At 38.5% G+C, this 1,153,433-nt stretch overlaps 3 protein-coding genes, 1 long non-coding RNA gene and 2 pseudogenes across 12 annotated transcripts; 4 read left to right on the forward strand and 2 right to left on the reverse strand.

Moving 5' to 3' along the window:
* The first annotated feature begins 1,334 nt into the window (after positions 1-1,334).
* Positions 1,335-123,592, forward strand: ST18 (ST18 C2H2C-type zinc finger transcription factor). 3 transcript variants are annotated; one of them, XM_050801790.1, is made up of 24 exons: positions 1,335-1,380; positions 9,611-9,764; positions 10,517-10,624; positions 13,561-13,720; positions 17,189-17,243; positions 19,325-19,355; positions 53,547-53,737; positions 61,268-62,059; positions 67,149-67,283; positions 68,899-68,989; positions 70,038-70,142; positions 72,584-72,777; positions 75,041-75,252; positions 84,132-84,377; positions 91,280-91,395; positions 96,872-96,934; positions 97,698-97,766; positions 101,159-101,221; positions 101,323-101,403; positions 102,290-102,511; positions 108,270-108,358; positions 116,037-116,140; positions 118,040-118,183; positions 121,113-123,592. In XM_050801790.1, the coding sequence occupies exons 5-24, from the start codon at positions 17,189-17,191 to the stop codon at positions 121,251-121,253; spliced, it is 3,144 nt and encodes a 1,047-aa protein (XP_050657747.1). In that variant the 5' UTR covers positions 1,335-1,380; positions 9,611-9,764; positions 10,517-10,624; positions 13,561-13,720; the 3' UTR covers positions 121,254-123,592. The 3 variants fall into 3 exon arrangements, with proteins under 3 accessions (XP_050657747.1, XP_050657744.1, XP_050657745.1); XM_050801787.1 differs by having other exon boundaries at positions 13,561-13,716; XM_050801788.1 differs by lacking the exons at positions 1,335-1,380; positions 13,561-13,720.
* Positions 123,593-200,013: 76,421 nt separating this feature from the next.
* LOC126961435 (uncharacterized) lies at positions 200,014-206,381 on the reverse strand. The gene is made up of 2 exons (XR_007728302.1): positions 206,290-206,381; positions 200,014-200,571 (listed from the first exon to the last, which is right to left on the reverse strand). It is a non-coding gene; the product is annotated as an uncharacterized LOC126961435 (long non-coding RNA).
* Positions 206,382-329,657: 123,276 nt separating this feature from the next.
* Positions 329,658-411,016, forward strand: PCMTD1 (protein-L-isoaspartate (D-aspartate) O-methyltransferase domain containing 1). Of its 4 annotated transcripts, XM_050801796.1 has the most exons (6): positions 341,412-343,318; positions 368,097-368,498; positions 383,481-383,583; positions 395,442-395,613; positions 397,864-397,987; positions 407,904-411,016. In XM_050801796.1, exons 2-6 carry the CDS (start codon positions 368,192-368,194, stop codon positions 408,269-408,271), a joined length of 1,074 nt encoding a protein of 357 aa, XP_050657753.1. In that variant the 5' UTR covers positions 341,412-343,318; positions 368,097-368,191; the 3' UTR covers positions 408,272-411,016. The 4 variants fall into 4 exon arrangements, with proteins under 4 accessions (XP_050657754.1, XP_050657753.1, XP_050657755.1 ...); XM_050801797.1 differs by lacking the exons at positions 341,412-343,318; positions 368,097-368,498 and adding an exon at positions 329,658-329,885; XM_050801798.1 differs by lacking the exons at positions 341,412-343,318; positions 368,097-368,498; positions 383,481-383,583 and adding an exon at positions 383,757-389,809.
* A 97-nt stretch (positions 411,017-411,113) lies between these two features.
* Positions 411,114-919,377, forward strand: PXDNL (peroxidasin like). 4 transcript variants are annotated; one of them, XM_050801784.1, is made up of 24 exons: positions 551,273-551,624; positions 579,852-579,923; positions 581,954-582,128; positions 640,366-640,437; positions 680,317-680,388; positions 738,898-738,969; positions 748,680-748,751; positions 757,311-757,480; positions 759,984-760,101; positions 774,622-774,791; positions 780,962-781,228; positions 785,638-785,754; positions 787,589-787,747; positions 807,777-807,889; positions 810,532-810,688; positions 821,910-822,018; positions 823,748-823,905; positions 825,470-826,967; positions 859,497-859,631; positions 862,183-862,391; positions 887,996-888,110; positions 892,448-892,577; positions 918,060-918,173; positions 918,933-919,377. In XM_050801784.1, exons 3-24 carry the CDS (start codon positions 582,073-582,075, stop codon positions 919,062-919,064), a joined length of 4,215 nt encoding a protein of 1,404 aa, XP_050657741.1. In that variant the 5' UTR covers positions 551,273-551,624; positions 579,852-579,923; positions 581,954-582,072; the 3' UTR covers positions 919,065-919,377. The 4 variants fall into 4 exon arrangements, with proteins under 4 accessions (XP_050657740.1, XP_050657741.1, XP_050657743.1 ...); XM_050801783.1 differs by lacking the exons at positions 551,273-551,624; positions 581,954-582,128 and adding an exon at positions 411,114-418,053; XM_050801786.1 differs by lacking the exons at positions 551,273-551,624; positions 579,852-579,923; positions 581,954-582,128; positions 640,366-640,437; positions 680,317-680,388 and adding an exon at positions 713,906-713,961.
* LOC126961416 (tigger transposable element-derived protein 1-like) lies at positions 530,534-532,569 on the forward strand (annotated as a pseudogene).
* LOC126961577 (ribosome biogenesis protein BRX1 homolog) lies at positions 798,061-799,147 on the reverse strand (annotated as a pseudogene).
* Positions 919,378-1,153,433: the final 234,056 nt, after the last annotated feature.

The raw sequence follows: 1,153,433 nt of genomic DNA on the forward strand, positions 1-1,153,433 counted from the left end.
TTAGAGTGAGGAACTTACCAGTGAGAGGGTATCCTTTACTCAGAGGCATTCTGGAAGCTAGGAAAGTGGAACTCAGTGTATGCTTACTGTTTGGACATCCCTCTCAGTTACCTCTGGAATTAAAAGGAGGGAAGTGATGCTTAAACTTCTGGTTGCCACGATAAAAAATATATAAGGGCCCACTGTGTCTGCATTATGGGATGGAAAGCAGAGCCACTATATGAAAGAGCTATTATCTGGGTAATAAATTGTATATATATACACACTTACACATACATATATATAATTTCCCACAGTGATCTAGACATATTAGGTCAAAACATAGCTTTCAAGTCCAACTTTTTTTTTTTGTGGAACTTGCAATTTTCTAATTCACTTTTCATGTACAAGCAATGCTAAGATATTTTGGGGATCTTTTTCTCTTAGGTTGTTTTTTACCTTGAATCTAATTTTCTGCAGTATGAATTTTTCCAGAAGTCTTTTTACTAGTGGTAGAAGTTGCAAACTTTTGAGGCTATCCTTCCATCCTATAGGGTGATTGTTCTGGTGTCAAGGCATCAGTGAGACAAAGCTTTCTGTGGAGATGGTGAAGTTCGCCTCTTTCCAAGGGTTCGGCACTATTTTATATCTACTAGTGGTGAACCCAGGGATCTGGGAGGAAGAACAGTAGCTGACCAAGTACAACCTTCTTTGTAAAAATATTTTTAGCGTGGAGACACATGAGAATTAAAGGATTTTTAAAAAAATCCTTTTGAAATCTTTACACAACATGCCCCCACCCCGTATGTAAATGGGACTGTCACTCCTGTGTTTGTCCACAGCTAGAGTTCCAGATGAACCAGTGTAGTGTGCAATGACAGGAACAGCTGACTCATTAGTAGAGAGCAGTGAAAGGTAATTAACCCTGGGAAAAGTACAGCTGCCGTGCGGGCTGTTCCTTTCTGTAGGATCTGATTAGAAATTAGTGTTAAACCACTGATTCTTTTTTTTTTTTTTTTTCCCAGAAAAGATTGTCATTGATAATTCACTTTCACTCTCAGGTGTGTCCCTAGAAAAGGTTCTCAAATGTACTTATGAACAAAAGGCCTCAAATCTAAAAAGCATTTTCTGATAACAGTAGACACCTGTTTTTCTCATTAAGGCAGAGTTCTTTCAAATGAATATTGTTTAACTATTGAAGATCGGTAATACCTTAACCCATATTCTAATAGTCAGCATGGAAATTACTTGAAAGGATTGTTTTATACAGTTAATAAGCTGTAGATAAATGCCATTTAATTATGTTTTCTTTTTGTTTTTCTTTCCATTTTTCCTCCTCCGATGCTTTTCCTCAGGAGTGATGGAAACTCTCCAGTTCAGATCCAGTAGCTTTTAGGGAAGGTAAGTAAAATCTATTTAAAAATAAACTTTTCCCCCAAAGAAAAAGAATCTCCAACTTTTCAACATCCATCAAAAACCTGAGAAGTTAAGGAACTTCATTTTAGAGGACCAGAAAAGATGCTTGCTTTGGTTATTGTTGGTATCCTCATGGTAATTTGGGTTATATTCATATAGATTTTTGAGGAGTGTTTATACCTGCTCATCCTGATTCATGACTTCATATGTCTGATATTAGGGGCATTAATATGTAAGACATTCAGAATTAACATGTATGATTTAAAAATGTGGTAGACAGGATAAGGTACCCTCCCCCCAAAATATCCATGAAATCCCGGAAATCCGTGAATATGTTATCTTGAATGACAAAAGGGATGTGATTTAATGAAGACCTTTGAGATTATCCTGTTTATCTAAAAAAGGCCAACTAATCACATGGTCCTTCAGAAAAAGGCCAAGGAATGAGCTGGGGAGATGAGATGTGAGTGGGACTCAACATTACCCAGCATTGCTGGCATTGAAAATGGAGGAAGCAGGCCATTCACCGAAAAAGGAGTGGGCTATGGAAGCTGGGAATGGCTCTTCTCAAGAAAACAGGGAACTCAGTCCTACGACAGCAAGGAACTGGATTCCACCAACAGCCCAATGAGTGAGGAAATGCATTCTCCCTTGGAACCTCCAGAATGGAGTGTAGCTGAACTTGGTTTTAGTCTGGTGAGACCATACCAGACTTTGGACCTCTAAAACTATAACACCTTTCTGCCTTTTTAAGCCATCAAATTTGTAAAAATTTGTTACAGCAGCAATAGAAAACTAATACATAAAATAAGCCCCCAATAGATGGGACATGTTTTGCAGCTGGCAATCTAAATCCTATAAGTAAATTCCTGTATTTGAGTAAAGAGAAAATGTTCTTGAGAGGCTAAGATTGGTAGTCTGTAAGAATTGGAATATTGATTTTGTCAATTAGAATGATGGTTATTGCCAACTCAGAGAGTTCTGTTTTCTACTTTGTGACACCCTCCTTCCCCAGAAATTCTTTATATGAAATATTTGTAAATGCAGTACCTGTGTCACCCAAGGTACAAATGAGTACACGCTTTATTGGACTTTTTAGTGAGTCCACGTTTACCTGAGCATGGCTGAGTGGAATGGAACATTGAGGGACAGAAGGCCAGGTCTCTGCTGCAGAGACCTGACAGTCAAAGAATGCCGAGCCTAGTGTTTGAAAGCAGATGGTGGCCATGTGAATCCTGGTTCTACCTCTTTCTACCTGTGTGAACCCCGGGTAAGGTGGTGAGCTCAATTTCCTTCCCTTTTCTCATATGTAACATCAATAATACTTCACCATAGACATGCTAAGATGACTAAGTAAGAAAGCACATACAAATTCTCACAAGAATGCCTATCACGCTGTGAGTTTGGTAAAGGTGAGGTGTATTTATTTAGAAAATACTGTGTTGCCTCATCATTTTGATTAAAAAAATAAATTGGTTTTGTCTTTACTTATGGTGAGTGCCATTTTCTCTCCCATACAAAAGTCATCAGTATGAATATATGAACATACATTGCTTAAAATAAATGTAGGTGCACAATAGTCAGGCCAGTCTGGAAACTATAAGTGAGAAAAGTGAAGTCTAAGAACTAGGGACTGTGTTATAGTTTAAATGAGTTGAAGATCTTCCTATATAGTTTTCTTTCCAAATCTGGAAAAATATGACTATTATTTCTATTTTACATTTAACTTTTATTCCTGCAAAAGGATCCATTTAAATCATAAGCCATAACTTTTCACGTAAATGAGATAAAAGTAGATATTTGAAAAAATCTGACCATAAAATCTATTACACTTCACACTTGCTCTCCTTTGCATGTTGGGAGCTGATGTTTTCAACATAAAAGAAGAAAAAATTGTAAATTCTTCTTAACTGGCATGGCAATCAAACAGATAAAATCTATACTATTCCAGATGCTAAAATGTCTGGGTTGTTTTGTATTGAAATCCAATTAACAATTATCTCAAGCATCTGAAAAGTGTTATTTTTCACTTATTTCAATTCAATTCAATAATAGTGTATTGAGCACCTATTTTGGCCACAAAATTATGTTACATCAAAAGGTCAACAATAGAGCCCTTTGCTTCCATGAACCCACCAGCCCAGGGAAGGGAAACTGGACCTAGACAAGCTAATATCAGGCAGAACATCGTCATCAAGATGAGAGTGCCATCAAAACACTATTGGAATACAGAATTCTGGGTGATGCTGTCAACCACAATATGAATGACAAATCACATTTCAGCAGACAGATCTTGCAGTTCTGACGCTAAAGGAAAAAGTTCCTTTGAAACGTAGAAATGAAATCATCAAATTCAAAACATTTCATTTTAGGTATCTAATTTGACCATCAATTCTCTGACCCTCTTGTAACTATATAAAAATATGGCTTTAATTCATTGTTTAACAAAGCCAAGAACAATTTCAACCATTGGTGTCCTTTCAATTGGTCTTTGGGGACATTGCTTTATCCTAGTCATAGTTCTCTGAATCTCTCTAGGGATGAATTTTTCAGGAATCATCATCTTCTGGAAGCTTTTCCAGTCTGGTCTAAGTCTGTGTTCCCATTGTTCCTTCTGCCTCCCTCTGTAATAATACCTTGCACATAATATCAGAATATTCAACTTCCTGGTTTGAACTCTTGAGAACAAGAATTGTGCTTTACGTATCCTTTTATGCCCACTGTCTAGCATGGCAATCTGTAGATTTCTTCTCAATATGTGTGTACTGAACAAATAATGAGTAAATTCTTAGGAGAATAATACTCGTATTTTTTAAAAATCTGTATTAAATTAAACACTGTAGTGAGAATAAAATCCAAGGATCATTCTGCAAAAATCCAGTGCCCCATTGACCTCCACAATTGAGTTGTGTCATTTGCTTTGCAAATTTCAGTATATTCTCCCATTCCATATTTCATAGTCAGATAACAAAGATAAATAACTATATTTTATCTTAATTCAAAGGTACAAAATATGAGGAAGATTTTTTGAAAAACAAACAGTTACTGTTGGGAAAAATAGCAGAATTTTTGAAAAAATTCTAAAGAACCTCTTAAAGATAGATAAGGAAAATGGAAAATGTCTAAAGCTATCAAGTACATTGTGTAATAATCTATATAATGAAATAGCTTAAATAGAGAAAATTCCCTTTACATAATAAAAAGCTTTATTTGTGAATCAACAAGTGCTCTTTGAACTTTATTAAAAATGTTTTGACATTATCAGGTTGTTTAGTATAGATTTACTGAAAATAGCACATTTAGTTGCCACACAAGCCTTGAAGTTAAGTGGTTAGTTTAATAAAACAGAGTTTCCATAGTTACCACAGGAAAACAGAGAATAACTTTTATTTCTTTGGAAGCCAGGAAGGGGCTTTAGAGAAAAGATTAAGCAAACAGACCCAGGCAGGTTCATTATGTGGAGCTTCGTACCTGATTGGTTTTTTAAAAGAGGAAACTTAATATTACAGAAAATTAAAATTTTCCCACTAAAATCTACGGAAGCACATTAAGAAGTGTGAACATTTCCTTTCTCTAGGTGTTTCCAAGTAGATTCTGGGTTACAGGGAAAGCTAGTTTAATCCAGCATCTCTGTGAGATGCGTTTTTTGCTCATAGTATTTTGTTAATAAACCTTGTAAACAAGTGGTTAAAAATGCCACCCCAAAGACAGCAATGCATTGCTCTGCTTGACGAATCAAGCAATCTTAGATCTAACTTTACTATTCATGGTCAACGTTTTGTTGAAAGGCCTGATGGAAGGGAAATTGAAATCCATGCTAGTGAAGATGTCGCCTTGTGCCAGCTTCATTGTTTTCTCAGTTTAGCATGGAGATGTGCTCTCTCTGAGTGTTAATGGAGGTCACTGTTGCTCTGTCCTTTGCTGCATCTAACCCAAGGAGTTCTTCACAGTTGACTGTTGAGAAACAAAATGATGTGGTTTCTAGTATCTCACCTTCAGCTCGCCAGCCTTTAAAGCAGCAGTGATTAACAGGACTTTTACAAAGTTTCTATGTAGTTACAAGGACAGTTTCAATCTTCTGTCATTTTTTTGCATTAGCTATGATTATGCTTTTACCACAAAAATGCATTTGTTTTAAAGGTAACAATACAGACTGGGAGAATAGCTTATGTTTCATCTATATTTATCAGCACTCACTGTACATTTGTGTCTTCATTACCAGGAAATATTAAGGGACATTGTGCCATCTATTCCTGTTTACAGTTTATTATGCAGAGATAGGAAACACTTAGCATGTAAAATGAATGTAGAAATTATTCCTGGATAGAAACACGGACATTTCCCACTCGTTGGCTCTTTCTCCTCCATCACCGGATCAGAGTGTAATTGTCAGTAATCAGGCCTGCTTGCTGCTGATAAAACCACTCTGAATGCTAGCAGCCTTCTTTGTGTGATGACTCAATTATTCCAGAAGTGCCTCATCAAATCTGCCCCATCAGCTGGGCTAATAAATAAGGAGAAGAAACTGGCCCCCCAAAGCAAATTATAAATCCATTTGCATTAACCATTTCGCTGGTCCATGATCTAGGCAGAAATAAGCATGGCAGATTGTGTTAAGCTTATTTGAATATGTTTATAATGTTTACAGCATGCAACTTTTTTTTCCCACAAGGTGTTAGAATTATCAGTCATGAATGGCATCTAAATGCAGTTATGTTAATTACAGCAAGGCTTTAAGTATCTTTGAGGGCTATTTTGTTACTTAAATCAGGTGAAAGTTAAATCATCTTGCAGAGAGAAATATAGGTCTTGCATAAGTTATAGGAATTGCTTCAGAGCTTAAGGAGAAGAGATCTATGTTTTATTTTTACAGGGACTGGAAGGACAAATACAAACACTGTTATGCGTACTAGTGTAAGTGCAATTACTTCATATCTATCACAGTGAGAACCGGAAGTTATTGTGATGCTCTGACTTTAACAATCTGCAAAAGCAAAAATTGCGTTTTTCTGAGAGCCTATGAGAGTTGCTATAGCATTCCCTGTACTGAAAATTCTTTGAAAGGTTCTTAAGGCAGAGATTTCAAAAAGCTGGGCAAACTGGTAAAAATCATTTAAATTAATCCACAGAAATTGTGTGCATTGACAAATTTTATTCTTTTAAAATGACAAGCTATACTGAATAACAAGAAGTTTTGTGTGTATATTTACAGCAATCACTCGGGGAGGCAAAAAATGTTAAAAGGTGATCAAGAAAAGTAGTCTGTTTGCTAATATCAAATAATTCATCTTGTTGAATATGCAACGATTTAAAATCTGAGACATCCTCCCTAAAAGTAAGCGAGATACCATTGACCCACTTTGCCATGGGAGCTGTTTATCCCGCAGAGTGATTCCAGTTTTGCTGAAGCTCTTGTTTCTACTCCTGCTGTGATCAGGGGCCTAATTCTGGGCTGGTGGTAAAAATGAAGTTTATGGCCAACAAAGAGTGTTTGTCTTTGCCTAAACATCTTAAATGAAGTTTAGTGCTTATCTTCATTTGCTCCAGCCAACGAAGCATATGCCCTAATATCAACCTGGAAAGCTAGGCAGAAGAAAGTCATTTTTGATGGCATAAATATAAAGTGGAAAAGGCTTACATAATTTTTGTTCATCAACTTCTAAATATATAATCTCTTGCTATGTTGAAAATACCAATTCTGCAGCTGATTGATTAGGAACTCCAAAATAAAGGGTTTAAGTTTTCATTAGAAATTTAATGGAGCAATATGGGTTATACAAACTTGACTATAACTTAAAGTATCATACTGACTAATATAAAACTAAAGCTAGAAACTTGGGACTGTAAAGAACTTGTCTTAACATTCAAAAAACTGAGCCAGGCAAGGTTAATCCCTCTTTTTCATCATTCCAACTAACAAATAATTGGTGAAGATATTAACGTTAGAAGAGTGATTAAGAGCTCAATCTATTGTAAATTGTGAAGATATGGCCTCAAGGGATAGCAATACTAAGGTAAATGTGCTAAAATTTTTATGTTTACTTATTAAAAAAAAACAAATCTCAGAGTGGTCTTTGGAGTCTGTATCAACATTCTGAACTTCTGAGAGGATGCTGTGGTTTATATCAGAACCACAGAATGTTCTGGTTCCCGTGGTATGCAAGTTCCAAAATGAAATTGGTGATGCTGATGACCTTGTATTAGTTACTATAGTACAAGGCTATGCATGCTACATACATTTCATATTAAACTCATTTGCTGTTTCAACAAAGTTTTCCCTTTGACTTTAGTTCTGAGGACTTAAAAAAAAATTACATCCTTTGGAACCATAAGTAAATTTTTTTTTTTTTGAGACAGAGTCTCACTCTGTTGCTCAGGATGGAGTATAGCGGTGCGATCTTGGCTCATTGCAACCTCTGTCTCCTGGGCTCAAGTGATTCTTGTGTCTCAGCCTCTCAAGTAGCTGGGATTACAGGTGTGCACCACCACACTTGGCTAATTTTTGTATTTTTCATAGAGACGGCGTTTCACCATGTTGGCCAGGCTGGTCTCGAACTCCTGGCCTCATGTGATCCACCTGCCTCAGCCTCCCAAAGTGCTGGGATTACAGGTGTGAGCCACCACACCTGGCCAAGGACCCATAAATAAATCTATGATTGTCTACTTTGGGGATACAATTAACATGTATATCATTATCAGTTTAGGTCATTCATTCTACCTGAAAAAATATAATCTGATATACTCTATTTTTGAAGAAAGTAACACATCAGACTCATTACCTTGTAGCACAGGTTTAAAGAATTGTCTTTCTCAGAAGTAGTACTCACCCATTAAGCAGCCATAAAGGACTGAGAGTCCCTAATTATTGGCAGATAGTAAAGTGGACAAATGTAGTCCTTCGTGATGACTTCATTTAACAAGCGAAGCCATGTCATCATCAGAGAGCACACTTAAGAATTGGGTAGCCCATTAGGTTACTAACACCTTGCTTGTCCTATTGTTTCCTTTTTTAAGATTCCTTTTTCATTAAAAAATGAGTTTCAATGCAGAAGTATTCATCTAAGCAGGCGGGGGCTGAAACTAACAGTTACAAGTTCTGAGAGCTTGATCAAGATTCTAAGTCTTAGGTTAACTGCCTTCAAAAATATGTATACTGCATGAATATTTTGGTAAGGCCTTAACTCTCATAACGTACTTAAGATCAAACTCAAAAAAGTATGGCAGTTAAGACAAATGGTTTTTTAAAGGTATCTCCTTGATCTAACAGTGCACATGCAGGGGCTAGAGGGATCCGATGTCAGTGGCAGATTCCTTTTGGTATCTGCCAAGGGTGTGCTTCCAAACAGCAGGTGGGTGGAGTTATTAATGATAGACACATGGATGGAGAGCCTCTGCAGGGCTCCTCATTCCCATTTGTATTTTGGTGTGCTTAGACTTCATGAGCTCTATTGTGTCAAATCATATTTCTAAACTTATATTTTGTCAGTGCCCTCTGTGCACTTCTCCAAGCCGATCTCAGCTGTGCTGCCTTCACTCTCTTCCCCAGGGAGGGGAGCCACGGCAGATGGGGTTAGGGCAGAGGGCTGATGCATCTGACAGCAAACGGCCGGGCTGTTGAGTGGAAGCTGTGAGCGTCAGGAAGCTACTTTTCCCCTGAGAACCAACTAACCACTGAAGAAAGTTGAAAATGAGCCCTTTGAGAAATGCTATTAAAAGTAGTAAAAAATTGCAATTGTGCAGATGATGTGCTGCTGTGTGCTTATTCGAATGCTAATGAGTTTGACATTAGGGAACTCAGAGGCTTTACAGCTACTCCCTTATGTGATTCAGTTCTTTATTGGCAATCTTTGAGAAAATAAATGGAAAATGTATTGCTAATAAATACATAACACGATAGGGTATTAGACAAAAAGCCATTACTTTCAGGATTTAGAAAGAGCTTTGTTTGTCAGTGTGACTGTTTTCCAGGATCTTTTGTTTTAGGTTAGTGTATGGCAAACAAAGGGGAATAGGCAGGTGGAAAGCTTCAGAACTCTTTCTGAACTGAGGGTGCAATAGAATAGGCCAAAAACATTTGGAGAGAAAGCCATTTTTTTTTTAGTTGCAATCAAACACGAACTAAGAATTCCCAAGCTCCTGTGCTACTTTTCAATTCTCACATCATGTGCAGTAATCTGCTCTATCACTTGAGAATTTTGTCTCCATTTTTCCACAGGAACTATAGTTGCTGACTTGAGTTGAAGAAGCATCTACTTAATGTCTGGTCAAATCCTACAAGAAATACAGAAATCTATGATTAAAAAGCTGAGCACTTTGATATACTGCAAAGGGTAGAGAAGGCAGGACGGCAGAAATCTTCTGCAAGGAAGGTTGGTGACTTGTGTTTTAAAACATCAGAACTGCCAGACATAAACATTTTAATTGTGCATGGATATACATGGTATTTGTATAAATTGGTTCCTGTAGTACGTTGAGTGCACCACACTGAATTTCAAAGTTTTCTCTCAAGGGCCAAATGGCCTGATGAAAACTGATTCTGTGCTCATCCCCAGGACCAAATAGAGGTGAGGCAGCTCTGTGTATGATGACTGAACACAGAGTAAACCAAGGGCAAATCGTTTCATTGGACAAAAAGTTAAAGCATTAGCAAAAGGATTAGTATCATGTTATGATGGTCTCTTTAAAAAGAACCCTAAGTAACAAACGAATACATTTTGGATCTGCCTTTTGTGACCGCTTGAGTATAGTACATTCCAAATCTTTTCTAAACTTTTTATTTTGGTGGTTAAAAATAAAAATAATAGTAATGATCATTGAGAGTCCCTCTTATCGAACTTCCCAACTAAATTGAAGAAGTAATACAGAGATAAGTAGATGGATAGATAGATAGATAGTTTGGTAATAAAGACAAAAATAAATTTGGCTTACCTTAAAAAATAAAAAACAATTTTTCCCATTGATACATAGTATAAGAATTGTCATTCTATTTGTCCTCTAGTACAACCAAACTATAGATAAGTGTCAACACTTTGTTGATTGTTCACTTAAGTGTTTATTGCTGCTCTTCTATTTATTCGTCCAGCCTGATATATTTTTCTTGTTTGATTTCTTATCTCAATAGAATGAATTTCAGGATTTATCACTAAATCAGACAAAGTCATTTATTTAGTACCCCTGACACAGCAGGGCAAACTGAGTTGGCATACAAGTTACCTGGAGAAAAAGAGAGGTAAGGCGACATTTTTATTTATTAAAAAGTAGAACACGTTGAAAGAAAGTGAATTCAATCAAAGAATTTATATGAAAGCTCTCCTCTACAACAGATCTTTCTCTGTGGATTTGCTTACAAATTTATTGTTAGTGCTGAATTTAGAATTGTGATTTTTTTCAGAAGCACAGCTATTTAATATTTTAAAATATTAAATAGGCAAAGTCCTCTGAGCCTACAGCCCTTTTCATATTGATTGGTATGTGTTATTTGTTCACACATGTTTGCCTTTAAAGAAAGTTTCTATGTTAAAATGTTTTTCGAAATCCAGTTTACATTCATTTGTGTTAGAAATTAGTTTGTTTATGGATTAAGAGTAAATAAGCGAGATTTTTAAAAGCACAATGTTTTAAAAAGTACTGTGGATGACTTCTGGAGTGAATTTATGCAAACACTAAAAAGTAAGGAATTGGATTATTCTTCAGAGAAATCTATTTCAAATGATCTATCCCTATATGAAGGAGCTTGATTTCTAACATTGACATATTTTGCAACAGATGCATCTCAAAATATCAGCAAGAAAAAAATTTTAAAGGCCCTTTTAGTGTGTTACTTGCCCCGAGTTATCTTTAAACTGGGCATATTAAAAATATATATCAAAAAACAAACCGTCTTCTAAAACATAAAGCTGGAGATTGTCCCCTAATGTCACAAAGCTGTGACTCTGAGGCCGTGGTACGGCGACTAATAGAAATCCTTGGCACAAGTTGGTTACCTAAGGGAATAATAGGACTATTTGCTGGAGTCGTTTGGCAAAAAGACACCAACACATGGCTTTGGTTTATATTCAGCATTGCCAGTTGCACAAAGTTGCAGGATGAAGTCTACACCAGCAGTGACAACTCAGAAATCAGGGAGAATGAAAACCAACCATTCACCTTACGATGCTACCCAAGCTTGTTTCAGGTCTCAGATTTCTTTACGGCAGTGCATTTCTTTTTTTTTTTTTTTTTTGAGACAGAGTCTTACTCTGTCGCCCAGGCTGAAGTGCAGTGGTGCCATCTCAGCTCACTGCTAGCTCCACCTCCCGGGTTCACGCCATTCTCCTGCCTCAGCCTCCCAAGTAGCTGGGACTACAGGTGCCCGCCACCACGCCTGGCTAAATTTTTAGTTTCACCGTGTTAGCCAGGATGGTCTCGATCTCCTGGCCTCGTGATCCACCCGCCTCGGCCTCCCAAAGTGCTGGGATTACAGGCGTGAGCCACCGCACCCGGCCTAAGGCAGTGCATTTAAGGCAGTGCATCCTAAGCTCTAGGAAATTTCCTTTGAAAATCATCTCCTCTGAGGGGAATGTGCCTACACATGGCCCTCAGGAAGATCTGCTTCCCAGAAAACTGTACTTAAAATGACAGCGGACTGAATCTAGGTTTTCCTTTGAGTTTGGTATTTACAGGGGTAGGAGCGATTAGGGGAGACAAGGAGAAAGATCATAAATCCAAAGTGCACACATCCTTCGATTCTTCAGCTCTCTATATAGAACCAAAGACAGTACAATAAGAGGTATATGAGAACAGAGCATTGAAATCAAGAATAGTGTGCAAATAAAAGATGAAAAGTTCTGAAAATTATAAATATGTCATCACAGGTGGCATAAAAAAGATATGGGTTTGTTAGAATTTAATTTTTTTTAAAGTTTACTTTCTGAATTTGTTCCTATTCTTCCTGAGTTACTAATAAATGTATGAAAACAAAACTAGAAAAATAAGAGGAAGGGAAGAACAGAGAAAAAACATACTTAAACATTCTTAGTATTCCTCTCCACAAGTCAACTAGCATCCTTTTAGTACTGCAGCTCATTTTTCCCATGATTTCTGCTGTGTGACAGGTAAACATCTTTGCTCCCATTGTGAGCTGCCCCAAAGCTATGTTTAAAACAAAATGATGCCAGAATCATCAAAAGAAAGGGCACTCAGTGGAAGATTCTTTGTTCTTCAATTTGGCCAAGTTTCAGTCCAAGATGCTGGCGTCATCTAGTTGTTCGGTTTTCTGGGCCTAGCCATTTCCAACTTCCTGAGTTTTTCTTCACCATTTTTTTTAAACACTTGTTTTTTGAAAAGGAAGCGTCCACTGTAGATAAAGCGTTCCTCATGGAAAGGACCCCAGCTGCTCTTCTCAGCAGTCACAGATCTTCCTCCCACCATTGCTGTGAGTCCCCAGGATTGAAACGACATCTCACAAGAGCAATGTGAAACAGCGATGGAGCCGCACTGCCAGGTCAAAAATCTCAGGAGATGAGCAGAGCAAAATCTGGTTCAAAAGGGAGCTTACTGCAAGTTGAATGTGTGTGATGGACTTCTTAAATTAAGAGTGGCAGCCGGGTGTGGTGGCTCACCCCTGTAATCCCAGCACTTTGGGAGGCCAAGGCAGGTGGATCATCTGAGGTCAGGAGTTCAAGGCCAACCTGACCACCATAGTGAAACCCAGTCTCTACTAAAAAAAAAAAAAAAAAAAAAAAAAAAAATTAGTCAGGCATGGTGACACAAGCCTGCAATCCCAGCTACTTGGGAGGCTGAGGCAGGAGAATCACTTGAACCCGGGAGGCAGAGGTGAGGTTACAGTGCGCCGAGATCATGCCATTGTACTCCAGCCTGGGCAAAAAGAGCAAAATCTCATCTCAAAAAAAAAAAAAAGCAAAGAGTAGCTACCTGCATGATATATCTATCTAACTAGACAGTGTTTTTTAGTAAGTAATTAAATTTTTACTTGGACAGCTGGGTTTTGTTTTGTGTTTTCGTTTTATTTGTCATTAGGTTAAAATAGAATTTTAAGTGAAAAATAAAATCTAAGGGAAATAAAACCTCCACACATGTCAGTAATTGGCTTGTGTGAATGAAAGCAAAATGGAGTTTATGAGTTCTATGTCCTGCTCCTTGAATCTCTTCCCTCCCACAAAACAGCAATTCCAGGACTTCCTCTTCAGTCCAAAAGAAGGTACCAGATCTGTGCACTGGGGCGATGTGGAAGAGACCTGCTTATTGCCCCTGATGTAAACTCCAGTAAGAAAAGACGTCAAGTACAAGTACTAGGAAATCACTTTATACATCTGTTTATAGGTTTGTAAGTACATAAAGATATTAAATGAGAGCTTTCCAAACTCAACTCAAGAGTTCAATTCCATTTTCTGGTCATTTTTCTTCCTCATTGTATGCCTGCTTATTTCCATTGTTAGCTCTTGCATGTTTTCCTCCAAGTTTTGCTTTTTGGCCTCTTTATTTTATACATGTCTTTTCCTATTGCCATTTCACCTTGCATTCACCTCTCTCCCCAGAAAACTGGAACATTAAGCCCTTTTCAAAATGTTTTTTCGTGGCATTATTAAGAATTAGTGACTGAGCAAGAACCACTTTTTTCTCCTTTTTATGTAACTATTGTACATAATAAGTTGATAGTTATCATTTAAACTGAACTTTTTTCTTAAAGTAGTTTCAAGTTAGGGAAAATAAGAGTGGCAGAGTTTACCCTTACTGTTCTTACTCCTATCGAGAAGTAGATTCTCAAAGCCAGGAAGAACCCATTATAGGAATTTCAGAATATACCTTCTGTCGGTTTTCATCTATAATGAGGTATATGAGAATGAAGTATATAAATGCCCTGAGAAATTTGGAAAGGGACAGCTTTTTTAAAAAATAAAACATCTGTTTTGAGAAAAGAAATGACTCGTTAGGTTTTACAGAATTAATTACAAGCTTGTCAGTAGTATCGGGGCTTAAGCAGTAAAGACGATCAAGTCTTCTTTTCCAGGGAGAAGAAAACAAAGTTCCCAATAAGAAGTGTAATTTTCAAGACTGCAGTACAAATTAGGTTGATTTCTTGAATCACATCATAATCATGTGCCTCATCTCTAATTCTGGAAGACTTTGAAAGAATGATAATCTACCTCCACCCCATCCCAGGGGCCTGAACACACACACTGAAGTAGAAATCTTTTTCCACTTCTAATGATCCATTACTTGGACAAGGAACTCATTGAACATGAGGCCTGATTTTACAAGACTTAAACCTTTCCATTGGCAATTTATTGAGGTCCATGAGAATAATCCAAATGAAGAATACTTAAAATATCTACTCCCATAGACGAGGTTCTAGAAACCAAAACCTATTTTTGAATTGAGATTTATGAGAAGAAAGCACTATCTCCTGAGCAATAAACTCTCCACACTGAAAAACACATACGCCTTGGGTTTCTTATGTTCTTATTTCCCAATGACCCCCAGACTTGAGTAGACACAATGTAGTAACTTTTGTTTTTTACGTGTGAAGAAGAGAAAGCAAGTGAAACAATTGAGTTGTATATTATGGCCTTGATCCATTTCACTCCTGCAACTTGACCCACAAGTTAAATTTGAAAACTTAGTTCTATGAATGAGTTCTCAGTTTTTAAATATGTTTGTATAGGATATCTATATCCTAGACCAACAAGAGGACAATAGCTCAAACAGAACACAATTATGAGACCAGCATTCCAAGCACAGTCAAAGGGAGGTCCATGAATATTTATGTATCCTTTCCAATGACTTTAGTGGGGAGCGGCTGCCTGGAGTGGTGACAAGGCAACCAGGCCCTTGGGTAGCTGAATTGCAAAATAGAATTCAGCTTAAAGCTGGTCTAAAGAAGATTGCACTTAAGTGTGCTTCTGAAATTTTGATTTGTGTCCACTGGCACTCTTTGCGGGTTATGTTTAGTTTTGCTAAAGAAACTCACGGAGTTCATCCTTGCCTTCTGGGTAATTCTTCAGAGGGTTAGGGTGAGTTAATAGCATCCATGTGGCAAGATAACAATAGATTGGTGTTGCTTTGTGGAGGCTCACACATAGAAGTGGCTTCCTCAGAAATATGTGTTGGTTTTCATTATTTTAACCCTCACATGCTACTGATCTCTTGTCATCTAGTTATTCATTTAGCACATGGAGGGGCCTTCGCTAGAGTTGAGCCACTTTGTATGCAACAGAGATACTCACGGGCAGAGGGGGATTTCACAACGCAGTGCTTACTATCCTGAGTAAACCAAGCCATTTTCATCTTAGGCAGTGTCACATCTGTCATAAACTCATATGGCTTGAAAAGAAGGAAAATCGACAGGAAAAAAATCACCTGTGTTTCATTGTTGTTTTCTCTTATTTTGTAGTTTTAAAGTATTCATAACAATGGACCATTTTATTTAGACTATAGCAACTGCCGTTCAGCAAAGGCAGTGAACACTTTTTGTTTGCTAGTTTAAAAAGCAGTTCAGCGATTGGTGTGGTGTTTATTATGAAATGATGACAAAAGAGTTCTGGTGGTTTTAATAGTTTTAGCTTACGAGAGCTGTCGTTAATTTTGTCTGTAGTGTTGCAGGTGAAAAAATGCACAATGGATAAATAGTCTATATTGGTTTAACTGAACATAATATATAGTGTGTTCTGGAGTTGTTTGTCTCAATAGACTATAGTAATCAAAAGTAATGAACCTATTATGTGCAGGACCTTGGAGAGCGTCGAATGGCAGTAAAAGTGTGGCACATAAAAGGTTTATTAAAGGAAATTAAAGTCCATCATTGCCACACCTGCTCCCCTATTATAAGTCTATGGCAGGTCAGTGCCTTCAATCACAACTCAGCCTCTGAGAGCAGAAATGCAGCTCCCATTACCATTGCAGTCACACCGCATCGGAGCTAGTGTCAGGATTTAAGGATGGGAGCCACTGAGCGCACCTTCTGCCTGCCTCTGATTTTCAACAAGCAAAGCAACTTATTTACGTTTAAGAATTTCTTCTGATAATGTACAGAAGTGAATTAAACTAAGAGATGATTAGTGGATTCTAGTGAAATGGATGAGTGTATCAAGGTCAGAGTCTGAAAACAACAGGCTTTTAAAGTCTTTGCATCCCTTTGATAATTGATTTGATGACATTTAAAATATTTAGTAATGATGTTTTGGGGAATTTGACACTGACATATATATCACTCAAATTTCACCTTCCTTATACCTTTGAATGATTATAACTGGCATTTATTCTGAAATTATAAGAGTAAACGTATGTCATTGTTGATAATCAAAATTTCTAATGGTATTTTCTGGGGGCATTTCAGGGGTTTGTCTTCATGGTACTTTTTTCACAAGGAATCATTTTTTTCCCAAGCTTAGAAAGAGATATGTATTCAGAAGAAAGGACTTAGATTTTAGTAAATTGGTCTGAAATCTTTTGGTTTGACATGTGAGGTTTCGTCTCCTTCACAGCCACTGTTAATGAGACGAGCCTTTTTCCATCTTTGTAATGCCAGAAGTGTTTGAGTCACTTCAAACACTTGTGGACAAGGACATCTGCCCTCTTGTCGCTGTTCTCTCTGGTTTCCAGCAACTGTGGATGTATTTCCAAAGCTGGTGGTGTGTGTGGGGAGTCACGGTTATGTACTATAGAGCCGGGCTGTGAGTCAAGAGCATGGAAGGCTACTGTTTTTCATAATGACCTTCAGAACTTCTAATTACATGTTTTCATATTTTGGTCAATGTCAAAGGAATGACCTTAGGACTTTGTGTTCATGTTATAGATGGATGCAGAGGCTGAAGATAAAACGCTGCGTACTCGCTCTAAAGGAACTGAGGGTGAGTTAGCAAGCAGGTTCTATGACACTATGCCTACCACACCATGAAATATGAGAGTTCCAGTGCTCAGTCCCTCCTGTGCAGTCAGAATGACTACAACTTCCTTGGGGCTTCTTTTTTCAAATCAAGCTAGGACACTGGCTCTTGGCATGGAGAGGCAAAATATTATGAACTAGGAGTTAAAGAATTCAGAAAAGTCCAAATGATATACGATGCTAACTTTTACAAAATGCAATCATGAGTGGATTTGAACATCACGCAAAACAGCATAAGGTTCAGCAAGTGAAGGATGTTTCATGGAAAACTTCAAATTAATGGCCAAAGGAAAAGACAGAATGATTAGTTTATTGCCAAAGCAGGTTTTGATTTTTATGTTATCTGGTTTAGTGGTTCCCAACCTAAACTCAGTTCAAGTAAAATGATGGTGTTTGTTTTTTGACTGTCTCTGCTGGGAATTTCCAGCAGCTCTGATGTTTGGAAGGTTTAACTTGCTGGTTATCCCTCTCTTTTTGTAACCAACAGATGGTAATGTAATATTGAAATATAAACAGGCCCTTGATGATCTAAACATCTGGAAAACAGGATTGACTGGCAATAATACCCCTTAAGGAAAATAAATTTTATTATAATTGGCTATATTTTTGTGACCCTTAATTCTAAGTGGAAAACTCTAGGTTCACCACAGCCTCTGAAAATACTCGGATAGCTGTTCCCTTACCCCCCCCCCACCCCACCCTCCTTGGAATCCACCTCACAGAGGAAGAGCTGCGGCAAAGCCGTAACCCTGCAGCTCTTTAGAAGGGTGTTGAGATGTACAGTTGACAGTGGCTGATCAAATGGAATGCTTTCATTATCTGTATATTTGTATATGTAGTCAAGGTAGTTAATTCCTCTTTGAGCAAAGTCCAGAATCCCAAAATTTTTAATAAATTCAAGGATAATTGTTTTCAGTTAAAATATAACCATGCTTATCATTAACCATGGTAACCAAAATGCAGAATAATGCTGTGCTCATGAGACTTTTTTCTACCTAAACAGAAATTTTATACTGTATTATTTTCCAGTCTTACTTTATATTACTTTTAAAGTAACCACATTATATATCCTAATATTTGGAATGTAGTATTTCTAAACAATAGCTTTTTTATGGAGCAAACTTCTCAATAGGATACCAGCTTAAGAAAAGCTATTTGACCCATTATTTGGAATAAGTTTATGCCTGCCATAAATATCAGCATGCTAGGGTGTGTATTTGGATTATTTGAATTTCTTCTTTTGACTTCTAAAAGCACAGTATTCTGTCATACTTTTAAAATGCGGGTTTTTTAAAATTTGCAATTCCTTTTGGACTTTAAATTCCTCTGGCACAGGCATGAACACCCTTAATAGAGCCAAAATGTTCTTCTAGAAATGAAACAACTGTTTCTCGTGAGGCATGAGTAATCTTTGAAACCACCTGTTGTCTCTCTCAATATGCTGCTTATCCTTGTGTAGGCAGGTATTTATAAACATGAACTTCTTTAGTTCCCATCATTTCAGTCAGAAAAATCAAAGCTGTTTTTCCTGTAAGTTCTTCATTTTTAAAAGGTTGGTGGTATTAACATGGCTGAAGCTCATCCTCCCCTTTCTATATGGAGGAAGTTTACGAGTAAAAGCATGGAACATATTTATTTAGTAAAGTTTTACCAGTTTTATTTGAATATGTGTTAATATTACTAAAAATATAATCTTGAGATTCCTTTTGAATAATTTTCTACTAAAAATAAAATGTATTTAAAAAATAATCTGAGTCATTTGTGCTCCTGTGAATTTTCAATGAATCTTTAAGGACAGGTACCTGGAAAATCCAATCTATGATTACCAGGCCCCAGGGTCACCCAAGGTACTCAACCCACAGTCTGCCTATTCTGGGCCACATCCATCTGTCCTATCATCTCCAAAGAACCAGAGCAAGAAAAGATAAACCCACCCAGTGAGAAACTTGTTGGTCGTTACCTCTAGGTGGGTGAAAAGTTTCCATTATGCAGTTTTGAAAATTATCAACTGATTGGGTCTTCTTTTTCTTCTTTTTTTGTCAACAGTGCCAATGGATTCGCTAATCCAGGAGCTCAGGTAAGATTTGCCCTGTATTACTTTTTTTCACATTAATGGGCTTTGATTATTTGAATAATTTGTACTTCTGAAGCCTCAGAATACTTGTTTTAACAGAAGGAATTGGCGAAAGGGCTTTTTTCATCCAGACGCTCTGTATGCACCAGGAAGGCAGAGGAGAATAACTGTACTGATACTTGATCCTGAACAACTCAATCTATTGTATTAATGACATAACAAAACAACGTTTTGCTGTGATGTGAGTGGTAGCCCACTTTTCTTCATCAAGCGTGTGCTCCCTTTGTGCACACCTCGCATGCGGTTGGATTTCACACTGATGGTCAGGGAAGAGCTGAGCTGTTATCCATGAACCTGACTGGTGGATAACCCAGATCCTAAGTTATCCACTTCTTGCATTAAATAATTAGATGATTCCAGGCCGAGGTGAGCAGATTTCCTGAGCTCAGGAGTTCGAGACCAGCCTGGGCAACATGGTGAAACCCCGATACTACTAAAGTACAAAAAACTAGCCGGGCATGGCGGCGTGAACCTATAGTCCCAGCGACTCAGGAGGCTGAGGCAGGAGAATTGCTTGAACCTGGGAAGTGGAGGTTGCAGTGAGCTGAGATCATACCACTGCACTCCAGCCTGGGTGACAGAGTGAGACTCCATCTCAAAATAATAATAATAATAATAATTATTATTATTAGATGATTCCATCAGGCAACTAATTTTTTAACCTAAACATGGGAACATAGTGTGACCAATAGTTTTTTTTGAGTGGGTTCATGCATTTTCATCACAGATATTGTTGCTACTACACCTAGACAATATTGTGAAAATTCCACCCTAACATGTTTTCCAGGATAAATTCTAATTAGATTTTCTTTCAGTGTCTTTGTCAAGGTGTAGTCAAAAGAAAGTATATTTTTTTAGGAAGAAACACATGCAGATGACACATTTTCTGTCAGGAACAAGATAATTGCTCTGTATATTTATCTACATGTGCTATTGACAACCTAGGAAGTCCCAAATCCACTATGTAGTCCACCTTTCCAGAAACAGCAGTGGTCTGTATTTGTTCCTCAGGGAAATGTTTGAAAAATGGAGGATGTGTAACAGTGTCTAATACACTTAAACTTTGTAAGGTATGCAATTTACACAGTTCTTTCTCCAGGCAACTGAGCTTGTGATTCCCCTAAAACACAGGCTGTCACTGTTGCTTCCATGTAGCTTATGATCTCTGTCATAGCCTTGGTTCATTTATGTAGCAAAACACTTATCTGTTAGAATTCATGCAGATGCTCTTCTCTGTGGAGTTTTTCAGTAGGGAATCCATGGCCCTACCTGTGTAATCAATTTTGTCTTACGAATTTTATTTTATTTTTATCTATTTATTTTTTTGAGACATGGTCTCAAACGGTCTCACTCAGTCTCTCAGGCTGGAGTGCAGTGGTGCGATCATGGTTCACTGCAACCTCAAACTCCTGGGCTCAGGCAATCCTCCTGCCTCAGCCTCTTGAGTAGCTGGGAGTACAGGTATGTGCCACCACACCTGGCTAATTTTTATATTTTTAGTAGAGACAGTGTCTTGCTATGTTGCCTAGGCTGGTCTCAAACTCCTGGGCTCAAGCGTTCCTCCCACCTCAGCTTCCCAAAGCTCTGAGATTAACAGGAGTGAGCCACTGCACCCAGCTTAAGAATTTTGATTTTGAAAGTATTTTGATAAGAACAGGACATATAGTATACCCCTACATTTGGACAGGATTAAACTGTTGAATAACCTTGGTCATTTAAATTATTGCCTTTAGAATTTGCTCTTATTTAAAATTCTTTTCTTTCTGGAGGCTTTATTTATATCCCCTGTAGAATGTTCAAGAGAAGTTTAAAATGACCCAGTGCTCCAAGTGGGGGACGTGTTTGCAGTCCCTGGAGTGGTTTCTTGGTTCTTGTTGTAGAATCAGTGTGCCCGTGGACACGAGGCCACTCACTTACATGGTGAGGGACACCAGAGCCTTTTAAAGGAATCAAGCCATTTGGAGAAAAAAAGCCCTTAATTTTAGTGATGTTTCTTGAAGGCAACTTTTATACAAGATAATCTTTAAGGAATTAATGTGTGTATATTGGCCTAAAAAGAAAAATATAATTCATAGAGAAAAAGTTAGGTATTAGCAGAGAGAAGCAAATTTGTGGGAAGAAATGTTTACTGTGCTCTATGTGGAGAAATAGAAATTACTATTTAAGCATGTCAGTAGCATTAATAATAATTATATATATATGTATATATATAGAGAGAGATAGAGTTTTGCTCTTGTTGCCCAAGCTGGAGTGCAATGGCACGATCTCAGTTCACTACAACCTCTACCTCCCGGGTTCAAGTGATTCTCCTGCCTCAGTCCCTAGAGTAGCTGGGATTACAGGCGTGCGCCACCATGCTGGGCTAATTTTGTATTTTTAGTAGAGACGGGGTTTCTCCATGTTGGTCAGACTGGTCTCAAACTCCTGATCTCAGGTGATCTGCCCATCTTGGCCTCCCAAAGTGCTGGGATTACAGGCATGAGCCACCACATCCAGCCAATAAACTAATATTTATTGGGGTCCTATGTGCCAGACACTCTTGGGCTTTCTTAATCTCTATTATCTCACTTAATCTTCCCGATAACCTTATAAGGCAGAAACTCTGATATTTCAATTTTCAGATGAATAAAGTGAAAATAAATAATTTATGGAAATAACCCAAGGCTACACAGCTGGTAGGCAATCCAGACTTCGGACTCAAAGGCCAGCTTCTCACCCACCAGACTAGTCTTTCTCTCACACACAATTAATACTGTTTAGAGTAGAAACCAAAAAGCGATGTAAGCAACAAATTTCTCACAGTCTATATTTTTAACCCTCATGGTTTATCTTTCAAACAGCCTAGTTTTCTTAAATTTGGACAAATAATGTAGTTTAAGATAATAATGTTTCTATTTTCCTAATTCTCTAAAGATTATTTTTTGTCAGATATTTCATTTTAACTTATTTGTTATTAGAGTAACTCAGAAAGCTGATGATAATTGTTGGGAAAATTTATAAAAAACATTAATTCACCTATTTTTCTTTAACGAGATCCAGCTTATAAAAATCACTAAGTGATTATTTGAAATTTTATAATCATTTCTGTTCAACAGAATGACCGTGCTTAGACAGACAAGGTCCCAAGTTGTTTCTTTTTGGTTTTGGTGGAGCCTCACCGTGTTGCCCAGGCTGGACTGCAGTGGAGCAATCTCGGTTCACTGCAACTTCCGCCTCCTAGGTTCAAGCTATTCTCCTGCCTCAGCCCCTGGAGTAGCTGGGACTACAGGCATGTGCCAGCACGCCTGGCTAATTTTTTGTATTTTTAGTAGAGACAGGGTTTCACTGTGTGAGCCAGGAGAGTCTCAATTTCCTGACCTTGGGATCCACCTGCCTCGGCCTCCCAAAGTGCTGGGATTACAGGCTTGAGCCACCGCGCCCGGCCCCAAGTTGTTTCTTAAGTAGTTTAAGTTGACCCAGACATAGATTTTAATTATTATTCTATGTAAATCTTGGGGGAAAAGTACTGATTCATATGGAAGCTTATATTTTTAGCATCTTTTAAATTTTTGTCCATTTCCTGCAATTCCTCTTCCAATTTTTTCCACAGGTTTGTTGTGATCCAGCACAACTGTGTGCCTGAATTCTGAATATCTTAGGAAATGTGGCATGTTTTCCCCAGCGTAAAAGTTATGGCTATTTTGTAGAGAACACTGGCAACTTTATTTGGTTCTTCTTTTTAGAATGCATTGGACATGTTATTGCTTCTAGGGCGACTACTTACAAAAGTACTAATACAAATGAAGCTAATTTAAATATACTGTATATTGTTCATGGCACTAATAAAATTGATACTGACATTCTCATCTTCTTCTTATACTCTATGTCAGCTACTATCATCACCATTAAAAAAGCAATTTATAACCACAGGCCCACCTTTAATCATATTCCCTATTAGCATTTCCAGTCTTTCCTCTAACACGATTCAGGTTACAGGTGGTGTCGAGAAGGCTCTCCTGTGTCTTTCTAAATCATGACCATTGAATTATCTCTGCGCTTTTCTTTTATTACCATTATCCTTAGTCTGAACCTCATGCTATTGCATCTACTAATATTGGTAATTGTCTCTTGCATTGGCAAAGTGTTTTTACACCAGTCCAGCCCCCTTCCTCTAATTAGGAAAATATATTCTAGCCCCTGAAATGACTTTCGTATGTGACTACTTAGAGAGACAAATGAATTCAGGCCTCTTAAGCATATTAGAGTCAAATTTCTCTGTCCATTCACGGTCTTTTTGCTGTGTACCAATTTGTCAGCTTAAGTTTGGTAATGAAAGTTTTAATTGAAGTTTCTCTCTTTGTTTTATTTTACATAATTTCTTACTTTATATAAAATCCTATCATTTGGCATTTTCCTCTAAGTTTTAAAATGTTAAATATTTTATGAGCTCTCTAATCAATAAATTATAGGTTTATTTTATTTATTTATTTTGAGACAGGATCTCACTCTGTCACCCAGGCTGGAGTACAGTAGCGTGACCTTGGCTCATTGGAGCCTTAACCTCCTGGGCTCGGGCAATCCTTCGACCTCAGTCTTTGGAGTAGCTGGAACTACAGGCATGCACCACCACACCCGGCTAATTTTGTTTATTTCTGTACAGATGAGGTTCTCACTATGTTGCTCAGCCTGGTCTCCATCAAACTCTCGAGCTCAAGTAATCTTCTTGCCTTGGCCTCCCAAAGTGCTGGGACTATAGGTGTGAGCCACCATGCCTGGCCTAGTTATAGATTTAACAATAACATTTCATGAGTATGTGAAAATTGTTATGCATTACAGATCTAGATGGCTTTCTAGTTTTTCTTTTATCTTATTTCATTCACTATAGTCTTTATATCAGTAATAAATACTTTAATATTTTGGAAGTTTTTTTTAGAATTCAGTTTCCTTTAGTGGTCATAATTTTATTGGAACTTATTACATAAAGATTTCTGGAGGTGACAACTAAAGAAAAAAGTGAACTGATCCTGATTTCTAATAGTTATGTGTTCCATAAGTCCATCAGCCAGGCAAAAGGAAATTAATCATTTTAATCATGAGGTTAGAGAAAGTAAGGGAGAAACTCTCTTCTTTCCTTTTTGTGGTATTATTTCCAAATGTGGGGCTCAATGAATGTTTTAGAGATTTAATAGCGTAACTACTATATCATGTTGGCAATGTATCTTTTTCAATACTAGGACAGACCTGAACATTAGAATCCAAGAAACTAACGCCTTCAAGAAAACCCTTTTTACCTATAAGCCACTTTGAGAGGGACTCGAGACTGATCACCCAAGAAGCTGATGATGAGGATTAATTTAGAAGGGAGAAGTGTCCCTCCAGGGTGTGGGGGAGTGGTCTGTAGGGTTCAGTCACCCCGGCATCGGTCTTGTCCATGCCTCTGTGTGATGGAGGGGCTCCGTGTGGAACATGAGGGTGGAGGTCTCACACCAACAGAAGCATTGCAGAGATTATTTTTTGTTTACTGTACTGTTCTTACTAGGGCAGAAAAGTGTCTTAAAATATATTGGGGAAGCTTTCAATAAGAATAAAAACAAAAAAGAGTTTGTAGTTTAACAAGAAAAGCTGATGAACTCTAATGCTCTTGTATGTTTATGTATTTGCATAGCCTATTCTAGCATTTAGCGCTGAAGGTGTATTGAGTGGGCCTCAACAGGTACGCACTGAATGATTTGTTGGAACAATGTGCACAGCATCTGGTTGGAGCCATAGGGCAAGCCCGTAAGGTCGTCAGGACAAATGACATTACCTGCATTTACTCATATGTGCTGAGTTCATGGAAGTTAAGTGCTTTATACCTGGCCTGTGACAGGGAAGCGACTGAACCAGAGACAGGACTCAGGTCCCGTCTCCAGTCCAGAGCCCGCACCCCCTGCAGCCACGGGATATTGTCTGCTGCCACTGCAGGCTGCTGCATGCCACTTTACCATCCATACTTGGGGGGACTATTAATTTAAATTTTATCAATAAATTAATATATCAAGCTGAAAAGTATCCTAACCTTCCGACAAACCCTGCCACATCTTCATAATTCCCTGCACTGCTAATTATAAAGAGACTGCTGGCCGGGCATGGTGGCTCATCCCTGTAATCCCAGCACTTTGGAAGACTAAGGCAGGTGGAACACTTGAGGTTAGGAGTTTGAGACCAGCTTGGCCAACATAGCGAAACCCTGTCTCTACTAAAAATATGAAAATTAGCCAGGGGTGGTGGCACACACCTGTGATCCCATCTACTAGGGAAGCTGAAGCAGGAGAATTGCTGGAACCCAGGAGGTGGAGGTTGCAGTGAGCCTAGATTGTGCAATCTAGGAAATACAATAAAATAAAATACAAATAAAATCAAAATTAAAAAAAAAATTTAAAAAAGCAGACCACTACCATTTCCTTCTAAATTGTTTCCTAGAAGATAATTATGTGATTTTAAGTAGATGTTAAAATATCTAGGAATGACTCAAATATACATCCATTTTATTTGTTTTTTCTTTTGAAATGCCATCTCCCAAGCGATGACCTATCAAGGGCCTTGTACTTCCAAGGCTGATTTTGCAGTATGGGAGGTGTGAGTCACTTAACCTACACCTGAGGCCTGTAATAGTCATTTACAAATGGACTAAAAGTGGAATCCTCTTCCTTCATAGTACCCTAACCACAAAGGACTAAATAGTTAAGGTTTTTCCAGTTTTTATCACATGTATGTAATAAAATGTATATATTACATAAATTACATAGTACATAATATATATAACCGTGATTATACCAACCAACACACTGTAATAAAGCATAGTGTGTGTGTGTATATATATGTATATATATATAAAATGGTGATTACACAGGACAGAGCACTCCCCAACTTGTCTAAGGTGTACTTTAAATCTTAATATCTGTATTTTAGAAAAATACTATGGAGCTAATGAATAAATGTCCATAGAGCTAAGAGACTCAGAAACAAAATAAGAGCAGGAAAACGTGCTTCATTTTCTTTGCTTGTTTTTCTCTACATTCAAGTATTATCACAAGGATATTGGTGGCCTCTGTCAACCAATAGATTACAGGATTTGAGAGTCTAAGGCACTAACATCTCTAAAAATCAGACATCTTCTAAAACTGTGGCAAAATATCACCACTGCAGGCTATATGTGAGGATTGACTTGTATTGCTGCTTTTGCATTGTCAGAGCTTACCTACAGAGATAATTCTTTCATCCATTTAGCTTTTCTTTTCTTGTAACATAAATACTTTTACACAGCAGAATTTGCCACTCTTGACTGAGGCATGAATATTTCCTTTGATATTTGTTCTTGTGCTCTAGCACAGTATTAGATGTTGCAGTGGATATGCAATTCACAGCATTGGTAACAAACCCAGGGTGTTATGTAACAGCATTGTTGAGGGTGAGAGGAGATCACGTCCAGCTTGGGACTCAGAGGTGCCCCCAGAACCTGCCGGCTCAGAACCATGGCATCCCCTGGAGGCTCACTGGAAATGCAGACTCCAGGGCTCTCTCTGGCCTTTTAACAAGATTTATAAGAAATTAATGGGTGTTTGGAAGTGTGAGAGGCACACATCACAGAGACCATAGGTTGAACTTTACTAATTACTTAGAAAAACTCTTCTCACCATTGCTAATTTTTAGTGGTATGAAGGTTGGCTGAAAAGTCAAAAGTCTGGCCGGGCGCGGTGGCTCAAGCCTGTAATCCCAGCACTTTGGGAGGCCGAGGCGGGTGGATCACGAGGTCAGGAGATCGAGACCATCCTGGCTAACATGGTGAAACCCCGTCTCTACTAAAAATACAAAAAACTAGCTGGGCGTGGTGGCGGGCGCCTGTAGTCCCAGCTACTCGGAGGCTGAGGCGGGAGAATGGCGTGAACCTGGGAGGCGGAGCTTGCAGTGAGCCGAGATCGGGCCACTGCACTCCAGCCTGGGTGACACAATGAGACTCCGTCTCAAAAAAAAAAAAAAAAAAAAAAAGAAAAGTCAAAAGTCTGGGTTTCTTTGGTATTTTCTTGATCTATGAATTCTTGGGGAATGTTAATCATTGTTTGCATTTCTATTTGAAGGAAAAACAGCAGAATACAGAACAAATGTCCAAATCTTGACAGTAGTGTGGCAAAATGCACAACTCTTGGTCTATCTTCGTTTTTATCTCTTAGAAGTGTTTGAAATCAACCAGATCTTCCTTAAACATTCATCATGTATCAGAAATCAGAGTTTAAGGATGGAAACTTTTAAGATCCTATTTTATATGCTTCCACAGATGACTCTATAACCACCTAGATTGTGTTCTCAGAGTATTTCATTACATGTCTCTGACAGAATCTGAAGTCTCCGTCAAATTCCATATGTCTGTCACACAGCTCCCTTGCAGCTTTGGTAATTTAGAAACTAAATTCCTAAAGCTCCTTTGGACTTGCTCAGGCACTGCACAGGTCATTGGCTCTCTTTGGTCCAAATCTTCTCACCCTCATGCACTCTTCAGCACCTCCAATGCAAGCAAAATTATTTGACAGCATATCTCGTTTCTCCCCGGTCCTACTTGAAGAAATGCATGAACTTTAATCATCAGGCAGAATACTTCCTATCTTGCTATCTTTTAAGTAAACTATACCTATTTGAGGTCTCATTTTAATTATATTATATGCTTGTAAACATAATGTTTCTGACACCTTGTAAATTTTTTTGCTGCTTAAAATGTGAACTGAAATAAAATGTGTCCCATAATGTTGACAAATGAACTCCCTACAATCCAAATATCATGTGCTCTGGTTTCCAATATTTCGTCTCAATGGGCAAATTCTCAAAACTCTACTGCAAACCCTTGCCTAGAATTTGACTGGTTTGTCAAATTCTGTGGTATGAAGGTTGGCAGAAAAGCCGAGAGTTTTTGTGGTGGAAGGAACACTGGGTTAACAGCAGCCCTGGTTTCCAGGGCTGTTTCCCTGACTAGCTGTGTGGCCTTGGAAAAGTGTTCAAAGACCAAGCCTTGCTGCCTTCTTGACTAATGAAACTTTTTGCATAGAGCACTTTGAGCCCTGGTGTCACAGTTTCCCCTGCCCCCTCCATCTCAAAACATACCTTTAAAAAAGTTTTAATTTATCATACCTAATTCTGACTTTTTAATATACTGCCTACTTTTTGAAGACAAGGAATCTATTTTATTTACCAGTGCAGGCCTCATACATGATGTTACTTGAGAAATATTTTATTTTACATTATCTATCCCTGTATGTTTAACCTGTTGATGTATTCAGCTGTATCTTGTGAGTTCATTTTTATCTTTGATATTCTCCTTTGCTACCTTTTCATTTGGGTTTTTTGCTTGCATCATTTTTCTTCTCATTTAGTTTCTTCTCCCTGTAGGAGAAAATCATTTTTATCCCCCTTCCCACCAACAAATTTTGTTTTTTCAATATCATCACCATCCTGTTTTCTGAGAAAATCCTACATCTAACGCTACTTCTAATTTTTCATGTTAGAAAACATTCTTTCCATCTCAACTCTGTTCTAGGCCATGCCTGACATAATTCTTTCCTTTGTCTTTTGACGTATGGAATTTGTACTCGTTCTTTCAGGCTCAAGACTGACACCACCTTCTCCATGAGGTATCCCCATGACCTCCCAGACTAAGACTTTTTCCCATTGTGTTCCCTAAGCAGTTCTTTACTTGTCTGTTTCAAAACACTTATTACTTTGAATTGTAGCTATTTTGTCATTCACTCATCCATCTGTCCACCCATTCAGAAGAAGAAAGCAGATTATCTGCCTTCGGCTTTACAATTTCGTTGGGGAGACAATAAAAAAGGAAAAAACTATATTTTTTTAAAAAACAAAACTTTATCATATATAATTCTGCCTTTTTAATATACTGACTACTTTTTAAAGACAAAAAATCTGTTTTATTTACCAGTGTAGGCCTCGTACAGGATGTTACTAGAGAAATATTTTATTTTACATTATCTACCCTTGTTTGTTTTGAGAATAAATAATGTAGCTTGTAATTCATGATAAACGCATTTCTATTTAACATGTTGATTCTCTATAACTGTCTTTAAAGTGCTTACAACTTCTTTCCTTCCAAGATCGTAAGTTCTTTCCCTAATTCTATCCCTTTACTTATATTTTTAAGAAAATTTTATTTTATTGTGATAAGAACACCTGAACCCTACCCACGTAACAATCTAGTTCTGGCCCCTTTAAAACCAAGGCTGTTTAGCCAGCAGTTTCCATTGGCCCCTCAATTACAAATCAGCCTATTCTGTTTAATCGTTTCTAGTTCATTTTTCTACAATCAATAAGGGTCTTCCTTTATAAGTGTATTTTATCAAAGTATCAGACATACAAAGGAGATGTTCTTAATTCTGCCAATGTCTCACTTGGTTTCATTTGGTCATTTTCAACTGGGAAGAGAAAATAAAACTGGAAACAATGCGCCCACTGCCCATTCCTGAGCTGCTTGTAGGAAGGGGTCAGCCCAGGGAGTCTGAGGACGGGCGTGTTGTCAGACTGCCGAGCCAGAAAGCAAAGTGACTGCCAGAACCCGGGAACTCTTAGACGAGATTGAAAGCTGAACAGCCGGGCATGGACAATGTAGATTGGGACGAAGAGTTGCATCTGAACAGTGGGTTTTTTGTTTTGTTTTGTTTTGTTTTGTTGAAAGGATTCTCACTGTGGTTCTCTGCCTGAGGCACAGGAACTACTCTGGGAGGCTAGCCTGGGGGTGGTTCTCAAAACTGGGGTGGGGAATGTTCTTCTAGGGTCCCCTGCAAAATCAGGGCAGGGGAGTGAACCCTGCATAGGGAAATATTGTAACATGCCCCTGGGGGCGTTCTCTTTGCCTTTGCTCCAGTGTCGAGGCTCAGGGTAAATTCTATTCTTCCAGATTGCCCCTGTGAGAATAGAGCGAAGTAGACTCCTAGACTCCTCAAAGTGCTCAAGGTAATTCTCCCAAGACCCTAAGGGCCATCCTCCTGGTCTTTGGAAGCCGACCCAGAGCCTACAGTCTGTCCTGGAGGATCAGCAAGCTCTGCGTTCTTCAAGGAAGGGCTGGAAGGCTCACACAAGCCTGGCCATTGACAAAGAAACTTGGCTTCCCAACACTGCAACCTCCCTGGTTTCCTCTACCTCTCAGACTGCATCTTCTCAGGTCTGCTTGCTGGTTCCTCAACACCCCAGTCTCTGACACTGGATTCCCCAAGGTGCATCCTTGATCCTCTTTGGTGGTGATCTTTGGTGATCTCCGTGGGGCTTTCAATACATTTGCATGTCCATAATTTTACATCCCCAGCACTTCTCTCTTTCTTGAATTTCAGACTCATATAACCGACTGTGTAGACAGCATCTGCAAATGGATCTCTGATAAGTATTCAAAATTAAAATCATTATCTTCTGCCATAAATCGATATACCCATCATCTTCCCATATCAGTAAATGGGGACACTCAAAAGTCTTGGAGGCATCCTCGACTCTCCTCTTCAGATTCTGTATCCAGTCTGTCCAAATATCCTGATGGCTCTAACTTCAAAATGAATCTGACCATTTCTCATCACCTGTGCTGCTGTCACAGGCCCCTAAGCCATCACAGCTCACTCCAATCACTGTCAGCACCTTCTCACGGCTTTCCTGCCTCTGTTCTTCCTCATGTAAGATTCACTCCATGAGACAGTCAGAAGCCCTTCAATGAGTTTCCCCTTTCTTAAAGAAAAAGACCACATCTTTACTCTGGCCTGGTCTCCCTGCCTGTTCATTGCCCCCTGCCCAACTAGAATCCATGCTGGGTCCCCCAGACCTGCCAAGTCTCAGGCTTTGGCATGCTATTCCCACTGTCTGGAATGTTGCTCCCTGCACAACTGTGCGTCTCACATGCTCACTTGCACCAGGTTTTTGCTCAATGCCTCCTTGTCAGCAAGAACTTCCTTGACCTTAGCCTTTACAATTACAAGCCCCTATTCCAGCTTTCTTTATTATTCTCCTTCTGCTTTATTTTTTATGAAAAAAATTTGTCACCTTTTGACACATAATCCAACTACTTATTTACTTTGTTCCTAATCTGTATTTTTTTCACAAGAATATAAGTTTTGTGGAGCAGGAATCTCCTATCTCATTGATAATACCCACAACATCTAGAATAGTGCCTGCCACATTATAGGAGGTAATGAAAAAAAAAAAAAAAACTGAATAAATGTGTTCTGAGTACTGTAGAAGGCATTGGAATGAGACACAGGAACTCACAGTTTTTGAAAGCTAACACCTACAAGTCATGAAAACACATTGTGGTAATTCCTATACAACAGATTTATGTAAGGGAGCACAGTGGAATGAGCAGCTCCTTCTGACTGGGGGTTTGACCTGAGTTTGAAGGAAAAGAAATTGCCCAGGAACTTCTGCTGTCACAGAGCAGGCACTCCATACAAATGAGCTAAACGGGAGTGTGTGGCAAACTCTTCCAGAAGTCTGGTTCTTGGCTTGCTATGGGTTTAGCTGGTCTTGGGTCAAAGGAGCAAGGATATATAGGAATAGAGATTGCTCCTTGAGTACATGTGAAACACGGTTCTCTCCATTACTTTGAATTTACTTCTACTGGCCTTTGTTTAACAAGATATCCTCATCTTTTAAAAGCAACAGAAAATCATATATCAGAAGAAAGCTTGTAGTTCACGATCCAAAAGTCTTCAATTTTTATAATTTTATGCCTTCATGAATCAAGCTTTGATGTTCTGTTTATTTCTATATTTATAACAGATGCAGGGCAATCTCTTGGCAACACAGTAGACCAAGGCTGCAGACAGGTTTTTAACCCCACGCGATGCCTGTGTACCATGGGAACAGCCCTATAAGTAACGATTTACATTTGCAGGATAGCTCCCAGAAGTCCAGCCAGCCAACATGAGGTTCAAAGGGTAAACTGAGCATCCTGAGCCCTTCCATGCCCTGAAGCACTGCCTGTGTCTCAGAAACTGTGCAGACACCTTTAAATGCCTTGTCTTGCTTGCTTGATCTTTAGTACCAGGAGGTGAGTGCTACTGTCCACGTTGTCTAGATGAACAGACTGGCTCAGAACCGTGTCACGGGTGGCTTTGACATTCTCCAGAAAGAGCAGTTGTATAATAACCTGAATAAGAATATGAAATGTTAAAGAAAAAAAGGTTATGTGATGAAATCTTAAACTAGGAAGTAAGCACTGGCAAAATAGCCACTTCCACCTCCACCGGTGAATGGAAACATCAGGGCACCCCATGAGTACCAATGAGGCCATGGCAGAAGCAGTGTCGGGGCTAAGCCTATTGACCTCTAGGTGCCCACAGCTCCTCAGTGGGGCTGGAAGGAGGTGGGCCTGGGGAAGTGTCATTTGTCAGTAGCTCTGGTATTGCATGCGGAGGAAGGCACAGGTACGTGTAGAAGGGGTTAGGGCTACAGGAAGTGATATGTGGAGCTTGCAGGCTTCATTTTCAGCTGAGTGCTCCTCTATCAGGTTATTTCTGTTTCAAGTTATTTGTAATTCAATAGGATACTTGGCTGCGGAAACATTCCACAGATTTGTGTGTATACATATATATATATACATACACACACACACAGAGATACTACACATACATTTATACACACATAATTATAATAATATATCAAAGCAGGTGATCCTTGCTAACTCCGTATGCACATGACTACTGTAACACATGGTCCTTCTTTTAAATATTACTCCAGGATGTTAGTGAGTTCTGTTAAATGATTCATGCAATGTTCCAGTGAAGTGGAGAAGGATAAATGGAAGTATTCCAAATATCAAACAAATCTTATTCATATTTAGCAAAGACCTGTGTATATCTATAGGTTTTTAGTTTTTTTTGTGTGTGCAGAAAACTAAAAAAGGAGCCTAGATTTATGAGCCACACCTCCATATTCGGCTAAATGTCAACAAGTGAAATTGACATGTATGATAGTAGTTATAAAACAGCCATGGCCGGGCGCAGTGGCTCACGCTTGTAATCCCAGCACTTTGGGAGGCCGAGGCTAGGGGGTCACAAGGTCAGGAGTTTGAGACTAGCCTGGCCAGTGTGGTGAAACCCCATCTCTACTAAAAATACAAAAATTAGCCAGGCCTGGTGGCAGGTGCCTGTAGTCCCAGCTACTCAGGAGGCTGAGGCAGGAGAATCATGAAGGTTGCAGTGAGCCGAATCGCACCACTGCACATTGCACTTCAGCCTAGGTGACAGAGCAAGACTCTGTCTCCCAGAAAAAGGAAAAAAGAAAAAAAGAAAGGAAAAAAAACCAGCCATATGGTCTTTAGAAAGCCTTTTGTCTTAGTAACTTAAAAAGCCAGAAAACTACTATATTGCTCATATTACTGAAGAAGTTCTGTCTTTGTGTATGTGTGTGTGTGTGTGCTTGTTTTGTTTTGCTTTTTTCCCTCTGTGGGTCTCTATCTTCTATTATCATGTCTGCCCTGTAGGCTGTCTCTCTGTGGGTTGTGCTGTGTCTGTGTTTCTGCTAGCCTTTGACTATGTAACTGTGACATGTGCACACTTAGTTCCCTTCCTTCTTTCTGGCCTCCCTGCCTTCATTCCTTCTGTTTTCTTCCATCTTACCCAGCCTTTCTCACTATTCCTTCTTTTTATTTTATCTTTCCTTCTTCAGATTTCTACTCTAAGTGTTCATGCTAGAGAACAGAAGGACATCTGTACTTTATTCATTACCGTACTAATTAGACCTTTATATTTCCTGGTCTTCACTTAAAGCCCTCCTAAATTAACTCAATTTTACATATGTGGCCCTGGTTTGAGTGCTTCTGGGGGTGACTGACCCAGAGTAACAAAGAAGCTCCAACCCCATCATCAGCTAATGATGTTTACTTTGTGAATAAATGAGATCGTTTTCATTAGTAAGGCTGTGCCTGCATCACAAACATAAATAGGAACTTAGTATTTGATGGATTTGGACATGATGTGTTACAGAGACAATTTTCTTAGGCTGTCCACAATAACCTCCCTAACGCATCCCGAGTTGTCTGGATAATTCACATGAACTTAAGTTTAGGTACATGAATAAAATATTAATTGCCTTTGTTACTTTTGTTTAAGAGTAACTTTGCAGCAGGCATTTTTCTAAGTATTTTACAATCACTGTCACTTACTATGTTCCAATGTCCCCATTCAACACCGAAAGCCGAAATAGAATTTTGAAATGGATTTTGCCAGGACGTGGCTCCTGGTTCTGCATTCTATTCAACAACCTCCATTAAAATGTAAAATTCTTATCTTGTTTATAAAATAACTGCAATTTACTTTGAACTCCAACTTTTACGACAAAGTTAACTGTTTCTCCTTTTCTTGGAAGTAGGCATGCAAGGGTTCCATTTCTCCTCAAACTGCAAAAATTGTTTCCACCGTGCCTAGAAGATGCATAGCAAATAACCCTTACCTCCAGGAGGCCCTGGGACCTGTGCTATGCGTGAATGGCAGTTGGCTCCCTTCTCCTTGAGGGTTAATTCCAAGACCCTGGTGGCTGCCTGAAACCTCAGATAGTACCAAACCCTATATACACTATGTTTTTTCCTATACATACATACCTATGATAAAGTTTATGTTATAACATAGGCACATAAAGACATTAACAACATAACTAATAATAAAATAGAACAGTTATAAAAATAGGCTGCAATAAAAGTTATACAAATGAGGTCTCTCTCTCAAAATACATATTATACTATACTCACCTATTTTCAGATCTCGGTTGACTACAGTCAACTGAAACCATGGAAAATGAAAGCATGGACAAGGGGGGACTGCCGTATGAAATCAAGGAGAAAAGACACGGGACATCAGTCCTCATAGGACATCAGTCCTCACAGGACGAATGCAGGCATTTGCCAAATAAAAACAGAGGAAGTGGATTACGTGGTGGGGTGAATGAAGCTTCTGCATCATTCATGGGCGGTTTTGAAAAGAATATGAAGATACTTGTATTTAAGGTTTCTTTTTCTTTTAAGTATGACGTTTAGGGTTTACCAAACTTTCTCCCAGGGAAAAACTGAGCCGGCATGGTTGATTCCTCCACTGACCCAGGAGCAGCCTTGTAGCCCTAGCCTAGGCAGGTGGGAGGAAAGAAGGGGAGAGACAAGGGCACCTCCCAGTCTTACCCTCTGCCCTAGACCTCTACTTCTGTGCTTAAGCAGCACCCAAGTCTTTTTTGCTTTTAATTAACCATTTTTTGCAAGCATATTCTGCTAATAAAATTTCTGCTTGGTAACATGATTGCTATTTCAAATTAGATGAAATACTAAATGGGGGAACATTTTATTTTCTTCTAAAACTAGGTGTTTGTGAATTTACAAAATGTGGAATCGATGTGGTCTGATCACATGCTAAGATGATATATACAAATAAAGTACAGGATTTTTATCCCCCATTATTGTGGCATTTCACAGCTCTTATTGTTTTACTTTATTTTTTGGTTAGAAATGCAAACTTCAAGAAAAAAAAAAAGAAAAAACAAGATAATTTAGATTATTCACCAAGTTAGTTAAGATAAAATTGAGGCACTTTGAACTCAATTCTATAAATTCATTTAATGGGAATATGATTACCTTAGATGATTAAGGTGCTTTTGTTACTCAACCACATTTAATATTTTTTAGCAGATACAGTCTATAATAAAACTCAGTACTTATCCAAGATCAATTAAAATGCTGCAATAATATTCTTTAAATGTTTTTTTAAGATTATTTTAAATATTCCTTCCTCAGATGTAGTGATGATTTTGGTAAGGCAAATATTCATAAACTAAGTAAATTTTATTTTTGTCTTTATGATCAAAATAAGATAATTCATTTAATTTTTCCTAATACTTTTTGTTTTATAATGCTGTTTGACAAAATAAGTATAAAATCACATATATTTTATTGTATTATATACTCAAAAGAAAGTATTTTGAAGTATTACTCAAATTAAAATAACAGTGTGGGCTTTAATGAAGCCAAATTCACTAGCAAACAAAAATAGTAATAAATCTCTCTTTGTACCTGAATTCTTTCAGTATGTTGATTCTAAAAGCCACATAATGTTCATCTCTTAGTGTCTTCAATTTTCTAATTTTATCTTATTATATTCAACTTCTACTCTTTCCGGTACATCCCTATGATCCATTATGTCACCTTTTTGAAGAAGCCAGATCCTGTTTCTATATTGTATAGCTAATCCATGGCTATGCAGTAGCTGAACTGCTCAGTCAATTTCTAGGCACTTAAGAGGAGTTTGGGAGTGCCCAAATGATTTAACTAAGACATATTGTCTTTGAGTGTAAATTGGAAGACATTTATTTGTATTTTATATTAAATGGTATTTCAAATGTTGGTGTATAATTTTGTGTTTTAGCCAATGACTGAACAGTTGTTTCTTTAAAAACTTTGGTCCATGTGAGGATTAAATTATCTTTAAAACTGTATGATTGTTCATGTTTTTGAAGAGCAGATTTTGGAACTGATCAGTTCATGATGTTGCGGTCATTCAGTCAATCTTTGTGTGGACCAGTTAGGGTTACTTGGCTCACCGGCTTCAGCTGACTTACTTCCTGTCTCTTCTTTGGCTGTCTAGCAAAAACACATCCTCAGTGGTGGGGAGCTGGGCAGAGAAGCCCACATGGATAAGGGAAGTTAGTCCCATCATCTGCACAGTAATGGGTGGCTGTTGATGGCTCTCCCGGAGGAAGGCAGTTCTCCAGATGCAAGATGTGTGCTTTCACCAACATACATCTTCATATGCTCGCATCTGACTGGGGCTTAACTTCAGTGGTCATTCACTGAGCATGCTCCTAACACACAGACCTTATGTTATGCACAAGAGATATAAAAACGAGCAAGAAACGGTTTCTGTTCTCTTGTAGATGTTTCCAGGTTACTGGGGAAGATGATTATAATGTAGAGAGATAAGGTTTATAATCAGGGTGAATGCCAAATGCCTTGCTGGCACAGAAGCAATGTGTTGTGATGGTGTCACCGGAATTACATCACAAAGAAAGGTCTATTCATCCAGCGTGAAGTGGTAGCCGTGGAATCCCACCTACCTACTATTACCTCACGATTCAGAGGAAATTTCCTGTTACTCCTCTTACTGTTATTAAATTGTATCTTGTAATGGCTTGGTTATTTTATGAAAAAATTCTGTGGTAGACGATATTCAATTAATTTATCATTTATAAGACTTAATCCCAACTAAATGAGAAAAAAAGCATCTGTTAGCTTTGGCCTTATGGTAAAAAATTCTCCCCTTTTATAAACCTGATATTATCAGATAACCTTGTCAATGGAATCAGTGTTCCATGACAGCAAACCAACCATCAATAAATAGCAACAACTTATTAGTTGCTGAATTTATGACATGAGTAATAGGAGAAGGCTTCAATTATAGGTTCACTATTGGACACACTGTAGCTCTGTAAACAAGAGTGTGGTCACAAAGTTTCTAAGACATAGGTGAGCGAGTCGGCTCATGAAGTTCAGGGATTATCCTTACAGAAGGAGCAATAGCTTCACAGTCCTCACTGGGTAAAAGTGAATTTGTCATTTACAGTGGCCCGTTAACTCTCTTAGGAATCACAAGGCCTATTTCAGATGAATGCACAAGACTGTAACTTTTCCCCAGGGTCCTGTCTCCTGATTTCCTAAAAATGCAGCCCAGTTAGCCATGTACAGATTGTTTGTGTATCTTGCAGCACAGCCTGCCAGGGAGTAGTACCTGTCAGATGTGAGGGAAGCAGGACTGGGCAGAGAGAGGTTGAATTGCAGTGCAGGTTCTATGGAAGCCTTAGCCAACTCTGCCAAGAGCTTTGGTGATAGGTTCCTCTTCAGAGTCAGTCCTGCCTTGAGGCAAGTGTGAATATGGGCTGTCCCAGGGAGATATGACTTTGGGTTAAATGGCTCTCTGGTTGAGGGCAATTTTCAGAAGTGAATTCAGCTAAGGCCCATCAGCTCCCCATACTTTCAGCCAGTGGGGAAGATGTGCACCTTAGTCCTGAAGGGAAGAGGAAGTGCATACCATGGTATCCACTAACATCTACACCTTTTCAACTTGAATCCTTTTATACTTGCTTTGTATATTAACTTCATTATGTACCTATACTTCTACCCATTCCCTTCATCCTTGCCAAGTTCCTCTGCTTATCTAGACAGTTTACTTGGTTGCACGACTCAGATCCTTTGAGCCCTTGGTCGCCATGACCTTCAGATTCTCTGCCTGCTAACCTGTTGATTTGCTGGCAAGTTTGGGCCAGAAACAGTAAAGAGATACCTCCAGTGGATCACTTGGGTACTATATATATCCTGTCCCAATATGTAATAAGCCCCCAGCCCTACAACTTCCAGTGACCAGGGTCAGTGACTCCCGCCAGGATGGTGACTATTTTCCTTGCCTGTTGTCTCTCAGCACAAGAACCCAGGTGACTGAGAAGGAGTCTGAGCTCAAAGTTGAATAGGACTCTTGCCATGTACCCTGGTGGCAGCATTCTCCCCTTGGGAACCAAGATCCTCAGACCCACAGGACCTAGATTTGGGGTAATAAATGTACAAATCCTTTAAGTAGTAAAGGAATTATGGTAAACCAATCTCCTTCTAACTGTACCTTTTTTGTTTTTGGATCCTTATATTCAAACTGTTGAAGACATCGCATTCTCTAATGATTTTTTATTAGGCATGATGCCTCTCAGGAAGACACTCATCCTGGTAGGTGTCACCTCCAAGCTAGCCTCTCAGCTGTGCCTCCACGAGGTCATTTTGCTGCTCCATCAGGCTAGCAATTTCTGAGCTATGTGATATGTGATAGTATCAGTGAATCTTATGATTGTATTTCCACGGTTATTTTCCTAAGTGGGTTCCTAGGTCCAGGGAGATGCATGAGGATTTCCTGTTGGTAGAGCAGACACTCTGCATGACCTCAGGTAGATATTGTCCCAGCTGAGGCCCTGAAGGCAGAGAAGGCAAACACATGCCCAGAATTCGTGTCAGTTCCAGTCAAGTTCAGTTACTGCCCCTTCTAGAGTGGAAGGGTCCGGTGATTGCTTGGTTTCTTCCAGGAATGGCTCCGTGTTGGGAGGATTCATTGTCAACATTGATTTATTTTGGAGGCAGATTGGACATTGGGCTGTGGGCATAGCTACATCAGTCTTAGTGAGAGCCTGTGCTGTTGGGCCTGTTCAATGCCCCAGTCCCTGCCCAGTCCCATCAATGACCTCACTGTGCCGGCCCTGGGAAGCTTGAAAACAGACTAGACAACACCTGGTCAGGTTGTTCTGTCTGTGGGTGGATTAATGCCTCCTCTGGTAAATGCCCTTCAGTGACTGTTATCATGCAAAATTAAGACCTTCCCATTTCACCCCAGTCTCCTGAGTTCACCCACATGCCTCCTCCTCAGACCTCCTTTTCCCTGATATTCCAGTTAAATCATTCATCCCCTTGTCCCTGCCTGACTAGCGAAGCTCTTCACTTTGCCCATGGGCCCACATATTTTCTTACCTCAGCCACTTTTCTCTCCACACAAAGTGGAGAACCAGCTGCACCGAAGCCCTGACCTATAACTCTGCCCATTGGGAAGACGACTTCTCTCTGCTCCTCTCAGACTCACCCTCAAGTTGCGACCTGCTGACCGTCTTCAGACTGTGCTCAGATGCTCAGGTGACCCATGTACGAACTAGCTCTTCCTTTTCTTCGTAGCTGGCATTCAGAAACCTGCACATGCTCTGCATGTGGCAGTCAAATGTGAGGAACTCCTGCCACTGTGGTGGATGTCGTGGGTCTGGGCTGCCTGCTCATGTGGCTTGCTTGTTCCCGCTAGACTTCCTTCAGCTGAATCTTGACTTTCCATCTCATGATGGATTGTTTCTGGGCCTGCTTGACATTATGACTTGGTGGGTCTAATAGAATCCAGTTCATGATGGTCGGCTCTGACACATGGTCAGGGATTTTATCTCTACTAGGGCTGTTTTTCTAGCAGTGTATAATTCTCTCCTACACATGACATGGCATTGCTCCAGTCCCCTGTGGGTCTGCATTGTGATTTGTCTGTTAGACCCTGCCATGAATTCCATCGGCATCTTTTCTGAGCACAGATACCTCTAAACAAACCATTGGCTTTACCAGGTTATATGGTCCAAGCAACAGGGCTTCCCACACTGCAGCCTGGACTCACCGTGCAGCCAAAACTGGCCTTGTCTCTCAATGTGTGATTCAGAGCAGTAGTCCCAAGTGTGGAATATGCTATCACCAGATCCTAAAACAGCCAATACGACATTATGCTTCCTTCCCAGTGGTGGGAAGTGTGAGATGCAATATAATTTGTCCTTCGTTATAAGTGGGCACATGCCAGAATGTCCCAGACCACTGAGCCCCTAAGGGCTTCACTGATACGGTGTGCCCCGAATCTTCGTTTGACTTATCTTCCACCTCTCAAACACAGATGTCTTGTCAAAGCCTCCAAAATACTTGCCACTTCTTGCTTCTCTGTTCTCCTTAGCATGGTATCATCAACAAAATTTACTAATGGAATGGTCTGTGGGTTATCCAGATTCTCTGGGTCCCTTCAGACTACATCCTGACAAAGGACAGCAGTTAGCACGGCCTTCAGCAAGATCACAGCTCTGCATGATCTCATCGTCAGAATACTAACGACTCTTGGTTCTGCTTCCTGATAGAGATGGAAAAGAACACATTTACCATGTCAGGAACTGCAAAACATGCATTTGAGTCTATGTTAATCCACTAAAGCAAAGATCTCATATTTTGGCATAGCAGCTATGTTGGAATCAGTACTTGTTTGACTTGACAGCAGTCCACTGTCAGCCTCCAGGATCAGTCTTGTAGGGTCCACACTGGTTAATTAAATGGAAAAAAAATGATAGGGAGCATCAACCATGCATTCTATAAGTTTTAAGGGTGGTACAACTTGAATCTCCCTTATCTGAAATGCTTGGGACATAGAAGTGTATCGGATTTTGGATTTTTCAGAATTTGGAATTTTTGCATATACATAATGAGATATCTTGGGAACGGGACCCAAGTCTACACATGAAATTCATTTCTGTTTTATATACGTGTTTTGCACATGGACTGAAGTTAATTTCGTACAATATTTTTTAAAATTTTGTGCATGAAACAACGTTTTGACTGCACCTGTCACATGAGGTCAGGTGTGGAATTTTCCACGTGTGGCATCATGTCAATGCCCCCAAAATTCAAATTTTGGAGCATTTTAAAAAAAAATTTATTTATTATTATTATACTTTAAGTTGTAGGGTACATGTGCATAACGTGCAGGTTTGTTACATATGTATACTTGTGCCATGTTGGTGTGCTGCACCCATCAACTCGTCATTTACATCAGGTATAACTCCCAATGCAATCCCTCCCCCCTCCCCCCTCCCCATGATAGGCCCCGGTGTGTGATGTTCCCCTTCCTAAGTCCAAGTGATCTCATTGTTCAGTTCCCACCTATGAGTGAGAACATGCGGTGTTTGGTTTTCTGTTCTTGTGATAGTTTGCTAAGAATGATGGTTTCCAGCTGCATCCATGTCCCTACAAAGGACACAAACTCATCCTTTTTGATGGCTGCATAGTATTCCATGGTGTATATGTGCCACATTTTCTTAATCCAATCTGCCACTGATGGACATTTGGGTTGATTCCAAGTCTTTGCTATTGTGAATAGTGCTGCAATAAACATACGTGTGCATGTGTCTTTATAGCAGCATAATTTATAATCCTTTGGGTATATACCCAGTAATGGGATGGCTGGGTCATATGATACATCTAGTTCTAGATCCTTGAGGAATCGTTATACTGTTTTCCATAATGGTTGAACTAGTTTACAATCCCACCAACAGTGTAAAAGTGTTCCTATTTCTCCACATCCTCTCCAGCACCTGTTGTTTCCTGACTTTTTCATGATCGCCATTCTAACTGGTGTGAGATGGTATCTCATTGTGGTTCTGATTTGCATTTCTCTGATGGCCAGTGATGATGAGCATTTTTTCATGTGTCTGTTGGCTGTATGAATGTCTTCTTTTGAGAAATGTCTGTTCATATCCTTTGCCCACTTTTTGATGGGGTTGTTTGTTTTTTTCTTGTAAATTTGTTGGAGTTCTTTGTAGGTTCTGGATATTAGCCCTTTGTCAGATGAGTAGATTGCAAAAATTTTCTCCCATTCTGTAGGTTGCCTGTTCACTCTGATGGTAGTTTCTTTTGCTGTGCAGAAGCTCTTTAGTTTAATGAGATCCTATTTGTCAATTTTGGCTTTTGCTGCCGTTGCTTTTGGTGTTTTAGACATGAAGTCTTTGCCCATGCCTATGTCCTGAATGGTACTACCTAGGTTTTCCTCTAGGATTTTTATGGTATTAGTTCTAACATTTAAGTCTCTAATCCATCTTGAATTAATTTTCCTATAAGGAGTAAGGAAAGGATCCAGTTTCAGCTTTCTACTTATGGCTAGCCAATTTTCCCAGCACCATTTATTAAATAGGGAATCCTTTCCCCATTTCTTGTTTCTCTCAGGTTTGTCAAAGATCAGATGGCTGTAGATGTGTGGTATTATTTCTGAGGACTCTGTTCTGTTCCATTGGTCTATATCTCTGTTTTGGTACCAGTACCATGCTGTTTTGGTTACTGTAGCCTTGTAGTATAGTTTGAAGTCAGGTAGCGTGATGCCTCCAGCTTTGTTCTTTTGACTTAGGATTGTCTTGGAGATGCGGGCTCTTTTTTGGTTCCATATGAACTTTAAAGCAGTTTTTTCCAATTCTGTGAAGAAACTCATTGGTAGCTTGATGGGGATGGCATTGAATCTATAAATTTCCTCGGGCAGTATGGCCATTTTCACGATATTGATTCTTCCTATCCATGAGCATGGTATGTTCTTCCATTTGTTTGTGTCCTCTTTTATTTCACTGAGCAGTGGTTTGTAGTTCTCCTTGAAGAGGTCCTTTACATCCCTTGTAAGTTGGATTCCTAGGTATTTTATTCTGTTTGAAGCAATTGTGAATGGAAGTTCATTCCTGATTTGGCTCTCTGTTTGTCTGTTACTGGTGTATAAGAATGCTTGTGATTTTTGCACATTAATTTTGTATCCTGAGACTTTGCTGAAGTTGCTTATCAGCTTAAGGAGATTTTGGGCTGAGACAATGGGGTTTTCTAAATATACAATCATGTCATCTGCAAACAGGGACAATTTGACTTCTTCTTTTCCTAACTGAATACCCTTGATTTCTTTCTCTTGCCTAATTGCCCTAGCCAGAACTTCCAACACTATGTTGAATAGGAGTGGTGAGAGAGGGCATCCCTGTCTTGTGCCAGTTTTCAAAGGGAATTTTTCCAGTTTTTGCCCATTCAGTATGATATTGGCTGTGGGTTTGTCATAAATAGCTCTTATTATTTTGAGGTACGTTCCAACGATTTCCTATTCGGCCATCTTGCTCCACCCCCAAATTTTGGAGCATTTTGGATCTTCAGGTTTGAGATACCCAGCCTGTACTAGTGTTTGCCATTCCATCTAGAATATAATGTTTAAATCTACTATCTGGTAACAGAATGGGAGAAGTTTTAGAGGATTTCATTTGTGGATCTCACTTTATTAGCTCCTACCACACTAGCCAAGAAGCCAATATGTATCTGCACCAATTGTACATGCAGAGACCAGTGGTACACCCATGAGAAAAATTTGTGAAGCCAGGACACCCCCGGGACAGGGTTTAATTTGTGATCTGCCCCCATATTCTCCCACTCTATCAAAGGGCCATAATGAAGCTTCGGTCCCTAGGTATCAACTCAGACAATGAGTGCAATAGTCCTTGAATGCTGTGTAGTCTTTTTTCCCCAGGGCAATTGTTCTCCAAGTAAATGACCATAGGTCCTTAAGAAAAAAGACTAGGGAGACCTTCACCATAGGGAACTTCCTTGAAAGGACGGGCTGTTCTCTTTCAATCATTGGTTCTGAGTTTAAGGACTGCCTCAGGCCCAGAGACAAAAAGCCAAGGATCATGGATTTTTATTGGGATGGGTTTCCTGGCCTATGCAAGGTATCTGTCCTAGAATGTCCACTTCTCTGAATCTTTTGATCCCTTCTTTATCCTTTGCGATGGCAATTCTGGAATCACTGATTAGTGTGAGCTATTGTTTTTCTAGGCTTTCAAAAGTCAATGCAGTATAGGAGATGGCTTGCACATCAACTTTCCCTTATCCAAGTTGATATTCCATACCTTTGATCCAGCACCTTCAGGATCCAGCCTGTCTGTAAACCTCTAGCTCCTGCCATGCATATGAGCTAGGTCTTGCAGCTCCTTTTGGCCCATGTACCCTTCCCACTCTTAGAAAGCCAGATGCTGTGGTGTGTTGATGTTGGTTATTGTTAAGGGGCAAGGAGGGGTGATGGAAGCATGTATTCATCATCTCCAAAGTGATGCAGGGAGAAGGGGACTAATTGTTTGGCTCAGAGGGTCCAGGGCACTCTCAGGATTTAGTATTTTTTAGTGCATCAGCCAAACGGTCCAGATCCTGTCACCATATGCAGTGAGCGTTGCAAGTTTAACGTGCTCCAGTTTGAACTCCCTATCTCCAACCCTTGTGAATCCTGCTTCTGCAAGTCTTATCCATCTCAGAAATGGTAACTGCATGATTCCAGTTCTTAAGAGAAAATCCTTGTAGGCATCCTTGACCCTTTACTGTCTTTTACATCCATCATCTAATCTCTCATAATTCCATTTGCTTTCTCTTGCAAATGTATTCAGAATCTCACCAGTTCTCACCACCACTGCTAGTACAGCCACAATCCAAATCACTCACATCTCTCCTCTGGTTTATTGCCATAACCCCTGACCATGCTCCTTGTTTCTAACCTTCTATCTACAACCTGTTCTTAACATGGAAGCCAGAATAGTCCTCCTAAAATACAAATCAGCCCCTGTCACTCTGTCAAAACACTACAACATATTCAAATCTCACTAAGAGTCAAAGTTCCTAAAATGGTCTGTAGTTCTCAGCATAATCTGAATCCATTATTTCCCTGACCTCATCTCCTATTATTCCTCCTCCCTCATTGCGCCTGAGCCTTCGTGTTCACCTTCAAATGTGCCTTGCACAGCGCTGTCTCAGGGCCTTTGTACCTGCTGTTTCTGCTGCCTGCAATCTTGTGCCCCACTGTTTCTGCATTTTCTCCCTTACCTAACCTCCTTCGGATCTTTACTAACATTCAATCTTCTTAATGGGGCTTTTCCTGACCACATGATCTCAAACTCTGATCCTTTGCTAACTTATATTTCCTATTTCCCTTCTCTGATGTATCTTTTTCCAAAGCAAACATCTTCGAACATACTAGTATTTTACTCAGTTTAACAATTTTCTATCTCCTTTCTCCATAATAAAACTCTAGGAAGAGAGACACTTTTTCAATTTTATTCAATGCTATATCCTTAAAACTTAGGACATTGCTAAATAAATGTTTATTTAGCACTTATTACATATTTATTGAATAGGTGAATATTTCCAAAGGTATACAAGCTGGAAATATAGTACTGGCCATATACATTGATATTGCTGAATAATTGTTGAGTTTTGTTTTAACTAGAAGTACGCAAAAGGAATTAAAAATCAATTGCATTAATTAATAATCATTATTTTAAGTATAGATTGCATTTGTTTTAGAAATGTGGTATAGAAATGCAAATTAACTCAGACATGGTTCTTTAAGTAATTTATGTATTGGGTAATTAGGTCAAATGCACATGCGGCTACCACTGAGAACATATGCAAGACAAACTCTCAACCAAAAAACAAAAAGGATCACCTCTCTTTAATCATGCCTCATCTTATATTTAGTAAATGAAAAATGCCTGTCCTTTCCTAGGTCAAGGAAAATTTTCTCCATCAGTATCTCAAAAAAGTGATCTATTATCCTTTAAGAAAAAGTTGAGGACTGTAATTCTAAACCAAATAAAGCTCATTAAATCATTGAACAGTATGATATGGAGAGTTTTAAGGCTAGTATTAAGTAATTATAGGTATAATTTAGGTCCAGACTGCCTGAGTTCAAATCTGGGCTCTTTCATTAATGGCTATTTTATATTTTACAAATCAACCTCTCTGAGCTCTAGAGATATAATAGCACCAACCCCAGGATATTATTACAAGAATCCAGTGGGCTGATACATGTAAATTATTTAGAGCACTCCCTGGCACATTGCAAGTACTCACTAAATCTTACCTGTTATCATTGGTTCCACTGTGTTAGAACCTACAATTAAAGTCAGGACCTTTAACTTTAGTCTATAAACACTTTTGGTAATCAAAGAAATTTGCAGCTTACGTTGGCTGAACGTAATCAGGCTGCAAATGGACCTACTAAGACTCTTTTTTTTTTTTAAAGTAACACTTGATTGAAGTATAACATATCCAAAAAATTTGCAACTTATGTATGTATAGCCTAATGAGTTTTCACTAGATGAACATACCCATGAAACCACCATCAGAACAAGGAACAGGACTTTATCAGCAACCCAGCCATTTCCTTCATACCTCCCCCAGCCGTGACCCTTACAAAAGTCATCACCCCTGACTCCGCCTTCATCGATTAATTGTGCTGGTTTTGGACATTATGTATGCACTTTCATTGCCTAGATTCTTTGATTCAACCATATGTGCATGAGATTCATCAGTGTTATTTGTAGCAACAGTTGCCTTTTCCTCATGGCTAGCATATTCAGGGGCATGAATATTCCACCATCTTTTTATTCATTCTGCAGTCAAAGGACTATGCGATGTTTCCAGTTTGGGAGAGACTACTGCTGTGAATATTATTGAACATGCCTTTTTGTGCATATATAGACATGGCTCTTTCAGGTATGCACTTAGGAATGGAATTTCTGGGCCATGGGTAGACATCTGTTCACCTTTAGTAGATATTGCCGAGCAGTTTCCAAAGCAGCCATACTGATTTACCTGTGCCAGTAGTGTATGAGCGTTCCAGTTGCCTGAGATCCTCACCGACATTTGGGGTTTTGTTGGTCTTTTCATTTTAGCCATCCCAGTTGTCATGAACAGTACCGAAGTGTAGGTGTTTGCATTTCCCTGGAGATGAAAGAATCTGAGCACGTTTGCATTTGTGTATCAGCCAAAAGTTCTTTTGTGAAGTGACTGCCCATGTACTTTGCCTAGGTTTAAAATTGGCAGTCTGTCTTTTCTTATTTATTTGGAAGAATTCTTTATATATTCCGTATATAAGTTATTTTTTTATGTAGGTACTGCAAATACCTTCTCCCACTCTTGCATCTTTTCTCTTAATGGTCTTTGGAAAACCATATAGCGTGTCATACGTATAGAAGAGTGTGCATATGAAGAAGCGGGGTTCATGACTCTTCACAACCTGACAGTGCTTGTGTAAATGGATGGAGAAGTGGAATGTTAATAGGAGGCTCCCCTTACTGGTTGGCAACTTCTGATAAATAGAAGTTTTTCATTTTAATGTGTTCTGATTTGTCAGTGTTTTCCTTTAAATTAGTGTTGTTTGTAACCTGCCTGAGAAAATTTTGCCTACCCCAATGTCGTTAAGATATTATCTCACATTTTGAAGATATTATCTCACATTTTCTTCTAGAAATTTTATTATTTTACAGTACAAATTCACAATCCTTCTGGAGTTTATTGTATATACTGTGAGGTACAAGTAGAGGCATCTCTTTTTCAGATAGATATCCAATTAATCAAGCACTGTTCACTGAAGAAACAACCCTTTGCCCAATGATGCCTTTGTCATCAATTAACCATATATTTGTGGGTCTACTTCTGGACCCGATGAATGGAATATCTATGCTGTTCCATTGGTCTGTTTTTTTTTTTTTTAAGTTTGCACCAATAATACCTCATCTCAGCTACCACAGTTTTATGATAAGTTTTGACATCCAACATTGTAAGTCTTCCAACTTTGTTGTTCTTTTCCAACATTGTCTTTTCTCTTCTTGGTTCTTTTCATTTCCACAGAAATTGTAGAGTTAATTTGTAAACTTCTAAGAAATATCCTCTGGAGGTATTGGTAGGAATTGCATTGAATCTAATCGACAAAGAAGGGGAAAGTTGAAATTACTATACTGAGTCTTTTCATCCATGAACACTTTGCATCTCTCTATTTATGTAGGCCTTCACTGGTTTTCTCACTATGTTCTTTATTGTGTATAGGTTTGTACATCTGTTAGATTTATTCGTAGGTATTTCATAGTTCTATGCTATTGCAAATGTTTTTAAATTTTTATTTTCTAATTGTTTGTGACTGGTTTATAGAAGTACAATGAATTTTTGAATAGTGAACTCACTAAATGTACTTGTTTTTAAATTGTATCTGTAGATTCCTTTGGATTTTCCTCAGACACAATCATGCCTCTGCAAATAATAATAGTTTAATTTTTTCTTTTTAAATCATCATACCTTTGTTTTTTTCCATCAATCTTCTTAGTCTTAATTCAGATCCATACTTCTTGGCCCCTTTCAATGAATCTGTGGTGTTCTGTCTAATTAGAAGAAATCAGTAGGAATACCTGTTAAGAATTTTCCATGAAAATGTTAAAGCATGTAAGTGTTTTCCTCGGACTCAGAGGTTCACAATCTTTGTTTATTTTTGTATTTTATTCTTTTTGGGATGTGTGCACAGAATGCATCTATTGCTGAACCTACATTTAAAAAATATGTTGCATACCTTCTGAAAACTTCATTGAGAATGTATTACTATAGTAGATAAGTTGAAAACTCTAGATGTGGGGGTTTCACATTTTCCTAATGTATCTTTTCTGAAACCTGAAAAGTCAACTTATTTGACTTCTCAACATACTTCCAGTGCAGAATTGATCACTAGTGTTATCTAATTATGGTTTGCTTCAATTATTTTTCAAAAAAATTTTCAGCCAACTGTTGTCATCAAAGGGAATACCATTTCAAATGAGAATTCAAGTTTCTAAGTAAAGGCATTTCTCAAATATGTAATCAAAAAGTTTCAAGTAAAAAATACAGATCTTTTAAATATATTTTAATATAGTCAAAACCTGAAAAGTATAGAGTTGAAAGATACTTGGTGCATTGATAAAGTTCCCTGGGGAACGCTGGATGTTTAAAGCAACAATTTGATTGAATAGAACAATAAATGCAGGGCTGAGTGTATTTTTTCTCTTTCTTTCTCATCTACTAGAAAAATATAGATAATAGAGCTCATTTATTTCCTTAACATTTCAGAGCTCCGCAGATGGGAAAACACAACCCAGTGGAAATGATTTCTGGCAACCTTGAGAAGATATGTTAGCATTTTGTGGCATTTCTCTCAGTGACATGTAAAGCATGGCTTTCCCTCATTGCAGTGTCACAGTGAAGTGTCACAATAAAGCCAAAATAGTGTGCCCTCGGGGAAAACTAGGAAAAGGGACCATTTTCCATACACACACAAAGAGTAATATTTATTATAAAGCCTTTCATTTTAGTTCCAAATGCTGCCGGGGCTGTGGGTATTTTCCAGTGGAGAAATGCACAGAATGTGAGACTTAAAGCAAATGTTATGTGTAAATCTAATGCAATTTATGTAAATATAAATAATATGTTAAAAAGTAGAATGCATTTATGGACATACATGCATGCATAAATCTCTGTAGCGTGCCAGGGAGAAAGCTTGTGATGCTGCAAAGTGACAGCATTAGCCAGTGTTGATGGAGTCCAGAGAGCCCTGAGCTGGGAGCCAGGACAGTTCCATCTTTACCTATTTTTGTCACTACTAGCACAGATATTATCTCTTTTATCCACAAACCCTGTGATATGGAAGTTATTAATTCCATTTGGTAGATGAAGAATTTGATATTCCAAAAATTTAACTATCTGTTGCAGATTACACAGCTAGTATTACTTACGTGATTTCACATACTCTTATTATCAAATACAATAGTTTATTATAAGCTAAACTTGTAGTTCTGATAAAAACCTTACATATCCTCTTCATCTTACACTCACACAGTTATTATTTGGACCCAAATGTTGAACTTGATTTTTATAGTCATCAACTGCCATCTCATTAGGTTCATTCTCCTGCCGCAGGCCATAGACATTTTGGGAGTGTCTTAGTTATTATTTTGCAAGGTGTTTCTCATTGCTGCAACTCAGTGTCTTCTTCAGGCTGGATGACTGTTGTATATATTCTCACTCAAATCAGTGGGCAAGGTCCTGTGTCAGGCACCTTTCTTCTAGTTAGAGAGGTTGCTGTTTCATCCGGGTTCTACTTTAACCAATTATCAAATGCATACAGAAATTACCCACGTCTATGTCCTGATGTAGTAAAATGGAGGAGAGGGTGTGAGCTTTGGGGCCCTATAGACTTGGATTCAAATATCAGCCCCACTATTAGCAGTTAATGTGATTCTGGGAATGTTACTAGCTTTTATAAGTACATTTGGATGATGATATTAACAAGATACAGTTTGTAAGGATCTTAAAGGTAGTATGAGTTCAGGCCCATTCATCACTCCAGTCATCAAAGAAATAAATGACAATCTTTTTGATGACCAATCTTTTAGTAACCACCCCTGCCACCCGAGGTCTCACTGATGAATGCTTCCTGATGCCAACAAATAATCTCCTCTTTCTCCTTCTCCTCCTTCCTCAGTTCTATTATGGAAGATGCAGCATGAGATCTCACTTTTAAGTGTGCCGTACACTATTGTTGATTCTAGGTATAGTGTTGAACAGCAGATCTCTAGAGCTAATTCATCTTGCTTGACTGAAACTTTATGCCTGTTTGATTATAACTCTCATTTCCCCCTCCCCCATTCCCTGGCAACCACCATCCCACTCTGATTTTATAATTTTGACTATTGTAGATACTTATAGTGCAGTCACACAGCATTTGTCTTTCATCTGTCTGGCTTATTTCACTGAGAATAACATCCTCAAGCTTCATCTACATTGTTACATATTACAATATTTCCTTCTCTTTAAAGAATGAAGAGTATTTCATTGTATGTATGCACCACATATCCATTTGTCAATTATTCATGGACATTTAGGTGGTCTCCACATCTTGGCTGTTGGGGATAGCTGCAATGAACATAGAAATGTAATGGATGTAGAAAACTGGGTGAATGTTCCTCAAAAATACAACCACCATATGATCCAGCAGCTCCACTTCTGGGTATTTATGTAAAAGAATTAAAATCAGGATCTTGAAACATCTGCACTTTAACACCCTTTGTTAGCTGTTTTCCCAATACCAATGTTATGCTTAAATTACTATGACTTTTAGAATCCATTTCCTTTCCCTGCTTTAATATCTGAATGACGTAGGAGCCTCTCCCATTTGCTACAAATCTTGGCTCATGATGATGGCTTAATGATCTTAGTTTTATATTTTGCAAGGATTTTTTTTGGTGGAAATTCATTTGACTCAGGATACTTGAACTACTTTAGGGAACCTCTTGAACCTCCTGAAGAGAGTTTCTCTAGGAACTCTATGCCTCTTTGATCTGTTTATTCTGCCTCCCTGTTCAGCCCCTCAAAGCCAGTCTCCTTTGACAAAGAAGGCAAGCATAAGGGTATTTCTGCTTCTTTGTGCTGGCTCTCACTACATCATAATCTATGGTGTAGACTTCTGTTTTCCTTGACAAATGAGCAGACGCAGTCCATGTTGGTCCTCACTTCCTGCCCCATCTTCTTATCATGGCGGTGTTTGCTCCCATGGTCATCTGGTTATATTCTATTTTGCTCCATATTCTGTACATGGTCACTTTACATTTAGGTTCATCAGAGAAGTTGTGTGAAAGCATATTGCTTGATTTAGAAACTTCACTCTTCTTTTACCCATCAGGGTGATTTTTAATTCTCTACTTTTTAATCTTCTTAAAGACATTTCCAGCTCTCTAATTATCTCTTCTTCCAGGATCTTTTTTCTTCTTTCTTAGAAGAAATGACACTTTTTCCCCCATTGGAAGTTTTTGAATCTACTCTTCTAAAGCCAAGAGTTCTTGTGTGACTATAACTGAATCATTGTCATGAATAGGCCACCATCTTTTGCGTTGATGTTTGTAAAATAATGGTTTAAGGCCTTTCTTTATTTAGTAATATTCCTGAGGATTTATTTGTCTTCTAGAGATGGAGTAAGTCATATCTTTTTACTCTGAGTCTAGGATTCTCTTCTCTGGATCTTTTCATCTAAAGCTCCACATTTTTCTTCAAAGTACATTTAATAAATATCTCTCATAGACTCACAGTTGGCTAAACCCTCTGGTTTTCATGGATCTTGCCAAGAGAATGTTTGTCTTAACTTCACACATAGAGTGATCTGCATTAATTCTGAGCGAGCTATATGTAGGAAATCTATTTTGAAAGGGCCACCCTCAGGAGCATTTCCAAATAAAACCATATGAGAACAGGAGTGAGGATAAACTGTTGTCCATTTTTGTGAAATCCAATCTTATTTCTCCTCCTTTTATTTGTTCTGTGTGCCAAGTGAGTGAGAATCAGAAGGCAGAGTGCCATGTAGCATCTTTCCACTTTTTTTGTGTTTGATGACTGGAGATGGGAGACAGGATGTTCATAGCTAGCCCCCTTGCTCTATGCTTCTTTCTTTTAAGTGAAAGTACAAGATATGTGACATTTCAAGTTTGAGCCACAACTGTGGCAGAGATAAGCAGTTTCAGTAGCAAACAACTGTTTGAAAAACCTTGTGATTTATCCATACTGGACACATTTTTTTTTTTTTGTATCTGGTGGTATATTTTTCACATTAGCTGTTTCTTAGGATTAGCAAACCAGTGCAAATCTTGTTTCATCCCTCCCTGGGTATTTAGTGTAGTGCCAAGCAAAGCACAGATTAACATATGCTTACTCAGGATTAAGGATGATTTAAAAAAAAAAAAACAACAACTATTCTGATAGGCAGTAAAATAGAATCCACACAGTTCAGTGGAGTCCACAGATGGGGTGTTTTTGTTAGTGCCAATGACCAACCCTAAACCTCTAGTCCCAAGTTTCCAAAGGCTTTAGGTTAGACTTCATGAAAGTTAAATGCCAAACAGCAGTAAATGCTAGTTTACCATATTCTTAATTTTCCTCAATCACTACAGTGTTGCCTATGATTGTTCCATGGCAAAGAAGAGAAGAGCTGAAGATCCGGCTTTGGGGGTTCCAGTCAACAAAAGGAAGTCCCTGCTAATGAAGCCCCGACACTACAGCCCAAACGCAGACTGCCAAGAAGACCGCAGAGACAGGACAGAGGACGATGGCCCCTTGGAAACGCATGATCACTCTACTGCAGGTAGCAAGGAGGAGAGCCTAAACTTTACCTGCTCCCTGGCTCCAAGGACTCTGTGCTAATTCATGTAGAGCATGTGGTTTGTATGGTTGGTATGGTTGTAAAAGTATATTCAGATTTGGAAGCAAAATCAAACATTTATTTTACCTGATATTTATTTATTGAGGACCCACTTTTTAATCAGTAACTGTGGAGGGTCCATTGATAAGCAACAGAGAGTCTTGCCCTATCCATTTTCAAAAGCAGATAATTGAACTATGCCTCTTTTTGAAGAAAATGCAAGATACTAAGTCTTAGAGTTGAAGAGTACTTTTTCTTCCTAATAGGAAGGATTCCTGAAAGAATCCTTTAGATTGAAGGGCATATTTAAACTTTAAGACACCTTTGCAATGATCAAGTTAAATATAATGTTCATTAGTGATTATGATATATATGTATATATTACAGTTAAAACGTTTTTTAAATTTTTTTTATCAACATGTATGGTTTTTACTCCAAAATATAATTGGTAATAACAACATGAACCAATGCAAGTGGTCTGTGGCCTTAATATTTTTAGTATTTTTGAATAAATGCTTATAGCAATCACATATAGAAGCAACCTCAAGTTGGCAGACTAGAGTCTTCTTCAGAAGGAGACTGAAGGAAAATGATGTATATCACTGTGCTCATTATTTCAAAAATAAGTTACTTAAGTTTCCCTTTAGCAGCACATTTCAGTTCATTGATTCACTTCTTCACTTACTCATCAAACAAACTTTTGTGTGCTAAGTGAAATATAGTTACTGTTTCAAAATTTGAGGATTTCTTTTTTCCCCATTGAATGTTATTCGCATTAGTTCCTGGTAGTCACATGCCTCTAGGAGTTGGAATTCCATCACTGATCACTTTGTGCATGAGGTGAAGCTGAGCGACATGCAAAAACTCTCAAAAGTTATAGAAAAAATTAAGATCTAAAACTTGACTTAGTAGAAAAATGAAACTAGGTGTATATTCTACTAAACATAATTTTTTTTCTGAATGTGAATTTTAAAGGAATCAAAATATACTAAATAATTTGTTACTTAAAAAGAAGTACTAAATACGCAAACAAAAGGCAATGAGATTCTTATATAATACATTTTTATGGTATGTAGAATTATAGTTAGCAATAAGAATTAATATAAAAGATTTAAGGGCATACTTATGAGTGAGCACAAATCTCAGTTCAGAATCATCCTAGATTCAGTAATACTGACTTGAAAGTAGAGTTTGCAGTTCTGTGGTTAAAACAAAGCTGTATTCTGATTTGAAGGTATTTAAGTAAATTCTTTGGCTTTTCTGTATTTAGCATGTGATTTAAAGCCTCATAGCTCATCTGTAAATTATAATCACCCTTGACTTTTTTGTTTCCTTGAACTGATCAATTTTATTCGTTTTGTTGTTGTTGTTGTTGTTGTTGTTTTGTTTTTGTTTTTTGAGATGGAGTCTCACTCTGTCACCCAGGCTGGAGTGCAATGGTGGGAACTCAGCTCACTGCAACCTCTGCCTCCCGGCTTCAAGCGATTCTCCTGCCTCATCCTCTTAAGTAGCTGGGATTACAGTCACACCCAGCTAATTTTTGTATTTTTGGTAGAGACAGGGTTTCACTATGTTGGCTAAGCTGGTCTCAACCTCCTGACCTGAAGTGATCACCTGCCTCAGCCTCCCAAAGTGCTGGGATTACAGGTGTGAGTCACCGTGCCTGGCTCAGTTTTATTTGTTGATTCATGAAAATTTGCAGGTTGAATCTAGTATTAGGGAAAGTCTTTGAATCATTTGTGGTTGGACTTGTAGTATAATACACCAACTGACATTAATTAGCCAAGCGTTTAAGAAGATGTGTGTGCTTTTGCATCAGCACATTCTTGTAACTGTTGTGAAAACAGACTATATCTGGATCGCTGACTTGTCACCTTCTATTGTAGTTTGTTGACCACTGTACATGTTTCATATTAACCAATTGAATATATTGTCCAGATGTCCTCCAGTTAAACACACAGTTACAGGCACTAATGGACATTTATTTGCAGGTTCACAAGAAAAGGTTAACTATTTTCATATTTCATATTAGAACCACTAATAATAATAATGAATACGCTAAAATTACAGCAGTGGTGACCATTGTTTTTGAGTTCTTAATATATTCCAGACACGTAAATGATATCGATTAGTCCACATAATGCCACGAGTATGTGTGATTATGGGCACAGTTTTACAGAAGAAATCATTGGGGACCAAAGAGATTTGATGCTGAAAGTAATGCATCTTATAGGTGTTAGAAGGAAGATAATTAGGAAACAATTGGAAGGACAAGCAAAAATAATTATTTCCCAGCTAACTATGCTCTGTAATTCAGCTGTCCTCACGCACTGACTACCTTCAGAATGCAGACTGGGCAAAGTTCCTACAATGTCAAATTATGCAGTCACAGTTTCCAGTAATGGCAGGCCCTGTGCCTGGTCAAAAGAACAAAGATTCTAAGTTGCCTTCGGCCCTCTGAACAAGTTACTCCCCACCCCACGACGAGGAAGGAGAGCTGAGTTAGTGCCCAAGCCAGCATAGGGCTTTTCATCTGGCTTCTCATTTACTCTGGTTGCCCCAGGCTATTTACCTGGCCAGGTGTGTTCCCAATTATATCATCTGCAGTTGGGAGGCTCAGATAATGAGAGAAGGGATAGTGCTCAGAAAGAGACTGAGGTCAGAAGCTTGAATGCTGCAAAGTTTTATTCCATTTTATAGCACAAACTTCATCCATATCCTCAACCTGCTGTCTTTCAAAAAGATGCAGATCACTGTTAAGGGGATAGAAGAGAATATGGACAAACCATGCAGTTACCTCTTCCTTCTTGAGGAGACGAGCTTGCAAAGTACTGCCAGAAGGGAGGAAGAGCAATAAGCACAGGCTTTCCTGACACCGGCAGGGAGAATGAGAGTCACCAGAAGGAAGATTAACCAAGCCCCGGTGTGGGGTCCCCAGCAGCATAACCACAAGCTCATGGGGAAATCTGCCACAGTCATAGAAGTTCTAGGGGCTGGGAGGACACTTTTAACACATATTATCTTTCAACTAATAGCAAATAAGGGATAAACCACTCTGCTTTCAGAACTTTGAAAGATGAATTCATTTTTTCCAAGGCTTTTATTCCCAGCAAAATGTACATATTCAAGAGGCCTGGAAAGCCCATTTACCTATAAAAGTAACCTAGCTAGTTACAGAAACAGAACTGAAATCCAATTATATTTCCAGTGTTACTAAAGGAGACAAACTCAAAATATGCTGTGACTTTCAGAGGATGTTTTAAAGTTGTATCGTTGCAGAACAGCCAACATCTATGCCAGGATTCATTAGTATGTATCTGTAGGATTACCAGAAAACTCCGAGTAGAGGTCTTGGTTTAAAGTAAATAAACAACTGTGACCTTGTATGTATCAGGCAGAAGCATTTACTTTTTACTCTAGAAAAGCATCCCAGCATCTCCCCGCACTGTGAATGCACTCAGGATGGAGAAAGGCCTGGACCAGTGAACAGTCTGCTCTCTGGCTGTAACCCTCTGGTTATGCCCTCCCAAGAGCTGACCCTAGAAATTTTCTAACCTATTAGAGTTTTGTTGTTAAGAAAGTTGAGGTTGGTTCACTTTTAGTTTTGTTTGGTCGTGTTGTTTATTTTACTTATAATTTGAGCATCATCGTTCTTCTCCTTGAAAGTTACCTGACAACTGGCTGGGTGTGATGGCTCACTCCTATAACCCCAGCACTTTGGGAGGCCTAGGCTGGCTGATCACGAGGACAGGAGTTCAAGACCTGCCTGACCAACATGCTGAAACCCCCGTCTCTACTAAAAATACAAAAAAAAAAAAAAAAAAAAATAGCCAGGTGTGGTGGCGCTTTCCTGTAATCCCAGCTACTCAGGATGCTGAGGCAGGAGAATCACTTGAACCTGGGAGGTAGACGTTGCAGTGAGCAGAGATTGAGCCACTGCACTCCAGCCTGGGCGACAGAGGGAGACTCTGTCTCAAAAAAAAAAAAAAGAAAAAGAAAAAGAAAAAAAGTTAACTGGCAATTGCATTCTAGTATCTTCTGCATATGAATTCACTCTTGAAAATATCCAAACTTGGGAAAATAATGAGCTACTAGTGTTCTTAGTCATTTCTCCTAAGGGTCACTGTGTTTCCAAAACACCAACCAGGACATATGGCCTTCCATGGTTGCGGGACCTGGAGTAGCATGTTTCAGAGGGCAGAGCTGGAGTGGGGACCACGTAGCCCTGGTCCTGTGTCTCAGTCTTGCACTGGCTGGCCATGTGGTCTCTAGCAAGCCTGGCCCTCTGTAAAATTGTAGTTTCCTTCTGTGAACTGGAGTAGAAAATGCCTTTCTTGTGCTTATTGTGACAATTACATGAAATAAACAGCTGAACACCATGCCAGGAACATAACAGTTTGTTGTCCTAGGAGGGATCCTTGAAGTACCCATCCAGTCATCAGATCATTGGATCTTCCTTGTTTTGAAGATGAGGACCCAGTCTCAGGCAACCAAGGGCCTGTCCAAGGTCACATAGCAGGTAGTGCCAGGCCAGCCACACCACCTCATCCCCCTAGAAGTTTCTCCCTCCACATTGCACATCATGCACTCACTCAATTTCCAAAGGCAGTTAGTGAACATGGCATAGTGTGCTGGGAGTGGGGATGAACTGAGTTGAGCCTTCTCAACAGTGGAACTCTGCCCATCCTTGGGGGTCAATGTTACTAATTATCCTAGGTAAAAAAGCCCATCTTATTTATGATAAGGGTTGCATAGAACCCCTGCCATGACTACCTTCTAAAATAGTATCTGGGGCAGGGGCAAGAGAGCCACCCTTGACTGGATGCCTATTGGGTATTCCCGTGTGGCCCCCACAGGGTGCACAGGGTGATAACTGTTCTCCTCAATGTGCCAGTGGTGGTGCCAAGCTCAGACAGGTGACGCAGCCCCACTGAGCTCGCAAGAGAGGGTGGCAGGATCAGAACTCAAGCCTAAGTCCACCTGATGCTAACAACAGCGTTTTTTAGGTTGGTTCGGTGGCAGAGGCACAAAATAAATCACCAGGCCCCCAAAGGAAATAAACACACACAGCCTGAGAAAACGAAGGCAACTCATTGCAAAGCTGGGAGAAACAAGCGCCCCATCACAGATCTCTCAGCTTCCAAAGCAAACCCAACTTTTTTTCTTATGACTCCAGTGAAAGCCTGGGAGGGGGGTGGAATGTGGAAAGTTGGTTTGCAGATTTGCAGAACATCCCTAGAAACCCGCGTGTGCTGTGCAGGCACCTCTGTCGGTGGCGCTCCTCTTTTTCTGAGGAATAATTAATAAATATTTTCTTTTAGCATATAACAAACAGTTGAACCAAACAATTATGTAAACTGGAAATGACCCAAAATGCGAGCAGTTGGCAGCAGCACAGTGAAATGCATTGTCGTGCACATGTGCATTTTTGTCACTCCCGCCTCTCTGGTGATCTGCACTTAATAGGAATATTTTAAACTATGTAGCTAAGCAACAGAGGTAATTGTTGCTTTCTAGAGCTTTTGTTAGCACTCTAACACAGCCCAAATATGCATAATTAGGTATAATGTCTATAAATCATTATCATACACATGTGGGTAGTTAAGTGGAGTGAGAGAATAGTTCAATGAATTGAGCATATTCACTGAAAATGCTTTTTATTTGTTTTCTGTAGTTCATAATACTTTAAAATTATCATAACCCTTTACACTTTCTCTTAATAGCCAACTGTGATATTGAGAAAAACTTCATTTGCATTTTAGACTATGTTTAATATATTATTTAAACCTGGAGTTCCTCTGATATGAATTCAGGAGAGGCTAGGCCATCCTATCAAATATTATGTGCCTGTTTATCCAGCCTCTTTTCTAGGAACTAAAATGTTAAATTTTTCAGTTTATGTTGAATAGATCCCAACAAAAGACTGCACCCTATAATCAGCATTATTTACAGGGGCTAGTGTTGTGACTGAATTCTTCCCTTCATCCAAAAATGCTTTTAGTTACTATGGCAATATTTACTTGATCCTGGCAGTCCAGTGTTGATTTAGGGAGATAATTACCAGAAAGGAAGATGATGGAGATGTATTTTTGAGTGTCCTTGTCAGAGACAATGTTTATAAAAAATTAAATGAGACCAAAAAGACACATTGTCTTCCACACAGGCACTCTCTCCCTCAGCGCTCACACCGATGGCTGTGCTTTTCTTCCCTCCAAAGATGTTTATTAGCACAGAATGCACTGCTCTTGGTGTCTTTAACAGTCTTTAATGGGGACTTATTACTGGTTGCTTCCCATCCCCCCACCCTGCCTTTGAGACACAGAAACAGGCCTCCTATTTTTTGGATGTCTGGGCAGTGTTGCAGGCACTTCGCAGACTGGTGTGCACTGGGCACACCCCAAGTGCCTGGGCCTGGGCTGGAGTCACCTGTGAATCCACTTTCACTTGCTGTGTCTTGCACTGGGACAGGCTTGGGTAGGCTGATTATCGTCTATACACTCCATCACCGCAACCTGGCCACTCCCAGAGCAAGGGGGGGATGACACAGACAACAATGGCTGCCTGGGACAATAGCCACTCCATAGAATGTGCTGGATGGACAGGCACGAGGGGGCTCCTCACGGGGTGCCTCTCACGGAGTGCCTCTCACGGGTGCCTTCACATTCAGGACCCAAAGCAGCCTTGTACTGAGAACAGCTAGTTACCATTCAGCACTCTCCAACGCCCCACCTTGTTTCATTTTCTTGTTACACAAGTGCATGCACGTAATGGACCAGAAAATGTGTTACTACTATTTAAGATATGATTTGATCATGCTAATTTTCCTGTTTGTGTTTCCTTCAATTTGGAATTTTAGGATGACAATTACAAAGGTAAACAGGAAGTCTTGAAAACCTCAGAAAGATGTATTGTATCTTAGCTATCAGTCCATAAAATCTGAAAGTATGTCTGAGAAAGACTAGAGAGTAGAGAACATAAACCAAATGGCTTTGAAAATACATTGCCATGCTAACAGAGAAACTGATTAATATTTCCTTTACAATGTATACTATTATATATGTTTGATTTTCTTCTGGTTGCCTAAGAGTTGGGAATATAAGAAGTACAGTAACAATAATTTCACATTCAGCAAATACTATTATTGTTAAGTGTCTACTTCTTGTCTTGGTCAATACCTCAGAGGTACTTACCTCTTAACATGTTGGAAATTATAATAGCTCATTTCTTTTAACACAGTTCTTAGAATATTAAGGTCTAAGTTTTCTCTTAAGAGGATATATGTTTTTCTCACCAATGTTTATAAAATTAATAGAGATTATATACTACACATACTATGTATGTATATGTGTACATATATGTATGTGTATGTACATATGTATGTGAATACATGTGTGTGTATCCATATAACTTGTTGCAATTTTCTAAAATATTTTTTGTTCTTGCTCTTCAAATATTGGTTTTCTTTTTCCGTAGAGGAAGTCATGATAAAACCTATGGATGAAAGTCTCCTTTCAGCTGCACAAGAAAACTCCAGTAGGAAGGAAGACAGATACTCTTGTTATCAAGAGCTCGTGGTCAAGTCTTTAATGCACTTGGGGAAATTTGAAAAAAATGTGTCTGTTCAGACCACAAGTGAAAACTTAAATGACAGTGGCATCCAATCTTTAAAAGCAGAGAGCGATGAAGCAGACGAGTGTTTTCTGATTCATTCTGATGATGGAAGAGACAAGATCGATGATTCTCAGCCACCCTTCTGCTCCTCTGATGACAATGAAAGTAACTCTGAAAGTGCAGAAAATGGCTGGGACAGTGGCTCCAACTTCTCAGAAGAAACCAAACCACCTAGAGTCCCAAAGTATGTTTTAACAGATCATAAAAAAGACCTATTGGAAGTTCCTGAAATAAAAACTGAGGGTGACAAATTTATCCCTTGTGAGAACAGGTGTGATTCTGAAACAGAAAGGAAAGACCCACAGAATGCTCATGCAGAACCCCTGGATGGCAACACCCAGCCCTCATTCCCTGATGTTGAGGAGGAAGATAGCGAGAGCCTGGCAGTAATGACGGAAGAGTCTAGTGACCTGGAAAAGGCCAAGGGGAACTTAAGTTTGCTGGAGCAGGCAATTGCTCTGCAGGCTGAGCGAGGTTGTGTTTTCCATAACACCTACAAAGAACTGGACAGGTTCCTGCTGGAGCACCTAGCAGGAGAAAGGAGGCAAACCAAAGTTATCGACATGGGTGGAAGACAAATCTTTCACAATAAACGTAAGACCCATTTTTGCATTTATTTTAGGAATAAAAGTGCTTTAGGGTTTGAAAAAAAAAGTCAGACTTGATTTTTTTTCAGATAGCTTTTTGACAGTTTAATGCAACTTAAAAATCAATGTATAATTATAAAATAAACAATTTCTTTCTTTTCCCCCACTCTCTAGATTATTCTCCAGTCAAGCTGTGTTAGTTTTGGGTATTTTCACACATGAAAAAAAGTTCATTGAATCTATTTATTTTAATTTAACTGCTTTTTAAAAATGCATCATACCTTTAGAAATAACTTTATTTGACATTATTGGAAGTACATCAGTATTTATTGGATCTTAAATCAATTCCAGAAACTTAATTTTCCTTTGCCACCCTCATCCTTGGATAAAACTGCAAGCCAGGCAGGATGCTCTGGTCCTTTTTGGGATAAACCTGGATGTTAATGCGTTTATGAGCCTACACTTTCACTGGCTCTCTAACTCGGGGCTCGTACATCTCTGGGCCAAACTTCAATGAGAGAGTAGGTGTCCTTTGAGGAGGTTTTGGAGTTGTTCTTCAGGCCTTGGGAAAAGTGTGTTCCTGCTTCGCTGGAGCATTCGCCCTGCTCTTTCTCCCCAGAGTCTTACACCAGATGAGCCTGATGCTGGTTCTAGCAGTTTTATGGAGCTTCCCAAGAGCAATCCTTAGTGTCTAGAATGCTTGTTTAAGATGAGTATTTTCAGATTCCATCATCATCAGTGCTCCAGAATTTGCACTTTTTTTTCCCATCAGCTTCCAGGTGATTCTTGGTCTCTCTGAAACCTGAGAGCCACAGAATTAGGGAGAGGAGTACCTTAGGAAAAATCAGGGCAGTGGACCCAAACAGCTTACAAGAATAACATGTTAGTGTGGTTGAGAAGTTCTGATTGCTGAGAGTTATCCAGAAACAAATTGTATATTTTGTCATTTTAAATCCATTTTAGCACTCACCTGCAATCTTGACAAATAATGTCTTACAGCTCCGAGCTGAGGAAACAAAAAAGGATAAAATGGTGTCATGTAGTGAGGAGCAAGATAATGCCATGCAAACATCCTGCAAGGGTTGGAGTGGGGACAGAATATTAATGACTAGCCTGTGGTTCAGGACAGGACACTGTATCTAGCTCTGCACTCCCACTAATGTGCAACTTATTGTATTTAACTTTTTAAGGAAACTACAAAATCAGAAAAAAAAGGGGATTTACTCAAAATTCCCCAAATCCACAATTTCTGACATACTATATTTTATTGATCCTAAGAGATATCATTTCTATTTAGTTATTTATTTTTGAGTTTTGCTCTGTCACCCAGGCCGGAGTGCAGTGGTGCCATCTCAGTGCACTGCAACCTCCGCCTCCCAGGTTCAAGTGATTCTCCTGCCTCAGCCCCCCGAGTAGCTGGGATTACAGGTGCTTGCCACCACACCCAGCTAATTTTTGTATTTTTAGTGGAGACGGGGTTTCCCCATGTTGGCCAGGCTAGTCTCGAACGTGATTCACCTTCCTCGGCCTCCCAAAGTGCTGGGATTACAGGCATGATCATTTCTCCATTTTATCATCTCTGAACTCAGAAGAATATACCATAGTTTAATTACCAATCATTTTTTTCTTTCTAAGTAGCACACAAAATGATGATTTGTTTTGTTTTGTTAAACAATTGATGATACCTTACAGGCAATTAAACCTAGTATTTATAGAAACTTAATTATTTGAGCCACATCTTAAAGTATTTGATGATCCTTTGGATAATTTTATAGAGCTTTTAAAACTTCTTTTTTTGTTTTCAAAAATTAAGGGCATATAATTTGTGCTTGTAAACATTTGGGCCAGTTGGAGACTTACCGAATTCCTACTAGGGCTGGATGAGTCAGCGGTATATCCTAGTGCCTGAGGCATGGGGGCAGCCTCTGCAAGATCAAGACCAGGCAGGCTAGTCAGCAAAACAGGTGAAGAAGGTGAAGCCCACATTGAAGAGCCACAGGCTTAGTCTAGAGGAGGCCTGCAGAGTCCAAACTGAGTATTCCTTTCCTGTTCCTTGTTCCCAATGTGGGATCCAATGGCACAAGAAGGATGTTTTTTGTCTCTGACATGCGCTCCATGCTGTTAACTCAATGCTCATCCCAACTGATAGCCATATTCTCCAAAATACCAGCCTAACTTCCCAGACACCTTGCCCATGCAACTTCACTGTTAAGGAGAAAACTCAGGAGTTTTAAAATCTCATTTAACCCCAGTTTTCAGATGAGTCAGCAATTCTAAAATTAGTTTGGTTAGACTCTTGCCACTAAGCATTTAGTGAGATTTAGGTTGCAATGTAAGTACAGTTGCCATGTCATTGACTGTCCTGCTTGTGAAAAGGGGAACACTATGAACCATTACATGAGTACATCAGATGTGAATGAGGACAGTCCCAGGAAAACCAAGGTGTAACATCACCAGAGTATAAGGTCACCCTCATTATGCAACACTGTACAAAGAAAACAGAGGAAGAGCCAAGCCTGAGAGTCACCCAAAGCTCAAGCTCTGGCTTCTTATCATGCAAACAGGTTCTGCCCTCCAGAGCATTTCCCTGCATCTGTGTTTCACCCAGCAGAGGAGGGACTTGCAGACAAAGGGGCACGGTGGACTGTCAGTGGGCTGCACCTGGGCAGGAGCCAGCCTGCCTTATCTCTAGCACCCTCTCCGGCTTCCTGCAGACAAACAGTGTGGTGAGGAGGGGAAATGTGCGACGCCAATCCTTTCAATGTGGTTTAGAAACGTGGCCTTACCTGGGCAAGGTCCAAGAGAGGAAGGGCATCGAAATACACATTATTGCTCTTCTCCTTTTTTTCTAACTTACTCTCCTATGGTGTCAGGCCCCTCAGTTCCCCTAATCAGACTTTAAGAATTTGGACCTAGTGGTCTACAGATTTCACATCAACTTGAAATTTGGCACTATTTTTGGATTAAATAAAACATATATCCGCAAATCACAGAGCATCGCAAAACTCTTAATTTGTCTATTACGAAATGCAGAGAGAATAGTGTTGACACCGGCACATTTAGGTCCTATCTTTCCTTAAATGCCCCCTGCTGGCCGCAGCCCCATCATCTGGCCATTCCTTGCTCATTTGAGACTTCCTGCCTTGTCTCTTGACCTCCCTGACCCTCAGCACAGAACCACTGGAAGGATCCTTGGCTCTTCCCCCTTCTGCTGAATCCATGCCCCCATATAATTGCATTACATTCAACCTGCTGTGCCCCATCTGCCCAGGACTGTTGATCATCCAGCAACTGGGGTGCCATGGTATGGCAGAGGCACGTCTGCTCTCGCAATACAGCGCCCAGGAAATGTCTGTCGCATCCCGTGACAGTGGCCAGACTTTGTGCTCCGTTGCACAGGAGCACAGGAGGCTCCGCACCCTCGCACGCAGGCCCCGTGTTCCATTGTCAGCATCTTCTCGGGCAGGACCACACTGCCTGTTTTCACTCCCTTTTTTTTTTTTTTTTTTTGAGACAGAGTCTTGCTCTGTCGCCCAGGCTGGAGTGCAGTGGCCGATCTCAGCTCACTGCAAGCTCCGCCTTCCGGGTTCACGCCATTCTCCTGCCTCAGCCTCCGAGTAACTGGGACTACAGGCGCGCACCACCAGGCCCGGCTAATTTTTTTTTATTATTATTATTTTTTATTTTTTGTAGACACAGGGTTTCACCGTGTTAGGCAGGATGGTCTCGATTTCCTGACCTCGTGATCCGCCCGTCTCGGCCTCCCAAAGTTCTGGGATTACAGGCTTGAGCCACCGCGCCAGGCCCCTGTTTTCACTCTTAGCATCTAGGTGCTCATTATTCCTGAGGCCTCATGTTGCAGACCCCGGTAGCCTCCTTTCCTCCTGCATTGCCCCTCTCTGAGGGCTCCTGTGCATCTTCTCATGCTCTTTCTTCTCCCTGACCCAAGTGCCGTGGGACAGGTGCTCCCCATGGTTGGTGTTATTCCCAGCACAAGTTAGGGGGGCAATTTGGCTCTAGGAGTGAATCTCTGTTTCAACTTTATCTGCCATCTCAGGCATGAATGTGAACATTTCTGAATAAGGCCTCATCTGTGTTAGTTCTAAGCTCACCAGTATTCATGTTTGGTCCTCATTTATTGCATATATTTATGTAACCCTTTAAGTTGTGGCAAAGTGTGTGCCAGAAAATCAAACCCAAGCTTGTCTGGAGCCTCACCCTCCCCAGGCTCCCAGAAAATGCATGAGCAGGTGGTGTCCCTCGCCATGCCTGGCTGCTCCCATGGGCCCCACCCACACTGGTGTTCCTGAGGGTGCTCTCTGGACTGCTGCTCCGTGGTCTGCACTCTTTGCACTTTTATTTTCTGTAAGCCTCCTGCAAGAACATTTCCCTTCCAAGTCTTCCTGCTGTCTCAGTTTTCGGATTCTGCATTTAGAGTGAGATCAGCAGCTTCTTCCCTGTACTCACTGCACGCTGATCCCAAGTGGCAACCCGTGGGGGTGCTGGAATCTCGAGACTGTGAATCACTAGCACTGGACATACAGGACACAAGCCAGTATCCTTGCCCTGTCCTAACTCTGCCAGCTGCTCTGCAGGGAGCAGGCTCTGCTGTCCACCCTCAAGCCCAAGGACCTGCAGGGCCAAGGCCAGACAGGTCTTTCTCAGATATGGTGGTTTCTTTGTTTTTGTCATTTTGAATCCATCTTTTTCTAGACTTTCAATAAGAAATGGTTTTGGTTTAAATAAATTCTTTCTGACTTTTTTTCTTTTCGGGAGCCTGTTCATCCCCTGGCACAGGGTTGATTTTTCATAATGAGGCTCTAACTGCAATATGTGACATGACAACTTAAAACCATCTCTGTATTTTAACACTCCCTTGCCCTGTGTCAGCCTTTACTTATGAAACCAAGAAAATTGAAAACATGTTTTCTGTTTCCACAGGTCTTAGTTGAGGGTCTTATTCAAGGCAACGTGAGAAGAATGTTTATAACAGTAAAACTGAATGAAGTGAGAATGTTACCCTGCAAGGCCATTCTATTGAATGGGAAGAAAAACAAGAATAACCAAATGCATTTCTCAATTTAATTTCTCCATAGATTCACCAAGGCCTGAAAAAAGGGAGACCAAGTGCCCGATCCCTGGGTGTGATGGCACGGGACACGTGACGGGGCTCTACCCCCACCACCGCAGCCTTTCGGGGTGTCCCCACAAAGTGCGGGTTCCCCTGGAAAGTGAGTACTGCTTGTCCCTCAAAGCAGAAGCCTCCTTCTTATACACACCTGATCATTAAGATCTTTCTCTCCCAATTTGGAATTAGGAATGGAAACAGAGTTTTTTAAACTGTGTCAAGCCAATTCCATCTAGCTGTGGGTTTTAAAACACAGTGTATTTATAGAAAATTCAAGGTGCAAGAAAGCCAACAGATCAAGAGACAATTGCCATAGGAAAACAGCTAGCTCCTCACAGTGCCCAAAGGAAGGGCCAGGCCACAGCATTGAGGGCCACCCAGGAAAGCACAGGGAGTTCAGGGGTAGAGGGAGTGCAGACAGTGGGCCAGAGTCTTTATGGTGGTTTCTGATGGGGCAGGGTAAGCAACCTTAGGACTGGCCAGTTTGAATGATTTCAGCAGGCTTGGGGACATAAGGGCTGTCCCTAGTTGTCTAGTATCTGCCTCTGGAGCGATCAGGTCAGAAGAACAGTGCCCCAGACGGTGAGTGCCCAGTAAAGGAGGTAGTTGGGCTGTGGGTTCCAGATAGGCTGGATTGCATTTTTAAAGTGTGCTGTGGGAAAGTTGTTCATTCTCTCTGGGAATTGGGTAGCCTGGGAGGAGCAATCCCTCCATAGTCAGCAAGGCCCCAGATGTTAAATCATCAGAATATAAAAATAAGGCATGGTTATTAAGCTGTGTGACTACACAGTTCTGTTTCACCTAGAAGCATGGATTCCTTAAGCTCAGGACCAGTCTGCCTTGAGGCATCACAAGGCGGTAACCATTGTCCTCCTGGCTTCCTCTCGCAGTGGGAACACGCTCCTTGGTGTTGTCTCAGGGCATCCTGCAGCAATGGAGGGCCCTGAGTAGGAGCAAGCCTTGGCCCCCTCTCTACCCTCAGCCCTGCTGTGAGCTCTCTGTCCACTGGCAGTGGAGTAGAGGGCTGCCACCTTCTACACTGTACAATATCGACCTGTTCACTTTGTGAACCTACTTATTGAGACATCTTTTGGGCCAAAAAAAATTGCAAAAATGGAAGTGCTCAACATCAATCTTCTCAAAAGTGAGATTTTGCAAGTCACTAAGTCTCATCAGCTCAGTGCTGTCTTGCCAGATTAGCAGTTCCTCAGACTGGTTCTCTGGCTGTTCGCTCAACCATACTTTTCTCCCAGTAACCAAACGGCAGTGGGGTGTGGGGAGTAGGGGGTGGATGGACAAAGAATCAAAATAATATTACTTAGAAAATAAAGAAGACTATACACAGAACTTCAAACTGCGGGGAAAAGATAGAAAGAACTATATGACAAATGGTGTTCTCCATCCATCCCCCAGGGAAAATCACATTCATGGGAAGGGAAGGTTACAAGCTTTTCAGTATACATTAAATATCAGGAGAATCATCTCATTGAAGTCTAGTGTAAACATAATGTGGAGTTTAGAGAAATTAAAACTTCATCAAGCTTGCTGGATTTGATTTCTGAAGTTCTTCCATGCTCACTTGTTTGTGTCTGAATAGAAAAAGCATGGTGGATGATGGAACTAAAGTCATTTAAATGCAAAGTTGAGAGATACATGTGTTAGTGTGCTTTGTATTTATGGTAAAGTATTCTTTCCTTTATGTGTTGTTTTGTGCTTAGTTCTTGCCATGCATGAAAATGTGCTCAAGTGTCCCACACCGGGATGCACAGGAAGGGGTCATGTGAACAGCAACCGCAACACCCACAGGAGGTAATTCTCATTAGACGACAATCACTTTGCATTTAAAAAAATGTGGTAGCAATGTTCCACCAATAAAATAATGGGTTAGCAATGTGTGATGAAAATTGCTGCATCACTATGCAATATGTGACACTTGAAATAGAGAAGAAATATTCTCAGCATGTGCATTGTCAAAAAGAAAGGACCTCATCATTTGCTTTCTTAGAAATGTGTCTATTAGCAGCCAGTTACGATAATGAAAAAATATTACATTTGAAGTTGCTGGGGTTACCTATTGATATAATCATACAAATAGAATGTGTTGTCGTTTGCTCCAGAACCTCACCGTTGCTGTTTTAACATAGCAAAGAGTTGCTTCTAGGTTATCCTGTATCCTGTCCAATAGACATTAAAAAGGTACCAACAGGGCTTCAGTGGTTGTAACTATAAACCAGGTGTAGGGTAGACATCATTTCATTGAAATTGCAACTAGCATAAGACACACATATGTGCATTTACATGCAAATGTATTGTGTATCTATAAATATTTGGGGTGAAAATGCTGATGGTTTGATATTCACGTTTTATATTACAAGTCGATTATGTGGCAGTGAGGTACTATGTGACCTATAAGCACTATGCCAGCAAACTTCACATTCTGCACTTTGAATTTCAACTAAGATGAAGAACTGAGTTCCTAAAATGTTTCTAAAGATGCCAAGATAAGTCAAGGAGTTATCATGCTAACTTCTACAGTTGGACACATTGCAATTGGAATGAGCACCTTCACTTAGAATATTAAGAAGTTTCCAAAAGCTTTCGCTATTTATCCCTTACATAATGCTTTTATGTTTAAAAACGAGTTTGCTACCTTTCACCTCTGAGATGGGGCTGGGAGCAAGTATTGACACTGTAGTTTGCAAAACCCTTTGGGATCTTTCAGTGTGTGCGTGGTGCTAAGTGAACTATTAATATGACTTAACATTTAGTGTGTGCCAAGTGTGCTGTGAGGCACATGCCAAAACAAATCATATTATCATTTTAACTCAAATCCTCCTGTGTTTCCTTTTTTAAACAGTCTTTCTGGTTGTCCAATTGCTGCAGCTGAAAAACTGGCAATGTCCCAGGATAAAAATCAGCTTGATTCTCCCCAAACTGGGCAGTGTCCTGACCAGGCCCACAGGTATGAACCCCCAACGATGTTCTCGGTGCTCTCTTCATCCAGGCTCCTGCACAGCGGGGCCTCTGGCCCTTCGTGTGTCAGTTCCCTGTGGCTCGGCCTCCCCTCTCAGCCCCAGTAGACCTGGGTGTGCAGCCCACCCCACTAGACCAGAGGCTGGTTTAGTTAATGACGTCGTTGCTGAAATGAACTACTAAACTCTTCAGAAGTTTAACTTGAAAGTCATCTCTTTGCCAAGGTAACATAATAGGGGTGAATCTAAAAGAATGAATATACTATAGCTTACATTAATCAGAATTGTGGGTTACTAAGTATACCCACAAGTCAAATGAGCACCCCTTCATCACTGACTTCACCTTTCCGCCAGGAGAAAATGCCATCAAAAGTCACTGCTACCTTTCATCACATATATATAGCAAAATATGTGATGTTATATATTATCCTTCAGTTCCACAAGCACATATAATGTATTTAAAACAAAAATTCATTCCATGATTGACAGCTATTAATAAAATATCTCCTATTGGTCCTGGTAACTCCCAGGCTCTTGGTGATGTCTAGAAATTTGGAAGATCTTATATCTAAATATTAAAGTATGTATGTATGGTGATATTTAATGTGAAGTTATATGTTTATTGCCATAAAATCATTGTTGTAGGGAAAATGATTTCAGGATTAAGCTAGATGATCAGATAACTATTGTTACTGAGTCACTGAAATACAAAACCAGTTATTAGACATTTCCACGTTTTCAAGATACGGCTTCCCTTAATATTTTGCTTCTATAGATTTGATTAAAAGAGTCAAAATTGGCATTTAAATCACATGTGTGAAGAACATATGTCAAGTGAAAATCATGAATTACTGAATAAGTAGCAATTAAAAATCTTAAAGTAGGATTCTTGGTTGGTATGACTGTATACTCTAGTTTCTCCCCAGGTAAGTTAGTTAGCAAATATAGAAAGAACATTGAATTTCATTTTGCTCATTTCTTAAAATATTAATATTGTTTTAGATTAGAATATATATACAGCTTTAAGGCTCTAAACCAGGTTATATAGGCAATAATAAGATCAACTCGTTGTTCAGATGTTTTTATATAGCAGCTAAAAAGTTTTTGTAAAATCTAATCCAAAAAAACTCATTGAAAACTTTGACATTCTGATGAGTTTGATGATTTTTGGTGGAAAAAAGAGAAAAATATATATTTTAATATTGCTAAATTTTGAAAGTATATTTGTTTATGTTCTTTTACCATTAGACCACAGCAGAAAATCAGTTGTGTTTTACTTGGCTGGAATCAGTGCTACATAAATATGATGCCCTTGTTTAATCCAAATACAACAATTCTAAAAGAATATATAATTCACATTTAGCTTAGATTGTGATAATTATGTTGAAAATGTGATAGATATTATAATACAGTAAATGTGATTCATATTGAAATGATGGTAATTCAGTTGATAAAATATTGAAATGCCATTTAAAGTATTACATATATCAGCAAAAACATTCTGACTGAAGGCAGGGAAAAAAGGTGAAAAGCCCAGGAAGAAACTCCCAATTCAGGAATCAAATCTCTGGTATCTGCACTGCCCCTCTTAGGCATCAGATTTCTGCCAGCTCTGCAGGACTGAGCAGGGCTTAGCATCACTTCTGAACGGAATATAATGACACTTCCTCACTGGTCACAGTTGTGACTATTCATTGCCAATCTAATGAACAAATCTAACAAGCAGAACGTGCACACCTTGTCAGTGCCTTAACCAGTATTTACTGATGGTAACATGGCTTTTTTTTTTTTTTTTTTTTTTTTTGAGATGGAGTCTTGCTCTGTCTCCCAGGGTGGAGTGCAGTGACATGATCTCAGCTCACTGCAACCTCTGCCTCCTGGGTTCAAGTGATTCTCCTGCCTCAGCCTCCTGAGTAGCTGGGATTATAGGTGTGTGCCACCACACCTGCCTAAGTTTTGCATTTTTAGTACAGACGGGGGTTTCACCATGTTGGCCAGGCTGGTCTCGAACTCCTGAGATCGACCCGCCTTGGCCTCCCAAAGGGCTGGGATTATAGGCGTGAGCCACCACACCCACCTGACATGGCTTTCCTTTAAGAACTCAAAATGCTAACAAGCATCAAATATTTGCTCATGATGTCTTCATAAGATGAATGGAGGATTGCATATTCTTAATTTGCTGATGGGAGGACTGGGACACAGAGTACGCAGCATCATGGTAGCGACGTACAGCCCAGAGCATCTTTCCATCTGGCCCTATGGGTCCGGAGCACGCTGCTCTGTCCTGCCATGGCCCCATCTCTCTTATTGTTCAGTGTCTCTGTGGATACCTTCAGGAGCGACGCACGTATCTATTGTAAATTCTGACACTAATGTGCTCACCAGTAGTTTCACTATATTTCTTTTGAACTGCTTCATCCCCCCTCTCCAGGACAAGCTTGGTGAAGCAAATTGAATTCAATTTCCCATCACAAGCCATCACCTCTCCCAGAGCCACACTGTCAAAAGAACAAGAGAAGTTTGGAAAAGTACCATTTGATTATGCCAGTTTTGATGCCCAAGTTTTTGGTAAACGCCCTCTCATACAAACAGTGCAAGGAAGAAAAACACCACCATTTCCTGAATGTAAGCTTTGAGCTCTAATACCCATTTCTCCAAAATGCTTCTTGTGTATGGGTGTATGTGTGTATCAGGGGCCAGGGGGCTGTACTTAAATATATGATATACTACATACAGCTGGCAGGAGAGGAAATATATTCGAGTGAAATACAATAAGGAAAACAATAATAAGTTGATCAATGTTACTGATTTTACACTGAAGTTACACATAATATAGTGAATAGTTAATGAGTTAATTATTCTGCAAATATGATGCTATTGTTAAATCTAACTACAATAATTCTAAAGAAATATTTAACTCACAGTTAGCTGGAGTTTGGATTACTATATTGAAAAATGTGATGACTGTTGTAATGCAGTAATATTTATTTTTATCGAAATTATGGAAATTAATAGGTAAAATGTTGAAATGCTATTTAAAATATTACTCAACTCAGCAAAAGCGTTCAAACTGAAGGTGGAAGGGAAGGTGAGAAGTCTAAGAAACAATCTGAAAGTCAGGATTTTACTATAATAGAAGAATGGTGTGGCTGTGGAAACTACTCACAAACTGAAGCATTAATATGGAAACACTTAAAATGCATTAATATTTTTTAATGCTAACACATCCATATAGAACACCATAACTCAAGTATGGTATAATATATAAAATCTGGTGTTTTTTCTTCTTACACATTTCTTCAACTTGTTGGGAGTCCTTAAACATTCTAATGAAAAGGTGTGAAAGGAAATATTGGGAACCAATCGAGGCCATGATTTCTTCATTATGGTCACTTAACTTCCACAAAGGAAGGAGCTAAATAATGCACACGTTGCGTTCTCCTAGACCATGAATTTTTTACAACATTCTGCATAGCCATAGAATCCCTTTGAACTTATACCAGGCTACGGAAACTGAGTGCTCTTAAGAGCACAGAATGTTTACCGCATTGTGTGATGTTGATGAATTCTTTCGGAGAACTAGAATTTCATCTAAACCCAGTAGTAAACAGACTTGAAAGGAATTTGCCTATCAGGGAGAGGTACATTACACTCTAAAAGATATTTTACTTAATCTTATCAAATATACGTTCCAACTAACATAAATAACCACTAACAACCTGTTAGATTTAGGGGAAAAGTTATACACACATAGTTTTATATCTATCTATCCATGCAATTTTATGTGTGCCTATACAGATATACAATTTTATTATATATACACGCAGTATACACACATACATATATGTTTAATTCTGGCAAAGCTAGTTACTAAGAGCATTCAATGCACTCATATAGTATGGATATTGATTTTTTAAAGTGCAAAACATTCAGTGACATTTTCATATTCTTGTAATTATAGAAATATAACATTTGCCAGTGTTTTAAGTTTTGTTTTATGAAAAGTAAGAATCAAATATTTAAAATAAAAAAATTAATATAAAATAAAAAGCTAAATGTTTTTATATTAACTCACATTAAATCTTGAGTATTTCTCCTGTAACCTTGAGTGATGTTTACAAATACTCAAGAATGAAGAGAAATATGTTTAATTCTATCTCTCAGTAATGCTTTGGTACCCACAACAGAAACATAAAATGGAAACTCAGCCTTGATAACTAAATTGCCTTTCTGTTCACCTTGAGAACATTTCCTCCCTGCCCTTTATTTATCTCTCTCTTCCTAAATATGCAAAATGCCAGCTGATTAAAGACTCCACCATCTATTTAGTTCCATCTAGTTGGATGAAGAACAACTTCTACTGGTTTAAGGACAAAACAAGCCTGCATATCAAATAATAAAAATACAATTCCATGTCTAAGTAGAAATTGTTATTGTGGAAACAAATATTGAAAGGACACATTTTTTTTTCCACCAGTGGAATCAGTGGTACTCACATATATGCAGTTTTCCAGTGGGCTTGCCTTAAACTCTCTGTAGTCCCTGGTGGGTTTTGCTAGTGCGTTTTTCTATCTACAATTTTTGTCACAAATGTTGCCAGTGCACCTGCCCCATAACATTAGTTATGGAGTTTTTGTCATAAGAAGTGTAAATACAAAAATATTAAGAGAATAGGCTTTCTCTCCATGCAATTACATCATTTGTTCTGTGAATCTCTGGGAAAACAGGTCTGGATAACCTTCATTTAATGTTCCCATGGATAATGGATCGTGTTTTAATTTATTCTTCACATATTTTAATGCAAGAAGTTACGTCTTTAAAAAAAACAAATCTACTTAATGACTAAAACCACGTACATGCAATTGCTAATCAAATCTCTCTTCAACAGCAAAGCATTTTTCAAATCCAGTGAAATTTCCTAATCGACTGCCTAGTGCAGGCGCCCACACCCAGAGCCCTGGCCGTGCCAGCTCTTATAGCTACGGTCAATGTAGTGAAGACACCCACATAGCAGCAGCTGCTGCCATCCTGAACCTTTCCACCCGCTGCAGGGAAGCCACAGACATCCTCTCCAACAAGCCACAGAGTCTGCATGCCAAGGTAGGCCAGTCCAAGAGCCTGGAGGGTGGGCCAGCGACTGAACCGTGAGAATAAACTGCCTTTCATGTTCCTAACCACATTCACTACCACTCGCTCCCCCACCTCTGAAGCGATCCCCTCCCTGTCTCAGGAAGAGGCTCAGAGGAACTCAGGCAGGGATGAGTTTGGTGGGGTCAAAGAAGGATGAAAGTGTGCTCATCTTGCTCGTGGCTCCTCTTGAAGTTGGGGTACCAAAGTTTGGGGAGAAGTGAGTTACAGAGATGGGCTGGGGAGAATTTACACATTTCAAAGCTATTTTTGAGATGGGGAATTTGGCACACGAGAAAAGAGGGTTGCTATTAAAATAAATCTCAACAATGGAAGCTTTCCAGTGTCTGCAAATCAAAGATGGTAAGAAATGTGTGACCAAAGGGTGACTTGTAAAACATTTGCAAAATTGACCCATGAAATTTTATCATTGCACATGTTACTATTGTGTAACATAAGATAGTCTGAGTCGCCACAGTATTCTCCAGGGACATGTGGTAGAACCTGGATACATTAAATCAACAGGAGATGATTCAGGGAGAGTTGAGAACTCAGGGCATTCAAATACAAAATCACATTCTGTGAAGTTTTAAAAACACCACATTTCTGAAGCCCATGAAATTAATCACATTTCTCCAATACCCTCTCCTTTCCTTCCCAATTGATACTGAGAGGTAACTTGATGAAAAAAAAAAAAACAAAGATCCTTCATGCCCTTTGACAGCGAAGGGCTTCTGATGCCACAGTCACAGCGATCCACAGAGCTTGTAAGAGCGGCTCAGCCATTTGCCCCTGCTGTCAGCTGGAGCAGAAACTCCTATTTACAGAAAGGGCTTCAGTTCAAAGAAATGATTTCCCTACCTAGATGGCTGAAGCCATGGAAATAAGTTACCCAGACTCACTTGAGAAGAAATGTTACCCTGCTTTATGTGGAAGATTTTCTGAGTTAAATGCCAACCCTGAAACTTGAGCACTTGAAGACCACGGCTTCTCTTTTCCCCTTTAAGTGTGCGGGTCCCCGGCATGGTCAGCTGCTGCCTGTGCTGTGCCAGGCCTTCAGGAGAGCAGGTAACACGGTGCCACCGAGCATTTGACAGAAGAATCAGAATTAGCTTCTGGACAAAACTGAGCCAAGTAAACCCCAGGAAGAGTTGGTGGCCAAAAACCACTCAAAAACAATTTTTAAACAAATGAGGTTCTTAAACAAAGAGAAGCACATCCTCTAAAAATAAAAAAGATATACATATGTATACTAGGCCATCCAAATTCAAAAGATTCCAACCACAAATTATTTACCTAGGTGATTTAGGGAATTTTTAAAGCAACTTTATTTTGAAATTCATTTTTAAAAATCTGAATAAAGTTCTCATTTTAAAAGGTATATATATTCTAGTAGCTATCTACTTGGAGAAATACTAAAATAGCTTCCTTCTTAGTGCCTTATCATTTGGTTGTTCAGGCTGTCCTATGAGAATATAGGAACCAATATTATAATTATTAATGTTACTGAAATTACTTGGGTAAGGGGTTCTAGAATGAATACTGTCCATCTATGCCTATAGATGTGTTCCTGTTCCTCAGAATTCTGCCTCTCACCTTTAGATTCTCCGTCTTCTATGACAATGACACCAAGCAACGTATCAAAGATGACTAAAATTACAGTGCTTTTCCCCTTATCAATATATGTTCTCTTTTAAAAACATATTTTTGGTTAGAAAAGCAATTGGTAGATGGACACATTTCAAAAAACCAAATAGTCGATTTTCAGTGTGTGTTCTCGGGCTCCTGGCGGGAGAGCTTGGTGCCAGGCTGCTCCACGGAGCTCATCCTGCATGCCCAGGTGACAGGAGCTCACCGCATGCCTCAGCCTTTCAGTGCCAACCAAGTCTTAACTGCAGAAACCAAACAATAGATGTGGTGACGAGGGTGGAGGAGACAGAGAGCACACAGATTGACTTCCCAAAGGAGTTTGTTATGCTGGGAGTTCTAAAAACCATTTTCCCATGAAAATTGTCTTCTTTGCATAGTAGTTGCTAAAATGGGATAAATATGGTGACCTAGATGGTCACTTTGTGCAGAATCCTTCTGCCAGTGCATGCATACACACACACACACACGCACACGTGCACACATGCACGTGCACACATTTGCATACAACTGTAACAATTTCTCGAATCTATCCTGGTTGGACTTTATTTTCTTAATGTTGAAGAGAATCTCATATATTCCTGAATTAACAAAAGATAATTATTTTAGCAAAAGTGAGAGAAAGCCAAGGTAATTCACCCTGAAACTGAGCCTCTGATGAAACCATGCCTGATGTGGGCCTTTTCTGTTGTCAGTTCTGCCTTTTACTTAATGTAGGAATAAGCAGAGACAGACTTTGCCTCCACATTGAATGCTAGCCTGATTCTCTCTCCCCTATTATTTGATTCTTCCATGATGGTAGGCTACTAGTATGCTTATTTCTCATAGCTCAAATCCATAGATCTCTTGAGCTTCATGTGTAGAAACAAGGGTCTTGAAATATACAGCTTCAGCGGAGCACTTTGGATATATTAGCAAGCTATCCTGGTAGATGGACTCATAGCTGAACCAACCAAAGGTCTCTAAGTGCTGGACAGCCCTGGCCACAGGTTAGGGTCAGTCATAGACTTTGCTCTTGAGGAGCTTACCAATAAAGCAGGAGAAAAGAAGTGACCCTCTGGGAGCTGTCCCTGCCTTCAGGGTAGAGAGCTAAGCTTGAAAAGGCGAGCTTCCTTTCGTCCAGGAAAGGCATGGTGGCTTTGCAGGGAATTTGACTAGAACTTGGTTGAGGGTTGATTTCTTAGTTCCCCTCTATTTGCATCCAGTTCTTTCTTTTACACAATGAGCATCTCTTATTTGCATAAAGCATCCCATAGGAGCATGAATTACAGATCTTACCGTCACCCATGGGCACAACCATTTTGACATCAAGCCAAAGAACACTAACTTTGAAATTGCCTTCATGCCCACATGTTGGGGCTAATACAGATTAACTGGCTGTACGCAATCTTACAACGGACTCCAAGCTTAATGGGCGATCTGAATTGGTGCTTTGTAAAATCGCTACTCTTATAGAAGATCATAGGTTGTTTTCAGAGGGGCAAAAAAACTTTGATTTCCTACACACTTTAAAAATATAATGAAGGATGATATGGACATTCCAAAATGTTCTCCTCCTTGCAAAGTCTCTTGGCTCCCAAAACTGGAACATGTCACTGATCCACCCCTTCCCAACACAGAGGGCTTATGCTGCTGTTCACATGGTCATCCATTCACTCAACCAGCATCCCTCAAGTGTAGGCTCCCATCACGCTCCAGTCTGAAGGCACCAGTGCTGTGACATTGCCAATCACTGCCCAAACCAGAGCCCATTATGTCCCGAAGGCAGAAGATTTTCAAAGGAATTATTTATTTGTTAAAATACAATCCAGCATAGATATAACATATTTGTACCACCAATATGTATCTCTTTGAGGAATTAAATCAGGAGAAAACAATTAACACTATCAATGCTTAGTGGATGACATAATGGTTAAAGGTAAATTTGTCTGAAGTATTAGCTTTATTTACTTAATTTTTTAAAATTTTCTTTTATTATTATTTTTTTGAGACAGAGTCTCACTCTGTCGCCCAGGCTGGAGTGCATTGGTATAATCTTCACTCACTGCAACCTCTGCTTCCCGGGTTCAAGCAATTCTCCTGCCTCAGCCTCCCAAGTAGCTGGGACTACCAGCTTGCGCCACTACACCTGGCTGATTTTTATGTTTTTAGTACAGACAGGGTTTCACCATGTTGGCCAGGCTGGTCTTGAACTCCTGACCTCAGGTGATCTGCCTGTCTCGGCCTCCCAAAGTGCTGGGATTACAGGCGTGGGCCACAATATCAACTTTATTTTTATTCTAAAACTTTTTTTCTTTCTTTTTTTTTGTTTTGAGAGAAGATCTGCTCTGTCACCTAAGCTGGAGTGCAGTGGTGTGATCACAGCTCATTGCAACTTTCAACTTCTGGGCTCAAGTGAGATTCTCCTGCCTCAGCCTCCCAAAATTCTAGGATTACAGGCATGAACCACTGTACCCAGCCTGATTCTAGAACTTGGTTGTAAGATGCATATAGTGTCCTTCATTTTAATTTGGAATTAATATGATTTGGAAGACACAAAGGGGCCACAGCTCCAAAGAGCTCCCCTTTGGTCTTGCCACAGGGCCACAGATGGGAGAGAGTCCTGGGTCTACTGGGCCTCCTGAGCATCTTCCTCTGGTACAGGCCTCAGGCAGATGCACCCCCGTTTTCTTCCTTCCTCCCACCCTTATCACCAGAGGTAGGAACAGGCCTTACAGTCTATCTTTATCCTCATCACTGCTGCTTGCCAGGCATTCTGTTGTTTGTTTTGGTGTTTTCCCCACCTGTTTAGACAAAATGGCATATGCAGAGTGTGCCTTAAAAGAAAACAAAAAATTGACACTTGCTTGAAATGTTTAAAGTTCAAAGTCTGTTTTGTGCTTGAATAAGGCCTAGAAATAACATGATGTGGCATCGCCATTCTTGCCGCCTGGTATCAGGAAGTCTGGCGACCCTCTGGGCGGTGAGAACCCTGATGCCGCCTTTTCTGGTAACTTTAAGAGCGGGGCAGATTTGCCACACATTCTGAGTGAAATGTTATGAGGGTCTTGGGTCAGGGATCACAAGGCACTGGTTGATACAGGTGCAAGGAAACCAGATATTTAATAATTGGCTTTTTAGCCCTGTGTATAGTAGCCTAAGGACATGTCTCTTTTGGTATTCAGAAACCTCGTTCAAATCCCTGAATCTAAAGTAAAAGTTGAAAAAACAAACTCGGTCAAATTATTATGATTATCAGCTGTCATTTATGCAAGACGTATTATGTGCCAGGTACTATAAGTAAGCATGTGGCTCACATTAATCCCTTTTAATCCCCTAGAATTTCTGTAAAGCAGATATTATTATCCCATTTTGCAGATGAAAAAACAGTAGTACAGAGATACTAAAGTACTTTCTCTGAGTGGCACAACCATAATTATTGGAACAGAAATTTTAACTAATGCCTGTCTAACTTCTCTTCTTAAGATCTTAGAGCAGCTAAGCTCCTGGCCAACCAGCGTGGACTGTGATTCCAAGTCCCAAAGATCTTGGGGAAGCTGTTTTAAATTTCATTTAAATTTTATACCTTATATTAGTTATTTCTTCTCCGATCATTTCTCCTCTGTTTATATTGAGTGTATTTTGCAAATTTATAATCTAAACAGCTTTAATAATTACCATTTAGTAAGAATAAGATATTTTCATTTCATCTGTTTACTGTTAATACCCTGCTTACTTTGGAAACATATTTAACATAGCTTTCAGTATGGAAAAGATACCCCCAAAACAAAAAACCTTGAAGCAAGAATAAAAAACATCAGCTGCTAGATGAAAGCCAGGGGCTAATTATGGCAGAAACCTAATCAGAAGGACACTTAGTTTTGCACTTCCTCTCAGCCAAGTCAACAGGGAAAAGATGGCAGGTGACCCATCCTGTATTCAGCAGACAGCTTGCCAAGTCAGGAAAATAGTGCTTTCTTGTTTTATCAATGTTTGGAAAATTAATAATTTTCACAAGATAACATTTAAGTTAAAATTCCAATTTTATCTTTACTTTGTCGCAAACTTTGAATGTGTGATCACTTAAAATTGCTAAAACAATATAATGTTATCATTTGCCTGAAAAATAGTAGAAGAAAATAGCCACAAGCCTACCTTCTATATGCAAAGACCTACAATCGTTTTTGTATTTTCCTTTTGGTTCTTTTTCAGAAAACACATTTCTCTCTTTTTTCCCTAGTTGCAAATATAGTAGGAATGCCACATTGTTCTCTGCTGTCAGTGATACAAGTATTTTCCATGTAGAAACAGTGTTCATAATTATCACTTTCCTGACCACATAATATGCCATTAAATAGGGGTAGCATATTTTCATGAAGTATTTCTCTGTTAGTGGCCATCTAGGTCACTTCTTATTTTGTAGTAAAGGTAAGGATTACAATGAGTAATTAGTTCAACCTTCAGTTTAATTATAATTTACATTAAATTATAAAATTACCTTCACTAAAAATCTATATGCATAAAAAATAAGTTTCTTGAAGGCAGAAACAACCTATTTTCCAATTTTATTTTCCCTAGAATATAGTGTCTTAAAAATGTGAAGTGCTTTCTCAATAACTTAATGAATAAATAAAACATAGGTAGTATCATCAGTAGCTCAAAAGTGGCTGGAATCGATGGCCTGGGATATCCCCTCTCAGTCGGAAAGAGCATGAATAGCAGTAATCCTATACCTACCCCCAAGAGAACTTTAAATTTAAATACTTAAAATAAGGATCCAGAATAACACTTGAAGAAATCAGAATATTAGAAGTTTGAGGGGGTGGGGGATGCATATCTGCCACAGCTCCCCCAGCCCCTCCCTCCCTTTTGTGCTGCCATTTGGAGTTTCAAGCACAGAGAGAAGTGATGCCCATTGATACTGCTCTGAATAAAAGCCCATGCTGTAAACGTGTGATCGCCCATCTATGGGCAGAAAGGGACCCTTCTCTGGTACTGCGTGTAATTGTTGAAGGCATCTGTGCGCTCACTTAAAGCCCATCTGTACCCTGCTCCCCAGCGAGCCGCCCGCTCTCTCCCAGTGAAGTCAGGTGCTCAGAGCAGCAGGCTGGGCGCAGGATGTAGGAAAGCGCCTCTTTTAAACATTAGGAGCGATTGACTCGAAATGTGTAATCGTAACAACTCCTAGAATCTATCATTGTCTTAATGGACTATTTAGAATTTTTGTCTGTAAAAACTAAAATATATATTAATCTTGTCTTGGAAGAGTTGATATTTTTCAGAGAAATCGAATCTGCACTATTTATGGGTTTTGCACTATAAAACTCTGCAGCCCAGTCACATGGCTTCTTTTTCCTAAGCCATCTGTCACAGAGGTCTGGAATTTTATGTGAATGTTGGTTGTGCAGTCTTAACCCAAGTTTTTTTTTTTTTTTTTATGAAAAATGTCAGCAACTACAATATTTAGCATTTTACTTTACGTTGGCCATTAAACTTGATTACTATAGCTCTGTTTCATTGCTATTTACATGTCAGCTACGAAGCCAAAAATTGTTTTGATGCGCTCCTGGCAGAATACATTGTGAGATCGTGGAGAGAGAGCACACGTGGCACTGATATGGTTAATATCTTGGATTTTTGTAACTAAGGTTTATTAATGCTGGTATAAAAATGTATTTGATATTATACAGATGGCATAAGATGTTGTGGTTACTAAGTTATTATCCCGGATAAGCTGTACTGCCAAATTCGGGGCTTAAAACTATCACGAGAGATTAAACTATTTACTAAAAAGGGACAGAAAGATACGGCCAAAGCATCTTAGTACAGCATATTAGAAGTGTATTTACCTCCCACAAATGTAGTAAAGCATAACTATCTCGTAGGCTGAGAGATTGAAAATACGAACTTTGCAGGTAAAACAAGCAAATAAAAGAAGGGCTTTTATTTTCTAAGTCAGGCACAAGCAGCAAGACCAGCTGACGCAGACCAGTGGCGCCTGTTTGGGGGCTGGGAGTGAGGGTTGTTTAAAGGGAAGAGTTAAAACAAATCCCCTGGGAAGTATCTGGTTACCACAAGAGTTAAGGATCTTGCTAAATATTCAAAGAAGAGTGGCCAGCCAAAAGAAAAAAAAGAGAGTAGCCAAATTATCAGGAAGTTAATTTTAAATTGATGGAAGATGGAGAAAATACCAGAAAGGTGTTATTTGACCCATTTAGAAAAATGACAGGCACCTTCCTCCTACCTTCGGAGAATGACTGCATAGTAATGTTCACAATTCATGACACCACATGAGCCGTCCCAGTGTGCGAATCTTGCAGAACATACGAGGCACGTGAGCAGTTTGCTGGAGCTTGAACCAAATACAGGATGGGGTACTGTTCCTCCTGACACAGAAAAACAAAACCAAGAAATAACACATGGCAAAAGGTAGAAGGTATCTCAAGAAGAAATATTGTGCAGTGAATTTAGTTTTAAGTCTCACACTAAATGTGGAGAAAATAAGCCCTTTTGTAGTATTCTGAAGTTTTCACTATAGGGCTTCAACCTCAGTCAGGCTGTCAGCTGCTACCCAAAGCACGCCCTCTATCACCACCGGGTGAAGTGTGGTTTGCACTGTCTGCCTCCGTGTCCCTGCCCCCTACAGTTGAGCAAAGCGTTTACGGCTCAAATAGCCTAGGGTAAAATGTTGCTTTTATATTAGTTTAATATTCCAATAAAAATTATCTTCCAGCGGGTTATTTTTGCATATTTCTCATGTGAGATTAATATTATGATTTGAAGGGTTGGAAAGTTATACATGCCTTTTGATAAACACAAATGTGAATGCTTTAAATGATGAATTGGGAGTGATAATTCTGTAAACTAGAAAAGAAGATGTAAAGCTAAACTTGTAAATGTGTGTGTATATGTGTGTGTGTGTGTATATATATATATATTTTTTTTTTTTCATAAAACCATTTTAGCCAATACATTTAGTATTTGGAGCATCTTATTTACATTAAGCTTACTTTGTTTAAACCCAGAAACACAAAGCTCACTAATGGGGCTGTTCTTAAAGTCTGCCTAAGAATTGAACATTACCCAATGCAAATCAGAAAGCTAGATTTAAAAGCAGATATACTTACATAAAAGCTTACATTTAAAATGATCCCTTAAAAGCCCCACATGGCTAGGCTGTAACTGCAAACTGCTTAAATGGTTTTCTGTTTCCTATTGTATACCAGGGAGCCGAAATAGAAGTGGATGAAAATGGCACATTGGACTTAAGCATGAAAAAAAATCGAATCCTGGACAAGGCTGCACCCCTAACTTCCTCTAACACTTCTATTCCAACTCCTTCCTCTTCCCCATTCAAAACAAGCAGCATTCTGGTCAATGCGGCATTCTATCAGGCTCTTTGTGACCAAGAGGGCTGGGACACTCCTATCAACTATAGCAAAACTCACGGGAAGACAGAGGAGGAGAAAGAGGTACTGTTTCCATATGTCAATCAGTAAGTTGAAGACAGCATGATTGCAGGGTATCACTAGCTCTTCCCTCCTAAATTATGTTTGCACATTCCTGTTTAGATGATATGTAATTTTGTACCTTGCTTTAGATTTTGATAAAGTGATGATTTTTAATGCCAGAGGAAATTCATTAACAAATCCAACTTTCATTATCACTTGCCTAAAATAATGTCACTATAGTGAATTTTATTCCTATTAAGGCTGAAATTTTGTGCCCTGCCCAAGAGATTATATTATCTATCCCTTCATATAACAGCTGTAAGGGGCAATGTATTGCTCAACATTGAAATGCCAGCTTACTAATTCTCTCTGAACCAGAGGGTTGAAGATGAAATCAAATCAGGGTCAAGTAAGAATCTTTGAGTCATGTCAGATTTCTTTCCATGGTTTTGTGAAGGAACTGTGTTAGCATACCTATGTATAGATTCATTGTTTTGGATCAAAATGTTGGATGTCTAAATCAAATTAATCTTAAAGTCAAGGAGATCTATTTGTGTATTTGATTATCTTGGAGGTGGTTTTGGCCCCGAAAGCCAGATGGTGCGACGGTGCAGGAATCCATCTAACCTTTGCCTTATGGCTTGAGCCACCTGACTAGACCTGATTAGCCATGGACTACTCAGTGTCATTCAAAAGAACTGATAGTCAGAACTCTCAATTGTTTAGACTCTATGTAATTGCAGATGTGACCTTAATTATTACAGTAAGTAATCCTATTTAGCTGTTTGTCAGGGAAGTTGTTGATGGGCTTGCCAGTTGATATGTGTAAAGAACTGAAATAGCCATTCTCTGCAGAAGTGTGCAACACCCTTTACAGCTTTTTGAAGTTTAGAGACCTTGGGTGGTGAGATCTAATTTGATTTTTGCACATGCTTAACATCTCAGAGTATAAGTCAACATACACAGTTTTGATCACAGGATTGGGCTGTTTTTCCTTCCCTTGCCCTTCCCTTCCCTTCCCTTCCCTTCCCTTCCCTTCCCTTCCCTTCCCTTCCCTTCCCTTCCCTTCCCTTCCCTTCCCTTCCCTTCCCTTCCCTTCCTTTCCCTTCCCTTCCCTTCCCTTCCTTCCCCTCCTCTCCCCTCCCCTGCCCTCCACTCCCCTCCCCTCCCCTCCTCTTCCCCTTCCCCTTCCCCTTCCTTCCCTTCCCCCTCTCCTCTCCCCGCTCTCCTTCCTCCCTCCCTCCCTCCCTTCTTTCCTTCCATTCTGTCTTTCTTCCTTCTTTCATTCAGCACAGTTTTGCCAACATCTCCAAGTCCAGTCAGTGACATGGGACCTGGATATACAGCAATGAATAGGACATGCTTCTACCATGCCTGTGTGCCACAGTCATGTGTGTGCTCAGAAGACTGACCTGTAACCAAATATACTGATAAACAGAGTAACATGCACAGGCACACAATGTGGAGAGGGAGGAATGGCTAACTGCATCAGGTGGCTGGGTGTGGACCCCTGGAAGACGCCCTCAGCATCTGAGGCAGCCTGTGTGTCTCCACCACTCAAGCCATCACATGAAAGGATGAGGGGATTCACACACTGCAGCTTTTGATTCGATTCTCTCATACTGGCCTTAGTCATTTTATTCTGCTTGGCTTTTCAAGATTCACCCAAAGCATCTAAGAATGGCCTTAATTAATCTATCATAGTACTATTTTAGAAGAATCATTTATTAAAATAATACATGTTTGACTATAACAAACATGAAACTGACACATGCAAAGTATAAGAAGCTCATTTGCCTTAAATGACAACCACAAACTGGCAAGAGTGCATCTTTCCCCCGACCACTGTGCCCACTGCCACCTCAGACTTGTGCCAAAGAACAGAGGTTACACCTAATTCTGACTATGTGTATCATCTAAAAGTCTGTCAGTGTTCACATCCCTCGAGTATCCTGCACATCTTGACTGAAATGGAAGTAAGCAGTAAGCTAGGAAGTGGGAAGGTTAAGAGGCACAATTGTGATGAGATCAAAATTGTTGACGCAGAGTTAGCTTTGGGTAAGGGAATGTCCTTCAACTCACACGACTGCTTAATCTCCAGCCAGGCCACTGCTGCTCAGATCATGGCACATTGCGTCTACAGCCCTAAAGGGAAACCTGACCCTTGGCCCAGGATGTGTGGATGTGGGTCCAGTAGAAGTCCTTATGTTACAGGAAGGACAGTGTCTCATGAATTAAGTATAACTGCTTCATGCAGGTTCAAAATCCCACATGTCTCATTTCTGGGAGTATCTCAGTGCCATGTGCAGAGTGGCATTTGGGCTTTCTGCACTCATCCTTGTGATTATGGCGAATGCATTCACCAGAAAGTGTCAGGCATAAGCATCCAATCCTGGGTAGTAACAAAACACATTTGCCTCAAGTAGGTTCTCATCTTCATCTAGGGTGTCTTGCATTGTTTGACAATGATTATACTTTTGTGCCCTCAGCAACGATGTCAACATTGCACTCTTCATGTTCTCAGAGACCCGTTCCTATCACCTCCTTAGCCACAGTTCTTATCACCTAGAATGCCAGAAAATGAGATTTCGTAAGAAATATTTTACGTTACTTTTTAATCCTGCTTTTGCTTAATTTCAAAAAATCATCTGGATTTATCTTTGTAGCTTTATAGATTCAACTTGAGTATGTTTTTATGTCATGCATATATATCTGGGACAGTATTTCATTTCCCAGCAAATTCACACACACAAAATGGGATTCTTTAGAGTGGATTTATGCTCTTTACAGAATGGCTTACTTACTCCAGGTCTGACAACACAGGCTTGGACTGCTACAGTTTTCAACCTAAGTATTGTGACATCTGGAATTTAGAAGCTATGTGGGAATTCAGTGTCACTAAGAGTATCAGAGAGGACTTTGGAGATGCTAAGTGAGCTCTTGGACTCAAAGTGCTTGCCCTAGGTTTGAGCTGACAGAATATTTGTCTAAGCTAAATGCTTATTGTCCCAGCTATCTGAACAGGGTGATTCATTGCTTGGGGACGCTAAGGCTGGTGGAGACACACACATAAAAGTACTTCTGAATCACTCTAACTCCTGATATGGTTTCTCACCCTTGTTCTCTGTTCCCTCATCTGTGCCAAGGTAACCTACTAACAGTACTTTTCACATCCTGTTCTGAATCTTGAAAATGAAAAATGTAATGTTTGGTAGGTATTATTCTGAAAAATTAGATTGTATTAAATGTGCTCATTGAGAAGCTATCAGAGGGATACCACGTACGATAAAATAAAGATAGGGAATCTTTATATACAATATCTCATTATCCCAATAATCCTGAAAAGCAGGATGATTATCAAATTTTTTAGAGGAGAAATTTGAACCCTAGGGAGCTAAAGTTGTTGCTCCTGGTCATATGAAATTAAGTCATAGGCCTAGAATTCCCTACAACAAAGAAAAAAAAAGAGAAAAAGGTAAATGAGGAAAAGGAAAAGAAAAAAAAAATCACCAAAAACTGGAGACTGTTTAGGGAATGTTGAGAAAAATTTAATAGTACAGACAAAAGAGAAGAATGAAGAAATGGCAGGTGGCAAGGTGTGTTGGCAGCAACAGTTGTCTAACGTGTTTCTGCGGGTGCAGGACTGGAACTCCTGTGACCCAGGCAAGTACACACGATGTGACTACAAAAACCAGTTCCAGGACTGGTCCTATTTTGTCACTTTCCAGTGAGCTTCCCTGGAATAGCTACGTGTGTTCTAGACAATCTATTGTTCACATTTGGAGACTGGAATGTGGTATGTCCCTGCTCCCACCCACATCTTTCCCTTTGCCACTTTCCTCTCCCCCACCACATAAGACACATACACAACCAGAAATTGAGTGATTATTTCTAATTCATTGTTATCTAGTTCATATGCACAACAGTTGCTTAATTTTGGTGGTAATTTTCAGAAAATATTGTCTGTCTCTCTCAGTGAAATAGCCTGTCCAGATGCCCCCTAAAAAAAATTCCTGAATTTGGAAAAAACTCAAAATATCTCGAAAGGAAAGTGTTGAGAAATAACTAGGGCTGTCACTTTCATTCAACTGTCAGTTCTCCAAAGATTTCAGGGCTTAAAATGTTAAGAGTGCCAGATGCTATTATCTGTTATTCATGTTACCATTATGTCCTGGTCTTTACTGAAATCAATATAAACTTCCATCTGTACGTTAAAGGAATTTCATTGCATGCATGTACTCTCTAAACACACACATATATACCACATCCTCTTTTACACAATCACAAAATAAAATTATTATTTTCAAAATTATACTTTAAATTTTGGAAAAAGATTTTTACAAATGCTATTGATTTACACTGGCTGCCGTTTAGGAATTCATTCAATATAAAATGCCTCCATAACAAAACTAATTCTTTTAGTGACAGCCACCTAGATTTTAATACATATACTCTCTGCAGGTTTCTAAGGGTAGAATGTTGAGCAAAGAAAAGGGGAAAAGACAATTATTTCATAAAACAATTGTATGCATATGAGTCTATGTGTTAAAGTTACAAAATATTTAAAAGGTCATATGCAATAAAATTATCCTGTTGAAACATTACCACATATTACTATACCAAAATAAATAACATATATCCTGCAAGTTTTATGTTTATATTATTTAGTAAAATAATAACTTAAACTTTCATAATTGATTATTTCTTTCAAAATTCCCCCATTCTCTTGCCTTCCATAATTATAGATTCAGGCCTAAAACAACAGCTAGAAACTTGTAATCATCTGTAAATATACAGGTCATCTTGGGGAGACTTTGTTCATAACTTTGCCATAAGTAATAAAATGGCTCTTTTTACTTTATGCCATTTTCATTAAAAAAAAAAAAAAAATCAGCATCTAAACAGAAAAACGAAGGCTGTTCCACGTTGAGACAATATTGGATTTAGCATTTGTATCTACTTTCAAAAAGCCAAGACATTTTTAAATTATAGTGGAAAATACTACTCAGGCCAAATCCAGATAGGACTAAATAAAGTGGATGGTGGAATTATCAGGTTTAAGGCCTTAAAATTTGGAATTTTTTTCATTTTAGCCATTTACAGCATAACACTTTAAAAGGATAAGCGCTAATCATCTATTTTGCTGTAGATCCCATGGAGGCAGCATTAAACTAGCACCTCTCTTTGCATCCTAGTGTGGAATTATGATCAAGCACACATTTCTCTTTATCTTTAAATTGTGTATTTTTATCGGCTTCTATTTTCAAACATTTACCAGTAAAACAAATGAAACACTTAACACCATCAATAATATTGATGAATTGTCCTAAATCAGGTTTCATTAATGTAATCTGAAGACAATGGCACTTGAGACTGTGTACCGATGTATTTACTACAGTGTGTTCTTATGTAAAATAATTGATCGAATTGTTATCCAAGTAATTAATGAAAAAAATTACATTTGCCTTGATGACTAAGATCAGTATTTAGAATTTTTCTTTGGTTGGGAAAATCCAGGAATTTTGTTTATTTTCTCATTGCTTTTGAATGTAGACTCAGAATTACTAAAATTATATTTTGCTATAGTATTTTTATATTCATTTAATTTAAAAATATTTATTTTGAACAATTCAAAATAGTTTACTTACCTTAAATATATCAGTACTTTTGAGATTTAGAAGACAGTTTTTTTATATTAGTTCATCTGGTTTTAATATTAAATCCAGAAATTATTATATTTACTGAATACAAGATTAATGATGAAAGTAAGCTAATTATGTGATCGAGAAAAACCATCATTTGTTATCTGTGAAATAATACATCACTTGGTAAATAAACTCTTTGAAAGGATTAGTGAGTCTTCTTTATGAAATCAAGGTCGGTATTAAACTTAAGAGAAGAGCATGAAAATTAGGAACATCCAATAAGACATTCCATCCAGGAAGGAAAGTGACAGGATACCAACTTAGCAAAATAAGTAATTTCAGAAAAATGGGAAGTAATACAAAAGTAAAAGGAATTATCCAGAAAGATCAAATTAAATGCCTAAATACTGTAGCCTCAGTTATTACATATTTAAACGAATAATTTAGATCTTAATTATTTGTACATTAAAAAGGGCATTCAGTTAACCAAAACTTCCCCCTTTTCTGTTTAAAAGTTTGTGTGATTCATTTTTGCAATATTTCTTTGGCTTTACTGCTGTTATGACTGCTGGATATATAAACAATTCCTGTGCTCTCTAGGGAGCATTTCTAATACAAGAAACCTTGAAACATACTAAAATACTAATTACATGGCTCAAGAAATACCTACCTCTGGAATCACATTTGCCAAAATGAGAACTTTTGAAAGGTGTTCCATATCAATTCCACTTTTTCATTCTTCACTTAGGATAAAGATCTGTTGCAACCAGGACATATTATTATTATCTCATTTATTTCTTTTCTTTTTTTTTTTTTTTTTTTTTTGAGATGGAGTCCTGCTCTGTCGCCAGGCTGGAGTGCAATGGCACCATCTCGGCTCACTGTAACCCCTGCCTCCCGGGTTCAAGTGATTCTCCTGCCTCAGCCTCCTGAGTAGCTGGGACTACAGGCACGCACCACCATGTCCAGCAAATTTTTGTATTTTTAGTAGAGATGGAGTTTCACCATGTTAGCCAGGATGGTCTCGATCTCTTGACCTTGTGATCCCCCTGCCTCGGCCTCCCAAAGACCGAGGATTACAGGCATCAGCCATGTTGCCTGGCCTATCTTATTTATTTCTTATACAAATCCTCTAAGGTATTTCGGCCAAGTCCAAGTCCAAGTCCAAATCCAAAGCCAAAAACTCAATCCTGGCCCCAGTGATTTTAAATCTAGTTGTCTTTCCAGGGTTCCCTAATGACTTCTGTGTTTGTTTTTGTTTGTTTGTTTCTTTTCCAGAAAGACCCAGTGAGCTCTCTAGAAAATTTAGAGGAAAAAAAGTTTCCTGGAGAGGCCTCTATACCAAGCCCTAAACCCAAGCTTCATGCGAGAGATCTCAAAAAGGAACTAATCACGTAAGTAGTGCCCAGTGCCATGCCCTCGAAGATTCTGGAACGAAGATTCAAGTTCATGACTTAGAGTTACAATATCCTGGCTTATACAGTTGACGTTAGGGTGATTTCTACCAGTCAGCAATTAAACATTAGACATGCACCTCACCTGAGCTAAGAGGGTGTACGTGGTCATATGCTAACAGAATTAAAAACCTGTTGATTAAAAAACAAAATAAGGTAACACAATTAGAATGCTTCTTAACCTGATAACCATTGACCCGCAGATCTAAGGGTTGACTTTGGGGACTCTACCAACCTTTTGACACTTGATGTAAATTGTTATTTGAGCAAGGGAGTTACTGGTTTTCATCGCATTTTCAAAGGGGTTCTGAGGCCCAGAAGAGTTTAAAGGGCAGGGTACCCGAAGGCAGTAAGTACGAGTTATGTACTAGTGGGTGAATGAGTGAATGAAATGCAGGAAACTGTTTCCCATGTGTGATTAAATATTAATCAAATCTACTCATATATAAATCTATTTAAAGCTGTCAGTTAATGAGAGTTTGCAGCAAGGAGTAACGCGCCCACTTAGGACAGGCCTGTACCCTCTCTTCTATATCCCTCATCAAAAATATGTTTAAACTTTTCAAAGAAAAAAAACTGTAAAAACCTCTCCTGACCCAGCTTCCACCTGGACTCTCTATGTCCCCCTCCTTTTCCAGCTGAACATATCCAGAAAGCTGTTGCTACTGTGTGATGCAGTTTCCCTCCTGAATCTTTCCCAGACAGATCTCCAGGGACCTTCCTTCCCTCAGCATCCCCTTCCCCTATCAGGATCTTGGTCCTGGAGCCTCCTGTTCCTACTTGACAGGCAGCAGGATGCCACGGAACTGATCTCCCTCCTCCACAATCCATTGTCTACACTTGGCCTCTAGGATGCCTCACCTCTGGACTCTTCCCTCATCTCACTGCTAGCCCTTCTAGACTCATGTGTAGCCATCTAAAGAGTAGGGTGCCTCTAAGCTCCATCCTGGAACCCTTCCTTCCTGCCATCTGCACTAACTCTTGCTGAGGACTCCTTGGCTGCCACCGTGCTGTGACCGCCACATGTCCACCCACCACCCCACAGGAGCAGTGAGTGCTCCCCTCCCCCAGCCTCCCGCTTTGTGCTTCTTGCTTCCCCTAAGCACTCCAGGAATTAGGCAGGGCCTTAGGCCTGCTGTTCCCTCTGCCCAGAATGCTGTCCCCAAGGCCTCTGCAGGGCCCACATCCTCTCCTCCCTCAGCACAGCTCTTCTCTCAAACATCACTTATTTGAGAGGCCTTCAGGCTACTGTGCTTCCCCACCCCCAGCCCTGATGCTCCCATTCCCAGATCTTTTCTTGACTTCCCTCCACTCTATTTTCTGCCTCCCTCACCAAGAACAAAGCCTCAGAGGGCACGAAGTGGGTGCTGGGGGTCTTCTCTCCTCTGTCTTTGCTCTCTACCTTGTCCGCATCATTGGTTCCTAATATTTATTGTGCAACCTCTTATTTCCCCTTATTTCCTCTTCTCTACCTTGTTCACACCATTGGTGCATCATATGCACTGTGCAACCTCTTATTTACCCACCTACATGGACAGTGACTTGGGAGCAGGCAATACATTTCAAATGCAGGTGCCAACAACAGGGCCTTGTACATAGTAGGTGTTCAGTAAAAATTATTCCAAGTCTGTCATCGGATTGCCCTGTTGACATGTGAATGACTTTAAAATAAGCTTAGACTCTGCATTCTCGAAGGATTTTGTAGGCAAACATTACTGGCTGAAATAGCATGCTCCCTTATAAACCTGATGTCTGCCTAGGGCTTGGTAGTTGATGGTAACGGATGGTTCCAAACATGCTGGAACTTAAATCGGATTGAACACGGTTTCAGGTTCAGTGACTTGAGACCTTAGAAGCCACTTCTAACTTTTTAGAAACTTCTTAGAAGCCACGTAGGCCAGCCAGACACCTTTTCCCACGTGGACCTGCTGTTAGAAACTTTTCATCTTTGTGTGTATTTTTTTCCATGTGTTATTTTTAATATCTTCAAAAATGGCAAATTTTTATCCTTCAAAGGTAGATTGTTGGAAATTGATAAAAGTCATCCCAAACTAAATGTAGTGTAAAAGATTGAAAATTAACCTGCAATAACATTTTGGGTTAGAAAAATGAAGCATGGTTATTTTGCAAAGGGCACTTCTCCATGGTGTGAAGGTAAATATAAAAGAGGAAGGATTTCAAAAAGATTTTGAATGATTTTTTGAATATAATCATTCCAAAAATTCTTAAGAAATTACTCTCTCAGAGGCCTTATAGTTCATCCATTTCATTTTATTTTATTTTATTTATTTTGAGCCAGAATCTTGCTCTGTTGCCCAGGCTGGAGTTCAGTGGTATGTTCTCGGCTCACTGCAAGCTCCACCTCCCAGGTTCAATCTCCTGCCTCAGCCTCCCGGGTAGCTGGGATTACAGGGGCCCACCACCACACCCAGCTAATTTTTGTATTTTTAGTAGAGACAGGGTTTCGCCATGTTGGCCAGGCTGGTCTCGAACTCCTGACCTCAGGTGATCCACTCACCGTGGCCTCCCAAAATGCTGAATTCCAGGCATGAGCCACTGTGCCCAGCCTAATTCATGCATTTTAGACAGGGTGAGTGCTTTAATGGCTATCACTTATTTGCATGTATCTGCATTGGTATATTTGTTTTGTAAAAGTCATACCACATTCCATGTCACCCTGTCCTTATTATATTATGCTTTGTGTTTCTAACAGTACCTTGATTACTCACCAAAAACTTTGTTTAGATTAGGACTTTTTGGATGTCACTAATTATCTTAGAATTTCCTTACGGTTTCAGTGCCACTTATTGAGAAAACTAGCTAGTTTCTTTCTTCCAATTTTTATATTTTCATCTGAAAACTTTCCCAAAATACATCACCCAACTAATATTGGCACATGTCATTATGTAAGATATTTCACTCTAGATTTGGAATTTAGTCTAGCTATCAAAATTCTAAACTGCAACGTTTCCCTGTATAACGTTGTCTCCAGTTCTTTCATCATTTCTTGAACTTTTAATACCGCCAAACTTAAAAATAAATTATCAACTAATTAAATGCATATTTTATTATTATATTTTATAGGTAATTTATAGCTGATGTTTAAAAACCGCTGGCACTTCTTGGCTTCTCCTGGCAATATTAATGGGAGTAACTTAAAAATATAAAATAGGCCAGGCGTGGAGGCTCACGCCTGTAATTCCAGCACTTTGGGATGCCGAAGCGGGTGGATCTCCTGAGGTCAGGAGTTCGAGACCAACCTGGCCAGCATGGTGAAACCCCATTTCTACTAAAAACACAAAAATAAGTCGGACGTGGCGGTACATGCCTGTAATCCCAGCTACTCAGGAGGCTGAGGCAGGAGAATCTCTTGAGCCCAGGAGGCAAAGGTTGCAGCGAGCCAAGATTGAGCCCCTGTACTCCAGCTTGGGTGACAAAGCGAGACTCCATCTCAAAAAAAAAAAAAAAATTATACATGTATACAAAATGCAATGCTGTTTTTAACACTAGGTGGCGATATATTTCTAAAGTGGGAATTCCCAGGCAATTGAAACACCTCTCTGAATATTCCAGTTGTATAATGTTCAGAAAAGATTTTTTTACATTTAGTGAGTGAATGGCACTTGCAAGATAACTCAGTCAAAATGTTAATAACTGGTTTTTGTCTTTACTTTTTAACATATATTTATAGCTTTTACAGTATTTTTCTGATATCTCATCCAGGAAAAGGGACGGGGAAAGGAGACAGAATGACTTAGCTTGGATCAGACCCTGAAAATCAACCATTCCTTTGAAAGACGGGAATGCTGTAACTCTTATAGTTTCTTTAGATACCTGAAAATGATTGGAAAGTGGATCACAGGAATAAAAATACTTAGAAAGTGAGAACTCAGAAAATATAGGAATAGTGTTAGTCTATCCCAAAATGTCCCTTCAAAAAGCTAAAACCTGTATTCTGTATATCTGGATAAGGCCTTGCTTTAGGCAGGATGTCAAAAAAAAAGAGCAGATGCATGACTGGCATAGTTGATGTTCCCTTCTGATTATTGACACCACCGCAAATAACACTGAGTAGGCTGGGGTTCACCTGCTTATGAGTGACACCTACAAATGAGTGACTTTCGAACACCATCAGAGGAAACTAAATGACTGAGAAACCAAGGAATCTATTAATTGTGGAAGAAAACTGCTTCCTAACTACCTTCTTTCATGATTATTATTATTTTAGAGACGGGGTCTCACTCTGTCACCCAGGCCGGAGCACAGTGGCACAGTTATAGCTCACTGAAACCTCGAACTCCTGGGCTCAAGCAATCCCCCTGCTTCTCAGTTTCCTGAGTAGCTGATTACATTATTTTTACAACACACATAAGGTGGACAGGACATGACCAGGTTCTGAGATAAAATGAAATGCAGGGGCACAGATCTTAATGGAGTGAGATTCTTGGCAGATGGCCTGAGAGCCTATTCTTAGGCTAATGGTGAATTAGCAATTGTCTTTGCTGGCTTCAAGCTTTGGTTGAAATTGCTTGAATGCTTTACAGACTGAACTTCTTGCCTGTTTCATACTGTCATCAACTTTCCCACCTAAAATATCAGTTTACATTTTAGTCAAAGGTTTTCAGTGTTTTCTAAAATGTTTATAAAGTTACTAGGCTGCCTTGCTCTTAAAAACTCACAAAAATTTCTTTCTGGAATATGTCATACAATAGGTGCTGGTATCATAGTAAAGCATGGGTTTCTAATATTTATTTTTTTAACATATGTATTTTTCTTTTTCTTTTTCTTTTTTTTTTTTTAGACAGAGTTTCACTCTTGTTGCCTAGGCTGGAGTGCAGTGGTGCGATCTCGGCTCACCACAGTGTCCACCTCCTGAGTTCAAGCGATTCTCCTGCCTCAGCCTCCTAGTAGCTGGGATTACAGGCATGCGCCACTGCACCTGACTAATTTTGTATTTTCAGAAGAGACAGGGTTTCTTCATGTTGGTCAGGCTGGTCTCGAACTCCCGACCTCAGGTGATCCACCTGCCTCCGCCTCCCAAAGTGCTGAGTTTATAGGCGTGAGCCACCACGCCCAGCAACATATATATTTTTCAAATGAATTGAAACATCTTTGATTGCTAACTCACAACATCACTAGGACATCACTTTCCCACATCAGTGGAATCAAATAATCGAATGTGATGTTGAAACAGATACCTAAGGAAGTAACTCATCATGCTATGATTTTTAGTTTTCTTTTAGGTAGTCTGCTGGTTCTTATATAATATAAATCCTTGATACACTAGCTTCTGCATGTCCTATACTGTGTTAACTTATCTGGCACAGAGAAGCTACCTCCTCCATAATCTACTGGGCAGAGGAAATTAACCTGTGAAATTCGCTTGTCTCTAATGATGTATCTTCTATTGACTCAGCTGTCCAACACCAGGATGTGATGGAAGTGGCCACGTGACAGGAAACTATGCGTCTCATCGCAGGTACCCAATGACCTCATGTGCAGTCAGATTTTCATGGTCTTGTTCTATTTTAAATACTTATTCTCACCCTTTCTAGCTGTGTATTATCTGAAGCAGGAAATGGAGAGTGAGTTGGTTGGGTTTTTGGTTTATTTGGTTTGTCAGAAATAAAATTATGTGATATAAAAATCATGATTCTTGGTCAAAACGGTTTTCTGATCCTGTAGTCCGGGTTATAAGTGAAAAGTTGAGTTCATGTCAGGCTTCGGTTCTGTGTGGCTTGAGGACTCATGTGGAATGAGGAATAAATACAACAGAGTGACTCAAATAGACCATTTGCCCCAGGGAAAGTAATACCCTCAATCCTGGGCAAATAACAAATTGAGGCATTCGAGAGATTAAACAGTGCAAAGGGGCTGCTTTAATCTTTCCACCTACTATCTCCATTGATGGGATTTGTCTTCCCTTTGGAAAAGCACCATCACCTGGTTATGCAGCAGGAACGGACTCTAATGCTCGTTGCATCCTGAGCATTAGAGCTGGGGAGTCTCATTGGGCTAAAGTCATTCATTTGATAAACAGAAACTCTGAGTCTACGAGAAACAGTTGAAGTGCCACCGGCCCAGACTGGTGAGAAAAGAAAAGCCAGATTCAAAGCCAGTTATTTTTTTTCCCAATCCCCAGTCACCAATAATTTAATGTATGTTCACGACTCAGGACGCCATTTGACTCAGATTTGTATATGTCAGTGTTGTGTTGTGTTTTTTTCCTCATCCCTCTCTAGTGTTTCTGGATGTCCTTTAGCAGATAAGACTCTAAAATCCCTCATGGCTGCCAACTCTCAGGAGCTTAAGTAAGTGCGGGAAGCGTGGCCGGCTTGCCCTTCGTCCACACGGTAGGACCCTCTCGTTCAATGCCCATTCATTGCCCAAGTGATCAGCAACAAGCAGTACGTCTTGCCTGCTGAGATCACAGCAAAGGCACTTTCTCACTAAAGCGCTGGGATGACTGAAACAAAATCACTGTAATTTAATTTAGTTAATTTGCTTGCTTTGGGAGCTTTGTATTGTATAATATTTTTTAAAAGAGTGATGTAATAAACACAATACTTTTTTCTGTAAATTTCAGAATCTATGTATTAAATCAGACCTGTGAAGGTGTCATAAAGCATACCTGCCATTTAATGTTAAGGAAATTGCATAATTCTTAACCTGCTGAATATTTTGATTCATACAACTGCCTTTCACTTTGGGTGCCAAAAACAGTTTGGGCTCATTCCTGCCTCATCTACAAGATCTCAAAGTCACATATATATTAACTTTTACTTAGTGATTTCATTTTTCCTGCTCATCTTCTTTTAATACATTTGTTTATTTTCATATCTTATTATATTACATATAGAACAATAAACATTTATAATCAACATTTTACCTCCTTAGAAATATGATAGGGCATAAATTTTAAAAGATAAAGAAATAGGATTAAACAAAACTAATTAATTTTTTTTACAAATAATAAAGTGTTAGAAAAAGTGAGTGTTGTTATATCTACTGGTAAAACAATATACGTAGGTAGCAGCATCAGCGTTTGGTGTCTAAAACACATGTAACATTTCATGTGTTATATTATATTAGAATACATCATATTATATTATATTATAATATATAAAATAGTATTATATTTTCTTAGTGTTTTGTTAGTCTTTCACTTTTTCAAGTTGTTTAAAATATTTTTATCTAAAAATTTTTAAAACTAAGTTTATGAAAGAAGGTGTGATAATGGACAGACTTGAAAATTTGGAATCTTAGTACCAAAAATAGTAAAAGAAACTATGAAATATACTTTTCTCATTTTCTTTCTTTTTTCTTTCTTTCTTTTTTTTTTTTTTTTTTGGAGATGGAGTTTTGGTCTTGTTTTTTTTTTGGAGATGGAGTTTTGGTCTTGTTTTTTTTTTTGGAGATGGAGTTTTGGTCTTGTTTTTTTTTTTGGAGATGGAGTTTTGGTCTTGTTGCCCAGGTACCCAGGCAGGAGTGCAATGGCACAGTCTTCGGCTCACTGCAACCTCTGCCTCCCAGGTTCAAGAGATTGTCTGTCTCAGCCTCCTGAGTAGCTGGGATGACAGGCATGCAACCACCACACCCGAGTACTTTTTGTATCTTTAGTAGAGACAGGGTTTCACCATGTTGGCCAGGCTGGCCTCGAATTCTTGACCCCAGGTGATCTGCCTGCCTCAGCCTCCCAAACTGCTGAGATTACCGTGCCTGACCACTTTTCTCATTTTCGGTGTAAAGTACAATTTACTTTGTCAGTGTGGATTTTAGAAGTCATTTTATTGACTTGCAGTTTTCTAGACTAAAATATAAGTAGTAAGTAGAAACTAAGAATTAACAGACTGAAGAGTGAGATGTACCAAAACATCTTACCGAATCAGCTCTACATTTCTACATTGCCACATCTTAATTATAGCTATTGGGTCTCTTAAATATTTTCTCTAGAACTAACTTCTAGAAAAATGTGGGTAATACACTGAAAATATGTAAATTTAGACATCCTATAGCAATACTCATTACTTAATATTTTATGCAGCTCTCCAATAAGTAATGTCTTTGGTTTTTTTCCATAGATATGTTTTTTCCATACAAGAAAATCTCTTCCATGCAAGAAAAATCCAAGAGACATTTTATTGACTTCTTGTTTAGATATTCATGGAGAATGCCCAAAAGCTGTTATTCAACACAGATATTTCCATATCAATGTGCTATAAAACCACTTTTTTACTAAAACATGTTAATAGAGAAAGACCAGCATGTAAAACTTTCTTATTATGGAGGATACATATTATGTCTTTAAATGGTTAATAAAAGACTCAATGTAGGTTGCTCTGGTTAGCCGCAAGAGATGCGTGCCCATTTTATATTACATTTGAAAAAAAAAAAAGGCATTTATTCCCTGTTTTCTGACTCAGACTTGAATATAAATGCATTCTGTGAAAGTTCAGGGGAATTGAATTGAAGAAAAGGGATAGTAAACACATTGTTCTTTGGATTATCGTTTTTCTCAAATGGAACTTTTGATCTGAACCACAGTGTGCGTTCAGAAAAGCAAACATTTTGTGATGGCCTCTAGTTTTTGTTTGCATTTGGGATTTTCTAAAAAAGACAGCAAAAAGGTGAAAGTCTACGTAAACTTTTATATTTAAGAATATTTTGAAACCTATTCCTAACCAGCATTCCTAGTAGAAATTGGATTCCCTGTCGTTTTTCACTTTTCTCATTCCAGATTTAATGGTTGATTGTTGATGTAGTTATTGATGGATTTTCCCCAAAGACTGTTTAACTTGGGCCATGAGGCAGGACAGACCAGGTGCAAATTATTGAGGTTCTTTGGTAATCCCATAAATGTTCCAAGTCTCTGCAGTTCACAAGTATCACTGTTGTTCATCTGAAATCAATGGATTATCATAGTGGCACAGCATATCAGAGAAAATAAATTATTCATAAAAATCATTTGGAGGCCAGGCATAGTGGTTCATGCCTGTAATCCCAGCACTTTGGGAGGTCGAGATGGGCAGATCGCCTGAGGTCAGGAGTTTGAAATCAGCCTAGCCAACATGGTGAAACCCTGTCTCTACTAAAAATACAAAAATTAGCTGGGTGTGGTGGCGTGTGCCTGTAATCCCAGCTACTTGGGAGGCTGAGGCAGGAGAATCACTTGAACCTGGGAGTTGGAGGTTGCGGTGAGTGAAGATCACAGCATTGCACTGTAGCCTGGCCACAGAGCAAGACTCCATCTCAATAATAATAATAATAATTTGGAAAAGTTTTCTTTTTACATAAAAGGTAAGAGCTTTGCATGACGTAGACAGAAGTCCAGCAATAAGTTGTGGACTGATTTTCAAGTCCCTTCTACATGAGGTTTAAAAAAAAAAAGTACAATAAATAACAATTAATCCATTGTCGCTCAGTAGTCATATATCCTAAAAAATATTTAAATTGATTATTAACCAAAACATAATTACATTTAAGCAAAAACAGTCTCACACAAAAAGCAGCTCATTGTTTTTAGTTATGTTTGGCTGTGTGACCCTGCCTACCTCCATGTGAACTGCAGAGACTTGGAACATTAATGTGATTACCAAAGAACCTAAATAATTGGGGTGTGACCCCCGCTCCCTCCACTACAACTTCTCGGCCCGCTCCCTCCACTACAACTTCTCGGCCCATGCTCTCTTCCTGTGCCTTCCAGGTGTCCAACCCCAGGCTGCGATGGCTCGGGGCACGTGACTGGAAATTATGCTTCCCACAGAAGGTAGGATTAATCCTATTTCTGAGATGTGGAAATGAACTTGTCGGCAGCAGTCAGAGAGATCACATAATTTTGTTTTGTTCTTTGTTGGGTCCCTATTTCAGCTTGTCCGGATGCCCTCGTGCAAGGAAAGGTGGTGTCAAAATGACCCCTACCAAGGAAGAAAAAGAAGACCCTGAACTGAAGTAAGTGCAACAGTTGAGACACGGGGGTCAGCTGTCTCTTGTTGGCAAAATGGGAGGGACCTTGGTTGGGATGCAATTGAACATAGATTGAGTTTCAGGGAAGGTGTACCCTATTAAATATAAGTATGAGTCAAACTATTTGGTGGTTTGAGAAAAGTTTCCAATTTATAGCTACATTTCCACAGCTCTTTGATAATGCAAAAGATTTTTTTAAACAATAACAGTTTCACACGTTTCTCAATTGTTTTAAAGGAAAGTAGTATTGTGGAAGTGCTATACAGTAATAAATATGGCAGCATTTTCCCCTGAAACTTTAATTTTGCTTAAGGAGAAATTATATCTAAATTGAATTCCTTCCTCTAAGGAAGGTCATGGATGATATATGCAGATATACACGTAGAAATTTAAGTTGTTTTCTCAACAACAGTTCTAAATGCAATATTTAAACATTTAGAAACCCAAATTCCAATTCTATGAGTAATGTGCTATGTAGCATCTGTCAAGGCAGTTAACGTGTTATACCTTTGGTCCTTGGAAGCAACATAACATAGTCCTTATGTGATTGGCTCTAGACCTAAAAAGTGTGGGCATGAACTTGGCTCCACTTCTTATAAAATGGGTGGCAAGTTACCTGAGCTCTCTAAGCCTCGTTATTCCTCATCTGCAAAATGGGATAATAATACTCTCTACCCAGTAGATTGTAGTGAATATTAAGTGAGATAATACATGAAAATCGCGTAGCTCAGAGCCTGCTTATGCAATGCTGTTTTGCTAGTTATGTTGGCATCTTTTATTAAAACTCTATAATTGCATGGCTTGTTCTCTGGAGAGCATAGGACTATCACTGCCTTCTTCCCGGCTGGTAATGTCTCTGCTTTCTCTCTAGATGTCCTGTGATAGGGTGTGATGGCCAAGGTCACATATCAGGTAAATACACGTCACACCGCACAGCTTCTGGTTGTCCTCTGGCTGCGAAGAGACAGAAGGAGAATCCTCTCAATGGAGCCTCCCTCTCCTGGAAACTGAACAAGCAAGAGCTACCACATTGTCCCTTGCCAGGCTGCAATGGGCTGGGCCATGTAAATAATGTTTTTGTCACCCACCGAAGGTAACATGAGTTTTCTGTCTTTTTGTTGTAGTGTTGTGATCGGTTGTCACCTAGGCTGCCTTGGGGAGAGGGTTGTGAACAACCCCCTAAAGGTTGTTCACTGTAACAGTTGAGATATCATAACATGAAGTTTTGTTATATAGCTATTGGATGAGCATGAAGAATGAAAAATGTTATTTTCTCTATTTCTTAAAATTACTACACATTTTTCAAGTGCTCTAGAAAATGTAGAGTTGGTTTTATTTGTATTCTAAAATATTGCTTAGGCTGCTATTTCTTAATGGTTCAGTCATTTAATGGTTTACTTCAGTTCCAAGTGGTGATCTCTCTTCTATTATGTTATGTAATTGCAAACTTTCACTTTACATATTTATAGAATTCCCTCTGTCTTATGGACTGGCTCAATTTGGGGCCAAAATTGTAGTTACTTTGCTACTGGGAGGGTGTGACTCATCCGCAGCAGCCAGAAAGAAAATGACACAGTGACTGCAAAGTGAGCAGCAGGATACAGGAGATCTGGAAACCCTTTTATAGTTCCCAGTGACTGCATTCCTTTACCACCGAGGGTCACGCATTCAACCAAGCCCTTTGTTGGGCAGTAGGGATCTTTGTCCAGCTTTTTGGTTCACATTCCACCTAAAGGAAAAGATTAGAAGCTTCCCTACATACTTCTGCCATCAGTGGGGTCTTGTCTCATCTTTTGGGTCACTGTACATGATGCTGGTTTAAAATCCAATGAAGCTTTAGGAAACCATTGATGTTTTGTATATGAGCAGTGTAAACATTGAGCAAAATTGGGGCTTTTTGAGATTTTGCTCAGTTCTAAAGATTTATATGGATGATATCAGAAAATAAAGCCTTCCAGGAATTGCTCGTTTGAAGGTATTTAAATATTCAGTAAAACCTGTTTATGGAGAAAACTTGACTTTTTCAAGTGGTTTATTTTTTGATGGTTTTCAAATGTAGACCTATGTCCACAATAGCACACTTTATTTTATTCTGAGTTTGAATTACTATTTTATATTCAGGAACTTCACTCACAAATCAAGTGTGCCTAATGGCACATTTACTATACAGTAGCTTGACTTCCTTGTAATGACCTCAGTAATATCCATATTGATCCTGCTAATGAAATATTAATGCTGTACTGTGGTGAGCACATCCCTCAGTTAGCAATAATGAAATTATCTTTAAAAATAGTGAAGAAGTTTTAAATGATGATGCCAAGGCTTGGTGAGGATGTGGAGCAACAGATACTCCCACACTCTGTAGGTGGCAGAGCAACTGGTAGTGCCACTTTAAGAAGCAAATTGTCTTTAAAGAGTCAAGTTGAAAACTGAACTATGCACTTGCCCCAGCACACGGCCAGACTTATGCCCAGAGGATCTCTGCCTATGAGAACCCGGAGGTCTGTCTGACCACACGTGAGCAGCGTTGCTCTACCAACTCCACGCTGGGAACAACCTTGGTGCCCACTAACAGTGGAGTGGGGAAATAAGTAGTGCTTATTGGTGGTGGTACATGCTTGTGGTTCCAGCTACTCAGGAGGCTGAGGCAGGATGATTGCTTGAGCCTGGGAGTTTGAGGCTGCAGTGAGCTATGATTGCTCCCCTGCACTCAAGCCTGGTGATAGAACAAGACCCCATTTCTAAAAAAGAATATCCTTTAAATTGCAAATACACATCATAGGTAGCTGTTTACATATTCTGTATTTCGTAATGAGAGAAAGAAAATTCTGATTTCAAAAATATAGGCTGCAATATTAACGCCAAGGTACTATTTTCTTTCTTTCTTTCTTTTTTCATTTTCTTTTTTTTTTTTTTTTTTTTGAAACAGAATCTCACTCTGTCACCCATGCTGGAGTGCAGTGGCTCAATCTCGCTCACTGCAACCTCTGCCTCCCCAGTTCAATGATTCTTCTGCCTCAGCCTTCTGAGTGGCTGGGACTACAGGTGCACGCCACCACACCAGGCTAATATTTTATTTTTAGTAGAGGCGGGGTTTTGCCATGTAGGCCAGGGTGGTCTCGAACTCCTGACCTCAGGTGATCTGCCCACCTTGGCCTCCCAAAGTGTTGGGATTACAGGCATGAGCCACCGCACTCAGCCTCCAAGGTTTTATTTTCTAGGACATGGAAAGCAGTGAAGAATGTAGACAAAGGTAATTCAGATTTCAGCATTCTTGACTCAAAAGTTCTCTTGCAATTTAAAATATTTAAGAAATTGGATTTAATTTGGGGTATTCTCTTTAAGGTGGAATACTCTTTCTTTTCTATGTGTAGAATTTAATGGAATTGAATTTCTCTTGTGATTTCAAATATTTAAGAAACTGTATTTAATGTGGGGTATTCTCTTTAAGGTGGAAAACTGTCTCTTTTCTGTGCGTATATTTTATTTTATTTATTTATTTATTTGGAGATGGAGTCTCACTCTCACCCAGGCTGGAGTGCAGGGGTGCTATCTCAGCTCACTGCAACTTCCACCTCCCAGGTTCAAGCAATTCTCCTGCCTCAGCCTCCCAAGTAGCTGGGACCACCATACCCAGTTAATTTTTTGTATTTTTAGTAGAGACTGAGTTTCACCATGTTGGTCAGGCTGGTCTCAAACTCCTGAACTCAAATGATCCGCCCACCTCGGCCTCCCAAAGTGCTGGGATTACAGGCATGAGCCACTGTGCCAGGCCTATCTGTAGAATTTAATGGAATAATATCGCAAAACGCCTGGCTTGTGCCTGGCACACAGTAGGGGTTCAACACAGATGATCGCCTTTCCTGTTTGTGAAGATAATATTAAGCCTATGTGTATATATGCAGGATGACTTATATGACTTGGAATATAACTCACAACTGACTTTTATATGTTACAAATTTGGTTCTGAAATCTCTGAGGTTCTTCATATTCTTTCCCATCACTTGTTATCTAAAAATAGCTGACACGTATTTGGGGTTCTCGCCCATAGACAGCGCTGTTATAAGTAGCTTGCATGGTTTATTCCTTTAAACCTTTACAAAACCCTGTGAACTACAGGTATTATAACTATCCTCAGTTGATAGAAGACGAAACAAGCACAGGAAAGTTATGGAATTGCTTTGAATACAGGTTGGCATGCTAGAGCCAGTGTCATCCTGCTTCCCCTAAGGTTTGATGATGGGTCCTCACCATGGGCCAGGCACCAAGCTGAGGTGTCACAGGCACCAGTGCATAGACATTTTCTCAACCAAAATGGGAATAATTACAAAACACACTTTGTAGGATGGTTAAGAACAATTTGACCCCCACACTATATCCATATTATATTTATATAATAACTACCTTCAAACCTTGCTTTAAATCTCTATATGACAAAATATTTCCTTTGAAAAAAATAGCAATCTGAGAAGATAACTGATATGTTAAAACACACACACACACACACACACTCACACACACACACACAATTATGGATATTTGTAGCTTTAAAATCAGAAGTCCTGTGACTGATAGAACTCATTTAGTGCTATGCCATATCTTTGTGATTTTATTGAAGCTTAGTAATATATTGTAAGCAATTATGTTCACAACATACATTGTATCACCTGCTATTTTGCCTTAGGAAGGCAGAGGAAGATATAATTTAAAATTGCAGCTGGGCACCGTGGCTCACGCCTGTAATCCCAGCACTTTGGGAGGCCAAGGCGGGCAGATCACTTGAGGTCAGGAGTTCGAGTCCAACCTGGCCAATATGGTGAGACCCTGTCTCTACTAAAAATATAAAAATTAGCCAGATGTGGTGCGCACTTACGATTCCAGCTAGTCAGGAGGCTGAGGCAGGAGAATTGCTTGAGCCCAGGAGGTGGAGGTTGCAGTGAGCCAAATTGTACCAGTGCACTTCAGTGTGGGTGACTTAGTGAGACTCTACCTCAAAAAAAAATAAAAAATAAAAAATCCCTCACTATGTCATAATAGAATGGTAATTTTGGTCAAAACCATAGAAAGCACATTTTTTTTTTCTGCCTTTCCAATATGGAGCCAAATACCTCAGCCTCTTAACATCTGCCTTCAAAAGGAAAAAGAACTTTTAAAATGCTTTTCCTGCCCTTTTTTTTTTTTAATTTAAGATTCATTTTATATTCTGGAAGATATGAAAACTCTACATTGGAAGATACAAAATCAAGTGGCATTTTGGAAGCAAAGCCTCTCTTTCATAACTATGTTCTTTGCTTCTAAGTCATGTAATTATTGATGGAGGCTTCATTAACTTTTCCACAACACTGTGTCACCCTGAAAGTTTTCCGGCGTGTTGTCTGAACAGAGTAGATCCTTTAAGGGTGAGGATCAGAGAAGTTCTAATGAGATATTAATATCCATTATGTTACAAATGGACTTACTAAAGGTCACCTTTGAATATCCAGTTTGCCAAATAAATATTCATGATTATTTTCTCAGAATACAATATGTGACATAAAACAAGACAGACGTGCAAACTCCCTATAAAACAGATAATGAAACTTTTATAGGCCACAATTGACAGTGAGACGCTTCTGAAAATAGAAGACACAGTTTCCAAGTTGAGTTTGTGCTTTTCTTTATTTTCTTTTTCTGTGTAGAAAAATGTATAGCTTGTCAAATTAGGCAAACTACATACCCTTTTCTATATATGTAATAGCATATGTCTATTATTTTTTATATTTCATAGACTCAGTGTAGAATAATTAGTATTCTTGAAAAAATACAGTAATTAAGCACACATTTATTAAGGGCTTTGCTTCAGAAATATTTTCTTTCACTCTGCCAAATGTCCCAAGCTTCAGGGTGAAATGATTGCTTTATAGATGAGTTGTAACTAACTTTCTGCAGAAAAAAAGACTTTAAATGACTGATCATGATCATCACTATTTTGATCTAAAAATTGTTTCTACGGAAACGCAGCAAGATTGCAAAGGAATTAATGGCTGGATAGAACAACAAAATTATCTGATCATAAATGATGAAAAACAAGTTTTCTTCAATGTTGTCATTTATCATGCTGGTGCAATTTAAATAAAACAGATGACATTAAGGGAAAGAAACCCTGCTGAAGAGTGCCACTACTAAATGGAAAGGGTTATAAACACCACTGCAATGTAATAGACTGCCTCTGCAGTGATTGCATCTGAATACACTTGTGGCAGCTCCTCTTATTCTCCTTCCAGGGTACAGATTTTTTTTTAAATGAAAAATGTTGTAAAAATTAAAGAAAAAAATTAAAAAACGTTCCCATAACCAAACTGAATTTGCCATGGGGGTGTGGGATAGGGCTTTATTTTGGCTTGTATTGAGTAATTCTATAAAGATCAAGGAACACTTTATATAAAGGCAGGAAGAACTAGATTCTGCTTTATTACTCATGGAATTTTGACTAATTGGGAACAATTCTTATTCATAATATATATGTACAATTTCACATTTACAGAAAATAAAGTAACCACGTCTAAACAAAAGAACTTACTTAAATGCAGATGAATAGCAATTTAACAAAATAAATTAAATAATAATTGTGTATCAGCAGTAACTATTTGTATCTTGATTTAAGGAAAGAAAGCAAAACATTTTACATTATTTGAGGGCATTTTGCCTTTGCTTTAGTGGGTGTGTATTCATTACTCTCTACAAAGAGACTATGGGTTATAATGTAATTAATCGGCAGCAAAAACACAAATAGTAGGTTGTGAATAAAACATCTTAATGTTTATAAGAAATAATATACATCTCATACATTAGTACAATTTCTATTTTCACAGCTTATCTGGATGTCCTCTCAATGCACAAGCTATCAAAAAGGGCAAGGTTTCTGAAGAACTCATGACCATCAAGCTCAAAGCAACCGGGGGTAAGAGCGCAGGGCTGGCTGTCACCACCTCCTCCAGGGTGTAGACCCTGGCTCCCTAAAGGGTTTCGTGTGTCAAAGTATTCACTAGGTGGGAAGTGTAATTTTAATGTACAAGAAGAAAGGTTTCCTCAGATTTGAACTAAAATTATAACTTTGTTTAAAAACAATTTTTTGGTGTCTTCCTTATTTTTAAATAAGGAGTGATCTCCAACAGAGAAAGTCAGGCAGTGGGGTATGATGGGTTATTTTTAAGTAAGGAGTGATCTCCAACAGAGAAAGTCAAGCAGTGGGGTATGATGGGTTAAGATACACTGGTGGTTGGCAGGGCATGCTGGTTCATGCCCATAATCCCAGCACTTTGGGAGGCCAAGTATAGAGGATTGCTTGAGGTCAGGTGTTTGTGACCAGCCTGGGCAACACAGCCAGACCGCATCTCTTAAAAAAAAAAAAAAATAGCCCAGTGTGGTGGTGCACACCTGTAGTCACAGTTACTCTGGAAGCTGTGATGGGAGGATTGTAGAGACCAGGAGCCCAGGATCGAGGCTGATGTAGTAAGATATGATAGTGCCACTGTACTCCAGCCTGGGCGACAGCAAGAGAACCTATCTCTAAACAAAACAACAGCAACAAAGATACACTAGTGGAAGTTGTGTCCTTCAGTCTCTCTCACATGTGTGTGTTCTCTCATGTGTGTTTGTGTGTACATGTGTGTGTATGTGCACATTTTTCTGGTATAAATCCACTATAAAAATTCAGGAAGCAATTTCTAGCATCTGTATTTGAATCCTTCAATTGTGTTCTTCTGTGCTCAACATGATATTTTTATAGAGATTCTGGAAGGTTTGGATTTAGCATCCAGATCTTTACCTAAGTCTACATTTCCCTAGATATTTCCTTAGTGTCAATCTGCTTTCCGAGTTCAGAGATACAGTTTCTGAGTTCTCTGTTTGGATCCTCCAATTTTCCTTTGATTCTTGAATGCATTTCTTGAGATTTCTAATCAGCATTATCTGGGGCCTGTGTTGTTTTCCATCAAAGATCATTCCAAAGCGTTTGAGAAACAATGGCAGAGCAATTATTTTGCTCTGGAGACTTTATTTGATGGCATCTTTGGCACATGACTCGAATTGAGCTGGGGACTTTCACTGTTGTTACTTTCCCTGAAGCTCTATTTTTTTAACTTGTGTGTGTGATTTTTAAAAAGAAGATATGTGGTATCCAAGGGGGGGAAAGCACTCGAGCTTCCTACTGTTTCCCTCCGAGGCCTTCATCTGCTTTATTTAAAGCGATCCTTGGCGGGGGTGCTCTCTCTCCGTGGGTCCTCACCGCTAAGCGCCCAAGGAGAGGAGTGTACACGCAGAGGAGGAATAAAGCCCCGGCTGCCTCCTCCCGTCTTTCCAACATTCACATGCTCAGTAAAAGAGCTTTTCCCTAGATGTTCTGACTCCTCCTTGGAAATACTCCCCATTCCCTAAATACCTCTAAGTACATATGCAGTGACATTGGGACAATTTAGTGTGTCTTTATTTATCGTCCCATTTCAAATAGTATTTAAAGGATAAGGACTGCAAAGCTACGTGAACTTTTTTTTAAATGCTGGTTAAAAATTTAACTCGCCCAGGTGCAGTGGCTCACGCCTGTAATCCCAGCACTTTGGGAGGCCGAGGTGGGCCGATCACAAGGTCAGGAGATCAAGACCATACTAGCCAACATGGGGAAACCCTATCTCTACTAAAAATACAAAAAAATATTATCCGGGTGTGGCGGCACGCACCTGTAGTCCCAGCTACTCGGGAGACTGAGGCAGGAAATTGCTTGAACGCTGGAGGCAGAGGTTGCAGTGAATCAAGAAAGCACCACTGCACTCCAGCCTGGGCAACAGAGTGAGACTCTGTCTCAAAACAAAACAAAACAAAAAATTAATTCAAAAATGAGATAAAGGAAAGTTGAAGATAAGAATGCAAGACGGAGCAAGCCTGAGGACACTAAGACGTGTGTGAAGAGTCATTTCTCGCTGGGTAAATAAGGATCGCAAATTTGACCTTGCCTTTTAGAAACCAACAACAGAAGAAAGCTATAATCGCCATGTGGATCACGTGGCAGTAAGTAAATTCAGAGCAAAACTCCTTCTGGAACCCAGTGCATGAAGAAAATATTTCCTATGAGTTCTCATTAGGAGAACACCAATACCATCCATCCAACAGAATACAAATTACAAGGCCACTCCTAACAAAGATATAAACAAAACAGTCCTCTGGTGTCATTACATCAAATTGTGATGGAGCTTTGCAGGGGGCCAGCAGCAGGTGGTCTGTCGGAACCCACAACAGACTTGCACAGAGACCCAGGAGCAGCAGGGCTGAGCACATACACTTCAAAGGGTCCCTATACGTCTAGCATCTTCAGCTGAGCTTTCAAAGAATATAGAGCAGCAGCGAGCTGGATTGAACCCATTGACAAGTGTCAGGGTGCAGTCATTCTATGTGGACAGGTAACTAACTGGAAAAGTACACGTTTTACAATCCGAGAAAGTAGAGGCTGATGCTCTGTAAAGCTTAAGAACTTACCATGACTTTGCAGGAGAAAAAGCCCACCTGAATTCAGGTCAGTGGTTCGTTGAAGGTCAAGAAGGACCTAAAGTGATTTGGGGGTCTTCTCTAACAATACTGTGTCTCATGATCCCTTACCTTAAAGTGAGGCCACAATGACTGTTCTCTGGATGATCTTTAAAGTAGATGTAAATGAACACACCTTCAGACATTAAAAATATCAAATCAAATTGCAATGAAATATAAAGTGCATATGGCTTTAACTTTAGCACACTATATTAATTTAAACTAGGTACAAATCATTCATGCAATTAGTTGAATTAGATAATATTTTAGGGGAATATTATGCACAAGCCAGTTTAAACATGGAGGGTCTATATCAAAAAATGTGTACATTAATTTTAGAATAATTGATCCTTAGTTCTCCATCCTTGCCATAATTAAATTGCCACGTTAATTTTTAAAGACCTTTATTAGTCCTTGATAATAAAATTAGGCCATCTGTATAAGAAAGAATGCCAGTCCTTCTGTGCTTTGTAGAAACAAGCAGAAGTTGTGATAATTGGTCTATATATATGGTCTTGCACTTAGGACCTCCTTCTAGCTCTTCTCATGTGACAAAATAGTGTGTCCTAAACATTGTTATATATCATTTCTTTCTGGATATTAACTCTCTTCACTCCTTTAGTAACTAAATAGCCAAATTTACATTAGTTCATTTTCCCATAAATAAAAAAAAAGTACAATTTTGTGGTGTAAACACAATTTAAAAATCAAAGTTCAGCCGGGCGCGGTGGCTCACACCTGTAATCCCAGAACTTCGGGAGGCTGAGGAGGGTGGATCACAAGGTTAGGAGTTCAAAACCAGCCTGGACAAGACGGTAAAACCCCGTCTCTACTAAAAATACAAAAACAACAACAACAACAAAACAAACAAACAAACAAACAAATTAGCCAGGCGCTGTGGCAGGCGCCTGTAATCCCAGCTACTCAGGAGGATGAGGTGGGAGAATCGCTTGAAGTCAGAGGGCAGAGGTTGCAGTGAGCCGAGATCGAACCACTGCATTCCAGCTTGGGCAACAGAGTGAGACTCCATCTCAAAAAATAAAAAATAAAAAATAAATAAAAGTTCACTCAAGAAATATAATAGAATTTGTTTGAAATATGATAGAATTGCTTCATTTGTATAATATGAAAAAACGTAACTATAGGACTTAAAGCCTCTTATAAGTTGAGAATACCTGCTCTATACAGGTATATACATAACTTGCATAATTATACAGAATATAAAGAAAATATAATATATGACATAATCCCCAAATATGCAAATTAGGCACAGATTAGTACCAACTAAACATTAGAATTATTAAATGAAAAGAAAGCATAATCTCTTGCTTTTACATAGATGAATTATATAAAGAATCAAAGTCGCTGAAGAGTAAGTAAAATATTTAGCGGAGGCTAGGCGCAGTGGCTCACGCCTGTAATCCCAGCACTTTGGGAGGCAAGGTGAGTGAATCACAAGGTCAAGAGATGGAGAACATCCTGGCCAACGTGATGAAACTCTGTCTTTACTAAAAATAAAAATATCAACTGGGCATGGTGGCGCACGCCTGTAGTTCCAGCTACTCAGGAGGCTGAGGCAGGAGAATTGCTTGAACCTGGGAGGCAGAGGTTGCAGTGAGCCAAGATCATGCTACTGCACTCCAGCCTGGTGACAGAGTGAGACTCTGTCTCAATAATAATAATAATAATAATAATAATAATAATTTAGTGGATAGTTTATATGGTTTCCTTGATCATCAGCCATACCTAGCTAGTCCAACACCCTACTAGAAGTATATCTGTAAACATCAGGGCACACATTTTACTGATACTTCCAAAACAGATGAAACATCTATGAATAAAGATAGCATTTTCATGGTTAAAAGAACATATTCTGGAACCAGAGAGCTTATGTTTGAATCCCTGCTGTACCACTTACTTTGTACCTTGGTTTCCCATGCATACTTTGAGGTAATAAATGTTTCTATCTCATGGTTTTTAAATGAGGATCATATGAGTTAATATTCAGAAGTGCAGAGTGAAATCCAAAGGTTTTTAAAGACTATGTGCATAGAGAGAAGTTTGACGGATAAGTGACTCAGTGGAAACAGATAAAGTGATATGTTAACAGGAAACATTACAAAGAAATTGGTTGCATTTATCCTGTGGCTAAAATAGCTCCCCAGATCCCAGAAATTATAATAAAAACATTAATTCCTTCATTGATTAATTCTATGAGCATGTATGGGGAGCCTGTTACGTATTAGATCCCATGACACTGTTTCTTTTTTGAGATCTCATCTTATGATCTTCCCTCACAAGCTCCAGGCATCTTCCAAATGGCCCCATTTTGATTATGAGTCTGGGGTGTCTTCAGGAACGTTGGCTCTCAGGGAAACATAATCCTAATATAGTCCCAGAACCAAGAACCCAGGCTGTCACTTAAACGGTCTTCTCACAAGCACCCATAACTTAGCCAAAATTGAACTTTTATTTATCCTACTGCAAGTTTCAGCCCCCCAGTCTGCCTCATCACAGAGACAGCTCTACAATTGCCCACCTACTCTGGCAGAAGCAAGCAGTCGGGGTCGATTCCTCTCTTCTCTCGCCCCCTACCTCCAGCCCTCACAAGTCCTGCAAATTCTGCCTACAGATTAGGTCCTGAGTCTGTCTCCTTCTCTTGGCCTCACTTCCCTACACCCAGCCAGGACTCCAGCAATCATCTCCCCATGGGTCTTCAGGCTTCTGCTCTGTCTCTTCTCCAATCTATCCTCTACTCAAAACTCCAAATTACATTTGTGAAAAGTCAACTAGATCATCCCGGATCCCCTACCTAAAAGTCTTCCCTGGCTCCTGTTGCACTTGGAATAAACCTAAGCTCCCAGGATGTCCCCATGGCCTGCTCCCACCATTCACTGTCTTGCTGTCCATGGGGCACCCACTCCCTTCCCAACTGGACTCTGGACTTCCTCCCTCCTCTTGGATGCTCAACTCCTGGCTGGTTTTTCACAGGCCTGCCTCCTTCTGATCTTGAAAGCCTTGAAAGGAGTGCATCTTCTCCAGTGAAGGGACCCCCGCAGCCTCTGTGCTTCCTTCAGAGCACTTCATGTTTTACAAGCATCTCCTTGGTTTTTGTCTGCCTCACCAGATATTATGTAAGAAAATAGCATTCTCTGAGGTGGAATTCTACTGTAAAAAGGCAGAAAAGAAAAACAATATGTCAAAGAAATTTATAGCAATAGAAGTTTTCAATTGCTCAAATCAGAAAAGTTTCAAGTGCTGATAGCACTCCAAATACCTGTTTCATTGAGAATCCAGATATTTCAGTCCTTTCTTCCCCAGCTCTTACCCATCAATTGTCTGAGAGGAGATTCCTGCACCAGTGCACCAACCAGTAAAATACGGTGCTCCAAGATGCAGTGCAATTCTCCAGACACAGCCGGACAGTGCAGAATGAATCCTGAGTCCCAGATACTGTAGTTCCATGAGTATGGTCCTGGGTAACTGTTGGTTGTTTTCTTAGTAGCCATGTCATACTGTTGACTCATATTCAGACCGGTCTAGCTACTAAGATACCTAAGTCTTATATGTTGGTTTGTTTTCCTTTTTTCATTAAATCTTAGAGCCCAGAATTATATCAATCTTATGACACACTCTCTTCTTTGGTCCATGCATGGCTCACTTTATCAAGTAGTTACTTTTAATAAAGCAGTAAGTACCCACAGAATAGCCATCTGTTTTATCATGCTGTATGTGACGTAACTTTCGGCTTACTTTTTTTCTCTTCCCACTAAATTACTAAGAGTCACCCGTGTTGTTTTTGGTGGGCATGTGGCTTCCTTTCAAGTTGTGCTTTTGGCGAGCAATACTGCTGTGTACACCTTATGCATGCTTCCTGTGTACAACGATTTGTTTTGGGTGTGTACCTAAGGAAGAAATTGGAGGGTCATAGAGAATGTGAGCATCCACCTTCAGGAGGTAATGGATTATTTCCCAAAGTAGTCACCCTAGCAAAGTATAAGAGCTCAGATCTCTTTCAAACCAAGTGTCAGGCCAAGTACCCTTTATCCTGCTCTCATGAAATTGCTCCTATGAAGTCTCACTGTGGAAGTTCACGTGTCCTTCTTCATTGTCACTCTGGTTCAGACTCATTCTTCTAGGAGATAAAATTACCTCCAATCCTGCTTCTCGCATCCTTAATATTAACTACCTTCCCCAGTCCTTGAAACCTTTCAAATGTAGTCATACTCCTTCTACAAAGTAATCATGGGAAATAGCCACCATTCATTGAGAGCCTGTGGTATGTTTAGCGCTCTACATTTTATTGCATTCATTCTCACAGTGTAGATATCATGCCTATTTTACAGAAGAAGAAACTGAAGCACAAAGAAGATAAGTAAGTTGCCCATGTTCAAGAACAGGATTCAAACTCCCAAGCTGATGTCCTTCCCCCTAAATTACATTTTCCTCATCCATGTCCATGTGGAAGACTCTGCCAATGTGTCTCTGGACTCTAATTCACCTGCCAGCAGCCCCGCAGCTCTGCCTCCAGTCATGGTTCCTAAGGTCTAATTCAACTAAACAGATATTTAATTACTCAGCATAAAACTGTCCTTGCAGCATTTTGAATAAGGGAATGCAAGGGCTTTGAGGTTTAATCCCAGCTCTGCCTCTTAATTTGAACTTGGGCAGGTTATTTAACTTCTATCAGTGATTCCTGAGGCCTCACTTAACCTCTCTGGGCTCGGTGTCTTCATATGTGAGGAGGGTATAATGGAGCGAGTCCCGCTGTAGGGTGCGGTGAGATGTAATTGAAGATACATATACAAACACGCCTGGCAGCACCCCGGGACATAACCGAGCTACATGTAACGGTGGCACTTTTCTACTCTCTCTTTTCTTTCTTACCAAGAAATTAAATCTGCAATTTCTCTTATCCACTTTTTCAGAATCCTGGATATGCATTGTTTTGGTAAAAACACTTCAAATGGAAGTCTCATTTTCAAGTAGCAAATTACAAATTAAACATATGATTCAATTGTTAACAGTTTTCAGTTCGAACTAAGTAGTCTTACTCTTTACAGGAATAGAGAGTGATGAAGAAATTAGGCATTTGGATGAAGAAATAAAGGAACTGAATGAATCCAACCTTAAAATTGAAGCAGATATGATGAAACTTCAGACTCAGGTAAAAAAAAAAAAGTAATTCATGATCCTTAATCTTTGGTGGAAACAAAACATTGAACTTTTTAAAGCTTGTGTGAAAATATATGATATCTTAGAGTCAATATGCTGAGTGTTTCTAGATTCCATAATTATTGTAAAATTCTGAATAGCTGGATTACCCCAGGTTACCATTGATTCAGTAGCTGTGGGCAAGCTGTCTCCTGTTTTTGTCCTGGTAGCATCAAAGGTTTCATAAGCAAACAAGGCAGATTATCCTATAATCAAACAGTCTGGTGGAGTACGTAGTGCATTAGAAAAAAAATGTGATGAAAAGGTAAGAATCCTTGGTTTCATTCAAAATTCAAGTAAAATATAGCAACTTTTTCATTTAATGTTTTTGGAACACCTCTGAATGTGTAAGTATTTATTAGAAACAGATCTTACTGAACATTTTCTTGAGCAAATTCTTTACCTAAAAACCCAAGTAATTTCTCAATTCTGCATTCTTCTTTATAATGTCTGCCTCATCCCATGGAAATTAACAGTTCAGTTCAAGATTTTTAAAACACAAATCATAACTCTCTTGCAACAAGCTAGCAGCAAAAGAATGAGACAGAGAATAGGACTGAGTATCTTTCTCCCTTTCCCTGCAGGGGATTTTTATACCACCATAGTTACTGGATCTCTTGGAAGTCCTCACACAACAGCTTAAGACAACGGGTTTTAATCCATCTGAAATTTTGGTTTCCTTACCCAGAGTGACCATTGTTGCCATCATCAATTAATGGCCATCTGGTCCACAGATTGACACTTTTGTCTAGAAATCATGGGAATTCCTCTAGAAAACCATTAGCAAAGAACACAAAGGCGTCTGCCCTCTTGAGACTTATCGTCTAGAAGGAGGAAGCGACACTAAACAAAAAAGTCATAAATGATCAATTATGTTGTATGCTAGAATGGCAGGGGGCTGGGTGAGTACCTGTATTTCAATACTTAATGGGACCACCAGCCCCCAGGGAGAAGAAAGGCATCCACAAAGACTTGAGGAATGAGGGAGTTGGCCAAACAGGTATGGAGAAAGAGTGTTTCAGACAGAAGAAACCCTGCAAGCACAAAAGCACTCATCATGAGAAGGTCTGGGGATTTGAGAAATAGCAAAGAGAAATGTGGTCGCAGGTGAGTGAGCTGGGTGGGGCAGGTCACAGGAGAACAGTCTCAGATGCAACAGGGCAGCTCACATGGGGCATCTTAGTCCATTTCAAAGACCTTGGTTTTTATTCTGAATGTATGCAGAACTGTAACACAGTTTTGACCCAACGAGTTACATCATCCTCTCTGATTGACATGCTGACTTGCATTTTAAGAGGCTCATCTTGGTGGCTGTGTTGAGGAAAGGCTGAGAATAGATTAAATGGGGTAATGGCAGACACAGGGCCACCCACGAGAAGGCAGCACAGTCACACTGGTGGCTTGGCCCAGGGGGCAGCAGTGTGGAGGGGACAGTGGTCTCATCCTGGATATTTTGAAGGAGGCGCCAGTGGAGGAGAGGTATGAAAGAAAGAGTCATGGGGGATCTGCACTTAAGCTGAGTTGCTGCTGACTGGAAAAGGGAGACAGCAGATGGAGCAGGTTTGGGGAAAATAGCAAAGTTTGCTTTAAGCATGTTAAGTTTGAGATATCCATCATACAGCCACGTGGAGAAGTTTCACAATTCCTGAGGAAGTCTGGGCTGAAGATGAAAATTTGGAGATGTGATTCTAGCACTTCAAACAATCCAATGGGGCTGCAGCTTCATGCTGAGAAGTTGCATGCATGCATCTCTTAGTGTTCAGATTCACTTGGTGTGTTTTCTTTCAGGGAGAAAACTTTTGCGATCCTTCCAAACTCCACTACTCACATTCCCAAGTTATTTCTGTTGTAGATCACGTCTATGGAGAGCAACTTAAAGACGATAGAGGAGGAGAACAAACTCATAGAACAGAACAATGAAAGTCTGCTAAAAGAGCTGGCGGGTCTGAGCCAAGCTCTCATTTCAAGCCTTGCTGACATCCAGCTTCCACAGATGGTAAGTTCAAGGCCAGATCCTCGCTGTTCCATTACAAGCATTTGCAGTGTCATCATGCATTTACCGACGGGGTTGCCATGACTGAGCTTTGAGGAGACCTGTGAGCAGTCACAGAGTGACCACACTTCATCACAGTCTGGTTTGGAGTAATCTCCCTCTCTGGGAACGTGGTAGATACATTTATTTAAATTATATTAAGGCCAAGAATTTTTTTAGAGGCCAAAGTCATTTAAAAACAAAGGATTTTTTTGAAGCTTGGTTCATAATGTCATGTGAAAGTTGAATGGGCAAAACTCCCTCAGTGAAAATGTTATTTCCAAGTAGAAGATTCCATGTCTTATAAAATCTGAGACCATTATTTGCATCATCCACCCAATTCAAGAACTGTAATCAAAGATGTTCAATTCCCAATGGACTAGGTGCTTTCTTCATATGGAAGTATGAAGAACCTACTTCAGTTCTCCTCATATAAAATAAAAAGCAAAAAAAAAAAAAAAAAATGAGCAAGGAATCCTCATTTTCAAAATCGAAGCATGTCTTTCAGGTATGCAACTATAGACCTCCAACACTTAATAATGGGCACACATTCTAAGAAATGTGTCCCTTAGGCAATTTTGGCACTGTGTGAACATCATACAGTGAACTTCTGCAAACCCAGATGACAGACCCTACTTTACTTACTGCACACCCAGGCTATATGGTACAGCCTACTGCTCTGAGGTTACCCACTGGAGCAGCATGTTAGTGTACTGAATATTTTAGGCAATTACTAGTATTTCTGTATCTAAACATGGAAAAACATATCTAAACCATAAAAATATGCTGTTGTTATCTTATGGGACTACCATCATATATTCAGTCTATCATTGACTGAGATGTTGTTATACATTGCATGACTGTATTTGGAATTCATAGAAAATTAGCCTCTTTTACATATTCTTAAATACAGACAAATATTTGGAGGAGAGTCTATATTGCTGAATGCTTTTAATCTCCTCAGAACCTAAATTTTTAGAATAATTTTTCCAAGGATGCCAATTTTATATATGAAATTATTTATGGAAGCAGCAATGTGATAAAGAAATATAATTGATTTTGGTTGAAACATTAAGCCCCTCAGTTTTACCCAAGTTCTTAGCATGGAGTTCTTATCTTAAACAATTCCAAATATGTTTCTTGACTCCCACCTGCCAAAAATCAATAATGTAATAATGAACACAAAGCAAACTAAATGATGCCACTATGGTAAGGATTAAGATAATTATTCAAAATCATTGTAATGTTATTAACATTGCATAAATCATACTTTGAATATGCATTCCTTAGTATTTTCTTCTTCACCGCTGCCATAAAAAATAGGTACTACACAAGTTAACTTGTGCCTTGTGTACTCACCACACAGAGCACTCCAGTGGTGATTTTTAGGGCTGATCACACAAAATGTTACAAAAGCACCAAAGAGCGAGCATTAGTATTCCCATTCCATAGTTGAAATCAGGGCTCAGAGAGCTTACTTAATTTGATCAAGTTTCCAAAGCTAACACAAGGTAAGTGGGCCCGGCCCTGCAGAGTGGCCTTTATCCACTGCGCTACCTGGGTCCCCATCCCATTCCCTGACTCTCCAAGAAACACAAGGCACAGCAAAGGCAGGAAAGTGAAGGGGACAGAGAATCACGATTGGACAATACTAATAATTTAGATCAGCGCTTTGCCGAGCAGAGCACAACCAAATAGCTTCAAATTTAGAAAGCTTATTTCCTTAAATAGCAACAATAGCACTATACTTTGTCATTTAAATGTCCTTTCTTCCAAGCACCTTGCAAAGTAAGTCTCATGCCATGTGTTTTTAAAAAGGAGGGAAAATGGTGGCAACAGAAATGACTGAGTAACATTCCCCTTGTGATATTCATTCCGTTTCACATTTGTGTGAAATTTACACATATCCAGCCTGTGCTCTCCTTGAAGCATCACACTGGGTAAAGGAGAGACCAACACATACAAAAAGAACAGAGAGGCCAAGTGCAGTGGCTCACGCCTGTAATCTCAGCACTTTGGGAGGCCGAGGCGGGTGGATCACCTAAGGTCAAGTATTTGAGACCAGCCTGGCTAACATGGTGAAATCCCATCTCTACTAAAAATACAAAAATTAGCCGGGTGTGGTGGTGCACACCTGTAATCCCAGTTACTTGGGAGGCTGAGGCAGGAGAATCGCTTGAACCTGGGAGGCGGAGGTTGCAGTGAGCTGAGATCACACCACTGCACTCCAGCCTGGGCGACAGTGCGAGACTCTGTCTCAAAAAAAAAAAAGAAAAAAAGAATAGGGGATGAATAAATTTAAACTTTGTGAAATTGATATTCTGCCTGCAAAGACTGAGAAATGTAAAAAGTGTTATTACGATGATGCCACAGGAGAGAAACAGGTTCAAAGGGTCTGAGGATGGAGGAGGAAAATTTTCCATCACAACTGTTACTGAGTAACTTGCTCAAATCTTAAATACCTTAAGTTTCTGCCCAGTGCTGTTAAAGGCACCACTTAGTACAAGCAACCCTTCCCAGCCTCACAAATATTCACCTTCCACAAACAGGAGCCTCTGTTGTGCAAGGCATGTGCAGTCAAGGCTGAGACTGCCTCCCAAGAGAAGTAGAAAAGTTCTGTGGAGTCTGAGTCCACAGCCAGACATATACTTTATGCGCTCCAAATCAACCCCAAATACTGTACAAGTCAGTCACATTCGTCTCCCGAATTAAGAGTGAACAGATGAATCCCACACACACTCCATCTCTCTCCATCTCCTGCAACTCCAGCAGCCATATGCACCCTTGCCTTCCCTCCTGACTCCCGGATCACTGATCTTCGATGTCACTGGGTCCTTCTTTTCCCTCAGCCTGAACCACTGTGATTGGGTCAATGTGTTTTGTCTCCATTTAGGGACCTATCAGTGAGCAGAATTTTGAAGCATATGTAAATACACTCACAGACATGTACAGCAATCTGGAACGGGACTATTCCCCGGAATGCAAAGCTCTACTGGAAAGTATCAAACAGGCAGTGAAGGGTATCCATGTGTAGGATCACAGCACTGCCGGGCAACAGAAATTACCAACAGCAGCAAACTCCAGATGGATCTGTTAGTGGTTCGTGTACTGCTAAGGCGTGGAGGTTGCCGTACTGCATTTACAATTGCAACATTGCACTAATTTTATTTTCCCCAGCTGATATAAAAAGGAAAGAAAAGCTATGATAAACTTCTTGGATTAAAAGCAATGCAGTCAATTATTAGATCTTATTTATTTTCATATGATTTTCTTTTATTTCCTCATTGTACTCTTTTTTTGTAAAGTATATGTAAAATAAATGTGACATTTTTATAATTTATTTATTACTAATCGAAGAGTTTTTTATCTTTTAACTGCATTTTGAAGTCTGCCATATTTTTACAAGTGTGTTATTAATTTATTTTCCAATAGGATTTAAATAGAAATGCTATTCTCAAGTCATCTTTCTTGCTGGGTTTTAATGAGGAAACAGGAAAGGGTGAAGGAAATCCTTGTCTAAGGACTGCACTATAGTTGAGTTTGATTTTTATTGCACACTTCTTCCCCCACCTTTCACTGGTTTTTGTATTTATAAATGAGTTTGTGGTAAGGTGAGCTGCACAGAAGGAATAAGAAGACAAATGGCGCCCACTAGTGGGTAATCCGCACTCACAAAAGCACAGGATGCTGGAAAACAGCCTGCTCAGAATTTGTTAGCAATAATTAAACATAGCAATCAGCAAAGTATTCGACTTGGCTGGACGGTTTTCGTTAATATGAATTATTTATTTGAAATGTTTTAAAGAAACATAAGCTTTTTTAGTGATGCAGATTTGTCTGTTTGTTTTTCAAGTCATATCAGATCGTTGGCAACTCGTTTCCCAAGATGAAAAATAAGACTTGGTGTGACCAGCCAGGCTTTCCTGCCATATGTTGGTACAATATACAAGTGACAATATTGGTGTATATTTGTACTTAGCAAATACAAACACATCCAAATGAAAAATTTTGTAGATACCGTATCCCCTGAAATAGCATTTATCTTACTGGGTTGACTGGAAAGGAATGGAAAATATAGTAACACATGAAGAAATGTTACTCCAATCTGAGTGATTACTTCAAACACTGGCAACTTGGGTCTCACCCTCCATAGGAAACAAGACAACATTCAATTTGATAGAAATCTTGCCATAGACTTTCAAGTACTACAAAATATACACACACACTCACACACACAGGCATTCTCACACACACACGCACACACACTCATCCACACTTTGAATTGAGTCCACAATCTTGAATTTCTGAATGGGTCAGAGTTTCATAGTTGCTATAGTAAAGGCAATGTCTATTTCAGGGATTGTAAAGTAGTTAAGCATTGTTTCAAAAGTTTTTTTATATTTATTTTTTTTAAGGAAAAGGTATAGACAACCAGCTAAACTGCCTTTTTGGTGTGCACACACATTTCATGTGCAGACGTGCCTCTGTGTAAATGTACACATGAACTTAGTGTGGGCTTAATTTTCTGTGCTATAAACGAAAGTGTTTATTTTTTATTAACCTCATGGATATTTAGATGGAACGTGATGGCATTCACAGGCTTGATATATTCCACTGTTATTACTGTTACCTGCACAAATGAAAAACAATACTCAACAATAATTCCACTCCCATGAAATTGTGGTCATTGTTATGCATTAAGTGAGGCTTATGTTTGGTTTGGAGTTCATTTGAACTCTTGAATCTTAGTTTAGTGAAGATGAACTGTCTGTTCTTAGGTAGAAACGGTGTTTATTTAAAAATCAATTTTAAAAATGAGCTACCATATGTGCTGTCTATTATAAATGGGACACCAAACAAAATTTTCTATTACAGTTATGTACTCGCAAACATTTTGCTATACAGTACTTCATGGATGCATACAAATGAGTTCACTTATTACAAAGACAAACGTTTAATTTGCTAAATATTTTAACAAGTTTGTTATATATTTTATTTAATTTAAAAGAAATCTCTTACCAACCTACATATTTATTACTATGATTTACTATGACTTCAGGTTAATTTATTTGTGTTGGCATAGTTTGAGCAGGATGTTTTGTGAAGTATGTTTGTATTTATTTGCCTACTTTGTACTTGATGTGTTTTGTAATGTGCACTGAATTTATTTTCTTTTCAACTATGTTAATGATCAATACTGTAAATTGGTCTTTTGTAAACAACAAAAAGGCAATGATGTATGCATTTTTTTATTTGAGGTAGTTTGTTTGTATACTGTTTCTCCAAACATTTAATATTTCTTACATCAAAGCAACAAAATTGTGTTCAGTGCTGTACATTTGGTGTATGGTAGGAAATAAAAACTGATAACGAGTTTTGATGTGATCTTTCTCAGGCTGTTATCTAGAGACTAGTATCCCCTTCCCATGGAATCCACTGTCCAGAACGAGCCCTGGTGAGGTCCCCAGAGTGCACTTGAGCCTGCCAGTCATTCGGAGACATTTCTGTTCTGACAGCTGGTCTGCTTGCCTTAAAGTGGACAGGACTTTTGGCCAGTTGACAAGCTGTCCCTGCCTTTGATGTGGCATTCACCTCCAGAACAGGGAATGCTTTGACATAAGGAAGACCTTTGCTAGGAGTGGCAGCAAATTCATTCAGATCTAATAGGTGGCAAGATACAGGGCCCACCCTCCTGATTCCAAAATTACTTTGGATACAGAGTATATCTCTAGATTCATATAAGCTAAAATTAAAGAAACTTGAATTAAAGAAAAATGATAATAAATTCTTGATAGCATGCCTTCTGCTTATGTGTTCTTTCTATCTAATGTCAAATAGTCATCCTAATTTAATTTTTCAGTTTCTGCCCAGATTCATACATCTCTAGAATAAGTTTCCACCTACATTTGATCTGGTTAAAAAAAAAAATCTATTTAACACATGTAATGAAGCCAAATTGACTGAAGGGAAGTCTGGGTCCAAAGAGGAAAGTCAGAGTTGTACTTGGGAGACTTTCATTTACCAGGAGCCAAAACATAACCATTAATGCACAATATAGCTTTCATTTAGTCACCACATTCACATGTTGAAGACGTGCATAAAATGGATCACAAAATGCAAATCTGCTCAGTCAGGCTCTTAGCTTACCCTTAGCCAAGCATGTGCATCTTGCTCTGATTGGAACGTTTGTTTTTTTTTTTTTTCTGAGATAGAGTTTCGCTCTTGTTGCCCGGACTGGATGCGATGGCACAATCTCGGCTCATTGCAACCTCCACCTCCCGGGTTCAAGCAATTCTCCTGCCTCAGGCTCCCAAGTAGCTGGGATTACAGGCATGCACCACCATGCCCAGCTAATTTTTTGTATTTAGTAGAGATGGGGTTTCACCATCTTGGTCAGGCTGGTCTTGAACTCCAGACCTCAGGTGATCCACCTTCCTCAGCCTCCCAAAGTGCTGGGATTACAGGCGTGAGCCACCACGCCCGGCCTCTGATTAGGATTTTATATCAATGAGTAGTGTCTACAACTCTGTCAACAATGCGTCATAAGAAGAGCACCAGTCTTACTGGAAATGGTGACTAAGAGTCATCCATTCATCAAAAAGATGTTTACTTGGAACGCGTTTATGCCGGGCCCACTTCCTTACTCCCGTGGGAGTTCAACCTCATGGGAGACAATGAAATAAGTGAAATATTTTGGTTTGGGTATACACAGGCTCCTGTGGAAACCATGTGAGGGTTACCTAACAAACCTGGAATTCCAGGAAGAATACTGCTTCCGATTCAGCAGGGCAAGTTTGAGAACACGTGCCGCAGGCAGTGACAACAGCATGGGCAAAAGTATGGCAATCATCAAGGCAGCAGCTTCACATATTTAAAGCACTGAAAAATTGGTGAGAAGTGAGAAGATGAGAGGCCAAAGCCCAGGTGAGTGGGAAGAGGAGGAGGTCATATTGTAGACTGGCATGCTAAAGAGTTCTAACTTCCACAGACGTCAACATGTGAAAGAAAAATTTAAAATCAGAGAATGACAAGATCCGATTTTCACTGCAGATAATTTGTTCCAGCAATTCAGACGATTAACATTTCATACATCAGGGCAAGAAAATTGTGTTCAATGCTGTGTATGTGGGGTATGGTACAAATAAAAACTGGTAAGGAGTGTTGCTGTGATCATTTTCAGGCCAGTGTATAGAGACTATCATTACCATCCCATGAAAAGTCCTGGGGCCTTCAGACATAAGACTAAAACCCTTCTACTGGAACCAAGGACCTGAATAAAAAGAAGGGGGTGAATCATTTTTTGATTTACCCCATTAGAAAAAGTTTCAAAAATTAACTTGTTATGGTACATAAGTATTTTATTAATATTTGTAAAAACTAATGTTTTCTACATCTCTTTTCACACATTACATTCATTTTATTGTGGTCTGGGAAAAGTGCCCTGCTATTTCCTCTCATTATTCAGCAGATAATTATAAAGTAAGCAGATTTAATTGGCTGATAACTATCCCCGCTGTCAGACACAATCAATGATGTTTTGTATACTTCATCTCACAAAATGTATCAAGCAAATATCACCATGCACAATTCCTCACCAAACTGATGAGGAAACTGGTGTTTAGCAAAGTTAGTAACTTGCTCAAGACCGTAAAACTAGGAAATGATGAAGCCAGGATTCCACCTCAGATGTGTTTGATTAAAGCAAGGCAAATCCTTTGTCACTATTTTTACAAAAATAATTCTATTGTGGATAGTCCTTCTCTAATGAGGACAATAGCAGGACTCACTGACTTGCACATTTAGAAGTAAATGAGCCCCGTGTAGACCTCTCGACCTAGATGCTCTAACCAACAGGATCTGTCTCATCACCTGTCTGATGTAGTTTCATCTGGAGGACAGAAAATAAGAACGAGGTAAGATTGAGATGCACGCCAGCATCCAGACATATTCCAATATTCCTCAATCTTAACACTACGGTAACGAGTACATCTCTGAATTCCCTCTTGTAAGCTTCATAGTCACACTGCAACAGAATTTTTATGATCAACATTACACTAAGAGACAACCAAGGGTTAGAGAGAGTAAACTCTACTCATTGTTTGATGCCCCAGAGATAAGTACCAGGGTCAGAATTCAACTCAACTCTGATCCAGAGGCAAGTTCCTGTCCCTTCTGCAGGCCGCCACGACTGCATTTAGCCATACTTGCTGTGCTGGCCAGCACCTTACTGGCCTCTGTGCACAGTCATTCAGCAAGAAACAGTTAAGATATATGCCAGGGCCCATTCCAGGAAAAGTTGTTCAAAGAAGCATCATTTTCACATTTACACCACACTTTATGATGTATTTTTCTTGCGTATCATAAAAAATGTGACATCCTAATAATGTATTTGATGAATTGGGATTGAAAAATCTTAATATGGGTTATAATAAATAGCCAAAAATAAGAAAAATGTAAATTGCTCATTTTTTTATTGTTCTTAGAGCAAAACAGTATAAATATTTTGTTCTGTCATTAGCCGCTTTGTGTATGCTTGACAGTTTTGAATTGGCCCCCGAGAAATAAAAAGACAGTTTGTCCTGAACTTTACCAGCTACTAAATTTTTAAAACATAAATAGAAGGTGAAGTTCCCTGCTCTTCAGAAACAGCTGCTGTTTTAGTAGAGTTTTCCACTTAGATGTATATTCTCATATATAAATGTAATCATCTGCCTTCTGTAACTGATAGCCTTGTTCAGTTTTAAGTGAAATCCAGGGTTAGATTTATGGGTTTGATATTCGAAAGTGCGAGTGGCACTTTGGGGATATGTCGTGCTGCTCTGGTTTGGATATTTGACTCCCGAAACCTCATGTGGAAATGTAATCCCCAGTGTTGGAGGTGGGGCCTAGTGGGAGGTGTTTGGGTCATGAAGATGAATTGCCCATGAATAGATTAATATCCCTATGGGGGTGGGGAGGGAGTGAGTTATCATTCCATTCACTGAGAGAGCTGGTTGTTAAGGAGAGCTGGGTACCTCACTCTGCCCTGCTTCCTCTGCCACCATGTGACCTCTGCACAGTCCAGGGCCCCTTCAACTTTCCCCATGAAGGGGAGCTTCCTAAGACCCTCACCAGAGTGGATGCTGGCATGGGGCTCCATGTACAGTCTGGAGGGCCGTGAGCCAAATAACCTCTTGTCTTTATAAATTTTCCAGCCTCCAGTATTCCTTTATAACAACACAAAATGTATTAAGACACACTTTAATAATGCTCTTAAAGGGTCAAACTTTTAACTATCAGAAATCTTTGTAAATATTGATCCCTGAGACTAGTATACTTGAATTTCAAAAATATGAGAGAGAATGCTCAAATTCTGTGTCTCATCAAAGACCCAAGGACAAAAACATCCACACCCACGCCGCTGGCTTCTTGCCTGGGCCACGGGTCAATGTCTGCATGGACAAGCCTCTACTATGGGATTGGCTCCATTAGCATGAATTTACTATTCCAGGAAATTCTTGCCCGGGATAAAAAATGGAAAATATCTTCATTATCTGTTCCAAGAACTTCCTAACAATCCATTTACCCAAACCAGATAAAACCAGAACTACTCAATGTACTCTCAGAATAAATACCCTTTCTCAGGACATTCATTCATGTCAAGTGATTGTTTACTCTTTGAGACTCACATTGAAACTTTGGCTTTGCTGTGTGTCTTTCTCCTAAATTGTTATGTTGTGAACTTGCCCAACCCTAATCATGCCCTCACATTCAAGGGCCCTCCTTAAGTCAGTCCCCTCAAATCACATAAATACCCCATGCTTGCTAGCCCCCTTTCCTCACATGCTGTTAAGATTCTGTCAAGGCAAACTCAGTTTTGTTTTATCAATAGATTATTTCAGTTGTATTTTGTGGCAGCCAGCATTTGACAGACCCAAGTAATGTCTACATACACCCGCCAATGTATCTTCCATCCATAGCCCCACTTTTTTGGTAATTATGCATATAAATCCTTCAATTTTGAATAATTGAAAAGCTGTAAGTGTAACTGTAAATGTTTTCAACAACTTTCTTGGATATTTCTATGAACAACAAAAAAAAGGGAATGTTTTTATCTCTCCCATGTACCCTTTTCATCGCCAGAGATTCATCTAGATCAGCAGGAAAACTGTACGTAGTCTACAAAACCAGGAAAGGAAGAATGGAGGAAAGGAGAAGAAACGAAAATAAGAAAATTTATCCATCCTGATAACATGAGGTTTTTAAAAGTGTCAAATGTCAATACAAATTCCTCAAGGGCAGCAGCAGAAGTTAACATGTGGTCTTGGAAATGTTCAAAGTCCCCACAGGCACTGCAAGGCACCCTGAAGCTTTTTATAAAGGTGTGTCTGTGTGTTTTAACATCAATCAGGCATTTAATATTCACCAGAAATTTCCCAAGTGCTTTATACATGTTATTTAGTTCTCACAACAATTCTGTAAATTATGAGTTATGATAATCAGGAGATTTTTTTAAAGGATTCATAAAGCGGCTCAGTAGCGTGGGCACAGCTGTATGCATCCTCTTCTCAGCACTGAGTGGAGCCTTCTCCCCATCACGTGGAGGGAGTTCTGCTCTCCCTCCCTCCAACGTCTCCTTTTAGCCTCTTGCCCCACTGGTTTCTCCATCGCAGCCTGGCTGCACTTCTTAAAACAGTAGTTGTAGAGCACTGAATTATGGCTCAAGACCACAAATTGAAATAAAAATGTGTTGAATATATTGAGTTAAATAAAGTCTAGTTTTAAAATGAATTTCCCCTTTTCTTTTTATTCATTTTCAGTATGAATGCTAGGGAATGCTAGAAAATATATAATAACATGTGTGGCTCTCCCCACATTTCTATTAAACAGTGCTACTTTACCGTTTTTTCTGTAAGAAACAAGGTGTTCAAAAAGAAAAGCCAAGGAAATAACCTAGTTTTTATCTTTCCTACAGCTCAGAAATCACAATGCTTTTTTTCCGTTTTTGTGAGGGAGAAACACACCAAAACAGAAAATATCTAAAAAGGATAACAATTTTTACATGATCAGACAAAGAGAGTGGCTAAATCACACTCTAAAATCCACAAATGTATCAAATGTGCCTGACCTGATGCAACCTGAAAACCTACTCGTTTTAGCTTTTTTTTTTTTTTTTTTTTTTTTTTTTACAATTACCCATCTACATAACCAAATTCTGATTCACAAGATGACCATAATGGTTGGAATAGGATGGGCATGGTGGCGGTTGCCTGTAATCCCAGCACTTTGGGAGGCCGAGGCAGGTGAATCACTTGAGCCCAGGAATTCAAGACCAGCCTGGGCAACGTGGTGAAACCCCATCTCTACTAAAAATACAAAAATTAATCGGATATGGTGACACATGCCTGTGGTCCCAGCTACTCAGGAGAATTTAATTACAGTTTTCACAGAAATTCCATTTATCATTAGGTCCTTGAGAATTACAGATGAGCTATACAATGGCTTGGGTTGGTTTACGCAGGCTACCTAACATTCAGTGAATGGGGTGCAGTTCATCTCAGCAAGTGTATTTTCATATTCTTTGTGCCGTATTGCTTAAGTTGATTATGTTTTCATTGTCTTGTTTTGTTGTATTATATTTCTGATGCACACAAATGAATCAAGCACACAAAACATTTATTGAAGTGACATGGAGAGGTGGGAATTCCAACATAAAAATTTAAACTTAAAGAAGCATATTCCCATAAGGCAGATACTAACACTCTCACCAATGATAGATGGGGAAACTGAGGCACGGTTTTATTTCATGTCAGCTCCTATAACAAACTACCATTGGCTGGGTGGCTTGTAAATGACAGAAATTTATTTCTCATGGTTCTGAGTCTGGGGAGACCAAGATCAATGCGGGGTAGGGCCTGCTTCCTGGCTCATAGATGGCTGTCTTCTTGCTGCATCCGCACAAAGCAGAAGAAATCAAGGTAACTTTCGGGGGTGTGTTTTATAAAGGCACTAATCCTATTCATGAAGGCTCAACCCTCATGACCTAATCACTTCCCACAGGCCCCACCTCCTAATATCATCGCCTCGGGGATTAGGTTTTCAACACATACATTTTAGTGGCACACAGAGATTCCTTAAGACAGGATTACAAAGCTCCTAAGTGGCAGAGCTTGGATTTTAACTCTACCCTAGTGAGTTTGGAGCCCACACTTGCTCACACTATAAAATGCCGCCACAAAGTGAGTGAGGGAGACCTGTGCAGTTATTACCCAAAGCCTGTGAGATTTCTTGCTAAATTAATGACTATTTTTGATCCATTATTTACACTTAGTTAGTACTAATTTGAAACACCTGCTAAGTGTGAAAAAAGGAAGGGCATTAATATTGGAATAAAACTGGCTAAACTTGAATGCCCATCCAGAAACTGCTTCGTTCACAGACAGCAGCTGGCACTGCAATATGTTTCTGATCTTAATGCTGCGTTGGAGGAAATAGGGGACACTGAAGATACATATGTATATATATGTATATATATCAAGAGAGGGAACACATGCTTGGTGAAGAACTAGTAAGTGAGTTTACTTCTTCACATATTAGTATGCGCTCTAATAAAGGAGAAGGTGTAAGTGCAATTCAAGATTTTTTGTTATTTATTTACTTGTAGAGACAGGGTCTCCCTCTGTTGACCAGGTTGGTCTTGAACTCCTGACCTCAAGAGGTCTTCCCTCTTTGGCCTCCCAAAGTGCTGGAATAACAGATGTGAGGCACCGTGCCTGGCCCCAACATTTTTTTGAATAAGGAATGAGATAAAAATATTTTCTCATTACCCTGATAATGTTACTTAAAACCGTCTCTGAGATTTCATTGAGCTTTGTCAGTTTTCGATCTCAAACACATTCAGCATCTTACCTAAACTGAACCTGAACTTTAAAGCCAAAATGTCACAACTTTTAATGTTGAGAGCAAGATGGTAGGGTGCCTTGAATAAAACAAATTATGAATCAAACAGTCCAATCACCTGAAGCTCAATGTTTCACAGTACTTGATTACTCAATTATTTCTTTGCTCACTGAAGAAAGAAATCAATGACTCATTATTAGATTATTTATATATAAACGACACTAAGACCAAATAGTTTCCAAAATGCTTCCAGAGACAGATACAACCAAGGAAAGAATTAGGACTCCACTTAGAGCTATTGTTCAAGTTCACACTTAATCTCCTAGTGTTTGAATGTGAGGTGTTTCTCACCTTAAGACGTTTGAATAATCGAAATTAGTAAGGAGCAAGAAATTGCAGCATTATTTCTGGGTCCAGTTTCAATTCAGATCCAGAACTTCCTGTCAGAACCACTGACCAATTGCTCTCATCTTAATGACTTATAATGATGTTAGGATTTCCCAATTTAATAGAAATAAAGAGTAGTGCACTTTAATTGTGTTAGATTTGGTTTATCTGGACAACATTAAAGTCCCAGAAAGAGTAACTTTAAAAAGATAGGAAATTCTCTCTCTCTCTCTCTCTCTCTCTCTGTCTCTCTAAAGAAGTCAGCTGGTAAGCAATAAAATGAGGCTTTAGTTTCATCTACCTTTCTAATCAATTAACCTGTCATCCACAAAGTTATCACATCATCTAAGATGGCTGCTAGAGCTCCAGCCATTTCACCTGCATCTTACACTATGGAAGGAGGAAAGACCAAAGAGCAAAATTGGAACCCCCAGAGCTCAGCCATATCCCGTTAATCAGTCACCCTAGACACCACCTATTCCGCTTGTACTTACATTTCATTGGCTGGAGTTAGTCACATGGCCTTGCCTAACTCGAGGGAAGTCTTTGCTTCTGGGTAATAATGTGCATAGCTAAGAACTGGTGTTGGGAGTTCTGTTCCTCAGTAGGTAGAGAGAATGGATGTAGGGGCCGACATCTCACTTTCTCCACCAGGAGATGTGAGCCAAGTCCATGGGGAGCTTGAACCTGTGGCTTATTTATCCTGGGTAGAATTGGATGAACATTTTTCAAATTATGGTATCCCTTTTACTGCAATTTTTAAATTCATAATTTTTATAAGTATTATTTTTGTTGTATTATTTTAAAATTGTGAACAGTCTTTTTTCTTCCTAAAAATGGACATTTGAAATTGTTGGACCCTCATTAAATGGATTACATATGCCCAAAGTTTGATATGCACTTATCCATATGATTCAACTAGAAGGGGCTAAAAGGCCCAGTTTTCCTGGACACCCATCCCAGTGGGTTCCGCTCCCACTGAGCCTGACATCCCCACCGACAGGATGGCCATGTGTTTGGCATTTCAGATACACCAAACATTTCACAATTTGCGTGTGACTGTGGAACTGAAACACGAGCTACAGGAGGGCCAGATCTCTACCCTGGTCCTCACTGTTCTCAGGAATGGGGAGAGGCCCCGGCACAGAGTTAGAGTAACTGAGTGAATGAGTCAGTGAAGGAAAGACTTAGCGAGTGACATCGAAAAGGCCACCAGATACTCCCTATTCCTGTTTTCCCAAATGTAAAATAATATATGACCCAGTTCTGCTCAAGGTTCTTGAATGATAACAAGTGTGAGAACACGGGGTCAACTTTTAAAGAGTAGAGTTGTGTAGTATTTATCTCATTTATACACTCTGTATCAACTGCGATCACTATTAATCTTCAGTGCGGCACTGCTTTTCAGTTTTAGAAATACTTGCGGTGTCCTGAAAAATCACGCAATGCCTCATGTGACATAACCACGAGCTCTGGATTTTTTTTTCCATTTTCACCGTATCGTCTTTCAGGGGGAAAAAAAAAAAAAAAAAAAGCAGCGAACTTGTCTAGACCCCAATTCAATTCTCCTGTGAAATACAGAAATACATAAAGTTCTAGAAAATGTGGAGAACTCAGTTCAGCAGGGTATGCCGAAAAGGGTAGGGTTTGAGCCCCAGCCCTCCGCTGGCCAACGGTGCGCGCAGAAAGGTATTTAACCTCTCGGTGGGTGGGGTCCGGAGAGGCCTCGAAGCGTCCCCAGCCCCAAGGCTCCCTGGCGCACATAGCGCAGGGGCCACGCGCCAAAGCCACCCCGCTGCCGCCACCCGGCCTGCAGCGCCCCCCTGAAACTGGCTGCAGCCTCCCCACAGCCTGGGAACCTCCTGGAACCGCACTCAGCCCCAGCCTCTTCCACCTGCCCCTTTATCTGGGTCAGACTCGCCCCAGGCTGGAGTCTGTGCCCACCTCTCCTCCCCTCAGCGCCCTGGCAGGCACTCCCCCGACCCCGTCCGGTCGGATCTGGGCGGATACTTCCCAGCAGCCCTGAGCTAAGACGTAGCCTCAGCTTCTGCCATAAAGTGGAGATAATCCAGGATAGTTTCAAACATAAGTTCAGGCTTGAAATGTGACACATGCTTCGCCTGGCACACTGAGGGGTACGTCGGAGTCCCCCCCCACCCCCCGTCCTCCCTCCTATTTGCAGTAACCACGGTTAAACTCTTCCCTCCCCCACCACCTCCCCACCCCCGATAGTGTGAAAATTTACATGTGTGGACAGGAAAGGAAGCCAGAGAGGAGCTCAAGTATATCATCAGGGATAAGAAGAGCGAAGTGGAGAGGAGGCCCTGAGGTCTGGGCCGGTCCTGAAGTCTGAGCAAGAAGCTGCAGTCCCAGCGGAGGCTGCTCCGGGAAGGGGACGGGAGGGTCCTCTCAGCCCTGCCAGGGGGGTTGGGGTCTCGGCGCCCTGGATTCCTTTAAAAGTGGTGTGACCCCTGCCTGGGATGCACACCACTGATGCACGCACCCGTCAGGCTGCCGTGGTGTCGCCAGGGTGGCAGGGCCCGGGGGTTTGCACCCGCTCCCCGAACACCGCCCTCCTCTACCCCAGCTCCCTCTCCCTGACTCACAAGGCTTGGAAGCGGGAGCTGCAGGGTCCCCAGTGTTCCCCTGTCGGGTGAGCCCCTAGCCTGGCCCTTTGTCCGTCCATATTCCCAATCCCTCACCACTCTTCCCAGACCAGTTTTCCTTAGGAACACCTCCCACTCTCACATTGGCAAGAATCCTGGTCTCAGAAACTTCTGGAGGATCTGGGTTGAGATTCCACAAGGGTTAGGGGAGCAGCCCCGGGGCAGCAATGGGGTGTGGCCAAACACTAGGCGGATCCGCCTCCCGGTAACCACTTGAGTCACTTGTCTTGATTGAGGCTGCCTGTCAGCGCCTGGCCGATGTCAGAAGGGCCAGGCGGGGACAGGCAGCCTCACAAAAACCTACTGAGCAAGCTAATGGTTGTTGTTGTTCCCACCCGAAACTTCTGAAAAACTATAATTCATATTAGCAAAAACCGTACGTACTTCAGTGAAATATTTGTGTCTTAGAGCCAAAAACATCTGCATCTATATGAATACAGTTTTCACTTCTCATCTAAAGGTTTTTGGCGCTAAGTAGGCAGAGCCTGAAAAATATTACAGCCTGACTCATGTTAGCTAATGTTACATTGCTTTAGAAAAACAAATTGGCCAAGACGCAGTTTTTCAAAACTGCTATGCAATAATCTAGTGCTAATTTTTCCACTGCAATTACATTTGGATCTGGCACCAAACAATGAGTAAATCAACTTTTCAATAGCCTTTTTTAGCCTGTTCCTATGACTGAATTATACACATTTCCCATGATGCTCTTAATTTCAAAACTCATTTCCTACCAGAGTGGATAACATTTTTCTGAATGTCCTTCCATGATTTTGAGGCTGTTTCTGTAACTGATTCCTCAAACACCTGATTTGCTTAGGACACACAGTGCAAGGAAAGCTTATGTCACATATAAATAAATTTTAACTCTTTAGTGAAAGGATTGGTTTACACGATTGTGGATTGTAATTCATTAAAATGGGAAGGGGGGATTTACATGTATTTCATAGACAGTAACAACAATGACCTTGTTTCATCACCTTTCAGCACCTCACTGTAATTTTTCTTCCATCTCTTTTGTTATAACAATTCTCTTTCAACCAACCCTATGCAGTATTCTATTTGAAAATTAGTCTGACATATTCTCTGATTTAATTTGTCAAAAGCCCTGCTTAATAGATGTATAGTCTATTGATTTTCACTCTTCCATTTTGTAGTCCTTAATATAAATTTCTCTTTATAATGTCCTTTAATTGTCTCTAGAATGTTTGGGTTTCTTCTAAAAATTCCCATACTAAGTTTACTTTTATTACCTTTAGGGAATGCAAAGATGTGATAAGGCAAAAGCATAACATATAGCCATAGTGTGGCATGTCGTGTTTCTCCCAAGGATTACCAAGCAGACATCACTGCGCTGTGTGCAATTTCTTCAGGGGTCATCTGCAGAGCAGCTGCCCAAAGTCAGAAGGAAAGATCATCTTCCCTCAGTCATTTCCCACCCAGAACCACAGAGAGAATTCATCTTGTACAGCCGGCCCATGAAGCTGTCAAGTGGATGTAACCTCCTCCCTTCAGGACACGTGATGCTGCCTTATCAGAGAAGAAGATGGAAATGATGAGTTCCAGGAAGCTACTTCCTTGGCATACACCTAATGTTAACCCATTGTATGACAGCTGGGGCTGTCGTAACAAATACCACACACTGGGGGACTTGAATAACAGAAATTTTTTTTTTTCACAGTCTGGAGGCTGGAAGTCCAAGATCAAGGTGTCAACGGGTTGGGTTTACTCTGAGGTCTCTCTCCTTGGCTCGTAGATTTGTGGACAGTTGTCTTTTCCCCTATCTTCACATGGTCTTCCTTCTTGTGTGTCTACATCCTAATCTTTTCTTCTTATAAGGACACCAGTCCTATGGGATTAGGGCCCACTTTCATTACCTCAGTTTACTTCAATTACCTCTTTAAAGACCCTATCTCTAAACACAGTCCCATTCTGAGATACTGTGGGTGAAGGCTCCAACATATGGTTGCAGAGGGACACAATTTAGCCCATAACCCCCACTTTGGGTGTGTTGCAGCCATTTACTCTCCTGGCTATGGCAGGTCCATCAGGAATTCAAACCATAGATTTGGGGTTGGCTATGGCTTGAATGTGTCCCTCCCAAAATTCAGGGGTTGCCAATATGAGAATATTAAGAGGTGAGGCCTTTAAAGGGTGATTAGATGGTGAGAACTCCTACCAAGTTAACCGGAGTAAGGTCCTTTTAAGAAAAGCTTCACATAGCATTTAACTAGCTGGCTAGCTAGCTTTTTGCTTTTGTGCTGTGTGAGGAGTCAGGTAGCAGCTGTCACTGACAACTGAACCTGTCAGCACCTTGACCTTAGACTTCCCAGCCTCTGGAACTGTGAGAAAATATGTTTCTGTTCTTTATAAATATCCCCATCTCAGATATTCTGTTATAGCAACACAAATGAACTAAGACAGGGTCCAATGCTGGAGACAGAAGCCTGAGCCCTATTTAATTTACTCTGCATTTTTGCCACCATCTCACAGCTCTAAGGAGTTGCACTGCTGGACACAGAGACCTGAAACCCCCAAGGGTGCCCAAGACAGTGACGCCTAGCAGGGCAGAGGCTGCACATTCCTGCTGGAGACCTGGGGGCTCTTAATCCAAAGCTACTGTGGACGCACATCCAGAATTACTCATGACTCTGTGTCCAAATTGACTCTCCCAACTATAGCTAGAGAACACCCAGAAAAGAGCCCAGGCTTCAGAGAGACAAGGAATGTCTGGATTTTAGTTCAGCAACAAAGTCGAGCCTGAAACATGAACATCAATGTAGAGATAAACTCCTTTTCTTCTTTTCTTTTTTAAATTTCTATAACGATTCAGTTGGAACAAAGAATATCAGAGACTCTAAGTCACAGACTCTATATGGATGGGAAGATGTCCTTACTGTGGAAAGGACTAAATTGTAGATCTAGTTCTTTTATGTGTGATCTCGGATGAGTTTCTTACCTTTCTTTAACTGTTTCTCCCACCGTAGGAAACATAGGTTTAATTTAATTCAATATTTGTTGCATTTTCACCTAAGAATAAAAGACCCAGTCTCCTAGATAAGTCCTTTAAACAACTCAAAGATGTCATGAGAACAAGAGCTAGACTGGATACCTTTTTGATATTGAGCTTTGATTAAAAGGTAGGACCAGGAACCTCTCTTCTGCTGAATCAACACAGTCTCAGTACCTCCACAGACACATGCCAAGTGCTGACAATGAGGAAAAGGTGGGATCCCAGGAAACAGATGCTGAGGTGAAATTTGCATGGAGGAAACTTAATGGGGAAATGCTCTTGGGATCAAGTCTTAAGGAGTGAGAAGAAAGCAGGATAGGGCAGAAGGAAGAGTTGAACCCAGATGTAGTCACCACCAAGATCTTGGCTGAGCTAGGGGAAGCTCTGGAACTGAGACAGCCTTGCAGAGCTGTTTCACTTTGAGGCAAGGGGACTTGCCCTTTATAAACCCAGCCATCCCAGATGGATGAGTCCTTAGACTAGCAGCCCAGGAAAGAGGATACGACCCGGCCAAGACAGCTTGATTCTAGAAAGGGACTCAGCTGCCAGAGGCCAGTCACCCATACTCCCAGCAGCTGGGAACTCAGTGCTTCACTCTGGTAGCTAGAGAGCTGGGTGGTGCACACAGCATGCACCTCAACTGCACTCCCTTCACCAGGAAGCCTTCTTTCGCATCACTATATCACAAAGCAGAATGCAGCAAGCACTGTACAGAGGGAAAAATACCCTCAAAATAATGCTCTGAGAGCACACAAGAATAACTCTGATGAGACCAAAGAAAGCCCCATGGAAGCAATAGCATTTGAGTTGGGATTTGAAGCATAAATGGAATTTTGGAAAAAGGGATAAAAGATGGGCATTCTAAGTGAAGGAAACAGCATGAAAAGAGGAAAGATGTAATGTGCAGGATGGAGTTTTTAGGTAAATATTGAGCGGTGCAAACTGACTAGAGTAAAGGCAATAAAGGAAAAGGAACCAGGGGTCACAAAAGAATGGTGAGAGAAGACAGGAGGAAGCCTGGGGCCTACCATAAGGAATTGTGAAATATCAGTGACATTCGGCAATGAGGTACAGCGAACTAATAAGATGGACATTTAACCCGTAAAGTCTGTTGTAATTATGGCACTATCTGTCACAAGATAAAACAATAGCTCTGGGCAGCATTATTTGTAAGTATTAGGAACATCCTCGAGTTCTAGCTTCGGAATCATTTGGCTTTGAAGGAAACTGTGATTCAGCTCAAGTCTCTACCACATATCCTATGGGCATTCCAGCACCTTCTCCAATACATATTACGGTTCTCAAAGAGAGTACGTTCTTCTGGTCACCACTCACTCTAAATTCCTGCCTCATAAAATTTCTGGTCACCGCTCAAAGCAGTTACAGCTGCTGGCCTTGTTCCACCAGACCTCTTCCATCATGAGCACAGGCAGTGTCCTGCAGAGAGGTTGACGACCAGCCTAAGATCACAGGGCTACCAAGAGGCTAGCCCAGAATTGAGACCAGGTCTCCCTAACCCCAAGTCCAGCTTTTCAATCTTTCAACATTACTGGATGCAAAGGGGGATAAAACTCTTAGTGCCATGTACAGATTTTACTGTTTTAATGTTTAATGTAACTTTTAAAGGAGACATAACGTCTAATATATATTAACTAAAAAGATGTGTGTGGCCATCTAGTTATTATAATAGAATTATGAATTCCTTTCTATGATTCACATTGTATGCCTTTAATAAAAGATACAGAATTTCATATATCCTTACGAGAGTCAGTTTAGCAACAATTGGATAAATAATATAACATTGTAAAAGCCTACAATTTTATTACTAGTTCATAAACTATTCATTTTGTTTAAAAAATCAGGGTAATAAATTGATACAATTTCAACAGTATAATTTACAGTAATAGACTCATTCTCTTTTCCCTCAATGGAAAAGCTGAAAGAAGTGCAAATCTGTGACTGTGTTTAATATATATTGCAAGCAGCTCCTCTTTACTGTATTTCAGGAAAGATTCAGGATAAAAAAAATCTCCACATGTTTCTCTTGTCTGACTTCTAGTGGAAATAACAATAATCTTTTTCATTGTTATTTAATATCTGTTTGCATTTTTTTCTTGCAAATTCTTCTTTGACATGCAGGTGCATTAGCAAGTAAATATAGAAAAAAATTACACAAAGAAACACTACAAACAGGTTTTTAAAAATATTAATCATTAAATATATGCATTCTTTAACAGCAGCCATTTCCTTATGTAGCAAATTCTTTATCCTGCCTTCCTCCAATACTTCCTGAAGAATTTTCCTAACACCTATATATTTTTGTAAAATTTTTATTATTAAACAGAGGAGTTGAAAAACCTGGTCAGTAAAAACCTTGTTGAAAAACTAGTCTGAAGAAAAAAAATTTGTAGTTTTATCCAGAAAAAAACGTATTACCAGGTGCTTTTGTATGTCCTGCTGCTCTCAGAAAACATGAAAATTGGATGTGAGTCTTGTTTTGATTATACATGCCAATCTCATTTATTAGAGTGCAATGACAGGTTGGTGTGTTAAAGTAGGAAAGTTCTGGTGCAGTTAGACATTTTTACACCTACCCCTCTCCTCTCCCCCATTTTTTAAATTGCATTTCCCAAAACAATAAAAACAGCAAGGATTAAAAGAACCCCCCAAAAAACAAAAAACAAACAACAAACAAAAAACCACAAGCATGAAGAATACTACCCAGTGAGAGAGATCCCTGTACAACTGCACAGGTTGTGCACTGGCTCAATGGTACCTGCAAGACATGAATGAGGGTAAAATCTAGTCCTCACCAAACTTACGTCCTGGTCCAGGCTGTGGCACAAGAGGAAGTGGCTTTACCTTCTGCTAATCCATCTACTTAAAAGGAGCTCCTTACTTGGGAGGCTGAGGCAGGAGGAACCCTGGAGCTCAGGAGCTGGAGTCCAACCTGGGCAAGAGAGAAGGACCTGTCTCTACTAAAGCAAGGGGAACCATTGTGTGTAATTTACTCAAAGGAAGTCTTTGTCCTCTCAGTGGCCTTAAAACAAGAGTATACAAAAGAGAAAGGCAGTGAGGAGTGTGATGTTTACAGTGGGTGAGAGAGACCTACCAAAAAAAGGACCAAGAAGTAACAGTCAGAAATGTGGAAGGCCTAGGCCAGGCACAATGGCTCACGCCTGTAATCCCAGCACTTTGGGAGGCCGAGGCAGGCAGATCACAAGGTCAGGAGTTCAAGACCAGCTTGGCCAACATGGTGAAACCCCGTCTCTACTAAAAACACAAAAATTAGCCAGGCATGGTGGCACGCACCTGTAATCCCAGCTACTTGGGAGGCTAAGGCAGGAGAATGGCTTGAACCTGGGAGGTGGAGGTTGCAGTGAGCTGAGATCATGCCACTGCACTCCAGCCCAGGCAACAGTGAGACTCCATCTCAAAAAAAAGAAGAAAGAAAAGAAATGGAGAAGCCCTGGGAAAAAGTATCATGGAATTCAGGGAAGCAGAAGCTCTGAAGTCGGAAGAAAGTTCATATCAAATGTAGCAAAGAGGTCCAATAAGATCATAATGGAAATGTGTTCTTTGGATAAAGCCTCTGGAGATCATGAGGACCTTCCTCGTGCATTAACGTTGGCAGTGGAGGCAGCAGGGGCTGTGGCAGAAGAGGAAGAAGGAAAGGAGACAAAGGCTGGCAGTGCCAGGCAGTTGAACTTCTGATTATCTTCAGCTGATTACGGTAGAGAAAATGTTTGTTTGAGTTGGTTTCTGTAAGAATACAATTTTTTAGAACATTGTAAGCAGTGCAAGTTAAATTTCCTTAATTTCTGAGAATTTTAGGGATATTCAATGATAGAAATGCTTATTTATCTCCAAGCCAATCAGCGTAGTGTCCCTTTAAGATATTTTTATAATTTAAGTTATTAATACCATCTGGAGGTAGGAAAACATTACACACTCACACAATGAGAGATAAATGTCTTTCTAAATTACAGACAGAGAAACATAAACAATATGACATAGCGAGAAAGCTTATAGCTTCAGTTCAGAATTTCAGCCATGGGTCAAAGTAACACAGAATTACAAAACTCACCAGGCCATATCGATAAGCTGTTCTCTTCCCAGAGAGTGTGAATCCTTAATTGATTTGAGCTCAAAATAGACAATCAGAAAAGAAGAACAGGCTGGGTGAAGTGGCTCACACCTGTAATCCCAGCATTTTGGGAGGCTGTGGCATTCAGATCACTTGAGCCTAGGAGTTCAAGACCAACCTGGTCAATACAGAAAAAGCCTATCTCAGCTGGGCGTGGTGGCTCACACCTGTAATCCCAGCACTTTGGGAGGCCGAGGCGGGCGGTTCACCTGAGGTCAGGAGTTTGAGATCAGACTGGCCAACATGGCGAAACCCTGTCTCTACTAAAAGTGCAAAAATTAGCCAGGTGTGGTGGTGCCCATCTGTAGTCCTAGCTACTCAGGAGGGTGAGGCAGGAGGTACGTTTGAGTTTGCGAGGTTGCAGTGAGCTATGATGGTGCAACTGCACTCCAACCTAGGTGACACAGCAAGACCCTGTCTCAAATTAAAATAAAAGAAAAACAAAGCAGATTCTCCATTGTTTTTCACACAGCAGACATAAGATTTCTATAAATCATCAATTCATTTACAGAGAATCCCAAATGGTTAGACAATAAAGTCAAAAGAAGCTGGCACCAGAAATCGAGTGAATACTCAAAAAGAAGCATAACCAAAACCTTACAAGGGGAGGGTTTGGACAAGAGGCAGAGCACAGGGCCAAATGTCGGACATACCCTTGGTCCACAGCTGGCGGGTCAGAGCAGAGCCCTGTGAAGAAGGCCTCCTTACTGGGAGGTGTGAACAGGGCTTCACAGATGAGGTCCAATCCTGTGGAGTCACAGCACCACAGTGACACACCAAATGCACAGGACAATTCCGGAGATGATTTTATTCAGGTTGTTGCAATAGGAAGAATATTCATTTATAAGGAACATCTCTGAGAAAAGGAAGCAGCTAAACAAGAGATTCATTGAGTCTTCAAACGGGAGTCATGAGGAAAGATGGAGAGGGAATTTATCTCAGAATATTTGGGTTTATGGTTAGCTCTTTCTTTGGGAAATGATGGGATGCAAAATGATGGGAAGATTTTTGAAAACGAAGGGTTGTAGGGTGGTGTCTTCGCCATTACTGTTTTTCAGGAGCACAGGGCTCAGGTCAAGTTCAACGTTGTCAAGCGTTTGGCTGGGTTTGGAGGATAGAGTCTAGGAGAGGCACGAGGGAAGGATTACCAAGGAGGACCAGGAAATTTGGGGTGCAATGTACACCCTCTTATCTTGATGTAGATGATGGTTTTGCCCATTACAGAAATGTGAAAGAATGTACATTTTAAATATGTACAGTTTATTGTACATCAGTGATGCCTCAAGAAAAATGTTTAAAAAAAAAAAACCTGCTTGATAGATTTGCCTCACTGGCATAATATTTCTTCAGAGGAAATGTGCTAATTTTGTAAGTTACTATATCATGTTCAAACTTTTGGAAGTCTGACTACTATTCAAAAGACATTTCATGTGTTCAAAAATAATAAGCCTTTGTACCAAACTGTATCCTATATTTCAAAACTAATAATCATTTGGGAGATATAATTATCTTAGATGTCATAAATTGCAACCATTGTTAGAAACTTAAAATTCAATTATTTGACTTAGATTTATTTCCTCAAGTCAGCAATTATCATTATAAAAGAACAACTTTTAGGTCTTGTTCAATTCTACTCTGCTTTAATATGTTAGAAAACCACCTTTGCAGCTGGGCACAGTGGCTCACGCTTGTAATCCCAGGACTTTGGGAGGCCGAGGCGGGTGGATCACCTGAGGCCAGCAGTTCGAGACCAGCCTGGCCAACATGGTGAAACCCCATCTCTACCAAAAATACAAAAATTAGTTGGGTGTGGTGGCAGGCGCCTATAATCCTATTAGTCGGGAGGCTGAGGTGCGAGAATCACTTGAACCTGGGAGGCAGAGGCTGCAGTGAGCCAAGATTGTGCCACTGCAGCCTGGGCAACAAGAGCGAAACTCCATCTCAAATTAAAAACAAGAAAGAAAGAAAACCACCTTTACACGACTCAAGTGGAAACATATTGTGGTATTTAATTTTGCTGTATTGAATTATGTAAGAAACGGCTACAATAGTCTGTTACTTTGCGTTAAGTTCTTAATCATTGAAATATATCCTGATTGTCTATGATCGTACCATTCTGAATGTGCCTGATCTTGTCTGAAATATATCCAGATTATTTCAGCAGTATTTTAAAAATGAAATCTAAGTTCATTTATATCTATCAAATTGGGTCTAGATATTGCCCACACATTGTGATTCTGTTCACATTGTTTTTGCTCTTCCATATACAAATTACTTATAATAAAAATACTTTCTTCCTGTTTTGGGTTGAATTGTGTGCCCCGAAATTCACATGTTGAAGTCCTAACCCCTAGTACCTCAGAATGTGACTACAGCATTTAGAAGTAGGATCTTTAAAGTGGTAATTAAATTAAAATGCAGCCATGAGCGTGGGTCCTAATCCAGTATGACTGGTGTCCTTATAAGAAAATGAGGCCGGTGCGGTGGCTCACACCTGTAATCTCAGTACTTTGGAAGGCCAAGGCGGACAGATAGCCCGAGCTCAGGAGTTCGAGACCACCCTGGGCAACACGGTGAAACCTCGTCCTACTAAAATACAAAAAAATAAAATAAAATTAGCTGACCATGGTGGCACACTCCTGTAGTCCCAGCTATTGGGGAGGCTGAGGCAGGAGAATCGTTTGAGCCCCAGAGGCGGAGGTTGCAGTGAGCTGAGATCACACAACTTCTCTCCAGCTTGGGCTACAGAGTGAGACTCCGTCTCAAAAAAAAAAAAAAAAAAAAAAAAAGAAAATGAGATAAGGACACTGACCTATAGAGGAAGAATGCCCTGTGAACATAAAGACAGTCACCTACAAGCCAAGGAAACCCTTCCCTCAGGACCCGCAGAAGGAACCAACTCTGCCCATGCTTTGATCTCAAACTTCTCACCCACAAAACTGTGAGACAATAAGTATTTCCTATTTAAGCTCTGCAGTTTTTGGTACTTTGATATGGCAGCCCTAGCAAACTAAAACAATCCCCAACCAACTTTTATTTATTTTTCTTTCTTTCTCATGTGTGTGTGTGTGTGTGTGTTGTTTTGTTTTGTTTTGTTTTGTTTTTGAGAGGGAGTCTCGCTCTGTAGCCCAGGCTAGAGCGCAGTGGCACCGAAACCTCCGCCTCCTGAGTTCAAGCAATTCTACCTCAGCCTCCCAAGTAGCTGGGATTACAGGCGCCCACCACCATGCCCGGGTAATTTTTGTATTTTTAGTAGAGACGGGGTTTCACCATATTGGCCAGGCTGGTCTTGAACTCCTGACCTCGTGATCTGCCTGCCTCGGCCTCCCAAAGTGCTGGGATTACAGGCATGAGCCACCGCACCTAGCCTCTCATATACTTTTAAAATTTATCACTTACTCTGTTAATACCATATTAGATTCTTAAAAATTCTAACCTTTCAGCCAGTCTTAAAGACTGTCATGTGAAGTCCGCCCTGACTGAGATATAAGCAGCAGACTGACAAACTAATTATCTTGTTACTTCTTCTATCTTGTTTAAAACAAACAAAGAGGAAAAAAAAAGTGGAAGAGAGGAACTGCTCAGGCTAGGTAGCTGCAGTTTCTCCCTGGGCAGCTGAGGGGCGCTCAAACAAACATCCCCACTGATGCCAGTGCAGAGCTCGTTTCAGCCACAAAAGCAGTCAGCGTGTGCTGTCCACCCTCCCTGCACCAGCGCTGGTGTGCAGGTCTGAAACTCAGAGACAAAAATGAAGTGTTTCTTATCCAAAGAAAAGGAGCATTTGACCGGTTCTGGGTAAATCTGTGAAAATTGCCTGATCTAAAACATAGTTTTCGGTAGAAAAAAAAAAATATGTAGTTGATAAACTTGTTAAAAACTAGTGAGAAACGTAAGTCTCAGCTTTCAAAAGTCCATCCTAGCATTAAAAGTTGTTGTTAGCTAAAAATGTGAAATAGTAACACTCCTGTCATTTTACAACACATGGTATTCTCTCTCATGTGCTCCATATGATAAATTTCAGTAAATACTCAAACACTCATTACAGAGTTGGAGTTTTATAATTTTCCAAATTCCATTTTTATGGAGGCTGGTTGCTGGTGGGAGAGGGATTCGTGCTGTAAGTGGATAAATTGGCAATACTGCTGTGAGAATGTGGAAGTAAATTTTCAAATGATTAAAATAATAATACTAAATGTGGGTGATCACATTTCCTTACTGTTAAAAGTATACAATTCTTCATGTTGAATGGATTTTTTAATTAAGTAAATTACTAATTGACGCCATATGTAAGAGTTTTTTAAAGAGATTAGAGGCCGGGCGCAGTGGCTCAGGCCTGTAATCTGAGCACTCTGGGAGGCCGAAATGGGCAGATGACTAGGTCAGGAGTTCGCAACAAGCCTGGCCAACGTGGTGAAACCCCATCTCTACAAAAACACAAACGTTAGCTGGGTGTGATGGCGGTTGCCTGTAGTCCCAGCTACTCGGGAGGGTGAGGCAGGAGAATCACTTGAACCTGGGAGGCAGAGGTTGCGGTGAGCCAAGATCACACCACTGCACTTCCACCTGGGCAACAGAGTGAGACTCGGTCTCAAAAAAAAAAAAAAAAAAAAAAAGATTACAACCTCACTGGTAATTCAAGGAGTAATTTAACTTCTTGTCTTTGGTGAAGTGTCAGATTCCTGCAACTTTGGAGTCTAGTGTTACACATTTTCCAAAGTTCTACTACACTAGTCCCCCTTCTCTTCGGGAAGTATATTCTAAGACCTCCAGTGGATGCCTGAAACCACAAATAATACAGAGCCCTATACACATACATTTTTACCTCTGATAAAGTTTAATTTATAAATTAGACACAGGAAGAGGTTAACAACAATAACTAATAATAAAGTAGAACCATTATCACAATATGCTGTAATAAAATTTATGAGAATGTGGTCTCTCCTTTCTCTCTCAAAATGTCGTCTGCTTGTGATCTGTTGATCTGATGGCTTGGGACAGCTACTAAGTGGTTACTGGGTGGGGAGCATGAACAGTTGGAGATGCTGGACAAAGGGATGATCGATATCTCGGGAAGGACACAGCATGACAGCAAGAGATCTCATTATAATACACAGAATGGTCTGCAATTTAAAACTTAGAAACTGTTTTTTTCTGGCATATTCTATTTAATATTTTGCAACCACTGTTAACTATGAGTAACTGAAACTCCGGAAAAAGCAAAACCACAGATAAAAGGGTACTACTGTATATACTTTGTAATGATTTCTATTAAGCAGTTGCTCTGAACACTTTCGTCCCCTTACATATAGTTGTACGTCCTCTATCCCTATCTCTGTCTCCTCTCTCTATATATAACTGTCTCTTCTTGTCCTCTCTTTATTACTCCACCCCCATCCTTCATTTTGTAGTTAAATAATTCCATTTAACTTAATTGCTTTGTAACTTCTTATCAAGTTGCATCAGTTAGGTTGCATCGGGCAGCGCATAACACCCTGGCTACAACTTGATTAAACAAGGACACGTGCCATCTCACACAATGGGGTGTCTAGAGATGTGGGAAGCTTCAGGGTTGGTTGGCTCATTGACTCAGTGAGTTCAGTCAAACTCCAGGGTCCTCCCATTTCTGTGCTCTACTCTCCTGAGCAGCACCTGAACTTCCCACAGCTCAGGCTGATGTTGGCAGAGGATGAAGACGGTCCACTTCTTCCTATGGCACTCCCTTAGGAACAAGGATTCATTTCCTGGAATATCTGATACAGACATCTCACCCCTCTTCAGTCTTTCCTTGAATCAATTGCTCATTAGGGAATGGGAGACAAACTGGGCTCTTGCTGTCTTTTTCCTCTCCACTCTTGCTATGGGCTTTTAGTACAGAGTAGACTGACACTATCCTCCTGGTCCTCGCCATGCCCAAGCTTCTTGCTTTCCAGTGTCTCTGTATTTGACTAACGTCAAAGATCCAGTCAGTCGGGACCCATCACATTGGACTGATGTTCTCCCAGATTCACAGATTCCTTACCTTCAAGATTGCCCTAGTATCTTCAGCCCTTCAGTCGCTATCACTAAGCTGCCTGTGAGCTAATTGCCTGGCCTATCGCCATAGAACGAAGTGCCCAGGGACATTCAGCAGAACCTGAGATCTCTCCCAAACCCAGAACTTTGCAGGTGATAGCAGCCACAGATCTGAGGAGATGCATGATTCAGTGATAAATGGAGGGGAAAGGAAATGTTAGGGCACAGTGTTTCCAGAACCTTCTTCCCAACAATTAATTGCCATTCTTATGTGAGCTCATTTGATTTGGGATTCTCTCACTTCAACCAAAAGAATCCTGTCTATTCAACCACCCACTAGCTGGGCCTCCCCAAGGCTTAGGTCTTTGCTGGAATTAACATCCTGGTCAGAGGAATCACACAGAACTGACATGCCCAGTTTCCCACAGAAAAAAAATAAAGCAAAAGCCTGAAGGAGCTTCAAGGACAGCTAGGAAGATCAAATGCTAAGTACAAAGGAAAGGGAGTGGGGTTATAAAAGTGAAACAGAGATAAGAACCAGGAGGGTATGAGATTGAAAGAGGGAGGCACAGACAGAACAAGCTGGGTGGGTCCGCAGATGGGTATAGGAGAGTGACATACTGGCTAACCGGGACAGACTTTGGGTGATATTCATCTTCTTAAAATAGGATAAAATTATATTTACTGTCAAGGTTGATGTGAGGTAACTTGCATAAAGTGCTAAGCACATTCTCTGGGCAAATAGTGGAATCTTTTTCGTCTTCAGTTTTTGTCAAGGGGAAGAAAATAATGCATAGATGAATAGTGGAGAAATATCATATTCTATTTCTTTAATTAATAAATGTTCCCTGTTCCTCCTGTCCTTGTACACCGAGGAAACAGATGTTCTGTATTATCAGGGATCTGAATTCTCCCAGGTAACCACTTCCTCCATCAGTCTCTCCTCACCTTTGTTAATGTCTTGGCTCTGAGTCAGAATCTTAGAGGTAACGTAGATTCTCTTATCTCTAAAATAATTGATTGTGTAATTAGAAAGTGCTTGGCACATTGGCTGTTAACATTTTATTATTACTATTGTTATTAGGAACAAAATCGGAGAAGTAAATTTCTGATCTACAATATCTAAAACAAAAATACATTAATAAAGTTTTACTTAGGTCAGGAGAAACACATGGGCCAAGCAGAGATTTTCTGATCTATCATTTGTTTATTGTAATCCAAATATTTTTGTGTATCTTCCTTCTGAAGCATTTTTCCCACAGGTAGTATATTCATCCAGCTTTGCTACCACAACCTCATTTCTTTGGCAGGTTAGGTGACTTTGCAACAATATATTAAATTAGTAATAAATTAATTTTGATGTATAGAGGTGATAAAAATATGTTAATGTGAGTAATATGTAATTTAAATTCCCAATTCAGAATTAGTCTGTGAAATTCTTTAGTAAGCCATGTTTATATTATTTCAAATTCTGAGTTTCCTTCAAGAATCAAGGTCACATAGTCTGGAGGAAATGGTTCTAGACTTTCTTTCAAATTTAAATACTTTCTGAGAACAAAATACTTCAGAAAATTTTCCCCCAAAATACTACACACACACACACACACACACACACACACACACAGAGAGAGAGAGAGAGAGAGAGAGAGAGAGAGAGAGAAAGTCATGATTACATAGATATTGGTATAGAGATCAATAGATGGTTGGATGGGTGGGTGGGTGGACGGATGGGTGGATGGATGGATAGATGGATAGATGGATAGATGAATAGAAACATCAAGGTAGAAAGAACACTAAATTAAACTCAGTTGACACATATTCTAGCTTTTGACCTGCCTCTAACCTTGGTTAAGCTATTTATGTCCTCTGGCTCAACGTTCCACAATAATACAATAAGAAGTTGGATTAGATGAACTTTTAGGTATTTTTTCTTCTAAGGACATATTATTAAAATCCTCCTAGTGAAACAATTTCAACTCCTGCAGTCATTTTGTTGCCTCTCTATTGCTCCTTGTATCTCCCTCTGAGTCTCCTTTTTAACACCAGCACTGATAATAGAAGCTAATACTCTTAGAACAAAACTCATCTGGTCAAGGCTGCAGTTTACAAAGGACGTTAGATCAAAGGAAAATTAAGAAGGTTAGAGTTTGCTTTAAAAAACATATTGGAACAAACAAAAGAAATTCTATGCCCATCAAGAGAATTGTTCAGGAACCAGTAATCTCATTTAATCGAGTATTTCCACATTAATATAATTTTCTGTTTGGGGCTGAGCCACATGCAAGCTTATTTATGCATGAACAGATCAAATCAACATCTCTCTTCTAGACTTTACAGCCACTTCCCTAAGATGACCTAAGGGAAGTGATTCTAGTGATGACAGATTATATTAGAATATCAAATTCACAGTAGAAAAAAATTATAATATGTGTTGAAATTCCTATAAGGTGGGTACTTTCTAACTTTAGAATGGAGAACCATTAACACATGGTAAATTTCTTCTAATGTATACCATGAGTAAAATAATTTGTTTTGTGACATTATTTGTGGAGAGAAAAAGTAATATTTATATTTTAATTCAACTGTGACAAGCTTGGTTTTGAAATACATGCTATAGCTGGATACCTTTGGTCAAAATTAATGATGTCCCAAATATTTCAGCTAAACTAAATATTGATTCTTTAAAAACAAACAAGGTGTTCATTATGTAGGAATAAGGGACTGAGGCTAGCCCAAGTTTTCTATTATCCATTTATCCTCTACTTTAAAAAGTATTAAACATTTAGATATTATTTACATTAGTGTCAGCCTTCTGCTGGAGTTATTCAAGCCATCTGCTAGGGAGAGTTCTTCTTCTTTTTTTTCCAGAGGTTCAAACCAGTTCTGAGACCTACCGTCTTTTGAAGGGCAGATAGAAAGTCTAATGTGTAACCACAGGACAGTTTAAGGTCCCCAGCACCCCGTATTACTTTTCCTGTGGCAGAGCTGATGAGCCTTTGCACATGGAATCATTCTATATTTGAGGAAAGTTCAATAGGCCAGTCCCTCTTTTGATTTAATAAGAACGTTAAAAGTGCCACAAGAATTAAAAACAGTCATAGCTTGCCACCTTCACAGGACTGTTTCCATGAGGAAGGGACAGCAATCATGCCTATAAAGGATCTCTAGAAATGCTGGGTCATATACATTATACTGATATATGTGCAGGTGTGTGTGTGTGTGTGTGTGTGTGTGTGTGTGTTTGAGACAAGGTCTTGCTCTATTACCCAGGCTGAAGTACGGTTTCACAGTCATAGCCCACTGCAGCCTCAAACTCCTCTATTCAACCTATCTTCCCACCTCAGCTTCCTGGGTAGCTGGGACAACAAGCACATGCCAACACACTTGGCTATCTTTTCTTTTCTTTCTTTTCTCCTTCCTTTCCCCTGCCTCCCTCCCTCCCTCCTTCCCTCCCTCCCTCCCTCCCTCCCTTCCTTCCTTCCGTCCTTCCTTCCTTCTCTTTCTCTCCCTCTTTCCTTCTTCCTTTTTTTCTGTAGAGATGGGGTCTCACTATGTTGCCCAAGCTGGTTGCCAAATCCTTGGCTCATGATCCTTCTGCCTTGGCCTCCCAAAGCACTGGGATTGCAGGCATGAGCCGCCATGCCCACTACTGGTGTTCTCAGTGGTAGAGATGATGGAGAAGAATCAGGACATGTAAGATAAGCTGTTTTTACTCTGGACCAGAGTTTTTCTGCATTTCCCACCTGCAAATCTGTGAGCAACCACAATTGTCTCTTTGTTGCTGTTGCTTTATCAGTAGGATGGGCAGTTGGAAGTCTCCAGAAGGAAGTTAGATTTTTCTGTCTAGGGTGGAGGCTGGTATAAGACTTGTGGGAGGCCGTACCCTGTCATGCTCCCTCTGTACACTCCGGACTGCCTGTATGGGTATAGCAGGTACTCATTTAACTCCTTTATTTATACCCTTGGGAGTGCTGGTGAAGGCACACTGTTGTGCACCCTCATTAGCCAGCTCCTTGGCAATCCTATCTCAGAAGGGGCAGACATTTTGCGTGTCTTCCCCATCATCCCTCCCTACCAACTTCCCTGGAGACTATCTCAACATGTTCACCTGAGATGCATCATGTGTTAATGCAAAGTAAAGACGCCTGTACAATAACATTTTTTAAAAAATCAAAAAAATAGCAAGGTATCAGTGATGACTGTCTTTTACGGATCTCCATGATTGAGGTCTATGAAGGAGACAGGAAGGCAATGGTTACAGCCGGAAAAGGACAAAGCCTTAGACTCCAGTGCACTGTTCTCTTTCAACTTCAGAGGGTTGTCACGGCATTTTAATTACTCTCCTGTAATAATTTCCGTCTGGGTTCCTGTCCCAAGGTTCCTTATCCTCTCATTTTCATTCTCTTTCCCCAGGCATCTCCGGACAATTCATATGAGTGTTTACCAAAGCTTGAGTTACTCTCAAATTTCCTTGTGAAGCCGGCCCAAGGCTGATAACAGCTATGACTGAAGGTCCCTTCTCCTGCCTTTATTCTTCCTTGTTGGGCCGAATCCTTAGCTTCTCAGTTCCTACCTGGTGTGGAATCCAAAACAGCTTTTCTTAACTTGGTGCGCTCAGTGCTTAGAGTGGCTGTTTAATTCTTCCTGTTTTCTGCTCATCTGTATACAACTGTTTAAAAATCAAAAGGTTAAACTTTAAAATGTTAAAGTATTAGATTTTACATTTTTAATTAAAATGAGCTATCTTTATTCATCAAATTAGTAATGATAGGGAGTTTTGGAAAATAAGCTTTCTACTAGACTGCTTTCAGAAACATTGATTGCTTCATTTCTGGAGGAAGATTTGGCAATATGTATCAAAAGCCTTAAACATGTTAGTACCGTTGACCTAGCAATTTTATTTCTAAATATGAGACCTAATAAAACAAATATATGTACAAAGATACTCATAGAAGCCTTGTTTATAAGGAGTATATAGAAATACCTTGTTAAGCAAGTGAATAGTTTAGTCATTTATGGCACATTTTTACAGTAGAATGCTATGTGATCGTTGAAAGGTGATGAAGAGTTAGTCTTCCTCAGTATCCGGGGATTAGTTCCAGGACACCCTCTTCCCCACCTCTCACTGTGGGTATCAAAAACCAACAAAGCTCAAGTCCCTGATATATAATGGCATAGTATTTGCATATAATCTACACACATCCACCTGTATACTTTTGATTTTATTTATTTATTTATTTATTTATTTTTGAGACAGCGTCTCCCTCTGTCACCCAGGCTGGAGTGCAGTGGCGTGATCACTTCTAAGGCTCAAGCAATTCTCCCACTTCAGCCTCCCCAGTAGCTGGGACTATAGGTGTGCACCACCACAGCCAGCTAATTTTTGTATTATTAGTAGAGACGGAGTTTCACTGTATTGACCAGGCTGGTCTCGGACTCCTGAGCTCAAGCAATGTACCTGCCTTGGCCTCCCAAAGTTCTGGGATTACAGGCATGAGACACTGCACCCGACCCTCCTATATACTTTAAATCATCTTTAGGTTATTTATATCACCTAATAAAATATAAATGTTATCTAAATAGTATTTGTACTATAATGTGTAGGGAATCATGACAAGAAAAATATTTGTACTTGTTCAGTACAGATGCAATTATTTTTTGAATATTTTCAATTCTCAGTTGAATCTACAGATGTGGAACTCATGAATACAGAAGACCAACTGCATATGTGCTAATACAGAAAAAAGTCTTACATACTTTTAAGACAAAAATGTGAGCTCCAGAACAATGTAAAATTATAACAAAATATTATCAGTGGCTATCTTGGGGTAATAAAATTATAGTTGAAATATTTTTAAATCTCCTTTTCATATGAACTTTTAAATTTTATCATCATAAACTTCTATCTTTCAAGATTAATTTTTAAAATTTTCACATTGATTCAATTTTTTAAGATATTAGCTTAATGTACCTACTTCTTAATAACATTGAGACAAATTATTGGAAAGGCAGATAAACTTTTTTGGAAATAAAAAGAGAAGCCAATGAAGGCATGAATAATTGAAATCCAATGGTAGTTTAAAAATTTATCGTTCATCTTTTCTTTTTAACCAAATATGCAAATAAGACATACAGTTACTGAGTTTCATTTCTGCAATTCCTGTGTTCCCTGAACATTTTGGGGAAATATGAAATAATGAAAATTGTGGGATAATACAGAGTGACTACAGTGGGAAGAATTATATATAACCCACAAATAATCAACCAATTATGCATATATGGAGCTATTAATTTGCTCAAGTTTGATTATAAGCCTTTGATAATCAATGTCCATATTGATCAAAAGAGATTGATGGGACCCAGGAATTCTGTGGGGGCTAAGTCACTAGAATAAGTTGTTAAGGAGTGAAGTGTAGACACCCATAGTATTTCTTTTCATAGTATTTTCCACATTGCATTTTTCTCATATTTACTGTATCAACCTCCTGTTAGGTTATAAACTGTTAAGAGAAAGGATGCATCTCTTCTCATGAATGTAATTTCTTTTCCCTCCATATGCCTGGTATGGCTGCACTGGCAATACATTGCACGTCTTTAATGAATGAATAACAAACTCTTTGTTATTGATGGTCTTCTACCCACAAAGCATATCTTGAACCTTCAGTTTCCACCGCTCTGCAGCCAGCTTAGGCCAGATTCCCTGCCCGTCACACCAGGGGAGACCTTAGACAGGTTCCCTTCATCCTCTCACTCCCTCCTCCTCAGCCTCAGTGTCCTCATCCAACAGGAGCAATTTTACTTGTCACGGCAAACTGCTGTGAGATCAAACAAGTAGCCAAATGAGCTCCTTGAAGGCAGCAACAGGGTCTTAACTCCCCTTGAAACCTTATGAACTGACTGCAGATCTCACCCCACTGGCCTCCGTAAATGTTAGGTCCTTTTCTCCCCTCCCCTTAAGGGGCTATGAGGTTTAACCAGAATGCTAGAGAGGCTTATTTGTAACAGAGAAGAGAAAACAAGTTGTTTCACCAGTGCTTAATTCAATTCCACACATTTCTAAGTCTCAGAATGTCTCAAATAGGAGAATTGGTCTGAAAATCTTCCCTCAGTAATTCTCCAAACTACCATTTGGCGCCTGAATAATTATTAACACCAATCTAATAATGGGAGGACAATCTATTTGTAGATATTTTCCTGAAAGTGGTTGTGATGGCGGCTTTAGTCCACTTTGTGTCATTTTTTTTAAGAGTTTCATCCTTTTATGTCATCAAGCTGTTAAATTTTATAGTTGAAAACTTTCAATTCCAAAAAGGCAAATACTTTGGTACATTCTCCTCCTACCTTTTTTCATTATTCCAAGTGAATCCAAACTTTTCTTCAATAATGAAAAATCATATATTTATCCATAGATTTTGCATCTGCTTCTGTTCCCTTATATATTAAGGTTTTCCCTCAATCCTTTTGCACTGTGCTTTTCAGGTAAGCAGCACAAAATTTTAAGTCAATTTTTTTTCTGATTTGAACATTCGTTTGAATAGTTACTGAGTTTTCAGTAAATGTTCAATTCATTGAACATTCATGCATCCATTTTTCAATTTTCCAAAATTTTGTTTATGTTTTGTGAGATTAATAACATACATGAAATTATACATTAGCAATAAATTATAAAGGATGAAATAAGTAATTTTAAAATTGGAGATTGCATCAGATTACGGTTCATCCTCTTGATTAGACAAAATATTCCTGACATTGTTCTTCCAGCTTTATGCCATGACTCTTTCCTGATGATCTCGACTGTGAGGAGAGTAAGTAGGTTCATAAAGCAGCTATCCCGACTGTTGGTGGTTGTCATGCGTGCATTCCTGCATCTTCTCCCCACCTTGCATAGTTATGGCATCAGCCTTGATCACCCTGTAATTATAGCTATCAAACACGTGTTAGGTTTCATACAGAATCCAAGGGCATTATACGACCTTTTGCTGACGAGTCCCAAATGTAAACCTTCAGTTCTGATGTAACCCTAAATTTCAGCATCAAATTCAATTACACATCTGATATCTATACTTCACTAATGGACACTTCAAACTCAACAAACCCCAAACACAGATCTTATGTATAAACCCCTAAAGGTGATACCTTCCCAGGCTTTCCACTGAAACTCCTAGCAGCGCCTTCCACTCAAGTGCTAACACTAAGTTCAAGGAATATCATAAACTCCTCCCCATTACTCATTTCACTTCTCTTCTTGGCTTCTAATTTTGACCACTATGTTCCATTCTATTCTCAGTAGTAAAAATTATCTTTATAGAGCATAAATCAGATAATTTCAACCCAAACTACTGCTTAAAATCTTTCAAATTCTTCCCATTGCAGTTTGAAAAAAATACGTAAGTTGTATGATATTGTTTGTTTGTTTGTTTGTTTTTCCCATGGGCTGACTAAATACTATTTCTGTATCCTACCAGACACAGGAGCCAGGCATATAGAGGTCGAAGCATAACCTTTGCTTCTGACAACATTGGGGAATGCAGCCTGTGAGTGTGGGCCAGTGAGCTGCTGGCACAGAGGCCTGGGCTAGACAGTGGTACTGCCGGAAAATTGTGGGTCCCAGCACAGGAGAGGGAGTGTTCATCCTATGGTGGAGCACAAACCTGACACGTGCCCTCTGCAGGCAGGTGGATCCCCAACAAAGAGAACACAGAAGGGTTGCTCTGCCACTCTCCATGTCTCACCATCTGGTGAACTGGTTTCTCTCAGACAGAAAGAAGCCAAGACCCTTCTCCTTATAGAAAGCCCTCTCTGGGGGACATAGAACTCCTTCAACATTCACCATGGCTACAAGCCCCTCCACCATGGGGGTCCTTGCAGCTACTCCACCCTGCAGGACTGTTTCACCACACCTCAGTCACAATGGCCTCCTCCTAGTCCTCAGCTCTGTTGAGTGCTTTTCTGCCTCCGCTCTTTGCATTTGTTCTTTTCTCTGCCTGCAAAGGGCACGTCCCAAGGCTGGATGCTTTTCATCCCTGAGGTCTTGGATCAAGTGGCCTCACCTCAGAAATGGCAAACAGAACACAAAATAAGATGGTAGAATCGTGTCTAAATGTACCTGTAACCATTATTACTGGAAGGAGTTATTTAAATCCAGCAACATGGTGCTTATGTAAGACAAAAGTAAAGCAAAGAAACTCAGAAGGTTGAAAATAAAGAATTAGAAAAAGGTTATGACTGGCAAACCAAAAGATAGGGCAGAGATACTAATACCAAACAAAAGAGACTTCGAGGATAAAGCATTAAGACAGATGAAGTGAGATGATAGGTAATAATTATAAGGAACAATTAAGCTAATAGATATAAGGAAATTATGAACTTGTATGCACCTTAAAAAGTGGCTCTATGATTCATGTTGATATAGCAAAACCTGATGGAATTTTAAGGGAAATTGCCCAAACGATCATCATGGTAGAAGACTTTACCACCGGGCTGTGCCACATTAGCTTTGAGGCCAGGCAATGAGGCAAGCCTGAAGATGCCTCGCTGAGAGGGAGGACCAGAAGCTTCATAAGAAAATGGGGGCAGAAGAATACACAGAACTGTTGCCTTCGTAAATGGACGGAGAAAGAGCTCCTAATAAAATGATGGATCTGCCTAAGGAGCTTCCTTCAGCTGCCTATAATAAAACTGGGAGCAATAAAATAAGAGAGATAAAAGTTTTATTTTCAAGAAGAATTTAGGGTAAATATAAATAAACCACGACTTTAGGATTCCAACATAAAACTGTTTCTCATCTCATCTCTTATAGCAAAAGATTCTCAGAGTGAATTAGTAATTTCCTCAGAATAAAGATCAAATCCAGGGCCCTCCCAGTAAAAGAGTTATTACAGGAACAAAAATATGTGAAACACTTGTTAACACTTCAGAAAGACTTAAGACATTGTGGAACAATTCCGATAGACAGTGGGGCTTTTAAGAATCTTAATTTATCCCCTATCACTCTGATTTTGAGGTCCAAGTGGAAAGAGATCTGTTTTGAAGAGATTTATGGGTATAGCTTTTAATGAATACAGTAAATTTATAATTCGATACATAGAAAATGTATTAACTTTATAAAGAATTATACTATATTGAACTCAAAAGACCAGAGAAAGTTTAAAATGATAAAATAATTTTAAATCGTGCAGGAAAGGGTTAACTCAGTAGACCCACGTTGCTCAAACCCTGCACATTCTGAGGGAAAGTCTGTGTTCAGGACTAGCCTTTGGCTGGTTCCTGGGATATGAGCTCTATGACCTGGAATATGCTACCTGATGAGTGTTTTGGTATGCCTGAGGCCTTGGGACATACAGTACCAGTCTGACAATTACTTTATGCTGACAATATGACTTACAGTGAATGCCTATTTTGCTGAGGGGAAGAAGGATTCTGAGTGACTTCCCAACAAAATCACTGGACACCAAGGTTCAGGGGAGCTTTTCTGGTTGTCATACATCGTTGCTGAGAGAATTAAGTACATTCCACAGGAATGGGACACCTGGAAGCTTGCACCAGGTTACTCCCGGAAGTCACACCATTTGCATCTTTCCTTTGTTGATTTTAATCTATATCTTTTCACTGTAATAAACCATAACTGTGTGAATAAAGCTTCCAAGACCAGTGAGTCTTTCTAGTAAATCATCGGGCCTAAGGTGGTCTTGGGAACCCCAATATACAGGCTATGAAAACCACTCAACTCCAAATAAAAGCCATTTCTCATAGGAAAAAAAAATACTTCTGAGGGTGGAACCAATGGCCATGAAGAAACACTCCTTGAGGGCAGAACTGGGACCTAGTCAAGGAATGACAAATTTATGCCTGTCAGGATTTCAAAATTTCTATGAATTCACAGGCTACTGTGGGCCTTCTGTTTTCACCCTTTGTAAATAGGAAAGCCTTTTTGGTTTTCCTGGCACAGCCTTACCTATGTGTGTTAGGTGTATGGAAGACAACTTGAATTTTGATTTCATTGGAGGGCCCACTTCTGAAGAGCATCACCTGCACATGGACCTAAACTAGGTAAAGAGACCCTGAACCTCAAGCCTGAACCCTATGTCATAACACAATGACAACTTTGGAAGGCATTCTAGAGAATGAATATATAATGTATATGGTAGAACTGTGAATCATTAGGGGTCAGGGTTATGGTAATTCATTAAATTAGTACCTCCATTTACCCATACTTCTCATTATTTATGCCTATCCTTGAATCTAGGCTGAGCCTGTGACTTAATTTTTAAAATAAGTCAGGAAAGATGTTGCCAGTTCTGACTAATCTTGAGAAGCTCTGTAAACTTTTACTTTTGCTCTCTTGGGAGCCCTGAGCTTTCAAGTAAGAGGTCTGGCTAGCCTGCTGGAAAGATCATGTGAAGAAACCATGTAGTAACACCATGTAAACAGGATACCGGGTGAGGGAGAGAGGAGTAGAGATAGAGAGAGACCCCTGAGGCTACAACAGTGCAGAACCAAAGAACACAGCCAACAAAGAAATCCAAAAATCCTAGGCATAGGCATATCGTCCCCATAAAGCAGCCCCAACCAGCCCTCAGTTACTGAAGTCAACTTAGCTGAGAAGCCAGAAATTAGTGAAGTGAATATCTTGTACATTCCAGTCTCAGAAGACATCACTTAGAGTAGGATGAACCATCCTGCTGAGCCTTCTCTGAATGTGTAACCTACAATGATTGTGGTGTTAAGCTACAAAGTTTTAAGGAGTTTGTTTTGCAGCAACAAATATACTCTAGCCAACTTTCTTCCAATAGTCCACTAACTTTTTGTTTTACCAACCAGTTCTTTCTTCTTGTTCAGAGTTAATTATTAATTATTCATTCACTTAATGGGTAGAAAGAGTATAGGATATTGAGTCTGAGGACCTGAGTCAGAGTCCAGTTCTACCACATTGGCTCTGTGACTGAATCCCTTACCTTTAATTTTTGTCTTCTCGCATAGAAATGGGAATAATATTGCCTCACTGCCTCATGATGATGATTAAGTGAAATAACAATAGTGAGATGTCTTTGAAACAACTAAGTTTATTCTTCCATCCTTTTTCCCATTACTGAGACTCTAATTTCTAGACTTGGGAACTTCCTTCTCCTTGTGTGTCCACTGCAGGACCGTGGGTGTGGTGACTGCACGGGGCATACTCAGTAGGTGTCTCGGTTACTATAAGATATTAGTTATGCCTGCCATAGAAGGAGAGGCCACAGCCATCCTAAGGACACAGTCTATAATTATTTATACAAATATATATATATATATATATATATATATATATATTTTAAAGTGACTATTTTGATAGCCACTGAGATTATAGATCCTTTGAGCAGCTGCTTTTCCACTTGTCATTAGCATGAACTTTAAAATTAAACAAACATTGTTTCCTTGTGTATGAGAAAAAAATAAAATTAGACAAACAGACTTGAAATCTTGACTTTGTTGGTTATGCTGTGTATGATTTTGGATGTGACTTAACTTCTTTAAACTACCTCCTTTTTCCATAAAATGAAATCGTATACACATCACAGTTAGTATTACATTTTTGATGGTTGGATATAATATTTTGATATTTAGCAAGTTATTTTTCCATTATTCTTCAGCTTCGGCCACAATGCCATAAAAACAAAATAGGTCTAATAAAAATAATTACACTTAATTGCTGGCACTAAAGTTTATATTTAAAGCTCCATCATAGAGACTTTGTTTTTGAAAAATTTTACATAATTCTACAAAGAATGTACATATTTTCTATTCCATAAATAGAAAGACTTTCCATGGTGGTTGTTTTTAATTAATGTTAGAATAAATTTTTATTGCGTGAATTAACCAATAGATGGCAGAACTTCAGAGAAAACTGACGTTCTGCTGCCCCATTGCAAAATACCATCTGCATAATCCAAAAGATAATTAACAAAGATACAAAAGCTCCAATTCAGAGTCTTTCATGCAAGCTCTGCTTATTTATACTTTAAGTGTTGTGTTGTCATCTTTCAGTCTAATGATAATTTGCAATTGTGCATAATTTCAATACAAAAATATTCTATTAAACATGAAAATATAATAATGTGATATAGTGCTAAGGGAGAAAATGCTTTGTAAAACACTGAGAAAGATACATAATTCATTTTAAAATAGATGGCTCTTAGCGTATGAAAATATATTTTCTAGGGAAAAGTAAGGTTTTTAGGGTATTATCTGGAAGGAGATGTAGAGGAAAAGCAAGCTCATTTTTGCAGCTTAATAAAATGATAGAGAGACTAGAAGAGAGAAAGTGGGAATTACCAGAACCAAGAGAAAAGGCGAGGTGAAAAAGACTCCATAAGAGAGAGCTATCTGAGCTACCTGCCTCCCTCCTTTTCTTATACCCATGTTTGAACTCTCCTGCAAGGTTGGACTCCTGAAGCATCTCACCCTTTTGAATATTCTTTAATAGCTCCTCTTGGGTCTTGTGACCTCAGGTACTTTAACGGGCTATAAACCTAGGGCTTCATTCTAATGTCTATTTGCATACTTTTGCAAATGTTCTACTTTTTTTTGCAGAATCTGCCCTCAAGTTCAAATCTACAAACAGCAGCTTGAGTAGGTTTTTGTAAATTAAAATAATTTTCAGGCACATTGGGACATTCACAGCCTATGTTCTGCTGGCACTCTTGGCAGGAGCCCAACAGTAATTGTACACTACATTAATATTAAATACGCCCTTTGAAAATTTTTCTGAAGGTGGTGATGCAATTTCAGTAACTTTTTCTCCCCCTAGGCATTTATAAATACCAAATTGGTTTAGTAAAGAGGCACTATTAGGGGACTTCATCATACATTCGCCTCTTAAAATAATCCCTCAATGTACTATGTGGAAATCCCCCAAACTGTGGTGTTGAAACAGATGGCACAATTGTGCTATTGAACATCAATGCCATCCATGGACTGCTAATTTCAATTATAAAATGTAAGGCATGGAGGGGTGTATTATGTCACTGGTGATGGTCACAGTGTGTTTTCATAAGGTCACACATATCTTCATGTTAATTTACAAAGTAGGAGAGAGGGATCTTACGACACTTGTACCCAGACCACATCAGAAATATACAAGCTTAGTTTTTGGACATTCTTGGTTTACCTCACGACAGATGCAAAGTCTTTTCAGATAGGTCTCAAGAAGTAGGATGATGAAACTGCAAATTTCCACCATCTTTCTTTTATTTGAGAGGCTCCTCTGAAGCAAGATGGCAGAATGAAATAATAAAATAATGGCAGAATGAAGCCATAAGATAACATCTTGTTTTCTGAAACTGAACAAAATAAATATTAACAAAGCTTTAAAATTGTTAAAACCATACACCAACGAAGTAGAATAACCTCGTGTGGAAATCTTGAAATCAGGGAGAGAAAAATAAGTGATTATCTAGATGGGGTCCCAAATAAGATTATAATTGACATATCAGAAATTATGGAGGCCAAGAAAATACAGTATATACAGAATGGGATACTATTCAGCCTTTAAAAATGAAGAAAATCTTGTCATTTGCAAGAACATGGATGAACCTGGAGAACACTGTGTTACGTAAAATAAGCCAGGCACAGAAAGATAAATACCATATGATCTCATTTATATGTGAAATTTAAAAAAGTAATTCATGGAAGTACAGAGGAGAATGATGGTTAACTGGGGTCTGGGAAAAGAGAGTGTGTTTGGGGAGATGTTGGTCAAAGGATACAAAACTTTAGTTAGGATGAATCAGTGAAAGAGATCTATTGTACAACATAATGACTATAGTTAATAGCAATGTATTTCATTCTCAAAAAAATGCTAAGAGAGTGGATTTTAAATTTTCTCACCATAAAGAGTGAGGTAACACATGTGTCAGTTAGCTCAATTTACCCATTCCACAATGTATATATACTTTAAAACAACATTTTGTACACCATAAATATACACGATTTGTATTTGTCAGTTAAAAAGTAAGTTAAAGAAAAGTAGTGAAGAAGGCTGGAAGAAATGGAAAAAAAACTATCAATGAAGAATATTATATTCAGCAAAGTTATTCTATAGAAATGAAGGCAAAATATAGACACCCCTATGCAAACAAACACTAAGAGAATTTGTTGCTAGTGGACTTACCTTGCAAGAAACACTAAAGAACTTTATTTAATATGAAAGCAAGTGACAATAATCATAATCTCTATGGAAAAATTAAGATCTAAAATCTAATTATTAAAGGTATTTTGGTATTTACAAAGGACAGCAGAAGTGCATATTTCTCTCCCTTCCTTCTCTTAACTGGTTTAAAAATTAATGATAAAAAACAAAAATATGTATAATTTTATTGTTGGACCTATAACATATAAAAATGCAATATATTTGCCAATAACATTACAAAGGAGGTGAGTTGGAAAAGCTATACTGGACTATGGAAAGGACTTCAGATGGCAACTCAAAGCCACAGAACAAATGAAGAGAACCTGCACTAATTTTTAAAAACAGGGTTAATATAACAAAGACTATAAATATTTATTTACTTGCTTTCCTTTTCTCTCTCAGCTTCTTTAAAACACTTATAAGATGGTATAAGGTAATCATTTATAACAATGTATTGTTGACGAGGGGCGTAGTGGCTCATGCTTGTAATCCCAGCACCTTGGGAGGCTGAGGCAGGCGGATCACAAAGTCAGGGGTTCAAGACCAGCCTGGACAACATGGTGAACCCCATCTCTACTAAAAATACAAAAATTAGCCGGGGTGGTGGCATATGCCTGTAATCCTAGCTACTTGGGAGGCCGAGGTGAGAGAATCACTTGAACTCGAGAAGAGGAGGTTGCAGTGAACCAAGATTGTACCATTACACTCCAGCCTGGGTGACAGAGAGAGACTCTGTCTCAAAAAAAAAAGCATTGTTGAATTTGTAACATTTATAGATGTAATATGTATAACAATGATGTCACAAAAAGTAAAAAAGAATAGAGCATCATAAAAGTAACATTTGTGTATTTCATTGGAGTTAAATTAATACAAATGTGAAGCTGATTTTCATAAGTTAAGGTGCATATTGTAAGCCCTAGAGCAACTGCTAAGAAAACAACTTAAAAAATAGCAAAACCTTATTGAAGAAATAAAAATGGTACTTTAGAAAATATCCACTAAAGGCAAAGAAAGCAAAAAAGGAGTAATAAGGGAACAGAAAAGACATGAGATATTAATAAAAACAAAAAAGCAAAATGGCATGTAATCATTTAATGTTATTATTGATACAGTTGGATACAAATCCAATATATGGAATTCCAGTTCCATAAATTGGAAGTTATAGTTAGATGTAAATCCAACTATAGCAATAATAACGTTAAATGTTATCAAATTAAATAACCCAATCAAAAAGCAAATTGTCAGACAAGATTTAAGAAAAACGAGATCCAAATACATGCTGTCAACAGAAGACATACTTTATATTCAAAAATAAAGGAAAACTAAATCAGAAATGAAAGAGAAGACTTTATTTCCAATCTTAGTAAAAGCAAAAGGATTATAAAGAAATAGTACAAGCAATTGTGTCAATAAATTAGAAAATTTAGTTGAAATGGACAAATTCATAGAGAACACAAATTACTGAAACAGACTTAAGAAGAAATAGAAAATCTGAATAGGGAGAGTAAAGGAAGAGGGCAGATAGGAGATGGGGCTAACATGCAGCTCCCACTTGGACAGACAGAACATGTGGAGACTCACACCGTGAACTTTTGCTCCAAGAACCACTGCAGGAGCATACCAAGAAAACCAAAAGAATTCATAGATCCTTTCAAAAGAGTGTCATGTCACTGTAAATTCCACGAGACAGGTGAAAAACTGTGAGTTCCCAAAGTGTGAGGGGGGAAACCTACCTCGGAAGACACATCCCCACTGGAGAACCCGAAAATCCAGATCACGGGAGAAAGCATTTAACTTTACCAGGAGCTGAAACGGATTTAGGGAGCCATGCAAAACATAAAAATAGAAGCAGCAGCAGGAAGAGAGTTGTAGGCACTTCCAGTATCCAGCCTGGGAGTCAGGAAGACAACCCTGACTACATCACAGGGACCTTGAGGAAGGCAGCCAATGGAATGAGGGAGGGGTCACAGGGTGAACAGGGTAAAAGAAGTTTCCAGCTGAATTTTGTAGTAATTTTGACTGAGCACAAATTTTCTTGAGCAGAATCAAGGGATTGAATGGGAATTGTTGCAGATATGAGCACAGGAGTCACTGCTAGCATTGTGGGCAGATAAGGAGGGATGAGGCCTGAAAGCTGCACCTGCTTTCTCAGCAACAAAGTTTATGGCCTAGGGCAAGATCTGAGTCGCACACACTGGCTGCCTGGATCTAAACTCATCACTGTTAGCAGAGCACTGCAGGAGGAAGGCCAGCCTCACCAACTGCATGGGAGCTAAGTGAGGCCAATCACTACTGGCTTTCCCCCATTTCCCTGGCAAACTAGATGGCACAGCAGAGGCAGCCATAATCCCCTCTGGAACATAACCTCATTGGCCTGAGAACCATCCTTCATCCCCCATAGTGGTTGTGGCAAGCCCTGCCCAAGGAAAATCTGAGCTCCGACCTGCCTAACCCTGTCCCCACCTGATGGCTTTTCTCTACCCATCCTTGTAGCTGAACATAAAAGACATAAACTCTGGGGAACTTTATGGTCCTGCCCACTGCCTGCCCTGGCCTTACTCATCCTGGTCAACTTAGGGCAAGCTTATATCTCCCTTCTACTACTGCAGCTGGTGCTCTCTTGAAAGTGCCACTTCCTGGTTGGAGGCCACCAACTCAGGCCATTACAGCAACTCATGATAAAATAACTCTACTCCCAAGAAATAGGGTTAACAATAGCTAATTCCAATGCCTGCAACATCTTAGCTAACCAGAGGTCCTGAGTCTATCCATGTATCAACTTCACTACTAGCATACTCAGCATCCGAGAAAGCCAGCACACTAAACATATCTACAACCAATGACTGTCACACAGTCTACTTCACTCTCCTGCCACCTCCATCAAAGCAGGTGCTGGTATCCATGGCTGGAAGATCTGAAGACAGTTAACATCACAGGACTCTTTGCAGACATTCCCCAGCACAAGCACAGGGTCTGGTAGCCCCATTGGGTGGCTAGACCCAGAAGAGCAGTAACAATCACTGCAGCTCTCAGGAAGCCCCATCCTTAGGAAAAGGATGAGAGCACCACATCAAGGGATCACACCATGGGACAAAGGAATCTGAACAGCAGCCTTTGAGTTCCAGAGCTTTCCACTGAAATCGTCTACCAAAATGAGAAGGAACCAGAAAAATAATTCTGGTAATACAACAAAACAAGGATCTATAACACCCCCAAAACATCACACAAGCTCCCCAGCAATGAATCCAAACCAAGAAGAAATCTCTGAATTGCCAGAAACAATACAAGATATGAATGAAAAATTCTCCAGATAAATAGATAGCATGAAGAAAAAAAATCATAACTTCTGGAAATGAAAGCCACACTTACAGAAATACAAAATGCACTGGAAAGTCTCAGGAATAGAATCAAACAAGTATCAGGAATAGAATCAAACAAGTATCAAAAATAGAATCAAACAAGAATCAGAGCTCAAAGACAAGGCTTTTGAATTAACCCAATCCAACAAAGACAAAGAAAAAACAATTTTTAGAAAATGAGCAAAGCCTCTAAGAAATTTGGGGTTATGTTAAATGGCCAAAACTAAGAATAATTGGTTTTCATGAGGAAGAAGAGAAATCTAAAAGTCTGGAAAACTTACTTGAGGATATAATTTGGGAAAACTTCCCTGTCCTCATTAGAGATCTATACATCCAAACACAAGAAGCTCAAAGAATATCTGGGAAATTCATTGCAAAAAGATCATCACCTAGGCACATAGTTACTAGGTTAACTAAAGTCAAGACAAAGGAAAGAATCTTAAGAGCTGTGAGACAAAAACATCTGGTAACCTATGAAGGAAATTAGGGTCTAGGGTTCTATCTTTAGCCTCCTCAAACAAAATAATTGTCAGCTGAGAATTTTGTATCCAGCAACACTAAGCTTCACAAATGAAGGAAAGATAAAGTCTTTTTCAGACAAACAAATGCTGACAGAATTGGCCACTACCAAGCCAACACTGTAAGAAATGCTAAAAGGAGTTCTAAATCTTGAAACAAAACCTCAAAATATACCAAAATAGAACCACCTTAAGGCAAAATTCTCACAGAGTCTATAAAACAATAACAGGATTATAAAAAAAAAAAAAAGGTATTCAGGCAACAACTAGCATGATGAATAGAATAATAGCTCACATCTCAATACTAACACTGAATATAAATGGTCTAAATGCTCCATATAAAAGATACAGAATGGCAGAATGAATTAAAAAGTCCATCAACGAAGTATCTGCTGTCTTCAAGAGGCTCACCTAACACGTAAGGACTTACATAAACTTAAGGTAAAGGGATGGAAAAAGATGTTCCATGTAAATATAAACTAAAAGCAAGCAGGAGTAGCTATATCAGACAAAGCAAATGTTAATGAAACAACAGTTTAAAAAGACAAAGAGAACATTATATAATGATAAAAGGCTTACTCCAACAGGAAAATGTCACAATTCTAAATATATAGGGACTTAACACTGGAGCTCCCAAATTTATTAAATAATTACTACCAGACCTAAGAAGTGAGATAGACAGTAACACAGTAATAGTGGGAGATTTCAATACTCCCCTGACAGCACTAGACAGGTCATCAAGACAGAAGGTCAACAAAGAAGCAATGGACTTAAACTATACCCTAGAACAAATGGACTTATCAGATATTTACAGAACATTCTCTCCAACAACATGCATTCTATTCATCAGCACATGGAACATTCTCTAAGATAGACTATATGATAAGCCACAAAACAAGTCTCAATACATTTAAGAAAATCAAAATTGTATCAAGTACTCTCTCAGACCACAGTGGAATAAAACTGGAAATTAAATCGAAAAGGAACCCTTGAAACTATACAAATACATGTAAATTAAATAATCTGCTCTTGGATGATATTTGGGTCAACAATGAAATCAAGATAGAAATTTAAAAATTCTTTCAACTGAATGCTAATAGTAATACAACTTATCAAAACTTCTGGGATATAGGAAAGCAGTGCTAAGAGGAAAGTTCATAGTATTAAATGCCTACATCAAAAAGTCTGAAAGAGCACCAATAGACAATTGAAGGTCACATCTCAAGGAATTAGGGAAATAGGAACAAACCAAACCCAAACCCAGCTGAAGAAAAGAAATAACAAAGATCAGAGCATAACTAAATGAAATTAAAACAAACAAATGAAAATAATACAAAAGATAAATGAAACAAAAAGCTGGGTCTTTGAAAAGATAAACAAAATTGACATACAATTAGGAAGATTGACCAAGAAAAGAAGAGAGAAGATCCAAATAAGCTGAAGTAGAAATGAAATAGGAGATATTACAATTGATACTACAGAAATACAAACGATCATTCAAGGCTACTATGAACACCTTTACACACACAAACGAGCAAATCTAGAGGAGATGAAAAAATTCCTGAAAATATGCAACTTTTTAAAATTAAATCAGGAAGAAATATACACTCCAAACAGACAAGTAACAAGTAGCAAGATAGAAATAGTGATCAAAAAATTGCCAACAAAAAAAAAAAATCCAGAACCAGATGGACTCACAGTTGAATTCTATTGGATATTCAAAGAATTAGTACCAATCTTACTGAAAGTATTCCAAAAGATAGAGAAAAAGGAAATCCTCCCTAAAGCATCCTATGAAGCCAGTATCACTATAATACCAAAAGCAGGAAAAAACCTAACAACAACAAAAAAAGCTACAGACCAATGTCCTTGGTGAACATAGATGCAAAAATCCTCAATAAAATACTAGCTAACTCTATCCAAGAAACAGTTAACTGTTTCACACCAGGGAGGCAGGGATGGTTTAACATACACAAGTCAATAAATGTGATACATCACATAGACAGAATTAAAAAGAAAAATCATATGATTATCCCAACAAAAGTAGATAAAGCATTTGACAAAATCCAGTATCCCTTTATGATTAAACCCTCAGGAAAATCTGCATAGAACAAACATAACTCAAGGTAATAAAAGTCATCCATGTCACATCCACAGCCAACAATATATTGAATGGAGAAAAGTTGAAAGGATTCCCCCTGAGAACTGGAATAAGATAAGGATGCCCACTATCACCACTTCTCTTCAACATAGTACTGGAAGTCCTAGCCAGAGCAATTAGACAAGAGAAAGAAATAACGGGCATCCAAATCAACAAAGAGAAAGTTAAACTGTCGCTGTGGCCAATGACCTAGAAAACCCTAATGATTCATCCAAAAAACTCCTAGATCTGCCAAATGAATTCAGCAAGGTTTCAGGATACAAAATCAATGTACATAAATCAGTAGCACTGCTATACACCAAAAACAACCAAGCCAAGAAACAAATCCAGAACTCAATCCCATTTACAACAGCCAGAAAAAAAAAGTACTTAGGAATATACCTAACTAAGGAGGTGAAAGATCTCTACAAGGAAAACTCAAAACACTGCTGAAAGAAATCATAGAAGATAAATGAAACAGAAAGTTGACACAAACAAATGGAAACCCAACCCGTGCTCATGGATGGGTAGAATCAATATTGTGAAAATGATCATACTGCCAAAAGCAATATAAAGAATCAGTGCAATTCCCATCAAATTACCATCATCAATCTTCACAAACTAGAAAAAAAAAATCCTTAAATCCATATGGAACCAAAAAAGAGCCTCTGTAGCCAAAGCAAGACTAAGCAAAAAGAACAAATCTGGAGGCATCACATTACTTGACTTCAAACTATGTTGTAAAGCTAGGGTTACCAAAACAGCATGGTACTGGTATAAAAATAGGCACATAGACCAATGGAACAGAATAGAGAACCAAAATAAAGTCAGATACTTACAGCCAACTGATCCTCGATGAAGCAAACAAAAACATAAAGTGAAGAAAAGGCACCCTATTCAATATAGGGATGCTGTGATAATTGGCAAGCCACATGTATAAGATTGAAACTGGATCCTCACCTTTCACCATATACAAATATCAACTAAGATGGATCAAAGACTTAAATCTAAGATCTGAAACCATAAAAATTTTAGAAGATAACATTAGAAAAACTCTGCTAGACATAGGCTTAGACAAAGAGTTCATGACCAAGAACCCAAAAGCAAATGCAACAAAAACAGAAATAAGTAGATGTGATCTAATTAAACTAAAAAGCTTCTGCATAGCAAAAGAAATCATCAGCAGAGTAAACAAACAACACACAGTGCGGGAGCAAATATTCACAAATTATGCATCTGACAAAGGACTAATATCCAGAACCTACAAGAAACTCAAACAAGTCATCAAGAAAAAATAATAATAATAATAATCTCATCAAAAAGTGGGCAAAGAATATGAATAGACAGGTCTCAAAAGAAGATATACAAATGGCCAACAGGCATGAAAAAATGCTCGACATCACTAATGATCAAGGAAATACAAATCAAAACCACAATGTGATACCACCTTACTCCAGCAAGAATTGCCATAATTTAAAAATCAAAAGAGAACAGATATTGGTGTGGACGTGGTAAAAAGGGAATATTTTTACACTGCTGGTGGGAATGCAAACTAGTACAACCACTATGGAAAACATTACAGAGAGTCCCTAAGGTACTAAAAGTACATCTACCATTTGATTCTGTAATTGCATTACAGGGTATCTAACAGAAAAAGAAGTCATTATATGAAAAAGACACTCGCATACACATGTTTATAGCAGCACAATTTGCAATTGCAAAAATATGGAACCAGCCTAAATGCCCATCAACCAACGAGTGGATAAAGAAAATATTACATATGTGTGTGTGTGTATATATATACACACAAATATATGCTATTCATATATATATTTAATTCATTCTGCCATTCTGTATCTTTTATGTGGAGCATTAGGCCATTTATATTCAGTGTTAGTATTAAGATGTGAGGTACAATAGCATTCCCAGCAACCTGGATGGAGTTGGAGACCATTATTCTAAGTGAAGTAACTCAGGAATGGAAAACCAAACATTGTATGTTCTCCCTTGTAAGTGGGGGCTAAAGCTATGAGGACACAGAGGCATAAGAATTATATAATAAACTTTGGGGACTCGAGGGGAAGGGTGGGAGGGGGTTGAGGGATGAAAGACTACACATTGGGTACAGTGTACACTGCTCTTGTGATGGGTGCACCAAAATCTCAGAAAGCACCACTAAAGAACTGATCTATGTGACCAAAAACCACCTGTTCCCCAAAAACTATTGAAATAAAAAATTAATAAATAATAAAACATTTTGTAAAATTAACAAATTAGATGGACATGGTGGTGCATGTCTGTAGTCCCAGCTAGTTGGGAGACTGAGGAGGGAAGATAGCTTGAGCCCAGGAGGTCAAGTGAGCCATGATTGCTTTACTACACTTCAGCCTGGGCAACAGAGCAAGACCCTGTTTCAAAAAAACAAACAACAAAAAAATAAAAGTCCAAATGAAATTTAAAAAATAAAAATCTGAATAGGCCTATCAGAAATAAAGAGATTAAAATAGTAATCAAAAAATTACCCTCTATGAAATGCCTAGGCCAAGATGGTTTCACTAGTAAATTCTAAAAATATTTAGAGATGAATTAATACCAGTTCTTCATAAACAATTCCCTTTCATAAAAAGAAGAGAAAACACTTCTCAACTAATTCTATGAGACTATTTATTACCCTGACACCAAAGCCAGCCAAAGATTTTTTAAACTACAAACCAATATATGTTATGAATACATATGCAAAAATTCTCAACAAAATACTAGCAAGCTAAAACTTGAAACATTAAAAAATAAAAATTATACACTATGAACAAATTTGAATTTATACCAGTAATGTGAGGTTTAACATGTAAAAATTAATTAATGTAATGTACTATATAAATTGAATAATAAACAAAAACCACAATGATCTCAATTAATGCAGGAAAAGCATTTGACAAAATCCAGTGCCCTTGCATGAAAACAATTCTTAACAAACTAAAAATAGAAGGAAATTTCTTTAATCTGACAAAGGAAATTTGTAAAAATTCCATAACTAACATCACACCCAATATGAAAAACTGGTTACTTTCTCCTAAGATCATAAATAAAAGAAGGGTATCTGTTCCTACCATTTATATTCAGCATTATTAGAGGTTCTAGCCAGGGAAATTTGGCAAGGAAAAGAAATAAAAGGCACCAGATTGGAAGGGAAGACTTAATAGCATTTCTATTCACAGATAATATGACCTTGTATATTTTAAAAATCCAAGCTAATCTACTTTAAAATTATTAGAATGTATTCAGCAAAGTTGTAGGATATAAGACCAATATACAAAAATCAATGGTATTTCTAAATACTGATAACAATCTTTAAATATAGTTATGAAAACAACTTTTTATATACCTTTAAAAAGAATAAAATGCTTAGCTTTAAATTTAGCAAAAGGAGTGTAAAACTTATGCTGTAAAAATTACAACTCCTTAGTAAAAGAAATTAAAGAATATATAAATAAATGTAAAACCATCACATGTTCATACCACCCGAACCAATCAATATATCCAGTGCAATCCACATTAGAATACCAACTGACTTTGTTTTTTATAAATTGACAAGATGTTCCTAAAATTCGTATGGAAACTCAAGTGACTCAGAAGTGCCAAAACAATCTTGAAATAAAAAATTCAAGGACTTAGTATTCTTGACTGCACATCTTATTATAAGGCAACAAGTAAGACAAATTAATCTAGCATAAGCATAGACATATGATCAATGGAATCAAATAGAAATAAACCCATGCATTTATGATCAATTGAGTTTCTACAAGAATGCCAAGACCATTCAATTAAAAAAGAATAATGCATTCAACAAATGGACAACCAGATACCCACGTGCAAAAAAAAAAAAAGAAAAAAGGAATTTGAACACTTAACTTTATACTATATACAAAAATTAATTCAAAATGGATTAAAGACCTAAACTGAAACCTAAAACTACAAAACTCTTAGAAGGAAACACAGGAATAAATATTCATGAGATTAAATTTGGCAATGGATTCTTAGATATGACACCAAAAGCATGAGCAAAAAAAGAAAAATAAAAAAAGTGGACTTAAAATGTAAATGTTTTGTGAATCAAAGGACACCATCAAGAAAGTAAAAAAGACAACCCACAAACTGAAACAAAATTACAAAGCATGTATCTGATAAGGAACTCATATCTAAAATATGTAAAGAATACTTACAACGCAATAATAAAAAGACAAATGACACACTAAGATACGGCTAAAGGTAAATTAGTACAATCACTATGGAGAACAGTTGCGAGGCTCCTCAGAATACTAAAAATAGTATGTATGTACCCAAAAGAAAGGAAATTAGTATATCAAAGAGATATCGGCACTCCCATATTTGTTGCAGCTCTGTTCGCAACAGCTAGGATTTGGAAGCAACCTAAGTGTCCATCAACAGATGAACAGATGAAGAAAATATGGTACATATACAAATGGAGTACTATTCAGCCATAAAAAATAATGAGATCCAATCATTTGCAACAACATGGATGGAACTGGAGATCATTATGTTAAGTGAAATAAGCCGGGCACAGAAAGACAAACATCACATATTCTCACTTATGTGTGGGATCTCACAATCAAAACAATTGAACTCATGAACATGGAAAGTAGAAGGATGGTTATCAGAGGCTGGAAAGGGTAGTGGGAGTGTTGAGAGGAGGTGGGGATGGTGAATGGGTATAAAAAACATACAATGAGTAAGACCTACTGTTTGATAGCATGACAGGGTGACTATAGTCAGTAAAAACTTAATTGTATATTTAAAAATAACTGAAAGAGTGTAATTGGATTATTTATAGTACAAAGAATAAATGAAATGCTTGAGGAAATGGAGACCTCATTCTCCATAGTGTGTTTATTATGCACTGCATGGCTGTATCAAAACATCTCATGTATCCCATAAATATAGACACCTACTATGTACCCACAAAAAATTTTTAAAAACATTTTTAAAGAATATCATCATGAAAAAATAGAAAAGACATGAGCAAAGGATATAAATAGACATTTCTCCAAAGAAGATATACAAATACCTAAAAAGTGCCTGAATGAGGTAAACACAGGTCAAAAACCGCAGTGAGATTTCATTTACCACCCAAAAGGATGTCTATAATTTTTCAAAATTGAAAATAACAAGCATTGGTGGGCATTTGGAGAAACTGGAACCTTCATACATTGCCGGTGAGACTACAAAATGGTTCAACCACTGTGAAAAAGTAGTTTGACATTTCCTCAAAAAGTTAAACACAGGATTACCAGGTTATCCAGGAATTCCACTCCTAGGTATATATCCAAATAATTGAAAACAGATAATAAAATAAATACTTGTAAAGCAATGTTAATACCAGCACCATTCACAACAGCCAAAATGTAAAATCAACCCAATGTTCCCCGACTGATGAATGGATGAACAAATTACGGTATATACACACAATGAAATATTATTCAACCATAAAGAGGAATGAAGTACTGATACACGCTGCAATACGGATGAACCTTGAGAGCATCAGGCTAAGTGAAAGTAGTCTGGCACTAAAGACCACATATTGTGTGATTCCACTTCTGTGAAATAGCCCTAGTAGGCAGAAGTAGATTGGCGGTCTCAGACTTTGAGCCATGGCCCACAGACTAGGTGAATCTCCCTAGCTATGCTCAGTGTGCAATAATACACAGCCTTCATCTAAATCCAAAGTGAAGATGTGCAGGTCTCAGAGAAGGGATGGACTAATAAATCATCCACACGATGTAAAAGTAATGAGAGGGTGTCAAAAACAGTTGCCTACTTTAAACATGAATGGGGGATGGGGAAGGGAAACAGTAAAAAAAATATAAGACAGCATAGTAGGAAACCAGGTTGGTTATTCAAATAATAGCCATGCTTGACGGTACTGAACAAAATCATGTCAAAAGAACATGGGCTTTGGAGATCTAATTCTTATTCCTGGGCATATTCTTCACTATTCTAGAATCTTGAGCAAGTCACTTACTGTCTCTGTCCCTAGTTATAAATGTGCAAAATGAGGTTAATCCCATGTACCTTGTAGAAATTGTCAAGGGGATTAAATGAGGTAATTTATTGAGAGAACCTGCATGACACTCAATCAATGATCACTGTTTTTCCAGATTCCAGGGCAGAAATCACAGAAACATGTAGGTGAAATGTGAATTTTGGGTTGATTTGTTGTGAGGACAGAGGGAACACAGAAAATAGACAAGCAGGGACATAGGCATGAATGAGACCCACAGATGACTCCTGACATTGCACGCAATGAAAATAACCGTGGCCATTTCTAAGATCTTACCCAACACTACCAGGCATGTTATATCTGATAATTCATTTAATTCCCCTAGCCATATGAAGTAGACAATGATTACTCTCATGTTATAAATGAGGAAACCAAGGCTTAAAGTAGTTAAACAACTTTCCCAAAGTCATGCAACTAGAAGTAATAACATTAGCCAACTCTAACAGTGCTCTCACTCTGTTGCCCAGGCTGGAGTGCAGTGGTGGGAACATGGTTCACTGCTGTCTTGACTTACTGGGCTCAAGTGATCCTCCTGCCTCAACCTCCCTTGTACCTGGGACTATAGGCATGTGCCACCATTCCTGGCTAATTTTTTTTTTATTTCCTGTAGAGGTGAGAGTTTCACCATGTTGCCCCAGCTGGTCTCCAACTCCTGGGCTCAAGTGATCATCCTGCCTCGGCCAACCAAAGTGCTGGGATTACAGGCATGAGCCACCATGCCTGACCTAAAGCACTCTGCATAAGCTCTTATACATCTGCACTATCCTCTCCTCTCTAGGATAGAGTATGTGAAGATTTAGGTCAATTCCTATCGTGTCATATTTCCTCAAATCTAAGGTGCATGATTTTTCACATTTTACCACCTCTGCAGTTAGTATGTGCTTCACAAATAATATGGTTTTTTTGTTTGGTTGATTTTTTTGAGACAGAGTCTCGCTCTTTGGCCAGGTTGGAGTGCAGTGGCGTGATCTTGGCTTACTGCAACCTCCACCTCCTGGGTTCAAGTGATTCTCCTGCCTCAGCCTCCCTAGTAGCTGGGACTACAGGTGTGCACTACCATGCCCAGCTACTTTTTTTATTTTTAGTAGAGACAAGGTTTCACCATGTTGGCTAGGATGGTCTCGATCTCTTGACCTCATGATCCACCTGCCTCGGCCTCCCAAAGTGCTGGGATTACAGGCGTGAGTTACCACGCCCAGCCAATAATATGTATTTTTAATGAAATAATACTTTCTTTTTTCCTAAACCATTACTATTAAATCGGTGGTACTTTTGTAAACTTTCTGAATTTGGGCCGTATATCATACCAATATATTATTTATAGCTTTTGCAATATAATAATTCCTTGATAATTACTTGTGAAATAACAAATTTTCAATATTTTTGCGTAGGTAGGTCAGGGCTTTAAATGTAGAGCTCTTTTACCCAAATGCTTCTCACACTCCTTATGTAGTAAGCAGCTACTTTGTTTCCAACATCCTTTTATTTTCAACACTTAAAAAAGCAATCTGCCTTCACAGGTGACTGGTGATGGGTAGCTCCTGACAGGGGCTTTTCTGCTTTTCCCACCCCAGTGTCAAAGGAACCCTTCTTTTAAATCTCTGACAATCCCACACAAGCTTCCTGAAACACTGTGCAATTCCCACTCATCAAAAATCCATTTTGATCCCCTATTATGTGCTTTTCAATGCAAGAATCTATTCAAGTATCTTTTTTAAATGATGGCACGAACAGACTAAAAGCCAGGGTACATTATGCCAAAGCTAGTCCTGAGACCTGTGATCCCACAGCCCATGCCACCCCTAGGACCCGCCCTACACAGAAGGGTGGAGCCAACAGTTGTCAGAAGACCCACAAAAGAGGGAAATAAATAAATGCTGGGAACACATCTTTTTTTTTTTTATTTTATTTTTATCATGAGATATTTCAGACACAGCAAAAAGTACTGAGGCTACATAACAAACACTCATGTACCGTGAATGCAGTTTAAGAAATCAGACAATATAGACACATTTTTGTCCACTCATGTTTTAATATTCATTTAACTTGTTCAGTGGCCTTATTCTAATTACACAACAAGAAGTCTCAAATAACATGCGAGCAAGAATTAGAATCAAAAGTTCAGGTCACATCCTTTGGCTGAAATGCAGATTGGCTTAAATTTTTTTGCTATAATTGCTATCAGCTACAACAGGTTTTTATTTTTACTTATTCAAAAGCAAGTAGACAAAACATCACACAAAAAAGACTGCTTTAATATCAGTGTATACAAAACCTTTTAAAAGCCTCTGATACTTGCAGATGAATGCACATTAAAGAAAGCTTTTAGAGCATCATTGTTAATTACCTTTAAACTTTTTTAGGCTTTTTGTCATTGATTAGAGATATTCAGACAATTAATGACTGTAACATCTGGTTGTTTTTGTGAATGCATACAACACAAATGTGGACAGCAGTCACTGCTTCTTTCTGGAAGTTTTTAGGCTTTTTGAATTTCCTATTCAGTTCCTATTGCTATCTAATCTGGGAAGCTAGAATAATCATTCAAGCATATACTTAAAAGTCTTGTAAAATTATCTTTGTTAGAAGCAATTGCGCAAGTTTGACCAAGGCAAATTTACATTCCAATTTATGAATACTGGCTGGTTTTATATTGCAAAATATTTCACTAAGACCCTAAAATCCTGACTTCATTGAATAGTGTTTTGCTTCAATAAGTCAGATGCTGTCCTCCCAACTGTGAAATGATATCACTCCCTAATTTAATGGAATGTATATGTCATGTTTATTTTTAGAAGAATTTGTATTAATCATAGTGTATTTTTTAACTTTAGAATTGACTCAAAATTATAATCTATCTGTTATTATTCTCACAAAACATACCACTTGGTAGGAGATAAGGATTTGAAGATACAACTCACACATGTTCTCCTTGCTTTCTTGGAAAAAGGCAGATTGTGGGGCTAAATCAGGGTAAATGCTTCATTCCCTATTGTTCATTCAGACCAAAAGTGAAAAATGAAATAAATGTGTTACTGATTAGTTTTCTAGTGGTGCCATAACAATGTACCACAAACTGGGTGCCTTAAACAACAGAAATATATTTTTCTCACAATTCTGGAGGCTGGAAGTTCAAGATCAAGATGTCATCAAGGTTGGTTTCTTTGAGGCCTCTCTCCTTGCCTCGCAGACGGCTGCCTCTGCCCAGATGTTGCAGTGGTGTCTCTCCATGTGTGTGCTTGTCTGGCATCTCTGTCTGTGTCCTAATCTCCTCTTTTTATAAAAACACCACCAGTCATATTGGATGAGGGTCCACCCTAAAGACCTCAATGTACCCTAACTACCTCTTTGGAGATCCTGTCTCCAAATACAGCCACGTTCTTAGATATTGGGATTAGGATGTCAGCAGGTGGACGCGGGACACATGATTCAGTCCATACAGTTACATGGATGAAAACACTCCAGGAGCCCCATTTTGAGCTCCAGGTGCTCACCACACTGCAAAGCCTGCCCTCTCACCAGCAGGAGCGAGGCTGGGCTCACACATGGTGCCACTTTCCGAAAGAAGCCCTTTGCTTTAATTCAATGAGATGATTTTTATACTCAGTTTCAATTCTAATGAAATGTTAACTACTACAGCTGAGTCAAAGAATCTCCTAAGTATCTTCAGAAAGAAAAATAAATTTTTGGACATTCAGCTAAAGAGAAAACGTTCGCCTTAATTTCCTAAGACTAACAAGGTTAGGCTCCCACAGTCCTTCCACATTTCTCATGGCTCTGGCATCAGCTAACTACAGAAAAGCTGCTCTGCCCTCAGCAAATAGGTCCAGTGATGCCGACAGGAGAAAGATTACATTTCTCAGCTGCAAGTGTCACCAGCAAGGCACTGGGGCCTCTGACATCCGGGCTGTCTGTACTTCCCTCTACAGGAACAAACAGAGTCCTGCTCCAGGGAGGTGAGGAGGTGCCAGGTGCCTGCCTTTTGCCTTGACGATGTTTTCTCCAGGTGTGCTCAAACTTAAGCTAAATACTTTCAGTACAGGGTACCCTCATATGCACATGAGAAACACATTTTGCCATTTTTATATTCTGGGCACCTACATTTCTAATCTCTATGACTGAGGACTTATTACCATAAAACCGTCATGGTTTAAGGATGCTTGAGTAATCCTTGGTCTTACTTGGTCCTGGAGTTCAGTGGTCAATTCTAGGTTCAGTGGAGAAGCCCCAGGACAGGACATTGCTGTTGGGAGCAATGCCATATGGCCAGGTGAGCTATCAGGGCTATGGGAGCCACAGGAGCCAAAAAACCAAGGAGCCAAGCAGCCAGAGAAACCACAGAGCTACGGGAGCTGCCTGGCCTCTGACTGAAAGGAGAAAGTATTCAGGCTGAGCACCTCCTGGTGAGGCTCATGCTAGATTTCTCTAGCTCATCTGCTCATTTCATATTCACAAGCCTGGGAGGGATATATTAATTCCTCTCCTTCTTTTCTCTTCCTCTCCCTCCTTCCTTCCCTTGCCCTTCCCCTCCCTCTCTCCCTCCCTTCCTTCCTTTTTCCCTTCCTCCCTTCCTTCCCTCTCTTCCTTCCTTCCCTCCCTCCTTCCTTCCTTCTTTCCCTTCCTTCCTTCCTTTCCTTCCTTTCTTCCTTCTCCCCTTCCTTCCTTCCTTCCTTCCTGAACCTGAGGTTCAGGGCAGTTGTTTCCTTTTGGCAAACAGGTTCCAAGTACAAAAACCAATGCCCTTTTGGTAGCACATGCCTTCAGTTATGTGTAGGGGGAAAATGCACGGCCCTGATTGGCCATCAATGTGTGGCAACCTGATAATGTGGCATCTTTTGTGAAATGTCTTCTCAGTAACTTCTTAGAGAAAGCTAATCCAAAGGAAAGAAACCATGTGGGCTTTTTGCATGTTTGAGGATATGATTTCAATCAAGTATGTTATATGAGTTATTTTTATAAGAGCTAACGAGGCTCAGAAGACTGGTTTATGTGAAGGAGGTCTGTGAGTGCTTGAGTATTTGTGAGTGACAGAATAGAGGTGGTTCCGACCCGGTCAGCTGAGGACAGTGGGTTTCTTTGGCAATGAGCACGGCTGCTGATCATGTGGCCTCGGTGCCAGCCCTGCCCCTTCCTCCCATGGTCTATGTGGGGTTAGGTAAGTTGTTAACCCAAAGTGCCTCACCTTTCTTGTCAGTAAAATGCATATAAAACTAGTAGATGCATATATAAACAAACTTTGGTACATCCAGGAAGTGGAATGCTATTTAGAGGTATAAAGACATTAGTTCTCAAGCCATGAAAAGACATGAAAATCTTAAATGCGTATTACTAAGTGAAGGAAGCCAACCTGAAAAGGCTACACAATGTATGATTCCAACTCTATGACATTCTGGAAAAAGGAAGAGTATGGAGACAGTAAAAGAATCACTGGTTGCCCACAGTTAGGGGAGAGGGAGCGATAAAAAAATGAGTATAAACTGAGAACCTATCTTATTAAGGCTGTCATTAAGACTATTGAGTTGCTCTATGTGAACCACTGGAGCTGGCTGGAGCACAGGCAGCGTGGGGAGCTCTCACTGCAGTGTTATGATGACGTCTGCTATGCTAGCTGTCTGAAGAAGATGAGCTGCCACATCCATGAACCCTGCAGAACTCTCCAGTGAGCCAGGGAACAAAGGAAGGCCTTCCTCCTAACCCGATGTGGCTGAGCTAGTCAGAGCCTAGATACTGTTTAAGGCAGTGGCTCACAAACTTGAGCGCTATGAGCTGAATGTGTAGGCCCCTAACATTCCTATGTTGAAATCCTAACCCCCCAGTGTGATGGTATTTGGAGGCGGGACCTTTGAGAGGTGATTAGATCATGAGGGTGGAGCCCTCATGAATGAAATTAGTGCCCTTATGAGAGGGTTAAAAAGAGACAAGAAAGAGATGACCCCTCTTTTTCTCTCTCTACCAGGTGAAGACATAGTGAGAAGGTGGCTGTCTGCAAAGCAGGAAAACAACCCTTACCAGGTATCCAATTGGCCCCCACTTGGATTTTGGATGGCCCAGCCTTTGGGACTGTGAGGAATAGATTTCTGTTTTTTCAGCCACCTAGTCTATGGTGTTTTTGATGAAGAAGCCTGGACTAACATTGACTGAGCATCAGCAGTTTAAACACAGATGCTGGCTCCACACCCAGAGTTACCAATTCAGCAGGTATAAGGTGGTACACAATAATTTACATTCTAACAAGTTTTCAGGGGATGATGATGGTATTGGCCTGGGAGCCACAGTCCTAGAGTCACTGGTTTCCTGAAAAGCCCAGTTCTTGGTTAAAGCTGTGTATAATGTCAAATTACCCAGGTAACCTTCCCTACATAGTGAGGAGGCAAGAGGATAGATGCTACCAGCTGACCCAGAACTCCTTGACTGCATATCTTTTTCTATGAGGTAGAATCTAAGAACATCTGGAAATATATAGGTCTAAAACAATGGAAATAAATAAAGCACTCTATTTCAGCAAATTGCAAAGGGAGGGATCAAACGTTTTTTTTTTAAAGTTAAACTTTTAAAAATTCATCCGAATATTTTAGAAGAGATCAAGGGAACGACAGAGAAAATAGAATACTAAGGGATATTACACTACTTTAGAAAATCACATGGCAGAAAGAAGCATGTATGTTGTTATTAAAGGATCACAAGATATTCATTGTCTGAGAAATGTGAAGTGAGGAGAGGAAGGGTGTGGAGGAGTAACCCTGGCGGGGCTGATCCTCTACAGAAGCCGCAGGGCTCTGGCTTCCACCGCATCAGCTGTGTTTCTTCATCTGCCAACAGTGACTCTCCAGGGGAGAACTCCTGCAGGGGAGACAGACAGCACAGTCCCTGCAACTCAACATCCAGAGGTAATGGTGGCAGCCACTGCAGTACAGACGAAGCTCAGGAGAAAGCACAGGAGCTGTGGCATTGATCAGAGCCCCGTCCTCAGCTCAGTCCTAAAAGGTCGGGGCCACCAGAAAAAGGGGGCATTAGAAATAGAGGTTTGATTATGCTGGATGGGAAAGAAATGCACCTCAACATATCAAGGGTCTACAGCAAGGCCATTACTGGGTACATACCCAGTGGAAAATAAATCATTCTACCAAAAAGACACACGCATCCATACTTTCATTGCAGCACTATTCACAATAGCAAAGACACGGAATCAAGCTAGGTGCCCATCAATGGTGGACTGAATAAAGAAAATGTGGTACATATACACCATGGAATACTATGCAGCCATAAAAAAGAATGAGATATTTCTTTTTTATGAGATTCCTTTGAAGGAGCATGGATGCAGCTGGAGATCACTATCCTAAGCAAATTAACACAGGAACAGAAAACCAAATATCCCATGTTCTCATAAGTGGGGGCTAACCATTGGGTACACATGGAAATAAAGATGGAAACAATAGACACTGGGGACTACCGGACGGGGAGGGAAGGAGGGGGGCACAAGTTGAAAAACTGCCTATTGGGTACTATGTTAACTATTCGGGTGGCCGGAACAATAGAAGCCCAAATCTCAGCATCATACAATACACCCGTGAAACAAACCTGCACATGTACACCCTCACTGAATCTAAAATTTAAAAAAAATCATTTAATTAAATGCAAAAATAAAAGTTAAAAAAATCTAGGGTCTACAGCTGCTAGTAGTGCAAATGTCTAAATTTTGCAAGAAAATTTTCAAAGTATTGAGGAGAAACAGCCTGTGGAGAGGAGCATTTTCCCCAACTATGATGAGCTCGATGAATGAGTCCTGCCATTAAATCCAAGTCTATACAATGGCCTCATGGCTGACATCAATTTTCTTTCTTCTGTCAGATGTCACCTTGTCTTTCCCTGGTTGGTCTCAGGTTGGTGCCAACCATGTGGTTCTAGATGATGTTAACTGCTGAGTTCTTTGCTTGGGTTAACTGTGATACCATTTTTTTTTGTGATGGAGTCTCACTCTGTCACCCAGGCTGAAGTGCAGTGGAGCGATCTCGGCTCACTGCAAGCTCCGCCTCCTAGGTTCACACCATTCTCCTGCCTCCGCCTCCCGTGTAGCTGGAACTACAGGCACCCACCACCACGCCCAGCTAATATTTTGTATTTTTAGTAGAGACGGGATTTCACCGTGTTAGCCAGGATGGTCTCGATCTCCTGACCCCATGATCCACCTGCCTCGGCCTCCCAAAGTGCTGGGATTACAGGCGTGAGCCACCATACCCGGCTATGCATGAGTGTATTATATATATACATGTATACATACATGAGCACATGTATGCATATAAATGTACACACCAAGGGCTGAAGAGTAGAATAGGAAATGACTGTCAGCCTTGGGACAGCAATGTTCTAGAGCAAAATGGGAATAATTAAGCTGGTTCAACAGAGCAATGCTGCAGGCAAACCTGAACGTCAGGGCACTCACCTCAAGTAAACTGGAGCACAGCTGATGAAGAAAACTGCTCATTTCCTGCATTTGGGGATGAACCGCAGCCTGTTTAAGGAAACTAATTGGCAGGGTGTGGTGGTGCATTCCTGTGGTCCCAACTACATGGGAGGTTAAGGTGGGAAGATTGCTTGAGCCCACGAGTTCGAGGCTGCAGAAAGCCATGATTGTGCCACTGTACTCTGGTCTGGGTTACAGAGCAAGACCCTGTTTCAAAAAAAGCAAAAATTGCGGCCAGGCATGGTGGTTCAAGCCTGTAATCCCAGCACGTTGGGAGGCCAAGGCAGGCAGATTGCCTGAGGTCAAAAGTTTGAGACCAGTCTGGCTAACATGGTGAAATCCTGTTTCTGCTAAAAATACAACAGTTAGCCAGGCACGGTGGTGGGCATCTGTAATCCCAGCTACTTGGGAAGCTGAAGCAGGAGAATCGCTTGAACCCGGGAGGTAGAGTTTGCAGTGAGCTGAGATTGCACCACTGCACTCCCACCTGGGTGACAGAGTGAGACTCCATCTCAAAAAAATATATATAAAAAATAAAAATAAAATAAACAGGTCCTCAGGAATGTTCACATGCCTTGGCTATTTCTGTGAGAGGCTCCTGCTAGAGAAGCACACCTCTGGCCATTGCCTCTGTTGGACACTTGCTATTCCCAAAGGAGGCGTGGCTTCCCAATTGTCCCCAGAGGAGACGTGGCTCTTCAGATTGATCAGTTCCAAGAGGGAACCGCATCTGTATGCATAGCTGTCCTTTCTTCTGTGGCTAGCTGCTTGTCCTCATGACCTGGAATCTATGCTTGATCTTCAGTCACCCTTCCCCTGCAGGGAGGCCTGTGGCTTGGGAGGTCAAGTCAACACAGGTGGCAGGAAGGGGGCACGGGGTTGCTGCAGAGCCCAGTCGTGTCCAGACCCCTGCACTCCCCACCTTAGACTCCTCAGGAATAGGGTGAATGTGACTTGGACCACCTGTCTGATTTCTGCATCTATTTTTCTGCTGCTCCCAGGCTTGGAGAAGGAACCAAAGTATGCAGGATTATAGCCACTAAAACCTCAGCCATGGTAACAAGGGTTTACTGGATAAGGCTAGGTTGGTTGAGACTTACAAACAGTGATGGCTGCAGCTCTCTGGTTCCCGCCTGAAACTCTGCCTCTCCAGCTCTCCCACCACTCAAATGCCTGGACATATGCTCCGGGATGGCATGACATCTGTCCCTTCACAGGATTTTTAAATCTCTGAGAATCAGCTGACAATTTTACTAGGTGTGGAGGTGAGGGGAAAGAAACCTACTTCACTGTATACATAATTCTAAACTACAGTTCCAACTTCCTTCTTAATAGCCTCTTTAACTGCTACAAACAACGACGACAAAGCCAGGCAACATTAATTCCACTTTCTTTATGAATCTTTCCTTCCTTTTCCCAGTCACAAGTGCTTGTGTCCCTTTTATGAATTCTCAGAGCTCTTAATGCTTCTCTAGTGACATTTCCATGTTCTGACACAGTGTAGCCATGGTTTATCTGCTACTGGACTCTAATCTGCCTGAGGGCAGGGGCGTCATCCTATGCATTCCTTGTCTTTAGGATGATGCCCTGCAAAGAGTACTTGAAGCAAGTGTGTTTCAGACCTTTTACCTCCTGTCAAAGGCATTTAAAGAGCTTAGCATTACAGCTCTGTACTGTCATCCTGTGGGGATTCATTCTTTACCACCCAGAAATTGTGAATTGCATTTCAGATGAAAGCTTTTGATTAAAACAGGCCTTGCTGGCAGAGGCACCTCATGTCACTGGCTGCAAAGTGGTGCCAGGATGTGAGAATGAGCCAAGTCCCATCCGGCTTTGAGATTTCAATAAACATCAATACTCATATGTTTAAAACTGAAGCAAAATCCCTCAAAAGATCTTAAACTGCGTTGAAGTGGGGATGAAAGATACTGCTGATCTTAGAGTTGGCATGGCAAAGAGAACTTCGGAACTCTTTGATCAATGCTGAAATAGGCTGTGAGTCTCACAATGGAAAATAACGACATAGGTTATGTAGTCAAGATCTTACCTTTATGGATGAGGAAACTGAGACCGGGGGAGGATCAATGATGGGATCACAGCTGATCACCTGTTGAGACCGATCAGAACACTCACTCCTCTGGCTACAACTGGAGTTGGGCTGTGAGGAGCTAGGGACGTCACTGCGGGGAACTCAGAGTTCATTCAAGTCTGGCTGCTGAAAGCCATTAACAGGTTCTGAGCACAAGATACCATGGTCGGCATTTAAGAAGAAGAGTCTGGAGGTGATGCTCCATGCTAGGGGGAGGTAGGAAAGGCAGAGGACAGGGAAGGTTCTGCAGAGACCTGGGCCAGCAGGAGCCATGTGAGGACATGATGACAATGCAGCCATACCAGGGGATATTTTGGGTGGACCAGCAATTGCAGCATGCCATTGTATAGGAATAATTTCTTGATAAATTGCTTTCCAAATAAATTGTTGATTATTAACCCTTCACGTGCTTTGTTACACTTATTTTCCAATGTCTCCTGCCAGATGTTCCTTCTGAAAAAGACATAAGGAAATGGTGAAGTCAAAATTTTTGTCCATAAAAAGGAAGATGTATCCCCTTTCATCTGCCTCAGAGAAGGAAACAAAAAGCTATGATGCACAAAATGGAATGCATCCTCACTTTTGAATACCAGCGGCCATTAAAAGCCTGAAGTATCATGTGTGCAGTGATGTGGCACATGCATGTTATTCTGTGACTAATACAAGTCAGGGAACCACCATCATGACATCCGCCTGTTGATTTAAAAAACAAATCGAGCAATATCGGCATATTCATACCCCTGCTTTCATAAATACACAGCCACATACTTCAATGCTCCGGAGAGGAAAAGGGAGCATGCCCTCATTAGTCTACATCTATCCCCACTGTCCACGTTTTTGCCAGCAAGAGTGTATTTATGTAATTTTTTAAAAATTTTAAGTTCTGGGATACATGTGCAGAATGTGCAGGTCTGTTACATAGGTATACCTGTGCCACGGTGGTTTGCTGCACCTATCAACACGTCATCCAGGTTTTAAGCCCCACATGCATTAGGTATTTGTCCTAATGCTCTCCTTCCCCTTGCCCTCCCACCCCCTGACAGGCCCCGGTGTGTGATGTTCCCCTCTCTGTGTCAATGTATTTATGTAATTTTTAAATTGAAAAATACATTTAAAAACAGTTGCTGATGCTTGTATTGCCAACAGAAAAGAAATCTCTACCTGATTTTCTTAGCATGTGGAGAGAAGCAAAAACTAGAATGACAAAGTTTTGAGAGGATGTGGCTAGAAAAAGATGGAGCTGAACTGGTCCAGGAGCCTGTAATTGGGTAGGTCCTGGGGAGTCCCAGGAGGATGAAGCATGCACCTGTCCCAGGAGGCTTCAGCTGTCAGCGTGATGAGGTGGCATGCCACAGCCGGCCAGCTTTGGGAAGGCCACAGACATCCCTGAACCTGTGCACTGGAGACAGCAATTCTAAGTTGTGGGCTATAAGACTTTATTGTATCACCTACCATATAGTTTAAGAAATGGTGTCTGTGTTTCTGTTTCTCTTCTTGATTTTCTATTTTCCTTTTTACTCAGTTGACCTTAGAAGATCAAATAAGATCACCTTTCCGTAGTAAGCAGATTTCTTCAACTCAGAGAGCAGTTAAGATGACATTAAAATCTTTTATCCATTCTCTTTTCTCTTCTTTTTTCTTTTTCTTTTTTTTTTTTTTTAACTTATTAAGATGATTTGAGGTTTTACTGATCTAATTTATTTAATTTTTTTTTGGAAAATTACTTTGGCTCCCCAAAAAAGTGATCCATAAATTAAGTAATTGATTATTTTTAAGATTAATTGAGGATTGCCTAAGGAACTGTAATTTTATTACAAATGTGTTTTCCTTAAACCACAAAAAAATCACCAACTTTTTTGAAGCTGGGGGAATATTATTTATGTAGATTCAAACAAATGCTGAATGTGCTCCCTTTTAAAATGAGAAAATAACCTTCAGCTCCTCTAAAATGTGGAGTTTGGCATTTTACTAAATTTCATAGGGAGAAAATGTAATGAGTCAATAAACCCAATTTGGAGGCTGGTTATTGTCACATAAATTAATTTGCCTGCTAAATGATCAGATTCACATCCACCTTTTTCCCCACCATCTGCCTCACAACAAAGTTGGCATTGTACTCCTTTGAGGACAGACTGTAAAAATGTCATTATTTAAAGGCTTATTATCCACCAAGTCATGTTAAATTCCAATTTCCTTGTGCTTGCAGGCTGACCAGGTAAAGAGCATAGTTTGGAATTTTCAAAAGAATTACATGCACCAGCGGTGTACCTTGAGGCATCTCTGCATTGGGCCCTTGTCCAAAGGCGAGGTGACTCCCGTGACCTTGGACTCCTGCTGGCAGGCCACTCCCACTCAGTGCCACGCAGCCACGTTGCCATGGCTCAGCTCTGACTTGCCTCTCCAAACACTTGTGATCTGTGAAATCTCTCCTGACTGTCACACTGAGTGATCCCATCCCGTTTCTCTGCACAATCAGGCACCTGGCAGGCTTTGCCAAACAGAATGCTGGTTAGAGAGGGGTGAGTGGCTGCCAAATCCCTGCTCCGGCCAAGTCCTAAATATGACCCTAATGGAATCCAAAGGCCAAGATCGTCCTGACCGTGTTCTTACTACAAGCCCTGTTTAACGGGGGAAGGGGAAATGTGTTCAGTAGAAAAAAAAAAAACACGATAGCTATAAGAGAACAGCTTAATAATTAAAGATTTTTAAAAGTCAGAAATTAAATTCAGAGTCACAATTAACAACCTTTAAAAAAAAAAAAAGCTATTGACAGGTAGTTTTTTATGTGTTTTGTTTTTACTTTTTCATTTGTTGTCCCCCAGTAGTCAAGATGGCATTATACACACCGACTCATTCTGCATTGGGCAATTCCTGCCATTTTAGCCTCACTATATTAACATGGTGTAAGCTTGTCAGATAACTCAGTTTGTTGGAAATACATTAAGTGTAAATAATGACAATTACTCAAGAAATTATTGATAATTACATAATTTTTTTACAAAGGTACCAGGAATATAGTCTGGCCTCAGATTTTTATAAATGTGTATTAATCCAACTAAGTTCTGAGGACTTACTCTATATTAAACAAGCAAAGACAAACACATTCTAAAGGAGAAGTCTGTGCTCATTGAGGCTCCTTGTCTAGACTCTAGAAGGAAAATCAGACAAGTAAAAAATAATCGACTACAGTGTATGAAATAAGCAAGTGTCATATTAGGTTCATTAGAAGGGCAGATTGAGGTCATGGAAGGCCTCCCAGTGACAGGGACAGGGGTCGGCATAGCCTAGCATGGATGTGACTGCGAAACATGCAAGAAATAGGAAGGAATTCTAGTCTCAAAGGTTTCAAATGTCATGAAAACAATTTTAGAATTTGTTTAGTTGGAAACCATTGAAGAATTTTAAGCAGGAGAATCACCCCATTGGGTATGAGTTTTAGAAAGTTCCTTTATTCCACCAGCATTGTAGCAAATGTGTTGAGGCGAGGGTGATATTTGAGGTATGACAACCAGACTGCAGGCTTGTATGGCTTAATCCAGGCAGGAGATTATGCAGGTGGGAACTGGGCAGTGACAGCGGGAATGAAAAGAAGGGGTGTGTTGAAGATGGTGGGTAGGAGCCATCCATAGCAACCGGTGAAAACAACATGAATGGAGAGGGAAGGCAGATGTCACAGATGACTCTCAGATGACTGTAGAGGATAATTCATCACAACAATAGAGTGAATTTCCATTTCCAATTCAAGTTGTGAAAATTAAAAGCAATGAGAGATATTAATGACCAATTTACTTGAAGGACAGACAGTTAACTTTGCAGATGAGAAGTAATGAGATCATGCTAAACCAACAGCATGGAGGTGAAGCAGAAGGAAAATGACAGAAATGAATCACCAAGTATTGTCTATTGCTCAACCATCTAGAGAAGGATTTGGGGAAAGTAGAACACAAAAGTGCCGAGAGAGGGTGGGAGATGTGGAGCAAGTGCGTTTGTGTTTTAATTTCTCAATTTGGGTTGGGAAGCAATAAAAAGGCAAATAAGACTTTGGAACATGCTAAATATGTCTCTCATGGATGGCGGTGGGAGGGATCTTAAGGTTATTAGGAAAAGAAGATGTTGACAGAAGCACAGAAATTCAGGGCTACCCACCTGCTTGTGAACCACCCAAGCACAGAGAGAGAAGCATTCAGTCTTAGAGGAAGGAAACTCCGAAAGCAGGTGAGGGTGCCAGCCCCCATCCGGAGTCCCAAGTTGTTTTTTCAGAGCTTGCCATGTGCAGGCCCTGAGTCAGTAAAGGGATCTTACCTCTGTAAAATATGTTACTCTGTGAGTTTCCTCTCCAAGATACTAAAACATTTGGCTGCTCTGAATGTTGGGAAGCTAAAGAGGAAATGAGAACATTTTAAACAACAGAAGAATACCAAGGCAAGTTCTGAGTGTTGAGAGTTCTAGGCTGACACAAAATTTGTCAGGTTAATTTAAGTTGTAAAAGCTAAATATTGTGGGCTGATTTCTGTCCTTTCAAAATGCGTGTGTTAAGGGCCTAACCTCCAGTACCTTATAATGAGACTGTATTTCGAGATAGGGCATTTAAAGAGGTGATTAAGTTAAAATGAGGTTATTAGGGTGGACCCTAATCCAGTATGGCAGGTGTCCTTTTAAGAAGAGATTAGGATACAGAGAGACACAGAGGGAAGCCCATTTGAAGACACAGGAAGATGACACCCTCTACAAGCCAATGAGAGAGTTCTCAGGATAACTAACCCTGTTGACACCTTGATCTCAGACTTCCAGCCCCTAGAACAGTGAGAAAACAAATTTCTGTTGCTTAGGTCACCCAGTCTGTGCACTTTGTCATGGCAGCCCTAGCAAACTAATTAACTAAACAAGTCATTCTCCAAGTATTTACCTTGAGATTTACTCATCTGAACTTGGTACGGTTATTCACTCCAAATCAGATAATTTCCACAAAGTCCTTTCAATTACAGTTCTGTGTGTTGCTTAATGATACCAACACCTTCTGAGAAACGTATTGTTAGGCAATTCCGACATTGTGCGAACATCACAGAGTACACTTACACAAACCTAGATGGTAGAGCCCACCCCACACCCAGGCTATATGGTACAGCCCATTGCTCCCAGGCTGCAAACCTGCACAGCATGGGACTGTACTGGATACTGCAGGCAACTGGAACACAATGGTATTTGTGTATCTAAACATATCTAAACCTAAAAAAAGTACAGTAAAAATAGACAGAATAGGACCATCATTACATACGCAGCCCCTCATTGACTGAAATGTTGCTATGTGGCTCATGACTATAATACTGCATAGACTCAGCTTGAGGGATTCATTTCAAAAAAATTTAAACATCCAGGCCGGGCATGGTGGCTCTCGCCTGTAATCTCAGCACTTTGGGAGGCCGAGGCGGGTGGATCATGAGGTCAGGACATCGAGGCCATCCTGGCTAACATGGTGAAACCCTGTCTCTACTAAAAAATACAAAAAATTAGCCAGGCGTGGTGGTAGGCGCCTGTAATCTCAGCTACTTGGGAGGCTGAGGCAGGAGAATGGCGTGAACCCGGGAGGCAGAGCTTGCAGTGAGCTGAGATCCCATCACTGCACTCCAGCCTGGGCGACAGAGTGAGACTCTGCTCAAAAAATTAAATAAAATAAAATTTAAACATCCAATCATGCCTTCACTATAGTAGGCTTCAAGAGGGTCCCTCGCAAATTTAATACCAAAGAAGGCCTGAAGCTCGTTCTACATTGTGTCTTTATGAAAATAATTTCAACCTTCCAAATATAGCTTGACTATCTGGGGTACTATTAGAAATGAAAAAGTACTCTAGTAAGCAGAAGAATTACATTTACAAATTTTCATGTTTGTATTTTTTAAAATAACATCTACTGTAAAGGTACTCTGTGAATTATTTACATGATTTCAGCCTACTTCCCTGAACAACTGATTCCATTACTAACTCTAGCACCACATACCAATATTTTTTTTTTTTTTTTTTTTTTTTGAGCTGGAGTCTGGCTCTGTTGCCCAGGCTGGGGTGCAGTGGCCGGATCTCAGCTCACTGCAAGCTCCGCCTCCCAGGTTTACGCCATTCTCCTGCCTCAGCCTCCCAAGTAACTGGGACTACAGGTGCCTGCCACCTCGCCCGGCTAGTTTTTTGTATTTTTTAGTAGAGACAGGGTTTCACCGTGTTAGCCAGGATGGTCTCGATCTCCTGACCTCGTGATCCGCCCATCTCGGCCTCCCAAAGTGCTGGGATTACAGGCTTGAGCAACCGCGCCCGGCCCAATATTTAAAACTCTATCCTGAACTTCATAAAAACATTTTTGGTCATTTATATGTCATGAAAGTTAGTGACAAGGGCAAAAATTCATCTGAATTAATACCTATCTGGTCTTTATTTTATTTATATGTACTCTAAATTTTCAAGTTTAAAAAAGATTTTAAAAATCAGCAAATATTTCCAAAAATTAGCACTAAGTTCTACATTGGCTTCCTTTAAAAGTTTATTCTATTTTAAATGTGTCAAAATAAAGGAATTTTTTTTCCTCTAGAAAAGAGCTCTCAATGTCAAAACAACTTTTAGGAATGTTGACTCACTTTAAATTTTGGAACAAGTTTAATTATGACTACTTGAGGATAACATAGAAAATACATTTTATTATTAAGATTTTTTCTAGATCAAATCTTTTATGGCTCTGTAAGTTGCATGTCTGATTGTGATTTCTAAATTCCTATAAGATGCATTGTTCTGCCCTTTTTCAGCTTTATTTTTATTTCAATTCATTTTGACTTTTTCTCCTGCTTTTTCTATAGAGTCAAAAACTGCATATCTAACATGTCCTTGAATATTACACTATTATTCAACAATAATAAAACAAAGGTTTACTACAAAGATGTTGGTATAGAATCAGCTCAAGTCTATGAATGTCTACATTTCCTTTTTCTTCCTGAAAATTGTGGCAGATCTGAATACTAGTCAAGGGAAAAATGTGCTATTGGAATAGGATTTGCATTCTTTCAATGAAGATGGAAAAAGTAAAAGCTAGTCAAATTTCAGGGATGTATTTAATGCTGACACGCACTCATATACACACACCACACACAGTCACACACACACTACACACATATCACACACATGCCCTCACATACACCCCCCCACCCACACACACAGAGGTCTTCAGTTTATCAGAAGCATGTTGGAAAGTTTGAAACAAACAAGTATTCATCTTAGAAAAAGACGCCAGAAGATCTACAGTATTTCATTATTCAGATCTGTATAAACAAATCTCAACTGGTATTTACATTGGATCCTGTTAACTCACTTTGATAATAGGATTAAATGGCTGAATATTATTTACTCACCCAGAAGCAAGTACAATTCGCCATTCACACTGTTCTAACTTGAAAAATACGCATGTTTTCAGTACCCCATGGCTCTAAGTATTTCTTAAAGTCTGTGCAAGTACCTAGTCTACTATTCAAAATAAGAAGCATATTTTAACATATTGATTACATTGAAAAATCCGACGAAGAACAACTTTGGTTTTTAAGACTCCAGATATCATTCTGAAAAACCCAAAAAGTAATCACTGATGCAGCATTTCTATCCCTATCTTCTTATCACCTCTTGTAATAAACATAAATATTTCTAATTAAGAAAACATTTTCTAAGCTCGTCCTCACAAAATTAATATGGACTCCTATATAGCAACTCCAGTGGATTTTTAAGGAAATAAACCGGCTGAGAAAGGCACTGTCCATGCTTTTGGCCTTGTCCAAGCAGACTTTTCAGATCAAATACTCGTAGTTCAAAGGCTGTTGTATTTTACCTTACGATGAGTGTATATGCAAAATTTTAAATCCATTTTATAAATATGACAGTAGGCCCAAGAAGATAATGTGTCTCTTTCTCTCTCTCTCTCTCTCTTTTTTTTGGGGGGGGGGGGGACAACGTCTTGCTCTGTTGCCCAGGCTGGAGTACAGTGGTGCAATCCTAGCTCACTGCAAAATTCTGGGCTCAAGTGATGCTCCCGCCTCAGCCTCCCGAGTAGCTGGGACTACAGGCACGTGCCCCCATGCTCTGCTATTTTTAATCATTTTTTCTTTTGTAGAGATGGGGTATCACTATGTTGCACTTGAACCCCTGGCTTCAAGTGATCCTCCCGCATTGACCTATCAAAGTGCTGGGATTACAGGTGTGAGCCACTGTGCCTAGCTATTTCTATCTGTATATCCTCTCTATCCTCACCCTTACAGTATCTGGTATGTAATGGATATTTAATAAATATTTGCTGGATGGACAAAAAGTCCCTAACACTAATATAATAACTCAATGACAAGAAAAGCTTCAGACAGAAGATGAACATTTTGTACACATCTCATATTACGCCGAATTCTGCTTTGCAATGATGGGCAAAGCTCAATATATAGTGAACATAGTCATTGACATTACCAGAGAGTACTCCTCACCACAGCTGGCAGTATACATTGCTCAGAAGGAGCAAAGAGACCCAAGCACAAGGATAAATGCAAACACATCAGCACAAAAGCCTGGGGATGGTGGAAGTGACTGCTTGAAGCATTACTTCATGGAGAAGGCACCAGCAGTGCCCGGCTTGTATAGCTGAAGACATGTTCCTGATCACACCAGAGAATGCTGTGTGAAGGCATAGCCCCCAGAACTGGACGTAGAAGAACTCTGGAAATGCACAAGACAATTGGGTGCCAACAGGAGCCTGCAGATGGGCAGTGGATATTTTTGAGTCAGAAAATCACACCTGGGCCTCCTGACAGCTGGGTCCCCTAAAGCAACTGGATCCTCTAAAAATTGAGCTCACTTTCTTTCTTTCTGTGCATTGCATTGCTCATAGAACACTCTACTCCCTTCTCTAAAGATTGGCTGTAGGGTTGTTCTTATTACTCCAGTTCCCTTTCTCTTTGTTGTTTCAGAGTAAAGAATCACACTCCTGTTATATGTTGGCTTTTATTCCACCAAAAGATAACAAGAAATTTGGAGAGTGGAGAGCATGGGACAAGTTTCAAAGGCTCAAGAAACCACCTGAAACTAACCGGCATGAGTCCCTCTGCGAGCCTGATGTTGTTCTAAGCACTAACTGTGCATTACCACAGCAGAGAAGGACAATCATGATCCCCCCTATTTTTAAAGTGAAGACACCAAATTTTACATAGTAAAATTTTACGTAGTAAAATTAGTCCCTTACCTGTGTTGTAACGTAGAAGAAAGCAGACCTTACTTTTCACAGCATTTTCTTTGACTTGCTTCTAAAACGTCTAGGGGTTTCTCTCCCATGAAACTATCTCTCCCTTGATTCCTGGAATTCATCAGGTCTACTCTCACCACCCCTATTCGACATTCTCTGAATGTCTGATGCCCTCTCTGTCTGGAATACAGGAAAGAGATGGTACTTACTGGCCACTGTACTGGTTGCTTCATATACATTATCTTATTTAGTTCTCACAGAAAACTTAGGAAGTATTTTCCCCAATGCTCTGAAGAAGAAAATGAGACTCGAAGAGATGAAACGATTTCCCAAGTCGTGGAGCTGGCATGGAGCCGTAGGGATTTGATCCCATGCACTCACATCCCTCTGTGCTGCCTGCCTTTCAGGCAAGTAGTACATGATAAATGACGCTGCTCACAGCAAAAGATTAGTGGAGGTGAAGAAGGCAAACAGCTTGTGAATTCAGAAAATGAAGTCAGTTGCACAGGGGCCAAAGTGTAGAAGTCTGGACTGAACAGGAAGAGAAATAGGGCCCAGGTGTTTACACAGATGTCAGAGTTCCAATTTCCGCTGGGCACAGAGGAGGAGACTTGCCAGATACAGGGGCTAAGCTAGGTGCATTTTACCTGAGTTGTGCCTGAAGTAAGTCGGCAGGAGTGCGTGCCTCGCTTTGCTCACATACCTGTCTTGTAGGTGATTTCAATGTGCCTCTTGCAGATGCAGCCTTCATCCTTTTTCCCTGCCTCCAGGGGCTCCTGAGCCTGGGCAAGACATCTGAGGGAGGAAGGAGAAGATAAACTTTTATCCTCTGGCCCTCCCCCAGCCCAGCCAGTGAGTCCCTCCACCTAGGCTCCAGCTCTGCTAGTGCAGTGGCTGCAAACGACTTTCCTTTGCATTCTGGGCACAGCCCTGGTGGTTTCTTACACTCGGTCCACTCATTGTATGTAGCCTTTTATTAAATATTCCTAAAATGATCCTCATTAAAGAGTGTCTTCCTATCCCCACGGGTCCCCTGACTGGTACTCACATATAGTTACAAAACCAGTTCCAGGAATACCTTTATCATAGATTCCTAAGTTAGGAAAGTATAGAAAAAAATGGAAAGTGTAGAAATAGTATAGGGAAAGTATCAAAAAGAAATTATACTTTTCCTGAAAAGTATAATTTATTATACTTATTATCTAAAATTTATTTAAATACATTTATTAAAATTTTTATATTATGTATTTATTTAAAATTAATGTTTGAACCATTGCAGTGATAGATTTCCATGCCATTAAAGTCACATAGTCTGTCCCTGTCCTGCCCCTTCACTCCTCCTGGGCATCCTCCTCAGAGCCTGCCACATTCAATTCGTTTAGCTCTTTCCTCAGCACTGACCTTCCTGTTTCCAGTTTTAGGTAGAAACTGTCTCAAATATGTTTGTTGATTTGTTTAGAGAGATTCTCCTGACACCGATGCGAAAGACAGGGATTTAGGTCCTGGTTGCCCCTGCTTTTCTCCAACACTAAAACACAACTCTGTTGAAAAGAGGGTGTGTTCCCTGACACCAAGCATGCATCAGAATAGAATAAAAGGCAGGTTCCAGAGAACAGGCCATGAGACACAGAAAAGAGGGAAGTGGGGCCCAGGGGGATAGCCATGCAGCAGAGCTTGGGAGCACCCAATGCCGACTGGAGCCTGAGCATGGGGGCTTCTAGGGAAGAAGGAAAACGGCACCTGATAAACTGCGGGAGGTGTGGGCTCTGCAGAGGACCAGGTCCAAAGGCATTCAGAGAGCACTGGTGGGAAATTTAAGAATTTATTCTATTGGGAGGAAAATAGAAGCAGATCACAGTTTCCTGATTAATACTGAGTGTAAACACTATAGGCAATCTGTTTTTTTTTAAACTCCAGAGCCAATCAGTGTACTATAAACACATTTTCTTTTCTGTACGGTTTTATGAATTAACTCATTTATATTAGCTTGATTTTCAAGGTCCTTATCATTATTTCTTCTTAAATTTCCCAGAAACTGGTGTCCTTCAGATTTTTTATTATTCTTAAAACATTTTTTTTTCATATAGAGATGGGGATCTCACTTTGTTGCCCAAACAAACTCCTGGACTCAAGGGATCCTCTCACCTCAGCCTCCCAAAGTGCTGGGATTACAGACGTGAGCTACAGTGTCTCGCCATGTCCTTCAAATTAAAAAAAAAAAAAAACGAAAAACAGAAAAACTGCATTTTAAGAAATATTTTCTTCTCTTCCGTTTTTTCTATTATTTTAATGAAATTCTTAAAGAGACATTAAAACTCACAGACTTTTTAAAAAAGTATTATCTTTCCTGTTTTTCTCTTTATACCTTTTTAATTGCTTCTGGAAGACTTTCTCCACCCTATCTTCCGAATTTTTGTTTCAGTTCTTAAATTTTTCAGAGTTCTTTGTTGTTCCCTTTTTCTGCCCTTAGCCTTCTGATATGTTTTCTTGAATAAAATGTCATCTCTTATTTTTCCAAGGGTCTTAAATATAATTTTTATCGTTTTATTCTAACATATTTATCATTTTTCCCCATTGAGTTCCTTTATTTTTTTCCTATTTTGGTTCGTTCATTCTTTCTCCTTTTCTTCTTTGGTCTCCTTACCTCCTTTTTCTTTTTCTTTTTTTCTTTCTTAGTTTCTTTCTTCATTGGCTTTCCTCAAATGGCTACTGATTATTGGCTATTATTTCATAATTAAGGAGACACTAGGCCAGGCACAATGGCTCATGTCTGTAATCCCAGCACTTTGGGAGGCTGAGGCAGATGAATCATTGAAGCCAGGAGTTAAAGACCAGCCTGGGCAACATGGGGAGACCCCATCACTACAAAAAAAATCACTACAAAAATTAGCCAGGCATAGTGATGCGTGCCTGTAGTCCCAACTACTCAGGAGGCTCAAGTGGGAGGATTGCTTGAGCCCAGAAGAGTTTGAGGCTATACCAAGATTGTGCCGCTGCACTCCAGCCTGTGTGACAGAATGAGACACTATCTAAAAAAAAAAAAAAAAAAAAAAAAAAGCTTTTCTCATGGTTAAATTATTACTTTTCTTTTTCATTTCATAGAACATTTTGCATTGAGCTGTTTTTCAAGATAGTGGAGGAAAAACATCCAGAGAGGAAGCTGTGCTTAGTCAAAGTGTAATACTCAATATTTTGACTGGACACCTAAGAAGGACTCTGTTGAACTGTCAGAAAGGAGAGCCAAAAGCTGGCAGTCTTAGTAAATAAAACATTTGTATTTATATCTGTATTCATTCATTCTTGAATTGCTATAAAGAAATACCTGAGACTGAGTAATTTATAAGAAAGGAAGTTTAACTGGTTCACAGTTCTTCAGGCCATACAGGAAGCATAGAGGTTTCTGCTCCTTGGAAAGCCTCAGTAAACTTCCAATCATGGTAGAAGGCAAAGGGGGAAACATCTTACATGGCAAGAGCAGTAGTAAGCAAGGGAATGGGGAAGGGGAGATGCCACACACTTTAAACAACCAGATCTCAGGAGAACATACTCACTATTTCGAGAACAGTACCAAGTGGATGGTGCTAAACCATTCATGAGAAACCCACCCCCATGATCCAGTCACCTCCTACCAGGTCCCACCTTCAACACTGGGGATTGCAATTTGACATGAGATTTCGGTGGAGACACAGATCCAAACCGTATCATTCCACCCCGACCTCTCCCAAATCTCATGTCCTTCTCACGTTGCCAAATACAACCATGCCTTCCCAGTAATCCCCAAAGTCTGAATTCATTCCAGCATTAACTCAAAAGTACAAAGTCCAAATCTCATCTCAGACAAGGCTAGCTAGTCCCTTCCACCTATGAGCCTGTACAATCAAAAGCAAGTTAGTTACTTCCAAGATACAATGGAGGTACAAACATTGGGTAAATGCTCCCATTCCAAATGGGAAAAAATGCTCAAAACAAAGGGGCCACAGGTCCCATGCAAGTCTGAAACATGACCAAACAGCCATTAAATTTTAAAACTCCAAAATCTCCTTTGACTTCATGTATCACATCCAGAGTTGAGCTCCCAAGGCCTTGGGCAGCTCTGCCCCCACAGCTGCTTTCACAGGCTGGTGTTGAGTGCCTGCAGCTTCTCCAAGCACATGGTGCAAGCTGTCAGTGGATCCACCATTGTGGGGTCTGAAGGACAGTGGCCCTCTTCTCACAGCTCCACTAGGCAGTGCCACAGTGGGGATTCTGTATGGGGGCTCCAACCCCACATTTCCCTTCTGCACTGCTCTAGCAGAGGTTCTTCATGAGAGGTCCACCCCTGCAGCAAACTTCTGTCTGGACATCCGGGCTTTTCCATACATTCTCTGAAATCTAGGTGGAGGCTCCCAAACCTCAAGTTTTGTCTTTTATGCACCCACAGGCCCAACACCATGTGGAAGCTGCCAAGGCTTGGGGTTTGCAATGGCCCAAGCTGTACCTTGGCCTCTTTTAGCCAGTACTGGAGCTGGAGTGGTTAGAACACAGGGAACCAAGTACCAAAGCTGCACAGAGAAGTTGGGCCCTGGGCCTGGCCCACGAAACCATTTTTTCCTCCTAGGTCTCTGGGCCTGTGATGAGAGGGCCTACTGCTAAGATATCTGACATGCCCTAGAGACATTTTCTCCATTGTCTTGGCTATTAAGATTTGGTTCCTCATTACTTATGCAAATTTCAGCAGCTGGCTTGAATTTCTCCCCAGAAAATGAGTTTTTCTTTTCTACCATATGGTCAGGCTGCAAATTTCCCAAACTTTTATACTTTGTTTCCCTTTTAAACATAAGCTCCAATTTCAAACCATCTCTTTGTGAACACATGTAACTGTACACTTTCAGGAAAATCCAGGTCACTTCTTGAATGCTTTGCTGGTTAGAAATTTCTTCCACCACATACCCTAAATCATCTCTCTCAAGTTCAAAGTTCCACAGATCTCTAGGGCAGGGCAAAATGCCATGCCTTTTTGCTAAAGCATAGCAAAAGTGACCTTTGCTCCAGTTTCCAATAAGGTTCTCATCTCCATCTGAGACCACCTCAGTATGGACTTCATTGTCCATGTCACTATGAGCATTTTGGTTAAAACCATTCAATACATTTCTAGGAAGTTCCAAACTTTCTCACATCCTCCTGTCTTCTTCTGAGGCCTCCAAACTGTTCCAACCTCTGTCAGTTACCCAGTTCCAAAGTTGCTTGCACATTCTAAGGTATCTTATAGCAATGCCCTACTACCTTGGTACCAATTCTCTGTATTAGTCCATTTTCACTTATAAAGAATACCTGAGACTGGGTAATTTAAAAAGAACAGAGGCTTAGTTGACTCAGAGTTCCACAAAGCTGAGAAGGCCTCAGGAAACTTACAATCATGGTGGAGGGCAAAGGGGAAGCAAGACATATCTTATATGGCAGCAGGAGAGAGAGAGAGCAGGGGAAACTGCCATTTTTAAATCATTAGATATTGTGGGAAATCCCTCACTGTCATAAAGAACAGCATGGGGGAAACTGTCCCCATGATCCAGTCACTTCCCACCAGGTCCTTCCTGGACACATGGGGATTACAACTGGAGATGAGAATTGGATGGAGACACAGAGCCAAACCACATCAGTGCTTGAAACCCAGTCAGTACTTTATTCCATCATTTAAGAAAAGTGTGTTGGTTGTCTCCCGTGTGACTGTCCTGTCCTGGGTTCTGGGGAGACACATCTGCCTAAGGACAGAGGCCATTCTCTCATGGGGCTTACACAGGGATGGGGGCAGGGGAGGGGGAGGGCAACCCTGTCAGATGGGGCCAGTGACAGGAATGGAGGACGGAGGTCAAGGAAGGCCTCTCTCATGAGGTGCACCTGGTCAGAGTTCAAAAGAAACAAGAACCAGCCAGGCATAGACCAGGAGAGAAGCAGACAAACGGCAAGCACCAAGGCCTTGAGGTGGGAATGTGCTTGGGATGCTCAGGAACAACGCAGAGGCCACAGTGGCAGAAGTAGAGGCCTTGAACGGGAGGCTGGTGGAGAAGCTGTCCCGCAGCAGGCCTGCTAGGGGAGCTGGTAATCACAGTCAGCACTTTGGATTTTACTTCAAGTGAGCACAGGAAGCCTCTGGAAGGTTTTGGTGGACAGAAGAGTGTCATCTTTTTGGAGTCACTCAGGCTTCAGATGAATATTAGCCTAAAGGAAAGAAGGGCAACATGGTTATTATAATTATTATTATGCCATCACTGTGATTGTACTATCATTAATATTATAGTTATTATGAGTAAAATGAAAAATTACATTTGGTGTAGAAATGAGAAGCTGGAATGGAAAGGTCTGAGCCAGTGCTTCTCTACCTAAGTGGACATCAGAATCCCCTGAAGGCCCTGCTCAAACACCTGCTCAAACATCTATTCAACCACTTGCTCAAGCACCTGCTCAGATGCCTACTCAAATACTCAAACGTGGATTCCTGGGCTCTGCCACAGGGGTCTGCCTTGGCCTGTCTGTAGTGGAACCAGCAATGCAGATACCTAACAAGCTCCAAGAGAATAGCACTGCTGCTTGTCCCTGTTCACACAGACCAGCCTCATCTAAATGACATTGAGTCACACATTGTACTTTCTTAATATCAATCATAGAATATCCTAGTGGAGAAAAAAAGGCGAGAATGTCTGTTTGGCTGAAGGTGATAATGAGATGATTGAAATGTGAGTAGTATTAAGTAACTGTTTGATTGGAGGAAAATAATAACTCCTGATGGATAAACATTGACTTACATTTTGCTAGTGTTTTGCACTTCAGAAAGAATTCATGATCTCATTGAATTCTTACAACTTAGGACAGATTGGGTTTATTTGGCAGACAAGGAAAGGGTGTAGAATAGAAAACCAATCTCCTAAAGACACAAAGATAATGAATGAGGAGCATGGCCTTGGACCCCAATGCTCCAGTTGGCATTAAGTGTGTTTTTCCACTATACATCGCTGCCCCTCAAGAAGGTCAATGAGGATTGGTGTTACTTTTTTTTTTTTTTTTTTGAGACGGAGTTTCACCCTGTTGCCCAGGCTGGAGTGCAGTGGCATATCAGCTCACTGCAACCTCTGCCTCCTGGGCTCAAGCAATTCTCCTGCCTTAGCCTCCTGAATAGCTGGGATTACAGGCATGCACTACCACATCCAGCTAATTTTTTATATTTTTTGTAGAGACAGGGTTTTGACATGTTGGCCAAGCTGGTCTTGAATTCCTGACCTCAAGTGATCTGCCCACCTCGGCCTCCCAAAGTGCTGGGATTACAGGTGTAAGCCCCTTCACCCGACCTGCCTCATGTTACATTTTGACATAGAAAAAGGCCAACTGAAATTGTTCAACAGATACCATGATATTCTCCCTCAAAACTCTCTCAAAATATCTAAGTATATACTCTTTACTATGCAAACTCATTAAACACAAAACAAAGCAATGGCCATCTGGAGATTGTTGCAAACCAAAGCAAAACAAGGAGCCATCACACCTGCTGGACATTGTCAGCGTTCAGATATGTGGATTTCACACTTTTGGATAGAGCTGACTACTTCTTTGAAACACTCACTATGAACACAAAAATATCCTCATGGTAATTTTTTTGTAGGAACAGTTTGTGTTGTAGGAAATGTTTATTAAAAGAATAAATGTAAGTTAAATACCTTACGTTATAGAGTGCTTCGTGATTCGAAAAACACTCTTTTTTTAAAAAAATTTGCTGTCACAGCAAGCCTAGTAAAAAAAGAGTATCTAGTAGTTTTATGATCATCATTTTACAGATGAGAAAGCCGAGCTCTGGAGGGCTGGCAGCCCGCTCCCAGTCACAGGAGCCATCTGTTGTCAGACATTGATTATTGTATAGTGGATTGATTGGGTGTAACTACTTGACATTGCATGATAATGCTGGAATTAAAATATCTTTTCCTGTAAAATAAATTTTCCTGTATGTATTAGTTAGGATTCCCTGATTAAAAGTAACAGGAACTCAACCTTTGTAAGTGAAAAGGGATTTATTGTAAGGACCTCAGGTAGTTCCCAGAATCGAAGGGAAGCTGCAGAACTGGCCTTTGGGCAGACTGGAACGAAGGGCAGCTCTAGAGACCTCGTAAGCAGGAATGAATAGACACCTTGACATCTGGGTGTGGTGTCCGAGATGGGCAGAGAGCGTCTGGTTGGCCTAGATAGGTCACCACTGATGGCAAGGGACAGGAAAAAAAATGCCTTGGTTTACAGTGTTGGCAAGACTGAGGCAGTGCAGGGGGTTAAATCCCTAATGCAAAATGAGGGTGCTATGACCAGAAGAAGGAACAAACACGGGGCTGGCAAAATGACATCTGTCCACTCTTCCTGCTCCACAGCCCTGGCTTACTCTTAGTGATGCTGAATGCAAAGTAGCTGAAGCTAATCTGTGCAATTTCCCCATGCACCTTACTCCTAACAAGAGGGAAAATATGTGAATAAATGCAGAGTTGGGTAAAATCCCAAAGAACTTGAAATTTCCTAGCCAACAGAAATAACTGTTTTATAATTGTTGCTGTTTTCTTCTAGAGAATATAGCTATCAAAGCTGAATAGAACATTAGGAGCTCTGTAATTAATGGTCTGAATTAGGTTTGATTTTGTATTTAGCCAAATTTCGAATGATTGAGGACCTGTGAGTTATAAATTCTGAGTTTAAAGGATAGAAGCCAGTTATTTCAGCCTGAAAATAATTTTCTACAAGTAAATCAAGGAAATAGAATTTGGGTTTCTGGTTTGCCTACCTAATCAGAAGTCAAATTGAAAACACTTTATTATAAAATGACAAGATACGATTTTCTCTCCGTGTTAACTATACCTCAAGTCCAGATAGAATTTATATACTTGATACTAATGGAGTATATCATACACATTTCAGTTGCATTCTTTGCCAATGCCTATAGTTAATTTCTGCTTATATATGCTATTGTTCATTCAATAAATATTTGAGAGTTTACCTCATGCTAGACTCCATGTTAGGTACTGGATGCAAAGATAGAAGGTTGAATAGAACCATAAAGAGATCATAATCTGGACAGCATGTATGGAGAACAAACAATACATCTACTGATTGCCTTGTACATAATAGCACCCCAAGATAGACACGATTATTCTCTTTGCATAGAAAAGGTTATATCTAAAGTCTTCAGAACTGAAGGTGGCAGTGCTGGAATTTATATCCTGTGCTCCAAAGCTTGTGCTATTTTTAAAAAAAAGACTTGGCTTTCTCAAAGGAGTTAGATTTGTACCAATGGCATACACTTTGATCAGTGCTCTAAGATTGGACACACAGCAGTGGGGCCACAGTAGAGTGCATGATTCTTTCTTCCTGGAGAGATGGTGACAATTGACTTAGGCCTTGAAGATTATGTCACGTTGTGCCAAGCAAAGAGGGGAAGAAAAGACATTGCATCTAGAAAAAAACAATTTGCCAAAAAGAGCATAGAGACATAAAACACACAATTTTCATGGAAGGACTAATAGCCACATGGTAGGCTATATGCTGTAATGAGAACCTGAGGATGATGCTGAAAAGACAGGCCAGAGCAGGTTCATGAAGGTCACAAAAGTCATCCAAATTAGTTTTGTATTCCCTGCATGCTAGCTTGGTTTTTAAGCAGAACATGGTCAGATTAGTGCTATATAAGATACAAAATATCACTGGCTATGTGGAAAATGGGTAGAAAGGGAAGATGTCAGAGTGAAGAGGAGCAGAGTGAGAATAGTACAAAGGCTTATTGAGAAGGAAAGTCAAGAACAGATTGGAGATGCTGATGAGGTGGCGTACACTTGGTCAAAAGGGGCCTGAGGAAGGTGAGTGGGTGCTAAAGCCATCCATTCTTGGTCTGTCAGGAATATTGCCTAAATAAGGAGCAAGTGCATATTCCAATGTTGCTTGCTCAATTTATTCTTGTACTCTCAAAATACTAACTGTGGCTGAATGTGGTCATTTGGCAGGAATTATCAACTGATACTTTCATTTTCTCAATGTAAAAGATACAGATTATAAGCCTAGGGGACAAAGAAAGAGAGAGAGGGAAGGGAGGGAGAGAGAGACAGAGAGAGAGAGAGAGAGTATATTAGAATTAGTTTTCTTTTAATTTGGAATATACATGAATACATTCTCAATATCGACAGTGAAAAATAATCAAGTACTAAATTCTATGTATTAGTAACATAATTATAATCAAAACAGTGGTTATCAACAATAATGCACCTAATTTTACAACCCTGGTTTTTTTAGTTCTAGTTTTACAACTTTGGCTTTTTAAATTCTAATTTTCTAAAAACTATGAGATATAATCTCACAGATATAATTATATCTCATAGTTTTTAGAAAATATATACATTACAGAATGATATGTAGTCACCTAAGTACATATGTTTTTTCTTTTAGAATCGTATCTAATTCAGAGAAAATACAATACAACCTAATATCTTACCCAAACTCTTAGGGTAGACTAAGAAAGAGAATACTAAGGGAAGACGGAATTGTTTTCAACTGAGATCTTCCAGGAATTATTGAGGGTAGAAAAAGAAGATTAAGAACAAGAGAAAGTAGATGCCAAGAAGAAAAGAGAAGGGTGGCAAATATAAAAAACATGATTTTAAAAAATATTTATTTAAGCATCTTCACTTTCAGAACTATTTTCACAAAATATTTTTTTCACTTTGTAAAATACATTTTATAAAATTTTTCATAGTCTAGACATCCTAAATCCTAAGTAGCATTTCACAATGAATAGGTCAATAGCGGAGGGAAAATAGACAACCTAAAATCACAAAGATGTGGTGAAAATATTATAGAAATATTTAAATAGCATCAACAGTGCTTAAATTAGATGGATATATTGCATCCATTTGACATCAAATAGAATCTTTCCCTCCCCACTGGCTGTCAACAAAATCACAACTTTAAGTCTGTTAATCTCTACGAAAATATCTGAGGCTATTTTTTTCTCATGGAAGTAGGCTGACATCTGTGAAATACAGGTGGTAGGTTCTTGTTGCATTTTTTTACTGTGTTTTTTGAACATTTTAAATATTTAATAATTACATATTTAAATGATTGATAGTAAAAAGGAATATTTGTCGGTGCAGAATGATAAAAAATTTTAAAGAAAGAAGTTGAAGAGGATCTTCACATTGGTTTGTTCAAGCTTGGCATGACAGGCTCAGAGACATTCTGTGATCACACAGCCTGGCAAAAACCACATTTCTCTAAATGCTCCTTTAATTCTAGAAAGGAGGACAAGCTTTATTACGTTTCGACACAACCTCTGAGATACTTTTCTATGTGTTTGCTTGAGTGTGTATCACTGCATATGCTGACCGATAAGCTTCAACTTTTATTAAAATAAAAGGATGACTAAGCAAAATACAAAGTTCTCTTTTACTTCTACAGTATAATATAATGTGCCTAATATTTTCCTTCGCTTTTTTACTGTTTAAACTAATGTGATTAAGTGCAGTGAAGATGTCAGAGAGACCCAAGTAAAATTTTTACAGATTTTTTTTAATGTTCAAAACTTTGGTTGAATTTTTGATAAAAGATAAATAACAACTAATTTTTATATTAGTTTATTAAATAAACTAATTAATGGTTTAATTATGAGGTATTATAGTGGAGTGTGCCACTGCACTCTGGCCTGGATAACAAAGTGAGACACTGCCTCAAAAAAAAAAAAAGTCAAGGTTGTTATTTTTCAGGTCATATTCTGCCATTTTCAGTAAGATATAATGCAAGACGCCTTGACAAAATCTGACCAACAGAAAGGAGTATTTGAAGCCACTTTATGAAAGATTAGTACATAACTTTAAGTCTTCCTTAATATATAAAAGTACCATATTGTAAAATAAATTCTCCACCTACCATCTCAGGTGGTCCTGTTTAAACACAAGGCGAAAATGGTATTCTTCTGTTCAAATATTGGAGTGGCTTCCTGGTTCCTCAGAATAAATGCCAAAGTTCTGGAAAAGATCAACATGCTACTGACATCCTGGTGCTAGTCTGGCTTTCACAGTTAAGCCTGGGTGTTCCATACTGTTGAACACAAACTATTTCACAGAACACAAAAATCAGACAAGGTCATTCTGCGGTCATGATTGATTAAGACAATTTCCCTTTGTAAGAAATTCAGAGGTCGGGCGTGGTGGCTCACGCCTGTAATCCCAACACTTTGGGAGGTCGAGGCAGGTGGATCACGAGGTCAGGAGATCAAGACCATCCTGGCTAACACAATGAAACCCCATCTCTACTAAAAATACAAAAAAATTAACCAGGTGTGGTGGCGATTGCCTGTAGTCCCAGCTACTCGGGAGGCTGAGGCAGGAGAGTAGCGTGAACCTGGGAAGCAGAGCTTTCAGTGAGCCGAGAGTGTGCCACTGCACTCTAGCCTGAGTGAAAGAGCGAGACTCCGTCTCAAAAAGAAAAAGAAAAAGAAATTCAGAAAGTAAGTGACAAGCTCCTGCACTCCATGAAAACTGACTCACCAAAGTTGGTAGGGAACGTTGAGACACCCACTCACTGGGGTCCCTGTCCCTAGTGCAGTGCCATATAATCAGAAAAAGACCTCTTAGCTCCTGGTTTCTCCCAAGGGAGGAAGGGGTTGGTTCCCATATCCAGCACCCCAACTTTCCCAAGGGGGCTCCCCAGAAGATCGACCACTGTCCTGCTATATTGAAAGCTCAGACAGGTCTACCACAGCTTACCATCCTGGAGGGGAGTGGAAACAGCAGCTTGGGCTGGCAACGACCATAGCTCCCCATCCCGCTCCCCACAGAGTGGTTGAAAAAAAATCATAGCTGCTTGCCTCTTCCTGGGAAGGTAAAGATTCTGTAGAGGCCCCCAGAATCTCTGCCCAGTCTGATTGATGGGGGTCATCTCCTGAATGAGGCCAGTCCATGAAGACCAGCAGAGGTGGCTGCTTTGTCTAATGAGCAGACACCAACACAAAGAGTACAAGAAAAACAAAACACAAAGAAAGACAGCAAAAGAGGAAAAGAAATGCTCATGATCTCTAATTATTAGGGAAATGCAAATCAAAACCACAACAAAGTATCATCTCATTGACACCTGCTGGGATGACTATTATCAAAAAACAAAAGACAACTGTTAGCAAGAATGTGGAAACTTTGCACACTGTTGGCAGGAATGCAAAATGCTGCAGCCACTATGGAAAACAGTATGGAGGTTCTTCAAAAACTTAAAATGAGAACTACCATATGATCCAACCATCCCACTCCTAGGTATTCAAAAGAATTGAAATCAGGATCTTGCAGAGATGTCTGCCCTCCCGTATTCATTTGCAGCATTATTCACAACAGCCAAGAAGTGGAAACAATCTAACTGTTGTTTAATCATCAATGGATGAATGGATAAAGAAAATGTGGCATGTCAGGCACAGTGGTGCATGCCTATAGTTCCAGCTATTCAGGAGGCTGAGGCAGGAGGACTGCTTGAGCCCAGGAGTCCCAGACCTGGGCAAAATAGCGAGACCCCACCTCTAAAAACAAAAAGAAAAAAAAAAGTATATACATAAACACACGTCTGTGTAATGAAATACTATTCAGCCTTTAAAAAGAAGAAAATTCTGCAATATGACACTATGAAAGACCTTGAGAGTGTTATGTTAAGGGAAGTAAGCCAGATATTTAAAGACAAGTACTGTATGATTCCACTTATATGAGGTATCTTAAATAGTCAAATTCATTAAATTAAAGACTGAAATGGTGGTGACAAGGGCTTGGTAATAGGGAAATGTGGACATGGGGAAATCAACAGACATAAAGTTTCAGTTAAACAAGATGAATATACTGTAGAGATCTGCTGTATCACATCGTACCTAGAGTCAACAATAATATATTGTATACTTAAAATTTGTTTAAAAGAATAGATTTCATGCTAAGCATTCTTACCACAATAAAATGAAAAATTTTTGAAAAAAACATTTTTCAAACCACAAAATGACCAAACATCCCCCTCTCCTGGCTAGTATAAGTAACTGCTGCTTCTTTATAAATCACCGTGTCAGCCTTGCTTCTCATCTTGTAAGAAAAGATTAAGCCATCCAACTGTAAAATTGCCCCTGCCTCCTGACAGTATTGATCCTTACCAAAGCCCCATTCCCTGAAACCCTCTTTCAAAATCACCTACTCCAAACCCAAATCCTATAATACTTTCTTTTCATCACCCTCTTCCTGAGACATCCACGGTTTTCCACGGTGTTTGTTTTTTCTCGCCGCAACAAGCACGATCCACTTTCCTCTACCACAGATGTGTTCCTGAGGGTCTTTGGTAGTTCTCCAATAAGATGTAGCTGTTTGCCTTTTGCTATGCATACAAAAACTTTAAAAATAGACATAAAAAGAGGCTTTTGTGCTGAGCTTTTAACTTTTTTTTCCCTAGCAACCAATACATAGCACTGGGTGGTTACCAGGCACCTTCTATCTTAATTAACATGTCTACAAAAATGTAGAGATTTGTCTTTTTGTTCCATATGTCTGCTTTGAAGGTATTTGGCTATCTGTGGTTGCTTTTTGCTAGTATTCACATATCTATCAAAACACTAGGGTGAGGCTCATTATTATTGGTATAAATGTATTTTTCAAATTTTTCTTACTGATAGTTTCAGTTTTTGTGTGATTTATTGTTAGGTCTGATTTTTTTCTTCCTGTCCTATATGTGACTGATAATGAGCTTGGTTTTTGTTGTTGTTGTTGTTTGGAGACAGAGTCACTCTGTCACCCAGACTGGAGTGCAGTGGTGAGAATTCAGCTCACTGCAACCTCTGCCTCCTGGGTTCAAGCATTTCTCCTGCCTCAGCCTCTGGAGCAGCTGGGATTACAGGCACGCACCACCATACCCAGGTAACTTTCTGTATTTTTAATTTTAAATTAAATTTTAAAATTAAATTTTGATTAAAATTTAATAGAGACAGGGTTTCGCTATGTTGGCCAGGCTGGACTTCCTGGCCTCAACTGATCCACTTGCCTCAGCCTTCCAAAGCGCTGGGATTACAGGTGTGAGCCACACACCCAGCCACGAGCTTGTTTTAGGTGTAAGAGTGAGAACTCTACCATTTCTTATTTTTAGTTTGTGTTTTTATTGTTGCCATTATCTTCAATTCGTGATTTCTTCACATGAATCTGTTTAGTCTCCTGTTCATTTTGTAGTGTTGGTTTAGTTAGTATCAGATAATGTAATCTGCAAATACATTTAACTAAGCTCAACCAAACCATAAACTATTACAATATGTTGAAAGCAAACAGAGAGAAGGTGATGCCCTTGATCCCAGATGTAGTGGATGTCGCACTGTTCTTTGGGGAGGCCTGGCAACTGTTCTTGAAAAGTGGCCACACAGGCCTCATGATGACACAGAGTCAGTCCTAACCGAACATTCTTGAAGTTCATTTGCCTTTCTAATACATGAATACATGCGAAAAAGTTCTAGTATTTTCCTCATGCACCCAAATCAAGCAGCATGTTGTCTTTTTATTGTATCTTTAGTGAAGGGCTAATTTTTTCCCCTCTTCTTGGACAGATACTTTTCTAAGAATACAATAAAAATAAATTACTAGGAAAGTGATTGTTTTAAACATACAAAATACAAATAAATTTTTGTTATTATAAGATGCATAAAATGTAAAACTACTCTGTTATGTTGTCGCTGCACATGTTCTGAATGCTCGCTCTGATTTCCATTCTGATCTCACTGCAGGCCAAGAGTCTGCCGGGCAGCACCAGCCCTGCACCTCCCTCTTGGGAGCTTGGCCCGTTTAGAACCCTGAAGGAGACGACCGGCTCCATGAAGGTAGGAATGGTGGCAATACTGTTTCCCCCTGTGTATCCAGTACCTGCCATGAAGTCTGGAATGGAGAGTGTCCTCAACAAATATTTGTCCAGCGAGTGAATGAATATTAGCAGGAACAATATAAAAGGAGTGCCATTCATTCATTTACATTTATTGAGCATTATTATGTAGTAGACATTGGTTGAACTATTGGAGATAAAGCCTTGAACAAAATAGACTAAATACCTGGTCTCATGTTGTGTGGGAATATTCATTAACACTAAATGTTTATCCTAAATGTTAAGAATCAGGAATACGTATCAGGTAAATGTCTTTAAAAAGTTCATACCCTTTGGTCTCATTAATTCAGGAGAAAAATTCTAAACATATAGAAATATGTGTGTTATAGAAATATATATACAGAAACATATACTATGTATACAGAAAACAATTTATGCTTAATAGTAAAAAGTTTAAAATCTGCCACCTAAAAATCTGGCAGGCTAGAAAGGAATGTTTAAAGACAGTTTAAAAAGTCCACTTGGTAGAGTATTATGCAACTGTTAAATTAGATTTCAATCATACTGAAGTATTTGTGGATGAAATGGTGTGTCTTGGGTTTGCTTCAAACCACTGCAGGAGGGAAGAAGGAAGAGGGTAAGTAAGTGAAGATTTAGATGAATCAGTGGCCTGTAGCCCAAACAGTGAACCTGTGCCTTTGCATTCTGACAGCAAATAATAGTAAAGCAGATACTTACATGGTGCCCAACACATGCCCAGCACCATGCTAAGTGTTGTAGTTATTTAGTTTTAATCTCACAAAAGCATGTTGAAGTTGGTACTACTGTTAGCACCAGTTTTCAGGGTAGGGAAACGAGGCACAGAGAGCTGAAATAACCAGCCCCAAATCACACACTTGCTGAGTGACAGAGAGAGGCTTCACACTGGGCCCTGGAGTACATCCTATAAACTTCCACACACTACAGGTGTAACTACAAAACCCATGCCAGTGGATTTCCAGAAGACACTTGGCTTCACCCCAAAGGTGAATGACAGCCTAATTCCTGTCAAAAGAGTACACAAGAGGAGGCTCTGAAATGACATCTTCATCTGCTTTTACCTTCCCATCAAATGTTTATTTCAAACCTCGCAAGGTCAACTGTTGTTCACGTCTCAAAATACTTGTACCTCCCTAATCCCTGTTGAGCAATCTCTGCTGGAAAGAAGTGTCTACGAAGTCCTTGCCTTAGGAAAGGAATGTAGCCCAGTGTTGATGACAATGAAAGTCTTCTTTTCTCTTTGACATTTAGCTTCATGGATTGTGACACATCCTTTTTCCATGTGCCACATCCACAGAAACGAAGGCGTCACTGTTAACAGAAGCATGCCATGGTCAAGGGCTTCAGGTGGCTTGGCTTGGCCTAAGCATAGTTTATGATGCTTCACAGGTACTAATCCACTATGCACACTCACCTCCAAGCTTGTACATATGCTATTCCCTCTGCTAAGACCCTCTTCTCTGTCTTCACCTGGCTAACTGCTAACGCATCATTCAGGCCTCAGTTGAGATGCACTTCTTTTGATTCCTGAGTATCAGTCAAAGACTCCTTTAAATTACTCTGGGCTTTCCCTAACACACATGGATTGTAGTCACCTATTTACCTATATCAGCCCCAGGGTGTGTGCTCCAAGAGAGGAGGAACCATGTCAGAAATGTTCACCATTGTAATCTGAGCAATGGCACGGTTACTAGCCTGTAATATCCAACAAAAGACTGGATTAAAAAATGCTATAAGGGTATCTCATTATGAATAGGATCCAGCATATCATTAGTATTCAAATGCTGCTAATAGCACATAACACTTAAGTAGCAACAAAGCCCAACAAGTTGTTCCTGATGCTACGTAGTTTATTCCATTTATAGACTGGGTATAAAAGAAGTTTGGGAAAACTAAGGAATTTATGAATGAATGTTTGTTAAATGGGAAAGGTTAAAAGATAGCAGGAAAACCAAATTAGGTTGTCTAGCAATACAAGATTATTATGTATTTATACAAACCCATTTTAGGGAAGTATTACATATGTTACCACAGAGTTACTCTAAGCACAGAGTTCATAGGAGAAAGTGATGGCAAAAGCTCAGATTTTGAGCACCCTTCTATTCATACCACACCAAAGAGTTTCCATTTTTTAATAGCCAGTGGTAAAAGGCATTCTGCAGGCACTCAGTGATCAAAAGACAAGGGAGTAACTTAGGGAGACTTATGTTTTTGTGTGAGGAAATGTCTGTACAGTGTGCAGGCAAACAAAGGCAGGGAGAACACTTTGGAAGCTCTTACAACAGTCTAGGAGAATTGATAAGGGCTGAATTAGGGCTGTTTCCTAAACGCGAATGATTACCTCGCATTTTTACTGTTTTTTGTATGTAGAGTAAACATTGGTCTTTTTTTTTTTTCTTTTCAGTGACTCGTTTTAAAAGGAAAACTTATATTCTTACTACCACTGTAAGTAGCATGACAGTATTACTTGTCATAAACAGAAAGTAGAAATAAAAAATAAACTCAGGAAAACAAAACCAGGCTCTTGAATCCTACCTCAGCCAGAGGCCAAATTAGAAAGGTTGCTAGGCTGCTAATCTCTCACACCACCAAGGTCCCTTCCCTTGCTGGATGCTGCGATCAGCCCAGTTAAAGAAAATGTTAAGTAATTTCAGGCAAACAGTATAAAAAGTGAAAGATATGAAAGAGAAAAGTATACATATATATGGCAGAAATCATGGAAGTCACAGAAATGGCAGAAAAAAGTTATTTTAAATAAATATATGGTTAATAAATAATGGTTAAGAATCTATAAGATTATGGGCTCCAAATTCTTTGACTCAAACTTGATTTAGATCATAGTTGAAACTAAGAATCATAAGTTTTTCACTAAGAAAACCTTGACAAATGCACTTTAACAATACAAAGTAACGGTTTATCCATTATTTTGTGTTTAGAAAGAAAGACGAGAGTTGGGCCAGCAGCCAGAGCCTGTAATCCAGGACTGATCACTTGAGGCTGCCAGGAATTTGAGGCTGCAGTGAGTTATGATCCTTCCAAGAAAAATATGAAGAAAATTACATCTCTAGTCACTCTATGTTTCTGTAGCTCTTTCCTTCTATTTCTTAATAACAACAAAAAACACTTTTCTATGCAAATGGAAGGTTTATCTTAGTAATTCCAAGGATTCATAACCTTAAGATTTTGAAACTATATTTTAAGCATATTAGTTGTAGAAAATTATTTGTTTCCTTAAAGTTATAAGCAATTTTTCTCAAAGGAGATTTATTTTAGTCAACTGTCATGTCATAGTGAACTACTAAGACCTCGTAGATTTTATTACAATTAAGTATGCTATTATTTATCAGCAGGTCTTTTTTTTTTTTGTAACTGAGTTAGAAACATCTAAAAGTATTCCCTTGTCCTTGCACAAGGTACTATTTAAGTAAAATATGTAAGTACTTTGACAACTTAGCTTTAATATATCATGAAAACAATCCTAGTTTTTCACAAACTAAAAGATAACACAATGTAAAGGAGAATACAAAATCATCTAAATCTAAATTCATTCAATCCTGTATTAGTCAGTTTCCACTGCTGTAACATAAACTTATTTCTCACACTCATGGAGGCTGGAAGTCCAAGATTAAGGCACCAGGAGATGCCGGGTCTGGTGAGGGCCTGTTTCCTGGTTCTTAGGCGGCTGTCTTTTTGCTGTGTCTTTACATGGTGGAGTGGGGAGGCAGCTTTTGGGGTCTCTTTCACAAGGGTACCAACCCCATTCATGAGGGCTGCACCCTCATGACCCAATCACCTCCAAGGACCCCAACTCCCAATACCCTCACGCCAGGGATTAGGTTTCAACATATGAATTTTCAGAGGACACAAATACTCAGACCATAGTAAACCCACTTTTCCTTCCTAATAAGTGGGTAAAAGTGCACTGCAGGAGGGCCTGGATTTCAGTCAGTTCAAAGGAGAAGTGCGTGCGCCACTGCCCAAGCGTCCAGCAGAGGGCAGGGCAGCTGCATCTGAGCGCCACTGGAGGGCAGGGCTGGAACAGGATGTGGCTGAGCCCCGGGCCGGGAAGAGCAAGTGCTGCTCCCCTGCAGAGGGGAAATCTCCTTCCTTACCACTAAGCAGATAGGCAGTGCCTGTGGCTGTGCAATCGCAGGGTTTATGCTTTTTAGAAGAGAGGACAGAATGTTGCTACAACGGTGGAATTGAACCGATTATGGTGAATAGAACTCAAGTCATTCTGGGGAATTGCTGGACTAATAAGCGAGTAGCTAAAGGAGAGCTAAGTCCCTATCAGTTTACTTATAAGAAAACTAAAATGAAGCTCAGCGCTTTCCTTACATGCAGGAAAGACGGGCCCAGACCATGGCCTTTGCCCCTTAGGTCGTCCTAGGGTGTCCCCTCCATACCCTCCAGCGACGAGGGACTCACAGTTCCTTTCCCAAGCTGCCCATGCGCATCCCCAGGGTCTTGTGCTCCTCTTCCTGGGGCTATGCCCCAGAGGCTGGCCTTGGCCCCCGTCTGTATCCTTAGGCCAGAGGAGGACTGGCCCAGCAGGGGCTTTTGAGAGTCACAGGCTGCAGTGGTGCGGGAGGGAGCCGGCGGCTAGCGGAAAGCGAGGCCACCCGGTCCACCACTGCATCCTAGAGGAGCACTCAGAGATACCCAGAGCTGGAACGTGATGCCTGGACTCCCTCACTATTAGGAAAGGTATGAGGCTAGAACAGGCATTTTAAAACAGCTTTTAGCTTGACTTATAGCTTCTAATTTGTACTATTGCCCCTGACCTCACAAAAGTCATGGAAATCGTGACAGAATCCGTCTCATAGGTTGGGTGTAATAATGGAAGTCTGAAAGGAGTTCAGAGAAGGGAAATACAAATAGTGAAAATGTGCCAGCAGGTCAGACCTACCCGGGAAGCAGGGCATCTGGGTCGAACAGCCCTAAAAGCAGAGCGCAATTCAGAAACAGATGGAGCAGTTCAGCCTGTGCCACATGCACTAGCTGGCTAAGGCTGCCGGAAAAAAGTACCAAGCACTGGGAGTGCTAAGCCAACGGACATTTATTTCTTCATAATTCTGGAGGCTCTAGAAGGCCAAAATCAAGGTGAGGGCAGGGGAGATTTCTCCCGAAGTCTCTCTCCAGGGCCAGTAGAGAGCATCTCCCTGTGTCCTCACACAGCCTTCCCTGTGTGTGTATGTGTCCTCATCTCTTCCTCTTATAAGGACACCAGTCATACTGAATTAGTTACCACCCATAGGACCTCATCTGAACTTTATCCATTTTTGTTTTGTTTTGTTTTGTTTTGAGATGGAGTCTCGCTCTGTCGCCCAGGCTGGAGTGCAGCGGCGCAATCTCGGCTCACTACGACCTCCACCTCCCAGTTTCAAGCTATTCTCCTGCCTCAGCCTCTGAATAGCTGGGATTACAGGTGCCCGCCACCATGCTGGGCTACTTTTTGTATTTTCAGTAGAGATGGGATTTCGCCATGTTGGCCAGGCTGGTCTTGAACCCCTGACCTCAGGTGATCCGCCCGCCACGGCCTCCCAAAGTGCTGGGATTACAGGCGTGAGACACCAATCCCAGCCTGAACTTCATCTCTTTAGAGACCCCCATCTCCAAAAACATTCACATTTTGAGGTACTGGGAGTTAGAACTTCAACATAGGAGTTGAGCGGTGCAAGGCCTGGGGAGACACAGCTCAGTCCATGATCCCGGCCTCAGGGAAATTTTACCCTCGGCATACGCAGCGGTTTCCGTTTCCATTCTGTACCCGTGGTGAAACTCCAGGTGTGGACTTTGTTCCTTAGGAGGAAAGAGCACCGCGTGCAAAGGACACTTACCCTGCCAGCGGACTTATATTCTGGAACCATTCCGTCGGTCTCTTCGAATTTCGATGCAATTCCTAGATCTGAAAGTTTCTGAACAAAATCATAAAATCAAATTCCTGAAACTGCGAAACTGAAGACGGGCCCCTGGTTTCACTGCCATACAGGTTTCGTCTGTGGAGAGGGGGCCGTCACACAGGTTCTACCGGATTTGCCCGCCCTTGGGGGACCCTCTTTCCCACCGCATGCGCCCTGCTCCAGCGCCCCTGCGGGTGTTGGGGGCGCGCAGGAGGCCCGCACTACGCACCGCGCTGGCTGCAGTGACGCCCCCTACTGACCGCCGTGGGCTGCACATGGCGCTCCTTCCACTGCCCTCCGGCGCGGAAAAGCAGTTACCATGGAGAGGAGAGAAGGAGAAAGAAGACAGGGAGGAAGAGAGAGACCTCTGCCCTGGGGGACCAAGGGGACACATGGGGCGCATTAACTGAGGGGCGGTGGCATCTCCGACGCTGAGACTCCAGCTGCCTCGGTAGAGAAGAGTGGAAAGGACCCAGCCTTGGCGTCATCAGACCTGGGCTCAAAAACGACTCTGCTTCCTACGAGCTGTACAATTTCAGGCGCCGCGGTGAACATTCACGACGCACGTTTCTCATCTGTAGCTTCACTGCCCCGTGCAGTGGCTACCGACCGCAGGTGGTCATTGAGGCTTGAAATGTGGCTCTCCAAACAGAGGATCTATAACTGTAAAATTCACAAAAGATTTCAAGAAATTAGCACAAAAAGGAAGAATGTGAAATATCTCATTAACTATTTTTATGTTGACCACATTAGAAATAACATTTTGGATATATTGGGAAAACACTGAAATTAATTCTACCAGTTGCTTTTACTAGTTAATGTGGTTACCTGAAAATGTAATAATACTACATGTCCGGCTCGCATTTTCTTTCTACTTAACAGCACTGATCTAGAGCGCGGGAGGGATGGCCATCTGTCCTGCGGCAGCCGGAACAGTCTTGAATGATGCCCAGTGCCCTTACGAAATCATCCAGTTTCACACTTTTACTGGGTTTTAAAAAAATTTTACAGCAGTACTAATAGGTGCATTAAAAGAAGTTGGAATGGGTTTGTGGACCTGCACTCCATACTTCCTGCTCAGTCGGCTACTAGTGTGTTAGACACCTGTGATCACAGAGGCTGACTGAGGTATGCTTGGTTCTGCCAGCACCTGCCTCTCCCTGACCCTGGCTAGTAGCAGTAGTACTCACACCTCCCTTTTACAGACACCTGCAGGCACTTGCAGATTAAAGAAAATTGTGCTCAGAAACTGCTGTGTTTACAAATAAGTGTGCATTCTGACAGCTGCAGCTTTTCTGTACATTGAAACAACACTGCAGCTGGTGTGGACACAACTGTCAATTATGTCTGCACCACAGCCAAATCCAAATCTTTTCTATGCCACAATTTTCTTGACTTAGTAAGATTCCTGTTTTTACCATGCCTCCGACTAAAATGTTTTGTATTATCATCCCCAAACACATTATCTTCTACTTGTCAAAATTTACCCTAGGCTAAGTGCTTCAACATCTGTAGAGAATTTTCTCAACTAAAAGTTATTATGGCCCATAGACTGAAGTCAGGGGAAAGTACCAATAATTTCAGGTTTATTAGCCCTAAATGCAACTTTGAAAAATACTGCTGGCAATTTTATTTTTAAAAACAAAATAAAAGCTGCATTAAAAAATAATATCAACCGGGCCTGATGGCTCACACCTGTAATCCTAGCACTTTGGGAGGCCGAGGCTGTCAGATCACTTGAGGTCAGGAGTTCAAGACCAGTCTGGCCAACATGATGAAACCCTGTCTCTACTAAAAATGCAAAAATTAGCCGGGCGTGGCAGCGCATACTTGTAATTCCAGCTACTTGGAAGGCTGAGATAGGAGAATCGCTTGAACCCGGGAGGCAGAAGTTGAAGGGAGCTGAGATCACACCACTGCACTCCCACCTGGGCCACAGAGTGCGATTCCATCTCAAAAAAAAAAAAAAAAGTTTCAGAAAAATACCAGTGCCATAGTGTTTCTTAAATGTCTAAAACATTAATTTAAACATTCAAATATATACCAAAAATAATGATTCTGCTTATATTATTTTAATGATATCATCAATATAAGGTAGTTTTAAGTATTTTAACATATGTACATATACACTATTTTTGGAATTAATATTTGAAAATAGTTGTTAATGTAATTATGAGTCTGTCCCTATAATAATACCAATATGTTGATTAATAAATTGATATTTCAAAAATTATAAAATTTTCAGAATTTAGGGGCCCCTTTTCATTCTCAAAAGTGTCCCAGGTTAGGTGGTCTACCACATAGTCACCAAAGCCCGGGGACAATCATCTCCCTGGACGAACCTCAGGGAGACCATTAACCCTCCAGGGCTGGATGGCGACTCAATGGTGACATAATTAGGGACATTTTACATGCACAGCCTTCCAGCTGCATCAGTCCCCTTGTGGCTTCCCAGCCTCCTATGGCTTTTCCCCTCATTTCCACATGCTTCACCTTCAAATGCCTCTACAATTAGTCTCAAAGTTATTACGCCTTATTACTATGTTAAAGTAGTCAATAACTACGAACTAAATGGTTAGCATACAAATCTCTCACTCAATTTGTCTTTTCTGAACAGCAAATCTTCTTTTAGGAACTTCATAATATCATATGGAACCAAGGGAAGTCTCTTTTTCTTTGAAATCATTAAATGATTTATAATGACAATTTATAATGAAATGACAAAATATATAATTTTTACCACTTAGCAACTGTACCTGTCAAGAGAATACTAATTAAATCAGGGCCCTAGTGGTGTAATTTTTAATCATTATCTAACTCACCAATATATGTTTAAGTGTTAAACAAAATACAAAGTTTAATTTGTTAGGTTATAATTATTTTAATTACACTAATTTACTATATTAATTATTAAAACATCATCATATACCTAAGATGGCTTAAAAGTGAATGTGTAAATGAAAAAGATGACAATGTTCTCAGAGAGGTTGAAACCAAATTTCTTGTATCATTTTGGGTGAAATTTATGTTTTCTAACAAGTGGTCCTTCCACATTATTTATTTAGACTTTATTGTTTAAAATAGAAAATCAAACTAGTGAATCAGTAAAAATGGATGCTGCTTTAAACTCTAAAGAACACGGGGATCATGAATTCAGAGAAAAGATGCCAGCTTTCTCTAGCTCCTTTAGGATTATTTTTTCAGCCTGTGCTATGAAGCCACTGTGCACTTCAACAGCAGCTTCTCCCAGAATAGAGCAGCACCCAGGCCGGCAGAGCGAGCCTGGCCTCAGCCACGTGGACACAGAGCTTCCCAACAGTTTGGGACTGGATCAGCAGCAGCCTGAAAAAGCTCCCCATTTCTAGAGCTTTCTACAACTGTATTCTTTCAGAAACTGCAACTATAGAAAGCTTGCTGCAGATAAAGCTCACTGCTGAGATAAAAACAGATTTTAATCAATCTGTGATCTGGATGATGGATTGTTTGAACTTTGAAAAAACTCTTATCCTGCCTTGATGCTCACATAAAGTAACATAGTTTTTTGCTAGTTTATTTAAGTACCATAAACTCTGCCAGTGGAGTTGTTAGAGTGTGCTGAATCAATGAAGTGGTGTGAATTGGTATGAATATATGATGTGTTATTATTCATTGCTGCATTATTTTTATGAGATGCACAGGAAGATTGTATCTTAGGCTTGAATCCTGGATCTGCTGCTCACAAACTGCATTATCTAAAGCAATGTATTTAATCTTTCTGGAATTCTGTATCAGGATTATGCTTGGTTATATAAAGGAAAATCCAAAATGGCAGTGACAAATAACATAGACATGTATTTCTGTTACATCGGAGCGCCACAGTTACCTGCCCTCCCGAGACTTTACATCTTACTGCTCTTTCATCCTTAAATCCTGAGTTCAGTGACTTCCATCTTTAAAATTACTTCATGGTCCAATATGGCACATGGAGCTTGAGCTACCGCTTTCATAGTCCAGAAGGCAGGAAGAATAAAAAGGAGACAGTCAGAAGCCCAACTGTCTTCAGCCCAAGTTCCTTCAGTAGACTCCCAGAAATCTCAAACAATGCATTTGCTTACATCTCCGTGAACAGAATGTGGTCACATGGCCTCATCTAACTAAATAAGAGAGGGTAGAGATTTAGGCTTTAACTAGGTACATTGTCAGTTACAAATGTAATCAGAATTATGCTGCTAAAGAAGAAGAAAATGGATGTTGGGCAGCAATTATCTTTAACACTACTTTTATATGTAAAATTGTATAAATAATGCCTTGCTGAATTGTTTTGAGAATGCAAATAACATATGCACAGCACCCAGTTTAGTACCTGATCAAATGACTATAATTATTACATTATGTTTTGGAAAGGGACAGTGTCATTTAGTATCCACCACTTCATGTGGATAATTTTGATATACTGGAAGTCATTGCTACCATTGAAAATATACAACATTATTGATTTTGTATTCTTCCCCTACATATTTAATCCAAAGTTAATCATGAGAAAACTATCAGACAAATCCAGAAACTGGAGCATTCAATGAAAACAGTGGTCTGGACCTTCCCTTTGTTGTCTTTAAAAACAAAGGGAAGATGGGAGAAAGAGAAGGAGGGATGGAGGGAAAGAAAGGAAGGAAAAAAAAGGAAAAGAAAAGCTGGTCTAGATTAAAAGAGATAGGGCAAGAAACTATAAGCAGTGAAACCTGATTGAGTCCTGAATTTTAAAAAACAAAAAGAACTTTGAAGGATTTTCATGAACCATTGGATAATTTTAAATATGGACTGGATATTAAATATTATTAAATAAATATAAAATTTGGGGTAGATGGGAATAATAATGTAAAAAGAATAGGAGAGATGTATTTAGGCATAAATATCATGATGTCTGATATTTATTTTGAAATGATTCCAAAAAAGTATCTATTGTATAAATATATATATACATACACGTATTTTATATACACATACATAAAACACAACAACATCAGCCACCAGGCAGTCAGTCCCTCCTTAGAAGCCAAGGTCCCAGCCCCACAGTGTCTACATCAGCATCAGCCAAAGAGCATCCTAGTCCCAGAGATCTGTGTCTCTGGGATCCGTGGGTCTCCAAGCTTCTAAATTTATATATTCTAACTTCTTGTTCCACCAGCCCTCGGTGAGGGTTGCTACCTTGGTGATGTCTGGCTTTTTGAGTTGTCTGTATTTCAATACCTGGTTAACAATTCTTTGTATTAAATTATCTGCTAAAATAACTTGTGTGGTTCTGTCTCTTAATTTGACTCTAAAGAAAATATAGAAATTTGTGCTATGAGTGGTCCCAATAAGTATACCCCAAAAAGGTATGGTTTGGATTGTGACTGGGACCTGATCATCATGCTAACCTCCCTGCTGGGAGAAGGAGCTAGTTCTCCCAGGCCCGTAGGAGCATCCTGATTAGGCATAACTAGTTACCTGTGCTTGAGAGTAATTAATGACCACAGGATCAAGTGGCTGCTGCCATTGGCATTTTGCAGGAATGAATTCTACAAAGACAATGATTTGGAATAGCTTCCTCTAAATGCCCTGGATTGCTCACAGAAAGAAAATGACTGGGCAGGATACGACTGCACACCTGGAGTTCCAACTGCTCCAGAGACTACGGCGGGTGGATCACTTGAGCCCAGGAGTTTGAAACTACCCTGGGCAATATAGCAAGACCCCTTCTCAAAAATAAAAATATAGAAAAGAAAAGAAGCACAGCTCAGGTGTTTAAACCCTCAAAATCACAGAACAAAAAGCTTCTACAGCAGCCCTAAAAGAGTTTCTTATTTATTGTAGCTACATTGTTCTAGTGTTAAAAATTGTACACAAAACTTAATTCCAAAGGCTGCAGAAATTACAGCATAAGTTGAAATCATGACCTCGCCAAATCTCTTGAGTCAAGGTTACAGCACTGATTGAGAAGGAATGGGATCCTAGGCTTTTTAAAGGACATCTAGGTGAGTCCAGAGAAAGCTGAGAATCTTTAACTCCCAAGCCTCTCTGATTTTTCCATTCCAGTGGCAGCAGTCTGCCCTTCCAGGCCTGAGGAGACTAGCCTTCCCTCACTTGAAGACATGCAGTAAGCTCACCTTGGATAGTCTCCATGTGAGGCAATATCTATTTTCCTTAAGATCCAACATGGCCACCTCTTGTAGACCCAAAGCTAGTGCCATATATCAGCAACTCCAGGAGAACAATTGCAAAGTAAAATTCTGGAGGAAGCAGTTTATGCACCAAAACCATTGCAAGATGTTGCTAATTTCTGTTAACAGAAAGCTGAGGAATCTATTCAGGAATGGGTTCTCATGATATCAAGAAGAAAGTATTATAATACCCTATGGTGCTACATGTGTAAGTGGATGTCTTTGCAGGACCCTGCTGTGCTAATCCAAGTATATACTATAAGTCCTTTCCTGTAGCTCTCCCTAAGGGACCTGAGGCTATTTAATGAAGTTACTGTTATTTGGAAAAAAGGAAGTACCTAGATGTTTTAGGAATTATTGGGCACTGATTCGGAACTGACACTATTTCCTGGGGACCCAAATGCCATGGTGGTATAGCAGTCAAAGCAAAGGTTATGATGGTGAGATGATCAATGAAGTTAGGGCTCGAGTGGACCAGTAGGTCCACGAACCAAACTTATGCTTATTTTCCTGCTTTTGCTAAATCTTTTATTGGAATAAACACACTCAACCACCGGCAGAATACCCACATTGACCTTCTGACCCTTGGAGCAAGGTCCATTATGATAGGAAAGGCCTAGTGGAAGCCTTTGAAGCATTCTCTATCAGGATAAGAAAACCAATGACAATACCTAATAACCCTCTCACAAAATTTCACTTCCCATTACTGAGACTTTGAGTTCTGCTGGTCTAGAGGTTTTGGTTCACATGTCAGAAATTCTTTCACCAGGAGTCTTTTGATAGTCTCGTTGACCTGGAAGTAGAGAACATCATTTGGCCTTTTGGAATCCTCATGCTACTGAAACAATAGGCAAGGATGGGGGCTACTTCCCTGGTTATTCGATCCTGATTATGAAGAAGAAATTGGGTTTCTCCTACACCATAGGGGCAAAATGGATTAATGTCTGGAAAACAACGGGCTTCTATGAGTGCTTCTTAGTATATCCATGCACAGTTTAAAAATTTCCAGGAAAATTGTAGCAACAAAAACAACTACTACAAAAATACAGAACCACAGATAATTCAAAAACTTTGGCAAGGAAGGTTTGGGTCATTCTGTCAGGTAAAATATCACAACCAGTTCATTTCCTGTAAGAGGGCAAAAGAAACATACAGTAAGTAGTAGAAAAAGAAAGTCAGAGGACTAGAGTAGCATTAACTAATTTTCTCTTCTCCTTCCCTTTATTTTTTATTCAAGATCTGTGGTGATAGTTAGCATGATAGTTTCCTGCTTAGGTAGCAGAATATTCACATAGGTTTGTGACTGAATTTTAATAGGATTAACAGAGTCAGAAATACAGACTATAACTATTGGGACTTTGTGTGTCCTTGTTTGGAGGAGAGATTGAGACAGTCTTTGTACTAAGGATAATTGCAGCTAATTAGGAAGATGTAGGGAGTTGTTTTGGATATTGTATGAAAATCCAAAAGTGTGTGGAAAGGAGTGTGCATTGACTGTGTTAATTACCAATGTACTATCAGCCTTGAACCCATCCTTCTAACTCTGCTAGGATCCAGCAGACCTCATTGATATTCTGGCCACTGGCTCCATGTCAGCTTTCACCAACTGAAGCATGCAAGAGAGTGACCGACGGGAGGTTGAAGGAAAAAGAATGGAGACACCACTTTCTGTTTCTTGCCTATCCTGCCTCTCCCTCCTCTTCCTGGCAGCCAATAAGGTTCCCTCACACTGACTGTGGTAGTTTGTTACAACAGCATTAGTGAATTTACAGGCCCAGTCTGATTACGTGCCCTCAGACGGAGGCCTAACGGTGCAGGGGCCCTTCTGCAAGTATCTAAGTTCTGTTGATTCCAACCACTTCCCTTTGTTCTCCTAGCCCAAAAGGTAGTAGCTGCTTTCTGAAGTTGTTGCCACCATGAAAAATTAGTGTCCACCTCACCAGTTGTTCCATATTAGTTAACAGTTGTTACATAGATTCTCTCTCCTAAAGTAATGATGTGGTTTCTATTTCCTAACTGTCCCCTGACTGATACAGGGGTCAAAATAACTTTGGACTCTGGGGATCTGAACACAAAACCTGGGTGCATCACTTACTAGCTATGTAACGTTGGGTCAATTCATCAATCTAAGCCTTAGTTTTCTCATCTGTAAAAATGAAATAATAGTATTGCCTAAAGTTGTAAGGATTGAGTAATAAAATTCAAGTAGAACAAGGTTATTAATGAAAGTCATAACTCAAATATAAAGAACTGAAACAATGTTTTTGTATTACAGAAGTTAACAGGTTGGGAGTGGTGTCTCACACCTATAATCCCAGCACTTTGGGAGGCCAAGGTGGGCAGATCACCTGAGGTCAGGAGTTTGAGACCAGCCTGACCAACATGGCAAAACTCCACCTCTACTAAAAATACAAAAATTGTCTGTGCATGGTGGTGCATTCCTATAATCCCAGCTGCTTGGGAGGCTGAGGCAGGAGAATCGTCTGAACCTGGGAGGCATAGATTTCAATGAGCAAGGATTTTGCCACTGCACTCCAGCCTGGGTGACAGAACAAGACTGTCTCCAAATAAAAAAAAAGTTAACTTAGCTCTGAAACACCCATTACTGTTGATGGTGGAAATAATTTAATCTTGCCTGCCAATGTGATTGCTTCTGTTTAACCCCATCACTCTCAAGTTAACTCCAGTTACAGTCCGTTTTCAGGGTTTCTCTCCTTCTGTCTTTTTTCCTGGCTTCATTGGCTTTGGGATTCATAGGAAGCCTACCACCAGGTCAAGATATTGCATCCTGTCCTCATGGTTTCCTCTAAGGCCTTTCATCCACTGTGTCTCCAGTGGTCCCTACTTCAGGGTGCAGACCAGACCAGTCTGTCCTGATGACTCTCAGTGGATTGAGCCACCTTCTTTTTCCAGCCACCCCCCACATGCTTGCACCACCCAACACCCTAAGTCAGACCCTTCCTCAGTCTTTGTTCTGTTCACAAGGCCTCTGAATCCCACACCCAGAGCTTGGGGAGGTAAAAAAAAGCTTGAGCCCATTGCCTCCCTGCCCCCAACACCTCAGGGGCATTATCCTCCCATCCTGCTAGAAAGACACAAAAAATGTCCTCAAAAGGCCTCAAGACACTGGCTTTGTAGAAAGAGAATGAGGTGAAAAGAAATGCAAAGGATTTACCTTTCACTACAAATTATTTTGTATGTTTTCTGAATTTTCTACTATTCATGTATTTCCCGCGTTTTTTGTTTGTTTGTTTTTTGTTTTTGAGAGATGGAGTCTCACTCTGTCACCCAGGCTGGAGTGCAGTCACACGATCTCTGCTCACTGCAACTTCCGCCTCCCAGGTTCAAGTCATTCTCCCACCTCAGCCTCCCAAGTGGCTGGATTACAGGCATCTGCCATCACGCCTGGCTAATTTTTGTATTTTTGTAGAGACAGGGTTTCACCATGTTGGCCAGACTAGTCTTGAACTGCTGACCTCAGGTGATCCACCTGCCTCAGCCTCCCAAAGTGTTGGAATTACAGGCATGAGCCACCGTGCCCGGCCCCATGTTTTATTTTTTAAATGGCACAGAGATTATCTGGGCAGTGGGATTGTGAATAATTTTTTGCCTTCTTGCAATTTTTTTCTACTAAAAATGCGTCCGTGCTTGACTAATGGAGAAAGGAGTACATTGAAAATTTGCAACAGTGTTTGCAGATTCTAAAAGGTCTTGTGACATGTCCTGCGATCCCCTTCCACAAGGACTCATCCCAGCCACTTGCCCACTTGAGGCCAAGAGACCTTAGCACCATGAAGGAAAGGCACATAGTTTAGGAGGAGCAGGGCAATTCTCTGCTCCAGTAATTGTGGATTTTAGTCACACAAAGAATATTGCAGGTTTGTGCTAGATGAGGTTTCCTTCCAGTTCATTATACATTATTCTATGAAGCATTATTCATTATTCCACATTTGTATGAAAGAGGATGTCTTCAGCAGGCAAGAAGCAGAGTGTGGCTAGGGAGTTTACCAAAAAGAATTCATCCAAAACCATGCTCACTGATTATTATCCTCACTGGAGCAGGGACAGAAAGAGAACTGGTTATGTATTAGCAAAAATCAAATTATGATTTAAAGGCATTAATTTAGTTAACCAAATGTATGCATGTGATTAAAATGCAATATTGCTGTGATTATAATGCAATCAGCAAATTATTAAACTGCAATCAAAATGTAAACAAGTCCTGTGTGTCTGCCAGAAGTCTCCTCGTCTCATTATTTTAACTCAATCTGTAAACTAGTTTATAGTAAATAGACTCTCATATTTCTCAGTTGTCACATTTCATTTTTTCTCTTAATTTGAAAACTGAAAAAAAAATCAGAGAGACATTGTTAAGGAATGTAATGTATCTTTCCAAATGTGATTTTCAGAGGTATACAAATCAGGGTTTATCCATATTACTATACTAAGTTTGATGTGCTAAAAGAAAAATAATTAATGTAAACACCTTGTTTATATATTTAAAACACAAAGATTAAGCAACATGTTAATGATGACAAGCTTAACACTATTTTCATGATTTGTACATTAGTTTACAAATTAATTTTTTAAAAATAGTAGTATATGCTGAAGAAGGCACTGGCTAAAAAAACAAGATAGTTGTATATAAATGTGTTTTGTTCCCTCAATACTAGCATTGAATATGATTGCACTTTTAAAAATATTTCAATACAGATAATTTTTAGATGTCAAAATTATAAAATCTCCAAAATGTAATTGGAGAAACGGTGTATTTTATTTAAATCCCATGTTAACCAAATCCCTAGTTCTCTATGTTCTGCCCACATTAAAAAAAATAAAATACCTTGCTAGGCCGGGCACAGCAGCTCATGCCTGCAATCCCAGCACTTTGGGAGGCTGAGGCAGGCGGACAGCGAGGTCTCTGGCTAACACAGGGAAACCCTGTCTCTACTAAAAATACAAAAAATTATCTGGGCATAGTGGTGGATACCTGTAGTCTCAGCTACTCGGGAGGCTGAGGCAGGAGAATGGCATGAACCCAGGAGGTTTTGCCATTGAGTGAGCTGAGATGGCACCACTGCACCCCAGTCTGGGCGACAGAGTGAGACTCCATCTAAAAAAAAAAAAAAAAAAAAAATTAGCGGGATGTGGTGGCTCACGCCTGTAATCCAAAGTATTTGGGAGGGTGCGACAGGAGAATCACCTGAACCCAGGTGGCGGAAGTTGCAGTGAGCCAAGATTGTGCCACTATCTGCAGCCTGGGCAACAGAGTGACTCCATCTCAAAAAACAAAACAAAACAAAACAAAACAAAACCTCGCTGGTTTTCTGATCCTAAATTATACCAGAAGGAAATAAACACTCTCTAAAATATTTCACTCATCCTATCCCAGTACATGCCCTAAAAGAAAACCTAAAATATTTTTCACCAACGGTATCCTAATTTCTATTTTACCTTCGCATTATATTGCCTATTGTTTAATATGAGCCATCTTTTCCAGACTTCTTTGAGTCTCGTCATCTAAGCTACAATAAAGCTATGTTCTTCACTGGAAACATCTTGCTAGAAAATCTGACTCTAGCTGTGATGTTGCAATATAGATGGGATGGGCTGCCTTCAAAAGGTTGAGACACAAAGGGCTATTTCATTTAAGAAAAATAGAGTGTCTTGGAATCATTTCCTTAGACTAGGGTGGGTCCCAGTGGTAACTATGGTAGTGGAGACTTTGCTTCCAGACAGGCTCGGTGAAAGCAGGCATTGTCTATGCCCATGACTGGAAAAGCTTAGAGGTACCTGAAAATTGTCATGGTTATTAAATAAATCACAGTGTCTCTTCTCTTTACCTTTGCCTTTAAAATAACAATCCACCATGTTAAAAAGTGATAAAGTACAACTTTTCTGATTCCATTCTTTAAGAACTCAAAGTTATATATAAAATCAGTGGAAAAATAACATTAAGTATTCTATTTTTTATTGTCTTTTGTTCATGCAAAAGTTTTCGTGAATCTATTTTTCCATGTCTTCCTTTTAATTTATAATAATATATTCTGTGGTTTACTTATTAATTCTATAATTGTTATATATTTGAGTTGTTTCTAGTTGTTGATATATTGTGCAACTATTTTATACAAATAATGTTGCTCTACCTTAAGAATAAGTAAACAAAATGAATTGTTGGTGCAATTTATAAAAGCAAACATTAAAAAAAAAATCAAACAGATAACTCATTGAATTTTAAGAACATAGTACTTAAAACAATAATAAAATGTGTGCCAGGCAATGTTCTAAGTGACTTACATATATTCACTTTTAATCCTTAGAACAGTCTCACAGAAGACTATTCTATGGGACTAAATAGGATAAAAACGGAAACTATTTTGGCTGGGCACGGTGGTTCACGCCTGTGATCCCAGCACCTTGAGAGGCCGAGGCAGGCTGATCATGAGGTCAGGAGATCGAGACCATCCTCGTTAACATGGAAACCCTGTCTCTACCAAAAATCCAAAAATTAGCTGGGCCTGGTGGCAGGCGCCTGTAGTCCCAGCTACTCGGGAGACAGGAGACTGGCGTGAACCTGGGAGGAGGAGCTTGCAGTGAACCGAGATCGTGCCACCGCACTCCAGTCTGGGTGACAGAGCGAGACTCAGTCTCAAAAAAAAAAAAAGGAAACTATTTTATTTTTTATCCCATTTTACAGATAAAACTGAAGCACAGAAAAATAAAGCAACTTGTCCAAGGTCACACAGATATTATGCAAAAGAGCTGATATTCTAATTCAGGCTGTCTGGTATCACAGTACAACCTCTCAACCATTATACTAGGTTGCCTCTGTAATGAGTATACAAATTGTGAAAGTTTATCATAGAAAGTGGGTCATTCTTGTTTATCATACAACTTGAATGGAGAGGCCAAGGGTAAAAGCACTCAGGGCAAAAAATATTGCTCCATAAATGTAACTTTCTGCAAGCCTGGCAGCTGAAACTGCCTGCTGTAATCTGAAATAAGTCTCATCTAATGATTGCCGAAACACCTGTTACAACTCTAAGACTAGTTTTGCCCGCTGCCATCACTCACCAATCAGAACTTGCCAGCTCCTCAGAACCTGCCAATGAAATTTCTCAAAGAGCAATATACAATATTTCTCCTTTTTGTAAAACCTCTAACCTCTTTTTCCTTGAGACTCACTAATGACCTTGCAGTCTGCGTGTATGCCCTGAACTGTGATGCTTTCCTCCCAAATAAAGCATTTTCATTTTAGGGATTGGTCTCTTTATTTTATTTGACTTTGACAAAATAAAGTGTCAAACAAACAATAAAGATTGGATTAAGATAGTAGACTGATAACAGAATCCAATTTCTTTCCAAACACAAATCCCTTAAAAATGACACAACACACAAGAAGAAGGAACAGAGGAAAGAAGGGAGAGAGGCAGAGAGGGGAGAAGGACAGAGGGAGGCCAAAGGAAAAGAAGGAAGGATGGAAACAAGAAATCCACAACAGTGGAAACAGGGAATAGGTATGGATGGAAGAGAACTTTTGAGCAATTCCTGGAGGACAGATTGAGGTGTGTAAAGGAAACCATAGTGCAAGCCACGCGGCAGAAGAAAAGATGAAAAGGCCAGCACTACAGGGAACCTTAAGCCCCTAGGCGAGGCCAAGAGATCTGGGGCCTTGATAACGAGCACCTCCTGTGGAGCAGGTGGACCGGTTGCCCCCAGATCCACCCCCATAACACACACGCAGACTACAGTAGCAGTCAGTAGTGGGTCTCAACAAGTGCTTTCCAGCTGAAACATGGCATCAGAAGAAAGAGAACTACTGTCTCAGGAAGGTTTCTAATGGGGAGTAGATACCTGAGAGAGGGAACGTGTGTCTCAAGAACCTCTGGTCCTTCATGACAAGCATAAAAGAGAGAATAGAGAAAAGAACTTTCGCCCAGAGTGGAAGTCCACAGCCAAAGTGAAGGCGGCTTTTCTTTGCTGCCTTTGGGACCCTCAGTCCGCCTGACTACATCGTGCCCACTGGCCCTAAAGTGATGCCTGCCGTCCACACAGCCTGCTCCTCTTATGGGTGGCACACGCCTCCACAGATCCTGCATGCATGCAGCTGTTGCTCAAGCGAGAGACTTGCTGGAGAGAGAAAGGGACCTGTGACGAATTGCCGAGAAATCCACATCAGCAATCTGTAAGGGAGGGTGGAGAATCACCAGAACAAGCAATTGATTCTGAAAAGCCTAAAATAATTCAGGAAACAGAAAATATTTTAGAACAAAATTAATTTGTTCTTAAAAAAGAAAAAAAGCTTTCTTTTTTTAACTTTTTTTTTCTTCAAGTTTCATTTTAAGTTCCAGGGTACATGTGCAGGATGTGCAGGACTTACAGGTTTGTTATACATGTAAATGTATGCCATGGTGGCTTGCTGCACAGATCAACCCATCACCTAGCTATTCAGCCCAGCATCCATTAGCTATTCTTCCTGATACTCTCCCTCCCCCGGACCCCCAACACAGCCCAGTGTGTGTTGTTCCTCCCCATGTGTCCATGTGTTCTCATCTTTCGGCTCCCACTTGTAAGTGAGAACATGTGGTGTTTGGTTTTCTGTTCCTGAATTTATTTGCTAAGAATAACAGCTTCCAGCTCCATCTATGTCCCTGCAAAGGACATGATCTTGTTCCTTTTTATGGCTTCATAGTATTCCATGGTGTATATATACTGCATTTTCTTTATCCAGCCTATCATTGATGGACATTTGGGTTGATTCCATGTCTTTGCTATTGTGAATAGTGCTGTAGTGAACATATGTGTGCATGTATCTTTATATTAGAATGATTTATATTCCTTTGGGTACATAACCATAATGGGATTGCTGGGTCAATTGGTATTTCTGCTTCTAGATCTTTGAGGAATTGCCACATGGTCTTCCACAATGGTTGAACTAATTTACACTCCCACCAACAGTGTAAAAGCATTACCTTTTCTTTGCAACCTCACCAACATCTGTTGATCCTTGACATTTTAATAGTAGCCATTATGATTGGCATGAGATTGTTTCTAACTGTAGTTTTGATTTGCACTTCTGTAATAATCAATGATGGTGAGCTTTTTTTCTGGTTTGTTGGCTGCATGAATGTCTTCTTTTGTGAAGTGTCTGTTCATGCCCTTTGCCCATTTTTTAATGGGGTTGTTTGTTTTTGTCTTTAAATTTGTTTAAGTTCCTTGTACACTCTGGATATTAGACCCTTGCCAGATGGATAGATTGCAAAAATGTCCTCCCATTCTGCAGGTTGTCTGTTCACTCTGATGATAGTTTCTTTTGCTATGCAGAAGCCCTTTAGTTCAATTAGACTCCATTTGTCAATTTTTGCTTTTGTCACAATTGCTTTTGGTGTTTTTGTCATGAAATCTTTGCCCATGCTTGTGTGCTGAATGGTACTGCCGAGATTTTCTTCTAGGGTTTTTATAGTTTTAGGTTTTACATTTAAGTCTTTAATCCACCTTGAGTTAAGTCTTTAATCCACCGTGAGTTAATTTTTATATGTGTATTGAAGGGGTCCAGTTTCAATTTCCTGCACATGAATAGCCAGTTCTCCCAGCACCATTTATTAAATAGGAATCGTTTCCCCATTGCTTGTTTTTGTCAGGTTTGTCAAAGATCAGATGGTTGTAGATGTGCAGTCTTATTTCTGAGTTCTTTACTCTGTTCCATTGGTCTATGTGTCTTTTTTTGTACCAGTTCCACGCTATTTTGGTTACTGTAGCCTTATAATATAGTTTGAGGTTGGGTGGTGAGATGCCTCTCACTTTGCTTAAAGAACAACTTTCTATAGAAAAAGGAACCAAAACAATAATTTAAAATGTGATTGTCATTTAGGGTAATGGAATTATTCCATATCCTAATTGTGGTGATGGTTCCATGAGTCTATGCTTTTGTCAAAATGCATAGAACTATACCCTAAAAAGGGTAAATTTTATTCTGTATAAGTTTCAATTCTGTGTAATGTTTTAATAAACATGACTCTTTAAATGTTTTTAAATGCAATTGCAAAAAATTTTTAAAAATTAGAACAGCCATGTTTTAAAAATAGACATGATTAAAGTAAATTAATAATCTAAAATACAGAGTCAAAAGACAAAGTCAAAACTTCTCCAAGAACATAAAAGAGAAAGACAAAGAGATGGATAATATCGGAAAATATTTTATGAGGCAGGAAGGATAAATCCACAAACTCTAACATGCTTTTAGAAGGAGTTCTAGAAGGATAAAACAAATGAAATAATAGAGGGAAAGAAATCAAATAAGAATAATATTTTCCCCACCAAAAGAAACACAGAAGTCCTTTTTTTTCTTTTTTTCTTCTTTTTTCCTTTGGTCTTGCTCTGTCCCCCAGGCTGCAGTGCAATGGTGGGATTACAGCTTGCCGCATCCTCAGCTTCCCAGGTTCAAGTGATCTGCTTACCTCTACCCCTTAAGTAGCTGAGGCTACAGGTGTGCACACCACACCCAGCTAATTTTTTTTGAATTTTAGTAGAGATGAGATCTTGCTATATTGCCCAGGCTAGTCTTGAACTCCTGGACTCAAGCAATCCTCCCATCTCAGCCTCCCAAAATGCTGGGGTTACAGGTGTGAGCCACCACACCAGGCTGAAATACATGTCTTTAAATTCAAATTGCTAATTGTATTGGTCCATTTTGTGCTGCTATAAAGGAATGCCTGAGGCTGGTAATTAATAAGTTCATGGCTCTGCAGGTTGGTCAAGAAGCATGGCTTCAGCATCTGCTTCTGGGGAGGGTTTCAGGAAGCTTCCACCTGTGGCAGAAGGAGAAGGTGATCGGGCATGTCACATGGCAAGACAGAGGGGAAGGTGCCATGTTCTTTTAAACAACTAGCTTTCACGTTCTAATAGAGAGAGAACTTACTCCTTGCTGCAGGGACAGCACTAAGTCATTCATGGGGGAATCTCCCCCCATGACTCAACCATCTTCCATTCAGCACAACCTCCAATACTGGGGATCAAATTTCAACATGAAATTTGGAGGGGAAAAATGTCCAAACTAAAATCACTAATCAGATATCACTTGGGATAAGTAGTCCCAGACCAACACCTGTGCACATCCTGATGAAATAAAAGAACCCAAAGGACAAATAAAACTGCTAATAGCATTCAGATAGAAGCTGGGGGAATGAGAACCAAATTGGCAGCAGAATCCTTACTGCCCATTAAGTTGCTATTAAGCGATGAACATTATCTTCCAAGTCTTGAGGGGAAATGACAGGTTTCTCCACTGTGAAGATGCTCTTTTTCCCCTTTCTGTGCCCCATTTGTTAGAAGCCAGCCTGCAGTCAAGGGGAGGAGGGTCAAGCTCCACCCCTGGAGGGAGGAGTGTCAAAGAGTGTATGGATCTATATTAAAAGTATCAGCCTGCAGTCAAGGGGAGGAGGGTCAAGCTCCACCCCTGGAGGGAGGAGTGTCAAAGAGTGTATGGATCTATATTAAAAGTATCATAGTGAAGAGAAAATATTTTGGAAGCTGTGCAAACATCCTGTTTCTCTTTAAAGTTTCATGCTCAGCCTTTTGCTCCTCCTCAAGTATCTCCACCATGTCCCTCCTTCCAGGTGCCTGCCTGGGTGCTCTCCCCCAGAAGGGGAGCATGTGCTCGCCCCACTTCTTCCTGCCTGCACTCAGAGGCCTCCTTTACAGCCCTGTCTAAACAGCACCTGCCACCCTCAATCCTTTGACCATCTTTCCTTTCTCTTGGTAGCATTAACTGAGCTCACATCACACAATTACCTACTGCTGAAAGCTCACCATCACACCTCGCTTCACTAGAAGCATAAGCTCCAGGAGACAGGGATTTGCCTCTGTCCTTCTCTCCTCTATAGAGGGCCTACAATAGAGCCTGATAAATGTTTGCTAAATGAAAAATTGAAAATTAGGACGATTTGGAGTCAATGATCCTGAGATTGTAATTTATACTCATGCTAACTAGTGTTTCTTGTCATTTTAAAGCCTTAGCCTATTATTCAGCCAACGCTGGAGTTCCTACTGTATGTGGTCAGTGGGTGGAGGGTGAAGATCTTTTATCATGAAAAGATTGCCGGGCGCGGTGGCTCACGCCTGTAATCCCAGCACTTTGGGAGGCCGAGGCGGGCGGATCACAAGGTCAGGAGATCGAGACCACGGTGAAACCCCGTCTCTACTAAAAATACAAAAAATTAGCCGGGCGCGGTTGTGGGCACCTGTAGTCCCAGCTACTCGGGAGGCTGAGGCAGGAGAATGGCGTGAACCCGGGAGGCGGAGCTTGCAGTGAGCCGAGATCGCGCCACTGCACTCCAGCCTGGGCGACAGAGCGAGACTCCGTCTCAAAAAAAAAAAAAAAAAAGAAAAGATCATGATAAATAAAGCCTTTCCTGGACTCTTGCTTATTCTTGTGTACAAATGCACAGGTCTTCACAGTATTGTAAGTTATGAAAGTGATCATTGGCAAACAGTCTAAATGCTATTGGAACAAAAGAGAAACAACTAGTAAGTCTACCTGCATGAATGAATCAAGAATGATCTCTTGGGTAGAGTTGCCAGTTTAGAATGAATTAGCCACTTAGAGAAGAGAGCAGAGGGTATTCTAAACAGAAAAGGAAACCAGTGAACAGTTGTAATCAGTCATGCAGTCTTGAGGACATGGTGAACAATTGGTGCGATGGGAGCTAGCACCGGCTTGCTGCACAACCTTTATAGTCACATGTGGCCTGGCTCTCAGAAGCACCCATAGTTGGCTTAATTTTCTGCTGTCACTGTTTGAAATTCTTAATAATTTTATCTCCGAACTTGTGCTTTGTCAGTGAGGTGCAATGGGACAATGGAGCCTGTGCATGAGCACAGGGGATCAGGGCTGCTCTTTGCAACTTCATTCATGCATGCAGCCCACTGAAACCCCATGACCACAGAATTCCAGGAGACCCGTGCCATGCTGGAGTTCAAAAAGATTCAAAGTGAGGACTAGGTGAGTGCCTAGTCTATCAGCCGGGCACAGTGGCTCACACCTGTAATCCCACACTTCGGGAAACCTAGGAAGGCAGATCACTTGAGGTCAGGAGTTTGAGACTAGCATGGCCAACATGGTGAAACCCCATCTCTACTAAATATACAAAAATTAGCCGGGCATGGTGGCACATCCCTGTACTCCCAGCTACCCAGGAGGCTGAGGCAGGAGAATCTCTCGAACCCAGGAGGCACAGGTTGCAGCGAGCCACGATCACGCCACTGCACTCCAGCATGGGTGACAGCAAGACTCTGTCTCAAAAAGATAAAATAAAATAAAATAAAATAAAATAAAATAAAATAAAAATAAAGTCTATGGCAGAGAGCCAGGAGAGGACATGCTTTCCCTGCAAGCCACAACTTGCCAGTAGAAGGCAGAAAGTGTGTGAAGAAACACGAACCACCAAGGAGTCCTCTCAAACTCTTTCCTGCTTACACTCTTCCCTGTATTCACTGAAGATAATGACGGGAAGAAAAGGGAAAAGGGGCAACACAGAGTACCTTTACCTTTCTGTTCTCCCTTACTTGTTGCTAAGCCAAAGGCAGAGAGCATTGGTAGAACGTGCACATATCAAGAAGCAAAATAGAAAGTTATTTTGTGCAATGTGTCCTCCAAAAGACCACCAGAATTGCTGAATAGTAGAAAGGAGAACTTTTTTGTGATAGCAGTTTACAAATCATGAAAAGACAGTTTGTAGCGAGGATCGAAGGTACTCTCTTTGAAGAGGGAAAGAGCAGCTTGGGTTTTATGCCCTGCAAGGTCTGTGTTACATAATAGAGTACCACGGATTCAGCGTGTTGAGGGGGAAAGCCAGACATACTCATTAGGGGAGGCAAGCACATGTGCAACGGGTAAACATGTATGTAACGTACATCGAATGTTTACTTTGGAGTGGGGTTTTAGCATCAAAACTAGGTGGGACCAGGTCCGGTGGCTCACACCTGTAATCCAAGCACTTTAGGAGGCCAAGGTGGGTGGATCATTTGAGGTCAGGAGTTTGAGGCCCCCATGACCAGTGAGGTGAAACCCCATCTCTACTAAAAATACAAAAAAAAAAAAAAAATAGCTGGGCATGGTGGCAGGCACCTGTGATCCCAGCTACTCAGGAGGCTGAGGCAGGAGAATCACTTGAACCTAGGAGGCAGAGGTTGCAGAGAGCCAAGATCCTGCCACTGCCCTCCAGCCTGGGTGACAGAGCAAGACTCCATCTCAAAAAACAAACAAACAAACAAATGAGGTGGAATTTGGTTCTTTACATCAAAAGGTGAACTACAAGACAGAGGAACAGTTTGTGTGCAGCTTCCATAAGCTGCTGAAACTAGCTTAAGGTCTGCAGTTGCTTGTCAGAAAAGAGTATTTGTAAGGTCAGTCCTCTGTCCAGAGTTGCAGTGATCTGAATTATAAATCAGAGTTAGGAAGAATGTGATAATTTGTTTAATAGCTCCTATTCTTAGCAAATTTAGCAAGACCGTGGTTTTTCTTGCAGCTGTAGAAATTTAGGGAGTTGCCATGCCTGCTGCCCTGAACCCTCAACCCATAGGTAACTTTTCTTTCCTTAACTTTAGAGTCCATCTTAGTTGATAATGAGGTGTCTATTTTGGTCTCTCATCATAAGTATTTTCACTATTCTGTCAAAAATGAAATGTATAGACATAGACAAGTATAACTTGTGTAATTTAGGTGATAAGAGTTAAATGCTTTACACCTACATTTAAAACAGGCATTGCATAGTATAAAGATGAAGCATACACTTCATGCTAATATTTAAAATTTTAATTCTTCTTTACTTAATATTAAACACCAAAATGAAAACAAAAACAAAAACCAGTTCAGAAATAGATGTTAGATGAAAAGAAAAAAACTTTTTATTCTAGCACCTGTAATAACACTTTTTCGTGCTTTTTGAACATGGGACCTGTGTTTTCATTTTGCACCGGGCCTTGTCAAGAGATAAACAAAGGAGGACACTAGTTCAAGTGGTAAGGACAGCGTTTAACCAGGAATAACTGTTGCAATAGGGAAAAGAGTCCAGAATGAACTGAACTCAACTCGGATTTGTGCAGAGGTGACTTTGTGTTATAAAAGGAGAATGAGGGAGTAGGAAGAGGGCCAGTGGGGGCTCAGTAGAGTCAGAGAAGTGAAAAAATACAAAAATCAGTCAGGGGCTGGTCCAAGTGCCTAGGCCATCTGGGTTTGCTAACTTCTAACCTCCCACAGAGCCTAAAAGACGAGCAGGTTGTGGCTAGAACACACAGTGAATTGTTTTGGAAGCCTTGAGCTTTTCCAGGCAAAAACTTACGGGGTTTGGCGTCATCATTCTAGGGGCATGGCTTGAGCTATTAGAAACTATGTGACTGTTTATTCAATCTCTTAGTGCAGAAGGTGAGCAAACTCATCTTTGCTGAGAGTCTGAAGTTTTCAAGTTTTCATAGGCAAAGGTTGAAGCCTAGTCAAGAAAAGGGTTCAGAGGACCCTGACTAGAGTTTGGTCAAGAAGCAAGTCATTGTCAGCCTAGAAAATTATGTCGGCTTTGTGGGGGTGCCTACTGTTCATGACAGAAATGACTGAGGTGTGATAGAAATGAGAAGGGCTTACATTCCAAAATGGAATTTCAATTCTAAATAAACATAATTCTGTAGTATGAACTTTTTCCAAAGGAACCACAACATCTATTTAGTAAATTCCTTCTAAAAATTATCCATAAATTTAATAGAAACCTTTCCTCATAGTATCTCAAAAAAATTTAGAAACCATTCCAAACCTTTATGTTAGGTAGGAAGAAACTAGGAACCTGAGAGGTTGACCAGTGGAAATTAAAGGGAAAAATCTGTGTCTGTTGATTTGACATTCAATCAATACAATAAGATGTGTATTCACTTATCTCTCTTCTTCCTTCCCCTTACACCTAAAATACTTCATTGTCTCTCCCTTCATAAGACAGAAAGGGCAGACATAAATCTTAGAATAAACAAAACATTTACTCATGTATGAGTTTTTACAGATTTTAAGGCATTTTTCATATCAGTGTTTCATCTCACCCTCACACTATTTCAGAGAGTGTGAAGGGCAGACTGTACTATTTATCTATAGGAGTTGGAGATTCTTAGGCCCAGAAAAGTGACCTGACTAGTGTCACTCACCAAATGCTGGATTGTCAGGGACAAGATGGTCTTCTGAGAACCAACCCCCATCCCCACTGCCAAGTCCTCCTGAGCCCTCCTGTAAGCCTCATGTGAAAGTTCACTCTTGGAAACCTGCTATTTAACTCAGGCTGCTATTTTAAAAAATACCAGAGACTTGGTAGGTTAAACAACAAACATTTATTTCTCACAGTTCTGGAGGCAGGAAAGTTCAAGACATAGGTGCTGGCCTATTTAGTTGCTGTCTCAGGCTCTCCTTCTGGTTTGCAGATGGCCACCTTCTCACTGTGTCCTCAGTTCATGGAGAGAGAGATCATTTCCCATGTGTCTCTTTATATAAAGGCACTAATCCCATTCGTAAGGGCTCCACCATTATGACCTAATTACCTCCCCAAATCCTCACCTCCAAATACTGTGACATTTGGTATTGAGCCAGCTTCAACATATGAATTTTGGAGAGACACAAATATTCCACCTATAGCAAAACCCTAGCAGCACATGAATGTTAGTTAAAAAGTAAGAAGTGTACCATCCCTGAAGCTGTGTTCACATGCAGTGATACAGAAAGGACAAATAACATTTGCTTTGGATGCCACCAAATTATAATGCCTTTCAACTATGCATGTGATATGAAAGATATCAACAATCTTTGGCGGAATATGTGTGTGTGTGTGTGTATATATATATGTATATATACTTTTTTTTTAATGTCTTAAACTTGATTCCTGACAAGCTAAAAATGACACTTATTCCTTTCAGTTTCTATATATTGATTCTTTAAAATATCAATTTAAATATCCTCCATAATATTGAAAATGTTATTTTAATATTTACTTATATATTTAAGACAACACATCTTATGTAATGTCTGGCTCCAAATTAAGAGGATTTCCTCTAAATTCAGTGGTGGAGAAAATTAGCTTCATAAAAGTGATTTAGGATGAGATAAAAATGTTTTGGTTCTGTATTTCAAGAAAGCAAAGTAATGAGTCTCTAGTATCATTAAACTCTAAATTAAAAATTCCTCTGCTGAAACATTACCATTATTATTATTTTTAAATAGTGAAAATATATTTAAAGCCAATAATATGTTATGTAAGTTCGGAAAAAACAACTCATTAAAGGAGTGTGAATATGACTAAAATATTTAATGAGCCTATTCATTACTTAAGCTGCGCCAGTTCATGATGAGTGGGTATGTTTGCTGAAACAGAGAAGCAACAGGGAATCTAACTTGTTGAATTTTAGAAATCCCTTGTATTACTGTATGGCTTCTATGGGACATCTTTCGTTCATCCATACATTTATTCATTTCACAAATAATCTGTTAAGAGTCACATCAATAAGATATGGCCTTTGCCACCCATCTGGCGGCAAAGGAAGGCACATTCAAATCCTGACCCGAGTGAAGTCGGTCCAGGCATAGTGCATACTACCTTAAGTAATTTTGAAAGAAGTCAAGTGCTTTCTTAACTTAGGTTCTCCCAGGACCAGACTCTGAAAAAGGGAGCATGTAAGTCAATGATTTGGAAGTTGATTCCAGGAAATACTACCTGTAGAGGGTGGAGAAGTGAAACAGGAAGGGAAAGAAGCCACTAAGGTGTGTGATACCAAGTGGGTTCCCCTTGGGGCTCCTGGAGGTGACTCTCGTGAGGATACCAGATGCTGGCTCAGGAGTCAGGCCTACTGGCCCATGGTGACTGCTGGGGACATTGGGAGGGAAGGCACCAGTCATGCACTCCATGGACTTAAGACATGTTTCTCAAACTCTCTACCTGAGCATAGAGACCCTAGGAGTACTGCTTGCATTTCCCTCAGTCTTCCTAGAAAAAAACAAACAAACAAAACAAGGCTAGTTTTTCTGCTTCTACCCTCTTCAGCTTTTAGTCTTGTCTCTTCCACCTCTGGTTTGGAAAAAGATAACAGGATGAAAACAATCTTAAATGATCCATCTTGCCTCTAATCTTCTTTAACCCAGTAATTGCTATGGCAGAGGTACTGGCATGGTGTTGTGGGAGTGCAGCGAGGGAGTGGCAGCCTCTGCTTGGCGAGGTGGGGAAGGCATCTGAAGAGGTAAGGCTTGAAGGAGTGAGGGGTCTGCAAGGTGCAGAGGCGGGTGCGACTGGCCCTGGGTAAGGAAAGGATTTGAGGCCCCAGGGTGCACTCAGAAGGGTAAACTGCCCTTTGTGCCTGGAGCACAGGGTACCAGGGATACTAGAAAAGACGCCTAGAGTTAGATAGGGCCAGATTGCCTGCTGGAGGATTAGGGAGGGTGGCTGCCAAAAAACATGCTTTCCTCTGAACTTGCTAATCATGCTGAACGCAAAGTCCCATAAAACCATATAATAGCAAGCTGGAGAGAAAGGAAGTTGTGGATGGATAATATGGCTTAATCTTCTTTTTCCATAACAGAAAATAAAAAATAATGAGTAATAAAAATTAATTTTAAATGACAACAAGGATGGATGTGGTGGCTCACGCCTGTAATCCCAGAACTTTGGGAGGCCAAGGAGGGTGGATCACCTAAGGTCAGGGGTTTGAGACCAGCCCAGCCAACATGGTGAAACCCTATCTCTACCAAAAATTCAAAAATTAGCTGGGTGTGGTGGCAGGCACCTCTAATTCCAGCTACTCAGGAGGCTGAGGCAGGAGAATCGCTTGAACCTAGGAGGTGGAGGTTGCAGTGAGCCGAGATTGCGCCATTGCACTCCAGCCTGGGCAACAGAGCAAGACTCCATCTCAAAAAGAAAAAAAAAAAAGACAACAAAATATGATATTTAAAAGTAAGACCATTGGACTTTGCTAAATAAGCTACAAGTGATTGTAACTAGGAGCAGGATTTGGGATAGGGAGGCGGATACAGGAAATTGATGAAGGACAATTTGACTTTTAAACTATGTGAATGGCTCACAACTGTAATCTCAGGGCTTTGGGACGCTGAGGTAGGAGGATCACTTGAGGCCCAGGAGTTGGATATCAGCCTAGACAACATACTAAGATCTCATTTCTACTTTAAAAAAAAAAAAAAATTAGCCAAGCAAGGTGGCTCACACCTATAGTATCAGCTACATGGGAGATTGAGCCAGGAGGACAACTTGAGCCCAGGAATTCGAGGCTGTAGTGAGAACTATAATCATGCCGCTCCCCTACAGCCTGGATGACAGAGCAAGATCCCATCTCAAACAAAATAAACAAACAAAAACTACAAGTATGTCAAAGTCATATAAAATAAAGAGATAAATCTCTAAATTTGGAACATTTTATTTGGCAAGCAAGAATTGCAATTCGGGGCATACACACAGACGAGGTGCTCTTCCGTGTGTCTGAAGAACAAAGAGAAGGTTGGGCATCTTGCAAAAAGGAGCAATGTTACATATTGTTTTGAAAGAAAATTAATCGGCACTAGCAAAATTTTGGCGAGCTGGCAAGCTCTGATTTGTGCATGACTGGTGGAGTTGCAGCAAGTTATTTCAGTAGCTATTAGGTAAACCTGGTTTCAGGCTACAGCCGCCAGCTTCAATAGCCATCTTGCAGTGGATTACATTTTTGAAGCAATGTTTTGTGCCCCAAGTGCTTTTCTACCCGTGGCTCTTGACTCTGTTTTAGTTGGGTGTGATAAGAATGACCCAATCTATATGACTAACTTTCAAATATACAAGTATGTGTGGTACTTCAAATAAAAGTAGAGATAATTGTGTTACAACCTCACAGTTGAATACCTAAATTAATATAGTTCATCAAAAAATGTTATTTGCATGATACCTACAAAGTGTGTCCTATTATCATCCATGCTTCCCTCTAAGACAGCCATTGCATATTCTGACTGATTGGGAAAGCTCTGAAAAGTCTTCTTGCTTCCTTTACATTTATTAGAGTTATGGTCAACAAAGGATCATAGCTGTTTTGTGTGTTAAAAGTTTGCTCTGGCTGGGTTCAGTGGCTCATGCCTGTAATCCCAGCACTTCAGGAGGCCAAGCCGGGCAGATCACAAGGTCAGGAGTTCGAGACCAGCCTGACCAACATGGTGAAACCCCATCTCTACTAAAAATACAAAAATTAGCCAGGCATGGTGGCACACCTGTAGTCCCAGCTACTCAGGAGGCTGAGACAGGAGAATCGCTTGAATGTGGGAGGTAGAGTTTGCAGTGAGCTGAGATTGTGCCACTGCACTCCAGCCTGGGCAATAGAGTGAGACTCCATGTTAAGGAAAAAAAAAAAAGTTTGCTCCAGCTGGGCACGGTGGCTCATACCTGTAATCCCAGAACTTTGGGAGGCCTAGGTGGGTGGATCACCTGAGGTCAGGAGTTCGAGACCAGCCTGGCCAACATGGTGAAACCACGTCTCTACTAAAAATACAAAAAATTAGCTGAGTGTGGTGACAGGCACCTGTAATCTCAGCTACTCAGGAGGCTGAGGCAGGAGAATTGCTTGAACCGGGGAGGGCAGAAGTTGCAGGGAGCCAAGATTGTCCAGCCTGGGTGACAGAGTGATACTCTGTCTTAAAACAGTAAAAGGTTTGCTCTATTATCTGCTTAAATAATTTCTATAAACACAGTCACTTTGAAGATCACTAAAGGCTGCATTAGGAGAACAAAATTAACAGTTTGCCATTCCCTCCTTAGAACTCAGCAACCCCTTGGAAGTATTGAACTTTTTAATATAATTGTAATTTGCAAGTTTGAATGCTAAAACCTTACGGGAGAGAAGCCACTATAAGTGTACGCTTGGTTTTGGGTTTTCACAATGGAAAGGACTAAACATTAAAATGTTTTCTGAGAAAAAATATCAATAGCCAACCACTATTGTGTAAAATTAGTTTTCTAATTTTTTTTTTTTTTTTTTTTTTTCTCATAGGTAAATGTTATTAACGCTTTACCTAGCACCGCTTCCACCCCCCAACACAAACCTTGACTGTCGGGTGAGAAACAACAACTGAGAGAGGCATTATTATTTCTAACAGAAAGACAGAGCCTTCTTTATTATTATATGAATTTTTTTATTTCCATAGGTTTTTGGGGAACTGGTGGTATTTGGTTACATGAGAGTAAGTTCTTTAGTGGTGATTTGTGAGATTTTGGTGCACCCATCACCTGAGCAGTATACGCTGAGACAGAGCATTCTTACGCAGCTCAGCTCCATGGTTTTGTCAAGCACACGTCTATGTGCTCGTGTGGGTGAGGCTTTCCTATAATGTGCACATGTGTGTGTGGCTTTCCTATAATGATTGGAAAAGGATTAGTGCTTTAAAGTCCTTTTGTAATGTCAAATACAAATAAAATAAATAATTTTCTCAAAAAGTTTCCGTGACAGTGTATCTGTCACTTACTGGACATTAGTCATTTGAAATGCAAAGATATCTGTTCATCTGGACTGTCATGAATAATAGATAATCTGTCAATAATTTGTTACGTAATATTTATTATCTCAGATTTAGGATAACAATGCCAACCAGTTACCAAGGAGGATAGTTGCCTGAAGCTGGTTTTCTGTGATGTTGGTGGATTTTCACCTTGTTATCATCTCTCACCCAATCCACTGGATAACTTTCGGTGCATATTTTCACAATGGCTGACCAGAGTTAATTAAAGCCACATTCTATGGCCATGAGATACCACAAAGCTAAGTGACCTATATAGAAACTAATGGAGTTTTACACTTCAACATTGACTGCATTTGCTCTGTTAGCAAAATACATGAATTGTCTCACTCCATTCTACTAGGTAAAAAGAAATAAGAATCATGTTACAAACTCTGGTAGATTAAGAACTTTAAGAACCCCGAGTAATACATTCTTCTGCTACTCTTCATTACTGCCACAAAGAGAAAAGGAAAGAACAAACAAAAAAGAAGAGATGAAGTGACATTTTCTTTACAATAATATTAATTAACAATTTAGGCAAGGAATAGACTTACCAACAATATCACATAAATATTTGTATTGTAAGAGTTAAGTCTGTAACTCCTTTTAGGACTACCATAACCGCCCAATGGGTTCACCTTGCCTGCTGCCTAGACAGAGCCAATTAATTTATCAAGACAAGAGACTTGCAATGGAGAAAAAGTAATTCATCCAGAGCCGGCTGTGTGGGAGACCAGAGTTTTATTATTACACAAATCAGTCTCTTGGAACATTCAGGGATCAGAGTTTTTAAAGAAAATTTGGCGGGTAGGGGCTTGGAAAATGGGGAGTGCTGATTGGCCAGGTTGGAGGTGGAATCACAGTGAGTTTTTCTTGCTGCTTTCTGTTCCTGGGTGGGGTGGCAGAACTGGTTGAGCCAGATTACTGGTCTAGATGGTGTCAGCTGATCCACTGAGTGCAGCTGTGAGATATTGTAAAATATCTCAAGCACTGATCTTAAGTTTTACAATAGTGATGTTATCCCCAGGACCAATTTGGGAAGGTTCAGACCCTTGGAACTAGATGCTGAATGATCCCTAAACTGTAATTTCTAATCTTGTAGCTAATTTGTTAGTCCTGCAAAGGCAGACTGGTCCCCAGGCAAGAAGGGAGTCTTTTGGGGAAAGGGCTATTATCAATTTTGCTTTAGAGTTAAACCATGAACTGAATTCCTTCCTAAAGTTAGTTCGGCCTACCCTCAAGAATGAACAAGGATAGCTTAAGGGTTAGAAGCAAGATGGAGTGTGTTAGGTCTGATTTATTTCGCCGTCATACTCTCCTCAGTTATAATTTTGCAAAGGCGGTTTCACTACTCCTTGGGCAGTACTTTGAAATCCACTACAAAAATATTTTGGACTGGAAAGTTTGTAAGTACGAGTTACTCTTCACTTAATGTTTTTTAGTGTCAGTCATCTTATTAAAAAAAATAGACAACTTTTTTGACACAAAAGTGATTTAGAAGTATCACAACATGGTCTTATAATGCAAGGTTTACAAGATTAACAAATGACCTTCTTTCCTTTAGGACAGGGGTCCCCAACCCCTGGGCCGTGGACTGGTACCAGTCTGTGGCCTGTTAGGAACTGGGCCACACAGCAGGGGGTGAGCGGTGGGCAAGCAACCAAAGCTTCATCGGTATTTACAACCACTACCCATCACTGGCATTACTGCCTGAGCTCTGCCTCCTGTGAGATCAGCAGCGGCATTGGATTCTCATAGGAATGAGAATGCGCAGTGGCTCACACCTGTAATCCCAGCACTTTGAAAGGCCAAGGCGGGTAGATCACCTGAGGTCAGGAGTTCAAGACCAGCCTGGTCAACATGCAGAAACCCCGTCTCTACTAAAAATACAAAAAAAAGTTAGCTGGCCATGGCGGTGGCAGGCACCTGTAATTCCAGCTACTCAGGAGGCTGAGGCAGGAGAATCACTTGAACCTGGGTGGTGGAGGTTGCAGTGAGCCGAGATAGAGCCATTGCGCTGTAGCCTGGGGAACAAGGGTGAAACTGTGGCTCAAAAAAAATAAGAAAAATAAAAAATAAATTAAAAAAAATTTCTCGTAGGAGCACAAACCCTGTTGTGAACTGTGCATTCAAGGGATCTAGGTTGCATGTTCCTTATGAGAATCTGATGCCTCATGATCTGTCACTGTCTCCCATCAGCCCCAGACTGGACCTTCTTGTTGCAGGAAAACAAGCTCAGGGCTCCCACTGATTCTACATTATGATGAGTTGTATAATTATTTCATTATATATTACAATGTAATAATAACAGAAATAAATTGCACAATTGCATTTGAGTCATCCCAACACCATCCCTCCCACACTGGTTCGTGGCAAAATTGTATTCCATAAAACCAATCCCCTGTGCTAAAAACACTGGGGACCACTGCTTTAGGCATTATCCCTAAAATTTGCAGCCTGTGTCACCACGTGGCGGAGATATACTGCTTCAAGTAATCTAATACTGTAGTTTCTTGAGGTCCAATTTTAACTAGGAATTTTCCAGAAATATGTATCCATATTTACACCATGGTGTGTATGCTCATTGAAATGGCTAGACGCAACAGGCATGAAGAGTACATAAGGCACTCTTAAGAGCACATGCCTGGAAGGAGGTTTGTGTCTGTCTGTTCCCTGCTGTGCCCGGATCCTGTGGATGATCTGACACTAATTAGCTGCTCAACAAGTATTTGTGGAGCGGATGGAGAATGAATAGAAGGAGCCTTCCTGAAGTGGGTATAATTTGGTATTCTCAGTAATCACAACTTTATCATTCTCAACAATAAATTACTATATTCTATTTAGAGACTTTTTGTCTTGGAGTAAAATCTCTCAACAGACTTGTTTTATTCAATGAACATTCAGTCTGACCTGCATTCCAGAGTCCCTCTGGGGAAATTTAACTGGACATGTTTGCAATATTTACTCCTTCAAGGGTATCAATGTGGATTAAAGTAAAAATGTTAATTTGTATTTCCAGCAGTCTGTAATATATCAGGGAGAGGAGCGGATAGGAAAGGATAGGAATGGCTCTGTGGCAAGAATAATATAGTTATACTCAATAGATGTGGAAATGAGCAGTTTCTAGTTTTCTTAGCCAGCACATGCTAAGTACTGACTGCAGGCTTCTTTGTTATCCTGTTGGGTAGGTCTCACCTTTCTTATCTTTAAAATGAGGACAATATTACCTGCCTCCTAAGGTCATTAGATCAATGAGCTGCTACACGTAAACTATTGAGCACAGTACTTAGCAACTCTCACCCAGTTTTAATCAATATTCCAGACTTGAACTATATAGATGATACACTCTGGGAGTGTCTTAGTCAATTTCAGCTGCTGTAACAGAATATCTTAGACTGCAGTAATGAATAAACAACAGAAACTGCTCATTGTTCTGGAGCCTGGGAAGTCTGAGATCAAGGCACCAGCAGATTTGATGTCTGCTTCATAGATGGTGACTTCTTGCTGTGTCCTTACATGACAGAAGTGGGCAAACAAACTCCCTCTGGCATCTTTTATGTGGGCACTAATCCCATCCCTAAGGGCTCTGCCCTCATGACTTAATCACTTCCTCAAAGGCCCCACCTCTTACAACTATCACATTGGAGATTAAGTTTCAACATACAATTTCAGGCGGGGAAGACAAATACTCAAACCATAGAAGAGATGCTGAATAACTTTGCTCACATGACAATTGTAGTTAAGTGATGGAACTGGACTTTGACCCCAGATCCACCAGTTTCAAAACCCATACCTTTTAATTTGTTCTGCAATACTAGCTCTTTTTGTATTAAGAAAACCCTTTATGACTTGTTTTCCCCATCAAAATATTACTCTTCCTTCTTCTGTTTACAGTTTCACCTGTTGTGTTCCTTTGGTAAATTTTCTCTGAGTGGTTCTTAACTTTTCTGAGTTTGCATATTCTTTGAACATCTGATAGAAGTTCTGCACCATCTCTACCCCGCAAAAAATACCTAGACAAGAAAGTTACATACTCCAAAAATCTTGCATAGAATGTAATCAACAAAAGTCTATCCTAAATCCTCTTTTTCTAAATACCTTGTCTTTAAAAATCACTTTTCAATGTTGGTACCGCAATAAGAAATATGTCAAACCCAAAACTACTTAATGTCTGCTTTAAATTTTAACTTTTTTTTTTTTTTTTGGGAGACAAAATCTCACTCTGTTGCCCAGGCTGGAATGCAGTGGCACGAGCTTGGCTCACTGCAACCTCCACTTCCTGATTCAAGCAATTCTCCTGCCTCTACCTCCGGTTCAAGTGATTCTCCTGCCTCAGCCTCCCACGTAGGTGGGATTACAGACATATGCCACAATGCCCAGCTAATTTTTTTTTTGTATTTTTAGTAGAAATGAGGTTTCACCACGTTAGCCAGGCTGGCCTCAAACTCCTGACCGCAAGTGATCCACCCGTCTCAGCCTCCCAAAGTGCTGGGATTACAGGCGTCAGCCACCATGCCGAACCTAAATTTTAATTTTTTTAAGAACTCCAGTTTATAGAAAAATTGAAATATATAGCAAAGCAAAATGAGTTAGCAATTTACTTTTTTTCCTAGGGATTAAAGGTAACTACTATACAAAATTTAGTATGCCTTCTGAAATATAAGTTGACTCATGTTACACATATAATTTTATACACTTTTTCAGGTAACATTATGTAAAAATGTTTCTCCATTTTATGCATGAAAATAGCGGCATTAAACTCCCTCAAATGTGAACATTTTCCAGTTTAAGTTATTTTTCTTTTTCCTTTGACATAAATTTTTGAATATTTGATGTTACTCTTTGAATTAGTCACAGTATGAGATGATGGCACCTAGATGTATGCTTTTTTAAAAGACTTGTTGGTACATTCTGACAAACTGTTTTCCTAAATAAAAACATTGCTTTTTATTTTATGTAGGCAATTCATGCATGTGTAAATATATGCACAATTTTCGTATTTACAAATTTCAATTTTTATGATTTTGTTAAATAACACTAGCCTAACAGCTTAAATTTCAGTTTTCATATATGTGTAACAAAGAATTTGACCTTGTCCTATGAGGTACTCTCTAAAACCTTAGAATTTCTGGAACAATAGGAGCGCCTTTTTTTTCACGTTCATCCTCCTGCAGACCAGAGCTAATGGTTTATGTTAGCAAGTTGACTCGTGGTAGGTACATTGGGCCATGTAATATCAGCTCAACCTTTGGTGGGGAGACTGAGTTCAACCACGGGGTAATCAATCAATCAATCAATCATGCCTACAAAATGAAGCCCCAATAAAAACTCTGGACATTGAAGCTAGGGACACTTTTCTGTTTGGCAATACTGAGCATACTGTCATATGTCAATGCCAAGAGGGTAGCATGTCCTGGCGTCAATAGAAGCTTTGCATTTGGAACCTTTCCATAAATATCCAATGTATGATAATATACCAGAATTAATCAGTCCTTACAGATGGACATATGTACATATATGGTTCTTGGAATAGTTTTGAAACACAGTAAAACTATTTATTTGTATTGTGATTTTCAGTTTTCAGTACTTTTACATTCCTTGTGTTATTCGCCACTGAAGACACTCTTGAGGCTGACCTACCTCTGGTGGCAATCACTGTCCATTGCTTTTTCTAGAGCTCATTCCTCCTTCTTTGTCTGAATACTCAAAAAGTAGGTCAAATCAATTAGTGCCAGACGTAACGCTGTGGGATTGTCAACCTTCAACCCTCTCTGAGAATAAGAATAAGCTGAGGAGCTTAAAAATAATATTGCAGAGGCTTGGGTCCCACCCACAGAGATTCCAATTCAATTTGCTTGAGGTACAGCCTCAGCATCAGTATTTTTAGAGTTCCTTAGGTGATTCTAAAGAACAGTCAGGAGCAAGAGTCAGGGTTCTCATGCATGATAAATTCGAGAATTAAAAAGTCTGAGGCTTTAAGTGAAGTAAAATAAGTTAGCAGCTAGTTTTTAAAAAATAACCACACCTTATATATTTAAAATAATTATGTAGTATATAATGTAAATGTTTCCATGATTAGATTAACTAAATAAGGTTTACCTATGTAACCCCTGGCACTTGTATGGAGCAAAGCTGATGTAAAAAGTAAGGCTGGGAGGCGGGGTGTGGTGGTTCACGCCTGTAATCTCAGCACTTTAGGAGGCCAAGGTGGGAGGATAACTTGAGGCCAGGAGTTCAAGACCGGCCTGGCCAACATGGTGAAATCTTGTCTCTACTAAAAATACAAAAATTAACTGGGTACAGTGGCATGCACCTGTAGTCTCAGCTACTTGGGAGGCTGAGGCAGGAGAATCACTTGAACCCAGGAAGTGGAGGTTGTAGTGAGCTGAGATCACAGCATGCACCACTCCAGCCTGGGTGACAGAGTAAGGCTCCGTCTCAAAAAAAAAGAAAAGAAAAGAAAAGAAAAGAAAAGAAAAGAAAAGAAAAGAAGCCTGGGAGAAACACTTCCAAATTGGTGGGATAAGGACCTCTGAAAATCTGTTCCTCCAAAAAGCAACGTGAACACTGTCAACATGGTCAAAATCAACATCTTCACAACTCTGAAAATTAGCCAAAGGCTCACAACAATCTGCGAAATATTTATTCAAGAGCATGGCAAAATTTCAGCAAAAACAGTGAGCTTCGTGGTGTTGGAAGCAGCCTCTTCCATCCCCATGGCAGCCTTGAAAGGCAGCAGCCTGGCAGCTGTTTCTGTCTTGAAAGTCAGCAGCCACCGGAGAGAGCAGGACAATGACGGAGCTCCCGGCAAGCCTGATCCCAAGATACAGTTGGGGAAAGCAAGAGCCTGGCCACAAATATTAAAAGGAAAATTCAGGGAATGAGATATCAATAAGAGACTTTGAATATGTCCAAAATATCATAGGAAAAATAAAGACCCACCCATGTACAAGGCTGTGTACATAACCAGTAATGACTTGAAAAGTCCCAAATCTCTCACCCAGAGGTGCTTAAGGCCTTATGCAAACAGGAAGTCAAGGTGAAGGCAGAGTTGCAAACTGCCAGAGCATTGCAGATGTGCCCCACTGTGTACTCAGAGGCCCTTGTAAGACTGGGAGACAGTGGCTCAAGGCCTTCAGGGAAGTTTCTGTCTAATCATTAACTGACCCCTAAGCTAACCAGGCAGATACTTCAGAGGCCACACAGAACAAAGAATAGAGGCTTTATGGAATTCATTCAGAAAAGACTTTAAACAAACAAAAGCAACATAAACAACAACAGACCCTGGGGATTGAGGGGAATCTGGTTTTAAGAGTTGCCACACTATAATAGTGTTTTCATTAATAGATTTCCTTTTGAAAGCCATTTTAGGTTTAATAAAAAATTAAGCAGCTAGTACAGAGTTCACACAGCTCCCCTGTTCCTTTTTTTTTTTTTTTTTTTTTTTTTTTTTTTGAGAATGATTTTCGCTCTGTTGCTCAGGCTGGAATACAGTGTTGCAATCTCGACTCACTGCAACCTCCGCCTCCCAGGTTCAAACAATTCTCCTGCCTCAGCCTCCTAAGTAGCTGGGACTACACCTGCCTGTCACCACATCCGGCTAATTTTTGTATTTTTACTAGAGACAGGTTTCACTATGTTGGCCAGGCTAATCTCAACTCCTGAGCTCAAGTGATCCTCCCGCCTCAGCCTCCCAAAGTGTTGGGATTACAGGTGTGAGCCACCATACCAGGCCAGCTCCCCTGTTCTTAACAATGAATTAGTGTGATATATGTGTTATAATTGATGTGCCTATGTTGATATATTATTATTAACTGAAGTCCATATTTTACATTAGGGTTCATTCTTTTTTTATTTTTATTTTGTTTTTATTTTTGGTACAGGTCCTCCAGCCATTGCTCAGGCTGATATGCAGTGACATAATTATATCTCACTGCAGCCTCAACCTCCTGGGTTCAAGCAATCTTCCTGCCTCAGCCTCCTGAATAGGTGGGACCACAGGTGTGTGCACCACCACATCCAGTTAATTTTTTCTTTTGCTTTCTAGAAATGAGGTCTCACTATGTTACCCAGGCTTGTGTTGAACTCCTGGACTCAAGCAATCCTCCCACCTCAGCCTCCCAGAAATTACAGGCATGAACCACCATGCCTGGCCCTTTATTATTTTTTATTTTTTATTTTTTGGACTCCTGGCAAGCTGCAAAAGTTCACTCTTTATGTTTTATATTCTGTGGGTCTAAAGACATGAATCCACCATTATAGTACCATACAGAATAGTTTCACTGCCCTAAAACTCCACCGTACTCCACCTATTTATTTCTCTTCCCCTCACCTTGAAGCACTGACAACCACTGATCTTTTTACTGCTTTTTTCTTGCCTCTCCTCCAGCAATTTACTTGTCCACCCTCAAGAGGTCACAGCTCAGGTGGTGTCTGACCACTCTTTACTCCAAGGTCAAAATAAGGGTTCTCTCAATACTGTGAAAATGACCACACTGCCCAAAGCAACCTACAGATTCAGTGCAATTCCCATAAAAAAATGACATTATTTTTCACAGAATTAGAAAAAACAAATAATCCTAAATTTCATATGGAACCAAAAATGAGGCCAAATCGCCAAAGCAATCAAAAGTAAAAAAGAACAAATCCTGAGGCATCACATTACCAGACTTCAAGTTATACTACAAGGGTATAGTGACCAAAACAGCATGGTACTGGTATTCAAATAGGCACATAGACCAATAGAATAGAACAGAGAACCCAGAAATAAAGCCAATACTTACAACCAACTGATCTTTGACAAAGCATGCAGAAACATAAATTAAGTATTTAATAAACGGTGCTGGGATAACTGGCAAGTCACATGTAGAAGAATAAAACTGGATCCTCATCTCTCACTTATACAAAAATCAACTCAAATTGGATCAAAGACTGAAATCCAAGTCCCAAAACCATACAAATTCTAGAATATAACCTTGGAAAAACTCATGTAGACATCAGCATAGGCAAAGAATTCACGACTAACACCCCAAAAGCAAATGCAACAAAAACAAAAATAAAGAAATAGGATATGATTAAATTTAAAAACTTCTGCACAACAAAATAAGTAATCATCAGAGTAAAGAGACAAACCATAGGATGGGAGAAAATATTTGCAAACTATGCATCCGACAAAGAACTAGTATCCAGAAGCTACAAAGAACTCAAATAAGTCAGCCAGAAAAAGGCAAATAATCCCATCAAAAAGCGGGCAAATAACATGAACAAACATTTCTCAAAAGATACACAATCAGTGCTTCTATGGTGGCAATGTAAAGAAGAAGAAGATATACAAATGGCCAACAAACATATGAAAAAAATGCTCAACATCACTAATCATCAGGGAAATGTAAAGTAAAACCACAATTAGATGCCAGCTTACCTCTGGGACAATGGCCATTAGTAAAAAGTCCAAAAACAATAGATGTTGGTGTGGATGTGGTATAAAGGGATTATTTATACACTGCTTGTGAGAATGTAATTAGTTCAACCTTTATGGAAAACAGTATGGAAATTCCTTAAAGAATAAATGTGGTTCGACCATTTGATCCAGCAATGCCACCTTTGGGTCTCTACACAAAGGAAAAGAAGTCATTATATGACAGGCACATATATGTTTCTTGCAGCCCAATTCACAATTGCAAAGATGTGGAACCAATCTAAGCGCTCATGAACCAATGAGTGAATAAAGAAAATATGGTATATATGCACCATGGAATACTATTCAGCCATCAAAAGGAGTGAAATAATGTCTTTTGCAGCAACTTGGATGGAGCTGGAGGTCACTATTCTAAGTGAAGTAACTCAGGAATGGAAAACCAAACACCGTATGTTCTCACTTACAAGTAGGAGCTGAGCTGTGAATACCCAAAGGCATACAGAGTGATATAATAAACTTTGTAGACTCAGAAGTAGGAGGGGGAAGGAAGGGTGCAAGATAAACTACATATTGGGTACATTGTACTCTATTCCAGTGACAGTGTACTAAAGCCTCAGAATTTACCACTATATAATTCATCCGTGTAACCAAAAGCCACTTGTACTCCAAAAGCTGTTGAAATAAATGATAATAATAAAATAAAAGAAGAGTTCTCTGCCCAGGTCACTAAGATGACCTGGGTATACCAGGGGAGAAATCACCTACCCTCAGGCCTGAAGGAGGTGCTGCTGGGCTGCCAGCACTTCAGGAAGGAACCAGACCCAAGCCACACTCACTGGCAGGGGTAAGTGACAGGGGGCAGGGTGGAGGCCAGGAGTGACACAGTCCCATCTGTCCTGGCACGGTGTCATCCCCATAAGCAATGGGCAGTCAGTGCGCACATGTTGGCCCCCACCTCACAATGCACATACATGGGAATGGAAATGGGGTGGGGAGGCCAGAGGGTGGCCCTCCAGCTAGTGTCATGCCTCCTGATCACAAGTTGGCTTGTTCCCGTTGAAGCCAGGAGTTGTGGGCACAGGACACGGTGTTCCAGGTGTCCATGTAGCAGTCTATTCACATGAGGATGCACTTCTGCTTGAGATTGTCCCAGGAGCCCCCAACCCACCTTCCCAATGTGCTTCCGGAAGCACCTGTCTGCAGGTGCTATGCAATCTGCACTTTCACTTGCTCCACGATGAGCCCTGGGTCAAGCCTCCTGCTGCTTGAACCCCTGAAATCCAAGCAGAAGCCATCCTCCATAGCTCTGCAAAGTCAACCAGACTGAGGCTGCCTGCGCCCACCTGATCTTTGTACTGTTTCCATACTTTTGCCTTTCCCAGAATGTTATATGGTTGGGGCCGTACAGTATACAGCCTTCTCACACTGGCTTCTTTCACTCAGCAATATGTGTTTAAGGTTTCTCCATGTCTTTTCTTAATGGCTCATCTTCTTTTTATTATTGAGTAATATGCCATTATATGGATGTACCATACTTTGTTTATCCATTTACCTATCAAAGGATATATTGTTTGATTCCAGTGTTTTGCAATTATGAATATAAACATTTGTGTACAAGTTGTGTGAGTAGACATAAAGCTGTAAACAGTAGACACTGGGGACTCCAATGGGGAGGAGGAAGAAGGGAACAAGGATTGAAAAACTGTTGGGTACTGTGTTCATGATTTGGGTGACAGGTTCAGTAGAAGCCCAAACCTCAGCATTACACAATATAACCATATAAAAATCCACACACATACCTCCTGAACCAAATTTTTTTTTTAAATGCCATAGGAGGGAGCAAATTATGAACATAAGTTTTAAACTCATTTGGGGAAATACTTAGAAACATAATTGTTGAATTACGTGGTTAGATTTGCTTTGTAAGAAACTACCAAACTGTCTGCCAAGGTGGCTGTACCATTTTGCATTCCCACTAGTGAAGAACGAGGGAGTTTCTGTTGCTCCACATTCTTGTCAGCACTTGGTATGGTCAGATCTTTGGATTTTAGCAATTTTAGTATGTGTGTCATAATATGTCACTATTGTTTTAATTTGCAATTCTCTAATGGCATATGATGTTGAGTATTGTTTTCTATGCTTACTTGACATCTGTATATATTCTTTGATGAGGTTTTCTGTTCAGATTTTTTTTTTTTTTTTTTTTTTTTTTTGCCCATCTTTAAATTGAGTTGTTTGCTTCTTTATGGTCAAGTTTAAGGGTTCTTTGAGCTGGGCACGCTGGCTCACTCCTGTAATCCCAACACTTTGGGAGGCTGAGACAGGTGGACCACTTGAGCCCAGAAATTCAAGACCATCCTGGGTAACATAGTGAGACTCCATCTCTACAAAAACTACAAAAAAAATTTGCTGTAGTCCCAGTTACTTGGGAGGATCACTTGAGCCCAGGAGGCAGAGGTTACACCGAACCAAGATTGCACCACTGCACTCCAGGCTGGGCAACACAGTGAGACCCTGTCTCAAAAAAAGTGGGGGGTTATTTGTATATTTTGGTTACAAGTTCTTTATCAGATATGTGTTCCATAAACATTGTCACCCACTCTGAAGTTTGTCTTTTCATTCTCTTAACAGTATTTTTTACAAACGTGACATTTTAAATTTTAACAAAAAAATTTTTCAATTTTTTTCCTTCATGGATAGTGCTTTTGGTGTTGCATCTAATAAGTCATCTCCCACCTATATTTTCTCTATTATCTTCTAGAGGTTATAAAACTGTAAAGTTTCTATGGTTTACATTTAGATCTATGATCCATTTTGAGTTAATTTTTTGGGAAAGGCCTGAAGTTTGTATCTAGATTTATTCATGTATTTTACATGAGATGTCTAGTTGTTCCAGTTGTCTTTTTCTGGTTTTGGTATTAAGAAAATGCTATCTCATAGAATGAGTTCAGAAGAGGTCCTTCTATTTCTATTTTCTGGAAGAGAATGTAAAGAATTGCTATTATTTCTCACTTAATTCTTTGGTAGAACTTACCAGTGAAACCATCTGGGCCTGATGCTATCATTTTGGAAACTTATTGGTTGTTTATTCAATTCCTGTAATAAATAAGACCTAATAATATTACCTATTTTTCCCTGAATTAGTTTTGTTAGATTATGCCTTTCAAAAAAATTTGTCCATTTCATCTGGGTTGTCAAATTTGTGGGCATAGACTTGTTTATAACATTCTATAATATTCTTTTATTCTTTTTTTTTTTGAGATGGAGCCTCACTCTGTCACCCACGACCTCAGCTTGCTGCAGCCTCTGCCTCCCAAGTTCAAGCAATTCTCCTGCCTCAGCCTCCTGAGTAGCTGGGACTAAAAGTGCGCACTGCCACACTCAGCTAATTTTTTCTTTTTTTGTATTTTTAGTATAGGCGGGGTTTCACCATGTTGGCCAGGATGATCTTGATCTCTTGACCTTGTGATCCGCCTGCCTTTGCCTCCCCAAGTGCTGGGATTACAGGCATGAGCCACCGCACCTGACCCTCTTTTTTTATTCTTTTCATGTCCATGTTATCAGCAGTGATGGCTCCTCTTTCATTTCTTATATTAGTATTTTGTACTTTTTCTTTTTGTCTTGGTTAGCCTGGCTACAGTTTTATCAATTTCATTGATCTTCTCATGGAAATAGTTTTTGGTTTGGTTGATTTTCTCTATTGATTTTCTGCTTTCAATTTCACTGATTTATAGTCTAATTTTATTTCTTTTCAGCTGCCCGCTTCAGGTTTCTATCCTTCTTCTTTCTCTAGTTTCCTATGATGAGAGCTTAGATTACCAAATTTTGATCTTTCTTCATTTTTACTATATATATTGAATGCTGTAAATTTCCCTGTAAACATTGTGTTTACTACATCCCTCAAATTTTAATAAGTTGAATTATGATTTTATTTAGTTCAAAATACATTTTAATTTCTCTTGTGACTCTTCCTTTGACCCATGTGTTATTTAGAATTGCATGATTTGGTCTCCAAATACTTAGAATTTTTCAGTTATATTTCTATTGTTGACTTGTGGTTTAATTCTATTATGATGTAAGAATATATGTTGTGTGATTTGTATTTGCTGAAATTTCTTAAGGTGTTTTATGACCCAGAATATGGTCTATCATCACCATAGTCTATGGTAAGTGTTCCATGTGAGATTAAAAGGAATGTGCATTCTGCTGTTGTTGAATGATGTGCTCTTTAAATGTCAGTTTGATCCAGTTTATTGATAGAAGTCTTCAGTTGGACTATATCCTTGCTGAATTTCTGCCTGCTTAATCTGTCAGTTACAATAGAGAGGTGTGGAAGTCTTCAAATATAATCATAGATTTCTCTATTTTTTTTCTTGCAGTTCTATTAGTTTTGGTCCCATGTGTCTTGACACTTTGTTGTTAGGCACATACACATTAAAGATGTTATGTCTTCTTGGATAATTGATTCCTCTATCATTATGTAATTATGCTCTTTATTCTGGATAACTATCTACCCCAGCTTTCTTTTGTTTAGTGTTTGCGTGACTAAACATCCATCCATCCTTTTACATTTAGTCTATCTGTGTCATCATAAAGTGAATTTCATGTAAGCAGCATTAATTGGGACTTTGTTTTACCCACTCCATCTGTCTCTATTTCTTAGCTGGCATATTTAGATCATTCACATTTAAAGTGATTGATATAGTTGAGTTAATATCTACTCTGTTTGTTACTGTTTTATATTTCTGGAATTTGTTCTTTTTTCTGCACTATATTTTACATGTTCACTTTTCAACAAAAATTTTATGAGACATGCAAAGAAACAGGAAAGTACGGCCTGTGCATAGGAAAAAATGCAGTTAACAGAAACTTTTTCCAAGGAAGCTCAGATATTGTACTTTATTGCTGATATAGTACTGATATAGCGCTTTACTGCTAAAAGACTTTAAATCTGCTGTTATAAATATGTCAAAGAGCTAAAGAATACAATTCCTCAAGAAATAATGCATGACAATGTTGCCTTACCAGATGAGGAATACCAACAAACAGACAGAAATTGTAGAAATGAACCAAATAGAAATTCTGGATTTGAGAAGTATAATAATTGAAAGAAAAAAATTCACTGAAAAGACTCAACAGCAGACCTGAATGGCTGAAGACTCATAAAAGTTGAAGATAATCAAAGGAGGTTATTCAAACTGAGGAAGACAAAGAATAAGAATGAAGAAAACAAACAGAGCCTCAGAAACCTGTGTAACACCATCAAATATGCCAACATACATATAATGGAGTTCCTTAGAAAGGGGAGGAAGAAGAAAGAGAGGCAAAAAGAATATTTAGAGAAATAAAGCTGAAATTTATTTTATTATTAAATTGTATTATTTTATTATTAAATTTTAGAGAAATCCATGTAAAACATTATCTAGACAACTAAGAAACTCTACAAACTCCAAATAGGATAAATTTAAATAAATTTACATCATAGTCAAACTGCATCAGAGCCAAACTGCTAAAAGACAAAGACAAAAATAGAACCTTAAAATGATACATCATACACAAGTGATTCTCAATGAGATTAACAATTGATTTCTCATCCAAAACTATAGAAGCCAGAAGACAGTAGGACGACATATGTAAAAGTGCTGAAATAGAACAACTGCCAACCAAAATTTCTGTATGCAGCAAGACTATTCTTCAAAATGTAAAAGAAATTAAGCTATTCCCAGAAAAACAAAAGAAAATTTATCACTAGCAGCTCTGCTGTACGAGAAATACTAAAGGAAGTCCTTCAGGCTGAAATGAAGGACATTAGACAGTAACTCAAATCCACATGAAGAAATAAAGAGGACTGATACAGATAGCCACATAGGCATACATAAAGGACAGTACACATATAACAGTTTTCTTCTCCAATCTGATTTAAAAGAAAATTGCATATAGCAATAATTTTTAAAATGTATTGATGAGCTTGTCATGTATAAGGTAATTTGAATGACAATCACAGCACAAAGGTGGTGGGGGAGGAAAGAGTGTTATTTTTGTGTGAAGTTTTTGTATACTACCAAAATTAAGATTTTTAAAATTAGGATGCTAGTTGTAATATTTAGGGCACCACTGAGAAAATAACTCCAAAAAATATAGTAAAAGGAACAAGAAATAAAATCTAAAGTAGTGAGTCAAATAGATAGTAAGCAGTCAATCAATAAGTAAAAAGTATAGTAAAATGGTACAATAGGAAACACTTATCTAACAAAAAAAGAGAAACCAGTGGGATGTAACAGGTGAGGAAATCACATAGCCAAATGCTAGAAGTAAATCTTACCTCATTGTTAATCATGTTAAATGTAAATTGATTAAACATTACAATAAAAAGTGGGAGATTGGCAAAATAGGTTTTAAAAAAGAAAAAATGCTCCAACTACATGCTGTCTACAAGAGATACATTTGAGTGTCAAAGACACAAATTAGTTGAAAGCAAATATGGAAAAAGATCTTGTAAGATAATAGTCACCAAACTAAAGTGGAGTGGCTACATTAATATGAGACAAAATGATCTGTAGACAAAAATTGTTTCTAGAAATAAAGGATATTTTTATAATTAAAGAATCAATCAGGAAGACATAATTATGGACAAGAAAGTAATTTAATAAGGAATAGGTAAATTAATACAGACAGAAAGGTTGTTAGAGGCTGGCAGGAGAAAATGGGCTTGAAGTTTCTTTTGAGGTATTATCAAATGTCTAAAATTAGAATATACTGTTAATATGCTATGAATAGATTATACCTATGAATATACCTAAAACTACTGAATTGTACATCTTAAAAGAGTAAATTTTGTAACATATGAGTTATATCACAATAAAGTTGTTATTAAAAAAAAAAAAGCAAAGACTGAGAGGATGTTGCTATAGTCCTATTATTAACTTTTAGGTGAATAAGGGAGTCTGGGATGGCATATGTCTAATGTTAGCTTCATTGTCCTCAATATTCTGGTCTTAAAACACTTTTGAAGATAAAACTAACTCCATTCACCTTTGGTAAATAATAGCTAATGGCCTAAATGGTTGCCACATGTTTCAGCTGTTGACTAGGAGTGAGAGAGCAAGACATGGAATACTTTTACCTTCTGTAGAGAAACACATACTGAACCAGTGATTGAAAGACCAACTGTTTGCCTGGTATTACCTTACAATCTCCCTAAGTCACCTCTGACTGAGCAGTTGATTGTCTTCCCAGTCTTTCACTGGGGAAACAAGAAGCTGAGGGTCCACTAGGATTCTGAGACACCTCCAGAGCTCACCATTCTTGGTGGGTGTTGCTCATGATTGAGATTGTGTCAACAGCGTATTTTCAACTATGTGACAAATAACCAGATGCCAAGTACTGCCCTATAAAAGCCATCACCTAAAGGAAGTAACATGCTTGGAACTTATTTATCTTAATGAAAATCTGCTGTTATATTTCTAGATTTCTTGAATAAGTGGCAGTATAGAAATCCTGGACATGAATACACACATCTACATAATATGTCATATGCAAGGGAGGCTTCCTTATTTCCCTCTCTAACTGTCTCCACTGGTTTTAATACCAAAGTTGTTTAGCTATCATGTCATAAACCTGGCAGAGAAGTGAATTTATATTTGGAAAAAGGTCATGTGATAATGCTGTGTTATGGAAATGTCTTCTATGTTACAAGAGTTGACTATGTACTAAATCCTATTTTACAGTTGTAATGATTTAAGGAGCACTATTTTGGTGTCTCTCAGTTGTCTATGAAAATCAAGAATCCAAGTGGCTTCAAGGTTTCTATTAAATTTTTTATGAGCACTAGTCATCCACTAAGATTTCAAATAATAGAGAAACCATTTGATGCATTGGAAATAATAAATCTGTACTCACTAATAATTTTATAATAGAACTTTTTTACATTGTTGTATGTTTATAATCAAAGCAATGGTAAATCAAAGTTTGTATACAAACTACTGTGTTTTAGGAAGTAGAATCCCTTATGAGGCAGATTTGTCATCACTTAATCTGCAATTTAGCAAAAAGTTACTGCAAAAAGCAACATTCCTGATCTAAAGTGTGTTTTTCTCTGGCTTTCATCATGCTCTGCCCAAATGCAACCCCTCATGAGCTCATGCAATCACCCTGTCTCATGAGCTCATGCAATCACCCTATCCAAACCCTTTCTCTTTCCTAACTTTCTACTGTGCTTTTGTTTCTTCACAGCATTATCCCTATCTAAAACAACATTAGCATTTTATTTGGTTTCGTGACCCTTTCCATCTCCACTACCAAACTTTATATGCAGACATTTTCTTGTTCACTAACACTGAGGAGAGTGGCACCTGCACACAGTGAGCACACAGAACACTGTTTGCTGACCGAATAAATAAAAGTTCACTTTAGGCTGTGAACATAAAAAGTAGTCACCTTTCCTAGCTCCCTAGCTATAAGGAAATGTGAAAGTAAATGAATCGCAAGTTCTTCACCAGGGAGGAATTTAGTTTGACCTTCTGGCCTCAGGCAAACTTTTGTCCTCCCTCAGGGCTTGCTTGTGGACACCCCTGACTCTAGTCTAGAGGGTCCTGCTTATCAGGTTCAGGTATTCTGAAACCCAGACACGTGACATGGACTGCAGAAAGTCTCAGATTCTAAGAAAAGACTTAATGCAAGTTGATTTGTTTAAGCTCAGAGAGGAGCAGAAACGGAGGTGCAATTGGCAGCAGTTAATATTTGGTAAAGAGAGTGATAGATTCTATCTAAATGCCTGTGTTATTTTAAACCTCTCTCAAAATTGCACACTATTTTAATTTCTAGTGGTGAGTGACGCTTGCTCGGTACAATCCCATCTGCTTCCCTCTGCCTTCCAGAGCAGCTGCGTGTTGCTACAGGAAATTACAAGCTGAGCTGAATGGTTTCACTTTAAATTCATGACCACAAAACTGAAATAGGCCCTTATTGCTGCCCAGGAATCCTACTGTGTTTCTTTAGTAATACAATGTTCCCATTTCCCCAGGCAACTGCTTCAAACTTTTTTTCTTTTCTTATCTTCTACCCATAGTTGTCGCATTGAGGCTAGAAGCCATGAAATTAGGTACCTTTCTACCTTTCATCACCAATCTAAACACCTAGCCCTGACTTCCCCAACCCTTTCTCATTCAGTTACAGGAGAAGAAATGTTTTTCCTTGTTACAGGATGTATTATATCCCCCCACCCACCCCCAGCATCCCCAACCACCAAATTCACATGTTGAAATTCTAAACTCCTAGTAACTCAGCATGGGGCTGTATTTGGAGACAGGGTCTTTAAAGATGTGAAGTTAAAATGAGGTCATGAGGGTAGGCTCTACTCCAATATGACTGGTGTCCTTAAAAGAGGAAATTTGGGCACAGACACACACAAAGCGGAGGCGATGTGAAGACCTGGGGGAAGACACCACCTACAAGGCGAGGGATGAAGCCTGCACAGATGCTTCCCTCGTGGCCAGAAAGAACCAACCCCACCAACGCCTTGATCTTGGACCTTCAGCCTCCAGAACGGTGACACAGTTCATTTTTGTTATCCCTGTTACTCAGTGTCGGTACCTGGTTACGACAGCCCCAGCAAACTAACACACTCCTAATACCCGGGGACAATCTCATTATCTGTAGTTTGGCGCATCTCTCTACCTGTCTCCCCCAGACAGCGCCTTCTTCTGTCTACTGTCTCTTGAATCACCAGTCTCTTCCTGTCTCCAGGATTACTCCTCGCCAGTGCAGAAACCATCCCTTGATCCTTTGTCCAGCCACCACCGAAATGCTTTCTGTATACACACACACTGACTTGGCCTCCTCAGCTCACCTTTCCTCTGAGGAAATCCAGTCTAGCTCCAGCCTTGATCACACCACCCAGCCTTGCCAAGCTCATTGGTTTCCCTGTCACTCTATGCAGTGGGACCTTCTCTGCCCTTATCTTGGGCAACCTTTCAGTAGCATCCAACACAGCTGCCCAGCCCCCCTCCAGCAACACTCTCTCCCTTAGCTCCTGGGCTCTAACCTCTCTGTTTTTTTCCTCCTACCTGGTTGATCCTCCTTAATCTTTTTGCCAGCTTTCTTCAGAATTAGACCCTTGGTGCTCTAAACATTCCTCATAGGAGGTTTCATTTTATCTTATGTCTTACATATCAACTATGTCAGATGCCTCTTAAATTTATCACTTTAGCCCAGAACACTCCTCTGAAGTCCAGACTTATATGTTTGACTGCTTGCTTGACTTTTCCAAATATCTCTGTAAATATTTAAATTGGAATGATCTATTTTTTCCCTGTAAGCATACCCCTCTTCCCCAATCTTTCCCACCATGCTCCTAATATCTCAGGTCAAAGTCTAGTGATCTATCTTGATCCCTATCTTTTGTTACCCATTATATGCAACCAATCAGTAAATTCTGTCGATTTTCCCCTTAAAACATATCTGGAATCATCTACCACTCTCTCTCCCACTACCATTCACTGGTGTAGGTCATTGGTTCTTCTCATCATAGGGTTTGTAATCATGTCAACAGCTTACTAACTGGTCTCTCCCTTACTCAAATCAGTTTTCACACAGAAACCAGAGTAAAATTCTTAGTACCTAAATTGGAGCATGTGTTACTTCTCTCCTTCAAATTCTCAAGCAGTTTCTCATTGCACATAAATTAAAACCCCAGCTCAGTCGGGTGCAGTGGCTGATGCCTATGATACCAACACTTTGGGAGGCCGAGGGGGGTGGATCACCTGAGGTCAGGAGTTCGAGACCAGCCTGGCCAACATTGGGAAACCCCGTCTCTACTAAAAAATACAAAAATTAGCCAGGCATGGTGGCACACACCTATAATCCCAGCTACTCAGGAGGCTGAGGCAGAAGAATCCCTTGAACCTGGGAGGCAGAGGCTGCAATGAGCTGAGATCACACCACTGCACTCCAGCCTGGGTGACAGAGCAAGACTCCATCTCAAAGAAAGAAGAAAAAAGAAAGAAAAAGAAAGAAAGAAAGAAAGAAAGAAAGAAAGAAAGAAAGAAAGAAAGAAAGAAAGAAAGAAAGAAAGAAAGGAAGGAAGGAAGGAAGGAAGGAAGGAAGGAAGGAAGGAAGGAAGGAAGGAAGGAAGGAAGGAAGGGAAGGAAGAAAAACCCAGCTCACAGAATGCAACACCAGTGCCCACCTGGATGGCCTCTTTCCTGCCCCTCTGTCTGTCTCAGGCCCCAGATGGGTTCCTTGATCCCCTTCAGCACTCCATGGCCACTCTGCACACTGCCAGCTTCTTTGCTTCTTGCAAGGCTGGGTTTATATGTTGCCTTCTCAGAGAGGACTTCCCTGGCCATCCTCCACAGCAGGTTTCCCTCTGTTTCTCTTTCCCAGTGCCCTGATTTGATTTTTTCTTCATTTCATGTGTCACCATTTTTAGTTATTTTGTTTATGTCATTGTATTTTTCACCATCTCCTCCACCACACTGTAAGTTACACAAAGGTAGGGACCATGTTTATCCAGTTTATCATTTTAACTCCAGCACTTGTCACAGAGTCTAGTGAGTAACAGATCAATAAACATTAAGTCACAAAGGGCACATATTACAGAAAATGCATGAACAACTGTACTCTCAGCTCTCAGTTATTCCTAACTACAAAAGCAAACAAACAAAAACTAGGATTTTAGCCCCTAACCCCGGAAGCTTCAAATCTATAAAATGGTGACCCCAGTCACATCTTCAACACAGGCAGCACACCATTTACTATTTCCTGAGTACTAGTGGGAGGTGTCACAGTGTACTAGGGTATAACAAAGTAGCAGAAAAGGCAAAAAGTCACCATATACTATTTTTTCAAGAATAATCAGCACCCTGGCCTGCATAAGATTAATGTTCCCTATAGCAATCTCACACTTTGTATGAAAGAAGAGGCCACTTGGCCCCAAAGGTATTATGTAAATACCTAATATCATGAAAACATGATTCATTTATTTCAAAGAGGTAGAGAAATCCTAGGTAAATCAGTTGATTTGCTGTGTATATGACATCCTGTCTAATGAGATAAAAGTCAAAGGTCAGCTTTACAATGAAAGCAAATCTTAGATTTCAAGAAACACCTTTTAGTCCAGATGGTTTATTTTATTTTATTTTATTTTATTTTATTTTATTTTATTTTATTTTATTTTTGAAATTGAATCTCAGTCTATTGTCCAGGCTGGAGTGCAGCAGTGCAATCTCAGCTCACTGCAACCTCTGCCTCCCAGGTTCCAGTGATTCTCCTGCCTCAGCCTCCCAAGTAGCTAGAAGTATAGGCACACACCACCACGCCTGGCTCATTTTTTGTATCTTTAGTAGAGACGGGGTTTCACCATGTTGCAAGGTTGGTTTTGAACTCCTGACCTCAAGTGATCCCCCTGCCTTGGCCTCCCAAAGTGCTAGGATTACAGGCATGGCCACCATGCCTGGCCTTTTAAAATTGTTTTATTTTATTTTATTTTTTGAAGATGAGCCAGACTCAAGGCTTCAGCTTTGATGCTTATCTGAGAGGTGCACAGTTCGGAATGGTGAGGTAAGGAAAAAGACAAACTGAGGCAAAGGAACATGAGACAATACACTGTGTGGTACAACACGCCACAGCTGTCTGCAAATTACATACAGCCTTTTAACCAGCCTATCCTCACGCAGGGCTCTGGAGTAGTCCACAGCAGAATGAAAGGAGGGAGAGGTGTATCTGCCCAGCTCCTTTTGAGGTAGGAAGTGGGACTTGACTTTGGAGGCAGGGCTCAGACACCAGACCAGATTGAGAACTAGCCAAAAAAGGGAAGAGGTGAAAGCACCTCTTCTTAAGACACACCCACCAGTGTGCCATGTCAGTTTACCATTGCCACAGCAACACTCAGAAGTTACTGCCCCCTTTCCCTGGCAAAGGCCTGATGACCCAGAAATTACCACCTTTTTCTGGAAATTTCTGCATAATTCTTCCCTTGGTTTGCATATAATTAAAAGTGGGTGTAAATATGCCTGCAGAACTGCCTCTGAGCTGCTACTCTGGGCACATTACCTACAGGGGGGCCCTGCTCTGCAAGGAACAGTCCCTTTGCTACTGCTGTACACTGCCGCTTCAATAAAAGTTACCGTCTAACACCACTGGTTTGTCTTTGAATTTCTTCCTGGGTGAAGCTAAGAACCCTCCCAGGCTAAGCCCCAATCTGGGGGCTCACCTGTCCTGCATCACTTCTGTGTTCCATTTCTCATTGTTCAAAGGTCACTCCATAGAGGACTAACTCCTACACTTGTGGATTTTGTCATCTGGCCTCACAGTGGCCAGGTGAGAAGCTTACACCCACATCACTTAATGTTCCATCATCTGTTCTGAAAATGGAGAGGTGACTCGGCATGAGCAAGCCACCAGTTGAGCAACAAAGGAGATGGGAGTCGGGGAAGGCAGCAAGCCCATCTGCAATCTTAAATTTTCTCTCTAATTTCCTTAACAGGAGACAAACCCAGCTAAATTTTAGCACTTCCAGAATAAGTTACCTCCTTCTTTTAGGAAGTTCTAACTTATCTTGAGCCACAGTCTGACTCCCAATGACTGTGTTGTTATTACTACCACTTACAGTGCTTTTATGGAGGGCCAGGCAATGGACTGAGCACACTACAAATGTTATCTCATTTTTTTTTTACAATAACCCTATGAGGTTAGTATGAGTTTCCTTAGAACAAAGAAGAAGAAATGAAGCTTAAAGAAATTGACTACCATGTCCAAGCTCCCATAACTATTGAGGAGTAAGCTGGCATGTGAGTCTGAGCTGCTGGACTCCAGGTTCGGGCTTAACCACCTTGGTGGACTGACCCCTTCACAACCCATTTATCAGGATTCTTCCTCCAGGTGACACAAAAGCTTAATCTCCCACCAAAGTACAGTTCTTCAAGTACTAGAGGCCGCTGTCACACCCTAAGCCATGACTCCACTGTCCATTCTTTATTTATATTTGTCTTGGTCAAGCCACATCAGTCCTATAAAGGTTCTTGGAGGTCATCTCTTTATACAGCCATTTCCTAACTTGGAGTGCAAATGAGGAGACTATAAAAATACCTCCTCCATTTTCCATTTTAATTTGATCTTTCTCCAAGTTACATCTCACACACACACACACACACACACACACACACACACACACACAGACTCTTAAATCTTTTCTCACAGCATCTGGTACTAGAATCTGATACGAAGGAATTTACAGCTGCACTCCACAGCTTGTTTTTCACAACATTTAGGAGTGTTTTTGTTTTCCGGCAGAATTATCAAGTGTTACTCCATTAAATGTATTTACAGTGTTTCTATTTTGTTTCCAGAAAATTATAATTTCTCAAGAACTTTGTGAAAACTAATTGCCAAAGCCTGGAAAAAGAAAACTAAGGCCAAGTGTGGTGGCTCATGCCTGTAATACTAGCACTTTGGGAGGCCGAGGCGGGTGGATTACCTGAGGTCAGGAGTTCAAGACCAGCCTGACCAACATGGAGAAACCCCATCTCTACTAAAAATACAAGAAAAAAAATTAGCCAGGCATGGTGGCGCACACCTGTAATCCTAGCTACTCAGGAGGCTGAGGAAAGAGGATCACTTGAACCCAGGAGGCCGAGGTTGCAGAGAGGTGAGATCACGCCATTGCACTCTGGCCTGGGGGACAAAGCGAAACTCCGTCTCAAAAAGAAAAAAAAGAAAGAAAGAAAAAGAAAATTAATGCCAGAATAATATTTGCTGCTCTGTAATCTTTATTTCAAAAGTTCTAAATTCTATATGGTCATAATCCTTATCAATCAAATCTCTAATAATTATAGAATATTAAATCACTTGAAGTAGAGATTACATTTTAGAACAGAGAAGTACAGAGAATAGTTGGGATACAGATTTGTACAAACTTTGCTTTGGATCATAGTTTTGCAACTTTTACTAGCTGAACGATCTTGGGAAAATTGCTTCAATTATTTAAGCCTTGTTTCTGGTAAATTAAGGGTAATGCTTTCTATCTTAGAGGATATAAGGAAGATTGACATAGGATAACAATAGTTTCAGAGTCATCTTTTTTTTTTTTTTTTGGACAGAGTCTCAGTCTCACTCTGTTGCCCATGCTGGAATGCAGTGGGGCGATCTCGACTCACTGCAACCTCCACCTCCCGGGTTCAAGTAATTCTTCTGCCTCAACCTCCTGAGGAACTGGGATTACAGGTGCGTGCCACCACAGCTGGCGACTCATATTTAATAGTAAATAAATGGTCTGAGTATTTTTGGCGATGGCTATTCTTACCATAAATTCATAATGTGGAAGTAAACAAGCTTTGTAGTCTTCAAGATAACTGATTAATATCTTTGCTTTATCACATTCAACCCTCAAACACTTTCCACCACATTTAGTGGCTCTATGCAGTTTTTTTTTTCAGGCAAATTAATGTCAGTATCTCAATATAGCAGCGTATTCAAAGATGGGAATAGAAATACAAAGAGAATATCTTGCAATATATTAATATGTTAAAAAATACCCCACAATATATTAATTTTTAAAAATTCTGAAATGAATACATTTGGGAAACAATGAATATGCTAGTCCCTCTTGACAATCCACATGTTCACTGGCATAATAAAGACTCAGAAAATCCTTAAAGAATCTGTTTAAATTTGTTTTAACCTATGTTTTCTGAAATTATTTGGTCACAAAAAGTTTTATTTATTTTTTATTTTTTTTTTTTACAGAACATCTAGTACTAACTTGCTGAACTCTAGTGTTACAGAGAACATGGTTTGGGAACACTTTATTAGAACATGTAAGATGATACTACTAAGGTACAAATCAGACAGCTGCAAGCATGACCACAAGGGAAGAATTCTGGAAGAGTTGAGAATCATTATTTGGTGTGTGTTCCCTGCTGCTAAAGAACTCTGAGTTATAGAGTAATTATAAGGCAGTAGCACAGTTGCACTTATCAAGGAAGCCATTTTCATTCAGATCATTGGTGTGAAGTGAAACAGCACATTTGTGCATAAGGCAAAAAAAAGTGTACATTTCTATTGGCTCAAGCACTGTGGAAACAATCTGCTAATTTTGGTAGTGCCTATTAGTATTGCTTTATTTTTACTAATATTGATTTAATTTGTGATTCTGTATTTCAAATACTGCATTCGCTTTTAAAAAGTAAGCAGTCACACAGGGCAACTTTGTGAGTCTTCTAAAGACAGGTTCAGGGGGCCGGGCTCACGTCTGTAATCCCAACACTTTGGGAAGCCAAGGCGTGTGGATCATCTGAGGTCAGCAGTTTGAGACTAGGTTGGTCAGCATGGCAAAACCCCGTCTCTACTAAAAGTACAAAAATTAGCCAGGCATGATGGCGCAAGCCTGTAATTCCAGCTACTCGGGAGGCTAAGGTGGGAGAATCACTTGAACCCAAGTGGGGAGGTTGCAGTGAGCCAAGATTGCACCACTGCACCCTTGCCTGGGTGACAGAGTGAGACTCTGTTTAAAAAAAAAAAAAAAAAATTGGTTCTGCTTTGTGACTGAGCAGTGAGGATGTGAGGGCAGGGCCCACACTTGCAGCCGCAGACACTCAGCTTGAGCTCTGCTACTTGGCTTTGTTACTTGCAGGCTGTTGCAGCCTTCAGAGATCAGTGTCTTCTGTAAGCCTGGAGCAAGATGACTCATGCAGCAGCATTTTCTATAGCGCTAAACTCTATGTACACATAGGTATTGCTATCAACGTTTATGTGGTTAGAAAATGAGGAAGAACGGTTTACAAATGCGTATGAGCAAAAAATGTCATGGCCACAAACTTGGTGGGGATACTTTTCCTCACTGCTGATGTTTGTAAGTGGGGATTGCTGCTCCAGTCCCCAAAAGAGGACTCTAACTGAGAAACAAGTTCAGCCTTGGGCACTGCTCTCCACGTATGAATTGATTTCTGTGAGCAGGCAGAAGCCGGCATTTGACTCTCATCTGTTCTCCGGTATCTACTGGTTATGATGCTCACCTGGACCTTGAGGCCAGGCTCTTCGTTGCCTGCTCTCATGGCTTCCTGCTCATCTCCTCCCCAAGGTGGTTTCATTGGGCAGGCTGGGACTCGTCCAGAGGGTGGCAGGAGAAAGGCAGGGAAGCCTGCAGGCTGCAGTGAATAATTTTCGTTCAGAGGAGACATTATTAGAAACCTTATCTACTTGCCCCAAATCTAAGCCACATTCTCTAATCTGGCTCTGCCTCGACAAAGATATCTTTGACATCCTTGCCTCCTCCTCCTCCCCAGCTGTGAGGAATGTGAATGGCCTTTCAGAGAGAAACCTGACAATCAAGAGCATCATTTATCATAAAAACCAAGTGACAAGGCTATCAAGAAAATAGCAGTCCATACCAAGGGATGGCAAGGATGTGGAAAATATGGAAGCCTCACATATGCTTGTGGGAATGCAAATGGTGCAGCTGCTTTGGACAAGAGTTTGACAATTTCTTAAAATGTTAAACATGAACTTACCATACAACCAAACAATTTCACTGCTAGGAATCCACCCAAGAAAAGTAAAAGCGTATGTCCATACAAAGATATATATGTGAGGGCCAGGTGCAGTGGCTCATGCCCATAATCCCAGCACTCTGGGAGGTTGACACGGGTGGATCACTTGAGGTCAGGCGTTCAAGACCAGTCTGGCCAATATGACAAAACCTCGTCTCTACTGAAAATACAAAACTTAGCCAGAGTGGTAGTGGCACAAGCCTGTAGTCCCAGCTACTACTCGGGAGGCTGAGGCAGGAGATTCGCTTGAACCCAGGAGACGGAGGTAGCAGTGAGCAGAGATCATGCCACTGCACTCCAGCCTGGACAACAGAGTGGGACTCTGTCTCAAAAAAAAAAAAAAAAAACAAAATAAAGATACATATGTGAAAGTTAATAGCATCTTAATTCATGATAGACCCAAACTGGAAACAATTTAAATGTCTATCAAGTGGTGAGGGCATTACAAAATGTCGTCGGCTGGGTGCAGTGGCTCACTCCCGTAATCCCAACACTTTGGGAGGACAAGGCAGGAAGGTTGCTTGAGTCCAGGAGTTTGAGATCAGCCTAGGCAATGTGGTGAGATCCCAACTCTACAAAGAAAAAAAAAATTAGCCGGGTGTGGTGGCAAGCACCTGTAGTCATAGCTACTCTAGAGGCTGAGGTGTAGGAGGATTGCTTGTGCTTGGGAGGTCAAGTCTGCAGTGAGCCATGATTGTGCCACTGCACTCCAGAAAAAAAAAAAAAAAAAAGTTGTACACCCATACACTAGAATTCTATCAAGCAACAGAAAGCAATGGACTACTGATATACGTAAAAATATGGCTGAACTTCAAAAATATTAGGCTACTTGGAAGAAATAAATAAAAAAGCCCACATATTATATGTCACCATTACCATAAAATATTCAGAAAAGGCAAATTATTAGAGCTGAAAAGCAGATCAATGATTGCCAAAGGGTGAGAGTAGGGGTGGGAATTATTTTTCTGGGGAGATGGCAGTGTTCTAAAATTGGATTGTGGTGATAATTGCACAATTCTGTAATATTTACGAAAAATCATTGAATTGTACTTTTGCAGTGAGTGATGATTTTGCATGTCAGTTAAAATCTCAATAAAGGTGTTGAAAATTGACAAAGGCACACGATAGTTTCAAGATTGGTGTGCTTGTAATTATTGAAATGCAGGAATTTTATTTGAAAGAAATGTTTTCCACAATATTACAGTTCTTTGAGGGTGATTATTGCCCTCTGCCTTTTGTTTCATGCTAGAGGGTGTGTACAACTGAAAATTCTGCTGCAGTCAAGACTTTCAGGGGGGCCACTACCCTATCTGAGAAGGCCCAGGAGCACTTGTCACCTTAGGACCTCTTTCAACAGCAATGCTTCTGGAAGAGTATTAAATGTGGGTAAATATTTTTTTAAGATTATCTTAATTTTAAAATTTATTTTAAATTTTATTTTATTTTTAATTTTAACTAAAAATTTTAATTTTTTTGAGACAAGGTCTCACTCTGTCACCCAGACTAGAGCACAGTGGTACAATCACAGCTCATGACAGCCTTGACTGGGTTCAAGCCATCCTCCCACCTCAGTCTCTCTAGTAGCTGGGACTACTGGCACTTGTCACAATACCTGGCTACTAACAATTTTTATGTAGAGACAGGGTCTCAATATGTTGTCCATGCTGGTCTCAAACTCCTGGACTCAAGCAATCCCCCTGTCTCTGCCTCCCAAAGTGCTGAGATTACAGGCATGAGCCACTGCATCTGGCCAGGATTCTCTTAATTTTGATAAGATCCTTACAACTACTTAATATAGTCTCCATTACAGTGGGTTGATTCTTGCTTTTCTGAGAGGCTGTATGTAAATTGTCGCCTAATCCCCGTTGCCCTAACATCCTTGCTAATATTGGCTACATGAAATCTAACTGGAAATATTTCCTTAAAATAACAACTTTATATTCTCCAATGCCTTTAAGAGTGGTGCATTACATTTTCCATGGTAGGTTTTTGTTTATAAAACCAAGTAAATGTTTATAAAGCTATATAGATGGTATGGTTCAGTGAACCATTAATTTATTAAATAATAAATACTCTTAAAGTTTAAGCGACATGCCCAACAAACTTATTTTCTCTGTGAGGCTTACTGGTAGGTTTAGGGACATTAATAACGTCAGAATTATTTTAACATTCTGTAGGCTGCAATAGTTAACTACTAATTAAATTAAATTCCACAGTGCTATAAGATAGATGATAGATAGATAGATAGATAGATAGATAGATAGATAGATAGATAGATAGATAGAATTAGATAGCCAGTACAAAATCTGGAAAGCAGTTATTTAGAATTCAATTGTTATTTGTTTCATGCTCTGTGACTGCAAGTTCAGACAGAAAACAATATTGTAGTTCCTACAATGAGTATGAAAATGGCCATCAGAATCAAGAGGTAGAACATTGACTTTTTTCATAAGCCGCTGATAATTAAAACATTATAGAACCAAACACCATGAAAAGAGATATTCTATAATTTTTAAAACTATGTAGAAATGGGAGAGCAACATGGTCAAGTGGAATCCTATAGCTCTGTACGGGGAGGAACTAGTAAAGTCTTAAAACTCTACCCCAGATGATCAGAAAAGTGAAAAATTATCCAACAAGAGCTTCCACTATCAACCAATAATTGAGTTCCATAAAAACTCTTGTGAATTGAGGCAGAGCAATGTGACTTTTACTCGCTTTTTTTTCCCGTGATATTTTAAAAGATTAAAGACTATTCCCTATGTTGCTCAAGAAAACGACTTTACATACACAATGACATTACCAGATCCACTCAGGATTTTTTTTATGGGATCTATTTATTTTTCCTCATGGCAAAATAACTTAGAAATCTTCATAGCTGTTTTTTTCTTTCTTTTAAATTTTGGTTGTGGTAAAATACATTTAACATAAAATTTTCCATTTTAATCATTTCTAAATGTACAATGCCATACTGTTATCTATGTTCATATTGGTATGCAACCAATCTCCAGAGCTCTGTTATCATTTCCAAACTGAAACTCTGGACTCATTTAAACAGCTCCCCATTTTCCCTTCCCCTTCCCCTGGCAATCGCCATTCCAGTGGACACCTTGTGTCTCTATGAATTTGACGACTCTGGGTACCTTATGTAAGTGGAATCATACAATATTTGTCTTTTTGCTTCTGACTCATTTCACTTAGCACACTGTCCTCAAGGTTCATCCATGTTATAGTACATGCCAGACTTTCATTTCTTTTCAAGAAATGAATAATTTTCCATTGTTATGTATATACTTTATTTTGTTTATCTGTGCCTCTGTCAATGGACATTGAATTGTTCCCACCTTTTGGCTACTGTGAATAATGCTATTATGAACACGGGTGTACAAAGGTCTCTTTGAGATACTGATTTCACTTCCTTTGGATGTACATGCCCAGAAGTGGGACTGCTGGGTTACATGAGAATTCTATTTTTAATTTTTGGAGAAACTTTCATACCATTTTCCATAGTGGCTGTACCATTTTACCTTCTTGCCAACAGTGCACAAGTGTAACTGAAATAGGTTCATTGCTCAATGCACACAGCAAATCAATAAGCTGGGACACCAGGTTGTAGCAGGGAAAGGGGTTTAATCGTAGGGTTGTTGAATGAGATGGGAAGAAACCTCAAATCTGTCTCCCTGAAGAGTAAGGGTTTTTAAGAGTGTTCGGAATGGGCTGCAATGTGGAGATCACTGATTGGTTGGAAGAGTAGAGGGTGAAGTCATGAGATAGGGAGACGGAGAAGCTGTATTCTCATGCTGATCCCATTACTCTGTAGGAGTCTTCAAACTGGCTGCTGGAATTTGGGGTCTGAAAAACATTATAAGTGATCCTTAAACAAAAGCCTTATGATTCTAATGTCAGAGATCACATCTATAGGAACAGTGGGGATGTGTACATGGTCAGCATCTAGTGCTACATGACTTTTGACAACGAGGAAGTGGGCCCAAGTGCAGACTGATTAGTACTTAATTGGAACTACCTCTGTCCAGAACCCAGCATGCAATTCTTGTCAACACTGTGGGATGGTTTCACAAGGGTTCCAATTTCTCCACATCCTTGCCGACGGTTGTTATTTTCCGTTTTGTTTTGTTTTTTTTTTTTTTTTTATAGTAGCTACCCTAATGAAAGTGAGGTGATTTAATCGTGGTTTTAATTTGATTCATGATACTGAACATTCTTTCATGTTATTGTTGGATTTTGAAGCTAATTTCAAGCTGCAAAAACATCACAAATCAATTAGGGCCAATTATTTTGTCACTAGATCCCCATTAATCATACTATTTGTCCAGTAGATTTCCTTTTCTTTGAAAGCATTTTCCAAAAATTACGGCTCAGAACATCTACGTATCTGTAACACAAAGACATTTCAAAGTCCTATGCTTTTAACAAGAAACAATGTATTTTAACAAATATATTGAGAATCTCAATGTATATATATCCTTTGAAAACAAGAATCTATTACAAATAAGCTTGGCCTAACAGCAAGAGAATTGGGAATGTTCCATTTTCACACTGGGTTGGTGACAGCATTAGTTTGCTAGGGTTGTTATAACAAAGTAGTAAAGATTGGGTGGCCTAAACAAGAAAAATGTATTTTCCAGTAATTCTGGAGGCTGGAAATCCAAGACGAAGTGTCATTGGGTTAGTTTCTCTGAGACCTGTCTCCTTGGCCCTCTTCTCTCTGTGTCTTCAAATGATTTCTTCTTCTGTGAGTATAAGCATCAAATTTCCTCTTCTTATAAGGGTCATTTTGGATCAGGGCTCACACTAATTATCTCAGTTAACCTTAATTACCTCTTTAAAACCCTATCTCCAAACATAGTCCCATTCTGAGGCACAAGAGGTTAGGACTTCAACATATGTATTTCAGAGGATACAAGTGGTTCCAAAACAACAGATGGGGCAGATGAGGATGAGGTGATGGCAGTACTGCTGGTAGGAACCAGCCGAGGCCAGATTCCAGTTCTAGCAGGGTAGAAGACTGCATGACAAGGCGTGTTATGGAAAGTCACGATACACTTACACAGACTCAATCTCACTCCTTGAGGATGTGTTGAATCATGAGAACAGTAACCTTGAAACTGCCTTTGAAAAATTATGACAGTATGATAAATCGGACATAGTTGACTCCATCTTGCTTCTGCCCTCCCAGCTGTCCATGTCATTCCTGGCCGTAGACCAAGCTAACTTTGGGAGGAATCTAGTTTATAGTTTAACCTGAAATAAAGCATGATAATGGTCCCGCCCCAAAACAAACCCCTCCTTGCTCAGGGACTGAAAACTGCCTTTGTATGATTAATGAAGGACTGCAAGATTAGAGTTGTGGGAAGGATGTGAACTCTGCTGAAATGTAGGCATAGTAATCCCTTACTGCCCAGGAGTCATGTGGCCAGGGGTCACAAGATCTGTGACTTCTCCAACTGCTCCTATAGATAACATCACTATTGTAGAACCTACGATTGATTTTTTGAGATGTTCTTCAGACTGGCCCCACCTGGATTCATAACTCTGCTGGTCCTGTGGCCCCACCCAGAGGAAAACTCAGCACATGAGGACTGTTTTCCACACCCCTATGATTTCACTCCCTACCAATCAGCAACACCCATTCCCTAGCTCCTTGCCCACCAAATTGTACACAAAAATCCTGACGTCCAAGCCTTTGGGAAGACTGATTTGAGTGATAACTCCAGTTCTCCCACGTGGCTGGCCTCACATCAAACTCTTTCTTTACTGCAACGCTGTGGTCTCCGTGGACTGATCTTATCTGTGCAGTAGGTGGAAAGAGCCCACCAGTTGATTACAACCTAAGTTTTATTTTTGTACCAAAAATAGGGGTTAAAAATGAGTTAACTAGGTTCAATGAAAAATCACAGCAGGCCAGGCGTGGTGGCTGACACCTGTAATCCCAGTACTTTGCGGGGCCAGGCGGGTGGATCACATGAGGTCAGTAGTTTGAGACCAGCCTGGCCAACATGGCAAAACCCCATCTCTACTAAAAATACAAAAATTAGCCAGGCATGGTGGCACATGCCTATAATCCCAGCTATTTAGGAGGCTGAGGCAGGAGAATTGCTTGAACCTGGGGGCGCAGAGGTTGCAATGAGCGGAAATGGCACTATACTCTAGCCTGGGTGATAGAGTGAAACTGTCTCAAAAAAAGAAAAAAAAAAATCATAGCAGTGAATTTGGCATTCCTCTCTGCAGATTTGCTGCTGCTGCTGTTCTCGCTCCACAATTCTTGTCTCCCTCATCAAACTCTCGACCAGAACAAGATTAGCAGCAGGCTCAGTCCTGCACTCTGGAAGTCTTCCTGCCCTTGGAAGCTGCCTCTAAAAACACAGAGGGCCCAGTCTGTAGGGACTTTCAGCTGGATCATATGTGATACAGATGAGTTCTTCCGATCCTAGAGCTCCAACCTGCAGAACAGCCACATCTTCTTTCACATACATTCTGGTCTGTGATTGGGAAAAAGGAGCCAGCAGCCTCTGTGTGCAGAATGGGGCTCCTTGTAGGTAGCGGTAACAGCTCTAGTAACATTTCTTCTCTGGCTGCTCCAACACCATAGGGAGTTTAGAAGGAGAAAGCAACACAAGAAAGAAGGTGGTAAGGAAATGAGAGAAGATGGGCACCAACCAGCTCCCAGGATATCTCCAGGCCACACAAAGAGCTTCCTTATCAAGCCCTGGACATCACCATCTCTGGGATGCAGCTGCCTCCCCCAGTGGCCACACAGGAGTGCTGTCTGTGGACAGGCCATCCAGGGATGGAACAGTGTGCTGGGGAGGGTAGAGGGATGTGCTAGGAAATACCAGCTTCACTAGGAGGCTTTTATCTGGGTTGGAAATTAGAAAGTGGTCCACAAAATCAAGAGAAAGTGTAATTTCTTGACAAACACATTTTGAGGTATTTTTGTGAGTGACTTTGTCATCTTCTGGGACATGGAAATGTTTAATTCTGAGAATCTGTGTTGACCTAAAAAAAAAAGAGAAACGGAAGCAAAATTAATAGAAATAGTTTATTTGGGCCAAGTTTGAGAACTGCAACCCGAGAGCATTATTCAATTTGCCCCGAATATACACTCTGAGTAGCAGCAGTTCCAAGTAGATTTTAAAGGCAGAAAAGGGGAACAGGGAGTGGACTCATACGAAGTGTTTGTCAGAAATTCACGTTGGTTTACAGAAATAACATTAAATAGTGATTGGCTATACCTTGTTAAGCTACTGGGAATGGGTTATGGTGTCCAGTGAGGCATTATTGGGTTAATTGATAGCTACTTATGGCAATAGAGAGCAGGGTTTTTTATTTTTATTTTTTTAATTTTCATTTTTTGTAGAGACAGGGTTCTCACTTTGTTGCCCAGGCTAGTCTTGAACTCCTGGTCTCAAGTGATCCTCCTGTCCTGGCCTCCCAAAGTGTTGGGATTACAGGCACGAGCCACTGTGTCCAACCACAAGCGGTTTGAAGATGTGAATACGTAGCTCAAGGGGGAAGTAGGACATGATTTCCATCTCATTATGTCTCTCTGGGCCTGATTGTTTAAAAGGACTCATAGTCCTCAGACAAAAGTTCTTATCTTTTCTCACTTGGTATCATGGGGAGAAAGAGCAGAAGTTTTAAATCTCTGGGCCTGAGTGTTTAAAAGGACACATAGTCCTCAGATTTATATCTCTGGGCCTGATTGTTTAAAAGGATTCACAGTCCTCAGATAAAAGTTCTTATCTCTTCTCACCTGGTATTACAGGGAGAAAGGGAATGAGAAGGGGTTTTAAAAGCATGTCTGTTTAAAGGCATATCCTTTTAAAACCCCTTCTCATTCCCTCTCTCCCTGTGATACCAGGTGAGATTTAAAAGGACATGCTTGGCCAGGTGTGGTGGCTCACACCTGTAATCCTAGAACTTTGGGAGCCCAAGGTGGGTGGATCACCTGAGGTCAGGAGTTCGAGACCAGCCTGACCAACATGGCGAAACCTGTCTCTACTAAAAATACAAAAATTAGCTGGGCGTGTTGGTGCACATCTGTAGTCCCAGCTACTTAGGAGGCAGAGGCAGGAGAATCACTTGAACCTGAGAGGCAGAGGTTGCAGTGAGCCAAGATTGCACCACTGCACTCCAGCCTGGGCAACAAAGCGAGACTCTGTCAAAAAAAAAAAAAAAAAAAAAAAAAGACATTCTAATTAGAACTATGATCTTGTAGTATGCATCACAATTGAGGGAGGGAGCTCTGAAACCCAACCTGCTTTCAATGGCATTTCCCCCACTTTAATCTCCAGGACTAGACACTGTTACAGCCTTTGTGCTGTCAATTTCCTTTTCTACTCAAGAGTTCCCTCAGATAACCGGCCCTGTGTCTTTTCTTGTGAGGCCTTCACCCTCTCCAAGTTAGAAAGGGGTCTTTAAAAGTTAGTAATAGACTTTACATGTTAAGAGAAGGAAGATTTTTGTTTACAGGGGAGCCTTGACCAAAACCTCCTTTGAAGTAAGATTGAGATACAATGTTTTACCACATGATGCTGATGTTACATCAAGTCAGCATTTTATTTATCCACTAACTTAACAGCCATTGGTTGAGCTCCTAGAATTGCATGCACAACTCTAGATCCTGAATCTACACCATTAAACGAGAGTCCAGCTGCCTTCTTTTGTGCAGTCTATTTTCTTGTGTGGTGACAACAGTCAACTGACAAGTAAGCAAATTAAAAAAATAATAATAATATTATTGACCTAAAAGGAAGAACCTGAGGCAAAACTAATATAAGAGAATTTACCTGGGCCAAGCTTGAGGGTTGTGTAATTACCAGATGAATTCTTCCTGCTTGCTGCACAGACAAAACCAATTCACTGAGACCATGCTATTGCAGGAAAGAAAGAGTAATTGACATGAGACTGCCACATGGGAGACAGAGCTATTACTCAAATCAGACACTCCAAGGACTTAGAGGCTAGGGTTTTTATGGACAATTTGGTGGGCAGGGACCTAGGGAATGGGTGGTGCTGATTGGTTGGGGAGGAAATCATAGGGATGTGGAAAATGGTCCTCTGGGTGGGGCCACAGGACCCGTTGGGTCATGAGTCACAGTCCGGGTACAGTAAGTTTGAAAAATGTTGCAAAAAATCAATCTTAGCTTCCACAATCATGATGTTATTTATAGGAGCAACTGGGGAAGTCATGAATCCTGTGCCTTCTGCCACATGACTCTGGAGCAGTAAGAGATTACTATAGAAACTACACCAACATCTTAGCAGAGTTCAGGCCCCTCTCACACACCTGTTCTCATGGACTTTCATTAGTTTTACAAATGCGATTTAGTTTTGTGAAGAGCTGTTATCATCTTTGTTTTAAGGTTAAGCTAGAAACAAAATCCCTCCCAAAGTTAGCTTGGCCTCTACCTAGGAATAAACCGGGACAGCTAGGTGGTCAGACGCAAGATGGAGTCAGCCCTGTTGGATTTCTCTCACTGTCGTAATCGTAATCTTTGCAAAGGTGGTTTCAGTTGCAATTCTATAGGTTGGGGTGGAAGCAGAGAAGAAAGCACCCAGGCAAGGTGTCCTAGGAGGTGAGGCACTGGTTGTTGGGGCTCAGAAGATAATACCCCAACAATATGGCATCTTGACATGCTGAACCGAAGAAGCTTCAAGGTCTTTCCCCCCGATCCACCTTCTACTGTTTCTCCCAAAGCACAGAAGGAAGTTGAGATTTCTTTATCTGCCTAACAGCCAAACCCATTAAGGAGAACAGTTGTTTTTTCTTCCCCTCCCTATAAGACCGAGAATGTAACCATGCCTGAACAGACCCATTCACAAGACGATGTATAAATTAATCTCTATTCTCTGATCTATTCATTCTTCCTGGTAATCCCCTCAACAGAATTCCTCTTCTCTCCCTCCCATACCCTGTTTTGCCAGGATAGCAGACAAGCTTCTGAACCCCATTAGGGAGTGGGTGAGTACTCTGTGGTTCTCCTTGTGTGCGTGTTAATAAACCTGTACGCCTTTTCTCCAATGAATCTGCCTTTTGCGAGTTCATTTTTTAGTGAAACTTCAGAGGGTGAAGGGGAAGTTTTTTCCCGTGGCTCCCACATGGCCAAGCATCATGTCCATCAGGCATGTACAGTGCATCTGAGCGACTCACAGCAATGGCTCAGGGTGCTACACTCTGAGGAGAGCCTTCGATGATTCTACCCTGCAACGCGTTGACTTCCCTCTGCCTTTGGGAACTTAGAGGTCAGCTTATCACCATTTCTAGGTCCTAACCTGAGTTTTGCAATCGTAGAAGGACTTTTGTTGCTGGTTGACCTTCATAATTCCTTCTCTTACTCATCTTCATTTCTAGACAACATTCTCTTCATTATATGGATGGCCTTGCCTTTCCTCTCTCCTCTTCTTCCAGTTTTCTTCACTGGGTGTTATTTATTCCCAATAGACCATGCTGGAGTTTGTCTGAGAGTCATAGAAAGGGAAAAAGTGTCCCTTAAGAACTTTCCTAAGGAAAAATATGTCTTCTGATTTATTGAGCTTAGAATATGTTAAAAGTAGAAGAAAGGATCCTAACTGACATGCACTTACATTATCAGGGTCGGTTTAGTTTAAAAAATATTAATTTAATTTCTCATTTTTACTAGCACTACATATACAATGAGTTCATAACTGTGAATGAGATGAGACTGAAAATATATACATAGCCAGGCATGGTGGTGCACTCCTGTATTCTTACCTACTTGAGAGGCTGAGGTGGGAGGATCCCTTGAACCCAGGGGTTCAAGGCTGCAGTAAGACATGATTGCAGCATTGCACTCTAGCCTGGATGACAGAGCGAGACTCTGTCTCTAAAAGAAAAAATATATGTATACACACACATATATACACACATTGAATATATATATAAAAGAAGAATGAGTTTGAGGAAACATAATGAGTTTGGTTTTTTCTAAGAGATAGCTGGATATATGAATCTGGAGCTTAGAGAAGACATCAAGGGTGGAAATATAGATGTCAACATCCTCTATAATTTCAGGTAATTATCTTAAGGTCCATCTTCCTCTACAAATTAGAAAGGACATATACTCAGCAGCTAGTAATTATGAGATTTCCACAGATTTCATTCTACTTCTGGCAGGCTGCTGCATGCAAGCATCTAGGAACAGCACCAGGTATAAAATGCTTTATTGATCTGAGTGAGTCCAACTCACGACCACTCTTCCTCCACAGTATTTATCCTGATGGTTTTACTGACATCAGTGACTTGTTTTTTTCTAGTATTGGCACCTCCTCCTGTTTCTGTTGTCTGTTTTGATTTGGTTTTGTCCTCAACGCCTTTGGCTGGAGTCATCTGCAGGCTATCTCTTACTCCAGGAGGTGGTCAGACAGGTGGGGTTGTGGCATTGCATCTCACAATGTAGATTCTGCATGGAAATGCACAGGTGATGCCCTCTGGGCCTAACTAAAGCAGAACTTGGTCATTTGTCTCCACCATCATATCCTGAACCTACAACTTGAGACAAGCAGCACAAAATCACAAAGGTCCCGTAACCGCCCAATGGGTTCCTCTTGCCTGCTGCCCAGATGCAGTCAGTTTATCAAGATGGGAATTGCAATAGAGAGAGTTTAATGCACAGAGATTTGGCTAGATGAATGACTAGGCTTTTACTCAGATCAGTCCGTTTTTTGAGTTATAAAGAACTAGGGTTTTTAAAGGATAATTTGGCAGGCAGGAGACTGAGAAATGGGGAATGCTGATTGATCGGGTCGAGAATGAAATCATAGGGATTCAAAACCATCTTCTTACACTGAGTCAGTTTGGGGGTGGGGGGCTACATGACCAATTAAACCACTTTACTGGTCTGGGTGGTGCCAGTTGAGCTATCAGAATGCAGGGTTGGAAAAAATACTTCGAACACCAATCTGAGATTTTACAATAGTGATGTTATCTGTACGAGCAACTGGGGAGGTTGGGAATCTTGGGATCTTTGGCTCAAGGAGGGTTTTTTTTTTTTTAATTTCCTGGAAAGGGCTATTATTATCTTTGTTTCAAAGTTAAACTATAAGGTTGGGTGCAGTGGCTCAGCATTTAGAGAGGCAGAGGAAGATGGATCACTTGAGGTCAGGAGTTTGAGACCAGCCTGGCCAACACAGGGAAACCCCATCTCTACAAAAAATACAAAAATTAGCCGAGTGTGATGGTATATACCTGTAATCCCAGCTACTTTGGAGGCTGAGGTGGGAGAATCGCTTCAACCTGGGAGCCGGAGGCTGCAAAGAGGTGATATCATGCCACTCTACTCCTGCCTGGGTGATAGAGTGAGACTCTCTCAGAAAAAAAAAAAAAAAAAAAAAAAAGTTACACTATAAACTAAATTCCTCCCAAAGTTAGTTTGACCTGTGTCCAGGAATGAACATGGATAGGTTGGAGGTTGGAGGCAAGCAGATTTGTTACTGTGATAATTTTCTGATGTCAATTTTTTCTCACTGTTGTAATTTTGCAAAGACTATTTCAGTCCTGATGCCGGCTGATACTAGGAAATGTCTTGCCTTTAAGTTCTTTCAAAGAGATGTGACATTATAAATCAGGTGATTGAAATGGAAAAGTGGAAAACAGAGGAATAAAATTTTAAACTACTCATATAATATACAAAAGTATTGTGATCTTATGGAAATATCTGAAAGTTTTACATTTGATGTATCCTATAATCAGTATACATTAAATAAATAAACAAGCAAGCAAATAAACTTGAACATACAACCCAGATAAAAGCTGCAAAGTTTCACATTCCCACTCAAGTAGAAAATGAAAATGAAAGGTTAGGCTGTTATTTTAGTTGTTTCGGCAGCTCTCAGTGGCCAGAGTAGCCATATGGCATCAGGAGTCATGCAGAATATGGTTTTCCTCACCATTAAAGCATCTACCAGAAGAAGAGATCAAAGATCAAGGGTTGCTCACAGACAGGTGCTAACAGCTGCAGGGACCTGTGAATGTGCTCAGACCTCTCATATATGCAGCATTTTGACTAGCTTCCTGGGCAGAAGTCCTTCTCACCATCTAAAGAAATCCTTTAAGAATAAATAGTGACAGCTTTCCAACATCCATTTAACTCTACATAGCAAGAGAAGCTGATTTGCAGAGTTGTCAGGAATCTTAAAGAGGAAAAACTACCAACACAGGAGGCTGGAGTTCTATGTTTACCAATGGTGTGCAAACCCCATATTCTGAATGTGCTACCTATCAGCAAAACAGGAATAACAAACCGTAGTAATCCACTAACAGTGACCAGCTCTAAGATGACTCAATACATTCAAAGTGCCCTGACATCTACAAACTTGAATCTAAACACATCTTATCCTAAATTTACCATCATTTGTTTACCATAATATGAAATTTCTAGTGTTGTAAGACAGTACTGGTGGGCACTGAAAAGCAATTTAAGCAAGGGGAAATTATACTTCAAATGTGGGCATCATAATGTTGAATATTAAATGCTTATTAATTAAAACTGTCTGAAAATTATTAGCAATAAAATTTTAATAACTTGTACAATAATATTGAGTAAAATTAATTTGATAATAAAGTTAAAACTCTAAGTGACCTTACATGGAAGAATGTAAAAAAGGTAGTTACGAAATATATTTACAGCACCACATAATATTTTAAATTAGAAAAATATGATTATGGAGAAAGAAATACAAAGGTAAACTGAGTAATGACCCTGGATTGAACATGTTCTAAATGTATAATTTGAGCTACTTCAAGTCCTTGTATCCTCTGCAGATTAGATTCTCATGGTAAAGTGGATGTCTTGGAATAGCCTTTTCAGTATTAAGAAGAAAAACATGAGTCCTAGTCCTATAATCTATCTAAATAGAAATCAGAATGAAATGAGGGCTTAGAGATGAAAAAAATAAGGTTCAAAGAATCTGAGTGACTTTCTGGAGGTCACAAAGGAAACTATGCTGAGCAGGGACTTGAAAACAAATCTTCAGACAGATGTCAGGTTAACCTTTGGTGGTGCCAGATTTCCTATGATGAACTAAATCATTCCATCTCCTCTCCATTTGGAGGTTGAAACCTCCTCTGCTTTACAGAGGTAGGTTTCAACCTTCTCTTTAAGATGATAATTGGCTTTTTTTAATGCCCCAGGACAAGATGGGAGCCGCCTATAAGACAGCAAAACAAGTCCTCACCAGGAACCAAATCAACCAGATTTCTCAGACTACAGAACTGTAAGAAAAGGAATTTCTGTTGCTTAAGCCATGTGGTCTATGGTATTTTGTTATGGCTGTCCTAGCTAAGACAGCCACTTACAGAATGGGAGAAAATATTTGCAAATTATGTATCTGATAAAGGATTAACATTGAAAATTATATATATTTTAATACCCTGACAACTCAACAACAAAAAACAAACAATCCCATTTAAAAATGGACAAAGGATTTGAAAAGGTATTTTTCCAAAGAAGATATTCAAAGAACCAATGACCATATGAGAAGATGCTTACCATCACTAATCATTAGGGAAATACAAATCAAAACCACATTGAGATACTACTTTACACTCACTAAAAAAATCCGTTATCAAAAGAGTAAATAAAAATAACTAGTGTTGGTGATACAGGAGCTAAAAAGGAAACATTTAGGTAGATAGTAAGGGTAAGAGAATCCCTGGTAATTCCCTGTTAGCAAAAAGCAGCCCCCAAATCACTTCATTTCTAACAAAGAGCAGCCTGTAAAATCAAGCTGCAGACATAAATAAGCAAGCTGGAAGCTTGCATAGGTAAATGCTGGCAGCTGCACCAATAGAAAAAGGCTACCTGGGTGCCAGACATGTTCAATGTGGAGGTTCCCGCTTCCCTTTTCTTTGTGGCCACATGTGCACTAAAAAGACAGGAAATATGGTGTCTGCCAGGTAGATACCCCAACTGCATAATAAAAGATTAGGGTGGGGCTGGGCCCCGGTGGCTCACGCCTGTAATACCAGCACTTTGGGAGGCCAAGGCGGGTGGGTCACTTGAGGTCAGGAGTTCGAGACCAGCCTGGTCAATATGGTGAAACCCTGTCCCTACTAAAAATACAAAATTAGCTGGATATGGTGGCACATGCCTGTAATCCCAGCTACTCGGGAGGCTGAGGCAGGAGAATCACTTGAACCTGGAAGGTGGAGGTTGCAATGAGCAGAGATCACACCAATTGCACTCCAGCCCAGGCAACAAGAGCGAAACTCCATCTCAAAAAAAAAAAAAAAAAAAAAAAAAAAAAAAAAATTAAATTAAATAAATAAATAAAAATAAATTAATTAATTAAAATAAATTTTAAAAAGTTTAGGGTGGGATGGCCAGCTTCTTTGTGCACTATGCAAATGACACACCGGTCCAACCAACCCCTCGGGCCCTATGTAAATCAGACATGACCTCCTCAAGATTGTCTATAAAAACCCCTGCATTTCACCATGAAACTGGAAGACCCACTTGGGAACCTCTCTCTGTCTGCAGGAGAGAGAGCTATTCTCTTTTCTCTTTCACCTATTAAACGTCTGCTCTTAACCTCCCTTCGTGTGTCTGCGTCCTTGATTTCTCTGGCGTGAGACGACGAACCTCGGGTATTTACCCCAGACCGTTACACCACTTCATTGGCAAGGATGTGGATAAATAGGAACCCTTGTTTGTTGCTGGTAAGAATGTAAAATGGTACAGCTCAGAAAAAAATAGTATGACAGTTCCCCCAAAAATTAAACAGAGAATTGTTACAGGAAATGGTCCCCATCCAGACCCCAAGAGAGAGTTTTTGGTCTCGCACAAGAAAGAATTTATGGCGAGTCTGCAGTGCAACGTGAAAACAAGTTTATTAAGAAAGTAAAGGAATAAAAGAATGGCTACTCCATAGACAGAGCAGTCCTGAGGGCTGTTGGTTGCCCATTTTTATGGTTTATTTCTTGATGATATGCTAAACGAGTGGTGGATTATTCATGCTTTCCCTTTTTAGACCATATCGGGTAACTTCCTGACATTGCCGTGGCACCTGTGAAGTGCCATGGTGCCAATGGGAGTCTAGTAGTGAGGATGACCAGAGGTCACTCTTGCAGTCATCTTGGTTTTGGTGGGTCTTGGCTGGCTCCTTTACTGCAACCTGTTTTATCAGCAAGGTCTTTATGACCTGTACTTTGTGCTGACCTCCTATTTCATCCTGTGACTTAGAATGCCTTAACTGTCTGGGAATGCAGCCCAGTAGGTTTCAGCCTCATTTTACCCAGCTCCTATTTAAGATGGAGTTGCTCTGGTTCACATGCCTCTGACAGAATTATAAAGGATCCATAAATTATACTTCTGAGTAAACACCCAAAAGAACTGAAAGCAGCAGGGTCTCAAACAAATCTTTATATACCCATGTTCATAATAGTATTATTCACAATAGCCAAAAGGTGGGAACAACCCAGATGTCCACCAATGGATGAATGGATAAACAAAATGTGTTATATACATACAATAAAAAACTGTTCGCCCTGAAAAAGGAATGAAAGTCTGACACATGCTACAACATAGATGAACCGTGAAGACATCACACTAATAAGCCAGACACAAAAGGAAAAATACGTGTGATTCCACTTTTATGAAGTAACTAGAGTACTCAAATTTACAGGGACAGGAAACAATGTCAGTTAGCAAGGGCTGGGGAAAAGGAGGAATGAGGAGTCAATTGTTTAATGGATAAAGAGTTGCAGCCCTGATGAAGAATGATAATGAACTCTTACATAATACCAATTTATTAATAATGAAGGATAAAGATGAGTTCTAAAAATGTTTAACACCCACAATTATTTGAATAGAAGACTGCTTAATTTCTCAAAAACATTCATTTCTTTAACCTCTAAAACACCTCAGTCATTTCAAACTGGCTTTCTGCCATATTATTACAGATGAGGTAACAAATGCCTCTTAGGATGGTTATGTCTAGATAGTTTTTCTGTTACAAAGGTCTCTCTTCTGCCTAAATCAAGTCTCTTACAATGAAATTAAATTTCATTTCTCCTTTTTTGGTGTCTGGTGGATTTGTTGTATTTGATTTATTAAATTTTTTTTCCAAAATTAAGAAAAATATGGTAATTAAGCAATCCTTAGGAAAGCAATCACTTTATGCTACATTTCTACATAGCTTCATCTCTTCTTCTTTTTTTTTTTTTTTAGCTTCATCTTCTTCATAGAGCAAGTCTCCAGACTGAATTCCTGAGATTGAAGTTTTTCCATCAGGAGTTTTGGTTGGATTGGCATCACAGTGGTTTGGGTAAATCCCTGTGATGTTACTGAAACAACGAGGACCATCTGCTGTGTGCCAGCACTCACAAACTGGTGGGGAGCTGGGTTTATTGGTTAAATTTAATTAAGTATAGGTTTAGATTTCTGTGACCAATCTGTTTATATTCAAGTATAAGTAGCCTTCTTGATGTGCTATTTATTTAATGAATAAAGAATTCAGAATTGTAGAGTTATGAAATTTTTAAAAAATATTTTAAGCAGTTTTTTCTTTCAGAATACTCAATCACAAAATATGTCTAATAGATGCCATTAATCTCATTGTAACTAAAATAAACTTCTACAATGCAGTTTCCTTCTATTCAAATATTTGCATATCTGGAAGCTAAAATAAATATTCAGTGGGAAGCCAGAGGACAACTGTTTTCTGTTCTTTTGTAGTTCCTTACTTTGCCATATTTGTATTATGCTAAAATTTACAAAAGAAAAGTATCTCTTACAGGTAATTATACATTTTGATTCATGAATGACAATATCATAAAACATTATATATATATATTCAAGATATATGCAGGTTTATTATATGGATATACTGTACAATGGTGAGCTTTGGGTTTCTGGTATGCCTGTTGCTCAAATACTGAATATTGTACCCATTAGGTGATATTTTAGCCCTCATCTCCCTATTCTCCCAGCTTTTGAAGTCCCCAATGTTTGTTATTTTCCTCTGTATATTTGTGGGTACCCAACAAATATATATATTTTAGCAAGGAGATAATTCTAGTTAGTACATGGGCTATCAGTATCTATTTTTCTTAGTCTAAGTCATTTTTTCTTTTTGCTGTCATTTATAATTTAAAAAATGGCTTAAGAGCACGGAACTAACTGGCCAAATTTTGTGAAAAATAAGCTTATGGCTTTGATAGGTAGAATGGCATCCTTGCCTCCTGGCTGCATGGTGTTTGAGAGTTTGCCTGGAGCCTGAGATCTGAATGAAACTTTCCACATCACGAAGAGACAGACACAGAGGCAGAGACACCAGGAGGGGACAGGGTTGGCTGAGAGTTGTCACCTCACAGCCTTGTCATTTTGGATGTCAGCTGTTCTGCCTGGTGTTATATCTTTAAAACAGGCCACAGATATTTTTATAACACTTGGGAAAGTTATGTTGGCTAAAGGAGAAAAAAAAAATTACAGAATTAACTGAGGTCTACTACAATTTAGTTATCCCTTCAGCCAGGCTCTAGACAAACCACTGGGGTTCACAGAGTGCATAGTCAAGTCAGGGTAACCCCTACCTATAGCTCTTCAGGGGACTCCAAATCTGTGATCCTGTGGTGCAAGACTCATCCTAGGCTCACCCACCCTGAGTGGCCCTCATCTCACATCCTAATGTTCCCCCAACCCGCTAGCTCTGTGCCCTTCCTCAAACATGCTAAGCACACTTCCTCCCCACCCCTAGGACTATTGCACAGCTGTTTCTGTGGCTAAAAGATTTATCCTCAGATATTCTCCTCACATCATCCAGGTCTCTGCTCAACCACCAGCTCTTCACTCAGACCTCCTGGCAACAATTCTGTCCTCATTTGGAAACTTCTCATTCTAACACAGGTCATCTCTTGGTCTGCTTCATTTATCTCCATAATACTCACCTTTACTGGATAATCATCAATCTACTTGTTCACAAATGTATTGTTTGTCCCCTCACTAGAATATAAACTCCATGAGGGCAGGGACTTTGTTTTGTTGATGTTGTGTTCCCATGAATTTATCATAGTGCCTGGAACATAGAGGATAATTGATAAATATTTGTTTGGGGGGAATGACTACATGAATGAAGGTATCATTTCTGTGGGGAGACAGACATGCCACAGAGTGTCGCATGGAAGCACAGAATTCAAGTCTTTCTGGGGAGGAGGTAAGAAGAAAGGCTTCTCAGACAAGTGACGTTTGTGAGGGATCTTAAAGATGAAGAGATTGGTGGTAGGCAGAAAAGGAGAAAAAGGCACCCCATTGCAGGAGGAAACCCTAAGTGCATAAAGGCATGAAGTTAAAACACTGTTAGGGTCAAAGAAAGGTAGGAGGTTTGGTGAGCATGGGAACATAAAGTGGGGCTGCACTGTAAATACTTCCTATGCTATGTGTCAGCAAGTGGAGAAATTATGACTGTCACAGTGTCAGGCACCATATCCCTCATAGGAGCTCAGGGTCTTGGCACACTCAAGCTGGTTTATTTGAGGAGCATTAACAAGTTATCTACAAAGGTAGGTCTGAGTTTAAAGATACCAAGAAGGAACAGAAAGCCTTTGCCAGCCCTGGGCCTGAAGGAGCCAAAGAAGGAAGATCAGAACCCAGAGAGGGCAACCAGAAGAAACACAGAGCACCCTCAGGACCTGGTGCAGAGCAGGGGCCAGGGGAGGTCCCTGCCACACCTTGCCTTCCCCCAGGCCCGTGCCATCGCTTGCTGCCTCCCATTGGCTGAACCTACCTGGAGGCCTAAGATAAGAGGTTTTTGTTGATGCAGTTCCCACCCTTCCTGGACCATAGAGCAGGATAGCCAGAAAATTCTGAGGGACAACGAGAAAATATCCAGCACTGGGGAACTCTCCTTAGTGAGAAGAAAGCTTTAGCACCCTGAGATAGATGTTGAGACCCAAAAGTCATGTCCAGGCAGCCGAAAGCATTTCTAAAACCCTCACATGCAACAATGAGAGAAGCTTTGTTTTGCCCCAAAGAAGGAGATGAGGGAAGAATGTGAAGAGAAAGAAGAGAAAAGGGAGGGAGCGAACCACTGTGTGTAGCCTGTACACAGTGTAGCTCCTCCTCAAGAAAGAACCACAGGCATTCAATGACTCTGTATACTCCCAAGTAGATACATTGTGTGACCATACCATTGATTCATTTTCTTCTGGAAACTGATCAAGAAACTAGGTTTCCTTGGAATTAGGTTTCCAAGGAACCAAAACAACTTGGTGGTACCCAAGGACAGCCTTTGCACAGAAGTGTGGAGGCAGAACAGATGCTGAAATCCCTATAACTCTTTCAGGGCTGTTGGTCTTTCACAGACTCTAAAGTTGCCAGGGTTTGTGCAATTTTACATAGATCTTACAGTTCCAAAGAATTATGGGTTATGTTTTATTCATTTATTTATTTTTTTGATATGGAGTTTCGCCCTCGTTGTCTAGGCTGCAGTGCAATGGTGTACATAATCTTGGCTCACTACAACTTCCACCACCAGGGTTCAAGTGATTCTTCTGCTTCAGCCTCCTGAGTAGCTGGGATTACAGGCATCCGTCACCACACCCAGAGAGTTTTTTGTATTTTTAGTAGAGATGGGGTTTCACCATGTTGGCCAGGCTGGTCCCGAACTCCCAACCTCAGGTGATCCACCCACCTTGGCCTCCCAAAGTGCTGGGATTACAGGCATGAGCCACCACGCCTGGCTGGGTTACTATTACTAAGAAGTTTGGAATTTGTTCTCTAAGTAATGGTCAAGATATAAAGGTCTTAACGTAGAGGGTTGTCACGGTGGTCATGTACAAGTTGGACTGGAGTTGGGAGAGACTGAGAACGGAGAGGTCACTTAAGAGACTGTGGAAATAGCTCAGGCCAGAAAGACGGTGCCCTCATCTATGATGAGGACAGGGAGTTTACTCTTGAATCTTCTTGATACACTGTTCCAAACGTAAGTCATAAATATCATCCTTCATAAAATCACTCAGAGCCTATATAATTTCACTTAGCCTTAGTCTTAATGCTGTTTCATTTAACATCTGCCATTTGTTCCATTGCTGCTAGTCACTTCCTGTGTGCATTTTCTGAGTTTCTTTCTCTGTTTCAGTTTGTTTTAAATAGGGTAACAACTTCTCTTTTCTCTCCCATGCAGTGTGACACTGTAACTCCTCTACTCCTTACCATCTGTTGCTTTTGTAAATTAATCATTTTAACCAGGGAATAATGGTTTCACCTTCCAAGATATAAATCCTTCAAGGTTCTGTTATGTCATGTTGGAAGACAGAAGACTTTTTTTTTTTTTTAACTAAATGGCATTCTTATTCTTTAAGAGATACTTGAAGAAAACAAATGATGATTTTTCAGTGGTATGCTCCTTTTTATTTTCAACTAAGACTAGCAGGATGCTGGGCTATAACATAAGGGTAAACTTGAGCATTTTGAAAAGATCCGAACTTTCATAATACCAAAAACATAACCAAAATTCACTGTAGATAACCCCCACTGTCCCACATGCTTATCTGAAAAGGCGTGACTCAAAAGGAATGTCAAGATTTAAAACTCCATTGTCTTTGGTGTAGACAACTTCCTAGAATTCAACAGTTCTATTTCCTGCAATTTTCATCTTGGGGAAAACCGTGAATTCTATGAGATGTGATATTTATTTATGGTTCTGTTTTTTAAAAATTGTTGGACATGAGCCATTTTCTGACACTTATATAAGGACAAAGGTACAAATTAAGCCTTGGATAATATTCATCTGCAAATATTCTCATGTTTATCAACTGAAAAAAAAAACAAACCCACACACTTTCATGTACTTAAATATATGCTATGGCTAAAAGAATACTTATTTTAATAGCATGATCCATCTTGAATTTTTGCTTATTTTTGATAAACCTAGTTAAAGCATTGTTAGACTTTCTTCCATGGTACACTGCAGGCACACTAAACAAAATCCCAGTGTACAAAATTACACTCATTGCTTAGATGCTATGCTCACACCTAGACAAATGGTAAGTTTTTAAAAATACATGCACCAGAGTTGCTTCAATCTCTCAGTTGCTTCTCAGTAGTTTATAAAACAGTAAAAGAATTAAAGACTCTAATGTGGTTTAATGTCAAGGATTAAATTAGAAATGCTAAATAAAGAAACCTGCTCTTATTCAAAGAACATGCATTTGCATGTAAGACTCCAGCATAACTGTTACTAAGTCTTTCATTTTCATCTCATCTAAAATGACAAAGAATGAAAAATCTCAGGCAATTTGTCCAATTGAATTATAATATGGGAGCGATACGGTGGCTGACGCCTGTAATTCCATTTTGGCAGGCCAAGGTGGGATGATTACCTGAGGTCAAAAGTTCGAGACCAGCCTAAGCAACATAGTAAGACCCATCTCTACGAAAAAAATTTTTAAATTAGCCACGTGTAGTGGCATGTGCCTGTAGTCCCAGCTGTGCAAGAGGCTGAGGCAAGAGGATTGCCTGAACCCGGAAGGTTGAGACTGTAGTGAGTTATGAACATGCCACTATACTCCAGCCTGGGTGACAGAGTCAGACTCTGTCACTAATAAGTAATTAAAATTACAATATATATTCAAAAGTTAGAAGTTTGATTGAAATTTACTAAGGGTGACTTGTGTTTCTCAAAGTGCAATCCTCAGACTGAGATAGAACAGGAGTGGGACACGACTTCTCCTTCATTTATTTTTTTATTTTTTTCTTCTCTTCACAGAACCCACACCACTACTTCATGGATGCTATATCCACTGACCCTGAGGCTTCTGTCACACAAAGAAAATAGCCATTCTTCCGTGCTGTCATAAAGTTCAACCATTTCTTTTACTTAGAAAATTCCAGAAACTAGCCTTAGGAGAGCTAAACATCAAACCAAAGTTGCAAATGTCCTCTCTTGGGAAGAAAAACTGAACAATTGATTCCAGCTTTGCTGCCCCCACCAGACCACCAGATGGTTCATTACTCAAGAGAACCATCACAACCAGACATGCTGACCTGCATCCCCCACCGTTCACATTCTTTGCCCAGCCCAGCCTGCATACACTAATCTTGAAATCAATTCTCATGTTTTATCGAATTAAAAAAAAAAAAATCCCTACGGGCGTTTTCTTGGGAGCTAGTCAGAGGATCTTTACACCTCACCGTTGCTGTCTCCCTTGCACTTGAGCATAAGCCCCGTAATAAAAGTCTTATCTGGAAAATCTACTTGGCCATGATTTAATTTCCATTATATGGGTAGCCAAAGAGCCTGTGGTCTGTAATGAAGTCACCTCTATCAGAATTATCTGAGATGTGTATCAAAAATACCATTTCCTAAATGTAGCAAGAAAGCCTTGGCCACTCTTAGATCCCACAGTTTGTGCTCCTGGCTCACTGCCACGTAGCAATGCTTCCTTCACCTCTGCAAAGCTGGCTTTGATAAACTGTCATAAGGAACATCTGGCACTGCTACTCCAGGCTCCAGATAAATTCCAACATGGGAACAGAACAAAAGCATGAGGTGATGATACAGTTTGGATTTGTGTCCACACCCAAATCTCATGTTGAATTGTCATCCGCAATACTGGGGGAGGCATCTGGTTGGAGATGAATGGATCATGGGGTTGATTTACCCCCCTGCTGTTCTCATGATAGTGAGTGAGTTCTCACTAGCTCTGGTTGTTTAAAAGTATGTAGCAGTCTCCCATTTGCTCTCTCTCTCTCTCTCTCCTGCTCGCCATGTGAAGATGTGCTTGCTTCACCTTCATTTTCTGCCATGATTGTAAGCTTCTTGAAGCATCCCCAGCCATGCTTCCTGTACAGCCAATGCAACTGTGAACCAATTAACCCTCTTTTCTTTATAAATTACCCAGTCTCAGGTAGTTCTTTATAGCAATGTGAGAATGGACTAATACAGATGTTCTTTTTGTTTTTACACCTTGTTTTAGCACTTCTGTATGCTTAAGATTTTGTTATATTTTTGTCACAAAGTAAAGTTCCCCCCTTAGTGCCCCTAAATAAGAAAGGTAGAGTTGCAATTTAATGCTACTAACAATTATAAAAGAGAGTAGCAGTTTCCCTTACCCAGGGCAAAGCAGTCACTACAAAATTTGACCATGGGTTCACTTCACAAACTGATAAATGGCACTACGTGCCAGGCAGTGACCTGAGTGTTTTACAATCAAAGTTGACTTATGGAATCTTCTAGAGGAGGCTATGAGGTAGGTACTGTTGTTGGCCTCATGATAAATAAGGAAAGAGCATTTTTGTGGTCACCTCTCTGTGAGGTGTGGGGCTCAAGTTCTTGGAACATTGAAACATATCAGCCAATAACAAAACACTGCCAACAAAAAGTTTGCTCCAGTAGAAGATTGAAGCAACTGGTGCATAAATTACCTTGTTATTTTTAAGTGTTACTCTGGGTGAAAAATAAAAAGGCTATTAAAAAACACTTCTGACAGGGGTCCCTTGGAGCTCTGAAGTAAATTTAAAACATAATGATTGGAAAGGAGCCTCCTTTCACACTTGGAAAAGAAGTCCCCAAAATTCTAGGTGCTCTCTGAGACCTTGCAACTACAAATTTCTGAGGGTGGAGCCCAGGACACTAGGGTGGACGCTGTCACTCCCCACACCGCTGGGTCTTAGAGACTCAGAGCTAGCTCTTGGTCCTCTCTGCAAAGAATATGTAGGAAATAGTTTAATTTTCAATACAAGAAGAAGTGTTTTTCAATGTGGTCATCTGCAGAAACCACAGTCCACCTTTATAGTGGTAAAATATAATCATGGTCTTGAGAATTTCCCTAAAAGATTCTGCATGGGTGAAATTTAGACTTCAAATCAGCAAATGGAGGACAGCACACAGCTTCTGTGAAAGTTCCTCTAAGGAGGATGCAGCTTCAAGTGGGTAACCTGTGATACCTTTTCATTCTGGATTGATAGAAGAGCTTATCTGAAAATAAAACCTAAATTTGTGTGGGACTTTCTTTTAGCTCCTTGCAATATCCAGATGGATGGATGAATAGATGGATGGATGGATCGAGACAGGGTCTCATTCTGTTGCCCAGGCTGGAGTACAGTGGCACAGTCAAGGCTCACTGCTACCTTGACCTCTCAGGCTATGGGGATTTATTGTGAAGCGAGAAGTATATAATCAAGAAAGGGGAGTAGGGAGTGCAGTTGTACTCGAGAGAGAGTAGCACCCAACAGGGTTTGAGGCTTCTACCTTTATGTGAATAAACGAAGGAATATTCACACAGATTTCTGGAAAAAGGTGAAGTTTCCTCGGAACTGCAGTACCACCCATTTTTACCCCAAATATAGATGTTCCCGAAACTGTCATGGCACTGGTGGTTAATGGATTTAATGTTTTAATGAGCATATAATGAGGTCCTAGGTAAAACCTAGGTCAAATCCAGCACCATATTGGGTCCAGTTGGTCTTAGCCAGCTTGATCCACTCCGTGGTTTTCAGGTTTTATCATCCCCTAGCATATGCAGCCATTTCAACAGTTTCCTTTGGCTAGTCATGTGAAACTGCTGCCTAGAATTTTCTCCTGTGACCACCTGTATTATTTCTGTCTCAACCTGAGGAGCTCTTCTGGTGGTCTTCATGTGGCTAAAGCTTGAGATATAACTAACTGGGTATAATGGCTCATGCCTATAATCCCAGCACTTTGGGAGTCTGAGGCAGAAGGATCACTTGAGCCCGGAAGTTTGAGACCAGCCTGGGCAACATAGTGAGACACTGTCTCTACAAACACAATTAAAAATTTTTTTTTTACAAAAAGAACGAACTGCTAGTGCACAGAATAAATCATGGACTTTGGAATGAGAATTGGGATTAAATCCAAAATTAGGTGACCTTGAGCAACACCTATAAGTTTCTATTCTGTTTCCCCAACTATAAATGGAAATATGATTATTTATTCATTCATTCTGTAGGGGCTAGTGAAAACTTTCCTTTCACCCTCTGACGGTTCACTGAAAATCAACTGACAAAGGCAGATTGATAGGAGAAATGGCATACCCATTGATTAGTGTACGGGGGGGCAGGAGAAATCACAGCGTGATTGCTGCATCACCCATAAAGTGTAGATGGTTATATACCTTTCTTCTTAGGGGAAAGGATGATGGAGAAGTGTAGATTATTTTAGGGGGTAATAAATTATTTTTAGGGGATTTCAGTGGGCTTGAAAAACATGCAGTGACCTGGAACAAACTCTGGTCCCACAGTGCAGACAATGGTTTCTTGATTCCTGTGATATAAGTTTGAAACAGGCCAAACTGTCTCATAGAAATGATATTTATGGGTTTTTGAATAACACAGAAATTGACCCTCTATCTTAAAACTTGTATTTGTCTTAACTGAAATCCTTCCTCTGGATACTGACCCTCAGGCATGGGACTGAAACTCATCAGATCACCGCATCCAGAAAATGACATGCCAAACCTTGTATCCATCAAAATTGCTTCCTTACTCCTCCCTAATTTCTGTTTTCCCTGCCTTCCCCTCTATATAAGTGATAGATTCAGGAGGCAGATAAGGGAGGGTACCCAGAGAATCTCTGATCCATCCCACAGTGTTCATATCAGATGCTTTTGTGCAGATGGGGAACCTGCCTAGGGCCTTGTCTGGACATGCCCACAACAGACTGGGTGCCTGCCTGTGTACTGGGAGTATGGGGTGGAGTCACCAGGGATTAGCTCCTTATGCAGTAGGGAGGAGCCTGGACTCTTCAGCTTGTGTGTGTGGTGCCCTGGTATTCAATCTGTGAGGTGGGAGCCTGTTGTCAGGACCCCCTTTTTTTTCACTGAGAGCTTTCTTTTAATAAATTCTGCTCTCCTCACCTTTCAATGTTTCCATATGTCTAATTTTTCCCTGGTCGTGTAACAAGGACCTGGATTTCAGGTGAACTAAGGAGCAAAAACTCCTGCATCCTAAACATCCCAATTTTGGTCAGTTGGAGAGACAGATTTGAGACTGACCTCCTGTTCTCCTCCACTGAGCACCCAATTAAAGCCTTCTTCCCTGGCAATACTCGTTGAGTCAGTGATTGGCATTCTGTACATGGAGCAACAAGTCCTAGACAGAATCCCTGGTGTTTCAGTAAAAAGTTCAGTTAATGAAAACTTAGGGAAGAAATCAGAGGTAATTGTTTTCTTCTTTGGTTGGTCTGGATTTCGGGCAGACAAGGGACCTTCAGAGAACAACTTTATCCTGTGCTTTGGGACAGACAAAGGATTGAGAGACTAAAGAAAGTGGAGAGTCAGAGAGACTTTGAGGCTCCTTCAGTTCAGCATATCAAACTACCGCATCTTGGAGTATCAGTTTCTAAGCCCCAACTTTTTGTTCAACAAATACTTATTTAAGACCTACTTTATTAGGGTAAAAAGCTAAGCTACTGAGGACTAAACTCTGATTATTTTTTATCTTGCCCAAATTCCTATCTAAGGAGTCTGGAGAGTCATGCCCTACCATCATAGATTCTCATCAGACAGGTTTTATTTAACCCTATATATTGTAACTTATTTTCCAAACCTGATTCTGGCATAACTGTAAATTAAAGAAAGAGGAAAGAAACACGAAAAGTGACTCAACAGTTAAAGACATGTTTATTTTGGAGAATAAACCTGAGAGGGGCTTCCAGATGATTTTTTTTTTTTTTTTTTTTTTTTTTGGTCAGGAATGCTCTCTCTTATAGACTAAGAGTATTTATTGGTTTTAGGGTGAGAGAGCTTATCACAAGCTTGGAATGTTTCCGTGTCGGGGAGAAGTTTATGGCGGGGTTGGAATGTCTCTGCTCAGAGGGGAGGTTATCTTGGGGCTGACATCTTTCCAGCAGGAGGGGAGTTATCTCGGGGCTGACATCTCTCCAGTTGGTGGGGAGGTAATCTCGGGGCTGGCATGTCTCTGGTTGGGGACAGGCTTATCTTACTGTTGCAATGTTTCTGGTCAGAAGTGTCATTTGTGGTTTATGATCATGCTGACCTTAGCCATTAGGCTGATGCCCTTTGGATTTAGGCAGTTTTTGATCAAGGTGAACTTTAAAATGGCAGCGCTTGTCCAAGATGGGGATGCTCCTGCTCTGTCAATAACATTATGAGACAAGGGAGAAAATAAAAATATTTTACCTGTAAAACATGTTTTTTTTTTGGTCACATTTTGACATAGCTCTGCAAGCCATCCTTTGTGGGGGAAAATTCACATCTATAAAGAATCACTATTAACACAGCTAGACCTTTTCCTTCCAGGCCCCTCCAATTCTAAATAGATTAACTGGGAGTCTAGCACCCTTTAAAGGGTCTGAATAGGAAACATTTGTCATCTATTGTTTCTAAGGGCAGCCACTATGAGACTTCAAAAGAACTTTGGTTTCCACAATCTTTCATCTTTGTAAGGTGGGCGAGAGAAAGGACAAGAGAGAGACCCAAGTTCAGGCAAACCTTTATTCGACCTACCGGCTGCTCCATTACAGACAGAGGAGGCAGCCCTGAGCTTACAAAATGAGGGGTTTATATGGGGGAGAGAGACCCTGGGGTTGTTTGCTGGTTAATTCTACCACATACCACCTTGTGATGTTTATGATACAGGGGGACGTAGGTAAAGTTTGTTTATGCTTCCCACGACCTCCCCCTGTGTGGTCTGAATGGTTTGTAATTGGGGTTTGCTCATCACAGCAAGGTCTGATAAGTGAAGTCTGCTGGCTTCACCATGGTGGCGCCTAGATAAGGGTTTAGAAATGTAAAAAGGCTTGGGGGAAGGGGAGGGGTACCCTGGAGAGGTTTAGGGAGGGTAGTTGTCAGTACCAAGAAGCTTTTTTGGGGCGATTTGTCCCTAACAATCTTAACCTGAACGTTTGCTTTCTATTGATCCCAGATTCTTAGACGAAAACTCAATCTACTGTCAACCAGAAAATGTTTAAATTTACCTATAGCTTGAAAGCTCCACCCCCTTCAAGTTGTCCCGCCTTTCTGGAACAAACCAATGTATCCTTAAATGTATTTGATTGATAGCTAATGCTTCCCTAAAATCTATAAAACCAACCTGCACCCCAAACACCTTGGGCACATGTTCTCAGGACCTCCTGAGGACTGTGTCATGGGCCATGGTCACTCATATTTGGCTCAGAGTAAATCTCTTTAAATATTTTACAGAGTTTGACTCTTCATTGACACTACCATTACAAAGCGCCTCAACAAAGACTCAAACAAAAAACCTACTTCTTTTCACATTAACAGTTGCAAGCAGTAAGCTGTCTTCTTGGTGGGGCAGCTCTACTTTAGGAAGTCATTCATATTCAGGAATTTCATTCCTTCCCTTAGGGTATTGGTGACATCTGCCTGGCTAAAGCTGGATCATTGGGAGAAAGGGAAGGAGACCCTGAAGAATGCAGACACTATTGTAAGGCATAAGTCTCCAAGGACACAAATCACCACTGCTCACATTTCATTCATGAACATTTAGTCATTTGACCAAACCACTGCGCAGCTTGCTAGGAAACATAGCCTGGTTCTCTACCAGGAAGAAGAGAGATTTTGTCTCTTCTAACAATCTTCACTAAGCCACTCCCTGCTGGTCACTGTTGGCTTTCAGGATACAGCACTGAGAGAGAAAAAGGAACAAAGTGTCTGCTAGCATGGAACTCATATGCTAGTGGGGTGGAGACTCACAAACACACATGTGGCATCACTGAACATAGCTATGAGAGCTACAATGAAAACAAAAAGGGGACCTGACTGGGGCTGGGAAAAGAATGAAAATTTCTCTGAGGAGCTGATGCTTCAGATGAGATAAAGAGAGAATAAAGGATAGTAAAATATAAACTGCATAGTATGTAATAGGCTGTATGTCTACCAGAATTCTAAGTATTAAAATTCAGGACAGCATATATACACACCCTTCTTAGATTATATAAAACCAAAATCAAGTATTTTATCCACCTTTTGTGGAAGAAAGACATTCTTAGAAATCAAATGGAAACTATTAATAGAAATTGAAATCTGGAGCCATTAGAGGTATAGAGACTGAGAACTGCTTTAAGTAAGGACTTGAGATTGATGCTATAATTTCCTCCTAAGGGAGCATAGCATATTGCATTCTGCTTCAAGATATGTGAAACAATTGTATCCAAGACTAGGTCAAAGGATGTTTAGTAACAAAGTCCACCTTGTCCACTGACATAGATTCCTTGCTTGGCCAAACTTTAGTCACGCTTCTGAATCATCTGCTAGGCCCATCTGTGTGCTTTCTTATAAAATCCAGTTTTAGCAAAGTGTATTGCTTAGGTAGTTTAACAAGAAGCTCCCATTCTCAATATTGGATCATCCTCATTATGTGATCAGGTTCCTCATCCCCACTGTAGCAGGACGAGCCGCAGACAAAACCTCTCAGACACCGAGTTATAGAAGGAAGGGCTTTATTCAGTTGGGAGCATCGGCAAGCTACCACCTTAAAATCCGAGCTCCCCAAGTGCACAATTTCTGTCCCTTTTAAGGGCTCACAACACTAAAGATTTCATATGAAAGGGTTGTGATTGATTAAGCAATCTAGGGGATATGTGATAGGGGTTTCATGTACTGGTAGTCAGAGAGAAACAGAACAGGGCAGGGAGTTTCACAGTGTTCTTCTATACAATGTCAGGAACATCGGTTTCTAAGTCATGAGTTGATTTTTAACTACTGGGTTTAGGCCAGGCAGACCCACCCTGGTTCTGAGCCTGGCGCCGGGCTGCCTGTCTTTGGTTTTACTTCATTGTTTTTTCTTAAAACAGGTACTGAGTATAAAACAGTATAAAATAATATGAGAGGGTCTCTCTCTTTCCTCATTTCCCCCCTTTTGAGACTCTCACTTTTTATTAGTGGGAATTTTCACTCTTATTTTTGTTACTTATGTCTTTTTGTTTAATAGATTGATAGTGATTTATGTAGTACACTAGGGTAGCTATGAAGCTTTTTTTATTATTTGAAGAAGTACAGGTAGCAAACAAGGGAGCAGTAAGCAGGTTTTTATTACAATTATAATTTTTATTATAAGAGTTTTAAATCCTCCTGGTGCTGGGAACTAATTGTTAAACATGACTTCAGGGTTGAATTTGTGATACACTTGTACAGGCACATGTGACTATGTCTTCAACTACTTGTCTTTGATTATCTATGTGTAGACAGTAATTAGTAAGGTTAAATTTCTTATAGACCTCTTTTTTAGTTGTTAGTAAGTAGTCAAGAGCCAATTTATTTTGATAGATAGCATTTCTTATCTGAGTTTCTTGCCAGGCCAGAATAGTCAAGGCTTGACTGGTTTTATTAGTGATGATTTTTAAAACAGCTTGTAACTGTATGATTTAGTTGAGCATGTAAATAGGGGTCAGTATTCCCATGAGCCATCTTGTGTCTAAGTGGCAGGCCTATAGTATTGTATAATTTTTTAGGAGGTCATTTATTATTTTTTTAATTACCTTTGGCTATGCTTCATTTTCCATGGGAAGTATAGACAGGGAAGCCCAGGAGTTTGCCTGTTTTTATGGGCAGTAGGAAGAAAATGGTTTAATACTGCCAATAACACAACCACCTGTCTACTGGTCAGGCAGCTTACCATAGGCTCTATGTCTACATATCCAGTATAACCCGGTGGGGGCAGTCTAGTCCTGGTGGAATTTTGGGTGAGACTGTTTTTGCAGTACTATTATACAGCTTTTGCCTAAGACAACTAAGCTGCCCTACAGGATGAGTGAATCCTTTTCCTTCTCTAGCTATGCAATACTGTCTAATAATTGAGACTTTTAGAACCTAAAAATGTCGGGGTGGTTCTTTTAGGCCAGGAATTCATCAGAAACTGGGTCTGTAGGAACTAATTCTTGGGCTTCCCATGGCCATTGATCTTCTGTTACGGTTCCTCCACAAACATAACATGAAGTGACTTTTAGAGACTGGGCTACATGTTTGGCTAATCTCAAAAACAAACTTTTAGTTTTTCCTGGAATCTCAGGTACTGGCACATTTAGTTCATCATAGAAAGTCTGAAATACTGGTTCTGGAGAGTGTCTTTGGACCTCGCCTTTTATTAGGATGTTTACGCTAGGATCTAGTCCTTTTTTATTAATGCCTAATGTTACGTATTTTTTTTTTATTTTAGTTTGGATCTGAGGGGTTTGTGATTACCAATTTTAAAGGGTTGTAGCTCCCACTCATGCAGGAGGGGCTGACTTTTTCTTTTTGGAGCCAAACAAGATCTTTTTTATTTTTATTTATTTATTTTTTAAGTAGTGTAAGTGACACAAGACCAGATTGACACATCTTACATAAATATGATGTTTGACAGATACACTTATTTTTTGCTGTGTAACCTTTTTTTTAATCTAGAGAACCGCATCCCATCTAATGCTGCTTATTATTTATAGTGGCACAGGCGTTAAATTTTAAGGTTACATTTTCGGGGACTCCTCTTTTCTTTGTTCTAGCTATTACTTTACTTGTGTCACTTAGAAAAGGACCAGTTCTTAATTTTATTTCAAAAACTGTGATCATGAGAGGTTCAGAGGGGTCATAGCACACATCGGGCTGATCATTTCCTGGATTACATATCTCGTACTGGGTGTCATTATACAAACAAGTTTTTTTTTTTAGAGTCCTGGTACACCTATAATAACCATAAAATAATAGGACTGTAGCAATTTTTTTCCTACCTAAGTGATTTGATGTATATACTGGGAATAACCTTCAGTCAGAGGAAGGTCAGTTGAAGTCCTTACTGTACAAGTCCAAATTTTAAGAAAAATGAGTTCCACAGTGAGTTTCCTCATGCTTCGGCTGTGCATGGACCAGCCAGCTTCCGGATGTGACTGGAGCAGGGCTTGTTGTCTTTTTTAGAGTCACTTTACAGGGGCTGGCGAAGCTGCTCCCATCCATGTACAGTTCCCAGTCTATTGATGTTTAAGGATGGTCTCGGAGGTTTTGCCCACTAGAATAGACTGAGTCCAATACTTTTACACAGTTACGTTTAACTGGGCTCTCTGATACCAGGACCAAGGTGGCAGGGTTCAGGGTGTTGCAAACTTCAAAGGTTATGTGAGGATTTTTACAGAGCAAGCTTCGGTATCTAGTTAGTCTAGCATTTATTAGCTAATGGTGTCCTTTGGTATTCATTAAAATCACCACAGCACGGGGGGACTTTATGTTTAGATTTTTGCCTAAGAGTTAGCTTATCTGCTTCTTGTGCTAACAGGGCCGTGGTTGCCAGGGCCCTTGGACATGGGGGCCAGCCTTTGGAAATCTTGTCTAGTTGTTTCGACAGATAGACCCACTGGCTTTGGCCAAGGCCCTACAGTCTGGGTTAAAACTCCAACTGTCATTTTGTTGTTTTTTTTTTTTGACACATAGAGTATAAAGAGTTTTGTCAGGTCAGGTAGCCTCAGGGCTGGGGCCCACATGAGTTTTTCTCTTTAACTCATGAGAAGCTCGTTGTTGTTGGTTGTCATAGATGTAGTTTATTTAATCTACATTTTTATTGACTGTCATTTACCAAAATATTGCCTTAAATCCTGTAACTATTTGATTTTAAACTTTAAATTGATCTGGTATTTCTTGCAGGGCTCCAATTGCATCTAAATAGATGTGAGAGTTGAAAGACCTATAAGGGGCTTCTCTCGCTTTATGATGTCTTATTATTATTATTTTGGTTGATGAAATGCCAGGGTGAAAGGGATAGCCAAATGGACTAAAGTACAAGTGCCACTCTAGTTATTTGGCAGAGTTCTCAGTAAAGGTCCACCACAATATCACAACACATCCACTTGGGGATGAACAAGGACTGACTGATTGATAAGCTCTTGAAAATTTTTAAGCTCACTACATCCCTTCAGGTCTCCAAGGAATGCTAAGTCTCCTCTCCCTGCTGTGAGAGACACGAAGTGAACTTAGCGTTGAGAGACGGAAGCTGGATGGCTCTTGGGGGCTTACCCCAAGACTTTGGGATATAGTAGAGAGAGCTTGGCATGACTTATTACTCCAGGCTATAGAATCCTGGAAAAGAGCTACCATGCAGCCCACGCCTGGTCGACTGGAGGACTACTTTAGTGGAGGGGGGACAATCAGGGCCTTTGGCCTGCCATGTGCACAAGCATAACAATTGTTTTTGTTTAACATGTAGATGGAATATTTGATCCATTTCAACCAGGCATTTCCATCTTGGTATCCTGTCTTAATTGCCAAAGTTTGTTTTAAGTCTTTAACTTCTACGATTCTCTAGTAAAATGAACGTTTTCTTTAGCACCTATTTTTATTAGTTTTTAGACCAAAAAAAGCTAAACACCATTTTATATTTAATAATGTTTTTTGTATTATTTTTATACCAGATAAGTTAAATTTTACCTTTATATTAGTGTGTTATTAAGGTTAATCTTAATTTTAATAAAACCTTACAGACATATTTATTTAATTTTTTGTTTGACCATCAGGTACGATTTTATATATTTTTTTTAACCTTTTATAATTTTTGTTAAAGAGCAGGCTGATGCTTTAAGAAAAACCCATTGCATTTTTACTTTAATGTCAAGTTCACAGAAAAACTGGATGATACCTTTTTAACTTTAGCTAATATGTTTACACAGAGATTTTTTTTTATAATTAACATTTTAAAACTTGCTTAAACTTTTAAAACAATAATTTTTTTAACTTTTTAATGTAGGTAAAAATCCACATTCTTATGTCTCCTTATAATCTTTTTACTAAAAGTATATTTTACCTTTTTTTATACACCTTGCACATAAACTGTTTTTTTCAGTCGTATTCAGGAGGCCTTATTACTTTTAAATTATATAACTTTTTTTGCATAAAAAATTTTTATAACTTTTTTTTTAAAATTTTCACAGACAATTTTTTTGACATGTCTCAACTTTTTGACTTATTACAAACTTTTTTTTTTTTTAAAAACTAGTTAATTTATTTTAGGACAAGAATTTACTATATAATTTTTTTAATATAAATTCTGCCTCCCCCCTTTTTTTCTTTTCTTGAAATTTTTTAGCATAGTTTCCAATGGGGTGGGCTTACTTTGCACTTGACCCATGTCTTTTTAAGACAAAATACCACACACACCACACAATCACCACAAAACAAAGAACAGGTAAAGAAGACAGACACACACACACACACACACACACACACACACACTTGTAGCATTTATTCTAAACCAAAATCAGAATACCATGAAATTTAAAATCCGAGTACCAAGAAATTTAAGCCAAGTCAAAACCAAAACCAAAGTATCCAGCAATTCAAGTCAAGTCCAAACCACAACAAAATTGCCGATATAGGCACACCGTGGGTGACAAATGGAGTGGGGCAAATTTCAAAGACTAGTCTTACCAGGTCAAGTCAAGTCAAAACCAGAACAAAAGTGCTGATACAGGCACACTGCGGGTGATCAGGCCTCGCTTCCACTCAAATGGAGTGGGGCAAGTTCCAAAAACTAGTCTTAACAAGTTTCAGATGTCCGGACTCAAAGTGCCAGTTCCTTCCAGGTGTTCAGCCACTGTGTTAATCCTCCGCCGGGGCCTGCTACGAGCTGCTCTGGTGAGGCGTTCCACCAGGACAATTGCCAACCTGGGAGTGCCCTTTGGATAGCGTCACTCAGGTTGGCCAGAGTTCCCCTCAGGGATGCTCCACAGGGCAGGCCTAAGCCACCTAAGGGGCTGCCTCGGCCATTCCATTCATCAGTTACCTCGCTTCCCCATCAGGGAACCAAGAAATGTAGCAGGACAAGCTGCAGACAAAACCTCTCAGACACTGAGTTGTAGAAGGAAGGGCTTTATTCAGCTGGAGCATCGGCAAGCTACCACCTTAAAATCCGAGCTCCCCGAGTGCACAATTTCTGTCCCTTTTAAGGGCTCACAACACTGAAGATTTCATATGAAAGGGTTGTGATTGATTAAGCAATCTAGGGGATATGCGACAGGGGTTTCATGTACTGGTAGTCAGAGAGAAACAGAACAGGGCAGGGAGTTTCACAATGTTCTTCTATACAATGTCAGGAACATCGGTTTCTAAGTCGTGAGTTGATTTTTAACTACTGGGTTTAGGCCAGGCAGACCCAGGCCTGGTTCTGGGGGCCTGATCACCCTGCCTGCCTTCAGCAAGAATCCTGTAGGTCAGCTTAGCCAGAATTCCCCTTTCCCTTATGCTATCTCTTATGCTATCTCTTACTAATTTTCTATTCATTGACCCCAACCCTACTCCTTGGCTATCAACTCCTACTTGCCCATGCTGTATTTGGAGTTAAGCCCAATCTCTCTCTCCATTGCAAGACCTTGTTACAATGGTCCCTATACCTATTGAGATCATCTTGAATGCTGTCTGCCTTAACTGTACTTTAACAAGCGTCACTGAATAACTTTTTCTTTTTCTCTTTTTCTCTTTTTTTTTTTTTTTTGGAGAGAGACAGGGTCTCTGTCACCCAGGCTGGAGAGCAGTGGTGCAATCACAGCCCATTGCAGCCTCAAACTCCTGGGTTCAAGTGATCCTCCCACCTCAGCCTCCTGAGTAGCTAGGACCACAAGTGTGTGCCACCATGCCCAGCTAATTTTTTAAAAAAATTTTTTGTCGAGACAGGGTTTCACTGTGTGGTCCAGGCTGGTCTCTAACTCCTGGGTTCAAGTGATCCTCCAGCCTCAGACTCCCACAGTGTTGGGATTACAGGCATGAGTCACCATGCCCAGATAGAATTTTTTTCTTTAACAAGATTCAGCTACAAGTAAGCATCAAGCATTTGGTGCAGATACATAGTAGGCAAAAACCACAGAAGGTTGACAGAACTCAAGCAACAAGAAAAGAGGGAAAATATACAATAGATAAAGCTAGCTGGCTAAAGTTTTTATCTGTTTTAAATGAAGAAAGAGTGAAAGCTAATCTAAGAATACCATTTAAGCATATTAATATACGTTAGGCATAATTGTTGCATAAAATTATGCTACTTAAACTGCAAACGGTGTGATTCTCATTCCATAGTAAGCTTTATCATTAAATCCTTTTTATTGTCTATATTCATAAAATCCCAGGTTGAAGGACACCTATAATTTAATTATAATTATATTATAAATAGTAGAAACAACATTGACCTTGAGCACTTGCATAGATTGGAAGGTGGGGTGGGAAGAAGAGGTGAAGAGAAAGTGTGGAAGTGAATGTCATCCTCTTGTAGAGTAGGGACTCAAGAGACTGCCTGTGCTCAATGGAATAGGAAATACAGGCTTATGTAGATTTTTTTAAAGACAGAAGATATAGTCAAAGAAATAAAAAATAGGAGAGCAGCAATGAGTGTACTAAGTGAAGAATCTCTACAACCATCATTGCAGGAGGATGACAATGTCTGGAAATAAATATTAAACAGCACTTAACATAATTTTGATTAAAGAAATGAGCAACACAACAAAATTAAAAAGGAATGATTAAAAGTGGATTTCCCTGGGATGGTTGGGCCAAGGTTGAGGAAGGATGGGTGAAGGAACGGTTGATTTTGTTACAAGTCCAGCAGCAATATATGATTTATATTAACCACGACATGCATGTTACTTTGTTCTAATTTAAAAATATAAATTTAAAAATCTTAATTGTAAATTTCCAGATATCATTACAAATAAATATGTGAATCAGGTGGAACCTCAGGTGAACTGTAAGCACTGTTGTGATGCTTAGAGTGCTTACAACAGACAAACAATGATGACAGTAGTTATCTCTATGCTGCCTGTGCCCATGAGGTCTGCAGCAGCATCCCCTAAGGGATATGTCACAAACTACAACTCCTGGGCCCAACTCAGAACTAGGACCATGATTCTAAGAAAGAGAGAATGGTGAGAATTCACATTTTAAACACAAAAAGGCTCAAATCTTCAAATTGGAGAGTTAGGAGACTAAAGAGCATTTGAATAATATATTCTATAAAAGCCTGAGCTCTCAAGGCCACCTCTGTTTGAAATACAATGATACCTCTTAAACCAACAAATGTTTTAAAATATAGGAGATAGAGTTAATACCTGAATCCATATGCAATGGAATGAATGTTTGCATCCCCCTAAACTTCGTATGTCACAATCCTACTTCCCAGTGTGATGATATTAAGAGGTGAGGCCTTTGGGATGTGATTAGGCCATGAGGTGGACCTCTCATGAATGAGGTTAGTGCCCTTATAAAAGAGACCCCAGAGAGCTCCTTTGCCCCTTCTACCATAAGAGGACAAAATGAGAATACAGCTGTCTATGAACTAGGAAGTGGGCCCTCACCAGTTGCCAAATCTACCAATGCCTTGGTTTCAGACTTTGCAGTCTCTAGAACTGTGAGAAATAAATTTCTGTTGATTTTAAGTCATGCAGTGTGTGGTGTTCTATCACAGCAGCCTGAATGAACTAAGACACTGTAGCTATTAGATGTCTGACTGGATCCATAGCTACCAGAGCCCGTGGGTTGGCAGTGAAATGGGAAGCATGGACACTTGGGATGACATGGACAGTGACAGGGAGAAGAGACACATCCCTAATCTGCAAGACCCAGAGAAGCTGCAGCAGTTAAGGTCAAGAGAGCAGAACAGAGCATAGCCCCAGGACTGCAGCAGGGAGACACAGGAGGCACCCATTTCTATACATTTCCAAGGGAAGGAATGCATTTGGAAATGAGGTAGCACCCCCACTTATTAAAATGGTGGGATCTGAGACTAAGAACTATTTCTCTTACTGCAGTTATTTTTGTTCATACCTTTTGGTTACCCTTACTCGGGCTGCTATTGCCTGAGAAAGAAAATGATGTTCCAAACAGAAAACAAAAGATTGTGAGTGTTTGTTTCTCTTTAGACTAAGACCCAGAAACCATTTTTAATGGATGTATTTTTAGCAAGCACTTACTACACATAGTTTGTGGTTCACTTAACATCTCTTGACTATGGGTCTGACATTATGGTATGAAAGGTGAGTAAGAGAAAGTGTTTGCCCTCAAAGAGTCAATTCAGTTGAGAAGGCAAACAAATATGCAATTATGAAGGTGGTAAAGAAGTTGTATGTTTCTCCCAGGAAGAGTCAGCAAAGGTAGAATACCTTGCATTGAAAGTTCAAAGACAGTAACAAATGCATGAGCAGACTCCACAGCAATAAGCTATTTGATATAACTAGAGGTATAGTGGCAATAAATTACAGTAGGGAAGGAGGGAGTGACTTCAGTGGCTCTTATCTTGGCTCCTCACTAGAGTCAGCCGAGGAACCTTTAAAGAAATAATAAGCGATCAGCAAAAATGGCAGAGTATAGAGCTTCAAGCACCCTGTCCTCCACAGAAACAACACACAAATCATGCAGAAACTCTCAGAATTAGCTTTGTCAGAACATAAAAACAGCACAAAAAATGAAGTAGAAACTTTCAGAATTAGCTTTGCTAGAAATGTGGGAAACAGAATCAAAGTGAACACTGAATAAAGGAAAAGCCAACTTACATATTGCTGAATTCTCTTCACTATTACTTTGTTAAGAATGTCTGCATATTTATTCAAGAAAGATGTTGGTCTGTGGTTTTCTTTTTTCCTGATGTCTTTGGTTTTATTATTAGGGTAACATTTACCTCATAGAATGATTTACAATGTATTTCTTCCTCTTCTAATTTCTGGAAGAAATTATGTATAATTGGTGTTACATCTGTTCAGTCTGTATATCTTCTATTGGTTTTGAAGATCTCTGACTGACACAATGAACAAATTAAACTCAAAGTGAACAGAAGAAATAATAAAAATTATAGCAACAATAAATGAAATTAAAAAACAAAATAATCAACAAAACCAAAAGTTGGTACTTTTAAAAGATCAATATAATTGACAAAGTTTTTGCATCCTCTTGCTTTTTTTAAAAAACAAAAATCAATCTAGTTTAGCTGACATTTTTAAAAAGCAAGAAGACACAAAAACCTAAAATCAGAAATAAAATTGGTGACATTCCAATGAACTTACAGAAATAAAAAAGCTATAAGATGATACTATAAACAACTGTACACCAATAAATTAGATAACCTAGGTGAAATGGATAATTTTCTAGAAACATGCAAATTACTCAAGAAGAAATTGACTCAAGAAGAAATAAAAAATTTTATTAGACCCATAACAAGTGATTGAATTAGTAATGAGAAATCCCCCAAGAAAAGCCCAAGAGTAAATAGCTTCACTGTTGAATTCTACCAAATGTTTAAAGAATTAACACCAATCCTTCTCAAAATTTTCCAAAAAATAGAAGATAAGGAGACAATTCCTAACTTATTTTCTGAAGCTTATATTACACTGATATCAAAGCCAGGTAGGGAGACAACACTACATGAATACAAAACTACCAACAAATACTCCTTGTAAATATAAATGTAAAAATCCTCAACAAAAAAATTAGTGAACAAAATTCAGCAGCATATTATAATGAGAATATCTCCAGTTTTATAAAAAACATCTACAAAAACACCTTATAAATAACATATATTCATTTATGAAAGGCTGTTAATTCCTCTTAAGATCAGAAACAAGGAAGGATATGCACTCTAACCATGTGTAATCAAAATAGTGCTAGAAGTTTTAGGTAGCACAATGAAAAGGAAATAAAGACATACAGATTGGAAAGAAAGAAAGAAACTGTCTCTATTTGCAGATGACATGATAACTGACATAGAAAACCCTAAGAAATATGCTCACACAGACACAAAAAACTTCTAGAAATACTGAGTTTAGCAAGGTGGCCAGATACAAGATCAACATACAAACATCAATTGCATTTCTATATTCTAGCAATAAACATGTGGAAATTGAATTAAAAATTCAGTACCACTTACAATTACTTAAGAAAGGTGAAATACTTAGGTGTAAATCTAATAACATATGCACAGGACTTACATGGTGAAACCTATAAAACACAGACAAAAGAATCAATGATAGTATAAACTGAGAGATATTCTCTGGCCGTGAATGGGAAAATACAACATAGTATACCAATTCTCTCCAAATTGAGGTACAAATTTAACACAATTTCTATTTGTCAGGCCTCTGAGCCCAGGCTAAGCCATCATATCCCCTGTGACCTGCACATATACATCCAGATGGCCTGAAGCAACTGAAGATCCACAAAAGAAGTGAAAATAGCCTTAACTGATGACATTCCACCATTGTGATTTGTTTCTGCCCTACCCTAACTGATCAATGTACTTTGTAATCACTCCCACCCTTAAGAAGGTTCTTTGTAATTCTTCCCACCCTTGAAAATGCACTTTGTGAGATCCACCCTTTGCCCGCAAAACATTGCTCCTAAGTCCACCGCCTAATCCCAAAGCTATAAGAACTAATGATAATCCCACCACCCTTTGCTGACTCTCTTTTTGGACTCAGCCCGCCTGCACCCAGGTGAAATAAACAGCCCTGTTGCTCACACAAAGCCTGTTTGGTGGTCTCTTCACACAGATGCGTGTGACACTATTAAAATCCCAGACGAGGCCGGGCGCGGTGGCTCAAACCTGTAATCCCAGCACTTTGGGAGGCCGAGACGGGTGGATCACGAGGTCAGGAGATCGGGACCATCCTGGCTAACACAGTGAAACCCCGTCTCTACTAAAAATACAAAAAAATTAGCTGGGCGTGGAGGTGGGCGCCTGTAGTCCCAGCTACTCGGGAGGCTGAGGCAGGAGAATGGCGTAAACCTGGGCGGCGGAGCTTGCAGTGAGCCGAGATCCTGCCACTGCACTCTAGCCTGGGCGACAGAGCGAGAGTCCGTCTCAAAATAAAATAAAATAAAATAAAATCCCAGATGATTATTTTTGTAGATATAGATCAGATTTTTCTAAAATTTATATATGGAAAGGCAAAATAATTAGAACAGCTAAAACAATTCTGAAACAACAAAGTAGACAGAATCTCTATTCATTTTCAAAACTTTTAGCTAGAGTAACAAAGATTGGGTGGCACTGGTGTAGGGATAAATTCATAATCAGTGGAACACAATAAAGAACCCCAAAATAACTCTACATATGGACTGCCACTGATTATTGACAAAATAATAGCAAAACAACTAAAATAGCAACAGCTATGTAATAGAGGAAGAATAGTCTTTTCAATAAATGGCCCTGGGCAATTAGATGTTATAGGAAAAAAATGAAATCCAACCTAAACTTCAAATCCTATATAAAACATTAATTTAAAATGAATCATACAGATTTAAATCTAAAACTTTAAAACTTTTAGAAGATAATAGAAAACTCCTGGGAATTTTTGGAAAACTCCTAAGAATTTGGTGAATTCTTAGACGTGACCCCAAAATATCAATTCATAAAAGACAAAAATGATAAACTGAACTGCATCAAAATCAAAAACTTTTACTCTATGAAAATCCGTGTTAAAAGATAAAAAGACAAGTGCAGACATGGAAAAAGTATTTGCAAACCATATATTTGACAAAGGATCTAAAACATATAAAGAACGTTTGCTGGGCATAGCGGCTCACGCCTGCACTTTGGGAGGCTGAGTGAGGAGGACTGCTTGAGCCCAGGAGTTCAAGACCAGCCTGAGCAACATAGTGGGACCTCATCATTACAAAACAACAACAGAAAGTTAGTTGGGCATGGTAGTGCATGCCTGTGGTCCCAGCTACTTGGGGAGGTTGAGGTGGGGAATTGCTGGAACCCAGAAGGTCAAGATGGCAGTGAGCTGTGATTGCACCACTGCACTCCAGACTGGACTAAAGAGTGAGATCCTGTCTCAAAACAAATACACAAACAAAAACTTTCAAAAAATATAAATTTGGAAGGTATTAAATATATCAAAAAATTTCAATTAGAAAATCAGAGAAAGACCCAAAGTAACATTTCACTGAAGGGGATATACCAATGGCAAATAAGTACATGAAAAGATATTCAACATCCTTACTTATTAGAATAATTAACGTAAAAAGTAGTGAACTTAAGACTGGTAAGGCTGTGGAGAAGTTAGATCTCTTAGACATTGCTGGTGAGAATGTCAAATGGTACGGCTATTCTGGAAAATATTTTTTTACAGATCCTTAAAAAACCTAAACATATGTTTACCATATGACCCGGCAATTGTACTTCTGTGTATTCATCCCAGTGAAAGGAACACTGTCTGCAGAAAAACCTGTAAACAAATGTTCACAGCAGCTTTATTTGTTATAGCCCAACATAGAAAAAAACAGTCTAAGTGTACCTCAATAGGCAAATGGTTCAATTAACTCTGATATATCCATACCAGGTGTATTAGTTCATTTTCACAATGCTGTAAAGATACTACCTGAGACTGGGTAATTTCTAAACAAAAGAGTTTTAATTGACTTACAGCTTTGCAGGGAAGGGAAGGGAAGGGAAAGGGGAAGGGGAAGGGGAAGGGGAAGGGAAAGGGGAACAAGAAAGGGAAGGGAATCCCCTACTATTAGGTCCCTCCTTGGACACATGGGGATCACAATTTGAGATGAGATTTGGATTGGGACACAGAGTCAGACCATATCATCAGGGAATACTGTTTAACAATAAAAGAGATATTATTGGTATATGCAACAGCTTCAATGAATCTAAATGGCAGTATTCCAAGTGAAAAGAAAAAGGCAGTCTCAAGAGGTCATATACTCTGATTCTATTTTTAAATCATTCTTAACAAAAAAGAAATATAGAGATGGAAAACAGATTAGTAGTTCCCAAGGGTTAGGGATAGTGGTGGTGAGGAATGGATATGGTTAGAAAGGGGTACCAGAAGGGACAGCTTTTTGGTACCAGAAGAGTTCTGTCTTGATTATGGTGGCAATCACGGAAATCTACGTATGCTAAAATTACATAAAATTATGTACATATTGCAGCAATATCAAGTTGCTGGTTTTGATATTTTTCTGTAATTATGTAAGATATAGCTACTGGGAGAAATTGAATGATGGGTACATGGAAACTCTGTGCTACCTTTACAACTGCCTGTGAGTATATAATTATTTAAAAATAAAAAGTGAAAGCAGAAAAAAACCTGAAATTTATTCAAATAGGCCAGGCGCGGTGGCTCACGCCTGTAATCCCAACACTTTGGGAGGCTGAGGCGGGCGGATCACGAGGTCAGGAGATTGAGACCATCCTGGCTAACATGGTGAAACCCTGTCTCTACTAAAAATACAAAAAAATTAGCTGGGCGTGGTGGTGGGCGCCTGTAGTCCCAGCTACTTTGGAGGCTGAGGCAGGAGAATGGTGTGAACCTGGGAGGAGATTGCAGTGAGCCGAGATTGCGCCACTGCACTCCAGCCTGGGCAACAGAGCAAGACTCCATCTCAAAAAAAAAAAAAAAAAAAAAAAAGGAAAAAAAAAGAAATTTATTCAAATAAAAGAATGAGTACAAAATTTAAAGATAATAGAAATACATTGAAGAAAAAATTTTTTTTCATAACAAGGAAAACAAAAGCAGTTCTAAAAGAAAAAAGCACAAAAATTTGTGAGAAAGCAAAATGAAAACATGGCATAATTTTAAGAAAATGGTAGGCTATAGGAAAGGAATATGAATTTGAATATTTCTTCTTAAATGGTACGTTGTTTCTGAAGAAAACAATATTTACATAGCTCTAGTAATGAGGGAACTGGGCTGGGCACAGTGGTGGCTCACACCTGTAATTCCAACATTTTGGGAGGCCAGGGCAGAAGGATTGCTTGAAGTCAGGAGTTAGAAGCCAGCCTGGGCAACATAGTGAGACCCTGTCTCTACAATAATAATAATAATAAATCAGCTAGGTGTGGGGGCTTGTACCTGTAGTTTCAGTTACTCAGGGAGGCAGAGGTAGAGGATGACTTGAGCCCAGGAATTTGCGGGTGTGGTGAGCTATGATCGTGCCACTGCACTCCAGTCTGGGTGACAGAGCAAGATCTCATCTCTACAAAAAATTAAAAAAAACAAAACAAACAAAAAAAAACCTACATAGTAAGATGGCAGAGAGCTATGGTTGCAGAACAGAACATAATCATGATCAACTTTGATACACAAAAGCAAAAACACAGCTTATAAAAGTTGGGAGATGGAAAGACAGAATAGAGGTGGAAGGAGAATCGAAGGAATACACTTCCATTTTTCTTTCTTTCCTTTTTTTTTTTTTTCTTTTTTGAGATGGAGTCTTGCTCTGTCCAGGCTGGAGTGCAGTGGCACAACCTTGGCTCAGTGCAAACTCCACCTTCTGGGTTCAAGTGGTTCTCCTGCCTCAGCCTCCCAAGTAGCTGAGACCACAGGAAAACGCCACCATGCTTGGCTAATTTTTGTAATTTTAGTAGAGGCGGGGTTTCACCATATTGGTTAGGTTGGTCTTGAACAGCTGACCTCATGATCAGCCCACCGCGGCCTCCCATAGTGCTGGGATTACAGGCATGAGCCATCATGCCCGGCCCGTTTTTCAGTTGCAGAGTAGGGACAGCCTATCTTTGTAAATGGAACATGATATGATTTTGAGTTACAATGGTAAATGCCAAAGTTACAAAGGTAAAAAAGAAAAAAAAATGCTGATAAAACTGAATGGGGGCATTAAATCTAAATTCTCATAATAGCCTAAAGTTGATAAAAATTAATGAACCAAGTTGTTAAATTAAGCAATAATGGCATAATCACCTTATTTAGAGAAGAAGTAATAGAGATATAGAAGTATAGGACTAAAAGCAGAAATAATTAAAACTTGTTGATTCTGGGGAGTGGATACAAGGGTGGGTGGATTCAAACAAGGGGCTATTGTATTTCACTTTAAGTCCCATTCTATACGCTTGAAATACCGTAATGAAAAAAAAAGATGAATGTTTCCAATTCCTTTGTACAGCTCTGTGTCAATTTTTGACTGCTGACTATTTAAGCTTTGGAAGTAGGGTAAGCAGACTCCAGTTACCCATCTCTCATAATAAGGAATGTCTGCAGGTTGTTGATCCTCTCTGACAGGGGTGAGCCATTGCTTCCTCTGTTTCCCCCAAGTGAATACTCAATGATCTCTGATGTAGGCTTAAGTATTTCAAAAATTAAATTAAGTGTATCTAAGCACTGGAGGATCAGGACCTATGATTTTATTTAGCTTTTGTTTTCTCGTTGTATGTAAAGGGCACAAAACTATACCATGTCAGACAAAAGGATGGTCTTTTATTCTCTGGTTGTAAAACATCTCCAAAATTCTCCAATATTACTCTTGCAACCTAGACCTTCTTTTCATGACAGGCACCACGCACCCCACCATTTCATATCCCAGTTTTATTTATTTGGGAACATTTACTCTTGTGGATAACAGAATACCAGTCACAAGATCCTTCTTCTGTATTACAAATTCTGCCACTTTGTTTCAGAACTGTATATCAGGATTCCTCCTCTGCCCAGGTTTCTGCTGCCCCCAAAAGAAAGACATGTAGCTGGGCGTGGTGGTGCACATCTGTGGTCCCAGCTACTCAGGAGGCTGAGGCAGGAGGATTGCTTGAGCCCAGGTATTTAAGGTTGCAGTGGGCTGTGAAAGCTCCACTTCAGTCCAGCCTGAGCAACAGAGCAAGACCCTGTCTCAAAACAGCAAACAAAAAAGAAAAGAAAAGAAAAAGAAAGACTTGTAATCTTTCTTTGGATAGAGGAAAAAGATGGTGGGCTCTTCCACTTCAGGCTGACTACTCCATAAATATAATACTGTCTGTAGCAAGATTTCTTCAGATTTTCCTTGTCATTATGAATATTAATCTCCTTCTAAGTCCAGTTAGTCTGGTTTTATGTGATTAACATGACTCTGTCCATATTACTTATAATTAATCCTGGCTTAAAAGAGGCACTCACCTCTTTCAGTCTAGTTTTCATTACAAAAAGCATTTGCTGGGTAGTATGAGATAAATGATACCACCATTCTAAAACAACTTATTTGGCTATCCATACTTTTCTTAATAGTGAGGCAGAAAATACTGAAATCCTTTGATACACCAATAAGATTTTGTTATGCTATTTTACTTTACCATATACAGATGGAAAGATTTTATACATGTATTTTCAGGCACTCTCAAGTGCATTTGAGAGTTAAGGCCTTTGTCTTATATATGTCCTCAACTTCTTCCTAGCACCAAATACTACCCCAACACTCAACAACTATTTGGTATAAGAGTTAGCTAGACTATATTTTCTTTTGTTGCATCATAGCAGATGGCCAGTGACATCTAGTTGGGTAATAGTTTTCACGTCTAGTTGGGAAAGACTTTTCACTGAGGAGTTTTGATCATAGGTATGTTACAATTTCAAGCATCCTGAATTTCATACCAGAGTAAAAAGCTTCATATTTTTTACATACTAATATGTTAGGCAAGTCTTTCATAAGCCAAGAAATGGTTAATTCCCACAAAAGATGCTAATAGACCATTAATGCAAGTATATATATTAGCTTATGGTTTTTATTCCTAGCTATTGTTTTTAATTTAAAAAAAAAAAATTTTTTTTTTGGAGACAGGGTCTCACTCTGCTGCCCGGGCTGAAATGCAGTGATGTGAACGTAGCTCACTGTAGCCTTGAACCTTTGGGCTCAAGCAATCATCCTGCCTCCACCTCCTGAGTAGCTGAGACTATATGTTTGTGCCACCACATCCAGCTAATTTTACATTTTTAGCAGAGATGGGATCTTGCTATGTTGTGTAGGCTAGTCTCAAACTCCTGGCTTCAAGTGATCCTCCTGCCTCAGCCTCCCAATGTGCTGGGATTATAGGTGTGAGCCACCATGCCTGGCCTTGGCTACTGTTTAAGTGCAGGATTATCAAAGAAAAAAATGTACCAGACAAGTTAAACAGGCAAGGTAGACTTTATTCAAGACAACTGTAGTAAGGAAGAGACTGAACTCAACTCCAGATACCTGGGGATTTATAGCCAGTGGGCAAGGTGAGGTGTTAGTGGATGAAAAATTACTAAGGGGAACTTGATTTATTGTTATGGTGTGAATGTCTGTGTCCTCCCTCCCCACCCAAATTCATCTGTTGAAGCCCTAATTCCCACTGTGGCTATATTTGGAGTAAGGAAATACTTAAAATTAAAATTAAAATGAGATCATAAGAATAGGGCCCTGATTCACTAGGATTAGTGTCCTTATGAGAAGAGACATACTCTCTGTCCCTGCTGGCGCACAGAAAAGAGGTCATGTGAGAACACAGTGAGGAGGTAACCATCTGAACTCAAAAAGAGAGCTCTCACCAGAAACCATCCATGCTAGCAAACTGTCCTTGGCCTCCAGAACTGTGTAAAAATGTCTATTGTTTAAGCCACTCAGTGTATGATATTCTGCCATAAGGCAGCCTGAGCAGACTAATACAAGTACCAAGGATGCGGGGATTCTTGCTAAACCAGGCCCAGCAGGTCAAACGTGAGGCCTAGCCAAGAAGAGGGCTGAGTGTTACAAAAGTTTGGTCAAGCAGGGTGCAGTGGCTCATGCCTATAATCCCATTGCTTTGTAGGCTGAGGCAGAAGGATCACTTAAAGCCAGGAGTTTGAGACCAGCCTGGGCAACAAAGTGAGACGGCCATCTGTATATTTAAAAAAAAAAAAAAATTAGCCAGGATCAGTGTAGTATGCCTGTAGTCACAGATACTCAGGAGACTGAGGTGGGAGGACCTCTTGAATCCAGGAGTTCGAGGCTGCAGTGAGCTGATTGTACCACCACACTACAGCCTGGGTGGACAAAGTGAGCCCTTGTCCCCTCCCCCCGCCTCAAAAAAGGAAAAAACCACACAACACACACACACAAATAAATAAAGTGTGGTCAGTCTTTTCCCTTGTTCAAGGAAAGAACAGACATTTTTCTTTCCTCTAAACAATAAGTTCATTTCTAAGTTGGCTGCCTTTTGTTAATCAAGGAAAAGCTAAACTATTCTCTTGAGACTTGCAGTAAAGACTTTTTGTTGGATGGTAAGAGCATTTAATGAAGGGTATTCCTATGAAAATAAAAGAAAAACAAAAGTTAATTGTTGGAGCAGACTATGAAGCCAGCTGGTGATTCCAGACTTTAGGCTTGAAGCACCTGTAGAAGATGGAATAAGGATGGCAGTGGCAATCCAACTGCCACTGCAAACCACAGTTTGAACATTTTGGTGATGACACAGACCTCAGGGAGGTTTTGGTGAGATTGTCACGATCATGGCTATTTCCTGCAGCAGAGTGTGACAGAAGCTGGAGTTCCAGTGAACTTCCTGAGCGGCCTCCAGAGAAGTAGCTCTGGGCATGAAGGATGCCCTAACATGATCTTTTGTGATGATGAGCGCTTGGAAATTTATCTTGCAGGATTTCTGCAGATCTAGGAGAAAAGACTAGCTACAAGACAACCTAGAGTCCCAATAAGGATCTGGAAAGGCAGGTTTTAGTTAAGTCAGGAAGGTAGAGGAAAAATCAGAAACTTCAGAGAGTGGTAGCCAGATATTAAAGGAAACTAGAAGAATTGAAAATTTGATAAAGACTATTTGTGAAAGAGCAGAGTCCAGTACCATTTACAAGTAGGCAACAAAACTATGTAGGTTACAAAGAGGTGAAAAATAGCTCAAAGTCAACGTACAAGACTAGAATCTGGTAACCCACAAGGGGGTGTTATAGTTTTCTACTGAAACAAAGAACTTGTCTCTACAGTCATAAACAGTTAATTTTCCCAATAGATGTATAATAGACTATTAATGCATGTACACGAATTAACTTACAGTTTTTGGCCAGGCGCAGTGGCTCACACCTGTAATCCCAGCACTTCGGGAGGCCAAGGCGGGTGGATCACCTGAGGTCAGGAGTTTGAGACCAGCCTGGCCAACATGGCAAAACGTCTCTACTAAAAATACAAAAATTAGCTGGGCATGGTGGTGGGGTTCTGAAATTCCAGCTACTCAGAAGGCTGCGGTAGGAGAATCGCTTGAACCCAGGACGCAGAGGTTGCAGTGAGCCAACATTGTGCCACTGCATTCCAGCTTGAGACTCTGTCCCAAAAATAAATATATAAATACACAAAAAACCTTACAGTCTTTTATTCCTGAGTACTATTTAAGTTAGGGGATTATAAAATGCACATATTTATGAAGTATGCATTTCTGTTTTACAACTTTTATTTTTTATTATTCCTGTTTTTTTTAAAGGATCTTGATTCATGTTTTGCATTTTGTTTTCTTCTTTGCTACTGCTCCTCGTTTGGTGACAAAACTTTAAAGACTCTATCTGGACCATAAGAACTGTTTTAAGTTAGGATCCTCAAAGACTTATCATTACCAAGATTGTGACTAAGGTAGTGGCAAAGGAATTTATCTGCCCATATAAGAATACATTTTTCAGCTTCATAATTCCAACAATAAATAATCTCATTGGTATGTGGCTACTTGCTTGAATTTGTAGCACTGGGACTTTTCATACTCATATTCTGTTCTTCTTGGAAAATGGGAAAAGTACCTGTCCCTTTGCAGGTAGTCTGAGCTATATGAATGTGTACAGAAGTGATGTGTGCCATTTTCAGGCAGGATCACTTATTTGTTGGCATAAGACACTGCAAGAGCTCTCTTTCCGTCATAACAACAATAGAAAGCACATGTCAATATGATGGTGTCAGAAGTGCTAAGCCAACTCATGGAGGACAGCTGCCCTGGAATACCATCTGATATATAAACTTTCGCCACGATAGGCCACTGCAATTTTGTGCCACTTGTTAGAGCAGCATAATCTAGCCCATCCAGACTGATACAGTTAAATGAGTTCTGTATTAGCAGTGTCCAGGTTTGGAGGATAAATTATACATATCTCTCTATATAACTTATATAGATATACATATATATTATATATATAATAGCTCTCTATATAAGATATATAGCTATGTTATAATTTTAATATATAAATTATATATAGGGATATATATAATTTTTTAATGACAAAAATTATAACTACATAATATATAGATATATATTACAGATATATAAATTATATCTGCATATATTATAGATATATACATGATAATTTTTATAAATATATGTGGATATATATATATATATATATATAAAATTTATCATCCAAACCTGGACGCTTCTGAGAATGACTGGTACACCATTAGTAATTACATCAGGACAACAGTCATAAACTGGGACTGACTTGGGCAAACCAGACTGTGTTGTCATCTGAAGTACGTGGCAAGCAAAAGTCGAGGTGTTGAGAACACCTGACCACCAGAAAGCTTTCTAAGAATATTTTCTGATGACGTGTTGGAATGTCATTAAACAACCACAACAGATCGTATAAGTTTTAGATCATAAGGTAATGTTGCCTAGTCATAGAGGATAGCTCAGTTTAGAAAATCTGGTGAGTCAAGTATATTCTAATTATTTAAATTTTTTTCTATAATAAATTTTGACCTTAAGCTCATATTTTTTGAAACAAATGAGAAATTTTTCTTTGAGTTACACTCTCAGGTCTCCTGTCTACAGGATGATTAAAATATTCTGGAATCTCACATATGGTCAAATCATTGAGGAGGCTCTGTGGGTCATAAGCTGTTGGTTGTGAGAGGCTTGTTGTCCTAGCTGGGATGGACCCTTCAGTTCTGGAGGTTCTGCATATTCAATTCTATATGTGGGGCACGAGGAAATGAGGCAAAGGTGGAAACCCCACGTGGAAAACTCCTGCCTCCCTAGGTGTAGCATGCATCCATTTTCCCCCGAGGTTTAGCAGGTGGCTATGATACTGTTTTGTAAACAGATTTTGTCTTGTTTTACAGCTCAATGGATCCATATTCCTCTTTTCCATTTACAGTGTGGGGAGGAATATGGGGTCATTGCTGTACAAGAAAAGTCTGCTTTCTGCCCTGCCAAAAACTTCATTACGTCACCAAGGCAAGGAATCATACAATTGGCTATCTGCTAAAATACATTAGGGGAAAAGAAAACGGTGTAAAAAAAAAATACAGTTGCCCCTCAGTATCCATAGGGGTTCGTTCCAGGACTTCCCACCCTTGGATACCAAAATCTGGATGCTCAAATCCCTGAAATAAAATAGGGTAGTATTTGCATATAACCTATGCACATCCTCCCATATATGACAAATAACGTCTAGGTTTCTAATAATATCTAATACAATGTAAATGTTATACAAAGTCTTCCTTTCCTGTTTACCTTGACTGGAGCCTTTTTTTTTCTTTTTCTTTTTTTTTGGCAGGGGGGATGGAGCGTCACTCTGTTGCCCAGGCTGGAGTGCAGTGGCGCAATCTTGGCTCACTGCAAGCTCCGCCTCCCAGGTTCACACCATTCTCCTTTCTCAGTCTCCTGAGTAGCTGGGACTACAGGTTCCTGCCACCACGCCCAGCTAATTTTTTGTATTTTTAGTAGAGATGGGGTTTCACCGTGTTAGCCGGCATGGTCTCAATCACCTGACCTCGTGATCTGCCCGCCTTAGCCTCCCAAAGTGCTGGGATTACAGGTGTGAGACACCAAGCCTGGCTGTCTGGTGCTTTTTTTCTTTGATATTCCTGAACTTATAACAGTAGCTAGGGCCAGGCACGGTGGCTGACACTAGTAATCCTAGCACTTTGGGAGGCTGAGGCAGGAGGATCACTTGAGGAAAGGAGTTTGAGCCCAGCCTGGACAATATTATGAGACTTCTATCTCTACTAAGAATTTAAAAATTAGCTCCATGATGTGGCACATGCATGTAGTTCCAGCTACTTAGGAGGCAGAGTCACCAGGACCGCTTAAACGCAGGAGTTCAAGACAGCAGTGACCTATGATCACATCGCTGCATTCCAGCCTGGGCAGCAGAGTGAGACTCTGTCTCCAAAAAGTAAAACAAAAAAACAGTAGCTAGGAATAAAAACCGTAAGCTGATTCATGCACTGGCATTAATGGTATATTAACATATGTTTTGTTAAAATTAACCATTTCTTGGTTTATTAAAGTCTTGCCTGAGATATAAGTATATAAAAAATAAGACTGAAACTTTTGTCTCTGGTAGGAAATTCAGCATGTGTTGTTTAGGAAGTAATGACCAAAAAAAAGTCTACACGTTTAGTATACATACAACTATCCATTTTTTGGGGGAATATTTTCCATCTATGGTTGGTTGATTCTAGGGTGTGGAACCCATGGACGTGGGAGCCCCACTGTATAAACTATGTCAGAGATGTATCTCATTTTTCAGCCTTTTAATTAGAAACCGAGGGAAGCTAAGAACACAGAAAGTCCTCCTGCCTAAAACAATCTAGCCTTAGCTTACTCCTGAGGCTTCAAATTCCCTATAATAGAACATCATTATTTAATTCCTTTGTAAAAATTGTAGATTTTTAAAGAATTGTTTAAATAAAAATATTCCCAGAAGGAAATAAAGCTGATTTCATGTATTAAGTATCTTGTCATTAACTTTTTTTAAAATCATGTCTTTCTAACATGGTTCTAGCTGAGTCCTGGGTACAGCAGGACACATTGCAGATAAGGAGAAGAAAGATGGGGTCAAAGGACAGCACTGATGGAGAAGGCATGGATGATACCATAGAGGGGGCACCCACACAGCTGCAGGCAGCTTGAGGGCACTGCTTACTGAGGTTACAGAAAAGAAAGGAGGGAGGATAGCTGCAATACATGCTGCTCATATTACACACTGATTTACAGCTAGTCCTGGCAGCAGGGGCAGTGGAAACAGTGTGATCCAACCACCTGTGTTTTTTAGATTACATTTATCACTTAGCCATGACCTTCAAGTTGGGTAACACTGAACACTTTTCCAGGGACTTTGGTGTGGATCACTTTCTGTAAATATCTCCTTGAAAGAACACAGAATTTAAATAACATTTTGACATATTTTTGCTAAAACAAAACAAAACAAAATAAAAACAAACAAACAAAAAAACCCAAAAACAACAAAAAAACCCATGTTCATTATCTAGGCTAGCTTTTGTTCTAGGATTTTTCATTTAATAGTCTGTTCTGCCCTAAGAATGAATTTGTTGTCACAGCTCCTACTTTTACTATTATTTTTAGCAAACTACTTTATTTAGTGGAATTAAAAAAAAAAAAGATCAGTTGGTTCTAGTCAACTCTTCATAATTGCTGTGTTCATCAACCTAGAGCAAAGAAGAATCCATACATATGAATTATCATTTCAGTGCCTGGACTTACTACTGTGGTTCAGTATCTGACCAAGGAAGATAGGCTTACTGACCAAAGCCTTTTTCATCTTCATTTCAGAATTCAAATGTCATACTTAGAAAAACACATACATACATATAATATGTACACACACACTCATAAATAAACACAGCAGACTCTGAAATGGTTTTACCTAACTACAGTAATAGTTATATACAGCATAATTTTTAGTTCTAATATAAGGTACTTGAGTCAGCTACATTTACATAAAAGTGAACATTTAAGTTTTGGCTCCTTGTTGCCTGTTGCATCCAACCTAATGACCATCAAAGTCTGGCTGCAGTCTACCTTTCTAGGCTTATCTCCTATTATCTTTTTTTGCATTCTATGTTCTAGCTAAAGCAGATTAATCTCTGCTCTTTGAAAACAAATGATCTATGTAAGCGTTATTCTTTTATATTCCATGTCCCTAAAATAATTGTTCTCTTGTCTCCATAATTCAAAAATTCTATTCAAATTTCAAAGCTTGATTCAAATTTGATTTCTGCCATGGAACACTACTATGGAGCAACAGCATTTTATTTGTACTCTTACTATTATGTCAAGGGTCACTTTCCACCTTCTATTATTTGAATGTAAGTTTATTAAGACAGAAGCTACATCATGTATTATTTCAATATCCTCAGTATCTATCACAGTGTCAGAAAATGTTTATTGAACTTTAACAGATTCTCTAAAAAATATTAAATTTTACATATACATTAAAAATACGTTTATCCACAGTTTTGGTGCACTTAGTTTACAAGCAGAAGTTTTTCTTTTTCTCCACTCCATGATTTTTTTTTTTTTTAAGCAGAATTTTTAATAAAGGAAAGTTATCTACATAGATCGAGCACCATATAAGAGTAATTTTAATTTGTGAGTTAAAATTCACTTTTTGCTTACTGTAGACAATAAATTATAAATGCTTATATTTCTAAAAGAAATTCATTTTGTTGATAATTTATATTTCCTTTGATTGGAAGGTTATCCTAGCATTGGAATCTATGTATTTGAGGGATTGTATGTGCAATTTAAGATACATTTAATCCTATTATTTGTCAAGTGAATATTCCAGAAATTACTGACCTTTTTAATACTGAAAATGAAATCTGCCTGTGCAGACTACATCCAATTAGTAACTAACTCCTGGGCTCAAGTCATCCTCCCACCTCAGCTTCTGGAATAGCTGGGACTACAGGAATGCATCACCACACTCACGTATTTTTAAATTTTTTGTAGAGATGAGGTCTCACTATGTTGCTCAGGCTGATCTTGAAATCTTGTGACTTCTGAGCTCAAATGATTCTCCCTTCCTAAAGGACTGGGACTACAGTCGTGAGCCACTGTGCCTGGCCAAAGACAATTCTCTTTAAGAGAGAAAATACTTCTGTTTTCGCTTTTCTTTTTCTTTTTTTTTTGCAGGGGGAGGGGGATGGTGAGGTGGGGGAGGTGATGAATTTAACTGTACTGAAAATGGTACAAGGAAATCAAACTGCAGAAGAAAACAGTACCATATTTAGTCAGATTTTAGTTTTGGGTTTTCCCCAGACATTGCAGGCCAAATTAGTTATGATGAGGAAATCCTTTCGGTCCTCACGGACCAGACTTGGCTCTATAAAACATAATCAAGTCCCATTATACAACTTAGGTGTTAGGAAGCAACTACAGGTTTCAAGGTAGATCTGGGCAACACGCAGACACCTCCATTTCTGAGGCTGAAGGAAACATGCACCAGTGCTAACTGCCACACATATGAAAAATGTGAACTCCTAGCATGGTGAGAATAGCTGTATGCTGAATACCATTTAGTTTAGTAAGTAGTTATTTGTTGAATATCTTATGAATTCAAGTAACAGAGCACTTCTGATACAACAGTGCTTCGGCCTACATAGTATTCTGAAAGGAGTCCCAAATAGCTCAATTTTACTTTGGGTATTTTCTGCTTAATAAAAAAAGTGAAGCAATCTGGTACGAAGAATTAAGTTATTACAGTGTTATTGCTGTTGTAAGGACCAAACTTACTGCAACAACGTATCAAGAACTCTAGGAATAAATTGTGTGTGGGCTATCTAAATTTATCAAAGTCTAAATAAATCTCTAAATGATTCTAGATGATAACTTAAAATTTAAATTACTCATTCAACAAATGCAGAGTATCAATGTTGTAGCAGCCACTGTATCAGGCCCTGGAGAGAAATAGTGAGCATACTGGGTATGTGCTCAACTTTCATGACTACAATTTAGTAGGAACACACACAAGAAGCCGGGCGCGGTGGCTCATGCCTGTAATCCGAACACTTTGGGAGGCCGAGGCGGGTGGATCACTTGAGATCAGGAGTTGGAGGCCAGCCTGGCCAACATGGCAAAACCCTATCTCTACTAAAACTACAAAACTTAGCAGGGCGTGGCGGTGCGCTCTTGTGATCCTAGCTACTTGGGAGGCTGAGGCAGGAGAACTGCTTGAACCCGGGAGGCAGAGGTTGCAGTGAGCAGAGATCACACCACTGCACTGCAGCCTGGGCAACAGAGCAAAAGACTCTGTCTCTTTAAAAAAAAAAAAAAAGTAAATTATGTGTGTAAGGTATGGAGGCATAATCAGAAAAGATGTGAAGGTGGAGATGGGGTGTGCCTACCACAGGAAAATTACAGAGTTGATAGAGTGCTTTACTTGCTGTTCAACTACTCACCCACAAGAGTAGCACTTGGTCTTGTTTATTAAGAAGGTACTCACTAGTAGTCTTATTTAAAAAATGACCCGTGTTTAACTTCACAGCCGCAGACAAGAAAAAAGGTCTAGAACCCTGAAAAATTCCCATAGCAGAAAGAAGAGAGTAAAGGAAAATATGTTTTGAAAAAATGTAGAGAAAACAGGGGAAAAGGCTGTAAGAGTTGTTTAATCATTTTAGCTATTTTCCTTATTACCATTTGTACTTTTTTTGTTTATGGTAAGATGTTTTCATGTGCCAAAATTTCTGCTTGGACTAGCAGAAAACTCATCCTGTAAGATTGTTATATGATCCCATAACGGTTAGGAGTGCCCTGGGTCCAGGCAGAAATCCAAAGATGGAGCTAATACGTGTGACCCGCAGCTCTACTTCAGAATGCAGATGGACAGATATTTTGAACAGTTCGGAGCTCAATGTCCACTGAATATGCACTCATACTTAAATAAAGTGAAGCTTTTGAGTTAAATGGCAGACTGCCTCAGCAACAATTTTGCTCTTGTTTTCAAGTTCTTATTTCTTGATTTGAAGCTTTTGACCTTCCTAGCATGTTCTTTCTGAACGCTTTTGCAGATGGTTGGTTATGGTGGGAAGCAGTAGTTCTAGCGTAAAGACGTTCTAATTCTAACTTACCTTAGGTAACCTATAAGGACAGCTTACATTCACTCTCCTATTTGAAAATCAAAACCCAACAGAATTCACATGATGGAAGCAAATCATGCCACAACCTACTATTAGAGACTGGAGAGAAACGCACAAAGATTAATGAACAAGAAAGAAAAACACTTCAAAAATTAGAGTATTTGGAAAAGACATGCCTTTATGTACACTAAAACTAATTGAAAAAAATTAAATGCAGTTTGCTAGGAGTCTTACAAGTACCAACAGCATGTTCACTGCTTAGGATCCTTAGTGGCAGTGTTTACCGGGCTCGCCTGCCCCTATGTCTCCTTTCCTCTTCTCGACTTTTTTTTTCTTGAGATGGAGTTTCGCTCTTGTTGCCCAGGCTGGAGTGCAATGGTGCCACCTCAGCACTGCAACCTCCCACTCCCAGGTTCAAGAGGTTCTCCTGCCTCAGCCTCTCGAGCTGCTGGGACTACAGGTGCGTGCCACCAAACCCGGCTAATTTTTGTATTTTCAGTAGAGACAGGGTTTCACCATGTAGGCCTAGGCCAGGCTGGTCTTGAACTCTTGACCTCAGGTGATCCGCCACCCCCCTCCCAGCCTCCCAAAGTGCTGGGATTACAGGCGTGAGACACTCCGTCCGGCCCTCTTCTCGACTTTCTATCCCTCCTCCTCAACACCCTTTCCTTCTGGAAATGGGTTTTGGGGTGGTTAACCAAGCCCAGGGAAACTTGCGTGGCCCAGCATCTTCCGTCCGCTGCAGGAGAAGCACACGCCCCAGCCCCGGGTCAGCAAGACGCGAGAAGGCGGCCACTCCGGGCGTCCCCGAGCTGAGGCCCGCGGTCGCCTGACAGGTAGGGCGGGGCACAGGCGGCGGGAGTGCATACGGTGGGCGCTGGGGGGAACTTCTGGACGCCAAGGGGCCACTAAAAACAGCACAGTCTTGAGCCTTCGCTCTTCGCCTAAGCCAGTGAGCGCCCTCCGCAAAGTCTCTGTGGCAGTAACCATTGGGGGGTTCGCCTCCAAACCCAGGAATACACCTCAAAAACGCTCCCACACCTTAAGACACTGTCCTTCAACACAAAGGACACCCTGTGTCTACTCCCCGACACTACGTAGCTCTGAGACCACCGAAAGCCAGAAACCCCGCGCTGATACGCGAACGTGGAAATGGGGGTGGAGAGGAGAGGTGGAGGCCACGCTCTCGCGGGATCTCCCCTACAGGAGAGATTCGTCTTCTGGCCCGCCAAGGCCTCGCGTTGTTTGGGCTTGGGGGGGTGGAGCGAGCCCTGAGGGGGCGGGGCCAGATGGGGGCGTCTCCCGGCCTTGTTGACTTTGGCTTCCGCGGGGAGCTGCCCCCGTGCCCGTGACTCTCTGCGCATGCTCTGTCTCCGGCGGCTCCGGAGGCCGGGACGCTCTGGCTGCTCCAGTCGCGGGTCTGGGCCCCGCCTCTCCACTCGGCGGTGGTGTCCGTGTTGTTATTGTGGTGGTGGCGGCGTCTGGCTGCTGCGGACCCCGCCGAGTCCTAGCGTCTGGGCTGCGCGCCGTTGCCCGCGCCACAGGTAACGCTGCCGCCAGCGGGGGCTCGGGGTAGTGGGGTGTGCGCGTCCCGCGTGCTGTGGCCGGGCGGGCGACTGGGATACGCTCGGAGGCTAGCGAGCCACGGGGACGGCAGCCGAGAGTCGGGGGCAGTGGGACCTAAGGACAGGCAGGTCGGGGGCCGGGAAACGGAGGGGCTGCGGGGCAGGTTGAGGGAGGGACGGACCCGGGGCAGAGGACTCGGGAGGTCGGAGAGTCGAAAGGGGCCCAGCGAAGCCTGGAGGTCTGGAGCCGGGGTCCCTGGGGCCGGGGAGGTCGGGGGCCCGAGGGAGGCCGGGGCGCCGCGTCGTCAGGCCCGTCCTTCGGCTCTGACCTGGGCTTGGGGACCAGAGTCCCCAGGCTGGCGTCGTGAGATGCACGCGGGCCCCTTAGGGCCGTTTTGGATCCGCCCAGTGACTTCTGTTGTTTTGGTTTTGGAGGAAGAGAATCCAATCTACGTAGGCTCGGGGAAGCCTCGGGTGCTGGGAGGGGACTGAGAGGTTATAGCAGGCGCCCAGGGCTCTTTTTGTGTTTGTGAGCGTCTACTACCGTTCAGGAGAAGTGCTGTGCCCGCCTTTTGCTTGGGGGATTTCAGACACCGGCATGGAGAGGACCCACGGGGAGAACCCGAGGGAGTAATTTTGCAAATCCAAGATTTTTTGGAACTTCTCTAATTTTGTTTTCGTGTGTGCTCTTTTTAGAATCGAGAAACTAGAGCTATATTTTTAACATTACAAATCAGAAGAATGTGCTAGGGAGGAAAAAGTATGCGTTTAGCAGTGTTTTTCCTCCATTTATCATTTTTTAATTACAAAAGTACTGCGTGCTCTTTGAGAAAAAATGAAGCAGCCAAACAATGAAGAAACCTGCCCTCTCTCGAGCCCTTTCCCCCATATTTCCCCTTCTTACTACCTAGGTTAGCCACTCGCCAAGTGTGGTGGGTAGTTATTCAGAATTTTTTTTTTCTGTGCATTTAATGAGTGTGCTTTAGAAACAAGATTGGGATCATATATAGTACAGTACAACGTTTTATTAGCCAACAATGCATCATGGATATTCCTCCATTTTATTACTCGCCTCATTCTTTTTGAAAACATTATTACTATGTATTAGAGAATCCAATCTACGTAGGCTCGGGGAAGGCTTTTCTTTATTGTTAAACATGGTTGCCAAGTTTTCAGTAATCAGTAGCTTTGAAAAGGTCTACAAGCCAGTATTTTGAAACAGTGTGGCAAAACTTTCAGAATGTCGGAGGCCCGACGAGATTACTTTCGTATTAAGCAGATTGAGTAATAATGTTTACATACTGCTTAATGGTAGTTTACATGAGGCTGGATGACTCCATAAAACATAAGGTTGCTGAATTAGTTTACTTTTTTTTTTGAGTTCATATTTTCGAAGTAAATTTTAATTCCACATGGTCAGTTGAACACTTGTAATTACTTTAACATGAAGTAGCTAATATGTGAAGGAAAGGTAAGGTAGGAAAGGTAGAAAGCTAGTGGCCCTAGCCTGAGACAAAAAAAAAGCAACGGGGATTAAATATTTTGGTAAGTAAGCCATAGGGAGTAAACTGGAAGTGGAAGGGTGATACTGCACTGCCTACTAGTAAGACAGAAATATAGGTAATCCCCATTGTATGCTGTATTTCTGTGTGCAGAAGAGCTGGAGGCTTTGTTAATTTAATCACTAGCCTATATTTATTAAAAATGTACTGTGTGTTCATCTTGGTGCTAGCTTCCAGGGAAAGAACAACTGAGGAAGATAATCACGAACAACGTCAGGTTCTAAACATGCATAGCCTGAAATTTTAAGGCAAATTGTGTATTTTATTATTTAGAAACTGCTTGAAAGGAATAAAATATATCCGTGACATTTTAGTTATTTTTGGTGATAATATGCTCATATATTTCTCATAACAACAACATAACTGGCATTCTATAGAGTAACAACATAATATGCTCATATATTTCTCATAACAACAACATAACTTCTCATTCTATAGAGTAATAAACAGAAGCTTTGAGAGAGAAAACTGCTCAAGATCCCACTGCCCCTTTTTTTGTGTGTGTAATAGTGCGTGTTTATATTCAGGAGTACTTAATCCAAGAACCTGTGTTTTCTGCTCTTGTTTTACCTCCTGTGAATGAAAACTGCCTTATAAAATTGTTGCCCTTACGGTTTTTTTCAGCTTTCTTTGAAATGTTCCTTACAAAATAACTACATGAATATAATCACATGCATTTAAAATAGTCTAGAGAATATAGTGTGAAACGATAATGGTATTTTTTTAGATGAGGTTTCTGGTGGCATATTACTAAAATTTTAAACTCCTTGATCTTATGCTGTTAACCAAGAAGATGGGGATTTGTGTTACTTTAGACACTGCTGGGTGCCATGGTAAATTGGGATATTATTGTAAATTGTAGCTCTCAGCTGCATATTCCTTACAAACTCAGAAGGATAATCTCACATCAGTAAACATTTTTATGAATGTAGTTGAACTTGTAAACTAATGTGCTAGAAAGAATACCAAGAGGGCCCTAAAAAAGTCTAAAAAGATTAAAAGTTACTTATATCATTCTTGGTATTTAAAAATATTTGGTAGTCCCTTAAAATGCATAATGACAGGCATAATATTGTGGTTTATTAATCTTTTTTCATTTTCCATTAGATGTGGCAACTACATAGTTGGAAGAAATGTGGTGGCCGGGCGTGGTGGCTCACGCTTGTAATCCTAGCACTTTGGGAGGCCGAGGCAGGTGGATCATCTGAGGTCAGGAGTTCGAGTCCAACCTGGCCAACATGGTGAAACCCGTCTCTACTAAAAATACAAAAATTAGCCGAGTGTGGTGGTGGGCACCTGTAATCCCAGCTACTCCGGAGGCTGAGGCAGGAGAGTTGCTTGAACCTGGGAGTCGGAGTTGCAGTGAGCCAAGATCGCTCCACTTCACTCCAGCTTGGGCAAAAGAGTGAGATTCTGTCTCAAAAATAAATAAATAAATAAATAAATGGGACAAATACTAAAATTAATAAAGCATGGTCAGTTGTAATGTGTATTTGAGAGGAAACCAAAATATAGGAAAAGCTTTGACATTTTACTGGCAATTGTTAAGGATGGTAATTGGATTCATACCTAAGTGGCGTATCTGCCATTGATTATCTCTTGGTAACTTAACATTGGATGTTGGATGTGAGTGGGTTTTATAGTTAGGTAACACAGAAATATTTCAGCCCCCTAAAGACGCTTTTAGAATATGGTAAGGTTTTTCAGCTGTTGAAGTGGGGAAGGGTTGGGAATCGAACACTATGTGTATGTATATTCGCAAAAATTAATGAGAGATATTGCTGATGGGAAGAAATAGCGTATTTTCCAATTTAACCTGAAAATCCTTTTTGAAACATATATGCACGGGTAGCCAGAAATAAATCAACTTTATGTCTTGATACAAGACATGCATCATGTATGATTTCTAGAGCTTAAAATATTCTTGGGGTTTAAACACTAATTTGCATAAAACACTCTTCTGTGTTTTCTACCGAGCACTCTTCCGTAACTTGCAGACTCTTAAAAACCTTTTATGATAATCGTATTACCAATTGGTGAAGTCAGTTCAGTTTATAATCTAAAGTTATAATGAGCATTGAAAGAGCTGCAGAATGTGAAATGCTGTGAAGGTCTGTCTTGGTGACTTTCACAAACTGGCACCTCCAACTCACCCTTCTTGGGGCCTTTGTTCATTTTTCTCTCTCACTTCCTGAATTTCAGATAGGTGTTGCCTTTAGGTGTTACCTTAGGTTTAGTTCTTTTCCTTTTTGGAATTCGTTCTCTCCTTTGGCAATCCCACACAGATCCATGGTTTCAACTGCTCATTCCCCACACCCTCTTTGCTGAGGTTTCCAATTCTGTATCATCGGCCTTATTTTAATTCCTAAGCTTCAGATTTACCAACGTTGTTCTCCCTGATCAACTTAGTAGCTGTAATTTTGTAATCTTGAATCAGTAGATTCAGAATTAAACTTCTTTTGCAAGCCTGATTCTTCTTCCTTGTTTATATTAATGACCTTAGCATTTTCTTAGTCATCTAGACTCAAAATCAAAAGGTCATCCTTGTTTCTTCTCTCTCTCCTTTTCTTAGAATTTTTTTTTTTGGTCATCTTACGGCATTGTGGTTCCTGATTTCGCTTATCTTTTTTCAATTCTTCCAGTAGTCATATACACAACAAGAGACATTAATCTCTTGGTTTGCCATTCATTGTGAATACTGCTTATTAATTGTCCTAAATGTAGTCCTGATCAGGTTCCCTGCCTGATGACAAGCAAACAAAACAAATTCACTTGGGTGTTTTTATGTCAGTCAATGTGGTGAATCCTTTGTTCTCATGTGGTCATTATAATTTATATTATCCCCATTCTACAGGTGAAGAAATTGGAACTTCATGATCTTGAAGGAGTTGTTAGTAGGTAGAAGAGCTGGAATTTGAATCCCAACATGTCTTCTTGCAAGTCTGTGTTCTTGACCACTGCGCCTCTGCCGAGTGGCTCCTGATCCACTCTGGAAGAAAGCCCGAGTTCCTCAGTGTTCCCTTTTGACTTCAGTGCCCCTTTCAAAACTTATTTCTTGTTTTAGTTAAACTTTAAGTTACATTCTTTATGTTCCAGCAGCTGTTCCAAAAAGAATGTAAACTTCAGTTTTACTTTACTTTTTTTGTTTCTCATGCATTTCCATTTCTTGGAATTAAACTTTCTCCCATCTCTGCCTTTAGGAGTCCTCCATGTAAAAGTCTAGTTTATACAGCGTACACCATATTTCCCTAGAGCCCCCACCTCCCAGTCTGTGTAGTGTAGTAGTAAAATCTCCTGCACATTCATACAGCTGTTTAAACTATGATGATACTTTTTACTCTAAATTTGTTTTGAGTACTCTAACAGTTGTAATTGGATTATATAAGATACTTGAAGCACAAACTATGTCTTACTGTTCCTTGTGTCTTGTGCTCAGGAAGTATGGGTAAATAAGTATGAAAATGATCCCTGGTAAACTACCCCTTTCAATGGTATTTAAGCAGTATATTTGATTTTAGTTTCTCTCTGTGTCTCTCTCTCTCGTTCTCTCTCACACACACACGCACTAGCTTGTTAGAATTTTTAATTGTGTGTGTCCATAACAGAACTAAATTTCTTGTGGGCTATCATGAATTCTTTGTTTTCAGATTATAAGGTAATTATGTTGTTTATTTAAGACAGATCAGTGTTGTTTTTCTGTGTGCACATATCCTTTCTTGGTACTGTATATAAATTAAAAAAAAATAATGATTTACCATGTGAATTATTTTCCATGCTGTTGAGTCAGACAAGTTTTCTAATGAGTGCAATATTCTCATAAACTCTCTGATCTTATAGTTTCTTTAAGCTTACATAGATGTGAAAGATGGAGTACAACTCTGTCTATATTTTAGTATTGTTTTGTTTCTTTTGGTGATATCAGGAAGCTCCAGTTGTACAATCAGCTGAAATGCCCTCACACAGGTTATACATAATTCTTACATTGCTGAAGAGTTCATATGAAATTTCAGACTTTCTTAAAATAATCTATCGATATTAATGGTTGTCATGCAGAAGTTACAGTTTTTTCTTCTATCTGCCATTGCGCCCTGTATTGTTTATAGTTCAGCTAACTAATAAGTGATGATTCTTGCTTTAGAAAGTAAAAGTATAATTCTGTTAGGAATTGTGGACGTAGGATATCTTGGTGATGGGAAGAGACGTTTTCTTTTTGGAATGTTAAAATGCATGCTCATAAAGGAATGAGACTGATTCTCAGACTAATCCGTTTGTAGTCTACCTGCCTTTAGCTTTATAAAATATTAATCATAAATATTTCTTTGAAGATACAAGTTGTAAGCGAGTTTAAATAATTCACTGACTTTAAAAATGGTCATGTTTCAAATTTTAAGTGATACAAAAAATATATAAACTGAAAATGTGTCTTCAACAGCCTCCCATTTTCCCCCTGGAAAGTAGTCATTTATCTCTAGAATGATATAATAGAAACTATTATTTTATTTGTATGTACAAAGAAATATGAATAAATTTCTTTTTCTTTCCACTTACATAAAGATCAGAGACGCTGCTGTTTTTTCACTTGGATTTTCACATGACAGTGAGGAGATAAAGAACTACTTCATTCTTAAAAAAAATTTCAGCCTCAGAGTATATTATATGTAGTTACAGCTGTAGATTGTATATCAATTTTAATTGATTTAACTATATTCCCTACTAATGAGCATTTAGTTTCCGACTATTACAACCATTGTGACAACACTTTGAAGGAAGAAAAGTAAAAAGTAGGTGATCTTTCCTTGTAGGGGAAAATAAAGTTTGAAAGCTGAAATGGGCTTTTTGGTTCCTTTTCTGACCTGATGATTAGTGTGTAAGTGAATGGAGAGAACTATGGGGTTATGTGAAGACATCTGCTAGAATCCATAATTAACAGTTGAGTTGGAAGAGTTGGGATGGTAGTGGTGATGGGTAGCAGCTGCCATGACAAATGATCCACTCTGGGCAAGGGTCAGCCCTGCATGTATTAGCCGTTCAGTGTTTAGAAAGGATACCTGGTATCTGGAGTTTGGTGTCTGCATCTATAGCCTATGCTGGTATATTTAACATAGGAAACCTATTCAGGGGTTGAATTTAGATCCCTTTGTGTCATCTAGAAGGAAATGTTGTGGCTTGCAATATTTTATGTGGTCATTAATCTTTTTATTGAAAAGTGATTGTATATACAGAAATGATTTAAATTACTAAATTAAATGAAGTTAAACAAGCAGGCCCCCATCATCCGTGTCTGCTCCTCATGGTTTGCTGGGGTAATGGTTTTTTGACAGTTTGGTATGAATCCTTTCGGACTTACATATAAACAGAAACAGTATATTCATGCATATTAAAAATGTCAGTCAGAATTCTATTGAATAACAAGTAAATGGAATGAATGTAAAAGTCAGAATCTTTAACAAGAGAAGAAGGTGTTGGTGGGATACCAGGTAAATATATAGTGAAAATTCCTTTAGATCCAAGGGGGCTGTAAATACACACTGTTATTGTGTAAACAGTACTACCTATTTAGCCTGTGTAGCTAGTTTTAGCAGGTATTTCTGCAGATCATTTAAGGTTTCTCAAGCTATATATATATATATGTATTTTTTTAAATAGTGGCATATAATTTATTGAATAATGATATATTCTCTTTATTTTCCAGACATTCTATGCTAAATTTGGGATTTGAGTTTTTTTTTTTTTTTTTTTTTTTTGGCTTTTTTTGAGACAGGGTCTTGCTGTGTCACCCAACCTGGAGTGCAGTAGTGCGATCTCGGCTCACTGCAACCTCCACCTCCTGACCTCGAGCAATCCTCCCACTTCAACCTCCCCAGTAGCTGGGATTACAGGCATGTGCCACTATGCTTGGCTAATGTGTTTTTTTTCCTTTCATTTTTTGTAGAGATAGGCGTCTCAGTGTGTTGCCCAGGCTTGTCTCAAAACTCGTGGGCTCAAGCCATCCTCCTGCCTTGTCCTCCCAAAGTGGATTAGAGGAGTGAGCCACCTTGCCTGACCTCATGTCATTTATTTTTAGGGTGGTATGTATATGCTGCCTACGTTCATATGGTTTAGATTTATTTTTAACAGTGGTTCATTTGCACTGACCCATTTCTGAGCTCCTGTGATTCTCTCTTTGGTCAATTATACTTTCCTAGATATTGTGAACATAATAAGTAAAAACTCATTTATTTGATTTTGCTTTTTTCCCTGTATAACAGCAGTAGAAATTTATTGTGGAAAGACTAGAAAATACGGATAAAGAAAAGGAGAAACAGGTTAACAGGGATGTTATCATTTAGGGCTTGTATGGTTTTTAATTCTGAGGGAACTCTGTGTTAAATGAAAACACCACGAGAAATGTCCAGCTTTATGTCTTGCTGCCATATAAGGCAGATGCATTTGGTGATAGAAGAATGGAAAATGTGAGTGCTTGCATTTTCTCTGACCTGGTTGCATCTGTGCTAGGAAGTGGTGCTTTAAGTAACCAAGGTTGTGGTAAGGCCTTGGCTTAACATTGTTAGGGGATGTCTACATTTGTACAGCCAAGCACATGGGTGTTTAGGTGTTGGTTATGGGAGCCACAGGTGTGCTGGTGGGTGGATCAGTCAGTGCGTCTCTGTCACTGCTATTGCTTAAGTAGTATAGAGGTTTTGTTCTGATTACATATCATTATATCTTTGTAGTCCATATTTAAAATATTGGGCCTTGAATAGAAGGAACTATTTAGAAATGTCATAGCTCAAAAAGCAAATGCAAAACAGTCTTTGTTTTAGAAGGATGGTTTATCTCTGTTACTCCTGTAAGTCTTGGTATTCTAAGTTTTCATGTTTTCATTATAGGCTCTTGGTGGCTAGAGCAGATTTAAAATTTTCTGGTCAGTCTTCATACTCAACTGTATAAGAACAAATTTTGGAACATGCAAAGGCAGCCACTCTAATTTTAGTTTCAAGTAAAAGCCTACTAGTGTTCTATACTGATTTAACATGCATTGTAAATCCCATTGTGAAAGAATTATTTTAAATGCATCTAAACCATTTTAATGGGCTTGACTTTTCCCTGTAAATAGAGTAATTTGAACCTTTATTTTTTTATGAACCAGAGAAATTAGAAATGGAAAGATTTAGGCATTTCTACAATGATCTATATAAATATCTGTGAATTATAACCATTCATGCAGTTGATTTGGCTTTAAAGGAAAGGGAGGTAATCCCCTTGGACTTAAAGTAGTTTAATTACCTCATTATTTATGACAAAAAGGCTTTATATAAGCTTTTTTTGTTGTTGTTGTTGTTAAGGACTTGTTCAGTTATCACTGTCGAGTAATCACTGGTTTTATTGTATCTAGGCAGCACTTAATAAAATTAATTCACTTCACACTAATATATGTATGTGTATACATGTATGTGTATGTGTATACACTAATATATATATGCGTGTATATTCACATAGAATATAATATAAATGGCATTCCCTGTACTGCTTCAGGAAAACTGACACTTTCTGTGGGAATGGTGCTTCCTGGCATTTTGTAGTCAGCATGAGACCCTGTTAAATTTGATACTTTTCACATTTTCATGTAACTTTGCGTCTTGTCAAAGAGGTAGGAAAGTACTATTATTCCTATTTTATAGATGCATGAGCTAAAATTCAAAGTGACTTCGATTTCCTCAATCTGCTTTATTTTCTATAAAATGGTGGTATCAGACTCAGCAATCAACATTGTTGAAAGAAATAGGGTTTAATGTGAGATAGATCTAGAACTAAACCCCAGTTTTGCCTCCACCTAGCTGTAAAAGGTTAAGGAAGTTATTTAATCCCTTTTCTTCGTTTCGCATCCCTAAAAGTAATGCTGTTACAAAAAATTTTATGAAGACTGAAATGTGTTAATATACTTAAAACACCTCAAAGCTTTATGCTGTAAGTGCTTAATTAATGGTAGTTGCACTAATAATCAGTAATAAAAGTTATATATTATTTTGTGAGTCATATGCTACTTTTCAGAGATTATGAGATCAATTAACACTTGACAGAAAGTGACGAACCTAACCTAGAAGCAATATCCACTTTCAGTAGAGGCCAAACTTGGACTTATAACCTCATGGTCTCTTACCAATATTGTAGGTAGTGAGTGAGGAGTTAACAATAACAACAAAAGGCCTAGGAAAAGCAAGGAGAATGTGTCCTATATAGTCAGGGACAGACTGTGGAGTCACATTAGACCCAACGTAGTTGTGTGTAAAATAAAGCAGATTTGAATCATCTAGTCACACAAAAAAGAAACGAGAAATTACTGCAGTGAGAGAGCAAAGCAATTCCAGATGGTGGAATGCTTTTACTGTGTGTATTGGTCTCTGAGGTGCTCCTGGCATACCATTATCATAATATTCCTCATAATGACCCTGAGCCACTAAGAAGTGGTTGAGTTATGCTGGGTAATTCGCTAAGACTATAGAACTGATACACTATATAAAGACTTTCATTAGTTTGTTTTTAATCTTTGGATCTTAAAGGAGTATTTTTCAGTTACCAGTAACGTTAATTTGTTTTACTCGGTGCTAGATAAAAATTATTAAATTTTTAAGAATCAAATGAAATATGTACATTATTTCATTTGATTCTTAAAACTAAGGTAGGTCATAGAAAGGTTAATGGCCAATGGTAAAATAAAGGCTGTGAGTTCAGACTTTCATGAATATGTTTGATTCTGGATCTCTTTCTCATTGTTACCCCAAAGCTTATTTATAAAGGTCAGGGCCTGCTGATTTCTTTTCATACCTTGTAGTGCCTTCTACTATGGGAGCATTAAAAAAATCAGGTCCTGCTCCTAAATGTGTTAATATTTTGTTATCTAGTGTATCTTCACATTCATTTTTTTGTGATACACAAAAGTCATTTACCTGCAGGGGAATCTGTTTTTAAAAGGATGCTCCAGGCCGGGCGCGGTGGCTCAAGCCTGTAATCCCAGCACTTTGGGAGGCGGAGACGGGCGGATCACGAGGTCAGGAGATCGAGACCATCCTGGCTAACCTGGTGAAACCCCGTCTCTACTAAAAAATACAAAAAAACTAGCCAGGCGAGGTGGCGGGCACCTGTAGTCTCAGCTACTCGGGAGGCTGAGGCAGGAGAATGGCGTAAACCCGGGAGGCGGAGCTTGCAGTGAGCCAAGATCCGGCCACTGCACTCCAGCCTGGGCAACAGAGCGAGACTATATCTCAAAAAAAAAAAAAAAAAAGGATGCTCCCTCTTGAGGCCCAACCTGGAATCCTCCTGCATTGAAGTGACAGTTTTGAATCTACTACTATATCCTGTTGGATGCCAACAGCTAAGAAAAGGTATGGACCATCATATACAGGGTCTTACTCTATTGAACTGAACTTCTGTAAGCACTCAGAATGAATCTGTATGGTAGCTTTCTACTATCCTAAAAGTAAGGTCAGGAATTAGGAATGAACTGTAAACAGTTTTAAACTTGAAGTTTATGTTTAGGCACAGTTTCTTCTAATAGAGTAAGATACTAGAAATTATGAAAACTTGGCCGGGCGTGATGGCTTATGCCTGTAGTCCCAGCACTTTGGGAGGCCAAGGCGGGCGGATCACAAGGTCAAGAGATCGAGACCATCCTGGCCAACATGGTGAAACCCTGTCTCTACTAAAGATACAAGAAAATTAGCTGAGTGTGATGGCGCTGAGTGTGGTAGCTGTAATTCAGCTACTTGAGAGACTGAGGCAGGAGAATCGCTTGAACCCAGGAGACAGAGGTTGCAGTGAGCCGAGATCGTGCCACTGCACTCCAGCCTGGTGACAGAACAAGACTCCATCTCAAAAAAAAAAAAAAAAAATTATGAAAACTTTTTTGTGTGAAACTGTTCTCAGATGTTGGGACTGAGCATACTCTTTTTTTTTTAAACAAGAGGAAAATGATTGTGTGGCTTGATAATTACCATACCAGACAATTTCATTTTTTGCAGTGTTTCCAGTTGCTACTTAAAATTGAGTTTCAGGGTCTTCAGGATGTTCTTGCACTGTTAGTTTATACATAGTTATTGCTTCAGTTAGAGGATTTGAGACTATCTTAAGAACATAACCTTGTATTATTTGCCTGTAAGAGAAAATAAATTCCACGTCTGTCAAGGAATAATAAGCATATTTCTTGCTGCTGATCCTTTTGCCATATTGTTTCTTCACCTGTATGCTGGATGAGAAATGGGAGAAGAAGGGATGGATTTGGGCTGCTGGTATACATATTTAAGATGGATTGTGTCTGATTCCCTATGGAACAGCATTACCCTGAAGAGTAGGAGTCAAAGTTTGGGTAGTGTGGTTGGTGCATAGTAGCCCCCCAAAGAGGTCCATGTTCTAATCCCTGGAACCTGCGAATATGTGACCTTATATGGCAAAGGGGAATTAAGGTTGCAGATGAATTAAAGTTGCTAATCAGTTTAAGATAGGAAGATTATCCTGGATTATCCCGATGAGCCCAGTGTAATCATAAGGGTCCTTAAAAATGGAAGGGGGAGGCAGAGTGAAAGAACCAGAGAGACAGCGGAAAAGGAATCAGCCACATGATTCCTGCTTTGAAGACGGAGGAAAGAGAGGGCCATGAGGCGTGAGAGAGAGAGAAAAAAAGCAGATGGACACTAGACACTGATGCAAGGGAACAGATTTCTCCCAAAGAACCTTCAGAAAGGAACAGTCTCCCCAACACCTTGATCTTAGCCCGGTGAGACTTGTATCATGAGACCCGTGTGTCAGACTTCTGACTTCCAGAACTATCACATAATAAACTTGTGTGGTTTTAAGCCATTAAAGTTGATGCTAATTTGCTGTGACAGTGATAGAAAACTAATACAGGTAAATACACTGTGGCCATTTGAATCCTTATGGAAATGACTTCTAAACAGCCTGTCCCCAACAAAATATTAAGATGACATTTATAAAACTGATACAACTAGTGCAGCTGTGTTTAAATGGGGGCAGCATTGAGTCCTGCCAAGTGAGATTTCTTCCCATTTTCGTAGAATCTTGGGGGCACCTCTGGATTTTTGGAGCCTCTTTATTGATAAAAGTTATATACTGGGCAGATGAATCAAAATGGCATATAGGATGCCATTGAAACTGGCACAACTACAGGTGTGATCATCTTGAAGTTCATTGCAGTAATCTAGCAAAAATGGATAGGGATATTCACAAAAGGGCTTTTCACTAAGGGGAATGGGAGTAATTGAAGAGTACCTGGTCTGAAAGGTGAGGGGCTATAGTTTTAGATATATTCTAAATTTGAAATGATAGAACTTCCCTCCCCAGTGAAATTAATCTAGAAACTTATTGAATGCACTGGAAAATTTCTGCTAAAGAGGATGATGATTTTGAGTAAGTCCAACAGGAGAAAGGAAAAATACCTGTCCTGAAGTCTCTTCGGCAATATGTTGGAGGAAGGGACAAAATTAACAGCTATTTAAATTGCAGAAAAGCAGACAGAAGTTGAGGTCTTTGTGAATTTGCTGCAAAGATTCTTACCAGTTTGGAGGAAAGAGCCTTGTGCTTTAAAAAATTATACATAGTCTTTATTCTTAGTAGGAAAGAATATCCCTGTGCATTCACTGTAAGTACACAAAAATGCATTTCCACTCTATGCTCTCGAGTTGTTAAAGGAGAATTTATAGTAATGTCATTGGATAACACAAATTACAAAAAATTGCTATCATTGAAAGTGTTTTTGTTTTTCCAGAACACGTATAACCTTCTGACCCAGCACAAACAACGTATGCCCCTGTAGAGTCATAAGGCTGTCTTTCTGACAGTTACCACTCTTCTGTGGTGGTGAGTGTATTGCATTTTAATACAGTGACAAAGTATGTGATTTATTTAGTGTCATTTACTGTTGCTTTATTGTAAAATTGTTTTTCTGCAAATAGCTCCTTTGTGAATTTGTATTTTTAGCCTGCCTACCCCTGCCTACGTGAAATTTAAGGAGTTTTTCAGTGGTTTTATTTTGTCGTTTCCCATGTGTGTTAATAATCATGTAAGTTTATAGGAGAGAAGCAAGGGCACCAGAAAAAACATGTGCTTCAGTTAACAAGCTCTTTTCAAGCCAACTCCTGTAGATGAAGCCACTAAGGCATCCTCCTGTCTAAAAGTTTGTATGATGTATTGTCCTAGGTAGGAACTTGAAGGTGGTAGAATTGATAACTGCCACTCTCAGTACTCTTAGTCACTGCTGGCATCTAACTTCCCCTCTCTGATCAGCATGACAGCTCTCTTAACGCAGAAAATGTGGTAAGAAGTGTTCAAAATTTTGCCAAGAAGCAAAGATACCCTCCCCGCACCCAAATACTTAGAAGTTAAAATGAAAAGGATGAGAGGCTGTTTGTGTGATATAGTAATTTAAGTTAAATTGAGGAGGTTGTGGATGCTTTGTCTGGCCAAGTATCAGTATCTGTTGTATTTTAGTTAATTTTATTGCTCAACATCTGTCTTTATTTCAGTGGCTTGTGTGTAGTCTTTCTGGTTTTCGGATTATATAAATCTGGGTCCAGTCAGGAAATCATGCAGTAATTTGAGCAGAGAATGTTTAGTGTAAAGGATTATTTACTGTAACAGAGCTAGTAGGAAGTACAGAAAGTGCTACAGAATATAGAAATAGATGTAAGAAACAGCCACTACTTCTAGAACTACAATTGAGCACCCAAAGAAGAGGACTATCCCAGGCTGAGATCAGGTTCTTGTTGGAGAGGGTATATCCATAGGTTATTGGATGGCAGAGAAGTTGATGGAATTTGCCAGAAATCTATCCTCTAGGATACCATAGAAAGATGTTCATAGAGGCATTTTGCTAGAGGCTGTGTTCTACAAACTGTCCAAAAGAGAGTGCTGGGGAAAGCTGTCTATTGTCATGCACTGCAGCATCCTGGTGCTGGGGAAGCCTGCCAAGCAATGCACCAGGCTGGGAAGCAAAGTCCTTTCCCCTTGCAGTGTTTTCTCCAATGCTGTCTGCTGAACATTACCTATCAGTTGGGATTGAGGCAGTGGGTGTTAAAAAGAATATTTATTTGTGCCTAATCCCTGGTGGGATCAGGGCAGCATATTACTACACTAGGGTTTTCTTGAAGAACATACTTGTTATTTTATTTCCTTTTGCCATTCAGAAACTTTTCTTCTAGATAAAATGATGGTACACTCCTTTTGACTTAGAGGCCAATTCCTGCTTTTGTGTTTGGTTGTTCCCAGTTCAGCTGATTGTGGCTATTTCCTGCTTGCCTCCTGTATTCTCTCATACTGAAATATAAAAATGAAACTGTAGTCCTGAGCCAAATATTTAGGCACTGCTTGTTTTTACTGCACTGACTTAGATCAGTGGCTCTGTCTGTATTTTTAAGAGGTACACCTGGTTTATTTTAACAATATCAGGCTTTAACACTGTCTCAATCCCAACTGATAGGTAATGTTCAGCAGATAGCAACAGACCCAAAGAAGGCATTTTATCTCAGAAAATGTCATATTTTATAGCTTTTATTTTAGGATCTATTGAAAAGAAACTCAAGATACTGGAGCCACAAATCTGTCAGTATGCCTTTGAACGAGTAGTTTTGTCTGATGAATGACAGAGCAAACTAGATAATTTTATGATTTTCTTTATTTCTCTTGACCTGCTTTTCACAAATATCAAAGTGCCTATTTTGTTTGGGTTTATTTGCACAAGAATATTTATGAACTGTGTCTTTGTTTTTGTGAACACAACTGGTTTTAAAGTTCTGGAATGAGGTTTTTAAATTTCAGCAATATAATATGACTGATTTTTACTTGGCCTCTTTTTATTGCTTTTGTCACAGTAATTCAACTGCAGGGAATTCAGAGGCCTAAAAAAAGCCCTTGTTACCTTATGCTAGCTAGGTCTGTACATCAAGGGAATGATTTAGAAAATACACATACCTAGGTTGTTTTCAATTTGACTTTCTAAACACATTTTAAAAATATCTTGGGCATTTGCCAACCTTTGTGTACCTCCTTATACTTAATATTTATAAAACTTTAAAATATTTGCTCTTTTGTGAGATTTACTGTGGCTTAATATTGCATTAATAATTCAGAGGAAAATCTGTTGAATTTCTTTCCTCTCTCTGTGTTTTTGTGTGTGTCCCTCTCTTAGTATCTGTCTATGTATATATACATATATATATATATTTTACTCTTAATAACAGTCTCCCCACTTGCTAGCTTTAGGACACTGAAGTATCAACTCTTTCACCTTTAATGGGAACTATGGCATCTGTACTACAGTCTTTGCTACTTAATTCAGGCCATGGAAAATTACAAGTTTAAATACTTTATAATCTGATGATAATACTTTTGGTTTCATAGGTTTTATTCCATCTAGCTATTATATTCCCTGTTCATTTTCTCTTATTTTGAACTCTGAAGCATTTACCTTACCTTTTTTGTCTGTTTTTTCCCTCCTACCCCCAAGACAGAGTCTCGCTCTGTCGCCCAGACTGGAGTCTAGTGGCGCGATCTCAGCTCACTGCAAGCTCTGCCTCTTGGGTTCACACCATTTTCCCACTTCAACTTCCCGAGTAGCTAGGACTACAGGCACAGGCCACCACGCGCGGTTAATTTTTTTTTTTTTTTTTGTATTTTTAGTAAAGCCGGGGTTTCACCGTGTTAGCCAGTATGGTCTCTGTCTTCTGACCTCGTGATCCGCCTGCCTTGGCCTCCCAAAGTGCTGGGATTACAGGCGTGAGCCACCACGTTCGGCCGTTTTTTCTTTTTTTTTTTTAAAGTATGATATTCACAATTAAACTGTAAGCTTTTAAAGACTTGTGTTTTCTCTCCAATGAAATATAATACCCCAAACAGGCTATGTTAATGTCCAGTGGAGGGTGTAATTTGTCAAGTACATAGATATATGTCTTCTTTTCATGATCTTAAATAACTGAGAAACTTGCACTCAGTTATTCATTAGTAGCAGTCTTGAATACTATCTTTGTTATAAGGCATTCAGCTAAGTGTCAGAAGTAAACAAGTGACTAACATGTAGACCCTTACTTTGAAGAGGCCACAGTCCAGTGGTTGGGAAACAGGATAGTCACTTTGTGGAGAGAGGATACAGAGATACACATAGGCTCAGAGTGTTTGAGAGCTTTTGAAAAAAGGTACAGTTATGGATTGAATGTTCATTTCCCCACAAAAGTCATATGTTGAAACACTGACCGCCCCCTACCCCATGCCCAGTGTAGCTGTACTTGAATAAGGGGTTTCCAAGGAAGTAATGAAGATCATAACGGTGAGGCCCTGATCCAATCGCATCATTTTAAAAAGTGACACCAGAGCGCTCCCTCATGCTTTTTTGTGTGTACAAAGAAGAGGTCATGTGAGAACACAGCAAGATGGTGACCATCTGCAAGCCAAGAAGAGAGGCCTAGAGGCCTTACCAGAAAGTGATTCTGCTGGCACTTTTATCTTGGATTTCTAACTTGAGAAAATAAATTTGGGTTGTTTAAGCCACCCAGTCTATGGTACTTTGTTATGACAGCCTGAAAAGACTAAGGCTCATAAGTGTTTTGGGGTTGGACTTAGAGATTTCTAAGAGGAGGGGACTCATTAGTGGCATCTTAGTGAACAAGGAGGACTTTCTAGGTAGAGACTAGAATGCATATGCAAGAACATGGAGGCTTGAAGTGTATTGTGGTTAAGGGAACTTCAGCAAAGGCTGTGGGAGGAGAGATGGCTGGAGGTGCCCCTGAAATAGTATTCAGGGCTCAGATTAGATAATGCACTTTTGAAATGGAAAAAAATGGAGCCCAGATATGAGCAAAGTTCTGCAGCTTTGGAATTACACCAAGGATTTAAGCCCAGCTCTACATTTTTTTTCTTTGTAAAATCAGTATAATAAAACCTACCTTGAAGGTTTTTTTGAGGGATAATTAAAAGACAATTCTAAAACAGTTGGTTGAATGCCAGGCAACTACTAAGTGTAGTAATTATTAAGGTGGATGAAATCAGATCTGTTGGGGTCCAAATGAAAGTTGAACTTACTACACTCTGCCTGTCTGTAGATGTAAATATAAATGCTATCATATTTGTAATATTCTTGTCAAATGGGATGGGATTAGGGTGACAGTCTGGCAAATTGAGGCTTTTTGCCTTAGGACCTGTTTTTCTGTGGAGGATGAAGCAGGACCCTTTGTTGAATTAGGGAGCCTGGTCTTGAGAGGTTGTTGGTTGTAGTAGTGGTAATGAATTTGCTGTGGGAGGGGAGTGGGATCCAGAGATGAATAAACACAGAGATATTGCTGGGCATTGTTGAAAATCCAGTTAAGCTTGAAGATTATGAATTTTTAGTGGCACCAATACAAGCACTGGATTTCTTTCTTAAGTAACACTTCACAATATAAAACAGTCCATGGAGAAGAGAGATTATTGGCGTGTTCCATGATCAGAAGTTTGCAAGATGAGTGAGGCAGAAAGTTAGAATGAAGGATTGGGAGTAATGAAGACTCAGTGAAGCAATATTCATGGGATTGATTTGGGAAGAAGATGAGAGTAGGTGTTAGCCCGTTGTGGCCCATGGGCCAAACTTGGACTGCTGTCTTTTTTTGTGTGGTCTGCAGCTAAGAATGGTGTTTACTTTCAAATGGTTGGAAGAATATTTTATGACATGAAAATGATATGACTTTCCAATTTTAGTGTCCAGAAATAAAATTGTGTTGGAACAAAGCCATGTTCTTTCACTTATAAGTTGTCTATAGCTACTTTTGCCCTACAACAGCAGTGTTCAGTAGTTGGGAGAGAAACTATTGCCTGCAAATCCTAAAATGTTTACTATCTGGCCTTTTCAGAAAAAGTTTGCTGATCCTTGGGATAGAGGACTAGTGACATTGACTGTAGTGGCAGACAGCAAGCCAAATAGACATAAAATCAGGTCAGAGAAAAAAGTAAGGATTCAGGTTGGGCAATTGGGTGATACAAGTCCTCAGTTAAAGGTGTCATAGTTGTTCCTTTGGAGATTGAAAAGGTTGTTCATGTACATTGAGGATGCCCCTGATTATGGTATGAGTTGAGGAGTAGAGAAGACTACAGTAGAGATGCTAGACTTCCCAATAAAGGTGGAAGAGTTGATATTTCCTAAGGATAGGACGTGGGGGATTATTATTAGTATATAAGATAACGTAGTAAGAAATACAAATACGAAACATGTTTTCCTACACCTTTTTCAGTAAGTTTTTTTAAAAAAATCACTGTGAATCTTACAGGCCTAAAGTTGTCTTTCTAATTTTGCATTTTAATTGCCACTGAGGTTGGGCATAATTTCGTATTTGCTTGTGGTTTAGTAATTCTTCTGGTAAATACTTGTTGTCTCCTCTGCCCGCCTCCCCCTTTTTTTTTTTCATTAAAAGGAGACAGGATCTTGCTCTGTTGACCAGGCTGGAGTGCAGTGGTGCTATTGTAGCTCACTGTAACCTCAAACTCCCCCAAGGGATCCTCTTGCCTCAGCCCCCTGAGTAGCTGGGACTTCAGGTACATGCCACCACTTACACCTGGCTATTTTTTTTTAAAAAACTTTTTTTTTTTTTTCGTAGAGATGATGGTCTTGCTATGTTGCCTTGGTTGGTCTCTAACTCCTGGCCTCAAATAATCCTGCAGCCTTGGCTTTCCAAGGTGCTGGGATTATAGGCATGAGCCACTGCACCTGGCCTTCTGCCCTTTTATTACAAAAATTAAAAATGTGTCTTTGTAAATAATTCTTATAAATTTGGATATCAACCCTTTGCCACATGTTGCAATTTTTCCCCCAGTTTGTTTGTATTTTGATGTTTTACTCTGTGCTTTGCCAGATAGAATATATCGTTTTTATCATTTTTACGTTTTGCCTGTGGCTTTTTAATTTAGAATGTCTTCTCTACCTGAAATGAGATACATAGTTGTCTCTCTTTTTTTCTGGTTATTTTATTTTGCTTTGATTGCTCAGAGGCAGGTGTGTGACTGAGCTTTAATTGAATAGAACCTGTTGACTTGTAAATTGTAAGTACTCAGTTTTCACATAGTTTCACTTTCCTATTAATCTGTGTTTTCCTCAACCTGATTTATATATGAATTCCCATAGCCCACCTCAGATTCTTAAATTATAGTTTAGTGGGATAATCATGAACATGAATACACTGACTTTAGTTTTAAATTACCATTTTCTTTAAAGCTTTGTTTTGTTATAGTTTGTTCCCATGATTTGGTTTTGGCTCTTACAAGTTTCCTGTTACATTTCCAACTTTATTTGATTTTAGTCATGCCACTTTTCTCCAACCTAAACTGAGAATAACAATATGACATTCCTTCCTAAGGTGATTTTTCTTTGCTTTTTTTCCCCCCTCATGTGACAGGTCTAGGAGTGAACTTTAGGAAATATATACTGTGAAGGAATTATCTTTGCTGATTGCTCAGTTCTTGCTTTTTTTTCTTTTTTCTTTTGAGACACAGGGTCTTGCTCTGTCTCCTAGGCTGGAGTACAGTGGCATGACCACGGCTCACTGCAGCCTTGACCTCCCAGGCTCAAGCAATCTTCCTACCTCAGAGTTCCGAGTCCCTGGGATCACAGGTGCACACTACTACACCTGGCTAATGTTTTAAATGTTTTATAGAAATAGAGTCTCACTATTTTGCCAGGGCTGGTCTCGAACTCCTGGGCTCAAGCAGTCCTCCCACCTTGGCCTCCCAAAGTGCTGGGATTACAGGCATGAGCCTTACTCATAGTTTTAAAAGTCAAGTTGTCTTTCATCTATTTCCTGTTTGCACAAAATAGCATTCTTTTCCATTAATCTGCTATTCCCCTTGGCTTTATTTATTTGTTTTTGAGACAGGGTTTTGCTCTGTCACCCAGGCTGAAGTATAGTGGTGTGATCATAGCTTGCTGCAGGCTTTACCTCTTGGGCTCAAGGGATCACCCAACCTCCACTTCCTAATTAGCTGGGACTATAGTCATGAGCCACAATGCCTGACTAATTTTTAAATTTTTTTTGTAGAGATGAGGGTCTCTCACTATGTTGCCCAGGCTGTTCTCGAACTCCTGGACTGAAACAATTCTCCTGCCCCAGCCTCCCAAAGTGCTGGGATTACAGGCATGAAGATCTTGCTTGCATTTTAACTCATAATTCATGTATTTATATAAATTCATGTTGAAATAGTTTCAAACTTACAGAAAAATTGTGAGAAATAGCACAAGAAACTTCTTCCTGTATACCAGGGGTGTCCAATCTTTTGGCGTCCCTGGGCCATATTGGAAAAAGATTGTCATGGACCACACATAAAATACACAAACACTAATAACTGATGAACTAGAAGAAAAAAAAAATCCCATAGTGTTTTAAGAAAGTTTATGATTTTGTGTTTGGCTGCATTCAAAGCCATCCTGGACTGCATATGACCCATGGGCTGTGGGTTGGACAAGCTTGCTATACACCCTTTGCTTAGATTCACAATGGCTTACTTTTATGTATCTTTATTTTGATAGAATTTCAAGCTTGTAGAAGAACTGGCACAAGAGTACAAGGAACTCCAGTACACCCTTCGCTTAGATTCATTAGTTGCTTGCATTTTGATACATTTGCTTTATTACACACACACATACACACACACACATTTGTTTTCTGCACTATTTGGAGGAGTTTGGAGTACTCTTTTTTTTTTTTTTTACTTTAGTACATATTTTCCAAGAACAAGGATGTTTTCTTAGAGAACTACAGTATAGTTATTAAAATCAGTAAGTTTAATAATTATACAATACCATTTATATATAACCTGTATTCATATTCTGCCACTTGTTTTCAATAATGTATCCTGTAGGTATCTTTCTCCCTTAGTTTAGGATCTAGTCCAGGAATATCATGGATATGATAAGTATCCATCTCAGGACATACATCAGTAGGTGCATGGGTTTGGCCTGTAAAAAGTAAAATAAAGGTTCCTGTTCGAAGACTTTCTTCCCTGTCTAATTAGGAATAAATAGTAACTTCTCTTAAAAGCAAAATTTATTCAAAGACCTGTACTAATGTTCTGAAGTATCTGCTATCCATAAGAAAAAAATCGATGTACTTTATGTTCGTAGCTCCCACAAATTAGCCTAAATATTTGCCCTGGCATGCTTTTACTGGATCCAAGCAAACATTAAGTCATAGCCTGTTCCTCTTCCTTATTTAAAAGTGTTTTTACCTTTTTCAGCATTCTGCAGGTTACTTCCTCCTTCCTTTGTTCTCCTCTACCTTTGCCTGTTTTAAAAAGTTCTAAGTTACTGTCCAGTCAGGTCAAATACAAAATGTAAGGTCCTGTTCCAGCCAATGAAAACCAGACAGAGCAGTAAAGTGACCACATCAGGTTATAAATGACCTTGTCTCCTTTGTTTGGTGTACTCTCATGGCAAAACTGCTGGCAAGTGTACCCTTTCTACAAAAAGTAAAAAAATGACCTTGCTAAAACAATTAAGTTTATATTCAAATGCTGTTTCTTTACGGCACCAAGAAGCAAACATTTCAAAGAGGCCCAATGTTAGCGAAGTTAGTTTTGATTACTTCAGATGGCGTTCATTGGATTTCTCCATTGTGAAGTGACTCTTTTGTCCCTTTATTAATTGGTAATTTGTGGAGAGATACTTTGAGATTATGCAGATAATCCTGTTCCTCACCAAATTTTCACACACTGGTTTTAGCATCCATTGGTATTTTTCTAACACCATTATTTCTTCTATATTTATTTGTTGCCATTCTACTGTGAGAGCTTTTCCTTCTCCCCCAACTTATTTGTTCATTCATCATTTAGGTATGGACTCTCTGATTCTCATTTTATTTTATGACTATTATCATCAATCTCTATTACGTAGATTCCCAAAACGTACTCAGTTTGGCCAACAGAAGACTCTTCAAGCCAGATTCTGTATCTTTGACATCTCCTCATTTTTTTGAGGACTTCCATATTTTGTCTTAAGAAGGTGTTTCAGACTCATGTTTTCCCTGCCTGAATTTAGCAGTCAGTCATTTTCCCAAGGAACCCTAGTTTCTTTTCTTTGCCTAGGAGAACAGTATTTAGAAACCAAGATCTGGGTGCTAGGTTTTCTTATGGTTACTGGTGTGTTTCTAACATCTGCCTGTGTATTCTAGACCTTCATAAGCAAGGAAAAATATGTATATGTGTGTATTTCTGCAGTTTTCTATTTTGTGTGTGTGTGTTTGTGTGTATTTTAAAATTCACGCTGTGAGTTCTCACTGACTCCTCCATTTCCATCCGACATCATAGGATATAGTCTAGGCTATACCCCGTCTTTCCATGCTTTGTTTTCCCTCAGAAACACCGTGAAGCTGCTGAGATCTTGTTGAAAATTGGCACCTAAAATCAAAAATATTTTATGTGTATTTACTAACTGTACAAAAATCTCCTGGTTTTATCAACTCGACTAATGTTTCTTGAAATGGGAATATGTTTGTTTATGGAAGGATTAAGTAGTTTCTCTATTAAGTAATAGAAGCAACAGCTATTGAGCATGTGGTAGGCATCAAGGACTGTTGTAGACAGTTTATATGTATTACATCAGTAATGATATAATAGTGATGACACGCATGCGTGTGCGTGCGCGCGCGCGCACACACACACATACATTTTTGAGATGGTCTTGCTCTGTTACCCATGTTGGAGTGCAGTAGTGCAATCATAGCTCATTGCAGCCTTGAACTCCTGGGCACAAGTGATCCTTCTGTCTCGACTTTCCAAGTAGCTGGAACTGCAGGTATGTGCCACCATGCCTGGCTGATTTTTAAAGTTTTTTTGTAAAGATGAGGTCTCTCCACGTTGTCCAGGTTGGTCTCAAACTCTTAGGCTCCAGTTGTCCTCCCTGCTTGGCCTCCCAAAGTACTGAGATTACAGACATGAGCCATTGGTCCAAATACCCACACTATATGATGCTTTCCTTAAGTGTAATTTTTATTTATATTGAAAAGAGCACTTTCTATTAGACTGTGACTCAGAATGAACATACAACTTGATATGAAATTATGATTTGATATACTAATTTTCATTCTACAAATGATCCTTCTAAGCAGTAGCAAATGAGTTAAGTAAAATTAAGTTATATTCCTACTGATATAAATCCTATTGAATTGTGACCAGTAGAATTTTACATTTGTTGAGTGTTATGACTTCCCACCATAACCTGTATGAATTTAGTCTAGATAATAGTTACGAAATTGAATTATATAATTTATATTTGGAGGTTGAAAATAATTCATGAAATTTTTCTGTGAAGAGAGTGAATCCCTTAACAAGAATAAAAATAATAAGAAAACCTGACTTTTGTTTTCTGTAGTGGTTCACTTTTTGGTATTTCTTTCCCTTAAAATGTTCTGTAAGCTATCATAAGTTTCGGTCATATTAGTTACTGTAAGTAACTTGAATATTGAAATAAAGAAGAAATTCTTTTTAAAAGAAACATTATGTTTACTTAGTTTTAAGAAATACAAGCAAAGGATTACATTAGATCTTTTTGGCCTTGTATTCCTATTGTTGTAATATTTGAAGTAGGTTTTCTCTTTTCTGAGTATATATAACTTGCAACTAACTTGTGTCATCTTGGACAAGGCAACTGCTGAGGCTCAATTTCTTGATGAAATGGAGTGATCTCTTCTTCAGTTCTTACCTCATAAGAGAGCTCTTTAAGTTGAGTTTAGCTTCTGGAGTATGATCCTTGAATCCTCATGCTTATTATAGTTCCTGAGGCATAAACAAGTGATCAGTTTTTGTTTATTGAATGGGGAAATCATCACATGAAATCTTTTTATATAAAACACTTAAAAATTTAAATATCCAAATGCTAGGTAATGTTGTTGAGTAATTTTTTATTGAAAGCATTTTAAAGAGCATTTGAGAGCACTTGTTGAATTTAAAATGTGAAGTGTATTTTAAAATACACTGTTAATAAAGGTAATTTTACTCACTGGCTACTGTTTACGGTTTGAAGACCAATTAATATGAAATAATTCTTTATGATTTTAAATGTCTTTAGTTTTATGAATTTATTATAACCAAGTTGAAAGTAATTTTTAGGCCGGGTGCGGTGGCTCAAGCCTGTAATCCCAGCACTTTGGGAGGCCGAGATGGGCGGATCACGAAGTCAGGAGATCGAGACCATCCTGGCTAACACGGTGAAACCCCGTCTCTACTACAAAATACAAAAAAAACTAGCCGGGCGAGGTGGCGGGCGCCTGTAGTCCCAGCTACTCGGGAGGCTGAGGCAGGAGAATGGCCTGAACCCGGGAGGCGGAGCTTGCAGTGAGCTGAGATCCGGCCACTGCACTCCAGCCTGGGCGACAGAGCGAGACTCCGTCTCAAAAAAAAAAAAAAAAAAGTAATTTTTAAACAGCTTATTGAAAATATACTAACCATTTAAGAAACTGATTTTCTGGAGCAAAGACTGTCTCTGGGACCTGAAATCATTCTTTGAAATTCTTTCCCTAGTGTGCCCGTGTCTTTCTTAACTTACTGGTTCGACGGTGAAGAAGTTGTTAAATGCAGCCCTGGGGTGGGGGCGGGGGAAGTTCTGAACTGTAGTGTAAAAAACTTTCACAAGCATTTTGGTTACTCAATTTGGATGGTGTTCTTTAAGTGAGTTTTATTGACTTGTGGAATCATTGATGACAAATTAATAATTTAAAAGTTCAAGTCTTACATTGCTCTAAAGAAATAACTGAGCATTTGGGAGGCCGAGGTGGGCGGATCATGAGGTCAGGAGATCGAGATCATCTTGGCCAACATGGTGAAATCCCGTCTCTACTAAAATACAAAAAATTAGCTGGGCATGGTGGTGCATGCCTGTAATCCCAGCTACTTGGGAGGCTGAGGCTGGTGAATCGCTTGAACCCAGGAGGCGGAGGTTGCAGTGAGCTGAGATTATGCCACTACACTCAGCCTGGTGACAGAGCAAGACTCTGTCTCAAAAATAATAATAATAATAAAAAATAAAAATAAGAAATACCTAAGCCTGGGTAATTTTTAAAGAAAAAAGGTTTGTTTGGCTCATGGTTCTACAGGCTTTACAGAAAGTGGGATACTGACATCTGTTTGGCTTCTGGCGAGGCCTCAGGAAGCTTTTACTCATGCTGGAAGGTGAAGGGGGAGCAAGCAGGTTACATGGCCAAAGCAGGAGCAACAGAGAGTAGGGGGAGGTGCCGTACACTTTTAAACTACTGGATCTCCAGAGAACTCACTGTCATGAGGACAGCACCAAGACAGGAGAGATCCACTTCCAAGATCCAATCACTGCCTGCAATTGGGGATTACAATTCAACATGGGGTTTGGGCTGTGACAATATTAAAACTGTATCAGTGACCCTCCCAGCACTTTAGAGCCTATACCATTGCTATGATTTGATGATGACAGTACATTTTCAAGAATTGCTTAAACTTTCTCTGGTTCATTCAGAAAAGTAGGGATAGAATTACTTGCTCCAGTAAATGAAATTAAACTGTAGGATCATTTTTTAAGTGTGCATTGTTCTCAGGGGTCTCAGACTTTTTTTGTTGTGGTTTCTTCTTACAATATTTTTAGTAGTGCGTAAGATTTATGAATAAGATTGAAATATCCCTTTATTGTGTGGGAAATCCAGAACAAGTAATTTACTCTTTCTCAGTCTGTTTTTATTTGTACGGTGCAGGTAATACTACCCATCCTGCCTTTATTCCTGTGATACTTAAGAAATTGTATGAATTGATGTTAAAAGTGCTTTGAAAACTTATAGATAATACTTTAGCTGCTTTGTTTTATATAGCTTTTGCCAGTGTTCATCTGTAGATAAAATTAGCATTTTGGACTTTAGAAGATGCCACTTTATAAGTCCAAAAACTTTGTAGTTAACCTATGTATGTCTTTGTAAATAAGTAAATATGCTTAGATTTTTTGAAAGTTCTTAAAGGGGTCATTGAGATAATTTGATTTAATGACTTGATTTTGCAGGTGAAAAAACCAAAGCCAGAAAAGATAATGACTTAAAATCATATAGTATGACAAGGCCAGTTTTGCATTCCACAGTACATTAATATATGGAAAGAGTATATTTGGTATGAGCTCATGTTTGGTTTATTTTATGGTATATTCATGGAAGGGAACAGATACAGATCATCTGAAGTGATGAGTAGTTCCCAGTTGTGCATTTTTGCTTTGGAATATTCTTAAATTCAAATATTGTTCTTTATAAATTCCTAGCTTTTCAAATAAAATCAGCCCCACTATGAAATCCTGAACTCGGAAGAGCTGAAAATGTGTACTTTTTTAAAAATCATGTTTCCCTATTGATCTCAGTACATTCCTAAGAACTGTTGCCAGTTAATGAATATTTTGTTTAGACTTTTCCTGAATTAGAGGAGGTGAACAACTTGTTTTAAAGGTTTTTCTAGGCTGCAGCTCCCATAAGGATGTATATATATTTTAAAAAGTGTTAAGGATGGTTAGTGTAGCACTTCTGTTTCTTGAAAAATCCAGATAATGCTAACCAGTAATCCTTAAATCTGAGGCCATTATTCCCTGAGGATTAATTTTGTTAGCTCAAAGATATGTGGAACTTTGCATGTAGAGGATGTTGGTAATAGGCAGTTGTGTTTAGGGCAATACTTGTAGTAATATAGGTTTGAAAAGGTCTTATGTTCAGATGTTTGAGTAAAAGGGAGAAGAGGAAAGCCTTTGGGGACCCATAAAGTCCTATAATTTTCAAAATGATAAAATTTCAGCTAGATGAGCCTCATGTCTTGTCCTTTAAAGTTTTATATATTATTTTATCACTTCAAATATTATACGCTAAAACTGTCGTAGAACTGCCATCTACTGTTTCTCTATCTTGGAGTTCACACTGTTTCCAAGCCAAGGGGAATATGAAAATTAAAAGGATGTGGGGGAAGTTGGAAGCTACATCTGTGAATATAGGCATCTTAAAATTCGCCATGTATCAAAATGTGTAATGTGGATGCTTCCAAGAGAGCTTCTTTAAAAAAAAATTATTTGTATTATTGAATTGGAGGGGTAGGGGAAGAAGATAGTCAAGAGAATATAGAAGCAAAAATGTACTTGATGTACTTCGACTTTCCTGTAGCCATTGGGAACACTGAAATTTGGAAGGACTTTCCAGAGTAGAAAACTATAACTTTCACAGTGTTTTACACTTAGTGAACAGTTGTTTCTTAGATGTTTGCTAAGACCATGCAACTGTGATAAATAAATATAAGATGTTATTTTTCCCTTCCGTGAGTTTACAGTCTGGACAGAAAAGATATGTGGAACCAAAGAAAACTTTACAAGACAATTTTTGCTAAATTATATAACAAATGCTCTATTAGAGGTAAAAGTATTAGCCAGGGCGAAAGTTAGCTAGTGAGATGGACCTTAAACCAAAGAGGGTCGGTAAGAGGGTCGGTATCTTAGCCCAGGTAAGCTCATTCTTCCTTCTGAGACTCCCTGTGAGCGCAGAAGGGCAGCTACTCTTAATTTAGGCCCTTCAGCACAGTTGATGGCCCAGAGCATGGCAGAAGATAACTGTGTTGTCTTTTCTTCACTTTAACTTCTCTCTCGCAGTCAACTTATGTGTGAATGTAAGTATTTTTCCACAGACTTCTGTATATCCTGTCCTTGGCTGTTTTTCTTTTAGATACCTCTAACTTCAGGATTTCCATTTCCATTCTTCAGTTCCTCTTTAAGGAGGTCAGTAGGCGATACCTTTGCTAGATTTGAGAAGCAGTATTTTTTAATTTTCCCTTTCCAGTCTTCCGTGCTTAAAAATGAAAGTTTAGAACGTGCCCTTTCTGTCACAGAAATGAAAATAAGTTGATATTATTGGACAGCTATATGTTAGGAATTTTATATTCAGTGTACTATTTAATCATCACAAATTTATGATGTGGTAATTATTTTCATTTTACAGATAAGGAAACTGGAGATTAAGTAATTTGCCTGAGGCTCCATGATCAATAAATGACATCAGATGCTTCCCTGCCCTGCCACCCACAGCTGCTTCATTCTTCCTTTGAAGCTGAGAATACTAAAAGGAAAAAGAAAATATAGGAGGTTGAAAGAGAGCTGAATTGAACATCTTTTCAGCTAAAAGTTAATGAAAAGTTTAGTTTTGAATTATGCGTCAGGAGCCTCTGAGCAAATAGTTCTGTGTCAGAGGGTTTCATAGCTTCACAGGCTGGATTTGAGTAGTGTTTCAGTTATTCAAGGGTGGTGAGCTTCTCATATGATCTCGTGCCTCTTCATAGTAGTATGGTAAAGAACTAGAGCACAGTGCTAGGTGTGTAGTAGGCATATAGGAAATTGCTGCTCTATGTGTTATCACTACTTAAACAAAATTTAAGATTTGTATTCATCATTGATTATAAAGTGGATGTTCTTGGCAGCTTTTGGCAAGTGAATAGTGAACCTTAGTTTAACCATTTATTTTCTTTCATAATTCTTTATTTATATTTCATCCTATCTCTTTATCAGTCCCATCACTGAGAAAAATGTTTTCCCTGTGTAGTTGCCTCTGCACTTAAAGCAGGCTTGGTCCATGAATCCCATGACAAGAGCTTTGAGGGCATGAGGAGCCTTCTTTGTTCATGGCCACAATTTGTGTGTTTTCTTTTGGATCACCGGTGAGTGAGCTTCCCTCTAGAGCTGGGTGAGCTTAGTCCTCAGTTTTGCAGAGAAAGGAGCAGCAAAGAGCAGTTGACTGCTTCCCTCTGGATGCTAGGAGGAAAGGAAAGTGAATCAGCATTCATTTTGTTCTGCTCCCACCTTGCAACATCTGTCTGCCATTGATCTGCTTCCTACCTCCTTTAACTTGTCAGTGCGTAATGCTCCATAAGGTATCCTTAAACTGCGTAAGAGACACCATAATATTGTATGGGGCCTTTGGCAGTTCTTTCCTAAAATCAAATAGATTTAAGTCACAATTCTAAATTTTGGGATAATAGCAAGAAACGTTTGGAACACTTTGCAAATAGTTTCAGGTGTGCACATGTGAATGTACCCTTTATTTTCTCTGCAGCCCCTACCCAACACACAGCAGAGAGAAAAATACCAAGGAGTGAAATTGTGTTTTATGAGGAAACATGATGACTTCCTTCTCAAACAGACATAACTGTGTATCTGCTTAAGTTTTTCAGCCTTTTATTATGTTCTTACACTTGATCTTTTTCTATAATTTACCTTTTTCTTCTTTCTCTCAAATTCCTTATTTTGCTTTTATTGTTTAGTGCAGGACTTGAACTCTCCTAAAATTGTTTCTTCTTTGTGGAAAAGAAAATGGCAGGAGTGAGGCAGTAAAAATTGTGACCAAAGTAACAGAAATGCAAGGCATGGACAGCAGCCATTACTAGATAACTAAAACTTGATTATATTCAAGTGCAGATTTGACCAATGCTAAAATAGCATGGAAATTAGAGGTCTGAGGGACCTTAGGAGCTGCAGAATATAGCTTTTTTATTTCACAGGTGAGGAAATGACATTTTGGGGATTTGGCCAGATCAGTACAGCAAAGTTATCTATGAAACCATGGCTAGACCTTGGTCTCTTGACTTGCATTTGACTTTTCCATGATTGAGATGAGATTATCTTAGAAGTAACAAATGGCAGACACTGATGACCTAATGCTACGCTGGCTTTTTATTAGTGTTTATTTTACTTTCATAAAAAATATTGTACATTTCAAGTTAGGATTATTATTGAATTACCACAATATTCACTACAGACTTTGATTTACGAGCTTCTCAAGTGTACATCAATTATAATCAATTCTAATATTGATTATATTGATTATTCATAGTCTAACATTGGGGGATTGGTTGCATCCTGCTATATCCATGTGGTAGAATATCATACTTCTGGATTTGGAAAGAGTGTCTCATGGTATTAGGAAGTGCTTAAGGTTTATTAAATGAAAGTCCTGAACAATATATACAGTATAATACCAGTCATGTGTTTAAAAAAATGAAGTATATGATTGCTTAAAAGTTAATAATGACAGTGGTTCTTTGAATGCTAGCATTACGAAAATTTTAATTTTACTTTATTTTCATGTTTTCTGCAAAGGCACATTGTAATCAAATCAGTGAGTATTATACAAATGTAATTTATAATTCAGTTTCTACATTCAGCAATAATGTATGTGGTAAGAAGAGCTGTATCTGTGAAACTCTTTGGTGTGGTTTAAGTTATTATTTATGTAATAATCTTCTCTTTCTGTATCTTTATTTTTCTGCCCTAGACTGTCTTATTAATGTATTTTTATTCCTTAGGAAACTCTCCGTATAGCTTTATTATACTTCATCGGTGCTCTCTCTATAACCCCTTTAATTTTACCTTTACTCACCAATTTTGTTCAAATAATACATGTAATATAATTTGTAAAGATACTGCAAGCCTTGATGCCAAAGCCTAGCAATCCCTGGCTTCACCTGTTTTCACCCTCAGGCTCACATTCCAGAAGGAACTTAACACATATAGCCATTTTGTAGGGTATTTAACGTACACATTGCTAACCAAGATGCTGCTTTTCCTTTTTATTCATTACTTTTGGACAGCATTTATATTCTGTCGTCATAGATGAGGTTTTAGCTCCCATGCCACTCCTTTCCTCTCTCACTCAGTGTGATTAAATGAGTATTAAAACTAAATAAGCAATTATGTTTATAGTATTTTGACTATATAAACAGTGTGTCATTCTCCCACACCCCCCACACCAAGTAATGTAATTCTCTTTATAATTTTGGTTTTTCCTTAAAATCCTATTTAATTTTTAATTAGCAAGTAATAATTGTATATTTATGGGTTGCAATTTGATGTTTCAATATGTTTACAATGTGGAATGATTAAATCAGGCCAATTAAAAAATTTGCTTTACCAAGCTGTCATTTTGTATGGTGAAAACATTTACAATTTACTGTTTCAGCAATTTTGAGATAACACAGTACATTTTTATTATAGTCACCATTCTGTAAAGTTTAGTAAAGCATATTTCTCTTGTCTAGCAGAAACTTTGTGCCCTTTGATCAGCATTTCCCCTTTCCCCCATCTACCCTCCTGCCCCAGCCTCTGGTAATCATCATTTCACGCTCTACTTTTATAAGTTCAAGCATTTTAGGTTCCACGTATGAGTGAGATCATGTGGTGTTTGACTTTCCATGCCTGTCTTATGTCTTAGTATGTCTTATGACTTCGTATAATGTCTTCCAGGTTCATACATGTTATTGCAAATGACAGAATTACCCTCCTTTTAAAGGCTGAATAGTAATCCATTTATATATATAAGTGGATTTTACATATATATAATAAGGTAAATCTATATTTACCTTTTTCTTTTTCTCAAATTCCTATATATATAAACATATACATACACACACATACACACACACCATTTTCTTTACCCATTTCTCTGATGATGGACACCTAGCCTGCTTACATATCTTGGCTATTGTGAATAATGCTGCAGTGAACATGGGAATGCAGATATATCTTTGACATACTGATTTCAGTCTTTTCGGATATAGACTCAGAAGTGGGATTACTGACTGGATCATAGGATAATTCTGATTTTAGTGTTCTGAGGAGCCTTACTGTTTTTTGTAACAGCAGTATTAATTTACATTTCCACCAGCAGTTCACAAGAGTTCTCTTTTCTCTACAACCTTACCAATACTTGTTATCTTTTGTCTTTTTGATAATAGCCATTCTGACAGGTATAAAGTAATATCTCATTGTGGTTTTAATTTGCATTTCTGCGATGACCAGTTTTTCATGTGTGTTGGCTGTTTATATGTCTTCTTTTGATAATTGTTTATTAGGTCTTTTGTTTGTTTTTTGATTGGCATATTTGTTTTCTTGCTATTCAGTTGAGTTCATTTTATATTTTGGATCTTAATCCCTTGTCAGATGTATGGTTTGCAATCCTTTATGAGATGTATGGATGGATGGTTTGTGGGGTTTTTTTTTTTTTTTTTAGTTACTATATGTGTTATCACTTCACTTTACTGCTTGTAAACAATTAATAAAGCTTTACTGTACAGAAGCTTTCTAGTTTGATATAGTGCCATTTGTTTATTTTTGCTTTTGTTGCCTGTGCTTTTGGGATCATATCCAAGAAATCTTTGCCCAGACCAATGTAATGGAGCATTTCCCCTATGTTTTCTTCTAATAGTTATATAGTTTCAGGTCTTATATGTAAATCTTTAATCTGTTTTGAGTTGATTTTTGTATGTGGTGTGAGATAAGGATTCAATTTCATTCTTCTTCTTGTGGATACCTGATTTTTCCAGCAGCACTTATTGAAGAGACTGTGCTTTCTTCATTGTGTGTTCTTGGTATCTTTGTTGAAAATCAGTTGACCAGAAATGTGTGGAGTTTATTTCTGGTCTCTCCATCTACTTTGGTTGGTCATTGTGTCTGTTTTTATGTCAGTACCATGCTGCTTTGATTACTATAGCTTTGTAATAGATTTTGAAGCCAGATAATGTGAGGCCTCTAGTTTTCTTCTTTTTGCCTATATGATTCTATACAAATTTTAGAATTGTTTCCTATTTTTGTGAAAAATGTCATTGGAATTTTAATATGGATTACGTTGAATCTGTAAACCACTGTTGGCAGTACGGACATCTTAACTATTATTTATGTGAGTCCATGAACATGGTATACCTTTCCATTTATTTGTGTTGTTTACAATTTTCTTTCAATATTTAATAGTGTTTAGTATACAAATCTTTTACCTCCTGGATTAAAGTTTACTTTTAGGTATTTTTTTTTTTTTTTTGATGTTGTGAATGGAATTGATTTTGTTGTTAGTGTAAAGAAATGCTACTGACTTTTGTATGTTGATTTTGTAGCCTGCAACTTTACTGATTTGTTTAGCAGTTCTAATAGTTTTTTGGTGGGTCTTTACAATTTTCTGCATGTAAGATTATATTATCAATTAACAGAGGTATTTTCAATTCTTGCTTTCCTATTTAGATGCCTTTTATTTTTTTTCTTGTGTAATTGTTCCAGCTCGAACTTTGTTCTGTGTTGAATAGAAGTAGTAAGAATAGAAATCCTTATTCCTGATCATGGAAAACCTTTCAACTTTTCATCACTGAGTATGTTTGTTGTGGAATTTTCATATACAGCCTTTATTATGTTGAGATATCTTCCCTCTGTGTCTAATTTATTGAGAGTTTTTATTATGAAAGGATACTGAGTTTTGTTAACTACTTTTTCTGCATCTATTGAAATGATCATAGGGTTTTTGTCCTCATTTTGTTAATAGGGTACATCCATCACATTATTGATTTGTGTATATTCAACAATCCTTGTATTCTAGGGATCAGTCTCACTTGGTGGTGAGTGATCCTTTTAATGTTCTGTTGAATTTCGTTTGCTAGTATTTTATTGAAGATTTTTGCAGATATGTTCATCAGGGATATTAGCCTGTTATTTTCTTTTCTTGTAGTGTCTTTGTCTAGCTTCGGTATCAGAGCAATACTGGAGTCGTAAGTGGAGTTTGTAGGTATTCTCTTCACTTTGATTTTTTGGAAGGATTTGAAAAGGAATTGGTATTAGTTCTTTAAATGTTTGGTGTAATTCCACCTTGAGGCATCTGGTGCTGAGTTTTTCTTTAATGGAGATTTCCTAATTACTGATTCAGTCTTCTAGCTTGTTATTGGTCTGTTCAGATTTTCTATTCCTTCTTGATTCAACTTTGGTAGGGTGTACATTTCCAGGAATTTATTCTAGGTTATCCAATTTGTTGGTGGATAATTGTTCATAATCTCTTTGACCCTTTGTACTTCTGTGGTATCTTCTGAGTTGTGGTATCTCCTCTTTCATTTCTGACTTTATTGTTAGAGCCTTCTTTTTTTGTTAGTTTGCTAAAGGTTTATTGATTTTGTTTATCTTTTTAAAGAACCAACTCTTAGTTTTACTGATCTTTTCTGTTTTCTTTCTGCTCTCTATTTTATCTATTTCTGTTCTGGATCTTATTTCATTCTTTCTGCTAATTGGGGTTTAACTGGTTCTTTTTTCTCTAGTTTCTTGAATTTTTTTGAAATCTTTACTCTCTTTTGATATAGGCATTTATTGCTGTGAACTTCCCTTTTACAACTGCTTTTGATGCATCTCATAAGTTATGGTATGTTGCGTTTCCATTTTCATTTGTCTCAAGATATCTTTATTTTCTTTTTAAATTTATTTGACCAGTTGGTTTTTCAGGAGCATATTGTTTATTTCTGTGTGTGTGTGAATGTCCCGAAAGTCCTTCTGTTACTGGTTTCTGGTTTCATTCCATTACGAGTAGAAAAGATATTTGGTATAATTTCGATCTTAGATTCATAGAAACTTATTTTGTAGACAAACATATAATATATCCTGGGGAATACTCATTCCAGTTGCTGTTGGATAGAATGTTCTATATATGTCTGTTAGGTCCATTTGGTCTAAAGCGTTGTTCAAGTCCACTGTTTCTGTCTGTATGATATATCCATTGTTGAACATGGAGTTTGAAGTCCTCTGCTATTATTGTGTTGCAGTTGATCTCATCCTTCAGATCTATTAATATTTGCTTTATATATTTAGGTGCTCCTATTTAAAATTGTTCTATTCTCTTGAACAAGACATAAAATAATGTCCTTCTTTGCGTCTTTGTCTCTTTTTACAGTTTTTGACCTAAAGTCTATTCTGTCTGATGGAAGTATAGTCATTCCTGCTCTCTTTTGGTTATCATTTTTCATCCCTTTATTCTCAGTCTGTGTGTGTCCTAAGGCTAAAGTGAGTCTTTTGTAGGCAGCATATTATTGGATCTTGCTTTTCTAATCCGTTCTTCAGTCATTGTTTTTAAAAATCCATGCAGTCATTTGAGTGGAATTTTTTTTTTTTTTTTTTTTTTTTTGGAGAAGGAATCTCACTCTTTCGCCCAGACTGGAGTGCAGTGGTGCAAACTCGGCTCACTGCAACCTCTGCCTCCCAAGTTCAAGCAATTCTCCTGGCTCAGCCTTCCGAGTAGCTGAGACTACAGCTGTGTGCCACCACACCCAGCTAATTTTTTTTTATGTGTGTGTGTTTAGTAGAGACAGAGTTTGACCATGTTGGCCAGGCTGGTCTTGACCTCAAGTGATCTGCCCACCTTAACCTCCCAAAGTGCTGGGATTACAGGCGTGAGCCACCGCATCTGGCTACTTTTTGTATTTTTAGTAGAGACAGGATTTTGCCATACTGGCCAGACTGGTCTCGAACTTCTGCCTCAAGTGATCCGCCTGCCCACCTTAACCTCCCAAAGTGCTGGCATTATAGGTGTGACCCACCGTGCCTGGCCTGGCTTATAGTAATTTTTAACGAGCTGCAAATACACTCAGTACAGTATCTGTCAGTAAATGGCGGTAGTTCTTATTTATTTCATTCTTCTTCTTGCCTTTTTCTCACCAAAAATGTGAGCTGTGTAGTAAAGACCATATTTGATTGTTTTGCTATGATAATTTTGAATTGAATGGAATTCAGAAGGACCTAAACAGGATCAGATCCTTCTTCTTAAGCCCTAGAGCCCACTCAAAGGGAATCATTTTTCTAGTAAATTGTGGCATATACAGTACAGCAATTTGCCAAATATCTGTGTCTCAGAATTGTTCTTACGAAATCCTTAGGCAGATGCCTCACTGGATGCTGACAAAGACTATCTCCTAGTGTAATATAACCATTTTTTCTTTTACCTTAGGAAAAGATTCACTCTGAGTGCCAGATGAAAAAGTTGACTTGTGCTTAAAGGCCATGTTATTTAAAAAAAAAAAAAAAAAAAAAAAAAAAAAAAAGTCTTGAAATGCTATAGTTGGACTCAGCAAGTCGAGATGCCACAGCCAAGACTTGTTGAAGGAATAGGGAATTGACATCTCCCATTGCACTACATTCTACAAAATATATTCATTGAGGAGATGGGTGCTGTAAGCCCTTATACTTAACGTATTTCTGAGGATTGAAGGTGCTAGAGCCAGCCAACTTGTTATGAGTGAGTTTGAATGAATTAAATGTGAATTCACAGTATTTCCTCTACTCCAAAAGTTCTTGAGGCAATTGTAGGAAAGGACAAAGCGGACACAAAGACAATATGATAGGCTGTACTGGGGGAGCTGCCCCAGTGGTGCCAGGGGCCTGAGGACCCTAGGGATACTTGAGACCCTAATTGGTATACTTCTTTAGGGTCGAGAGTTGGAGTACAGCCTTGCCAGAGTTAACTGTCATAACTCTTGTTACTGGCCATGGGTATTTCATTTCACATGTTCTCCTCTACTGATTTATTAATTCAGAAATTGATACATTAACTTACTAGCAATAGTTGAATAAAACTTAAATTGTATATTCAGTATTATGTTTTGAAATGTTTTAAGTTTTCTCAAATTGCACTTAGATGCATTCAGATGCTGAGTTTAATCTCTTAAGTTCAGAGTGTGTGTGTGTGTGTGTGTGTGTGTGTATGTGTATAAAACATATGTTCTAGTGCTTGGACTATTGAAGTTGTTAATAAAATTTGTGGTTTCTATCACAACAAGGTTTGCTAAACAAAACTATCAGAGAGCACACAAGTGTGTTAATAAACATGAGTCTGGGGTTTGTGTATTTTGCATTTTATGTTCAGTGTTTCGAGTAATACGTTGTTCTGTGTGTTAACATTTTAAATTTATGTAGTGCATTTTCAAATTGTTTTTAAGTTCAGGAATTTAAAATCAATTTTTAAAATTAATCTATACTATACTATACTATACTATACTATACTATACTATACTATACTGTAAAGAAGCCAGTGTGGCTCAGTGATTAAGACCATGGAGGAGGTCGGGCGTTGTGGCTCATGCCTGTTATCCCAGCACTTTGTGAGGCCAGTGCAGATGGATCTTTTGAGCTCAGGGGTTTGAGACTATTTTGGGCAACATGGTGAAACCCCATCTCTACAAAAAAATACAAAAATTAGTTGAGCGTGGTGGCATGCACCTGTGATCCCAGATACTTGGGAGGCTGAGGTGGGAGGATTACTTGAGCCCGGGAGGGGATGAGCCAAGATCATGCCATTGCACTCCAGCCTGGTTGACAGAGTGAGATCCTATCTTGAAAAAAAAAAAAAAAAAAGGCATGGTTTCTGACTTTAAAGACCTGAGATCAAGTCTTGACAGTGTCACTTTGCAGAGTAGTGCTGTCCAATATGGTAGCCACTAGCTACAAGTAGCTATTAAGCACTTAAAATATAGGTAGGTTGACTAATGGAATTTTAAATTGTATTTAATTTTTATTAATTTAGATCTAGGTAGCCATGTGTAACTAGTGGCCACCATAATGGGCTTCACGGTACTAGGTGACTTACTTGACTTCTTTGTGTTCCAGTTTTTCCATCTGTACAGTTGAGATCATATAAGTTACCTTTTGTGGTTACTATATGGATTAAATAAAGTAATATAGTTAAGAAGGAGTTTAGCACTATGCCTGGAGCAGAATATTTCCATGAGAAATGGTAGTTAATTATAATGACATACATTTAATAAACGAGTTATTTTGCTTTTGAGCATTAATTTAAACCTGTTTATTTTTGTTCTTCCCTTCCAGGATTAATTTATTTTTGGAAATCAAGTGCAATATTGGAAGCCATTTCTACTAATTTTATTTCATTTTTAAATTTATGATTTGATTTGAATACTATCATGGGAGGAGCTGTGAGTGCTGGGGAAGATAATGATGACTTAATTGATAATTTAAAAGAAGCTCAGTATATTCGTACTGAAAGAGTGGAGCAAGCCTTCAGAGCGATTGATCGTGGAGATTACTATTTGGAAGGCTACAGAGACAATGCTTACAAAGACTTAGCCTGGAAGCATGGAAACATCCACTTGTCAGCACCTTGCATTTATTCTGAAGTTATGGAAGCATTGAAACTTCAACCAGGATTGTCTTTTCTTAACCTGGGAAGTGGAACCGGATATTTAAGTACAATGGTGGGCTTAATTTTAGGTAATTTTATTTTTGTAAAATTCTATTTTAAAAAATAAGCCTATTTTGTATTATGGTTTATGATTTATAGGAGTTGTAACTTTGTATACAGTATGTTTGAATGTGTATACTCAATGTAGGTATCTTCCTTACTTAGATGTGAAAACACAAAGTAGTAGTAATCTTTTTTCATTCCCAGTCCTTACCCTGATAGTTCCCACGTGTAATCCTCAACTTACAGTAGCTCTGGGAACTGACTGTTCTCTGTTAGTCATTGTCTGTACTTCAAGTCAAGCGCTGGTAGGCAGGAAACTCAGGAGTAATATTTAATCTATTTCAGGTAGAGTGTTCTGTCTTCTGGCATATAAAGTTTGATGGTTATCTAAGAGCATTGTGCCAGGTTTTTGTTAGAGAGACAGGAGAATGTGGGATATATAAGATGTAGCACTATCAGAGTAAAGCAAGGGATTGGAGAAAAATAGAGAAGAAAGAAGTATATGTTCATTAAGCTTTCAGCAAACTTTTCGAGTGTTTGCTCTGCCAAGCGTTGTTCCTGGCATGTACATATGGCAGTGATCAAAAGGGACTAAGATTTCTGCCCTCAAAGAGCTTACTGGGTGTTAAATGCTAGGTATTGTTTAAAGCAGTGTGTGTGTATTAGCTCATTCCGTGTTCCTAATACTCCTTTGAAGTACAGACTATTATTAATCCTTTTATATGGGCAAGTAAACAAAGGCACAGGGAGGTTAAATAACTTGCCTGAAAGTCACATATTTAGGAAGTGACAACTGGATAGTATGGAATATAGGTGGAAGACACATGGGTGGAGGAAGATCTGCTGTAAGACATTATGTTGGATGGAGGATGACCAACTATGAAGTTTACCAAGCCATTTAGTTCAGCTGCTGTATTCACTGGCTGCTACTGTGTGGCATATGTTAAAATAGAGCATTATTTGAGGGGGTGGGTGGGGTGTGAGAAGACATAAGAAAATCAACAGCCTTCATGTAGTCTGATAGGTACTATAGTTGAGGTATATCCCTAAATTAATAAGGATGAGAATGTGGTGTAAAATTCACTCTAAAGTGATGGGGAATCATTGAAGAATTTTAAATAGAGAATGACATATCCTCTAGTAGGGTGACTATGTTCCAGTATGCTGGGACAGTCCTACTTTATCTCTGTTTTCCTATTGTCAGTATTAATAGTGTCCTTTTATTCCTCTAAGTGTCTGAGTTTGGACAATAAATGATGTGGTCACATTATGACTTTTAACGTATAGTCAGGTCTGAAATTTCCTCTGTACACACTAGCTAGTTCCTTACTCTGTTAGTCATGGGACCTCCCATCTGTTTCATTTAAAAGAGTGGGGGTGGAAGCCTTTCATTCTGCAACTGAATTAGTTCCTAATGTATAAGAACTGCTCAAAGGTGATAGGAAATTATTAATTTTCATCGATAAAGAGAAATTTAGAAGCTTGCATTTAAATTTGGCCCTCCTCCCTGTCCTGAGACAGGAATTTCTTAACAGGTTGGAACTTCCAGATGTCTGTCACTTCTATCACCAGTTTTCTTTGAAAAAGGAATCTATAGGGTTTGAGACAGTCTGCAAAATCTAAAGGTGAGAGTAGGGAGAGCTGCTTCTTTAAAAAAAAATGGGAATTGCTATCCTTGAACATTTCTTAACCAGCTCTGGCAACTCTGGGCTGGAGTCCAAGCCTTATACCATGTTTGGCCAGCCTGAAAGTGCCTGTTTATTCTGTCTTCCACTTCTCTAGTATATGCCAACTGGCTCATGCTGAGGGAGGTCAATCTAGCCAAACTTGGGATGGGGGAGGTATGCATCATAATTTGCAATCTTGCCAGCAATGAGGTTGCCTTCTTAGACTCATTGCCTAGTCCCAGGCTCCAAGAGATTAGATGTCTGTGGCCAGATGGCACTGTAGGCAGATGTCAAACTTGTTGTATCATGAATGTCTTTTAATCCATGACATGGGCAGTGTGGGGAAAGGGACCACTGGTGTAAATGATCTGCAATGCGCTAGATGGTTTCCTCCTGTTACAAGGCTCTAGGGAATCATGGATCTTACATATATGGCAGTGGCTCCTGGATACTATTCCAGGATTTATCTTCATGTGATCCTGCTAAGTTAAGACCAAGATATAGTTGTTCTCGTTTTGATTAAGAATATTCCTTTGGTGAGAAAGATTAAAGAAGGAGAAGCAGAAACAACAGTCTGTAAAACTATGATTACAGCTAATAAGTCTTAAATTCACCAGGCTTCTAAGGAAGCTTTATCTTTTTTACCCTGCTTTCTATTTTTAGTTTGTGTATTGTGTGTGTTTTATGTCATGGAGGGGAAGGTATACATCCGTAAAAATCACTTAGAACTAGATCCAGAGGAGCATGCTCATGTGCTCCCTGTGATTATCTGAGTGTAGTGAATCAAATTTGGCTCCACTGCTTCACAGCCACCTTATTAACAGAAGTTCTTTATTTAAAACAAAAAAACTATAACACTATGGCTCAGCCATTTTTCTTTTCCACTAACAAGATGGGGATAACGGGTGCTCCCCATAGACAGTGGGTCCTATGGGTAGTACATATTTAGTAGTAAACTCTGGAGGAGTCCCGGCCGAAGTAGGGAGAGTGGGGCATCTGTGATTTGGTAACACAGTTAAGGAAGATACCCCTTGCGGAATTTCCACTTCATTCCAGAAACACAAATCCAGAAACACAAATTCAGTGAGACTAAGTTAGGTTTTTCTTTTATCATTAATTTATTCATTTATTTTTCGGCAGTGTCGCAGTCTCTTGCACAGGCTGGAGTGTGGCGACACGGTCTTGGCTCACTGCAGTCTCGACCTCCTGGGCTCAAGTGATTCTCCTGCCTCAGCCTCCTGAGTAGCTGGGAGTACCAATACGCATGGTTAATTTTTGTACTGGGTTTTCCTTAGAAAATTTCTTATGATTAAAGCACACTTTAGGGAATTATTCATAAATTTACTTTTATTGAAGACAACGGAGAATAGATCACTCCAACTCCTGAGATGTGTCATTGAGACATGTTTTTGAATTTCAAATTGAAGGTAATTCTTCATGTCCTGCTTGCTTCTCCTTAAATATTTTCCCTGAACTAAGGGTTTTCATAAAGATCTAGTACTTAATTGATTCTCCTCTCAGTACTGTCTTTTCATTCTCAGGGAATTCCATTGAAAAATAGGATGCAAAAAAAGCAGCCTCCCACGTCCTATATTTTACCTCTGCTTTCCATAACTGAATTGAGTATCAGAACCGCGAAGGCAAGTTATTATGATAAACTCTTTGTGATTCAGGTAGGGATTCTCAATCCTGATCCTTTTTACTTAGGGATTCATTTTCATATTCTTGTATAATCCATACTATAAAAATTCTAGGTATCTTATAAAACATATACAGATTCATCCCACCTAATGACTTTCTCTTAGTCTCTTGCCTAGTTCCCTAATTATTAGGATTGATTTTGGGGAGACTGCCAGTGTCATCCAGCACTATAGATGCCACTACCTTGCTGCTACAACATTCTTTCCTAAAGGTGACAGTTGGTAAGCAGGAAACTTACTGCAGTTGCCATGTTATTCAAAAGCATTAGTTAAGCTATCTGCTGCCATCATGTTTGACCTCTACACTCTTTCACTCTTTGTCATGGGATGTTAGGTGGTCCTTATTCAGCTAACCTATATCGCCTTTGACCTCAGCGCTTGTGCTTTCTCTCTTTTGCCTGCATGCTTATGCATATTCTCTCGCTCCCTCTGCCTCTAATGAGGTATAATTCACATACCATCAAGTTTACTCGTTTAAGAGTACAATTCAATGATTTTTAGTTAAGTTTGCTGAGTTGTGCAGACATTACCACAATACAGTTTGAGGATACTTCCAATGTGCTGAAAAGATTATTCCCCATGCCTAGTTGCATCCACTCCCAGTACTCAGCCAGTCCCTGACAACCAGTTACCTACTTTCTGTCTCTATAGATTTGTCCTTTCTGGACATTTCATATAAATGAAATCATACAATGTATGGTGTTCTGAATCCAGCTTCTTTCACTTAGCATTACATTTTCAGGGTTCATCCATGCTGTAGCATGTCTGAGTACTTTATTCCTTTTTGTGGCTGAATGCTGTTTCATCATGTAGATACACACTACATTTTGTTTATCCATTCACCAGTTAATAGACATTTGAGTTACTAGTTTTTGGCCATTATGCATAATGCCATTATGAACATTTAGGTACAAATCTTTGTGTGGATATACGTTTTCATTTCTCTTAGGTAGATTCTTAAAAGAGTAGAATTGCTAACCTGTATGGTAAATTTATGTTTTTAAGAGACCAACAAAGCGTTTTCCAGAGTGGCTGCACCATTTTACATTCCCACCAACGTTATATGAGGTTCTAGTTTCTTGACATCCTCACTAATACTTGTTACTTCGTTTTTTAAAGAACGATGTTAGTTGATATAAAGTAGCATTTCATTGTGGTTTTAATTTGCTCTTCCCTAATCACTAATGATATGGAATAGCTGTTCATATGCTTATGGGCCATTTGTATATTTTTTTGGTGACATGACTAGTCAAATCTTTTCCTATTTGTTAATTGGGTTGTTGATTATTGAATTGTAAGTATTCTTTATATATATTTTGGATATAAGTCTTTATCACAAATAGAATTTTCAAATGTTTTTTCATGCTCTTTTAAGTGCCTCTTAAAGAATGTTCTTTATTAACTTACTTTAAGCTGAAAAATTAGGGAGATCCAGGATGGTCAGTTCCCCCATTCCTCACCTCTCATTCTTCTTGGTAAGATAAAACACATTTTGGGCTGGGCGTGGTGGCTCACATCTGTAATCCCAGCCCTTTGGGAGGCCGAGGTGGGTGGATCACAAGGTCAGGAGATCGAGACCATCCTGGCTAACACGGTGAAACCCTGCCTCTACTAATAAAAAAAAAAAAAAATTAACCGGGCGTGGTGGCAGGCACCTGTAGTCGCAGCTACTTGGGAGGCTGAGGCAGGAGAACGGCGTGAACTCGAGAGGCGGAGCTTGCAGTGGGCCGAGATCGCGCCACTGCGCTCCAGCCTGGGCTACAGGGTAAGACTCTGTCTCAAAAACAACAAAAAACACATTCTGCAGGTATCAGGGTTTCTCTATAAGATATACTCTGTTTTATGCATCAAAACAAACCTCAGCTTTTCCTCTATACTGTTAACGCTTTTTCTTTTTTTTTTTAAAGGAAATCTTTTTGTTTTTTGAGACAGAGTCTCACCCTGTTGCCCAGGCTGGAGTGCAGTGATGTGATCTCAGTTCACTGCAGCATCTGCCTCCCTGGTTCAGTTGATTCTTATGTCTCAGCCTCCTGAGTAGTTAGTACTACAGGTGTGCATCACCACGCTTGGCTAATTTTTTTTTTTTTTGTATTAAAGACGGGGTTTTGCCATGTTGGTCAGGCTGGTTTCGAACCCCTGACCTCAAGTGTTCTGCCCACTTTGGCCTCCCAAAGTGCTGGGATTACACGTGTGAGCCACCATGCCTCGCTCTGTTTTTGTTTTTTTTCTTTTTAGGAATTATAATGTTCTTTGTTTTTTTTTGAGATAGAGTGTCACTTTTGTTGCCCAGGGTGGAGTGCAATGGCATGATCTTGGCTCACCGCAACCTCTGCCTCCCATGTTCAAGCGATTCTCCTGACTTAGCCTCCGTAGTAGCTGGGATTACAGGTGTGTGCCACCACGCCTGGCTGATTCTGTATTTTTGGTAGAGACAGGGTTTCTCCATGTTGGTCAGGCTGGTCTCGAACTCCCGACTTCAGGTGATCCACCCTCCTCGTCCTCCCAAAGTGCTTGGATGACAGGTGTGAGCCACTGCACCCGGCCCTTTTTTTTTTTTTTTGAGGCAGAGTTTTGCTCTGTTGCCCAGGCTGGAGTGCAGTGGTGCCATCTCTGCTCACTGCAACCTCCGCTTCCCAGGTTCAAGCAATTCTCCTACCTCAGCCTCCCAAGTAGCTGGGATTACGGGCATGCACCACCATGCCCGGCTAATTTTTGTATTTTTAGTAGAGACGGGGTTCACTATGTTGGGCAGGATAGTCTCAATCTCCTGACCTTGTAATCTGCCCGCCTCGGGCTCCCGAAGTGCTGGGATTACAGGCGTGAGCTACTGCGCCTGGCCCATCTGTTCTCAATAGGTGATTTATTTGGGGCTTTGTCAGCAAATCTGTTTTGAAAACAACCTTTTATTTTAGGCTAATCACATTTTATGAAATTCATGAAACTCTTTAACTATTTGAACTATTACTTTTTAGTCCTAGTTAGGCTTCTGGGCGTCTTTTTTCTGCCCTTGTGCTCCATATGGAGTTGCCACCACTGTTCTATTTCTTAGATTTTTTTTTTTTCCCCTCTCACTTACACTGGTTGTGCAGTAGAAGTCATTACTGACAACCACCTCTTTCACTGCTGCTAACTCTGAAAATCAATACCCAGGTGATTTTGTGTTTATGAATAATATTACTGCTGATTATACAGTAATAGTAAATAATAATAATAAATATTAGGAAGCAATACAGGTTTTACAAAGTTTTCATACTAATTTCTTCTGGTTATATTTTTTCATACTATTCTTAGAAGTTAGGAGGAAATTTCTCCAGTGATGTGAAGTGGCTTAGGTGGTTCTCTGAGCATTTTGAGTTTTATCTTTGTGATTAACTGTTTCCCAACCAAGGTTGTCTATGTAGCAAATACAGCCAATCCTTACTATTTGCAAATTTTGTCTCTTGAGAATTCACCTACTTACTAATACTTAATTTGAACTCCCCAAATCAAAACCCACACTGCTTTTATGATACTTGCGAGCTTGCAGAGCGTAACAAAAAATTTGAGTCTCCTGCTTTGCATCTTCCTAGCTGAGGTGGGATAAAGTGAAGCTCTCTCTGCCTACTTATCTCCGTGGTCATACAGAGATGACCAAAGGCATGTCACAAGCTGCAGTCTGCGCTGGGGCCTGTTGATGACTTGAATCCCATTTCTGGCAACAGTTCGTGGGGTGGCTCAGGCAAGTCACTAACACTTCTTAAGTTTATTTTCTCTTTTGTAAAATAAATAATATAGCCTCTACCAGGATGAGTTCTCAGGATTTAATATTATAATCTGTTTGATATATTTATGTATGTACATATTTTCCTAAGGAGCAACAGTTCATTTTTTTGCCAATTCAATGTTTGCTGTATTTTTTAGAACATAACTATTACACAGTAAATAATGAGAATTGACTGCGTGTTACTTCGAGAAAAGTACTAAACCGTTCTGAATTTGTTTCCTTAAGTGTAGAATTTGTGAATCTCTATCTCCCTGTGTAGGAGCTGGCACCTACAGAGTTATCTTTGTTACTCTGTGACACAGTCTTCCCTAGGCTGAGTTGGATGTTGGACTGAATGTGTCAGGTTACAGCCAGAGGTTGGCTGGAGTTGGCAGGGCTGCTTGGTCTGCTGGAGTTCTTGGTCTCATCTGGAACCTGCCTTCACATTCTCTCTGGATTTGGTTCCTGTGGGGTCAGTCCATCTACCCTCCCACACCCTTGCCAAAAATTGTTTCCTTGGATTTCACATGTCTATGTGTTATGTTTATAAATACTTTGTCCTTTTTTGGGAGCAACTTTGACTTTATCCTATAGTGAAGGGTGAATCTTTCTTCTTTCTTTAACATCCACGTGCAAAGGATTCATAGATTTCTGCCTCTAAGGTCTGGCAACTAAGCTCTGGACACTCTTGATCTTCCAGGCTGCACTCCCAAGCTGGATTCTTAAACATGGTGCCTGCATCCTGTTTCTTCTCCAGTGTACAGAAGATTCCAGAATTGAAGCCTTTCCCCAACTGCTTTTTTCCTGCCCTCTTGCACATGTGACAAAAAGTTACCAAATTCTCTTCTTTCTCCTCTGTTTCCTTTCTTAATGAAGAGCCCTTTTTTCTTCTAAATTATATAATGCAGAAGCTTGAGTACCAGTCTCTCCTCTTTAATTTTATTTTGTGAAGTAGGTAACATAATCACAGGGCTGAAAATTTAAAAGTATCAAAAGAAATACTTCGAAGTATTTTCCTTGTTTTCCTCTCGTATATTTTACCTAGTTGCCTCCCCACTTTGAAGATAACTTTATATAGAGCTCTGAGGACACTGCGATTTTCACAGGCTTTATAAGGATAGTTGGCTTGGAGTCAGAGCAAATTTATTTAGGAGTAAAAGGAAAATATTTGTTGAATTTTGACAGATTTCTTCAAGCAGCTAAAACTAATAAGAAATTAATTTTGAATGGAATGTACTTAATAACATTTACTTCTGTGGCATGCATCATTCCCTACCATCAGATAATATAGATTTAACATATTTTTTTGGTCAGGCACTATTTTAAAATCAAGACATGAAAAATATTTTTATACTTTGTGGATATCATTTGTTTCAGTCTTCGTTGTGAACCTTTTAAATTTGAGACTGTAGCTACATTTATGTACTTTATCATTCTTTAAGCAAGTATTATGTTAGACCCTGTGCCAGCTGCTGAGGATATGAAAGTGTTCAAGACACATCTCCTACCCTTGAAATTGTGCGTGATGCTTCTGAACTAGCAATAAAAGTGTGGTGTTAATCTTACTGGCTGTTCTTCATTTAGTCTAGCAAATATTTATTGAGTATTTATGTGAATCTATTACCATGCTGGTCCCAGGTATCTTCATGTACTTCACAAACAGACGTGCAGTGGAATGAAAGAGCTGATGAAAATGTCTTCCAGGGAAAATGATTGCATTAAGAAAAATTTGAGACTGGGCACAGTGGCTCATGCCTGTAATCCCAGCACTTTAGGAGGCCGAGGCGGGCAGATCACCTGTCAGGAGTTCGAGACCAGCCTGACCAACATAGAGAAACCCTGCGTCTACTGAAAATACAAAATTAGCCGGGTGTGGTGGCTCATGCCTGTAAGCTGCTTGGGAGGCTGAGGCAGGAGAATCGCTTGAAACCGGGATGCGAAGGTGAGGTCATGCCATTGCACTCCAGCCTGGGCAACAAGAGCAAAACTCCATCTCAAAAAAAAAAAAAAAAAAAAAAAGAATTTGAGTCAAAATCTGAAGGTGTTTAAATTAGCTTTTTAAACTATTCTGTATTATACCTTAACAAATTTTTTTCTCAGCTTGTTGAATTTTCTTTGTTAGAAATTTAATCTCTGTTTTAATATTACATTGCGCATGTTGGGGTATAGTCATAGGTTGTTCTTGACCTATTAGTCTTGAATATTAGCACATTGTGTAGAAATATGTAAATGAACTTATTGTGACATCTGTTCTTGATATTTCGACATTTTAGAGATATGGTTTACTTAGGGCCTTGGTTCCATTCTCTGTAACTGTGAAACCAACACTTTGAGATCTTTTGTAAACATATTTCTAAGATTCATGTGTGATAAAAGAGAGTAGCATTTGCATAGCCATAGACTGAGAGGAGGCGAGGGACTGGAACGTGTTTCTGGTAAATTGCAGGACTTGTTACATGATGCCTTTCCCAAAGCTGGAGAGCAAAGAACAAGGTCTAATCTTACTAGCTTCAGAATGGTTAAGCTAACATGGCAAGACTCAGGACAAATTTGACAGTGTTTGATGTTTTTCCCAATGTGATATAGTTGGATGGGAGAAATAAATATATCTTAATAAGTGTTTGGAATATATTAGAACAGCTTCTCTTAATTGTCTAGTTAATAATTACTTAGCCTTTCGCCAATTGCTTTCCTCCTTTTTCCTTTATTCACCTTTGGTCTGTTTTATTTTTGTGCATTATACCACAGGATATTCGTGGAAAGAGTGAAACCTATTCCTGTCAACTTTTTACCCGTTACTCTCCTTGAATACTTACAAAGTTGCTTATAAATCTTCATAAAGATACCTTATTTTAAATAACTAAAATTAGTAATGTCATTGTAATTTCTTGAAAGATCCTTTTATATTTATATTTTAATTCTCATTGACTTTATATTAGTTCATAGAAACCTAATAACTGATCCACCTACTCCCCCTTGTGGTGAATATTTAGTTTTAGCCAAAATACTTTTGCTGGTAGCTATTAACTCTTGATGTTACTTTACTATAATGTGAACAGAGATTTGGATAGTCCAAAACAGATTTTAAAAAATAATTCAGATGGAGCTTTATAATAAGGTGGCTAGTACTGCTCAGCCCCAGTTGCATGTTAGGATTATCTGCAGACCCTGGGTCACACCCTGAGAGATTCCTTTTTATTTGTTTGTGGTAGGTCCCAGGCATTTACAGTTTAAATCAAATTAAGTTTAATCTACTTTTAAAAATTAAAAATTCCCAGGTTATTCTAATATGCAGTCAGGGTTGAGAACCCTTTATATAGGTTATAATTATGCTTCTACAACTAACTATTCCTGTATATGGGGAGAGAGCACATCATAATTTTTAACAACAGTTTATCTGTCTATTACGTTACAGTGTGCCCAGTACTTTTACGTAAATTTAATGCTTTTTCCCAGGGACTCCTTTTATACAGTGGGAACCGGTCTTATAGTGACTGGTCTTAAGATTATATAACAGTTAGGAGGAACTGGGATTGGAAACCAAGACATCTGACCTTTCATCTATCTTTCTCACCATACCAGTATTTTGATCTCAGAGTCCTCAGCTGAAATGATGGATCTTGAATTATTTCACCTTTAGAACTTTATGTATTATGAAGTACTTTTTGCCTGTGGCTATGTTCTGTAAACTAGCGTTACACAAAATACTAAAGGCACAGTGAACTTCCTTCAGATGCAGTGTGGAACTCTTAGGTTTCCTTGGTCTGCCTCAGTCTTCTACTCGTCGGCACCACACTGTCAAACTGTTGGACATTACACGGGGTGAACATAGATATAAATTAAAAAAATTGGTATTGCATAGACACTTGATGCCTAAATCGAGTAATTATTGACTTTTATGTACAAGCTTGGGTTCTTGACTAATTGGTAAATGATAAATGAACTAGATTAGATCCAATTATTAGAAAATTAGATCCAATGAATGTGATTTGAAAACTTGAAAGCAGCTTAGATTTTAGTATATTTGTTACTGTTCTCGATGGGGATTTGTCAACCTTAAAAATTATTTTTTATGTAAAGATTCCTAGGTATTTCTAATTACTGTATTTGTTTTAATAAACTTTGGCTTCACTGTATGTTTCTATGTTCTCTTTAATATTTAGCTATTAAAGGTCAACATTTTCTTTTTTTCAAAAATATATGTTACAAAAATTAAGCCCTTGTTTCATAGAAAAATCTTCACATTGGCGAATACAAAATAACATTGGAATTCTAAGTCAAATTTATGCTTCACTTGGCCTGTTAACATCATCATCTTTTGGATACCATTTCACTTTTTTCCATTGACAACTTGTACCTTTCTATTAGCTGTATATTACTTGTTTATTTATTTGAACATTTATGCTCTTTTTAAAACTCAGTAACCCATTGTTTTTTGATTGAAAAAAGTTATACATGCAAATGGTTAAAACAAACTTTATACAAAAGCATATAATGATAAAAATGTTTCCTTACCACCCTAGATCTCTTAGTCCCCTTTCTCAGAAGCAGCTATGTATGCTTTTTCAATTTTCTGTTTTATTCTCCTGTTGTTCTATTTAATATAGATACCAAATGTGAGTTGTAATAATCAGCATTGCATTACATTTTTATACACTTAATGCATTCAAGGTGTATATCACATTCTAAATAAATGAGATATTGGTGACATTGCTATTTAAATTCTGCCTTTTATTAATGCATTTTTCTTTTTAATTTACTTTGAACATGTTAGTTACCATTCACATTGTTAAGTAGTTATCATTAGAGATGTCCCTCCATGTCATCGAAAATTAAACAGTTTCATCTATAAAAAATCATAATTGGTGTTTACATTCGATATTAATGCATAGCATATTTTACATGTGTATTTTTGTTGTTTGTCAAATCCTTTACATATTAATGAATTGTCTTTATCATTATTAAATATCTTGTGTCAAAGTACTATGAAAAACAAGTTATGTGAAAAAAAAGAAAGTTTCTTTAAGCTTATTTGCAAAAGTTGACACTTTGCTTTTAGATAATAAGCAGAAAGCAGGAAAAATAAAACGAAAAAGAGACCTGTGGCATCTTTAACTGAGAGCCTAGAACTTTGAAATTCAGACTCTTTCTGTTAATAGTGCAGTTTGAACTATGGATTAGAAGCTTTGATTATAGATTCTTAACACCTTTGTTATATTTACATATTCTGTCTTACAGGAAACATAGAGTGCTAGTAGTATTGACCTTTTTAATTGATCTCATATCTATGCAGCCCTGGATTTTCTTTTTTATAAAAATGTAACTAGATTTTTTTTTCCCTCTCTCTCTCTCTGTCTCTCTATCTCTTTTTTTTCTTTCTAAAGACACGGTCTCACTCTGTTGCCCAGCCCAGAATTGCAGTGACAGGAACATACAGTCTTATAGGAAACATAGAGTGCCAGCAATATTAACCTTTTTAATTGGACTATCTATGCAACCCTGGTTTTTCTGTTTTTATAAAAATGTAACTAGATTTTTTTTTCTCTCTTTTTTCTTTCTTCTTTTTTAAAACAAACAAAACCACGGTTTCTCACTGTTGCCCAGCCCAGAGTGCAGTGGCAGGAACACAACAAACTCACTGTAGCTTTTACCTCCTGGTCTCAAGCAATCCTCCTGCCTCAGCCTCTCAAGTAGCATGCACCACTAAGCCCGGCTACTTTTTTGTTTATTGTAGAGACGAAGCCTTGCCGTGTTGCCCAGGCTGGTCTCAGAGTCCTAGGCTCAAGCAATTCTCCCACCTTGGCCTCCCAAAGTGCTGGGATTACAGGTGTGAGTCACAGTGCCTGACCCTAGGTTCTTAATGGATAATGAAAATGTAAACGTCTCATGTTTTATAGTCAATGGATCACCCTAAAAGGAAGAAAGGGAAATTAGGTTTATGTCATAGGATAGTATTTTTCTTACTGTGTACATAAGTAAGTGTAGCTTTGATTTTTTTTTTTTCTTTTTCTGAGACAGAGGCTTGCTCTGTCACCCACGCTGGAGTGCAGTGGCAAGATCTTGGCTCAATGCAACCTCCGTCTTCTGAGTTGAAGCAATTCTTATGCTTCAGCCTCCCAAGAAACTGGGATTAAAGGTGTGCACCACCACACCTGGCAAATTTTTCTATTTTTAGTAGAGACAGGGTTTTGCCACGTTGGCCAGGATGGTCTCAAACTCCTGGGCTCAAGCCATCTGCCCGCGTTGGCCTCCTAAAGTGCTGGGATTACAGGCATGAGCCACCACATCCTGCCTGTATTTGAATTATTTTAAATGAGGAAAACTATTTGGCTTTTTAAAACATTTTATATGTTGACACCTATGGAAATTCAAATTCTCAGAATATTCACATTTAATGTATTGAAAAGTGACTTCACTGTGTGCTTTTCTAAGTTAAATTTTTTGTCTGCTTTATTATTTTGAATATAAAAGATTTTAGTTTTACTCAGTTTATCTCTAGTAATAGTAATTGCAAGGAGTCATAAATGATTTTGGACAGATGTTCCAGTTTTCAGATGAAGGCTAAGAGTTCATAAGGAAGGAAACAAGCAAAAAGTTTAACATTGTTTTAATCAGGGCAATTCGTAAAATGTAAAAACATTGCAAAGGAAGTTAATTCTGTTGTGGTTTGATGAATCAAGCACCTTTTTATTTAATTTTCCTATCTGAACACATTTTTCAAGTAAAATTAGTGTTTTTAAAAAACTATAAAAGTATACTAGGGGAAGGCATTATTCTTATCTGATTTTGGTTTGAAGATTATATCTGAACATTTTGGTTAAATTTGTATAGTCTAGATATTTCTTAGACAGCAAAGCATATTTTACATGTACTGTTTGAACATTCAAACGTGACAATTTATGATTGTGATTTTTTTGGTTAAAAGTACCTAATGGTCAGTAGAAACAATCCAAATATGCGCTGTTGTTTTAGACATTTAGTGGAGGGTACATCCAGTTAAATATTTCCTAAAGATACTGAAAATAATACACCTTCCAGGTCTAATGTTAAAGGAAAAAATGTTGAGTGGAAAACCTGGTTGGCTCAATTTCAGAAGCTGAAAAGGGATTAACTGTAATTTGTGTGTTATATTCTCATGTGGGTCATGGGGCAGGTTAGTATGTATGTACGGTAGCCTTAGGAGATACTGAGTCCTCGTATTTTCAGTGTGAGCTGGTACCAGGGTGGGGGAAAAGAGCCAGCCCAAGTACCTCTCTGGGGGCTGAGAACGTTCTCCTCTATTCATTCCCCTTTTCCTGGGAGGTCAGTCCATCCATGGGCATATGTAAAGAGAAATCCTAAGTGAGAAGTGTAAAATACGCTGGAGCATGAGGGTCAAGTCCAGCATGCTGCCCGATGGCCACATTCTGCTAGGCACTGGGAGCTCCAAAAAGCGTGGAATGGGGTGGGAATTTAGCCTCTGCTGGCTGGGGATAGGAATGCCCCGAGACATTCATGCAGTATCTGTGTCAGCGCATGTTTTTAAGTATGTTGAATTACAAATTTTTTAGCAAATGATAAAATAATAGCAAGTAACTTAAACTTCATTTAGAAATATTATTGTTTTGGAAGTTTTGTCCTGCCAGATAAGCTCCTCTCTTGGGACAGCTCTGTAGGTTTCAACCTTATGCCTGGTAGTGTTTTTTGATAGAAAACTCAGGCAAACTGTTTTTTTTCCTTTTTTATATTAAAGCAATGTACATGGATTTCCATTCAACTTTTAAATCTGTAGCTAGGAGGTATTTGCATATTTCAAGCCATCTTTAAGTACTCCTGTGATGTATAAATGAGCAGAACTTAAAAGAGCTCTGTAAGGGCATATTATTAATATCTTTTATAAAAATGCTGCTACGATTGCAGGTCCTTTTGGAATAAATCATGGGATTGAGCTTCATTCAGATGTGGTGGAATATGCCAAGGAAAAACTGGAGAGCTTCATCAAAAATAGTGATAGCTTTGATAAGTAAGTATTCATATCTATAGTTTTGGTTTGAAATCACTTAATAAATAGATATATGCAACGTGACTATTCTTGAACACTATTCTTGATCCTGACTGACTCAATTGAATGCAGCAAAAATCAGTGCACCATAAAATGAGAAAAAGTTAATATTATTCTGTGCTATAACTTTACCTATATGTAATTCTATAGTAAATTATAAATATAGTAATTTTTTGCTACTAGCACTTTATTAGTAATGTTGAATTCATTAAACATTATTCAGGTATCTTTTCTGGAGATACAATGTAATGCTGTGATTGCAGTATTTGTCTGGAACTGGTTTTTTTACCTTTTGGATAGTAATTTAGTAGTTTTGTCGTCTTCAGTTGTAACATAAGAGGTGGTACCTGTCAGTATACAAAGAACTTTAACATATTCAGCTACTTTGTAATACATCCAGAAGAAATGATAATAGAAATACATTGATATATCTTGTGATAGGATTGTTTATGAGAAATTGGTTTATAAAACCATTGTTTTAAACTCACAATATAACTCCCCTTAGAAGAAATATTGCACAGGCTTTGGTCCTTGGGCTGGCAGGAAAAGTCCATTTGGTGTATAATCCTAAAATTCTGCATTACTATGGAGCAAGGGCACTTACACTGAAATCCATGAGCTCTTTGAAATTGTGTAAAATTTGGAGAGCTTTTACATCTTTCATTTCTCTGTGTATCTTATTTTCAAAGAGAAAAAGTGTTAAAAAGGATAGAAAACACAAGCTTAGAACAGTCACTTTAAAGAACGAAGTTTTAGGCAAAAACTGAAAATTTCAGCTTGGCTTGTTGGGAGTGGGCCCTCATTTATCTTCAGCCCTTGGCTATGACCAAAACTTGAGGGAGGGGGCTAGATCAGAACTGAGGACTTTTCTCTAGAAAGATCTAGATTGAAGGACAGCACCGGAGAGAAGAAGCCAAAAAACCTTGTGAATATCTTCAAAGAATGTTTATTTTCCCCCTCCTCCCTTTGCCTTTTCTCCCCTTCCTCTTGTACTTTTGTTTCATTCCCCTTTGCAATCCCAGTTTGTATTTATCCTCTGGCAAGTGGCATTTGATTGGTTGAAGAACAGAACCTGATGTAATGGAGCAAAATCCTCAATACTTACAATGAAGGCAAGATCTTGTGTCTACCTAGGTGTGATTGTAACTGTGTTAAAGATTGCAGGCAGCAGGCAGGCATGGGGCAGTTGGGAAATGCTCAGGTTTTATTTTTACTGTAATTCAATGGATTTAAGCAAGCCATTTGAAATTTTCTGCATTAATTTACTGAACACCATCCTATATCTTATTTATGCTTGTCTTAACAACATGTAATGCACATTTTGATTTGTTTTTCAAGGCTTACTGTGTTGGTTCATATCCTATTTCCAAGAAAAGCACGTTTGGCAGAAATAAAAGTTTTTAGTCCAAATTATTTGACAAGAAATTTGGATTCAATTTTAGCATCCTTTTTTGTCTTTATCGTTTCTCTCTGTCTTAAGGATTATAGTAGCATGGGAAGTGCTTAAGATGTAGTCGTGATGTATTTTCATACAGTCATTAGAACTATAGAATTTTATTTATTTTATTTAATTGCTATTAAGTATTTGTTTTGATCTCGAAACAGTGTACACAAAAGGGCTCTTTGAGTACATTTCAACTTAGAAAATATAAAAGTATTAGTAAAAGCAAATGTTTAAGGTCTATTTTAAGCTCTGCTGTATATTAGTTATTAATAGATTTTACCTATTAATACATGAAGACACAGATAATTCCATTTTGGGTCATTAATTGAGCAGAACAGACTCAAGGAAGACTCTTGAATCAGTGAAGCAACTCTGTACAAGTATCTGTGGAGCTCAAGCTTATTGCTGGCAAGAGGGTATAGTCCTGGGAAACAGTAAAATATGTTGTGATTTGAAGCGTTTCTATGTTGATGTAATTTAAATAATAATCCACAACACAGATAAGTTTGAAGACTACTTATTTAAGTATCTCAATTTTTAAAAATTCTTAAAATTGGTGTTTTTTTTTTTTTTTTTTTTTTTTTTTTTGTAATTGTAAAATACTCAAATTTCCCTGGCTTATATTTCTTTAGTTTTATTTTGTCATTACTGTGTTACACAGGTTTGTTATTCATAAAATGATGAATCATAAAATACAGTGATGACTGGTATAAATGTTTCTCTGTAATTTTTTATGGCCTTGTTTTAGTTATATGTAGTTGTTTCTAAAGTGTTTGTTATAGCTTATTTTTGAAACAGATTCTTAATTCATGAACTAGTCATGAAGAATACAGTTCTGACAATTTTATTATCCTAATCTTCAGTGTACCAAAACATTCCTGTTACGTGTTTCAGATTATAAAGTAGCTTATATACAAGGAGTAGTAGGTATTAGGAAAATGTTTCATTTTGCATAATGTAATGAGTGGCTGGATTCAGTTTTTTTTTTGTTGTTGTTGTTCCTTTTATACAGTTTGGTTTCAGTGACAAATTATAAAAATGATTTTTTCTTACATGTGTTTTGATTATTTTCAGTTTGTCTTGATGTTTGTGGATAATATTTAAATTTATTTTCAAGTTTAAAATATTTTACAAACTTGCTGTGCCAAGTGGTTTGAAAATCTCATTTCTAAGCAGTTTTATTTAATTATGGTTCATCAAAATACAGATTTTAGTTAACAAAATATAAGATAACTGAGGAAAATTAATTGCTGTTTATATATTCCTTAGTACCAGATTATCCTTGATTATGTGTAATGGAGAGAGAATAAATAGCTGAAACCTAATATTCTTCCAGGTTTTTTTATCCTGTCGGTTTGGATCTTTTTTTAATCAGTCCCCTTTTCAAAAGTATTATCATGTCACTTATGGTTTGAATTGCATTTTTAAAGTTTTGTTTTATACATATATTTAAGATCGTAGTAAACTCCCAAATGCAGTAGAGGGGGAAAAAAATCCATACACTAATCAGCATTAGAATATATAATGTTAGGTGACCTTTTTAAGAATACAAATATAGGCTGGGTGTGGTGGCTCACACCTGTAATCTTAACAGTTTGGGAGGCCAAGGCAGGCGGATTGCTTGAGCCTGGGAGTTTGAGACCAGCCTGGGCAAAGATGGCAAAACCCTGTCTCTACAAAAAAAAAAAAAAAAATTACAAAAATTAGCTGAGTACGGTTGCACATACCTGTATTCCCAGCTACTTGGGAGGCTGAGGTGGGAGGATCGCTTGGACACGGGATGCGGAGGTTGCAGTAAGCCAAGATTGCACAATTGCGCTCCAGCCTAGGCAACAGAGTGAGACCTTTTCCCAAAATAAAATACAAATATGTTTTTATGTTGTATAAAGCTTGATTCCTGTGTCTTGAAAGTAGTATTCTTTCTTTAGAAATAAGTAAGTACTTTTAAACTTTCTATGTCTTAGTCTTATATCAGCAAATGAAATAATGTGGAGAGGCTACTCTGGATTTACTGCACTGGAGGTGGGAGGGAAGGGGGAAGTTTTATGTCTGATGTATTCCTTTGATACATACGGTATTTTTAAATTCACTGAAATTGTCTTATAAAAATGATGTGATTTCAAGGGTCCTGTGAAACATTGGCAAGCTTTTCCCACAACTCCCGATTAGTAAATCTTTTAAGCTTGCTAATCTAAATGGTGTCTGTTGCCACCACCTGACTCTGCCTTTGCAGTATAAAACTGGACACAAATGCCATGAAAATGAACGGGCTTGAGGGTATTCCAGTAACACTTTATTTACAAAAACACTTTGTTTATGAGCTGTAGTCTGGACTTGGCCTGCTCTCCGTAGTTTGCTGACTCCTATTGTACTTTTATACACGCTCTCCTAAACATCCTATGTTTAGCTACACAAGGAAAGGCCTTTAGGTATCTGGCTTTTGAGAGGGAAGGAGGATATTGGGAAAGTAAAATTATGAGTCAGTATTTGCTCATGTACGGTTAAAAAAAAATCTCCAGCTTTACTTAGAAGAGTATGTTAAAGGAACCTGAATTATAGACTTTTTACCATGTAAATACTTTGAAAATGAATTGATTATTAGTGTAGCATTTATTTATAACCACACATATGTAATGCATATACATGTATGTATTTGATTTAGCTCCCTAGAATGCATGCTTTAGAGAGGGCCATTTTCTTGTAAAGCATTAATTAGGCCAATAGATCCTATATTCTTTCCTTTTTGGGTGACTTATAGCTGTGAGAGTATGACAGTGTCAGTAGCCAGATGAGTATAATGTAGTTTGAATTATTGGAGATTTTCATTCCATATGAATGAAAGACCATTGTCTCCGTATAGTTTGCCATGTAAATGAGTCATGATATGAATAATGAAAATAATGAGATGATACAAAATGATAGCACCTAATATGCATTGTCTATTCATTAGTGTTAACCATTCTAAATGTTTTATCCACAGTTCTAGAGACAATATTAATTGGTGTTCACATTTCCCAGATGAGAAAACTGAGGGTTAGAAAAAGAGGCTATAACCTGAGCCTGGGAGTCTTTTTACTTAGTTCTATTTGGCTCTTATGATGTCAATGTTGATTTATTCTAATATTTCTTTCCAGCAAGGTACTGCTATCAGTGAATTACAGCCTAGCAACTTGGATAGGAAAGTTTCCTAGATAGGAAAGTTGAAGGAGTACTTTTATTTTCATCATTTACTTTTTTCACGTTAGAATTAAGGAATGCTGTTAATGTATAGTGTATTTAATTCACTATAGCATTTATATTAAAGAGCATATCTTGTTCATTAATGAGACTTGCCTATGGCATGAATTTTTATTGGAGTCAGAGATGGGTGGGGGAGGCAATTCATTACTCAAATTTAGCTGAGGTATAAGTTTTATATGTAGAGTTAGAGTAGACTTTTGTATTTTAGAAGATTTAGTTGATATTGTCATGTCTACTATCCTAATTTTATTTTAAATTATATGTTCATTTTTCACATATGATTTGCATTTGAAAATTAGATGCTTGTATATTCTATCATCTTTTATTTACTTCATCTTTATGAGAATTACATTTATTTAAAGGAGTTTTCCTATATATAATTCGTTATATATTCAGTATTCAAAATATTTCTCAAATATGTGAACATTTTGGTATTCTAATGTTTAGAAGTAGTTTTATAATAATTGTTAGAGATTGTAAATATACTTTAAAGTTATGACAGATACGTAAATACAGTTTACAATTATGACAGACATTGAGATGTTGAGAGAGAGAAATCCTTGAAAATAGTCATCAGGACTATCGGTTATATATTTTAACCTCTGTTAGAAATGGCATGGGGAAAAATTTCATGGCTTCAAACACATTTTTAGGAGAAGAAATTGTTGAAATACAATTTCAGCAATAAAAGGCTCTCCTTTGTATGACTTATGTGTCACATTTCCTGTAAAATGTTTGGAGATTGTTTTTGTTACTATGAATTTCTCTGATGCTTTCTTTAATGAACAATAACTGTATGTACTTGCAACACATTGCTTGGAATTATTCTGAATTATTCTGAGATGAGTTTGATTCATATGAAAGGGAAAACACTTGAAAATGTAAAGTTCAGTTTTTCAAAAAATTGTAATTAAATAGCTTAATTATTGATTGTTGGAGTCCTTGAATGGTATAAGTGTATTTGGAGATCAAGAGTTTAACATTTCCCTTGGTTTTCTTCACAATGGAAAAATTTGAAGTTTTGTTTTGTCTTAATAAAGCAGTCATGGCTCTTAAAACTCAAAATGTGTATTTTGACAAAGTATTTCAAGAAAAAGAAGTTGTTGTGATTCATTTGGCAGGTTGTTTTGGATGAGGTGTGAGAACAAGGTAGGATTCTTTTCCACGTCCTTGAAATTTCTTTATTCCACCGGAATAATTGTCTAAAATTTCAATAACAGCATCCTGTGGCACATGATAAACTAGGTGTGCAAATTGTCAGCCCCACTTCAACAGTGTATTGAAGGGGAATGTTGTTTTTTCTACTCTCAGTCAGCTCCTAGACCTAGACTATCCGTCTAAGAGGGAAGCTACAGGGCAAGGCTAGGTCACCCTGATCTCCTAGCAGCTTATCAAAAGAATTATATGGGCAAGTTGGCAAGGTCCCTGCTGTGAACGAAATCATCTGTCCATCTCAAGATGAAGATATTCCAACCTGCACCTATAAAGAAAACCACTGCTAAGGTAAGTCATTAGAATCCCGGTGTCATTTTGGGCAAGTGTTCATGTTCTAAACCGAGATATTTATGTGCTCTATATTTCTTCATAAATGATTTTCAGGGTACATTTTATTAAGAGTATGTCAATTACTTTTCCTTATCTGCATAAGAGAGTCTGAGAATATTCATTGAATTTTCAGGTTTAAATCAATAAATTATTATAAGCTTAGAATGAATGATTTTGTGGTTATTATACACATTTCAGGACTGTTGATTTTTTTTTCTGTATACATATAACATATTTTTGGTAGCATAATTTAGGAGTGTGGGACATCTCTATCTTGGAAATTTTGTTTTGAACATTTTTTTCAAAGAATAAAAATGATTGCTACTTTTTATTTTACTTACAAACATAAAATTTTAATGACCTCCTAACAATTAGGGAAGGAACACACCAACCACTCTTTTGCAAGTAATTATAAACACGTATTAAGTATCATTTTAGTAGAATTTTTGCCATTTTTTTCTTCTCAGATTTCGTTTATTGTGGTGTTGATGTAAAAAGGTAGATTTCAGATTTTCTTTCACCATTTTTAACATAATTTCTGTGTGTAATTTTATACATAGTATTATTTTGTAATAAACTTGAGAACTTCCTTTGAGTTTATTGTTCAGTCTTAGAGATTCTACAGAAATTGTATTTGTAGTTTAAAATATGTCCTTTACCTCTATAGGTTTATGGAAACTTAGGTAAGATACAGAAGTTAGAAGATAGAGCCTAAGGAGGAAAAATGTTTATTTTCTTCTCTACTTTGGAAGAATCAATAGGAGTTGTAATTTACTCTGTTCGATAGCATGGTAGCCACCATCTGTATCTTGAATCAATCATCTAGTTATTCACATATATAAATATCAGTAAACATTTACCTGAATTCTTTTTTTTCTTTGAGACAGGGTCTTGCTCTGTCACATGGGCTGGAGTGCAGTGGCATGGTCATAACTCACCGTAGTTTCCAGCTTGTGGGCTCAAGCAATCCTCTCACCTTGGCCTTCGGAGTAGCTGGGACTATAGGCGTGTGCTACCATGCCCAACTGATTTTTTAAAAGAAATTTGTGGAGACAGGGTCTTGCCACATTGCCCAGACTGGTCTGGAACTCCTGGGCTCAAGTGATCCTCCTGCCTTGGCCTCTGAAAATGCTGGGATTATAGGAGTGAAGAGCCACACCTGGCCTACCTGAAAAACTGTAATCATAGACTTTTGGAAAAAATATTAACTGAAATTTTGGCCACTCTGTAACCTGACTGGTATGAATTTGTTTACATGAAATGCTGTATAAAAATAAATTATGGGCCGGGTGCAGTGGCTCATGCCTGTAATTCCAGCAGTTTGGAAGGCCCAGGCAGGTAGATTGCTGGAGTTCAGGAGTTCAGAACCAGCCTTGGCAACATGATGAAGCCTGATCTTTACTAAAATACAAAAAATTAGCTGGTTGTGGTGGTCCACGTCTGTAGTCCCAGCTACTCAGGAGGCTGAGACACAAGAATTGCTTGAACCTGAGAGGTGGAGGTTGCAGTGAGCTAAGATCGCATCACTGCACTCCAGCCTGGGCAAGACCTCCTCTCAAAGTAAAAATAAATAGATACATAAATAAGTCATGATGTTAGTATCAGAATACTAAATGTCTAAGATTCTCAAAGTGTGCCCAGTCAGAAAAACCTAAGTTCATCTATAAGTACTTTATTGGAAAGTTAATCCCTAATTGCTTTACAGATTGAAAAAAAGTAAGAATATGCAGTTTGAGAGGTTTTTCTCTAACTAATTGTGAAGTTTTATGTATTATGGCTAGAAAAGGTTAAGCCATACTTACAATATGTTTAGCATATGAGTTCTCTAATATGTTCTAGATTTGTTAGTGCCGACATTTAAAAATATCCTTTTTGTCCAATTTTATTTATATCTTTCGATTTTTATTTTTAAACTTAGTAATAGTACATCCCTTTTTGAATATTGTCTTAAATTCAAGGAAACTTTCAAATTTGAGTATTCTGTTAAAGAAAATCAATTTAAACATGTTAAATGAAAGTATAAAGACCCCATATATGTGTTTGCTAGAAGTAGAGTTGCAATTACTAGAAATTTATTAATTTAGAGTTTTGATTTTTCTCTGCAGTTATCCTTTGTATTAATAATTTCCCTTAGATAGAAGTAGATATACTTGTTCTGCTTTACATTAGAGGGAAAAACATTCATGCTGTTTACTAGAATAATAAGGTCGGTTGATTGGAGATCTTCAGAAAGACCCCCCTGGTCCAAGAAAAACCTGCCTTTTAGTTATAGGAGAGTTGATTATTCGTTAGAGGCAAGAGTTTATTTTGTTGTTCCTTTTTTGGCATGTTGGGAAAAAAACTGTATTCTGTAACATGAAGTTACAGTTATTATAATAACCAATTTAACAAAACATAAACCATTATGTTACTACAGAGAAGTACCATAGGTGGCTGATCGCAGTGGCTTACGCCTGTAATCCCAGCATTTTGGGAGGCTGGAGTGGGGGGATCACTTGAGGCCAGGAGTACGAGACCAGCCTGGGCAACATAGCGAGACTCTCTGTCTATATTTTAAAAATTAAAACAATTAAAAGAAGTACCATAAGCATATGCTTTTTCTGTAACTTTATTTCTAGAAAAGCTTCTCTTCTACTCCTGCGATTTTTGTGATTAGCATATTTAATTTGTCAAATTTGGGTTCATATTCAACGTTGGTAGGTAGAAAAGTTAAAAATGTATGTTTCTTTTTTTTGTTTAGTTCATTTATTTAATACATGTGTTTTGAGGACTAATAGGTGATGGAGATACAATTAAATTCAGAAGAAATATTCAAAGAGATAGCAGGAAAATACATTTTAAAAATGTTTCAAAGGGAAGATTGTGTTAAAGTATTAGAAGCAACTCTTTGTTAAGTAAAAGGGTAGTTATTTAGTATTTTCATTTTAGGTGACTATTAAAAAGTATATATATTTTAATATGCAAATATAAAAAGAATTAGATATTTTACATTGTTTTAAAAAGTCTCTGATCTTGGACTAGCCACATTTTAAGGTTTTACTCGCCACAGTGGTTGGTGGCTTTCATCTTGATAGGGCAGCTCTAGATTGTCCTGTCTCACCTTTCAGATCCCAGCTTGCCATTTCTCAGGGAGCCCTTCTCTGATCCCCATGCCTGTCAGTTTCCCTTTAGAGCATTTATCACAGTTGTAATTTATATTTCAATTAATAGGATTGTTTGATGTTTGTCTCTTCCATTAGAGATAAACATGAGTGTCTCCCATTGTATTCTCAGTCACTGCACAAAGCTAGTGCTCAGCAAATAGTATTTGACTGAAGGAAGTGTGCAATTAGTGGTATCAGGTAACTTGTCCAAAGCACACATTTAATTTTAGAATCAAACACTAAATTATTTCTAACTTATTTTGCTGTGATGAATGTGTATAAAATACCACTAATATGAAAAGTGGTTTTAATTGTAAGCTGTCATTACCTGTAGTGGTGTTTTCCTTGGCAATAGTTCTGTAAGCTACCACATATTTTTAACTAGTAGGAAGCTTTTAAAACTATAAGCATATTTTTTAGTTGATTTAATGTATCTGATAAAGAGGTTTAATAATTCAAACATTTTTAATTATTTAAATTCCTTAGTCTCATTCTGAAAATTATGAGGTTGAAATAAATTATGATAAAATTAAAGCATTTAAAATGAATTTCTATAAAGTTTTTAGGTAGACCTTACTGAAATAGTCCAACTTATTTTTAAAGAATGCTTACTGTGATAAGATGATTAAACCACGTGATCTACAGTATCTAATTACTTAAAAGCCGAAAATTATATTTTGACTATATTTTTAAAAATCCAAGATTATGGCATAGTTTTGAGTATAAAAGAGAAATTAAATACTATTCTCTAACATAGGTAAATTCACATTTTCTGTGTGCTGTGCAAGTAGAAAGGATGAGATGCTATTAAAGAATGGAGTAAGATTTCATTGCAAAGCTGATATTTGAGCTATATCTTGAAGGGATATCAGGCATTAAGAGTAGAAGGAGAGGGGAAGGATATTTTAAGTTAAGGGAACAGCACATACACAGATGCAGGATTTCAAAACACTGTGTGATGGTTCCTGTAAGGAATTAGAAGCAAGTAATTCAGTCTGCCTGCAGAGTAGTATGTTCAGGCTGGGGCATAGACAGGAAAGGAGTCTAGTAGAACGACTTGACAGTAGACTCATAAAGATTCCCCACGGAGCACTCCTAGGAGCTTGAACTTATCCTGCGCAGTAGAGAGCAAAGGGATGGAAGAGAGACCTGAAAAATGTGATCAGTGAGGTGACAGTTACAGTAAAAGAAATAATGGAGCATGGACTGCCTTAGCGTTGGGGCATGGAGACAATAGTACAGGGATACCCTTGACCCTTCCCATCCCACCTTCTGTCCCCTTCCACCAAAAAGACAAGAAATGAAGAACAGGGCATAGATTTGGGTAAATTTTCTTCTTTAGGAAATAGATGTGTCTGTGTTTTAGTGACTCTGAATGGAAACTTAATTGTGTAATAAGTCTATTAATTACTAAAGGACAGAATATATTTTACAGAGTAAAAATGATTGTGATTCAGATCAGTGTTATTTTTCACTGCATGCCAAACCTTTTAGTGTAAATTATTTCATCCTTAAATAATAGTGTGCTTTTGCTCTATGATCATATTAACCTTATTCAGCGTAAAAGTGAAAGGATACGAATTAATTTTAATAAGATTACCTGTCTTATTAGTGCGTTGGGGTTTTAATTACATTTATATTAGAGCCTGTTTTCAGTTTTGTTTTTATCAAAATTTAAGAAATAAAGTAGAAGTCCAAGTAGGATAGTTTGTAAAAGTGTAACTCTGTGTACCATGAACCAACACTGTCACCAGGACCAAGCAGCCCAGATAAAATACCTTTGAAACCATATCTCATGTTGCTTAGGGAGATCATCGGGACCAAAGCAGCAACATGAAAAAACTAGTATTCATTCTCGTCTTTGTCCCAATCAGTAATGTTCCTCAGTCAAAATTTATTAGAAACTCTTCCTAACCTTACTGGTTGCAGGGGTGTGTGGTGGGGACACGCGTATCTTTTTTTTGACAAAGCTCTCCCACTTTTACCTTCAGCAAAAATGTCAAACTGAGATGAATTCTATACAAACCTTTCTCATTTCTGCTGGCCCCTCACCTTTTTTGGAAAGGACAATGCAAAGTGAAGCCTTTTCTCATTTATTGATCCTTATGATTCTCATTGTTATCATATGTTACTTTGGGAGTGTCACAATATTGAGGTTGTGATGAGCTTTTCGTTATATTTATTTCTTAACACTTAAGTGAGGTTTCAGTGTGGCCAAAAATGTTAATGTTTTGAAAACACGTCTGTCCTATGTTATTGATAATAAAACAATATATTTGATGAGTGCTAAACTTAATAAATATTATATTTAAATAAAGTTTATAATCATTTTATCCTTATAATTAATTTTGGTAACTTCCATTATTTCAAAGGACTGGATTATGGTAAATTTTTTAGATCTAATATTTTGCTTAAATGAATTAAAATATGTTTGTTTTTCAATGCAGATTTGAGTTCTGTGAACCTGCATTTGTTGTCGGTAATTGCCTCCAGATAGCATCTGACAGTCATCAGTATGATCGAATTTATTGTGGAGCTGGAGTCCAGAAAGACCATGAAAACTACATGAAAATATTACTAAAAGTTGGAGGCATATTAGTCATGCCTATAGAGGATCAGGTAACTTCCACTCCTTTTCTTTAGTGGCTTAGGAAGCAAGCACATTTGTTTAAGGTTGAGGAATTTTATTCAGTGAAAGGTACATTGTAACTTTTAAAGAAAAAATACTTTTCACCAGATCTGTCTTATTTGTTTAGACAAAACTTGAAACATCTTAATTATTTAAACAAAGGAGATAGAGAAAATATCTCTCTACTATGAGGAGAGGTAACTTGGGCTTTCAACTCAGCTCAGTTACTCCCTGTGCTGGTGTTCAGCAAGCTGCTTTCTTCTTTAGTTTGCTTTCCCAAAAGTTGAATGTGATGATCTCTACTAGCTGCTCAGTTTCCCATATTCTTCAGTTCTTTGAACGTGTCGAAAGGAAATCCTAGCCAGGCATGGTGGCTCACGCCTGTAATCTCGGCCCTTTGGGAGGCTAAGGCAGGCAGATCGCTTGAGCCCTAGAGTTCAAGACAAGTCGGGGCAACATGGCAAAACCCCGTCTCTACAAACAGATACAAAAATTATCCAGGCATGGTGATGCACCTGTAGTCTCAGCTACTCAGAAGGCTGAGGTGGGAGGATCACTTGAGCCCAGGAGGTTGAGGCTGCAGTGTGCCATGATTATGCCTCTGCATCCAGCCTGGGGGACAAAGTGAGACCCTGTCTCAGAAAAGAAATCCTCTTTGTGGTTTGATTTTGAACTATTTAACTTCATTAAGAAAACAAGTGGCCGGGCGCGGTGGCTCAAGCCTGTAATCCCAGCACTTTGGGAGGCCGAGACGGGCGGATCACAAGGTCAGGAGATCGAGACCATCCTGGTTAACACGGTGAAACCCCGTCTCTACTAAAAAATACAAAAAAAAACTAGCCGGGCGAGGTGGCAGGCGCCTGTAGTCCCAGCTACTCGGGAGGCTGAGGCAGGAGAATGGCGTAAACCCGGGAGGCGGAGCTTGCAGTGAGCTGAGATCTGGCCACTGCACTCCAGCCTGGGCGACAGAGCTAGACTCCGTCTCAAAAAGAAAACAAGTGAACTAAAAAAATCTTCATTATTACCAAGTAGACTCATTAGAAAATATTCTGCAGCTATTTATGAACATTATTAATTTTACTTTTTTAGCCTTGGTTTGGAATTATTAGGTATAATGTATGAAATACTAATTTACTCAGAAAACGGGTATACCTTTCAAAAGCAAATTACTTAAAAAAGTTATAAAAACACATTTAAAAAATATCTTTTATGTTTACATTAACTGAAATCTGAAATGTTTAAAATACCTGCAGTTTGTGTAGTTGAGGTAGAGTATCTAAGATGACTGGGTCCTAGCATGATAGTTGTGGAGTTTATTTTTATTTATCTTGGGATCCCTTAGCATCACCATGTGTCATTTGCAGCTCAGTGGATCTCACTATCACCATGAACTGTGCTCTGTAGCAAATCATTTGTCAGATATTAAAAAGGGCAAGAGTATATCAATATTCATTTTTAAAAGTTCATGGAAAAATGTTATTAGAATGCTTCCAGGGCTTAGACTCCCAGTTAAACAATTTTTTTTTGTTTTGTTTTCCTTTAACAATACATTTTCAAATATGTAAAATGTGACTTTCTCATCAATATTTTGTTAAACATTTACTGTATACTATTTTACAAACATCAAATGTAGTAACGAGCTGCTTTTTGTGATAGAAGTTGAATATACTAATTAAACCTGAACAAGATGTGTATTGAGCTAATATTTTTTTCCTGTGACCAGTGATGGGCGTTTGCTGAAATGGTAAAACTTCTAGTCTCTTTATAATTACATTGATTTGTGAGATATCAAGTTGGGGGTCGAATTAGAATCTGTATTCCATTAATATCATGGAAGAGCATGAAGTCAACATGTAGTCAAAATATGGTCTTATTAATATAATGCCTTAACCAAATTACTGAACCTGTCTCAGACATGTATTTTGAAAGGCAATGGCATGTATGGATTGTAGTGCTTCTTCTAGACACTGTCAGACCACAAATCTAACATTGCAGACTCACTTGGCCATATTTTGAGTATCCCATTTGCATTAAAATATCTGTATTAACAGCAAATAGTTTCATTCCTTTTATATTTTATAGTAAATATTTAAATGGAATTAATTTGGTCACATTTAAATATAAGTGATTGTATAGCTCTGACTGGCAGTTGTTCCCTTAAAACAGTTTTGACTGTAAGGTGACCACATTGCTGGGATTAAGCTGTTCACTTTCTTTCTTTCTTTTTTTTCTCTAAATAGTTAACACAGATTATGCGAACTGGACAGAACACTTGGGAAAGTAAAAATATCCTTGCTGTTTCATTTGCTCCACTTGTGCAACCAAGTAAGAATGATAATGGCAAACCAGATTCTGTGGGACTCCGTAAGTAGCTCTTCATATTTTCTGATTGGATTGTGACTTACGGTGTTTGGCTTTTATGCTTGGGATTTAAAACTATGTAATTATGAAGAATTAAATACTTATACAGTAAGATATTTAGTGGATTTATTCAGCCTTTTTTTTTTGGAGACAGAGTCTCGTTGTGTTGCCCAGGCTCGAGTGCAGTGGTGCCATGTCGGCTCACTACAACCTCCACCTCCTGGGTTCAAGTGATTCTTGTGCCTCAGACACCCAAGTAGCTGGGATTACAGGTGTGCGCCACCACGCCTGGCTGATTTTTGTATTTTTAGAAGAGATGCTGTTTCACCATGTTGGCCAGGCTGGTCTCAAACATCTGACCTCAAGTGGTCTACCTGCCTCAGCCTCCCAAAGTGCTAGAATTATAGACATGAGCCACTTCGCTGGGCCTCAGTTTTTTTTGTTTTTTGTTTTTTTTTGTTTTGTTTTGGTAAAGTAAAGCCCTCACCTTATACCAGACACTGTTAGCTACCTTCATGGAAACATAAGAAGAAGGGGCAGGTCAAACCAAAACCAAATTTATTAATTATAGTTTGTGATGTGGCAAGTTACTGGTTGTGGGAAGGGTATCTGCTATAGGTATGGTGGTAAGGAAGACCTTTCTGCCAAAGCAACATCTAAATTATGACCAGAATGATATAAAAAAACTTGCCACATCAAGATTTAGTGGCAGCATTTTTTCATACAGAGACACAATAAATATAAAAGGCTTTATCTAGTCTGAAGAGAACTTGGTCGTTCTCAGACCAGGCATAGGGTCCAGAGTGGCAGAAGCTCATTGGCTGGCTGTGGAGGATGGATTATCATAGGAAAAAAAGGCAGGCAGGCCAGTCAGGAGGCTTTTCTTACACGCACGGGAGAGTGGATGTTGGTGTGGATAGTGTTGTCTGAAGGCAGAAGAATAGCTGACTGGGGAGAGTGTGGGTGGAGGGAAAAGAGGAATTTGTTTTCCCTTGAGGCTAGCTGAGTGCTGGTGTTATTTACTATTGCTAGGAAGACTGGAAGTGGCATAATTTGGAAATAGGAATAGAAAGATCTGACATTTTCCTTTAATCGTGTTTGAGTTGTCTGTTAGCATACAGACAAATGTCAGGTGGCACAAACCTGCTTCATGAGCAAGGTATAAATGGAGACCCCTCAACATGAACATGGCATTTTAGGCTAGGGATAGATAGAAATGGATGAGATCACTTAGCGGAGAGTAGAAATAAAGAAGAGATATTGGAGTTGGACCTGAGGTTCACCAATTTAGAGATAAAATGGAGGAAAATGGATTAGCGAAGGAAGGGTCAAAGGTGGTGGGGGCAAACTAGGGTCAGGTCCCAGGGTGTTGAAAACCAAGAAAGAAAAGTTTCAAGGAGGGAGTGATCAACGTAATGGAGCAAATGAGAGCTTGAAATGGAGAGGAGAGAGTGGTATTAATTGGTTTGGCTTAGATCATAGTATTTTTAACCATGAGGTAAAATTCTTTACCAAAAAGGAACCTCTTGACTTAGTTTGCCTTTTAAATGAATTTATTTCATAGGAACTTGGGTTTATAGAAAGATACAATTTTATTTTCAGTGTTCATTCTACTCTCTTTTGAGCCGCATGACTTTGGGACATTTGGAGTGTTTTTGAAAATTATATGAAGTAATGTTTGTTTTGTTTTGTTTTTACGATGGAGTCTCACTGTGTCACCCAGGCCGTAATGCAGTGGCACGATCTCAGCTCACTGCAGTCTCTGCCTCCTGGGCTCAAGCAATTCTTCTGCTTTGGCCTCCTGAGTAGCTGGGATTACAGGTTCCCACCACCATACCTGGCTAGTTTTTGTATATTTAGTAGAGACAGGGTTTCACAACCCTTACATTAGACCCAACCACCCACCCAGTTTCAGGCAGTGGCGCCAGCCTGCCACCATGAGAGTCTACCTGTAAATATATGGTGAATAGAGCCTAGTCAATGTGTGTGAGTCCCAGACGAAAGTAGGCACATCCCAGAGGAAAAGAGAAAGGAATGACAGCCAAACATGGCCAGCTGCTTTTTATATACCTGAAATATACAAGCCTAGCCATTCCTTCACCCTTAGGAAGAATGTGTGCAATGATGCAGAGAGGCTGTCATGGCTCTATGGTGAGTGTTGCTTGCTCAGAGTGTTAGCGGCGTAAATGTTTCTTCAGCTTGAGCTTGGGAGAGTGCTTTGCAAGCATTTTTCTCTAATGGGAGCCACTGTCAAAAGTGATACGTTGACCACTCTTTACAGATTTGTGAGAGTCATAGATTCTGATTCTGTGCTGTTATTGTGATCTCATTTAGAAGGAAGTTAAGCAGTCAGTTCTAAAACAGTTTCAACCTTTCATAATTCAGAAAATGTTAGCAACCAGTTTTTCCAAATATACTAGTTAGTAATCTATACTTTCGCTACTTACAAAAAGGATTTTAATCCATATGTAACAGTCCATATAAAACAAAATTAAAGCTAAAATAAGAATGATAAAAAAACAAAGGATTATCATAAAGGAGACTGGAAACATGAGGTTACTGTGTTGAAATGTTTATTTAAACTTCCCATCTAGTCAAAAACAGGTATCACTGAGACACAGAAAAATATAGGACATCCATTTCTTTCTAGCACCAGAATCAGTGATTATCACTTGGCTGTGTATGCATTATATGATTGTTTCCATGAAGTCTACTTTTTAGTAGACTACAGATGCTTCTTGACTTATGGTGGGACTATGGCCAGATAAACCCATTGTAAATCATGAACGTTGTTGAGTGGAAAATGGATTTAAGGCTGGTAACACAGCACATGGTCCCCAGCTTAGGATGGTTTGACCTTACTTTGGTTGCAAGAGTGATACTCATTTAGTAGAAACCCGAACCCCATCGTGAGACATAAGGAGCTCCTCAGCGTAAGGTGGGGTTACATCCTGATAAACACATTGTAAAGTGGAAAAATCCTACATTGAACCATTAGAAGTCAGGGACTATCTGTATACTCTATATATTTATGCTATATTAGTACTATTTGCAATAGTAGGCTATACTGTAGTTACCGGTCCCTACTTAAAACTCCTTGCAACAATAATAACAAAACTATTTTCTTCCTAGTTTTCAAACACTAGAATTATAGTTTATGATAATTTTGTTTTAATTATCCTAACTGGATGGGAAGTAATAAAAGGAAGTAATGAAAAAATTTTCTGACACAGCTTGGCTTTGACAGTGGCCCAACCATAAGTGTCATACCTAAGAATGCCTATAGAATCCCTTGTTGATTTCTGTGCAGCAGCTATTTAACTATTTTACTTTGACACTGTTAAAATCTCAGAATTCTATCAGTAGTCATTCTATTTTTTATCTGATTGTTTTCTTGTTTATTTTAGAAGCATTTTGGTTGTAAATATGTTTTTATAATAACATAATTCATTAATGACATAGATAATATGCTATGAATGTACAATTTCCATTTTCCCTCATTTTAAGAATTTCAACACAAATCTAAGTAGCTGGTAAGACTGCTATTGGTTGGATTGAATGACATTTGTAACAGTGAATGTAAAATAGGAATAAATTCAATAGAATAGGGTAAAATGGAAAGGAGCCTAAATTTTAAAAAAAATCCATTATACCTCTGAAACATTTACAGACTAAATGATATGTCTAAATATTTCATCAAAATAATCTGGGGTGGTGATGGGAAGAGTGATAATTGTTGAAGCTGAGTGCCCAGATATATGGGAGTTATTAAACCATTGACTCTTTTCTGTGTATACAGTCATCACTCCTTATCCTTGGGGGATATGTTCCATTACCCTCCAGGGGATGCCTGGGCCTGCAAATAGTACAAAATCCTGTATGTATTATGTTTTTTTCTATCTGATAACTGAGGCAGCTGCTAAGTTACTAACAGATGGGTGGTATATATGGTGCGGAAATGGTAGACAGAGATGATTCACATCCCAGGCAGGACAGCATGAAATTGTACTACACTACTCAGAACAGCTCACAATTTAAAATGTATGAATTGCTTCTTTCTCAAATTTTCCATTTAATATTTTCAGACCTTGGGTGACCGTAGAAAGCAGAAACTGTGGAAGGTGAAACTGCATAAAGGGAGACTACTGTACTTGAAATTCTACAATAAAGAGAAAAGTCATCAGTAACCAACAGTAACTTATAAAAAGTCAGGAATTATGTGAATTTCTAAAAAAAAAAGCTTCATATAGTAATAGTCAGAGCATGAAAAAAGTTTTAAAAATTGGTATTTGCCAAAATTTAATAGGATGTATGGAGAATAAGTTTTTGTGGGTGTATAGAAGTAAGTCAAAATAGCTTGCTGTTGAGAGGACATTATTCCTTAATTGTAGGGAATTAAAATATGAAAGAATGCGACTATAAAAAAAAACAAAAATAATATAGAAATTATTTGCCAAATGTATCTCGTAGTAATCAAATTTCTCATATTAAACAACTTACTAAAGTGGAGTCATAATTTTTCATCTTGATTCGCCACTAATTTTATTACATTTAAAAATCCTGTTTCTTTCTGTGGTTTTTTTTATTGGGGTTGGGGAGAAGACATTCTAAAAAGAAAGATGCATTGTTTAAAGTTCAGGGACAGAAGAGACTTCATAAATTGTTATGAAAAATTGTTTCATAATTGGTGTATATATGCCACATTTTCTTTATCAAGTCTATCACAGATGGGTATTTGTGTTGGTTCCAAGTCTTTGCTATTGTGAACAGTGCTGCAGTAAACATACGTGTGCATGTATGTTTACATGCACAGTGGAATGATTTATAATCCTTTAAGTATATACCCAGTAATGGGATTCCTAGGTCAAATGATATTTCTGGTTCTAGATCCCTGAGGAATTGCCACACTGTCTTCCACAATGATTGAACTAATTTGCACTCCCACCAACAGTGTAAAAGCATTCCTATTTCTCCACATCCTCGCCGGCTTCTGTTGTTTCCTGACTTTTTAATGATCGCCATTCTAACTGACTGGAGGTGGTATCTCATTGTAGTTTTGATTTGCATTTCTCTAATGACCAGTGATCATGAGCTTTTTTTCATATGTTTGTTGGCCGCATAAATGTATTCTTTTGAGAAGTGTCTGTTCATATCCTTTGCTCATTTTTTGATGGGGTTTGTTTGTTTCTTGTAAATTTGTTCAAATTCTTTGTAGATTCTGGATATTAGACCTTTGTCAGATGGATAGATTGCAAAAATTTTCTCCCATTCTATAGGTTGCCTGTTTACTGTAATGATAGTTTCTTTTGCTGTGCGGAAGCTCTTTAGCTTAATTTGATCCCGTTTGTCAGTTTTTTCATTTGTTGCCATTGCTTTTGGTGTTTTAGTCATGAAGTCTTTGTCCATCCTTATGTCCTGAACGGTATTGCCTAGGTGTTCTTCTAGGGTTTTTATGGTTTTAGGTTTTATGTTTAAGTCTTTAATCCATCTTGAGTTGATTTTTGTGTAAAGTGTAAGGAAGGTGTGCAGTTTCAGTTTTCTGCATATGGCTAGCCAGTTTTTCCAACACCATTTATTAAGTAGGGAATCTGTTCCCCATTGCTTGTTTTTGTTAGGTTTGTCAAAGATCAGATGGTTGTAGATGTGTAGTGTTATTTCTGAGGCCTCTGTTTTGTTCCATTGGTCTGTATATGTGTTTTGGTACCAGTACCATTGGTTACTGTAGTCTTGTAGTATGGTTTGAAGTCATGTAGTGTGATGCCTCCAGCTTTGTTCTTTTTGTTTAAGATTGTTTTGGCTATGCAGGCTCTTTTTGGGTTCTATATGAAGTTTAAAGTAGTTTTTTCCAATTCTGTGAAGAAAGTCAATGGTAGCTTGATGGGGATAGCATTGAATCTATAAATTATTTTGGAGAGTATGGCCATTTTCATGATACTGATTCTCCTATCCATGAGCATGGAATGTTTTTCCATTTGTGTCCTCTGTTATTTCCTTGAGCAGTGGTTTGTAGTTCTTCTTGAAGAGGTCCTTCACATCCCTTGTAAGTTGGATTCCTAGATATTTCATTCTCTTAGTAGCTGTTGTGAATGGGAGTTCACTCATGATTTGGCTCTCAGTTTGTCTGTTACTTTAGGAGTTCTTGATGTATAGGAATGCTTGTGATTTTTGCACATTGAATTGTATCCTGGGACTTTGCTAAAGTTGCTTATCAGCTTCAGGAGATTTTGGGCTGAGATGATGGGGTTTTCTAAGTATACAATCATGTCATCTGCAAACAGAGACAATTTGACTTACTTTCTTCCCATTTGAGTACCCTTTATTTCTTTCTCTTATCTGATTGCTCTGGCCAGAACTTCCAATATTATGTTGAATAGGAGTGGTGAGAGAGGACATCGTTGTCTTGTGCTGGTTTTCAAAGAGAATGCTTCCAGTTTTTGCCTATTCAGTATGATATTGGCTGTGGGTTTGTCATAAATATCTCTTATTATTTTGAGATATGTTCCATCAATGTCAAATTTGTTGAGTTTTTTTTAGCATGAAGGAGTGTGGAATTTTGTCAAAGGCCTTTTCTGCATCTATTGAGATAGTCATACGGTTTTTGTTGTTGGTTCTGTTTATGTGATGGATTACGTTTATTGATTTGCATATGTTAAACCATCTTTGCATCCCAGGGATAAAGCAGACTTGATCATGGTGGATAAGCTTTTTAATGTGCTGCTGGATTTGGTTTGCCAGTATTTTATTGAGGATTTTCCCATCGATGTTCATCAGGGATATTGACCTGAAATTTTCTTTTTTTGTTGTGTCTCTACCAGGTTTTGGTATCAGGATGATGCTGGCCTCGTAAAATGAGTTAGGGAGGATTCCCTCTTTTTCCATTTAAATTTAAAATAAGTTTTCCTAGCAGTCAGGATTAGTATTGTCTCATCTATTAAATCCTAATCTCATAACTGGAGGCATTGGAAACAAGGTACTCTTAAGGAATAGACAATATGGAGGATGTTTGAATAATTAGGACTGAGACTTATCTAAAAGGTTTTGTGTCAGTCAAAAGAACTTTTTTATTTTATTTTTTAAATTTTTTGAGACAGGGTCTCACTCTGTTACCCAGGCTGTAGTGCAGTGGCATGACCATGGCTCACTGCAGCCTTGACCTACCCAGGCTCAGATGATCCTCCCATCTCAACCTACTGAGTAGCTGGGACTACAGGCATGTACCACCATGCCCGGCTAATTTTTCTTTTTTTTTGTAGAGACAGGATTTCACCATGTTGTCCAGACTGGTCTCAAGATTATGGGCTCAAGTGATCCGTCTGCCTCAGCCTCTCAAAGTGCTGGGATTACAGGCTTGAGCCATTGTGCCTGGCCCAAAAGAACTTTTAGATGAAGCTCACATGACTGCTACTTTAGGAGTTCTGAGTGTTAGCAGCTACTAAAGTCAAGTCTGAATCTTTTTCCATGCTGGGTCCAGTTGGTCTTGATAAATTTCAGGTATTCCTCTGATGATTTAGGATTGAAAGATACATCGCTGGAATAGCATGCAGTATTGGCAAAGGAAGAACATAATTACAGTGTTGACAGTAATTATGTTGGGTCCAGTTGGTCTTGATAAATTTCAGGTATTCCTCTGATGATTTAGGATTGAAAGATACATCGCTGGAATAGCATGCAGTATTGGCAAAGGAAGAACATAATTACAGTGTTGACAGTAACAGAAAAATTCAAGAGCCAAGATCAGCTGAAAAGACTGATACAGTTTCTATTTCCTAGCTCCTTTATAATTTCTAAAACTTTAGGGTAGATTTATTCTTCACTCTGTTCCTTTACAGAGCTCTCTCAGGCTTAGTTCTGGGTGCTTTCCTCTACTCTTGGTCTTTGCATGTCACGATGGGCTGCTGACATGGGATTAGCATCTCCAGCCCCGACCTTGCCCCTGAGCTCCAGAGTCGTGATCTTATGGTGGCTTATGGTGGGAAAGGCAGCATACCCTCTGCAGTCAAAACCTGCATTCAGTACGTAATCTCCTAACATTGAGTTATTACTTGTAAAACATTGAAAATGGTGACGAGTATGACATTGTAGTTGTTAATTATCTCTGAAATCTCCACTTTGGATAAATGATAGACAATTCACATCTAACACAAACTAAGTACATTTTAAAATTTTCTTCTCAACCTGTTCTCTCCTCTGTCTTTGTCATGTCAGTAACTGATACCAGCATCTGCCCAGTTGCTCAGGCCAAAACCTTAGATGTTTTCCTTGATTATTTTTTTCCCTCCCTCATCCCCTACAGCCAATCCGTTTCCATCCTATCTTCAGAATGTATTATACCTGGAATTTGTCCATCTCTCCCATCTATACTGCCACTCTCCATTAGAGTGTGTTCATATTTCAAGTGGATTACCAAAGTATTCCGGCTATTCTCATGCTCCGAACTTCATCTGCACTAGCCTTCCTTCAGCTCCTTTAACATGCTAAGCTCGTTTACCTTTTAGGGCTCTGCTGTTCCCTCTGCCTCCAAGATGTTTACATGGCTGTTACATCATCTAGATCTTAGCTAGGACATGATCTTCTCAGGGAGACCTTTATGACCACCCAATAGAAAGCAACCAGGGCTAGGTGTGGTGGCTCGTGCCTGTAATCCCAGCACTTTGGGAGGCCAAGGCGGGTGGATCACAAGGTCAGGAGATTGAGACCATCCTGACTAACACAGTGAAACCCCATCGCTACTAAAAATACAAAAAATTAGCCAGGCGTGGTGGCACACGCCTGTAGGCCCAGCTACTCAGGATGCTGAGGCAGGAGAATCACTTGGACCCGGGAGGCGGAGATTACAGTAGCTGAGATCACGCCACTGCACTACAGCCTGGTGACAGAACAAAGCTCTTGTCTCAAAACAAAAAAGAAAGAAACCGGAACCCCACTTTTTCTGTCATATCATTGATGTTTTGTTTTTTTTCTTGTATTCCTTATTTTTCTTCTTTATAATTGATTTTTGTTTACCAACTCCTCCCTGATTATGTAAGTTGCATAAGTGCAGGGAGTGCAGACTTGGTGATCTAAATCATCCAGTGTGTCTGCATGGGTTCTTTAACAGTGCCTGGCAGATATAGGTTAATACTTACTTATTGATGAATGTTAAACAACTTAGTGAACAATTTTGGAAAATGGGCAGAGCAGATGGTTTTTGTTCATTTTTACATATAGAGGGCCGGGCATGATGGCTTACACCTGTAACCTCAATATTTGGGGAGGCTGAGATGAGAGGCTCACATGAGCTCAGGAGTTAAAGAGACCTGCCTAGGCAACATAGTAAGATTCCCTCTCTACAAATAATTAAAAAATTATCCAGGTGTGCTGGCGTGCACTTCTGTCCCAGCTACTTGGGAGGCTGAGGCAGGAGGATCACCTGAGCCTGGGTGGTTGAGGCTCCAGGTAAACCATGATTGTGCCACTACACAATCAGCCTGGGCTACAGTGAGACCTTGTTTCAAAACAAAGAAACAAAAACTATATAGGGGATGGGATCTCACTTCTGTTGTTATGAATAGATAGTACTTTTCGTATGATTTATACATCAAAAAGTATAAAAGATATGCAGGATAGTCTCTCTCCTGCTCTTGTCTCCTAATTATTTCATGGTCATGTACCCTGTTTCTAAATTCTTACACTTCCAGAGAACTTTTATGCATATAAATGCCAACACACAAACACACACACGCCCCTGTACATTTTAACTTCTGTGCTATCCATTGGTCCTTGGCATATGATGACTACTCCGAAACCTTTGTTAGATGAAAGGTAGAGTTTTTATATTTTGTGTATTTTCTAAAATGTGCTAAGAAACACGTTTTGTTTTATGAAAAAAAGTGAACAATAGATTAATGTTTTCTTTCTTGTGTTTTGTGTTTGTTTTTAGCTCCCTGTGCTGTCAGGAATCTACAGGACTTGGCTCGTATTTACATTCGACGCACACTTAGAAATTTCATAAATGATGAGATGCAGGCCAAGGGGATTCCTCAAAGGGCTCCACCCAAAAGGAAAAGAAAGAGAGTTAAACAGAGAATTAACACTTACGTATTTGTGGGTAATCAGCTTATTCCTCAGCCTCTAGACAGTGAGGAGGATGAAAAAATGGAAGAAGATAACAAAGAAGAGGAAGAAAAAGATCACAGTGAAGCGATGAAGCCAGAGGAGCCACCTCAAAATTTACTGAGAGAAAAAATCATGAAGCTGCCCCTCCCTGAATCTTTAAAAGCTTACTTGACATATTTTAGAGACAAATAACTTAGATCAAGAAGAAAGAATGCCTACTGATAATTCCTTTAGTCTTGAAAATGTAGCATTTGTTAGGAGTTAAAAGAATTACTTCTTTCATCAGAGCAAATTATAGTGGAAAAAAATTATCACTTGTTTCTGTCAGTAACACAAATGATGTATTCAGTGAATAAAAGAATCCCTTTTATAAAATCTATTTTTCTTTAAATCTTGGTAAAATGTTGTTTTAGCTTAGAGTGGTTTCAAAGTGGAATGCAACAGTAGTCAAGACTTGTGTACTATAAATCCTTTTCTGATTCCTTACAGATTTGTAGTGGTGAGGGTTAGATTTAATTTTATATAAGGTTTAAATAATTGTTAAGCTTATATAACCTGATCTGAATTGCAGTTGTTTGCATTTCCTCTATGAAAACTTCATTTATCTAATAAGGAAATCAAATGCTTTGTAGACCTATTTACCTTATTTGTGTTGCAATCACTGTTGCTGGGTTGCTGTATATATATTCCGGGCAATACATGAGTGCAATAACAATACAAGATATTGAATAATTTAGCTTTAAAAAAATCCCACAAATTTTATGAAATTTTACAGCCCTGCTACTTCTGCTTTTGAATCTCTTACCAAAAGACATGGGTAAAATATCTGCTTCTCTCATAGAGATTTTAAGAGCACAGGAAGTGAATTATTAAAATAGAAAGTATATACTTAATACAACTCTTTATATGGACCCTTTACATTTTCAGTATTTAAAGAAAGGTTATCTCAACTCTCTAGAATTTTAAAAGTATATTTAGAATTGTTTTTTCTGTAGTTCACCATATAAAGTATTTGGTTTTTTAAAAAAAGCAAAACCATTGTTTTGTGTGACTCTTGATAGGACACAGAATGAGTGAATGAGCATGAGTGAGGCCACTTTCTTGGATGGCTGTAAGTAGCAGGGCCAGGGTGGACCTGGTCAGCGGATGCACTTTAGCAGATGGAACTTCTAGTTTATCTGAATATTTATCTTTGACAAGGTAGGGCTGAGCCTACATTTGCTTTGGATCTTTCTAGTATAAGAAATATTCACAGAAATTGTATGTAGATACCCTTTGTTTTGAAAATCCTGTTGAGAATCATAATGTAATCTTTGGGACCTATGCCCTGTTCATTTCATTTCTTCCCATATTTTTTGTGTTTCTTTTGGTAAAACTATAATGGTTTTCGTTTTTTACTTAATGTCACACAATTAAACTGTCCATATTTGAACTTTATTGTAGCTTATGAATGATAAAAAACAGGTAGTAACTACCATTGTTTGTTTGTTTTCCTAATAAGGCCTGAAAACAGCCATTCCGGGTTAAGAAAGTGTACAATGTAACATATTTGCTACAGTTACATGGCTTATATATTTCTTAAAGGGAAAAATTTGAGAGTATCATGGACTACCACCAGCATTATTATTATAGTAGTTGCTCAGATTTGGTTAAGGAAGCCCAATCAATGTATAGTGAAAGGATTATTACTTCTCTGCTAAGATTCAGATATTGTTTCAAAAATCTCAGCACCAGTAATCCCACAGCATCTAAAAACAAGTGTTTGTGATCATGTAAGCACGAAATTGTTCCAAGTAAGTGAGGATATTTTAGTTACGTGAAAGACAGTTTCATGGAAGGTGTTTGTTTTATACCAGTGGCTGGGATGGTAGAATTGGGGTTATTTCTACAGTTATTCTTAGATGATTACTAAACTGTTAAGAAATGCCCCATATCATTTGTATCTAGGAAAGAAAAAAAATCAGTTTCATACTGTTTTCATCTGTCAGAAATGTTCATTTTATTTTGAATTAAATGCGGCTTTTGAAGTTACCTTGAATTCCTGGTGACCACATGTTTTTATCTGGAAAATCTGGAGAAAGTTATCTGTCCCATCTCCCCTGCTTTTTTTAAAAAAATTTTTTGGTTGGAGCTGCTGTTTAGATGATGCTTTTACTATGTAGGAGAGAGTTTTTGTTAAGGATATATTTGAAGATTGACTTTTCCATATTGTCTTTTATTCTTTGACCTTGGCAAAGTGTATAGTAGATTTTCATGATCTTTGCATATTTCTTGTCATTGAAGTGTATCTTTTATGTTTTTAAATGCATTCATTTTACACTTGTGACTTTATCATTGACTTTAAGAGGTAGAAATAAAAAATGAAAATTAGAGCTAAAGCCTTTTTATCTATTAATGCAGATAGAATAAGAATATTTTGGGTTTGTGTTTTTTTAAAATGAATTTATGTTTACTTGAGTATGGAAAATTATGCTTTATAGGTGGAAAATTAGTAAATAAAGATTAAGTAAAAGTAAGTGAAAATGATGGGGAATACAGTGATGGAATTTTATAGCCAGATAAAACAACAAGTATCATCTAATTTGGGTGTTTATTTTGCAGATGAGAAAACAGACCTAGAACTGTGGCATGTTTTGCCTGAAACATAGTGAGTTAGAGACAGGGCCTATGATAGCTTCCAGCATCAGATTAATCCCAAGAAGCCATCAGCAACCTCAGAGCTACCCAAGAAGATAATTTAAATATATACTGCTTATTGGTCAATATATTTGGTTCTTAATAAAGAAAAATGTTAAAATAGCATACATAGTGGTAAAATACAATACAAAAAGTGTGTGTTGATTTCTAGCTGTTTGAGATGATAAAAGTGAAGCAAAGCCTGTTAAATCATTGGAAGACTTGGAAAATTATTTTAAATAAACAATTACGTATAATTAAGCATTATTCTCCCATGGCCTGACTTTTATGTTTGTCTTCTTCTTTTTAAATATAGGCAATCTCAGTATACCTATGGATATGCTCAATTATGGCATACAGTTGTCTTTATTTGGACATCTCACTGTCTTTTGACTATTGCCATCTCTGAAGAGTATGGAAGTTTTTTAAAATTTATTTTTATGAAATATTCAGTAGATAGGGAAATTTATAAAATATGAAGTATAAGAAATAATTTAGTGTACATGTAGGTACATATGTGTGTACCCATTAGGTTCAACTGATAGCTTTACAGTCTCTTGTGTGCCCCTTCCCAACCACATCTTAATCCCTCCCTGCTCAGGAGGCGGGATTTTGTGTTTATCATAATCTGCCTTTTGTTCTCAATTTATCACATGCCTGCATCTCTAAACAATGTATTTGGCTTCATACATGCTAGGATCCTACTGTATGCATTCGGCAGCTCTCTTTTTCACATTACCTTTCTGCGATTGCCCCATGTCGTATGTTGTTCTGTTACATTCACACTTCACAGTTTATTCTACTGTTGGTGGACATTTTTTGTCCCCTCAATAGTTCAGTTGTGAACATTCTTTTATGTCTTGTGACATGTGTGAGTCTGCTTAGAGTTCACATCTAGGAGTAGAATTACTGGGTCATAGGAAATCATTTCTATTCACTTTTACCTAGGTGGTGCAAATTTGTTTCCCAAATAGTTTAACAGTATGTTTCTTCTAGCAATGTTTAAATATCCCAGTTATTCCACATCTTCACCTACACATGACAGACTTTTGCCTGTTTGGCAGTGTGAAATATCTTCTTAGGGAACTTTGTAACTCATGAAGGTTATTTATTAAGGGGGTTTTATCTACAAGTGTTTCTTGGTTTTCTGCAAAGTGCTGTTCAAGTCTTTTGTAAAATTTTTTATTGAGTAATTTCTTTTAAAAAATTGTTTTGTGGGATTTCCTTTTGCAGTCTAGATATTATTCCACTGTCAATTATATGTGTTGCAAGTATCTTTTCTCAGTTTATGGTTTCTTACTCTGTTTATGATGTTTTTTGATGAATTGACATTTTCAATTTTAATTGCCAGATTCATATTCCTTCACCCTTAGTCTCAAGGTCATGGAAATATTAACCTATATTTTCTTACAGAAGGTCTGTGATTTTGCATTTCACATTTAAATCTGCACAATAGCTGGAATTGATCTTTGTGTATGGTGAGAAATAATAGTCCGGTTTCTTTTTTTACTTTATTGATCAACTGTTTGAGAACCATCTTTTGAAAATTTTTTTTTTTCTTCTCTGATGTGCAGTGTTAACTTTGTCGTAAGTTTTCATGTATTTTTGATGTGTGTCTAGGCTTTCTTTTCTGTTTTATTAGTCAGATCATATAACCCAGTGCCAACACTACACAATTTTATTTACTGGAGGTTTACAATAATTCTTGATCTAGTACGATAAATCCCTTCACTTTATATGCTAGGAGTTTCTTGAACTTGTAGACTGTAGACTTTAAATTTCACAATTGGCTTCTCAGATTACATACACGCACACACACTCCTCTTTGGGAGTTCCTTGGGAATCACTTTGAATTTATAGATCAGTTTATGCAAGAATCAACATGTTTATGATATGGAGTCCCCCAGTCCATGAATATGGCACCTCTTTTTTCTTAGACCTTATTAAGTATGGTTTGGCTGTAAGGTCTAATATCTTTTGTCACATTTGGTTGCAGATATTTTATATTTTTCAGTGATGTAGTTTATTAAAATTGTATGTTATTCCTTTAATTGTTTTTATACATTAATTAAATCCAATACTATCTCTTTTGATTATTTTAGTTTTTTTATAGGAAATCATATATTTGAATAAATTTTATACAGTTTTATTTTTTTCCCTCCTGGTTTTTTTATTTTGCCAGATTTGCCAGTTGTGGCCTCCAGTATAACTGAATAGTGATGAGCAAGAGCAGCCTTATTTGTTTATTTAGTTTTAATTTTTTTATTTTTCCATAGGTTATTGAGGTAAAGGTGGTATTTGGTTACATGAGTGAGTTCTTTAGTGGTGCTTTGTGAGATTTTGGTGCACCCATTACCAGAGCAGTATACACTGCACCCTATTTGTAGTCTTTTATTCCTCACCCTCCCTCCCGTCCTGACCTCCATGTTCCCAAAGTCCATTTTATCATTCTTATGCCTTTGCATCCTCATAGCTTAGTTCCCACATATCAGTGAGAACATAGATGTTCTCGTGGTATTTGATTTTCCATTTCTGAGTTACTTCCCTTAGAATAATAATCTCCAGTCTCATCCAGGTTGCTGCAAATGCCATTAAAATTCCTTTTTATAGCTCAGTAGTATTCCATCGTATATATATACACCACAGTTTATCCACCCATTGATTGATGGGCATTTAGGTTGGTCCATGATTTTGCAATTGTGAATTGTGCTGCTATAAACATGCGTGTGCAAGTATCTTTTTTGTATAACGACTTCTTTTCCTCTGGTAATACCCAGTAGTGGGATTGCTGGATCAAATGGTAGTTCTACTTTTAGTTCTTTAAGGAATCTCCACACTCTTTTCCATAGTGGCTGTACTAGTTTACATTCCCACCAGCAGTGTAGAAGTGTTCCCTGATAACCGCATCCACAGCAGTATCTACTGTTTCTTTATTATGGCCATTCTTGCAGGAGTAAGGTGGTATCGCATTGTGGTTATGATTTGCATTTCCCTAATCATTAGTGATGTTGAGCTTTTTTTTCACGTTTTCATGTTTGTTGGCCATTTGTGCATCTTCTTTTGAGAATTATCTATTCATGTCCTTAGCCTACTTTTTGATGGGATTATTTTTTTCTTACTGATTTGTTTGAGTTCGTTGGAGATTCTGGATATTAGTCATTTGTTAGACACACAGATTGTGAAGATTTTCTCCCACTCTGTGGGTTGTCTATTTACTCTGCTGACTGTTCCTTTTGCCGTGCAAAAGCTCTTTAAGTCCCAGCTATTTATCTTTGTTTTTATTGCATTTGCTTTGGGTTCTTAGTCATGAAATCCTTGCCTATGCCAATGTCTAGAAGGGTTTTTCCAGTGTTATCTTCTAGAATTTTTATAGTTTCAGGTCTTAGATTTAAGTCCTTAATCCATCTTGAGTTGATTTTTGTATAAGATGAGAAAAGAGGACCCAGTTTCATTCTCCTACGTGTGGCTAGCTGATTATCCCAGCACTATTTGCTGAAAAGGGTGTCCTTTCCCCACTTTGTTTTTGTTTGCTTTGTCAAAGATCAGTTGTCTGTAAGTATTCTGGTTTATTTTTCTGAGTTCTCTATTCCATTCCATTGGTTTATGTGCCTGATTTTATGCCAGTACCATGCTGTTTTGGTGACTGCAGCCTTATAGTATAGTTTGAAATCAAGTAGTGTGACGCCTCCATATTTGTTCTTTTTGCTTAGTCTTGCTTTGGCTATGTGGACTCTTTTTTGGTTCCATATGGATTTTAGAATTGTTTTTTCTAATACTGTGAAGAATGATGGTGGAGCCTTATTTCTTATTTTACTGCCTTTGTATCTTTATTTTTAAGTAAATAGCTTGGTGTGTTTATTTCTGTCTGCTTTAAAAATTTTACTTGACATTGTTAATATTCTTGTCTTGGCACAGTTAATTTTCTGTAGTTTGATATAATGTGCCTGGGTATGAATATCTTTTCATTTATTCTGCCTATTCTTGTAGCTGTGTGGGTTCGTCTCTTTCATCAGTTCTAGAAATTCTTGGCCATGTTTTTTCTTACAAATATCATCTCAACTTTATATTTCTCAGCATTGAAATCTAGATTTCCTTAGATAGTATCTTCCTATCACAAATCTTCTCTTTAGTTGCTTTAAATCTGCTGTTAAACCCTTACATTGAGTTCTAATATTTGTTATATTTAAATTTGTAGTTCTATATTTTCAAGTCTGCCTAGTTGTTTTATAGTCTTCTACTCTTTATTATGTTCAATTCTGTAAACATACTGCCTAATTCTATTCTATGTTGGATTCCAGTATCTGAACGCTTAAAGTGGGCTCATGCTCATAAGGTTTGATGGCTAGCTTTCATAACACTGTTTGTTTCTTTTGTATTTTGTGGGTTTTGACTGAGCTTGTATTGTAAACTGTGGGAATTATTATAGGCCCCAGGTTGTTTTTGCCAGGAGCACTGCCAACTTATGACCTTTATAAATGCTCCACTTAAAGTTTTTTATACCATTCAAGTAGAGTTGCCCGAAAATCCATGTAAAGGCTACCTTGGAGGTACCACGCCTCCAGGAAGATTTGTTTGCTGCCTCCCCATAGCAAACTTTGAAATAGGTCATTTTCCTTGTGTCTTCTGGTTTGTGTAGTGAGTGGGTGGAAGTGGAGGCAGGGGGCAGAATTATTTCTAGTTCATCCTTAAGATGTGGCTGTGGCTTTATGCAGGAGATTTTTGAAATAAGACTCTCTCCTAAGAAAGGACTTTTCTTTTTCCTGTATCCCTGTTACTCCAGTTCCTGCAGTTCCTTTTCACATGGTTGGGCAGACAGTCTCAAGCTGCACCGACCTTCATTGTTTACCCACTTGACTGGCTACTCATGTCCACTTCATTTTTTGGATTCTTGTATACATCTTACTGATTTCCTCAGTAATAGCACATTGATGCCTTTATACAATTTTAAAAGTATTTTAATAAATCTAGCACATTTAGTCGTTTTCAGCTGGAAAGTTGTCCTAAGTCATTGTCCAGAAGGACTTGTGATCATGAGCAGGGTCATGCCTTGCAGTTCTTAGTCCTGTACTGACAGTTGGTAATCAGTAGATTTTTTTTTTTTTCATTCAATATAAGTTTAGATTTCTAAAGTGGAAAGTTTTTTGTATTTTTTTTTTCCAGTAAAAAAGAAATGCATTATGGGCTGGGTTCAGTGGCTCACGCTTGTAATCTCAGCACTTTGGGAGGCCAAGGCGGGCAGATCACAAGGTCAGGAGATTGAGACCATCCTGGTCAACATGGTGAAACCCCGTCTCTACTAAAATACAAAAAATTAACCAGGTGTGGTGGCGGGCGCCTGTAATCCCAGCTACTCAGGAGACTGAGGCAGGAGAATCACTTGAATCTGGGAGGCAGAGGTTGCGGTGAGCTGAGATCGCGCCATTGCACTCTAGCCTGGCAACAGAGTGAGACTCCATCTCAAAAAACAAGAAAACTTTATGAATGCAAGATTTTTTTAAAATAATTTGAACTGACAACAAAGCACAAAAACTTGCAGGATTTCTTTCCTTCGACCTAATTCGTATACACCCTTAGCTCAATGACTTTTAGAACTGCATGTCTTGCCTTTATTTCCCTACCAAACTTACATATTTCTGAGCCCCTACCCTTTTTAAGTCTGCTTTATGAATGCAAGATATTTTTATATTTTATATTGTTTATTTTTTTTGTTTGTTTTTTATATTTTGAATTGCAAACAAGGCACAAACCTGCAGGTCTTGTCTATGTCCTCCAAATCACAGGCACTGCCAAGAACATAGTGATTGTTGGGGGGGATTTAAATGAATAAATTTCCTTTATTGGCTTTATTGGTATACTTGGACAATAAAAGTCACGTGAACAATGTCAAACGTAAAGTTTAAATCATTTTTGTTCATGGAGATTAGTTTTTTTTAGCTCTTTTTACATCTTAATCTCCCCAGAATCACATATTTAGATGTGAACATTTTGCCAAAAGAGGGCAGTATTCGCCTACAGTAGAATGTAAAGGGACTGAAAAATTTCTGCAGAGAGAAGGATGAACTTATTTTGCTCCTGACATTGGTCTACTAGTCTGATCATCTGGGATTGACCATGCAAGTTTTAATTTGTTTTCTATTACTTTTATGTATTTAAAACATTTTTGTTTGAAAATGTTAGTCTTTAAAGATAAAGCCAAAAATCTGTTTTAAAATACCTTCTTACAGAATGACCAAAAAGTAGATGTTTCCATATTTATTAAGTTTTCACACACATCCGCAACGAGGGGCTGCTCACTTCAGGGAAACATGACCAGTTCAAACTGCTGGTGAAAAGTCTGCAGCCAGCAGGGCCACTGCTGCCAGCGTGTCGTGAGGGAGCTCACACCTGTTTGACTTTACATATACATACTTAGGTTTGTCCATCAGTTGTCTCCTCTTCAAGGAGGTATGTGAGTTCGTGGTTTTAAGCATATAAATTTAAATGTTAAATATTAAAAGAAGAAATCAGAAGTAGCCCGTTTGAGTCTTACATGAGTGAAATGTGTTGAGTTTCAGAAGCAGAATATATTGAAGGAAATGAAACCATTTTTTTTTTTTTTAAAAGAGCATAGTTTGGAATAAGGAAAGAATATGTGTGCTTAGATGAACGGATTAGAACTCTGCCTGCCCTTTAGGGTTTGGTAATGTTACCAGATAAAAAAGAAGAAAAGCTGTTCTGCATTGTTTGAATACATTATTAATCAACTTGGGCTTCAAAAGGACAGCTAGGGGCCAAGAGACTGGGGTTTTCATCAAATGTGCAGTGGAAGCAACTTTGGGAAAGTTTGTTTTCATTATGCTGCCTAAAACACATGGTGTTTTAGAAAGAGGCTTTTGCATTGACAAGCTTCTCAGTCCTCGCCTCTGGGAGTCTAGTGCCTCCTAGAGCCCCTTGTGCCCTCAGCCCTGTAATGTGATATCCCTCCTCCTGGATTGGTCAGAGGGGTGTCCTTTCCCTGGGAGCCGCTTTCCACCACTGCTCCCAAACTTGGCTCAGCCCAACAGCCACCATCACCACCACAGCGGTTGCTGCTGCAGCTGCAGCTGCTGCTGTCCCTCCGGCTGCTGCTTCGCGTGGCCAGCAGTGAATGGAGCGATGGAGCCCAGACTGTTCTGCTGGACCACTCTCTTTCTCCTGGCCGGATGGTGCCTGCCAGGGTTGCCTTGCCCCAGCCGGTGCCTTTGCTTTAAGAGCACTGTCCGCTGCATGCACTTGATGCTGGACCACATTCCTCAGATACCACAGCAGACCACAGTTCTGTAAGTTCACACAAATTCCCCGGAAACCCTCCGCAATGCTTCATTGCTTCTCTGCTAGGACCTGTGTCCTTTTAATTTACGATTCCTAATGCTCTCCCTGCTTGTATACTTAGAAGAGGCTTCTCACTTTTCAGTTTCATGGTTCTGCTCTGTTAGACTAGAAAAATGTGAGCAATGCTGAGTTGACATAAATATATTTGTTTTGGATTCAGTTCTCTTCCAGCATCTTCCAGAACTTACCATTGAGAATTTTCATCTTCAATCTTCCTTCAGTAATTTTCCTGCATATGTTCTCAATTTGTTTCTTTTCATCCTCTGCTCCCAAATCTTTGGGCCTCTTAATTGGTCAGTACATGTCAGCCCCATTTGGAAGGAACTAATTTAACTTTAGAGTGTGGTTTCAATTGATTATATGCTGACAAATTGTTAGGCTTTGTACTGTGTGTACCTCCTGGGAGGGTGAAGTCCTGAGCCCTCAGCACTTGAAGCACTGTCTGTCCCCAGAACAGACCCTCAAATGGTCCAGTTGAGTTCTTGAATGCTTAAAAGCCTTGTGGAGCAACCGCTTAGACTAATCGGCATCTAGGAGGCATTACAGGATAGCAGGGCAAACCAGAATTTGGGAGTCAAACAGGTCTGAGTTCAAATACTGTCTTCTCATCTTTAATATTAAGGTAATAAACTCAAACATTTTAATTTATTTAGATTAAATTAAGTCATAAGAAGGGTAAATCACCACAAAAGAAGAAAAGGATCTGTTTCTAGGGTTTATTTAAAAAAAAAAAAAGACAACAAATTCAAAAATTTAAGGAAAAAAAAACAGAAGAAAAGGAAAAATGCTGAAAGATGCAGCCTAAAGAGGTTTCCTGCTCTATAATAAATGTTTTGTGGGTTGTCTCATGTTCATGGAAGACAAAACTGCTTGTGGTATTTCAAGTCCATTCTTGGGCAGAGGGAAATAGCTTAAAATTTCTGGAATTCTGAGATATAAATGTTTAAGAGGATCATTGCCACACATTTGTCAGTCATAATCACAAAATGAGGACTTGGTAATAAAAAGTCCAATTTGATGGTATTTACATAGAAAATGACATTATCCATAGATTTTCATTTCTGTAAAGCATTTCATTAATTTTATATGCATGCACATATCAAAATAAGTCTTACTGTAATAACTAAAAAGATTCTTGAACTTGGGAGCACTGCTTATTACTATGTGGACAACACAGTTCTGCAGGTGCCTTCAGACTGAGAACCAGCCATTTGTCCTTTTGTAATGACAGTTTTTTGGTAGATAGCAGCAAAGCCTAAGAGAAGGGGCTGCTTGGCTAATCAAGTGTCTTGGAGCTACAACAAATGTTGTTTCCTAAGTGTTTCAAAGAAGAGATTAGCACCCATTAGACACACACTTCTAAATGTAATGAGCAGAATTGAAATGATGTTGTCAGTATTGTCATGCAGAGTCTTCCACTGTGTTTATAAATAAAGCTTAATGGTGGATTCTCAGGCCCTTGGCCAGATCCCTGTCTGGGAGTCTCATGCCACCCCTTACAAAATGTGTTGCCTTGGACAAAATCTCAACTTCTTGGTGTCTCAGTTTCCTAATCTTAAATGGAGATGCTAATAGTGTTTGATATGGTTTGGATCTGTGTCCCCACCCAAATCTCATGTTGAATTGTAACTCCCAATGTTGGAGGTGGGGCCTGGTGGGAGGTGATTGGATCGTGGGGGCGGATTCTCATGGTTTAACACCACCTCCCTTGGTGGTGTCGTGGTGAGAGTGAAGTAATCACAAGATCTGGTTGCTTAAAAGTATGTAACTCTTCTTGCCTCTGTCTTCCTCTTGCTCCGGCCATGTGAAGTTCTTGCTCCCCCTTTGCCGTCTGCCATGATTGTAAGTTTCCTGAGGCCTCCCCAGAAGCCCAGCAAAAGTTGCTATACTTCCTGTACAGCTTTTCAAACCATGAGCCAATTAAACCTCTTTTCTTCATAAATTACCCAGTTTCAGGTATTTCTTTATCACAGGGTGTGAGAACAGACTAATGCAGTGTTCACCTTGTTGGTTATTTTGAAGATTTAATGAATTGATGCATTTTAAGTACCTAGGAAATTGTCTAGCTTTAGTAAACACTATGGAAGTTTTCGCTATTAGTATCATGTTTGCAATTCAGGACAGGAATTACTAACTTAAATATCTCTGGGAACCTGCCAGTAAATAATTTGAGGGAAGTGGGGTAGATGAAAGACAGACTACTGTGTGATGAATAGCAACTAGCCTGAAGCTTGGAGTATCTGGGGATGGTAATGAAGGCAGAGGCAGCTCTTGCTAATGGGGCAACCAGTTACTTAGCTAATTGATGGCCTTTGGGGATTTGGGCCATAGTTTCAAGAAAATATAGAAGCCAAAAGTGACATTCCCTAGCTTTTCAATATTAGCAGCTAATTACATTTTTAGAAATGGAAAGGCAAAAATACACAAGCCCAACCATGCGTATTTGTGGGTTGCTTTTTGCCCAGGACCTTCAGTGTGTGACTTCTACTAGAGAAATGGTATAAAAGCTGAGAAGTATATGTAAAACCTGTAAAAATTGGTCCTCTACTCCTCTGGGGCTAAAAATCCTTGATGTAGGGTTGCATTTTATGTCAGCAATATCATGAAAGGTGACAATAACAATTATGAAAAAGAAAAAAACAATTAAGTTTTGAAAACTAAGGCAAATGGAAGCTGGGTGAATTTCTTACCAGCAGTAGAACCAGTAGTTTTTGTTAAACCACCCTTATGTATGTTTATTGTCACTGTAACATGGAAATGATGTAAATAATGTATTTAGCTCTGCAAATGGCCAACATGCTTAGTAAATGCTAATTAGTAGTATTGTTAAAATTAGTAGTATTGTTAAAATGGATTTTTTCCATTTTTACATGTTTCAAAATTTTAACCTGAATGCAGAAAATATTTTCCTAAATCATAGATAAGAAAACTGTATTATTTTAAAGACTGGTTACAGTTGATCAGGGTTTTAAGTTTAGAAAAATGCAAAACTGCCCCTCCAAATTTTAATTTCATTCCTACTATAAAGATATCATTGTGTTTCTAAACTAATAGCATTTACCAAAAACCCTGTTGCCATTGAGAAAATTTCACTCTTCATGCTGTGGATTTTAGTAAAACAAATCTTTCAGAATTAGAATTTGCAAACAAAAAAATATCCAGTAACGAACACAGCATCTTTAGGGAGCCTGTTCAGTAATCAGAAGCAGTGTATGGTGAGTGTGATTTGACTCTATCCTATGCCAGGATCATTAGGTTGCACTTTCCTAATTTGCTTAGTTACTGGTTAAGAAATGGACTCAGTAACTGCAAATTGAACATGCTCTAAAAACCACCTTGATTATATTAGAATACGTTTTAAGCTTAGGGCTGTTTTAATGATTGAGGATTTTCCTGAAAGTCATAAATACAAAAGTATTTACAATGTGAAATTCTAAGCATTTAATTTAAAGGCATTTTATTTATGTGGAAAGCTTTCTTTGCTGTCCAAGTAATACAAAACTCGAGGAATAAGATGGCGGTGGGGAATTGGAAAATGTCTTAAGCTCAGTCATGAAAAAGTGTGTCCAGCTGATAAAAATTTCACCTTGTTCAAGAAGAAAATAGAATTCCTTCAGCTCTTTCCCATTTCCATTCATTATATATATATATACACTTTAATATATATAAATGAAAAATGATGTGTTATGGAATAATAGGGAGCAGCCGCAATCTGAGGCAGCAAACACATATATATATAATTTTATAATTTAAATTATATATAAAGTTTTATAAGTTATATGTAAAATTTTATAATTTAAATTATATATATATAAAATACAACTTAATAGGAGTTACTTTTACCTTTGTTACAAAATTTTTTGTAGCTCGTTTGTAACTGACATAACTTGCTGGCTTTGAATGATCACTTGGCAGTAATGAACAGGCCTGAACTCCTTGGACCTTCACCCACCTGGCATTGTTGAGGGGAAGCACAATGGGACCCAGATGAACTGTGTCAACATTCAAACTTCCCCCACTGGTTGACTTGTTGGGGAGAGAAATGAAACTGAAAGTGGCTGTCACTGACCTCCTGACTCAGGCCAGTGTGATCCTGTGGAGAGGGGCTGGAAGAGGCTGTTCTGGAAGGAAGGGCAGGTGAGTGTGGATGGGGCCCAAGCAGGAGAATGGACGCAGGGACAATGTGGAGGGGACAGCTTGAGGAGGTAGAGGAGTAAAGGCCAGCACCACTGGCCGAGGTGTAATGTACCCTAGAGACTTGGGAGTCATCCTTCAAGAAATCTGCATGTTGTGCATAGGTACCCTAGAACTTAAAGTATTAAAAAAAAAAAAAAAAAGAAAAGAAAAAAGAAAAGAAAAACAAATGGACAGACAAATTGCTTTAGAAGGTCAATGGAGCCAGGATATCCTACAACAGCCTGTACTTAGATGGCATATGCTGATTAAATTATTAGAACAGTGTTCCCTACACTAAGCACTGCCTTTCAACCCTACTGTAGATTCTATAAATGAAGTGAAGAGATGTGTTATGGAATAATAGCTTTGTGGAGAGTAGCCACAACCTGAGGCAGCAAAGCTGTGGTCCCTGTGCTAGTTGAAGAGCTACTACACATGGGAACAGTTGAATGACAGTACAAGTCTGGTGTTAGAAAGACCAATTCTGCTTCTGTATTCATGGAGTGAAAAGGGTTGGTGAATGTCCTCGTTTGTCAACTAGATGGGCAACAAAGACAGAGAAATGAGTGAAAAAGAGGAGAAAAAAATTGAATCATTGAGAGTGTGAAACCAAAATAAATCCTGGGGCCCCCAAAATCACTAAGCTAAAGGGAAAAGTCAAGCTGGGAACTGCTTAGGACCAACCTGCCTCCCATTCTACTCAAAGTCACCCCTCTTCTCACTGAGATAAATCTGTATCCGATTGCCTCCTTTGGAGAGGCTAATCAGAAACTCAAAAGAATGCAATCATTTGTTTCTTATCTACCTATGACCTGGAAGCCACCTCCCCACTTCAAGTTGTTCTCCTTTGCTTCAAATTGTCCCACCTTTCCAGACCAAATCAATATTCATCTTACATAAACTGATTGATGTCTCGTGTCTCCCTAAAATGTATAAAACCGAACTGTGCTCTATCATGTCATCAGGACCTCCTGAGGCTGTGCCATGGGAGTGTGTCCTCAACCTTGGCAAAATAAACTTTCTAAATTAACTGAGACCTGTCTTGGATATTTGGGGTTCATACATTGTTAAATTTTGTTGTGTTTTACCTGGGCATTCTGGTAGAAAGGGTAGGGGCTCAGAAATATGTAAGCTCAGGAGGGAAACGGAGGCAAGACATGCAGTCTTGAGTCCTTATCTCTACTGCGTAAGACAGACTCCCAGAGCAGCTGTTTATAGACCTCCCTCCAGGAATGCAATTCTTTTCCTAGGGTCTTAACATTTAATATTCCTTGCTTGGAGAAGAATTTAATGATATCTCTCCTACTTGCACGTCCATTTATGGGCTCTCTGGAAACAGAAAAATATGGCTCTATTCTGCCCGACCCCGCAGGCAGTCAGACAGTTGGTTGTCTTCCCTTGTTCCCTAAAATCACTGTTGTTCTGTTTGTTTCCAAGATGCACTGATTTCATATTGTTCAAACACCCATGTTTTACAATCAGATTTCATATTGTTCAAACACACATGTTCTACAATCAATTTGTACAATAGTGGTCCTGAGGGGACGAACATCCTCAGCTTATGAAGATAACAGGATTAAGAGATTAAGACAGGCGGAAGAAATTATAAGAATATTATTTTTGGGAACTGATAAATGTCCATGAAATCTTCACAATTTATGTTCAGAGATTGCAGTAAAGACAGGCATAAGAAATTATAAAAGTATTAATTTTGGGAACTGATATGTGTCCATATTAAAATGACATCTTCACAATTTATGTTCCTCTGCCACAGCTCTAGCTGGTCCCTCTGTTCAGGGTCCCTGACTTCCCACAGCAGTTTTTCCTGCCAGGAATGCATCCATGGCCATTTTCCCCACATTGAGTCTACTCCTGCTTGTTCTGCAGAAGCAGCTCAGAGCTCGCCTCAGGGAAGCCTTCCTTTTCCCTATTACTCCCAGGCTGCATGAAACACTTTTCCTCTCTTATCTGAATCAGGGAACATACCATGTGGAATTAGCATTATTAACTTGTCTTTCTGAGAGACTGAGTTCCTTCAGGGCAGAGAACAGAGAAGATAGACAATATAAAATATATTAACATAAAATATTTTACATACCAACATATTTTATGTTGGGATATTAACATAACATATGTTGCATGCAGGAATGAGCCAATTGGCCCAGTGAAACTTGAGGGGTGCTGAAAATATTGCCCATTTGAAAGTTTGACATGGGGCAGGCCCTCCATTCTAAGAGTGCTGTGGACCACTCTGTGTTTAACAGGGAGTTGCCTGGACTGAAACGATTTTAGTTGTAAGCCTCACCTACTATCTCACCTGTGTTGACTACTCTTACAGAAAAGGCTTGTGGCATGTGCCTGTTCAAAGAGGAAAATAGATTCCAAAGGCAAAAGTTTCTAGGGAAAATGAGGTAAGGGAGAAAAGAGAATTAGAAGCTAAATATTCTGACAAGCAGATATGAGAAATATTTGAGTGCTGATGTGATGGTTAATCCTGTAATGCTGTGAGGGGTGGGCGTGGGTAGGGAGAAACGTACAAAGATCTCCATCTCTCTAGTTGGCACCCTTGTTTTAAATCAGATGTAGGTGCACAGTAAAACGGTTTGTTCTTCATACCTAGATCAGAATGCCTCCCTACCTGGAGCCGTTCCCTTCCTGGCTCACCTTGCCCTGTTAGAGAGAGGCTGATTTTGCCATGGTCTATGTTTTGGCCAACTCTAAAGACAAGTATAGTTGAAAAGCTGTTGCAGTGTTTAGAACTTATTTTTAAAATGTTCCAAGTCAGCTAAAAGCAGCCACCAAGTAGGGACTATAACTCTGTTTGCATGGGAATCCTAGACAGCTCTCATGGCACCAGCCCAAGACAACAATCAATTATTATATTTTTAAACTTCCCAATGTTGGTTATAGTAATAATTATTTTATTTACTTATGTCTCACATTTTCTCAGGAATAATATCTTTTTTTTAAGTTTTAATTTAATTTTAAGTTCCAGGATACATGTGCAGGACTTGCAGGTTTGTTACATAAGTAAACGTGTGCTATGGTGATTTGCTGCACCTATCAACCCATCACCTAGGTATTAAACTCCACATACATTAGCTGTTTATCTTGATGCTCTCCCTCTCTGCCCTGCCCCCACAGGGTCCAGTGTATGTTGTTCTCCTCCTTGTGTCCATGTGTTCTCATTGTTCAGCTCCCACTTGTAAGTGAGAGCAAGTGGTGTATGGTTTTCTGTTCCTGTATTAGTTTGCTAAGGATAATGACTTTCAGCTCCATCCATGTCCCTGCAAAGGAAATTGTCTTGTTCCTTTTTATGGCTGCATAGTATTCCATGGTGTATGTGTACCACATTTTCTTTATCCAGTCTATCATTGATGGGGATTTGGGTTGATTCCATGTCTTAGCTATTGTGAAGATATATGTGCATGTATCTTTATAATAGAATGATTTATTTTCCTTTGGGCATATGCCCAGTAATGGGATTGCTGGGTCAAATGGTATTTCTGATTCTAGGTGATTTATATTCCTTTGGGTATATACCCAGTAATGGGATTGCTGGGTCAAATGGTATTTCTGGTTCTAGGTCTTTGAGGAATTGCCACACTGTCTTCCACAATGGTTGAACTAATTTACATTCCCACCAACAGTGTAAAAAGGTTCCTATCCACAGCCTTGCCAGCGTCTGTTGTTTCTTGGCTTCTTTAAACCCTACCACTCTGACTTGCATCAGATGGTATCTTATTGTGGTTTTCATTTGCATTTCTCTAATGATCAGTGATGTTGTATCTTTTTTCATATGTTTGTTGGCTGCATAAATGTCTTCTTTTGAGAAGTGTTTGTTCATGTCCTTTGCCCACATTTTAATGGGGTTGTTTTGTTTTGTTTTTCCTTGTAAATTTGTTTAAGTTCCTTGCAGATTTTGGGTATTAGGCCTTGTCAGATGAATAGATTGCAAAAATTTTTTCCCATTCTGTATGTTGTCTGTTCACTCTGATGATAGTTTCTCTTGCTTTGCAAAAGCTCTATAGTTTAATTAGATTCCATTAGTCAACTCTTGCTTTAGTTGCAATTGCTTTTGATGTTTTAATCATGAAATCTTTGCCTGTGCCTATGTCCTGAATGGTACTGCCTAGGTTTCCTTCTAGGGTTTTTATGGTTCTGGGTTTTACATTTAAGTCTTTAATCCATCTTGAGTTAATTTTTGCATAAGGTATAACTTTTGTATAATGAGTCCAGTTTCAATTTTCTGCATATGGCTAGCCGGTTTACCCAGCACCTTTTATTAAATAGAGAATCCTTCCCCCATTGCTTGTTTTTGTCAGGTTTGTTGAAGATCAGCTGATTATAGGTGTGGGTCTTATTTCTGAGATCTCTATTCTATTCCATTGGTCTATGTGTCTGTTTTTGTATCAGTATCATGCTGTTTTGGTTACTGTAGCCTTGTTGTATTGTTTGACGTCAGGTAGCATGATGCCTCCAGGTTTGTTCATTTTGCTTAGGATTGTCTTGGTTATACAGGCTCTTTTTTGGTTCCACATGAATTTTAAAGTAGTTTTTTTTTTCTAACTCTGTGAAGAATGTCAGTGGTAGTTTAATGGGAATAGCATTGAATCTACAAATTACTTTGGGCAGTACAGCCATTTTCATGATATTAATTCTTCCTATCCATGAGCATGGAATGTTTTTCCATTTGTTTGTGTCCTCTCTTATTTCCTAGAGCAGTGGCTTATAGTTCTTTTTGAAGAGGTTCTTCACATCCCTTCTAAGTTTTATTGCTAGGTATTTTATTCTCTTTGTAGCAATTGTGAATGGGAGTTCATTCATGATTTGACTCTCTGCTTGTCTGTTGTTGGTTTATAGGAATGCTTTTGATTTTTGCACATTGACTTTGTATCCTGAGATTTTGTTAAAGTGGCTTATCAGCTTAATAAGCTTTCAGGCTTAAATGATGGGGTTTTCTAGATATAGGATCATGTCATCTGCAAACAGAGACATTTTGACTTCCTCTTTTCCAATTTGAATACCCTTTATTTCTTTTTCTTGACTGATTTCCCTGGCCGTAACATCCAATACCATGGTGAATAGGAGTGGTGAGAGAGGACATCCTTGTCTTGTGCCAGTTTTCAAGGGGAATGCTTCCAGCTTTTGCCCATTAAGTATGATATTGGCAGTGGGTTTGTTATAAATGGATCTTTTTATTTTGAGGTATATTCTATCAATACCAAGTTTATTGAGAGTTTTTAACATGAATCAGCATTAAATTTTATTGAAGGCCTTTTCTGTGTCTATTGAGATAGTCATGTGGTTTTTATCTTTAGTTCTGCTTATGTGGTGAATTACATTTACTAATTTGCATATGTTGACTAGCCTTGCATCCTGGGGATGACACCAACTTGATCACGGTGGATAAGCTTTTTAATGTGCTGCTGGATTTGGTTTGCCAGTATTTTATTGAGGATTTTTGCATTGATATTCATCAAGGATATTGGCCTGAAGTTTTCTCTTTTTTTTGTATCTGTGCCAGGTTTTGGTATCAGGATGATTCTGGCTTCATAAAATGAGTTAGGTAGAAGTCTCTCCTTTTCAATTGTTTGGAATAGTTTCAGAAGAAATGGTACCAGCTCCTCTTTGTACCTCTGGTAGAATTCAGCTGTAAATTCGTCTGGTCCTGGGCTTTTACTGATTGGTAAGCTAAGTATTTCTGCCTCAATTTCAGAACTTATTATTGGTCTATTCAGGGATTCGACTTCTTCCTGGTTTAGACTTGAGAGGGTGTATGTGTCCAGGAATTTAACCATTTTTTCTAGATTTTCTAGTTTATTTGCATACAGGTGTTTATAGTATTCTCTGACGGTTGTTTGTATTTCTCTGGGGTCAGTGGTGATATCCCCTTTATCATTTTTTATTGTGTCTATTTGATTTTTCTCTTTTCTTCTTTATTAGTTTAGCTAGTGGTCTATTTTATTAATTTTTTTTCAAAAAACCAGCTCATATATGCATTGATTTTTTGAAGGTTTTGTTGTTGTTGTTGTTGTGTGTGTGGTCTCTATCTCCTTCAATTCCACTCTATGATCTTGGTTTTTTTTTGTTTTCTGTTAGCTTTGGATTTTGTTTTCTCTTAGTTCTCTGGTTCTTTTAATTGTGATGTTAAGGTGTCAGTTTGAGATCTTTCTAGCTGTGGGGGTTCATTCAGGCTGGTGGGAAAATATTAAAGATAGTTATAGTAATAGCCACAAACCTTCTTGGAAGGCTGAGAGGTTTGCATAGCTTTAGTATGGATTATAGCTGAAGGCAACCTGATCCTCACCTTAAGTAAAAAGCTTAAAGTGAGTACAAAAGGATGTGGGGAGTTTACCTAATAAACTTATTTACTCATGTGGTCTTAAGAACAACCTTTGATCATTTGCGGGTGCATGATGTCTCTCTCTGGGGTCGGGGGTGACCAGGTTAATTACCCACAGGTGTGTTTACTCATGACCTTCGTCAATTAATCTTTACTAAATAAATGTGAGTCTTGCTGGCAAGTCGAGGCCATGGTTGCAAATAGTGGCCCAGACACTCAGCTGAACTGACAAAGCAGAATATCTGTGTGTCAGTGTACTTTATCCATCGCTGGGTCATGGTCTGTGGGACAGACCCTTGCATCTAGCTTTTTGGGCATTTAGTGCTATAAATTTGCCTCTTAACACTGCTTTAGCTGTGTCCCAGAGATTGTGGTGCATTGTCTCTGTGTTCCCATTGGCTTCAAAGAACTTCTTGATTTCTTCCTTAATTTCATTATTTATTCAGGAGTCATTGAGGAGCAGGTTGTTCAATTTCCATGTAGTTGTGTGGTTTTGAGTGAGTTTCTTTATCTTGAGTTCTAATTTGATTGTACTGTATTGTGAGATACTGTTTGTTATGATTTCAGTTATTTTGCGTTTGCCGTGGAGCGTTTTACTTCCAATTATGTAATTGATTTTAGAGTAAGTGCCATGTGGCACCAAGAAGAATGTATATTCTGTTGTTTTCTGGATGGAGAGTTCTATAGATATCTATCATGTCCGCTTGATCCAGAGCTGAGTTCAAGTCCTGAATATCCTGGTTAATTTTCTGTCTTGATGATCTGTCTAATATTGACAGTGTGTTGTTAAAGTCTACCCCTATTATTTTGTGGGAGTCTAAGCCCCTTTGTAGGTGTCTAAGGGTTTGTTTTATGAATCAGGGTTGTCCTGTATTTTGTGCATATACATTTAGGATAGTTAACTCTTCTTGTTGAATTGATCCCTCTACCATTATGTAATGCCCTTCCTTGTCTTTTTTGATCTTGGTTAGTGTAAAGTCTGTTTTGTCAGAAAATAGGATGCTTTTTTCGACTTTCCATTTTCTTAGTAAATTTTCCTCCATCCCTTTATTTGAAGCCTATCTGTGTCTGCACAAGATGAGTCTCTTGAATACAGCACACTGATGGGTCTTGACTCAATTCAGCTTGCATTCTGTGTCTTTTAATTGGGACATTTAGTCCATTTACATTTAAGATTAATATTGTTATGTATGAATTTGATCCTGTCATCATGATGTTGGCTGGTTATTTTGCAGACTTGTTGATGTAGTTGCTTCACAGTGTCATTGGTCTTTGTACTTCAGTATGTTTTTGCAGTGGCTGGTAACAGTTTTTCTTTTCCATATTTAGTGCTTCCTTCAGGAGCTCTTGCAAGGCAGGCCTGGTGGTGATGAATTCCCTCGGAATTTGCTTGTCTGAAAAGGATTTTATTTCTCCTTTGCTTATGAAGCTTAATTTGGCAGAATGAAATTCTGGGTTGGAAATTCTTTTAAGAATGTTTGATATTGTCCACTAATCTCTTCTGGTTTGCATTGGGTAAGAACATGTTCCTTTAGCTCAGCAAAGTTCATTATTACCCACTTTCTGAAGCCTACTTCTGTTAATTCATCCATCTCAGCCTCTGCTCAGTTCTGTGCCCTTGCTGGAGAGGTGTTGTGATCATTTGGAGAAGTGGTACTCTGTCTTTTTGAGCTACCAGCATTTTTTTTGTTGATTCTTTCTCATCTTTGTGAGTGATATTATCTAGTTTTGATCTTTGAGGCTGCTGACCTTTGTGGGGTTTTTGTGGGGACTTTTTTGTTGATGCTGTTGTTGTTGTTGTTGCTTTCTGTTTGTTTGCTTGTTTGTTTTTCTTTTAACAGTCAGGCCCCTCTTTCAAAGGTTGCTGTGGTTTGCTGGGGTTCCACTCCAGACCTGGGTCCTTCATGCAAGTGTCATCAGTGGAGGGTACAGAATAGCAAAGATGACTGCCACTCCTTCCCCTGAGCTGTCTGTCCCAGAGGGGCACCGACCTGATGCCAGTGGGAACAGTCCTGTATAAGTCTCTGGCAACCCCTGTTGTGGGGGTTCTCACGCAATCAGGAGACATGGGATCTGGGACCTGCTTAACAAAGCACTCTGGCTGCCCCTTGGTGGATAGGGTGTGCTGTGCTGGGGGACATCCCATTTGTCTAGACTGCCTGGTTCTCAGAGCCCACAGGGGTAAAGACTAAGTCTGCTGATTCATGGAAACCGCGGCTGCCTCTCCCCCAAGGAGCTCAGTCCCAAGGAGATCAGAGTGCTGTCCCTAAACCCCTGGCTGGAATTGCAGAAACTCCTGCATGGAGGCCCCGCCCAGTGAGGAAGGCTGGTTCAGGGTCTGGCCTAAAGAGGCAGTCTGGCCACAATCTACCACAGCCATTATCCTGTGCTGTGGGAAATTCCTCCTGGGTCCAAACCATCCAGTCTTCCCAGCACCAGCAGGGGAAAAAATGGCAAACTGGAGCTGCAGTGATGGCTGCCACCCCTCCCCTGGGAGTTCAGTCGTCTTAGGCAGCAGGCAGCTGCAGTGATGATGAACACCTCTCCTTCCAGGAATTTGGTAGTTTTAGGCAGTCTCCAGCTGAGTGGTTGCTGAGAATCTGCACAGCTCTATGCTTGGGACCCAAGGCTCTGGTGGTGTGGGCTCATGAGGATCCCCCAGTCGTATAGATCAGTGGAAAAAGCATGGTTTCCCAGGCAGGGTAGCATGATCACTCATCACCTCCCTTGGCTGGGGGTAGGAGCTCCCCTTGCCCTGTGTGGCTCCCAAGTGGGCTGTCACACTACCCGTCTTTTTCTTGCTCTCCGTGGGTCATGCCGACCACCTAGTCAGTCCTAGTGAGAGAACCTCGATACCTCAGTTGCTGGTGGAGGATTCACTCGCCATTTTCATTCTTCTCAGTGGGCGCCTCTGACTGCATCTATTTTTACTTGGCCATCTTGGCCCCTGAGGAAAGATTTCAAGTAGCTGATTGCTCTTAGTTAAGGGAGAAGGTAAAACTCAATGTTTTCCACCTACTTTTTCTAAATCATTTATTTTCTTTTTTTTTGTACAATTTCTGATTATATTTTTCTTTTAATATTTGTTTATTTGAACTTTTTGAATGCAAAAGAAGGGAAAAAGATTCTGTAAACAGAAAATAATGTATTTTTTCTAAGTGGGACATCATCAGATTTACAATCTATTGCAGAATCTTACCTGGGCATCTAGGTTCTTGTACTGAGAATAGAGCCTATACAAAAAATCTAACTTTCAAGAACAGCCTCTATAATGATTAAGCATTGAAGGATTTTATATCCACTATTGAATTTTTACTTGCCACTATCTAGTAAAGCAGGACAAGTACTAACCTGAACTGTCTAGAGAGAGTGGGAAGCTAACTCTACTAAGGGGAAGCTGTATGAACACCTGACTTTTAGGGTTGCATGCACCAGCAGGGATAAGTTATGCAAAACTACTTATGTACCCTTCCATACTTTTCTCCGTCCAATGAATTTGACCAAGATGATGGAACTAAGGCAGCAGAAAGTCACCTGGATGACATGGTCACAGCTGCGTTGGGTTGACCCAGTTCCTGGGTGCTCTCTCACTGTTAGAGAATGGCTTTTCATTTCATGACTTTCAGGCTCTGAGCAGTTGTTTGTTAAGGGTGCCTTCCTGAATGATTGCAGGTCACCTCTGTGTAGTTTGAAAGGCACTGTCACCCACAGTCCTGGCCAATTTGGACTCTACAGTTGTGAATATGATCTGAGTCTCACAGAATAAATCCTATGGAAGTCATGTGACCACATGATCTATTGGTCTTTCTCTGTGTAAGAAGACGACTCTTGGCAAGCTTAGGCTTTGCCTACAATGTATTTCTGGCTCACAGATCTAGTTGAGGGGCAAGAGAGTTCAGTAGTTAGGACCCTGGATCCCAGAGCCTGACTGCCTGCACTTGAATTTCCCCTTCATAGTTTATGAGCTGTGTGTCTTTGGGCAAGTGACTTCAATCCTTTGGTGTCAGTCTCCTCACCTATAATTTTGTGTTTGTTTACCATGTACCAGGAACTATTCAAATGTTAGCTTCACCTATAAGTACTAGTATTATTGTATCCATTAAAATGCAGAGGTGAAAATGGTAAATTCTAAAAGATTCTGGATCTCTTTTTAAAAAATAAGGCAGGGTACAAAGAAATATATTTACAAAGATTACGAAAATGATCAACTAGTGTCTCTTGAAGCCAAAAAGTTACTTTTGTAGAGAAAGCACTGGAAACACTCACTCTTTGTCTGACTTTACTAAGATTGCACGTTCCTGAAATGATGATTTAACGTTCAGAAACATTCTTTTTTCCCCCGCAAACTAAAGTTTTTACTGGGTGTGAGAGATACGTGAGATACTGGAGAGTATGTTTAGTAGGCGGGAATCTAATAAATTCGTAGACGGGGTTTTCAGTGCAGAGGCATACTTATTTTCATATAATTGTCGTTGTGCTCATATCTTGCTCTGGTCCCAAACCACCACTGTATTTTAGCAAGCATCTTTGTGTAATAGAGAGGGGGCAATTCTTCCAAGTCGTTACTGAACACAGGAAAAGTTCATAGTTCTCCAAGCCATGATCGTCAAAGTTCTGCCCAAAGTTTCATACCAATTAAAACCATAGCTTGTAAATCGTAGTATTTTTCCCCATCTCTAGTTTGTATTTATCAGAATTCTGAGATTTGTGCTGTTGGAAAATTATCCCCCTCATCTTTTCCTTGAAAGATATGTGTGGGGAAGGAGACTTAAGGGTTTTATTTGTTTTTGTGCACACACAGCTGTAGGAGCCTGGAGCTTTAGAGTTTTTAAAAATAAAAGGGAATCCCTGGGGAGGTAGAGGGTGGTGGTCTAGAAAAAATCAGAAAACTTTGGAGATCTAGAAAGTTCCTAGAAGCAAGGGAGAAGGAGTAGATTGGGAAAAGCTTTCACTTTTGAGTTAAAATCTCTTGGGTATAGAAGAGGAGTGAAGCCAGCATTAGCTTTGGAGAGGGAGCCCTGGACAGGGACTGCCCTGGCAAAAAAATAGAGGAGACCTGCAAGGAAGGCAGGCCTCCTGGTGGGGCTGTTTACATGGCTGAACAGGCAGGCCTCAGGATTTGGAATTTGAGAATCCCGTACACAAATGTTTTAACAGGTTGGGTCCCGCTGCTCTGTGCTTCAGTGGCATGCTGTGTACTTGTTTTCTGACAACTTTAATCAACGTTTGTATTATTTAACGTTTTCCCCATGACATCATAAGCTCCACAAAAGGGATCATTCTGTCTTCATGAGCACTCCATCCCCAGCTCATAACACATGGTGCCGGGAATACAGGATGTGTGCAATAAGCATTTGTTTTTTTTTTTTTTTTGAGACGGAGTCTCGCGCTGTGTCACCCAGGCTGGAGTGCAGTGGCGCGATCTCGGCTCACTGCAAGCTCCGCCTCCCAGGTTCACGCCATTCTCCTGCCTCAGCCTCCGAGTAGCTGGGACTACAGGCGCCCGCCACCACGCCCGGCTAGTTTTTTGTGTTTTTAGTAGAGACGGGGTTTCACCATGTTAGCCAGGATGGTCTCGATCTCCTGACCTCGTGATCCACCCGCCTCGGCCTCCCAAAGTGCTGGGATTACAGGCTTGAGCCACCGCGCCCGGCCTGCAATAAGCATTTGTTATGTGAAGGCTCTGGCCGCATTAATGATGCACCGGTAGTTTTTTTTTTTTTTTTTTTTTTTTTGCAAGTGTTTCTTTCCTGTGTGCCTGGCGCTTGACTAAAGGCAGGAGGACACAGGCACACAGATCAGTTCTCACGACTCCCCCTGGGAAGCAGGTAGCATCTTTAGGGTTCCATCACTTTACAGATTCATCTTTGCACCTGTTCCTTGCTGGGGCCCAGACAGGCAAGGCCCTGCCCCGCGGAGCTCTCCTTGTAGCAGCAGGGCCTGATGAGATGCTTTTCCCTGGTGCTGGGGATGTGAGACCTGGGGTCGGGGCGGGAGGATTCCCTGGTCTGGATGCATTGAGAGGGTGTTGGCCCTAGGATCTCAACCGCAAGAGGGAGCAGTCTTTCCGAGTTCCGTACTGAGCGCGGCCACACAGGCACACAAGGTGGGGACAGGCCGGGCTCGAGAAGGGTGGACCTGTAGAAGCAGACGAGGAGGGGATGTGGGGGCCTACCCACACCGGTCCAGGGGGTGGCTGTGCTCTAAGTGCAGAGGGAGCCTTGCGTACCCGCGAGACAGGAGATGTCGTGACCCGAGACCTCGCGGACTGGGGCAAGGAGCGCAGGTGGAGACAGGGCGGCATGGAGACGCCTAGGGCCTGCGGCCTAGCGGGTGGGGCAGCGGAGCGGGGCAGGAACTTTCCCCATGCAGCGCGGGGCTCTCCCTCGCCTAGGAGCCAGCACAAGGGAGCTGCGCCCGCCGACCCTCCGGGAGCTCCACCTAGCCTGCTCATCTGGCTTCCCCGCAGCAGCGGGTTCTAGAAATGGCGGTCATCCAGTTCTTCCTGACATGGGGCGGGTGCTTGGGAACAGTTTGAGTTTAACAGATCATTTAAATGCTGTTTTTAAACTCGGCAACTGAACACTTACAAGAGGGATTCTTTTTTTTTTTTTTTAAATGAACACATTTTCCAAATGAATTTTTTTTGTAGTTACTGTTTATGTACCAAGAAAGATACAAAGTTAGGGCTTTTTGTTTGTTTGGCTTTTTTTTGGGGGGGGGGGCTTGTTTTGTATTTTTTTAAAAAGGGTTTGTTAATTTTTCTAATTTTACCAAAGTTTGCATCCTATACCTCAATAGAACGGAGATATTTTAAATCACATACCTGCAGGCAAACTGGAGCAATGTTATTTTTTAAGTTTTTTCGCCTCCTTATTCTGTATGTATTCTGTACAGAATTCTGTATTAGGGAAGAAATAAGACAATTTGGTGTAGGCTTTTTCTAAAGCCCAATATTTTTTTTTTGTCTAGATTTTAGATTCCCAGAATAAATGTTTTGCACATATTAAAAAACAACAACAAAAAAAGAGTGGCAGCCCTCCTCAACACAGCAGCAGGAGTAAGGGCTGCCGGCACCTGGGTCTGGGCCCACCCACACCTCGCCCCGGCTGCCCTCCGCCGTCTTCCGCTGTGTCCAGGCCCTTCCCTCGCCCATCAGTGCGGACAGTGTCGCAGAGAGCTGCCCCTCCGGCATGGGCCCACGGGTAGGCAAGGGAAGAAAGGGATCCTGGAATCTCTGTGCCTCATAGAAAAAATAATGCTGCCCTAGTTGCTCCTGGATGCCAGAAGAGAAAATAAGAAAAGGTTTGCAACTCAGGACCTCGTGTTAGAAAAGAGAAGGCTTTATCTTAAAAAGGCGACAGAACCTTCCATGAAAATATTAGCAAACGGGATAGGAATTTAAAGGCAAAATTTAAAGTAATTTAATGTTTCTTTGAATATTCATTTTGGGGTCTGTGGCCAGCTGTACCTCACTTCGTGGTGGAGAAAATCCCACACTTGCCATTTGAATGCCTGTGTGGTTGACAAAGAATCGTCCTCCTCTTCCTTTTGAATGGTATTTCATTTCATCTCTCTTTCAAAATGGGAGTTTGTGCAAAAAAAAAAAAAATAAATAAATAAAAATTCTATTAATGAAAATTAACATGAAAAAAAATTTAACTTGTGACTTGTTCCCATGCCTATATCTAAACAATTTTGTTCTTGTACCATAGAGTCATACTGTGCTTTTTTTTTCCCTTTTAAAACGTCACATTTAATTATCCTTGAATGATCTCATAGATTTCAATGCATTAGAGACATTTTTAAAAAACAAGCGTTGGATTGCTCATTGTAAGTCTTGTTACATCTTAGATTGACGGCTTAAACTTCCAAGACTTGAAAAATAGTGAAAAAAACTTACTAGAAAAATATTTTGCATATATATTTAGGGCAATAATAGCAAATACAATGATTCATTTTTTAAAAATAAATGAGTCTAAAGATAAGTAACACAAGTTCCCTTTAATTTCCTAATATTTGTTCTTCCTTCTAAATTCTAAACTTCTTTGTGTGCTCTTTCCCCTGAAGGATACTCCTTGGGTGGATTTTATCTTCTAAAGGTAAGCCTTGTGTCATTCAAGTCTGGTGTATGTTTGAAAAAACCAGGCCAAGTGCAGGCCCAGTGCAAAATAGAAGATAATGGCTACAGTTTCTTTTGTGTTATTTATCGTGATGTGATTGTCATTTGCACAGGCATGATGTCATGGAAGGCCGCCAGTCGGAATGCCTGTTTTCTTCTGGCACTAAGAAGGTGTATGATCTTGGGCAAATCATTTAAGCCCCCAGCCTCTGGGTTTTCCTTTTTTTTTCTCCATCTATATAATGAAGACTATATCCAATGGCTGCCCTGGCACTACTGAGTGCCCCTCATTGGTCATCCCTGAAGACTCGTGTCATGCCCGTCTCACATTTGTTCACCATCTGTGCTTGTTAATGCATATCCTTCCTGGAAAAGAGAAAAATTGAAATTTACCTCTTTGGCAAGGCATTCTGAGGACAAATCTTTTCTAGAAATATTCTTGTATACATCAATCAAGGATAAATCTCCAATTTGGAGTGAACTAAAACATCACCATATGAGTAACACAAAAACACAGCAAAAAAAGGAAAAAAAAATGGGCACAATGAAGAGAGAAAGCTGTGGGCCACTCTTTGCAACATTGTCTGGTGACTATTGAGAACCTGCAATTTGTCTTGCAGAATAGGGAAAGTAGGAAAGTGTTCAGTGAGGCTGCCCTAAAAAGGATGGGCAGATAGCACTATGTCCAAATAAATGGGGTATTTTTAAAAAAAGAAAAAGAAAAAGGAAAGGCACTAGTGGTGTGCATTCCCAGGGAGAAATCAGGAATATTAATTCTGGATCCACAGGACAGAGAGTATTGTAGTTCATTTGACTTGGCCCTTGTGGAGTAATTGGTGCCCTGGAAGGCAGTTAGTGCAGAACTGAAGCATAGGGCACTGAGTCCTAAAGCCTTGGGAGCCAGAGCTTGGAACACCCCTACTTGAGATCAAGCAATGTGAGAATGGGGTCGCTTTTTCCAGAAAAGCTGAACTGAGGCCAAGAACACATCCCAGCACTGGGACTATGAGCTGTGGGACTGTGAGCCCTCAACTTCACAGGTGGTCCTGACCAGTAATGAGAAAGGGAACCACTGGTTCGACTAACTCCCTATGGGGCAGGAGTTTTGACATGTAGGGGGAAGAGGGAGCCCTGAGAGAGATACCAGACTCCCTGCTACAAAGATGTCTTTTTTTTTTTTTTTTTTTTTGAGATGGAGTCTCGCTCTGTTGCCCAGGCTGGAGTGCAGTGGCCGGATCTCAGCTCACTGCAAGCTCCGCCTCCCAGGTTCACGCCATTCTCCCGCCTCAGCCTCCCGAGTAGCTGGGACTACAGGCGCCCGCCACTTCGCCTGGCTAGTTTTTTGTATTTTTTAGTGGAGACGGGGTTTCACCGTGTTAGCCAGGATGGTCTCGATCTCCTGACCTCGTGATCCACCCGTCTCGGCCTCCCAAAGTGCTGGGATTACAGGCTTGAGCCACCGCGCCCGGCCCAAAGATGTCTTAAGTCTAAGATTGTGAAGCAGCTCTTACTAGTTACACTCCATAGGACTTAAAGTGCAAATACGTCTTTATCTAATACATTTCTACTCCTGGTTTTTCATTTCATGTCCAAGCTGGAATGATTACTGTCTCTTCCACTCCAAAGGCTGTTCCTTGAACAATTGAGTGGTGGCTTTTGCACCCCCACCACTTTCCCAGCAGGGGACTTTCCTTTGGAGAATTCATCCTTTCCCCGTTCTCAGTCACTCATTCTGGATGACAATAATTTCATTCCTAGCTCCAGAGGAGGAATACCTCCTAGTCCTCTAAATCATTAATGGTTCTCAAAATTATTAGCTAATTTACATACAGTCATTACAAAGATATTGCAGGTTTAGTCTCAGACAACTACCATTAGGCAAATATCGCAAAAAAGTGAGTCACACAATATTTTTTTGGTTTTATGTGACATATAAAAGTTATGTTTACACTATATTGTAGTCTGTTAAGTGTGCAATAGCATTATGTCTAAAAAATGTACACAGCTTAATTTGAAAACACTTTATTGCTAAAACATGCTGATGATCATTGGCGCTTTCTCCAAGTTGTAAGCTTTTTTTTCTGGTGGAGGGTCTTCCCTCACTGTTGATGGCTGCCGACTGATCAGGATAGTGGTTGCTGAAGGCTGGGGAGGCTGTGGAATTTTCTTAAAATAAGACAAGGACGTTTGCTGCATTAATGGGCTCTTCTTTTCACACAAGATTTCTCTTTTGCGTGTGAGGCTGTCTGATAGCATTTTACCTACAGTAGAACTATTACAATTGGAGTAAATTCTCTCAATCCTTGCTACTGCCTTATCAACTAAGTTGATGTACTATCCTAAATGCTTTGTTGTCATTTTAACAATGTTCACAGTATCATCACCAGGAGTTGACTCCGTCTTAAGAAACTACTTTCTTTGCTCATCCATAAGAAGCAAGACCTCATTTGTTCAAGTTTGATTATGAGATTGCAGCAATTCAGTCACATCCCAGGCTCCACTTCAAATTCTAATTTTCTTGAGATTCTCTACCACATCTGCAGTTACTTCCTCCACGGAAGTCTTGAACCCCTCTAAGTCATCCCCGAGGGTTAAAATGTACTTTCATCAAACTATTGTTAATGTTGATATTTTGACTTTTTCCCATGAATCACAAATGTTGTTAATGGCATTTAGAATGGTGAATCTTTTCCAGAAGGTTTTCAGTGTACCTTGTCCAGATCTATCAGAAGATTCGCTATCTATGGCAGCTGTAGCCATAAGAAATGTATTTCATAAATAGTAAGACTTTTTATAAAGTCTTTTATAAAGACTTTTATAAAAAAGGATGAGTTTGTGTCCTTTGTAGGGACATGGATGCAGCTGGAAACCATCATTCTCAGCAAACTATTGCAAGAACAGAAAACCAAACACCACATGTTCTCACTCATAGGTGGGAACTGAACAATGAGATCACTTGGACTCGGGAAGCGGAACATCACACGCCAGGTCCTATCACGGGGAGGGGGGAGGGGGGAGGGATTGCATTGGGAGTTATACCTGATGTAAATGACGAGTTGATGGGTGCTGACGAGTTGATGGGTGCAGCATGCCAACATGGCACAGGTATACATATGTAACAAACCTGCACGTTATGCACATGTACCCTAGAACTTAAAGTATAATAATAATAATAATAAAGAAACAGAAAATAATTTTTATTTTAAGGAATTGGCTTATGCAGTTGTGGGAGCTGACAAATTTGAAATCTGTAGGATGGGCCAGCAATCTGGACATTCAAGTAAAAATAGAAGTGATATTTCTGTTCAAATTCTACTGGACAGGCCAGCTAACCATAATCTTAGGTAGAGTTTCTATGTTGCAATTTTGAAGTAGAATTGTTTATATTTTGGTAAGCCTATATCTTTGCTTTTAATTTCCTTACCTGATTGCATGAGGCCCACTCATATTATGGAGGGTATGCATAATATGCTTTCCTCAAAGTCTACTGATTGAAAGATTAATCACATCCAAAAATATATACTCACAGCAACATCCAGAATGCTGTTTGACTAGACAACTAACCTAACCTAGCATAGCAGAACAAGTTGACATGTAAAATTAACCATAACATTGATTCCTTGTAAATTTGAGAGACTCCACATGTCCTTAAACCATGCATAAATCTCTAAATAAAGAAAATGACGAACTCATCCCTCTGCCTAACATGATACGACTATCCTGAATACAACCAAACATACTAACCCTTTCCACAGAAGAAAATGCAACATCCTTAACTGATGCTCACTCTTCCTGGTATCCTGTAACACAAATATTATGATGTAAGTTAATGATGCTTAAATATTATGGTGTGAAGTAAATGTATCTTATGTCATGTAATAAGGAGATTCAATAGCTGGAATGCTTGTGTCTTCCCAAAATTCATATGTTGAAATCTAATCCCCAATGTGATTGTATTTCAGAGAGGTTCTTTTGGAGGTGCTAGCTTATGCAGGTAGAGCCCTCATGAATCATATTAGTGCCCTTATAAAAGTCCCAGCGAACTCTCTTTACTCATTATGACAAGTAAGGACACTATGAATCAGAAACTGGGCCCTTATTAGACAGTGAATCTACTGGTACCTCAATCTTGAACTTCTCAGTCTCCAGAACTGTGAGAAATAAATTTCTGTTATTGTTAAAAAAAAAAAAAAAAGAAAATCAAAATTACTTCTTGATCCAAGCTTGCAGAATGAATAATGTGTTAGTAGGCATGAAAAACACCGTTAATCTCCTTATACATCTCCATCAGAGCTCTTGGGTGACCAGGTGCATTCTAAATGAGTGGTCATATTTTGAAAGGAATCGTTTTTGTTGTTGTTGTTGTTTTTTCCTGGGAAGTAGGTTTCAGTGGTAGACTTAAAATATTCAGTAAACCCTGCTGTATACAGATGTGCTGTCATCCAGGCTTTGTTGTTCCATTTCTAGGGCATAGGCTAAGTAGATTTAGCATTGTTCTTAAGGGCTCTAGGATCTTAAGAAGGATAAATAAAATTTGGCTTCAACTTAAAGTCATCAACTACATTAGCCCCTGATAGGAGAGTTCATCCTGTCCTTTGTAGTTTTGAAGCCAGGCATTGACTTATTTCTTGCTACAAAAGTCTTACGTGGCATTGTTTTCCAATAGCAGGCTGTTTCCTTTACACTGAAAATCTGTTGTTTAGTGTGGCCAGCTTCATCAGTGATTATAGCCAGGTCTTCTGGATAACTTGCTGCAGCTTCTAGATCAAAACTTGCTGCTTCACCTTGTACTTTTATGTTATGGAGATGGCATCTTTCCTTAAACTTCGTGAACAACCTCTGCTAGCTTCAATGTGTCACAATTGCTGGCTCTTCTTCTTCCCAGGGCACAGAAATGCTCTCAGCAATGTATTGAAGGGGTGGGGGTGAAGATGGGGGTAGGGGAATGAGGAAAGGGTGTTGTCAGTGATTCAAGAATATTTTTCCACACTTTGGGAGGCCAAGGCAGGTGGATCACTTGAGGTCAGGAGTTCAAGACAAGCCTGGCCATCATGGTGAATTCCTGTCTCTACTAAAAATTACCTGGGAGTGGTGGCAGGTGCCTGTAGTCCCAGCTACTAGGGCGGCTGAGGCAGGAGAGTCGCTGGAGCTCAGGAGGCCGAGGTTGCAGTGAGCCGAGATGGTGCCACTGCACTCCAGCCTGGGCAACAAGAGTGAAACTCCATCTCAAAAAAAAAATTTTTTTTCCTTAAAAAGTAAAAAGAACGTTTTTCCTACCTCTTCAGTGCCTCTTTCAGTATATCAAGTTAAAACCAGGGAATGTGAGTGCTCACCTGATTTTTGGTTCTTACAAAGGTGTTTTCTTCCTGTAGATAGTTGTTTAATTGGTGTCCTCGAAGCGGGAATGGTCAGTGGAGTCTTCTGTTCTGCCATCTCGCTCCACCCCTTCTAGCTTCAAACTTTTCTTCTCTAGCCTCCTCATTTCTCTCTCTCTCAGTCTTCACAGAATTGAAGAGAGTGAGGGCTTTGCTCTGGTCTAAGGTACAGAGCCCTATCTTGGCTTTTGACATGCCTTCCTCACTAGTTTAATCATTTCTAGCTTTTGTTTTAAAGTGACAGACTGGCGATTCTTCTTTTCCCTTGGACACTTAGAGGCCACGGGAGGGTTATTAGTTGGTCTAATTTCAATAGACCTCCCAATAATTTCTCAGGGAATTGGGAGGCCCAAGGAGAGGGAGAGAGATGGGGGGAACAGCTGGTTGGAGCAGTCAGAACACACACAACATTTAAGTTCACCATCTTGCATGGCTGTGGTTCATGGTCCCCCAAACAATTACAATAATAACACCAAAGATCACTGAACGCAGACCACTATAACAGATACAATAATAATGAAAACGTTTGAGATATTGGGAGAATTACCCAAATATGATACAGAAACATGAAGTGAGCACATGCTGTTGGGAAAGTGTCACCAATAGACTTACTCCACGCAGGGTTGCCACAGACCTTCAGGTTTTAAGAAACACAGTATCTCCGAAGCACAGTAAAGCAAAGCACAATAAGACAAAGTCTACCTGTACGCGTATTGCTAATGTGCATTGTATGAATCATCGTAATAATAAAATGGCATTTGTTCCTTTGAAATATGCCTTCAATGTGTATGTCCTCAGGCATTATCTAATGAACCATGTTAATCATTTCATTCAAGTATTTTTTGGCAGGTACAAACAACCAGCATTGTATTTTTGGTAATAAAATCAAAACAGTGGATTCTGGAGTTAGAGTGAGGACAAGTTTTAGAAGACCGTAAAGGACCATCATCAAGTGCACCCTAGAAACAGCTTGTTCCATCTAAAATGTTTAATTCCACAAAAGGTCTTGATGGTAAGCCCAGGAGTTTCACTGGAGACCGTTTGCCTGAGAGAGATATATAACCACTGATGCTTAAAATGTGTCTTTGTTGTTTGTTTATAATTTTATGATCATGGAAGCATTGCTTTCTAGGGCATTTACATTATTTCAATAAGCAAAACCTAAATATGAATATATTTTAATTTTAATAGAAATATAATTTTCCCTGCTAAGAAGAGGGGAGTTAAATGAATGATTTTGTGTTTTCAGTTGCTTTGGGTACTAAAGTATTGTATTATTTTTTTCTACACATATTATTCTATGCTATGAAATGTATAGCAACATTGTAAAGGGAAGCAATGCAGAATGATTTTTTTTTTCTAACTGCAGGAAAAATTTCTGTGCCTCCTAATAAGTGCCTCTCTGATGAGCAAGCACACTCTTTGTTGTGTGTTCAGGCATTCCTTTATCTTTTATTACTAGAAACTTGTTGCACTTGTTTCCATGTGATGTTGATCCAATTAGGGGCAATGCTAAGATTGACTATAATGAGAGGAGTACATCAACTCGATTATCCAACTATTGTATTTTCTATTTAATGTTTGTGAACTGTCTAAAGGCCCTATGGTTACTCTGCTACTCACAATGATTTCACATTGCCTTTATGGCAAATATGAAAGAAACATATAAAGTTCATGAATGAGATTCTGGTATGAGTGTGTTATGCTGATTGATCTGCTTAAGAATTCATAAAAACAATAGAAAAGCATAATTCGTCAAGGCGAAATAATTTGTTTTGACTGGTAAAATATGCAGTTTGATTCCTTGGTAGTTTTACAGGGATCTTGCACATTAACAAATATAAAAGTCATGTCTCATTGAAATGTCTTTTCAAGAGTTGACGGAGAAAGTAAAATGATTTATCAAATATGTCCACCTCTTGCTAGAAAAAAAAGGAGTCTTGTATAGTTCTTGGTCTCACAAGACTTTACAGTTTGCTAAACTAAGAGTATGTTGAGCAGAGATTTCTGAGTAGTGTTGTTATGCCATATTTATTCTATCAACATATACCTGCTAGTTCACATGTTTTTCAAATTGTTTCTTTTGGGGGGAAAGAAAATATTTAATCACAGTCGATATATCTTTCAGAAGATATGAACAAGCACGACTTTGGAATTTCAAGAACTGAACCTCCAAATCTATCTAAAAACATAATTTTGGCCCTATTGACTTATAATGTTTAATTCCATTTTACCAATTTCTTTCCAGTGAGACTACTTCTAAGCCTCGCTAAACATATCAACAGTTTTGTGGGAGTGCTGTGGTAGGAACTTGGCTATCTGGCTAATACGCCCATTTCATTCAAAATTCCTGTTACATATGGCTTTCTCGCTGTTGCTTAGAGATCACCTTTCCCCCAAATTCAGATGTGTGTGTTTCAGCAATGGCTTTCCAGTAGTTTATCCATTGTTTGTTCCATATCAAAGGTAGTAGAGCATTATTTTTATATGGTTTAGTTAAAATAATGCATGAGTAGAAAAAACTGAAATTCAAAGTATCCTGTGTTATCTTTTTGGCTTCCATCTCCTATACTGCTGGGGTGAACTCTGCAAAGTTTTAAAGGGATGTGAACATTCCAGAAGACCAATCAAAAGCATCTAGCTGGGTTAAGTTATCCATTTTCCATTCTGTATGTCTTCCCTAAGGACAACTATTTGGAACCACTTTATTCTCTGTTAGTAAAGGCATTACATGTTACTGGACTCAGCAGCAGCAGGAGGTTTTCTGCAGTGTCCAGTAGTTGCGGGCGCTTCGGGCTGTGCATACAGCCTGGTGGACGTACTAAGCACTTCACTTGATGATGTTTGGGTTGTGCACAGCTACATGATGCCAGCTGGTTTCGAGGCACCAATTGCTTACAACTTATGAATTTATCCTGTAGCAAAAGAAACTGGAATAATATGGTCTCCAAGTAAAACGACGCTGATTTTAAACCCATCTTGACACTTTTTACCCAAGAGGAAGCTATTCTCATAATTATGCAATAATACATTTTAACTCAAATTTCATATAATTATATGCATGTCTGGATATTGCCTATTGCCTAAACCATTAGCCACTGTGGATGCAAGAATGCTGTACCCTTTTTGTAAGTCAATTTGCCTTATTAATATTAAAATCGCAGATTGTCGTGCTTCTTCAATTGAGTACAGAGGGAATGCTCAGTAGGGAAACAGTCTGACATGTTCAGGACATTCATAAACCATTAAAGTGAATTTTCTGCCTATAAGAGAAATTTTATGGGATAAGGTTATATTAACCCCAGAAGATTGTTGTTAGATAACTTGGCTTCATGATAAGTAGCATGACTTGGAGGCGTTGGTTGGAAGCCATGCCTCATAGACTGAAATTCTTCCTTGCATTTAGCATGCCATAAAGGAGTGAGAATATGCTAGACAGATTATTCAGTGTAAGTCAATACATATGAGAAGAGATTAAGGAGCATCTGTAAGTATTCTTGTGTGGAACAATTTTTTCAACAAATATTTTATCAGTGACTACTATGTGCCCTGCACTGTAGTAATAATTAGGCAGAAGATGATGAATAAGTTATTTAAGGAGCTGATAGTCTATGGAGAATGAGAGTAAACCTTCCAAAGGCTGTGATTAGTCCTGCCATAGAAGGGAACTGATAGGAGAAGCATTTATCCTGATATTTAAAGATTCGACACTTGTCTTTCTTGGTGGCTTTGAAACATGGTGGCTGATTCTTTGACCCTCTTGTCCTTGAGCTTGGAACTGAGCCCTTCTCCTTGAACCTGGAGTTGCTGTGACTGCTTTAATCAGCACAATGAGGGGGAAGCCCAAGGCATCTCTGAAGGCCAGGCAGCACTGCTCTATTTGCTGGAACACTCATTCCTGGAGCACTGGGCCCCTTGTAAGGGTCCAGCCCTCAGAGGCTGTGGGTGGGCACTCCTGGCAATGGTACTGTGAGGTCAATCTTTCCTTCTTATCATCTGAGCCCCTAGACACCAATGGGCAGGGGCCAGCCCACCCTACTGTGTTTTGCCCAAATTCCTGAACTACACTGTGGTTAACTGTGTAGCAGCAGGTCATTGGAACACATGTGGTGAGGAGGTGATAGCTAAGGATGAACTGGAAGTCACCATGAGGATGGTGGGGCGGTGTTCTGGGCAGGAACAGCCTTGGCCAAGGCTGGCAGTGAGAGTGCACATGTACCTGTGTTCCAACAGGGGTTTTGCTTTTCTTGCTCTGGATTGGATTATGTCATCAGAGGATAATATCTGGAAATGGATATTGAATAGTGAGGATCAATGAGTTCGTGAGCTCATGTGAGCAGCAGACAATCAGGCACCTCTTGCCAGGCTGGACCACTTTGTTTCTCCCCTGTGCTAACATATCTTCCTTGGCCTTTTCCTATGTCTGGCAGCAGAGGAGCCCAGGAAACATGTTTTATGTGAATGCAATTATGCCACAGTTTCCACTAAAAGGAAGATTATGAGTAGAAGAAAGTAAAAGTCAGAAAAATTGTAAAGTGAATCAATATCAAGAGACCAAACCCTATGTAACTGGATGAAGAGCCACAGGGAAACTGATGTGTTCCCAGAAAACTGATGTATCTCCGTGCATTGTGAAGTCCCAGCTGATGGTGACTTGGCAGCCCAAAGCCATTTGAATCAGCAGCTCTTTTATGATGGCTGCAAGATTACTCATTCTTTAACACTTTCAGACAACATGGCAGAAAATAGCAAATCAAAGCCACATGCATGCATGTGCGCCAAGCATCTACACAAGGCATACAAAGTCAGAGAAATAAGAGGCTGCCTGCTTCCTCTCCCCCTTTTCATTGTAGAAAACATTCGTCACCAAGGAAACACCCTTCTGATTTATAGAGGTCTCATTTCCATAATGCATGTCTATATAATGTAAATATTTTATTTAGCCTATGTGCTGTAGACCTCTAAGTGTTTGTGATACCCAGAATTCATGTGTTGAAATCCTAACCCCCAATGTGTTGGTATTTGGTGGTGGGGCCTCTGGGAAAGGATTAGGTCATGAAGATGGAGGTCTCATTAGGTCATAAAGGTGGAACCCTCATGAATGGAGTTAGTGTTCCTATGAAAGAGGCCCAAGAGGCCAGGCGCGGTGGCTCACACCTGTAATCCCAGCACCCTGAGAGGCCGAGGCAGGTGGATCACCTGAGGTCAGGAGTTCGAGACCAGCCTGGCCAACATGACAAGACCCTGTCTCTACTAAAAATACAAAAATTAGCCAGGCGTGGTGGTGCACACCTGTAATTCCATCTACTAGGGAAGCTGAGGCAGGAGAATCACTTGACCCTGGGAGGTAGAGTTTGCGGTGAGCTGAGATCACGCCACTGCACTCCAGCCTGGGTGAAAAGAGTGAAACTGTCTAAAAAAAAAAAAAAAGAGAAAGAAAAAGAAGGAGGCCCCAGAGAGCTTGGCTATTCCATTATTTGAAGACACTGTGAGAAGATGTTGTTTATAAGCTACTCAGCATATGGTAGTTTATTACACCAGCCCAAACTGACTGAGAAACTCCCCATCCATGAGTTTTAAAGGTTTCTCAGTGTAGGATAAACAAGTATGTGCATGGTCTCCTAGAACAGTGTTTCTTGACCTGGGGTTCTTGGAATCATGGGAATTTACATATGTATTTTGGGGTGTCTGAGAATTTTCTTTGATAAAATCTATATTATTTCATTTTGGTGGCATTTTCAACTACCTACATTAGTGTCCCTCAAACTTTATTGTGCATGCAAATCACTGGGTTATACAGCCTGTTCGGAATCAGCAGGTCTTAGGAGGGCCTGAGGCTCTGCATTTCTTTTTTTTTTTTAAGACAGAGTTTCACTATATCGCCCAGGCTGGAGTGCAGCAGAGCGATCTTGGCTCACTGCAACATTTACCTCCCGGGTTCAAGTGATTCTCCTGTTTCAGCCTCCTTAGTAGCTGGGATTACAGACACCCGCCATCACGCCCAGCTAATTTTTGTATTTTTAGTAGATACGGGATTTCCCCATATTGGCAGGGCTGGTCTTGAACTACTGACCTCAGGTGATCCACACACCTCAGCCTCCCAAAGTGCTGGGGTTAAAGGCATGAGCCACTGCGCCAGGTGGAGGCTCTGCATTTCTAACAAGCTCGCTGGTGACTATAGTGTGAGTGTGGGAACAGTGCTTTGAAAAGCCAGGCTCGAGATGCCCCCTTACAGCCTGCAACTGCCAAGTGATGTCCCCGCCTGCCTTGTGTTTGTGTGTGATTATATTTGATCTCAGTTGTGCTGCTATCATTATCACAGCTGAAAAGGGATGAAGACAGCCAACTATTACTTGACAGCCTTCTGGTTACCAAGAACATGCACTGTTGTCAGAGCAGAATCCATGAGATAGAATTTATGGGCACACGTACTTGGTGGACCAGAACTGGGAGTTCTGTGCCATCAGCACTCCCCATCTCTGCTCTTCCTTCCTTTCTGCTGCCTGAGCCTGACTTCTCTGGGCACAGGATTTCTCCAGGTAATGCACCAGTTGTCAGTGGCAGCCTCATCCCCTCCTTCTCTGCCCCGTGCATGACTGTACTGTGCCGTCTCCACTGGGCTTGTTTTGATTCCTTTCCTCACTCTTTACCGTTAGCAGTTCCCAGCATCTGGGATTTTGTGACAGGCTGTTTGGATTGGATGGCAGTTCTCTCTCAGACACCCCGGAAACTCACATAGGTGCCCACAGGGACTTCGCCTTGCTGTCAGATCATGATATGTGTGGCCTTCCCTTGCACACAGCCTTGGCCTGGAGGACACTTGGAAACTGGTGAGGTGCATAGGGGAGGAGGGCACGTTTTAATCACATAGAGCTTGTGTACTGATGGACAGCTGTCAACCTATAAACATAAAATGTTAATATCTACGCATAGCCTCACTACAGTATTATCTTTTCTACTCTACCCCCTTTTGATTAGTGGTTATTTATTTTAACATGTTTCTTTGTTTATGGTTATCAATGGACATAGTGTTTCACAATTCTATGAGAGCCAGGTAAGGTGATGTCCCTGAAGTGGAAAAAAGTCAAGATCCAGCGAAAAGTCATCAGCAACATAAAAGTTCCTCCTAGATTGTCAGTTCTTAAATCTCAGAACTGTAAATAGCAAAATTCAGTGTGTTCTTTAGAAAGTAAAAGAGCATACTGTTGGAAAGGAAGGATACTTGCAAGAACTGAATCAGAAATAAAATATAGCTTCTGGCAGCAATTGCAATGCCAAAAAGAAGACATAGCAGTTATTTTAAGAATCATCATTATCTTTCATTTAAAAGTGAAAGCATGAGAGGCTCCAAAGCAGAGAAGAACGAGCTGGATGTTAAGTCTAGCCGACTTGAGCTTGGATCATGGCTCTGCCACTTTCCAGTCCTGCCATTTTGGGCAACATATGCAGTCTCTTGGAGCCTGTATCTTCTTCTGTAACAATAATAATATCTCACTGGAAAAGTTGTGAGTAGAAAATAAATAATGAGCATAATATCCTTCAAGAGCTCCTGATCCATAGTAACTGCTCAATTAGCAAATTATGTCTTAAAAAATGTGTGTGGAGAGGAGTGATGAGGATATTACATAGGTTAAGTTAAGAAACAGCCTGCCATGTGGGAGACAGGAAAGAACTTCCTAGTAGCCCCCTCCAAAGTTGCTGTCATGAAATTCATAGTAGTGAAAAATGTTTTGAGAAGGAATACAAGGTCACACTGGTTTTATTTATTAATTTATTGATACTTTGTTTTTTGTTTTTGTTTTTGTTTTTTTTGAGACAGAGTCTTGCTGGGTTGCTCAGGCTGGAGTGCAGTGGGGCGATCTCGGCTCACTGCAAGCTTCGCCTCCCAGGTTCACGCCATTCTCCTGCCTCAGCCTCCCAAGTAGCTAGGACTACAGGTGCTTGCCACCACACCTGGCTGATTTTTTGTATTTTTAGTAGAGATGGGGTTTCACCATGTTAGCCAGGATGGTCTTGATCTCCTGACCTCCTGATATGACCGCCTCAGCCTCCCAAAATGCTGGGATTACAGGTGTGAGCCACCATGCCCAGCCTATTGATAAGTATTTACTTCACGTCTTGAGCTTGTGATCATTTGTTAGTATCTATGGCTTTCATCCCTGGCTCTATATTTCTGTTCCTTTCCTATTTTCCAATACACACCAAAGAATAACTTCTTCGTTGTTGTTGTTTTGTTTTGTTTTTGAGACGGAGTTTTGCTCTTGTCTCCCAGGCTGGAGTATAGTGCCACAATCTCGTCTCATCGCAACCTCCGCCTCCTGGGTTCATGCGATTCTCCTGCCTCAGCCTCTCGAGTAACTGGGATTACAGGCACCCACTACCATGCCTGGCTAATTTTTGTATTTTTAGTAGAGATGGGGTTTTGCCATGTTGGTCAGGCTGGTCTCAAACTCCTGACCTCAGGTGATCTGCCCACCTTGGCCTCCCAAAGTGCTGGGATTGCAGGCAATGAGACACCTTGCCTGGCCGACACCAAAGAATGACTTAATGACATCCAGTTGACTTCATGAAGGCTGTGTACTTGGTACTGACTAAATTTGTGTTAAAAATTCAATGAACTGAAACTTGAGAACTGAACGTAAAGTTGGAAAATAAATGGACCACTTTCTGTGAATGGCTGATGATGATATTTTATCTGGCAGTTGGTACCCAGTGGCAACTATGGTTTCACTTTCTCCTTCTGATTTATTTTTGTGCAGTTTTGTTGATCGGCATTCCAAGTGTCATCCCAAGCACTTGGTGTGTATTGACACATTTAATTATCACAGCCATCTTATAAGGTAGATAATAATGTTATTCCTGCTTTGGGGATGTGGAAGCAGGCTTAGAGGCATTAAGCGACTTGCCACAGTCACCCTACTGGGTCAATGTTGGAAGACTGGGACTTGTATTCCCACCATGGGAGGAAGCAGTGATATTTAACAGGTTTTAGAGACTATCACCCATTTCACATATATTAAATGGGCATGTGACTCTAAGACATCATATAGGAAATGAGTAGCTAAAGCATTTTACTTTGTATACTTGCTTTGCTTTTACTTTAATATGAAAATATTGGAAGTTTGAATCTGAACTTTTGTAAACCCATAGTGACATATCCTAAGTTGCCATCTGTAAGGTGTAGAGGGGCCATCTGTTGTTGATTGTCTAGTCTACATTTGTTCCTGGGCTAATACACTGCATTGAAACCAGAACAAAACAGAAGGGAGAGTGTTAAAGAAAAAATTATTCAGGACTATTGTGATATATGTCAAGACCATTGCAGTAGGGGAAAGAGATGGGACTCAACTTTAAATAAGCCAAGACAAGTGGAAAATTACGCCCAGCGAGCAGAGTGAGGGAATCATTGGATGGAAAATGACTTAAGAGGGGACATCAAGGGTGGGGGGAATTCTTGCTAAAAAATCCAACTTAGCAGTATTCTTGCTACCACTGGGCTAGCAGGCCAAGAGCAAGGTGCCAGGTCAAGGCCTCGTTGAGAGGAGGGGGTCAGAGGAGCCTGTATAAGGTTTACTCAAGGAGAGAGACTTTGTCAGAGTGACACTGATGAACCCTGTAGAGAATCAGAGAAATGTATTCCACATGGACTTGAAAACGTTACTCATTGGAATGGCAATAGAACGAGCTGTTTAAGTTGGTTTGGGTATTTTTGATTAATTTCATGATAAAGTTCATAAATATTAAGACAACTGATTTTCTGCTTATTCTCTACATAGCTTCTTCTCTTTGGGGGTTGCAAAATTACATTAGCTTTGTTTTCACTCCTAAACTACGGAGTCTTCTTATTTTAGTAATCAGATCAGCCTATGAATTTGTAGTAATGGCCTTTGTGGATGGATATATAGTAATTAATAAGCAACTTACCTAAGTGAATAACAATTGTATAAATATATGTTCAATGTATTTAATGGGAGAACAAAGCCCACTATATTATACTTAGGTACATATTTAATTTTAGAAGGAAATAAATCATTCTGTTACCATAGACTTTCAGAAACCTCTTGATTGGGTGAATTCTATGCAGAGTAAGATTTCACAATAACTTTAAAATGTATCATGTATCTCAGGATTGTATTCTGAGGATTGAAAATGTATTATGATATTAAATGTATTTTTCTTGCCATTTTATGTAAACGTTATAAAATAACATAGGGGAATTATTTTTTATTTTTATTTTTATTATTGTTTTTGAGATGGAGTCTCGCTCTGTCGCCCAGGCTGGAGTGCAGTGGCTCGATCTCCGCTCACTGCAAGCTCCGCCTCCCAGGTTCACGCCATTCTCCTGCCTCAGCCTCCCAAGTTGCTGGAACTACAGGCGCCTGCCACCAGGCCTGGCTAATTTTTTGTATTTTTAGTAAAGACAGGGTTTCACCGTGTTAGCCAGGATGGTCTCGATCTCCTGACCTCATGATCCACCTGCCTCAGCCTCCCAAAGTGCTAGGATTACAGGCCTGAGCCACTGCGCCCAGCCCCCTAATTTACGTTTTTAAGCTTCTTGTGTGAAGTTACATAGTCAGAAGGTTTATATGGCTAAACACCTACTCAATCTAAAGTTGTTAATATTTTAATCTTCCTCACCATGGATAATTTAGAAAAAGTAACAGTGAGCATACTTCTCTGGAAAGCAATAAAGAATAACCTTTGAAAATGGCAGTTAGTAAAAAATATTTTATTAACTGGTGAGTACCATTGGAAGTTACATTCCTTTTAGTCTTAGGAGGTGCAATATTATTGCTTTTAAGTGGGAAGAACTGTTTTGATATTCCTCTCAAACAGTAGCAGAAACAGAATGCAAATCACAGTTTAAACAGTCACTTAAAATTTTGAATATTATAAAATGAAAGAATCCTGTTGTTTCAACTACCATTAAACACTTAAAATTGCAGAATTTTACTTAAATGACTTTCTTCTAAATTAGACTAAATAAAAACATTCATTTCAAAGTGCTGAAATTACACTGACAATTAGTATTTAATGCTCATTTAAAATTCTATTCTACATATTAGCTATCTTTTCATTATCTCAATTTACATGTCCCTAAGATTTTCTAAATCTTAATCCCTGTAGCAATGCTAATGTTTAAGCTAGTATTTCATGAAAGAAAGAAAGAAAGGCTACAAATCACTTTTTCATATATTACACATGAAGATTCAGTTTAGTGGAATAATCTTGAGGAATGAGTTGTGCAAATGGATTACTGTTGAAAATGGTAAATTTTGTATGCTTAATTAAAGGAGGACTTTTCAATGTGAAAGTTTGAAACCATTGTTTCTTAGCAGAATGTTAAACTTAATAAATGTGAATAAAAGTAACTATCATTGTAAAACTGTAGCAAAGTAATTTGACTTCATTTGGCTTCTAAAGAGGAGTCCCAGTACAAAAATAAATCTGCATTTCCTTTCTTGTTTCCTGAGGTGGAAACTTGGGAACAAATTCTAGAAGGTGATCATGGAAGGAGTTGGGCTATTGGTCTGCCTTTTCCGTGTCTAGTTCACCCTGAGTCTGTTTCTCTGCACTATGACGTCCCTCCCTGCTCATTAGTAGCATCATGCAGTGAGACTGTTTTACAGCCCCTTCTTCTCCCAGAGGGTCCACAGAAGCCTGTGTGTGTGTCCTGTGGCCAAGTGAAAGAATGGCTGTGATGTGGTGCTTCCCACGGTGTGCTCTAGAGCCAGAAGCTGGGGCTGGCTCCTTGCCTTACTAGCACTGAACTTGAATATGATTTTTTAAAAAAAGGAGGGTGGGGAGGGGGATAAGAAAACTACTTACCTCCTTGTTTGTCATGAGGATTAAATAAGATAATATATGTAAAGGCTAAGCATGGTGTCTGACATAGAGCAAATAGTCAAATGTTAGCTAGCACTTTTGTTTTCAAATGTGTGGGTTTGCATTTATCCATAGTTGATCTTATTATCATCCTGCTATTTCTGACCCTCTTTATTCCAAACTATTTTAGCCCATTCTCTTCATATTCCAGGCTACATCTTATCTTTGACGCTCTAGAGCATAGTTGTGTTGCTGTAAGGGTTGAAGTAGGTATGTATAATTTACCTAGAGCCATAGCAGGCACATTAGTGTGCAGTAAATGCCGTCCGTGTCTAGTTTCCTTGCTGTTGCCTTTAATGGGGTCAGTGCCTCTCAGTTTTCCAAGTTGGACCCTCCAGGGCACTCCTGTGGCACTCCCTCTGGTTGGTTCCCTGGTCCTCTTGGTTCTATGGTGACTCTAACTTCATTAACTCTGCCCCTGACCTTTGCAGGGCAGAGCCATGCTACCTTGTCTCAGTCCCATGTCTTCAGCCTCTTCCTCCTTCCCACCTTCCACGCAGACTTCATACAACCCCAGTCACTGTCGCCCCAGCCTGAAGGCAAAATAAGATCAGTCCTGAACTTACGATCCTCAGCCTCCCTCTGCTCTGAGCGAATTCCCCCAGAGCCTTCCTGGAGTCCTCAGGGCTGACCTGGCCTGGTGGCTTCTGTGCCTCCCTGCTCTGCCCAGCTCGCTGATGACCACAGCAGCTGCTTGAGGTCTGCCCAGACGAGCTTAGGCAGCCTTGGCTTCAGGCTTTCCCACCCACCCTCAAAATAGTTTACCAGAATCTTCTGAAAAAACAAATGGGATCCTCAAAAGTCCATGAGGTTCTCTAGGTATCCAGCCAGAAAAGAGAGAGTGGGGCATGTAAGGAGGTGTGGTCCAGTGGAGCAGCCATATATATATATATATATATATATAGAGAGAGAGAGAGAGAGAGAGAGAGAGAGAGACCCAGAGCCAGGCAGTGCTGCTGGTTCATCAAAGAGAGTGAGAAACAGGAGGGAGGTGAGACGTGGTTGCAGGGTGAGTAACCTACGAGCTGAGCAGGAGAGGGAGGGACACCGAGGGGTGGTGTGGGCATGGAGGAAGAGGGACCATAGTGGACCCTCCCAACTGCTCCACTAGGCCACACCTCCTCACATGACCCACTCTCTCTTTTCTGGCTGGATACCTGTGCTTTCTGGGGAAATCGTGTGGTGTCAGAGAACCTCATGGTTTTTTATATATATATGTGTGTGTGTGTCTATGTGTATATATGTGTGTATATCAGTGCCACAGCTGGAGGAGAGGCAGGCAGAGGAACCACGTGTGTGGACCAGTGGCCGAGGTGTGGAATCACGGGAGCACTTGCCACCCACAGGCAGCACCATCTGGTCCAGAAGCTTCATGCTCGGCTGCTTTCAGGTAGAAGAGCCCTGTCTCTTTCTCTGTGTCACTTTCTGTCTGTCTCTGTTTCTGTTTCTCTGTCTCTCTCTCTTTTGTTTGTCTTTTTTCTTGTTCTCTGACTTTCTCTGCTTCTGTCTGTCTTTTTCTTTTTCTCTCTGTCTCTGTCTTTATTCTGTGCTCAAGGACTGCCCCAAAAGCAAGTGATATACTTGCTGGGTCATCTTTCCTTAACTTCCCCAAAGATAGGGGTCTTTGGCATCTGAGGGATAGCTGGTCAGGGAGCAGGGTCAGGAGCTGTCCCTGACACACCAAAGGGCACTTTGCATGTCACTGCGGGCCATGTGAAGATGACAGTAGGTAGATTGTGTTATTATTCATAATTTATATGTTTATTTTTCCTCTAAATTATAAGCTTCTGGTGTAGATAGAAGAGTGTACTCTTTAGAACTCTCCTAATTCAATGTTTGCTGTAAATGAATGGATAAATGTAGTCTTCGTTTGCTGAAATTTGTCTTATAGGACTGCTGTGGATTGGCTTTGTTTGTTTTGAAACGTTCCCTTAACATTCTCTGTGGTGTTGAGATTTATCAGGAGCACAGAATGTTTCTTGTGTCACTTGGCAAATTTGGCTAGACATATTTTTATTTTGGATGTATTTTTGAAAATCAAACTGTAGGTCCGTGGTTTTAAAACACTCTTCAGTTCTGCTATTGTTTTTGGCTTCCAGAGACAAGACTGATAGCAGCATGCTATGGAATGTGTGTCATTGTCTTTAGGATTCCAAGATTCTGCCATCGCTGCTGCTGGTGTCCATGTGTCTGTGATGGCTGGCGGGCACAGCACTTACATTTCGTGGGAAGATGGTGTGGTGTGCAGTAGTGGTCACTGTTGGAGAGAAGTTTATGTCTTGTACATGAAGAGCTGCCCTCCCTCTGACAGCTGCCTGCCAAGCAGATCCATCTATCATTGACAGCAGGCAGCACATGGCTCACTGCCCCAAGGTATCCTGAAATATTTCTCCCAACTTTAACATGTTCATTATCTGCACCTTAATTTGCTATGAAGATATCTGTCTCACTGGTGATATGAGAGTGCGTAGCTGTTTTGACTTTAAATTAGGTGAGTAGTTCACATCTCAGATCCTGCTGAAGGCCTGTGCATTCTGATCAAGAGACAGGAGGAAACAGCAGGAGACACGGAAAGGATTATATAAAGACTGTTGCTTCCTGGACTCATGGACCAATGGGGAGAAAAGCCAGTTACATCTGTAACAAGCAAAAAACTGGAGGAAAAAACTCCTTTGGAGCAGAAGTCTGGACACCTCCGTCCCCATGCTGAGCCCCTCCAGCTAAGCCAGTGTTCTTGCAGCCCTGTTTTCACTTTACTATTAGCTCCATGAAGGCCAAGGCTGTCTTTGTCACCTTGATCATAGCTATTCAATCAGAGCTTGTTGAAAGAATGGTGTGTGGTGGTTCTGTTCCAAACTAGGCTCGTTCTGCCTGTTGAACAGTAAGCCAGTTGCTGACATGACAAGCAGTGGAGAAAATATTTTATTCACACGGCAGTTGAGTGAGGAGATGGGAGAACAGCTCTCAAATCTGTCTCCTTGGAGATGGGATTTTAGGAATATTTATGGGATAGAGGAGAAAGGTGATCTGAAGCATGGTGAAAGGTGATTGGGTATAAGGAAAAATGAGGTAATCAGGGATCTGTGCAAGTATAGTTGAGCTTCATAGCTCTTCATGGGATGCATGTTCGCAAAATAACATCATTACTAAGAGCTGAGGGTGGAGATTTTGGCCCTCTGACCTCAAAAGGTCACCCATTGGACATTCACTCAGGTCCAGTTGAAGGGTCAGTGGTCTCAACTGGGTTGAACTGGACAAAAGCTGACTCCATGTTCCTGAAAAACACCTTAAGCAAACATTTCCATGGTGACCTATGCATCGGAGATATTGTCTATAAGAAAGATGGTGGAAGTTTAGTTATAGATTATTTAGATACATGACTTTTAGCTACATGGTTTTTAAAATCAATTAAAAGCAAGTGACTGAGAACAAGCAAGGCAGGTCAAGTTTGGTGAGCCTAATCAGATTAACTTTCAGTTTCAGTTCTAATACATGGTGGTTCTAAGTTTGTGTTAGTATGAAATAGCTATGATTACATGTCAAAACATGTATCACAGGAAAAGAAGGCATCATTGAAGAAGTAGGACACAATCAAATTCTTAAAGGCACATAAGAGAGAACAGGCAAAGGCTTCACAGCAGGGTAATCAAGACTACCCGGAGGCTGGGGCTATTAGCTGTGAAGGCAGCATAAATTATCAAATATCATGAACCAGGGTGAAGTCTACTCAGCCACAAAGCCAGAAGTGGGAAGCAAGCTAAAGGTTGCTTCATGAGTTGGGGTAAGAGCAGAGGCAGGTGGCAGGAGCCCAGAGCTTGCACAGATTTGAGTTCATCAAGCTTTTCCAATATTTGAGCAGCATTTTGGAGTAATGATAACTGTTGGACCAGTTTTATGAGAGTGGATGCAGGGCTGGCTGAATCTTCATGTGATTCTGGGTCTCAACTACAAATTCTGAGTAGCAGTTAGCATTTCTTCCCATATGAACTGTTGGGCACATAGTAAACCACTAATAAATGTTTGGTGGAATGACTTTGATACGACTCAAATAGAAAATGTGCAGTTCATTCCACAATTCTTCTGTTTACCAGTGATGTGCATTCCTTTTTTTTTTTTTCTTGTTTTTTGAGACAGAGTCTCCCTCTGTCACCCAGGCTGGAGTGCAGTGACGCAATCTTGGCTCGCTGCAAGCTCTGCCTCATGGGTTCACGTCATTCTCCTGCCTTAGCCTCCTGAGTAGCTGGGACTACAGGTGCCTGTCACCATGCCTGGCTAATTTTTTTTTTTTTTTTTGTATTTTTAGTAGAGATGGGGTTTCACCGTATTAGCCAGGATAGTCTCGATCTTCTGACCTCGTGATCCACCCGATTCGGCCTTCCAAAGTGCTGGGATTACAGGTGTGAGCCACTGCACCTGACTGATGTGCATTCTTATTCATTCTGTTTTGGCCTAATTTATAATACATAGAATGGTGGTTGTTGAACATGCCTCACTTCTGTGTTTTGAAGTTACAATGTGAGTATGTGTGCACATATCTACATATAAATGATTCAATCCAGCTTAGAGCTCACAGGTTCCTTTTCCTTTTCTCTTTTAAATTATTCATGGCTTGTTTTGAATACTGAGGAAGCTGTTCCAGCCTTGTGTTAATATAATTATCTGAAAATTTAGAACTTGGTTGTTATTGACATCATGAGTTTTCTCATGAGTTCTTTTGTTCCCAGAAATTTCACTCTTATATAAACTTGAATATAATGAAGTTAACTTCCTATAATTTATTTACTCCTATTATAGCAGAAAGGTCACCAAATTTGACTTGAAACTCAGTTCATATAAAGACTCAATTATCAACTAGCTGTTGACCTTAAACAAGTCAGTTGAATTCTCTTGGCCAGAGGAAACACTTTTGGAATGGCAGAGCAAGGACTTTCAAAAATCCACTTCTCCACAAAAGCAAAAACAAACAAAACAAAACAAAAATCTCTGGTAAAATCTGATAAAATAAATTTTTAAAAATCAGAAGTCTGGAAATTAAAGGCTTGCAACAGTTCAAAGAACATTTATACAAAGTGACTGAATCTCAGTAAGAACAGTGAGCTTTATTCCCTGCTTTGTGATGTTTTAACTTAGTTGATTCCCTTCACTTTCTCTCCAGTTCCGCAGTAGCCTTGAAAACCAACAGCCTCACAGCCATGGTAACTCTGAAAATCAGGAGCCTAGAAACCACTAAAAGGAAAGAACAGGTTTGGAGATCCTAAACAAAGACCAATGATTGTCATTATTTGTCCTATCTGGAAACTTTCTGGAAAATTTGGATTCACAAATGTCTTTACTTGACTTCACTCATAACTATCTCTGCAACGCGGTATCCTCAGGGCTTTGGTTGAAAACATCAGCAGCAATTATTTAATATATCAAAGTAGCCCATGGCAGTGATACCAGTTAGGGCAAACAAGAGGATGGCCAAAAATCTTAAAAGGAAAATCTAGAAAATGAAACACCTCTGTAACAGGCTTTGAAAACATGTTTCTCTGACATATTCCAGAGGATCTAGAAGACCATGTAAATATGCAGTAAAGATTTGAAAAGAGTATCTATAGGTGACCTTTGAGGCCCTACAAAACAGGAAGTGAAGACTAAGGCACAGTAGTAAGCTTTCAGAGTGTTGAAGGCATGCCTCAGGACATATACATATACAGCCCCTGAACAAAACATGGGAGACTGATTGGTTCAAGGTGTTTAAGGAAATCTCTGTCTAATAATTAGCTAACTAACAATTAGCTAACTGAGTAGAAACTTCAGTGACCTCATATGACAAAGAATACAGACTTTACAAAACTCATCCAAGAAAATCACTAAACAAGCAGCAAAAACACGAAAACTAGGAAGGGGTTCAGATTTTTAGAGTTGCCTTATTATATTATGTTAAATGTTCAGTTTTCACAGAGAAAGGAGGAGGGTAAAAGAAGGAGAGGGAGAGACAGAGAGAGAAAGGCAAAGAGGAAAAAATATAGGAAAGAGGAAAGTATGGCTCAAGCTTAGGAAAGGTAATCAATAGGAACTATCCATAAGAAAACTCAGATGTTGGACTAACTAGATAAAGACTTTAAATCAGCTGTTATAAACTTGTTCCAAGAACTAAAGGAAATTATATCTAAAGAATAGCAGGACAGACATAGGAATGATGTCTAACCAGATAGAGAACATCAGTAGAAGTATAAATTATTTAAAAAGTGTGAAGAAAAATGCAGAGACTCTAAACAGCTCTATGGGGTACCATCAAGGGCACCAACATACACATGATCATAGTTCTAAAAGGAGATGAGGGAGAGAAGGGGACAGAAAGAATATTTAAAGAAATAATTCTGGCCAGGCCTGGTGGCTCAAGCCTGTAATCCCAGCACTTTGGGAGGCCGAGATGGGCGGATCATGAGGTCAGGAGATCAAGACCATCCTGGCTAACACGGTGAAACCCCGTCTCTACTAAAAACATACAAAAAACTAGCCGGGCGAGGTGGCGGGCGCCTGTAGTCCCAGCTACTCGGGAGGCTGAGGCAGGAGAATGGTGTAAACCTGGAGGGCGGAGCTTGCAGTGAGCTGAGATCCAGCCACTGCACTCCAGCCTGGGCGACAGAGCGAGACTCCATCTCAAAAAAAAAAAAAAAAAAAAAAAGGAAATAATTCCAACAAATTCCAAAATTTGATGAAAAACAATTATACACATCAAACAAGTTCAATGAACTCCAAGTAGGATAAACTCAGAGATCCATCCCTAGAAACACCATACTCAATCTGTTGAAGATATCTTTTTTTTTAAAACAAAAGATGTATCACAAATAAAACAATCCTCATTAAAACTAATAGCTGATTTCTCATCATAAACCATGGAGACTTCAGGCAGTGGGATGACATATTCAAAGTGTAGAAAGAAAGTGACTGTCAACCAACAATTGCATATCCAGCAAAATTATCCTCCAAGAGTGAAGGAAAATTAGGACATTCCCAGATAAACAAATATGGAGAGGATTAATCACTAGCAGACCTGCTCTACGAGATATGCTAAAGTGAATTTTTTAGGCTGAAATAAAGGACTCTAACCAGTTCTTCAAATCCATACACAGAAAAAGCACTGCAAAGTATACTACATAGGTAAAAGTGTAAATGTATTTTTGTTAGTAACTCTTTTCTTCTGATTTAAAAGAAAACTGGATAAAATAATAATGACAAAATGCTGTTGATGGATTTTAAATATACAGAGGTGAAATTTGCATGACAATAGTAATATAGAAGAGTGGGAAGGGAACAGAGCTGTAGAGCGAAATTTTTTCTATACTATTAAAATTAAGTTGGTATTAATGCAAATGAGTTGTTTAAAATGTTAACTGTAATCCCTAAGAAAACACCTCCAAAACTATAGTAAAGGAATACAGGAGAATTAAAATGCTACAGTAGAGAATTTTGATTTAACAAAGAAGTAGGCAGTAATGGAGGAATAGAGGAACAAAAAGATATGAGACATACAGAAAACAAAAAGTAAATGGAAGGTGTAAATCCCACTTTATCTTTATTTATAATAATATTAATGAAATATAATACAAATTAATATAATCAAACCTTATTAATAGTTGTATTAATTATTTAGTAATATAAATGGATTAAACTTTCTAATCAAAGCCAGAGATTGGCAGAATGCATTAAAAAGCATGAACCAACTATATGCTATTAATGAGACACACTTTGACTTCAAAGACAAATAAGTTGAAAGGAAAAGAATGAAATAGTGTTGTATTAGTCAGTTTTCATGCTGCTGATAAAGACATACCTGAGACTGGGTGATTTATAAATGAAAAGAGATTTAATGGACTCACAGTTCCACATGGCTGGGGAGGCCTCATAATCATGGTAGAAGATTAAAGGCATGTCTTACATGGTGGCAGGCAAAGAGAATGAGACCCAAGCCAAAGGAGTTTCCCCTTATAAGACCATCAGATCTTATGAGACTTATTCACTACTACAAGAATAGTATGGGGGAAACCACCCCCATGGTTTAATTATTTCCCACCAGGTCCCTCCCACAACATGTAGGAATTATGGGAGCTACAGTTCAAGGTGAGATTTGGGTGGGGACAGCCAAACCATATCAACTGTGCAAATAGTAACCAACAGAGAACTGTAGTGGCTGTAGTAATATCAGACAACATAGAATTGAAGACAAATTTATGCTAGAAACAAAGGACACTGTTTTAAAATAATGAAATGGTTAGTTCATCAGAAAGACACAAAAATTACATATGCACTCAATAATAAATCCCCAAAACACATGCAATAAAAATAGATTGAACTGAAGGTGAGAAATAGACAATTCAACAGTAATAGTTGGAAACTTCAATACTTCAATAATGGATAGAATAACTAAGTGGAAGATCAAGTAAATAGAAAACTTGAACAACACCATAACGCAGCTAGACCTAACAGACATCTATGTAATGCACCATTCAGCTACAGCAGGGTACACATTTTTCTCAGTGCACGTAAAACATGCTCTAGGATAGTTCGTATGGTAGCCCATATAACAAGCCTCACTAAATTAAAAAGGACTGAAATAATACAAATGTAAAGTATGATCTCTAACTACCTGGAATATAATTTGAAATCAATAATAGAAGGTAAATGGGGGAATTAACAATTATGTGGAAATTAAACCAAAACACATCTAAATAAACAATGATTCAGAGAAGAAATATTAATGGAAAATATTAATGGAAATATTAATAGAAAATACTTTAAGATGAATGAAAATAAAAACATAACGACATTTATAGGGTGGAGCTGCAGTCATGGACAGAGAGGTATTTGGAATTGTAAATGCCTATATTAAAAAAAATGACATCAAATCAATAAACTTTCACTTAAAAAAAGAACTAGAAAAAGAAGGGCAAACTAAACCCAAAGCAAGCAGAATGAAGGAAATCATAAAGATCAAAGCTGAAATAAATGAAATAGAGACTAGAGAAAAATAGAGAAAATCAACAAAACCAAAAGTTTGTTATTTAAAAAGGTCAAAAAATAGACAAATCTTTAGCTAGACCAAAAAGGAGAGAGAGTGAGAAGACTCAAATTACTACAAATTACTAGAGTCAGGAATAAAGAGAGGACATTATTTCTGAAATTATAGAAATAAAAGGGATTATAAGGCAATATGATGAACAAATTAGATCATTGAGATGAGATGAACAAATTCCTGGAAAGGCACAGACTACCAAAACAGACTTAAGAAGTATTAGAAAATCTGAGTAGATATAACTATAACAAGTAAAGAGATTAAATTAGTAATTTCAAAAATTCTCATAGTTATATCCCAGGTCCAGGTGGCTTTGCTGAAGAATTCTACCACACATTTAAAGGATAATTAATAATTCTTCACAAATTTTTCCAAAAAACTGAAGAAGAGGAAATATGATTTGGCAATAAAAGGTCGTAAGTATTAATTCATGCTACAACATGGATAATATTTCAAAACATTTTGCTAAGTGAAAGAAGCCAGTCACAAACACTACATATTTTATGATATCATTTATATAAATATCTGGAATAGACAAATGATAGAGACAGAAAAGCAGGTTAGTGATTTTCTAGGGCTGGGTATAAGGGACAATGGGGGAATTTCTGCTAATGGATATGGAGTTTCTTTATGGGTGTTGGAAATATTCTAAATTTAGGTAGTGGTGATGGTTGTACAACTATGTCAATATGCTAGAAATCACTGAATTGTACATTTTAAATATATACATTTTATGCAAAGTATATCTCAAGAAAGCTGTTACACTTTTTTTTTTTCTCTTTGCCTTGTTTTCTCATTTGAAAGATGAGAGGGCTGGGTTGATTATTATATAGCTTTTGGTGATGAAAAGCATCAAACTCTGTAAGATGATTTTAAGTGATTTATTCTAAGGCAAATAGGAGTGACAATGGCCCATGACACAGCCCTCAGGAGGTCCTGAGAACATGTGCCCAAGGTGGTCGGGGCACTTTGTTTTATTTATCTTAGGAAGACATGAGACATTAATCAAATACAGTTAAGAAATATATTGATTTGGTTCAGAAAGGTGGGACAACTCAAAGTGGGGGCTTTCATGCTATAGGTAAATTTAAACATTGTCTGTTGACAATTGGTTGAGTTTGTCTAAAGACCTGGGATCCACAGAAAGGAATGTTCAGGTAAAACATAAAGGATTGTGGAGACCATGTTTTATTGTGCAGAGGAAGCTCTCAGACAGCAGACTTCAGAGAGAGGAGCAGGTTGTAAACTGTTTGTTATTGGACTTAAAAGCTTGCCTGACTCTTAGTTGATTATCTCCTGGATCTGGGAAGAAAGGAAGGAAAACAAAGGGGGAAGGGGATTCTCTATAGAATGTGGAGTTTTCCCGTAAGAGACTTTGCAGGGTAATTTCAAGGTATGACAAGGAAATATATTTTGGGGTTAAATATTTTTTTCCTTGTCTCATAATGTTATGCCAGAGTCAGATTGAAAAGTAAGTCACAATATGTATTTGGTGAGAATTTATGGTTTATAGGGCATGACTCCCAGGCCCCTAAGAATTTAGGTAAGATAAAAAAAATCAGAGCTATAGTCCTCATTTCTTCCAGCTCATTTATTCGATGGATGTATGCCTTTGAAGTTATACTGACATAAATCTTAAAAGTAGAGCTCTATTTACTCATTGTTTTATTTTCAGTTTACTTTTGTTTCCCATGTTCTCTGTTAATCCTACACTCTAAGATTCTCTATCTCCCAGTTGCTCTGTAGAGTACAGAAACATTTCACAGCTTCCAAAAAATGCACACTTATTTAGAAATTAGTGTGTGTGCATGCAATACATTCTGAGTTTAAAAAAGAATTTTAATCTAGCAAGAGAAATGATTTAAATAAGGTGAATTTTTCCATTATATTTATTTTTTTTCACTAAGCATCTTTGGAATACCTTTTCTCAGACAATAAACTCCAGAGGCACTAAAGTAAGTGGAATATTTCAGATAAGGTAAGTACAGTCATCACAGGTGGAAGTACATTTTAAAAAAGAATACCAGAAAACCTCGCTTTAAATTTTAACTCTGACATGAGCAAGTCTATTAAGAGCTTTAAATCTTAGCTTTTTGTTGTAAATATACATTATATATGCATATTATACATATTTGTATATGCATACATAAAAACTGTGAGGCATACCCTTAATATTTATCAGGGGTAATAATAACATAATGGCTGACAGTTATTGACCACTGGATATGAGCTAAGAAATTCATGCATACAGTCTCATTTAATCCTCAAAAGAATCCCTTATAGTAGAAATTATTTCTCATCTCGTTTTACAGATGAGTAAAACCAAAGCCATTCGGTTAGTAAGTATCAGGAACAGAGCTGTTAGCTTCTAGGAAATGTTCTTCATAATACATTCTCAGCAAATGCCCTGAGATTTTTGGGGAACCCTGTTGTTTGTAAATATCAGGTAATGCCTCTCATTCAATTCAAGGACATACTAAAAAGTTTAAGTGATTTCAGGCTGGGCGCGGCGGCTCAAGCCTGTAATCCCAGCACTTTGGGAGGCCGAGGCGGGCAGATCACGAGGTCAGGAAATCGAGACCATCCTGGATAACACAGTGAAACCCTGTCTCTACTAAAAATACAAAAAACAAAAAAAAAAAAAAGAAAGAAAAAAAAAATTAGCCGGGCGTGGTGGCGGGCACCTGTCGAACTAGCTACTTGGGAGGCTCAGGCAGAAGAATGGCATGAACCCGGGAGGTGGAGCTTGCAGTGAGCTGAGATCGCGCCACTGCACTCCAGCCTGGGTGACAGAGCGAGACTCGGTCCCAAAAAGTATAAAACAGAAAAGTTTAAGTGATTTCATTCAGGCTAACCATGAACCTGGCTGGGAACAGGGATTTCACCATGAACTAAAGCACACAAGTATTACTGACATAAAGAGACAAGGGGAATTTCGAACTTACTTTGGAATCCCAATGTGCACCAATGACTATGGGCACTCTTTGCTGGTACAAATAGTGGATGTTAAATGCTAAAGTTTTAAAATGCCACCAGTTCACATTATTGTAAAAACTGCTTTATAAATGATGTGCTATTCAAATAGAAGGTGATCTAAATCTCATTGCAATACATTAATATTACATGGAGTTAGAAAGTTCAAGCACTTCATCAAACAGCAAAATTTGCGTTTGAGTATATGAGTAAGTCAGAGTACATGTTTGTCTCATACCCTGTGACAAATTTCCAAGGGAGGATTTATTTTATTTCTGTGCTCTGAATGTTTATTTAGAACACAATGCTACTCACTGTAATTTCACAATAGCTCTTTTTTTTTAAGCTCAATAAACGATACTACTTTGTGAGCTTTACTAACTTCACTAACTCTCTTACTCCTTCCTACTGGTGTAGCATCTTACACTAAACACCAGCTAGAATGTGGAGTTAGGCAATCAAGTGTGAAACTTAACTGGTACTTGTGTAAATATTAATATATACTTTTACTCTTTAAACTTGTTAAGGATGAGAGATTTTCAAATTAGTCTTGACAAGGAGTCAGTTTTTGATGGACTTCAGAGTTTTAACATATGAAACTGCATTTTTTTTTGTTTATAAAATATAAATACCAACAAGGATAGCTTGGGTTCTGAGCTGATTGTTAGGAAATTTGAGTTTCTTCCTTTACCTGGAGAAGAGTAGCCTCAGAACTGGTAGAGAAGAGAAGTTTGCCAGGGGCCTTAAGTGGACCCCCAAGAAACAGCACCTGAGCATTTGGGGCGGCTGAGGTCAGCAGGATTTACTGAGGACCATTGGTGCCCTGAGCACATTGCCTTGGCTAATTCATCCTTGTAACAACCCTGTCACCAAGCAAGATATTTCACTGGGCAGGAAATGAAGACCCATGTTAAATTAAATGTTCAGACATCTGTCTAGGAAACTGGAGCAGGTGGGGAACTCGGCTCCTTTGACGTTCGGTCAAGTATAAGAATGATGTAATTTGTGTTCTTCTTGCTTATTGCTATTTAGTTTCTTGCAGCACAGCTATTAAAGCATGACAAATGAATGGTCATCTCTGGAAGTATTTTTAAATGGAGAACTAATCCATCAGTCATTCTTGCCTGAGGAGGATTCTCCGCTCTCCTACCCTCTCTCTCTCCCTCCAGTATTTAGGGCTTGCCTATTTTGTGCTGGTCAGAGTGCTTCATGGCCCTCCCCTGTGGCTCTCACACTCAAATCGGGAACATAGATAATCAAGAGAAAACGATCAAATACAGAGTGCAAATTCTGAGACGTCCTATGCAGGAAGCGGAATGCAGTGAGGGGACACTGCTGGCAGGGGGATGAGCTTATTTAGCAACTTCATCAGGGCTGGCCTGCCAGAGAAGGTGGCATTTAAATTGACGCTTTCAGACAGAGGAGGCAGCCAAGCAGAGATGTGAAGTCTAAGGCAGGAATAAATTTGGACAGAAAGAGGGCAGGGAGGTTGGCTGGAGCTTAGTGGCTGTGGGAGAGTATCACAAGACTGAGTAGATGAGGTACCTTCTTCAACCTACCCAGGGCAAACAAAGAACCCCTGGGAGCCTGTGTACATCAGGTCCAGTGCTCGGTGCTGGCACAGAGCACCCTGAAACACTGACTCCTATTCTCATGATCCATTTTATTCCAGCCCCAAGAAATGCTTCTCCCCATGTCTTGCTCTTTGTCCTCAAAACAAAAGGTGATACTGAGTTTCCAAATCTGTCAAGATTCATGGCAGATTGTAGCAGTGGCAACACTGGAGAGAGTCACTGCTTTGGCGCTCAGGGAGGATTAGAGCTGTGGAAATTTGTAGGTAAGAGAAAACACAAGCACATTAACTAGCTGTATGATTCCATTTTTACACTTCTGTAGAGACCTGCCTGAGACTGGGTGATTTATAAAGGAAAGAGGTTTAATTGACTCACAGTTCTGCATGGCTGGGGAGGCCTCAGAAACTTACAATAATGGTGGAAGATGAAGGGAAAGCAAGGCACCTTCTTCACAAGGTGGCAGGAAGGACAATGCATCGAGGAGGAACTACCAAACGTTTATAAAACCATCAGATCTCATGAGAACTCACTATCACGAGAACAGCCTGAAGAAAACCACCACCGTGATCCAATTATCTCCAGCTGGTCTCGCCCTTGACACATGGGGATTATAAGGATTATAATTCAAGGTGAGATTTGGGTGGGGACACAAAGCTTAACCATATCACTTGTCAAATCCCTTCCCTCAGATAGCGTGAAATAGCATTCTAATTCTTGCAAAGTGTTTTTTCCATGTATTGTTGAACATCTATTTCCTTGCATTTCTTTATGAACCAAATATGGTCGGGAATTACTCATACATTAGCATGGAATTTGTGATAGTTGCACATGGTGGCTAAGGAATATTAGACAATTCATCTTATTCTTAAATTCACAATATTCTTACTTTCATATATATGTATGTTTAGCTATAATATGTGTGAGATGAGATACAGATTCTCTCCACCGGTGACTATGAAGACCTTGAAAGTTTAATTACAAATAGCTTTACTTTTGTAAAAATATTTAATAAGATGTAATTAAATCTTCATAAGAAAAAGATTTTCGGCCGGGTGCGGTGGCTCAAGCCTGTAATCCCAGCACTTTGGGAGGCCAAGACAGGCAGATCACGAGGTCAGGAGATCGAGTCCATCCTGGCTAACACGGCGAAACCCCGTCTCTACTAAAAAAAAACAAAAAAAACTAGCCGGGCCAGGTGGCGGGCGCCTGTAGTCCCAGCTACTCGGGAGGCTGAGGCAGGAGAATGGCATAAACCCGGGAGGCAGAGCTTGCAGTGAGCTGAGATCCGGCCACTGCACTCCAGCCTGGGCGACAGAGCGAGACTCTGTCTCACAAAAAAAAAAAAAAAAAAAAAGAAAAAGAAAAAGATTTTAGCTTCATTTCAATAAATTTGATTTAAAATTTGACTTTATTATTTATATTTGCCTTTAATTTTAAGGTAGTTTATATTATTTAAAAAACTTTTCAAAGTACATGAAAAATATATATTCAGTTTTTTACGTTTAATTGGTATTTTCATGAGAATATATTCAAATCTTGTAGTCTTTGGATACAATTACAGTTTTAAAAGTTCTTTAGATCACTAAGAATAAGTTCATGTCAAGATGGGGCTAGAAATAGAAGACAAAAATAGAGCTCAGAAAAGGGGCGGAAGCAGCAGAAAAAAACCAAAGAAATTCAGAGGCAATCTGCTTACATTTTTAAATTCCTGAAACAATGAAAAAAAGAGTAGGCTTCTGTCAAGCATGACCCATATAAAATTTGCAAAGAGTACATAACACATTTTCCAGATTTAATTACTGATCAAAGTAACAAAAACAAGCCAATTGGACATTGCATATTATTTAGACTTTTGCTACTGGCCATAACAATGGAGATGAGCAAGACAATTTTTCTCATCATATGCCATGTAATCAGGTCTGATAAACTCCTTTATATTTTTTATAAGCAAAGTTTGAAATACTAATCAAAATCACAAGAATAAATCAAAAAAGTGTTCCCATCTAATTTCCAGCTTAGAAGCAGCAAAGGCAGCTGGGCCAGCTGATAGACAAGGAACTCTGTCCTCCCAGAACTAGCCACGGGTGCAGATGATGGGCACTACGGAGCCTGCTGTCTTACAGAAGCTGATCCTGGAGGGTGCCTTTCAATCCTCGATATCAGCAGGATTTCTTTTAGAAAGCAATCTGATTCAGATTAATGACTGCAATTTTTCACTGGATGGAAAACAAGTCTAGAGGAATTGACCTTTATTTTAAGTTCAAAGATAGTATATCCTTGTTACTACAGTTACATGTTTTATAGCCAATCTTCAAGGCCAGCTTTGGGTAATGAAGTTCTTTGTGATGGAAGCACTTAGGTTCTTGATAAAGTGAATATTAAAAAAATCACTATCAGAGAAAAGTATACCTGATACAATGACTAGAACTGAAAAATTATGAACAAATAGCAAAACAATTAGTACCATTTGATGAAAAGAAGTAATAGCCAATATAAAACTTTGGTATGATGTTCTAAACATACAAATGTCCAATATTTAGCCAAACATAATGATACTTCTTTTGACATTGACTATCCAACATTTCTTGAGAAGAATGGATAGTTTCTAAGTCTAAAAGACATGGTTTTGGAATTTGAGGGTAGAATGTCTGAACATGTAGTACAGATTAGAAAAATAAAACAAATTAAAACTATCTAAAATGGCAAAATAAAAATGAAACTATCTTTTAATGCATAATGAAGTGAGAAAAAAATTAACATAAAATGATTTTTAAAGATTTTTTTTCTAAATTGGAAGATATTTCATGTGATACATCTAAAGTAACATAGCGGTAAAATATAAGGATATTAGAAAAAGGAAATGGAGATATTTGCATTACTATGAAGCTTCCTGTAGAAATAATACCAAAACTAATTTATATAGATACTATTTTCTCACCACTATAGACTGAGATGTCTTAATTACAGGTTTTCTATGAAATATTTCAGCAAAGAAAAATTTGAAAAAATTTGGAAGTATTGTATGGGTTCAGGCATTTCTTTTTCTTTCTCTCTTTCTCTTTCTTTCTTTCTTTCTTTCTTTCTTTCTTTCTTTCTTTCTTTCTTTCTTTCTTTCTTTTCTTTTTTTTTTTTCTGTGACAGGGTCTTACTGTGTCACCCAGTCTGGAGTGCAGTCATGCTATCTGGACTCACTGCAACTTCTGTTTCCTGGGCTGAAGCCATTCTCCCACCTCAGCCTCATGAGTAGCTGGGACTACAGGTGCACCACCTTGCCCAGCTAATATTTGTATGTTTTGCAGAGATGGTGTTTTGCCTTGTTGCCCAGGATGGTCTCGAACTCCTGACCTCAAGTGATCTGCCCACCTTGGCCTCCCAAAGTGCTGGGATGACAAGGGTAAGCCACTGCGCCCAGTTGAATTCAGATTTTTTTAAAGAGATGGTGTGATTTATAATACATGTGATACTCATGTATTATATGATACATTTTAAAATATTATAGTTTTTTCCTAGGATAATGATAATTTTATTTGCAACCTGTCCTTAGAATTTCTAATTCCATTGAAAGTAATAGCAAAAACCGCAATTACTTTTGCACCAACCTAATATATGTAAAATCTAATTTTTTCTGAGTCTAAATATCGCCTAAAAATAAAGAATTTTATTGACAGTTGCTGCTGACTTAGCAGAATGATATTTCTCTATGGTGAAATAAACTACCGTGATTCAAGAAAGATGGCCTAGTTTTAGCACTGCTCTCAACAGAACAAAATTACATGGAAAATTTTGACTGTGAACACACAGTGACTTTGTTAATAAAAAGGAAAAATATAAATTTGACACAATATATAGATGAACATTTATGAGTTGTGTGTGTCTTGATTTTCTTACTCATCTACCGTCACAGCACATCATAGGGACGTCTCAAAACCGCATAATAGGCTGAGCATGGCGGCTAATGCCTGTAACCCCAGCACGTTGGGAGGCCGAGGCGGGTGGGTCACCTGAGGTCAGGAGTTTGAGACCAGCCTGACCAATATGGCAAAACCTGTTTCTACTAAAAATACAAAAATTAGTCGAGTGTGGTGTTGGGCGCCTGTAATCCCAGCTACTCAGGAGGCTGAGGCAGGAGAATTGCTTGAACCCAGGAGGTGGGAATTGCAGTCAGCCAACATAGTGCCCCTGCACTCCAGCCTTCCAGCCTGGGCGACAAGAGCGAGACTCTGTCTCAAAAAAAAAAAAAAAAAAAAAAAAAAAAATCATTCTATTCCATCATCATGAGTATTTGACCATGACTCTACCGTTTTAACATTTTGTCATTATGAAGGTATACTTCTCAAGATAGGAGAATAGAACATATTTTATTTACAGTTTAATTTACTACATTTCACTGCTTAGATGTATGGTATGGGGTCCATCTGTCCTTTTGTTCAGACTCTACAGATGTTAGAGGCCAGCCTGAATGGTGGAACTTTCATCATTTCCTGTGTTCTCTCTTGTATTCTCTAGTAACTCGTGCAGAGTAAGCATTTAATAAGTGTTTGCAGTGCAGGGTGCCGCGGGTCATACCTGTAATCCCAGCTACTGGGGAGTCTCAGGCAGGAGAATCCCTTGAGGCCAGGAATTTGAGGCCATTATAGGCCACATGGTGAGACCACATCTCTCTAAAAAAATTTTTTTTTAATGCTGAATGAACAAATATTGCCTTCTCCTACTTCTCTAAAAACTACTTGTTAAAAATCACCTGTCAGAATTAACTTGACTTTCAACTGGGTGCGGTGGCTCACGCCTGTAATCCCAGCACTTTGGGAGGCTGAGGCAGGCCGATCAGGAGGTCAGGAGATCGAGACCATCCTGGCTAACACGGTGAAACCTCGTCTCTACTAAAAATACAAAAAATTAGCCGGGCACGGTGGCGGGCGCCTGTGGTCCCAGCTACTCAGGAGGCTGAGGCAGGAGAATGGCATGAACCCGGGAGGCGGAGCTTGCAGTGAGCCGAGATGGCACCACTTCAAAAAAAAAAAAAAAAAAAAAAAAGAAAGAAAAAGAAATGACTTGACTTTCAAGGCTTAGATGAACTAGCTCATTCTCAGGGAAACCTTTTTTATTCCCTTCAGCCAGAAGCCATGTCTTCTCCCCTGCCCTTGGGCAGGCTTCACATCGGGGTAGCATCCTACGGTGGGTTTCTTTTGTGTACTCTCAGCACCACCTGCAATGGGATCAACAGCCCCTGAGGGCACACACAACCACACTTCCCAGTGCCCACAGGATTTGGCACCTGGGTATTCATTACTTTTTTTTTCACTGACAATCTACATTTTAAAGAGATTGGTATGAATAAATTCCTATAGTAAAATCCTCTTTCCTCCAGATATGTGAAATAAGAACTTCCACTTTTATCTTGTTGCATCTAGGCTTTGAAAGTCATTTTGTAGCCTTGTATTAAATACACACATAACAAACACTGTACATTTTCTGAGACTGAGAATAGTTTTGACAAAACTTTCTGTATAAATCCTTGGGGCTTGTTATCAAAATAGCTAAGAAAAGAATGTAGAACTATGCCTCAGGTCTCTAGAGGCTTGATAATCGAGATACGTAATTTCGGGGCCAGAGGCGTATTAATCGGTTGAGGTTAAGTGAGACTTTCATCAAGTCAGACAAAGGAATGCCCACTGTATGTAAGGGGGCCAAGCTGCAGTGCAGCCAGGCTGTGGGTCAGTATCTCTCAGCCTTCCTGATTTAATTGTACATCTGCTTCGGTACCACCTTTGCCCTGTTTGCTGTAGATGATCAGCTTTCATCTGCTATAATTTCCTCATGGTTTATTCCCCATTATATACTGATTTCTTTTTCATTTTCCTTCTTTGTAAGGGATTCTTCCCAATATGACCTTAGCTGAATTTATCTCTGTTCTTTTTATTCTGCTTGCTTCAGGCAAAATATATCTATATATATATATGAACCGGATCACCAATGAACCTTTTAGTGTGAGACGCACAGGTTAAAGTATTTCATTGAGTTCCTGTTTAAGGATGATCGTGCGATACTACGGATCAGAATGAACACATAAAAAGATACTCTTCTTTTTGATTAAAAGGCAATTCCAAATGAATTATGTCAGTTTACTTGAAATACATTCTCATCCTCCAACTGATAGAATGAGGGATTATTATAATTCTTGTGGCTCCCTACTCTTTCCTTCAGTACACTCTTTGTTAAGGATTCTGCCTAGTATTCATCAATCATCTCCCACCTGGGAAATCATGTGACAATAGCTTAAACAGGGAAATGAGTGATTCGTATTCAAAAATACCTTTTTTTTTTTTTTTTTTTAAATAGCCATAGCACATTATGGCTTTGGATAAACTGAAATGGACAATGGAAAGGGGAATTTGACTTCTCCAGAAACTATATTCCCTGTTAGATGTTATGCAATCAAGAGAAATACGTTTGTAGGTCAAATCTGTGCTCTGAATAATAATTGTGCTATTCCATATTTACTATTCCATTGTAAATGGCCAAATACTCACTGATGTGCAGGACGAATGGCACCGGCTGGAGACAGCCGCATGTTGGCAGTCGCCGCGAAGCCTTTCCCCAGGACTCTGGCAGACACCTTGGTCTTAATCTGAGACATCACAGCTATCCCATTTGTAGACATTTGTGCCCCTGGGTATGCCTCACACCTGCTCATTCTCTGTGAGCAGACTTTATAATGTGGAAAGTATTCACGAGGAGTTGAGAGGTGACCACCAAATTAACTTCCATCTGCCATCAAAGTCAAGATTTTTCCTTCAATGCCAAACAGATTCCCTGAGGTATAACTTGATGCTTTCTTATAGTACAAATATCACTAAAGGCATGAACAGTAATTTTAAATAAGAGGGGCATTGGGAAAATGAACAATGAGGACAGTACAACTTACTGTGGAGGTTGTACTGTGTACTGTGGGTGTACTGTGGGCACACCCAAGCCCACCCCACATCCTTTAGTCAGGAGATTGTAGGTGACAGAGGTTCACGATGCTGGAATACATGATCTGCATTACGTAGCCCTTCTGTGGCAGGCCAGGTCTCACTAACATAGGCCTCCATAACAACTGTTTCCGCACTGACTGAGGGGTTAAATATTAAAAGCTGAGAGAGCCAGTGCCCTTATACAAAGGCTGAAATGTAACAAAAGCCCAAGAGTCTTGCGTAGGCCTTTCCTGGGCCTTAAAGCATGGTAAGATAATGAAGGCATTCTTAACAGGACCCATTTAGGATTAAACAAATTTTATTGGGGGTCTGAAGAAACTCCCAGGCCTCCACAAACAAGTTTATGAGGGGTCCAAAAGAACTCCCCAAACCTCTGTGATTTAACAAGAGACAAGATAAGGGTAATCACTCCAGCACCTGGACCCACTGAGTTTAAGTAAATTTACTGAATCTCCAGAGGAAGGTCTTCAGGATTCAGACCTTAGTTATAGATTAGAAGAAATTAATCACTTATTTTTTAGATGAATGCACACTTACATGTAGACATACAGTTTAGAAGGTGTATAAACCCTGGAAAACTTTGTAATTTTGAGTTGATCTAGCGATAATTTCCAGGCTTTCTCCTTGTAACTGGTGGCAGAAATAAAAACTCTCTTCCTCCCCAGTTCATCTGCATCTTGTTATTGGGCCACGAGAAATAGCAGCCCAACCCTCCGTTTGTTTCAGGAACACTTCTACGCCTGAGTTGAAGGACAGAAGTATTTCTCTTAACTGATAAAGAGGGGAAATTAGAAGGAAAGTATAATCTTACAAGAGTTTAGTTTTCTAAACCTTTATTTTCTTTTAGGATTATTGAGGACTGGGTAGAATTATGAGGAAGTCTGAAAGAAAAAGTATTAAAGCACACGTCTGTTTCCCACCCCAGCTTCTTATAGTTTGTTCACTATGGAATCTGGGCATGATCAGATGGCATGATTGGAGGACTTCGTTTTTAATGAGACCAAATATTCTAATGCAAATTCCCTTTTTTCTGCCGAGACCTTTCGAATCTATGGTGACCTGGGGTCAGACAGTCATCTAATATCTGAAGTAATTGTGTGAGATATCAGAGAAAACATGAGCTCCAGCATAGTGTAAAATAAACACGCCAATTCACTTATTCATTTTTCACAGAGAAGTCATAGATTGGAAGTGGTGGTAAAATTTTAGAACAAAATGAAAGATACTTTGATAGGGACAAAGTGTATAAAGGAATTACTCAGAATTTTTTTTTATATATATGCATTTTTATTATACTTTAAGTTTTAGGGTACAAGTGCACAACGTGCAGGTTTGTTACATATGTATACATGTGCCATGTTGGTGTGCTGCACTCATTAACTTGTTATTTACATTAGGTATATCCCCTAATGCTATCCATACCCCCTTCCCCCACCCCATGACAGGCCCCGGTCTGTGATGTTCCCCTTCCTGTATCCAAGTGATCTCATTGTTCAATTCCCACCTGTGAGTGAGAACATGCGGTGTTTGGTTTTCTCTCCTTGCAATAGTTTCCTGAGAATGATGGTTTCCAGCTGCATCCATGTCCCTACAAAGGACACGAACTCATCCTTTTTTATGGCTGAATAGTATTCCATGGTGTATGTGTGCCACATTTTCTTAATCCAGTTTGACATTGATGGACATTTGGGTTGGTTCCAAGTCTTTGCTATTGTGAATAGTGCTGCAGTAAACATATGTGTGCATGTGTCTTTATAGCAGCATGATTTATAATCCTTTGGGTATATACCCAGTAATGGGATGGCTGGGTCAAATGGTATTTCTAGTTCTAGATCCTTGAGGAATTGCCACACTGTCTTCCACAATGACTGAACTAGTTTACAGTCCCACCAACAGTGTAAAAGTGTTCCTATTTCTCCACATCCTCTCCAGCACCTGTTGTTTCCTTCTCCACATCCTCTCCAGCACCTGTTGTTTCCTGACTTTTTAATGATCACCATTCTAACTGGTGTGAGATGGTATCTCATTGTGGTTTTGATTTGCATTTCTCTGATGGCCAGTGATGATGAGCATTTTTTCATGTGTCTGTTGGTTGCATAAATGTCTTCTTTTGAGAAGTGTCTGTTCATATCCTTGATCAAGTGGGCTTCATCCCTGGGATGCAAGGCTTGTTCAACATATGCAAATCAATAAACGTAATCCAGCATATAAATAGAACCAAAGACAAAAATCACATGATTATCTCAATAGATGCAGAAAAGGCCTTTGACAAAATTCAACAGCCCTTCATGATAAAAATTCTCAATAAATTCGGTATTGATGGAACATATTTCAAAATAACAAGAGCTATTTATGACAAACCCGCAGCCAATATCATACTGAATGGGCAAAAACTGGAAGCATTCCCCTTGAAAACTGGCACAAGACAGGGATGCCCTCTCTCACCACTCCTATTCAACATAGTGTTGGAAGTTCTGGCCAGGGAAATCAGGCAGGAGAAAGAATTAAAGGGTATTCAATTAGGAAAAGAGGAAGTCAAATTGTCTCTGTTTGCAGATGACATGATTGTATATTTAGAAAACCCCATTGTCTCAGCCCAAAATCTCCGTAAGCTGATAAGCAACTTCAGCAAATCTCAAGCTATAAAATCAATGTGCAAAAGTCTCTAGCATTCTTACACACCAATAACAGACAGAGGGCCAAATCATGAGTGAACTCCCATTCACAATTGCTTCAAAGAGAATAAAATACCTGGGAATCCAATATACAAAGGATGTGAAGGACCTCTTCAAGGAGAACTACAAACCACTGCTCAGTGAAATAAAAGAGGACACAAATAAATGGAAGAACATTCCATGCTCATGGATAGGAAGAATCAATATTGTGAAAATGGCCATACTGCCAAAGGTAATTTATAGATTCAGTGCTATCCCCATCAAGCTACCAATGATTTTCTTCACAGAATTGGAAAAAACTACTGTAAAGTTCATATGGAACCAAAACAGAGCCTGCATTGCCAAGACAATCCTAAGTCAAAAGAACAAAGCTGGAGGCATCATGCTACCTGACTTCAAACTATACTACAAGGCTACAGTAACCAAAACAGCATGGTACTGGTACCAAAACAGATATATAGACAAATGGAACAGAACAGAGCCCTCAGAAATAATACCACACATCTACAGCCATCTGATCTTTGACAAACCTGACAAAAACAAGAAATGGGGAAAGGATTCCCTATTTAATAAATGGTGCTGGGAAAACTGGCTAGCCATATGTAGAAAGCTGAAACTGGATCCCTTTCTTACACCTTATACAAAAATTAATTCAAGATGGATTAAAGACTTAAATGTTAGACCTAAAACCATAAAAACCCTAGAAGAAAACCTAGGCAATACCATTCAGGACACAGGCATGAGCAAGGACTTCATGTCCAAAACACCAAAAGAAATGGCAACAAAAGCCAAAATTGACAAGTGGGATCTAATTAAACTAAAGAGCTTCTGCACAGCGAAAGAAACTACCATCAGAGTGAACAGGCAACCTACAGAATGGGAGAAAACTTTTGCAATCTACTCATTTGACAAAGATATCCAGAATCTACAAAGAACTCAATCAAATTTACAGGAATTACTCAGAAAATAAAGATTTAATAGCATTTGATCTTAAAAACATGATCTTTAATGGTGATGTATTTCAATAGAGTCTGATGTCATTGTAAATTATATTTTATCAGTAATTTTGAGCTTTCAGATAATTAAGATTAGAGCACATGTGCTTACATATTTAGCCTTGTAAGAATGAGAATTTTGTTACCCAGAACGTGTTGATATGACCTATGATGAAGTATCTCAATTTTTCTTGGCAAAATAAGAGCAATGATATTTCTTTTTTGAAAAATCTTTGCAACTGTCTGAAAGCACTTCTCCTCTATAAAGATTAAAACTTTGAAAAAAAAAATAACTGGCATTTTCTCTGGATAGACTTTGTATTTTTTCCCTGCCTCAGCAGAAAATTAAAAACTACCAAAGCATTTGTAACTTTTGTCCCTAGCTAGGGAAGAGTTCTCTGTCTAAACTGTCTGTTTACAACCATCCCCGCTTCTCCATGGGGGGATACATGGTGAGACCCCCAGTGGATACCTGAAACCGTGGATAGTGCTGAACCCTGTATGTACTATTTCTTCCTATATGTACATACCTATGATAAAGTTTAATTTATAAATTAGGCACAGTAGATATTAGCAAAACTAATAAAACAGAACAATAATAACAATATGCTTTAATAAAAATTATGTGAATGTGCCCTCTCCCTCGCTCTCTGTCTCTCTCCCCGCTGTCTCAAAATAGCTTATTTTACCGTATTTACCTATTTCCCCACCATGGCTGACCACAGGTAACTTGAAAGCAAAACCACGGTAAGCAAGGACTACTGTATTAGTAAAGGCAAATTGTGCTTTTGAGAAGGTTGTCTATGTTGAGCAACAACCTAAACTTTGGGTAGATAATGCAGTAAAAAGGGATTTTGTTTTCAGTTGGCTCTTCCGTCATGTTTGCTGGGAAGCTGACGTGCTGGGCTGGATCTAGGCAATTTAGTCCACTTGCAGCCTATAATTCAGATCTAAGCTCTGAGATAAATTATGAACATAAATATTGATGTGGTTCATATTCATGAAGATGTCAACATGTTGTCTACTTTGGATCATTTGTGAACTTTTCTCCTGTTTTGTGAGAGTGTTTTGATTGGTGTGTGTGAATGTTGCTTGATGAGGTACATTGGAGGCAATCGTTTCTATTATTCTCAGCAGGGCCTGGGATATTTTTAACAAGTCTATACTGTACACAAGTCTGGGCTGTACCTGTCCTGAGTAAAGAGTGCATTCTCTGAGAGAAGAAGGGATATAAGGGAAGTGGAGTGGGAGATGCACACTGATGATCAGTGTAGTTCATTGGAATTTATAAATCATTGGCTTTACGGAATGCATTTCCCAAGTATTTCAATATCTAAATTCAACACACATGTATCAGCCTCCACATTCCCTAGGGGTAGAGCAGTATTTCAGTTACCATGGGATGAAGCAAAAGATCGTGAGGAAGACCTGGGTTAGGGACTTGCCAGGTGGTGCAGCTTTACCTGGGGTTCCTGGCAACGCAGCAGCTCCCTGAGATGTAATCCAATCCCTACTGATGTTCAGAGCTCCAGAAAATGAAGCAAATAATCCCAGAATCCCCATCGGAGGAGCTCCTGTAAACAGGGCTTTGAGGATCTCATCTGAGGAATGACTTGGAGGTCAGCCAGGGCATGAAGTTCCATGATAAGGAAGGTTTTGTCCATCCCTGGGAGGCCGTCATCAAAGGAGGGCTCAGGGATTCTCGGGCGTTTTGCGTGGGTGGCAGTGGGTGGCATTTGGTTTACTCTTTCCTGGTGGCCTCATGGCAGCTACTCTTACACTTTATGAATACCCTGCCCTGGGGCAGCTGGGGGACTGCGTGTGTGTTATAAAACCTGTTCCCTGAAAGAATGCATGTTTGGGGGAGTCATATCACATTTCCTCTAACACCTTAGGGCACTGGGGACTGGCTTGAAGAAAAGGACTTTCAGGTAGGTTTGATAACTGTCAGGGTAGTAAATAAGAGAACATCATCTCCTGCCATCTGGAACTAAAGACAGATTTACAAAGAGCCCTTGCTTAATGTTATCCTGGGTTTACACTGATTGTCAGATAATACAGTCATGCACCACATAATGATGTTTTGGTGAAGGATAGACAGTGTATATGACAGTGGTCCCATATGATTATTATGCAGCTGAAAAGTTCCTATCACCCTCATAGCTGTCTTACTGTCACAGAGCAATGCATTACTCAGGCGTTTGTGGTGATGTTGGTATAAATGAACCTACTCAAGAAGAACCTCAGGCAGGTCCTTCAGGAGATATCGAGAAGGAGGCATTGTTATCATAGAGATGACAGCTCCATGCGTGTTTTTGCCCCTAAGGACCTTCCAGTGGGATATGATGCGGAGGTGGAAGACAGTGATATGGATGGTCCTGACCCTGTGCAGGCCTGGGATAGTGTGTGTGTCTGTGTCTTAGTTTTTAACAAAAAATTTTAAAAAGCTTGTAAATACGGATTTAAAAAAATTTTGTACAGCTGTACAATGTGTTTGTGTTTTAAGCTAAGTGTTACAAAAGGATAAAAATGTTGAAAAATATAAAAACTTTCTAAAGTAAAAATGTTACTTAGGCTAAGGTTAATTTTTATTGAAGAAAGAAAAATTTTAAAAATAAGTTTAGTGGGTTGGGTGTGGGAGCTCAGGCCTATAATCCCAGCACTTTGGGAGGTCGAGGTGGGAGGATCACGAGGTCAGAAGATGGAGACCATCTTGGCCAACATGGTGAAACCCTGTTTCTACTAAAAATACAAAAATTAGCTGGGCATGGTGGTGTGTGTCTGTAATCCCAGCTACTCAGGAGGCTGAGGCAGGAGAATCGCTTGAACCAGGGAGTCGGATGTTGCAGTGAGGTGAGATCGCGCCACTGTACTCCAGCCTGGCAGCAGAGTAAGACTCCATCTCAAAAATAAATAAATAAACAAAAATAAATTTAGTGTAGCTGTTCAGTGTTAATGAAGTCTACAGTAGTGTACAGTAATGTCCTAGGCCTTTGCATTCACTCACCCCTCAATCACTGACTCACCCTGAGCAACTTCCATCCTGCATGCTGCATTCAAGGTGAGTGCCCTGTGCAGGTGGACCGTTTTTAATCTTTTATGCTGTGTTTTTACTGTACCTTTTCTATGTTTAGATATGTTTAGATACACTATACTTACCATCATGTTTCAGTTGCCTACAGTACTCAGTGCGGTGACACGCTGCACAGGTGTTGATGGCTATACCATATAGCCTAGGAGCGTGGTAGGCTCTATCATATAGCTTTGTGTAAGGATGCTCTATGATGTCTGCTCAACATTGAAATCTTCTAAGGACATATTTCTCAGAACACATATTTCTCAGAACATATCCTCATCGTTAGGTGACCCATGGCTATAGAATAGTATCTATTTAAAATCTTAAACCTTCCAAGAGTGTCATAGGATGTACCTTAGAAGATTCTTTTTATATAATCATCTGCAGACATTCCTTGAAGTACTTGTACCTCCTTGTGTTACATAATTAGTATCAATGAATAATTTAGAGCATGTAATTAATACTGATACCAAAATGTTTAAAATTATTTTAAAGGAATTCATAACTATTCCTTTTAGCTTGATTTTTTCAGGTATTGGCTAAATTTAGCCTATCATACTTAAACTGCTTATGCCTTCAAATTCATAATGAACTCTAAGGAACTTGAAGGAGACAATAGGTAGTTTTAAATAAACTGCGTTTCTTTTTTTTATTATTATACTTTAAGTTCTAGGGTACATTGCACAACATGCAGGTTTGTTACATATGTATACATGTGCATGTTGGTGTGCTACACCCATTCACTCATCATTTACATTAGGTATATCTCCTATGAAATGCATTCTGCTTATTTTTAGTGCCTTAATTTTGAAAACAAACACTGCACTCTCCCAGGTAGTTTTGGCAGGTTGTTTCGGACTGCTGAGTATTTTAAGGTAGGCATTTGGACTGATGAGTGTTTTCCCCACGAACCAGGGGAAAGACCCACGGCAGGAGGCTACTGAGGAAGGTAGGGGCTTCTGGACACTTGAGTGGACCCACGGGCTTGTGACCTCATGTCGTTCTTTGTCCCAATCCTCAATTCCTTTTTAATTCTATGGTCACTTGTTCACAGTTTTTAAAAATAACCCCTCCTTCACCCCATGCCCAAACAAACCTTCCAGCTGTTCTTGCTAATCCAGGACAGTAAGCCTCGGCCCAGGCAGTGATGCTGTGCTCCAGTCGGGACCAGGTGGCCTGCAGGAATGCAGTGGCACTCAGGAGTGCGCCACCCTGCCTGCCTGCCTGCCTGCTCACCCACAATGCAGGGTTTGAGCTGCTCACCTTCTGAGGCAATCCCAGCTCTCCCTGCCAGGGCCCGTGTCAATGAACAGAAAGATGATCTCCACTGAGGACAAAACCCTTTCCATCCCCACTTCTGAAACATGCACTAGAAGAAAGAAATCAAACTCACTCAGTTCACCTTATTCATGAGGAGTCAATCTCAAAAAAGTAGGCAAACGTTAATTTGATATTTAGAGAATCAATTACTGATGCAAACTGACCACATGTGTGTGTAAGTCCCCCATGTGTCTTATGATTTGTCACTTAGTAGCTTAGCGGCCGCTGTCATATGACTAGGAAGCTTTGAGTTAGAAGCCATCTGACTGTGTCCTACACTAACTATTCAAATGAGCTTGAGTAAATTACCTTGCTAATCATTCTCAATATATTAACTCATTTACCACTCACACTCAGATGCTTTTAGAGGTACTGTTATTGCTGCTATGTAAACAAGAGGAAACTGCAACCCAGGGAGCATAAATAACCCTTTTCCATCCTGCCAGCTTGTGTGTGGAAGCTGAGATCAGACCCCCAGGCAGGCTGTTCTCTGAAAATGAGCTCTTTCCCTACTCCTGCTATTTTGGAATAAGGTGACTTTTAAACACAAACAAATCTTTTATTGCTTCAATGACCAGGTTGAATTCATTAAAACTATGACCTGGGAATTGACCCAAGTTTGATCCTATTTAGCTAAAAGACAGAGCTAGTGTGACACCAGCTAATTGTACTTGAACTCGTTTTAAGGTGTAGCCTGAAAGTGTTTCCGGACAGCTGGAGCATTGCCCTAGCTCTGCCACTCCCCTTATTTCCTGGTTCAATTGCAATCCAAAACCCAGCTCAAAAAAAAAAGGGCATCAATTTGGACCTCTCCTTGGCATTCCAGGGGAAAATGAATTTCTTCTTAATCCTTGCTTGCATGCCACATTAAACATGCCACCTGTTGTTTCTGTCCACATTGTGTTGTGGTTAGTTTGTAATTCTCCACTGAGAGTAAATTAACTCATACTTCTCCCACCCTTCTACGTTGTGAGTTCACTTAAAAATACTGGAGAGCAACTGAGTTCACCTGATGGTGGTGGCAAAGATGGCAAAGAGCAATGTAGAAGAATGAAATAACAATGACAATTAAAAAGAAAAGTGAAGGAGCACACTGTTTGCCTGCAGCAGTGTATGGTGTGTGTGTCTGGGGTACCCATGTCCAGTGGAGAGGGTGGGCACCAGGAAAGAAGGTTGGATCAGGTCTTTAAGTCTCACAAGGAGAAGCCTGAATTTCATGCTATAGACAAACAAAACTCCATCATGAGTTTTTTTGTTTATAATAAAATATTTTCCGTATTAGTCTATAGCTTTTTGTTTTTCTTAAAAATATTTGATAGGTTTCTTTGTTAACTGTAAATCAGCACATTTGGCTTGGCACAGTGGCTCACACTTTAATCCCAGCACTTTGGGAGGCTGAGGTGGGAGGGTCCCTTGAGCCCAGGAGTTCAAGACCAGCCTGGCCAACACGGTGAAATCCTGTCTCTACAAAAAATACAAAAATTAGCTGGGCATGGTGGCGTGCACCCGTAGTCCCAGCTACTTGGGAGGCTGAGGTGGGAGAATCACCTGAGCCAGTGAAGTCTAGGCTGCAGTGAGCTGTGATCACACCACTACACTGTAGCCTGGGCCACAGAGTGAGACCTTGTCTCAAAAAATAAACAAACAACAAAAACATTTTCTTCAACCACAAGAAGCAACAAATAGACATTACTGGAGCTTCTAAAGTAGATAATAGAAGTTCACCTATCCACCTCCCTAATACCACAGCCCCGAGATAAACACTACATATGTAACAAGCTTTTGAGGGGGACTTATTTGTTGCTCCAGAAATGGTAACCAAGACTCACCAATGCCAACAATGGATGCTCAGTTTCCCCTCCTTATAAAGAAAGTTAACGGTACCCTAATAGGACACAGACAAGGCCCTTCTATAATTATCCATTGCCTGACACCCTTTGCCTGTTCTAGATGAAGAGAGGACAGGGGAGAAAATCAACTGTAATCAGTGTCCTTGGGCTTTCAGGAAGTTCCATGGTTGGTGGCCACTCCCTCTTCTACTAGGGGTGGGACTGCTTTAAGATAATATCTTGGAGAGATTGAGAAGTCCTGCAAGAAGAGAAGACTGACACCTGATTCCTCAAATGGATGCTTCTTTAATTGCAGGTGCATTTTGGCACTGTCCCTTGAGAAAGAATTCTTGAAGATGAGGGGTTTAACTAAATCTAGAAGGGTTTAACTAAATCTAGAGATGATGCCTACATCTCTGGAGCTTTCTGGAGATGGAAGTCTTGCTAATAGAAAGTCTTACTAAAGAACTGTGAAACTGTGTGTCTTAAAAAATAATGGTAAGGCTAGGCGTGGTGGCTCACGCCTGTAATCCCAGCACTTTGGGAGGCCGAGGCAAAAGGATCACCTGAGGTCAGGAGTTCAAGACCAGCCTGGTCAACATGGTGAAATCCTCCCTCTACTAAAAGTACAAAAATTAGCTGAGCGTGGTGTGATCCCAGCTACTCGGGAGGCTGAGACAGGAAAATCACCTGAACCTGGGAGGTGGAGGTTGCAGTGAGCCGAGGGTGCACCACTGCATTCCAGCCTCACCACTGCACTCCAGCCACAGAGTGAGACTCTGCCTCAAAAAAAAAAAAAAAAAAAAAAAAAAAAAAAAAAAAAAAAAAAAAAAAAAAAGGAGTAGTGGTGGAGAATTTCTCTCATGTTGCCGTGACTCTTGGAAGAGTGTGGAGGTTGACCTCAGGGTGGCTGGGCTTCTGTACCTGACGGAGTAGGAAGGTTAGAGGACAGGATGGAGGCAAGGTGATGTTCCACTGTCTCGGCCTGAAAGGAGACATGACTCTGGGAACAGGGTGTCAATTTGCCTTCTGGTTTAGATCAGGTAGCCTGAAAATGAATAAATCTGCTGCTTTAGCTCATACTTTCTTTTAATTAGCTTTTTATAAGACTATAAATTTGAAGATAATTTTGTATTTTAAAGACTTGCTAGAGAGATGGATAGGATTTTTAAATGGAAGCAAGGTAGAGGGGCTGGGCCAACAGAATCAGGGTTACTTTTGTGGTTGTTTGTTTGTTGTATTGACTTTCTTCTATTTGTTTTGTATTAATTTTTCTTTGAGTAGCGTTTGAGGTTTTTTGAAAGCTAGAATCTTAATCTTGACATACCATTGAATTACTGATGAAAAGTCCTTGAAGATTTCATTCTATTGGATAGCAATCCTCTAGAGCCAGTTTTATATTTAAGTTATCTTATAGGCACTTGGTATTTTCTCAAAGTAAGCAATAGATGACAAAATAACAAATAAGTGGCTTTCTCAACAATTTGTTGTATCATCAACATCCATCTTAAAATTAATAGTATCATATCAGTAAATGTCATTTCCAGAGTTTAAAATGAATTCCTTTCTTTCTTCTCTTTCTCTTTCTTTCTTTCTTTCTTTCTTTCTTTCTTTCTTTCTTTCTTTCTTTCTTTCTTTCTTTCTTTCTTTCTTTCTTTCTTTCTTTCTTTCTTTTCTTTCTTTCTTATCTTTCTTTCTCTTTCTCCTTCCTTCATTCCTTTCTCTCTTTCTTCTTTCTCTTTCTCTTTTCTCTCCCCTTCCTTCCTTCCTTCCTTCCTTCCTTCCTTCCTTCCTTCCTTCCTTCCTTCCTTCCTTCCTTCCTTCCTTCCTTCCTTCCTTCCTTCCTTCCTTCCTTCCTTCCTTCCTTCCTTCCTCCTTCCTTCCTTCCTTCCTTCCTTCCTTCCTTCCTTCCTTCCTTCCTTTCTTTCTTTCTTTCTTTCTTTCTTCTTTTTCTCTCCTTCTTTCCTTCCTTTCTTTTCTTTCTTTCTTTCTTTTTTTTTTGAGATGGAGCCTCATTCTGTCTCCCAGGCTGGAGTGGTCAATTTTTTTCTTTCTTTCTTTCTTTCTTTCTTTCTTTCTTTCTTTCTTTCTTTCTTTCTTTCTTTCTTTCTTTCTTTCTCTCTCTCTTTCTTTCTTTCTTTCTCTTTCTCTCTTTCTTTCTTTCTCTCTTTCTTTCTTTCTTTCTTTCTCTCTCTCTTTCCCTCCCTCCTTCCCTCCCTCCCTCCCTCCCTCTCTCCCTCCCTCCCTCCCTCCCTCCCTTCCTTCCTTCCTTCCTTCCTTCCTTCCTTCCTTCCTTCCTTCCTTCCTTCCTTCCTTTCTTCCTTCCTTCCTTCCTTTCTTTTCTTTCTTTCTTTCTTTTTCTTTCTTTCTTTCTCTCTCTCTGTTCCTTCTGTCTTTCTGTCTTTCTTTCCTTCCTTCCTTCCTCCTTTCCTTCCTTCCTTCCCTGCCTCCTTCCTTCCTTTCTCTGTCTCTCAGCACATCAGAAAAATAAAGGTTCCAACATTTATTCCAGATATTCCCAACTGACCAAGATAAACATCTTCAAACAAACAAACAAAGACGAAAGTAGGGGCCAGGCACTGTGGTTCATGCCTGTAATCCCAGCATTTGGGAGGCCAAGGTGCGTGGATCTCCTGAGGTCAGGAGTTCAAGAACAGCCTGGCCAACATGGCAAGGCCCCAACTCTACTAAAAATACAAAAAGTAGCCACGTGTGGTGGCAGGTACCACTAATCCCAGCTAGTTGGGAGGCTGAGGCATGAGAATCGCTTGAACCTGGGAGGTAGAGGTTGCAGTGAGCCAAGATTGCACCACTGCACTACTCCAGCCTGGTGGACAAAGCGAGACTGTCTCAAAAAACCCAAAAAACAAAAAACAAAAAAACCCCCAAAACAAATTAGCCAGGCATGGTAGTGGGCACTTGTAATGCCAGCTACTCAGGAGGCTGAGGCAGCAGAATAGCTTGAACCCGGGAGGTGGGGGTTACAGTGAGCCGAGATCATGTCACTGCACTCCAGCCTGGGCAACAGAGTGAGGCCCTGTCTCAAAAAAACAAAAAACAAAAGACGAAAAACAAAAACAAAAGTAGGGATTATTAAAAGTGGAAGTTGCCTCCTTCATTCCATCCTGGCTCTCACGTGGATTTCCAGATAGTGTACTTTTAAAGTCACTTCGTTTGTTTCATTTAATGAGATGGCAAAAGAACTTTAATTTCAAATGAAGCGAGAAGATCATTTGTGTGTCTCTTTGCCCTTCTGCAAATTGATAATGTTGCAGAAATACTTTACTGGAACTGAATGACTACCTATTGTTCCACTTATATTTCAGAATTTATTAAATTTTAGGAAACTTTTGATTAAATTATAGATCACCAACAGGCTCCGTTGGTTCCAAAGCCTGTGCTCTTTCAGCATGTTGCATTTGATTCTCTTTACAGTATCTGCCAAGTGCTTCAGGCTTGGGCTACATTTCTTCTTATCAGGAAACATTCTCTTTCTATTTTCCTGTGACAATCATCAAACGCTTAGTGTGGCAAACAAAACAGTCACTGTCCATGAAATTTGTTATAGCTTATTTGTCTGGCTTCACTTCGGCTATCTTGTTCTCTGAGATATATATATACACACACACACATATATATACACACACACACACATTTTTTTATATATACATATATACACACATTTATATGTAAAATTTTTATATTTATATAAAAGTTTTATTGATTATATATATAAAACGTTTATATATATAAACATTTTCTTCATTTGTTGATGTTTTGTCCCCCCTTTTGTCCAAATTTTAAAAACTGCTTGAGATAACTGTGGATTCACATGAAGTTGTAAGAAATAATACAGAGAGATCTTGTATACCGGTCACTCGGTATCCTTTAATGGTAACTAACGTCCGATAAAACTATAGTGCAATATCATAGTGAGGAAATTGACACTGACATAATCCAGGGATATTATTCAGATTTTCTGTTTTTATATGTACACTGTTCTCCCCCAACCATGGGAATTTAGTTCTACTCCTCTTTACCATCTGAGTAGCTGTGTGTGATCACTGCAACAGTCAAAATAACAGTTTCGTCACAAGGATTGACCCTGCCCCCCTTTTATAGTCCCTGTCATCCTTCCTCATCTTCCCCAGCTACTGGTAACCACTAATCTCTTCTCGTCTCTTTAATAATGTCATTTCAATAGTGCTGCATAGGTGGACTCATGCAGTATGTAACATTTTAGATTGGCTTTTCACTCAGTGTCATTCCCTTAAGATCCAGCCAATTTGTGATATGCATCATTTCTTTCACTGTTGCTGAGTAGTATTCCATGGTATAGATATAGCACAGGTTGTTTAACCCTTTGGTTAAACACTGAAGCATATTTGGTTGTTTCCACATTTTGGGTTTTATAAATAAGAAAACTGTGATCTTTTATGAACAGGTATTTTTGTGTACATTTGTTTTCGTTTCTCTAGTACAAATGTCAAATAGAGTAATTGCTGGGTCAATGGTAAATACACATTTGGTTTTATGAGAAACTGCCACATTCTTTTCCAGAATTGTGATATTTTACATTCCCACCAGCGATGTGAGTAATCAGTTCACCCGCATCCTCACTGACATGTGACCTTACTACAATCTTTTATTTTAATTATTCTGATGTCAAAAATTGTTTGAACATATTTGTATGGGTCTATTTTCGAGTTCTCTATTTTATTTCATTGACCTATATGTCTACTTCTCCTCTGATACCACACTGTCTTGAAACTGTAGCTATGTAGTAATCCTTAACATTTCTTAGATTGATTCTTCTCAATAAATTATTCTTTTTCAAATTTTGTGAATTGTCTTTTTAGCTAGTTAGATCCTGTGTGTTTCCTTGTAAAACTTAGAATAAAGTTGTCTGTCCTTTAAACCAACAAAGATAAAAAAAGACAAAGAAGGACATTACATAATGGTAAAGGGATCAATTCAACATGAAGAATGAATAATCCTAAATCTATATGCACCCGATATAGGAGCACTTAAAATCATTAAACAAATTCTTAAAGACATACAAAGAGACTTAGACTTCCACACAATGATAGCATAGTATAAACACCTCTATGCAAATAAACTAGAAAATCTAGAAAAAAAACCGATAAATTCCTGGACACATACACCATCCCAAGACTAAACTAGGAAGAAGTCAAATTCCTGAATAGACCAATAGCATGTTCTGCAATTGAGGCAGTAATAAATAGCCTATCAACCAAAAAACAAACAAATAAACAAACAAAAAACCAGGACCAGACAGATTTACAGTTAATTCTACCAGAGTTTCAAAGAGGAGCTGGTACCATTCCTTCTGAAACTATTCCAAACAACTGAAAAGGAGGAACTTCTGCCTAACTCATTTTATGAGGCTAGCAACAACCTGATACCAAAACCTGTCAGAGACACAACAAAACAAGGAAACTTCAGGCCAATATTTCAGATGAACACTGATGCGAAAACGTCAATAAAATACGGGCAAATCGAATCCAGCAGCACATAAAAAAGCTTACCTACCATGATCAAGTCTTCCTCATCACTGGGATGCAAGACTGGTTCAACATATGCAAATCAATAAATGTAATTCATCACATATCCCTCTGACAAAGGTCTAATATCCAGAATCTGCAAGGAAATTGAACATAATTACAAGAAAAAAAACAACCCCATTAAAAAGTGGGCAAAGGACATGAATATAAACTTCTCAAAAGAAGACATTTATGCAGCCAACAAACATATGAAAAACAGCACAACATCACTGATCATTAGAGAAATGCAAATCAAAGCCACAATTAGATACCATCTCATGCCAGTCAGAGTGGCGATTATTAAAACGTCAAGAAACAACAGATGCTAGCGAGGCTGTAGAGGAATAGGAACCCTTTTACACTATTGGTGGGAATGTAAATTAGTTCAACCATTGTGGAAGACATTGTGGTGATTCCTTAAGGATCTAAAACCAGAAATACCATTTGATCCAGCAATACTATTACTGGGTATATACCCAAAGGAATATAAATCATTCTGTTATAAAGATACATGCACACATTCTTCTTTGCAGCACTATTCACAATAGCAAAGACATGTACTCAATCCAATCACTATAACCAATCACATTAACACAGTAAAGAAAAAATTATATAATCATATCATTTTACTAGAAAAAGAACCTGGCTAAACTTTGATAGGAATTGCATTACACATCAGGATCAAATTTGGGAAGTAGTGACATCTTTATTATGTTGAGTTATTCAATCCACAAACATTGTATGTCTTTCCATTTATTTAGATATTCATTAGTTTCTTTAATCAGCATTTTGTAATTTTAAGAATACAGATCCTATACACATGTTCTAAGTATTTCATTTTCTTTGGTGTGATTATAAATGGTTTTGTGTTTCAGATTGTGAATTCTACAAGTTCACTGTTAGCATGTAGAAATGAAATTGATTTTTGTGTATTTATCTTATTTCATGCAATCTTGCTGAAATCACCTGTTATTTCTAGGAGATTTTTAGTTGTTTTTAGTATATTCGTTTGTAATCTTTGTGATTTTCTCATGTACAAATTACAACAGTTTTATTTTCTTCTTTCCAATTTGTATGCCTGTTATTTCTTTTTCTTGCCTTGTTGCACTGGCTGGAATTTCTGATACTTATCATGAATAAGAGCAGTGACACTCCTGATTCTAATCTTAGGGGAAATCATTTTCTTGTTCTTGATCTTAAGAGAAATCATTCAGTCTTTTACCACTGACCATTGTTTACTGTTGGACTTGTATAGATGCTCTTATAAGGTTGACTTCTGCTCCATTTGTAGTTTTCTAAGTTTCTTTTTTTCTTTAATCATGAACAGATGTTGGATTTTGTCAAGTGTTTTTTCTGTGTAAAATATGATTATACATTTTTTTCTTTACCCTGTTTACTGTGATTGGTTATAGTGATTGGTTTTTTGAATGTTGAACTAGGCCTGTACACTTGAAATAAATTTCAATTGGTCATGGGAAATAGATAATTCCTTTTATATTTACTAGATTTGATTTGATAATGTTTTGCCAAGAACTTTTTTGCCTTCGTTCATGAGAGATATTGGTCTGTAGTTTTCTTTTTTTTGTACTATTTTCGACTAATTTTGTTGTCAGGGTAATACTGACCTCAATGAATAAGTGGAGATGTGTTCTCTAGTCTTCTATTTCTTGGAAGAGATTGTGTAATGTGGGTGTTATTCTTTAAAAAATGTTGTTAGAATTCTCCAATGAAACCATCTAGGACTGACTATTTCATTTTTGGGAATTTCTAAATTACAAATTCAATTTATTTGATAGTTATAGGACTACTCAATTTGTTTATTTCATCCCAATTGAGTTTTGGTAGTTTGTGATTTTTTGTTTAGGAATTTTTCCATATTTTTTTTACATTGTCAAGTTTATGAGAATAAAGTTGTTTGTAGTATTCACATAGAGTATCTTATATGTAGGTGTGTGTGTGTGTGTGCGCGCGCGCATGTGTTTCCAATTTAGCTAAGTTGCTATATAAAATTGTAAAGAGGGTGCCCTAGAAAGATTTAATCTGAGGAAGTGACATTTGAGGACAAATTTGAAGAGTAAAGAGGAATTACCAAGTGGACAGCAAGTGGAATGTTCTTGGCAGAGGGAATGTTAGGTGCAAGAGTCACATACTGGATATGCATACCGGGAGGAGCACAGCACGTTTTGGTAAACAGAAGATGGTGGCTTTGGCTGAAGAGCAAAGGTGAGCTGAGCCTGGAGAGCAGGGCTGGCTATCAGGGGCAGAGTCTCATAAATCACAGTACATTTCTGCTTAAAACAAAACCCTGAGAACAACAGGAAAACACTGACAGATTTTAGGAAGAAGGTCAATAAGACTTGCTTTTAAAAGCTCACTATATTTGTAACGTGGGTGGAATAAAAGGATGCAGAAAAGCCTGTTAGAAGGCCCTGTGGGGTCCAGTTGGTGGGCATTACTGACTTTAGTCGGTCCAATATTCAATGTGAACTGTGCTGCCAGCATCACAATCCTTTGTTTGTGGTCCCAGTCATCTGTGTGACTAGAGGACAGAGCACACAAGAGATTGGGGAAGAGTGAGACTGAGAGCTGGGGCCCCTGGGTGGGCAGGTGGCCATACCATGTCAATCACTGGGGACTTCACAAATTGACAGGGACAGGTATCCAGCAAGAGTGAATCTTAATCCCATCTACATATAGAAAGCATGCTAGCAGGAGCGATGGGATTAATGGGGGCTAGTGAGAAGAGATGGGCAGAAAGGAGTGGTAGGGGATTCTGACAGCAAACTTTGCAGAAAGATAACTGCACTGAATGTGAACATCTTTCAGACAACAACAGGGTGAACTGGAGGAGCAGGCAGGATGAAGAAATGTCTCAGAGGCAGAATGAGTAAGTCTTGGCCATGACTTGGTTATGCAGGTGAGAGGAGCAAAGACCATGAGGTCTTCCTGTCTAGTTGGGAGAGATGCTCTTCATTAGGGTAGAAAGAGGAGAAAGGGTGAGGGCTTGGCCCTGGTTGGGCCTCGAGCAGGGTGCTCATTCCTTTATTCATTGAAGAAATGCACATTAATGTCTGCTGGGTACCAGGCTGCACCTGAATGATAAGCCTATGGGATTGAACTAGGTAGTCTTTGTCATTGCCCACATGAAAGTTAAAGTCTCATGCAGTGCTTCTTTTTGGGCACATAAGTTTGTCACATATGAAGTTGCAGAAGAACAAAACAAAATGCAATAAAATCAGATGTTATTGTTACTGAAAGAAACTACTATAAGGGTTTAGAGTAGGGGACACATGATGTTTCCATTAGTCGAAAAAGAGAGTTTTATCTTTTATTTGCATTTTTTTTTTTTCAAATGTGGTAAGGAGATGGTCATTTTGGTGACAGAAATGAAGGTGTCTTTGGGCAGCTGGAAATACAAACTGGAATCTTGGGGACATTGATAAATGCAGAGGTGCCAAGTTTGTGGGAGTGAAAAAACAATCCAGGGAGTACATTTTGAAAATTAGTTTGAAATTCTTTGTATTATGAGCCAATTAATTTTTTAGAGTTGTTTTGGTATCTAAAGAACAGTCACTCTTTTTTTTTTTTTTTTTTTGAGACGGAGTCTCACGCTGTTGCCCAGGCTGGAGTGCAGTGGCGCGATCTCGGCTCACTGCAAGCTCCGCCTCCTGGGTTCAGGCCATTCTCCTGCCTCAGCCTCCTGAGTAGCTAGGACTACAGGCGCCCGCCACCGCGCCCGGCTAATTTTTTGTATTTTTAGTAGAGACGGGGTTTCATTGTGGTCTCGATCTCCTGACCTTGTGATCCGCCCGCCTCGGCCTCCCAAAGTGCTGGGATTACAGGCTTGAGCCACGGCGCCCGGCCAACAGTCACTCTTATGGATAAAGAAATTCATTTTAGGTATTAAAAATGTCAACCTTAAAACTTTGTATATAGTTAACACTTAAAGGAAGAAGTGGAATTGCTTTCTTTCATTAGTTTTATTTTAAGACTCTTGCTTTCCAAACATTTTAATTAAAATTAAGATTTCAGCAATCAATATTTGTTGAAATAAGGGATGAAGGAAATAATGAACTTATCATTTATTCTTTACAACTGCCGTTACGCACCACAAAGGTCTGTCTACCTAAGGGAAGAAACTGGGGCACAAAATATAATTTATAGAGTTGACCTTAGCCACAGGGAGGACAGCTGCCTGGGACACCCTTTCAGGTTGCCTTGGGGAACGCTCTCTTTGCCTTTGTTACAGGCAGGTTTTTAAAGACAAACAGAACAAGGAGTGGACTGATCCAAAGTTGTTTGACAGGCATTCTCACTGGTTTACAGAATAACACTGGTTAGTGATTGGCTGTACATTGTTGAACCATAAGGTGTGTGGCATTTTACAGCTATTTGGAGTCAGTTAGTCTGGAGCCTGCCTAGCAAATGACTTTAAGGGTCGTTATTTTAGTTAAAAGGGGAGTGAGATATGTCTGCTGTCACATTTTAAATGCCTCTCTGGGCCTGATAATTTAAAGAGGTTCGTGTTCCTCACATAAAAAGTTTCTTTTCTGTCTTAGGGCTATGATAAACATCAACTGGCATAGTGCACATTCACTCTATACAAATGTATATAACAATGCCATATTCTGTGTGACAAAAATGTATGTTCCTCTCCTCAGAGCTGTTTCTCGCAAATGATAAATACTTTTGAAATCCCTTCTCTTAGTTTATTTAGACATAAAAATCACAGGAAAAATATCAGTGATGTTATCTTCTAAATGTCTAACTCAGCTTAAAAATTATGGCTCTTTCAAGGGTACAGGCCTCAATTAAAACATCATTAACAATTCGACTTGGGAGTTTATTAGGTTTAGGTTGTGGTGGGAGGCAGGTAGGGGGAAAGACAGTATTTTCTTGGAGGAACCCCCTAAACCTGTCCAGAAACAGAGAACTTTTATCTCTTTTTAGACTATTAAGTTGAAGAATTAATTATGATTAAAACATTTTTTACTTGCTTAATTAATTTTACTTATTTATTTTTTCTGAGACAGTCTTGCTCTGGGGTGCAGTAGCAGGAGCTTGATTCACTGCAAATTCCGCCTTCTGGGTTCAAGTGATTCTCCTGCCTCAGCCTCCTGAGTAGCTAGGATTACAGGCATGCACCACCATGCCCAGCTAACTTTTGTTTTTTTTTTTCAGTAGAGACAGGGTCTCACCATGTTGGCCAGGCTGATCTCAAACTCCTGATCTCAAGTGATCCACTCACCTCAGCATCCCAAAGTGTTGGGATTACAGGCGTGACCCACTGCACCTGACCAAATTTTTAATTTATTTTTAATTGGACAAAAATTATATATATTTATGGCATATAACATGATGTTTCAATATATGTTTACATTGTAGAATGGCTAAATCAAGCCGATTAACTTGCATTATCTCACATACTTATCTTTTTGTGATGAGAACACTTAAAGTATAATCTCTTAGCAATTTTCAAGAATATATGTTGTTATTAATCATAGTCACCATGTTGTACAATTGATCTCCTGAATTTATTCTTCCTGTTTAACTAAAATTTTATATCCTTTGATCAACATCTCCCCAGTCTCTCCATCCCTATTATGTTTTTTTCAATTCAATGTTTTAAACCTGAGACTTTCAAGAGCTTCACTGTATTTGCGTTTCATGCTCAGATTTCGGCAGTTCTAATTTTGCTATGTAATATTGTTTTGAGTCTCAGCAGCTGCATGCTTGACTTAACACTGTCTTTTAATTTTCCTTGGAGGTTTTAAAGAGCAGAGTAGAAAATATTGTCTTTACTTGATTTATTAGGTGTCAACCTAGGAAATACCAGATGGTTTTGTCTGGTAGCTCTGCCATGTATTTAGATAGATACTTGTTTGAAATTGCTAGGCAAAATGCCTATTTTTATTGTCTATGTCTTTTATCTGTCTCATGTTAAGATGTTAAGATTGTCATATAAATATTATGTGTTGATGTTGATGAGCTGTAAGTTCCAAAAGAGTTAGAGATTATTCACTCATCAACTTAGACTCCTGTTTCTGACCCCAACTATCACAACCAAGTAATTTCCACCATTTTGAAAGGTCAAGTGGGACTTAAATAGAACAATTTACCTCAACTGTATGCCAAAAGGAATTTAGGGTGTTAAAAGAGTATTTTCTAGTATGTCCTCTTTTACTTTAATTTCTTTGATTCTTATTCTCAGTGTATAATTTAAAAAATAGTTTGTTTGAATTCACTGTTTATCTCTACTCTTCCCTAACAAACTCTTTTTTGAAAATAAAAAATTTTGGAGCTTTAAGTCCTAAAATAATTATCCAAACAAGAAACTTAGAAAGGTGCTATGCTATTGATCTTTCAAAGCTCCTCATAATACTGATAGTGAGATTTCGTGTAATGACAGGAATTAACTGTCCTTTGCTGATAAGGTCAGAACATCGTTCCTCAGCTTGAAAGATACACTCTAAGTCAATGATGTCTAGAGTTAACCATAAAACATGTATTCAAGATATTTATTAATATAAAATGGAATATTCTTTTGCAGATATGCTACTCAGAATTCAAGCAAACCTTCTCATATCCCTTCTTTTGTTTTTTCCTTTATATATATATTATATATAAAATATATCTATAATATATATTTGTGTATATATATGTGTGTGTGTGTGTGTATATATATATATTATTTGAGACAGAGTCTTGCTGTGTCACCCAGGCTGGAGTGCAGTGGCATGACCTTGGCTCACCGTAACCTCTGCCCCCTGGATTCAAGCGATTTTCCTGCCTCAGTCTCCCGAGCAGCTGGGACTACAGGTGCCCGCCACTATGCCCAGCTAATTTTTGTATTTTTAGTAGAGACAGGGTTTTGCCATGTTGGCCAGGCTGATGATCTGCCCACCTCAGCCTCCCAAAGTGCTGGGATTACAGGCATGAACTACCATACCCGGCCTGTTTTTCCTTTATTTACATTCCTTGCTCACTTTGTTCTTTCCTCCTCCATGTTTCCTCCTTTTCTGAGAGCAAATCACCAAGAAATGGCAAGAAAATGCTTAGTTTTATAAGAAACTAAAACATAAGGTGTGCAAATCTTTTACTTTGTTCTACTTTTCTAAAACCAAAATCCACCAGGTGAGCACACTTGAGTTACATTTTGGAAGCCCATAGCCTTAAACTGCTTTATAGGATTCATTTGCAGATAGAAATGAGGGAAGGGGGAGGAAAATATGTTACTTATCTGTATTCATCAGAATGCTAGTGAATATGTTTTACAGCCTCAAGTAAGGACACTACAGGGTTTTCCTTTTCCTCTCAGTCTTAGATTTACTCTTGGATTTGGTTCTAAAGCAAGTGTTTCTAGAAGTCATGCTCATCCACAGATAACTACTGAGCACCTACCATGTGACAGGCACTGTTGCCAGAACAAAGCAGACAAACAGAATTTAGACTCTTACTCAAGGTGACAAATTGCTCTAAAAGTGGCCACAGGGCACCTGGGATTTGTAGTGAACAGAGAACAGATTGTTGAAACCCTCCTGGGATCCCATGTGATATGGTTAACTGTGTCCCCACCCAAATCTCATCTTGAATTGTAGCTCCCATCATTCCCACATGTCATGGGAGGGACCCAGGGGGAGGTAATTAAATTATGGGGACGGGTCTTTCCCAAGCTGTTCTCATGATAGTGGACAAATCTCATGAGATCTGATGATTTTATAAAGGGGAGTTTCCCTACACATGCTCTCTTGCCTGCTGCCATGTAAGATGTGTCTTTGCTTCTCCTTTGCCTTCTGCCATAATTGTGAGGCCTCCTCAGCTATGTGGAAATGTGAGTCCATTAAACCTCTTTCCTTTATAAATTACCCAGTCTCAGGTATGTCTTTATTAGCAGGATGAGAACAGACTAATACAGTAAATTGGTACTGGTAGAGTGGGGCGCTGTTGTAAAGATACCCGAAACTGTGGAAGCGACTTTGGAACTGGGTAACAGGCAGAGATTGGAACAGTCTGAGGGGCTCAGAAGAAGATAAGAAGATGTAGGAAAGTTTGGAACTTCCTAGAAATTTGTTGAATGGCTTTGACCAAAATGCTGATAGTGATATGGACAATAAAGTCCAGGCTGATGTGGTCTCAGATGGAGATGAGGAACTTGTTGGGAAATGGAATAAAGGTGACTCTTGCTATGTTTTAGCAGAGTCTGGTGGCATTTTGCCCCTCTCCTAGAGATTTGTGGAACTTTGAACTAGAGAGAGATGATTTAGGGCATCTGGCAGAAGAAATTTCTAAGCAGGAAAGTGCTCTTGGGTGCTGTTAAAAGCATTCAGTTTTATGTATTCACAAAGATATGGTTTGGGATAGGAACTTATGTTTAAAAGGGAAGTACAACATGAAAGTTTGGAAAATTTGGAGCCTGATGATGTGATAGAAAAGAGAAACCCATTTTCTGAGGAGAAATTCAAGCTGGCCACAGAAATTTGCATAAGTAATGAGGAATCCAATGTTAATTGCCAAGACAATGGGGAAAATATCTTCAGGACATGTCTGACGTCTTCACAGCAGCCCCTTCCATCAAAGGCCTTGGAGACCTAGGAGGAAAAAAAAAAATGGTCCAGGGCCCCCTGCTGTGTTCAGTCTTAGGACTCGATGCCCTGTGTCCCAGCCATGGCTAAAAGGGGCCAAAATAGAGCTCAGGTCATTGCTTCAGAGGGTGCAAGCCCCAAGCTTTGATGGCTTACATGTGGTGTTGGGCATGTGAGTGTACAGAAGTTAAGAATTGAGGTTTGGGAACCCCTGCCTAGATTTCAGAGGATGTATGGAAATGCCTGGATGTCCAGGCATAGGTGTGCTGCAGGGCAGAGCCCTCATGAAGAACCTCTGCTAGGGCAGTGCAAACGGGAATGTGGGTTGGGAAGCCCCACACAGAGTCCCAGTGGAGCTGTGAGAAGAGGGCCACCGTCCTCCAGACCCCAAAATGGTAGTTCCATTCATAGCTTGCAGTGTGTGCCTGGCAAAGCTGCAGACACTCAATGCCAGTTCCTGAAAGCAACCAGGAGGGGGCTGTACCCTGCAAGGTCACAGGGGTGCAGCTGTGTAAGACCATGGAAATCCACCTTTTGCATCAGTGTGACCTGGATGTAAGACATGGAGTCAATGGAGACCATTTTGGAGCTTTAAGATTTGACTACACCATTGGATTTCAGACTTGCATGGGGCCTGTAACCCCTTTGTTGTGGCCAATTTCTTCCATTTGGAATGGGTGTATTTATTCAATGCCTATAGCCCCATTGTATCTAGGAATTAACTAACTTGCTTTTGATTTTACAGGCTCTTAGGTGGAAAGGACTTTCCTTGTCTTTGATGAAACTTTGGATTGTGGACTTTTGAGTTAATGCTGAAATGAATAAAGACTTTGGGGGACTGTTGGGAAGGCATGATTGGTTTTGAAATGTGAGGACATGAGATTTGGGAGGCGCCAGCAACAGAATGATATGGTTGGCTGTGTCCCCACCTAAATCTCATCTTGAATTGTAGCTTTCATAATTTCCACATGTCATGAGAGGAACTCAGTGGGAGGTAATTGAATCATGGGGGCAGGTCTTTCCTGTGCTGTTCTTGTGATAGTGAATAACTCTCAGGAGATCTGATGGTATCATAAAGGGCAGTTCTCCTGCACATGCTTTCTTGCCTTCCTCCATGTAAAATGTGACTTTGCTTCTCTTTCACCTTCTGCCATGAATGTGAGGCCTCCCCAGCCATGTGGAACTGTGAGTCCATTAAACCTCTTCCCTTTAACAATTACCCAGTCTTGTGGTATGTTTTTATTAGCAGCATGAGAACAGACTAATATACCATCTAAGTGTTTATTTGTACATAAATATTTATTGATTGTTTACTTTTCTGTCTTTTTCTATTAGAGAATTAGAGGGTTAGCCATTAGGGACAGAGATTTCATCTTAATAATCTCTACATTCATGGCATATAGACACATCAGTGGTACATAGTAGACAATTGGTAAACTGCTCAGAGATTACTTGGGGGTTTTCTTCCTGTAACTACAAAATAAGGCCTATAGTTTGATGACATCCAGATTATGAAAATATAGCAATAATATATTCATAGAATGAGCTATACATAAAAATTGGTTTTGAAATAAAAAATGTGTAATGAAGGAAAAAAATTCAGGAAAGGTTATTTGGTTATGTTGACACTTTAAAATAGACTTTATTAGTCAGAGCAGTTTTAGGTTCATGGCAAAATTGAGTGGAAAGTACGGAGTGCCCATGTGCCATAAGCTACCCCCTGTCAATACCCTGCATGAGGTGTTACAAGTGATGAACCTGCATTGACACATATTTATTACTCAAAGTTCATAGTTATTGCTTGGGTTCACTCTTGGTGTACATTCTAGGGGTTTTGACTGAAGTGTAATGGCATATATTCACTATTATACTATCATACAGGACAGTTTCACTGCCCTAAAAGTCCTCTGTGCTCCACGTATCCTTCCCCCTTCTCTTCTAACCATTGGCAACCATTGATCTTGTTATTGTCTTCATAGTTTTGCTTTTTCCAGAATGCCATAGTGTGTCACAGAGCACATAGCTTTTTCAGATTGGCTTCTTTCACTTAGTAGTGTGCATTTGAGTTTCCTCCATGTGTTTTTATAGCTTGATAGCTCATTTCTGGTTAATAGTTCCTAGTGTGGATGTACTCCAGTTTATCCATTCACCTGCTGAAGGACATCTTGTTTGCTCCCAAGTCTTGACAATGATGATTAAACCTTTTATAAATATCTGTGTGCAGGTTTCATGTGAATTAAGTTTTCCTCTATTTGAGGAAATGCCAAGGAGCACAGATGCTGGATTATATGGCAAGAGTATGCTTATTTTTGTAAGAAACTGCCAAACTTTCCCAAGTGGCTGCACTGTTTCGCATTCCCACCAGCAACGAATAAGAGTCTCTGCTGCTCAGTATCCTCACCAGCATTTAGTGTTGTCAGTGTTTTGGATTTTGGCCATTCTAAATGGGTGTGTAGTGTTATCTCATTGTTTTAATGTGTAATTTTCTAATGACATATGATATTGAGCATATTTTCATATGCCTATTTGTCATCTGTATATCTTCTTTGGTGAGGTGTTAGTGGGGCTTTTACCCATTTTTTGTTTTCTTATTGTTGAGTTTTATTTTTTTGGTATATTTTGGATAACTATCCTTTATCAGAAATATATTTTGCAAATATTTTCTTTAAGTCTGTCACTTGTCTTTTCATTCTCTTGACAGTGTCTTTCACATATAGCAGTTTTTAATTTTAGTGAAATCTAGTTTAAGTTACGTCTTACTTAACAATGGGGGTACGTCCTGATTAGGTGATTCTTTCATTGTGCTCCCAGGCTACAAACCTATACAGCATGTTACTGTACTGAGTACTGTAGGCAACTGGAATGCAAGAGTAAGTATTTATGTATCTAAACATATATAAAATAGAAAAGGTACAGAAAAAATACCATAAAAAAGACAAAAACTGGTACACCTATATAGAGCACATACCATGAATGGAGCTTGTAGGATGGAAGTTGCTCTGGGGGAGTCAGTGAATGAGTGGTGAGTAAACGTGAAGACCTAGGATATTCCTGTACATTACTGTACACTTTATAAACACTGTAGACTTAGGCTACACTAAATTTGTAAAACATTTTTCTGTCTTCAATAATAATTAAACTAAGCCTACTATAAAGTTTTTCATTATAAACTTTAATTTTTTAACTTTTTGTTTCTTTTGTAATAACACTCAGCTTAAAACACCAACACATTGTACAATTGTACAAAGATATTTTCTCTCTTTATCTCCCTATTCTATACATTTTTTATTTTTAAAACTTTTAATTTTTTTTTCATTTAATACTTTTTGTTAAAAACTAAGACACAAAAACAAGCACACACATTTGCCTAGGCCTGCACAGGATCAGGATCATCAATATTACCATCTTCCACTTCTGTATCTTGTCCCAGTAGAACATTTTTGGGGCAGTAACACCCGTAGAGCTGTCATCTCCTATGACAGCAATGCTTCTTCTGGAACACATTTTGAAGGACCTGCCTGAAGCTAATTTACAGTTTACTTTGAAAAAATACATAAGCAGAAGGAGTAAGTAAAATAATGATTAAAAGTATAATACATATATAAATCAGTAACATAGTCGTTGTTGTATCAAGTATTATGTGCTATACATAACTGTATGTGCTAGACTTTTATACCACTGGAAGCACAGCAGGTTTGTTTACATCATCATAACCACAAACATGTTAGTAATGCATTACACAATGACCTTACTATGGTGACAACATCACTAGGCAATAGGAATTTGTCAGCTCCATTGTAATCCTATGGGACCACCAGTGCACATGCGGTCCATCACTGACTGAAACATCATTGTGTGGTGCATGACTGTATTTAATATGATAAGCAATAGAATACATATGTGAAATGTAAGAGAACAAAATTTTACTTTTAACTTTTCTTTTTTGTTTACTCTCTTAAAAGGAAAGCTTTAGAGAAAATAAATGTAACAGAATCTATTTAAACAAAGAAGAATTCATGAACTGGGGAGCACTCAAAACCGGCAGAGCTCAGAGTGCTCTGCTAGAGTGTGAGCAGCAAGCTTTCAGAGGCTGAACGTGGAAGCAAAGTTAAGACATTTCCTGATTACCTACCGTAGGTGTTTGCATTATTTAGGCCTAGCGTGATTGTAGGTCCCTAGTTCCACAGCTAACCTGGTGTTTGGCTGTTTGTGATTGACTGAGTCTAGATGTTTCTTCCTTTTCATTTTTCCTTTTCTTAGTCAGTTATAAAACAATGCCCTCCAAGCCAAGTTTCAGTTTGCTTACATAGAGCTCTGGGTACAGAGGAAATCTTAGGGCAAGGGCTTCCTCTTATTTGCTTTAACAACTCTATATTCCCAAAGTAAATGCTTGGGTTTTGTATTCTTCTAAGTGATCTTGCAACAGTAGACAATTGCAAACACCAGCATTACCATGAAGAGAAATGTTTTTATAGTATTTTGCACTATTGTTTAACTTGATTCATTTTTGTTATGTTGGTTATGGTGCAGATGTTTACGGACCCCCACTGTGTAGCAGTACTATAGAATCATTTTTATGTGCTTTTACTTTGATTTGAGAGTATGTAATTGTAAAGTGATCCTATAGATTAAAAGCAAAATTACAAAGCAAAATGCCATGCTCTTTAGTACAAGCAACATAAGGAATTTTGGTTCAGTGTTTGAAATTTCCAGGCAAACAATCTTGTTCCTAGTCTGCACTTACTATAAGTACTTGTTTTCTAGCATCTCAGGAACAATTTATTTCTTGATGCAAAACATTTCTTCCAATTTGTATTATATTGGTGTCATCTTATAAGGACAAACGGAGTAGTTAGACTTTTATTCAAGGTACGCTTCATGCTCTTGGCCATGGAGGGAGGCCCGTCAAGGATCATGGTTGTTCTGTCATTTAGGAAGGTGGGGAGCCTTTCTTGAACAGGAAGAAAAGGGTTGAAAGTCCTTACTAAAACTATAAAGTATTGCCTGGGTCTAAGAATCTAGTAGTACTTTGAAACTTTATTCAGGTAGATTATTCCAAAATGGTGATAAATGAAATTAAACTTTTCAGTATAGTAGGTTATTTTTTTCAAATCCTAGATTTTTAAAATGAGCTTTTAGTGGCTCAATGTAATGAAAATATTGAAAGGAGCCACACCAGATTCATTAGCTTTGTAAGTCACTTCAAGATTTATTTTAGGTGAAGCCTTGTGCTGCTTTAAGTATCATTTAATGTTGAACATTCTAGGAATCTAGAATCTAGGTTATCTTCTAACCTAGAATGTGAGTTAAAGAATAGTTCAGTTGAACAGCAAAGAATAGTGATTAATAAAACGACCTTATAGGCATGTAAGAAGACCTGTCTTCCTCATCTTTCTATCTTTTTGCACAGTCACATCTACCTTTTTCTGGTCCCAGGTGGTTTCTGTGGGCACAAAGAGACATAAGACAGGGAGGTAAGGGCAGCTATCATGGGCCTTTCAATGAATTCCGTTTCTCTTGAGTTCACCGAGCCGGAGGTGAAGTGGGATGTAAGCAGGCTACAGGATCAAGAGGTACAAGAGCCGGCGTAGAGCCAGCGTGTTCATCCACTCGGTAAGGGACTTTGGGCCCATGGGTGCTGAGAGCTCTTCGCTCTACCTGGGGCACCAGAGGTAATGGGACTCATTCCTGCTCCCATGGAGCTCGTTTTAGTGGGAGAGATGAACTATTCAAGAACTGATTTGAGTAGATTGCAGTTAGAGCTGCAATTGAGATACACACAGGGCATCAAAAAACGCTGCATTTCTTTCTGTAATGTTTAAGTCTCAGAATCAAGGATAGAATTTCAAGAGATTCAAGAGACATTGAACAAATCCTTTTTATTTTACAGTTAAAGCTGAAGTTCAGAGACTGAAGTGATTTTATCAAGGCTACATCAATAATTAATGACTGAGCCAAAACGTAGAGGCCAATGTTGTTGAAATAGTCAGTGGTCACATTTAAGCCTAATGAAGCAAAGTTTTTGAAAAATTATGACCCATAAAATCAGCTTACACATGTAAGATGACCTGTGTCTTACCTGTGTGTGAATACTTGCCTGTTGACCATCTACTACACATCCTTGCAGCACATAAAACACCTTAAGGTGTCTTACTAAAGACAACTGGGTTCTATCCCCAATCAAAATGTTCTTTTGTTGTTCCCAATCTCCCAAGACTTATAATTCATGCCTGGGAGTGCTTGGTAACACAGATTTGACAACCAGGCAGCTAATGGAATGAGGTGCTTCAAGAGCCTGAGGTGGGAGATTTTCTCCTCCTTCCATGATAGAGGCCAAGACAATGCTCCCGGGAAGGAAAGAGAACACTCTGCCCCTGAATTTGTTCTTATTATAGAAGCCTTCCATTCTGGAAGTGCTACTTTTATTTTGTAGCTAAGATGATCAAAGAAAATAAAGTAAGTGGTGTTAGAACCACATTTACAAACATAAATAGAATTTTCAATCAGTTTACTCAGATTTCTTCAAGTACTACTAATAAAAACATTGCTTTTATTTCTAATGCTCTTATTTCTTGCCAATGGGAAAGACAAAAACACCGACATGCCTACCCATTGTGGCAAATGTTGTATTCTTTCTGTGACCGATGTACATGGCGCCATGGGGATGATGATGGGGCTGTTGATTGTCAACAAATATTTATGGAAGGTTTGATACTTTCTAGACATTGTGGGTCCAGAAAATCCTTAAAAGGACCTTGTCCTCAGCCCCTTAGTACATGGTTGAATAGAAAAGACAGCAAATACCCAGAAATTAGTAATAAACATCTGGAGTTCGAACCTGCAGAGAGTTATAATGGTACCACTGCACTCCAGCCTGAGTGACAGAGTGAGACCCCATCTCCAAAAAAGAAGAAAAAGAAAAAAAAAGTGTCCAAGGACAATAGGTGGAGTCGGTGAGAGTTAGAGGAGTTAGGCTCCTGGGTGAGGGGAGCAATTGGGAGTAGTTCCTGGAGGAAAAGCTGGGCTGGGGTAAACTGAAACATGCATGAATTTTAGTGATTGCTGAGAAAGGCAATAGAGCTCATGGCACTCACAAGGACAGGGCAGGGGATCCTTAGATGATAAAAAGGACGGACAGGGAGCTGAGAGCTTTCAGGCTATTTCAGGTCTCATTGCGCTAAACCGGCTTCCACAGGGCTGGGGTGACCCACACGAAGCCTGTTACTCACCTCTGCCTACAGTGGACTTTGCTAGTAGTGTCCATGGCGTTTTATGGACTAAGGAGAACTATTTATGGTGGCTCACAGTGTCCTACTCTCAAAGGACAGAAACACCTTCCACAGGTAAACACAACTTCAAGTTCTCTTGAGATTGCTCTTCTTCCTGACATCTGATTTTTCCTTGTCTTCTGCAATGTCATGTGGTCCTCAGCAACTAATTTACATAACAGATATCTCTGTTGTCTCAGGCGTTGTTTGGAGACCTGCGACTGCAATGGATAACCAAACAGATGGGGTCTCTATTCTCCAGCTGTCCCGGACCCACTTCCCAATCTCCTCTGATGACACCTCTTCTGCCTGCTCTTTTATTATTTATTTATTTTTTTATTATTATACTTGAAGTTCTAGGGTACATGTGCACAACCTGCAGGTTTGTTACATATGTATACATGTGCCATGTTGGTGTGCTGCACCCGTTAACTTGTCATTTACATTAGGTATATCTCCTAATGCTATCCCTCTCCCATACCCTCACTCCCTGACAGGCCCCGGTGTGTGATGTTCCCCACCCTGTGTCCAAGTGTTCTCATTTTCCAATTCCCACCTATGAGAGAACATGCAGTGTTTGGTTTCCTGTCCTTTGATAGTTTGCTGAGAATGATGGTTTCCAGCTTCATCCAGGTCCCTACAAAGGACATGAATTCATCCTTTTTTATGGCTGCATAGTATTCCATGGTGTATATGTGTCACATTTTCTTTCTTTTCTTTTTTTTTTTTTTTTTTTTTTTGAGACAGAGTCTTGCTCTGTCGCCCAGGCTGGAGTGCAGTGGGGCAATCGCAGCTTACTGCAAGCTCCGCCTCCTGGGTTCACGCCATTCTCCTGCCTCAGCCTCCCAAGTAGCTGGGACTACAGGTGCCCACCACCACGCCCAGATAATTTTTTTGTATTTTTAGTAGAGACAGGGTTTCACTGTGTTAGCCAGGACGGTCTCGATCTCCTGACCTCGTAATTCACCTACCTCGGCCTTCCAAAGTCCTGGGATTATAGGCATGAACCACTGTGCCCGGCCGTGCCACATTTTCTTAATCCAGTCTATCACTGATGGACATTTGGGTTGGTTCCAAGTCTTTGCTATTGTGAATAGTGCCGCAATAAACATATGTGTGCATGTGTCTTTATAGTAGCATGATTTATAATCCTTTGGGTGTATACCCAGTAATGGGATGGCTGGGTCAACCAAAACAGCATGGTACTGGCACCAAAACAGAGATATAGACAAATGGAACAGAACAGAGCCTCAGAAGTAATACCACACATCTACAACCATCTGATCTTTGACTAACCTGACAAAAACAAGAAATGGGGAAAGGATTCCCTATTTAATAAATGGTGCTGGGAAAACTGGCTAGCCATATACAGAAAGCTTAAACTGGATCCCTTCCTTACATCTTATACAAAAATTAATTCAAGATGGATTAAAGACTCCTCTGCTTGCTCTTAAAAGCAGCTGTTCTTTATAGGCCTGTCCTCTAGGATCCTTTCTCTACATACTCTCCCTTTGTGGCCTCTTCTACTTGCATGCCATCAGTTAACAACCTTGCAGAGATTCCCCAAATAGCCATTGTAGCCCCAAACTCTCTCCTGAGCTCTGGCCAGCAGTCTCCACCCGTCCTCCCAACCTGTCTTAGATGGGTCACTGCTCTGTGAGTAGCACCCCACCCCCACCCCTAGTCCAGCAATAGCCAAGAGAGGCCCATCCCGCTCAGTGTCTCCCTCTTCCCTTTTCTGCACCCTCCACCCCTATTCAATTCAACCCTCAAACTCCTCCATCTTATTTCCTCTTCTTCCCTGCCGCCTTGTGGTCATCTTGTTCAGGTGCAGACTGTCTCTCTCCTGAGTTATTCCAAGTGGCTCCCACCAGACTCCTTGCTACCAGTTTTATTGTTTCCAACGCAGTCCTCTCATTGACAGCAAAAGTGAACTTTCTGTAAAGACAAGCCTGATCACGCCCCTTCCCTGCCTAATGTTTTCAGTGGCTGCTGACTGCCCTTAGGAAACAGCCCCATCTGGCTCAGAGGACCTTTGTCGACCTGCTGGTGCTCCCCCAGCCCCTGGCCCACCTTCTGCAAGTCACTCACTGCTGAACTGCTCCCCGTGCACAGAGACCCCGAACTGCTCTCGCAGTGGAGCCCTCCAAGTTCTCTGTGACTGAGGAACTGCACACAATGTGTTTCTCTCCTTGATGGACTTGTCTCCATTTGGGCCACAGCAGAGCCTTTCCTAACATTCTGGACTAGGGTATTGGGTTGGCTCAGGGCTTGCTTGAGGCTGATTCCGCCCTTGCAGGACTGCCTGTCTAGTGTCCCTTGTACCTGATAGGGCAAGAGTTCTGGGAAGCCAGTGTCTGAGTCTGGTTTCAGTTTTGTTTTTACCTTTTCTCATCTGTATCTGCAAGGCATGGATGAATTAGGAATAGTAAATTAGAGTCTGGATTTGAATCCGGGTCCATTTGACTCTCAATTTGTGTTTTCTTTAACATGTTCCTGTTTTCTCTAAGTTAATTTCACACTAATTGGAAAAGTGAAATCTTTTTTCTGAGTGCTATCCAGAAGGGAGATTAATTGTCTTTTATAGGTTTTTTTCCCCAGATATTCTGCTTGTAGACTTTGACTAATATAGCTCTATCTTGTGTCCTGTCCTTTCCTTTCCTTTCCTTTCCTTTCCTTTCCTTTCCTTTCCTTTCCTTTCCTTTCCTTTCCTTTCCTTTCCTTTCCTTTCCTTTCCTCCTTTCCTTTCCTTTTCTTCTTTTCTTTTCATTGTGTGTGGGGCAGGTATATGCTATAGAAATGAATTCTTGAGGCCATTTTGCATCCCCACGTGTGAGTGCCTAGTCTCAGCTGTTCTACCAGAGATCCCTTGAGTGCCAACCCTAGTGATATGGACAGGAGACAGGGAAATACTGGATAGAAGAAAGCAGTTCCCTGGCAAAGTCCCCACCCCCAAGCTTGGAAACCTGTGGCCCTAAATGATAACAGGCATTCCTATTTTTGCTCCCAAAAATAGGAAAAAGAAAGTTGTCTTTTGGCCTGCCATGTCCCCTTCCTGTACTCATATAAACCCCAAACCCCGGGTTCCATGAGGGGACAAACAGAAGAGCAGAAGAATGGCAGAACGGTGCAGCATAGAGAAGAGAAGGAGCGTCTGAATGCTCAGAGGAGTTTGGCTGGGGACACTGGGAGAGAAGATGGGCCACTGGGCAGCCAAACCCCAGGGGAAGATCATCTTCCCACTCCATCCCCTTTCCAGCTCCCCATCCACCCCACTGAGAGCCACCTCACCACTCAATAAAAAACCCACGTTCATCTCTGAGTCTGTGTGTGACTTGATTCTTCCTGGACGCTGAACAAGGACCCAGGTACCAAGAGGGCACTGAGCTGGTTAACATGTAAGTCACCTGCGAACTGCAAAGCTAAAAGAATGCACTGTAACATATGCCCACTTAGGCTTCAGGAGTTTCAGCCTACCACCCCTGGATGCTGCTGTGGCATCAGAGCCCAGGGGCTCTTACCGTGGCTCCTGCACCTGCCTGTCTGTGTGCTCCCCCTCCCATAGGGGTTGGAGTGCACATGGTGGCCAAACAGATGAGCCACATCCCTGTCGCATTTCCTGCAAGGTGGGTCAGGGAACTCCCCCATTTCACTAGTCCCTCTTGCTGCCCCTTTTCCTCTCCAACAAGTTGAAAGAAACAATCATGAATCAGGGAAAGCTCAGCAGACAGCAGGCACCGGTGTGCATTGGTGAGAAAGCAACTGCTTGCAGAAGGAAGAAGAATAGCTGCAGCAGATTATAAAAAACTTTAGCTCTCCTTAAAGAAGTTAGGGGTAAACACTATCTCTGGTACTGAAGAGGTGAATACGTTTACAAACTGATGAACAGCAATCCATTTTAGCAACCCTAAAGGTCAGGTACCTCTGTGAACACTTTCACCTTGACAGGCCATGCTGGGACAAAGCTGCTGAAAGAAATGCTACCAGCTGGTTTTTCATTGTAAACCAGCTTGGTGCAGACAGTCTGACTAGTTTAAGGAGACTGGCTGGAGCTCCGCCCAACTATCTGTAGATGGAAAAGCACCACTTGCTGCTGGAGAGGATGACGATGATGGTGAGAATGAAGTTCCTGACCTTGTGGAGAATTTTGATGAGGCTTCCAAGAATGAGGTGAAGTGAATTGAGTCAACTTCTAAAGAAAATAGAAGTTGCAGAAGTTACTGGGAGCTGCTGTTTTATATTATGACTGCTTTTCAAAATTGTCTTCTTTATGGATCTCATAAAAACTAAATCTCTAACATTTTTAAACCCAAGTGCCTTAGATACTTCAGCTGTTTTTAGGTTTTGCTTATACACAATTCATTCTTTGCAGCTAATTAAGCTGAAAAAAACCTGGGAATAAAGTTTGAAACAAAGATTAATAGAGTTCTTTGTCTAATTAAAAAAAAATGAAGTGAGTTCTTGAGTGTGAAGAGTGTTTTAGTTTTCGTGGTCTCTGCTCATTTTCAGTGCCGGCCTCACTTTCGGCCATCCTTGATTCTGGGGTGCTGGTGTGTCCTTTGAAGGTTGTCTGCGGGTTGAAGCTCAACCTGGGACTGAAGCTCTGAGTCTCAGGGTTCAGCAAGGTCGCTCTGAGGACTCGTTCTTTGGCTCTGCAGCCTCTGAGACAGTGCTTCAGCTCCCTCCCTGTCACTATCCAGAAGAGCCACGGATATCCGGGGACCGTGGTGGAACAGCTTTGGGAGGAAAATGAGATTTTCCTTCCATGTGAGCGAGCGTCTGTGTCAGCCTGTGGAGTTCCCTTTGTTGTGCCTGGAAGTACTGAACACTTGCTCTTATCTTGCCTTCACCAGCCTAGACAGGAGCCTGCACAGGGCCAGTAGGGAGCTGGCAGCAAGATGGAAAAGCGCGGTGACCACTAGCTGTGTGAATATGCTGTTTATTCTGCTGTAAAGGTGATGGTGTTGGTGTCCTAGATGCTTCACCAAAATATCCAGCTAGGAAGTGAGAAATATACCCAATTTTCAAGAGCTTATTAAATTAATGTCACTTGAATGTAGGGATTACTCAAGTGAGACTTCATCTATATGCTGCTCAGGAATATCAGGATAGCACATTTCTTTTTAAAATTTTGGTTAATAAAAATAAAAATACTATTCTCAAAAAAGAGCATACTTATTCACATGCGATTCATATAAATAACACCACAATTACGCCAATAAGTCTGATTTATAAATAGTATCTATTTACAAATAACAGCTGACAGTAAAGCAGGAAGTTGGGAAAATAAACATAAATGAAAACCCTTCCAAAAACATTTTCAAAGTGTAATAAAAAATTACTGAGTATTAAACACAGCTTTAAAAATGCAGTTCAGACATAAAGAATAAAATGCCATATAAGTCATTTTTTAAGAACAATTTGCTTCTGTATAAAACTTCACCCAAACTCAGGAAGTCTGATTTTTTTAACACAAATGACGAGTTCAGGATCCTGGTAAATTGAAAATATCTGGCGGGGCGCGGTGGCTCAGGCCTGTAATCCCAGCACTTTGGGAGGCCGAGGCTGGCGGCTCACGAGGTCAGGAGATCGAGACCATCCTGGCTAACACTGTGAAACCCCGTCTCTACTAAAAAAATACAAAAAATTAGCCGGGCACGGTGGCAGGCGCCTGCAGTCCCAGCTACTCTGGAGGCTGAGGCAAGAGAATGGCGGGAACCTGGAAGGCGGAGCTTGCAGTGAGCCGAGATCGCGCCACTGCACTCCAGCCTGGGCGACAGAGCGAGACTCCGTCTCAAAAAAAAAAAAAAAAAAAAAAAAAAAAAAAAGGAAAATATCCAGCTTTTAAAGTATGAAATCAGCGAAGGAGCTCATGCAGATGATCAACATGAGCGTACCTAACACACCACAGCGGGGCCAAGAGGCAGTCCTCGGGGCATACGAGCTGTCACAGGGGAAACTGTGAAACAAGATTCTTCAAGCAGATGTGTCCATCTTTGAGTTTTATAGCACAGGGAATGAGATGTCACAGCATACTTTTCAAAAGAATTCTATGAAAACTATAACTGAAGCAAATGTGACTAGTAAGCGATGAGAAGTGTGCCCCTTTAGGGCAATGTATGAAAATGCAGTTAGAGGCCGACTAAGAAGTTCGAGCCACGGTTGGTATTTCTTGGTTCACTTTGGAAGGCTACTATCTTTTTTGAGAAGAAAACCAAAAAGAAGAATGCTGGAAAGTGTGTACAGATAACTTCTACCTTTTTCACCCAACCTCCAGTGCAGCCCTTTGGTTTTACATTGGTGCTCCCCAATCCTTGTCATTCACTAAAGGGTGGAGAGCTTCCCTGCTGGGTCCAGGGCTAAAAATGGAAGTCCTGCACAATCTCCCAGCTCCTCCACCCCAGTCCCTGGCCCCCACATGGAAGGTGGTCTCCCTCCTTCCAGACCCCTGAGACTGCCTGTGGCTGTGGCGTTGGAGTCTTCTTGGGACAATCAATTCCAGGCCTTGCTTTCCTTCCTGGGTACTCGCCCGTGTTCCTGTTCCTTCCAGCCAGGCCTGCCTCCTCAGACAGCTGTGTCAAAAGCAAGACATTTAAGAGAAGTGGTGACCGCTCTCTGCTTTCTCTTGATCAGAGAAGAATTTAGCACAAGTTGTAGTAATTTAAAAAAAAATCTAGCTCATTTGCTCAAAGGACAACAATTTAAAAGAAAACATATTCAGCATGACTCACTTTGCTTTTAGGTGACAATAAGTTTTTGGAAACCCCCGTTATAATTAGCCAGTTAGCCAGTGAGTGGCAGCTGACTCTGGTGGTGGCTTGCCCAGCATCCATTCTTGTTCTTCTTGTTCCCTTTTGCCGACAGAATCCTGCAGGGTGACGCTGCCTGACCACAAATACTCATCTTCTCTCCCTCTCCTGCTGCTGCAGAGGCCAGAAGGGTCTGGCTGGTGAGGACTATCCTGGCCCCACTCATGGGCACTATTTCCTTTTCCCTGAGCCTCTCCTCTGATTCCAGCTGATTGTGGTCTCTGGTCATGCACAAACACTGATTATGCAGGGACAACCTTGTAGCTTGTGCTTCCAGCCCAGGTCATGGCTTTTATTTTCTGCTGTGTGGCTTCTCAGATCCTGCAACATGGATAGCCCACACTAGAGATGTGGGATGTTAGCACTCATGGAGCACCTGTGACTGATGGGATGGCAGAAACAGACAGATGTGTCCCCTTTTATCCGCCAGGTCTAAGTTCTGAGAAGCATTTGGAAGACTCTACAGTTCTTTTGCAAGTCATCTATGGCACTGGCCAATGTGTCCTTAGAATGGTTTTTCCTCCTTTCCAGGTTTCTTCATTCCTCACACCTGCTCCCTGTCACATTCCTGTGTAAACTCCCTGGAGCTACATCTTTATCTCAAGTTCTGCTTTCAGAGAAACTATACTATTACAAGATATCTGCAAGAGCAGGAATCAAGGGCATCTTTTTAAAAGGGAGAGACAGTAAGAATTGGTAAGCCCCTTCTTTCTCATTCTCACTGGTAAAGACAAAAGTTATTTTGTCAAGATGAGTGTGAAGGCCACATACTAAGGGTGATAAAGCACAAAGTCCTTGTTGACACTGCTGAGCAACTGCAGCCACCTAGACAACCTCCTCTGGTCTTGTATGGTGCAAATAGCTCATCTGTTTGAGTCTGATTAGGGTTTTCTGTTATTTGCAGCCCAAATCATTCCTAAATGATAGAGTAGGAAAAAAACAACAACAAAAGAGTACTTGGATTTACAAATCTTAAGGTAGCGATTAGAATCTTGCCTTTTGAAAAATCTTGCATCTCTTCCCCTTGCTTGCTGTGAGGGGCCCGAGGGAGCCTTCTCTGCTCTTCCTGACGATTATAGGAGCTAGGGGTGCAATCATTTTCCACCTGCCTTTGGGGATGCCTGGTGTAGGTCCTGTGTGCTGCCAATGTTTTCTTCTCTGTTCTTTTACTTTCCTATATTATCATTTACTTTCTGAAATATGAATTAGATACACAAAAAGTAATCTGGAGAAAATCATGGCACACATTTGGAGCTCTTACACTATTATCCTTATGGATTCTAAAATGTCTTTTATATCTCACAGGGCCTTTTCCTCACTAAAGGTACATTTGGCTTTCATTGATTCAGCCTTGTTTCACAGCAAGAGTGCACAGTTTAAAAAACACATAGCATAAAGTAAAATTAGTTAACTATACCTCACTTCAACTAGCTTGATTGAAAGTTAGTCTCATTCCATGGAATCAGCAAGAGGGAAGGGAGAATTTATGTGTTGTGCACTTGAGCATTTGAATACATGATTGTTTTAGGATTTTTGTCCTTTTGAAGGTGTAGCAAGGCTGCCAGAAATGCAATGGCCCCAAGGTACAGCTGTCAAGAAATATCTACCGAAAGGGTATTGCTTCATTAAACATAGATCTTTCCTTTGTTCATTAGGATCTTGCCAGATGGGAATTCAGTGTTTTGAAAGCAGGCAACCACATGGAATTTTGTTTCTGACATTGATGAATGACTGAATCTCTCCATGGAGTTTTGTTATGGGGTGTCAGTGAGTGTTAGTTGAGGGCGTGACTGTAACTTTTCATGATACAGAGATCTGTAGGTGTCAATCCAGTCTATGGTTGAGCAATCATAGTACAGCATCCGTATCTATAAATCAAAAGGGTAGAGGCAAACTCTTGAATTTAAATTTGCATATTGTAAGATTCTTCCAAGTGGACTGAATAGCTTTGTTTTAAACTTCTGTTGAACTTTCAAGTACCGTTATTTACTGTACCTGATAAGAAACACAGGCAGCTCAGATAAAACACTGGGTTGCAGATCAGAAGAACCAATATCCAAAGAAACGAAGTTAGCCCTGCCTCAGGTTACTGTACCTCCTGAGTCAGCTGACACCTGCTACCTCCACACCATTAACTTGACTAGACACCCCGCCCCCATATTCATAAGGATCTTTGGAGGGTGAATAAACTATTTCTATTGTAGCATTTGCAGACCTCCTCTTATGGCAGGTGATGTGCTACATGTTGATCTTCTCTTACCTTCTGCCACAGGAAGTCAGTGAGGTGCCTGTTTATAGAGTTGGAGAAGCTAAGAATATGAGAAATCAACACTTTCCTCAATCACTTAGCTGGTAAACGGCACAACTGACGTTCAAACCTAATGTGTCTGACTCAAAAGACATTTTTTTCATTCTTCTCTGCTGCTTAGTGTAGTGATTAAAATTGTGTTTGGTGGAGTCAGTTGGAGTTCAAGTCCTTGCTTCACTGATTACTAGCCGTGTTTTTCTGCAACTAAGTCAATCTCTCACCCTCTCTGTTTTGCCATTCAAAATCAGGTGTATCTTATCGTGGTTTTGATTTGCATTTCCCTGATGATCAGTGATGTTGAGCATCTTTTCATATTCTTCTTGGCCCTTTGTATGTCTTCTTTGGAGAAATGTCTATTCAAGTCCTTCACTTATTTTTGAATTGTGTTGTTTGTCTTTTATTGTTGAGTTGCCAGAGTTTTAAAAAATACTTTCATATTAATTCCTTATCAGATATATACTACATTTAATATTTATCTTTTAAGAAGCAATAGAAGCCTTTTAAAGAGCTGAGAAAATGGCAAAAATATTGGCAACTAATGCTGCTCTCATGATACTCCCCATAGTGGAAACTGAGAAAGGGTTTTCATTTGGCAATGGGTGAGGTTGGACATGCTCTCTTTATGGCACTTACAATTTATTCTTTGGTAGAAGGAAGGATACTAACAACTCAGTAATATTTTCTCTGTTTCCTTGAAAAAAGACAATTGCAGCTTTTGAATTTGTAAGTTGAATGGGATAACAGAGGATAATACTGAAGTGAAAAGGTGTCTGAATGGAAAGGTATTTCATTTGTCCATTCAGGAGATTTGTTTCACTTTACAAAATGATGCAATGGAACAAATACCTATGTTACCATTTTTCTTCCCCTCTTGTCATTTATTTTTCCTTTGAACTGTTATCCTCTCCTCTGAACTGTTCTCTGTGTGAAAATGTCATACCTTCTTGATTTTCAAATGCTTTCAGAGTAGCAACAGGTAATAGAAGTTCAACATTTAACAATCTCAATATTTAAACTTAAACATTTTCCACAATATTATACCCCCAAAATCTTTTTTTTCCCATTAAGCTATTAAAAAGAATAAATAAATAGAGCACAGACAGCCTCCCAGAATGACTGAAGTGTCTGTTTGCTCTAGATGTATTTATATGGCCAACAGTGTAGTGGTAATAGAATGCTTCCTCCGTGCGATAAAATGAAGATGGTGGATAATAGCGCAGCAATATTACTAAATCAGAGAAATGACGCCTTGAATTCTTTAAAGTGCAATGTAGCCAATGATAAGTCATCCTTCCATGTGGCAGAAAAGAGAATCTGGGTGCACAAAGTATGGGCATATTTATTAAGTCAAAAATATAAGGCCTAGAGGATAACATTCTCCATAATGTGGCCAATTTATGCTGTAATCATTAGGGATGACTTGATTTTACTTATTACAATATTCTAATCTTAAAAAGGAGTTGAACTCAATGTACTACCCATTCTGAAGAGCTTTAAAAAGCATTTCAGGGTGATAAAAATTACCGGCTCTTGTATAATTTTCTTCATTTGAAAACTCCAAAAAACAATTTATGCTTTTATTATATGGATTTTGCAAACATAAATGTGTAGAGAATTAAAGCAATATGGAGGAAAGGTAAGACTGTGGGGTTTTTTGGTAGATCACTTTTATTACAATAAAACAAGTGACTATTTTGCTTGGATCTAACATTTATTATCTTTTGGGAATACATTTCAACCCTAATTGAGATTAAAGGCCTACAACAGAAAATCGGATTTTGCTAATCAGCTCTTCTTATACTACAAATGATTCCTCAAAAAAATGTGTTTATCTTCATGGCAAGCAGTTTATTTCTTCATTGAATTTTTTTTTCTACTTTGATGACAAAAGGATAAAGCTTGTTTTGACTAACCAAGTCTTTTAGCATATTAATTTACGCTTAATGAATTGTTTGTGGTTAAACAATTGGCCCTTAATATACATAGGCCTGTGGTTTTATCTTCAGATTACTTGACAGAAACTATCTTAACCAGGTGTGAGGACAATGTTGGCCAGCCTTGCCTATTCAACTGGGGTGGGTGACAGAAGGCTCTGTTTCTGGGTGATGGTTAAAGGTATTTCATTTCATTCTCAAGTGTCCTTGTTTGAATGCCAAGTTATATAATCATTCTACATTTAGCCAGCTGCCGCTTCTGATAAGACTGCCTAGGAATTTAAAGTTCCTTTATTTAAAAAAGACAGGCATATCAAACCTGAGATAAAGAATGCCTTGTGGCGCTATCTATTTCAGGTGAAACTTTCTATGTGTTTAGCCTTAGGGCAGCTATGCCTTTGCACAGCAGCAAGCTGATATTATAAATACTTCCTAAAGTTCAAGTTTATCTAACATGATTTTCTAAAGATAAAAATGTATGCTTGTTTTAAGTTAATGCGTTTCATATTAAGTCATTTAGAAATAGCCAGACACGTTTAAACTCCAAATACTAGTTTAGCAGAATTTTTATTGACTCACATTTTTAGGAGAAAAATAAAAATAACCTTAAAATTAGCTCATATTAGAGATTTAATTGTGATGAGTACTCTTGTAGCTCAGCCTTCTAGACTTTTTATTTCTATGGTTTATTGTTGCATAATGAGAAGTAATGTTTAGAATGAATGCTCTGAGACTCTGCAAAATTATGAATAATTGAAAAAAAGTCATTTTTATTACACATTAATCATAAGGTATTACAAATATTTTCAAAACGGAAGTTTAAAAGGAATATTTTAACAGTGCCAGGAATTCAATAAGCCCAATTATACAGTTTCTTGAGCATTATGTTTAATCTAGATTTGTCTGTACAATGTGCCATAGATAGAATGTAGACTTTTTTCTTATACTATAGAAGCTAAAGTCATTATATTTTTCTTATACTATAAGAGCTAAGGTTGTCTGTTTACATTAACTTTGATACATGTGATCAATGTCCAAATACTTATTTGACAAATGTTTATTAAGTTAGTATATGTCCCAGGCATGATTCTAGGTGGTTGGGATATGAGTGAGTTAAACAGAGAAAACCTACTGCCCTCATTGGGCTTACATTTTAGCAGAGAGAGAGAGAGAGAGAGAATACATTAGAAACCTAATAAATAAACATATGCTATAGTATTTCAGTTGGTAGTGAATTCTACATGAAAGAAAAATGAAAGTAGGGTAAAGGCAGTCAGATGTGCCTAATGAAAATTAACTGAAATCAACCCAATAGTACCACAGGTAGTTTTTTTTTAGATGAACAGAGAAATTGACCCTTTTGGTCTTAAAGGTTGAACCTTACATTTGTTTTATCTGAGTTCCCTCCTCAGGAAAAGACCTTCAGACCTCTCAGAAAAAAATAAAATAAAATAAAAAAATAAAAATAAAATAAAATAAAATCAAAGAACTGAAACCTAACCATGTTACCACACCCAGACAATGAGATGACAGATGCCTCATTCCTCATAATTGCTTCCTTGGCTCTCTCCTAGTTCCTGGTTTCTCATACCTTGTTACATTTCTTCCCTGCTATTTAAACCCCTAGTTTTAGTCAAGCAGGGAGATGGATTTGAGACTGAATTCCCATCTCCTTGGCTGCAGTACCGGAGTAAACCTTCTTCTTTGGCAATGCTTGTTGTCTCAGTGATTGGCTTTCTGTGCTGCAAGCAGCAGGACCTAGAACAAACCCCTGGTGTTTCAGTAATAATAAATGCTGGATAAAAAGAAAAATGAGAATAAGGTAAAGGCAGTCAGATATGCCTAATGAAAATTGGATAGCTACAAGTATTTTTTGTTGACACATTATAAAATTAACTGTATACTACATATATATATACTTTTAACTATATACTACATATATATACACATACACTTTTGGACACAGTGGTCTAGGCCAGCATTTCCATTTGGAAATTGTAGAATACAAAGTTCCTTAACAAAACAAAGTCACTTAACAAAAGTAAGTTGACAAAGTAATTGGAGAATAGAATACATGTAGAATTTAGAACTCATAGCTCTCTGGTTCCCAACCATGTATTATTTCTTTTTCATAATTCAGGAGCTTCATGACAAACTCTCAACTGTATTAGATCTTTGTAATGTTTATAATCTGAAGACAAGCCATATGTATAACTGAAGCAAACAATCACAATGCATTGATAAGTTCAAGAGATAATTTTGGCTGGATCCCATGGCTCATACCTGTAATCCCAGCACTTAGGGAGGCCAAGGCAGGTGGATCACTTGAGGTCAGGAGTTAGAGACCAGCCTGACCAACATGACAAAACCCTGTCTCTACTAAAAATACAAAAATTAGCCAGGTGTAGTGGTGGGCGCCTGTAATCCCAGCTACTTGAGAGGTTGAGGCACGATAATCCTTTGAATCTGAAAGGTGGTTGCAGTGAGCCAGGATCGCACCATTGCACTCCAGCCTGGGTCACAGAGTGAGACTCTATCTCAAAAATAAAATAAAATAAAATAAAAAGATAATTTTAAAGTTTTAACAGTTTTTGGTGTAACTGCTAGTTTTCTATATCTAATACCATGATGTCTGTAAACTATGACAATTTAACTTCTTCATTTCTGATTTGGATATCTTTTATGTATTTCTTTTTCTTACCTAATTTCTGTGGCTAGGATTTTCAGTTCTCTGTTGAATACATATGGTGAGAGTGGGTATTCTTATCTAGTTCTTGATGTTAGAGGAGAAGCTTTTGAGTTTGCACCATGGAGTGTGAGGCCTGTGAGCTTACCATACACGGCCTTTCTTGTGTTGAGGTACACGCCTTCTGTATCTAATTTGTTGACGGTTTTTATTATAAAAAGATGTTAAAATTTGTCAAATGGCTTTTCTGTGTCTATTGGTATGACCATATGGTTTTTGCCCTTTGTGACAACGTGGACGAACCTAGAAGACATTATGCTAAGTGAAATAAGCCAGGCACAGAAAGACAAATACTTCAGGCTCATTCATAGTAGCAGAGAGCAGAATGGCAGCTACCAGGGCCTAAGGGAGGTGGTGTATTTCACCTTAGATTGTCACCTTAGGTGTATTTCGCCTTAGATTGGTGAAAGGATACAAAGTTTTCATTAGGAGAAATAAATTCAGGAGATCTATTGTACAACATGGTGACTATAGTTAGTTGCATTGTATTGTATGTTTGAAAATTGCTATAAAAGCACATTTTAAATGTCCTCACCCCCCAAAAAATTGATACATAAGTGAAGTAATAGATTTGTTAGGTAGCCTGATATAGCCATTCCAGAATATATACATATATCAAAGCATCATGTAGCATTCCATAAATACATATAACTTTTATTTGTCAGTTAAAATAGATTCTAAAAATTTAAAAAGAGACAATTTCATATTCACTCAAATGGAAGGAGAAATCTATTTGCTTCTATAAAAGTGATATGATATAAAATCTAGAGCAAGAAAGATTTTGTCTGGCTGCCCAGAATCAATTTTTGGTGGAGTCTCAGAGCCTACACTGGGGGTGGTGCAGTTAAAGGGATCAGTAGAGCAGACAAAAGGGAAAGCTGAGGAATGAGGAGAAGAAGTATTTTTATCTCTTTTTTCAAAGTTAAAATACCTTGATTGGCTCCTCTAGCTAAAAAGGCAATATATGGTTGTTATAAAAATGCTTATGGAATAATATAAACATTATAGTCAAAGTTGTGAAAACTCCTACTCCTCATTAACATTTAGAGTCTATCATTTTGGACTATTTGTGTGCATAGATATTTGCATATTGACTAAAATTTCACATAGATAATAGGTGCAAAATTTTGTGTAACTATAATCAATTTTGTTTAATGATATTCTATAAACAATATTTTTGTTATACTATATTGTAAATATCATGTAAATAATGTTGGTTCATACATACATATTTAAGTACATGGATATCCTCTTTATTTTAATGACTACATAAAATCCCACCATGTTCATGTACCAAAATTAAGTTATCCTTCATTTCTTTGTAGAAATTTAGTAATTTACTGATTATAAACAGTACTGTGATGAGTTTGCATTCTTGTGCTCTTGTCTGGTCAGTTTCTTACAATAAATTCTTAAAAATAGGATTCGGGGTCAAAAGATGTTCAAAATGTATAATTACGTTTTGCAAGTTTGATTTCCAATTGACATTAGTAATGAAATTTACTAATTCTTGCCAATACAATTAAAATCAAATTTGATCTCTTTAATTTGCATTTATTTGATTACTAATGAGGCTTACCACACTTCCACATTTATCTGCTAATTGACTCACTTCCCCTTCCTCAGTAGGGCTCCTTCTTCATTCCTTAGCAATCTACTCATCTTCTGCTTAAACCCCAAAGGCTGGAATGCCCAAGCATGTCATTTCAAATTATCTTTTTCTCCTATTGCCCCTCTCCCTAATTATCTCATCTGGTCCCACAGTTTAAATATTCACATGCTAGTAACTCCTAGATTTATAACTCCTGCTTTGACTTCTCTCTGAATTTTAGTGCCTGCCTGAAACTTCAGCACTTGAACTAACATCCTGTGGAACACAGGCTTAACAATTAATTATTTTTCATGAATTTGGTTTGGTATAAACTGAATCTAAGGGCTTCTCTCAGTTCGACATTTTGGTCTATTATGTTTTTGAGCATTCTTCCCCAAAGATTCTGTTCTCTTCTTCAAGGATTCTAGTTATTCCTACAAAGGGTCTCCATTATTTTTCTTCCATGTCTATGAGCTCTCTGATTTTTATATCGGTGTTCTTTTCCTTTGAATTTCAGCCTGTACTCCACATTGCTGATGTACTTCACTTCTCTGCAATGGCAATTCTGTTCTTTACAATTTCCTACAATTTAAGTTCATAAGGGTTCTGTTTTTTTTTTTACATTATTCTTCTTTCTGTGAGCTCTCTTTTTATTTCAGTCTGCTTTCTTAGCTCCATTGTCTTTTCACCTCCATTGTGCAGAGCCTACAGCAGGTGCTTATGGAAGATAAGAAGACAGATGACTACAGACAGTGACTTCCTGGAGCCAGTTGTCTTATTGACAGGCCAGCTCCAGGGCCTCCCCTTCCTTCTCCAGGGTGACTCAGGTGCCCTTCTCTGTTCCAGCCATTCCAGGTGAATCACAATCAACGGGCTCATCATACTCTGACTTACCTGTTTTTCTCTCTTGCAACTTGGAATTTTGAGAGGACAAAAACTTTCCCTTACTCGACATATATTCTCAGGAACTAGTACAGGAGACTGGCACAAAGTGGGTCTTTTAGAAATATTTATTGATTTAATGAATCGGTGCATGAGTAAATATCAAGAAGATTTAAATTTAGATGTGGTTCTTATGATGGAAATTATTTATTGACCTTTGCTACACAAAAGGTCAAGGACATCTGAATGAATAAGGAAAATATATATATATTTGTATGTGCATGTGTGCACATATATATATATGCACGCGCGTGCACACACACACACAGGTAGACTATTATTCAGCCTTAAAAGAAAAGGAAATCCTACCATGTGTGACAACATAAGCTGACCTGGAAGATACTATGTTAAGTAAAATAAGCCAGTCACAGAAGGACAAACACTGCATGATTCCACTCATATGAAGAATGTAAAATAGTCAAATTCACAGAAGCAGAGAATAGAATGGTGGTTGCCAGAGGTTGTGGGGAGGAGGAAATGGGGATTTGTTGCTCAGTGAGTATGACTTTTCAATTATTCAAGACAAATAAGTTCTAGAGATGTGTTTTGCAGAACAGTATCTGTGGTTAATAAAACAGAATTGTACACTTAAAATATTTTAAGATGCTAGATCTCATGTTAAATGCTCTTACCACAAACCAAACCAAACCAAACAAAACAAAACAAAAATGAAACCATAAAAAAATACAAGAAAATTTGTGGAGGTGATGAATATGTTTAGTAGTACTCGGCTGTGGTATCATGAGTATATGCATATGTCCAAACTCATCAAAATATATACATTAAGTGCATTTTAAATATACAAATATCAACTATGTCTCAATAGAGCTTAAAAATTCCCCTAAAAGATTTAAAAAGGGACTCTCTATTTGAAAGCATACTTGTCTAAATGTGAATTTCCTCACATGATGAACTGCTTGTCATGTGTCTGCCTCTGTTTTTATTAAAGGATTATTTACTCCATTGGACAGAGAGAGAGCAAGCAAAACAAACCACTGAAAATATCAGAGATGCTCAGTTCTACTAGAAGTGAGCATGATACATAACAAATTACTAAAATAACTTACTCATAAATTTGTTTATGAGAACTGAGTATAAATTTTAGGCTATCATAAGTAGTAAAACCGTCTGTGTAGATTCAGTAATGGTGCAATTCTCTTTTGAATGCTACACAAAGCGGAACTCATTGGAACCCAAGCATTTTTTCTGCTGAAAACCCAGAGACCCCTTCAGTGGGCAGTTAAATGGAGACCCCCCCGTGCCTGAGAATCAAAGCTTCAAAGGTTGAAGTCTGTTTGATAGTCTCGTTAATACATTCACTGATTGGGAAAATTACACTCTTAGCAAAGAGGAGCTTAAGAAACTTCATATTGAAATTTGATTTTCCAACGGCATTTATTTCAAATGTTTGACAAATCTAGGCTTTTCTGAGGGAATCTTTGAAACTCAAATAGATAAGATGTTAAAAATTAGTCTCTTTTATTTGTTTTTCTGGTGCTCAGCTTGTAAACTCAACTTTACTATTTCAATCCTGTTACTCCTTCATTTGCATAATAAGAAAACTATTACCATAAAAATAATTGAAATTATTATGGTGGTTAATGAAAATAAATATAACTATGTTAAAATAAGCAATTGTTCTCTTCATGCTTTAGCTCTCACAAAATCTACTGTGGAAGCCTTTTCTGATGGCTCCAATTTGCATCGGGTGTTCCTCCTGTGTGAATTCCCTACTTCCTCCCTTGGCACCAGTATTTTAACTATGCATTTACTCACTGATTGAAATAGAATGTGAAGTATTGGAGGTAAACAGTCTTACCAATTTTTTTTTTTTTTGAGATGGAGTTTCGCTCTCGTCGTCACCCAGCCTGGAGTGTAGTGGCGCGATCTCAGCTTACTGCAACCTCCGCCTCCTCTGATTCCCAGGTTCAAGTAATTTTCTTGCCTCAGTCTTCTGAGTAGCTGGGATTACAGGCACCCTCCACCATGCCCAGCTAATGTTTGTATTTTTAGTAGAGACGGGGTTTCACCATGTTGGTCAGGCTGGTCTTGAACTCCTGACCTCAGGTGATCTACCCAACTTGGCCTCCCAAAATGCTGGGATTACAGGCATGAGCCACCGTGCCTGGTCAAGTCTTACCTATTTTCATCTTGGTGCCTTCTGTCAGTTTTGGAAAATTCTCAGCCATTATCCTTTTAAATACTGCTTCTAACTCATTCTTTCCACTTTGGGAATGCAATTAAAATAAATGTAAATTATGAATATCTTTGTGCATGTAAGAATCTGCACACGTGTGTGTGCGCGTGAGCACACACACACACCGTGTTTTCACCAGGAGGGTTCATCTGAACTATTTGGTCTGTCTTTGCCAGAAGCTGAGCTCTGTAGCTGACATTAAAGAAGGAAATCAATGGACTGAGAGAATGAACACGCTCACTCCTTTATTTTAAATGTACTACAAATCTAAGTAAAACAAGGAATTCCTAACATAGAAAATATTATTTCTTACACACATTATCTCACCATGTTCATTTATCTTGTTTAAGTAATATGAGCTTTCTGATAGAGAAATTATCACCTTCTCTTCCTCCTTCTCTTCCTCCTTCTTCTCCCTCAGAGTTAGCCAGTAGCCAGTACAATTACTGTTTAGATGACCACCATGCTTCCCATGAAGCTTATCGTCACTGTGAACCATGTTATTGTCCCCGTGGCATTAGTCCTTAATTTAATTTCTTGGATGTTTTATTAGCAATGTGCCAGACCAAGTAACCTAAGGAGCTCTTCCAGTACGAGAGTGTAGCAGGAGCTTCCCTTTAATTTTACAGTTGACATGACAAAAAATGAGGGCTATTCTCAAATGTTAAGGTGAAGAGAGAGCCCAGACCTAGACAGGTGACTGAGTCCTGGATCTGAGGTATTCTAGAGGGTGGGTCACATCCCTGGTGGCCCAGGGCCCCCTTCAGTTATGTGGAGACCCCCCATGCCTGAGAATCAAAGCCTCAGTCAAAGGTTGATCCAGCGGGCAGTACAAATTCTTTCTGGTCTCAGTCTTATCACCAAGTGAAAAAAGGGAAACCATTTATTTACTTTTTTCTGAGAAATCCTAATCATAAACCAGCCCACAGTATTTGGGGCATGAATTCACATTACTTGGATGGCTCCAATATCCCTGAGATGAGAATTTAGTATAAAGTGTTTATGTGTATGTGCTGTTTACTAAGGTCCAATAAAGAAAATGTATATATATTACATGTATTAGACTAATGATTAAGATCTAGAATATACACAGTCCTAAAAATCAATAAGCATGGAAAAAGAGTAGAAAGGAGACTACAATACAAAAGGCATTTTATATAAGAGATCACATTAATGTCCAATAAACCACCAAAAAATGCTTAGCCTCATTAGAAATCAGAGAAATGCAAGTTGGTTGCAACAGCAATAAGGTATGTTTCACTTCCTCCACATTGGCTAAAATTAAAGTTTGAGTACTCTAAATGTGGTCATCCATGTGGAGCAATGAGAAGTGTTATACACTGCTGGTGGGAGTCTGAATTAATACAAACACTCAGGGAAACAATTTGTTCTTGACTAGTAAAGTGGAATATATGCATAACTTAGAGCAGGTAATTTTATTTCCAGGTACATAACCTAGATACATTCTTGCACACAGACACTAGGAAATATGAACAAGACTGCTAATGACATCTTTGTAACAGCAAGTAATTGTTAGTAACCCAAATATCTTTGAATAGTTGAATGGATAGACAGTGGTATATTCACAAAATGAAATACTATACAGCAGTAAAAAATAAATGAACTGTTACTACATACATCTACATAAATGACTCTTGAAAACGTCAGTTAAAAAAGCAATTTGCAAAATATATGCATGTGATCCCACATTATGTAATGCTCAAAACATATAAAACTTAACTATGTATTGTCTATGGGTACACATTTATATGGTAAATTGAAAGAAAATCCAGGAAGGGACAAAGGGAAAAAGAATAGGTTAGTGATTGCATCTCTGTGGGAACATGAGACCAGAAAGGGGTACACACATGGGACTTCAATGTTCTTGGTAGTTCTCTATTTTATCGGCAATGTCATGAGTACATGCATATTTGTAGTAAGTTGGTTTTGGGATTTACCAAGTCGGAAAGACTTGTGATAATAGTTTTTCTCCCAACTAAAACAGATAAAATAAAAATACTAACATAATTTTATACTGCTTTGCTCTGGAAAACATTAGAAGAAATAAAGGCAAATATTCTAAATTAATTGTCCAAGAAAAGATTTTGGTGTGAAAAACTATGCACCTCAAATTTACAAAAGGATTTTTAATCATGCTGCATTTAAATTATTTATCCTTTAAAAATGTATGAACAAATTAAATTAAATAGAAAATCCTGCAGGGGTTGATGATGAGTGGACACAAGAAGTTACTCTCAGCACTAGGCAGTACTTGCTGGCCACAGTTTCTGATAGGGTGGCTCAGTGAGGCTGGGTCTGGGTTCCAGTGTTTTTATCAAGCATACCAGATGCAGGGATTCCAGTGACCACATTTTGAGAAGCGTTGGATTAAAGTTGAAGTTAGTAGTTTGCAAGATGGAAAATAAAAGGTAGAGAAGCAAAAATGAAAACAAATCAATCCTGAGATTGTTCGCAAAGATATGATTGTACTGATTTATTTGAAAAATTAACAGATAAATTAATGATCAATTCTCCATAAATAAAGAATATGTAATTGTTAGGGAAATATTTAGAAATATTTTCTTTGGCTGCATTCTGTGCACAGCTGTTAATGAGAAATGCCACTATCCTTTTTTTTTTTTGATATGAAAAGAACCTCAAATTGAAAAATCTGTGCTCTACTGTTAAATTACTCCTGTGTAGAATGAACAATTTGATTAACGTATTCAATTTAAATTACTTAGATAGCACAGAAAATTAAAAGAAGTTCCCTGAAAACTAAAAGATTATCAGCAAAATGTCATGGGTTCAGCAGCTTTGCACACAGTATACCTGGTGCTGTATGCACATTCAACGTTAGCTGATTAATAAAGAGTTCAGATAGCATCAGTGATTGTAAAGTGTAGAAAAAGAATGTTACTGAAAAAGATTATTCCAAATATAGAGGAAATGTGATGATAAAAATGAGATAATTAAAAATGTGGAGTCTGCTCAGGTTTTCAGATTCCAGAATCCCTCCTCGTGGCCAAATAGATTATGTCGAAATAGAAAACAGACCCCGGAAGTTTTCTTTTGTTTCTGTATTTCAATATATTTCTGGATTGATTAGATAAACTTGACAACAACTGATCAAGTGGGTGCCATTGATGTACTTAGAACAAATTCTGATGCTCTAAGTACAGTTCTGGGAACATGATAACAATTCACATTGATTTCATGAAGTCGGTGATGTTATTTAATCTTCTTATCAGCAGAATGGCATAGGTACTGTTATTACATCCATGTGATAGATGGGGAGATTGAGGCACCCAGCTTACTACCTTGTCAATGTCCCATAGTTAATAAAAAGCAGGATTGAAATTTATACCCAACCACACCCTAATAACTATGCTAGAATTTTTCAAACAGGATTGTTGGAAAAAGGGAGCATGCTAGTTGATTCTGACCTGCAAGTTCCAGTGAAAGCTGGAAGATTTATTTGCATGGCTATGTACTTGGATTTAAAACAAGTTTTTCCCTCTACTATATTGCCAAAGTTTATTACTGAAACCTTTACCACTATTCTCATTCAATTCTTACCCGAAATTTCCCAGGGCTCTGAAGTGAAAGTCACATTTCCACTTCAACTTTCAGTTCCAGCATTCCATCACTTACGGAAGTAGCAGAGTCAATGCCAATTAGCAAACAAGTCATTCTGAAGTCAGTCTAAAAGTCAGTCTTTCTTCATCAAGTTTACTATAGAAGACAAATGAATAAAATAACAGAGGGTGCCTCTGCAATATTTATCAGATACATTATGCAAATTGACCATTCTGTATTTGAAAAATTGGGAAAAAATAAAAACCAGAATAAGTTGTTTCAAAAGCGAGACTGGAAGGAAAACATTTATTTTTCTAGTATTGTAAACATATTTAAATAAGCAATTTTTAATTAATATAGTGTTTTCACTTTTAGTGTACTAACAAAAAGTAAGTTGATTAATAGCTGGGGTGGGGCTCAGGCATCAGGAGTTTAAAAATTCACTTGGGTGAATCTCATGGGCAGTTCGAGCTGAGAACAACTGGCTTCAAGATTTCCCATCCAAGAGCCATTGGACTTGGTTGTAAACAAAGAGACTGCATTTCTAAAATTCCCATATCTGAAAAATCTTGTCCTGGCTTTTAAATCAAGATATAGTTGAGTATCTCAACTTCCCTTTATGGAAAAACAATCAGACCTTCAGACAGAGATAAAATTTGTTTTGAAAGAATTAGAACAATTTATAATGGAAAAGAGAATTCTCACTAATGTAAATCTATTGTTTTGGTAATCGATTTACTTACAGCAATGTGGAGTGCAGTGTGAAATATATGACTGCAGAGATGATGCTAATTGCTTTAATTAGCTACCCAATACTCAAAAGCGAGAGGATCACTTAGTATTGGCAAAGTAGAATGGAAGAACAGTTCTATAATTTTTTGGCCTGAAAGCTAAGCTCTGGAATTTCTAACTCACCCTCCTCTAAGACAAGGAGAAAATGATTATAATTGAATAATGCATTAAATCTGTTCTGAAATGATAGTCACCACAAATTATTCAAAACAATATCTGAAGACCTATTGAATTTGAAAGAGAAGTATATAATGCAGGTTGGGTGAAGGAGCCCAGTGACTCACTGTTTGAAATTTGCCTGCATTCATCAGTTTTTATTTTCACCTGTAATATACATATAGTATTATTGAAAACAATGAAGGCAAAAATGGTAAATACTACTAACTGAATTGCTAATAATAATTCTTATAATTTGTCATCTAATGTAGAAACTGTTATCCTGAATGTACTTGTAATCATACAATTTTGAAAAAACAAATGACAGTGTTCAATGTTAGGATGCTTTCTACAAGAAACCTAGATAGTATTGTATTAGAATTTCTCTCTGTGTGTATATGTGTGTGTATCTGTGTGTGCATCTCTGTATCTGTATGTATATGTGTGTATATGAATTTGTGTATTGTGTATATGTGTGTGTATATTGTGTATGTATATGAGTGTGTGTATATACTTGTGAGTGTATGTGTATATGTGTGTATGAGTGCATATGTGTGTATATGCACTTGTGTGTATGTGTTTATATGTATGTATATATGTGTGTGTGCATAAGTGTATGTGTGTATTTATAGGTATATGTGTCTATGTGTGTATGTGTGTTTGTTTATGTGTGTATGTGTATGCATGTGCATGTATGTGTTTTTATGTATGCATGTTTATATGAGTGTATACATGTGCATATACTTGTGTGTGTATGTTTGTGCACACGTGTATTTGTGTCTGTGTGTACACATGTGTATATATGGGTATATGTGTAAATGTGTATGTATGTGTGTGTGTATACATGTGTATATGGGTATGTGTGTAAATGTGTATGTATGTGTATTTGTGTGTCTGTGTATATATATGTTTATATGTGTGTATGTATATGTGTGTATGCATGTGTGTGTAGATATATGTGTGTGTATATATGTATGTGTGTGCATATGGGTATGTATATGTTTGTGTGTGTATGTGTATGTGTGCATGTCTGTATACATGTGCATATACTTGTGGATGTATGTATGTGTGTGTATTTGTGTGTATTTGTTTTTGTATGTGTGTATACATATGTACATGTGTATGTATATATGTGTGTGTGTGTATGTTTGTGTGTATATGTGTGGGTATGTATATGTGTCTGTATGCATCTGTGTGCATATATGTTTGTGTGTGTATATGTGTGTGTTTGTGTGTGTGTGTGTATGTATATGCAGGCATACCTTGTTTTGTTGCACTTCACTTTATTGCATTTCACAGATGCTTGCATTTTTTACAAATTGAAGGTTTGTGACTACCATGCCCACAGCAAGTCTGTGGGCTCTATTTTCTTAACAGCATGTGCTCATTTCATGTCTCAGTCTCACAATTTGGTAATTCTCACAATATTTCAAATCTTTTCATTGTTATTATATTTGTCATGGTGGTCTGTGGTCAGTGGTCTTTGATGCTGCTATTATAATTGTTTTAGGGTGCTACAGACCATGTCCATATAGGATGGTGGACAAATGTCCTGTGTGTTCTTACCTACTTGACCAGCTATTTGTTACCTCATTTGTTTCCCTATTCTCAGGCCTTCCTATTCCTTAAGACGTAATATTGAAATTAGGCCAGTTAATAACCGTACAATGGCCCGTAAGTCCTCAAGTGAAAGGAAGAGTTGCATGTCTCCCACCTAAAATTAAAAGCTAGACATGATTATGCTTAGTGAGGAAGGCACGTAGAAAGCTGAGATAGGCTGAAAGCCAGGCCTCTTGTGCCAGACAGCCAAGTTGTGAATGCAAAGGAAAAGCTCTTGAAGGAAACTAAAAGTGCTACTCCAGTGAACACATGAATAAGCGAAACAGCCTTATTGCTAATATGAAGAAAGTTATAGAAGTCTGGATAGAAGCACAAATCAGCCACAACCTTCCCTTAAGCCAAAGCCTAGCACTGAGTAAGGACCACACTGTCTTCAATTCTATGAAGGCTGGGCGATTTGAGAAAGTTAGAGAAGAAAATTTGAAGCTAGCAGAGACTGGTTCATGAGGTTGAAGGGAAAAGCCATCTCTATAACATAAAAGTGCAAGTGCTTAGCATCAAGTTATCCAGAAGATCCAGCTGAGATAATTGATGAAGGTGGTTCCAGATTTCTATTGGAAGAAAATACCATCTAGGACTTTTGTAGATAGAGAGGAGAAGTCAATGTCTGCCTTCAAATCTTCAAAGGACAGGTTAACGCTCTTGTTAGGGGCTAATGAAGCTGGTGACTTTAAGTTGAAGCCACATCTCTTTTACCGTTCTGAAGATCCTAGAGTCCTTAAGAATTATGTTAAATGTACTCTGCCTGTGCTCTAGAAATGGAACAACAAAGCCTGGATGACAGCTCATTTCTTTGCAGCAAGGTTTAGTGAGTATTTAAAGCCCACTGCTAAGACCTACTGATCAGAAAAAAAGATTCCTTTCAAAATATTAGCACTCATTGATAAGCACCTGGTCACCCAAGAGCTCTGATGGAGATGTGCCAGGAGATTAATGTTTTCATGCCTGCTAACACAATATTTGCTCTGCAGCATATAGATCAAGGAGTAATTTTGACTTTCAAGTCTTATAATTTCAGAAATACATTTCTTAAGTCTGTGGCTCCCATAGACAGTGATTCCTCTGAGGGACCTGGGAAAAGTAAAATGAAAGCCTTCTGGAAAGGATTTACCATTTTAGATAGCATTAAGAACATGCATGATCCATGAGAGAAGGTATAATAAAAATATCAACATTAGCAGGAGTTTGGAAGAAGCCGATTCCAACTTTCATGGATGACTTTGAGGGCTTCAAGACTTCAGTGGAAGAAATAACTGCAGATGTGGTAAAAATAGCAAGAGAACTAGAATTAGAAGTGGAGCCTGAGGATGTGACTAAATTGCTGCAATCTCATGATCAAACATGAACGGATGAGGACTTGCTTCTTATGGATGAGCAAAAACAGTGGTTTCTTCGAGATGGAATCTGCTGTTAGTGAAGACGCTGTGAACATTGTTGAAATGACAACAAAGCAATTTAGAATATTATGTCAACTTAGTTGATAAGGCAATAGCAAAGACTGAGAGAATTTACTCCAATTCTGAAGGAAGTTCTACTGTAGGTAAAATACTGTCTGACGGCCTTGCATGATATAGAGAAATTCTTCATGAAAGAATGCACCAATGCACTGATGCATCTTTGCATCGATCAATGCAGAATACATTGATCAATGTACCAAACCTCATTATTGAATTATTTTGAGGAATCGTTGCAGCCACCTCAATTTTCAGCAACTGCCACCCTGATCAGTCAGCAGCCATCAACATTGAGGCAAAACCCTCCACCAGCAAAATTTATTGTGAACTTGCTGAGGGCTCAGATGGTCATTAGCATGTTTTAGCAATAAAGTATGTTTTACTTAAGTACTTTTTTTAGTCATAGTGCCATTGCCCATTGCACACTTAAAAGACCATAGTATAGTGTAAACGTAACATGTTTGTACAGGAAAACCAAAAAATTCATTTAACTCACTTTATTATTGTGATACTTGCTTTATTGAGTTGGCCCGGAATGGAACCCACAGTATGTCCAAAATATGCTGTTATGAGGAAAACTTGGGACTGTAATATCCCCTTGAAACTAGGAAGGAGCCAAGAGACCAAAGAATGACTCAGACAAATTCCGCTTGGTGAATAGATGAGTTTATTAAGACAGACAAGGCACTCCTGGGTGGTGCAGGGCTGCTCTAGGAATCTGCATCACTCCTGTCTCTAAGCTACTTTTAAGCTAATTTTCTGGCTCTTTGCTTACTATGTGTGTGTGAAGACACTGTTTTCCTTGGTAGGCTCTCAGATACTCTCTGAGATGTTTGGGCTCTCAGGGACATCCACTCCTTGGCTGAGCACCATGGTCTTGGCTCACTGCCTGGTCTTCAGGGTTCAGACAGTGGACATACATCCTTAAGTAACCCTGTGGGGACCTGTCATACTACATATGCTTGTATTGAATATATGTAAGCCAATAAGCCTAGTAAATCTTTTAAAAATAAAAATAATTACCTTTGCTATTTCCTTATTTAGTATATTTCTTCCCTCCACTCCCCCAAACAGTCTTGCTCTGTCCCCCAGGCTGGAATGCAGTGGCATGATCTTGGCTCACGGCAACTTTGGGTTGAATCACTTCCCAGGTTCAAATGATTCTCCTGCCTTAGCCTCCTAAGTAGCTGGGATTACAGGCGCCCGCCACCACGCTCGGCTGAGTTTTGTATTTTTAGTAGAGATGGGGTTTCAACATGTTGGCCAGGCTGGTCTCGAACTCCTGACCTCAAGTGATCCTCCCACCTTGGCCTCCCAAAGTGTTGGGATTACAGGCGTGAGCCACTGTGCTCGGCTTATTTCTCCATGTTTAAGTGAAAAGTAACGGCAACAAAAACCAAAATTGACAAATGGGATCTAATTAAACTGAAGAGCTTCTGCGTGGCAAAAGAAACTACCATCAGAGTGAACAGGCAACCTACAGAATGGGAGAAAATTTTTGCAATCTACTCATCTGACAAAGGGCTAATATCCAGAACCTACGAAGAATTCAAACAAATTTACAAGAAGAAAACAAACAACCCCATCAAAAAGTGGGCAAAGGATATGAACAGACATTTCTCAAAAGAAGACATTCATACAGCCAACAGACACATGAAAAAACGCTCATCATCACTCGCCATCAGAGAAATACAAATCAAAACCACAATGAGATACCATCTCACACCAGTTAGAATGGCAATCATTAAAAAGTCAGGAAACAACAAGTGCTGGAGAGGATGTGGAGAAATAGGAACACTTTTACACTGTTGGTGGGACTGTAAACTCGTTCAACCATTGTGGAAAACAGTGTGGCGATTCCTCAAGGATCTAGAACTAGAAATACCATTTGACCCAGCCATCCCATTACTGGGTATATACCCAAAGGATTATAAATCATGCTGCTATAAAGACACATGCACATGTATGTTTATTGCAGCACTCTTCACAATAGCAAAGACTTGGACTCAACCCAAATGTCCATCAGTGACAGAGTGGATTAAGAAAATGTGGCACATATACACATTGGAATACTATGCAGCCATAAAAAAGGATGAGTTCGTGTCCTTTGTAGGGACATGGATGCAGCTGGAAACCATCATTCTCAGCAAACTGTCGCAAGAACAGAAAACCAAACACCGCATGTTCTCACTCTTAGGTGGGAATTGAACAATGAGAACACTTGGACACAGGAAGGGGAACATCACACACTGGGGCCTATTGTGGGTAGGGGGGAGGGGGGAGGGGGAGGTATAGCATTAGGAGATATACCTAATGTAAATGATAAGTTAATGGGTGCAGCACACCAACATGGCACATGTATATATATGTAACAAACCTGCACGTTGTGCACATGTACCCTAGAACTTAAAGTATAATTAAAAAAAAAAAAATCTAAAAACTTTCTTCACCTATAACTTTCCTAAGAGATGCATTTATTACTGTTTATTGTTTCTGCTTTGAAACAGCAACAATATAATCAGCAAAGTCTCTTGCAGAGTAGAATGTGTGTGTGCACTTGTGTGTGTACCTGTGTGTGGATGTGTGTGGACCTGTGTGTGTTGCATGGACCTGTGTGTATATGTGTGTGGACGTGTTTGTGGATGTGTGTGGACCTCTGTGTGTGTTGCATGGACCTGTGTGTGGATGTGTGTGGACCTCTGTGTGTGGATGTGTATGGACCTCTGTGTGTGGATGTGTGTGGACCTGTGTGTGGATGTGTGTGGACCCGTGTGTGTGTATGTGTGTGGATGTGTGTGGACCTGTGTGTGGATGTGTGTGGACCTCTGTGTGTGGATGTGTGTGTATGTGTGTGGATGTGTGTGGACCTGTGTGTGGATGTGTGTGGACCTCTGTGTGTGGATGTGTGTGGATGTGTGTGGATGTGTGTGGATGTGTGTGGACCTGTGTGTGGATGTATGTGAATGTGCATATGCCTGTGAATGGATCTGTGTGTTTCCTGTCGGCACAGAGAAAGTCATATGCCTTGAATTGTGTCTAGCGGGGAGCAGGTTCCTGCATCCTGCTCCGCCCAGAAGATCCTCCCAGTTGAATCAGTGCTTTACTCAGCGAGGGCTGCCGTAACAAAGACCACAGACTTGGTGGATTAAATGACAAAAATTTATTTCTCACCATTCTGGAGGCTGAGAGTTTGAGATTAGGGTGCCAGCATAGTGAGAATCTTCTTGGCTTGCAGACGGCCGCCTTCTCCTTGTGTCCTCACATGGCAGAGCAAGAGATCTGGGTCTCTTCCTCTTATAAGGGCAATAGTTCCTTGGATGAGGGCTCCACCATGAAGACCTCAATTAACCTTAATCACCTCCCTAAAGGCCCTGTCTCTAATGCAGTCAGATGGGCGTTTAGGGCTTCAACATAAGAATTTTAGGGGGACACAATTAAGACCACAGCAGCCAGAGTCTCTCTATTGCCTAAGATGAAACCAGTGCTATTTTCATCGCTGTATCAAGTGTACAAGGCCAAGAACTAAAGTAGATCATGGGGAAATGGAATGCATGACATTTGTTTCAGATAATGTCAGGCCTGAATTTGTACCTTTGTGCAGTATTTTAGGAAATTGGGAGCTGAAATTTCATTCACCTCTAAATGTACTTCTTCGTATCAGCCCTGTTCTGTTCCCCGAGGAAACTGCAAAAGCTGGTTGTCCAAACCACTAGCCTGTGAAGGATACTCAGTAATAGTTGAGGGAGCATGGAGTTAGAGATCAAATAACTTTCCAATTATCAAAGTCCCCAGGCACTCAGTTCTGGAAGCTTCTCAGCTCTCACATTCCCTTGCTTTCAGAGTCACCTTAGCTTTTCTAGCAAAAGAAAGCTCATGTTTTCTTAAAATAACGAACGAGTTGAATCATTTTACGTGCAAGTGAGGGGAACCGTACAGCCTCACACAAATGGCTGCTATTTTCACTTGGGGAGGGAACAGTTAATGAGCATGCTGGAGTGCCCTGTGCTATGGATTGTTGTCTCTGAGGTCTCACTCATCCAATGAATTTGTTAAATAATCATTACGACACCAAGACCAAAACATAATGACACCAAACACAAGATGTATGCGTGTGCGTACGTGTGTGTGTGTGTGTTATAGCACTGGAATTTACTACTCTGATCTGTCTCCCCGATATAATTGGTAATAATAATGATAAGGTGGGAACCTAGTATGTGCCAATTCTGTGCTAAGTGCTGTAATAGGTGATACCAATTCATTCTTGCAAAAATCCTATGCTGAAGGTAAACGTAACCCCTATTAAATGAGAAACTATCATGACTACTGATAGGAAATGATAATTCATTTATTTTCACCTTTTCTTTCATTCTTAAGCAAAAAACTATATTGATTAAGTGCAGTAGTGGGAAGTAAAGGGAACTTTGATTAAATAAAAGTGCTGTTACAGTCAGAGTAAACCACAGAACCACAGCAGGTACAGACAGCAGCACAGGTTCTGCTGACACAGCCTCTGAAGGTATCCAGCCCTTAGCATCCATCCTTTCATTTCTAATAAACATAGTTATGCACATGGCCTCACCTATTGGCCCAGCCTTCACAGAGGCTCTGAACCCACTCAGATAGAATCACACTGTATGGTTTATTGGTTTCAACTTCCATGTAGCCAGAAAAAGACAATGGAAGTCTTATAGCTTAAACATTAACAATATACTTTAAATGCAATGTACCATAAAACCTTATAAGATTTGGATGCATGTAGATTTCATAAAATTTTATTCTAGAAAGTACACTCAGATGGTCTTAATGTCTGCCTTATAGCTCAATGTCTGTTTGTTTAACTTTAAATAAAGTGAAGTCTATTCTTGCATTGTTATGTTACAAATGGAAAGGCTGGAGAGTAGAGAGGTTAATGCTTTGTTTGGGTTCATACAGCTTGCTAATAGAAAGGCCAGGGAAAAACCTGAGATGACTTTGCTTAAAATTCATTACACTTGCATGATTGACAATGCCTAGCTACTAAGGATTAGAGAGTTTGGGAGTCATGTGGTTCTTTTTTGTGTCAGACAATGTACAAATCAAGATTTAAGGCATCAGCAGCTCTCTCTCCCTGATGAAAGGTTACTGTAAACGTGAGAATATGGGCACCTAAATTCCTGTTGGTCTATTTAACATATCTGCAAGGCTTGAGTGTGAGTTCTCCCTCATATGTGTCACAGAGTTATTGGTGAAACCTTTTTTTTTTTTTTTGAGACAGAGTCTCGCTCTATCGCCCAGGTTGGAGGGCAGTAGGACCATCTTGGCTTGGTGCAACCTCCGCCTCCTGGGTTCAAGTGGTTCCTCAGCCTCAGCCTTCCAAGTAGCTGGGATTACAAGCACACACAACCACATCCAGATTTTTGTATTTTGTTTAGTAGAAACAGGGTTTCACCATGTTGGTGAGGTTGGTCTCGAACTCCTGACCTAAAGTGATCTGCCCACCTCAGCCTCCCATGATGAAGCATTTTTCACAGGATACTAGGCTAACACACGTTGCCTCCCATTGGTGGGTGGAGGGTGATGAGAAGAAAGTGGCTGTTTCCCCAAAAAGAGTGATGTTTTCGAATATTACTTGAAAAACAGAAGTGTGATTTGGTGGAATATATTATCATCTTCATTAAGATAAAATGTTGGTTTCTAGAGATTTCCTCAAAATAACATATGATTTGATCACATATCTATCAACAATGAAAGATGCTTTGTGTCATTTATAGTCTATGTATTAAAAGCCTGAATGAAAGAGATAGTAGTGCTGGTTTCAAATTCCTTTGTTGTTGTTGTTGTTTTTGAGACAGGGTCTTGCTCTGTCACCCAGGGCGGAGTGCAGTGGCGCCATCTTGGCTCACTGCAACCTCTACCTCCCTGGCTCAACTGATCCTTTCACCTCAGCCTCCCAAGTAGCTGAGACCATAGGCACACACCACCATGCCTGGAGAATTTTTGTGTTTTTAGTAGAGAGGGGGTTTTGCCATGTTGCCCACGCTGGTCTGAAACTCCTGGGCTCATTGATCCACTCACTTCTGCCTCCCAAAGTGTTGGGATTACAGATGTGAGTCATAGTGCCCGGCCATGTTTCATTGAAAGATTGAACAGGTTATGTTGTGCAAGAAACTTAAACTCAGCCTGTGTTTATCTTGTGTAAAATGAGGATAAATAATGTAGAGCATAAACCTAGTGTTTCTCATGAAGTAAATACCTTGTATTGCTATTGATCCTAATGCAACGACAGCGTACATTGGTAGCAGTGATTTAGAGCTTAGATACAAATCTTCAGTACATTCTTTACCACGCTAAGCTTGCCTAGTGGTTTGAACAAATTGGACTGTTTACTCTTCTGTGCTGCCCTCCTGTACTAAATGGAAAAGATTTTCTTATTGTCTGCGACTTTCGTGGCATTTCTTTTTATATTAGAATTGACATAAACAATTTCAGTTATTTTGAGTGTATTAGGATCACTGAGTAAGATTCTCTGGACAGATAGAGGCTCTGATCTCTTTGAAGACATAGATTGTGTTTAAGTCTGGAGAATTTGCCTGAAAATAAATTTCAAAATTTCCAGCAAGAATAATGATTGAAGCTACAAAATTGTGACTTCTGATGTGAGCCTAAATATAATCTGTAAAATGTATTTAACTACTGTATTTTGTGTAATTTTTGTGTTTCAATTTGGAGCAGTTGAGACAGGAACTTACGTAACTCTGCTAGGGGATGTTTTCCATGGGGAAGATGAGAACTTTCACTTGTTCGTTAAAGCAAAGAGCATTTTCAGTGGGAGAAGTCACATTTTAGACTGTGGTGTACCACAGCTAGTGAGCTGTGGTTTAGTCGTAGTTAAGAAATTAGTCCATTTTGACTTGAAGCCCTAGAATTACGGTGCTGGCATGGGAAGATGTGTCCATCTGGAAGCCTCTCCCCTTTCTGATTTCAATGACTTCTTCCTTGGTTTTCTCTTGGGTTATTCTCCAGTGAAATTTGGCCCCCACCACAACCTCTCATTTCTTTAACCTTTTGATTTATTACTAAATTTTCAAAGACTTGTTTAAGAGGTTTTTGTAAACAAGGAAAAGAAAATGTGTTATACTTTCATGGACTTTCCTCATGTAAAACTTAATTTTTCTATTTCCTTTATTCCCCTTGAACTTACTATATTTACCACTCCAAATTCCCATATGGATACTGACTGAAAAATATTTAAATCATTTCATATTCAAATAATTTAATAGTTGTCTTTCTCTGGACTTCTTTTTGAGTTTCTTGGAAAGAGACTTTTGAGAACCAACAATAATTAGCAAAGCTAATTGGTATTGGATATTGTTTTATGCTCATCAGTCAGATCCTTGTGGTTTTGTCATAAGCACATGTTGACAGAAATAATCGAATAATAAAAACTCTCAGACTCTGCTTTTAAGGTTTGTTGTCCTTTACAGGGTGGCCTCAATAAAGAGGGGATGGAGAGGGATGGCTTATATTACAGGCCTTAATCAGGGGCCCTTGCTGCTACTTGCAACAGCACGAGTCTGCTTTTGCCTCAGATGCTCATGGCTGTGTTAGTTCTACTTATGAACAATTCAAATTTAGGTTATAAGTTCAATGGAGACCTGAACTTGTAAAAGACTGCTTATTTAGATCACCTAACAAAGTGGGGATTTGAAATGCAACCTTTGAAACTTCATCTATGGATGTAGGGAGTCACACATCTGCCTTCCTCCCTCTGCTGGCCTGGGCCGAGGATGAGTGTTCTGAAAAATTACAACGTTTGGTAAAAAAGTGTTAATAAGGTAGTGCTTTTAGAAGTAGGCATCATGGAAGAAAGAAAAGAAAGGAAGAAAGAGGGATTGTCTTGGCATTCTTTTGTGGTACTATTAATTAGTTGTGCCTTTGTCTTAATGACTTTTCATGACCTTCCTTAGAAAGTTTTGTTCAGCCGGGCGCGGTGGCTCAAGCCTGTAATCCCAGCACTTTGGGAGGCCGAGTCGGGCGGATCACGAGGTCAGGAGATCGAGAACATCCTGGCTAACACGGTGAAACCCCGTCTCTACTAAAAATACAAAAAACTAGCCGGGCGAGGTGGCGGGCGCCTGTAGTCCCAGCTACTCGGGAGGCTGAGGCAGGAGAATGACGTAAACCCGGGGGGCGGAGCTTGCAGTGAGCTGAGATCCGGCCACTGCACTCCAGCCTGGGCGACAGAGCGAGACTCCGTCTCAAAAAAAAAAAAAAAAAAAAAAAAGAAAGTTTTGTTCAACTTTAAACTTTATTTTATACTGGGGTGTGTTTTTTTTTTCATTTTAAATTAACTTTTTTAAGTCAAACTAACTTGTAAATGTTTGTCTCTAGCTAAATAGCCATGTTTTTTGGAAAAACAGTACTTTTTCCACATATGAGGTTAGCTTATCAGCTATTGACAATCTAAACGCAGTTATGTTGGTTTGGTCTTTGCACAAGGGAAAATATAAAAAGCTGGGTTTTATTATCAAAGAGGTTAGGAGGACATGACTTTCTTTAGTATTTCTTTCTTACTTCACAGAGTCTGATATAATCTTTATTAGACTTTTTCCACTAGCTGTTTGGAAGGAAATTGAATATGCAACCTGTGAACCTCAAGGAGACATCCCTGTGGCGGTGAACCTGTGCCGAAGGCTCGTATTTATCAGAGATGTTAAAAGCTAAATCTGTACTAGTTGAGTAATGGCCCATACTGTGCCTCAGTGGAACGTCAATCTTCTCAGAATGGCTAAATCCTATTTTCATAGAACCGGGCTCCTCTTTATGTTATTTCCTTACATTACCACAATCAAAAGTGATAGGAGATAAATTTCCAGAAACTTCCCTGTTGTTTTGGTTTTCTCGTAAATATATTCATGGTCTATCTTCTCTTCCTTCAGCATAGGGTTCACTGGGGTGGGAAATTAAGGAAGAAGTTACCTTTATTGGGGGAAAAAAAAGAGTTGGATAACAGCCTCTTAATCCATCATTACTTGGGGCATCACCCATAAGACTAACTGGTAGATATGAGGATGAGATAACCAACCACTTCCCCAAGCAAAGTAAACTAATGAGTCAAAAGAGGATAGAAAGATTTGCCCTTCATTGGTTTGATCAATAGAGAGGTTGTGAAATGCAAATCATAAATATGTAAAGACGTTCTGTAGTAGATTTACATATTAATCCCCAAAATGAAGCAAAAAAAAAAAAAAAAAAAAAAAAAAAAATCTGGACGTCTGAGATGGCCCATAAGTTGGAGCTGAGTACAGAGAACTGAAAGAAATCATGAAGGAGCCGACAGCACGGTTGCTTGGGCAAATAAGCCTCCGGCTGCAGAGCGGCTCCCACGCTTCAATAGGTGCCCAAGGAGACTCCATGTGGCTTCATCCTTGACCTGTGGTTGGACTCCAAGAGAGTAGTGGGCTGGCAACCTGCTGTTTGAACAGATGGGCCCCATACAGGCAGCCCCAGGAGTGCGACTGTTGGGTGATTCCCAGCCAGGAGTGTCTGAAAGCCCGATTCCTGATTCTTAATGGCATGGTGAGGGAAACATGCTGGGACCCGTCCAATTGAGAGATGTCTGAACCTCCTCGTTTACAGCAATGTAAAGTGAGGCCTTGAAACTTGGTGGGTTATGAGGATTTCTGCTCAAAAATGAAGATGGTGCTGTTCCTGCAGATCTAATTAACCTGGCTCTCTTTCAGTAAGAATGAAGTTAGCTTTTGTAATTAGATTATTCTTTTAAAAATATGCATGCCCTCCTTTATTTTGGAAACATCTGTTCCCCTCAGGTTGATTTTCTGTCTTCAGATTGGCTAGTGCTTAGCCAATTTCTTTTTTCTTTTTGAACCAGTAGTGACTGTACAGATATGCCTGTGGCACCATGCCTTCAGAATGGGCACTGCAAGCATTAGAGCTTAGGATAGAGGGGCTAATAAAATAAAAATTAAATGTTATCATTGGATGTTCTTTCTGTCACCCATGTCAGAAAACTCAGGATCACCCAAGATTCTGCCCCTTTCCTCCAACTGGCTGCAGTCCACGGGGTCACCAAATTGTGTTTGTTCAACTTTCTTATCATTGAACCCAGACCTGCCTTCATAAATTGTTAATGTGTTGCTTTGACCTCATTTTCTGTTCTGCAGTGTGTTCTGTGTGTGGTTCTTGTAAATTCACCAGCCAACAGAATGCCCTTTCTAAAACACAAATCAGATTATGTTATTCTTTTTCTTAAAATTCTTAAATGAATACTAGATACTTGAAAGATAAGGTCGCAGTCTTTTTACCTGACTTTGAGACTGACATGCTTCTGACTCCAATCTTCCTGCACCCATGCCACTGGCTCTCCTCCCCTCACCCAGTGGTACGTCCTCTGGTCATACTGATCCGCCGCAGTGGCTGTGTAGCAAGATTTGTCATATTAAAATATGTAAGGAAAAAATGTTTACTGATCACGATTTTTTCTTGCCAAAGGTAAGTAATTTTCTCTTGCTTTAGGAAAATCTATATTTTCTTATAATCTAGATTTCCTACTTCATTGAACAGAAGAATATCATTGAGATCATTGGAACTGTGTAGAAATCGAAATGTCAATATCTGTGCTATTTAAAAAATGGGGCAACACATTCACAGCTTTCTAATCTTTCGTGCTGGAAATATGCTGAGGGCTCTAAAGTGAAGTTATTCAGGCTGTATTTGGCACACGGACCATGGTTCACTCATTACATACAGCTTTGGTGACTGAGGCATGACTTTCCCTCCACCCCCATGGAATGTCTTTGGCTTATTCACTAGGACAGCTCCATTCTCATTATCACTCTTGTCATACTTTATTACAATAACTATTTTTAAAAAGTATCAGTCTCCTGTGTTGGACGATGAGTTCCATGAATACAGGAATTTCTATCTCTGGCGATTGCACTTGGCCTGCCACACAGAAAGAACTTGGGTCAAGTGGAATCAGTCATATGACTCTTCTATTTCCATTCAGTAGGTCTTTGGTGATCTTCTAATAATGAAATTATTTACATTCTCATGTAGAAAACTTAGAAAAGAAGCAACATTCATTTTCACAAACTGGAAGCGGTTATATTAACATTTTCTGCTAGGTTTACTTCTAGCTATATACCATATATAATACAGCTGAGATAATGACTATAGACATTCTTTTTAAATATCATATCATCAACATTTTTATCATATCTTGTTATTTTTCATATTTATAGAAATGCAATTGTTAGACTAAAGCATCTGACATATTGAAACTCCTAAAATATAACGACAAATTGCTTTAGAGAAGGGTGGTTGACAATTTCTGTTTTCACAGCAGGAGTGTTTGGTTTTGCTACATTCTTGCTACCATTGACTATTTAACATGTATATTAAATAGAAACGTGTATTTTGTTTTGTAGTTACTACTTCATAAGACACTTTAATATTATTATTTAAACTTTTACCATGTGATATCACATCTTATCACAAGATGAGAAATTGTATTTGCATTCCTTTGGTTATTAATAAGAATGACAGTTTTCTTAAGTCTAGAATTAATTTCTATTTATTTGACTGAAAAATGTCCCTTTATTAATCTTTAAGTTTCTACTGGGTTTTTGATGTTTTCCTTATTTATTTGTAAAAGGCAAAATATTAAGACTATTAACCCTTTCTAATTGATAATAATAATTTCTTATGTGGTTTGCCTTTTGCTTTTTATTTTTTATCATGAGGTTTTACATTTTTAAAGTTATGCATATCTTTTGAGATAATCGTTTGTCATTTATTTCATTTTTTATGCCCACAAAATATTTCATCATTCAAATCTTATATATTTTTGTTATTTGATTTTTTGAGTTAGATTTAACTTCTTATCTATTTGGAAATGATTTTGATATTTCATATGAGTTGAGGATTTAACCTTTTTCCTTTAATTATTGGTTAATTCTCATGCATATAAAGCACCATGATTTTAAAAAACTACTATTGTCTCCAGCCATCCTGCTCAATGAGTGTTGCAAATACTGGTCTGGGAGCCTGCTAGTCAAGTGGGACTTATTAAATTAGAGACCCCCCAACCCCCCAATTGGGGAACAGTTACTGCTATTTTGCTGATTCCTATTTCATTGTATAAGGCAGTGGGGCGGCAGAGGCTTCCATACCTCTGTTACTCCAACTACTGGCTCATGGCCACTGTGGATCATTCCAGGCTGGGAAGAAAGCATGGCTGTGGTTTCTTATATTACATTATCTCCAGGGACATGGACAGGCCAAGCCATTGCTGTGGGCTGTTATCACATTACCAAGAGAGTTCTAGAGGACTGTTTGAAAACAATTTCATAGTGTACTTGGCTTTAGAGTGAATCTGTTTCCCAGATTGATGTCCTCCTCATCCCACTGGGAAGAAGAACTGAGGACAGAGATTACATATACTTCCCTATGGCTGATGAGAAAGAATGGGAAGATTAGTGGCAGAGGATGCTAACCTTTAAGCATTCCATCCTCAGACTGTGAAAAGAGTATTTGAATTTAGTCAATGGGAAGAACTTCTGAAATTTGAATGTCTAAATTGATGCTAAAACGTATCATGTTACTTATACTCCTTATGTAATATTCATTAATTCATTGAATATTTGTTGCTGTGGGTACTCCTTTAAAAATGTAATAGGAAACATAACAGATAACACAAAAACATAACAATATGCCAACACTATTGATAAATAATATAGCAATAAAAGGAAAAAATGGATTCAAGAAGTTGGGAGACAACATGTTAATTAGTGTGTATGAATAAAGGAGATGAGCTTCTGAGACTTTAAGAGGAAGGCAGATTTGATGAGTTCTTTGAAGCCAACTTTTGTTTTAAGCACCACAGTGCCTATGTGTATATGTGTGTATGTAGGTAAACGAAGAAGGGGTTGAAATTGAAGAGGATAGGGAAGAATTCAGAGTGTAGAAAATGATATTAGCCCTGATCCAGAGAATGTTAAGTGACAGCAGAGTTCCCAGAGAGGCTAAGTAGGCAGTGGTGAGACTAGGAGAGCCCAGCTATGTGGGGCTAAATTAGTGATTTTCAGGGAGATGGTTTTACTTGTGAGGGCTTTGCCAAATGTGGGGCTATGATGCTGGTTGCCGTAGTAATTGGGGAACATGAACTGGCATTTGAAGAATGAAGTTGTAGCCTGTTAGACAACCTGTATTATGTGGGACAGACCTAATTGGTAAAGAACTTTCCCATGTCCTCAACTTCCAAAATTTCCCAGCAGACATTAATCTAGGTGAAAAACTGTGCATAATAATCTGAGCCCAGAGCCCACCTGCATTTTACATGAGGTTTCTAGTAGAGTTGACAGAGAGTGGTGATAACTATAATAAGAATAGGAAGGGAAGAGAATAAAAGCAGCACAGTGAAACACAGTGGTTTGTGCCAATGACCATAACAAACAAACAAAAGTTGTCTGAATTTGTTTTCTATTGCTGAATAACACTGAATGCTTGCCAACAATATCCATTTATTAGTTCCCAGTCTGCCAGTCAGCTGTCTGGGCATCCCATGGCTAGGTTCTTGCTCAGGGTCTCCCACAGCTGAGATCATGTCAGCTTGGACTGCTGTTTCATCTGAGGCTGGGGTTCTTTGCAGGCCATGCAGGCTGTTGGCAAAATTAACTTCCTTGTAGTCATAGGGCTGAGGTCCTGTTTCCTGACTGTCATCTGGGGACCATTCTTAGCTCTTAGTGATTGCCCGCTGCTCTCTTCCAAGTGGCTTTCTCTACAAAATGTCCATTTGCTCCTTTAAGACCAGCAAGAGAATGTCTGTGTTGCTTCAAATCTCTGACTTTTCCTCTGACCTCTGGACTCAGACTTAAAGAGCTCGTGTAATTAAGTCAGGCCCACCTGAATGATCTCCCTTTTCATTAAATCAAAGTCAACTGATTAGTAACCTTAATCACATTTCCAAAATTCCTTTTGCATGTAACAGTATAATCACACAGTGATATCCCATCATTTTCACAGACTCTGCCCACACTGAATGGAAGGGAATTATACAAGCATATGCAGTGTGTAAAATGGAGTTGGGTTCTGGGCTTAGATCATTATGCACAGGTTTTCCACCTAGATTATTGTCTGCTGGGAAATTTTGAAAGTTGAGGATATGGGAATCTTGAGGGCTATCCTGGAATTATGCCTTTTACACTGTCTAGAAGCAGCTAGAATACTTCGTGCGGGGACCCTTATGTTCATGGTGACAATGGAATACTTGATCTGACCTGGTAAATCCTAGTCTTAATTTTTGCTTTGGCCTTGACAGTGGATCAGTTGCAAAGACATTATGTGAGGTCTGTGAGTTGGACACAATGACTGCTCCTTTCCTGTTATAAATCATTATAGATATTTTATAAGCCTGTGGATGCAAGTACTAGCAGCCATAAAACCAAACTCAGCTTTGATTTACTGCTCTCTAGGTGGAAACACATAGCATAGATATTGGTGTCCTATTGTAGTAATTCTGAACTGCTAATTTAAACTGGCTAATTTGTCAAGTGTAATTTTCTTTTATACATTCTTTTATTCAATCTGGAGGTTTTGACATGTAAATGGATAGGAGGGAAAGGGGCAGAAAATCCATTTTGGAACACTTAAGGTAAGAACAACATATTCGAGGGGGAAGAGGAAAGTGAACCTTGAAATCCAATTGTGCTTTCTGCCTTCCTCCTTGCTACACTCGAGCTGTTTGCCTACACATCAGTCTTGCATGCCTTGGAATCTCTGCCTCTTTTCTTATAGTCCTGCTAAAACTCAGTACAGCCTGAAAGCATGGTCTATCATGAAGCTTTTTTGTTCAGGGAATTTAGGGGAGCTTAGAGGAGAAGACAAGACAAAAATACCTCTGAGGGGAGCTTCTTCTTTGCTCCAGGATCTTACTTATGAACAAAATTTTAAGTGTAGGATACCACATTGCTAATTCCAGGGGCAATGTTGTATAGCAGATCTCTGGATCTCTTCCATCTTGAATAATTGAGACTTTATGCCTGTTTCTGACTAATTCCCCATTCCCCTCTCCCCAATATCAAATAAGGGATTATTTAGGAGATTTTATAACTCAGTAGTTAAAAAAAAAGCAAAAATCCAATTTTTAAAATAGGCTAAAGACTTGAATGATTTCTCCAAAGAAGACATACAAATAGCCAATAGGCAGATGAAAATTGCTTAATGTCACTAATCATTAGGGAAATGCAAATCAAAGCCACAATGAGGTATTGCCTCAATTGATACCAAATGAGGTATCAATTGGTGTGAGGTGTTACCTCACTGTGGCTTTGATTTGCATTTCTAACAGGCATATATATATATATATATATGACAATACGTGTTAGTAAGGATGTGGAGAAATTGGAACCTTTGTACACTGTTGGTTGGAATGCAAAATGGTGCAGCCACCATGGAAAACAGTATGGAGATTCCTCAAAAAATTAAAAATAAAACTACCATATGATCCAAAAATTCCACTTCTGAATATTTATCCAAAAGATTGAAACTAGGATCTCAAAGAGATATTAGCTTTCTGGTGGTTCCTTAATTGTAGGATTGGCAGCACCTGGGAACTTGTTAGAAATGGAAATTCCCAGCCTCCCACTGCAGCACTACTACTTCATCAACCTCTGGGGTGGAGCCCAGCAATCCCTTCTTAACAAGCCCTTCGGGAAATGCTGATGAACTCTGGACTGAGAACCACTGCTCTAGTCAAATCATACAACTTGCTCTCTCTCTTGTATAGTTGTATCTGTATCATTTGTTTCTCTACTCTGTCTCTGAGCTGCTTCTTACTGAAAAAGCAATGAACAATATTATACACATTTCTAAGAAAAGACTATTTGGGTTAACAAAGGCAAGCTTGATTGCAGCTAAAGAGGAGGTAGGTTAGGGGAGAGTAAGTGGCATGATGCTGTCGCAGATGTGCAGCCCAGTCATTCAGCAGCAAACAGGTTAAGGACAGAGCTATGCGTGAACAGAGGGCCCTGAACACATACATAGAGTTGCTCATTCTCCAAGCATGTGGACACCGCACCAATTACAAGGGCCCCTCACCCCCTTCAAAGAGTTTCTCAGCACTCTCAGGAGGAGATGAGGCAAAAGACTTGCTAGAAGCTTCTTAGTGTCATTGCCTATTCTCTTTTGGTTTTTAATATTTGAACAATGCAATGGTAGACACTAGCCCTCGGTAGCAAACATATCCAGAAAATGCCAACTGTTTTTTTGGCAGCCCTTTCAAATAAAAATTCACTGGCTGGGACTTTTCTTTATAAAACTCTGAGCAGGTAAGATCATATTTAAAATATTCTATACAGATCATTTTATGGTCTTTGTGATGTTCAATATGTAATAGCTGGGTTTTTGTTTTGTTTTTTTTGTTTTCTTTTTTTAACCATAGCATTTATATAACATAATTTGCTAACTGTATTTTAGCACTGGCACGTACTTTTCTACTTTATAACTTTTCATATTTTAAAATATTTTTACAATGAGCATATACTAATGCATTATGAAAGATATCTTAAATGTGATCTTAGCCTATCTGCTGTCATTTGTATGATAGATTTATACAGATTTCATAATGAAGAGCATTGAGTGTACTCATGCCCAGTGGAAACATAGTGCCCGCTGAGAGATGGAGTCTCAGTGGTTGCTGTGTGCAGACCATGTGCTGCAAATATGGCATTGCACATATGTTGAAAAAATGCTTCAAAACTGCAGTAAAGCCATAGTTTCTATTTACAAGTTGGATTATTTTGAAAACGCTAGTGTTCTTTTCGATTAATGTCACAACCTCGTGACAATATTGTTGTCCATGGCCATATGCTAGACATTTCCTGAGACAGTGTGGGAGTGCCCTAAGAGGGCAGCAGGGCTTGAGACACACGCCAGGGCCTGGGTGACTCTGCAGCCCTGCTTACCTGCAGAGCTGCAGCAGCGTGTGGGCTGAGGGCCCCAGGGCCCTTGCCCAGGAAAACCAGAGGATGCATGTAGGCTCCTCCAGGGAACCTCAAGAGTGAATACATACCAGGGAGCCAGATACCCATTTTTGATTCTTTGGGACCAGAAGAGGGAGAGAAAGTTCAGAGAGAAATGCACAAATAATTCTGGAATTGGTACTGATAGGTGAGGTGGGGTGGGGTGTGGAAGGAAGAGGTAAAACAATGATGAAGAGCAGTTCTCTTATGGGGACTTCTGGAGGGTGACTGGTGGTGTTGGGGGCTGGGATCTTGGGGATGGGAGGGTTTGTGTCTGGCCTATGAAATCTGAAGAAACCTCCTTCTTCCCTTGTTTTCCTGTGTTCTTACAAAGAGTTTGCTCCATTGAGTGGGTCTGCTCCACGCATGCTCAGGTCCACTGGAAAAGGTGCACTGGAAAAGGTGCACCGGAAAAGGTGCACCAGTCCTGTATCGAATCGACAGCCTTAAGATCCCCTTCTGGCTCTGGGGGTGACAGTTAGCTCTCTCTTCTGGACAAAAAACCACATGTGTCTGGACGAAAATACCACAACATGTCCCACTGACTTTTCTGGGCAAATTCCAAAACCCTGGTCTTCTAGGGTTCAGTTAGTTCTAGAAATGTGGTGTGAGGGGAAATTCCATACTAAAATAGCACCATCTCCTACTGATTAGATGAATGTGTTCTACCTCATTAAGTCCCTTAATCACGTATCTTCACAACAGTCCTATGAGACAGAAACAATTTGATGAGAAAATTGGGCGCGGGGACGCTAAAATCCTGCCCAGGATCACACAGCGAGCAAGCAGCAGTCCTACATGGGAGATTCGCTGCCCAGCCACCCGGCTGCAGGACGCCCGTGGTCACTGCTGTGGCCTCGCACCTCCGTGAGATGACAAGAAGGCACCAAAGATTTACTGGCATTTTTTTCCCCACTCAATAAAAGTAAATTTGTGTTTGCACTAGGACTTAGTTTCACTACCAAAAAAGCATTGTTTTTGAAAATGTGTGTATATGTAATCAGTTTATTTTAAACACACATATATACGGTTAAATATATCAAGAAAACAATGTTTTTTTCTCTGTAATACACCTTCATTTATGAAATTGTCACTGGAAGATGCCTGTGCACTATTAGATATAAACTTCATTGTCAAAGCACTCATGAAAACTCTGGAAAATTCAAGAAACAGTCAAGCAAAAGTATCACTCCTACTTTCCCGTGTTTTGAAGAAGACAACTCTATTTCACACCTCAAGAGCCTCTTCCCAAGCCACATGCACACCACATGCAGGCACCACACAGACACCTGGCCTTTGGTGAAACCATTTCTGCCCAGGCAGTGACTCTCCATTGTGGATAAGATGAGATTACAGTGCTAGGTCATCAGCACGAGCCTCGAGACTTGGACGCTCCATCATAAATGGGAAGGAAACCGTCAGAGTTTATTGTAAATGAAGAGAAAGTGAATATTTTCAAGCATAAATCAAAGTATAAGTGATAGGAATAGAAGTAGCCTGTGAACTTTATAGTGTCTCATTCACATACAAGTTTCAGGGAATAACTTAAAATTAAATGAAACGATTCTTTGCAGCTAATGAACATGTGTCCCGGGAGAGAGTTATGAGTGTACAAACAGGGACAACTTTGGCCCTTTCACGAAGCATCCTGACTCTGGTGAAGTTGTTCTGATGGGATGGATAACTGGTTAGTGCTTAGCTTCCTGAAGGCGATGCTTATTCATGAAATGAGCACTTATCAGGCCATTGTTCTGTGCAAGGTAAGGGCATTCAACTACCAGGCTTTGAAGTTCTATCAAAGTGTTCACAACACTGCACTACATGCCAAATTGTCCCTCTGGAAGTCAAAGCATGAAGCCCAAATGCAAAGCAAAATATCTAGTCCCTGACTCCTCAGGAATGACATTAAATAAAAGGGATGCATGTAGATCCAAGGATGGGCATAAAGTCATACTACTACTAATAGTAGATATAAATTATTGAGCATGATGTGTCAGTCACTTAATGTCAGCAATCTCTGTATTCTCCACCCCTGATTTAGCAAATCCTACTCCTATTTACAAATGATATGTTAAGTAATTTGTTCAAGGTTGCACAAGACCTATGACTGACCTAAGGTGTTTTAGGTAATCTATATGCATCATAATATCTCATGGAATCCCTGTTTGTAGATAAGAAGACTGGGGCTTAAGGGATTTATGCAAATTACCTGATGTCATAATACTATAGTGTGAGGCCTAAACTTCTGAGCAGGTTTCTCTGTCCAATATGTGTGTACTCTTTCCACTGTAACAGCCCGTTTCCCAGGCTTCAAAATAAAGAGGATGCATTGTCTAGCCTAAATAAATGTTCAGCTAAAAGGAAGGAAGGAATGCTTATAACTTCAGAGTGGGAAAAGTGCCAGTTTTTTCCTCTGCATTACCTCGATCATAGGATTGCATCCACCTGAGTTCTTGGGACTATTTGCTTATATGTTTTTTCTGCCAAACCAGATTCTCTGAAGCCATTGTCTTCAAAGATTCGTGTCTCACTCATTGTTTCTCCAGAATTTAGAACAACGTCAGGCATATGGTAGGTATGAAACAAATGTTGATAGATTGAGTTTGGTTTTATGTAGTCAAAACAATCCAGTTAAAATAAGTAGTAATTGTTAAATCAATGTCAGATTCTATTTTTTAATGTTAAATTCTACAGAGTACCTTTGGGACATACAAAATAGGTGTGGGCTAAATGCGTAAGTAACCACTTACAACATGACGAGCAGGTGCTATGCTTTAAGCGTTTCAGTGATCTCCACTGAAGAAACAAGTCTGAGAACTGATGATACTAAGATACCCAAGAATGCAATTCTCCTTCAAGTTGGGTTCTTGAAGATCCACCATATGCCTCCTACTTCTCCTTATACTGAGGAGAGCCAGAGCGTGTCCGGACAAATGCTTCAAGAATAATGTTTTATGCGGGAATGGAGATCCAAAGAGATCCTTCTTCATACACGATATTCTTTGAGCAACATGCCTTCTCTTTACAAGAGGTTTTATGAGAAAATCTTTATGGCCCTTCTTAGTTATGTGATTTTTAAGCCCTGCAAACTCTTTATGGTTATTGAGCACATACTCCAGGAATTCATCATGGCCTTTCTGAGGAAGGAAGCCCTGTTCCTAGTAGCGGTATTAGCTGGAACCCAGCTATCCTTAAGGTTTAGTGCCAGATCCTTGAGTTTCCATGTTTACTTTCATTGTGGAATGATAAATAAATTAGTGTGCTTTTAGAAAAGTTATAAATTATCCAAAGATTTTATTTTGGGAAAAGATTTTATATGAAGTAGTATATGTCTATTTAGAAGAAACCACCATTCTACATTATGTTTTAGCCTATTTCCTAAGTAAAAGCCATCTGTTTTAGAAATAGTGACTTCAAAATAGTTGTTATTTACTCATTTATTTTTAACTTTTTAACACCTAAGTCCATTAATTAATACCGGAGCTATCAGTTCTGTTGCATACTGGAAACATAGCACAAAATGATGTTTTATAAGCAAGGCTCTCAGATAACTGTGGATTGAGTCATTTTATGCACTGGAACTGGTCAGTCACTGTGTGATCAAGAAAGTCTTTAGGTTTTAACTAGGTTAGCACTCTAAATCCTCATCAGACAATTTGAGAAATTTCTCTTCCCCTGAATGGAGTAGACGAATACATTTTTTTTTTCTGTTGCTTTAAGCAGCAGAGAATAATGATTTGGTCGATGATAGGAAACGTTTGTAATATATCACACAGATTATCCATCTATGTCAAAGAATAATCAGGAGATCATGTGATAATGGCCAAGAGGTATGCAGGGTGATGAGAGGCTTTTATGCGAGGCTCTGAACAACGGAAACTTACTCAACTAGTTGGCAACAAAAATGCTTACTAAGTATTTTTCTCCACTTCACCAAAACAAATGGGAAAAGTAATTGGAAACAAAGCGAAGGCTCTGGGAGTAGGCTTTCATCTTCTAAATTAGAGCTTCGAGCAAACAATCCTGTTTGAATCCTGCAGCTACTGCAACTGGAACTGTTTTGGCTTGATGATTCAGTTAAGAGGATAAGCTTCTGTGCTCTCTGGTTCCTTTTTCTTTGTATCGCGACCCATTTCAGGAGCCGATTCCCACCTGGAATGCTACTCGCAGCCCTGAGGTGTTTATTCCTGGGTTGCCTGAAAAATTTTTTGACAGGGTTACTTATTGATCTTCTTTTTCATTAATCAAATAACATTTATTACTTGGCCAAGGGATATATGACACTGAGCTGGATAATATATAGTGATGAGGAAAGAATATGAAAATGAACCTATCCTAATTATTCAAAAAACTAATTGTGATAGAAGAGCTGGAGGCATTTGGCAAGAGATACATTATTTCCACGTGGTTTGGTAATTCTACACCAGATAGGAGCAGCTCGACAGTTCTGGTGGAGAACAGGATAGGGAGGGCTGGTGGTCAAAGTGAGTCCAGCCAGACATGGTGGCTCACGCCTGTAATCCTAGTACTTTGGGAGGCCAGGGTGGGCAGATCACTTAAGGTCACGAGTTCGAGACCAGCCTGGAAAGCATGGTGAACCCTCATCTCTACTAAAAATATGAAAATTAGCCAGGTACAGTGCTATGCACCTGTAATTCTAGCTACTCGGGAGGCTGAGGCAGGAGAATTGCTTGAACCCAGCAAGCAGAGGTTGTGGTGAGCCGAGATTGTGCTACTGCACTCCAGCCTGGGCAACAGGGCAAGATTCCATCTCAAAAAAAAGAAAAAACAATAGAAAGGTGAGTCCATCCTAGGAGAACCACAGAGAAAATGGACACTCATCAGAGAGCAAATGGCCAGCATAGGTGAAGGCACCAAAGGGTTTAGAAGATGAAGTGGAGCATTCTTCAGAGGTAAAGATAACAACGTCAGTAACAGAGTCAACAACAATCTGAGTAATAAGGCATGTTTACTGGGGACTTACCATCTATATCTATTCTTCCATGTGATTATCTTAACCCTGTTATAAGGAGGAACAAAGGCTTAGAGCTGTTAGTAACTTGCTCCAAACACAGATTATTGAATATTATGCAATGGATGACCAGATAAGAATTGTAAGAGATGTAATGGGTTAACAATCTTTATACGTGACTTTTAGAAAGTCTTCTTTCTGTATTGACTGAAGTGGAGCTCCCTTGCAGCAGGAAAACCATTGAAGGGTGTCGTTGTTTGTGCTGCTGTAACAGATTATGAGTCTGGGCAATTTCTTTTTTTTTTTTTCTTTTTTCTTCTAGTTGTTTTTTTTTTTTTTTTTTTTTTTTTTTTTTGAGACGGAGTCTTGCTCTGTCACCCAGGCTGGAGTGCAGTGGTGTGATCTCGGCTTACTGCAACCTCTGCCTCCCAGGTTTGAGTGATTCTCCTGCCTCAGCCTCCCAAGTAGCTGGGACTACAGGTGTGTGCCAACACACCCATCTAATTTATGTATTTTTAGTAGAGACAGAGTTTCACCATATTGGTCAGGCTGGTCTTGAACTCCTGACCTCATGATTTGCCCGCCTCAGCTTCCCAAAGTGCTGGGATTACAGTGTTAGCCACCGTGCCTGGCCGAGTCTGGGCAGTTTCTACAGGACAGGAATTTATGTCTCACAGTTCTGGAAGTCTGGGATCAAAGGGCTGGCAGGTTTGGTTGTCCAATGAGGGATGCTGTCTGCTTCCAAAGTGGTGCCTTGTTGCTATGTCTGCTGGAGGGAAGGAATGCTATATCCTCAGGTTGCCGGAGGTGGAAAAGCAAGTGAATCCAATGCTGCAGGAAGCCTCTTTTATAAGAGCCTTAATCTCATCTACAAAAGAGAAGCTTCTGTGGCCTAATCACCTCTTAAAGGCCCTACTTGTTAATACCATCACATTGGCAACATCTGAATTTTGGAGGGGAGACATTCAGATCATCGCCAAGGGGAGCATCAGTGCTCCAAATGGAGAAATGACCAGTGTTTGTAAGAGCAAGTGAGTGACAAGGGTATGGAACAGGTGCATTGAAGAAGTAGGAGAGTGCTTAGCAAATGATGGGCCATATAGAATAAATGGCAGGTAATAGCTCAGAGCTAGTTCTCAGTTTCCCAAGGACTCATGGACCATTTCTACTAGAGAAGGACTTCCAGGTCATCGAATCAAGGAATCTAAGTCAGGAAAAATAATGTAATTTTTCCACAATCTAACAAAGGGTAGGAGAGCGTTAACTAAACACTTTGGAATGAGACAAATCTGGACGTGAAACCACGCTTGGTTTGTGCTTGGGCAAGTTAATATTCAGTTACATTTTATATAAAATAGGAGCGGCATGCCAGTCTAACATGGCAAAGTGTAAGAAGGCTGCACAGCGCCCACGGGGCAGTCGCTTTTGCTGCCGTGATGGATACAGCAGGACCAGGAGCCAAACCCCTGACGCTCAGGTCCATGCTCCTCAGCACAGAAAGTTGCCCCAATAGCCACACCAATGCTACTTGGAATTTCAGAGCAAGGACTTTCATCCAGGCTAAATTCATGATATAATCCATTTCAGTGTGCTGCTTTCCCTAGAGAACTTATAATTCAATCATAGTCACTTATGTTAAGTGAACAATACAAAACTCCTGAGTCCGAGGTTGTCTGAAGGAAGCAATCTGCAAGAAGTTTCTCTTTCCAAAGTCATGGCATCTAATTATTTCCGGCATTCTCCTTTATGCTCGATTCAAGGCAGTCAATTTGCCATTATTTCCTTTACATTTCAGTTAACGAGTGCTGAGGGATTCCAGCTCCCAGGGCTATTCAGCTTGAGTCATCGAATCCATCTCGGCACCAGTCAGCCTGAGTTTCATGCGTCACTGAACAGATTCACAAAGCCACAATGCAATCTTTTTGTCTTTTTAGGATATGTAATAGAGTGCCTTCTCAGCAATAGTTGGAGGAAAAGAGGCAATGACTTAAATCCTGCTCCTAGTACATAGGAAATAGAAGAAAAATGTATGTAATTCAGAGGTGCGGAGTATTAAAGAGATGAAATGGCATTTCTGAAATTAAATGGTTGATAACCATTGGAAGCAAGAAAATACATGTAGGGCCAATAAACTCAATGCAGCTTCAAGTTTTGAGTCTTATTGTTTTAACCAATGCATTTAAAAATAGCCTCTTAAGTTCCTATTTAAGTCTTCAGGGATTTTTTTTTTTTTAATTTTATTTGGCATCTGTGACCTGGTGGCATGCCTTAATTAAATATGAAAAAAGTTATGCCCACATCCAAAAACCTATAAAAGGCTAAATTTTAAGTCTAAATTCCTGAAGGGCTGATGTTTTTCTGTTCATCCTCTCCATATTTAACTCAACTATGTAGAGAGGCAGAGCTTTTGCATTCTTGGGTTTCTAATCTTGGTTTGCACAGTTAAGGGATTATATATTATTTGCATTAAAAGGATCAAAAAAGTTAAAAACATCTGTTAATTGATTTTTCTTTATGCTATTCCAGTTGGGTCATCATTTAGTCTTTATCAAAATGCCCACAGTCAAGGACATTGCTTGCTTCTCAAGGTCATTCACTTTCCTGATTTAGAAACTTAAAATGTTTATTCAGTTGAAATCTGTCTCCCAACAGCTGGTGATCTTTCTTATCTTTTTGGAGGAACCCTATAAGTATATATTTTTTGGTAACTCATGTAGTTTGAACTTATAGAAGAAGTATTTTTTTGTTGTTGTTTTTGTTTTTCTTTTTTTTAATTATACTTTAAGTTCTAGGGTACATATGCACAATGTGCAGGTTTGTTGCATATATATATAACACACATGTGCCATGTTGGTCTGCTGCACCCATTAACTTATCATTTACATTACGTAGATCTCCTAATGCTATCCCTCCCCACTCCCTCCACACCACGACAGGCCCCCAGTCTGTGATGTTTCCTTTCCTGTGTCCAAGTGTTCTCATTGTTTAATTCCCACCTATGAGTGAGAACACGCGGTGTTTGGTTTTTTGTCCTTGCAATAGTTTGCTGAGAATGATGGTTTCCAGCTGCATCCATGTCCCTACAAAGGACACGAACTCATCCTTTTTTATGGCTGCATAGTATTCCATGGTGTATATGTGCCAGTCAGTCAGTGATGGACATTTGGGTTGGTTCCAAGTCTTTGCTATTGTGAATAGTGCTGCAATAAACATACATGTGCATGTGTCTTTATAGCAGCATGATTTATAATCCTTTGGGTATATACCCAGTAATGAGATGGCTGGGTCAAATGGTATTACTAGTTCTAGATCCTTGAGGAATTGCCACACTGTTTTCCACAATGGTTGAACGAGTTTACAGTCCCACCAACAGTGTAAAAGTGTTCCTATGTCTCCACATCCTCTCCAGCACCTGTTGTTTCCTGACTTTTTAATGATTGCCATTCTAACTGGTGTGAGATGGTATCTCATTGTGGTTTTGGTTTGTATTTCTCTGATGGCGAGTGATGATGAGCACTTTTTCATGTGTCTGTTGGCTATATGAATGTCTTCTTTTGAGAAGTGTCTGTTCATATCCTTTGCCCACTTTTTGATGGGGTTGTTTTTTTCTTGTAAATTTGTTTGAGTTCTTTATAGGTTCTGGATATTAGCCCTTTGTCAGATGAGTAGATTGCAAAAATTTTCTCCCATTTTGTAGGTTGCCTGTTCACTCTGATGGTAGTTTCTTTTGCTGTGCAGAAGCTCTTCAGTTTAATTAGATCCCATTTGTAAATTTTGGCTTTTGTTGCCATTGCTTTTGGTGTTTTAGACATGAAGTCCTTGCCCATGCCTATGTCCTGAATGGTATTGCTTGGTTTTCTTCTAGGGTTTTTATGGTTTTAGGTCTGACATTTAAGGCTTTAATCCATCTTGAATTGTTTTTTGTATAAGGTGTAAGGAAGGGATCCAGTTTCAGCATTCTACATATGGCTAGCCAGTTTTCCCAGCACCATTTATTAAACACGGAATATTTCTCCATTTCTTGTTTTTGTCAGGTTTGTCAAAGATCAGGTGGTTGTAGATGTGTGATATTATTTCTGAGGGCTCTGTTCTGTTCCATTTGTCTATATCTCTGTTTTGGTATCTGTACCATGCTGTTTTGGTTACTGTAGCCTTGTAGTATAGTTTGAAGTCAGGTTACATGATGCCTCCTGCTTTGTTCTTTTGGCTTTGGATTATCTTGGCAATGCAGGCTCTTTTTCATTTCCATATGAACTTTAAAGTAGTTTTTTCCAATTCTGTGAAGAAAGTCATTGGCACCTTGATGGGGATGGCATTGAATCTACAAATTACTTTGGGCAGTATGGCCATTTTCACAATATTGATTATTCCTATCCATGAGCATGGAATGTTCTTCCATTTGTTTGTGTCCTCTTTTATTTCAGTGAGCAGTGGTTTGTAGTTCTCCTTGAAGAGGTCCTTCACATCCCTTGTATGTTGCTTTCCCAGGTATTTTATTCTCCTTGAAGCAATTGTGAATGGGAGTTCACTCATGATTTAGCTCTCTGTTTGTCTGTTATTGGTGTACAGTAATGGTTGTGATTTTTGCCCATTGATTTTGTATCCTGAGACTTTGCTGAAGTTGCTTATCAGCTTAAGGAGATTTGGGACTGAGATGATGGGGTTTTCTAAATATACAATCATGTCATCTGCAAACAGGGACAATTTGACTTCCTCTTTTCCTAATTGAATACTCTTTAATTCTTTCTCCTGCCTGATTTCCCTGGCCAGAACTTCCAACACTATGTTGAATAGGAGTGGTGAGAGAGGGCATCCCCGTCTTTTGCCGTTTTCAAAGGGAATGCTTCCAGTTTTTGCCCATTCAGTATGATATTGGCTGTGGGTTTGTCATAAATAGCTTTTATTATTTTGAGATACATTCCATCAATACTGAATTTATTGAGAGTTTTTAGCATGAAGAGCTGTTGGACTTAGTCAAAGACCTTTTCTGCATGTATTGAGATAATCATGTTTTTTTTTTTTCTCTTTAGTTCTGTTTATATGATGGATTGCTTTTATTGATTTGTGCACATTGAACCAGCCTTGCATCCCACGGATGAAGCCAACTTGATCGTGGTGGATAAGCTTTTTGATGTGCTGCTGGATTTTGTTTGCCAGTATTTTATTGAGGATTTTTGTATTGATGTTCATCAGGGATATTGGTCTAAAATTCTCTTTTTTGTGTGTGTCTCTGCCAGGCTTTGGTATCAGGATGATATTGGCCTCATAAAATGAGTTAGGGAGGATTCCCTCTTTTTCTATTGATTGGAATAGTTTCAGAAGGAATGGTACCATCTCCTCCTTGTACTTCTGGTAGAATTCGGCTGTGAATCCCTCTGATCCTAGACTTTTTTTCGTTGGTAGGCTATTAATTGTTGCCTCAATTTCAGAACCTGTTATTGGTCTATTCAGGGATTCAACTTCTTCCTGGTTTAGTCTTGGGAGGGTGTATGTGTCCAGGAATTTATCCATTTCTTCTAGATTGTCTAGTTTATTTGTGTAGAGGTGTTTATAGTATTCTCTGATGGTAGTTTGTATTTCTGTGGGGTCAGTGGTGATATCCCCTTTATCATTTTTTATTGCATCTGTTTGATTCTTCTCTCTTCTCTTCTTTATTTGTCTTGCTAGCAGTCTATCAATTTTGTTGATCTTTTCAAAAACCAGCTCGTGGATTCATTGATTTTTTGGAGGGTTTTTTTGTGTCTCTATCTCCTCCAGTTCTGCTCTGATCTTAGTTATTTCTTGCCTTCTGCTAGCTTTCAAATGTGTTTGCTCTTTCTTCTCCAGTTCTTTTAATTGTGATGTTAGGGTGTCAATTTTAGATCTCTCCTGCTTTCTCTTGTGGGTGTTTAGTGCTATAAATTTCCCTCTACCCACTGCTTTAAATGTGTCCCAGAGACTCTGGTGTATTGTGTCTTTGTTCTCATTGATTTCAAGGAACATCTGTATTTCTGCCTTCATTTCGTTATGTACCCACTAGTCATTCAGGAGCAGGTTCTTCAGTTTCCATGCAGTTGAGTGGTTTTGAGTGAGTTTCTTAATCCTGAGTTCTAATTTGGTTACAATGTGGTCTGAGAGACAGTTTGTTATAATTTCTGTTCTTTTACATTTACTGAGGAGTGCTTTATTTCCAACTATGTGGTCAATTTTGGAATAAGTGCGATGTGGTGCTAAGAAGAATGTATATTCTGTTGATTTGGGGTGCAGAGTTCTGTCGATGTCTATTAGGTCTGCTTGGTGCAGAGCTGAGTTCAATTCCTGGATATGCTTGTTAACTTTCTGTCTCATTGATCTGTCTAATGTTGACAGTGGGGTGTTAAAGTCTCCCATTATTATTGTGTGGGAGTCTAAGTCTTTTTGTAGGTCTCTAAGGACTTGCTTTATGAATCTGGGTTCTCCTGTATTGGGTGCATATATATTTAGGATAGTTAGTTCTTCTTGTTGAATTGATCCCTTTACCATTATGTAATGGCCTTCTTTTTCTCTTTTGATCTTTGTTGGTTTAAAGTCTGTTTTATCAGAGACTAGGATTGCAACCGCTGCCTTTTTTTGTTTGTTTGTTTTCCATTTGCTTGGTAGATCTTCCTCCATCCCTTTATTTTGAGCCTATATGTCTCTCTGCACATGAGATGGGTCTCCTGAATACAGCACGCTGATGGGTCTTGACTCTTTATCCAATTTGCCAGTCTGTGTCTTTTAATTGGAGCATTTAGCCCATTTACATTTAAGGTTAATATTTTTATGTGTGAATTTGATCGTGTCATTATGATATTAACTGGTTATTTTGCCCGTTAGTTGATGCAGTTTCTTCCTAGTATCAATGGTCTTTAAAATTTGGCATGTTTTTGCAGTGGCTGGTACCGGTTGTTCCTTTTCATGTTGAGTGTTTCCTTCAGGAGTTCTTGTAGGGCAGGCCTGGTGGTGACAAAATCTCTAAGCATTTGCTTGTCTGTAAAGGATTTTATTTCTCCTTCACTTATGAAGCTTAGTTTTGCTGGACAGAAAATCTGGGTTGAAAATTCTTTTCTTTAAGAATGTTGATTATTGGCCCCCACTCTCTTCTGGCTTGTAGAGTTTCTGCTGAGAAATCTGCTGTTAGTCTGATGGGCTTCCCTTTGTGGTAACCCGACCTTTCTCTCTGGCTGCCCTTAACATTTTTTCCTTCATTTCAACTTTGGTGAATCTGACAATTATGTGTCATGGAGTTGCTCTTCTCAAGCAGTATCTTTGTGACGTTCTCTGTATTTCCTGAATTTCATTGTTGGCCTGCCTTGCTAGGTTGGGGAAGTCTCCTGCATAATATTCAGCAGAGTGTTTTCCAACATGGTTCCATTCTCCCTGTCACTTTCAGATACACCAATCAGATGTAGATTTGTTCTTTTCACATAGACCCATATTTCTTGGAGGCTTTATTCATTTCTTTTTACTCTTTTTTGTCTAAACTTCTCTTCTCGCTTCATTTCATTCATTTGATCTTCAATCACTGATACCCTTTCTTCCAGTTGATCGAATCAGCCACTGAAGCTTGTGCATTCATCACGTAGTTCTCATGTCATGGTTTTCAACTCCATCAGGTCATTTAAGGACTTCTCTACACTGGTTATTCTAGTTAGCCATTCATCTAATCTTTTTTCAAGGTTTTTAGCTTCTTTGCAATGGGTTCCAACTTCTTTCTTCAGCTCGGAGAAGTTTGATTGTCTGAAGCCTTCTCTCAAATTGTCGAAGTCATTCTCTGTCCAGTTTTGTTCCATTGCTGACGAGGAGCTGCATTCCTTTGGAGTGGGAGAGGAGCTCTGAGTTTTAGATTTTTCAGCTTTTCTGCTCTTTTTTCCCCCATCTTTGTGGTTTTATCTCCCTTTGGTCTTTGATGATGGTGACATACAGTTGGGGTTTTGGTGTGGATATCCTTTCTGTTTGTTAGTTTTCCTTCTAACAGTCAGGACCCTCAGCTGCAGGTCTGTTGGAGTTTCCTGGAGGTCCACTTCAGACCCTGTTTGCCTGGGTATCAGCAGAGGAGGCTGTAGAGCAGTGAATATTGCTGAACAGCAGATGTTGTTGCCTGATCGTTCCTCTGGAAGTTTCATCTCAGAGGGGTACCCGGCCATGTGAGGTGTCAGTCTGCCCCTACTGGGGGGTGCCTCTCAGTTTGGCTACTCAGGGGTCAGGGACCCACTTGAGGAGGCAGTCTGTCTGTTCTCAGATCTCAAATTCCATGCTGGGAGAACCACTACTCTCTTCAAAGCTGTCAGACGGGGACATTTAAGTCTGCAGAGGTTTCTGCTGCCTTTTGTTTGGTTATGCCCTGCCCCAACAGGTGCAGTCTACAGATGCAGGCAGGCCTCCTTGAGCTGAGGTGGGCCCCACCCAGTTCGAGCTTCCTGGCTGCTTTGTTTACCTACTCAAGCCTCAGTAATGGCAGGCGCCCCTCCCCCAGCCTCGCTGCTGCCTTGCAGTTGGATCTCAGACTGCTGTGCTAGCAATGAGTGAGGCTCTATGGGCGTGGGACCCTCCAAGCCAGGTGTGAGATGTAATCTCTTGGTGTGCAGTTTGCTAAGACCATTGGAAAAGTGCAGTATTAGGGTGGGAATGACCCGATTTTCCAGGTGCCATCTGTCACAGCTTTCTTTGGCTAGGAAAGGGAATTCCCTGACCCCTTGTGCTTCCCGGGTGAGGCGATGCCTCGCCCTGCTTCGGCTCACTCTCAGTGGGTTGCACCCACTGTCCTGCACCCAGTGTCCGACAAGTCCCAGTGAGATGAACTCAGTACCTCAGTTAGAAATGCAGAAATCACCTATCTTCTGCATCACTCACGCTGGGAGCTGTAGACTGGAGCTGTTCCTATTCAGCTCTCTTGGAACCATCCCCAAGAAGTGTTTGTTTATTGTATAAAGTTTGGAAAATGTAACAAAGAATAAAAAAGAAAATGAAAGTCGCCCATATTTCTACCCTGCAGCAATAGTCACTATTAGCATTTAGTATCTTTTCTTGTAGGTTTTCCTGTATGTGCTTGTAAACACATTCAGCTGTGAAATTGTAATTGAACTCTGGCTTGATACACTATTTTCAGAACTACATTCTATGTTGTGAACATTTCCCCACATCATTAAATATTGATGTACCATAATTTATTTATCATTCTCTGTTTGTTGGTCACTTAGTTCAATTAAACATATATGTGTAAGACTTGGAATTTCTATACTTTCTAATATTTGAAGAGAGTGAGTGCGTATTTCTCATCTTTCAAAGTTCAACACCCCTCAGTTTTTTTCAATCGTTTCTCCTCTAATATGGTTTATCTGCATTCCACCATCTGAATTTATTTCTCCTGAATTTAATCCTGTTTTCTTGTAAGTTTCACCCACAACTGAAGAATTTCAGAGAAAATCAGGAATATATATTTTTAAAATTGGTGAATTTTCTTCTATAGTCTAATAGTACAATATTATATTTTCTTAGTTATTTTCATTGACTAATACTGGCTAATACTAGCTTTCCATGGAACTAATTATTTTTAGTTTATAGAACCTCAGGGAGTACCTAGTGTCTAGTCCTTAAAAGCACTAATTTATAATATAAATTAAGTCCCAAAGTTATTTCTCCTCACCCTAGACTTATATAATATGCTATTTGCAATGACAAGAACATTTATTTCTTTTGTATTTCTTTTATATTTAAAATGTGCCATGATTCCAACAGCGACTTAGAGTATGACTCTAATAGGCACCATATGACCTTTCCCCAAAAGCTTCAGGTTATTTGTAATTTTGACATTTCCTTCTCTACTATTCTCCTTTTCATTAATACGATGTTGAACTTAGCAGAAACGAAGCCATAGGATTCCAGCACTCTTGTAGAAATCGCCTTCTAATGTGAAATTAATCCATTCATCCTGCAGCTATGGATCAACTTCTCACAACATTTCCACCTGGTCCTTGTGAGATAATTTACTTAAAGCCACTTCTATTATGTTTGCTGCATTAGTCAGTTTCCAAGATTCTGTTCAACAATGATTTGAGGCCAGGCATGGTGGCTCATGCCTCTAATCCCAGCACTTTGGCAGGCTGAGGTTAGGTGGATCACTTGAGGTCAGGAGTTCAAGACCCCCCTGGCCAACATGACGAAACCCTGTCTGTAATAAAAATACAAAAATTAGCTGGGTGTGGTGGTATGCACCTGTAATCCCAGCTACTTGGGAGGCTGAGGCACAAGAATTACTTGAATCTGGGAGGCGAAGTTTGCCGTGAGCTGAGATGGCACCACTGCACTCCAGCCTGGGTGACAAAGTGAGACTCTGTCTCGAAAAAATAATGATTTGACTTGCAATAGTTAATTTATTCTTGATGAAACCATGCTAATTCTTGGTAATCATTATTTAAAATATGTGCTCGTTAACCTTCTTCAAATAACTCAAATTTGTCTACTCATTCTGAAATGTTCATGACTACTACACACTGGTGAGTGTGCGATAGGGAGGAGATGGAGAGAAAGTGAGTGTGCAGTGTTCTGACACGTGGTGAAGTTAGTGAGAATGGAGGTTCAGGGCAATTTGGGATAAAGGAGAGGGGAGTGAAGGTCTGTAAGTGATCAAGTGTTTGGCAGAGCCTGCTGGGAGCTGGTCTGGGGCCACAGTCCTGGGGGAGTAGTCTGGAGAGACAGGGGCCTGGGGCTACGGAGAACAGTTCCACTTAATTTCTGGTTTTCCTTCTGGTTTACTGTAAGTAAACTCTGAAAATAAAATTCGTAGATTATTTGAAAAATGATGGTGGTGGTAGAGTGTATAATTTTTTTCTACTCTGGAGAAAACTCAACCCTTTATTTTTTAAATAGATTTTGTAAAAAGTGAAAAATTATAGACGTCTCTGTTGCTGTTATTTCTGGAAGACCACAAAAGGAGAAAACTTCCCAGGTTGTATTAGCTTCTAATTCCAAAGAAGGAAGACGCTATAAAATTTTTGTTTGGGGCAAATGAATTTCAAGTACCATGCACAACTGCTGTTTTTCTCTCTGCATGAATATGTGTATTTGTGTACCCACGAAAACATTGGTTCTTTCCAGTCACCAGCTTCAATTGCAATCGAATGGAATACTGTCTGTCAATCTCTTCCAAATAAGGATATACAGCAAAATTCATACTATTTCAAGTCAAGTCTTCCAAATAAGAATATACCACAAAATTCATACTATTTCAAGTCAAGTCACACAACAATTGTTTCTTGGCTAACATAAATGATCTTTACAAAGGTTTTGCTTATTCTTTGAACCCAATACTTGGTTTAAAGTCTTATTTTTCTTAGTTTTGTTTCATTTTGAAGTTTCTTAAGATGTCTCAATAGAATTTTGAGTCATGGCATTCTACTTTATGCATGGCAATGAAAAGATATTGGTAAGAATTATTAAGCTAACACAGACTAATGGCGATTTTATAATTTTATACGTAATTGTTAGATTTTCCAGGAGTGCCACTTAGTACAGAGCCAAATACAGCTCCTCTTTTCCTCATTGGGGGACACGTTAGTTTCTAGATGTTAAAGAGAGTTGCTAGTGTCATGCAGTGGGTTAACAAATCTCATTGTAAAATCTAGTGATCTTTCTACTGCATCACATTTTATCAGCAATGAAAAATTTTAAAATGATAAATAAAAAGTTGGAGATACAGTCATGTGCCACATAATGATGTTATGGTTAACGATGAGCCACATATGATGGTGGTCCCATAAGATTATAATATCATATTTTTATTATACCTTTTCTATGTTTAGACACACAAATAGTTACCATTGCATTACAATTGCCTACAATGTTCAGTACAGTAACATGCTGCACAGGTGTGTAGCCTAGGAGCAACAGAGTACAGCCTATACACTATATAGTTTGTGTGTGTACTAGGCTCTGCCATGTGTAGGTTTGTGTGAATGCACTCTGTGATCTTTGTGCAAGGACAAAGTCATCTAACAAGACATTTCTATGAATGTATAACCATCATTAAGTCAGGCATGATTGTATTCTCTTCATGTAATTCTTCCATCCAAAGCAAGAAATCTTGTGTGTGTGTGTGTGTGTGTGTGTGTGTGAGATGGAATTTCGCTGGTTGCTCAGACTGGAGTGCAATGGCGTGGTCTCGGCTCATTGCAACCTCTGCCGCCTGGGTTCAAGCAATTCTCCTTCCTCAGCTGCCCAAGTAGCTGGGATTACAGGTGTGCACCACCACAACCGGCTATATTTTTATATTTTTAGTAGAGACGGGGTTTCACTGTATTGCCCAGGCTGGTCTAGAACTCCTGACCTCAAGTGATCTGCCCACCTTGGCCTCCCAAAGTACTGAGATTACAGGTGTGAGCCACCGTGCCCAGCCTGAAGCAAGAAATCTTCATAATGGTATTACTTCATTGTTCACAATTTGTTGAATTAGTGAACATATGGAAAGATGGAGTATATTTATATTCTTAAGGTGTTCATGGAGTTATTTTTTTAAAATGTGTGTGAAAAAAGTACAATTTTATAAATGATTAAGAAATCCCATCCATTAGATTAACGTGTCTTTGTTTTGGATTCCAGGGGTCAGGGAAGCTTGGCTAAATTTAATTCTGCCCAGCATGGACATTTTGCTTTTGATAGTCATTTTCTAATCCTTGGCTAATTAAATCAGGATTTCCATCTAACTTTTAGAGTGTGTGTTGTGTGTATGTGTATGCCCATATATGTGGTAAATTCCTGCCAATCTGTAGCCCATATGAAACCCTGAAATGACACCTCCAAAGTCTGACCAACCAACCATCTCTTAATCAAGAGACTAACGGATGCCTTAAATTACAAATTGGCCAGGAGGTTGGAAATGTTTCCAAAACCTAAGTAAGCAATTATAATTATTCCGTCATTGCAGTCATACAATAAAACTGCTGACTAGAAACTACAATGAATTGTACAGTATTCCTTCACTCATTATAATATATTCTGAAAGTAGGTCATAACAGAAGTTTTTTTTTTTTTTTTTTTCAGTTACTAGAAGTAAATAATAATGTGCTCTAATGGAATATCACTTTAATCAAAGTCAGAAGACTTAAAGTCTAGTTCTCTTTTTGATCCTAGTTAATTCCGTGAACTTTTCTACACTATATTTCCTCATTTAAAAAGTCTGAATCAAAATAATTGATTAACAACATTTCTTTCAGCATAATGTTGAAATAATTGTTTTTAGTTCACCTGAGGAAGAAAATAAGTTGATATTTTAATATATTCATTCATTATTATTCATTAATTCAGATTTATTTATCATAGAATTTCTGAGTGACTTCAGTATGCAAGCTACTGTGTTATTTATTTTTAATAATATTTATTTTAATTAACATTTGTTTTCTCCAAAGAGCCTACATCCATCCATCCATGCACTTGTCCACCCATCCATCCATCTATCATTTGTCAACAAATGGTTTTTGATCAGTTATTATATGCAAGAACATTTAAAAGTTTATGGACCTTCTGACTAGCTAATATTTCCATAAATTTCTGGAATATTTGACAAAAATATATTAAAGTATTTACTACACATATCACCTAAAGGAAGAATAATTTTTTGAAAAGATGGTATTGTTTAATATACTATTTGAATTTTTAGTAATATTGATAATGATGCCAGAATTGTGTATGTAAATGGGATATGGAGAATATTATGTGATATGAATTATGACTGGATCCTCTGAACTGAAATACAGAACCAGCAGTCATATACATTTGTACAGACATGTTGTAGACCCTGCTGAAACCATAAGTTAAACAAAATCTTTCTCGTAAGAGTGCTTTTCTCCTTTCAGCCTTTTGTCTTATTACCATGATCCTGTCAGAGATATCTGGTGGCCAGGCACGGTGGCTCATGCCTGTAATCCCGGGACTTTCAGAGGCTGAGGCGGGCAGATCACTTGAGATCAGGGGTTTGAGACCAGCCTGGCCAGCATGGTGAAACACCATCTCTACTAAAAATATAGAAATTAGCTGGGCGTGGTGGCGCTCACCTGTAGTTCCAGCTACTCAGGAGGCTGAGGCAGGAGAATTGCTTGAACCCAGGAGGCAGAGGATGCAGTGAGCTGAGATAGCGCCACTGCATGCCAGCCTGGGCAACAGAGTGAGACTCCATCTAAAAAAACAAACAAAAAAAAAAAAAAAGAGAGAGAGAGAGAAAGAAGCCTTGGATTATGGTAAATATTTGTGGAAGAGGAAGAATAACATTCACCAAAATACTCGACTGGTCGGTTCTTCTTTTAAATGGCTACACTGGTGATAAACTTTCTGGGGCTGGCACAAGAATTCCTCACCTGTGAAATCAGAAATGGTGAGTCCCGTGTCTCCTCAACCCGTGCTCAGCCATGTTGCAGGCGAGTTCAGTGTCAGCTGACATTTCACACAGGATGATTTTCAGGCATGGAATGCAGATGGAAGCAGATTCGTGAAAACTCATTTCTGACCTTTAAAACAAAAGGTTTTTGCCATGGAATGAGCAAACGTGATGTAATTGTATACTAGAGGCTAATTCAAAGCATGTCTCTAGTGCAAATGGATTCAGAAAAAGCAGCCCCCTCCTTGTGTGTTTTTAGCAAGAAGAACTGAAGCTGTACTTCCAAACAGCTCTGCTGTGAATAGCCCTTAGCTCTTGCGGTCACATTCTTGGCACAGTGATTTCTCTGGGTCGCTATCTAGTTCTATAGTGTAGCGAGGTCGTAGACATTTATGTATTTGGCATCCATAGCTCTTTGGATGAAAAGTTCTTGCTGATCTCACTGTAGGGAAAATGACAACACAAAAATACTGTTGCAGTAAACCAGCCATGAAAAATATCAAATTGGTGAAGAAAAGGGGGCAACCATTTTTGTGTAAGTAGTAGATAAATACATTTTGTGCAGTTTTCACCACGTGTAAAGTTAGTAGAGCTAACATGGAGGGTTGAGAAAGAAAAGCACTCTGTTTTTGGAAAAGGTACATTTTGTTGGAACTTCAAGGAGTGTAAAACATTCATTCATTCATCTTTTTGTTGAATGAACACAGTGACTTGGGGCCATGCTCTGTAGGCACAGAAGCTGTGGGCTGTCGGGGCACTTACAGAATAGCAGCCAAGGGAGGGGCTAGCAAGCCGGGGGCATAATCAGGCTTTCTTATCAGATTCAAGGCTTTATGGAAGAGATTGTGATTGAGCAGAATTTTTGAAGATGGATGGATATTTTCTAACATTGGATGATGAGAATGAATTCTAGAAAGAAATTGGATGAGATGATGATGAGTATGACACATCCTGCAGTGTGCTGGGGTGCGAAGCACTGGGCTGGGCTTATGCACAGGGTATCAGAGGCAAGCCTAAGGGAGGGAAACAGAGAAAATCGGGGTGGGTCTCAGACCACACAGGCCACTACGGTTGGGCTCTGCTGGTGATGGAAATCCATGTCTGGAAGGATTTTAAACTGGGAGAATTAAAATAAATCGACAGAAAAACCAACATAGTTTGCTTTCCTATGAAGACCCCCACAGCTACATGCAAGAGGGGCATATAGAGTGCAGGAGAATGGCCCATCAAGACAGTGATGATGTGGGCATGGGACTTCACTTGGGAAGTGCAGAGAACTTCGTAGCTGCATGAACGTGTAGAGTCAGAAAGAATGGGTGGCTCCTAGGACTCTGATTTTATGTCTGGGCTGAGAATAGAAAAATAGTGAGAAGAGGAGAAGAGGAGCATTTTTTTAAGACTTTGGGCAAAGTTGAGAGGTATCTCTGGTAACCCATTTATTAGAGAGGTCAAATGGGTAGATTAATGTCAAGTACGAAGGGCATGGTCAATAAGAGAAAGGGAAAGATTTGGTTTGTGTGTATGTATATGTATATATACATGTATATATGTACATGTATCTCTTTAAGTATAGACACACACTTATGCTTCCTCATGTGTATACTTTCTGCTTACTTACTTATATATAGCTGCATGGAAACCAAAGAGTGGATGGAATTGCTAAAGGAAGGTCAAGGGAGGAGAGAAGAGGGTTCATACAGAGGCAGGCAGAAGAACATGGTCTGGAAAAAGAGTCTGAGACAGACTGTTTAAAGAGAAAGGAGAAGATCAAGGGTAGCTTAAAGAGGAAGAGAGCTAACATGATCCGATGCCACCGAAAGATCAAGGAAAATGATGCCTCCAGTTCACTGACTTTGCGTCAAGAATTCAGAGGTGATCTAGGCTGGGATGATTTGAATGAAGTGATAAAGGAGGAGGTTAGCTTGCAGTGGGTTGAAGAAGAAGAAATGCAACAAAATTGCTAAATATTTTTTCGGTTGTTATCATTGGTATCCAAATATCGGTGTAAGAGATAGAGCAAAAATGTTAAATAATTCACTAAAATTTTGACAGACAAATATAGTTTCCTAAAAGAACATTGCATAGTTGACAGTTCCAGACTATTGCAAAATCCACTGTCTCTGTCAGCTTCCTCACATCATCACAGGAATGAAGTGGTTGGTGTATGGAGATTTGAGTTTTGTGGTGTACGGTACACATTTCCCAACACTCAGGCAGATCTGCACAGAACCACAAGTGACAGTGACCGGCTTGGCTAGCCTTGTAGAGGAATGTACATTCTGTTAACTGGAGTTTTCTTTTCTTTAAACAATTGGTTTTGAATTGGAAGGAAAGAATACTTTGAATTTTTCCAATTATTAGCCATAAGTGATTCATTCACTAACAATATTATTATTGCTATGATTTTGGTTCTATACTCTGTGTCAGTATTTATGCTTTATTTTCCATATAAAGAAGATAGTTAGACATTTCCCTGCTCTTCAGGAGCTCTCAGTTTGGCTGTGTTGGGTGGGAACAGAGACAGTTATGAGACAATGACACCATGGTGTTTAAAATGTTCTAAAAGCAGTGTCTGTATTGATATTGGTCATGTCATGACTACAAGCACTTATTAGCCACTATTCTAAATGCTCTGGATAAATCCTCACGTTTAGTACTGAGCATCATTATGCTCATTTTCAGATAAGGAGTCCTGAGAGTGTGTGGGCCTATCCAAGCCGCCGGGCTCAAGGGTGGCCAGGGAGACCCACTGCAGGTTCGCTTCCCTGGCTGAAGCCTGCACTCCCAACCACTGCGCTAACTGCCTCCATTGCAAAGGCCTTAGGGGAGCACAGGGGTTCCCAGAGCGCAGTTGTCAGGGAATGTCTTTCTAAGGAAAGGAAGGGTGAATTTGAAATCCACATTCCAGTGTGGCAGCCAGTCCTGGCATCAGCAGCAAGAGGCACCCAAGCAGATGGTGCAGCTGGCAGGGCAGCTGCCACCACTGTGCTTCTCCTGATCTCCTGCGCGGGTGCTCCCTGGGAGGTGTGCTGCCCTCGACTTCACCACGGATGTGGGAAGGAGAGAAGAAAGGCAAGGGCATTCCAGGAAGAGGAACCACATGTGCACCTGCATAGAGCTGGAAAACAGTATGACCAGGCTGTGATGAGCAGGTTCAGTGTGACTGGGAGGGCTGGGGGAGGCCAGGGTGTGAAGATGGGTGACAGCCACGCAGACAGGCTCAGCTTCATCCACAGTGGGACCACAGAGCACCTGGGAGCGCATCTCACTCCTGCCAAGTCCCAGGTTGCTATATAAATGGTCAAGAACCAGGCTGGGAGAATGTGTCTGACTCCCCCAGAGCCAAGCAGCAGCTGAGCAGTAGGAGACAGGAAGGACAATCAAGGCAAATATAATGCCGGATAAAGATATAACCAAGTCTGATCTCAGTGATTCCATCATTTTCTGTCTTCATGCTGTGTTTATTGGCTCATGTGCAAATGTGCTGGTATTGTCTAGTGAGATCCAGTAATGCCAGTTTGTCTTCCCAGGCACACAGGCATTTGGAGGAGCCGCATTTAACATGGTGTGTGGGGCACAGAAACAGTGGAAATCATTGCATAATGTAACAATGATCCTAAAACTGAATTATGTTAATTCATTTGAAAAGTTAAATCTTACTACTTTTAAACTCACTTTCTCCGGAATGACAAAGTTAGCAATTGAAGAGGTTATTCCTTAGTTTTGTGTAAAAATTCACTTAGAGCTTCTTATTTCCAAGTGAAAGACATTACTTTATATTACACGGCATATGATGACCTCAGAGTTAGACTTTGCAGTTGGAAACTATTTTCACACGCAAATGAATGTGACCCAGTGACGCTCTTCGGATGTAGCCTAGTCCTTCTCCCACTGCAATGTTCAGGACAGATCAAACCCCCTCATTTCTCTCTCTCTCTCTCTCTTTTTTTTTTTTTTTGAGAAAGTCTTGCTCTGTCACCCAGGCTGGAGTGCAGTGGTGCAGTCTCCGCTCACTGCAACCTCCCTTTCCCAGGTTCAAGTGATTCTCCTGCCTCAACCTCCCAAGTAGCTGAGATCACAGGCATGTGCCATCATGTTCGGCTAATTTTTATATTTTTAGTAGAGACAGGGTTTCACTGCGTTGGCCAGGCTGGTCATGAACTCCTGAACTCCTGATCTCAAGTGATCTGCCCATCTCGGGCTTCCCATGGTGTTAGGATTACAGCACCCACAGTGAGCCACCATGTCTGGCCGCTTCATCGCTCTTGAAACCAGCTCGCTGTCCTGTTAAGAGAGGGCTACCTTTTAGTGACACCTGCTGGAAGAACTAGACATAGCAGATGAAGAAATCTGGAAGGGACTGTTCTGTAGGAGTTTTCTCAGTTTACACTGGATTCCCACATACAGGGATACCACCGTCAAAACTGCAGTACTCTCCTTACTTTCGGATGCTTTTAATGACCTGGAGAAGGTGGCCTCATACTCCTGTCAAGGCTGACTTGCCTTGAACTGGTTAACACCTTGCATTAACTCGGTCATTGTCAGTTCATTAGAGGAAATAAAGGGTGTTTGTTAGTTCTAACCACATAATCCCTCAAAGAGAAGGGATTTAACATGGAACACTAATTGCCCTGCCTGAGAAAAGTGGGAACTCGGTTTAGGATAATGAGGTGGAAATTGTACTAACAAGGAAATCAGGAGATGGGTTTCTGGTGCAGCCTCGGGCCCTTGGTGGTCGGCCAATGGTGGACCTGCTGGTCCATCACTGGGGTCTCAGCTTCCTCACAACACATTTAAGTGCAGGCGGGGCAATGGAGGCAGTGAGGGAGTGCCTGCTGCATCAGCAGACACACTTAAGGGTCATTTCCCATGGCCACTGGCTTTGCTTTGAGGGGAATCTGATGTTCTGAGTCTTAACTTCAGTTCTAAAATCATCATGTTAACACCTGTCTTGAAACAGTGTCTGGAACTTCAGCTAGGATGAGTATGGGAGTGCCTTCCTGTTCTCTCCACTTCCCTTTTGGCTTTCTCTTAGGTAAAGTCAAAGGCTGGGCTGACTGATCGGCAAGCCAGCTTCGTTTAAAAAAGATCAAGTCTTTCAAGTTTATAAAAGTAGTACTGGTTGTTTCTAAAAACTGGGATGTTGATGAAATGTGCACCCCTTAGTTTTTATGTTTATACATATGTGTGCTCCCTTGCTGCTGACCTATTTTAACTTCCCATGAGTGCCTGACAGTGCTCAACAGTAAGACCCAAAAAGTACACTTGTTCTTTTGATATCTGAGGGGGATTGGTCCCAGGAACCCCCAGGATATCAAAATCCGCAGCTGTTCAAGTTTCTGATTGAAAATGCTGTAGTATTTGCTTATAAACTATGCACATTCTCCCCCATACTTTCAATCATCTCTAGATTACTTATGATACCTAATACAATGTAAGTGCTATGCAAATAGTTATGATTCTGTATTTTTTAAAGTTTGTATTTTTATTGTTTTTTTTATTTTTATTTGTTTATTTTATTTTTTGAGATGGAGTCTCGCTCTTTCACCCAGGCTGGAGTGCAGTGGCACGATCTCAGCTCACTGCAACCTCCACCTCCCGAGTTCAAGAGATTCTCCTGCCCCAGCCTCCCAAGTAGCTGGGGCTACAGGTGCCTGCCACCATGCCCGGCTAATTTTTGTATTTTTATTAGATACTGGGTTTCACCATATTGGTCAGGTTGGGCTCGAACTCCTGACTTTGTGATCTGCCTGCCTCAGCCTCCCAAAGTGCCGGGATTACAGGTATGAGCCACTACGCCTGGCCATATTTTTATTTTTTATTGCTTCTTCCAAATATTTTTGATCTGCAGTCCACTGAATCTGCAGACCCGAAAATAAGGAAGGTCAATTGTAATTGATTTTCTGATCCCAGCGACTTTGTGAACAAGCACTTTAGCAGAGCAAGTCTCAGCTCTCCTTGGTCTAATCCACAAGCTTGACGGGGAATGAAATCGTTTTCTGGAAAATAGTGTAGATGTGGGCTGGGAATTTCACTGAGGAGCAAAGTGAAGATGCTAGATGGAAGAACTTTTATAAAGTTGTTTGAGTGTCTTCTTTGAAACCTTTATAGTATTCCTATTTATGTATAAGTGCTTTAGCTATTGTTGGAGATCTGTAGATAAGTATCAAACGTACCAAAGAAAGAAACAAAAAAATCACCCCACTGCCACCTGCCTCACACTAACTGCAGACAAGATTCCTGCAAGGTCTGCCCTTCCTTTCTGGCTTTCCTCACACTGTGGTCTCCTTACAGACTTTGCCAGACCAACACCTGCCCACCAGGGAACAGGGGATGTGTGTATGTATATGGAGAAGGAGATTTTAAGGAATTGGCTCACACGATTGTGGGGGCTGGCCGCTCTGATATCTTCAGGGCAGTTGGCAGGCTGGGGACCCAGGGAAGAGCCGATGTTGCAGCTCAAGTCCAAGGCAGTCTGGGGGCAGCTTCCGTCTTCCTCAGGGGACCCGGGGCTTTCCTCTTAAGGCCTTCAACTGATTGGATGAGGTTCAACCACATTGTGGAGCGTGATATGCTTTACTCAAAGCTTACTGATTTAAATATTAATCATATTGTAAAAAATACCTTCAGAGCAACATCTAGATTGGTGTTTGGCCAAAAGCTGAGTTCCATGGGTGCGATGGCCTAGCCAAGTTGATCCATAAAATTAACCACTACAGCAGGCTAATACTGGGCCAGCAAACAACAGCGGAAGATGGCCTCAAGCCCTGGCTGTGAGGCAACTGGAAGGCAGCAAGTGCACTAGAGATTCGAGAAAATTCAGGAGCCTTCCTCAGCTGGGGATATGACTGGGAATCAGTCAAGACAGAGGGTGTCCTCCAGACGATCGTCTCAAGCCTGGAAAATGTATTTCCAATTTCTACAATGACAGGGCTGTCAAATGAAATGATGAAGAAGGCTTGTTTTAGAGCAACAGGGAGAGGTGTGGAAAAATCTCCTTGATTCTTCCCCTGACTCCAAGGCCGGGCAGCGTGGCAGTGTCCCGACAGTGTCCCAGCACCGTTCTGATATGCTGGATGAGGAGCAGTCACAAAGGGCATCGCCTAAGGGAGGCGTTGTGGCGGGAGCTGGAGTGGGGCTGATCGGAGTGACTGACAGAGGGTCTGGCTACAGGGAGCGGAGTCTGCCCTCACTCTGATGCCAAAAGTGGGCTGCGGGCAGCAGTGCACAGGAGTGCGTGTCTCCCAATAAAATAACAGCCCAGCTTTTAGGAATCACCTTCTCCCTCCTGCCCTTCATGGTAGCTCAGGGAGACGGGAACCTGCTTGCCTCTCTTTCTGCGGTGGCAGGCTTGTGCCATTCCGGTGACTTAATTGCATCCTTACCTTCAATAGGAATGCTTTTGGCTCAGGTACAGAGCTGGTTGATCTTTTTCTCGGGAAGACAGGCTTTCTGCCAGAAAGAATATTTCTCTGATTTCAGAGAAACAAGTACAACACGCAAACAGAAATCAGCCTGGTAAGACAGCATTCTCTGAGCGTCTCAGCTCATTTGTTTTGCTCTCCGAGCATGAGATTCTTAGCTATGATAGCCAAGCATCTACTCACAACAAATCTGGAGACTGTGTTCAACCCAGGGATTAGCAGGAGGCCCCACACCTCGCTGGATGAGCTGTGTGGCCTGGGTCTCCTCAGGAAGGGACTCAAGTTCAGACTTTTGATTTTATCTCTTAACAACATTTTGCATTCAGTCTCACCTACACATAGTATTTCAAGAGGATCACATTTATCTTACAACTTATATTTGAATATGACTTATTGGAATTTAAGTCAATCTGGAGAAAATCTTTGGGAGTCCAACCATTTTTTTTTTGAGGTAGGGTCTCACTCTGTGGCCCAGGCTGGAGTGCGGTGGTGTGATCATGGCTCATTATACCTTTGACCTCCTGGGCTCAGGTAATCTTCCCACCTCAACCTCTTGAGTAGCTGCAACCACAGGTGTGCACCACCGTGCCTGGCTAATCTTTGTATTTTTTGTAGAGATGGGGACTTGCCATGTTGCCCAGGCTGATCTTGAACTCCTGGGCTCAAGAGGTCGTCCTGCCTCAGCCTCCCAAAGTGCTGGGATTATAGGCATGAGCTACTGCACCCAGCTCAGTCCACACTCTGCTTCTCAGGAAGAGAGCCCCTGAGCATGCCTCAGTGGTGAGAACAGGGCATGGCCAAAGTCAGTGGGCAGAGTCTTACAGTCCACTGGGTGAGCCTGGGTACCCTGGAGACCTTGCTATGGCACCAGCTTACGAGCAAGACTGTCTCTGTGGGAGAAAAGCTTATGTCTGCTTACTTGTGGAGAAAAACAAGAAGGAAATTCTGATAACAGATACATATAGCACCTTGGCTTTCAAATCAATCCAGTGATAAGTTTAACTATGTAATTTGGTGATGAGTTCAAGCATCTTTTCACATTATTTTCAGTTATATTACCGTTATAATGTATGTAACTGAAAACAAAATTTGCAATGGCATCATTTCGTACAACTGAAGATGTACCTACCCTATAACCTAGCAATCCCAATTCCAAATATTTAGCATAGACAAACATTTTTTTCAAGGGTACAAGGAGACATGCATACATATTTATTGCAATATTGTTAGTAAATAATGTTGCAAAAATTTGGAAACAACCAAAATGTCTGTCAGTAAAGGAATCTCTAAAGGAACTGTGTAGTCTGTCTGCATTGTGGAGTACTGTGGAGAAGTTAGACAAAAATACCTAGTCCTTTATGTCTAGACAAGGAATAACATAGAAAATATGTAGTGGAAGGGAAGAGGGAAGTTTTAACAACCATATAACATTTGATAGCGCTTTTTTGTAAATTTAAAAGCACAAAATATTTTAAATTTGCCCATATATTAGGTTTATTTTCATATATAGACAGTTTTTGACTTACAATGGTGCAATTTATGATTTTTGACTTTACCATGTTGTTAAATGGTTGCAATTTTGATGTAATGTACAATAGTGAGTAAACTGCATGAGATAGTCAACATTTATTATAAAATAGGGTATGTGTTAGATAATTTTGCCCAACTGCAGGCTAATGCAAGTGTTCTGAGCATGTTTAAGGTAGGCTAGGCTAAGCTATGATGTTGGTAGTTCGGTTGTATTAAATGCATTTTTGACTTGTAATGTTTTCAACTTACAGTGGATTTATAAGGACATAACCCCATCATAAGTCAAGAAGTATCTGTATGTGTTTACATTTCATCTTATATTTATCCACATACATAGAAATGTATGTCTGAAGAGGACTGTCAAATACATGAGTGGTTATATCTGGTGTGGGAGACAAAGCTAAAATTAAGATGGTGCTTAAAAGATGTTCATTTTATCTACAATGTGTTTTTATATATAATTTATGTAGTAAAAATACACACGTGAAATTATGAGTAGAAGCAACTATATCAAGATATAAATATTAATAGTAGTTAATTCTGGATGTAGACAGTAAGGATTATTATTTTCTCATTTGTACTTTTCTGAATTTTTCAGAAATGTCAAAGCCTAAAATAAGGAAAATGGTTTATCTTTTTATATTTGCTTCCTTCTTGTATTGTTGGAATCCCATTTTGGGAGAATTATTAGGACTATTGTTTAATGCAAGAGGAAAGCCCTTTCTATAACTATTAATTTTTAGCTTCTGTTTTTAAGAGAAAGCAGTGGTTTCCAGGGTATTTGGGTCTATATAACTTAATGTCTTACATGTTTATAGGGAGGATCTCATATAGCTTACAGTTTCTTTTACCAATAGAGTATAGACATACTAAACAGCAATGCATGACATATATGCAGTGCATTCCATTTAGCAAGGAGGTATAGTCACTGAGTTATTTAATAACTTTAATTGAAAATAATAGCTCCTATAAAATTTTGCTCATTTTGGCAAAGTCTAGAGAAAGACAAAGTGATAGATGATAGATTTTAAGGTACTCTTATAAAGTTTGTAAGTCAAGTATTCTAAGATAGAACAACTTTTTATGGTGGTGAAGAGTTTTGTTTTGAGAAATTAATTGAAGGGAAGTAAAGACAGTTTTTTGTTCTCATTTTATTCTATTACTGCCATTCTAGCATCCTATAAAATTTCCCTGATATACTTCTCCTTGGTCCTAACATTCCCAAGCAAATTACTTCATCTTTGTTCTATACTCCTTGCATTAGAGATAGAAATTCAGCTCAAATTAGTTTATCAAAATGACAGTTCCTGGTGTCAGGGATCTGGAAAGTCAAGGAGTAAATTTGGTCTCAGGCAATCCTGGGTCCAGGGTTTTGTTTCTTTCATTTGCTATTTTGACCCTATGTGTTTCCTGGGCTTTATTCCTAGGCTGGCACTTTCTAGTGTGGACAATATGAGTTAGTGGCCCTAGATGCTCATTTTCCTTAGAGCTCTGAACCCCAGAGACAGAACATGACTGTTTTATTCAGCAGCCACGTCAATGCTTAAAAACACCTCCTGCTGGCCTTGCTTGGGTCATATGTTCCCCATGGAAGTAACAGTATGTCCGTGGAGATGCTGCCCCCAGTTAACCACCCTGTTCTGGGCAGGAAGAGGCCCCTGCTTGACGTCTTTACCATAATGACATGGAGTGGGGAGACTCATTCTCCAAATGATAGAGGGGCTTGAGGCAGAGCAGTCCCTAAGCCTTCGAAGTGTGCATGGCATTTGTTTGATCCTCTGTTGCATCACAAACACTATACATCCTAGTCGTGTAATAACTTCCTTGTCATCCCCCCACTGAACTATCTGGCTCAGTAGCAGGGATCCTATCTTGCTTATCTTTGCATCCTTATTACTTAACATGATAGGTGGCACGTAGCTGACACTCAATTATTCACATGCTGAATAAAAAAGATGTGAAATCATGAAAGAGAATGTTGGTTGTGGAGTAACGTCTCTCTCAAACTAATTCTTCTGTTGATTTAATACTTCATGGAAGGCCATTGTATTCCTGTACTGTGAAGAAAAATTAAGTAATTAATAATTTTAGGTAAATTCAAACAGTGGTGTTGAGTCGATATGTGACATCTAATACATCAATTATTTTCCAAACTAAATGTACTCAATTGACATGCTGCCATGTATAGAGTTTGTTTTACTGGCATACAAATAAAACCTAAAATAAATGGTGTAACTGTCTTTAACACTTCGCAGAGCTCTATAAGTAGCCACATTTGTCTGGCATCCTGTGACAAGCATATGGCCCCAGAGATGCAAAATTTTCTGTAAACAGTGCACCTCCCTAATGATTAGTGTATGATGTGCACTAGTTCTGTCTTAATTATATTTAGTCCTTTAGTACTGTATGTTTGATCATAAAAGGAGATTTAACTTTCAAGCTTCTGGAAATAATGGCAGAACACAGTCAACATATTGTGATTGTTCTTCACCTTTTTATGTTCCCAGAGACTTGAGGTTTAACAGAATAAGAGAAATTCCAGGGAGCGCCTTCAAGAAACTCAAGAATTTGAACACTCTGTGAGTACTTATTGCTTATCTGTAAGATTCCTAAAATTATTTGCTGGTTGGATTGAAATTTACCATGAAAATCATTCTGAGCATCAAGAACAGCTAGTAGAAGAATGACACCTTGTAGATGTCTTATAACTGGGAAAATTCTGCTGCTTCTTTACACTGCCTATGTTTTTATAACCTTTTGAACGTGGAAGAGATTCTTATTTATCCAATTTATTTGTTTTCTATTGGTTTAGAAAAGCTTCATGAGAAGAAGAAATAGAGATAAGGAGGGGTTAAATAACTTGTCTATGAGTCCCATGGCAAGAAAGCAACAGAAATGAAATTAAAATTCACAACCTCCTAACTGCAAAGCACATGCTCTACTCAGTATGCTACTAGGCCTTCTTATTTGTGATACTCTAAAACAAAGAGAAACTTTAGAATCATATAGAGATGCTGTTTTATGATAGTTTTTAAATGAAAAAACATCACACAGAGAAAAAATGACAACTTTAGGGTTAAGCACCGATAAATGTTTCCAAGTTAAAAGGCATTTATTTTATTCACTCAACAGTATCTTTTATCTATTGTGGGCTACCAGTTGGCTGGTTTTGTATTTGGATCCAAATGCACATGCCCCTGCTATGATAGAACTGATGGTCTGACATTGTGGGGCAGTCAGGTAGCCAACACCCAACTGTAATATGTCTGTAATAAAAAAATCTCTATGTATAGTAAGTGCTATAAGGAGAAGAGACCTATGAGAGGTGACGACCGGAGGTTCAAGGTGTAAAATCTTCCTATGCTGCATTTAGATTAATCCACTGAGTGAACACACTGAAAGTTAAGAATGTTCAGTGAGGCTAGACCCATGTGGGTGTGTTTGTCTTCTTGTCATAATATTCTCATGATAGAGTTAGCAATTTTATCAACTTGGCAGAACTCACCATATTCAGGTCAAGCTAGCCCTTCTAACTTTAGAGTTGAGATCATAACTTTACACTTGTGTTTCTCCCATCTGGTTTCTTTCCAGTAACTGATGCCGGAACACACATATTTTTATCACAGTGTCTCTGTTTGGGATGATGTAAGAACATAAGAAAGTAAGGACTGCAGGGTTTATTCTTTGTTTTAAAATAAAGCAATGATTATCAAAGTGCAATTACAAAAGCATTTCTTGGAGTGCCTGTGGACATGCAAATTCCCAGCCCTCTTCCCCAGGGATCCTAATTTAGGACTTCTCAGGATGGGCCCAAAGATCTGCATTTGATTATTATTGTTTTTTTCTTTGAAACAGAGCCTTGCTCTGTTGCCCAGACTGGAGTGCAGTGGCTCGATCTTGGCTCACTGCAATCTCCACCTCCCAGGTTCAAGCAATTCTCCTGCCTCAGCCTTCTGAGTTGCTGGGATTACAGGTGCCTGTCACCACACCCGGCTAATTTTTGTATTTTTAATAGAGACGGGGTTTTGCCATGTTGGCCAGGATGGTGTCAATCTCCCGACCTCGTGATCCACCCGCCTTGGCCTCCCAAAGTGTTGAAATTACAGGCATGAGACACCGTGCCCAGCCTATTGAGTATCTTCTAATGAGTATTTCTGGGGTGTCCAATAGTTGAATAGCACCATCAATGAAACCTTTCACCACTGTCTACTGAAACATGTATATGATAGATAACCAAATATTTTATTCATTGATTAAATGGTGAATATGATAAAATGTTTTCAAATATTTTCAATAGAGATAGTTGCCATTTAAAAAATTCAAGGAGTGTAACAAACTGATAAAATCTATTGGGGTTTGGCCACATTTTGGAGTTACAGTACACAATTATTGATGAACATTAATTATTGATGAATAATCCACTTCTTCACTTGGCAGAAACCATGGATAATATTAATTTGTTTCTAAATATTTTTTATTAGAAAACCATAATAAAATAGTAATTATGCTGTTAATTGTAAGCCTCATTTTATACCAGTTGCTTTATATACATTATCTATATTCCTTTCTCTCATGCTCTGTGGTAAGTGTTACTATGTTCATTTTACAGATGAGGAAATTCAGGTTCCTGGCTGTAACGTAATTTACCCAAATGGAGGCAGATAGAAAGGATCAGAGTCAGGGTTCCACACAGTTTGAACTGTTAACTGCTGGGCTATATGGTTTCTCATGATAGCACTCAGAAGAGTACTTCCCTGGAATACAGATGGTAGATCATTTAAACAGTAAGTTGTGTGTACATGTGGTTGGTGTGTGTGTGTGTGTGTTTGTGTGTGTGTGTGTGAGAGTCAGAGAGAGAAAGAGAGAGAGATTTCTGTCTAGAAAATGAGTTAAGCAATGAGACACCACTCCTGAGACTTCAGAGGAATTTCTGTTAGACTAGTTAAGTGAAGACCCAAAGGTCTTTACTAATTTATTGTAAAAGCAAAAGAAATAAGGACACATTTTTAAAAAATAAAGTTAAAATTTTCATGAAGAATATTAAAAATTTTGACCATATGGCTCTTATACCAACATAGCATCACAAAGCGAAATCAAGCATCTGGTGATTCTATTTCCTTGGGTTGCCTTTATAGTAAATTGCATAGAAACTCCATTGTTTTCTTACAATTTAAAAAAATGCCAACCACATTGCTTCTATATCATAAAAGAGAGGGTTTTCTCAAAAAGAGTTGGCATTTTTGTATTAAACAGAGCTTGCTAAGAGGTTTACTTAATTAAAAATCTGGAAATGTTATGTATTGCTGGAGCGTAAGTACTAGAGGGTAATATCAAGTATATGTTATCAAACCCTGAATTTCACCCGCTGCAGCACAGTGAAGTGGTGCCTGGCAGAGCTCTGTGACTTGCCAGGGTGCCTCCGCCTTCCAGTTTCTGGATGAAACTGATAAGAGTAATACATTTGAGAAACAGGCTCAAATTCAACTGTGGACAACACAATTATGCTTATAAAAAAGATGATTGAGCCCTGGAGGAACAGCAATAGCTAATAAATGCCAAGGACAAAAGGTTAGACTATACCACAAAAATAAAATAAATGCATGCCACTATTTAAATAGCAACAACGGAAATACGAAGATCTGATTCTAGGACTGACACTCCTCACTCAGCTGCATTCTGGAAGGAAGGCCTAATTGAAAAGCAAGGTGAAAAGAACCTTGAGAAGAATGTCAAATGGGAGGAGCTGGGGGGTATTTCTGGTCCTTCCAATTGTTTTGTGAAGTGTAGCAAGTTATTTAACTCCTTAAACCTTAAGTTTACTAACGTTTCCTCTGACGTTTTATTTTGAAAATTTCAAAGCTACCCAAATCTCAAAAGAAGGGCATGATAATTGCTGTGTATCTTTTACCTAAATTCACCAGTTAACATTTTGCCACATTCACATTTCTCTCTCTCCCTACCCTCATCTATGTCTGTTTATTCTAATTTGGCTGAATCTCTTCAGCCAAATATATATGCTACGCTTTATTCCTAGGTAAGATATATAGATATAGATGCAGTATGTAGAATGTTTAAATAAGTATCACATATAGTTAGTTAATGTATGTATTAATATTATTGTTAAATGGCGTTAAATTATATGTTCTATTTATTTCATGCTAGTAGATAAAATGCAATTGAGTTTTGTATATTGATATTGTCTCCAGTGACCTTACTAAATTAAACCTCACTAATTCTACTCATTTGCTTATATCCTTTGGATTTTTGTAAGTACACAATCATGTCTTTTGGAAATAAAAAGTTTTCTTTTCCAGTCTGTATGTAGTCTCAGGGGACAGTACGTGATATTAGTGGTAGTTTTTTGTGTAAGGCTTGTATTGAGAAGATAGTGGCATATGATGAGCTAGTGATCGATTTGTGACAAAACCGCTGATAAGAGTTAGGTCATTTTGTCTTTGCTCTTACCGAATTCAAAAGTAAATGCATTATTTTCACTTTTGCTGTTCAACAATCAACCTTATCACTAGTGGCTAATAGACTAATTTATCTCCACAAATTTGGCACTGCAGCATAAATTGCACTGAACTTCACCAACATTGAGACCAATTCTTCTGCCTATTGACCCGATCTGATCCTAGATGTAGTTCTCTTAGGGCAATTTCCACAAGCAATAGGGCCTGAGCACTGAATACAGTGCTAGCTTATTGGAAGATGGTCATGGTAAGGCAATGTAAAAAGGACTCTGGCTGATCTCTTCCTAATAAATTTCTCTTATTATCCTACAAAACAAAATCACAACATCAGGAGAATAAAACCAAGTTAAATGGTCTTGTCTATTTTTCAAAAACAGAAACAGTATGGGTGGCTATAGGGTGAATGAGAAGAATCAGGGCAGATCAGAGTAAACTTCCAATTAGTAAATAGTTGACTTTAAAATCTACTGGAAGACTTATTTATTTATTTATTTATTTTTATCTATGCCTGTACATTGTTAAATTTTGAGTATTACTCTTAATCTCTTGACTTTGTCATTATTTTGCTCTATACAATAAAGGAGCATTTAAGATATAGAACTCCTATGGAATCAATTCAAAGGTGAATAACTGGATTTTTTTATTTTTGAGACAAAGTCTCTATTGTTGAGGCTGGAGTACAGTAGTGGATCTCAGCTCACTACAACCTCTGCCTCAGGAGTTTAAGCAATTCTCCTGCCTCAGTCTCCCAACTAGCTGGGATTACAGGCATGCACTACCATGCCTAGCCAATTATTTGTATTTTTTGTAGAGATGAGGTTTTACTATATTGGCCAGGCTGGTCTCAAACTCCTGACCTCAGGTGATCCACCTGCCTCGGCCTCCCAAAGTGCTGAGATTACAGGCATGAACCATCATGCCTGGCCTGGATTTTCTTTCTTTCTTTTTTTTTTTTTTTATTATTATTATACTTTAAGTTCTAGGGTACATGTGCATAATGTGCAGGTTTGTTACATATGTATACTTGTGCCATGTTGGTGTGCTGCACCCATCAAATCTTCAGTACCCATCAACTTGTCATTTATATCAGGTATAACTCCCAATGCAATCCTTCCCCCTCCCCCCTCCCCATGATAAGTCCTGGTGTGTGATGTTCCCCTTCCCGAGTCCAAGTGATCTCATTGTTCAGTTCCCACCTATGAGTGAGAACATGCAGTGTTTGGTTTTCTGTTCTTGCGATAGTTTGCTGAGAATGATGGTTTCCAGCTGCATCCATGTCCCTACAAAGGACACAAACTCATCCTTTTTTATGGCTGCATAGTATTCTATGGTGTATATGTGCCACATTTTCTTAATCCAGTCTGTCACTGATGGACATTTGGGTTGAGTCCAAGTCTTTGCTATTGTGAATAATGCCACAATAAACATACATGTGCATGTGTCTTTATAGCAGCATGATTTATAATCCTTTGGGTGTATACCCAGTAATGGGATGGCTGGGTCACATGATACTTCTAGTTCTAGATCCTTGAGGAATCGCCATACTGTTTTCCATAATGATTGAACTAGTTTACAATCCCACCAACAGTGTAAAAGTGTTCCTATTTCTCCACATCCTCTCCAGCACCTGTTGTTTCCTGACTTTTTAATGATTGCCATTCTAACTGGTGTGAGATGGTATCTCATTGTGGTTTTGATTTGCATTTCTCTGATGGTGAGTGATGATGAGCATTTGTTCATGTGTCTGTTGGCTGTACGAATGTCTTCTTTTGAGAAATGTCTGTTCATATCCTTTGCCCACTTTTTGATGGGGTTGTTTGTTTTTTTCTTGTAAATTTGTTTGAGTTATTTGTAGGTTCTGGATATTAGCCCTTTGTCTGATGAGTAGATTGCAAAACTTTTCTCCTATTCTGTAGGTTGCCTGTTCACTCTGATGGTAGTTTCTTTTGCAGTGCAGAAGCTCTTTAGTTTAATTAGATCCCATTTGTCAATTTTGGCTTTTGTTGCCGTTGCTTTTGGTGTTTTAGACATGAAGTCTTTGCCCATGCCTATGTCCTGAATGGTACTACCTAGGTTTTCCTCTAGGGTTTTTATCTTATTAGGTCTAACATTTAAGTCTCTAATCCATCTTGAATTAATTTTCGTATAAGGAGTAAGGAAGGGATCCAGTTTCAGCTTTCTACTTATGGCTAGCCAATTTTCCCAGCACCATTTAATAAATAGGGAATCCTTTCCCCATTTCTTGTTTTTGTCAGGTTTGCCAAAGATCAGATGGCTATAGATGTGTGGTATTATTTCTGAGGACTCTGTTCTGTTCCATTGGTCTATATCTCTGTTTTGGTACCAGTACCATGCTGTTTTGGTTACTGTAGCCTTGTAGTATAGTTTGAAGTCAGGTAGCATGATGCCTCCAGCTTTGTTCTTTTGACTTAGGATTGTCTTGGCAATGTGGGCTCTTTTTTGGTTCCATATGAATTTTAAAGCAGTTTTTTCCAATTCTGTGAAGAAACTCATTGGTAGCTTGATGGGGATGGCATTGAATCTATAAATTACCTTGGGCAGTATGGCCATTTTCATGATATTGATTCTTCCTATCCATGAGCATGGTATGTTCTTCCATTTGTTTGTGTCCTCTTTTATTTCACTGAGCAGTGGTTTGTAGTTCTCCTTGAAGAGGTCCTTTACATCCCTTGTAAGTTGGATTCCTAAGTATTTTATTCTCTTTGAAGCAATTGTGAATGGAAGTTCATTCATGATTTGGCTCTCTGTTTGTCTGTTACTGTTGTATAAGAATGCTTGTGATTTTTGCACATTAATTTTGTATCCTGAGACTTTGCTAAAGTTGCTTATGAGCTTAAGGAGATTTTGGGCTGAGACAATGGGGTTTTCTAAATATACAATCATGTTGTCTGCAAACAGGGACAATTTGACTTCTTCTTTTCCTAACTGAATATCCTTGATTTCTTTCTCCTGCCTGATTGCCCTGGCCAGAACTTCCAACACTATGTTGAATAGGAGTGGTGAGAGAGGGCATCCCTGTCTTGTGCCAGTTTTCAAAGGGAATTTTTCCAGTTTTTGCCCATTCAGTATGATAGTGGCTGTGGGTTTGTCATAAATAGCTCTTATTATTTTGAGATACGTTCCATCAATACTGAATTTATTGAGAGTTTTTAGCATGAAGGACTGTTGAATTTTGTCAAAGGCCTTTTCTGCATCTATTGAGATAATCATGTGGTTTTTGTCTTTGGTTCTGTTTATATGCTGGATTATGTTTATTGATTTGCATATGTTGAACCAGCCTTGCATCCCAGGGATGAAGCCCACTTGATCATGGTGGATAAGGTTTTTGATGTGCTGCTGGATCCGGTTTGCCAGTATTTTATTGAGGATTTTTGCATCGATGATCATCAGGGATATTGGTCTAAAATTCTCTTTTTTTGTTGTGTCTCTGCCAGGCTTTGGTATCAGGATGATGTTGGCCTCATAAAATGAGTTAGGGAGGATTCCCTCTTTTTCTGTTGATTGGAATAGTTTCAGAAGGAATGGTACCAGCTCCTCCTTGTTCCTCTGGTAGAATTCAACTGTGAATCCATCTGGTCCTGGACTTTTTTTGGTTGGTAGGCAATTATTGCCTCAATTTCAGAGCCTGCTATTGGTCTATTCAGGGATTCAGCTTCTTCCTGGTTTAGTCTTGGGAGAGTGTAAGTGTCCAGGAAATTATCAATTTCTTCTAGATTTTCTAGTTTATTTGCATAGAGTTGTTTATAGTATTCTCTGATGGTAGTTTGTATTTCTGTGGGATCGGTGGTGATATCCCCTTTATCATGTTTTATTGCATGTATTTGATTCTTCTCTCTCTCCTTCTTTATTCGTCTTGCTAGCAGTCTATCAATTTTGTTGATCTTTTCAAAAAACCAGCTCCTGGATTCATTGATTTTTTGGAGGGTTTTTTGTGTCTCTATCTCCTTCAGTTCTGCTCTGATCTTAGTTATTTCTTGCCTTCTGCTAGCTTTTGAATGTGTTTGCTCCTGTTTCTCTAGTTCTTTTATTTGTGGTGTTACAATGTCAATTTTAGATCTTTCCAGCTTTCTCTTGTGGGCATTTAGTGCTATACATTTCCCGCTACACACTGCTTTAAATGTGTCCCAGAGATTCTGGTATGTTGTATCTTTGTTCTCATTGGTTTCAAAGAACATCTTTATTTCTGCCTTCATTTCATTATGTACCCAGTAGTCATTCAGGAGCAGGTTATTCAGTTTCCATGTAGTTGAGCAGTTTTGATTGAGTTTCTTAGTCCTGAGTTCTAGTTCGATTGCACTGTGGTCTGAGAGTGAGTTTGTTATAATTTCTGTTCTTTTACATTTGCTGAGGAGTGCTTTACTTCCAATTATGTGGTCAATTTTGGAATAAGTGTGATGTGGTGCTGAGAAGAATGTGTATTCTGTTGATTTGGGGTGGAGAGTTCTGTAGATGTCTATTAGGTCTGTTTGCTGCAGAGATGAGTTCAATTCCTGGATATCCTTGTTAATTTTCTGTCTCGTTGATCTGTCTAATGTTGACAGTGGGGTGCTGAAGTCTCCCATTATTATTGTATGGGAGTCTAAGTCTCTTTGGAAGTCTCTAAGGACATGCTTTATGAATCTGGGTTCTCCTGTATTGGGTGCATATATATTTAGGATAGTTAGCTCTTCCTGTTGAATTGATCTCTTTACCATTATGTAATGGCCTTCTTTGTCTCTTTTGATCTTTGATGGTTTAAAGTCTGTTTTATCAGAGACTAGTATTGCAACTCCTGCTTTTTTTTGTTTTCCATTTGCTTGGTAGATCTTCCTCCATCCCTTTATTTTGAGCCTATGTGTGTCTCTGCATGTGAGATGGGTCTCCTAAATACAGCAAACTGATGGGTCTTGACTCTTTATCCAGTTTGCCAGTCTGTGTCTTTTAATTGGACCATTTAGTCCATTTACATTTAATGTTAATATTGTTATGTGTGAACTTGATCCTGCCATTATGATATTAACTGGTTGTGTTGCTCGTTAGTTGATGCAGTTTCTTCTTAATATCAATGGTCTTTACATTTTGGCATGTTTTTGCAATGGCTGGTACTGGTTGTTCCTTTCCATGTTTAGTGCTTCCTTCAGGGTCTCTCATAAGGCAGGCCTGGTGGTGACAAAATCTCTAAGCATTTGCTTATCTGTAAAGGATTTTATTTCTCCTTCACTTATGAAACTTAGTTTGGCTGGATATGAAATTCTGGGTTGAAAATTCTTTTCTTTAAGAATGTTGAATATTGGCCCCCACTCTCTTCTGGCTTGTAGAGTTTCTGCCAAGAGATCTGCTGTTAGTCTGATGGGCTTCCCTTTGTGAGTAACTCGACCTTTCTCTCTGGCTGCCCTTAAGATTTTTTCCTTCATTTCAACTTTGGTGAATCTGGCAATTATGTGTCTTGGAGTTGCTCTTCTCGAGGAGTATCATTGTGGTGTTCTCTGTATTTCCTGAATTTGAATGTTGGCCTGCCCTACTAGGTTGGGGAAGTTCTCCTGGATGATATCCTGAAGAGTGTTTTCCAACTTGATTCCATTCTCCCTGTCACTTTCAGATACACCAATCAGATGTAGATTTGGTCTTTTTGCATAATCCCATACTTCTTGCAGGCTTTGTTCATTTCTTTTTCTTCTTTTTTCTTTAAATTTCTCTTCTCGCTTCATTTCATTCATTTGATCCTCAATCACTGATACTCTTTCTTCCAGTTGATCGAGTCGGTTACTGAAGCTTGTGCATTTGTCACATATTTCTCGTGTCATGGTTTTCATCTCTGTCAGTTCGTTTATGGCCTTCTCTGCATTAATTATTCTAGTTATCAATTCTTCCACTCGTTTTTCAAGATTTTTAGTTTATTTGCGCTGGGTACGTAATTCCTCCTTTAGCTCTGAGAAGTTTGATGGACTGAAGCCTTCTTCTCTCATCTCGTCAAAGTCATTCTCCATCCAGCTTTGATCCATTGCTGGCGATGAGCTGCATTCCTTTGGAGGGGTAGATGTGCTCTTATTTTTTGAATTTCCAGCTTTTCTGCCCTGCTTTTTCCCCATCTTTGTGGTTTTATCTGCCTCTAGTCTTTGATGATAGTGACGTACTGATGGGGTTTTGGTGTGGGTGTCGTTCCTGTTTGTTAGTTTTCCTTCTAACAGTCAGGACCCTCAGCTGTAGGTCTGTTGGAGATTGCTTGAGGTCCACTCCAGACACTGTTTGCTTGGGTATCAGCAGCAGAGGCTGCAGAAGATAGAATATTGCTGAACAGCGAGTGTACCTGTCTGATTCTTGCTTTGGAAACTTCCTCTCAGGGGTGTACTCCACCGTGTGAGGTGTGGGGTGTCGGTCTGCCCCTAGTGGGGGATGTCTCCCAGTTATGCTACTCAGGGGTCAGGGACCCACTTGAGCAGGCAGTCTGTCTGTTTTCAGATCTCAACTTCCATGTTGGGAGATCCACTGCTCTCTTCAAAACTGTCAGACAGAGTCGTTTGCGTCTGCAGAAGTTTCTGCTGCTTTTGTTGTTGTTGTTGTTGTTGTTGTTTAGCTGTGTCCTGTCCCCAGAGGTGGAGTCTACAGAGACAGGCAGGCCTCCTTGAGCTGCTGTGAGCTCCACCCAGTTTGAGCTTCCCAGCGCTTTGTTTACCTACTTAAGCCTCAGCAATGGCGGGCGACTCTCCCCCAGTCTTGCTGCTGCCTTGCCTTTAGATCACAGACTGCTGTGCTAGCAATGAGGGAGGATCCGTGGGCATGGGACCTTCCCCTGGCCTGGATTTTCATTGTCCAAAGAATGTGTCACCTGTGAAACAGATCAATAATGAGAATTTTTCTAAAGTCAATAAAATGTTTAATCAAAAATAAAAAGTAACATAAATACATAATTTAAAAGAAATAGCATTCATGTATGCACAATTTGCAATACTAAAATATATTGCAGACTCCCCCCCAACTAGAAATATAAAATTAAAAATTATAAAAGGATTTTCTCTTTATTGTAAACATGTTATATGTGAAGTGTTGTGGTAGGTGCTTTACAATGACTAAATATTTGACCTTGAGTAAATTGTTTTACTCCTTGGATCACAGTTTCTTCACCTACAAAGCTAAGAGATTATGTCTTCTAGTAATAAACGTTTACCCAGTTTCCAAAAGAATAAAAGATGCAGCTATAGGCAAGATTCAAAAGGAAAATTGTTATAATTAGAGGTTAAAAAACACAGTATGTTTAATGGGAAAGTTTCATCTCATAACAGGTGTGTTATCTGCCGACTTTCCTCTTTCAAGCTCAAAAGGCTGTTTTCAGATTCATGAGAAAATGACAATTAAACCAAGGCTGGGATTTATGTTGGTACTGCAACTACTGCTGTTTTTTCCCTTGAGCGTGTCTTGTCTGAAGGGCTGAAGACACAGTTACCAGCCAAAGACGTTTCTCTTTTCTTAAAGCATGCTGTTTGACATGGAAATTTTACTAGTTTTTCTTTAAAAATCCCTTAAAAGTTAATGATGAAATGTTTGCACCCATATTAATTGTTTCATCCTCTTATTCATTGTTCTTCACTTATGTGTCCTGTTAGTAGAAGAAAAAGGAAAGTATGTAAGTCGGAAATGTATGAGCACTAAATCAAATTTGGAATTTCTACCCCTTTGTAATTTTTTATTATGTTGTTTAAATGTGATTTTTGATATAGTTTTTAAGCATAGTAAAACATTTTAGTAAAAACACATGAAATCACTATAACAGCATAAGTATAAACATAATGATAGCTTTTAGAATCTTCTACCTGGGTGAGAGCTCCAGTTCTGACTTTCATTAGCCATATGATATTAGTTTCCATATCTATAAAAGAGGATAATCATAGCTCATATAATTAATGTAATGATTAAACAAAATAATACATTTAAAATATAGTGTGAGGATGCAAAGAAGCTATATTAATTTTCCAGGGCTGCTGTAAAAAAAATCACCAAAGCCTTGATGTCTTAAACTAAAAGAAATGGATTCTCTCACAATTCTAGAGACTAGAAACCTGAAACGAAGGTGTAGGCAGGACTGCCTGCCCTCCAGAGGCTCTGGGAGAGAAACTTCTCCTTGCCTCTTTTAGCATCCAGGGCGTGCTGGCATTATTTGGTGTTTCTTGCCTTGAGGCCATATCACTCCAATCTCTGCCTCTATCTCTTGCTAAGAATTGCTTTCTATTCAGTGCCTGTAGAGTCTCTTGCTTACATGGATAGTTGTGGTTGGATTAAGGGCCTACTCTGAATAATCCCGTTTCAAGATCCTTAATTTAATCACATCCCTGAAGATTCCTTTTTCTTGTCAGATAAAATTTACAGATTCCAGGAAGTACGACCTGATATTTTTGGGTGGCCGTTATTCAGCCTACCACAGAAAGGTAAAAGTTTATTATCATTAGTTATGATTGGTGGTGGTAGTAATAGGAGCAATAAGAGTAATTATAGTAGTTGTACTGTAAGAGTAACATATATTTAGACACCCTAATTTTGAGTTGCAAAAAGAAGAATGATGCATGAAAATATCTATACTTTATGTGACTTTAGAAATTAATACCATAAAAGGAAACATTATATGAAGCCCAAGACATCATACCATCTAAGAATCAAATATTCAATATTTTACAGTGCTCTTCTTGATATTAAAAAATAGGCAAAAAATAAAAAGAAAGAAGCTAATACTGTTGAGTCCCTTCTCTGTGTCTAACTATAAATTCTAATAATAAATATTAAAAATAAAGTCAGTATTATGGAGACACTGTTGTAAGTGTTCTTCATTTACTTGCTAATTTAATAAACCCCATGAAGCATTATCATGATCCTTATTTTACAGCGGAGGACACTGATGCACAGAGAAGTCAGCTAACTTTGTCAGTCTTGCAGAAAAATGCAGTGGTAGATCTTTCCTTGACACAGTGGCTCTGGCTACAAAGTTCATGCTCCTAGACAGTCCATAATACTGCCCCTCATACACTACCGTCTCTATGTGATTTGGGGAAATTTTAACTTCGGCGTTGTAAAATGATGACTCACATTTTTCTACATTATGCAAATATAGAACCTGCTGTATTTTCCAAAAGGCTTGCACAGTGCTCAGTGGAATGGTTTAGTTTTTTTCTGCCTCATTTTGGGGAACTCCTAGAACACACAGGTGAAGCTTCAGCAGCACAATTACCATCACTCACCTTCTCTGAGAAGTTCTCTTCACCTTCATTTCCCCCTTGGTCCAACTTCTTGTCATGTGTTGGTATTTTGATACTGGCCAGAAATCGAGAGAGACATTTCTGGGGTGGATGCCAGGAAAATTTGGCTTATAAAAGCTCTCTGATAGGCACATCCCAGATATTTCTTGGCTCTAAGGTGTGGACTTTACTAATTGGGCCATGAAGTCTCCTTAGAGACTTCTTATGATTTTCCTTTGCCTCAATTTATGTTACTCTGAATTTATAGACCCTGTATAAGGGATGATACATCCTGGTTTCCCAAAGAAAGCTCCAAAATGGTGAAAACACCCAAGAGCGTACATTTCTCTTAAAAGTACGTTGTATCCTTTTTACAGCATATCTACGTACTGAAGTACCAGTAGTAATAGACATTTGCACTTCCAGGCCATCGGCTCTCTCTTCACTCTTGCTGCATTGAATAAAAACCATCCTGGCCCCTTTCCACAACCACCTGTGCCCTAGATCACTTCCTTCTCTCCCAGGCAGTGGCAGATTCTTGCGATTGTCCCCTATCTCTCCTAATCATCAGTTTGTCATTTTCTTTTGTACTTTTCACACAAACATACTGACATTTAATAAATTCTGTAACATGAAGAAATAACTTCCTCTGATCTGACATCTCTCTCCCTCTCTCTTGCTACCTCCCTATTTTCCTGCTCCCCTTAGGAGCAAGGCTCCTAGAAGTGTTGTTATTTCTCCTTCTATCTGTGTGCTTTCCTCCCTTCCTCTCTTGAACCTACCCGGGTCAGTCTGGAGCACCACACACCACTGAAAGGCTGTCTCCCAGGTAACCGTCGACCGCCATGGGTGCCCCAGCCCGTGGGTATGCTTCAGTGCTTGTTTTGCTTGCCCAATCAGTAATATCTGAAACAGGGGTCAACTCCTCCTTTTTGAAATATTTTCCTTAATTGCACTTTGTGTTATCACTTGTATTAGTTGGCTACGGCTATCATAACAAAATGCCACAGGCCAGGTGGCTTTAAAAACAGAAATGTGTTTTCTCACAGTCCTGGAGTATGGAAGTCCAAGATCATGGTGCCAGCAGGTCTGGTTTCTCCTGAGGCCTCTCCCCTTGGCATGTAGATGTCATCTCTCCCCGCATCCTCACTGGCCTTTTCTCTGCACACAGATATCCTGCTGTCTCTTCCTCTCCTGATAAGGACACAAGTGTTACTTGATCAGGGCCCTGTCCTTAAGACTTCACTTAACATTAATTCCTTCTTGAGGGGCCCTACTTGCAAATTTAGTCACATGAGGGGTTAGGGCATCAACATACACATTTCGGGGAACACAGCGCATCCCATAACACAGCCCTTTCCTTGGTATCCTCCTAACCCATGGCATGTCTCTTGTTTTCCTTTCCCTCTGTTTTTCCTCTTCTCAGTCTTTATGCTGCAGTGCCTCACAGCTCAGCACGCAGCCCTTTCCTTACACTCCCCTTCGAGGTGAGCATGTCCAGCACCGTGGTTTTAAACACTGGACCCTCCACATTTATATTTTCACTATGACTTTGAACTTCGATTTCATGTAACTGTCTGCACAACATCTGAGGCTTGTCAGTATCCCGAGCTCAGTATTTATAAAATCAAACTTTTGATTCATATATTTTACCAAATTTGCTCCTCCTGTAAATTTCTCCATTTCAGGCTGTGTTACTTGTATTCTATCAGGTGGCCTGTAATGTTAAAGTCATTCTAATCTCCTCTCTTTACCTCAAACCGTACATCTATCAGCAAATCCTCTTCATTCTATCTTTAAATATACTTTAAATCTGATCTGTTCACCACCTCACTGCTATCAGCAGTCATCTGGCTTCACTGCCTGTCACCTAAAGCCAAAGCTAATTAAATGGTCTCCCTGCCTCTTTTTACCCGCTCCTCAAGCAGCCGTGTGATCCTCTAAATAGATGTTATATCATCTCAATCATCTGCTCAACACCATCCGTTGATGGTATGATGGTTAATTTTAAATTAATTAGATTGCAGGATGCCCAGTTATGTGATTAGACATGATTTCTGAGTGTGTCTGTGAGGGCGTTTCTGGAAGAAATAAGCATGAATCGGTGGCCTGAGGACAGCAGATGGCCATCCCCAGTGTGGGTGGGTGCTATCCTATCCACTGAGGGCCTGCAGAGAACAAAAAATCAGAGGGAGGAGGAATTTGCACTCTGCCTGAATGCTGAGCTGGGACATCCATCTTTTGCCCATGGCTCTCCTGGCTCTCAGGACTTCAAAACTGGAATCTGCACCATCAGCCGGCCAGCTCTCAGGCCTTCAGACTGTACCACAGGCTTTCCTGGGTCTTCAGCTTGCAGAGGGCAGATCATGGGACTTCTCGGCTTCCACAATCATGTGAGGCAATTCCTGTGTAAATCTTCTTTTTTATATCTCCATATATTTCCTATTGGTTCTGTTTCTCTGGAGAACCGTGACTGATTGAAAAGTCTTCTCTTCCACCTACGGATTCGTGTCCCGGCCATAACCTATATGGCCCTCTACAATCAGCCTGGGGCACTTCTCTGACGTGAGCTCCTAGACTCAGCCCGCTTCACGCTGCTGCTGATACTATAGGCTTCTATTTTTTTAAAATATATAAATATTGGCTGAGTGCGGTGGCTCCTGCCTGTAATCCCAGCACTTTGGGAGGCCGAGGTGGGCAGATCACAAGGTCAGGAGATCGAGACCATCCTGGCTAACGTGGTGAAACACCATCTCTACTAAAAATACAAAACATTAGCCGGGCATGGTGGCGGGCGCCTGTAGTCCCAGCTACTTGGGAGGCTGAGGCAGGAGAATGGTGTGAACCTGGGAGGCAGAGCTTGCCATGAGCCGAGATCACACCACTGCACTCCAGCCTGGGTGACAGAGTGAGACTCTGTCGCAAAACAAAAACAAACACATAAACAACCTATATATATATATATCAAATGTGCCTTTGCTGCAGGGTTTATATATTTGTACTGATCTCTACCCAGACTATTAGAGACTGACATGACTGTCTCCTTCACTTTGTTTAGTTCTCTGATCAAATGTGATCTTTTAAAATAATTGTTTTATTTTACTTGTTTAACTTTATTTATTTATTTATTTATTTATTTATTTATTTATTTATTTTTTGAGCGCCCGCCACCACGCCTGGCTAATTTTTTGTATTTTTAGTAGAGACGGGATTTAACTGTGTTAGCTAGGATGGTCTAGATTTCCTGACCTTGTGATCTGCCTGCCTCGGCCTTCCAAAGTGCTGGGATTACAAATGTGAGCCACCATGCCTGGCCTTTATTTTTAATTGAAAAGTAATCATCTTATCTGTTTATGAGAATGAAAATTAATATTGCCATTATGGAAAACAGTACGGAATTTCCTCAGAAAACTAAAATATATTTCACAAAATAGTTACTAGAGCTAATAAATCAATGTCTCACGTTTGCAAGTACAAGATCAATATATTCACATGTAATTTCAAGGATCCCCAGATTAGTGTGCAGTAGCATGATCTTGGCTCTCTGCAGCCTCAACCTCCTGGGCTCAGGTGATCCTCCCACCTCAGCCTCCTGAGTAGCTAAGATTGCATGTGCCTGGCTAATTTTTTATTTTTTTGTGGAGCTGGGGCTTTTATTGTGTTGCTCAGACTGGTCTTGAACTTCTGGACTCAAGCAATCCTCTTGCTTTTGCCTCCCAAAGTGCCGGGATTGCAGTTGTGAGCCACCACAACCATCTTCAAAATTGTTTTGGCTATTTGGGGTTGTTATGGTTTCATTTGTGTGCCCACCAAAATCTCATCTTGAATTGTAATCCTCATAGTCCCCAAGTGTTGAAGGAAAAACCACGTGGAGGTAATTGAATCATGGGGGCAATTTCCCTCATGCTGTTCTAGTGACGGTGAGTGAGTTCTCATGAGATCTGATGGTTTCGTAAGTGTCTGGCATTTCCCTGGCTGGCACTCACTCTCTCTTCTGCTGCCTTCTAAAGATGGTGTTTGCTTCTGCTTCACCTTCTGACATGATTGTGAGTTTCTTGAGGGCTCCCCAGCCATGCAGAACTGTGAGTCAATTAAACCTCTTTCCTTTATAAATCACCCAGGCTCAGGCAGTTCTTGATAGCAGCATGAAAATAGACTAGGGGTCCCCTGAAATTCCATATGAATTTTAGGATAGGTTTTCTACTTCTGCAAAAAAAAAAAAAAAAAAAAAAAAAAAAAAGTCATTGGAAATTTTACAGGGATTGTATTACATCTGTGTATCACTTTGGTAGTTGTAATCTCAACATCTTAAGCTTTCCAATTCATAAACATGAAGTTCTTTTTCATTTATTTAGGTCATCCTTATTCTTTCAGGAATGTTTGTAGTTTTTAATGTATAAGCCTTTATCTTGGTTAAATTTATTTCTAGACATTTTATCCTTTTTGATATTATAAGTATAATTGTTAATTTCCTTTTCAGATTATTTATTGCTGATGTACAGAACACAGCTGATTTTTGCATGTTGATCTTGTACCTGCAACTGTGATAAATTGATTTATTATCTATAGTAGTTATTTTCTGAAATCTTTGAGATTTTCTAGACACACATTATGCCATCTGTGAATAGAGATAGTTTTACTTCTTCTTTTCCAGTTTGGATGCCTGTATTTCTTTTTATTGCCTAACTGCTCTGGCTAGAACTTCCAATATAGCGTTAAATAGTAGTGATGAAAATAGGCATCTTTGTCATGTTTCTGATCTTAGGGGGAAGGTTTCTTTAACCATTAAGTATAATGTTATCTGTGGATTTTTTGTAAATATTCTTTGTTATGTTCAGAAATTTCCTTCTATTACTTGTTTTTTGAGTATTCTTTTTTGATTATAAAAGGGTGTTGAATTTTTTCAAATACTTTTTAGGTATCACTTGATAGGATTGTGTTTTCTCCTCCATCATTCCATTAATGTGGTGTATAGCATTGGTTGATTTTCTTATGTTAAACTATCTTTGCATTCTTGGGTTAAATCTACTTGATCCTGGTGAATAATGGTTATGTTATGCTTTTTATTCAATTTTCCAGTATTTTGTTGAACAATTTTGCATCAATATTACTAAAGGATATTGCTCTGTGTTTTCTTGTGGTGTCTTGTCTGTGTTTAGTAGCAGGCTAATACTGAGTTTAAAAGCATTCCTTTCTCATCTATTTTTTTAGAAAATTTTGAGACGAGGTGGCATTAATTTTTTAAATATTTGATAAAATTTACCAGTGAAACTATTTGGTCTTGAGCTTTTCTTTGTTGTGAGGTTTTTGATTACTGATTCAATCTCTTAAAGAGTACTTCACCCCCCACTCAGATTTTTTACTTTTTTTGGAGACAGTTTTTGTAATTTGTCTATTTCTAATAATTTCTCTATTTTATCTAGGTTATCTAATTTGTTGGTGTACAATTTTAATAATACTCTCTTATATTTTATTTATCTCCTTTAATAATGTCAGTAGTATTTCTTCAGTTTTTATTTTTCTTGTTTTCATGGTTAGCCTAGTTAAAGTTTTTAAAATTTTATTGATCTTTTCAAAGAACCACCTTTTGGTTTCATTGACTCTATTTATTGTTTTTCTCTTCTCTATTTCATTTATCTCCACTCTAATCTTAATTTTCTTCCTTCTGGTTGCTTTGCATTTAACTTGCTTTTCTGTCTCTAACTCCTTCAAATGTAAAGTTAGGTTATTGATTTGAGATCTTCTACTTTTTGAAAATGTAGGCCTTTAGAGTTATCAATTTCTCTCTGAGCACTGCTTTCACTGCATCCCATAAGTTTTGGTATATTGTATTTTTTGTTTTCATTTGTCCTAATTATTTTTAAATTTCCCTCATGATTTCTTCTCTGACCCATTTGTCATTTAAACAGTGTGTTGTCATCTGACATCATACTGAATGGGCAAAACTTGGAAGCATTCCCCTTAAAAACTAGAAGAAGACAGGATGCCTACTCTCACCACTCCTATTCAACATAGAACTGAAAGTCCTATTCAGAGAAATCAGACTAGAGAAAGAAATAAAAGCCTTTCAAATAGGAAAAGAAGAAGTCCAATTATCTGTCTTCACTGACAATATGATTCTGTACCTAGAAAATCCTAAAGATTCCACCAAAAGGCTCCCAGAACTGATAAATAACTTCAGTAAGGTTTCACAATACAAAGTCAATCTACAGAAATCAATATCATTTCCTATACACTAATAACGTACAAACTGGGAGCCAAATCAAGACTGCAATCCCATTTTCAATAGCCACAGAAAAATAAAATATGTAGGAATACATCTAACCAAAGAGGTGAAAGAGCTCTATAAGGAAAAGTACAAAACACTGCTGAAAGAAATCATAGATGACACAAACAAATGGAAAAACAGTCCATGCCCATGGATTGGAAGAATAAACATTATTAAAATGGCTATACTGCCCAAAGCAATCTACAGATTCAGCGTTATTCCTATCAAACTACCAATGTTATTTTTCACAGAATTGTAAAAACGATTCTAAAATTAATACAGAACCAAATGAGAACCCAAATAGCCAAATAAATCTTAAGCAAAAAGAGCAAAGCCAGAGGCATCACGTAACCCAACTTCAAACTATATTATGAGGCTATAGTAACCAAAACAGCATGGTACTGATTCAAAAACAGACATATAAACCAATGGAACGGAATACAGAACCCGGAAAGAAAGCTGCACATCTACAGCCAACTGATCTTTGACAAAGTCAACAAAAATAAACAGTGGGGAAAAGACTCCCTATTCAATAAATGGTGCTGCAATTACTGGCTAGCCATATGCAGATGAATGATACTGGATCCCTACCTTTCCTTGTATAAAAAAATAAGTTCAAATTGCACTAAAGATTTAGATATAAGATCACAAACTCTAAAAATCCTAGAAAACCTAGGAAATACCATTCTGGACACTGGACTTGGGAAATAATTTATGACTAAGTCCTCAAAAGCAATTGCAACAAAAACAAAAATTGACAAACAGGACCTGATTAAACTATAGAGCTCCTCCATAACAAAAGAAACTATCAACAGAATAAATAGCCTATAGGATAGAAGGAAATATTTACAAACTGTGCATCCAATAACGGTCTAGTATTCAGAATGTATAAGGAACTTAAATAAGCCAAAAACATATAACCCCATCAAAAAGTGAGCAAAGAACATGAACAGACACTTCTCAAAGGAAGACATACAAGCGGCCAACAAATATATGAAAAAATGCTCCACGTCACTAATCATCTGAGAAATGCAAATCAAAACCTCAATAAAATACCATTTCACATCTGTCAGAATGGCTATTCTTCTTCTTCTTCTTTTTAGAGATGGGGTCTGGCTCTGTCACATAGGCTAGAATGCAGTGACATGATCATAGCTCACTGCAGATAATGGCCATTATTAAGAAGTTAAAAAACAACAGATGCTGGTAAGCCTGCAGAGAAAGGAGAACACTTATATGCTGTTGCTGGTAATGTCAATTAGTTCAGCCTCTGTGGAAAGCAGGTTAGAGATTTCTCAAAGAATTTAAACAACCATTTGACCCGGCAATCTCATTACAGGATATATACCCAAAGGAAAACCAATTGTACTACCAAAAAGACACATGCATTCATATGTTCATTATAGCACTTTCATGATAGCAAAGATAGAATCAACCTAGGTGCCTATCAACAGTGGATTGGATACAGAAAACGTGGTACACATAGACCATGAACTGCTATGCATCCAAAAAAGAGAATGAAATCATGTCCTTTGCAGTAACATGGATGCAGCTGGAGCTCATTATCCTAAGCACATTAATGCAGAAACAGAAAAACCAAATACCATGTGTTCTCACTTGTAAGTGGGAGCTAAACATTGGGTGCATATGGACATAAAGATGGGAACAAACTGACACTGGGGGTATTAGAGTGGGGAGAGAGGGAAGGGTGAAAGGGCTGAAAAGCCACATATTGGGTAACGAGATCACTATCTGCATGACAGGATCATTTATACTCCAAAACTTAGCATCACACAATATATCCAGGTAACAAACCTATACATGTGCCCCTTGAATCTAAAATAACAGAAAATCTAAAATTACGGAAAACAAAAAAAAAAAAAAAAAAAGAAAAGGATATTTAGTTTAATTGCCACATATTTATGAATTTTCTAGTTTTACTTCTGTTATTGATTTCTAAATTCATTCTATTTGGTTAGGGAAGATATTTTGTATTATTTCAATCTATTAAAGTTTATTAATACTTGAATGTATGGTTTGATATGTGGTCCATCTTAAATGTTCCATAAGTACTTGAAAAAATGTTTATTCTTTAACTGCATTGTGGTGTAAATATTTTTATTTATTTTTGTTTTTTAAATTATTTATTGATTGATTGAGATAGGATCTCACTCTGTTGCCCAGGCTGGAGTGCAGTAATGCAATCATAGTTCACTGCAGCCTTGAACTTTTGGCTCAAATGATCCTCCCACCTTAGCCTCCTGAGTAGCTGGGACTACAGGCATGTGCCACCATGCCTGGCTTATTTTTCTTTACATTTTGTAGAGACAAGATTTTGCCATGTTGACCAGGCTGGTCTTGAACTCCTGGGCTTAAGTGATCTGCCTGCCTCGGCCTCCCAAAGTGCTGGGATTACAGGCGTGAGCCACCACACCCTGCCTGTTGTGGTGTAAATATATTTATATAGCCTGTTAGATGTAGTTGATTTACAGTGCTTTTCAAGTCTTCTATATCATTATTTATCTTCTGTCTAGATGTTCTACCCATATTAAAAGTAGGGTATTGGAGTCTCCAACTATTACTGTAGAACTATCTCTTTCTCTCTTTAGTGGTCCTTTTTTCTTCATATAATTTGGGGCTCTGTTGTTTGTTGTTTTGGACTCATAGCCAAAAAAAATATTTGCATCATGTTTTAAAAGTCATTCTGCTGCTCTCTGCCTTTTGATTGGAGAATTCAATCTATTTATATTAAAAATAATTACTGGTAAGATAGGGCTTACTTCTGTCATTTTCCTGTTTTCTGTGTGTTTTACACCTTTCTTCTTCTTCTTCTCCTCCATTAGTACCTTCTTTTGCATTTAATTAATTTTTTATTTTACTGTTTTGATTCTGATCCTATTTCCGTGAGAAATGAGACATGAGGTAATTGATAACAACTTAGCTTCAATAGCATAAGCTCTGCTCCATACAATCTGTACCTCCACTGTTAAGTTGTTACTGTTACATATTACGCCTTTATTATGGGGTGCCTGTGAACATAAATTTATAGCTATTATTTTATGTATTTACATTTTAGATCATATGGAAATAAAAAGAAGACTTAAACCTTGAAATATAATAATTCTGTCATTTGTAATTATCTATATAGTTATCTCTCCTGGATATTTTCACTTCTCTGTATTGTTTAGAGCTGTTATGTAGTGTCCTTTCATGTCAGCCCAAAAGATTCCCGCTAACATTTCTTGTAGGATAGGTCCACTAACAATAAAATCTCTTAGCTCTTGTTTATCTGGAAATGACTTAATATTCTTCTTTTTTTTCTTTTTTTTTTTTTTTTTTTTTTTTTTTGAGACGGAGTCTCGTTCTGTCGCCCAGGCTGGAGTGCAGTGGCGCGATCTCCGCTCACTGCAAGCTCCGCCGCCTTCCGGGTTCACGCCATTCTCCTGCCTCAGTCTCCAGAATAGCTGGGACTACAGGCGCCCGCCACCACGTCCGGCTAATTTTTTTGTATTTTTAGTAGAGACGGAGTTTCACCGTGTTCGCCAGGATGGTCTGGATCTCCTGACCTCGTGATCCGCCTGCCTTGGCCTCTTAGCTAAAGTGCTGGGATTACAGGCGTGAGCCACCGCGCCCGGCCAGTATTCTTCATTTTTAAAAAGCTTTTATTTTAGATTCAGGAGTACATGTGCAGCTTTGTAATACAGGTAATTTGCATGTCATGGGGGTTTGGTGTACAGATTATTTCATTACCCTGGTAATAAGCATCATACTCAATAGGTAGTTTCTCAATTTTTTTCCCTCCTCCCATCCTCACCCTAAGTAGGCCCTGGTATCTCTTATTCTCTTCTTTGTGTCCATGTGTTCTCAATGTTTAGCTTCCACTTATAAGTAAGAACATGTGGTATTTGGTTTTCTGTTCCTGCATTAGTTTACTAAGGATAATGGCCTCCAACTCCAACCATGTTGCTGTAAAGAACATGATCTCATTCTTTGTAATGGCTGCATAGTACTCCATGGTGTATATATACATTTTCTTTTTTTTTTTTTTTTTGAGACGGAGTCTCCCTCTGTCACCCAGGCTGGAGTGCAGTGGCTGGAGTCAGCTCACTGCAAGCTCCGCCTCCCGGGTTTACGCCATTCTCCTGCCTCAGCCTCCCGAGTAGCTGGGACTACAGGCGCCCGCCACCTCGCCGGGCTAGTTTTTTGTATTTTTTAGTAGAGACGGGGTTTCACCGTGTTAGCCAGGATGGCCTCGATCTCCTGACCTCGTGATCTGCCCGTCTCGGCCTCCCAAAGTGCTGGGATTACAGATATACTACATTTTCTTTATCCAGTTTACCATTGATGGCCATTTAGGTTCATTCGGTATCTTTGTTGTTATGAATAGTGCTGTGATGAACATAGGTATGCATGTGTCTTTATGACAGAACAATTTATATGTCTTTATGACAGAACAATTTATATGACAGAATCCAACAAAGAGGTTGGTGGGTCGAATGGTAGTACTGCTTTAAGTTCTTTGAGAAATAGCCACACTGATTTCCACAATGGCTGAACTAATTTATGTTCCCACCAGCAGTGTATAAACATTCCCTTTTCTCTACAGCCTTGCCAGCATCTGTTATTTCTGACTCTTTGATAATAACTATTCTGTTATGAGATGGTATCTCATTGTGGGTTTGATTTGCATTTCTCTAACAATCAGTGATGTTGAGCATTTTTTCATATGCTTGTTGGCTGCATGTATGACTTTTTTGAAAAGTGTTTATGTCCCTTGCCTACTTTTGATGGGGTTGTTTGTGATTTGCTTGGTGATTTCTTTACATTCCTTATAGATTCTGGATATTAGACTTTTGTTGGATGCATAGTTTGCAAATATTTTCTCCCATTTTGTAGGTTGTCTGTTTACTCTGCTGCTAGTTTACTTTGCTGTGTAGAAGCTCTTTAGTTTAATTAGGTCTCATTTATCACTTTTTGTTTGTGTTGCAATTGCTTTCGGCATCTTTGTCATGAAATCTTTGCCAAGGCCTATGTCCAGATTCATATTTTCTAGGTTATCTTATAAGGTTTTTATAGTTTTACATGTTACATTTCAGTGTTCAATCCGTCTTGAATTTATTTTTATATATGGTGTAAGGAAGGCATCCAGTTTTAATCTTCAGCATATGGCTAGCCAGTTATCCCAGCATTATTTATTGAATAGGAAGTAATTTCCCACTGCTTGTTTTTGTCAATTTTGTCTAAGATGAAATGGTTGTAAGTGTGTGGCATTATTTCTGGACTCTATTCTTTTCTACTGGTCTATGTGTTTGTTTTTGTACCAGTACCATGTTGTTTTCATTACTATAGCCTTGTATTATAGTTTGAAGTTGGGTAATGTAATGCCTCCAGTTTTGTTCTTTTTGCTTAGGATTGCCTTGGCTATATGGGTTTATTTTTGGTTCCATATTAATTTTAAAATAGATTTTTCTAATTCTTTGAAAAATGTCATTTGTAGTTTGCTAGGAATAGCATTGAATCTTTAAATTGCTTTTGGCAGTATGCCATTTTATTATTCATTTTCGAGGGATAGGTTTGCTAGATATAAAAGACTTTTGTTGACAGTTTTAAAAATTTTTAGCACTTTAAAATGTCATTCTGTTTCCTTCATGTCCCCATGGTTTCTGATGCTAAATCTGCTGTTAATCTTACTGTGGATCACATGTACATGACAAGTTGCTTCTCTCCTAGTGCTTTAAACATTCTCTTGTTTTTGGCTATCAAAATTTGACAATAATTTGTCTCTCTGTGGATCTTTTGCATTTTTCTTTCTTGGAGCTCACTGAACTTCTTAGATTTTCAGATTTTTATCTTTTATCAAATTTGGAAAGGTTTTGTCTACTGTTTCTTCAAGTATTCTTTATTTTCCTTTTTCTCTTTCTCTTTTCTTGGGATTTCTCATTTATGTGTATGTTAACATGCTTGATAGTGTCCCATAGTCTCTTAGGGTCTGTTCATTTTTCTTCATTCTTTTTACTTTCTGCTCCTCAGGCTGGATAATTTCAGTTGACCTATCTTCCAGAGTGCTGATTCTTTCTTTTGCCTTCTCAAATGTGCTATTGAAACTCTCTAGTGGGTCTTTCATTTGGCTATTGTATTATTCAGCTACAATATGTCTTTTTATATTTTTCATCTCCACTATGTCTGCTTCCTTTATGTAATTTCTATTTCTCTATGGATATTCTCTATTTGTTCATACATTGTTCTCCCAGTTTCCTTTTATCTCTTTGCCATGGTTTCTTTTAGCTTTTTTAAAGCATATTTAAGAGAGTTGATTTGAAAGTCTTTGTCTAGTTAGTCCAATGTTTGTGTTTGTTTCATCAGGGACAATTTTCTTTATGCCTTTTGTGAATTGGACAAACTTTCTTGCTTCTTTGTAAGCTTCATAGTTTTTGTTGCAACTTGGATATTTTGAATATATAATATGGTGACTCTGGAAGTCAGTTTTTCTCCCCTCGTCAAGATTTGTTTTTGTTTGCTATGGTCTGTAGCTGTTTGCTGTTAGTGACTTTTTTAAACTATTTTTTTGTAAAGTCTTCTTTTTGTTATGTGAAGACTGTTCTTTTTACTTCTATTCAGCTAGAATTTTGGTAGAGATTTCCCTAATGCCAGGAATCAAAATGAAAAATAAAAAAAAGAAAACAGAGGTCGGGCGCAGTGGCTCATGTCTGTAATCCCAGCACTTTGGGAGGCCAAGGCAGATGGATCATGAGGTCAGGAGATCGAGACCATCCTGGCCACCATGGTGAAACCACATCTCTACTAAATATATAAAAATTAGCTGGTTGTAGTGGCATGCACCTATCATCCCAGCTACTCAGGAGGCTGAGGTAGGAGAATCGCTTGAACCTGGGAGTTGGAGGTTGCAATGAGCTGAGGTAGCACCACTGCACTCCAGTCTGGGTGACAAAGCAAGACTCTGTCTCAAAAAGAAAAAAAAGAAGAAAAGAGAACAGAGAGAGATGAAAAACGAAAGAGAGAGAGAGAAAGAAAGAAAGAAAGAAAGAAAGAAAGAAAGAAAGAAAGAAAGAAAGAAAGAAAGAAAGAAAGAAAGAAAGAAAGGAAGGAAAGGAAGGAAGGAAGGAAGGAAGGAAGGAAGGAAGGAAGGAAAGAAAGAAAGAAAGAAAGAAAGAAAGAAAGAAAGAAAGAAAGAAAGAAAGAAAGAAAGAAAGAAAGAAAGAAAGAAAGAAAGAAAGAAAGAGAAGGAAGGAAGGAAAAAGAAAGAAGAGAGAGGAAGGAAGGAAGGAAGGAAGGAGGAAGGAGGGAGGGAGGGAGGGAGGGAGGGAAGGAAGGAAGGAAGGAAGGAAGGAAGGAAGGAAGGAAGGAAGGAAGGAAGGCAGGCCTCTCCCAAAGCTTGTATATTGACTCCTGCCTGGGGACTCCTTCAGTGCTTAGCAAAACTATTTACAACTCTGTTTCAGTGTTTACTTTCCATTTGTGTTGAATCAAGAGATCAGTCAAAAAATGCAAACAGAGTTTTCTTGGGTCTTTTCTGAGCCTGAGTTCAGTCCTGGATATGCTTGTGGCTTTCTAAATTTCCCAGTGTACACAGCCACTTTTGAATATCCTAATTTTCTGAAGAAACCCTTTTCTCAACTTTCCTTCTAGGCTTTTGCTGCTCTGTTATTGGCCTGCACTGTGATCTTGTGCCCACATGCCTGTGAGTTGTTTTTTGGCTTTAGAATAGTTTTGAGGAATGGCTGCTCCTTTTCTTCCCTGAGTGAATTCTAAGTTCAGTGAAATGAACACAAGCACCTTGTCTCAGTCTTTTAGGTAGCCCCCAGAGAGGTTCGAATGGATAAATACTTTGAGAATTCTCTGAGATGAATCTGCTTTGCTCCCTCCGGAACCAGGGCCCAGGACCCTGGACTGCTGATATCAAGATCACCTTTGAACCCAGGATGGGGGTGGGGCAAGGGCAAGTAAAAACCCCACAAAGCCTTCTTACAATTTATAAGCTGTCTTTTTCTTCATTCAGCATTCACTTTGTTGCTGTAAACCATTGACTTTATTCTAGAGTTCAGACGAAGTTGGTTTTGACAGTTACTGCTTGATATTTTAATGTTTCTCTGAGGATCCCTTGGAGCTCTATTCCATGTGTGCTGACCTCACCTCGTCTCATGGCATTTTTTTCATTCTGACATTTTATCTTGTGTTTCTTGCCACTATAATGAAATGTAATAAATGTATATGTCTAGTAGTGCATAATTGATATTCAATGTGTATTCCTTGACCACATGAACATAATTGCCGAATGAAGGTTGTTTAAGATTTTTAAAAATTTTCAATAAATTGGATGATCATATACAAATAATTAAAAATAGCTGACTTCCTATTAAATCTCACCTTTTAATTTTTCCAAGCGTCTTGATTTTATCTTTTGGAGACCCTGCTCTGAATTTTCTGTCTTTAACTTGGTAACCACTGGTGACCTGCTAGTATTCAAATTTATCCAGAATCACTGGAAGCAAAGTCATAGAGAAATTTAATTGTACTCCTAAAAGTACAGTTGGCTTGCTGCTTTACACATGGTTCGTGATTAATTTGTTTCAGGAAAATACACCATTTATGATTACCAAAATCAAAAATATCCAGCCAAATAAAGATATATGCTTTGTTGATGTTAAAAAAAACTTATTAAACATGCTCTTGTAAGTTTTTAAATCTCTATTATGAGAAAATATGGATTCAATATAAGTATGACTGGCAACCTCAAGAAAGCACAGCTAATGTGAACAGACATCCAAGACTGCTCAATGGACAGAGCCTGGATGACAACAGCTTTGATTCTTTCTGCCATCACTCACCACTTACATATTTATCACAAAAATTGCCTCTTTGGTTCATAATAACAAATTGGCTTGTATATGAAGTTATATTAATATTTTACTAGGTTTACTGATTTGGGTGTTTAAATTAAATATTTCTCGAAAGAGAAATTGCCTCTTTGGTTCACATTGACGAGCTGATTGGCTTTTGAAAGAGGTTGCATTTACATTTTTCTGGGTCTACTGTTGAATGGTTGCTGACATAACTAAGTTCATCTGTGCCAGGTGCTGTTAGGTAGAAACTGAGTGCGGCAAGCTTGGGTGTTTGTTTGGAGGCTCCAAACAGGGCACATATCTGCTGCCTGGGAAAGCTGTGAGGATAGCAGAGGGAGTAGTTTAGTGTAGAGATAAAAAATTTAAGAAAGAAGGGGTCCCCTGCAAGTCAGTCAAACTGGGAATCTCACCACAATGAGTGACAGCTGTTGCCATCAGAGCACCCCTTATTACAAAATGAGGTTTTAGAAGCATGGATTGAGATAGAGAATGGTTCGCTTGTCATAACCAAACTGTAGTTTTTATATCGATACATCAGATAGAATAAAAGCCACTGAAGGTTGTCACGGTTTATGTAGTTGTATAGATGAGTAGTCAGGCAGACATAGACAGGTAAGTAGGCAGATAGAAAACTATCAGAACAGTGGCAGGTGCATAGCAAGTATTATACAAGTGTTCATTCTCGTTATTATCTATGATAAAATGATTTTTGTTATTGCCTCCTCATTAATTCAGGTCATTTGATGGTGGTGATTAGCACATTTTTAGCATACAAATAAAATTAGGTTTTAAAATTACATTTTTTGTTGAGTGTTTAGATTATTGCTTTATGACAGACATTTGTATGTAAAAGAACTTATTTCTGGTATGATACAATGAAATCCTAATTTGCTTATTATTTTGAGAAGTCTCAAAGACTATAAGATAGTGGAAGGCAAACTTTAAATCTTTACTTGGCTGTTAAGTAAGTCTGATTATGAAGAAGAAGAGAGAGAAAATACCAGATCATAGAGTACTAAAAAAACCTATTTTAAATAAATATTTTAAAGAGAGGCAATTATTAGGCATTAACCAGGAAGTCATTATCATTTCAATGCTGATTTTAATTTCCCTCTCTTTTTCAATTGTGTGACTATAACTTTCTACGTTGTTCTTTCCAACTTACCAATTTGATTTTTCCTTTAAGCAATTCCAGTCATGTGTTACCATGTTCTGATCAAAATTTTTACTTTTCTTCCTGCTTTCCCTCCAGACCATGGCATGAAATTTGAACCCTGACATTTTGCACAGTCTGTATAGATTTTTCTCTAGGAGAAATATATTATTGTGTATTTTATATTTTATACCAGTTTTCAATTTAAATGAATCTTAAAGTGTCTATGCAGTTGGTTGTAAAATGACTGAATTAGTCAGTGTGATTTGGCCTGCTTGGGATTGAGGATTATTCTATTTACTAATATTTGCCTTTATAAATATTTGATGGTGGTGATGTTTAGAAGTCACAGGGGTGCTACATAACTTGAGAGTAATATTTTAAAATCATACATCACTTTTTTCCCTATGGAAGGAAGAGTCTTAATTTGTTTTTGTCTTTAACATCTTACGGATGCTAATGAAGTTTCTGATAAAGTCACCATTTTCCCTGGGAGCAGATGTTGGGTGACTTATGCAAGAACTTATGTGCAGTGTCCTTTCACTCTGACTCCAAAGTAAATGCTCTATTGTGTAGCTACCTTTTCAGGCACCTTCAGTAACTTTTCAGGTTTTCATGGTCTGTATTTTATTATCTTTATATGCCCCAGAATTTAGGAATATGCCTTGAACATGGTAGATAACTTTTCATAATAACTATAAAAAATTTTAAATTATTTAAAACCCATGATTTAGGTGTTAACTATTTAACATTTAGAATTATGATTATGTAAAATGTAAGTTTTATTGACAAAGCATCTGCACAATAATTGATGGGTAATGATGACCGTCAAATATACATAATTCCTTTATCTTCACTCATTGATTTCAGATTCATGTTTGATATGACACCTGAGCTCTGGCTTTCAGACTGGGAGTGCTGAGACCTTGGCTACATCACATTCCCGGGACAGGATTTGATTTTAGTAATGTTGACTCCAGTCTGAAAAAGGAAGGACATATATATACAATATATAAAATATATAATTATATAAATATATATAATCAGAAAGACATGCTAAGGTAGAATAGGCTCTAAACACTTTCTATTTGATTTCTTTATTTCTAATGTTGGCAATTATATTTGTGATTGTTTACTTATAGTGTGTGATAGCTTGTTTTAGAAAACATTATTATTTCTAGTCAATAGAGCTATAACAGACTATGAGAACAAATGTAAATATTTCTATGGTACAATGTCAAGTGATTGCAGTAAGAATACTATTAATAGTAGCAATGCGAAAATGCTACATTCAAAGGAAATAGTTCCAAAACAATTTTGGTAATAAGTACTTATCTCATGGTTAAAATAGAAAACAAAACGACACCTGTCTTACTGTTGTATTTTCTCCCCGCCTTGGGTTGGATGAATTTCTCTTGGCAAGGCCTGGTCTGGTGTTGCATGGAGAGGTAAATGCCACTGGTCTGTGGTCCTTTGGCTCCCAGATATCTGGGGTCAGGTGGATCTTCAGAGTCATTTCTGGTTGACTTTATGCTCTGGGGGCAGATAGGATTCTGACAAGGAGGAAGGAGGTATTTTACCTGTGTAGATTTTTTTTTTTTTTTTTAAATTTGAAACAGCGTCTTGCCTGTCACCCAGTCTGGAGTGCAGTGGTATGATCACAGCTTGTTTCAACCTTGACCTCCTAGACTCAAGTGATCCTCCCACCTCAGCCTCCCAAGAAGCTGGGACTACAGGCATACGCCACCACACCAGGCAAAGTTTTTAATTTTTGTAGAGATGGGATCTTCCTATGTTGAACAGGCTGGTCTCCAACTCCTGGCCTCAAGTGAACCTACCACCTAGGCCTCACAGAATGCTGGGATTATAGGTGTGAGTCACCCACCATGCCTGGCTTGTGGATTCATCCTCATCACTAGTTTCACACACTTTAAGCAAACTTTATGGCATCCCTTTTTCGAAACAGCAAAAGAAGGGAAATAACAGTGTGAGAAAGGGAGGAACACAACAGCCGGGCTGAGCTCTGCACACTCTGTCCTGCCGAGAGCACGTATGGAGCCGCTGGCGTGCCCATGGGTCTGCTGTTTGCTGTGAAAGGTCCCAGTGACAGATAAAAAGCCCTCCAATACCTTCCGCACAGTGAAGGAGGGCAGATAATGCATAATTACATGCTAATATTGATAATGTGCCAAATATACACGCATGCTCATGCACAGGCGCACACATGTGCTTCTAGGTGGAGAGTGAAACAGCCTGGAGCAACAGAATAGGGAAGACTTAGCGACGCTTACCCCACCTATTCTAAGTGCGTTGCATACAGAATTCATGTGATCTTTTTAACAGTTCCTTCTGTTACTACTGTTACCCACTGGAGAAACTGAGGCACTGCAAGGTTGGATGAAGCAAGGCTAGCTTAGGGGTGGTGCCGACATCAGACCTAAACTAGCTGGGCCCAGAGTGCTGCTCTCTGCCTCTGTTCCCTGCCCTGGGGAATCGCTTCCTCCAGCAGAGGCGGAGCATTTTCGTCTTAGAGGCTGTAGCCAGAGAGAGGACAAGGAAAGAGGCCCTTGGGGTAGTGCGATTAGAAGATACAGCCTAACAAAAACTGAAAATCGAAATTTCAAACCAGGAATTACAGAAACCTTTGTACTTCTTGTTAAAGTAACAATAGAAGCTTTATACTGAGCAGAGCAGGTTTTGAACAGGTACATATAATAGGGAAGGCAGCAGTTCCTTTTGTCTTTCCACTTAGATGTGAATGTGAAAGTGCTGAGCTGCTTAGCACCCTCTGTTTGTTCCATGTTGAGGTGAGCTGGGCCCAGCGAGTGTGGCCCAGTGGGCAGGCAGAATGAGCGCAGCAGGAGCTGGGGCCAGAGTGGGCCCAGGGTAGGTGCCTTCAGAGAACTGAGACTTGGCTTAGTCTTTATCAATCATTAGAAATAAGTTAGTACACTTAACTCCTCTTGCAGAAGAAACTGAGCCCAGGTGAGCTGTTCATACTGATCACTTGGCAGGAGCACCAGCTTCCCTTATGTCCTTATCCAGAGCGTTTTCTACCACCGCTTGTTCATCTGGTTGGTTGTGGTATTATGCTATTATGCAGTTACTTTGTATTAGGTTTCTACTTCTTAAATGTTAATACATCATAATAAAAATGTGTTAGGCATTGTTCTGGGTGATTTCTAACATTAATCCACATTGCTTAATTTATACATTGTTGCATTGCAGATTTTCAGGCATTTATATAACCCCAAACAACATAAAGTATTCCTCTGTACTAATTTTCTATGGCAGCATAGCAAATTCCCACAAACACAGTGGCTTAAAGCAGTGCCCATTTATTAGCTCACAGTTCTGTGGGCTCAAAGTCTGGCAGCTTCAACTCTCAGGTCATTGGCAGGGTTCAGTTCCTGGAATTGTGGATCTGAGATTACTGCTTCCTTGCCGGGCAGCGGGTGGGGTTATTCTCAGCTACCAGAGGCCCCTCTTTGGTCCTGACAGGTGGCCCCTGCATCTTGGAAGCCAGCAAAGGCCCACTAACTCCTTTTTATGCTTTGAATCTCTCTGAATTCCCCTTCTGCCAGAAGTAGAGAAAACTCCCTACTTTTTAGGGGCTCCTGAGATTAAACCAGAACCACCCAATTAATCAGTCAACTGATTAGTAAACTTAACTACATCTGCAAAATAACTTTTTTTTGTTTTTTTTTCTAGACAGGGTCTCACTCTGTTGCCCATGCTGGCATGCAATGGCATGATCTCAGCTCACTGCAACTCAACCTTTGCCTCTTGGGCTCAAGTGATCCTATCACCTCAGCCTCCTAAGTAGCTAGGACTATAGGTGCAAGTCACCATGCCTAGCTAATTTTTGTATTTTTTGTAGAGACAAGGTTTTGCCATATTGTCGAGGCTGGTCTCAAACTCCTGGGATCAAGTGATCCACCCACCTCAACCTCTCAAAGTATGGGGATTACAGGTGTGAGTCACTGCACCTGGTCTACAAAATTACTTTTATATATGTAAGGTATCATAGTCACAGGCATGATATCTCATTATATTCAAAGTCCTATTCTTGAGGAATAGATCCTGGGGTCTGGCATCTTAGAATCCTGTCTACAATATCCTCCAAAATCTGAATTTCTGCTTCACTATATAACGCTTTTGCTGTACACACACACACACACACACATTCTTTTGTAATGTTATTTTATATAAATGCATTAATAGTTTTCTCAACAATATTTTAATTATGCCAACACATAACAGGCAATTATTTTAAGTGCTCTGTAGTTTTAGAATACCAACTTTTGTTATCACTCCATTTATATTATACAGAATACAAGTTTGTGTATTACTATTTAGCAATCAACCACTATTCTAGAATCTACAGATGGATAGAAATTTTATGATGTGTAGATATTTGTAACAAATCCTTATGCATGAGAGCAGAGAAAATTTGAGAGTAATATTTATAAAATCCATTTGAATACAGATATACTTGATATATACTCCTACCAATTTTTAAAGGGAGGAATTGGCAAGATGGAAAGTAGTTTATCTTTATTTCATAGTATATTAGTAATATTATGAAAAGTGTGACTCATGAATCAATCCATAACTAAGCTCTTAAAGGGCAAACAACATTGCTATTTAGCAATCTAATTCTCATATCTGTAGCTGCTTACAAAAATAACAATATATTGTCCTGAGAAGTGCACAAAAGGAATTTATTCAGTTGTCAGAAGAAACTATTTTTGTAACAATAAAAGTATTTAAGGCTGGGCGTGGTGGCCCACGCCTGTAATCCTAGCACTTTGGGATGCCAAGGCAGGTGGATTGCCTGAGCTCAGGAGTTTGAGACCAGCCCGGGCAACACGGTGAAACCTCATGTCTACTAAAATACAAAAAAAATTAGCCAGGCGTGGCAGCATGCACCTGTAGTCCCAGCTACTTGGGAAGCTGAGACAGGAGAATTGCTTGAACCTGGGAGCCGGAGGTTGCAGAGAGCTGAGGTCACACCACTGTACTCCAGCCTGGGTGACAGAGTGAGACTCCATCTAAAAAAAAAAAAAAGTGATTGAGTTGTAAGAAAGTCTCAGCTGGAAATATGCAAATATCATACTCACACAATGAATTCGGCTTTTGTAATACTTGGAATTCCAAGAAAACAGTCAGTAATAGGCAAGAAATTAAGGGAAAATGTTGGTCATGTGTTACCTAAAAATCACTCTAGGACTAAAGTACATTGTTGTGTACAGCAGATTTGGAAACTTATTTATTTTCCACCTCACATATTGAGATTTTTTTCAACCTCTTCAGGATTAGAGGCATTTGTGAAACCTTCAAAATATAGAAAATTACTTTGGGATATCTAAAAAATATGGCCATACATTTTATCTGGTCTTTGGCTATTCTCAATTCGTTGAAAAATTTTTTCCAAATTTGTCTTTACAACACCTTCATTTTGTTCAAAACTGTATTTTCAGCTGTTCCTTTAAAAATAGGTTTTCACAACAAAATTTTTGAGGTATAAGGGCAAAATGGTGTGATTCCTTTCCTCACCCATCATAAGGGTGATGGCCGATAGTCCAGTAACAAAAGACGGGCTAACAATAGAAGAGTAGAACAGATTTATTTAATTAAAGCTTTATGTGATATGGGAGCCTTCAGAACGAAGGCCCCCAAATACAGAGAAAACTGCCGATTTTTATGCCTAGGTTTGATGAAGAATGAGCAGCTGGGTGGAAATCTGATTGCATGAAAGTGTATGATCTAATGCTAACAGACAGAGGAAGGAAACCCAGTGTATTAGTCTGTTCTTGTGCTACTATAAAGAAATACCTGAGACTTGGCAATTTATAAAGAAAAGAGGTTTAATTGGCTCACGGTTCTGTAGGCTGTACAGGAAGCATGTCTGGGAAGGCCTCAGTAAACTTACAATCATAGTGGAAGACTAAGGGGGAGCAGGCATGTCTTACATGGCTGGAGCAGGAGGAAGAGAAAGCACGGAAGTGCCACCAACTTTTAAACAACCAGATCTCATGAGCACTCACTCGCTATCATGAAAGCAGCACCAAGGGAGAAATCCATCCCGATGATCTAATCACCTCCTACCAGGCCCCATCTCTAACATTAGGAATTACAACTGGACATGAGATTTGTGTGGGGACACAGACCCAAATCACACAACCTGGCAAGGCCTGTCCACTCAGATTCTTCTTGGCCTCTTCTTCAGCATTCCTTCCTCCAAGGTGTGAGGCTAGACCCTTTCTGGAAAGGGGGTCATATGATCTACCATTATACAAAACAGATCAGAGAATTTCTTTATGGCCAGCTCTTACACAGAAAGGCAGGGAAGGCTGGAGAAATATTTTTATGGTTTATCGCTGACTTTAGGGAAAGGGGCTTCTGGTTTCTATGTCCACCTTGGGGAAGAAGCTAGACTTGAGGGAGAATAAATAGTGAGAGACAGAGGAGCAGAAGATCAGAGAGAGACTTTGCTTCTGAGGCCAGTTCGGAGGCCATCACTTTGGGGTATCATTTTCTGAACTCTATGAGATGTCTGATCTACGTTACGGGTCATACTCTCAGAACTGTGCTTCCAAGTCTAGAAATACTTCTTGAAATATAAAGAAATACTAGAGCATCTGTCTGCATAAAAGAATGCTGGAGCTCAGATATTTACCACTCTTTTAATAAGAACCACCAACATTTTTTGAGTGCTCTTGAAGATCCAGAGTCAGCACCACTCAGAACAATTGTACAAGGGAAGGGAGGTGTTATTATGTTTCTTATTTTGCAGGCTAGGAGGGTGGATCTGGATCTGGGATTCAAACTTAGGTCTGCCTGAGTGCAGAGCACCAAACGACAGTCACTGTACTTCACTGCTTCTCTTTAGGAGTTATCAGGTCCCATGGGGAGTTTGATTTCAAGTTTATTCTTCTGCACACCTGCTCCTCCCTGGGAGAGGCCCCAGGCACTAATTTTTATTGCGAGGCCTCCTATCTGGTTTCACACCCTCAGGCCGACTTCACCATTAGCTGAGAAAGAACTAAAACATGAACCATGCAGCAGGTAGCTGGAGACTACTGCACTTTCTCTTTAAAAGCAGATAAAGTTTACTGGAGGAATATCATAGCAGTTCCATGATGCCTGGTTCCCGGTTGCAGCTGCATCCTGATTCTGCCCCTAGTCAATCCATCCAGCAAGTTTTCATTCAATTTTTTCATTTACTATTAAGTATATTGAAGTCCAAGGAAAAGAACTTCCTCCTGAATGCCAACACCTGCTGATTTCCAGGTTGTAGGCCCTCGCCTTTCAGACTTTGCTTTGTTTGTATTTCCTATTTCTGTCCCATTCTCTGCTCTGGTAATCACCAGTGTCTTTGCCCTTTAGCTTCAGTCCTGCTGTTGCCATCTGGAGGGCCGGGTGACTGGCAGCTTGTGTGGTGAGGCAGCTCCTGGGGGCCCAGAAGGCCATTTTTGTTGCACAATGACTCACCAGGGAGCTGCAACTTGGCAGTCAGAAAAGAAGCAGCAACTTTCAAAATGGTGGGATTTTCTTCAAAAGGCATTTTATAACCACTTGGAAATCCCTGTATTGGAGCAAGGCTGTCACGGAAGAACCCTCACAGCATGTGCATGTGTACCTGCATGCATGTGTGTTTGTGTGTTTTCCATTACAGGCAGAAGGAAAAAGAAAAGGACAATTCTCAAAACCTCTTTCTTGGCTTTCTCTTCCCTTTCCATTGTCAGTGGGAGAAGTAGCTCTGCTGGGCATCTCTTAAACCCATATGTCATTTGTGTTTTTAAATTACTGTGCTTGTTTCATTTTTTTAATGCAAAATTAATGCATACTTGCTACAGACATTTTCTAAAAGACAAAAATTGGAATGTTAGCAATTAAACCTGAAGGAAAGTCCCAACACCTAGAGAGCACCAGCTTACTAATGTTTAGTAGATTTCTATGCAGTATTAACTGAGCCTGAAGTCATTATCAGTTCAAAGTCATATTTCTCTAAGCTTCCCAGTCATTATGTGGCACATGTGAAAACTCGATGGAAATTCAGCATTCTTTTTGGCATTGCTGTTTGCAGTGGCAGTGAAACAACCAAGACACTTAGAGCATTTAACAGAAAAGCATCATACTTGAAGAATGCAATTGTAATTTGAAGTTAATTAAAACAATTGGCAGAGTGTTTGTATCTTTTATTTGCATCATTTTTTGCTACCTCCTATTAATCTTTTGCAAATCGAAATGACCAAATATACAGTAACAAATGCTGTCTTTTAATGTCAACTAACTTTAAGAAATGGGTCCATTAAAATTACACTGCTTTTAAATTTCATGTGCATTTATTTAATTTATAGAGATTGAGGAAGGTTGAGATGGCATTTGGCCAAATTGACAAATTAGAGAATTATTTTTTTCAATTCTTGCTCTCAGGCTTCCCCAGGGACTCCCTGTTAACAGTCTATTCTCCCAATTCTCTAACTCCCTTTCTTCTTTTAGATATACATTTAAGTACAGTTGGCCCTCTGAATCTACAGGTTCTGATTCTCAGAGTTCAACCAACCACAGATAGAAATATTTAAAAGAAAACAATTAAAACAATTAAAATAATACTAATAAAAATACAGCATAGAATAACAACTATTTACATAGCATTTATATTATATTATATTATAAGCAATCTCGAGATTATTTAAAGTACAGTCAATCAATCATATCTGTGAGTTTCAAATTTGAATTCAACTGACCTCGGATTGAAAATATTTGAAAAAAAATCCCACAAAGTTTCAAAAGAAAAAGTTGAATTTCACACCATGTACCTCATTGAATCCATGGGAATGAAGTGATGTGTAGGCATTATTTTAGGTATGTAAGTAATCTAGAGATGATTTAAAGTATGCAGCAGTATTTAAAGTATACACATGTAGGTAATATGCCAGTACTACATCATCTTATGTAAGGAACTTGAGCATCCTTGAATTTTGGTGTTAGAGGAAGGTCCTTGAACCAATGCCCCTCAGATACCCAGGGATCACTGTACATACACAGATATCCATATACCTATGGATACAAATGTGTGTGTGTGTGTTTCTGTGTATTTTTCCCTAGAAATACATTCTTCAGTTTAGTGTTTGGCCCAAAGAAAAGCTCTTTTGAAGGTAAGGTGTAGGAAGTGTGGCGTCGTGGCTGATCCCAGAGGGGACCTTGGTGATCTCTCTCAGACAAATCTACATGCAAGGCTGTGTCTTCCCTTCTATCTGTGGCTGCTCTCACATGGACACTTTAGAAAAGTACCAGAAACCATCTGTGCAGATTTTTTGAATGTAAGATTTCCTGTGTTTTTCAAAACACGAGACTGAAAATGAGCTGTCTGTTGGTCCATGCACGTGTGCAGACATCTTCAGAGGCACAACCTAATTGCTCCTTAATTGCTCCAAGCTAGTCCATCTCAGGCCTGGGCTCCACCCCACCTGCCAGATACTTTTGTATGTCAGTTGGAGTGGATCTTTGTGGTTTAGCATGTGGGGCCATTGCTCTGATAGAGAAAGGCAGTCACCGGGCAGAGTCAATGGCTGGGTGGTGGAGGTCAGGTGACACTTGCATGGACAGTCTCATAGAGGTGCCACGTTCAGGCTGCTGTGGTCATGGCCATTGTCTGCCACCATGCTAATGCACTGTCATCATGCACTGACGGGCTACAACACTGAGGAGCAAGGAACGTATGCAGAGGGCTGATCTCAACATCGTATTGGAAATTCTCATTTGTCAAATTGTTTCTTTTTATTATGAATTGTAAATGTGTTATTTCAGTGAATTTTCATCATTGGTAAAATCTGTCTTAAGGAGTTTACCTTATAATGAATACTTGAATCCTGCCAGTGACTGAAGCTTTGAAATTTCACTCACACTGAAGAAATTAACTCTCAAACTAAATTCCTATTTCTAGGTGCAATCCCTCATGTAGATTTATGTAGGACTCTGTGACTCCATTTCCAGCCTTTTCCTCTCTTTTCCCCACAGACTCTTTAAGTTTGAATTCTCTACTTTAACGATGCTCAAAAAATTTTTGCTTTAATTCTGAAATATGTATTTTGAGAGAAAATGTAGTGGAGTCTGACATCACAGAAATAAATGTTTTTGTGCCCATAATACTTACAGTTGGGCAAAAACTATTTACATACATAGCATTGTCTATTTTCTATTTCATATAATTTTCATAGAGAAACTGGTGGAAAAAAACAAGTCAGCTTCTTAGGTTGACTGAGGAGTAGAAAAATATTGTAAGGATTTTTTTTTTAAATGAGCAAATTCTCATGCATTTAAAAAATGCCAGTAAGAAGGAATAGGTTTGTGAGCTCAGACATGCTATTTTATGTTGTGCTGCTAGTGGAAATTTGTGCCGTTTACAACCTAGAGATTAACTTGCACATTCTGAATAGAAAACCACTGAGCATGTCTGATTGAAGTCAGAGGAAAAGGTATGAAAATCTGCATTTGATTTTCTTTGAACATTATATAATATTAAACTTTTTGAAGTTCAACTATAAAATGGAATTTGAAATACATAATTAATAACCAAAATATGTTTTTATTCAAATTAACTGAAAATGAGATACATTTTTTATTTGCTCATTTACTTCTATCATCTTGCACTTTTTAAGTTTCTATCTTGAGATTATTTCTCCTACTAAGAAGCTGAAATATTTCCAGATCGTGTTGCCCTCTGAGGAGTCTTATATTTTCTTCCTTTTTGGATACATTTAAGTTTTTCTTAAATTCTTGTACTATGTCAGATACAGGCAGATGATCATTATTTTCATAAAACTTGTAGATAATAAAAATGTAAAAAAATCTAAAGTTGATTTTAAAAATCATCTGAGTGAATTTATAAGTCGATCTCTATAATACAGGGTTAAAAGAAAAACCTTAGACAGATTAAATTTAACAGAGTTTAACTGAGGACATAACAATTCGTGAATTAGGCATCTCTACTCCCAACCAGAATAGGTTCAGAGTGATTCAGGTGCTGCCATGTGGCCAGAGTTTATGGGCAAAAAAGGGAAAGTAAGGTAGAGTAAATGGAAGTGAGGTACAGAAACAGCCAGATTGGTTATAGCTTGGAGTTCACCTTATTTGAACAGTTGGCCACCTGCGATTGGCTGAGACTCGGTTGCGTGCTGCAAGAGTACGTTACAGTCTGTTTACACATCCAGTTAGATTACGGTTCACTATATACCAAGAAATCTTTAGGCCAAACTTGAAATATGTAAGGAGACAGCTTTAGGCTAATCTTAATTTTACACAGTAATCTGGCTGAAATAATTGGTGGAGTAATGGAAGAGAAATTATAAGAGAATGATTGGTGCTGACTGATCTGTTGCTCTTAGATTCCATAATTCTGAAAGTTATTTCTTACATATCATTTCTTTAAAGGAATACATGAAACTAGCTGTTCACTGAGTCGATGGTGTACAAAATATGAAGATAGCACGACCATCAGGTGGGAGGGAAGGTAATGCCACAAGCAGTGCAGAATCACTTCCTGTTGCTTCAGTGCACTTTCTTTCAGGCCCAGAAACCTAGGACAGAGAGACCAGGGCACCTAACACTACATAAATAGAATAATTTGGATGATGGTTAATTTGAGACCACATCAAAAGATAATAATGGCCTCCCAGTTCAATGACTTTTTCACTTAAGCAATGCATATTCAACTATGCTTGCTCCCTTGGTGTAAGGATAAACAAGCAATAGAAGATGTGCCTCGTGGAGTTTGCATTTTAGAGGGTGAGCCTGTCAAATAAAAAGTAAATATCATGATTAATCCTATGAAGAAAATGGAGAAAAAAGAGACAACCTGAGGAAGTGACATTTTAGTTACAATATGTCAGCATCCATGAGAAGCAGTTGCTAAATTATTGTGGATAGCAAAGTTTTTCTCTTATTCGACTTTTTAGTAATTCTGATAGTAATGATCACTCCATCCTTGAAATCATCCTTTTCTCTGCAAGTTTGTCTTTCCCCACCCTGCTCCTTAAGCTGTGATGTTTCCCTGGACCCTCTTTACCTAAAATCTCTGGGTGATCATGTGTACTTTCTTGTCTTCAGATACTGCCTGTACATCCAGTGATGCTCAAATTTATGTCTTTAGGCCTTATCTCAGTCCTGAGACTTGAATCAATGCATTTATACTTTGCTACCTGTAAAGCATCTCAAATATATTCTCTCCTAAACTGAACTCATGATCAACCCTGGCTTAACATTTTCACATCCCACTGGCATATATATATATACACACATTTTTTTTTTCTTTTTCTTTTTGGTGAACAGTGACAGCACCCTCTGGTAATCCAGATCTGAAACCTGAGAATAACCTTTGATATTCACTTATGGCCTCATAGTCAATTGCTTATCAGCTGTGATTGATTTTCCCTCTAATCCTTCTGATGCTTCGTCTCCCTATTCGCAGCCTTAGTTTAGGTCCTTGCCGGGTCTGCCTTACATCGCAGTAGTAACCTCCCAAGTTAGGCGCCCTGTGTGCTGACAGAGAACAGATGACACACAGATTGGGCATTCTGAAGAGAATTTAGTTAAGGAACTATTACAAAGGTTCAGACATGGTGTTGAAAAACAAGGAAAACTGCAATATCCCGTGTGTCTTAGTTTATTTGTTACATAACAAAATATCATCGATTGAGTGGCTTATGAATAACAGAAATTTATTTCTCACAGTTCTGGAGGCCACAAGTCCTGCATCAGGGCACAGCATGGCCAGGGGTTGGTGAGGGCTCTTCCAGGAGGCAGGCTGCCAACTTCTCCCTGTGTTCTCCCATGGTGGAATTGGGGAGGGAGCTCTGTGGGGGTCTCTTTTATAAGGGCACTAATCCCATTCAAGGGAGCTCCTCCCTCATGACCTGATCACCTCTCAAAGGTCCCACTTCCCAATACCATCACATTAGGAGTTAGGATTTCAACACAGGTATTTGGGGCAGTGGGGGACACAAACATTCAGACCATAGAACCATGCCTGGCAGACTTTACCAGCCCTAAAGGAACAAGGGGAAGAAGCAAACACCAGCTATAGAGATGCAGAGAGAGTTGCGTGGAGAGAGATACTCAGCATGAACTGTGGGTTTTTCGATGGCGGTAGCCTCCCGCAAATCTGTAGGTAGCGAGTAAATATCTCAATTTTACTTGCTTTTCTCCTCCTACATCTGGTGCTGCCCATTTCACGAAGCCAACTGGAGGTCAGAGGACAAAGGAACCAGGCCCTACAGAACAGGACAGGGTTGCTGGGAAGGAGAGAAGGAGTGGAGGTTGGAAGCAAAACCACCAATGTGCTCTTCAAAACTCCAGCCTCCTTTCCTCTACCTTCCTCTACCTCCCTCCAATGCAAACTAACAAAGGAACCCACTTTTATCCTGTTGCCAGGTCAATATTTGCCAATACCATTATTCCTCTGGTTAAAAGACTCTTGAGTCCCCAGTGCTTTCAAGAGAAGAAAGGGAAGCGTAGCAGAGTGACCCAGGTCTTTCCAGATCTGCCTGCATCTGCTCCTCTGGCTTCCTCCCTTCCCTAGAGCACCCTCTGAGCTGCCCATCGCTGGTGCCCCGGGCCTTCCCTTCAGCATCCCAGCTGCTCCTGGCCTCACTCCTCCTACTCCACAGACAGTTCCCACCCTTCCTCCAAAGTGTTGTGCTCCCTCCTGGGAAACTCTGGCCTTGATCCTACTCTGCAGAAAGTTCCCACCTCTCTTCCAGAAAGCTGTGCTCCCTCCTGGGAATCTCTGGGCTCTCCCCTCCCACTCAGCAGACAGTTCCCACCCCTCCTCCAGAGAGCCGTGCTCCCTCCTGGGAAACTTCCTGCTTCTTTCATTCAAACCTTTGTTTGGGTGCGTGACCTATCCCATAGTCCTTTTCACACAAAAATTTGTAAGACATTTGTCATTTCTTATTTCTCTGGTTCTTCCCTTATTAGATGTTTGAGATAGTTGAAGGCAGAAGCTTTGTTATATAACTTTGAAAACAGAGTCAATTACACAAAAAAATGTTTAATCATTATATTTAAACATTTATCATAAAATAAGTAAGACTCCTTAAAAGATCTAAAACACTATAATAAACACTCATGTAACTACCATTCCACTTAAAAAACAAACCAACAATAAACCCAATTACATCCTCTTTTTTCATGATCAAAGTAACTGCTATGCTGAAATTGCTATTATAAATTTCTAAATACTTATTTCTGTTTCTAATAAGGGTGTCATATATCCCTAAATAAAACATAATTTTTTCATATTTAACATTTTTATTAAATATTACATGGCATGCTAATTAAAATAATAATAATACTATTTTGATTGGATATACAAATAAAGCCAAACAATCTGCCTCAATTACTAATCCCCAACTCAAGGTGATAGGAGAAATTCCAAGATGACCCCCTAATACCCATACAATGACCCTGTCCTGGAATGTGGATGAGGCCTCTGCATATGATGGGCGTCACTCATGTCACCCATGTTGCTTAGACTCAGGGTTTGTGATTACTCACACTATTGCAAAGATGGAGAGATATTTTTCGTGTTTAATGAAGGTCTGTGAATGGACTTTGAGTCAATCAAAAGGCAGATCATCTTATGTGGGCCTGGCCTAATCAGATGGGCTCTTTAAAAGAGGCTGGAAGAAGAAACAGAGTATGCCATGAGATGCCTATGGAGAAGTGTGGCCACTAGCAGCTGAGGGCTGCAGTTCTCCAGCTGCAAAGTCCTGAATTCTGACAACAACTTGAAAGAGTTTGGAAGAGGACTCTTACTCTAGATGGAATTCAGCCTGGCCGACACTTTGATTTCAGCCTGATGAGACCCTTAGCAGAGGATGCAACAGAGCCATGCCTGTACTCCTAAACCAATTGAGATAATAAAGGAGTATTGTTTTGAGCAATTGAATTGGTGGTAATTTGTTACATAGCAATAGAAAATGAATAAATATACTCACCCTCTTCCCTAAAATAGTTTATTACATTTCTTCCAGGAATATTTTGACATAAAGAGAGGGAAGGTCTATCAATAACTGGTAGTTCTGAAGACTGAATACTAATAGAATTGAAATAGTGAATGTATAGCTTTTAATTTCTAATATTTATATACTATTGTAAATAAAACCTTCACACTAGCTTATTAAAAATGTATTCCATAGAGCTCCAGAGCTATGGATGGTGCTAATGATGCCTGAGGAACTTGAAACAATGTAATCTAATGTGGACTCCAAGCCCAGTTGGTCCCAAATGGCACAGGCTTCTTGTTGCTTAAAATGGGTGTCTCTTCTCACAAGGACCAACAGGTGTAATTTGTCTTTAGGGTAACCACCTAAAGGAACTTGACCTGCGGACAAATTCTTGTGCTCTCTTTTCCTTGACTTTAATTAAAAGCGAATTATTATACCTATTCCTGGTTGCTAGAACTGTGTGTTGAAAAAAATGGAAAGATTATTGTATTAATATAAGGCCAGTAACATGTGACCTTGCAACTTGATCTCCTTCAGCAAATGGTGAAAAGCGAGTGAAAACGGGGCTTTGCAAGCAGAGACAGTGAGACAGAGAACCCCCCAGCTCCCAGAAATTGTCCAGGTGTGATCTGGTTATCTCGTTACCTGGCGATGCCAGAAGTGCTTCTCTCTGCACATTTAAAATGTTGAGAGCTTCCCCCAATCCTGTGAAGAACAAGTTGAAACAAAAGGCATTTCAAGCAGTAAGCAGCCCTCCAGAACAATTTCTTCCGCTTCCACAACCCTCGCTGCTATTTTCCCTTTAACTCTTCCTGAGATTTCCCATTTCTTCCCATGTTATTCTTGTTCTTGGATTTATCCTTCCACCTGCACTTGTCCATCTATGTGTGTTTCACCTTTGTTTCCTATTTCCTACCAACTCTATTCATCTCCATCACCACGTTGACCAATTTTAGCTTAATTCACTTTAGCTACCTGGTTCTCACTTCTGATTTTACCCTGTTAATCATGCTACAATCACAGGACATCAACCCTCCCAACATGGAATTATGTGGCCCCAAAGGTCAGGAGCACAGGGGTCAAGGACTCCGGGCTAGAGGACACTTCCTGATGTGTCCTCCCAAGGACAATTCCATATTCCTAGGTAGTTCATTACCACCTGCCCCCACTGGAGTCCTCATACTCTATAAATTACCACTTGAATTTTTCTAGTTTTTTATTCTGATGTACATCATTTTAATCAACTGTGTGATATCAGTTGTTATTACTTTTTCTTTTTTTACATATGGGAAAAGTCAAACTCCAAAATATTAAGTAATCAATAAGATTTATTGAGAATTAGAACACATGACCTTGAGTTATTAATATTGCTCCTTGCAGTGCATTGGAGTCTCTCTTTCAAGGTTGTCATTCATCCTTAGAGAACTGTAAATCCTTAAAGATGCCTTTATGAGAACAAGGAGTCACTAACAGTGAAATCTCTAGAATTTTCCACTTAATCCTGATAGAACTGGGAGAGGGCTGGGGTAAGTGACTTGAGAGAGCACCTCGTCAATTTGAGTGTTTTCATATTCAAGAGTTATACATAAAATTCAGAGAAAACATATGCTTTTCCTTAGGCCTCACTCAATGCACTACTTTCTCTTTACCTTTGTCCTATTAATGCTTTGTGGCTTTGTAATAAAAATGAAACCTGGAAGTCAATGACAGAGTTGTCTTGAGATGAACCTGATGACCCCATGACTTTGGGCTCCCTCCCTCCCTTCCTCCCTTCCTTCCTGAGATGGAGTCTGGCACTGTTGCCCAGGCTGGAGTGCAATGGGGTAATCTCGGCGCACTGCAAGCTCTGCCTTCTGGGTTCACGCCATTCTCCTGCCTCAGCCTCTCGAGTACCTGGGATTACAGGCACCCGCCACGATGCCTGGCTAATTTTTTGTATTTTTAAGAGAGATGGGGTTTCACCATGTTAGCCAGGATGGTCTCCATCTCCTGACCTCGTGATCCGCCCACCTTGGCCTCCCAAAGTGCTGGAGTTACAGGTGGGAGCCACTGCTCCCGGCTTCTTTCTTTCTTTCATTTCTTTCTTTTTTTTCTTTCTTTCTTTCCTTCCTTCCTTCCTTCCTTCCTTCCTTCCTTCCTTCCTTCCTTCCTTCCTTCCTTCCTTCCTTCCTTCCTTCCTTCCTTCCTTCCTTCCTTCCTTCCTTCCTTCCCTCCCCTCCCTCCCTCCCCTCCCTCCCTCCTTTCCTCCTTCCTTCCTTCCTTGTCTCCCTCCCTCCCTCTCCCTTCCTCCCTTCCCTCCTTCCCTCCTTCCCTCCTTCCTTCCCTCCTTCCTTCCTCTCTTCCTCTCTTTCTTTCTTTCTTTCGAGATGGAATCTCGTGCTGTTGCCCAGGCTGGAGTGCAATGGGGTAATCTCGGCGCACTGCAAGCTCTGCCTTCCGGATTCAAGCCATTCTCCTGCCTCAGCCTCTCGAGTACCTGGGATTACAGGCACCCGCCATGATGCCTGGCTAATTTTTTGTATTTTTAGCAGAGATGGGGTTTCACCATGTTAGCCAGGATGGTCTCCATCTCCTGACGTCGTGATCCGCCCACCTCGGCCTTCCAAAGTGCTGGGATTACAGGCGGGAGCCACTGCGCCCGACTTGTTTCTCTTTCTTTCTTTTTTTTTCCTTCCTTCCTTCCTTCCTTCCTTCCTTCCTTCCTTCCTTCCTTCCTTCCTTCCTTCCTTCCTTCCTTCCTTCCTTCCTTCCTTCCTTCCTTCCTTCCTTCCTTCCTTCCTTCCTTCCTTCCTTCCTTCCTTCCTTCCTTCCCTCCCTCCCTCCCTTCCTGCCTCCCTCCCTCCCTCCCTCCTTCCTTCCTTCCCCTCTTCCTTTTTTTTGAGATGGAGTCTCACTCTGTTGCCCAAATTAGAGTGCAGTGGTGCAATCTCAGCTCACTGCAACCTCTCCCTCCCGGGCTTCAGTGATTCTCCTGCCTCAGCCTCCCAAGTAGCTGGGGCTACAGGCTTGCACCATCATGCCTGGTTTATTTTGTGTTTTTAGTAGAGATGGGGTTTTGCCATGTTGGTCAGGCTTGTCTTGAACTCCTGACCTCAGGTGATCTGCCCACCTTGGCCTCCCAAAGTGCTGGGATTACAGGCATGAGCCACCGCACCCAGCCCCTCTCTGCTTTCTTACAGTGCCAAGCAATATTGGTGGGTAGAGGTGGAGTGGCTTCCCAACAATTGCAGTTAGCAGCCCCAGCAGTTACTGGCAGTGGAGGTAGAAAATTGGCTAATGTATGATGATCACAACCAGCCCAAGAGCCAAAAATAGTTGGGCTTTGTGCCTCCTTTGTTATGAACATCAGGGATTGAAGGCTCTGGAAGAAAGAAATGAGATCATACTAATTACTTCTATTAGTGCCAATTAACTCTAAAAAATGTCATGTGAATTTGGCAGGTGGAGACCTGTGAGCTGCATATGGACAATCATCTGAAGGGTTTAGGAAAGTGCTTCTAACTGTGTCCCTCCCCATTTCCCATGTCCACTACTATACAGATCAGTCTATGGGATCATGGAGCCTGAGAGTCAATAAATATTGGTTTCTAGAGTGCTCAGTTAAAGACATGGATCAAGTAAATTGCATTCCACAATATATTTAAGTACATTATTGTATCAGAAAAAAAAAACTCAAACACATAAGTTTTACTAAATTGCATGAAGAGGTAATGGTGATGTGAGTTCTTTCTGGATTACAGGGCATTTTTAGAGAAGAAAGATTTTGTAGGGACTGTTGACAGCGTGTGAGCAAAGTAACTATGTTGTCCAATATGGTAGCCACATGTATGAGCCACAGGTGGGTGCTGTTGAGCACTTGACGTGTAGTTAGTCCAAGTTGCTATCTGTTGTATGTGTGAAAGACATTCAGATTGCAAAGACATCTGAAAATAAGAATATAAAATATCTTATTTATAATTTTTATATTGGTTACACATTAGAATGATAATCATTTCAATACACTGTATTAGATAAAGATATATCATAAAAATCAATTTTACCCAGTTCTTTTTACTTTTTTAAAATGTGGCTACTAGAAAATTAGAAATCACATATATGACTTGCATTTGTGGCTCAGATTATATTTCAGTTGGGGAGGACAGTTCTAGATGTTAAAGGCTAGTTTGAATTTCTTTAAAACTCTGCTTTCAAAAGTTTGGTTAAAGAACTTTAGAATATTATTTCTACTTGTGGAAAATGCATATACCTAAAGGTTAATTGTATTTTGCCTTTTTCAATGAGCTATGCAAGAACCACAAACAGAAAGCATCGTATGTTCTGCATTCCCACTGGAACATAAAGGATCCACGGCTAGCATGCACAAATAGACCCATTCCCTAAAAATATGCTATGATGAGAGATAAATTCATGTTTCATTAGTTTTGTTATCACAAAAGCCAAAACAGACAAAAAGTTCAAAGTTAAATAACTTTTGAGGTTTCTTTATGTCTAAAACTCTATGATGCTCTATGGCAATGTCAGTTTAGCCTCTCATGGCACGTACATGAGTAATTTAAAAGAAGGAGATTTTCTTCGTTTGCTGAATGTTAATCTTATTACAATTTACAATCTCATAGCATCTGGCATCTTTTCTTTTTTTAAAAAGAGATCTGTCTTAGTCTATTTTATGTTGCTATAACAAGATAATATATGAATAACATAAATTTATTTCTTACAGTTATGGAGGCTGAGAAGTCCAAATGCATGGCACTAGCATCTCGTGAGGGCTTTCTTCCTGTTTCATAACATGATGGGTTGCATTACATGGTGAGAGGGCAAGAGCAGGAGAGTCAGAGAGCTCATTTTTATAACCAAGCCACTCTTGAGATAATGAACCCACTCCTGTGATAGCAACATTCATTCATTCATGAGGGAGACAACAAAACCCACACCTTTGATAGCAACATTAACTCATTTATGAGGGCAGGGCCATCATTAATCCATAAATTTATTCATGAGAACAGAGGGATTAAGTTTCCAGCACATGAACTTTTGGGGGACACATTCAAATCCAACAACATCTAACTATAATTTTTCCTTTATTCAACATTCAGGAAATTAAATGATTCATTATTAAACTCATATATTTAAGAGCATCATCTTTGATCTTAGATTTTAAAATGTATTTAGCAAATTGATATTAAACATGGCCTCATGATTTTCTTTTTAATAATGAATATTTATATTAATAATTTTAATAATGACTGTATCTGTATGCATTTCACATTTTTGAATTCAGATTCTTTCTTTTTTTCTTTTAAAATTACATAAAGCCTGTGACCATAACAGATTGGCAACAAATAGTCATATGACCAAACCTGGAAGAAAGACAGGAAACCTTGGAAAATATCAACCAATCTGAGCTCTTTTATATTTCAGCAATTCTATAAAATTACTTTATCAAATTGATAGTTTCTCATCTTGACTTATTCAAAAGTATTTAATCTTGTTACCTATATGTCCAAATGAAAGAAAATTATTGCTTTTTACTTAGTATATGTCATTATATCTCTCATAAATATGTCCTAGAATAATATTTATATTTTATATGGTACAAGGCAAGAATATAAGAAAATACAAAATTACTAGCTGCTGATCATGGGCAATTTATAAATATTGAGTAATTCTAAAACTTAGAAGATATTTACCAAAATTAACTTAGTATTTCTGAATAGTGATGTTTCTTTTAATTTTACTTGGGCAAATATGTATTTTCTAACTTTTATATAGTTGTCATGGATTACTTATGTGATACATGGTAGCATTATAGTTCTACTAAAATGGAAGTCATATGATGATGTGTATTCCTAATACTATACAAGCTCTGATGAGATATTTGCCCTGTGTGTCAGAAGATGACACAATAGCAGTTGCATATGTGTTTGGATGTATATATAGATGTATACAAGTATAGTGTATCTGGGTACAGGATGGTAAAAAGTCTTGAAATTAATAATGTCTGAAAATAACAGAAAGACCTAACACTATTTAGAAGCCTAAATTTATGGATAAGTGTTTAAGTATTAGCAATGGATTTTAGGAATTGAATAATTTAACAAACAAATTTTATTAAAATTTTGGGGGAAGGTTTCTTAAAGCAGTTATAATATGTTGACAGTATTACAAAAAATGTACTACTTCTTTGGTTTTGGTATAGATCTACAAAAAAGTCATATCTTTAGTACTGCTTATGATAGTAATTACTAGTGGTAAGAGAAAGCATGAGCATAATGACACTCCTTTGTCACTGCCCGGTTTCCTGATTTAGTAATAGAGTTGCCTGGTACATATTTTCTTTATAATTTTTTCTCTTCCAACCTGACTAGTCTGAAACTATCATAATTATTAAGGCCAAAACTCTAAAAGAATGTCCATTATCATCATTATTTCAAAGCACATTTTAAAGATATATTATCTAGCATTATTAGGGATAGAAATAAATTATAATTATGGAAAAGAGAAAGCAAAAAAATCATGATCATTATAGGATATGCTTATATCGTGCAACCTACATTCACTTTACAAATGGTTAAAAACAATAAAGAAGTATAATAAGGAATTATAGTAACAACTGATATGAAAAAATCAATATCCTATATTCAAAAAGTCATCTGTTACAAAATATGACAAAAGAAAATATCCAGCTTAGCAAACTGGAAGACATAAGAAGTATCAACAGACTCGATAAGAAATACATAGCACACAGAAGGTGACTACTTCTAAAACATACTAAGATTAAAAAGATGGTTTAGATAAGCAGAAAAATGAAAGGTAAAGTCAATATGGTAAAATTTTAATATTAGTCAAAATATGCAAAGGAAATTTTTGAAGCTTGAAGGATATTCCTAAAATATACCCAGAAAAATATCTTTAAAATTAATCATTAAAATAGTAAAAGACAGGGGTAGAAACTATCCTATATAAAGAGTAAAATATTAAAAAACAATAATATTGTAAATATTTCCATTGCAGTGTGTCTAGAAAGGGAACCAGTTACATGATGGAGATTTGCATATAATTATATTAATATTGCATATCACAGGAGAAACTGTAAATATGTCAATCGATAGTAATGATAATATGTAAACAATTTGGAAAAAATGTTAATTCAAGATGATTCAAAGATTAAAGCATTAAAATGAAACTACAAAGCTTAAGAAAAATATTGGGATTTTAATGTAATCTTAGATTCAGGAAAGCCTAAGTATGATACAAAATCTAAAGCCATAAAGGAAAAGAACAATAAATTTTATTACATAAAAATTTAAAACATTTGTAAAATACAAACAATAAAGAAAGCTAAAAGTATAAATTATATAAACTTTGACAAAATAATTCTAAAACATTATAAACAAAAGTTTAATTTTTTGCTTACAAAGGGTTTTTAATAAGTTGATAAAGAAAAGATACACAACAAAGTGAAAATGTGATACAAAGGATTTTTTAAGTTAATGTACATCAAAAGAAACACATGGTCCTGAACATAAATTTTCATAATAACTACATCTTTCTTTCAAATAATATTTGTTTCAAAGAACATTAGAATTTTGAAGTCTTAGAATTTGTTACTCATATTTCACATGTAAATCTGCTTTTTTTGAGAAATATACATGAAGAAAAAAGTTAACAAATTCACTTAATAATAAATTCATATGGACTAAGCAGATAAAAGAATTTCAGAGCTTGAAGACTGGTCTTTTGAATTAACATAATCTGATTTAAAAAAGGAAATAAATGTTTAAACAAATGAAGTATTTAAGAAATATGGGATTATGTAAATCAAAATAAACTATGAATTATTGGTATTCCTGAAAGAGAAGGAGAAAAATCAAACAATGTGGAAAATAAACTTGAGGGAATAATTCAAGGAAACTTCCTTAATCTAGTTGGAGATATAGACACCTAGATAAAAAAATCTAGAGCACACCTGTGAGATACTACACAAAACAAACATCACCAAGGAATATAGTCACCAGACTGTCCGAAGTCAATGCTCAAGAAAAGAAAAAAAATCACATACAAAGGGAAGCCCATCAGGCTAACATCCTTACAAGTAAGGAGAGTTTGGGGGCCTATTTTCAGCATTCTTAAAGAAAAGAGATTCCAACCAAGAATTTCATATCCCACCAAACTAAGCTTCATAAATGAAGGAGAAATAAAATCTTTTCCAGACAAGCAAGAACTAAGGGGACTCATCACCACTAGACCAGCCTTATGTGAGATTCTTGATGAAGTTCTAAATATGGAAACAAAAGAATGATACCTACTACCATAAAACACACTTAAGTGCATAGCCTGCAGACCCTATATGTTTAAAAAAAAAAAAAAAATCCACAATAGAATCTACTACAAAGCAAACAGCTAACAATTTTGTAATAGGGTCAAACTCTTACATATGAATATTAAACTTGAATGTACATGTTCTAAATGCCCTACTTTAAAGGCACAGAGTGGCAAGTTGGATAAAAAAAGAGGACCCATCCATCTGCTGTCTTCAAGAGATTCAACTCACACATAATGACACCAATAGGCTCAAAGCAGAGGGTTAGTGAGAAATCTGCCATGCAAATGGAAAAAAAAGCAGGAGTTGCTGTTCTTATATCAGATAAAACAGAGATTAAATCAACAACAGTAAAAGACAAAGAAGGGTATTACATAATGACAGAGTTCACTTCAACAAGAAGACTTAACTATCCTAAATATGTGCACACCCAACATTGGAGCACCCAGATTTATAAAACAAGTATTTCTAGATCTAAAATGATGTAGACAGCCACATAGTAATAGTTATGAACTTCAACACTCAATGACAACATTGGACAGACCATCAAGACGGAAAATTAACAAAACAAAACTATGGACTTAAACACAACACTTGGCCAGTTAAACCTAATAAACATTACAGAATACTCCATGGATCAACCACGGAATATATATTCTCTCATCTGCACATGGAGCATACTCCAAGATTGACCATATGTTTGGCCATAAAGCAAGTATCAATACATTTTAAAAGAATCAAAATTATACCAATCATACTCTTGGGCCACAGTGGAATAAAAATATAAGTCAATTTCAAAAAGATCTCTCAAAACCATACCCTTACATGGAAATTAAACAACTTATTTCTGAATGACTTTGGGTAAACAATGAATCAGAAATCAAAAAATTATTGGAAATAAATAAAAACAGATACATAACATATCAAAATCTCTGGGATGCAATAAAAGCAATGTTAAGAGGAAAGTTGAGAGCAATAAATGCCTACCTTGAAAAATTAGGAAGATCTCAAATTAACAATCTGACATCACACCTGGAAAAATGAGAAAAACAAGAACAAACTAACCCCAGAACTAGCAGGAGAAAAGAAGTAAATAAAATCAAAGCAGAAATGAATAAAACTGAGACCCCAAATCCATACAAAGAATCAACAAAATCAAAAGTTGGTTGTTTAAAAAGACAAACAAGATGGATAGACCTCTAGCTAGATTAACAAAGAGAAAAAGAAGATCCAAATTAGCACAATCAGAAATGACAAAGCAGACATTACAATCAATCCTACAGAAATACAAAAGATCCTCAGAGACTGTTATGAACACCTCTATACATACAAACCAGAAAATCTAGAGGAAATTGATAAATTCCTGTAAGGACAAATCTCCCAAGATTGAATCAGGAAAAAATTGAAATGCTGAATGGACCAATATCAACTTCCAAAATTGAATCAGTAATAAAAACCTGTAAAAAATAAGCCTTGTACCAAACGGATTCACAGCCGAATGCTACCAGATGTACAAAGAAGAGTTGACACCAATTCTACTCAAACTTACGTTAGAAAATCGAAGAGGCATGTTTGCCTAACTCACTCTTTGGGGGCCAGCATCACCTTGATACAAAGATACAATAAAAAATGAAATTACAGGCCAATATCCCTAGTGAACATAGATATAAAATTCCTCAACAAAATACTAGCAAACTGAATCCAGCAGCACATCAAAAAATTAGTTCACCATGATCACATATGCTTCATTTCTGGGATTCAAGATTGGTTCAGCATATGAAAATCAATAAATGTGAGAATTTGATTCACCATATAAGCAGAATTAAAAAAGAAAAACCATATGATCATCTCAATAAATGCAGAAAGAGCTTTTGATGAAATTCAATGTCTCTTTATAATGAAAACTCTCAAGAAACAAGGCATTGAAGGAATATACCTCAAAATAATAAGCCATCTATGATAAGCTCACAGCCAACATCATACTTCACAGACAAAAATTGGAAGCTTTCCCTTTGAGAACTGGAATAAGACAAGGATGCCAACTCCCATCATCCCTATTCAAAATAGTACTAAAGGTGCTAGTAAAAGCAATCAGGCAAGAGAAAGAAATAAAAGGCATCAAAATAGGAAAAAAAGGAGTACTACCTCTCTTTGTGGACAATATGATTTTATGCCTTAAAATTCTAAAAATTCCACCATAAGCCTTCTGAAACTGATAAACAACTTCAACAAATTTCAGGATACAAAATAAACATGCAACAAGTAGTAACAACATTTTTATACACAAATTACATTCAAGCTGACAGCCAAATTAAGAATGCAATTCTAGGCTGCGTGCAGTGGCTCATGCCTGTAATCCCAGAACTTTGGGAGGCCAAGGCAGGCGGATCACCTGAGATCGGGAGTTCGAAACCAGCCTGACCAACATGGATAAACCCCTTCTCTACTAAAAATACAAAATTAGCCAGGCATGGTGGCACATGCCTGTAATCCCAGCTACTCGGGAGGCTAAGGCAGGAGACTTGCTTGAACCTGGGAGGTGGAGGTTGCAGTGAGCTAAGATCACACCATTGCACTCCAGTATGGGCAACAAGAGTGAAACTCCATCTCAAAAAAAAAAAAAAAAAAAAGAAAAAAGAAAAAAAGCCAAAAAAAAAAAAAAAAAAAAGAATGCAGTACTATTTACAGTAGACATACACCCCCCCCCAACACACAAATACTTAGAGATATATCTAACAAAGGAAGTGAAAGACCTCTACAAGGAAAACGAAACAAAAAACTGCTAAAAGAAATCATAGATGGCACAAACAAATGGAAAAATATTCCATACTCATGGATTGGAAGAATCAATATCTGTTAAAATGGACATTCTGCTCAAAGTGATCGATAGAGTCAATGCTATTCCTAGCGAACTACCAGTGTAGTTTTTCATAGAATTGGAAAAAACTATTGTAAAATGTATATGAAACCCCAAATAGCCCCAATAACCAAAGCAATCTTTAAAAAAGTACAAAGTCAGAGGCATCACATTACCCAACTTCCAACTATATTAGAAGGCTACAGTAACCAAAACAGCATTGTACTGGTACAAAAACAGACACATAGACCACTGGAACAGAATACAGAGCCCTGACATAAGGCCACACACCTACAATCATTTGATCTTTGATGAAGTCAACATAAATAAGCAATGGGGGAAAAACTCCCTATTTAATAAATGGTGCTAGAATAGCTGGCTAGCCATATGTAGAAGAATGAAACTTGACCCCTACCTTCCACTGTGTACAAACATTAACTCAAGATGGATTAAATATTTAAATCTAAGACCTCAGACTCTAAGAATTCTAGAAGAAAACCTACAAAATACCATCTGGGCATGGGCATTGGGAGAACATTTTTGACTAAACCCTCAAAAGCGGATGCAAAGAAAACAAAAATTGGCAAGTGGGACCTAATAAAAATAAAGAGCTTCTGCACAGCAAAAGAACTAAAAACACAGTAAACAGACAACCTACAGAATGGGAGGAAATATCTGCAAACTCTTCATCTGATGAAGGTCTACTATCTAGAATCTTTAAGAAACTTAAACAATTGAACAAACAAAAAACAAATAACCTCAACAAAAATAGGCAAAGGACATGAACAGAGACATCTGAAAAGAAGGCATACATGTAGCCCACAAACGTATGATAAAATGCTCATCATCACGAGTCATCAAATAAAAGCAAATCAAAACCACAATAAGATACTACCTCTATAATAATAGTCAGAATGGCTATTATTAAAAAGTAAAAAAAGCAACAGCTGTGGGTGAGGCTGTGGAGAAAAGGGAATGCTTTTATAGTGTTGATGGGAAAGTAAATTAGTTCAGCCGCTGTGGAAAGCAGGTTGGAGATTGCTCAAAGAATTTAAAACAGAACTACCATTTGACCCAGCAATCCTATTACTGGGTATATATAAAAAAGAAAACAAATCATTCTACCAAAAAGACACATATGCTCATATGTTAATTACAACAGTCTACATCATAGCAAAATCATGGAATCAACATAGGTGTCCATCAGTAGTGGACTGGATAAGTGTGGTACATATATATCGTGGAATACTACGCAGCCATAAGAATGAAATCATGTTCCTTGCAACAACATGGATGCATCTGGAAGTCATTATCCTAAGTGAATTAATGCAGGAACCAAAAAAAAAAAAAAAAACAAACAAACAAAAAAAAAAACCAAATACTACGTTTTCACTTTTAAGTGGGAGCTAAACATTGGATACTTATGGACATAATGAGGGCAACAATAGACACTGGGGACTACTAGAGTAGACAGGAAGGGAGGGTGGCAAGGGCTGGAAAACTATTTGGTACTATTCTCAGTACCAGGTGATGGGATTATCCATACCCGAAATCTCAGAAGCATGCAATATACCCAGGTAACGTATCTGCATATGTGCCCCCTGAATCTAAAATAAAAGTTGGAAAAAATAATAAATTTGTGTTCTTTAAATCAGCCTGATTTCTTTTCCTTTCCTTTTTCCTTTTCCTCTCCTTTCTCCTTTTCCTTTTTTTTTCTTATGGTTTTGAATTGCAAATGATTTATGCATTGTTTATGATTATATAAATATTTTTCTGTGGCTGTGACAGATAATCAAGGGTAGCTATAAGTGACTTTTGCCATGAATCTCTTGCTTGGTGACTATGCAGATCACTCCAGAATAATGATTTATGCTCATTGAAGATTTCATACTATGTTTACTTTAGTATGCACAGAAATGAAGTTCACAACCCTTAACTGCTAATGTTAAGAGTAGCAGAACCATATTTCTGGAGTATCCAAATGAAAATAAGCATAACCATAACAAGCAGGAACAGACCAACATTATTACCACTTACAAAAAGTATGTTATTTGTATTTCTACGCAGAGATAATGATTCACTTGTGGAGTAAATCTTGGCATTACCCCAGCAGAAATTTCGTGTGAGATGGGAGAGAGTTCTGTTTTTCTTTATAAATTTTATTATTTTTATTTTTTATTTTACACTTTGATGAATTGCTGATTATGCAAATTGCCTTAATCTTTTCTAGCAGTCACTTACGGTTTTTAATAAAATATTTCCAACCACACAGTATACGTTTCTATAATAGTAAATATGCAAGTGTATGTGGGCATACTCTGGGTAAGACTTTGTGTTTCAGCAAAAACAGATAGAGCTAATAAACTGGACCATTGGTCTATTACTGGTTCCTCTTTTACCCCAAAAGTTTGATCATCAGCATGTTCAGATCTCCTGTTTTCAGAAATTGTTTTATTTTCTCAATAAAACCTGTAAAATTTTTACTTTTTCTTCTTGCAGGTTTTGTTTGCTTCTTTTTTGTTTCGTTTTGTTTTGTTTTGTTCCTTTGGCATCATGGGCGTCATGAGGATATAGGATACAGCCACAAATTTCCCTAAGCTTGTGCTGATTTTTGATGAAAGAAAGTTAGGTATTGTTTTATGCCCTGAATTTTAGCAGACCCACTCATAAATTTTGAATGCATTTTCTTTATGAATAACAAAACAAAATAATATAAATGACAGTTTCTATAACCACTTAACCAAAACTTTACTTGGGTAGGGTTCCAACCATTAAAATTATAGTAAAGATATTTTGATGGAAACCATAATGCTCTGAATAAAACTTGACAAGAAATATGTACTTGTGATTGGAAAATACATTCAACTGTGAACCATTTTAATGAATTGGTTTCTTGTCAGCAATAGAAACATTTTCAAGAAAACAAGTTAAATTGTTTGATCTCATACTGTAGGTCATGCACATCATAACTTCAGTGTGAGTTTTTGAAATCTTGTGTTTTATTTTTGTTAAAATTTAAATAACTATAAAAGAATATGCAGAAACATAGGCTTCAAGCACATTTAATGTACTGAAGAAAGACTAATTATGGTATGTAATATCTTTTCCATTTCTTAACTGTGGCTTTGAAAGATAATTAACACTAATGCCCAAAGACAGCTTTTGTATGAAGTGAGTCAATTTCTCTCTCCTAGGCACCATCGTTGGAAGATTTAAGAAAATAGTCACTCAAATTGTTTTTTGTGATCTGTGATTAATATGAGGTTGAGACTATATACATGTGTCACATACCACACATATACATGCATCATAGCAGATGTGCAAATTACATACACACATGCACATATGTATGTATACACACATGTATAGTTTATTCTACATGCATTGGTGCATGTTGTATTTAATAGACTAAGAGGGACAGAATAGTCATTTCTTCAAGTAAATATATTTGCATGGTGGTGGTTTGGGGACCTAACAGAAGTGCATTAATTAATTTTGAACAATAGAATGAGAGAGTACCTAAACAGCAAATTCTCCCAGGACAAGGTTTGTGTCTGGTATTAATTACACATTAACTAGTTATATTGCTTTCAGCCTGTTTAAAAATTCCTTGAACACATGGTGGACTATAAAGTTGAATGGCTCATTGACTGAAGCTTAGAATTATCCATGAAAATTGGCATTATCTCTCTATGGCATCAGCTCCAATGCAGGCTGTAGATTGGTTGTTCTGCCTCCCAATGGCCAGGACACTAGGCAGTCACAAATGGTGAGAAATGGCTCTGGTGCCACAGGTGAGGTGTCAGCCACTTCAGATGCTGTTTGGGGAATTTAACAGCGAGACCTACGGTGAATCAGTTAGGAACAGATGAGCTTCGGAATCTCTAGGCTGCCTGTGAAATTGTGCATAATAACTCAAATAATCATCTGCTCCAATGGCCAAAACACTTCTGTTTTCCTAATCATTCATACAAAAACCCCACAAAACAAATATTTTATAATATACTAAAAGTGAATCCTCCAGCATTGGACTTTCGCAGTAGATTTTTAGAAGCTTTGAGGGTTTTAGACAGTATAGAATATTCAGGAACATGTGTGCCAATCTAATTAGCAGACTTTCCCTCTATATTTAGACATGCCATAATAATTTAAATTTGAAAGAAACTTTAAGTGTTTTTAACCAGAAAAAAAATTTATAATTTTCATTTGCCAGAGTGCTTTTTCTGAAGTTTTTGAAGTTACTGAAAGTTGATTTTCTGTAACTTGTTTTACTGTTCAAATTCGATTTATTTCTGCCACCTGTTATTTTTCTCCCTGGATTTTTTAGAAATCATTTTTGGACCGTTGGATACTACTATAATAAGAGCCTCACTTCCTAGGGTGTAATTGACTCTTGGTTTGACAGTTTAACAAATACACAATGAAAGTCTACTGTGTGCCAATAGCTGTGATATTTATTTTTCCAAGGAAGATGCTTAAGACTGAGTGTTCAATACTCTCCATCTGTTTGTTTAGGAATATGTTCCTTTGTTACCGTGGCTATGTTGATAATTTTCCTTTTAGATGACGTGCTTCAGGAAAACAAGAATTTTATCTCTGGGTTGCAAAGTTGTTTTAGGAATGTTTTAGGGTCATTTAATAAACAAATTATTTTTGAAAAGTCTTTGTGACAAATTAATGTTTTATATCACTTTTTTGAATCGGGAATTAAAGTATAAATTTCCAAATTTAGTGAACCATGTCAGTAAATATTTTTCTGTTGTGCAAAGAACTATACTTAGCAGAACTATTTTGATGTTTGCAGAATCTGTTTCTCATTTGGGAATTATTTGTTTGTTTTTGTTTTTTCAGTCTGCTGAACAACAACCACATCAGAAAGATTTCCAGAAGTGCTTTTGAAGGACTTGAAAATTTGCAATATCTGTAAGTTATAAGAAAAAATAACAATGGCTTATGGTGTTGATTGACTATTTTTGCCTTTTTGTGTGCACGTTTACTTTAAATTAAAATAATTCTTTACCTTCATGAAAAGCACTTTCAACCTTTATATAAAACTCACATATGAACGTGTCTTAAGTGCAATAAATTATTGCTTTCAATAGGTTGCGCATCTGAAAACATTTGAATATACACAATTCTCTTGCCGTAAGGTCTAAATTGGATACAAATAAAAACAAAACAGTTTTCCAATATTTCACATTCAAATTTAATTACTCAGTAATTGTAAAAAATTCCATACACCCAAAAAAGGGTTTCTTTTTTTTGTTGGCTAAAGGAGCTTTATGCCAACAACTTATCCATCCAAGCCCTTCCAAAGCCAGTGAACACATTACAGTTAGGAACTTTAATAAACTTGGGTAAGAACCAAATTTTGGAAAGATTAGGTCACAAATATGATCACTGACAATTTTCATGGTTTTTGTGTATTATTGGTAAACGGGAATAAAAATATTTTAAACAACTGCCTGTTTGACTCAGAAACATTGGTGTTTGATAATTTCAATGGTGGGAGGTCACGATTGGATATGGTTAGGTTGGAGGCTGAAGAAACAAACTACAAGGGCTTTTATCTCAGCTGGAGTGAGTGCTACAACTTTCTTTTTAAAACAATATTAAGGTGATAATGAATATTTTTATACAAATATGTTCATTTGTAGATTAATCAAGCACACTGCTAAAAATTTGTTCTCTTGAAGAGAAGAACACCATTCCAGTCTTTAGCTCTGACCAAATTTATACGACTGTAGTATCTTTCGAAACCATTGAAATTCTTATTAAACCCCAGGTCCGGAGCCTCAAAGCCTCCTGTGTTCAGTTGAGACATCTCAGCCTAACATAGAGGGTCTCCCACAGCTCTGGTAATTACTGAGTCCTGAAGTTTCAGTTTCCTCTTAGGTCAGTCAATTCCATCTGCTCGCCTAACCTTTCATAACAAATCCGACATACCGTCTTAGTCAATTTTCTGCTGATGTAACAGAATACCACAGACTAGGTAATTAATTTTTTTAAAAAAAGTTTATTTGGCTCATCGTTCTGGAGACTGAGAAGTCCAAGATCAAGGGGTTGCATCCTAACATGATGGAAGGACAAATGAGCATACAGACAGGGAGAAAAAGGGGGCTGAAATCCCTCAATCACTAATCCACTTCCATGATAATGGCATTATTGCATTCATGAGGGAAGAGCCCTCGTGACCTAATCGCTTCTTAATAGTCCCTCCTCTTAATACCATCACAGTGACAATTAAATTTCAATATGAGTTTTAGAGGAAGCAAACATTTAAACTGTAGCATTCTGCCTCTTTGCCTCACAAAACTCATGTCCTTCTTATATACAAAAATATATTTATTCCATCTCGGTGGCTCCAAAAGCCTTCACTTATTTTAGCACAAACTCAAAACTCCAAAGTCCAGAATGTCATCTGAATCGGATATGGGTGAGACTCAAGGTGCGATTCATCCTGAGGCAAATTCCTCTCCAGCTGTAAGCCTGTGAAATAAATAAAAAAAAAGATATCTACTTCCAAAATATGACAATGGTGCCTGCATACGATAGACACTCCCATGACAAAAGGGAGAGATAGGCAAAAAGAAAGAAGCAAGAGGCCCTAAGTTGGTCCAAAATCTAATAGGGAAAACAATGTTAAACCTCAGACTTCCACAACAATCATTTACTCCATTTGCCACCTTCTGGACACTGGGGAATTTGGGTCTCCAAAGCCTCAAGTGGCCACGACCCCATGTCTTTGCTGGGCTCAGCCCATGCTTCAGTTCTCTTGGGTTGGAGTCTCATGCCTACGACCTTCCCAGGCCAGAGTTTCCACAGGTGACCCTATAGCTCTGGGGTCTCAGTGGCAGCCCAATCCCATGGATCCACTAGGCTTTGCCCTAGTGAGCACTCTCTGTGGAGGCTCCACCTGTGGCAGGATTCTGCTTAGGCTCTCAGGTTATTTGATACATCCTTTGAAATCTAGGTGAAGGGAGCCATACTCCCACAGCTCTTGTATTCTGTGAGCCTGGATACTTATAACATGTGGACACTGTCAAGGCTTACTGCATGCACACTGCACAGGAACCAACTTAGGCTATAGGTGGGGTTGGTTGAGGCATACACTGTGGTGGAACACAGGAAGCAGAGGCCCAATGTGGCTCTGAGCAGCAATTCCATGGAAGGTACCTTGAGCCCATTCCCTGAAACTATTCTATTTTTTCTAGAGCTCAAGGCCTGTGATGGGACAGGCAGACTTGAAGGCCTCTGAAATGCCTTTGAGGTCTTTCTCCTGTTCACTTGATGAATAGCACCTGAATCACTATCTGTGGTAAACTCTTTAGCAAATGGTCACTTGGGCACACCTGTAGTATTCTCTCTTTCACATGCTTCTTTACTCTTTACATGTGCAGCCTGCAAATTTTCCAAATCTTTCTGTTTTTTACCTTTTAATTATAAATTCCATCTTTAAGCTTTTTCCTCTAGCATCTCAATGTATGTGGTTAGAAGTAGCTATGCAGCAACCTGAATGCTCTACTGCTTAGATATTTCTTGCATCAGACATCTTAGTTAATGACCCTTAAGTTCTTCATTCCATAAAGTCCTAGTACACAAACACAATTCAGCCAAGTTCTTTGCAACTGTATAACAGGGTGACTTTTAATCCAGCTTCCAATACCTTGTTCTTCATTTCTGTCTGAGACCTCATGAGAATGGCCTTTACTGTCCGTGTTTCTATCAACATTCTGGCCACGACCACTTAATATCTAAGACATTCCATACCTTTTCTACAGATTCCTCTTATAAGCCCTTAACAGAATCACCCTTAACATTCTGTTCATGGTAATCTAGGGTTTTTCTAGCCTGCTCCTCCAGACTCTTTTAGCCTTTACCCATTACCCAGTTCCAAAGCTACTTCTGCATTTTCTGGTATCTGTTAGAACAACAGATCCACCTCTCAATACCACTTCTCTGTCTTTGTTTTCTGCTACTATGAAAGAATATTACAGACTGGGTAATTTATAAAGTAAAGTTTATTTGGCTCATGGTTCTGGAGGCTGGGAGCTCCAAGACTAAGGGGTTGCATCTGGAGAGGGCCTTCTTGCTGTGTCATAACATAGTGGAAGAACAAACAAACACACAAGACAGAGAGAAAAAGGGCCAAACTTTGGTGATAACCAACTCACTCCTGTGATAATGGCATTAACCCATTCATGAGGGAAGATTCCTCATGATCTAATCACCTCTTCAAGGTCCTGCCTCTTATCATAGTTACACTGGAAATTAAATTTCAATGAATTTTGGAGGGGACATTAAAACCATAGCACATGCCCAGTGGGTACATGCCATTCTTTATTTCCATATTTTACACAGTACTAAGTATCCCTCAAACTTTGGTGGTGTGCAAAGCCTGCTGCTCATTAGTGAAGGAGCTTGACCTTCTCCCTATGTTTCATCTCAGTCCTGCTCTGTAGTTCTCTACTCATTGGCATGTCAAGAGTAACTCTCTTATAGTAAAAAAAACAAATTAATAAACAAAACAAAACAAGAACCTTTATGGCTTTTCAAAAACGAATTTAGAAGGAATCTCATCACTTGCACTAATATTCAATGAGGAAATATAGTAAAATCACAGTTATTAGCAGGAAATTAATTTTGAATAAGACAAATGTTCAATGTTGCAGAGGCTTGGATCAGTTACATACACAAGTGTATTCTCTGCTCTGAGTGAGAACAAAAAATCACTTCACATAACTTCTAATCAATGCTCTGGCCAACTAAAAACACTAGTTATTAAGTGAAAAAAAAGTCTGGGCTTCTGTAAGATATGTTATTTAAAAGGCAAGGATAAAAAATGTGTGATGCAGTACATGGTGAACACATTCATGTGCCCACTGCAGTAAATTTTACCATGTTTTCAATAACATTGCCAAGTAACCAGGGAATTTTGTAGAGAAAGAGTGTTGTGAGTTAGAAGACACATTCAATGCATACAATACCTGCAAGTTTTTATACCTTTTCTTTGCTCTTTATACTTGATCTACTGCTCTTTTATTTCTTCAAATATGGTAAGTGCTGCCTTTCTACTCTCTAACCCTGGGCACGCCCTGCTTTTTGTTTGTTCCTTGACTATTTTCCCTTTCTTGTCCCAGCTTTAATGTCATGTCCTCTAGGAATCACCTTAAGTCAACCAATACTTCTCTTTTCCTCCCTAACGTGGTGCCCTGTGTATTTCATTTATTGCATATACCACAAAAGTTTATTTTTTCTCATCTATTTGTTAAATTATTTATTTTATTATTTCCCCACTGGATTCTGTGAGGTCAGGTGGCCATGCTCTCCTTATTTATCCCATATGTCAGCATCCAGAATTAGTATCTAGAACACAGAAACTACTCATTAAATATTTGTTGAATAAATGTATGAACATAAGTTACTCAATAAATGCTTGATATTTGCTTAATTAACACTCTTAGTTATGTTGAAGTAATTATTCTTAAGAGAGGAATGATAACACTATTAAATGCCTCTGTTGTTTCAACAACATGTGTATTTATCAATTATTTATAGTGTGCACTTTCCCAAAGATTACAAGTATTTATGTTACAAAAAGTTGTTATAGTGCTTGTATATTCAGGAGGTTAATTTTCATTAAGCTATTTATACCACAGAACTGCAGTTTTATCCTGTCAAACACAAAGGATAGTATAGCTTTTCCCCTAAGACACAAGCATTTGTAAACTCATCTGAAATTCTTGTGTGTTTTGAACCAAAATGTATCTCTGATCCCCTTGGGAAAAAATAAATTGAAATGTCTTAAGACAAGTTGTGCTTTCAAATTAAAAAAAATACAATTGTTTGAGAATATTTTTGGGTTATAGTGATTTGTTTAATATTAGCTGAATTTTAGAGCTAAGACATATTGAAGATCTAAGAGCAAAATGCTCCTTTTCTTTGGTTTAGCAGACTCTTAAACTTTAGCTCCTTTTCTTTGGTTTAGCAACCCTTAAGAATAGCATTGCAATGTTCATTATTTTTAACCGTTTGACTTAATCTAATGATAAACTCCAAAGTAAAATTTATTTATTCAGAAACATCTTGACATCCAAATGATAATGATCTTGTTACTTACGGGCATTGATAATGATATCAAATCACTGTAATGCAAAATGTGATAATAGTCATGTTACTTAAGGGCACTGATAATTTCACAAGTTTCCAATTACCCATGGGGCAAAAAACTAATGCATCTCTGTGCATGTCTGCAATAAACTAGGCATCAATTGCTAGCATTTAAAGAGGAAATTTATTCCATATTCAAATCTGTGATTCTGTTTCTGGCCATGGTTCTTGTTCTCTAAGTTTAGTATTTTATCTGAATTATAGCTTCTTCTTCCTACTAGCCCAGCTCTGAGCAGCTTTGTCCTTATGAAGTCCTGTTACTGAATGCTGCTCCTTCTGCACAAACTCACCTACTTAGATTATTGGCTGAATGTGTCACTTGCAATTGTGTCCTCAGTATTGGCCTTTTCCATTTCTCTCCAGTTTCTTTGAATTTATTGGGAGTCTGCCCCATTCCTATTGTATCCTACAGATAAAATTTTTTTTTTGAAATAGTAGGCAAGTAAGTGCCATTGAAGAATGTGACCTTTAATAGTGTAAGCTTGAAGGACACAATGCTCACCAGTTCTGAAATCTCTTACTCCCTGGGTTTTACTGACAATCTTAATAAAATGAGTGCAATTTCCTTGTGGTTTCTTGTCCAGTTTCTCAACTTTTGCTGTGAAATAAACCACTGCAGAATTTAGTGGCTTAAAACAATCTAACATTTTTATCTCTCATGATTGTTTCATGGACTAATGAGACAGTTCTTTTTGTCTATGTTGGCTCAGACCTTCTGATCTAGAATGACTTTATTCACATAGCTGGCAATTTCTCAGTATCAGCTGGGATGCTTTTCTTTTCCATGTGGCTTCTCTTTCTCTGTGCTTGTTTACACAATTACCTTATCCCTAGCATCATCAGGGATGAGTGCTTTCCACGCCTTGCTTGTGTCATGTTTGCCAGTGTCCCATTTGGCCATTCAAGCCACATGACCGAGATGTGATTCAGCACTGGAGAAACAGGCTCCATATTTTGGTAGATGAAGCAGCTTAATCACTTTGCAAAGGGGTATGAATCAGGGATGGGAGGAATTTTTTGCAATTTCTGCACTCTATCACATTCATATAGGTCTGGAGCTTCCAGGGGTTGAGGTACGGGTTTTAATCACAAGCACATCTGGGGTTAGTGTTCAGGATGGATTATGCAGTAGGAGCTCAAAGAGAAAAGGGGCCATGTCTATTTGGGGAGCCACAAGGGGTGGGGGGCAGGTTGGACTTGATGGAAGGAGCAAGAGGATTGTGAGAAAATTCAGCAAACAGTCTGGTATGTTTGTGTTATGGCAAGTATCTTTTAATGAATGGATGGGAGGGCCTGAATGGAGCATGATGAGAAATAAGGCTAGTAAGTTTGAAAAGGACCAGATCATGGGGGAGGAGGGTTTGTGTGCCAAGTTTTCTGTCTCCGTGTAGTTAGCTCTTTCTTACTTCTACTCACTCCAAACCAGTCTCCATTCCTACCACTCTACTAAAGGTTTTTTGATGAAGGCCACTCATGTTGTTAAACATATTGAACCGTTCTGTGTTTAATTATGTTTCACGAGGCTTCATGGTCTCCTGCACTGACTGCTCACCCTCTGATCTCCTTGGTGTTAGTGACATTGCATGTTCCTGGTGTGCCATTTGCTGACCTGCCTGCTCGGACTCCTTCACCCTGAGTTCTTGCTCATGTGCTGTTCTCTTTTCCCACTTTACACGTCCCTGTCTTGGAACATATCTGCTTCCATGGTATCAGTCATCATGTAGATGCTCCTGGCTCCCAAATCTTTATTTCTAGCCTGGATTAGTTTTATGTTTCGCAATCCATACACATGCAATTTCTAACTCAATATTTCCACTGATATGTCCCACAGGAGCTTCAAATTCAACGTGACTTAAATTTAGCTCATTATCTTTCTCCCTTCAAACCCACTCTTTACTTTCCCCTTCAAATGTGCTTCTTATTTTGGGAAATGATGACAGACTCATACAGTCATCCAAACTAAATATCTGCACATCATATTGGCCTTCTCCCACTTTCTCTCGTGCTGTGTCCAGTTAGTTGTTAAGTCCTATAGGGTCTAGGTTAACATTGCTCTATTCCCCTCCTATCTACCCTCATTGTGCTGCCTTAGCTTCCATCCTCCATATCCATCACCCTTGCCTGTACAAAACTTTATTTCTTTGCCCAAATCTTTCCCTTTCTAAATCTCTGAAGGGCAACTAGTCATCTTTTCTAAAAAAAAAAAAAAAAAAAAGACTTGATTAGCCCATTTTTCTTAGAGTTCTTCAGTGGCTCCCATTGTTTTTGGGATGAAGTAAAATCTCATTAACAGAACATATAAAATTCAACTTTATTTATATCTTCAGCCTTCATGACAATCAACTCCTCAAACTTGGAGCTCTAAAGTTCCTAGTATGTGACATTTCATATCCTTCTGAATTGCCAGCTTCACATACTCTCTTGGCAACTGTATTATGCTGGGATATTGTGTCTTCCTGAAAATACCTCCTGCTCCATGACTCTGATGATCACATAACAGATCACTTATTTTTTTACCTACTATGTTATTAGAGATGTACACTGTCAGTAATCTATGCAACAAACTTGTAAGGTTTTATATATGGGATAGATGAACACAGTAATCAATTTTACCAAGGACACAAATATGAAAATACCAGGGCCTTCTGAGGAAAAAATGTGGGAACAGAAGCAGAGCACGTGGTCTGGGGTGGGAGTGAAGAGCAGTGACACCTCTCCTACCCTGCCTGGGAAAGTATTCCCTGCCTTACGGAGTGGGGTGGTCTGGTCAACTCCGCAGGTTTCCCCACTTAGAGAAATAGCTGCATCAAATGGTCATAACTCAATGAGAACAAGCATTAGCATCATCTAGCTCTGAATCTATTTTCATCAAGCATCCTGATTGTCATCTGAATCTCATATAGATTTGCCATCAAGGAAAGAATATGCTGACTACCTGAGAAAAATAGCCCAATCTTCAAGGAAGTAACATTTCTTATTAATTAATTGATTTATTGACTAGTTTTTGTGTGTGTGTGTGACTTTGGATAGGGAAAATTAGTTTCCAAAAGAATAAAATATATTCAGATGCTCTGACTAAATTCATTTTGTAGGCCAAGTTGAGGAACTTCTGGAAGGTCCTTTTTGAGCCACTCATCCAGCCTTCCTATACATCTATCTTTTCTCTCTGTACTTGCAACTATTTTCTCTTTGTGAAAATTAGGTAGCATTACTTTATAATCTTGACATATAATTACTTTGTCAGCATATTTTGATTAAGAAATTTTAGTTTTCATCCATGTGTTCATCCATTTTTTCATCCATCCAACAATCTATTTAATGTCCATCTATCCATCTATTTATCTATTCATCCGTCCAATGATAATGTAACAAACACCTGCCATGCCAAGTACTATACTAGGCTCTAGTTGTGTCATGGTGAGCAAAAAAGATTTGGCTCTGTCCTCATAAAATCTATGAACTGATATAGTAGAGGAACATTATTCATTTGTTTTCTATCTTAATATTTCAGTAGTAAATTACCATGTCCTAGGCATTTGGAGTCATGAATGTCCAGAATGAGATTCAAGAAGTTGGAGCAGGGAAGAGGAGACATTACAACTAATACCACAGAAATACAAAAGATAATGAGACTGCTATGAACAACTACACACCCCAAAATTTGATAACATAGAAGAAAGATTTCTAGAAACCTGCAACCTTTCAAGATTGATGAGGAGGCTTTTGCTTCCTTTCTCCATGTGTGATGCTGGGTCCCCCTTTGCCTTCTGCCACGATGGTCAGCTTCCTGTGGCCCTCACCAGAAGCCAAGCAGATGCTGGCGCTGTGTTCCTCACACAACCTGCTGAACTGGGAGCCAAAATAAAACTCTTTTATTTATAAATTACCCAGTCTCAGATATTCCTTTAGAGTGATGCGAGTGGACTAACACAATCACCTAAAAAATATTTTGGCACCTTGTTCTTAGTATTTTTCAATTCACTCACAAAATTTACTTTGGTTCTCTGTGGGAAAAATATTTACATAATTGAATATTGTATACTGTGAGAACCATATTTTTCAGATTTTAATGATGGATGGTATTTCCTTCCCCAGACTAAGCACTACGTTTATAAAATTCCTTCAATGTAACTATCCTGTTCTGTAATTGATTATATGTAGATTGGCCATCATTTACCAGGATTTTTTTTGAGAGTGAAAGCAGGCACTGCTAACAATTATACTAGTATAGAGTATATAAACCAAGGCTGTCCCAAGCCAATCAAGCACGTGATCATCCTAGTTATATAAGACTAATTTCAAATGACTGCTTTAATATAAGATAACTGTAGTGTCTTACTTTTGAGGAATTTAAAGCATGTAATTTTATCACAATTGATGAAGTCATTTAAAAAAAACATCATTTCACATTCTATCTGCTCAGATCATAAAATCAAGAGTAAAAGGGAGTAACAAGTGATAAATGTCAGTGTTGCTAAGCATCAGATAAGGTAAGGTAGGATTTCTTATAAAGCATCATAACATTCTCCTTCAAAAGAACTCTATGACCCTGAATACAGACAAGTGTTTTTGTGTGCAACACTTTTTAAATAAAATTTACCTGTCAGAGCCTTTCAAAGTTGTTACTAATGCTGAAAAGATCTTTTCCTAGTCATGAGAATAACCTACATTTACTCTATATCTTAATAGGCTCAGGATACCATAACAAAATACCATAGACTAGATGGTTCAACCAACAGACACTGATTTTCTCCCAGTTCTGGAGTCTGGAAGCCTGATATCAGAGTGCTAGCATAGTCAAGTTCTACTGAGTGCTTTCTTCCTTGCAGACAGCCACCTTCTTTCCTCAGTACCCGTGCTATGTAATAATCCTGTAGGATTAGGATCGTACCCATGACCTCATTAACTCTGTTTTATAAAAGTCCTGTCTCCAAATATAGTCACATTTGGGGTTAGAGCTTCAACATATGAATTTTGAGGGGATACAATTCAGTCCATAGCTCCATAGGAAACTTAAAAGTATACTTTTTATATTTATAAATAAATTTTAAAAAATATATCATTTTGTAAACTGCTTTAAAAAATCCTAATATATTCTCATGTGTTCCATGTAATTAAATTTTTCTATGACAGCTAAAAAAAGATTAATGAGGGAGAAATAGAAAATCTGAACAGGCATATGAGTAAGGAGATCGCATCAGTAATGAAACATATCCCACCAAATAAAAACCGAGGACCTCATGGCTTCACTGCTGAATTCTACCAAACATTTCAAGAACTAATGCCAATCCTTCTCAAAATGTTTCAAAAGAGTTAATATTAAGGAAGACTTCCAAACTGCTTTCATGAGACCAGCATTGCTCTGAAATCAAAGCCAGGCAAGGATGCTATAAGAAAAGAACATTGCAAGCCAGTATCCCTGATGAACATGGGTGTTTTAATTTGACTCAAACTCTTTGATGCCTAATTTTATGCTTTCATGAATTTCTCACGAAGGTAACTTATTTCATTTCTTTTTCTGGTGCATATACTTTATTTCTTTATTTTATTTTTATTTTTTAAAATTAATTAATTAATTAATTTTGAGACAGAGTCTCACTCTGTCACCCAGGCAGGAGTGCAGTGGTGCAATCTCAGCTCACTGCAACTTCCGCCTCCCAGGTTCAAGCAATTCTTGTGCCTTAGCTGCTCAGGTAGCTGGGATTACACACACACACCACCATGCCCAGCTAATTTTTTGTATTTTTACTAGAGATGGGTTTTTGCCATGTTGTCCACGCTGGTCTTGAACTCCTGAGCTCAGGCAATCTGCCCACCTTGGCCTCCCAAGCATATGCTTTTATGAAGCTGTTTGGTAATACAAGGTCAACCTTACAGATGATTGGGGTCAGTCATATTGTTACCCTAGCCAGAATGATCCAAGGCTACAAGATTTCTTTTCCTCCAGACGTTTTACTCACTCCTTCCTCTTTCCTGATTTTTCTTTGATTTCAGGCTACTCAAGTCCAGTTCTCCCAATCAGCCACCTTTCTGCCTGTTACGTACTCACTAGAGTAAGGTCCATAGTGAGAGAATCCTTTTCAGGTTTGCGAAGAGAGGGAGAAATAGATTCAGTAGATTTTTGCGTTGCAAATTTGCTAATTATGCAAAAAAGTCTTTGAAGTTTGCCTTCTATTATGCATCTATTTCATGAACAGCCAGCAACTCACATCCTTTATATAACTTTTCTAGATTTCCCCAGCCAGAGGTACTTCTCACATGTAAGACATTATTTCCTTTCCTCTCCCTCTGATTTCAATATCTGAGTTTTCATATAGTTGTTGTATCCTTCTATTCTAGCGATAAGCTACTTGATATCAAGGAATTTATTAACTACTTTTGTCTTCCAGGCAATAGTATGCAGTCCCTAGTACTTACACATGTTAAACAAATGATTATTAATATCAACTGTATTTTTAAACTGTAGAATGGATGACATTGGTGGAACATGATATTCAAAAGTCTAATTAACAGATGTGTGGAACAAATTAGTTTTGTGCGATAAAATGAATTAAATTAACCTTAGTAGTTCCAGAGAACAGAATTTGGACTTAGATACAGCAACAGGGAAAATGATTTCAGTTAACTTATTCATTCATTTCAACATCCATTCATTCAACAGATGTTTTTAAATAAAATGTTTTATTCTGAGATAATTATAAATTCACACACAACTGTAAGAAATAGTACACGGAGAGATAACATCTACTCTTTATCCAGTTTCTACCGATGATAAATATAGCAAAAAATATAGTGCAATGTGTGACCAGAATACTGGCATTGATACAGTCAAGATAAAGAGCATTTCCACCACCCAAGGTCCCTCATGTTGCTCTTTTATAGCCACATCCACTTCCCTCTGCCCACCCCCTCTTCAAATCCTGGCAACTACCAGTCAATTCGCCGTTTCCATGGTTTTATTTAAAGAATGTTATTTAAATTGAAACATAAAATATATAGCCTTTTGTGATTGCCTTTTATTTTCATGTAGCATCATTCTCTGGAGAGTCATCCTGGTTTTTGCGTAATACTGATAGTTTATTACTTTTTATTGCTGAGTAATATTCCATGGTATCAATATACCAGTGTGTTTAACCATTCACCTATTGAAAGACATCTGAGTTATTTCCAGTTTCTGGTTATTCAGAATTAAAATCTTTAGGGTGGTGATTAACATTGCTTCATACACAAATAAAAATTTACACAACTATTTTTGGGTGAGTTTAATTTTTTTATTCTTTAGAATAAACATCCAGGAGTGTGATTGCTGGGTCACATGGTAATTGGATGTTTGGTTTTAAAGACACTGATAAATTGTTTTCCAGAGGAGCTGTACCATTTTATATTCTCACTAGTGTGATCCAGTTTCTCTGCACCCCTGCCAACATTTTATATTGTCACTATTTATAATTTTAGCCATTCAGATATGTGTATAGGAATATCTCATTGCAGTTTTAGTTTATACTTCTCTAATGGCTGATGATGTTAGTTTATACTTCTCTAATGGCTGATGATGTGGAATATCTGTCATGAGCATTTACCATCTGTTTATCTTCTGTTCATGTCTGCTCATGTCTTTTGCTTACTTTCTAATGAGATTGTGGGGTTTTGTACTGTTAAGTTTTGAGAGTTTATATATTCTAGAGATTAGTCCTTTATCAGATATGTACTTTTCAAATATTTTCTTCCAGTCTGTAACTTGCTTTTAATCTTCTTAACAGGGTCTTTTGAAGAGCAGGTATTTTCATTTTGATGAAGTTCAATTTATCAAAGGTTTTGTCTATGGATTATACCTTTGGTGTCAAGTCTCACAGTTCTTTTCCTGCCTATCCATCCAGAAGATTTTCTCCTGGCTGTTTTTCCTGAAAGATTTATAGTTTCCATATCTACATTTAATTCTGCAACCCACTTAGAGTTAGTTTTTGTGTAAGGTGTGAGGCTTAGATCAAGGCTCGTGTTTTTGCCATGAATGTTCAGTTGCTTCAGCACCTCCTGTTAAAATGCTTTCTTTCTTCCCCTGAATTACTTCTGTACCTTTGTCAAAAATAAGTTGGCTATATTTTGAGGGTCTATTTCTAGGCTCTCTATTTTATGACATTTACCTATATGTTTACCCCTTTGCCAAATAATCTTGATTAGCTAAATAATACATCCTGAAGACAAGTAGACAGTTTCCTTCCATTTTATTTTTTTTTCAAAATTTTTAGTTAGTCTAGATTCTTTGCCTTCCATTAAAATATAATTTTGTCTACATGTACAACAGTCTTGCTTGAATTTTCGTAGCTTGTTTTAAATTTGTATGGCAGTTTGGGGCTAAATGACATATTTACTCTATGAAACTTTTAATTCATAAACAAGGTATGTCTCCATTTATTTAGATCTGTTTTTTTTTTTTTTACATCAGTGTTTTAAAGTTTGAAAATAAACATCCTCTAAAGCTTTTGGTAGGTTTATACCTAAGTATTTTGTTTTCGAGTGACTGTAAAGAGTATTGCTTTTTAGTATAATTTCAATGTTCACATTTTCATTGCCGAAATGAAATATTAGCATTACTACTAGAAATCTAGTGTAACTTCTAGAAACTAGTAATGCAATTGATTTCCATATTCCCTTGTATACTGTGATCTTGCTGATCTCACTTTTTAAATTCTAAGATAATTTTGGGATTTTTTACATACATAAGCATATTATCTGTAAACAGGAATATATTTTCTTTCTTTCTTTCTGATTTGTATATTATTTTTCCCGACCTTTTTTCGTTGCCTAGGTCTTCCAATGGCGTGGTAAGAGCAGACATTCCTGCCTTGCTCCTGATCTTCGAGGGAAGGATTCAGTCTTAAACCATTATGGATAAGATTAGCTGTAGGTTTTTGTCAAGCTCTTTACCAAGTTAAGGACATTTCCCTATATTTCTATTTTCCTGGAGCTTCGATCATGAATGTACATAGAATTTAGTCAGAAGTTTTTTTCTTTTTTTGAGAAGGAGTCTCACTCTGTCACCCAGGCTGGAGTGCAATGGCACGATCTTGGCTCTCTGTGATCTCTGCCACCTGGTTTCAAGCGATTCCCCTGCCTCGGTCTCCTGAGTAGCTGGGATTACAGACACGTTCCACCACGTCCGGCTAATTTTTGTATTTTTAGTAGACAAAGGGTTTCACCATGTTGGTCAGGCTGGTCTCGAACTCTTGACCTCGTGATCTGCACGCCTCGGCCTCCCAAAGTGCTGGGATTATAGGTGTGAGCCACAGCGCCTGGCCAAAGGTTTTTCTCTTTATTGATTGCTGTGACTAGATGACTTTTCTTTTTCAGCCTGATTTTTTATATATATATATAAAAAATATATATTTGTAGTGATTTTTTCATATCAGTACTTGTGTTTTCTCTCTTTTGTTCTTTGTCAGTCTTGCCAGAGGTTTTTCAATTATATTAATCTTTTCAAATTAATGAATAAAATCCACTCTCTCTATATACATACATACATAAATGCATATATAAATACATATATACATAAATTCATATATATATAAATGCATATATACACATATAAATATGTAGAGAGTAGATTTTATTCATTGATTTTTGAATGTTGAACTACTTTTATATTTCTGAAATACAACTCCCTAGATTATGGAGTATAATTCTTAAATATATTGCTCAAATACATTTGCTAATATTTTCTTGACAATTTATGTATCCACATTCATGACGGTTATTGGCATGTTGTTTCTTTTTTTCTTACTATCTCTCAGGTTTTGGTATCACGTTAATACTAACTTTATAAAGCGAATTGAGAAGTATTCCTTCTCTGCTACTTTTCTGGAAAAGATTGTGTAGATTTGGTGTTAAATTCGTCATTAAATGTCTGATAAAATTCCTCAATGACTCTATGTGGGCCTGGAGATTTCTTTTTCAAGAATGTTTAAGTTCTGAATTCAATTTTTTAAACAGTTACAGCACTATTCACATTATCTCTTTCACACTGGGTAAACTAATAGTTTGTGCTTTTTGAGGAAGTTGTCCATTTCTTCTAATTTGTCAAATATATATGTGTAGAGTTGTTTGTTGTGTTCTGTTAGTACCTTTTTGATGTCTGCAGGATTTGTAGTGATTTTCTCATATTGGTATTTGTGTTTTCTCTCTTTTGTTCTTTGTCAGTCTTGCTAGAGGTTTTTCAATTTTACTAATTTTTTAAAATAATCAGCTTTTTCTAAGTTCTCTGATTTTCTGTTGATTACCTGTTTTTGAATTTCATTAAGTTTTGCTTATTTTTATTATTTTCTTCTTGCTTTGAGTTTATTTTGCTCTTGTATTCTAGGTTTCTGAAGTGGTTGTTTTGATTATTAATTTGAAACTTTTGCTCTTTTATAATGTAAGCATTTCATATGATAGATTTTCCTTCCTATACTACCTTAGCTATGTCCCATTAATTTTTGGTGTTGTATTTTCATTTTCATTCAGTCCGATGTACTTTTTTTAAGCTCTTTTCAGATTTTCTGACTCGTAGATTATTTGTAAGTGTGTTGTTTAGTTTCCAAGTGTTTAGATATTCTCCTGTTATCTTTTTTGCTATTGGTTTTTTGTGTGTTCAGAAAATATACTCTGTATGATTTCAATATTTTAAATTGTTGAGGATTGTTTTATAGCTCAGGACATTATCTTGATATATATTCTGTGGGAACTCAAAAAGGATTTGAATTCAGTTTTTGTTTTTGGAGGAGTGTTCTGTAAATGTGAGTTAGACTGTATTGTTTTATGTTATTGAGTTCTTATATTTCCTGGCTGATTTTCGTCTAGGTCTTCCATCAATTGTTGAGAAAAGGGTATTAAAATCTCTCACTATATGCATTTATCTCTTTCTCTCATCAGTTCTATTTTTTGCTTTACATGTTTTCTAGCTCTGTTTCTTGGTACATACATTTAATATTTCTATGTCTTCTTGGTGGACTGACCTTTCTAAAATATTTTTAAAATATTCTTCCCTATCTTTAGTCATTGCCTTTATTTGGAAGCCTACTTTTTCTGATGTTAATAGAACCATTCCTGTTTTCTTTTGATTGAGGTTTGCATGACCTAACTTTTTTCATACTTTCACTTTCATATCCTTTTACTTGATCTTGTTTTCTAATAGACAGCATATAGCTGGTCATATTTTAAAAATCTGTTTTGCCAATCTTTGTCTTTTTCTTTTTGAGAGGGAGTCATTCTGTGGCCCAGGCTGGAGTACAGTGGTCTGATCTGCTCACTGCAACCTCCGCCTTCCAGGTTCCAGGTTCGACCAGTTCTCCTGCCTCAGCCTCCTGACTAGCTGGGATTACAGGCATGCACCACCACACCTGGCTAATTTTTGTATTTTTAGTCAAGATGGGGTTTCAGTATGTTGGCCAAGCTGTTTAGGGTTTAAATTTCACATTTTAATTTTTCTTTTCTGTCTATTTTTTATTTTCTCCCTTTTCTGTGTTTTCTCTTTTTCCTACCTTCCTGTTGGTTATTTGTACATGTTTTAGAATTGTACTTTGATTTATCTGTTAGTTCTTAAGTCTTCGTGCAGCTTTTGTAGTGGATGCTCAGGTATTAAATACATATACATAATTTATCACAGCCTCCTCAAATGTCATTCTATTTATTTAAGTATAAAATTTTTCCTTTTCTTAAGTCCCTTTACCCTCCCTGATTTATAATTGTCTTAACTATTTTCTCTACATACAGTGAGAATTACTTCAGAAAATGCTATTATTTTTAATTCAATTATCAACCATAATTTAGGATGCCAAAGAGAAATGGTAAAATGTATTTCTCCATAAGTTTTACTCTTTCTATTATTCTTTCTTCTCGATGCTTCGTATTTCCTTCTTTTATTATTTTCTTTCCCCTTAGAGAATTTCATTTAACCATTCCTTCAAAATAGCTCTGCTGTTGACAAATGCTTTTAATTTCCCCTTATCTGAGAATGTCTTGGTTTATCCTTTATTTCTGAAGAGTATTTTAGCTAGATATAGGATTCTGGGTTGACAAATATTTCCTTCCAGCACTTCAAAAATGTGCCAATTCCTTTTGCCTCTGTGGTTTCTGATGAGAAATCTGCTGTCATTTCTATGATTCTTCCAGCTATCTTTCCTCTCTCACTGCTTTCAAGATTTTCTTTTTCTTTAGTTTTCTGATATTTGAATATGAAGTATATTGATTTAGATTTCTTTGAGTTTGTCCTGTTTAGGGCTCACTCAGCTCCTTGAATCTGTAGATTTATCTCTTTCGCCAACATTGGAAGTTTTCGGTCATTATTTCTTTAAAGACTTTTTCGTCTCATCCTTTTTTTCTCCTCTCTTCCTAGGACTGTGTTGAAAAAAATGCCAGATCTTTTGTTAAAGTCCCACAAGTCCCTGAGACTCAGTTTATATTTTAATGTCTATGTTCTCTCTGTTGTTCAGATTGAGTAATAACTACTACTCTTCATCAAGTTCACCTCTTTTTCTGTTGTCTTCTCCATCCTGCCACTGACTTATCCATTGATTTTTTTTTAATACTTCAATAGATAAGTATTTTTCTGTTCTAAAGTTTCTGTTTGGATCTTTTTATATTTCCTATTTATTTTTTAAGGCTGGTTTTAAAAAATGTATTTCCATCTTGTTTGTGATTGCTTCCTGAGGCATTTTTATGATGTTCTTTTAAAATCGCTATTATATAATCCTAACATCTCTGTTATCTTGCTGATGTCATCTGTATTACTTTGCTAGCGCTGCCATAAGAAAGTCCCACAGGCTGGGTGGCTTACAATAGAAATGTAATTTTGGTCTCTTCTAAAGGCCCTTTCCTTGGCTGACAGAATGACTGTCTTCTCTCTCTGTCTTTACATAGTCTTTCCTCTGTGTCTGTGTCCTAATCTTATTTTCTTCGAGATACTAAGGATGCTAATTTTATAAAAATTAGGGCCCATCTGGATGACCTTGTTTTACCTTAATTTCTTCTTTAAAGGTCTTATTTTCAAATACAGTCACATTCTGAGGTACTGTGGGTAAAGACTTTGATATCATTTTTTTGGCGGGTGGGGGAGATCCTGGATCTTACTTGAATTTTCTATTTTAGCTGACTTCCTCCTACATTGCTATCAAAGGAAAGAAAGCTTCCTCATTATTGTCACGTGCAGATAGGAGTCCAGGTTTCCCATGTAGCTTCCACTGATTCCCACATAGTGGTGGGATTCCTTGTTACTTCTAGTCGGAGTTGGTAGGGCAGGCTCTCCACTGATACTTTCTTTTTCAAGAGGGGTCTAAATGTTTTATTATTGCTCCCCATATGAACTGCACTGATACCATGTAGTGGGGGTGGCATCATCACTGCTTCATATTGGTTAAAATGCTGACTATCCACTGGTTTCCCTCTGACACCATTCCAGTGGGGAGCAGGAAGGACAGCTCTTTATTGCTGGTTTGGGGTGGAGGTCGAGGCTTTCTATGGGGTCTGTACTGATACCAGAGTGGATTTCATTATTATCAACATTTTGGAATGAAAATTCCAGCTCCTTACTTTACCTTCTCTGACAACACGGCTATGGGGGTGTTGGGTGCCTCAACATAGCCTCACAAGGGTGAGGATCTAGGATCCCCAGTTGACTTTAATGGCATGAGTGGGAGTGCAACCATAGTTTCTTCTGTAGTGTTTGGCTAGAATAGAGTTATTATTTTATGAAAGTTTTCTGTCTTGCTAGACTTATCTCTCCTCTTATTTTTGGACTTTTTGTCATCTGTACTCATTGATATTTTCTAGGCTTTTGCTTGTTCAGCTCTAAGTTTGAAATAAATGAGCAAAAAGAAAACCTAGAAAATTACCATTGTGTCATATCTTGGGCCCTGAAGTTCCTGGGAAATTTGCTTTCTACCTTTCAGAGGCTTCTTATGTTTGTCTTATATGTAATGTCCAAGATTTCTAGTAGCCCTTAGTGGGATAAATATGAGAAAGGCACTTTTGAGCATTTTTACTTTACGTGTGTGTGTGTTTTTAAACAAAGAGAACTAGGTAATAATCACAGCTCTCCAATATGTGATAAAATTTTATTCTTTAAAATGTAGTAAGACATATATTACATAAAATATGCCATTTTAATCATTTTAATATCATTTGGTACTGCTTAGTACTTAATGCTTAGTATCATTAAGTACATCCACCATATTGTGCAACCATCACCACTATCCATTTCTAGAATTTTTTTCATCATCCCAAACAAAAACTATACTTATTAAATAACCCTCTATTCCTCCCACTCTCAGCCCCTCATAGTACCCATTCTACTTTCAGTCTCTATGAATTTTTCTATTTTAAATACTTCGTGAATAGTTCAGTATTTTCAACTTTGTTTTGGTTTCTTTCATTCAGAGTAATGCTCTTAAGATTCATCCATGTTGCAACATGTATCAGAATTTCATTTCTTTTTAAGGCCAAATAATATTCCATTGTACAGATATACCATATTTTGCTTAAGTGTGGCACGTCTGTTCAATGTTATTTCTATATTTTGGCTATTATGAATAATGCTGCTATGAACATTGCTTTGCATGTATCTGTTTGAGTAGCTGCTTTCAGTTCTTCTGGTGTATAACAGAAGTAGAATTCCAAAACTTATTTTCATGCAACCATTTACTCATTGATTACTTTTATTAATTTACATACAAGTGCTGCTTAACTTATTATGGGGTTATGTCCTGATAAACCCATTATAAATTTAAAATGTTGTAAGTGGAAAGTGCATTTTTGATCTACGCTGTTTTCAATTTATGATGGGTTTATCTGGATGAAATCCTATTGTAGGTCAAAAGCATACTGACTGCATATGGCTATTGCACTGTCATAAAGGGAAACTATTGTAAGTAAGGGATAATCTGTGTTCATTCACTTATTCTACACATTTCTTGCTCATCATTTGTTTGTCAAACACCTTACTGATAGTAATTTTTAATATATTACATTTGTACAGTGTCTTACAAAATATTTCTGTAAGTGTCTCATTGAATTTTCAGATTAGTTTTATGATTTTATGTATTAATACTCTACACAAATAAGCTCAATATTCTGGGAGTTCCATAAATGAGTCAAAACTCACATTTCTGTCCTATAATATTGAGCTTACCACACTTTTGGTTGAGAGTCTTGAGATTTTAAATCAAAGTTTAGATTATCATTTGAGAAGAATGTTCTAAAAATGTGTTTTTTAGTTCAAAACTTCAGAAGCTTTTCCCTTAGAAGGAGTCTTATAGATTATGTATAAGCCATTTTCTATAGTTTAAATATCATTTTAGCTTAAGCCTTATTTTTACAGTTGGGCATAATCTCTCTCAAAATGCCACCATCAGTGTAAATACATAGGTTGATATGTAAATATTTAATGAAACATGTCAACATAAAATTCTTATCAAATTATTTATTTTCTATACATATCTGTTATCTAAATATATATTTTTGGATTCTGTGAGGATGTTTCTCAACTGATGACTGTATTTTTGGAGCTCACTGGCAATAATCTAATACCTAATTTCCAAAATGAATAAATGTTGAATCAAAAATGATAATTTAACTTCCTGGCTTTGATTGTTGTAGAACCAACATAAGTTTGTTGTTGAACTAAACTCTAATCTCAAGTGAAAATATTTCTGGAATGTTTATACATGTTAATAGATAGAATTTTACTGTCATTGGCTTATCTGACAATTTTTTTTTCAGAAAAAAAGGACTGATAGAAGTGGTGAAATTTTTTTAATTGTCCTTTTCTGTTACTGTTGAAGATCTTTGGAAATTAGTGAATTATTACACTCTGAAATAATGCAGAACACAGCTTTAGGATACAGGAGAAACTTTAGTTTGCCCCTAAATATAGTGAGAATAGAACTGATTTCAGCACAAACTTTGCCTATTTAACAGCTATTGCATCTATATCATTTGTTTTAGTTACAATATATGTAATACATTTTAAATATATTGAATTATGAGTAAGAATTTCATATATATTTCTCATTTACCATTTTATACAGTTTATATCTACTTCCTTGACCCTTATGAATTCTAGCTTGAATATTGGAATTACCAAATGAGCAAAATGTAACATTATAAGTATACACTATTGTTAGTAAACCTACGTGAATAGTGGATAAAAGGACAGGAGACAGCTTCCCATGGTAGTATTGTTAAAAATAAAAATGCTTCAGATTTGGTGGGTTTTCATGTTGCTGAAGCCATTATTTGGAAGAATTCATAGATGAAAAGGATGAGGAGGCAATGATAAAAGAAAAATGAAAGTTTCTTTTTTCCTCTTTTGTTTCCTTTCCTTTCTTTTTAAAAAGTATAATGTCAGTTTAGATTATCTTGGTGACAATAGACCAAAACAAACAAATAAAAATACAAACAAACTGCTCAGGTAGATGTAAATATCATAGAAGTAATGATGACCAAGGCGAACCTAATGGCTCAAACAATTTCTCCAAGAGCCTAGTTCATCTGCATCTCTCAGGATGGGCGGGCCTCTCCCGGGTTTAATTCATCCTTCAGCTCTACCTAGTGGACCACAACAGCGTCATGTTTTCCCTTCCAGTTAGCAACACTTCTCTGCCAGACTCTTCATACTGCCCCATCCAGGGAAAATAATGGATTTCTTCTGATGGCTCATGAGGAAGACAGATTAAACTTTTAAAATATATGAGAATCCCAGCAAATGTCTCCTTGTGTCTCACTGCTCATGTCTTTCCCTGAGCTGATCACTGCAGCCCGAGGCTGGGTGTAAACACTGTAACTAAGAAATGAGGAGGTTGGTGCTGCCAAAGCTGCTCTGCAGCTTCGCAGTGATGCCAGGCAACAAAAGCACACGCAGAAAATTGTGCCATTTTTGGTAAAACATCTAAATGCATTATTTACTGAGAAAAAATTTTAACTCTTTTTTGGTAAAACTGTCTCAAGCAAGGCACTTTAGAAGATTTTCATGCCCGTGTATCTCTGATGTATTATTGGTCAGAAACATGGCTTTACAGAAGTAAATTAGCTGTCACTTTTGCTGGAGTATTAATTTGATTTTAGACTTACAGTTTTTCCTTACATAGAATTATCTTCCTTTCAAAATGTTTAAAATATTTTAATGGTTTGAAAAAACTATGATGAGTAAATATGATAATAAAAACTATCTCATAATTCAGTAGTACCAAAAATTTTAAGTTAATATTATTTTAGATAGCATTTTTACGTCTTGGAAGAAATTCCTAATCCTTTTTGAAGGGATAATATTGAATACTAAATTATGTTGCTTTTAAATAAAGAAAATGTTTATTTGCCTTCATAGGGTGACATACAATTGTCATGTGTGTTTATCTCTGTATGTTCATCATAACATTTTTGAAAGAACAAAAACTGTGTGTTGTAGCTATTAGCATCCTAAACTTTTCATATTTGCTCTCAAAATTTTACCTTGAAAATTTGTAAGCATACAGGAAAGTAAATGCCTGTAAACCCACCATTGAATGGAAATTAATTAGAAATTGGCACATTATATATTTGTATGCATTATACATTTTACATTTTACTGAACCATATGAAAATAAGCTGCAAGTCACCTTTCAGTACTGAAAAATCATTTACCTTAGTTCCTGTTACAGGAACTGTCACCTTTTAAAAAAATTATAAGGAAAGTTAAAAAGCAAGAAAACATGCAGTCAGAAGAGATAAAGCTGGCATCAGAACTAGGCTCAGATTTGGCAGAGATTTTGGAATGCTCACTCAGGAATTTCAAACAACTACATTAATGTGCCAAAGAGTCTAATGGAAAAAGTGGAAAACATGCAAGAACAGATGGGTAATTTAAGCAAGAAACGGAAACTCTAGGAAAGAATGAAAAGGAAATGCTAGAAATAAAAACACTGTAGCAGAAGTTAAGAATGCCTTTGATGGGCCCACCACTTGACTGGATATGACTGAGGAAAGAATCAGTGACCTTGATGCTATGTCAATAGAGACCTCCTAAACTGAAATACAAAGAGAAAAAGGATAGAAAAATGAAACACAATACTCAAGAAAGGCAGGATAATAACAAAAGGTGTAACATACATGTAATGAAAATACCAGATTGGAAGAAAATGTGAAAGAAGAACAAACATTTGTAGTAATAATGGCTGATAATTTTTCAAAAATAATGACAGATGGGAAACACGGGTCCCAAAAGCTCACAGAACACAAAGCAGAATAAATATCAAAGGATATATACCTAGGCATAGCATATTCACATTGCAGAAAAACAGACAGAAAATTAAATCTTGAAAGCCAGGGGTAAAAACACCTTACCTGTAGAGGAACAAGGATACAAATTACACTGGACTTCTCAGAAACCATGCAAGCAAAATGAGCATGAAGTAAAATATTTAAAATGTTGAAAGTAAAACCCACCAGTTTAGACTTCCGTATTGATAAAAATCCTTCAAATTGAAGAGGAACTAATGACTTTCTTAGACAAATAAGAATTGAGGAAATTTGTCACTAGTAGACCTGCCTTGCAATAAATGCTTATAAAATCCTTCAAAGAGAAAGAAAATGATATGTATCTGAAACTCAGATTCATACAAAGAATGGTAGAGCAATAGAGAAGGAATAAATCAAGGTAAAATATAATCTTTTATTTTGTATTCTTCATTGATATAACAGATAAGAGTTTGTTCAGAATAATAATAGATACAATAAACTTGGTAGCTTATAGATAAGTGGAATGACAGGAATAATTGCTAACAGGGATAGAAAAAGGGAATTGGAAATACAGTTAACCCTTCATATTTGTGAGTTTCACATCCATGGATTCAGCTGATCGTGGATGGAAAATATTGGGAAAAAATTGCACCTGTATGAACATACACAGATTTTTTTCTTACTATTCTCTAAACTGTTAAACAACCATCTACATAGTTTTCTATATTGTATTAGGTATTGTTAGTCATTTAGAGATAATTTGGAGTATATAGGAGGATGTACATAGGTTATATGTAAATGTCGCATGACTTTATATCAGAACTTGAGCATCTAAAGATTTTGGTGTTCTTGAGAGGTCTTGAAACCAATCCCTTGTGCATACTGAAGGATGACTGTACTCTGTTACAAGGTACCAGCACTACCCATGAAGTAGTATAGTGTTACCTGAAAGTAGACTTATAGTAAATGTTATAGTAAATGTTAACTGTAAGCCATAGGTTAACAATTAATGATTTTTTAAAATTATTATTATACTTTAAGTTCTAGGGTACATGTGCATAACGTGCAGGTTTGTTACATATGTATACTTGTGCCATGTTGGTGTGCTGCACCCATCAACTCGTCAGCACCCATCAACTCGTCATTTACATCAGATATAACTCCCAATGCAATCCCTCCCCCCTCTCCCCTCCCCATGATAGGCCCCGGTGTGTGATGTTCCCCTTCCCGAGTCCAAGTGATCTCATTGTTCAGTTCCCACCTATGAGTGAGAACATGCGGTGTTTGGTTTTTTGTTCTTGTGATAGTTTGCTAAGAATGATGGTTTCCAGCTGCATCCATGTCCCTACAAAGGACACAAACTCATCCTTTTTTATGGCTGCATAGTATTCCATGGTGTATATGTGCCACATTTTCTTAATCCAGTCTGTCACTGATGGACATTTGGGTTGATTCCAAGTCTTTGCTATTGTGAATAGTGCCGCAATAAACATACGTGTGCATGTGTGTCTTTATAGCAGCATGATTTATAATCCTTTGGGTATATACCCAGTAATGGGATGGCTGGGTCATATGGTACATCTAGTTCTAGATCCTTGAGGAATCGCCATACTGTTTTCCATAATGGTTGAACTAGTTTACAATCCCACCAACAGTGTAAAAGTGTTCCTATTTCTCCACATCCTCTCCAGCACCTGTTGTTTCCTGACTTTTTAATGATCGCCATTCTAACTGGTGTGAGATGGTATCTCATTGTGGTTTTGATTTGCATTTCTCTGATGGCCAGTGTTGATGAGCATTTTTTCATGTGTCTGTTGGCTGTATGAATGTCTTCTTTTGAGAAATGTCTGTTCATATCCTTTGCCCACTTTTTGATGGGGTTGTTTGTTTTTTTCTTGTAAATTTGTTTGAGTTCTTTGTAGGTTCTGGATATTAGCCCTTTGTCTGATGAGTAGATTGCAAAAATTTTCTCCCATTCTGTAGGTTGCCTGTTCACTCTGATGGTAGTTTCTTTTGCTGTACAGAAGCTCTTTAGTTTAATTAGATCCCATTTGTCAATTTTGGCTTTTGCTGCCGTTGCTTTTGGTGTTTTAGACATGAAGTCTTTGCCCATGCCTATGTCCTGAATGGTACTACCTAGGTTTTCCTCTAGGGTTTTTATGGTATTAGGTCTAACATTTAAGTCTCTAATCCATCTTAAAATAATTTTTGTATAAGGAGTAAGGAAAGGATCCAGTTTCAGCTTTCTACTTATGGCTAGCCAATTTTCCCAGCACCATTTATTAAATAGGGAATCCTTTCCCCATTTCTTGTTTTTGTCAAGTTTGTCAAAGATCAGATGACTGTAGATGTGTGGTATTATTTCTGAGGACTCTGTTCTGTTCCATTGATCTATATCTCTGTTTTGGTACCAGTACCGTGCTGTTTTGGTTACTGTAGCCTTGTAGTATAGTTTGAAGTCAGGTAGCGTGATGCCTCCAGCTCTGTTCTGTTGACTTAGGATTGTCTTGGCAATGTGGGCTCTTTTTTGGTTCCATATGAATTTTAAAGCAGCTTTTTCCAATTCTGTGAAAAACTCATTGGTAGCTTGATGGGGATGGCATTGAATCTATAAATTACCTTGGGCAGTATGGCCATTTTCACGATATTGATTCTTCCTATCCATGAGGATGGTATGTTCTTTCATTTGTTTGTGTCCTCTTTTATTTCACTGAGCAGTGGTTTGTAGTTCTCCTTGAAGAGGTCCTTTACATCCCTTGTAAGTTGGATTCCTAGGTATTTTATTCTCTTTGAAGCAATTGTGAGAAGCAAGAGCAAACGCATTCAAAAGCTAGCAGAAGGCAAGAAATAACTAAGATCAGAGCAGAACTGAAGGAGATAGAGACACAAAAAACCCTCCAAAAAATCAATGAATCCAGGAGTTGGTTTTTTGAAAAGATCAACAAAATTGACAGACCGCTAGCAAGACTAATAAAGAAGAAAAGGGAGAAGAATCAAGTAGATGCAATAAAAAATGATAAAGGGGATATCACGACTAACCCCACAGAAATACAAACTACCATCAGAGAATACTATAAACACCTCTACGCAAATAAACTAGAAAATCTAGAAGAAATGGATAATTTCCTGGACACTTACACTCTTCCAAGACTAAACCAGGAAGAAGTTGAATCCCTGAATAGACCAATAGCAGGCTCTGAAATTGAGGCAATAATTAATAGCCTACCAACCAAAAAAAGTCCAGGGCCAGATGGATTCACAGCTGAATTCTACCAGAGGTACAAGGAGGAGCTGGTACCATTCCTTCTGAAACTATTCCAATCAATAGAAAAAGAGGGAATCCTCCCTAACTCATTTTATGAGGCCAACATCATCCTGATACCAAAGCCTGGCAGAGACACAACAAAAAAAGAGAATTTAGACCAATATCCCTGATGAACATCGATGCAAAAATCCTCAATAAAATACTGGCAAACCGGATTCAGCAGCACATCAAAAAGCTTATCCACCATGACCAAGTGGGCTTCATCCCTGGGATGCAAGGCTGGTTCAACATTCGCAAATCAATAAACATAATCCAGCATATAAACAGAACGAAAGACAAGAACCACATGATTATCTCAATAGATGCAGAAAAGGCTTTTGACAAAATTCAACAGCCCTTCATGCTAAAAATGCTCAATAAATTCGGTATTGATGGAACGTACCTCAAAATAATAAGAGCTATTTATGACAAACCCACAGCCAATATCATACTGAATGGGCAAAAACTGGAAAAATTCCCTTTGAAAACTGGCACAAGACAGGGATGCCCTCTCTCACCACTCCTATTCAACATAGTGTTGGAAGTTCTGGCCAGGGCAATCAGGCAAGAGAAAGAAATCAAGGGTATTCAGTTAGGAAAAGAAGAAGTCAAATTGTCCCTCTTTGCAGATGACATGATTGTATATTTAGAAAATCCCATTGTCTCAGCCCAAAATCTCCTTAAGCTGATAAGCAACTTCAGCAAAGTGTCAGGATACAAAATTAATGTGCAAAAATCACAAGCATTCGTATACACCAGTAACAGACAAACAGAGAGCCAAATCATGAATGAACTTCCATTCACAATTAATGATATTTTTAAAAGAAGAATATTGATATAAGCATACAAGCATAATTGATATGCTAAGAGAGAAGAAAAAATTGAATTATGTGAAGTGCTCAATTAAAATCAAAGAAGGCAGAAAAAAGGTGAAGATAAAAAAATAAGTACAGTGAATAGAAAATAATTTCAAATATGGTAGCTATGAATTCAGTCATACCAATAGTTACTTTAAATGTGAATTATTTCAATACACTAAGTAAAAGATAGAGATTGACAGGTAGATTAACAAAATGAGATCCAACTATACACTGTCTAAAAGAAACCCACTTTAAATATAAATTATAGGTAGATTAAAAATAAAGAGATGGAGAAAGTTGTATCATGCTAGCACAAAAGAAAACTAGAGTAGCTATATTAATTTCAGATACAGCAGACTTAATGACAAAAACAAAAAGAATTCAGGGATAAAGAGAGTATTATGTAATGGTAAAGGGATTCATTCTCCAAGAAGACACAGCAATCCTTAATGTATATGCACCTAACATGCACCTAACAGTAGAGCAGCAAAATATATGAGGTGAAAACTGTTAGAGCTGCAAAAAGAAATAGAGGAATCCAGTATGATAGTTGAAGGGTTCAACATGCCTCTATCAGTAATTGACATATCCAGCAGGCAGAAAACTAGTAAAGATATAGTTGAACTGAACAGCATCATCACTCAACTGGATCTAATTAACATTTATAGAATACTCCAACCAATGACAACAGAAATACACATTCTTCTCAAGCTCACATAGAACATTCACCAAGAAGGACCATATTATATGCCATACAACACATCTCATCCAATTAAAAAATAGAAAGCATACAAAGTATGTCCTCAAACCACAATGGAATCAAACTAGAAATTAACGACTGAAAGATAGCTGGAAAATAACAAAATATTTATAGATTAAACACACTTATAAGTAACATGCTGATCAAAGGAGTCTCAAGGGAAATTTAAAAGTATTTTAAACTGAATAAAAGTAAAAGTACAACTCATCAGATTTTGTAGGATGCAGAGAAAGCAGTCCTTAGAGATATAGTGTTGAATGCATATATTAGAAAAGAAAAAGTATATAAAATCAATAATCTAGACTTCCAATCATAGGAGACAAGAGAAACAAAAGCAATATAAAATTAAACAAGCAGAAGAAATGAATAATTACAAAATAGAACAGAAATCAATAAAAGTGAAAATGGGAAACAATACAGAAATTTGACAAAAGTAAAAACTGGTTCTTTGAAAAAATTGTGAAAATTGACAATCTCCCAGCCAGGATAGTGAAGAAAAAAAAAGAATAAACACAAATTACTAATATCACATATAAAATTAGACCATCTCTAGTGAGCCATAGAGGTTAAAAGAATAATAAAAGGGTATTATTAGCAATTTTAAGCCCATAAATTTGGTAACTTAGATAAAATGGACTGATTTCTTGAAAGACACAATGTAACAAACCACACAAGAAGAAAAAGATAATCTAAATAGGCCCATATTTATTAAACAAATTGAATTGATAATTAATAACCTTCCAAAACGGAAAGCACTAGATTCAGATGATTTTGCTGGTGAATTCTAGCAAACACTTAAAGAAAAAATGATGTTAATTATCTATACTTTGTTCCAGAAAAACAGAAACAGAGGGAATACTTCCTAACTTTAATTATCTGAGGTCAACATTACCCTAATACCAAAACCAGAAAAATATATTACAGGAAATGATAACCACAGACCAATATCTCTCATAAGTATAAATGCAAGAATCCTCAACACAATATTAGCTAATCAAATCAACAATATATAAAAATAATTGTACTATCCCGGGTATACAAAGGTGGCTCAACATTTGAAAATCAGATAATGTAATCCATCATATCAACAGGTTAGAAAAGAAAAGTGATATGATTATATCAGCAGATGCATAAAATGCACTTGGCAAAATTGAACACCGATTTGTGATAAAACCTGAGCAAAATAGAAAGCAAGGGGACTCTCTTAACTCAATAAAGAAGATCTAAAAAAACCCCTCTGGCTAATATAATGCTTAATGGCGAGAAACTACAGGTTAAGTATCCTTTATATGAAATGCACGAGACCAGAAATATTTTGAATTACAGATTTTTAAAATTTTGGCATATTTGCATATGCATAATGAGAAATCTTAGGGATGGAATTCATATACACATGAAATTCATTTATGTTTCACAATACATTATATGTGTTCACCTTATGCACATAGACTGATAGTAATTTTATAAATATTTTAATAGTTTTTTGCATGAGACAAAGTATGTGTACATTGAACCATCAGAAAGCCAAGATGTCGCTGTCTCAGCCGTCCGTGTAGACAATCTGTTATTGTTTGGCAGGACTCTCATTCCTGACTCGGAATCTTTTTTTTATACTTATTCACACATAAGTACTTAATAGTAAAAAATGACATATTGTTTTTACAGTGAAAAAATATTCTGTGCAGAGTACCTAAGCAGGGCAGTGGCATCACCAGATACCTGCATCAGCTGTTGAACAACAGCAACGACAAACAATGGCAGGCTTTCAGCCTCCACCTATGATGTGATTTTTCAACTAAAAAGTTACTGTGCACTTTATGTATGTATTTATTTATTTAAGAAAAGATATATTGCAACTGAAGGGGGCTGGGAGAGCCCTTTTCCCTTGGGGACATTGAATAAGCTGTATGTTGTGTGACTGAGTTTTAACTATGACCTCTCACAGGAAGTCAGGTATAGAATAATATCCTTGCATCACGTCCTCACTTAAAAAGTTTTGGAATTTGGAGCATTTCAGATTTCATATTTTTGGATTAGGGATGCTTAACCTGTATTGCTTTCCCACTAGGCTCAGGAACAAGGCCAGGACCTCTCTCCATCCCTATTCACCATCAGACTGGAAGTCTTAGCTAATGAAATGTGGAAACAATAGATTGGGAAGGGAGAAATAAAACCGTCTTTGTTTGCAGATTACATGATTACTTATCAAGAAAATCCCAAACAATCAACACAAATCTCCTAGAACTAATAAGTGATTATAGCAAGGTTTATAAGATTCGAGATTAATGTATCAAAATTAATTGCTTTCCCATATACAAAATTTCACCAATGGTTTTGGCATCGTTGATGAGCCTTGCATAAATATACTTTTATACTGTGTTGCAAAATTATGATTTCCTAATTTTATGACTCCCTGTAGTAGCTGGTATTCTTCTGAAAAGAAGGAATCTGTTCCCCTGCCCCATCATGTTGTGTCTCTGTCGTTTTCTCTTTTTCTCCCTTATCTCAGTGGACTCATGAAATGCTAAACATTAAGTACACATGGACACAAAGAAGGGGACAATAGACACTGGTGCCTGCTTGAGGGCGGAGGTTGGGAGGAGGATGAAGATGGAAAAACTCCGTAATTGCAGGCCATAGAGGGTGCACAGATTATTTTGTCACCCAGATAATAAGCACTAGCACAGAGGGTGCACAAAATAATCTGTGCACCCTCTGTAACCTGCAATTACCTATGTAACAAACCTGCACAGTGCTCTCAGAACTGAAAATAAAAGTTGGAAATAAAATAAATTCTATGTATTATAATCAGTTCCATAATCCCTTTTTCTAACCCTCAAATAGTCCCAAATTTGACCAGTGGAAGACTCTTCCAGCTAACTCTTTTGTACTTTTGACATAATCCCATTAGATTTTGAGTGCTTTTTGTCAAACATTGTGTCATATACTTTTGATGTCCCAGACCTGGAAGCAGTTGTGTCTTCAAAGAGTTGAATTTCTTCTAGTGAAAAATAGCAATTGAAAATAAAATCTGAATAGCAAGTGTCCTTTTATACTGGGAGGTAATTAAATGTAGGATCTTTTAGAAAACAAGATTTCAATTTCCTTGACATTTCGTGTAGTCAAACATTATGTCATGACTTCTAGATTTTGTGTGTATAGAAACGACTTTCCAACTTTGAATTAACAACTAAATTTATTTCACATTTTAAGTTCTTTTGCATTTTTATTTTCACATATACTATTATTTTACAATCTGCATGAACTTTTATAGATAATATAAAGTTAGATTGCTTTGTACTGCCTTTTAAACACATTGAGCGGGGCGTGATACCACACAGAGACTGAGGTGTGCAACTTTTGCAACTTACTGTGTAGTTCTTCACATGGAAATATGTTTAAATGGGGTGTGTATCAAGTATGAATTTATCAGTCTATGTATTGAGGAGTGCAAAAAAATTTTTTTTGGTAAGCTAATTCTTATTTTGGACTTCATTCCACATAATGGCAGAAAATATCTTGGCCCAATTTGAGTCAACTTATCATTTGGGTTAAACAGAGTCTGTTCAGAATCTCCTTTACTCGTTCTTTTCCCTCTATTCAATCTAAAATACTGTTATGGATTGAATGTTTGCATCCTCCCAGGATTCCTATCTTGCAGCCCTAAGAACCAGTATGATGGTATTTGGAGGTGGAGCCTTCAGCAGGTAATTGGGTTTGGGTGAGGTCATGAGTGTGGAGCCCTTGTATGGGAGTAGTGCCCTTGAAGGAGGAAGAGACATCAGGGCTTGCTCTCGCTCTCTCTGTGCCATGTAAGGGCACAGTGACAAAGTGGCTATCTGTGAGCCAGGAAGAGAGACTTCAGAAACTAAACAGTGCCAGATCTTGATCTTGGACTTTTCAGCCTCTAGAACTGTCAGCATATAAATTGCTATTGTTCAAGCCATCCAGTCTATGCAGTTTTGTTATGGCAGCCTGGGCTAAGATGGCTGCCCACGCTCCATATGACTTCATGAGACCTCTTGGTTGTTTTCATGGAGGTATTATGCTTGCTCTCTAGTCTGTGATCATTCTCATTCTGTGAGGTGGAACACAAGTCTAGGTTGTCCTTGAGCACAGTCATGACATCTGGGGCTACTCTGTTTCTTTCTTGTCACAGGGCTGCAAGAGCAAACCAACCTCTACTGTGACATCTCCTCATTACAACTGCAACTCCCTTGCAGGTTATGACTCTTGGTGTCACATCCACCCACTATAAGGCCTGCAAAAATCTTTGTCTCTTCCCCACCCCATTGAAGAGCTCAGTGGTTTGTCAGGTTAGTTTTATGCCTTGATGCATCTTGCAGCCATCTCAGCACTTCTGTGGTCCCATTGTAGATTAGAAACCTATCTGTGATGTCTGTCATCTTCCAGACCATCAGGAAATGGGGGTGCAGACTCTATTCTCACACCTACCAACTATTTTGATTTTTATTACTCTTCCCTTGGAACTAATTCTGTGTTTGATGGGGAGGGTTTAGGCTTTTCATTGCTCCCCTCTATAACACTCTTTGGTCCAGTAGCCCAATAATTTTTATCTACACTGAGAGTGTGGAGTGAAAAATTTAATACATTACTTCAGCAAGCATTTCCCAAAAATTTTAGTCTCAAACCTATATAATAGCTATGTGAGACTTAAAAGGAAATACATGATGTTTGATTTCTGTGATTTCATGAGTATGTTATTATTGGGGCTATAAATTTCACATAATGTTTTTTGGAATTAGGGAAAGAATCTTTAGTTATCTAAAGAAATTTAATGAAGCATGGAGGGATAAAATAAGTTGGTTAACATCTTCCAGTGTTAAGGTAAAAAGTAACAAAATATACACTAAATATCATTTTATAAAAAAAGATAACACAAAATATAAAACAACATTTTAAAAGTAATGTTATTATCTAGGGTGAAGAACATGTAGATGAGTTTGATTTATTTCTTTAAAAAAATTGTATATTTTATAAAGTGATGTGATTTCTTACTCATATAATACAAATAAATATGAAATAAATGTGAAAAAGCAATATATCAATATATAATCATCTTAGAAAATATTGAAATATGAAAAAGAACAATGAAGAAAATAAAATTGTGCAAAACCCCAGGCCTGTTATCATTGTTAATATTTTGGATGTAGTTTTAATTTTTATGCAGACACAGTTATTTTATATAATTTAGACAATTTTTATGTCCTTTTAACATTTTTTAAAAATGTAATTGTGGTAAAAAATACAAACATATTAAAAAATAAAAAAACATAAAATGTACCATCTTAAACATTTCTAAATGGTTTGGTATTATTCAATATATTCACATTGTGGTGTAATCAAGCTCCAGAACTTTTTAATCTTGCAAAACTGAAACTCTGTACCCATTAAACAGCTCTCCATTTCCTTCTCTCTGTAGCCCCTGGCAACCACTGTTCTACCTTCTGTCATTATGAGTTTACTACTCTATCTTCCTCATACAAGAGGAATCATATAGTATTTGTCTTCTTGTGACCGGTTTACTTTACTTAGTTTAATATCCTCAATGTTAATCCATTTTGTAACATGTGTCAGAATTTCCTTCCTTTTTTAAAAAAAAAATTAATTCAAAAAATTTTTAGTAGAGATGAGATCTTGCTATCTCATCTTTCCAGACTGGTCTTGAATTCCTGGGCTCAAGTGATCCTCCTGCCTTGGCTTCCTGAAATGTTAAGGCTGAATAATATACCATTGTATGTATATACTACATTTTGTTTTTCTATTCACACCAATGGACACTTGGGTTGAATCCACCTCTTGGCTATGTGAGTAGTACTGGTGTGGAACATGTGTGTGCAGATATCTCTACTTTCAGTTCTTTCAGATATATGCCCAGAAGTATATTTTCCTAGGAATTGCTAGATGGTAATTGAATTTTTAATTTTTGAGGACTCTCCATACAGTTTTTCATAGTGATTGTACCAATTCACATTCCCACCAACAGTGTACAGGATTCTTATTTCTCCACATCCTCACAAATGCTTATTTTGTCTTTTCGAAAGTAGCCATCCTAACATGTGAGGTGATGGCTTATTGTGGTTTTGATTTGCATTTCACTAATGATTAGTGAATTCTTGTTGGTCACTTGTGTATTTTCCTTGACGAACTGTCTATTAAAGTCCTTTACCCATTTTTAATTTTTTTTTATTTTTTGGTTGTTGTGGTTGTTGACTTGTAGAAGGTCTTTGTATATTCTGGATATTAACTCCTTATCAGATATATGATTTGCAAATATTTTCATCTATTCTGCAGGTTGTCTTTTCACCTTGTATTCTTTGACATACCAAACTTTTAAATCTTGGTGTAGTCTAGTTTATCTATTTTTACTTTTGTTACCTTTGCTTTTGGTGTCACATTTAAGTAATATTTGCCGGCTGTATGAATGTCTTCTTTTGAGAAGTGTCTGTTCATATCCTTTGCCCACTTTTTGATGGGATTGTTTTTTCTTATAAATTTGATTGAGTCCTTTATAGGTTCTGGATATTAGCCCTTTGTCAGATGAGTAGATTGCAAAAATTTTCTCCCATTCTGTAGGTTGCCTGTTCACTCTGATGGTAGTTTCTTTTGCTATGCAGAAGCTCTTTAGTTTAATTAGATCCCATTTGTCAATTTTGGCTTTTGTTGCCATTGCTTTTGGTGTTTTAGACATGAAGTCTTTGCCCATGCCTATGTCCTGAATGGTATTACCTAGGTTTTCTTCTAGGGTTTTTTATGGTTTTAGGTCTAACATTTAAGTCTCTAATCCATCTTGAATTAATTTTCATATAAGGAGTAAGGAAAGGATCCAGTTTCAGCTTTCTACTTATGGCTAGCCAATTTCCCCAGCACCATTTATTAAATAGGGAATCCTTCCATCATCACTCACCATCAGAGAAATGCGAATCAAAACCACAATGAGATACCATCTCAAACCAGTTAGAATGGTAATCATTAAAAAAATCAGGAAACAACAGGTGCTGGAGAGGATGTGGAGAAATAGGAACACTTTTACACTGTTGGTGGGACTGTAAACTAGTTCAACCTTTGTGGAAAACAGTGTGGTGATTCCTCAAGGATCTAGAGCTAGAAATACCATTTGACCCAGCCATCCCATTACTGGGTATATACCCAAAGGATTATAAGTCATGCTGCTATAAAGACACATGCACACGTGTGTTTATTGCGGCACTATTCACAATAGCAAAGACTTGGAATCAACCCAAATGTCCATCAGTGACAGACTGGATTAAGAAAATGTGGCACATATACACCATGGAATACTATGCAGCCATAAAAAAGGATGAGTTCATGTCCTTTGTAGGGACATGGATGCAGCTGGAAACCATCATTCTCAGCAAACTATCACAAGTTCTCACTCATAGGTGGGAATTGAACAATGAGATCACTTGGACACAGGAAGGGGAACATCACACACCGGGTCCTATTGTGGGGGTGGGGAGCGGGGGAGGGATTGCATTAGGAGATATACCTAATGCAAATGATGAGTTAATGGGTGCAGCACACCAACATGGCACATGTATACATATGTAACAAACCTGCACTTTGTGCACATGTATCCTAGAACTTAAAGTATAATAATAATAAAAAAAAAAATATTTGCCAAACCCAAGGTCATGGAGCTTTCTCTGTATGTTTCCTTCTGACAGGTTTAGGTATTTGCTTCATTTTGAGTTAATTTTTGTATATGATATGAGAGAAGGTTCCAGTTTTATTCTTTTCCATGTGGAGAGCCAGTTTTCCCAACACTATTTATTGGACAGATTTTCCTTTCCTCATTGTATATTCTTGGCACTCTTGTAAATAATCATTTGACCATATATGCGAGGGCTTATTTCTGGACTTGCTATTGGTCTATATATCTGTTTCTATGCCAGTAACATGCTGGTTTGATTACTATACATATGTTATAAGTTTTGAAATCAGAAAGCGTAAAATCTTCAACTATGTTATTCTTTCTCAAGATTGTTTTAACTGTTCAGGGCCTCTTGAAATGTCACATAGATTTTAGGATGGGATTCCCTATTTCTGCAAAAAAAAATTGTCATTGGAATTCTGATGGGGATTGTATTAAATTTTTAGATCACTTTGAGTAGTATTGACATTTTAACAATATCAAATCTTTAAGTCCATGAATATGGGAAATCTTTCAATTCATTCACATTCTCTTTAATTTCTTACAGTAATGTTTTGTATCTTTCAGTGTAGAAGTCTTTAACCCCCTTGGTTAAGTTTATTCCTAGGTAGCTTATTATGTATAAGCTATTGTAAATGAAATAGTTGAGAAATATCTTTTTGATTTTTTATTTAGATTTTGGTCAAAATTTCTATTTCTAGGTTTTCTATTTGTATCAAATTTAATATCAGATTTGTTTTTCTTAATTTCCTTTCAGTATTTATAGGTAATTTTCCTTACAGTGATTATCTTGGTACACAATAATCTTGATTTTTAAAATTCTGGTATTAATTTATTTTACCTTTGACTTCTTGCTTTCTTCTTTCCTGTTAACACCAATTCTCCACAAGTTACCCCATGCTAGCAAGGTGCCTTCTCCCACTCATTTTCCAAGCCCTTTCTTTCAATTCCTTAGGAGCCAGGGTTCTAATTTCCTCAATCTAAGGTTCTCATCAGGGTGGTACTCTCACCCTTTGTTATTCTACCCCTTCTACCACAGTCCCTTCATCTGTGAAATCCCCACTTGACTCTGCTGAGGGTAGACTCTAGAGATGCCTTTAGTGTTTTCCCCACTTAAATGAAGTTGCTAACGCTCTCTTTCTCTGGTTTTGTCATAGCTTGTGCTCTGGGTGATGTGTTTTTGTTCTTGTTAAACTGTGTGGTTTTCAGAGGTGTGTGGAGAGATTTGAATTTAGCTGAATACCATTATCCTATGGGAAATTGGAAGCTGTGTGGCTGGTGTTAATGAAATGGTTCCTATAAACTTTATAAAATTTATCAGGAAATAAGGTGGGTGGGAGGGTGGGAGGGTGGGAAGAAACAAAAATAAGCCAAACTTTCAGCACATCAGCATTCATCATGAGATCAACTGCTCTCTGACCCCTTCCTCATAGCCGTTTGGTGCCTATTGTCCTAAAATCACATAGACCCATGAAGATTATAGTTCTCCTTAACTGCTCTGTAGATAACAACTTGAGAATTGTGAAATGTTAAGTTTTTCATTTGAGACATCCTTTTCGGTCCTGCACACCAATAAGGTCTGAAGGACCTGAAGAGGAGCTGACTCACCAAGGAATGCGGTTTCCACATCCAAATAATATCCCCCTTATTCCGGCCAATCAACAACCCCAGTTTTCTAGCCTCTTTCCCCCCTCTATCCCATTAAAAACCCCAGCCCAGAACTCACTGGGGAGAAGAACTTGAGGGTCCTTTCTGTCTCTTCATTTGGCTACCCGTTGATAATTAAACTCTTTCTCTGCTGCAAACTCTGCCATCTCAGTATATTGGTCTGTTACTCTTCAGCGAGCATACAAGCCTGTTGGTCCTACAACATGAATACAGGTAGTAACATATCTGGAACTCATACTTTACTGAGTTAATCAATTTGTGCAGATCTGACTGCAGAAGTTCTATTCTCTTCTTTCCCCCCTACTTTGTGCTTATTTTTCCTGAACCATTTTCTACAATATAACAGTCTAAAGTGAATCTGTATATCTGAGATAAAATATTTTGGGAAATCTTTAGTTTTTGGTTTTGAAACTCCTTCATGAAATATTTTATGATTTCATTTTATCTTTATGAAACAGTCCCTCATTATTTAAAATTGACGATAATAATAAAAACCAAGTATAGTGCTTGTATGCCTCTCAGTAGAAGTCAACTTCTTTGTACCTCAAGACATGACACCCTTGAAGTCATGTGGCTCTCAACATTCTAATAGTTTAAGGGCCTTTACCAGGAGGTATTTCTGAATCCAGTGGGGTTCATTTACAGAATACTTTCACTGGTTCTGTACCTAGTAACAGTAGTTTTCAACTTTGCTGCATATTATTATTTCCTGTGGAGCTATGAAGAATCTCAGTGTTTAGTCTGTACCCTGGATCCATCATTAAATCAGAATTTGTGGAGGCAGGGACCCAGACATCACTATGAGGCTTGGGTAGAACTCAAAATGAGGCCTTGCAAATACTACTGACTCATGTACCTACACTATGATTTGCATACATCCACACTTGAGAACCACTACTGAGTTTTGCGACTTCTCAATGCTTCCTATAAACGTTTGAAAAAAACATGGTTCTAAAATATTGTATTTCTTGAATTCTAACATGTAGCTGTATTTTTGAGATTTGGAGTAAAAGCAAAATATTCCGTAGTATCAATTAATGCTGTGGAAAAACAATATCTAGTTAGATGTAAACCCACACTAGTCACTGCTACTTTTAGAAACTGACTGGAGTCCTAAACTGGGGGAAAAGAAACTGGTTTGGAACTTTCAAAGCTTCACTAAGCAAATTATAGAAAATCAGTCCCTTCTTTATTTTTAGGCAGAATTGTGATTTTGATGGCCTTTAAGGCAGGACTGCAGATGAGCTGCAATTGAATTATCTAGAAAATACCCTGAGAGAGTCCGATTGAGTAGGTTTGTGGGTGGACTTTAGAATTGGTGTGTTTAATAAATCACCAGGTGATTCTGATGCACCGATAATAGGCAAGAGCACATTCCAAAGACACTTGATAGAAGGTTTCAGGAATTCTAGTAGTCTCAAACCTTGAGAGGCACAAGTAGAAATGATCCAGGGCTTTATTTTCATGACATTAACAAAGAGTGTGGGGAAGAAATCACCTTACCAACCTATGGTTGAAGAAAAATGATGGAGAAAGTGCTCATATGTCACATAAATTGTTTTCTTTAAACCGTTTGGTAAGATTAGTTGTATCATCGTATTTATAAATCCATTTACAGTATTCTTTCCTGCAGATTTTCAACAGCAGCCACAGGAGGATCAAAACTCATCTTACGCATCTCTAAGATGTTTTAGTCCCTTAAGATGAATCTCATGGTGGTATTTGCCAGCTTTATAACTACCAGTTGAATATATTCAGTGTCATAAAATAAATTTAAAAAAATTATTTATAGTCAAACATATTTTTCTTAGAGAAGTTGTTACTCAATATAAATGACTCCATTAGTCAGAATTTCTCCACAAATACTCTATGTTCCTTAATGTTTTGAACCAAGGATCCATTTGAGAATTTGATGAGAGCGGTTTAGAACTCTTACCAATTGAACACATTTAAATGAAATAACAATTTCTATATATTGTTAGGGAATCTATGGACATCCCACAAAGCTCCTAAGGTCCACAGCTTATAGTTTAAAAAGTTTGTATCTAAGACAGGTAGTATCTCTACTAATTTGTAATTTAATGAGATTCTATATATTTTCCAGGTACCTATACAAGAATGAAATCCATGCACTAGATAAGCAAACATTTAAAGGACTCATATCTTTGGAACATCTGTAAGTAATAGAAGCTTTTTTATTAAATCACTCATGGTGACGGTTCAGAGAGACAACTTTTTAAATGCCATTATGTGATAGCTGAACAATTATTTTAAACTTTGCCATGTGGCTTGAATGACTGAATATCTGTCATCAGTTGGATAAAAATCAGAATGTATGACTGTGTTGGCATAAGGATAGAAGACAGATAGAACTCAGCTGGAATTCCAGCACTGCATTTATTACTTGTGTGACATTGGGCAACTTACCCTCTATGAACCTTTGTTTCCAAATCCTGAAATGCACATATTTCTGCGGTGCATATTAAGGTATTGCATGCAAAGAGCAATAATGTTTATTAAGCAAAAATGTTTATTACTTGACATAAAATAGGCTTTTTATAGAAGGTAATTTATAGCTGTGACTATAATTTATGAAAGAAGGTCAAGCTTTTAACTGACATTAGAACTTCTAAAGCATGGGATTATACCTCTCATTTTACAGATAATAAAATTAAATTCAATGTTAGTTAAATGATTTGCCCCAAATTAAGAGTCTGTATTATTATTATCATCATCATCATCATCATCATCATTATTATTTTTGAGGCAGAGTCTCTCTCTGTTGCCCAGACTGGAGTGCAGTTGTCCCATCACAGCTCATCCGCCTCCCGGGTTCAAGTGATTCTTGTGCCTCAGTCTCCCAAGTAGCTGGGATAACAGGTATGCCCCACCATGCCCGGCTAATTTCTATATTTTTAGTACAGACAGGGTTTCACCACATTGGCCAGGCTGGTCTCGAACTTTTGGCCTCAAGAGATCTGCCCACCTTGGACACCCAAAGTGCTGAGATTATAGGCATCAGCTTCCATGTCCAGCCCTGTAGCATTATTATTACAACTCAAACTGACTGCTATCTTAGTGTACTTCTTAGCATTTGATACTTTATGAAAACCTCAGATTCACCATCATAATTTCAGTGTGAAATATGAATCCTTCAATATCAAAAAGTCATATTGTATACTAATACTGCTACTAAACTGCAATTTGATGTTTTATTCAGAGATTTCTCTCAATTACAAGTGTTTGAAACACAAATACTAATTAGATAATTAAGAAGATTTTTCCCATTTTTCACAACCTGTGGGATAGTTCTGAAACTCAGATATGTAGAATGCAGTCTGGTTTTTAAGTATTGGCAGGATTTCTGTATATCAGAAGTTTTTGCTCCTCAATTTTGTTTCCATATTCAATGTGTTTTCTTAATTTCAAAACATGATTTTAAATTATTTCTGTAATAAGTATGGTCAGAAGAAATCTAAATTTCTTTTTCATAGAAGGCTGAAGGTTATAGTATTAAAACACAGTCAACCAATCATAAAAAGTTTTTTAATTGCCTTTGCTCTACTTTTGCCTCTTATTAATTTCCTTTTATATGACTGCTATGGTTTGAAACTCATGCTGAAATTTAATTGTCATGGTATCAGCATTAAGAAGTGGGAACTTTAAGGATTGATTAGACCATGAAAGGTAATGAGTAGATTAATGTTGTCATCGTGGAAGTGAGTTTCTTATTGTGGGAGCAAGCTCTTTATCATGGGGGTGGGTTCCTTATAAAAGGACAAACTAGGATCCTTCTTTCTCTCTCTCTCTTGCCTTCTCTTGCCCTTTTGCCATGGGATTATACTGCAGGAAGGTCCTTAAAGGATGCTGGCCCTTCAATCTTGGAATTCCCAGCCTCTGGAATTGTGAGCCAATGAATTTCTAATCATTATGAATTACTCCATCTGTGGTACTCTGTTATAGCTGCACAAAATGACTCAGAAAGAGAACTGTTACCGAAGAGTAGAGTGTTACTGTGACAAACACCTGAATATTTGGAAGTGACTTTGGAACTGGATAATGGGTAGAAGATGGAAGAATCTGGAGAAGCAGGATAGAAAAAGCTTGCATTGCCATGAATAGATCATTAAGGGCAATTCTGGTGAGGGCTCAAAACAAAAGGAGAGCTGTAGGGAAAGTCTAAAACTTCTTAGAGGTTGCTTAAGTAACTATGATCAGAATGCTGGTATAAATACAGACAGTAAGGCAATTCTGATGGGGTCTTGGGCAGAAATGAGGAACAAGGTAATGGAAACTGGAATAAAGGCCATTATTTTCTAACGTGGAAAATAACTTGGCTGAATTGTGTCCATACCAGAGGGCTTTATGTAAGGCTGAATTTAAGAGAATGAATTGGGACATCTGGTGGAATAAATTTCTAAGCAAAATGTTGAAGGAGCTGCACGGCTTCTATTAAATGCCTAGAGTAAAACATGGGAAGAGATGAATGATTTAAAGATGACATTTTTAATTAAAATGGAAGTGGAACATAAAAATTTAGAAAATTCACAGCCTGGCCAAGTAAAGAACAAAAAAAGTGCAAGGGTGCAGCCAATTGATCCTTTGATAAAGGGATTAGAGTAGATAAAAGAAGCCAGGTGCCATTCATCAAGACAATGGGAGAATGACACGCAATTCATTTCAGAGATCTTTGAGGCAGCCTCAAGAGAGCAGCTCATCATGCCTGAAAAAAATCAGCATTCACTACCCTCCACCACCTTAAGTCTCTGCCCCCCAAATTCCTAAACAGTGCTCCTTGGTCACCTCAGCTGTCACTCAAGTGGGCTCAGGTGTGGATTATGCCCTAATTTGAAGAATGTAGGTGGTAAGCCTTGGCAGCAGATTTATGTTTTAGTATGTATTTGTAAACCTCATACGATAAGTCTTTAAACTTATTGGTAAAGAACATCTTTAAAAAACATTTTATATGCTTGTTTACAGAATTCACAGAATGCTAAACAGTTCAATTCACTGTAATAAGTCAGCTCACAATACATCTTTGAAGTAACATACTTTGATTCATCTTTTAAATGTGGATATATAAACTCCTCACATTATGGCTTAGAACACAAGAGCAAGGGACATCTTTAAAAAGCATGTCTTAAACATGTGATTAAAAGGTTCACAGTGTTAAACAGTTTAATTTATTTTAATAAAGTGCTTCACAATGCATCTTTGAAGTAACATGCCCAAATTTATATTTTCTGTGTGTGTGTGTGTGTGTATATATATATGTATATATATATAAAATCCCTCACAATAAGGCAATAAACTAAATGGTAAGGAACATCTTTTAAATGCATATTTGTACATTTGTTTACAGAGTTCATTGTCTGGGAAGTAGTTCAATTCACTGTAATAAAGCAGCTTACAATGCATCTTTGAAGTAATACACTCATTTCATGTTTTCAGTGCGCATATATAAACTTCTCACAGCAAGGCATTAAACTAAATGATGAAGAACATCTTTAAAAAGCATAGTTTATACACTTGCTTACAGAGTCTGCAGTTTGGTATTAATTCTGCACATGCACAGAATGAGTGGGCTACGGGGTCAAAAATGGTCTCCATCTAGATTTCAAAGGATGTCTTGGACAGCCTGGGGCCCCAGGCAATGCCTTTTCACAGGAGCAGAGCCGTTGCAGACAGCCCCTGTGAGGGCAATGCCTAGTGGAGTAAAGGGAGTGGGACTGCCACCAAGATCCCAGAACTATTGAGCTGCCAATGTGCAATGTCAGCCTGGGAGAGCTGCAGGCAAAAGACTTCAACCCATGAGAGCTTTGGTTGTGTTGAGCCATAGGGCTTGGGCTGCTTGAAGCCTTGGGGGCCCAACCCCTACCCCACCTTGTCCAGGAGGCAGGACACAGAGTCAAGGAAGATAATTCTAGAGCCTTAGGATTTAATGTTGTTTACCCTGTTGAATTGTGGACTTATTTGGGACCAGTTGCTCCTTTTTTCTTGCCTGTTTTTCCCTTTTGTAATAGGAATGTCTATTCTATGCATGTCCCACATTGCATTTTGGAAGCATGTAACTGGTTTTGATTTCACAGGCTCACAGTTGTAGGGAAATTTGCCTCAGGATGAATCATGCCTTGAGTCTTACCCATATCTGACTTATTTAAATTTTTGTCTATGTTTTATTATGATTACTACTATTATTTCAATAGTTTTGGGAGGGACACATGGTGTTTGGTTACATGAGTAAGTTCTTTAATGGTGATTTTTGAGATTTTGGTGCACCCAACACCTGAGCAGTGTACGCTGCACCCAATGCATAGTCTTTGATCCCTCACCCCCGCTTCCATCCTTACTCCGAGTACCTAGAGTCCATTGTAACATTCTAATGCCTTTGTGTCCTCATAGCTTAGCTCGCACTTGTGAGAACATACGACATTTGGCTTTCCATTTCTGAGTTTCTGCACTTGGAATAATGGTCTCCAACTCCATCCAGCTTGCTGCAAGTGCCATTATTTCATTCATTTTTATGTCTGAGTAGTATTCCATGGTATATATACACCACATTTTCATTTTCCACTTGTTGGTTGATGGACATTCAAGCTGGTTCATATTTTTGCAATTGCAAATTGTGCTGCTATAAACATAGCTGTGCTTGTGTCTGTTTTATATAATAACTTCTTTTTCTGTGGATATATACCCAGTAGTGGGATTGCTGGATCAAATGGTAGTTCTACTTTTAGTTCTTTAAGGAATCTCCATACTGTTTTCTGTAGTGGTTGTATTAGTGGTTGCCCCACCAGCATTGTAAAAGTGTTCCTTTTTAACCACATCCACACCAACATCTGATATTTTTTGTTTTCTTAATTACATTATGGCCATTCTTGCAGGACTAAGGTAGTATCGCATGGTGGTTTTGATTTGCATTTTCCTGATAATGAGTGATGTTGAGCATTTTTTCATATATTTGTTGATCATTTGTATATCTTCTTTTCAGCATTGTCTATTCATGTCCTTAGCCCACTTTTTGATGGGATTGCTTGCATTTTTCTGACTGATTCATTTTAGTTCCCTTATAGATTCTGGATGGTAGTCCTTTGTCAGATGCGTAGTTTGCAAATATTTTCTCCCACTCTGTGGACTGTCTTTTACTCTGCTGATTACTTCTTTTGCTGTGCAGAGGTTTTTAGTTTAATTAAGTCCTATCTATTTATCTTTGTTTTTGTTGCATTTACTTTTGGGTTCTTGGTCATGAAGTCTTTGCCTAGGCCAATATCTAGAAGAGTTTTTACAATGTCGTCTTCTAGAATTTTTATGGTTTCAGGTCTTAGATTTACGTCTCTGACCCATCTTGAGTTGATTTTTGTATTAGATGAGAAAAAGTTCCAGTTTGATTTTTCTACGTGTGGCTTTCCAATTATCCCAACACTATTTGTTAAATAGGATCTCCTTTCCCCACTTTATGTTTTTGTTTGCTTTGCCAAAGATCAATTGGTTATATGTATTTGGTTTTATTTCTGAGTTCTCTATTTCATTCCATTGTTCTACTTGCCTGTTTTTATACCAGTAGTACCATGCTGTTTTGGTATTTATAGGCTTGTAGCATAGCTTATAGTTAGATATTGTGATGCTTCCAGATTTGTTCTTTTTGCTTAGTCTTGCTTTTGTGGGCTCTTTTTTGGTTCCTTATGAATTTTAGGATTGTTTTTCATAGTTCTATGAAGGATGATAGTGATATTTTGATGGGAATTGTATTGAATTTATAGATTGCTTTTGGAAGTATGGTCATTTTCATAATACCGATTCTACCCATCTGTGAATATAGGATGTGTTTCCATTTGTTTGTGTCATCTATGATTTCTTTCAGCAGCATTTTTTAGTTTTTGTTTTAGAGATCTTTTACCTTTTTGGTTAGGTATATTTGTAAGGTTTTTTGTTTTGTTTTGTTTTGTTTTGTTTTTTTGTTTTTCAGCTGTTGTAAAAGGGGCTGAGTTCTCGATTTGGTTCTCAGCTTGGTCACTGTTGGTGTATAGCAGTGCTACTGATTTCTGTACATTGATTTTGTATTCTGAAAGTTTACTGAATTCATTTATCAGATCTAGGAGCTTTTTGGATGAGTCTTTAGGGTTTTCTGGTACAATCATATCATTGGCAAACAGAGACAGTTTGACTTTCTCTTTACTGATTAGGATGCCCTTTCTTTCTTTCTCTTGTCTGACTACTCTGGCTAGGATTTCCAGTACTATGCTGAATAAAAGTGGTGAAAGTGAGTATCCTTGTCTTGTTCCAGTTCTCAGCGGTAGTGCTTTCCATATAATGTTGGTTGTGGGTTTGTCATAGATGGCGTTTATTACCTTAGGGTATGTCCATTCTATGCAAATTTTGCTGAGGGTTTTAATCATAAAGGATGCTGAATTTTGTCAAGTGCTTTTTCTGCATCCACTGAGATAATAATATGATTTTTTGTTTTAATTCTGTTTAAGGGGTGTATCACATTTATTGACTAGCATATGTTAAACCAACCCTATATCCATGGTATGAAACCCACTTGATCATTGTGTATTATCTTTTTGATACGCTGTTGTATTTGGTCAGCTCGGTTTTTGTTGAGGATTTTTGCATCATGTTCATCAGGGACACTGGTCTGTAGTTTTCTTTTTTTGTTACATCATTTCCTGGTTTTGGTATTATGGTAATAGTGGCTTCATAGAATGATTTAGGGAGGATTCCTTCTTTCTTTATCTTTTGGAATAGTTTCAGTAGGATTGGAACCAATTCTTACTTGAATGTCTAATAGAATTCAGCTGTAAATCCATCTGATCCTGGACTTTTTGTTGTTGTTGTTTGCAATTTTTTATTCAATCTCACTACTTGTTATTGGTCTGTTCAGAGTTTCTATTTCTTCCAGGTTTAATCTAGGAGGTGTGTATATTTCCAGGAATTTATTAATCTCCTCTAGGTTTTCTAGTTTGTGCACATGAAGGTGTTCATAGTAGCCTCAAGTGATCTTTTGTATTTCTGTGGTATTGGTTTTAATATCTCCCATTTCATTTCTGATTGAGCTTATTCGGATCTTCTCCCTTCTTTTCTTGGTTAATCTCCCTAATGGTCTACTGATTTTGTTTATCTTTTCAAAGAACCAGCTTTTTGTTTTATCTTTTGTATTGTATTGTTTGTTTCCATTTCATTTAGTTCTGCTCTGATCATTGTTATTTCTTTTCTTCTGCTGGTTTTGGGTTTAGTTTGTTTTTGTTTCTCTAGTTCCTTGAGATGTGAACCTAGATTGTCTGTTTGTACTCTTAGATTTTTTGATGTGTGCATTTAATGCTATGAACTTTCCTCTTAGAACTGCTTTTTCTCTATCCCGGAGGTTTTGTGTCACTATCATCATTCAGTTTGAACAATTTTTCAATTTTCATCTTAATTGTTGACCCAAAGATCATTCAGGGGCAGATTATTTAATTTCCATGTATTTGTATATTTTTGAGAGTTCCTTTTAGAGTGAATTTCCAATTTTATTCCCCTGTGATCTGAGAGAGTACTTGATATAATTTCATTTTTCTTAAATTTCTTGAGACTTGTTTTGTGGCCTGTCATAATGGTCTATCTTGGAGAATGTTCCATGTGCTGATGAAAAAAATATATATTCTTCAGTTATTGGGTAGAATGCTCTGTAAATATCTGTTAAGTCCATTTTTCCTAGGGTATAGTTTAAGTCCATTGCTTCTTTGTGGATTTTCTGTCTTGATGACCAGTCCAGTGCTGTCAGTGGAGTACTGAAGTCCCCATTATGATTGTGTTGCCGTCTATCTCATTTCTTAGGTCAAGGAGTAATTCTTTTATAAATTTGGCTCCAGTGTTATGTGCATATATGTTTAAAATTGTGATATTTTTCTATTGGGCTAATCTTTTTAGCATTATATAATGTCTCTCTTTGTCTTTTTAAACTGTTATTGCTTTATAGTGTGTTTTGTCTGATGTAAGAATAGCTATTCCTGCTTGTTTTTGGTTTCCGTTTGCATGAAATCCCTTTTCCCACCCCTTTGCCTTATGTTTATGTGAGTCCTTATGTGTTAGGTGGATCTCTAGAAGACAGAAAGACTTGGTTGTTGGATTTTTATGCATTCTGTCATTCCGTATCTTTTTTTTTTTTCTCGCTCTGTCACCCAGGCTGGAGTGCAGTGGTGCAATCTCGTCTCAGCGCAAGCTCCACTGCCTCCCAGGTTCACGCCATTCTCTTGCCCCAGCCTCCTGAGTAGCTGGGACTACAGGCATGTGCCACCACGCCCAGCTAATTTTTTGTATTTTTAGTAGAGACAGGGTTTCACTGTGTTAGCCAGGATGGTCTGGATCTCCTGACCTTGTGATCCGCCCTCCTTGGCCTCCCAAAGTGCTGGGATTACAGGCATGAACCATCGCTCCTGGCCGCCATTCGGTATCTTTTAAGTGAATCCTTTAGACCATTTGCATTCAATGCTAGCACTGAGATGTGAAGTACTCTCCTATTTCTTGTGCTAGTTGTTGCCTGAATACCTTGTTTTTATATCCACTGTGTTATTGTTTTATAGGTCCTATGAGATTCGTACTTTACAGAGATTCTATTTTGGTGTATTTTGAGGGTTTGTTTCAAGAGTTAGCATTTTTTTGTAGTACTGGTTTGATAGAGGTGAATTCTCTCAGCATTTGTTTTGTTTGAAATATACTTTATCTCTCCTTCATTTATGAAGTTTAGTTTTGCTGGATACAAAATTCTTGACTAACAATTATTTTGTTTAAGGAGGCTAAAGATAGAACTCCAATCCTGGCTTGCAAGGTTTCTGCTGAAAAACCTGCTGTTAATCTGACAAGTTTTCCCTCATAGACTACCTGGTGCTTTGGCTTCGCAACTCTTCAGATTTTTCCCTTCATCTTGAATTTAGATAACATGATAACTATGTGGCTAGGTAATGATCTTTTTGTGTTAAATTTCCTGAGTATTCTTTGAGCTTCTTGTATTTGGATGTCTAGACTTCTAGAAAGATGAAGGAAGATTTCCTTGATTATTCCCTCAAATAAGTTTCCAAAGTTTTAGATATCTCTTCTTCAGGAACACCAATTATTCTAATGTTTGGTTGTTTAACATAATCCCAAATTTCTGGGAGGCTTTGTTCATTCTTAAAATTTTTTCTTTGTCAGGTTGGGTTAATTCAAAAGCCTTTTTTTTTTTTTTTTTTTAAATTCTGAAGTTGTTACTTCTACTTGTATAATTCTATTGTTCAAAACTTTCCAGTGTATTTGTATTTCCCTAAGTGCGTCTTTCATTTCTAGAAGTTGTGACTGTGTTTTCCTTATGATATCTATTTCGCTGCAAACTTTTCATTCATATTCTGTATTTTTTTTTAATATCTTTTTCACCTTTCTCCGGTGTTTCCCTGAGTAGTTTAACAATCAACTTTCTGAATTCTTTATCCGACAATTCAGAGATTTCTTCTTTGTTTGGATCCATTGCTAGAGAGCTAGTGTGAGCTTTTGGGGAATGTTGTAGAACGTTGTTTTGTCATACTTTCAGAATTACTTTTCTGGTTCCTTCTTATTTGGGTAGACTGTTTCAGTGGAAAGATCTGGGACTCAAGCTGCTGTTCAGATACTCTTGTCCCATGGGGTGATACCTTGATGTAATGTTCTCCCCCTTCCCCTAGGGATAGGGTTTTCTGAGAGCCAGACTTTGGTGACCAGTATTTCTCTTCTGCGTCTAGCCCCCTAGCAGGGCTACTGGGCTCTAGGCTGGTGCTGGGGAATGTCTGCAAAGAGTCTTGTGATGTAATCTGTCTTTAGGTCTCCCAGCCATGGATACCAGTACCTGCTCTGGTGGAGGTTGTGGGGGAGTGAAGTGGACTCTGTCGGAGTCTGTTATTGGAGTTTTATTTAGTGTGCTGGTTTTCTTGAATGCTGATTATGCTAGTGGTGAAGCTGTCACATGGCCAGAGGATCTGTGGTTAGCTAGGGTATTGCAGCTGGTGAAATTTGCTGCCGTTTGCTCCTTCTTTGGAGCAGGGTTGTTCTGAGTTGAAATAATAGCTTGAGCTGGTGGCCTCTAGCTAGGAGGTGATACTTTCAAGAGAGTACCAGCTGTGGCAATAAGAGGGGAATATAGGTTTGCCCTACATTGGTCAGGCTAGGTACTCAGGTTTCTCAGGTGATGGGCGGGGCCATAGAGCTCCCAACAGTTTATGTCTTTTGCCTTTGGCTATCAGGGCAGGTAGAGAAAACCATCAGGTGGGGGCAGGGTTGGGCAGTCCCCATCTCAGACTCTTCTTTGGTGGGGCTTGCTGCAGCCACTGTGGGGGATTGAGGGGGTGGTTCTTTGGCTAATGGAGTTATGTTCCAAGGGGGATTATGACTGCTTCTGCTGCTTCATACAGGTTGTCAGGGATATGGGGGAAGCCAGCAGTGACAGGCCTCACCCTGTTCCCATGGAGCCATCAAGGCCAGTCTCACTCCTGCTGTGCCCCGCCCCACTCCTGCTGTGCCCCGCCCATCTGCACTGAATTTATATCCATGCAGTCATTGTGCAGGGCTGAGATCTTGCCTCCTGACTGAGAAAGCAAGTAGGGCTCTCAGGCCTTCCCCCTCCCCACCTGCCTGCACCATTGGCTGGAGCTTCTGTGCTCATTTCTGCACTTTGTGTTCACTCTCCACCCCAGATTTTGTTCAAGAAAGTTCATGCTCAGTTGCAATTATTACCAAGTTCAACTAGGAGCTTCCTTCACCCTGTGGCCCCTCCCCAATTCTGCTAGCTGCCTTCCCTTCCCCAAGGACCTCTGTGAGGTAAGGCTAGGAATGGCTTCCCTGGGCTCAAGCTGGTGACCAGGAGTGCCTAAACGGCTCTTCCTGCTGCTTTTTCTACTTTTATATTTCACTCAGCTCTCTAAATCCCATCCAAGTACTAACCAGGCCTGATCTTGCTTAGCTTCTGAGATCAAACAAGATCAGGCACGTTCAGGGTGGTATGGCTATAGACTCAGCTCCTTAAATCCATTTCAGCTACAGGTAAGGTTAAATCCTTCTTTTGTGATCTGGATTTTTAGGTTCCTCAGTGGGAATGCATGTTCAGAGGCTGACTTTTCCCCCTCTAACAATTTAGGAACTCACAGTTTTCTGGCTGTCTCACAGCACTTGTAGCAGCAAGCAACTGCTTTCAAAGAGTCTGTGAATTCTTTTGGTTTTCCTCATATGTTCCTGTAGTGGTTATTGAAGAAAGAGTTCACAATGTAAGTCTCCAGATGCTGTTCTGTCTGTCCAAATGAGAGCTGCACGTTAGTCCTGTCTTCCATCCGTCATTCCCCCTACTCACCGATATCTGGTTTAAATGAGACTTTGGACTTTAGACTTTTCAGTTGATGCTGGAATGAGTTAAGATTTTGAGGTATAGAGATGAAATTAACATATTTTGAATGTAAGACAAACCTAAGTTTGAATGTTTGTTTCCTCTGAATATCAGGTTGAAATTTAATTGCCTTGTAGCAGTATTGAGAGGTTGGACCAAGAAGCCTCTGCCCTCATGAATAGATCAATGCCATTACTGTAGGGGAGAGTTCCACATCTTGGGATTGGATTCCTTATGAAAGGAAGTGCTTTTTCCCCTTTTGGCTCTCTCTCACCCTCTTTGCCCTTCTGCCATGGGATGACATGGGATTGAGGGGGCGATTGGCCCCTCAATCTTGGACTTCCTAGCCTTCAGAGCCATGAGCTAATACATTTCTATTCATTATAAATTACCAAGTCTGTGGTATTTATTTTAAAGAGCAGCACAAAACTAAGACAATGACTAATAAACTATCACTGTGATAAAATGTGTGCCTTCATCTTTTTAAAAAATAATTTTAAATTGTGTAATGCTTTAGGTAATGTTTACTATATTGCTAAATCATCACATTAACCAATCAAGTATACATTTTTAAATAAAGACAAAATGGAAAGCCCTTATCACTGTGATGTTTTTCATCAAATATATTTACAGATGGCTTATAAAAATTAGCATATGAAAAGTTCTAATTCCCATTTAAAATGCACATAATTCTCAGCAGTAAGTGCTTTATATTCTGATAATAATTACTGGTTTGACTAATATTGAGTAATCCTAGTATTTAAAGCCGAGAAAACAGACATTTTTGTTTTCTTTTTTAAAACTGATTCCATGCTATTGGGAATCACTATTCAAAGAGAATTTTTGGTTTCCAAACATGTAATCTATAATCCTTAAGATTTATCATAATTTTAATCATAACTCTAAAAGTCAATTTTATTTTAGTATATCTTGACAGAATAGTGATAGATCTTAAGGTGCCTGAGATATTTGTTCTTTATACTGTCTTTATTTTAATGTTTCTTATTGTACATCATCCATTTTAAATTAAATTTATTTTTGAGGAAGGCAGAGACAAATAATAGATCTTTTCAGAGGTCTTGACAGCAGCACAGTATAGAAATGTCAATCCTGCTACAGACATAAATGTTGAACATTATTAATATAAAAATACACTTTTTGATTTTCCTATTATCTTCATGACATAGCCTTTGAGCCTAAAAAGTAGGGTTGTGGTGGGTAAGGAAGGGACATTGAAGAAGGATTTGTTAGCCTTATTCTTTTCTTGATTTTTTGCTGATTGAAAATTTGCCAAACTACATTAGTTTCAAGTATAAATGTTCTCTTTATGTTGCATTAGGTTATTTTCTATGTGTTGGCTACATCAAGAGAAATTTGGTAAACACAACATTGTCACAGAATAAACAAAAATGTTACTTTAAGCATCAGTGAGGGCTAGAGAGTTCTGAAGAATAACCTGATGTTATATTGATTGGGTCAGTGCAGAAGATAGCATAGGGAGGAGTAATCATCTTGTAAGAATTATAATCATTGAATTTTTATGAAAGAAAATAGATGATAATTTATTATCAGGCCACGCCCTCCCCCCTGCCTGCAGCATCAGCTAGAGTTTCTGTGCTCATATCTGCACTTCGTGTTCACCATCCACCCCAGATTTTGTTCAGGAAAGTTCATGCTCAGTTACATGAAGCATATCGTACTTTAAAATGAACAGACTTGAGAGGATATAATGAACTTTTACCAAAGGTAAAGACCTTTTGATTAGGTATTATTTTCTCCTTTTACATACACATCCTGTTAGCTGGATATTTCTACTCTACAAATGGCACAGAGAACTCTTCAATCACTCCACTTTTCAGAACAAGAGTAATCAGTATATTCTTAGAAAGCACCGTTTACTAATGTTGATGTTAATCAATCATCCTGCTTTCAGTTATTCCTCATCTACAATTTCTGCCTTTATTTCACTGATAGAGCTGACATATTTTCATATTTTTATTGATTATCCTTGCCAATAAATTTTTCTTTTTTCTTGCCTCCTTAGTAGGCACCAAATATCTCTTTTGTAAAAATTGTATCTTCTGGCTATGTTCCTTATATGACCATTGAACTAGAAGAGTTATAATCTACTTTGACTAGTCTGTCTTTTCTTTCTTTCTTTCTTTCTTTCTTTCTTTCTTTCTTTCTTTCTTTCTTTCTTTCTTTCTTTCTTTCTTTCTTTCTTTCTTTCTTTCTTTTTCTTTCTTTCTTTCAGATGGAGTCTCGCTCTGTCACCAGGCTGGAGTGCAATGGTGTTATTTCGGCTCACTGCAACCTCCACCTCCCAGGTTAAAGCGATTCTTCTCCCTCAGCCTCCCAAGTAGCTGGGATTACAGGTGCATGCCACCACACCCGGCAAATTTTTGTATTTTTAGTAGAGAAGGGGTTTCACCATGTTAGCCAGGATTGTCTCAATCTCCTGACCTTGTGATCCTCCCATAGTCGTTATTTCTTAACTTACATTTCCTCTTCAGTGCATAGCCTTATATTTATTATCTCTTCTTCTCTTTACCCATTTACTTATTTCTAAGTGGGATATTTTACTAGGGTACCTTTTTTAGTGCTGAGATTACAGAAATGAGCTATAGCACCTGGCCGACTTCTCTCTCTCTCTCTCTCTTTTTTTTCCTTTCTCATAAGGGCATTAACTCCATCACAAGGGCCCTACCCTCGTGATCTAATCTAATTCTATTACCTCTCAAAGGCCTTGTCTCCAAATACTATTATATCTGGGGTTAAGATTTCAACGTATGAATTATATGGAACATAAACATTCAGTCCATAATGTACAATAAACTTGCTTTTGTCTATGCTGAGACAAAATTATAAAGTAGGCTTGTTTTGGCTCATTTTATCATGATCTCAGGGTAACCTTGTTTGAAGTTGTGTTCTGTTAGGTACTATTTAATAGGAGAATACCATGGACTTCCCCTGAGTGCCAAACCAGTTTTTAAATGTTGAGGATACTCTTTTTTTCTCCCTTTCTCAAAATAAATTAAAGCCTGCAATTCAGAATAAAACATAGACTATTGTGGTGGTAAATGTTCTTTACAAAAGACTTTATTTAATGTAATTTTTTTCCCTCATGATGACTAGCAACTTAGTACAAAAAGCACTTTTGATATATAATGTCTGGGAGAGTTTTCATTGAATTATAAAACAGAAACAAGTTTCTGCTTTTGACCATGATGGAATAGGAGAGACCAGATTAATATTCTGCTTAAAAAAACTCCTAGAAAATCAGAACACATGAAATGGCCGTGTTGGAGAACTGGAGAGCAGGCTGTGAAGGGCTGTGGTCCATGAGGGAAGGGACACACCGATTGATGTCTGTGAATTTTCTTTGGTGCTTTCCAGATGTGGTTTCCATGCTCAAGTACAGAGAAGGGTTCCCAACCAGAGACCAGCAGCCTTGTCAAGTTGAGGAGACAGAGACTGGGGCTCAGGAAGCCTAGCGTAAAAATTAGTGGTGTAGGAGACCAGTGAGCAGGGAGCTACATAGAGAGCCCTAGAGACCTGCAGAGGCTTCCCCTAAAATCTTTGGCCGGACACTGACCTGCACGTGTCAGAGGAAACTACTTGTGGCTAGAAAAGAACTAGTAAAAATCCCTAGGCCTAAAACTTCCCAGAAATCACTCAGGGTGGGAAATACTTTGTGTTACTACCAGCTAGTGTGGAAAGACCTTGCTGCACGGCATTGGATGGAGCCCTCAGAAAAGTGTCACCTTAGTAGAAAGGCTATATGAGCCCTATTATGAAGATCATTCTGGGCCTGCTCTATAAAGCACAAAAGTAAACCTGAAAGGATCAAACCGATCCCAAGAAATGTAACTGTGTGGCAGAAGAAAGTCCAATATTCTTTTTTTTTTTTTGATGGAGTCTCGCTCTGTTGCCAGGCCAATGTGCAGTGGTGCAATCTTGGCTCACTGCAACCTCCGCCTCCCAGGTTCAAGTGATTCTACTTCCTCAGCCTCCCAAGTAGCTGGGACTATAGGCACACGCCACCACGCCCAGATAATTTTTGTATTTTTAGTAGAGACGAGATTTCGCTGTGTTGGTCAGGCTGGTCTCGATCTCTTGACCTCGTGATTTGCACGCCTTGGCCCCACAAAGTGCTGGGATTATAAGCATAAGCCACTGCGACCGGCTGAAAGTCCAATATTCTTGAAAAAAAAAAAAAAAACAAAAAACAAAATCTGCACCCAAGAATCTAAAAATCACAGTTTCCATCATCCAGTCAAACATTACCAGGCAAGCACATCATACAAGAGTTACAAAATACAAGGTGCCAAAACGTGATACAACAGAAAAAAGAAATAAACAAATTCCACGCTTCTCTTTTAGTAACTGATAGAACAAGTAGACAGAAAGTAAGTATAAAGAAGACCTGAATAACAGAATCAACCAACTTGAGGTAACTCTACACCCAAATGCCTTCACTGTTAAATTCTAACAAATATTTAAGAAACAAACAAATTCAATTCTGTACAAATTCTTCTAGTAGGATACTTCTCAACTCATTTTATGAGTTAGAATTATTTTATGACACCAAAATCACAGACATCAGAAAAGACCTTCAACATAACTATATTTCTCATTAAAATAAAGCAAAATCCCTTAATCAAATATTAGAAAATTGAGTTCAGCAATATAAGAAAAAGGTAAAAATAAATAATGCCCAAGTAAGTTTAATTTTAGGAATGCAAGTTAGTTTAACATTCGAAAACCAAAAATGTAATTTATTATATTAACAGATTAAAAAAAAATAAAAACATCTCAATATATGCAGAAAAAGCATATGGAAAAATTTAACATCTATTCATGACAGAAAACCTTTATCAAATTAAGAACAAATGGGATCTTCCTTAACCTGGTGAAAGATATCTAGGAAAGACCCTTGGTGAATTTCATACTCAGTGGTGAAAGACTGAATAACTTAAGGTTAAGAACAAGGTAAGGATGTCTGCTTACATGATTCCAGCTCAATATTTTACCGGAGATTCTAATGATTCTAATAAGGAAAGGAAAATAAATGGAAGGAATTCAGATTGGGAAGGAAGGAACAAAAAACATAGAACAAAAAACAAAGACAAATATATTATTATTATTCACTGGATAATTGCATGATTTCCCCCTTAGTTTTGTTCAGCGGTTTATAGCAAGTCTTAAAATCAGACAGTAAAGTGTCTCCAACTTTAATTCATTAATTTATTTATTTGAGATCGAATTTCGCTCTTGTTGCCCAGACTGGAGTGCACTGGCACGATCTCGGTTTTTACTGCAACCTCCGCTTCCCAGATTCAAGTGATTCTCCTGCCTCAGCCTCCTGAGTAGCTGGGATTACAGGCACCCACTACCACACTTGCCTAATTTTTTATATTTTCAGTAGAGATGAGGTTTCATCATGTTGGCCAGTCTGGTCTCAAACTCCTGACTTCAGATGATCCACCCACCTCAGGCTCCCAAAGGGCTGGGATTACAGGTGTGAGCCACTGCACCCGGCTGATTTATTTTTAAAAATTATTTGCATTCTCATATATATCTTAGAATTAGATTGTCTATTTCTAATCATCCCTTCGGTCTGAGGAAAAAAAAAGCCTTCTGAATTCTGATTGAATTTATATCGACTCTATGGATCAGTTTGTTGGAATTTCTAAAACCAAACACACTATAAATGTACAGACAAATGAAACATGTTATTTTTTTGGTAGAATCATACCAAAGCAAACATTTTAGTTATCTAAATTATTTGGAAAAATCAAAGCGCATTTTTGTCTGGAAACAGCATCCTGTGTATGTTGGGTAGAATCACTGTTGTCTCTTTCACAGAACCTGAGGATACAAGGGTTGGAGAGCAGTTGTAGGCACTGCAATTTCACCGCATTCCCTGCGCATCAGTCAAAGTCTATTTGTAAGCACCTCTCTAGGAATAGCTCTATTCTGCATTATGTAATTATTTGTAGCAAATTGGAGATACATTTGATGAGAAAATAGTAATACAACGTTCTCTATTGTTAAGTTGTGAGAGCATCCTTTTCTGGGGCAGGATTGGCTGTATGTCATGCTAGCTGGAAGTGGTGTGGCTTCTCCGATCTATTCCGTCCTGATTCCTCACTGATATTCCTTCTCATGAGTCTAACACTGGTAAAACCTCTTTTTTGGGCACCGCATGAAAAAAATAGGGTTTGAAGACCTTTCCCTCTTCTATGCAATTCTAGATAAAGCCCGTATGATGTAAAGAGCATAACTTACTTTGAAAATGCCCAAGTTTGTTCTTCAATAGGAAGCACATGTTAAAAACAGAGAAGTTCTCTGATATCCTTTGGGGGCTCTTCAAGGTTTCTGAGGAAAAGGCCCAGACACTCACACTGAGAAATAGGTCAGCAGGGGGTGGAACTGAACATCTCTCTTCGCCCCTGTTGCTCTTTGTTTGCTCACAGGTACTTGTCACTGGCTGGGATCACAGGGAGGTAGGGGACTCATGTCCAACTTCAAGCAGTGCAGTTTTTAAAATGGCTAGAGAGAAGAATAAAATTGATAGGTCTGAATATGTTTTGAAGTGACTCTGCAAACAATTGCTGCCAATTTATATGCCTGAGGTTCTGATTAAATTTTCCTTTTCTAAGTTGTGTTTTAAGAGGATAGGTTGAGATGAGTGAAAACTTTTCTGTCTTATCATCGTGCTCAGTAGTCTCCCCAGCCAGAAGGTGTCCAGCCCGCAGCATGTTAGAATCACCTAGGAACTGCCTGCCCGCACTCACAGTGAAGCAGAGTCTCAGGAGGAGGGTGCTGGCATCAGTGGCTTTTTTCAGAGTTCCCCATGAGACTCTAATGTGTGGTCAGGGTTAGGAATCATTATCTCTACCTTAAAGGTATTACATGTCCTAGAGATACTATCCGAGTCTTATCTGGGATTTATGTTTCCTTTTCTGTCTACAACCCTCTCCTAACAACCGTCACCGGTGGTTTATAAGCCCCATTAGCTAAAGTCTGCCTTTCTCTGGCATAAAAGCTGTGCCGGGCACCAGCCAAATAAGCACATTAGGTTTGCGCTTTAAATGGATTTTTATAAACACTGAGTTCAGGTACCTAAGAAGTAGAAGTCATGAAGATGTCATCTTCTTAACTTTCTTTTCTACACCTCAGAGCACGTTTGTTGCAGAAACCACTTTCTCAGACATTCATTTTTTATGTAATTGCATGAAAACTGTTGGGGACCAGACCTCTTCAGTTCCATTTAGTGTTGTAGCAATTACTCATGTTTGCCAAGCATAAACCTTTGAAAATCTGATAAAATTTGTGATATATTATGAAGAAAGAAGAATCCAAAAACTTAAAGAATAAATGCATTTTTTTAAAAAAACTGAAAGACTTGGGATATTGAACAAACTCGGTGCCACCTTATCCTAGGCACTGTCAGGCCTGTTCCCTGGACGGTGTCATACTCGCTCTCTGAGCCCTTCCCGTTCTCTTTTGCTTTTCCCCTTCACACCTTCATTACCTCTTTCCTTTCAGTGTGGGCTCAAGTTTTTCTCACCAAGAAAGCCCATATCTTGAGCCAACATTTCCGTTCAGCTACTGTTCTTTTTCCTCCCTTTATGTATATAATTAAGCATACATTACACTGTAAGTGGTAGAGAGAGAGCTCAACCTCAACTGGCTTAAGCAAAAAATGAGGCCTCATAGTCTGGATGCGACTTAGTATAAGGTTTTCTTCTCTCCATTTCCAGTTCCTATGTCCTTGGTGTCAAGTTTTATTCTCAAGCTCTGTAACTGTATAAAAAGGTTGCTTGGGCTCCAGCCTCCTCATTTTATCCCCATTCTTGTTCATTAAGATAGAACTTGGTACTCAAATATACAGGAAAATTGCAAGGCCTGAGAGGGTGTGGTCCTGAGTGGACTGACTGGGATGGTCAGGTGCCCATTGCCGGCCTGGTCACCATGGCCAGGGGTCTGCATGCTCTGGTTGCACTGAATTCAATCACTTGTTCCATCCGCCAAGTCCAGGGCTGGGGTCAGCCTTACACAGATTACAGAAGCTGGAAACGTGGTAAGAACTGTAGTCACAGTAAAAGAGAGTGAATGCAGGGAAGGGGCAAGAATAATCTCCACTATGCCTGTCCTGTGAGATTCTATGAGGACTAAGGATTATTTTTTTCTTTTATAAGGAAAATAAGAGAGGAAAGAGGGGAGAAAGGAGAAAAAGAAAGAAGAAAAGAGAAGTCTATACCAGTTCTTCTCAAACTTTTAACAGCATATGAGGCTGGGCACAGTGGCTCATTCCTGTAATCCCAACACTTTGGGAGGCCGAGGCAGGTGGATCACCTGAGGTCAGGAGTTCAAGACCAGCCTGGCCAACGTGGTGAAACCCTGTCTCTACTAAAAATACAAAAATTAGCCAGGCATGGTGGTGTATGCCTGTGATCCTAGCTACTCTGGAGGCTAAGGCAGGAGAATCGCTTGAACCCAGGAGGCAGAGGTTGCAGTGAGCTGAGATTGCACCACTGCACTCCAGCCTGGGCAACAGAGGGAGACTCTGCCTCAAAAAATAAAAAAGTAAATAAATATAAATAAATAAAAAGCATATGAATGCTTAGTGATATTTTTTAAAAGAAGATTCTGATTCAGAAGTTGTAGTATGGGGCCATGTTTCTGCTTCTTGAATCAGCTTCTGGAGATGTTGCTATGGCAGTCAGGAGGCGACACTTTTTTTTCCTACTTGATTCAGTTAGAATTGTATTCAGTTTCACATTCAGCCAGAGTTGTGGCTTAATCAAAAAAGAGTTTCATTTATTTAATTCAACAAGAAGTTTTCGGAGTTAGTACGGTAACTCAATGATTACATCTGAGAAGAAAGCTTATTCTATCTTCTGTTTTAATATCTTTAATGAAAGCTGCTCTGCATCCATGTTCGAGGGTAGTGAAAGGAGAAAATAGAAGAGTCAGCACCAGAAGACTATCACTAATATCTCGTTGGGAGGACTTTGTCAAAGAGACCACACTTTGAATTAGTGAGCTGTCTGAAGCCTTTACATTCTGCTGATATCTTTTCAATTGAACCTGCACCAATGACTTACCAAAGGAGAAGTTAAAAACCAAAAAGCAGACAAACAAACTCAAAGATGCTACTCTCACTTCTACTGAAACAGCAATAATAGTAATAACATCACACACTGGTGTCAGGCAACCTTGTTAACAGTGTTTTTGTACACATTGAGGCATTAATACTCTAGTAACTGTGAGGTAACCATTGCTGTCAGAACGGTTATAGAAGCAGCAGCAGAATCTCAGAGAGTTTCACCCAGTCACACATTGTTGCACAGTTGGTGAACAGTAATGCCAAATACAAACTGAAGTCTTTTGCTTTTGAGTTTTGGTTCTTCATGAGAATATCACTATATAATACTATGAAAAATAACAGGCTTTGCTGTTTTAGCAATCTTTTTTCTTTTCTTAATTCTGGCCACTGATTCTTAAGTGGTAATTATAAAAGTTGTTTACAGTGTCAGTGCCTCTAATGGGAAGGCTATTACTAAGCCATCTTAAGAGAAGCATGCCTTGCATTAGTCATACTTACCTGCATTCTGTACCGTAGACAGAACAGACCCCGCAACCTCAATTATTATACCGCCTTGATCTACACAAGAAGCCATTGCAATGCTCGCAAGCTGTTGTAGCAAAATTTAGTCAAGAGAAGGTATACATTAAACCGTGTTTAGGGAGTGTTCTTGCTTCTTGGGATGTCTGCAACTGAATGTGGATGATGATGGTGGGGGGAGCTCTTCACCATTACTTTATGATTGGAGTTTGGCAATGGTTGAATTCTGTTTCTATACTTGAACTTGGGTGTTGTCTACTGAGATGTGTGATGGCAATCCCCATCCTTTCTTTGAATGCGTTTCCTCTTCTATCACCTCCAAGACTTTGCAGATTCTCTCCACCATTCCTCATATCTCATCCCTATCTTCTTCACTTGACTTAAGCTCCTTCTTGCCCATAGATCTGTATAAGTTAGGGCTTATATACAACACAACAGCAACAAGCCCACCTCACAGTGTCTCATGTTCCATCTCTCTGCTGACCCAACAGAGTCCTGTGTTCATGCCTTACTTGCTATATAATACACCTACCTTCTCCCCAGGGACCAGCCTGAGCCCGTCTCATTCCGACCAGCAGCTGAGTGTCTGGGATCTCTGCACCTTGTCATTCTCCACAGCTGCTCCAGGTGTGGCCCTCAGGGGCTGATGACTGGGAGACAGGTTATCCACTCCACCTCTTCAGTATACGCTGGGGATGGCGGGGCGGAGTGGGGAGGAGTAGAACAGGTTTAATAAAAGCAAGCAAGCAAAGACTCGTTAGAGAACATGGAGATCTTGAAGGACGCAGTCATCACTGGTCTACAATGCATGTCACATCCTGATGGGCAAAATTACAACTCCTTCCACTGGATTCAATTCCTTGGTTAAGCAATTTGGTAGCTCTAGACAGCTCTAGCTAACACACTTTTGGGGGCATTTGTTGGGGAGACCATTCTGTCTGTAGGCTTGGAAGTTTTAGCCAATGCCCTCTTTCTGTTAGTGTCAGATGAGAGGCTCAGAGACTGATTGAAAGTTTAAAAGTGACAGGCAGTAACTTTCCCTATTTGGACTTTCTTATGATTACAGTTCATTCATTTACTCATTCATTTATTCTTGTGCACATTCAAAATACTTACTGAGCATCTATTTTGTGCTAGGCATTTTCTATCTAGGCACTGGAAATCAATCAATGATTTTAAAAAAAAGTATCAGCCTCACAGTTCTTCCTTTTTAGGGAGGAGAGAGAAACAAAGGAACACATTAATATGTGGAGTAGCAGAGAGAGGGTTGTAGCTACTGGGAAATGGTGCAAGGGTGGGGTGCGGTGTTAAATAGGGTGGAGGGAAGCCCTCAGAGCAGAACTGAGGCTTGGAGGGAGGCTTGGAGCCTCAGGAACAGAGCATTACAAGCAGAGTGTGAGTGCAGAGGCCGGAGGTCAGAGTTAACTAGGCACTGTGTGTTTAAGGAAAAGCAGGGAGCTGGTTGGGCAGATGTGCTGTACTGGGGTGAGTGGAGAGCCACAGAGATACCCGAGCAGCTGTGGGCAGTCCGCGTGGTCATGGCAGCAACATTGGCTCTACTTCGAGCAGGAAAAAGATACTGGGAATTTCCAGCTGAGCAATGACAGATCTGATTTATGTTTGAAAGGATCATTCTGGCTGCTTTGATCCATTCAGTAGAGACAAAGAAGAAGACTAGAGGCCAGGGATGGGGAGGAGCAGGGGAGAAGTGTTTCTACTGTGGATTTAGGTTGAAGGTAAGGAAGGCAGATGTCATGAACAAATGGATTTATAAGGTGAGCAAAAAGGAGAAGAGAGGAACTTAGGAATCACTCGCTAGATCCCTTTTTTGCCAGTAGGTATACTCTCCATAACCCGTCTCATCCATCTTTTGAATTTAAATTGTATCCATACAATGATGACTCTCAAATACTGATCTCCCAACTAGACCTCTACTGTGAACTCCAGATGCACACACCCAGCTGCCCACCCTACCTCTCCCCTTGATCATCTAATAGTCTGTCTGGTTTATCTTCAACCTATATCCACAAGAACTCCAAAGCTCTTGGCCTAGATGAGTGCTTCCTCACAGGGGATTTGAGGAAGTTGCCTCCCTAGGGATCATTTAACGATGTCGATGCATTTTTCGTTGTACAACTGGGGAAGGGGGATTGCTATAGGCATCTTGTGGGTAGAGGCCAGGGATGCTGCTACACTTCCTACCAAGCATGGGACAGCTCCTCACAAATGTCCATAGTGCCTAGTCTAGAAGAATAGTTTTCATGTACTGAGATGTGGAAGAATGGAAGGGGTGTGGTTATGGGGAGCGACTGGGAACTCAGGTTGGACAGGTTAGACTGCAGGGACAGGTAGCTGGCTGTGTGCATCTGGAGTTCACAGTAGAGGTCTTCTTGGGAGATCAATATTTGGGAGTCATCATTATATGGATATGAATTAAATTCAAAGGATGGATGAGATGGGTTAAGGAGAGTGTACCCAGTGGCAGAAAGAGATCTAATGTTTGAATCCCAATTCACCCAGACATCTGGAGATCGAGAGGTGAGAATGAAACAGCAAAAGAGACTTAGAACAGGCAATTGCAATTACAAGATCCTAGGGGAGGCATCCCAGAGCCCAATAAGCAACACTTTTAGGTCTTCAGGAGTAATAACCTGTGGGCAATGCTGTTGATGAGTCAAGTAAGAGGATAGTGGAAAGAGCATTCGACTTTGCAAACTAGTTACCCATTACTGTTGCTCCAGGTGCAAACATGGAGGCAGAAGCCCAGTTGGATTAGCATCCAGAAAGACAGTGAGTGGGAGAAGGGATAAGAGGGAGTGACGATGGGTAACATATCCAGAGGAAATGAAAATGCCCATAATCCCCAAACTCTGAAAAATATTTTTGTATATTTCATTTTCTTCTTGCATGTGTATATACAGCTGGGATGTGAGTGACATTAAAGTATCTATTCAGTGCTATGCTGGGCTTTTAAAAAACCTGACATTGTCCATAATGTTTATAATTGTATAACAATATACAGATTTGTAACTATATTTGCTCCCATAACAAATCACCACAACCATAGCATCTTAAGCAATACAAATTAGTTGTTTTCCATTTCCTTGGGTCAGAATTTCGGTGTGGGTCTCACCTGGCTAAATCTAGGTGTCGGCACGAGTGTGCTCCTTTCTGGATGCTTTAGGGGAGAATTCGCTTCCTACTCACTTGTGTTGTGAGCAGAGTTCAGTTTCTTGCAGTCGTGGAAACTGTAAAAACCCACTTTCTAGAGGTTGTCTGCAGTCCTGGGCCTGCAGTCCCATTTCCATCTTTAAAACCAGCAACAGTAAAGTGAGTCCCTCCTATGCTCTGGATCTCTGCCCTTTTCCTATGTCACACCTCCCTGATGGGCTCTTCTGCCCCCTTTACCACTTCTAAGAACTGGTGTGATTAGATTGGACCTACCCAGATAATCCAAGATAATCTCTCATCTCAAAGCTCTTAATCTTAATCACGTCTGCAAAGTCCCTTTTGCCATGTAATGTAACACAGTCAGGTTCAGAGGTTAATGCATTTACATCTTTGCGGGGCTGTTTATAACAACATGAAACATTCTTTGATAACACAATGTAATGGCTGTATATTGTATTAACTATATGAATGTACTATCATTCATTTTAAACATTCATTGTTGGGCATCCGCATATTTTAAAATTTTGTTATTTTAAATAGCACTATGGGTAACACACTTTTTGCCTTCAGTTTTTGTTATATCCTTAAGTGAAATTATTTGCATCTTTATGACACTAGCTGGTAGAACTTGTTTCTTTATTTTCTGTGTCCCTGAGTCACCTTCTCAGCTGCCAGGAGAAGCGGAGTCTGTTGTTTTCAATCCCATAGTAATTGTATAAACAACTTAAGGATGAGTCAAGTGACCATTTTTTTAATTAATATTTTAATCCTCTCCTGGCCATTGTAATATTGCAATGGCCCTCTGATTAATTCTGATACCTTTGGTTTCTTCTTTTTCCAAATTATCTTGCACAGAAACTACTAGATTAGACAGATAAGGAACCTGAGGCACATTGAGGTTAAACTCCTTGGCCCAGCTCAAACAGCCAGTGTTGGAGCCATGACTGAAACCCAGGAGCTGGGCCCCAGATCCACACTCCTAACCTCCATGCAAGCTTCATTCTCTGCATATTTTCCCTGACTGATTCTCTCTTCAAGGCTAAGTACAAGTAACCTCTGTCTCTCCATCATGGATTCCCACTGTCACACTCTCTGCACAATTTCATGATAGCAACTCTAGCCTTCCTTCACACTCCTGCAGATGGTTCTCTCTCCTACATATAGGTCATAAGGACTATGAGGTCCAGACCTGTGTTGGCAACCACTGCCATTACTGCTTGCAGCTAACTTTAAGTATTTACACTCAGAAAAGTCGTACCACTTAGACAGCTGTTCTGAGCCCTGGGCCATAACATCTCCTGTGGATAATAATACTCACCTCACAAGGTTGCTGTAGAACAAAAGGAATAGTTCATACAAAGTAGCTGGAACAGGGTTTGGAAACCACGGAATGCCACAATGTGTTGGCTCTCCTTATTGTTCTGGTGGAAGTCTACAATGAGGAGTGAATATTTGCCAGGTGTGGATTGGAATTAGAAGGTGGAAAGCAGGTAAAATGAGCCTATCAAGCAAATGGAAATATGAGGTGGCAGGGAGCAAACGCGCTAACTCGTGAAAACATGGCAGGTAGGGAACTGAACCAACATACTCGCAGGAGGTAGGAAGCAGGTGTGAAGGCAGGAACCCATGTAGGTAGGTCCCAGATCATTGCGGGTCTTCTATGGCAAGCTCAGGTGTCTGACCGATCAGGAGAAACAGAGCAGTGAGAGAATCAGACCTTCATTTCGGGAAGATATCCTGGCAACTGTTCAAGAAATGGGCTGCATGCATCCAAATTGAGAGTCAGGAAAAGTAATTCGCTTTTCTTTTTTAAAAAAAGAGTCAAATTGAAGATTTCTCGTTCTTAGAGCTCTTTCTGTTGCTGATATGCTCTGTTCTGCCCTCTGTGTCCTGAAGGTGGCACTGTTAACTCGCAGTACCTGCCTCGCCAGCCCGGTGCCCAACTGCAGAGGCCAGGAATGCGTCCACCTGTCTGTCCTGGCTGATCCAGGACTCCTGTGATTGACACACACACATTGGGAACATTCCGAGGACAGATTATAGTAAAATGATGGCATTTCAGTGACATTTCATTTCGGTGAGGGGAAAAAACTATATATGCAAAACATTTCAGATGGAGAGATTTCTGGAGTTTCAGCAGTATTTCACCCTAACAAGAGCTGTATGAGTGAGCATGCCATTAGACACACAGCACAGTATTCTGGGTTGGGTTTTCCTCTGTCTTATTTGCCACAACTCCATATAATCAGTGTTTGTGTCTTTAGGACAAATCTGTGGGAGGGTTCACAATGGAGTTCTGGCCTGTGCATTTCCCGGGTAACGTGCAGTCCCCTGGCCCTACTGTCTGATGGCCGTCATCGCGACTGCTGACCACGGACATGCTCCGGTTCCTTCAGTGCTCAGGGGTTGCTCTGCTAAGAGGACAGACAGGATGCCAGAATCTTCCCTGAGCCAGGATCACTGGCTTTAGGTTTTTTAATTTTAATTTGTATTTATAGCATCAGAGTCACCACACTGGAATGTTTTTTATTTTGTCCAACATTTTGTACTAGGCTGATGCTTTTAGCTGGGCCTTGATTTTCCTTCTGTCTCCATGTTAGAACTTTGTTTACCGAGATGGAGGAGGGAAAATAGATGTTATATTAAGTTGGAGACACGTTTCTGAGTGTGTGTGAGTACAGATAGAGAGCGAAGCAGACCCAGGGGCAGTGACAAATGTTACATGGAGTAATTACTGGGCAGTTGGGTTTTTAGGGTTTTTTAATGCACTTTTCTGTATTGTTTGAATTTTTCTTAACCCATTTATCATTTTTAACAGCTTTATTGAACTATAATTTACATACCATAAAATCTACCCATTTAAAGAATATGTAATTTTCACAAAAATGATAATGTATATGTAATTTTCACAAAAATGATAATGCCACTAGAAATCATGAGCGGGTCAGAAGAAAAGCAAAAAAGGCTTCACAGAACTTTCCTGCACTTTTCGTGTTGTGGTGAAAATGATGTGTGAAGACTTTTAAGAGATTTTTTTTTTTTTTTTTAATAAAGGTGACACATAAACTCAACTAGCAATTTTTAAAAATGGAGAAGCAGTGTTTGCTTTAAAATTGCTCTTCCTTCTTGTCAGTTCTCAGTCTTCTGGGATGGCGCCTCATCAGGAAGAGTTCAACACGCTGCTGTTCCAGCAAGGCGAGGGTGTATGAGTCAACAGTTTTAGTGTTTTCTGGGTTGGTTTGGAACTTTTGCATTTCTAACCTTAAGCTTGTTCAAAGATTCCAGAAATCTCAAGATTGCAGTATTGGGTTGGAAAACTCCCAAGAGCAATTTCCTCTGAAATTGTGCTGTTTCTATTTCAGGAGAACAGTGACCATAGAAGAGAATTTGATGATTTCCCATTCTGTAACTAGGCACACACAAAAAGTAAAAGATGCATTTTCCTGACACATTCAAACTGTTCAAAAGAGACTTTTTGAAAGATAACTAAAAAATCAATTGAGAAGAACTTATTTTATAGAAATCTTTTTTGTTTGTTTGTTTGTTTTTTTAGTTAATGGTGGTGTCATGAGAAAAGTTTCACATCTAAAATAAAAACTCAATTGTATACATTTCTGTTTTGTGCTTCACTCCCTATTAGGTGGAAAGATTTGCCTAAACTTTGAGATTTGTGATGGTATTTCACAAAGCTTAGAGGAAGAGATTTAGGAAGTGGTTTTTAAAAGCTATTATAACTGTTTAAATGCATTGCCCTTTTAGAGAAAAAGGAGGCTACCAAGCCAATTGTCTATGACATGCCAGCCATAAAAAAATTATTCCCAAGTTCTGCAACATGATTCTCAGCAAGAAGAACTTTAATTTTTAATTTTAATTAATAAGAACTACTATTTATTGTATACCTATTATGTGCTTTGAAGTTATCTGTTTTCATTACAAGAAAACAACTTTTCAGAGGATGAAAACAACTAGATGTCATGTTAGGGAGAGTATTTAACAGTGTGTCATAACAGGATTGTATTTAAAACAAGGTCATATATCAATTGGTATGACTCCATCATAATCTGTTGGGTGCCATGAGGAACCCTGTGGACAAGCCCATCATATAGGTGGTTCCACACATGCAGTGGGGTGCCCACATCCTGCTGCAGAGGCCCCAGTTACATGCTTAAATCATTTATTGAAGGGATTGATCTTGACACAGTTGAGACATGATGCTAACATTTTTTCCCCATCACTTTCTTTAAACATCATGGAAATTTTCCTTTTCCAACCCTGATTTCATTTCTGACAGATCAGAGAATTCTCTGATTTCTTTCAGGGATTAAAAAAGAAATTTTGCCTGGTCTAGTTCAATTTTGAATCGATTAATATACTTCTCCTATCATTGCTCAGGCTCACCCCTGGGCCTGAGGGACCTCCTGTACAAAGGGGAAGATCACACTTGCCCACCTTAAAGTAAGAGTGTGGGAGCCTCCAAGATAGCAAGTAGCAAAAGCAGGTGCAGTTTCCAGTAATACTAGGTTCCTGGGATAATGTTGACTCTCATTTTCCTAAAAGCATTTTCATATCACGCTGGAAGGGACTTTTTGCATCATCTAGCTGAATTCTTTTATCTGTGTTTTCTTTGTCTTGTTTTTCAGTTGATACACTTAAGAGCTAAATGCTGAAAAAGAACACTAGATACTTGAGAAAGAACTGAATTTCTCAAAATCACAAGATAAGTTAATAGCAGAACACAACTGGAATTCAGGTTTTTAGACCACAAGTCAATGATTTTCCCATATGCCACAGATAGTTAGCTATGTTGATGGGATACACAACTTGTATAGAGAGAAAATTTTATTTTTCAAATGTAGTTTACAGCTATTATTACCAAAAGCAATAATAGTAAATAATAGAAGTGGATAAATCTTATAGATGTTTCACAACATTCTATCGTGAGAATATTTTTATATCTGTATCACTCAAAAATCCTAATATCTTAATTGATTTTTCACGTACTATTTCTTTAGACACATCATAGATATTTAAGTGTGCTCCTCTTATACTCTGTTTGCAGGATACATGGCTGGTTTTTAAATGATAGGTTAAAATAAAATATATATAATTTTAACCTATCATTAAAATAGTTATCTTTCTCTTTTGATGAAGCTTGATTTCATAAAAAGATATCACTGTTGTACGTAATTTCATCTCTAGATAAAGAAACTAAACCAGTTAATGGTCATAAGTTTCCCACAAAGATAAACTATTTTACTAAATGAGAAGAGACTTCTATTACATTCTCTGTTTTTTTTTTTTTTTTTTTTTTCTTTTTTTTCTTTTGAGACGGATTTCACTCTGGTTGCCCAGGCTGGAGTTCAATGGCATGATCCTGGCTCACTGCAACCTCCGTCTCCTGGGTTCAAGTGATTCTCCTGCCTCAGCCTCCCTGGTAGCTGGGATTACAGGCATGCACCACGATGCCCAGCTCATCTTGGCAGTTTTAGTAGAGATGGAATTTCATCATGTTGGCCAGGCTGATCTTGACCTCCTGACCTCTGGTGATCCGCCCACCTCGGCCCCCAAAGTGCTGGGATTACAGGCGAGAGCCACCTCACCCGGCCTTACATTCTCTCATAAGGCCAATTACAATAGAAGAAAATGGACATATTATATTTTCAATGAAAAATGAACTTCTCTGGTAGTTTGTTCTAGTTTCCTCTACTCTACTATAAGTTTTTCAACCAGTCCTTTAATGCTGGAGCTCAGCGTGCCAGTCTGCCTGTGGGGCATGGTCATCTTCTCATTTAGACCCATGCTCATTTCATAACTAATTCCACAGACGTGATCCGATGGCAGTCAAAACAGAGAACCCAGAAGAAGAGGGACTACAAATACCTTTTTACAGATTTACTAAATAGTTTCTCTTATTTTTGATGATCTTCTTCTGAAAAACATCACTTAGAATATATTATTCCTTCCTATTTGATTCCCATTCCATATAGTCCAGGTTCAATCGACTTGTTAGTTTTGAAGTTTGCACTGTATTTCCTTTTCTTATTAGAATTTTAGAGAACTTAAAAATAAGAAAAATAAAAGATTATTCTCTCAATTTTTTCTCTCTAGAATGCTCATTCCTTGTTTGTGTAGATCCCAGTTTCTGACCTATATAATTACTTTCTGCCGGAAGAATTTTCTCAGTTATGTTTATTTTGCCTCAGTTTTTGTTTGTCTGAGAAAGTCTATTTCTCTTTCATCTTTGAGGTCAACTTCACTGGGTATAGAATTCTAAATTGGCAGTTTTTCTCTTTTAATATTTTAAATGATTCACTCTGTTTTCTTCCTGCTTGCATGGTTTCTAATGAGAAGTTCAATGTAATTCTTATCCTTGTTCCTCTGTAGATAAGTTTTTTTTTTCTTTTTTCCTTTCCTTTCTTTTGACTGATTTCAAGGATATCTCTTTGTCTTTGGTTTTCTGCAGTTTGATTATGTCATGCATAGATGTAGTTTTTGGTATTTATCCTGGTATTTGTTGGTGTGTCTAAGCTCCTCGGAGTTTTAGCTTGATATTTGACACTAATTTTGGAAACTTTTATTTCCATTATTTCTTCTATAAAGAAGCCATTGTTTATTTATTTAAAGATTTATTCTGCTGGTTTCTGTTTTTAACTAGGTATGCATCACGACTATTTTCCCACATTTCTTGGATATCTGTTTATTATTATTATTTTAGTTCAGTTCTCTTTGAGTCAACTTTTGTTGACTTTTTTCAAATTAGCTACTCTTTACTCAACTATGTTACTCAACTATGTCAAATCTACTAACGAGGCTGAAGCATTTTTGTTGCTATTGTTTTTGAGTTAAAGTATTTTCCATTTTTTATAGTTTCCATCTCTCTGAGATTATCTATCTAGTCTTATAAGTCATTTACTTTTTCCAGTAAAGACTTTTTTATTTTTATATTTTTAGAGACATAGTCTTACCCTGTTACTCAGGCTTCAGTGCCATGATGCAATCACAGCACACGGTAGCCTCATACTCCTGAGCTCAAGCGATCTTTCCACGTCAGCCTATTGGGAAGCTGGGACTGCAGGCAGGAATACAATACCTGGCTAATATTTTAATTTTTTTTTTTTTTTTCCAGAAACGGGGTCATGCTATGTGTTCTGTTGCCCGGGATGGTCTCAAGCTCCTGGCGTCTAGCAATCCTCCCACCTCCGCCTCCTCCCACCCAGCCGAAGTGCTGGGATGACAGGCATGAGCCACTGCGTCTGGCCTAGTTAGAGTTATTTTAGATTCCCTGTATGATAAATGTCAACATCTTGGTCATGTTGAGTCTGGTTCCGGCGATTGTTTTGTTTCTTCGGAATGTTTGTGTTTTTCTGACTTTTGGTATGCCTGTAAGTTTTCTTTGTTCGAGGGCCAGGAGTGTTGAGCAAGGCGGTAGGTGCTGAGGTATGCAGGCTTCAGTGTGAGGATTTGCGTTGCTCTGCAGGAGCCGGGCGGTGTGAAGTTTGCTGGCCGTGTGGGCAGGAGAGTATCCCGTTTCTTGTGGTGCACCGTGTTTCGCTTCCCGTTTCAGGTTTGGCCTCTGTGATGCTCCTTAGAGCTTTTCTCACTCCGACCCATAGTTCGTGTTCCTGGAGATTTATTAGCATAGGGGGAGGAAATGGTGGGTGGAGGTCCTCAGATCTTCCAATGAGATTTGGATCCTCTGGGTGCGTGTGGGGCCTGTGTCTCCAGGGTGTGGCTCTCCCGCGTGTTTCCGTCCCTCCTCCTGGTGCGGCGTGGAGTGACTGGCCCCAGTCACTTCCCTGCCCCAGTCCCTTGCCTGCAGCCAGGTTCCAGATCACATATTCCAAGCGCTTGCCCTTCTAGACGGATGTTTTGTTTTCTTTCTTTTACTTATTTTTCTGAGGGAAAGCAGAAGCTACAGTTGGGTTGAAGAGGGGCCCATGGAGCGGGATTTCACTATTGCCCTCTGGCGGTGTTCTTCCCAAGGTTGAGACTTTAATTCTGTGAGGGAGCAGGGCCTGGGCAGACAGCACTGTGATAATTCTTTCCCTTTCCCTGCCGCGTGTGAGGGAAGCTCCCTCAGATTCCCCTGAATTCTTTCTATGGGTCTCAGTGAGCTTCTTCCTGGAGGAAGAGCCTGCAGATCCCCACACCCTCAGTCCACACTTGGACGCCAGCAACTCCTCCAAATTCCAACCTTGCCGTTCCCCCCAGATTGTGGCTTCCTGCGGTGTTCCGCTCCTGGTAAGCAAATCTCAGGTTGTTTTTTTCTGCCTGAAAGGTGCCTGTCTTTTCAGATTTAGGGGTAGCTCATTGCTCTGAGACCTCAGTTCTCTGGTGGGTCCAAAAAAAGTAGTTATTTTCGTTTCGTTGAACTTGTTTTTATTGTAAGGACAGGAATCCTGACTTCTAGTCTCTTGGGATGCCCTAATCTCTCATTATTGTTTACCCCTTGAGAGAACTCGCCCTTTCGGCACCTATACAACCATTGCAGTTTTTCTTGTTGTTCATCTCTCTTGATCTTTATTTTTTAATGAACTCAGTCTTAAGATGTGTGTAGCCATTCCAGCTTGAGCCCTTCCATATGATAAACAGTTTATCTTTCCTCCTCCTTCTCCATTTCCGTGTTTTCCTTTTCTCCATTTTCTTCAGGAAACTTTATTTTTATTTTTTATTTTATTTTTATTTTTATTGAAGTCTTGCTCTGTCGCTCAGGCTGCAGTGCAGTGGCACAATGCCTGCTCCCTGCAACCTCTACCTCCCAGGTTCAAGCAATTCTCCTGTCTCAGCCTCCCAAGTAGCTGGGATTATAGGCACACACCACCACGCCTGGCTAATTTTTAGTAGAGATGGAATTTCATCATGTTGGCCAGGCTGGTCTTGAACCTCTGACCTCAGGTGATCTACCGGCCTCAGCCTCCCAAAGTTCTGGGATTACAAGGGTGAGCCACCTCGCCCAGCCTTCTGCGGGAAATTCTTGATCACTCTTGTACTTAGCTATTATTTATATGTTAGTCTTTATTCTATATATCCAATCTAGATTTTTGTCTTACTTTAATTTTTTATCCTACCATCACAGAATTAAGATTACCAATGGCAATTTTTACTTGTATTTCTTCTCAAACTCTCAAAATAGGAAAAATCCATCTTATGTCATTACTTCCACTTTCCTAATGGCCAAATCAGTTTCCTATCCCAAAGTTTCCTTTTCTGTTTTAAAAAATTTCTGACCAAAATCCTGGAGTCCTCTTTTATTTCCTGTGCCTTTTGTCTTTTGTATTAACCTTTAATTATTTCCTTCCTCCCACCCCTTCTTTCTTCACTTGTGCCTCCCTTCATCAGGTAACATCTGCAATTACCACCTCCCAGGTTTTTCTGCCACCATCATTTCTCCTATGGAGCCCATTCTTAGTGTCCCTGTCAGACTCATCCTCAGCCACTTTCTTTCTCATTAATATACAATTGCTCCATGTCCCCTACAGTGATAAAATCAGATTCTCTCCCTCTCATTCTCAGGGTGCAGTGTAATGTAACCTGTCAGTCACCTCCTCCTCTTTCTGCAGCGCAGTGAATCCTCTAGTGAGGTTAGTATTATTTTCTGCTATGATTTATGCTGTTTTCCCACCACTAACCTCTTTCTTATGTTCCTGCCTCTATAAGAGTTTCTCAGGACACAAATCAAGGTTATATTAACATCTTCCCTGACAACTTCAGTCCATAATGATCTCTGTCACTTTCTACCATTGAAAATACTCAGCTGTATTCCACAGTTTTGAGCATATGTTCTATGGTTGTATGCATATGCATATATACATATGTATATGTTTTATGCTGTGATTGTTTGATGTGCATAGGTTTGATGTGCACAGAAACACTTGATTCTCCCAAGTGTTGTGTGCTCCTTGAGAACAGGGACTTTGGCAGTCTTGGTCCAAGAATCAGTAACATGTGCCCAGTGGAGCTTCAGGAGCTCTCATAGGCCAATTGGAAATTCAGCATTGGAATCCGTCTGTGGGTTTATAGAACTCCTCACAGAAGTTCTTATTCAGTAGGTATGAGAGTTAGCCATTTGTTTTTTATTTGTGCTTCAAAAAGATTAACATGTTACATAAGTCTATGATAAAAACAAAATAAGATACACTGACCCTGACGTTAGGAAGAACACTGTTAAGAAACAATAGCCTTAAAGAGGTTTGTTAGAGACAGAGCCTTGCCATTATATGAAGATAAATTAAGGAACTAACTACACCAAACAGAAGCAATCTGTTAAAGTCAACATTAATCACACGGAAAACTACGTTTCATTTGATTTTATACCCAACTATAAAGAAATAAAGAAATAGAGTGGAGAACAAAAACAACTCTTTGCCTTTAGCTGTTAATTTAGAAGAGCTGAAAAAAAGTCATTAATATTTTATTGATTAGATGCTGATCTTCACAAACAGGAAGCAACAGTTACAATGTACTAGATTGCAATTAATCTCAGCTCTCCCTCTGAAGCTAGTTGAAAGCTTGTCACCAGTTAGGAAAAAGAACAAAATCATGTAAAATTATCCCTTGATAAAACATATAAGAGACAATTACACATATAACAGTGTTATCACTCATCTTTGATGTGCCGTAGAATGCTAGTATGATACATTTTATTTTACACTGGCGTTTTAGAAATAACAAATCCACTGCTCTGACAAAGAAGCTAGACCAAGTCTTAGAAAGCATTAGCAAGACGTTGTCAATTGTGCCAACAATGGATAAGAAAGGGTTCTATTAGTATTTTTGCATCCTGAGCATTATTATATACCATTATTATTAGTTTTAAACTTTAGTACAATAAAAGCATTTTGCACACTATATACTAATATTTTCTTTAGAAAGTACTGCAATATATTTTAATATATTTTGGTTATGATATAGGATCTACATTTCATTGCTATAAAACAATGGTTTTCCATTCGAGTTTTATATAAGAATCACCTGGAGAATTTCTGAAAAATAACAGTGCCTGGGTACCACCCAGCCCAGTGAAATCAGAATCTCTCAGGGTGGATACCTGATAAAAAATCTAAAATATCTAGATTTTAAAAAAATGTTGTCCGGGTAAATATAATATTCAATGAGAGCTGAGCATCAGTAGTGAAAGGTTACAATGAATTGAAATAAATCACTACTGGTGTTCTATTTATTTGTTTTACATTTTTCTTTAAAACAAAGTAAAAGGAAGAATATACAGAATATGCCAAATCGAAATAAAAACTGGACGATTAGAACTTTTGATAATTGGGTTTAATAATAAATAGGAATTAACAGTGTCAAGCTCTATGGCTTGCTTGCTTCTAATTCTTTTATTTGTCAGGCTTTGGTGTTGAAGTAGGACCTCAGAGGCATTTTAACTCTTTTAGGCAGGGAGCATCTATTAAATGTATAGTTTATACATCTTAATTGGTCCCTAGTGTCAGGAAACAGTTAAAGGGGCCCTGGCAGCATTTTACTACCAAGGAATGATTTACGATGTAGCCGATGGCAAGAACAGAAAGGACGATGTGACTTGAGGCATGTTATATCATTTCTTTGCATGTCTCATCTCATTCTGGCAGATGAGAATAATATGGCACTCTCTAGAAAATGCTAATATTGTAAAACTAATTTTGTCTAGAAATATACTGGGGTAGAATGTCAATTTAAAGTAAAATAAAGCACCATGAACAAATCCTAATTACTCATCATGGTGGATTTTCTGACTATCAATCCTCTTACTCTGAAGGAGAAATATAAATGAAAGTATATTCTTGGAAAGGCTGTAATTTGTGTATGTCAAAGCCAAGATACTCACAGAGGCTCAGGCTTAAATACCAGTTTATCTACTCTACAGGCCAAGTGAAAATTAACTTCTTTCTAGAGTTGACTTGAATTTGTATTTCTAATCAAAAGTGGCTGTACTGTATTTTCACAACCAGAGCTCTGCTTTTCACCATGCATATTTTATATAAATTGAATAGAAGAAATATAACATATTTCTTTGATTTAAATTATAGAATGCTGTTACTCATCTCAGAATGATCTTATATATATAAAATTTGTTTTTTAAAGTTACATAATTTTATTTCAAAAGAGGCTTTAATAATATCCTTTAAAAGTCAGAAACACAGAAAGAAAATCTACCCAAAGCTGAAACTATATCTTTCAATTGTTTTATTATTGAAAATAATATGTCTTGTTATACCTCAGTTATGATCCTAAATTGAAATTTCACCCCCCAGAGGCTTATAAAGTTACTTAAAGCATTTTAAAAACTACTATATATCTTTATTACTATAAAAACTTGAACCAGGTGAGTACTTTAAAATCTTGTAAAACGTGAAATTAGGAAAGAGGAAAAAACTAATAGAAATATGATATTAAAATAATCACAATTATTGTGACAGTCTGTACTTTGTGCTTTGTATGTCTATATATATGAATATTTCACTCACACCCATGAAACTTCCAAAAGATTGTTATTTTCACTTGTGACAAATAAGAACATTAGCTCTCAGGGAGTTCCAGTTACTTTCCAGAAATCAGACAAGTCAAGCCAAGAGCTTATTCTCTCCCCTGTGGGAGGAGGATGACAGTCCATCAATTCCGTGAGATGTTCCTGAGGGAGGACAAGAGGAACAGAAAATGAAGGCAAGGAACGTGTTTTCCTCACAGCTCCCAAGGACTTTTGCTATGGACAGGGAAGAGAAATATCTAAAGAAGCATCCACAGTGTGCTTGGGTACGTGTTTAGTGGTGTGTATCAAGAATGCCTGGAGAACATGGATGCTGGGCACTTTGTTTCCAAGTCAGCTTCCCAGAACTATCAGGTATGTGTTCACAGTGGGTTCCTTCTCCACCTCTCGACAATGCCTCCACCCTGGATCCTCACACCAGCACAGACCAGCTAGGGTGTGACCTGCACCCTGGAACCCAACGTCTGTGGATGATCTCCCCATGCTCTTTCATCTAAACTCTCTTCCACCGAGCCCCTGAAGAGCCTGCAAGTCCATGACCAGGGTGCTTCCATATCGCCCCGATTGTCCCTCACTTCCCTTGCTCCCTTCTATCCTCAGCAGGCATCACACCTGGGGTCTTCAACACTGAGATTCTCAGGTCCCTGTAAGGTGAGGCTCAGCTCTGGTGAGGACACAGCCTCCTCCTGGCTTCATGCTGCTGTTTGCTTTTAGTATAATTTTAGGTCTAACCATTCTCTTTATTCTTTACTATGTATTTATCTGCTTGAGACAATGTCATGATGCTTCAGACCAAAGTTTCTCCAAGTATGTTTCTCCAAAAGTGTATGTTATGAAATGGGAATTTTGCACAGAGCAACAATGATTGTGGGAATGAAAAGGACATTGGCTTGCCTCAAATGCCTCTTTTCTTCAATACTTTGATTTCTGGAGGTCATTGTGGGGATGTAACTTTCTCCCATTTCCAGGGCTGTATGTATTATGTCTCTGGGCTTTCCATGAAGCCCCAGAGGGTCTTGCTCAGTTGCTTAGACTTTGTGGAGTGGCATAGTGGATGTGGGTATGGACATACTTAAGTGGTGTCATTTGCTCAAAGTATTGAACGGGGGGCTCAGGAGCACCATTTGATTTCTATTCTACCTTTCTTTGTCAGTCCTATGTGTTGGAAGGCATTTAGATTGTACTATTGGAAGATGCTACCTGAAGGATTGGTGTATTACAAATAATTATGTCATTAACATTTGAATTATCAAAGCATGTGAATTTTCATAATATAGTATTGAGTCTGCTGCCCCGAGTCTTAAATGTTGCATTTGGAAAGCTTCATCCACTGATGGTTCTGTATGTAGCAACCTGACATTTTCTATTACATCTGAAATTAGTGACTTAAAAGGAAAGAAATAAGGATTATAATTTGGAAATATGTTATAAATGCAGACTGAAACAATTGAGTCTTCTTTGCAATTTTACTCATTAACTGTTTCATACAACTATCATCATGGTTTTGTCCTAGTATTGTTCCCTATCCTATTATCCTCTAAATGTTAAAAAGCCTACTATTAGTTTATTTCTTATGGCTCCAGCAGAGATAAAAGCCATTTATTCTCAATGCAATGCAAATATGCTCAAGATTTCAAGCATCAACCAACTTCCTCAGTGAGGAATAGAGCTCTGTGTTCTTCAATAACTGTAAGGGGCTCTATTCATGGCAGACTGTCCTCCTCTAATTTGTATATGGCTTACATCCAGAAGTGAAATGTAAAATAAAACCATTGTTATGGAAATAGAGGAGAAACAATATTCACTTATGAACAGGTTTGGTTAAAGCTGTGTCTAGTTCTCTCTGAGGTGTAAATCCCCAGGTGACAATCAACTATGTCTGGAAACTGGCTTTATGGGTTTAATTGGGAGAGTCTTCCAGGCCAGAATATTTAGAACATTGTAGAATTTTATAGTTGGTTGGAATCTTATGGAGCAAATTTAAATATAACTTTTACAGTATATACATTTAGAAAGAGATTTGAGTTTCTAAGGCCAATTTAGAATAAAGGAGGCATGCATGCATGCCGATACTAATCTATAGTGTGTTCTCTTTCACTATTGTGAGAAAACATATTTATAGAAAATGTTTCAATGTTGTGCATCAGTGACCATTGCTAATTTTTCTATAACTTTCATTATAGCTTCATTCTCTTTCTTATTTAAAAGTTTCTGTTGTTGTAGTAATCAAATGCCATGCTTGTCTGAAGTCACAGAAAGAATGCAGTAAGGTTGCATTGGTGTGCAAGCTGAGGCTTCTCCTGGTCACTTGCACAGTGTGACTCATCTTCCCCTGCTACTAAGATGTGGGCCCACCACCTTCATGCTCGGGGTGGCCCTGGTGATTCTGAAGCAACTTTCACAAGGCACAGTCCAGGGCACGTCAGTGCTGACCTCTCGTACTTCCCTTTCCTCACTGCTTCCATCCTCAGAGTGTTTATGCCGAGACCCTGCCTGCACATGTACATCCTCACCTGGAGAGCAGCACAGCCTCACCTGTGAGCATCAGCCCACATCACAACTCCTGCACCCCACCCACCACTTGTTCATCTCCCCTCTGCAACCAGGTCTTCAACACTGCTGCTAGCTAGAGTCCTGATTTGTTTGAACAAATCTTAGCTTCCTGATGCTTATGTACAATTGATTTTGTTTGTATGAAAACTCAAGAGGCAGAGGGAGAGGTGGATCTTTCCACAGCATGCAAGCACAGACCCTTCCAGGATGCCTTCCTTGCCTTATAATTGGAACAGAACTTAGTTTGGGCTGCTCACTGTTTAATAGTTGGTGGGAAGAAAAGCAGCTTTATTCAAGAGCCAGTAAACCAAGAAGACGGCAGATTAGTGTCCTAAGAACCATCTTAAGTCAGTATATATTTTGGGCTCTTTTTTATGTTAAGGGAAGCAGGGTGGAGAGAAGGGAATTGAGATCAAGAGTCATGTGATCATGACTGCAGACATCTGGGCACCAGCAAGGGTCCAAGAAGGTTGGGAATTTTATCCTTGGCCAGGTCATAATGCTCCTGTAAATCTTCAGCAAAACATCATTTGATGTTTACATACTTCCCCTTTAATCCCAGAGTTAGCTTCAAAAACTGCATGTAGCTGTTTCCGCATTTTATCTTAGTGCTCTAAAGTTATCCTATCCTACATGCAAGATTGGGTAAAGATCCCTTAAACAAAAATGGAGAGTGTTGGATCTGCACCAAGATGGCCAAATAGGAACAGCTCCAGCCTCCAGCAACCAGCGTGAATGACACAGAGGACGGGTGATTTCTGCATTTCCAAATGAGGTACTGGATTCATCTCACTGGGGCATGTCAGATAGTGGGGGCAGGACAGTGGGTGCAGCCCAAGTGAGAGCCAAAGCAGGGTAAGGCATTGCCTCACCCGGGAAGCACAAGGGGGAAGGGAATTCCCCTTCCTAGCCAAGGGAAACCGTGACACACAATACCAGGAAAATCGGGTCACTCCCACCCTAATACTGCGCTTTACCAAGGGTCTTAGCAAACAGCACACCAGGAGATTATATCCTGCGCCAGGCTCAGAGGGTCCTATACCCACCTCCCTCATTGCTAGCACAGCAGTCTGAGATCTAACTGCAAGGTAGTAGTGAGGCTAGGGGAGGGGCACCCGCCATTGCTGAGGATTAGTAGGTAAACAAAGCAGCCAGGAAGCTCGAACCGGGTGGAGCCCACCAAAGCTCAAGGAGGCCTGCCTACCTCTGTAGACTCCACCTCTGGGGACAGGGCATAGCCAAACAAAAGGCAGCAGAAACCTATGCAGACGTAAATGTCCCTGTCTGATAGCTTTGAAGAGAGTAGTGGTTTTCCCAGCACAGAGTTTGAGAACTGAGAATGGACAGATTATCTGATCAAGGAGGTCCCTGACTCTCGAGTAGCCTAACTGGGAGAAATCCCCCACTAGGGGCAGACTGACACCTCACACCTCACAAGTCCGGGTACACCTCTGAGACGAAGCTTCCAGAGGAATGATCAGACAGCAACATTTGCTGTTCAGCAATATTCACTCTTCTGCAGCCTCCACTGCCGATACCCAGGCAAACAGGGTCTGGAGTGAACCTTCAGCAAACTCAACAGACCTGCTGCTGAGGATCCTGACTGTTAGAAGGAAAAATAACAAACAGAAAGGACATCCACACCAAAACCCCATCTATATGTCACCATCATAAAAGACCAAAGGTAGATAAAACCACAAAGATAGGGAAAAAGCAGAGCAGAAAAGCTGGAAATTCTAAAAATCAGAGCACCTTTCCCCCTCCAAAGGAAAGCAGCTCCTCACCAGCAACAAAACAAAGCTGGATGGAGAATGACTTTGACGAGTTGAGAGAAGAAGACTTCAGACAATCAAAATTCTCCGAGCTAAAGGAGGAATTACAAACCCAGTGCAAAGAAACTAAAAACCTTGAAAAAAGATTTGACGAATGGCTAACTAGAATAATCAATGCAGAGAAGTCAATAAACGAACTGATAGAGATAAAAACGAGAACTACATGACAAATGCACAAGCTTCAGTGACTGACTCAATCAACTGAAAGAAAGGGTATCAGTGACTGAAGATCAAATGAATGAAATGAAGTGAGAAGAGAAGTTTAGAGAAAAAAGAGTAAAAAGAAATGAACGAAACCTCCAAGAAATATGGGACTATGTGAAGAGACCAAATCTACATCTGATTGGTGTACCTGAAAATGACGGGGAGAATAGAACCAAGTTGGAAAATACTCTGAAGGATATTATCCAGGAGAACTTCCCCAACCTAGCAAGACAGGACAACATTCAAATTCAGGAAATACAGAGAACACCACAAAGATACTCCTCGAGAAGAGCAACTCCAAGACACATAATTGTCAGATTCACCAAAGCTGAAATGAAGGAAAAAATGTTAAGGGCAGCCAGAGAGAAAGGTTGGGTTATCCACAGAGGGAAGCCCATCAGATTAACAGCAGATCTCTCAGGAGAAACTCTACAAGCCAGAAGAGAGTGGGGGCCAATATTCAACATTCTTAAAGAAAATAATTTTCAACCCAGAATTTCATATGCAGCCAAACTAAGTTTCATAAGTGAAGGAGAAATAAAATCCTTTACAGACAAGCAAATGCTGAGAGATTTTGTCACCACCAGGTCTGCCCTACAAGAACTCCTGAAGGAAGCACTAAACATGGAAAGGAACAACCAGTACCGGCCAATGCAAAAACATGCCAAAATGTAAAGATCATCGATGCTAGGAAGAAACTGCATCAACTAACGAGTAAAACAACCAGCTAATATCATAATGACAGGATCAAGTTCACACATAAAAATATTAACCTTAAATGTAGATGAGCTAAATGCTCCAATTAAAAGACACAGACTGGCAAATTGGATAAAGAGTCAAGACCCGTCAGTGTGCCATATCCAGGAGACCCATCTCATGTGCAGAGACACACATAGGCTCAAAATAAAGGGATGGAGGAAGATCTACCAAGCAAATGGAAAACAAAAAAAGGCAGGGATTGCAATCCTAGTCTCTGATAAAATAGACTTTAAACCAACAAAGATCAAAAGACACAAAGAAGGCCATTACATAATGTTAAAGGGATCTATTCAACAAGAAGAGGTAACTATCCTAAATGTATATGCACCCAATACAGGAGCACCTAGATTCATAAAGCAAGTCCTTAGAGACTTACAAAGAGACTTAGACTCCCATACAATAATAATGGGAGACTTTAACAACCCACTGTCAACATTAGACAGATCCACGAGACAGAAAGTTAACAAGGATATCCAGGAATTGAACTCAGCTCTGCACCAAGCAGACCTAATAGACATCTACAGAACTCTCCACCCCAACTCAGCAGAATATATATTCTTCTCAGCACCACATTGCACTTATTCCAAAATTGACCACATAGTTGGAAGTAAAGCACTCCTCAGCAAATATAAAAGAACAGAAATTATAACAAACTCATAGAACACAGTGCAATCAAGCTAGAACTCAGGATTAAGAAACTCAGTCAAAACCACTCAATTACATGGAAACTGAACAGCCTGCTCCTGAATGACTACTGGGTGCATAATAAAATGAAGGCAGAAATAAAGATGTTCTTTGAAACCAAAGAGAACAAAGATACAACATACCAGAATCTCTGGGACACATTTAAAGCAGTGTGTAGAGGGAAATTTATAGCACTAAATGCCCACAAGAGAAAGCAGGAAAGATCTAAAATTGACATTGTAACATCACAATTAAAAGAACTACAGAAGCAAGAGCAAACACATTCAAAAGCTAGCAGAAGGCAATAAATAACTAAGATCAGAGCAGAACTGAAGGAGACAGAGACACAAAAAAACCTTAAAAAAAAAATCAATGAATCCAGGAGCTGTTTCTTTTTTTTTTTTTTTTTTTTTTTTTTTTAAAGATCAAAAAGTCAATAGATTGCTAGCAAGACTAATAAAGAAGAAAAGAGAGAAGAATCAAATAGATGCAATAAAAAATGATAAAGGGGATATTACCACCGACCCCACAGAAATACAAACTACCATCAGAGAATACTATAAACACACCTCTACGCAAATAAACTAGAAAACCTAGAAGAAATGGATAAATTCCCGGACACATACACTCTCCCAAGACTTAACCAGGAAGAAGTTGAATCCCTGAATAGACAAATAACACTCTGAAATTGAGGCAATAATTAATAGCCTACCAACCAAAAAAAGTCCAGGACCAGATGGATTCACAGCCGAATTCTACCAGAGGTACAAAGATGAGCTGGGACCATTCCTTCTGAAGTTATTCAAGTCAACAGTAAAAGAGGGAATCCTCCCTAACTCATTTTACGAGCCTAACATCATCCTGATATCAAAGCCTGGCAGAGACACAACAAAAAAAGAGAATTTCAGATCAATATCCATGATGAACATCAGTGCAAAAATCCTCAATAAAATGCTGGCAAACCGAATCCAGCAGCACTTCAAAAAGCTTATCCACCATGATCAAGTGGGCTTCATCCCTGGGATGCAAGGCTGGTTCAACATATGCAAATCAATAAATGTAATCCGGCATATAAATAGAACCAAAGACAAAAATCACATGATTATCTCAATAGATGCAGAAAAGGCCTTTGACAAAATTCAAGCAGCCCTTGAAGATAAAAACTCTCAATAAATTTGGTATTGATGGAACATATCTCAAAATAATAGGAGCTATTTATGACAAACCCACAGCCAATATCATACTGAACGGGCAAAAACTGGAAGCATTCCCCTTGACAACTGGCACAAGACAAGGATGCCCTCTCTCACCACTCCTATTCAACATAGTGTTGGAAGTTCTGGCCAGGGAAATCAGGCAGGAGAAAGAATTAAAAGGTAGTCAATTAGCAAAAGAAGAAGTCAAATTGTCCCTGTTTGCAGATGACATGATTGTATATTTAGAAAACCCCATGATCTCAGCCCCAAATCTCCTTAAGCTGATAAGCAACTTCAGCAAAGTCTCAGGATACAAAATCAGTGTACAAAAGTCACTAGCATTCTTATACACCAATAACAAACAGAGAGCCAAATCATGAGTGAACTCCCATTCACAATTGCTTCAAAGAGAATAAAATACCTCGGAATCCAATTTACAAGGGATATGAAGGACCTCGTCAAGGAGAACTACAAACCACTGCTCAACGAAATAAAAGAGAACACAAACAAATGGAAGAGCATTCCATGCTCATGGATAGGAAGAATCAATATCATGAAAATGGCCATACTGCCCAAGGTAATTTATAGATTCAGTGCCATACCCATCAAGTTGCCAATGACTTTCTTCACAGAATTGGAAAAAACTGCTTTAAAGTTCATATGGAACCAAAAAAGAGCCTGCATTGCCAAGACAGTCCTAAGCCGAAAGAACAAAGCTGGAAACATCATGCTACCTGACTTCAAACTATACCACAAGGCTACAGTAACCAAAACAGCATGGTACTGGTACTAAAACAGAGATATAGACCAATGGAACAGAACAGAGCCCTCAGAAACAATACCACACATCTACAACCATCTGATCTTTGACAAACCTGACAAAAACAAGAAATGGGGAAAGGATTTGCTATTTAATAAATGGTGCTGGGAAAACTGGTTAGCCATAAGTATAAAGCTGAAACTGGATCCTTTCCTTATACCTTATACAAAAATTAATTCAAGATGGATTAGAGACTTAAATGTTAGACCTAAAACCATAAAAACCCTAGAAGAAAACCTAGGCAATACCATTCAGGACATAGGCATGGGCAAGGACTTCATGTCTAAAACATGAAAAGCATTGGCAACAAAAGCCAAAATTGACAAATGGGATCTCATTAAACTAAAGAGCTTCTGCACAGCAAAAGAAACTACCATCAGAGTGAACAGGCAACCTACAGAATGGGAGAAAATTTTTGCAATCTACTCATCTGGCAAAGGGCTAATATCCAGAACCTACAAATAACTCAAACAAATTTACAAGAAAAAAACAAACAACCCCATCAAAAAGTGGGCCAAGGATTTGAACAGACACTTCTCCAAAGTAGGCATGTATGCAGCCAACAGGCACATGATCATCATGACTAGCCATCAGAGAAATGCAAATCAAAACCACAATGAGATACCATCTCACACCAGTTAGAATGGCAGTCATTAAAAAGTCAGGAAACAACAGGTGCTGGAGAGGATGTGGAGAAATAGGAACACTTTTACACTGTTAGAGGTACTGTAAACTAGTTCAACCATTGTGGAAGACAGTGTGGTGATTCCTCGGGATCTAGAACTAGAAGTACCATTTGACCCAACCATCCCATTACTGGGTATATACCCAAAGGATTATAAATCATGCTGCTATAAAGACACATGCACACATATGTTCATTGTGGCACTATTCACAATATCAAAGAATTAGAACCAACCCAAATGTCCATCAATGGCAGACTGGATTAAGAAAAATGTGGCACATATACACCATGGAATACTATGCAGCCATAAAAAAAGGATGAGTGCATGTCCTTTGTAGGGACATGGATGCAGCTGGAAACCATCATTCTCAGCAAACTATCACAAGAACAGAAAAGCAAACACCGCATGTTCTCACTCATAGGTGGGAATTGAGCAATGAGAACACTTGGACACAGGAAGGGGAACATCACACACTGGGACCTGTTATGGGATCGGGGGATGGGGGAGGGATAGCATTAGGAGATATACCTAATGTAAGTGACCAGTTAATGGGTGCAGCACACCAACATGGCACATGTATACATATGTAACAAACCTGCACGTTGTGCACATATACTCTAGAACTTAAAGTATAATTAAAAAGAAACAAAATGGAGTGTGTTATATTCATTCATTTGCTGTTTCCCTGTTACAGAATCAATGCCACCATCTCTGTTTTTCTATGTTACTCTTCCAAACAGATCTTCACTTTATGGCTGAGAGGGGGACATATTGGAATATCTCCTTTGTGATTTGATCCTTCTTCTCTGACTTCTCTCTGTGCTTCTCTCACTTCTTAGAAATCCCACCATCCGTGTCACATCAGGTCCACTTCTCACCCCTGTCCTCACATCTCAGGAGGCTGTCTTTGCTCCTCTTCACACATTTATTTCCTCCTCTGGATCTAACTTTGTTGCTCTCTTTTCTTGATGGCAAGAGTTCTGAAATTTCCACTTTATGCTGCCCTTCTCTGAAATACCTTGTACTTGTTTCATTTTCAAAATGTCAGCAGGTGTATAAATTGTGCGCACCTCCCCACTTGAGTTTTTTTAATGGGAATGGTTTCAGGGGTGCGGTCTGATCTGACGAGCGTTGTGCACGGACACAGTGCCGTAAAATCATGGCGCGTGAAGGAGATGTCAGAGCAGGCAGCCATTCCTTTGCTTTTAAATTCAACTGAAATCTTTTAGCAAGTAACTTGGCTGGATGATGGGGGCATTCAGGTTCAGGGCTGAGAAGAAATATAGCAAATACAGTCTACTAGGGAAGGAGGCTTTACCTTCTCCCCTTCTTGTGTTTTTCTCACATTTCTTCTCAAGCCTGGCACTGCACTCTTCATCCTGGGCATTTCTCCCCCTTCTCAAACACTTCCCCCTTTGAAAGGGGGAAGTGCATTTGATTGATTGGTGATTGATGTCCCTGGATCAGGGTGGCTCTGCGGTGACCTCAGGGATGGCCCACTAGTTATCCTTTTTCTGCCCTGCCTGACTGAGTCTGGCCTGCAGCCCCCTCCTTGAAACCCGGTCAGTGAACGGCTTTGGAGTACATGCTCCAGGCCCTGCATATCTCTGCACATAAGCTTGGGAAGGGGACCCGATGATTTTAATTTGGAAGCATGAAGTAAAAGTCCCCATGCTGACCTCAGCACCAACCAAGTTGTCCATTCCAGTGTTTCACAAAGAGCCCAGCATTGGGAGTCACTTCTCCATCAGCAACCAGCCCCTCTATTATTGCATTGCTCTATTGTATGCTCTATTAACTCTGGAGGGAAGAAGACCAAATATCCCTCCCTACTGCTGGCCCCTGTCTAACATTCTAAACCATAAGGATTTTCTCAACCTCCTCTACTCTCTAGTTGCCTTGGACTTCTGCCATGTATCAGAAAGGTGCTAGGTGATTTTTACAGGTGATCTGCAATCTTCCACTGCCCTGGCATGAAGTATCACCAGCCACAGCATCACAGAGTGATTGAGGAGTCAAATAAGAAGATGAGTGCGGGCCTCCATGTGTCCAGTGCTCAAGCTTCTGTTGCCCCATCCTTCCCCTGTAAAAGCCTCTGGGATCCATTTCTGCATTTTCTCTTGGGATTATCTCTGCTTCACATGAGACCCGCTGCCTCATTTCTTCTTTCCTAGACCACGATAGCATCCGCATAGCTAATTCATCCCTTGTTCTGTTCCATCGTACCACCTTTGACTGAACCGTGACCCTAAATTGCAGCACTGACAACATCAATTTCCTGAGCCTGAAACCCTTTAATTAGTGCTTAAAAAAATACAGACCAGCCCCTACATATCTCAGTATTCACAGGCAAACCAGTAAAGTCGTGTTGGCCAGGCTAGTCTCAAACTCTTGACCTCACATGATCCACCCACTTTGACCTCCCCAAGTGCTGAGATTATAGGCGTGAACTATAGTGCCCGGCCCCAGGAATCTTAAATTCCAAAATATCGCCTGATGAGCCTCAGGTCTCCTGTGCTTCTTAGGTCATGTCTCAGGCCTCACCTCATGGTACGGTTTTATCTCATCTAAAATCTGTCCATGCTTTCCAGATTTAAGTCCCTCTGCATGTGGCCTATAGTTCTTTTCCTCTGTATGCTTTGTTCTATGCTCCTGCTGTCCTTTAGATTCAAATATGAGCCAACTTCAGCTTCTATTTCTTTATTTCCTCCACTGTGTTGAAGGAAACCACAAAATCACATAGCTGTACTATTTTGAGTAACAACAAACCCATCTCGAATTTCAGGTAGATCCTCAAATAATTCAATTTTTCCAGAAACTCATGTTTGTTAAGAAGAAGTCTTAGAGAGTGTGATCTTCTAGAACTAGGTGAGATGAGTTTCTCAGTAGGATCATGCTCTCGATGGGTCAATAAAGGTGAAAACTAAAACTTGACCATGGTCTAGCAATGACAAGGAGCACAATGGAGCTCCTTCTCTCGCTGGCTCTGCGGACTCTTCCCAAGGTGCCCCTCTTGCCTTAGATCCAATACTCCTCCCACATTTCATAGGTGACTTGGCCTTCTGCCTTTCTAGAACCTTGTACTAAGCGTCTATTGCGCATTCTCTCTGATCTTGCAGCTGCCCTGCAATATAGATAATATTATCATTTTTCAGTTTTAATGGGTGTCTTTTGCATGCCAAAACTCTTTTAGGAGCTGGGCTGTGGCACTAAACAAAACATAAAATTCCTGACCTTGATGGACCTGCTAACATTCTAGCAGGGAAGGCAAGCTTTAAAACTAATAAATGAACAAGCATATTGCATAGTGTAATGCAAGTCTTTGGCAAATATTTAAATCTGTAAACACACACACACACACACACACACAGAGATATACTGTGGGCAGGGAAGGAGACACATGCATGCCAGGGAGGCACAGTGCAGGCAGAGAGGCAGCCACTGCTAACACCCTAAGTTAGGAGTGAGCCTGGCATGTGAGAGGAACACCTTGGATACTGATGTGGCTGGAGCAGAGAGACAGGCCCAGGTAGCACAGAACTGTGTAGATCAGAGGAACAGATTTGATTTGTATCATTTTGAGTGATGTGCATTTTATTCTGAGTGAGCACTGGAGGGTTTTGAAGGACAGTTGGCATACCTGATCCAACAGGCCTTACAATGATCACTCTGATTTCTATGTTTCTTGCATTCTTCTTTATAGAGATTTATTTGACAAATAAATATTGTATATATTTATAATGTACAATATGATGCTTATATATATGCATACATTGTGAAATGGCCAAGTCAAGCTAATTAACCTATTTTACTTCATACGCTTATTGTTTTGTCTGTGTGGTGAGAACATCTAAAATCTCTTATCTCAACAAGGATGACTATGTTGACAATAGGCTATGGCCTGGCAAGGGCGGGGACCAGTTGGTTGTTTTGTTGTACAATAGGCCAGAAGTGGTGTGATCTCAGATTAAGGAGGCAGCAGGGTAGGTTTGGGATGGGTGCACCATCTGGATTTCTTTTGCAACCAATCACTTAGATGTAGAATATTGGAGAAAGAAAGAAGTTGAAGGTATTACTGAGATTCTTGCCCTAAACAACTAGAAGGAAGTATGGTCCTCAGCTGAGATGGACAGGCTGGGAAGTGGGCATGAAGACTAATCAGGATTGCAGATTTGCACACAACAAGTTTGAGATGTCTACTAGGCAGCCCCATGGGCATGGGGCTGGCAGTAGGGCATGGGTCTCCAATGTAAGGCGGCGGTGAGGACTAGCTGTGCAATGTGGGTATCTTTGGCATCTGAAAGTGCTCATGTTCCCAGTATTGGATGCCATTGAGTTTGGCTGGAAAAAAGGAGAAGCCTCAGGACTCAGCCCCAGGCACTCCAGTCCAGGAGCCTGGGGGAAGAGAAGGAAGCAGTGAAGGGCCCTGGGCATGTCCATTCAGGTGGGAGAGGATCTGGGAGAATGGTGTCCTGGAAGCCAGGGAAGAACATGGCAGGGAGAGGGACTAACTGATGCACTCCAATGCTGCTGAAAATCCACTAGGGAAAGGACTAAGAACTCAGTCCCAGCTTTAGCAGTGATGATCAAAAGGAGCTGAGCTCCTTGTCCTGCGTGATATAGCCACATTGAAAATTCACACCCCTGCTTTTCTTTTCGACATATCTCTTATATTTCACCGTTGACTTTGCCTTTTACCTTAAGGGGAAAATTGAGGGCAAAGCTAATAGACATCTCACTAGTTTTCCTTGTGACAAGAGATGATTGTGGGTTAGTGCCCATTTCCTCTGTTCCAGCCGGTTTCACTGGGACACATTCCTGCCTCCTTTTTACAGTCACATCTTCCAATAGCCCTTTTGGTGCCATCGAGTACCATTGGTCCTGTGCAGGGTCTTCCTCACTTTGCTTCTATTAATTCTTTCCTCTTCTTCTTTGGCACCCTTTTAATAATTTTCTATCATTTCATTTTCTAGGATCCTTTGGAAAAGCTCTTGCAGCCTTCAATTGAGGCTCCACGTGGCGTTCATCGTCACCACCACTCCTTCCTGCTCAGAAAATAAAGCAGGCTGTAGCTCAGGTGTTTCTCAACCTGGCACTGTTGACATTTTGGGCTTAGTAATATTGTGGGGCTGGCCCAGGTCATGTAGGACGTTGAGCAACACCCTGGTCCCTACCCACTGGAGGCTAGTAGCACCACCACCTCCAGCTGCGACAAATAAAAGCATCTCCAGACATTGCCAAATATTCCCTGGGGGGATGGAGGAGGACAAAACAAAATTATCCTAAGCTGAAAACCACTGCACACCATTGCTCTAGCTGGAGTCTCTCTCTCTAGCTAATGTCCAGTCCTTTGTTTGCATAGATGCTGGTAATGTTGTAAAATAAAAATTTCACTAAGAAATTTCTTTTCTTTAAATCTTGTCATGTGTCCTTATATCTTTAAGGTAAAGCTCAAACCACCTTGTTGAGTGCAAAGGAAATGTGTGATTCGGTTCCTGCCCAAGTCCATCTTTCCAGAGCTCTGCAGGCAACCAGTGCTTCTATCCCATTCAGCTCCTTACTATTCTGTACAAGAGCCCTGCATTTTAATGCCTCTGCACCTCACATACATTTGTCTCCCCATTTTCTACACTGTCTTTTCTCTTTTGCTCCTAGGTCATTACTGTTTGCCATAAAAGTTAGGTAAAGAATCCTTTTCTCTGTACAACCTTTCTTTATCTTTAAATCGAATGTAGATCTTTGGATTCTCATGGTATTCCTTGCATCCCATTATCATAATACATATTCTTCCAGACTGTGGTCATCGATTCCTTGTATTTTACCACTTACCTAATTCCAATCACTGAGAAGGTCAAGGATCTTGTCTTACACTTCACAGGCACTCAATAAGTACTTATAAATGTTTTAATATACTAAAGGAGCCAGAGGAGTGAAGTTACGTCTGACACAAGCAGTCACTAAGTCCTTAATGAAAAAAAGTACCATTGAGCTCTAATGGGTGAGAAAACACTTTGAATGTTAGACACTGAAAAAAAACAGGAGTGATTCCAGAGATATTGAATTTAGTTAGAGAGTGCTCAGACTTATGAGGGAGGAGAAAGTCACAAGTTGGTGCTGAATCTTGAAAATCCTTGAATTCCTGCTAAAGACGGTGAGAAGACATTGATGATCCTTAATAAAGTGGATGAACTAATCTGCATTTTTTTCAAAATAATGCTATTTTGAAAGCATATTCAACATAGTGTAGGTTGGAAAGAAGAGACTGGATTTATGTGGAACATTTATAGCTATTAGTTCAGACAAAAAGAGATAGAGATTGAACAAAGAGTGTGAAAGATTTTTCATAACTCTCAATCGCACAATACCTAAACTATTGTAGAAACATGACTTTTTCTGTAACTATTTTTTTTTGAGACAGAGTCTTGCATTGTCACCCAGACTGGAATGCAGTGGTGCGATCTTGGCTCACTGCAACCTCTGAATCCCTGGTTCAAGCAATTCTCCTTCCTCAGCCTCCCGAGTAGCTGGGATTACAGGCATGTGCCACCATGCACAGCTAATTTTTGTATTTTTAGTAGAGACAGGGTTTCACCGTGTTGGCCAGGATGGTCTCAGTCTCCTGACCTAGTGATCCACCCGCCTTGGCTTCCCAAAGTGCTGGGATTACAGGCATGAGCCACCGTGCCCAGCCTTTTTCTGTAACTATTCTAATTTAGGATTGAAATAACTTCCCAGGGAGTAAAGCTTGTGCAGTATGATTTTTAACTGGTTTTAACTCTTTAAGAATAAACATAATTCTCTTTATAAAGAATTTTGGTAGAATATACTGTTATTGACTTTAGCACAGCATGCAAATGAGATGCTGGAAAGCTTTTCTCTGGAAACAACGGATTATGATAATTCAGTCAGTTTTTCCTTTAAAATCAGTTGAAATAATTTACTGTGCTCTGAAATAAGGATCTTCATTCGGATGTTTAATTAATTCCTAAACTCTATGAATAATTTGTTGGTGTAATAGATAATTCTTGCTTGCTATTGTGCAATGAAGCTAAAAAGTGCCTATTTTAATCTCAGCTGAAATTATTATACAGAAAGTTGGTGTCATCTCCATGCACCCAGCCCGTGGATGTGAGGCAGGACACGGTGGATCTCCAAGCCAGCTATCAGCAAACTGCTTTTCCTCTAAGCTCTGTTTCATGTGCTAGGATTGCTGACATCTTATTTTCAATATCCCCTGTATTTCTGGCTTCAGATTCAGATATCCTTAGCTTGTGTTTGCACACATATAGACACATGCAAAATTACATACACAGACACACAGAGACACACAGACACACTCTGGTGTGCAGCCTCCTTCTACCAACAGTACGCCTTTTTTCTTTATAATCTCATGGATTTTGAGAATATAAAAAGCAGCTACTTTATACAAAAAGGTTGAGAACATTGACTGTATATGCTATTTTGATTGTGCCATTAGATACAGATAAATAGTGTTTTTCTCTCCATCTCTGCTCTTGCCTTAGATGGAGGTTGCCAAGGTGATCATACGGCACAGAACATTTGTTTTTATGTGGCTCAGTGAGTTCACGCTGAAAGCTAAAGCGATAGCAGCAACTTCTCACCCTGAGAATCATTCTCTTATTTTTGTTGTCGTTCTCTGGCCACATGTTCTTGCTCTGCATGTTTTAAAGATTGTAGGAAGATTTTTGTCCTCAGTTTGGTGGCCTGATGCCTCGGGGTGGTTGTATAAATAAATATTTACTCAGATAAGAGATGTCACATGTGTTTTCAGTGCTCACAAAAATGTGTGATTCTAACATGTCCCTTTGGAGTGAGATGGATTCTCCTGGAGAAGCCCCAGGAAGACTTTGCTAGATGCCTTCTAGGTTCATTAGTGCTCAAGGATTTTATAAAGTTTTAGGAAATACAATTAAACATACATTATTACAGATCTTACTAAAGTCAGGCTTGTGTAAATGTTTGGGATGGTTCTTCCCCCAAGGAAATGTAATACCATTTTAGGTTGTTGAGCTGATATTAACTCAGAAAGCTTTTATTAGGGTTCATACTCCCATCTTTTGTTTTATACCATAGAACATATGAAGAGTTCAATGTCTTATCCTCACGTTTGCAAAGACGATGCTCATGCAAAAATACTGACTGGTCATTCATTCTTTCAGTGATCAGCTATGCATTGACTATCCATTTGTCAAACTCTGCTAAGAAACTAGGGATGTGAATATTACTTTAAATCCAATATGATTTCTGTCTTCATGGACCTTAGAGTTTAGTTAGGGCAGACAGACATGGATCACATAATCACTCAAAGAAATATAACGTTGCAACAGTACAATGTTGGGTGAACCCATAACAGGGGCATTTGACCAGGAGCGCAGGGAAGGCTTTCCAAGGAAAGAGCACAGTAAGATCTGAAAACAAGTCCGGAATTACCAGGCAAGAAGGGTGGGAAGGTTTACTGGGCTACCAAGACAATCATTCAGAGACTGCTGTGGGCAGGAGTATGGCAGGTATGTGGCTGGGAGGAGGCCAGAGCACTGGGATTGAGGTGGGGCAAGAGAGGGATAAAGGGGAGACTGGAAGGGCATTTTCATGCAAGAACAGGCTAGAACTTGGGCTCTGTTAAAAAATTCTGTCTTTATTTCTATAGAAATTAAAAGTCATTTAAGGGTCTTGTATTTCTTTTGAGGGTAGACCAGATGGATGTAGGGAGACCATTTTGTTCTAATATTTTAGTACCTGAGGGCATAGTTTGCTCTAGTGTGGAAGTAGCGGGTAAGAGGAGAATGGAGTACATTCAAGAGACATTTAGGAAGCAAAACAAAAAACAAACACACACACACAGAATTGGGTAAGTTCTTATATTTTAGTACCTGAGGGCATAGTTTGCTCTAGTGTGGAAGTAGTGGGTAAGAGGAGAATGGAGTACATTCAAGAGACATTTAGGAAGCAAAACAAAAAACAAACAAACACACACAGAATTGGGTAAGTTCTTATATTTTAGTACCTGAGGGCATAGTTTGCTCTAGTGTGGAAGTAGTGGGTAAGAGGAGAATGGAGTACATTCAAGAGACATTTAGGAAGCAAAATAAACAAACAAACAAACAAACAAACACAGAATTGGGTAAGATACAGGGAGTGAGGGAGACGGAGGGGTCAGTACTGGTTTTCTGAGTTGTGCAGATAGATATACAGCAGTGCCATGAACTGAGACAAGCAAAAATGGAGGACAGCCAGTATGGTGAAGGAAGATCCTGGGCTGGGTTTCTGATACGTTGGATTTGAGGTTCCTTGAGACATCTAGGATGTCTTAAATCCTTAAAAGACAATGTCTTTTAAGAAGACATTGGGTGCATGAATTTAGGTCCTAGAGGTAAATTTGGGTTGGAGATGTAACTTGTAGGTCTTCTGCATAGAGATAATAATTGAAGCCAGGGGTGTTGATGAAAGCATCTGGGGAAGCTAAGTATGAATCAACATGACACGACAATGGCAATAATTTCCTGTCTGCTTTAAATGAAGGGATAACTACTAATTCATTTACATGTAAACTTGATGAAGTGACTTAAACAGATTTAAAATCCTCTCAAGTAATCATTCATATTTATCTACCTGCAATAGGTATCCAAAAATGACAGGGTTATCCACAGCCTAGAAAAATAAGGTATAGGAGAGGATACACTTGCTATCTTATCAAAGCTCAGAAGGGAGTGGAGATCAAAGCTAACTCCCTCCTTATTTGAATCTATTAAAGCCATCACATAAATCAAACACATATAACCTAAAACATCCTACTGCTTAAAATTGACTTACAGTTTTAAAAAAAATTTGAAAACAATTTTGTTAGAAAATTTGGCAAATCATATGGACACAAAACTTAAATATACTTGCACTATAATCGAACAGAACTCTCTGGGTTGTCTTATTTTCCTGCAAGGAAATAATCTTACATGCATTTTTCTTATTCATTGGTAGTGAATTCCAATACCAGTTGCTTACCCTACTGTGTATTAGATTGAAGTCCAGCAGAAAACATTTGTCCTTCAGGGCATCCCTGGGTGAGTCTAAGATTGCAGTGATTTATTCTAGGGAAGCATGGCTGGGATGGGGAATAGACAGGGCTCTGTGATTAGTGGGCTGTCAGTGGGTGCATTGTGGAAAAGGAGATTATGCATTTCTCATGAATTATGAGCAATTCATAGTAAGTATGAATTGCTACCTGTGAAATATTTAAATATTAAATCTATATTTATTAATTACTGTGGATTGTAAATCACATAGTAGCTATGTGATATTAGATAAACTGTTGTATGTTATTCTACCCTTTAGATTGTCTCTTTGCCCCAGTTTTAGGTGGCTCAGTGTGTAAGATGCCCTCCCAAGTGAAAGCTGTCTTTCTTTCTAGTTCTAGCAATGCAGACACCTGTGCAAACTATGGAGGATACACGTTTGATCAATGATGTCAGGAATACTAGTGCTACTTGAAAATTCTTATGCTAAACTCAAGTTTTCTTTATAATAAATTGTTCCAAAGCATTAAAAAGTTGAAAGCAAAAACAACAACAACAACAACAACAACAACAAAACACTTCTGCTGAACTTATACATAGGCTAGAATATTCACTTTGAAAATCTGGGAGTTGTTAGCTTGGCTAAACCACAGACCTGGCTTGTGACTCCTTTCTTGTGACCTGTTAGCTTGTTTTATGACTGGAATGTGATACTTGCCTCCAGTTAAGAACCCCACAGCTTCACATTTAAAAAGCCACTAATGTAGGCAAACTGAGAACAGGAGTGTAAAGAGCCTGAGTGTTGCTGGGTTTGTGGCTTGGATTTACCATTGATTGGCTCTGTGGCCTTGGGCACTTTCCTTCTCCCTGTGGAGTATCTGTTTCCATACCCGAGAAAGGCTCTGCTCTGGGATTCTTGGATCAGGTTTCCATAGCTCATCTCTGGGTACTCTGTGTCAGCTGAGTCTGTGCATGGCCATCCCGCTTGCCGTTAAGAGAGGCTGGCTGTGTGAAACTGAACAAATTACCTTATCTGGGGTATTTATAAACCTACCACACAGTGCGGTTGCAAAAAATTAAAAATGACCAAATACATGTAAAGCACTTAGGACAATAAATTTTTTTTTTTGCTATTGCTCTTATTTACTTCATGCTAAGTTTGATGCCCTCATCAGCACTTATTCCTAGTCTTCATAAAATGTCTATTTGTACTCTACAGGCCTGGGCCTGTCCAGTATACACAGAGATTGGAATCCAATGATGCGATACATTTCACTTGGGAAGAGAAACCTTGTAATGGACCCTCTTTCTAGCTCTTTCTTCACTGCAGTCACAGAGACTTCTCTCTCTTCCCCGCTTTCAGCAGCCAGTCACCCCCCAACACTCCTCCCTCATATCCGTTTTCACTCTCCCAGCCCCTACCTCCTTTTTAATGTGCTAGACCAGTGATGCAGGTAATGATTTTGTGGGTGACAGTGTGTGAGTGTATGTGAGAGTGTATGTGAACAAGTGTGAGTGCGCACGTGTGTCCAAGAGTGTGTGTGTGTTAGTGTAAGTGTGGTAGTGTATATGAGTATATGTGAGTGAGTGTGTGAGTGTGAGCATTTGTGAGTATGAGGGAGTCTGTCAACATGCGAGGGTGTGTTCATATGAGTGTGTTAGAGTGTATCAGTGTGAAATAATGTGAAAGTGTGTGTCTGTGATTATGAAAGTATGTGTGAAGCTGAGAGTGTCTGTATGTGTGAGAGTCTGTTATGAGTGTGAGTGTGTGTATAATTCAAGGCAACCAAGGTAAAATTGTTTCATGCTATCCCTAAGGCAATTATTGCTGGGTCTTATACAATGTCACCACTGTAAAATGTCACCACTTTTAAAATGAACAGAACTCCTGGGAGGAATGCATGGGACAAGGGCCAGGATGCTGAATTTCAGAGAGTGGTATAGTGTAGCACTGACTCTGGATCCAACCTAAGGTAATCTGAAACAAGCATACGTTTCCAGCGACATGGTTTTCATTCTCTCGTGATTATTTTACTTTTTCATTAGGTGTCCCAAGTGCTCTTCCTATAATAATGATTTATAAGAAGGAAGCCTAGGAATGAAGCAAAAGTATTTTTTCTTATACATTCTTCTTTTCTCCTTTCAAAAATATTTCTAATTGTGATGAAATAAATACATTTTATGCAAACATGGGCTATAAAGCTTTCTTTTTACTTTCCTGCCCTTACTTCAAGTCAGATAGCTTCCCATTGACAAAATCAAGTACCATTCACTGTGTCTTCCCACATACATGTACAATATCCTCTTTTTCCAATTTAGGGTGAAACTTTGTTGCTTTTCATGATAACTTTGTATCTGCAGTGCTTTCCTCAGCAGTTCACTATAGACTACTGTATATTACTGTTGGTTTCATTGATAGTATTTGAAAAAGCTGTGTTGAGAAGTCAGGTTCAGGGAATACATTTAAATTTTCTAAGAGGAGTGTGCAGCCTTCCCCATGGATCCTTCTGTCTGTTGGGAAGATTTGCTTCGCAAAGGTCTGCTCAGCTGTCTGCTCTGGAAGCATGCTTCTCCATTTCATCACAAGATTTCTGAAGGAAATGCAAGCCTTTCTGTCTTCAAATACAACCCATCTGACTGCCCTGTTTTAGGAGAAGGCTTTCTGAAATGGAAGCTTAGGAAATAACTCCTGGATCAGTTGCACAGAGGGGATACCGAGGTCTGAAAAACTCTAATTCCAAAAGGATTAAAATAAGACACATTACTTCTCATCGATCCCCCAGGGTTAGGATTAATTCGAGTATGATGATCATATGACATCAAATATGTCATCCTTTGACTCCCTCAGACAGGACACTTCTCCCTGTTCTGAAATGTAAATAAGCGTGTGGTCACTTGTAATGTATCTTATTACGTTTGAAATCTTAACTATTACCCTAACTTCACCTACTTTAAACATTTTAATGAGTAAAAGAGTAATTTCAACAACCAGTTAGCATCGACTCAAGAGGCTCCCTGGGAAAAGGGGGCAGCATCATGCCCCTTTCTGGGTGGACTTCGGATTCCCCTTTGGAACATCAGGATTTTAGACCCAGGACTGTGAAGAACAGAAGCGACAAAATATCTGAGTTTCTGATTTTGGTATGTGACATATAGTGGTTGGAGCCAGTGAAATTCACAATTTCAGCTGAAGCAATTGCTAATTCTTCAAACATTTTATTTTACTCACCAGCACAAGGAATAACCAACTTGAATTTTTGCCTTCCAGGTACATTCATTTCAACCAACTAGAAACGCTACAGCCAGAGACCTTTGGAGACCTTCCGAAATTAGAGCGACTGTAAGTGTTGACCCTTTAGATGTCCTTTCCTTCTGCTTTACATTTTCCGTTTATACAACCCATCTGACTGCCATGGAGAGCAGGCCACTTTGCCGTGAGCTTTAGAGGCATAGCCTGTACCTGGGCACTATAAAACAGAGTTAATATAAAGCTTTCTATAGTTTAAGATCAATGGAGAAAAGGTGAAATAGCCAATTAAAAAATAGGGCAAAAGAGAGGAAGAAGCACTTCACAAATGAGGGAAAGCTATTTAAAAAACTTACATCAGGGGCCGGGCATAGTGGCTCACACCTGTAATCCCAGCACTCTGGGAGGCCGAGGTGGGCAGATCACCTGAGTTCATTCAGGAGTTCGATACCAGCTTGGCCAAGATGGTGAAACCCTGTCTCTGCTAAAAATACAAAAAAGTAGCTGAGCCTGGTGGCACACTCCTGTAATCCCAGCTACTCGGGAGGCTGAGGCACGAGAATCGCTTGAACCCGGGAGGCGTAGGTTGCAGTGAGCCAAGATCGTGCCACTGCACTCCAGCCTGGGTTGCAGAGTGAGATTCTGTCTCAAAAAGAAAGAAAGAAACAAACAAACAAACAAAACCTTACAGCAGAATTTTGTATAGCTGATCATATACATCCCCTATGACTTAGCAGTTTCACTTTCGAGTATATACACAGCAGAAATGCACACATGTATGCACCAGAAGATGTGTTCTTGTATTTGCAGCAGCGTTATTTCTGGTAACTCCACACTGAGAACTACTCAAGTCTCCAATAACAAAATGGTAGAGAAATAAGCTGTTGTACATTCATAAAATAGAATACTATACTGCAAGATGGATGGATGTCAGAAACATTCTGAGAAGAATAATCTGAACACTGGAAATTCCATAGTTCTATTTTATCCTCAAAAGTAATTTTAAGAGATAGGAGTAATATATGCAGTATTGAGAAGTCAAATGCTGCTTACCTTTGGTGGGAGAGAGGACGTTAGAAATGGCAGGAGGAGCCTCTGTAGGCCTGGCAATGTTTTGTGTTCTTTGTTTTTCCTGGGTGGTAATTACACAGCTGTGTTCACTTTCAGGCAAGGCATTGTACTCTACATCACAATGTCTGCACTTTTCCGGATGTATTTTGTATTTCAATAAAGGCTTATTAAACAGACAATGACAAACCACAGGGGCACTTGGACAGCCTTCTTCTGTTTTGTCTTTTATCAAATAAAGATACTCTACTACTTCAGTTCTTCTAATACCTTATATTAATAAATTCATTGTATCTAGCTGATGATATGCTATTTTTCTCTGAAAAGAAAGAAAGTGTGGAATTACATAGCTAACCTTAACCAGAAATCTGTTTTCCCTAAAAGAAAATTTGAATTAAAAATTTATGTTTAAAAAAGGATGCCCTTAAATAATACACAAAATAGATCAGTAAAATTAAAGACTAAGGAGAGCAAGTTAACCACTTTCTTATGCAGTTACTGCAACCTCATTTGCCTATGGAAGTGTAGCAGTTGCAAGCCATACAATCACATGGTTTGCTTTTGTTTACTTTGTGCTGGAGGCATGTGATCGTGAATAGGAAATGAGGTAGGAAAATGTGCTGTACTACTCCTTTTCTGCTCTAACCTGTGTGAGCAGGGAGCCAGCCCTGTGCAGGACAGCCATGGTGCAAAACAGATGGATTGTTCAAGATTTAGCATCACAATGGTTGATACCTTCAAAACACATGAGACACCAACTTTTATTTGAAGGATTTTTTTTTTTTTGGTCAAATTGTTAGTCTTGTATTCCTGTGGTGTAGCAATAAACCACTAAGCCTTGTATTTTTGCTGTGAAGCCAATAAACCATCAAGACTCAAAATCCTCACCAACAGCAGCCCTGAAAACTGTGAAGATGGGAAGGGGAGAGTCCTGCTGCCTGGGAAGGTGTGGAAGCCCTGGCAGGCAGGCCCATGGCAGTGGTGGTGGGGCTTGCCTTTATAGAAAGGACTTCTTAGCTTGGGATCCATGAGTGGGCTCGGAAGGCATGGAATGGACCAACTAAAAAAGTTTTAGTTTCTGGTTTCTTTCCTATTGTCTAAATATATTTGTATCTATTTTAACCTTGTAGTGCAGACATGTAGTATCAAATCATATCACACAATAGAACTCCTGAAAAAAAACTTGATCTTGGACCCTCTCTCCAAAGGCAGCTTCTTTTAGCTATTTCTCTTTTATATTCTTTGGTTGTTGCCATCATAATTATTAGGATTCTCTAGAGGGACAGAACTAATAGGATAGATAGATGCTATATAAAGGGGAGTTTATTAAGGAGTATTAACTTACATAATCACAAGGTCCCACAATAGACCATCTGCAAGCTGAGGAGCAAGGAAGCCAGTCTGAGAACTTGGAGTCTGATGTTTGAGGACAAAAAGAATGCAGCTCAGGAGAAAGATGTAGTGTGGGAGGCTAAGCCAGTCTAATCTTTTCATGTTCTTCTACCTGCTTTTTATTCTGGTCACGCTGGCAACTGATTAGATGGTGCCCTCCCAGGTTAAGGGTGGGTCTGCCTTTCCCAGTCCACTGACTCAAATGTTAATCTCCTTTGGCAACACCCTCACAAGCACACCAAGGATCAATATTTTGTATCTTTCAATCCAATCAAATTAACACTCAGTATTAACTGTCACAAATAGGTAATAGATTTTTATTTCATTCCTTTTCCACTGTAGAAGATACCAATTTTCACTCTGAAGATCAGAATTTATCTTGCTTATGCTATCCCTGTGTGATACAGACACACACACCTGCATGCACACACACATGCATGCACACACACAGACACACACACACACTAGAAGGTCAATTACATACCGATAAGTGAACTAAATATATATATATACACATCTTCACTCTGTTAGCTATGTTATTATCTTTATATTACTCAGATATTCAACATGTTTAGCCTACCCTGCAACTACAATGAAATTTCTTGCTGTTGACCATAAATTACCTTGAACAATTGAAAGTATATATTATTTTAACTAAATTATTGTAGGGTCAGGAAACATGCTCACATTTTATTTCTTTCTCTTTGTGTAAATATTATGAATCTGGCCACTTCAAAAATAATTGTCTTAATAAAAGGGCAATTTTCTTGTGTGATTTAAATTATTTAAAATAATGTCATGTCTTTGGTTCATATTTGAACTGTTACTTTCGTATATATTTTTTGCTCTTCCTGGACATTCTAAATGCATTATGTGCCTTTGCAATATCTTCACATTTTTTATGTCACCAAATTATATAAACCATGTCATTTCTCTTTTACACCGGAAACCCGTTTTCTAATTTGAACTGACTTTTCATTAGGATTAGTGTCATCTGCCATCAACCTGGAATTTCCCTTCACTAATTGCCTGAGTGAAGTCCATGGTTTCTCATCTCCATTCTTCCTTTTTCTTGTGTTACTTCTTTGTTCTGCTGGAACACATGTTGAAGAACTTACTATGAAAAGTCTTAAGGGAGATCGTTTTGATAATCTTTGAATGCCTGAAATTGTATGTATTATTTCCTCATAATTAGTTGATAGGTCATCTGTTATAAAATTGTAAGTTCAAGAAGTTTCCCTTGATCTTTGAAGAGTCCATTCTATTTCTTCTAGCCTATTATCATTCTGTTTTATAGGAAATAAATTTTATTTTCACAGAGAGGTTTAAAATTTTATGGTTATTCTTTATTTTTAAAAATCTTACAGGCCAGGTGTAATGGCCTGCGCTCCCAGCACTTTGAGAGGCTGACGTGGGAGGATTGCTTGAGCCCAGAAGTTCCAGACTAGCCTGGGCAACATAGCAAAAACCAATCTCTACAAAAAATAAAAATAAAAATAAATTAGCTGAGCATGATGGCAGGCACCTGTAGTCTCAGCTACTTGGGAAGCTGAGGAAGGAGGACTGCTTGAGCCTAGCAGGTTGAGGCTGCAATGAACCATGATTGTGCCACTGTACTCCAGCCTAAGTGAAGGGTGAGACCTTGTCTCTAAATAAATATATAGTTAAAATCAAAATAAAATCTTATCAATTTACATCAAGGAATGTGACTTTTCAATTATTGGAGTTTTCAATGTAAAGACAAATCCATCCACAATTTTGAAAGATTATCTTTAATTATTTATTTGACTATGTTTCCCTTTATTCCTTCTGTCTTCTCTTCTAGACATACTGTAATTGAATATTAGATCATCTGGATCTCTACATTTTTTATCTTTTGTTTTATAATATCTGTTATTTTGTCATTTTGATTCCTAATTTGGTATGTTTTACTTAATTTTTGACATTTACTACGTGAAAATATTTTTTAATCAGAATTTAATTCCTAAGAGATCTTTCTTGTTTCCCATTTATTTATCTTCTGTAGAAACTTATCCTTTTTTTATAAGTATGATATATATTGAAGTCTCTGAGTACATGTAATAATTGTAATGCTCTCTTACTTTTTTTCTCTAGTTATTGGAATTTCTCTGTTTCTTCTGGCATTGTTTTCCTTTTTTAAAATGTTGGTCTTTCTTTTTCATGTTCCTAATTAACCTCCCATGCCTTGTGATTCTTCATTGTCTATTGACATTTGAAATTAGAAGCATTTCAATTGGTAGTGTGAGTTTCACCTGCTCTCTTTTACATAAGTTTATTTTCTTACAAAATTTCCCCTTTGGTGTAAATTTTAGTTTGCACAATTGGAAGTAAAATGCAGGTTTATCTTCCTAAAATTCCAGAATGAGGAAGGCTTTTTTGCTTCGGTTTCAGCTCCACAAAAATTCCATTACTTTTCTTCTTTCAATTTGTTCAATTTCTTTGGGAAAAAATCTCTATTTCTATGTCTATCTCATCCATCACTATATCATTAACATTTTTCCTCTTAGCTGTTGGTGTTCTGGATGGTGGCTACTAATTATTGTGTTTCTCCATCCAGGTCTTTGTGAACCCTTGTTTCCAATCTCACTTCTCCCTCCTCTGCCCCTGCCTTAACTGTTTGGGGTCTCTGGGCGACACACAGTCAGATTGCTCCGCCTCATAGGATTCTCTGGGCTGCAGCTTTCTCTCCTATTTAATCTGTCAACATTTTCTCATGCATTTTATTTATCCAGAATTTGCTGAATACTCTTATCTGTTGGTGACCTTCCACATTCTGCCCTCTTGATGAATATGGATATATTTGTTCATATTAAGCATCCCGGTAATTATTTCAGTGGAGACTCAAAAGAGATTGAGGAAGATTTGCATATCTACTTCACTATTTTGGACTAAAATTCTTTTCCCCGTAACTTTGAAATTTGTTTGCTGAAATAATATTTTTATTGCTAAAATTATCCTATTAAGGCATTTCTAAATTCAAGCAAATTTACCATGACTTTATCTGCGAACTGCACATAGCCAAGTAATGTGCATTCAGCAGCAGCAGCACAATGCCTAGAATGGTTCTTTATTGTCATGATTTGACAAAAGCCCCTTTGTGTTATATTCATAAGTACTAACCTCTAACACCTGGGTAGGAATGCTCTTTTCAGTGAAGTCATGATCTCAATACAATCAAGGAAGTCCTGCATCTCCCTCTTTTCTATAAAAAGAAGGATTGATTTGAAAATCTTCACTTTACCAAGTTAGGTTTTCTCCAAAAGATAAGTCTTATCTTCAAACACAATCAACTACTTACTATTATGTTACCAAGCAAAAGAATCCAAGCACATTTAGTGGAGCCACATGGATTAGAATGTTCAAGTTGCTTTAGAGCTTGGTGCTCAGGCAGAAAATCGAAGTAGTGCTTTCATTAAAGTATGTCAAGCATTACAGAATTTGGACTTTTTGGCTAAAAATTTATGGTTGGTATTAAAGAACACAGAGTCCACCAGACTAGACAATGTTGTCTCTATCTGGTATGCACCTCACTAAAGCTGAGGCCATTTCAAAAAGTTTTCTCAAGGAGTAGGATCTGAATATGACTTTTACTCTGCTTCTCAAAAGTCTCCTGGATTTTCAAGGAATACATCTTGAAACATTAACCTAAACCTTAGGCAGAAGATTTACTTTCTTAGAACATTTATGAGGAAAGTGCTCATTCATTACTTGACTTTTTTGGATAATATGCATGTTTCTGTCACAGGAATGAGACAAGTCTTTGTATAAACTCTGTATAAACTTTGTATAAAAGTAGATACTGCTCAAATACTATTTTTTTGATCAAGCATCTTTGACAGAAGACAGCAGCAGCAAATAATTATATAAACTTTTTGGCCGGGTGCAGTGGCTCCTGCCTGTAATCCCAGCACTTTGGGAGGCTGAGGCAGGCGATTACGATGTCAAGAGATCGAGACCATTCTGGCCAACATGGTGAAAGCCTGTCTCTTCTAAAAATACAAAAAATTAGCTGGGTGTGGTGGCGTGCGACTGTAGCTACTTAGGAGGCTGAGGCAGGAGAATCACTTGAACCCAGGAGGTGGAGGTTTCAATGAGCTGAGATCTTGCCACTGCACTGCAGCCTGGCAAGAGTGAGACTCTGTCTGAAAAGAAAAAAATATCTATCTATCTATCTATCTATCTATCTATCTATCTATCTATCTATCTAAACTTTTTAACATAGGAAGAAGTGCTTTTCAGCTTCTTGTTGGGAGTAAAGCAATCAAAGTCGTCTACAAGCAGAAATCAACAAATGCATTGCAGAACTGTTTTGAAGATTAATTTCAGGAAAGTTGGAAAGAAGAAAGGAAAAAAAAGAAACTACAAGCACACATTTTTGCACCCCATGCAAATCAGTACTGCTAAAACAGTACTACTGTTTTAATTTACTGAATACTACTAGGATAGTATTCTAGGAGATAAACAATGACAATTATTATCATAATTTCTCCTTTATACATAAAGGGACTGAGACTTAGATTAATCTGCTTGAAAGGAAATTGTTATAGAAATATCAAGTAGTAATATCTGATTTGGGAATCATATAACATGTTTGACATAAACTGTTGTAAAATATCATTGATTTGGATATTTTTTTGTTTTGTTTTGTTTTGTTTTGAGACGGAGTCTCGCTCTGTCGCCCAGGCTGGAGTGCAGTGGCGCGATCTCGGCTCACTGCAAGCTCCGCCTCCTGGGTTTACGCCATTCTCCTGCCTCAGCCTCCTGAGTAGCACCATTTGTACAAAATTAAGAAAAAAATTCAAGAATGATTTTTCAATATTTACATACCTTGCTTCATACCTTGCTTCAAAATCTGTGATGATGGAAATGTTTTACTTTTCTTTTGATTTGTTTTGCCTGTTAAGCAATAAATTCTGGTCTGCTTGGCTTGGAAAATAAATAATATCTTTCAATATTCAATCATGGATGCAATTTCCAGCCTCTAAAATACATTTAGAGAAAGAACAACAGTCTTTCTACTGTTGTTATCTTGCAGAACTGCACTACTTATAAAATAATGAAGAAAGCTTTGATTTTACCTAGCAAAAATAAAGCAGGCATAAATTGTCCTGGTAATTTGGCTTTTCCCAAGGTTCAGTGCAATCTACTATAAGTTGTTTCTCCATCATGAAACTCTGTTCCAGTGTTCCCCAAGATAAGGAAATGGCATACGGCTAGGGCTTGATGTAGAGAATGAGAATTACTGCGTCATACATCTGCACATTGTTGAAGAAAAAGTTATTCAACAACGCTTGTTAAAGCATGGCAAGAAAGATGTTATTCAAGGAGGGCCATGGTGACAGGTATAGGTATAGGGCCCCAGTGCAATGGAGTTATGCACTGGGGGAGAAAGATTGGGCTGAATTCCAAATACACCATGAGCAAGTGGGAGTTGATAGCCCAGGAGCAGGGTAGAGTCAATGGATGAAAAATCACCCAGAGGAAACATTAGGGGAAAGGCTCAGGGTGACCCTATTTAACAGGACTCTTTGTGATGATCAAACATCACATGGGAAATGATGCGGATGAGGAATTTCAGGTGTCAAGGGGCAGGAGGTGCTGGTTAAACTTAGTAGCAGGGTTCTTACTAAAATTGGACAATGTAGAGATGGACATGGAAAGCCGAAAGTCAGGTCTAGTTGGAAAAGAGCTCAGGAGAACCTGTGTAGAGTTTGGTCAAGCAGAGAGTCTTTGTCAATATCCATCTTCATGTCATCATCTCTAGCCAATGCTTCTGAATTGGGTGAATCAGATGGGGCCGGTAAAGACAAGCACAGGGAATCAAAATAGGAAGGATCAGGAAAACTTTTTATCTTCTCAGATGTGCATCAGTGAAATTCAAGTTCCCAAAATAGTAGAAATAGTTTGGCCCCAGCTCACTCCCCCGACCTTAATGCTTAATATAGTTAAAATAAAGCCAAAAACATAAAGGCAAAACACTGATAAGAAAATATGGCCACATAATTTTATTTAATTTTGTGACAGAGGTACTAGTCATGAAGTATAGTTCATAAAGTGGCTGGATGTAGCTAATTGTTAAGTTTAAGATATAAATTGATTATTTATGCTAATATCCTTGAGTCTTAATAAAACTGGTTTCCATCTTTTCTCTGTATTGCAGAGACCATCGTGTTTTCTCTCTTCACACATGGGCTTTTTGCGAATATGTATTCACTGGTCCTCGTTACTAGACAGTCCCTGGCTGGCAATTTTCTTGGTCACAATTTCTCTGGTCATAACGAGGAGAATGGGTATATCCAAGGCAGTATGGAGGGAGCCAAAGCCAGTGCAGGACTGCTTGGGTGGAGGGAGAGGGAGAAGTACTGAGGCCTGGATCTTCTCCTCCTCCCACCACCCTCCATCACCTCGCAGGGGGCACGGCCTCATAAGTGCACCCCTCTGTGATCTGGCCCTGGACATGTAGAAATGGCTGACTGAGCAGCAGAGCTTGCACATCTCCATGTGATCCCACACGTGCAGGATTACATCAGTTACTCAGGCACCTGCAGGCATCTGTTGTCATATATTGTTGTTCCACTTTTTTTATTTTTTATTTTTTATTTTTTTTGAGACAGAGTCTTACTCTGTCACCCAGGCTGGAGTACAGGGGTGCGATATCACTTCACTAAAACCTCCACCTCCCCGGTTCAAGCAATTCTCATGCCTCAGCCTCTGGGGTAGCTTGGATTACAGGCACCTGCCACCATGCCTGGCTAATTTTTGTATTTTTGGTAGAGACAGGGTTTCACCATGTCAGCCAGGCTGGTCTCAAACTCCTGACCTCGAGTCATCTGCCCAGCTTGTCCTCCCAAAGTGCTGGGATTACAGGCCTGAGCCACCATGCCTGGCCTGTGCCATTATTTTTAAATTTAAAATATTTAGTTCACAAATAAAAATTGTATGCATTCAAGGTGTACAACATGCTGCTTTGATATATGTGTACATTGCATGCTGATAATGAATACATTGACTATTTACTTTGATTTCGTCATACTTAAATGTTTATTTTTATGGATTTCTCTTTAGCATTTATAATCTCTAAGTAAACTAAAAAAATCAAAAGTATACAGGTGTGAAAAAATACCCATACGGTAGTGGTAGATAGAGATATGTAAATCTTTAAAACAGATGGTTGTGTAAATGACACTCTGACTTCTGTTTGCCGTTTCTCACTGAAATATTTCAAAAAAGGTATGGGATTCACAGTTAGGTGAAAAGAAAGGTTTTGTTTGTCAAACTCATTATTATTGTATGGTGATTAAAGTTTATCTTTTGTTTTTCAGATTTTTGCATAACAACAAATTATCTAAAATCCCGGCTGGGAGCTTTTCTAATCTGGATTCATTAAAAAGATTGTAAGTGAAAGCAAGTGCATTAACACAAAAACCTTATAATTTCCTCCAAAACAAATCCCAAACTATGGTTGGTTGCCTTCTCCTGCTTTTGCTGTGAAAGACATTGCAATTCTAGCATGTTAGGGAGAAAATGGTTTTGTTAACTGCAGAGCGATAGAGAACCCAGATAGTCTTCTGGGCTTTCATGTATTCTCTTAGAAGTGACATTTGAAAGGAGTATTGAAAATAGAAGTTTTCCTTGGTTCTCTGTAATATCCTTGCTGGCTAAATCTAAAGACTCCCAAGGCTTCCTTTTCCTTTAACTTTTTTATGAGTAAAGAGATGTGAGAAGTTCCAAAGAAAATCTGATTCCTCGGGCCAGGCTTCAGTTTTCCCTTGTTGTACGGAGTTGTCTTCCTACTCATTTCCTCCTACATTAAGCAAAACAAAACAAAAATCCCCATGCTTGCAAAGTCTGTGTTCTCCACGCCTTCCTTACTCCCGTCTGTGGGCTGATGTCCATCACTTTTTTACACCGTTGTCTCCACCCTCCTTCATTCCAGCTGTCTCTTCACTCCCATCTGTGTGTAGCCTTCTACACTACTGATGTTTTATTTTGTGGTTACCGCCCCCCGCCCTCCCCCAGTCCTCGACCCCAAACACAAATATAAGTTCCAGTTATCAGAAAAGGATAGATGCCTGCTTCCCAGATGTCAGTCAGGGAGCACATAATGGAAAACTCACACAGGTGTATCCATCACTGGCCTTGGAGGCTGTATTAGTCTGTTCTCACACTGTTAATAAAGACATACCCGTGACTGGGTAGTTTATAAAGAAAAAGAGGTTTAACGGACTCACAGTTCCTCATGACTGGGGAACCCTCACAGTCATGGCAGAAGATGAAGAGAGAGCAAAGGAATGTCTTACGTGGTGGCAGGCAAGAGAGCCTGTGCAGGGAACTCCCATTTATAAAACCATCAGATCTCATAAGACTTATTCACTACTGTGAGAACAATATGGGGGAAACTGCCCCTGTGATTTAGTACCTTTGACATATGGGGATTATTACAATTCAAGATGAGATTTTGGTGGGGACACAGTCAAACTATATCATTCCACCCTTGGCCCCTCCCAAATCTCATATCCTCACATTTGAAAACAAATCGTACCTTCCTGACAGTCCCCCAAAGTTTTAACTCATTTCAGTATTAACTCAAAAGTCCACAGTCCAAAGTTTCATCTGAGACAAGGCAAGTCCCGTCTTCCTATGAGCCTGTAAAATCAAAAGCAAGTTAGTTACTTCCTACATAAAATGGGGGTTCAGGTGTTGGGTAAATACAGTCATTCCAAATGGCAGAAATTGTCCAGAATGAAGGGGCTACAGGTCCTATGCAAGTCCAAAATCCAGTGGGATTTTCGAATCTTAAAGCTCCAAAATGATTTCCTTTGACTCCATGTCTCATGACCAGGCCATATTGATAGAATAGGTGGGCTCCCATGGTCTTGGGCAGCTCTGCTCCTGTGGCTTTGCAGGGCACAGCCTCCTTCCTGATTTCTTTCATGGGGTGTGTTGAGTGTCTGCAGCTTTTCCAGGTGCACAGTACAAGCTGTCAGTGGATCTACCATTCTGGGGTCTGGAGGATGTTGGCCCTCTTCTCACAGCTCCACTAGGCAGTGCCCCAGTAGGGACTCTGTGTGGGGGCTCCAACCCCGTATTTTCTTTCCACACTGCCCTGGCAGAGGTTCTCCATGAGGGCCCCATCCCTGCAGCAAACTTCTGCATGGACATTCAGGTATTTCTTCACATTCTCTGAAATCTAGGCAGAGGTTCCCAAACCTCAATTCTTGACTTCTGTACTCCCACAGGCCCAACACCACATGTAAGCTGCTAAGGCTTTGGACTTGCACCCTCTGAAGCAATGACCTGAGAAGTATGTTGACCCCTTTTAGTCATGGCTAGAGCTGAAACAGCTGGGATGCAGGGCACCATGTTCAGAAACTGCATAGAAAAGGGGGGCCCCAGGCCCAGTCCATGAAATCATTTTTCCCTCCTAGGCCTCAAGGCCAGTGATGGGAGGAGCTGCCATTAAGTTCTCTGACATACCCTGGAGACATTTTCCCCATTGTCTTGGTGATTAACATTTGGCCCCTCATGACTTTTCATATTTCTGCAGCCAGCATGAATTTCTCCCCAGAAAATGGGTTTTTCTTTTCTACTGCAACATCAGGCTACAAATTTTCAAAATTTTTATGCACTGTCACCTCTTGAATGCTTTGCCAACCAGAAATTTCTTCCACCAGATACCTGAAATCATCTCTCTCAAGTTCAAATTTCCACAGATCTCTAGGGCAGGGGCAAAATGCCACCAGTCTCTTTGCATAGCAAGAGTGACCTTCACTCCAGTTCCCAACAAGTTCCCCATCTCCATCTGAGACTATCTCAGTCTGGATTTTATTGTCCATGTCACTATCAGCATTTTGGTCAAAGCTATTAAACATGTCTCTAGGAAATTCCAAGTTTTCCCACATCTCCCTGTCTTCTGAGCCCTTCAAGTCTCTAGGAAGTTCTAAACTTTCAAACAGTTTTCTATCTGCTTCTGAACCCTCTAAACTGTTCCAACATCTGCCTGTTATCCAGTTCCAAAGTCCCTTCTACATTTTTGGGAATCTTTACAGCAGTGCCCCACTCCCAGTACCAATTTACTATATTAGTCTGTTCTCATACTGCTAATAAAGACACACATGAGACTGGGTAATTTATAAAGAAAAAGAGGTTTAATGGACTCACATTTCCACATGGCTAAGGAGGCCTCACAATCATGGCAGAAGATGAAGAAAGAGCACAGGAATGTCTTACATGGTAGCAGGCAAACGAACCTGTGCAGGGGAACACCCATTTATAAAACCATCAGATCTTGTGAGACTTATTCACTACCATGAGAACAGTATGGGGGAAACCACCCCTATGACTCAATTATCTTCACCTGGCCCTTGACATTTAGGGATTTTTACATTTCAAGGTGAGATTTGGGTGGGGACACAGCCAAACCATATCAGAGGCTAATATAGTTTGGATGTTGTCCCCTCTAAATCTTATGTGCAATTGTAATCCCTAGTGTCAGATGTGGGGAATGATGGGAGGTTCATGGGGGCAGATCCTTCATGGCTGAGTGCTGTCCTCCCAATATTGAGTGTGTTTTCTTGAGATCTGGTCATTACAACCTGTGTCACTCTCCACCCTTTCTCCTGCTTTCACCATGTGAAGTGCCTGCTTCTGCTCCTCCTTCCGCCATGAGTAAAAGCTTCCTGAGGCCTCCCCCAGAACTAATGCTGGCACTATGCTTCCTGTACAGCCTACAGAACCATGAGCCAATTAAATCTCTTTTCTTATAAATTACCCAGTCTTAGGTATTTTTTTATGGCAATTCAAGAATGGCCTAATACAGAGGCCACTTTTGTTGTGGTTGCTCTTCTAATATTGTGTTCCTAGACACAGGTCCATGAGCAAGAGAATGTTATGATTAAGTAAAAATCAGAGCCCTGAGGAAAATAAATCCAGGCCCAACTGGTGCCCAGAAATAACGCTCGTAATCTTTGAGTTTAATCAAGGAGACATTTCATCCACTCCTAATCCTTTTCTTCAAGTCTTTATTTCCTACTTTCTTGGTAATTCTCATGTCAGACACACATAATGCTGCTTCCCAGTCTTCTTGATGTTCTTTGACTGTATCTAAGCCCTCAAAAGTCTTGGATATGGTCATCAACTGACCATATCTATCTATCTATCTATCTATCTATCTATCTATCTATCTATCTATCTATCTATCTATCTATCTATCTAATCTATCTGTAAAGTGGTACAAGTGTAGATTTGTTACATGGATATATAGCATAGTGGTGAAATCTGGGTTTTTAGTGTAGCCATCACCCTAATTGTGTACACTGCACCCATTAGATAATTTCTCATGCCTCACGCCCACTCCACCCTCTCACTTTTCTGATTCTCCAATGTCTATTATTTCACTCCCTATATCCATGTGTATGCATTATTTAGCTCCCACTTGTAAGCTTGAAAACATGAGGTTTTGACTTTCTGTTTCTGAGTTATTTCACTAAAGATAGTGGCTTCCATTTCCATCCATGATGACTGCCAAAGTTTTCTTACTTGTCAGAACTGGCTGCACCAGCCATTTGGAATAACACATCCATTTATTCTTGTTTTTCAGTCCTATGTGGGATATGCAAAATGCCAAGACATTTTGTAACAGGGTCATAGGATGTTCCATTTTGGTGGTGGGAGAAATATTGTGTATTATTTTCTACTTGTCTGTTTTCTCTCTTTTTTTGAATTTGTTACTTCAAATACGGTTAGAATCACTGTCTTTGTATATTTGCAATTATAATTCCCATGCAGTGTTTCTTGTCTATATAAATTTCTATCTGGGTCATTATTGCCTTCTGTGACTCAGAGAAAGTTTTGAAGTGCCAAATCCCTTAGTTTTTTCTAATCTCTTTTTATTATTCTTTCCTGTTAAATCTTAGTAGCAGCTTTTTTGTTCCAGCCTCCTCTTACATTTACTGAAACAGCATTCACTCCATTGCTGGAACACACATGCAAAAATAACTGCCAATAAAGAGGCTGAGGGAGTTCTCCTTACAGTGATGTGCCAGTATGCACCTTACATGCATGCACTGTGCATCCGAATGTTTTCAGATGATTTTTTTAGTTTGTTATTTTGATGAAGTATCTTTATTTTATGAACTTATTTTGTGGGAAACTGACACACAGATGATTTGAGCAAACTGCTCAGGGTCCATGAAATCCTGATGGGTCCAAGATGGGGTGGAAACTGGGCATCTGTTTATTCCAAATCCTCAACTTGTGTCTTATTTAGGCTACAATTTAGATGAGAACAACAGAATATAGGAGAGCAATAGAGGGCTACGCCTACTATTAAATAAATTCCACCTTCAACAATAAAGTTTTTCAACTGAGGAGTGTGCACTCACTGATAGCATGTGAGGGCAGAGAAAGCAGCAGGAATTCTGCCCTTGACTCCAGGCTTGGCACTATGAAGGTCATCCAACGCTGGGTTCTCCATCTGTCATACCGTTTCTAACTCATGACAATCACACCCTTCACAAGTGGACTATAAAAATCAATAAAATGTTTTTGATTTTGTTTTGTTTAAAAGTGTTTTTGGATCTCTAAGTGAAAGGGATTGTGTAAGTACAAGTGAGGTGTTACTGTTTTCAAATGGAAAAGATTAATTTACCTGGCACCACTTTTTCCTTTGAAATTTTTCATTGAGCAGAGAATATGTGCAAGTGAGTAATTATTTTAGTGCTGTGATTCTTGACTGCATACCATCAGAGGGGCTTTCATTTATTATACTTGGTATGATATTTGATGTAAGAGCACTTTCAAAATGGAGAACAGTAAAATAATGATTTTAAACATAGTGTATTCAATATTTAGTATAGTCTAATAAAAGTTCATAAGAACCATCTTTCTTATTGATTGACCCTATTGCTTCTTAGTTTTCAATAATCATGGCTCTAAATTATAGGCAAAATTTTGAAAACGTTTTCTCATGATAAATTTGAAAATTATTTATAAAGATTACTCAGATTATCATATGAAAGTATAGTTTTACTACTAGATTATTTTCCAAACACAAAAGGAGTTTTTCAATTGGCAAGTGAAAATCTGTATCCTTTTGTTGTTTTCTTCATGTTTTGCAACTCCACTATGGATGAGTATCTTAAATTGAAAATAATAATTAGAAAGAAATGAAATCTTGTGCTCAGTTGTTACCAAAACACATAAGCATGAGGACGCATAAGGGAAGGTATAACTGAGGGAAGGCGATGAGTAAGCAGTGATGACTCTGGGAAATGGGACAACTGCATGGTGAGGCTGCCATACTCGGGATGCTCCCAGGGGATGTATATTCACATCCTTGCTTATGTTCAATTTAGACGAACGTCATGGTGATGCTGAAGTGAGAACTTACTCCTTTATATTTAGAGGAGTAAGTTCTTGTATGTTCCTTTTTGAGAAAATTACAAGAAATTAAACTCAAAATGTAAATGTGAATGTTGAACACAATACTGTTGAACAAGATCTGTTTTATAGCCATGTAGCTGGTACAATAAATCAGTCAGTGACAAGGAACAGCCAAGGCCCGCTGAACCAACAGCGCTCTCCTGAACAAGTGCTAGTTGACTTTTACGACTTACACTTCACTCCCGACAAGGCTGACAGAATTCCCTACTTTAGCCATGGCTTTATATTCTCACGTTAGTGTGAAGTCTTGTTGGAAACATTAAGCAAATAATATCTATATGGTTAACTAACTTTTCAATAAGTGCAAATTTTTTTCCCTTTAGCAATTTAAAGCTACTAAATATAGCTATCATTTTCAGGGTAATATAATAAAATTTAGATACAGTTATAAAAATTAGTCATATGAATTGGGTATCTACAAAACATTTTATGAAACTGTCAGATAATAAGACTTTCTTAATTTTATTAAAATGTATACAGTTGTTTTAGGAAGTGTTTTAATTTCTACGTCTAGAGAATAGCACAATTTTTTACTTTCAGGTTTGTCTCTTCCAGTATCATGACATTGATGCAAATTTCTAAATTAATATAATGAAGTGATATTTTTATTTGCAAATTGATATCTTTAGATTTAATTTATGTTTGTGTGTTTGTTTTCCATATTTGTAAGGACTTTTGTGCATGAATAATTTTGATTAAAAGTTATTAAAATTGTGGCATTTTGTATTCTCCTCCAGTCACATAGGACACTACTTCTTACAATCAGGTAGAAGCAATCTAACACCTATTGTAAATATGTTCACATTACTGTTTCATTGCTGGACTTCCTTGCATAGAGTGTGATCCAGTTGCCACCATAGACAGACTTGTGAATTCCACTTAGCAAAAGCTCCCTTTTTAACCCACTGGGAGAAATGAAAAAAGTATTAATCATTTCTATACCTTTTTGCCAGACATCTTTTGGCAAGAATGGAGGTACATACACATAAATCTCTTTGGTGATCTATTTTATTTCATGAGGAAAAATATGCTAGAAAAAATTAGTGAAGCACAGTAAACCTTGGCAAAAATGAATAACTTGTGTGCCTATATTAGGAAACATCATAAAGAAATGAAAAGAGCCATTGCCTTCCTATTACAGTCTGTATGTGGCAATTCCAGAGGGGGACCTTCTAACCGGGACTTTGAGCATTACAAAAAAGGAAAGCTTGGCTTCTGTCCTTTAGAGCAAATGGAAAACACAGAGAACACATGCCTATCCATATTAATGCCAAGGAGTTTACAAAAGAAAAAAGCCAACTTCCTGGGGGAGCTGCGTGGATCACACATCACATTTATAAGCCTCCTTTGGGCAGCAAAGCTTCTACCACTCTTTTGAGTAATCCAAAAATATTGAAATACCACCACCGCATTACAGCTTCCTTGTTCTATAACACATAAACAAAGCAAACTGGAACACTTCCATACTTACAGCTTTTTTGTTTGTTTGTTTGTTTTTGCTTTTGGGACAGGGTCTCACTTTGTCACCCAGGCTGGAGCGCAGTGATGCCTTCACAGCCCACTGCAGCCTCCAACTCCTGGGCTCAAGTGGTTCTCCCACCTCAGCCTCCCAAGTGGCTGGGACTACAGGCGGGTGCCACCATGCCTGGCTAACTAAAAAAATTGTATATATAGCCATAAAAAATAATGAAATAATGTCCTTTGCCCAACATGTCTATAACTGAAGGCCATTATCCTAAGTGAATTAATGTAGGAACAGTAAACCAAAAACCATATGTTCTCACTTATAAGTGAGATCTAAATATTGGATACTCATAGTTATAAAAATGACAATGATAGACACTAGGGACTACTGGTGAGGGAAGGGAGGGAGGGGAGTGAGGGTTGTAAAACTATTGGGTACTATGTTGAGTATGTTGGTGATGGGATCAACAGGACCGCAAACCTCAGCATTATGCAATATACCCAGGTAACAAACTGCACATGTACCCCCTGAATCTAGAATAAAAGTTGAAACCATAAAGAAATTAAAGAAAATTTTTATCTTTGGAGATGGAACTTTGCTAGAATGCCCAGGCTGGTCTCAGACTCCTGGCCTCGAGTGATGCTTTTGCCTAGGCCTCCCAAAGCGCTTGAATTATAGGCGTGAGCCACTGCACCTGGCCATACTTACAGTTTTAATTCTACATTTCTCTAAAACAAATAAGGATTCATTTCACCTCACAATTATTTATTTGTAATAGACATAGTGCACATTAAGGGAAAACCGCTTTTCCAGTTTTAAAGTGACTTCTCAAAAACATGGTTAATATGAAAATGTGTCTACTTTGTGCAAGATATGCAACAAGTTAAGTGATTCTTAAAATCTGTTTATTGGTTAATAGAATCCTGGAGTCAAAAATGTAACAGACAAGGTAAATCAGGGGGAAATTAAATATTACCACTCAAAAGATTTATCATAGAAATTAATAGTCCCTTTTAACAGTTGTACTTCTTGCCTGCATTCCTAGGCGTCTGGATTCCAACGTCCTGGTTTGTGACTGTGATCTGATGTGGCTGGGGGAGCTTTTACAAGGCTTTGCCCAACACGGCCACACCCAGGCTGCGGCTACATGTGAATATCCCAGGAGACTCCAAGGACGTGCAGTTGCTTCAGTAACAGTAGAGGAATTCAATTGCCGTACGTAAATTTCAATGTGTACATAACATAGAAATGTCTCTCATTTGCTCTCTTTCTGTAAAGGTTTATTATATAATATGCATTTTAGAAGAACGTGTTATTGGAAAGTGTTTTTAAGGAATGTGGTAAAAGTATTGCCAATTTTCTTTCCATCATCTGCATTTTCATTTAAAGAAGGTTTTATCAACATAAAATTAAGAGCTGAAAGAGTCTTCGAGGAACATTTAATCTAATTTCCATAATTTCAGGGGAAAAATATTGAGAAAACTGATTTTCAACAAGGTCACCAGAAGTGGTATCCAACATTAAAATCTCCACTTATTCCTTGGTATGACTTAGTGTTAATAATCAATAAGTTAGGGGTTTCAACTTTAGATCAAATAATTGCTAATATTTATTGCTGAGAAAGCCCCTCAACAAATCCCGTAATTGATTTTTTAAATGTATAATGGGATCATGAATATGACTAAAATAATGAAAATCAGTCTTACTGTCTCATTGTAAATTTTTAAATAATGGAAGCCTTGGATTTAATAAGCATATGGTTATATTCTGACAACCTTACTAAAGCAATAGGCTTTACCTAAATAATTTATTGTGGCTGATTACAATATTATTTGATTTTCATTTAAAGCTTTTCAAGTGAATATAAGGATATATCTCTATGTATCTCTATTCTTGTATTTCGGGTTAAATAGAAAAAAAATGAACACCCTCGTGTGTGTGTGCTTGTGTGTGATAAATCAGTGTTTTGGAGATTCGCTCACATGACTGCTGTAATTACAGCAAAAATTTGCTTTCCACTCTCTCATTGGCAAGTCATTTTTTGAATTTCTCTAAACAAGTAATTAAAAATCACATCAATATAATTAATTTATATTCAAATTGAGAAGAAAATTGACTTGGTCTTTACTGCCAAAAATTCTCAAGCTTGTCCATAGCTCCCATCTTTACTACTAACTTCTAGTTCAAACCACAGTCAAGTTTGGCTGGATTGCTTCCCATCTTAACTGATATCCCAGCTTTCATTTTTCTTGCTCCTTTATGTTTGGGAAAATTGTTTAAAAACGTATCTTATTACATCATTTCTTCACCCATAATCCTTATATAGGTTCCTACCTTAAAATAAAACACACAATTCTTAATGTTGTTGATTCTTTTTGTACAGTCCTTCCTGGCTACACTGTGCTCCTCCAGTCACTTACTCTTTTCTCAGTGTTGTAGCCACTTCAGTGTTCTCCATTCTTGGAAGTTCTTAAGTCTTTCTTCAACCCAAGGACTTTTTACATGCTGTCTTTCCTGCCTACAGTGTTCTGATTCTACTTCTTTTCATGGTTCTCCTCTTAAATATGAATTCCATGGAAAGCCTTCATTTAAACCCCCTTCCCACTGTCCTACCTATCCCTGCATACTGAATCAGGTTCCTTTTTATAATCCATCAAAACATCATTTATTTTCCATCTGAGCAGTTGCTGCCCATGTTAATATGTGTGTGTGTGTGTGTGTGCGCGCGCGTGTGTTTGTGTGTGTGTTTATTTTCAACTGCTTCAATGAAACTGTGAACCATTTGGTACAGAGACCTTGTCTATTTTGAACATTGCTTCATCACTAGTCCTAGTGCCTTGTCTGGCACATAGCTGATGTTGAATTATTTTTTTTAATTACATAAATGAATAAAATCACTTATCTAAAGAGAATAAAGCCAAGATATTAATTATATGGACTTTCAATGAAGTATGCAAGATTAGTAAAGATCTACGGAATGTTCTACAGACATAATAGTCATGGTTAATGACAGGTAATTTCAGATAAGGCACTTATAAAAAGAAGAGTTTTGTTACTTAGAAAGGTTTAAAGGGAATTAAGTGAAACTATAGAAAACTAAAAGTTCCTTTTGTGCATTGTTCTTTATAATTTAAGTTCTATAAAATTACCTGATTCATTACAAAATCAATCACTCCATCTTCTTATTAAAATAATTTAAGTGTTTTCATGTTTTACCACTCAATTATTATTGGAAGATAGAATCATTCATTTATATAGATAAGAATTTTGCTCAACCAGGTTTGAGGTCTAGACATATCACTTGTTGTAAATTGTGTAAAGTGGGTGGTTGGGTGCTTAGATGGCTAATTGTCTAGGAAGAGTGCCTGCAAAATTGCAAGCTCAGTTTAAGTACTTGGTTTGAAAAATTGATCCATAAAATAAAACTCCTTCCATAAATATGGTTGTGTTGAGCTCCTAGAAATAAAAGCACAGGAAAATTTACTTAATTTACTTCATTGGAGATCCCTTCGTGCAGTGAATCTTTCAAACTTCTAAAGTATAAGTCAAATATATGTCTAATCTCTAACCTGGTGCATGTATTACTGGGTAAATGCAGTTCGATGTGTAAAACTTTAATGTAGAAATAAATTTAAATTGCCTATATCTCTTTCTCAGCATCTTAGAAGGCCATAATTTTGTATCTTTGAAAAATATATTAATAATTCTTTTGTTGCAGAGAGCCCCCGAATTACTTTTGAGCCCCAAGATGTGGAGGTACCATCAGGAAATACTGTCTATTTCACCTGTCGGGCAGAAGGAAACCCCAAACCTGAGATTATTTGGATACACAACAAGTAAATACTGAGCATGGACATGGGTTGTGATTCTCTTTCTGATTCCAGCTATCTTTTTAACTCAATTTAACTTCTTTATCTAGAGAAGAAATTGATAAAATTTTCAGAGTTTCTTAAAGATAAAAAGTCTTTTAACTTTTATCTTTTGACTAACTCAAGCTACGTAAAGGCCTTTTTCTTAAAACTTATACATTTCTGGCCGGGCACGGTGGCTCATGCCTGTAATCCCAGCACTTTGGGAGGCCGAGGTGGGCAGATCACGAGGTCAGCAGATCAAGACCATCCTGGCTAACATGGTGAAACCCCGTCTCTACTAAAAATACAAAAAAATTAGCCGGGTGTGGTGGCAGGCGCCTGTAGTCCCAGCTACTAGGGAGACTGAGGCAGAAGAATAGCCTGAACCTGGGAGGCGGAGCTTTCGGTGAGCCGAGATTGTGCCACTGCCCTCCAGCCTGGGCTGCAGAGCGAGACTCCGTCTCAAAAGAAAAACAAAAAACAAAAAACAAAAAACTTATACATTTCCAGATCTTAGTGATTCTGTAACTGACTAAAATAATTCTGTATTATTTCTAGAAGGAAATGTTGGGATTAATAACAAACTGGTTTGTTTTAAAGCTGAATATAATTTGATATAGCCACATCTAAGTTATTTCAGATTTAAACTGATACTTCATATTTGATATTGCAACTTTCCTATGGTAAATCAGTATAGGATTATTTAAGCAAACTAGCAATAAATGACATGCAAAATTATTTAAAAAGCTAGTCACTTATTTTATGGTCATGGTACTAGTTGATAAAACATAAAACCAATGAGTTCAAAAACCTGTGAGTATAAAATTAAATAGTAAAAACAAACGTTTAAAAAGTTAAACGTGATCACCATTCTAACTGGCATGAGATGGTATCTCATTGTAGTTTTGATTTGCATTTCTCTAAGGATCAGTGATGATGAGCTTTTTTTCATATGTTTGTTGGCTACATAAATGTCTTCTTTTGAGAAGTGTCTGTTCATATCCTTTGCTCACTTTTTGAATTTTTTTTTTGTAAATTTGTTTAAGTTCCTTGTAGAGTCTGGATATTAGCTCTTTGTCAGATGGATAGATTGTAAAAATTTTCTCCTGTAGGTTGCCTTTTCATTCTGATGATAGTTTCTTTTGCTGTGCAGAAGTTCTTTAGTTTAATTAGATCCCATTTGTCAGTTTTGGCTTTTGTTGCCATTGCTTTTGGTATTTTAGTCATGAAGTCTTTGCCCACGCCTACGGCCTGAATGGTATTGCCTGTTTTCTTCTAGGGATTTTATGGTTTTAGGTCTTACGTTTAAGTCTGTAATCCATCTTGAGTTAATTTTTGTATAAGGTGTAAGGAAGGGGTCCAGTTTCAGTTTTCTGCATATGGCTAGCCAGTTTTCCCAATACCATTTGTTAAATGGAGAATCCTTTCCCAGTTGCTTGTTTTTGTCAGGTTTGTCAAAGATCAGATATTTGTAGATGTGTGGCATTATTTTTGAGACCTCTATTCTGTTCCATTGGTCTATATATCTGTTTTAAAACTGAACTGGTAGTTAAAGTAAAATAGAAACATAAAGTGCACTATATACCTAATATAATTCAATGATAGCACTTGGATAATTATATTATCATTAGTTATGTTACTGATAGTTAGCATGGTTTTCACTTGTCCCTTCCATTCTTGTACAAACTTTCACTGATTTTCTTCTGTCACGTGTATAATCAACTCTGATTCTTTTTGCTTGTCTGTATAAAATATTCTAAAACATATTATACATTTTTTTTGCTTTTTGCATATAATTTAGATTTATAATTGTAGCCAGAAACTAAGCCATGTGTTTTAAATTCTTGTAAAAAGTCTAGTAAGTATAGGTTAAAAATAACTTATATAGAAGGCAATTATGAATAGTATTAAATCTGGAATCTAGCCCATGAGAAAGATTTCAATTGATAGAAGTGTTCAATTTATTTCCATCTTGAGATTGCTCAAGTGTGCTTGAGAAACAGAAATCACTGCTTGTAATGTCTTAAAACTGCTTTTTCTGCCTTCTTACAATTTAAATTTTAAAATGATGTGTTCGAGGTTACAAAGATACTCACTAGTATTTAGAAAGAAACAAGTGAAAAAATCACATTGCCTATTTTAACTTATGACATAAAAGTTTCAAATATAGTGACTAAAGAAGCTAAGATGCAGTTGAAAGGAAAACAAAGAAATCTAAAAAGAAAGAATAGAATAAAGAAAAAAAGTATGGGTAAAAATGTTCGTTAAAATGTTAATCATTTTATATTAAAAAATTAAAGATGAAAGAGAAGAGTTTATGACAAGAAATGTTTAACATGTTTAACATGAGCAACTATTAACTTATTGATTATTTACTGTTGAGTATTTTTTATAGAAAGATAATATATATCCTGAAAGTGCATGGAGCATAAAGTGTGGTATAGCACATAATTTGAAACAAACATCTGTTCGACATGAACTAGGGTAAGAAAAAATACCCTAACTCAGAAGCTACCCACCCATCTGTCCTTTCATTATCATTATCCTTTTCTACTCCCCTCGAGAGGGCCTGGATTTAGGGTCCTTAGATGAGTGGATTAAAAACTGATTAGACACAACCAGAGGTAGAATTGGAAGATTAGAAAGTAGGTATGTGGGAATAAACAGATTTAAGTATGGTTATGAGACATGGAGGCTACAATGCAAATGTCTAGTGTCTATCCAGTAGGAGTTCCAGAAAGGCAGGTAGGAAAGAGTGAGCTAAAGGAAACGTTTGAAAAGGTAACGATAGAATTATCCAGAAATAAAAAAGTCACACAATTTCAGAATGAGAAGTATATTGATTCCAAAATACGATTTAAAAAATAAATCTGTACTCTTCATTGTGATCACAACATTGAAAGTCAGAGACAAAAATCTTTCATTCACAAGTAATTTGCAGATTACCTTCAAATGTGCAGCAGTTATACTTGCAGTAAACTTTACGTCAGACAGAAGACAATGAAATATATTTAGGATGTTAAGGAAAAATAACTGATTTCCTTCAATTTTACATCCAGCTAAATTATCTGACATGGTAAAATAAAACCATTTTTAGGCAAAGAATAGAGCTTTATTCAGGAATATTTGATGAAAGAACTACAAATAGATGTGTTTCAGTAAGTAAGAATTTGATCCAATAAGAAAGATGTGATTTGCAAAAAGCAAATTTGAACAAAGAAAGTTTTAAACATGTTGATAAATATGAATAAACTTAGATTACTAAATTAAGGATTGAACAACTTTAAAGTAAGAAAAAAGTAGAATGTTAGACAATATTAATAGAAGAGTTATAAGGAGAGAGAAAATAATTAAATTATTTTACATGCCTCAATTTTTAGGTGGAGAGTGATACTGTGAATTCTGTTAAGTCAAGAGTGCATGTTAACAATTAAGATGAAATACTAACAAATAGAAAGATCCTTCCACACTAGGAGAAGAAAAAAAGTGGATAAAGAAAACTGGATCAATACACAAAATGGAAGCGGGGATGGATTAAAAAGACAGAGAAAAGGCTTGGGAAAGAGAAAATATAAAATAACTCATCAGAAATAAATTTAAACATATTAGTAAAAACAATAAATAGTCTATTTGAAGACATAAGATTGAATTTTAAAATCCAGCTATATGCTATTTATAAGAGGTATATCTGAAACATTATGACACTGAAAGGTGGAAGGTCGATAGGTAAACAAATATATCAACTAAGTTATACTGATCAAGATAAGGATGATGTAAGAATATTATAGTGTAATCGCATATCATTAGATCATACTTAATGATAAAAATTATAATTTACCTGAATTTAAAATTCATGAACATTTATATACCTAACAAAATAGCTGCTGAAGAATAAAACAAGATTGAGAGAATTATAAGGATATATTTACATAAATCCAATTATAGCAAGAAATTTTAATACTGCTTTCCCAGAAAGATTAGGAACAAAAATTAGTAGCAATATCTAAACATAGCTTAGAACACTGATGATATCTACTATATACAAAGCTAACATACTATATTTTCAAGCAGTTATAGAACACTTATCAACATTGATCACAAAAGACACAAAGACTCAAAATCTCAACTCATAGCTAAGAATCGATTTCATGAAAATCCCTTCCTTTTATTATAATTTAAACAAATTTTAGAAAACAATCATTTGTCAAGATAATTTTAGAGATTCTTTACGCTTCTCAGTAGGAAAATGAAATGATTACCAGCACTTAATAAGTAGTTTTAGAATAACTGAATAGATTCAAAGATGAGAGAAACCTTCCAGGCTGAAGAAAGAATAATTAAAAACTCAGAATGAAAATAAATGAAGGTTAGTTTCAGGAAAGTGTGTAGAGCACATTTGTAAGAATTAAGGTTTTACCTTGGGGAGAAATAGAAAAAGATTGCATAATAATGGCAAAACTAATGACTTGGGCTTTCAGTTTACAAACTTTGAGACCCATTAGAAGATGTTGAGCAAGACAATGACTTGATGAAAGAGATGTAAAAACCAACCAGACTTTTCTATTTCTTTTTCAACTTTTATTGTAGATTCTGGGGATACAAGTGCAGGCTTGTTACAAAGGTATACGACATGATGCTGAGGTTCGGAATATGACTGAACCGTCACCCAAGAAGTGAGCATAGTAACAAATACGTAGTTTTTCAATGCTTATCTCCCTCCCTACCTCTCCATCACGTATTCCCCAGTGTCTAATGTTCCCATTTTTACATCCATATGTACCCAATATTTAGCTCTCATTTACAAGTGAGAATATTTGTAAGTTTGTAAAAACAAACAGTATTTATTTGCTGTCGTTGTTGTTCCTATATTAGTTCACTTAGGATAATGGCCTTCAACTGCATTCAGATTGTTGCAAAGGACATGATTCCGTTATTTTTTATGGCTGCATATTATTCCAAGGTGTGTATGTAGTACATTTTCTTTATCTAATCCACCATTGATAGGAATCTGTGTTGATTCTATGTTTTTGCTATTGCGTATAGTGCTGTAATTAACATATGGACACATGGGTCTTTTTGGTAGAAAGATTTATTTTTCTTTTGGTATCCAGTAATGGGGTTGCTGTGTTGGGTGGTAGCTCAACTTTTACTTCTTTGAGAAGTCTTCAAACTGCTCTCCGCAGTGGCTGAACTAATCTACATTTCCAACAGTGTGGAAGCATTAGCTTTTCTCTGCAGCCCCAACAAGACCTGTTATTTTTTGACTTTTTAATGAAAGCCATTCTGATGGGTGGTAGATGGCATCTTATTGTGGTTTTGATTTGCATTTATCTGATGATTAGTGATAATGAGCATTTTTTTCATAAGTTTGCTAGTTGCCTGTATGCCTTCCTGTGAGAAGTGTCTGTTCTTGTACTTTGCCTGCTTATTAATAGGGTCATTTGTGTTTTGTTTGTTGATTTGTTTAAGTTCCTTGTAGATTCTGGATATTAGGCTTTCGTCAGATGTGTAGTTTGTGGGTACTTTCTCCAGACTGTAAGTTGTCTGTTTACTCTGTTGATAGTTTATCTTGCTGTGCAGAAGCTCTTTAGTTTAATTAGGTCCCACTTGTCAATTTTTGTTTTCATTGCTTTGAGGACTTAGCCATAAATTCTTTGCCAAGACTGATGTTGAGAAGGGTATTTCTTAGGTTTTCTTCTAAAATTTTTACAGTTTGGGGTCTTATATTTAAGTCTTTAATCCATCCTGAGTTGATTTTTGTATATGGAGATATATAGGGGTCTCGTTTCATCTTTCTGCATATGGATAGCCAGTTCTCCCAGCACGATTTATTGAATAGGGAATCCTTTTCCATTGCTTAGTTTTGTTGACTTTGTTGAAGATCAGATGGCTGTAGGGGTGCAGTTTTATTTCTGGGTTCTCCATTCTGTTCTGTTTGTCTATGTTTCTGTTTTTATACTAGCACCATATTTTGTTTAGTGTAGCCTTGTACAATAGCTTGATGTTGGATAATGTGATACTTCCAGCTTTGTTCTTTTTGCTTAGAATTGCTTTGGCTAGTCAGGCTCTTTTTCTGTTTCGTATGAATTTTAGAATAGTTTTTTTTTTTCTAAATCTGTGAAAAATGGCATTGGTGCTTTGATAGGAATAGCATTGAATTTGTAAATTGCCTTGGGCAGTGTGGCCATTTGAACAATATTGATTCTTCCAATTTATGAGCATAAAATGCTTTTTTATTTATTGGTGTCATCTATGGCTTCTTTCAACCATGTTTTGTAGTTCTCCTTGTAGTAATATTTCACTTACTTGGTTAGATATATTTCTAGATATTTTTTCTTTTTGTGACTATAGTAAGTGGGATTACATATTTGATGTGGCTCTCAGCTTGAACATTATTGGTGTACAGAAATGCTACTATTTTTTATACATTGATTTTGTATCCTGAAAATTTACTGAAGTCCTTTATCAGTTCTAGGAGGCTTTGGTGGCAGATTTAGGGTTTTCAAGGTATAGAATCATATTATCAGTAAACAGAGATAGTTTGACTTTTTCTTCTATTTGGATGTCATTTATTTCTTTCTCTTACCTGATTGCTCTGGCTAGGACTTCCAGTACTATGTTGAATAGGAGTGGACATCCTTGTCTTGTTTTGGTTCTCAAGGGGAATGCTTCCAGCTTTTGCCCATTCAGTATGATATTGGCTGTGGGATTGTAATTGATGGCTCTTACTATTTTGAGGTATGTTCCTTTGATGCCTTGTTTGTTGAGGTTTTTTTTTAATCATGAAGGAAGGTTGGAGTTTATAGAAAGCTTTCTCCAGATTTACCGAGATGACCATATAATTTTTTAAAATTCTGTTTATGTGGTGAATGACACGTATTGATTTGCGTATGTTGAACCAACTTTGTATCTTAGGAATAAAACCTACTTGGTCGTGGTAAATTAACTTTCTGATGTACTGCCAGCTTCAGTTTGCTAGCATTTTGTTGAGGATTTTGGGATTTATGTTCATCAGGGATGCTGGCCCATGGTTTCCTTTTTTGTTGTGCCTCTGCCAGATTTTAGTATCAGGGTGATATTCACTTCATAGAATGAGCTAGGGAGGATCCTTCTTCCTTGAGTTTTTGAAATAGATTCAGTAGAATTGGTACAAGCTCTTCTTTGTATGTCAGGTAAAATTTGGCTGTGACTCCATCTAGTCTAAGTCTTTTTTGATTGATTCATAGGATTTTTATTACTTATTCAATTTCAGACTCATTATTATTATTACACTTTACTTTCTGGGATACATGTGCAGAACATGCAGGTTTGTTACATAGGTATACATGCGCCTTGGTGGTTTGCTGCACCTATCAACCCATCATCTACATTAGGTATTTCCCCTAATGCTATCCCTCCCCTAGCTCCCCACCCCGAGACAGGCCCTGGTGTGTGATGTTCCCCTCCCTTTGCCCATGTGTCAGAACTCATTATTCATCTGTTCAGGGTTTCAGTTTCTTCCTGGTTTAAGAGATGATTCAAATAATCACAATCAGAAATGACAAAGATGATACTACAACAGTTTGAAATTCAGGATTAAGTTGTTTAATTTCTTTTTTCCTTTGTTAATCTAGCTAATGTTCTATCAATCCTATTCATCCTTTCACATAACCAACTTTTGGTTTCATTGATCTTTTGTATGGATTTTGTGTCTCAGTTTCATATAGTTCTGCTCTGATTTTGGTTATTTCATTTTTAAAAATTGATTTTTTAAAATATTAGAAATGGGGTCTCACTCTGTCACCCGGGCTAGATCGGCTAAATTGTAATTGTGCAATCATAGCTTACTGCAGCTTTGACCTCCCAGGCTGAAGCAATCATTCCACCTCAGGCTCCTGAGTAGCTGAGACTACTGAGTAGCACATGCCAGCACACCCAACTAATATTTTCATTTTTTGTAGATATAAGGTCTTTCTACATTTGCCTAGGCTGGTCTCAAACTCCTGGGCTCAAAAAGTCCTCCTGCCTCAGGCTCCCAAAGTGCTGGGGTTACAGGCATGAGCCACTGTGTGCCCGGCCAGTTATATTTTTTCTTCTGCTTCACTTTGGGGTTATTCTAGTTGTTTTGTTGTTGTTGTTGTTGTTGTTGTTGTTCCTCTAGATTGTTAATTTGAGATCTTTCTTAACTTGTTCATGTAGGCGTTTAGCTTTATAAATTCTCCTCTTAACATTGTTTTTGCTGCATTCCAGAGATTTTGGTGTGTTGTGTTTCTATTTTAATGAATTTCAAAGAATTTTTTGATTTCTGTTTTAATTTTGTTGTTTACCCAAAAGTCATTCAAGATTAAGTTGTTTAATTTCCATATTTTGAGAGCTATTCTTGATATTCACTTTTATTTTTATTACATTGTGTCTGAGTGTATGGTTGGTATGATTTTGATGTTTTTGCATTTAGTGAGACTTGCTTTATGGCTAAGTATGTGATCATCTTCCATGTACAGATGAGAAGAATGTATATTCTGTTATTATTGGACAAAGTGTTCTGTAGCTATCAAGTCTAGTTGGTCAACTGTCAAATTTAAGTTCAGAATTTCTTTGCCTTCTTGTTGAATTGAACTCATTATGTAATGCCCTTATTTGTCCTTTTATTTATAGTTGATGGTTTAAAGTCTATTTTATCTTATATAAGAATAGCAACCTCCTACCCTTTTTTGTTTTCCAATTGCATGACAGATCTTTCTCCATCCTTTTACTTTGAGCCTTTGTGTGTCATTACATGTGAGATGAGTCTGTTGAAGACTCCAAAAGTTTGGGTCTTTTTAAAAATCCAACTTGCAACTCTGTGCCTTTTTAATGGGCCATTTAGACTATTTGCATTCAAGGTTAATATTGATATGTGATGTTTTGATCTTGTTCTTTAGCTGATTGTTTGGCAGGCTTGATTGTGTAGTTGCTTTATAGGATCTATCTATGGGGTATGTACTTAAATATGTGTTGGTGGTAGTAGGCATCATTCTTTTGTTTCCATGTTTAGAACTCCCTTAAGGTCCTCTTATAAGGCTTTTCTAGTGGTAACCAGTTCTGTTAACATTTGCTTGTCTGGGAAGAATTTTATTTATCCTTCACTTACAACGTTTAGTTTGGCTGGATATGGAATTCTTGTTTGGGATTTCTTTTCTTTAAGCATGTTGACAATAGGTCCCCAATCTCTTCTGGCTTGCAAGGCTTCTGCAGACAAGTCTGCTGTTAGCCCTATGGGGCTCCTTTGTAAGAAATCCGTCCCTTTTTTCTAGCTTCCCTTAAGTTTTTTTTGTTTTTGTTTTTGTTTTTTTTCACGTTAACCTCACAGAATCTGATGACTGTGTGTCTTGGGGGCATCTTGTATAATATCTCACAGGGATTCTCTGAATTTCTTGAATTTGCATGCTGATGTCTCTAGCAATACTGGGGAAATTTTTGTGGACTATATTCTCAAATGTATTTTCCCAGTTGTTTACTCTTCTTCATTTTCCCTCAGGAATGCCAATGAATCGTAGGTTTGGTCTCCTTATGTAATCCCATATTTCTCAGATATTTTATTCCTTCTTTTTAATTCTTTTTTCTCTCTTTTTGTCTGACTTGGTTGATTCAAACAACCAGTTTTTGAGCTCTGAGATTCTTTCCTCTGCTTGGTTTGTTCTGTTTTTAAGGCTTCTAACTGTATTATGAAATTCCTGTAGTGACTTTTTCAATTCCAGAAGTTCAGTTTGCTTCCTTCTTAAAATGTCTACATTATCTTTCAACTATTGGATCATTTTATTGGCTTCCTTGGATTAGGTTTCAACTTTCTCCTTACCTTATTGAGCTTCCTTGCCATCCAGATTCTGAACTGTATGTCTGTCACTTCAACCATTTCAATCTGGCTAGGATCCATTGCTGGCGAGTCAGTGCAGTCTTTTGGAAGTAATAAGATGCTCTGACTTTTTTAATTGCCAGAGTTCTTCCACTCATTCTTACTCATTCAAGAGGGCTGGTGTTTCTTTATCTCTTTGAAGTTGTTGTCATTTGTATGGGGCTTTTTTGTTTTTATGTTCTTTATTTCCCTTGAGATCTTGACTGTGGTGTATGTTGAATATAGTTGCATGACTTTGCTTCTGTGTGCTTTCCCAATATCAAGGCTCTGTGCGGGTACTTAATTTGTGGCTAGATTTTTGCATTGTGTTTCATGGGTGATATGTGCTGAAAGAATTTTTGTTTGGTGGTATATTTCAGGCTGCAGCTCAGTAGATGATGCTTAAGAGTAAGGGCTGACAGACAGACTGTTCCTCAGCTGTGCACTTCTTTTCTATTTCAGCTTGTTCTTGTTTGCTGCAGTGCTCTGGGATGGGAGAGACAGGGAGTGAGAGATATATTTCCTTGCCAAGTTTATTCCTGGGCCTTGTGGGGCCCCCTCTGATCACTGTTGACACACCTACATTTTCTTAGGCCCAGAGGGGCCCTGACAGGCTGTGCTACTCTCACTCTTAGGGGAAACCTGAGCCAAACGATAGGGAGACTCACAACTCCCTAGTGACCCACTGGTCCTCTGTGCTTTGTGATGTCCATCGGTGGTGTTTGTGTAGGAGGTCAAGGGCAGAGGACCCAGGGCACGGTGGAATTGTTTTGGCTATGCAGTTGGTGTAGTGCCCACAGCTTGGGTTTTTTTGCCCAGCAGATGGCTGCGGGGACTGCCCAGGTTGTGCTTCCTTGACTAGGTCTCCTGGTGGCTGCCCTATAGCTTACTCGATCCTCTGGGTTTGTCCCAAGCCTTCTGCACCCAGATGGCTGGGCTGTCAGGTGTTTCAGGCCATGGAGTTCCCTCAGGCAGAGGCTGTGGCTAGCAGAAAGGCCACATCCTTCCCATACTAGCCCTGTGGCAAGGAGGCACACCCAGCTCCTGTGCCAGAACACAAATCTGCATCTCACTCTTCACAGTATTCTGAGATTGGGGGTTCCTCCCTTGATCAATCTCTGGTCACAGATCTCAGCTTGATATCCTTCAATTGTGTGTGTGCTTGGAACCTCGGGGGCTGGGATTGAGCCTGTGGTTTTGTCCTTTAGCCCCTTGGGGTCAAGCGCTGGCTGTGCTGGGGAGGCTGTAGTGCTCTCAGGCTGCTGGCAAAGCACTCAGGCTGGGCAGTGGAGGCTGTGTTGTATGCATGCTCTTATGGGACCAGCTAGGCTGGGTCCTTGGGAGGGTCCAGAGACAAGGGGGCATGCAGATCAGATTGGCCCCAGTCCTGTAGGAAAGGCAGCCCTGCTGTATCCCAACCCAGCAGTCAACAGGGGCTAGAGTGACTCAGAGCAAAGTGGAGAGCCTGGGGGCACGTGTACCTATGGTCACATTTTGCTGGAGTTGCCCCATGTGTAAAACCTGGGCTCCATGCAGGCTCAAGCTCTGTCGCTGCCTTCCCCCACCAATTTAAATGTTTATGGGGGTCATGGGATCTCTTGCAGCTAGGATCCCAGAGGTCCATGGCGGGGGTGTGGTGCCCTGCAGTTCCTTCACTCACCTCTTCCTTAGGACCTGATCAGGATGAGGAATGGGTCTTGGCACTTGGCGAATCTGTGCAGGCTTCCCAGCTTCCACCCTATTCAGCGTCAGTGTCTGCGTTTCCCCTCTAGCAATCATCAGTGTTTTCCCTCAAAAGATCTGTTTAGAGTGTGATGGCTTTTTCAATATTTTGGCTTCTCTTGGTGGGAGAAGGGCTTCCTGGCTGCATCTAGTTGGCTGTCTTCCACACTTTTCTTAATGTTGAGGTTTAGCTATGGAAATTTAGGCCATTCTAGATAAATTCAAATTCTAAACATAGTAAATATGATTGATAGTTCTGGTAGATTTTAAGCAAACTTTACAACTATACTATAATTTGTGGTTGATGGTGGTTTTCTATGTGGAGTTTTTTTGTTTTGTTTTGTTTTGTTTTTTTGAGACAGAGTCTCACTCTTTTGCCCAGGCTGGAGTTCAGTGGCACAATCATAGTTCACTGCAGGCTTGAACCTCTGAGCTCAAGCAATCCTCCTGTTTCAGCCTCCAAGTAGCTGGAACTACAGGCCTATGCCACCACATCTGGACAATTTTTAGGTTTTTTTAGAGTCAGGGTCTCACTATGTTGCCCAGGCTGGTCTCAAGCTCCTGGCCTCAAGCAGTCCTCCCACCTCAGCCTCCCATCATGCTGGCATCACAGGTGTGAGTCATTGTGTATGTCTGAAGAAGATGGTTTTAATTTGTGTGGTGATAACTTATTTACCTATATTTCTGGTATCTACCTACAACACCTAGTTCTTAGAAAGCACTTAACAAATGATTGTTGTAATGAAACACCTTAATAGAAGTTATTTGTATGTCTTCATTAAATCAAATATGTTTATGTATACATTTTCAAGAAAAATAGAATATATTCACATATATTCTACTTCTGCAAACCTTTGTGTTTTTACATATGATTGCTATTTGCATCAAAGTGACAATGTGAATGGAATATACTGAAACATGAAGACTTTGATTTTTTGGGAAGGAACATCATGATTCATGAGCAAACAAGTTTTATGAGCATAATGAAGAGGTTATGAACAAAGAGGGAAATTACTAGGAAAAGGAATGATGCATTTTGAATTTATGGGTGTAATGTGCTACTGCCTGTTTTATATCATTTTTAACATAATGAATCTTGGTGAATTCTATTGCATTGTGTAGCCAGATGATAGATAGCACATACATATCTGGTAGCCTTTGAAATTTTGGGCTGCAAAGTTTTGGAACAAAATTCCAGGAACTTAAATCATCTTCTGAAAAATGTGATTTCATCATTTATCATATTCCTTTGCAAGTAGTCTTATTTGGGTTCAGTGTTAGATAATCTTAGAATTGCATTTAAAATAATTAAATTGCTTAATACTAAATGAGCCTCTTGAATTGGGCACTTTAAGAAAAAATATTATTTCTTGAATTCCCGACCTCAGGCAATCTGCCTGCCTCGGCCTCCCAAAGTGCTGGGATTACAGGCATGAGGCACTGCTCCCGGTCTTGAAAAAAAATTCTTTCTGATGTTTGTTCCATGCTACTTATACTGAGAAACTTCACAGGTGATATGGATAGGAGCATCCAGTTTCTCCTTTTCTTGCCTTTGTCTTGCATTGCTGGCTATTCAAAAGCGGGCCTGCTTTTTCTGAAACTAACCTGTTCAAAAATGACAACTTAAATTTCTTATTTGGCTAATTGGTACTTTTTCTTCACATTGGGCTTTTCTCACCCAACGGCTGAAGAAGATCAGATTGTCTCCATCATTCCTGCCTTCACTCTGTGATTCTGCTCTACAACGGAAAAGTGAAATATGACGATTGTCTGTTTCTTTCTTATCTTTCATGACAAAAATGGTTAGATAAGAATGATGATTTCTTCATCTCTTTAACAAGCTTTACTGCTTTTACCTATATGGGAATAGGTTGTTATTCTTTAGTGTGGGTACATTTTGAAATTTGTAGGAAAATGTTTACCTGGCTTTATAAAACAAGTACACAAATTAGAGGGAGAACTATGGGATTCTCCTACTGGACTTTTTTTTCTCTGTGAATGATGTTTTTGTGGGTGACATCTAGCCGGTGTTTAATAAATATGTATTGAGTGATGAAAATGGAGGAGAGTAGATTTCCTTTGTCTATGTCTAGCACGTTCATTAGTACTAAGCATACACATGTGAAAATCTATATACCTTCTCATACATAATCATTAAATATTTTAAAGAAAAAAAATCTTGGCCAGAAAAAAAATCTGTAAAAATTTCTAACGTGTGTTTCTGTGTCAGTAGCTTTGCATTTATTGCTAAAAATAACTCATGCAGGCACTCCCTTTCTTGTGGTTATTGATGTAATATGATGTTGCACATCTGAACCTACTTGCACTCAATGGATTATGCACTTAATTGATAAATGGGAATTTTCTAGTGTATCCAAATGGTTCAAGTTAGAGAAAGGGGCCTGATATTCAACAACTGGGTAGGTAGGTATGTTATTTACTGCTCAGTCATATAATTCTACTTGGCTTTGAGCCCATGCTGGTTTGAATAGGAATATTTGTTTTACACTTTAACAAAATATGAAAGAATACTGAATGACTCATGGAAGGAGGTAAAAGGATTACATATTACCATCTGGTGATTTCTTTTCTGAAAAATGGGCATTCAGATGTATAAAAATGTGCTGAAGTGTCTGTCATATGGGAGTGTTTGCTTCAGTGTCTAAATTCATGCCACTCAGGAAGGCAGAACATCTCAACCCCATTTCCCTCTATCAAATGGTGACTCACAGTCTTTGTTCAGGGTGTAATCTTGAAATAGGAAGAAGATAACTAGGATTTAAAGTGAAATAATTTAAAGTTTTCAGGTAAAATAAATTTAACAAATTGGGTAGACATGAAACATAGCTATATAGTACTATATTCTCAGTCTTGTTAAGAGTTTTAAACATGAATGGGATTAAATAATATACATGTATAACATATATTTCCAGTCATTCATTGGATTTGGAAGATGATACTCGACTTAATATGTTTGATGATGGCACACTCATGATCCAAAACACCAGAGAGTCAGACCAAGGTGTCTATCAGTGCATGGCCAGAAATTCCGCTGGGGAAGCCAAGACACAGAGTGCCATGCTCAGATACTCCGGTCGTCCAGGTAAAACTATTATTTTCTGGTTCTATCAGTTATTTGCACTGGAAAATGACATAATATTGCTGCTTTAGAGTATATAATGCTTCAAAGTGAAGCTATTTCCATTGGCTGTTGTTTTTCTAATTTTGTTTTAGAGAAACTTGAATTTTTCCTCTTGAAGTTTATTTTAATTTCCTGCCTTTGTTCCTTTCTGGTACAGCATATTGTGGTTCCAAGACTTTTCTGTTCTCCTTTTGATTCCCCATCCGGCTATCCAGCATCCTTATGCAGAGTGAACCAGTGTTACCTAGGCAGGAATATTACTCTTTTCAGAAATTCATTCAATCATTCATTCATCATGAATTCATCCAACACATGTTTATTGAATGCCCACTGAGCTAGCTGTTGAAGATTGAATGGTTATCAACCACGTTCCTTATTTAACCTTCCAGGGGCTTTGCTTTGTCATAATTTCAGTGGCTTATATAAACCAGACGTAATGACTGCAACAAATTTTCATTAATAGCATGTTGACATGATGGAAATACATTGTCTCTCACCTTACTGAGGCTATCATATATTAGATGATAGCCATAATTCAAGAAATAAGCTTTATGATGTGTAAGAAGAGGGAAGAGAAGCATAAAGGACAGTTGTGTGCTGGTAAATGTTAGTAAATTGGCTCTGAGGAGCAGGGAGCCCTGACTTGCAGCATTTGTCAGTATCTGTTGTATAAATAATCTCACCATGGCTAGTTCCTGGTTACCAAAATGATATCACTTAATGTGGAGTTTGGAAGAGATGCACAGAAGTTCATCATAATATAGCATTTCTAGCATGCAGACACAGTGGGCATAATAACCCTGAGACCGAAGATAATAATAAAATGTAAAAAATAGGGATGAATTTGTTAGTTTTGATGTTAATAAAATTTATTTGATTGTAAGTTTATGTAATTAAAATTTTAAGAATGACTTTGTGTAGCAATCAGTTTGCAGAATACTGAAAATTTGACAACTGGCCCTCCAGAGCCAGCTCCAGCCCATCCCAGTGGAGGGGAGCACTTAGAGCAGCAGCCTTGGAGGATTGCATTCATTCAGGTCTTCCCAAGAGCAGTGACCTTTAAGTTGAAAGAAACAACAAGTGAGAGAGAGCCAGAGAAGTAGGGTTGAAGCATCATTTTAGGAGAAAAGACAGCATAGGGAAGACAGAGCAAGGCACATTCAAGAGATGATCGTGGAGCATAGAGAGGAGAGGCTGGGAATGACACGAGATTTGGTGAGGAGTGTAAAGTGGTGTCAGATCACTCAGACTACTCATGACGCTACACTGAGATGATCAAAATTAGATTTTTCTTTTAGAAAAATGATGCTGGCGGCAGTTCAGAGAACAAACAGGAGGGCATGGTAAGATAGGCATATCAGGATGAAGAAGTCAGCAGTGGCAATTGCCACAGGGCAGTGCTGGTGGCAGCATGGATAGGGCAGTGGCAAAGTGAATGGAGGAAACTGCAGGAATCAAGAGGTTTTCCAGGGAAAAAAGTCACTTGAGTTACCAATTGATTGAATATGATACTTTCTCACATAGTTCCCAAGTAATTTCTTTAAAAAATGTTTATAGAGACAAAGTCTCACTCTGTCACCCAGGCTGGAGTGCAGTGGTATGATCACAGCTCACTGCAGACTCAAACTCCTGTCCTTAAGCGATCCTCCTGCTTAGGCCTCCCAAAGTGCTGGGATTACACCAAGTAATTTCTAATTGAAACACCACTGTCTCCTTCCAAAGCCTCCTTCCCTTCTGCCTCTAGGTCAAGTCTGATCTCGCACCCATGAGCATTTGTAAAAAATTATTATTATTATACTTTAAGTTCAAGGGTACATGTGCACAACGTGCAGGTTTGTTACATATGTATGCATGTGCCATGTTGGTGTACTGCACCCATTAACTCGTCATTTACATTAGGTATATCTCCTAATGCTATCCCTCCCCACACCCCCCTCCCTACAATAGGACCCGGTGTGTGATGTTCCCCTTTCTGTGTCCAAGTGATCTCATTGTTAAATTCCCACCTATGAGTGAGAACATGTGGTGTTTGGTTTTCTGTTCTTGCGATAGTTTGCTGAGAATAATGGTTTCCAGCTGCACCCATGTCCCTACAAAGGACACGAACTCATTGTTTTTTATGGCTGTATAGTATTCCATGGTGTATATGTGCCACATTTTCTTAATCCAGTCTGTCACTGATGGACATTTGGGTTGATTCCAAGTCTTTGCTATTGTGAATAGTGCCACAATAAACATACATGTGCATGTGTCTTTATAGCAGCATGATTTATAATCCTTTGGGTATATACCCAGTAATGGGATGGCTGGGTCAAATGGTATTTCTAGTTTAGATCCTTCAGCAATCGCCACACTGTTTTCCACAATGGTTGAACTAGTTTACAGTTCCACCAACAGTGTAAAAGTGTTCCTATTTCTCCACATCCTCTCCAGCACCTGTTGTTTCCTGATTTTTTAATGATTGCTGTTCTAACTGCTGTGAGATGATATCTCATTGTGGTTTTGATTTGCATTTCTCTGATGGCAAGTAATGATGAGCATTTTTCATGTGTCTATTGGCTGTATGAAATGTCTTCTTTTGAGAAGTGTCTGTTCATATCCTTTGCCCACTTTTTGATGGGGTTGTTTTATTCTTGTAAATTTGTTTGAGTTCTTTATAGGTTCTGGATATTAGCCCTTTGTCAGTTGAATAGATTGCAAATATTTTCTCCCATTCTGTAGGTTGCCTGTTCACTCTGATGGTAGTTTCTTTTGCTGTGCAGAAGCTCTTTAGTTTAATTAGATCCCATTTGTCAATTTTGGCATTTGTTGCCGTTGCTTTTGGTGTTTTAGACATGAAATCCTTGCCCATGTCTATGTCCTCAATGGTATTACCTACGTTTTCTTCTAGGGTTTTTATGGTTTTAGGTCTAACATTTAAGTCTCTAATCCATCTTGAATTAATTTTCGTATAAGGAGTAAGGAAAGGATCCAGTTTCAGCTTTCTACTTATGGCTAGCCAATTTTCACAGCACCATTTATTAAATAGGGAATCCTTTCCCCATTTCTTGTTTTTGTCAGGTTTGTCAAAGATCAGATGACTGTAGATGTGTGGTATTATTTCTGAGGGCTCTGTTCTGTTCCATTGGTCTGTATCTCTGTTTTGGTACCAGTACCATGCTGTTTTGGTTACTGTAGCCTTGTAGTATAGTTTAAAGTCAGGTAGTGTGATGCCTCCAGCTTTGTTCTTTTGCCTTAGGATTGTCTTGGCAATGCGGGATCTTTTTTGGTTCCATATGAACATAAAAGCAGTTTTTTTCCAATTCTGTGAAGAAAGCCATTGGTAACTTAATGGGGATGGAATTGAATCTATAAATTACCTTGCGCAGTATGGCCATTTTCACAATATTGATTCTTCCTATCCATGAGCATAGTACATTCTTCCATTTGTTTGTGTTCTGTTTTATTTCACTGAGCAGTGGTTTGTAGCTCTCCTTGAAGAGGTCCTTTACATCCCTTGTAAGTTGGATTCCTAGGTATTTCATTCTCTTTGAAGCAATTGTGAATGGGAGTTCATTCATGATTTGGCTCTCTGTTTGTCTGTTACTGGTGTATAAGAATGCCTGTGATTTTTGCACACTGATTTTGTATCCTGAGACTTAGTTGCTTATCAGCTTAAGGAGATTTTGGGCTGAGACGATGGGGTTTTCTAAATATACAATCATGTCATCTGCAAACAGGGACAATTTGACTTCTTCTTTTCCTAACTGAATACCCTTTGTTTCTTTCTCTCGCCTGATTGCCCTAGCCAGAACTTCCAACACTATGTTGAATAGGAGTGGTGAGAGAGAGCATCTTGTCTTGTGCCAGTTTTCAAGGGGAATGCTTCCAGTTTTTGCCCATTCAGTATGATATTGACTGTGGGTTTGTCATAAATAGCTCTTATTATTTTGAGATACGTTCCATCAATACCGAATTTATTGAGAGTTTTTAGCATGAAGGACTGCTGAATTTTGTCAAAGGCCTTTTCTGCATCTATTGAGATAATCATGTGGTTTTTGTCTTTGGTTCTGTTTATATGGTGGATTACGTTTATTGATTTGTGTATGTTGAACCAGCCTTGCATCCCAGGGATGAAGCCCACTTGATCATGGTGGATAAGCTTTTTGATGTGCTGCTGGATTCAGTTTGCCAGTATTTTATTGAGGATTTTTGCATCGATGTTCTTCAGGGATATTGGTCTAAAATTCTATTTTTTTGTTGTATCTCTGCCAGGCTTTGGTATCAGGATGATGTTGGCCTCATAAAATGAGTTAGGGAGGATTACCTCTTTTTCTAGTGATTGAAATAGTTTCAGAAGGAATGGTACCAGCTCCTCCTTTTACCTCTGGTAGAATTTGGCTGTGAATTCGTCTGGTCCTGGACTTTTTTTGGTTGGTAGGCTATTAATTATTGCCTCAATTTCATTTCTACTTTGAGGAGATGACTTCCTCTTGATCTTCTCCTAGTGTCCTCAATTCTTTTTTTAAATCTCATTTGTCTGCCTAAAATGTGGTGTTCCTTATAGTGCTGTCCTCCCCTCCCTTTCTCTAGTCCCCCGTGCCCTAATCACAGTTTTTTCCTCTTCCATCTGAGCTCTTCCCAGACCTTCAGCTTTCATACTTCATGTAAAATTTGTAGTGTTTATTGCTGAGATCCTGCCTGAGCTTTCAATGGATGTTGCCAGGACTTTCTTTTTATCTTCACATGTAAATCTTTACATCTCTCAAACACATTTGCCCACACAAAGCCACAGCATCCTGTGTTTGCTATCTCTATTGATATCATTACTCTCCTCCGGCAACCTCCGATTCACCCTCGAGTGCTACTCCTTCCACAATTCTGTAAAAATTTAGTTCTAAGATGCATCAGATTATCTCCTTTTCCAGTTCTACTGCTACTGACTTACTTCAGAACATTTATTTCAATTATTATAATAGCTTTCCCTATACTTTCCCTTACCTCTTGCCAGAATGTTCTCCTATCACATTTACATCTAACTCTGAGACAATTCCTTCTGAGGCATGCTGTGGTTTTATGGATGATGTGTTCTGTCCTCTGTCCATGCAGCTGGAGTAGGAGCACACAAGGAGGAGTGCTTTTGTTCATCTGTGTATCTTTCCAACATCCAGCATGTTACTGAGGTACATAAGACATTCACTATTGTTAGGAATTAAATTAAACATTTATTGTTGAATTGGATTAATTTAATTTATTTCCACTCTTCCAAGTATGTTCATCTCAGGAATGGAGGAGCCCCCCTCCCCAAACTTAGACTCAATCATTAGGCATTTTTAACACATTAGCAAGTTTTTAATTTTTGCTTGAGATTTCCAGAAAGAGAATCTCCTATGAATTTGTAAGACTGGAACTCCTTACATGAAAATCTAAATTTTCTATTTACATGGATACTTGATGAATCAATTTATAATACGTTTAACTGAAAGTAATTGAAAGCTTGGCTAGATATGGCTTAAATGCATAACATCTATGTGTGTGGGTTTGTGTGTGTGCATGTGTATTTTAATTTGTATGCCACAAGTAGGACAGGGGTAGTCTGTCACAGAGCTACCACTTTACCCCAATGAGCCAATAATATACTTCTTTCTGCTTTTTGATCTGCTTTGCACATAGGTTTCTTTATTCCTCATAATTTTCACCTCTTAATCACAAAGTGGCTCGTGTAACCCAAATGCATTCCTGCCCAAATTCCAGGTAGCAAACAGGAGGAAGAAATGACTACTTAGACTTAGCACTTTTATTTATTCCCAGAGACATGTGCCTAAATTTTTAAAAAATGTGAGTATTCTTAAGAGGGAATGTTTAACCATTTAGCCCCGAAAATAAGGAATATGTATTGTGTAGGTGCTTTGCAGTATCTATAATATATCATGATATCAAGGCAAGCAATCTTTTTTAAAAAGTATGTACTCACAGCAAATCCACATTTCATTATTTTAGATTTAATTCTCTGGGAATTCAATGTATATATGTAATATTTTAGTTTAAAGGCATTTTGAAAATGACAATAATCTTAAAACCACAATGCAGAATAAATACATCTTCCTAACTCTTACTTGCTGGATTTTGTTTTGTTCTCCCCTTACCATCAGTCAAACCAGCCTTTGTAATCCAGCCCCAGGACACAGAGGTTTTAATTGGCACCAGTACAACTTTGGAATGTATGGCCACAGGCCACCCACACCCCCATATCACTTGGACCAGGGACAATGGATTGGAGCTGGATGGATCCAGGCACGTGGCAACGTCCAGTGGACTTTACTTACAGAACATCACACAACGGGATCATGGTCGATTTACCTGTCATGCTAACAATAGCTACGGCTCTGTTCAAGCTACAGCAAACATAATTGTACAAGGTATGGGAGCAGAAGGTCATGATTGAAATGTTCCTCCCGCCATACTCAGAAAATTATTTTTCAACTTAAATAACGTCATGTACATCAGTGGAGAGAGATTTTTATTTGCCAATTATTTCTTGACACAATAAAACTTTCAAAGCCAATCTGTTTCAAGTTAAAAGTTGTTTTTTTTTTTCTTTCCTACTTCAATCTTTATCCAAAGGTCAGAATCAACCATTAGCAACAAAAGAGATGGAGTCATTAATCTGGAAGGAAACTGTCAAGAGACATTTGTGCTTCAGAATATTTTACAGATACAGGAAAGACAGTACAGATATGAAAGTGAAAAGGCTGTGCCCTGTGTTCATAGTCACTTACCAAACTGTCTACTCAACAGAGCTTGAGGACATGTTGAAGGCTCCTGCAAGGCCAGGCTGTTTAACAACAGCAATAATAAAACTATTCTGAATCCAGAAATTAATTTATATGCATGGGCATGCAATCGTGTTATAAAGAAGGCACATTCTTCTTTGTACTTTAGTTCTCAGCCTGGGGTGGGCCCTTGCTTTCTGGTGTGTGTGCGTGCATGTGTGTGTGTGTGTGTGTGTGTACCTGTTTGTGTGCGTGTGTGTGTGTGTGTGCATGTGTGCTTGCATGCCATCCTCCTGTAGGGTTAGAGTTTAGTAAACAGCATAATATAAGTGCTATTGGAGTCATACCAAAAGTCCTGTTCTTTCTAAAACCGTTTTTCATCAGTTGATGAGAGTACGGTAATTCACATGATCCGTTTTAAGGGCTTCCCAATGTCATGAATATTTTGATTGAGTTAAGTTTCATTATTTTAAGATTTGCATGGGATGTTGTCTACCAAAACACTGAACCTTGTGAAATTTAGAACAGAGAAAAATGGAAGTGGCCAGCCTAGTGCAGTGCCTGAGTTGGGAGGGCTTCGGGACAGTGAGCTCCAGCGACCCCAAGAGTGGTCTTGGCCTCCATAAAGCACAAGGCTTCCTCTAGCCTAGGCTTCCTGCATTCAGAGAATGTTTTTTAATTTGAACTGCTTAGCATCAACTCCTTAAGTAGCAATAGATCAATACTTTCTTGTTCCTATTTACATGTCTCAGGAAAAAAAAATTGTGTTTTTCCCTAGAACTGCTAATATCCTGAAAATACTTTCCTTCCTCTAATAAGAAGGTGCAGAAATGAAATATTTTCTTGGGGGAAATTACTTTTAAAGGATCCAGACATTATTTTTAAACTTTTAATATGTTGAGATTGAAAAATGCTTTCGGAGACATTGTGTTTGGGTTTTGTTTTGCTTACATCATTTTGTGTTCAATGTCTGTTTTTTTAGAAACCTAATGCCTGATCACTTTCACACGTTAGTGGTTGCCTGTATTTGACACTGTGCTAGGCTTTTGTTTCTCAGCTTTTTCCATGTACTTCCTTCGTATGCTTCTATCTGCTCATCTGCGTCAGTCAATGCTTAACAGAACTCTGGTAACATTTACCATCCTGCCTATTTCTTATACCGCAATATGTTAATGATTTCTTGTTGCCAGTGAGTTTGCACTGAAATGGCCATCTGCTTGTCCTTTGTTATTTGTGACCATGTACTTGTGTCACTTTTGGATCTGTGTGTCCAGATTTTTAATTGATTTCAAAATGGTCCGTTAATCATTCTATACATTTATTTAAAAGGCTGATTTTATTTGCCTAGTCATAGATTAAACATTTTAAGAGCTCTCCTTTTGTGTCATTTTAACAGGTTTCTACCCATGTTCTTGATCTTTTAATGTCTATTTAAACCGAAATCACAGTTAGCCACAGATAAACTTCCTTTTTCAGACTGACTGGAACAAATATAAATAATAAATAAAACGACACAAAAAAGCTTCAATGAAAGATATGAATCACAGTGTGGACACATAGGTAAAAAGGCCTATGGTTATCAGCAATGTAAATCAAAATGCTTTATGCGTGAGGCAGCACCTTAATGAATAGCCAGAATCTTAGATTTTAATAAAATAGCAAAACACTTCATCTCAGCATGTGCTATTTTAGCACTGGAGGTGGGTCTCAGAAGGCCATCATTTAAAATGGAAAGCCCAAAGACGTCAGCTTCCTCATTCCTGTCTAATTATTCCACCTTGTCTGCCTGCTTTGGCGATGTTCATAATTTCTTCATCGATCTAGCAAGCTGCTCATTTTAGTGTTAGAAACAAATGTAAACTGACTATTTTCTTAAATGTTTTCTATACTTTGCTAAGATGTGGATCTTGGGTTCTGTTAAAAGTGAGAACACGTGAAGCTTGACAATTCTTTTCACACAGACTTGGCTAACTGTGAACTTTAACTATTATTAAAGTTATTATTAAATGTTAATATTTTTAATAATTAAAATAAAATAAAATTTTAATATTTTAATAATTATCAAAGTTAGTATTGTTCAAAAGTTGAAATCAAATTTCCCAACCCTAGAACCAGGACTGCATTATTTCTCCTAACTACTATCATCTTTTGTTATATAGCTCTTTTACTGTGTCATGAATCTATTTTTTAATGTAGAAATATTTTTGTTCTTTTTAAGTTGTTCTTAGTAATTTTGGGAGTTAGTGTAATGTTCTGGAAAGAACATCAGGCTGGGGGTTGAGCGGCCCAGATTCTCTACTATCTTTTCTACTTATTAGCTCTGACCGAGAGAAATTCAATCCTCCCTCCCACAGTCTGAATTTTCTCATCTGTGCAGTGAGGAGCCTGAGACTGCTGATTTGTGGGCTGTTTTCCAGCTTGACTCTTCTAGAACTCTATTACAAATAGCTTGCAGGCATTCCTGAGGGTTTCCGTGAATTTGTGTGACTTGGAAATTTATCTTATACCATAGTTATTTAGTCCAGCACCTTACTTAGAATCGATGATGACTTTAAAAAACTCTTTAGTACCTGCACACAGTATGAAACGTGCAACAAATACACTTTGCCAAATATTATTTACTTTGGCATGTTTCTTGTATTTCCCGATGCAGGTGCAAGAAAGGGGGTAGGAGGAATTGTGCAAAAATCTAACAAGGCAGAGAAATGATTTGTCAGGTTGTCAAAGGCATTTGAACCAGAGTGACTCCATCTTGAATGGGGGTTGGGTAAAATGAGGATGAGACCTGCTGGGCTGGATTCCTAGCAGGTTTGGCATTCTTAGTCACAGGATGAGATAGGAGGTTGGCACAATATACAGGGCACAAAGACCCTGCTGATAAAACAAGATGCAGTAAAGGAGCTGGCAAAAAACCTGCCAAAACCAAGATGGTGATGACAGTGACCCCTGGTTGTTCTCACTGCTCATTATATGCTAATTATAATGCATTAGCATGTTACAAGACACTCCTACCAGCACCAGGACAGTTTACAAATGCCATGGCAATGTCAGGAAGTTACCTCTTATGATCTAAAGTGGGGAGGAACTCTAAGTTCTAGGAATTGCCCACCCCTTTCCTGGAAAACTCATAAATAATCCGCCTCATGTTTAGCACATAATCGAGAAATAACTGTAAGTATACTCAGCCAAGCAGCCTATACTGCTTCTCTGCCTGTGGAGTAGCCATTCTTTATTCCTTTACTTTCCTAATAAACCTGCTTTCACTTTACTCTATGGATTTGCCTCATATTCTGTCTTGCATAAAGTCCAAGAACCCTCTTTTGGGGTCTGTATTGGGACCCCTTTCCAGTTACAAAGTCAATTGTGAAAGTTCTTCTGATTACTTAGGCGTTACTGGGGATCATTGTGCTCTTCTTAAATGGCCACATTGATTTATTTTTTTATTCAATCAAAGAGTCATGGACAGAATCCCTTTTCAGGAATGGTATATGCAATAATTAGCTATTTCTTATTTATATAAAATCAATAATACAAAATCTGAATATTTGGAACTCTGAATTTTGACATAAATGTGACTTTTTCAAAAGTATAATTTCAAGTGTTGTAGGAACATTAATCTTAAGGAGCTTATTTTTCTTTCTGAAATCGAAAAATCAACTCGTTTCAGATTTTATTGTGCATGTGAAAATTTGGAGAAAATGGTTTTGTTAATAGTTTAAAGTATGATTTGTAGCTTTAAATATGTTTATCACATCTAGTAAAATGATAACCAATATGATTTAATCATGGGAAACAGCTGCCATAAGATTTAGAAATCGTTTCTTCTCATTGGCTACTGCTGTTCTGCTTTGCAGACCAGATGTGTGTATTTCTGGCTTCCTTGCAAACAGGCACAAACATACAGAAGCATCTCCACCCTCTTTATAACCTTGTTTATATATAATTGGAAACAAATTCTGATCACACGACATATTTGAACACATTTTCTTTTTTCTATTGGCACTGAAAATTTGTAAAGTAATTTTCAATTTTGATGTATGTTTCATTCTCTTTAGCTCCTCCACAATTTACAGTAGCCCCCAAGGATCAAGTGGTGCTGGAAGAACATGCTGTAGAGTGGCTCTGTGAAGCTGACGGCAACCCACCTCCTGTAATTGTCTGGACAAAAACAGGTATTAGAACATCTACAAGTGATTGTGGGGGAAAGTAAACGCCTTCTTTTGTGGAGAGTAAAAAACATGGTTTACATTAATTATCGAAGGTATATCATGGACATGAAAAAATTACACAGAAAATAATCTTTGATCTAAAAATAACATCATCATAATTTTTGTGGGTTTTGAGTTTTGGCATTTGAGTGTGTGGCCTTCCTGAGATCATCCCTTGTTGGACTTGGCTTCCTGATTTTTAAAATAAAATTATTGGAAAGCGTACAGTTTTTGTTTTTGTTTTTTGTTTTTGAGACAGAGTCTCGCTCTGTCGCCCCGGCTGGAGTGCAGTGGAGTGATCTTGGCTCACTGCAAACTCCGCCTCCCGGGTTCACGCCATTCTCCTGCCTCAACCTGTAGCTGGGAATACAGGCGCCCACCACCACGCCTGGCTACATTTTTTGTATTTTTAATACAGACGGGGTTTCACCGTGTTAGCCAGGATGGTCTTGATCTCCTGATCTCGTGATTTGCCCGCCTCGGCCTCCCAAAGTGCTAGGATTACCGGAGTGAGCCACGGCGCCCAGCCACAAGAGTAGCAGTTTTAAACATTTTTTTTTAGTGGGAGAATTTTCATCTAGTACAAAATGAAATCATAAGTGAAATGAAATCCGAAGTGAAGCCGCAAAAAAGAGCCGCTGTTCCTGAAGTGTGGGTGGGTTGGGCGTGGGTCTGGCAAGGATCTAACCCCCTATGCCCCACCAAGGGGCCAGACACTTCCAGGGAACCTGGGCACATAACAGAACAAGATTGACAATTGGCTGGATGAGAGCTTGTCTGAGATTCCTCCCGGCTCGGAAATCCTACTTTCCATATTAGTTAAGGTACTAAATAAAATTCAAAATACATCTACATTTATGAATTTCTTGTATTATTTTTTTTTGCTTTGTTCTTTATGAGATTAGTTGATAGGAGGTAGACTTTGGTTCACATCTCCATAAAGCCTTGGTTCACATCTCCACTCCTCCTCCATTTGCTTGTCATGTGACCTTGGGCAAATGTGTTAACTGCTGTTTTCCGGAGTCCTTGTTGCTATGTTGGGGGTGATGACACTCCTACATCATAGGGTAGTTGTGGTGATTGATTTGAATAATTTATACTCTTCAACATTTAGAACAGTTGGTGGCACAGTGTGTGTACGCTCAATAGGGTTAGCTATTCCTTTTTCCATCTATAACAAGACATTCATTAAGACACAAGTTTTCACTAATCTAGTTGAAAATGATAATCTGATTTAATTGTTAATGACCATAAGCATAAAGTGTTAAGAAGGATTCAGAAGCTCATATAAGCTCAGAAGTGAAAAGTACAATGGCCTCTGGTTGTCTGTGTAGAGTAACAGCATGAATGTCACAAAATCACCATTTTCGATATGCTGCCTCTGAATTGTAAATGTATTTCAATCACGTTGTATTCCAAATATTGCATACACATGATAGACAATTGTCACGAAGATATCTGAAAATCTAGTTTAAGAATCAGATTGGTTTTGAAATTTGCTTTCTGATTATAGTAAGGCTGAGGGGCACAAACATGAAGGTTAAAAATTCATTAGGAGGCTGGGCTGTTCTGGTGACAGATGAGAATTCCTTACGATGCAGTGGCAGATGTTTGGCGACAAGTGGCATGGGGATGCTGTGTTTCTGGAGTTGCAATGCTAGGGCAGAACCCACACAGTACACCCTAGCACCGAGAATTTCCTGAAAGACAGGCCTCACCCTTTACCCAGGACGAACCAGCAGCTCTGGCTTTCAGTGCTCTGGGCCATGTAGAATACTTTCTTTACCTCTTTTTGCAGGAGGGCAGCTCCCTGTGGAAGGCCGGCATACAGTTCTCTCCTCTGGCACTTTGAGAATTGACCATGCAGCACAGCACGATCAAGGCCAATATGAATGTCAAGCAGTCAGTTCATTGGGGGTGAAACAAGTGTCTGTGCAGCTGACTGTAAAACCCAAAGGTAATACATACTGTGATTCATATTCGCATTCTGAAGTGTGCACCTCTCTCTCTCTCTCTCTTTCTCTCTCTCTCTCTATATATATATATAGTCATAGGACCTAAGAAATGCAAATTTGATATCTTCTTCCAATCAGTCTTTTATATAACTTCATTTTTTAGAATTCTACTTTCATTCATACTAATTATGATTATGTTTTCCTTAAAAATGCCATTTCAGATTTTCTTACAAAATTTTTTACCATTACTATGATTACTTAGTCCTACCTGCCTAGACTATCTTACAAAAGAATGCAGCTTCTCAGGCCTGACAGACTGAATCTCACTCTGACACTGAAGTATGTTTTATGCTCAGTGGTATTAGGAATACAGTAAAGACACTCCCTTCAGACTCTTCATGTGACAACTGTACTTAGGTTTATCCTACATAATATATATTGTGGAATGAGATTGTCTTATTCATCCATAATTTATTGTCAACTGAGAGGTAAAAAGGGAAAAAATGTAAGATCTGAATTTTTAAAGATAATTCCAATATAAAAATGAAAAATGGTTGTTATTAATTACTATTGAAATTTTTTCTTAGTTTCTGGCTTATGGTGAAATGATGGAACTTAATTACAAAATGCACAGCACCTAAACTGCATTTTCAGCACTGCTGTACATTTAAATATAATTTCCCGAGTCTCTCCACAATTTGCTGCAATTTGTTCTGACGTAGTAGATCTCAATTCAGAGGTAACATATGTTGATGAGATCATAGGGGAAGGAAAAGCAAAGCTCTGCTGCATGTGTCAACGTAGGTGTGAGAAGAAGCCTTGGGAATGCTGACATGTTCATGATGCCTGAACACAGATGAAACCCTACACAGAGCTACTGTCTACATATGGTCTGTTAGAAATTACTTTCCCCTTGTATTTTAGACATATTAAACTTTTTTTTTTTTTTAAAGGAAGTTGAGGTTCTATGAGAGGGAAAAAGGATTGTAGGGAAGATGTGCAAATAGCAACTCAAACGAGTGGGAAGATTTGAAAACGCAATTGTGGAAAGGTGTCAAGCTATGATGTGCCCTGGCAAACCTTTCTGTCTAAGAGGAAATAACAAAAGCGAGTATGCAGAATGTTTCAAACTACTTTTGAATTGGTGTTCAAGTAAAATCCAAAAATTAGGTGGTATTTACATACTATGTTTTAAAATGGGACCAATAGTAAGTCCACACATATTATTAAAACCAAATATGAGGTAAGGACATCAAATAGCCTCATCTTGATTTTTCCCCATTACCAAATCCTTTCACTTGACTTGCTCCTGTTGATGCTTTAGATCTCAATCTAGAAGCCACTTCATTTCCCTAAGGAGGCTTCCTCAACTCTCTAAGACCACTCTAGGTTGCCCCTGTTGAAATTAGTATTAGAATACACTATTTAATCTAGGAGTTGGCATATGTAGAAGAATTTGGTAAATCTACCAAATATCCATAGTTGAGAAAATGCCACTAGCAATTGGCATGAATATGGAAGCAAACAAGTTTTTTAGAGAACAAAGGAACAAAGAGCCCTAAGTGTAGCACCAGATTTTGTGAATAGTGAGAGCCATATGGAAGGAGTTAGTTGGGATGGTTAGTTGAATTGGAACACATCAGATCTAGACTTCAGACTATGAAGCTATTGAAAGTCTTGATCACATTGATTATTCAGAATATTCGTTAACCTGGGCTGAGTGTGGTACTTGCTCATGCCTGTAATCTCAGCACTTGGGGAGGCTGAGGCTGGTGGATCACCTGAGATCAGGAGTGGGAAACCAGCTTGGGCAACATGGTGAAACCCTGTCTCTACCAAAACTACAAATATTAGCCAGGCATGGTGACATGTGCCTGTAGTCCCAGCTACTCGGGAGACTGAGATGGGAGGCTGAGGAGGGAGAATCGTTTGAACCCTGGAGGAGGAGGTTTCAGTGACCCAAGATCATGCCACCGCACTCCAGCCTGGGCGACAAAGCAAGACTCTATCTCAAAAAAAATATATATATGTATATACATATGTATAAAGAATATTTGTTAACCTAAAGAGGATAGGATAGCGTGGAATAGAGAAAAATGAAAGTCAGAAACCACTGGAGCTACTACTGTCACCAAGTGATACGAGATCTATAAACTAGGATCACAGTGGTGGGAAGGGAAGAGTGAATGAATTCAAGAAAAAGTATAGCAGGTTGAATCATTTTATCTCTGAGATTATGAGCAACATTTTCCCCCCAGTACCTGTTCCCAGTAATACTTTGCAGAACCTTCATCTGTTTCCAGCTAGAAATCGGCTTCCTTGACTATATTTTGGGCACATGAATTTCATGTGCTATGACAGTCTTATTCTGCCTAAGGTGTCTTAGTGGTGAATTTCCTTTGGGTATTAGGTGTTTTTGTTGTTGTTGTTGTTGTTGTTTTTGTTGTTGTTTTACTATGAAGAATCAAATACTATTTTATTTAAGGAATGTTCTCTTGAATTAATTCTTTTAACATTGCTTCTGTCTCATTAGTTGTTTCTTTTTGGGGAACCTCCACATTTTGTGTATGTTGCAATACTTCTCAAAGTGTGTTCCGTGGTTGCTGGTTGAGGGAGATCCCCAGACCCTTGAGGGGATTTCCTAGGTTAAAACTTTCTCCTAATAGTATCAGTAATTTGCCTCTTCGCTGGGTTGACATTTGCGCTGATGGTGCAAAAGTCATGGTGGGTAAAACTGCTGGAGCCTCAGCCTGAACCAAGACAGTGGGTGCCAAATGGTAGGAGTATATCATTATATCCTTTGTTTGTAGCAGAAAGTAAAAAAGAAAGGTAATGTAACTTGATGCTGTTATTGATGAAATGGGGAAATATTACTTTCATTAAATTTTGACCTTTACATACATGTCCTTTCAGTAGTTTGTGTCATAAAGGAAATTGTCAAAAGAAGCTACCAATTGTCAAATTTTGGTATAGTATCAAAGAAAGTTTACAATTATCTGAAAAATCCTTAAAAATACTCCTATACTTTTAAAAACATGTCTTTGTGAGGTAATATTTTATTCATAGACTTCAATCAAAACAACTAATTGTAAGAGATTGAATTTGGAAGCAGTTCTTCTATTATTGAGATTTGTAAAACAATGCTACTCTACTCACTACTTTTTTTAGAAAATATAATTTTCAGAAAAATTTGTTATTTAAAAATGCTATGAGTTTATAATCACAATTTTAAAACGAGCACATAAATTTTTAAATTCTCAGTTTTAGTTTCTGATGCACATGTGAGCCATATAAATAAAAGATCTTAGTGCTTGTCAATAATTTTTAAAAGTAAAGGGTTCCTGAGGCCAAAATGATTGGGTGCCACTCATCTGTTGATCTTCTTTGCCCAAATGTCTAGCTCTCTCTGTCTTCAATTCCTTTTAGCTCTTTGTTTTCAGAGCATTATGCTGGCTTTTTTCATATCTGTCTTCATATCCCTCATGCATTTTTGACAGTGTCTTTTCACTCCAGAGGTGCTTCTAACCCTTACTTATGCATTTTATTTTTTCCACTAGTATTTTGGATAATTATATGCAAATATTTGTAAGCAATGGATAAAATTACTAATTTTACAGAAAAATCTAATTAATGAAAATTTATGTCAAAAGAGAGAGAAATCTAACAGAATGTTACAAGGAGAAAACAAGTTGCCAGAGACCAGAGCAGAACAGATATTCAAATTATGACTCTCTGGCATGGCTGTAGAGGTTGTTAATTATTCCATGTGTTAAACCTGTGGAAAAGCTACGTTTCGTAAATCATGTGGTCAGGCACTTTTCTAGGAGGAACTATCACTCCTTTAAATAACATTTCCAATGTTATTTAAATTGCTTCAAAGATTAGAAAATATTAATGTCATAAAGTATTTTTTAAAAGCAAGCATAATCTTGATAATAAAGCTCTAAGAATTAATGAAAGATAAAAAAGCAAAGCTCTTACATATCCACACAAAAATCCAAATTGAAAATAAATAAATATAATCATCGGTATCGAAGAATCCAGTAGCACATTCAAAACATTAGTGGCATTTATTCCAGAAATTTAAGAGCAAACCAGTAGTAGGAAAGAATATATTTTATTAATTGACATATTTTATATTAATAGATTTAGGAAGAAAAATCATGAGTATTTCCATAGCTACTAAAAAGGCATTTGTTAAACATTCAACATTCATTCTCATCAAAAACTCTTCATAACATAGTTTTGAACAGATATTTCTTTAACATAAAATAGGTCTACTGAACTCATTAGCTAGAATCTTGCTTAATCAATGAATAAGATAATATTTTCATAAAGAAAGGAACAGAACAAAGATTTCTACTCTCATCACTGTCATTTAACATAGAGTTGAGTGACAAATCACCAAAATTAGGTAAGAGACGTAAGAAAGAATAACTAAGAAAATTCTGAAAAAGAACCAGAATCAAGGAGGGCTAATTATACTAGATACAAAAATGCATGATAAACCTACAATAATTAAAATATACCCAGATGGCATATTAGAAAACAATATGTAATCTACAAATTTGTTCCATTTTATCTGGAAATTAATGCACGAAAAGCATAGCATTTTCTGTCAGTAAAGAAAGTAACTCAATAATAAAAGAGTTGGGACTAACTCAGTAGACATATGGAAAAGTGACCCTGGGTCCATGTCACATGGGTTTTGTTCTAGAGGTGTCCTTCCCAGTGAGGGTACAGAAAAAGGGAGGAGAAAAGCCTACTGACTGGAAGTCAGCAGTGTGGCGACCTCTCCTTCTGTTGCTGCGTGGCCTTGTTTGGTCATCCGGGTGTTCTGCGTGGCCAGCTCCCAGGCTTCATGTGTGTATTATTCAGAGGCCATATTGAAGTCCTCCCAGTACTCTATTCCCTGATGTGAGACATCCAGCTCCAGCATTTGGTCTTTCAGCCAATCTTACGTCCTCTTAGAACCAACCCCAGCTAACAGGGTTTCCTCACTCAATGTACAGTCCTACAGAGCATTTATTACCTGAAAGACAGCTTAAGTCACCATTTTCTGTGGTTACCACTAACCACCACAGTGATCGATCTGTAATCATCACAGTGATCTCTCTGTGTACCAGTGCTGAGGGACTTCAGAAAGTTCATGGAGAAGGCATATTAGGAAAAAACTGTGCATGGATTTCATTTTTTTTTTTTTTTTGCACTAAAATAAATTGGCACTGACTTGTTATAGCATGTCACGTTGCCATGCTGCTCTGTCTCTCAGGTTTGCCTTTGCTTTCTAGTTCTCTGCTGCTGTTCAGCTCTACCATGTCATCAAGTCCACTGACCAAGCAGACATCTAACTAGGGAAGTAAATGCTAGTCTCCGCTTCTGCGTGACACTTTCAATTTTATGGGAGGCAACTCTCTTCTCCATATCCAAGAAAATGAAGGGCCTTGTATTAGTCGGTTCGCATGCTACCATGAAGAAATACCTGAGACTGGGTAATTTATAAAGAAAAGAGGTTTAATTGACTCACAGTTCTGCATGGCTGGGGAGGCCTCAGGAAACTTACAATCGTGGCAGAACGCACCTCTTCACAGTGTGGCAGAAAAGAGAATGAGTGCCAAGCAAAGGGGGAAGCCCCTTATAAACCTATCAGAGCTCGTGAGAACTCACTATCACGAGAACAGTATGGGGGAAACCACCCCCATGATTCAATTATCTCCACCCAGTCCAGCCCTTGACACGTGGGGATTACAATTCAAAGTGAGATGTGGGTGGGGACACAGAGCCAAATTATATGATGACTCTTCCCCTCAGCACTGCACTGCCCAAAGACATGGGACCCTCTCTCCCACAGTCACCTGGTGGTGTTGGACAGACTCTGGATCTGCTCAGTAAGCCCCACAGGGGAGAGGCAGTGCAATCCTGCTGGCCCTCTGCACCTGGTGGCTGGGACACATCTCACTTTTCTCCCTGTGCCATAGGCCTTAGCAGCAATACTAAGACAGATGGAAAAGCTCCCTTAATACCCTGCTACCTGTGTTTTCAGACCCTTCCTGGTCTCAGGTATTTCTCTGTGTCCCAATTCAGACTCAAATGTGTAACTTCCTTCCTAGATAGATACTTTAGCTGTTATTTTAATTTTAAAATATATTTTGTAAGCAGAAGGTAAATACTGAATAAATGTGCACCGTCAGTCAGTAAGGGCAACATGTGTTGTGAGCTATGTAGAGTGTTGTGGGATAGCTGCAATGTGGGAGCGCTTTCATGGATGGTGTGGACTCATTCATGATGTTTCACTGGTAACATCCCCAGAGGTCACTGCGACATGAATTATTATTATTATTATTTTTCAATGGGATTTTTTGGAGGGGAATAGGTGGTGTTTGGTTACATGAGTAAGTTCTTTAGTGGTGATTTCTGAGATTTTGGTGCACTCATCATCCAAGCAGTGTACACCGCGTCCAATGTGTAGTCTTTTATCTCTCACCACCCTCCCATCCTTTCCCCCGAGTCCCCAAAGTCCATTGTATCATTATTATCTATTTTCATCCTTATAGCTTAGCTCCCACTTATGAGTGAGAGCATAAAATATTTGGTTTTCCATTCCTGAGTTACTTCACTTAGAATAATAGTCTTCAATTCCATCCAGGTTGCTGCAAATGCCATTATTTCATTCCCTTTTATGGCTAAGTAGTATTCCATGGCATGTGTGTGTGTATATATACAATTTATTCATCCACTTGTTGATTGATGGACATTTGGACTAGTTTCATATTTTTGCAATTGAAAATTGTGCTGTTATAAACCTGCATGTGCAAGTTTCTTTTTGGTATAATGATCTCTTCTTTTCCTCTGGGTAAATACCCAGTAGGGGAATTGTTGGATCAAATGGTAGTTCTACTTTTCTTTTCTTTTCTTTTCTTTCTTTTTTTTTTTTTTTTGAGACAGAGTCTGACTTTGTCACCCGGGCTGGAGTGCAGTGGTGCGATCTTGGCTTACTGCAACCTCTGCCTCCAGGGTTCAAGCGATTCTCTTCCCTCGGTCTCCCGAGTAGCTGAGATTACAGGTGCATGCTGACATGCCTGGCTGACATTTGTATTTTTAGTAGAGATGGTTTTTTGCCATGTTGACCTGGCAGGTCCCAAACTCTTGGCCTCAAGTGATCCACTTACCTTGGCCTCCCAAAGTGTTGGGATTACAGGCATGAGCCACTGTACTTGGCCTGTACTGTTAATTCTTTAGGGAATCTCCACACTGTTTTCCACAGTGGTTATACTAGCTTACATTCCCACCAGCAGTATAAAAGTGTTCCCTTTCCACTACATCTACACCAACATCATTTTTTTTTAAAATTTTTTGATTATGGCCATTCTTGCAGGAGTAAGGTGGTATCACATATTTGCTTTGATTTGCATCTCCCTGATCATTTGTGATGTTGAGCATTTTTTCATATGTTTGTTGGCCCTTTGTATATCTTTTTTTTGAGAATTGTCTATTCATGTCCTTAGCCTACTTTTTTGGGGATTGTTTGTTTTTTTCTTGCTGATTTGTTTGAGTTCCTTGTAGATTCTAGATATTAGTCTTCATCAGATGCATAGATTGCGAAGATTTTCTTCTATTGTGTGGGTCGTCTGTTTGCTGATTATTTCTTTTACTGTGCAGAAACTTGTTAGTTTAAGTCTCATTTATTTATGTTTTTGTTGCATTTGCTTTTGGGTTCTTGGTCACGAAGTCTTTGCCTAAGCCAATGTCTAGAAGGGTTTTTTCTGATGTTATCTTCTACAGTTTTTATGGTTTCAGGTCTTAAATTTAAGTCCTTGATCAACCTTGAGTTGATTTTTGTATAAGGTGAAAGATGATGATCCAGTTTCATTCTTCTCCACATGGCTTGCCAATTATTCCAACACCATTTGTTGAATAGGGTATCCTTTCCCCACTTTACGTTTTTGTTTGCCTTAATGAAGATCAGTGGGCCATAGGTATTTGGCTTTATTTCTGGGTTCTCTGTTCTGTTCCATTGGTTTATGTGCCTATTTTTATAACAGTTCCTTGCTGTATTGGTGACCATGACCTTATAGTACAGTTTGAAGTCAGGTAATGAGATGCCTCTAGATTTGTTCTTTTTGCTTAGTCTTGCTTTGGCTATGCAGGCTCTTTTTTGCTTCCATTTGAATTTTAGAATTGCTTTTTTTAGTTCCGTGAAGAATGATGGTGGTATTTTGATGGGAATTGCATTGAATTTTTAGATTGCTTTTGGCAGTATGATCATTTTCACAATATTGATTATCCCCATTCATGAGCACAGGATCTGTTTCCATTCATTTGTGTCATCTATCATTTCTTTCAGTAGTGTTTTGAACTTTTCATTGTAGAGCTCTTTCACCTCCTTGATTACGTATACTTCTAAGTAGTTTATTTTATTTTTTGCAGTTATTGTCAAGGGAGTTGAGTTCCTGATTTGATTCTCAGTTTGGTTGCTCCTGTATATACCAGTGCTACTGATTTGTGTACATTAATTTTCTATCCTGAAACTTTGCTGAACACATTTATCAGTTCTAGGAACTTTTTGGAGGAGGCTTTAGGGTTTTCTAGGTATACAATCATATTATCAGCAAACAGTGAGTTTAACTTCCTCTTTACTGATTTGGATGGCCTTTATTTCTTTCTCTTGTTCAATTGTTCTGTCTAGGACTTCCAGTACTATGTTGAATAGAAGTAGTAAGAGTGGGCATCTTTGTATTTTTCCAGTTCCCAGGGGTAGTGCTGTCAACTTTTCCCCATTCAGTATTATGTTGGGTTGTGGGTTTATCATATATGACTTTTATTACCTTAGGATATTTCCCTTCTATGCAAATTTTGGTGAGGGTTTTAGTCATAAAGCGATGCTGGATTTTGTCAAATGCTTTTTCTGCATCTATTGATATGATCATGTTATTTTTGTTTTTAATTCTGTTTACATGGTGTATCGCACTTACTGATTTGCATATGTTAAACCATCTGTGCATCCGTGTTATAAAACCCATTTGATTATGGTGGATTAACATTTTGATATGCTGTTGAATTTGGTTAGCTAGTATTTTGTCAAGGATTTCTGCATCTATATTTATCAGGGATCTTGGTCTGTAGTTTTCTTTCTTCCTTTTTTATTTTTGTTTTGAGACGGAGTCCCACTCTGTTGCCCAGGCTGGAGTGCAGTGGCGCAATCTTGACTCACTGCCAGTTCTGCCTCCAGGGTTGACGCCATTCTCCTGCCTCAGCCTCCCGAGTAGCTGGGACTACAGGCGCCAGCCACCACGCACGGCTAATTTTTTTTTGTATTTTTAGTGAAGATGGGATTTCACTGTGTTAGCCAGGATGGTCTCAATCTCCTGACGTTGTGATCCACCTGCCTCGGCCTCCCAAAGTGCTGGCATTACAGGAGTGAGCCACCGTGCCAGGCTGTAGTTTTCTTTTTCTATTATGTCCTTTCCTGGGTTTTGGTGTTAGGATGATACTGGCTTCATAGCATGATTTAGGGAAAATTCCCCCTTCTCTATCTTGTGGAATAGTGTCAGTAAGATCGATACCAATTCTTCTTTGAGTGTCTGATAGAATTCAGCTGTGAATTCTAGACATTTTTTGGCAAATTTTTTATTACTGTTTTAATCTCACTACTTACTGTTGGTCTATTCTGAGTTTCTATTTCTTCCTGGTTTAATGTAGGAGGATTGTATATTTTCAGGAATATATCCATCTCCTCTAGGTTTTCTAGTTTGTGCACATGAAGGTTTGCATAGTAGCCTTGAATGATCTTTTGTATTTCTGTGGTATTGGTTGTAATATCTCCGGTTTCGTTTCTAATTCAGCTTATTAGGTTCTTTTCTCTTCTTTTCTTGGTTAATCTTGCTAATGACCTATGAATTTTATTTATATTTTCGAATAACCAGCTTTTTTTTTTTTTCATTTGTCTTTTGTATTTTGCTTGTTTGCTTCAATTTCATGTAGTTCTGCTCTGATCTTTGTTATTTCTTTTCTTCTGCTGGATTTGGGTTTGGTTTGTTTTTCTTTCTCTAGTTCCTTGAGGTGTGACCTTCCATTGTCTGTTTATGCCCTTTGAGACTTTTTGATGTAGGCATTTAAGGCTATGAACTTCCCTCTTAGCACCGTATTTGCTTTATCCCAGAGGTTTTGATAGGTTGTGTAGTATTGTTCAGCTCAAACAGTTCTGAAATTTCCATCTTGATTTCACTGTTGACTTAATGATCATTCAGCAGCAGACTGTTTAATTTCCACGTATTTGCATGGTTTTGAGGGTTCCTTCCGGAGTTGATTTTGAATTTTATTCCACTGTGGTCTGAACAGGGGGATCAGGAGGAAGAACGATCTTTGGCACTTTCTTTCTCAGTTTCTGCACATCTTTCACTTGCTGACTCTCTCTGTATTTTGCAGGTGTGATGGATATTATGACATGGCAATGCATTTTTGGTGCCTGGTGGTGAGAATTTTCATATAAAGTTGATCCTCCAAAACTTCCCTGAATAATGTTTATGAGATTTAAGACAAAACAAGGTCCTATTTCTACAAGAGGAACATCTTCTTCTATGATATGAAACTTCTGAAACCATATCCTATTATCCAAAAAGATGAAAGTGAACACATGGACCATGAATGGTTGGCTTTTGGGATGATAGCACAGTGTACTAAAGATCTGAATTAAGAGTTCCTTTAACAAACCATAATGTAGTAATTCATCAAAAGCTGGGTCAAGGCAAAAGGGGCCGAGAACCTTTCAAACAGTTTCCAGTTATCTTTAGTTCAGCTAGGGTACGAATATTTTGAACAAGAAATTTAGCAGATGGTCCATGAGATGAATTTGAAAGCTACATAAAGAGATCCTGTTTTTTCTTAGCTTCAAAGTATATGCATTTATTACAGTTTTTCATTTCACAGAGCTCGCTAATCACAAATTATTTATACTTACGATCCACTTTAGTGTCTGCTTTAGAATGAGGCATCAACATTCTCAAGTCCTGCATAAAATGTCTTGTTCTGAAATGTATTTATTCCTCTGGGAGAAAAGATGAAAATCCATTCCTTGTTTTTTCACTCCCCCTTGCAAACACGGCCTGGGATCCAGTCTCCATCTTCTTCCTCCACCTCCTCTGCGGTGGCTCTCAGCTTAGCTGGCCTCTCGTCCTCTTTTTTGTTTCTTTTTGGGTTCTTTGTCTGAATTGCCACGCCTCCATACTGTTTCCTCTTGGTTGCCGCCACCTTGCCTCCACACTAATTATTTGTTCTCATTATCTACATCTTCTATTTGTAAAGAAAATTTTATTTAATCTAAAAAATTCCCCAAATTTATACATTTTTAAATTTTAACTTGTTTATTTCAGCCATTCTACCAGGCTGCAACGATACCTTTCCATTCTTGACTGGAGTCCAGTATAATTATTTTATCTTCCAAATATGTTGCATCTAAAAAACCAAACAAACAAAAAACAAGCAAACAAGAAACACTGGTGAGAACTTTTTTTTTTTTTCTTTTGAGACTGAATCTTGCTCTATCACCCAGGCTGGAGTGCAGTGGAGCAATCGCAGTTCATTGCAACCTCCACCTGCTGGGTTCCAGTGATTCTCCTGCCTCAGCCTCCTGAGTAGCTGGGATTACAGGTGCGTGCCATCACTCCTGGCTCCTTTTTTTTTTTTTTTTTTTTTGTATTTTTAGTAGAGACGGGGTTTCAACATGTTAGCCAGGATGGTCTCGATCTCCTGACCTCGTGATCTGCCCACCTTGGCCTCCCAAAGTGCTGGAACTACAGGCGTGAGCCACCGTGCCCGGCCAATGAAGATTTTTTGTGTGTTTTTATCCATATACTTGATAAAATGTGGAAAGGACAGAGCTCTTTATCTGGGTGACATGATCTATTAATTGATATTTCTTGGGTATAGATGTTCAATCATTAGAAATCCTTTATAAAGAGTTCCTTTGTACCCTGTTTTTACTACCTCATCTCTGTAAAGAGGCAATCTATAGAATGCTAAAATCATGATATATTGTGTCTATAGCAACTGATCTGTGTTATGTTCTGTCATAATTCTGTGACTCACTTTCCTCATCTAACAAATGCTCATGATTATCAAAATTTGGGGGGAATAATATCAATGCCATTAATCTGCAGTAGAGCATACTAGAATTCATAGTGTCTTAATTCTAGCATTTTTAACCTTCTTATTTCCTAGTAGTTCCAAAAAGATTATTAGCAAACATTCTGGAACCATTTGGTACATGGTACAAAATACATTTAATGTATATTGAGTACAAACCATGTGGTATCACTATTTTAGTCACTGGTGACTTAGCAGTAAATACAGCAGAAGAATCCCTGTTCTCTTGGAAAATATGCTTCTCATCTGAAGGGAAAGAAAAGGAAATAAATATCCTGTATTCCAGAGAGTGTTAAGTGTGATGAAGAAGCAACAAGGCATAGGGCCAGAAAAATGTACCAGGACATGTCATTTAAAAAGAGAGGTCAGGGGATACCTCTAGAAGGACATGACATTTGAGCAGAGAGCTGAGTGAAGTGACAGTCAGAGAAAAAAGGCAAATCACTTACAGCAGTTAAACTAACAACAGGCTTTATGTTAGTAGCAACAGAAACCAAAAGATGCTGGAATCGATTCTTCAAAGTGTTTTGACAAAAATAACTGTAAATCTAATATTATATAAGCATCAACTCCTTCATGGATAAGAGCTAAATAAAGATAGTTTCAGAAAATAAAACTGAGAATATAGTATTGTATACCCATCAAAGCATTCAAGAATGAGGGCTAAAGATTATCTTCTTGAAGAAAGACAAAATCTTAAAAGAGCTGAGATTCAAAAAAAGAAATTCACTAGTGAATAAAGAACCTGATGAACATATAGATAATATTAAAATATTTTCTACATTCAATAATAATTGTAATCATTAAGGTATGACATTGAATAAAATTATACAATTAAATACTGACTTACAATGGAATATATGTTGGAAAAATGGTTATTGGAATTAAAGTTTTATAATATTCTTACATATCTGAGATGAGGTGTTGGCTAATAGGTTGGTTAATCTATTAATTTCAGGCTTGTAAGTATGAATGCCACAGATACTAAGGGTAAATAGTAAAGCATAAAAATACGATTATAAGTTTCAAATCAGAAAAGTGAAAGTGATGTATTAGAAAACCAACAAATTAATTGTTTAAATAAAAGTTAAGAAAGGGGTAGTGGCAGCAAATTTACAGATGAATTCTGTAAATGTCCTAAAAGTCAACCCAGTCTTAAACAAAGTTTTGCAGATAATATAAGAGGAAATACACTTCAAATTAATAAAAGAAATTATGGACAAAAAAATCTTAATCTCTGTAAAAAACATTGCCCCACTGACTCCACTGATATTACTAGATTAATGGAGGACAAATCATTTTAATAGATGCAGGGAAAACATTCAATCAAATTTATTAACTAATTATTAAGAGAAGGTCTTAGCAATATAGAAATAAAATGTTTTCTACAAAAAACACCCTTTTTTGTAGAAATAAAACCATAGAAAATTACATTTTTAAAGGTGAAATGTTAGAAATATTTCTATTATTATTATTATTATTATTATTATTAGAGATAGAGTCTTACTCTGTAACCCAGGCTGGAGTGCTGTGGTGCGACCTCTGCTCACTGCAATCTCCACCTCTTGACTTCAAGCACTTCTCCTGGCTCAGCTTCCCCAGTAGCTGGGACTACAGGGACGCTCCGCCACATCCAGCTAATTTTTGTATTTTAGTAGAGACAGGTTTTTACCATGTTGGCCAGGCTGGTCTCAAACTCCTGGGCTCAAGTGATCCCCACTCGCCTTGGCCTCTCAAAGTGCTGGTATTACAGGCATGAGCCACCGCGCCTGGCCGAAATATTCCTTTGAAAATTAGGAAGAAGATTGCATGTACTCAGTGTTGTAATGGAAGGTCTAGTCTTTACAAAAAGGCAAGACATAGAAAACAAATGTTATGACTTTAGAAGAAATACATACAATTTTATTTGTATATAATAGGATTTTCCTCATACACAATCCAAAAACATCTACAAATAAACTATCAGACCTAAGAGTTCAGGAAGATCATTGGATATGACATTAACAAGTAAAAACTATTTTTCTTTCTACATGCCAGCAACAAAATGCCTAATTTTATTTTAAAAACAAAAACTCCTTAAAATGACGAGAAAGTATAGTTAAAAATAAATCTAGCAAAAGATGTGCAAGAATTGTGTAGAAGAAAAATAAAATGTCATTGTAAGAAATTGAAGAAGACAGACTTACTATTGTAAAGATGCTAATTCTTCCACCATTGATTTATAGATCAATGCAATTCCAGTCAAAACCCTAAAAGAGTTCTTGATGGAAACTGAAAGGATAATTCTGGAAGGCATATGGAATAACAAAAATCCAAAAATAACCTAGATCATCCAAATACCAAGATGGTATTACTGTATACTACTCAGGAATAACATATTGTATGATTGGCCCAAGGATTAACAACTTACCAAAGAGACAAAAAAACAAACAAGCAAACAAACAAAAAAAACGGTATGTGTAAGCATGAGCAGAAACTATGGCTTCTCAATAATAGTTCTGGGAAACTCATTATCCACAGGGAGAAGGTGAAATTACATCTTTATATCACCCTACACATCAAAATCAATTCCAGATAAAAATGTTTTAATATTTAAGACATTTAACTCTTTTTGAACAAGAAGTAAAATTATTATGATAGTAGTATAGAAAGATTTGCGAAACAAATTACAGGAAACTATTAGCCTATCAGAAAAGAGGATAATCTTATCTACATTAAAATTTGGATATTCTATTTGTCAGTCAGAAATAGCAGATATTTGCAATATATATGACTGACAAGTGTGTTTTGTGTTTTGATATCTGTAACATATAAAGAATTCCCTAATTTAATAAAAAGAATTCAATTAACAAATGGGAAAACATAGTCAATACAGCTTGGGAAAAAGTTAAATTTGGTATCCTTTCTGAGAATTAATGTAGGTATCCATGAAACGATTGGTTTCTGAGCATGGACCTAAGATGTAAACTCCATGGTTATTAATGAACTAATTTAGAACTGAGGTCGTGCGTTGAGTGAAAAGGTGAGAAGACCAACAATTGGAACCCCTTGGCATGTAGAGAGAAGAAAAAGCTATGAGTGATACTATAGAGGAATTCCCAGCCTCTGGGTTACACAAAATCCCTGAGGAGACAAGAGTCTTAACAGCTAAGAAAAGGTTATTCCCAGAAGGAGAGAATCAAATGTGTCAAAAGCCACAAAAAGTTGCATTCAGTAAAGATTGGAATTTTTTTAAAGGGTCTGAACAAGGGCAGTTTCATACAGTCAAGGAAATCGAAGCCTTAATGAAAGTGGTGTGGCATAAAGGGGATAGAAGGGCCATAAGCAGAGAAACGTATTTGTTTCTTGGAAACAAGTGAAGAGGGAAACAGTAAAGAGACAGCAGTGGAGATGGGGCTGGGTCATGCGGAACAAGGGGAAGGGCCTGTTTTTCCTAGGTATTTTCTAAAGGAAGGAGAGGCTGAAAAGATGGAAGAGCATGAGCATTAAATAATTTAAGATCACTCAGGTGGCAAGATGGGGTGAGATTTGCAAGTGACCTTTAAAAGAAGAGTTATTTTTTCAATTTAGATGAGGATAGGAGGGGAGGTAAGAATGGGTGTATAGATTGAATGACACCTCTGTGGAAGAGGAGTATAGGATTTGAGGAATTTATAGTCTGATGGATTCTGTTTTCTTTGTGGAGAAGTCAATATTGTGTAGGAGAAGGGTATTCCAAGAGATGAAGTAGGTGACTTGAAAGAGAAGTGAATGCTTGAAATTCATTGCTGTTGATGTAAAATAGGATCTGGATTGACAAGGGCAGTTTGTTCCTGACAAACCAGGACATAGGATCACTCTGTTTTTACTCCAGATATTTTGTGAGAAGAAATGCAAGAAAATGGTGGAGGGTAGTTGAATGAAAGAACAATGGGGTAAAGGAGTTTAGCATTTTGGAAGAAAAGTGGTAAAGGTGATAAAACTTGGGATCCTGAATAAAAGTTCTTTGAAAAGGAATTTGAAGGAGAGATTTTATTCCAGTGAACAGTTTGCAAACTGGAGAGACACAACCCCTAGTGTAAAACAAAGGTGCGTTCCAGAGAACAAAGAGAGAGTTCAAGTTTCGTAGCAAAAGTTTCCACCCACGTTCCCAATCAGGTTCATTTATGCAAATGAATGATTCAAACTTGCTGAATTCTGATTGGTTGGTTCAGGTAAGCTCTGAAGGTCTTGAAGTTAAAAAGATGTGTGTTTTCAGGGATCTCAGAGTATGTGTGTCACCTCTGGTCAGGAAATGGCTGTTTGGCTCTATTTTACATTTATGCACAGTTAGCCGCTTGGGATTCATCCTGAAGGATTGGATCTTTCAAGCTTCTATTTATTCACAGGAGCTTGGCTGAAAAAGAAAGGGAATGAGACTAGAAGATTGTTGGTCACCAGGAAAGAAGCAGATCGCCTTCCAAGTCTAGGTAAAGTCCAAATGAGGAGATGCAAGGGCATAGTGAGAAGAATTTTGCTTTAGAGTGTGGTGTTAGATATTTCCAAAATATTACAAGTGATGGCACAGCTCGTGGTAATGAGCATCTGTTGTGACAGGAGGTGAAAGCAGCTGGCAATAAAGGACATCAGACAAAGGAGGCTATGATGTGAAAAGTGAGACACTGGAGACGTCTTGATTGGATCAGGAGCGTCACTGCCTCATAGGCTGACCCTGGTCCTCATGAGATGTCCATTATGCATTGTCAGGCATCAATCAGCCATGGTCTCAGCATTCTGAAATGCATGTGTTAACTTAGAATATAGCATGAGGTTTAAATACATAAGAAAAATAAGATTCCAACAGAGGAACTGAACCTTTTTATCTTTGTCAGTAATAAATGTTTGATGTTACCATAATTTTTTTTCAGAAATACAGAAACATACAAGAAAGATATGATGAAAGCGCTTATTTCCTTTATCGAAGATCCAGCCTGGGTGACAGAGTGAGACCCTGTCTCAAAAGAAAAAAAAAAAAAAAAAAAAAGGAAGACAGTTTGGTAGCTTTCCTAAAAGACTGCATATTTTACTACCATAGGGCTTGGCTTGTGCATTTTTGGACTTGTTTTGTTTTGTTTTGAGATGGAGTCTCACTCTATTGCCCAGGCTGGAGTGCAGTGGCTCACTGCAACCTCCACCTCCTGGGTTCAAGCGATTCTCCTGCCTCAGATTCCCAAGTAGTTGGAATTACAGGCTCGCACCCCCATGCCTGGCTAATTTCTTGTATTTTTAGTAGAGACAAGGTTTCACCATGCTGGCCAGGCTGGTTTCAAACTCTTGACCTCAGGTGATCCGCCAACCTCAGCCTCACAAAGTGCTGGGATTATAGGCATGAGTCACTGCACCCGGCCACATGTTTAAATTTTTAAAGAAGTTTCCAAACTCTTTTCCAGAGTGCCTGTACCATCTTATATTCCCACCCACAATGTATGAGTAATTCAGTTTCCCTGCATCCTTGCCTGCAATTTGTAATTTCATTATTTTGTATTTCAGTCATTTTTATAGGTGTGTAGTAATATCACCTTGTGGTTTTAATTTGCATGTCACTAATGACTTCTGATTTTGAGCACCTTTTCATATGCTGATTTGCCATCTGTATATCCTCTTCAGTACAATGTCATGCCTTTTGTCCATTATCTGTTTGAAGTGTTTGGTATTTTACTGTTGAATTGTTGGGTTCTTTATATATTTTAGACCCTATTCCTTTCTGCATGTGTGGTTTACAAATATTTTCTCCGTCTATAACTTGCCTTCTGATACTCTCAGCATGGTGTTCACAGCACAGAATTTTTTATTTTGATGAAGTCCTGATTACCAATTTTTTTCTTTAATAGATCAAGCTTTTTATGCAAAGTCAAAGAACTTTTGGCTTAAATAGCAAAGATTTTCTCCTATTTTTTAAATAATAGTTTTACATTTTATATTTAAGTTTGTTGTCCATTTTGATTTACTTTTTTTATAAAGTATGAGGCTTAAGTAAAGGTTTATTCTTCTGCCTATAGTTATCCATTTGCTATTGTACCATTGGTTGAAAGGCTTCCAGTGAACTGCTTCTGCACTTTTGTTAAAATCTATAGAGCATATTTGTGTGGGTCCATTACTGGGTTCCTGCTCTGTCCCATTGATATTTGTGTTTGTGTCTGCCGTTTCCTCAATACCAGTCTTGATTACTGCAGCTATATGACCCATCTTAAAATCCAGTAGATTAATTGCTCTCACTTTATTCTTTTTTGTCAAAACTCTTTAGTTATACTAGTTCCTTTGCATTTCCGCATAAATTTTAGAATAATCTCATCTATATCTATGAAAAAATCTTGCTGGAATTTTAATGAGAATTACATTAAACCTGTATATCAACTTGTAAAGAAATGACATCTTTACTGTCTTTAGACTTTCAATCCATGCATATGTGTTTATTCATTTTTTTATCTTTGATTTTGTACTACAGTATTTTTTAGCTTTTAGCTTATAAGTACTGTAGATATTTTGTTAAATTTATACCTAATTATTTCATGCTTTTGAGCAATTTTTTAAAAAAAAATCCATGTCCATATGTTCATTGATTGTATATAAAATAAATACTATCTATATATTAATACATTTGTCTTGTATCCAGAGACCTTGCTGAACTGACTTTGGAGTATTTTTGATATGTTTTAGGATTTTCTACATAGACAATAATTTCATCTGCAAATAGGGACAGTTTTATCTCTTCTTTTCCATTCTGTTTGCTTTTTATGTCCTTTTCTTGCCATGATGCACAGGCTAGAAATTGCAGTACTGTGTCGAATAAGACTGGAGAGAGCAGATATCCCTGCCTTATTTTCTATGTGAAAAGTATTCACTGTGTTTCCTTACTCTAGGGCTTTTGTACATGTTCTTTTCCAAGTTGTAGAAGTTCCCCTCTATTTTTATTTTCTTTCTGAGAGGTCTTTAACTTATAATGAGTGTTGAATATATGCAAGCACTTTTTATTTATTGATACTATTATGTGATTTTTCTTCTTTAGCCATTAATACGATGGATTATATTGATTTATTTTCAAATATTGAACCAGTATTTCATCCCGGGAATAAACCTTACTTGCTCATGACGTCTAAACCTTTTCATATTGATAAATTCTATTTGCCGATATTTTGTTAATGATTTTTGTGTATATGTTCATGAGAAGTATTTGACTGTAGTTTTTTTTTCTTTGTTATAGTCGTCATCTGGTTTTGATATTAGGATGAGCCTCCCAAAAGGAGTTGGGGAATATTCCCTCCTCTGTTATTTTATAGAGGAGAGTCTATAAAATTGCTGTTACATTTTTTAAACACTGGGTCAAATTCCCTGGTAAAATAATTTTAATTCCTTCCTGGGGATTTCTTATTTGGGGAGTTTTAAGGATTAGGAATTCATTTTTCGATAGTTATAGAGCTATCTCAATTATCTATTTCATATTAGGTGTGTTATGGTAGTTTGTGTTTTTTGAGGAAATGAGATGCTCACTGAAGAGCTGGATCTTTTTATCTTAGCCACAAATAAATTTTGATGTTACCATATAGTTTTATTTCACACTTAACAAAAAGTACTGAGACAGAATAATGAAAATGCTGTACCCACAGCTCAGCTGAAGAGATATGTGTTAAAAATGCAAATGTAGTGAAAGTTTCAGTGCATTCCTTTTGCCTAATTCCTGCTCTCACCTCTGCTCTACTTGGTGCCAACATGGGTGTGATGCTTGTTATTCCCCTAGATGTCCAAGTAATTGATTTTTAAAAAACTAGTGTGCTTAACCAATGTGACATTCAGATTCATACCTTTGACTCAGCTGGCATATATTGACAAAAATGATGTTATTTGACATGATGTTATTTTGGTTTGTTTCTACAGCTCTTGCAGTGTTTACTCAACGTCCTCAGGATACAAGTGTCGAGGTTGGAAAGAATATAAACATTTCATGTCATGCTCAAGGAGAACCACAGCCCATAATTACTTGGAATAAGGTAAGATCTCAACTAAAGTACAGTAATATTAAAAACACTGACAGATGTATCGACCCACTGAAGTGGAGGTAATCATTCTCATGTTGATTTTTTACTGTTGCAACTTTTGCTAGCAAATAATACTTTTTACATTGCAGCAGGTTTATTTCCTGTTTCTTATTTTTCTTTCTTTTTTTTTAAGTAACTGTATCTGATTTTGGGTCAGTGTTTTGATAAGGTTTATCCTTTCTCATTTGCCTGGTGATGAAAACTTCATAAGCATAACTGAATTCCTCTAAGGAAAATTGGTTTTGACACATATAAATTAAGAGTTTAGTGGCTAATAAGAAACCATTTTAAATTAATAACTCAGAAGTGGATTAAAAGTAGGTCATTGGCTGAAACAGGAAAGGAATGGAAAACCTAATGTTAAAGAAACAAGAAAAAGTAGTTCTAAAGTTTCAAACCCTGAATGGCTTTAAAGAAACAATAGCTCCTTACTTATGTATCTTACATCTTTTGGAAACCATGTTCTTCCAACATAACTGCTTCTTCTGTTTTAAGTTTTTCATCAAAACAAAATGGTCGGTCTCAGATTTCAGTGTTCTTAAAAATCAACAAATTTGCACGCCTGAATGTCAGTTTTTGAAACATTTTGACAAAATATAAAATCTGTGAAAGGTTACAAAGCTGTTTTCCAAAACCCACTTGGCTTATTTTTATTGCTGCCATATATTAACAAGGCCTTCTTTTGTGCTGTAGCAAGTCTCACATGTCAGTCTCTATGAAGAGTAAGTTTAGGGGTCTCAATCATGAGTCTTTCGGTTCACGTCCTCTCATTAGTCTGAATATTTTTTAAAACCCCTTTTAATTTGATATTATACATTAAAATATTTTTATGCTAAAAATAGAAAGTGTGAAAAATATACATTTTGGGCAGTCTCTAAAGCCTTATTCTACACTCTATGACATGCATCATTATATAATCACATCAGCAGAATATCTCAGCGTCTACTTTGTAAAAGGTAGCTTTTAATCACAAACTGATTGAGTTCCGACTCTATGCCAGACATTTTACACACACAATCACATTTACCCTTCATAACAGTCCTCTTCAGCTCACGAGTTTGGAAAAGGGATGAGTTAGCATACCTTTGCTACCAGCAATAGAAAAGCCTTACCATAAGCAGATAAGGAATGTTCTGGAAAGCTATCTGATTGCTGAGACTCCAAGCAGGTATTTCAGAGCTATAAATTTAGTCTGGAGCTCTGGCAATAGGTGAGGAGAAGGGAGCAACTTTGAAAGAAAATTTAGTAGTGAGCCAGCCTGAGACAGGGAAGGTGTGGTTCTGAAGGAAGGACCCGCTGGGCCCTGTGACCTGTGCACCTGGGTGCCTCATCCATGCCTTGTGTCTGGTCTCTCTCATCTGCCCTCTCATCTGGTAGGTTCCTGCAACTTCCTGTCACTCCCTACTCTGAGTTACCAGCTACCAATCGCCTGGACTTGTTTTTCAGAATTGGGTAAAGTCAGCTGTGAGAATCCGAAGACCTGTGAAACATTATTTTCACTTGAAACGTTCAGGGTTACACTGTGGCCTGTTGGCTATAGCTGGAGTGTGAGTTCTTTTGAAAAAATATCTCCCATCCTCTGTTTCTTGTGAGTCTTTTGGGGCTAGAGGCAGGGCAGAGGCACACCATTTTAACTGCAATTTCTTAAGGCCAATTTCTTTTACTTTTTAAAATTAAGTCCATAATAATGAAAAGTATGTAAATCTATATTAATTAAAAGTAAATGCACTTTAATAATAGTTCATATAAAATTTAGTTATTTTTATCTTCTTACAGTATATTTTAATTGTGTATATATATATAATACACATATCAGTGTAGCTATACAAAACATATGAATACATGCAAGGAAGAAATAGAAGGGAAATTAGAAATACGTTAATAAAAATATTTTGATGTTTTTGGATGATGGATTTGTGAACATACTTCTCCTTGTCAATTTGTAATATGTTTTATTTTACATATGGGATCTTGTGAGGTTTTCGAGGCTACAGTACAATGGCATGATCATAGTTCATTACAGATTCACACTTCTGGACTCAAGCGACCCTCTGACTTCAGTCTCCTGAGTAGCTAGAACTACAGGCACATGCTACCATGCCAGGCTGACTTTTGTTCTATTTTTTTTGTAGGGATGGGGTCTTGCTATGTCACTCAGGTTAGTCTTGAACTCCTGAGCTCAAGTGATCCTCCTGTCTCAGTCTTCCAAAATGCTGGGATTATAGGCATGAGCCACTGTGCCCGACCAAATGTAGTTGTCAGAATTATCTTTAGCAGTAAGGAATATATGAATCAATTATGTCTCTCCATTCATTGGAGTGATAATTTTAAAATAATTATTCTATTAAATAATTACATGATTTAACTTTTGGTTATCATATTTAATAATTAGAGAGAGAAAAACCACACTTCCTAGAAACCTCTTTTCCTCTCTTCCTTCTCTCCACTAGATTCATGTATCTCCTCCAGTACTTGACACACAGCAGACATGCAGTACATGTCTGTTGAACAAACGAACCCACATTGAAAAAAGTAAATAAATGATTTTTTAAGGAACCATACCCATCCAGTGGCAACTCTTTTTTGTTCCCTAGGAAGGTGTGCAGATAACTGAGAGTGGTAAATTCCACGTGGATGGTGAAGGCACGCTGACTATCTACGACGCAGGGTTCCCTGACCAGGGAAGATACGAATGTGTGGCTCGGAATTCATTTGGCCTTGTTGTGACCAACATGTTTCTTACAGTCACTGGTAGGTGTTTGTAAGTAGCTCCATTTACAACATCCAAATAACTGTCTCCGAACAGCTTCTACTGCTAATCCTATCTGACTGACCTCACTAATCATGCTCTCTTATGCTTTCTTTCTGGTCAAGTGTGTTTATAGTTAAAGCTGTTTTATTCTTTTTAAAATAAAAACTTTTAAATGTAAACAGTCTTAAGGGATATAAAGTGAAAAATAACAATTTAAAAAAGAACATAAATAGCAAAGATTTGCAAATGTGTATCATGTTTTCTTACAATCCAAAAATTATAGAATGCAAGATGTATTTATAGCCAAAATGTGGAGCTGCAGGTTGAAGCATAATATGAAATTCAACATATACTACGTATTCTAGTCTAGTATGTTTAATCCCAGTTTAAAATTAGAAATCAATCCATCAAACTCCCAAGTAAGCTTTACAACCACCAGAACAAATATCTCAATGTTTGCAGGCATTTATAATTGGCCAACATAATTGACATAGCTTTTTACATTCTATCATCAATCTAGTTATATAGCTAGAACCCTCTGCGGGTTGATTATATATAATGATTGTTTAAAATACTGTTTACCGTAGTCTTATAAAAAATCTTTTTTTTCTTTTTTTCATTATTTAGTTCACAAGGGAGATGGGAGAGTCCATTTGTAGACAGGCTTGTGTAGACTGTACTGAAACTCAGCTGAGGTTATTTACAAGTGGAGACAGGCTGTGAAGATTGCCTGGTGTGTTCTCTACATGGGGAAGCATTGAAGGAAAGCACAGTATGTCTGCATATGGGAGTTGACATCAGTGTTGCTTTTTTTGCAAATGGGTTCAGGAGTTTTTGCTGTATTGTTAATCAACAGTTGAAATAAATGAGTTTAGCTATGAGCATCTGGAATGCTATTTTGGGCTTTGCTCATCTTTCGGTTTCCTTAAAAATGAACAAAGTTCATAAATATAGTTTTACACATTCTTTTTTACCTTTTAGTTTTTCCAGGCCTTATGGGTTTATAAAAGAGATTGGGTAACTCTTTCATTATGTACAATAATATTTCATAACACAGGCCTGACTAAAAATAGATTTAGCTTATCCTCCAGCCTGGGCGACAGAGCGAGACTCCGCCTCAAAAAAAAAAAAATAGATTTAGCTTATCAACTCATATTTATAAAGATTTGCCATTTTCCTATCATATGAATACTTTCATATTCTTCCACTTACATATTCTGAGATATCAAACTTCTGAGGTCAGTGGTCCTCAATCTTTTTGGCACCAGGAACTGGTTACGTCAGAGACAATTTTTCCACAGACCAGGGGTGGGGAGATGGCTTTGGGATGATTCAAGTGCATTACATTTATTGTGCACTTTATATCTATTATTATTACATTGTAATACATAATGAAATAATTCTACAACTCACCATAATGTAGAATCAGTGGTAGCCCTGGGCTTGTTTTTCTGCAACTAGATGGTCCCATCTGGGGGTGATGGGAGACAGTGACAGATCATCAGGCATTAGATTCTCATAAGGAGTGCACAACCTAGATTTTTCACATGTGCAGTTCACAATAGGGTTTGTGCTTCTGTTAGAATCTAGTGCCCCTGCTGATCTGACAGGAGGTGGAGCTCAGGCAGTTATGCTTGTTCACCTGCTGTTCGCCTCCTGCTGTGTTACTAACAGGCTGTGACCAGTATTGGGGGTTGGGGACCCCTGCCATAGGATCTTCAAACCTCAGTGAGGAGTATGGATTTATTCTCAAGGCATTGAGGTTGAGAATCCCTGGTCTAGGTATTTTAAATAAAATGTATATTTTCATTAGCAGCACATCAGTCAGCATGCATTCATTATACCATATTGTAAAAATGTCTTCTTGTAGAATAATATTCTTAAAATTGTAACAATGTAGTTTAGTAATCAACAAATATTTGTCCTAATAGTGTCAGAGGTTGTTTATCTTATAAAATTGCTTTTTATTTTTTTTGAGACGGAGTCTCACTCTGGCTGGAGTGCAGTGGCACAATCTTGGCTCACTGCAACTTCCGCCTCCCGGGTTCAAGCAATTTTCCTGCCCCAGCCTCCCGAGTTGCCGGGGTTACAGGTGCCTACCATGCCATGTTAATTTTTGTATTTTTAGTAGAGATGGGGTTTCACCATGTTGGCCAGGCCTGTCTTGAACTCCTGACCTCAGGTGATCTGCCCACCTTAGCCTCCCAAAGTGCTGGGATTACAGGCGTGAGCCACCATCCTCAACCTAAAATTTCTTAATGTTACAAAATCCTAGTCTCACTCTGCTATTCTCTATGAGTTCATGATTTTCCTGATTTAAAATCTGTGGTAGTTGTGCTTCTTATAAATTTATGGAGTTCACGTTTTGCTCTTCAACTATTTATGAGACCTGTGGAAAAATGCCCTTGAGATAGTTTGGGAAAAAGTTATTACAGAATTTAAATTAATATCCCAATGTTTTAGAAATGCTAAAAATCTTTGCCATTAAACACATATGCAAACAAACATCCTCTCTCTCTGTATTGCCTCTCTGTCTTGCTCTTCCACACACACAGAAGCACTATAATCACAGTGAAAAAAACATTTCAGAATCTCCAACACAAGAATTTCATCGTCTTTAACAGAAATTTAACTGAATGTAGTTACACATACGTATTAAAAGTAAAACATTCAGGTTGGGTGCAGTGGCTCACGCCTGTAATCCCAGCACTTTGGGAAGCTGAGACAGGTGTATCACAACGTCAGGAGTTTGAGACCAGCCTGGCCAAAATAGTGAAACTCTGTCTCTACCAAAAATACAAACAATTAACTAGACATGGTGGTGCGCACCTGTAGTCCCAGCTACTTGGGAGACTGAGGCAAGAGAATCACTTAAACCTGGGAGGTGGATCTTGCAGTGTCAAGATCACACCACTGCACTCCAGCCTGGATGACAGAGTGAGACTTCATCTCAAAAACAAAACAGAAGTAAAACATTCAGTAAAATGCATTAATCACTTTATTTACCAGATTTCAGAACAGTGATAACATTCAGAGATATTCTGTTCTATGGTGTTGAAACAGGCTATAAGGAGATAATAACACAATAAAATAAATGTTATTCAACAAAGAAAAACTTTTTTGGCTCTGGGGCATTTATATGTCAATATGAGAGAAAAGTAATTTATACCAAATAAATTTCATAATGTTAGAAATATTTTTTAATAAAGTAAAAGAAAGATGAAAGAATACAAATTTAAAAGTTTTGAGAAAATTTAATATCCAAGACAGGAGTGTATATGTATTTATAAAACCCAAACTAGCAGAATAAGGGGAAATATGGCAAAATAAAGTAACATTTAATGTTTTATGAGCGAGACCCTTTCATTCACCAAGTCATTATAACTAAAAGGAAAAATTCATACATTGCAGGAGGATTTTCCAATCTTGATGCCCCCACTTAGTCATAGTAGAATGTTGTAACTCCATTTGTGGAGTAAATGACACAAGTAAGTGATCATGACTTTTGAGTTTCTAATTTACATTGGGAATTACAGCCATAGAAAGTGATGTGGAATAATGAAAAGTACACAACCATCTAGGCATTATATAAAATTCACGTTTTACTGACTGATGTTTGTAGCAGGGCATCTATGATAGCAAAAGAACAAAAAGATTTCTACAGTTGTAATTTTTTCAGAAAGCTCATTTTCCCTTTAGAGTTAATAGATTTGTAAACAGTTTACATAAATAACTTGTAAGATTGATACAGTATTTACTGGGAAGCTATCCTTTTGTTTAGGATGTTGTTAATGTATTTCATATCAGCAAATATTAATTCTATTTGCCCACTTCTCTCTTTTTTCTAGATAATATTTTGTATCTAAATGTTACACATTTTATTTAGATAAAATATTTATATATTTATTGGCTTTTAAAAATATTTAAGAATAATTTATTGTTAACAGTCCACTACATTATATTAACTACAAAGTGCTCGTAAGTGTTGTGAAGTGTAGACCCATTTCTTGCTAGTGAAAATGATTCGGTTTGACTGAATACATAACACATTTATATGAAACATTAGAAGTGTGAGATAGTGAGACGAAAACCCTGGGTTAAGCCATCAGACTTCATTGATCTCAGCCACTTTGGATAACTTCCTTACCCCTGACTGGAATTGATTTTCTTATTTTTTTTAAAAGATGGACCTGAACTCTCTCAAGAGTATTTTCTGGCATAGAATTTCTATGTTTCCATGATAGAATTCAAACAATAGTTACAAAAATAGTGCAATGGTAATGAGGAAGCACTTTATGGCATGTCTGTGATAAAATTCTTACCATTGAGACATTGAACTAATATGTGGACAAGGTGAAAAATGCAAAGATGACCCATAATTTATTAAATGAAAAACTTGGAGCATGTAACATGCATATACTGGTTTAAATTGTATGAAAACAATGCTTAGCAATACAATATACTCTGAAATTCCTAGTTTAGTGTCTAATTGTTGGGCACCTCATTTTGGTGGACCCACAGTCCTCGCAATTCCTCGTGTTAAAAACTGATCTTGAACATATTCGAATCTGAACCCCTGGTCTTTCCCTGAATACCTTGTCTCCTCCTACCATGCCTTCATAGCAGAAGCAGGAAGCTGCCCTCATGATTTATCTTCCTCCCTGGCTCCCTTACCCCACCTCAGTGCCTCACTGGTCTTTCCTCCCCCAAAATTGCTTCTTTTCCACTTCTCTTCTTTTTTTTTTAAATTTATTTATTATTATTATACTTTAAGTTCTAGGGTACATGTGCATAACGTGCAGGTTTGTTACATATGTATACTTGTGCCATGTTGGTGTGCTGCACCCATCAACTCGTCAGCACCCACCAACTCGTCATTTACATCAGGTATAACTCCCAATGCAATCCCTCCCCCCTCCCCCCTCCCCATGATAGGCCCCGGTGTGTGATGTTCCCCTTCCTGAGTCCAAGTGATCTCATTGTTCAGTTCCCACCTATGTGAAAATCCACTTCTCTTCTTTATGTGACTCCTGTTCTATGGCTCAGTCTTTCATCATTTTGAATGTAGGTTTGGAAATAACTTTCCAAATTATCCTCCCACCTGTAATATTCGCTACTTCAACTGTATCCTTAACCCAATAAATTATTATCAAACTAAACTGATTGAAGATTTAAGGCTACATTAGCTGACTTTAGGTCAGTGGGACCTTTTCTTTGAAGTTAATGAAATAACTTATACTAAACTCATAGGAATATCACTAGTAAAAATAAGAGTTAACATTTATTGAGCATTTACCATGTGTTCCAAATGCTATACATTAATTAACCTGTTAAATTCTTGTGAGTTCTAGTTATTTTTCAAAACTCTGTATAAACGATTCACTATTTGAATTATTGGACATTTTAATCCCAATATTTGTCATGGTGTAGACAAACATCAATTTCTAAGCCACTGAAGTTGTTGCAGTTATGAGTGGACAATAAGGTATTGAAATATTTTCACTAGTTATATTTATTCAAACATTAATGATGTGAAATTGGTGATTGAAGAGTTTTAAATTGCTGTTTTACTACATTTTACAATTCACTCTGAATAGGGTGTAAATTAGTTTAAAAACTATTTTTGCTCTCTTGCCAAGCTTTTTATTTTATTTTCTGTTTTAATTTTGTCAAACTTTAATAATACAATAATGGGGAAATATTTCTGTAAACAACAGCATCTGCCTAGTATACATACACTTATGTTTATATTACGTTTAACTATGTTAAAAGTAACACATTTCTCATCCATTTTGTACTAAAATACATAGTGACCACATACTTCTATCCTGAGATAAATGCTCTCAAAATTTTAACATATACATTTAATGTGTAAGTAGCATTTCCAGATTTTTGGTGTTGTAGTGTTTGAATAGTTTAAACATTATAAAGAAAACAAATAAAACGTTGTAATCTGAGCACCATAACCTTAAACAAAGTAGATGGTGCCTTTCCTTTTCCAGTCTGTGAAAAACAGTGGAGCTCTCCAGGGCAATGAAATCGTTTCCATGTTTAATGATGCAAAGTGATGAGTAAGACAGATTCTCTGCTGTTGAAAGAAAATGATTTCATAAAGGCAGTCATTACCATCAGTGTGTATGCTGTGGTCATGTCTCTGGTGTCCTAGGACAGCCCTCACATATGTCAGTGTTAGCATCATTCTTTTTAGGGAAAGACTGAGAGTGATAAGACCTATTTAGTTATGATAGTTACATCATCTGCTAATTTTCTTCCCCAGGGGGAAATAGCGGAGGATAAAAAGATACTCAAAACCCCATTGGTAATTGTGAAAAAATCTCAGCCTTTATTGAGGTCTAGGCATATTTTAGCAATGGTGACAGAGGAGCACAGCTGTTTAGTTTTCCCATCCCATCTCTAGGTTCAGTCCCCAAGTGACCCAGAACCAGGCCTTTCATGCAGAGCAGTGAGTGGCCACGTGGCCTAAGCTCCCCATTTTCTGAAAGGACTCAATATTACCATTTAAATTTACCATCAATAATGGTGATAGCCTCATAGATACAGGGACAGGATTGCAAGTAGACGTGCATCAATAACTTTAAACATGTTCATTTTGTAAATCTACTGAGGCCTTTTTCTCATTTTTATTAACCCTGAGACTTAACAAAGAAAAATGATCTAATTGTCCCTCTACTCCTGTAAAATTTTGCACCAAAAGATGGAGAATATGCTCAGAATTTTCTGATTATTCTATTCCTTAGGCCATTAACTGAGATGATTTTTGAGACAAATAACTACAACAGTATTGATTAATTCTAATGTGCCCCCAACACATTGGATTTGCTTACATAACACAGTGCTGTTCTAAAGAAATTTATAAAACTATTTTTGCAATTTGTACCAAACAACACTGAAATCAAATGAATAATAAAAGAGTTAGTTTTAGTTTACTCTTAAACCACATAAACTTAAAAAAACATAACTAACATTAAAACGAGAAAGCTTTGTTATCAAGAATGTTTTTGTTTGAATATATCATGTATTTAATGTGCTTTTAAGAATCTGAACAACTTTATGTGTTTTCTATTTGTGTAGTTTAAATATTTCAAAGAGTATTTGCATACTATTCCATTTTCCAAATTTTCTTCTCCTTTTCACTTTTACACGCTGGTTGACTTCTGATTCTTATAGATAAATAGCAAATCGTATTGAAGGAAATGACAGTATAACATAGTATCAATTGATAATCGTGTGAGGATACAGATTGCCTGTGGGTTTTAAAACACATTAATCATGAAAGTCACCTTATATGTGCATTGTGACGTGCAGTTTTGAAAGAACTTTGCGTGTCTTTGCTATCTGATAATCACATCAGCCCTGAGCTCTGTGCTGAGCAAGGCTTGCTCTTTCCATTTAATGGATGCGCTGAAAGATGAAGACAAGGGCTGTAAAATCCCCATGCTTGTAAATCTTTTTTTTTTTTTTTTTTTTTTTTTTTTTTTGAGGCGGAGTCTCGCTCTGTCGCCCAGGCTGGAGTGCAGTGGCGCGATCTCGGCTCACTGCAAGCTCCGCCTCCCGGGTTCCCGCCATTCTCCTGCCTCAGCCTCCCGAGTAGCTGGGACTACAGGCGCCGCCACCACGCCCGGCTAATTTTTTTGTATTTTTAGTGGAGACGGGGTTTCATTGTGTTAGCCAGGATGGTCTCGATCTCCTGACCTCGTGATCCGCCCGTCTCGGCCTCCCAAAGTGCTGGGATTACAGGCTTGAGCCACCGTGCCCGGCCCATGCTTGTAAATCTTATACAACTATAGCAGCAAAACAATTTTATAAATAGAATAAAAGCAAAAATATCAATCCAATTCACATTCACATATTAAATGATGATTTCCTGAAATTTATACTTTACATCAACTTCTGACCACCATAGTGAATAGCCTTTTAAATTTTGGCATCTCAATAGCACTACATCCTGTAGGGTAACTCAGTCCTAGCACACAACCTTCTTACTTCCCAATCCAAGTAGACCTTTGATAACATATTTTGCCCCAGATGCAGTGGCCCAGTGACAATACCTGACACAAACAGAAGCATGTAGTTAATGATGCTTTCTATATTTGAGGTCCAAAAGTGAAGGAGTAAAAGGGACAAAGAAAATCTAATATGTTGATTAAATAATCAAGTCATACATGCCAGTGCAGATTGATTTGATTGATTTTAGTTTCTTTATTTCTAAGGTAAAAGTAAATTAAGTAGGCTCATTCCTACTGACTTTTTTTGAACACATAAGCAGACTAATGTAGCTATATTTATAGTATTATTTTCTCGTAATCATAGTAATTATATTAATTACTCAATTAGTTAACTAATTAATTAATTCCCTTTTATGTCCATACTCTGTTTCCGTCATCCTTGCTATGTATGTAAAAACTATACTACATCTAAGTATTATATATTTTAATTCAATCATTTTATGGTAATCTCTTTCTAGTTTTCTAATTTTTTTACCTTAAGCATCTTTTAAGTGTCTGTCCACGTATGCACTGGCAATTCTTTTTTTTTTTTTTTTTTATGTTATCTTGGGAATATTTTTTTTTTAATTTTTATTTTATTTTTTTTTTATTATTATACTTTGAGTTCTAGGGTACATGTGCATAATGTGCAGGTTTGTTACATATGTATACTTGTGCCATGTTGGTGTGCTGCAGCCATCAACTCATCAGCACCCATCAACTCGTCTTTTACATCATGTATAACTGTTGCATGCACGTTGAACATTCACCACATTTTCTAACTGTTGCATGCACTTGCAATTCTAACTGTTGCATGCACGTTGGACATCCACCACATTTTCCTTGCACACTGGTTTGGTTTGGATTTGTGTCCCCGCCCATATCTCATGTCAAATTTTAATCCCCAGTGTTGGAGGAGGGGCCTGGTGGGAGGTGATTGGGGTGAATTTCCCTCTTGCTGTTCTTGTGATAGTGAGTGAATTCTCATGAGATCTGGTTGTTTAAAATTGTGTAGCCTCTTTCCCTTTGCTCTCTCTACTGCTCCAGTCATGTAACACGTGCTTCCTTCCTCTTCACCTTCTACCACTATTGTAAGTTTCCTAAGGCCCCCCCAGTGATCCTTCCTGTACAGCCTGAGGAACTGTAAGCCAATTAAACCTCTTTTCTTTATAAATTATCCAGTCTCAGGTAGTTCTGTATAGCAATGTGAGAACAGACTAATACACCCACACTTCCACTGCTGTACAACCAATTTTCTACAATTCCTACTGCACAAAGCTACAATAAACATTATCATACATACTCTTGTGGATTTCAATTATAATTTTTCTACATATATGCATGGGATTGAAATTGCTGGATGAGAGGATGTGTGCATATGTAATTTTACTAAGTAACAACCACAATCTCTTTCCAGCCAAAAAAGGCTCTAAATACAATCCCCAAAATAAGTGTCAATTCCACAGTCCTATCAGGCTGCCTAAGGATTTATAGGAACTCTCACTTCTGAGAAAATTTGGCTTTAACCAACTTTTTATTTTTTGCCAGAATAAGCATAAAATGGTAGTTCATTGACACTTTAAATTTCATTTTTGAGGTTACAAGTGATTTTGAGCTTGTTATATCCTTATTAACTTTTGAGCTTTCCTCTTTTATAACTTGCCTATATATTTTTTTCTTAGTGTATTATAAAGTTTCTTTGTATGGAACAGAATATCATTTCTGGATCAGAGTTTGAGATTGCAAATGTTGTCAGCTATTTGTGTCATTTATTAGTTATTTTGTTCATATTCTTACTTGAAAGGAAATTGTTAATTTCATCCAATTGAATTAATCAATTTTTGTGGTTTTTTTTTTTCTTTCAATTATCTTTAGCTAATATGTGGTCAATCCCATGTACTTTTTGGACTAGGAAAAGCAACATTGGCCATTTTGAGCCTCAATCTTGTGGTCATGATAAAGGCTGCCATGACTTGACAATGGAGCCACCTACTTACTCACAATTGCTGAACATAATCTAGTCTGCCAAGAAGGAGTTTCAGTATAGTCCTGAATTTTATTTTTTCCTTATAATATTTCCCTACCACTGGTATTTTTTTTCTTTACATTGTTTTATGTTAGTGGTCTTTTTAAGACAATAAAATCTAGGGTATATAGATGGTCATAATATACAGGATTTTTCCTGTAATATCTAGATGTAGAATGCTATATGGGCACATCTATTGTGAAATATATATGCTTAAATATGTATATAAACACATATATAGATACATATATTTAAAATAGCACCATACTATACTGTGGTAACACCTTGACTTAGGCTTACATTGGTTACTTCATTGTGAGTTCTTTTTGATAATACATACAATACCTTCCTATTACTATTTAAGTTTGTAATCACTTTTACTTCCCCTAAATGACAATAATTTCAAACTCAACATTTAAAGCTATATCGACTTTTGCTTTCAGTATTTAGCAGTGCTAAAAAGTTATTGTTTTCATTGTCTGTGTCATATAAAATGTTACTCTACTTTTAATATCTCAATATGAATCAGATACTGTGCTGATTATATCTCTGATATGAACTGTAAATATTCATTCATAATTATTTTTATTTAGTATTTGTTCTTTTATGGTTACACTTCTTAAACCAGTATTTGAAGAAGATTCAATAGATTGGAAATGATCAGCTGTAAGTAAATAGCTTCCTTTGTCTACAGGATTCAACTTTGCAGTATTTTCACATGTTGGAGAGCTATAAAAAAGCATAAATTAATTTTCTCATAAATCTTACTGAGAGTTCAATTCTTGCCTTAAGAAGCCTCTGTGGGATGGAACAATATTCACTTTGCTTTAATGTTTAACATTACAGCAAGGTGGCTGAAGAGATAGGTATTTCATGCCTTCTCCAAGATGACAAATTGCTGACAAACCTGGATCCCGTGTGAATCAGCGTTGTTCAAAAGGAAATATTTCACATAGCTTTACCACATTTTGGAATAATTTAATTCTCTAAATAACATTGTTATTGTTAGATGAAGCTTTGCTTCAAGATAATTACCTACTCTCTGCAATGGGCATTATCATGTAGATATTGTATAACATTTTCATTGTCTTAGAGGTTTTCTCTTAAAAATGTAATGCCATTTATATCATATCATGCCTAACTTCAAAGTCTGTTTGATATTTATAATCATGGAATTGATTTTTAAAGCTATACAGGGTAGACAAGCTGGCGATGACTTTGTTGAGTCTTCCATTCTTGATGCTGTACAGAGAGTTGACAGTGCAATTAACTCCACACGAAGACATTTATTTTCACAGTAAGAATTTATTTTATATAGATTGAAAACTTGTTTTCATTTCTGTTCTACTTGGTTTTTATCATCTCCATAAGTCACATTATAGTGCATAAGATTGCAAAAGAGTGCTTTCTTTAGTCTTTGTGTATGCGTCCCCATCTGAGCTAGCTATCATTATCAGTTCACCTTAAAAAAGGGGACACTTCTTCCCCATAGAATCTAAATGGCATTAATATATGCCAAAGGTCCATGCTATACAGGCTGACAATAGACACTAGGTAATGGGCTCTGTTACCTCAGCATCCACCAAACAGTGTCAGATGCAGTGCTCCTGCAATGTGTGAATTGAGAATGATTATTAAGTTGAACATACCTCGGTATAAACTGGGAGGCTACGACAAACATTATGTTTAGGATATTTGTCATTTTACTTTATTTTAATTTGAATTGGAATGTTTGTGGACTAGTGAAAACTTCCAATCCCATTAACTTCTCTGTGTTTGTGACGTCAGGATATATTAACAACAAAAAAAAAATGATTGTTGGTTTCATCATAATGGAATGAAGTACATATTCAGTATTTGCAGTTAGTGGTCAAAAAGGGACATTGTAAAATCCCAAATTGAGTCTCATCTGGCTTCCTGCACATCCATAAACAGAATGGCTTTGTGGTCATGGGCGTGTGTTCTAGAACCACGCAGCCGATTTGTATTCTCTCCTTGATTGCTCACTTCATTACTTTCTGTCTGGGTGACCTTGGGCAAGTAACTTAACATCTTTGTACCTCAGGCTCCTTGCCTGTAAAATTGGGATAACACTAGGATCTACTTCATGGATGTGTTTGCTAGGAAGAAAAAATGAGATAATATGTAAAAAGTGCTTCAGCAGTGCCTGGAGAATAGAAAGTGCTTAACCAAAGTGAGCTACTAGCATAATTATTATTATTCTGTGACCTCAAGTTATTAAGATTCAAGACATAGAGGATGAGGTGTACCTTAGTCTAAAACAGTTTGCTTCACATTCTCAGTGCTTTTAAATTTCTTTTTAACATATTTAGTTCAGTTCTACAAATGTGCGTAGACTGCTACTCTGTGGTGGTCAGTGGGCTTGGTATTTGGGATACAAGATAAATAATAGGTCAATATCTCATCAGTAACCTAGTTCTTTCTTTAGCAGAGGAGACAATATGTCAGCAATTCAAGTACATCTTACTGAGTATAAGAGACGTATTTAAGGATACAGGAGTAATAGAGAAGATGGAGTGATAGCTTGTCAGAGCTCTCAGGGAAACTCTACAGGGAGAGTGAGGCCTGAGCCGGATTCTAAAGGCAAGCGGGAATTTCTAGGAGATTACACTAAGGAAGAGAAGGCACAAAATGCCAAGTCTTGCAGACCGAGGTATTGCATAGTACTTCAGAAGGTTTACTGAGCCCCCTAGAATCCATTCATTGACCCCTCCAGTTTAGAACCCCACCATGGATGTTGTTTACTGCATAAAACTATTGTTTAAATCATCCATTCATTAAAAACATATATTTTTGAGTTCAGCACTGGGACTAACATTTGGAATCAAGTTGTTAGCAAAATAGGGAAAGAGCCCACAGCTCCTCTGTAGAGCTTCTATGGTAGTGGTGGAGCTTTCATTCTTCTCGAACGTTTGGGAAATGCCTTTTTAAATGCACAGTATTTGCAAGCTTCATGGATTCTGCAGTCTTGCTTTGTAAAGAATCATGTGTTTTGTCATTTGCAGAAAACCTCACACCTCCAGTGACCTGCTGGCTCAGTTTCATTACCCGCGTGACCCACTGATTGTGGAAACGGCAAGAGCAGGGGAGATTTTTGAGCACACGCTGCAGCTGATACGGGAACGTGCGAAGCAGGGACTCACTGTGGACTTGGAAGGCAAAGGTCAGCCGCAAAACCATTCTGTTCTCGGCCTACTGCCCACAGAAAACTGACTACCACCTTAGCAATGGACACTGAACTTTTAATCTCCAGAATATCTTGGGATTTATAAATTAATTTACTTATTACTTTTACCAAATAAATACAGATGTTTCTCATAGGAACTGTAATTCCAAAGTAAGGATGATAAATATATATTCAAACTTGTCTCAGCTTTTGACAGTTATAAGTATAGAGAACAAATTTAGGAAACTTATATTAAGTGAACTTGCATTTCAAATGTAAAAGATATTATTGTGTCTTACAGAGAAATGCTTTATTACCAGGGGAATATTTTTCTACTTTATCCTTGTAATCACCTGAATCATTCAGTGAATTTACTTGAAATTTCTTCTCCACTTATAATATTTATAATCCCTCCCCAATTCTTTTGATTTTTGTTTTTTTCTGTTGTTGTTTTGCTTTTTGGTATATGCAAGTTCTTGTGTATTTCTTTTTAAAACCAGACATCTACTTAGTATATGTCAAATGAGATGATATCGAAAGCTTTCAGATTTTCTAAGTTGTTCTCTTTCAAATGAAATAAATGAAGATTCTTTGCTACATACTATTTGTGCTGTGAATACAGCATCAACTTCTATCGGCTTACCCTTTCTTTATTCTCCTTCAGAAAATCAACCGAGACATGGTGCAGAAGGCCTATCTGTGAGCTTGCTTCAGTCCTTAGAGCTCTGTACAATTTCCCTAACGGGCATATGACTGTCCCCGGCCAGCCAGTATGATGGGTTTTCAAAGCTTCTTTAGCCAAAATATCCAGATTCCCAAGATTAGGATATCTCAGGATCCAGCCAGGAGCTGGCTAACACAGATAAAGTGCAAATGGTCCCATTATCGCTTGCCAGTTTCTGGGGATTAAATAGGGATGGTAACTTTTCGTACGACTTAGTGAACAGTCTTTGTAGCATTGGGAGAAAGCTGGAATTTTAAGCCCTGTTAAAAGGTAGAGCTCCAAGCATGTCCCTTATTATTTTGCCTGTTTGCCAGGGAATGACAGCTTATAGTAGTTCAGAAAGTTGCTGCTTAATCCCTCCTTGTCAAATATCATGTGGGTTAATATTCACATGATCCATAGTGACATTTCTTTGACCTTGTTCTCTAGAAGCACAAAACTTGAGAGAAAAAATTCTGAAATGAAACAAACAAAAATCAACAAAACAATTCTGGGATGTGGATGAACAAATCCTTGCCAACATCGTTCTTGTAAAGGCACAGAGTAGAAGTTAGTAGCTGGCTGGCACCTGTTCTCTTTCCATTTTGCTTCTTCTAGCAGCTAGCCATTGTTTACAGGATGAACAGTACAAAAATACTCCAGGGATCTTCTGGAAACATCTTTTAGTGTTATAGAATGAACCCCCCTTTTGTTGTGACCTAACGAAATGTTGTTAGAAGTAAGAAGGGCTTCTGTCCACCCAGGGCGGGCGGGGTGTTCCCGCAGCACCTGGAGTTCCAAGTTGCCCGCGCCCTCCCAGGCCCGCCCTCCTCATGGCTTTTGCCGCGTGTCTTTCAGAATTCCGGTACAATGACTTGGTGTCCCCGCGCTCCCTCGGCCTCATCGCCAGTTTATCTGGATGCACAGCTCGCAGGCCTCTGCCAAACTGCTCCCACCCATGTTTCCACAGAAAGTACCGCGCCCACGACGGCACGTGCAACAACCTGCAGCAGCCCACGTGGGGCGCTGCGCTGACCGCCTTCGCGCGCCTGCTGCAACCCGCCTACCAGGATGGCATCCGCTCGCCCCGCGGGCTCGGCCTTCCCGTGGGCTCCCGCCAGCCCCTCCCGCCGCCCCGGCTGGTCGCCACAGTGTGGGCGCGCGCTGCGGCCGTCACCCCCGACCACAGCTACACACGTATGCTTATGCACTGGGGCTGGTTTCTAGAGCACGACTTGGACCACACAGTGCCCGCGCTGAGCACAGCCCGCTTCTTGGATGGGCGGCCGTGCAGCTCCGTCTGCACCAACGACCCTCCGTGCTTCCCCATGAACACCCGGCACGCCAACCCCCGGGGCACCCAGGGCGCGACCTGCATGCTCTTCGCGCGCTCCAGCCCCGCGTGTGCCAGCGGCCGACCCTCTGCGAAGGTGGGTTCAGTCTATGCACGAGAGCAGATCAACCAGCAAACAGCCTACATCGATGGCTCCAACGTTTACGGGAGCTCGGAGCGGGAATCCCAGGCTCTCAGAGACCCTTCCGTGCTTCGGGGATTCCTGAGGACAGGCTTGCCTTGGCCTCCTTCGGGAAAGCACTTATTGCCCTTTTCTACAGACCCACCCACTGGGTGCGAGCGACAGGAGCAGGACAGCCCCTGTTTCCTGGCCGGGGACCACCGGGCCAACGAGCATCTGGCTCTGACCGCCATGCACACCCTGTGGTTCCGGGAACACAACAGGCTGGCCAGGGAGCTGTCCGCCCTAAACCCCCACTGGGACGGAGACACGGTTTACCAGGAAGCCAGGAAGATCGTAGGTGCGGAGCTGCAGCACATCACCTACAGCCACTGGCTGCCTAAGGTCCTGGGGGACCCTGGCACTAGGATGCTGAGGGGTTACCGGGGCTACAACCCCAACGTGAATGCGGGCATCATTAACTCTTTTGCTACTGCAGCCTTTAGATTTGGCCACATATTAATCAATCCTATTCTCTACCGACTGAATGACACCTTAGGTGAAATTTCCGAAGGCCACCTTCCGTTCAATAAAGCGCTCTTTTCACCATCCAGAATAATTAAGGAAGGTGGGATAGACCCGGTCCTCCGGGGGCTGTTTGGCGTGGCAGCTAAATGGCGGGCAACCTCCTACCTTCTCAGTCTTGAGCTGACCCAGAGGCTCTTCTCCGCGGCTTATTCTGCAGCAGTGGACTCGGCTGCCACCATCATTCAAAGGGGTAGAGACCACGGGATCCCACCATATGTTGACTTCAGAGTTTTCTGTAATTTGACTTCAGTTAAGAACTTTGAGGATCTTCAAAATGAAGTTAAAGATTCAGAGATTAGACAAAAACTGAGAAAGTAAGTATGCAAATGTTGCTTGGATTTAAACATTTCCTAGGAGAGGTAAAAGTGTTAAAGGTCACTTTGTGTGGCTGGAATTTGGTTCCCTGGGGGTGTTGCAGAGCTTTTAGTACTTGTTGTTGGAGAGGTTTAATATTAAAGGAAGGATTCACCAGAAACTGAAGTCCCCCTTTCTGTTCCTTTTTCTACCCACCTCCTTGGAAATGCAAATATTGCTACCTCCTATTAACTTGCATTTCAGTTAGGAGAGGCAAGGCAAGCATATCTAGCCCATTTATGTTCTGTGGTAATCCAAGCAAGCCCCTTTTGTTGATATGATACCATACATTCTGATATAAATTCATAAAATAAACTGGCCTTCTTAGGGAGAGAAAAGTAGTGACAATAAAAACAAATTATTTTTTGTGATAGTTCTAATTCATGGTCGGAATTTAAGTTGGAGCTTTTTCACTGCACCTTTAATGTCTTTCATTAAAGTATTACTGTTACTTTTTCTACATACAGGATTTGAAGTTTCATTAAAACTACAAGTATACATTTCCAGGAATGAGATTCAACTGTTTCTCATGCTCACCAACCTTCCTCCTTTAAAAATATATATATATTTTTAAAAGTTTCATAAAGAACTTTTGTCTGCAGTAGGTTAAATATAGGAGACTAATATTTATTAATATTTTAAGGTATTTTTGTGTGAAATCTTTCAAAGAAGTTTTAAATTATAAGTTCTGTAGCCAATTGCCAAGATTAGGCCTTTCTTTGCAAAACCAAGGCTATAAATACTTCTATGCCAATAGAATTTGTCACATATGTGGAATATCAAACTGTGAAAATGTGTAATGTATTTAAAAGAAATCAAAGCACCCTGCAGATTGAATTTGCACATTTCTTTTGGAAAGGACAATGATTTGGATTCACGAAGACCTGGTTTAAATCTCTGTTCTACCACCCAACAGTACCGAGAGCCTGTGAAAAGTAAACAGTTTTCAATCTCAGGATACCTATAAAATGAGAAAGTAGCACCTTCTTCTCAGAATTGTTTAAAGATTAAATTACATAAAATGCATCAGATACTTGGCCCCATTCCTCCTGCATCATAGGCAATCAATAAATGTTAGCTGTAGATGTTTTATTATAACATGATAATTTCAATTGTCAGGGGCATTATGATATTGCACATCTGCTCAGATCCAGCCCTGTGGTAGGCGTGGGAGCCAAGATGACTGAAACAGCATCCACACAGGGAAAGCCTGACAGCATGTGGGGGGAGCCAGGGAGCTGCCGTGATCAGTGTGGAAAGGGCTTGGTAAAAGTCGTGATTAAATGCTGTGAGCACACAGCGGTGAGAAATGGAAGGCTCACAGCAAGCCACTGATAAGAGATGCCATTTGATCTGGTCTTAGAAGTTTCAGTGTAAGAGGCTAGATGATGGGGAACAGCAGGTAGCATCTGGGGTGAGGGACTGAAAGCAGGAAGGCGTGGGGTTGAGTGTCAGGAGGAGAGAACAAAAAGGTAATAGGGGACAGGTTTTAAAGAGGCTGTGCTCCTTGCAAGGGAATCTGATCTTCACTCCGTATTTAAAACTCTAAAGCAGGAGAGTGACCTGAAGAGAGACTCTTCCCTGACACAGTAACTGGCAGACATCTGGAAGGTGTATTGTAAGGAGGAGAGGCTAGCATAGCAGCCAGGAATCCCACAGCTACTAGAGTCATCCAGGAGAAGCTCAAAGATGGCACAGATAGGCTTGTGGCCATGTATGCAATCCTATCAGAATTTTAAATGTTTCCTGTGGGTAGATTATCTGGATTAGAAAAAGCTAGGAGTATGATGTTTTGTGCAATCTGAGTCCCACTTCTCAATTGGCAGCTAACTTGTAAATTCACCACAAATTAGAATACCCGGAATGTTTCTTCTTACAAATTTCCTGTCCCAAATTCCTCCGAAATCATGTGGTTCTAGTGTTAGCTGTATTAGCCTCCACTGCGGGCCACTGTCCATCCTTGCAGTGGCCGATGTGAAGTATGAGTGCCCTTTCAAACGGACAGCAGCTGGGGAGACTGCATTGAGCATTCACTCAGTGACCTTTCTATTTGTTCCTTTCATGTATATGGGATATTAGCCCCAAGAGTCTATGCAGCCTAAATGTTGAGTCGTTATCCTTGCCTGGGAGAATGTTTGAACTAGTGGAACTCTGTGCATCCTGATGCTTGGCATCAGCAGGAGGAGGAGAGCATTGCTGACTGGCGTGGGTGGGTTGCCAGAAGTCAGCAGAAGCCAGATGCTTTTCGCTTAGGCTGTTACAGATGCCTGACTTTCCCCTTCCATTCACGGCAAATTTGTAAAATATGAAACATACACTCATTCAACTATGAGTGCAAAATAAATAAATTGGAATTTTTTTACAGTGTTAGTCCTCAAATCTGTAGATTGCAATTTCTCAGGAATGCTGAAGATAACGTAGCTTTAAGTAGTTTAATTTACATAGTATTTCTTTACCCTATTACTTCTTTTCCTTTTTGTATCAATTCACAAGTGTGGTTTTAGGACTTTGTTTTTAAATCACTTCAGTCCACTGGGTGGGGGCCCTTGTCTCTGCCTCTAAGATGTGCCTCGAGCCCTGTATCTTCACGTGGCTGAGTGGAGGGAAGACAAAAGGAGCAAATGTGAAGCCTCTTTTATAATTCATTAATAACTTTCATGAGGGTTCCACCCTCATGACCTGATCTCCTAAGACCCCACTTGTCAATACCATTACATCGGAGATGAAGTTTCCACATTTGAATCTGGGGGAGATACATTTAGATCATAACAGTGTGGAAACCCAATCCTAAAGCAGATGGCAGCTGTCTCTGAAAGACTTGGCTGTGAGTGCCAAGAAGGACATTTGAGATACATGAGAAGTAGGGTCAAGACTGGCACCAGGGCCCCTGTGATATGTGTGAGACATGAAACGCCATGGGTCTTGCTGCACCAAGGAGTCTAATCCTAGAATTAGCATTGGACTCATCTCACCCCCATAACATTAAGACGCACCAGCGAAACTGACACACTTTTTTCTAAGTGGAATTGTACATGGAACACTGCCCTCTAGAGGAGAGGACAGCAGAGGAGTTCCGGGAGAGGCAGGCAGGGGCTGGGTGGGGTTCCTCGGCATCTACTCCTCTGAGTTCACTGCTCTGAGATCCACAGACCGCAGCATTTGCCAGTAGGATTTGTGACATGTACAAACATCCTGCCTCCTTCAGTACCAAGAGCTCAGGAAATCTTTTTTTCATTTTGTTTTCTTAGTCGAAAGTGTTTTATTTTTTAAAGAGCTTGTTTTATTCCGGGATCATATGAAAATGAATTATTTTCTTTTTATAAGAGTATTCTTGCTCTCAAGAATCACACTGTTTCTTTTTATTCTTCCTAAAACATGTAATGAGCAGAAGGTGAAGATCAGTTATCCACTGAATTGTGAACGTAAGTTCCCAGAGAGACCGTTTTTAAAGCTATTTTTTAATCTTCTTTTGAAAACATAATACTGTGTGTGATTTTTTGTGGATATGGTTACTTTTGATTTTGAGTAAGTATAACTTCATTTGTCACTCATAATCACAAAAATGTGTAACTGCTTTGGCTTTTTTTTTTTTTTTTTTTTTTTTTTGAGACGGAGTCTTGCTCTGTCATCTAGGCAGGAGTGCAGCGGTGCGATCTCAGTTTGCTGCAACCTCCACCTCCAAGATTCAAGTGATTCTCCTGCCTCAGCCTCCCGAGTAGCTGGGATTACAGGCGTGTGCCACTACGCCTGGTTAATTTTGTATATTTAGTAGAGACTGGGTCTCGCCATGTTAGCCAGGTCGACCTCGAACTCCTAACCACATGTGATCCGCTTGCCTCAGCCTCCCAAAGTACTGGGATTACAGATGTGAGCTACCACACCCAGCCCTGCCTCAGCTCTTTAAAAAAATAGATCATATTTCACCAATTAAGTAACTTATATTCTGTATATGTACCTATGTTATGATAGCTTCACTTGATAATATTAAAAATAAACAGACAAATTAACAAAAAAAAATTTAATTTCTTCCCTCTTTCCACTTCTGGGTTTCAGGAGGTGAAATCGCATGATTCCTTCCCAAAAACTTGCATTGTCTGTCTTTGTCTTCCTGTGCCAGGAAAGGTCGCCCCTTTCCCGTGGGCTTGACTTTTCCTTCTTCTGCATGTTCAGCTGTCATTCCTCTGCTAACTATTTATCAACTTTTACATTCATGCCAGCCTTAAAAGACCTTGCATCGGCGCTACCCCCTCACCTTTCCTGAGTATTTAGTAGGCCCAGGAGCAACTTTAATTGCCATAAAACAGTGATTGTTGACCATTTTACATAAGACCATCTCACAAATCTAGTAGAATCTATGAAACTTCTTTTGCAGGAAGATACAGCAAAGATAGAAAAATAGACCCCACATTCTGTGTGTATTTTCAGAGGACTCACAGATTCCTGGGTGCCCTCTATTCCTTCACTGATGTAGTATCCCTTCCTTGCTGGCATCTCAGACACAGGAAAAGGGTGCTTCTCTCCCACATGCCTTCAAATGGCTGCTCCCTTGGCCAAAAAGCAGCCCCCAGATTTGCGACTACCATGAACTCTTAGTCAAGGACCAGTCCTTTTCTCCTATCCCTTTTGGAGGCAGTGACTTTGTTCTTTACATCACAGGAGAGTCCTGAGCTGCTTAAACCTCTGGAGGACCAGCATCTTGTCTTCATCTCTAGTCTCTGCTGCTTTCTGTTCAGCGTTTTCTTCCTTTCTCCCTCAGCTCTCCTATCTCCTAATTTATGCATATGGTGCACTGATGATGGCTCTCTCCTACTCACATGTTTATAGTCTTTTATGATATAGCTAGCACAAGAGTCTTAAGTATCACATTTTTTTCTAAGCAATACTTTTATAAGGATATTATATTATACAATTATACCAAATTTTGTTGTTTGACTCTAAATGCCAGTTTTAGAGCCTTGCCATCCCTGGTCATTTTCATTGCACAGTATTTCTGCTTTTCTAGAGAACATATTAATTGAATGACAGGTTCCAAGAGTATGTACTGCTTGGTAGCAGATACATTGTCTAATTTATCTTTGAATCCCTGGAGCTCAGCCCAGGGCCTAGCACAAAGCAGCTGCTCTCTAGATATTTCATTAGGGAAAGTGGGACTTGATTGGGTGAGATTCATTTTAATTTTCCAAGGGCCTTTGATTGGAAAATTATTCTTTGCTTGAACACCTTTGACAAGAGAAATGTTCTTAGGTGAAAACTAGATTTTTACGCTTATTCTTACCAATTTATTTTTTCATCAACTATTAAGTGGCATCAATGAACTATGATTATAATCTTTTGTATAATCTTTTATACAAAAGAATGAGAAGTTACAACAGAGAACATCACATGTTTGATTCTTACATGACCTTAACCCCAATTTCAAAAAGTTAAAAATGCACACACTTAACCAATCAAAACTCATTCTGTCAACACTATATCCCTACAACACAGAAGACACACATGCCTGAGCAAATAAAAAGTGACAAGAGGCCAATTAAAAATAAGATTGTCAGTCAGTTATCCCCAAAGGTCCATTTCTTAGAAGGCATGCAGTTCTGTTTGTCTAGCAAAAACAGAATGCAAAATAATTTAACGCCTTAAAGTATGACATTAATTTAACATCAGTTGTGTAGACAGTGGTGAGTCTTAGTAATTGTGTTTTAGAAGTTATAAATATATACAGGTTGAGCATCACTAATCCAAAAATTCAAAATTCCTCAAATGCTCAAAAATCAAAAAGCAAAAATGTTTGAATACTGTCATGATGCCACAAGTGGAAAATTCCATCCCGAACTCATATGACCAGTTTCAGTTAAAAGAGGTGCACAAAAGCATCCCCGAGGGAAAAAAGACTTTCACTACCCCCTTCAGGTGCAATATATCTTATAAGGTGTATGTGAAACATAAATGAATTTGGTGTTTAGAGTTGGATTCCATTCCCATGATATCTCATTATGTATGTGCAAATATTCCCAAATCCAAAAAGATTCCAAATCTGAAACATTGCTGATCCCAAGCTGGATAAGGGATACTCACAATCTGTGTATAACTTCTTCACTTTGAGAATCTACTTTTTATTCCTGCCTTTGAAAATTGTGTAGTACTATGATAGATTATTTTACAATTATAAAAATTCAGCTGAAGAAATCTTTACCATTATGTTACCAAAATTTAACACTTACAGAAATGAAGATATTCAGTTGTTCCTCATTATATACTGTATGAAATCATAGCAAATACTTTATAGAAATCTTTATGCTTTATTTCACGTCTAAATTCTATGTTACCAACAGAGTATATATCTGAATGCAATTTAATGCATTTTGTCTTTAAATCACCAAAATCTGTCTAAACTAAACTAAAATTTTCAATTAACATCATGTATCAAAAGTGGCATGTGGTACAATGCACACCTTTTAAGTGTACAATTTGATGCCTTTGAACAATATTCATACCTCTGTAATCATTACCCCAGTGAAGACAAAGAGCATTGTCATCATTCCGGAAGCCTAGCTCATGGTCTTTGCAGTCTGTCTTCTCACCCAGACCCTTCCCAGCAAACACATATTGGAATTTTCTCACTGTATGTTCATTTTGTCTCTTCTAGAACTTTACATAAATTGAATCATACCGTACGTATTGTTTTAAGATTATTTTGCTTGTGATTTTTTGAAGTTCACACATATTGTGAAGTGCACGTGTAGATCATATGTTTTGTTCATTGTGAGTGGTATTGTTTGTATGAATATACAAATATTTGTTTAATTTTCTATTTGAAGTGGCCATTTGGGCTGTTTCCCGTTTTTATCGCTTCTGAATAACTCTGCGATGAACGCTCATATGCAAGTCTTTTTGTGGGCCTATGATTCCATTTCTCTTGAATAAAAACCTAACAGTATAATTTCTAGGTCACTTCGTAACTCTGTGTTTAACTTTATAAGAAACTGCCAAATTGTTACCCAAAGCGGTTGTAATATTATTCCCTCCCACTGGCAGTGTAGAAGACTTTATATTTGCTTAATTTTTTTCTCCCGTCTGTTCTTCTGGTTGGAAATATTCTATTGATTTTTCCTGCTAGTTCACAGACTTTCTACTGTCATCTTCAATCTCCTTTTACATATATCAACTGAAATTTTCATTTTGATTATTGCACTAGTTCTAGAATTTACCTTTTTTATGATTTTTAATTTTCTTTTTATATTTGTTTAAATGTTAATTCAATAAGAGCATACCTTCTTTAATTTGTTAAATACATGTATAATAGTGGCTTTAATGTCCTTTTCTGATAAATTAAACATTACAGCCATCATTCAGGGGTTCATTACTTTCCTAAGTGTGAATTCCAATTTTGCTTCTTTCTCTGTCTTGTAATTTCTAAGTGCATATCAATTACTGTGATTCTGTCTTGTATTTGCATAGGTTTTATGCTTCATTTGGGTGGAAATGTAGAAACTCCATGAATGTCTCCTAAGCTTCGCTGACGTGGGATGGCTGAACTTCCAAATGCTGTGGGCCATGCTAATCTTGGCAGGGCTTGGTTTTCAGCTCTGTTGAGTAGAATTTATCCTTATAAGGATAGAAGTTATTCTGTTAAGACTCGGAGACTTGGCAAACTGCTGTCTGACTGCTCTCTGGGTGTTACTGAGGTGTTACAGCCATCACCGTGTTCTGATTCAACCTTCTGCAGCAGTTGCCCTGTGTACACCTCATGCAGTTCCTGTTGCTCAGGTGTCAGCCAGCCATCCCCAGGGCTGTGAGGGGCCCCAAGGTAAATGTCTGCCCCCTCCCCACTGCAGGCCCCGCCACCTGTTCCCAGCTGCTTCAGCTTTCTGGAACTGGGATGGCAGCCTCTTGAGTGCAGCTGCACCTTGCTGTGCTGGGATTCTAGTGCTCTGTACAGCGTGTGGGAAGTTTCTCCTAGATGGAAACTGAGGCCATTGTCATGAGTTTCCCTCTTCTCAGGCTCCTCAGTCTGAGATTGTGATTGTTTATGATGGGAAAACTAGTCTCCTTTCCATCACACCATAGCCAGAAACAAGTTTACATTCATTCTAAATTGTATTTTTCCCCTAAAATTTTAGCTCCTGAGCAATTGTTCAAATGAAAAATTTTTACCGTAATTAACTATGTATTTTAGGCCTCTCCCTACTTACACCTGAATGTTCACAGCAGCTCTCTTTACATCCTCCTGCAATGCATTTCTTCCTTTGTATGGCACCTAATATTGTTACCCCTGCAGAGCTATTTTTTCATTGGTAATATCACAGAACTTTGCACCTATTAATATTAAAATGCTTATAGTACATTGCAACTATTTATATACGCAACCTCCATATTAAAATGTGAACATTCTGGAGGAGTGTGGCTTATCTCCTTAAGTGTCTAACAATGCCTGATTCTTAGTATTTGTTAAACAAGCAGAAGGATTAATGGAGCGCATAAGTTTTGTTGGTTTAGTTTTTTGTTTTTGAGGCGTTATATTTCCTGTGGCCTTAGATTAGGGATTTGAACTATGTAAACAATTTGCATTTTTAACATATCTAAATAGCAAACCAGAAATTTAAACAACAGTTCCAAAATCTTTAAAAGTAATAGTATAATTTGGTCATAATTGTAACATGAATATAAACATTAGAACTGATTCAAAACCCATGTCTAGCTAAGGAACTAAAAAATTGGAATTGCTAGCAGGCATGCTTATATTTTATTTCATAAGGACTTGCTGTACAAGAATGGTCCCCAGTTGAAAGTCACTTTAAGAACAGTAGTAAACTAAAATGTGTTCAACTTTTTATGTATCTGCCAAAACCCTTAATAACATATTTTGGTTTTGTATCAGGCCTAATATATATAGGTTCATATACAACAATTATGTGAAGACCACAGTTGAGTGGCGATGGCAGAGACAGCGATCAAAATATTCAAAAATAAAGTATAGCAAATAAGTTTGCAGGTTTCAAGTGCAAAGTGACTGTTTAGAGGCTGAAAATATGAGTAAGTCCTTTTTTTCCTTCTGTGAGGAAAAGCTTGAAAATTGCTTCCAACACAAGATCTTACAGCAGGGCTGATTGGAAAGAATATCTGGACTACAGTATGCATGGTTTATTTGTTTATTATTATTATTACCATTATTTTTGAGATGGAGTTTCATTCTTTTTGCCCAGGCTGGAATGCAATTGTGCAATCTCGGCTCACCTCAACCTCCGCCTCCCACGTTCAAGCGGTTCTCCTGCCTCAACCTCCCAAGTATCTGGGAGTACAGGCGTGCACCACCATGCCAGCTAATTTTTATATTTTTAGTAGAGACGGGGTTTCTCCATGTTGGTCAGGCTGGTCTCAAACTCCCGACCTCAGGTGATCCACCTGCCTCGGCCTCCCAAAGTGCTGGAATTACAGGCCTGAGCCACCACACCTGGCCTGTTTATTTTTAAATCCCAGATTGATGTTTCTGTGCAACCAGGAACTCTCAGGCCACAGTCATTGCTGAGTCATGTGGAGCCACAGGTGCTCTGCACTCCCCTTGGGAAGGCCTCCGGGGACAGTGGGTCTTCCCAGGTCCCTGTGCTGCACTACCCCATCCAGCAGCATACATGGTGCCTGCAGCCAGAGGCTTGCAACCAGGCATCTGGCTTTGGCGTATGGAAAGAGAAAAAACTCAGATTAGCCATCATCCCAATCACACATCATACGCACATGAATCCTGCAGTCAAATTCCCATTCCCTGTCTAGTCCATCCCTTTCTTCTCGCAGGCATAGGTGGTCTGCTGAAGCTGCGTTCCCTGCTGTAGCTGTGTTTATTGCTGATCTATAGAACCCATTTATTTCTCAGCCAAGTGCAGCTAAGATCCATTAGTGTCAGTACCTGTAGCAAGAGAGGCGTAGATAGCCATAAATTAGCTATAGTCTTAGATAAGCTTCCCTTCGAAAAACAAGAAAGGAGCAGTGGGGAGCTGTGGAATTGTCCTGTGACAGTCCCATTACTCAGTGGCATTCTGCTGGCAGAGTCGGGGGTGGTGGGCTAACTGCCCTGAGAGTAAACTGGAGTTAAGTATGGGTCTCATTAGGCAATAATAGATTTTTTAAAGTTTTGGAAAGCTCTTTTATTCTCAGCCAAAACAAAAGCAAGCAAGCAAGAAGGAACATAGCCATTTATTTCCTGTTTTTCTATATATCTCTTCTCAATGTCCTCTTTTCTACTGCTTTTTCCGTTCCTCTGTGACATTCGTATCCTCTTTGAAACCAAATTATATCGTCTTTTAATCTTTCTAGATCCTCTCTTTCACAGTTTCACCCTTTATTTTTCAATTCAATGTGTACTTAGAAAATCTTGGTTGTTTCTTTGGTCTCATAATTTTAATTCCCTTTTTTCCAATCTCTTTAACTCAGTAAATCATTTTTTAAAAATATTTTCTTTTACAATGACTTACCTTTCTTCCTGCATTGAATGCACTGATATCTACATTTCACAGACATCTATTAAGTCACTGTTTTAAACAGAAGTTGAGGGAGAGACAGCACAGGTGAAATGAACACCATACCTGCATTGATGATCTCTGGAGGGTGAGTGAGCAGGTGATAGTTCTGAATTTGTTGAGCCCCATCCCAGTCTTCTGAGAGTTCTTTTGTTGAGTGTGTTCACCCAGCATCTGAAATAGTGTCTACAAAGTCAAGGAGGCCTGACGCTTATATGCACACACACTTTATGCACATTGTGACTGCGTGAACATCCTGCAGGCCCTCTCTAGGGTCTCGGGAGCGGCCCTTGTGGTTAGGGCTCTATAGAGTCATCTTCACTTGCTTCCTGTGAACTCTGCCTCTGGGTAGTTACTCAGCAAATACAGACCCATGACACACCCTTTCCCTTCGTTTGAGCAGGTTGTATCTCATGGGGTTGTTGACTGTGCTCATCTTTGTGAAATGTGAGGCAGACAAGGGATGACCATTGTGCCATATGTCTAGGACAGTCCCTGTCTACACTTGAGGTCTTCCAAGATGAATAGATACACAACCAAGTGCCTTTGTGGGATCCTGGGCAGAGCAGAGACTTCTAGTCCTATGTGGCCGTAGGACCAGGGCTATGTACCCCAGGGCACTTTTGAGAATAAAAAACGGCACTGTGAGTGCTAAAACTTCAGAGTTAGAGTGAACAACCTTCAGGTCAAGATGCCACTTTAACACAGAGTTTGGCAAACCACAGCCTGCAGGCTGGCTGTTGTTCTTGTGAATAGTTTGTTACATAGCCAGACACATTTACTTAACATTCTCTATGTCCCACTACCTGGCAGAGTTGAATAGTTGCAACAAAGACTGTATGGCTTGAAAAGTCCAAAGGTATACTAGTCACCCTTTAAGAACAGTTTGCCTACGCCTACTGTTGCAGAATCAAAGCACAATTGAAGAAGGATATTCTTTGAGGAGTTTTTCCAATATATCTCAGGATTTGGGAATGATTCTGTTTCTCTTCAGAGTTATAGTTTTCTCATCTCAATATGAGACAGTCGTATCAAAAAAGTCCCCAAATGGAAGCCATATTTTTCTTGTTAACCTCTTAGGCTTTATGGATGGGGTAGGTTTAATCTAATAGTAATAATATTTCTTCATATTTGGTCAGCATATGTTGCACAAAAAGGAGTGTTTTGTGACATACATCACCTCTCATTTTGTAAGACAATTTATTACATGAAGTGATATTTTTTAAAATAATTATTCGTGCTCCAACATGAATAGAATAGTTTGAGGTGGATCTCTTCTGTATATGCCTGGGCACATTCACACTTTCCATTAACACTTTCATTATCTCATGGTGTTAACTTTCCGAAGGACATGGAGTTGTCAAGTGGACAATGCGGGTTTTAATCTGAATCTATATGATTCCAAAGTTGATGCTTTTAGCCACTATATTATTTCCTGTGACTGCTATAATGAATTACCATAAACTAGATGCCTTAAAAAAAGACAGATTTATTGTCTTATAGTTCAGATGCCAGGAGTCGGAAATTTGTCTTGCTGGGCTAAAATCAGGTCTGTGCCCTTTCAGGAGGCTTCTTGGGAGGATCTGTTTCCCCATCTTTCCCGCTTCTAGAGGCTGCCCACACTCCTTCGCTGTGGCCCCTTCTTTTCACTCTCCTATTCCTTTTTCCACTTTTAAGAACTCTTGTGATTACACTGGGCCCACCCAGTTAATGCACAATGGTCTTTCCCTCTTGATATCCTTTGGTGAATCACATCTGCAAAATCTCTTTTGCCATGTAAGGTGACATATTCACAGGTTCCAAAGATTAGGCCATGCATATCTTTGAAGGGTGGTGCACTGCTATTATGCAACTGCCAATGTTTGTTTTTATTTTCTGTTTTGCTTCAACTTTAGCACAGAAGGAGACTGAGAAACAGCATAATCCAGCACTTAGCAATACAGGCATAAAGGCTCTGATGTCAGACCATAGTGCTATACGTGCTCTCTTCATTTCCTTCTCACTGTGGAGCCTTTTGTACTTCTTCATAGGCTCATACTTCTCATCCCTAAAATGAGGATAATCACTGTATATATCTCATCAGTTTACTGAGAAGATGAAATAATTTAAAGCATGTCAAGCACTTAGCAGAGTGCCTGGATGCTAACTCTATGCACACATCTGATTGCCATGTGTAAGTGAATCTGCACTGGTCTCCAATTATGGAAATTTAGGAAATTAAAATTCAGGAAAATTAAAGAAAAAACATTCTTTAAGTAAGGTGGAAACCTGTCTTTCTGTAGGTAGCAATTCTTTCCTTTTCCTTTCAGAGCAGCATGACATTCACATAAAATGTATACTTCAGAATGAAAACACAGGAGACTGGCTTTAAATTAAGTAAAATTCATAGTCAGTGATGTGTAACTCAGTGTTTTCTTTTGCTCAGGAAATATATTTTCAAATGGCTGCAAGTGAGAATACTCTCTGCCGGGCGCGGGGGCTCACGCCTGTAATCCCAGCACTTTGGGAGGCGGAGGCGGGTGGATCACGAGATCAGGAGATCCAGACCATCCTGGCTAACACGGCGAAACCCCGTCTCTAGTAAAAATACAAAAAATTAGCCGGGCGTGGTGGCGGGTGCCTGTAGTCCCAGTTACTTGGAAGACTGAGACAGGAGAATGGCGTGAACCCGGGAGGTGCAGCTTGCAGTGAGCCGAGTTTGCACCACTGCTCTCCAGCCTGGGCGACAGAGCGAGACTCCGTCTCAAAAAAAAAGAGAGAGAATACTCCCATTTGTATACTCTCTAGTCTTCTCTTTACATTAAAATTGAGGAAATTTGTTATTAATTTTTATGCCAATCAATCTCTCCTAACCTCACAATAGAAATGGCGCCACTGTTGCTGTTGGAAATCTGTGCTTTGTGCCATTTAGTGAGGTCGACTTGTCACCTCATTAAACAAATAGAGATCCTCAGAGAACCTGAATCCACATCTTCACTTCTTGGCTGGAATTGGGGAAAGCAACCAATGTGCTTTATGTTTTTGTGTGAAGAGAGCAATAACTGTTATCATGCAAATTTATAGAATGTACAGAAAATATTTTAAAGCCTTTATAAATTGTAATAAAGATATCTGTGAATTAATATTTGTACTTCTTTCATCCAGAATTAATATGGAGAAGGCAGGGAATTTCGGAAAATGTGCTGAAAATACTACCTTGGTGCTTTTCTGAGTTCCTAGTAATTAACTTTGTGATCTTGGGCAAATTGCATGATCCATCTGAGTTTCCACTTCCCTGGGCATATTATTCATTGGTTGCCACAGGAAACTTACTGAATGCTTTTAAATGGCTCTAAAATATTCTCCTTTGCAAATACTTATGAGCCTAAGGCAGACAAAAACTAGTTTGAATCAGTTTAGAATGTTTTTAAAGACTGAATTAAATCAATATTTACTTTCATTTTGCATAATGCCAGATGTTCTATGCAAAATTTGGATAATTTTGCCTATACCCTAATTTTCTCATTAACAATTAATGTTACTTCATAACATTTTTTAGCTAGAATAGAATTTTTTTTTTCGGTGGGGGCGTGACTTCTATAGCCAATGAAGTCATTAGTTTATTTTCTACTTTTAGTTACCTGAAAATATTTGAAAATGAATTAAAACATGTAAATATTTGTGCTATATATAATATTAAAAACTCTTCTTTGTTTTTCTTGCCTATTCCATTATGGGGAAATGTGATATAAAAGCTACTTTAAACAGAGAATGATGTGTTTTATAAGGCATTTGAAGAATAGCCTCTTTTCACTGGCAGGTTGAGAATTTCTTGGCAAACAATCAAATCGGTAAAATAATCTTCTTTTTTGCTAAAAAATACATAGAACCATTGAACAAAAAGTAAAACTATAAAGAATGGCTTTAAAGATAAACAAGCTCAAAAAAAAAAAAGGGCAATTCTTATATATCAGAAAGGACAAGGAAACTTAAAAGCCAGAGAGAAATCAGGAATGAATGTGCTGTCTTGGCCCGGGATTATCAGTCATAGACATTGGTCCTAGTTATCAGAAGTTTAGGTTTTAGTACCCATTCAGGGTAAGGAGATATGGAATCCACCCAATCAGAGTCCTGAAACAGAGTTCTCTGCAGAAAGCCTGAAATCCTGCCTCATCTCTGCCAGGATGAAGGGAACTAGAAAGTCCTTTCCCATCAGGAAAGAGGAAGCAGCAATATGGTTTCTCGAGTAAACATCAGGGACTGAGGCTAAAATAAAACAGGAAAATTTTTGAAATTCTAATGCCAGCCTGTGTTACACAGGAAAAGAATCTGAATTTACTCAAACACCATGGTGCTGGAAAGACAAGAAGATAAATTAACATGAAAAACAGCCCAGGGCACATGAAACCGCTGAAATCCTGGCACAAGCACATGTGAAATCACTCTCTAGGCATTCTTTTATGACCCAGTGCATACAGACAGTCACGGGAATGACAAACCAAACTCCCAAGAAGTTCTCTCCTTCTCACACATGCAAGTTAAAATTCATTTCAGCAAATACATAGCTGCAAGATAGTAATGAGAATAAATGAAAAGCAACAAAACAAAACAAAATAAAAATGGAACTTAGGGAGATTAAAACAATAGGAGAGACTTTAAAGTATGTGCATTTAACATAACTAAGAGAATGAATGGAAACCATGTTAAAAGGAAAAGGTAAAAATACAGGTATTTGAAAAACTGAATTTCAAGACACGATATATATAATTGAAATTAAGATTTCAATAGATAGTGAAACAGCATACCAGAAATAGCTGAATAAAAAAATGGTGAACTGGAAGATAAATCTGAAGAATTCACTCAGCGTGTAGTACAGATAGATGAGAAGAATAAATAATAAGAGATTTAGAGATAGAGACAAAAGATTGAAAACATAAAATATTTATAGAAGTTCCAAGAGGTAGAAAACAGGAATGAGAGAGAGACCCAGTTTGAAGGGTTAGCAATAGAAGAGTTATAAAATTGAAGAAGGACTTGAGTCCTCACATTTAATGAACAGAACCAGTACCAATGTACTCATCTGCAGAACATCTCACATAGGAAGTAGAATGTATGTATTTGAAAACCTGTATCAGTCTAGATAGGTGAGGTTATGGTAATCAACAACCAAAAATCTCACAGGATGAGCATAGCAGATATTTTTTCACTTATGTTAAGTGACTAACTCAAGTTGGAAAGAATAAATACAAAAGCAAAAGTTAATAAAGTAAAAAGTTGAAAAAAAAAGACTGATTAATATATTCCCAAACTGAAAGTTAAGTTACAAAAACATAAAAAAACAGATTTCTAAAAAATTACTATTTGCGTTTTTATAAAGATAGCTTGAAAATCATAGTAATTGAATAATTTTCCATTTGGTCTTAGAATAATAAGAAAACCAATATCAAGACAGAGCCTACATTAATTTGAAATAATTGAAAAATTGCTTTTAATAGTTTCTGAGTTCTAACTAGACAAAACATTTCAAATTTTAAAGAACACATTATGCAGTATTATGGAATATATAAAAAGATGATAACCTACTTGATTTATTATCTGAAATTAGCATGGCTCTGGTATAAACCTCAAGAAAGGATCTGTAATGTTAACCCTAAAGTCATTTTTTTAGGTAATAACATTTAGAAAAAAATGCTTGTCAGTCAAATCATCAATAGTTTAAGAATAGTCCAACATGATTAAGAAGGAATAATTAATATAAGTCCAGAATATAAAACTGAGTTAGTATCAATATAGGGCATTCTATTAGAATATACAGTTATAAAACCTATTCAGTCATCTCAGAGTATGCCAAAATGACATTTGATAAAACTTGAAAACATATTTAAGGTGAAAATAACAACAACAAAAACATTGTTAGCGGTTTTGAAATAGAAACATCTCTTTTTACTGTAATATTTGTGTATTTATTCAATTAGTAATTACATTAATTCATAAATATTTATTGTATCTACTTTATTCCACCTATTTGCTTAATAAAAGGTACACAGCTGATACTGTAGTGAATGATGAAGCACTCACTGGCTTAGAAAAGGCAAAAAACTAGCAATTGTGTGACCTGTCTCTCCTCCTGCATCTGTGACAAGCCCTGCTAAACTCTCACAGGATTTTTTTCTACCTAACACAGAGGAAATCTCTGACTTCTTCTAGACATGGCTCTCATGACAGCCAGCAGTTACTCTATTTGCTGGGACCTGGCATACAAAGTGAGACGTCCTTATGGCCCCTCCCTGGAGAATGCCCACCTGGAAACAAAGATGGCTCTATTACCATACTTAACATTGGTTTTAAATTTCAATGCAATAGGCCCTATTGGGACTGATGAGCTGGAGAAAGAAAATGAAGCCTGCTCATTTTTATAACTGCATAATTTTCATCAGTTTAGAATGTTACCTAAAAGGGAGAATTGTAAGAGTGGGGGGCAATTATGAGATCTGTGCAGTGGCATGGTTTGTGGTGGATAGTTGAGGAGGTCCTGACTATAGGCTTCCTTTGCTGAATGAAGGAAAAGCTTAGTTCATCTCTGATTGTGAAAGAGTAGAACAGTGGGAAATCAGATTTGAGTGGAGAAGCTCTCACATTGTAATGGATTTCATAAGATTGGAAAAAAGTCAGAGCGTCAAGCCAAAATAGTTTTGCAATTTTGAGGACATACATGAAATTTATAAATCAAGTGTATATAGTTGATTAAATAGAATAATAGAAATAAAATGCTTGTCACTTGGCTGGTATGTAGAAAAGACTCTTTCTTTTTTTTTTTTTTTTTTTTTTTTTTTTTCCTTTTGAGATGGAGTCTTGCTCTGTCATCTGTCACTCAGGCTGGAGTGCAGTGGTACGATCTTGGCTCACTGCAACCTCCCGCCTCCTGGGTTCAAACAATTCTTCTGCCTCAGCCTCCCTAGTAGCTGGGACTACAGGTGCGTGCCACCGCACCCAGTTAATTTTTGTATTTTTAGTAGAGATGAAGTTTCCATCTATCATTTATTTATCCACTTACGTACTTATATATCTATTATCTATTTCTATAATTTCTCTTTATCTCTTATCTATCTATATTATCTCTAGCTCTTATCTTTATCAGTCATCTGTCACTTGTTTCTAATTCTCTGTCATCTCTGTATATCTATCATTATCTCTTTTTCTATCAGTCATCTATCTTACTACTACCAGTATCATGACATAGGGGTGTGATTTTTGAGCTTAGAATAAATAACCCCACTGGGCGCAGTGGCTCACGCCTGTAATCCCAGCACTTTGGGAGGCCAAGGAGGACAGATCACAAGGTCAGGAGTTCGAGACCAGCCTGGCCAATATGGTGAAACCCCAATTCTACTAAAAATACAAAAATTAGCCAGGTGTGGTGGCATGCACCTGTAGTCCCAGCTACTCCGGAGGCTGAGGCAGAAGAATTGCTTGAAGCTGGAAGGCAGAGGTTGTGGTGAGCTGAGATCATGCCACTGCACTCCAGCCTGGGTGACAGTGCAAGACTCTGATGTCAAAAAAAAAAAAAAAAAAAAGAATAAATCACCCAACATTTCTGTTAAGTGTCTTGAATTCCACCAATGAATAGCTATTCTTTTATTCATTATCTGCTTTTTATCAATACCATGGTCTATTAGTCCATTTTCATGCCACTGATAAATATATACCGGAGACTGGGTAATTTATAAAGAAAAAGAGGTTTAATAGACTTATAGTTCCACTTGGCTGGCAGGGCTCACAATCATGGTGGAAGGTGAAAGGCATGTCTTACATGGTGGCAGGCAAGAGAGAATGAGAGCCAAGTGAAAGGAGAAACCCCTTATAAAACCATTAGCTCTTATGAGACTTATTCAGTAACAGGGGAACAGTATGGGGGAAACCACCCTACGATTCAGTTATCTCCCATCAGATCCCTCCCACAGCACATGGGAATTATGGGAGCTACAATTCAAGATGAGATTTGGGCAGGGACACAGCCAAACTATATCACGTGGTATAAAAATGTAGTTTATGTTTTAAATATCTGTTTATGCCTTCTGACTGGTCTATGCTCTTTAAATTAGGGGCTGTTAATTACTCCTTTTTCAGTCTAGACTGGTGGCTAGAAAACTCAGGGAACCCTTAAGAATATGTGGATTAAATGGCAAGTTAATCTTTAACTTCTCAATCAGGAATTAAAAGCATGATTTATTACTGTAGATTACTTACCCAGAATGTATGCTAACTAATCTTATGTAGTGTGTAAACATAACATTTAATGACATTGTCTTACACAGTGAAAAGTGTTTTTTGTTTTTTTTTTTTTTCCTTTTTAGCTATTTTTCTGCTTCTGTGGTTATGATGTGGGTAGTCTCACCTGGACACTGTGTGTCCTTAATACTTGATGTTTATTTAGTCAACCGTTTAAATAAAAGGAGAACATGTCTCAGGCCCAGGATTTCAAAGGGTTACTGTATGTAGGTAGAATTTAATAAAATAGCTTTTAAAAAACTTACTTGTATTTCATCCTGAGGTGACAGTGAAAAGCAAATTTACCCATTGGAGTTAAAAATGATTTAATTGTTAATAGCTATCATGATGTAAGTATTATTCAAATATGCTACTGTTCAATACATGTGAATTTTTATTGGATATGGACCTGTCTCTTTTCTTATGTGGAAGTCTAGCTCAGTCTCAATGACTGCCTGGACTTATCTCTGTCTTGTTCTTGATGTCTCTGCCTTCATTGATTTTATTCTATTTCTTAATTTTCTTCTTATATTTATAGCCCTTCTTTCCTTTTTCTTCTAATCATGGAACAAAGTTTAAATTATTATTTTTATTATTAGATATAATTACGGAGTTCTATATTCTGTATTCTGCTTTTGAAAATTTGATGACTATTATATTTTAGTTCTATGTAAAATCTTGTATAAATAGCTTAGGTTATTTTCCTCCTTTAAAGTAGTAGTAGAAAGAAAAGTTCCTCCTCCCATAAATGAATAGTATTATATACTTGTTTAAAAGTAAAAATCACTTGAATCATTTTTCCCATTTGTTTACTTTTCTGTGCTATTTCTGTTACAGAGATGTTTGTTAACATAGAGCTTTATATATAGTTTACTAAAATGCATACATTTTTAATTGTAGAAAAATTTATTTTTACAAAAACGTGGTGTCCTTAAGATTTTTGAGAAAATATCTAGAGGCCCAAGATAGTTTTTAATAAAAAGTATTCTCGGAAAATTTTCTTCCAGGTAAAGAAACAATTTTTCTGTCTGGTGTTGTTAGTGACTCAAAATAACCATAAGAATTTTTTTTTTTTTTTTTTTTTTTTTTTTTTTTTGGTCATTCACCTTTATTTCAGTGCTGGTAACCATAAGATTATTTTGTACCATGTGTCTGATCTGACTAATCATGCTAGTGGGATAGGATATTTTCATTGTTTTAATTTCTCTGAGGTAAAATGTCATTTACTTCCCTTAAATGGATGCAATCTTCCTGAGGCAGAGGAAATTTTATTCTGTGTGAGAGTACACAAGGGCATTTTGCCTTTTTTTGCCAAAGGACATGTTTCAAATATATTTTTTCTCTAAAAGCTACTAAATGATCATATTTGCTCTGAAAATCCAGATGTCTCTCAGAAAGCTTTTCCACAAGGGCACTTGATCACAAAGAACCTTTGCTTTGTGTTTTGGGGAAGGATTTTTATTTGTTTCATTAAAACCACACATTGCTGCACTATCTGTCTTTCACTCTCTGAATCAGGTGAGCATGTATAACCCTGAAAAAATTCCATACAGGACCTCTGCCCTTGTGTCTCTGTGAATGATCCAGTTGATTGAAAGTTATTATTATTATCCTTCCTTCTAAAGCCTACTTTAAGTCAAACTGTTATTATGAAATTAGATATGAATTGACACTGTGGTCTTTATGGCATGAAATAGCTCATTTCAAGGTCTGCAAATCTTCTTTCAACTCTCTGTATATCAAAGTACCGAAAAAAGCACACTTTTTTTTTAAACATAGCTAGACTGTTTACTCTTATTATTCCATGTGTGTTTTTGTTTTGCAATCATGGAAAAGGTTAGAAGGTAAATTTAAACACAGTTAGATGGTACATTACCAAAGCCAGGAGATTTTATGATGGCAGTTTGCAGCCTTGCTTTGGGCAGTACTCTCTCATGCTGTCTGCATTTAGGGGAATTCTGGCCAAAAGTACCAGCGCCCTTTGTATTTGCTGCTGTATACAACAGAAAGGGATTTGGTGTGTATTGTCATTCTCACCTTCAGGGACAGTGTCCCTTAGATGCCATGTCAGATTACAAATCTCTTTGCAGTCATAAAACCATGCTGCCTTATAATGGATTATCATTTTAAGTTATGGAACAAACATTTAACATTAGGTTTGGGGGTGAAAGTTGACGAGTGAAATGACATACCAAAGCTATTAACACAGAAGCTGCTTTATAATCTTACCTAATGACCAATTATAACCACAAAAGAAAAGCTACAATGTCTATAGTTGAAAAAATTTTAAAAAATAGAATTGATATTCTCCAGAGTAATGCAGATGAATTAATAAGAAATGTTTTGAGAGCTTATGGATCTCGGATTTCCCTCTAAGGAAAGTGGAGAGGATTTATTTTTCCAAACATAGGCTATACAGGATTAATAAGTTACTTATATAGGATAGGCACAAAGACTCTCAGCATTTCTTGGACCTGCTGTGGTGAGCCATGGTAAAGTAATATAGAACAATAAGGACAGGAATAGTTGACGCTTAGCTGCATTATTTAAGAGATGAGAAACAGATCAATGATGAAGAACTGAAATTAACAAAGCCAGGATTATACTCTCTGGGAAAGTTCAATGTTCTAACTTCTAAAACCTCTAAGTACTATTTTTTTTTCTGGACTCTTACAGTTCATAGACATAAATCTGACCCTATGTAACTTTCTGATTTCGATTACTATTATTTCTCATATTCTGCAATAATTTAATTCTAGCCATTCAGAGATCAATATATCCTTTTTTTTTTTTTTTACTTATTTTAAAGAAGTAATGCAGGGGTGTATGATAAATCTCTGTATCTTTCACTCAGTATTGCTGGGAACCTAAAACTGCTATACAAAATCAAGCCTAGTGTTCCACTTATAAATGTAATTTGGGTGGTTCCAAAGGCCCATGGAATCATTTAGGGAATGCAACAGAAGGAACACTAACTTACTTTCTCAGGCCAGTAACATTTTGATGTTAAAATAAATAATAACAGTACGAGGCAAGGAAATTTACAAGACAGCATCTCATATAAATATGTATAAAAATTATAAACAAAGCATTGAAAACTTAAGTTGAGTGCCATATATACATACATATATATAAAATGACCATAATAGGCTCGTTTCAGTAATATAATTGGTCCAAGATTTTTAAAGTGTTGATATAATTTAGGTCATAAGCTGAATAAAAAGTAAAAAGTGATCATTTCAGTACTGGCAGAAAAAACAATCCATGTAAAATGCAACATTTCTCTAGAATTTAAGAAAGGCTCTTAGTATCCTAGGAAAAATGGAACATCCTAACTAAATAAAGAACATCTCAAAATTCTATTGTAAGCATTAATTAAATGTTAGGTGTAGAAAGATTCAGTAATACTGATATGTCAGTGCTTCCCCCAAATGATATATTTATTGTAATGCCAATGAAGAATGCTTCTTTGTGGCATCAACGGCTGATTTTAAAATTAAATTGGTAAAGCTGATGGCCAAGAGGAACATAGTAGGGTGGCGTGATGTTCCAGTTAGCAACTCTTCTATAAAACAAACTTTTCCAACTTGCGGCTTGTGGGAGGCATGCAGCCCAGGATGGCTTTCAGTGTGGCCCAACACAGATCATAGACTTTCTTAAAACATTATGAGATTTATTTTTGCGATTTTTTTTTTTTTTTTTTTTAGTTCATCAGCTATTCTTAGTGTTAGTGTATTTTATGTGTGGCCCAAGACAATTCTTCTTCTTTCAATGTGGCCCAAGCAGGGAAACCAAGTTCACTGCTATAAAGCTTTCAGTAATTAGGACAGTAGAATAGAATAGAGAGCCACAAGAAAAACAGCTCATATATGGAAGTCGAAAGAGCTGCAAGAAACATCAGTGAGAAGTGAGAACATATTCAGTAAGTGGTGTGGTACCAACTGGCTACCCTTGGATTAAAAATGAGTATGCATTCTGATCTCATATCTTATATGAAAATCAATTCCAGATAGATTGGGGACTTAAATCTGAGAGGCAGAATTTTAACTTCATAAAAAATAAAAGAGACTATCTCTATGGCATTGGGGAAAGAAAGAAATTTTCAGTAAGGTACAAAAAATTATAAAATTGATATAAAAATTGATAAAATGACCTTAAGATTAAGAAAATATTTTCATGAGAATCCAACATAATCCACCACAAATACAAAGAATACATTTAGACGTAGATCACAGTATTAACATTCAGAATATGTAGAGAATTAACAGTAAGCAAAAAAAAAAAAAAAAAAAAAATTAAAAAAGGGTAAAAGGTATAAATACACATTTCATATAAGAAAAAACTAAATTTTCAATCAACATGTAGAAGATATTCAATTGTATAATTCATTAGGAAAATCCAGAATCATAAAGAAACATCATTTCACACCCCTCAGATTACCACAAATTTTGAAAAAGACATTTTTTCAGGTTAGACCTAGGAAAATAATTGTCCCTTACTTCTAAATCTCTCACCACAGCCTTCTCCGAATCTGTAAGATCAACAGAGAGAACACAAAATAACACATGACTCATACCTTCAGAATTAGTGAGAGACAGAAAATGGCATGAATTTCAATGGCAAGTCTGAAAATAACAAGTTCTCAGAGCTGCCACTGGAACTCCACGTTCCCTGGAAGTTTGTGTCTCATGTGTGTCCGTGTGAAGAGACCACCAAACAGGCTTTGTGTGAGCAACAAGGGTGTTTGTTTCACCTCTGTGTAGGTGGACTGAGTCCGAAAAAGGAGGCAGCCAGTGTGGTGGGATTATCATTACTTCTTATAGGTTTTGGGATAGGTGGTGGAGTTAGGAGCGAGGTTTTGCGGGCAGGGGATGGATCCCACAAAGTACATTCTCAAGGGTGGGAAGAATTACAAAGAACCTTCTTAAGGGTGGGGGAGATTACAAAGTACAGTGATCAGTTAGGGTGGGGCAGAAACAAATCACAATGGTGGAATGTCATCAGTTAAGGCTATTTTCACTTATTTTGTGGATCTTCAGTTGCTTCAGGCCATCTGGATGTATACGTGCAGGTCACAAGAGATGTGATGGCTTAGCTTGGGCTCAGAGGCCTGACATTCCTGTCTTCTTATATTAATAAGAAAAATAAAACTAAATAGTGGTAAAGTGTTGGGGTGGTGAAAATTTTTCGGGGTGGTATGGAGAGATAATGGGCGATGTTTCTCAGGGCTGCTTTGAGAGGGATTAGGGGCAGCGTGGGAACCTAGAGTGGGAGAGATTAAGCTGAAGGAAGATTTTGTGGTAAGGGGTGATATTGTGGGGTTGTTAGAAGAAACATTTGTCATATAGAATTATTGGTGATGGCCTGGATACAGTTTTGTATGAATTGAAAAGCTAAACGGAATAAGAGAAGGAGAGAAACAGGTATTAAAGGACTAAGAATTGGGAGGACCCAGGACTTCTAATTAGAGAGTGCCTAAGGAGGTTCAGCATAGCCCTGCCAGCAAAGATTATTTATTTACTTTAAGAGGGAGTTAAGAGTGGCGGTTTGGGGATAGCACCAGGAGATATCAGGTGTGAAGGCTTGGAGAAACAGTGTAAACTGGCAGTGTAAACAAGAGCCGGGCATTTATGAGGAGTTGAGAACGGTGAATAGAAGTATGACTAGACAGAAGAGAGTAGGGATGACAAGTTTTTTGGGGCACAGTCCAAGTTGGTCTGGTGTCTGGAATGAGACTGGGGCCTAATAAAAAGGACTGTCCATATAGGAGCTCAAACGGGCTGTACCCTGTAGCATTCTGAGGATAGGCCTGAATTCCAAGGAGGGCAAGTGGTAAAAGTATTGTCCAGTCCTTTTTAAGTTGGTGGCTGAGCTTGGTGAGGTAAAGACCATTAGTCTGTTCTACCTTTCCTGAAGATTGAGGATGGTAAGGGATATAAAGGTTTCACTGAATATCAAGAGCCTGAAAATCTGCTTGGGTGATTTGACTAATAAAGGCTGATCTGCTATCAGACTGCATAGAGGTGGGAAGGCCAAACCAAGGAATTATGTCTGACAGAAGGGAAGAAATTTCCTTCTCAGACCCTGTGGGAAAGGCCTCTACCCACCCAGTGAAAGTGTCTACCCAGATCAAGAGGTATTTTAGTTTCCTAACTCAAGGCACATGAGTAAAGTCAATTTGCCAGTCCTAGGTGGGGGCAAATCCCCGAGTTTGATGTGTAGGGAAGGGAGGGGACCTGAGAAATTCTTGAGGAGTAGTAGAATAGCAGATGGAACACTAAGAAGTGATTTTTTTGAGGATAAATTTCCACGATGGAAAGGAAATGAGAGGTTCTAAGAGGCAGACTAGTGGCTTGCAACCTACATGGAAGAGGTTATGAAATGACGACAGAATAGAATGGGCCTATAAGGCTGGAAGGAGATATTTTCCTTGGCCAAAGAACCATTTGCCTTGTGTGGGAAGAGATTGATAGGTGGAAGTCTCAGTGGAAGAGTAGGTGGGAGTGACCGATAAGGAGAAAAACTGGTCGTGAGGGCAGAAGTTGGAATGCTAACTGCTTTTTAGCTACCTTATCAGCATAAGCATTGCCCTGAGCAATGAGATCTGATGCCTTTTGATGGCTCTTGCAGTGAATGACTCCAGCTTCCTTTGGAAGTAAAGCAACCTTGAGTAGAGTTTTTATTAAAGAGGCATTAATGATGAAGGACCCTTGCATAGTGAGGAAACTTCTTTCTGCCTATATGACAGCATAGTGGTGCAGGATATGGAAGACATATTTAGAGTCAGTATAAATATTGATGTATAGTCCCTTTGCAAGAGTGAAGGCTCAACTTAAGGCAACGAGTTCGGCTTGCTGAGAGGTAGTGGAGTGGGGCAGAGCAGTAGCCTCGATGATAGATGTGGAAGATACTATAGCATAGCCTGCCTTTACTGGTGAGTGGTGATTAGGCCTGGTGGAACTGCCATCAATAAAGCAAGTGTGATCAGGGTGAGGAACAGGAAAGAAGGAAACATGGGGAAATGGAGTGAATGTCAGGTGTATCAGAGAGATACAGTCATGGGGGTCAGGTGTGGTATCTGGAATAATGTGGGAGGCTGGATTGATGTCCGGGCCAGGAACAATGGTAACTGTGAGAGACTCAACAAAGGGTGAGTACAGCTGAAGGAGCCAGGAAGCAGAAAGTATATGTGTCAGGTGTGAGGAAGAAAATAGATTTTGGAAGTTATGAGAACTGTAGAGAGTGAGTTGAGCATAGTTTGTGATTTTGAGGACCTCTAAAAGTATTAGGGCAGCAGCAGCCACCACACACAGACATGAGGGCTAGGCTAAAACAGTAAGGTCAAGTTGCTTGGACAGAAAGGCTACAGGGCATGGTCCTGGCTCTTGCGTAAGAACTCGAACGGCATAGCCCTGCACTTTGGCTGTGTGTAATGAAAAGGGTTGGGATGAGTTAGGGAGAGCTAGTCTGGGGGCAGCTTCTAGGGCTGTTTTTAAGGAACAGAAAGAGGAGTGGCAAAAGGGTTTAGGATCTATGGGGTCAGCTAGGTTTGCTTTTGTGAGTTTATATAATGGTTTTGTTAGGATAGCAAAACCAGGTTCTGAAGGCGAAAGTATCCTACCATGCCCAGGAAGGAAAGGAGTTATTGTTTTGTAGAAGGGGTTGGGGTTTGGGAGATTAGTCAGACACGGTCAGCAGGGAGAGCACGTGTTTTCATGAAGAATTATGTCGAGATAGGTAATGGACAAGGAAGAAATTTCAACTTGACTGAAGTAATGGGGGCTGTCCGCGAAGCCTTGTGGCAGTACAGCCCAGGTAATTTGCTGAGCCTGATGGGTGTCAGGGTCAGTCCAAGTGAAAACAAAGAGAGGCTGGGATGAAGAGTACAAAGGAATAGTGAAGAAAGCAGGTTTGAGATCCAGAATAGAATAATGGGTTATGGAGGGGTTGTGGAGGGAGGTATTGAGGATAGGAGAGTACATGGCTTTGGCATCACGGGGTGGATAGGCAAGACAATTTTGTTGATAAGGTGCAGATCCTGAACTAATCTGTAAGGCTTGTCTGGTTCTTGGACAGGTAAAATGGGGGAATTGTAAGGAGAGTTTATAGGCTTTAAAAGGCCAGGCTGTAACAGGCCAGTGATAGCAGGCTTTAATTCTTTTAAAGCATGCTGTGGGATGGGATATCGGCATTGAGCGTGGTAAGTGTGATTAGATTTTAATGGGATGGTAAGTGGTGCATCATTTGTCACCAAGGAGGGAGTAGAGGTATCCTATATACTTTTGGATTAAGGTGGGAGGATATGAGAGGAAGATGAGAAGGAGGCTTTGGGTTGGGAAGAAGGGTGGCAATGAGATGTGGCTGTAGTCCAGCAATAGTCAGGGAAGCAGATAATTTAGTTAAAATGTCTCGATCAAAACAGGGAACTGGGCAGGTGGGGATAACTAAAAAGGAGTGCATAAAAGAATGTTGTCCAAATTGGCACCAGAGTTGGAGAGTTTTAAGAGGTTTAGCAGCCTGGCCGTCAATACCCACAATGGTTATGGAGGCAAGGGAAACAGGCCCTTGAAAAGAAGGTAATGTGGAGTGGGTAGCCTCCATATTGATTAAGAAGGGGACAGACTTACCCTCCACTGTAAGAGTTACCCAAAGCGTCTGTGTTGGTCCTGTAGGTTTCCGAGGCGATCGGGCAGTGTCAGTCTTCAGCTGCTAAGCCGAGAAGATCTGGGAGGGAGTCAGTCAGAGAGCCTTGGGCCAGAGTTCCAGGGGCTCTGGGAGTGGCTGCCAGGTGAGTTGAACAGTCCAATTTTCAGTGGGGTCCCACACAGATGGGACATGGCTTCAGAGGAATCCGGGGCTGCAGGCATTCCTTGGCCCAGTGGCCAGATTTCCAGCACTTGTACCAAGCTCCTGGGGGAGGAGGTTCTGGAGGAACCCCTGGCAGCTGCGGTTCAGGTGTCTGGAGTTCTTGTGTGCTAGAGATGTGGCTGGAGGCAAGGAAATGCAACTCAGAAATAAGTTGCTACTTGGCTGCCTCTACTGTATTATTGTACACCTTGAAGGCAAGGTTAATTAAGTCCTGTTGTGGTGTTTGAGAGCTGGAATTTAATTTTTGGAGCTTATGGAATGTCGGGAGCAGATTGGGTAATAAAATAAAATGCATATTGAGAATAAGACGGCCTTCTGACTTTTTAGGGTCTAGGGCTGTAAAGCGTCTCAGGGTTGCTGCCGAACAGGCCATGAATTGGACTGGGTTTTTGTATTTTATGAAAAAGAGCCTAAACGCTAACTGATTTGTGAGAGGTTGGATAAAGAAAATGGAGCATTAACCTTGACTATGCCTTTAGCTCCAGCCACCTTTTTAAGAGGAAATTGCTGGGCAGCAGGTCGGGGAGTGCTAGTCGCGGAACAAAACTGTAAGCTGAACCGGGTGTGAGGAGGGGAGATGACAAAAGGATTATAGGGTGGGGGAGCGGAGGCTGAGGAAAAATTGGGACCTAGCTCAGCCTGGCGAGGAGCAGCCTCGGGAGGAGAGGAGAGGTCAGATGGGTCCATAGAAAAGGAAGATTCAAAAGACTCAGAGATGCTTGGGGTTGGGACTGAAGGGACAGACGGGAGGGAAAGAAGCAAGATTTGGGACAAGTTGCATTGGGAACGGAGACTAGGGAGGGACCAATGTGTAAAAGAATGTCTGGACGTCAGGCACCTCAGACCATTTGCCCATTTTACGAGAAGAATTATTTAGATCTTGTAGGATGGAAAAATCGAAAGTGCCATTTTCTGACTCTGTGGAACCACTGTCGAGTTTGTATTGGGGTCAAGCAGCATTGCAGAAGAAAATAAGGAGCTTAGATTTTAGGTCAGGCAAGAGTTGAAGAGGTTTTAAGTTCTTGAGAACACAGGCTAAGGGAGAAGAAGGAGGAATGGAGGGTGCAAGGTTGCCCTTAGTGAAGGAGGCAAGTTTAAAGAGAAGGGTAGAGACATAGAGAGAAGGGGTGGGGGGTGCTTGCCCCCCCAGGAAAGTGGAAACAGGGTGAGAGGGGCTTGCCCCGCAAGAAAGTGGAGAAAGGGTGGGGGGTGCTTGTCCCCAGGAAAGTGGAGAAGGGGTGGGAGGTGCCTGCCCCCCAGGAAACTGGAAAAGGGGTAGAGACACAGAGAGAAGGGGTGGGGAGTGCTTGCCCCCCAGTAAAGTGGAGAATGTGTGGAGACATGAAGAGAAGGGGTCAGGGGTTGTTTGCTCCCCAGAAAAGCGGTGCTTGCTGCTAAGAGTGAAAGACCAAGGCAGGCGTCCCCATGTGGTCAGACACCTCTGAAACTTAGGTAATAATCAAGCAGGCATCCCCTTGTGATTAAACACCAAGGGAAGACTGTCTTCCCAAGTCCGTGACTGGCGCCAGAGTTTTGAATCCACGGATAAAACACATCTCCTTTGTCTCTACCAGAAAAGGAAAGGTACTGAAATTAAGAGGAGGGAGAGATTGAAGGGTGGCACCAAGACTGAAAGGAGAAAGAGGTTGAGGGATAGTGAGAGGGGTTGGAGAAATCTCCAACCCTGATTTAAAATCCGTGAGATGTTCCTTGGGCTGGTTGGTCTGAAGACCTGAAGTTGTAGGTGGATCTCTTCATGGAGTGAGGGTGAGGACAGGGGACTGGTCTCCCAAAGGAGTCCCGCTGATCTGGGTCTTTGGCACCAAATGTCTCACGTGTGTCCATGTGAAGAGACCACCAAACAGGCTTTGTATGAGCAGCAAGGCTGTTTATTTCACCTGGGTGCAGGGGGGCTGAGTCCGAAAAAGGAGGCAGCCAGCATGGTGGGATTATCATTAGTTCTTACAGGTTTTGGGATAAGCGGTGGAGTTAGGAGCAAATGTTTTGTGGGCAGGGCGTGGATCCCACAAAGTACATTCTCAAGGGTAGGGAGAATTACAAAGAACCTTCTTAAGGGTAGGGGAGATTACAAAGTACATTGATCAGTTAGGGTGGGGCAGAAACAAATCATAATGGTGGAATGTCATCAAGGCTATTTTCACTTATTTTGTGGATCTTCAGTTACTTCAGGCCATCTGGATATATACCCGCAGGTCACTAGGGATATGATGGCTTAGCTTGGGCTCAGAGGCCTGACATTGTGGGTTTGGGGAAAAGAAGGGTAAGTTAATTCGAAAAATCTCCATGGACAAAGGAATGGGAAGGAGGGAAGGTAAAATATAGAAAAGGATGGGGCATCCTGGCGCTGTGCCAAGAGGAGCCCTTGAGCACAGGAGCTTGAAGCTGTAGTGAGGTGTGATTGCACCATTGCAGTCCAGCATGGGCAACAAAGTGAGACCCTGTCTCAAAAAAAAAAAAAAAAGAAAGAAAAAAAAATCCTCTGGAAGGAAATACTCCAGCACCAAGTATTAGGTTGTCAAATGAAATTCTGGAAACCTGGGAGTTATCAACACTAGTTACAAATCTGAGAGTGTCCAGAGATGGCTTTTTTTGGGGTGAGGGTAGGGGCGTAAGAAGGAGGTAAGTAGAGAAAGGGTAGAGTGCCCCTTCAGATTTGATAGTGACATGAAAGCAGAATGAAATTAAATTAAGGATGCTGTAGCACTTAAAGAGAAACAAAACATTTTAACTCCCACTTTTCCCCATTACCACCAAAGCAGGCATCAAAAAGACTGCACTTCCCTATAGTGATAGAAAAGTATGCTATTGAACCAGAAATTCATTTCATGAAAATGCATGGGAATTAAAAGAGAGAGAGAGAGACCAATTTCAAATAAAGGTATGTAACAAGAAAACAGAAATGCAAATCAAAACATTTCAGGAAAAATCTCTCAAAAAAAGAATTGAAACAGGAGGAAACAATAACACAACATTCACACCTGAATTAAACGGCCCTCAAACATTCAAGCAAGCACTTGGAAATCTAAAAAGTCCACCTATTATCAGAAATTAAGAAAAGAAAGGAGGAGGAGGAGGCAGTGGAAGAGGAAGAGGAGCTGACGTGGCAGCAAAAAGGAGCCAGATGAAGATAAATAAGAGGACAATGAAGATGGAAACCAAGAAGGAGAAAGCGGGGAAGGGCAGCAGTGATGAGAGTTGACTAACAAAATAAAGTAAAATGGAATAAGTTACAATGTGTCAAGGAATAATATGCCTGTCTGTCCCAGGTTGTATGACTTTCCAGGTGGCATTGAGAGTTTTGATATGCTTCTTGTGGAAGTATGAATTGTACATCTATTTTGGATAGCAGTTTGGCATTGTCTATTAAAATTGAAGATATACATATGGATATGTATCACAGAGTAATTCTGTATACTCATTACGGGAATATGAATCATACATCAATTTTGGATAGCAGTTTGGCATTAACTATTAAAATTGAAGATATTATACTCTGCACTCAGAATTCTAGCTCTTGCGCAACATAATCTAGAGCAGGGATCCGCAAACCACAGCCAATTGGTCAAATCTGACCTACTTTCCTAATTTTGTAAATAAAGCTTTATTGGAACACAACTATGTCTATTTGTTTATATGTTGTCTATGGCTGCTTTTATGCAAGACAGGAGTTGGGTAGTTGCAACAGAACCCACAGTTGTCCCACAAAGCTGAAAATACTGTCTCTCTGGCTCTTTATGGTAAAAATTTGCTGATGCCTAGTCTAGAGAAACTCTTGTGCATATGAAGAAACATGTAGAGAATGTTCATAGTGTAAAAGTTGAAAACCTCACAAGTATTCATCAGCAGTGTAACTAAACTAAATTGGAATGGTTTCCAATAATAGACTGTTTATTATACAGCAGACAAAATGAAGAAGGTACAAATGTATGCAACCACACAATTGCGTCGCCAAGTAAACTGTTGAGTGAGAAAAAGGAAGTATGAACACTATATTTCCATTTGTGACAAGGTTAAAATATGCACACTGAACTATTTGTAGTTTAGGGAATCATATATATGAAATAAAATAAAACAAGGGACAATTTAAGTTGGTGTCACATTTATCATTAGAGTACAGAGAAAAAAAAAAAAAAACAATAAGAGTGACTCCTACTAGGAGTGTCAAGGATATGGATCATATTTTCTTTCTCTAAGTGAGTACTGAGCCACGGCTGTTGGCTTATAATCAACATTTGCATTGTGCTTTTTTGTTTGTTTGTTGTTTTTAAAAAATTGCTTCAAATCTTAGATCAAATACTTAACTGCCTTTTTAGCAAGAGAAACTTACCTAACACTTATTATCTTATCATCTCCTCAAATTATGATTTTCTTCTGACTTTTTACTTTTTAGCATACCTAGCATATACACTGACGTGGACATTTCTCAATGCCGAATTGTTAATTTTCTATGTATTTCTGAAGGAATTAGCTAGATGCATTTATACATGAGCATAACACAGACACTTGCATATATATATATATATACACACACACACACACACACACACACACACACACAGTTATATTCCATATGCTTAGAGAATAATTATAAAGAATTGCACAGGGGACATTGCATGAGGCTTCGTGTCATATGTCCTTGGATAGGTTATGACCCTGCCTGTGGGGTAATCCCTGAGGGTTCCTTCATCTCAGTGCTTTCCCCTGTGAAATGAGAACACAGTAATAATAATATCTACTTTTCTATTTTTGTGTGGATACAATAATGCTTGGTGTCATTCATAAAAGGAATATTTTCAATGCCCCTTCTGGTCTCAGACATGTGCTGTCTGCCTGACTCTGTTCCAGGTTGTATGGCTCTCCAGGTGACATTGACCTCTGGCCTGCCCTTATGGTTGAAGACCTGATTCCTGGTACGAGAGTGGGACCAACACTTATGTGCCTGTTTGTTACCCAGTTTCAGCGGCTAAGAGATGGAGATAGGTGAAGGATTATCTGTTATACTTATTAAACATCACAGAAGTTATTTTTGACCTGAAATGTATATGTATAACCTATTGTGATTCACATTTTTTATGATTTAATGCATATTGAGTATAATAAATATCAGACAGCATTTGGTGACAGAACTTTTGTAACCACCATTATTATCAGATAGCATTTATTTTTGTAAATCTTTGTAAGAAGAGAAGAAACAGAATTTCTCAAAAAGCAATAGAAGTGGGTGATTAAGAGATTGACAGCTAGATGGACTACGTTGTGCTTGAATCTGAGTCTCACTACTCACAGCTGTTTAACTTTGGACATGTATCACTTGGAACCAGGTTCCTCATCTGTAAAGTGTGAATAACAATTATACCTATTCCATAAGATGTCTGCAACCTTCAGTGATGTTGAGAAGGAAGGAATTGAGAGCAGCCTTGAGATTCCCTCCCTTCATTCTCATGGAGGAAGACCTGCTGACCCTAGACCAGATCTCCCTGTAAAATTACATTATGAGGGCATTTACGAGTGGAAAGATAGCTGGGAACTCTTCTCTAAAATTTCTTGGTTTATCTAAATTGTTCATTGTAAATAAATTTAATCATGAAATAATGGGAAACAGCGGGCTGGAGAATGTAAGTTAGTCATGTAATCTCTTCACTGTTCCAAAACTAACCATGAATAAAAACCAGGAAACACAAACCTAAGCACCCTCTCCTGAGTGGACATGTGCTTTTCTATTGCTTGGGATCCAGTATGTTCCAGGGCATGGTATCTTCTGAATCATTAGTAAAGCTTAGTGTTGAGTAAGATCTAGGAATCTTGTAAATCTGTTTGACAATATAACCTTTTGTAGTATTGCAGAGATAATGTATATAAGACTTGAAACAAAGCCCAGAGCTGTATTTTTAATTAAAATTACAATAAAAATTATTCTTTAAATTTCCTTTCAAATCTCTTCCACTTACAAATTATAGAGAAAGTAGCAAAGGATTTAATTCCCTTTATTGCACATTGGTAACAATTAATAGTATATTTCCTTAAAATCATTTTTAACATTGAATTTCTTGACCCACACAATTGGGTTAATATGCTCAATCGGCAATAGTTTAAGAATATATGTAGTCAAAGACTGAAAATAATTGAAAAAGCTTCAGTTTGGGGGGTAAGCTGTCTTCTCCATATATATTAGTTTGCTAGGCTATTGTAACAAAGTCACATAGCCTGGATAGCTTAAACAACGAAATTTTTTATTCTCGCAATTCTGGAGGTTAGATGCTGATCAACGGCATCAGCAGAGTTGATTCCTACTGGGGTGTCTCTTCCAGCCTGTAGATAGCATCTTCTCCCTGGGTCTTCACTTGGTCATCCCTCTGTATCTATGTCCACATTTCCTTTTCTTATAAGGACACCAGTCATACTGGGTTAGGGCTCACTCATATGATCTATTTTTACCTGAAATACCTATGTAAAGGCCCTATCTCCAAATAGAGTCACCTTCGAAGGTACTGGGGCATAAGACTTTAACATATACATTTTAGGGGGACACAGCTCAGTCCATAACATCAAGAGAGTGGTAAGAAGTCTTTTTGCTTACCATCTTAATTTCCTGTTCTATACCCAGTATGAAAAAGTGCTTGGCATATGGTATTCAAATATTTACTGAATGATTAAACCCAAGGATTGACTTTACTGAATTAACCCAAAGATTGACTTTAATCTTTTATTTAAAATTGATCATATCCTTTCATTTAAAATTGAATGTGCTTATTCTAGTTAATCGATAGATACAACCAAATAGTATATGTTAATTATCAAAAGTGATACTCTCTTTGTAGGCAAACATGTTAATATTACCTTGCTCAGACAATTTCTAAGGTTAGTTCATGGAATTTAAATGTAGCAATAGGGCTAGGTGCAGTGGCTCACAACTGTAATCCCAACACTTTGGGAGGCCGAGGTGGGCAGATTACTTGAGGCCAGGAGTTTGAGACTGGTCTGGCTAACATGGCAAATCCCTGTCTCTACTAACGATATAAAAATGAGCCAGGCATGGTGACGGGAGCCTGTAATCCCAGCTACTTGGGAGGCTGAGGCAGGAGAGTTGCTTGAACTCTGGAGGTGGAGGTTGCAGTGAGCCGAGATCCTGCCACTGCACTCCAGCCTGGGCTACAGAGTGAGTGAGACTCCATCTCAAAATACATACATACATAAATAAATAAATAAATAAATAAATAAATAAATAAATTTTAAAAATGTAATAATGGACTTTTCTTTTTTGGGGGAAAACCTTAGAAAACTTTCCTTTGAATCCTTTCGTAAAGCTTGAGGTAGAAAGTGATGACAGTTTGGAAGCATGGGATTTAAGAATGTTGTAAGAATGTTGTAAATATTGGAGGGAATTAAAAGGATACTCAGTTGGAGAACAAGCATAATCCTTTCAGTATGCGCCTTTTATGTTGAGCTCTTCTTGGTGCATTGTGGCTGTTTGACATGCAGTTGAGTTCTCAGGCCACAGACCCGCGACAATGCTTTTTTTGTTGACTATCAGGTTCTGGTATGAAAATCCTGGAGTATTTACCCCGGCACAACTCACTCAGCTGAAGCAGGCGTCCCTGGGCCGAGTGCTTTGTGACAATGGTGACAGCATTCAGCAAGTGCAGGCTGATGTCTTTGTAAAGGCAGAATACCCACAGGATTACCTGAGCTGCAGCGAGATCCCAAAGGTGGACCTGCGAGTGTGGCAAGACTGCTGTGCAGGTCAGTAATAATGCAATGAGTGGATTGATGTGCATGTTCATCTAGATTGATGTGCATGTTCATGCGCTTGAATTGTTTTCAGTGTCAAAGATGTGATTTAAACAAAGATACACAAAAAGCCAACAACACAGAACTTTCCTTTTGGAAATCTGATGGATGATGAAGGGGTGGACACCAGGAAAAACAGAGGCTCCCAACCTGCCCATCCTCTTCCATTCCACATTAACCTTGTTAGAATGGGGACACTTGTTGTCAAAACTGGCCTCTGCCTTCTTACTGCATTTCAGATTTCTGCACCAAAGATCAAACGCCAATTGCTTGGTACTGACTATATCTACTTCTTGGTGTTCATCTAACAAGAGAGAAACGAAAGTTGATAGTAACTTGGCTAACTTAGACTATTCATTCTTTATAAGATGTGGCAGTAGTGCTCATTGGAAGTACAAGGAAATTTTGATAGAGTCAGGAAAAAACTTTCCCTAATGGCACAACAGAATTGGTGGTATCTACAACATCACCGTTTATGAACCAAACTTTCCCTAAGGTGCTTCTATAAGCGTCCGTTTTGTTCTCACAATATCCCTTTAGAAATGTGGATTTCTTTCTTCTTTGATGAAAGTATGGCTCAAAAATATTAGACGACTTTCTCAAAGTCCAAATATGAGTAAGTGGTGGAGCCAGGGCCAGAGAAAAGATGTATCATTTGTTGAAACCTAGAGGTGAACTGAGGACTTGACGGTTCTCCAGCAGAATATGCTGACGTCTTCACAGGTAAGACGTCACAGGTGTTTGTTACATGGAGGATACTTGCGGCTCCTCTGGACGCCAACGACACAAGTGCCACCACAGCTTCATACCTGCTCCATGTAGTGGCCATGGGCCTGGGAGTTCTGATGTTCTCTAGGACTGAAATGATCATTCTCAGTACCTAAGTAGTACTAGAGATTTGTGGTCAGGGGAGGAAATTGAAAGCCACTGCTAGAAGCGTGATAGAACACTGGCTGCGTGCGATGGCTCAAGCCTGTAATCCTAGCACTTTGGGAAGCCAAAGTGGGTGGATTGCTTGAGGACACACTTGGCCAACATAGCGAAACCCTGTCTCCACTAAAAATACGAAAATTAGCCAGGCGTGGTGGTGGGCACCTGTAATCCCAGCTACTTGGGAGGCTGAGGCAGGAGAATCACTTGAACCCTGGAAGCAGAGGTTGTGGTGAGTCCAGATCATGCCTCCAGCCTGGGTGACAGAGCCAGTCTCAATGACACCTGAGTCAAGGTTGTCTTTTTCACTGTGGTGGTGCTTTATTGGACACAGCAAAAAGGAATGTAGTACTGCAGTGAGGGCGGCATTCTTTCCTTTACCTCAAGTTCTTGGTAATTAGATCCAGGAATAATGAAAGAGTCCCCCCTCTTCAGAATGTTGGGGGGGAACAGTATACAAACCATATTAATGGCAACTACTAACACTCCTTTGCTTCTTCTCCAATGTCCCTGGGATGAGACATAGGGCCTGGTGAGCAGAGGGAGAGATAGATGGCATGGCAGGGTGTGGGCTTTGATGACCAGAGTGGTGCCCTGCAAGGAAGCAATGGCTCCGTGTAGAGGCCAGGGCTGGGTGCCCCTTATACTGACGCATACCATTTCTAGCTCTTCTCACCTCTGGCCATGTGATAGGTGATTCATGGAAACACTTAGCTCGTATAATTGTCCTGAGTCTTTCAAGGTGGGTGTTGTTATCCCTGATTTCACATATGAGGAAAATAGGCTCCTGGAAACTAAATACATTTTCTAAGGTCCCACAGCTGACCTGAAGGACTCGGCTCTTTCCTCTGTGCCCACCGCCACCTGGTAGCACCTGTAGGGTAGGTGCATGGCACAGAGACAGCAAGCAGGCCCCCACCAAGGGCAGTTCCTCTGCTGCCCTCCCCCCATTGCCATTGTTCCACATTGAAGACTCGGAGGAAGAGGGCTCCTCTGGTTACTTAAATGGTAATGCGTCTGCTGTGGGCAACGTTTGTTATGGAAAATGCAATGCAAGGATGTAACAGACCAGGAGTGGGTTGGGGTTTTGAGTTTGTGCAGTGTTCTTATCAAGATCTGTGGTCCCAATGAATAATAACACTCTTTCTCTGTGAGTGCCTTTAAAAAATCTCTGGAAATGAATAAGCCAGTAGTAAACATCTACTACTTAATTGGAAACAAAAATACAGTTTTTTTTTTTTTTTAATGACACTATAAAAATGCTCAGAAGTCATGTCAGTAGCAAAATTACCTAAGGATATGAATATGCCTTATGTAGTTCCAACCATAATGTAATGTTTGTAATGAGAACCATTACAAATGGATACACATGTATTTTTCTATGTACTTTTTGACTAACAAGCATGGATTTTTCAGAAAAATTAAAAGACAGTTTAAAATGAGTGGCTTAAAAAAAGGTGTTTAGTAACTGCTCAAAAGTGGACCACTTTCTTATGGGATGGGCTTCTTACACTTCCCAATTAACAGAAACATTGCTCTACGTAGATTAGGGGCCTGCTGAATCACTCAGATCTCTGAGGAACTAGTTTCTAGGCTGTGGCTCCGTAGTTTCAGATAGGGTATACATTTTAATGGCTTGAGTTAATTAAGGCAGTTGAGAATTGCTGGTTTGACTCCACTGAGTCCATCCCTGAGACCTGAAGTTGTGAATTTCCCAGACAGAGAAGGTGTGTTAAAGGACCTAGAAACTATGTCACTACTCAATACACTTGTCTTTGTTGTGTGTTCATTCATGTTGTATTAATAGATTTCTTCCCTCTCCTTTGCTAATCTCATTCTCAGATTAAAATAAACGATGGCCTTAAATTGATTGATTGATTAATTGATTGATTGATTTTGAAACAGTCTCTGTTGCCTAGGCTGGAGTGCATTGGTGCGTTCTCAGCTCACTGCAACTTCTGCCTCCTGGGTTCCAAGTGATTCTCCAGCCTCAGCCTCCCGAGTAGCTGGGATTACAGGCCCACACAACTACACCTGGCTAATTTTTGTATTTTTAGTAGAGACAGGGTTTCACTATGTTGGACAGGCTGGTCTTGAACTCCCGATCTCAAGTGATCCACCCACCTCAGCCTCCCAAATTGCTGTGATTACAGGCATGAGCCACCACGCCCAGCGGATTTAGTTGTTTTAACTAGCATATCCTAGAGTAAAATAGAGACCTTCGTTTGGGATGTAAAGGGCCACTCCAAGCAGTCCTAGTGGTTCATTTTGTTAGAATGAAATGTATGATTAAATTAACCCTCAGCTCTTTATGTTGCTTTTATAGAATAATTTCATTTTCAACAGGGCTATTTTTTTTTTTTCATTTTTGTTTCCCATGAATAATAGCCTACTGGTTAATACTGATATCAGCATCTTCCAAATTTAACTACATTTTTTAAAAATCCTGGAGAAACTCTTCTCCTAAATTCCTAAACACATTGAAATGGACTCTGAGTCTGTTTAAACAGTGATAATTAAATACAATCAAGATTTACATCATTATATCTTGTTATTCTTTGAAGGTAGAAGGCATGAGATCTAAATAATGCAGCTGGGATTTGTGTCACTTAGCTATAAGACTATGGGTTTGTATGGGTAATCAAACTGGAAAAAGTTGGGGTGTTAAGGATTTGGTTTGCATTTTTCATGTCATTTATTATGTTCAATGAAGAAGTTTGTTATCCACTGTTTTTGTTTTATTTTGTTTTATTTTGAGGTGGAGTTTTGCCCTTGTTGCCCAGCCTAGAGTGCAATGGTGTGATCTCAGCTAACCGCAACCTCTGCCTCCTGGGTTCAAATGATTCTCCTGCCTCAGCCTCCCGAGTAGCTGGGATTACAGGCATGCACTGTCAGGCCTGGCTAATTTTTGTATTTTTAGTAGAGACAAGGTTTCTCCGTGTTGGTCAGGCTGGTCTCAAACTCCCGGCTTCAGGTGATCCGTCCCTCTCAGCCTCCCAGAATGCTGAGATTACAGGCATGAGCCACTGCACCTGGCCCTACCCACAGTTTTTAACCCATGAATTTCAGTTTCTCTTCACAGAAACTAGAGACCATTCTAAAACAGCATGGTGTTTTTGTTTTCCTTTTTGCGCTTAACTACTTCCATATCATGCATTTTTTTAAATAAATTTCCTCAAGTCATTCTATGTATTTCTTATATAAGTAATTCCTTTAAAATATTGCTTAGTGTTTAATGGATAGGATTGTATATACCAACATTTATGCAGCCATACTTTGCATATCAGGACTTATATTTCCATAGGCTAGGTTCTTATAGAATTCCCAAAGTAAAGTTGCTGAGGTGCAGGATATAGGCTTTTTAATGAAAAAAAGGTGTTGTCATATTTATTTCTAAAAAGATAAACATTATGATTCCACAATTATATTAATACCCACTTTATTTCCCGACCAGCAATTGGTAATATAGTCCTCAGTTTTTTGATAGTGCAGTGAGTAAAAACTTAATTATCTCAAGCTCATTTTAATTTTCATTTCTCTGTTAGTATGTTTAAACAGCTGTTTCCATGGTTTTTGGTTTTGGGGATTGGCTGTGTGCATTGTGTGTTCATGGTCTTTGTCCTTTAATCAATCTGTATGAGCTCTCTGCCAATGCTATCTGTTAACAACGGTGAGGGTGAACATCCCAGGCTTACCACTAAATTGAAACGGTTTCATCATTTACCCAGCAGCAACGTACTTGCTTCCTTTTATGTGAATTTCTTTCTTTTTTTTTTTTTTTTTAGACGGAGTCTTGCTCTGTCACCAGGCTGGAGTGCAGTGGCGCGATCCCGGCTCATTGCAGCCTCCACCTCCCGGGTTCAGGTGATTCCCCTGCCTCAGCCTCCAGAGTAGCTGGGACTATAGGCGCCCACCACCACACCTGGCTAATTTTTGTACTTTTAGTAGAGACGGGGTTTCACCATGTTGACCAGGATGGTCTTGAACTCCTGACCTCCCACAGTGCTGGGCTTACAGGTGTAGGCCACCACGCCTGGCTTATTTGAATTTTTTTATGCTTAAGTAGATTTCTTTCAGTCCCTTGGTCCTCTCTGTAGCAAAGTAGCTGCTGCATTTCATCTGTGCTGCTCCTTCTCCCTGTGTACTGCCTACCATGAGGTCCTAGTGTACACAGGGCTTCATTAATGTGGGGACTTTAATTTAGTTACTTCATTTACTGTTATTTAGAGCTTCCCTTTTCAAATTAGCCTTATTTATTTTTCCCATTATTTGCATATGCATTATTTACATAATACATAAAATGTATCATCTATGTCTGTATACAAGTATAGGTGTGTACACATACAGATGTGTACATTGTTAAAAACCTTAGACAAATTGAATTTCACAGACTTTAATTGACAAAGGGCAGCCTCCTGAGCCAGAGCAGGCTCAGAGAGACTCCAGCACAGCCACGTGGTGGACGAAGATTTATGGATAGAAAAAGAGAAACGATGTACGGAAAACAGAAGTGAGGTTCAGGAACAGCCAAATTGGTCACAGTTCGGGTTTTGCCTTATTTTAGAACCCAATTTGAACAGTTGGCTGCCTTTGATTGGCCAACTGATTATGAGGCTCAGCTGGCACAAGAGTTGATTACAGTCTGTTTGCACTTCCAGTCAGGTTCACTACGCCCAGACATCTTTAGGCCAAACTTAAAATTTGTAAGGAGGCAGCTTTGGGCTAAACTTAATTTAGCAATTTCTCTCTTCTGGTCATCCTCTCAACTTTGGGAGATAGACCAAAACTTCAGGAATTAATATCACTCTATCGTCATCCTAAACGTTAAGTAATTTTGTGTGTGCGTGAGGGTTAGAGTAGGGGCAATCTTCTTTTGTTGGAATCTGCTGTTTACAGGGGGGGAAAATAGTCATTTTAGGACCTATCTCCTTTCTTAAAGTTTCAGTTTGGTTATGTTGCATTTAGCATAAGTGCCTCCATTTTGTTTTTGTCTGGTTTGTTGGGGCCTAGTGCAGGAGCCCAGTCCAAAACAATGACCTCCCATAATTTTGTTTAAAGCCTCCTCTCCCTTTTTGGTAAGGTTCTCACATAGGTGAGTGTGTGAACAATACTTAGGGCCTGATCACCACTCTCGTTACCATCATTTTGGGTTTTCTGTCTCAGCATATCATTCATAGGCTACAATGTTCTCATGGTCACATGTTCCTTTGAGTTTTGTCATTCCAGTTGAAGAAAGGCCGTTTGACATTCTACAGATGGCTGCATGCTAACGCTTAAAATGTTTGAGAGAATACAATGCAGCAGGGAGACTGCTGTTATGATTATCAGGAGGATAATACCAAGAGCTTGGAGTATGCTCCTTACCTGGGGTCCTATAAACCAAACCAACCAAATAAAATCAAATAGGTCAAAGAATGTGCTAGGTAAAGAATCTACTCACTTTAACCAAGCAGCCTGCTCATTAATTCCTTACAACTGAATCTCTATAATATCTGATGTGATGTATTTCTTCATGGGTAACAAGAAGTGCCAACAACCGCACAGACACTTCTCTGTTTATCACTAAGTAATCTAGAGCAATTTTATTATTTAGCACAACTTTCACAGGAGCATTTAAAGTCTGTTGTATAACCCGCTGGGCACGGTGGCTCAATCCTGTAATCCCAGCACTTTGGGAGGCCAAGGCGGGCAGATCACTTGAGGCCAGGAGTTCCAGGAAAGGCTGGCCAACACAGTAAAACCCCATCTCTACTAAAAATACAAAAATTAGCTGGGTGTGGTGGTGGGTGCCTGTAATCCCAGCTATTCGGGAGGCTGAGGCAAGAGAATTGTTTGAACCTGGGAGGCAGAGCTTTCAGTGAGCCGAGATCGTGCCACTGCACTCCAGCCTGGGCTACAGAGCAAGATTTCATCTCTAAAATAAAATAAAGAAAAAAAATAAAGTCTATTGTATAACATAGCATTTACAGTATTATCTGCTGTAAGAGCCTATCATGAGGGATAAATTTCTAATCATTGCTTCATTTATTCCAAACCATGGGAAAAGAAACCTACCAAAAGATGCCCATTAGGAAGAGTGAAGGCTTCCTATTAATTTTCTCCATAACCTGTGGCAGCAATGTTCTCTTTAACCTATGATGTAGCTTAAGAGGAGGGTATCAATGTTCTGTTTCTGACTGATTATGAGACAACAAATGTACCATGAACATTTCTCACTTACACTGGCCCTTCATCTTCCATCTATCAAAGCATAAAGTTGTCTGTGTATAAGGCTGGCTTCAATATTTTTCACAAAATTAAAGTATACCCCATGAGTCCACACAACAGTCTCCTTTTTCACTTTTGTTGTTCATAGAAGTATAAACAATGAAAAAAATAGAAAGATAAGAGTCTTATGATAGCAGATAAGTCTTGATTCTCGATCTGGTGAAAAAGCTACCCATATCAATGGTGTCATCTTCTTCTGGGGAGAACTTTTCCTGGTTAGCTTTACCTTAAAGTTTCCAGTGGGAATACATTTGGAAGAGTGTGGAGGGGACCTTCTGAATTGTGAGGTCATGAACCCAAGGTTTAAGGTCTCAAAGTTTTGCTACAATGTGATGGCAAAGGCCAATGCTGATGTTGTTCTCAGAAGATTCAGTCTTCAGGTTCTAGGTTGTGAAGGGGTTGATTGTCCTCAGTAAGATCACCATATAAAGCTTTCTTTACCTTGTGAAAATACACCTTGACATAGTGCATCAAGGCTTTGCTGCATTTAGTTATGTCAGAGTTTATTAGTGGAAGGTGTATGAGACTGTATTATTAGGGGGAGAGGCCTTTCAATGATATAATAAAGGTGTCAACTTACGTTTTACACCAGAAGTGGGACTGATTGTTATTAATCTACAATATCTTTGACCAAAACAATTCAGTCAATTCAGTTAGCTTTGCCCAGTACTATAGTATCTATAATACCTTGCTTAACTGTTTTATAAGTTGTCCAGTGAAATAAGTATTCTATCTCTGGCTATTTCTCCAGGAATAGTCTTTTAGCTACTGTTATAACCTCAGCCCTTGTGCATGGGAAAGCTTTCATACAATCAGAAAACATGCACTGAAAATGTCTTCCCCCAGGTACTAAAGGAGGAGACCACCCCTCATATTATCTTCTGCCGAATTTCTGCCTCCATAGAAAGAAGCAGCAAAAACTAAAAGGCAGAAATGAAATCCACAGGTAGACAGCCTGGCGCAACACCCTGGGCCTGGTAGTTAAAGATCGACCCCTGACCTAATTGGCTATGTTATCTATGAATTACAGACATTGTATGGAAAAGCACTGTGAAAATCCCTTTCCTGTTCCATTCTAATTACTGGTGCATGCAGCCGCCAGTCACATACTCCCTGCTTGCTCAATTAATCACAACCTCTCATGTGGACCCCTAGAGTTGTAAGCCCTTAAGAGGGACAGGAATTGCTCATTCGGAGAGCTCTGTTTCCGAGACGTGAGTCTTGCTAAAGCTCCCAGCCGAATAAAGCCCTTCCTTCTTTAACTTGGTGTCTGAGGGATTTTGTCTGTGACTTGTCCTGCTACAGTACCTTCGCTAATGTCTTCCCCTAGGTACCTTCCCTAATGTCTTCCCCCATATGCCATTTAGCCACGTGGCACCCAGGAGGACTATGAAGGGCAGTGCCTGTCTAAGTCCTGAATTTCCATGCCTGATGCAGAAGTCAGGACAGAAAACAGCTGTGAGGAGGATGACTGGAGGATACAACCCCTTCCAGAGAAGCCAGGAGGCAAAACTGGGCCAGGGAAGAAGGGGCCATGTTGGGCTTGATCCTGGCTTGTAGGTGCTGTTCTAGGAACTGAGAATTTATCCCCAGACCTCACCATGGCCATCTGTCCAGATCACCGAATCCAGACTCTCAAAACCAAACCATAAGCTCACAGTCAAATCAAACAAGTACCTACTTATATTTAACTGACAATTTTGAAACCAATCGTATTTTGCCAACAATTTAAAAACAGTTTTATTTACCAAATCTTATCACATACACTTAACACATATAGTAGACATATGAACACAGACAGAAACAGATCTTCTGGCTTTCATAAAGCTAGCTTATAAATAATTTTTACTTTCTCTCTTTAGACTATCCCTCTTTCAATCACATGCTTCGTTGCCCTAAGCAACCTCCAGCCAGGCAACCCCAAATCTGTACTTCTAAAGGGCCAACTCCCAGGCCAAACAAGAAAATCTGTATTTCTACAGCACAGAGCTAAGACTTTAGGCCTAAATATTGTATCATCAGCTCAAACCAAGGAAAAAACAGTAAAAGTAAATGTTCAGTTAAGACAAGATAGTATGTAAAGCACTTTAAAAAATGTTTGACTTGTCATGTAAATTGAAAACAATGGCAAGAGTTTCTAATGTACACAGGCAGATATCCTTAAAAATGCAAATTTCCTTTATAAATGTAGATTTCTTTTACAAAAAGGTTTAAAGATAGCCAATTAAATTTCAGAAAGGCATATTTTAGTTCCATGGGTGTTCTTTTTAACTTAGCTACTATTTCTTAGCTAAAATTACTGAGTTCAGCATGGAGTCCATTAAGGAATAGGGCAAAGAAAGCATTTTCCATGACTGGATTCAGCATGGATTGCTGTGAGAAAGAAGACAGTCTACTTTACCGAAGGTCTTATCTTTTGTAAACACTTTGGGATACCTTTCTTTTTGCCTTTGGGGAAGAATAATAACTAAACCAAAAGATTAACAGATATTTTCTTTTCAATTAGTCACTTAAACTTTTTATTTTCCATGTATAAAAAGTCTTTTAAAGAAAGTAAAAATAATAAAATCTTTTTAGAAGCTTCTGCCTATCAATAGGCATCCCTAAATGAGACTAATTCAAGAATTCTCCTTTTCTTTTTCTTTTCTTTTTTTTTTTTTTTTGAAATGGAATCTCACTGTGTTGCCCAGGCTGGAGTGCAGTGGCAAGATCCTGGGGTTCAAGTAATTCTCCTATCTCAGCCTCCCAAGTAGCTGGGACTACAGGTGCCCACTGTCACGCCTGTCGAATTTTTGTATTTTTAGCAGAGATGGGGGTTTCACCATGTTGGCCAGGCTGGTCTCGAACTCCTGACCTTAAGTGATCCACCTGCGTTGGCCTCCCAAAGTGCTGAGATTACAGGCGTGAGCCACCGCACCTGGCTAGGAATTCTCATTTTCAGATTCACTGCTTAAAGTGTGGTGTTATTCATTTGGAACATTCCATTCTAATTTTAAATTACCTTTAGTTAGATTTTACCACTTCTATAAGTGTTTGCTGCTTCCAGAGTTGATATTTATACATGCAAATGTAGGCATAGCTGGAAGGTGGATTATTCAGTTCTTTAGAAACTAAGGATCTCCTTTTTAGCTTACATCTTGGCTTTGGCTATCAGATCTCCTTAATCAACTTAGTCAATGATTTTTTTTCCTACCTAAGCATACAAAAAAATAAAAGTGCTAGGAAGCGGTAGAACACAAAAATCCTTGTGAATTTCCAAAAGCTGAAATTTACACCTCCTGCAATATTTCCATTTATTATCAGTTTCTGTCAGACATAAGAGGCCTCTACCGGATCCAAGCAAGTTAATATCAGATTCAATGTGATTCTGCATCAGTCCAGTTTCTGTTGTGTTTTCTGAACGCAGTTCAGATAAAAAATTTGCTCAAACAAACTCAGAGAGGTAAAAACAAATCTGTGGAGCTTTGGAATCTGAGAGAGAATTTACCAGGATCCCCAGCTGTTGTGAGAGAGCAGTGACCACAGTGGGCCTGGCAGGGACCTCACTTGGTCACTTGTTGCTCCTGGGCATCAGGGGAAGTGCTACTTCAGGTCCCACTTCTGACACCATCTGTTAATTAGGAAGACTCCTGAGCCAGAGTAGGCTCAGAGACTCCAGCACAGTCATGTGGTGGAAGATTTATGGACAGAAAAAGAGAACTGATGTACAGAAAACAGAAGTGAGGTACAGAAACAGCCAGATTGGTTCCAGACCAGCGTTTGCATTATTGAACACAATTAGAACAGTTGGCTGCCTTTGATTGGCCAAAACTTAGTGATTGACACAAGTGTAAACTACAGTCTGTTTACACATCCAGTTAGGTTACAGTTCACTATGTCTGGAAAAACCTTAAGGCTGAACTTAAAATATGTAAGGAGGTAGCTTTGGGCTAAACTTAATTTAACAACATGTGTATGTATGTGTGTATATAACTGTACATGGATAGGTGTGTGCATGCATGAGTGTGTATACATATGGGTGTGTGCATGTGTAGTTGTGTACATATATACATGTGTATGCATAAGCATGTACATGTAGATGTATATATAGTATAGGCATGTATAGCTATGTGTATGTATGATATATACATATTTAAGTATGCATATGTACATGTATAGTCATATGCATGAATAGGTATTATATGTATAAGCATGTATGAGTGTGTATATGTAGATGTGTGTACATGTATTAGTGGGCACATGTATATTTGTAAACATGTATGGGTATGTTTATATGTGTACACAAAAGTATATACATGAATGGTTGTGTACATGCATGTATAGATATATACATGTTCAGGTTACACAAGAGTAAGTGTACACATGTATAGGTGTGTGCATATATAGGTGGAAAATGCTTGCCTTTACTACTCATTGCTTTTTTTTTTTTCTTTTCTCTTTTCCTAAAGTGGTCTATCAAGTTAAGCTTTCAAATTGAGTACTTGTGTAAAGTATTCTGCAAATAATATTTTATGCTCAAGTATCTTTTTCCTGCTGAACAGTGAAGAACATTTTACTTGCACAGGATTGCTGGACTGTGATCTTTTCTACTCTTTGCCAGTGTTCCTTCCCTGATTTCTAGCTTCTTATATTGCAATTGGAAGGATAGGTGCGATAGGTGCCAGTCTGGATTTTTTCCCTTGCTTAAATAGGTGTCTCTAATTCTTTTTTAATGGGATTCTGTAAGATCTTTTGTTCAGAATTAGAGCAGAATATGCTTAGATGTAACTTTCCTTATCAATCCAGTGTCAAACTTAGGGAACAATTTCAATTCACAGATTTGCATATTTCTTCAACAAGCATATATTTCCTTAATTACTGTATATCTCTATGTATCCTCCAAATAGTTTTTTTCCTTCTGAAACATTCTTTATTTGAGCGTTAGGTCTACCCTCCAAGTCTCTTTTCTTTTCCTTCATATTACTCTCTTTTATATTTTTGCTAAATGCTCTGACATATTTTTTGCACATGATCACTTATATCAAATTCACCAATCAGTCTCAACAGAGATCAACCTCCTTTTAAATTTATCTATTTAACTTCTTAGTTCCAACGTCATCTGTTTAAGTTTTAGGGCATCATTTGCAGCATCAGAAATGCCTAACTGCTTGTATTATTAATATTTATTATTGTTACTATTTTAAACAGATGTTCTTTTGTCATCTCTGTCCCTTGGGTCATGTTTTCACTGAGAAAGTGGCTCCTCTCTCTGATGACTGTTCAGGACCCTTTCATGGACAGTGACTTTTTTATCTTGGCTCCAGTTGTCAAGGTTATCTCCATGGCAGAAACCTAGCAGAAGGAGACAGGTTCATTGGGCTGGGCTATGACATCAGCCTCCCCTAGGCTAGAGCAGGAAGACAACCCATTTATTCAGTTCATTCTTGGCCCTCTGAGAAGTGGAGACACGCTGCATGCTCTGAGGGCAGAAGCTCTCGGAGCAACCCCAGAAATCTGAACATGAAGTCCTTTCAGAGGTGAGCTGCTCTGAGTTCTCAGTTGGGGAGAGCTGGGCGTGGCTCCCCCAGGGCTGTGGCCTTCAGGAGGATTGTGTGCTGCATTCTTCCCCAGGGCTTCCCTCTCCTCTCAAGCACACTGTGGCCTCTATGTCCCTATGCCACTTGCCCAGGGGAGGCCTGTCCCCTTGGGTTGTGGGGGAGGGGAAGAAGACCCATCTTTGGGGTGCTCATCTTCAGAGCACCATGCTCCCAAATCGTTGTGAGCTCAGGGTCTGCATGCTGCAATGAGCATCCTGTGATGAGGACCTCATGTAAGGGCCAAGGGAGACTCTTCCTCTTGTCTTTGGTTGAGGTGCATGCTGACCAAGGCCTGAGCTCTTTGGGGAGAGCACAGGCATGTGAGCTTTCCTGTCTGACAGCATTATCCAGCATATCTGGTTGTTCAAGGTCACAGAAGATCCTGTTTAATCATTTTTTTCACACTATTGTGGGAGCTAGGAATGTACCGACACAAGGTCTGAGTAAACCAGTTTTGATCTGAAGCTAAGGGGTGACCTAGAATTCAGTTCTAAAATACTGATTTCTTTGAAGACGAAAAAGCTCTTAGAAGGATCCTCAGGATTATCATAAGTGAAAAGCAAAACTGGTACTACCTGTTTACTGTTTCATCTGGCCCCCTCCTGTCTTTTAGCCTGGGAAGAGAGAAGATGAAATCCCATGGGCTCTGAGCCCACATCGTCTGAGCAATCTATTTCATTTAAAAATAATTCATTAGGTTTCATTTTTAATCTTATACTAAGATGAAACTTATCATAACAGGTTTCCATTTGGTCATTTTCACCTTGTGGAGAAACGTGGGATAATTCTAATTCTCCTTACATTACGTTTTTCCTTTGAAGATGACTTTCTTTTCTATAATGACTTTTTTCTTTTGCACTAAACAGACACCATTCACCGTAAACTCCCTAGTTTCTTCATGCTGCATGATTTAGAGTTGCTTCATTATTCTGATTTTGCTAATCTGTTTTTCTTTCAGAACATTATAGTTCATTAAGGTCTTTATTAAAGTGTGATCCCCAGAAGTAAGCATAGCTTTAAAGGTATGTTGTGGATATTGACAGAATTGTCCAATCTGACGTATTTCTTTCCTACTCAAAAATAAACCTACAAGCCCTCCATGAGGAAAAAATAAAAATCATGTGGTTAATCTCCAAAAAAGTCAGGGATTTTTTCTTCCCTAGACATCCTATTTGTTCCACTCTGGGGTTGCCAACTTGTTGCTTTTACCTTGTGGGTTAATTTCTCTGCCCATGTTATTTTGATACATAGATTTATACTCTCCATTGTGTGTGTATACTGACTCTGGTTTTGTCAATATGAGCAAGTTGCATCTAAGTATGTGTGAAAAAATATGTGCAAATGCATCCGAAGAAGCCACATCAGATACTATCTGCTCAGATGACCTCCTTTAGGGACCACTTCTTGATATTCTCTGTAGAATCATTTATCTTTGGCCACCCAGCATTTTACTGGAAGTCATTCCGGGAATGCTGTGTTTGCACAGGAACTGCTATCAGTAGTACAATAGAATGTAGAAACATGGCAGAGGCAAGCCAGGAATTCTGTGCTGCTTCTGTGTATACTCTTGCCTCAGGTGAATGGATGTCTTTGGTACAAGATATGTAGGAGAAAACCAGTATACTTACAACTTAGCTCATTAATACAGCACTCAGGAAGGATTAATACTGGTAAGGATAATGAGACTATATTCTGATTCAAATAATGGGATATTCTGGCGAAAGATTATGTTGCTTGTTGTCCATGAGGAGGGCTTTTTATTTTTCTAGGTACATGAGAAAATGCTATTCCACTGACAGTGTCCAAATTATGGCAAAACAACTTACAAGTTGACTCAGAGCTTATATAAACAGTAGGGTGGTTTGGGGGATAATTATCAGATGAATCAGCTGCTTCATTGGAGTTATTGTTCTTTTACCCAGCAGAAACATAGTAATTCAGTGCTGTAGGTAAGGCCTAAGAAACAGTAAGTGCCCACTGAAAATATTAAGAAAAGATGAGGGACCAAGAGAGCTCCTACAGATCCATAGCTGGTGAAGTTATAAGCAGCAAGTGTTCAAAATGTTTTTTGATTTGATTTGCTTTTAAGGAAAAGGGAAACCTCATAAGACAAATGCTAAATTCGTAGTTATCAAAAGATCACACTAACCAAGATTGATAAATGAATGAATATAATGATAAAGCCAAGAATCTTATTTTACCAGCATAAAAGATAAAGCAAAAATTTTCATATTTTCTTTGAGATTTAATATTTTATATCACTTAACATACTTTATAGAACGTTTCACATTATATTCCTAGGTTCTTTTCTTTCCTTAGCTATCTTAGGTACAGATTTTCTTTTTTTTTTTTTTTAATTCTTTTTTTGAGATAGAGTTTCACTCTTATCACCCAGGCTGGAGCGCAATGGCAGTCTCGGCTCACTGTAACCTCCGCCTCCCAGGTTCAAGTGATTCTCCTGCCTCAGCCTCCTGAGTAGCTGGGATTACAGGCACCCGCCACCACACCCAGTTAATTTTTGTATTTTTAGTAGAGACAGGGTTTCACCATGTTGGCCAAGCTGTTCTCAAACTCCCGTCCTCAGATGATTCGCCACCTCGGCCTCTCAAAGTGCTGGGATTACAGGCGTGGGCCACCGCGCCCAGCCAGTTATAGATTTTTGAAGCTGGAGGTGACCTAAGAGATTATTTGACTAAGAAACAAAATTAAAATCCCAACACTTCATCTTAAGATTAGGAAGCAAAAGTTGGAAAGGTTTAAGTAATCTGCCCTCAGTTATTTATTAGCAGACCTAGGGATAGAGCTCAGACTCCCCATTGCCAAGTCCATTTGTTTTCCGCACTCCACCAAGTCACCTCATCGCTAGTTTTCCTTTTGTTATACCTTCTATGATTTTCTCCAAATCTCTTTCGCCAGTAGTAAATACAGGAACTCTTCTTTAGCTGGGTGGCCTTCTTTTTTAGAATCCTGTGCTAAAAAATTGAAAATGCAACAATCTTGATATTTTAACATCGAATTAAACTAATTTTCAGTATCAGCTAATCAATAGATCAAGAGTCTTTGCATAATACTGTAGGCATTACAGATGCAATTAAATAATATTCTCAAGTTCTTATTACCAATCTACTAATTTCAGCAAACTCTGCAATTGACACATTTGTTTGTGTCATAAATCAGTCAAAACTCTACTGATAAAACTGACTTTGCACAAAATAGAAAGCATTCTCTTCAACCTGGAACAGAAAATGATTTACCCTCATTTATTTTAGAAATTAAAAACTTACATCTAAGGCGGGTGGGATATTTCCTAAGACAAGATAAGTGATGTACTAAGATTTCATGCCACTCAAATAAAACTTCCTTCAAGTAAAACAATTTCACCAAGAGTCAACAGATGTATATTTTCTACTGGGATTTATTGAAGCATCTGGTCTTGTAATTTCCAGCTTCATACTTCACATTAAGTTCTGTCTTTAAAGCATCAAGTAATTGTAAATACAGTATGTTTTATGTACAAATGTAAATATATTTAGGTTTGCTCGTGACTTTCTTTCAAATAAATTGTGCTTATGTTTGTAAACTAATTAAACTTTAATTTCTTTCATAAGAGACTAATTTTATTACCATCATATTTCATGATGCTGTGGTTGTTTCATGCTGAACCTAGACAATGCCTTCTAAGTATTACTAAAGAAGTAAGATTTCAACAACTCCTATAAAGCTTTAATGAAGCAATTACATTGCAACAGTGATCTCAGGTTTGTCTTTGAAAGTTTTCGCTATTTTTAATAGAACACCATAAGGACATCTCCCACTCTTCTTGGGTCTGTTAGTACCTAATATCTTACATGCAAAACTTGTGGAAATCAAGGTGAGAACACTACAATTGGAAACGGGGCAAATAAGTAGCCCTGAAATGATACAAAACAGGATGAGTGTTCAGTGATATACAATATTAATCAAACTCTACTGATGATGTTGACTTTACATAGAGTACAAAGCATTCCCTTGAAAATAACCCTCTCATAAGTTCTAAGAATAAGTTATCTTCCAAATACAGCATTTTGCATTTATTTACAATCTATTCTATCATAGAAGAAAGAAAAATCTTTCTGTACCAGGATTAGGCAATTCATTAGCAGGGCTTCACCAAGTTGCTTAAGAAAATGGTTTCTTAATACTAGAAGTTTATTTTATCATCAGATAAGTAGGGCCTCTCGGTATTTTTCCATCAGATATGTTCCTCTTAGTATTTTCCCATTAGAAATGTGCCTTTTAGTAAATATGAGAACTGTCTTGTAGCTGATGACCTTCCTTTGTAGAATCTTATGCTAATCAATTACAAATGCAAGAATCTTGACATTTTAACATCAATTTAAGCTAATTTTTCATATCAGCTAATCAATAGGATCAAGAGTGTTCGCATAATACTTTAGGCATTGCAGGTGCAATTAAACAACATTCACAAGTCCTTATTACCAATCTACTTATTTCAGCAAATTTTGTAATTGTCCATTTGTTTGTGCCATAATCAAGGAAATCAAAATTCTACTGATAAAATTGACTTAGCATAAGCATGATGATAAATGATAAAAATTAGAAAATTTGGAAATCCTCATTACATTTGTAATTACTAATATTGTTAAAGTATGACATTGATAATTAATGAAATTTAGTTTCAAATATGTTCCCATAAAATGCAAAATATTTGGTAAACAGGATATATGCTCTGCAGATCACTAGGGAAAACCAACAATGTGCAGTCTAAAGGAAACATTGAAGAACAAAAATCTTAAAATCTTCATAAGACCCAAATGTGCCTGAAGTTTCAGTGCCTTAAGAGAATTGCTGGAAGTCGAAGACTGCTTTATGTATCTAAAAAGCAGATTTTAACTGTATACCATTAACAAGGGCCATACATAAGTAGAATATTGAACATGGTCAAATATAAAAGCATACATCAAAGTTAAGTCAGGCACACAGAAACGGGAGTGGCAATAACAATACACAGTTGAATGTAAGAAAAGCATCAACTGAAAAAAGAAGTTTTTCTCAATCTCAATTTTGAAATAGCTTAGCATCCATTCAGCACAGCTTAATAGAATTGTGTTTGAATATTATTAATGAGATCAATTTGTGAAAGATGTATTTAACTTCGTCCCTATAAGCTAAAATTAACTTTATCTTCAAATATTCATAAGGATTTTCAAATATTGATTATATGCTAGGTCACTAGAAACACTAAATTTCCCAAAAGCAAACTTCATTATCTTTTACCACAATGCAACTAATCTAAAATAATCCAGTTTAAAAGAAAATAGCTACTTAGAATTTTTTTAGTCATTAGACCAAATAAATATTTTATCAATAAGGCAACAAAATTTAAGTTGAATATCTAAAAATACTAATGACATCATTATTATCAAAATTTATGGGTAACAGAGGTAAATACAGAAACAAACTTGTAGTTTTATTAAAAATGAAATAATAAAAATAAATTAACAAAACACACAGCTAAAGATGGTAGAGAAAAGACAGCTAAATAAATATGAATGTTCTGAGAAAGCCTGAATGAAGATATAAGCGGAAGTGCTGAATAAATCTAATAGCTGGCTTAAAAAATAAAAGAGGCAGAAGTAATAACTATAAGAAATTATATATTCATCTAATATCTAATATGTATTATATAGGTATAATATATATAGTACATAGTAACATACACAATAACACAATAATAACATATTTTTTCCAATAATGATAAAGAGAGAAAAATGAAATTGAAAATTAGAAGAAGTTTGTCACCATTTTCTTTCTTAGAGTCCTGAGATATAGGAATGCTTTTTAATTGTATACTTCTTTGTACCATTGTACTCAATAGGCAATCTTCAGCCCTCACTCCCCTCCTACTCTCCTGCCTTTCAGAGTCTCCAGCATGTTATTCCACTCTGTCCATCCATGTGTACCCATTGTTAGCTCCCACTCATAAGTGAGAACATGTGCTACTTGCTTTTATGTTTCTGAGTTATTTCACTTAGGATAATGGCCTCCAGTTCCCTCCACGTTGCTGCAAAAGACATGATTTCACTCTTTTTATGACTGAGTATTAGTCCATTGTATTAGTCCATTTTCACACTGTTATAGATGTACTACCTGAGATTGGGTAATTTACAAATAAATGAGGGTTTTTGACTGACAGTTCCACATGGCTGGGGAGACCTCAGGAAACTCACTATCATGGTGGAAGGCAAAGGAGAAGAAGGCACATTCTTCAGAAGGTGGCAGGAGACAGGGAGAGTGAAGGGGGAAGTGTCTCACTTTTAAACCATCAGATCTCATGAGAACCCCCTCAGTATCATGAGAACAGCATGGGGGAACCACCCGCATGGTCCAATCACCTCCCATCAGGTGCCTCCCTGGACATGTGCACTTAACAATTCGAGATGAGATTTGAATGGGGACACAGAGCCAAACCATATCATCCATGGTGAATATATACCACCTTTTTTAATCCATTGATGGACTTTTAGGTTCATCTCATATTTTTCTTCTTTTGAGTAGAGCTGTGATAAACATATGAGTGCAGGTGCCTTTTTGAAATAATGATTTCTTTTCCTTTGGGTAAATACCCAGTAGTGCGATTGCTGGATCAAAAGGTAGTTCTATTTTTAGCTTTTTACAAGATTTCCATACTACAGTGAATTTTTTAATGGTGAGAACTATCTCCCTGATTCATGAGAGCAAGTTGAGTGCAGTGTGCAGTAGATAGTTGTTGAGATGTCCACACACTAAGGTAACCCTGAGGAGTCACACCCTCATGTCATCCCTTTTCTTTAGTGAGAGCAGAACCTGTGACCTGCTTCTAACCAGTAGAATACAGCAAAGGTGATGAGGTGTCCCTCCTACGATGAAGCTACCTCATATTAGACTCTGTCTTAGTAGACAGAGGGAGAAAGATTCCCCTGCTGATTGTGAGAAAGCAAACCACTATGTTGTGGAGATAACATTTTCTGATTTTTATTTCTTATGGAGAGGGCCTCATGGAAGGGAACTGTGGGTGGCCTCCAGGTGGCCTTCAGTAACACAACCACGAGGAAGTGAGTTCTGCCAACACAGATTCTGCCTCAGATGAGATGAGAATGTAGCCCCACTAACCTCTTGATTGGAGCCTCATGAGACTGAGCAAAGGACCTGCTAATCTGTGCCTGGACTCCTGAATTCTGGCCACGGAAGGTGTGATGTGCTGCGTGTGGTAGTTTGCTTGGGATTCTGTAACAAAGCATCACAAACGGGACAGCAAAACGTGTCTCCCCATTCCAGAGGCACAAAGTCTAAGATCAAGTGCTGGCAGGGCTGGTTGCAACTGAGGCTGTGTGGGAGAATGCATTCCATGCCCCTCCCCCTACTTTTCGTGGTTTGCCAGAATTTCAACATACGAATTTTGAGGGAATACGCAGCAATCCATAAAAATGCGTTTGTATCATTTTAAGCCATTGCGTTTGTAGTAACCTGTTACACTGTGATAGATTCCTAAAACAATTGTAATAAGAAAGTGAAATACCAGTAAGAGTATGAAGAAATATTAATGGGTTGCTACTGGAACCCTCTCACTTCAAAACAATTGTGGGAATAGTTCAGTTCAGTATTGATTCTAATTGAGGTGAAACATCATCTAAGGATATGATGTATTAATATACTCAGTTATTTTATGAGAATTAGAAGCCATTTTGCTATTAATATATGAATTATTAAGAAATTATTTTGGGAAGTTAGCGAGGGTAAAAGTTCTCCGTGGAATTTTCCTTTAATAAAAAGCAGCCCCAAATCATTTCTTCCCTAACAAAAAGCAGTCTTAAAGGTCAGGCTGCAAGCATAGATATGCGTATGTAAATACATGCTGCTAAGAGCCAAGTCCATCCAACATGGCGGTTCCTGCTCCCTTTTTCTTGTCACCACATGTGCGGGTGTCATGGTGGCCGCCAGGTAGAAGCCGCATTTGCGACCGGGTGCGGTGGCTCACGCATGTAATCCCAGCATTTTGGGAGGCCGAGGTGGGCGGATCAGCTGAGTTCGAGACCAGCTTGGTCAACATAGTGAAACCCTGTCTCTACTAATAATACAAAAATTAGCTGGGTAGTGCACACCTGTAATTCCAGCTATGCTGGAGGCTGGGGCAGGAGAATCACTTGAACCCGGGAGGCGGAGGTTGCAGTTAGCTGAGATTGCACCATTGCACTGTAGCCTGGACGACAAGAGTGAAACTCTCTCTCAAAAAAGAAGAAGAAGAAGTTGCATTTGCATAATAAAAGACTAGGGTGGGAGGGCTGGTCTTTTCCTAGGGTGGGAGGACTAGTCTTTTCCTAGGCTATGTAAATGACATACCTGATCAGACCAATCCCCTGGACCCTATGTAAATCAATCACTGCCTCCTCAAGCCTATGTACAAAATTGATTGCATTAGGTCCCAAACCAGAGACCCTCTCTTGGGCGAACAGCTTTCCCAGAATGAGGAAGCTTTTTCTCTTTCTCTTCTTTTTGGTCTATTAAACTTTATTCCTCTAAACCTACTCCTCGTGTGTGTCCGTGTCCTGAATTTTTTCTCGGTATGAGATAAAGAACCAGGGCATATACCCCAGACAACGGAGATGTTTCATATGCAATATGAATGCACTCATTCTCAAAGCGTCCCGCAAATTTATTGTCAGTTTTGTAAATTTGCTCTCAGTTATTTGTACTTTTTCCCTTTTTGCAAGCAAATAAGAGGTGCTGAAAGTGTTGAAAATGCAAATCAGATATATTTTTGCCAATTTAAAAAATCAATTTTGACGTATTTTTAATCTATGGAGTGCAGCATTGGGATACTAGTGTTCCACAGTTGCATAGTTTTGATCAGTTCATGGAAAGACACATGATTGCCTGAGCTACTATAGCTCAGTCTCCCAAACTTGACCTTGTTTATTCACCATGGACTGTCAATCTACTCCAATAAACTGCAATATTCAGACACATTCCTAAAGCAACCTGTTGTCTTGAGAATTTTCTAATTTTATTAAAGCATTTACTGGGCACATGCCACAAGCAGGTGCTGAGGATTAACCGGTAGGTAGGACAAGGCCCTTCTCTTCTGCTCTTCTCAGAGAATGAGAGGAGTGAGACCCATTGTATCCAGAGAGTGTTGAGAGAGTACAATGAGTTTACATCCAACTTGCTCTTGGCAGTTGAGAAAGGCTTCCTGGAGAAGGCTGACATGACATCTATGGCATTTATCAGTCAAGTGAGACCAAATGAAGTTGGAGCAGGATAACTGGCTGTGGATTGTGCATTAGGGAGAAATGAGACTGCAGAGCAAGAAGGTGCTACATAGGGAAGGACCTTGTTTCATTCACTAAGAATCTAGGTCACCATTCACAAAGCAAAGGCAAGAGCAGGGTTGGGGTGGGGGCAACCAAGGCTGCCCTGAATGGGAAGATTCACACACACACACACACACACACACACACACACACACACACACACACCATTATGCCCCTTGAACACGAGTTATCTGGCTGCATCTTCATCCACATCTATTGCTGTCTTCAAAAACCCTATCTGCTATCGCCCCCATGTCATACATAGACCAGAAATTTAAGCTGAGCTAAATTTAAGTCATTTCCTTTTACTTTCCACCCTCCCTCCATCCATTCATTCAGTTAACAAATAATGACCCTATTATTTGCAAGTTGCATAAGCCAGAAATCTAGGAGTTAACCTTCTTCTGTTTTCCTCGTTCTGTGCTGTGGCATTATGACTTTTGAGTCTGACTGTCTGGGTTTAAACCCTGTCTCTTCTGTTGAAAAGCTGTAGGACTTTGTACAAGATAATATAATCTGGATTTAAACCCTGTCTCTTCGGTTGAAAAGCTGTAAGACTTCGTATGAGATAATATAATCTTTCTGTGCCTTAATTTCCTCAGGTTAACAATAGGGAAGATAATATTGAGTATGGGTTATTGTAAAGTTTCAAATAAATAACTCATGTAAAGCCTAAGAACAGAGCTTCAACACATGTAGGTATATATACACATACACATGGATATATATGTATGCATATGTATATATTTATATAAGATAAATATGCATAGGGATAAAATCAAAGCATCTACTATACTAACATTGAATTTAAATGTAATGTTGTTTACTTAACAGCCAAATATTCAGCAATCAAGGACACTCTGCTTCTTTGGCAGTATCTAGGAATAAATAATGAAGTGAATTAAAAGAAATGATGTCAGAACTACAACATTTTAGCTGTCACATTACAAGAAAGCTGCCACATCACTGCAGTCTTGTGGGTTGTTTCTGTTCAGGTGTATTCATCTCTGTATACCTGTGATTTTATATATACGATTCCTTGCTTTGGGGTTCTATTTATACGACCTTAAACAATCTATTGGTGCTTTAAAGTAAATAAATTCTAAAGCTTTATCTTTCTACAAAATAATGAAAGACCATAGATGATGAGAGTTTATCTGCAGAGCCTTTTCTCTACATTTTTCCTTTTTATATGAGAATTGGAAAGAAAGATATTTGGCTTAGCTGGAGATGCTGCATTGTAGTGGGGAGAATACTTGCAACCTATTGAAAATCAGGAACCATGGCTTATCCATTTTTATTTTCTCTACAGTGCCTAGCCTAATACCTTAATTCAGTAAGAACTCCATAAATATTTATTGACAAAAGCTGTGTGCTATTCAGAAATAGAAAGACTGAGTTTCATTTTGTGATTGAAGTTTACTTTCTTTAGTTGTATTCTTCTTAAAAATTTCTATGTATTTTTTTTTTACCCAGAACTGTGAATATTTATGGGTTATTAATTATCAGTAAAGTCCTAAGTTGAGGTAACAGCATAACAGTAGGGGAAAATAAGCACCTGTGGGTCCCTTAGTATAATGTACAGCTTTATCTAGAATATTTTGACTTCATCATTATAAAAGTAGTAATAGGTCGGGCGCGGTGGCTCATGCCTATAATCCCAGCACTTTGGGAGGCTGAGGCATGAGCCACTGCACTTGGCCTCCAGAAATTTTTTATCCAATTATGGTAATATACAACTATATGATAATTAACTTATAAACCTTATAAGAAGGCTTGGATTTTCTTCAGTGAACTGTGTTTGGATTTTATAAATACTTTTTTAATTGAAAACAAGGACAAAAGAAAACAAAAGGTAGAAGTACAAATCAAAAAAGAAAACAAGTAACAATCATAACCAGTTTTCTAGACATGTCACTGTTGTCATTTTGGGATATTTTCATTTTAGTTTATTTCTGGTATGTTTTAATATCAGTGAGTTCATATGTATAAGTTTTACTCTTATTTTGTTTAGTGTTATAGCATTTGCAGTTTGTTGTGTCATTTTAAAAATCATCCTACATTTCATATTCATGTTTGCTTGATAATCTTTCATGTCATATCCCTCTTGAATTTAATTTATGTATGATAAGGTGAAGATGTAAGTTGTTTTCACTTTCTCTTCTTTTAGGAATAACTTGCTAGTTGCCCAGAACAAAAGTACTCTCTCTCTATTTTCCAATTTGTGCTGCCTAATATAATGTGTTAAATTTGATTGCATGGTAAGATGCTCTGGGGTTGTTATCCTGCTTTATTTCTTCAGTCATTTTCCCATCAATATGAAGAATTTTTATTTTTGAACTTCATGTATAATAGTTTTACTATCTGGGAATGTTGATTCCTATATCATTCTTTTTCATTTTCAAAATATCTTAGTTTCCAGACCATCTGTTTTCATATGAAATTTCAGAGAGTGTATTAGGCAGTTTTTGCATTGCTATAAAAAATACCCAAGACTGGGTAATTTATAAATAAAAGCAGTTGAATGGGCTCACAGTTCTATAGGCCACACTGAAAGTCTGGTGCCAGTATCTGCTCAGCTTCTAGAGAGGCCTCAGGAAGCTTTCACTCATGGCCAAGGCAAAGGGGAGCAGGAGGCAGGGCACGTGATGTGATCGGGAGCAAGAGAGTAGGGGGAGGTCCCACGCACTTGTAAACAACAGACCTCCGAGAACTCACTCACTATGGCAAGAACAGCACAAAGACATGAGGGAGCTACTCCCACATCCAGATACCTCCCACCAGGCTCCACCAACACTGGTGCTTACATCTCAACAGGAGGTTTGAGGGGGACATGCATACTATATCAGAGACCACTTTTTAAAGTTCCATATTTATTTGCAACAAGTTTTTCATGTTATTCTCATATCTTTTTGATTGTGATGAAAACACATAACATAAAACTTACCATTTTAACCACTTTGAGGGCACAGTACAGACGTGCAACAGGGGGCATCTTAAAAAACAAATCCCTAGTGGGTATCAGGTGTGCCTGAGACACTTTGAGGAGTTGCCAAATTTCAAGCATTCCACCCAGGACTTTTCTGCTTCTTTCTTCATTGTACCAAGTCCTTAGTGGATAAAAGATGCTGTGCAATCCATGCCCTTACTAAGATTCAACATCACTCTCCCTGGGGCTCCTCCAGAGGCTCTGCAGACTGCTTTGCATCCCACTTGCTGCTGCAAAACAGAGATTCGGTGACATGCAAAAGCAAGTATCTGAGACTGTGGTCACCCAGCAAAATGCAATGGACTAAATGAGTCTCTCTCACTCTCGCTCTCTGCTCTTTCTTCTTGGCACTCTTACCCTCTCTGACCATTAAAGAAATGATCTAGATGAGATCGTGACATCCCATCTCACATGATACTATTGTGGTTACTTCTTTCTCCACAGACTGTAGGAGTAGAGGACAGTTCAGAGAAGTCACACAAGAATCTCAAAAGAAACGCTCAGCTCGAAACAACTATCCTGATGAGAAAGATATGGAGTTAAGTCATCTAAGAAGTAGGTATGTATAGAAATATCTCATTTCTTTAGGCAACTTACTATAGATTTGCTTCAAACCTACAATTTTTTTTTAATCTTTTTTAATAGAGACCACAGTTAACTTATTTACATATAAGATGAACCACATGAAAAGGAGCAAACACAGAATGAGTTCTGTAATGTGTTTGGGTTCCATTTCACTCTGCAGTAGCCCAGCCAGAGCGTATTTGACAATGAATTTTCTCAATAAAGTTCAGAAAACTACATTGCATGATGCTAGTTTTGACCCCTTAAATGACATTATGGGTTGATATTTTTCAGATTCTTTTTGAAAATGTGAAATAGCATATTGTTTGTGAGAAAGGTAATAGTATCTATTTAAGTTAATTCATGTTAAGTTGATTTGAATTCATGAATAGTACATGGCAAGCAAGGCTTGATTTGTGACCAGGATGGAATATTTTTGAATTCTTAGAAAACTGAGAAATGTCAATCTTATTCCTTTGAAATCCTTTAGGACTTCTTTTATGTAGCTTGTATATTAGCTTGATACAAAGTGTTGCTTTAAAAAGTTTCTCCCTACTGTTGACTTGGAAGCTTCTGAAAGCAGAAACATTACCTTGTGCATAGATATGTCCAGTAACTCCTTTTCATTGAATAAGGAGTCAGTACCTACTTGTGAAATTAAGTTACCAAAATAAACATTGCAATTCACAGCTCCATAGGCCATGCAGATTCTTTCAAGGAACCATATATCCTATTTTTGTTGTCCATAGCTGCCTCCTAAGTGGTATAATTCAGCCAAATTCAAAATCCATTTTTGGCATCCATTTCTTCAATTACAGCTGTAAACTCGAACAATATATGGGCCCTGTACTCTAAGATTGAGGAGAGGAGATAGTGTTGTTGGACAGGAAGTGTGAAGGCTTTAGAGTCAGGCACATGGATTCAAATCCTATTTCTACCGCTTCATAACTATGCATGTTATATAGAATTTCCAAATCTCCGTTTTCTCAGCTGTAAAATGGGCATGTAATACCTACTTTTCAAGATTATTGTTTTAACTTGAGGATACAAGTTTTTGTGTTTCATTTTTTGCAAAAACCTTCCTACCTGGGCTCCTTGCCTCTCTTCCATCCTTCCAAATTGTCTAAAATGTAAATCTGATCATTCTTTAAATTACCCACCACTCTCTATGGATGGAAAATAGACTATGTACTGGTTAAGAGCAAGGCCCTTTTTTTTTGAATCCTAATCTGCATCCCAGCTGTGCAGTTTAACAGCTCTGTATACTGTGGACATGTTAAGAACTTTCTAAGCTGCAGTATTCTCACCGGAAACACAGGCTAGTTAAAGTGTCTTATAGAACTGGGCAGTTAAATGACACAAAGTGCACGCTAGCACTTCAACTCCTGCCTGCGCAGAGCAGGCACTAACTACGTGGACCTGACATGGGATTCTCTTTATACAGCTTCTCATACTCATTACTGCTCTGCTCCCAGGTAGAAAGCTTTGCCTTCTTATTTATTTATGCATTCATGTTTGTTTGAGACTACCGGGGATTTTATTCCTCGTATTATGTGCTTTTCAGAGATTTCTAAATGTTTTTTTTTTAATCAGAAATCAACAATGTGAAGTAATTTTTGAGATAAAAGAATCATTTTTCCTGATTAATTTAAATGTTTTTTTTTGTTGTTGTTGTTCTGCACTTCTGCTTTAACATATTTTTCTAAAATAACATGTGCTACCTTTACTATGGAAAAAACCTATTTGTAAATGAAATAACAAACTAAAAATATAAATAATTATGTTAAACGTTTATTCTTATGAATATAGGTCATCCCTCCCCCATTTTTTAATTGAGTACTGATGACTTTTCTTTTACACTTTACTGCATTTTGCAAGTCTTCTTAAATAGCATACACTATTTTTTATGGGTAAAACTTTATTTTTTATATATTTTATTTTACTTTATTAATTTTATTTTATTGTGATAAGAACAACATGAGATCATACCTCTTAATGCATTTGTCAGTGTACAATACAGTATTGTTCATCTGTCCATTGATGGACACTTATATTGTTTCTATATTGTTCCAATTATGAATAACGTTGCAGGTAACATGGGAGTGCAGACATCTCTTTGATATCCTCATTTCAATTATTTTGGCTGTATACCCAGGAGTGGGATTGCTAGATGAAATGGTAGTTCCATGTTGCTTTTTGAGGAGTCTCCATACTGTTTTCCACAGTGGCTACACCATCCCACATTTCCACCAACATTGTATAATCCTCACTAACGCTTGTTATCTTTCGTTTTTTGGTAATAGTCATCCTAACAGGTGTGAGGTGCTATGTCATTGTAGTTCTAGAGGACATTATGCTAAGTGAAATTTGGCAGTCACAAAAGGAAGATATTGCATGATTCTATTTGTATGAGGTATCTAAAAGAGTTGGACTCAGAATGGCAGAGAATAGAATGCTGGTGGTCAGGGGCTAGGAGGAGGAAGAAATGGAGAATTGTTGCTCAATGAGTAAAGAGTTTTACTTATGCAAGACAAATAAGTTCTAGAGATTCGCTGTACAACCTAGTACCCATAGTTAATAAATGGTACTGTACACTTTCAAATAGTTTGAGAAGATAGATCTCATATTAAATATCATCATAAGAACAAACAAAAACCAAAACAAATCACATGCACACATGAAAAAAAATAAGTTAATTTTTGGAGGTGGTGAGTATATTTATATTGAGTACTTTGTAGTATCACAGGTATATATGCACATGTCCAAACTCATCAAAATGTATACATTAAATATGTGTGTTTTTGTGTGTATCAGTTTTACATCAGTAAAGCTTAAAATGTAGTATTGTTGCCTACAAATAAGAGGTTATACCTCTTATTGTCTTCCTAGTGCAGATGCTATATGTCTTGCTTCTTTGCCAACTGTTCTTTTTAAAAGAATGTGAGGAGCCTAACGGCAGCACCCTCACATCCTGCACCCATCTACCTGAGCAGAATGCCTGATGCATGGCCCATACCCACACATACTTGTTAAATTGTGAATACTCTCCTACTCCACAACATCTGGGCTCACCAACATCAGCCACTTCCTTGTGTGCCCACATGTGGTCTATAGACTGTTGGTTATATCTTCATACAGTCATTCAGGCTTTTTCAGGATTAAAAACCTTTGATTAGACATTGAAGATTTACAGAAGAGAGCATTGTGAAAGTAAAATGTCCAACCATTTGCATCAGTATTATCCCTAACAACACTTGTACATTTAAACCTTTTAACACAGTACTGTATAGGAGCTAGCATGTGGTCAGTACTCATTCATGGTGCCTCTAGCTCGCAGTGTCTCAGAGGACATGGAGTTATCCAGTGCCTAAACTACTGCTGTTGGTAACTTTTGTTGTTTTTCTGTGTTTCCCTTTTTAAAATTTCCTGATTGATGTAAACTCTATACTATGTCTCTGATTTATAACTTGTTTTATAGGCTCATAGAATGTACTGTTTCTGGCAAGCCATTTTCTTAGTAAACAATGGAAGACACATTTCAAATAGAGTAAAACAGAACAATTTGAAAGTTATAATGGTTTCTTCACAAGGAGTAACTTTTTACAAAATTTGGAAAAAAATTGAGAACTTGAAACACAGATATCATACCCAATAAATCAAATCTATCTAAAAATATTTTTAGCAATACATCATAATTGTAAATAGAAGGAAATTTCATTTCTATTTCCCAAACTGGTTTTTTGCTTCTGTTTCTTGATAATTTCAGTAAACTCTAAGAAACCTATCTTAAATTCAACCCATGATTTCCTTATATCCTTTTATTATCAACAAGACTGAGCTATTTTGCATCAGGTTAAATGTTAGATTTTCATCACTCATAGTATCCTTATCTTATTTTAGTTCTTGCCATGAATTTATAATAGAGAAAGCAACTTTCCTACCTGGCTACTGGATAACATGTTATATTAAATTTGTCACTGCTTTTTCACTGTTTAAGGTCAAATGAGGAATTCATTAGCAAAAGACATACTTTAAGATCAAAATAATATATCAAATATATATGTAATACAACATGACATTCCCTTTATGTCATAAGAAATACTTTCTTATCATTTTAGATAAATCACATGAACCAGATGTGACACTCTGGATTATCATCTTATCTGCCATTTAATTTTGAATCCCATTCATATCATTTTCCTTTTAAGATCACACAGAACACCAGTCACAATGCCTTGTACCTGCCAAATGACCAAAGAAGATTGGATGGTATTTTAAAATTCTCACACAATTTTATTTTTCAGCATTTTATTTGCTTCTTGTTATAAACAGGCAACAAGATAAAATATATGTGGGTGAAGATGCAAGAAATGTGACGGTTCTGGAAAAAACAAAGTTCTCCCAAGATTTCAGCACGTTTGCAGCGGAAATTCAGGAAACCATCACGGCACTCAGAGAACAGGTTCGTTTTCTCCTCAGATAACATGTCCTTATTGTATGCATTGGAACAACTAAACATAAAAGATCTGTCCAGTAACTCTCCACAAATACAGCACAGTATCAGAATAATAAAAACCTATACAGGGAGTTGTATTGCTTTCTTTGCTTGCTTTTACTTTTGCTTTTTTAAAGACACAGTCTTGTTCTGTTGCCCCGGCTGGAATGCAGTGGCACAATCCTGGCTCACTGGAGCCTCTACCTCTTGGGTTCAAGTGATTCTCGTGCCTCAGCCTCCCGAGTAGCTAGGATTACAGGCGCCCATCACAACACCCAGCTAATTTTTGTATTTTTAGTGGAAATGGGGTTTGGCCATGTTGGCCAGGCTGGTCTTGAACACCTGGACTCAAGTGATTTGCCCATCTTGGCCTCCCAAAGTACTGGGATTATGGGTGTGAGTCACTGCGCCAGCAGGGAGTAGTATTGTAATAAGAATTGAGTCAGGGAAGGAGGGCTTGGGGAAACTCACACTACAAAGAGGCAGAGAGCCTTATCCTTTCTACCTAATGCTCAGGGCTCTGACTGGCACGAATTTGGTCAGCACCAGCTCCACTTGCTGCTTCCAAGTGCCTCACCAGCACTTGTCTGAATAACTGTGAACTTGATGCCTGCTTCATCTGCACAGATGGATATAATTGTTAACAGCACGATGTATATTTTTCTTATCAATTTTTCTTGGAGTAGAGTCAAAGAAGCTTCTTAGGAATTACTGTTTTCTCGGGCTTTCTTTTTCTGACAAAGCTGTGGAAAACAACATTCCCACAACCCGCTCTACTTTTCCTTATTTTGTCAGTTGTTCTGGCTCATGCCTTATTTCATTTTTCCTAAAACTTAAGGATGAATCAACAAGAAGGAAAAGACTTGTATTAGAAATAGCAATGTAGATGTTTTTATTCAAAAATATACGTCTGATTTCTTTTAAGGCATGATGCCAAGCTGTCTGCTTCTTAGATAGTAATGTCACTGTGAGGTATATGCTTTTCTTCATAGCATCAAAGCCTTGAAAGCAGAAAACACTGTAGGGGGATGGACTGAGCCCGGGGTCTGCCATCAGGAAGTTCTGTCCTCACTATTGGCCTGACGCAGTCAATTTATTTAATCATTCAGAACAAGTATCCTCATCTGACCTTCAGGGCTATTGTGAGGATCCAAAGAGATTCTAGAACAGAAGGACTTTGTGAACTACAAGCCCCTTAAAATATGATTGCTTCTTTTGGATGTGAGCACGTCTAGTCCTAGGTGAAGGGGTGTGATTACCAGGTGCGTATGCTTCCCTGAGAGGCTCCCACTGGGAGGCTAAGCTGCCTGCAGCTGCGGTCCATATCAGTGCCTTCACTTGACCAGAAATACTGACCATTGAAATCACTTGTCCAATCTGAATCTTTTTTTGTTTTTTGAGATGGAGTCTCGCTCTGTCGCCCAGGCTAGAGTGCAATGGCATGATCTTGGCTCACTGCAACCTACTTCTGCCTCCCAGGTTCAAGTGATTCTCCTGTATTAGCCTCCTGAGTAGCTGGAATTACAGGTGCCCACTACTGTGACCGGGTAATTTTTGTATTTTTAGTAGAGATGGGGTTTTGCCATGTTGGCCAGGCTAGTTTTGAACTTCTGACCTCAGGTGATCTACCCACCTTGGCTTCCCAAAATGCTGGGATTACAGGCATGAGCCACTGTGCCTGGCCATCCAATCTGCTTCTTTTGTTTGTTTGTTTGTTTGTTCTTTTATTTTTTAGATGGAGTCTCACTCTGTTGCCCAGGCTGGAGTGTAGTGGTGAAATCCCAGCTCATTGCAACTTCTGCCTCCCGGATTCAAGCGATTCTCCTGCCTCAGCCTTCCGAGTAGCTGGGACTACAGGCACCCACCACCATGCCCAGCTCATTTTGTATTTTTAGTAGAGATGGTGTTTCACCATGTTGGCCAGGCTGGTCTCAAACTCCTGACTTCAGGTGATCCACTTGCCTTAGCCTCCCAAAGTGCTGGGATTACAGGCATGAGCCACCGTGCTTGGCCCAATCTGAGTCCTATAAAAATCTGAAAGCCATGAGGCATTGCTTCTAGGTTACCCTTAAGATAGATAGCATGAAATGGTTGGGGTGACTGAGAACTCTGGACGTCACAGAGTCTGCAAACCCTGTTTCATGCCAGTGAGTTAATGTGTGTCAGAGAAGAGAAGTTATAAGAGCAAAGAAAAGTCCTCAGCACTGGGCTAAAGAAGGTGGGCCCGAACAATTTAAACATTAACTCATATATCACTCAACAAACTATTTTTTCATAAATTTAATTTATGGATTTATAGACACAGGTAGATTCCACGAGCAACATTTCAGTTCAATTTCAATTTCATTACATATTGATGGTGATAATTGTGTATCTGATGTGTGCAGTAGTGATTAAAAACATCCCAGAGATGTATGTTTTTAAACATATCCCAAGACTGCAGTAGTTGTCCCTTCTAGGTGTTTAGTAGCATTCTTAGTACTTATCTCTAAATGTATCAAGGTGGAGTGTTTTTGCCTGTTTAGTCGTCTGTCTCTTTCATTCCATTGTTAATTTCTTAATAGTTGAGACTATTTCACAGGGGTATCTTCAGAGCCTGGTATAAAGTCCGTGTTTAAAAATAACCAGTTTCTTTGTGTTGGAGCATGAAAAGTTAGTTCTAGATCTCTCCATAATCTAAGGTGTATGACAGGCTGGGCAAGGTTCCATGAGAGAACTAGAAGGTCCTGTGATCTCTTATAGAGGTCAGTGACTTACTCAAGCTATGACCAGGCTTTAGAGGTGGAAAGAAGTTGCAGCAGTGCCCAGTGCCTCATGTACACTGAGTGACATGTAGCAAATGCCTGACTGATAGGATTTAAACAATAAATAAACATGACATAACACCAGCAATAAGGAATATTGACCAAAGCCAGAAATCAACCCAGGTCATCTAAAGGGGATTGAGAAAAATAAAGAACCCAGGATAGACAGCAATGATAAACTGCAGATTTCCTGGGTGACTGTCAGGTGCAACTAGAATGGGGAGCACCCAAAGATAGATGGGGATGATGAAGACAGACAGACTTTTGTGAGGGCAAACGGTCTTTTGGGATGCGAGAAGCCCTGAGTATTTGTGAAATTAGTACTTACTACTGATCTGTCACTTACTATACTGAGAAATAAACTTTTAATGGCCCACATTGAAAGGTAGGTTGTAACAGTGAGCCTGTTAGCTGGAGAAGGACATTTCTGATTGTCCAATGTATGCCACTTTGTGGTTTTTCTATTACTCACCGGTGTGGATGCAGTAAGTCCTGTGAAAAGTTTGCTCTTTACAAAAACCCTTTGTTTTATGAAAAATGAGCATAGAGATAAAGGGCATGTATATTTCTGGAAGTGAAATTAGACAGCAAAGAAATAGATTAAACAGAATCTAGAATGTTTAAGAGAATCTGTATCCCATAATGGGCCTCATCATGGGAGATTACTAATGTTCTTGAGACTCATCCCTTAGATGCGAGGGGATTCCAAACCTCAGCCAAAGATTTCTAACCTTTACTTCCTAACTCTAGGTGACATTACATTTATGGGCTGCAACATAAGGTCAGTCTTGACATTTCAAGCTGTTGAAGTTTTACCTTTGTTAAGTAACTTTGGAATGTCTAGGAATGATACTTTTTGGTCTTGATTTATTAACCATGATGGCATCAAGCTAACGAAAGTGGTCTGCAAATTTCCATGACATGTTATAGCTCTTGTGTAAGTAGTTGGGTCCAGTAAATTATATTTGTCCTTTTTATTTGATTCTGATTATTGTGAGAATAACACATAATTACATGCAGAACATTTTATTATTTCTATTTAAGATTGTATCTAGTTTACCTGACTGTGGAGGGGGCATGGATATGTGTGTGTGTGTGTGTGAGTGTGTGTGTGTGTGTAGGGTATATAATGAACAATGGGATGAGATATAAGAATTTACACGTTTAATTATTATCAAAATGTTAGTGAGGTCTTCACAGATATTACAAAACTGTGTGCATGCATGTGCTGGAGGTACTACAAATAGAAAAGGTTTTAATAAGAGAAATCAGAGATTCTCACAGCTGTTGGAGCAATGAGAACAAAGGTCATGGAAACAGCTACTGGAGGGAGCTCACCAGGAAGCCATAGCACATCTCAGTCATTTGTGCAGGATCCCCAAACCCAACCCTTCTTTATGCATCTTCTGACAACTGCACTTAGGATACTAACTAACGGCGTCTGCTTCGAAATCTTATATCAGTGCCTCTCATTGGTAGACTCTAACCCAAAACCACAAAAGGAAAGAGATCCAGGAAGCATTTTCTGTTTCTGAGATTGGTGGAAAAGGGTGTGGATGATGACAAGTTGACAGTAGACTAACTAGAGACCATAGTTAAGGAAGATTATTTAGTTCACTGTGACTTGGTAATCAGTTAGGTATTGGAAAGATGGTACATGAGGTCGGAAAAATACTTTGTGGTCACAAAGACAGAATTCCGTTCTGAATGCCAATTACATAAAACAAATAAACAAACTGATATAAACAGAGATATGGAGATTACTATGTTGGCCACTATAATTTGTTAACCTAAAATTAATTAGGCCTGGGAAAAAAACACATACATTAGAACTATTCCAGAAAACCCAGCCTCCTCACTTTATTAAACAAGTAAAGGTAGATGGTTGAAAGGAAGGAATAAAAGACACTCCAGAGGCTTTTAAAATTAGGAGACAGGTAATGTTATTACTAAATAACAATTATAGAAGGTGAAACAGTTAAGGTTAAATAGGTTATGACATATGTAAGGAACAGAGTGATGTTCAGTGTGGCTGGAGATTAGCTAATCAAGATTGTCAAAACAACGTACAAGGTGCCTGGTGAGGCAGAAAATATCTAGATGAGAAGATCTAATAAACTCATATTAGATTTTCTTGTGGACTCTAAGTATATGAGGAAGGAATATACGTTTTCTCTTCTGGGTGGGTAGGAATTCCAGGAATCTATCCATCTCTTCTAGGTTTTCTAGTTTATGTGTGTATAGGTGTTCATAGTAGCCTTGAATGGTCTTTTGTATTCCAGTGGTGTCAGTTGTAATATTTCCTGTATCATATCTCAGTGAGGTTATTTGGATTTTCTCTCTTCTTTTCTTGGTTAATCTTGCTAATGGTCTATCAATTGTATTTTTCTTTTCAAAGAACCAGCTTTTTGTTTCACTTATCTTTTGTACTTTTTTTGGCTTCAATTTTGTTTAGCTCTGCTCTGATCTTGGTAATTTCCTTCCTTCTGCTGGGTTTGGGTTTGGTTTGTTCTTGTTTCTCTAGTTCTTTGAGGTGTGATCTTAGATTGTCTGTGCTCTTTTAGACTTTTTGATGTAGGCATTTAGGTCTACAAACTTTCCTCTTAGCACCACCTTAGCTGTATCCCAGAGAATTTGATATGTTGTGTCATTTTTGTCATTCAGTTTGAAGAAGTTTTTAATTTCCATCTTGATTTTGCTTTTGACTCAATGCTCATTCAAGAGCAGGTTATTTATTTTCTATATATTTGCATGGTTTTGAAGGTTCCTTTTGGAGTTGATTTCCAGTTTTATTCCACTGTGGTCTGAGAGAATGCTTGATATAATTTCAATTTTCTTAAATTTATTGAGGCTCATTTTATGGCCTATCATATGGTCTATCTTGGAGAAAGTTCCATGGGCTGTTGAATAGAATGTGTATTCTATAGTTGCTGAATGGAGTGTTCTGTATATATCTGTTAGGTCCATTTGTTACATGGTATAGTTTAGATCCATTGTTTCCTTGTTGACTTTCTGTCATGATGACCTGTCTGGTGCTGTCAGTGGAGTATTGAAATCCCCCACTATTAATGTGTTTCTGTCTATCTCATTTCTTAGGTCTATTAGTAATTGTTTTATAAATTTGGGAGCTCCAGTGTTAGATGCATATATGTTTAGGATTGTGATATTGTCCTGTTGGACAAGGCCTTTTACCATTATATACTGTCCCTCTTTGACCTTTTAACCACTGTTGCTTTAAAGTTTGTTTTGTCTGATATAAGAATAGTTAACCCTGCTCACTTTTGGTGTCTATGTTCATAACATGCTTTTTTCCAGCCCTTTACTTTAAGTTTATGTGAGTCTTTATGTGTCAGGTGAGTTTCCTGAAGGCAGCAGAGAGTTGGTTGGTGAGTTCTTATCCATTCTGCAGTTCTGTATCTTTTAAGTGGAGCATTGAGGACATTTACTTCCAATCTTAGTATAGAAATGTGAGGTGCTGTTGCATTCATTGTGCTCTTTGCTGCCTGCATACTTTTTTGTTTTTGCTTTTTAACTTGTATTTTTGTTTTATTGGTCCTATGTGCTTTGTGCTTTAAAGAGATTCTGTTTTGATGTGTTTCCAGGATTTGTTTCAAGATTTTGAGCTCCCCTTGCAGTGAGCCGAGATCGCGCCACTGCACTCCAGCCTGGGCAACAGCGTGAGACTCCGTCTCAAAAAAAAAAAAAAAAAAAAAAAAAAGATTTTGAGCTTCTTTTAGCAGTTCTTATAATGGTGGCTTGGTAATGGCAAATTCTCTCAGCATTTGTTTGTCTGAAAATGACTGTCTCTTTCCTTCATATATGATGCTGAGTTTCACTAGCTACAAAATTCTTGGCTGAAGATTGTTTTGTTTGAGGAGGTTGAAGATAGGGCCCCAATCCCTTCTAGCTTGTAGAGTTTCTGCTGAGAAATTTGCTGTTAATCTGATTGGTTTTTCTTTACAGGTTACCTGGTGCTTCTGTCTCACAGCTCTTAAGATTCTTTCCTTCGTCTTAACTTTGGATAACCTGATGACAATGTGCCTAGCTGAAGATCTTTTTTGCAATGAATTTCCCAGGTGTTCTTTGTGCTTCTTGTATTTGCACATCTAGGTCTCTGGCAAGGCTGGGGAAGTTTTCCTCGATGATTCCCCCAAATATGTTTTCCAAGCTTTTAGAATTGTCTTCTTCCTCGGGAACACTGATTGTTCTTAGGTTTGGTCGTTTAACATAACCCCAGACTTCTTGGAGGCTTTGTTCATATTTTCTTACTCTTTTTTCTTTGTCTTTGTAGGATTGGGTTAGTTCAAAGACCTTGTCTTCGAGCCCTGAATTTTTTTCTTCTACTTGTTCAATTCTATTTCTGAGACTTTGCAGAGCATTTTGCATTTCTGAAAGTGTGTCCAAAGTTTCCTGAATTTTTATTGTTATTTATTTAAGCACTCTATTTTGTTGAGTATTTCTCCCTTCACTTCCATTATCATTTTTTGATACAAGCCCTTGAATTGGACTTTGCCTTTCTTTGGTCCCTCTCTGATTAGCTTAGTAACTAACCTCCTGAATTCTTTTTCAGGTGAGTCAGAGATTTCTTCTTGGTTTGGATCCTTTGCTGGTGAACTAGTGTGATTTTTTGGGTCACTGATGAGCCTTGTGTTTTCATATTACCAGGGTTTTCTGTTCCTTCTCATTTGGGTAGGCTCTGTCAGAGGGAAGGTCTAGGGCTGAAGGCTGTTGTTCAGATTCTTTTGTCCCACAGGGTGTTCTGTTGATATAGTACTCGCCCCCTTTTCCTGTGGTTGTGGCTTCCTGTGAGCCGAACTGCAGTGATTGTTGTCTGTCTTCTGGGTCTAGCCATTCAGTGAGTTTATTGAGCTCCTGGCTGGTCCTGGTGGTTTCTGCATGGAGCCCTGTGATGTGAACTGTCTATGGGTCTCTTAGCCATGGATGCTAGCACCTGTGCTGGAGGAGGTGGCGGAGGGTGAAGCGGACTTCATGAGGGTTCTTAGCTTGGGTGGTTTAATGTTCTATTTTTGTGCTGGTTGACCCCCGGCCAGGAGGTGGTGCTCTGCAGAAAGCACCAGCTGTAGTAGTACAGAGAGGGACTGGGCCCTAGAACTACCAAGATTATATGTCTTTTGTCTTCTGCTACCAGGGTGGGTAGGGAGGGACCATCAGGTGGGGACCAGGCTAGGCGTGGGTGAGCTTAGACTCTCCTTGGGCCAGTCTTGCTGTGCTGCTGTGGGGGATGGGGATGAGATTCCCAGGTCACTGCAGTTGTGTACCTAGTACCTAGGAGGATTATAGCTGCCTCTGCTGAGTCATGCAGGTTGTCAGGGAAGTGGGGAAAAGCTGGCACTCATAGACCTCACCCAGCTCTCATGCAAACCAAAGGGCCGGTCCCACTCCCACTGTGCCACCTGCAACAGCCCCGAGTCTGTTTCCAGGTGGGGGGCAGTCTTGAAAACTTGCCAGAGGCTTTCAGGCTTTCAGCCTCCCAACTACGAAAAGAAAAGGGTTTTAGTTCTTCCCTGCCTCTGATGTCTGCTAGCTGGATTTGCTACCTCCCCAGAGTTCCAGCTAGGAGGCTTCTGGCCCCACTCAAATTGTTACAAACTTCAGCTAGGGAAGTCCTTCTCTCCAGTGGGGTTTTATCTCCTGCTCCTCTGGCTCTCTCCTGATGGATCCCTGTGGTGTCAGGCAGGAATGGGCGGCTTGGGGATTCAGTGAGCTCTCAGGGTCTCCCTGCTGCCTCCTCCCCCCTGGTATTTCACTTGGCTTGGCTCTAACTCAACTCAGCTTCAGGTAAAGTCGGGAACATCTCCCACAAACAGACCTTCAGCTTCGCCAGTGGAGGTGTGTGTCTGGGAAAGGAGGGTCTCCCTTTCCCACTTCTGCACTTGGGGCACTTACAGTATTTGGGGTGACTCCTGGGTCCTGCAGGAGCAGTCTGCTTCCTTCAGAGGGTCTGTAGATCCTCTCGGGATTGCTGTTTTATTCTTGCAGTTGATCTGGAGCTAAGTTTCACAATGAGAGCCTCCGCAATGCTGCACTATCCAGAGCTGCAATCTTGTCCTGCCTCCTGTCTGCTATGATCTACCGGAAGTCCTTATCCATTGTATTCTGAAAGCAAATAACTTGTTAGGTTTCTCAGGTTCAAAGATTGAGAGGAATTTTCTCTCAGGATCAGTCATACTCTAGTCTTACCCATAATTGGTTTAGATGATATTTTAATGAGATTTGGGACTTGGAATGGATTAAGACTTTAGGGGCTATTGCGATGGGGTGAATTGTTTATTTTGCCTGTGAGAAAGACATGAATTTTAGGGGTTCAAAGGGTGTAGCATTATGGACTAAATTGTGTCTTTTCCTCAGATTTTCATGTTGAGTTGTAATCCCCAGTACCTCATAATGTGGATGTAGTTGATAACCATCTGCAAGTCAAGAGAAAGCCCTCAGAAGAAATCAACCATGCTGGCACCTTGATTTTGGACTTTTAGCCTCTAGAACTTTGAGAAAAAAAAATTTCTGTTGTTTAGGCTACCCAGTCTGTGGTATTTTGTTATGACAGCCCTAGCAAACTTGGACACCAATTTTGCAGAAATGAAACAGCCTGTTGAAAATTAATATGGAATTATAAGGGATTCTAAATAGTCACATTTTTAAAAATATTGCCCTGTAGTTCTTAGATTTTGTATTAGTTTTCCATTCTCAGTTTTCTCTTTGCATTTTAGTTTGCGAAGTTACTATTGACATATCTTCAGGTCAACAGATTCTTTCCCCTGTCACCTTGAATGTGATAGTTAATTTTATGTGTCAAATTCTGGATCGTGGGATGCCCAGCTATCTGGTTAAGCAGTATTTTTCATGTTTCTGTGAGAGTGTTTCTGAAGAGATTAGCATTACAATTGGTGGACTAAGAAAAGCAAGCGCCCCTCCCCAGTGTAGGTGGGCATTCTTCAATTTGTTCAGGGCCTGACTGGAACAAAAAAGTGGAAGAAGGTTGAATTAACTGTGCCTGACTGCTTGAATTGGGACATAAGCCTCTCCTGCCCTTGGCACTCCTGGTTCTCAGGTCTTCAGATTCAGACTGATCTATATACCATTTGTTCTCTGGCTCTCCAATCTTTGAACTATACCACTGACATTCCTGGGTCTCCAGTTTTCAGACAGAAGATTGTGGCACTTCTTAATCTCTGTAAACATGGATCCAATTCCTTACAGTAAACCTCTTCACATTCACGTCTTATTGGTTTTATTTCCCTGGAGAATCTTGACTAATACATTTAGTCTAATGATGAAGCCATCAAAGGCATTCTTCATTTCTGTTATAGTTTTGATTTCTAGCATTTTCTTTTAATTGTTCTTCAGCATTTTTCTCTCTCTACTTACATTACCTATCTTTCCTTGAATGTTGCCTACTTTTTCTATTAGGGCCACGAATGGATTAATCATAGTTAGTTTTATCCTTTCCAGATAATTTCAACATCTGTGTCTCATGTGGGTCTGCTTCCGATGCTTGCTTTGCATCTTAAAACTGTGTTTTTTCCCCTTCTTTGGAGCATGCCTTGTAAATTTTGTTTAAAGCCATACATGATGTCTTGGGTAATAGGAACTGTAGTCATAAGCCTTTTTAGGTTTTTGTATTGAAAAGGCTGAATGTTGTGCTGCGTTTAGTGTTTCCTGTAACTGTAGATGCCATGGCTTTAAATTCCTCCAGTGTCTTTGTTTTTGTTTTTCCTACTGACTTTGGCCTTTCTTATGTATTCTTCCTCAGAGAGAGTCCGTGTCTTTCAGCTGCTTCAGCAGTAATCACTGTTATTATGCTGGCATCCTGTTGATGTGCTGGTTAGGTGTGGGGATGGGAAATATTATATCATCTTCTGATGAATCCTCAGCTGTCTAGTGGGCTTACGCTCTGAGGCTGTGATTTTCTTAAGCATTGCTCCAGTAGTGTGGCTTTTTCTCCACCTCCTACTCCTTTCCCTGGCTGGTGTGCAGGTAATTTATTTCATTGGAGGACAGACCCCTGGTTTTTCCGTTGGCTTTTTCCCGATTAGGTGAGTCAGGAAGCCTGGAGTAGGATGCAGCGGATAAGAATCCCTTTTCCCAGTTTGTTTTAGAATTTAGTACTGTACCCTTTCAAGTTCCTTCCCCTTGGTATAGAGGCCTTTTTTATGGAGAAGGCTCTGGGTGTTTTTCACAAAGGATATCTTCCCCTGCCCCTGCCAGGGCCAGGAGGGGATGTTTCTTGGATGTCTTCTATGAGAACCTTGTAAGTTTCCTTCAGTTAAACTTCATGAGTACCTTACCTCACTAAGACAGTAACACCTAGTAGTTTGTCACGCTCACAAGTTTTACATTGCCCTGTAGTTCTTAGGTTTTCTGTTAGTTTTTCATTCTCAGTTTTCTCTTTGCATTTTAGTTTGGGAAATTACTACTGACATATCTTCAGGTCAACAGATTCTTTCCCATGCCACCTTGAGTGTGATAGTTAATTTTATGTGTCAATTTCTGGATCGTGGGATGCCCAGCTCTCTGGTTAAATAGTATTTCTGGACGTTTCTGTGAGAGTATTTCTGAAGAGATTAGCATTAGGATTGGTGATTGGTGAACTGAGAAAAGCAGGTGCCTTTCCCCACTGTAGGGGGGCATCCTTCAATTTGTTCAGGGCCAGACTGGAACAAAAAAGTGAAGGAAGCCTCCAGCAACTTCTTAAAATTACCATTTAAGTGTTTGTATTAGTCAGAGTTCTCCAGAGAACTGTAACTAATAGGAAATGTCTGTCTGTCTGTCTGATATGTGTATTCAAAGACATTGGCTCACACCATTATGGAGGCTGGACAGTCCGAAATCTTGGCCTGACAGACTGAATACCCAGGACAGCTGATGGTGCAGATGAAGCAGAAGGCTATCTGCTGGAGAAGTCAGTCTTGCTCTGGGAGGCTGCTATTTGTGTTCGATTCAGGCCTTCAACTTACTGGATGAGGCCCACCCACATTAGAAACCAACCTGGATTGCTCTGGTCTGAACTCAGATCACGTAGGACTTTAATTGTTGAACAAAAGAACCCTTGATAGCTGCTGCACCATTAGGATGTCCTGATCCAACATCGAGGTTGTAAACCCTATTGTTGATATGGACTCTAGAATAGGATTGCGCTGTTATCCCTAGGGTAACTTGTTCCGTTGGTCAAGTTATTGGATCAATTATGGATGTTGACTCGCTTTGGCTTGTGTAGCCTTAGCATAGGTTGTTCGGAGGTTTAGTTATGCTCCGAGGTCACCCCGACCAAAATTTTTAATGCAGGTGTAGTAGTTTAAAGTCTTCAGATTTATATGATTTTGATTGCATTAGTAAATTAAAGCTCCATAGGGTCTTCTCGTCTTACTATTTTATGCTCGCCTCTTCACGGGCAGGTCAATTTCACTGGTTGAAAGTAAGAGACAGTTGAACCCTCGTGGTGCCATTCATGCGAGTCCCTATTTAAGGAACAAGTGATTATGCTCCCTTTGCACAGTCAGGGTACCGCGGCCGTTAAACATGTGTCACTGGGCAGGCGGTGCCTCTAATACTGGTAATGCTAGAGGTGATGTTTTTGGTAAATAGGCGGGGTTAAGTTTGCCGAGTTCCTTTTACTTTTTTTAACCTTTCCTTAAAAGCATGCCTGTGTTGAGTTAACAGTATGAATAATATTGACTTTGTTTGTATTTATTGATATTAGGCTGTTAAGTATCAGTGAAGTTTTTCAGTCGGATGTAGGCTTATGCGGTGGAGAAAATATTCATGTTACTTATATTAGCATTATCACTTCTATGAAATAATAGATTAATCCAATGTGATGTGAGGAGTTCAGTAGAATGTTTGAGATTTTTTTAAGATAATTATGTTGAGCTTGAACACTTTCTTAATTGATGGCTGCTTTTGGGCCAACTATGGGAACTGGGTTTTTTTACTCTCTATATAAGGTTTTTTCCTAGTGTCTAAAGAGCTGTCCCTCTTTAGACTAACAATTAAGTTTATGGGGGAATTAAGTGATTCTGTAGGTAAACTTAAGGTTGAACTAAGATTCTATCTTGGATAACCAGCTATCACCAGGCTTGGTAGGCTTGTCACCTCTACCCATAAATCTTCCCACTATTTTGCTACATAGACGGGTGTGCTCTTTCAGCTGTTTTTGGGGGAATTTGGTTTTAGTTTTCTTCTGGCTTCGGGGAATTTGGCTTTAGTTCTCTTTGCGAAACTGTTTCATTATGCAGAAGGTATAGGCGTGAGTGCTTGCTATTTTGTGCTTGGTTAATCTTTTTCATCTTTCCCTTATGGTACTGTGTCTATAGCGCCAGGATAAAATTTCTATCACCTATACTTTTGTATGGGAAAATGATTTAGTAGAGGTTAATTTGGTATTAGTTTTGATTAGGTTTGGGGCTAGCATTAGCTCAAGGCAATCAAATTATGTTGAGATCTTCTGGGTGTAAGCCGGATGCTTTGTGTTAAGCTATGCCTTGGTTTATCCAAGTGCACTTTCCAGCACACTTACCGTGTTACGACTTATCTCCTCTATATAAATATGAGGTGGTGTTTAGTTAAGTTGATCCTTAAATATACTTGAGGAGGGTGACGGGGGGTGTGTGCATGCTTTATGGCCTCATTCAATTAAGCACTCTATTCTTAATTTACTGCTAAATCCTCCTTGAGCTCTTAGGTTTCGTAAGAGTCATCATGGGGTTTTCTGAGGTAGAAAATGTAGCCCATTTCTTACCATCTCATAAGCTACACCTTGACCTAACGTTTTTGCGGGGGCATTTATGCTTACTTTGTGGCCTTTATTAGGGTTTGCTGAGGATGGCCATATATAGGTTGAGCAAGAGATGGTGAGGTGAATTGGGGTTTATCAATTATAGAACAGGCTCCTCTAGAGGGATGTGAAGCACTGCTAAGTCCTTTGAGTTTTAAGCTGTTGCTTGTAGTATTCTGGCGAGTAGTTTTGTTGTTTTAACTATTGAGGTTTAAGGCTAAGCATAGTGGGGTATCTAATCCCAGTTTGAGCCTTAGCTATTGTGTGTTCAGAAATTTTAAAGCCACTTTCGTAGTTTATTTTACATCAGCTAGGGTTTTTTACAACTTAGATGGAGTTTGGCTTTATTACAATAGATCTAAAACACTCTTTACGCCAGTCTCTATTAGCTTGGGTATGGCCGCGGTGGCTGGCACAAAATTAACCAACCCTGAATGTAGCATAGCTTAGTTAAACTTTTGTTTATTGCTAAAGGTTTGTCACTGCTGTCTCCCGTGGGGATGTGGCTGAGCAAAGTGTTTTGAGCTGCGTTGTGCATGATTGATACTTACTCCTTTTGACTGTGGTGATTTAGAGGGTGTTTTCACGGGGACGAGGATGCTTGCATGCATAATCTTGCTAAGAGTTAATAGAAAGGTTAGACCAAACCTGTCTGTTTATGGAGTATATAAACCCATCTAGGCATTTTCAGTGTCTTGCTTTAGGTAAATTAAGCTACATAAACGGGGTTTTGTTAGATTTTTGGAGGAGTATGTGGTTGTGAAGTGCTATCTTTGGGGCTGTGATAATAAGGGTGTTGGTCTGGTAGTGGATAAGTATATAGGTGGGATAGAATAAAGAAGAGATTAAGGTTGAGAGTAGTGGGATGAGATGAGGGTTGTGTTAGTTGAGGGGTAGCAGTTGAAGTTATGCACAGCTAAAGGATGAAAACATAGGCTCTGGCTAAGTGGATTAAGGCTTTTGTTTTGGGGGTTTGGCAAAAGTATATTTTTAGGGAAAAAGTCAGAGGTGGGGGAGGGGGGCTTGGTAAAAAATTTGTTTGATTTTATAGTGTAAAGAAGGACGTGTCGTATAGCATGAATTAAATAACATGCTATTATGTTTTTAATACAAGCATGAATTAAGTAACACCTTATGATATTTATGCGGGGCTGGGATATTGAACGTAGGTGCGATCAACAATGGTATGTACTAGGAATCAAAGACAGATACTGCGACATACGGTGTGGGGGGGCCAGCTTTCTGCGATGGGGTCGCGTGCACACCCGAGATAAAAAATACAAAATGCATGGAGAGCTCCCCTGACTGGTTAATAGGGTGATAGACCCGTGATCCATCGAGATATCTTATTTAAGAGGAACGTGTGGGCGATCTTGATTTCTATGGCCCTGAAGTAAGAACCAGATGCCGGATACAGTTCACTATAGCTACCCCCACGTGTTATGGGCCTGGAGCGAGGAGAGTAGCACTCTTGTGCGGGATATTGATTTCATGGAGGATGGTAAACAAGGGACCCCTAACTGAGAGGGGTATCCGTGGTGACAAGGATTTATTTGACTAAAATGTGCTATGCCCAATGAACGATTTAATGTGCTATATATGGTAAATGAACAGTTGTGTTAGTTGATATTCTTGGGAAGATGCTTGATCTTTGAATGTTAGTGTTATGTTCTACGGTTGGTTAAATCATTAGAGTTCTTGCTTGTAAGCATGTTTTCAAGGGTAGTTAGCAAATATGTAAGAGCATGTGCTATGTACAGTCAAGCATTTATAGTACTATATAATATTCATGTTGGATAGCAGTAATGCACGATTTTCATTGGGGTCTGATAAAATAACTTAGTACTTAAGTTGCATTTAAAGCTTGCACCCCATAGAATACAGAAAGTAGTTTAAATTAGAATGCCAGTTTTGGGTGTTGGTGGTGAAGTTGAGTGCTTTCTTTCTGAGTTGTCCGGGGGAGAAGTTTCTATTTCCGGTTTACAAGACCAGTGTATTAACTTATACTACCAGGGCAGATTCATTTGAGTAGATTGTTTTCGGTTAAGGAGGCAAGTGGTATTAAGGTTAGGACTGTGATAAAGTATATTATGGATGCTACTTGCCCAATAATGATGAAGGGTTGGTTTACTGGTTGGCCTCCGATTCAAGTGAGAGTTAGTAGAATTATAATTAGGGGTCAGTATAGGAATTGGCTAAGTGGGCGGAATATTTTACTTTGTTGTTTGGATTTATGGAGTATGGGGATAAGTGCTAAAATGAGGATTGATAGGAGGAGTGCTAGCACTCCTCCTAATTTATTAGGGATAGATCATAGAATTGCATATGTGAATAGGAAGTATCATTCTGGTTTAACATGCGGGAGGGTGTTTAGGGGGTTAGCTGGAGTATAGTTGTCTGGGTCACTTAAAAGGTCGGGTGAAAATAATACTAGTATTATTAGGGCGAGAAGGAGAAGGATTAAGCCTAGGATATCTTTGATTGTATAATAGGGGTGAAAGGTAATTTTGTTGGAGTGAGAGGAAATTCTGGAGGGGTTGTTTGATCCTGTTTCGTGTAGAAATAGTAGATGTAGAATTGTAAGGGCTGTAATAATAAAGGGTAGGATGAAGTGAAGGGTGAAGAACCGTGTGAGGGTGGGATTGTCAATTGAATATCCGCCTCAGACTCATTGGACAAGGTTAGTTCTGATATATGGGATGGCTGATAGAAGATTTGTGATTACTGTGGCACTCCAGAATGATATTTGGCCTCATGGGAGTACGTAGCCTCTGAAGGCTGTTGCTATAGTTATAAGTAGAAGTATAATGCCAATATTTCAGGTATCTAGAAGGAGGAATGAGCTATAATATAGGCCTCGGCCAATATGTAGAAAGAGGCAGATAAAGAACATAGAGGCACCGTTAGCATGGAGATAGCAAAGGGTTCAGCCATAGTTTACATCTCGAGTGATGTGTGCGACTGAAGAGAAGGCGGAGAAAATATCTGGTGAGTAGTGTATTGCTAGGAATAAGCCTGTGATGATTTGTAGGGTTAGACAGGTTGCAAGGAGTGAGCCAAAGTTTCATCATATGGAGATATTAGATGGGGTGGGTAAGTCAATGAGGGAGTGGTTGATTATTTTTATGAGTGGGTTGGGTTTGCGTGTTGGGGTCATTAGTGTTTTTGTAGTTGAAATATAACGATGGTTTTTCATATCATTAGTCATGGTTAGAGCCCGTGTGGAAACAATGACATATATTTTATTCTTATTAAGTGTACTGTTGGTTATGGGATTTGTGGGGTTTTCTTCCAAGCTTTCTCCTATTTATAGGGGTTTAGCATTGATTGTTAGTGGTGTGGTTGGTTGTGTTATTATTTTAAATTATGGAGGAGCTTATATGGATTTAATGATATTTTTAATTTATTTGGGAGGCATAATGGTTGTTGTTGGTTATATTACGGCAATGGCTATTGAAGAGTATCCTGAGGCATGGGGCTCAGGATTTGAGGTTCTGGGGAGTCTTTTAGTAGGATTAGCGATGGAGGTAGGGTTGGTTTTATGGGTTTTAGATTTTGATGGGTTAGTGGTGGTGGTTAATTTTAACAATATAGGGAGTTGAGTGATTTTTGAGGGAGAAGGGCTGGGGTTAATTCGGGAGGATTCTATTGGTGCGGGTGCTTTGTATGACTATGGGCATTGATTTGTGGTAGTTATTGGTTGAACATTGTTTGTTGGTGTATATATTGTGATTGAGATTGCTCAGGGTAATAGGTTACATTATTAGAAATAAGACTAGGGTGAGAGGGATAAGAAAAGAGAGAAAATGAAATTTGATTATACCCTTTTGAGTGGTTGTGAGGATGGAGGTGATAATGTGGGTATGTGAGATTGTTTTAGGTATAGATTTTTCTAGTTAGATTGAGTCTAGTAAAAGGGAAGCTAGGTTTTGACTTATAAGTAGGTTTTGGTAGGGAGCTGTGCGATGAATTGTAATGGGAAAATATCCTAGTATGTTAGAGAATTTAAATATGTATGATGGGATATCCATTTTAAGCTTATTGGCTATAAGAGTAAGGTCCAAGGCTACTAGGAAGCCTAGAGCGGTTATGTACAGGGCTGAGAGTTTTAGGTGAGATGATATTGTTAGATGGGGAGGTAAGGTGGGAGAGATGCTGTTAGTAATGAGGAATCCTGCGAGTAGGCTGCTGATTGTGAGACTTTTGATTGGGTTTAATAGGGTGGGGGTGTTTTCGTTAATGTTGACTAAGGTTGGGAAGCGAGGTTGTCCTGTTAGGATGAGGAGAATAGTTCGAGCACTGTAGGCGCTTGTTAGGGAAGTGGCAATGAGAGTGATAGATAGGGCTCAGGCGTTGGTATATGACATGTTTGCGGATTCGATGATGAGGTCTACCCAGAATTCACCAGTTTAAATGTTAATCTCATCCAAAAGCACTCTCCAAGCTGACTTATAAAACTAACCATCAGGGTGTTCCCACCAGTATGGCTCAATGCTCAGTCAGTCTGTTCCAGGTAAGTAGATCTTGATTGCTGCCTCTCTTGTTATCCTCCTGTCTCTTCAGATTTCACCTTAATGGTTTGCCCTGCAACCTTAGCTCTTTAAGAAATTTATTGATTTTCAGTGTGTCCAATTTTTCTTGTCGTGAAGATGGGAGTGATGATTTACAAGCTTGCTACATGCCGGAACTAACACTGGAGTTGCTTTATGTTTTACTCATATTTCTCAACCCAGAGAGGTTTCTTTGCCCATTTAAAAGTCCTGGTATCTTGTAGGAGCTTGGCTCTTCAGGTTTATGGGCTATGCTCTTGCATAAAACATCTGGAGATGCATCTTAAGTACACCGAGCAAAAGTATTGAACTTTACAACATTGAATATTGGAGTGCCCTTGACTTTATAGTTCAAGCTTATGTAGTTACAATTCTGCAGTATTTTCCATTACCCCTTTTAATTTTGCATACAAAAGGTTTTCAGAAACATGAACTGGTTAATAAGAAACCCCTTCTAAATTTCCCATAACTGTTTCTGTACAGCTCCCAGTGAAAAGACACTTACATCATTGTATCAGGGCCATTACTGAAGAAAATAACTTGGTAATTCTTGTTGTTATGGTGAGAGTTTTTTTCTTTCACTTGCATTTTATACAGCAGCATGGTCTAGATTAAGCCATGAATTAGACAGGTTTTGCTAAGTTACACTCCAGTAACAACCCAAATCTCAGTTTACGGCAACAAGGAGGATTGTTTCTCACTCACGTTGCATGCTCTTTGGGATTCATCTGTGTCTATCCTCCACAGTTTGTCAGTCCTCCAACCCAGAGGAAGGAGCATCTTTATCTGGAGTACACCTTCCTGTTGCAGAAGGAGATAGGCAATAGAAGTCTCACTAGACAGTACCTCAGAATATGATGTTTTTTGGCTTGTAGATCTCTGTCTTTATGTTCACATGGGATTATCCCTGTGTGCCAATCTGTGTTCAGATTTCCTTTGTTTATGAGAGCATCAGTCACATTGAAGTAGGGGCTCACTCTACTCTAACATGACTTTATTATAACTAATTACATCTGCAATACTCCTATTTCCAAAAAACATCACATTTTGAGGTTCAGAGGGTTAGATCCTCAAGATTTGAATTTGGGGAGTGATGCAGCTCAACCCCAAGCAGGAACCATGCAGATAAGGATCCTTCTGGAATGCAGGGCAACAATGATGCAATCATTGTCAGTATTATATACTTTGACACAGCAGCTGCCTTTTGGGGAATGCAGTGACGCTGAGGAGGCTACACTTTTGATTATATATCCTTAGGAAATCTACAACTGCAATAGTTTGAATAAATTAAGTAAAAATGTTATATGAAATAGTGTCTAATGAGAATTCTATTTCTGGGAAGGTGGAGTAGATATATTTTTGCCTCCTGCTTATTTTTCTTTTATTTTTACTTCTTTTCTGAGACTGAGTCTCACTCTCTCACCCAGGCTAGAGTGTAGTGGTGTGATCTCAGCTCACTGCAACCTCTGCTTCCCAGGTTCAAGCAATTCTCGTGCTTCAGTCTCCCGAGTAGCTTGGATTACAGGCGCCTACCACCACGCTTGGCTAACTTTTGTATTTTTAGCAGAGACGGGGTTTCACCATGTTGGCCAGGCTGGTCTTGAAATCCTTACCTCAAGTGACCCACCTGCCTCAGCCTCCCAAAGTGCTGGGACTACAGGCATGAGCCACTGCACCTAGATGCCTCTTGATTGTAGTATAGACAGCTACAACCCCTGGATATCACGTTTAAAACAAACATTAGATGATTCAGAATGGTGAAGAGCAAGAAAGCAGACTGATCAGGGACCTTGGACTCCAGGAGCAATGTGATGCTCTTTCCTGGGCACTTTTTCCTCATGTAGCTCAGGCTTGAAGCTGAAGAAGCCAGCAACCAACCTGAGCATATCAACAGACACAGAAAAATGCCCAGCAAAACCTGAGTGCCTCTAGACAACAGGCCAGAAAAGTGGAGGCCTAGCAATACAGGTAACTTTTAGACAATAACCATTCTTCCCCAGTCAAACAGCACAGAAGAAACTGTGGCCCCCACCTCCAGCAAGACCAGCAAAGCCCAAGTGAGGAGGTGGCTTTCACTCTCCCCAGGCTATACTGAGGCACCTAAGGACCCCTTGAGACTGCGTCCGAGAAAGCCAAGTAGGAAACTAGGGAATCGTCCTGCCAAATGATTGCACTCAAAAGCTTGGGGTCACAAGGGGAGCCTGGGCTTGCGTCCTCACTCAGCGGGAATGAAGCTCCCCTCCCTCTTCACTGGGGTGGTTGCAGAGAAGGCCTAGGGGAGGCTCCAGTGCTCTCCATTTTTCAGGGGGTGATAAGGCTGCCCTGCCCTTCTCCATCCTGAGGTGCATGGAGGCCATGTGGGGAGGATTCACAGAATACTACACCTCCCATCCAGGAGGGTTATGAGGTGGCTTGACAGGGAGCCAGAACCCCAATTCCTCCCAAAAGTAGTGAAAAGAACCCCTTTGTGTGTCAATGGAGGCCAAGGAGGGAATCTGGACTTCTATTCCCACATGGCAGTAATGATGTGGGACCCCTCTTCCCACGCCACAGCAGTTTCAGAGGAAAATACCTGAAATAGAAGGCTTCAGTAAGATCCAAAGCCTCCAGGTTTCAATAGGAAATTATTCACCACACCAAGAACTAGGAAGATCCCAAATGGAATGAAAAAAGGCAATCAACACTGAAGTGATAGAGGTATTGCAGTTATCTGAAAAAGATTTTAAAGCAGTCATAGGCTGGGTGCAGTGGCTCACACCTGTACTCCCAGCACTTTGGGAGGCTGAGGTGGGTGGATCACACGGTCAGGAGTTTGAGACCAGCCTGACCAACATGCTGAAACCCTGTCTCTACTAAAAATACACAAAAATTAGCCGGGTGTGGTGGCGCATGCCTGTAATCCCAGGTACTCAGGAGGCTGAGGCAGGAGGCTGCAGTGAGCCGAGATCACGCCATTGCACTCCAGCATGGGCGACAGAGTGAGACTCTGTCTCAAAATAAATAAACAAACAAATAAATAAATAAAGCAGTCATAAAAAATGCTTCAATGAGCAATTTCAAACACACTGTAAACAAATGAAAAATGGATGAAAAATCTCATCAAAATAATACAAGGCCCAAAGAGAAACCAGATGGAGATTTTAGAACTGAAAACTATAATAACAGAAATAAAAAAGATGGACTCAAAACAGAATATAGATCAGAGGGGAAAGAATCAGTGAACTGGAAGATAGAAGACTAGCAATTATACATTCTCAACAACAGAGACAGTATAGACAAAAACAAGATGAGCAGAGCCTAAGAAGCCTGTGGGATTTTAATAAAACATCCAACATTTGTGTTATTCAAGTCTTGGATAGAAAGAAGAGAGAAAGTCAGGACAATTCCAAAGAAATGCACACCAAGACACATCATAGTCACACTTTTGAAATCAAAAAAGAAAACATTTTGAAAGCAGCAAAAGGGAAACATCACCCTGCCATTTACATGCTGAATGGTGAATGTTTGAATGCTTTCCCCATAAAATTGCAAGGCATTGCAAACAAGGCAAGGATGTCCATTCTCACCACTCTTATCCAACCTAATGCTGGAAGTCCTTGCCAGTGCAATAAGTCAAGAAAAGGAAAAGACCTATAGATTGAAAAGGAAGAAATTAAACTATTTTCAGGTGATACAGATACCTACATAGAAAATCTCAAGGAATCTACAAAAATACTCCTAAAATGAATAAATGAGTTGAACAAGGTTAGATGATACAACATAAACCCAAGATAAACATATAAAAAATTAATGGCATTTCTGTATACTAACAATGAATACATGGGGTGATAGAAAAGGAAAGTTACATCCTTTTATTATCAAGGCTTTGTAGTAAAGCCTAGAACAAAACTCCCATACACTGTATTTCTTATACTTACCGTCCATACAAGATCATTTTTAAATTTTTTATTTTTATTTTTATTTTTTGAGATGAAGTTTTGGCTCTTGCCTCCCAGGCCAGAGTGCAATGGCACAATCTTGGCTCACTGCAACTTCTGCCCCCTGGGTTCAAGTGATTATCCTGCCTCAGTCTCCCAAGTAGCTGAGATTACAGGTGCCCCCAACTACACCCAGCTAATTTTTTGTATATTTAGTAGAGACGGGGTTTCACCATGCTGACCGTCTTGAACTTCTGACCTCAAGTGATCCACCCAGCATTGGCCTCCCAAAGTGCTGGAATTACAGTGTGAGCCACCGCACTCTGTCCTGGTACATACAAGATTCTTAAAGTATTTATTTCCTGACCAGGCACAGTGGCTCATGCCTGTAATCCCAGCACTTTGGGAGGTTGAGGTGGGCGGATCACAAGGTCAAGAGATCGAGACCATTCTGGCTAAGATGGTGAAATCCTGTCTCTACTAAAAACACAAAAAATTAGCCAGGCATGGTGGCGGGTACCTGTAGTCCCAGCTATTTGGAGAGGCTGAGGCAGGAGAATTGGCATGAACCCAGGAGGTGGAGCTTGCAGTGAGCCGAGATCTCGCCACTGTACTCCAGTCTGGGTGACAGAACTAGACTCCGTCTCAAAAACAAAAACAACAACAACACCACCAAAACAACAACACAAAACCTATTTATTTCCCTTCTTAGAGCAGGATGTGGTGGTTTAAGCCTGTAATCTCAGCACTTTGGGAAGCCAAGACAGAAGGATTGCTTGAGTCCAGGAGTTCAGGATCAGCCTGGGTAACATAGCAAGACACCGTCTTTACAAAACAACAGCAACAACAAAAAACTAGCTGGATGTGGTGGCATACACCAGTGGTTCCAGCTACCTGGGAGGCTGAGGAGGGATGATCACTTGAGCCCAGGAGGTTGAGGATACAGTGAGCCATGATGATGCCACGGCACTCCAGCCTGGATGACAGAGTGAGACTCTCTCAAAAAACAAAACAAAACAAAAAAAGCAAAACTATTTCCCTTAAATAATTTATTAATTTGTCATTTTATTTAAGTTTGAAAGAGTTTTACTGTCCTAAGTGCCTAAAGTTTAGAATAGATATGCATTTTCCCAGTGTTTTTGGAAATAAAAGTTTTCTATGTGTCCTAGTCTGCTAGGACATATTCATTAATATCTTCAGAGATTTTTTGTGATTTTCATACTTCAAACCCATGACCCCACTCGAGCAATTGATTATTTGGTTCACATCTGGTTATTGTGAAGCCTTGCCATTCAAGCCTGCATTGTAATATTTGTCTTATCCTCTCCATTCTCGCAACTCAACTAAAGTCAAGGATCAAGTCCTGCTAGTTTATTAGTGTATTAACTGGTACATATCAGGTACTGAATATATCTGTTGAGTAATGAATGGGTGGATGCCACTGCCCAAGTGTAGGCACTCATGCTAAATTATCTTCCAAGAGCCAACCCTCCTGTCCTACTTCAATGCACAAGTGGTGAAAAGAATTTATAGAATCAAAATTCTTTCACATCAAGACTTTTTGCTTTCTAAATGAAGCCTGAGTTCATCGCGATTTTTTGGGTTCTTCTCTTCTTCTTAAACCCACATCTAGCCAATATTCTCTACCTGCTACATGGCTCTTTTAGTCTCACTGCCTCCTTCCTCAGTGGAGCCTATATTGGTCTCGTTGCTGGTTTCTTACCAATGATCCTTCATGTTGCCACTGGAGTGATCATTGTGATGTTATTTCCCATTGCCTGGAGACTGCGCTTAATTAATTTATGTGACTTTTAGGTCCTAATTTTCTTTGCTGCCCACTCATCCCACCTCAGTTCCCACTAACATGTTCTCTGTGGATGTCCCCAATGAAGGAGGGGAGAAAAATGTACATTTCTGAAATACTGATCTATTTGTGGTGCCCATGCTTTAACATATATATTTTTTTTCCATTTGCCTGAAATGCCTTTTCCCTGCTTGTTCTCCTGAAAGACATGGTCATCTTTTACAGCTCAAATGCTTTTCTCCATATAACATATATTAGCCTGCTCAGCACAATAACAGAATACAAGAGAATGGGTAACTTAAACAGTTTATTTTTTCACAGTTCTGGAGGCTGAAAGTCCACGATCAAAGTGTCATCAGGGATGGTTTCTTCCAAGTCCTTATTCTTTGGCTTGCTGATGGCCACCTTCTCCCTGTGTCCTCACATGGCCTTCGCTGTGTGAGCACACCTGGAGTCTCTTCCTCTTTTTACAAGGACACCAGTGCTATTGGGTTGGAGCCCCACTCTCATGACCTCATTTAATCTTCATTACATCCTTAGAGGCCCTATGCCCAAATATAGTCACATGGGTGATTAGGGCTTCAACTTATGAATTTTGGGGGAACACAGTTCAGTCCATAAAATCAGGTCTCCCCTCATTGCCTGAGGCAGAACTAAGTGTGGCTTCTGTATTAGTTCATTCTGACACTGCTATAAAGAACTACCTGACACTGGGCAATTTATGAAGACAGTAGGTTTAATCCACTTACAGTTCCACAGGAAGCATGACTGGGAGGCCTCAGGAAGCTTATAATCATGGTGGAAGGGAAAGGGGAAGCAAGCACCTTCTTCACATGGCAGCAGGAGAGAGAGAGCAACTGGGGGAGGAACTGCCAAACACTATCAAACCATCAGATCTCCTGAGAACTCACTATCACGAGAAGAGCATAAGGGAAATCCACCCCCAAGATCCAATCACCTCCCACCAGGTCCCTCCCCCAACATTTGGAATTACAATTCAACATGAGATTGGGTGGGGACATAAAGCCCAACCATATCAACTTCCCTTCTGCTCTCCTTGGAATTCCTAAAGACCTTCATTATCTAATGGCTTATAGCTGTGATTTATTGGCCTTTCTACCAAATTGTAAAGCCAGAGAGACCTGGTTTGCTTGCTTTCATCTTTGAAACTTAATAAATATTTGTTAAATGCATATTATTTTATAACAACTTGGGTGACAAATAATAAAAATACTTATTAGTTGAATTTACATTTATGCTTATTGAGAAGATTTTCCAAATATGTAATTTTATTCATTTGATTTTAATTCCCCTTCCTTTAGAAATTAACTCTTTCAGACTCTAGGTCCATGTTCAATATTTTTTAACACCTACAGAACTGTTTATTAGTTTGGATACTGGATGAATCAAGCTCATTAAGTTCTGGGGGAAAATATTAAGAAAAATCATGTAGACTTTGAAGTTTATTTGCCTTCTAGGTGTGTGCTTACAGAATAGAGCATTTCATCAAACCACGTTATTGATTGGCTTTGTTGCTATCCGCTTCAATTCCCACTCTTCTTTCCTTTGCCTCCTCTTTCAGATAAACAAGCTGGAGGCACGCCTGAGGCAGGCAGGGTGTACAGATGTTAAAGGAGTTCCAAGGAAGGCTGAGGAGCGCTGGATGAAAGAAGACTGCACTCACTGCGTCTGTGAGGTTTGTGCTGCGAGCAGTTTTCCCCTCCAGCTCCCCCCATTTCACTTCTCCTAGCCAGCCACTTGAAGCATAATTGAGAAATTCAAAAGGAGAAGAAAAAAAACTTTATGTCAATAGATTCTAGGTATATTTTTAAGATCAAGGTACTGGTGTGAAATTTTGAGGTTTTTGCTTATTGATAAAAAAGTATAGCCACAATCTTATGAGCACTTGCCAGAGACAACGAGCTTTTTCCATGTTCACTGATGGACAAAGGAGCTGAGGCTAAGGAAGTTTATGTCAACAAGTAAACTGAGCCAGCCTGGGACTTGAGTTCATCTCATTATTCTCCAGTCAGGCTCACTATAAACACTGTGGGCACTTGGTAAACTACCCAATTCTATGGAAAAATAAAAAAGTGTTGTCATGGTGTCCACCAAAACAAAAAAACATGCTCTATATTTGTTATTTAGTTTGCTTTTTGAACAGAGCTGATTCTTTCCAGCCATCTAGAAATGTATGAACTTCCTCAGCTAATCCTACCATATGGTACGATACGGTAGGTAACATTTTATAGGGCAGCCTTGCTCTTCGCGCTGCAAATGTGTGGAAAGAAAGATTGAATAGAAACCATGCAAAAATGAGCTTATACTATGAACAATTTTTATTGTATCGAGACAGTCAGCTTATTAGATTATGTATTATAATAAATATTTATTTGTCTTTTAAGTACTTTGACTATAAAAAACATGGAGGTGATATGTGCATGTTGCCTTTCAGAGTGGCCAGGTCACCTGTGTGGTGGAGATTTGTCCGCCGGCTCCCTGTCCCAGTCCTGAATTGGTAAAAGGAACCTGCTGTCCAGTTTGCAGAGACCGAGGAATGCCAACTGATTCCCCAGAGAAACGCTAATAAAAGTGTTGTGCTCTTGAGCCCTGAATGGGAAATTTCTCAGGAAGAGACACTTAGGACTTTGGCACTTTTAACTTGTAGTCACATCATTGATATGGAAACCACTGACTTAAGCAACTTACTTCATTTAATCTTACATATACTGAAGATCTTTTATTTTGTTCATTTTCTAACACATCTTGAAATAATTCAAAACTAAAAGCAATAAAGTGCATAGGAAATATTTTATCATAAGAAATATTTCTTACTGTAAGCTGTCAGTTTTATATACCGCATCTGGAAATAAAAAGAATACCATGGAATATTTAAAAAATATACAAGTATTGTGGAAAATCTCTAATTTTTGAATTTAGAGAGGTCTCCAGGTTTCATAATCTGCAGGAATTTTGAAATAATGAGTTTCACACTTACGAAAACATCTGGAAGGGTCTATGATACATTCATGACAATGTTGTGATGCTGTTCTCCCCACTGACCTCCCTCTCTCAGATCTACAACCTAGACAATTGTCAGATTTTGCTGGGAAGGCATTTATCTTAACCTTCATTAGTCTCTTAAGTCCTGGGACATAAGGAAAAAGTCAGTAAAGGAATATCATTATTTTAGGGAACTTGTTAGTTATGCATGTGGCTGAAAAATGCAAACTCTCTGAAAGAAAGAGACTAAAGCAGAATTGCTCAATGTCTGCCTTCCTCTTACTTGTCATTGTTACCATTCCTGAGATGTCAAAATTGAAATAGAGCCAAGCCTGAAATTCAGGAGCAATCTGAATTTACTATAAGCAGACTTGAAAGTGTTTCTGACTTTTACAAAAGGTGTTGCTGTAGGGTTCTTCTAATTTGGGCACTCTCTTACAGCATTTGACACAGAACCCCATAGACAAGTGTATTTATACTCAGAATTGAGTATTAAGTAATTTAGGTGATTTTCACTTCATATCAGATCAGAGCCTTTAAAATCTGATATAAAAATATGTACTCATATGTGGGGTTGATAAATCTTTTTAAAGAATACTTTGTGCCAAGGCTTTTTTTTTTTTTTGAGACAAGGTCTCACTCTGTCACCCAGGCTGGAGTGCAGTGCAGTGGTGCCGTCACAGCTCACTGCAGCCTCCACCTCCTGGGCTCAAGCAACAGTCTCATCTCAGCCTCTTGAGTGGGTGGCGCGACAGGTGCATGCCACCATGTCCAGCTAATTTTTTTTTTTTAATTTTGTAGAAATAGGGTTTCACTGTGTTCCCCAGGCTGATCACAAACTTCTGGCTTCAAGCAATCGTCCCTCCTCAGCCTCCCAAAGCACTGGAATTACAAGCATAAGCAACCATGACAGCCAAACCCTTTGAGGAAATATTTCATGTAGTGTGCTGCCAAGAGAGGGCCTCAAAGAGATAGTGCTACTGTTTTTCAATTACAAAATAAACTTTTAAAAATAGGCATCGTTTCCCAATATTTAGAGTTCTTTTGTAAAATGCAGTATTAGTTTTAGACAAAATATTCTGGTAGCTTTTTTATCGTGAGTGAGGAAAGATGTTTCTGGAGTTTGTAGTATATTTGTTTTTAAATGTGTTAGTGATTCCCAAGATCCAAATTAATTTTTACTAAAAAGGTTTAAAAGGATAAATCCTAATATGCCATAACAGTTTTATATTTCATGGCCTTTAAAAATCCAAACCAATTTTTTATTATACTAAGTTTTAAAAGATAAAACCTAACAAATCTCAGATGCTTGACATTTGGTGGCCTTTTAAGACCTAACATGGTGAAATGCAGGTAAATCTTATGAATGTAAGTGTAATGCGTTCCTCAGAAACAGTCACAGTAAGCTTACCTGCAGATGACAGTAACAAATGACAATTACGAATGAACTTGGTCAAGTTTAGGTTTCTCATAATACTCATTTGCTGTTGTTCACCTTACTGCCATTTAAACAAGACCTATGTGATTGCTGATTTTATTTTTTACACACTAACCACACATTAACTTGGATGTCACATGGTTAATATGACTGGCTCATATAACATAAACAGATATTAAAATAACAGAATGAAATTATCATTTAAAATGGAACTGGATTGACTACATGAGGATTTTAAAAACTGTTTGTCGATTGACAAGGTAACTTGAAAATTCAGCCAACTTTATAGACATCATTATAATTCCGTCATATAAATTGCTTTTTACTTTGTACATTTTACTGTATAACACTTGTTTGTCTATGTTTTTAATATTGTTTTATTCTTGAAAATAATATTGCAAATGGTAAAAATTTCAAATATTTCCCAAGGATATATACCCTGTCCTTCATTTCTCCAGTCTAAGTGCAATGACTATTTTTAATTTTAGAATGTGTGCATATGTGTGTGTGTATATGTGTGTGCATGTGCCTTTGTGTGTGTGTAGTAGAAATTTCCATTTTTCAGATTTTAAAAGAAAGTACCACATCAAAAATAAATGAGCTGGGTAAAAGCTACGTAAGCTGATAAGACTTACACACGTGAAGTGGTAATGATATTTTGAGAGAAAAGAAACTAAGTCAAGTTAGAAGAGAACTTGGATTTTTAGAAATTTAGAATGTTTAGAAGTGGAAAGTATCAAGTAATCTGTTTTTTGGAAAAGCATGTGAAAGAAACAACACGACTTGCTGTCAGGTCATGGAATATGTGATTGACAATGTGATACCATTTGCCCACAAAAGAAAGAAAAAATGTATAAAGGTAAAACACATGAACTGGATGTACAAGTGACTCCGAAGGGCAGAGCATGGAGGCAGAGCTGAAGGAGCAGGCTGGTGCCACACAGGTCTATGTTGATGAATCTGGAGAACATTCCAATTTGATCCTGGTAATGAACCAAGCACAGTGAAGACAAGGAGCTCTAGTGGCCAGTGTTAAATCAAAGCCCAGACACTAGAAGCGCAAAGAGCCTGCAAGACTACGTTTTATGTTTTAAACCCATGCCCCAAATTTCTAATGACATGGAAAACTGAACTAACCAGAATCCTGTTCTGTTTCAGGTTTCTAAAATGCTGAGCAAAATATGATACAGAACATGAAATATGTAATTGAATATGAGAGGAAAAAAACACGGAAAGTCTCTGAGTTTTACAACGGAAGGAACCTAAATCAAGAGATACAAAAGGCAAGCCAGGGACAAAATAAAGTCAGATATAGGTAGGGCCTGGTAAAGTTGAGGCTGGTGTTTTAAATTCACACTCGGGATTAGATGGTGCAGCCTGGGGCCAGGACAATGCTATGAGCATAAACCAAGTTGCTTCCTTAGGACGTCCTTCCCATGGAGGATGCCTGGAAAATCTGGTCTCCAATCCAGGGATGCTGCAGAGAAGGTCCTTTCTATTCCCAGCTTGGGATGGAAGAAACTCTTATCCCATGCCCTGTGGAGGTCTGCAGTTAAATTGACACTAGCCTTAAGGTTTGGAAATCCCAAGCTAGGAAATGGATGTGAACAGTTGCCCTGTCCCAATAAAGAAATCACAAACCATATGAGGAAACGGCTCATCACACAGATTAGTGAAAAAATCACAACAAATAGGATTATTAGCACCCCAAGGATTTAAGATAGTAAAAAATTCTGAAGGATACTAAGAGAAGGAATGGAGCTGGTGGAAAATAGGAAACATTTTGAAAAACTGACCCTGTGTTGCACTTTATATTTTAACAAATTTCAGCGATCGAGTGGTATTTTACACTGTATGTTACTTCATAACAAATACACTCAAAATAGAAAATTAATAATTAACAAAATGATAGTATATGCATATACTTTCATCAAAAAATAGATTAGGATGGAAATTATAAAATAGTTAGACTGAACCCAAAACTAAAAAGTATCTCAAAACTTGTGGAAAGCAGTTATAATTGTGAAGTATAATTGAGTGGTGAGCATTAATTCACTTTGATCACATCTGAATGATTTCTACTTTTAGCCTTTGCAGTTCTCTCTGACCACAAGTAAGCACAGAACACTTAATACACAGGTCTCTGATGCATAGGCCGCGTCACTGTAGGCATTTGGGGTGGAAGGGAGTAATGGAAAATATGAGAAAAAACTTGAATCTTAGAACATTTTGGGAAGAAAGTGACAGTCCTTTAGTCACTGTTCCCCTCTGCACTAGCAGTGGAGGGTTATAAAAATACCCAGTGGGGAAAAAACACCTAAGTGGAGTCTTCCAGGTGATGACTGCTTAGGAATCATCCATCTATTAAGATATCACCACTACTGGGAATGACAAGCATTTGAAATGGTACCTTTATAAAAAGAGAGCATGAGGTTGGGCACAGTGGTTCACACCTGTAATCCCAACACTTTGGGAGGCCGAGGAAGGTGGATCACCTGAGGTCAGGAGTTTGAGACCAGCCTGGCCAACATGGCAAAGTCCCGTCTCTACTAAAATTACAAAAATTAGCCAGGCATGGTGGAGCACACATGTAATCCCAGCTACCTGGGAGGCTGAGACAGGAGAATCACTTGAACTCAGGAGGCAGAGGTTGCAGTGAGCCGAGATTGTGCCACTACACTCCAACCTGAGTGACAGAGTAAGACTCCTAAAAAAATAAAAGGCCAGGCACGGGGGCTCATGCCTGTAATTCCAGCACTTTGGGAGGCCGAGGCGGGAGGATCATCAGGTCAGGCGATTGAGACCACTCTGGCTAACACGGTGAAACCCCGTCTCTACTAAAAAAATATAAAAAATTAGCCGGGCGTGGTGGTGGGTACCTATAGTCCCAGCTACTCCGAAGGCTGAGGCAGGAGAATGGCGTGAACGCAGGAGGTGGAGCTTGCAGTGAGCCGAGATTGCGCCACTGCTCTCCAACCTGGGTGACAGAGAGAGACTCCGTTTTTTTTTTTTTTTTTTTTTTTTTTTTTTTTTTTTTTTTTTTTTTTTTTAAAAAAAGAGAGCATAATGATGACCAAAATGTATAGTGCTTATTTTATGACCAGTATGTGTAGTCACGGCCTTGTGGCATGGGACCATATGATAAAAGTCAGTTATATGCCTTGAAAAAAAGCAACACTGCTTCTTAGAGTACTGAATATCATGTTGTCTCAGATGTTAAGCAGCAGAAAATGTAAAGGATGTGCTCCTAACTTCTCAAAGGATTTGAAGTTTAAATGAAAATAGAAGAGTCATGCAAACCAACTTATTTGACTGATATTGTCACAGAAGCAATGTTTCTTTGAAATATACATATACACAGTGTATATGTGTATCATATACATATATATATTTGTATATGCTTGTGTATATGCTTGTATATATTTATCTGTGTATATATATAGTCCCAGAGTCTTGTCTGACCTTTCTCCTACCTCCACTCAAACTACATTTCTTTTCATTTTTAAAATTTATTTATTTTTTTTGAGGCACTGTCACCCAGACTGGAGTGCAGGGGCATGATCTTGGCTCAAAGCAACCTTCACCCCCCTGGTTCAAGCGATTCTCCTGCTTCAGATTCCCAAGTAGTTGGGATTACAGGCACGCACCAAAAAGTCCAGCTAATTTTTGTATTTTTAGTAGAGACAGTGTTTCACCATGTTGGCAGGCTGGTCTCGAACTCTCGACCTCAAAGGTCTTGCCTGCCTCGGCCTCCCAAAGTGCTAGGATTACAGGCATGAGCCGCTGTCCCTGGTGACAGACTACGTATTTTTAATGCATAAATTATACAAGACAAAACTTCAAAAGCAAATCCTAAACAACATTTGGTTAAGATCCTTCTTCACTCTTCTCCTGTGACAAAGTATGGTTATGATTTCTTCACACAATTAAAATAATTCAGATTAGAAAATCCAGACATCTGGATCTCCAGGAATTCTTTATTTTGTCTTTATTTTTATAAAGAACACTGTTTACATTAGTTGCTGCAAATGGTTCCAAATACTTTCATAGTTATTATAACTGGGTTTAATTATTTTTATATGAAAACAGGGCCAGTAAGGAAACAAATTCTGAGGAGTAGATTCTTTGGTTTCTTTATTGTGACTGATGGCATGTTAAAAAATTTAAAGCAGTTTGGGTTGCAAGAATCAGATTTCTCCCCATTCACTTTGAATACATGCCTCTTTTAATGGAATGCACTATCTTCTCATTTCCCTCATGTTAAAATCCTTCATTTGGTTTCTGGAAAACTGACATTTATGAATTATTTAAATTTTCTTTTGCTTTCTCATCCATTCTTCTTAAAAACAGTTCATATTTGCATAGGTTAACTAAAATCATTTCTCTTGATGAATATACATGCATTATAGTAGGCTATGGAAAAGATACAAATTATATTTTTGTTCAAAGAATTCCCACGGTATCACTGAGTTTTCTGCAATCTTGAAGAGGAAATTTGATAAATAATGTATTCATTTATTTAATCACTTCTTATTTGTAAGTGATGAAGGCCACAATAGAGTATTTTGGTCTTCTAAATTGATTTCGTTGGACTAAATGGATGTTAAATTTATTAATTAGACATATAAAATATGTATATCCTGAAAGTGTTTAATGTATAAACTAGTTTTCTTGACTACAGATGAAAGATTCATGTGTTCTTCTTGTCACTGCTGGATATTCCTGTGTGAGCAAAAGGAAGAAATCAGCATGAAATATGAACCAGAGTCTTTTTGTATCACGATGCTGGAATGGCTCTTTTACACAATTACCTTTAGGCAATAAGATAGACCGTTTTTTTCTTTCTTCCTTTTCTTTTTGCTTTAAAATTGAAATATGTGTGCACTATGAGATCCAAGAATGGTAACGCATCTTAAGAAGAAGCAATTTACTGAAGCACAGTTGGAAGCCATGTGTCATTACATTAACAGCTAGGAAATTACAGGAGCCAGCACACCACACTGGCATCCGGGTTGCTGTTGGCAGTCCAAAATGGAGTGGCTTGACTTCCAAAAACCTGAGCTGACCTTTAAATATGAAGTCATGCTGACTCGAAGCCCCAGACGTTGTTCCAAGTAGCAAGATGCTCTACGGGTAGCAGCAACAGTGGTAGTTTCAAAACCAACTATAATTTTAGGAGGCCACCCACAACACTTTCACCATCTTCAAATAATTTTTGCAAAGAAAATGACACTAGAACAACCAGACAAAAAATAAAGACCTCTGTTATAGCCATTTAAATAGTATAATCATGAAATATCTCAATTGCAAAAGCAGAAAAGTGGTATCTTGTTGATGTAGGACTACAAAGAAGCTACACAGTTTTCGGTTTCCAAAGACGGGGATTAGGAACGTAAGTGAGCTTGTTTCTTTTTGATGGTATCAACAAACCATCAGATTTGCCCTCACCCTTCCCCACCCCCACACCAAAACACATGCAAATCTCAGGCCTACAACAAACACACTGGCACAAAATCCTAAATTACCTGTGGTGTAGAAAGGCCAGGACAGATAATGGTTATGTCTGGGAGTATCACAGAGCTCAGGGGGCTGCCCCTTTTCCAAAGTAGAGACTGGGCATGGACATTGGGCTTTTCATGCTTGACTGTGTACTGAGATGGAACAGAAATCCAGTCTATACTTGAGTTAGTTATCAACAAACATTAAAAATAGAAGCAAGCAAGGGGAATCAATATTCAATAACTAATAACCCAATAATCAGAGTGAAAATTTGTAGGGAAAGATAAACGCATATAGTATATGTGTTATCTTCTACGTCAACATGACACCACTTTTCTGCTTTTGCAGTTGAGATATTTGAAAAAATCCACCATTGACTTGTTAAGCTTTTATAGCAGCTATTTGCATTCTCAAAACACATTTTTAATATTCTTTTGTGCAAGGAAAGTTGAGACAGATGTTAAAGTATCCTAGTTGTAGAGTAAAAGCAGAGTCTACTTTATAATAATATAGCTTAAAGTTCATTCACTTTATTGTATAACATCAAAAACAAAATATGTTCAAGACTTCCTGTAACAGTAAAGCAAAGCAAAAATATAACAGTTTTTTAGCTATAATATGAAGCAGCACTAGTATACTATATACACTTGGTAGGAATAAATTTTGTGAAAATGTACTCTTTCATGCTTAGGGAGCTGATTGAGAGAAATATATTCACTTTAAAGTTAGTCTGAAAATCTGATCAAAAGGCAGAAATTGCTGTGTGCAATGGTTCATGCCTGTAATCCCAGCATCTTGGGAGGCTGAGGCAGGTGGATCACCTGAGGTCAGAAGATCGAGACCAGCCAGGCCAACATGGTGAAACCCTGTCTGGGATTACAGATATGAGCCACCGTGCCCAGCCCAGTTACCTATATTTTTTTTTGACGATTTTTGCATCTATGTTCATGAGGAATATTGACCTGTAGTTTTATTTTCTTGTGGTGTCTTCATAAAGCTTTAATATCAGGATCAAACTGGCCTTGAAAAATGGGTTTGAAAATATTGCCTCTTCTTAACTTTTTTGGGAAAGGTTTGAAAAAGCCTGATAGTTCTTCTGGAAATGTTTGGTAGAATTCGGCTGGGCTTAAGATATTCTATTTTGTTGTGATTAAATCTTGGTAGGTTGTATGTGTCTATGAATGTATCCATTCCTCCTAGGTTATCCTATTTGTTAGCATAAAATTGTCCATAGTAGATTCGTATGATACTTTGCATTTCTGTGGTATCAGTTTTAATATATCCTCTATCATTTCTGCTTTTATTTATTTGAGCCTTTTTTTCTTAGTCCAGCTGAAGGTTTGCAATTGTGTTTATCTTTTCAAGAAACCAACTCTTAGTTGATCTTTTCTACTGTTGATCTAGTTTCTCTCTTTTATTTCTGCTCTGTTCTTTAGTATATCCTTCATTTCACTAACTTTGTGCTTGATTTCTTCTTCTTTTTCTAGTTCCTTAAGGTGTAACTTTAGGTTGTTCATTTGAGATCTTTCTGTTTTTGATGTGTGTGTTTTTTGTTTTTTGTTTTTTTTTGCTATAAACCTCCCTTCTAGAACTGCTGCAAACTCCCCCAATGAACACAGCAAAAGGGAACACTTTCAAACAAACTCCATGAGGTCAGTATTACTCTAATACCAAAATCAGTCAAATATATTACAATTAAAGACCAATCTATCTTATGAATATAGATCCAAAAATCTTCAACTAAGTACTAGCAAACAGAACACAGCAACGTATATATGATACATGCACAGCCAAGTGAAATTTATCCCAAGACTACAAAGTTGGTTTTACATCTTAAAGTCAGTTAATATAATACACAATATGAAGAGAATAAAGGGCAAGAAACTCACACAATTATCTTAAATATATGGAAATTTCATTTGTCAAAATTTAATGTCTTTTCACAGTAAAAACTCTCAACAAATTAGAAATAGAGGGAAACTGTCTCAACTTGAAAATGGCCCTTATGTAAAACCCAAAGCTAATATAATCATTTTACGTTGTAAGACAATGTTTTGCCCTTAAGATCAGGAGCAAAACAAGGATGCCCACTCTCAACACTTCAGTTACGTGATGGAAGTTCTTGCCATGCAATAAGGTAAGAAAATGAAAAAAAAAAAAAAAAAAAGCATTCATTTTGGAAAGGAAGTAAAGCTATTTCTATTTGAAGAAAACCATGATCTCATATATAGGAAGTCTTAAGAACCCCACTAACAACTACTAGAAATAATAAACAAGTTCAATAACATTGCAGAAATATGACATCAATATATAAAATTCAATTATACTCCTATAAACTAGTAATAAGCAAAATAAAAAAAGGAAAAGACTCAAAAAAGACTTTAGCATCAAAAAAGAATAAAATACTTTGAATAAATTTAACAAAAATACTTATGAATAAATTTAACAAAGCTGAAAAATGTTTATGCTGGAAACGATATATTGTTTAGAAAAATTAAAGATGACTTAAATAAATGGAAAGACATCCTATGTCTATGAATTAGAGAATTAATATTGTTAAGATAACAAAACTTTTTAATTTGACCTACAGATGCATGCAGGACATTGCAGGTGGCAAAATTACTGCAAACAGGAAAGAAAATTATGAATATATTATGAATAACACAATGGGTAGACCATTTTGGTAAACGTAAACATATATATGGAGGAACTTCAGCAGAAAAAGAGAGTCTAAGTTATGAAGAATCTTGAATGTCAATATCAGAAGTTGAAATTTAATTTTTAATTCATGAGTATCCCATACAACTTTTGAACAACCAGGTGAAATCACCTAGTGCTTTAGAAACTTAAGTCTGAAGAACATGTGCAAATTTGGTTAGACAGGAAGGCACCAGGAAGGCACCAGAGACAACTAAATCTAAAATTTAGTCTGAAAGCCACAGTCATAGTGAACTTAGACCACTCTCTCTTGGTTTCTGTAGTCTCTACTGTCCAATAAGGTAGTCACAAGGCAAAGATACATTCAATTTTAATTAAGTAATATTAACATTTGCATTCTTCGTTTGTGCTGAGCGTATTTCATATGCTCGATGGCTAAATGTGACTAGTGACTACCATTCTGAACAGTACACTCAAGGGCATTTCTATCATGAAGAAAGTTTCTGTTAGCCAGAACTATTCAGAGGTTTATCCCTTTACAATGAGGACCCAGATTTTATACTTGGGGTAGATTATGTCAACACAAAATGGGTGAGACACAGAGAACAGGTGATAATAGATCCATTATGAGCTAAATGCACTCCTTCACCATCACTCTAATGACAAATAAAGGTGCTAACTGAATTTCTGGCATAAGATATGAGAATCTGAACTATAAAGAAAATATTAAAAGTAGTATGTGATTGTAAGAGATATGTGAAAAAATGGAAATTAATTCTTTATAAATCAACTAGCTAGATTAATAGAAAGATTATTTATTTGGTGTTTGAGTTAGAAGTAGCTTTTGTTTGTGAGAAGCTTTTAGCCTTTGTATTATCTGTTTTCACACTGCTGTAAAGAACTATCTGAAACTGGGTAATTTATGAAGAAATGAGGTTTGACTCACAGTTCCACAGGCTTGAGAGGAAGCATGACTTGGGGGTCTCAGGAAAGTTGCAATCATGGCCGAAGGCGAAGGGGAAGCAAGGCATGTCTTCTCGTGGCGGCAGCAGAGAGAGAGAGTGAAGCCGGAAGTGCCACACACTTTTAAACAACCGGATCTCATGAAAACCCACTGTCACAAAAATAGCAAGGGGGAAGTCTACCCCCATGATTCAGTCACCCCGGACCAGGCCTCACCCTGGGACATGTGAGGATTACAATTTGAGATGAGACTTGGTTGGGGACACAGGGCCAAACAATATCAGCCTTATTTATAATGTCTTAAAAATAGAAATGTGAATATAGTGTCTGTCGGCATTCATGCAGTGGCAGAGCCAACCTCTTAGTTGTACTCTTCCTCTTCCTGCCATATGTGGTGCCTCAGGTTCTTCATATAACTGTGAACACCAGGAGACATTTATACTTAAGGCTTTCTGTCCCTTTTGTTAGAAAATCAAAACCTGCACAGAACTTCTTTCCTCCAGTCAATTTCTGCTTATATTGGCTAGTACCATGCTGCCTCAGCACCCATAAAAGCAAAGGAACTTTGGAACATGAGTGATTAGCTTTCATAGTTTCTGTAGTGGGGTGGCTACATAAGAGAAAAAGGTTGCAAATGGTTGTTGATCAGAGGACTTTGGTGTCTATCACAACTACATTGATTTCTATATATCAAACTTATATAACAGTTAGTTAATGGGTACAAAATATATACGTAGTTAAAAAGAATGAATAAGACATACTCTATGAACACAGAACAGGGTGAATGTCATCAACAATAAGTTAGTTGTACATTTTTAAACAACTAAAAGGGTAATAAGATTGTTTGCAACACAAAGAATAAATGCTTCAGGGGATGGATACCCCATTCTCTATGATTTGATTATTTCAAATTGCATTCCTGTATCAAAACACTTCATGTATCCCAGAAATATATACTTCTACTATGTATCCACAAAATCTAAAAACAAAACATTTAATTTTTAAAAAGGCAAAAAAAATGGTGAAGGAACTATTCCAGATATTGGGCTCTATTATGTATTCCCAGCCAAAAATCAATAAAGTATACAAGTTGAATAAATTATTCTGGCTTTTGAGTATCCCTCTATTATAAAGAAACTGTGTCATCTGACAGTTCTATATTTCAGATTTTTATTATAGAAAGAATGATACATTTCAGCTGTCTCAGTTCTGTTTTTCTTCAAGAATGTCAAATGAGCAGATATCACTGTGAACAGGCAGTAAGTTGGAATTCAATGCCAAAAAAGTAGCCATTGATTTTTATATAAAAGTGCATTAATACTATTGAGCTCTACTTTGTTTGATGTATTATTCATATCTAGAAGTTATTTATGCTTATATATCACAAAAAAGAGACATGGAAAACCATAGAAAATAACCATTTGACAGAAATGCATAATTCATGATATAATCAAAACTACTTAGAGTGTATCACAATACATTCTTAGTGGTTGAGCAGAATGCAATTAAACATTTGCAAAATTAGATTAAAAACAGATTAGACCAAAGTACATTTAAAAGGGGAGTTAGAAAACATTAAAACTAGATATAATCTTCTTAATGACAGTAACTACTATATCAGACACTGGAGATAAACAAATAAACTTTTCATCCTGAGGAACACACTGCTACTTTTTTTTTTTTTCTTTGAGATGGGATTTTGATCTTGTTGCCCAGGCTGTAGTGCAATGGTGTAATCTCCACTCACCGCAACCTCCGCCTCCTGGGTTCAAGTAATTCTGCTGCCTCAGTCTCCCGAGTAGCTGTGATTACAGGTATGTGCCACCACACCGGTTCATTTTGTATTTTTAGTAGAGATGAGGTTTCTCCATGTTGGTCAGGCTGATCTCGAACTCCCGACCTCAGGTGATCCGCCCACCTCAACCTCCCAAAATGCTGGGATTACAGGCGTGAGCCAGCGCTCCCAGTCTCACACTGCTACTTTTAAGCATTCATGTTTGTTTTCTGGGGGCACCGTGTAACAGGCCTCTAGTTTCACAGTCCGGTGCCCAGGGTATCTCAATACATCGGGGATACTGACCCACACTGGAGGTTTGGAATGGAATTATGTCAATGGAGATGAGCCCCTAAACACTATCCTGTCAGTATTCTATCCAGTCCTAAAAATTCAGAAGAATCCATAAACCAGAGCTTGTGCATATATGTAGCTCAGAAACAATAGTTTTCCAAGACTGCTTCTTGGACATTCACCCCCAAAGGACATCCTGCTTTCTTTGCTGGACCTGAATTAGTGAACGCCAAGCTTCTCAAACTCTTAATGTTTTTGAGCACACATTAAATGCAAAATATGGCCGGGCGCGGTGGCTCAAGCCTGTAATCCCAGCACTTTGGGAGGCCGAGACGGGCAGATCACAACTTCAGGAGATCGAGACCATCCTCGCTAACACGGTGAAACCCCGTCTCTACTAAAAAATGCAAAAAAACTAGCCGGGCGGGTTGGCGGGCGCCTGTAGTCCTAGCTACTCGGGAGGCTGAGGTAGGAGAATGGCGTAAACCTGGGAGGCGGAGCTTGCAGTGAGCTGAGATCCGGCCACTGCACCCCAGCCTGGGCGACAGAGCAAGACTCTGTCTCAAAAAAAAAAATAAATAAATAAATAAATAAATAAATAAATAAATAAATGCAAAATATGTGATGATGATAGTGGGGAAGATAGAGACATGAATTCTTTTTATTCCATAATTCCCTTTCTAACAGGAAACATAAATGCCTAGAACAATTTTCCAAAAGTGGAGAGGTTACTAGCGACACAATTAAGAATAAAATAGTGTGTTATAGAAGCACGCATATAGTAAGTTTTCAGGTTAGCTAAAAAGATTTAAATTACTTCTCATCTCTGTTTATGCATACACAAACATTTTTCACCTTCAAAGAACATATTTTCATTATGAAATATTTAATGGAATAGTAGAGAGAATGCAATGAATGTATACTCACAAGTGTATATGTGAATATATTTAATATAATTGCTGGTTCATAGTGTATGCATATATTTCTCAAATATTGCCAAATTACTCTGCAAAGGGGTTGTGCAAATTTAAAATTCCACTAGCTGAATGTTAGAAATTTTATGTCCCCATATGCTTACGTAGGAGTCTTAGCATTGTTACACTTGCAAAATCTTGTTGCTATATTCTGTCTCCTTGTGATTTTAATATGCATTTCTCTGCCAAAAAATAAAAAGGAGAGTATTTTTGTTTGCTTATTTTCCGCTAATATGTCCTATAAGTTTTATGAATTATCTTTCTATATTGTTTGCTTGATTTTCAGTTAGGATTCTCATTTAAAAAATATATTGATGCCTGTAATCCCAGCACTTTGGGTGGCCAAGGTGGGCAGATCACGAAGTCAGGAGTTCAAGACCAGCCTGGCCAACATAGTGAAACCCCATCTCTACTAAAAATACAAAAAATTAGCCGGGCATGGAGGCATGCGCCTGTAATCCCAGTTACTCAGGAGGCTGAGGCAGGAGAATCATTTGAACCTGGGAGGCAGAGGTTGCAGTGAGCCATGATCGCACCATTGCACTCTAGCCCAGGCAACAGTACGAGACTCCAACTCTCTCTCTCTCTCTCTCTATATATATATATATATATAAAATATACATTTTTATATTATTTATATATATGAAATCTATCTATATATATAGATTTTTAGGAGTTCTTTATGTATCTTCCATTCTAATCCATTGTCACTTGCGTGTATTGGAAATGTTTTCTGCAGTTTAGACTTGTCTTTCTACCTGTCAGTATCTTTCGTAATATAGAAGTGTCAGGCTCTAAAATAGTTGACTTTATCAGTTTTTCCTTTATAATTACAATTTTGTGCTTTTTGGAGAAATCTTTTTGAGCCTTGAGTACAACATATTCTCCAATAATTTTTTCATAAATTATTGAAATTATTTTTCAAAAACAATGTTAAAGTACTTTCCTTTTTTTACACATTAATCTTAGATTTACCTGAAATTTACTTTTTATGTATATCTACTTACAATCTTTCAACAAGGATAAACAGCACTATTCATCAAAGCACTCTTCCACTGTTTTTTCAAGCCTCCTCTGCTACTTATGAAGTTTCCTTGTGTTGTGGGTTTGTTTCTGGGCTGTCTGCTCTGTTGCATTGGTCTATCATGGTGACAGTTCTACAAGACATTCATCACCATAGCTTTATAGCAGGTCTTGATATCTAGGAGGGCTAATGGAGCCCCTCTCTTCTTCAGCAGTGTCTTGACTTGATTTAGACCTTAGCATTTCCATATGAACACTTAAGTCAGTTTTAAAAGTTCCCTAAAAGGAATCCCATTGGGATTTTAGTTGAAATTGCATTGAATTGATAGGTAAATTTAGGCAAATGATATTTTACTGTATTGAGTGTTTTCACATATGATACCCTATGTCTTTCCATTTACTTAAGTCTTTTCTGGTCTTCTTTCAGTAGTACTGCATTTTCCCTCATCAATATGCTCCATATCTTTTTAGATGAATTCCTATAAATATTAAACTCTTGTGGGTACTATAAAATGTATGCCTTTAAAAGTATGCTTTCTGTATGTTCATTGCTGACATACAGGAGTACAATAAATTTTTATATTGATAATAGAGCTAGGAACACTTTTGAGTTCTTTAGTCCTATTAGTATATTTCTAGATTATCTTGAGTTTGTTGGAAAAACTATGGTACTCTAGATAGTATTCAAATTTTTGTTTCTGCCTTTCTAATCCTATACATTCTATTTTTTCCATAATTTTTTATTACTATATTGACTAGAATCTTCCACACAATTTTGAGTAGAAATAATGACAAAGAACATTCCTCTTGGTTTTGAATTTAAGTAGAATGATTTTAGCATTTCACAATTAAATTTGATATTTGCTGTCAAACATTAGATTGTCACATCAGTATTGTGAGGCAAGTATGGTCATTTTGCAGTTGAAAAACTGAGGCTTAGTAACATTAAATGATGTGTATAAGATCACTCAAAACAGCAAAAATAGGAAAAGAACCCAGAACAAATGACCCTAATATGGTTTGGCTGTGTCCCCACCCAAATCTCATTTTTAATTGTAACTGCCACACTTCCCACGTTTCACAGGATGAACCTGGTGGGATGTAATTTAACTGTGGGGGACAGGTCTTTCCCACGCTGTTCTCATGATAGTGAGTAAGTCTCACAAGATCTGATGGTTTTAAAAATGGGAGTTTCCCTGCACAAGCTCTCTCTCTTTGCCTGCTGCCACCCATGTAAGACGTGACTTGGTTTTCCTTGCCTTGCACTATGATTGTGAGGCCTCTCCAGCCATATAGAACTGTAAGTCCAACAAACCTCATTCTTCTGTGAATTGCTGTGTCTTAGATACGTCTTTATCACCAGGATGAGAATGGATTAATACACATCCTAAGGTCCTTTCCCTTTCCAAGACACAGTGCTGTCTTGCTAGAAAGTGTCCCTGGGCCATGTGTTGTTCACGCATGAAATGCAGTGGTGTGTGCAGAGTCTAAGTGTGGACTGTCAGCCCCAGCAGGCTCCAGGCAAGCTCCACCAGAGAACAAGCATTCCCTTTCAGAGGCACATTTCAGTGCACTGCTGGCCTCAAGGTAAACCCCTTCCCTTAGGTAGGGGGAGCAAGTGTGGCAATTTCCATGCTGCTAAACATGATGCCGCTGTTCACTGGGAAAGAGTTCTCTCTGTATTGTTTATAATGAATTAGAAAGTCTTCCATCTTTTCAGTGTCATGCTCAGTGCTGGAATAGGACTTTTAATAAAGAAATCAGCCGGCTTGGCATGGTGGCTCACACCTGTAATCCCAGCACTTTGGGAGGCCGAGATGGGCAGATCATCTGAGGTCAGGAGTTTGAGACCAGCCTGACAAACATGGTGAAACACCATCTCTATTAAAAGGGCAAAAAATTAGCCAGATGTGGTGGTGCACACCTGTAATCCCAGCTACTTGGGAGGCTGAGACAGGATAATCTCTTGAACCCAGGAGGTGGAGGTTGCAGTGCGCCAAGATCACATCACTGCACTCTAGCCTGGGCAACAAGAGCAAAACTCCATCTCAAAAAAAAAAAAAAAAAAAAAAAAAAAAAGGAAAAGAAAAAGAGAGAAATCAGCCCAGCCTACTTACTTGGAGCTGCCCCCTGCCTGTCATGAGCTCTACCTTTTGGCTGCTATAATTAGGATTTTTTTAAGCCTGAAGGGATAGTGAGAAGGTTCATTAATACTTTTGTAAGCTTTACTGTTTATTTATTTGTGTTGTTTCATTCTTAACCAAAGGATGCAGATACTGTTTTTTTCCTTTGTTACATGAATTTTAAATTCAACTGTTGAACACTTTATTAATATATATTTTTATTGGCAGCCAGCTTATCTGTATTCATCTCAGCCTTTAATTGGCTGCCCCTCTCTCTCCCTCTGGAGTGGCTGCAAACTCTCATGGATGCTGATAGCATGAAAATCACTAGGTCTGCCAATTCCTCAGAATGGCAGAAACATTGTCTTTATTGTGACACATGCTCAGTCTTCTATAACTTCACATTTCCAAGGTTTCCAAGGTTTTATTTCTATTTCTAGACCAAACAAAATAAGGACAAAAACAAAAGATTGAACAATGTCAACAATGCAGACACAGTTTAATTTATTTCAGAACATGCAAAATAATACAAACTTTACCTTGAAGAATACTATTAGAATATGATTTTTAAACAAATGAAAAATAAACTGTGTAATGAATATAGACAGGTTGAATGAGGCACCTGGGTTTCTGGGATATTGTTTTGAATACAAAGTTGAGTGTTTTTACCAAGCAATTAGTCGAGTTAATATTTCCTATGAAAATCATGTTTGCATTTCATTTATAAATCCCCAGTTTATTATATGAGAATTGGAGTAGGAAATGACAAACCATGTCTATATAAAAAGTAATTAAGTACAAATTAATAAGCATAAATTCAATAACTAGCAAAACAAAAGTAATCAATGAAATAAAAATAAAGTATAAGTCCCTCAGATTTCTCAAAGAACTTGGAACTTAGAACTAGAGAACTACATTCAATTCAGTAATCCCATTACTGGATGTATATCAAAAAGAAAACAAATTGTTCTACCAAAGAAAAAACACATGCACTCACATGTTTATCACAACACTATTCACAATATCGAAGTCATGGAATCAACCTAAGTGCCTGTCAATGGTGGACTGGATAAAGAAAATGTGGTATATATACAACATGTAATACTATGAAGCCACAAAAAAGAATGAAATCACGTTCATTGGAGTAACATGGATGCAGCTGGAGGTCACTATCTTAAGCAAATTAATGCAGAAACAGAAAACCAAATACTGCATATTCTCTCTTATAAGTGGAAGTTAAACACTGGTTACCCACGGATGTAAAATGGCAACAATAGACACCGAGAACTACTAGAGGAGTGATATGGTTTGGCTGTGTCCCCACCCAGATTTCATATTGAATTGTAGTTGACATAATCCCCACACGTTATGGGAGGGACCCAGTGGGAGGTAATTGAATCATGGGGGAAGTTACTCTCAGTTTGCATGAGTGAGTGAATTCTTACAAGATCTGATGATTTTATGAGGGACATTTCCCCTTTTGCTCAGCACTTCTGACCCATGAAGAAGGACTGTTTTTTTTCCCCTTTCACCATGATTATATTAATAAGTTTTCTGAGGCCTCCACAGCCCTGTGGAACTGTAAGTCAATTAAACCTCTTTCCTTTATAAATTACCCAGTCTTGGGTATGACTTTATTAGCAATGTGAGAAGAGATTAATACAGCAAATTGGTACCAGACATTGGGGTACTGCAGTAAAGACATCTAAAAATGTGGAAGTAACTCTGGAACTGGGTAACAGGAAAAGGTTGGAACAATTTAGAGGGCTCGAAAGAAGAAAGAAAAAAATGTGTGAATGGTTGGAGCTTCCTGGAGACTTGTTAAATAGCTCTGACCAAAATGCTGCTAGTGGTATGGACAACAAAGTCCAGGCTGAGGTGGTTTCAGATGGAGATGAGGAACTTGTTAGGAACTGGAGTAAAGGTCACTCTTGCTATGCAAAGAGACTGGCGGCATTTTGCCCCTGTTCTAGAGATCTTTGGAACTTAAAATTTGAGAGATATAATTTAGGGTATCTGGCAGAAGAAATTTCTAAGTGCCAAAGGTTTCAAGAGGAAACAGAGCATAAAAGTTTGGAAAATTTGCAGCCTGCCCTGCAATAGAAAAGAAAAACTCATTTTCTGGGGAGAAATTATGTGCAGAAAATTCACATAAGTAACAAGGAGCCTAGTGTTAATCACTAAGACAATGATGAAAATGTCTCCAGGACATGCCAGAGACCTTCGTGGCAGCCCCTCCCATCACAGACCAGGAAGCCTAGGAGTTAAAAATGGTTTAATGGTCAGGACCGAAGTCTCCCTGTTGTGTGCAGCCTAGTGTGCAGCCTCAGGACTTGGTGCCCTGCATCCCAGCTGCTCCAGCCATGGCTAAAAAAGGCCAAGGTACACCTCAGGCTGTGGCTTCCAAGGGTGCAAGCTCCAAGACTTGGCAGCTTTCACATGTTGTTGAGCCTGCAATTGCACAGAAGTGAAAAATTGAGGTTTGGAAACCTCTGCCTAGATTTCAGATGATGTATGGAAATGCCTGGATGTCTAGGCAGAAGTTTGCTGCAGTGGTGGAGCTCTCATGGAGACCTTCTGCTGGGGTAGGCCAGAGGGGAAATGTGGGGTTGGAGCTCCCACACAGAGTCCCCAGTGGGGCACTGCCTAGTGAAGCTGTGAGAAGAGATCCACTGTCCTCCAGACCCCAGAATGGTAGATCCACTGACAGATTGCACCATATACCTGGAAAACTCATAGACACTCAATGTCAGCCCATGAAAGCCTCTGGAAGGGGACCTGTACCCAACAAAGTCTCCAAGGCTGCCCAAGGCTGTGGGAGCCCACCTCTTGCATTAGCATGACCTGGATGTGAGACGTGGAGTCAAAGAAGATCATTTAGGATCTTTCAAGATTAACGACTGCCCTACTGGATTTCAGACTTATATGGGGCTTGTAGCCCCTTTGTTTTGGCCAATTTATCTGATTTGGAACAGGTGTATTTACTCAATGCCTTACTATCACTGTGTCTAGGAAGTAACTAACTTGTTTTCGATTTTACAGGCTCATAGGCAGAAGGTGAGAGGTGAAGCCAGCTGGACTTCCTGGGTTGAGTGGGGACTTGGAGAACTTTTCTGTCTTACAAGAAGATTGCAAAATGCATCAATCAGCACTCTGTAAAAACACACCAATAAGTGCTCTGTAGCTAGCAAGGAGATTGTAAAATGCACCAATCAGCGTTCTGTAGCTAGCAAGCAGATTGTAAAATGCACCAATCAGCACTCTGTAAAATGCACCAATCAGCATTCTGTAAAATGCACCAATCAGCAGGATCCTAAAAGTAGCCAATCACAGGGAGGATTGAATGAAGGGTATTCTGACAGAACAGAAACAGAACATGGGAGGGGACAAATAAGGGAATAAAAGTTGGCTACCCCCTTCCAGCAGCGGCATCCCACTCTGGTCCCTTTCCACACTGTGGGAGCTTTGTTCTTTTGTTCTTCACAATAAACCTTGCTACTGCCCACTCTTCGAGTCTATGCCATCTTTAAGAGCTGTAACACTCATTATCAAGGTCTGCGGCTTCATTCTTGAAGTCAGCAAGATCGTGAATCCATCAGAAGGAACCAAATCCAGACACATCTTGGGAGCTCGTCCAGGGTATCGCCATGCGGTATCATTGGATTCCTTTTGCTTGCTGTTCTGTCCTGTTTTCCCTTAGAATTTGGGGGCCAAACACTGGGCACCTGTTGGCTGCTGGACTAAAGACAAGGGTGTCAGGCTTTCTGGGAAAGGGCTCTCTAACTATCCCCAACTCTTCAGAATTGGGAACATTGGTTTGCACAGAACCAGCTTCCACTTTTCTTATACTTTAGGGCTGAGCCGAGGGTCAACAGAGAGGGAAGCCATTCAACTTCAGCTTCCTGACAAAAAGTTGGTTGACCCTGCAGCCATGAGCAGAACTCTCAAAGTTACATTGCCCAAGCGAGACTTGCCCATCTTTCCTATCTATCCTGACCTTTTCATCCTGGGTCCTAATACCTGTCAAACTTCCTCCCACCTCTCTTCTCCGAGGCTAGTCCCGCTTCTAAAAGCCACTCCCTGTTTCTGGTGCTTTTCTAGTTTCTCCTATAAGAATGATTTCTAGTATAAATTTTGATTATCTGTTCCCTTCCTTAGGCACCCAGACTCACCAATCAGAAAGACAATTTTTGCCCAAAGGCCTTTCAGGGAGGGTACTATCTGGAATTTTAGGATCCCTCCTCCCACTAGCAGGCCTAACAAAGGCTATTCCGAAAGCTAGAATATGAGGAGTCTCAGAAATTGCATCCTTCCTATTCATATGATGAGAAGTGAGGACAAAAGACATCATTCTTCCAACCCTGGAGATCCCTTCCCTCCCTCAGGGTATGGCTCTTTGCTCCATTTTGAGGCATGTCGTCTTTATAGAACAAGGGTAAGGTCCCAATACCAACAGGAGAAAACGCTTAGGACTCTAACAGGCTTTCAAGAATGCATCAGTGGCTGGGCATGGTGGCTCACACCTGTAATCCCAGAACTTTCGGAGGCCAAGGCAGGCAGATCATGAGGTAGGAGAGCACGACCATCCTGGCTAACATGATGAAACCCCGTCTGTACTAAAAAATACAAAAAATTAGGCATGCTGGTGGGTGCTTGTAGTCCCAGCTACTTGGGAGGCTGAGGCTGGAGAATGGTGTGAACCTGGGAGGCGCAGCATGCAGTGAGCTGAGATTACACCACCACACTCTAGCGTGGATGACAGAGAGAGACTCTGTCTCAAAAAAAAAAAAAAAAAAAAAAAAAAAAAAAGAATACATTGGTAAGGGCCACTAAATTAGATTTTTTTCTTGATCCTCTTTGTGGTCTAAGATGAAAGGCAAGGGTGCAGGTTTTTGAGAATGTGTCAGTAAGGGCCACTAAATCCGACCTTCCTCAGTCCTCATTGTGGTCTAGGAGGAAAACTAGTGTTTCTGCTGCTGCTTCAGTGAGCTCAATTATTCCAAACAGCAGGGTCCAGGGTGTTTTATTTTTTTTTTTTGTTTTGTTTTGTTTTTTTCTTTCAGTTGGGAAACACCCAGCCATCAACAGGCTCACCCTTGAAATGCATCCTAAGCCATTGGGACCAACTTGACCCTCAAACACTGAAAAAGAGGCAGCTCATTTTTTTTCTGCACTATGGCCTGGTGCCTATATTCTCTCTCTGATGGGAAGAAGTGGCCACCTGATGGAAGTGTAAATTACAATACTATACTGCAGCTTAACCTTTTCTGTAAGAGGGAAGGCAAATGGAGTGAAATACCTTATGTCCAAGCTTTCTTTTCATTGAAGGATAATCCACAACTATGCAAAGCTTGCAATCTACATCCCACAGGAGGACCTCTCAGCTTACTTCCATATCCTAGCCTTCCTACAGCTCCCTTTCCTATTAATGATAAGCCTCCTCTAATTTCCCCCACCCAGAAGTAAACAAGCAATCTCCAAGGGACCACAAAAGTCCCTGGGCTATTGGTTACACCCCCTTCAAGCTGTAGAGGAAGAAGAATTGGTCCCCTTCTCTCTCTCTGATTTAAAGCAGATCAAAGGAGACCTGGGGAAGTTGTCAGATGATCCTGATAGGTATATAGATGTCCTACAGGGTCTAGGGCAAATCTTTGACCTCACTTGGAGTGATATCATGCTATTATTAGAACAAACCCTGGCCTTTAATGAAAGGAATGTGACTTTAGCTGCAGCTCAAGAGTTTGGAGATATCTGGTATCTTAGTCAAATAGATGATAGAATGACAGCTGAAGAAAGGGAGACATTCCCTACTGGTCAGCAAGCTGTCCCTAGTATGGATCCCCACTAAGACCTCAACTCAGATCATGGGGACTGGAGTTGCAAACATCTGTTCACCTGTGTTCTAGAAGGACTAAGGAGAACTAGGAAAAAGTCCATGAATTATTCAATGATGTCCACCATAACCCAGGGAAAGAAAGAAAATCCTTTTGCCTTCCTTGAGTGGCTACAGGAGGCCTTAAGAAAATATACTCCCCCATCACCTGACTCCCTTGAGGGTCAATTGATCCTCAAAAATAAGTTCATTACATGGTCAGCTGCAGATATCAGGAGAAATCTACAAAAGCAAGCCTTGGGCCCTGAACAAAATCGGGAGGCATTATTAAACCTGGCAACCTTGGGGTTCTATAATAGGGACCAAGAAGAACAGGCCAAAAAAGGAAAAGCGACATAAGAGACAGGCTGCAGCCTTAGTCGTGGCCCTCAGACAAACAAACCTTGGTTGTTCAGACAGGACAGAAAATGGAGCAGGCCAATCACCTGGTAGGGCTTGTTATCAGTGTGGTTTGCAAGGACATCTTAAAAAAGATTGCCCAACGAGAAACAAGCCACCACCTTGCCCATGTCCACTATGCTGAGGCAATCACTGGAAGGCATACTGCCCAGAGGACAAAGGTTCTCTGGGCCAGAAGCCCCCAACCAGATGATCCAACAACAGGACTGAGGGCGCCTGGGGTAAGTGCCAGCTCATGTCATCACCCTCACTCAGCCCGGGTAAGTTTAACCATTGAAGGCCAGGAAATTGACTTCCTCCTGGACACTGGTGCAGCCTTCTCAGTGTTAATCTCCTGCCCCAGATGGCTCTGCTCAAGGTCTATTACCATCCGAAGAATCCTGGGACAGCCTGTAACCAGGTATTTCTCCCACCTCCTCAGTTGTAGTTGACAGACTTTGCTCTTTTCACATGCCTTTCCTGTTATGCCTGAAAATCCCACACCGTTATTAGGGAGAGACATATTAGCCGAAACTGGAGCTATTATCTACATGAATATGGTGAACAAGTTACCCATTTGTTGTCCCTTACTTGAGGAGGGAATCAACCCTGAAGTCTGGGCATTGGAAGGACAATTCAGAAGGGCAAAAAATACCTGTCTGGTTCAAATCAAGCAAAAAGATTCCACCACTTTTCCTTATCAAAGGCAATATCCCTTAAAGCCTGAAGCTCATAAAGGATTATAGGATATTGTTAGACCTTTAAAAGCTCAAGGCTTAGTAAGAAAATGCGACACCCCAATTCTAGGGGTATGAAAACCAAACAGTCAGTGGAGACCAGTACAAGATCTTAGACTCATCAATGAGGTAGTAATTCCTCTATATCCAGTTGTACTCAACCCTTATACATTGCTCTCTCAAATACCAGAAGAAGCAAATGGTTCACTGTTCTTGACCTCAGGGATGCCTTCTTTTGCATTTCCCTGCACTCTGGTTCCCAGTTTCTCTTTGCCTTTGAGGATCCCACAGAACACATGTTCCAACTTATATAGATGGTCTTGCCTCAAAGATTTAGGGATAGTCCTCATCTCATTGGTCAGGCACTGACCCAAGCTCTAGGCCACTTCTCAAGTCCAGGCACTTTGGTCCTTCAGTATGTGGATGATTTACTTTTGGCTACCAGTTTGGAAGCGTCATGCCAGCAGGCTACTCTAGATCTCTCAAACTTTCTAGCTAATCAAGGGTACAAGGTATCTAAACCAAAGACCCAGCTCTGCCTAAAATAAGTCAAATATCTAGGCCTAATCTTAGCCAGAGGAACTAGGGCCCTCAACAAGGAATGAATACAGCCTATACTGGCTTATCCTCACCCTAAGAAATTAAAACAGTTGTGGGGGTTCCTTGGAATCACTGACTTTTGCCAACTATGGATCCCCAGATATAGCGAGATGGCCAGGCCAGTCTATACTCTAATCAAGGAGACACAGAGGGCAAATATTCATCTAGCAGAATGGGAGCCAGAGGCAGAAACAGCCTTCAAAACCTTAAAGCAGGCCCTAGCAAAAGCTCTAGCCTTAAGCCTTCCCACAGGATAAAACTTCTCTTTATATGCCACAGCAAGAGCGTGGATAGTTCTTGGAGTCCTTATTCAGACTTGTGCGATAACCTCACAACCAGTGGCATACATAAGTAAGGAAATTGATGTAGTAGCAAAAGGCTGGCCTCACTGTTTATGGTTTGTGGTGGTGGTGGCCATCTTAGTATCAGAGGCTATCAAAATAGTACAAGGAAAGAATCTCACTGTCTGGACTACTCATGATGTAAATGGCATACTAGGTGCCAAAGGAAGTTTATGGCTATCAGACAACTGCCTGCTTAGATACCAGGTGCTACTCTTTGAGGGACTGGTGCTTCAAATACACACATGTGCAGCCCTTTTCTCCCAGAGGGTGGGGAACCAATTGAGCATAATTGCCAATAAATTGTAGCCCAGACTTATGCCACCCAAGAGGATCTCTTAGAAGTCCCCTTAGCTAACCCTAACCTTATCGTATACACGGATGGAAGTTCATTTGTGGAGAATGGGATACAAAGGGCTGGTTATGCCATAGTTAGTGATGTAACAGTATTTGAAAATAAGCTTCTTCCCCCAAGGACCAGAGCCCAGTTAGCAGAACTAGTGGCATTTACCTGAGCCTTAGAACTGGGAAAGGGAAAAAGAATAAATGTGTATTCAGATAGCAAGTATGCTTACCTAATCCTACATGTCCATGCTACAGTATGGAAAAAAAGGGAGTTCCTAACCTCTGTGGGAACCCCCATTAAATACCACAATGAAATCATGGAGATATTGCACCCAATGCAAAAACCCAAGGAGGTGGCAGTCTTACACTGCCAAAGCCATCAAAAAGGTGAAGGAGAAAAGGCAGAAGGAAACTGTTGGGCAAACAGTGAGGCCAAAATTGCTGCCAGGTGGAACCTCTCATTAGAAATAAATATGGAAGGGTCTTTGATATGGAACAACCTTCTCCAAGAGATTAAGCCCCAGTACTCCCCGATCAAAACAGAATGGGAACTTTCATGGGGGCATAGTTTTCTCCCCTTGGGGTGGTTAACAACAGAAGAGGGAAAGGTACTCATACCCGAAGCTAGCCAGTGGAAAATACTTAAGATACTCCACTAAACTTTTCATATGGGTATTGAGAACACTCATCAAATGGCCAAATCCTTATTTACAGGACCAAATCTCCTCCGGAGCATCCAACAAGTAGTCAAAGTCTGTGAGGTGTGCCAAAGGAATAACCCTTGGGGTCATTGTAAGGCCCCTCTGGGGGAACAAAGAATAGGTCACTATGTCAGAGAGGACTGGCAGTTAGACTTCACCCATATGCCTAGGTCAAGGGGATTTCAATACTTGTTGGTCTGTGTTGATACCTTTACAAATTGGATAGAAGCCTTCCCCTACATGACAGAGAAGGCTCAGGAAGTGGTTAAAGTCCTAATTCATGAAATAATTCCTAGATTTGGTCTTCCCCTAGGCTTGCAAAGCTACAATGGTCTGGCTTTTAAAGCCATGGTAACTCAGGGAATTTCGAGGGCACTAGGGATACAATATCACCTTCACTGCGTCTGGAGGCCACAATCCTCAGGGAAGGTCAAGAAAGCAAATGAGACACTCAAGAGGCATTTATGGAAGCTAACACAAGAAACTTACCTCCTATGGCCTACTCTCTTGCCCATGACCTTATTGAGAATCTGAAATTCTCTTCACAAAATGGGACTCAGTCCATATGAAATGCTGTATGGATGACCTTTTCTCACAAATGACCTCCTACTTGATCAGGAAGCAGACAACTTGGTCAAATATATAACTTCTTTGGCAAAATATCAACAAAACCTTAAAAATCTACCCAAAGGATGTCACAGAGTAAAGAGAATGGAATTGTTTCAACCAAGAGATCTAGTGTTGGTCAAATCCCTCCCCTCTACCTCCCCATCTATGGATACTTTGTGGGAAAACCATACTTAGTAATCCTCTCTATCCCCACTGCAGTTATGGTGGCAGGAATGGAATCTTGGATTCACTACACCTAAGTTAAACTTAGGACATCCCCTGAGGAACCGGCACGACCGACAGCTCAGGAGTCCCAAGATCAGCCAGACCAGCCTCGATACACCTGTGAGCCACTGGAGGCCTTGCATCTCCTAATTTGGAAGGAAACATCCCAGAGTAAAAGGACTCCTACAGCTGATCCTGAGGAAAAACCTTTCCTACTTAAAAAATAAGTGAAAATCTACATAATCTTTAACACCTCTCCTTGCCCTATTAATGGAATTTTTTTTACTGTTTTGTCACATTATTAAGCAGTACACTAACATACTCTTTGCAGTAGGACTGCAGCTGTAGCTCCTGCTGGGACAAAAATCCTAATCACGTCAACCTTTTTTCTATCATCCTTCCTTCTGACAACAATTTTACTCCTACCTTTAACTTAGACTGGATAAAATAATTTCATCTTCTAGGGTACCATCTTTACCCTCCTACTTACTCTTTGCCTATCTATTCCTCCTGCTTCCTGAGATACCCCAGATAGTCACCCCTCCCCTTCCACTGGTTCCTAATTACCTCTACAAAACTCTCAACTTAACCCACTCTCTGTTAAACCAGTCCAACCCTTCACTGGCAAACGACTGTTGACTTTGTATCTCTCTATCAGTTACTGCTTATGTTGCCACTTCTGTTCCTGCAAAAAACTGGGTCTTTATTAACTTAACCTACCATTCTCATTATGAAGGAAAAGACCCTTTCCAACTTCTAAATATGCAATCATTAGCCAACTTCCCCATCTCTGATAGGACTAAGAACACCCTAACAGGATGCACAATCCAACTTTTACTCTCTTATATTTCCAACCTCACCTATTACATGAGCAATGAAAAGCCATACAGGACCCTGTAACCATGAATACCATCTTAATTTTCCAAGTCCCCTTATGCATCCAGCACAACCTTTTATCAGGCCTGCCCCTGGGGCACCTACTATCCCATCAGTGTAATTACACCCTACAACTTTAAGCCCCAATTGATTATAGTAACTTCTGAGTCACCCAAACAGCTCCATTCAGATGGCTTGTCTGCTTCTCAGGGCCTCCAAAAATCATCACCTTCTCCCTGCTTAACAAATAGTCTGGATTTTGTGATGGCAAACATGCTCCCTGCATGACGATTCACCCCCCAAACCCCCTGAAGCAGTGCCCCCACCACTAGTGAATGCCTTCTCATCCCCTCCTTCTATCACTCCCTTGAATGGTTTCTAGCAGATACAAAATGATATTTTCTCTAATGGGAAAATAGAACACAGGGAGCCACTCAGTTTGCTCCCAACACCCCTTTCCAGCTGCTCACCAGAGCCACCTTGGCAAGTACTCTAGGGGTATGGGAAAATGAAAACAACAAACTCACACACCTTTTTAACATACACAACCAGTTCTGTCTATACAGCCAAGGCATATTCTTCTTATGTGGAACTTCAACCTATATCTGCCTCCCTACCAACTGGACAGGCACTTGCACCTTAGTCTTCCTAAGTCCTAACATTGACATTGCTCCAGGACATCAGACTGTATCAGTGCTCCTCAAAACTCAAGTCCATCAGCACAGGGCCATATAACGAATACACCTACTTACAAGGTTAGGAATGGCCACTGCTACAGGAGCCAGAATAGCAAGTTTGTCCACTTCGTTATCCTACTACCACACACTTTCAAAGGATTTCTCAGACACTTTGCAAGAAATAATAGAATCTATCTTTACTCTACAACCCCAAATAGACTATTTGGCAGCCGTGACTTTCTAAAACTGCCGAGGCCTAGACCTCCTCACTCCTAAGAAGGGAGGACTTTCCACCTTCTTAGGGGAAGAGTGTTGCTTTTGCACTAATCAGTTAGGGAGAGTACAAGATCCCACTGGCATTTACAGGAAAAGGCTTCTGAAATCAGACAATGCCTTTCAAACTCTTATATCAACCTCTGGAGTTGGGTGACATGGCTTCTCCCCTTTCTAGGTACCATGACAGTCATCTTGCTATTACTTGCCTTTAGACCCAGCATTTTAAACCTCCTTATCAAATTTGTTTCCTCCGGGAGTGAGGCCATCAAGCTACAGATGGTCTTACTAATAGAACCCCAAATAAGCTCAACTCACAACTTCTACCAGGGACCCCTGGATCAATCCACTGGCCCTTTGACTGGATGTTGTGGGAAGTCAGGGACCCCAAACGGAGGCACTGGCTAGAACCATGGCAGGGGAACATAAATTGTGAAGATTTTATATTAATATGGACATTTATCAATTCCCAAATAATATTTTTATAATTTCTTATGCCTATCTTTTCTTTACTCTCTTAATCCTGTTATCTTTGTAAGCTGAAAATGTATATCTCAGCTTGATATTTGTGGACCACTATGATATTTGAGTTAACTGTGCAGATTGATTGTAAAACATGTGTGTTTGAATAATATGAAATCAGTGCACCTTGAAAAAGAACAGAATAACAGCAATTTTCAGGGAACAAGGAAAGACAACCATAAGGTCTGACTCCCTGTGGGGTTGGGCAAAATAGAGCCATATTTTTCTTCTTGAAGAGAGCCTATAAATGGACGTGTAAGTGAGGAAGATACCGCTAAATTATTTTGCTAGCAAGGAATATTAATAATTAATACCTTGAGGAAGGAATGCATTACTGGGGAGAGATCTATAAACAGCCGCTCTGGGAGTGTCTCTCTTATGCGGTTGAGATAAAGACTGAAATATGCCCTGGTCTCCTGCAGTACCCTCAGGCTTACTAGGATTGGGAAACTCCACCCTGGTAAACTTGTGATCAGACCGGTTCTCTGCTATCGAACCCTGTTTTCTTTTAAGTTGTTTGCCAAGACAATACATGAACAGCTGAACATAGACCCTTATCAGTAGTTCTGAATTGGCCTTGTCCTGTTTCCTCAGAAGCATGTGATCTTTGTTCTCCTTTTTGTCCTTTGAAACATGTATCTTATGACCTACTCCCTGTTCTTGTACCCCTCCCCTTTTGAAATCCTTAATAAAACTTACTGGATTTGCAGCTCAGGTGGGCATCATGGCCCTACCAATATGCAATGTCACCCTCGGAGGCCAAGCTGTAAAATTCTTCTCTTTGTACTCTTTCTCTTTATTTCAGAGCTGACACTTATGGAAAATAGAAAGAACCTACATTGAAATATTGGGGGTTGTTTCCCCCAATAACTGGCCCAGAGAGTTCCCCTCAGGAGAACATTACAACTGCAGGGCCCCTTCTTCACCCCATCCAGCAGGAAGTAGCTAGAGCAGTCATCGCCCAATTCCCAATAGCAGTTGGGGTGTCCTGTTTAGAGCCGGGATTGAGATGTGAAGCCAGTTTAACTTCCTAGGTCGAGTGAGAACTTGGAGAACTTTTCTGTCTTACAAGAGGATCGTCAAATGCAACAATCAGCACTCGGTATAAACACACCAATCAATACTCTGTAGCTAGCAAGAAGATTGTAAAATGCACCAATCAGTGTTCTGTAAAATGCACCAATCAGGTGGGGCTCCCACCTGTAACCCCAGCACCTTGGGAGGCCGACCTGGGCAGAGCATGAGGTCAGGAGATTGAGACCATCCTGGCTAACAGGGTGAAACCCAGTCTCTACTAAAAATACAAAAAATTAGCCAGGTGTGGTGGTGGGCACCTGTATTCCTAGCTACTTGGGAGGCTGAGGCAGGAGAAAGGCATGAACTTGAGAGGCAGAGCTGGCAGTGAGCCAGGACCACATCACTTCACTCCAGCCTGGGTGACAGAGTGAGATTCTGCCTCAAAAAAGAAAAAAAAAATGCACCAATCAGCAAGATCCTAAAAGTAGCCAATCACAGGGAGGATTGAAGAAAGAGCATTCTGATAGGACAGAGACAGAACATGATGGGAGGGGACAAATAAGTGAATAAAAGCTGTCCACTGCCAGCCAGCAGTGGCAACTTTCTTGGGTCACCTTCCATGCTGTGGAAGCTTTGTTCTTTTGCTGTTCACAATAAACCTTGCTACTGCTCACTCTTTGGGTCCGTGCAATCTTTAAGAGCTGTAACACTCACTGCAAAGGTCCATGACTTCATTCTTGAAGTCAGCAAGACCATGAACCCACCAGAAGGAACCAACTCTGGACACAAAGGGACTTGCCTTTTCTCAGATGAGACTTTGGACTTAGACCTTTGAGTTAATGCTAGAATAAGTTAAGACTTTGGGGGACTGTTGGGAAGGCACGATTGGTTTTGGAATGTGAGGACATGAGATTTGGAAGGGTCTGGGGCAGAATGATATGGTTTGGCTATGTCCTCACCAAAACTTTATCTTGAATTGTAGTTCCCATACTCCCCACATGTCTTAGGAGGGACTTAGTGAGAGGTAATTGAAACATGGGGTCAGTTATCTTCATGCTGTTCTTGTGATAGTGAGTTCTCACAAGATCTGGTGGTTTTTATAAGGGACTTTCCCCCCTTTTGTTCAACACTTCTCTGTCCTGCAGCTCTTGAAGAAGGATGTGCTTGCTTCCCCTTCTGCCATGATTGTATTAATAAGTTTCCTGAGGTTTCCTTAGCCCTGCAGAACTGTGAGTCAGTTAAACCTCTTTCCTATATAAATTACCCAGTCTTGGATATGTCTTTATCAGCAGCATGAGAACAGGCTAATACAAGGGGGGAGAAAGGGAAAGGGGAAAAATGTTGAAAAATTAAGTATTGAGTACTATACTCAGTATCTGGGTGACAGCATCAATTGTATTCCAATCCTTAATATCTCACAGTGTACTCAGGTAACAAACCTGCACATGTACCCCCTTAATCTAAAATAAAAGCTGAAAATAATTAATTCTTGCTTAAAATAATTTAAAAATACAAAGTTTTTACTTAAAGGAAAGTATAATTCTCTGAATACCTCTCCTTGCCCTGATATGAAAACAATGGTGACTCTAAGCCCTGGGGTCCTCTCTGGCATCCATTTAAGGGAGCTGGGTGGATCCCAGAATTGCTGCAGGAAATCAAGTTGGTGAATGTGTAAATAGTTTTTAAAATTAACAACATGAAATGTCCACAATTAAAATGTAAGGAAAAACTATAGATGTTGGCATAGATATGGTGAAAAGGGAACACTTCTACACTGCTGGTGGGAATGTAAATTAGTATAGTCACTCTGGAAAACAGTATGGAGACTCCTTAAAGAACTAAAAGTAGAACTACCATTCAATCCAACAATCTCACTACTGAGTCTCTGCTCAAAGGCAAAGAAGTCATTCTATTAAAAAGACACATACATATGCACGTTTATAGCAGCAGAATTTGCAATTGCAAAGATAGGGAACCAACCAAAGTGACCACTGACCAACAAATGGATAAAGAAAATGTGGGTCAGGTGTGGTGGCTCACATCTGTAATCCTTGCATTCTGGGAGGCTGAGGCAGGCAGATCATCTGAGGTTGGGAGATCGAGACCAGATCAACTAATATGGTGAAACCCTGTCTCAACTAAAAATACAAAAATTAGCCAGGCATTGTGGCAGGTGCCTGTAATCCCAGCTACTTAGGAGGCTAAGGCAGGAGAATCACTTGAACCCGGGAGGTGGAGGTTGTAGTGAGCTGAGATGACACCGCTGCACTCCAGCCTGGACAACAGAGTGAGACTTTGTCTCAAAAAAAAAAAAAAAAAAAAAAAAAAAAAGGAAAGTGTGGTGTATATATATATATATATACCATGGAATGCTTCATTCCATAAAAAGGAATAAAATAATGTTGTTTGCAGAAACTTAAATCTAGTTGGAGGCCATTATTCTAACTCAGAAGTAGCTCAGAATGAAAAACCAAGTATCATATGTTCTCACTTATAAGTGAGAGCTAAGCTATGAGGACTCAAAAGCATATAGAGTGATGTGATGGACTTTGGGGACTTTGGGGGGTGGTTGGGAGTGGGCTGAGGAATAAAAGACTACATATTGTGTACAGTGTACACTGCTTGGGTGACAGGTGCATGAAAAATCTCATAACTTACCACTAAATAACTCATCCATGTAACCAAAACCACCTAATCTTAAAAACTATTGACATGAATAGAGACAGAAATATACTATTCTTCTTACTTTACTTACAACTTCTAAGAAAAATTGTCCAACAGCATTTACTTATACAAACTCATGTCAATTAGGTTTATTTCTAAATTGACCTCATTTGGTATCTGACAAAAGAGAGAGACAGAAATGTGCTCAAATCTAACTTTAAATGGCCTGCTTACCAATATGCATGGGAAGTAAGGACACTTACACATTAGTAATCTTTATTTCACTAAATATTAAAATTACCATATAGGTAATCTTTATTTGACACAAAATCTGATTGAGTCCTCTCCCCTCCACACCCATTCCTGGAATCCTTTAGCTTCTAGTTGCTTCCATTGTTTGAAAAGGGTTTTTTTTGTTTTTTAAATTTTAGGTCAAAAACACATGCTATATTGAAGTATATTTTTCTCTTTCTCACTGGATTTGATACTAAAACATATTTACTAAGAAAATAAGTGTAATTTTTCTTGTGGTCTCAGAATTTTAGTTAAAGTCCCAAAGTTAAGGAGACTAGGTGATAAGTTCCCACATTAAAAGGAAAGGTGCTTGTGTTAGTCAGATTCTCCAGAGGAGCAGAGTACCTAGGGGTGTGTGTGTGTGTGTGTGTGTGTGTGTGTGTGTGTGTGTGTAGATAATTTGTATATTTATGTGTGTGTATGTATATATGTGTATATGTATATATGTGTGTATGTGTATATGCATATATATGTGTATATGTATATATGTGTATGTGTGTATGTATATATGTGTGTATGCATATGTGTATATATAGTGTGCATATATATATGGGTGTGTATGTATATATGTGTATATGTATATGTGTGTACGTATATGTGTATATATAATGTGTATATGAATGTGTGTGTGTGTGTGTGTGTGTGTGTACACACATACATATAAAGGGATTTACTATAAGGAATTGATCACAGGATTTTGGATGCAGACTAATAAGTCCCAATCTGCAGGGTAGTTTGAAAGCTAGTGACCTCACAGAGATAATGGTATAGTTTCAGTTGCAGCACAAAGCCTGAGGCCCAGGAGAACTGATGGTGTGGTTCAAGTCTGAAGGTTACCAGGCCGAAGACCCAAGAAGAGACAATGTTTCAGTTCAAGGCAGGAAAAAACCAATGTCTCAGTTTGAAGACAATCAAGCAACATAAACTCCCTCCAGCCCCGGGGGATGTTTGGCCTTTTTTGTTCTATTCAGTTTTTCAACTGACTGGATAAGGACCCCCCCCCATATCAGAGAGGGCAGTCTGATTTACTCGGTCAACTGATTTAAATGTTGATCTCATCCAAAAACACCCTCACAGACACACCCAGAACAATATTTGAACAAATATTTGGACACTGAGTTGAGTAGACACATAAAATTAACCATCACAGTGCTGAATAGAGAACAGATTGAGGGAGTATTAATAACTCACCCCATCCCAGCCTAAATGTCTGAAAAGAATTATCCAAGCTAGATAATGTGTGGATGCAGTGGCATTTTCCTTTCATTGGTCTTCCTCCAGTAAACCACATGTAAAACTCTAGGGAAGGGTACTGAGGAAGAGGCCAGGGTATGGAGGAAGGAAACACTGAGATCTCCCTTCTCACAACATGTTTCAGAGCCAGGATGCACAGACTCTTTACTGTGTTCTGCCTGTAGAAATCAGAAAGTAGGAGGTTTGCAGTGCTATCTGCTTTAATTGAAAGAGCAGCTACATGGAGCAGTGCCTCCATTGTTTGAAGTGGCAATGGTATGTAAATTTCTCTTGGGTATTTTGGACAACTCAGGAAGTAGACAGGTCACAATCCTTATGGTAAGATCTTTCCAAGAAGGTGCTTTCTGTCAGGATGAGGGAGACAAAGCAGGAGCTGAGGGTAAGTCGTAGTAGTTGAGTTGGACTATTAGAAAGAGAAATGTCTAAGCTAATAAAAAGGAGGTCCTACAATACAATGGCCTACAAATTTTCTGACATAACTCTTCAGAGGTTGGTGGTGCAGATTGAAAAGGCATCTCTGCTCCACATAATCATTCAGGGATCCAGGATCCTTCCATCTGTTATTTCATCATCTCCTAGGACACTGTCCTCTGTATGGTCAAAGCTGGCATGTGATACCTCTGAGTTCTAGCTGAGACTAGCTGAGTTCTATGTGAAAATGGCTTATATCATTTCCACTTCCCATCAGTGAGACCTTAGTCAGGCAGCCACTGAAAGCTACAGTTCATGCTGAGAATTATCTTGTTTAGCTTGGCTTTCATTTGTTCAGTTAATCTCTGTTACTATAGAAAAACTGGGCAACAAGTAGTCTCCTTGGCAATTAGTGAATGTTCTGCTTGCACTGGGAAGCACTGAAGAGTTTCAAAAATCCATAAGATACTGCATGTGAGTACTGACATTTGGAGATACACTAAATAGGAAGCATGTTGAACACTATCATATTAACAAGAGAGAACTCTAGTAACAGAATGCATGCCGTGCCATGTACTACCTTATGTACGAACTGTCTCCTCTAATTGACTCTCCACTGCCCGATTCTTGAATTCCTTGAAAAAAAGGAGCCATATAGAAAGAGAAAGACACTGGCACAATCCCCTTTCCCACTGCAGGCCGCTCAGCCAAGGATCATGACTAAGCAGACAGGTGGGAAGAATTCTTGCATTGCATGTAAGATAGAGCTTCTGCACTAGCCTGTTCAGGACCAACAGAAAAGCTGTGAGATATGCTCTGGAGAGGGGAAAAGGCTGGAGGTAGAAATGGGTTAGAAGCCATCTGAAGACAATGAGGGTAAATAAACAAAGCTTTTTCCTATTCGTCTTCCATTTAGCTTAGACCTTCAACAGACCTGTTAAAGTGTTTTAAATATCTAGCATTTTCGCCATTTTGCTGCCAATATAGACTCAAGTACAACTGGTGTGTTGGTGAAGCACTTAGTTTGTACCCCTATGAGTAGGGCAAGGATGTTCACTCTGTCAATAATTCCTTTTTTTTTTTTTTTTTTTTGAGACGGAGTCTTGCTCTGTCGCCCAGGCAGGAAGTGCAGTGGTGCGATCTTGGCTCACTGATTTCATGCTATTCTCCTGCCTCAGCTTCCTCAGCTGGGACTACAGGCACCCACCACCATGTCTGGCTAATTTTTTGTATTTTTTCAGTAGAGATGGGGTTTCACCGTGTTAGCCATGGTGGTCTTGATCTCCTGACTTCGTGATCCACCAGTCTTGGTCTCCCAAAGTGCTGGGATTACAGGCGTGAGCCATTGCGCCTGGCCAAGAATTCTTAATAGGCAATAGATATGGATAAATTTATTTAAAATTTCATAATTTTGGCCGGGCGCGGTGGCTCAAGCCTGTAATCCCAGCACTTTGGGAGGCTGAGACGGGCGGATCACGAGGTCGGGAGATCGAGACCATCCTGTCTAACACGGTGAAACCCCGTCTCTACTAAAAATACAAAAACCTAGCCGGGCGTAGTGGCGGGCACCTGTAGTCCCAGCTACTCGGGAGGCTGAGGCAGGAGAATGGCGAGAACCCGGGAGGCGGAGCTTGCAGTGAGCCAAGATCACGCCACCGCACTCCAGCCTAGGTGACTGAGCAAGACTCCGTCTCAAAAAAAAAAAATAAAATAAAAAAAAATAAAATTTCATAATTTTAATGTGTTATCAATTATATTCTTAGGAATTATGCAATTATTATTTTCCAAAGTGTGCATATATTTATAGGATCTAAATTATTAGAGATAATGACAGTAATTTATCAAGACAGAAAGTTTATTAACACACTCCTGAAATTATGATGTTCTTAAATATACAAAGTCATATTCAAACGAAAAACTAAAAAGGCAAAGGTTTGTCATTTAATCTTAGCACAATTTTACACTTACTAATGGCTGTTGGCATTTTGAGTTCTATTCAGTGTAACGTTCATATGTCAAATTATAGACAATATGTTTGTTGGGTAAATTCTCTTATCTCTATTGCAGCTGGAAGAGGAGGAAAAGTTTTTGGTGCGATGGAATGCTTAGAAGCCATATTATCTTTATATTTTATTAAGTATTGTTATTGTAATTTTTTAGTTCAAAAAATCATATATATTTATATTGTCTTATAAATGTCTTATTTACTTCTTAAAGTTGTAATTTTAACCACATTTGTCAAAATCTCCTCTTTTAATAAAAGTTTTCTATTCTTGTTCATTGCATCAGTGAGACTTTGCTCAATATTTCTGACACCTGAAACCCACCATAGAAATGATGCAAAAAACGAAAATACTCTCAAGATGTGACTGAGAATAAATGAAGAAAAAACACAGGACTCTTTTTTGTAGGTAGGATGCAAATGGTTAAGGTCTTTGGAAGGGTGATTTTGATAGAGTAAATGTGAAAGAACGCATTTCAGCATACTAACAAATTGTTGGTAAGGAAATAGTAGCTATGGGTATAGAACATTTGTTTCACAATTATAGCAATGGAAAAAAAGCTCCTCTCAAGTGAGGAGGAGAAATGAGTTAAATAAGCCTTTGTTTATTTTTGTTTGCTTTTTTTTTTTTTTTAAAGTTTATGTAGAGACCACCAAAATTTGGAGATATTGGAGACCCCACAGAGAGAGGAAGAGAGTGAAGATAAGAAATTAGGAGGTGACAGATATCTTGGCAAGGTTGCTGAAATGCCAAACACACAAAAGGAATTCTTAATTCAGTAGAGGAAAACAAAGAGCTCCTTTTTTGAACTTCAAATTAAGAGTTAGAGAATGCCATGAGGTATAAAGTTTCTATCAACTTATTAATAATAATCATATTTCCAATATGTTCCTAAATCTCCAAAAGAATTAAAAGCTGCCTTTTAGGTAAAGGCCACGGTGGATTTTTCAGACTTCCCAACCAGGACACCTGGTAATTTTCTGAGTCAGGTGAAACCCTCTCCAGATGGACGCAGGTGACTCCCACTCAGCCCCTATGCAGCAGCTCTTGTCAGTGTCACGCAGCCACCAGGCAGTCCTCTTCAGCACCATGGGATCTGTTGGCGATGGTTCAAGTTGCATCTCTTTCAGGAGATCCACAGTTGGCCGGTAGAAAGCACACCTTGTGCCCTGCCATAGGGAGAACACAGCCCCTTCCAGTCATAGCCTTCTCTGTTCACTCTCTGAGCTCCACCTAGAGTCATCCCCATGTGCCTCTGATGTCCCTGTGTCCTACACAGGCCATGGGAGAAGTGGTTTTTGAGCCCCTCTCTGGTGACATTTATGCAGAGTGTGTGAGAACAGAAATCCAGCATTTTTTGTTGCCATAGCAGTCCCCCTTTTCATCTTTAACTTCTTACTGAATTCCCAACTTTGTTCTCCCTAGGCAGAATTGGATGATGGGCTAGTGACAGCAAAGCTGGATGCATGTCTTGGCCTGCCTGGCACAGAGCCTGCACCTGCTCAGTCCCTGGACACTCTTCATGGCCAACAGCATCGAGCCACAGAGAAAGTCCTGACATTTTCTTCTTGTTGAGCAAGAGGCAATCTTCTGAAGCATTAGTTTGAGAGACCTAAGTTCCCAATAATAACATAACTTAAGTAGCAAATGTTTTAGTTGATGTTGCGTCGTCCTCAGAGTAAGTGTTACAGATAGGCCAGAATATCTCTGCATCCTTGAGAATATAGTTCTAAAGAAGTCTAGGAGTTGATTGTTCTCTGCAGCTAAGGCATCTAGATGTTATTAGTGACTCAAATATCATCTACTCTATCTCTTCTCTAAAACATTTTCAAGTTCAAAAAAAAAAAGGTATTTTTTTCTTACCATCAAAGGCAGTTTTGCTTACTTTTCCAAGAGAAGGTGCAACAATAAAAGCCAAGTCATTGTTGATCATTAATTTTTTTTTTTTGAGACAGTGTTTTGCTCTTGTAACCCAGTCTAGAGTGCAATGGTGCAATCTTTGCTCACTGCAACCTTCAACTTCCGGGTTCAAGCAATTCTCCTGCCTCAGCTTCCTGAGTAGCTGGGACTACAGGCTTGCGCCACCACACCTGGCAAATATTTGTACTTTTATTAGAGATGCAGTTTCACCATGTTGGCCAAGCTAGTCTTGAACTTCTGACCTCAGGTGATCCACCCGCCTTGGCCTCTCAAAGTGCCAGGATTACAGGCGTGAGCCACTGTGCCTAGCCTGATCCTTTAAAATTTTTAAGATGCTAGAAATTCAGGTACATTTATCAAAAATATTATAACATAAAAATCTAAAAAGAGTTCTAAAATCTCTGATAAAGAAAATTAATAGTAAATTTAATTTCATTACAAAGTATACAAACAGATAAATTTCAAGCATTTTAGGTTTATTTAAAAAATACTGACACTGTCTAAGGAAGAATCAACACCAATGTGTTGGTTACATTTCAAACACAATTTTAAAAAACATTCTTATGTGAAAGTTTACTTAACATGCTTAACTGTTTTTGAATATTCATCTAGATTCTCTGAAGAACACTAATTTTTAAAAAATCTCTCAATGAAATTAGTGCTGCAGCTCTTGGTCTTTGCAAACTCTAAGCGCCTAGTTAAAAGCATATAAGCCATATGTAAGCTTCACTCTTAATTATTTTGCTTAGTATTTTAATGTTTATTGTACAGTCATTAATTGGAAATTTTAGAATTTGGCAGCTGCAACACATCTAGCATTAAGACTTTTAATAGCACATTCCATTTTGCTTCTCACGAAAATTGAGGAGTCAGATATTATTACCCATTTCCTGAAATATATGAGACATATTGTCTATTTGTGCCTAGAACTAATGAGTAAATTTTAGCATTTTCAAATTCAATATACTCCAACAAGAGAAATGTATAATTAAATTCAATTAAATTTGGCATCTGTTTTTATTGAGTACTATAGAAACCATAACTCACTAAGGTGGTGTTTAACAAGTTTGTTAATTCTCTGTACTCATGACACTATACATATTAGAAGTAATAAATGCTTTTTTATTATTCCTTAATTCATTATGTGATAATTTATTTAATGATTCATATTAAAAATAATTGTAATATAAAATGATTAAATATGCTCACAAATTGTGATTTATTATACATAAATTCAAACACTCTAAAATGCACCTTCAAATAGTAGGAAATGTGAAAAATTATTCTATTTTTATAAAGTTGCTTTTCTAACACTATTTTGGTGATGAAAAGTTTTAAACTTTTATTTGCATTTAGTTTTATGTAATTGAGAGAATGATGATGGAATTTATTGGTTTTGTTTAGTGACATAATAAAAAAGGTTATCGTGGGACAGTGGATTATTTATGGAACTTAGAAGCTATTCATTCAAGAAGGGAGAGCTGGTATCTACATAAATAATCTGCACAAATATTTTTTCATAAAAATATATGTGTGTATATAGATAGATAGATATTTTTTGAATACATGTATTTGAGGAGGAGTAAACATGTTTCTATCTGTAAGTTCCAAAATCAGTTTTCCCAGGATCACGTAGAATTGGGGTTGGTAAACGTTTTCCATAAAGAGCCAAAAGGTAAGTACTTTCAGCTTTGTGTATCATGCAGCCTTTGTCATAGCCTCTCAACTCTGTCCTAGGGAGGCAGCTCTGTCTGTCAGAGAAAGCAGCCATCCACAATGTGCAAACAAATGGGCCTGGCTGTGTTTCTGTGCTTCATTTGCAAAAATGCTCTTCTCTCAACCTCCCATGACTGATGTATCTTTGTCCTCTTTTTTCTTTTACCACAAAAAAAATCTCATACGGCATATTTAGGTTTACCACCTTTTTTCCTTAAGCCTATTATTACCTGTATTGTGTTCTCACTGCCTTGAAGATAGATAATTTTCAACCCATTTCACACTCGTTCAATGCTCAGGTTATTGAAACTCTCCTCAGCATCTGGCAAGGTTCACTGCTGTTTCCTCTTTGACCCCGTCGCTTCTTTCTCTCTCAGTTTTCTCTCAGTTTTCCACTGCTGGCTCGTCCTCCTTCATCTTCTCAATTTGGGGAGTTGTCCCAGGTCAGTCTTAACTTTCTCTCTCCTAACTCTTCATTTTATCTTTGGGCAACTCTGCATAGTCCTCTATCCTTATCTACATCCGAATGGCCCCTCTTCAATATCCATCAAGACTTTGAAGTAAATTCTTAACTGATCCATCACTACTACCAATAGTACCACCACTAACTACTATTACTGCTACTGTCACTAGGACGACTACTGCCATTACCCCTAATTATCATCTTTGGCACTACTAAGTTATCTCTCATGCTCACATCCCAGAGGGATGAGAACCAATTATGCATCTATTTTGCAAATGATATCTTTCACTTAAGAGAGTTATAGTGACTTAAAAAATATACAGCCAAAATGTGGTCAGGGCAATATTTTAAGTCAGCTAATTCCAGGGATTATATTTATAAGTAAATAATTAAGTAAGTTATTCAAATATGTCATGTAACATTAATCTCCATTTGTAAAAATATTCAAAGCAGCAGCTACATCTCAGTTTGTTAAATTCATAGTAACTGAAGAAGGGACTAATTCACATTTTTGAATTTTATTTTCAGTATTAGATGAGTTAGTGTACTCTCTGGGAAGATTATGAATTATCCTAAATTATGAATTATTCAATAACATGTGTCTGTGCATGTGTGTAAAGATACTGATAATACTAGGAGATCAGCGAGCAGGAGATACTGATAATACTAGGATACTTAATGAAGAATACTGAGTTTGGAAGAAAAAAACAGAAGCTCTTTGGAACATGAACACATGTTGGAAACTGTTATAAAATTGGGGGAAATAAACTTTCAAATAAACTTCCATCACCAAGACAGATATGAGAGATAAAGTAATGAATCAAATGAAGTAATGAACCTAATGAGTGTATTGAAAACAAGAAAGTAGGTTCTTCAGGGTTTTTTTTTTTTTTTTATGACAACGAGGTAGAGTTTTACTAATCTATTCTGAATCGATATTTTTCTCTTCCTTGTGACAAACAGTACAACTTTGAGGGAATGAAGGCCAAGGTAACATTTGTATTCATCTTCTAAAGGAATTATACATATACTCTCAGGCTCATTACCAGCATTGTCTGACATCCTGAGCAACAAGGGCACAGATGAGGAATAACAGGGCTGTTAACGAGGTCTGCACTTTGCTGGTATGAATATGAGGAGACAGAGGTATTGCCAAAGTCCGCAGCTGTCTTGACACACATATTTATTGAATGCCCCCTTCGAAATAAAGAGCAGAGTAATCTCCAGGCCAGAGTATCAAAACAACCTTACTTTATATTCTTTGCCTCAGCTCTCTCCACTAAGAGCACAGCTTGCATGTTAGCCAGCTCTCACTCCAACTGCCAATCAGAAATTTCCAACTGCTAAGTGAGAATCCTACCAACATGTTCCACCATTGCATCAAAGAATATGTCCAAAACAAACCAGCATTTTTTGTTTACTTCTTTCTTGAAATTATCACCTTCATGATCCTGACCACTTAAAAATCTGACAGCTTTTTAAAAAATTTTCTCTTTCTCACTTTACCAGTTCTCGTATGTAATCAATTGCTATATTCTATAAATTATATCTTTGTGATGTTTCGCAAACTCTTCAGTTCATTTTCTTTCCCACATCTGTGGCTCTATCTCTACACTTTAATTACCTCTCACTAGACTATGAAAATAGCCTTCTATCTGGGTCACTCTACTTCCAGGTTCTCTGAAATTTAATCTGGCCTAAAAACTTACGAAAACTTTTAACTTACAGCTTCCTTGCTCAAATGCATTCAGTGCATAGCCTGTCCCCACCAATCAAACGACATCCAAACCTCTTAGCATGGCAGTGAAGGGAGGCCATCTGCTACCCTGTCTATATCATGTCACAAAGAAAGCAAACTGTCCCCTATGCTCTGAATGGTCCCTGGATATTCCTGATTTTACAGTTTGTGCAAGCTAGTCTTTCTACCAAAATTGATGTGAAGTCTGATTATCCAAACTCTACACAACCCCCAGGACCCAACGCAAAACACAGCAACAACCACAGCGAAAACCACAACAATCTCCACACCAGCATGTTTACCATGTTTACCATGTTTAAGGCACTCGCATATTCTGCAGTCCTTAGCTCATTTAACATTAAAAACAATAACATTGTGGGTTCTGTCATGTACCTTTTTAATTTTACAAATGAAGACAATATTGCTGCTTGAAAGGGTTAAGAGTTTTGTGGAGCTCTTCCTTTTTAACAGGTTATTTATATATCCCTTGTAGCACTCATTAAATTCTGTGTGTAGTGTTAATTCTGTGGCTGTGTCGTATTCCTTGCTAACTTGCAAGTCCATTGAGAGGAGAAGCAGTCATTATTTTTTTATATTCCTCACAGGATGTAGCTAATTTTTTAAACATGTTATGTGCTTATCACAGATTTGCATATGCACATGACTCTTACTATAGTGTGTAAAACTACTCGGTTGCTCTTTTCTCTCCTCTGGATTTACACCTGACAGCCTCTTATCTGAACCAAATCTCTAGTCCAAATGTTACATTTTTCTGTCATGTCTTTTCTGATTTCCCAATGCACATTTGGCTCTTCCTACAATCTGCTCTAGAACTTATATGAGAGTTCATATTCTAGTTATTTGTCTGGTATTTTACTCTGTTATTTCTTTGGATACCTCCAATAACCTAAAGCTCCTTAAAACATTGATCCTCTCTCTCTGTCTGTGTTTTTACTCTTCCCCACAATAGCCAGTGCATTCTGTAATAACAATAATCGCTGAACAATAATTTTAATTGAAGTGAACTATCTAAAATTCTTCCAAAATAAAAGGCTTACCTTTTGTAATAAGAGACTTCAGAATAATAAGACAAAGGATGAAGTATTTTATTTTTCACATGTGTAAGAATTCAGTGTATCCTATACTTCACTGAGCAGCTCCATAGTGTATTTGTCTTGAAAAATCATTCAGCGACATCAGCTGACAATGGTTCTACTCCCTGGAACATGAAACTTTCAAGGTCTTTCTGGTTACTCCAGTCAGCAACAATGGAGAAATGGCATGGCAAGGTGCATGCTAAAGACTTTCCAGGACACACCTGTGCTGCATTAGCTCACCATCCATTGGTTTTGAACAGTCATGAGGCCACATCTAGCAGTAAAATGACTGATATATGCAGTCTCCATGTAGTGTATATCGTAACCACAAGCTACAATTCTGCTCTTAGGAAAGAAAGAACAGAACATTTTTTATTTTATTTTATTTTTTTTTGTGAACAACTAACGGTTTCTGCCAGGTGACCCTATTTACCTTTCTTCATTCCATAGATAGTCATCCCTTACTCAGTCAAGACAATTGGGGTGGAACCACTAAATCTAAGATTTGTGTGTGATGTGCAGCATTTTTCATGAGATTGGGAGGTAGCTTCCTGTAACTTTTAAATTAAACGCAAATTATGACAGAGTGAGACCGCCTCTTAAAAATACACAGAAAAATTGCCTGCTTCCCTTCAACCTTCCCCTGCATTCACACACTTGGATACCTTCAGTGGTGAAGCACACCCAAGTTATTCATGATGTAATGTTACCAAAAACACCAGGGCTTCAGCCTAGGCCCTGCTGCTCACCTTACAGAGTGTCAATCACTGAGATTACAAGTATTACCAAGGGAGAAGGCTTAAATCTGGTGCTGCAGCAGAGAAAATGTAACCTCAGTCTCAAATCTAACTCCCTGACAGACTAAAACTAGGGGTTTCCATAGCAGGAAAGAAATGTAACAATGTGTAAGAAAACAGGAACTAGGGAGGAACAAGGAAGCAATCATGATGAATGAAGGTGGCATATTATGTTGTCCCGATGTGGCGATTTGGTGAGCTTCAGTTCTTTAATACTTTTTTTGAGACCTGAAGGTGGTTTCCTGAGGAAGGAACTCAGATGAAGCAAATGTAAGCTTCAACCTTTAAGACCAGAGCGTCAATTTCTGTTTATCCAAAAAACTATCTATGTGACTGTTGGGTCAGTTTCACTAACCCCAACAAAGAGCAGACAAAGATGGAAAACACCAAGATGGCATTACTTTATAGCAACTATTAAATCCTGCTGGACAGGATTACAAATATTCTCTGCCCCAGCTATGGCATCTTTTAGCTAATCCATCTTTCCCTAGTGCTGAAACATGAAAAAATTCCCTTATCTTGTTCTCCAGGGCCTCCAACTCAGCCCCTTGGAAGATTAGTCATTGACCTTCGCAATTCAGGCCACATTTGCAGTGGATGTTGGAGAGTATTCATTTTTTAAAGACTGTTGCATTTAACAACCTATTCCTGTAGTGGATTGAATGGTGGCTTCCCAAAATAGCTTTATATTCTAATTCCTGGAATCCCTGAATGTTACCTTATCTGAAAAAGGATTTTGGATATATAATTAAGGATCTCGAGATGAGATAATCCTGGATTACCTGAATGAACCTTAAAGGCAATGATGACTGTCCTTTTCAGAGAAAGAGAAGGAAGTGTCCTGGGCAGAAGGAGAATGTGGCAAAGTTGGAGGCAGAAAATAGAATTAGCCACAAGGTAAGCAATGCATGGAGCTACCAGGAGTCTCAATATACGTGGAAGTTTCTTTCCTAGAGCCTTCAGAGGTACCATGGTCTTGCCAACACCTTGACTTTGGACTTCTGGTCTCCATAAATATGAGAAAATAAATTTATATATTTTTAAGCCATTCAGTCTGTGGTAATTTGTTAAGACAGGCATACAAAATTAATAGACTGGATAAGTTTGAGAGCATAAATATCTGTTTAGACTTGAAAACTCACAGACATTTTTAGTCCAGCCTTGTAGTTTCATAGGTAATACACCATAACGGGTGTTTCAGATTCAGCTATTGCTTCCTTCATAGTGTGTCTGGAATTGGTGGGTTCTTGGTCTCACTGACTTCAAGAATGAAGTCACGGATCCTCGAGGTGAGCGTTACAGTTCTTAAAGATGGTGTGTCCGGAGTTTGTTCCTTCAGACGTTCAGATGTGTCTGGAGCTTCTTCCTTCTGGTGGGTTCCTGGTCTCACTGACAGGAGTGAGGCTGCAGACCTTTGTGGTGAGCGTTACAGCTCTTCAAGGCAGCATATCTGGAGCTGTTCACTCTTTCTGGTGGGTTCGTGGTCTCACTGGCTTCAGGAGTGAAGCTGCAGACCTTCGCGGTGAGTGTTACAGGTCTTAAAAGCAGCATGGACCCAAAGAGTAAGCAGCAGCAAGATTTATTGCAAAGAGCAAAAGAATAAACTTCCCACACTACGGAAGAGTAGGACAAGGGGTTGCCCTACCTGGCTCAGGCAGCCTGTTTTTATTCCCTTATCTGGCCCCACCCACGTCCTGCTGATTGGTTCATTTTACAGAGAGCTGATTGGTCCGTTTTGACATAGTGCTGATTGGTGCCTTTACAATCCTTTAGCTAGACAGAAAAGTTCTCCAAGTCCCCACTAAGTTAACTAGCTACAGAGTACTGATTGGTGTATTTACAAACCTTGAGCTAGACACAGAGTACTGATTGGGGTAGTTACAAACCCTGAGCTACACACAGAGTGATGATTGGTGCTTTTACCATCCCTTAGCTAGACATAAAGGTTCTCCAAGTCCCCACTAGACTCAGAAGCCCAGATGGCTTCACCTAGTGGATCCTGTACTGGGGCTGCAGGTGGAGCTGCCCGCCAGTCCGCAGCCCCGCCTGCACTCCTCAGTCCTTGGGCGGTCGATGGGACCAGGCACCATGGAGCAGTGGGCGGCGCCTGTCGGGGAGGCTCCTGTCGCGCCGGAGCCCACCGCGGAGGTGGGGGCTCCGACATGGTGGGCTGCAGGTCTCAAGCCCTGCCCCGCAGGGAGGCGGCTGAGGCTCATTCCACCGCGGTGCATGCGGGCCGGCAGTGCTGGGGGACCCGGCGGAACCTCTGCAACTGCTGGCTCGGGTACTAAGCCCATCACTGCCCTGGGCCAGCAGCGCCCGCCGGCCGCTCCGAGTGCGGGGCCGGAGGCCCGCGCCCTCGGCCCCCGCCCGCTGAAACTCGCTCTGGGGGACACAGCCTGGAATGACCCACCATGAGAAACTCTCCACTGACAGGAAACGGACATGGAGGGAGTGAAGCTGATGCACCCCCTTCCTCTGTCCCTTTTGTAAACTACTCTGAGATACGATTACAGCCCTGCCTGAGAAATCCCCCGTGTCTTCGAGGCTCATCCTGAAGCTTTGATCTCTGTGTGCTTCACTTCCATTTTTCATTGCATTCACAGCCCTGAGCCTGCACTTTCCAAATAAAGTATCAACACTTGAATCCTGGCCTCAGGTTCTAGGTTCTAGAGGCCCTGTCCTAGATAGTAAACTTTTGATCTGTTTCTTCCACCCAATTCCATCTGCCAGTAGCCAAAATCAAAGTACTCTTCTGAAATTAGTTTGTGCCACTGCTTAGTGTCTTCACTTCCTTGTTCAACTCAAGCATTTCTCTCAATTTAGTGACATATACCTGGAGGCCATCTGAAGAGCTTGGTCAGGGCCTCCTTCCTGTTCTGTAGGTTTCTGAAACATCTGGCTTTCCATCCACACAGTTCCCAATTTGAGATCTTTCTTGTTTTCCTTTCATTTCTGTTTGCCATTCGCCTAATTAATACCTGAGATCATCTCACGTTCCTCTATTTCATCTAAGGAACATATAAGCTTTTGAATTAAGAGCATATTTTTTCCTTGTGGAGGTAAAATAGATGATAAAGAATAGCACATACATGGTAGATATGTTTAAATTCTGACTTTCTACTGAGTTGCGTTACTTGGACAAATGAATAAACCTGTCAAAGTATCATTTTTATTTCTAAACTATGGTCATAAATTATATATCCTATATGACTGATGTAAGAACTGAATTGATAATGCCTATTAAGTATCCAGTAAATTAAGTATTCTGTAAATTAGAGGAATTTAGTAAACTTATAGTAGTAAATAAATAGTAGTTTTTGTTGTGAAGTATCAAGGAACATAACAGGTCAAAGAGTTTTCCATATGTTATTAACCACCTGAAAAAAGTAGAGTTAGAAATAATTGGTATGTGTAATAAATAAATTCAATCACCAATATACATTTTGAGTCACTACCATTTGTTCAATCTCTATCCAAATGAAGTAGTTATTTTTTCAGTAATTTCAGGGGAATAAATAGTTATATGAAATAAAAATAAAGTATATATTAAAGCAAGAAGAATAAAACAAGAAGAATATTAAAGCAAGAAGAAAAATAATAGGCCAGGTGCAGTGGCTCACGCCTGTAATCCCGGCACTTTGGGAGGCCTAGGCGGGCTGATCACAAGGTCAAGAGATCAAGACCATCTTGGCCAACATGGTGAAACTCCCTGTCTACTAAAAACACAAAAATTAGCTGGGCGTGGTGGTGTGCTCCTGTAGTACCAGCAACTGGGTAGGCTGAAGCAGGAGGCCTACCAACTTGATAGGCTGAGCCTGGGAGGCGGAGGTTGCAGTGAGCCCAGATCCAGCCACTGTACTTCCGCCTGGCAACAGAGTGAGACTCCGTCTCCAAAAAAAAGAAAAGAAAAATAATGAAAGTGTAAAACAGCAAGGTGTCTTTGAAGGGAGAAAGGAATGAAATTTAATAACCATTTTGGTGAGAAAATAATAAAAGAATAGGCACATAGAAGAATAGGAAGGTGTTACTTAAAATTTAATAATAGAGACATATTATGTGGCATAAAAACAAAATCAGCCAACTCTTGCAAAATACCTTGCTTTAAAAATTTATATTATTTATTTTGAGGTCCGAGTCTTAAAATTTACTATAAAGACAGCATGAGACAAAGTAAATTGGGTAGAAATTTAATTCCAAGGGCCCTATTAATCCCTATGCTAGGTTAGTTTACAATTTATTTCAGTTGCCACATTTTTCCTAAGGGCATTTCTGCTCTGGCAGGGGCTGATATTTTTCTGCCTCTCTTCCTGGTAGAGATTGCCTTAACTTTCTCCTCTCCACCTCCAATTTCATTACAGAACTTTGCACTCTGGCATATATAACATTTATTTTGCTGCAAATATAAAATGTGTCTTATGAATAACAGAAATGAAATAATTTTCTTCTGTTAAAATAAAGTTTCATCTTTTGCTATTATGACTACTTTAGTAAAAAGTAAAAAGAAAAGAAAGACATTTTGTAAACACATCAGCTGATATCCCTCCATTTTTATTTTTTATAGAAAAAGTTGCATAATCATTAATTAGATATTATGATAGCTAAAGATTAGCTAAAGTCCATACTGGACAACCATAAATATTTCTCATCTGAATTCTGTTCATATATTCAATTGAAATAAACAGATGGAACCTTAAGCCCTTTGTAACTCATATAAATATAACAAGTTTATTATGGTATAATTATATTTCTCCACAACTGTCTGCTATAAAATACTATAGTGTTTACAATAACAAAACACCTTTTATCTTCCTCCATTCTCAGTCTAACACAGTGCTTATTTTCTTAGTAGGCATTTCACAAATACATGTTGACCAGATTACAAACCGACCAAACAAAAAAGTTTAAAACATTGTGACTTTAAAGTACAAAACATTTAATCTGCAGTTTACAAAATAAGGTTATTGAAGATGAGTTCAACCTATAAGAGTAGTTTAAGGTGCCTGAAATTTGTTTTCTGTATAAGAATATGGAAAGTGTATAAAATGCTTATTTTCCTGAATCTTTTAAGGCCTGTGCTTTTGTTATTGTTGATGAGGATGAAGCTGTAGAAAAGTCATTTACTTATGTTTTATTAAAAATCTTAGAAAAAAGGAACTGGTCAGAAATATAAAAATTTTAATCCATATTAAAAGTCAGTTGGTCAGGTTCCACATGTAAGGACCTCGAATGTTGCTCTTGTCTTAATCACAGGAAAAAAGTTAAACACAATACAAAGTCAGCAACTCTTCTGAGATTCATAAGGGAAGTGAGGTCACAAGGCAAACTACTGCTGCCAAAATTGAAGAGATAGACAGGTAGAGAAAAGTAATTACAACATGCTAGAGTAGAAACCTTCACAGGAACCTGTGTTGGAGTAGGAGAACTTGAAACATAATCGAGAATTGTTGGAGTCCAGGTGTGGACAAATCTAAGAATTAAAATATCCAGGGTTCCACCATGCTTTTGTGAGTCTTACCTTCAGGAGCTCCACAGTGTTCTCACAGCGAAACCAGAAAAATCCCCTCATACTTCCAGCAGGAGAAAAGGAAAATGAACCATTTTGAAACATGCTGGGGCACTCTGTTCATAACAAGTTTTGCCCTCTTAACTTGAGAAATAAGTACTCTAGAAAGCTGTGTATACCAGGATTCACAGTTCCAGAATTCAAGGGGTAGAAGTGGAGATGGCACCACTCACCATCACCCCTAGGGACCCGCTAGCAAGATTTTGCTTCCTGTTCCCAATGCATTATGTTCTCCTGGCCAAGAGGTCTTAGTTTCAGTGGGAGGAAGGCTGCCACCAGGAGACACAACAATTCCATTAAACTGGAAATTAAGATTGCCACTTGGCCACTTTGGGATCCTCCTACCTCTAAGTCAACAGGCTAAGAAGGGAGGTACAGTGTTGGCTGTGGTGATTGATCTAGACTATCAAGATGAAATCAATCTACTGCCCACAATGGAGGTGAGGAAGAATGTGTGAAATACAGGAGATCCCTTAGGGCATCTCTTAGTATTATCATGAACTGCGATTAAGGTCAATGAGAAACTACAACAACCCAATCCAGACAGGACCTACTAATGGTCCAGACTCTTCAGGAATGAAGGTTTGCTTCATCTCACCAGGTAAAAAAAATCCATGACCCACTGAAGTGCTTACTAAAAACAAAAGGGATACAGAATGAGTAGTAGAAGAAGGTAGTCATCAATACTAGTTATAACCACATGGCCAGTTGCAGAAACAAGGACTGTAATTGTGATGAGTATTTCCTCCTTATTTTGTTAAGAATATGTTTGTGCATGTATACACTTGTAGTAAGAAAATATCTTCATTTTATTTCATTCTTTTTCTTTATCATGTGGCATAATGTTTACTGACTTCATATCACTATTTAAGTGTTTGTTAACTTTATGTAATAGCATTTAGGTTAAGGATTAGTGTGTTTCTGGTTGTACGAAGGATAGCCATATTAAGTCAGGCATAATTATGACCTTACTATTGTTTTTATTTGAAGATTATATATGATTTCTGGAGATGTGTATGGGTTCAAGTTTTCAAGGGGTGGACTTGTGATGGTTAATATTGTCAACTTGATTGAATTGAAGGATGCAAAATATTGTTCCTGAGTGTCTCTGTGAGGGTGTTGCCAAAGGAGGTTAACATTTGAGTCAGTGGACTGGGAGAGGCAGACCCACCCTCGATCTGGGTGGGCACCATCTAATCAGCTGCCAGGGTGGCTAGAATAAAGCAGGCAGAAGAAGTTGGAAGGAGTAGATGTGCTGAGTCTTCCAGCCTCCATCTTTGTTCTGTGCTAGATACTTCCTGCCTTGGAACATCAGACTACAAGTTCTCCAGATTTTGGACTCTTGGACCCACACCAATGATTTGCCAGGGCTCTCAAGCCTTTGGCCGCAGATTGAAGGCTACACTGTCAGCTTCCCTACTTTTGAGGTTTTAAGACTCAGACTGGCTTCCTCGCTTCTCAGTTTGCAGATGGTCAGTTGGGGATTTCACCTTGTGAGTGTGCGAGACAATTCTAAATAAACTTCCTTTCATAATATACATCTATCCTATTAGTTCTGTCCCTCTAGAGAACTCTGACTGATACAGTTAACCAGAGCCAAACCTGCTGGAGTTATGCCAGAGCATAACTTACCAGAGAAAAGGGCAATACCCAAGTCCAACCTACTTCAGCCTTGCATATGGAATGAGAGAAAAAGAAGAAAAAAATGGAGAAGCACTTGTGAAAGTCATAGCCCAGAAGCAGAGACTTACTGAAAAACAGAGAACTAATCATAAGACTATAGGATTCTTCCCAGCCCCACACCTTACCGCCACATTACTAAACGCCTATTCACAGAAGTTCCTTTTATACAGTACATCTTATCTGACTATCAATAAAAAGGTGCAAGCATACTAAAACTCTCTCTCTCTCTCTCTCGAGATATATATATATATATATATATATATATATACATACACACACACACACACACATATACACACACACACACACACACACACACACATTTTGAAGAGACAGATCAAGCACCAGAACCAGACATGGCAGGGATGTTGGAGTTATCAGACAAGGATTTTAAAATAACTGTGATTAATATGCTAAGGGCTCTGATGTCTAAAGTAGGCAATACACAAGAACAGATGGGCAACTCAAACAAATGATAGAAATCCAAAGAAAGAAACAACAGATGCTAAATATCAAAACACTGTAAAAGAAATGAAGAATACCTTTGATGGGCTTTTTGGTAGACTGGACACTGCTGAGGGAAAAAATGTATGACCTTGAGCATATATCAATAGAAACTCCCGAAACTGAAAAGCAAAGAGAACAAAGAATGAAAAAAAAAGAACAAAATATTCAAGGGCTGTGAAACAACTACAAAAGGTGCAACATACATGTAATGAGAATACCAGAAGGGAAAGAAAGAAAAAAATGAACAGAATAAATATTTGAAACAGTGATGACCAAGGATCCCTCCAAATTAATGTCAAACACCAAACCAAAGATTCAGGAAATTCAGAGAATGTTAATACAGGATAAATGTCAAAATAACCCTACACTTAGATGTATCATTTTCAAAGTAAAAAAAAAAAATGTCAAACATAAATAACAAAACCTGAAAGAGGCTAGAGAAAAACACATATTACTTATAGAGAAGCAAAATATCATAGCTATATCTGACTTTTCCTCGGAAGCCATATAAGCAAGAAAAAAGTGAAGCGAAATATTTGAGTGTTAACAGAAAAAAAACAACCCTGCCAAGATGATTGTTGTATTCCCAATCAATCACGCAAGTTTCCACCTTAGCAAATTAGAAAGGAAAGAACAATTATATACAAAATTGACAATATAAAATAAATAATGGAATAGCAGAAATCAATAAAATTGTAAACAGGAAATTAATAAGAATACACAATTAAAAAAAGCTGCTTCTTCACAAAGATTAATAAAATTGACAAGTGTCTAGCTAGGTTAACTAAGAAAACAAGAGAGAGAACACAAAGTACTAATGTCAGAAATGAACAAGGAGACATCAGTATATTAAGTGGACATCAATGGACCTTGAAAAGATAACGAAGGAATACTATGAAAAACTCTATGCTCACAAATTTGATAACACATGAACTGGACAAATTCCTTGAAAGACACAATCTGATAAAGCTTACACAAGAAGAAACAGACAATCAGAATAGGCCTATATCTATTAAATAAATTGAATCAATAATTAATAACATTCCAAAACACGATGCATCTGTTCTAAATGAGTTCACTGGTGAATTCTACCAAACAATTTAAGAAATGAATTCTACCAGATTCTCTACAATCTCTTTATTTGTGATGGAAGCAGTGGAAATACTTTCTAGCTCATTCTATGAAGCTAGAATCACCCTAATACCAAAATCAGACAAAGATATTATGAGAAAGGAAAACTATAGACAATATTACTCATGAACACAGGTACAAACACCCACTATTAGAAAATTGAATTTGGCTGGGCGTGGTGGCTCACTCCTGTAATCCCAGCACTTTGGGAGGCCAAGACAGGTGGATCATGAGGTCAGGAGATCGAGACCATCCTGGTTAACATGGTGAAACCCATCTCTACTAAAAATACAAAAAAAATTATCCAGGCGTGGTGACTGGTGCCTGTAGTCCCAGCTTCTCGGGAGGCTGAGGCAGAAGAATGGGGTGATCCCGGAAGGCAGAGCTTGCAGTGAGCCAAGATGGCGTCACTGAACTCCATCCTGGGTGACAGAGAGAGACTCTGTCTCAAAAATAAAAAAAAATAATAATAATAAAAAAAGAAAATTGAATTCAACAACTTATAAAATGAATTATACACCATGATAAAATGGGATTTATTTGAAGTATGCAAGCTGGTTCAACATTCAGATATCAACTAATGTAATTTATCACATCAATGACTTTTGAAGAAAAATCACATGATCTCAACAATAAATGGAGAAAAAAAATTTGAAACACTCCAACACACATTCATGATACAAACTCTCAGTAAATTAGCAATAGAGGTGAACTTACTCAACTCAATAAAGAACATCTACAGGAAATCTAAGCTAACATCATGCTTGATGTGAGAAATTAGTAACTTTCTCACTAAGATCAGAAACGAAACAAGTATGTCCTCTCACCACTGGTTTTCAACATTGTATTGGAAGTCCTAGCTACTACAATGAGATAAGAAAAGGAAATAGATGATAGACATATTGGTAAGAAAGAAATGAAACTGTTTTCATTTGCAGATGACTTGATCATCTGTGCAGAAAAATGGAAAGAATCAACAAAGTACTCCTTGGACTAATAAACAATTATAGCAAGTTTGCAGCATGCAAGTTTAATAAATAGGAGATAACAACTTTCCTTTATTCCATCAATGAACAAGTGGAATTTAAAATAAAAAACATAATACATTTATATTAACACTTCCTCTCAAATTAAATGCTTAGGTATAAATCTAGTGAAGCATGTACAAAATCTATACATGGAAACCTCCAAAACTCTGATAAAATAAATCAAAGAACTAACAAACAGAGATATATTTCATGTTAATGAATAGAAAGACTCCATATTGTCAGTTCTTCTCAATCTATAAATTAAATGCAATCCCAATAAAAATCTCAGAAAATTAGTCTATGAGTATTGACAAACTGATTGTAAAGCTTACATGGAGAGGCAGAAGACCCAGAATTGATGAAGTAGGACAAGTGGGAGGACAAGTGGGAGCACAAGTATTACCCAACTTTAAGACTTACTATAAAGCTACAATAATCAAGACAATATTGTATTGGTGAACAAATAGACAATTAATTAATGGAACAGGATAGAGAGCTCAGAAATAGTCCACTGATCTTTGACAAAGAAGCAAAGGCAAGACGATAAAGCAAAGATCATGTTTTCCCATATGGTGCTGGAACAACTGGATGTTCGCATGCCAAAAAAGGAATCTAGAGACAGACCTTACACTTTTCACAAAAATTAACTCAAAATGGATAACACACCTAAATGTAAAACACAACATTATCAAACTCTTAGACAATAATATGGAATAAAATCTAGATTATCTTGAGGTTGATGATGACTTTTAAGTTATGACAGCAAAGACACAATACTTGAAGTAATTGATAAGCTGGACCCTCATTAAAATTAAATATTTCTACTCTGCAAAAAAATACTGTCAAGAGAGTGAAAAGACAAGCCGCAGACTGAAAGAAAACATATGCAGAAAACATACCTAATAAAGGATGGTTATCCAAAATATACAAAAAACTCCTAAAATGTAACAATAATAAAACAATCAACTAAAAATAAGCCAAAGACCTGAACAGCAACCTCACCAAAGAAGACATATAGATGGCAAATTGGGAGAGAAAAAGTGCTCCACATCATTTATATACCATCAGGTAAATGAAAATTAAAACAATGAGATACCACTGTAAACCTATTAAAATGGGCCAAATTCATAACACCAGCAAGTGCTGGTGAGAATGTGGAGCAGCAGAAATCCTTATTAATGGCTGGAAGGAATGCAAAGCAGTACAGACGCTTTAGGAGATGGTTTGATGATTTCTTACAAAACTATACATACTCTCACCATCTGGTCTAGCAAGCATGCTCCTTGGTATTTTCCCAAAGCAGTTTAAAACTTATGTCCACAGAAAAACCTGTACATGGATATTTGTAGCCATTTTATTCATAATTGACGAACTTTGAAGTCCCCAAGATGACCCTCAATAGGTAAATGGATAAACACATACATCCAGACAATGGAATAATATTTAACACTAAAAGGAAATAAGCTCTTAATCCATGAAGAAATCTTAAAAGCATATTACTAAGTGAAAGAAGACCGTCTGAAAAGGCTGCATACTGTGTCATTCAAACTACATTATATTCTGAAAAGGGCAAAACTATGGAGACGATAAAAAGATCAGTGGTTGCCAATGATTAGAAGAGACGGATGAATAGGTAGAGCACAGAGGACTTCAAAGGCAGTGAAACTATTCTATATGATAACTACATGTCATTATACATTTGCCCAAACCCAGAAAATGTACAACACCAAGAGTAACCACGACGTAAACTATAGTCTTTTCGGTGATAATGATGTGCCAATATAAGTTCATCAGTTAGAACAAATGTACCACCTTTGTGGTGATATTGTTATGGGGGACACTATGCATGCATGAGGTTCGGAAGTTATGGGATATGCCTATACCTTCCTCTCAACTTTGCTCCTAACCTAAAATTGTTTTTTAAAAAATAAGTCTAAAAAAGAAACCTTACAATAAAAGTGAAACTTTTAATAGTATATAGTATTTCCAAGGGTACAAAGTTTCAGTTAGGCTGGAGGAAGAAGTTTTAGTAATCTATTGCACTCCATGTTCACCACTGTTAATAATACTGTATTGTATATTTCAAAATTGCTAAAATTTATTTTTAATGTTTTCACCACAAAAAAAGATAAATTGGGGAGGTGATGTAAATGCTCACTAGCTCAATCTATCTTTTAAAAATATATACATAGATCAAAACATCACACTACTCTCAAAATTATACATAATAATTATTTGTTAGTTTAAAATAAGTTTTAAAACCCCTGGGGAGTGAGTCTCTAATAAGCTTCCTTGGCAGACAGCATTTCATACATGTTGCCATCCATGTCCTGTGTAACTACTGGGAGAGAATTTTTGGAAGCTTGTGCCTGATTTCCTGAGACTTTCATTCACCTTTTACCTTTGCTGATTTTTCTTGATATCCTTCTGCTATAATAAATTAGAGCTGTGAGTACAACTGAAAAAAAAAACACAAATAATTCAATTCTGTTATACAGGCATCTATTTAAATAAATAAACAGGGCACCTATAATATCAAATGAGATGCTCACTTTAGAAATACTATATACTATTAAAAGTTTCACTTTTATGGTAAGGTTTTTTTAGACTTATTTTGTAAAAAACAATTTTAGGTGAGGATCAAAATTGAGAGGAAGGTATAGGGATATCCCATAACTTCCTACCCTCATGCATGCATAGCCTCCCCCATTATCTATCTATCTATCTATATTTTTCACACTTTCTTTATCCATTCATCCATTGATGGACACTTAGATTGCTTCCCTTTCTTGGCTAAAGTAAAAACTGCTGAAATGAATATGGAAGTGCAGATATTCTTTAACATACTAATTAAATCCCTTTGGATATATGACCAGAAGCACTGGATTATATGGCAATTATATTTTAAGCTTTTTGAGAAACCTTATATTCTTTTCCAAAATACATCTACTAATTTACATTCCCACCTACAATGTACAAGGATTGCCTTTTCTCCACATTCTCACCAACATGTCATCATTCGTCTTTTTGATAGTAGCCATTCTAACAGGCAGGATACGATATCTTGTGTTTTTAAGTTCCATTTCTCTAATGATTAGAGATGTTGAAGTTTTTTTATAGCTGTTGGCCAATCATTAATCAACATACAAAAATCTGTAACATTTCTATATTCTAAAAATAGACTATTCGATAAAGAAATCCAGAAAACAATCCCATTTACAATTTAGCCAAGAAGGTGAAGTATCTGTATACTGAAAACTATATAATATCATGGAAGAAACTGAAGAAGACACAATTAAATAAAAAGATACCTCATGTTCATAGACTGGAAGAATTAATCTTGTTAAAATATCCATACTACCCAAAATAATCTGCAGATTGAATACAGTTCCTATCAAATTTCTAATGTCATTTTCACAGAAATATGAAAAAAATCCTAAAATTCATAAGAAACCAAAAAAGTCCCGAAATAGCCAAAACAATCTTGAGCAAAAATAACAAAGCTGGAGACATCACACCTTTATTTCAAAATGCATTATGAAGCTATTGTGACCCAAAACAGCATGACACTGACATAAAAAGCAGATACATCAACCAATGGAATAGGATAGAAAACCCACAAATAAACCCAGCTTTTCTCAGTCAATTGATTTTTGATACAGATATTAAGAACACAATGGCGAAAGGACAGTTTCTTTAATAAACGGTGCTGGGAAAACTGGATATACACAAGCAGCAGAATTAAATTAGAACTTATCTCACATCCTATTTTAAAAATAGCTCAAAATGGATGAATGACTTACATGTAAGACTTTAAACTATAAAGCCACTAGAAGAAAATAGGAAAAATAATCCACAACATTGTTCTGGGCAATGATTTCTTAGATAAGACTCCAAAAGTATAGGCAACAAAAGCAAAAACAGACAAACGGGATTGCATCAAACCAAAAATCTTCCACACAGCAAAGGAAATAACAAAGTGAAGAGACAACCTACGAGATGGGAGAAAATATTTGCAAACCATACATCTGATGAAGGACTAATATTTAAAATATATAAGGAACTAAAACAACTGAAAAGCAAGAAAACAAGTAACCAAATTTAAAAATGAGCAAAGGATCTGAACAGACATTTCTCAAAGGAAGAGATGCAAATAGATCATTTTTTTTAAATAGACAAACCAAAAATGTTTTTGGTTTGCTAATTTATTTTTCTTTCTTCTTATTATCAGTATTGATTTCTAAAAGAGTTTATTTATATTTATTTGGGATACACAGAATAGTGTGGACTAGATGGACTAGATGACTTTCCTCATGTGTGGATGTTGTGATATTATTACACTGCATGTACTTCCTTGATCTGATGGGAAAAAAGGCACTACCAGAGAGCAGACCACTTGTTTTTTCTTTCATGGGGAAGACCACATCCATTATATATGGCTTATTGGAATGCTGTAGAAAAATGTTCTACAAAAATTAAATGTGAATATTTATATTTCTAATAGATAGAATAAAATGAAGTTTATTACTTTTCTAAAGGGACTATTTCAAAAATAGCAGCTCTTTACTATCATATTTAGATATTCACTGGTTAGGTCAGTAAGTGACAAATTAGTCAGCGAAAAAAATTACTAAAATTTTGGAGATGATGAATATCTATTTTGTATACTGTAGAGTAGTGGACTACCCAATGGAAAAGAGGTCTGTAGTATCGTACTTTGAGACAAATAAAACCAAAACCAAATCAAACTAAATCAAACCAAACACAACAACAAAAGGAATAACTAAAGAATTCTGACATGAGACAGCAATGGCAAGCTATAGAAAACAAACTGAGCACATTAAGAAAGTCAAGCGCCATCCAGCAAAACTTTGAGGATCCAAACGCTTTTTAAAGATTTTACTTAATTAACTAGTAATTCTTAGACATTGAAAGAAGACTCAGAGAGAAAATGTCATTCTTCACAAAGTTCCAGTAACAACTTGAGTATTTAGTTTTGTTTTCTGGCTACTGATTATTCTGCATATAGAATAATGTCCCCTAAACTCATTCTTAAATTTGTGTATTTCATATTGTGAATATTAATATATTTCTCATTATTTTGATACATTTGTAATTCAATGTAAATGGAGATTATTCCTTTAAAAATTGCAAAACAGCATTTTGGCTGATTTGAATTACTAAATTATTATTAAGCCAACATGTAAAGAGTGCTGTCAAAATGAGAGTTCTTAAAGTAAAAATTTCATAATAATAAATTGGCTTCTTGTAAAATACTAATATATAAAACTGATAGAAACAAGGAAAGCAGATGATTGGTTTTTGCAAGTCCATTTTAAAAACAATCCCAGGTAACAAAGTTTAGTGTTATGTCCTTGAAGAATATATAATATGTTTAATAATTTATCGATCATTCTTATATTTTCCTATTTTGATATGATTTTCAAAACAACAGATTAAGACAAAGAAAAGATCAATATATATGGAGATAAATACATATAGAATAGATATTTGCATCATTTCAATTTGAATAGATTGGAAGGTTTGGCATTTATATGAATTTTTTTTAAAACACTAAAGTGAGAGAAAATAAATTTTCTAAAATGTTAAGGTTATAATACAGGATCTAGGACAATAATTGGATGACCGTGTTTTTCCATGCATCCTTTGCCCCCCAGTATCTTTGAGAAACAACACATTACGCATCATTGGTAACTATCCTATTCTAGGTCTGCCATATAGCTATAGAAAGCGAATTTGAGATAATTAAAATTGTTTAATAAATATCTATTTAACTTCCTTATACATATATACACTTAAAGAGGCTTTTACATTAATTATGAATGTGATCATATTAATTCTTTTTAGTGTATTAAAATTTATTTTTTTTCTAGCTGGATCCTCTTCATTCTTTTTCCCATTACTAGTATCATTTCCTTTCTCTCTTTAAGTTGTCTTTATAACAATCTCATGTATATCCTTCAACATTCTTTTTCTGTAAACATAGAAGTATTTATAAAGTGACGTTTTTTTCTTGAACCAGAGTCTCACTCTGTCACCCATGCTGGAATGCAGTGGTGCAATTTTGACTCACTGCAACCTCCGCTTCCTGGGTTCAAACGATTCTCCTGCCTCAGCCTCCTGAGTAGTTGGGACTACAGGTACCTACCTACCACCAAGCCCAGCTAATTTTTCTGTATTTTAGGTAGAGACGGGGTTTCACCGTGTTGCTGAGGTTGGTGTCGAACTCCTGAGCTCAGGTGATCCACCTGCCTCGGCCTCCCAAAGTGCTGGGATTACAGGTGTCTGGGATTACAGGTGTTAGCCACTGCACCTGCCCCATAAAGTGATTTTTTTAAAGTTAATGTTGATATTTTTCGTTTTTAATGACACTTCGTTAAACACACTTTCCCACTTTTTGTTTTTCTTCTTCATATCAAGGGTGAGACACTACGAAAATAATTTCAACTCACTGATTCTCATTTATTCTTTTGAATAACTGAATGATATATGCTGATGTGAATATACCAGTGTATCTATAGCAAAGCCCCAAATTATAAAACTTCTATTTGTTCCAGGTCCACAGACTTCAAAATAATATTATTTTTCATAAATTCTTTGTATTTTTGTCTTTATTTCTACAGTGTTGATTCTAAGAGGCAAGTGAAGGATTTACTTCTATTTTTGTGAGCATGAAACTTACTGACAAATATGCTCTGTCTTGGCGGCAGGTGAACCAGGCAGCAGGCAGCTTTCCCTGTAGCTTGTCATCACGTCTGATGACTCTTCTACCAGCTCAAGTGTGCTTTACAAAGTTACCTGAGGAGTGGCTTCCATTCCACCTACCCTATGTGTGAAAACAGAACATGAAGAGCTTTCATAAATTTCCATGGGCCAGGTATGGAAGTGGTATACCTTTCAGAATTTATTAACAAAAATTATTCATCTGTGGCTACATCTACTTTCAAAGAAGACTGGAAAACGTAGACTAGTTGTATACTCAGGAAGATTCCCTGGTGTGTGTGTCTGTGTGTGGGGGTGGGGGGGGGGCGGGGGTTGGGTGTGTTTGTATAAATATGTGTGTGTATAAATGTGTATGTGTGTGTATTTTCCTCAATATAGATTGGAACTCTATGAACCCATTTGATTTTCAGACTTCAGTGTTTCTATTACATTGTTTCCATCAAGTAAAGAGAACTGTTTTCCTGTTATTTATTGGATTACTGTGTCTCCACAATCTTCTATTTCTTTTATCCTGTGTGTGTTTTCGACCTCTAAGACCCCAGGTTATCATACATTAGGTCTTCTGACTCCATCACTCAGTTCCTTGACCTTCCCCTCATGATTTTAACCTCTTAAGTTTTGATCTCTCACTTGATATATTTCTTGCTCATTATAGGTCTCAGTGATGACCCAATTCCTTTAATTTAGCTACATTTTTCATTATTTTATTTGTGTGGCAGACAGACTCTAAGATGATATCTAGTAATTTCTCCTCTCTAGTGTTCACTTCCCGCACAATCTTCTCCTTTGAATGTGGGCAGGACTGGGACTTATTTCCAATCAATAGAATACAACAGTGACGATGGATGTTACTCCTCTTGGCCCTGAAGAAGAAAAATGCCACATCAGAGAGGTCCCATGGCAACTGAAGCAACTCTCAGACAATAGCCAGCAAGAAGCTGGGGCCCTAAATTCTAAACTTGGGAGGAAATGAATTTTGCCAGCAACCTGAACGTGTTTGGAAATATCTGCATGTCCACATGGGAATGCAACTTGGCTGGTACCCTCATTGACGCCTTGCAGACCTTGAACACAGGACGCAGTACTCCTTACTTGTGTTCCTAAACCACGGTAACTGTAGAAAACAAACATTGGCTTCTTAAACTGCAGTGTTGCTATTGTTACAGAGCAGTAGAAAATGATCAGAGCAGTTTGAAGTTTTTTGTTTGTTTCACTGTCTTTATAAAATTCATTTCTTTCTCTTTTTTGAACGAAACTTTACTTGAAAGTTGAGTAATTTATTTTAACTCACTTCACTCGTTTTCAAAATCTAAGTCCGATTATTCTCATCTTTCGATCTGATTGGTGGTAAGTTCTTGTGAATTCAGATGGGCACTCCACTTCTCTATTGTCGGCCCATGTGTGCTTAGGCAAGGTGGCTGCAGCATTCTAAATAGCAGAGGTCCAGTGAGGACAAAATGCAAATGGGCTTCCCATTTCTGTCCCTGCACTTGAGGACTAAAAGCCGGTTCTGTTTTGAAGTTCTTGAAGAAAGGCTCTTTGTTTTACTATGGCCTCATTTTTACTTTATGAAAGTCCCAAAAGACATCATCCTTATACTCACTCTTGCTTTCTGGGACTCTAGGGACTCAGAATGGTCAACAGTTTCCTTCTTTCATGGAGTCCCCAGATATCAGCAAAGACAGATCTTCTTAACATCAACTCCTTTCCAATTCCTATTGTTAGGCTCCCACCCTAGTGGACGGACTCTCACGCCAGTCCAGTCCATCAAACCCCCCAATATAATACAAAGCATCAAACGCTGTCCCCTGTAAGTCCTGGTATTTATTTGAAGAGGTAGTCCCATGCATTTCACAGTAGAGGGAGATGAGGGCTCAATCAACTGGCTGTGTTTTCAAAATCTTCTTGTAAATATAATCCTTAACATTTTATAGATATACATTTTCTTTATTTCCCAAGTGATACATGTTATTATATAACATATTTAAACAAATAAGCTCAAATAAGATTAAAATTAGCTTTTCTCCAATACTTAAATTATTACTGTTAACATATTAATGTGTATACTCCATTTTTACATGTTTGGTTGTTCATTATTTCTAATATATTCAGAATTATACTGTGGAAATTTTAATACAGTTTTTTTCATTTGCTCGTATATAGTGTCACATCAATAAATTTACTCTTGAATCTATTATTTCATTTACTCCATGTAAGAAACTTTATTAAACATATTTCACATTATTTGTGTCATTTTAATATCTCATATAATCATTAACAGCAGTACAATAAATATCTATATAAATTCAACATTATTACTTGTTTGTTTTGTTATTTCAAATAATTGCTAACCACCAATCAGATCAAAGGATGAGAACAATAGCACTTAGATTTTGAAAAAGGCATAAAGTGAATTAAAATAAATTACTCAACTTTCAAATAATTGCTAAAGGTGAAATTGCTAGAGTGAAGTTATATATAAAATTTGAAGATGAACAAAAAAATCCGATATTTGGATTGCAGGAGACAAGGAGAAGAGAAGTTGAGACTGGAGAGGTAGGGAGATGCTAGATCTTGATGGATCTAAGAAGTTGGATTTTATTCTAAGTATTATTAACAGCCAGTGGTAGGTTCAAGCAAGAGAACTTCTTCTGCATTTTTGGAAGAGTTTTCTGAATGCTGCATGAAGAAATGCTTATGCATGTGACAAGAAAGTCACTATGGAGACCTGTTTGGAAGGTATTACCAGTAAAAAGTGATAGAATAAAGTGGACATATTCAAGGTGTAATTCGAAGTAGGATTTTCTGATTGATTGAATATAGGTTTACTGGAAAGCAAAGAATAAAGGATAAAGTGTATTGAATTAGCCTGTTCTTGCATTGCTATAAGGAAATACCTGAGACTGGATAATTTATAAAGAAAAGAGGTTTAATTGACTCATGGTTGGAAGCATGATGCTGGCATCTGCTTGGCTTCTGGGGAGGCCTCAGGAAACTGACAATCCTGGTGGAAGGTGAAGGAGAGCAGACATGTTACTTGGCTGGAGCTGGAACGAGAGATGGCACACACGTTTAAAGAACCAGATCTCATGAGAACTCACTCATTATTTCACAGATAGCACTCAGGGGACGGTGCTAAGCCATTCCTGAGAAACCCACCCCCATGATCCAATCACCTCCACTGTCCCATCTCCAACACTGGGGATTACAATTAAACATGAGATTTGGGTGGAGACACAGATCCAAACCATATTATGTATGTTTTGGCCTAATTACTCAAATGGTCATTCTGAGTTTGGAAAGACTAAAAAAGGAAATTATTTTTAAGGAGTGGAGTCATCAGGATTCAGACATTTCCTTTTGCTCATATAAATTTTGGTGTGATTGAGCATGTCAATGGAAAACTGAGCAAGTAACATAGAACTCTAGGGGAAAGTCTAGAGCTAGAGGTACTTATTTTGTAGTCATCCTAGTGACAGCCATGATACAGCATGACATCACAAATAGAGGGAGTGCAGTTTGAAAGGAAAAAAAAAAAAAAAAAAAAAGAAAAAACTGAGGTCTAGGGCAATTCAATATTTAGGTAAGGGGAAAAGGGAGACAGCAAACGAAATTGAGAAGAATGTCTAGTGGGGTCAGCAGAAAAGCAAGGAAGTGCATTCTCTAAGACTAAGTGAAAAACGACAGTTTCCAGTACAACAGTGAACAGTTGAATAGTGATTTGAGCATATTAATCATTGCTAAGGGTTTGAGTAGATGAAGAATAGTAAGATATTAGGTCATTTGATTTGAAGAAAAGAAGGCTCTCAGAGGCCTTGATGAGAATGATTTTAGTGCAGTGATGGCGGGAAAACTCACATTAGAGTGTTTTGTGGGAGATGAAAAGGGGAGACTGTGATTAGGCACCTCTTTAAAAGAATTTTGCCATTAAAATGAGCAGAGAAATGAGGTGGCAAATTTATATGGTTAGGCTTTGTGTCCCCACTAAAATCTCATCTTGAATTGTAATCCCCATAAACCCCATTTGGCTAGGGAGAATCCAGGTGGAGGTAATTGAATCATGGGGGCGGTTTTCCCCATGCTGTGCTTATGATAGTGAGTGAGTTCTCACAATATCTGATGATTTTATTAATATAAGTTTCCCTCGTCTTTTGCCATTCTCTCTCTCATTTGCTGCCATGTAAGAAATGCCTCTTTCCCTTCCACCATGATTGTAAGTTTCCTGAGGCTTCCTCAACCCTGCAGAACTGTGAGTCAATTAAAGCTCTTTCATTTATAAATTACCCAGTCTTGGGTATGTCTTTATAACAGTATGAAAATGGGCTAATACCCAAATGAAAAAGCTTAAAGTGTTAAGGATATACTTTTTTTTTTTTTTTTTTTTTTTTTTTTTTTTTTTTTTTTTAAAGACGGAGTCTCACTATTTTGTCTAGGTTGGAGTGTAGTGGAGTGATCTTGGCTCACTGTAACATCTGCCTTGGTTAAGGAGATACTTTGAATAAGTGGAAGCAATTTCATCCAGTTTCTTGGATGTGATTACACAGATGGAAATTGATGATTTAAGAGAAAGAAGAAATAATTTTAGGAGTTAAGCTCTAGGAAGATAAGAGAAGGTAGAATCCGTTCACAAGCAGAAGGATTGTTCTTATGTTGAACAAGATACAGCTCTCACATACTAACAAGAATATTTGTAGTTAGTTGGATGGTAGAAAAAACTGGTAATTTTCTTCTTAGAGCTTGTATTTTCTCAGGAAATAGAAATAAAGGTGATCCACTAATAGAAAATAATAAACGGGTGCTGGCAGTTGGAGAAGACAGAAAGGGAGAGAAATAGTTCATTCAGCACAGTGAGTAGCAGGGCTATTGGGAAAGCTTAATAGAATTTTGGGGGGTTGAGCATGAGGAAGCTGAAGACCCGCTGAGAAGTGTGGTCATAAATTAAAAGCTAGATCAGAAAGCACAGTTTATACACTTTATGATGATACTAATTTTTACTCAATACTGCCAGTTTTCATAGAGGGGATTTGTGGATTCTATGTTTATTTGCCATAATCAGTGTAACATTTAAATTAGCATGAGGCATAGAAGTTCAAAAGTTAATCACAGTCAGAAAACAGAAAGTAAATGTTCACCAAAACCTTAATGAAGTGAATTTGGCAGCTCATTCCAAAAGTTTGCCTTGGTTAAATTCTCACATTACTTGTAATTTGCTTTAACATTGGATATGTTTTACAGTTAAATTAACTACTTATTGAACTATGTGTAATGTGTATAAAACCAATATACTATTAATCATCTCTATGTACATTTGTTGACAATGAATCTTAATGATCAGACACAAGGGACTTTAAGAAGTATGTGAGTGATCATGAATAGCTTCCTGGAATTTATTAAATATAAGCCGAATTTTAGTGGAAAGCAGAATTAGGGAAATGTTTGACTGAAAAGAATTTCAATTGAATTCCGGAAGGATCTTAATGAGTAATTGTATGTAGGTGAATATTAGCAGATTAGGTGGAGACACAGGGAATGATTTGCATCAGATAAATAGTCTGATACAGTGGAGATAAAGTTTTAGTATCCAAGTTGTAATCTGGACTTTTCTTCTTCTGCCTCGTGTGGACTTAATTAGTTTCTTCATTTGTGAATTAGAGGCATGATGGTGAAGAAATTGTTTAAGTTTCCTTACATTTGTAGTGGAGTGTTCCATACAAGTGGGCTGAGGACAGAGGATGGCCTACCTTAAATTATTTATATAATCTCAGGGAGATTTTGCTGGTTTCATTTGTTTTAAGCACAGTGTCTTGAAAAAATCAATATTAGTATATCTTTTAAATGTGAATGATCTGAAACTTATGTAATGCTTGTTGTTTGTAAATAAAATTTTCTTCCCTTCTCATTTTTATCTTTCTATTACACCCCCCACCATACACACACACACACACATGCACGCACGCGCACACACACACACACACACACACATACCGGCTTCTACATTTCATTCTCTTGCAATGACATTGCTGGTATATCAAATTATATATTTTGTTCTCCCCTCGTGGCTTGACTGGCATGTCAAATTTAAGGACCGGCTACATTAAGACAAACCAGCTGTCTATTCTGGTGAAAAATAGCTGTTTTCATATTATAAAAACTTGCTAAAACATAAGCAGAAACAGATGGCTTTTAGTTATAATTTTGTATTATGGAATGTCATGCCTCTCTAACACATGCATAATCAAATGCTAAATGTGTGATGGCTGTTGGGTGAGAAGTTGTTGGACAAAGCAGACTTATTCCTGACTTTATTTGCTGCATTTGCGAATCAGCTTTCTTTCTCTGTACTGTTTATAATTATTTCGAAATTGACATTTGTTGTAGTAGTGAACCATCTCAAAACTGATAGACGTGCTTTTACTAAAACTTGTAGAACCAAAGTTTTGATCAAACTGTTGGCATTTAAAAATAATATTTCTTGATTCATTATTTAGTAAAATAGTTATTTCATAATTGACACAGTATTTATCACTTTATTATTAAGTATTCTAATATTGTGTTTATTTAACCATGAACACATTACTAATGTACCAGTTCATGAAAAGTACAAATATTTTGTTATATTGTATTTGCTCGTTATAGACTCATGTGAACCAAATACGGGTCAGAGCTAATTTCTAAGGCAAGATGTAATGCCTAAAGTCCCAGGATACCACACACATTGGCAGTGGATGCATGCGAAATAGAAATGACCTACGTGAAGACTTGAAAATTAGGAACTTTCCTTCTTTCTAGATCTCTGTGCTTTGGATGTACAGTTGGTAGTGCTCCTCTTTCTCCAAAATGCTTCCATGTGTTGTTCTCTCTTTAGCAGTTCTGTGCTTTGAGAAGAGATTGATCATTTTTCCTGCTTCGTGATAGGCATTGATTATTTTACCTAAATCAGATTACTCCCATCTCCCTTCACACAGTGATTTCTTCAGACAATGTTAGTTGCTCCAATTTTTTTGGCCAAAAGCATTATTTCAGAAATGAGCATTTGGCCAGTTATAAGCCCATAAGACACAATGGTTGTTGTGAGGGCTTACTAGGGAGTCATGCTTTTGATTTTTAAGAGTGAGCTGGCCGGGCATGGTGGCTCAAGTCTGTAATTCCAGCACTTTGGGAGGCTGAGGCAGGCAGATCTCTTGAGGTCAGGAGTTCAAGACCAGCCTGGCCAACATGGTAAATCCCTGTCTCTACTAAAATACAAAAATTAGCTGGGTATGGTGGTGGGAACTTGTAATCCCAGCTACTGATGAAGTTGAAGCAGAACAGCTTAAACCCAGGGAGTGGAGGTTGCGGTGAGCTGAGATGGTGCCACTGCACTCTAGGCTAGATGACAGAGTCAGGCTCTGTCTCAAACAAACAAACAAAAAAGAGAGAGCTGCAGTAAGTCGGTTCCGTCTTCCTCTGGGCCTCGAACAGATGTAAAACTTGAAGTATAAAAGCAACACAGAGAGGTGAGAAGACTGAGAGAACTTCAGAGATACTGAGCTGAGTCCTATTTGAGGAACTTCTTTTTAAATTTAATTATTTTATTTTAAGTTCTGGGATGCATGTGCAGAATGTGCAGGTTTGTTACATAGGTATGCATGTGCCATACTGGTTTGCTGCACCTATCAACCTGTCATCTAGGCTTTAAGCCCCACATGCATTAGGTATTTGTTCTAATGTCTCCCCTTCGCGTGCCCCCCAGCAGGCCCCAGTGGGTGATGTTCCCCTCCTTGTGTCCATGTGTTCTCATTGTTCAACTGCCACTTATGAGTGAGAACATGCAGTGTTTGGTTTTCTGTTCCTGTATTAGTTTGCTGAGAATGATGGCTTCCAGCTTCATCGGTGTCCTTGCAAAGGACCTGAACTCATTCTTTTTTATGGCTGCATAGTATTCCATGGCATATATGTGCCACATTTTCTTTATCCAGTCTTTCACTGATAAGTATTTGGGTTGTTTCCAAGTCTTTGCTATTGTAAATAGTGCTGCAATAAACATACTTGTGCATGTGTCTTTATAGTAGAATGATTTATAATCCTTTGGGTATATACCCAGTAATAGGATTTCTGGGTCAAATGGTATTTGGTCAAATGGTATTTCTGGTTCTAAATCCTTAAGGAATCGCCACACTGTCTTCCATAATGTTTGAAGTAATTTGCACTCCCACCAACAGTGTAAAAGCGTTCCTATTTCTCTGTAGCCTCACCAGCATCTGTTGTTTCCTGACTTTTTAATAATTGCCATTCTGACTGGCATAAGATGGTAGTTCATTGTGGTTTTGATTTGCATTTCTCTAATACCAGTGATGATAAGCTTTTTTTCATATGTTTGTTAGCCACATAAATGTCTTCTTTTGAGAAGTGTCTGTTCATATCCTTCGCCTATTTTTGGATGGAGTTGTTTGCTTTTCACTGTTATTTTTAAAGGTTGACATTAATAGATGTTTTTAATCAAATTCGGTGGAATCAATGCTTGTCAAGCTTTAGATAAAAACGCTTCCTTCAAGCTTTTTACAAAATACTGGTTTTGCCCATGAGGTAGCCTTGCCCACAGGCTGCCTCTGCACACTGATGGGTGGGCAGCACTTGGCAGCACAGAGCACAGAGGCTGAGCTTGTCAGGGAGAATGTTGTACATGCCCACTTCAGATTTGTGAGAGATGTCAAAAGACATTAGTGTTCTGCTTGATCCTTTTGTTACCTCATTATTTTTTCTCTCACTTCAATAATATTGACTCTTCACTGGGATTTCTGTTTTACCTAATTTTCATTCAGTTATAGGGAGACAGCATATACATTCTTTTGTTAATTTCCTTGAAATATTTAGAAGACTCTTAATTTAGAGTAGGTGTATCCGGATAATTTAATGGATATACTTCATTAAAATTTGAGCCAAATGAACCACGTAACTAGGTGCTTTACATTCATGCAAAGATTAGTAATATTTTGTAAACAAACAAACAAATAAACAAAAAACTGGAAAAGGGATGGTAAGTCACTAGGGCATATTTGCATTTTTGATAATTGACAGGCAACTAGTAAATGCTTTTCTCTCAAAGTAAGGAGATTGAACATCACAAAAAATTTGAAACTAAAGAGCATTTACATTTATTCTGGGTAATGAGTTATTACACATAATTATTTGTAGTGATATTTCACTAACCTGTGTCACTAATGAATATCTCATTATTAATAATATTAAGCACTATAAATTGGTTTTCTGCTAATGTCTACGTATCAAACATACACTGTTCAGTAAAACACAGGGCAGAATTGATCGCTCCAGATAACTGCATTTCGTATGTAAACTTTTATGACAATTTAATTGGTTATGAGTTGTTTACCACCTTCCTACTAATAAGACAACAAAACAAAACCAAAGCCCAGGTACCAGCTCAGATGCCTGAGTCTGTTTCCTAAGCTTGCTAGTTGAATTCATGAAATACAAAGGCAGATAGTTACTTACGCCACTCATCAATGGGCAAAGAGATAACATTTTTCTTTTGCACCAGTGAAAACCACCAATGTGATTTAAAAAATAACACCTATCACTCATAGGAAATAAATGCTTGAAAACAGCTGTGAATAAAATTCCCTAGTAAAAGATTTGAGTGCATTGCTGGTCTTTCAGATCTCTTTGAGGTATAAAAATGGGTGTTAACTGAGATGAACACCTATTCTAACCCATTTCTCAATTAACTTATAATGCAAGTAGTCTCAGAGAATGCAATCAAAGGTTTGAAACAGCAAATTCTTGATTGAACTTGAAATTATTTTTTTGGTAAGAAATGCAAATAATAACAAAAAAAGGCAATAAAACATAACATGAACATACCCCATCTCTGTCAGCCTTAGAGCAGTTATCTCATTGGAAATTGGAATGAACAACTGAAACATAAGTGCCTTAAGCAGATAGGAAAAAAAACTTCGAAAGGTTGACTTAATTGTGTAGATGATCTTGTCTTTATAATGACTATGAGGGAACATAAGGAATGCAAGTAAGGTTTATTGGGTTGAGAAGAGTGAGAATCACAGGTGAAGATGAATGCAATTACAAAAATTTATATTTTCCTTCTCCTAAAATGTTTCTTCATTTTTCCCAATTCAATGGTTCTAGGCCCATGGTTAATCTTAAACATATCCATGCAAGGTACTATTAGTTCACAAGTGATAAGATTCATACCATTAAGTTTGACATCAAATTGCTATTGTTAAACTTTTTAAAGGTAATTGTGAAAATATTTCCAAAAATAAGCTCTGAATCATATGGCACCTCGTTAGGGGTGAAGCCAAGGAGAAATAAATGTTCTCAAGGCTGCTATCACTGCAGGCTCTATGGTGTGAACATATGTGTTCCTTCAAAATATATATGTTGGAATGAAAACCCCAACATGACAGTATTAAGGCCTTTGAGGAAGTGATTAAGTCATGAGGGCTCTGTCTTCATGAATAGGATTAAAACCTCATAAAAGGGTCTTCAGAGAGCTACCACCCCTTGTTCCCCTTTCACCATATGAGGACACAGTGTTTGTTCCCTCTAGAGAACACAGCGACAAGGCATCATCTTGGGAGCAGAAAGAGAGAGTCCTTATCAGACAATGAATCTGCCAGCACCTTGATCTTGGACTTCCCAGCCTTCAGACTGTGGAAAAATTAATTGCTATTTTTTATAAATTTACGAGTTTCAAGTATTTTGTTATTGCATCACAAGCAGACTAATAAAATGTACATATGACTTCCTGACCTATATAATTTTTCTTCTTTCTGAAGAAATTGCTTTAACACTTCTTGCAAGATGGGTCTAACAGTAACAAATTTCCTCAACGTTTGTTTATCTCAGAAAATCTGTATTTTTCTTTTATCTTTGAAGGATAATTTTATAGAAAATAGAAATTTAGGTTGGTCACATTTTCTTCTTTCACTGTTTTAAATATTTTATTATCATCTTTTCTTACTTGCATCGTGTCTGAAATCAGATATAATCTTATCCTTGCTTCTCTATAGATAAAGTGTATTTTTGCTTTTGACTTCTTTGAATGTTCTCTCATTTTGATTTTCTGCAGTTTGAATCTTATATGACTAGGGGTAGATTTTTTCTTGTCCATACTAAACCTTCAACAGTTTTTAAATTACAGTTACGTTTTCTTACCTCACTACTGGCTCTAGCAGCAGTTTTTGCTCCTTGACTTCTGCTCTGACATATTGTGATACTTTGTATGTGCCTGTCTGTCTCTCCAATTTTTTTTTTAACTTTTATTTTAGGTTCAAGTGCCCATGTGCAGGTTTGTTATATAGGTAAATTGTATACCATGGGGATTTGGTGTATTGGTTATTTTATCACCCAGGTAATTATCATAGTACCTGATAGGTGTTTTTTGATCCTCACCTTCCTCCATCCTCTGCTCTAAAGTAGGTCCTGGTGTGGGTTTTTCCTTCTTTGTGTCTATATGTTCTTGATGTTTAGTTCCCACTTATAAGTTGAGAACATGTGGTATTTTGTTTTTCTATTCCTGTGTTAGTTTGCTTTGTCTCTCTAATTTTGGGGGACAGTGACTGACGTGTTGACTTCAATTCTCTGAAAGATCTAAAAGGAATTGACGATTTTCAATTTGTTCAGTTTCTTTTATCTTCTTGTAGAGATGGAAGTGATAACTTTTGGAGCCCTTAGATGCCAGACTGGAAACTGAAAGTTACCCTAAGCCATTTTTATCTTAACTTCATTTTTTTTTTCTTTTTTCTTTTTTTTTTTCTTTTGAGATGGAGCCTCGCTCTGTCACCCAGGCTGGAGTGCAGTGGCGCGTTCTCGGCTCACTGTAAGCTCCGCCTCCCGGGTTCACGCCATTCTCCTGCCTCAGCCTCCCGAGAAGCTGGGAACACAGGCGCCCGCCACCTCGCCCGGCTAATTTTTTTGTGTTTTTAGTGGAGACGGGGTTTCACCATATTCGTCAGGATGGTCTCGATCTCCTGACTCCGTGATCTGCCCGCCTTGGCCTTCCAAAGTGCTGGGATTACAGGCTTGAGCCACGGCGCCCGGCCCTTAACTTCATTTTTATTTGATCTTGCAGATCACGAATGATGGATGTACAATTTTATCTAAAACACGTATTTAAATGAACTCCTCTAAGAGCAACTAGTATGACACTTTTTTCCTCAAACATCTTTTATCTTATTTTACCTTTTGAAGAAATACATATAGGTAACATTCACCACGCTGGAATGCAGTGGTGCGGTCTCCGCTTACTGCAACCTATGCCTCCTGGGTTCAAGCAATTCTCCTGCCTCAGCCTCCGGAGTTGCTGGGACTACAGGCGCATGCCACCAAGCCCAGCTAATTTTTGTATTTTCAGTGGAGACGCGGTTTCACCATGTTGGCCAGGATGGTCTCTATTTCTTGACCTTGTGATCCACCTGCCTCGTCCTCTCAAAGTGCTGGGATTACAGGCGTGAGCCACTGCGCCCAGCCAATGATAAGTATGTTATATTGAATTTGTCTACATGCTGTGTCTTTAGAATGCTGAGCAACTATGCATAACTCAGTCGTCTTTAATCTCCAAAATTTCAAATATTTGTAAGGCAAAATATTCATAGGTCAAAACTCAATTCCAAATACTGTCCACTTAAATATATATTTAGAGATATAGATATAAAGGCATTGCTATTATTGATTTTTATAATCCACTAGAGTTTAAAATTGAGATTCTAATTAAGTTGGTTGTTGGACTCAACTGTTGGCAAACTAAGACCAGGAGGTCAGATTTAACCCATCACCTGTTTTTATAAATAAAGTTGTATTGTTTCAAAAACACAAATTTATTTACATACTATCTATGGCTGCATTCACATTACAGTAGTAGAGTTCAGTAATTGCCATAGAGCTTGCTTGTCCTATAAAACTTAAGACATTTACTCTCACCCTTTACAGAAAAAAGATTATCAACTCTTACTTTAAGATGTATAGAAGATTTTGAGTTTTTTCAATATACATATATTTAACAAGCTAAACATTCTATATGGGGTAAATTTGCATTAGTATTGTGGGTTTTTAAGAAACTGTATTTGTTATAGGCCATCTATATTTCTATGGCTATAAGGTAGTAATTTAAAAGGAAGAAATTTGGTATTTATATACTTCATTGAAAAATTTAAAAATAACAGAGTCTAGAAATGGCAAAAGTTTTTAGTTACTATTCCCTTTAATTAAGTCTTCATTCTGAATTTTAAACTTTCATGTTACCTCTGCTACCTCTTCTTGTTAGTTATAATTTACTTGTCTCCTAGTCATTTCTATTTCATTCATTTGTGACTTTATTGTCCTGCTTAACATCTCCCCTTCCATTTCCCTTTCTATCTCTATTCCTTGTGACGTCAACAATTGTAGATAATATTTGCCTTCACTGCATCTCCTCACTGACAACATTTTCACTTAGCAGCACCACCCGGTCCATTTCCATGTTACATCAGTAATCTCATCGCCAACAACAAAACTGCATCACCACTTCTTTTTCTCATTGTCAGTTGCCCTATTGTGCTGTCAAACCCTCCCTGGCCAGCCTGGATTTCATGGTACGTCGCTGTAATTTCTCTTTTGCAGACATTCTTAGTTCTCTCACTTCTTTCTCCTGTTAAATTACTTTGATAGAAAATCAAAGATTGCAGGCTTCATTTAGCCCCTATTCTGCCTGAGAACATAACAAGATAGTTGCTAAAGAGTCTAACTTAAATTCATGATCACAGATTTCAAATGGATATTTGAAATCTTTCAAGTATGACCAAGCAATCTGGTCATATTTTCTTACTACATTTCTTACTCCCTGCTCTCTATTTTCTTGTTATAAGAACAAACTATTCTAGTTGCTACCAAAGATCTTACGAAAAATCCATCTCTACTTGAGTAGTACATCTCATCTGGTCTTACATCACAAATATTAAATTATTGCCAGTTATCTCTTCTCTCCCCTGCATAAGCATATCTCTATTTTCACTGTTTTAGTTATATCAGCATAAAATCATGTGTTCATTTAATATTAAACTGTCTCCTGACCCCTTGATGCCACATAGGTTTCTAGATATTGTCTCATCTCTCTACTAGACTAACAAAAAGAACAAGATAACGTGTATTTGTTGAAAGAATTTTCTACGGACACTATCATAATTTCCTTACCTCATATTCTCTTCTCAACCCTGTCTAGTCAGGCTCTGACCTTACTTCTGTGTTGTCAAATCCAATGTTCACTTCTCTGTTTATATCTCACCCAGCTGATTTTCAGTATTTGGCACTGTTGACCATACCTCCCATCCTGAACTCTTTTTTCCCTGGTCTTCTAAGAAAACAAAATACTCAGTGTTTCCTTCTATAAAATATTTCACCATCTATTTTCTTTCTTTCTTTTTTCCTCCTGGCTCGTCTTTCTTTTTTTCTCATCTACAAAATATTGCATCACTTGTTCCCAGGCCCTTTGATCTTGTTCTGTCTACCTACTCTTTATATTATCTCAGCTCTTTTCATGGCTTTAAATACTCCTATATGTCAAAGACTCTAAAATATGTTTCTTAGCCCTGATTTTTCTCCATAACCCCAGATGTATATCAAATGGTGCCTTTGACATCAACGTTTGGATGTTAAATTGACATTTTCAACTTAACTTGTCCAAAATAGAACTCTCACAACCATGATTCTCAAACTCCAAATTTCAGAGTAATACATCATCAGTAATTGATTTTCCCTTCTACCCTCAAAGACCAGATTCAGTCCCTCAGTAACTCTTACATATTCTAACATTAAAATATATCCTGAGTCTGACCATTTCTTACCACCTTCATGTTTATTTCTTTAGTTGAGTTCCCAACAACTGGTACCTGATTAATTGCATTCTTATCTCACTACTTTACAATCTACAATCTAGCTTCTTAAAATTAGTTTACACATGGTAATCAGTAGAATTTTTTTTTTTAATGCACCCATGCCCACCCTTGCTTAACACTATACAATGACTTTTTTACTCTATTTATTCTTGCCTAAAAGTGTCTGAAAGATCTGGCCTGCAGGTATCTGTCCAACACTTCCCTCCTTAATTTTCTATGTTCTGGCCTGCTTGCCTGATTTGGAGACACTTAAATACATTATGTTCAATCCTAATGCACTAGCAGTTCCTTCTATTCAGTCACGTTTCTTCCCTGATTTTAAAGTTTCTGCTCATTTTCTATTGGGAATGGGCTTATCTGACCAACTAATGAAAGAAATTACTTGGTTACTATTCCATAATCTTATTTAATTTTCTATGTAAGCCCTTGTCGATAATGACCCCATGAGAATGTAAGCCTCATGGGAGAATGAATTTTGTGTCTCTTCGTTCCACATCAGTGCCTAGGGCAGGACCTGTACTGACTGTATGTCAAATGTGAATTATGTGACAAACTTTTGACAGATAAAAAAAATCTAATGGAACGAAATAAAAATAGCTACATAAATTGTGGTCCTATCACATAGGAGAAAGAGGAAAAATATTTTAGAATAGAATTTGGCAGTAAACTAATTAGTTGAATTTGATGAACAGATTAGAAAATTTGGTTGGTAGGTTTCCGATTTAAATCAGGTGAATATGTAGGAATGTAGTTCTTAGCAAATCATAGAAATTTGTTTTTGTGACTACAGGAGTTCATGGTCTCAATAAGTATATTAAGCAAGTATTGACACCAGCATTCTGAAAAAATATCTCTATGGATGACATAAAAATACTGAAAAGAGAATCCTGATTTGTTTGGAATAATACAATTGGTAGTAGATAAGCATTGAATATGAATTTCAGAATAACCAGAAATAAATATTCAAAATTACGAAGCCAATCACACTCATCATTTGAATATTTTTGTGTTATATTTGTAACAACTATGTATATTTAGTGTAATGGTATTTGTTATGTTTAAAATAATTTGGTACAATAGAGACCTAACGGATAAGCCTCATTTTTCTATTTGAAATGTATAAAGAGATTAATTATGTTTACACTTAATATTAAAATGTATAAAGGGATTTTCATTAAGATTGTAAGCAACCCTGAAATACTTATGTGAACTTAAAATGTATTAACTTTATGAGCTTAACTCATTAGATTTATAGGACATTTATTAATTGGTAATGTTTTGTTAGACATTTAGGTATTTAAAAATTTTGATATGTTAAATTTATAAAGTAACAACATATAAGGGATTTTAGCTAAGATACAAAAATGTTGTAAAGAATTGATAAAATATAGTATATTTATACATAGAGTAATAATATTTAAACATTTGATTAACTAAAACTGTTTTTCTACTTGTACTTCAACAAACTGAATAACAGTTAATAAGAATTTTAGAAAAGTCTTTACTATGAATAGAAGCCACCTAGTGAAACTAGAAATACTCCAGTTCTCATATATATTCTCTAACATTTCCATTTCATTTGCTCTTTATAAATAAATCCCTGTGGGGTAAGTATAACAAGCATAATGGTTCTCATTTTGAGAGAAAATATAGAAATTCACATTAGTTTCATCAATAAACTCTACTCTATGTCATCTGTCCACCTTATGTCCATGTTTTTTCTTTCTGAAAGAATTTGTTTATCCTCTACCTCCCTCCTCTTTTGGCTGATTTCTGCTGTATTTCTCCAAATACTCCTGCCTTGATCACTCAAAATACAATAGATGTGGTTTCCATTTATCTCCCTGACTTTTTGTACAAACCTCACGACTGTATTTATTGCCCTGTTTGTAGTTATTTAGGTGTTCCTAGACCATAAGCTGATTATTATAAGGCATCTATTGTTTCAGAGTTATGTCTTCAATGTCTTGTACTTCTTTTTAGTGCATGGTAGGTACTAAGTAAACATTGTTATGATTGAAGAAGTTACATGAATAAAGCCATGCAGCTAGAACATAACCAATTATTTTTTACTGTAGAGACTCTACAGCTTCCAAGTTCATCTTTTCTGTTCCCAAATCATTGCTTATATTTTAGAAGTCCTTGAATTCAACATATTATGAAAATAGTCCCTAATGATTGGAATTGAAAAGTTGGGTATTCAAATATTGACATACCTTTTGCAATTAAGTAAATCAGGATATTTTCCTGTGGAGTTCAAATTTATTTTCAGTAGGAAATGAGCCTGTTAACTCAAATAGCTCATTGGGAAATAGAACTAGAAGACACTATACGTAAGTTGTAAGTCAAAGAATATACATGCATAAAACACGTGCTCAATCTATCATCAGCATCCTCTAAACTTCACAGTGAGACATTGATCAGTGCTGTATGTCAAATAAAATCACCCCTCCAGTATCTGACACACCATGGGTGGAGGAGATTGCTATCCCATGCAATACACAATACAAAGCAGTGCAGGCTAAGTGACACTAGGTGGGATAAGTAGTGAGAGCTTCAGGAAACCCAAAGGTCTTTTGCAGGCCACAGCAGAGCAGATGTTCCCCTGGTACATATGCCTGAATCATTACTATACCAAGAATAGTGTCTAGTCCATACAAATAAATACTTGTGAATAAATGAATGTGGAATTAAGTTTCAAACTTTATGAGTAAAAGTTGTTCGTGAAACCTTTCAAAAATATTTTGAAAATCTTTGGATTAATCTAGTCTCCCTCTACCTGTCACCCCATTGCCAATTAATTCATATGTATTTTAATGGGGACATTTTAAGGCCTTAACCTAAAGCATGATTATTGTGAACTATGACAGTTGGATCAGTGACTTATAGAGAAAAGCTTTCAGAACTATTCACAGTTGGGCACAGGAGCAGCTGCTCACTCTAATCTGAATAATGCACTTTAAAAGAGTCATCAGAAGTCTCCTGGGGGAAGCCTTCGAATTTCACATTAGCACTTCTTCTCCAATCAGAGGCTAAGTCCGTAAAAAAATTATATAAAGAAGTTTGGAAACACATTTTTGTGTTTATTTTCAGTGTTTATTTGTGATTGTCTGCATTTTTGCTACTTTTACCATTAAATGTATTTGTGCTCAAGAAGCAAATACTTGCAAATTCTGAGACTATTTGCAAATGGGAATTCAGAGAAATCCTTCAAGATTATAACACATCTCAGGCAAAATTATCATAAGATCAAATGCAGTTCTTAAGCTATCAAAGTTATTAAAATGAAATGCAAAATCAAGATTAATTTTATCATATTAAATAAACTAATGAATTAATTAAAGCCCTCAAATATACAACAGTTTGAAGGAAAATTAGATTTTTGAAGCTATGTCTTGGGGGATCATTTCTTTTGGAGTAGGTCAAAAGATTTAATTAGTTTGAATTCACAAATGCTTTTAACAACATTTTGCAACAATAATGGAAAATAAGAATTAATAGCAACATTCACATTGTGCTTGATATTGCTCTCATAACATGAGGAAATTCATTTGCTGTGTTTTATCTATGGTACTCAGGTTTTCATTACCATGTTACAAGTGTTTTCTGATGGAGTCAGATCGATGTATTTCCACAAGTGCCATTAGCTTTTATTAAAAAAAGTGTAAGAGATAATTTGCTATCTAGATTCATCACATCAGGTTAATACATTATTTATAAAAATTCCAGCTAGTTTTTGAAAATAATTGTGAAAATGTCATAATTAATAGCACCCTGTCAAACCCTTTCTATCTCTAAAGCCATGGTGCTTTGAAAAAGATGTCCTTTAAATGTGTGGAGAATATTCCAAAGTAGTTTGGAATCTATAATGCAAATTTAAAAATTCTTGTAATTCAACTTTGCTCAAGAATATCAAGTTAAATATTAACTATCTTATCTATGAAAAGTATAAATGAAGAGAAAAGAAAAACTAAAACCTTGGGTTTTAATTTCTTGGGTGACAAAGACTATATTTTTTACTTCCCATTTTCTGATATCACTTATCTTTGTAGTTTTATTTCATAATTAGAATTTTCCATTTTCCTTCATAATATTCAATATACCCAATATGTTTAATGCGAAACATTGTACTTATCACGTTGTACTCACCTTATTATTAAAAGCCTTAATTGAGCTAACCAGGTTTCCTATTCATGCTCTTTTTCATCACTGATAGCAGGTAGAGACATTATTATCATCACAGGTATTATTGGGGTACTCTTATATAATTATCCTACATTGAGATTTTATTCAGTCATTACTACATCTTACAGTATAATGTAAAGTACATTATTTGCAATTACAGTTATTTAAAAAAATAAATGTGGATGACTAATCCTTCTAAATCTTTAATTGTTCAATTCGGGCATCATGAATTTATAGTGTATACATTTGGGGATGAGTCATGTTTCTATTGGGTTTACCATCTCTATGTCAAAGTGTATTTAAGAATGATCGCACCTCATATACGGTTGGTAATCATGGTTTTGCTCAAGTACAGCAAAGAAAAATGGCAACAAAGAAAGAAAACCAAAACCCAAAGTATGTTTATAGCAGAACTTGGCCATATTTCTAATTTCTCAATTGAGTCATTTACCTCCATTCACCTTCTTTTTCCTGTTGCTTCTAATTTCAATGTATAATAAACGTGGAGAGGTTGTATTTACCTGTTGATATATCTTTCTATCTTCAGGGGTTCTGTTGAACATGCTAACCAGCCAAGAAGAGTTGGAATTCATATGACTCTTATCATGTGGCCAAAATACAATTAATATAAGTATTTTTGTTTATTTAGATCATCGTGATTAATCATAAAAATTCATTTAAATCTCCAGATGATCACGTTAGAAATCTGAATACCTGGATTTATATTTTTGGTCATCTGTTTCTGGTTGGTAGAGTTACATGGAGATCAGGGAGCCAGACTTCTTCTTAAGCTCTGCTCTTCCTCAGGGGCCATAGGCATAAATGTAATGAGAGGCAGGGAAGGTGTCCCATCCATTGTGATAACAGGTAAATAACTCAAACTCGCTGGACTGTTATTTCTTCGTGTGTGTGTGTGTGTGTGTGTGTGTGTGTGTGTGTGTGTGTTTGGGTGGGGGGGGGGTGGGGGGAGGGGGGAGAGAGAGAGAGAGAGAGAGAACAATTTGGCTTTTACATACTTCGATTCTTAAAATTCCTTTCTCTTTATGTCAGTTAAAGGGCTTGGGACAAAGTAGATGGCAGACTTCACTAACTGCATCAGAAATTAAGAGCATTTGCCTTGCAAATATGGAAGTCAATATTTAAAAATTCAGGGCAAAGACAATGATTGGCAACACTGATTTAAACAGGCAAGTGTCCCAAGGCACTGCACATTTTTCCTCATCACTGCTAAATCCCAGGACCATGTACTAAACCTCCTGGGTCAAGTCATGCTCCTGAGACCTGTTCGGGAGAAAGGCATCTGTTGCTTTTCTAATTTTAGTCAAATTTCTCATATAATGTTCTAATCTCTCAGGCTGTCACTCCTCTCCAGGGTTAGTGTGCTCTCCCTGTCCTCACAAGAGTGTATTAAAACACTGACTTGTGCTGAGAAGAAATATATTTAGAAGGGAGAGTAAAATTGTAAAGATGTTAATAAATGGGAAAGTGGAGGTAAAAAGAAATTGGGAGAAGTTATAAATCATGTTAAGGATTCTTAAACTAGGGCTAGGGAGAGATTGTGATTCGTGTGATGAACCATTCACCAAATCCAAGCTGTTATGTTTTGTGGAAAACCTACAAATGAGGTCAAACAGTAGGAAGAAAAAAGAATAAACATTAATGATATCTTTCTAAAAGGATATTTAAGGAAAAAATAAACAATTAGCTCTCCGAGAAAGAGATAAATGCATTCTAAGGACATCAAAATAAGTATCAAAGAACTCGCTTGTCATTTGTATTCTAATGGATTTAAACAGATGTAAGAGATTATTTTCAGGAAATTAACAACTTAGCAGCATCTGTATTTATAGTGGTTAAAATGAAAATACTTTTATAATCCACTTATTTGATTATTTGAAGTACAGCTGGATTTAAAAAATATGATCATTTGTAAACAAGATGCAAGCACACATATAAAACCAAACCACTGTAATTAAGAATACAGTAAAAAAATATATGTTTGTTCATCTATAATGAGTTGAGTTGGGTTGTATTAATCCATTCTCACACCACTATAAAGAAATACCTGAAACTGGGTACTTTATAAAGAAAAGAGGTTTAATTGACTCATGATTATGCAGGCTGTACAGGAAGCATAGCAGCTTCTGCTTCTCGGGAAGCCTCAGGAAACTTAGGAAGGCAAAGGGGGATCAAGGAAGGCATCTCATATGGCCAGGAAAAAGAAAGATGGAGGGTGGAGGTGCTACCCACTTTTAAACAACCAGATCTCATGAGAATTCTATCATGAGACAGTACATGGGGGATGGTGCTAAACCATTAGAAACTGCCCCCATGATCTAATCACCTCCCACCAGGCAGCACCCCCAACACTGGCGATTACAATTTGACATAAGATTTGAGTGGAGACACAGATCTAAACCATATCATTGATAAAGTTCACATATCTGTCTATCTATCTATCTATCTATCCATCTTACTGTTAAAGAAAATCATTGAAATAGTCTAAAGTTACTAAACTAAAAAAAAAAAAAAAAGGGAGATCAAAATCCAGGTCTGTAGAAAGCAAATCAATTGGAACATTTACAATGATTTGGCTCATTCAAGCATTTCTTCGGCAAACATTAAGTGACTAATCCATACCCTCGGTTAGGCAGTAAGAATTGAATAGTGAAAAGAAAGACAGTTTTGTGCTTGTATCTTATATTCCAGGTGGAGATACCAGCAAAAACCTACTAAACACTCATGAGCAAACTTTCATTGTGGTAAGTTATAAAGAAGCAAACATAGGGCTGGGACACAACATATTTGGGTGGTAGGACCTAACTACTAATATCATGCAGTGTCCAATCACAAAACTAAAAACATACCATATATATTTGTTTTATACATTCATAAGGAAGTTGATTAAAAATAATTCAATTGTCATAAAATTCAAAGTAACAGGCAGGCAAATATTGCTAGTAAAAAATTAGTGACATCAAGGCAGAATACCATGGAAGTTAATTAAGGTTATTGAAATCAAATGTCTCATCTCTGTCACAGTGACCTGGTAAAAAGAAAGAAGGTGCTTCATTCTAGAAACATGTTTCTTCATTGGCATTCACATTTTTAATGAGATGGTAACTATGCTATTACCCAAAATGTTGGATGACTAGGAAGCTTAATTATAGAGAAAAATAACACCTGGATTAACAACTTTCACTGACATACATAAACATGTTTGAAAAGTTTCAAAAGCATGCAAAGATGTCCTACCACCACTGGCAAAAAACCAAGAGTCCAAGAGTCAACCATGTTAACTGAACTCAAGCTTCAACCTGGAATCTTTGCTTTAAACTTTTAGATTTGATGGCTCTTTCCTTAAACCATCTATTGCTTATTTATATGTATGTGGCAGTTCATTTGAAATGGATTACACTAATAATGTTTTAGTAACTTTATTATAGTTTTGAGATTTGGAATTCTGAAGACAAGACTATGCCCATGGATTGGAAGTAGCAATAATTGCCCAATTCAACTTGAAGACCTGATACTGATAGGAATGTCTGAGATTCAACATTACAGAGGATCTTTCTGTCACCCCCTTTCTGCTACACTTTGTAGTATGCAGACTGCCCTAATGACTACTAATATGATGCAGTGTCCAATCACAAAAATAAAAACCATACCATGTATATTTGTATTATACATTCATAAGGAAGTTGATTAAAAGTAATTCAATTGTCATAAAATTCAAAGTAACAGGTAGACAAATATTGCTAGTAAAAAATTAGTGACATCAAAGCAGAATACCATAGAAGTTAATTAAGGTTATTGAAATCAAATGTCTTTTTGATTGAAATCAAGTGTCTTTTGTCTAAATTAAACCTGCACTCTTGTTTCTTGATCCCATTCTTTCCTGTTTCTTTAGAACACTCTTTCCAAATTCCCTTCTTCAGTTGCTCCTTCATCTCTGCCTTTTGCTTCTCAAGTCAACAAATATCCTCAAGTTTCTGTCATCTTATTAGAAACATACTAACCTAACAAGCTAAGCAATTAAAATAATAAAGTTTCATGCTGATTTGATCTTATTTGTGTATCTAGATATTCTTAAACCTTTCCTTGACTGTCGTCTGCAAAATTCTTGAAAACAAAATGATAAATTTTGTCTTCTATCTTACCTCCAATTTCTATTCACTCAGTTGATACAATGATCATTGATTTTTCTTCTTCCTCAAACCTGCTATCCCTAATTTAGGTGGCATTACCACTCAGGATGTTACCCTGGGTCAGAAACTGGGCATTGTTTGTGTCCACCTCATCTCTATTCTACTCACGTATTTGGAATAACAGTGTTCATATGTTGGCTCTGCAATTTACCTGCTTTTTATCTTGGAAAGTTTGCTTGAATATTTCTAGTTTTCAGGTTCTCATCAAAGTGATGGAGATTGTATCCCCTTGCGTGTATGTTGCACATGTTAGACAAAAACTTACGGAAGGAAAATGAAATAATACTATTTCTGTAAAAGGCAGTATACTTTATTACCTGAGAGCAGCAGCTTTGAAATCAGAAAGATTCAAGTTTGAACTTAAGGAGGGATTCTTGTTAACGACAGGAATTATTTCTTAATGACGCCCAACACATATTTGTTTAATTAGTGTATGGTCACAGAGAATGGAAAGAAAAGACAAATCAGTTTCCTAGTTAAGAGGACAAGGGAATATTTTGGGTGTGGAATGTGGGTCAAGAGGTATGTCTCTGACTCTGGACTTTCTGTGAGAAGCAGAGGCTTTGTTTAACTTTCCTTTATTACAACCCGTGAATGTGCTATTAGCCTGATGACTTAGTCACTGAGTGTCTCTTTATTCATTGACTAATGGAATGATTGCTTGGGAACCCTATGGGGAGGCATCCATTTGGAAGCCTCTTCATGGGTAATGAAACCAGAAATACTCTCCTACCTAACACAAGAGGTAAGCACACTGGAAACAGCTACAAGGATCCTGCTCATTTTCCTCCTTAGAGCCCCTGCATCTTCTTCTTGTTAAATGCCATCCTAATTTCCATTTACCTTATTTCAAGGAAATAAAGGAGACCATAAAATTAAAACATTGCAGTGGAGCCTCAAATTACTTCACAGCTTTCTTTCTTTTGTGTTGACACATGTTGTTTACTTTATGATATGTAAACATTATATGTCCAAAAAAAGCCAAAGCTTAGATAAATTTAGGTAAATTTCTTGCTTTCTGGCTCTGAAAGATGAAGATCATGTAAAATAAAAGCACAGAACTTTTTAGGGTACATTGGGATGGATTTCTTTATTTTAAAAAATAGTGACATGTTTGAATTTGATTTTGAGAAAAGAGATTGATTTGATTTATGAGAATTATAATTAGCAATACAGTAGCAGAATGTTCTGGTTTCTGGACTTATCATAGTCAAAGGCAATTTCACTCTTTGTGTTCATAAAAAACACACATCTACATTTAAAATTGTTTCAATTGGCATAGGGTTTTTGCCTCAATTGTGGGGATTTGAAGTGATTGTTTATTGTATGCTTATCTGTGTTTTATAGTTTTTCTACAACAAACATGAATTAGTTGAGCAATACATTCATTTAAAAAGAAATAACTCCTAGACTTTAATAATCACCTTCTAGGATCTGTAGACCTGGAAACCTTTGGTTGGGAAAAATCTGAACAAAAGAAAAAATGAATAACAACACCACTTGCCTTCTAATGCTAGGGGGCCCTCACTAGTCTTGTGACCTCTGTGATCCTCCTTCTTATTGACTTCTTCATGAATATGGAGGAAAAAATGCAAGGAAACTCAACATTAACAATTGTGTTTTGTTTGTCTTTTCAGTGTATATGAATAATGTTTTGGCAATAGAAATAATAAATATTGATACAGGTGATGGTAACAGTCGAACAAAAGGTATTTAATAATACATGCATTACCTATTTGTCAATTTTTCTTCTTTCTTTTTATTTTTGAAAACGTTAAAGCTGATCCGCTGCAGTCTGCAATACCGCTCTGCCCAGTTGTGTGTAATCCTAATGAAAACTTCTTGTATGTTGTTGGGATCACATTGCTAGTGCCTGTGGAATCTCTAATAAACCAACCTCATAGCTTCTCATACTTTCATGCCTCATATTTTTAAAACAGTTAAATAGCTCTCACATTTTGTCAGAAAATTAGAATGTTTCTAAAATATGTGAGTTTTTAAATTGGTTGTGTAGAGAAAAGATTGAAGGCAAATGTTTTCTTAAAGATAATCACTTTTAATTTTATAATAAGGTTTACTGAAAAATGAGCTTGAAATTTAAAAAATTATTTTGATACAAATTTTTTCAGAGACATCTGTTTCATTTGTAATGTACTCAGAGATTAAGTTGAGAGAGTTTATTGGTATATCTTCATGCATAACTTAAAAAGCAAAGAAGAAAATGTGAACTGTTACCTGTGTAGTCTAGCATAGCTAATCTCATGATTAAAAAAACAGTAATTACATTCTATAACAAAAATTATGAGCTGTAGCAAAGCTTAGGAGAGCAATTGTTTAATGCCACATAATAGGCTTTCCTTGAAGGTGAAAATATGCTACACTATGTTACAGTATAGGTGACTTGGAATTTTGAAAATGTGACATAAGAAACATTTTAGCGACTTTATAAGAAATACATAGCAAATATGACTATCTTGCTTTGACAGAGTTGTGGGGTGGTATGTATGGTATTTATTTAGAAGTTAATTAAATATCTTAAAATAGTCTCCACGCCCCTCCCCCCTTAGAAATATGCTTAGAACTTTCTTAGAGGATTATAATTTGAGATAATTATCTCAACTATTTCAAATATCAAAAATTAAAATCATTTTAATTTAGTGAATTTTTATACTAAAAATAGGCTGAACGTTGGGTGACATAAGACATTTTAACCATATCAGTGCTGAGGAACTTCTGATGCTTGACTATATCTTCAGCAAAACAATGAATATCAAAACATCTCCCCATTGGTGTAAAGCAGCAACAAGGTCAAATTCATCTGCCTCATCAGGACACTGGGTTGACAAATTTCATCCAGCAGACTCATAATCATATGTCATCAGTCATGAGTTTGAATTTATATTCACTTCATGGTCCTGAAAACTAGAGGCTTATATATAATACAAAATGTTAATGACAGCAAGATAGTGCACTCACGTATCTAGTAAAATAAATCTCAAAACATCTCTGGAGTCAGCATCTTAGAGTGGTAGTATGAATTCACAAAGAATGGAGTATTTAATTAATTATACTGGGGCTATTGATTATCTATATGGAAAAAAATATAACATTACCTAAAACATAGAAAGGTGCTTCGGTTTAAGAAAAATCAAAGTATGAAAATAAAATATTAACAATTATACAAAATACACACCAATTTTTAAAGACAACTATTATTTCTCCTCCATTAGAACAGAGGCTTTAGGAATCTAAAAAAGACTTTACAAACAACAAAAAAAGGCTTGCCAGAAGCTGGGAAAGGATATTTGCAATAAAGATTCCTAGAGCTACCATACAAATCTAAAAGGAAAAATGCTGCAATTAAAATAATAGAAAATGGGTAAATCATATAATGATTTTTTTTCTGATTTGTAAATGTAAAATAAATAAGCATTTAAAAACCTACTCTATTTTACTAGAAATTAGGAAAACACAATTCACAATGATGTGCAATTTAAAAGCAATTTACTGAAAAATAAAGTCTGACAATAACAAGTACAGGAAACAACCTGAAAAACAGGGATGACACAGTGTGTCAGTAGGAGAGTAGTTGGTCCATTGCTTCATAGAAAAATATGCCTTCATCTAAAAAGTTTAAGATAGGCTCATGTCATAACACAAAAATTGTTCTCTTCAATATAAAATTCCCCTTTATGAGTATAAGGAGAAATACACAAATTACTTGTATATAGAAATAAGAATACATAACCATTGTGTATTCATACAGTGGAATGCCATGCAATGGTTAAAACTAATTAATAAGAGCTTTATCTATAATTTCAAAGTATGTAGTGCTTATGAAACACAACAAGTTGCAGATCCATCTAGTTTCAGTGGATCCTGATGGCATCATCAACTTCTGAGCTCAAGGCCAAGGCCAGGGCCTTAGTAAACCTCAGGGACTTTCAGATATTCTTCATTTTATTCGGTTGTACAGAGTTACAGTTTACACACTATAAAGTTCATCTGTTTAAAGTACACAATTCAACGGGGTGTAGTGTATTCAGAGAGTTGTGCAAATACAATCATAATATAATTTTAAAGTATTTTTATCATCCCCCCAAAAATCCTTGTACCTACTACCTGTTCTTCACCATTGTCCTGCCCCACCTCACCTCCAGTCCTTGGCAACCACTTGCAGACTGTCTTTCTCTATAGTTGCCTATTTTGATAATGTCTTATAAACATTATCATGCAATAAACAGTATTTTTGACTGGTTTACTTCACTTAGTATTATGTTTTTTAGATAAAACTATGTTGTAAATTTCTCTTGTTAAATTTTTATTTTGAAGTAATTATGTAACCACAGAACGTTGGATAGATATTCCAGAAAAGACCTGCATCCTTTACCCAACTTCCCTCAATATATCTTACGTAATTCTAATACATCATCAAAACAGGAAATTAATATTGGCTCAATGTGTAAATATAACTCTGTGTCATTTTATCTCATGCTCATATTTGTGTAACCACCACTGCAATCTAGATACAGAACTATTTCACCTTCACAAAGATCTCCTTTGTGCAACCCATTTAGTCGCAGCCCTGCCCCAACCCCGTATGCCATTGCTTACCCTGGGGAATCTAATCTGTTCTCCAGTCTTATGATTGTGTCGCATTAAGAATGTTATATAAGTAGCATCATATAGTATGCAACATTTTGAGATAAGCTTTTTTCGCTCGGCATAATGCCCTTGAGATCCATCCAAGTTGTTATGTGTATTCATAGTTAATTCTGTCGAGTGGTGAGTAGTATTCCATATAAGCATAGAAGTATATCTCATCCTTCACCTATTGAGAAACATTTTAATTGTTTCCAGTTTGGGGCTATTTTAAATAAAGTTTCTGTGAGATATCATGTACATGTTTCTGCATGCACATAACTTTTTGTTTCTCTGGGATGAACACCCAGTAAGGCGATTGCTGGATTATCTACTAAATGTGTGATTACTTATGTTTTCAATGAAGAAACTGCAAAATTATTTTACAGAGTGTCTGTACAATTCTAAATTTCTACCACCAATGATTGAGAACACCGGTTTCTACAAATCTTGGTCAGCATTTTTGTATTGTCAATACCATATATAATATTTTTGCCTTGCTCTTTTAATATGCACAAAGTGACATCTCATCATGGTGTTAATTTGCACTTTGCTAACGACTGATGATGTTGAACATCTTTTCATATGCTTATTTGGCAGCAGGTATTCTTGGTGAAATAAATCTTGATGATTTTGTCCATTTTTGGATTAGAGTACATTGTATTTTTCCATTGTGTTCTTTATATATTCTAGAAACTAGATTTCTGTCAGATAACATGTTTGCAAATATTTTCCCCCAGTCTGTCAATTGTTTTTGGATCTTCTTAACAGAATCGTCCCAGAGGAAAAGTTATGTATCTTGCTTTTGGTGTCATGGCTAAGAACTCTTTGCCAAAGATCAATTGATCATAGATATTAGGGTTAACTTCTCAACTCTTAGTTTTAATACATTTATCCATATGTTTATTCTTATTCCAGCACCACACTGTTTTATTTCAGCACATATCTTTCTTGTAGTTTTTGAAAGAGAACTGTGACTCCTCCAACTTTTTCTATTTCAACATTGTTTTAACGAATTATTCTGGTTCTTTGACTTCCATGTGAATTTTAGGAAGAGCTTGTTAACTTCTCCAAAAAATCTAGCTGGAATTTTGAATTTCGTGGTATATGGATAAAATTTGAGGGAGTATTGTCACTTTAATAATCTTAACTCATTGCCATATGAATAATTTAGAACTTAATTTCTTTCAACAATATTTTGTTGTTTTCAGTTTACAAATACTGCACTTATTTTGATAAATGTATTTCTATGTATTTTATTATCCTTTTGATGCTATTATAAATAAAATCATTTCTTAACTTCCTTTTTGCTTTATTCATTGCCAATGTATAGAAAGATGATTAATTTTTGTATGCGGAATTTGTATCATTTAATCTCTGTGAACCCATTTATTAGTATTTTAGTAAATTTTGAGGGTTGTAGATATAAAATACCATGTCATCTGTAAATAGACATTGTTTTATTTTTCCTTTCTAATCTGGATTTTTTTTTCTAGCTTAAATTTTCTGACTAGAACATGTAGCGTGTAGTGGAACAGAAGCGGTGAGAGCAAACATCATTATCTTCTTTCTTATTTTAGAGTGAAAGCATTATTTTTCTTCATTTATTATGATATTAGCTCTGGGTGTTTCATACATGCTGTGTGTCAGATTGAGGAAGGTCACTTTTACTTTGAGTTTGTCTAGTGTTTCTATTATGAATGGGTGTTGGATTTTGTTTGATGGCTTTTCTGGGTCTTTTCAGATTAAGTAATGTGGTTTTAGTCCTTTATTCTATCAATATGGCATATTGCGTTGATTTATTTTCACACGTTACACCTATCTTTCATTTCTGAGCTACATCTTACTTGTTGAAGGTGTGTAATCTGTTTTGCATGTCACTGGTTTCAGATAATTAATAGTTGACAATTTTCATGTTTATTTTAATAAGAGGCATTGGTCTGCAGTTTTTCTTGTGACGTCTTTTTCTTGTTCTAATATCAAGGAATTCTAGTTTCATAGAATTACGTTTGAATGTACTCTCTATTTTCAACTTTTTGAAAATTTATGAGGTATTATTAGTCTTAAGTTTTCTTTAAATGTCTGGTAGAATTCATCAGTGAAGCCATTGGAATCGGGCTTTTCTTTGTGGGAAATTTAAAAATGACTAATTCAGTCTCTTTGCCCTGTAAATAAGTGAAGAAAAAAAGACAATTTATCATATAGTTATTTTGTCTTTTATCATTATCTACAAAAGTACCTTTACTGAAGCTATTTTGATATGTGGGAGTGTGTATAGTTATATTATCATCTGTTGTCACATTCGCATTGAAGAACTTCCTTTAGTATATTTTTAAGGCAGGTGGGTTAGCAACAATTTTCTGTTTTTCTTGCTTTGGAACATCTTTATTTCTTCTTCATTTTTGAATAATATGTATACCTGGGAATAAGATTTTTGGTAGACTCTCTTTTTGTCTTCAGGATTTTTAATATGCCATCTCAGAACTTCTTGAACTTATTGTTTCTTTCTTCTTTTTGAGGGGTGGGTGGAGTTTTGCTCTTGTTGCCCAGACTGGAGTGCAATGGCGCGATCTCAGATCACTGCAACCTCCACCTCCTGGGTTCAAGCGATTATCCTGCTTTGGTCTCCTGAGTGGCTGGGATTACAGGCGCCAGCCACCACCCCTGCTATTTTTTTTTTTTTTTTTTTGTATTTTTAGTAGAGATAGGGTTTCACCATGTTGGCCAGGCTGGTCTTGAACTCCTGACCTCAGGTAATCCACCCGCCTCAGCCTCTCAAAGTGCTGGGATTACAGGCATGAGCCACTGTGCCTGGCCTGAATTTTTATTCTGTAGCTGCTTTCACAGTTTTCTTTTTATATTTGGCTTTTAACCTTTTGACTATGATGCTTCTTGGTGGGGATATTTCTGTATTTATCCTACTTAGGGATTGTTTATTTTCTTAAATATGTAGAGTATTTGTGTTTTTCATCAAATTTGCAGTGTCTGCCACTATTTTGTAATGGTATTTTGTTCCTTTCTCTCTCTCTTCTTCTGGTATTCCTATTGTGCATATTTTAGACTGCTTAAGTTGTCCCACATTTATCTGTGGTTCTGTTAACTTTTTCTTCATTCTTATCTGTTTTTCTGATCATTAATTACCTTTTAATTTTATCAAGTTCATTTGTTCTTACTTCTGTCAACTCAAATCTACTGATGAGCCCTTCAGTAAGTTTTAAATTTTTATTATTGTACTTGTCAACTTTAAAATTCCCATTTGATTCTTCATTATCATTTCTATTTATGTGTTGATATTCTCTAGTTGATAAAAACTTGTCATTATACTTTAATTCTTTAGATACAGTTCCTGGTAGTCCTTTGAAAAAATGTATAATAGCTGTTTTTGAAGTTTTTGTTCACTAAATCTAAGATCTGCACTCTCTTTAAGGCAGGTTCTGGCACCTCCTTTTCTTTTTTCCTCTCTATAGCTTAAATTTTTCAGGTGTTTTGATTACTATATTTTTCTTTTCAAGAATGACACCATTGTTCCATGAGTGGACATGGGGGTGGAGGAGAGGGTTGATAGCCCCTGGTCTTCCCATCATTCTTTCCTAGTATGAACTTCTGTCATACCATTAGCTGTGGCCGGAAAGATATGGGTCCTAGTTTTATTAGGCTAACGTGTCTGGATAGAGGTTCTGCCCTATGTGTGTCAGCTGGGTGAAGGAAGGGAAACCTAGTCCTCTTTCTGTGCCTTCTCAGATTAAGGCTTCTACACAGAGAGCTGGGGTATGGGAGATAATAGTTACCAGTACCATGTTCCTACATGAGCGAAATACTATTCAGGCTACCACCAGTGAGAAAAGGGATCCTTCTTTCTTGGTTGTACTGTCAAGGTGGAGACTCCTTATAACATGCATGGGAAGTTAGTTGAAGCAGATTGTAAATGCTACAGATTCTTGCTGTTCTCACAGAAAGTTAGCAGGTATTTTTGAATAACTGTTTCTCCATTTGCTACATGAAATTAGATCAGTTTTCAGAGACTTTAAGGTAAGTGGGTGTTTCTTGTATATTTTATCAGTTAACTGGTTGTTTTACGGGGAAGAGAATTGCCAAGCCCCTCACGTAGCCATTCTGGAAATCATTCCATTATGCTTGTCAGCTCGTTCCTGTGAGACACATGGGATCGTCCGAAACATCATGACCATCATAAAGGGGGGAAGCTTGGGAAGGAGAATGAGAAATAGCACCAGCTGTGAATGCCCCCTTACTCTAAAAGCACCAACACCTTCTATACCCTGCCATTATAATTCTATAAATCCTTTTTCGACCAAAATGATGTCACAGGGTTGTCTTTAACTACAAGACCATAATTATATATTGATGTTTTATTTATTTTTTAGCCTTTCTAGTGGAAGTGGCCATTGAGAAAAGAGCTGGAAATATGTTTGTTTCATCAATAAATTATGTTTGAAACAAGCAATTTAGGTATATTAAACATTGCTTTTAGACGGATAATTGCAACTTTGATCAAATTGGCACTCCAAAGAAAAATAGAAATGTTTATTGCCTCAGAGTAAAATAATGATTGCATAAAAAAACTGGATAATATATTAATGGATATGAGTACAAAACTTGGGGTCAATTTTGAAGTAAAATAAGTAAATATTTTCTGAATCAGACTGCTGATTTAGCAACAGGTTTCTCTTTTTTCTTTTTTCTTTTTTTTTTTTTTGAGACAGAGTCTCACTCTGTCTCCCAGGCTAGAGTGCCGTGGCACCATCTCGGCTCACTGCAACCTCCGCCTCCTGGGTTCAAGTGATTCTCCTGCCTCAGCCTCCTGAATAGCTGGGATTACCGGCACGTGCCACCAGGCCCAGCAAATTTTTGTATTTTAAGTAGAGAAAAGGTTTCACCATGTTTGTGAGGCTGGTCTTGAACTCCTGACCTCGTGATCTGCCTGCCTCAGCCTCCCAAAATGCTAGGATTACAGGTGTGAGCCACTGTGCTGGGCTGCAACAGGTTTTTTTTTTTTTTTAACTGTAAACTTTTATTTTATGTTATGTTATTTTATCTTAATCCAGAAGGTACATGTGCTTGTTTGTTGCATGAGTATATAGCATACTGGTGGGGATTAGGATTCTGATGTATCCAATATCCAAATAGTGAACCTGGTACTCGTTAGTTTTTCAACTTCCCCCTCCTTTTGGAGTCCCCAGTGCCTATTATTTTCTTATTTATGACCACATTTACCCATCGTTTAGATACAACTTGTAAGTGAGAACATGTAGTATTTGGTTTTCTGAGTTCATTCACTCAGGATAATGGCCTCTAGCTCCACCCCCATTGCTGCAAACGACATGATTTAGTTCATTTTTATATCTGCATACTATTCCGTGGTGGGTATGTACCACATTTTCTTTATTCAGTCAACCATTGATGGACACTCAGGTTGGTCACCTTTACTATTTTGAATAGTGCCATGAAGAACATGCAAGTTCAACTGCCCTTTTGATATAACAATTTATTTTCTGTTTGGTAAATGCTTAATAGTAAGATTGCTGTGTTGAATGGTCATTTTGTCTTTAGTTCTTTGAGAAATCTCCATACTATTTTCCATGGAGTTTAAATTAATTTACATTCCCAGCAACAATATATGTTTCCTTTTCTCCATATCCATATCAATATCTGTTGTTTTGGTGTTTTACTAATAGCCATTATTGCTAGCATAAAATGATATATCATTGTGGGTTTTTTTTTTTTTTTTTTTGACAGAGTCTCGCTCTTTAGTGGTTATTTGACAACTTACAATGGCTTTCAAGAGCAGATTCTTGATATATTTTCTCTAATCCTATATATCATTTTTATTTGACATTATCTTGGTTAAAATTATATTTTTTCACATATGATTAATCACTTGGGGGTCTATACGGAATTCAACTAAATAAAATTTAAGTAACACTCTTGACCATTGAAAATCATAGTATTTATGTTATATATTTGCATAGTACATATAATAGCTTAGCAGTTTTTAGTACCAAAGTGTCATAGATATAAGTTATAGTATAAGTTATCTGAGAGCATATAGAGAGAGAGCTTGCAAGTCATAGATTTGTAGAAATGTAAGGAAGAGAAAATATCTAACCTTGTTTGTAAGAAAAGTGGGTGGATGTTTTCATCAACAACTTTCCAACTTGTATCATTAGTAGGCTACAATATAAATCCAACATAGTTGTACTCCGAGGATAAGGAGATAGTCTCAAAGATTCTATGCATCATTTATTTATGCTCATATGTGTATATGGCTGGTTTAAATTTATAAACTGATTTAGCTCCTTGATCTGTACAAGTGTCTGTTTGTCAATCACTTACATCAAAGTAGTTAAGTCATAAATTTATGTACCTCTAGATCAGAAATCCCTGGGAGCGTGTCTCATGGGCAGTTGAAGCCATAAATCATTCAGGATGGTCAGTAGTTAGCCAAGGGCCTGAGGCTAAATCTGCTAGGCAAGGTGCAGGGAGATAATAAAAAAGTACCTAAGTATGCCTGACTCTTTTCAGAATTAGGATTTATCATCATGTGTCACTTAATAATGGGGATATGATCTGACAAATACATAATTAAATCACAGGTGGCAGAGCCTACCACACTCCTAGGATTCATGGTATAACCCATTGCACTTAGGCTACAAAGCTATACAATATGTTACTCTACTGAATACTGTAGGCAATTGTAACACAATGGTAAGTATTGGTGTTTCTAAACATAGAAAAGGTACAGTAAAAATATAATATAAAAGATGACAAATGGTACCCCAGTAGAGGGAACTTATCAAGAATGGAGCCTGAAGGACTGGAAGTTGCTCTGGGCCAATGAGTGAGTGGTGACTAAATGCGAAGCCCTAGGACATTACTGTGCATTACCGTAGACTTTATAACACTGTATGTTTAAGCTACACTACACTTAATTTTTAAAAAGTTTCTTTTCTTAATAATAAATTAATCATAGCGTAGCATAACTTTTTTTACCTTATAAACTTAACTTTTTTATACTCCTTTACTCTTTTGTAATAATACTTCTCTTAAAATCAATACACGACTGGGTGCGGTGGCTCACACCTGTAATCCCAGCACTTTGGGAGGCCGAGGTAGGTGGATCACCTGAGGTCAGGAGTTTGAGACCAGCCTGGCCAACATGGTGAAACCCCGTCTCTACTAAAAATACAAAAATTAGCTGGGCGTGGTGGTGGATGCCTGTAATCCTAGCTACTTGGGAGGTTGAGGCATGAGAATCGCTTGAACCTGGGAGGCAGAAGTTGCAGTGAACTGTGATCATGCCACTGCACTCCAGTCTAGGCGATAGAGTGAGACTTTGTCTCCAAAAAAAAAAAAAAAAAGAAGAAGAAGAAAACAAAACAAAAGATGTTGTACAACTGTACAAAAATATTTTCTTTCTATCATTTGTCTATGTACTTTTTTCTTTTTTAAAATTTTTTACTTTTTAAAATTTTAATTGCAAACACACACTTAAAAAAAAAATTTAAGGCACACACCTTAGGCTAGGCCTACACTCAGAATCAGGATCATCAATATCACTGTCTTCCGACTCCACATCTTGTCCCACTAGAAGGTCTCTAGGGGCGGTAACAGCTCCAGGCTGAAGTGCAGTAACACTGGGCTCGCTACAGCCTCGATTTCCTGGGCTCAAGCAATGCTCCCACCTTAGCTCCCACAGTAGCTGGGACTACAGGTGCACACCAACACGTGCAGTTAACTTTCGCATTTTTTGTAAAGATGAGGTTTCTCCATGTTGTGCAGGCTGGTCTCAAACTCCTGAGCTCAAGCAATCTGCCCATGTCAGCCTCTCAAAGTGCTGGGATTACAGGTGTGCACCACCAGGCACAGCCTCTTCATTATAATTTTATGAGATGAATGTGCAGTTCATCATTGATCAAAATAATGATCTTATATAAGGTCATATAAGATTGCAAAAGTCTTATAAAATATTGTATAAGATTGTAATAAGTGATTGTATAAGATTGCAAACTCTCATAAAATATCCTAATAATTAATATAAACTTTGCAGAAAAGGTTATTTATGTGATATCATCAGCTTTATCTGCAAAAAATATTTGGATATGTTTGTGGACCTATCCAGAAACAAACAAATAGCTAATTTATATTTACAAATGTAAATTTGTCTCCAAATGCTATTAGACCTGTTCATCTTTCTTAGATATAAGAAAATTTTAAAAATCACATGAAGAATTTTATTTTATACATAAAATTTAGTAATTAAGAAATAAAAACTAAAAAATTTTATTACATGGGAAAAATATCCATTTTGGTCAAAAGATACATAACCACAATTGTATAGAAGGAATATATTTCAAGAAATCTTTTGTACAGAAGGTGACTATAATTAAGATACATTCTATTTTTGAAAGAGTAAAGAATGTGAAGTTGTGTGTTTTTATCAAATCACAAAAAATGCATTTATTAGCTAGATTTAAGCATTCCACAATATATATAAACTTCAAAACACCATGTGTACATGATTGAAACATACAAGGCTGTCTTTCAATTAAAATAAAAAAATTGAAAGAATAAAGATGGATTTTTCTGTAATAGATAATTTAAAATTATTATTTATTCAAACTTCCTAATGTTCTCTCTTTTAAGATCTATTATAAAGTGATAGTAAATGAGGCAATGTGAAATTGAAACAGGGATAGAATCCAGGAATAGGGGTACTTTACCTGTTAATGAAAAAAATGTAATGCTGCATTGTAATGGTGGAAAAAAAATGGTCTTGTAAATAAGTAACCCTTAATCTATTAGATTTAAGAAATCTCTTGTCTCTACTTCATGCCGTTTACAATAATCAATTCCACTTTAATCATAGATATAAATATATAGATTTATATTTATATAAATATAAATTATAGGTATAAATATAAACAATGAAACCTTTAGAAATATACACAGAAGAATATTTTTATGACCTTAAAGGAGGTAACATTTCTTAAAGGAGGAAAAAAATGCACTAACCACAAAAAAAAATTGCTGTATCACACTTACTTATAAATAAGAACTTCAGATCAAAAGATAACATTAATTGAAAAGATAGCCTACAGAGACATAGAAGATAATCATTTAGATATAGATCTATATCTACATTAGTATAGATATAGATTCTAAAACACATGCATATTCAGAGAATATAAAGAACTCCAATATATTTATAATAAAGAAAAAGACAATTCTACATTAAATGGGCAAAAGTTTTGAAGAGATATTTCAAATAAGAGGATATTCAGATGTACAATAAACACATGAAGCACTGTAGTCTTCGTCTAAGAAATGCAAGTTAAAACCACAGTGCAATGATACAATCACCAATGATGCTTAAAAAAAAACAGTGATCCAAGGGCTGTCAAGAGTATGGAACAACTGAAACTCTCATACACTGCTAAGCATATCAGAAAATGTTTGGAAGTATCTGTCAAATGAGTTAGTACACTTTGTGACTCAACAACCATATGTCTAGTGAACTAAAATAAGGACATATATTCACCAAAAATACAAGGATTAGATGCAGAGACAGCTTCAGATTTAAAGAATTATGGTTTCAAATAAAGTTTTCTGTATATGCAGAAATAAAGTCTAATATCAATTTATATATTGTAAAGTACATATAATTGTACTCTCTCGATAGAAATGATACAGATATTATAAAGTGCAATTGCATTCAATAACATGGATAAACAAATATAATGATAAATATAATGATAAACAAATATAATGAAAGGGTTCCAGAAATGTTTGATATCTCAGAGTCTGAAGATCCCAGCTTGTTTCCATGGAAAGTCATGCATCAAAAAATAGAAGATCTCAACTTGAATTTCCACAACTTACCAAATGATAGATGTTAGAATTATTAAAGACTTTCAAGAAGCCATTATTAAAATACTTTAAGGAGCAGTTATAAATATGCTTTATAAAAATGTAAAAAAAAATGAAAAGTCTCAGGAAAGAAACAAAAAAATAGAAGTTTTCAACTTAAAAATATAATAATTGAAATAAAACTTCCATATATGTGTGTAACAATAGAATGGAGGGGGCATAAAATGAAAAAGTGAACTGAAAGATAAAATAGTTGAAATTATTCAATCTGACTAACAGAAAAAATAGACTAAAAAGAAAGGAGTGGATCCTCAGAAACAGAGAAGGTTGTAATAAAATTTCTAACATTCATGTTATCAAACTGTTGCAAGGAGAGAAAAAAGAGAAACTGACTGAGAAAGTACTTGAAAAAATAATGGCTAGAACCTTCCCTAATTTGGCAAAAGACATAAACCTGAGGGAACACCAAACAGGATAAACTCCAATACATTCACAGCAAGATACATCATCTTCAAACTTCTAAAACTAAAAACCAAGAAAAATATTTTCAAAGCAGAGAGAGAGAGACAGGCCTTATTTGTGGGTAAAAAACAATGAGAATTTTAGCAGAGGAACTTTTAAACATTTGAATGAAGTTCTATATATTATTATTTTTTCCTTCTGTGGATTATGCTTTTGGTGTCAGTTCTAAGAACTGACTAGGCTACTGACTAGCCACAGATCTTGACCGTTAGAGAACTTCCTTCTGCCATTCTTTTAGGGTAAACCTATTGGGGACAAGTTCTGTATGTTTTCGCCATCTGAAAAGTCATGACTTCCCCTTTATGCCTGAAGAATATTTTTGCTGGAGTCGGATTCTGGGTTAACAGTACTTTCCTTTAAGCACTTGAAAAATATTTTGCCTTTTTCTGCTGGCCTTGGAGATTTCCAAAACATCCTGGGGCATAAGGATGCAGAGGGTGAGAAATGAGAAGAGATGAAGATAATTTAAGCATTTTATACCTCCCAACTTCTATAACATCCTTCCTTACAGGAGTCAGGAGTCAGTCTGATTTTCATTAATATACTATTATGAATTACCACTTTTCCTGATGTTTTCCCAGCAAGATGCGGTTATATTATGTTTCAGTGGCAAAATATCAACTCTAGTGTCACTGCAAATTTAAAAGATCAAAGTTCAAATCATCATAGCCTATATTCACCTAATATTGTTCTGGAGACTGGAGATAAAAATGTATATTTTCCAAAAGAGGAAAAATTTGTTTCTGCCTGTAATATTTTTTATTTTATTTTATTTTTTTTGAAACGGAGTCTCATTCTTGTTGCCAGGCTGGAGTGCAGTGGCGTGATCTAGGCTCACTACAACCTCTGCCTTCTCGAGTTCAAGTGATTATCCTGCCTCAGCCTCCTGAGTACAAGCACCTGCTACCACGCCCCGCTACTTTTTTTTGGTATATTTAGTAGAGATGGGGTTTCACCATGTTAGCCAGACTGGTCTCAAACTCCTGACCTCATGATCCGCCTGCCTTGGCCTACCAAAGTGTTGAGATTACAAGCATGAGCTGCCATGCCCAGAGTGTCTGTGAATTTTATTAAATTGCCATAACCTTCTAAACCCTTGACAAGTGTGAGTAATTAATCAATAGTGCTTATAATCTTCAGATTTGAGTGGTTCTTTTTGGGATAACAATCCATAAAATAATTTTGTCATAATATATATTATGACATATATATTAAAAATCATCTGGTAAAAGTACACTTTAAGATGTTGGCCGGGCGCGGTGGCTCAAGCCTGTAATCCCAGCACTTTGGGAGGCCGAGACGGGCGGATCACGAGGCCAGGAGATCGAGAGACGATCCCGGCTAACACGGTGAAACCCCGTCTCTACTAAAAAACACAAAAAAACTAGCCGGGCGAGGTGGCGGGCGCCTGTAGTCCCAGCTACTCGGGAGGCTGAGGCAGGAGAATGGCGTAAACCCGGGAGGCGGAGCTTGCAGTGAGCTGAGATCCGGCCACTGCACTCCAGCCTGGGTGACAGAGCAAGACTCCGTCTCAAAAAAAAAAAAAAAAAAGATGTTAAATGTGTCTGGATATTCACTAGATTGAGAAGTGAGTCATTTTCTCCTGCTGGGACCTGGCAGGGTAGATTGTTACTGTAACTGAACACTCTTAGGGAAGTGTAGCAATTTATGTTACCTCAGCAGGACACGTACCCTCCAGTCACCAAAAAAATATAGTTTGATCTTAGCAGGAGGAATACATTAACATTTTTTTTTTGTTCAAGAGAACAAACTTGTAATTTTAGTGTTTAGTAGAGAAAATGATAAAGAAAAATTACAATTAGATTAAGAGAACCATGTAAGATCATTATAAACCATAACCTGCTTTGCAATTTCACATATTGCAGACCTGATTGATAATTAATCAGTATTGCCTAACTTTTAAAGAATAATACTTCAATAAATCACTTAGAGTGATCTATTGAAATATAACACTATTTCTTTTCCCACCATCAAGAAAATGCGTGGTTTGATTCTCAATGAAGATATATGTTTAAAACTATAGAATATTTCACCAATAAAATAACTGATTATCAAAACTTAATATGTTGACATTATAAGAACTACTGCATGATTCGTGAGTTATATATCAAACTCTTTAGCTTTTATTAAACAGATGTACCTAAAAAGAGTTGATTCGGTGTCTGCAATAAGACCCATGGTAAAATGCAGTGAAGATATACAATCATAAATGTGGATTTCTATCAAAAATTCCTATTGGTGTAGGAGCTCCGCTGGCTTAGAAGCTGCACTCTCTCACCAAAAGCCTGTAATAGCTCCATAACCATAGTTTTCAGTGCCCTATAACCTGCCCATTCACAAGTTATCTCATTTAAAAAAGCCAAAAGATAGAAAGGCCACACAGTATATGGCAGTGCCCACTGCTTCACAGGGAATGCATTCCAAGACCCCAGGTGGATGCCGGAAATCATGGACAGTGCTGAACCCAATTGCCATAATTAGGAGCATGTTTCTGATAATGTCTTCCACCCACAAATGTAATGCCTTTTCTATCTCGATTAAGCACCTTTCATGTACTGTGGTTGTAATTTTACGGTGTCGAGGTACAACAGTTAAACTAGTCTGAAGTTCTTTTTCGTTCTTCACAATTTCACAGGTAAATTTGTTCTTTCCATAGATGCTAGCAATCACAGCATACCTTTGATTTTCTCTCCTTATAAAGTTGAGAACTTTCAACTTTTCACTTAAAGGAAGCACTTTACATCTTCTCTTCGGTATATCTGAATTGCCATTACTACTACTCTTGCGCTTTGGGGTCATCATTAAGTAATAATGGTGATTTGAACACAAGTACTGTGATATCACCACAATCCATCTGTTAACCGAGATGGCTACTAAGTGATTAACAGGCAGACAGGAGATCCCCATAGAGTGGAGATACCGGAGAAAGGGAAGATTCACATCCTAGTCAGGATGAAGCAGAATAGGGCAAGATTTCATCACACTACTCAGAATGACATGTAATTTAAAACTTAGGAATTTTGGGGGGCATTTTCCACTTAGTATTTTTGGACCATGGTTGAGTGGGGTGATTGAAGGTATGGAAACAAAATTGGGGATAAGGAAAGAATATTGTATTTATAATTGCCACTACAGGAGCAATGTATCTATCCACGGTCAGCTTTTCCATAAACAGCATTGTCCAGTAAAGCATGCCATTAGTTTCTATAGAAACAAAAGCAGGGAATCAACCAAAGACCAAATTTTCATGAAGAAAGGGAAAGGACAGTTTTTGTTAAACCTTACACATAGTCTTTTATTCTATTTATGATTTAAGTATTAAATTACATACATATATTTATTAATGTAAAAGCAAACTTGTAATTCTAATATAAATCCTACTCTGTAATAATGGATTATACTTCTTGTTTAATAATAGTTTTGATTTATACTACTTTTATTTTCTTTTAGCCAGTATGTTATGAAGAATAATTGGTTTATAACATTTGTTTCTTATAATGTCATTGTAAAGCTATTTTTCTTCTATTTTCTAAAAATGTATTATTGATCTCTTTCATAAAATTTTGGCAGAATTCACCAGTGAAGCAATTAGAGCTTGGAAATTTTTTCTATAGAAAGTTTTGAGTGCAAATGTAATTTCCTTAAGATTAATATGCAGTGTTAATTTTATTCTTGCATTTATGTTAATGAATTAATTTTTTCAATGTATTTGTACAACTTATCTAAGTCTTGTAATTTACTGACAGAAGGGATTCAAAATATGTAGGATCTGTATTGAAATTCAATATATTACTTCTGATATTATTAATTTGTATTTTTTCTCTCTCTTTTCTCTTGCTCCAACATTTTAGACTTTTAAAAAATCTGCTAATCTTTTACAGAATCAACTTACTGTTTTGTTGATTTTCCCCTTTTTTTGTGTTCTATTTCATTGATCTCTGCTCTTATTTTTATTATTTTCTTCTCTAACAAAGATATACAAATGGCCAATAGCACATGAAAAGACCCTCAACATCATTAATCGTTAGCAAAATACATAGTAATACCACAATGAAATATCACTTTGTATCCACTAAGATGGTGACAATCAAAAAATAATAATAAACAAATATAACAAGTATTGGGAAAGATATGAATAAATTAAAAACTTTGTACATTGTTAATGGGAATTCAGTATGTTGTAGCCATGATGGGAAACACTGGAGGTTCCTCAGAATTTTAAACATAGAATTACCATGTGACCCAGGGATTTCACTCCTAAGTATACACTCAAAAGAAATAAAAATAGATATTCAAACAAATATTTCCACATAAATATTCATAGCAGCACTATTCAAATAGCCAAAAGGTGGAAACAACCCAAATGCTTATCAAGGGACATTTGACATTTGACAAAAGGTGGTATATCCACACAATGGAATATTATTCAGCCTTAAAAAGGAATGAAATCCACTATATACCACAGTATAGATGAACCTTGAAAACATCATACTAATATAAATAAGCCAAGCGTGAAAAGCGATATACTGTATGGTTCCATTTATATGAACTAGCCTAATAAATACATCCATTTAACAGAAAGGAGACCGGTGGTTTTTGGGGAGAAGGCAGTAGGGGATAACTGCTTGATGTGCCTGGGGTTTGTTTTGGATGATGAACACGTCTTGGAACTAGATGAAGGTGATACTTGTACAACATTGTGAATACACTAAATGACACTGAATTGTTCACTTCATAAAGATTAATTTCATGTTATTTAAGTCTTATCTCAATAAAAAATACCAAAAATCCCCCAAACAAAACACCAAAAATGATTTCTAATGTATTAAGGGCTCTAATAAAAAAGTAAGAACATAAAAGACCAGATGCATAATAGAGATATGGTATTTTTAATTAAAAATCAGAAGTGAATGTTAAGAATAAAAACACTACAACAAATTAAAAATGTCATTTGAAGTCATCAGTAGGATGGAAGGAAGCAAGATAGAGTTGAGTAAAGGATCAGTAAGCATGAATATAAGTTAACAGAAACTTCCCAAAATGAAATTAAAAGGTGAAGTTGGGGGGGATAAAAAATAGAACAGAATCTTTGTGTACTGTTGGACAATTAAAATGATGTAATATAGGTGTAATCAAGTATCATGAGGAGAAGAAAAATCAATGGAGCAGAAAGTTGTGAAGTAATGATGCTGAGAACTTTTTAAAATTAATGACAATCACAGAATCAGGAAGGTTATAGAACACCCAGCAAAATAAATACAAAAACAAGAAAACCAAAAAGCTCTCACCTTAAACATACATTAAAACTCCAGGAAGCAAGAGACAAAGATAAACTTCTAAATAGACCCAGAGTGGAGGAAAATACTTTATCTATAGAGGAAGAATAGCAGAAACATCAGATTCTTATTGGAAACCACATAAACAGAAGAAAATCTAGTTGAAAACAGAGTTGTGTCTTTAAAATGTTGAAAGAACAAAAACTACCAACCTAAAATTCTATACCCTGTGAAATTACCTTTCAAAAGTAAACGGAGATAAAATCTTTCTCACACAAAAACAAATAGAATTCATGGCCAACAGACCTGCTTTATAAGGTTGATTATTATTTTTTATTCTGGAAGAAGTTACCATTTAGGTCAGAATATTGAATCAATGTAAAGAAATGGAGAACAACAGAGAAGTAATGACTTTTGGTAAATTAATATGTTTTATTATTTATAATTCTTAATGATGTAAAAGATAATGATTTATTATAAGTAATAATAGTAATAAAGTATCATGAATTTACAGCCTATGAATAAGTTAAATGTAAGCTTTGTCACAAGGGATGTGAGAGTCAAAATTTGGATCCTCCATTATAAGTTGCCTGAAGTAACATGAAAAATAGTATCATTTTAAGGTGGCCTTGAAGTAGCCAAAAATTTATGTTGTAAACTGTAAGAAAAGCACTTAAAAAAATCAGAAGAAGTATAATTGAGGTCAAGCATCAGGACTCATTCCTGGTTCTGAATGGATTCTAAGGAACGGGTGAGCGAAATATAGATCAGCCCTCTATCTCCACAGATCTCCGGAATCTTAGTATAGATGACCCCATGAGCCCCAAGGTCTTTTTAGTTGGCAGGAGAAACTGCCCAGAGATTTGGCAAAGACAGAGCTTGAATCTGCACAGAGCTCAGTTGAGTTAGTGGGGGAAAGGATGTGGTGGAAGATGCCATAGGCACCCATCCCCCAACACTCTCCATATTCCTCCAGGTGGCTTTAACTTTGTTATCTGCTGCACTTGGAGAAAGCATGGCTGCCTTTCTTCTGGCACAGGGGTGAGTTTCATTTGTGCACCCCACCCCCTTTCTGATGGCCCCCTCCAGAGTCCCTGTCTGACAACACCAGCTCACAAACATCTTCAGCTGTCTCACTAAAGCACTTTTGCAGTCGCTGTGGCCATAGTGCTCTTGCAGGCAGCCCCTGCCACCCCACCAAAGTCCTTTTGCTGACAGCTCCCCACCAGAGTGTGTCCCTCCAAGATGCCCCCACCAATCATTGCCCTACTGGAATGCATTTGGCCATGACTCTGCCACCACCCCACTGGAGCACCTTCACACACTACCCCCATGCTGCCTGCCAGTGCATTTTTGCACACAACCCCCACGGAGTGCTGTTGCCAGTGGTTTGGGAGCAACTCAGCCCTGCGGTGCAGCCAGTGCTACCCCTCAAGGGCCAGAGGACAAAGTTAAGGGCCTGATTCCAGCTCCAGAATCTGTTCAGGATTGCTGAGCTGAAACTTGGCCCTCTGAAAGGATCTGGAAATGAAGCCATTCGACTATATACAACTCATACCACAGTCAAACCCTCCCGGGCAATAAAGAACATAAAAACAAAAAGCCCCATTCAAGGGACAACAACTTCAAAGAATAAAGGGACATCAGACCTCACAGATGCAAAAGAACCAGTGCAAGAACTCTGGCAACTCTTAAAGTTAAGAGTGTCCTCTTACTTACAAAGGATTACACTAGCTCCTTAGCAATGGTTCTTAACTAGATAGAAATGGCTGAAATGTCAGCAATGGAATTCAGAAACTAGATGGCAAGCAAGCTGAATGAGATATAAGAGAAGGTTGAAACCCAATTTAAGGAAAACAGTAAAACAATCCAAGAGAGTAAAAAGATGACATAGCTATTTTAAGAAAGAAGCAAACTGAATTATTAGAAATAAAAAATTCACTACAGGAATTTCATAAAACAAGGCATAAACAACAGAATAGATCAAGCTGAGGAAGCATCTCAGAGCTTGAAAATAGCTCCTTCAAAGCAATGCAGGTAGACAAAAATAAAGAAAAAAGAATATTGACAAATGAAGAAAAACTCTGAGAAATATGGGATTATGTAAAGAAATATGGGACTGTGTAAACATATAATTCATTGGCATTTCTAAATGAGAATGAGAGAGAGCAAGCAAGTTGCAAAATACATTGGAGGAAATAATTCATGAAAATTTCTGTAATTTCAGCAGACAGGTTGACATGCAAATTCAAGAAATACAGAGAACCCCTGTGTGGTACTGGACAAGGTGACCATCCCCAAGACATAAGAGTCATTAGATTCTTCAAGGCCAATGTGAAAAAAAAAAAATTCCTAAAGGTAGCTAGAGAGAAGGGGATGTTCACTTACAAAGGGAATCCCATCAGACTAACAGTAGAACTTTCAGCAGAAACCTTACAAGCCAGAAGAGATTGGAGACCTATTTTCAGCATCCTTAAAGAAAAGAAATTCCAACCCAGAATCTCATATTCCATCCAACTGAGCAAAGAAGAAATAAACTCATTTTCAGACAAGAAAATCCTAAATGAATTTGTTATCATTAGACCTGCCTTACAAGAGGTCCTAAAGGCAGTGCTAAGTATGAAAATGAAAAAATATCTGCCATCACCAAAAACACTTAGGTATGCCTGTTGACACTATAAAGCAACTATACAATCAAGTCTGCATAACAATTAGCTAATGATAGAATGACAAGATCAAATCCTCACATATCATTATTGATGATTAATGTAAACAGGCTAAATGCTCCACTTAAAAAGCATAGGGTGAAAAGTTGGATAAAGAAGCGAGACTGAGCTGTCTGCTGTCTTCAAGAGACTCATCTCACAACTAACAACACACATAGGCTTAAAGTAAAGAAATGGACAAATATTTATCACACTAACAAAAATTTTAAAAAAAGGCAGGCATCACTACTATTATAACAGATAAAACAGACTTTAACCAACAATGACCATTCCAAAGGATAAAGAAAGGCATCACATAATGACAAAGGGTTCAATTCAATAAGATGACTTAACTCTCCTTAATATATGCACATCCAACATTGGAGCACTCATATTCACAAAATAAGTTCTTAGAGATCTACAAAATGATTTAGATAACCATACAGGAATAGTGTGATACTTCAAATCACACTGACAGTATTGGACAGATCATTGCCACAGAAGCCCAACAAGGATATTTTGGACTTAAATTCAATACTTGACCAATTTGTCCTAATAGATAGCTAAAGAACACTCCATCCAACAATAGCAGAATATACATTCTTCTTCTCTGTATGCAGTATATACTCAAGATTGACGAAATGCTCCACCATAAAGCAAGTCTCAACAGATTAAAAAAAAAAAAACAAAACTGAAATCGTATCAACCACATTCTCAGACCACAGTTCAATAAAAGTAGAAATAAATACCAAGATAATATCTCAAAACCACACAATTACACGGAAGCGAAACAACCTGCTCCTGAATGACTTGATTAGGAATAAAATTAAGGCAGAAATAAAAATAACGATTTGAAACTAACACAAAGAGTGACACAACATACAAGAATCTTTTGGATATAGCTAAAGTAATGTTAAGAGGAAAATTTATAGCACTAAACACTTACGTCAAGAAGTTAGAAAGAACTCAAATTAACAACTTAATGCCACACCTAGAAAAACTACAAAAACAGGAGCAAACAAACCATAAAACTAGCAGTAGAAAATAAATAATCAAAATCAGACCTGAATTGAGTATCTCAAAACCACATGATTACGTGGAAGTAAACAACCTCCTCCTGAATGACTTGGTTAGGAATAAAATTAAGGCAAAAATAAAAATAACTATTTGAAACTAACACAAAGAGTGACACAACATACAAGAATCTTTGGGATATAGCTAAAGTAATGTTAAGAGGAAAATTTATAGCACTAAACACTTACATCAAGAAGTTAGAAAGAACTCAAATTAATAACTTAATGCCACACCTAGAAAAACTACAAAAACAAGAGCAAGCAAACCCTAAAACTAGCAGTAGAAAATAAATAATTAAAATCAGACCAGAATTGAATGAATTTGAGATGCAAAAAATCCATAGAAGAGATCAGAGAAACCCAAAGTTGCTCTTCAATAGAATAAACAAGATGGATCTATAGCTAGATTAATAAAGAAAAACAAAAGATTCAAATATATACAATCCAAAATGACAAAGATGACATTACAACCACCCCTATAGAAATACAACTCACCAGGGATGTAAAGATCTCTACAATGAGAATTACCAAACACTACTGAAAGAAATCAAAGAAGACACATTCAAATGGAAAAACATTCCATGCCCATGAGTAGCAAGAATCAGTGTTGTTAAAATGACAATACTGCACAGGGGAACAGACTCACTGCTATTACTATCAAAATACCTATGTTATTTTTCACAGAATTAGAAAAAAATTACTCTAAAATTCATATAGAACCAAGAAAGAGTCCAAATCACCAGCACAATACTAGGCAAAAATAATAAAGCTGGAGGCATCACACTATCTGACATAAAACAATACTATAAGTCTATAGTAATCAAAACAGCATGGTATTGGTATGAAAAGCAGCCACATAGACCAATGGAACAGACAAAAGAACCCATAAATAAAGCAACACACCTACAATCACCTGATCTTTGACAAAGTTGACAATAAGAAGCAATGGGGAAAAGACTCCCTGTTCAATAAATACTGTTAGGATAGCTGGCTAGCCTTATGCAGAGGATTGAATCTTCCTTTCACCACATACAAATATTAACTCAAGATGGATTAAAAATTTAAATGTGTGATCTAAAACTATAAGAATCTGAGAAGAAAACTTATGAAATACCATTCTGGAAATCAGTCTTGGGAAAGAATTAATGACTAAGTCCTCAAAAGCAATTGCAACGAAACCAAAAATTGGCAAGTGCAACCTAATCAAACCAAAGAACTTCTGTACAGCAAAAGAAACTCTCAACAGAGTAAACAGGCAACCCACAGAATGGAAGAAAATATTCACAAATTATGCATCCAAAAAAGGTCTAATATCCACAATCTGTAGGGAACTTAATTCAACAAACAAAAAACAACCCCATTAAAAGTGTACAAAGGGGCCAGGCACGGAGACTCATGTCTGTAATCCCAGCACTTTGGTAGGCCGAGGTGGGCAGATCACAAGGTCAGGAGATTGAGAACGTCTTAGCTGAGTTCACACCATTGCACTCCAGCCTGGTGACAGAGCAAGACTCCATCTCAAAAAAATAAATAAATAAAAATAAAAAAGGAAAGAAAATAAGTGTACAAAGGACATGAACAGACATTTCTTCAAAGAAGACATACATATGGCCAACAGATAATATGAAAAAATACTCTTTGCTAATCATTACAGAAATGCACATCAAAACCACAATGAGACAGCATCTCACACCAGTGAGAATGGCTATTAAAAAAATGTCAGAAGACAATGAGGTTGGTGAAGATGTGAGAAAGGGAACACTTAGAGACTGCTGGTGGGAATGTAAATCAGTTTAGCCACTGTGGAAAGCAGCGTGTAGATTTCTCAACAACTTTAAACAGAACTACCATTCAACCTAGCAATCCCACCAGTGGGTGTGGGTGTATACCCAAAAGAAAAGAAACTGTTTTTTTTTTTTTTTTTTTAACAAAAAGTCACATGTACTTGCATGTTCATTGAAGGACTATTCACAATAGCAAAGACTGGAATCAAAGTGGATGCCCATTAACAGTAAATTGGATAAATAAAATGTGGTACATATATATCATGGAATACTGCAAAGCCATAAAAAGTAAAGTAATGAAATCATGCCCTTTGCAGCCACTTGGATGAAGCTGGAGGCCATCATTCTTTTTTTTTTTTTTTTTTTTTTTTTTTTTTGAGACAGAGTCTCACACTGCACTGTCACTCGGCTGGAGTGCAATGGCGTGAACGTGGCTCACCGCAACCTCCGCCTCCTGGGTTCCTGCGATTTCCCTGCCTCAGCCTCCCAAGTAGCTGGGATTAACTGGGATTACAGACACACACCACTGCACCCGGTTAATTTTTTCTACTTTTAGTAGAGATTGGGTTTCACCATGTTGGCCAGACTGGTCTCGAACTCCTGACCTCATGACCCACCTGCCTCAGCTTCCCAAAGTGCTGGGATTATGGGCCACTATTCTAAGTGAGGTAACACCAGAACAGAAAACCAAATACTGCACATTCTCACTTATAAGCGGGAGCTAAACATTGGATACACATAAACCAAAGCTGTAAGAATAGACCCTGGGAACTGCTTGAGTGGGGAGAGTGAGAAAGGTGTTTGGGTAAAAAATTGCCTATTGGGTAATATTATTATCACCTGGGTGATGGGATAAATCATACACTAAACCTCAGTGACCTGAAATATACCCATGTTACAAACCTGCCCATTTACCCCTGAATCTAAAATAAAAATTAAGAAATCAACAAAAAATAATAAAATAAATATTTAAAAAGGTATAACTGATATCCTGAAAGAGAAGATAAAATTGAGTCATATAAAAATACTCATATAAGTCCATAGAGGACAGAAAAAGAAGTCTTTGGCAATATATAGAAAGGAGTTGCAAACATAGTTAATATTGATCCAAAGATAGGAATAATTGCCTTAAATTTGAACGGTCTAAATATGCCAGTGAAAATGCAGAGATTGCCAGTATATATGATAAAACAAGCCTCACTATCTATTATGTACAGTAAGTCTACTTTTAAAATAAAGACAGGTTAAAAGTAAAGAGATTGAGAAGAATGTATATTGCTAACAAAAATCAAAAGAAAGCTCGAATGACTATATTAACTAAAGGCAAGCCTTTAGAGCAAGGAAAATTATTAATGAAAAGGAGAGCATTATATAATCATAAAGGGGCAAATTTTCCAAGAAAACATACAAATCCTAAATGCATAAACACCAAACAATACATCATCAAAATATGCGAGACAAATATTGGTAGAACTGAAAGAAGATGTAGATAAATCCACTATTATGTTTGGAGATGTTGGCATACCTTATCAGTAATGTATAGCTCAAGCAGCTAGAAAAGCAGTAAAGATATATTTTATTTGAACAGCACTATCAATCTGTTTGATCTAGTTAACATTTACAGAATGCCACATCCAACAACTGAAGAATGCACATTCAACTCAGCCTTGCATGAAACATTTATCAAGATAGTCCACAATCTGCATCATAAACACACCTTAAAAATTTTAAAAGAATTAAATTAACACCAATCTTCCTCAAATTTTTCTAAAAACTTGCAGAGGAGGAAATACAGTCAAACTCGTTTTATAAAGTCAGCACTACCCTGATACAAAGCCAGACAAAGAAGTATAGGGAAAAACAAAACAAAAACAGAAACGAAAAAAAAACAAAAATGCAGACCGATGACACTGTTGAATACTGATGTAAAAATCTACAACAAAATACCAGCAGACAGGATAGAGCAGCACTTTAAAAAGATTATGCACCATAAGCAAGTGAGGGTTACTCCTGGAATACAAGGATAGTTTAGCATATAAAAATCAATCAATGTAATACAGCACATTAACAAAATAAAGGAAAACATTTAAACTGAAAGCATACTGAATATGTCCTTAGGAACAATTTAATTAAACTAGAAAAGAGTACCAACAAGTCACCTAGAAAATCTGCAAACAATTGAAAATTAAACTATTCACATCTAAGTAATATATGGATCAAACAAGAATTTTTAAGAGAAATTTAAAAATGTTTTGCACTAAAGAAAATAAAACACACTATCAAAATGTGTGGAAAGCAGCAAAACAGTGCTTAGAGGAAGGTTTGTAGCATTCAAAGTATATTTAAGAGAGAAGAAAGATCTAGAATCCATAATCTGGCTCTCACCATAAAAATAGAGACAAAAGAATCCTTTAGGCTAAAGAAAACATAAGAAAATGACAAAAATTAGAACAGAAATTAATAAAACTTAAAATATGGAAAAAATCCACCTTTGAAAAGTTTAATAGGAGTAATAAATTTCTAGGCAGGTGAAAGAAAGAAAGAGAATAAAGAAATTACCAATATCAAAAATACAAAAATGATCAACACTAATATCAGGCCCTTTAAGTGAATTAAAAAGTAAATATATATGAGCAATTCTCTAGCCACAAAATTGATAACTAGATGAAATAGACCAGTTCCTTGGAAGACACAAACTACCATAACTCACACAAAGCAAAAAGGCAGCCTGAATTCCCAGTGCTTATATGCATTAAAGTAATTGAATCAATAACTCATAGCTCTCTAAAGAATAAATCAACAGTCAAAATAGTTTCACTGGTGAATTGTACAAAACACAGGAAGAAATGATACCAATTATTCATAAACTTTTCCTGAAAATAGAAGCAGAGCAAAACTTTCTAATTTATTTTATAAGTATGGAACTATCCTATTATCAAAACCAGATAAAAGATAAAAAGAAAGAAATAGAACATTATCTCTCATGAAATGAGATGCAAAAATACTAACAAAATATTAGTAAATTAATTCTAATAATGCAAAAAAGTACATCATGACAATGTAGGATTTACTACAGTTGTGCAAGTTTAGAAAATAAATGTATGTAATGTATCCAATCAACAGACAAAAGAATTAAAATAATACAAACATATCAGTTGGCTCAGAAAAATAATTTGATAAAATGCTATATCCATTCATTATAAAAACTATCAGCAAACTATGAACGAAAGAGAACGGTCTGAATTTGATAAAGTGTAGCCACAGAAAACCTACAGTAAAAATCATACTTAACAAAGGAGGTCCTCTCACAACTCTTATTCAACATAGTGCTAGAACTCCTACCTACTACAGTAAGACAAGATAAGGAAAATAAATGTATAGAGACTGAAAAGAAAGAAACTCTATTTGTAGATTATATGATTTTATATAGAGAGAACCCCAAAGAATTACATAAAAAGCTTGTGCAACTTATAATTAAGTTTAGTTTATGCGAAAATTCAGTTGCTTTCCTATACTATAACTATGAATAATTAGAATTTGAGGTTAAAAATGTAATATTATTTAAATATCACATAAATAGAATATTTAAGCTAAAATTACAGAAAACATATGTGTGAAAGTAATATAGAACATTGATAAAAAGCCAAAGAATATCTAAATAAATGGAATGATATTCCAAATTCGTGGTTTGGAAGGCCCAACATTGTTAAGATATCATTTCTTCCCGAATTGATCTCTAGGGTCAACACAATGAAAATAAAAATCCTAGCAAGGTATTTTGTAGATATTGACTGTTATGGATAGAATTTTGCACCCCACTCCAAATTCATATATTGAAGCATTAACTCGTAGTGTGATGGTATGTGGAGATGAGGCCTTTGAGAGCTAATTAGGTTAGATGAGGTCATGAGAGTGGGGTGCTTGTGATGGGATTAGTGACCAATAAGAGGACAAAGAGGGTTATCTCTCTGCTCCATGGGAGGGAAGAGGAAAAGGCAGACATTTGCAAGCCAGGAAGATAGCTCTCTCCATAAACAGAATTAGCCAGCACTCTGATCTCAGACACCTTAGTCTCCAGAACTGTGAGAAATAAATGGCTTGTTGTTAAAGCTTCATTCTATGGCATTTTGTTACGGCAGCTGGAACAGATTGAGATACTGACAAACTGATTCTAAAGTTTGTATGGAAAGGTAAGACCTGGAACAGCCAATACAGGACTGAAGAACAAAGTCAAAGTACCCAAACTACTTGATTGTAAAACTTACCACGTAGCACAAGTAATAGTGACAGTCTACTATTGGCAAAATAATAAACATATAGAAGGATGAACTACAATAGAGATCTCACAAATAGACCAACAGAAATATAGTTTAGTGACCTTTGACAAAGGATTCAACTCAATGAAGAAAGGATAGTCTTTCAACCAAATGCTGAGGAAAAATTAAAATGTCTGTATATAAAAAATTTTTAAAAATATTCCAAACCTAGACAAGGACCTTAGACTTCTTACAAAATTATTTCAAATTTGCTTATAGACCTAACTGTAAAATGTAAAATATATGCAACTTTTACATGACATTATAAGAGAAAAAATACTTACCAATGGTTTAATTATATTTTTATAGCGACAATACTAAAAGCATGATACAAGAAAGAGAAAATTGATAATTTGGACTTGATCAAACTTAAATTTTTTTTCTCTGCAAAAGACATCGTTAAGAGAATAAAAAGACAAGCCAGAGACTGGAAGAAAATATTTGCAAAATACAAATATAATGAAAATTTCATATCAAAAGTATACAAAGAACTCTTAAGAATCAACAACGAGGAACAAACAACCTAGTTAAAAGTAATCCAAATCTGGACAAACATTTCACCAGAGAAGTTATACAAAGAGGAAATAAACTCATGAAAATGTACTCAACATTATTTGTCATTAGGGAATTTCAAATGAAAATCACAGTAAAATTGATATATACCCCTGAGAATGGTTAAAATTCAAAACACTGAAAATACAAATGGCTGTGGGGATGAAGAGCAGCAGAAGCTCTTGTTGATTCACGGTGTGAAAGTAAATGGCACAGCCACTTTAGAAGGCTGTTTGGCAGCTTCTTCCAAAGCTAAACATAGTCTTATCATACAATGCAATAATTACACTCCAGTAAACTTATGTCCATATGGAATCCTACATGCTTGTATTTCTAGTAGATGTGTTTATAATTACTCAAAACTACATGCAATCCAGATGACTTTTAAGAAGTGAATGGATAGACATTGATAGACAAGTTGTGGAATATCCATACAATGGAATATTATAGAGGGATAAAAAAATGGACTATATAACCACAAAAAACCAGACCTAAATCTTAAATTCATATTGTTATGTGAAAGAAGCTAGCCTGACTGAAAGCTATATACTGTATAATTTCAATTATATTTCATTTTGTAGAAGGAAAAGCTATAAAGACAATAAAAAACATCAATGATTGCCAGACGTTTGGGGTGAGAGAGGGATGAATAGGTGAAATATAGGGCATTTTATAGGGTATTGGAACTATTACATATGATACTCTAATGGTGGGTCCATGTGCTTATGCATTTGTCAAAACCCATAGAAAGTTACAGAACAAAGATTGCACCTTAATGTAGGCAAATTTAGAAAATTATTCAGGAGATTGGGTGACAACAGGATGAGGTATATAATGTGACAAAATAATCTAATAGTATTAAAAATGTCAGAAACAATCTCACTGATGGAAGTGGGCAATTAGTTGGTGACCTAAATATCTTTGAAAATCAGTGTGGAGTCTGTGCACAAGAAACTGGACAAAAGAAACGTGCATAAGAATTGCATTGTAGTTGATAAAGTTGTTTCCCATGGGGATATGGGTTAATAAGTCTGAAGCCACCATACATGTACACTGGAATTGAACAATTTAGTAAATAGATGGCAGAGGGTGAGAGCCCTGTTTTTAAGTGTTGGAGTAGGAGCTTACAGACAAACCAGGAGAAAAGTTGCGACTGTTCCCCGTAGAAATGATTACAGTTGGAGATATCAGTATGAACTCATGTTTATGTTAATATACATAAAATTATATATAGAAATATTTATACATATGTTTTTATACATAGATATATACACACCTAAATATCTTCTTGTCCTGTCAGTTAAAAAGCCCTAGATAAAAAGATATCCTAGATCTTGGATTTTTGTACCATTCATTGACAAAAGAAACCAGAACTCTTTAAAGAAATGGCTGACTCTTTGGGACAGAAAATATACAAGATCAGCCTTGAGCATCTTATAGGATCAGAAAATAAGAAAATGTTAAAACACAACACACACACACACACACACACAGACACACACACACACAATCATGGGATATATCAAAAAGATAGAGGAGCCAAGTGAAAAGTGTGGTATATACAGTGAATTTCTTTTGAAGATTACTTTATAGAAGGGAGAAATAAAACAGTGACTTTATGGTGGAAATAATGGACGAAAACTTCCTTCACCAGATTATCAAGGTTAATATCAACAGTGACAAGTCATGCTGATAATACATACCCTTGATGTAATGTGATGAGAATAGAACTTTGCCCTTGTGTTTTCACTCCTCAAATCCATAACCCCAGTCTAATCAGGAGAAAAACAACAGATAATTCTCAATTGATTGATATTCAATAAAATATCTGACACATAATTTCCTAAATTCTAATGACATTCATAAGCAAAGTCTGAGAACCTATCACAACGAAAAGCAATGTAAGGAGACATAACTACAAAGTAAAAGGTAGTATCCTTGATGGGATCCTGGAAGAGAAAAACAGAAAATCTGAATAATGTATAGACTTTCATTAATAATAATGTAGCAATATTTTTTATTAATTGTGAAAAACATACCATACTGATATGAGGTGTTCATAAGGGAAACTAGGGATTAGGATGCATGGGACTCTCTGCTCTACCTTTGCAATAATTCTATAAATCTAAATCTCTTCTAAAATAAAAATCTTTTTAAATACATACAATTTTAAATTTAATTATGGAGGCAATAGCATGTACCTGTCATTGTAGGTGACCCTTTGTTGTTATTGTCATTGTTTAAAATACATGCGTAACCCTGAGAGGGGTTAGGGAGCCTTCCCTCAAGTGAGGAGGGGCAGCACCTCTCAATTCCCTCTTTTTCCTTGTTGCTGAGAAGTATCCCGATCTTTCTTCTTCATCTATAGTTTCCATTTTGTTTTTTGTATTTATTTTTAAAAATGACCTCAAATGTATTTGACTGGAAAAGTATAAGAATAAATAAATATCCACATTGTTTCTTCTAGTCATTTTACTCTTCTTTGAAATTTTTTTAGTTTTGAAATTTCTTTTTCTGAATGCACAGTTATTTTAGGTTTTTGACATCTTGGAGCATTTGCCATAAGTTATCCATAGGGAAAAAAAAGTAAAAAGCAAAGCATTTTCATGGAGCTTGTCTTGAAAGTTATTTTTTTGTTGTTGTTCAAAAGAATCAAACAAGAAAAGCGTGTTTAAGTGTTTAAGTAATTTTTAATTATTTATATAAACCTGAAGTCAAAAATAAAAATTATTTACTTTTTAAAATGAAGTACACTGAACGCAAGTTTCCATGTGTCTGAGGTTAAAGGTTTTCCTCACATAGACTGAGAGATTTCATGTGTAATTTTAAAAGTTTTAAATAACTACTGTCAATATAAGAGCTGTCACAAGTCTCTTAAAATGAACCGAACACAAACCAAACAAAAATTATTTCACTTTGTTTAAGGAACAGGTGGTCCTGCAAATTTAGGATTTTCAGGCCCTTTAAACCCCCGCCCAATAGCATTTTATTGTGCCCCTTTCTAAATATGTTCCATGTTTCCTCATCTTAGTGAGCAGAGTGACTACAGAGTTTTGTTCTGACCTGCAGTTAGCATGGATGCCCTAGTTGTCACTGCAGTTGTCTGTGTAAACAGTTAGGTACCCAGAGCCTAATGGTGATGACTTTCAACATACTGAGGGAGCTAACAAACTTCAGAAATCTATACCAATTCCTTCACTTATTGCAATAACAACCATAGGTCATCCTTATGTAATCTAGATATAAAGCTAGGGCTTAAGAATTTAAATAACATGATAGAGGTAAACCAGTAAGTGGGAGGAGATGGAATTTGTCTGACTCCAGAGCCCATGTTCTGTGCAACTGAGCCGGTAGCCTTTCAAAAACTCCCACTTTACTCAGAAAAAGTATTTATTATTAGAAATATGCACACACACATGCGTGAACATACACACACATACACATAATCATGGTGAAACATTTTAAAAAGTACAAGCACCTCTCTCTGACTCTTTCCACAACCAGTCACCAGTTCCCTGCTGTAAAGGGCCAGCACTGCTATTTATTCAAATCTCAAAGTCTTTCTATAGATATTCTCTTTAGCTTGCTTTAAAAAATGAGTTTTAAAAATCTAATCATCTATATGTTATTTTTTTCAGTTGACCGATGATGTTCTTTGTAGCATAGTTTTCCCTCTGCACAGGATTTGACTGGAATTGGTTATTTATTTGACTGCTGTGTTTCTTGTACCCTGTGGCTCTTTCCAGCCCTTGGCGTCCTCAGGCTTACAGTGGTGCATGGGGGTTTCAATCTATCAGATTTGTTATTATTTTGTCACTATTTTACAGTATTTTGAAGACTCTCACATCTGTATTTCCTGAAACTGCAGTCACATGTGGACTTGTTGTCCTTAGTCATCTTAAGAGTTATTTGTTCTACTTTGTTGGGGGGGAAGGGATTCAGAACCCAGCAATAACCATTGTTCTCCCTGAATATGCTATTTTTGAGGCTAATAAATTCTTCCCTACAAATTGCATTAGCACTTTATATTCCTGTTTCATGCCAATCTCATGAAATTTCTGATGTCCTTGTCATTTGGACTGAGTCCTACTGACTATTACAGAAACTTTCCCAATGATCTTTTATCGGTTTTCCATTTCCTATTGTATTTACTATATTCATTAATCATGATTTAAAAAATATTCCAGGGACTCAAAATTCCATCTGCTGTAAGTATGATGTCCTAAATCACTCATTTTCTGCATTTGACTTGACTGATATATTTGACCACTCTGTTTTTCAGAACCCTCTCACTTCCCTATGTACCTCAAAATTACTTCGGGAGTCATTTGTTTCACGCTGACCTGGGCTGAAAACTATACAACCTTCATCTATTGCAACACAGCTTCTTAATGTCAGTTAGCTGCCATTTACTGTGTGCTGGGCCTTGTATCAAAAGCTTCACCTTCAGTATCTCGTTGAACCCTCACATATCTTAACAATGTAAATGTTAGTGCTGGAAGTTTGGAAATAAGAACCTTGGGGCACAGATTAGACCCAGCTATGATTCCAAAATGCAAGCTCTTAACCACTATTTATTAGTGTCTCTTACTTTTTAAGACGTTATTTTATGCTTCCAAATTTGTTTGGTGGCACTTTCTTGACCTAATTAATCATAACACAATTTTGCCAGAAAAAAAAACAGAAGACTGAAATAAGAAGCCATACCCTTGACTAAAGATGATTCCAGACCTGTTCTAGAACATATTTGCTCAAAATCTTGAAATGGGATTGATATTCATTTGTTCTTTCAGATTTTCCTTCTCTCATCTCCACCTTTCTGTGTCCTGGAAGGCTGAGCCAAATGTTCGACATCTGTAGATTATAGGGCCTATGGATTATTACTGGATTTGGGCAAAGGGAGCATGTCAGGAGGAAATCACTGAGACAATCAGCATATAGAACATTACCCATCTGAGAGGATCTCCTCAGGTCACCTCTGAGTCAGTTACCAATGCTATTCAGACCACCATCTTTACAGACCAGTTTTGCCTGGTTTTGTACTTCGAACAAATGAAATTGCTCAGCATGAATGTTTTTTGCGATGTAAAATTTATTTATGTTCTTGTTTATGATAATAATTAGTTTTATTTTGTTGCTATGTCAAATACACTTTTATAAACATGTCTTGCTATATTTATTCATTCTGTTGTTTATAGACATGTGAATTGTTTTCATTTTTGGCAATTATGAATTATACTAGTATGGGCATTCTTTTGCATATAATTTGTTGGGGATAAGCACTCATTGGCAGGAATGAAAGGGCTAGGTCATAGTGTGAATGTATGATTCGCTCTAGGAGATACTACAAAATGATTTGCCAATGTGGACAGCCAATTTACACTCCCACTCAGCAATGTATGAGAGTGTTTTTCTCTGTGTGTGTGTGTGTGTGTGTGTGTGTGTGTGTGCGCGCGCGCGCTTTGTAGCGATGAGGATCTTACTATGTTTTCCAGGCTGGTCTTGAACTTCTAGCTTCAAGCAATCTTCCCACCTTGGCCTCCCAAATTTCTGAGATTACAGGCATGAACCACCACACCCAGCCTGTATGAGAGTTTTAATTGCTCCATGTCCATGTTACACTTGCTGTTGTCTCTCATTTTTGTTTTAGATACTTGAGAATGATTGCAGTAATATTTCATTCTCATTTTAATGTTTAATTTTCTGATAATTAGTTTTCTCCATTTTTCTGGTTGATTTTATGAGTTCTCTATGTATTATGGAAGTAAAACCTCTCTTCAGTATGCATCGAAGCTATTTCCTCCCAGTCTTCTTTATGTATTCACAAACTTAAGGATTGTTGTTAATTTGTTGAGTTCTTTATTTTAATAAGGTCAGCCTTTTATCTTGTGGTTAATGCTTTCTGTGTCCTCTTTAAGAAGTCTTTGCCTATTGCAAGATAAATAAGGTATCCTTCTTCTGTTTATTCTAGAGACATGGTAGTTGTATCTTTTACATTAGGTGTATTATGTATTTCTATATTGCCATCAGTCCTTGGAAGGAGCTCCCACAGGCTTACGTTAATGTAGGAGAATTTGTCTTCCTACCACAATAAATTGGCATAGGATGAATTCTTTTGTCTCCATATCCCTGAGGATATTATCCCCTACTATGCAGCTAGAAAGAGAGAATTCTTCTAAGTAAATGAAGAGAAATTGTATAATTTTATTAATTCAAATTCCCTTGTGTAGTAAGAAGTAGACAGGGAAAAGTCTATGATCAATGACTCTCATGCATCCATTAAGATGATTTCCTCCAATTGTGCTAGCCAACTAGGGATTAGGAAAGAATGTCACAAAATTTCTAATCATAGATAGGGTAGACTTTGATTGTCCCCTATAGTTTATTTTTACCTAGGTTTGTTATGAATTTTAGGATAAGAGAAAGACATTTTCAAATATATACATTTCATACTGATCATTAGATTACTTTTTCTTATCCTTATTTGCAATTTTGTATGCTAACAAAGATTACAAAAGCAAGTTAGGAGACACTGTTAATTTTTCAAAGAATTGGCTACAATAAATACAACAATTAAACATTCTCCAAGGAATGTAGACAGGTCATTTCCAAAAAAACAGTGATATGTTCAAACAGCTTTTCAAACATTTCTGGTTAGATGTTTAGTTTGGGAAACTTTTGAATGTGGAAAGCTAAAAGCATAAACTAAATTATAAAAGTAATAATGAGATTTGCATGTTCTTTTTATTTTTTTCAGGGTCCATGTTTATCAGTATAAAACTACACTCTTTTTTTTCAAATTTTGACTCATTAGAACATCAGCAAAGTTAAATGAAGGTGAAAGGCTCGATAAAACAGAAGCAACTAAATAAATGTTACACAGAGGAAGTCTGCACACTAGTAAGAAATGAACACTTAAATCACTGAATTTCTCTTCTTTCAGACTCATCAAAGAATTTAAGTTAAAGACACATCATGTAAAAGTATTTTTAAAAGAGACACATCACATCAGCGTTTTTTACCCTAGCTCTTTTACTCACTGTTAACTGGCACAAGACAAGGATGTCCTCTCTCACCACTCCTATTCAACATAGTGTTGGAAGTTCTGGCTAGGGCAATCAGGCAAGAGAAAGAAATCAAGGGTATTCAGTTAGGAAAAGAAGGAGTCAAATTGTCCCTCTTTGCAGATGACATGATTGTATATTTAGAAAACCCCATTATCTCAGCCCAAAATCTCCTTAAGCTGATAAGCAACTTCAGCAAAGTCTCAGGATACAAAATCAATGTGCAAAAATCACAAGCATTCTTATACACCAGTAACAGACAAACAGAGAACCAAATCATGAATGAACTTCCATTCACAATTGCTTCAGAGAGAATCAAATACCTAGGAATCCAACTTACAAGGGATGTAAAGGACCTCTTCAAGGAGAACTACAAACCATTGCTCAGTGAAATAAAAGAGGACACAAACAAATGGAAGAACATACCATGCTCATGGATAGGAAGAATCAATGTCGTGAAAATGGCCATACTGCCCAAGGTTATTTATAGATTCAATGCCATCCCCATGAAGCTACCAATGAGTTTCTTCACAGAATTGGAAAAAACTGCTTTGAATATGGAATCAAAAAAGAGCCCGCATTGTCAAGACAATCCTAAGTCAAAAGAACAAAGCTGGAGGCATCACGCTACCTGACTTCAAACTATACTACAAGGCTACAGTAACCAAAACAGCATGGTACTGGTACCAAAACAGAGATATAAACCAATGGAACAGAACAGATTCCTCAGAAACAATACCACACATTACAACCATCTGATCTTTGACAAATCTGAGAAAAACAAGAAATGGGGAAAGGATTCCCTATTTAATAAATGGTGCTGGGAAAATTGGCTAGTCATAAATAGAAAGCTGAAATTGGATCCTTTCCTTACTCCTTATACGAAAATTAATTCAAGATGGATTAGAGACTTAAATGTTAGACCTAATACCATAAAAACCCTAGAAGAAAACCTAGGTAATACCATTCAGGACATAGGCATGGGCAAGGACTTCATGTCTAAAACACCAAAAGCAATGGCAACAAAAGCCAAAATTGACAAATGGGATCTCATTAAACTAAAGAGCTTCTGCACAGCAAAAGAAACTACCATCAGAGTGAACAGGCAACCTACAGAATGGGAGAAAGTTTTTGCAATCTACTCATCTGACAAAGGGCTAATATCCAGAACCTACAAAGAACTCAAACAAATTTACAAGAAAAAAACAAACAACTCGATCAAAAAGTGGGCAAAGGATATGAACAGACAGTTCTCAAAAGAAGACATTCATACAGCCAACAGACACACGAAAAAATGCTCATCATCACTGGCCATCAGAGAAATGCAAATCAAAACTACAACGAGATACCATCTCACACCAGTTAGAATGGCAATCATTAAAAAGTCAGGAAACAACAGGTGCTGGAGAGGATGTGGAGAAATAGGAACACTTTTACACTGTTGGTGGGACTGTAAACTAGTTCAACCATTATGGAAAACAGTAGAGCGATTCCTCAAGGATCTAGAACTAGAAGTACCATGTGACCCAGCCATCCCATTACTGGGTATATACCCAAAGGAATATAAATCATGCTGCTATAAAGACACATGCACACGTATGTTTATTGCGGCACTATTCACAATAGCAAAGACTTGGAATCAACCCAAATGTCCATCAGTGACAGACTGGATTAAGAAAATGTGGCACATATACACCATGGAATACTATGCAGGCATAAAAAAGGATGAGTTTGTGTCCTTTGTAGGGACATGGATGCAGCTGGAAACCATCATTCTCAGCAAACTATCACAAGAACAGAAAACCAAACACTGCATGTTCTCACTCATAGGTGGGAACTGAACAGTGAGATCACTGGAACTCGGGAAGGGGAACATCATACACCGGGGCCTATCATGGGGAGGGGGGAAGGGGGAGGGATTGCACTGGGAGTTATACCTGATGTAAATGACGAGTTGATGGGTGCTGATGATTTGATGGGTGCAGCACAGCAACATGGCACAAGTATACATATGTAACAAACCTGCACGTTATGCACATGTACCCTAGAACTTAAAGTATAATTAAAAAAAAAAAAGAATGAAGTCAGTAGAGAAGGAACAGAGAGTTAAATTATGATGCACTCTCCAGAGAACTTGGGGAAAGTGTTTACCTGTGATTGCTCCCAATGACTGGTTGAAACCACTGTGGATAGATAATAAAGGATACAATTGCCAAAAAAAAAAAAAAAAAAAAAAAAAAAAAAAAGGGCCCATGTGGTCTACCATAGTTAATGCGTTAATTGCATGTGTCCATTGTGCTTCACAGATGAGAAACGTGTTTGGCAGAAACTACTCTTATTTATAAGTAAGTAAAACAGGGACAAGCAGATTGTGTAAAAAATGTTGCAATTAAAAAGCCAGGTTGAATGATGGATGGTAATTAAGAACACTATATAACCTCTATAGTGAGCTCTAGGAAGGTTCTTGGAAGTTCCTGTTTCCTCACTATTGCTCATCATGGTAGGCATTTGATCTGAATGACTAAAAATAAAGAGGGGCTAAAAACTTTCAGTGCCACTTTGAAATAAGGCTGGATAACAAGGGGAGAAAGGCCTAATGAAACAAAGGACTTTTTTTTTTTTTTTTTTTTTTTTTTTTCTGAGACAGGGTTCGCTCTTGTTGCCCAAGCTGGAGTGCAATGGCATGATCTCAGCTCACTACAGCCTCCACCTTCTGAGTTCAAATGATTCTCCTGCCTCAGCCTCCCCCAGTAGCTGGGATTACAAGTGCGCACCACCACGCCCAACTAATTTTTGTATTTTTTGGGTAGAGATGCAGTTTTGACATGTTGGCCAGGCTGGTCTTAAACTCTTCAGGTGATCCACCCGCGTCGGCTCCCTAAAGTGCTGGGATTACAGGCATGAGCCACTGCGCCTGACTAGACTTTTCTAAAAAAAAAAAAAAAAGAAAAAAAAAATTATACTTAGTATTACTTTACTATGTTTATTATCTGTTTAGCCTACTGCAAAGTCAGCCCTGTTGTATGAGAATAGGGCCATTGTCTGCTTCTGCACTGTTGAATTTTCAACATTTTGAAAGTCCCTTTCATATATTAATATGAAAGCCCATGAAATGTCAAAGGATAAAAAAACTAAGGATTCTAGTTACTACCTTAAGATGTTCTATAAGGTTGGAATTACTAATTATTGAATAGATAATTGAAATAAATGAGTATGCATGAAATTGAGCTATTCATGTCAAACCAATTTATTATCTTTAATTAAAAATGACATGAAGCTATACACTGTGAATACAATCATCAGGATAGATTGCCTTTGCTAAATTCATCCACCCTACAGTGCACTTTTAACTGCCAATGAGATTAAGAGTTTCTGCAAAATGCTAGATGAAAGCTACCAATTGGAAATGATTAATTAACATATAAAATTTGTAGCTTAATGTCAGACATGTAGCAAGCATTCTCTAAATATTATTTCCTTTATTCTTACCCTCCTAAATTGTATTTTGTTTAAAGTAAATTGGAAGCAGAGTAGCTCATTTTTGAAGTCGAAGACTTATTTCAAAAGTAAAGAGGAATTGTGCCCGTTTATGCAAACATAAAACACACAACTTATGAAATCTATAATTATACAATGGGAAGCATGCAGATTTAGGAAACCTGCATTTGAATATGCATCACATATTTATTACTGGATTATCCTCGGATAGTTGCTTTTTGCTTAATCATTGTTTCTCCACATGCAAAATATTGGTAGTATTACCAACATTATAGTGAAGCCAGCTTTTTCTGAGTCCCAATTTGACTCATTCTTGTTAGGTTAGCCAGGGTATCAAGTGTTTTAACAGGAACCCACTGAAAAGTGACAAAAAATGAAGTAGACAAACCGTAAGTGAATGTACAAAAGGAACACAAAAGGGACAGTCTAAAGACAACATTCAGGTAAGAACGTATAGCGTTAAGCCACAGAGTAATGACTGACTTGAAATAGAAATATTTCACGTTTCTAGAAAAGTGCGATGCCTCACATTCTATATTAGAATTATCCAATTTAAGTGATATATTTTGATCAACCAAAATAGCAGTCACCCCCTCTTTAGAAATGTGGCTCATTTGGCAAATATTTCCATGGCTGTTCCTGAAAGTGATGCAGCCCTCAGGGTAAAAAAGACATCATTCTTTAGGACTGTAATGTTCTGAGTGAAATGATGGATGACACATGTGCTCTGTGTAGAGTGGTCCTGGGTATTTTAGATGGTAACTCTGCCAAGGGCATCATCTTTCTTAGGAAAGAGATGACATATGCACTGTGTTTTCACATCTAGAGGAAATGTGCCTGCAAAATCCTTCAAAACAAATGTACTCTTGGGATCTAGCAGTTCTACTAAAATGTGTGCAAAGGATTATGGTAACATAAATTAATAAAACAAGATATATGGTATGATTTCAATTTTTAAATTGTTCTTTAAGCCATAGTTTATGCTTCTATAAAACTTTCTCTACAAAAATAAATTTAAATATGACCAATATTGATGTTCTAGCTTGCAGATTTGAATAACTGGTCTTTTTGACATTGTTCTTTACCAAACAAAGACAATGTATCCTTGTATGTAATATTCTACCATTTAAGGTGGCACAAATGAATAGAAATGACTAATCGTGTCTACACCAAATACTGCCTTTACTTGGTGAACTACCCTGAGAAATTACAGCAATTCTTATATTTTTAAGCTATGTTGTGTTCATGACTAACATAAATACTAAACTGAATGCTAAATACCAAAAATAGACACATAAGGCCTGTTTCTACTTACTAAGGAGTTAATAACATCACTAGAAGAACCAAATGCAGCAAATCTAAGGGCTCAGTCAAAGCACTCCCTTATTCGATATATCTGTGGAATAATGTTATAATTCAGTGCTGAACAGGATCAGAGGAAGGAATAATTGTTTGGATTCAGTGATAGGGGAAGAGAAGATCAGGTAAAAGAGATTGGATTCAGGTAGAGAAGTAGGAGTGCAAATAGGTTTGGAGAAGCTAAAGAAGACACAGAGGAAGAAATACACCTCAGGTATGAAAAGGACAGTATGTAGATTAATTGATAATCAGGGTTTTGGTAGGAAAGCGAGGAGTACTGGGTTTGGAACAGATGATCGAGTGTTAAAATGTATAGAGAAAAATGTCAAAACTTGGTGTAGTAGTTTGTTTTTTTAGTCTCTAAAAAATAGCAAACAAGGGGATGGCACAGCAAATTAGTGTTTGCTTCCTTGAGAAATATATCCAGGGACGGTGGTGAATGAACTGAAGTAAGGAGTGACGAAAATAAGGCAACCCCCTGGAAGATTGTAGCACCCAGACATGCTGGACTCAGACCTGCTTCAGGGAAAACTGCTGCCCTGCTTTGAGGGGTGTCGTTGGTTGGCAGGAGCCAGATGCTACCTCTGCCCAGCACTCACCTCAGCTCACCCAACAATTTCTGTCCAGGATGCATCCAATAGCTAATGCCTGGAAGCTAGATGCCACATTCATTTCATTTGTTTTAATTACAAAATATATAATTCATCATTAAGTCTTATTAGTTTGATCTTCCACATATACCCTGAACCTTTCTGATTTTCCCATTTCCAAATCCTAGACTAAGTCACACTTTTACTTAGACTAACACTATTTAGAATGAACGAAATTAAATTGCTAATGCTTGAATTTTTTTTCACCTACAAGAAAAGCAATATCAAATGGTTCACACTACTAATACTCTATTAACTAGCCTTGACACTTCCAAATATTGCCTATGTCAGGTAAGAGTAAGTTCAGATGTGCAATGCAGAAAACTCATGCCTTCAATATTAAAAGGCTCACTTTTCTCTTGCAAAATAAGCAGTTTTAAGGTAGGCTAGAAAAGGCACGTGTGATGTTTCTACAGTTATCAGGGACCCAGGCTCGTGTGTCCTCTACTCAGCCATCTTCATTGTGAGGCTGCCATCCTCAAGGTCACTTTAATCCAAAATGGCTACAGAGCTTCTTCCATCATGTCACTATCTCAGGCTGCATAGAGAAGTGGTGGGTAAGACCTCGCCCCCCAGCTGAAACAGCTGCCTCTCAGCAGACTTCTCAGAGGTTCCACACGATCTGGCTTACATCTCATTGGATGTAAGTAAATAGAGCCATGCTCCCACAAAGGAGTTTGGCACATACAGGATCTTAGCTAAGTACATATAGGTAATTATAAAGAAGAGAGAAAGGGTACTATGTAGGCAAGCGCATGCCCCAAATCTCATTCTTTCTAGAGTAGTCAGAGTAATTTTTTGTTCATTTTTTAAGCTAAGCTCCATATTTTACTTGGATGTGTTAGTTTTTTCCTATTTGTGTTTTTTTCAGCTCCCGGAGCCCTTCCAGAAAACTGTATTCAGTCACTGTATCTCCTTAGACTGCTCTGGGTTGTGCCAGTTTCTCAAAGTCCTTTGATTTTGATGACCTCGATAGTTTTTAGGAATATTGGTCAGAGACATTCAGTAAAATGTCACTCAGCTTGTGTTTCTCTGATGTTTTTCTGAAAGTCAGACGGGTTTTGTGTTTTGGGGAGAAGACGACAGAGGTAAGTGCAATTCCAACATGTCATGTGTGTCAAGGGCGGTGCTGTCATGTGACTCATCACTGATGATGCTCCCCTTGATCATCTGACTGAGGTAGTGTTCCTCAGGTGCCTCCATGTCAACTTACTTCCTCTCACTTCTTTACTATACTCTTTGTAAACAAGTCGCTAAGGGTTGTCCCTATAGTGGTCTAGTTTCTTGAAGAAGGAATATGTAGATAATTTGGTATTCTCCTTGGGAGATTTTTCTCTTCTCCTCCATTTACTTATTTATTTAGTCATTTAATTATATTGGTAAGAACTCATTAATATTTATTTTATACTTTGGGTGATTTGCCAATATGATTTTATTTATTTTCACTTCAATGTTTCCAGCTTGCCATCGAGAGCTCTTTCACTTGGCTCCTGTATCTCTTTCAATCAACCCTATCATTTTATTTTTTAGTTCTTCCTTACTTTTTGGATCTGCAAGACGTTCTAGTCTCATCTTGTATAATCTCTTTCCCAGCCCTTGAATGAGCCATTTCTCCAAAGAGTTCTTGTTTCTATACTTGGAGAACAGTATCAGAAATCAAGATAAGGGCACTGGATGTGCTTCTGGGATGTTATTATTTCTAGACATTTTTAGTGCATAGAACTATGAAACATATGTATGAATGGATACTAATTGTATCTATTCACACCTCTGTAACACACACACACACACACACACACACACACACATATGTATGTATGCATGGATATCCATCAGTATTTATATTAAGCTAAATGGTTCATACTGATGTCACTGACTTTAATCCAGTAGCTGTGATTTATTCTAGCATTCCCCATTGCTTATCTCTACAAAATGATTTTCTAAATATATAATTCAAAAAAGTCCTCCTTTCTACTTATAACCTACAAACCTTCCCACCTTAGGATAAAATACACACAACTTTGAACAGCAAGGCCTTAAGATATACCAGACGAGGTAAATTCCTTATTTTCCTAGCAATTAGAGATAATCCATAGGACTAAAAAAAAAATTGTAGCTACTTCTTTCCTCACAAATATGATGAGACAAGAATCATAAAGCAAACAACATATTAATTTGAACTAATTTCACAATTTTTGTTAATTAATATTTAATCAATTAATGACAACAGTCAATTGTTATGTATGCCATATTGTATTAAAGTAAAAATAAAATTATAAATTATATTACATTTAGAATAACATTTCTCAGACTTTTGGCTACTGTGGATCAGTTAATCATGTTTATACCACAGATGAAAAAACAAATTTAAGAAAAACTAAAGTTGCAATAATATGCATTTTGTATACACGTGTATGTTTGCACACTCATATCAGAAAGTTATACGTTTTGCAATTCACAAATGAATCTATGTAAAACTCAAAAAGAAAAAGCTTGAGCAATAAGCAAAGTTTAATATACCATTAGTTTTTCTAATTAATCTTTATTTAAGGCAGACATTTCTAATTCAAAATCATACTCCTAGGAAAAAGAAGGGGTGTTGGAAGCTTTGTAAAACAGTACTGGAAACAACTTGCCTTTGACAACTTCAGAAACTTTGAAGACATTTTTCATGGTGCATGAGTAATAAATATACTGAAAGTCTAAATTTTTGGCTTTGAAGAAAGCAAGGAAATAATCTTTTATCATCTCTTTGGTTGCATTCATGTCTGGAATAAATTTCACCATGCTTTGCTGTTGAATTTAGACATGGTTTTCAAAGACTTAACAATTGGGTAAAATTCAATTATTCAATTGTCGAGTTTCTTTTTCCACAGTTTGCTTTCTTAAGAAACTGTAATACTTTTTCTGAACATTAAAAAAAAAAAAACTTCATCAGTGAAGTGAGAGTGTCAGGAATTTCAGTGAACCAAATAAGCTAAGATATGCCTATCTGAAGAATTTTTAAAATCCTCTCATTTTCATAAATGTAGTGTGTGTCTGTTCCTTGGACAGAGAACAAATCTGTGTAAGTCTGGCTTGGTCCTGCTGCCCATTCACGACTGACAATCCAGCAGTCATGTCGAGAATTGACCGAAGCCATACTCGCCCTGGGTCTTTTGACCCTGAAGTCTGCTATCCATCACCAAGGATTGTCTGTGGATATAACAGACAATTCTGCTGGCTGGCATTAAGGCACTTTCTTGCTGTATCTGGAAATGCAGTCTAATTCTGAAATATAATTTCAGTCTCTGCCATGACTCAAAAAGAATGTTCAGTAAATATGAGAACCTTTCTCACTTAGGGAAAACCACCAAGAAAGCACTCTCTGTTAAATGACTACCACATGTACGCTAAGAGATGCTTCATGTTCTCACCAGGTGTGGTGGCTCATGCCTGTAATCCCAGCACTTTGGGAGGCCGAGGCGGGTGGATCATGAGGTCAGGAGATGGAGACCATCCTGGCTAATATGATGAAAGCCCGTCTCTACTAAAAATACAAAAAAATTTAGTGGGGCATGGTAGCGGATGTCTGTAATCCCAGCTACTTGGGAGGCTGAGGCAGGGGATGCCTCGTGTTCTCTTATGACTTCACTTATGTAAGAATAATTATTCTTCTACTTTTGTGCAACTTCCACATCATTATAATGATAACTAATTCTGCCAACATCCATTCTGTTTCTTCCTAAATCATAAGATTTTTTAAAATTAACTTTGGTACAAGTTGTTAATTTTCTCAGTAAGAGTTTTTATTTCTTTCTTTTTTTTGAGAGAAAGGGTCTCACTTGTCTCACCCTGTCACCCAGGCTGGAGTGCAGTGGCATAATCATAGCTCCCAGTAACCTCAAACTCCTGGGGCTCAAGCAATTCTTCTTCCTCAGCCTCCTTGGCCTCCCAAAGTGCTGGGATTGCAGGTGTGGGTCACTGTGCCTGGCTAGTAATAAAGTAACTTGAATAAGTTTTTGCTATTACTGGTATTCCTTTAAATGATATTTCCTTAGTTTAGGTTTTCTGTAAGCCTTCTGGGCAAAAATTAATGTATTAGAAAACCTAAATTCAAATTTTAGATAACCAAAATTTTCAGAAAATGAGAATGATACATTTATTAGATTTATGCCATTTTCTAATAAAATTTGTAAAAGATAATATACAGGAAACTAAGGATTTTCAGTATTAGAACAATAATTTTTAGATAATTATTTTTGTTCTTTCTAGTCAAAGTCTGCTTTTTCAGAATGTTTGTGCAATCAGAACATTTCAATATTTTCTTCTCACTCATATTCCAAATCACATTTCTTGATTTATGTTCACCATTTCCATTTCTATTATTATCAGTTGTTTATTTTTATACTTTATATGTTAGTTTTGTCTTTATTAGGAATTAGTATTCTTTGCTTTAATTAATCCTTTTAAGTCAGTGATGCATGTTGATGAACTGCTGGCACAATGAATGATATTTTAATAAGAGGAATACAACAAAAATAAGTAATAATGTATGAATGTGGAAATAGGTTGTCCAAGAGGAATGGTAGCTAACTAACTTAAGCTAGATATGAACCAATTCAGTTATTAGCCATGCTTGTTTTCCTATTAGGTACAAAATTAAGGATGCAACAAAAATGTCATTAATACAAATAAATAGTGCTGAATGCAAAAATTCATGATTAAAACGTATCAACCTTTTACATTAGGATCGGCTTTACTGAACCTTCTTTTTTGCTTGAAATGACCTAAGGTACTGACACACATCAGAAAATCTCTAGGTAAAACTATCCATGGGAAATACATGCAAATTGAGGAATGTTTGTAGACCAACTTGCCTCTGCCATTTCTTCTGAAACTGCCAAAGGAGTTATGAACCATTTGATAGACAACTGGAAACTATGAAGAAAGTATATTCTAAGAAAATTTATTGAGAAAAGCTAACCTAATCTGTGTTTGTTTTCTGATTGGAAAGACATGAACTGTGTTGTGTGCGTGTGTGTGTGTGTGTGTTATTACAGTCAACTATGTTTATAAAATTTCTTCACTAACTGAAAAGGTGCATCTATATATAGTCAGCCATCTATTCATTGGTTTCACATCAATAAATTCAACCAAACACTAATCAAAAATATTTAAAAATTTTTTAAACCACAAATTAAAATACAGTATGATAACAATTGACATGACATTGATATATTAAGTATTATAAATAAACTAAACATGATTTAAACTATAGGAGAGAATGTGTATAGATTATATGCAAATAGTGAGCCATTTTATATAAGGGACTTCAGCATCCATGGATTTTAGTATCGCTGGGTCTTGGATCCAATTCTCACTAGATGCCAAGGGGTGACTCCATTAGTTATTGCCATTATATTTATTAAAGGATAGTCTGCACTCTATCTTCCATTCCTAAAGATAGAGTTGCTAAAATTATATTATTTGAACACCATTATGATTCAACAGACTATTTTATTTACATTATTATACATAATTATATGAAATAGAGAATTAAACATCTTAGCTATATTTTAATTCTCTTTTACTTAGACTTCTATGTGAATCCATCCATATAGAGGCAAAACAGGGGTGATTTTAGTGGTGATAATGACCTAGTCCTTGTAACTTTCAAATAGCGTATCAGCATTACTTATTCTGGTTTGTGATATAGTTTTGGTTGAAATATATTTTAGAATGTTGAAAAATGTGCAGTAATGAATGATACATTTTAAATTTAAGCTCCAGGCATCCTACATCAAAGGCAAAATTTCTTTCAATAGCATATAAAATGTTTATGATCCCTGAGCAAATGAAATCAGTTAAGAGATTATGTATGCAAAATAGTTAGCATGCCAGAAAAAGATGAAAGAAAAATACAACATAGCATAAAAATCCCACATTATAAAAAGCATGAGGCCTAGCCTCAATCATTCCTTCCATTATGCAAGAGCTTGAAGGTTTGCCTTTGTGTGACAAAAGCAAGTGGGCAACTCTCACAGTGACCAAACCACATTTCCCCACCTCTACTTTCACCTCACAGGAGTTCTGGGAGCCCTTTAAACATGGAATGTCTGTTTAGAGGCTTAGATTTTGAAATATAAAATGGATAAGAGGATCCAACTGCTCCCTAAAGTGAGGCTTCTCAAAAGCAAAAATAGGAGTTGGCCTGAGACGTTAGGTCAGAACATTTAAAGAGTTTACATAGAGAGCACTAAAAACAAGCTCCTTTTAAACGAATTTGTTGTGTTCGGCTTAATGTATTGAAGACATCTCAATTCAAGAAGTAACTCACAAAGCAACTAATATAGTTGGGCACCTTGGAAAGGATCTCAAGGCAAGAAACACATAATAACGTTAATTGTAAAAAACATAAAGGCACAGGCATATTGTGTATATTAACATTTTGAAAGAGTACCCATTTCAAATCTCGTTATTAGCAAGCAGTCTTAATAATATTGAAATGGGAAAGGTTCCCTTGTCTTCCTCACAGGGCGCGTGATGGGGTGTGGCTTGCTTCTTCAGTGCCCCACTACTCAAACCTCTAGGCGGTCATAAAGATGAACAGGCTGTGGGGCTTAATCTCCACGGCAGTGTCTAGAGGTGAATGTTTACAGCTGAAGCCCCAGTGGGTGTGTGTTACAGGGTGCTCTTTTAGTTTTGTTTTTTTAATTTTGCCATGCATAGTCAGCTTGTGTAGACCAACTCAATTAGACCCTCTACCCTGTCACAAGGACAGAGGGATTTCTGTATTTGGGGGTTCTTGCCTTGGGGTACTGAAAGAATCAGATCACATGCGGGCTTGGGGAATGAGTGCAAAGTTTTGTGGAGAAGAAGTAGGTCTCGCAGGTGGGAGAGCCAGAAGGGAGATGGTCTTAGCCTAGAGCTGGGCTGCTCAGTGGCCCGGCTCTCCTCCAATTGCCCCGGCCAAACTCAGCCTTGTTCCACTGATCAGTGGCCTGCGGGGGTGCCAGCATCTGTTGGTTTGCTCTTTCACTGGTGTGCTCCCCTCGATGTCCTCTTGATGTCCAGTCACTTGTCTTTTTCTGCTAATGTGTTCCTGTCGCTGTCCAGCAGCTCTATCTGCCTGCTAGGGTCTTGGGTTTTTATAGGCCCAGGATGGGGGGCGTGGTGGGCCAGAGTGGTCATGGAAAATGCAACATTTGGGTGCAAAGGCAGAAGTGCCTGTATCCACCTAGCTCCCTGGGGTAGAGCCCTAGCCAGGAACCATGCCCTGGTCTACCCAGCACTTCCTTTACCCACTTCTATATCATTTAATGGGATCACACTCTTCTGTTCCCAGTACTCACATCTCAATATTAATAAATTGAGCTAATTTAAAAGTAGTATTTGCCATTGCAAAAAAAAATCATATGAAACATTGATTTCTTTGAAAAATAATACCACTACCTTAGGTGTTTAAACATTCTCAGTTAATCAATAGGATGATTGAGTTGGAAGATTTTCTGACTTTTATTTTACTGATTTAATTTCAAAACTCTACTGCTCCTGTGAATGACGACTGGAAAACGTTAATGTGGACTTATTTATGTCAGGTTTATAGAAAGTAATGGACTTAGAAAGTGTTCTCAGCAGTGCAAAAAGGTATCAATGACCTTGAAGGAGTCATTTACAGATGAATACAAGTCTTAAAAGGAGGCTGTTTAGATGTCACATTTGAGAGATTTGGAAGGAAATGGTGAAGAAATGTGACTCTAATTAGTAAGACAATGTTATGACAAGAATGAATCACTTTAAAATGGATGGGAATATAAATTATGAATATGTCTCTTGGGGAAGATACAGTACTTGGTGCATCATAAGTGAGTTCTGTTTAAATAGCTACAAGGTGGCTATTCAGTGAAATAAAACCGAGCTAAGGCAGAAGTAATTGATAATCAGTTCAGAATGAGTTTTAAGAAGATTCATGAACTTGTTAGAAGAAAACCAAACTTTGATCCAATATTTTGCAATAACTTAAGAGAGAAGATAAGGAGGAAGGACTCAGGCTTCAGACTACAAGTGACTAGTAATAATGATGATAATTCTTAATATTATTATAAAGGTTTTAACTTTTTTAATACCTAAAAGATACATTTGGTCTAAGTGATTTATTTATATTATTTGCATAACTGTATGTTCATATGCAGTTGTGAGAAATAATGGAGCCCACACACTTTTTACCCAGTGTCATCCAGTGGTAACACCTTGGTTAGATAAAGTCAAATATTGCAGTAGGAGAATATTAATATAAACCAGTGACTGTATTCCAATATTATTGGTTTTAAATGTAGTCATGTGAGTGTGTGTGTGTGTGTGTGTGTGCAATTAGTCCTTGGTGATTTTATCATGTGTGAATTTGTAGAGTCACCACTGCAGTCAAGCTAGAGGACAAACCTCCCTTGTGTGACCCTTTATAAGCTGCAACCTCCCTCTTCACCCATCACTACATTGCCCTAAAAGGCAGAAGCTGATGCTAAATTAATACAGAGGGTTTATTTAGGCCAAGGTTTAGGACTGCAGCCTGGGACTACAATCCAGGGCACAGTTCTAGGTTGCCATGGAGAGTGTTCCAGAGAACAAAGGAGAGGCTCAAGGTTTTAAAGAAAAAAATGATGAATCAGGAGGGGGGTAATTATGTAAATTGCTCATCAGGAATTGTCACTGGCTTGCAAAATAACATTGATTAGTGATTGGCTATACATTGTTGAGATATTGAGTGTATGGCATTTATGGCTACTTGGCATGAGTTAGTCTAGAGCATAGCAAGCGGCTTCAAGAGGTAATTATTTAGCTCAAGGGGGAGTGTGACCTGACTGACATGACACTTTAAATGCCTCCTTGAGCTTGATAATTTAAAGGGGCTCCCCATTCCTCAGATAATTTTTTTTTTCCTTTCTCACTTAATCCCTAGAAACCACTAATGCCTTCTTCAGGACTATAATCATCTCATTTTAATAAAGTTAATTAGATGGAATCTTAAAGGATGTTATCATTTGGAACTGGCTTTTTTCACTTAACAAAATCCCCTGGAGAGCCGTCAAGTTGTGTGTATCAATAGTTCCTTCCCTTTTATTGCTACATGGTATCTCATGGTATTGATGTACTGCAGTTTCTTTAATCATTCAACTGTTGAAGGACGTCTGTGTTGTTTTTGTAGTTTGACTATTACAAACAAAGCTTTTAGAAACATTCACATGCAAAACTTTGTGTGAACATACATTTTTATTTTTCTGGGATAAATGTCCAGGAGTGCAATTGCTGGGTTATGTGCTAAGCGCAATGTGGGAAAGAGAGTGTCTGGGGTGCCAGTTGAGTTGGTCTCCCCTGTGTGAGACACCCATGGGAAGCCATGGGCGGCCTCTGAGGAGAAAAGTCTCCTTATTGCCTTCATGTCTTTATGCCCTGAGAGCATAACCGCTCAGCGGCATTCCATAGATTGCTCAGGGAGATAACACTCCCTTGAAGCAGTGGAGTATAATCAAACACCTTGGCTCCTCCTGAAACACGCTGCCACCCTCCCACCCATTTCAGTCCCAACAAGTTAAAGATCTTAAGTAGTTCAGACACACGCCTTTGCTCAAGGAAATTCACAGAAACTGCCACTACTATACATCTTATTGAATGACTCACGAATTCTCCTTCATTGATTAATCCTTTTCCTCATTCCTTCCTCCCCTTCCCATCTGCCCTAAGAACAAAGAGCTTGTAAACCAATAAATTGAGTGGAGCCCAAGAGCTCTGGGTTGTGAGCAAGCATCTGATGCTCCAGTCCCCTGGACCCGCCTTTTAAATGCTTATTCTATCTCTTTCTAACTCCTTTGTCTCTGCCAGACTCAGGGTTCCTCTGGGTGGTGTGGGGCTTCTTTCACCAACACACATGTTTAGTTTGTAAGAAACTGACAAATGGGCCACGCACAGTGGCTCACGCCTATAATCCCAGCACTTTGGGAGGCTGAAGCAGATGGATCACCTGAGGTCGGGAGTTTGAGAACAGCCTGACCAACATGGAGAAACCCCGTCTCAACTAAAAGTAGAAAATTAGCCAGGTGTGGTGGCACATGCCTGTAATCCCAGCTACTCTGGAGGTTGAGGCAGGAGAATCACTTGAACCTGGTTCAAGGTGGAGGTTGCGGTGAGCCAAGATCACACCATTGCACTCCGGCATGGACAACAAGAGTGAAACTCCTTCAAAAGAAGGAAAGAAGGAAGGAAGGAAGGAAGGAAGGAAGGAAGGAAGGAAGGAAGGAAGGAAGGAAGAAAGAAGGAAGGAAAGAAAGGAAAGAAAGAAAGAAAAAGAAAGAAAGAAAAAGAAAGAAAGAAAAGAAAGAAAGAAAGAAAAGGAAGGAAAAGAAAGAAAGAAAGAAAGAAAGGAAAGGAAGGAAGGAAGGAAGGAAGGAAGAAAGGAAGGAAGGAAAGAAAGAAAGAGGGAGAAGGGGGGAGGGAGGGAGGGAAGAAGGGAGGGAGGAAAGAATGAAGGAGAGGCAGGAAGGCAGGAAGAGAAATTGACAAACTGTTTTCAGAGAAGCTGTGCTATCTGACATTCCTGGCAACAATATATGAGTAATCAGGTTTTCCAGATTCTAGTCAGCATTTGTTATTGTCATTAAAAAAAATTAGCTATTGTGATAGGCATGCAGGAATATTCCATTATGGCCTTAAATTTGCATTTTCCTAATAGCTAATAATACTGACATGTTTTAATACACTTAGATGCCAGAGAAATGTCTGCTCATGTCTTTTGTCTATTTTCTAATGGGCTTTTTTTCCCTAGCAGTGAGTTTTGGAAGTTCTTTATATATTTTAGACATGAGTCCTTTGTCAGAAATGTGGTTTAGAAATATTTTCTTCAAGCCTACAGCTTAATGGGTGCTTTTATAGAGTAAAAACAATTAATTTTGACAAGATACAATTTAGATTTTTTCTTTTATGGCTTGTAATTTTGATGTCAAGTCTAAGAACTCTTCACCAGCCTTTCAGGTTGAAGGGCCACTGGAGCAATGGTTGGAGAATATGGAACTAGCTGGAGGACACCCAAGTACTCTTAAAGCAATCCCCGTAGTGTGTAAGAAGGGGAGCTCGGAAGTGTCAGGGTAACAATGGGACAAGTGTGGGGTCTGGTTCATTCCACCTTGGAACTTTTTCACACTGATGATGAGGAGGAAGGAGAGTATAATGAAGTAACAGAAGAGGTTACAGAGCAGATTTATTTGCCAGCTAAAGGTCAGATTAATTTTCTCTTATTTTTTATTTTAAAATTTTATAGTTTTATGCCTTACACTTATGTTGGTGATTCATTTAAAGAAAAAATTTTTTTTTTAATTTTTGAGACAGAGTCTTGCTCTGTCACCCAGACTGGAGTGCGGTAGCACAATCTCGGGTCACTATAACCCCTGCCTTCTGGGTTCTAGCAATTGTCATGCCTCAGCTTCCCAACTAGCTAGGACTACAGGCACACATCACATTGTGTTGGGAACAGGCCTCCCAAAATCTGGCCATAAACTGGCCCCAAAACTGGCCATAAACAAAATCTCTGCAGCACTGTGACATGTTAATGATGGCCGTAATGCCCACGATGGAAAGTTGTAGATTTACCAGAATGAGGGCAAGGAACACTGGCCCACCTGGGAAGGAAAACTGCTTAAGGGTGTTATTAAACCACAAACAATAGCATGAGCGATCTGTGCCTTAAGGGCATGTTCCTGCTGCAGATAACTAGCCAGACCCACCCCTTTATTTCAGCCCATCCCTTCATTTCCGATAACGGATACTTTTAGTTAATCAAATATCTATAGAAACAATGCTAATGACTGGCTTGCTGTTAATAAATATGTGGGTAAGTCTCTGTTTGCGGCTCTCAGCTCTGAAGGCTGTGAGACTCCTGATTTCCCACTTCACACCTCTATATTTCTGTGTGTTCTTATACAACCTCAGGAATGAACTTTCCATTCACAATAATGACCTCTTCAAGGAGAAACTACAAACCACTGCTCACTTCTTTCTTCCTCTAGCACCACTGGGTTAGGATCTCCCCACCTGAGCTGGTCTCGACAAGTGACGTCCATCACGGAGGCTCAAATTCAGGTTGAAGGGTCACTGGAGCAGCGGTTGGAGAATATGGAACTCACTGGAGGACACCCGAGTACTCTTAAAGCAATCCCCGTAGTGTGTAAGAAGGGGAGCTCAGAAGTGTCAGGGTAACAATGGGACAAGTGTGGGGTCTGGTTCATTCCACCTTGGAACTTTTTCACACTGATGATGATGAGGAAGGAGAGTATAACAAAGTAACAGAAGAGGTTACAGAGAAGGTTTATTTTCCAGCTAAAGCTAAAGTGGCAAAGGAGGGAGAGGTTCATCTTTACCCTTCTGCACCCCCTCATTATTATTTTGAAGAAAATGGCCCTCCAGATCTTTCTTTTCCAGAGGACACTAGGTGAAAAGTAGTTGCCCCAGTGACTGTTTGAGCAGGGCCTCGAGTGACCGCTCTTAGTCCTATTCAGGTAGAAATTCAGGAAGCTAGATGAGATGGTGATTTAGAGGCTCAGCAGTTCCCTGTTAGAATACACCCCCCAGATCAACAGGGAAATATTATAGCTACATTTGAGCCTTTTCCTTTTAAATTACTCAAAGAATTTAAACAAGCTATAAATCAGCATGGACCAGGTTCTCCTTTTGTAATGGGACTGTTAAAGAATATTTGCTGTTTCCAGTCGGATGATTCCTACTGACTGGGACTCTCTTACTCGAGCTTGTCTAACTGCTGCTCAGTTCTTACAATTTAAAAGTTGGTGGGCAGATGAAGCTTCCATTCAGGTTGCTCACAATGCCCAGCCCCAACCTCAAATTAATATAACTGCAGACCAACTATTGGGGGTTGGTGGCTGGGTTGGTTTAGACACACAAGTGGTCATGCAGGATGATGGCATAGAACAGCTTAGAGGAGTGTGCATAAGAGCTTGGGTAAAAAAATCGCTTCATGTGGAGAATAATACCCTTCCTTTAGTGCTCTAAAACAGGGACCAAAAGAACCATATGTGGATTTTATAGCTCGGTTACAGGAGTCTCTTAAAAAGGTGATTGCAGATTTGGCTGCTAGGATACAGTGCTACAGTTACTAGCTTTTGACAATGCTAATCCCAATTGCCAGGCTGCTCTGCGACCTAGCAGAGGGAAAGCACATTTACTTGATTATATCAAGGCCTGTGATGGTATCAGAGGTAATCTGCATAAAGCTACTTTGCTGGCACAGGCAATGGCAGGACTGAGAGTGGATAAATGAAATACTCCATTTCCCAGAGCTTGTTTTAACTGTAGAAAGCTTGGTCATACTAAAAAGAATGTAGAAAACATCAGCGAGTTAGGCCACCAGATAGGGGAAAAAAGAAAATGGCTGAGCCCGAAATATGTCCAAAATGTGAAAAAGGAAAATATTGGGCTAAACAGTGTCACTCTAAGTTTGATAAAGATGGGAACCCGATTTTGGGAAATACCACAGACGGTAGCGCTGGATTAGATTTATGCTGCACAAAAGCTGTGAGCCTTCTGCCTGGGGAACCCCCACAAAACGTCCCAACAGGAGTCTGTGGACCCTTGCCAGTGTGGACAAAGGATTACTTTTAGGAAGGTCTAGTTTAAGTTTAAAAGGGATACAAATACATACAGGAGTCATTGATTCAGATTACAATGGGGAAATTCTAATTGTTATATCTACTTCTGTTCCCTGGAAAGCAGGGCCAGGAAAGCGCATAGCACAGCTCCTGATTGTGCCGTATGTGGGAATGGGAAAAAGTGAAATTAAACAAACAGGAAGATTTGGAAGCACAAATAAACAAGGCAAAGCAGCTTATTGGGTAAATCAAATTACTGATAAACATCCTACCTGTGAAATAACTATTCAGGGAAAGAAATTTAAAGGTTTGGTAGATACAGGAATGGACATTTCAGTCATTTATATACAGCACTGGCCATCCACATGGCCAATTCAACCCACTCAATTTAACATAGTTGGAGCTGGTAAAGCCCCTGAAGTATATCAAAGTAGTTATATTTTGCATTGTGAAGTGCCTTATGGACAACCTGGGACTATTCAACCAATTATAACTTCTGCACCTATAAGCTTATGGGGAAGAGATTTATTATAACAATGGGGAGCACAAGTTCTAATTCCAGAACAATTATATAGCCCTCAGAATCAACGTATGATGCATGAAATGAGGTATGTCCCTGGTATGGGACTAGAAAAAAATGTGCAGGGTTTGAAAGAACCACTTCAAGTGGAAAGACAAAGTTCCTGCCAAGGTTTGGGATATCAATTTTGATGGCGGCCATTGTTAAGCCTCCAGAATCTATACCTTTATAACGGTTAACAGATAAGCCAATTTGGATAGAACAATGGCCTCTGAGTAAAGAGAAACTGGAGGCTTTAGATAACTTAAAATTGGCCTTTAATAGTCATAGATTTAAAAGACTTTCTTTACTATCCCCTTAGCTGAGCAAGACTGTGAATGGTTTGCATTTACAATTCCTGTGGTAAACAACTTGCATCCTGCTAAGCATTTTCATTGTTTTTACAGATGGGTCTAGTAATGGTAAAGCTTCTTATTCTGGATAAAAAGGTAAAATTTTCCAGACGCCCTATACTTCAGCTCAGAAAGTGGAGCTTATAGCTGTAATTGAGGTATTGACTGCTTTTGATATGCCTATTAATGTGATTTGTGATCCTTCATACATGGTTCATTCCACACACCTAATTGAAAATGCTCAGTTACAAATTCATACAGATGAACAACTGATGACAAAACCCCCCCAAAAAAGAGAAGAAATAGGGATTATGGGACAGCCCATACACAGTAGAATCTAGCATTATTAACTTTAAAATATTTGAGCTTGCCCAATGGCCAGATGTTATCAGCAGCTGAACAGCATCTACAGAAACCAGCTGCAAATACAGAAGCAGAACAACTGGTTTGGTGGAGAGATCCGGTATCAAAAGTTTGGGAAATAGGTAAAATAATAACTTGGAGTAGAAGGTATGCTTGTGTTTCTCCAGGCCAAAATCAACAGCTGATTTGGATACCATCAAGACACCTGAAACCTTATCATGAGCCAGATGCCAAGGAAGAGATTCCGGGAGGATCCTGAGGATCCTCTGTTTGCAGCCATGTTGAGGCTGATGCTGAGGAGGACCCCAACTGTAACGCGCAACACCCACTGAACACAGCCACCCACCTGGGGACAGATCAAGAAACTGTCACAGATGGTGGAAGAAAACCTGAGGAAAGCAGTACAACCAGTCACAATGAGTAATTTAATGGTAGCTATGATAGTGATGACCACCATTGCCATGAGTATTCCTTCAGCAAGGGCTGACACAGAGAACAATTATACTTATTGGGCATATTTATCAATCTTGGCTGGTAATAATGCTTGGATGTAATCACTCTATGACACAGTTACACATGCTTTCTGATCTCAGTATTTACCATAATAAATCTGCTCCTGTAATTGAGGCATACCGCCCTCAAAAACCTATTTGTAAACAAAATTGAACCTGGTCAGAAAAAATGAACATATTTGTTTAGGAAGATTGTATTGCAGAACAGGCAGAGGCGCTGCACAATGATTCCTATGGAGTAATTATTAATTGGTCCCCTAAGGTGTTTAGCTTAAATTGCACCTCTCAGTCTGCATGCCATGGCCACACTATGCTCAGCTGATCTGAACAAAACGGTCAGTTTTGTGGCCAGTTTATGGCCAGATTTTTTTTGGTGGGGGGGGCCTGTTCCCAACATGTCTCCCTTCTTTGATTTGCAAAGTTATAAAAGCAAAGGCAGCTTTGTCATGGTGAGCTACTTCTTGCAGGAGGCAGAATCCACATCTGCAGACTATACAAACAACACAGATTAAAAAGCACAATCATCATCGAAATCACAGCGCTTCCAAGTGTTTTTATCCTTTATTTTTAGTAGGGATGGAGTTCCCCCATGTTGTCCAGGCTTGTCTTGAACTCCTGGCCTCAAGTGATCCACCCTCCTTGGCCTCCCAAAGTGTTGGGATTACAGGCATGAGCCACTGCTCCCCACCGTGATCCATTTTGAGTTAATTTAAAAAAATAAGTTATGAGATACTCTGTTTTTGCTTTGTTTTGTTTGTATAACTTTAAGGGACACAATGACGGTTTTGCTACACGAATATATTGCATAGAAGTCTGGCATTTAGTGTAATAGTCACACAAACAATGTACATTTTACCCATTAAGTAATTTCTCATGCCTCACCTTCTTCCCAACCTCACTCCCTTCTGAGTCTCCAAGGCCTATCATATCACTTTCTATGTCTGTGTGTACAAAGCATTCAGCTCCTACTTATAAATGAGAGTAAGTATTGGTAATTATTACTGATAGTGGCGGGAGATAGACACATCCCTAGGCAGACAGGGGTGGGTCCCTGGTGAAACCTGACCTTCAAACCAAAGATAATTTAAAGCCTGAACTGAGCTGCCAGTTCTGGGTAAAGGCCACAACTGAAGTGAGAAGTTCCTCAATGCCTTTTACCCAATCAAATGGTGCTTTTTCTAGGCCTACCCATGGACCAGTCAGCATTCACTCCCTCATTCTGAGCCCATAAAAGTCCTGGTCTCAGCCACACATTGGACTACTGACTTTTGGGACCCTCTCACACAGAGGGCTACCCACTCTTGGGTCGCCTCTGATAAATCAACAAACTGTATCCATCTTGCTTACTCTCTGGTACCAGTGCACCTCATTCCTCTTGGACATGGGACATAACACCATGCGATGTGGTAGCTGAAACATAAACCCTCCCTCAAAAGCACCACACACCCCTATTCGCCAAGCTACAAGTGGTAAAAATGAACTGTAACATGAATAAACTGTAACATGCCCCCATCCCACCATACACCATGCTGTGGGGCCTGAGAACAAACAAAAGCCATAACACAAATGAACTGCAACAAGCCCCCCACCACCCTTGTTTGCCAAGCTGAGTCCTTGGGGACTCAGACCTTGGGACTCCCTGGGAAAGAGGCATAGCACCACTTGGGACTCCACAGTTGCTTGCATTTCCAAATTTTTGGGCATCACTGAATTCCCCTCATCCAGATGCAGGCGCCCAAGGTGGAAGCAGGTCATGGCATGCCAGCCTCAGCCCTGGGTTTAGTGCAGAGCCCATAGTGGTTGCAAAATCCAGGCATGAACCAAGCACAGCCTGTCGGGCTGGGTGGGCAGAGTGAGCCCAGTGGTGAGCCCAGTGGTGAGCCCAGTGGTGAGCCCAGAACCAAGTGATGCCAAGTCAGAGGCACTTCTGACCATGGAGATTTCTGCCTAGCAAAATGGCACCAAAAGAATCCTGTGTCATTTCCTCAACTGGGTGATCAAAGTCAACTTCAATGGTGATGTCATGTTGATAGTATATACCCCTAATATACTGGAAGAAAATGAACTGTATATCTTTGGTTTTTCTCCTTAAATCCCAAAAGTCCCAGTCTAATTAGAAAAACATAAGGCAAATTCAAGTTGAGGGACATTCTACAAAATAATTAAACAGTAGTCGTCAAAATTATTAAAGTCAGAAAAAAAAGGAAAATCTAAGAACCTGCCACTACCAGAAATGTGGTATCCTGAATTGAATCCTGGAACAGAAAAAATAATATTAGGCAAAACATTAAGAAGGTCTGAATAGAGTTTATATTTCAGTTAATACAAAGGTTAACTTACTTTATGGTAAATACCTTCTGTACACCAGATGAAAAATTACTGATAGACTTACAAAGGAAATTTGACATTAGCATGCAAGATTATAGCATGGTTCTCTAAGAATTTGATCAGTTAAATAAACATAAACAATTAAGAATATAGCCATTCTGAATGTCATAAATGACATGTAATCTTGTGGACATTTTGCAAACTCAGCATGCAAATGTAGAAACCAGGTTTAGGAAGACAAATGCTGCATAATCTCATTTATATGTGGAATATAAGAAAGTTAAACTCTCAGAAGCACAGAGTAGAGTAATGGTTGTCAGTGCCTACAGGGTGGAGGAAATAGGGAGTTGTTGGTCAAAGAGCACACAGCTGAAGTTATGCAAGATGAATAAATTCTGCAGACCTAGTATATAGCATGGTGACTGGGGTTAATAAGAATATATTATATTATTGAAATTTGCTAATGGGATAGATCTTAAATACCATCAGCCCACATGCATGCACACAAAGGTAACTATGTGAGGTGATTGCTATGCAAATTCATTTGACTGTGGTAGTCATTTAACAGTGTGTACATATATCAAAACATAAAGTTGTACACTTTAAGTATTTTTGAATTTTGTTTGTAAATTACATTACCAAGCAATGGGCTTACTGTCTGATGGGCATAGAAACCAACACCGTGACACTATCTTTTGAGAAAAGAAAAGCTTTACTGCAAGTCAGCTGGCAAGGGGACAGGAGACAACGTTCGAATCTGTCGCTCCGAGCTGAGGGTGAGTCAAGCTTTTATAGTGGTCCCAGCTAGTCCCTGGTGATGCCAACAGTCTCTGCTGTTCTGCCAGGCTGGTGGTGTTCACAGTTATGAGGTTAAAGCCCTTTCTGTTGACCATGGCTGGGCAATTTTGGCTCTGTACCACCTGAAACAATTTAAGCAATCATTAGTCAGCTGGAGCTGGTTCCATGGTTACAATTATACCTCAAAAATGCTGGAAAATAAAAAACAAAACTTAGATATGTGCAATATTTTTAAGCATACAAGACACATTTTGAATATTGGTTATTTTCTAAACCCTACATCCAACTCTTACAGACATCAAAAAAATTAATACACATATGACATTCTCTGACAACAAAAATATTGGATTATAAATTTACAATAAAATAAACTACAAATTATATATCTAAATAAAACTTAAAATCCCACCTGTAAATATCTCATTGATAAATGAAAATGTACAAAAATACCTTAAAATTTTGTACTTGTGAAAATATTTTTTTGATAGGAATTCATGAGACGTAGCTAAGGCATATTTCAAAAGAATTTCAGACCCTTAAATTCTTATGTTTGCTTAAAAAGATGAAAATTAATAAAATCAACATCCAACTTAATAATTTACCAAATATCTGTATCTGTATAAACCCAAAATAGAAAAAGATGATACAATACAGGTAAAATCAAATACCAATATAATAAAAATGCATTCAATAGAGCATCAAAACTTTGATTGTTTAAAAATAATAAACAGAAAAGTATCTGGTAGGATTTATCAATAAAAACAGAAAGAAAACCAGTTTGCATAAATGCATGTAGTGACAAAGTTATGTATTCATAAGTGCCTAACATATTACTAGGAAAAAATGTCATGCCAATCAACTTTAAATTTATATAAAATAATTGAAAAATTTTCCCAAAGTAATCACTTATGACCATTGAAACAGAAGGACATAGGTATTTAAAAAATACTTAAAAAAACAAAACAGTTGAACCAGTAGTTTAAATTTTGCCTCCTCAAAGCAACAACACAAATAATTTTAGAAGTAATTTCTAAAAAATAAATGCCGGCCGGGCGCGGTGGCTCAAGCCTGTAATCCCAGCACTTTGGGAGGCCGAGACGGGCGGATCACGAGGTCAGGAGTTCGAGACCATCCTGGCTAACACGGTGAAACCCCGTCTCTACTAAAAAATACAAAAAACTAGCCGGGCGAGGTGGTGGGCGCCTGTAGTCCCGGCTACTCGGGAGGCTGAGGCAGGAGAATGGCGTAAAAACCCGGGAGGCAGAGCTTGCAGCAGTGAGCTGAGATCCGGCCACTGCACTCCAGCCTGGGCGACACAGCGAGACTCCGTATCAAAAAAAATAATAATAATAAAAAAATAAATAAATGCTACAGTAACCAAATTAGGATTAAACCGCAAATAAAGTGAACATTCTCTAACTTACTTATTTGAAGCCAATAGGTATTAAAGAAAAAATAAAAGCAAATAATGCAAAATCCAGAAAAAAATACTGACCAAACTCACTTATAGCTCTAGATACCACCACTCTAAAGGAAATTATTAGCAAAATAAATTCTGCAATTTTATATGAAAATAGAAATCACGAGCAATTAAAATCTCATCAGGATAATTTAACTTTAAAACATTTATGAAAAATTCAATGCAAAACTTATTTTATAGGGAAAACTAGATTGATCATAATGAATCCAACAATAAAATTCCTCATTTGAGAAAGATCATAGGAAATTTTGCTTACTTCAGAATTATCCCGTTACATTTTCTTTAAAATCATGTAAGAATGTGTCTATGAACATTTTTCATCAATATTGTATGGGCAGTCCTTTTCAGCAAGGAAAAATTTTTAAAAAGATATAATGATTTGCCATGGCAAAACCAAAGAGTCATGGTTAACAGATCATTGAAAGGATACATGGAAAATCCTATAGGGTCTATGGAGAAATGTTTTTATAAGTAAGATAATTCACCAAGGTGACTAAATTTAAGTTTAGAAAAATCAATTGTATTTCTCAATATCATCACAGAAATGTTCTCACAAAGAGTGAGAATATGTAAGTATTAAAAGAGTTAACATTTATGATAACTTTAGAACTAATAGAAATAAGTCTAGGAAAATATTTGTAGTTGCTTTATGTAGAATAATTTGTTGTTCTTTATGTATTTGTTGGAATACATATGAGAAGACTTTAACTGAGAAGTAATACACATTCTTAAATACAGTCAGTAAAAGCAGATTGATTTTTTAAAAAAAGTATCTATAAGCAGAGATTCTTTAAAAATAAGGTTAGCATGTGTTTTCAAATAAAATTTAACAAGCAATGTATACATTTATTTTGGAAAAGTCAGTGGCCAAAAATATCCCTAAATACACTGAAGAAATAGATTGAAGACAAATATTGCTTTACCAGAGAGAAATATTGGAAAGTTGTGATAATACCAAAATACATCCAAGCTATACATTTGTTTTATATATCATATAATTGCTGTTATATGATTCGGGTACACACAGAAGAGTGGGGGAAGAACCAACCAATTATACCCTAACCATTGGTTATTCATATGGATAAACAAAACATTGAAACACTATTCTTTATTAAAGTAAAGTTGAATTAGAGATATAAATATAAAAGTAAATAATTATAAACTTTAGAAGAAAATACCTGGCATAATCTTTATTGGTCCAAAGTATGAATATCTATTAAGATAAAGAAACAAAAACTCAAATGGATATGACCAACAAATTATACTACAGTAAGACTAAATTTTAATAGTTCTTAAATTATGATACTAAAATGAAAAAAGCAATCCACAATCACTTTTAGAACTGATAAAACATTTTACATTTATAATTTAGACATTATTACTATTAGGATTATATAAATAATTTCTACAACAAATAAAGACAGGAAATAACAAAACAGGCAAACAGTAAGACAGGGCAGTTCACAGGAGGGGAGTTCTAAATTGCAGAAAAGTGTAACACATTTCTTAGCAAAAAGAAATAAAAATTTACAGTTAGTGTAGAAAAATAAATCTAATACACAAAATGTGTGTGTGTGTATTGTTAGGAAAATAGAAACTCATACGCAGATGATGAAATATTGCATAGATTGGATATAAAAGGTTCTTACTTATGTGATTATTAGATATTCTGAAATACCTTCAGTCTGAAGACTGGCAAAAGCCAGAGCCAGAACCAGAGTCAGAGCCAGAAAAAACAGTTTTTTTTTCTGTTTTTTTTTTTTTTTTTTGCTTTTTTTTTTTTTTGCTTTTTTTTTCTCCAGAGCCAGAAAAAAAAATAGTTTCAGTTCAAAGGCAGTCAGAAAGGCAAAATTCTCTTTTGTTTGGAAGGAGAATCAGCTTTTTGTTCTAGTCAGGTCTTCAACTGATTGAATGAGGCCCACTATTATTAGGGAGGCCACTCTGCTTTAATCTGCCTCCTGATTTGAATGTTAATCTCATTTAAAAATGACTTCAGGAGATAGAGACACAAAAAACCCGCCAAAAAATCAATGAATCCAGGAGCTGATTTTTTGAAAATATCGACAAAATTGATAGACTGATAGCAAGACTAATAAAAAGAAAAGAGAGAAGAATCAAATATGCAATAAAAAATGATAAAGGGGATATCACCACCGACCCCACAGAAATACAAACTACCATCAGAGAATACTATAAACACCTCTATGCAAATAAACTAGAAAATCTAGAAGAAATGAATAATTTCCTGGACACTTACACTCTCCCAAGACTAAACAAGGAAGAAGTTGAAACCCTGAATAGACCAATAACAGGCTATGAAATTGAGGCAATAATTAATAGCCTACCAACCAAAAAAAGCCCAGGACCAGAGGGATTCACAGCCTAATTCTACCAGAGGTACAAGGAGGAGTTGGTACCATTCCTTCTGAAACTATTCCAATCAATAGAAAAAGAGAGAATCCTCCCTAACTCATTTTGCTAGGCCAAAATCATCCTGATACCAAAGCCTGACAGAGACACAACAGAAAAAGAGAATTTTAGACCCATATCCCTGATGAACATCGATGCAAAAATCCTCAAAAAAATACTGACAAACTGAATCCAGCAGCACATCCAAAAGCTTATCCACCACGATCAAGTGGACTTCATCCCTGGGATGCAAGGCTGGTTCAACTTAGGCAAACCAATAAACGTAATCCAGCATATAAACAGAACCAAAGACAAAAACCACATGATTAACTCAATCGAGGCAGAAAAGGCCTTTGACAAAATTCAACAGCCCTTCATGCTAAAAACGCTCAATAAATTCGGTATTGATGGGACATATCTCAAAATAATAAGAGCTATTTATGACAAACTCACAGCCAATATCATACTGAATGCGCAAAAACGAAGCATCCCTTTTGAAAACTGGCACAAGACAGGGATGCCCTCTCTCACCACTCCTATTCAACATAGTGTTGGAACTTCTGGCGAGGGCAGATGACATGATTGTATATTTAGAAAACCCCATTATCTCAGCCCAAAATCTCCTTAAGCTGATAAGTAACTTCAGCAGTCTCAGGATACAAAATTAATGTGCAAAAATCACAAGCATTCTTATACACCAGTAACAGACAGACAGCCAAATCATGAATGAACCATTCACAATAGCTTCAAAGAGAATAAAATACCTAGGAATCCAACTTACAAGGAATGTAAAGGACCTCTTCAAGGAGAACTACAAACCACTGCTCAGTGAAATAAAAGAGGACACAAACAAATGGAAGAACATACCATGCTCATGGATAGGAAGAATCAATATTGTGAAAATGGTCGTACTGCCCAAAGTAATTTATAGATTCAATTCCATCCCCATCAAGCTATCAATGAGTTTCTTCACAGAATTCGAAAAAACTGCTTTAAAGTTCATATGGAACCAAAAAAGACCCCACATTGCCAAGACAATCCTAAGTCAAAGGAACAAAGCTGGAGGCATCACGCTACCTGACTTCAAGCTATACTATAAGGCTATAGTAACCAAAACATCATGGTACTGGTACCAAAACAGAGATATAGACCTATGGAACAGAACAGAGCCTCAGAAATAATACCACACATCTACAACCATCTGATCTTTGATAAACCTGAGAAAAACAAGAAATGGGGAAAGGATTCCCTATTTAATAAATGGTGCTGGGAAAACTGGTTAGCCATATGTAGAAAGCTGAAACTAGATAGCTTCCTTACTCCTTATACGAAAATTAATTCAAGATGGATTAGAGACTTAAATGTTAGATCTAATACCATAAAAATCCTAGAAGAAAACCTAGGTAATACCATTCAGGACATATGCATGGTCAAGGACTTCATGTCTAAAACACCAAAAGCAATGGCAACAAAAGCCAAAATTGACAAATGGGATCTAATTAAACTAAAGAGCTTCTGTAAAGCAAAAGAAACCACCATCAGAGTGAACAGGAAACCTACAGAATGGGAGAAATTTTTGCAATCTACTCATCTGACAAAGGGCTATCCAGAACCTATAAAGAACTCAAACAAATTTACAAGAAAAAAACAAACAAATCCATCAAAAAGTGGGCAAAGGATATGAGCAGACACTTCTCAAAAGAAGACATTCATACAGCCAACAGATGCATGAAAAAATGCTCATCATCACTGGCCATCAGAGAAATGCAAATCAAAACCACAACGAGATACCATCTCACACCAGTTAGAATGGCAATCATTAAAAAATCAGGAAACAACAGGTGCCAGAGAGGATGTGGACAAATAGGAACACTTTTACACTGTTGGTGGGATTGTAAACTAGGTCAACCATTGTGGAAAACAGTATGGCGATTCCTCAAGTATCTAGAACTAGAAATACCATTTGACCCAGCCATCCCATTATTGGGTATATACCCAAAGGATTATAAGTCATGCTACTATAAAGACACATGCACACGTATGTTTATTGCAGCACTATTCACCATAGCAAAGACTTGGAATCAATCCAAAAGACCATCAGTGACAGACTGGATTAAGAAAATTTGGCACATATACACGATGGAATAGTATAGATTTAGCAGTATTAAAAGTAATAAATGTTAACCCTAATTATGTTATCTTTCTTTATATTAAAATTGTGTTTTTATAATAAGTATTGATTGTGCCTTCCTCTTGGATTTGCAAAATCATTTTTGTCTTTAGTTCCTCTGATGATAACTCTAGAAGATATAGCAAAATTGTACTTTAGACTGGCAATTTAACTGCTTCTTTTAAATATAAGAAAGTTTGCAGTTGACTTCTTATTTATATGTATGTTATACATAAAGAAAACCATACAAATATAAATTTATACATTGATGAATTATCACAAAATGAATGTAAGCTTATAAATAACCCCCAGATGTTTATCCTTACTCTATCCAAATGCAAGTGTTATCCTGAATTCTAAAGATCATATTTGTTAGTTGCTAGAGTTAGCATTAAGTGGAATTATAGAACATTCACTCTTGCATAGGGCTTCTTTCATTCACCACAATGCTTGTGAGATTTATCCATGTTATTGCTTATAACAGTAGATTATTTATTTTGATTGCTGTAGCATACTTAGCTGTGTAAATATATTCTCTAAATTGTAGCTACTGAAAAACAGAATTTGTTAACTTTAATTTTAATGTGGCATTTTATTAATCTTTTTTTTATGGTTAAAGCCTCTTCTCTTTTGAGACAAGGTCTCGCTCTGCAGCCCAGGCTGGAATGCAGTGGTGCCAACATGGCTCATTGCAGCCTTGACCTCCTGGGCTCAAGCAATCCTCCCATGTCAGCCTCCCCAGTAGCAGGGACTATAGATGTGTACAACCACTCCTGACTAAAAATTTTTTTTAAATAGAAACAGGGTCTCCCCATGTTACCCAGGCTAGTGTCAAACTCCTGGGTTAAATCCTTTTTAATTTGTGTCAAGAACTAGTTCTCCAAACCACATGTATATTCATAATACCCACGACAGTTAATTTTATATGTCAAGTTGACTGGTTCATGGGGTATTGAGATATTTGGTTAAATATTATCCTGGATGTTTCTGTGTGTGTGTGTGTGTGTGTGTGTGTGTGTGTGTGTGTGTGTGTGTTTTGGTAATATTAATATTTAAATCCATAGACCGAATAAAGCAGATTGCCCTGTCTAATGTAGATGGGACTCAGTCAATCAGACAAACACCTGAATAGAACAAAAACCTAATTTCCCCAAAGGCCTTAAAATTGGGACATCGGAGGGTGGAGCAAGATGGCCAAATAGGAACAGCTCCAGTCTCCAGCTCCCAGAACGAGCGACACAGAAGACAGGTGATTTCTGCATTTTAAACTGAGGTACTGGGTTCATCTCACTGGCCATTGCTGGACAATTTGCCTGGAGGGTCCCACGCCCACAGAGCCTCCCTAATTGCTAGCACAGCAGTCTGCGATCTAACTGCAAGGCAGCAGCAAGGCTGGGGGAGGGGTGCCCGCCATTGCTGAGGCTTAAGTAGGTAAACAAAGCCGCTGGGAGGCTCGAACTGGGTGGAGCTCACAGCAGCTCAAGGAGGCCTGCCTGTCTCTGTAGACTCCACCTCTGGGGACAGAGCACAGCTGAACAACAACAACAACAACAACAACAACAACAACAGCAGCAGAAACCTCTGCAGATGCAAATGACTCTGTCTGACAGCTTTGAAGAGAGCAGTGGATCTCCCAACATGGAAGTTGAGATCTGAGAATGGACAGATTGCCTGCTCAAGTGGGTCCCTGACACCTGAGTAGCCTAACTGGGAGACATCCCCCACTAGGGGCAGACTGACACCCCACACCTCACACGGTGGAGTACACCCCTGAGAGGAAGCTTCCAAAGCAAGAATCAGACAGGTACACTCGCTGTTCAGCAATATTCTATCTTCTGCAGCCTCTACTGCTGATACCCAGGCAAATAGGGTCTGGAGTGGACCTTAAGCAATCTCCAACAGACCTACAGCTGAGGGTCCTGACTGTTAGAAGGAAAACTAACAAACAGGAAGGACACTCACACCAAAACCCCATCAGTACGTCACGATCATCAAAGACCAGAGGCAGATAAAACCACAAAGATGGGGAAAAAGCAGGAAAGACAAGCTGGAAATTCAAAAAATAAGAGCACATCTACCCCTCCAAAGGAACGCAGCTCATCACCAGCAACAGATCAAAGCTGGATGGAGAATGACTTTGACGAGATGAGATAAGAAGGCTTCAGTCCATCAAACTTCTCAGAGCTAAAGGAGGAATTATGTAGCCAGCGCAAAGAAACTAAAAATCTTGAAAAAAGAGTGGAAGAATTGATAACTAGAATAATTAATGCAGAGAAGGCCATAGACGAACTGACAGAGATGAAAACCATGACACGAGAAATACTTGACAAATGTACAAGCTTCAATAACCAACTCGATCAACTGGAAGAAAGAGTATCAGCGATTGAGGATCAAATGAATGAAATGAAGCAAGAAGAGAAATCTAAAGAAAAAAGAAGAAAAAGAAATGAACAAAGCCTGCAAGAAGTATGGGATTATGTAAAAAGACCAAATCTACATCTGACTGGGGTGCCTAAAAGTGAGGGGGAAAATGGAACCAAGTCGGAAAACACTCTACAGGATATCATCCAGGAGAACTTCCCCAACCTAGTAGGGCAGGCCAACATTCAAATTCAGGAAATACAGAGAACACCACAAAGATACTCCTCGAGAAGAGTAACTCCAAGGCACATAATTGCCAGATTCACCAAAGTTGAAATGAAGGAAAAAATCTTAAGGGCAGCCAGAGAGAAAGGTTGGGTTACCCACAAAGGGAAGCCCATCAGACTAACAGCAGATCTCTCGGCAGAAACTCTACAAGCCAGAAGAGAGTGGGGGCCAATATTCAACATTCTTAAAGAAAAGAATTTTAAACCCAGAATTTCATATCCTGCCAAACTAAGTTTCATAAGTGAAGGAGAAATAAAATCCTTCACAGATAAGCAAATGCTTAGAGATTTTGTCATCACCAGGCCTGCCTTACAAGAGACCCTGAAGGAAGCACTAAACATGGAAAGGAACAACCAGTACCAGCCATTGCAAAAACATGCCAAAATGTAAAGACCATCGAGGCTAGGAAGAAACTGCATCAACTAACGAGCAAAATAACCAGTTAATATCATAATGGCAGGATCAAGTTCACACATAACAATATTAACCTTAAGTGTAAATGGACTAAATGCTCCAATTAAAAGACACAGACTGGCAAACTGGATAAAGAGTCAAGACCCATCAGTTTGCTGTATTCAGGAGACCCATCTCACACGCAGAGACATACATAGACTCAAAATAGAGGGATGGAGGAAGATCTACCAAGCAAATGGAGAAAAAAAAAAAGCAGGGGTTGCAATACTAGTCTCTGATAAAACAGACTTTAAACCATCAAAGATCAAAAGAGACAAAGAAGGCCATTTCATAATGGTAAAGGGATCAATTCAACAGGAAGAGCTAACTATCCTAAATATATATGCACCCAATACAGGAGCACCCAGATTCATAAAGCAAGTCCTTAGAGACTTACAAAGAGATTTAGACTCCCATACAATAATAATGGGAGACTTCAACACCCCACTGTCAACATTAGACAGATCAACAAGACAGAAAGTTAACAAGGATATCCAGGAATTGAACTCACCTCTGCAGCAAGCAGACCTAATAGACATCTACAGAACTCTCCACCCCAAATCAACAGAATATACATTCTTCTCAGCACCACATCACACTTATTCCAAAATTGACCACATCATTGGAAGTAAAGCACTCCTCAGCAAATGTACAAGAATGGAAATGATAACAAATTTTCTCTCAGACCATAGTGCAATCAAACTAGAACTCAGGACTATGAAACTCAACCAAAACCGCTCAACTACATGGAAACTGAATAACCTGCTCCTGAGTGACTACTGGGTACATAACAAAATGAAGGCAGAAATAAGAATGGCGATCATTAAAAAGTCAGGAAACAACAGGTGCTGGAGAGGATGTGGAGAAATAGGAACACTTTTACACTGTTGGTGGGATTGTAAACTAGTTCAACCATTATGGAAAACAGTATGGCGATTCCTCAAGGATCTAGAACTAGATGTACCATATGACCCAGCCATCCCATTACTGGGTATATACCCAAAGGATTATAAATCATGCTGCTAGAAAGACACATGCACACGTATGTTTATTGTGGCACTATTCACAATAGCAAAGACTTGGAATCAACCCAAATATCCATCAGTGACAGACTGGATTAAGAAAATGTGGCACATATACACCATGGAATACTATGCAGCCATCAAAAAGGATGAGTTTGTGTCCTTTGTAGGGACATCGATGCAGCTGGAAACCATCATTCTTAGCAAACTATCACAAGAACAGAAAACCAAACACCGCATGTTCTCACTCATAGGTGGGAACTGAACAATGAGATCACTTGGACTTGGGAAGGGGAACATCACACACCGGGGCCTATCATGGGTAGGGGGGAGGGGGGGTAGGGATTGCACTGGGAGTTATACCTGATGTAAATGACGAGTTGTTGGGTGCAGCACACCAACATGGCGCAAGTATACATATGTAACAAACCTGCACGTTATGCACATGTACCCTACAACTTAAAGTATAATAATAATAAATAAATTAAATAAATAAATAAATAAATAAAATGGAAAGCAAAACTTAAAAAAAAAAAAGATATTCTATGAAAACCAATGAGAACAAAGATACAACATACCAGAATCATACCACATTTAAAGCAGTGTGTAGAGGGAAATTTATAGCACTAAATGCCCACAAGAGAAAGCTGGAAAGATCTAAAATGGACACTCTAACATCACAATTAAAAGAACTAAAGAAGCAAGAGCAAACACATTCAAAAGCTAGCAGAAGGCAAGAAATAACTAAGATCAGAGCAGAACTGAAGGAGATGGAGACACAAAAAACCCTCCAAAAAAAATCAATGAATCCAGGAGTTGGTTTTTTGGAAAGATCAACAAAATTGATAGACCACTAGCAAGACTAATAAAGAAGAAAAGAGAGAAGAATCAAATAGACACAATAAAAAATGATGAAGGGGATATCACCACCGATTCCACAGAAATACAAACTACCATCAGAGAATAGTATAAACACCTCTACGCATATAAACTAGAAAATCTAGAAGAAATGAATAATTTCCTGGACACTTACACTTTCCCAAGACTAAACCAGGAAGAAGCTGAATTCCTGAATAGACCAATAGCAGGCTATGCAATTGAGGCAATAATTAATAGCCTACCAACCAAAAAAAGTTCAGGACCAGATGGATTCACAGCTGAATTCTACCAGAGGTACAAGGAGGAGCTGGTACCTTTCCTTCTGAAACTATTCCAATCAATAGAAAAAGAGGGAATCCTCTCTAACTCATTTTATGAGGCCAACATCATCCTGATACCAAAGCCTGACAGAGACACAACAGAAAAAGAGAATTTTAGACCCATATCCCTGATGAACATCGATGCAAAAATCCTCAATAAAATACTGGCAAACCGGATCCAGCAGCACATCCAAAACTTTTCCACCATGATCAAGTGGGCTTCATCCCTGGGATGCAAGGCTGGTTCGACATATGCAAACCAATAAACATAATCCAGCATATAAACAGAACCAAAGACAAAAACCACATGATTATCTCAATAGATGCAGAAAAGGCCTTTGACAATATTCAACAGTCCTTCATGCTAAAAACGCTCAATAAATTCGGTATTGATGGAACGTATCTCAAAATAATAAGAGCTATTTATGACAAACCCACAGCCAATATCATACTGAATGGGCAAAAACGGGAAAATTTCCTTTTGAAAATTGGCACAAGACAGGGATGTCCTCTCTCGCCACTCCTATTCAACATAGTGTTGGAAGTTCTGGCTAGGGCAATCAGGCAAGAGAAAGAAATCAAGGGTATTGAGTCAGGAAAAGAAGAAGTCAAATTGTCCCTGTTTGCAGATGACATGATTGTATATTTAGAAAACCCCATTATCTCAGCCCAAAATCTCCTTAAGCTGATAAGCAACTTCAGCAAAGTCTCAGGATACAAAATTAATGTGCAAAAATCACAAGCATTCTTATATACCAGTAACAGACAAACAGAGAGCCAAATCATGAATGAACTTCCATTCACAATTGCTTCAAAGAGAATAAAATACCTAGGAATCCAACTTAAAAAGGATGTTAAAGGACCTCTTCAAGGAGAACTACAAACCACTGCTCAGTGAAATAAAAGAGGACACAAACAAATGGAAGAACATACCATGCTCATGGATAGGAAGAATCAATATCGTGAAAATGGCCATACTGTCCAAGGTAATTTATAGATTCAATGTCATTCCCATGAAGCTACCAATGAGTTTCTTCACAGAATTGGAAAAAACTGCTTTAAAGTTCATATGGAAGCAAAAAAGACCCTACATTGCCAAGACAATCCTAAGTCAAAAGAACAAAGCTGGAGGCATCAGGCTACCTGACTTCAAACTATACTACAAGGCTACAGTAACCAAAACAGCATGGTACTGGTACCAAAACAGAGATATAGACCAATGGAACAGAACAGAGTCCTCAGAAATAATACCACAAATCTACAGCCATCTGATCTTTGACAAACCTGAGAAAAACAAGAAATGGGGATAGGATTCCCTATTTAATAAATGGTGCTGGGAAAATTGGCTAGCCATAAGTAGAAAGCTGAAACTGGATCCTTTCCTTACTCCTTATACGAAAATTAATTCAAGATGGATTAGAGACTTAAATGTTAGATCTAATACCATAAAAAACCCTAGAAGAAAACCTAGGTAATACCATTCAGGACATATGCATGGTCAAGGACTTCATGTCTAAAACACCAAAAGCAATGGCAACAAAAGCCAAAATTGACAAATGGGATCTAATTAAACTAAAGAGCTTCTGCACAGCAAAAGAAACTACCATCAGAGTGGACAGGCAACCTACAGAATGGGAGAAAATTTTTGTAATGTACTCATCTGACAAAGGGCTAATATCCAGAACCTACAAAGAACTCAAACAAATTTACAAGAAAAAAACAAACAACCCCATCGAAAAGAGGGCAAAAGATATGAACAGACATTTCTCAAAAGAAGACATGCATACAGCCAACAGATGCATGAAAAAATGCTCATTATCACTGGCCATCAGAGAAATGCAAATCAAAACTACAACGAGATACCATCTCACACCAGTTAGAATGGCAATCATTAAAAAATCAGGAAACAACAGGTGCCGGAGAGGATGTGGAGAAATAGGAACACTTTTACACTGTTGGTGGGATTGTAAACTAGTTCAACCATTATGGAAAACAGTATGGTGATTCCTCAAGTATCTAGAACTAGAAGTACCATATGACCCAGCCATCCCATTACTGGGTATATACTCAAAGGATTATAAATCATGCTGCTCTAAAGACACATGCACACGTATGTTTATTGCGGCACTATTCACAATAGCAAAGACTTGGAATCAACCCAAATGTCCATCAGTGACAGACTGGATTAAGAAAATGTGGCACATATACACCATGTAATACTATGCAGCCATAAAAATGGAGGATTTTGTGTCCTTTGTAGGGACATGGATGCAGCTGGAAACCATCATTCTCAGCAAACTATCTCAAGAACAGAAAACCAAACACCGCATGTTCTCACTCATAGGTGGGAACTGAACAGTGAGATCACTTGGACTCGGGAAGGGGAACATCACACACTGGGGCCTATCATGGGGAGGGGGGAGGGGAGAGAGATTGCATTGGGAGTTATACCTGATGTAAATGACGAGTTGATGGGTGCAGCACAGCAACATGGCACAAGTATACATATGTAATAAACCTGCACGTTATACACATGTACCCTAGAACTTAAAGTATAATAATAATAAAAAATAAGTAAAGAAAAAAAAATTGGGACATCACCTTTTCCTATTTCTACAGCAACTTCTGCCTTCGGACTCAAGCTGGGACATTGACTTTGCAGATTTTGGACTTTCTAGCCTCCACAATTACGTAGACTATTTCCTTACCATCAATCTTTCTATATCTCCAATTAGATTAGTTCTCGTTACCTGAAGAACTTTGTCTAATATATTATACATGTTTGAGATGAGAAGTTTTATCATCATGTCTTACATGTAGATCTATAACGTACATGTAGTTGGCTTTTTGTCTCACGTGGAGCAATAAATTATAGGAAGTGATTTTGGCACTTTTACATGAATTTATGTAAGTTGGTAAATTTACATAAATTAATATTATATTATCATCATAAAAAATTTCTAGAGGGAAGCACTAGGAATTATAAAAGTGATTATTTCAATGGACAAAGACTTATCATCAGATGTAGGGGACATGAGTTTTTACCTTATATGGATCAAGCAGAATATACCACCCTATTTAAGTGTGCTTAAAATGTGACTCTTGCCAAACAGATCTCTAAAGTCATTGTTTTGTAGGGTACCAGAAAAGATTGAGATTAAAAAACACAACAGAAGGTGTCTCTCAGGAAGCAAACACTGTCTTTGCTCTTTTTAATTTTTGTGCCAAAGATCAAAATTATAAAACATTTATTCTTGCTGAGAATCATTACATCTCCTCTAAAATGCTACTTGGATGGCGTGGAAAAACAGTGTGATCTTTAGTAGTTACCCTGGGTTTTTTTTAATAAGGTGATACAGAAAATACATGCTGTGAATATATCAAGTAATAAAGCCTGGAGGAATGAAGAGGTTTCTATAAGCCTCCTGTGATTTCCAATAGACAAAACTAATTAAAGCATGTCCAGCCCTGGTTCCATTTGCTTATTTTACTGCATGACATGGTATTGAGGATGTCTTTGGAATTAACCTATAAACACTTACTGTGCCTGATGGACTTTCAAAGCCAATATCTTAATGGTTCAAAGCATAACAGAAAAGAGTTTTGCAATTTGATCTGAGAATAGAAAGGCACTTTAGTGTAATACAAGTTAACACTTCTGTTCCTTGTTCTGTCTTGCAGGCAAAAAATGGAATCGTGCTGTAGCTTAAAAACAATGACTGTATCTTTGAGCCCAGATTAATAAAAATCTATGTTTTCTAAAGAAAGGTTTACTACCAATGGAAAAATACAATAAATAAATAAATGATTTTCACCCAGTCAATACACAGATATTCTGTTATGTTGTTAAAATAATGTAACTGGTCATTGGGTATTGATCTAAAGATGAATTGTGTCAAGACACAGATAAAGGCATTATCTGTATAGGGGAAGATGGTGGTGGTGGTGGAATTTTGAGAACAAAAGATGGATTTCCTGGAGCTCTTGTGGAGTAGGCACTGAGGAACTTGCTAGTGGCTTCAAGACCCTTGACAATGGGCAATATGGAGAGATCTGAAATGGGAAATGAGAAATAGCTAATGGCACTTTGAAGTTCACAGACATATTGGAGAGTACACATGAAGCACCCCATACAATGTATCTGAATTCCAAAAAATAATCAGTTGCAAGTTGATGCAGAGACATGGAATTCTGTATGGGCACATGAACTGAGAGCCAGTGAACTATGTATAATGGTTGGGAACATGTCCATGTTTGCATCTTCAGGCTGCCAGACTTGACAAAAGTGGGCTTTTTGTGTTCATATATTATTCTAATGCCAACACAGTCTAAAACTATTTGAAATAAGCTTTAAACATTTTTGATTAATTATTAGCATAGACATTTTAACTTATAAAATGTTCTTTCTAGAAAAAAATACTTCATGTAAACTATAGCCTAAAATTCTTCCTTTGTTAATGAAATTTGCACCTAGTCTAGCACAGAAGAGCATTTACTTCATCCAGAATTTATGATTCTTGTAACCCATTGCTTTATGTGTAAATCTTGACAGCAGCATTTCAAATATCCCATTATGCTTTATTTGGGAAGTCAGCTATTTGTGTTATAAAATATATGGGGATATACCTCTAGAGAATGGAAAGAGTTTCGAAAGAATTATTCCATGAAAAACTGCTTTGTGAATTGAAGAATGACATAAATTGGATGATAAAGATTAATAATTCTGCTAAGTATCATATCTATGTCATTGAAAACTAAGTGGCTATTGTTTGTTTTATAATCATATCACTTTCCTTGGAAATTGTAAGCTAGTACTAAAGCCAATATAAATTATCTTTATATCTGCTTTGCCTTACAATATTCAAGACTTAGTCAAAAAACTTTCAAAGATTATTTACCTGCTCTACCACTGATGAAAGAAAGAGAAAGATATTCTGCCAAAGGTAGATTTATTAAAGATAGCTTTATATCTTAAAATTTAAAAAGATAGCTTTATATCTCAAAGCATAAATTACCAATTTGTACAATATGAATCAATGTTACAATAGAAAAAATTAAAAGTATGTTAAAATATTTTACTTCTAGAAATTAATGACTTCAACATTTTAGAGTTACAGTCTGCTTTCCCTTTACATGACTTTTTTCTTACACAAGATATAATTTTATCAGTTTTGTTAATTTAATATTAGACAAAAACAATGCTTACTTGCAACCATATGCTAATGCCACTTTTCTGGGAACTACTTATTCACTCAATCTTAAGTAGTTGTGTGTGTGTGTGTGCGTGCGCGCGCGTGCACGCTTAGGTACATAGATCAAAAGAGAGAGACAGAGACAGAGAGACTCTTACAGAATAATAATTTGACTTGAAGTTAAGAGGCGTGTGTTCCAGTCCTGGCCATGTTAGTCCACACTTTTAATTTAGATATGTTTCATAAATCTTTCACATGATGACAGCAATGTTGCAGCTGACAAGAAATAAGAGAGTGTTGTTCTCTAGGGCATCCATCTAGCCCACTAAGCCTGGTTTCTCCAGGAGGCATCATGCTGGTGAGGCTGCATGGTCTAGGAACTGGTCCTCAGATTTAGACTCACAGAAACTGGAAATGGTCAATTCCTCCAAGTGGGTTGGTATCCAGCGTTATTTCTTGATGTTAAAATTCTCAAGGAGATAGTGTATGAACCAAATTGCAATTTAAAAATATATGATTCAGACAGAAGAAGACAGAAGAAGATTTTGGTGATGTACAGCAAAATTCCTTGGAAGTAAATATACTTGCAAAGACAAATGTATTCAGAAGATGCTTGGTGAGCATGGAGTCAGGGGATGATGAAAGTCTGATAACTTTCCATAAATTAAACCTACCATTTTTCATTTGTTATGTTCTAACATGAATTTCTCAACTTAAAAAACAGATTTATTAATTTGATTATACTTGAACAACTGATAGATTAAAATTGGATTTTTCCCTAGAACCATTTTAAATAAACTGGTAAATCTGTGACAATTTTATAATTTTATATATTCCCATGTATTTGTTACAAAATGACTATGTCAGCAGTGTTTATACTTTGGTTTTGACCACAGTAAGAACTTTTCTAGTTTTAATTTTGTTTTGGGAGGATAAAAATGAACACAAAACTTCCTATAGTCTTCTTACATCAAGTCATCATTCAGAATCTAGCAAATTATCAGATGGCCTCCAGCAAGGTCATAGATTCTTTTCTAAAGCCAAATATTTACTGGCTAAATGGTTTTGAGCAAGTTGCTTAAACATTGTGTGTCAGAATACTCTTGCATGAAATCTGGAGATAGTCGGAATATTTAATTAGTTCATATGTTGTTTGGGGCATACATACATCATAATAACAGAACAGTGCATTGAAAATGGTAGCTATAATATTATTATCTTTCAAAAGGGACATAAAGATCTTTTAAAATAAATGACAACTTCCAGTTCCAACCAAGAAAGACTCATCCTTCCCTTCTAAAGCCCCCTTTTCCAACTACAAACCTGGGGAGCTGCTCAGTGACCTTGCAACTTGAGGAAGGACACTTTTGAGTCCCTGGATTTTCTTATGGTCTCCCTTATACTCTGAACAGAGCACCGTAGAACCTCTAACTCAGAGCCACCAACAGGTGTCTATATCTGTATATTAATTCTATACAGAAAGTCAAATAATATTTTTTAACTAAGTTATTTTACTTAGTGTATATATATTTATACTTAGTGTATATATATTTGATATATATCAAACTATATAGTATAATAGATAGTACATATATATACTATCTATATGTGTATATATATACTATCTATCTATCTATCTATCTATCTATCTATCTATCTATCTATCTATCTATCTAAACTTAGTGTATATATATATTTGAGACCGAGTGTTGCTCTGTCACCCAGGCTGGAGTGCAGTGGTGCTATCTTGGTTCACTGCAACCTCTGCCTGCCAGGTTCAAGCAATTCTCTGTTTCAGCCTCCTGAATTACACCACATGCCTGGGTAATTTTAGTATTTTAGTATTTAGTATTTTAGATTTTTAGTAGTTTCACCATCTTGGATGGGGGACTCCTTCATGATCCACCACCTCGGCCTCCCTACAGGCATGGCCACTGAGGCTGTATAATATTTTCTTTTTTTTTTTTTTTTTTTTTTGGACTCCTAATCCTCATGATCCCGCCTCCCGGGTTACGCCATTCTCCTGCCGGCCTCCCAAAGTGCTAGGCTAATTTTTACAGGACGGGGTTTCACCATGGTCTGACCTTGTGATCCGCCCATTGGGACTGTGGCCTAGTATAATATTTTCAAGCTCAACCACACATATTATTACTGTGTTCCTTTTTATAAGCAAATAGTATTCCATTGTAAAGATAGACCATATTTTGTTTTTGTGTAAATACACGCATTGTCAGTTCTTTTGAATATAGCTAGAGTATCCCTAGGAATGGAGTTGCTGGGTCATAGGATAACTATAAGCTTAGCATTTTGAGGAAATGCCCACAGGCTCCCCTTTTTTGTAAGGTCCTTTATCAGGTTAAAAACATTTCCTTCTATTAATTGTCTGCAGATATTTGTATCATGAATGGTAGTTGATACTTTTTCACACTTTTGCTATATCTGTTAAAATAATCAATGATATTTTTTCTTTTTAATTATTCTGGCCCAAATCAGAATTACCTTTCCTTACTTCTTCAAGTTAGCACCATCAATGCCCATTTTCACTTACTAAGTTTTTTTTTTTTTCTTATATTCATTAACACAAAAATACAGTTAGTTTGATGTATACACCTTTTCTTACCAGGTTGGCCCTGAAATAGGATCCTTGAGGCATACTGTGATCTGACACAGATTGAGGCCTAGAGTCTTTCAACATTTTACAGTAATTCTTAAGGAACATTAACACACTTCTGCTCACCAAAACCTTAGGTAAGGTCCTCACAGGGTCTAGGCAGATGAGAAAGGAGCAGATTCCACTCCTGGCATGGAGATGCAGTGTGTTTGGTCTAAAAGGCCAAAAAGAGAGGCCTAAAAGGCACTTGAATCTCCCCAACGTCAATCCTTCACTTGTCAGAGGCTCAGCTTGTCCCATTATGTCTTAAATTTTACATAGGAAATTTCACATAAGAGACAAAGCAACTATTCACATACACACAATAATATTTAGGACCTGACTCTGACTGATTTTCTTTCTTTGCCCTGATCCACATATCACCAAAGATTAGAAACATTTTTGTCAGTTATGAAAACTTGCTCATTCTCTGACCATAATTTGACCCAAGGAATTAAAATTAGACCTTTTCATATTAAATTGCTAAGTCCTGTATTGCACATGAAAGTGACCAGCTCACTCCCCATTTCTAGCATATCCTATGCCCATACTAACAGGGTCAATAGTCACACAGTTGAAACCAAGCCTTATCTTTGACACCTCATTCTAGGTAACTGCTCCCTGCTGGTATTCAGAACTATCAAATATTTTATAATTTAATGCTAATCCTCACAGGTTTCCAATCAACTAGACCAGATATTAAATTCTGATTTCTAATACCTGTTACTGTATTGGTCAGCTTTTTAGTTGTAAATCAAAACATTCTTTCTTTCTAGCTTAAGTAGAAAAGGACTTATTAAATGATGTCAACATAACAAACCTAATAAATATAATAAATTAATATTTATGTGTAGAACTTGAACAGATATCGCATGTGGGTATAAACATTCACGTAAGCAAAAAAAAAAAAAAGTACATATTTATCTGACACAGTAGCACTATAGAAGGAAATCCAGATATCAGTACCTCTGTAAGAAAAAATTGTCTTTAACTTATAATAAGTGGAATATTTATTTTCTTACAACATTTATGTGCTCAATGTTTTTACCAAGAACTTTTGTCACAGTTATTCAGGACTCTACTGCTCATTTGGTTGAACAGCCAAGCATTTCAGAAACTGTATAAAGAATGCTTTTTGATAGCATGGCTTACTTAAAGACATCAAATTCAGTTAACACATTGGAGCTGTTAAAACTTGGTATTTATATCAAAGTCGTCTTCTCCTTGACTGAAATCACTGAAACTGATGCTGTTTGATATTGTCAAGCAAACTTGGCATCTTCAACGTCAGTACATTTTTTCATTTGTTCTCTTATCTGCTAAGTTAGATCTGTGGGTTATGACCTTGTATCAAATAATTTCTCAGAACATGTTCTTGTAGTAGAAATGAATCAAATAATCATACATGCACAATAATGCTACTAAAAAGGTAAGAGGGATGCTTTTTCCTTGGTGGTGGTGAGAAGATATCTTTAGCTCTTCACATATAAGATGTCAAAAGTGCCTGATACTTAACATCTAAGCATGATCCCTCTATGCTAAGAGAAGAGTTCACTCAAAGTATTCTATATCGTTTTAAGGCTTAAACACTGCAAAGAGCATAATTATATTTTAAAGAATTTGAAAGAGAAATATAAATGTGGCAAAAAAAAAAGGCTTTAGTGAAGGCACTTAAACTACAAATGTGATCACTAAATAGCAAAGAGAAGTGTAAAAATTTGATTTGTGAAACATATGGCCTTGTCAGAGAGGAACTGACAATCCTCCTCATATTTCTAACTGAATAGTTCAAAATTTGATAAGCTAAGTTGGTTGGGGAAAAGAAAAAAAGATGAACATCTGTAAAAGCTCAACATTTTCTGCTGTGAGCTGTCACCTGAAAAAGTTCAGATGTTAATGTTGGTGTGTGCAGTATTGCTTCATGTGGGTGAAAAGGTTTCATGCTTTTGCTCCTTGAAAAATAAGGCCTCACAGAAAGAAGCTGTAAACAGGAAAGGGTATCACTGTAGTTGGCAGAAAACTGGTGATGACTCCAGCTTGCTAGAAGTTGATCCCAGAATAAACTGTGATCATAACAGGATTGGCTTTATGAGTTTTGACCAATTAGTTTCCCATATATTAGAAATAATTTTACATAGAAAAATTCTGAATTTTAGATCAACATAAGTTACTTTTTATTATGAAATATTTCTCAATCATAATTGTCTTGTTCAAATAATAATAATAATTACAAGGCTATAAGAACCAAATGTAGTAATGAATATGAAAACACTTTTCAAGTTTTAATCTCTAAGTAAATGCTGCTTAACATTTCTAAATATATGTTTGTTTTCTGTGAATGGGCTTATTTTATTTCTGCTGTTCCAGGATCTTATTGATAAACTTTCAAGGTGTTAATATGAGACACTTATCTATGAAAATAAGCTATGATTTTTCACACATTACATATCATAATAAAGTATAACAACAGGCACTGATTGCCACATTTTTAAGTCTATAAGTAGAGTCAACTCACAGCATATCAGCTATATTACATCTTATTTACTTTTTCTACACTTAGTCTGAAGACAGGTTATGACCTTGTAGTGCAAGTTTCATTGTATTAATACCAATTTAAATTCTCTTGATGAAAGTGGAAGTTAAAATTCTGCTTGACAGAAAGCTTGACATTTTTACTGAATCACAAAACACATCTTTACATTCATTTTCTTTCATGTAATCACACAAATTCAGTAAATACTAAAAATTCAGATTTGTCATCTAATTTCTCCCACTGTTAAGAAGTTTGCATCATTGCTATTATTTTAAGTGGTTTTAGAATCAGATATACTGATGACTTACCTCACCAAATGCAAGAGCCAACATTAGCAAGTTGGCTTTAGATGCAAGGTATAGTGATGCTATTACTACCCAGAAAGACCAAGTTTCTTGAAGAAGATACAGCCGAAGAAAGTTTTGTTAATCAATAGATGGGGTTTTTCCAACTTTACATAGTTGGGGAAAAAAGTTATTGACTTAAACTGAAGAATTGAAGAAATGTTTTAAATACGTAACTTTTTATATATGCGAATTATTTTTAAAACATTGTTTATTGCTGTAACTTGAAGATAACATTAAAACAAAGAGAAAATTCTTATGTTGACCAAGGCCTCATTTTTTTTTTCCCAAATGATATCTCATATTTATTTGAGTTTGCATAAGAAGTATATTCATGAAGAGGAACTTGAAACTGTTGAGCATTCACTTTTATGCAAAATGGAAAATAGCCAGAACATTTCATCATATGTTCAGTATGAGAAGGTGACCTGGACAATCTGCACTCTTCTCTGCAATATTTTTAACTGGAGATGGACAGCTGCCCACTTGTCTGCTTGAATGCTAGAGTGTAAGCGTAAGGTTGGGCCTTGGGAACCAACCTCCCTGCCATGGGGAGAACCAACACGCAAAGAACAGAGCTGAGAATCAGAGGAGGGGAGTGTGGGAGAGAGGCTGACTCCCACTATCACTATGTGCTCACTCCCTGAGGTCCTTGATCCCACAATACTTCCTCACTGAACCCTCCTGAGGCTGTCCCAGCTATCATAATAAATAAAGATTATCAATAAAATAAAAAAAATTATCAAACAAATAAAAAATGAATAAATAATCTTTCTGCTTAGAAGACCCACTTACATATAATACTCCTCTTAAGAATTCACAGATACCTATGGCATTGGAAAGAAAAGTTAAAAGTTTTTAAATCCACCTGTATTATTAGAAGAGAAACTGGCAAGAATATAAATGAAATGATACCAGTCTTCCAAAAAAAATAGGGGTGGAAGGAGTTTGATATTCTAAAGAACTGAAGCACAACCTTATTTTCTTGGATCTCAGTCGCTTTTTTTTTTTTTTCTTATTTTACTAACATAATTCCAATAAATATAAAAATATTCATTCTACCAGTTCTCCGCACCTGTATCCTTAAAGAAAGTGGTGTTCAGGTATCTCTAGAGTATTTTTAAAGGTGTGCTTTATAGAAGTTCAGGACATCTCTCCTGTCATTTCTCACTGGCCATCTGCTGAGGAGAGATGTTTCCCACCAGGTAACCTGAGCACTACCACCTCTGTATACCACCTCTTCCCGCTCCTCCGAAAGTGGGAGAAATCTCAAGATGGCAAAAATTGTAAAGTGTCCTGCTGAATATTTGCAAGGAAACTTTCCTCCTTTTATGTTACAAATTGACGGAGAGGAAACAGTGGTGCTCCTTAAATCTCAGTGTCACCCTGAGTTTTAAGAAATTGATCTTTCATTTTTATTTACAGTCCTCTCACTCAGGAAGGACTGGGGTGAACCCTGGGCACCGAGCAAATAGCAACAGTGGACAACCTGCCCGGGACCACCCTTCCTCTCCTAGAAGGAAGCACTCACTGAGTCAAGCTTATTGTTTCTTATTTGTTTTTCCTTTATTATAGCTTCTCTTCCAAGAAGATTTTCAGCTCCTTTGAAAATAAGTTTAAAGGGGAGGTTTTCTATCTAAGCTTATCAGGAACTTTCTTTCTTTCTTTTTCTTTCTTTCTTTCTTTCTTTCTTTCTTTCTTTCTTTTTTCTTTTTTCTTTCTTTCTTTCTTTCTTTCTTTCTTTCTTTCTTTCTTTCTTTCTTTTTTTTTTTTTTTTTTTTTTTTGAGACAGAGTCGCGCTGTGTTGCCCAGGCTGCAGTGCAGCCGCGCAATCTCGGCTCACTGCAACTTCTGCCTCCCAGGTTCAAGCGATTCCCCTCAATCAGCTTTCCGAGTAGCGGGGACTACCCGCCACCACTCCTGGCTAATTTTTTGTATTTTTAGTAGAGACGGGGTTTCACTGTGTTAGCCAGGGTGGTCTCGATCTCCTGATCTCGTGATCCACCTGCCTCGGCCTCCCAAAGTGCTGGGATTACAGGTGTGAGCCACCGCGCCTGGCCTTGTCAGGAATATTTGAATTTACTTCAGGTTCAGGCTGGGTGGTCCACTATGGATGCATTGACAAAGAAGAGAAAGAAGTGAAATCACATTAATAAACTAATTATCTGGACATAGACAATCTTTTAACAACATAGACATTTTACTTGACTTTTTCTTAAAGAAATAGAACCCTATCTAAAATAATTATCCTTTATTCTTTATCAGTCACAAAATTTCCAGTATCCAATCCAGCAGCAAGCTCTCCTACTAAGTATTCTAACGGAGTAGGATGTCATTGTTGATTTCAGCTGAGTTACAACTTCTGGCTTTATAGTTTTCATTGCTGGTATCACTTCAAAAAACACTATATATAAAAATCAAGAAAAGCTATTACCATAATTTTGTAGAAAAGAATTAAATTTGTTTTTATTTTATTTAGACAAGTCACTTCACTTTATATTTCATTTACCTTGAGCTACATGATGTGGCTTTGCAAGGCAAATTAAAGACTAATAGTGAAGTTAAGGCTTCTCTTTGCCAAGAGATATTTCTTAATGTTCTATTCGAGACAGATTTATTTTTCAGCAGTTAATTTGCAATCTTTGTAATGATATACAAAATATGACTTAAAAAATACTTCTTTAGGCAGTTATAGAATCATTTACTGCTAGCTTTGGCTCCAGGACACAAAAACAATCCTTATGAGGCTTAACCGCATGTTTTACCTTAGATCTCTGGTCCATTTTTCCTTGAGTCTCCATTGTGAGTGTGATTTAGTTCATGTTCTGCTCATTCCCATGGTTAATGGATATTGTTGTATTCTCAGGTACTGAACGTTTGGTTAGTCTCACTTCTGTGGTTATGGACTTCCATTTGTGGGGTAATTAAAATAATATCCTTGTTTTCCAAAATTACCAGGTGAATCATAGTTGAGCACTGAGGTGAACTAATTTATTGGAGATCCATTCCAATACCTGATTTAAAAAAAAAAAACATAGATTTCCTGACATTTTTTGTTATTTTTTATTATTATTATTTTTTGAGGTGGAGTCTCACTCTTTCGCCCAGGCTGGAGTGCAGTGGCACGATCTCAGCTCACTTCAAGCTCTGCCTCCCAGGTTCACGCCATTCTCCTGCCTCAGCCTCCTGAGTAGCTGGGACTACTACTCGCTGGGACTACTACCACACCCAGCTAAGCTAATTTTTTGTATTTTTAGTAGAGATGGGGTTTCACTGTGTTAGCCAGGATGGTCTTGATCTCCTGACCTTGTGATCCGCCCACCTCGGCCTCCCAAAGCACTGGGATTACAAGTGTGAGCCACCGTGTCCGGCCGGTATTTACTATTATTTAAAAGCAAAGATAGTGGTCTAAGAACACAGTCAGTCCTGTTAATGCACCTATAGTCCTAGTGAAAAGCTTAGTTTTGTGAAAGGAGTCAGTAAGTGAGAAAGGTCTGTGATAAGTGTGTATCACCCTCTTGATCGAGGCTCTTTTTTATATTCTTTGTTGCCGAGACACCTGGAGATGCAGAGGTAGCTCTAAATGCCCCAGAACCTTCCTGGCAACTCAAATTAACTCAAGTCAAATAAACAGCAAGACTGAAGATTGATTTATTGGGCTACACACCAGTGGACTTGGCTTGGAGGTTAGCTCCCATTAACTAAGCACTAAGTAGAGACTATAGGAACATTAACTAGAGGCTGCTGAGGTTGACATTGTGTACAGCTTGGAAGTGAATAGGAAGCTGCTCTGATTTCCCCTGTGTTGTTCTGTAATCACTTCACAACAGTTATGTCTGGGATAGAATTTGCCTTGTAAGGCTCGTGCTATAGCTGTGAGGAAGCATGTCTGTGGAGCATAGGAAAAGAAAAATAGAACAACCTTCAAAATACTTTGTAGCCCTATAGACTTTTGTAGCTCAAAATTTCCCCCTTATGTAATTTGACTTCGGAGGCAACTAAACTCAAAATCAGTGGCCTATTTTTTTCTGAAATGCTGAACAGGATTTTCATAAAGTTAGAACCAGCAGTTTTGCAGAACAAAACTGGAGATATATAGAATGTGTGTATTAAATAGAGATAATTTTAAAGATAATTTATACCTTTTTCTTCATTTTGTATATTGTATAATCAGAACTAAAACAGGATAGAAAGCAGCTTTATAAACAATTATTACAGTCATGTTATTTAGTAGCCAATTAGCAGAAACAGTCAATAGAGAATTGTACTATTTCTTAATAAGTTTCAAATCCTCCCCTTCAGTATGAATATAGATCTTTCATGAAATTATTCGAAAAGAAGTAGCCAATTCTTAAAAGTTGGCCACTTGTGAAAATAATAGATTATGTTATATTTTTTCTCTTTCCTCGACATAATAGGTGAATCCATTAGTTAAAAAATATACCCACAACTTATACCCTTCTCTCTCAGGTATAGGTACCTAATATCATGTATCTTTTACAGGGAGCAAAACTGAGTCACCCAATAAGCATACTGAGCACATATGTACCTAGGAAAACAGCAAAAAGGGAACGTTTACAATTTTTGTTTGTTTATTTGTCTGTTTGTTTTGAGATGGAGTCTCGCTCTGTCGCCCAGGCTGGAGTGCAGTGGTGTGATCTTGGCTCACTGCAACCTCCACCTCCCAGATTCAAGTGATTCCCCTGCCTCAGTCTCCCAAGTAGCTGGGACTACAGGCACCTGCCACCATGCCCAGCTAATTTTTGTATTTTTAGTAGAGATGGGTTTCGCCATGTTGGCCAGGCTGGTCTCGAACTCCTGATTTCAGGTGATCAGCCCACTTTGGACTCCCAAAGTACTGGGATTGCAGGCATGAGCCACCACACCCAGCCTAGAACATTTACAATTTGTTAATGCAATATTTTTAAAAAGACAATGTTAGTCATTACGATAAAATAAGTAGCATTATTTTAAATTACATATAGAATTGTCAAAATATTTTCAGTATCTAAAGGTCTTAACCTACCTCTGCTGGGGAGTTCTGTGAACACTTAGTGAACTTTCTTTTTTAGGCCGCATGGTTACCACTCAGGAAACCCTAGCTTCAGCTTCAGCTCCAACATTTTATTTTCTCCTTTTGATGGGCAGACCCTACTGAGCCCACTTAACTCTATCCACTGGAGTTCATATCCTGCATAACCTCCTCCTCCTGGACATGGGTGTGACTTGTTACATGCTTCTGGCTAGAAGAATATGGCCAATGTGAAAGAATTAAGGCCCCAAATGAGTTAATGTTAAATTAATCAAAAGTGACATGGACTAGGGTCAGTGGTTTACGCCTGTAATCCCAGCACTTTGGAGGCTGAGGTGGGAGGATCACTTGTGACCAGGAGTTTGAGACCAGCCTGAGTAACATGATGAGACCCAGTCTGTACAAAAAATTTCAAACAATTATCCGGGCATGATGATGATGGTATGGACCTGCAGTCCCAGACACTTGAGGCCGAGGTGGGAGGATTGCTTGAGCCCAGTATTGTGCAAATGTACTCCAGACTATGTGACAGAGCAAGACATTGTCTAAAACAACAACACAAAAAAACAAAACAAAACAAAACAAAACAAAAAAAAGAAGAAAAGAAGACAAAAGAAAATAAAAGAAAAAGAGAGATCATCCTGAGTGGGGCTGACCTACTTAGGTAAAGGCTCTTACAAGAGGGATGAGGTCCCTCCCTCAAGTGAGAGACTCTCCTTGCTGGCTTAATGAAGTAATTGGCTATGTTGGAGGAGTCTGTGTGACAAGTGACTGTGGACAGACAAGTGACTGAGAACCCACTGCCAGCAACAGCCAAGGGTCTCAGTCACACACCACAGGAAATGATTTCTGCCAACAATGTGAAGGAATGGGTTCTTTCCCACTCCAGCCTCTAGATGAGAATGCACCCTGGCAACACCATAACTGACACCTGTGAGATCCTGAGCAGGGAGCCCAGTAATACCATGCCTGGACTTTTAACTCCTGCTTTTTTTTTTTTTTTTTTTTTTTTTTTTTTTTTTTTTTTTTTTTTTTTTGAGACGGAGTCTTTGTGTCGCTGGGGTTAAGCTCCCCTTGGTTTCTAATCGAGTATTATGCATCGCCCGGCTAATAGTAAAATCGGCCTCCCAAAGTGCTGGGATTACAGGCGTGAGCCACCGCGCCCGGCCCAGCCCCTTGGTTTCTAATCTATTATGCATCAATAGAAAATTAGTATACTCTTCCTTCTTTTGACCAGCCATAGAGACAATCAAGTTTTTGTTTCCAATTTGAATAAAATTTTCTAAAATACTTAGAGACCCATTGCTTTCTAGCAGTTCCTGAAGAAAAGGGTCTCATGTCTGTTGAACTAGGTTAAGTCCCTTCCTCTGCAAATATTCTTTGACTTGTTTTGGTAGATTTAATTATTTTCACTTTTTTGGAACCACCATCATAATCAATGAAAATCAATAGCCTCCCTCTCTGCTTTTACTGAGTTCACCAATGAACTTATTTTGCCAAATCCAATTAGTACCTTGCACATTTTCCTTGGCCATATGTTAGATTTCATTTTAGCTGCAAAACGGAAAATTGTATCAATACACGAATTGTTATTTTCTCAAGAGCAAAGCCATCCGTGCTTTGGATTATACAAAAATACTCTCATAACAGTAAAAGGTAATTGTCTACAATCGCTAATCTTAAATTTTAGATTTTTCTTCTATTAAACTTTATAAGTTCCTTTCAATGTAAGTCTATCCTTTCAAATATATATTTTTAAGACTGATTTGTTATAGTTGCTTTTATTTAGTTTCCCAAGGAAAATAAAACAAGTTCTCCAATTACTCTTCAAGTCATGTGTGCACCACAATGAATAAAATCATCATGAACTTGCATGACGTTCACAGAAGGTCACTGGGAAATGGGATAAAATCCATGTTACAATCAAGAGGTGAAACGAAGTGGACAGACACAATCTTACCATGGATTATTATGACAAGAAAAAATATTTGCATAATCAGGGGCAGAATGAGTGTGAGTGTCCTCCTCCATCATCCCAGGCTGGAACTTGGAGTAACTTGTTTAGACAACTCCACTGAACTCAATGTGTCATCTGCTTGTTCCACATAGTAACTTCTTCTTTGTAAAACTGATCTTATTAAGATGCAAAACAATTTCACGCCGTTTGTCTGCTCAGGTTATCTGAAATTTTCTCATTTATTGAAAAGAAAAAAGTCATCTGTCTTACATTAAGAAGTTTTATTTATATTGATGTTTCCTTTTGACTATACATTTTGCATGATATATTGTTAGTTACGGTCTGTAATTTCCACATGTATCTCTGTTACCTTGTGTAAGGAAACAGTTTTTCAGGCTCATTTGCTTTGACAGAACATGTCATACACAATAAGGCAGATTCTTTTGTCCAAGTTATCTCATGATATGAAAGTTATACAATATTAACGCACACTGATGTTGAAAGCTTCTGATTATTTCTTGTTTAAATAAAGAATATTAGAGAGAAAGAAGAAGAAAAGGGAGTGAAAACTGACATTTATTGAAAGCAAAACACATCGGGCTTTTTTATCTATCTTACAGAATCCTGATAAATAAGCCACTAAAATAAGTATTGTGTCAGTGAAACTGAAACTCAGATAAACACATTGAGCAATTATGTTTAGGGCATCTTGTATGTGAGGGACATTGTGATAGGTACGGCATGTTTCAAAGTCATATAACTAAATAAGAAACTTGATTCTAAGTCTAATTTTTAAAGTCCATTTTTTTTCGCTATGACAAGTTAATGAAGTAAAAACAAACAAAAGCATGTTTTTTGGCAAAGATGAGGCTTGTTTTTAATTCTCACTCTGTCATTCACAAGATACACAACCAGAATCAAATAGCTCCATCTTTCCAATTGTCATTTTCCTTATCTTATTCCTAAAGGAGGCTTGCTGAATTTGATGGCATCTTCCTTGTAGTGCCTCCTTGTGAGGTTTAGAGAGAATGTGGGGAGAGGACCTAGGCCAAGTCTGGGTGCAGCAAACTGAACATTGCTGTTTTTCTTACTGCCTAGCAGCCTAGGACATGATAGATCTGAGCATGCTTACAATTACAACTTCCAGGTACTTACTGAAGTCTGTACTAAATGCTGCCTTACTGATAGTAAACATGATGATTAAAATAATATATCTCCTACTTCATGGAGAAATTGTTTGAAGAGTCTTTGAATCTTCAACAGCCTTTCTTGTACAGTAAACAGTAAAAAAGCAATGCGTGGTTGCTATCCTTTACTCCCTTTTAAACTTTACCCACTTTCAAAGTGCTCTATACTCCATTAGATAATTTTCCACCAACAAATTCATTGGCAATGAAAACCCTACATATTCCTCAGGGGTTACAGTGACAGCATGAGGTGGGTTAGAGAAAGGGCTTAGAGACAGGCCTGCACGCGCAATGTCCATATAAAACATAGCATTTCCTGTGTAGCCAGGATCTGTCCTTTTCTAGTGGGCTATGGACTGTACTGCTGGACCCTGGAAGGATAAGTGGTGAGAGGGACAAATGTGTGCACCATTCCTCCAGCTCCTCCACAGTCTGCTCCATTAGAACTCTCAATGCTGCTGAAGTGCAAGTGTTCTTCATGCCTGTCAACAAAAAGACTTGGGAGAAAGTATACATCAAAATGCGTGAGGGGAGTGCTACAAGGTGAATTCCCATTGCCTTGATTTTGTGAAATACTTTCCAAAGTTCATTTGTAAAATTAGTATTTTGCAAATCTATAACTAGAGACCCAAATGTAAGTTTGGGAGTTTGTCTAGGGAACCATCAGGACTTTTTCTAACATATGTTACATTTACAATTGACAAAGAAAATGCCATCAGTTTTGGACCACTAGTAAGCTCGAATTGTGAGGTTTGATGCACTCACTCATAAAGGGCTAGAAATCTCTTACATTCCGGTTTAAAGGGGACAGTGAGCTGCCCTTTAGAAACAGCATCCTGCATGTGCTTGTTGGAGATGCTGAATCATCCCAACAACAGAAAGATGGGTGCCAAGAGCACAGCCCACGATGGTTTATTACAGCAGCTGGTTGTAGGCCACAGACACTCAGGCAACATCATGGTTTTCCATCATGAAAAGTATCAAGAGGCTTATTAGTTCTCTAAAACTGCCATAGCAAAGTATCAAAAAAAAAGATTTTTTAAAACAACATCAACTTTTTGTTTCACAGTTCTTGAGTTCAGAAGTCTGAAATCAAGGTGTTGGCAGAGCCACGCTCCCTCAGATATCTTAGAGGAAGAATCTTGCTTCCCTGTTCCAGCTTCTGGTAGCCCCAATTGTTTCTTGGCTTTTGGTAGCATCACTCCAGTCTTCACATGACTTTCTCCTTGTGTGTCTTCACATGACTTTCTCCTTGTGTGTCTTCACATGACTTTCTCCTTGTGTGTCTTCACATAATCTTCCCTCCTGTGTGTCTGTCTCTATATCAAAATTTCCTCCTTTTAAAAGTCATATTGAACTAGGGTCCTCCCACCTTACTTCAAAAAAGATTCTTTTCCAAAGCAAAAGGATGGCTAAAGTGAACAGTCATCCTAAAGTCAAATATATATTTATATTATTAACTATTAAACACTATCCTCTTCTCTTCATTAATGTAGATACTCAAGAGATTACAAAGGTGATAATTGTATCTGAAAATTGCAGTCATACTTCATATGCCAATTAATAGGGCATATCATTAGATGGTTATGAATTTTCACTTACTCCTGATTACTTTTGTGATGGCTAGTGTGATGTCCACATTAATTTATTAAGAAGCTTTCGTAGAAGAATGTGATTTGATCTTCCTTACAAGGAAATAAGCTCACTACACCTTTCTACACTGTTTCGCAGATGTATTTATAAGTTAAAGGCAGCAACATTTTCTGTGACGTTTTAAAGGCATAGCCATATCTTGAAACTCTTCTTAGGTAAAAAGGGTGAGTAGTGGCAGAAAACACAAGAAGTGAAAGTCACTTTTAAAGTTTTTGTTATCCCTTAATATTACTGAATGTTCCAACGAGGAAGAGAGAGGAACAGCATCCAACCTGAGGGACACTGATGAGAAATTATGCTGCAGTCTGCTGTTCCCTGGTCTCGAAAGGCTCATAGCCACAGATCAAGTAGTCAGACCCATGGCAGATTCAAGATGGTTTTTCACTTTTCTGTATTACTGTTCCCATTGACTTTGCACCACAAAGACAAATAAAAGCCTTTCTACCAATGCCAATTTATTTTCTCTGAGACTTCTTTAATCATCATTTACTCACAGTGCCTACAATTTCATCTCAATATGCTTATGTAGAGTTTGTTTTTTGAACATATATAATTTTCATAATTAAGAAATTATGATTGATTACAAAAGTATCTATTTACTTTTTTTAGCCTCTGGTTTTCAATGCCTGCAAAATTTGAATTCTTATCATTCCAGTTGGAAGTATATTGGCCTAATTTAACTCATTCTGGTTTCTGTTGCAGCCCATACTAAACTCACCTTAACCATCTGCAGTTAATGATACTTCAGTGCGAATTGTTATTTAGCTGAATGTGCCTCCTTTAATCTTCTTTGTCTTGGTTTTACTCTTTCCTAAGGATTATATTCCTCTTCTGTAGCTCTTTTTAAATCTTTTGTATTTCAAAGTGCATTAAGTATTAATGCATGATGTTCTGTTAAGATGCACAATAATCTTTTTGAAAAATTATATGAAGGTTATAAAAGTCTTTTATTCACTGCTGTAAAGATGGGGATACCAGACTAAATTAGTATCTTAATATGCTTTTTAAAATTCCTGGAAGCAGACATCACGATGTCCATTTGACCAATAATCTTTTCCATAAATTTGTGTGTAAAATTGAGGAAGCTAACAGAGACCGTGAGAATGTTTTGCCAAACACAAGTAGAAATCTTCAGTGTTGATTGAGAAGTACTGGATCCCCCTCTTTAGAATCCTGAGAGTCCTCTACTTCCACTTAAGGGACATAACATTAAAATAAAACATTGTAGGGTTAGGTCATCACTGGGCACCAATCCAATCATAGCAGTAATACAAATGTGCATGCTGCATGGCAGTGTTCAAGTAAGAAATTGTTGTTGAAATGACCTAGAACAGGTAAACACACACACACACGCATGCACACACGCGCATACACACACACACACAGATTAGCAACCAAAAGAAAGAGGAAATTAAAAAAAAAATTAAATGTTTTAATTATTATTATGCTTTAAGTTTTGGGGTACATGTGCAGAACGTGCAATTTTGTTACATAGTTATACACGTGCCATGGTGGTTTCTTGCACCCATCGACCCGTCATCTACATTAGGTAGTTCTCCTAATGCTATATCTTCCCCAGGCACCTACCCTCAGACAGGCCACAGGGTGTGATGTTCCCCTCCCTGTGTCCATGTGTTCTCTTGGTTCAACTCCCATTTATGAGTGAGAATATGGTATTTGGTTTTATGTTCGTGTGTTAGGTTGCTGAGAATGATGGTTTCCAGCTTCATCCACGTCCCTGCAAAGGATATGAACTCATCCTTTTTTATGGTTGCATAGCATTGCATGGTGAATATGTGCCACATTTTCTTAATCCAGTCTATCACTGATGGACTTTTGGGTTGGTTCCAAGTCTTTGCTATTGTGAATAGTGCCACAATAAACATACATGTGCAGGTGTCTTTATAGTAGAATGATTTATAATCCTTTGGGTATGTACCCAGTAATGGGATTGCTGGGTCAAATGGTATTACTAGTTCTAGATCCTTGAGGAATTGCCTCACCGTCTTCCACAATGGTTGAACTGATTTACATTCCCACCAACAGGGTAAAAGCATTCCTATTTCTACACATCCTCTCCAGCATCTGTTGTTTCCTGACTTTTAATGGTCACCATTCTAACTGGCGTGAGATGGTATTTCACTGCGGTTTTGATTTGCATTTCTCTAATGACCAGTGCAGATTAGCTTTTTTCCATGTTTGTTGGCTGCATAAATGTCTTCTTTTGAGAAGTGTCTATTCATATCCTTCATCCACTTATTGATTGGGTTGTTTGTTTTTCTTGTAAATTTGTTTAAGTTCTTTGTAGATTCTGGATATTAGCCCTTTCTCAGATGGATAGCTTGCAAAAATTTTCTCCCATTCTGTAGGCTGCCTATTCACTCTGATGATAGTTTCTTTTGCTGTGCAGAAGCTTTTTAGTTTAATGAGATCTCATTTGTTGATTCTAGATTTTATTGCCATTGCTTTTGGTGCTATATTTGTGAAGTCTTTGCCCATGCTTATGTCCTGAATGGTATTGCCCAGGTTTTCTTCTAGGAATTTCATGGCTTTAGGTTTTAAGTTTAAGTCTTTAATCCATCTTGAGTGGATTTTTGTATAAGGTGTAAGGTGTAAAGGAAGGGGTCCAGTTTCAGTTTTCTGCATATGGCTAGCCAGTTTCCCAACACCATTTATTAAACAGGGAATCTTTTCCCCATTGGTTGTTTGTAACAGGTTTTTGAAAGATCAGATGGTTGCAGACATGTGGTGTTATTTCTGAGGCCTCTGTTCTGTTCCACTGGTCTATATATCTGTTTTGGTACCAGTACCAGGCTGTTTTTGTTACTGTAGCCTTGTAGTATCATTTGAAGTCAGGTAGTGTGATGCCTCCAGCTTTGTTATTTTGACTTGGATTGTCTTGGCTCTTTTTTGGTTCCATATGAAGTTTAAAGTAGTTTCTTTCAATTCTGCGAAGAAAGTCTCGGTAGTTTGATGGGCATAGCATTGAATCTATAAATTACTGTGGGCAGTATGGCCATTTTCACGATACTGATTCTTCCTATCCATGAGCATGTAATGTTTTTCCATTTGTTTTTGCTCTCTCTTATTTCCTTGAGCAGTGGTTTGTAGTTCTCCTTGAAGAACTATAAATCCCTTGTAGTTATATTCCTAAATATTTTATTCTCTTAGTAGCAATTGTGAAAGGGAGTTCACTCATGATTTGGTTCTGTTTGTCTGTTATTGGTATATAGGAATGCTTGTCAGCACCTCATTGCACTTACTCTAAAATTGGCCACATATACTCCTCAGCAAATGCAAAAGAATGGAAATCATAACAAGCAGTCTTTCAGACCACAGTGTAATCAAATTAGAACTCAGGATTAAGAAACTCACTCAAAACTGCAAAACTACATGGAAACTGAAAAACCTACTCCTGAATGACTACTGGGTAAATAAAAAAATGAGGGCAGAAATGAAGATGTTCTTTGAAACCAATTAGAATGAAGGCAGAACATACCAGAATCTCTGGGACACATTTAAAGCAGTGTGTAGAGGGAAATTTATGCCCACAAGAGAAAGCAGGAAATATCTAAAATTGACGCCCTAATATCAAAGTTAAAAGAACTAGAGAAGCAACAGCAAACAAATTCAGAAACTAGCTGACGACAAGAAATAACTAAGATCAGAGCAGAACTGAAGGAGATGGAGACACGAAAAACTCTCTAAAAATTCAATGAATCCAGGAGCTGGTTTTCTTAAAAGATCAACAAAATAGATAGACCACTAGCCAGACTAATGATGAAGAAAAGAGAGAAGAATCAAATAGACTCAATAAAAAATGGTACAGAGGATATCACCACTGATCCCACTGAAATACAAACTACCATCAGAGAATAACATAAACACCCCTATGCAAATAAACTAGAATATCTAGAATAAATGGATACATTCCTGGACACATACACCCTCCCAAGTCTAAATCAGGAAGAAGTGAAATCCCTGAATAGACCAATAACAAGTTTTGTAATTGAGGTAGTAATTAATAACCTACCAATCAAAAAAAGTCCAGGACCAGGCGGATTCACAGCTGAAAGCTACCAGAAGTACAAAGAGGATCTGGTACCATTATTTCCGAAACTATTCCAAACAATAGAAAAAGAGGGAGTCATCCCTAACTCATTTTATGAGGCCAGCATCACTCTGATACCAAAACCTGGCAGAGACACAACAAAAAAAGAAAATTTCAGGCCAATAGTCCTGATGAACATCAATGTGAAAATCTTCAATTAACTACTGGCAAACCGAATCCAGCAGCACATCAAAAAGCTTATCCACTACGATCAAGTTGGCTTTATCTCTGGGATGCAAGACTCATTCAACATATGCAAATCAATAAATGTAATCCATCACATAAACAGAACCAATGACAAAAACCACATGATTATCTCAATAGATGCGGAAAAGGCCTTCAACAAAGTTTAACACTCCTTCATGCTAAAAGCTCTCAATAAACTAGGTATCGATGGAACATATCTGAAAATAATAAGAGCTATTTATGACAAACCCACAGCCAATATCATACTGAATGGGCAGAAACTGTAAGCATTCCCTTTGAAAACTGGCACAAGACAAGGATACCGTCTTTCACCACTCCTATTCAATGTAGTATTCGAAGTTCTGGCTGGGGCAATCAGGCAAAAGAAAGAAATAAAGGCGATTCAAATAGGAAGACAGGAAGTCAAATTGTCTCTGTTTGCAGATGACATGATTGAGTATTTAGAAAACCCCATCATCTCAGTCCAAAATCTCCTTAAGCTGATATGCAACTTCAGTAAAGTCTCAGGAAAAAAAAATTTATATTGAAAATTTGGACCACTAAGAATATGTTCAGAGACACTATTTTAGGAAACTCCAATAAATGCAAATAAAATATAATTATTCACACAATTTTAAACTCCCCATTATGGTATTTTAAAATTACTTAATCAAATTATGTTAGAAGAAAACACTCTGATGAGAAACATTTCTTTGGCATGAACAGGCTTGAAAGAACTGGTCAGGACAGATTTTGTCCATCATCTCTGTTTGAATCCCAATTTTAGCTTTTTATGATGGAAAATTTCAATTTATTAAAGCGTTGCTGCTGTTTATTCAGCTCTCTCTGAAAACTTTAATGGCTTATGAAACAAATTCAATAAACATTTTGTTTAGAACTCTTCCTTCTATAATAAATGTTTTACTCTTTGCTTGCCTTAGTATTCAATTAATACAAAAGATCATTTGTCTTTTTTATTATGTATACATGAATTTCCATATTAGTGACAGTGACCAAGACAGGGGTATCAATTGACTTTATTTTCTATTGTGTCAATTAAATATTTAGTTAGCAAACTGTGTTTGCTTTCTAGTTTGTTTTACAATTAACTGCTTAATTGGGGAAGGATATTATATTAGCCTGCTTGAGCTGCCAAAATAGCATACCACAGACTGGGTGGCTTCAATAACAGAAATGTATTTCTCACGGTTCTGGAGGCTGGAAGTCCAGGATAAAGGTGCCAGGGTGTCTAATGAGGCAGACACTTCTTTCTGGCTTGCAGATGGCCAAATGATTCCACTACACGTGGTCTTTTCTCTGTTCATGCCTGGAGAGAGACAGAGAGTGATATCTGGTGTCCTTTCCTCTTCTTATAGGGACCTCGGATGGAGACCCCACCCTTAGGATCTCGTTAACTCTTAATTACCTCCTTAAAGTTCCTGTCTCCAATACAGTCCCATTCTGAGGTCCTATGGGTTAGGGCTTCAACATAGGAATCTTGGGGGCACACAATTCAATCTATGTCAGATATTTATTACATATTGTTCATATTAAAATAATAAATTTTGCTAGACCAGTAATATCTTATTCTGTTGCCTGCCCATTTGAGATGAAATAAAAACTTTTTGTTTGACACTCAATTTGATTTACATTTTAGATATACACAGATAGTTTTTTAGTCATAAATATGTCCCAAAGATTAAATATTTTATATTTATGCTTTTTTAAAAATCTGAAATTCATATTAAACTCAGCACCCTGTACCTTTATTTGGTAAATCTGGCAAATCTAATGCCTCCACCACTCCACCTCCAGGATTAAACACTTATTCCCTCGGCCTTTGACAGCTCTCAGTTGATTCCTCTTTGGGGATTTGCCTTTAACTGAACAGAGCCTCCTTGACCCATGTGTGCTTACAGTGGATACCTCTGTAAAAATATATAGGCCTGGACCCCTTGCTCCAATTTAAGCCTGAAAGTATATCCCAGATGCAGAACTCCCTGAAAGATTTGCTGAGAGCTTTTTTGCAACTAAAATCACAATTTAACAGTTTGTCTCTGTCTAACCACATTTTCTTCACTCCTCTCTAAGTGTTATCCCATGAATTCTCTCCAGTAAATTTCATGCATGCAGACCTCCAGCTTAGAGTCAGCTTCCTGGGAACCAGGTGCATTAACTGTATCACCCAAAGGATCCCCCACTTTGGAGGGATTACCCACTTTTAATAGTACTTAAAGAAGAAAAGGGCTCTTAAAAGATCCAGGCTGCTGTGCAGCTAGTCCTGCCATTTGGGACACATGACCTGTTAATCCAACCATATTATACTCTAATTATTTTATCATCTCACATGGCCTCCTGTGCAAGGCCCAAAAGCAAAATTTCAACATTTATTTTAGGGTATTGAAGTAAGGTCAAGCCATATGCAGAAGAGAATGATACATTTTTAAAAAACAAACAAACCAATTTTTGACATGCTACTGGGCCTAACAGATATGAAATGTCTAACCATGGGGCACTAAATAACCTTGTGGCCAAAATGACCCATCATGAACTGAGCTATATAAAAGCTATCAAGTCGTAAGATCATTTGGGCACAACAGCAATCCATATAAAGACAAGTGAGGTACCTCCTAGATGAGAAATGGGCAGAGCCAGAACACAATAAGATGCATTAGCAAGTGTCCCAGGCCCTGTATCTCTCACTGCCCACCAGGGCTCTGCCTCTTGGTGTGTGTGTTGTGAGAGTGATGGATAAAGAAATAACCAAGTTTGGTTCACAGATCAATCATCTTGGTTATGAACATATCACAAAACAGAAAGTGATGCATTTGATTCCTACTCAGGAGAGCGCCTTGGAATACAGTGGAGAGTGGAAATTTGCAAGAGTACAGAATAATGTCCACTGCGTGTGGAGAGAGAAGTGGTGTGAGGCAGGGGCATAGGCATACATATGGTTTGCCTCATTGATCAAGGACCCAGAAAAAGAAAGACTGGAAGATTAAGGACAAGGAGGTCCGGGAAGACCAGATGGGTGAGTTGCTCAGACTGGGCAAAGAGTGTGAGGATGTCCATGATCCTGGGACCACCCCTCAGCAGGCCTCTGTGGTAAGACAGATGCTCTTTTATCAGGTGGAACAGATGAGGATGGAAAGACAACTGAGCTGTGGATGTCAACAAGCTTCTGTTCCCTGCTTTTCCCAGCACTTATGCAATAGATTTACTCATCATTCCAGGCAGGGGTGGAGGACATACAGGGGTTCGACAACAGACCTCCTCTCACCAAAACAGGTCTGACTGACACTTTCACTGAGTGTTAACAGCAGAGGCCAGCACAGAGTCCATGACCTGTTGCAACTCCCTGGGAATTACAGATCGGGGCAGCTAGGCTCCCAGGGGTAGTAGGACACACTGGACAAATTACATCCCATAGGGGACAGTGATGTTCTCATGAGGAAAGAGATGATTTTCAAATATAAGTTTTCTTCCTTTGCCCACATGTTCCTGCCAGCACTGTCCTCTGTGGACATTCAGAATTCTTTACTTGCCAAGATGGTGTTCCACAAATACTGCTTTTGACTTAAAAATTTGTTTTACAGGGAAAGAAGTGTGGTATGAGACTTGCCACTTGATTTTGATTTTTTTTTTTTTTTGGCAAATTCCATTACAAGCCACTGACTTGATAAATCTGATGTGAATTATGGAACCAACAGTGACAGCATCATCTGAGAGATATGATGTGACAGTTGCTTGTCTAAGAAATAGACTCTAAGAGGGAGCATAATGTCTGATATACTTCTCATTGAATGTCCTTAGGATTGACATCTGCAGAAAGTAGAGAAGGAAGCATAATTGGACAGGGAAAGGAGACAACCTGCTGTTCAGACCTGATAGCCTCAGGAACTCTACATGACACCCTGGAACTGGAAAGGGCTGAGTTTTTCCACACTGGGCCAAAGGACCCAGAACTTTACAACCCATCTCAGTAAGTCATTGGATATATGATGCATAAAGGAAGGGAATGATCTTAGAGGAGGCAGCTCTTCAGAGCGTGGGCAATCCCTGAAGGGCCAGACCAGTGAAGACTGTCTGCTGGTTACCCTCTCAGCCTTGGGACAACAGTCCCTGAGGGAGACCTTGCTAATGTATCTCCATGTCTATCATCATCTATCCTTCAAATCGAAATAAGGACTCATTGGTTGCCGCATTTGCTTTAAACTCACAACCAATATATGGTGCTGTTTTCCCCCTTCTCCAGAATGCAAGAATCCAGGGCCAGGGATGTGGAGGAGGGTTTAATAGTGAGTATCCCTCACAGTTTCAACTTTCGGCCTTTAAGGAGTTTCTGATTCTTGTCTCTCCCTTGGATGATTTTGGAGGCCCTACTTCCCAAGAAAACAAACACTTCCACCAAGAAATTCTGAACGGAATTGGAAGCTGAGACATGTCTCATGTCTTTAGGTCATTTTGGCCACCATATGCCACTGAAGGGCAAGCAGGGAAGAAGGTGACAATCAGTCCCACTTGCCAAGAAGAAACCATCTGGGCCAAAGGGACTAGATGTAGAAGCTATTTGTCCCAGTGCATACTGTGGTACCCCTGTGTCCAAAAGTAAAGGCCAGCACCTTGACAGAGATGAGACCACTGAGGACTCAGATCCATTAAGATTAAAGATACAACCTTATCTAGGCAAGGTATAGGCAGAAGAAAAGGGGAACATACAATGAATGACAGAAGGAGAAAGGTATGCTCATAATCGTGGTCTAGAGTCTAGTATTCATTTACAGAGGCCAATCATGGCAGGTATGGGTATTTTATCTTAACCATTTCTTCCTACTTCTCCTTCAGTGTTCTACTGGTGCCTAAATGTAGTCTAACATCCTAATTTAAGTTCTAAAAGGAAGTGTGAAATTTACATCACATAGTGATATACAATGGCCAATGATACTTTATGACTCCCTTCTGCTTAGCATGAGAATTTCTTCACATGAACAAAAGACAAGAAAGAATGCTGGTGGATAAGTGGATGAGTTTTGCCGGTTAGTCTCCAGTGGTCTTTCCCAGGCACATTCTCTGATCCCACTGCCCTGCTCTGTGATCTTCAAGGCTCTGCCCAATGTTCTTCGTCATTCCAATCCTTAGCAGCTTGTTTCTAATTGAAAAAGAGTGATGAGATGCTATAGGGACAATGCAGTAGAGGTCAGGGTGTTTCCTTCCTGCTCGCTCCATGCTGTAGTCTCAAACCGTTGCTCCTTTAGATCCCAGCATACATCATGGTTGTTTTTCTTAATCCTGACCATGCTCTATTAATAGTCTTTTATTTAGGTTTCATTATTTAAACCATTTTCAAGTGGATGCTGTTTCTTGCTGAGACTCTGAAGTTCCGGATTATTTTAATTAATAGTATCCATATGGTCTAACATAAACATGTGACCTTTAAATTTGTTAATTTCTTTATGCCCAAGTATCCATTGGTCCCATTTTAAATAGCTATGCTGTTGGTGATTCTGTAGGATGGCTGGTGGGCGACTCTGTTGGTGATTCTGTAGGGTGACTGGTGTTTCTAGATTTATCTGAAAGGGTCACTACACAAGTTTGTCATTATCAATCATCTGCTCCTGATTCATTTGGTGTGGTCATCAATACAGGACTTCGACCAATAGTCAGCAAGTTGAAACCCACTCTTAAATGAATCATCTACAACTTTACAAGAGCTTTGGAAATGAAGTTTCTTAATGAATATAAAGTGAAGCAAAGGAAGTGCCTATGACAGGCAATGCCCCCCAGACCACCCAATGAAATAATGTACCATGACTTGATAGAGATGAGAAACAGCTTCCAAGGGCTGAAGTGAGATGCTCGGCCCACAGGCTGCACGAGGTGCTGGATAATAAGTGCTCCTTTGTTACTGTTACCTGGAGCCACTTAAACACTCTTCCTGCCATTTCTATTTCAGGGTAGAGCTTAAGTCTGTTTCTCCTTCTCTGCTATCTCTATTTTCTGATGAACAATTCAAGGACTAAAAATCTGGGTGTCTTCCATTGTTTAAATTGGTCTCCTGGCTTAACTTTTACCTCAGATCACTTCTAAGTTTTTGGACTTATTCTAAATATATATTTCGAGTTGATATTTTAAGTGCGTTAGGCCAGCCCTGGCGCATATGTGCTCAATAAAAATTCTTCCTCAAAAATAAGATGTGCTTTTGACAGATTACAGAGATGTGGGGAGAAAGAGCAACACTGTTGTTCTAACCATGCTATAGCAAGTATGTGGGATTCAGAATCTCTTGCACCATCATTCATTTTTATTAAATGCATGGGCTGCCACCTCAGGCATCTGGCAACTCCTTACAAAGTTATTATTTCTTTACTCTGGGTGACAGGAGATTGATCAAAGCTGCTTGTAGAAATCTAAATAACATCAGTAACATCAGTGAGTTGGTCATGTTATTTTGAATCTGTCCAGAGTATTTTTCCAGAACAAAAGTCTGTAAATGAAATTTTAAGACTTAAACCTCAGTTGATATTTTCAACCAATAGATATATCACCTTAGTTTAAGATTATGAGATAAAAGCTGATAAACCTAAAGGACCACATGCACTTTTCTTTTGTAATTGCTTTAATTAAATAATTATATACATAGTATGTTTTAATTATATGCATCAGATATATTATATTATACAAAAATAAATTTAAGATTTTTTATTTTGTTACATTGAGACACAGCTTAAGAGAAAATTGTAGATATTTTATCAGGACAGATATTTATCTGGCTGGTAAGCTCAAATTTGTGCATATCAAGCCTTGCTTCTGACTCAATGGAATAGTCTTTTAAGACATCCTGATAATATGAACACATGGGAAACCCACAAAAAAGGTTTTAATTTTTTAATATTCTTAGTTTAGCTATCATTAACCTATAGAATAGCTATTTTGAAAAAATTCATTTCATAGATGTTTGTTAAATTCTTTCACTTATCCTACAGATATTTCTTGAACCTCTATTTTTTTCCAGGCACCTAAAAATAGAATAATATTTGAGTTCCCACTGAGAAAGCCTGTTAAATGCCAAATGCCGCATTTAACCTTGAAAGTGATATTGTAAAATGTCCAGTGTACCATTGTTTTCTTTATAATATAAGTACTCATTTTGCTTTATATTTTTAACTAGGAATTTCTTCCTCACTTAATTGTTTTCTTCCCAGTAAGGCAAAAACATGCAAACTGTTGTTTATGGATAGTTTGCTTAGGTGACAACTACTCACAATAATCATAACTGCTGTTATCTGCTGAATATTTTTTCATTCTTCCAGGAATTGAGCTGAGTGCCTTACACAGTTTTCACTGAATCCCAACAACCCAAGTACTGTAGTTGTCCGCTTTTAATAAATGAGGAAATTGAAGCTAACACATGATAAGAAGTTTGCCCCAGGTCCTCAGAGCATATTGGTAGGAATATTGACATTTGAGCACAGACATTTGACTCCCAGGGTACAGCAATGCAATAAGCCCGATGTTCCACCCACATTTCCACTATGGCTTGTTCCATTGCAGCAACTGAGGCAACGGCCCTTGCTGGGCTGGAGTTCCCTGTGCCGCACCCTCAGGGCAAGGGCGACTATTTGGTAGACTGACTACAGCAAAAGGAAGGGACACCTCCAATTGCACTCAATGCAAAATGGCAATTTTCATAGGAGATTCATCTCAAAAGAAAATGCTACACATGTGGTAAGTCATGTCTGCAATGGCAGTCATCAGCTATCTAGCCTACTACTCCAACTGGGCACTTCTTTTGTTGATGATTTAAATCCAAATGAAATAAATGTCAGCTTGACCCTTCCTCTATTATTGATATCTTCTTTAAATGAAAATGACATTTCTATCCCATCAGTGATTTGTCAGCAAACACCAGGCAATTGAAAACGATTATATTTATGAGTACTGTTAAAAACTTGAGCCGAATTCAATTTAAAGGATTTATTTGAGCAATGAATAATTTGTGAATTGGGCACCCCCAGATTCACAGCAGATTCAGAGAGACTCCAGGGGTGCCTTGTTGTCAGAAGAAATTAATAGATTAAAAAAGTAAAGTGAGGTACAGAAATAGGAAGTGAGGTACAGAAACAACTGGATTGTTTATAGCTCCGTGTTTGCCTTATTTGAACACAGTTTGAACACTCAGCCATGTATGAAGTATGGCTGCTGGGAGTGGCCAAGACTTAGCGATTTTTACAGGTGCATACTCCTGAGTTGTGTTTTTAATCTTGTCTACCAGTTAAGTTAGGTTGCAGTTCATCCACAAGGACTCAAATACAGAAGTACAGAGTCCTTCTCAGGCCATATTTAGTTTGCTTCAACAGTATTAATTTTTATTATGAAAAAGAAAGTGTTTTTTTTTTTTTTTTTTTTTTTTTTTTTTTTTTTTTTTTTTTTTTAACAAAAGGCTAGAATTTGACTTTAGAAATACTGGTCTCTTTCACCAGTACAAATTAATGACACGACACAAATCACTATACCACATGCAATTATTTGGTAATGACTTGTAATCCTAAGTAATTTCTCAAAGAGTAAATTAAATGTTCATTAGAAAACATAACCACTATTAATTGCATTATTTCAATTAAAAAGCAAACGTGTTTTTATACAAATCTGAGGATTATTTTAGTTTCCATCTTTGAGAATTTTCTCATTCTCTAGATTTTTTAAAAGTAAAAAGACAATGAGCATATGGATATTTATATATATCTTGTGTCTACAGTGTTTGAGGACTCACTGAAATGGTTTCTGTAACAAATTTTAGTCTGTGTTCACATTAAGTTGTAGAGCCCTAAAACTGATTCAGTATTTCCACAAAGAATGCAAAATAGTTTTTGTACCACAAAATATGAGGTATCTTTCATATTTTAACATTTTCATATTTTAACACCTGTATGATGAGTAACACTACAATTGCTTTAGTACAATGTTATGATGAAGACTATTCTCATAATCACAGTAGACTTATTTTGTTAGACTTATTTTCCATTATCCCTTGTTATACCGGTGCTTTTCTGCTTCTATATCTTAGCTTGAATTACTTCTTTCTTTTCTTTTTTCTTCTTTTTTTCTTGGTGCATCAGTGTATTCAATTTACAGAGTTCATTTACATCATATTTTTAATTGAGATAAAATTCACATAACATTACATTGATTGCTTTTAAGGGAACAATTCAGTGAGTGAATGGCATTTAGTACATTGTTCTGCAAGTTCTGTATCTATCTAGTTCCAAAACATTTTTGTTTCACCCCAGAATGAAACTCAGTAACCATTAAGTAGTTCTCCATTCCCCCTCCTTCCACCTTCCAACACCCACCAATATAAATTCTGTCTGTATGAATTTACCTATGCTGAATACTGCATTTATTTATTTATATTTTTTAAGTTTTTTTGAGGTGGAGTTTCACTTTTGTTGCCCAGGCTGGACTACAATGGTGCAACCTTGGCTCACTGCAACCTTCGTCTCCCAGGTTCAAGTGATTCTCCCACCTCAGCCTCCCGACTAGCTGGGAATAGAGGCTCCTGCCACCATGCCCAGCTAATTTTTGTATTTTTAGTAGATGCGGGGTTTCATCACGTTGGCCAGGTTGGTCTCATACCCTTGACCTCAGGTGTTCCACCCATCTCGGCCTCCCAAAATGCTGGGACAACAGGCGTGAGCCACTGTGCCCGACTTTTATACTTTATATAACAGGAATCAGACAATACATGATGTTTTGTGCCTGCCTTCTTTTACTTAGTATGAAGTTTCTGAGGCTTATCATTTTGTAGCATATATCAATAATTATTTCATTCTTTTTTATTGCTAATAACTTTTCATTATGCATATATACTATGATTTGTTTTCCCTTCTTCTATTGATGAACAACATTTGGGATGTTTCCACCTTTTAGCTATTGTGAAGAGTGCTGCTTGCTTTGAATATGCATGTACATGTATTCATATGACTATAAGTTTTCAGTTCTCTTAGGTATATAGCTAGGAGTGGAATGGCCGGGTCATAGAGTAATTCTATGTTTAACATTTTGAGGAGCTAACTATTTGTTTTTCACAGTGGCTGTATCATTTTACATTTTCACCAGAGTTTATGAGTGTTCTAATTTCTCCATATCCCTGCCAACAATTGCTCTTTTCTTTCTTTATTTTTAAATCACCATGCTAGTGGGAATGAAGTGATATCTCATTGTGTTTTTTCATTTCCATAATAACTGATGATGTTGAGCATCATTTTATGTGCTTATCAGTCATTTGTATGTATTCTTTGGGAAAAGGTCTATTCAAGTCCGTGGGCTTGTTTTTAATTAGGTTGGCTGTGGTTTTGTTGTCGAGTCATAAGCATTCTTTATATATGTTGTATATTAGTTTCTTATCAGCTATAATATTTGCAAATATGCTGTATTGTGTAGGTTCTTTTCATTTTATTACTGATTTTTTGATACACAAAAGCTTACAGTTTTGATGAAGTCTGACTTATCTCTTTTATTTCTTTTGCTGCTTCTGCTTTTGATGTCATACCTAAAAATCTACTGCCAAATATAAGGCTGTAAAAATCTACCTCTTTGTTTCCTTCTAAGAGTTACATGGTTTTAGTGCTTATATTCAGGTCACTGATCCATTTTAAATTTAGGAGTCCAACATGATTATTATTATTTTTTAAATCCTCTACTCTGAGAGCATTTTTTGTTTGTTTGTTTGCTTGCTTGTTTGTTTAAGACAGGGCCTCAATCTGTTGTCCAGTTTGAAGTAAAGTGATACAGTAATTGTTCACTGGAGCTTCAATCTCTCAAGCTCAAATGACCCTCTCATCTCAGCCTCCTAAGTAGCTGGGATTACAGGTGCATGCCACCACTCCCAGCTAAATTTTTGTTGTTGTTATTTTCTGTAGAGACAGGTTATTGCCATGTTGCCCAGGCTGATCTCGAATTCCTAGACTTAAGCAATCTGTGTGCCTTGGCCTCTCAAAGTTCTGGGATTATAGATGTGAGCTATTGTGCTAAGCCTGATCTTATTTTTTTGTATCTGAAAATCCAGTTGTTCTTGCACCACTTATTAAAGGGGTTTCAGCTAATATTTATCTCTCTCTCTATATAAATAGTTAACATATATGTTAACATATATGTTAATATACATAGTATACAAGGTTAATATACATGTTTATATATAATTAATATACATAGTTTATATATAAATATATATTATGTATACTATTATATATATATAAAATTATATATATTATGTAAATGTTATATATAAATTATTATAAAATATATAATAAATTTATATTTAAATGGAGATATGGTGTGAAATGGTAAAATGGTGTTTTACAGATCCCTAAGACTCTGTTCACTTTTCTTCATTATTTTTTCTTTCTTCTCCTCAGAAATTTTAATTGTCTTGTCTTCAAGAAAATTGCTGATTCTTTCTTCTCCCTGCTCAAATCCTGTTAAACATCTGGAGTGAATTTTTTATTTCAATTATTGCCCTTTTCAGTTTCAGAATTTCTATTTGCTTCATTTTTATAATTTTAATATCTTTATTGATATTCTCATTTTGTTCACATATGGTTTCCATTGTTTCCGTTAGATGTTTTTGTCCACAGTTTCCTTTAGCCCTTTGAACATATTCAAGACAGTACATTTAAAGTCTTTATCTAATAAGTTTCATGTCTGGATGTCCTCAGGGATAGTTTTTGTCAATCTAATATTTCCTTTGAATGGGCCATACATTCCTTTTTCATTGTATGCCTTGTAATGGTTTGTTAAAAACTGGGCTTCTGAGTATTGTGTTCCAGTAACTCTGGAAGTCACTTTCTCCCCCTCCCTTAGGTTTGCTTGCTGAGATCTGTAGTTGTACAGTGGTCTAGTAACTTTTTCTCAAACTATTTTGCAATAATGCATTCCTTGTCATGTGTGATCACTGACATCTCTGTTCACTTTCTCAATTGTCACCAAATCATAGAGAAGTAATTTTATTAAACATTTATAGCCAAGAGGGGAAAGAGGGAGAGAAAAAATAGAAGGAGAGAGAGAAAAAAATTTTTTTCTGTTTGGCTTTGAGCTGGAGCAATCTCTCAATGCTAAACTGGGCTGCTTATAATTCAGCTTTGCTTTTCCCTGTTGCTTCTGCAGAGTCTGCAGATCGGCCAGGAGGGTAGGCACAGGGTCCTCTCCAGTCTTTTCTGAGCCTGCATCCGGTGCTGGGCCTGCACATTCCACTCCCTCTTTCCCTGGTATATGTAATGGTCATTCTGAGCCATTATTCCTCCAAGGAACTTTCTTTTCTGCCTTCTTCTTCCTGTCCTTGGGTTTATTTTATTTTTCCCTGTTTATTGTCCCTTTCTCCAGGTATGAATGGGTAGCATATGTCTCTAAATTTTTAGACAGACCACCAGTGTCACTGCCTGGACAATCATTCCAACCCAAGGAGGAAAGAAGAAAACAAACTAAAGGTCAGTCTTTGTGCCTGTTCCTCTGGGAACCACAAAAAAGTCAAAACACAATATTTTACTAACATGAATTTTAAGAGCCAGTCTTTTGAGAACAAGGTGCCTATTAGCCTCTTGGCACCAGCAAGGCACATTGGGAACACGGGTTGCCAAGCTCACAGCCATGACCACTCCCACTGGCTGGAGACTGAGAGATGGTGGCCAGGTGAACAAAACTACCACAATGCTTTCCTACAAAAACTCACTCATCCGTTTCTTCATTTAAACGGTCCTTTTGGTTGCTCTATGTTTTGGATTAGATTCTAGAATTCCAAAATATTAATTTTAAAATTTTCTTTTGATTTGAAATTCTCTTTCTTATCCTTAAACTTTTAAATTTTAAACTTAACCCAAGCTAAACTGAGCTTTTGTTACTCTGTCCCTCAGGGCAGGCCGTTCTTGGTTGTGCCCATCTCAGTAAATGATGTTTTTCCTGTTTTATTTGTTTGGGGTTTGCCTTCCTCTACTGTGGTGAAACCTATATGAGATCAAGACTTCTGTCTAGTTCACTGCTATGTGATTTATTTCTGGAAAACATGATAAACACTCAATAAATATTTGTTGAATAGATGTCGAATAAAGTTATTATCTACCTGGGTTCCCTAATATGAATAAATCTCTCCTATTTACGTGACAGTTTATTCATCTCTTACTACAATTTGTATTAAAAATCTGTCTGCCTAATTCAGCAGGAGTTCTTGCATTTAAATAACTGCAATGCACGTCTGTAAATGCCTAGAGAATGAGAAAATGTTTTGTTTACCTATCACAGTTACTTGGCCAGGCACAGACGCTCAGACACTGTTAATGGTTTTTCGATTCTCCGATGAATTCTAAACGAGCAAAGAGCGGTGTTATTTACAGGAATGTTATGAGTCTGCATCACATAAGTAGTTCTACTTGTCCTCTGGAATGTCTGTCTGCTAGAGATGGTCATTTTCAAATCAATCTAAGCTTCTTTAATACAGCATCCTTGTTGATTAGCGGCTCGTGCTACTTCCTCTTCTTCCTTAATATTTTATGAAGTCTAACAGAGTGCTATTATATTTATCAATTTTTGTCAAAGACCCCAGCTACACTGGTTAGATGCAATGATTATGTGAAACGATCAGAGGTCTGGGTTTAAATGGAGCAAAAATTCTTTTCATGGGACTCTAAAATAAATCGTCCTTTTCTTTTTCTCTAAAATAAATCATCCTTTTCTTTTTTAAAATTCGTAGAATTTTATTGCTCAGAAACATCACAATTTTTTGTGGGCTGTTAATACAACTTCTATATTCATCTTTAGACTTTTCAATCTTTTAGCATTTCTTGTAGTTTTTCAGTAGTAGACTGATGATAAGGGAAAGACAATAGCAATTAGATCAAGATACTGTTAGGAGGTAATATGGTTTTGTTCTGTGTCCCTACCTAAATCTGACCTTGAATTGTAAAAATACCCATGTGGCAAGGGTGTGACAAGGTGGAGATAATTGAATCATGGGGGCAGTTCTGCCCATGCTGTTCTCCTGATAGTGAATGAGTTATCATGAGATCTGATGGTTTTATAAGAACAGATGCCTGCCTTCTTCACTCAGCATTCATTCTTTCTCCTTCTGCCCTATGAAGTGATGTCTTCTGTCATGATTGTAAGTTTCCTGAGGACTCCCCAGCCATGAGGTACTGTGAATCAATTAAACTTCTTTTCTTTATAAATTATTCAGTCTCGGGTATTTATTCATAGCAGTGTGAGAACAGACTAATGATACAGGAGTTAAGAAGAATTTACTTAGGCAGGTAGTGAGGGTATGGAGTCCTCGGTAAGGTTTTCCTTATTAATGAAAAACAGTCCCCAAATCATTTTCTAACAAAGAACAGTTTGTAAAATTGAGCTGCAGACATAGACAAGCAAGCTGGAAGCTTGCATGGGTGAATGCTAGCAGAAAAAGCTACCTGGGGCTAACCATGTTCAAAATAGCAACTCCATCTTCCCTTCTCTCTTTGCCAGCCACCTGTACAGTAAGGAGCAGACAAGATGGCACTGGTCAAGTGGAAAGCCATTTATATAATAAGACCAGGGTGGAATGGCCAGCCTTCCCTGTGCACTATGTAAATGTCACACACACCTAATCGAACCAATCTGTGGGCTCTACATAAATCAGACACTGCCTCCTCAAGCCTGCCTATAAAATTCAGTGCATCCATCACTGGCTGGTGTTTGCTTTCGGAATCCCCTCTCTCTCAGTAGGGAAAGAGCTGTCCTCATTTATCTTTCTTTTGTCTATTAAACCTCTGCTTCTAAACTCCTCATGTGTATCCATGTCCTAAATTTTCTTGGCATAAGATGATGAACCCAGAGTATTTACCACAGACAACAAAGCCGTTTCACTAATACAGGAGGTAACCTGAAACAAACACTTAGGAACACACATTACTATCCATCACAGTATTACTAATGGTACATAAATGGGAACAATCAACATTTATAGTAAGGTAATTGTCAATAATGTTTGATATACTGACATATAGGATGAGCTATCATGTAGCCTTAAACTATACTGACAAATTGTTTATATAATGCTAATTATAAAGAAAATAAAATCCAATATATTGTATGCTACTAATTTTATTTGGAAAATGTCCAACACTTAATACAATTGAAAGAAAACATATAAACAATTTTACCTGTACTTCTGGGTCCTGAAAATACAGAAAATATTTATTTTAAAATTTTACATTGCTAAATCTTTCAAAAACCACAAATGTATATTCATTGCTATTATATTTAGAGAAAAATATTCAAAAGAGAAAATATATATATGATAGTATGGGTTGCCAGTCTAATCTAGGTAATTCTACATTTGAATTATAGAATATCTACAAGCTCTACTATGCCCATAATTTATCTATTCAGTTAATCAATCTAATAAATATTGTCTGAGTATAAAAAGAATGCTAATTAATGTGCTAGATGCTAGAGGTGCTGCTGAGTGAGATAAACAGGACCTCTCTTTGAGAATGACAGGCCTTTCTTGCAACTGTTAAAACCTGGTACTATACTCCTGGTCTGCTCACCTACTGGACTATGTGTAGTTTAACACCAGAGTTATGCCAATAGTAATAATATCTTGCATACCTAGCCTTGTGTATGGCACATAATTGTGACTCAGTAAATCTTTTGACAATAGAGATATTGAGTAGTAGTCTCAAAACTTTAAACTCAGTGTAGATTTTCAAGTCAACACTTGCCAATGAAGGAGTCATTAGGAGATTAAATATAATTGTAAGATATACACAGGTAACACCTTAAAGCACTGCTGAAGATTTTCTTGCCATGAAAGAAAAATGCAAGTCACAGTCCTATGATAAAACAGCATGGGCTAATAACTGAAAAGTTTTGGGTTTTAGTGTCACTAAGTTCAAATAAATGTAGTTTAAATGTTTTGAAAAATATGTTTTAATAAAAACTAATAAAGTATACTAAAATATATTTTAATAAAAATATACATTTAAGTAAATATATAAGAATGACTTTCCTGCTTCTTATGACAGTACCCTTGAACTAACTTGGAAAGGAGTAGGTACTGCATTTGAAATGAATAACTTTGAAGAGATGATCTGGGAAGGAAAATGTTCTTGCTTCTGGTTTTAGAGGGAGAAAGCTCTGAGCTTCGGTTATAAAGTGGCGCTCCTGCATGCACATCCTGCTTCTTCAGGTGAGTGTGAAACCCCACTGATCCTCCTGACTTTTCCTAGCTCTAGTAAAGCCACGGTCTAAGTGGTACCATATAATCAATATCAAAATTTGGCTAATCAAGCCAAATCTGTCATGTAGAAAATGCCTCTGCTTGGCCATGAAAATATCTGGGAGAACTTAAGAGCACAGGTGACTGGTGCTCCATTCCTGGCACACTGAGGTCTCTTCTCCTTTTTAAGAACCTGATACTGAGTGCACCCAATTTAATCAGAAAATGAGCATGCATTAGAGAGATTGGTGAAGAGCTCCTTCCCCTCTTCCTAACCTCTTCACCTAAAGCATTGGTAACTATAATAAGTCATACATAAGCTCCCAAAAGACAATATGGATATAAAAAGTAAGGTTATAAAAAGAAAGTTAAAAATTTTTGAAACTAAGCAAAAAGCAAATTGACAATATAGAAATTCAAATATTTATATATTTGAAATTACAATGAAGAAAATTAGATTTTTGTTCCCTGGTAACTTCATAGAATTTATGGGAGCTTAGTATTCATTATTGTTCCAGTAGTTTACATGCCATTTGTTCAAATATAAAGAAGGAAGTTTACTTGTATTATATCATTACAATTTTGAACATATCTACAAGTCTAATCAGCATATTTGATTTAGCTTCTGGAAAATAAAAGCAATCTACATTGTATCAAGACCACAGAATCATGTTTTTCATATATTTTCAACAGTGATAATTAATTATTAAAATGTATGCTTAACTCTTCTGTAGTAACAGTCAAAACCTGAAAATAACACAAATGTCCTTAAATAGGAGAAAGTTTCAACAAACCGTTCTATGTCCTTACCATGAAATATTATTCAGCAATGAAAAGGAACAAGTTATAGATACATGTGACAACCTGGAGAAATTTGCAAAAAATAATGCTGAGAATAAAAGTCAACCCCAAAAAGTTATAAAGTCTATGAGTTTATATTTATATAATATTTATGAAATGACAAAAATACAGAAATGGAAATAGTTCAGTGGTTGCCAAAGGTTGAGTGTGGGGAGGATTGGTGACTGAAGGAAAGGTGTGGTTGTAAAAGAGCAACATGAGGGAGCCTCTGATGCAAATCTGTGTTTTGACTGTATCAATATCAGTATTTTAGTTGTGAATTTTTTTACACTTTTGCATGCTATCAGCATTGAAGTAAATTAGATAAAGTGTATAAAGGATCTCTATGTATTATTTTTTGCAACTGCATGTAAATCTATAATTATGTCACAATGAAAACCTTAATGAAAAAAATAGTGCTTTAAATATGAAAACAATGAGTATATTTTGAGCCCTACGGAGTAAGTCTGTGAGCAGTGAAACAATAAGAAGTTAATCTCCCTGAGTCTGAATTTTTCTGTATTTAAAATGAGACTTTCATAACACTCCATGTAGGGTTTGTCACGTGTTTAATGATATTATTTATAGAAAAATGTATTTTAAAGCATAAATAGTTGAATAAATTTTGACACATACATTTTGAAGTAGGTTCTTTAATAAAATCAAATCCAACATTTATAGATTATAAAAATGTTTAAATTTCCACAGATGCAAAAGATATAATAAAGATTACAAATACCTGGCAGCCTGATACCATTGTTTCTGAATTCTCATAGGTTGTTGAGGGCTTTTGTTACATCTTTTCTCTTCCCTTGTCTGACCCCTGGTGCGGTCCTGAGGCTCTAAAATACACACTTTAAAAACTACTCATTTATAACTTATGGATCACATGTGGGAAATACAATATAAAACCATTTAAGTATATGTAAATTATTAGGTTTATGGAAAGTTACATAATAATTTGAGCTTTTCTATAGAATACAGCACTTCCTTTATGTAGACTATCTCATTTAATCATCATAATTGTGTAAAACTTTTATTACTCATAAATTCATTATGTTGATGCAAAATAGACACAGAAGCAGCTAAATACATTTTCCAAGTCATAAACCAGTAAATGAAAAGGTGTAATTTAAATCAGACAGCTTAAGGTGTCAATCAGTTTTCTGGATGCATTTCTGAAGTCTAAATCTACACAATGATTTATTGACCTTGTAATTTCTGGTTCTAATTTTGGTCATGGAAATGTCTGTGTTGATTGCAAAGGGCACCCTTTGGTTACTCTTGATTTAAGCTGGTTAATAACTTCAGTGGAAGGTGTTGAAAAATGGTGAATCAACCTATATTCAAAGACTGGTTCTACTTCTATTGCTATCAGTGATAGCAATGTCTATCACCAAAGAAAATTGTTGAGCAACAGTGAAGGTCACTGCAATATTTACATGGGCCTATAGTGGTGGAGAGATTATTGCAAGCAAAGACACAAGAAGTTGAGGTTTCACAGGGTCCTCATCTATCTCTGGACAACTGTGGCTACTGCTGGACTCAGTAGTTCTGGCATCACCACCCGGGAGGTGAAGATTGCATAGCCTCACTGAACTAAGTGAACCACTTTCTCCAGGGATTTCCCATTGTAATTCAGTTCTCAGTCCCATTAAAACAAAGTGCCTAATATTTGTGGAAAAATTATTATTTGCCAAGCACTTTTGATTTTATCCTACAGGGCATTTGTTTGTTTGTATGCTCCCCTCTCCTAGTTCACTGGAAGCTTCAGAAAACAAAAATAGCTTGTGTTTAATTTATCTCTAGCCCCAAGCATTCAGTGCCTGGTACATAATGACCTCTTACTGAGTGTTTATTTTATTCAGTCAGGACTTGGGAATGTTTTATTACTTTACAATTTTATTTTGGTCATTCTACTTGCCCTGTTATATCTCAAAGTTTTCACATTTTACGGGAAACATGACTTGTTCCTTTGAAAACATTATTCTTCTGCTCCGTTCACAAAGCTTTCAGATTTATCAGGTCCACCTCAGAATAGTCTGAAAGTATTCAATGAACTGACAAAGTACCATTAATTATAAAGCCATTACTAGTTCATCTATCTAAAGATAAGTACAATTTCCTGAAAAGATTTTTCCCTAGACATTAAACAAATGAGATCTCATCAAATTATTGTCTTTAGCTTCAATACAATGTGGGTACTTTTGCAAATAATCCAGTCAACCTATTAGTGGTGCCTTTTTCTATCTAGGAAATGGCATCACTATTGGCTAGTCATCAATATCTTGGCAGGGAACTCTAGTTCATTGCTTAAAAGTTTAACTGCCTAAACTTTTCAGGTAAGCATTACATAATTACATGGTCACCATACAGTCACTCTCACAATAAAGTAATTGTCGCATATCATTGTTATTGTCTTCTAGTTCTAATCTAAAGTGATGTCCCCAGGTGAATTCACTGATAAATATTTCATATAAGAATATGAAAATAAAATAAGGCATTTCAAGGACAAAACTTAATTCTTTAACTCTCAAGAATAAATTTAAACAATCTGAAAAATGTTCACGACATTTCCTACTATCTGAGCATTCATTTATTCATGAATTATTGAACTCACACTTTAAAACAGTTCCCAAAACCAGAACATAAAAATTGCTGCCCTAACAAAATCAGAAACTTTCTAAATGAGAATTTAATGCAATATGAAGAAAGACATTTTAATGACAAGAATATGAGTCATTGACTGTTGAGAAAATTAATATAAATTCTCATAAAATATTACATTTATTCTATTGAAAACAAAACTAGCTGACAAATCTGATACACAGAACATTCAAATTCCAGAGTAAAATTACATTATATTACTAAGCAGCATCAAAAATTTATAATAATTAAGTGAATTTAATAGTATTCACAATTCCAACATAGTAAGCAAGTGCTGACAGTCTGTTGTTTCAGATAAAGAAGTTTTTGAAAAATCTTCTAAAATACTAATTCTATCTGTTTGACTCATTGTGAGAAGTGGTTCATTAATGAGATCAGTAAAAGAGAACACTATCCCCTGAACTTTTGGTTAGGAATAAGTAGATATTAAAGGATGTCACTGGAAAAAATGGAGACTATGGCTATAGGCCGCCATTTATTTGGGGGAAGGGAAAGAAAGGGCTGGAAGAAACAATACAGTTGAATCCTACTTTTAGGCAGAGGTGAAAGATCAAGAAAAGTTCTAAAAAAGGATTAATTAATACATATTAGGGGAGATGATATGAATAAGGGATCTTTATTTTACCTCCAAAGAACTGAGCTTAGTATAACTAATTTACACTTTAGCTCTTCTTGGGAGGAGGGAGAATTTGGCCTTTAATGATTGTCACAGAGCACTACAGTCAGCTCTCCATATCCCTGGCTCTGCATATGGGGACTCCACCAACTATGGATCTAAAATATTTGAAAAAAGTAAAAAATAAAAATAACAATGTGACAATAAAAAATACTGCCCATGAAACAGGGTTAAGTTCCTTTATCCCCCTCACAGGGCGTGCAATGGGGGTATGTCTCGCTTCTGGTGCCCCACTGCTCATACTCCTAGAGGGGAGCATGCCTAAGGGCAGGTAGTGAGGAGGGCCTACCCCAGGGCAATGTCTGAGGATTGAGTGTTTACAGCTGCTGAAGCCCCAGTGAGCGTGTGTTACAGTGTGCTCTTTCAGTTTCAGTTTTTGATTAACACAATCTGCAAGTGGCTTCTGTTAATCAGCTCAGCCAGGCCCTCTGCCTTATCACAAGGACAGAGGGCTTTCTGCATCCCAGGTTCATGCCTTAGTGTACAGGAAAAATCGGATCACACGTGAGCTTGGAGAATGAGCACAGTGTTTTATTAAGTGGAGGTAGCTTGCAGGGAGGTGAATGGGGAGGCCAGAAGGAGGAGAGTGGGAAAGTAGTCTTCCCCTGGAGTCAGCCGCTGGCAGCCCTCCTCTCCTATTGACAGGTGACAATGTGCTAGCACCCCTCACTGTCAGTGCCTCCTCGGCCTTGGCATCCACTCTGGTGGTGCCTGAGGAGCTCTTCAGCCCACCATGGCGGCAACCTGGGAGCCCCGCTCTGGGCTGGCTGAGGCCAGAGCCGCCTCTCTCTGTTTGCGGGTAGGCGTGGAGGGAGAGGTGCGGGCGGGAATTGGGGCTGTGCACAGCGCTCACCGACCAGTGTGAGTTCTGGCTGGAGGGCACCAGCTTGGAGGCCCCACACACTGAGTGGCCGGCCAGCGCCACGGGCCCAGGGCAGTGAGGGACTTAGCACCTGGGCCAGCAGCTGCAGAGTTTGCGCAGGGTCCCCCAGTAGTGCTGGCCCACCAGGGCTGCACTCAAATTCTGGCTGGGCCTTAGCTGCCTTCCTGTGGAGCAGGGCTTGGGACCTGCAGCCCGCCATGTCTGAGCTCCCCACATGCGGTGGGCTCGGGCCAGGCCTGAGCCTCTCTGACGGGTGCTGCCCCCTGCTCTGTGGTGCCTGGTCCCATCGACAGCCCAAGGTCTGAGGAGTGCAGGCACGGCTAGAGACTGGCAGGCAGCTCCACCTGCAGCCCAGGTGCAGGATCCACTAGGTGAAGCCGGCTGGTGAGCCGGATGGTGACTTGGAGAACTTCTATATCTAGCTGGAGGGTTGTATGTGCACCAATCAGCACTCTGTATGTAGTTAATCTGGTGGGGACTTGGAGAACTTTTATGTCTAGCTAGAGGATCGTAAATACACCAATCAGCACTCTGTGTCTAGCTCAAGGTTTGTAAATACACCAATTGGTACTCTGTATCTAGCTGACTCTGTGTCTAGCTAACCTAGTGGGGACTTGGGGAACTTTTCTGTCTAGCACTCTGTGTCTAGCTCAAGGATTGTAAACGCACCAATCAGCACTCTGTCAAAACGGACCAATCAGCTCTCTGTAAAATAGACCAATCAGCTCTCTGTAAAATGGACCAATCAGCAGGATGTGGTTGGGGTCAGATAAGAGAATAAAAGCAGGCTGCCCAAGCCAGCAGTGGCAACCTGCTTGGGTCACCTTACACATTGTGGAAGGTTTGTTCTTTCGCTCTTTGCAGTAAATCTTACTGCTTATCACTCTTTGGGTCCACGCTTCCTTTATGAGCTGTAACATTCACCGCGAAGGTCTGCAGCTTCTCTCCTGAAGCCAACTAGACAATGAACCCACCGGGAAAAATGAACAATTCCAGACATGCTGCTTTTAAGAATCGTAACACTCACCACGAAGGTCTGCAGCTTCACTCCTGACAACAAGACCACGAACCCACCAGAAAGAAGACGCTCCAGACACATCTGAACATCTGAAGGAACAAACTCCGGACACATCATCTTTAAGAACTGTAACACCGCCAGGGTCCGCAGCTTCATTCTTGAAGTCAGTGAGACCAAGAACCCACCAATTTCAGACACATTTTGACGACCACAAAGGGACAATTGCCTATCGCCAAGTGCTGAGACTATCGCCTATTGCGGTGAGACTTTTGCCTATCACCAAGAAGTGGGACATTGAATATCCCCGAGTAGTGAGCACCAACGGACCCCTTTCACTTGCTATTCTGTCCTATTTTTCCTTAGAATTCGGGAGCTAAATACCGGTCACCTGTTGGCCAGTTAAAAGTGACTAGCATGGCCGCTGGACTAAAGACACGGGTGTCAGGTTTTCTGGGAAAGGGCTCTCTAACAATCCCTGACTCTTTGGAGTTGGGAGCGTTGGTTTGCCTAGAACCAGCTTCTGCTTTTCCTGTACTTCTGGGCTGAGCCAAGGGTCAACTGAGAGGAAAGCCATGCAGCTCTGGGGTCCCAACAACAAGTTGGTTTATCCTGCGGCCATGAGCGGAACTCTCAAAGGCAGGTCGCCCAAGCGAGACTCACCCATCTATTCTATCTACCCTGACCCTTACCCCCTGGGTCCTAATTCCTGCCAGACAAACTTCCCCTCACCTCTCTTTGAGGTTAGTCCTGCTTCTAAAAATCGCTCCTGTCTCTGGTGCATTTCTAGTTTCTCCTATAAGAATGACTTCTAGTATAAATTTCAAGACTCAGTTACCACCTTTAGGCACCCAGGCTCACCAATCAGAAAGACATAATTTTTGTCCAAATCCCTGTCATAGGGGGGACTATCTGGAATTTTAGGGTCGTCCCTTAGACTAACAGGCCTAACAAAAGCTATTCCTGAAGCTAGGATGTGGGAAGCCTCAGCAATTGTATCCTTCCTATTCATATAAATGGGGACAAAAGGTGTCACTCTTCCAACCCTGGAGATCCCTTCCCTCCCTCAGGGTATGGCTCTCCACTTCATTTTTGGGGCATAACATGTTTATAGGACAGGGATAAAGTCCCAGTACTAACAGGAGAATGCTTAGGACTCTAACAGGTACAGGTTTTTGAGAATGCATTGATAAGGGCCGCTAAATCTGATTTTTCTCTGTCCAGTCCTCCATGTGGTCTAGGTGGACAGGCAAAGGTGGAGGTTCTTGAGAATGCATTGGTAAGGGCCACTAAGTCAGACCTTCCTTGGTCCTCCATGTGGTCTGGGGGAAAAACTAGTGTTCCTGCTGTTGCGTCGGTGAGCACAACTATTCTGACCAACAGGGTCCAGGGACCGTTGCAGGTTCTTGGGCAAGGGTTGTTTCTGCTGCAGCATTGGTGAGCACAACTATTCCGATCGGCAGGGTGCAGGGACCATTGCAAGTTCTTGGTCCGGGGGAGAAACAAAACAAACCAAAACCGCGGGTGATTTTGTCTTTCAGATGGGAAACACTCAGGCATCAACAGGCTCACCCTTGAAATGCATCCTAAGCCATTGGGACCAATTTGACCCACAAACGCTGAAAAAGAGGTGACTCATTTTTTCTGCACTACTGCTTGGCCCCAATATTCTCTCTCTGATGGGGAAAAATGGCCACCTGAGGGAAGTACAAATTACAATAGTATCCTGCAGCTTGACCTTTTTTGTAAGAGGGAAGGCAGATTGAGTGAAATACCTTATGTCCAAGCTTTCTTTTCATTGAGGGAGAATACACAACTATGCAAAGCTTGCAATTTACATCCCACAGGAGGGCCTCTTAGCTTACCCCCGTATCCTAGCCTCCCCATAGCTCCCCTTCCTACTAATGATAATCCTCCAATCTCTCCTGCCCAGAAGGAAATAAGCAAAGAAATCTCCAAAGGACCACAAAAACCTTCAGGCTGTCGGTTATGTCCCCTTCAAGCTGTCGGGGGAGGGAAATTCAGCCCAACCCAGGTACACGTACCCTTCTCCTTCTCTGATTTAAAGCAGATCAAGGCAGACCTGGGGAAGTTTTCAGATGATCCTGATAGGTACATAGATGTCCTATAGTGTCTAGGGCAAACCTTCGACCTCTCTTGGAGAGATGTCATGCTACTGTTAGATCAAACCTTGGCCTTTAATGAAAAGAGTGCAGCTTTGGCTACAGCCCGAGAGTTTGGAGATACCTGGTATCTTAGTCAAGTAAATGATAGAATGACAGCCAAAGAAAGGGACAAATTCCCTACCAGTCAGCAAGCCATCCCCAATATGAATCCCCACTGGTACCTTGACTCAGATTATGGGGACTGGAGTCATAAACATCTGTTGGCCTGTGTTCTAGAAGGACTAAGGAGAATTAGGAAAAAGCCCATGAATTACTCAATGATGTCCACCATAACTCAGGGAAAGGCAGAAAATACTTCTGCCTTCCTTGAGTGGCTATGGGAGGCCTTAGGAAAGTATACTCCCCTGTCACCCAAATCACTTGAGGGTCAATTGATTCTGAAAGATAAGTTTATTACCCAGTCAGTTGTAGATATCAGGAGAAAGCTCCAAAAGCAAGTCCTGGGCCCTGAACAAAATTTGGAGGCTTTATTAAACTTGGCAACCTTGGTGTTCTATAATAGGGACCAAGAGGAACAGGCCCAAAAGGAAAAATGAGATCAGAGAAAGGCCATAGCCTTAGTCATGGCCCCCAGACAAACAAACCTTGGTGGTTCAGAGAGGACAGAAAAGGGAGCAGGCCACTCACCCAGTAAGCTTTGTTATCAGTGTGGTTTAATAGGACACTTTAAAAAAATTGTCCAATGAGAAATAAGCTGCCCCTCATCCATGTCCACTATGCCAAGGCAATCACTGGAAGGTACACTGCCCCAGAGGATGAAGGTTCTCTGGATCAGAAGCCCCCAACCAGATGATCCAACAGCAGGACTGAGGGTGCCTGGGGCAAGCACCAGCTCATGTCACCACCCTCACTGAGCCCTGGGTACACTTAACCATTGAGGGCCAGGAAATTGACTTCCTCCTGGACACTGGTGCAGTCTTCTCAGTGTTAATCTCCTGTCCTAGACGACTGACTCCAAGGTCCGTTACTATCCGAGGAATCCTGGGACTGCCTGTAACCAGGTTATTTCTCCCACCTCCTCAGTTGTAATTGAGTGACTTTGCTCTTTGCACATGCCTTTGTTGTTATGCCTGAAAGTCCCACACCCTTATTAGAGAGGGATAGATTAGCCGAGACTGGAGCTATTATCTACATGAATATGGGGAACAGGTTACCCATTTGTTGTCCCCTACTTGAGGAGGGAATCAAACCTGAAGTCTGGGCATTGGAAAGACAATTTGGAAGGGCAAAAAATGCCTGCCCAGTCCAAATCAGGTTAAAAAATCCCAACACTTTTCCTTGTCAAAGGCAACATCCCTTAAGTCCTGAAGTTCATAAAGGATCACAGGATATTGTTAAATATTTAAAAGCTCAAGGCTTAGTAAGGAAATGCAGCAGTCTTTGCAACACCCCAATTCTAGGAGTACAAAAACCAAATGGTCAGTGGAGACTAGTGCAAGATCTTAGGCTCATCAGTGAGGCAGTAATTCCTCTATATCCAGTTGTACCCAACCCCTATACCTTGCTATCTCAAATACCAGAGGAAGCAGAATGGTTCACTGTTCTGGACCTCAAGGATGCCTTCTTCTGTATTCCCTTGCACTCTGACTCCCAGTTTCTCTTTGCCTTTGAGGATCCCACAGACCACACATCCCAACTTATGTGAACCGTCTTGCCCCAAGGGTTTAGGGATAGCCCTCACCTGTTTGGTCAGGCACTAGCCCAAGATCTGGGCCACTTCTCAAGTCCAGGCACTCTGGTCCTTCAGTATGTGGATGATTTACTTTTGGCTACCAATTTGGAAGCCTCATGCCAGCAGGCTACTCTAGATCTCTTGAACTTTCTAGCTAATCAAGGGTACAAAGTGTCCAGGTTGAAGATCCAGCTTTGCCTACATCAGGTAAAATATCTAGGCCTAATCTTAGCCGGGGGGTGGGGGGGCAGGACCTTCAGCAAGGAATGAATACAGCCTATACCGGCTTATCCTCACCCTAAGACATTAAAACTGTTGCGAGGGTTCCTTGGAATTACTGGCTTTTGCCGACTATGGATCCCCATATACAGCGAGATAGCCAGGCCCCTCTATACTCTAATCAAGGAAACTCCGAGGGTAAATACTCATCTAGGAGGATGGGAAGCAGAGGCAGAAACAGCCTTCAAAACTTTAAAGTGGCCCTAGTACAAGGTCCAGCTTTAAGCCTTCCCACAGGACAAAACTTCTCTCTGTATGTCACAAGTGCAGGTATAGCTGTTGGAGTCCTTACTCAGACTCATGGGACAACCCCACAACCAGTGGCATATCTCAGTAAGGAAATTGATGTTGTAGCAAAAGGCTGGCCTCATTGTTTACGGGTAGTTGCAGCAGTGGCTGTCTTAGTGTCAGAGGCTATCGAGATAATACAAGGAAAGGATCTCACTGTCTGGCCTACTCATGACGTAAATGGCATACTAGGTGCCAAAGGAAGTTTATGGCTCTCAGGCAATCGCCTACTTAGATACCACATGCTACTCCTTGAGGTACCGGTGCTTCAAATGCGTACATGTGTGGCCCTCAACCCTGCCACTTTTCTCCCAGAGGATGGGGAACCAATTGAGCGTGACTGCCAACAAATTATAGTCCAGACTTATGCAGCCTGAGATGATCTCTTAGAAGTCCCCTTAACTAATCCTGACCTTAACCTATATACTGATGAAAGTTCATTTGTGGAGAATGGGATACGAAGGGCAGGTTACGCCATAGTTAGTGATGTAACCATACTTGAAAGTAAGCCTTTCCCCCAGGGACCAGTGCCCAGTTAGCAGAACTGGTGGCACTTACCTGAGCCTTAGAACTGGGAAAGGGGAAAAGAATAAATGTATATGCAGATAGCAAGTATGTTTATCTAATCCTACATGTTCCCCCTCTGGGGGAACGCCCATTAAATGCCACAAGGAAATTACGGAGTTATTCCATGCAGTGCAAATACCCAAGGAGGTGGTGGTCTTACACTGCCGAAGTCATCAGAATGGAAAGGAGAGGGAGTACAGCAGCTTAAGCTGCTAGCAGAGGAAGACCAGGAGAAGACGGAAAGAGAGAAAGAGACAGGAAGTCAGAGAAAGAGAGAGAAAGATACAGAAAGTCAAAGAAAGAAGGAAGGAAAGAAAGACAAAGGAGAAGTCAAAGAGCAAGAAAGAGAGATGGAAGTAGTAAAGAAAAAACAGTGTACCCTATTCCTTTAAAAGCCCCCAGGGTAAATTTCTAAATGTCTACCCAGCCAAGGCATGTTCTTCTTATGTGGAACATCGACTTGCATCTGCCTTCCAACTAACTGGATTGGCACCTGCATCTTAGTCTTTCTAAGTCTCAATATTAACATCGACCCAGGAAATCAGACCTTGTCAGTACCCCTCAAAGCTCAAGTCCATCAGCACAGACTCATACAATTAATACCACTACTTGTAGGGCTAGGAATGGCTACTGCTACAGGAATTGGAATAGCTGGTTTATCTACTTCATTATCCTACTACCACACACTCTCAAAGGATTTCTCAGACAATTTGCAAGAAATAATGAAATCTATCCTTACTCTACAATCCCAAATAGACTCTTTAGCAGCAGTGACTCTCCAAAACTGCCGAGGCTTAGAACTCAACACTGCTGAGAAAGGAGGACTCTGCGCCTTCTTAGAGGAAGAGTGTTGTTTTTATATTAACCAGTCAGGGATAGTACGAGATGCTGTCTGGCATTTACAGGAAAAGACTTCTGAAATCAGGCAACGCCTTTCAAATTCTTATAACAACCTCTGGAGTTGGGCAACATGGCTTCTCCCCTTTCTAGGTCCCATGGCAGCCATCTTGCTGTTACTTGCCTTTGGACCCTGTATCTTTAACCTTCTTGTCAAATTTGTTTCCTGTAGAATCGAGGCCATCAAGCTACAGATGGTCTTACAAATGGAACCCCAAATGAGCTCAATTAACAACTTCTACTAAGGACCCCTGGACCAACCCACTGGCACTTTCAGTGGCCTAGAGAGCTCCCCTCTGGAGGACACTACAACTGCAGTGCCCCTTCATTGCCCTTATCAAGCAGGAAGTAGCTAGAGTGGTCATAGGCCAAATTCCCAACAGCAGTTTGGGTGTCCTGTTTAGAAGGGTGATTGAGAGGTGACAATGCACCAGCAGCCCTCGCTCTCAGTGCCTCCTCAGCCTTGGCTTCCACTCTGGTGGCACTTGAGGAGCCCTTTAGCCTGCCACGGAACCATGGGAGCCCCTCTCTGGGCTGGCTGAGACCAGAGCCGCCTCCCTCTGCTTGCTGGGAGCCGTGGAGGGAGAGGCACGGGTGGGAAGAGGGGCTACACGTGATGTTCACAGGCCAGTGCAAGTTCTGGTGGGTGCGGGCTCGGTGGACCCCGCGCATGGAGCCGCCAACCAGCACCGCAGGCCCAGAGAAGTGAGGGCCTTAGCACCCAGGCCAGCAGCTGCAGAGGTTATGTCTGGGCCCCCAGGCACTGCACTCAAATTCTCGCCAGGCCTTAGCTGCCTCCCCACGGAGCAGGGCTCAGGACTTGCAGCTTGCCATGTCTGAGCTCCCCCCTGCAGTGGGCTCCCACGTGGCCTGAGCTTCCCCGATGGGCACTGTCCCCTGCTCCGTGGTACCTGGTCCCATCGACAGCCCAAGGGCTGAGGAGTGCAGGTGCGGCTAGGGACTGGCAGGCAGCTCTGCCTGCAGCCCCAGTACAGGATCCACTAGGTGAAGCCAGCTGGGCTCCTGAGCCGGATGGGGACTTGGAGAACTTTTATATCTAGCTGGAGGGTTTTATGCGCACCAGTCAACACTCTGTATCTAGCTAATCTGGTGGGGACTTAGAGAACTTTTATATCTAGCTAGAGGATTGTAAATACACCAGTCAGCACTCTGTGTCTAGCTCAAGGTTAGAAAACACACCAATCAGTACTCTGTGTCTAGCTCAAGGTTTATAAATACAGCAATTGGTACTCTGTATCTAGCTAACTCTGTATCTAGCTAACCTGGTGGGGACTTGGAGAACTTTTCTGTCTAGCACTCTGTGTCTAGCTCAAGGATTGTAAATGCACCAATCAGCACTCTGTAAAAACGTACCAATCAGCTCTCTGTAAAATAGACCAATCAGCTTTCTGTAAAATGGACCAATCAGCAGGATGTGGGTGGGGTCAGATAAGGGAATAAAAGCAGGCTGCCCAAGCCAGCAGTGGCAACCTGCTCCAGTTCCCTTTCACACTGTGGAAGCTTTGTTCTTTCGCTCTTTACAATAAGTCTTGCTGCTGCTCACTCTTTGGGTCCACGCTGCCTTCATGAGCTGTAACACTCACTGTGAAGGTCTACAGCTTCACTCCTGACAGCGAGACCATGAACCCACCAGAAAGAAGAAGCTCCAGACACACCTGAACGTCTGAAGGAACAAACTCTGGACACACCATCTTTAAGAACTGTAACACCCACCGCGAGGGTCTGCGCTTCATTCTTGAAGTCAGTGAGACCAAGAACCCACCAATTCCAGACACACTATAACTGCTCAAGCCGAATTTCACATTGTCCTACAGTCAATGGCCTGTTGGCTTCTCTGGAGAACTCGACTCTCCTCAATGTTCAACTGCCTGTGTGTTCTTCCACCAACGTGTTCCTCTCAAAGTCCACAGACTTATGTCTGTGCCTTCTAGAGTCTCAGTGTTTTTATGGATACAGGATAGGGGGTGTGATGGGCCAGGGTGGTCTTGAAAATGCAATATTTGGGTACGAAAACAAATGCCTGTCCTCAACTAGGTCTGTGGGCCCAGGCCTGAGGGTGCAGCCCTTGCCAGGGACCTTATCCTTCTCCTCCCAGCACTTCCCTGCCCCCCTCCCATATCACAAATAAAAGCCAATACAGTCTAAGAACTATTTACATAACATGTACATTGCATTAGGTATTATTTATAATACCTAGAAATGATTTAAAGTTTGGAAGGATGTATGCAGATTATATGTAAATACTATGCCATTCATGTAAGGGGCTTTAACATCTTCAGATTTTGGTATTTGTGGGAAGTCTTGTAACCAGTTTTCCAGAGGAAACTGTATGGAGGAACGACTGTACTGATGGAAGAAAAAGTAGCCCAGCTGCTTGGAAAGGCTGCAAAAACACAGTAAAGAGGTGACTGCTGAATTTTCTCATTAAAATTATCTTTGGCTGTCTGAGTCCAGGTACAGACAGTAAAGGGATAATGATCTCCCTATTTGCTTTGAGAGACACCAAGTAAATACAACTACTGGTTTTATGTTATTCGTCTAATTCCATTGACCTTTCAACAGGAAAAATATCATCTGAATTCTGACAACAGAGTGAAAGTGCATTCTGGTTTCCATTGTTTACATAGATTTGGAAGTAGACTGCTAGACAGTTATTTTTTTCTAGAACTCCCAAGATTTATAAACTCATTCTATTACACTCTACAAACAGAGAGAAACTGGTGAGCAACGACTTGAACACGGGCTCCCTATAAGTAAAGGGCAGTGGTGAGCAATGGATAAACAGCGTGCAGGGAGCAGCAGATGCCCTGGGAGGGGTCTTGGGTGTTTCAGGGACAACACTTGTTGACTGGGCCTGATGGTTCAGGTGAACGATGAGAGAGGGGAACAACACTACCTTCTATAGCACAGCATGCTGAAGGGAATCTTATCAAAAACCAGGGACTGGGTGGGGATCAGAGACAAAAAAGAATAGAACCAATAGTAAAATGAGGGCTGGACCCAAGGAAGACCTTTTTACAAATGAAGCTAAGCAATTATACAGCATAGTATTAAATGAAACATTTCTACCTTAAAAATGGAAATGTGTATTCTGAACTAAAGAGGTTAGAATTTGTTGACGTCAGCCTAAAAAGAATTCTATCTAATCATAGCCAAATGGCCTCAGAGAGTGCTGACTGGGAAAGGATTGTAACCAAGACATTTGTTCTCAGTAATTTGTATGTAATAATTAAAGTCAATAGAAAAATACTTCTGCACACACAGGGACTCAGAAAATTCATGTTCTATTTCAAAAGAATTATTTGAATACATATATTTGATGGTTATAAGATGAATCTAAAAGAAGAATTTAAGAATTTTAAATGACATCAAAAGACTAGCACTACTCACAGTGAACCTGGATGTGAGCACCGTGCTCAGTGCCTTTCAAAGGGTAGAAAGTCCTTGCTGCCCAGTCTCAGGGTCCCTTTCTTTCCTCTGCTGTGGACAGTCTCCTCCTCTTCAGAGTGTGGGTTCCACAATCCTTGAGGAAAATCCTATTCTGTAACCACATAGGTGAGTTTTACCTGAGAGTCCTCCTCTTCCTCACATCTGGATAATCTTAGATTTCTAAAGTGGTACATTTCAGAATATCAGTGCATTCAGAGTAGGGGGTTGGGGGAAGGATGGGTGAGAAAAACAGACCAAGAGAAATACGGTAGTGCTTAATGTTTGCTACCTTCAAAGTTTCACCACAAGGATGAGGGAAAGGTTTTCCTCAAATCCATGGGCTGTGATCGCTCCTTTACACACACACACACACACACACACACACACACACACACACACACCCCTCAGGAGGGCACAACAGAATTCTCACTGACCTAAACCTATACCTAAATTCATAATGAAGAAACAAAATATCAATCAGACCAGACAAATAAATAAATAGCATCCAAATTGGAAAGGAAGTAAAATTAGCCTTATTTGAAGATGACATGAACTTATATTTGGAAAAACCTAAAGACCCCATCAGAAAACTATTAGAACTGGTAAACAAATTCGTGAAAGTTGCAGGATTCAAAATCAACATACAAAGCTCAGAAACATCTCTATATGCAAACAGTGAACAATTTGAAAAAGAAATAACGAAAAATAGTCCCGTTTAGAATAGACACAAATAAAATTAAATACCTAGGAATTAACCAAAGAAGCGAAAGATCTCTACAGTGAAAATTGAAAAAAGACAGATAAGGAAAATTGAAGGCTTTCTTCCCCCCCCCCCCCCCGCTTAATGTAGGAACAGGAAACAGACCCGGGCCTGTCAGGGGCTGGAAGTCTGGGAAGCACTTGACTATAATAGGCAAGGGGGAATGATTTTAGGTGATGCAATTGTGCTGAATCTTGTGGTGGTAGTTAAATGCCTGTATAGATTTATCAGAATACAGAACTGTATACTGAATTGGATTAATTTTACTGTATATAAATTATGGTTTAATAAAAATTGGGACAATATACTAAACAAAAACAGTGTAGATAATGGCCAAATAAGAATTATGTTTATATGTTGCAGATAAAACAAGATAGTGGACATAAATCTATAAAATTGTTAAAATTCCTAAAAGACAGGCACGGCAGCTCACGCCTGTAATTCCAGCACTTTGGGAGGCCAAGGTGGGTGGATCACCTGAGGTCAGGAGTTCGAGACCAGCCTGGCCAATATGGTGAAACCCTGTCTTTACTGAAAATACAAAAATTAGCCGGGCATGGTGACACACACCTGTAATCCCAGTTACTCAGGAGGCTGAGACAGAGTAATTGCTTGAACCCGGGTGGCAGAGTTTGCAGTGAACCCAGATCACGCCACTGCTCTCCAACCTGGGAGACAGAGCGAGACTCTATCTCAAAAAAAAAAAAAAAAAAAAAAAAAAAAAAGAAAAGAAAGAAACAAACAAAGTGTGAATGGATCACAGAATGCTTAAAAATTACTTGCAGCTCAGCATTTTCTTTTTAAATTTATGCTTACATATAGTGATAAAATATCTCCACGTAGAGATAGTCTTTCTGCATGCACAGGGCATAAACAAAGGCAAACACAATGTACATTCTGTATTTAGTAGGATTTTCCTTTAGTGACCTAAATAGATCACATTTTAAAAAATTGTTTCAAAAGTTATTTTCCCCACAGTAGTAACTGAGTAACCATCAATTTCCAACTTCGTCTGTCTATTGTAAGGTTGTTAACATCTTTTATGTACTGATTACATTCTATAATATATTCTAAAATATATGTCTATCCAATAACTCATTTTTTATAATTTCTAATTTTATATACTTAGATGAACTTTAGGGACAAGGAGGTCCTGCTTCTTGATGTTAGAAATTATTGGTTTTCCTTCTTAATTTTTCTTCTTCTGATTAGATTAATTTAATTGTATGGACAGTCTTGTAGAGAGTTAATATGTTTGCAATAGTAGGTTATATCCACGAACTTGATAGGTGTCTCCATTTATTTTCTGCTGCTATATATAAAAGCAGTGGAATATATTAAATGCTTAACTATTTGGTTTACAAGAAAACTATACCTAAATTTTTAAATAAAAAGTATCTATTTTATGTAACTTATTTAATACACCCATTAGACCTCTCTTTAATTATTTTCTCAGTGTCTATCAACTGAAATATTCTCTTTTGGATCATTCATTGATTTGGGAGATATGTGTTGGATTGTTTTGGTATTGTTTTATTTTCCTTCTGTTTCCTCTTTAAGATGGCATGGGTGTTTCAGAGACTCATGGCATTGGCGATGGAGGAAGGGGGTGCCTGATCTCAGGCCGGTGCTCGGGCTGGTTTTGTATGCATGTAGATGCTATTCACTCCACCGTTGAGTCTAATGCTGACTTTGGGTATTCAGCTAGCATTGAAACCAATGTGAGCAGTGGTCTGCCCTAGGAGAGTCATCAAATTCTGTCAGTGATTGGTTCCATTATTTTTCACAAGCACAGTGGAATCTTAAGATCTGGCTTAATTTCCAGTAGGTTGGGAGGTCTGTGCTGTAATCTTTGACTACAGGTTAATTTGCTTTCTTTGTGACATCTTTGTGACATCATGCTCCTTAATCATTTCCCGTATTCTTCTTTTTGAGCTTGTGCTAACTTATGGATATTTTCTTTACCACATGGATGTTAAGAGGGGCTCCATAGAGGGTGCCAGGATGCACACTGTCTATAGCATGCATGCTCAACAGGGGAGGATAGAGGAAAGAAAAAAAAAAAGTGAGAAACGCTCTATATAATTATTCTTCCAGATTACTTAGCCTCTGGTTCTTCTACCTTTTCCTGTCAAAGTATTTTTGAGTCTAAGAGCAGGGAGACTAGGAGTAAGAAGTGAAAAAATTATATCCCAATAAAGGTACTTTTAAAATGATGCCAAATAATTGGAAAAGAAAACTTTTTGGTAAAAAAAAAAAATAAATAACTGCACAAAATAGATCTCATTATTGCTTTCAAACTGCTAGGCCATAGTTCCACGGCTATTAGGGCTGTAAGTCTGGGAAGGGCTTCACTATAAAGAGCAAGGGGGAATGTTTTTAGCTGATGCAATTGTGCTGTATCTTGTGGTGGTAGTTAAATGCCTGTATAGATTTATCAGAATACAGAACTGTATACTTAATTGGATTTAAATATTTTTAATATATTTCCTTAAAATATATTTCCTTAAAATTCAAGTGACCTCTGTTCCAACAGTGTGAATGTTCAGAAGTGCAGATGGAGAATACCTTCTGATGTTCTGTACTTTGATCTCTGTTAAATTTTAAAGAATTGAAGTTCTATTAAAGACCAACATTCTTTAAAACGAAAAAGTGAAGTAATCGCTTCTGGGAAAACCAAATGGGAACTGGGCCAAATTCTTTCCTCATTTTTCAGCTCTCTCCTCACCTCCCCCTTTTTCTCACAGCCAATTCCACAGTTAGGAGGACATTAGAATCCAAGATTTCAACCTTACAATCTCTCTACTTACCTTCTCCTTTCCACAGTCCTCTGAAATAGAAAGGTACAACATTTCCCTTCTATACCTGCCTAATAATGGCTTCCCTACTATCTTGTCTCCCTATGTCTCCAGGTGTCTTTCTCCTTAGCACTTACTCTGGAATCAGGATGGCATCAGTGATGCAAGAAGAAAATCTGTCTTACTCATAAAAGAGTATTCTGAATCTTACCCTCATGAGCACTTTTGTGAGTCATTGTAGTTGGAGGTAGGTGCAGCTAATTCTATTGTTTTTCTAGCTCACCATCATATTATCTGAAAATAACCCTTATGGTGACTTTACTGTTATGCATAATGTTGGTGCCTGCTTTAAGATATTATATTTTCTGTTAATTTAATTTCATTTTATTTTTTGTTCACTATGAGATTCTATTAAGAAGAAATGTTGACTTATTTCAAGTGCCATTTTACATATCAGTGTAGTGTGGGAAAACAAAAACAAATGTCATTTCAGGCACAATCAAATGAATAATCTTTTACTCTTTTGCTATTTTTGTGTGTATTCCCTTAATGAATCTTGCCATTGGAAACAATGGTTTTTCTTAAGGTCACTTTTTGGTGGTAGCTTATAATCTTAATAAAGAAAGTATCAGTATTACTTGCTAACTTTTTTTTTTTTTTTTTTTTTTTTTTTTACTATTTTTGTCTCTATATTAGCAAGTGTTTGTAGTTTATGATTTATTTTCCTTCTTTGTCAGTGTTTATCTCTGTATTTAATGTTTTTATCAATGAGCAGTTTTTTTCCTCCTAGCTCCAACCAATTCTCTAAATGTCTAATACCAACTGGGTATTCAACATTTCAACTTAATTCTGACACTGAATACCTAGAGTTAGCATCAGACTCCACAAATTTAAGGGAGTCCCACAAGATTGACCCCATTTCAGATGCCAGCCACAGATGGGCTGCCCGGGCTACATGCACTTCTGCCTCACCAACTACAAACTCAGCAGTTCCTAGGATATCCCATCAAATTTGATCATTTGCTAGAATGACTCATAGAACTTACTTAGGAAAATACTTTACTTACTATTACCAGTTTATTATAATGTATACAACTCGAGAACAGCCAAATGGCAGAGATGCACAGGGCAAGCTGTGGAGGAAGGGGTGTGGTGCTTCGGTGGCTTTCCCAGGTATCCCACACTCTCACCAGCCTGGAAGCTCTGCAAACCACATTGTTTAGGGATTTTGATGGAGGTTTCATTACACAGACATGATTAGTTATATCATTGACTTTTGGTGACTTAACTCAGCCTCTAGCCTGTCTCCCAGTCCCAAGACTGGGGTGGGGAATTAGGAGGGAGGGACTAATGAGAATTTTGACCCTCTATTCATGCCTGCTATTTTTTATTTCTGGTCATCAGCCCCCATCCTGAAGCTATCTAGGAGACCCCAGCCACCTGTTGTCTCATTAGCACAGAAAAGACACTCTTGTCCCTGCAGAGATTCCAAAGATTTTAGAAATTTTTACCAGGAACCCAGACAAAAGTAAGTAAGTATTTACTTATTTTTTGTTATACCACAATCTACCTAGTCATTTTGTCTTTCTTCCAGTTATATTATTAATTTGCTCTTACATATCTCATCGAAAACATTCCAGGTGTTAACTTGGAGAGCTTTATAACTTAAAGAGCACTTGACAGGTGCAATTTCAGCAGGAAAATAACTATTTGAGATGAGGACATCTGGAAGGCATCTCTGATAGTGTGGTATGTGTCCAAATGAGCAGGTATCCAAATGACAAAATGCAGCCAGTCACGTGCAAGTCTTGAGGAAGATGCTACAGCAAGTTCAATGGCCTGAGGGACACCAGCAAGTCCAATGGCCTGAGGGACTGGGGCTATGATTGCTTTTCCACCATTCTACTTTCCATGTCTCCCAAGTTCAGGAACAAGTTTGGCTCTCAAGTGCATATTAGTTGAAGTACTGTTTCTTCCTTGAAGATCTTCGTCATTTGGTCAGAGCTAATAAGTAATAACTGAGATTTCTACATGTGCACACACTGTTGATAGGTCACAGAGTACCAATAGTTGGGAACATCCCTTTCTTGCAGATGTAGGCCGGCTGTCAGGATAGAAAATGTTAGCTACTCAGCTCCATAACCTGGCTCCCAGCTGCAACATGGCTCTGTTACCCAATCTTGACCTGAAGTGGTGTGGATGGAGGGTTGGATGCTGTCCTCACAATGTTAACAAGAATTACATTCTGGGTTCTGGGCAGAAATATGGTTATAAGCATGCATTAATCAGGCTTAATTAATTGAATTAACTTTGAATTACTTCCTTGTAATTCCAAGTTACACAGCACTAGATACTGACCATCTGTATCCCTGTTGCTCCTATAGATATGACTGCTGACCTTAGAATCATAACTTTTTAATTTAAGAATTGCTTAGGCCGGGCGCGGTGGCTCACGCCTGTAATCCCAGCACTTTGGGAGGCCGAGACGGGCGGATCACGAGGTCAGGAGATTGAGACCACCCCGGTTAACACGGTGAAACCCCGTCTCTACTAAAAATACAAACAGTAGCCCGGCGCAGTGGCGGGCGCCCTAGTCCCAGCTACACGGGAGGCTGAGGCAGGAGAAGGGCGTGAACCCGGGAGGCGGAGCTTGCAGTGAGTGGAAATTACGCCACTGCACTCCAGCCTGAGCGACAGAGTGAGACTCCGTCTCAGAAAAAAAAAAAAAGAAAAGAAAAGGATTGCTTAAGGTGTTTTGACCCTGAATTCTGGCTGAATGACTGACACCAAATAGTTTAAAGATCCTCACAGAGAAACCTAATCATCATGAGAATGCAGTTTCTTCCTCTCCTGGTCCCATGACTTGGCCCTGCACTCTGACTAATCAGTGATCCTCATACCCCAGCTTATGCTAAACTCCTTAATATCTCTGCCCCCAAACTCTTTGGGGAGGCAGATTTGAGATTTCCTCCTATTTCCTCATTTGGCTGCCCTACAATTATTAAGCTCTTTTACTGCTGCAACCCTCAGTGTTGTTGTACTGACTTTCTGTGCCTTGGGCAATAGCTTTGCTGTGGTCACAGGTTCCTGAATGAGATCTGCACCCTTCACCCCCACCTACTCTGCCGAGAAACTGGATGAGCCATGAGAGAAGAGGGCCACTTAGGGCATCATCATAACAGAATAGGATACCTGGCACTGCTGTAGTTCCCTTACAAGCAAGCCCAGAGGTCTGTAAAATCACACTAAAGCAGACCCAAAGTTCTGGTGTTGAATCTCTAAATAGTCCCAGGATCCCCTAACCTTGACTTTTCAATACATAAAATAAATAAAACCCAAATAGTGTTATCCTTTTTAATCAGTTGTTCAGCTAAAAGCAATATAATGAACTGCACAACGGTGTGCAGAGAGAACTGCCCACATTTCATTAGTGTGATTTGTTGTGCATTTCCTCCTGCTCGTTTTTAGCACCCGATAGAAGAGCTTATGGATGCTTATCTTTGCTTGCCTGTAACTCTGTTTGCCAAGTGTATGAATGCACACATTTTTCCATTTAGTGGTTTTCTGATCCTAATTCTTCCTGTCAAATCAAGTTTCTCTCATTCTGTACAGCTTATCTCAACACCTAAATCCTCCCTGAAGTGTTGCTGTGTAACCTGCCCTGCATAATCATGACATTCACTCACATATCCCCGCAATACCTTGTAAGCACTTGCTTATAGATTTTGAAAATTCATTGTTTCTATATAATGCTCTAAGTGATTGAGGTTTCTTTGTGTGTCTCTAAGTCAGCTCACCAGACTGGGGAAGGGGATCAAGATACAGAAGATGTGGTAGGAGCCATTTGGAGAGAAGATACATTTTGCATTTACTCAAAATATGAACAAGATAATTACTCAATGAAACAGGCATCTTCTGTTTCCAAAGGATCTATTTTTAGGTCAATTATACAAATAGTGAACACCTATCCATAATTACAATGAGTTCTACAAATGGAGAAGTACAGGGAGTCAACAGGAACATATGTCACTGTGGGTTCAATGAAGGTCTCCTAAAGAAAGTGAGAGTTGACCTAAGGTGTGGGAGGGAAGTGAGTTAGTCATCAGTAGTTGGAGAAATCTCTCCTATGCAAAAAAACAAACAACCACCAACAACAAAACACCAGCATATCCAAAATCCCTGGAGTGACAATAAAGAGCATCTTAAGGGCCAAAGAATTGAATTATGCAACGCCAGAGATGCCACGGTAAGGAATATGCTTTTATACTAAAAGAAAAGATCAGCATTCATGATTCATAACAGTAGATTGGGAGCAGAGAGAAGGGAGAAGGAGAGAGGTCATCTTATCAGATTTGCTTTTAAAGTGAACATTTTGGCAACATTTGGGGAAAGGAGTGGATGGAAGAGATAAAACTGGATGTTGCATATAAAAACTAGAAGACTATTTCTGTGGTTTAGAGATTTCTGAATCTGAATAACTGTGTGGATGGTGGTGGCATTTTTCTAAGCTAAAACTCACAGGAGAATTTTGTGGGGAGGTCATGAATTCAGATTTGGACCCTGGAATTTTCAGTGCCTGATACAACTCCAGGAAAACACTTAGTCTGTAGTGCTTGAAAATGAATCTGACTAGGTGCGGGGTCTCAGTTAATGAATTGGTACTGCACTGTGTATTCAATTAATTGTAGTCATTCTTCAGAAAGCCCATGCATCCCTATAGTCAGCTGCACTCTCCTGCATCCTCATCTCTGTATCATAGTTCTCTGCCCTCATCAACTCCCCCTATCCCCAATCTGGAAACCCATTGCTTATTTTAAGCACTTTGCCTAACTCCTCAAATCATTTTTTTTCTGTGAACTAGTTATGGTAGTCTGGACCCCCAAACAACTAGTTAAGTAAGTCAAATACAAATGCAAAATTAGTCAAACATAATAGAGTTCTTTCTTGCTTATGAATGATACCTGCAGTGAGTAGGTTTGTGTTGGCCATTCTTCACATCAGTGCCTCAAGATGACAGAAGCTCTGCCTTCTTCCATGGCTTCAACATCCAGCCCCCTTTCCCCACTGAGTGACTACCTCTGATCTAGGCAGCTGGTAAGGAAATGGTATGGAGAACATGAGCAGGGAGTTTCATGAGACAGGAAGAGCAGAGTCCCACATTATATCTCCTTATATGTTACTGATTTTAGCTCAGTTACAAGGCCACACACACTGAACTATATCGGTCTAGTCTGGTTAAGTAAAAAAGAAAAATAGTGGTATTAAAATGGAAGCAAAAATGACAAGGTCGCAAAAAGCAGAAATATTGAGGATCTGCCCAAGATTAGAGAAGACAAGGGAACCATGACAAGTAAATGCAACGTGTGATCCTCAATGGGTCCTGGACTGGGAAAATGGTATTAGTGAGGCAAGTGATGAATTTGAATAAGGCCTGTAGATTAGATAATAGTGCTGTATCAACATTAATTTCCTGATTTTAATATTTGTACTGTGATTATGTCAGTTAACATTTGCAGAAGCTCAGTGTATATGAAAATAACTTGTGCAATCTTTTTGCATCTAAAATTATTTTTTAATGACAATTTTAAAAGAGAGAAAAGAAAAATCTCATGGACTCATACAGACTTGTATCAGATAAGAGGGATATGGAATGGAACATTTTCAAGGAGATAAGAAAAGGTATATTAAGAGTAAGTGGATATCATTTCTATTAGGGTAAGAAGTTTTCATGAGATAGTATGGTCTTAGAATCTGCTTAGAATCTCCCAAGTTGGAGTATATGTTTTTAAAATAAACTTTCTATTGCTGAATAGTACACTCATTACTCTTTACTTCTGTGTAACAACCACCCAGATTATGAAATAGAACACTGTCATATTTTTAGCTTATGTTCTTCTAAAAAGCATAACTGGAGACAAAAACTTGTATACAGCTAGTTTAATTTGAAATATTTCAGTGAATAAAACTAGGGGAATTTAGAACAGTGAAATAAGGAAAGAAAGAAAGCCAATTGAATAGTTGAAAATTGAACTGGTTACCACTGTGGACAAAGAGGCTTCAATCCTACTGGTGATCCTCTGACCAACTGGGAAGGGCAGTCTGCTGTACACATGGAAGAAGAGGTTTGCTGACCACACCTGCTTTGCACTGCCCAAGGTTTGCCCAAGAGGTCCTAACACCCTCACACTTCCAGATTCATACACATGGTTAAATGGCTCAGTATACTCTTTCAGATTCCCTATGTGCAGCAAAAGAGAATTTTCAGAGCAGGAAGAAAGAGATAAACAGTAAAATCAAGGACATATGTTCTCAAGCTGTATTTTATGCTCAACTGATTGCTGTGAATGACCAACTGTAAACATTTGGCCAAGATAATGGGGTACAGTGGATGTTCAGCACAGTTCATCCCTTGCACCTTGGATCCACTCATGCTTTTTCATCATCTAAATCAGGACTATCAAAAAAGACTGCAAAGTATCAGATGATCACAATCTCTACAAGAGACTCAACACAAAAGGACCAGTAAAATAATTTACAGACTCACCAATTATAACTGATCTGGAGCTATCTTTTCTGCTTATGATGTCTATTACCTCCCACCCATTTAGATTTTTCTCATTGTATCCAGTAAGATGAACAGTACAAGGGATCAGAGTCCTTGATTGCTTTTGCCTTAATTGAGCCATAATTGGAATGATTTCCCCTTTACAGTTGTAACTGGACATAGCACCAATAGATGAATCTGTGATTATTCTGGGGTCTAGATATCATCCTTTCTATCTCTATTGTGTTGTATTATGCTTTGACACTCATATAAATCAGTGTCAATCAATCCTACCAATATAGTAACTTCATTTATTGCTTACAAGTCAATCAGCATGAGAACTCGAACATTGTCATGGGGAAATCACAGCTTTGGGTTCAGTGAAACCCTTACTGTTTACCTGTAGGGAAGTACTACTCATCCCAACACGCACACCCAATAGACACACACATGCGCGTGCGCACACACACACACACACACGGATGCAAGGATGCAAACACTTCTAATCCAATGTAACTGTGGTCAAATGAAGTAGAAATTCCTCAACCGTTTGATAGTTACAAGTGCTGATTCTATGTCCAAGCCTTGGTATAAAAATCCATGTATTTTAGGTACTACGGATACTGTATAGTATTTGGTCATTGGTTTAGTGCATATACTACATCCTGAAGGACAACACCAAACCCCTACCTGACACTTTAGCTGAGCATTTAATAAGGTTTTACATTCCATCTTTCTACTAGGCTGACTGTTTCTGAGTGAAGCTATATCTGCGAGGAGCCCTGAGACTCTTGGTTTAGTTGCCCATTGCCATACTTTCATGATTAAAAAAAAAATCCTTATTTGAGGAAGCCTTATTCAGAGATTCATGAAAGTAAATCAAGCCTTCTCTAAACCCTCAGATGGTGGTATTGGCAGAGGCATTTTGAGCATTTAGGGCAAGCTCATTTCCAGAACAGATATCACTTTTAGTAAGGACAAAATTTTACCCACTTCAGACTAGAAGTGATGCAATCTAATCAATGTGCCACTAGGAAATTTGCTCATCCTCTTGAGGAATAGTGCAATTTCAAAGGCTAAATATTGGTTTCTGCTATCAATAGCTTGGTCCTCCATCAGTAGCAGTATTTAGATTGGCCTTAGTTAGATGGAGTCTATAATTTTGAATCAATAATAGGCTCCATTCTGTCATCATGAGTTCTTTATTGAAAAGCCCATTGTATGTGCATACAATCACTAGCTTGAGGCACCACCCTAACAGCTGCAGGAAACGTCATCCTGTAAAACTATCCAGTGCTTCCCTGCACATTGATTTGACACAATGGTGAATGGCGCTTTTTTTGTTTTGTTTTGTTTTTGTTTTTGATTTTTTCTCCTCTCTATTCTGGTGAATGACTTTGGCTCCTTTTGGCAAAATATTGGGGTAGTATTTATTGCATATACATGCAGTGGTGTTTAAGACTTTTCCCCAAATGAACTACGCTTGCTGTTTCATTGTAGGTCACTAGTCAAAGTACTGGCTTAGATATGGAAATTTTAGGAAAAGTAGCATTTTTCTATTGTTATGGCTGAATTCAATCTTTGCTTTTAAGCTGTTGTTAATTTTCTCTGGTTAAGCCAAACAATATCCTATTTGCTTTCTTATTTGTCTCTCTTCTTGCTATCTTAATTTGTTCAGGATGCTATAACAAAAATACTGTAAGCTGAGTGGCTTAAAATAACAAAAAATTATTTCTTATGGTTCTGGAGGCTGGGAAGTCTAAGGTCGAAAAACAAGAACACTTGGTGTCTGGTGAGGGTTTTTTCCTGGTTCATAGATGTCACCTTCTCATGGTGTTCTCACATCATGGAAGAGGTGAGCTAGTTCTCTGTTGTTGCTTTCATAAAAGCACTAATCCCAATCATGAAGCCTATATCCTCATGATCTAATCACCTTCCAAGACTCTACCTTCTAATACCATTACTGTGGGAGTTAGGATTTCAGCATATGAATTTGGAGAGGATATAGGCATTCACACAATAATATTTATATCACTTTGGTTAGAATTGTATCCACTTTGCCTCTGTCATTTAAGCCCTATCACCTAGCCTATGCTAAGAGGGATCTTATCAACTCCTTAATGTTGCAAGAGGAGACTTGGTGGTGGGAGGAGGTGTGGCATTTTTTTCTCCTTGTACCTTGGCTCCTCTCACAATTATATTCTAGACTAATCTGTAGCACACTCCATCTTGTAGCTACAGGATATGAGCCTCTAATTGCTGCCTTGGAAGATCTTTGGCTTTCTCAGGGTGAGATGAGTTGATGGTTAATCTGATTCTGCTTCTGTCTTCTTCAAGGATTCTAAATTTTTTAATAAACCCAGGTAATTATCACAGACACTATAACATTCAAGTGTCTACTAGGTCTTCAACAAATGCTTCATTTTTCATCTGTACCTCAGTATAATCAACCATTGATCAGGTTTTAGTAACTGTAATTTATTACACATTGAGGGATTATCAATATTCTAATTTCATCTGCAATAAGATCAGGTTATCTTCTGATCAATAAGTAGTCTTATTCCAGAATCTGAGAGTACTGACTTATTTGGATTGGGTTTCCTCAAAAAGCAAAATCTGAATCAAGGGATTGCTGACAAGTCGTTAAAAGTAGGAAGTAATTAAAGTAATTAAAAGGAACATAACTGAAGGTTTTAAGATTAGAAAAATCCTTAAGAAGGAAAATCCAATCCAAGAGTGTATATTGAGCTAGTGTGTGTTGTGGGTAACTGGGGATCCCTGAAAAGCAGTGCAGAACACATCTCAGAACTGCCTACAAGAAACCAAGAAAGGGTAATATCAACAATTTTTCCTGCCTGATATTGATCAAAGCATTAGAATGCAGTGACTACCTTGTATTTATATATTTACATAATTTCTGGTATGTTTGAGATCATTTCTATAGTTATAGAGTGTGACAGCTGCAGAGAAGCTCCAGATAGAAGATAAGAGACACAGAATCTAAGTCATAAAGAATGTAGCTGAAGGACATTTATGTTCCCCTCAATGCTACAGCAATGGCTAACACAAATAGGTAGGCTTGCAAGAATGTGATTTGGGGAATAGGGATGAACTTTAAAAAGAGTATTCTGTAAGTCCTTCCTGTGTTCCTATCTGGTCACTACCCATCACAGATTACCACTGTGGTGACTTGTAACAGCTTAGATAACGTTGGTCAGGTTTTGAACTTCATATAAATGGGTATGCATGTATTTTAGCAGATATTTGCTAGGAGTTTTACAAGTAGGTGCACAGTTTTCATTACTACCAACAATGTTTGAGGATTCCAGTGGCAACATCTGTTTATCAACCCTTAAATTATCAGTCATTTTGTTTTTAACTATTCTGGTAGGTCTCTAGTAGAGTCTGCCTGAGATTCTAATTTGCATTTCCCAGACAATTAATGAAGTTGCATACAGCATAATATGCTTTTGGAAGTGTATAATATTGGAAGCTTTTGGAAATTTCTATTGTGGGGTATCATGCTTTGCCCATTTTTCCATTGGTATATTGTTTTATTTTATTTATTTTTTATTTTATTTTATTTTATTATTTTAACTGGGTTATACAATTTGTAACTGTAGTATTTGTTTTTACCCATTCTGATATTGGTCACCTGCAGGTTTGTTTCTGCTGCTTGCTTTTCTATTTTATTTGTTTTAGCATACTTACAACATTTTTGAATGATTGCTCAGAATTTTATATGAAAAACTGAGAATTTTACAGATAATGTTCTCTCTCTTCATACAGGCTGCATCCTGTGCTCTAGTATTTTGTGCAGGGAACAGAAAATTGGATAGCCTCAAATCTATTAGGGACTGAAGTGAATCATGGCTTGTTTATAGTCTGTGTAAGGTGCAGTCTTTCTCTGGTTTACCCACACTCCTAGGGTGTAGTACCGGGAGGAAAATAACTGAGAGCTTGGGATGATTCCTAGAGCCTTCCTTCTTTTTGGATCCTTGATTCCATTTTGTCTTCTAGAAGGGCAATAGTGCCAACAACTGCACTGTGTTTTGCAGTTCCTTTTTGTTTTGTTTTTTATTCTCCTTCACTATGTAGATTATTATCATACAGTCTACCACATAGATTAATATAGACAATGTGTTAACAGGACAGAAGATGCTAAATATCACTTTCACATCTCTGTGCTTCCCTCCTCTCTGAGATTTTGGCCCCTTACCAGCTGGTCATCTTGACCCATCAACTCTAATATTTTGTTCTGTCTCCTCCATCGAACGTCCCGGAGTTTGGTGGTTCCTCTTCCTGCCCTCTGTCTTGGTTCTCAGCCTTTCCCTCAATGCTCAGTAGACAAATGCTAAAGGGGAAATGCGGCTTGCATAAACTTAGGTTCTCTACATAAGCTCCCCTTCCTCTAGGGTCTGGCTTTTTAAGTTATGAATACAGTGTAAACTCTCCAATTCCTCCAAACTGTTTTTGGTATTTTACTTACGTTTTCTGATTGTTCTCAGTGGGAACAGTGCCCTGTGTCAAGCTTCCCTATCAACAGCCAAGAGTCAAATTTCTTAAAATTAAATCTTAATTTTATTTTTGTTAATGTCTTCCAATAATTTCCCCTAGTAAGTGTTCCCTCTTTCTACTGTTACCTCTATTTTTAACCTCTTTCTCTTAACATTTTTCCTGTAGCTATAAACTTTCTTACTTTTCTGTCAAATCAAAGGAGGAAAAAAATCAACTTTGACTTGTCTTACAATTGAAACTAGCTATTTTTTTTCCTAAGGCAAGTTTATATAAAACAAACAAACAAAAACCTAAAGGTTTTATGTCTGCTATCTCCATTTTCCTATATCCAATTTCCTCAACAAACCTCTGCCTGTTCTTATTTATTTATTTATTTATTTATTTTTGAGACAGGGTCTCACTCTGTCTCCCAGACTGGAGTGCAATTGCGCAATGATGGCTCACTGCAGCCTTCACTTCCCATGCTCATCCAATCCTTCACCTCAGCCTCTCATGTATCCGGGACCACAGGTGGGCACCATCAAGCCTGTCTAACTTTTATATATTTTTTTTAAGAGACAGGGTCTCACTGTGTTGCCCAGGCTAGTCTCAAACTCCTGGGCTCCGGCAATCTACCCATCTCAGCCTCCCAAAGTGCAAGGATAACAGGCATGAACCACTCCTACCCAGCCTCTACTTCTTAAATATGTTTTCCAAGCCTACCACTTTGCTGAAACTATCCTAAATTCCATAGATGCTTTCATTTGATTCAAGACTTTTTTCCTTAGTGAAACGTTATTTCATTTGATGGCACCTCCCCTTCCTTTCTGAAATTGAAACTGGCTGCCTTTTTCACCCTGAGCCACCCTCCAAGCACCCATAGCTAGTATTTATCCTACCTTTCATATTTTCTTCACCTCTTTTTCTGCCTATATGTTTAATACTTACGTTTTGTGAGTCCAGTTCATTGTTTTTAACTTGACTGCTTTCTTTGGACAACTTTATATTTTCCTTTGGTTTCAGCTACTGTCAAAATGCGGATGCCATGAAGACATGAATTTTTATTCCAAGCCTTGACTAGTGTCTTGATAGCATAACAGTCAAGAGTAAGAATTCTAGGCCGGGCACGAGCTTGTAGTGAGCCGAGATCGCGCCACTGCACTCCAGCCTGCGTCACAGAGCTAGACTCGGTCTCAAAAAAAAAAAAAAAGTAAGAATTCTAGTGTTATCATGCCTGGGAGTGATCTTGTCCTTGAGAGTTATTATTTGCGTGAATTTACTTTAATGAAATGAGCATCATAATTAAGTACCTCCTAAGGTAACTGTGGAAATCGTTCTACCTACTGAGCTGATTGAGGACTTCTTTATTGTAGTCTTTATAGGCACAGTCTTTCTTTGGTTCACACCAAGTCAGCATAAGACCACGAGGGGCAACTCTGTAGTTCAATAAATTCAATTTTATGGTCTTATTGTACTGAGGTTTGTGGTACACCAGAGGCTCTATGGAATATTACTTGAAACAAAAGAAAAAATTGTATTGTTATTAGTGTATGAGAAGTTTGGAGCTTAAAGAAAATTTAAATAAAGCCACACGTGTTTGTGTGTGCAAATGCATGTGTGTGTGTGTTATAGGAAGACACAAAGTAGCACACAGTGGTAAAAAGCTTAGCTTGAAAATATTATTCTAGGAGTCAGTCCTTGCCCCATCATTTAACGTGTTATGTGACTTCGGGAAATTATTCAAACTTTTATGTCCAGTTTCCTCATCCATAAATTGGGGTTACTATATTTTATAGGATCATCTTGATGATTAAATGAGTTAATTAATGTAAAGCATTTTGAACAATGCCTGGCACATAGGAAGGGTTTTGCTGCTATTGTTGTAGTTGTTGTTATTATTGTTGTTATTTATTATTACTTGATATATGCAATGGAGGAGATGCAAGAATTATTGAAGAAACACCTGATACATCAACTACATACAGGTGTCAGTCTTAGAGAACCTACTAACTAATAATATGGATATTTCCATTTAAACAATAGTTACTGAGGATTATTCTGACAAAATTATGTTTAGAATTGCATTTCTAGCCGGGGTTGTAGCAATTTCATTAAGTTGAGGCACTAAAAAGTCTTTGATAAGCTTTTTCTTAGCTGTTCTTTAAATATTTTGGGGGCAAAAGATGCAGTTCAAAATATGAGAAATTTATCTCTGTAATAATAATTTTCATTTACTCAATATCTTTTGTCTGAAGTTTTAAAACTTTCAGATACACATATATAATACATATCCATATATGAAAGCGGAACAAGAGAGCGAGAGAAAGAGATTACATTTAAGAAGCTGGAGAAGCAAAACCTTGACAACAGTAAAGTTGATTTTTTTTCATAAAAATACATCTTTATTTGATACTTTTGCAAACATAAAAGTAGAAAACAAAAGTATACTCAGAATTTCACTAAACAAAGAAAATTATATCAACATGAATACATTTGTCAAAATAATAATCAATTATATGAAAATACTCATATTGAATATTTTGATAGGCATTAATTACAGAGTTTAGGTGTATTTATCTAGATGTAATTTTGTGCTATCATAAAATCTAATAATAAATAACATTTGAGAAGAGACATTTTAAAGAAAATTTCCTATCATAAATGTATAGATTATTTGTACAATGAAGAAAACGGTTTATATGAAATTGTTTTCTCTTACTTTTCATGTCTTATTTTGAAAGGAGATGTCAATACTTACATTCATTTTAGTAGACAGTTCATTCCAATGATTGGCTGAGGTTCTGAATCTTAAGCCAGATTCCTGCCGGGATAAGTCACACAAATCATAACAAATTAGCCCTTTTGCTGTTAACCTTTCTCATCTGCCAGCTCTTTCTTGGTCAGAAATGAACGGTCCTTTGCTGTTGCTTGATTGCTGGGATTAAGGTAGTAGCTTTTCCAGGTTTTCTGTCTTCTTGCTCCTAGATAGGAGCAGAAGGTGAACAACGACAAGAGCCCTTGTGGTTGCATTGTGTTATTTTTTTCAAATTAAAAAACAAACAAAACAGATATGTTTAAAATAATAATTTTGGTTCTCATATTTAGATTTTTTACTTTTACAAATTACAATTTTTTACATATGTTTCACTTTTTTCACTCTCTCTGTTTAGTGAGTAGAGGCCAAGAATTGCATGATCTATCTCTATTTCTCAAAATTAAAATATACATTTATTATAGAAAATTTGCAGTGTGTCAAAGAGTGTAACAAAGTAATTTCAGAAGATTCAGATCTATGTTCCAAAGACAGAGGGTTAATTACTACACTTTAGAAAAGATTCCAAGTCATTTAAGAAAAAAAAATATTTTGAATATCAACAATTGTATTTAATTGATTGCAATAATGATTTACTCATTGTTTCCTTGGATAATTGAGGCATTAAAATATCAATGATTCCTGTACTTATATATCTATATAGAAAATTATACTCTGTATTTTTTAAAATAATGTTTATCAGGGTAGAAAATGTATCAGTAATCATAGTTATATACTAGCTAACATCTCTAGGTAGATTATTTTACTTTGAAAGGCATTTTGTCAACTTCATAAGCATTATTGATTAAGGGTTGAAACTTAAAGTGTATATTATATATACACCACCATATATAAACCACCATAGTAGGTGGTTTATTCACTGCTCTCAGTAACTTCACTTTTATTATCTTATCACTCTTGGTAACCTGGAAAATGGCGTAGGCATAGATAGAAAATTCACCAGTACCATAGAGATAGCTGATTTCACCTATGGGGATCTGGTAGTTTTGTACAATTAGGGGAAATTGAATATTTACATTACCCACATAAAAAGCAAACTCAAAAAGTAATTGCAGCATTTGACTAGTACAAAAACCCTACTGTTGCCAAGATATTCATCAGCAATGTTAATACATTGTTAAAGAAGTTTTCTGAAAAGTACAATACTTAAGGCATTAATACAGGAGATAGTTTAGGGCAAGAGCAAGTAACTGAACCTAGACTCCAAATCATTATTTAGTATTTGCTTTTTTTTTTTAAAGTAGTGATTATGTTATAACAACTCAATAGATTAGTAGAGAAGAATGCTAGCATGCATAATACAAAAGGAAAGATAATAAAAATATTTTATTATTGAGCATATTTTTATCACTAAATACATTTGTTTCTTATACTATTCCTAAAGCAAATAATATTATTTTTATTAATGACTTTACATAGATATAATTCACATGCCGTAAAATTTCTAATTTGAAAGTGAGCAGTTTACATGGATTTTAGTATATTACAGAGTTATGTATTCATAATCACAATCCAATTAAAAAAAAAACCAACTATCTCTCCCAAAAGCAACCTCATTAGGAATCAGTTCTCATTCTGACTCCAAGCCCAGCTCTAAGCAACAACAGACCTACTTTCTGTCTCTCTAAGATTTGCCATAGTGGATACTCCATGTAATTGGAATCACACAACATGGGTTCTGTTGTGACTGACTTCTTTCAGTTAGTGTAATGTTTTCAAGGTTTATCCATACTGTAGCATATATCAGTACTTTATTCCTTTTAATAATATGATTATATTATAATGTATTTATCTTTGTATCAATTGATAGACATTAGTGTTGTTTCCATTTAGGAGTTATTATTAAATAATACTTCTATGAACATTTATGTACACATTTTTTTGTGAAATTATGTTTTTATTTTTTCTCAGTTATATATGTAGAATTTGTAGAATTGTTAGATTATATGCTAACGCTAACTCTATTTTTAAGATTTTGCAGTGTTGCTAAAGTGTTTTCTAAGTAACTGCACTATTTTACATTGCCAGCAGCAATGTATAAGTGTTCCAGTTTCTATCCTCGCCCCTCACCAACACTTATAATTAACTATCTTTTAAAAATTACCGGTCTTGTAGATTTGAAGGGGAATCTCACTGTGATTTTGATTTGCATTTCCCTATGATGACTTATGATGTTCATCATTTTTTTTATGTGTCTACTTGCTATTTGTATATCTTCTGTGGAGAAATGTCTATTCAGATTCTTTGCTTATTTTTTAATGAGGTCATTTGTTCATGCATTATTGATTTCTAAGGGCTCTTTTCTTATTCAGGATATAAGACCCTTATCAAATATATGATTTGTAAATATTTCATCTCATCATCTGGGTTTTCTTTTCACTTTCTTAATGGTATTATTTAAAGTACAAACATTTTTAATTCTGATGTAGTCTAATTTATTCATTTTTCCTTTTTCCACTTATGCTTTCAGCATCATATCTAATAAACCACTGCTAAAGCCAAGG

The sequence above is a fragment of the Macaca thibetana genome, chromosome 8 (assembly GCF_024542745.1).
Source record: "Macaca thibetana thibetana isolate TM-01 chromosome 8, ASM2454274v1, whole genome shotgun sequence".
NCBI classification, from domain to species: Eukaryota; Metazoa; Chordata; class Mammalia; order Primates; family Cercopithecidae; genus Macaca; species Macaca thibetana.

What these genes read in the sequence shown, in the direction of transcription:
- PCMTD1 (XM_050801796.1), top strand. Translation starts at nt 368,192, where the DNA reads ATGGGAGGAGCTGTGAGTGCTGGGGAAGATAATGATGACTTAATTGAT. An exon ending in AATGGTGGGCTTAATTTTAG is followed by an intron (nt 368,499 to 383,480) that starts GTAATTTTATTT and finishes CTACGATTGCAG; the next exon opens with GTCCTTTTGGAATAAATCAT. An exon ending in TCATGCCTATAGAGGATCAG is followed by an intron (nt 395,614 to 397,863) that starts GTAACTTCCACT and finishes TTCTCTAAATAG; the next exon opens with TTAACACAGATTATGCGAAC.
- PXDNL (XM_050801783.1), top strand. Translation starts at nt 417,890, where the DNA reads ATGGAGCCCAGACTGTTCTGCTGGACCACTCTCTTTCTCCTGGCCGGA. An exon ending in CTTGAAAATTTGCAATATCT is followed by an intron (nt 640,438 to 680,316) that starts GTAAGTTATAAG and finishes TATATTTTCCAG; the next exon opens with GTACCTATACAAGAATGAAA. An exon ending in TCACGGCACTCAGAGAACAG is followed by an intron (nt 892,578 to 918,059) that starts GTTCGTTTTCTC and finishes CTCCTCTTTCAG; the next exon opens with ATAAACAAGCTGGAGGCACG.
- ST18 (XM_050801790.1), top strand. Translation starts at nt 17,189, where the DNA reads ATGGATGCAGAGGCTGAAGATAAAACGCTGCGTACTCGCTCTAAAGGA. An exon ending in TCGCTCTAAAGGAACTGAGG is followed by an intron (nt 17,244 to 19,324) that starts GTGAGTTAGCAA and finishes TTTTGTCAACAG; the next exon opens with TGCCAATGGATTCGCTAATC. An exon ending in TGATGAAACTTCAGACTCAG is followed by an intron (nt 116,141 to 118,039) that starts GTAAAAAAAAAA and finishes TTTCTGTTGTAG; the next exon opens with ATCACGTCTATGGAGAGCAA.